This window comes from Amblyomma americanum, chromosome 10 (genome assembly GCF_052857255.1).
Source record: "Amblyomma americanum isolate KBUSLIRL-KWMA chromosome 10, ASM5285725v1, whole genome shotgun sequence".
NCBI lineage: Eukaryota > Metazoa > Arthropoda > Arachnida > Ixodida > Ixodidae > Amblyomma > Amblyomma americanum.
Genome location: NC_135506.1, coordinates 144,279,818 through 145,433,250, shown reverse-complemented (window position 1 = coordinate 145,433,250; position 1,153,433 = coordinate 144,279,818). Strand labels below are relative to the sequence as shown.

At 47.4% G+C, this 1,153,433-nt stretch overlaps 6 protein-coding genes, 1 long non-coding RNA gene and 1 other non-coding gene across 15 annotated transcripts; 3 read left to right on the top strand and 5 right to left on the bottom strand.

Moving 5' to 3' along the window:
• Nucleotides 1-191,840: 191,840 nt before the first annotated feature.
• On the bottom strand, nt 191,841-1,083,050 carry LOC144106417 (N-acetyltaurine hydrolase). 7 transcript variants are annotated; one of them, XM_077639223.1, is made up of 8 exons: nt 1,082,895-1,083,048; nt 902,331-902,499; nt 764,608-764,798; nt 669,826-669,981; nt 632,373-632,537; nt 497,336-497,559; nt 199,995-200,089; nt 192,714-192,841 (listed from the first exon to the last, which is right to left on the bottom strand). In XM_077639223.1, coding segments are annotated over exons 1-8 (1,032 nt in total). In that variant the 5' UTR covers nt 1,082,926-1,083,048; the 3' UTR covers nt 192,714-192,840. The 7 variants fall into 7 exon arrangements, with proteins under 7 accessions (XP_077495352.1, XP_077495353.1, XP_077495354.1 ...); XM_077639225.1 differs by lacking the exons at nt 199,995-200,089; nt 1,082,895-1,083,048 and adding an exon at nt 1,072,769-1,072,924 and having other exon boundaries at nt 192,476-192,841; XM_077639222.1 differs by lacking the exon at nt 199,995-200,089 and having other exon boundaries at nt 192,477-192,841.
• On the bottom strand, nt 488,931-489,004 carry TRNAS-AGA (transfer RNA serine (anticodon AGA)). Its single transcript has one exon. It is a non-coding gene; the product is annotated as a tRNA-Ser (tRNA).
• Nucleotides 512,815-526,095, bottom strand: LOC144106416 (uncharacterized). Its single transcript, XM_077639221.1, is given in 3 exon segments — nt 512,815-514,425; nt 524,728-525,003; nt 525,005-526,095. Coding segments are annotated over 3 exon segments (2,880 nt in total). The 3' UTR covers nt 512,815-512,912.
• Nucleotides 534,435-538,049, bottom strand: LOC144106420 (uncharacterized). Its single transcript, XM_077639231.1, has 3 exons — nt 537,451-538,049; nt 536,417-536,567; nt 534,435-534,560 (listed from the first exon to the last, which is right to left on the bottom strand). Exons 1-3 carry the CDS (start codon nt 537,551-537,553, stop codon nt 534,467-534,469), a joined length of 348 nt encoding a protein of 115 aa, XP_077495357.1. The 5' UTR covers nt 537,554-538,049; the 3' UTR covers nt 534,435-534,466.
• Nucleotides 688,349-693,346, top strand: LOC144106419 (uncharacterized). Its single transcript, XM_077639229.1, has 2 exons — nt 688,349-688,637; nt 689,236-693,346. The coding sequence occupies exons 1-2, from the start codon at nt 688,635-688,637 to the stop codon at nt 690,280-690,282; spliced, it is 1,050 nt and encodes a 349-aa protein (XP_077495355.1). The 5' UTR covers nt 688,349-688,634; the 3' UTR covers nt 690,283-693,346.
• LOC144107333 (uncharacterized) lies at nt 775,847-781,745 on the top strand. Its single transcript, XM_077640325.1, has 4 exons — nt 775,847-776,061; nt 777,356-777,578; nt 778,714-778,771; nt 779,650-781,745. The coding sequence occupies exons 1-4, from the start codon at nt 775,847-775,849 to the stop codon at nt 779,817-779,819; spliced, it is 666 nt and encodes a 221-aa protein (XP_077496451.1). The 3' UTR covers nt 779,820-781,745.
• On the bottom strand, nt 788,278-792,723 carry LOC144106421 (uncharacterized). Of its 2 annotated transcripts, XR_013308993.1 has the most exons (5): nt 792,501-792,723; nt 791,899-791,987; nt 791,294-791,351; nt 790,260-790,410; nt 788,278-788,403 (listed from the first exon to the last, which is right to left on the bottom strand). It is a non-coding gene; the product is annotated as an uncharacterized LOC144106421 (long non-coding RNA). The 2 variants fall into 2 exon arrangements; XR_013308994.1 differs by lacking the exon at nt 791,899-791,987.
• Nucleotides 1,083,051-1,111,787: 28,737 nt separating the features above from the next.
• On the top strand, nt 1,111,788-1,115,739 carry LOC144108744 (uncharacterized). The gene is made up of 3 exons (XM_077641910.1): nt 1,111,788-1,112,440; nt 1,113,044-1,115,328; nt 1,115,714-1,115,739. The coding sequence occupies exons 1-3, from the start codon at nt 1,111,788-1,111,790 to the stop codon at nt 1,115,737-1,115,739; spliced, it is 2,964 nt and encodes a 987-aa protein (XP_077498036.1).
• Nucleotides 1,115,740-1,153,433: the final 37,694 nt, after the last annotated feature.

Here is a 1,153,433-nt window from a genome sequence, read left to right as displayed (position 1 = left end):
CAGCATAGCATACAGGGCTAAGTCATACTGCGAGGAAACAAACAGCCAATATAAATCGCATGCAGTAATAGGCAGAGAAAATAAACAAGCGGGAACAATAAAACATTCACAACAAAAACCATCTGGTGTGTACTTGGAACAAAAAAAAAGGAAATAGTCAAAATTGTGTGCTAAAAAAATGTGTTAATGTTTCTGTTAAAGGCTAGAGCTGAAGAACTGTCAGTAATAATATTCATAACCATGGCGTGCTTATTCAAGAAGTCAGGAATCTGATATGTTATCTTTTGTGTTCCGTAGTTTGTACGAATCCTGTCTGTGTTATAAATGGTATGCCGAAGATTGTACATGTGTTCTTTATGAAGATATTTCTCTGTGAACGATGATGCATTCTGTTTGATTTGAGTGTATATAGCTACTGCTAGTTTTTTACATAGGATGTTCGTGATAGTCAGGATTCGGTGTTTTTGGAATAACGGTGCTGTATGAGTTCGGCGTGGGACATTTTCTATTTGGCGCAGAAAATGTTTTTGTAGTACATGTAGGTTTTCTAAATTTGTTTTTGTGGTCGTACCCCATTCAAGAAGACAGTAGTGCAGACGGGAGTGTATTAGAGCATAATACAATTGCTTTTTTAACCATGGTGGTAGCAAATCCTTTAGTTTATAGGTGAGCCCAATCGTTCTTGAGATATCTGTTCGAATTTTTGCGACATGTGCAGACCAGTTTAGGTGTTCCTGAAAGATTACACCTAGAAATTTATGTGATGCAACGCGTTCGATTTGTTCATTGCCGAAGCGCAGAAGAATGTCTGACATACATTTATTTTTTGGTCGAAATACAATATATTTTGTTTTGTTCGTGTTTAGGGCTAGTTTATTTACGTCGAGCCATACCGATAGGTTACACAGCCAGACATTCGCCTGCCTCTCAATATCTACAATATTCGCACCAGAAAAAAAGGCGTTAGTGTCATCAGCATACAGGATAATTTGCGGGGTTAGTGGAATATTTACAATATCATTGATATATAACAGGAACAATAATGGACCAAGTATGGACCCTTGTGGTATCCCATATGCGATAACACCAATATCTGACTGCGCTTTGCCTACCGCTGTGTACTGAAATCTGTTTGACAGGTAACTCTTAATTAAGTCGAGAGCAACGCCTCTAATTCCGTAGTTGGGTAACTTTTGCAGTAAGATTTCATGTTTGATAGAGTCGAATGCTTTTTTTGAAATCAAGAAAAACCTACTGTGTACAATTTATGCTCAAAGTTACCTATTATTTGATCTTTAATATATAGAAGGGCCGTCTCCGTTGACTTACATTTTTGGAACCCATACTGTTGTTCTACTATGACGTCGTTTTGCTGGAAGTAGATTAGAAGGCGTGTATTTATAACTTGTTCTATTATTTTAGAAAAGATTGGCAAGACAGAGATATGTCTGTAGTTATTAAGGCTACATTTATCACCTCCTTTATGAACAACGGATCCTCTTGCGATTTTCAGTTTATCAGGAAAGACACCCGAACTTAGGATCAAATTGCATATATGCGACAAAGGGCGGCTAAATAGATGTGCAACTGATTTCATTGTTTGCGCTTCAAGTTATCCACTCCGCAAGCACTACTGTTATTTAGCTTTTTTAGTAGCGTAAATATTTCTGCCTCTGTAGTAGGAGTCAAATATATCGAACCCGCAACAGCCGAACCCATATATGATTTGCAGTCAAGGTTAGAGCTATCCGCGTCGTTCGTATTAAATGCTCCTGCGTTTAGGAAGTGTTTGTTGAATTTATTTGCTAGCGAGGTTCCCGTATAAGTTGTGCCTTCAATATTCAATTCCTTGAGTTCTTTCTTCTGAGTATTTGACATGAGATGGTTTGCGGTTTGCCACATTTTTCTTGGGTTGTTGATGACACCTGCAAACTTGTTTTTGTAGTAGGAATGGAGCGCTTTTTTAATGTCATGTCCTAGTTTGTTTCTTATTTTCTTATATTGATTTAAGTAGTCCAGAGCTCTAGTTCTGATAAATAGAGCGAAAAGTCTATCACGTTCCTTGATTCTGTTTAAAAGTGTTCTGTTAATCCACGGCTTTCTTACTTTCCTAGTTTTCCTGAATTCTAATACTGGAAATGATTGTTTATAAGTGTTCTCAAATTTGTCTGAAAATAAATTGTACGCCATTACTGGGTCCTCTGAACAGTAAACGTCATCCCAATTTGTTTGCGCTGTTAGTCTTTCAAATACCTTAATTGTTTCTTCATTAATAACCGTGTACTGAATCCACGTGCGCGAGCGTCGCGCCGTGTGTTGTGTAAGGTGTGTTAGAAAAATAAAGATCGGTAGATGGTCGCTCAGGTCCGCTAATAAAACACCAGATTCAATATCGGCTGAGCTACAGTTCGTGAAACAAAGATCTAACAAGGTTCCAGATTTGTTTATTACTCTTGTTGGTACATAAATTACATTTTTATACCCGTATAAAAGAAACACATCAGTAAGTTTTTGATTATTCAAATCAGGACAAAGAATGTCTACATTGAAATCGCCAAGGAAAACAACCGATGAGCTATATTGTATGCAGCACTCCAACATTTCTTCAAGAATATCAAGAAACATAGACAGTGTTCCAGATGGAGGTCGGTATACTACCACACATACTATGCTCTCGCACTTTATCATAACCGTCTCAAAATGAGGACTAATTCGGCAATATTTTGAGATAACACTGCAACTTAAATTTTCTTTGACATAAACGGTCACGCCTCCGCCTCTTGTATTAGTACGAAAAATTGACGTATGTTTGTACCCGCTAAATTCAATAACATTCATTTCATTGGAAAACCAGGTCTCAGTGAAAGCGAACAAGTCAAACCGATGATTTAACGAGTCCAGAAGCATATCCCACGCGTCCTTTCTTGTTCGTAGGCTTTGAGCATTTAGGTGGCAGACAGAAAAGGCCTTAGCACAACGAGTCTTGTAATCACGGAAAGAAACAGCGTCATGATAGCCGCCTTTAGAAATGCAGTTTGTCATTGGCATAAAGCCAGTAAGTAAACAACTCTTGGCCCATCAGAATCCTTATCGTATTTTCACTAGATCATCGACAGAAGCGATCCTGATAATCTTGCAACGAGGGGCCCGACGCACAAACAGCTTTCCGTTCTCAACCCAGGCACACTCGTATTCCTTTTCTTTCGCCTTCGACTTCATTCGCCACAACAAGTCCTTATTTTGTGCTGTAAGGTTCTCGTTTAAGAATATCTTTGACTGTTTGTCCTTCAGTTCATTCTTCTTGCTTAGCCACTTGTCCCTAGTCACACGAGATGAAAAGCGAACTAGCACAGGTGCTATCCTTTCCGAAGCGTCTTTATCGCCCCTGAGTGGAAGTCGATGCACTGCCTCAACGTCGGCCTCGGAAAGTCGAGCAATCTTAAGTTCATCGGCCAGAAGGTTAATTTTGTCTAAAAGCTTTTCGTCGGTATGCTGAGGCAGTCCATGTATTTCCATATTCTGCTGTCTGCTATACTGCTCGAGATTGTTGATCTCTTGCCTCAGTTTCTTTGTTTCTTGGTCATCAACTTTTTCTTCAAGCTTTTCCATGCGTTTCTTTAAGCCAGTTATGTCTGCACTTTGAGTTTCCATTCGCGTGAGGACTTCATCGTATTTATCAGACATTGCTTTTACTGAGCTCTCAATGCAGCCCACGGTGGTCATAATAGCCTCAATGTTGTCTAATTTCGACTTCATTTCCAGTACAGTAGCAAGCTTGCTTTGTATGTCAGCAATTTCTTTTGCCAAGTCTAGGCCGGCCTCTTTATGCTTTGTTGTGCCCTGACTACTACCACGGGCTTGTGAAGTTTTGCAAGTGGCGCACTTCCATGTTTTTTTTTGCGATCTCCAATTTTTTCTTGTAGTTGGCTTGATTTACTCCTGAGCAGGCGCCAATGTGATAATTATACTCACACTCCGTGCACGACAAGAACACTTCATCGTCAGAAAGTTTTTAATGACATGAAAGACATTCATCAGACATTTTTAGCCTGACGCACTCAGACTCAGACTGTTTAGACTGATGGGATTATTTGGATCCCAATCCAAATGATCGTTTAACATGTTGCCTCGTCTGCTCAACCATGCCCTCTAGCGAAGAAAGGCTCCGACAGCAGTGTATTACTCAATATATCTACCATGTCACGCGTCGTCCCCGATGCCAGCAGAGGTGTGGCCGCTGATATGCAAGGCCGATCAGGTCCAGCGATTATACCGTCGTAGATGGCATCACAACGCGTAGCTGATGCGGCTCGGAATGCATTGACACTTTCCACATGAGTCGCTTGATGTCATTCAACACTTGTCAGCAGAGCGGCAAATACCTGGATCCCAAGCCAAATGATCGTTTAACATGTTGCCTCGTCTGCTGCAACCTTGCCCTCTAGCGAAGAAAGGCTCCAACAGGAATGTATTATTCAATATATAAACCATTTCACGCGTCGTCCCCGATGCCAGCAGAGTTGTGGTCGCTGATATGCAAGGCCGATCAGGTCTAGCGATGATACCGTCGTAGATGGCATCACAACACGTGGCTGATGCGGCTCGGAATGTTTTGACACTTTCCACGTGTGTCGCTTGATGCCATTTTAGACTTGCCAGCAGAGCAGCAAATACCTGGATCCGAATCCAAATGATCGTTTAACATGTTGCCTCGTCTGCTGACACCATGCCCTCTAGCGAAGAAAACCTGCGACAGCAGTGTATTACTCGATATATCTACCATGCCTCGCGTCGTCTCCGAAGCCAGCAGAGGTGTGGTCGCTGATATGCAAGGCCGATCAGGTCCAGCGATGATACCATCGTAGATGGCATCACAACGCGTGGCTGATGCGGCTCGGAATGCATTGACACTTTCCACATGAGTCGCTTGATGCCATTCAACACTTGCCAGCAGCGCGGCAAATACCTGAATCCCAAGCCAAATGATCGTTTAACATGTTGCCTCGTTTGCTGCAGCCATGCCCTCTAGCGAAGAAAGGCTTCAGCAGCAGTCTCATACTCGATATATCTACTATTTAACGCGACGTCTCCGATGCCAGCCGAGGTGTCGCTGATATGCAAGGCTGATCTGGTTCCGCGATAATACCATCGTAGATGGCATCACAACGCATGGCTGATGCGGCTCGGAATCCGTTGACACTTTCCACGTGTGTCGCTTGATGCCATTCAAGACTTGCCAGCAGAACAGCAAATACCTGGAAACCAAAGCCATATGAAAGTTTAACACGTTGCCTTGTTTGATGCAAACATGCCCTCTAGCGAATAAAGGCTCCAGCAGCAGTCTTATATTCGAGATATCTACCATTTAACGCGACGTTCCCGATGCCGCCAAAGGTGTTGTCGCTGATATGCAAGGCTGATCTGGACCCGCGATGATACCGTCGTAGATGGCATCACAAAGCGTGGCTGAGGCGGCTCGAAATGCATTGACACTTTCCACGTGTGTCGCTTGATGCCATTTAAGACTTGCCAGCAGAGAGGCAAATACCATGGTCCCAAGCCAAATGGTCGTTTAACATGTTGCCTCGTCTGCTGCAACCATGCCCTCTAGCGAAGAAAGGCTCCGACAGCAGTGTATTATTCGATATATCTACCATGTTACGCGTCGTCCCCGATGCCAGCAGAGGTGTGGTTGCTGATGTGCAAGGCCGATCAGGTCCAGCGATGATCCGTCGTAGATGGCATCATAACGCGTGGCTGATGCGGCTCGGAATGCATTGACACTTTCCACATGAGTCGCTTGTTGCCATTCAAAAATAGCCGGCAGAACGGCAAAAACCTGGATCATAAAGGAAAATGATCGTTTAACATGTTGCCTCGTAAGATGCAGCCATGCCCTCTAGCGAAAAAAGGCTCTTGCAGCAGTCTTTCATTCAATATATCGACCATTTAACGCGACGTCCCCGATGCCAGCAGAGGCGTGGTCGCTGATATGCAAGGCTGATCTGGTCCAGCGATGATACCGTCGTAGATGGCATGACAACGCGTGGCTGATGCGGCTCGGAATGTTTTGACACTTTCGACTTGTGTCGCTTGATGCCATTAAAGAAGTGCCAGCAGAGCGGCAAACACCTGGATCACAAAAGAAAATGAACGTTTAGCATGATGCCTCCTTTGCTACAGTCAAGCCCACTAGCGATGAAAAGCTCCAGCAGCAGTCTTATATCCGTTATATCTACGATGTCAAGCGACGGCTCCGATGCCGTCAGAGGTGAGGTGGCTGATATGGAAGGCTGATCTGGCCCTGCGATGATACCGTCGTAAATCGCCTCATAATGCATGGCTGATGCGGCTCGAAATGAATTGACACTTTCCACATGCGTCGCCTGATGCCATTCAAGACCTGCCAGCAGAGCAGCAAATACCTGGAACCCAAAGCCAAATGATCGTTTAACATGTTGCCTTGTTTGATGCAGCATTGCCCTCTAGAGAAGAAAGGCTCCGGCAGCAGTCTTTTATTCGATATATCTACCATGTCACGCATCGTACCCGATGCCAGTAGAGGTGTGGTTTCTGATACACAAGGCTGATCTGGGCCCGTGATGATACTGTCGTAGATTGCATCACAACACGTGGCTGATGCGGCTCGGAATGCTTTCACACTGTCCACGCGCCTCCCTTGATGCCATTCAAGAAGTGCCTGCATAGGTCAAATACCTGGATACCAAGCCAAATGTTCGTTTAACATGTTGCCTCGTCTGCTGCTACCATGCCCTCTAGCGAAGAAAGGCTCCAACAGCAGTGTATTATTCAATATATCAACCATGTCACGCGTCGTCTCCGATGCCAGCAGAGTTGTGGTCGCTGATATGCAAGGCCGATCAGGTCCAGCGATGATACCGTCGTAGATGGCATCACAACGCGTGGCTGATGCGGCTCGGAATGCATTGACACTTTCCACGTGTGTCGCTTGATGCCAATTATGACTTGCCAGCACAGCGGCAAATACCTGGATCCCAAGCCAAATGGTCGTTTACATGTTGCCTCGCCTGCTGCTACAATGCCCTCTAGCGAAGACAGGCTCCGACAGCAGTGTATTATTCGATATATCTACCATGTCACACATCGTACCCGATGCCAGCAGAGGTGTGGTTTCTGATATGCAAGGCTGATCTGGTCCCGCGATGATACTCTCGTAGACTGCATCACAACACGTGGCTGGTTCGGCTCGGAATGCTTTGACACTTTCCACGCATCTCCCTTGATGCCATTTAAAGGGTGCCACCAGAGGCAAATACCTGGATTCCAAAGCCTAATGATCGTTTAACATGTTGCCTCCTTTGCTGCAGCCATACCCTCTAGCGAAGAAAGGCCCCAACAGCAGTCTAATATTCGATATATCTACCGTTTAACGAGACGTCCCCGATGCCAGCAGAGGTGTGGTTGCTGATATCTAAGGCTCTTCTGGTCGCGCGTGATACTGTCTTAGATGGCATCACAACACGTGGCTGATGCGGCCCGGAATGCATTGACACTTTCCACGTGTGTCGCTTGATGCCATTCAAGACTTGCCAGCATAGCGGCAAATACCAGGATCCCAAAGCCAAATGATCGTTTAAGATGTTGCCTCGTTTGCTGCAGCCTTGCCATCTAGCGAAGAAAGGCTCCGGCAGCAGTCTTATTCGATATATCTACCATTTAACGCGACGTCCCCGATGCCAGCAGAGGTGTGGTTGCTGATATCCAATGCTCTTCTGGTCACGCGATGATACTGTCGTAGATGGCATCACAACACGTTGCTGATGCGGCTCGGAATGCTTTGACACTTTCCACGTGTGTCGCTTGTTGCCATTCAAGAAGTGCCGGCAGAGCGCAAAACACCTGGATCATGAAGCAAAATGATCGTTTAACATGTTGCCTCCTAAGATGCAGCCATACCCTCTAGCGATGAAAAGCTCCAGCAGCAGTCTTTTATTCGATATATCTACCATGTCAAGCGACGGCTCCGATCCCGTCAGAGGTGAGGTGGCTGATATCGAAGGCAGATCTGGCCCCGGGATGATACCGTCGTAGATCGCCTCACAACACATGGCTGATGCGGCTCGAAATGCATTGACACTTTCCACATGCGTCGCTTGATGCCGTTCAAGACTTGCCAGCAGAGAAGCAAATACCTGGAACCGAAAGCCAAATGATCGTTTAACATGTTGCCTTGTTTGATGCAGCCTTGCCCTTTAGCGAAGAAAGCCTCCGGCAGCAGTCTTTTATTCGATATATCTACCATGTCACGAATCGTACCCGATGCCAGTAGAGGTGTGGCTTTTGATACGCAAGACTGATCTGGTCCCGCCATGATACTGTCGTAGATTGCATCACAACACGTGGCTAATGCGGCTCGGAATGCTTTGACACTGTCCACGCGTCTCCCTTGATGCCATTCAAGAATTGCCTGCAGAGGGCAAATACCTGAATCCCAAAGCCAAATGATCGTTTAACATGTTGCCTCGATGGCTGCAGCCATGCCCTCTAGCGAAGAAAGGCTCCAGCAGCAGTCTCATATTCAATATATCTACTAAATTACGCGACGTCCCCGACGCCAGCAGAGGTGTGGTCGCTGATATGCAAGGGTGATTTGGTCCCGCGATGATACTGTCGTAGATGGCATCACAACGCGTGGCTGATGCGGCTCGGAATGCTTTGACACTGTCCACGCGTCTCCCTTGATGCCATTCAAGAATTGCCTGCAGAGGGCAAATACCTGAATCCCAAAGCCAAATGATCGTTTACCCAGTTGCCTCGTTTGCTGCAGTCTTGCCCTCTAGCGAAGAAAGGCTCCTGCAGCAGTCTTTTATTCAATATATCTACCATATAACTCGACGTCCCCGATGCCAGCAGAGGTTTGGTCGCAGATATGCAAGGCTGATCTGGTCCAGCGATTATACCGTCGTAGATGGCATGACAACGCGTGACTGATGCTCCTCGGAATGCTTTGACACTTGACACGACAGTTGATCTATGGCATTCAAACCAGCCAGCAGAGCGGCAAATACCTGGATCCCAAAGCCAAATGATCGTTTAACAGGTTGCCTCGTTGGCTGCAGCCATTGCCTCTAGCGAAGAAAAGCTCCAGCACCAGTCTTATATTCGATATATCTCCCATGTCACTCGACGGCTCCGATGCCGTCAGAGGTGAGGTGGCTGATATGCAAGGCTGATCTGGTTCAGCGATGATACCGTCGTAGATGGCATCACAACGCGTGGCTGATACGGCTGCGAATGCTTTCACACTTTCGACGCGTGTCCCTTGTTACATTCAAGAAGTGCCAGCAGAGCAACAAATACCTGGAACCCATAGCCAAATGATCGTTTAACATGTTTCCTCGTTTGATACAGCCATGTCCTCTAGCGAAAAAAGGCTCAAGCAGCAGACTTATATTCGAGATATCTACCATTTAGCGCGACGTCCCTGATGCCGTCAACGGTGTGGTCGCTGATATGCAATGCTGATCTGAACCCGCGATGACACCGTCGTAGATGGCATCACAACGCGTGGCTGATACGGCTGAGAATGCTTTGACACTTTCCACGCATGTCCTATGATGTTTGATGCCATTTAGGACTTGCCAGCAGAGCGGCGAATACCTGGATCCCAAGCCAAATGATCGTTTAACATGTTGCTTCGTTGGATGCAGCCATGCCCTCTAGCGAAGAAAGGCTCCAGCAGAAGTCTCATATTCGATATATCTGCGATTTAACGCGACGTCCCCGATCTCAGCAGAGGCGTGGCCGCTGATATGCAAGCCTGATCTGGTCCAGCGATGATATCGTCGTAGATGGCATCACAACGCGTGGCTGATGCGGCTCGGAATGCATTGACACTTTCCACGTTTGTCGCTTGATGCCATTTAACACTTGCCAACAGAGCGGCAAATACCTGGATCCCAAAGCGAAATGATCGTTTAACATGCTGCCTCGTTTGCGGCAGCCTTGCCATCTAGCGAAGAAAGGCTCCGGCAGCAGTCTTTTATTCGATATATCTACCATGTCATTCGTCATCCCCAATGCCAGCAGAGGTGCGGTTGCTGATATGCAAGACTCATCTGGTCCCGCGATAATACTGTCGTAGATGACATCACAACACGTGACTGATGCGGCTCGAAATGATTTGACACTTTCGACTTGTGTCCCTTGATGCTATTTTAGACTTGCCAGCAGAATGGCAAATACCTGGATCCCAATCCAAATGATCGTTTAACATGTTGCCTCGTCTGCTGCAACCATGCCCTCTAGCGAAGAAAGGCTCCGACAGCAGTGTATTACTCAATATATCTACCATATCACGTGTCGTCCCCGATGCCAGCAGAGGTGTGGTCGCTGATATGCAAGGCCGATCAGGCACAGCGATTATACCGTCGTAGATGGCATCACAACGCGTAGCTGATGCGGCTCGGAATGCATTGACACTTTCCCCATGAGTCGCTTGATGCCATTCAAGACTTGCCAGCAGAGCGGCAAATACCTGGATCCCAAAGCCAAATGATCGTTTAAACTGTTACCTCGTTTGTTGCAGCCTTGCTTTCCAGCGAAGAAAGGCTCCGGCAGCAGTCTTTTATTCGATACATCTACCATGTCACGCATCGTACCCGATGCCAGCAGAGGTGTGGTTTCTGATATGCAAGGCTGATCTGGTCCCGCGATGATACTATCGTAGATTGCATCACAACACATGGCAGATTCGGCTCGGAATGCTTTGACACTTTCCACGCGTCTCCCTTGATGCCATTCAAAGAGTGCCCCCAGAGAGGCAAATACCTGGATCCCAAAGCCAAATGATCGTTTAACATGTTGCCTCCTTTGCTGCAGCCATGCCCTCTAGCGAAGAAAGGCACCAGCAGTAGTCTAATATTCGACATATCTACCATTTAAAGCGACGTCCCCGATTCCAGCAGAGGTGTGGGTGCTGATATCCAATGCTCTTCTGGTCACTCGATGATACTGTCGTAGATAGCATCACAACACGTGGCTGATGCGGCTCGGAATACTTTGACACTTTCCACGTGTCGCTTGTTGCCATTCAAGAAGTGCCGGTAGAGCGGCAAAAACCTGGATCATAAATGAAAATGATCGTTTAACATGTTGCCTCGTAAGATGCAGCCATGCTCTCTAGCGAAAAAAGGTTCCTGCAGCAGTCTTTTATTCAATATATCTACCATTTAACGCGACGTCCCCGATGCCAGTAGTGGTGTGGTTGCTGATATCTAAGGCTCTTCTGGTCGCGCGTGATACTGTCGTAGATGGCATCACAACACGTGGCTGATGCGGCCCGGAATGTATTGACACTTTCCACGTGTGTCGCTTGATGCCATTCAAGACTTGCCAGCAGAGCGGCAAATACCTGGATCCCAAAGCCAATCGATCGTTTGAGATGTTGCCTCGTTTGCTGCAGCCATGCCCTCTAGCGAAGAAAGGCCCCAGCAGTAGTCTTATATTCGATATATCTACCATTTAAAGCGACGTCCCCGATTCCAGCAGAGGTGTGGTTGCTGATATCCAATGCTCTTCTGGTCACGCGATGATACTGTCGTAGATGGCATCACAACACGTGGCTGATGCGGCTCGGAATGCTTTGACACTTTCCACGTGTGTCGCTTGTTGCCATTCAAAAAGTGCCGGCAGAACGGCAAAAACCTGGATCATAAATGAAAATGATCGTTTAACATGTTGCCTCGTAAGATGCAGCCATGCTCTCTAGCGAAAAAAGGTTCCTGCAGCAGTCTTTTATTCAATATATCTACCATTTAACGCGACGTCCCCGATGCCAGTATTGGCGTCGTCGCGCGTGATACTGTCGTAGATGGCATCACAACACGTAGCTGATGCGGCCCGGAATGTATTGACACTTTCCACGTGTGTCGCTTGATGCCATTCAAGACTTGCCAGCAGAGCGGCAAATACCTGGATCCCAAACCCAATCGATCGTTTGAGATGTTGCCTCGTTTGCTGCAGCCATGCCCTCTAGCGAAGAAAGGCCCCAGCAGTAGTCTTATATTCGATATATCTACCATTTAAAGCGACGTCCCCGATTCCAGCAGAGGAGTGGTTGCTGATATCCAATGCTCTTCTGGTCACGCGATGATACTGTCGTAGATGGCATCACAACACGTGGCTGATGCGGCTCGGAATGTTTTGACACTTTCGACTTGTGTCGCTTGATGCCAATAAAGAAGTGCCAGCAGAGCGGCAAACACCTGGATCACAAAAGAAACTGAACGTTTGGCATGTTGCCTCCTTTGCTACAGCCAAGCCCACTAGCGATTAAAAGCTCCAGCAGCAGTCTTATATCCGTTATATCTACGATGTCAAGCGACGGCTCCGATGCCGTCAGAGGTGAGGTGGCTGATATGGAAGGCTGATCTGGCCCTGCGATGATACCGTCGTAGATCGCCTCATAACGCATGGCTGATGCGGCTCGAAATGCATTGACACTTTCCAGATGCGTCGCTTGATGCCATTCAAGACTTGCCAGCAGAGAAGCAAATACCTGGAACCGAAAGCCAAATGATCGTTTAACATGTTGCCTCGTTTGATGCAGCCTTGCCCTCTAGCGAAGAAAGCCTCCGGCAGCAGTCTTTTATTCGATATATCTACCGTGTCACGAATCGTACCCGATGCCAGTAGAGGTGTGGCTTCTGATACGCAAGGCTGATCTGGTCCCGCGATGATACTGTCGTAGATTGAATCACAACACGTGGCTGATGCGGCTCGGAATGCTTTGACACTGTCCACGCGTCTCCCTTGATGCCATTCAACAAGTGCCTGCAGAGGGCAAATACCTGGATCCCAAAGCCAGATGATCGTTTAACATGTTGCCTCGATGGCTGCAGCCATGCCCTCTAGCGAAGAAAGGCTCCAGCAGCAGTCTAATATTCAATATATCTACTATATAACGCGACCTCCCCGACGCCAGCAGAGGTGTGGTCGCTGATATGCAAGGGTGATCTGGTCCCGCGATGATACTGTCGCAGATGGCATCACAACGCGTGGCTGATGCGGCTCGGAATGCATTGACACTTTCCATGCGTGTCGCTTGATGTCATTCAAGATTTGCCAGCAGAGCGGCAAATACCTGGATCCCAAAGCCAAATGATCGTTTACCCAGTTGCCTCGTTTGCTGCAGTCTTGCCCTCTAGCGAAGAAAGGCTCCTGCAGCAGTCTTTTATTTAATATATCTACCATAAACCGCGACGTCCCCGATGCCAGCAGAGGTGTGGTCGCAGATATGCAAGGCTGATCTGGTCCAGCGATTATACCGTCGTAGATGGCATGACAACGCGTGACTGATGCTCCTCGGAATGCTTTCACACTTGACACGACAGTTGATATATGGCATTCAAACCAGCCAGCAGAGCGGCAAATACCTGAATCTCAAAGCCAAATGATCGTTTAACATGTTGCCTCGTTGGCTGCAGACATTGCCTCTAGCGAAGAAAAGCTCCAGCACCAGTCTTATATTCGATATATCTCCCATGTCACGCGACGGCTCCGATGCCGTCAGAGGTGAGGTGGCTGATATGCAAGGCTGATCTGGTTCAGCGATGATACCGTCGTAGATGGCATCACAACGCGTGGCTGATACGGCTGCGAATGCTTTCACACTTTCGACGCGTGTCCCTTGGTACATTCAAGAAGTGCCAGCAGAGCAACAAATACCTGGGACCCATAGCCAAATGATCGTTTAACATGTTGCCTCGTTTGATGCAGCCATGTCCTCTAGCGAAAAAAGGCTCCAGCAGCAGACTTATATTCGAGATATCTACCATTTAGCGCGACGTCCCTAATGCCGTCAAAGGTGTGGTCGCTGATATGCAAGGCTGATCTGAACCCGCGATGACACCGTCGTAGATAGCATCACAACGCGTGGCTGATACGGCTGAGAATGCTTTGACACTTTCCACGCATGTCCTATGATGTTTGATGCCATTTAAGACTTGCCAGCAGAGCGGCGAATACCTGGATCCCAAGCCAAATGATCGTTTAACATGTTGCTTCGTTGGATGCAGCCATGCCCTCTAGCGAAGAAAGGCTCCAGCAGCAGTCTCATATTCGATATATCTGCGATTTAACGCGACGTCCCCGATCTCAGCTGAGGTGTGGCCGCTGATATGCAAGTCTGATCTGGTCCCGCGATGATATCGTCGTAGATGGCATCACAACGCGTGGCTGATGCGGCTCGGAATGCATTGACATTTTCCACGTTTGTCGCTTGATGCCATTTAAGACTTGCCAACAGAGCGGCAAATACCTGGATCCCAAAGCGAAATGATCGTTTAACATGCTGCCTCGTTTGCGGCAGCCTTGCAATCTAGCGAAGAAAGGCTCCGGCAGCAGTCTTTTATTCGATATATCTACCATGTCATGCGTCATCCCCAATGCCAGCAGAGGTGTGGTTGCTGATATGCAAGACTCATCTGGTCCCGCGATAATACTGTCGTAGATGACATCACAACACGTGACTGATGCGGCTCGGAATGATTTGACACTTTCGACTTGCATCGCTTGATGCCATTTTAGACTTGCCAGCAGAATGGCAAACACCTCAAAGTCAAAGTCAAAGTCATTTTATTCAGGCAGCAGTAATAGGTGCCTAGGAGGCAGACATAAAGGCAAATTAATGCCTGACTCAGTGTCGGCCCCCTACCCCCCTTCCCAAACACATCACTCAACAGCAGGTACAGTCACATCGTTGAACAAAGTTTCGATCAACATAAAAGGAACACATTATTACAGCATAGCATACAGGGCTTAGTCATACTGCGAGGAAACAAACAGCCAATATAAATCGCATGCAGTAATAGGCAGAGAAAATAAATAAGCGGGAACAATAAAACATTCACAACAAAAACCATCTGGTGTGTACTTGGAACAAAAAAAAGGAAATAGTCAAAATTGTGTGCTAAAAAAATGTGTTAATGTTTCTGTTAAAGGCTAGAGCTGAAGAACAGTCAGCAATAATATTCATAACCATGGCGTGCTTATTCAAGAAGTCAGGAATCTGATATGTTAACTTTTGTGTTCCGTAGTTTGTACGAATCCTGTCTCTGTTATAAATGGTATGCCGGAGATTGTACATGTGTTCTTTATGAAGATATTTCTCTGTGAACGATGATGCATTCTGTTTGATTTGAGTGTATATAGCTACTGCTAGTTTTTTACATAGGATGTTTGTGATAGTCAGGATTCGGTGTTTTTGGAATAACGGTGCTGTATGAGTTCGGCGTGGGACATTTTCTATTTGGCGCAGAAAATGTTTTTGTAGTACATGTAGGTATTCTAAATTTGTTTTTGTGGTCGTACCCCATACAAGAAGACAGTAGTGCAGACGGGAGTGTATTAGAGCATAATACAATTGCTTTTTTAACCATGGTGGTAGCAAATCCTTTAGTTTATAGGTGAGCCCAATCGTTCTTGAGATATCTGTTCGAATTTTTGCGACATGTGCAGACCAGTTTAGGTGTTCCTGAAAGATTACACCTAGAAATTTATGTGATGCAACGCGTTCGATCTGTTCATTGCCGAAGCGCAGAAGAATGTCTGACATACATTTATTTTTTGGTCGAAATACAATATATTTTGTTTTGTTCGTGTTTAGGGCTAGTTTATTTACGTCGAGCCATACCGATAGGTTACACAGCCAGACATGCGCCTGCCTCTCAATATCTACAATATTCGCACCAGAAAAAAAGGCGTTAGTGTCATCAGCATACAGGATAATTTGCGGGGTTAGTGGAATATTTACAATATCATTGATATATAACAGAAACAATAATGGACCAAGTATAGACCCTTTTGGTATCCCATATGCGATAACACCAATATCTGACTGCGCTTTGCCTACCGCTGTGTACTGAAATCTGTTTGACAGGTAACTCTTAATTAAGTCGAGAGCAACGCCTCTAATTCCGTACGTAGTTGGGCAACTTTTGCAGTAAGATTTCATGTTTGATAGAGTCGAATGCTTTTTTTGAAATCAAGAAACAAACCTACTGTGTACAATTTATGCTCAAAGTTATCTATTATTTGATCTTTAATATATAGAAGGGCCGTCTCCGTTGACTTACATTTTTGGAACCCATACTGTTGTTCTACTATGACGTCGTTTTGCTCGAAGTAGTTTAGAAGGCGTGTATTTATAACTTGTTCTATTATTTTAGAAAAGATTGGCAAGACAGAGATGGGTCTGTAGTTATTAAGGCTACATTTATCACCTCCTTTATGAACAACGGATACTCTTGCGATTTTCAGTTTATCAGGAGACACCCGAACTTAGGATCAAATTGCATATATGCGACAAAGGGCGGCTAAATAGATGTGCAACTGATTTTATTGGTTGCGCTTCAAGTTATCCACTCCGCAAGCACTACTGTTATTTAGCTTTTTTAGTAGCGTAAATATTTCTGCCTCTGTAGTAGGAGTCAAATAGATCGAACCCGCAACAGCCGAACCCATATATGATTTGCAGTCAAGGTTAGAGCTATCCGCGTCGTTCGTATTAAATGCTCCTGCGTTTAGGAAGTGTTTGTTGAATTTATTTGCTAGCGAGGTTCCCGTATAAGTTGTGCCTTCAATATTCAATTCCTTGAGTTCTTTCTTCTGAGTATTTGACATGAGATGGTTTGCGGTTTGCCACATTTTTCTTCGGTTGTTGATGACACCTGCAAAGTTGTTTTCGTAGTAGGAATGGCGCGCTTTTTTAATGTCATGTCCAAGTTTGTTTCTTATTTTCTTATATTGATTTAAGTAGTCCAGAGCTCTAGTTCTGATAAATAGAGCGAAAAGTCTATCACGTTCCTTGATTCTGTTTAAAAGTGTTCTGTTAATCCACGGCTTTCTTACTTTCCTTGTTTTCCTGAATTCTAATACTGGAAATGATTGTTTATAAGTGTTCTCAACTTTGTCTGAAAATAAATTGCACGCCATTACTGGGTCCTCTGAACAGTAAACGTCATCCCAATTTGTTTGCGCTGTTAGTCTTTCAAATACCTTAATTGTTTCTTCATTAATAACCGTGTACTGAATCCACGTGCGCGAGCGTCGCGCCGAGTGTTGTGTAAGGTGTGTTAGAAAAATAAAGATCGGTAGATGGTCGCTCAGGTCCGCTAATAAAACACCAGATTCAATATCGGCTGAGCTACAGTTCGTGAAACAAAGATCTAACAAGGTTCCAGATTTGTTTGTTACTCTTGTTGGTACATAAATTACATTTTCATACCCGTATAAAAGAAACACATCAGTAAGTTTTTGATTATTCAAATCAGGACAAAGAATGTCTACATTGAAATCGCCAAGGAAAACAACCGATGAGCTATATTGTGTGCAGCACTCCAACATCTCTTCAAGAATATCAAGAAACATAGACAGTGTTCCAGATGGAGGTCGGTATACTACCACAAATACTATGTTCTCGCACTTTATCATAACCGTCTCAAAATGAGGACTAATTCGGCAATATTTTGAGATAACACTGCAACTTAAATTTTCTTTCACATAAACGGTCACGCCTCCGCCTCTTGTATTAGTACGAAAAATTGACGTATGTTTGTACCCGCTAAATTCAATAACATTCATTTCATTGGAAAACCAGGTCTCAGTGAAAGCGAACAAGTCAAACCGATGATTTAACGAGTCCAGAAGCATATCCCACGCGTCCTTTTTTGTTCGTAGGCTTTGAGCATTTAGGTGGCAGACAGAAAAGGCCTTAGCACAACGAGTCTTGTAATCACGGAAAGAAACAGCGTCATGATCGCCGCCTTTAGAAATGCAGCTTGTCATTGGCATAAAGCCAGTAAGTAAACAACTCTTCGCCCATCAGAATCCTTATCGTATTTTCACTAGATCATCGACAGAAGCGATCCTGATAATCTTGCTACGAGGGGCCCGACGCACAAACAGCTTTCCGTTCTTAACCCAGGCAAACTCGTATTCCTTTTCTTTCGCCTTCGACTTCATTCGCCACAACAAGTCCTTATTTTGTGCTGTAAGGTTCTCGTTTAAGAATATCTTTGACTGTTTGTCCTTCAGTTCATTCTTCTTGCTTAGCCACTTGTCCCTAGTCACACGAGATGAAAAGCGAACTAGCACAGGTGCTATCCTTTCCGAAGCGTCTTTATCGCCCCTGAGTGGAAGTCGATGCACTGCCTCAACGTCGGCCTCGGAAAGTCGAGCAATCTTAAGTTCATCGGCCAGAAGGTTAATTTTGTCTAAAAGCTTTTCGTCGGTATGCTGAGGCAGTCCATGTATTTCCATATTCTGCTGTCTGCTATACTGCTCGATATTGTTGATCTCTTGCCTCAGTTTCTTTGTTTCTTGGTCATCAACTTTTTCTTCAAGCTTTTCCATGCGTTTCTTTAAGCCAGTTATGTATGCACTTTGAGTTTCCATGCGCGTGAGGACTTCATCGTATTTATCGACATTGCTTTTACTGAGCTCTCAATGCAGCCCACGGGGGTCATAATAGCCTCAATGTTGTCTAATTTCGACTTCATTTCCAGTACAGTAGCAAGCTTGCTTTGTATGTCAGCAATTTCTTTTGCCAAGTCTAGGCCGGCCTCTTTATGCTTTGTTGTGCCCTGACTACTACCACGGGCTTGTGAAGTTTTGCAAGTGGCGCACTTCCATGTTTTTTTTGCGATCTCCAATTTTTTCTTGTAGTTGGCCTGATTTACTCCTGAGCAGGCGCCAATGTGATAATTATACTCACACTCCGTGCACGACAAGAACACTTCATCGTCAGAAAGTTTTTAATGACATGAAAGACATTCATCAGACATTTTTAGCCTGACGCACTCAGACTCAGACTGTTTAGACTGATGGGATTATTTGGATCCCAATCCAAATGATCGTTTAACATGTTGCCTCGTCTGCTGCAACCATGCCCTCTAGCGAAGAAAGGCTCCGACAGCAGTGTATTACTCAATATATCTACCATGTCACGCGGCGTCCCCGATGCCAGCAGAGGTGTGGCCGCTGATATGCAAGGCCGATCAGGTCCAGCGATTATACCGTCGTAGATGGCATCACAACGCGTAGCTGATGCGGCTCGGAATGCATTGACACTTTCCACATGAGTCGCTTGATGTCATTCAACACTTGTCAGCAGAGCGGCAAATACCTGGATCCCAAGCCAAATGATCGTTTAACATGTTGCCTCGTCTGCTGCAACCTTGCCCTCTAGCGAAAAAAGGCTCCAACAGGAATGTAATATTCAATATATAAACCATGTCACGCGTCGTCCCCGATGCCAGCAGAGTTGTGGTCACTGATATGCAAGGCCGATCAGGTCTAGCGATGATACCGTCGTAGATGGCATCACAACACGTGGCTGATGCGGCTCGGAATGTTTTGACACTTTCCACGTGTGTCGCTTGATGCCATTTTAGACTTGCCAGCAGAGCAGCAAATACCTGGATCCGAATCCAAATGATCGTTTAACATGTTGCCTCGTCTGCTGACACCATGCCCTCTAGCGAAGAAAAGCTGCGACAGCAGTGTATTACTCGATATATCTACCATGCCTCGCGTCGTCTCCGAAGCCAGCAGAGGTGTGGTCGCTGATATGCAAGGCCGATCAGGTCCAGCGATGATACCGTCGTAGATGGCATAACAACGCGTGGCTGATGCGGCTCGGAATGCATTGACACTTTCCACAAGAGTCGCTTGATGCCATTCAACACTTGCCAGCAGAGCGGCAAATACCTGGATCCCAAAGCCAAATGATCGTTTAAACTGTTACCTCGTTTGTTGCAGCCTTGCTTTCCAGCGAAGAAAGGCTCCGGCAGCAGTCTTTTACTCGATACATCTACCATGTCACGCATCGTACCCGATGCCAGCAGAGGTGTGGTTTCTGATATGCAAGGCTGATCTGGTCCCGCGATGATACTATCGTAGATTGCATCACAACATATGGCTGATTCGGCTCGGAATGCTTTGACACTTTCCACGCGTCTCCCTTGATGTCATTCAAACAGTGCCACCAGAGAGGCAAATACCTGGATCCCAAAGCCAAATGGTCGTTTAACATGTTGCCTCCTTTGCTGCAGCCATGCCCTCTAGCGAAGAAAGGCCCCAGCAGCAGTCTTTTATTCAATATATCTACCATTTAACGCGACGTCCCCGATGCCAGCAGTGGCGTGGTTGCTGATATCTAAGGCTCTTCTGGTCGCGCGTGATACTGTCGTAGATGGCATCACAACACGTGGCTGATGCGGCCCGGAATGTATTGGCACTTTCCACGTGTGTCGCTTGATGCCATTCAAGACTTGCCAGCAGAGCGGCAAATACCTGGATCCCAAAGCCAATCGATCGTTTGAGGTGTTGCCTCGTTTGCTGCAGCCGTGCCCTCTAGCGAAGAAAGGCCCCAGCAGTAGTCTTATATTCGATATATCTACCATTTAAAGCGACGTCCCCGATGCCAGCAGAGGTGTGGTTGCTGATATCCAATGCTCTTCTGGTCGCGCGATGATACTGTCGTAGATGGCATCACAACACATGGCTGATGCGGCTCGGAATGCTTTGACACTTTCCACGTGCGCCGCTTGTTGCCATTCAAAAATAGCCGGCAGAACGGCAAAAACCTGGATCATAAAGGAAAATGATCGTTTAACATGTTGCCTCTTAAGATGCAGCCATGCCCTCTAGCGAAAAAAGGCTCTTGCAGCAGTCTTTCATTCAATATATCGACCATTTAACGCGACGTCCCCGATGCCAGCAGAGGCGTGGTCGCTGATATGCAAGGCTGATCTGGTCCAGCGATGATACCGTCGTAGATGGCATGACAACGCGTGGCTGATGCGGCTCGGAATGTTTTGACACTTTCGACTTGTGTCGCTTGATGCCAGCAGAGCGGCAAACACCTGGATCACAAAAGAAAATGAACGTTTAGCATGATGCCTCCTTTGCTACAGTCAAGCCCACTAGCGATGAAAAGCTCCAGCAGCAGTCTTATATCCGTTATATCTACGATGTCAAGCGACGGCTCCGATGCCGTCAGAGGTGAGGTGGCTGATATGGAAGACTGATCTGGCCCTGCGATGATACCGTCGTAAATCGCCTCATAACGCATGGCTGATGCGGCTCGAAATGAATTGACACTTTCCACATGCGTCGCCTGATGCCATTCAAGACTTGCCAGCAGAGCAGCAAATACCTGGAACCCAAAGCCAAATGATCGTTTAACATGTTGCCTTGTTTGATGCAGCCTTGCCCTCTAGAGAAGAAAGGCTCCGGCAGCAGTCTTTTATTCGATATATCTACCATGTCACGCATCGTACCCGATGCCAGTAGAGGTGTGGTTTCTGATACGCAAGGCTGATCTGGGCCCGTGATGATACTGTCGTAGATTGCATCACAACACGTGGCTGATGCGGCTCGGAATGCTTTCACACTGTCCACGCGCCTCCCTTGATGCCATTCAAGAAGTGCCTGCATAGGTCAAATACCTGGATACCAAGCCAAATGTTCGTTTAACATGTTGCCTCGTCTGCTGCAACCATGCCCTCTAGCGAAGAAAGGATCCAACAGCAGTGTATTATTCAATATATCAACCATGTCAGGCGTCGTCTCCGATGCCAGCAGAGTTGTGGTCGCTGATATGCAAGGCCGATCAGGTCCAGCGATGATACCGTCGTAGATGGCATCACAACGCGTGGCTGATGCGGCTCGGAATGCATTGACACTTTCCAATTGAGTCGCTTGATGCCATTCAAGACTTGCCAGCAGAGCGGCAAATACCTGGATCCCAAAGCCAAATGATCGTTTAAACTGTTACCTCGTTTGCTGCAGCCTTGCCATCTAGCGAAGAAAGGCTCCGGCAGCAGTCTTATTCGATATATCTACCATTTAACGCGACGTCCCCGATGTCAGCAAATGTGTCGCTGATATGCAAGGTTGATCTGGTCCCGCGATGATACCATCGTAGATGGCATCACAACGCATGGCTGATGCGGCTCGGAATCCAATGACACTTTCCACGTGTGTCGCTTGATGCCAATTATGACTTGCCAGCACAGCGGCAAATACCTGGATCCCAAGCCAAATGGTCGTTTACATGTTGCCTCGCCTGCTGCTACAATGCCCTCTAGCGAAGACAGGCTCCGACAGCAGTGTATTATTCGATATATCTACCATGTCACACATCGTACCCGATGCCAGCAGAGGTGTTGTTTCTGATATGCAAGGCTGATCTGGTCCCGCGATGATACTCTCGTAGACTGCATCACAACACGTGGCTGGTTCGGCTCGGAATGCTTTGACACTTTCCACGCACCTCCCTTGATGCCATTTAAAGAGTGCCACCAGAGGCAAATACCTGGATTCCAAAGCCTAATGATCGTTTAACATGTTGCCTCCTTTGCTGCAGCCATACCCTCTAGCGAAGAAAGGCCCCAACAGCAGTCTAATATTCGATATATCTACCGTTTAATGAGACGTCCCCGATGCCAGCAGAGGTGTGGTTGCTGATATCTAAGGCTCTTCTGGTCGCGCGTGATACTGTCTTAGATGGCATCACAACACGTGGCTGATGCGGCCCGGAATGCATTGACACATCGGGCAGCGGTGGCGGTGGCACGTTGCTGCACAAGAGTGCTCAAACAGCTGTTTTGAATTTGCAGTTCCTTCGCTGCTGTCCGTCTGCAAGAATTTCCGCATCAAGCGCGATCTGCATTCTGCTGGCTTCGTTGACGCACCGTGTGCGGCTGCCTATCGTGCTGTCATCACGTGAAGATACGCCCCTTCCTTCTGGCTATAAAGCTGCGCAAGTCGTCGAGAGCCTTCACACATCGGGTAGCGGTGGCGGTGGCACGTTGCTGCACAAGAGTGCTCAAACAACTGTTTTGAATTTGCAGGTTAGTTGTCTTTTCTTATTGTTGTTAAGCTGCCAGTGCATACTGCCGCCACTGCTGCCACTGCTGCCCATGGTCTAGTATCTTGCTTGCAATGTCATCTGAAAAGTTTGATCCTTGTTCTGCATGCTATGAAGACATTATAGATGGTGAAGAATTTATGACTTGTGCGGATTGCTGTCAAAGGTTTCATATAGGGAAGTGTGCAGGGGTTGGGGAGCGGAGTTTCAAAGCAAAAAATGCTGAATTAAGAAAAGCCTTGAAATGCTTGACATGTAGATCTTCGGCGTCTCGCAGTCAGGATAGAAGCAGTAATGCATCTTCTGCTGTCCTATGCAAACAGCTTGCTGAGATTAGTAAGGCTTTGGCAAATCTCACGGCCAAAGTGGATGGTCTGACATCTTTGAAGGAAACCGTTTCAAGCATTGAAATGTCTGTACAACATATGTCTGACACGTATGACAAATTGCTCGAAGTATCTAATAGGCATGACAAGGAAATCGAGCTCCTGCGTAAGAGAGTTGACGATATTGAGGCAAACCAGGACGGGCAGCAAATTCGAAAACTGCGTCAGGAATTGAACGATCTGAGCCAGTACAGTAGGCGGCAAAACATGGAAATACATGGAATACCTGTGACAGATGGTGAAGATTTACTGAGCAAAGTAAACAGCCTTGCTGTGAAGCTTGACTTGCCCACACTTGTTGCAAAGGACATTGAAGGGCTACACCGCCTTCCATCTCAACCAGACAAGGTGCCTGTGGTTTTGATCCGTTTTGCCAACCGATCCACAAAAACAGACTGGATTTCAAAGCGCAAAGAATGTGAAGATGACATTCGATTCTTTGATAACCTGACGGCTTCTAGCAGGAATTTACTGTGGCTCGCTAAAATGAAGGCTAAGGAAATGAAGTACGCTTTCGTCTGGTCTAAGGAAGGAAAGATCTACGCTCGAAAGCAACCTGGTGCACGAGCCATCAGGATCGCTTGTGAGGAGGACATTGATAAGATGGTTTAATCACTGTTGCTGCGAGTCTGCGTAGTACGCCTGCTCAACAATGGCTTATTTTACTGCCGAGTCATTCACCGACTTTCTAAAGGACGGTGCTTACAATCCTCGCAACACACTATCTCTTTACCACTTGAACTGTCAAAGCCTAAAAAATAAATCAGAAGAAGTAGAAGCTGAATTAACTAAACTGAACTTTAATTTTGACCTTATTGCCTTCACTGAAACATGGTTTACCTCAAATGCAGATGTCAGCGAGTTTCCTGGTTACAAACCCATTTCAGTATTTCGAGATGGAAAGCGTGGTGGTGGTGTATCTTTATATGTGCAAAATTATTTGTGCTTTGAGGTCTTGTCGGATTATTCACTTGTTTGTACTGATTTTGAAACTGTCTGCATTGCTTTTCATAGAGTTGCTATTATGGTTGTGTATCGCCCCCCTCAAGGAAATTCTGACAATTTTTTTCGCTTCATTGATTGTTTTCTGAAGTTTGCAAACCAAAACAACTGGCGTATCATTGTGCTAGGTGACTTCAATATTAACTTTTTGGAGGATAACGCTCTGAAGATTAATTTAAATGAAATAATGCTGTCTAATGGGTGTGACAATACTATTGAATTGCCTACTCGCATATCCTTGCACTCTGAAACATTAATTGATTTGTGCTTCACTAATTTCCCACCTCAGAGTTGCATATCCGGTGTTTTTTCTTCAGGTATTAGTGATCACTTGCCTTTCTTTTCACTTTTTCCTGATACGACCAAATTGAATAAACCCGTTCACGCTCGTAGAGTTAATGATGAAAAGAGCATCTCCAGATTTTGTCACTTGTTGTCTACAATTAATTGGGTAGATGTATATGGTGAAAATGACTCGTCCCGTGCTTATGATATATTTATTCAGAAGCTGCTTAAATGCTATTACGCCGCGTTCCCAACTCAAACTATAAAAAAACATAGAAAGGCTGGAAAAGAATGGATGACAGGAGCACTTTTGAAACAAATTAAAGAAAAGAACAAAATGTTCTCTCGTTTTTTGGAAACGCGATGCCCGGATGATTTAGTTAAGTTTAAGAAGTTTCGAAATAAATTAAACTCAGATCTAAAGAAAGCTAAATCTTTTTTTTATATTAATAAGTTTTCGTCAATCTTACACAATCCTAAAAAACTTTGGCAAGGTATTAACGTTATTATAGGGAACAGGAAGAATTGTCTTCCCTCTGAGCTGAAAGTCAATGGGGTGAATTATGCTGGAGTTTCACTTGCCAATATGCTGAATGAACACTTTTTAGCTGCCGGAGCATACCGACCTTCTGCTAGCTGTCATTCAACCCGGACTGTCGACTCATACTTACCCTCTTGCAGTACTGAATCTATATTTTTGTCCCCTACTTCAGTGGATGAAGTTATTTCTATCAATAATTCATTTAGAAACACCTGCTCTCCTGGAGATGACGAAGTTGCTGCTTTTCCTATCAAATGTGCTGTAAATATTATTGCTGGCCCTCTTACGCATATTTGTAACAGAATGCTACTTTCTGGTGTATTCCCTAGCAAATTAAAAGTCGCGCGCGTTACCGTTTTATTCAAAGGAGGCAACAAAAATGACCCAAATAATTACCGTCCTATTTCGGTATTGCCACTGTTTTCGAAGTTAGCTGAGCGTGTACTCTATAGGCGACTAAACAATTTCTTACAAGCTAAACATCTTATCTGCCCCCAACAGTATGGCTTTCAGGCCGGTAAATCAACAGAATCTGCTCTGTTAGATATTAAAAACTCTATAATTACCAATTTTGAAACTAAGCTTTTTTCTGTTGGAATTTTTCTTGACCTACGCAAAGCTTTCGATTCTGTGCAACATACAATACTGCTCCATAAATTAAAGACTTACGGGATCCGTGGAGTAACAAATTCACTTTTGGAAAGTTATCTAACTGCACGGATACAGTACACTAAGATTCATGATGTAAAATCCAGTTTTGGTATGATAAAATTCGGTGTTCCTCAGGGTTCAATTTTGGGACCACTTTTATTTATTCTCTATATTAATGACATTGTAAACATTCCATTAACTCCTAATATCATGATGTATGCCGACGATACTAATGTCTTTTTTTCCGGCTCCAGTCACCAAGTAATTGAACACCAATGTAATGCCTGGCTTGAGGAGTTAGCGGTTTGGCTGTATGTTAATCAACTTCAATTAAACGTAAACAAAACAAAGTTTATGCTCTTCCATCCAAAAAACAAACCATTAGATCATCACATCAAACTATTTTTTAATGACTTTAACATCGTGCAAGTTCATAGTTGCCGGTTCCTTGGTGTGTTTTTTCGTAGCGATTTGGGTTGGAGTGATCATATAAACTACATTAGACTAAAAATGGCCAGATCTATTTATGTTATTTATCGTGTTAGACATCTCCTCCCATTACAAGTTAAAAAACAGTTATATTTTGCCCTTGTTCATTCTCACCTGGTGTATTGCAACCTAGTCTGGGGTACATGCAACAAAACTGATTCATACAAATTGCTTTCTCTCCAGAAAAGAGCTCTACGTTTATTAAGTTCAAGTTCATCTGTTGAAGCAAATCTTTTTGAAACATTTCATGTTCGCAATTTCTTTAATTCATACAATTTTAGTTTGGCTCTTCACATTTTTTATAAAGTCAAGCATGACTTTAGCTCTTTTTCTAATACTTATAATTCAAGAAACGTTGCGTATGGTCTACGTTCCGTTGCCCTATCTACTGCAAGACCCAGAACAAATTATGGTAAACAAACAACTGATTATCAAATTATAACATTGTGTAATGCCTACCAGTATCTTACTCAGATTGCTTTAGAAAGTTATAGTGTGTCTGCATTCAAGAAAAAACTGACGATTCTTTTCCCCCCCGGTTAAATTTCAGCTAATTCTGTATACTTGGTTTTTTTTTTGAGTGTGTGTTTGTGTTCTGTTTCCTTTATTATGTTTTTGAATGTGCATATTATGAAATGTTCGTTTATTGTTAATTGATATTTATTATTGTCTATCATTAACTATTTTCTATTGTGATCATGTTTGCTTATTGTTTTTTATCTTTTGTCCATTCGGCCCCCGTTTTCCATGATGTGTGATCGGGGTGTAGGCCTTGTCAGGAGGTATGCTTGGTCTACCTCCTTTAGCCTCACCTCGAGGGCATATTGTATATAATATGGCCAAATAAACATACTACTACTACATACTACTACTTTCCACGTGTGTCGCTTGATGCCATTCAAGACTTGCCAGCATAGCGGCAAATACCAGGATCCCAAAGCCAAATGATCGTTTAAGATGTTGCCTCGTTTGCTGCAGCCTTGCCATCTAGCGAAGAAAGGCTCCGGCAGCAGTCTTATTCGATATATCTACCATTTAACGCGACGTCCCCGATGCCAGCAGAGGTGTGGTTGCTGATATCCAATGCTCTTCTGGTCACGCGATGATACGGTCGTAGATGGCATCACAACACGTTGCTGATGCGGCTCGGAATGCTTTGACACTTTCCACGTGTGTCGCTTGTTGCCATTCAAGAAGTGCCGGCAGAGCGCAAAACACCTGGATCATGAAGGAAAATAATCGTTTAACATGTTGCCTCCTAAGATGCAGCCATACCCTCTAACGATGAAAAGCTCCAGCAGCAGTCTTTTATTCGATATATCTACCATGTCAAGCGACGGCTCCGATCCCGTCAGAGGTGAGGTGGCTGATATCGAAGGCAGATCTGGCCCCGGGATGATACCGTCGTAGATCGCCTCACAACACATGGCTGATGCGGCTCGAAATGCATTGACACTTTCCACATGCGTCGCTTGATGCCATTCAAGACTTGCCAGCAGAGAAGCAAATACCTGGAACCGAAAGCCAAATGATCGTTTAACATGTTGCCTTGTTTGATGCAGCCTTGCCCTTTAGCGAAGAAAGCCTCCGGCAGCAGTCTTTTATTCGATATATCTACCATGTCACGAATCGTACCCGATGCCAGTAGAGGTGTGGCTTCTGATACGCAAGACTGATCTGGTCCCGCCATGATACTGTCGTAGATTGCATCACAACACGTGGCTAATGCGGCTCGGAATGCTTTGACACTGTCCACGCGTCTCCCTTGATGCCATTCAAGAATTGCCTGCAGAGGGCAAATACCTGAATCCCAAAGCCAAATGATCGTTTAACATGTTGCCTCGATGGCTGCAGCCATGCCCTCTAGCGAAGAAAGGCTCCAGCAGCAGTCTCATATTCAATATATCTACTATATTACGCGACGTCCCCGACGCCAGCAGAGGTGTGGTCGCTGATATGCAAGGGTGATCTGGTCCCGCGATGATACTGTCGTAGATGGCATCACAACGCGTGGCTGATGCGGCTCGGAATGCATTGACACTTTCCATGCGTGTCGCTTGATGTCATTCAAGATTTGCTAGCAGAGCGGCAAATACCTGGATCCCAAAGCCAAATGATCGTTTACCCAGTTGCCTCGTTTGCTGCAGTCTTGCCCTCTAGCGAAGAAAGGCTCCTGCAGCAGTCTTTTATTCAATATATCTACCATATAACTCGACGTCCCCAATGCCAGCAGAGGTTTGGTCGCAGATATGCAAGGCTGATCTGGTCCAGCGATTATACCGTCTTAGGTGGCATGACAACGCGTGACTGATGCTCCTCGGAATGCTTTGACACTTGACACGACAGTTGATCTATGACATTCAAACCAGCCAGCAGAGCGGCAAATACCTGGATCCCAAAGCCAAATGATCGTTTAACAGGTTGCCTCGTTGGCTGCAGCCATTGCCTCTAGCGAAGAAAAGCTCCAGCACCAGTCTTATATTCGATATATCTCCCATGTCACTCGACGGCTCCGATGCCGTCAGAGGTGAGGTGGCTGATATGCAAGGCTGATCTGGTTCAGCGATGATACCGTCGTAGATGGCATCACAACGCGTGGCTGATACGGCTGCGAATGCTTTCACACTTTCGACGCGTGTCCCTTGGTACATTCAAGAAGTACCAGCAGAGCAACAAATACCTGGAACCCATAGCCAAATGATCGTTTAACATGTTTCCTCGTTTGATACAGCCATGTCCTCTAGCGAAAAAAGGCTCAAGCAGCAGACTTATATTCGAGATATCTACCACTTAGCGCGACGTCCCTGATGCCGTCAACGGTGTGGTCGCTGATATACAATGCTGATCTGAACCCGCGATGACACCGTCGTAGATGGAATCACAACGCGTGGCTGATACGGCTGAGAATGCTTTGACACTTTCCACGCATGTCCTATGATGTTTGATGCCATTTAGGACTTGCCAGCAGAGCGGCGAATACCTGGATCCCAAGCCAAATGATCGTTTAACATGTTGCTTCGTTGGATGCAGCCATGCCCTCTAGCGAAGGAAGGCTCCAGCAGCAGTCTCATATTCGATATATCTGCGATTTAACGCGACGTCCCCGATCTCAGCAGGGGCGTGGCCGCTGATATGCAAGCCTGATATGGTCCAGCGATGATATCGTCGTAGATGGCATCACAACGCGTGGCTTATGCGGCTCGGAATGCATTGACACTTTCCACGTTTGTCGCTTGATGCCATTTAAGACTTGCCAACAGAGCGGCAAATACCTGGATCCCAAAGCGAAATGATCGTTTAACATGCTGCCTCGTTTGCGGCAGCCTTGCCATCTAGCGAAGAAAGGCTCCGGCAGCAGTCTTTTATTCGATATATCTACCATGTCATGCGTCATCCCCAATGCCCGCAGAGGTGTGGTTGCTGATATGCAAGACTCATCTGGTCCCGCGATAATACTGTCGTAGATGACATCACAACACGTGACTGATGCGGCTCGAAATGATTTGACACTTTCGACTTGTGTCCCTTGATGCCATTTTAGACTTGCCAGCAGAATGGCAAATACCTGGATCCCAATCCAAATGATCGTTTAACATGTTGCCTCGTCTGCTGCAACCATGCCCTCTAGCGAAGAAAGGCTCCGACAGCAGTGTATTACTCAATATATCTACCATATCACGCGTCGTCCCCGATGCCAGCAGAGGTGTGGTCGCTGATATGCAAGGCCGATCAGGTCCAGCGATTATACCGTCGTAGATGGCATCACAACGCGTAGCTGATGCGGCTCGGAATGCATTGACACTTTCCACATGTGTCGCTTGATGCCTTTCAAGACTTGCCAGCAGAGCGGCAAATAACTGGGTCCCAAAGCCAAATGATCGCTTAACCTATTACCTCGTTTGCTGCAGCCTTGCCATCTAGCGAAGAAAGGCTCCGGCAGCAGTATTATTCGATATATCTACCATTTAACGCGACGCCCCCGATGTCAGCAGATGTGTCGCTGATATGCAAGGCTGATCTGGTCCCGCGATGATACCGTTGTAGATGGCATCACAAAGCGTGGCTGAGGCGCCTCGAAATGCATTGACAATTTCCACGTGTGTCGCTTGATGCCATTTAAGACTTGCCAGCAGAGCGGCAAATACCATGGTCCCAAGCCAAATGGTCGTTTAACATGTTGCCTCGTCTGCTGCAACCATGCCCTCTAGCGAAGAAAGGCTCCGACAGCAGCGTATTATTCGATATATCTACCATGTTACGTGTCGTCCCCGATGCCAGCAGAGGTGTGGTCGCTGATGTGCAAGGCCGATCAGGTCCAGCGATGATCCGTCGTAGATGGCATCATAACGCGTGGCTGATGCGGCTCGGAATGCATTGACACTTTCCCCATGAGTCGCTTGATGCCATTCAAGACTTGCCAGCAGAGCGGCAAATACCTGGATCCCAAAGCCAAATGGTCGTTTAAACTGTTACCTCGTTTGTTGCAGCCTTGCTTTCCAGCAAAGAAAGGCTCCGGCAGCAGTCTTTTATTCGATACATCTACCATGTCACGCATCGTACCCGATGCCAGCAGAGGTGTGGTTTCTGATATGCAAGGCTGATCTGGTCCCGCGATGATACTATCGTAGATTGCATCACAACATATGGCTGATTCGGCTCGGAATGCTTTGACACTTTCCACGCGTCTCCCTTGATGTCATTCAAACAGTGCCACCAGAGAGGCAAATACCTGGATCCCAAAGCCAAATGGTCGTTTAACATGTTGCCTCCTTTGCTGCAGCCATGCCCTCTAGCGAAGAAAGGCCCCAGCAGCAGTCTTTTATTCAATATATCTACCATTTAACGCGACGTCCCCGATGCCAGCAGTGGCGTGGTTGCTGATATCTAAGGCTCTTCTGGTCGCGCGTGATACTGTCGTAGATGGCATCACAACACGTGGCTGATGCGGCCCGGAATGTATTGGCACTTTCCACGTGTGTCGCTTGATGCCATTCAAGACTTGCCAGCAGAGCGGCAAATACCTGGATCCCAAAGCCAATCGATCGTTTGAGGTGTTGCCTCGTTTGCTGCAGCCGTGCCCTCTAGCGAAGAAAGGCCCCAGCAGTAGTCTTATATTCGATATATCTACCATTTAAAGCGATGTCCCCGATGCCAGCAGAGGTGTGGTTGCTGATATCCAATGCTCTTCTGGTCGCGCGATGATACTGTCGTAGATGGCATCACAACACATGGCTGATGCGGCTCGGAATGCTTTGACACTTTCCACGTGCGCCGCTTGTTGCCATTCAAAAATAGCCGGCAGAACGGCAAATACCTGGATCATAAAGGAAAATGATCGTTTAACATGTTGCCTCTTAAGATGCAGCCATGCCCTCTAGCGAAAAAAGGCTCTTGCAGCAGTCTTTCATTCAATATATCGACCATTTAACGCGACGTCCCCGATGCCAGCAGAGGCGTGGTCGCTGATATGCAAGGCTGATCTGGTCCAGCGATGATACCGTCGTAGATGGCATGACAACGCGTGGCTGATGCGGCTCGGAATGTTTTGACACTTTCGACTTGTGTCGCTTGATGCCAGCAGAGCGGCAAACACCTGGATCACAAAAGAAAATGAACGTTTAGCATGATGCCTCCTTTGCTACAGTCAAGCCCACTAGCGATGAAAAGCTCCAGCAGCAGTCTTATATCCGTTATATCTACGATGTCAAGCGACGGCTCCGATGCCGTCAGAGGTGAGGTGGCTGATATGGAAGACTGATCTGGCCCTGCGATGATACCGTCGTAAATCGCCTCATAACGCATGGCTGATGCGGCTCGAAATGAATTGACACTTTCCACATGCGTCGCCTGATGCCATTCAAGACTTGCCAGCAGAGCAGCAAATACCTGGAACCCAAAGCCAAATGATCGTTTAACATGTTGCCTTGTTTGATGCAGCCTTGCCCTCTAGAGAAGAAAGGCTCCGGCAGCAGTCTTTTATTCGATATATCTACCATGTCACGCATCGTACTCGATGCCAGTAGAGGTGTGGTTTCTGATACGCAAGGCTGATCTGGGCCCGTGATGATACTGTCGTAGATTGCATCACAACACGTGGCTGATGCGGCTCGGAATGCTTTCACACTGTCCACGCGCCTCCCTTGATGCCATTCAAGAAGTGCCTGCATAGGTCAAATACCTGGATACCAAGCCAAATGTTCGTTTAACATGTTGCCTCGTCTGCTGCAACCATGCCCTCTAGCGAAGAAAGGATCCAACAGCAGTGTATTATTCAATATATCAACCATGTCAGGCGTCGTCTCCGATGCCAGCAGAGTTGTGGTCGCTGATATGCAAGGCCGATCAGGTCCAGCGATGATACCGTCGTAGATGGCATCACAACGCGTGGCTGATGCGGCTCGGAATGCATTGACACTTTCCAATTGAGTCGCTTGATGCCATTCAAGACTTGCCAGCAGAGCGGCAAATACCTGGATCCCAAAGCCAAATGATCGTTTAAACTGTTACCTCGTTTGCTGCAGCCTTGCCATCTAGCGAAGAAAGGCTCCGGCAGCAGTCTTATTCGATATATCTACCATTTAACGCGACGTCCCCGATGTCAGCAAATGTGTCGCTGATATGCAAGGTTGATCTGGTCCCGCGATGATACCATCGTAGATGGCATCACAACGCATGGCTGATGCGGCTCGGAATCGAATGACACTTTCCACGTGTGTCGCTTGATGCCAATTATGACTTGCCAGCACAGCGGCAAATACCTGGATCCCAAGCCAAATGGTCGTTTACATGTTGCCTCGCCTGCTGCTACAATGCCCTCTAGCGAAGACAGGCTCCGACAGCAGTGTATTATTCGATATATCTACCATGTCACACATCGTACCCGATGCCAGCAGAGGTGTTGTTTCTGATATGCAAGGCTGATCTGGTCCCGCGATGATACTCTCGTAGACTGCATCACAACACGTGGCTGGTTCGGCTCGGAATGCTTTGACACTTTCCACGCACCTCCCTTGATGCCATTTAAAGAGTGCCACCAGAGGCAAATACCTGGATTCCAAAGCCTAATGATCGTTTAACATGTTGCCTCCTTTGCTGCAGCCATACCCTCTAGCGAAGAAAGGCCCCAACAGCAGTCTAATATTCGATATATCTACCGTTTAATGAGACGTCCCCGATGCCAGCAGAGGTGTGGTTGCTGATATCTAAGGCTCTTCTGGTCGCGCGTGATACTGTCTTAGATGGCATCACAACACGTGGCTGATGCGGCCCGGAATGCATTGACACATCGGGCAGCGGTGGCGGTAGCACGTTGCTGCACAAGAGTGCTCAAACAGCTGTTTTGAATTTGCAGTTCCTTCGCTGCTGTCCGTCTGCAAGAATTTCCGCATCAAGCGCGATCTGCATTCTGCTGGCTTCGTTGACGCACCGTGTGCGGCTGCCTATCGTGCTGTCATCACGTGAAGATACGCCCCTTCCTTCTGGCTATAAAGCTGCGCAAGTCGTCGAGAGCCTTCACACATCGGGTAGCGGTGGCGGTGGCACGTTGCTGCACAAGAGTGCTCAAACAACTGTTTTGAATTTGCAGGTTAGTTGTCTTTTCTTATTGTTGTTAAGCTGCCAGTGCATACTGCCGCCACTGCTGCCACTGCTGCCCATGGTCTAGTATCTTGCTTGCAATGTCATCTGAAAAGTTTGATCCTTGTTCTGCATGCTATGAAGACATTATAGATGGTGAAGAATTTATGACTTGTGCGGATTGCTGTCAAAGGTTTCATATAGGGAAGTGTGCAGGGGTTGGGGAGCGGAGTTTCAAAGCAAAAAATGCTGAATTAAGAAAAGCCTTGAAATGCTTGACATGTAGATCTTCGGCGTCTCGCAGTCAGGATAGAAGCAGTAATGCATCTTCTGCTGTCCTATGCAAACAGCTTGCTGAGATTAGTAAGGCTTTGGCAAATCTCACGGCCAAAGTGGATGGTCTGACATCTTTGAAGGAAACCGTTTCAAGCATTGAAATGTCTGTACAACATATGTCTGACACGTATGACAAATTGCTCGAAGTATCTAATAGGCATGACAAGGAAATCGAGCTCCTGCGTAAGAGAGTTGACGATATTGAGGCAAACCAGGACGGGCAGCAAATTCGAAAACTGCGTCAGGAATTGAACGATCTGAGCCAGTACAGTAGGCGGCAAAACATGGAAATACATGGAATACCTGTGACAGATGGTGAAGATTTACTGAGCAAAGTAAACAGCCTTGCTGTGAAGCTTGACTTGCCCACACTTGTTGCAAAGGACATTGAAGGGCTACACCGCCTTCCATCTCAACCAGACAAGGTTCCTGTGGTTTTGATCCGTTTTGCCAACCGATCCACAAAAACAGACTGGATTTCAAAGCGCAAAGAATGTGAAGATGACATTCGATTCTTTGATAACCTGACGGCTTCTAGCAGGAATTTACTGTGGCTCGCTAAAATGAAGGCTAAGGAAATGAAGTACGCTTTCGTCTGGTCTAAGGAAGGAAAGATCTACGCTCGAAAGCAACCTGGTGCACGAGCCATCAGGATCGCTTGTGAGGAGGACATTGATAAGATGGTTTAATCACTGTTGCTGCGAGTCTGCGTAGTACGCCTGCTCAACAATGGCTTATTTTACTGCCGAGTCATTCACCGACTTTCTAAAGGACGGTGCTTACAATCCTCGCAACACACTATCTCTTTACCACTTGAACTGTCAAAGCCTAAAAAATAAATCAGAAGAAGTAGAAGCTGAATTAACTAAACTGAACTTTAATTTTGACCTTATTGCCTTCACTGAAACATGGTTTACCTCAAATGCAGATGTCAGCGAGTTTCCTGGTTACAAACCCATTTCAGTATTTCGAGATGGCAAGCGTGGTGGTGGTGTATCTTTATATGTGCAAAATTATTTGTGCTTTGAGGTCTTGTCGGATTATTCACTTGTTTGTACTGATTTTGAAACTGTCTGCATTGCTTTTCATAGAGTTGCTATTATGGTTGTGTATCGCCCCCCTCAAGGAAATTCTGACAATTTTTTTCGCTTCATTGATTGTTTTCTGAAGTTTGCAAACCAAAACAACTGGCGTATCATTGTGCTAGGTGACTTCAATATTAACTTTTTGGAGGATAACGCTCTGAAGATTAATTTAAATGAAATAATGCTGTCTAATGGGTGTGACAATACTATTGAATTGCCTACTCGCATATCCTTGCACTCTGAAACATTAATTGATTTGTGCTTCACTAATTTCCCACCTCAGAGTTGCATATCCGGTGTTTTTTCTTCAGGTATTAGTGATCACTTGCCTTTCTTTTCACTTTTTCCTGATACGACCAAATTGAATAAACCCGTTCACGCTCGTAGAGTTAATGATGAAAAGAGCATCTCCAGATTTTGTAACTTGTTGTCTACAATTAATTGGGTAGATGTATATGGTGAAAATGACTCGTCCCGTGCTTATGATATATTTATTCAGAAGCTGCTTAAATGCTATTACGCCGCGTTCCCAACTCAAACTATAAAAAAACATAGAAAGGCTGGAAAAGAATGGATGACAGGAGCACTTTTGAAACAAATTAAAGAAAAGAACAAAATGTTCTCTCGTTTTTTGGAAACGCGATGCCCGGATGATTTAGTTAAGTTTAAGAAGTTTCGAAATAAATTAAACTCAGATCTAAAGAAAGCTAAATCTTTTTTTTATATTAATAAGTTTTCGTCAATCTTACACAATCCTAAAAAACTTTGGCAAGGTATTAACGTTATTATAGGGAACAGGAAGAATTGTCTTCCCTCTGAGCTGAAAGTCAATGGGGTGAATTATGCTGGAGTTTCACTTGCCAATATGCTGAATGAACACTTTTTAGCTGCCGGAGCATACCGACCTTCTGCTAGCTGTCATTCAACCCGGACTGTCGACTCATACTTACCCTCTTGCAGTACTGAATCTATATTTTTGTCCCCTACTTCAGTGGATGAAGTTATTTCTATCAATAATTCATTTAGGAACACCTGCTCTCCTGGAGATGACGAAGTTGCTGCTTTTCCTATCAAATGTGCTGTAAATATTATTGCTGGCCCTCTTACGCATATTTGTAACAGAATGCTACTTTCTGGTGTATTCCCTAGCAAATTAAAAGTCGCGCGCGTTACCGTTTTATTCAAAGGAGGCAACAAAAATGACCCAAATAATTACCGTCCTATTTCGGTATTGCCACTGTTTTCGAAGTTAGCTGAGCGTGTACTCTATAGGCGACTAAACAATTTCTTACAAGCTAAACATCTTATCTGCCCCCAACAGTATGGCTTTCAGGCCGGTAAATCAACAGAATCTGCTCTGTTAGATATTAAAAACTCTATAATTACCAATTTTGAAACTAAGCTTTTTTCTGTTGGAATTTTTCTTGACCTACGCAAAGCTTTCGATTCTGTGCAACATACAATACTGCTCCATAAATTAAAGACTTACGGGATCCGTGGAGTAACAAATTCACTTTTGGAAAGTTATCTAACTGCACGGATACAGTACACTAAGATTCATGATGTAAAATCCAGTTTTGGTATGATAAAATTCGGTGTTCCTCAGGGTTCAATTTTGGGACCACTTTTATTTATTCTCTATATTAATGACATTGTAAACATTCCATTAACTCCTAATATCATGATGTATGCCGACGATACTAATGTCTTTTTTTCCGGCTCCAGTCTCCAAGTAATTGAACACCAATGTAATGCCTGGCTTGAGGAGTTAGCGGTTTGGCTGTATGTTAATCAACTTCAATTAAACGTAAACAAAACAAAGTTTATGCTCTTCCATCCAAAAAACAAACCATTAGATCATCACATCAAACTATTTTTTAATGACTTTAACATCGAGCAAGTTCATAGTTGCCGGTTCCTTGGTGTGTTTTTTCGTAGCGATTTGGGTTGGAGTGATCATATAAACTACATTAGACTAAAAATGGCCAGATCTATTTATGTTATTTATCGTGTTAGACATCTCCTCCCATTACAAGTTAAAAAACAGTTATATTTTGCCCTTGTTCATTCTCACCTGGTGTATTGCAACCTAGTCTGGGGTACATGCAACAAAACTGATTCATACAAATTGCTTTCTCTCCAGAAAAGAGCTCTACGTTTATTAAGTTCAAGTTCATCTGTTGAAGCAAATCTTTTTGAAACATTTCATGTTCGCAATTTCTTTAATTCATACAATTTTAGTTTGGCTCTTCACATTTTTTATAAAGTCAAGCATGACTTTAGCTCTTTTTCTAATACTCATAATTCAAGAAACGTTGCGTATGGTCTACGTTCCGTTGCCCTATCTACTGCAAGACCCAGAACAAATTATGGTAAACAAACAACTGATTATCAAATTATAACATTGTGTAATGCCTACCAGTATCTTACTCAGATTGCTTTAGAAAGTTATAGTGTGTCTGCATTCAAGAAAAAACTGACGATTCTTTTCCCCCCCGGTTAAATTTCAGCTAATTCTGTATACTTGGTTTTTTTTTTGAGTGTGTGTTTGTGTTCTGTTTCCTTTATTATGTTTTTGAATGTGCATATTATGAAATGTTCGTTTATTGTTAATTGATATTTATTATTGTCTATCATTAACTATTTTCTATTGTGATCATGTTTGCTTATTGTTTTTTATCTTTTGTCCATTCGGCCCCCGTTTTCCATGATGTGTGATCGGGGTGTAGGCCTTGTCAGGAGGTATGCTTGGTCTACCTCCTTTAGCCTCACCTCGAGGGCATATTGTATATAATATGGCCAAATAAACATACTACTACTACATACTACTACTTTCCACGTGTGTCGCTTGATGCCATTCAAGACTTGCCAGCATAGCGGCAAATACCAGGATCCCAAAGCCAAATGATCGTTTAAGATGTTGCCTCGTTTGCTGCAGCCTTGCCATCTAGCGAAGAAAGGCTCCGGCAGCAGTCTTATTCGATATATCTACCATTTAACGCGACGTCCCCGATGCCAGCAGAGGTGTGGTTGCTGATATCCAATGCTCTTCAGGTCACGCGATGATACGGTCGTAGATGGCATCACAACACGTTGCTGATGCGGCTCGGAATGCTTTGACACTTTCCACGTGTGTCGCTTGTTGCCATTCAAGAAGTGCCGGCAGAGCGCAAAACACCTGGATCATGAAGGAAAATAATCGTTTAACATGTTGCCTCCTAAGATGCAGCCATACCCTCTAACGATGAAAAGCTCCAGCAGCAGTCTTTTATTCGATATATCTACCATGTCAAGCGACGGCTCCGATCCCGTCAGAGGTGAGGTGGCTGATATCGAAGGCAGATCTGGCCCCGGGATGATACCGTCGTAGATCGCCTCACAACACATGGCTGATGCGGCTCGAAATGCATTGACACTTTCCACATGCGTCGCTTGATGCCATTCAAAACTTGCCAGCAGAGAAGCAAATACCTGGAACCGAAAGCCAAATGATCGTTTAACATGTTGCCTTGTTTGATGCAGCCTTGCCCTTTAGCGAAGAAAGCCTCCGGCAGCAGTCTTTTATTCGATATATCTACCATGTCACGAATCGTACCCGATGCCAGTAGAGGTGTGGCTTCTGATACGCAAGACTGATCTGGTCCCGCCATGATACTGTCGTAGATTGCATCACAACACGTGGCTAATGCGGCTCGGAATGCTTTGACACTGTCCACGCGTCTCCCTTGATGCCATTCAAGAATTGCCTGCAGAGGGCAAATACCTGAATCCCAAAGCCAAATGATCGTTTAACATGTTGCCTCGATGGCTGCAGCCATGCCCTCTAGCGAAGAAAGGCTCCAGCAGCAGTCTCATATTCAATATATCTACTATATTACGCGACGTCCCCGACGCCAGCAGAGGTGTGGTCGCTGATATGCAAGGGTGATCTGGTCCCGCGATGATACTGTCGTAGATGGCATCACAACGCGTGGCTGATGCGGCTCGGAATGCATTGACACTTTCCATGCGTGTCGCTTGATGTCATTCAAGATTTGCTAGCAGAGCGGCAAATACCTGGATCCCAAAGCCAAATGATCGTTTACCCAGTTGCCTCGTTTGCTGCAGTCTTGCCCTCTAGCGAAGAAAGGCTCCTGCAGCAGTCTTTTATTCAATATATCTACCATATAACTCGACGTCCCCAATGCCAGCAGAGGTTTGGTCGCAGATATGCAAGGCTGATCTGGTCCAGCGATTATACCGTCTTAGGTGGCATGACAACGCGTGACTGATGCTCCTCGGAATGCTTTGACACTTGACACGACAGTTGATCTATGACATTCAAACCAGCCAGCAGAGCGGCAAATACCTGGATCCCAAAGCCAAATGATCGTTTAACAGGTTGCCTCGTTGGCTGCAGCCATTGCCTCTAGCGAAGAAAAGCTCCAGCACCAGTCTTATATTCGATATATCTCCCATGTCACTCGACGGCTCCGATGCCGTCAGAGGTGAGGTGGCTGATATGCAAGGCTGATCTGGTTCAGCGATGATACCGTCGTAGATGGCATCACAACGCGTGGCTGATACGGCTGCGAATGCTTTCACACTTTCGACGCGTGTCCCTTGGTACATTCAAGAAGTACCAGCAGAGCAACAAATACCTGGAACCCATAGCCAAATGATCGTTTAACATGTTTCCTCGTTTGATACAGCCATGTCCTCTAGCGAAAAAAGGCTCAAGCAGCAGACTTATATTCGAGATATCTACCACTTAGCGCGACGTCCCTGATGCCGTCAACGGTGTGGTCGCTGATATACAATGCTGATCTGAACCCGCGATGACACCGTCGTAGATGGAATCACAACGCGTGGCTGATACGGCTGAGAATGCTTTGACACTTTCCACGCATGTCCTATGATGTTTGATGCCATTTAGGACTTGCCAGCAGAGCGGCGAATACCTGGATCCCAAGCCAAATGATCGTTTAACATGTTGCTTCGTTGGATGCAGCCATGCCCTCTAGCGAAGGAAGGCTCCAGCAGCAGTCTCATATTCGATATATCTGCGATTTAACGCGACGTCCCCGATCTCAGCAGGGGCGTGGCCGCTGATATGCAAGCCTGATATGGTCCAGCGATGATATCGTCGTAGATGGCATCACAACGCGTGGCTTATGCGGCTCGGAATGCATTGACACTTTCCACGTTTGTCGCTTGATGCCATTTAAGACTTGCCAACAGAGCGGCAAATACCTGGATCCCAAAGCGAAATGATCGTTTAACATGCTGCCTCGTTTGCGGCAGCCTTGCCATCTAGCGAAGAAAGGCTCCGGCAGCAGTCTTTTATTCGATATATCTACCATGTCATGCGTCATCCCCAATGCCCGCAGAGGTGTGGTTGCTGATATGCAAGACTCATCTGGTCCCGCGATAATACTGTCGTAGATGACATCACAACACGTGACTGATGCGGCTCGAAATGATTTGACACTTTCGACTTGTGTCCCTTGATGCCATTTTAGACTTGCCAGCAGAATGGCAAATACCTGGATCCCAATCCAAATGATCGTTTATCATGTTGCCTCGTCTGCTGCAACCATGCCCTCTAGCGAAGAAAGGCTCCGACAGCAGTGTATTACTCAATATATCTACCATATCACGCGTCGTCCCCGATGCCAGCAGAGGTGTGGTCGCTGATATGCAAGGCCGATCAGGTCCAGCGATTATACCGTCGTAGATGGCATCACAACGCGTAGCTGATGCGGCTCGGAATGCATTGACACTTTCCACATGTGTCGCTTGATGCCTTTCAAGACTTGCCAGCAGAGCGGCAAATAACTGGGTCCCAAAGCCAAATGATCGCTTAACCTATTACCTCGTTTGCTGCAGCCTTGCCATCTAGCGAAGAAAGGCTCCGGCAGCAGTATTATTCGATATATCTACCATTTAACGCGACGCCCCCGATGTCAGCAGATGTGTCGCTGATATGCAAGGCTGATCTGGTCCCGCGATGATACCGTTGTAGATGGCATCACAAAGCGTGGCTGAGGCGCCTCGAAATGCATTGACAATTTCCACGTGTGTCGCTTGATGCCATTCAAGACTTGCCAGCAGAGCGGCAAATACCATGGTCCCAAGCCAAATGGTCGTTTAACATGTTGCCTCGTCTGCTGCAACCATGCCCTCTAGCGAAGAAAGGCTCCGACAGCAGCGTATTATTCGATATATCTACCATGTTACGTGTCGTCCCCGATGCCAGCAGAGGTGTGGTCGCTGATGTGCAAGGCCGATCAGGTCCAGCGATGATCCGTCGTAGATGGCATCATAACGCGTGGCTGATGCGGCTCGGAATGCATTGACACTTTCCCCATGAGTCGCTTGATGCCATTCAAGACTTGCCAGCAGAGCGGCAAATACCTGGATCCCAAAGCCAAATGGTCGTTTAAACTGTTACCTCGTTTGTTGCAGCCTTGCTTTCCAGCAAAGAAAGGCTCCGGCAGCAGTCTTTTATTCGATACATCTACCATGTCACGCATCGTACCCGATGCCAGCAGAGGTGTGGTTTCTGATATGCAAGGCTGATCTGGTCCCGCGATGATACTATCGTAGATTGCATCACAACACATGGCAGATTCGGCTCGGAATGCTTTGACACTTTCCACGCGTCTCCCTTGATGCCATTCAAAGAGTGCCCCCAGAGAGGCAAATACCTGGATCCCAAAGCCAAATGATCGTTTAACATGTTGCCTCCTTTGCTGCAGCCATGCCCTCTAGCGAAGAAAGGCACCAGCAGTAGTCTAATATTCGACATATCTACCATTTAAAGCGACGTCCCCGATTCCAGCAGAGGTGTGGGTGCTGATATCCAATGCTCTTCTGGTCACGCGATGATACTGTCGTAGATAGCATCACAACACGTGGCTGATGCGGCTCGGAATACTTTGACACTTTCCATGTGTCGCTTGTTGCCATTCAAGAAGTGCCGGCAGAGCGGCAAACACCTGGATCATAAAGGAAAATGAACGTTTAACATGTTGCCTCGTAAGATGCAGCCATGCCCTCTAGCGAAAAAAGGTTCCTGCAGCAGTCTTTTATTCAATATATCTACCATTTAACGCGACGTCCCCGATGCCAGTAGTGGTGTGGTTGCTGATATCTAAGGCTCTTCTGGTCGCGCGTGATACTGTCGTAGATGGCATCACAACACGTGGCTGATGCGGCCCGGAATGTATTGACACTTTCCACGTGTGTCGCTTGATGCCATTCAAGACTTGCCAGCAGAGCGGCAAATACCTGGATCCCAAAGCCAATCGATCGTTTGAGATATTGCCTCGTTTGCTGCAGCCATGCCCTCTAGCGAAGAAAGGCTCCAGCAGTAGTCTTATATTCGATATATCTACCATTTAAAGCGACGTCCCCGATTCCAGCAGTGGTGTGGTTGCTGATATACAATGCTCTTCTGGTCACGCGATGATACTGTCGTAGATGGCATCACAACACGTGGCTGATGCGGCTCGGAATGCTTTGACACTTTCCACGTGTGTCGCTTGTTGCCATTCAAAAAGTGCCGGCAGAACGGCAAAAACCTGGATCATAAATGAAAATGATCGTTTAACATGTTGCCTCGTAAGATGCAGCCATGCCCTCTAGCGAAAAAGTTCCTGCAGCAGTCTTTTATTCAATATATCTACCATTTAACGCGACGTCCCCGATGCCAGTAGTGGTGTCGTCGCGCGTGATACTGTCGTAGATGGCATCACAACACGTAGCTGATGCGGCCCGGAATGTATTGACACTTTCCACGTGTGTCGCTTGATGCCATTCAAGACTTGCCAGCAGAGCGGCAAATACCTGGATCCCAAACCCAATCGATCGTTTGAGATGTTGCCTCGTTTGCTGCAGCCATGCCCTCTAGCGAAGAAAGGCCCCAGCAGTAGTCTTATATTCGATATATCTACCATTTAAAGCGACGTCCCCGATTCCAGCAGAGGAGTGGTTGCTGATATCCAATGCTCTTCTGGTCACTCGATGATACTGTCGTAGATGGCATCACAACACGTGGCTGATGCGGCTCGGAATGTTTTGACACTTTCGACTTGTGTCGCTTGATGCCAATAAAGAAGTGCCAGCAGAGCGGCAAACACCTGGATCACAAAAGAAACTGAACGTTTGGCATGTTGCCTCCTTTGCTACAGCCAAGCCCACTAGCGATTAAAAGCTCCAGCAGCAGTCTTATATCCGTTATATCTACGATGTCAAGCGACGGCTCCGATGCCGTCAGAGGTGAGGTGGCTGATATGGAAGGCTGATCTGGCCCTGCGATGATACCGTCGTAGATCGCCTCATAACGCATGGCTGGTGCGGCTCGAAATGCATTGACACTTTCCAGATGCGTCGCTTGATGCCATTCAAGACTTGCCAGCAGAGAAGCAAATACCTGGAACCGAAAGCCAAATGATCGTTTAACATGTTGCCTCGTTTGATGCAGCCTTGCCCTCTAGCGAAGAAAGCCTCCGGCAGCAGTCTTTTATTCGATATATCTACCGTGTCAAGAATCGTACCCGATGCCAGTAGAGGTGTGGCTTCTGATACGCAAGGCTGATCTGGTCCCGCGATGATACTGTCGTAGATTGAATCACAACACGTGGCTGATGCGGCTCGGAATGCTTTGACACTGTCCACACGTCTCCCTTGATGCCATTCAAGAAGTGCCTGCAGAGGGCAAATACCTGGATCCCAAAGCCAGATGATCGTTTAACATGTTGCCTCGATGGCTGCAGCCATGCCCTCTAGCGAAGAAAGGCTCCAGCAGCAGTCTCATATTCAATATATCTACTATATAACGCGACCTCCCCGACGCCAGCAGAGGTGTGGTCGCTGATATACAAGGGTGATCTGGTCCCGCGACGATACTGTCGTAGATGGCATCACAACGCGTGGCTGATGCGGCTCGGAATGCATTGACACTTTCCATGCGTGTCGCTTGATGTCATTCAAGATTTGCCAGCAGAGCGGCAAATACCTGGATCCCAAAGCCAAATGATCGTTTACCCAGTTGCCTCGTTTGCTGCAGTCTTGCCCTCTAGCGAAGAAAGGCTCCTGCAGCAGTCTTTTATTCAATATATCTACCATATAACGCGACGTCCCCGATGCCAGCAGAGGTGTGGTCGCAGATATGCAAGGCTGATCTGGTCCAGCGATTATACCGTCGTAGATGGCATGACAACGCGTGACTGATGCTCCTCGGAATGCTTTCACACTTGACACGACAGTTGATCTATGGCATTCAAACCAGCCAGCAGAGCGGCAAATACCTGAATCTCAAAGCCAAAGGATCGTTTAACATGTTGCCTCGTTGGCTGCAGACATTGCCTCTAGCGAAGAAAAGCTCCAGCACCAGTCTTATATTCGATATATCTCCCATGTCACGCGACGGCTCCGATGCCGTCAGAGGTGAGGTGGCTGATATGCAAGGCTGATCTGGTTCAGCGATGATACCGTCGTAGATGGCATCACAACGCGTGGCTGATACGGCTGCGAATGCTTTCACACTTTCGACGCGTGTCCCTTGGTACATTCAAGAAGTGCCAGCAGAGCAACAAATACCTGGAACCCATAGCCAAATGATCGTTTAACATGTTGCCTCGTTTGATGCAGCCATGTCCTCTAGCGAAAAAAGGTTCCAGCAGCAGACTTATATTCGAGATATCTACCATTTAGCGCGACATCCCTAATGCCGTCAAAGGTGTGGTCGCTGATATGCAAGGCTGATCTGAACCCGCGATGACACCGTCGTAGATAGCATCACAACGCGTGGCTGATACGGCTGAGAATGCTTTGACACTTTCCACGCATGTCCTATGATGTTTGATGCCATTTAAGACTTGCCAGCAGAGCGGCGAATACCTGGATCCCAAGCCAAATGATCGTTTAACATGTTGCTTCGTTGGATGCAGCCATGCCCTCTAGCGAAGAAAGGCTCCAGCAGCAGTCTCATATTCGATATATCTGCGATTTAACGCGACGTCCCCGATCTCAGCAGAGGTGTGGCCGCTGATATGCAAGTCTGATCTTGTCCCGCGATGATATCGTCGTAGATGGCATCACAACGCGTGGCTGGTGCGGCTCGGAATGCATTGAAATTTTCCACGTTTGTCGCTTGATGCCATTTAAGACTTGCCAACAGAGGGGCAAATACCTGGATCCCAAAGCGAAATGATCGTTTAACATGCTGCCTCGTTTGCGGCAGCCTTGCCATCTAGCGAAGAAAGGCTCCGGCAGCAGTCTTTTATTCGATATATCTACCATGTCATGCGTCATCCCCAATGCCAGCAGAGGTGTGGTTGCTGATATGCAAGACTCATCTGGTCCCGCGATAATACTGTCGTAGATGACCTCACAACACGTGACTGATGCGGCTCGGAATGATTTGACACTTTCGACTTGCATCGCTTGATGCCATTTTAGACTTGCCAGCAGAATGGCAAACACCTCAAAGTCAAAGTCAAAGTCATTTTATTCAGGCAGCAGTAATAGAAGCCTAGGAGGCAGACATAAAGGCAAATTAATGCCTGACTCAGTGTCGGCCCCCTTCCCCCCTTCCCAAACACATCACTCAACAGCAGGTACAGTCACATCGTTGAACAAAGTTTCGATCAACATAAAAGGAACACATTATTACAGCATAGCATACAGGGCTAAGTCATACTGCGAGGAAACAAACAGCCAATATAAATCGCATGCAGTAATAGGCAGAGAAAATAAACAAGCGGGAACAATAAAACATTCACAACAAAAACCATCTGGTGTGCACTTGGAACAAAAAAAAAGGAAATATTCAAAATTGTGTGCTAAAAAAATGTGTTAATGTTTCTGTTAAAGGCTAGAGCTGAAGAACTGTCAGCAATAATATTCATAACCATGGCGTGCTTATTCAAGAAGTCAGGAATCTGATATGTTAACTTTTGTGTTCCGTAGTTTGTACGAATCCTGTCTCTGTTATAAATGGTATGCCGGAGATTGTACATGTGTTCTTTATGAAGATATTTCTCTGTGAACTATGATGCATTCTGTTTGATTTAAGTGTATATAGCTACTGCTAGTTTTTTACATAGGATGTTTGTGATAGTCAGGATTCGGTGTTTTTGGAATAACGGTGCTGTATGAGTTCAGCGTGGGATTTTTTCTATTTGGCGCAGAAAATGTTTTTGTAGTACATGTAGGGTTTCTATATTTGTTTTTGTGGTCGTACCCCATACAAGAAGACAGTAGTGCAGACGGGAGTGTATTAGAGCATAATACAATTGCTTTTTTAACCATGGTGGTAGCAAATCCTTTAGTTTATAGGTGAGCCCAATCGTTCTTGAGATATCTGTTCGAATTTTTGCGACATGTGCAGAGCAGTTTAGGTGTTCCTGAAAGATTACACCTTGAAATTTATGTGATGCAATGCGTTGGATCTGTTCATTGCCGAAGCGCAGAAGAATGTCTGACGTACATTTATTTTTTGGTCGAAATACAATATATTTTGTTTTGTTCGTGTTTAGGGCTAGTTTATTTACGTCGAGCCAAACCGATAGGTTACACAGCCAGACATTCGCCTGCCTCTCAATATCTACAATATTCGCACCAGAAAAAAAGGCGTTAGTGTCATCAGCATACAGGATAATTTGCGGGGTTAGTGGAATATTTACAATATCATTGATATATAACAGAAACAATAATGGACCAAGTATAGACCCTTGTGGTATCCCATATGCGATAACACCAATATCTGACTGCGCTTTGCCTACCGCTGTGTACTGAAATCTGTTTGACAGGTAACTCTTAATTAAGTCGAGAGCAACGCCTCTAATTCCGTACGTAGTTGGGTAACTTTTGCAGTAAGATTTCATGTTTGATAGAGTCGAATGCTTTTTTGAAATCAAGAAACAAACCTACTGTGTACAATTTATGCTCAAAGTTATCTATTATTTGATCTTTAATATATAGAAGGGCCGTCTCCGTTGACTTACATTTTTGGAACCCATACTGTTGTTCTACTATGACGTCGTTTTGCTCGAAGTAGTTTAGAAGGCGTGTATTTATAACTTGTTCTATTATTTTAGAAAAGATTGGCAAGACAGAGATGGGTCTGTAGTTATTAAGGCTACATTTATCACCTCCTTTATGAACAACGGATACTCTTGCGATTTTCAGTTTATCAGGAGACACCCGAACTTAGGATCAAATTGCATATATGCGACAAAGGGCGGCTAAATAGATGTGCAACTGATTTTATTGGTTGCGCTTCAAGTTATCCACTCCGCAAGCACTACTGTTATTTAGCCTTTTTAGTAGCGTAAATATTTCTGCCTCTGTAGTAGGAGTCAAATAGATCGAACCCGCAACAGCCGAACCCATATATGATTTGCAGTCAAGGTTAGAGCTATCCGCGTCGTTCGTATTAAATGCTCCTGCGTTTAGGAAGTGTTTGTTGAATTTATTTGCTAGCGAGGTTCCCTTATAAGTTGTGCCTTCAATATTCAATTCCTTGAGTTCTTTCTTCTGAGTATTTGACATGAGATGGTTTGCGGTTTGCCACATTTTTCTTCGGTTGTTGATGACACCTGCCAAGTTGTTTTCGTAGTAGGAATGGCGCGCTTTTTTAATGTCATGTCCTAGTTTGTTTCTTATTTTCTTATATTGATTTAAGTAGTCCAGAGCTCTAGTTCTGATAAATAGAGCGAAAAGTCTATCACGTTCCTTGATTCTGTTTAAAAGTGTTCTGTGAATCCACGGCTTTCTTACTTTCCTAGTTGTCCTGAATTCTAATACTGGAAATGATTGTTTATAAGTGTTCTCAACTTTGTCTGAAAATAAATTGTACGCCATTACTGGGTCCTCTGAACAGTAAACGTCATCCCAATTTGTTTGCGCTGTTAGTCTTTCAAATACCTTAATTGTTTCTTCATTAATAACCGTGTACTGAATCCACGTGCGCGAGCGTCGCGCCGAGTGTTGTGTAAGGTGTGTTAGAAAAATAAAGATCGGTAGATGGTCGCTCAGGTCCGCTAATAAAACACCAGATTCAATATCGGCTGAGCTACAGTTCGTGAAACAAAGATCTAGCAAGGTTCCAGATTTGTTTGTTACTCTTGTTGGTACATAAATTACATTTTCATACCCGTATAAAAGAAACACATCAGTAAGTTCTTGATTATTCAAATCAGACCAAAGAATGTCTACATTGAAATCGCCAAGGAAAACAACCGATGAGCTATATTGTATGCAGCACTCCAACATTTCTTCAAGAATATCAAGAAACATAGACAGTGTTCCAGATGGAGGTCGGTATACTACCACAAATACTATGCTCTCGCACTTTATCATTACCGTCTCAAAATGAGGACTAATTCGGCAATATTTTGAGATAACACTGCAACTTAAATTTTCTTTGACATAAACGGTCACGCCTCCGCCTCTTGTATTAGTACGAAAAATTGACGTATGTTTGTACCCGCTAAATTCAATAACATTCCATTGGAAAACCAGGTCTCAGTGAAAGCGAACAAGTCAAACCGATGATTTAACGAGTCCAGAAGCATATCCCACGCGTCCTTTTTTGTTCGTAGGCTTTGAGCATTTAGGTGGCAGACAGAAAAAGGCCTTAGCACAACGAGTCTTGTAATCACGGAAAGAAACAGCGTCATGATAGCCGCCTTTAGAAATGCAGTTTGTCATTGGCATAAAGCCAGTAAGTAAACAACTCTTGGCCCATCAGAATCCTTATCGTATTTTCACTAGATCATCGACAGAAGCGATCCTGATAATCCTGCTACGAGGGGCCCGACGCACAAACAGCTTTCCGTTCTTAACCCAGGCAAACTCGTATTCCTTTTCTTTCGCCTTCGACTTCATTCGCCACAACAAGTCCTTATTTTGTGCTGTAAGGTTCTCGTTTAAGAATCTCTTTGACTGTTTGTCCTTCAGTTCATTCTTCTTGCTTAGCCACTTGTCCCTAGTCACACGAGATGAAAAGCGAACTAGCACAGGTGCTATCCTTTCCGAAGCGTCTTTATCGCCCCTGAGTGGAAGTCGATGCACTGCCTCAACGTCGGCCTCGGAAAGTCGAGCAATCTTAAGTTCATCGGCCAGAAGGTTACTTTTGTCTAAAAGCTTTTCGTCGGTATGCTGAGGCAGTCCATGTATTTCCATATTCTGCTGTCTGCTATACTGCTCGAGATTGTTGATCTCTTGCCTCAGTTTCTTTGTTTCTTGGTCATCAACTTTTTCTTCAAGCTTTTCCATGCGTTTCTTTAAGCCAGTTATGTCTGCACTTTGAGTTTCCATGCGCGAGAGGACTTCATCGTATTTATCAGACATTGCTTTTACTGAGCTCTCAATGCAGCCCACGGTGGTCATAATAGCCTCAATGTTGTCTAATTTCGACTTCATTTCCAGTACAGTAGCAAGCTTGCTTTGTATGTCAGCAATTTCTTTTGCCAAGTCTAGGCCGGCCTCTTTATGCTTTGTTGTGCCCTGACTACTACCACGGGCTTGTGAAGTTTTGCAAGTGGCGCACTTCCATGTTTTTTTTGCGATCTCCAATTTTTTCTTGTAGTTGGCCTGATTTACTCCTGAGCAGGCGCCAATGTGATAATTATACTCACACTCCGTGCACGACAAGAACACTTCATCGTCAGAAAGTTTTTAATGACATGAAAGACATTCATCAGACATTTTTAGCCTGACGCACTCAGACTCAGACTGTTTAGACTGATGGGATTATTTGGATCCCAATCCAAATGATCGTTTAACATGTTGCCTCGTCTGCTGCAACCATGCCCTCTAGCGAAGAAAGGCTCCGACAGCAGTGTATTACTCAATATATCTACCATGTCACACGTCGTCCCCGATGCCAGCAGAGGTGTGGCCGCTGATATGCAAGGCCGATCAGGTCCAGCGATTATACCGTCGTAGATGGCATCACAACGCGTAGCTGATGCGGCTCGGAATGCATTGACACTTTCCACATGAGTCGCTTGATGTCATTCAACACTTGTCAGCAGAGCGGCAAATACCCGGATCCCAAGCCAAATGATCGTTTAACATGTTGCCTCGTCTGCTGCAACCTTGCCCTGTAGCGAAAAAAGGCTCCAACAGGAATGTATTATTCAATATATAAACCATGTCACGCGTCGTCCCCGATGCCAGCAGAGTTGTGGTCGCTGATATGCAAGGCCGATCAGGTCTAGCGATGATACCGTCGTAGATGGCATCACAACACGTGGCTGATGCGGCTCGGAATGTTTTGACACTTTCCACGTGTGTCGCTTGATGCCATTTTAGACTTGCCAGCAGAGCAGCAAATACCTGGATCCGAATCCAAATGATCGTTTAACATGTTGCCTCGTTTGTTGCAGCCTTGCTTTCCAGCGAAGAAAGGCTCCGGCAGCAGTCTTTTACTCGATACATCTACCATGTCACGCATCGTACCCGATGCCAGCAGAGGTGTGGTTTCTGATATGCAAGGCTGATCTGGTCCCGCGATGATACTATCGTAGATTGCATCACAACATATGGCTGATTCGGCTCGGAATGCTTTGACACTTTCCACGCGTCTCCCTTGATGTCATTCAAATAGTGCCACCAGACAGTCAAATACCTGGATCCCAAAGCCAAATGGTCGTTTAACATGTTGCCTCCTTTGCTGCAGCCATGCCCTCTAGCGAAGAAAGGCCCCAGCAGCAGTCTAATATTCGATATATCTACCATTTAACGCGACGTCCCCGATGCCAGCAGAGGTGTGGTTGCTGATATCTAAGGCTCTTCTGGTCGCGCGTGATACTGTCGTAGATGGCATCACAACACGTGGCTGATGCGGCCCGGAATGCATTGACACTTTCCACGTGTGTCGCTTGATGCCATTCAAGACTTGCCAGCAGAGCGGCAAATACCAGGATCCCAAAGCCAAATGATCGTTTAAGATGTTGCCTCGTTTGTTGCAGCCATGCCCTCTAGCGAACAAAGGCCCCAGCAGTAGTCTAATATTCGATATATCTACCATTTAAAGCGACGTCCCCGATTCCAGCAGAGCTGTGGTTGCTGATATCCATTGCTCTTCTGGTCACGCGAAGATACTGTCGTAGATGGCATCACAACACGTGGCTGATGCGGCTCGGAATACTTTGACACTTTCCACGTGTGTCGCTTGTTGCCATTCAAGAAGTGCCGGCAGAGCGGCAAACACCTGGATCATAAAGGAAAATGAACGTTTAACATGTTGCCTCGTAAGATGCAGCCATGCCCTCTAGCGAAAAAAGGCTCCTGCAGCAGTCTTTTATTCAATATATCTACCATTTAACACGACGTCCCCGATGCCAGCAGTGGTGTGGTTGCTGATATCTAAGGCTCTTCTGGTCGCGCGTGATACTGTCGTAGATGGCATCACAACACGTGGCTGATGCGGCCCGGAATGTATTGGCACTTTCCACGTGTGTCGCTTGATGCCATTCAAGACTTGCCAGCAGAGCGGCAAATACCTGGATCCCAAAGCCAATCGATCGTTTGAGATGTTGCCTCGTTTGCTGCAGCCATGCCCTCTAGCGAAGAAAGGCCCCAGCAGTAGTCTTATATTCGATATATCTACCATTTAAAGCGACGTCCCCGATGCCAGCAGAGGTGTGGTTGCTGATATCCAATGCTCTTCTGGTCGCGCGATGATACTGTCGTAGATGGCATCACAACACGTGGCTGATGCGGCTCGGAATGCTTTGACACTTTCCACGTGCGTCGCTTGTTGCCATTCAAAAAGTGCCGGCAGAACAGCAAAAACCTGGATCATAAAGAAAAATGATCGTTTAACATGTTGCCTCGTAAGATGCAGCCATGCCCTCTAGTGAAAAAAGGCTCTTGCAGCAGTCTTTCATTCAATATATCTACCATTTAACGCGACGTCCCCGATGCCAGCAGAGGCGTGGTCGTTGATATGCAAGGCTGATCTGGTCCAGCGATGATACCGTCGTAGATGGCATGACAACGCGTGGCTGATGCGGCTCAGAATGTTTTGACACTTTCGACTTGTGTCGCTTGATCCAATTAAAGAAGTGCCAGCAGAGCGGCAAACACCTGGATCACAAAAGAAAATGAACGTTTAGCATGTTGCCTCCTTTGCTACAGCCAAGCCCACTAGCGATGAAAAGCTCCAGCAGCAGTCATATTCGTTATATCTACGATGTCAAGTGACGGCTCCGATGCCGTCAGAGCTGAGGGGGCTGATATGGAAGGCTGATATGGCCCTGCGATGATACCGTCGTAGATCGCCTCATAACGCATGGCTGATGCGGCTCGAAATGCATTGACACTTTCCACATGTGTCGCTTGATGCCTTTCAAGACTTGCCAGCAGAGCGGCAAATAACTGGATCCCAAAGCCAAATGATCGCTTAACCTGTTACCTCGTTTGCTACCGCCTTGCCATCTAGCGAAGAAAGGCTCCGGCAGCTGTCTTATTCGATATATCTACCATTTAACGCGACGTCCCCGACGTCAGCAGATGTGTCGCTGATATGCAAGGCTGATCTGGTCCCGCGATGATACCGTTGTAGATGGCATCACAAAGCGTGGCTGAGGCGGCTCGAAATGCATTGACACTTTCCACGTGAGTCGCTTGATGCCATTTAGGACTGGCCAGCAGAGCGGCAAATACCATGGTCCCAAGCCAAATGGTCGTTTAACATGTTGCCTCGTCTGCTGCAACCATGCCCTCTAGCGAAGAAAGGTTCCGACAGCAGTGTATTATTCGATATATCTACCATGTTACGCGTCGTCCCCGATGCCAGCAGAGGTGTGGTCGCTGATGTGCAAGGCCGATCAGGTCCAGCGATGATCCGTCGTAGATGGCGTCATAACGCGTGGCTGATGCGGCTCGGAATGCATTGACACTTTCCACATGAGTCGCTTGATGCCATTCAAGACTTGCCAGCAGAGCGGCGAAAACCTGGATCCCAAAGCCAAATGATCGTTTAAACTGTTACCTCGTTTGTTGCAGCCTTGCTTTCTAGCGAAGAAAGGCTCCGGCAGCAGTCTTTTATTCGATACATCTACCATGTCACGCATCGTACCCGATGCAAGCAGAGGTGTGGTTTCTGATATGCAAGGCTGGTCTGGTCCCGCGATGATACTATCGTAGATTGCATCACAACACATGGCTAATTCGGCTCGGAATGCTTTGACACTTTCCACACGTCTCCCTTGATGCCATTCAAAGAGTGCCACCAGAGAGGCAAATACCTGGATCCCAAAGCCAAATGATCGTTTAACATGTTGCCTCGTTTGTTGCAGCCATGCCCTCTAGCGAAGAAAGGTCCCAGCAGTAGTCTAATATTCGATATATCTACCATTTAAAGCGACGTCCCCGATAACAGCAGAGCTGTGGTTGCTGATATCCAATGCTCTTCTGGTCACGCGATGATACTGTCGTAGATGGCATCACAACACGTGGCTGATGCGGCTCGGAATACTTTGACACTTTCCACGTGTGTCGCTTGTTGCCATTCAAGAAGTGCCGGCAGAGCGGCAAACACCTGGATCATAAAGGAAAATGAACGTTTAACATGTTGCCTCGTAAGATGCAGCCATGCCCTCTAGCGAAAAAAGGCTCCTGCAGCAGTCTTTTATTCAATATATCTACCATTTAACGCGATGTCCCCGATGCCAGTAGTGGCGTGGTTGCTGATATCTAATTCTCTTCTGGTCGCGCGTGATACTGTCGTAGATGGCATCACAACACGTGGCTGATGCGGCCCGGAATGTATTGACACTTTCCACGTGTGTCGCTTGATGCCATTCAAGACTTGCCAGCAGAGCGGCAAATACCTGGATCCCAAAGCCAATCGATCGTTTGAGATGTTGCCTCGTTTGCTGCAAACATGCCCTCTAGCGAAGAAAGGCCCCAGCAGTTTTCTTATATTCGATATATGTACCATCTAAAGCGACGTCCCCGATGCCAGCAGAGGTGTGGTTGCTGATATCCAATGCTCTTCTGGTCACGCGATGATACTGTCGTAGATGACATCACAACACGGGGCTGATGCGGCTCGGAATGCTTTGACACTTTCCACGTGTGTCGCTTGTTGCCATTCAAAAAGTGCCGGCAGAACGGCAAAAACCTGGATCATAAAGGAAAATGATCGTTTAACATGTTGCCTCGTAGGATGCAGCCATGCCCTCTAGCGAAAAAAGGCTCTTGCAGCAGTCTTTCATTCAATATATCGACCATTTAACGCGACGTCCCCGATGCCAGCAGAGGCGTGGTCGCTGATATGCAAGGCTGATCTGGTCCAGCGATGATACCGTCTTACATGGCATGACAACGCGTGGCTGATGCGGCTCGGAATGTTTTGACACTTTCGACTTGTGTCGCTTGATGCCATTAAAGAAGTGCCAGAAGAGCGGCAAACACATGGATCACAAAAGAAAATGAACGTTTAGCATGATGCCTCCTTTGCTACAGTCAAGCCCACTAGCGATGAAAAGCTCCAGCAGCAGTCTTATATCCGTTATATCTACGATGTCAAGCGACGGCTCCGATGCCGTCAGAGGTGAGGTGGCTGATATGGAAGGCTGATCTGGCCCTGCGATGATACCGTCGTAAATCGCCTCATAACGCATGGCTGATGCGGCTCGAAATGAATTGACACTTTTCACATGCGTCGCCTTATGCCATTCAAGACTTGCCTGCAGAGCAGCAAATACCTGGAACCCAAAGCCAAATGATCGTTTAACATGTTGCCTTGTTTGATGCAGCCTTGCCCTCTAGAGAAGAAAGGCTCCGGCAGCAGTCTTTTATTCGATATATCTACCATGTCACGCATCGTACCCGATGCCAGTAGAGGTGTGGTTTCTGATACGCAAGGCTGATCTGGTCCCGTGATGATACTGTCGTAGATTGCATCACAACACGTGGCTGATGCGGCTCGGAATGCTTTCACACTGTCCACGCGCCTCCCTTGATGCCATTCAAGAAGTGCCTGCATAGGTCAAATACCTGGATACCAAGCCAAATGTTCGTTTAACATGTTGCCTCGTCTGCTGCAACCATGCCCTCTAGCGAAGAAAGGCTCCAACAGCAGTGTATTATTCAATATATAAACCATGTCACGCGTCGTCTCCGATGCCAGCAGAGTTGTGGTCGCTGATATGCAAGGCCGATCAGGTCTAGCGATGATACCGTCGTTGATGGCATCACAACGCGTAGCTGATGCGGCTCGAAATGCATTCACACTTTCCACGTGTGTCGCTTGATGCCATTCAAGACTTGCCAGCATAGCGGCAAATACCAGGATCCCAAAGCCAAATGATCGTTTAAGATGTTGCCTCGTTTGCTGCAGCCTTGCCATCTAGCGAAGAAAGGCTCCGGCAGCAGTCTTATTCGATATATCTACCATTTAACGCGACGTCCCCGATGCCAGCAGAGGTGTGGTTGCTGATATCCAATGCTCTTCTGGTCACGCGATGATACTGTCGTAGATGGCATCACAACAGGTGGCTGATGCGGCTCGGAATGCTTTGACACTTTCCACGTGTGTCGCTTGTTGCCATTCAAGAAGTGCCGGCAGAGCGGAAAACACCTGGATCATGAAGGAAAATGATCGTTTAACATGTTGCCTCCTAAGATGCAGCCATACCCTCTAGCGATGAAAAGCTCCAGCAGCAGCCTTTTTTTCGATATATCTACCATGTCAAGCGACGGCTCCGATCCCGTCAGAGGTGAGGTGGCTGATATCGAAGGCAGATCTGGCCCCGGGATGATACCGTCGTAGATCGCCTCACAACACATGCCTGATGCGGCTCGAAATGCATTGACACTTTCCACATGCGTCGCTTGATGCCATTCAAGACTTGCCAGCAGAGAAGCAAATACCTGGAACCGAAAGCCAAATGATCGTTTAACATGTTGCCTTGTTTGATGCAGCCTTGCCCTCTAGCGAAGAAAGCCTCCGGCAGCAGTCTTTTATTCGATATATCTACCATGTCACGAATCGTACCCGATGCCAGTAGAGGTGTGGCTTCTGATACGCAAGACTGATCTGGTCCCGCCATGATACTGTCGTAGATTGCATCACAACACGTGGCTGATGCGGCTCGGAATGCTTTGACACTGTCCACGCGTCTCCCTTGATGCCATTCATGAATTGCCTGCAGAGGGCAAATACCTGGATCCCAAAGCCAAATGATCGTTTAACATGTTGCCTCGATGGCTGCAGCCATGCCCTCTAGCGAAGAAAGGCTCCAGCAGCAGTCTCATATTCAATATATGTATTATATTACGCGACGTCCCCGACGCCAGCAGAGGTGTGGTCGCTGATATGCAAGGGTGATCTGGTCCCGCGATGATACTGTCGTAGATGGCATCACAACGCGTGGCTGATGCGGCTCGGAATGCATTGACACTTTCCATGCGTGTCGCTTGATGTCATTCAAGATTTGCTAGCAGAGCGGCAAATACCTGGATCCCAAAGCCAAATGATCGTTTACCCAGTTGCCTCGTTTGCTGCAGTCTTGCCCTCTAGCGAAGAAAGGCTCCTGCAGCAGTCTTTTATTCAATATATCTACCATATAACTCGACGTCCCCGATCCAGCAGAGGTGTGGTCGCAGATATGCAAGGCTGATCTGGTCCAGCGATTATACCGTCGTAGATGGCATGACAACACGTGACTGATGCTCCTCGGAATGCTTTGACACTTGACACGACAGTTGATCTTTGGCATTCAAACCAGCCAGCAGAGCGGCAAATACCTGGATCCCAAAGCCAAATGATCGTTTAACAGGTTGCCTCGTTGGGTGCAGCCATTGCCTCTAGCGAAGAAAAGCTCCAGCACCAGTCTTATATTCGATATATCTCCCATGTCACGCGACGGCTCCGATGCCGTCAGAGGTGAGGTGGCTGATATGCAAGGCTGATCTGGTTCAGCGATGATACCGTCGTAGATGGCATCACAACGCGTGGCTGATACGGCTGCGAATGCTTTCACACTTTCGACGCGTGTCCCTTGGTACATTCAAGAAGTGCCAGCAGAGCAACAAATACCTGGAACCCATAGCCAAATGATCGTTTAACATGTTTCCTCGTTTGATACAGCCATGTCCTCTAGCGAAAAAAGGCTCAAGCAGCAGACTTATATTCGAGATATCTACCATTTAGCGCGACGTCCCTGATGGCGTCAACGGTGTGGTCGCTGATATGCAATGCTGATCTGAACCCGCGATGACACCGTCGTAGATGGCATCACAACGCGTGGCTGATACGGCTGAGAATGCTTTGACACTTTCCACGCATGTCCTATGATGTTTGATGCCATTTAGGACTTGCCAGCATAGCGGCGAATACCTGGATCCCAAGCCAAATGATCGTTTAACATGTTGCTTCGTTGGATGCAGCCATGCCCTCTAGCGAAGAAAGGCTCCAGCAGCAGTCTCATATTCGATATATCTGCGATTTAACGCGACGTCCCCGATCTCAGCAGAGGCGTGGCCGCTGATATGCAAGCCTGATCTGGTCCAGCGGTGATATCGTCGTAGATGGCATCACAACGCGTGGCTGATGCGGCTCAGAATGCATTGACACTTTCCACGTTTGTCGCTTGATGCCATTTAAGACTTGCCAACAGAGCGGCAAATACCTGGATCCCAAAGCGAAATGATCGTTTAACATGCTGCCTCGTTTGCGGCAGCCTTGCCATCTAGCGAAGAAAGGCTCCGGCAGCAGTCTTTTATTCGATATATCTACCATGTCATGCGTCATCCCCAATGCCAGCAGAGGTGTGGTTGCTGATATGCAAGACTCATCTGGTCCCGCGATAATACTGTCGTAGATGACATCACAACACGTGACTGATGCGGCTCGAAATGATTTGACACTTTCGACTTGTGTCGCTTGATGCCATTTTAGACTTGCCAGCACAATGGCAAATACCTGGATCCCAATCCAAATGATCGTTTAACATGTTGCCTCGTCTGCTGCAACCATGCCCTCTAGCGAAGAAAGGCTCCGACAGCAGTGTATTACTCAATATATCTACCATGTCACGCGTCGTCCCCGATGCCAGCAGAGGTGTGGTCGCTGATATGCAAGGCCGATCAGGTCCAGCGATTATACCGTCATAGATGGCATCACAACGCGTAGCTGATGCGGCTCGGAATGCATTGACACTTTCCACATGAGTCGCTGGATGTCAATCAAAACTCGTCAGCAGCGCGACAAATACCTGGATCCCAAGCCAAATGATCGTTTAACATGTTGCCTCGTCTGCTGCAGCCTTGGCCATCTAGCGAAGAAAGGCTCCGGCAGCAGTCTTATTCGATGTATCTACCATTTAACGCGACGTCCCCGATGTCAGCAGATGTGTCGCTGATATGCAAGGCTGATCTGGTCCCGCGATGATACCATCGTAGATGGCATCACAACGCATGGCTGATGCGCCTCGGAATCCATTGACACTTTCCACGTGTGTCGCTTGATGCCAATTATGACTTGCCAGCACAGCGGCAAATACCTGTATCCCAAGCCAAATGGTCGTTTACATGTTGCCTCGCCTGCTGCTACCATGCCCTCTAGCGAAGACAGGCTCCGACAGCAGGGTATTATTCGATATATCTACCATGTTACGCGTCGTCCCCGATGCCAGCAGAGGTGTGGTCGCTGATATGCAAGGCCGATCAGGTCCAGCGATGATACCGTCGTAGATGGCATCACAACGCGTGGCTGATGCGCCTCGGAATCCATTGACACTTTCCACGTGTGTCGCTTGATGCCAATTATGACTTGCCAGCACAGCGGCAAATACCTGTATCCCAAGCCAAATGGTCGTTTACATGTTGCCTCGCCTGCTGCTACCATGCCCTCTAGCGAAGACAGGCTCCGACAGCAGGGTATTATTCGATATATCTACCATGTTACGCGTCGTCCCCGATGCCAGCAGAGGTGTGGTCGCTGATATGCAAGGCCGATCAGGTCCAGCGATGATACCGTCGTAGATGGCATCACAACGCGTGGCTGATGCGGCTCGGAATGCATTGACACTTTCCACATGAGTCGCTTGATGCCATTCAAGACTTGCCAGCAGAGCGGCAAATACCTGGATCCCAAAGCCAAATGATCGTTTAAATTGTTACCTCGTTTGTTGCAGCCTTGCTTTCTAGCGAAGAAAGGCTCCGGCAGCAGTCTTTTATTCGATACATCTACCATGTCACGCATCGTACCCGATGCCAGCAGAGGTGTGGTTTTTGATATGCAAGGCTGATCTGGTCCCACGATGATACTATCGTAGATTGCATCACAACACATGGCAGATTCGGCTCGGAATGCTTTGACACTTTCCACGCGTCTCCCTTGATGCCATTCAAAGATTGCCCCCAGAGAGGCAAATACCTGGATCCCAAAGCCAAATGATCGTTTAACATGTTGCCTCCTTTGCTGCAGCCATGCCCTCTAGCGAAGAAAGGCCCCAGCAGCAGTCTAATATTCGATATATCTACCATTTAACGCGACGTCCGCGATGCCAGCAGAGGTGTGCTTGCAGATATCTAAGGCTCTTCTGGTCGAGCGTGATACTGTCGTAGATGGCATCACAACACGTGGCTGATGCGGCCCGGAATGCATTGACACTTTCCACGTGTGCCGCTTGATGCCATTCAAGACTTGCCAGCAGAGCGGCAAATACCAGGATCCCAAAGGCAAATGATCGTTTAAGATGTTGCCTCGTTTGTTGCAGCCATGCCCTCTAGCGAAGAAAGGCCCCAGCAGTAGTCTAATATTCGACATATCTACCATTTAAAGCGACGTCCCCGATTCCAGCAGAGGTGTGGTTGCTGATATCCAATGCTCTTCTGGGCACGCGATGATACTGTCGTAGATGGCATCACAACACGTGGCTGATGCGGCTCGGAATACTTTGACACTTTCCACGTGTCGCTTGTTGCCATTCAAGAAGTGCCGGCAGAGCGGCAAACACCTGGATCATAAAGGAAAATGAACGTTTAACATGTTGCCTCGTAAGATGCAGCCATGCCCTCTAGCGGAAAAAGGCTATTGCAGCAGTCTTTTATTCAATCTATCTACCATTTAACGCGACATCCCCGATGCCAGTAGTGGTGTGGTTGCTGATATCTAAGGCTCTTCTGGTCGCGCGTGATACTGTCGTAGATGGCATCACAACACGTGGCTGATGCGGACCGGAATGTATTGACACTTTCCACGTGTGTCGCTTGATGCCATTCAAGACTTGCCAGCAGAGCGGCAAATACCTGGATCCCAAAGCCAATCGATCGTTTGAGATGTTGGCTCGTTTGCTGCAGCCATGCCCTCTAGCGAAGAAAGGCCCCAGCAGTAGTCTTATATTCGATATATCTACCATTTAAAGCGACGTCCCCGATTCCAGCAGAGGTGTGGTTGCTGATATCCAATGCTCTTCTGGTCACGCGATGATACTGTCGTAGATGGCATCACAACACGTGGCTGATGCGGCTCGGAATGCTTTGACACTTTCCACGTGTGTCGCTTGTTGCCATTCAAAAAGTGCCGGCAGAACGGCAAAAACCTGGATCATAAATGAAAATGATCGTTTAACATGTTGCCTCGTAAGATGCAGCCATGCCCTCTAGCGAAAAAAGGTTCCTGCAGCAGTCTTTTATTCAATATATCTACCATTTAACGCGACGTCCCCGATGCCAGCAGAGCTGTGGTTGCAGATATCTAAGGCTCCTCTGGTCGCGCGTGATACTGTCGTAGATGGCATCACAACACGTAGCTGATGCGGCCCGGAATGTATTGACACTTTCCACGTGTGTCGCTTGATGCCATTCAAGACTTGCCAGCAGAGCGGCAAATACCTGGATCCCAAAGCCAATCGATCGTTTGAGATGTTGCCTCGTTTGCTGCAAACATGCCCTCTAGCGAAGAAAGGCCCCAGCAGTAGTCTTATATTCGATATATCTACCATTTAAAGCGACGTCCCCGATGCCAGCAGAGGTGTGGTTGCTGATGCTCTTCTGGTCACGCGATGATACTGTCGTAGATGGCATCACAACACGTGGCTGATGCGGCTCGGAATGCTTTGACACTTTCCACGTGTGTCGCTTGTTGCCATTCAAAAAGTGCCGGCAGAACGGCAAAAACCTGGATCATAAAGGAAAATGATCGTTTAACATGTTGCCTCTTAAGATGCAGCCATGCCCTCTAGCGAAAAAAGGCTCTTGCAGCAGTCTTTCATTCAATATACCGACCATTTAACGCGACGTCCCCGATGCCAGCAGAGGCGTGGTCGCTGATATGCAAGGCTGATCTGGCCCAGCGATGATACCGTCGTAGATGGCATGACAACGCGTGGCTGATGCGGCTCGGAATGTTTTGACACTTTCGACTTGTGTCGCTTGATGCCATTCAAGACTTGCCTGCAGAGCAGCAAATACCTGAAACCCAAAGCCAAATGATCGTTTAACATGTTGCCTTGTTTGATGCAGCCTTGCCCTCTAGAGAAGAAAGGCTCCGGCAGCAGTCTTTTATTCGATATATCTACCATGTCACGCATCGTACCCGATGCCAGTAGAGGTGTGGTTTCTGATACGCAAGGCTGATCTGGTCTCGTGATGATACTGTCGTAGATTGCATCACAACACGTGGCTGATGCGGCTCGGAATGCTTTCACACTGTCCACGCGCCTCCCTTGATGCCATTCAAGAAGTGCCTGCATAGGTCAAATACCTGGATACCAAGCCAAATGTTCGTTTAACATGTTGCCTCGTCTGCTGCAACCATGCCCTCTAGCGAAGAAAGGCTCCAACAGCAGTGTATTATTCAATATATCAACCATGTCACGCGTCGTCTCCGATGCCAGCAGAGTTGTGGTCGCTGATATGCAAGGCCGATCAGGTCTAGCGATGATACCGTCGTTGATGGCATCACAACGCGTAGCTGATGCGGCTCGAAATGCATTGACACTTTCTACATGTGTCGCTTGATGCCTTTCAAGACGTGCCAGCAGAGCGGCAAATAACTGGATCCCAAAGCCAAATGATCGCTTAACCTGTTACCTCGTTTGCTGCAGCCTTGCCATCTAGCGAAGAAAGGCTCCGCCAGCAGTCTTATTCGATAAATCTACCATTTAACGCGACGTCCCCGATGTCAGCAGATGTGTCGATGATATGCAAGGCTGATCTGGTCCCGCGATGATACCATCGTAGATGGCATCACAACGCATGGCTGATGCGGCTCGGAATCCATTGACACTTTCCACGTGTGTCGCTTGATGCCAATTATGACTTGCCAGCGCAGCGGCAAATACCTGGATCCCAAGCCAAATGGTCGTTTACATGTTGCCTCGCCTGCTGCTACAATGCCCTCTTGCGAAGACAGGCTGCGACAGCAGTGTATTATTCGATATATCTACCATGTTACGCGTCGTCCCCGATGCCAGCAGAGGTGTGGTCGCTGATATGCAAGGCCGATCAGGTATAGCGATGATACCGTCGTTGATGGCATCACAACGCGTAGCTGATGCGGGTCGAAATGCATTGACACTTTCCACATGTGTCGCTTGATGCCTTTCAAGACTTGCCAGCAGAGCGGCAAATAACTGGATCCCAAAGCCAAATGATCGCTTAACCTGTTACCTCGTTTGCTGCAGCCTTGCCATCTAGCGAAGAAAGGCTCCGGCAGCAGTCTTATTCGATATATCTACCATTTAACGCGACGTCCCCGATGTCGGCAGATGTGTCGCTGATATGCAAGGCTGATCTGGTCCCGCGATGATACCATCGTAGATGGCATCACAACGCATGGCTGATGCGGCTCGGAATCCATTGACACTTTCCACGTGTGTCGCTTGATGCCAATTATGACTTGCCAGCACAGCGGCAAATACCTGGATCCCAAGCCAAATGGTCGTTTACATGTTGCCTCGCCTGCTGCTACAATGCCCTCTAGCGAAGACAGGCTCCGACAGCAGTGTATTATTCGATATATCTACCATGTCACACATCGTACCCGATGCCAGCAGAGGTGTGGTTTCTGATATGCAAGGCTGATCTGGTCCCGCGATGATACTCTCGTAGACTGCATCACAACACGTGGCTGGTTCGGCTCGGAATGCTTTGACACTTTCCACGCGTCTCCCTTGATGCCATTTAAAGAGTGCCACCAGAGGCAAATACCTGGATACCAAAGCCTAATGATCGTTTAACATGTTGCCTTCTTTGCTGCAGCCATACCCTCTAGCGAAGAAAGGCCACAACAGCAGTCTAATATTCGATATATCTACCGTTTAACGAGACGTCCCCGATGCCAGCAGAGGTGTGGTTGCTGATATCTAAGGCTCTTCTGGTCGCGCGTGATACTGTCTTAGATGGCATCACAACACGTGGCTGATGCGGCCCGAAATGCATTGACACTTTCCACGTGTGTCGCTTGATGCCATTCAAGACTTGCCAGCATAGCGGCAAATACCAGGATCCCAAAGCCAAATGATCGTTTAAGATGTTGCCTCGTTTGCTGCAGCCTTGCCATCTAGCGAAGAAAGGCTCCGGCAGCAGTCTTATTCGATATATCTACCATTTAACGCGACGTCCCCGATGCCAGCAGAGGTGTGGTTGCTGATATCCAATGCTCTTCTGGTCACGCGATGATACTGCCGTAGATGGCATCACAACACGTGGCTGATGCGGCTCGGAATGCTTTGACACTTTCCACGTGTGTCGCTTGTTGCCATTCAAGAAGTGCCGGCAGAGCGGAAAACACCTGGATCATGAAGGAAAATGATCGTTTAACATGTTGCCTCCTAAGATGCAGCCATACCCTCTAGCGATGAAAAGCTCCAGCAGCAGTCTTTTATTCGATATTTCTACCATGTCAAGCGACGGCTCCGATCCCGTCAGAGGTGAGGTGGCTGATATCGAAGGCAGATCTGGCCCCGGGATGATACCGTCGTAGATCGCCTCACAACACATGGCTGATGCGGCTCGAAATGCATTGACACTTTCCACATGCGTCGCTTGATGCCATTCAAGACTTGCCAGCAGAGAAGCAAATACCTGGAACCGAAAGCCAAATGATCGTTTAACATGTTGCCTTGTTTGATGCAGCCTTGCCCTCTAGCGAAGAAAGCCTCCGGCAGCAGTCCTTTATTCGATATATCTACCATGTCACGAATCGTACCCGATGCCAGTAGAGGTGTGGCTTCTGATACGCAAGGCTGATCTGGTCCCGCCATGATACTGTCGTAGATTGCATCACAACACGTGGCTGATGCGGCTCGGAATGCTTTGACACTGTCCACGCGTCTCCCTTGATGCCATTCAAGAATTGCCTGCAGAGGGCAAATACCTGGATCCCAAAGCCAAATGATCGTTTAACATGTTGCCTCGATGGCTGCAGCCATGCCCTCTAGCGAAGAAAGGCTCCAGCAGCTGTCTCATATTCAATATATCTATTATATTACGCGACGTCCCCGACGCCAGCAGAGGTTTGGTCGCCGATATGCAAGGGTGATCTGGTCCCGCGATAATACTGTCGTAGATGGCATCACAACGCGTGGCTGATGCGGCTCGGAATGCATTGACACTTTCCATGCGTGTCGCTTGATGTCATTCAAGATTTGCTAGCAGAGCGGCAAATACCTGGATCCCAAAGCCAAATGATCGTTTATCCAGTTGCCTCGTTTGCTGCAGTCTTGCCCTCTAGCGAAGAAAGGCTCCTGCAGCAGTCTTTTATTCAATATATCTACCATATAACTCGACGTCCCCGATGCCAGCAGAGGTGTGGTCGCAGATATGCAAGGCTGATCTGGTCCAGTGATTATACCTTCGTAGATGGCATGACAACGCGTGACTGATGCTCCTCGGAATGCTTTGACACTTGACACGACAGTTGATCTATGGCATTCAAACCAGCCAGCAGAGCGGCAAATACCTGGATCCCAAAGCCAAATGATCGTTTAACAGGTTGCCTCGTTGGCTGCAGCCATTGCCTCTAGCGAAGAAAAGCTCCAGCACCAGTCTTATATTCGATATATCTCCCATGTCACGCGACGGCTCCGATGCTGTCAGAGGTGAGGTGGCTGATATGCAAGGCTGATCTGGTTCAGCGATGATACCGTCGTAGATGGCATCACAACGCGTGGCTGATACGGCTGCGAATGCTTTCACACGTTCGACGCGTGTCCCTTGGTACATTCAAGAAGTGCCAGCAGAGCAACAAATACCTGGAACCCATAGCCAAATGATCCTTTAACATGTTTCCTCGTTTGATAAAGCCATGTCCTCTAGCGAAGAAAGGCTCAAGCAGCAGACTTATATTCGAGATATCTACCATTTAGCGCGACGTCCCTGATGCCGTCAACGGTGTGGTCGCTGATATGCAATGCTGATCTGAACCCGCGATGACACCGTCGTAGATGGCATCACAACGCGTGGCTGATATGGCTGAGAATGCTTTGACACTTTCCACGCATGTCCTATGATGTTTGATGCCATTTAGGACTTGCCAGCAGAGCGGCGAATACCTGGATCCCAAGCCAAATGATCGTTTAACATGTTGCTTCGTTGGATGCAGCCATGCCCTCTAGCGAAGAATGGCTCCAGCAGCAGTCTCATATTCGATATATCTGCGATTTAACGCGACGTCCCCGATCTCAGCAGAGGCGTGGCCGCTGATATGCAAGCCTGATCTGGTCCAGCGATGATATCGTCGTAGATGGCATCACAACGCGTGGCTGATGCGGCTCGGAATGCATTGACACTTTCCACGTTTGTCGCTTGATGCCATTTAAGACTTGCCAACAGAGCGGCAAATACCTGGATCCCAAAGCGAAATGATCGTTTAACATGCTGCCTCGTTTGCGGCAGCCTTGCCATCTAGCGAAGAAAGGCTCCGGCAGCAGTCTTTTATTCGATATATCTACCATGTCATGCGTCATCCCCAATGCCAGCAGAGGTGTGGTTGCTGATATGCAAGACTCATCTGGTCCCGCGATAATACTGTCGTAGATGACATCACAACACGTGACTGATGCGGCTCGAAATGATTTGACACTTTCGACTTGTGTCGCTGGATGTCAATGAACACTCGTCAGCAGCGCGACAAATACCTGGATACCAAGCCAAATGATCGTTTAACATGTTGCCTCGTCTGCTGCAGCCTTGCCATCTAGCGAAGAAAGGCTCCGGCAGCAGTCTTATTCGATATATCTACCATTTAACGCGACGTCCCCGATGTCAGCAGATGTGTCGCTGATATGCAAGGCTGATCTGGTCCCGCGATGATACCATCGTAGATGGCATCACAACGCATGGCTGATGCGCCTCGGAATCCATTGACACTTTCCACGTGTGTCGCTTGATGCCATTTATGACTTGCCAGCACAGCGGCAAATACCTGGATCCCAAGCCAAATGGTCGTTTACATGTTGCCTCGCCTGCTGCTACCATGCCCTCTAGCGAAGACAGGTTCCGACAGCAGTGTATTATTCGATATATCTACCATATTACGCGTCGTCCCCGATGCCAGCAGAGGTGTGGTCGCTGATATGCAAGGCCGATCAGGTCCAGCGATGATACCGTCGTAGATGGCATCACAACGCGTGGCTGATGCGGCTCGGAATGCATTGACACTTTCCACATGAGTCGCTTGATGCCATTCAAGACTTGCCAGCAGAGCGGCAAATACCTGGATCCCAAAGTCAAATGATCGTTTACCCAGTTGCCGCGTTTGCTGCAGTCTTGCCCTCTAGCGAAGAAAGGCTCCGGCAGCAGTCTTATTCGATACATCTACCATGTCACGCATCGTAACCGATGCCAGCAGAGGTGTGGTTTCTGATATGCAAGGCTGATCTGGTCCCACGATGATACTATCGTAGATTGCATCACAACACATGGCAGATTCGGCTCGGAATGCTTTGACACTTTCCACGCGTCTCCCTTGATGCCATTGAAAGATTGCCCCCAGAGAGGCAAATACCTGGATCCCAAAGCCAAATGATCGTTTAACATGTTGCCTCCTTTGCTGCAGCCATGCCCTCTAGCGAAGAAAGGCCCCAGCAGCAGTCTAATATTCGATATATCTCCCAATTAACGCGACGTCCCCGATGCCAGCAGAGGTGTGGTTGCAGATATCTAAGGCTCTTCTGGTCGAGCGTGCTACTGTCGTAGATGGCATCACAACACGTGGCTGATGCGGCCCGGAATGCATTGACACTTTCCACGTGTGTCGCTTGATGCCATTCAAGACTTGCCAGCAGAGCGGCAAATACCAGGATCCCCAAGGCAAATGATCGTTTAAGATGTTGCCTCGTTTGTTGCAGCCAAACCCTCAAGCGAAGAAAGGCCCCAGCAGTAGTCTAATATTCACATATCTACCATTTAAAGCGACGTCCAAGATTCCAGCAGAGGTGTGGTTTCTGATATCCAATGCTCTTCTGGTCACGCGTTGATACTGTCGTAGATGGCATCACAACACGTGGCTGATGCGGCTCGGAATACTTTGACACTTTCCACGTGTCGCTTGTTGCCATTCAAGAAGTGCCGGCAGAGCGGCAAACACCTGGATCATAAAGGAAAATGAACGTTTAACATGTTGCCTCGTAAGATGCAGCCATGCCCTCTAGCGAAAAAAGGCTCCTGCAGCAGTCTTTTATTCAATCTATCTACCATTTAACGCGACGTCTCCGATGCCAGTTGTGGTGTGGTTGCTGATATCTAAGGCTCTTCTGGTCGCGCGTGATACTGTCGTAGATGGCATCACAACACGTGGCTGATGCGGACCGGAATGTATTGACACTTTCCACGTGTGTCGCTTGATGCCATTCAAGACTTGCCAGCAGAGCGGCAAATACCTGGATCCCAAAGCCAATCGATCGTTTGAGATGTTGGCTCGTTTGCTGCAGCCATGCCCTCTAGCGAAGAAAGCCCCAGCAGTAGTCTTATATTCGATATATCTACCATTTAAAGCGACGTCCCCGATTCCAGCAGAGGTGTGGTTGCTGATATCCAATGCTCTTCTGGTCACGCGATGATACTGTCGTAGATGGCATCACAACACGTGGCTGATGCGGCTCGGAATGCTTTGACACTTTCCACGTGTGTCGCTTGTTGCCATTCAAAAAGTGCCGGCAGAACGGCAAAAACCTGGATCATAAATGAAAATGATCGTTTAACATGTTGCCTCGTAAGATGCAGCCATGCCCTCTAGCGAAAAAAGGCTCTTGCAGCAGTCTTTCATTCAATATATCGACCATTTACCGCGGCGTCCCCGATGCCAGCAGAGGCGTGGTCGCTGATATGCAAGGCTGATCTGGTCCAGCGATGATACCGTCGTAGATGGCATGACAACGCGTGGCTGATGCGGCTCGGAATGTTTTGACACTTTCGACTTGTGTCGCTTGATGCCATTAAAGAAGTGCCAGCAGAGCGGCAAACACATGGATCACAAAAGAAAATGAACGTTTAGCATGATGCCTCCTTTGCTACAGTCAAGCCCACTTGCGATGAAAAGCTCCAGCAGCAGTCTTATATCCGTTATATCTACGATGTCAAGCGACGGCTCCGATGCCGTCAGAGGTGAGGTGGCTGATATGGAAGGCTGATCTGGCCCTGCGATGATACCGTCGTAAATCGCCTCATAACGCATGGCTGATGCGGCTCGAAATGAATTGACACTTTCCACATGCGTCGCCTGATGCCATTCAAGACTTGCCAGCAGAGCAGCAAATACCTGGAACCCAAAGCCAAATGATCGTTTAACATGTTGCCTTGTTTGATGCAGCCTTGCCCTCTAGAGAAGAAAGGCTCCGGCAGTAGTCTTTTATTCGATATATCTACCATGTCACGCATCGTACCCGATGCCAGTAGAGGTGTGGTTTCTGATACGCAAGGCTGTTCTGGTCCCGTGATGATACTGTCGTAGATTGCATCACAACACGTGGCTGATGCGGCTCGGAATGCTTTCACACTGTCCACGCGCCTCCCTTGATGCCATTCAAGAAGTGCCTGCATAGGTCAAATACCTGGATACCAAGCCAAATGTTCGTTTAACATGTTGCCTCGTCTGCTGCAACCATGCCCTCTAGCGAAGAAAGGCTCCAACAGCAGTGTATTATTCAATATATCAACCATGTCACGCGTCGTCTCCGATGCCAGCAGAGTTGTGGTCGCTGATATGCAAGGCCGATCAGGTCTAGCGATGATACCGTCGTTGATGGCATCACAACGCGTAGCTGATGCGGCTCGAAATGCATTGACACCTTCTACATGTGTCGCTTGATGCCTTTCAAGACTTGCCAGCAGAGCGGCAAATAACTGGATCCCAAAGCCAAATGATCGCTTAACCTGTTACCTCGTTTGCTGCAGCCTTGCCATCTAGCGAAGAAAGGCTCCGGCAGCAGTCTTATTCGATATATCTACCATTTAACGCGACGTCCCCGATGTAAGCAGATGTGTCGCTGATATGCAAGGCTGATCTGGTCCCGCGATGATACCATCGTAGATGGCATCACAACGCATGGCTGATGCGGCTCGGAATCCATTGACACTTTCCACGTGTGTCGCTTGATGCCAATTATGACTTGCCAGCACAGCGGCAAATACCGGGATCCCAAGCCAAATGGTCGTTTACATGTTGCCTCGCCTGCTGCTACAACGCCCTCTTGCGAAGACAGGCTCCGTCAGCAGTGTATTATTCGATATATCTACCATGTTACGCGTCGTCCCCGATGCCAGCAGAGGTGTGGTCGCTGATATGCAAGGCCGATCAGGTCCAGCGATGATACCGTCGTAGATGGCATCACAACGCGTGGCTGATGCGGCTCGGAATGCATTGACACTTTCCAAATGAGTCGCTTGATGCCATTCAAGACTTGCCAGCAGAGCGGCAAATACCTGGATCCCAAAGCCAAATGATCGTTTAAACTGTTACCTCGTTTGCTGCAGCCTTGCCATCTAGCGAAGAAAGGCTCCGGCAGCAGTCTTATTCGATATATCTACCATTTAACGCGACGTCCCCGATGTCAGCAGATGTGTCGCTGATATGCAAGGCTGATCTGGTCCCGCGATGATACTCTCGTAGACTGCATCACAACAGGTGGCTGGTTCGGCTCGGAATGCTTTGACACTTTCCACGCGTCTCCCTTGATGCCATTTAAAGAGTGCCACCAGGGGCAAATACCTGGATTCCAAAGCCTAATGATCGTTTAACATGTTGCCTCCTTTGCTGCAGCCATACCCTCTAGCGAAGAAAGGCCACAACAGCAGTCTAATATTCGATATATCTACTGTTTAACGAGACGTCCCCGATGCCCGCAGAGGTGTGGTTGCTGATATCTAAGGCTCTTCTGGTTGCGCGTGATACTGTCTTAGATGGCATCACAACACGTGGCTGATGCGGCCCGGAATGCATTGACACTTTCCACGTGTGTCGCTTGATGCCATTCAAGACTTGCCAGCATAGCGGCAAATACCAGGATCCCAAAGCCAAATGATCGTTTAAGATGTTGCCTGGTTTGCTGCAGCCTTGCCATCTAGCGAAGAAAGGCTCCGGCAGCAGTCTTATTCGATATATCTACCATTTAACGCGACGTCCCCGATGCCAGCAGAGGTGTGGTTGCTGATATCCAATGCTCTTCTGGTCACGCGATGATACTGTCGTAGATGGCATCACAACACGTGGCTGATGCGGCTCGGAATGCTTTGACACTTTCCACGTGTGTCGCTTGTTGCCATTCAAGAAGTGCCGGCAGAGCGGAAAACACCTGGATCATGAAGGAAAATGATCGTTTAACATGTTGTTTCCTAAGATGCAGCCATACCCTCTAGCGATGAAGAGCTCCAGCAGCAGTCTTTTATTCGATATATCTACCATGTCAAGCGACGGCTCCGATCCCGTCAGAGGTGAGGTGGCTGATATCGAAGGCAGATCTGGCCCCGGGATGATACCGTCGTAGATCGCCTCACAACACATGGCTGATGCGGCTCGAAATGCATTGACACTTTCCACATGCGTCGCTTGATGCCATTCAAGACTTGCCAGCAGAGAAGCAAATACCTGGAACCGAAAGCCAAATGATCGTTTAACATGTTGCCTTGTTTGATGCAGCCTTGCCCTCTAGCGAAGAAAGCCTCCGGCAGCAGTCTTTTATTCGATATATCTACCATGTCACGAATCGTACCCGATGCCAGTAGAGGTGTGGCTTCTGATACGCAAGGCTGATCTGGTCCCGTGATGATACTGTCGTAGATTGCATCACAACACGTTGCTGATGCGGCTCGGAATGCTTTGACACTGTCCACGCGTCTCCCTTGATGCCATTCAAGAATTGCCTGCAGAGAGCAAATACCTGGATCCCAAAGCCAAATGATCGTTTAAAATGTTGCCTCGATGGCTGCAGCCATGCCCTCTAGCGAAGAAAGGCTCCAGCAGCAGTCTCATATTCAATATATCTACTATATAACGCGACCTCCCCGACGCCAGCAGAGGTGTGGTCGCTGATATGCAAGGGTGATCTGGTCCCGCGATGATACTGTCGTAGATGGCATCACAGCGCGTGGCTGATGCGGCTCGGAATGCATTGACACTTTCCATGCGTGTCGCTTGATGTCATTCAAGATTTGCCAGCAGAGCGGCAAATACCTGGATCCCAAAGCCAAATGATCGTTTACTCAGTTGCCTCGTTTGCTGCAGTCTTGCCCTCTAGCGAAGAAAGGCTCCTGCAGCAGTCTTTTATTCAATATATCTACCATATAACGCGACGTCCCCGATGCCAGCAGAGGTGTGGTCGTAGATATGCAAGGCTGATCTGGTCCAGCGATTATACCGTCGTAGATGGCATGACAACGCGTGACTGATGCTCCTCGGAATGTTTTCACACTTGACACGACAGTTGATCTATGGCGTTCAAACCAGCCAGCAGAGCGGCAAATACCTGGATCTCAAAGCCAAATGATCGTTTAACATGTTGCCTCGTTGGCTGCAGACATTGCCTCTAGCGAAGAAAAGCTCCAGCACCAGTCTTATATTCGATATATCTCCCATGTCACGCGACGGCTCCGATGCCGTCAGAGGTGAGGTGGCTGATATGCAAGGCTGATCTGGTTCAGCGATGATACCGTCGTAGATGGCATCACAACGCGTGGCTGATACGGCTGCGAATGCTTTCACACTTTCGACGCGTGTCCCTTGGTACATTCAAGAAGTGCCAGCAGAGCAACAAATACCTGGAACCCATAGCCAAATGATCGTTTAACATGTTGCCGCATTTGATGCAGCCATGTCCTCTAGCGAAAAAAGGCTCTAGCAGCAGACTTATATTCGAGATATCTACCATTTAGCGCGACGTCCCTGATGCCGTCAAAGGTGTGGTCGCTGATATGCAAGGCTGATCTGAACCCGCGATGACACCGTCGTAGATAGCATCACAACGCGTGGCTGATCCGGCTGAGAATGCTTTGACACTTTCCACGCATGTCCTATGATGTTTGATGCCATTTAAGACTTGCCAGCAGAGCGGCGAATACCTGGATCCCAAGCCAAATGATCGTTTAACATGTTGCTTCGTTGGATGCAGCCACGCCCTCTAGCGAAGAAAGGCTCCAGCAGCAGTCTCATATTCGATATATCTGCGATTTAACGCGACGTCCCCGATCTCAGCAGAGGTGTGGCCGCTGATATGCAAGTCTGATTTGGTCCCGCGATGATATCGTCGCAGATGGCATCACAACGCGTGGCTGATGCGGCTCGGAATGCATTGACATTTTCCACGTTTGTCGCTTGATGCCATTTAAGACTTGCCAACAGAGCGGCAAATACCTCAATCCCAAAGCGAAATGATCGTTTAACATGCTGCCTCGTTTGCGGCAGCCTTGCCATCTAGCGAAGAAAGGTTCCGGCAGCAGTCTTTTATTCGATATATCTACCATGTCATGCGTCATCCCCAATGCCAGCAGAGGTGTGGTTGCTGATATGCAAGACTCATCTGGTCCCGCGATAATACTGTCGTAGACGACATCACAACACGTGACTGATGCGGCTCGGAATGATTTGACACTTTCGACTTGCATCACTTGATGGCATTTTAGACTTGCCAGCAGAATGGCAAACACCTCAAAGTCAAAGTCAAAGTCATTTTAATCAGGCAGCAGTAATAGGTGCCTAGGAGGCAGACATAAAGGCAAATTAATGCCTGACTCAGTGTCGGCCCCCTTCCCCCCTTCCCAAACACATCACTCAACAGCAGGTACAGTCACATCGTTGAACAAAGTTTCGATCAACATAAAAGGAACACATTATTACAGCATAGCATACAGGGCTAAGTCATACTGCGAGGAAATAAACAGCCAATATAAATCGCATGCAGTAATAGGCAGAGAAAATAAACAAGCGGGAACAATAAAACATTCACAACAAAAACCATCTGGTGTGTACTTGGAACAAAAAAAAGGAAATAGTCAAAATTGTGTGCTAAAAAAATGTGTTAATGTTTCTGTTAAAGGCTCGAGCTGAAGAACTGTCAGTAATAATATTCATAACCATGGCGTGCTTATTCAAGAAGTCAGGAATCTGATATGTTAACTTTTGTGTTCCGTAGTTTGTACGAATCCTGTCTCTGTTATAAATGGTATGCCGGAGATTGTACATGTGTTCTTTATGAAGATATTTCTCTGTGAACGATGATGCATTCTGTTTGATTTGAGTGTATATAGCTACTGCTAGTTTTTTACATAGGATGTTTGTGATAGTCAGGATTCGGTGTTTTTGGAATAACGGTGCTGTATGAGTTCGGCGTGGGACATTTCCTATTTGGCGCAGAAAATGTTTTTGTAGTACCTGTAGGTTTTCTAAATTTGTTTTTGTGGTCGTACCCCATACAAGAAGACAGTAGTGCAGACGGGAGTGTATTAGAGCATAATACAATTGCTTTTTTAACCATGGTGGTAGCAAATCCTTTAGTTGATAGGTGAGCCCAATCGTTCTTGAGATATCTGTTCGAATTTTCGCGACATGTGCAGACCAGTTTAGGTGTTCCTGAAAGATTACACCTGGAAATTTATGTGATGCAACGCGTTCGATCTGTTCATTGCCGAAGCGCAGAAGAATGTCTGACATACATTTATTTTTTGGTCGAAATACAATATATTTTGTTTTGTTCGTGTTTAGGGCTAGTTTATTTACGGCGAGCCATACCGATAGGTTACACAGCCAGACATTCGCCTGCCTCTCAATATCTACAATATTCGCACCAGAAAAAAAGGCGTTAGTGTCATCAGCATACAGGATAATTTGCGGGGTTAGTGGAATATTTACAATATCATTGATATATAACAGAAACAATAATGGACCAAGTATAGACCCTTGTGGTATCCCATATGCGATAACACCAATATCTGACTGCGCTTTGCCTACCGCTGTGTACTGAAATCTGTTTGACAGGTAACTCCTAATTAAGTCGAGAGCAACGCCTCTAATTCCGTACGTAGTTGGGTAACTTTTGAAGTAACATTTCATGTTTGATAGAGTCGAATGCTTTTTTTGAAATCAAGAAACAAACCTACTGTGTACAATTTATGCTCAAAGTTATCTATTATTTGATCTTTAATATATAGAAGGGCCGTCTCCGTTGACTTACATTTTTGGAACCCATACTGTTGTTCTACTATGACGTCGTTTTGCTGGAAGTAGTTTAGAAGGCGTGTATTTATAACTTGTTCTATTATTTTAGAAAAGATTGGCAAGACAGAGATAGGTCTGTAGTTATTAAGGCTACATTTATCACCTCCTTTATGAACAACGGATACTCTTGCGATTTTCAGTTTATCAGGAGAAACCCGAACTTAGGATCAAATTGCATATATGCGACAAAGGGTGGCTAAATAGATGTGCAACTGATTTTATTGGTTGCGCTTCAAGTTATCCACTCCGCAAGCACTACTGTTATTTAGCTTTTTTAGTAGCGTAAATATTTCTGCCTCTGTAGTAGGAGTCAAATAGATCGAACCCGCAACAGCCGAACCCATATATGATTTGCAGTCAAGGTTAGAGCTATCCGCGTCGTTCGTATTAAATGCTCCTGCGTTTAGGAAGTGTTTGTTGAATTTATTTGCTAGCGAGGTTCCCGTATAAGTTGTGCCTTCAATATTCAATTCCTTGAGTTCTTTCTTCTGAGTATTTGACATGAGATGGTTTGCGGTTTGCCACATTTTTCTTGGGTTGTTGATGACACCTGCAAACTTGTTTTCGTAGTAGGAATGGCGCGCTTTTTTAATGTCATGTCCTAGGTTGTTTCTTATTTTCTTATATTGATTTAAGTAGTCCAGAGCTCTAGTTCTGATAAACAGAGCGAAAAGTCTATCACGTTCCTTGATTCTGTTTAAAAGTGTTCTGTTAATCCACGGCTTTCTTACTTTCCTAGTTTTCCTGAATTCTAATACTGGAAATGATTGTTTATAAGTGTTCTCAACTTTGTCTGAAAATAAATTGTACGCCATTACTGGGTCCTCTGAACAGTAAACGTCATCCCAATTTGTTTGCGCTGTTAGTCTTTCAAATACCTTAATTGTTTCTTCATTAATAACCGTGTACTGAATCCACGTGCGCGAGCGTCGCGCCGTGTGTTGTGTAAGGTGTGTTAGAAAAATAAAGATCGGTAGATGGTCGCTCAGGTCCGCTAATAAAACACCAGATTCAATATCGGCTGAGCTACAGTTCGTGAAACAAAGATCTAACAAGGTTCCAGATTTGTTTGTTACTCTTGTTTGTACATAAATTACATTTTCATACCCGTATAAAAGAAACACATCAGTAAGTTTTTGATTATTCAAATCAGGACAAAGAATGTCTACATTGAAATCGCCAAGGAAAACAACCGATGAGCTATATTGTATGCAGCACTCCAACATTTCTTCAAGAATATCAAGAAACATAGACAGTGTTCCAGATGGAGATCGGTATACTACCACAAATACTATGCTCTCGCACTTTATCATAACCGTCTCAAAAGGAGGACTAATTCGGCAATATTTTGAGATAACACTGCAACCTAAATTTTCTTTGACATAAACGGTGACGCCTCCGCCTCTTGTATTAGTACGAAAAATTGACGTATGTTTGTACCCGCTAAATTCAATAACATTCATTTCATTGGAAAACCAGGTCTCAGTGAAAGCGAACAAGTCAAACCGATGATTTAACGAGTCCAGAAGCATATCCCACGCGTCCTTTTTTGTTCGTAGGCTTTGAGCATTTAGGTGGCAGACAGAAAAGGCCTTAGCACAACGATTCTTGTAATCACGGAAAGAAACAGCGTCATGATAGCCGCCTTTAGAAATGCAGTTTGTCATTGGCATAAAGCCAGTAAGTAAACAACTCTTGGCCCATCAGAATCCTTATCGTATTTTCACTAGATCATAGAGAGAAGCGATCCCGATAATCTTGCTACGAGGGGCCCGACGCACAAACAGCTTTCCGTTCTTAACGCAGGCAAACTCGTATTCCTTTTCTTTCGCCTTCGACTTCATTCGCCACAACAAGTCCTTATTTTGTGCTGTAAGGTTCTCTTTAGGAATATCTTTGACTGTTTGTCCATCAGTTCATTCTTCTTGCTTAGCCACTTGTCCCTAGTCACACGAGATGAAAAGCGAACTAGCACAGGTGCTATCCTTTCCGAAGCGTCTTTATCGCCCCTGAGTGGAAGTCGATGCACTGCCTCAACGTCGGCCTCGGAAAGTCGAGCAATCTTAAGTTCATCGGCCAGAAGGTTAATTTTGTCTAAAAGCTTTTCGTCGGTATGCTGAGGCAGTCCATGTATTTCCATATTCTGCTGTCTGCTATACTGCTCGAGATTGTTGATCTCTTGCCTCAGTTTCTTTGTTTCTTGGTCATCAACTTTTTCTTCAAGCTTTTCCATGCGTTTCTTTAAGCCAGTTATGTCTGCACTTTGAGTTTCCTTGCGCGTGAGGACTTCATCGTATTTATCAGACATTGCTTTTACTGAGCTCTCAATGCAGCCCACGGTGGTCATAATAGCCTCAATGTTGTCTAATTTCGACTTAATTTCCAGTACAGTAGCAAGCTTGCTTTGTATGTCAGCAATTTCTTTTGCCAAGTCTAGGCCGGCTTCTTTATGCTTTGTTGTGCCCTGACTACTACCACGGGCTTGTGAAGTTTTGCAAGTGGCGCACTTCCATGTTTTTTTTTGCGATCTCCAATTTTTTCTTTGTAGGCCTGATTTACTCCTGAGCAGGCGCCTATGTGATAATTATACTCACACTCCGTGCACGACAAGAACACTTCATCGTCAGAAAGTTTTTAATGACATGAAAGACATTCATCAGACATTTTTAGCCTGACGCACTCAGACTCAGACTGTTTAGACTGATGGGATTATTTGGACCCAAATCGAAATGATCGTTTAACATGTTGCCTCGTCTGCTGCAACCATGCCCTCTAGCGAAGAAAGGCTCCGACAGCAGTGTATTACTCAATATATCTACCATGTCACGCGTCGTCCCCGATGCCAGCAGAGGTGTGGCCGCTGATATGCAAGGCCGATCAGGTCCAGCGATTATACCGTCGTAGATGGCATCACAACGCGTAGCTGATGCGGCTCGGAATGCATTGACACTTTCCACATGAGTCGCTTGATGCCATTCAAGACTTGCCAGCAGAGCGGCAAATACCTGGATCCCAAAGCCAAATGATCGTTTAAACTTTTACCTCGTTTGTTGCAGCCTTGCTTTCTAGCGAATAAAGGCTCCGGCAGCAGTCTTTTATTCGATACATCTACCATGTCACGCATCGTGCCCGATGCCAGCAGAGGTGTGGTTTCTGATATGCAAGGCTGATCTGGTCCCGCGATGATACTATCGTAGATTGCATCACAACATATGGCTGATTCGCCTCGGAATGCTTTGACACTTTCAACGCGTCTCCCTTGATGTCATTCAAATAGTGCCACTAGAGAGGCAAATACCTGGATCCCAAAGCCAAATGATCGTTTAACATGTTGCCTCCTTTGCTGCAGCCATGCCCTCTAGCGAAGAAAGGCCCCAGCAGCAGTCTAATATTCGATATATCTACCATTTAACGCGACGTCCCCGATGCCAGCAAAGGTGTGGTTGCTGATATCTAAGGCTCTTCTGGTCGCGCGTGATACTGTCGTAGATGGCATCACAACACGTGGCTGATGCGGCCCGGAATGCATTGACACTTTCCACGTGTGTCGCTTGATGCCATTCAAGACTTGCCAGCAGAGCGGCAAATACCAGGATCCCAAAGCCAAATGATCGTTTAAGATGTTGCCTCGTTTGTTGCAGCCATGCCCTCTAGCGAAGAAAGGTCCCAGCAGCAGTCTAATATTCGATATATCTACCATTTAAAGCGACGTCCCCAATTCCAGCAGAGGTGTGGTTGCTGATATCCAATGCTCTTCTGGTCACGCGATGATACTGTCGTAGATGGCATCACAACACGTGGCTGATGCGGCTCGGAATACTTTTACACTTTCCACGTGTGTCGCTTGTTGCCATTCAAGAAGTGCCGGCAGAGCGGCAAACACCTGGATCATAAAGGAAAATTAACGTTTAACATGTTGCCTCGTAAGATGCAGCCATGCCCTCTAGCGAAAAAAGGCTCCTGCAGCAGTCTTTTATTCAATATATCTACCATTTAACGCGACGTCCCCGATGCCAGCAGTGGTGTGGTTGTTGATATCTAAGGGTCTTCTGGTCGCGCGTGATACTGTCGTAGATGGCATCACAACACGTGGCTGATGCGGCCCGGAATGTATTGGCACTTTCCACGTGTGTCGCTTGATGCCATTCAAGACTTGCCAGCAGAGCGGCAAATACCTGGATCCCAAAGCCAATCGATCGTTTGAGATGTTGCCTCGTTTGCTGCAGCCATGCCCTCTAGCGAAGAAAGGCCCCAGCAGAAGTCTTATATTCGATATATCTACCATTTAAAGCAACGTCCCCGATGCCAGCAGAGGTGTGGTTGCTGATATCCAATGCTCTTCTGGTCGCGCTATGATACTGTCGTAGATGGCATCACAACACGTGGCTGATGCGGCTCGGAATGCTTTGACACTTTCCACGTGCGTCGCTTGTTGCCATTCAAAAAGTGCCGGCAGAACAGCAAAAACCTGGATCATAAAGAAAAATGATCGTTTAACATGTTGCCTCGTAAGATGCAGCCATGCTCTCTAGCGAAAAAAGGCTCTTGCAGCAGTCTTTCATTCAATATATCTACCATTTAACGCGACGTCCCCGATGCCAGCAGAGGCGTGGTCGCTGATATGCAAGGCTCATCTGGTCCAGCGATGATACCGTCGTAGATGGCATGAACACGCGTGGCTGATGCGGCTCGGAATGTTTTGACATTTTCGACTTGTGTCGCTTGATCCAATTAAAGAAGTGCCAGCAGAGCGGCAAACACCTGGATCACAAAAGAAAATGAACGTTTAGCATGATGCCTCCTTTGCTACAGTCAAGCCCACTAGCGATGAAAAGCTCCAGCAGCAGTCTTATATCCGTTATATCTACGATGTCAAGCGACGGCTCCGATGCCGTCAGAGGTGAGGTGGCTGATATGGAAGGCTGATCTGGCCCTGCGATGATACCGTCGTAAATCGCCTCATAACGCATGGCTGATGCGGCTCGAAATGAATTGACACTTTCCACATGCGTCGCCTGATGCCATTCAAGACTTGCCAGCAGAGCAGCAAATACCTGGAACCCAAAGCCAAATGATCGTTTAACATGTTGCCTTGTTTGATGCAGCCTTGCCCTCTAGAGAAGAAAGGCTCCGGCAGCAGTCTTTTATTCGATATATCTACCATGTCACGCATCGTACCCGATGCCAGTAGAGGTGTGGTTTCTGATACGCAAGGCTGATCTGGTCCCGTGATGATACTGTCGTAGATTGCATCACAACACGTGGCTGATGCGGCTCGGAATGCTTTCACACTGTCCACGCGCCTCCCTTGATGCCATTCAAGAAGTGCCTGCATAGGTCAAATACCTGGATACCAAGCCAAATGTTCGTTTAACATGTTGCCTCGTCTGCTGCAACCATGCCCTCTAGCGAAGAAAGGCTCCAACAGCAGTGTATTTTTCAATATATCAACCATGTCACGCGTCGTCTCCGATGCCAGCAGAGTTGTGGTCGCTGATATGCAAGGCCGATCAGGTCTAGCGATGATACCGTCGTTGATGGCATCACAACGCGTAGCTGATGCGGCTCGAAATGCATTGACACTTTCCACATGTGTCGCTTGATGCCTTTCAAGACTTGGCAGCAGAGCGGCAAATAACTGGATCCCAAAGCCAAATGATCGCTAACCTGTTACCTCGTTTACTGCAGCCTTGCCATCTAGCGAAGAAAGGCTCCGGCAGCAGTCTTATTCGATATATCTGCCATTTACCGCGACGTCCCCGATGTCAGCAGATGTGTCGCTGATATGCAAGGCTGATCTGGTCCCGCGATGATACCATCGTAGATGGCATCACAACGCATGGCTGATGCGGCTCGGAATCCATTGACACTTTCCACGTGTGTCGCTTGATGCCAATTATGACTTGCCAGCACAGCGGCAAATTCCTGGATCCCAAGCCAAATGGTTGTTTACACGTTGCCTCGCCTGCTGCTACAATGCCCTCTAGCGAAGACAGGCTCCGACAGCAGTGTATTATTCGATATATCTACCAATTCACACATCGTACCCGATGCCAGCAGAGGTGTGGTTTCTGATATGCAAGGCTGATCTGGTCCCGCGATGATACTCTCGTAGACTGCGTCACAACACGTGGCTGGTACGGCTCGGAATGCTTTGACACTGTCCACGCGTCTCCCTTGATGCCATTCAAGAATTGCCTGCAGAGGGCAAATACCTGGATCCCAAAGCCAAATGATCGTTTAACATGTTGCCTCAATGGCTGCAGCCATGCCCTCTAGCGAAGAAAGGCTCCAGCAGCAGTGTATTACTCAATATATCTACCATGTCACGCGTCGTCCCCGATGCCAGCAGAGGTGTGGTCGCTGATATGCAAGGCCGATCAGGTCAAGCGATTATACCGTCGTAGATGGTATCACAACGCGTAGCTGATGCGGCTCGGAATGCATAGACACTTTCCACGTGTGTCGCTTGATGCCATTCAAGACTTGCCAGCATAGCGGCAAATACCAGGATCCCAAAGCCAAATGATCGTTTAAGATGTTGCCTCGTTTGCTGCAGCCTTGCCATCTAGCGAAGAAAGGCTCCGGCAGCAGTCTTATTCGATATATCTACCATTTAACGCGACGTCCCCGATGCCAGCAGAGGTGTGGTTGCTGATATCCAATGCTCTTCTCGTCACGCGATTATACTGTCGTAGATGGCATCACAACACGTGGCTGATGCGGCTGGGATTGCTTTGACACTTTCCACGTGTGTCGCTTGTTGCCATTCAAGAAGTGCCGGCAGAGCGGAAAACACCTGGATCATGAAGGAAAATGATCGTTTAACATGTTGCCTCCTAAGATGCAGCCATACCCTCTAGCGATGAAAAGCTCCAGCAGCAGTCTTTTATTCGATAAATCTACCATGTCAAGCGACGGCTCCGATCCCGTCAGAGGTGAGGTGGCTGATATCGAAGGCAGATCTGGCCCCGGGATGATACTGTCGTAGATCGCCTCACAACACATGGCTGATGCGGCTCGAAATGCATTGACACTTTCCACATGCGTCGCTTGATGCCATTCAAGACTTGCCAGCAGAGAAGCAAATACCTGGAACCAAAAGCCAAATGATCGTTTAACATGTTGCCTTGTTTGATGCAGCCTTGCCCTCTAGCGAAGAAAGCCTCCGGCAGCAGTCTTTTATTCGATATATCTATAATGTCACGAATCGTACCCGATGCCAGTAGAGGTGTGGCTTCTGATACGCAAGACTGATCTGGTCCCGCCATGATACTGTCGTAGATTGCATCACAACACGTGGCTGTTGCGGCTCGGAATGCTTTGACACTGTCCACGCGTCTCCCTTGATGCCATTCAAGAATTGCCTACAGAGGGCAAATACCTGGATCCCAAAGCCAAATGATCGTTTAACATGTTGCCTCGATGGCTGCAGCCATGCCCTCTAGCGAAGAAAGGCTCCAGCAGCAGTCTCATATTCAATATATCTAGTATATTACGCGACGTCCCCGATGCCAGCAGAGGTGTGGTCGCAGATATGCAAGGCTGATCTGGTCCAGCGAATATACCGTCGTAGATGGCATGACAACGCGTGACTGATGCTCCTCGGAATGCTTTGACACTTGACACGACAGTTGATCTATGGCATTCAAACCAGCCAGCAGAGCGGCAAATACCTGGATCCCAAAGCCAAATGATCGTTTAACAGGTTGCCTCGTTGGCTGCAGCCATTGCCTCTAGCGAAGAAAAGCTCCAGCACCAGTCTTATATTCGATATATCTCCCATGTCACGCGACGGCTCCGATGCCGTCAGAGGTGAGGTGGCTGATATGCAAGGCTGATCTGGTTCAGCGATGATACCGTCGTAAATGGCATCACAACGCGTGGCTGATACGGCTGCGAATGCTTTCACACTTTCTACGCGTGTCCCTTGGTACATTCAAGAAGTGCCAGCAGAGCAACAAATACCTGGAACCCATAGCCAAATGATCGTTTAACATGTTTCCTCGTTTGATACAGCCATGTCCTCTAGCGAAAAAAGGCTCAAGCAGCAGACTTATATTCGAGATATCTACCATTTAGCGCGACGTCCCTGATGCCGTCAACGGTGTGGTCGCTGATATGCAATGCTGATCTGAACCCGCGATGACATCGTCGTAGATGGCATCACAACGCGTGGCTGATACGGCTGAGAATGCTTTGACACTTTCCACGCATGTCCTATGATGTTTGATACCATTTAGGACTTGCCAGCAGAGCGGCGAATACCTGGATCCCAAGCCAAATGATCGTTTAACATGTTGCTTCGTTGGATGCAGCCATGCCCTCTAGCGAAGAAAGGCTCCAGCAGCAGTCTCATATTCGATATATCTGCGATTTAACGCGACGTCCCCGATCTCAGCAGAGGCGTGGCCGCTGATATGCAAGTCTGATCTGGTCCAGCGATGATATCGTCGTAGATGGCATCACAACGCGTGGCTGATGCGGCTCGGAATGCATTGACACTTTCCACGTTTGTCGCTTGATGCCATTTAAGACTTGCCAACAGAGCGGCAAATACCTGGATCCCAAAGCGAAATGATCGTTTAACATGCTGCCTCGTTTGCGGCAGCCTTGCCATCTAGCGAAGAAAGGCTCCGGCAGCAGTCTTTTATTCGATATATCTACCATGTCATGCGTCATCCCCAATGCCAGCAGAGGTGTGGTTGCTGATATGAAAGACTCATCTGGTGCCGCGATAATACTGTCGTAGATGACATCACAATGCAGCGATGGCGTAGAGGTAGAACATCCGCCTCGCGTGCAAGAGGACCGGGGTTCAAGTCCTGGTGCCGCGCAATTCTCCACCGGGTTTAAAAAAAAAAACCGCGTGTCGATGGAATTGCATAACCAGGCCTGGAGTGCGGCCTTATCTCGGTGACCAGAACCGACAACGCACTCTCTCACCAGAACAGGATTTGGCCACCCTGGTGTAGTACTTGGCCACAACCTTCTATGATCAAACCAATTAACCCTCGGCCCTCAGTCCCCAGCGGCTGCAGAGCAACTGACCACGGCGGCGGTCAGACCTGTGACGCAGAGGAGGGTGCTAAGAATCTCTGGCTCCGGACAGGCCGCCATTGGAATCTGAACCTGGCAACGTTTAACGCTAGAACTTTAGCTAGTGAGGCTAGCCTAGCAGTGCTGTTCGAGGAACTAGCGGGAATTAAATGGGATGTGATAGGGCTTAGCGAAGTTAGGAGGACAGGTGAGGCGTATACAGTACTAAAGGACGGACACATACTGTGCTATCGCGGGTTAGAGGATAGACGAGAACTAGGTGTGGGTTTCCTCATTAATAAGGACATAGCTGGCAACGTAGAGGAGTTCTACAGTATTACCGAGAGGGTAGCAGCTATAGCAATTAGGCTGAATAGGAGGTACAAGCTGAAAGTGGTGCAGGCCTACGCACCCACATCCAGCCATGATGACCAGGCCGTTGAAAGCTTCTATGAGGACGTAGAATCAGCAATGAATAAAGTAAAATCGCAGTACACTGTACTGATGGGTGACTTCAATGCGAAGGTGGGCAAGAAGCAGGCTGACGACCACGCGGTAGGTGACTATGGGATAGGCTCTAGAAATAGCAGGGGAGAGTTATTAGTCGAATTCGCGGATAGAAATAATTTACGGATCATGAATACCTTCTTCCGCAAACGAGAAAACAGGAAGTGGACCTGGAAGAGCCCAAATGGTGAGATTAAAAATGAAATCGACTTCATACTATGCACTAAACCTGGCATCATTAAGGATGTGGCCGTACTCGGAAGGGTGCGTTGCAGCGACCATAGAATGGTAAGGTCTAGAATTAGCTTAGACTTGAAGAGGGAACGGAAGAAGCTAGCGAAGAAGAAGACCATTAACGAGTTAGCCGTAAGAGGGAAAGCACAGGAGTTTAGGATAGCGCTGCAAAACAGATACTCGGCTTTAACTGAGGAAGATGATCTTGATGTGAATATAATGCACGATAACCTGACATCAATAATTACGGAGTGCGCAGTAGAAGTAGGCGGTAGGACAGTTCGAAAAGATACCGGGAAGCTATCTCAGGTGACGAAAGATCTGATTAAGAAGCGCCAAAACATGAAGGCATCTAACACTACCGATAGAATAGAACTAACGGAGCTATCAAAGTTAATAAATAAGCGCAAGGTAGCCGACATAAGGAAGTTTAATATGGAGAGAATCGAGCATGCTATAAAGAACGGAGGTAGCCTAAAAACAGTGAAGAGGAAACTAGGCATAGGTAAACACCAGATGTATGCATTAAGAGACAAGCAGGGCAATGTCATTAGCAATATGGATAAGATAGTTAACGTAGCCTAGGAGTTATACACAGACCTGTACAGTAGCCAATGTAATCAGAGCACTAATGAGAAAGACAGCAGTGCACAGCAATGCGTCATCCCGCCAGTAACGAAAGATGAAGTAAAGAAAGCCTTAGAAGCAATGAAAAGGGGAAAAGCAGCTGGGGAGGATCAGCTAACAGCAGATCTGTTGAAGGATGGAGGGGACATCGTGCTAGAGAAACTAGCCACCCTGTATACGCAATGCCTTATGACCTCGACTGTACCAGAAGCTTGGAAGAATGCAAACATTATCTTAATTCATAAGAAGGGAGACGCCAAGGACTTGAAAAATTACAGGCCGATCAGCTTACTATCCGTTGCCTACAAAGTATTTACTAAGGTAATCGCTAATAGAGTCAGGGCAACGTTAGACTTTAATCAACCAAATGATCAGGCAGGCTTTCGTAAAGGATATTCTACAATAGATCATATTCACACTATCAATCAGGTGATAGAGAAATGCGCAGAATATAACCAACCTCTATATATAGCTTTCATTGATTACGAGAAAGCATTCGACTCAGTGGAAACCTCAGCAGTCATACAGGCATTGCGTAATCAGGGGGTAGAAGAGCCTTATGTCAAAATACTGGAAGATATATATAGCAACTGCACAGCTACTATAGTCCTCCATAAAGTCAGCAATAAAATTCCAATAAGGAAGGGCGTCAGGCAAGGAGACACGATCTCGCCAATGCTGTTCACCGCATGTTTGCAGGAGGTATTTCGAGGCCTGAATTGGAAGAGTTGGGAATAAGAATAAATGGAGAATACCTAAATAATCTGAGATTTGCTGATGACATTGCCTTGCTGAGTCACTCAGGAGGTGAACTGCAAATCATGATCAACGAGTTAGACAGGCAGAGCAGATCGATGGGTCTAAAAATTAACATGCAGAAAACCAAGGTAATGTTCAACAGCCTAGCAAGGGAACAACAGTTCACAATTGGCAGCGAGAGCCTAGAAATGGTGCCGGAATACGTCTACTTAGGGCAGGTAGTGACAGCTGATCCGGATCATGAGAGGGAGATAACTAGAAGGATCAGAATGGGGTGGAGCGCATATGGCAAATTCTCGCAGATCATGAGTGGCAGTTTACCAATCTCCCTCAAGAGGAAAGTGTACAACAGCATAATCTTACCGGTACTCACCTACGGGGCAGAAACGTGGAGGCTAACGAAAAGAGTTCAGCTTAAGTTAAGGACAACTCAGCGAGCCATGGAAAGAAAAATGATAGGTGTAACGTTAAGAGATCGGAAGCGGGCAGAGTGGGTGAGGGAACAAACACGGGTTAATGACATCCTAGTCGAAATCAAGAGAAAGAAATGGGCTTGGGCAGGGCATGTAATGCGAAGGCAAGATAACCGCTGGTCTTTAAGGGTAACGGAGTGGGTTCCAAGAGAAAGTAAGCGTAGCAGGGGGCGGCAGAAGGTTAGATGGGCGGATGAGATTAAGAAGTTTGCAGGCAAAGGGTGGATGCAGCTGGCAAAGGATAGGGTTAATTGGAGAGACATGGGAGAGGCCTTTGCCCTGCAGTGGGTGTAGTAGGGCTGATGATGATGATGAGATGACATCACAACACGTGACTGATGCGGCTCGAAATGATTTGACACTTTCGACTTGTGTCGCTTGATGCCATTTTAGACTTGCCAGCAGTATGGCAAATACCTGGATCCCAATCCAAATGATCGTTAAACATGTTGCCTCGTCTGCTGCAACCAAGCCCTATAGCGAAGAAAGGCTCCGACAGCAGTGTATTACTCAATATATCTACCATGTCACGCGTCGTCCCCGATGCCAGCAGAGGTGTGGTCGCTGATATGCAAGGCCGATCAGGTCAAGCGATTATACCGTCGTAGATGGCACCACAACGCGTAGCTGATGCGGCTCGGAATGCATTGACACTTTCCACATGAGTCGCTGGATGTCAATCAACACTCGTCAGCAGCGCGACAAATACCTGGATCCCAAGCCAAATGATCGTTTAACATGTTGCCTCGTCTGCTGCAGCCTTGCCATCTAGCGAAGAAAGGCTCCGGCAGCAGTCTTACTCGATATATCTGCCATTTAACGCGACGTCCCCGATGTCAGCAGATGTGTCGCTGATATGCAAGGCTGATCTGGTCCCGTGATGATACCATCGTAGATGGCATCACAACGCATGGCTGATGCGGCTCGGAATCCATTGACACTTTCCACGTGTGTCGCTTGATGCCATTCAAGATGTGCCGGCAGAGCGGAAAACACCTGGATCATGAAGGAAAATGATCGTTTAACATGTTGCCTCCTAAGATGCAGCCATGCCCTCTAGCGATGAAAAGCTCCTGCAGCAGTCTTATATTCGTTATATCTACCATGTCAAGCGATGGCGCCGATCCCGTCAGAGGTGAGGTGGCTGATATCGAAGGCAGATCTGGCCCCGCGATGATACCGTCGTAGATCGCCTCACAACACATGGCTGATGCGGCTCGAAATGCATTGACACTTTCCACATGCGTCGCTTGATGCCATTCAAGACTTGCCAGCAGAGAAGCAAATACCGGGAACCGAAAGCCAAATGATCGTTTAACATGTTGCCTCGTTTGATGCAGCCTTGCCCTCTAGCGAAGAAAGCCTCCGGCAGCAGTCTTTTATTCGATATATCTACCATGTCACGAATCGTACCCTATGCCAGTAGAGGTGTGGCTTCTGATACGCAAGGCTGATCTGGTCCCGCGATGATACTGTCGTAGCTTGCATCACAACACGTGGCTGATGCGGCTCGGGATGCTTTGACACTGTCCACGCGTCTCCCTTGATGCCATTCAAGAAGTGCCTGCAGAGGGCAAACACCTGGATCCCAAAGCCAAATGATCGTTTAACATGTTGCCTCGATGGCTGCAGCCATGCCCTCTAGCGAAGAAAGGCTCCAGCAGCAGTCTCATATTCAACATATCTACTATATAACGCGACGTCCCCGATGCCAGCAGAGGTTTGGTCGCTGATATGCAAGGGTGATCTGGTCCCGCGATGATACTGTCGTAGATGGCATCACAACGCGTGGCTGATGCGGCTCGGAATGCATTGACACTTTCCATGCGTGTCGCTTGATGTCATTCAAGATTTGCCAGCAGAGCGGCAAATACCTGGATCCCAAAGCCAAATGATCGTTTACCCAGTTGCCTCGTTTGCTGCAGTCTTGCCCTCTAGCGAATAAAGGCTCCTGCAGCAGTCTTTTATTCAATATATTCCATATAACGCGACGTCCCCGATGCCAGCAGAGGTGTGGTCGCAGATATGCAAGGCTGATCTGGTCCAGCGATTATACCGTCGTAGATGGCATGACAACGCGTGACTGATGCTCCTCGGAATGCTTTGACACTCGACACGACAGTTGATCTATGGCATTCAAACCAGCAAGCAGAGCGGCAAATACCGGGATCTCAAAGCCAAATGATCGTTTAACAGGTTGCCTCGTTGGCTGCAGCCATTGCCTCTAGCGAAGAAAAGCTCCAGCACCAGTCTTATATTCGATATATCTCCCATGTCACGCGACGGCTCCGATGCCGTCAGAGGTGAGGTGGCTGATATGCAAGGCTGATCTGGTTCAGCGATGATACCGTCGTAGATGGCATCACAACGCGTGGCTGATACGGCTGCGAATGCTTTCACACTTTCGACGCGTGTCCCTTGGTACATTCAAGAAGTGCCATCAGAGCAACAAATACCTGGAACCCATAGCCAAATGATCGTTTAACATGTTTCCTCGTTTGATACAGCCATGTCCTCTAGCGAAAAAAGGCTCCAGCAGCAGACCTATATTCGAGATATCTACCATTTAGCGCGACGTCCCTGATGCCGTCAAAGGTGTGGTCGCTGATATGCAAGGCTGATCTGAACCCGCGATGACACCGTCGTAGATGACATCACAACGCGTGGCTGATACGGCTGAGAACGCTTTGACACTTTCCACGCATGTCCTAAGATGTGTGATGCCATTTAGGACTTGCCAGCAAAGCGGCGAATACCTGATTCCCAAGCCAAATGATCGTTTAACATGTTGCTTCGTTGCATGCAGCCATGCCCTCTAGCGCAGAAAGGCTCCAGCAGCAGTCTCATATTCGATATATCTGCGATTTAACGCGACGTCCCCGATCTCAGCATAGGTGTGGCCGCTGATATGCAAGTCTGACCTGGTCCCGCGATGATATCGTCGTAGATGGCATCACAACTCGTGGCTGATGCGGCTCGGAATGCATTGACACTTTCCATGTTTGTCGCTTGATGCCATTTAAGACTTGCCAACAGAGCGGCAAATACATGAATCCCAAATCGAAATGATCGTTTAACGTGTTGCCTCGTTTGCGGCAGCCTTGCCATCTAGCGAAGAAAGGCTCCGGCAGCAGTCTTTTATTCGATATATCTACCATGTCATGCGTCATCCCCAATGCCAGCAGAGGTGTGATTGCTGATATGCAAGACTCATCTGGTCCCGCGATAATACTGTCGTAGATGACATCACAACACGTGGCTGATGCGGCTCGGAATGTTTTGACACTTTCCACGTGTGTCGCTTGATGCCATTTTAGACTTCCCAGCAGAGCGGTAAATACCTGGATACGAAGCCAAATGTTCGTTTAACATGTTGCCTCGTCTGCTGCAACCATGCCCTCTAGCGAAGAAAGGCTCCAACAGCAGTGTATTATTCAATATATCAACCATGTCACGCGTCGTCCCCGAGGCCAGCAGAGGTGTGGTCGCTGATATGCAAGGCCGATCAGGTGCAGCGATGATACCGTCGTAGATGGCATCACAACGCGTGGCTGATGCGGCTCGGAATGCATTGACACTTTCCACGTGAGTCGCTTGATGCCATTCAACACTTGCCAGCAGCGGGACAAATACCTTGATCCCAAGCCAAATGATCGTTTAACATGATATCTCGTCTGCTGCAACCATGCCCTCTAGCGAAGAAAGGCTCCAACAGCAGTGTATTATTCAATATATCAACCATATCACGCGCGTCCCCGATGCCAGCAGAGTTGTGGTCGCTGATATGCAAGGCCGATCAGGTCTAGCGATGATACCGTCGTAGATGGCATCACAACGCGTGGCTGATGCGGCTCGGAATGCATTGACACTTTCCACATGTTTCGTTTGATGCCATTCAAGACTTGCCAGCAGAGCGGCAAATACCTGGATCCCAAAGTCAAATGATCGTTTACCCAGTTGGCTCGTTTGCTGCAGCCTTGCCATCTAGCGAAAAAAGGCTCCAGCAGCACTCTTATGTTCGAGATATCTACCATTAACGCGACGTTCCCGATGTCGTCAAATGTGTTGTCGCTGATATGCAAGGCTGATCTGATCCCGCGATGATACCGTCGTAGCTGGCATCACAAAGCGTGGCTGAGCGGCTCGAAATGCATTGACACTTTCCACGTGTGTCGCTTGATGCCATTGGAGACTTGCCAGCAGAGCGGCAAATACCATGGTCCCAAGCCAAATGGTCGTTTAACATGTTGCCTCGTCTGCTGCAACCATGCCCTCTAGCGAAGAAAGGATCCGACAGCAGTGTATTACTCGATATATCTACCATGTCAAGCGTCGTCCCCGAGGCCAGCAGAGGTGTGGTCGCTGATATGCAAGGCCGATCAGGTCCAGCGATGATACCGTCGTAGATGGCATCACAACGCGTGGCTGATGCGGCTCGGAATGCATTGACACTTTCCACATGTTTTGTTTGATGCCATTCAAGACTTGCCAGCAGAGCGGCAAATACCTGGATCCCGAAGCCAAATGATCGTTTAACCTGTTACCTCGTCTGCTGCAGCCATGCCCTCTAGCGAAGAAAGGCTTCAGCAGCAGTCTCATACTCGACATATCTACCATTTAACGCGACGTCCCCGATGCCAGCACAAGTGTCGCTGATATGCAAGGCTATCTGGTCCCGCGATGATACCATCGTAGATGGCATCACAACGCATGGCTGATGCGGCTCGGAATCCATTGACACTTTCCACATGTGTCGCTTGATGCCATTCAAGACTTGCCAGCAGAACAGCAAATACCTTGAGCCCAAAGCCAAATGATCGTTTAACATATTGCCTCGTTTGATGCAAACATGCCCTCTAGCGAAAAAAGGCTCCAGCAGCAGTCTTATATTCGAGATATCTACCATTTAACGCGACGTTCCCGATGCCGTCAAAGGTGTTGTCGCTGATATGCAAGGCTTATCTGGACCCGCGATGATACCGTCGTAGATGGCATCACAAAGCTTGGCTGAGGCGGCTCGAAATGCATTGACACATTCCACGTGTGTCGCTTGATGCCATTTAAGACTTGCCAGCAGAGCGGCCAATACCTGGATCCCAGGCCAAATGATCGTTTAACATGTTGCTTCGTTGGATGCAGCCATGCGCTCTAGCGAAGAAAGGCTCCAGCAGCAGTATAATATTCGATATATCTACGATTTAACGCGACGTCCCCGATGTCAGCAGAGGTGTGGCTGCCGATATGCAAGTCTGATCTGGTCCCGCGATGATACCGTCGTAGATGGCATCACAACGCGTGGCTGATGTGGCTCAGAATGCATCGACACTTTCCACGTGAGTCGCTTGATGCCATTCAACACTTGCCAGCAGCGGGACAAATAAATGGATCCCGAGCCAAATGATCGTTTAAGGGCACAGGGTAAGGTAAAATTAGAAAAAAATCGCTTTTTTTTTCTTTTGGAATTTTAGAAGTTCAATTCTTTCTACACATGTTCCATGATCGCACTTTCCTCAGAAAGCCATATTTACGGCTGAAAAACGCTTTTTCCGAAACGAAGTAGTGAGCGGCTACGCCCCCTTTCAGGATTAACGTCAATTTTTTCAACCAAAAAGTCCACCACCTGATTTCAAAACTTGTCTAAAATCAGCTACATATAAAAAATTGTCTGGCAACTATTGTACAGCTCCTCTTTTTTAGCCAAGACAATCCTGAGACGCTTTGCACGTTTTTTCCAGGTTTCTGCAACCTTCATGCAGCTGTGTCCGAGTGCTATCCCTTTCGATCAGTATTGTAAATTGTGCCGGTGTTGGTTGCTGCTGATAAGTTGAGATGCCCAGGGCAAAGAAGGCCTTCGTCAGGCGTGAATTTCACGGCAACCGCTACGCTCATCGTGAAAAAGCAAAAGGATGTCCACGACCGAATGAGATCCCGAACGCCGAACGCGCCAGCTCCTCGACATCGAAGCTTTCAAGATTTTCTCTGTGCTTCCAGGAAGAGGATGTGCTACAGAGCAGCAGCCAATATGCCTTAATGGACATGGACGGTATTTGTGCCGCAATTACACAGATTTGTGTGTGCAGAGAGTGCGGTGGAAGTGTTGAGCTCATCGAAATTGTGACAAAACGGGTAGGTGTTGCAAGTGTTTACAGTTTGAACTGTGAAGTGTGTAGTGCCGCACAACGATTTGAGACGTCGAAGAAAACTACTTCTGGCCTCTATGAAGCCAACCTCAGGTTAGTGTATGCCTTGAGGGCCATTGGTAAGGGAATGGCTGCAGGAAATATATTCTGTGCTATGCTAAACCTTCCTAAGCCGCCGACAAAGTTTGCGAAATACAATCAAGAGCTTCTAGGTCACATCGAAGCTGCTGCTCAGGAGCCGATGAAAAGGGCAGCTGACGAAGCTGTGCAGCTGAATGAGGGGGATAAAGACATCGCAGTTGCTCTTGATGGAAGCTGGCAGAAGCGAGGCCATACTTCCAATAACGGCATAGTCTCTGCGACCAGTGTAGACTCTGGGAAAGTGCTGGATGTGGAGGTTTTGTCTAAACGTTGTCCAAAGTACAGCATCAAGGGTACAAACAGTGACCCCTTTCATAGAGAGGTGTGCCAAAGCAACTACCAAGGCACCAGCGGTGGAATGGAAGTCGCAGGAGCACTGAAAATTTTCGGCAGGAGTGAGGAGCTTCACGGCGTTCGATACGTCAAATACCTTGGGGATGGTGACAGCAAGGCTTTTATGGCTGTGAAGGCAAAATGCGATATGGTGATTCCGTTGAAGTATCCAAGGTTGAGTGCATAGGGCACGTGCAAAAAAGGATGGGCACAAGGTTACGAAGGCTAAAAAGAGGAAACAAAGCAGGAAAACTCTGATGGAAAGAGCCTCTCGGGCCGAGGCCGACTGACTGATGCAGTAATAGACAAGCTCCAGACGTACTATGGTTTGGCCATCAGAAGAAATGTAGGAAACCTGGATGAAATGCGAAAGGCCGTTTGGGCAACCTTCTTCCCCTTATCGGCCACAGACGATGACCCATGCCATGGACTTTGCCCAAAGGGACCTGATACGTGGTGTGCCTTCAACAGAAGTCAGTCAGACGGAAAGCCATTTTTCCATAAGGAGAGTTTGCCTGCATCTGTCTTGGAGGCTATCAAACCCATTTATAGGGAGCTATCGAAGGCTGAGCTCCTAGAGAAGTGCCTGCATGGGCGAACTCAAAATGCGAATGAGTCGTTCAACCATGTTGTTTCGGAACGCGCGCCAAAGAATGTGTTTGTTAGGCTTCGGACCCTACGCATGGCAACACTGGATGCTGTTCTTTCATTTAATGATGGTAGCATCGCACGGGCCAACGTTTTGAAGGCGTGTGGATTGAACCCAGGGAGCAACAACATCAAGTGGCTGAGGGAAGCTGACCATAAGCGCATGTACTTTGCGGACCGAGCAACACGACAGCTTACAAAAGAGGCCCGACAGTCAAAACGACAAGCCAAAAAGCGAAAAAATGAGGCGACAGTGACTACGAAGGGGGCTACTAAACCAATTAGTATGGAGGCGTTTCTGCGAATAAAAAATGGTTTTTCACATCTTTTTTCTCTTTACGCTCTATTATCTCAAAACAGTGTTTTTCTTACAAAGGTACCATTATTTCCAATGCCTTTCAAGACAGACGGCTGATTTTTTTTGCAATCATCAACATAAGTGTTGCCAACTACTGAACTAGAATTAAGCAATTTCATTGAGCAGTTATTCTGTTATGAATAATAAAATGCGCAAAGAAAGGCCAGATTTGTGTACTACCGGAAAAAATTTTATTAAACATTGAATTTTCAACACATTTCAAATATTCTAGTTCAGTACAAAGACCACAAAATTTGGCAAACAATGATATATGTATTATTAGGCTACTGTTATGAGTTAGTGAGAAACATGTACCTCAACATGGCCTAAAATGCATGGGAAGTATAGGGCTTACCCTGTGCCCTTAACATGTTGTCTCGTCTGCTGCAACCATGGCCTCTAGCGAAGAAAGGCTCCAACAGCAGTGTATTATTCAATATATCAACCATATCACGCGTCGTCCCCGATGCCACCAGAGTTGTGGTCGCTGATATGCAAGACCGATCAGGTCTAGCGATGATACCGTCGTAGATGGCACCACAACGCGTGGCTGATGCGGCTCGGAATGCATTGACACTTTCCACAAGTTTCGTTTGATGCCAATCAAGACTTGCCAGCAGAGCGGCAAATACCTGGATCCCAACGCCAAATGATCGTTTACCCAGTTGCCTCGTTTGCTGCAGCCTTGCCCTCTAGCAAAAAAAGGCTTCGGCAGCACTTTTTATATTCGAGATATCTACCATTTAACGCGACGTTCCCGATGCCGTCAAAGGTGTTGTCGCTGTTATGCAAGGCTGATCTGAACCCGCGATGATACCGTCGTAGCTGGCATCACAAAGCGTGGCTGAGGCGGCTCGAAATGCATTGACACTTTCCACGTGTGTCGCTTGATGCCATTTGAGACTTGCCAGCAGAGCGGCAAATACCTGGAACCCAAAGCCAAATGATCGTTTAAACTGTTACCTCGTTTGCTGCAGCCTTGCCATCTAGCGAGGGATGGTTGCGATGGCGTAGAGGTAGAACATCCGCCTCGCGTGCAAGAGGACCGGGGTTCAAATCCTGGTGCCGCGCAATTCTCCACCGGGTATAAAAAAAAATCCGCGTGTCGATGGAATTGCAGGAGTGTACGATGGGGGGCTAGTTGGTAATCCATGAACTAAGAACGAAAACCACGCAAAGGACGATACACAGGGAAGAAGTAGACAGGACGAGCGCGGACGAACCGCGCTCGTCCTGTCTACTTCTTCCCTGTGTATCGTCCTTTGCGTGGTTTTCGTTCTTAGTTGATGGAATTGCATAGCCAGGCCTGGAGTGCGGCCTTATCTCGGTGACCAGAACCGACAACGCACTCTCTCACCAGAGCAGGATTTGGCCACCCTGGTGTAGTACTTGGCCACAACCTTCTATGATCAAACCAATTAACCCTCGGCCCACAGTCCCCAGCGGCTGCAGAGCAACTGACCACGGCGGCGGTCAGACCTGTGACGCAGCGGAGGGTGCTAAGAATCTCTGGCTCCGGACAGGCCGCCATTGGAATCTGAACCTGGCAACGTTTAACGCTAGAACTTTAGCTAGTGAGGCTAGCCTAGCAGTGCTGTTCGAGGAACTATCGGGAATTAAATGGGATGTGATAGGGCTTAGCGAATTTAGGAGGACAGGTGAGGCGTATAGAGTACTAAAGGACGGACACATACTGTGCTATCGCGGGTTAGAGGGTAGACGAGAACTAGGTGCGGGTTTCCTCATTAATAAGGATATAGCTGGCAACGTAGAGGAGTTTTACAGTATTAACGAGAGGGTAGCTGCTATAGTAATTCGGCTGAATAGGAAGTACAAGCTGAAAGTGGTGCAGGCCTACGCACCCACAACCAGCCATGATGACCAGACCGTTGAAAGCTTCTATGAGGACGTAGAATCAGCAATGAATAGAGTAAAATCGCAGTACACTGTACTGATGGGCGACTTCAATGCGAAGGTGGGCAAGAAGCAGGCTGACGACCACGCGGTAGGTGACTATGGGATAGGCTCTAGAAATAGCAGGGGAGAGTTATTAGTCGAATTCGCGGATAGAAATAATTTACGGATCATGAATACCTTCTTCCGCAAACGAGAAAACAGGAAGTGGACCTGGAAGAGCCCCAATGGTGAGATTAAAAATGAAATAGACTTCATACTATGCGCTAAACCTGGCATCATTCAGGATGTGGCCGTCCTCGGATGGGTGCGTTGCAGCGACCATAGAATGGTAAGGTCTAGAATTAGCCTAGACTTGAAGAGGGAATGGAAGAAGCTAGCGAAGAAGAAGACCATTAACGAGTTAGCCGTAAGAGGGAAAGCACAGGAGTTTAGGATAGCGCTGCAAAACAGATACTCGGCTTTAACTGAGGAAGATGATCTTGATGTTCATTCAATGCACGATAACCTGACATCAATAATTACGGAGTGCGCAGTAGAAGTAGGCGGTAGGACAGTTCGAAAAGATACCGGGAAGCTATCTCAGGTGACGAAAGATCTGATTAAGAAGCGCGAAAACATGAAGGCATCTAACACTACCGATAGAATAGAACTAACGGAGCTATCAAAGTTAATAAATAAGCGCAAGGTAGCCGACATAAGGAAGTTTAATATGGAGAGATTCGAGCATGCTCTAAAGAACGGCGGTAGCCTAAAAACTGTGAAGAGGAAACTAGGCATAGGTAAAAACCAGATGTATGCATTAAGAGACAAGCAGGGCAATGTCATTAGCAATATGGATAAGATAGTTAACGTAGCCGAAGAGATCTACACAGACCTGTACAGTAGCCAATGTAATCAGAACGCTAATGAGAAAGGCAGCATTGCACAGCAATGCGTCATCCCGCCAGTAACGAAAGATGAAGTAAAGAAAGCCTTAGAAGCAATGAAAAGGGGAAAAGCAGCTGGGGAGGATCAGGTAACAGCAGATCTGTTGAAGGATGGAGGAGACATCGTGCTAGAAAAACTGGCCACCCTTTATACGCAATGCCTTATGACCTCGACTGTACCAGAAGCTTGGAAGAATGCAAACATTATCTTAATTCATAAGAAGGGAGACGCCAAGGACTTGAAAAATTACAGGCCGATCAGCTTACTATCCGTTGCCTACAAAGTATTTACTAAGGTAATCGCTAATAGAGTCAGGGTAACGTTAGACTTTAATCAACCAAATGATCAGGCAGGCTTTCGTAAAGGATATTCCACAATAGATCATATTCACACCATCAATCAGGTGATAGAGAAATGCGCAGAATATAACCAACCTCTATATATAGCTTTCAGTGATTACGAGAAAGCATTCGACTCAGTGGAAACCTCAGCAGTCATACAGGCATTGCGTAATCAGGGGGTAGAAGAGCCTTATGTCAAAATACTGGAAGATATATATAGCAACTGCACAGCTACTATAGTCCTCCATAAAGTCAGCAATAAAATTCCAATAAGGAAGGGCGTCAGGCAAGGAGACACGATCTCGCCAATGCTGTTCCCCGCATGTTTGCAGGAGGTATTTCGAGGCCTGAATTGGGAACAGTTGGGAATAAGAATAAATGGAGAATACCTAAATAATCTGAGATTTGCTGATGACATTGCCTTGCTGAGTCACTCAGGAGGTGAACTGCAAATCATGATCAACGAGTTAGACAGGCAGAGCAGATCGATGGGTCTAAAAATTAACATGCAGAAAACCAAGGTAATGCTCAACAGCCTAGCAAGAGAACAACAGTTCACAATTGGCAGCGAGAGCCTAGAAATTGTGCCGGAATACGTCTATTTAGGGCAGGTAGTGACAGCTGATCCGGATCATGAGAGGGAGATAACTAGAAGGATAAGAATGGGGTGGAGCGCATATGGCAAATTCTCGCAGATCATGAGTGGCAGTTTACCAATGTCCCTCAAGAGGAAAGTGTACAACAGCATAATCTTACCGGTACTCACCTACGGGGAAGAAACGTGGAGGCTAAGGAAAAGAGTTCAGCTTAAGTTAAGGACAACGCAGCGAGCCATGGAAAGAAAAATGATAGGTGTAACGTTAAGAGATCGGAAGCGGGAAGAGTGGGTGAGGGAACAAACACGGGTTAATGACATCCTAGTCGAAATCAAGAGAAAGAAATGGGCTTGGGCAGGGCATGTAATGGGAAGGCAAGATAACCGCTGGTCTTTAAGGGTAACGGAGTGGGTTCCAAGAGAAAGTAAGCGTAGCAGGGGGCGGCAGAAGGTTAGATGGGCGGATGAGATTAAGAAGTTTGCAGGCAAAGGGTGGATGCAGCTGGCAAAGGATAGGGTTAATTGGAGAGACATGGGAGAGGCCTTTGCCCTGCAGTGGGTGTAGTAGGGCTGATGATGATGATGATGATGATGATGATGCCATCTAGCGAAGAAAGGCTCCGGCAGCAGTCTTTTATTCGATATATCTACCATGTCACGCATCGTACCCGATGTCAGCAGAGGTGTGGATTCTGATATGCAAGGCTGATCTGGTCGCGCGATGATACCGACGTAGATGGCATCACAAAGCGTGGCTGACGCGGCTCGAAATGCATTGACAGTTTCCACGTGTGTCGCTTGATGCCATTCAAGACTTGCCAGCAGAGCGGCAAATACCACGGTCCCAAGCCAAATGGTCGTTTAACATGTTGCCTCGTCTGCTGCAAGCATGCGCTCTAGCGAGGAAAGGCTCCGGCAGCAGTCTTTTATTCGATATATCTACCATGTCACGCATCGTACCCGATGTCAGCAGAGGTGTGGTCGCTGATATGCAAGGCCGATCAGGTCCAGCGATGATCTGTCGTAGATGGCATAACAACGCGTGGCTGATGCAGCTTGGAATGCATAGACACTTTCCACATGAGTCGCTTGATGCCATTCAAGACTAGCCAGCAGAGCGGCAAATACCTGGATCCCAAAGCCAAATGATCGTTTAAACTGTTAACTCGTTTGCTGCAGCCTTGCCATCTAGCGAAGAAAGGCTCCGGCAGCAGTCTTTTATTCGATATATCTACCATGTCACGCATCGTACCCGATGCCAGCAGAGGTGTGGATTCTGATATGCAAGGCTGATCTGGTCCCGCGATGATACTATCGTAGATTGCATCACAACACGTGGCTGATTCAGCTCGGAATGCTTTGACACTTTCCACGCGTCTCCCTTGATGCCATTCAAAGAGTGCCACCAGAGAGGCAAATACCTGGATCCCAAAGCCAAATGATCGTTTAACATGTTGCCTCCTTTGCTGCAGCCATGCCCTCTAGCGAAGAAAGGCCCCAGCAGCAGTCTAATATTCGATATATCTACCATTTAGCGCGATGTCCCCGATGCCAGCAGAGGTGTGGTTGCTGATATCTAAGGCTCTGCTGGTCGCGCGTGATGCTGTCGTAGATGGCATCACAACACGTGGCTGATGCGGCCCGGAATGCATTGACACTTTAAACGTGTGTCGCTTCATGCCATTCAAGACTTGCCAGCAGAGCGGCAAATAGCTAGATCCCAAAGCAAAATGATCGTTTAGCATGTTGCCTCCTTTGCTAAAGCCAAGCTCACTAGCGATGAAAAGCTCCAGCAGCAATCTTGTATTCGATATATCTACCATGTCACGCGACGGCTCCGATGCCGTCAGAGGTGTGGTGGATGATATGCAAGGCTGACCAGGTCCAGCGATGATACCGTCGTGCATGGCATTACGACGCGTGGCTGATACGGCTCGGAATGCATTGACACTTTCCACGTGTGTCGCTTGAAGCCATTCAAGACTAGCCAGCAGAGCGGCAAATACCTGGATCCCAAGCCAAATGGTCGTTTAACATGTTGCCTCGTCTACTGCAGCCATGCCCTCTAGCGAAGAAAGGCTCCGACAGCAGTGTATTATTCGATATATCTACCATGTTACGCGTCGTCCCCGATGCCAGGAGAGGTGTGGTCGCTGATATGCAAGGCCGATCAGGTCCAGCGATAAAACTGTCGTAGATGACATCACAACACGTGACTGATGCGGCTCGGAATGATTTGACACTTTCGACTTGTGTCGCTTGATGCCATTTTAGACTTGCCAGCAGAATGGCAAATACCTGGATCCCAATCCAAATGATCGTTTAACATGTTGCCTCGTCAGCTACAACCATGCCCTCTAGCGAAGAAAGGCTCCGACAGCAGTGTATTACTCAATATATCTACCATGTCACGCGTCGTCCCCGATGCCAGCAGAGGTGTGGTCGCTGATATGCAAGGCCGATCAGGTCTAGCGATGATAACGTCGTAGATGGCGTCACAACGCGTGGCTGATGTGGCTCGGAATGCATTGACACTTTCCACATGTTTCGTTCGATGCCATTCAAGACTTGCCAGCAGAGCGGCAAATACCTGGATCAAAAAGCCAAATGATCGTTTACCCAGGTGCCTCGTTTGCTGCAGCCTTGCCCTCTACCGAAGAAAGGATCCTGCAGCAGTCTTTTATCCAAAATATCTACCAGTTAACGCGACGTCCCCGATGCCAGCAGATGTGTGGTCGCTGATATGCAAGGCCGATCAGGTCCAGCGATGATACCGTCATAGATGGCATCACAATGCGTGGCTGATGCGGCTCGGAATGATTTGACACTTTCGACTTGTGTCGCTTGATGGCATTTTAGACTTGCCAGCAGAATGGCAAATACCTGGATCCCAATCCAAATGATCGTTTAACATGTTGCCTCGTCTGCTGCAACCATGCCCTCTAGCAAAGAAAGGCTCCGACAGCAGTGTATTACTTAATATATCTACCATGTCACGCGTCGTCCCCGATGCCAGCAGAGGTGTGGTCGCTGATATGCAAGGCCGATCAGGTCCAGCGATTATACCGTCGTAGATGGCATCACAACGCATAGCGGATGCGGCTCGGAATGCATTGACACTTTCCACATGAGTCGCTTGATGTCATTCAACACTTGTCAGCAGCGCGGCAAATACCTGGATCCCAAGCCAAATGATCGTTTAACATGTTGCCTCGTCTGCTGCAACCATGCCCTCTAGCGAAGAAAGGCTCCAACAGGAGTGTATTATTCAATATATAAACCATATCACGCGTCGTCCCCGATGCCAGCAGAGTTGTGGTCGCTGATATGCAAGGCCGATCAGGTCTGGCGATGATACCGCCGTAGACGGCATCACAACGCGTGGCTGGTGCAGCTCGGAATGCATTGACACTTTCCACATGTTTCGTTTGATGCCATTCAAGACTTGCCAGCAGAGCGGCAAATACCTGGATCCCAAAGCCAAATGATCGTTTACCCAGTTGCCTCGTTTGCTGCTGCCTTGCCCTCAAGCGAAGAAAGGCTCCTGCAGCAGTCTTTTATTCAATATATCTACCATTTAACGCGACGTCCCCGATGCAAGCAGATGTGTGGTCGCAGATATTCAAGGCTGATCTGGTCCAGCGATTATACCGTCGTAGATGGCATGACAACGCGTGGCTGATGCTCCTCGGAATGCTTTGACACTTTCCACGTGTGTCGCTTGATGCCATTTTAGACTTCCCAGCAGAGCGGCAAATACCATGGTCACAAGCCAAATGGTCGTTTAACATGTTGCCTCGTCTGCTGCAACCATGCCCTCTAGCGAAGAAAGGTTCCGACAGCAGTGTAATACTCGATATATCTACCATGTCAAGCGTCGCCCCCGAGGCCAGCAGAGGTGTGGTCGCTGATATGCAAGGCCGATCAGGTCCAGCGATGATACCGTCGTAGATGGCATCACAACGCGTGGCTGATGCGGCTCGGAATGCATTGACACTTTCCACATGTTTTGTTTGATGCCATTCAAGACTTGCCAGCACAGCGGCAAATACCTGGATCCCAAAGCCAAATGATCGTTTAACATGTTGCCTCGTCTGCTGCAACCATGCCCTCTAGTGAAGAAAGGCTCCAGCAGCAGTATAATATTCGATATATCTACGATTTAACGCGACGTCCCCAATGTCAGCAGAGGTGTGGCTGCCGATATGCAAGTCTGATCTGGTCCCGCGATCATACTGTCGTAGATGGCATCACAACGCGTGGCTGACGCGGCTCAGAATGCATCGACACTTTCCACGTGAGTCGCTTGATGCCATTCAACACTTGCCAGCAGCGGGACAAATACCTGGATCCCAAGCCAAATGATCGTTTAACATGTTGTCTCGTCTGCTGCAACCATGGCCTCTAGCGAAGAAAGGCTCCAACAGCAGTGTATTATTCAATATATCAACCATATCACGCGTCGTCCCCGATGCCAGCAGAGTTGTGGTCGCTGATATGCAAGACCGATCAGGTCTAGCGATGATACCGTCGTAGATGGCATCACAACGCGTGGCTGATGCGGCTCGGAATGCGTTGACACTTTCCACAAGTTTCGTTTGATGCCAATCAAGACTTGCCAGCAGAGCGGCAAATACCTGGATCCCAAAGCCAAATGATCGCATAACCTGTTACCTCGTTTGCTGCCGCCTTGCCATCTAGCGAAGAAAGGCTCCGGCAGCTGTCTTATTCGATATATCTACCATTTAACGCGACGTCCCCGATGTCAGCAGATGTGTCGCTGATATGCAAGGCTGATCTGGTCCCGCGATGATACCGTTGTAGATGGCATCACAAAGCGTGGCTGAGGCGGCTCGAAATGCATTCACACTTTCCACGTGAGTCGCTTGATGCCATTTAAGACTTGCCAGCAGAGCGGCAAATACCATGGTCCCAAGCCAAATTGTCGTTTAACATGTTCCCTCGTCTGCTGCAACAATGCCCTCTATTGAAGAAAGGTTCCGACAGCAGTGTATTATTCGATATATCTACCATGTTACGCGTTGTCCCCGATGCCAGCAGAGGTGTGGTCGCTGATGTGCAAGGCCGATCAGGTCCAGCGATGATCCGTCGTAGATGGCATCATAACGCGTGGCTGATGCGGCTCGGAATGCATTGACACTTTCCACATGAGTCGCTTGATGCCATTCAAGACTTGCCAGCAGAGCGGCAAATACCTGGATCCCAAAGCCAAATGATCGTTTAAACTGTTACCTCGTTTTTTGCAGCCTTGCTTTCTAGCGAAGAAAGGCTCCGGCAGCAGTCTTTTATTCGATACATCTACCATTTAACCCGACGTCCCCGATGCCAGTAGTGGCGTGGTCTCTGATATGCAAGGCTGGTCTGGTCCCGCGATGATACTGTCGTAGATGGCATCACAACACGTGGCTGATGCGGCCCGGAATGTATTGACACTTTCCACGTGTGTCGCTTGATGCCATTCAAGACTTGCCAGCAGAGCGGCAAATACCTGGATCCCAAAGCCAAATGATCGTTTAACATGTTGCCTCGTTTGCTGCAGCCATGCCCTCTAGCGAAGAAAGGCCCCAGCAGTAGTCTAATATTCGATATATCTACCATTTAAAGCGACGTCCCCGATTCCAGCAGAGCTGTGGTTGCTGATATCCAATGCTCTTCTGGTCACGCGATGATACTGTCGTAGATGGCATCACAACACGTGGCTGATGCGGCTCGGAATACTTTGACACTTTCCACGTGCGTCGCTTGTTGCCATTCAAGAAGTGCCGGCAGAGCGGCAAACACCTGGATCATAAAGGAAAATGAACGTTTAAAATGTTGCCTCGTAAGATGCAGCCATGCCCTCTAGCGAAAAAAGGCTCCTGCAGCAGTTTTTTATTCAATATATCTACCATTTAACCCGACGTCCCCGATGCCAGTAGTGGCGTGGTTGCTGATATCTAAGGCTCTTCTGGTCGCGCGTGATACTGTCGTAGATGGCACGACAACGCGTGGCTGATGCGGCTCGGAACGTTTTGACACTTTCCACTTGTGTCGCTTGATGCCATTAAAGAAGTGCCAGCAGAGCGGCAAACACCTGGATCACAAAAGAAAATGAACGTTTAGCATGAAGCCTCCTTTGCTACAGTCAAGCCCACTAGCGATGAAAAGCTCCAGCAGCAGTCTTATATCCGTTTTATCTACGATGTCAAGCGACGGCTCCGATGCCGTTAGAGGTGAGGTGGCTGATATGGAAGGCTGATCTGGCCCTGCGATGATACCGTCGTAAATCGCCTCATAACGCATGGCTGATGCGGCTCGAAATGAATTGACACTTTCCACATGCGTCGCCTGATGCCATTCAAGACTTGCCAGCAGAGCAGCAAATACCTGGAACCCAAAGCCAAATGATCGTTTAACATGTTGCCTTGTTTGATGCAGCCTTGCCATTTAGAGAAGAAAGGCTCCAGCAGCAGTCTTTTATTCGATATATCTACCATGTCACGCATCGTACCCGATGCCAGTAGAGGTGTGGTTTCTGATACGCAAGGCTGATCATGATACTGTCGTAGATTGCATCACAACACGTGGCTGATGCGGATCGGAATGCTTTCACACTGTCCACGCGCCTCCCTTGATGCCATTCAAGAAGTGCCTGCATAGGTCAAATACCTGGATACCAAGCCAAATGTTCGTTTAACATGTTGCCTCGTCTGCTGCAACCATGCCCTCTAGCGAAGGAAGGCTCCAACAGCAGTGTATTATTCAATATATCAACCATGTCACGCGTCGTCTCCGATGCCAGCAGAGTTGTGGTCGCTGATATGCAAGGCCGATCAGGTCTAGCGATGATACCGTCGTTGATGGCATCACAACGCGTGGCTGATGCGGCTCGGAATGCATTGACACTTTCCAAATGAGTCGCTTGATGCCATTCAAGACTTGCCAGCAGAGCGGCAAATACCTGGATCCCAAAGCCAAATGATCGTTTAAACTGTTACCTCGCTTGCTGCAGCCTTGCCATCTAGCGAAGAAAGGCTCCGGCAGCAGTCTTATTCGATATATCTACCATTTAACGCGACGTCCCCGATGTCAGCAGATGTGTCGCTGATATGCAAGGCTGATCTGGTCCCGCGATGATACCATCGTAGATGGCATCACAACGCATGGCTGATGCGGCTCGGCATCCATTGACACTTTCCACGTGTGTCGCTTGATGCCAATTATGAGTTGCCAGCACAGCGGCAAATACCTGGATCCCAAGCCAAATGGTCGTTGACATGTTGCCTCGCCTGCTGCTACAATGCCCTCTAGCGAAGACAGGCTCCGACAGCAGTGTATTATTCGATATATCACCATGTCACACATCGTACCCGATGCCAGCAGAGGTGTGGTTTCTGATATGCAAGGCTGATCTGGTCCCGCGATGATACTCTCGTAGACTGCATCACAACACGTGGCTGGTTCGGCTCGGAATGCTTTGACACTTTCCACGCGTCTCCCTTAATGCCATTTAATGAGTGCCACCAGAGGCAAATACCTGGATTCCAAAGCCAAATGATCGTTTAAGATGTTGCCTCGTTTGCTGCAGCCTTGCCATCTAGCGAAGAATGGCTCCGGCAGCAGTCTTATTCGATATATCTACCATTTAACGCGACGTCCTCGATGCCAGCAGAGGTATGGTTGCTGATATTCAATGCTCTTCTGGTCACGCGATGATACTGTCGTAGATGGCATCACAACACGTGGCTGATGCGGCTCGGAATGCTTTGACACTTTCCACGTGTGTCGCTTGTTGCCATTCAAGATGTGCCGGCAGAGCGGAAAACACCTGGATCATGAAGGAAAATGATCGTTTAACATGTTGCCTCCTAAGATGCAGCCATGCCCTCTAGCGATGAAAAGCTCCAGCAGCAGTCTTATATTCGTTATATCTACCATGTCAAGCAACGGCGCCGATCCCGTCAGAGGTGAGGTGGCTGATATCGAAGGCAGATCTGGCCCCGCGATGATACCGTCGTAGATCGCCTCACAACACATGGCTGATGCGGCTCGAAATGCATTGACACTTTCCACATGCGTCGCTTGATGCCATTCAAGACTTGCCAGCAGAGAAGCAAATACCTGGAACCGAAAGCCAAATGATCGTTTAACATGTTGCCTCGTTTGATGCAGCCTTGCCCTCTAGCGAAGAAAGCCTCCGGCAGCAGTCTTTTATTCGATATATCTACCATGTCACGAATCGTACCCGATGCCAGTAGAGGTGTGGCTTCTGATACGCAAGGCTGATCTGGTCCCGCGATGATACTGTCGTAGCTTGCATCACAACACGTGGCTGATGCATCTCGGAATGCTTTGACACTCGACACGACAGTTGATCTATGGCATTCAAACCAGCCAGCAGAGCGGCAAATACCTGGATCTCAAAGACAAATGATCGTTTAACAGGTTGCCTCGTTGGCTGCAGCCATTGCCTACAGCGAAGAAAAGCTCCAGCACCAGTCTTATATTCGATATATCTCCCATGTCACGTGACGGCTCCGATGCCGTCAGAGGTGAAGTGGCTGATATGCAAGGCTGATCTGGTTCAGCGATGATACCGTCGTAGATGGCATCACAACGCGTGGCTGATACGGCGGCGAATGCTTTCACACTTTCGACGCCTGTCCCTTGGTACATTCAAGAAGTGCCAGCAGAGCAACAAATACCTGGAACCCATAGCCAAATGATCGTTTAACATGTTTCCTCGTTTGATACACCCATGTCCTCTTGCGAAAAAAGGCTCCAGCAGCAGACTTATATTCGAGATATCTACCATTTAGCGCGACGTCCCTGATGCCGTCAAAGGTGTGGTCGCTGATATGCAAGGCTGATCTGAACCCGCGATGACACCGTCGTAGATGGCATCACAACGCGTGGCTGATACGGCTGAGAATGCTTTGACACTTTCCACGCATGTCCTATGATGTTTGATGTCATTTAAGGCTTGCCAGCAGAGGGCAAACACCTGGATCCCAAAGCCAAATGATCGTTTAACATGTTGCCTCGATGGCTGCAGCCATGCCCTCTAGCGAAGAAAGGCTCCAGCAGCAGTCTCATATTCAACATATCTACTATATAACGCGACGTCCCCGATGCCAGCAGAGGTTTGGTCGCTGATATGCAAGGGTGATCTGGTCCCGCGATGATACTGTCGTAGATGGCATCACAACGCGTGGCTGATGTGGCTCGGAATGCATTGACACTTTCCACATGTTTCGTTTGATGCCATTCAAGACTTGCCAGCAGAGCGGCAAATACCTGGATCCCAATCCAAATGATCGTTTAACATGTTGCCTCGTCTGCTGCAACCATGCCCTCTAGCGAAGAAAGGCTCCGACAGCAGTGTATTTCTTAATATATCTACCATGTCACGCGTCGTCCCCGATGCCAGCAGAGGTGTGGTCGCTGATATGCAAGGCAGATCAGGTCTAGCGATGATACCGCCGTAGACGGCATCACAACGCGTGGCTGATGCAGCTCGGAATGCATTGACACTTTCCACATGTTTCGTTTGATGCCATTCAAGACTTGCCAGCAGAGCGGCAAATACCTGGATCCCAAAGCCAAATGATCGTTTACCCAGTTGCCTCGTTTGCTGCAGCCTTGCCCTCTAGCGAAGAAAGGCTCCTGCAGCAGCCTTTATTCAATATATCTACCATTTAACGCGACGTCCCCGATGCAAGCAGATGTGTGGTCGCAGATATGCAAGGCTGATCTGGTCCAGCGATTATACCGTCGTAGATGGCATGACAACGCGTGGCTGATGCTCCTCGGAATGCTTTGACACTTGACACGACAGTTGCTCTATGGCATTCAAACCAGCCAGCAGAGCGGGAAATACCTGGATCCCAAAGCCACATGATTGTTTAACATTTTGCCTCGTTGGCTTCAGCCATTGCCTCTAGTGAAGAAAAGCTCCAGAACCAGTTTTATATTCGATATATCTCCCATGTCACGCGACGGCTGCGATGCCGTCAGAGGTGAGGTTGCTGATATGCAAGGCTGATCTGGTTCAGCGATGATACCGCCATAGATGGCATCACAACGCGTGGCTGATACGGCTGCGAATGCTTTGACACTTTCGACGCGTGTCCCTTGGTACATTCAAGAAGTGCCAGCAGAGCAGCAAATACCTGGACCCATAGCCAAATGATCGTTTAACATGTTGCCTCGTTTGACGCAGCCATGCCCTCTAGCGAAAAAAGGCTCCAGCAGCAGACTTATATTCGAGATATCTACCATTTAGCGCGACGTCCCTGATGCCGTCAAAGGTGTGGTCGCTGATATGCAAGGCTGATCTGAACCCGCGATGACACCGTCGTAGATGGCATCACAACGCGTGGCTGATACGGCTGAGAATGCTTTGACACTTTCTACGCATGTCCTATGATGTTTGATGCCATTTAAGACTTGCCAGCAGAGCGGCTAATACCTGGATCCCAGGCCAAATGATCGTTTAACATGTTGCTTCGTTGGATGCAGCCATGCCCTCTAGCGAAAAAAGGCTCCAGCAGCACTCTTATATTCGTGATATCTACCATTAACCGCGACGTTCCCGATGCCGTCAAAGGTGTTGTCGCTTATATGCAAGGCTGATCTGAACCCGCGATGATACCGTCGTAGCTGGCATCACAACACGTGGCTGATGCGGCTCGGAATGTTTTGACACTTTCCACGTGCGTCGCTTGATGCCATTTTAGACTTCCCAGCAGAGCGGTAAATACCTAGATCCCAATCCAAATGATCGTTTAACATGTTGCCTCGTCTACTGCAACCATGCCCTCTAGCGAATAAAGGTTTCGACAGCAGTGTATTACTCGATATATCTACCATGTCACGCGTCGTCCCCGAGGCCAGCAGAGGTGTGGTCGCTGATATGCAATGCCGATCAGGTCCAGCGTTGATACCGTCGTAGATGGCATCACAACGCGTGGCTGATGCGGCTCGGAATGCATTGACACTTTACACGTGAGTCGCTTGATGCCATTCAACACTTGCCAGCAGCGGGACAAATACCTGGATCCCAAGCCAAATGATCGTTTAACATGTTGTCTCGTCTGCTGCAACCATGCCCTCTAGCGAAGAAAGCTTCCGACAGCAGTGTATTACTCGATATATCTACCATGTCAAGCGTCGCCCCCGAGGCCAGCAGAGGTGTGGTCGGTGATATGCAAGGCCGATCAGGTCCAGCGATGATACCGTCGTAGATGGCATCACAACGCGTGGCTGATGCGGCTCGGAATGCATTGACACTTTCCACATGTTTTGTTTGATGCCATTCAAGACTTGCCAGCAGAGCGGCAAATACCTGGATCCCAAAGCCAAATCATCGTTTAACCTGTTACGTCGTCTGCTGCAGCCATGCCCTTTAGCGAGGAAAGGATTCAGCAGCAGTCTCATACTCGACATATCTACCATTTAACGCGACGTCCCCGATACCAGCACAGGTGTCGCTGATATGCAAGGCTGATCTGGTCCCGCGATGATATCATCGTAGATGGCATCACAACGCATGGCTGATGCGGCTCGGAATCCATTGACACTTTCCACATGTGTCGCTTGATGCCATTCAAGACTTGCCAGCAGAACAGCAAATACCTGGAGCCCAAAGCCAAATGATCGTTTAACATGTTGCCTCGTTTGATGCAAACATGCCCTCTAGCGAAAAAAGGCTCCAGCAGCAGTCTTATATTCGAGATATCTACCATTTAACGCGACGTTCCCGATGCCGTCAAAGGTGTTGTCGCTGATATGCAAGGCTGATCTGGACCCGCGATGATACCGTCGTAGATGGCATCACAAAGCGTGGCTGAGGCGGCTCGAAATGCATTGACACATTCCACGTGTGTCGCTTGATGCCATTTAAGACTTGCCAGCAGAGCGGCCAATACCTTGATCCCTGGCCAAATGATCGTTTAACATGTTGCTTCGTCGGATGCAGCCATGCCCTCTAGCGAAGAAAGGCTCCAGCAGCAGTATAATATTCGATATATCTACGATTTAACGCGATGTCCCCAATGTCAGCAGAGGTGTGGCTGCCGATATGCAAGTCTGATCTGGTCCCGCGATCATAGCGTCGTAGATGGCATCACAACGCGTGGCTGATGCGGCTCGGAATGCATTGACACTTTCCACATGAGTCGCTTGATGTCATTCAACACTTGTCAGCAGAGCGGCAAATACCTGGATCCCAAGCCAAATGGTCGTTTAACATGTTGCCTCGTCTGCTGCAACCATGCCCTCTAGCGAAGAAAGGTTCCGACAGCAGTGTATTACTAGATATATCTACCATGTCAAGCGTCGTCCCCGAGGCCAGCAGAGGTGTGGTCGCTGATATGCAAGGCCGATCAGGTCCAGCGATGATACCGTCGTAGATGGCATCACAACGCGTGGCTGATGCAGCTTGGAATGCATAGACACTTTCCACATGAGTCGCTTGATGCCATTCAAGACTTGCCATCAGAGCGGCAAATACCTGGAACCCAAAGCCAAATGATCGTTTAAACTGTTACCTCGTTTGCTGCAGCCTTGCCATCTAGCAAAGAAAGGCTCCGGCAGCAGTCTTTTATTCGATATATCAACCATGTCACACATCGTAACCGATGCCAGCAGAGGTGTGGATTCTGATATGCAAGGCTGATCTGGTCCCGCGATGATACTATCGTAGATTGCATCACAACGCGTGGCTGATTCAGCTCGGAATGCTTTGACACTTTCCACGCGTCTCCCTTGATGCCATTCAAAGAGTGCCACCAGAGAGGCAAATACCTGGATCCCAATGCCAAATGATCGTTTAACGTGTTGCCTCTTTTCCTGCATCCATGCCCTCTAGCGAAGAAAGGCCCCAGCAGCAGTCTAATATTCGATATATCAACCATTTAACACGATGTCCCCGATGCCAGCTGAGGTGTGGTTGCTGATATCTAAGGCTCTTCTGGTCGCGCGTGATGCTGTCGTAGATGGCATCACAACATGTGGCTTATGCGGCCCAGAATGCATTGACACTTTAAACGTGTGTCGCTTGATGCCATTCAAGACTTGCCAGCAAAACGGCAAATAGCTGGATCCCAAAGCCAAATGTTCGTTTAAGATGTTGCCTCGTTTGCTGCAGCGTTGCCCTCTAGCGAAGAAAGGCTCCAGCAGCACTCTTATATTCGAGATATCTACCATTTAACGCGACGTTCCCGATGTCGTCAAATGTGTTGTCGCTGATATGCAAGGCTGATCTGAACCCGCGATGATACCGTCGTAGCTGGCATCACAAAGCGTGGCTGAGGCGGATCGAAATGCATTGACACTTTCAACGTGTGTCGCTTGATGCCATTGGGGACTTGCCAGCAGAGGGGCAAATATCATGGTCCCAAGCCAAATGGTCGTTTAACATGTTGCCTCGTCTGCTGAAACCATGCCCTCTAGCGAAGAAAGGTTCCGACAGCAGTGTATTACTCGATATATCTACCATGTAAAGCGTCGCCCCCGAGGCCAGCAGAGGTTTGGTCGCTGATATGCAAGGCCGATCAGGTCCAGCGATGATACCGTCGTAGATGGCATCACAACGCGTGGCTGATGCTCCTCGGAATGCTTTGACACTTGACACGACAGTTGCTCTATGGCATTCAAACCAGCCAGCAGAGCGGGAAATACCTGGATCCCAAAGCCACATGATTGTTTAACATTTTGCCTCGTTGGCTTCAGCCATTGCCTCTAGTGAAGAAAAGCTCCAGAACCAGTTTTATATTCGATATATCTCCCATGTCACGCGACGGCTGCGATGCCGTCAGAGGTGAGGTTGCTGATATGCAAGGCTGATCTGGTTCAGCGATGATACCGCCATAGATGGCATCACAACGCGTGGCTGATACGGCTGCGAATGCTTTGACACTTTCGACGCGTGTCCCTTGGTACATTCAAGAAGTGCCAGCAGAGCAGCAAATACCTGGACCCATAGCCAAATGATCGTTTAACATGTTGCCTCGTTTGACGCAGCCATGCCCTCTAGCGAAAAAAGGCTCCAGCAGCAGACTTATATTCGAGATATCTACCATTTAGCGCGACGTCCCTGATGCCGTCAAAGGTGTGGTCGCTGATATGCAAGGCTGATCTGAACCCGCGATGACACCGTCGTAGATGGCATCACAACGCGTGGCTGATACGGCTGAGAATGCTTTGACACTTTCTACGCATGTCCTATGATGTTTGATGCCATTTAAGACTTGCCAGCAGAGCGGCTAATACCTGGATCCCAGGCCAAATGATCGTTTAACATGTTGCTTCGTTGGATGCAGCCATGCCCTCTAGCGAAAAAAGGCTCCAGCAGCACTCTTATATTCGTGATATCTACCATTAACCGCGACGTTCCCGATGCCGTCAAAGGTGTTGTCGCTTATATGCAAGGCTGATCTGAACCCGCGATGATACCGTCGTAGCTGGCATCACAACACGTGGCTGATGCGGCTCGGAATGTTTTGACACTTTCCACGTGCGTCGCTTGATGCCATTTTAGACTTCCCAGCAGAGCGGTAAATACCTAGATCCCAATCCAAATGATCGTTTAACATGTTGCCTCGTCTACTGCAACCATGCCCTCTAGCGAATAAAGGTTTCGACAGCAGTGTATTACTCGATATATCTACCATGTCACGCGTCGTCCCCGAGGCCAGCAGAGGTGTGGTCGCTGATATGCAATGCCGATCAGGTCCAGCGTTGATACCGTCGAAGATGGCATCACAACGCGTGGCTGATGCGGCTCGGAATGCATTGACACTTTACACGTGAGTCGCTTGATGCCATTCAACACTTGCCAGCAGCGGGACAAATACCTGGATCCCAAGCCAAATGATCGTTTAACATGTTGTCTCGTCTGCTGCAACCATGCCCTCTAGCGAAGAAAGCTTCCGACAGCAGTGTATTACTCGATATATCTACCATGTCAAGCGTCGCCCCCGAGGCCAGCAGAGGTGTGGTCGCTGATATGCAAGGCCGATCAGGTCCAGCGATGATACCGTCGTAGATGGCATCACAACGCGTGGCTGATGCGGCTCGGAATGCATTGACACTTTCCACATGTTTTGTTTGATGCCATTCAAGACTTGCCAGCAGAGCGGCAAATACCTGGATCCCAAAGCCAAATCATCGTTTAACCTGTTACGTCGTCTGCTGCAGCCATGCCCTTTAGCGAGGAAAGGATTCAGCAGCAGTCTCATACTCGACATATCTACCATTTAACGCGACGTCCCCGATGCCAGCACAGGTGTCGCTGATATGCAAGGCTGATCTGGTCCCGCGATGATATCATCGTAGATGGCATCACAACGCATGGCTGATGCGGCTCGGAATCCATTGACACTTTCCACATGTGTCGCTTGATGCCATTCAAGACTTGCCAGCAGAACAGCAAATACCTGGAGCCCAAAGCCAAATGATCGTTTAACATGTTGCCTCGTTTGATGCAAACATGCCCTCTAGCGAAAAAAGGCTCCAGCAGCAGTCTTATATTCGAGATATCTACCATTTAACGCGACGTTCCCGATGCCGTCAAAGGTGTTGTCGCTGATATGCAAGGCTGATCTGGACCCGCGATGATACCGTCGTAGATGGCATCACAAAGCGTGGCTGAGGCGGCTCGAAATGCATTGACACATTCCACGTGTGTCGCTTGATGCCATTTAAGACTTGCCAGCAGAACAGCAAATACCTGGAGCCCAAAGCCAAATGATCGTTTAACATGTTGCCTCGTTTGATGCAAACATGCCCTCTAGCGAAAAAAGGCTCCAGCAGCAGTCTTATATTCGAGATATCTACCATTTAACGCGACGTTCCCGATGCCGTCAAAGGTGTTGTCGCTGATATGCAAGGCTGATCTGGACCCGCGATGATACCGTCGTAGATGGCATCACAAAGCGTGGCTGAGGCGGCTCGAAATGCATTGACACATTCCACGTGTGTCGCTTGATGCCATTTAAGACTTGCCAGCAGAGCGGCCAATACCTTGATCCCTGGCCAAATGATCGTTTAACATGTTGCTTCGTCGGATGCAGCCATGCCCTCTAGCGAAGAAAGGCTCCAGCAGCAGTATAATATTCGATATATCTACGATTTAACGCGATGTCCCCAATGTCAGCAGAGGTGTGGCTGCCGATATGCAAGTCTGATCTGGTCCCGCGATCATAGCGTCGTAGATGGCATCACAACGCGTGGCTGATGCGGCTCGGAATGCATTGACACTTTCCACATGAGTCGCTTGATGTCATTCAACACTTGTCAGCAGAGCGGCAAATACCTGGATCCCAAGCCAAATGGTCGTTTAACATGTTGCCTCGTCTGCTGCAACCATGCCCTCTAGCGAAGAAAGGTTCCGACAGCAGTGTATTACTAGATATATCTACCATGTCAAGCGTCGTCCCCGAGGCCAGCAGAGGTGTGGTCGCTGATATGCAAGGCCGATCAGGTCCAGCGATGATACCGTCGTAGATGGCATCACAACGCGTGGCTGATGCAGCTTGGAATGCATAGACACTTTCCACATGAGTCGCTTGATGCCATTCAAGACTTGCCATCAGAGCGGCAAATACCTGGAACCCAAAGCCAAATGATCGTTTAAACTGTTACCTCGTTTGCTGCAGCCTTGCCATCTAGCAAAGAAAGGCTCCGGCAGCAGTCTTTTATTCGATATATCAACCATGTCACACATCGTAACCGATGCCAGCAGAGGTGTGGATTCTGATATGCAAGGCTGATCTGGTCCCGCGATGATACTATCGTAGATTGCATCACAACGCGTGGCTGATTCAGCTCGGAATGCTTTGACACTTTCCACGCGTCTCCCTTGATGCCATTCAAAGAGTGCCACCAGAGAGGCAAATACCTGGATCCCAATGCCAAATGATCGTTTAACGTGTTGCCTCTTTTCCTGCATCCATGCCCTCTAGCGAAGAAAGGCCCCAGCAGCAGTCTAATATTCGATATATCAACCATTTAACACGATGTCCCCGATGCCAGCTGAGGTGTGGTTGCTGATATCTAAGGCTCTTCTGGTCGCGCGTGATGCTGTCGTAGATGGCATCACAACATGTGGCTTATGCGGCCCAGAATGCATTGACACTTTAAACGTGTGTCGCTTGATGCCATTCAAGACTTGCCAGCAAAACGGCAAATAGCTGGATCCCAAAGCCAAATGTTCGTTTAAGATGTTGCCTCGTTTGCTGCAGCGTTGCCCTCTAGCGAAGAAAGGCTCCAGCAGCACTCTTATATTCGAGATATCTACCATTTAACGCGACGTTCCCGATGTCGTCAAATGTGTTGTCGCTGATATGCAAGGCTGATCTGAACCCGCGATGATACCGTCGTAGCTGGCATCACAAAGCGTGGCTGAGGCGGATCGAAATGCATTGACACTTTCAACGTGTGTCGCTTGATGCCATTGGGGACTTGCCAGCAGAGGGGCAAATATCATGGTCCCAAGCCAAATGGTCGTTTAACATGTTGCCTCGTCTGCTGAAACCATGCCCTCTAGCGAAGAAAGGTTCCGACAGCAGTGTATTACTCGATATATCTACCATGTAAAGCGTCGCCCCCGAGGCCAGCAGAGGTTTGGTCGCTGATATGCAAGGCCGATCAGGTCCAGCGATGATACCGTCGTAGATGGCATCACAACGCGTGGCTGATGCTCCTCGGAATGCTTTGACACTTGACACGACAGTTGCTCTATGGCATTCAAACCAGCCAGCAGAGCGGGAAATACCTGGATCCCAAAGCCACATGATTGTTTAACATTTTGCCTCGTTGGCTTCAGCCATTGCCTCTAGTGAAGAAAAGCTCCAGAACCAGTTTTATATTCGATATATCTCCCATGTCACGCGACGGCTGCGATGCCGTCAGAGGTGAGGTTGCTGATATGCAAGGCTGATCTGGTTCAGCGATGATACCGCCATAGATGGCATCACAACGCGTGGCTGATACGGCTGCGAATGCTTTGACACTTTCGACGCGTGTCCCTTGGTACATTCAAGAAGTGCCAGCAGAGCAGCAAATACCTGGACCCATAGCCAAATGATCGTTTAACATGTTGCCTCGTTTGACGCAGCCATGCCCTCTAGCGAAAAAAGGCTCCAGCAGCAGACTTATATTCGAGATATCTACCATTTAGCGCGACGTCCCTGATGCCGTCAAAGGTGTGGTCGCTGATATGCAAGGCTGATCTGAACCCGCGATGACACCGTCGTAGATGGCATCACAACGCGTGGCTGATACGGCTGAGAATGCTTTGACACTTTCTACGCATGTCCTATGATGTTTGATGCCATTTAAGACTTGCCAGCAGAGCGGCTAATACCTGGATCCCAGGCCAAATGATCGTTTAACATGTTGCTTCGTTGGATGCAGCCATGCCCTCTAGCGAAAAAAGGCTCCAGCAGCACTCTTATATTCGTGATATCTACCATTAACCGCGACGTTCCCGATGCCGTCAAAGGTGTTGTCGCTTATATGCAAGGCTGATCTGAACCCGCGATGATACCGTCGTAGCTGGCATCACAACACGTGGCTGATGCGGCTCGGAATGTTTTGACACTTTCCACGTGCGTCGCTTGATGCCATTTTAGACTTCCCAGCAGAGCGGTAAATACCTAGATCCCAATCCAAATGATCGTTTAACATGTTGCCTCGTCTACTGCAACCATGCCCTCTAGCGAATAAAGGTTTCGACAGCAGTGTATTACTCGATATATCTACCATGTCACGCGTCGTCCCCGAGGCCAGCAGAGGTGTGGTCGCTGATATGCAATGCCGATCAGGTCCAGCGTTGATACCGTCGTAGATGGCATCACAACGCGTGGCTGATGCGGCTCGGAATGCATTGACACTTTACACGTGAGTCGCTTGATGCCATTCAACACTTGCCAGCAGCGGGACAAATACCTGGATCCCAAGCCAAATGATCGTTTAACATGTTGTCTCGTCTGCTGCAACCATGCCCTCTAGCGAAGAAAGCTTCCGACAGCAGTGTATTACTCGATATATCTACCATGTCAAGCGTCGCCCCCGAGGCCAGCAGAGGTGTGGTCGCTGATATGCAAGGCCGATCAGGTCCAGCGATGATACCGTCGTAGATGGCATCACAACGCGTGGCTGATGCGGCTCGGAATGCATTGACACTTTCCACATGTTTTGTTTGATGCCATTCAAGACTTGCCAGCAGAGCGGCAAATACCTGGATCCCAAAGCCAAATCATCGTTTAACCTGTTACGTCGTCTGCTGCAGCCATGCCCTTTAGCGAGGAAAGGATTCAGCAGCAGTCTCATACTCGACATATCTACCATTTAACGCGACGTCCCCGATACCAGCACAGGTGTCGCTGATATGCAAGGCTGATCTGGTCCCGCGATGATATCATCGTAGATGGCATCACAACGCATGGCTGATGCGGCTCGGAATCCATTGACACTTTCCACATGTGTCGCTTGATGCCATTCAAGACTTGCCAGCAGAACAGCAAATACCTGGAGCCCAAAGCCAAATGATCGTTTAACATGTTGCCTCGTTTGATGCAAACATGCCCTCTAGCGAAAAAAGGCTCCAGCAGCAGTCTTATATTCGAGATATCTACCATTTAACGCGACGTTCCCGATGCCGTCAAAGGTGTTGTCGCTGATATGCAAGGCTGATCTGGACCCGCGATGATACCGTCGTAGATGGCATCACAAAGCGTGGCTGAGGCGGCTCGAAATGCATTGACACATTCCACGTGTGTCGCTTGATGCCATTTAAGACTTGCCAGCAGAGCGGCCAATACCTTGATCCCTGGCCAAATGATCGTTTAACATGTTGCTTCGTCGGATGCAGCCATGCCCTCTAGCGAAGAAAGGCTCCAGCAGCAGTATAATATTCGATATATCTACGATTTAACGCGATGTCCCCAATGTCAGCAGAGGTGTGGCTGCCGATATGCAAGTCTGATCTGGTCCCGCGATCATAGCGTCGTAGATGGCATCACAACGCGTGGCTGATGCGGCTCGGAATGCATTGACACTTTCCACATGAGTCGCTTGATGTCATTCAACACTTGTCAGCAGAGCGGCAAATACCTGGATCCCAAGCCAAATGGTCGTTTAACATGTTGCCTCGTCTGCTGCAACCATGCCCTCTAGCGAAGAAAGGTTCCGACAGCAGTGTATTACTAGATATATCTACCATGTCAAGCGTCGTCCCCGAGGCCAGCAGAGGTGTGGTCGCTGATATGCAAGGCCGATCAGGTCCAGCGATGATACCGTCGTAGATGGCATCACAACGCGTGGCTGATGCAGCTTGGAATGCATAGACACTTTCCACATGAGTCGCTTGATGCCATTCAAGACTTGCCATCAGAGCGGCAAATACCTGGAACCCAAAGCCAAATGATCGTTTAAACTGTTACCTCGTTTGCTGCAGCCTTGCCATCTAGCAAAGAAAGGCTCCGGCAGCAGTCTTTTATTCGATATATCAACCATGTCACACATCGTAACCGATGCCAGCAGAGGTGTGGATTCTGATATGCAAGGCTGATCTGGTCCCGCGATGATACTATCGTAGATTGCATCACAACGCGTGGCTGATTCAGCTCGGAATGCTTTGACACTTTCCACGCGTCTCCCTTGATGCCATTCAAAGAGTGCCACCAGAGAGGCAAATACCTGGATCCCAATGCCAAATGATCGTTTAACGTGTTGCCTCTTTTCCTGCATCCATGCCCTCTAGCGAAGAAAGGCCCCAGCAGCAGTCTAATATTCGATATATCAACCATTTAACACGATGTCCCCGATGCCAGCTGAGGTGTGGTTGCTGATATCTAAGGCTCTTCTGGTCGCGCGTGATGCTGTCGTAGATGGCATCACAACATGTGGCTTATGCGGCCCAGAATGCATTGACACTTTAAACGTGTGTCGCTTGATGCCATTCAAGACTTGCCAGCAAAACGGCAAATAGCTGGATCCCAAAGCCAAATGTTCGTTTAAGATGTTGCCTCGTTTGCTGCAGCGTTGCCCTCTAGCGAAGAAAGGCTCCAGCAGCACTCTTTTATTCGAGATATCTACCATTTAACGCGACGTTCCCGATGTCGTCAAATGTGTTGTCGCTGATATGCAAGGCTGATCTGAACCCGCGATGATACCGTCGTAGCTGGCATCACAAAGCGTGGCTGAGGCGGATCGAAATGCATTGACACTTTCAACGTGTGTCGCTTGATGCCATTGGGGACTTGCCAGCAGAGGGGCAAATATCATGGTCCCAAGCCAAATGGTCGTTTAACATGTTGCCTCGTCTGCTGAAACCATGCCCTCTAGCGAAGAAAGGTTCCGACAGCAGTGTATTACTCGATATATCTACCATGTAAAGCGTCGCCCCCGAGGCCAGCAGAGGTTTGGTCGCTGATATGCAAGGCCGATCAGGTCCAGCGATGATACCGTCGTAGATGGCATCACAACGCGTGGCTGATGCTCCTCGGAATGCTTTGACACTTGACACGACAGTTGCTCTATGGCATTCAAACCAGCCAGCAGAGCGGGAAATACCTGGATCCCAAAGCCACATGATTGTTTAACATTTTGCCTCGTTGGCTTCAGCCATTGCCTCTAGTGAAGAAAAGCTCCAGAACCAGTTTTATATTCGATATATCTCCCATGTCACGCGACGGCTGCGATGCCGTCAGAGGTGAGGTTGCTGATATGCAAGGCTGATCTGGTTCAGCGATGATACCGCCATAGATGGCATCACAACGCGTGGCTGATACGGCTGCGAATGCTTTGACACTTTCGACGCGTGTCCCTTGGTACATTCAAGAAGTGCCAGCAGAGCAGCAAATACCTGGACCCATAGCCAAATGATCGTTTAACATGTTGCCTCGTTTGACGCAGCCATGCCCTCTAGCGAAAAAAGGCTCCAGCAGCAGACTTATATTCGAGATATCTACCATTTAGCGCGACGTCCCTGATGCCGTCAAAGGTGTGGTCGCTGATATGCAAGGCTGATCTGAACCCGCGATGACACCGTCGTAGATGGCATCACAACGCGTGGCTGATACGGCTGAGAATGCTTTGACACTTTCTACGCATGTCCTATGATGTTTGATGCCATTTAAGACTTGCCAGCAGAGCGGCTAATACCTGGATCCCAGGCCAAATGATCGTTTAACATGTTGCTTCGTTGGATGCAGCCATGCCCTCTAGCGAAAAAAGGCTCCAGCAGCACTCTTATATTCGTGATATCTACCATTAACCGCGACGTTCCCGATGCCGTCAAAGGTGTTGTCGCTTATATGCAAGGCTGATCTGAACCCGCGATGATACCGTCGTAGCTGGCATCACAACACGTGGCTGATGCGGCTCGGAATGTTTTGACACTTTCCACGTGCGTCGCTTGATGCCATTTTAGACTTCCCAGCAGAGCGGTAAATACCTAGATCCCAATCCAAATGATCGTTTAACATGTTGCCTCGTCTACTGCAACCATGCCCTCTAGCGAATAAAGGTTTCGACAGCAGTGTATTACTCGATATATCTACCATGTCACGCGTCGTCCCCGAGGCCAGCAGAGGTGTGGTCGCTGATATGCAATGCCGATCAGGTCCAGCGTTGATACCGTCGAAGATGGCATCACAACGCGTGGCTGATGCGGCTCGGAATGCATTGACACTTTACACGTGAGTCGCTTGATGCCATTCAACACTTGCCAGAAGCGGGACAAATACCTGGATCCCAAGCCAAATGATCGTTTAACATGTTGTCTCGTCTGCTGCAACCATGCCCTCTAGCGAAGAAAGCTTCCGACAGCAGTGTATTACTCGATATATCTACCATGTCAAGCGTCGCCCCCGAGGCCAGCAGAGGTGTGGTCGCTGATATGCAAGGCCGATCAGGTCCAGCGATGATACCGTCGTAGATGGCATCACAACGCGTGGCTGATGCGGCTCGGAATGCATTGACACTTTCCACATGTTTTGTTTGATGCCATTCAAGACTTGCCAGCAGAGCGGCAAATACCTGGATCCCAAAGCCAAATCATCGTTTAACCTGTTACGTCGTCTGCTGCAGCCATGCCCTTTAGCGAGGAAAGGATTCAGCAGCAGTCTCATACTCGACATATCTACCATTTAACGCGACGTCCCCGATGCCAGCACAGGTGTCGCTGATATGCAAGGCTGATCTGGTCCCGCGATGATATCATCGTAGATGGCATCACAACGCATGGCTGATGCGGCTCGGAATCCATTGACACTTTCCACATGTGTCGCTTGATGCCATTCAAGACTTGCCAGCAGAACAGCAAATACCTGGAGCCCAAAGCCAAATGATCGTTTAACATGTTGCCTCGTTTGATGCAAACATGCCCTCTAGCGAAAAAAGGCTCCAGCAGCAGTCTTATATTCGAGATATCTACCATTTAACGCGACGTTCCCGATGCCGTCAAAGGTGTTGTCGCTGATATGCAAGGCTGATCTGGACCCGCGATGATACCGTCGTAGATGGCATCACAAAGCGTGGCTGAGGCGGCTCGAAATGCATTGACACATTCCACGTGTGTCGCTTGATGCCATTTAAGACTTGCCAGCAGAGCGGCCAATACCTTGATCCCTGGCCAAATGATCGTTTAACATGTTGCTTCGTCGGATGCAGCCATGCCCTCTAGCGAAGAAAGGCTCCAGCAGCAGTATAATATTCGATATATCTACGATTTAACGCGATGTCCCCAATGTCAGCAGAGGTGTGGCTGCCGATATGCAAGTCTGATCTGGTCCCGCGATCATAGCGTCGTAGATGGCATCACAACGCGTGGCTGATGCGGCTCGGAATGCATTGACACTTTCCACATGAGTCGCTTGATGTCATTCAACACTTGTCAGCAGAGCGGCAAATACCTGGATCCCAAGCCAAATGGTCGTTTAACATGTTGCCTCGTCTGCTGCAACCATGCCCTCTAGCGAAGAAAGGTTCCGACAGCAGTGTATTACTAGATATATCTACCATGTCAAGCGTCGTCCCCGAGGCCAGCAGAGGTGTGGTCGCTGATATGCAAGGCCGATCAGGTCCAGCGATGATACAGTCGTAGATGGCATCACAACGCGTGGCTGATGCAGCTTGGAATGCATAGACACTTTCCACATGAGTCGCTTGATGCCATTCAAGACTTGCCATCAGAGCGGCAAATACCTGGAACCCAAAGCCAAATGATCGTTTAAACTGTTACCTCGTTTGCTGCAGCCTTGCCATCTAGCAAAGAAAGGCTCCGGCAGCAGTCTTTTATTCGATATATCTACCATGTCACACATCGTAACCGATGCCAGCAGAGGTGTGGATTCTGATATGCAAGGCTGATCTGGTCCCGCGATGATACTATCGTAGATTGCATCACAACGCGTGGCTGATTCAGCTCGGAATGCTTTGACACTTTCCACGCGTCTCCCTTGATGCCATTCAAAGAGTGCCACCAGAGAGGCAAATACCTGGATCCCAATGCCAAATGATCGTTTAACGTGTTGCCTCTTTTCCTGCATCCATGCCCTCTAGCGAAGAAAGGCCCCAGCAGCAGTCTAATATTCGATATATCAACCATTTAACACGATGTCCCCGATGCCAGCTGAGGTGTGGTTGCTGATATCTAAGGCTCTTCTGGTCGCGCGTGATGCTGTCGTAGATGGCATCACAACATGTGGCTTATGCGGCCCAGAATGCATTGACACTTTAAACGTGTGTCGCTTGATGCCATTCAAGACTTGCCAGCAAAACGGCAAATAGCTGGATCCCAAAGCCAAATGTTCGTTTAAGATGTTGCCTCGTTTGCTGCAGCGTTGCCCTCTAGCGAAGAAAGGCTCCAGCAGCACTCTTATATTCGAGATATCTACCATTTAACGCGACGTTCCCGATGTCGTCAAATGTGTTGTCGCTGATATGCAAGGCTGATCTGAACCCGCGATGATACCGTCGTAGCTGGCATCACAAAGCGTGGCTGAGGCGGATCGAAATGCATTGACACTTTCAACGTGTGTCGCTTGATGCCATTGGGGACTTGCCAGCAGAGGGGCAAATATCATGGTCCCAAGCCAAATGGTCGTTTAACATGTTGCCTCGTCTGCTGAAACCATGCCCTCTAGCGAAGAAAGGTTCCGACAGCAGTGTATTACTCGATATATCTACCATGTAAAGCGTCGCCCCCGAGGCCAGCAGAGGTTTGGTCGCTGATATGCAAGGCCGATCAGGTCCAGCGATGATACCGTCGTAGATGGCATCACAACGCGTGGCTGATGCGGCTCGGAATGCATTGACACTTTCCACATGTTTTGTTTGATGCCATTCAAGACTTGCCAGCAGAGCGGCAAATACCTGGATCCCAAAGCCAAAAGATCGTTTAACCTGTTACCTCGTCTGCTGCAGCCATGCTCTCTAGCGAAGAAAGGCTTCAGCAGCAGTCTCATACTCGACATATCTACCATTTAACGCGACGTCCCCGATACCAGCACAGGTGTCGCTGATATGCAAGGCTGATCTGGTTCCGCGATGATACCATCGTAGATGGCATCACAACTCATGGCTGATGCGGCTCGGAAACCATTGACACTTTCCACATGTGTCGCTTGATGCCATTCAAGACTTGCCAGCAGAACAGCATATACCTTGAGCCCAAAGCCAAATGATCGTTTAACATATTGCCTCGTTTGATGCAAACATGACCTCTAGCGAAGAAAGGCTCCAGCAGCAGTATAATATTCGATATATCTACGATTTAACGCGACGTCCCCAATGTCGGCAGAGGTGTGGCTGCCGATATGCAAGTCTGATCTGGTCCCGCGATGATACCGTCGTAGATGGCATGACAACGCGTGGCTGATGCTCCTCGGAATGCTTTGACACTTGACACGACAGTTGCTCTATGGCATTCAAACCAGCCAGGAGAGCGGCAAATACCTGGATCCCAAAGCCACATGATTGTTGAACATTTTGCCTCGTTGGCTGCAGCCGTTCCCTCTAGCGAAGAAAAGCTCCAGAACCAGTTTTATATTCGATATATCTCCCATGTCACGCGACGGCTCCGATGCCGTCAGAGATGAGGTGGCTGATATGCAAGGCTGATCTGGTTCAGCGATGATACCGTCATAGATGGCATCACAACGCGTGGCTGATACGGCTGCGAATGCTTTGACACTTTCGACGCGTGTCCCTTGGTACATTCAAGAACTGCCATCAGAGCAGCAAATACCTGGACCCATAGCCAAATGATCGTTTAACATGTTGCCTCGTTTGACGCAGCCATGCCCTCTAGCAAAAAAAGGCTCCAGCAGCAGCCTTATATTCGAGATATCTACCATTTAGCGCGACGTCCCTGATGCCGTCAAAGGTGTGGTCGCTGATATGCAAGGCTGATCTGAACCCGCGATGACACCGTCGTAGATGGCATCACAACGCGTGGCTGAGGCGGCTCGAAATGCATTGACACTTTCCACGTGTGTCGCTTGATGCCATTGGGGACTTGCCAGCAGAGCGGCAAATATCATGGTCCCAAGCCAAATGGTCGTTTAACATGTTGCCTCGTCTGCTGAAACCATGCCCTCTAGCGAAGAAAGGTTCCGACAGCAGTGTATTACTCGATATATCTACCATGTAAAGCGTCGCCCCCGAGGCCAGCAGAGGTTTGGTCGCTGATATGCAAGCCCGATCAGGTCCAGCGATGATACCGTCGTAGATGGCATCACAACGCGTGGCTGATGCGGCTCGGAATGCATTGACACTTTCCACATGTTTTGTTTGATGCCATTCAAGACTTGCCAGCAGAGCGGCAAATACCTGGATCCCAAAGCCAAAAGATCGTTTAACCTGTTACCTCGTCTGCTGCAGCCATGCTCTCTAGCGAAGAAAGGCTTCAGCAGCAGTCTCATACTCGACATATCTACCATTTAACGTGACGTCCCCGATACCAGCACAGGTGTCGCTGATATGCAAGGCTGATCTGGTTCCGCGATGATACCATCGTAGATGGCATCACAACTCATGGCTGATGCGGCTCGGAAACCATTGACACTTTCCACATGTGTCGCTTGATGCCATTCAAGACTTGCCAGCAGAACAGCATATACCTTGCGCCCAAAGCCAAATGATCGTTTAACATATTGCCTCGTTTGATGCAAACATGACCTCTAGCGAAGAAAGGCTGCAGCAGCAGTATAATATTCGATATATCTACGATTTAACGCGACGTTCTCGATGTCGTCAAATGTGTTGTCGCTGATATGCAAGGCTGATCTGAACCAGCGATGATATCGTCGTAGCTGGCATCACAAAGCGTGGCTGATGCGGCTCGGAATGCATTGACACTTTCCACATGTTTCGTTTGATGCCATGCAAGACTTGCCAGCAGAGCGGCAAATACCTGGATCCCAAAGCCAAATGATCGTTTACCCAGTTGCCTCGTTTGCTGCAGCCTTGCCCTCTAGCGAAGAAAGGCTCCTGCAACAGTCTTTTATTCAATATATCTACCATTTAACGCGACGTCTCCGATGCAAGCAGATGTGTGGTCGCAGATATGCAAGGCTGATCTGGTCCAGCGATTATACCGTCGTAGATGGCATGACAACGCGTGGCTGATGCTCCTCGGAATGCTTTGACACTTTACACGACAGTTGCTCTATGGCATTCAAACCAGCCAGCAGAGCGGCAAATACCTGGATCCCAAAGCCAAATGATCGTTTAAGAGGTTGCCTCGTTGGCTGCAGCCATTGCCTCTAGCGAAGAAAAGCTCCAGCACCAGTCTTATATTCGATATATCTCCCATGTCACGCGACGGCTCCGATGCCGTCAGAGGTGAGGTGGCTGATATGCAAGGCTGATCTGGTTCAGCGATGATACCGTCATAGATGGCATCACTACGCGTGGCTGATACGGCTGCGAATGCTTTGACACTTTCGACGCGTGTCCCTTGGTACATTCAAGAAGTGCCAGCAGAGCAGCAAATACCTGGACCCATAGCCAAATGATCGTTTAACATGTTGCCTCGTTTGACGCAGCCATGCCCTCTAGCGAAAAAAGGCTCCAGCAGCAGACTTATATTCGAGATATCTACCATTTAGCGCGACGTCCCTGATGCCGTCAAAGGTGTGGTCGCTGATATGCAAGGCTGATCTGAACCCGCGATGACACCGTCGTAGATGGCATCACAACGCGTGGCTGATACGGCTGAGAATGCTTTGACACTTTCTACGCATGTCCTATGATGTTTGACGCCATTTAAGATTTGCCAGCAGAGCGGCCAATACCTGGATCCCAGGCCAAATGATCGTTTAACATGTTGCTTCGTTGGATGCAGCCATGCCCTCTAGCGAAGAAAGGCTCCAGCAGCAGTATAATATTCGATATATCTACGATTTAACGCGACGTCCCCGATGTCAGCAGAGGTGTGGCTGCTGATATGCAAGTCTGATCTGGTCCCGCGATGATACCGTCGTAGATGGCATCACAACGCGTGGCTGATGCGGCTCGGAATGCATTGACACTTTCCACGTTTGTCGCTTGATGCCATTTAAGACTTTTTAACAGAGCGGCAAATACATGAATCCCAAATCGAAATGATCGTTTAACATGTTGCCTTGTTTGCGGCAGCCTTGCCATCTAGCGAAGAAAGGCTCCGGCAGCAGTCTTTTATTCGATATATCTACCATGTCATGCGTCATCCCCAATGCCAGCAGGGTGTGGTTGCTGATAAGCAAGACTCATCTGGTCCCGCGATAATACTGTCGTAGATGACATCACAAAACATGGCTGATGCGGCTCGGAATGTTTTGACACTTTCCACGTGTGTCGCTTGATGCCATTTTAGTCTTCCCAGCAGAGCGGTAAATACCTGGATACCAAGCCAAATATTCGTTTAACATGTTGCCTCGTCTGCTGCAACCTTGTCCTCTAGCGAAGAAAGGCTCCAACAGCAGTGTATTTTTCAATATATCAACCATGTCACGCGTCGTCCCCGAGGCCAGCAGAGGTGTGGTCGCTGATATGCAAGGCCGATCAGGTCCAGCGATGATACCGTCGCAGATGGCATCACAACGCGTGGCTGATGCGGCTCGGAATGCATTGACACTTTCCACGTGAGTCGCTTGATGCCATTCAACACTTGCCAGCAGCGGTACAAATACCTGGATTCCAAGCCAAATGATCGTTTAACATGTTGTCTCGTCTGCTGCAACCATGCCATCTAGCGAGAAAGGCTCCAGCAGCAGTCTTATATTCGAGATATCTACCATTTAACGCGACGTTCCCGATGCCGTCAAAGGTGTTGTCGCTGATATGCAAGGCTGATCTGGACCCGCGATGATACCGTCGTAGATGGCATCACAAAGCGTGGCTGAGGCGGCTCGAAATGCATTGACAGTTTCCACGTGTGTCGATTGATGCCATTCAAGACTTGCCAGCAGAGCGGCAAATACCATAGTCCCAAGCCAAATGGTCGTTTAACATGTTGCCTCGTCTGCTGCAAGCATGCCCTCTAGCGAGGAAAGGCTCCAACAGCAGTGTATTATTCGATATATCTACCATTTTACGCGTCGTCCCCGATGCCAGCAGAGGTGTGGTCGCTGATATGCAAGGCCGATCAGGTCCAGCGATGATCCGTCGTAGATGGCATCACAAAGCGTGGCTGAGGCGGCTCGAAATGCATTGACACTTTCCACATGAGTCGCTTGATGCCTTTCAAAAAGTGCCAACAGAGCTCCAAACACCTGGGTCACAAAGCAAAATGATCGTTTAGCATGTTGCCTCCTTTGCTACAGCCAAGCCCACTAGCGATGAAAAGCTTTAGCAGCAATCTTGTATTCGATATATCTACCATGTCACGCGACGGCTCCGATGCCGTCAGAGGTGTGGTGGATGATATGCAAGGCTGACCAGGTCCAGCGATGATACCGTCGTACATGGCATTACGACGCGTGGCTGATACGGCTCGGAATGCATTGACACTTTCCACGTGTGTCGCTTGAAGCCAATCAAGACTTGCCAGCAGAGCGGCAAATACCTGGATCCCAAGCCAAATGGTCGTTTAACATGTTGCCTCGTCTGCTGCAATCATGCCCTCTAGCGAAGAAAGGCTCCGACAGCAGCGTATTATTCGATATATCTACCATGTTACGCGTCGTCCCCGATGCCAGCAGAGGTGCGGCCGCTGATATGCAAGGCCGATCAGGTCCAGCGATAATACTGTCGTAGATGACATCACAAAACGTGACTGATGCGGCTCGGAATGATTTGACACTTTCGACTTGTGTCGCTTGATGCCATTTTAGACTTGCCAGCAGAATGGCAAATACCTGGATCCCAATCCAAATGTTCGTTTAACATGTTGCCTCGTCAGCTACAACCATGCCCTCTAACGAAGAAAGCCTCCGACAGCAGTGTATTACTCAATATATCTACCATGTCACGCGTCGTCCCCAATGCCAGCAGAGTTGTGGTCGCTGATATGCAAGGCCGATCAGGTCCAGCGATAATACCGTCGTAGATGGCGTCACAACGCGTGGCTGATGTGGCTCGGAATGCATTGACACTTTCCACATGTTTCGTTTGATGCCATTCAAGACTTGCCAGCAGAGCGGCAAATACCTGGATCCCAAAGCCAAATGATCGTTTACCCAGTTGCCTCGTTTGCTGCAGCCTTGCCCTCTACCAAAGAAAGGCTCCTGCAGCAGTCTTTTATTCAATATATCTACCATTTAACGCGACGTCCCCGATGCCAGCAGATGTGTGGTCGCAGATATGCAAGGCTGATCTGGTCCAGCGATTATACCGTCGTAGATGGCATGACAACGCGTGGCTCATGCTCCTCGGAATGCTTTGACACTTTACACGACAGTTGCTCTATTGCATTCAAACCAGCCAGCAGAGCGGCAAATACCTGGATCCCAAACCCAAATGATTGTTTAACATTTTGCCTCGTTGGCTGCAGCCATTGCCTCTAGCGAAGAAAAGCGACAGAACCAGTCTTATATTCGATATATCTCCCATGTCAGGCGACGGCTCCGATGCCGTCAGAGGTGAGGTGGCTGATATGCAAGGCTGATCTGGTTCAGCGATGATACCGTCATAGATGGCATCACAACGCGTGGCTGATGCGGCTCGGAATGCATTGACACTTTCCACATGAGTCGCTTGATGGCATTCAACACTTGCCAGCAGCGCGGCAAATACCTGGATCCCCAAGCCAAATGATCGTTTACCCAGTTGCCTCGTTTGCTGCAGCCTTGCCCTCTAGCGAAGAATTGCTCCTGCAGCAGTCTTTTATTCAATATATCTACCAGTTAACGCGACGTCCCCGATGCCAGCAGATGTGTGGTCGCTGATATGCAAGGCTGATCTGGACCCGCGATGACACCGTCGTAGATGGCATCACAACGCGTGGCTGATACGGCTGAGAATGCTTTGACCCTTTCTACGCATGTCCTATGATGTTTGATGCCATTTAAGACTTGCCAGCAGAGCGGCCAATACCTGGATCCCAGGCCAAATGATCGTTTAACATGTTGCTTCGTTGGATGCAGCCATGCCCTCTAGCGAAGAAAGGCTCCAGCAGCAGTATAATATTCGATATATATACGATTTAACGCGACGTCCCCGATGTCAGCAGAGGTGTGGCTGCTGATATGCAAGTCTGATCTGGTCCCGCGATGATACCGTCGTAGATGGCATCACAACGCGTGTCTGATGCGGCTCGGAATGCATTGACACTTTCCACGTTTGTCGCTTGATGCCATTTAAGACTTGCCAACAGAGCGGCAAATACATGAATCCCAAATCGAAATGATCGTTTAACATGTTGCCTCGTTTGCGGCAGCCTTGCCATCTAGTGAAGAAAGGCTCCGGCAGCAGTCTTTTATTCGATATATCTACCATGTCATGCGTCATCCCCAATGCCAGCAGAGGTGTGGTTGCTGATAAGCAAGACTCATCTGGTCCCGCGATAATACTGTCGTAGATGACATCACAACACGTGGCTGATGCGGCTCGGAATGTTTTGACACTTTCCACAAGTTTCGTTTGATGCCATTTTAGACTTCCCAGCAGAGCGGTAAATACCTGGATACCAAGCCAAATGTTCGTTTAACATGTTGCCTCGTCTGCTGCAGCCTTGCCCTCTAGCGAAAAAAGGCTCCAGCAGCAGTCTCATACTCGACATATCTACCAATTAACGCGACGTTCCCGATGCCGTCAAAGGTGTCGCTGATATGCAAGGCTTATCTGGACCCGCGATGATACCGTCGTAGATAGCATCACAAAGCGTGGCTGAGGCGGCTCGAAATGCATTGACACATTCCACGTGTGTCGCTTGATGCCATTTAAGACTTGCCAGCAGAGCGGCCAATACCTGGATCCCAGGCCAAATGATCGTTTAAAATGTTGCTTCGTTGGATGCAGCCATGCCCTCTAGCGAAGAAAGGCTCCAGCAGCAGTATAATATTCGATATATCTACGATTTAACGCGACGTCCCCAATGTCAGCAGAGCTGTGGCTGCCGATATGCAAGTCTGATCTGGTCCCGCGATGATACCGTCGTAGATGGCATCACAACGCGTGGCTGATGCGGCTCAGAATGCATCGACACTTTCCACGTGAGTCGCTTGATGCCATTCAACACTTGACAGCAGCGGGACAAATACCTGGATCCCAAGCCAAATGATCGTTTAACATGTTGTCTCGTCTGCTGCAACCATGGCCTCTAGCGAAGAAAGGCTCCAACAGCAGTGTATTATTCAATATATCAACCATATCACGCATCGTCCCCGATGCCAGCAGTGTTGTGGTCGCTGATATGCAAGACCGATCAGGTCTAGCGATGATACCGTCGTAGATGGCATCACAACGCGTGGCTGATGCGGCTCGGAATGCATTGACACTTTCCACAAGTTTCGTTTGATGCCAATCAAGACTTGCCAGCAGAGCGGCAAATACCTGGATCCCAAAGCCAAATGACCGTTTACCCAGTAGCCTCGTTTGCTGCAGCCTTGCCCTCTAGCGAAAAAAGGCTCCAGCAGCACTCCTATATTCGAGATATCTACCATTTAACGCGACGTTCCCGATGTCGTCAAATGTGTTGTCGATAATATGCAAGGCTGATTTGAACCCGCGATGATACCGTGGTAGCTGGCATCAGAAAGCGTGGCTGAGGCGGCCAGGAATGTATTGACACTTTCCACGTGTGTCGCTTGACCATTCAAGACTTGCTAGCAGAGCGGCAAATACCTGGAACCCAAAGCCAAATGATCGTTTAAACTGTTACCTCGTTTGCTGCAGCCTTGCCATCTAGCAAAGAAAGGCTCCGGCAGCAGTCTTTTATTCGATATATCTACCATGTCACGCATCCTACCCGATGCCAGCAGAGGTGTGGATTCTGATATGCAAGGCTGATCTGGTCCCGCGATGATACTATCGTAGACTTCATCACAACACGTGGCTGATTCAGCTCGGAATGCTTTGACACTTTCCACGCGTCTCCCTTGATGCCATTCAAAGAGTGCCACCAGAGAGGCAAATACCTGGATCCCAAAGCCAAATGATCGTTTAACGTGTTGCCTCCTTTGCTGCAGCCATGCCCTCTAGCGAAGAAAGGCCCCAGCAGCAGTCTAATATTCAATATATCAACCATGTCATGCGTCATCCCCAATGCCAGCAGAGGTGTGGTTGCTGATAAGCAAGACTCATCTGGTCCCGCGATAATACTGTCGTAGATGACATCACAACACGTGGCTGATGCGGCTCGGAATGTTTTGACACTTTCCACGTGTGTCGCTTGATGCCATTTTAGACTTCCCAGCAGAGCGGTAAATACCTGGATACCAAGCCAAATGTTCGTTTAACATGTTGCCTCGTCTGCTGCAGCCTTGCCCTCTAGCGAAAAAAGGCTCCAGCAGCAGTCTCATACTCGACATATCTACCATTTAACGCGACGTTCCCGATGCCGTCAAAGGTGTCGCTGATATGCAAGGCTTATCTGGACCCGCGATGATACCGTCGTAGATGGCATCACAAAGCGTGGCTGAGGCGGCTCGAAATGCATTGACACATTCCACGTGTGTCGCTTGATGCCATTTAAGACTTGCCAGCAGAGCGGCCAATACCTGGATCCCAGGCCAAATGATCGTTTAACATGTTGCTTCGTTGGATGCAGCCATGCCCTCTAGCGAAGAAAGGCTCCAGCAGCAGTATAATATTCGATATATCTACGATTTAACCCGACGTCCCCAATGTCAGCAGAGCTGTGGCTGCCGATATGCAAGTCTGATCTGGTCCCGCGATGATACCGTCGTAGATGGCATCACAACGCGTGGCTGATGCGGCTCAGAATGCATCGACACTTTCCACGTGAGTCGCTTGATGCCATTCAACACTTGCCAGCAGCGGGACAAATACCTGGATCCCAAGCCAAATGATCGTTTAACATTTTGTCTCGTCTGCTGCAACCATGGCCTCTAGCGAAGGCTCCAACAGCAGTGTATTATTCAATATATCAACCATATCACGCATCGTCCCCGATGCCAGCAGAGTTTTGGTCGCTGATATGCAAGACCGATCAGGTCTAGCGATGATACCGTCGTAGATGGCATCACAACGCGTGGCTGATGCGGCTCGGAATCCATTGACACTTTCCACAAGTTTCGTTTGATGCCAATCAAGACTTGCCAGCAGAGCGGCAAATACCTGGATCCCAAAGCCAAATGATCGTTTAACCAGTAGCCTCGTTTGCTGCAGCCTTGCCCTCTAGCGAAAAAAGGCTCCAGCAGCACTCTTATATTCGAGATATCTACCATTTAACGCGACGTTCCCGATGTCGTCAAATGTGTTGTCGATGATATGCAAGGCTGATCTGAACCCGCGATGATACCGTGGTAGCTGGCATCACAAAGCGTGGCTGAGGCGGCCAGGAATGTATTGACACTTTCCACGTGTGTCGCTTGATGCCATTCAAGACTTGCTAGCAGAGCGGCAAATAACTAGAACCCAAAGCCAAATGATCGTTTAAACTGTTACCTCGTTTGCTGCAGCCTTGCCATCTAGCAAAGAAAGGCTCCGGCAGCAGTCTTTTATTCGATATATCTACCATGTCACGCATCCTACCCGATGCCAGCAGAGGTGTGGATTCTGATATGCAAGGCTGATCTGGTCCCGCGATGATACTATCGTAGACTTCATCACAACACGTGGCTGATTCAGCTCGGAATGCTTTGACACTTTCCACGCGTGTCCCTTGATGCCATTCAAAGTGTGCCACCAGAGAGGCAAATACCTGGATCCCAAAGCCAAATGATCGTTTAACGTGTTGCCTCCTTTGCTGCAGCCATGCCCTCTAGCGAAGAAAGGCCCCAGCAGCAGTCTAATATTCGATATATCAACCATTTAACGCGATGTCCCCGATGCTAGCAGACGTGTGGTTGCTGATATCTAAGGCTCTTCTGGTCGCACGTGATGCTGTCGTAGATGGCATCACAACACGTGGCTTATACGGCCCGGAATGCATTGACACTTTAAACGTGTGTCGCTTGATGCCGTTCAAGACTTGCCAGCAAAACGGCAAATAGCTGGATCCCAAAGCCAAATGATCGTTTAAGATGTTGCCTCGTTTGCTGCAGCGTTGCCCTCTAGCGAAGAAAGGCTTCAGCAGCAGTCTCATACTCGATATATCTACCATTTAACGCGACATCCCCGATGCCAGCAGAGGTGTCGCTGATATGCAAGGCTGATCTGGTCCCGCGATGATACCATCGTAGATGGCATCACAACGCATGGCTGATGCGGCTCGGAATCCATTGACACTTTCCACATGTGTCGCTTGATGCCATTCAAGACTTGCCAGCCGAACAGCAAATACCTGGATCCCAGGCCAAATGATCGTTTAACATGTTGCTTCGTTGGATGCAGCCATGCCCTCTAGCGAAGAAAGGCTCCAGCAGCAGTATAATATTCGATATATCTACGATTTAACGCGACGTCCCCAATGTCAGCAGAGCTGTGGCTGCCGATATGCAAGTCTGATCTGGTCCCGCGATGATACCGTCGTAGATGGCATCACAACGCGTGGCTGATGCGGCTCAGAATGCATCGACACTTTCCACGTGAGTCGCTTGATGCCATTCAACACTTGCCAGCAGCGGGACAAATACCTGGATCCCAAGCCAAATGATCGTTTAACATTTTGTCTCGTCTGCTGCAACCATGGCCTCTAGCGAAGGCTCCAACAGCAGTGTATTATTCAATATATCAACCATATCACGCATCGTCCCCGATGCCAGCAGAGTTTTGGTCGCTGATATGCAAGACCGATCAGGTCTAGCGATGATACCGTCGTAGATGGCATCACAACGCGTGGCTGATGCGGCTCGGAATCCATTGACACTTTCCACAAGTTTCGTTTGATGCCAATCAAGACTTGCCAGCAGAGCGGCAAATACCTGGATCCCAAAGCCAAATGATCGTTTAACCAGTAGCCTCGTTTGCTGCAGCCTTGCCCTCTAGCGAAAAAAGGCTCCAGCAGCACTCTTATATTCGAGATATCTACCATTTAACGCGACGTTCCCGATGTCGTCAAATGTGTTGTCGATGATATGCAAGGCTGATCTGAACCCGCGATGATACCGTGGTAGCTGGCATCACAAAGCGTGGCTGAGGCGGCCAGGAATGTATTGACACTTTCCACGTGTGTCGCTTGATGCCATTCAAGACTTGCTAGCAGAGCGGCAAATAACTGGAACCCAAAGCCAAATGATCGTTTAAACTGTTACCTCGTTTGCTGCAGCCTTGCCATCTAGCAAAGAAAGGCTCCGGCAGCAGTCTTTTATTCGATATATCTACCATGTCACGCATCCTACCCGATGCCAGCAGAGGTGTGGATTCTGATATGCAAGGCTGATCTGGTCCCGCGATGATACTATCGTAGACTTCATCACAACACGTGGCTGATTCAGCTCGGAATGCTTTGACACTTTCCACGCGTGTCCCTTGATGCCATTCAAAGTGTGCCACCAGAGAGGCAAATACCTGGATCCCAAAGCCAAATGATCGTTTAACGTGTTGCCTCCTTTGCTGCAGCCATGCCCTCTAGCGAAGAAAGGCCCCAGCAGCAGTCTAATATTCGATATATCAACCATTTAACGCGATGTCCCCGATGCTAGCAGACGTGTGGTTGCTGATATCTAAGGCTCTTCTGGTCGCACGTGATGCTGTCGTAGATGGCATCACAACACGTGGCTTATACGGCCCGGAATGCATTGACACTTTAAACGTGTGTCGCTTGATGCCGTTCAAGACTTGCCAGCAAAACGGCAAATAGCTGGATCCCAAAGCCAAATGATCGTTTAAGATGTTGCCTCGTTTGCTGCAGCGTTGCCCTCTAGCGAAGAAAGGCTTCAGCAGCAGTCTCATACTCGATATATCTACCATTTAACGCGACATTCCCGATGCCAGCAGAGGTGTCGCTGATATGCAAGGCTGATCTGGTCCCGCGATGATACCACCGTAGATGGCATCACAACGCATGGCTGATGCGGCTCGGAATCCATTGACACTTTCCACATGTGTCGCTTGATGCCATTCAAGACTTGCCAGCCGAACAGCAAATACCTGGAGCCCAAAGCCAAATGATCGTTTAACATGTTGCCTCGTTTGATGCAAACATGCCCTCTAGCGAAAAAAGGTTCCAGCAGCAGTCTTCTATTCGAGATATCTACCATTTAACGCGATGTTCCCGATGCCGTCAAAGGTGTTGTCGCTGATATGCAAGGCTGATCTGGACCCGCGATGATACCGTCGTAGATGGCATCACAAAGCGTGGCTGAGGCGGCTCGAAATGCATTGACACTTTCCACATGAGTCGCTTGATGGCATTCAACACTTGCCAGCAGAGCTCCAAACACCTGGGTCACAAAGCAAAATGATCGTTTAGCATGTTGCCTCCTTTGCTGCAGCCTTGCCCTCTACCAAAGAAAGGCTCCTGCAGCAGTCTTTTATTCAATATATCTACCATTTAACGCGACGTCCCCGATGCCAGCAGATGTGTGGTCGCAGATATGCAAGGCTGATCTGGTCCAGCGATTATACCGTCGTAGATGGCATGACAACGCGTGGCTCATGCTCCTCGGAATGCTTTGACACTTTCCACGTGTGTCGCTTGAAGCCATTCAAGACTTGCCAGCAGAGCGGCAAATACCTGGATCCCAAGCCAAATGGTCGTTTAACATGTTGCCTCGTCTGCTGCAACCATGCCCTCTAGCGAAGAAAGGCTCCGACAGCAGTGTATTATTCGATATATCTACCATGTTAAGCGTCGTCCCCGATGCCAGCAGAGGTTTGGTCGCTGATATGCAAGGCCGATCAGGTCCAGCGATAATACTTTCGTAGATGACATCACAACACGTGACTGATGCGGCTCGGAATGATTTGACACTTTCGACTTGTGTCGCTTGATGCCATTTTAGACTTGCCAGCAGAATGGCAAATACCTGGATCCCAATCCAAATGATCGTTTAACATGTTGCCTCGTCAGCTACAACCATGCCCTCTAGCGAAGAAAGGCTCCGACAGCAGTGTATTACTCAATATATCTACCATGTCACGCGTCGTCCCCGATGCCAGCAGAGGTGTTGTCGCTGATATGCAAGGCCGATCAGGTCCAGCGATAATACCGTCGTAGATTGCATCACAACGCGTAGCTGATGAGGCTCGGAATGCATTGACACTTTCCACATGAGTCGCTTGATGTCATTCAACACTTGTCAGCAGCGCGGCAAATACCTGGATCCCAAGCCAAATGATCGTTTAACATGTTGCCTCGTCTGCTGCAACCATGCCCTCTAGCGAAGAAAGGCTCCAACAGGAGTGTAATATTCAATATATAAACCATATCACGCGTCGTCCCCGATGCCAGCAGAGTTGTGGTCTCTGATATGCAAGGCCGGTCAGGTCTAGCGATGATACCGTCGTAGATGGCATCACAACGCGTGGCTGATGTGGCTCGGAATGCATTGACACTTTCCACATGTTTCGTTTGATGCCATTCAAGACTTGCCAGCAGAGCGGCAAATACCTGGATCCCAAAGCCAAATGATCGTTTACCCAGTTGCCTCGTTTGCTGCAGCCTTGCCCTCTACCAAAGAAAGGCTCCTGCAGCAGTCTTTTATTCAATATATCTACCATTTAACGCGACGTCCCCGATGCCAGCAGATGTGTGGTCGCAGATATGCAAGGCTGATCTGGTCCAGCGATTATACCGTCGTAGATGGCATGACAACGCGTGGCTCATGCTCCTCGGAATGCTTTGACACTTTACACGACAGTTGCTCTATGGCATTCAAACCAGCCAGCAGAGCGGCAAATACCTGGATCCCAAACCTAAATGATTGTTTAACATTTTGCCTCGTTGGCTGCAGCCATTGCCTCTAGCGAAGTAAAGCTCCAGCACCAGTCTTATATTCGATATATCTCCCATGTCACGCGACGGCTCCGATGCCGTCAGAGGTGAGGTGGCTGATATGCAAGGCTGATCTGGTTCAGCGATGATACCGTCGTAGATGGCATCACAACGCGTGGCTGATACGGCTGCGAATGCTTTCACACTTTCGACGCGTGTCCCCTGGTACTGCCGCGAATATTTGCAGTGTTTATTCGTTTTTTCAAATCTGCCGCGACACCACCTTATCACTTTGTTTGCGACGCAAGACGCGACTACATTTATCTCGATTGATCGCAGCCAGGCAAAGCTGATTCTACGTTGTTCCGGAATGTTCTAGTAACTTTGCGCCCTTTATCTCGAATGTTCGCTATCAGCTTTAAATTGAGCACGGCCGACAGCGGCGGGCATTCTGTTCGACGACCGCCGAGCACGCTTGTCGCTTCGCCGCCGCCGAGTGTTTCAGTCCATTTTGGGTGCAAGTCAGCCCAATAAACAGTTCTTTTAGAAGACCCTTTCGTCCGTCTTCATCGCTGCTTCGACTGCCGTCACCACTACGTGACATCTGGTGGAGGTGCGGGGTAGCCTTCCATGTTCCGGACGCCCCCTTCAAGTCGTGAAGCCAGCCCTGAGCGCATCGCACCCGAGTACGAGCCAGCAGCTCAGCGAGCCAGCCGACGTCTCCAGGGAGAGGAGCCTGAGTTCGGGAAATTGCCGGACCGCACAAGACAGCGAAAAGACGCGGCTACGAGCACCACAACCTCGCCGAAGATGTCGACACCGATCATACTGCAGCAGCCGCGGGTGCCGCCAACTTTCAATGGATCCCTTGGCGAAGACCCTGAAGAATGGTTGGATCAATTTGAGCGCGTGGCATCATTCAACAAGTGGGATGATGCGGCAAAGATTGGACACGTTTTTTTCTCATTGGATGGCTCCGCACGCACGTGGTACGAAAACTACGAGTCGTCCCTTACGACATGGGAGCTATTCAAGAGAGAACTATTGAAGGTATTCACCAGTGTCGTGAGGAAAGAAAGAGCCGAACGACTCCTCGAGTCTAGGATCCAGCTTCCGAATGAGCCCGTCCGCAGTTACGTCGAGGAGATGAAGCGCCTATTTCGCCTCGCCGATCCCGGGATGACCGAGGAAAAGAAAGTTCAGTTTTTAATGCGTGGCGTAAAAGAACAACTCTTTGGCAGCCTCGTCCGTCAGCCGCCAAAAACGGCCGAGGAATTCGTGCAGGAAGCCTGCACGATTGAGAAGATCCTCGACGTCCGAGCTCGGCAGTACAACCGCCCTTCCTCTGCCTATGCAATCCGTTTGGACACGCCGGCCACCACCAGCGACAGCTTGCGGGACGTTATCCGCGAAATCGTCCGAGAGGAGCTACGCCGATTACTTCCATCCTCCCCACAGCCACAAGCATCGACTCTGATGGACGTGGTACGGGAAGAAGTTCAACAGGCACTTGGCACCCCGACGGCCACAGAACCCCAGGCCATGACCTACGCCGCTGCAGTAAGGACTGCTCAGCCCCAACGACAACCTCCACGTCCTCCCCGAAATAAGCCACTTGGTCCACAACGCCGCCTCCCAGCCCCCGCCCGCCCAGCCTATGACCGACCCTCAAGCCCCAGGAAATGCGACGCCTGGAGGACTTCCGACAACCGGCCGTTGTGCTTCCATTGCGGTGAGGCCGGCCATATTTTTCGTCACTGCCCGTACCGACGTATCGGTCTTCGCGGATTTGCCGTTAACGCCCCACGACCACGCTTCGGACAACGTCCGCACGAAATCGACGAGTACCTGCGTCGAGAAGAGTACACGCCGAACCGCTTTTCGCGCTCACCATCGCCGTCAACCTCGCGCTTTGCGTCGCCACGCCGCAGCTACGCAGCCGCGGTACGAGGAAGGTCGCCCAGCCCCCGTAGGGGAAACTAAAGGCAGCAACCTCTGGAGGTGAGGTTGCTCACGAGCTAAACGCCGAAGATCCTCCACCGACCACGCCCCATGAAGACGCTGCACCCGCGACGCGACATGAGGAACCGACACTCGCTGCACCGACGCCGCACACAATGAGAACCTCGACCACGACGCAAGCTACCTTGAAATCGACGCCGCCACCCAGAGGAGCTTCGACCACACGCCCAACCCGTGACTCGCATACGCGACGAAGCCGTGACCCGACGCCGAGAGCGACATGCAATGCAAGAGCCAGGACCTCCGACCTAGAAGTGACTATCGACGGCCGGAAAGTTACCGCTCTAGTCGACACAGGAGCCGATTACTCGGTGATGAATGGAACATTCGCTGCGCAGCTCAGAAAAGTCACAACGGCTTGGGACGGCCCACAAATTCGCACCGCTGGGGGCCACCTCATTACCCTATCAGGACGGTGCACAGCGCGAGTGACTGTCAAAGGACATACCTATCCTGCGACCTTTGTTGTGCTACCGCAATGCTCCCGCGAAGTGATCTTGGGTATGGATTTCCTTAACGAGCATCAGGCGATCATCGACCTGCGATCCAAGCTGATCACGCTTTCGACGGACGAAGCCATCGCTTCGATGAAAACTCGGGAAAATCACGTTGCCCTAAGTGTCCTGGAAGAAGAAGTGAGCGTCCCACCCCGTTCAAGCGTTATCGTGACCGTAGGCGCCACGAAAGCCATAAACACTGAAGCCATCATCGAGGGGAACATGCAGTTGCTACTAGACCGAGGAATCAGCATCGCAAGAGGTATCGCACATTTCCGCAATGGCCAGGCCGAAGTACTGCTGACTAACTTCAGCGAAGAATACCGGCATATTAACAGAGGAACGACGATTGCTTTCTACGACGAAATATCTGACGTACGAGATTCCTTCGCCCTCTCCGACCCCTCCGCAGAAGATCCGCCTGACCAAGAGAACTCGCCCACTTTCGACATCAACCCAGCCCTGCACCGGAACAGACAAGACCAGATCCGCAATCTGCTTCAAAACTACAGTTAGTGCTTTTCGACATCGCCGAAGGTGCGACAGACGCCAATTGCCAAGCATCGTATTATAACGGATCAACACGTCCGACCTCTCCGTCAAAGCCCCTACCGTGTGTCTCCGCGAGAACGACAAGCCATCCGGGACCAAGTCGAAGAAATGCTTCGCGACGACGTCATCCAGGCTTCAAACAGCCCATGGGCGGCACCGGTTGTTCTAGTGAGAAAGAAAGACGGCGCACTTCGATTCTGCGTGGATTACCGCCGCTTGAACAACATAACAAAGAAGGACGTCTACCCCCTCCCCCGCATCGACGACACACTGGACCGCCTCTGCAACGCCAAATATTTCTCATCGATGGACCTCAAGAGCGGCTACTGGCAAATTGAGGTCGACGAAAGAGATCGCGAGAAGACAGCATTCATAACTCCGGATGGGCTGTTTGAGTTCAAGGTGATGCCATTTGGTCTCTGTTCCGCACCAGCGACGTTTCAGCGAGTAATGGATACAGTGCTGGCAGGCCTGAAGTGGCAGATTTGTCTGGTATATTTAGATGACGTCGTTGTCTTCGCCTCGAACTTTGAAGAGCACCTCAAAAGACTTCGAACAGTACTAGACGCAATCAAGTCGTCTGGCCTAACCTTGAAAGCAGAGAAATGCCACTTTGCCTACGAAGAGCTGCTGTTTCTAGGCCACATCGTTAGCAAGGAAGGAGTACGCCCAGACCCGCAGAAAACAGCCGCTATTGAACAGTTTCAACCGCCGGCCGATAAGAAAGCAGTGCGCAGATTTCTCGGACTATGCGCATATTACCGACGATTTGTGAAAACTTTTCGCGCATCGCCGAGCCCCTGACCCAACTGACGAAGGCAGACGTGCCGTTTAAATGGGAAGCGCCGCAAGCAGAAGCCTTCAAGGAACTTCAGCGTCGTTTACAGTCCCCACCGATCCTTGCGCATTTTGATGAAAACGCCGATACTGAAGTTCATACCGACGCAAGCAGCGTGGGACTAGGCGCCGTTCTCGTTCAAAAAAGTGACGGGCTGGAGAAGGTCATCGCATACGCTAGCCGTTCCCTTTCCAAGGCCGAGGCTAACTATTCGACCACTGAGAAGGAGTGCCTTGCCATCATCTGGGCTACGTCGAAATTCCGCCCCTACCTCTACGGACGGCCGTTCAAGGTGGTCAGCGACTACCACGCGCTCTGCTGGCTTGCCAATTTGAAGGAACCCTCTGGCCGACTCGCTCGATGGAGTCTGCGTCTCCAGGAGTTTGACGTCACCGTCGTTTACAATTCCGGACACAAGCACTCTGACGCCGAGTGCCTCTCACGAGCCCCTGTAGATGCACCGCAGCCGGACGACGATGAGGACGCCTTCCTGGGACCCATCAGCCCCAGCTCTTTTGCTTAGCAGCAAGGCTCGAACCCCGACCTAAAAGGCCTCATCGAGTACCTGGAAGGGAAGGTTTCTTCACCTCCCGCTTCATTCAAGCGAGGACTGTCTTCTTTCTGTGTGCAGAATGAGGTCCTTGTGAAGAAGAACTTTACAGCGAACAAAACAGCCTACCTCCTTGTTGTACCTACTTGTCTCCGCGAAGAAGTTCTACAGGCTTCACACGACGAGCCGACAGCTGGACATCTCGGGTTTACTCGCACCCTCCGCCGCATTCAAGACAAGTATTACTGGCCCCGACTGTCTGCCGATGTCGCACACTATGTGAAAACATGCCGAGATTGTCAGCGACGAAAGACTCCTCCCACACGACCAGCAGGATTTCTGAACCCCATTGAACCTCCCTCAAGACACTTTCAGCAGATTGGCATGGACTTGCTTGGCCCTTTTCCAACGTCAACATCTGGAAATAAGTGGATCATCATAGCGACCGACTACCTGACCCGCTACGCCGAGGCGAAAGCCCTACCGAACGGAACAGCAGCAGAAGTGGCCAAATTTTTCGTGGAGTGCATTCTTCTTCGACACGGCGCCCCCGATGTGCTCATCACGGACAGAGGAACAGCATTTACGGCGGAACTCACGCAAGCCATCCTGCGCTACAGCCAAACCAGCCACCGGAGGACAACTGCATACCATCCGCAGACCAACGGACTGACCGAGCGCCTGAACAAAACCATCGCCGATATGCTCGCTATGTATGTCGATGCCGAACATAAAACCTGGGATGTCATCCTGCCTTACGTCGTCTTCGCCTACAACACCGCAGTGCAGGAGACCACCCAGATGACGCCTTTTAGGCTCGTCCATGGCAGGGATGCCACGACCACGCTAGACGCCATGCTGCCCAACGTTACAGAAGAAGAGAACGTCGACGTTGCCGCCTACCTTCAACGCGCAGAAGCTCGAAGGCTTGCCCGATTACGGATCAAAGATCAGCAGCGGTCCGACGCCAGACGCTACAACCTACGAAGACGCAACGCGGAATACAAGCCAGGAGACCACGTCTGGGTGTGGACGCCCATTCGCCGCCGTGGATTGAGTGAAAAGCTTTTGCGCCGCTATTTCGGCCCGTACAAGGTTCTTCGTCGGCTGGGTGAACTGGATTATGAAGTCATCCCTGACGCAATGACTGCATCCCAGCGACGCCGCGTACGACCAGAAGTTGTCCATGTAGTCCGTCTGAAGCCGTATTATGCGCGCTAAAGGCCGCTGCATTTCCATGCTCTATTTTCGCAAGATCCGTTTTTTTTCCCTTACTAGTCGCATTATTTGTTTTAATGCATCGGGTCGACGCTTCATTGAGAGGGGAGTAATGCCGCGAATATTTGCAGTGTTTATTCGTTTTTTCAAATCTGCCGCGACACCACCTTATCACTTTGTTTGCGACGCAAGACGCGACTAGATTTATCTCGATTGATCGCAGCCAGGCAAAGCTGATTCTACGTTGTTCCGGAATGTTCTAGTAACTTTGCGCCCTTTATCTCGAATGTTCGCTATCAGCTTTAAATTGAGCACGGCCGACAGCGGCGGGCATTCTGTTCGACGACCGCAGAGCACGCTTGTCGCTTCGCCGCCGCCGAGTGATTCACTCCATTTTGGGTGCAAGTCAGCCCAATAAACAGTTCTTTTAGAAGACCCTTTCGTCCGTCTTCATCGCTGCTTCGACTGCCGTCACCACAACGCGTGGCTGATACGGCTGCGAATGCTTTCACACTTTCGACGCGTGTCCCTTGGTACATTCAAGAAGTGCCAGCAGAGCAACAAATACCTGGAACCCATAGCCAAATGATCGTTTAACATGTTTCCTCGTTTGATACAGCCATGTCCTCTAGCGAAAAAAGGCTCAAGCAGCAGACTTATATTCGAGATATCTATCATTTAGCGCGACGTCCCTGATGCCGTCAACGGTGTGGTCGCTGATATGCAAGGCTGATCTGAACCCGCGATGACACCGTCGTAGATGGCATCACAACGCGTGGCTGATACAGCTGAGAATGCTTTGACACTTTCTACGCATGTCCTATGATGTTTGACGCCATTTAAGACTTGCCAGCAGAGCGGCCAATACCTGGATCCCAGGCGAAATGATCGTTTAACATGTTGCTTCGTTGGATGCAGCCATGCCCTCTAGCGAAAAAAGGCTCCAGCAGCAGTATAATATTCGATATATCTAAGATTTAACGCGACGTCCCCGATGTCAGCAGAGGTGTGGTTGCTGATATGCAAGTCTGTTCTGGTCCCGCGATGATACCGTCGTAGATGGCATCACAACGCGTGGCTGATGCGGCTCGGAAAGTTTTGACACTTTCCACGTGTGTCGCTTGATGCCATTTTAGACTTCCCAGTAGAGCTGTAAATACCTGGATACCAAGCCAAATGTTCTTTTAACATGTTGCCTCGTCTGCTGCAACCTTGCCCTCTAGCGAAGAAAGGCTCCAGCAGCAGTCTTATATTCGAGATATCTACCATTTAACGCGACGTTCCCGATGCCGTCAAAGGTGTTGTCGCTGATATGCAAGGCTGATCTGGACCCGCGATGATACCGTCGTAGATGGCATCACAAAGCGTGGCTGAGGCGGCTCGAAATGCATTGACAGTTTCCACGTGTGTCGTTTGATGCCATTCAAGACTTGCCAGCAGAGCGGCAAATACCATGGTCCCAAGCCAAATGGTCGTTTAACATGTTGCCTCGTCTGCTGTAAGCATGCCCTCTAGCGGGGAAAGGCTCCAACAGCATTGTATTATTCGATATATCTACCATTTTACGCGTCGTCCCCGATGCCAGCAGAGGTGTGGTCGCTGATATGCAAGGCCGATCAGGTCCAGCGATGATCCGTCGTAGATGGCATTACAACGCGTGGCTGATGCAGCTTGGAATGTATAGACACTTTCCACATGAGTCGCTTGATGCCATTCAAGACTTGCCAGCAGAGCGGCAAATACCTGGATCCCAAAACCAAATGATCGCTAAGATGTTGCCTCGTTTGCTGCAGCCTTGCCCTCTAGCGAATAAAGGCTTCAGCAGCAGTCTCATACTCGATATATCTACCATTTAACGCGACGTCCCCGATGCCAGCAGAGGTGTCGCTGATATGCAAGGCTGATCTGGTCCCGCGATAATATCATCGTAGATGGCATCACAACGCATGGCTGATGCGGCTCGGAATCCATTGACACTTTCCACGTGTGTCGCTTGATGCCATTCAAGACTTGCCAGCAGAACAGCAAATACCTGGAACCCAAAGCCAAATGATCGTTTAACACGTTGCCTCGTTTGATGCAAACATGCCCTCTATCGAAAAAAAGGTTCCAGCAGCAGTCTTATATTCGAGATATCTACCATTTAACGCGACGTTCCCGATGCCGTCAAAGATGTTGTCGCTGATATGCAAGGCTGATCTGGACCCGCGATGATACCGTCGTAGATGGCATCACAACACGTGACTGATGCGGCTCGGAATGATTTGACACTTTCGACTTGTGTCGCTTGATGCCATTTTAGACTTGCCAGCAGAATGGCAAATACCTGGATCCCAATCCAAATGATCGTTTAACATGTTGCCTCGTCAGCTACAACCATGCCCTCTAGCGAAGAAAGGCTCCGACAGCAGTGTATTACTCAATATATCTACCATGTCACGCGTCGTCCCCGATGCCAGCAGAGGTGTTGTCGCTGATATGCACGGCCGATCAGGTCCAGCGGTAATACCGTCGTAGATTGCATCACAACGCGTAGCTGATGAGGCTCGGAATGCATTGACACTTTCCACATGAGTCGCTTGATGTCATTCAACACTTGTCAGCAGCGCGGCAAATACCTGGATCCCAAGCCAAATGATCGTTTAACATGTTGCCTCGTCTGCTGCAACCATGCCCTCTAGCGAAGAAAGGCTCCAACAGGAGTGTATTATTCAATATATAAACCATATCACGCGTCGTCCCCGATGCCAGCAGAGTTGTGGTCTCTGATATGCAAGGCCGATCAGGTCTAGCGATGATACCGTCGTAGATGGCATCACAACGCGTGGCTGATGTGGCTCGGAATGCATTGGCACTTTCCACATATTTCGTTTGATGCCATTCAAGACTTGCCAGCAGAGCGGCAAATATCTGGATCCCAAAGTCAAATGATCGTTTACCCAGTTGCCTCGTTTGCTGCAGCCTTGCCCTCTACCGAAGAAAAGCTCCTGCAGCAGTCTTTTATTCAATATATCTACCAGTTAACGCGACGTCCCCAATGCCAGCAGATGTGTGGTCGCTGATATGCAAGGCCGATCAGGTCCAGCGATGATACCGTCGTAGATGGCATCACAACGCGTAGCTGATGCGGCTCGGAATGCATTGACACTTTCCACATGAGTCGCTTGATGTCATTCAACACTTGTCAGCAGCGCGGCAAATACCTGGATCCCAAGCCAAATGATCGTTTAACATGTTGCCTCGTCTGCTGCGACCATGCCCTCTAGCGAAGAAAGGCTCCAACAGGAGTGTATTATTCAATATATAAACCATATCACGCGTCGTCTCCGATGCCAGCAGGGTTGTGGTCGCTGATATGCAAGGCCGATCAGGTCTAGCGATGATACCGCCGTAGACGGCATCACAACGCGTGGCTGATGCAGCTCGGAATGCATTGACACTTTCCACATGTTTCGTTTGATGCCATTCAAGACTTGCCAGCAGAGCGGCAAATACCTGGATCCCAAAGCCAAATGATCGTTTACCCAGTTGCCTCGTTTGCTGCAGCCTTGCCCTCTAGCGAAGAAAGGCTCCTGCAGCAATCTTTTATTCAATATATCTACCATTTAACGCGACGTCCCCGATGCAAGCAGATGTGTGGTCGCAGATATGCAAGGCTGATCTGGTCCAGCGATTATACCATCGTAGATGGCATGACAACGCGTGGCTGATGCTCCTCGGAATGCTTTGACGCTTTACACGACAGTTGCTCTATGGCATTCAAACCAGCCAGCAGAGCGGCAAATACCTGAATCCCAAATCCAAATGATTGTTTAACATTTTGCCTCGTTGACTGCAGCCATTGTCTCTAGCGAAGAAAAGCTCCAGAACCAGTCTTATATTCGATATATCCCCATGTCACGCGACGGCTCCGATGCCGTCAGAGGTGAGGTAGCTGATATGCAAGGCTGATCTCGTTCAGCGATGATACCGTCATAGATGGCATCACAACGCGTGGCTGATACGGCTGCGAATGCTTTGACACTTTCGACGCGTGTCCCTTGGTACATTCAAGAAGTGCCAGCAGAGCAGCAAATACCTGGACCAATAGCCAAATGATCGTTTAACATGCTGCCTCGTTTGACGCAGCCAGGCCCTCTATCGAAAAAAGGCTCCAGCAGCAGACTTATATTCGAGATATCTACCATTTAGCGCGACGTCCCTGATGCCGTCAAAGGTGTGGTCGCTGATATGCAAGGCTGATCTGAACCCGCGATGACACCGTCGTAGATGGCATCACAACTCGTGGCTGATACGGCTGAGAATGCTTTGACACTTTCTACGCATGTCCTATGATGTTTGACGCCACTTAAGACTTGCCAGCAGAGCGGCCAATACCTGGATCCCAGGCCAAATGATCGTTTAACATGTTGCTTCGTTGGAGCAGCCATGCCCTCTAGCGAAGAAAGGCTCCAGCAGCAGTATAATATTCGATATATCTACGATTTAACGCGACGTCCCCGATGTCAGCAGAGGTGTGGCTGCTGATATGCAAGTCTGATCTGGTCCCGCGATGATACCGTCGTAGATGGCACCACAACGCGTGGCTGATGCGGCTCGGAATGCATTGACACTTTCCACGTTTGTCGCTTGATGCCATTTAAGACTTGCCAACAGAGCTGCAAATACATGAATCCCAAATCGAAATTATCGTTTAACATGTTGCCTCGTTTGCGGCAGCCTTGGCATCTAGCGAAGAAAGGCTCCGGCAGCAGTCTTTTATTCGATATATCTACCATGTCCCGCGTCGTCCCCGATGCCAGCAGAGTTGTGGTCGCTGATATGCAAGGCCGATCAGGTCTAGCGATGATACCGTCGTAATGGCATCACAACGCGTGGCTGATGCGGCTCGGAATGCATTGACACTTTCCACATGTTTCGTTTGATGCCCTTCAAGACTTGCCAGCAGAGCGGCAAATACCTGGATCCCAAAGCCAAATGATCGTTTACCCAGTTGCGTCGTTTGCTGCAGCCTTGCCCTCTAGCGAAAAAAGGCTCCAGCAGCAGTCTCATACTCGACATATCAACCATTTAACGCGACGTTCCCGATGCCGTCAAAGGTGTCGCTGATATGCAAGGCTTATCTGGACCCGCGATGACACCGTCGTAGATGGCATCACAAAGCGTGGCTGAGGCGGCTCGAAATGCATTGACACATTCCACGTGTGTCGCTTGATGCCATTTAAGACTTGCCAGCAGAGCGGTCAATACCTGGATCCAAGGCCAAATGATCGTTTAACATGTTGCTTCGTTGGATGCAGCCATGCCCTCTAGCGAAGAAAGGCTCCAGCAGCAGTATAATATTCGATATATCTACGATTCAACGCGATGTCCCCGATGTCAGCAGAGGTGTGGCTGCCGATATGCAAGTCTGATCTGGTCCCGCGATGATACCGTCGTAGATGGCATCACAACGCGTGGCTGATGCGGCTCAGAATGCATCGACACGTTCCACGTGAGTCGCTTGATGCCATTCAACACTTGCCAGCAGCGGGAAAAATACCTGGATCCCAAGCCAAATGATCGTTTAACATATTGTCTCGTCTGCTCCAACCATGGCCTCTAGCGAAGAAAGGCTCCAACAGCAGTGTATTATTCAATATATCAACCATATCACGCGTCGTCCAAGATGCCAGCAGAGTTGTGGTCGCTGATATGCAAGACCGATCAGGTCTAGCGATGATACCGTCGTAGATGGCATCACAAAGTGTGACTGAGGCGGCCAGGAATGTATTGACACTTTCCACGTGTGTCGCTTGATGCCATTCAAGACTTGCTAGCAGAGCGGAAAATACCTGGAACCCAAAGCCAAATGATCGTTTAAACTGTTACCTCGTTTGCTGCAGCCTTGCCATCTAGCAAAGAAAGGCTCCGGCAGCAGTCTTTTATTCGATATATCTACCATGTCACGCATCGTACCCGATGCCAGCAGAGGTGTGGATTCTGATATGCAAGGCTGATCTGGTCCCGCGATGATACTATCGTAGATTGCATCACAACACGTGGCTGATTCAGCTCGGAATGCTTTGACACTTTCCACGCGTCTCCCTTGATGCCATTCAAAGAGTGCCACCAGAGAGGCAAATACCTGGATCCCAAAGCCAAATGATCGTTTAACGTGTTGCCTCCTTTGCTGCAGCCATGCCCTCTAGCGAAGAAAGGCCCCAGCAGCAGTCTAATATTCGATATATCAACCATTTAACGCGATGTCCCCGATGCTAGCAGAGGTGTGGTTGCTGATATCTAAGGCTCTTCTGGTCGCGCGTGATGCTGTCGTAGATGGCATCACAACACGTGGCTTATGCGGCCCGGAATGCATTGACACTTTAAACGTGTGTCGCTTGATGCCATTCAAGACTTGCCAGCAAAACGGCAAATAGCTGGATCCCAAAGCCAAATGATGGTTTAAGATGTTGCCTCGTTTGCTGCAGCGTTGCCCTCTACCGAAGAAAGGCTTCAGCAGCAGTCTCATACTCGATATATCTACCATTTAACGCGACGTCCCCGATGCCAGCAGAGGTGTCGCTGATATGCAAGGCTGATCTGGTCCCGCGATGATACCATCGTAGATGGCATCACAACGCATGGCTGATGCGGCTCGGAATCCATTGACACTTTCCACATGTGTCGCTTGATGCCATTCAAGACTTGCCAGCCGAACAGCAAATACCTGGAGCCCAAAGCCAAATGATCGTTTAACATGTTGCCTCGTTTGATGCAGCCATGCCCTCTAGCGAAGAAAGGCTCCAGCGGCAGTATAATATTCGATATATCTACGATTTAACGCGTCGTCCCCGAGGCCAGCAGAGGAGTGGTCGCTGGTATGCAAGGCCGATCAGGTCCAGCGATGATACCGTCGTAGATGGCATCACAACGCGTGGCTGATGCGGCTCGGAATGCATTGACACTTTCCACACGAGTCGCTTGATGCCATTCAACACTTGCCAGCAGCGGGGCAAATACCTGGATCCCAAGCCAAATGATCGTTTAACATGTTGCCTCGTCTGCTGCAACCATGCCCTCTAGCGAAGAAAGGCTTCAACAGCAGTGTATTATTCAATATATCAACCATATCACGCGTCGTCCCCGATGCCAGCAGAGTTGTGGTCGCTGATATTTAAGGCCGATCAGGTCTAGCGATGATACCGTCGTAGATGGCATCACAACGCGTGGCTGATGCGGCTCGGAATGCATTGACAGTTTCCACATGTTTTGTTTGATGCTATTCAAGACTTGCCAGCCGAGCGGCAAATACCTGGATCCCAAAGCCAAATGATCGTTTAACCTGTTACCTCGTCTGCTGCAGCCATGCCCTCTAGCGAAGAAAGGCTTCAGCAGCAGTCTTTTATTCGATATATCTACCATGTCACGCATCGTACCCGATGCCAGCAGAGGGGTGGATTCTGATATGCAAGGCTGATCTGGTCCCGCGATGATACTATCGTAGATTGCATCACAACACGTGGCTGATTCAGCTCGGAATGCTTTGACACTTTCCACGCGTCTCCCTTGATGCCATTCAAAGAGTGCCAACAGAGAGGCAAATACCTGGATCCCAAAGCCAAATGATCGTTTAACATGTTGCCTCCTTTGCTGCAGCCATGCCCTCTAGCGAAGAAAGGCCCCAGCAGCAGTATAATATTCGATATATCTACCATTTAGCGCGATGTCCCCGATGCCAGCAGAGGTGTGGTTGCTGATATCTAAGGCTCTGCTGGTCGCGCGTGATGCTGTCGTAGATGGCATCACAACACGTGGCTGATGCGGCCCGGAATGCATTGACACTTTAAACGTGTGTCGCTTGATGCCATTCAAGACTTGCCAGCAGAGCGGCAAATAGCTAGATCCCAAAGCCAAATGATCGTTTAAGATGTTGCCTCGTTTGCTGCAGCCTTGCCCTCTAGCGAAGAAAGGCTTCAGCAGCAGTCTCATACTCGATATATCTACCATTTAACGCGACGTCCCCGATGCCAGCAGAGGTGTCGCTGATATGCAAGGCTGATCTGGTCCCGCGATGATATCATCGTAGATGGCATCACAACGCATGGCTGATGCGGCTCGGAATCCATTGACACTTTCCACGTGTGTCCCTTGATGCCATTCAAGACTTGCCAGCAGAACAGCAAATACCTGGAACCCAAAGCCAAATGATCGTTTAACATGTTGCCTCGTTTGATGCAAACATGCCCTCTATCGAAAAAAGGCTCCAGCAGCAGTCTTATATTCGAGATATCTACCATTTAACGCGACGTCCCCGATGTCAGCAGAGGTGTGGCTGCTGATATGCAAGTCTGATCTGGTCCCGCGATGATACCGTCGTAGATGGCATAACAACGCTTTTCTGATGCAGCTTGGAATGCATAGACACTTTCCACATGAGTCGCTTGATGCCATTCAAGACTTGCCAGCAGAGCGGCAAATACCTGGATCCCAATGCCAAATGATCGTTTAAGATGTTGCCTCGTTTGCTGCAGCCTTGCCATCTAGCGAAGAAAGGCTCCGGCAGCAGTCTTTTATTCGATATATCTACCATGTGATGCGTCATCCCCAATGCCAGCAGAGGTGTGTTTGCTGATATGCAAGGCCGATCAGGTCTAGCAATGATACCGTCGTAGATGGCATCACAACGCGTGGCTGATGTGGCTCGGAATGCATTGACACTTTCCACATGTTTCGTTTGATGCCATTCAAGACTTGCCAGCAGAGCGGCAAATACCTGGATCCCAAAGCCAAATGATCGTTTACCCAGTTGCCTCGTTTGCTGCAGCCTTGCCCTCTACCAAAGAAAGGCTACTGCAGCAGTCTTTTATTCAATATATCTACCATTTAACGCGACGTCCCCGATGCCAGCAGATGTGTGGTCGCAGATATGCAAGGCTGATCTGGTCCAGCGATTATACCGTCGTAGATGGCATGACAACGCGTGGCTCATGCTCCTCGGAATGCTTTGACACTTTACACGACAGTTGCTTTATGGCATTCAAACCAGCCAGCAGAGCGGCAAATACCTGGATCCCAAACCCAAATGATTGTTTAACAATTTGCCTCGTTGGCTGCAGCCATTGCCTCTAGCGAAGAAAAGCGACAGAACCAGTCTTATATTCGATATATCTCCCATGTCACGCGACGGCTCCGATGCCGTCAGAAGTGAGGTGGCTGATATGCAAGGCTGATCTGGTTCAGCGATGATACCGTCATAGATGGCATCACAACGCGTGGCTGATGCGGCTCGGAATGCCTTGACACTTTCCACATGAGTCGCTTGATGGCATTCAACACTTGCCAGCAGCGGGACAAATACCTGGATCCCAAGCCAAATGATCGTTTAACATGTTGTCTCGTCTGCTGCAACCATGCCCTCTAGCGAAGAAAGGCTCCAGCAGCAGTCTTATATTCGAGATATCTACCATTTAACGCGACGTTCCCGATGCCGTCAAAGGTGTTGTCGCTGATATGCAAGGCTGATCTGGACCCGCGATGATACCGTCGTAGATGGCATCACAAACCGTGGCTGAGGCGGCTCGAAATGCATTGACAGTTTCCACGTGTGTCGCTTGATACCATTCAAGGCTTGCCAGCAGAGCGGCAAATACCATGCTCCCAAGGCAAATGGTCGTTTAACATGTTGCCTCGTCAGCTACAACCATGCCCTCTAGCGAAGAAAGGCTCCGACAGCAGCGTATTACTCAATATATCTACCATGTCACGCGTCGTCCCCGATGCCAGCAGAGTTGTGGTCGCTGATATGCAAGGCCGACCAGGTCCAGCGATAATACCGTCGTAGATGTCATCACAACGCGTAGATGATGAGGCTCGGAATGCATTGACACTTTCCACATGAGTCGCTTGATGTCATTCAACACTTGTCAGCAGCGCGGCAAATACCTGGATCCCAAGCCAAATGATCGTTTAACATGTTGCCTCGTCTGCTGCAACCATGCCCTCTAGCGAAGAAAGGCTCCAACAGGAGTGTATTATTCAATATATAAACCATATTACGCGTCGTCCCCGATGCCAGCAGAGTTGTGGTCGCTGATATGCAAGGCCGATGAGGTCTAGCGATGATACCGTCGTAGATGGCATAACAACGCGTGGCTGATGTGGCTCGGAATGCATTGACACTTTCCACATGTTTCGTTTGATGCCATTCAAGACTTGCCAGCAGAGCGGCAAATACCTGGATCCCAAAGCCAAATGATCGTTTACCCAGTTGCCTCGTTTGCTGTAGCCTTGCCCTCTACCAAAGAAAGGCTCCTGCAGCAGTCTTTTATTCAATATATCTACCATTTAACGCGACGTCCCCGATGCCAGCAGATGTGTGGTCGCAGATATGCAAGGCTGATCTGGTCCAGCGATTATACCGTCGTAGATGGCATGACAACGCGTGGCTCATGCTCCTCGGAATGCTTTGACACTTTACACGACAGTTGCTCTATGGCATTCAAACCAGCCAGCAGAGCGGCAAATACCTGGATCCCAAACCCAAATGATTGTTTAACATTTTGCCTCGTTGGCTGCAGCCATTGCCTCTAGCGAAGAAAAGCGACAGAACCAGTCTTATATTCGATATATCTCCCATGTCACGCGACGGCTCCGATGCCGTCAGAGGTGATGTGGCTGATATGCAAGGCTGATCTGGTTCAGCGATGATACCGTCATAGATGGCATCACAACGCGTGGCTGATGCGGCTCGGAATGCATTGACACTTTCCACATGAGTCGCTTGATGGCATTCAACACTTGCCAGCAGCGGGACAAATACCTGAATCCCAAGCCAAATGATCGTTTAACATGTTGTCTCCTCTGCTGCAACCATGCCCTCTAGCGAAGAAAGGCTCCAGCAGATTTATATTCGAGATCATCATCATCATCATCATCAGCCTTACTACACCCACTGCAGGGCAAAGGCCTCTCCCATGTCTCTCCAATTAACCCTATCCTTTGCCAGCTGCATCCACCCTTTGCCTGCAAACTTCTTAATCTCATCCGCCCATCTAACCTTCTGCCGCCCCCTGCTACGCGTACTTTCTCTTGGAACCCATTCCGTTACCCTTAAAGACCAGCGGTTATCTTGCCTTCGCATCACATGCCCTGCCCAAGCCCATTTCTTTCTCTTGATTTCGACTAGGATGTCATTAACCCGTGTTTGTTCCCTCACCCACTCTGCCCGCTTCCGATCTCTTAACGTTACACCTATCATTTTTCTTTCCATGGCTCGCTGCGTTGTCCTTAACTTATGCTGAACTCTTTTCGTTAGCCTCCACGTTTCTGCCCCGTAGGTGAGTACCGGTAAGATTATGCTGTTGTACACTTTCCTCTTGAGGGAAATTGGTAAACTGCCACTCATGATCTGCGAGAATTTGCCATATGCGCTCCACCCCATTCTTATCCTTCTAGTTATCTCCCTCTCATGATCCGGATCAGCTGTCACTACCTGCCCTAAGTAGACGTATTCCGGCACAATTTCTAGGCTCTCGCTGCCAATTGTGAACTGTTGTTCCCTTGCTAGACTGTTGAACATTACCTTGGTTTTCTGCATGTTAATTTTTAGACCCATCGATCTGCTCTGCCTGTCTAACTCGTTGATCATGATTTGCAGTTCACCTCCTGAGTGACTCAGCAAGGCAATGTCATCAGCAAATCTCAGATTATTTTGGTATTCTCCATTTATTCTTATTCCCAACTGTTCCCAATTCAGGCCTCGAAATACCTCCTGCAAACATGCGGTGAACAGCATTGGCGATATCGTGTCTCCTTGCCTGACGCCCTTCCTTATTGGAATTTTATTGCTGACTTTATGGAGGACTATAGTAGCTGTGCAGTTGCTATATATATCTTCCAGTATTTTGACATAAGGCTCTTCTACCCCCTGATTACGCAATGCCTGTATGACTGCTGAGGTTTCCACTGAGTCGAATGCTTTCTCGTAATCAATGAAAGCTATATATAGAGGTTGGTTATATTCTGCACATTTCTCTATCACCTGATTGATAGTGTGAATATGATCTATTGTGGAATATCCTTTACGAAAGCCTGCCTGATCATTTGGTTGATTAAAGTCTAACGTTGCCGTGACTCTATTAGCGATTACCTTAGTAAATACTTTGTAGGCAACGGATAGTAAGCTGATCGGCCTGTAATTTTTCAAGTCCTTGGCGTCTCCCTTCTTATGAATTAAGATAATGTTTGCATTCTTCCAAGCTTCTGGTACAGTCGAGGTCATAAGGCATTGCGTATACAGGGTGGCTAGTTTTTCTAGCACGATGTCCCCTCCATCCTTCAACAGATCTGCTGTTACCTGATCCTCCCCAGCTGCTTTTCCCCTTTTCATTGCTTCTAAGGCTTTCTTTACTTCATCTTTCGTTACTGGCGGGATGACGCATTGCTGTGCACTGCTGTCTTTCTCATTGGCGCTCTGATTACATTGGCTACTGTACAGCTCTGTGTAGAACTCTTCGGCTACGTTAACTATCTTATCCATATTGCTAATGACATTGCCCTGCTTGTCTCTTAATGCATACATCTGGTTTTTACCTATGCCTAGTTTCCTCTTCACTGTTTTTAGGCTACCTCCGTTCTTTATAGCATGCTCGATTCTCTCCATATTAAACTTCCTTATGTCGGCTACCTTGCGCTTATTTATTAACTTTGATAGCTCCGTTAGTTCTATTCTATCGGTAGTGTTAGATGCCTTCATGTTTTGGCGCTTCTTAATCAGATCTTTCATCACCTGAGATAGCTTCCCGGTATCTTTTCGAACTGTCCTACCGCCTACTTCTACTGCGCACTCCGTAATTATTGATGTCAGGTTATCGTGCATTGAATGAACATCAAGATCATCTTCCTCAGTTAAAGCCGAGTATCTGTTTTGCAGCGCTATCCTAAACTCCTGTGCTTTCCCTCTTACGGCTAACTCCTTAATGGTCTTCTTCTTCGCTAGCTTCTTCCGTTCCCTCTTCAAGTCTAAGCTAATTCTATACCTTACCATTCTATGGTCGCTGCAACGCACCCTTCCGAGGACGGCCACATCCTGAATGATGCCAGGTTTAGCGCATAGTATGAAGTCGATTTCATTTTTAATCTCACCATTGGGGCTCTTCCAGGTCCACTTCCTGTTTTCTCGTTTGCGGAAGAAGGTATTCATGATCCGTAAATTATTTCTATCCGCGAATTCGACTAATAACTCTCCCCTGCTATTTCTAGAGCCTATCCCATAGTCACCTACCGTGTGGTCGTCAGCCTGCTTCTTGCCCACCTTCGCATTGAAGTCGCCCATCAGTACAGTGTACTGCGATTTTACTCTATTCATTGCTGATTCTACGTCCTCATAGAAGCTTTCAACGGTCTGGTCATCATGGCTGGTTGTGGGTGCGTAGGCCTGCACCACTTTCAGCTTGTACCTCCTATTCAGCCTAATTACTATTGCTGCTACCCTCTCGTTCATACTGTAGAACTCCTCTACGTTGCCAGCTATATCCTTATTAATGAGGAAACCCACACCTAGTTCTCGTCTATCCTTTAACCCGCGATAGCACAGTATGTGTCCGTCCTTTAGTACTGTATACGCCTCACCTGTCCTCCTAACTTCGCTAAGCCCTATCACATACCATTTAATTCCCGCTAGTTCCTCAAACAGCACTGCTAGGCTAGCCTCACTAGCTAAAGTTCTAGCGTTAAACGTTGCCAGGTTCAGATTCCAATGGCGGCCTGTCCGGAGCCAGAGATTCTTAGCACCCTCCGCTGCGTCACAGGTCTGACCGCCGCCGTGGTCAGCTGCTCTGCAGCCGCTGGGGACTGAGATATTCGAGATATCTACCATTTAACGCGATGTTCTCGATGCCGTCAAAGGTGTAGTCGCTGATATGCAAGGCTGATCTGGACCCGCGATGATACCGTCGTAGATGGCATCACAAAGCGTGGCTGAGGCGGCTCGAAATGCATTGACAGTTTCCACGTGTGTCGCTTGATGCCATTCAAGACTTGCCAGCAGAGCGGCAAATACCATGGTCCCAAGCCAAATGGTCGTTTAACATGTTGCCTCGTCTGCTGCAAGCATGCCCTCTAGCGAGGAAAGGCTCCAACAGCAGTGTATTATTCGATATATCTACCATTTTACGCGTCGTCCCCGATGCCAGCAGAGGTGTGGTCGCTGATATGCAAGGCCGATCAGGTCCAGCGATGATCCGTCGTAGATGGCATAACAACGCGTGGCTGATGCAGCTTGGAATGCATAGACACTTTCCACATGAGTCGCTTGATGCCATTCAAGACTTGCCAGCAGAGCGGCAAATACCTGGATCCCAAAGCCAAATGATCGTTTAAACTGTTACCTCGTTTGCTGCAGCCTTGCCATCTAGCGAAGAAAGGCTCCGGCAGCAGTCTTTTATTCGATATATCTACCATGTCACGCATCGTACCCGATGCCAGCAGAGGTGTGGATTCTGATATGCAAGGCTGATCTGGTCCCGCGATGATACTATCGTAGATTGCATCACAACACGTGGCTGATTCAGCTCGGAATGCTTTGACACTTTCCACGCGTCTCCCTTGATGCCATTCAAAGAGTGCCACCAGAGAGGCAAATACCTGGATCCCAAAGCCAAATGATCGTTTAACGTGTTGCCTCCTTTGCTGCAGCCATGCCCTCTAGCGAAGAAAGGCCCCAGCAGCAGTCTAATATTCGATATATCAACCATTTAACGCGATGTCCCCGATGCTAGCAGAGGTGTGGTTGCTGATATCTAAGGCTCTTCTGGTCGCGCGTGATGCTGTCGTAGATGGCATCACAACACGTGGCTTATGCGGCCCGGAATGCATTGACACTTTAAACGTGTGTCGCTTGATGCCATTCAAGACTTGCCAGCAAAACGGCAAATAGCTGGATCCCAAAGCCAAATGATGGTTTAAGATGTTGCCTCGTTTGCTGCAGCGTTGCCCTCTACCGAAGAAAGGCTTCAGCAGCAGTCTCATACTCGATATATCTACCATTTAACGCGACGTCCCCGATGCCAGCAGAGGTGTCGCTGATATGCAAGGCTGATCTGGTCCCGCGATGATACCATCGTAGATGGCATCACAACGCATGGCTGATGCGGCTCGGAATCCATTGACACTTTCCACATGTGTCGCTTGATGCCATTCAAGACTTGCCAGCCGAACAGCAAATACCTGGAGCCCAAAGCCAAATGATCGTTTAACATGTTGCCTCGTTTGATGCAGCCATGCCCTCTAGCGAAGAAAGGCTCCAGCGGCAGTATAATATTCGATATATCTACGATTTAACGCGTCGTCCCCGAGGCCAGCAGAGGAGTGGTCGCTGGTATGCAAGGCCGATCAGGTCCAGCGATGATACCGTCGTAGATGGCATCACAACGCGTGGCTGATGCGGCTCGGAATGCATTGACACTTTCCACACGAGTCGCTTGATGCCATTCAACACTTGCCAGCAGCGGGGCAAATACCTGGATCCCAAGCCAAATGATCGTTTAACATGTTGCCTCGTCTGCTGCAACCATGCCCTCTAGCGAAGAAAGGCTTCAACAGCAGTGTATTATTCAATATATCAACCATATCACGCGTCGTCCCCGATGCCAGCAGAGTTGTGGTCGCTGATATTTAAGGCCGATCAGGTCTAGCGATGATACCGTCGTAGATGGCATCACAACGCGTGGCTGATGCGGCTCGGAATGCATTGACAGTTTCCACATGTTTTGTTTGATGCTATTCAAGACTTGCCAGCCGAGCGGCAAATACCTGGATCCCAAAGCCAAATGATCGTTTAACCTGTTACCTCGTCTGCTGCAGCCATGCCCTCTAGCGAAGAAAGGCTTCAGCAGCAGTCTTTTATTCGATATATCTACCATGTCACGCATCGTACCCGATGCCAGCAGAGGGGTGGATTCTGATATGCAAGGCTGATCTGGTCCCGCGATGATACTATCGTAGATTGCATCACAACACGTGGCTGATTCAGCTCGGAATGCTTTGACACTTTCCACGCGTCTCCCTTGATGCCATTCAAAGAGTGCCAACAGAGAGGCAAATACCTGGATCCCAAAGCCAAATGATCGTTTAACATGTTGCCTCCTTTGCTGCAGCCATGCCCTCTAGCGAAGAAAGGCCCCAGCAGCAGTATAATATTCGATATATCTACCATTTAGCGCGATGTCCCCGATGCCAGCAGAGGTGTGGTTGCTGATATCTAAGGCTCTGCTGGTCGCGCGTGATGCTGTCGTAGATGGCATCACAACACGTGGCTGATGCGGCCCGGAATGCATTGACACTTTAAACGTGTGTCGCTTGATGCCATTCAAGACTTGCCAGCAGAGCGGCAAATAGCTAGATCCCAAAGCCAAATGATCGTTTAAGATGTTGCCTCGTTTGCTGCAGCCTTGCCCTCTAGCGAAGAAAGGCTTCAGCAGCAGTCTCATACTCGATATATCTACCATTTAACGCGACGTCCCCGATGCCAGCAGAGGTGTCGCTGGTATGCAAGGCTGATCTGGTCCCGCGATGATATCATCGTAGATGGCATCACAACGCATGGCTGATGCGGCTCGGAATCCATTGACACTTTCCACGTGTGTCCCTTGATGCCATTCAAGACTTGCCAGCAGAACAGCAAATACCTGGAACCCAAAGCCAAATGATCGTTTAACATGTTGCCTCGTTTGATGCAAACATGCCCTCTATCGAAAAAAGGCTCCAGCAGCAGTCTTATATTCGAGATATCTACCATTTAACGCGACGTCCCCGATGTCAGCAGAGGTGTGGCTGCTGATATGCAAGTCTGATCTGGTCCCGCGATGATACCGTCGTAGATGGCATAACAACGCTTTTCTGATGCAGCTTGGAATGCATAGACACTTTCCACATGAGTCGCTTGATGCCATTCAAGACTTGCCAGCAGAGCGGCAAATACCTGGATCCCAATGCCAAATGATCGTTTAAGATGTTGCCTCGTTTGCTGCAGCCTTGCCATCTAGCGAAGAAAGGCTCCGGCAGCAGTCTTTTATTCGATATATCTACCATGTGATGCGTCATCCCCAATGCCAGCAGAGGTGTGTTTGCTGATATGCAAGGCCGATCAGGTCTAGCAATGATACCGTCGTAGATGGCATCACAACGCGTGGCTGATGTGGCTCGGAATGCATTGACACTTTCCACATGTTTCGTTTGATGCCATTCAAGACTTGCCAGCAGAGCGGCAAATACCTGGATCCCAAAGCCAAATGATCGTTTACCCAGTTGCCTCGTTTGCTGCAGCCTTGCCCTCTACCAAAGAAAGGCTACTGCAGCAGTCTTTTATTCAATATATCTACCATTTAACGCGACGTCCCCGATGCCAGCAGATGTGTGGTCGCAGATATGCAAGGCTGATCTGGTCCAGCGATTATACCGTCGTAGATGGCATGACAACGCGTGGCTCATGCTCCTCGGAATGCTTTGACACTTTACACGACAGTTGCTTTATGGCATTCAAACCAGCCAGCAGAGCGGCAAATACCTGGATCCCAAACCCAAATGATTGTTTAACAATTTGCCTCGTTGGCTGCAGCCATTGCCTCTAGCGAAGAAAAGCGACAGAACCAGTCTTATATTCGATATATCTCCCATGTCACGCGACGGCTCCGATGCCGTCAGAAGTGAGGTGGCTGATATGCAAGGCTGATCTGGTTCAGCGATGATACCGTCATAGATGGCATCACAACGCGTGGCTGATGCGGCTCGGAATGCCTTGACACTTTCCACATGAGTCGCTTGATGGCATTCAACACTTGCCAGCAGCGGGACAAATACCTGGATCCCAAGCCAAATGATCGTTTAACATGTTGTCTCGTCTGCTGCAACCATGCCCTCTAGCGAAGAAAGGCTCCAGCAGCAGTCTTATATTCGAGATATCTACCATTTAACGCGACGTTCCCGATGCCGTCAAAGGTGTTGTCGCTGATATGCAAGGCTGATCTGGACCCGCGATGATACCGTCGTAGATGGCATCACAAACCGTGGCTGAGGCGGCTCGAAATGCATTGACAGTTTCCACGTGTGTCGCTTGATGCCATTCAAGACTTGCCAGCAGAGCGGCAAATACCATGGTCCCAAGCCAAATGGTCGTTTAACATGTTGCCTCGTCTGCTGCAAGCATGCCCTCTAGCGAGGAAAGGCTCCAACAGCAGTGTATTATTCGATATATCTACCATTTTACGCGTCGTCCCCGATGCCAGCAGAGGTGTGGTCGCTGATATGCAAGGCCGATCAGGTCCAGCGATGATCCGTCGTAGATGGCATAACAACGCGTGGCTGATGCAGCTTGGAATGCATAGACACTTTCCACATGAGTCGCTTGATGCCATTCAAGACTTGCCAGCAGAGCGGCAAATACCTGGATCCCAAAGCCAAATGATCGTTTAAACTGTTACCTCGTTTGCTGCAGCCTTGCCATCTAGCGAAGAAAGGCTCCGGCAGCAGTCTTTTATTCGATATATCTACCATGTCACGCATCGTACCCGATGCCAGCAGAGGTGTGGATTCTGATATGCAAGGCTGATCTGGTCCCGCGATGATACTATCGTAGATTGCATCACAACACGTGGCTGATTCAGCTCGGAATGCTTTGACACTTTCCACGCGTCTCCCTTGATGCCATTCAAAGAGTGCCACCAGAGAGGCAAATACCTGGATCCCAAAGCCAAATGATCGTTTAACGTGTTGCCTCCTTTGCTGCAGCCATGCCCTCTAGCGAAGAAAGGCCCCAGCAGCAGTCTAATATTCGATATATCAACCATTTAACGCGATGTCCCCGATGCTAGCAGAGGTGTGGTTGCTGATATCTAAGGCTCTTCTGGTCGCGCGTGATGCTGTCGTAGATGGCATCACAACACGTGGCTTATGCGGCCCGGAATGCATTGACACTTTAAACGTGTGTCGCTTGATGCCATTCAAGACTTGCCAGCAAAACGGCAAATAGCTGGATCCCAAAGCCAAATGATGGTTTAAGATGTTGCCTCGTTTGCTGCAGCGTTGCCCTCTACCGAAGAAAGGCTTCAGCAGCAGTCTCATACTCGATATATCTACCATTTAACGCGACGTCCCCGATGCCAGCAGAGGTGTCGCTGATATGCAAGGCTGATCTGGTCCCGCGATGATACCATCGTAGATGGCATCACAACGCATGGCTGATGCGGCTCGGAATCCATTGACACTTTCCACATGTGTCGCTTGATGCCATTCAAGACTTGCCAGCCGAACAGCAAATACCTGGAGTCCAAAGCCAAATGATCGTTTAACATGTTGCCTCGTTTGATGCAGCCATGCCCTCTAGCGAAGAAAGGCTCCAGCGGCAGTATAATATTCGATATATCTACGATTTAACGCGTCGTCCCCGAGGCCAGCAGAGGAGTGGTCGCTGGTATGCAAGGCCGATCAGGTCCAGCGATGATACCGTCGTAGATGGCATCACAACGCGTGGCTGATGCGGCTCGGAATGCATTGACACTTTCCACACGAGTCGCTTGATGCCATTCAACACTTGCCGGCAGCGGGGCAAATACCTGGATCCCAAGCCAAATGATCGTTTAACATGTTGCCTCGTCTGCTGCAACCATGCCCTCTAGCGAAGAAAGGCTTCAACAGCAGTGTATTATTCAATATATCAACCATATCACGCGTCGTCCCCGATGCCAGCAGAGTTGTGGTCGCTGATATTTAAGGCCGATCAGGTCTAGCGATGATACCGTCGTAGATGGCATCACAACGCGTGGCTGATGCGGCTCGGAATGCATTGACAGTTTCCACATGTTTTGTTTGATGCTATTCAAGACTTGCCAGCCGAGCGGCAAATACCTGGATCCCAAAGCCAAATGATCGTTTAACCTGTTACCTCGTCTGCTGCAGCCATGCCCTCTAGCGAAGAAAGGCTTCAGCAGCAGTCTTTTATTCGATATATCTACCATGTCACGCATCGTACCCGATGCCAGCAGAGGGGTGGATTCTGATATGCAAGGCTGATCTGGTCCCGCGATGATACTATCGTAGATTGCATCACAACACGTGGCTGATTCAGCTCGGAATGCTTTGACACTTTCCACGCGTCTCCCTTGATGCCATTCAAAGAGTGCCAACAGAGAGGCAAATACCTGGATCCCAAAGCCAAATGATCGTTTAACATGTTGCCTCCTTTGCTGCAGCCATGCCCTCTAGCGAAGAAAGGCCCCAGCAGCAGTATAATATTCGATATATCTACCATTTAGCGCGATGTCCCCGATGCCAGCAGAGGTGTGGTTGCTGATATCTAAGGCTCTGCTGGTCGCGCGTGATGCTGTCGTAGATGGCATCACAACGCGTGGCTGATGCGGCCCGGAATGCATTGACACTTTAAACGTGTGTCGCTTGATGCCATTCAAGACTTGCCAGCAGAGCGGCAAATAGCTAGATCCCAAAGCCAAATGATCGTTTAAGATGTTGCCTCGTTTGCTGCAGCCTTGCCCTCTAGCGAAGAAAGGCTTCAGCAGCAGTCTCATACTCGATATATCTACCATTTAACGCGACGTCCCCGATGCCAGCAGAGGTGTCGCTGGTATGCAAGGCTGATCTGGTCCCGCGATGATATCATCGTAGATGGCATCACAACGCATGGCTGATGCGGCTCGGAATCCATTGACACTTTCCACGTGTGTCCCTTGATGCCATTCAAGACTTGCCAGCAGAACAGCAAATACCTGGAACCCAAAGCCAAATGATCGTTTAACATGTTGCCTCGTTTGATGCAAACATGCCCTCTATCGAAAAAAGGCTCCAGCAGCAGTCTTATATTCGAGATATCTACCATTTAACGCGACGTCCCCGATGTCAGCAGAGGTGTGGCTGCTGATATGCAAGTCTGATCTGGTCCCGCGATGATACCGTCGTAGATGGCATAACAACGCTTTTCTGATGCAGCTTGGAATGCATAGACACTTTCCACATGAGTCGCTTGATGCCATTCAAGACTTGCCAGCAGAGCGGCAAATACCTGGATCCCAATGCCAAATGATCGTTTAAGATGTTGCCTCGTTTGCTGCAGCCTTGCCATCTAGCGAAGAAAGGCTCCGGCAGCAGTCTTTTATTCGATATATCTACCATGTGATGCGTCATCCCCAATGCCAGCAGAGGTGTGTTTGCTGATATGCAAGGCCGATCAGGTCTAGCAATGATACCGTCGTAGATGGCATCACAACGCGTGGCTGATGTGGCTCGGAATGCATTGACACTTTCCACATGTTTCGTTTGATGCCATTCAAGACTTGCCAGCAGAGCGGCAAATACCTGGATCCCAAAGCCAAATGATCGTTTACCCAGTTGCCTCGTTTGCTGCAGCCTTGCCCTCTACCAAAGAAAGGCTACTGCAGCAGTCTTTTATTCAATATATCTATCATTTAACGCGACGTCCCCGATGCCAGCAGATGTGTGGTCGCAGATATGCAAGGCTGATCTGGTCCAGCGATTATACCGTCGTAGATGGCATGACAACGCGTGGCTCATGCTCCTTGGAATGCTTTGACACTTTACACGACAGTTGCTTTATGGCATTCAAACCAGCCAGCAGAGCGGCAAATACCTGGATCCCAAACCCAAATGATTGTTTAACAATTTGCCTCGTTGGCTGCAGCCATTGCCTCTAGCGAAGAAAAGCGACAGAACCAGTCTTATATTCGATATATCTCCCATGTCACGCGACGGCTCCGATGCCGTCAGAAGTGAGGTGGCTGATATGCAAGGCTGATCTGGTTCAGCGATGATACCGTCATAGATGGCATCACAACGCGTGGCTGATGCGGCTCGGAATGCCTTGACACTTTCCACATGAGTCGCTTGATGGCATTCAACACTTGCCAGCAGCGGGACAAATACCTGGATCCCAAGCCAAATGATCGTTTAACATGTTGTCTCGTCTGCTGCAACCATGCCCTCTAGCGAAGAAAGGCTCCAGCAGCAGTCTTATATTCGAGATATCTACCATTTAACGCGACGTTCCCGATGCCGTCAAAGGTGTTGTCGCTGATATGCAAGGCTGATCTGGACCCGCGATGATACCGTCGTAGATGGCATCACAAACCGTGGCTGAGGCGGCTCGAAATGCATTGACAGTTTCCACGTGTGTCGCTTGATACCATTCAAGGCTTGCCAGCAGAGCGGCAAATACCATGCTCCCAAGGCAAATGGTCGTTTAACATGTTGCCTCGTCAGCTACAACCATGCCCTCTAGCGAAGAAAGGCTCCGACAGCAGTGTATTACTCAATATATCTACCATGTCACGCGTCGTCCCCGATGCCAGCAGAGTTGTGGTCGCTGATATGCAAGGCCGACCAGGTCCAGCGATAATACCGTCGTAGATGTCATCACAACGCGTAGATGATGAGGCTCGGAATGCATTGACACTTTCCACATGAGTCGCTTGATGTCATTCAACACTTGTCAGCAGCGCGGCAAATACCTGGATCCCAAGCCAAATGATCGTTTAACATGTTGCCTCGTCTGCTGCAACCATGCCCTCTAGCGAAGAAAGGCTCCAACAGGAGTGTATTATTCAATATATAAACCATATTACGCGTCGTCCCCGATGCCAGCAGAGTTGTGGTCGCTGATATGCAAGGCCGATGAGGTCTAGCGATGATACCGTCGTAGATGGCATAACAACGCGTGGCTGATGTGGCTCGGAATGCATTGACACTTTCCACATGTTTCGTTTGATGCCATTCAAGACTTGCCAGCAGAGCGGCAAATACCTGGATCCCAAAGCCAAATGATCGTTTACCCAGTTGCCTCGTTTGCTGTAGCCTTGCCCTCTACCAAAGAAAGGCTCCTGCAGCAGTCTTTTATTCAATATATCTACCATTTAACGCGACGTCCCCGATGCCAGCAGATGTGTGGTCGCAGATATGCAAGGCTGATCTGGTCCAGCGATTATACCGTCGTAGATGGCATGACAACGCGTGGCTCATGCTCCTCGGAATGCTTTGACACTTTACACGACAGTTGCTCTATGGCATTCAAACCAGCCAGCAGAGCGGCAAATACCTGGATCCCAAACCCAAATGATTGTTTAACATTTTGCCTCGTTGGCTGCAGCCATTGCCTCTAGCGAAGAAAAGCGACAGAACCAGTCTTATATTCGATATATCTCCCATGTCACGCGACGGCTCCGATGCCGTCAGAGGTGAGGTGGCTGATATGCAAGGCTGATCTGGTTCAGCGATGATACCGTCATAGATGGCATCACAACGCGTGGCTGATGCGGCTCGGAATGCATTGACACTTTCCACATGAGTCGCTTGATGGCATTCAACACTTGCCAGCAGCGGGACAAATACCTGAATCCCAAGCCAAATGATCGTTTAACATGTTGTCTCCTCTGCTGCAACCATGCCCTCTAGCGAAGAAAGGCTCCAGCAGATTTATATTCGAGATCATCATCATCATCATCATCAGCCTTACTACACCCACTGCAGGGCAAAGGCCTCTCCCATGTCTCTCCAATTAACCCTATCCTTTGCCAGCTGCATCCACCCTTTGCCTGCAAACTTCTTAATCTCATCCGCCCATCTAACCTTCTGCCGCCCCCTGCTACGCGTACTTTCTCTTGGAACCCATTCCGTTACCCTTAAAGACCAGCGGTTATCTTGCCTTCGCATCACATGCCCTGCCCAAGCCCATTTCTTTCTCTTGATTTCGACTAGGATGTCATTAACCCGTGTTTGTTCCCTCACCCACTCTGCCCGCTTCCGATCTCTTAACGTTACACCTATCATTTTTCTTTCCATGGCTCGCTGCGTTGTCCTTAACTTATGCTGAACTCTTTTCGTTAGCCTCCACGTTTCTGCCCCGTAGGTGAGTACCGGTAAGATTATGCTGTTGTACACTTTCCTCTTGAGGGAAATTGGTAAACTGCCACTCATGATCTGCGAGAATTTGCCATATGCGCTCCACCCCATTCTTATCCTTCTAGTTATCTCCCTCTCATGATCCGGATCAGCTGTCACTACCTGCCCTAAGTAGACGTATTCCGGCACAATTTCTAGGCTCTCGCTGCCAATTGTGAACTGTTGTTCCCTTGCTAGACTGTTGAACATTACCTTGGTTTTCTGCATGTTAATGTTTAGACCCATCGATCTGCTCTGCCTGTCTAACTCGTTGATCATGATTTGCAGTTCACCTCCTGAGTGACTCAGCAAGGCAATGTCATCAGCAAATCTCAGATTATTTTGGTATTCTCCATTTATTCTTATTCCCAACTGTTCCCAATTCAGGCCTCGAAATACCTCCTGCAAACATGCGGTGAACAGCATTGGCGATATCGTGTCTCCTTGCCTGACGCCCTTCCTTATTGGAATTTTATTGCTGACTTTATGGAGGACTATAGTAGCTGTGCAGTTGCTATATATATCTTCCAGTATTTTGACATAAGGCTCTTCTACCCCCTGATTACGCAATGCCTGTATGACTGCTGAGGTTTCCACTGAGTCGAATGCTTTCTCGTAATCAATGAAAGCTATATATAGAGGTTGGTTATATTCTGCACATTTCTCTATCACCTGATTGATAGTGTGAATATGATCTATTGTGGAATATCCTTTACGAAAGCCTGCCTGATCATTTGGTTGATTAAAGTCTAACGTTGCCGTGACTCTATTAGCGATTACCTTAGTAAATACTTTGTAGGCAACGGATAGTAAGCTGATCGGCCTGTAATTTTTCAAGTCCTTGGCGTCTCCCTTCTTATGAATTAAGATAATGTTTGCATTCTTCCAAGCTTCTGGTACAGTCGAGGTCATAAGGCATTGCGTATACAGGGTGGCTAGTTTTTCTAGCACGATGTCCCCTCCATCCTTCAACAGATCTGCTGTTACCTGATCCTCCCCAGCTGCTTTTCCCCTTTTCATTGCTTCTAAGGCTTTCTTTACTTCATCTTTCGTTACTGGCGGGATGACGCATTGCTGTGCACTGCTGTCTTTCTCATTGGCGCTCTGATTACATTGGCTACTGTACAGCTCTGTGTAGAACTCTTCGGCTACGTTAACTATCTTATCCATATTGCTAATGACATTGCCCTGCTTGTCTCTTAATGCATACATCTGGTTTTTACCTATGCCTAGTTTCCTCTTCACTGTTTTTAGGCTACCTCCGTTCTTTATAGCATGCTCGATTCTCTCCATATTAAACTTCCTTATGTCGGCTACCTTGCGCTTATTTATTAACTTTGATAGCTCCGTTAGTTCTATTCTATCGGTAGTGTTAGATGCCTTCATGTTTTGGCGCTTCTTAATCAGATCTTTCATCACCTGAGATAGCTTCCCGGTATCTTTTCGAACTGTCCTACCGCCTACTTCTACTGCGCACTCCGTAATTATTGATGTCAGGTTATCGTGCATTGAATGAACATCAAGATCATCTTCCTCAGTTAAAGCCGAGTATCTGTTTTGCAGCGCTATCCTAAACTCCTGTGCTTTCCCTCTTACGGCTAACTCGTTAATGGTCTTCTTCTTCGCTAGCTTCTTCCGTTCCCTCTTCAAGTCTAAGCTAATTCTATACCTTACCATTCTATGGTCGCTGCAACGCACCCTTCCGAGGACGGCCACATCCTGAATGATGCCAGGTTTAGCGCATAGTATGAAGTCGATTTCATTTTTAATCTCACCATTGGGGCTCTTCCAGGTCCACTTCCTGTTTTCTCGTTTGCGGAAGAAGGTATTCATGATCCGTAAATTATTTCTATCCGCGAATTCGACTAATAACTCTCCCCTGCTATTTCTAGAGCCTATCCCATAGTCACCTACCGTGTGGTCGTCAGCCTGCTTCTTGCCCACCTTCGCATTGAAGTCGCCCATCAGTACAGTGTACTGCGATTTTACTCTATTCATTGCTGATTCTACGTCCTCATAGAAGCTTTCAACGGTCTGGTCATCATGGCTGGATGTGGGTGCGTAGGCCTGCACCACTTTCAGCTTGTACCTCCTATTCAGCCTAATTACTATTGCTGCTACCCTCTCGTTAATACTGTAGAACTCCTCTACGTTGCCAGCTATATCCTTATTAATGAGGAAACCCACACCTAGTTCTCGTCTATCCTTTAACCCGCGATAGCACAGTATGTGTCCGTCCTTTAGTACTGTATACGCCTCACCTGTCCTCCTAACTTCGCTAAGCCCTATCACATCCCATTTAATTCCCGCTAGTTCCTCAAACAGCACTGCTAGGCTAGCCTCACTAGCTAAAGTTCTAGCGTTAAACGTTGCCAGGTTCAGATTCCAATGGCGGCCTGTCCGGAGCCAGAGATTCTTAGCACCCTCCGCTGCGTCACAGGTCTGACCGCCGCCGTGGTCAGCTGCTCTGCAGCCGCTGGGGACTGAGATATTCGAGATATCTACCATTTAACGCGATGTTCTCGATGCCGTCAAAGGTGTAGTCGCTGATATGCAAGGCTGATCTGGACCCGCGATGATACCGTCGTAGATGGCATCACAAAGCGTGGCTGAGGCGGCTCGAAATGCATTGACAGTTTCCACGTGTGTCGCTTGATGCCATTCAAGACTTGCCAGCAGAGCGGCAAATACCATGGTCCCAAGCCAAATGGTCGTTTAACATGTTGCCTCGTCTGCTGCAAGCATGCCCTCTAGCGAGGAAAGGCTCCAACAGCAGTGTATTATTCGATATATCTACCATTTTACGCGTCGTCCCCGATGCCAGCAGAGGTGTGGTCGCTGATATGCAAGGCCGATCAGGTCCAGCGATGATCCGTCGTAGATGGCATAACAACGCGTGGCTGATGCAGCTTGGAATGCATAGACACTTTCCACATGAGTCGCTTGATGCCATTCAAGACTTGCCAGCAGAGCGGCAAATACCTGGATCCCAAAGCCAAATGATCGTTTAAACTGTTACCTCGTTTGCTGCAGCCTTGCCATCTAGCGAAGAAAGGCTCCGGCAGCAGTCTTTTATTCGATATATCTACCATGTCACGCATCGTACCCGATGCCAGCAGAGGTGTGGATTCTAATATGCAAGGCTGATCTGGTCCCGCGATGATACTATCGTAGATTGCATCACAACACGTGGCTGATTCAGCTCGGAATGCTTTGACACTTTCCACGCGTCTCCCTTGATGCCATTCAAAGAGTGCCACCAGAGAGATAAATACCTGGAACCCAAAGCCAAATGATCGTTTAACATGTTGCCTCCTTTGCTGCAGCCATGCCCTCTAGCGAAGAAAGGCCCCAGCAGCAGTCTAATATTCGATATATCTACCATTTAGCCCGATGTCCCCGATGCCAGCAGAGGTGTGGTTGCTGATATCTAAGGCTCTGCTGGTCGCGCGTGATGCTGTCGTAGATGGCATCACAACACGTGGCTGATGCGGCCCGGAATGCATTGACACTTTAAACGTGTGTCGCTTGATGCCATTCGAGACTTGCCAGCAGAGCGGCAAATAGCTAGATCCCAAAGCCAAATGATCGTTTAAGATGTTGCCTCGTTTGCTGCAGCCTTGCCCTCTAGCGAAGAAAGGCTTCAGCAGCAGTCTCATTGTCAGTAAAGCAGCTGAATGGGCTAGTTGGTTTTGCATCTTGGTGAAAAAACAGCGCACAAGCAGACACAGACAGAAAGAAGGGGACAAGCGCTTGTCCCCTTCTTTCTGTCTGTGTCTGCTTGCGCGCTGTTTTTTCAACAAGCAGTCTCATACTCGATATATCTACCATTTAACGCGACGTCCCCGATGCCAGCAGAGGTGTCGCTGATATGCAAGGCTGATCTGGTCCCGCGATGATATCATCGTAGATGGCATCACAACGCATGGCTGATGCGGCTCGGAATCCATTGACACTTTCCACGTGTGTCCCTTGATGCCATTCAAGACTTGCCAGCAGAACAGCAAATACCTGGAACCCAAAGCCAAATGATCGTTTAACATGTTGCCTCGTTTGATGCAAACATGCCCTCTATCGAAAAAAGGCTGCAGCAGCAGTCTTATATTCGAGATATCTACCATTTAACGCGACGTTCCCGATGCCGTCAAAGATGTTGTCGCTGATATGCAAGGCTGATCTGGACCCGCGATGATACCGTCGTAGATGGCATCACAAAGCGTGGCTGAGGTGGCTCGAAATGCATTGACACTTTCCACGTGTGTCGCTTGATGCCATTTAAGACTTGCCAGCAGAGCGGCCAATACCTGGATCCCATGCCAAATGATCGTTTAACATGTTGCTTCGTTGGAGCAGCCATGCCCTCTAGCGAAGGAAGGCTCCAGCGGCAGTATAATATTCGATATATCTACGATTTAACGCGTCGTCCCCGAGGCCAGCAGAGGTGTGGTCGCTGGTATGCAAGGCCGATGAGGTCCAGCGATGATACCGTCGTAGATGGCATCACAACGCGCGGCTGATGCGGCTCGGAATGCATTGACACTTTCCACATGAGTCGCTTGATGCCATTCAACACTTGCCAGCAGCGGGGCAAATATCTGGATCCCAAGCCAAATGATCATTTAACATGTTGCCTCCTCTGCTGCAACCATGCCCTCTAGCGAAGAAAGGCTTCAACAGCAGTGTATTATTCAATATATCAACCATATCACGCGTCGTCCCCGATGCCAGCAGAGTTGTGGTCGCTGATATTCAAGGCCGATCAGGTCTAGCGATGATACCGTCGTAGATGGCATCACAACGCGTGGCTGATGCGGCTCGGAATGCATTGACAGTTTCCACATGTTTTGTTTGATGCTATTCAAGACTTGCCAGCAGAGCGGCAAATACCTGGATCCCAAAGCCAAATGATCGTTTAACCTGTTACCTCGTCTGCTGCAGCCGTGCCCTCAAGCGAAGAAAGGCTTCAGCAGCAGTCTCATACTCGACATATCTACCATTTAACGCGACGTCCCCGATGCCAGCACTGGTGTCGCTGATATGCAAGGCTTATCTGGTCCCGCGATGATACCATCGTAGATGGCATCACAACATATGGCTGATGCGGCTCGGAATGCATTGACACTTTCCATGTTTGTCGCTTGATCCCATATAAGACTTGCCAACAGAGCGGCAAATACATGAATCCCGAATCGAAATGGTCGTTTAACATGTTGCCTCGTCTGCTGCAACCATGCCCTCTAGCGAAGAAAGGCTTCAACAGCAGTGTATTATTCAATATATCAACCATATCACGCGTCGTCCCCGATGCCAGCAGAGTTGTGGTCGCTGATATTCAAGGCCGATCAGGTCTAGCGATGATACCGTCGTAGATGGCATCACAACGCGTGGCTGATGCGGCTCGGAATGCATTGACAGTTTCCACATGTTTTGTTTGATGCTATTCAAGACTTGCCACCCGAGCGGCAAATACCTGGATCCCAAAGCCAAATGATCGTTTAACCTGTTACCTCGTCTGCTGCAGCCATGCCCTCTAGCGAAGAAAGGCTTCAGCAGCAGTCTTTTATTCGATATATCTAACATGTCACGCATCGTACCCGATGCCAGCAGAGGTGTGGATTCTGATATGCAAGGCTGATCTGGTCCCGCGATGATACTATCGTAGATTGCATCACAACACGTGGCTGATTCAGCTCGGAATGCTTTGACACTTTCCACGCGTCTCCCTTGATGCCATTCAAAGAGTGCCAACAGAGAGGCAAATACCTGGATCCCAAAGCCAAATCATCGTTTAACATGTTGCCTCCTTTGCTGCAGCCATGCCCTCTAGCGAAGAAAGGCCCCAGCTGCAGTATAATATTCGATATATCTACCATTTAGCGCGATGTCCCCGATGCCAGCAGAGGTGTGGTTGCTGATATCTAAGGCTCTGCTGGTCGCGCGTGATGCTGTCGTAGATGGCATCACAACACGTGGCTGATGCGGCCCGGAATGCATTGACACTTTAAACGTGTGTCGCTTGATGCCATTCAAGACTTGCCAGCAGAGCGGCAAATAGCTAGATCCCAAAGCCAAATGATCGTTTAAGATGTTGCCTCGTTTGCTGCAGCCTTGCCCTCTAGCGAAGAAAGGCTTCAGCAGCAGTCTCATACTCGATATATCTACCATTTAACGCGACGTCCCCGATGCCAGCAGAGGTGTCGCTGATATGCAAGGCTGATCTGGTCCCGCGATGATATCATCGTAGATGGCATCACAACGCATGGCTGATGCGGCTCGGAATCCATTGACACTTTCCACGTGTGTCCCTTGATGCCATTCAAGACTTGCCAGCAGAACAGCAAATACCTGGAACCCAAAGCCAAATGATCGTTTAACATGTTGCCTCGTTTGATGCAAACATGCCCTCTATCGAAAAAAGGCTCCAGCAGCAGTCTTATATTCGAGATATCTACCATTTAACGCGACGTCCCCGATGTCAGCAGAGGTGTGGCTGCTGATATGCAAGTCTGATCTGGTCCCGCGATGATACCGTCGTAGATGGCATAACAACGCTTGGCTGATGCAGCTTGGAATGCATAGACACTTTCCACATGAGTCGCTTGATGCCATTCAAGACTTGCCAGCAGAGCGGCAAATACCTGGATCCCAAAGCCAAATGATCGTTTAAGATGTTGCCTCGTTTGCTGCAGCCTTGCCATCTAGCGAAGAAAGGCTCCGGCAGCAGTCTTTTATTCGATATATCTACCATGTGATGCGTCATCCCCAATGCCAGCAGAGGTGTGTTTGCTGATATGCAAGGCCGATCAGGTCTAGCAATGATACCGTCGTAGATAGCATCACAACGCGTGGCTGATGTGGCTCGGAATGCATTGACACTTTCCACATGTTTCGTTTGATGCCATTCAAGACTTGCCAGCAGAGCGGCAAATACCTGGATCCCAAAGCCAAATGATCGTTTACCCAGTTGCCTCGTTTGCTGCAGCCTTGCCCTCTACCAAAGAAAGGCTACTGCAGCAGTCTTTTATTCATTATATCTACCATTTAACGCGACGTCCCCGATGCCAGCAGATGTGTGGTCGCAGATATGCAAGGCTGATCTGGTCCAGCGATTATACCGTCGTAGATGGCATGACAACGCGTGGCTCATGCTCCTCGGAATGCTTTGACACTTTACACGACAGTTGCTTTATGGCATTCAAACCAGCCAGCAGTGCGGCAAATACCTGGATCCCAAACCCAAATGATTGTTTAACATTTTGCCTCGTTGGCTGCAGCCATTGCCTCTAGCGAAGAAAAGCGACAGAACCAGTCTTATATTCGATATATCTCCCATGTCACGCGACGGCTCCGATGCCGTCAGAGGTGAGGTGGCTGATATGCAAGGCTGATCTGGTTCAGCGATGATACCGTCATTGATGGCATCACAACGCGTGGCTGATGCGGCTCGGAATGCATTGACACTTTCCACATGAGTCGCTTGATGGCATTCAACACTTGCCAGCAGCGGGACAAATACCTGGATCCCAAGCCAAATGATCGTTTAACATGTTGTCTCGTCTGCTGCAACCATGCCCTCTAGCGAAGAAAGGCTCCAGCAGCAGTCTTATATTCGAGATATCTACCATTTAACGCGACGTTCCCGATGCCGTCAAAGGTGTTGTCGCTGATATGCAAGGCTGATCTGGACCGCGATGATACCGTCGTAGATGGCATCACAAACCGTGGCTGAGGCGGCTCGAAATGCATTGACAGTTTCCACGTGTGTCGCTTGATACCATTCAAGGCTTGCCAGCAGAGCGGCAAATACCATGCTCCCAAGGCAAATGGTCGTTTAACATGTTGCCTCGTCAGCTACAACCATGCCCTCTAGCGAAGAAAGGCTCCGACAGCAGTGTATTACTCAATATATCTACCATGTCACGCGTCGTCCCCGATGCCAGCAGAGTTGTGGTCGCTGATATGCAAGGCCGATCAGGTCCAGCGATAATACCGTCGTAGATGTCATCACAACGCGTAGATGATGAGGCTCGGAATGCATTGACACTTTCCACATGAGTCGCTTGATGTCATTCAACACTTGTCAGCAGCGCGACAAATACCTGGATCCCAAGCCAAATGATCGTTTAACATGTTGCCTCGTCTGCTGCAACCATGCCCTCTAGCGAAGAAAGGCTCCAACAGGAGTGTATTATTCAATATATAAACCATATTACGCGTCGTCCCCGATGCCAGCAGAGTTGTGGTCGCTGATATGCAAGGCCGATGAGGTCTAGCGATGATACCGTCGTAGATGGCATAACAACGCGTGGCTGATGTGGCTCGGAATGCATTGACACTTTCCACATGTTTCGTTTGATGCCATTCCAGACTTGCCAGCAGAGCGGCAAATACCTGGATCCCAAAGCCAAATGATCGATTACCCAGTTGCCTCGTTTGCTGTAGCCTTGCCCTCTACCAAAGAAAGGCTCCTGCAGCAGTCTTTTATTCAATATATCTACCATTTAACGCGACGTCCCCGATGCCAGCAGATGTGTGGTCGCAGATATGCAAGGCTGATCTGGTCCAGCGATTATACCGTCGTAGATGGCATGACAACGCGTGGCTCATGCTCCTCGGAATGCTTTGACACTTTACACGACAGTTGCTCTATGGCATTCAAACCAGCCAGCAGAGCGGCAAATACCTGGATCCCAAACCCAAATGATTGTTTAACATTTTGCCTCGTTGGCTGCAGCCATTGCCTCTAGCGAAGAAAAGCGACAGAACCAGTCTTATATTCGATATATCTCCCATCTCACGCGACGGCTCCGATGCCGTCAGAGGTGAGGTGGCTGATATGCAAGGCTGATCTGGTTCAGCGATGATACCGTCATAGATGGCATCACAACGCGTGGCTGATGCGGCTCGGAATGCATTGACACTTTCCACATGAGTCGCTTGATGGCATTCAACACTTGCCAGCAGCGGGACAAATACCTGGATCCCAAGCCAAATGATCGTTTAACATGTTGTCTCCTCTGCTGCAACCATGCCCTCTAGCGAAGAAAGGCTCCAGCAGATTTATATTCGAGATCATCATCATCATCATCATAATCATCAGCCTTACTACACCCACTGCAGGGCAAAGGCCTCTCCCATGTCTCTCCAATTAACCCTATCCTTTGCCAGCTGCATCCACCCTTTGCCTGCAAACTTCTTAATCTCATCCGCCCATCTAACCTTCTGCCGCCCCCTGCTACGCGTACTTTCTCTTGGAACCCATTCCGTTACCCTTAAAGACCAGCGGTTATCTTGCCTTCGCATCACATGCCCTGCCCAAGCCCATTTCTTTCTCTTGATTTCGACTAGGATGTCATTAACCCGTGTTTGTTCCCTCACCCACTCTGCCCGCTTCCGATCTCTTAACGTTACACCTATCATTTTTCTTTCCATGGCTCGCTGCGTTGTCCTTAACTTATGCTGAACTCTTTTCGTTAGCCTCCACGTTTCTGCCCCGTAGGTGAGTACCGGTAAGATTATGCTGTTGTACACTTTCCTCTTGAGGGAAATTGGTAAACTGCCACTCATGATCTGCGAGAATTTGCCATATGCGCTCCACCCCATTCTTATCCTTCTAGTTATCTCCCTCTCATGATCCGGATCAGCTGTCACTACCTGCCCTAAGTAGACGTATTCCGGCACAATTTCTAGGCTCTCGCTGCCAATTGTGAACTGTTGTTCCCTTGCTAGTCTGTTGAACATTACCTTGGTTTTCTGCATGTTAATTTTTAGACCCATCGATCTGCTCTGCCTGTCTAACTCGTTGATCATGATTTGCAGTTCACCTCCTGAGTGACTCAGCAAGGCAATGTCATCAGCAAATCTCAGATTATTTTGGTATTCTCCATTTATTCTTATTCCCAACTGTTCCCAATTCAGGCCTCGAAATACCTCCTGCAAACATGCGGTGAACAGCATTGGCGATATCGTGTCTCCTTGCCTGACGCCCTTCCTTATTGGAATTTTATTGCTGACTTTATGGAGGACTATAGTAGCTGTGCAGTTGCTATATATATCTTGCAGTATTTTGACATAAGGCTCTTCTACCCCCTGATTACGCAATGCCTGTATGACTGCGGAGGTTTCCACTGAGTCGAATGCTTTCTCGTAATCAATGAAAGCTATATATAGAGGTTGGTTATATTCTGCACATTTCTCTATCACCTGATTGATAGTGTGAATATGATCTATTGTGGAATATCCTTTACGAAAGCCTGCCTGATCATTTGGTTGATTAAAGTCTAACGTTGCCGTGACTCTATTAGCGATTACCTTAGTAAATACTTTGTAGGCAACGGATAGTAAGCTGATCGGCCTGTAATTTTTCAAGTCCTTGGCGTCTCCCTTCTTATGAATTAAGATAATGTTTGCATTCTTCCAAGCTTCTGGTACAGTCGAGGTCATAAGGCATTGCGTATACAGGGTGGCTAGTTTTTCTAGCACGATGTCCCCTCCATCCTTCAACAGATCTGCTGTTACCTGATCCTCCCCAGCTGCTTTTCCCCTTTTCATTGCTTCTAAGGCTTTCTTTACTTCATCTTTCGTTACTGGCGGGATGACGCATTGCTGTGCACTGCTGTCTTTCTCATTGGCGCTCTGATTACATTGGCTACTGTACAGCTCTGTGTAGAACTCTTCGGCTACGTTAACTATCTTATCCATATTGCTAATGACATTGCCCTGCTTGTCTCTTAATGCATACATCTGGTTTTTACCTATGCCTAGTTTCCTCTTCACTGTTTTTAGGCTACCTCCGTTCTTTATAGCATGCTCGATTCTCTCCATATTAAACTTCCTTATGTCGGCTACCTTGCGCTTATTTATTAACTTTGATAGCTCCGTTAGTTCTATTCTATCGGTAGTGTTAGATGCCTTCATGTTTTGGCCCTTCTTAATCAGATCTTTCATCACCTGAGATAGCTTCCCGGTATCTTTTCGAACTGTCCTACCGCCTACTTCTACTGCGCACTCCGTAATTATTGATGTCAGGTTATCGTGCATTGAATGAACATCAAGATCATCTTCCTCAGTTAAAGCCGAGTATCTGTTTTGCAGCGCTATCCTAAACTCCTGTGCTTTCCCTCTTACGGCTAACTCGTTAATGGTCTTCTTCTTCGCTAGCTTCTTCCGTTCCCTCTTCAAGTCTAAGTTAATTCTATACCTTACCATTCTATGGTCGCTGCAACGCACCCTTCCGAGGACGGCCACATCCTGAATGATGCCAGGTTTAGCGCATAGTATGAAGTCGATTTCATTTTTAATCTCACCATTGGGGCTCTTCCAGGTCCACTTCCTGTTTTCTCGTTTGCGGAAGAAGGTATTCATGATCCGTAAATTATTTCTATCCGCGAATTCGACTAATAACTCTCCCCTGCTATTTCTAGAGCCTATCCCATAGTCACCTACCGTGTGGTCGTCAGCCTGCTTCTTGCCCACCTTCGCATTGAAGTCGCCCATCAGTACAGTGTACTGCGATTTTACTCTATTCATTGCTGATTCTACGTCCTCATAGAAGCTTTCAACGGTCTGGTCATCATGGCTGGATGTGGGTGCGTAGGCCTGCACCACTTTCAGCTTGTACCTCCTATTCAGCCTAATTACTATTGCTGCTACCCTCTCGTTAATACTGTAGAACTCCTCTACGTTGCCAGCTATATCCTTATTAATGAGGAAACCCACACCTAGTTCTCGTCTATCCTTTAACCCGCGACAGCACAGTATGTGTCCGTCCTTTAGTACTGTATACGCCTCACCTGTCCTCCTAACTTCGCTAAGCCCTATCACATCCCATTTAATTCCCGCTAGTTCCTCAAACAGCACTGCTAGGCTAGCCTCACTAGCTAAAGTTCTAGCGTTAAACGTTGCCAGGTTCAGATTCCAATGGCGGCCTGTCCGGAGCCAGAGATTCTTAGCACCCTCCGCTGCGTCACAGGTCTGACCGCCGCCGTGGTCAGCTGCTCTGCAGCCGCTGGGGACTGAGATATTCGAGATATCTACCATTTAACGCGATGTTCTCGATGCCGTCAAAGGTATAGTCGCTGATATGCAAGGCTGATCTGGACCCGCGATGATACCGTCGTAGATGGCATCACAAAGCGTGGCTGAGGCGGCTCGAAATGCATTGACAGTTTCCACGTGTGTCGCTTGATGCCATTCAAGACTTGCCAGCAGAGCGGCAAATACCATGGTCCCAAGCCAAATGGTCGTTTAACATGTTGCCTCGTCTGCTGCAAGCATGCCCTCTAGCGAGGAAAGGCTCCAACAGCAGTGTATTATTCGATATATCTACCATTTTACGCGTCGTCCCCGATGCCAGCAGAGGTGTGGTCGCTGATATGCAAGGCCGATCAGGTCCAGCGATGATCCGTCGTAGATGGCATAACAACGCGTGGCTGATGCAGCTTGGAATGCATAGACACTTTCCACATGAGTCGCTTGATGCCATTCAAGACTTGCCAGCAGAGCGGCAAATACCTGGATCCCAAAGCCAAATGATCGTTTAAACTGTTACCTCGTTTGCTGCAGCCTTGCCATCTAGCGAAGAAAGGCTCCGGCAGCAGTCTTTTATTCGATATATCTACCATGTCACGCATCGTACCCGATGCCAGCAGAGGTGTGGATTCTAAAATGCAAGGCTGATCTGGTCCCGCGATGATACTATCGTAGATTGCATCACCACACGTGGCTGATTCAGCTCGGAATGCTTTGACACTTTCCACGCGTCTCCCTTGATGCCATTCAAAGAGTGCCACCAGAGAGGCAAATACCTTGATCCCAAAGCCAAATGATCGTTTAACGTGTTGCCTCCTTTGCTGCAGCCATGCCCTCTAGCGAAGAAAGGCCCCAGCAGCAGTCTAATATTCGATATATCAACCATTTAACGCGATGTCCCCGATGCCAGCAGAGGTGTGGTTGCTGATATCTAAGGCTCTTCTGGTCGCGCGTGATGCTGTCGTAGATGGCATCACAACACGTGGCTTATGCGGCCCGGAATGCATTGACACTTTAAACGTGCGTAGCTTGATGCCATTCAAGACTTGCCAGCAGAGCGGCGAATAGCTGGATCCCAAAGCCAGATGATCGTTTAAGATGTTGCCTGGTTTGCTGCAGCGTTGCCCTCTAGCGAAGAAAGGCTTCAGCAGCAGTCTCATACTCGATATATCTACCATTTAACGCGACGTCCCCGATGCCAGCAGAGGCGTCGCTGATATGCAAGGCTGATCTGGTCCCGCGATGATACCATCGTAGATGGCATCACAACGCATGGCTGATGGGGCTCGGAATGCATTGACACTTTCCACATGTGTCGCTTGATGCCATTCAAGACTTGTCAGCAGAACAGCAAATACCTGGAGCCCAAAGCCAAATGATCGTTTAACATGTTGCCTCGTTTGATGCAAACATGCCCTCTAGCGAAAAAAGGCTCCAGCAGCAGTCTTTTATTCGAGATATCTACCATTTAACGCGACGTTCCCGAAGCCGTCAAAGGTGTTGTCGCTTATATGCAAGGCTGATCTCGACCCGCGATGATACAGTCGTAGATGGCATCACAAAGCGTGGCTGAGGCGGCTCGAAATGCATTGACAGTTTCCACGTGTGTCGCTTGATGCCATTCAAGACTTGCCAGCAGAGCGGAATACCATGGTCCCAAGCCAAATGGTCGTTTAACATGTTGCCTCGTCTGCTGCAAGCATGCCCTCTAGCGAGGAAAGGCTCCAACAGCAGTGTATTATTCGATATATCTACCATTTTACGCGTCGTCCCCGATGCCAGCAGAGGTGTGGTCGCTGATATGCAAGGCCGATCAGGTCCAGCGATGATCCGTCGTAGATGGCATAACAACGCGTGGCTGATGCAGCTTGGAATGCATAGACACTTTCCACATGAGTCGCTTGATGCCATTCAAGATTTGCCAGCAGAGCGGCAAATACCTGGGTCCCAAAGCTAAATGATCGTTGAAACTGTTACCTCGTTTGCTGCAGCCTTGCCATCTAGCGAAGAAAGGCTCCGGCAGCAGTCTTTTATTCGATATATCTACCATGTCACGCATCGTACCCGATGCCAGCAGAGGTGTGGATTCTGATATGCAAGGCTGATCTGGTCCCGCGATGATACTATCGTAGATTGCATCACAACACGTGGCTGATTCAGCTCGGAATGCTTTGACACTTTCCACGCGTCTCCCTTGATGCCATTCAAAGAGTGCCACCAGAGAGGCAAATACCTGGATTCCAAAGCCAAATGATCGTTTAACATGTTGCCTCCTTTGCTGCAGCCTTGCTCTCTAGCGAAGAAAGGCCCCAGCAGCAGTCTAATATTCGATATATCTACCATTTAGCGCGATGTCCCCGATGCCAGCAGAGGTGTGGTTGCTGATATCTAAGGCTCTGCTGGTCGCGCGTGATGCTGTCGTAGATAGCATCACAACACGTGGCTGATGCGGCCCGGAATGCATTGACACTTTAAACGTGTGTCGCTTGATGCCATTCAAGACTTGCCAGCAGAGCGGCAAATAGCTAGATCCCAAAGCCAAATGATCGTTTAAGTTGTTGCCTCGTTTGCTGCAGCCTTGCCCTCTAGCGAAGAAAGGCTTCAGCAGCAGTCTCATACTCGATATATCTACCATTTAACGCGACGTCCCCGATGCCAGCAGAGGTGTCGCTGATATGCAAGGCTGATCTGGTCCCGCGATGATATCATCGTAGATGGCATCACAACGCATGGCTGATGCGGCTCGGAATCCATTGACACTTTCCACGTGTGTCGCTTGATGCCATTCAAGACTTGCCAGCAGAACAGCAAATACCTGGAACCCAAAGCCAAATGATCGTTTAACATGTTGCCTCGTTTGATGAACATGCCCTCTAGCGAAAAAAGGCTCCAGCAGCAGTCTTATATTCGAGATATCTACCATTTAACGCGACGTTCCCGATGCCGTCAAAGATGTTGTCGCTGATATGCAAGGCCGATCAGGTCCAGCGATGATACCGTCGTAGATGGCATCACAACGCGTGGTTGATGCGGCTCGGAATGCATATACACTTTCCACATGAGTCGCTTGATGCCATTCAAAAAGTGCCAACAGAGCTCCAAACACCTGGGTCACAAAGCAAAATGATCGTTTAGCATGTTGCCTCCTTTGCTACAGCCAAGCCCACTAGCGATGAAAAGCTCCAGCAGCAATCTTGTATTCCATATATCTACCTTGTCACGCGACGGCTCCGATACCGTCAGAGGTGTGGTGGCTGATATGCATGGCTGACCAGGTCCAGCGATTATACCGTCATAGATGGCATTACGACGCGTGGCTGATACGGCTCGGAATGCATTCACACTTTCCACGTGTGTCGCTTAATGCCATTCAAGACTTGCCAGCATAGCGGCAAATACCTGGATCCCAAAGCCCAATGATCGTTTAACCTGTTGCTTCGTTTGCTTCAGCCTTGCCCTCTAGCGAAGAAAGGCTCCTGCAGCACTCTTTTATTCAATATGTCTACCATTTAACGCGACGTCCCCGATGCAAGCAGTGGCGTAGTTGCTGGTATGCAAGGCTGATCTGGTCCAGCGATGATACCGTCGTGGATGGCATCACAACGTGTGGCTGATGCGGCTCGGACTGCTTTGACACTTTCCACGCCTGTTGCTCTATGGCATTCAAACCAGCCAGCAGACCTGCAAATACCTCGATCCCAAAGCCAAATCATCATTTAACATGTTGCCTCGTTGGCTGCAGCCATTGCCTCTAGCGAAGAAAAGCTCCAGCAGCAGTCGTTTATTCGATACATCGACCATACCATACGACGTCCCCGATGCCGTCAGAGGTGTGGTCGCTGATACGCAAAGCTGATCTGGTCCACCGGGGATACCATCTTAGATGGCATCACAACGCTTCGCTGATGCCGCTCGGAATGTTTTGACACTTTCGACGGGTGTCGCTTGATGCCATTAAAGAAGTACCAGCAGAGCGGCAAACACTTGGATCACAAAGGAAAATGATCATTTAGTATGTTGCCTCCTTTGCTACAGCCAAGCCCACTAGCGATGAAAAGCTTCAGCAGCAGTCTTATATTCGATATATCTACCATGTCACGCGACGGCTCCGATGCCGTCAGAGGTGAGGTGGCTGCTATTCAAGGCTGATCTGGTTCAGCGATGATACCGTCGTAGATGGCATCACAACGCATGGCTGATACGGCTGAGAATGCTTTGACACTTTCCACGCGTGTCCCTTGGTACATTCAAGAGGTGCCAGCAGAGCGGCAAATACGTGGAACCAAAGGCAAATGATCGTTTAACATGTTGTTTCGTTTGCTGCAGCCTTGCCATCTAGCGAAGAAATTCTCCGGCAGCAATCTTTTATTCGATATATCTACCATGTCACGCGTCATCCCCAATGCCAGCTGAGGTGTGGTTGCTGATATGCAAGGCCGATCAGGTCTTGTGATGATACCGTTGTAGATGGCATCGCAACGCGTAGCTGATGCGGCTCGGAATGCATTGACACTTTCCACATGTTGCGCATGATGGCCTCAGTTGCCTATGTGCCATAAAACAGAACACAACACAACACTTTCCACATGTGTCGCTTGATGCCATTCAAGACTTGCCAGCAGAGCGGCAAATACCTGGATCCCAAAGCCAAATGATCGTTTAACCTGTTACCTCGTTTGCTCCAGCCATGCCCTCTAGCGAAGAAAGGCTTCAGCAGCAGTCTCATACTCGATATATCTACCATTTAACGCGACGTTCCCGATGCCGTCAAAGATGTTGTCGCTGATATGCAAGGCTGATCTGGACCCGCGATGATACCGTCGTAGATGGCATCACAAAGCATAGATGAGGCGGCTCGAAATACATTGACACTTTCCATGTGTGTCGCTTGATGCCAATTAAGACTTGCCAGCAGAGCGGCAAATACCTGGATCCCAAGCCAAATGGTCGTATTACATGTTGCCTCGTCTGCTGCAACCATGCCTTCTAGCGAATAAATGCTCCGACAGCAGTGTATTATTCGATATATCTACCACGTTTCGCGTCGACCCCGATGCCAGCAGAGGTGTGGTCGCTGATATGCAAGGCCGATCAGGTCCAGCGATGATACCGTCGTAGATGGCATCACAACGCGTGGCTGATGCGTCTCGGAATGCATATACACTTTCCACATGAGTCGCTTGATGCCATTCAAAAAGTGCCAACAGAGCTCCAAACACCTGGGTCACAAAGCAAAATGATCGTTTAGCATGTTGCCTCCTTTGCTACAGCCAAGCCCACTAGCGATGAAAAGCTCCAGCAGCATACTTGTATTCGATATATCTACCATGTCACGCGACGGCTCTGATGCCGTCAGAGGTGTGGTGGCTGATATGCAAGGCTGACGAGGTCAGGCGATGATACCGTCGCAGATGGCATTACGACGCGTGGCTGGTACGGCTCGGAATGCATTGACACTTTCCACGTGTGTCGCTTAATGCCATTCAAGACTTGCCAGCGTAGCGGCAAATACCTGGATCCCAAAGCCCAATGATCGTTTAACCTGTTGCTTCGTTTGCTTCAGCCTTGCCCTCTAGCGAAGAAAGGCTCCTGCAGCAGTCTTTTATTCAATATATCTACCATTTATCGCGACGTCCCTGATGCCAGCAGTGGCGTAGTTGCTGGTATGCAAGGCTGATCTGGTCCAGCGATGATACCGTCGTGGATGGCATCACAACGTGTGGCTGCTGCGGCTCGGACTGCTTTGACACTTTCCACGCCTGTTGCTCTATGGCATTCAAAACCAGCCAGCAGAGCGGCAAATACCTGGATCACAGAGCAAAATTATCGCTTAACATGTTGCCTCGTTTGCTGCAGCCATGCCCTCTAGCGAAGAAAGGCTATAGCGGCAGTCGCTTATTCGATACATCGACCATACCACACGAAGTCCCTGACGCCGTCAGAGGAGCGGTCGCTGATATGCAAGGCTGATCTGGTACACCGGGGATACCATCGTAGATGGCATCACAACGCTTTGCTGATGCCGCTCGGAATATTTTGACACTTTCGACGTGTGTCGCTTGGTGCAATTAAAGAAGTGCCAGCAGAGCGGCAAACACCTGGATCACAAAGGAAAATGATCATTTAGAATGGTGCCTTCTTGTACTACAGCCAAGCCCACTAGCGATGAACAGCTCCAGCGCAGTCTTATATTCGATATATCTACCATGTCACGCGACGGCTCCGATGCCGTCAGAGCTGAGTTGGCTGATATTCAAGGCTGATCTGGTTCAGCGATGATACCGTCGTAGATGGCATCACAACGCGTGGCTGATACGGCTGAGAATTCTTTGACACTTTCCACGCGTGTCCCTTGGTACGTTCAAGAGGTGCCAGCAGAGCGACACATACCTGGATCCCAAAGCCAAATGATCGTTTAACATGTTGCTTCGTTTGCTGCAGCCTTGCCATCTAGCGAAGTAAGGCTCCGGCAGCAGTCTTTCGTTGATATATCTACCATGTCACGCGTCATCCCCAATGCCGGCAGAGTTGTGGTTGCTGATATGCAAGGCTCATCTGGTCCCGCGATAATACTGTCGTAGGTGACATCACAACACGTGGCTGATGCGGCTCGGAATTCTTCGACACTTTCCACTCGTCTCTCTTGATCCCATTCAAGAAGTGCCAACTGAGCGGCAAATACCTGGAACCCAAAGCCAACTGATCGTTTGACATGTTACCTCGTTTGCTGCAGCCATTCCATCTAGCGAAGAAAGGCTCCAGCAGCAGTCTCATACTCGATATATCTACCATTTAACGCGACGTCCCCGATGCCAGCAGAGGTGTTGTCTCTGATATGCAAGGCTAATCTGGTCCCGCGATGTTACTGTCGTAGATTGCATCACAACACGTCGCTGATGCGGCTCCGAATGCTTTGACACTGTCCACGCGTCTCCCTTGATAACATTCAAGAAGTGCCTGCAGAGCGGCAAATACCTGAATCCCAAGACAAATGATTGTTTAACATGATGCCTCGTCTGCTGCAACCATGCCCTCTAGCGAAGAAAGGCTCCGACAGCAGTCTAATATTCGATATATCTACCATTTAACGCGACGTCCCCGATGTTAGCAGATGTGTCGTTGCTGATATCGAATGCTCTTCTGGTCGCGCGATGATACTGTCGTAGATGGCATCACAACCCGTGGTTGATGCGGCTCGGAATGCTTTGACACTTTCCACGTGTGTCGCTTGATAACATTCAAGAAGTGCCAGCAGAGCGGCAAACACCTGGATCATAAAGGAAAATGATCGTTTAACATGTTGCCTCCTTGGCTACAGCCAAGGCCACTAGCGAAGAAAAGCTCCAGCAGCAGTCTTTTATTCGATATATCTACCATGTCACGCGTCGTCCCCGATGCCAGCAGAGATGTGGTCGCTGACATGGAAGTCTGATCTGGTCCAGAGATGATACCGTCGTAGATGGCATCACAACGCGTGGCTGATACGGCTGAGCATGCTTTGACACTTTCCACGCGTGTCCCTTGGTACATTCAAGACGTGCCAGCAGAGCGGCAAATACCTGGATCCCAAAGCCAAATGATCGTTAACATGTTGCTTCGTTTGCTGCAGCCCTGCCATCTAGCGAAGAAAGGCTCCAGCAGCAGTCGCATATTCGATACATCGACCACACTACGCGACGTCACCGATGCCGTCAGAAGTGTGGTCGCTGATATGCAAGGCTGATCTGGTCCACCGATGATACCATCGTAGATGGCATCACAACGCGTCGCTGATGCGTCTCGGAATGTTTTGACACTTTCCACCTGTGTCGCTTGATGCCATTCAAGAAGTGCCAGCACAGAGGCAAACACCAGGATAACAAAGAAAATGATCGTTGAACATGTTGATTCCTTTGCTACAGCCAAGCCCACTAGCGAAGAAAAGCTCCAGCAGCAGTCCTATATTCGATATATCTACCATGTCACGCGACGGCTCCGATGCCGTCAGAGGTGAGGTGGCTGATATTCAAGGCTGATCTGGTTCAGCAATGATGCCGTCGTAGATGGCATCACAACGCATGGCTGGTACGGCTGCGAATGCTTTGACACTTTCCACGCGTGTCCCTTGGTACATTGAAGAGGTGCCAGCAGAGCGGCAAATACCTGGATCCCAAAGCCAAATGATCGGTTAAGATGTTGCCTCGTTTGCTGCAGCCTTGACATCTAGCGAAGAAAGGCTCCGGCAGCAGTCTTTTATTCGATATATCTACCATGTCACGCGTCCTCCCCAATGCCAGCAGAGGTGTGGTTCCTGATATGTAAGGCTGATCTGGTCCAGCGATGATACCGTCGTAGATGGCATCACAACGCGTGGCTGATGCGGCTCGGAATGCTTTGACACTTTCCACGCCTGTTGCTCTATGGCATTCAAAACCAGCCAGCAGAGCGGCAAATACCAGTATCACAAAGCAAAATGATCGCTTAACATGTTACCTCGTTTGCTGCAGCCATGCCCTGTAGCGAAGAAAGGCTCCAGCAACAGTCTCATATTTGATATATATATATGTTATATAACGCGACGTCCCCGATGCCAGCAGAGGTGTGGTCGCTGATATGCACGGCTAATCTGGTCCTGCGATGATTCCGTCATAGATGGCATCACAACGCGTGGCTGATGCGGCTCGGAATGCATTGACACTTTCCACGTGTGTCGTTGATGCCATTCAAGAAGTGCCAGCACAGCGGCAAACACTTGGATCACAAAGAAAAATGATCGTTTAACATGTTGCCTCCTTTGCTACAGCTAAGCCCACTAGCGAACAAAAGCTCCAGCAGCAGTCTTATATTCGATATATCTACCATGTCACGCGACGGCTCCGATGCCGTCAGAAGTGAGGTGGCTGATATTCAAGGCTCATCTGTTTCAGCGAAGATACCGTCGTAGATGGCATCATAACGCGTGGCTGATACGGCTGAGAATGCTTTGACACTTTCCACGCCTGTCCCTTGGTACTTTCAAGTGGTGCCAGCAGAGCAGCAAATACCTGGATCCCAAAGCCAAATGATCGTTTAACATGTTACCTCGTTTGCTGCAGCCATGCCATCTAGCGAAGAAAGGTTCCAGCAGCAGTCTCATACTCGATATATCTACCATTTAACGCGACGTCCACGATGCCAGCAGAGGTGTTGTCTCTGATATGCAAGGCTAATCTGGTCCGGCGATGATACTGTCGTAGATGGCATCACAACGCGTGGCTGATGCGGCTCGGAATGCTTTGACGCTTTCCACGTCTGTTGCTCAATGGCATTCAAAACCAGCCAGCAGAGCGGCAAATACCTGGATCACAAAGCAAAATGATCGCTTAACATGTTGTCTCGCTTGCTCAGCCGTGCCCTCTAGCGAAGAAAGGCTCCAGCAGCAGTCGCATTTTCGATACATCGACCATACTACGCGACGTCCCCGATGCCGTCAGATGTGTGGTCGCTGATATGCAAGGCCGATCTGGTCCACCGGTGATACCATCGTAGATGGCATCACAACGCGTCGCTGATGCGGCTCGGAATGTTTTGACACTTTCCACGTGTGTCGCTTGATGCCATTCAAGAAGCGCCAGCACAGCGGGAAACACCTGGATCACAAAGAAAATTGGTCGTTTAACATGTTGTCTCCTTTGATACAGCCAAGCCCACTAGCGAAGAAAAGCTCCAGCGGCAGTATTATATTCGATATATCTACCATTTCACTCGAAATCCTCGACACCAGCAGACGTGTGGTCGCTGACATGCAAGGCAAATCTGGTCCGGCGATGATACCGTCGTAGATGGCATCACAACGCGTGGCTGATGCGGCTCGGAATGCATTGACACTTTCCAAGTGTGTCGCTAGATGCCATTCAAAGAGTGCCAGCAGAGCGGCAATTACCTGGATCCCAAAGCCAAATGATCGTTTACATGTTGCCTCGTTGGCTGCAGCGATGCCCTCTAGCGAAGAAAGGCTCCAGCAGCAGTCTCATATTCGATATATCTACCATGTCACGCGAGGTCTCCGATGCCGTCAGAGGTGAGGCGGCTGATATGCAAGGCTCATCTGGTTCAGCTTTGATGCCGTCGTAGATGGCATCACAACGCTTGGTGATACGGCTCAGAATGCTTTGACACTTTCGACGCGTGTCTCTTGATGCCATTGAATACGTTCCAGCAGAGCAGCAAATATCTAAATCAGAAAGCAAAATGAACGCTTAACATGTTTCCTCGTTTGCAATAGTCATGCCCCCTAGCAAAGAACAGCTCGGGCAGTAGTCTTATATTCGATAGATGAACCATGTCACGCGAAGTCCTTGATGCCGTCAGAGGTGTGGTGGCTGAAATGGAAGGCTCGTCTGGTCCAGCAATCATGCCGTCATGGATGGCGTCACAAAGCGTAGCTGATAGGGCCTCGAATGCTTGTACACTTTCCACGCGTGTCGCATGATACCATTCAAGAAGTGCCAGCAGTGCGGCAAACACCTGGATTACAAATCAAAATGACCCCTCAACTTGTTGCCCCGTTTGCTGCAGCCATGCCCACTAGCGAAGAAAGGCTCCGGCAGCAGTCTTATATTCATTATATCTACCATTTCAAGCAACGTCTCCGATGCCGTCAGAGGTGAGGTCACTTATATGCATGACTTACTGGTCCCGCGATGATACTGTCCTAGATGACATCAAAACGCGTGGCCGATACTTCTCGGAATGCTTTGTCACTTCCCACTCGTGTCGCTTGATGGCAATCAAGACATGCCAGCAGAGCGAGAAAGACCTTGTATCGCAAAGAAAAAAAAAAGATTGCTTAGCATTTTGTCTCGTTCCCCCCTATCATGCCCACTCTGCCTCGAATCTTAAGAATTACTTATAACGCAACGTACGCTCAAAGAAATATTATAAATGATTTGCCTTCTATGACTGCTTTGTTATAGATATGTTAGAAAAATCTGTCAGTAAAACAATGATTGCAACCGTTGTATTTGGCGTACAATACCGCAAATCTAATGGTTGGGCAACAGACGTGTTTTCTTCTTTGCCCTCATCCAAAAGCTGCGCGCTTACATGGGACAAAGAAATAAGACATGCACAAACACAGCGTTGTGTTTGTGCGTGTCTTATTTCTTTCTCCCGCGTAAGCGTGCTGTTTTTCGGCGAGGTCATGTACCAACTGGCCCGGCAACTATCCTTAATGCAGTTAATTTCTTTGCCTGCTCGGACGCACAAGAAAGACAATGCACCGAAATTAACTCTGAAATGAGCAGCTCTGTTTCAGAGAAATATTTTATACTTGCCAGCTCGTTCCACACATTCAGACTTCTCGCTTTGAGCACTGTAAACAATTTATATAAGCTACATTTTCGATGATGCAGGTCAATGTGTCATACAGCTATTCTGGTAGGACATCTCCCATAATTATTGCAGAGAGAAACCACACTCTATATGGGGCAACTGGCAGGGCTATTTGTAGACATTTCAGCCCTGGATTTATTATTTTGGTCATAATTTTTGTCGTCCTTGTTTTTGCAATGCCTAAGAACCCATAATCATGCTGTAAAACGTTAAACCTCATGGTGCAACATTTGATTTACAGGTATGCTGTCGAAATCGGACATCAAGATTAAATGGGTGGATATGTGAAACTGATCGTTTTGGTTACCGCTACCGACAACAACCAAATGCAGAAAATTTTTTTGTACTTTGCAGTGTGGAAAACTTTAAAGACGCTGTCTTTAATTTGTAAGCAATAAATGGATCTTGCAGTTGCCAGAAAATACGGCGCTGTCTCCTGTTTACTTTGCGTTTTATATCATACCTCCCTTTCCATGCTGCTGACAGGCTTTTGTTCTAGCTTGTGTACGTCACGTCAACAAAACAAATGTTCAAAAGCCACCGCGGTGGGTGAATGGTTATGGCGCTCGGCTGCTGGCCCGAAACACGCGGGTTCGTTCCCGGCAGCGGCGGTCGAATTTCGATGTAGGCGAAATTCTAGAGGCCCGTGTACTGTGCGATGTCAGTGCACGTTAAAAAACCCCAGGTGGTCGAAATTTCCGGAACCTTTCACTACGGCGTCCCTCATAGCCTGAGTCACTTTCGGCCATTAAACCCTCATATACCATAAACCAAACAAATGTTCAAATCCTGCATAGCCCTCCTGGAAAGTGACTTTGAACAAAATGAAGGCTTTCCAAAAATCTGTAACGCCCTACTATATCGAGCTCCATGAATCGCTTTCGTTAAGACCAGTGCGAAGTACGGCATATCTTAGTTCTAAGCTTGCGCCAGGCGCAATGCATCTGGCTTGGGCCTGTTTTGAAATCAGCTGTTGCCTATTGAAGAATTTATAAACTGGCAGATAATCTGACGTGTCTGTAGCTTGACCAAATGCTGTCCTCTACAGGTGACAAGAAATTTCCTCTCATCCATAGCCTTTTGCGCTGTGGATATTTCTCGGCCGGAGAGAAAGGAGAAGCTGTTTATCAACAACAAATATGCTTTCTGAAGAAAACATAGCCAAACACGCTGCATTGTTCCCAGCGTCGAGGGTGCGCCACACGTGCTGCACAGGTTGCGGTGCGCGAGTAGCAGTGTGAATAACCCGGTCGCTTCTCGCAGCTCACAGTCGATGCTCAAAGGAAGAGGAGAGCAGTAGAAAAAAAGGAATAAAAGCGCAAGGCCAGGCGAGCATTTATTCTCGCTATTCATTTGATCGGGTTGCTGTTTGCCGACATCCATCCCGAGGCTCGATCCGAACATTAACCTTCAAAGATAAAAATTTCCATTCCCGAGTTCGTCAGGAACTATATTTAAGATTTTGCCAATTGTTGCGACGCACATTCATATCAGCAGTCCAAAAAGCTCATCAGTATAAGTCCATCCGCAAAATTACTAGCCGATTCTCTTGCGCAAGTTTTCCCAATGATCACTCAATGACCATCGGTGGCTACCGTTGAGCCCTGGTGGTGTCAAAATGGCACATGTAAAAACTCTGTTCAAGCGCAACGTCAACGCATTCAATATTATTTATGACCGGAATGTGAGCTTGGATAGGCGCTTCAGAAATCTTTGAAAAATCTGAGCGCAAAAGAACGAATGATTAGTGAGATATGGCGCTACTAATTTGCTTTATCTTGGCTTCTTCACGCCGCCTCTATCATGCTACTGCTTCTTCCTTAGACTTCACAGCTCAATGAAAATACATCAACAACAATGCCGATAGCAACAGGAATCCCGGAGAAACTATTCTTCTAAGAAATAATAGTATTTCTTTGCTACTGAGGCGCGAATAGAATATCTGTAATAAGGGAGTAATTACTCAGCGTTCTAGTGTCAATTAACACAACAAGGGCCGAAATTTTTAAAGTCCTCTGCAAGATGTCCTGAAGTAAATTCACGTTCCAGCCCTCCAGAAAAATGTGTGTTAAAGTTGCCGCAAAGAAACCACTTGGATGGTCTTTTTAAACTGTGCTGGCTGAAATATTTTATTTTCGCGCATGCGTAGCGTGCAAGGTCTCAAGCCGGCGAATGTCAGAATTCGTTCTACAAGCTCGGCTTTCTTGCCTTCAGTGGAACGTATGGGCTTTTATTTTTAAGGTTCGCCCTTTATTAACCAATGGTAAGCGAAAATTGGGGCGGTGCGGGAGGATGGTGCGTCACCAGAAAGTGAGCCACGTCTGCGGGTTGGTTTGTGTTATGGCTCGTACAACTTCGTCCGAGAATCCTCGCCGTACCATTGCTGGAACCACGTTCAGCAGGATATGCGAGTAGCCGTGGCCTCCGTACTTCATCTGCATAGATATTGGCGGAGGTCAGGCGGCAGCGCTGAAACGACTGATTTAAAGTGACGGAATATGCAGCGGACAGCCAGTGATTTGCAAGTTATTCGCCACAAAAATGCGACTCATACTTAAGCATGCGCATACAATTCAAAATAGACAAAAGCTCATTGTACTGAAAGAGAAAAACCACTAGTGTCGGGGAATCAGCGTTTCATGGCGTTCTAGTTTCGCTTTCTGCTTTGCAATAAATTTGAAAAATGCTGATCATAAGGGTACTCGATACTAAGAATAAATTGCGTATCTTTAAAGATGAGTTGGTATTGTTTAGAACAGGAGCATCTTTGTTGGTATATTGAGCTTAATGACGTAAAAAAAAACTGAGGATATGATGCTCCAAACACATGGTTAGAATATTCATCATTTTTGCTCACAGAGCAACAAGAACGGGACACGGGACGAAAGACTAACACAAACAAGCGCTTCTTTCCGTTAGTCTCTCGTCGCGTGCCCCGTTCTTGTTGCGCTGTGACCAAAAATGATGAATGCTTATCAACTCGCCCAATTTTCCGCCTTGCTGAACATGTTCAGAGCTTTCTCCTAAAGGCGAAACCTTTAACACCTAGAATTTGTTTAAAACACTGGCTTCCTTTAGGATCTTCAAACTAAATGACAAATCAACAAGTGCTTGACCACCCACAAGCAAAATGGGGTGTAACGGGATGCATTTATTTTAAAATGTAAGATATTTGCTGGTCACTGGCCAAAGTCAAAAGATGAAAAGACGTTTCGGGAGCACTACGGCTTCCTTGTTCAATATGAAGCAATCCGCGCGCGGATCCGTTCTTGTATAGCACCCAGTAGCGTTTTTAATGATTTAGCATAGATAGGATTTAGAGTTCCGTCGTTCCTGTTTAATGTGTTATACGATGTCATTATGATAAGAAACTCAAGATTCTGCCGTGCTGATGTCTTCTTTTCTGTTGTCAATATCTTTACTTGATCCCTGTTAATACATGCTTTTCGCGCAGTTATAAGAGAAAACGTTTTGACGAGTATCACGTGGAACACTTGTAATACCGATGTGTTGTGATTTAGCTCGTTTCGGTTTAAAACAGCTTGTTTCGCTGTATTAAGCAAGAATACATGCTTTTCGCGCAGTTATAAGAGAAAAAGTTTTGACAGTCAAGATGCCAATCTAAAGAGGGAAATGAAAAGAATAGAGTCTGATTTTCGAAGAAACGGCTACCCTCTTTCCTTCCTCAGGGACACCGAAAGAAGAATGCCAGCGAATCAACCTGCCTCCGAAGAATGCGAGAGTACAGAAAAACCAAAAGAAAAACGAGCTGCTTTCCCATATGTAGCGGGAATTGGCGAAGCGCTTGCACATATTTTCCGCAAGCATGGCGTCAACATCGCGCACGTCCCCGCTGGCAAGGTGCGATGGCGATGGCGTTAGATGCTGCTTCCTGGTTTCGGACGTCGTTTTGGTGCTCTCTCAGGCGTCTCCTGAATTCCTTTGTTTCACCGATATATATTGATGAGCAATCGGCGCAGTCAATCTCATACACAACATCTGCAAATCTTTCACGATGGAGCTTGTCCTTCACATTCACCAGTTCTCTTCGCACCTTGTCAGCGGGGACGTGCGCGATGTTGACGCCATGCTTGCGGAAAATATGTGCAAGCGCTTCGCCAATTCCCGCTACGTATGGGAAAGCAGCTCGTTTTTCTTTTGGTTTTTCTGTACTCTCGCGTTCTTCGGAGGCCGGCTGATTCGCTGGCATTCTTCTTTCGGTGTCCTGAGGAAGGAAAGAGGGTAGCCGTTTCTTTTTATTTCGCTCTTTAGATTGGCACCTTGACTGCAGACTTGTCTGGCACGGTTGATCAGGGAGACAACCACAGACCGTATGTGAGTGACTGAGTGCACAGAACTGAAATGTAAATATCTTCCAGTGTGCGGATGTTTGCGGTAAAAATTAAATACAAGGCTAGTCGGAGTACGGGTTACCATGGTGTCCAGGAATGAGAGGCAGCCGTCGGTGTCCAGGAATGGGAGAAACCGACGGCTGCCTCCCATTCCTTGGCACCACGGTAACCCGTACTCCAATTGGCCTTGTATTTAATGTTTACCGAAACCCTACGCACACAGGAAGATATTTAAATTTCAGTTCTGTGCACCCAGTCGCTCACAAACGGTCTGTTGTTGTCTCCCTTGTCAACCGTGCCAGACAAGTCTGCAGTCAAGATGCCAATCTAAAGAGGGAAATGAAAAGAATAGAGTCTGATTTTCAAAGAAACGGCTACCCTCTTTCCTTCCTCAGGGACACCGAAAGAAGAATGCCAGCGAATCAACCTGCCTCCGAAGAATGCGAGAGTACAGAAAAACCAAAAGAAAAACGAGCTGCTTTCCCATATGTAGCGGGAATTGGCGAAGCGCTTGCACATATTTTCCGCAAGCATGGCGTCAACATCGCGCACGTCCCCGCTGGCAAGGTGCGAACAGAACTGGTGAATGTGAAGGACAAGCTTCCTCGTGAAAGATTTGCAGATGTTGTGTATGAGATTGACTGCGCCGATTGCTCATCAATATATATCGGTGAAACAAAGGACTTCAGGAGACGCTTGAGAGAGCACCAGAACGACTTCCAAAACCAGGAAGCAGCATCTATCGCCATCGCCGAGCATGTGCAAGAATCCGGCCACGAGATTAACAGGGATCAAGTAATGATATTGACAACAGAAAAGAAGACATCAGCACGGCAGAATCTTGAGTCTCTTATCATACTGACATCGTCTAACACATTAAACAGGAACGACGGAACTCTACATCCTATCTATGCTAAATCATTAAACACGCTACTGAGTGCTACAAAAGAACGGATCCGCGCTTAGGATTGCTTCATATTGAACAAGGGAGCCGTAGTGCTCCTGAAAAGTCTTTTCATCTTTTGACTTTGGCCATGCAGTGACCAGCAATCTGCATCACCATGATTCCTGGCCAGACGGTATGCCGTCAAACCCTCGACTACTGTAAAATATTTCTTTCTCACTTCTTCAAGTTTTATACATGAAATTAAAATGTGGTTTACTGTGAGTTCAGCCCTATACAATTCGCAGAGAGCTTTCTCTTGTTTTGTCACTAGGATGTTGTGTGCAAGGTGTGTGTGTCCAATAAGTAGCCGACAAAAAATAACTGCGGTTTAAGGTTCTTGATGTCTACATGATTTTCATTGTTTTGAAATAAGCTTTACAGAAAACATTTTGTTGTTTTGTTCTTCCCATGCTGCCTGCCACTTATTTCTGAGCTTACTGCACATTAACTTCAAACAATCCTTGTGAGGTATGTCACCAATTTTGCTCGACCAAATCGGGCTTGCGCCGCATATGCATCTTATTTCTCATTACCCACAATTCCGAGACGACCAAGCATCCCCAGAATATATAGTTAAATTATTTTTTGCCGATTTTGACTACGTTATGTGTGATATTTCCTATTATTGGTTATGCAGTATTTCTAGTTTGCAGTGCTTTGAGCATACTGATGAAATCGGTGTAAATGTCGCTATTTATTGTTCTTTCTTCCTATTTGTTCTACAGCTACGAATAGGGCATAACACTCGGCAGTAAAAACCGATGCACACTGTGGCAGTTGTGTAATTTTTCATTTTTTTTCTTGAATTACTTCAGTTCTCACATGATTTTATGCTTTTGATTCACCAGTGTAATAATCGGTGTATTTGTCATATTTCTCTAGCAGTGCAAGGAATTCTTGCAGTAAGTGCTCATGTGGCGCTTCCTTTTTATGTAAATGTGTAAATGTGAAGTCATATACTGAAGGGAGGCTCTACCATAGTGGCAAATATTCATACCTTTGTGCAATATCCCATAGGGTATCTAGTACTTCTAACTCTTTGCATCTATCGTCGAACGGCTGTATTAGGGGCCTGATAAAATGTGGTGTGTTGTTCGGTAATCTTTTGGATGGGCACTTGGTGACAAAGATGATTCTGTAGAGGACAGACCTTTAGGATGTACTTGCATGTAAGTGCGATTCTTCGATCTTCTGGAGCAGGCTTATAAGCTTCAACTTAAAATTTGGCTACCGGCGATGTTTTGTATGCACCAGATGCTAGGCGCAGACCAAGATTATGAACACGGCCTAATCTTTTCAGGCAAGATGTTCTTGATGAACCATATACTACGCACCTGTAGTGCAGCTGGGAGTGCACCAGAGAGCGTTAGATTTGTATAGGGCATGCTCTATCAGACCCCCATCGTTTTTCTGACAGCCCTTTTAAAACATTGAGGGCTTGAGAGGCTTTATTTGAAGGTCGTTAGTGTGTGGTAGAAGTGTGAGTTTCTTGTCATGAGGGATGCCGAAAAGTTGTGATTTTCGTTTTTGGTTGTGTGGTCGGGTTCAGTTGCTGACTGGGATCGATCTAGAAGCAATGAGAACATAACAACTGCTGTTTTTTGAGCAGCAAAGTTCAATCCATTTCTCTCTGCTCAAGAAGTTAGTTTATTAAGTGTGATTTATATTTGTTTTTCACAAGTAGATAAGCTGGAGGGAGTGCATGCTATACGGAAGTCATCTACATAAACTGAGTACATTATGGACGTGGGTATTATTTCAGCTAAGGAATTCATTTTTATGATGAAGAGCGTCGTGCGTAATCACACCCCTGGGGTGCGCCGTTCTATTTCGTTAAAGAAATTAAGAAAGTTGGTCCTATGCGGACTCGCAATGCGCGGTTAGCCAGGAGCTCGTTCAAGTAATTCAGCACCCTGTCGCGATTACCTGGCTATGCTAGGCCAAGGACGATGCCGTACTTTCAGGATTTACCATAGTCCTTCGCCACGTCGAAGGACACCCCAATACCGTGTTGCTTTTGGATGAACGCCTCCCGGATGATGTTTTCGAGGCGGAAGAGGTTATCAGCGGTTGAACAGGCTTTTTGTGGCGAAAGCGACAATGGCCACGAACTCGTAGTTTCGCCGGCTCGCATTACCACCGTGGTCACATTCCCACTATGCCCGAATTCCCACCGTGGTAGCACCGCACAACGTGACCAACCACGTGCCTGGTCACGTGACCAACCGCGTGACGAAACATGTGACAACTAGCCAGACAGGACTAACCTGGCCTTGCATTCAACATTAACCGAGGATAACCGAACTACGCTGTAGCTTTCGCCATGTATATCCTGGCATAGCCGAGCTAAGCCACTGCCAAATTTTGTAGAGAACGCTACATTGGCCACGAACTCGCAGTTTCGCAGTGCTCGCATTCCCACCGTGGTCGCACTGCACCGCGTGACCAACCGCGTGACGAACCACGTGACAACTAGCCAGACTAACCTGGACATGCAATCAAGATTAACCAAGACGCACCATGCTATGCGTTAGCTTTCGCTACGTATATCCTGGCATAGCCCAGCTAAGCAACTGCCAATTTTTTTCCCGCTATTGCTTTCTGCTCTAATGTGTTTTGGTAGCGAAAGCTACATTGGCCACGAACTCGCAGTTTCGCCGTACCCGCATTCCCACCGTGGTCGCGTCGCACCACGTGACACATTCCATGACTGGTCACGTGACCAACCGCGTGACGAACCACGTGACAACAACTAGCCAGACAACTAAACTAACCTGCCCTTGCAATCAACATTAACCAAGGCTCATATTTGAAGAGTGCAATAAAACAACGGGGCACAACGAAGAATAGACACAACAAGCGCTGACTCACTAGATTATTCACGGCCAAGATGTGTAGCTTTGCGATCTTGACAATTGTCACCGTTGTGGGCATGATGATTAGCTTTTGTGTTTCCTTTTGTTTTCCCTCTCCTCTGTGTTTGTTTTTGATACTATTTAAGAGGTCTTTGCTGTGAATTGAAATATTGTTGTGAGCCAGCGCTTGTGGTGGCTATTCTTCGTTCTGTTCCGTTGTTTTATTTCGCTGTTCAAATAAAAATCAGTATCAACTCGCCCCATTCGCAGCCTTAATAATTAATTAAGGCTAACCAAGCGATGAATTAGCTTTCGCTACGTATATCCTGGCATAGCCGAGCTAAGCCACTGCCCATTTTTTACAGAGAAAGCTACATTGGCCACTAGATTGCAGTTTCGCCGTGCTCGCATTCCCGCCGTGCTCGCATTCCTAACGTGGGCGCACCGCACTACGTGACTGGGCACGTGATCACCCGCGTGATGAACCACGTGACAACAACCAGCCAGACAACCAGATTAACCTGGACTTGCAATCAAGATTATCCAAGGCTAACAAAGCTATGCGTTTGCTTTCGCTACGTATATCTTCTTTCCCTAGCTAAGCCACTGCCAATTTTTTTTCTGCTATTGCTTTCTGCTCTGCAATGTGTTTTTGTAGCGGATCTATATTGGCCACGAACTCGCAGTTTCCCCGTGCCCGCATTGCGACCGTGCTCGCATTCCCAGCGTGCTCGCATTCCCACAGCGTTCGCACTCCCACCGTGGTCGCACCGCACCACGTGACCGACCGCGTGAAGAACCACGTGACAACAACTAGCCAGACAATCAGACTAACCTGGATTTGCAATCAAGATTAACCAAGGCTAACCAAGCTATGCCTTAGCTTTCGGCTACGTATGCCCTGGCGTAGCCGAGCTAAGCCATTGCCAAATTTTTTTGTAGTGAGACGACCTTGGGTCTTCCGAAAAATGCTCGCTCAATACATTGGTGTGCTCTTGTAATGATGCTTGTGTTTCGGGTGTCGTCAACATTGGAAGTGTGAAAGGAGTATGGTCACCAGTGAATTTACGAACTTTATCCCAGATTTTCTTTTAGGGTATATTGAACTGTTTATTGAAGACACACATTTCTGCCAGGAGTATTTCTATGCATTTCTTCGAACCTGCCGCGCTCTGACATTGGTCCTCTTAGAAATATGCAAGTTCTCTACAAAGGGCTACGATCGCAGAGCGTCACAGTCTTTACTTTGTGTTTTTTTTTCAATGTGTTTTTGTGTCCACCAAATTTTTGCTTCTTCTGTACTACTCCTGTTGTTTGCGGTATAGCTATTAATGCGGCCGATAATATGCAGGTAGTAAACTTTTCATTCATTTTATCTATGCTGAGGTCTTCAAAAAATTTTTTTCGCAGAGTGGCACTTATTGTAAAATGTTACCAGTCGGCGACGTGAATTTTCCAGCGTCGTGTTCTTGTAGGGATGATAGGAAAGGAGGATGATAGCCTGATGACAGCAGGCAGGTGCTCGCTTCCCTGAAGGGTCATTTAAAATATCCGAATTAAAATCGTTAAAAACAGATGGGGATGTGAAATCTAAATTGAGGCAGCTCACTTTTCCCGGGCTTGGGCAGCAACGTGTAGCTTTGTTGTATTTAAACGAGATACATTATTTGTGAATAAATATCTTCGATTGTTAGGCCCCTAGAGTCAAAGCGTTCGCCTCTCCAAAAACGGGGAGTGAGAATTAAATCCCCAGCTATCAGATATAGCTCTGAAGTTCATCAATCCGGTCTTCTAGATCTGCGATTGTTAATGCGAGATGTGGAGGAAGGTGTAAAGCACATACTGTTATTATTTTGTACCTGACGGTGCTGACCGCAACCGCCCCAAGCTTTGTTTTAATTTTAATTTTGTTTTAATTTTTTGTTTTGTTTAATTAAGCAGGGACGCCGCTTTGGACTGCAATCGCGACGCCTTTTGAGAGTCTATTTGCACGCTCGAGATCACGTCGGAAAGTTCGTAATGTCTCAGGATATTCTCATTTTGTGGACCAAGGTTGGTTTTCTGGAGACAAAGCTAGTGGCAACTGTGACCCTAGAATATGTGTGATGCCACTGTAATTCACCAGCACTCCTCTACAGTTCCGTTCAATCGCAAAAGTCATCCATGTGCTTTCTTGAAGGGTAGGACTGGATTAGGTTTATTTCGTTTATTGGCCCGCTATGAGGGCTATGTATTTTTTTTTTGCTCAAGAGAGCTGTTCCGCCGCTGTGAAACGGCCGTACTAGCGGCTACATCTATCACCTGGCCATAGGCGCTGGAGGCCCGCGGTGAAGCCTCGGGTGTGTGAGTTTCAGGTCTTCCCTGGCGGGGGAAGTCCTGCGGAGTGCTGACCCTTGCACTGGCGCTCCCTGCTTTGGAGATGACAGAACAGCCTTCACTGTTCCTTCCTGGGCGTGGATCGCCCTGTCATAGGCTCAGTGAATGTGGGCTGGGCAGGTGCCGGAGTGATGTATGGTGCACAGCCCCTGCGCACCACATCAGCGCAGTAGTTTTTGCGGGGAAGGTGAAAGTGTCCTTTGCGTGGAAGAGTCGCGTAGCTTCCTTAAATGTGATATTTGGTTTTGTCTTTTTTGCTCTTCCATGAGGGCCATGGCCTTCAAAAGGCGGCGTGATCGCGTTCACAGTTTGCGCAGCGTAGTGGTGCTGCTTTACAGTTTTCAAAAGCGTGTTTTGTTGAAGCGCATTCCGTGCAAGTTTCTCAGCCGCGGCAACATTGTGACCTATAACCGTACCTTTGCCATATGAAACATCTTCGCGGATTTGAAATGTAAAGTCGGTCATTCTTATACACATAGCCTGCTTCCATTGATTCCGGGAGTGTGCTCGAGTTGAAAGTCAGTAATAGATGATTTTTGGGCATTTCTTCGTCAGCCTTCCTTGTTTTGAAGAAATATACATTTATTATATTCTTGTCTCTGGGACCTTCAAGCATCTCTTCCTCTCTGGGGTGAATGAAATCCGTTTGCGAAATTACACCGCGGACGGTGCTTAGAGATCTGTGCGCACTGACTCACAATGAGATGTGCCCAATGGACGCTACGTAAGAAAGTATCGAGTACTGGGGTATATATCTCTAAGCTCTAGTAGCAGGTCACCACTGTGCATTGTTGGCAGTTTGTTGCCTGGACCCAAGGCATCAGTTCGACATTTGGAGACAAGGAAAGAGGACATTGCTATTGCTGGGTTTGCTTCTACCTCAATGTATACCACATGATAGTTGGGAAAGTTTACCTTAATTTTAAGCAGCCCGAAACACAGGGCGCAGTCGAAGCAGCAAGAGACGACACGAGCGCTATCTAACCGAACTTCTATTTCTAGAAGGGTTAGTTATATAGGCACCAAAACCAACAACTGAAACAAAAAAACACAAAAAAACAAATCATAAAATCCACCACGTCTTGTGTTTCGTGCTGCTAAAGATGAATCCATTCCAACTTGCCCAGTTTTCTGTTCTCGTTAAGTTTACCTTCTTTTTTTGAAAGAATGTAAAATTCTTGTACCTGTCTGCCTGAAATAAAAATTCACTCACTCATTCAAGTCAGTTGCCTCGTTCTGCACTGTCTTGTAAGGATTATCATTTTGTGGAAAAGGAGGAGCCATAAAGAGTGCGTTCTTCGGTCATGGTTCCAGCCACCCATCATGGAGCTCAGCTAGGGGGTGGGACAAGAACTCAAAATGGTCGTGCTCACGCCAGCTGTACACCACAGCTCTAACCAAATATGAGGCAACAAACACTACACAAGAAAAGGGGCTTGACTCGAGGGGCGAAACTTCAGTATGGAAAGCGCAAAGAGAGCATTTAGAGTGGCAGGGGTCACGGCAACACACACCACAGTCTTGTCAGCCTCCGTGTGCGTACATCCACAATGGCTGAGGAGGCAGCCATCGGTTTAGCCATTACAGATTCAGGGGCAGATATTGTCATCAGTGACTCGAAGAAGGCCATACACAATATCGTCCGAGGTAGAACCGCACTGTCCCTGCCAATATTCTTAACGAGATCCTCTCCCCAGATAGAGACATTGAATTGATTTGGGCGCTGGCTCACTCCGGCAACCCTGGAGACGATGCGGCTCACCGGACAGTGCACGGATCGATCGGCCGCGCGGTGGACACCTCCGCTCTGCGAAGAGCCAAGGATGGCCTATTATCATTTCATGATCTAACCCACCACTTCCTCCTTGAACGTGGGAAGTTCCCGCCCCCGCACAAGAGGCTCAATAAAAAAGCAGGAGATCCCCTGGAGAAGACTCCAAACAAATACTTTCTCTAACTCGGTAGCTTTCTCAGATATGTTAAGTCAATTTTCTCCCGAGAGCACACTGTTTGGACGAGCTAGACTCAACCATATACTCTCGGGATTGAAAGAGGATCCTTAACATCCAGAATTAGTGCAACTCCTGCTGCCAGACGACTAGGAGACCTTGCTGCGCCGCTCAGATCTGGACATACAACATCCTCATGCGCGCCTATGGGGCCGATAGTTGGCTTAAGCTGCTGGCCATCTAGTAGGGCAATGCAATCCGGCCCTATATAACTATCCGGCCAAATAAAGGTTTACTCACCTCTCTTCCCACTTTCGCCTGGGTTCTTTATTAAGGAGAAAGCTTTTAATAGCTCATACTCGCGGTGACCGTCCGTCCGGTCACGTGGCCTCCGGGTGACCATCCGTCCGTTAGATCGCCACCTAGCTCACGTGGCGCCACGCTTGCGCAAACTGCTCTTCTCCTCTGTCGTGAAATAAATTGAAGCGCGGCAAATTCAAATAAGCGCAATGAGTCGCAAACGGCTTTCGCCTTCCCGCATTTAAGAGGTATGTACTGTCGGGTACAACTTTGAAGACAGGAGAGGCTCCGCCCAGATGACCGAAGCGCAGCAGCCAATTGCCTCTGCGACTCAAGAAATACTCCCGCTCAAAAAATTGTGACTGCTTCTAAAACGCGTATTTCTCGGTATAAATAAGATTTGTGTGTCTTGATGAGTGGTTTAATAAAACTATCATGATGCAAATGCTTCAGAACATGCCGGATCGCGAGAGAAAAATAACTCCGTGCCTTCTACAACGCTGTGCGTCGTCTGCTACGGAGCGAGATCGACGGCACCGGGCGTGTAATTACAAAACAGTCTGGACCAATAGCATAGCATTTATATGTACTTTTTGTGTGTTTTCGCAAGCTTATTTTTTTAATCTTTGAGACTTATTTTTCAATTGCTACTTGTTTCTTTTTTTTGCGGTTGCGAACCTACAATCTCGTGAGCTCACGCACGTTCGCGCACGGCATTCCGTACCTCTTTTCCGCCATGGAGCCCAGCGAGGTGACATCGGAACGCGAGCCTTTGTTGCCGAACGAGCCTTGCGTCGCATCGATGATCCCACCACCAAGGAGCCTCGGCAAGAGCAAGAGCGGCCGCATCCTGAACAGCGATTCACGCAACATGATCTTCCACTGCTACACGTTTTGGCGTAACAGGGAGTCTGAACGCAGCGTAGAGAAGACGAGCAAGTATGTCGCTGACATGCTCGGTGTCACCGAATGGACTGTGTTCAGCAAGGCGGAAATTTGGGCGAGTTGGTAAGTGTTCATTTTCGCTCTCAAAGACAAGAGCAAAGACAAGCTGACAAGAGAAATCCTGGAAGCCTGGGCCATCCGTGAATCCGGAGAGCAATGCGTCAGCAAGCCATCGGTTGGCCTATCGAAAAAAGAAGTCAGATATCTGTGCCGGGATGCAAGCAGGAATTGATAAGATATCATTCGAAGCGCTGGCTGGTCTCTAAGTATAAATATGCGGCCTTTCCAATAAACGTTCACTTGTCAGTGCAGCGTCGTCCTCGTCTGTGTGTTTCTTCGATGTCATCGTTTACTTTCCGCTGCCATTTATTCGATCATGCACCAACTAGCTCAACAATCCACCTTATTAACACGAACGGGACACAAGACGAAAAAAAGGGAAAAAAAATAAGACTGTGTTCAGGATGAGGGAGGAAGTTAAAGCTTCGCATTTTTCGGGTGGCTAACTGATGACGACGTCGCGAAAGCGCCCACGCAATGCGCAGAAGAGAAGACGCAGCGCGAAGTTTGACAGCTTCACGTTGTGCGCGCTGAGGTCATGTGTGCACGATTTCTTTCGCCGCAACGAGATACCGACGGTCGAGAAGATCACTACCGAGTTTCTCGGAGCGTATGGAACTCCCATCACAAAGGCGGTGTACTGTGCGTCGCCTGCTTGCCGAGATCGGCTTCAAGCACGAAAAGAGAAGCCGCAACTCGCTGCTTATCGACCGGGATGACATCACCGATTGGCGGAATCGCTACCTCCGTGACGTGGAGCGCTACCGAGCGGAAGGCCGAAAGATTTACCTGGACGAGACATGGGTGACGGCGGGACACACTCGGTCGATCGTGTGGACAGACACCGTGGTGCAGGAGCGCGGACGCCTGTTCGCTCGAACAAATGGCCTAACGACGGGTCTGAAACAACCATCTGGGAAAGGTCAGCGCCTGATCGTCACGCACATCGGCAGCAAGGATGGCTTCGTCGAAGGCTGCTTGGATGTAGTCCGAGACCAAAAGACAGGTGACTACCACGAGGAAATGGACGGCAATCGCTTCGAGGGTTGGTTTAATGGCATTCTGCAGAAGTTGCCAGCTGGTAGCGTCATTGTTTTAGACAATGCACCTTACCATAGCCGGCGAGAAGAGAAACTGCCAACGACGGCCTCGAAGAAGGAGAAGATACAGGAGTAGAAGCAAGAACATCACCGACGCTGAAAGGATGATAAAGAAGCAGCTGCTTGAGCTGGTGGGATTTGTAAAGTCACGTTTTCTGAGCTACATCGTAGACAATGCAGCTGCAAGCGCCGGTTGCATTGTACTCAGGCTCCCGCCGTACCACTGCGAATTTAATCGTATTGAACTTGTGTGGGCCAAGGTCAAAAATGGCATCGCTGCGGACAACAGAGACTTCAAGCTGTCCACGGTTGACGCCACCTTGAGGGAGAAAATCAAGCAGGTAGCGGCGGAAGACTGGGCGAAGAGCATTCAGCTCGTGATGGACTTGGAGGCAAAGTTCAGACTTGACACGTCTCGGAGTGAGCACATTCAACCCATCATCATCCAGCTGGGTGGAGATGACACTGAAGAAAGCGACTCCGACTGCGAGCTGCATGGCATTGGGCCACTCGACGAAGCATAACGGCTTTTTTTAACGAAATAACAGCCTATGTTAGGGCTACCAAAATTTTTCCGGTTGGTTCGTAACAGACAACCATCCATTCCGTGACCTCTGAAATATATAAGCAGATCCATTTATGGCGCATTCCTTATAATGGAAGCTCAATTCTGATAAGCAACGTCCTGCACGCATTGTGCTCAATTTAAGGAGTGGCATAAAACTTGTTGAAATGCTCGTATATCTGAATTGAAACACAACTGTTGACTCTGATTATGTTTGGTGGGCTCAGAATGCACATTCAGGCAGCCACCATCGAGTTTGTCGGGCCCCATGTTGAAATAACAGTATTCAAGGCACGCTTTATAGCTCTGTTAGCAGTCTGCACTGGAAACCGCAGTTATGTCATAGCCAGTGCTGCTGCGATACCAGTAGTCTACACGAAACTGACAGCCACTGTTAGCAGCTTGCACGCCAAAGCATATTCATGTGGTTGCATTGTTTATTTTGGTTATCTGGTTCACACAAGTAATGAGAATAAGAGAATAAATATAAAACATCATTAGTTTATTGAGGCCCAAAATGCTAATTCAGGCAGCCATCGAGGAGTTTGGAGGGCCCCATGTTGAAATAACAGCAGTCAGAGCACGCTTTATGGCTCTGTAAGCAGTCTGCACTAAAAATCGTAGCCTTTTCATAGCCAATTTTTAATTTATTTATCAGACTCTGGCATTAACGCTAATGCAAGCACAATTATTAACGTGAATACCTTTGCTAGCATTTTTTTTGTCATATTTACGTACCGGAAAAATGCTCAGCAAGGTTCCACGTGTTTTAGTGAGTCACTTTGTTCATTACAAGCCGTAAGCAAAATGACGGCCAGATTCAGACAGTGATATTGGTGAGGTAATAAATGGTGAAATCTGCAAAAGCTCTCACAGCACTGCGTTGCTGGACTCCATTCACTAGAAAACTGCATTTGTAATGATGAAAGCGTCAAGACAGGAAATGATAATCCACTGCATAATGTTATGGGTACCCCCACATGTGACGGGCAGCGAAATCATCTATTTATTGAGACTAATTAGATGATTTCGCTGACCGCAGCGGTGGCCAAGTGGTTGAGCATCCGCCTCGCATGCGGGAGGTGCGGGGTTCGATCCCCAGTGCCGCCGGGTACCCACCGGTGATACAATGAGTACAAGCTTTCCCCTGGTCTGGTGCTCGGCTTATTTAGGGTGAAATGCTTGGGAAATGGGTCTCTGACCCCACCTTGAGAAAAAGAAAAGTACCTTGTGTCATGGCGCTCTTTGGCCTTAGATGCCCTTGCGCCATAAATATCCATAATCCATCCTATTTATTGAGACTGAATGAAACAACATCGCAAGATGCTGTTGCACAATATGGCTCCCTTTCATGTGCACTCCTGGCGAGCTGCCGTATGCACTGATGCATAAACACATTAACAGGGGTAAAAAACGAAGTTATTGCGCAAGCCACATGATGCTTTTAACATTTTATATCTGTCAATGTTTCTGTTGTCACAGCTGATAGAAGTTTCTTTAGTGCAAGTTGGTTAATCACGTTGCGACAACAGCACAAGAAGCAAGGTCAGAATAGTAGGAGAAAACACAGCAAGATGGCAGACTGAGGAGGCATGGTAGACAAGAGTGTAAGGATTTAATGACATCCAAGAGGCCAGCCCTGCTATTCACAGGACTTGGTGGTTCGAATGAGACGAGTTAATGAAATTGTAAAGGAAGAGGTGGATGCAGCATGCTTACAAGAAAAAACACAAAAATAAAAGGACAGAAATAGGAATAATAAACACATACACCCACAGAAGCACTCACATATTCACACACATGCAAACAAACGTGAGCGCGGAAACGAAGATATAAAATGCAAAAAAGGGTAAAATAACAAATATAAAGAAACATGCAAGAAAACATGCACACACATTTAATGCAGATGCGAGTAGAGGTATTAGGAGTCAGTTCACAAGCAGCTGTGCCTACTTTGTCGTACTTTTTAATGTACATATTGGCTCTGTTGCCTTCACTGTCCTAGGAATTCTTTAGAAGCAACATATCATAACAATCGAAAAGCAGCGCGAAGCTGTGTTGTGGGAAAGCAAGTCGAGCGCTGGCAGCACAACTGATGTGCGGTTGTGTCACAGCAGGCATTCTACAGCTGGCGCGTGCAGTGAGCGAAGAATTCTAAGCCATACAGAGACGCGACTTCATGCCAAGCTCCCTCGTAAAGGCACCAGTGTATCGGTCATAATTTTACATTAGTACTAATGCTGACATTAAGGAAACAAACACTGCTCCCACACGCCTGACCGTTAATAATCCAATGACATTCGCTCAACCAGCGCGTTTTAGTCACTGATTTTTAGCACTGGTGGAAAGTGATCAATCGACGGTGCTACGAAACACTCGAACGACGCCCTGCTAGACGCTCGGCTATCTTATCATAATGATGCCAATGATCGATCGTTTGCGCGCTGAGCTGGCAGCAATGAATCTTTGCGTTGGAGGTTGCTTCCGCAAATCTTATCGGTTGAGGAACTCGTAGGCTGGTTTCATCCGCGCACGCTTTTCTCATTTATCCCGAGAATGGTTTTGCTCCATCACCTCGCCACGTCCGACGAGAAACGCAGGGGCATAGTACACAAACACACCCGCCGCTCGCAGTAGGTACCAGACTTTTGCAAATTCTCCTCGTCGTAACTTCACTTAGGAGAAAAACAAAACACCATAGAACAAACACGCACGATATTTGTTTTGCAGCGGTGTGCCGCTGCGGGATCCTGTTTCCAGACGAAGCGTAGCGCAGCGCAGTCACCGATGTGCCTATTGCCTATTGCCAAGAACTTTGTTCCGGCGAAAGCCAGCGCCGTGAGAGTGAAAGGCAAGGCAGCCCAGATGTGCAAGGACTTAAAATTGGACAGGCTAGCGAGTAGCATCACGAACAGTAAAAAGAATGCGCTTACAGTGTTTTTACCGCGAAAACGCATAAACCGTCCGTGCCTTTTAGATCTGTGGTTAGCGAGACGGAAACGTGGCAGCTTAATCTAAGCAGATACCTGCAAAAGCATTTAAGTCAGCTATCTGTATCTGATCCTTTTCAAAATAACAGTTCAAAAGATGTTATTAGTTTTCTAGAAGGAAATGCTTCCATTGATTATGTGTTTTCTGTGGATGTTGAAGATTTATTTTATTCTGTGCTCCACAGTGAGTTGTTTGTAGCTGTAAAAGTTGCTATAGAAGAGAGCGGTGCTGTTCAATTTCAGAACTCCTCAGGGGTTTCAATAGATAATTTTATGAGGATACTTGAATTTTACCTCAGTGTGACGTTTGTCTCTTACGGCAACAAATTTTATCGGCAAAGACAAGGGATCTGCATTGAATCCTGCGTAGCGCCTGTACTTACAAGCATTTGTCTAACATCTATTGACCGCGCCCTTCAACAAAGTTTAACGAGGAAGGGGGTTCTGAAAGTTTTTAGGTATGTTGACGACTTCCTGGTAGTTTTTTAAAAAAACAGAATGAGTTGACGTACACAGATTCTGTGAGCACCGTGGTAAATACATTTAAAGATATGGGAGGGGGACTGAGGTTCACGCATGAGCTGCCTGTGTGGTGTTCTTTACAGTTCTTAGACATAAACATCAATGTGGGTGTATATCATGCATGTTGGCAATACGCACCGCGAGCACAGAAGCAGTTACTACTGTCTGCTTCGGCTCAGTCGAAAACAGTGAAACGCGCCATTGCCAAGCTTTGCCTTGAATCGGCTCTCATGAAATCGTGCTGTCATACTATGCAAGGGAGCTATGACACGCAGGTTGACAGATTACTTTTGGCAGGGTTCCCAGGCACTGTCCTCACAGCGGTTGCTGAAGCCCTCTTACAGAAGATAAAAACCAAGTTGCAGCAGCCATGTGTCAGCAGAGAAACGGCTGTCAAACCGGAGGTTGTGCCATATGTGCACAAGGTAGCCCACCACTTGAAAAAAGTGGCTAACAAACATGGCGTGCCGGTTGCCTTCTCGGCCCCACGCAAGATGGCACAGCTCTGCGCGCGAATTGCGAGCAAAGACAAGAGTGGTTGTCGCGTCAGACATGCAAAGAAGTTTACGGATTGCTGCATCGGGGTGGTATATCAGATACCGCTGTCATGCGGGAAGGTCTATGTGGGCCAAACAGGGCGGTGCATAAATGAAAGGGCAGGTGAGCACGCGCGCTCACTGAAAGACCTAAGTGGAGCGCATCTTCCTCAGCACTGCACTGAGTGTTCTGACTGCCCTCGAGCGGCAGAACATTTGCCGCAGGATAGATTCCAGTCCTGCAAAAAGTGTCAACCACGGTTTCATGAGATAAAGATTTTGGGCAAAAGCAAAGATACTAGGGCAAGAGAACTACTGGAGGCATTTCATATAAGGAAGAGAGGGGTATATTGTGTTAGCGATACGTCTGTGAATCTATACAAATCGGAGATGGCATATCTTGAACGGTTCTTTTGATAGTGGTGTGTGTGACATGGTATCTGCACGTGATCGGGTTTTTTTTCCTTATATTTGCTGCGCTGCCAGTGAATAACATTAGATGAAATTTAGCGCTAGTCTTGCGTGCCTCTGTCTTGTGTTCGTCTTTGTCGCGCTACAGTTCTTTTGTTACAGTATGCACTATCTAGCCCAACAAAAAGTTCTTCTAAATCCTACAGGCTGCCGCACCGGCTTCTCTCTACGAATCGAGCGTGGCCCGAGGAGGCCCCGCCTCCCCGGAAAAATCCAGTTCTCGGTGGCCTGACAGTTGAACATCAGCCGCCGTACTGAGCGCCAGCCCCCGGGAACTCCCTGCGCCTTCGCGGGGCACCCGCTGCCTGCAGCGGTGTCACGCATCCCCTGAGCCATGGAGGCTGCTACGAGCCAGGCCCAAGCTGCTCCGGCGACCATCGGTGCCTCCCGTCGCAGCTGCAGTGTTGGGTGTGACCCACACATGTTCCTGCGGCACCTGGAGGCCAGTCTCCAGTCCCTCCTGCAGGAACACCAGCAAGGACGCCGGCTGCTGGATGCGGCCTCTCAGGCGCCCAGACCACGCAGCCCGTCACCTCCTGCATCCACCCAGTGGTCCCCAGCGTTGACCAAACTGCGCTCGAGGGCGGCAGCTGCCTTCCTGAAGACCGCGGAGCCTGCCCCTGTTCCGCAGCGGAAGAAGAAAGGCAAGAGAGACACGAACGCCCCTCTTCCCCAACAGAGTCCTAGCCCGGTAGTGAGCTCCCAACTCCTGGGCCTCTTCAGGAGACTCCCGCTTCCATGGAGGAGTCTTCCACCTCCTCGCCGCTACCATCGACTCCTGTGCTCACCGAGTCCCAGGACTCCGGTTCGCCCGACGCCACGGAGGAGAGCTGCGAGGTCTTGGCACAAAGTGCAGGGGACCAACCAGCGGACCCCACCATGGACCCGTCACCGAGCCGTCCAACATCTGAGGTACCCCCTCCCCCAGCAGAGGGGGGTTGGACTTTGAAGGTACCGCGAGGGCGCCGACGTGAGCCACGCCGCCCCCCCTTCCCCATGAGGCAGTGGACAACCTGGTGGGGACCGTACTGTTCCGGCCACGGGGAAAGAGCGACACCTTCTAGCACCGCTGCAAGTTCCAGGTTACAGCGGAGCTGTCCACCACACCAGGCGTCGCCTCCGTGCGGGTCAACCCCTCACGAAATGTGGTTTCTGCGGACGCAGTTACCGAGGAGGCCCTGGCAGCTCTCCTTGCCATCGAATCCCTTGTCGGGATGGAGGTGCGAGCCCGACTGGCTGCAGACAAGGGCGCCTCCACGGGCTTCATTCACGGAGTGCCGGCTGACTTTGGAGACGCCGAGCTGCCTTCAGCGCTGGAAGCACCAGTGCCCATCCTGGAAGTTCGGCGCGGCCAGGGCACCACCCTGCAGGTCCGGTTTGGGGCGCCGAAGCCACCGTCCCATGTGGCCATCTATACACTACGGCTACCAGTGCGGCCAGCCCTGCCCCACCCCATCCAGTGCGGCTGCTGTGGCCGCCTTGACCACGTGACGGCCAGCTGTGCCCACCCCAGACGCTGTCGTCGCTGCGGCCGACAACACGGGACTGGTGCTTGCGACGCCTCAGCACCACGGTGCACGAACTGCGGCAGAGGCCACCCGTCGGACAATCCGGCCTGCCCCAGTTGGCAGGAAGAACGACGCGTGGCTGCTGCAGTTGCAGCTGCCGCTGTACACGTCTCGAGGAGGGCCATCCAGTCGGACCTCCGGACCGGGCAGATATCGTATGCGCAGGCTGTCAAGACTACAGCGGCTGACCCACCCAGGCCACATGTGCAGTCCCTCCAACATGGCCCAGGACCTACCCACTCCCAGGCTGGTCCCGTTCCTCTCCTCTTGAGTGGCGGCCAGTTGGACCAGCTGACGCGGACCTTGGCGGCCACCCTCCAGGCCCTCACGCAGTTCCTGCCAGAAGCCCACCAACCATCACTGGGCATGGCGCATGCCTCACTGAATCAGGCCAACCATCATGGCTAGCAGCTCGCAGTTTGTTCCCAGACCACGGGTCCTCCAGTGGAACTGCCGGGCTCTTCGACCCCGCCTGTCTGAGCTCCATGACCGCCTACAGCTGGAGGAGTACGATGTCCTGGCCCTCCAGGAGGTGTACGTGCAACGGGACGAGCTACACCTGCCAGGGTACATCGGATATGGCAGCAGGACCTCCTGCCAGCAGTCCTCCCGTTGGGCTGACCCATGCTTGGAGGACAGCCATCCACCCGGATCCTCCCGGGCAGCCATCTTCGTCCGCAGGGCTCTTGCCCAGGCGGAGATTTTGGTGACTGATTCGGTTGTGGCCCCCATGGAGTTCGTCTGCATAAGGGTAAGGCTGGGTCGAGTTGACACAGCTGTGGCAAGTGTATATGTGCGTCCCCAGACCCCTTGGGACGCCGAATCCTTGCCGCAGCTAGTCAGTCTCATTGGCGGCGACTGTTTACTCTGCGGGGACTTCAACGCGGCCACCCGCGGTGGGGATCCCGCAGGGCAGATCGTCGCGGCCGGCATCTAGTTGAGGCCCTTCGCGGTACTGGGCTACATGTTTTGAACACTGGGGTCCCCACGTTTGTCCGTCGGGGGGGGGGGGGGGCGTCCGCACATGCATTGATCTATCCATTGGGACCCCCCGATGTATTTATGGATGGCACCCCTCGGCGGACACCTGGGGCTCGGACCACTACCCTATCACTCTGGCGCCTAAACCGGGCAAGAGAGTGGATGGTCGAACGTGCAGAGTGGTCCACTGGGACAAGTTCCGGGACCTCCTCCGCAGTCTCCCGCAGGACGACATCCTGACCCATGTTGCCAGGTGTGCGGAGGCTGCCACGATTTTCTGCGAGGTCCCCCCTGGTCAGCCCATCCCGGATCTCCACCTCCTCCAGCTGCGGGCACAACGGCGCCAGGCAGAGCGGAGGGCGCTCCGCACAGATCGATCCGAGCATTGGAGCCTGCACAACCGGCTCAACGCGAAGTGCCGCCGGTCTCACAATCGACGCCGCCGAGAGTCGTGGGAGGGCATCTCTGCTTCCCTGGTGGCCGCCAGGGGGAGTGCCAGGGCGTGGCGTCTGTTCCGCTCGCTGCTGGAGCCTCCCATACAACGGGCCCCCTACCTGGCCATCGCAGTGGCAGGGGGTCTCACCTACCAGCAGCTGGCTGACAAGCTGGCAGAGGCCCTCCTCCCCCGGGAGCCTCCTCCTGCAGGGCTGTACCCAAGGCGGAACCGCATCCAGCCAGCCTGCAGACACGCGGCGGACATCACGGCTGTCTGCTCCACGGCCCTCACGAGGAGGGAACTCTCCTCAGCCCTGGTGCACTCCAAACGACGCAGTGCACCTGGACCAGATGGCGTCACCTACCAGATGCTGCGGAACCTGGGCGACGCCATGCAGACGAGCCGGCTCCAGACATACAACGAGGTCTGGTCGACAGGCCGCCTGCCTGAGACCTGGCGCACAGCCCTGGTGGTCCCGGTCGTCAAGGCGGGCAAGCCACCGGCCGACCTCCTGTCATACAGGCCGGTGTCTCTGACCTCGGTCCCTGGGAAGCTCATGGAATCCATGGCCTTGGGGAGGCTGGAATGGATCGCTGCGGCCACAGGCTTCCTGCCCGAGCAGCAGTCCGGGTTCCGGAGACACCGCTGTACTGCCGACGCCATAGCAGACATCGTTTCCGACCTCGAGGATGCACGCCACTCCCACCACGTCATCTGCCTCACACTCCTGGACGTGAAGGGGGCATTCGACAATGTCTACCATGAGGCGATCCTCGAGGCCGTGGACTGCCTTGGAGTCGCCGGCAACCTTCGGGGGTACATCCGGGGGTTTCTGCAGGACCGCAGGAGCTGGGTCCCGGCTGGAGGCGCTACCAGTGCCCCCCCCCCAGGCCCTCACCAGAGGGGTTCCCCAGGGCAGCGTGCTGAGCCCCATGCTGTTCAACTTGGTGATGGCCCAGCTGCCTCCCAGATGGCCTGAAACTACCCGTCCGCACTGCCATCTACGCGGACGACATTGCCCTTTGGTGTCGCGGACCACGGCGCCAGAGGGTTCAGGTCATTAGAAATGTACAACGAGCCATCACCAGGGTCAGTTGCTACCTGGAATGGGTTGGCCTGCAGCTCTCCCCCACCAAGTCGGAGGCCATGCTGCTCAACATTCGGCCAGGAGCACGCCCGGGGAAGACCTGCCTCAGCGTCGCAGGACGGGAGCTCCCATGGCGGCACTCCTGCCGCTACCTAGGCCTCCTTATTGACCGCCACCTCACCTGGCGTCCAGCAGTCAAGGCGTTCTGCCGACAGGCAACCAGGGTCCGTGGCGCCATCCGGAGTCTCCTGGCTTGGGGGAACGGCGTCACCCCACAAATGGGGCTCCGGTTCTTCCATGCCATGGCAGGGGCTCAATTCCTGTATGCCCTCCCGCTGGTCCAGATGACCATCCACCACCAGCTGGCCATCGAGCGATCCCAGAGGGCTGCAGTCCGTCTGTGTCTGGGACTTCCCCGTGGCTCCCAGGTCCCGGCCACACTTGCAGAGGCCGGCGTGCAGCCCATGATGCTGCAGGCCCAGCGGACGGCACTCCGCCATGCTGAGCGACTGCACCTCGCCCCGGACGGACGTCCCCTCCTAGAGTGCCTCCTCAGCCACCCTCATTCGCGAATGGGGAAGGTTTCCCAGGAGCTCGAGCAGCTGGTGGGTGGACAGCCAGAGCACCTTCCTCACCCTCCACGACCGGACCTGGGCCACCTATTCCGGGTACTCATGCCACCACGGGGCGCCAAGCCGAAGCGCCTCACCCCTGCAGTTGGCCTCCAGCAGGAAGCAGCAGCGATCCTGGAAGAGGACCTGGCCGGCTGCAGGCAGCTATACACGGACGGGTCGGTCCTCATGGGTGCCTGCCCGTCTGCTGCGGCTGCCTGCACCGCACCTTCGTTGGAAGAAAGCCGGCAGGCCAGACTTCCGTTCGTGGCCAGCTCGACCACAGCAGAGCTGGCGGCCCTCCACCTGGCTGCCGAAATCCTGGAGTCCCACCCCGCACTGCAGTCTGCAGCCATTCTGAGCGACTCCAGGGTTGCCCTCCAGCTTCTGCAAGAGCCACGGAGCCGGCTGCCCGTCGTACGCAAGCTGGTCGCCAGACTGGACAACATCTGTTGCTGTGGCTGCTCACTCTCCCTTGCCTGGATCCCCAGTCACGTCGGAGTCTCAGGCAATGAGGAAGCAGATGCCCTGGCCAAAGCTGCCCACGGAAGCTGTACCCCCTGTTCTACCGCTGTGGTGCCCCTGGATGTTGCCAGAACCGTCCCGGAGCGGCAGCTACTAATGGAGCATCCAGATCCCAGGGTTGCCCAGGGGACGCCCCCTCAACGCCTGCCAGTTAAAGGGCACACCAGACGGCAGAGGTCCCTCCTTCTCCGGCTCCGCATCGGATGCTCCTGGACCGGGGCTAGGCTCCATCGCAAGGGTTTGGCCCTCACGGCGCACTGCTCCTGCTGCGGCCATATGGAGGAGACCACCGATCACCTCCTCCTCGATTGCCCTGACTTGGCCATCCACCAGGCAAAGCTGGCTACCTGCTACCGAGACCTGAGTCTTCCATCTGACTCGGCCAGTGCCCTCCTCTTCCCCACCGGTCCCAACGCTTCCAAGGCGCTCCGGGCTCTCCTCGCCTTCCTGGAGGAGACGGGCCTGGACGGCTATTGCTAGCCCAAAGCAGCTGACTGACTGTCTGATACGACTGCGTCTCCCGCATCTCTATACTCCCCGTTTCTCTCCTTCCTTTGAAACCCTACCAAGGCGCTCCGGGCTCTCTTCGCCTTCCTGGAGGAGACGGGCCTGGACGGCTATTGCTAGCCCAAAGCAGCTGACTGACTGTCTGATACGACTGCGTCTCCCGCATCTCTATATTCCCCCTTTCTCTCCTTCCTTTGAAACTCTACCTATCCTTCTCCTCTCTATCTGCACGTCGGCAGTGGTGGTGGTGCGTTAACATCAGTCACAGGTCCGTGCACTTTCCTTTCCTCTTCCCCTTTCATCAACTTACTACTACTACTACAGTGTATTGTAGTCGTTATGGAGAGCGCGAAAGAGACATAACAACCACAGAACGAAGCGCGGAATAGACAACATGCTGAAGAGCCGCCAGAAGAATGCGCCGCACGACTCGAGAAGCGTCGTAACGAAGATGCGGCTAGAAGTCGTGCCACGTCCCAGAGTGACTCTTCAGCTGCGGAAGAGACTCGTTTTTTCGAGTTCTCGAGAGCGTCGGAATGAGATGCTGCGTAGACGACGTGCCGAGGAAACGAAGCTTTCGCAATTCAACTAAGCTTAACCAGAGATAAACCACAGCCAATTTGTTAACCATCATTTGACAAATTTCAGGCAGCTTGCGTGTGGCAGAGAAGAGCACGTTTACATCGTATCTGCTTGCAACTTTCTCAAGAAAAGAGATCCTCTGTGAATGTACGGAATTACTTGAGTTGCCAGCCTCTGATCTTGCTTATCTGGCTTATTGATGCGCTTTTTCTTTTGTACCACGGCCTCTGCAACAGCTCACTATGCATCTGGGGGAAAGCTGGACTTGCGCAATCGCTCTGGTTGTATTTTAACACTTTCAAACATTTGATGTAGACATTACTTTTCAGAAGCGAAATTGAGGCAATTCACGGCTATTGCCCTTTTGATTATTTTTGAATGAGCACTACTGTAATGAAGGATTATCTTTTGTGACCTAGGATTCTATATCCAGCCAATCATCATCATCATTGTCTTCATCAGCTTCACTACACCCACTGCAGAGCAAAGGCCTCTCCCATGCCTCGCCAATAAACTCTCTTTTTTGCCAGCTGCGCCCACCCTATGCCTGCGAACTTCTTAATCTCATCCGCCCACCTAACCTTCTGCCACCCCTTGCTACGCTTGCCTTCTCAAGGAATACACTCTGTTACCCTTGAGGACCAGTTGTTATCTTGCCTTCGCATCACATACCCTGCCCAAGCCTATTTCTTTCTCTTTATTTCGACTAGGATGCCATTAACCCGCGTTTGTTCTCTCATCAACTCGGCCCACTTCCGAACTCTTAACGTTACACCTATCACTTTTCTTTCCATCGCTGGCTGCGTTGTCCTTAACATAAGCTGAGCCCTTTTGGTTAGCCACCACGTTTCTACCCGGTAGGTGAGTGGCTTCAAGATACAGCTGTTGTACACTTTTCTCTTGAGGGATACTGGTAAACTGCTATTCATGATCTGAGAGAACCTGCCATATGCGCTGCCATATCCTTCTAGTTATTTCCCTCTTATGATCCGGATCAGCTGTCACTACCTGCCCTAAGTAGACATATTCCTTTCCCACTTCCGGCACTTCGTCGCCAATTGTGAACAGCTGTTCCCTCGCTAGACTGTTGAACATAACTACCAGCATATATGCCCATTAAAAAATTAAATTGTTAGGCCGAGAAACTGTATAGAATTTCCACTTGGGTGTTCACAGGTAATCTTTAAGCATTTCGCAACCGTTGTGAACAATGAGATAACATCAGCAACAACTTCTTCAATAGATAAAGCTTGCGTCTTATGCATTATCGCCAGATAATCGTCCACATATCTAAAAATGAGCATATTAGAGAGTAAGCTGAGCAAGCTTTTGTCAATGCCAGAAAGAAAAACGTCCGAAAGAACGGGCGCCACACACGACCCGATGCATATTCCTGTTTTTTTGTGTGTAAAACCGGTTGTTAAAATTAATGGCAGTTGACTGTAGATAAAACTCTAAAAGGGCTAAGGAACGGTAACTGTTCACATCCGGCCTGTTTTGATAAGGCACTTCCCCCCAATCTTTAATTGCCGATCTAACCGCCTTAAATAGTTCTTTGTGGGGTATGGAGTAGTACAGATCTATGTCAATGGAGAACCCGAAGGTGGCTGTTGAAGTCATGCTGAGCCCTTGCTTCTGTTCTTCTGCAAACTTGTGAGAGCTTCTAACAAGCAAGGGGTCTGCAAACCTCAACGTCGCTAGCTGCTTCTGGAGGTACTTTCGTATGGCTGACTGCTAGCTGCCCTTTCCAGATACTATAGCTTTAATCAGGAAATCTGGCGTATGCGTTTTGCACGAGAAAATGCTTCGAGTGCAAATATCCGAATTCTTGACGCTACTCGCAAGTGATCCCAAGCCTAGATTCTGCAATAGCCTGAATGCCTTCCTTAGTCTCTACTTAAATTTAGTTTTATTTTATTTTTCTCGATGGCTTGAATAGCTTTCTGTTCATTCATTCCTTTGGGCAACATTACAAAACCACCCTCTTTCTTGGACTGGACTGTACGCAAGCATGCCAAAAACATAGAAAACAAAGACACTAGTGCTAAAATAGTGCGTCACATTACTTCGTGCACGTTTAGGGAAAGGTTGGAGAAAACCACGGTTCTAGGCAACAGCGGCAATGATAAGGCTAGGCTCGTTCTGGAGGTTTATTATATCCGAAAGCTGTCCGATCGTTGTGTCAGTGACACGTCTGTACACGTTTATTCATCAGAATGTGCCTTTTAGATTCTTTTTTTGATTAACTTGAGCGCATGTCTGATGTGCGGTTTCTGTGCCTTTTCCAAGCGCATGCTCGACATTCTGTTCCTATATAACCCCTGTACCACAGCGTGAATAAACAGTTGGTAGTAGCGCTCGTGAACCTGTTTTTTGTGTCCCTTACTCTGTCCGTCGTCCGGTATTTTGCGCTTCCTATAGTTTACAACGACTGTCATTAGGCCGTGCCGTTTTAGTTAGCCGAAAACCTTTTTCTGTTGAGGCACGCGCCTAGAAGTTCGACTCACGTTGTCTGCCACGGATTCAGCTTCATAAGAAGTGTCTTTGTCTTTATCTCGCTCATTTGCTTTTCCGGCTATAGGCCGCACCATGACCAGTAGTTCCGCCTTCCCGGCATTCCGCCCAAAGCCGAATTTCGGACTGTTCCGTGACTACAAGAAGTTGTCTGCACACAGTACGGAGTTCTTGTGGCATCGGGTTCGACTTTCCCTTCCGTCTAGGAGAAGAAACCGGACGACACCTAGCAAGGTCGAAGTCGTGGGTCACGTCGAGTTCTCGGATGAAGTCCCCAGAATCCTCGCAGATAATGACGAGGGGCGAAAGTCTCGAGAAATAAAAAATAAAAAGACGATGCGTTAACAAGAACAGTGGGTATTCTGGACATACATGGATTGTAACACCGGTTGAAGAAGGTAGAGGCGTGATACAGGGTGACAGTAGTTTTTACAGCTAAAATAAACTGAGCAGAGTTTGCAGTGAAGTAAGGAAGAACCTCAAGTACCGCGATGCACAAACCAAGAATGGATGCACGGTTTCACACAATAAACTGCACGTCGACTGCAACAGCGGAGTGGTCTGATAAGACAGGTGTGATGCACGTGTGTCGCTTCGCCTTGTATCAATCTTGTGGGAAAAAATTGGCGGTGGCTTAGCTCGGCTATGCCAGGATATATGTAACGTAAGCTAAGGCATAGCTTGGATAGCCTTGATTAATCTTGATTGCAAGTCTGGGCTGGTCTGGTTGTCTGGCTGTTTGTTGTTACGTGGTTCGTCACGCGGTTGGTCACGTGGCCAGTCACTTGGTTGGTCACGTGGTGCAGTGCGACCACGGTGGGAATGCGATCACGGCGAAACTGCGAGTTCGTGGCCAATGTAGCTTTCGCTACAAAAATTTGCGGTGGCTTAGCTCGGCGATGCCAGGATATACGTAGCGAGAGCTAAGGCATAGCTTGGTTAGCCTTGGTTAATCTTGATTGCAAGTCCAGGTTAGTCTGGTTGCCCGGCTAGTTGTCACATGGTTCGTCACGCGGTTGGTCACGTGACCAGTGGCGTGGTTGATCACGTGGTTAGGTGCGACCACGGTGGGAATGCGAGCACGGTAGAACTGCGAGTTCGTGACCAATGTAGCTTTCGCTACAAACAGATTCGTGCAACAGGAGAGGGGGGACGGTATGTGTGGCGACTGGGTGATAGCAGGTGCTTGTCATGTATTATGATTGCTGATTCGCTTTGTTATGATGGTGCGATAAACCTCCCACTGCGCTCTCCTACGGTGTTTAAGAGCCATCGCGGTTTCATGTGGTTTTTTTTTGGTTTCGGTTGGCATGTTTGGTTGCCTATATAACTAACCCGTCTAGAATTTTAAAAAAATCAGTCGTTATACACTGCTCGTGTGGTGTCTTGTTCATTCCACGTCGTCCTGTGTATCGCGCTGCTTTAAGATGAATCCGGTCCAACTTGCACAGTTTTCTGTTCTCGTTCATTATAACGACAACAATTTCAAGGTGGTGACATACGTCAACAACAACAGAGAACAGGGCCTCAAACGAAGCAATAAATCATGAAAACCTGATCGTGACCAAACCATTGATAAGATAACAAAGATGCGTGGAAAAATTAAAAGGGGCGAAATTGTAAAAGCTGCGCGTATAAAAGATCAGAAGCGAAAACCTAAAGGTTTAACAGAATCTGAAGTACTTGCTCTTGGGCTAGTTGGTTCATTATAAATTTTATTGGCGGTAAGGATAAACGCAGGAAGGCACGGTGACTTGAAGAGCGCCTACTACCAACTGAGTTTATTGCGGAAAACACCTCATTTATACGCGAGTACATTACCACCATCAGTGCTTTATCGTAGCCAGGAAAGCTAACAGGAAAGAATACATGTACATAAAAAGATCATATTTACGCATAAAAGGCAATGAATTCCTTTTCAAAGAACAATGCATGAAAAAATTACGAACATGATGACAAGATGGAATGACAAGATCTACACATGACCACTCAAAAATCCATTCCCAGCCGCTGAATTCAACTGACGAATAGCTTATGCACGCGGGCCCACCTTTCTCGATGTGAAATAGTTCGATAACTTCCCTTTAATCTCGCTCTCTGCCTTTGCCGATAACGTTTGCCTCTTCCAGCACCAGTCCGAAATCTTTACAATCTCTGCAGTGATCAGGAAGGTTTCCCCTGTCATTGTTTGTCATTGTCCATTTGTGCTCACTCGCTCTCTCGTTGCATCAACGGCAAGTCTTCCCAATGTAGATACGCCCATACTTGAGCGGTATCTCGTAGATGACTTCAGACCTGCATTCCGTATAACGCTGCCGATGCTTGATTGCGCACCTTGTGGGTCGTTTGTTCATCATGAAGCATATCTTTCCAAGCTTACATGGCGCTGAAAACACCACATTCACTTCATAACGACCGCCTATCTTCTTGATGTTGTGCTCTATTTTGTGCATACGCGGGATCACCGCCACAGGCCTCTTATCTGGCTGCTTGCTTGGTAGAGATCCGCTCGAAGTGAGTTTAATCTTCTGCAGCAAGGCTTCGCAAACAGCATTTATCACAAGGCACGGATATCCGGCGTTGTTTAATCTATGAAGTTGCTATTCAGAGCCAGCCTGCACACAGTGATCACATGATTTTGAGACAGCGGCGTGTAAGAACGTCATGGCAATACATCGTTTCACCAGTTTAGAATGGGCACTGCTGAACCGCATGAGGCTTTTCTTGGAGCGGGGTTTATACACCCAACACACATGATCGACGCCAATGAAATCAAACTGAACGTCCAGAAACTGGATTTTGCCCCCTTGCTGTAGTTGCCAAGTAAAAGTGAGGCCTTGGGTATTGTCTCTAAAAATGTTAGGAAGATCAGCAAAAGCTCTGTCAAAGTTAAAAGAGGTAGGTGAGTCAAAAAGAATAAAATTATCGTCAAAAAAGTGGAAAACCCGTCTGAGTGGAGAACAGGAATTTGTATTGGCTCATCTGTTTCCCCCATTTTAAGTGACTTTTTTTTTTACTTTTAATTGATCAGCGTATAGTGGGCAGTTAATCCGGACACAAAATAAGCGTACTACGTCGCAAAATCAATCGACATGAGCATTAGCACCCCATCAGTTACCCTATCGAGCCAGAAGTAGTTTTCCTTGGTGACACATGATTTTGTCTCGTGTATTTCTTCTTTCGTGCCGATTTTCACTGCATTGCTTTAGATCTCTTGCTGATGCGCGTGTATTCCGGTACCACTTAAGATTCCTGGTGCGGCGTCACTGAACCGTTGTCTCTTGTTTCTTTGTTCATTCGCCTTTTTGTGTAGAGATTGCTGTTTTTTTCCTAATAAACGTTACGTTCCCAGTGAGTGCTGGTGTCGTCTTTTCGTCTTCTCTTAGTCTTCGTCGTTATTGCGCTCGTTAACCAAAAAAATATCGATGATGACTACGATTTTTTTTATGGCGCAAGGGCATCTGGGACCAAAGTGCGCCATGTCACAGGGAATTTTTCTTCTTCGGCAGGTGGGGTCAAAGACCCATTTTCAAACCATTTGAACCTATAGGAGCTGAGCACCAGGCCAGGGGAAAACTTGTACCCACTGCATCACCTGCCGGTAACCGGCGGCTCTGCGGATTGAACCCCGTATCTACCGCATACGAGGCGGATGCTCAAACAAGTAAGCCACCACTAAGGTATGTTTACAATATCGTTAACGTCAAACAAGTAAAGCAAAGTACCTAACTTATAACCTTTCGGGGCACCTTTCTGTAGTTGCATTCTATCGGAGGACACATCTTGGAGTTTTACAACTTGCCTTCTGCTGCTTAATAACTGCGCATTAGCTCACAAGCCACACCACGTATACCATACAATAGAGAGAGGCGGGCTAGTTGGTGGCTATAGTAGTAGAATGCATCTTGAAACCGCGCAAAAAAGACAGGGGACGAGGAACAAATGAACAGGACAGAGCGCGGAATTTCTGTAGTGGCATTTTATCGGAGGACACATCTTGGATTTTTACAAATTGCCTTCTGCTACTTAGTAACTGCGCATTAGCTCATAAGCAACACGACATATGTCATATAATAGAGAGGAGCGGGCTAGTTGGTGCCTAGTAGTAGAATGCATCTTGAAACCGCGCAAAAAAGACAGGGACGAGGAGCAAATGAACAGGACAGAGCGCGGAATTTCTGTAGCGGCATTCTATCGGAGGACACATCTTGGATTTTTACAAATTGCCTTCTGCTACTTAGTAACTGCACATTTGCTCATACGTCACACCACGTATACCATACAATAGAGAGGCGGGCTAGCTGGTGGCTAGTAGAAGAATGCATCTTGAAACCGCGCAAAAAAGACAGGGGACGAGGAACAAATGAACAGGACAGAGCGCGGAATTTCTGTAGCGGCATTCTATCGGAGGACACATCTTGGATTTTTACAAATTGCCTTCTGCTACTTAGTAACTGCGCATTAGCTCATAAGCTACACGACGTATATCATATAATAGAGAGAGGTGGGCTAGTTGGTGGCTAGTAGTAGAATGCATCTTGAAACCGCGCAAAAAAGACAGGGACGAGGAACAAATGAACAGGACAGAGCGCGGAATTTCTGTAGCGGCATTCTATCGGAGGACACATCTTGGATTTTTACAAATTGCCTTCTGCTACTTAGTAACTGCGCATTAGCTCATAAGCAACATGACATATGTCATATAATAGAGAGAAGCGGGCTAGTTGGTGGCTAGTAGTAGAATGCATCTTGAAACCGCGCAAAAAAGACAGGGGACGAGGATGAAATGAACTGGACAGAGCGCGGAATTTTTGTAGCCGCATTCTACCGGAGGAAAAATCTTGAATTTTTGCAAATTGCCTTCTGCTACTTAGTAACTGCGCATTAGCTCATAAGCTACACGACGTATATCATATAATAGAGAGAGGTGGGCTAGTTGGTGGCTAGTAGTAAAATGCATCTTGAAACCGCGAAAAAAAAACAGGGGACGAGGAAGGAATGAACAGGACGGAGCGCGGAATTTCTGTAGCTGCATTCTATCGGAGGACACATCTTGGATTTTTGCAAATTGCCTTCCGCTACTTAGTTACTGCGCATTAGCTCATAAGCCACACCACGAATACCATATAATCGAGAGAGACGGGCTAGTAGGTGGCTAGTAGTAAAATGCATCTTGTAACCGCGCAAAAAAGACAGGGGACGAGGAAGAAATGAACAGGACCGAGAGCGGAATATCTGTAGCTGCATTCTATCGGAGGACACATCTTAAATTTTTGCAAATTGCCTTCTGCTACTTAGTAACTGCGCATTAGCTCATAAGCTACACGACGTATATCATATAATAGAGAGAGGTGGGCTAGTTGGTGGCTAGTAGTAGAATGCATCTTGAAACCGCGCAAAAAAGACAGGGACGAGGAACAAATGAACAGGACAGAGCGCGGAATTTCTGTAGCGGCATTCTATCGGAGGACACATCTTGAATTTTTACAAATTGCCTTCTGCTACTTAGCAACTGCGCATTAGCTGATAAGCCACACCACGTATACCATACAATAGAGATAGGCGGGCTAGTTCGTGGCTAGTAGTAGAATGCATCTTGTAACCGTGGAACAAATACGGGACGAGGAAGAAAAGAACAGGACAGAGCGCGGAATTTTTGTAGCTGCATTCTATCGGAGGACACATCTTTGAATTTGAGAAATTGCCTTCTGCTACTTGGTAACTGCGCATTAGCTGATAAGCCACACCACGTATACCATACATTAGAGAGAGGCGGGCTAGTTGGTGGCTAGTAGTAGAATTCACCTTGAAACCGCGCAAAAAAGACGGGGGACGATGAAGAAATTAACAGAACTGGCGCGGAATTTCTATAGCGGCATTCTATCGGAGGACACAACTTGGATTTTTACAGATTGCCTTCTGCAACTTAGTAACTGCGCATTAGCTCATAAACCACACCACGTATACCATACAATAGAGAGAGGAGGGCTAGTTGGTGGCTAGTAGTAGAATGCAACTTGAAACCGCGAAAAAAAGACAGGGGACGAGGAACAAATGAACAGGACAGAGCGCGGAATTTCTGTAGCCGCATTCTACCGGAGGACACATCTTGGATTTTTGCAAATTGCTTTCTGCTACTTATTAACTGCGCATTAGCTCATAAGCCACACCACATATACCATACAATAGAGGTAGGCGGGCTAGTTGGTGGCTAGTAGTCGAATGCATCTTGTAACCGCGCAAAAAAGACAGGGGACGAGGAAGAAATGAACTGGACAGAGCGCGGAATCTCTGTAGCTGCATTCTATCGGAGGACACATCTTGGACTTTGAGAAATTGCCTTCTGCTACTTAGTAACTGCCCATTAGCTGATAAGCCACACCACGTATACCATACAAAAAAGAGAGGAGGGCTAATTGGTGGCTAGTAATAGAATGCATGTTGAAACCGCGCAAAAAAGACAGGGGACGAGGAAGAAATGAACAGGACAAAGCGCGGAATTTCTGTAGCCGCATTCTATCGGAGGACATACCTTGTATTTTTGCAAATTGCCTTCTGCTACTTAGTAACTTTGCATTAGCTCATAAGCCACACCAAGTAAACCATATAATACAGAGACGCGGGCTAGTTGGTGGGTAGCAGTAGAATGCATCCTGAAACCGCGCGAAAAAGACAGGGGACGAGAAGAAATGAACAGGACAGAGCGCGGAATTTCTGTAGCGGCAGTCTATCAGAGGACACATCTTGGATTTTTACAAATTGCCTTCTGCAACTTAGTAACTGCGCAGTACCTCATAAACCACACCACGTATACCATACAATAGAGAGAGGTGGGCTAGTTAGTTGCTAGTAGTAGAATGCAACTTGAAACCGCGCAAAAAAGACAGGGGACGAGGAACAAATGAACTGGACAGAGCGCGGAATTTCTGTAGCCGCATTCTATCGGAGGACAAATCTTGAATTTCTGCAAATTGCCTTCTGCTAATTAGTAACTGCGCATTAGCTCATAAGCCACACGACGTATATCATATAATAGAGAGAGGTGGGCTAGTTGGTGGCTAGTAGCAGAATGCATCTTGAAACCGCGAAAAAAAAACAGGGGACGAGGAAGGAATGAACAGGACGGAGCGCGGAATTTCTGTAGCTGCATTCTATCGGAGGACACATCTTGAATTTTTGCAAATTGCCTTCTGCTACTTAGTAACTGCGCATTAGCTCATAAGCTACACGACGTATATCATATAATAGAGAGAGGTGGGCTAGTTGGTGGCTAGTAGTAGAATGCATCTTGAAACCGCGCAAAAAAGACAGGGGACGAGGATGAAATGAACTGGACAGAGCGCGGAATTTTTGTAGCCGCATTCTACCGGAGGAAAAATCTTGAATTTTTGCAAATTGCCTTCTGCTACTTAGTAACTGCGCATTAGCTCATAAGCTACACGACGTATATCATATAATAGAGAGAGGTGGGCTAGTTGGTGGCTAGTAGTAAAATGCATCTTGAAACCGCGAAAAAAAAACAGGGGACGAGGAAGGAATGAACAGGACGGAGCGCGGAATTTCTGTAGCTGCATTCTATCGGAGGACACATCTTGGATTTTTGCAAATTGCCTTCCGCTACTTAGTTACTGCGCATTAGCTCATAAGCCACACCACGAATACCATATAATCGAGAGAGACGGGCTAGTAGGTGGCTAGTAGTAGAATGCATCTTGTAACCGCGCAAAAAAGACAGGGGACGAGGAAGAAATGAACAGGACCGAGAGCGGAATATCTGTAGCTGCATTCTATCGGAGGACACATCTTGAATTTTTGCAAATTGCCTTCTGCTACTTAGTAACTGCGCATTAGCTCATAAGCTACACGACGTATATCATATAATAGAGAGAGGTGGGCTAGTTGGTGGCTAGTAGTAGAATGCATCTTGAAACCGCGCAAAAAAGACAGGGACGAGGAACAAATGAACAGGACAGAGCGCGGAATTTCTGTAGCGGCATTCTATCGGAGGACACATCTTGAATTTTTACAAATTGCCTTCTGCTACTTAGCAACTGCGCATTAGCTGATAAGCCACACCACGTATACCATACAATAGAGATAGGCGGGCTAGTTCGTGGCTAGTAGTAGAATGCATCTTGTAACCGTGGAAAAAATACGGGACGAGGAAGAAAAGAACAGGACAGAGCGCGGAATTTTTGTAGCTGCATTCTATCGGAGGACACATCTTTGAATTTGAGAAATTGCCTTCTGCTACTTGGTAACTGCGCATTAGCTGATAAGCCACACCACGTATACCATACATTAGAGAGAGGCGGGCTAGTTGGTGGCTAGTAGTAGAATTCACCTTGAAACCGCGCAAAAAAGACGGGGGACGATGAAGAAATTAACAGAACTGGCGCGGAATTTCTATAGCGGCATTCTATCGGAGGACACAACTTGGATTTTTACAGATTGCCTTCTGCAACTTAGTAACTGCGCATTAGCTCATAAACCACACCACGTATACCATACAATAGAGAGAGGAGGGCTAGTTGGTGGCTAGTAGTAGAATGCAACTTGAAACCGCGAAAAAAAGACAGGGGACGAGGAACAAATGAACAGGACAGAGCGCGGAATTTCTGTAGCCGCATTCTACCGGAGGACACATCTTGGATTTTTGCAAATTGCTTTCTGCTACTTATTAACTGCGCATTAGCTCATAAGCCACACCACATATACCATACAATAGAGGTAGGCGGGCTAGTTGGTGGCTAGTAGTCGAATGCATCTTGTAACCGCGCAAAAAAGACAGGGGACGAGGAAGAAATGAACTGGACAGAGCGCGGAATCTCTGTAGCTGCATTCTATCGGAGGACACATCTTGGACTTTGAGAAATTGCCTTCTGCTACTTAGTAACTGCCCATTAGCTGATAAGCCACACCACGTATACCATACAAAAAAGAGAGGAGGGCTAATTGGTGGCTAGTAATAGAATGCATGTTGAAACCGCGCAAAAAAGACAGGGGACGAGGAAGAAATGAACAGGACAAAGCGCGGAATTTCTGTAGCCGCATTCTATCGGAGGACATACCTTGTATTTTTGCAAATTGCCTTCTGCTACTTAGTAACTTTGCATTAGCTCATAAGCCACACCAAGTAAACCATATAATACAGAGACGCGGGCTAGTTGGTGGGTAGCAGTAGAATGCATCCTGAAACCGCGCGAAAAAGACAGGGGACGAGAAGAAATGAACAGGACAGAGCGCGGAATTTCTGTAGCGGCAGTCTATCAGAGGACACATCTTGGATTTTTACAAATTGCCTTCTGCAACTTAGTAACTGCGCAGTACCTCATAAACCACACCACGTATACCATACAATAGAGAGAGGTGGGCTAGTTAGTTGCTAGTAGTAGAATGCAACTTGAAACCGCGCAAAAAAGACAGGGGACGAGGAACAAATGAACTGGACAGAGCGCGGAATTTCTGTAGCCGCATTCTATCGGAGGACAAATCTTGAATTTCTGCAAATTGCCTTCTGCTAATTAGTAACTGCGCATTAGCTCATAAGCCACACGACGTATATCATATAATAGAGAGAGGTGGGCTAGTTGGTGGCTAGTAGTAGAATGCATCTTGAAACCGCGAAAAAAAAACAGGGGACGAGGAAGGAATGAACAGGACGGAGCGCGGAATTTCTGTAGCTGCATTCTATCGGAGGACACATCTTGAATTTTTGCAAATTGCCTTCTGCTACTTAGTAACTGCGCATTAGCTCATAAGCTACACGACGTATATCATATAATAGAGAGAGGTGGGCTAGTTGGTGGCTAGTAGTAGAATGCATCTTGAAACCGCGCAAAAAAGACAGGGACGAGGAACAAATGAACAGGACAGAGCGCGGAATTTCTGTAGCGGCATTCTATCGGAGGACACATCTTGGATTTTTACAAATTGCCTTCTGCTACTTAGCAACTGCGCATTAGCTCATAAGCCACACCACGTATACCATACAATAGAGATAGGCGGGCTAGTTCGTGGCTAGTAGTAGAATGCATCTTGTAACCGTGGAAAAAATACGGGACGAGGAAGAAAAGAACAGGACAGAGCGCGGAATTTTTGTAGCTGCTTTCTATCGGAGGACACATCTTTGAATTTGAGAAATTGCCTTCTGCTACTTGGTAACTGCGCATTAGCTGATAAGCCACACCACGTATACCATACATTAGAGAGAGGCGGGCTAGTTGGTGGCTAGTAGTAGAATTCACCTTGAAACCGCGCAAAAAAGACGGGGGACGATGAAGAAATTAACAGAACTGGCGCGGAATTTCTATAGCGGCATTCTATCGGAGGACACAACTTGGATTTTTACTGATTGCCTTCTGCAACTTAGTAACTGCGCATTAGCTCATAAACCACACCACGTATACCATACAATAGTGAGAGGAGGGCTAGTTGGTGGCTAGTAGTAGAATGCAACTTGAAACCGCGCAAAAAAGACAGGGGACGAGGAACAAATGAACAGGACAGAGCGCGGAATTTCTGTAGCCGCATTCTACCGGAGGACACATCTTGGATTTTTGCAAATTGCTTTCTGCTACTTATTAACTGCGCATTAGCTCATAAGCCACACCACATATACCATACAATAGAGGTAGGCGGGCTAGTTGGTGGCTAGTAGTCGAATGCATCTTGTAACCGCGCAAAAAAGACAGGGGACGAGGAAGAAATGAACTGGACAGAGCGCGGAATCTCTGTAGCTGCATTCTATCGGAGAACACATCTTGGACTTTGAGAAATTGCCTTCTGCTACTTAGTAACTGCCCATTAGCTGATAAGCCACACCACGTATACCATACAAAAAAGAGAGGAGGGCTAATTGGTGGCTAGTAATAGAATGCATGTTGAAACCGCGCAAAAAAGACAGGGGACGAGGAAGAAATGAACAGGACAAAGCGCGGAATTTCTGTAGCCGCATTCTATCGGAGGACATACCTTGTATTTTTGCAAATTGCCTTCTGCTACTTAGTAACTGTGCATTAGCTCATAAGCCACACCAAGTAAACCATATAATACAGAGACGCGGGCTAGTTGGTGGGTAGCAGTAGAATGCATCCTGAAACCGCGCGAAAAATACAGGGGACGAGAAGAAATGAACAGGACAGAGCGCGGAATTTCTGTAGCGGCAGTCTATCAGAGGACACATCTTGGATTTTTACAAATTGCCTTCTGCAACTTAGTAACTGCGCAGTACCTCATAAACCACACCACGTATACCATACAATAGAGAGAGGTGGGCTAGTTAGTTGCTAGTAGTAGAATGCAACTTGAAACCGCGCAAAAAAGACAGGGGACGAGGAACAAATGAACTGGACAGAGCGCGGAATTTCTGTAGCCGCATTCTATCGGAGGACAAATCTTGAATTTCTGCAAATTGCCTTCTGCTAATTAGTAACTGCGCATTAGCTCATAAGCCACACGACGTATATCATATAATAGAGAGAGGTGGGCTAGTTGGTGGCTAGTAGTAGAATGCATCTTGAAACCGCGAAAAAAAAACAGGGGACGAGGAAGGAATGAACAGGACGGAGCGCGGAATTTCTGTAGCTGCATTCTATCGGAGGACACACCTTCGATATAAACAAATTGACTTCTGCTACCTAGTCACTTCGCATTAGCTCATAAGCCACACCACGTATATCATATAGTTGAGATAGGTGGGCTAGTTCATGGCTAGTAGTAGAATGCATCTTGTAGCAGCGCAAGAAGAAAGGGCATGAAGAAGAAATGAACAGGACAAAGCGCGGAATTTCTGTAGCTGCATTCTATCGGAGGACACATCTTGGATTTTTGCAAATTGCCTTCTGCTACTTAGTTACTGCGCATTAGCTCATAAGCCCCACCACGAATACTGTATAATCGAGAGAGACGGGCTAGCAGGTGGCTAGTAGTGGAATGCATCTTTTAACCGCGCAAAAACGACAGACACCACAAAGACGGCGGTTTTTGGTGTCTTCCTTCGTTTCCGTGTTCGTCTTTGCGCTGTGAATGTAAGCATGAAGTACCAACTCGCCCAGCAACTGATTTTAAAAAGACCGGACGAGGAAGAAATGAACAGGACAGAGCGCGGAATTTCTGTAGCTGCATTCTATCGCAGGACACATCTTTGACTTTGGCAAATTGCCTTCTGCTACATAGTAACTGCGCATTAGCTGATAATCCACACCACGTATACCATACAATAGAGATAGGCGGGCTATTTGGTAGCTAGTAGTAGAACGCATATTGTAACCGCGGAAAAAGACGGGGCGCGGAATAAATGAACAGGACAGAGCGCGGAATTTCTGCAGCTGCATTGTTTCGTAGGACACATCGTTGACTTCGACAAATTGCCTTCTGCTACTCAGCAACTGCGCATCAGCTCATAAGCCACACCAAGTGTACCATATAATAGAGAGAGGAGGGCTAGTTGGTGGCTAGTAGTAGAATGTATCATATAACCGTGCAAAAAAGACAGGGGACGAAAAAAAAAATGAACAGGACCGAGTGCGGAATATCTGTAGCTGCATTCTATCGGAGGACACATCTTGGATTTTAACAAATTGCCTTCTGCTACTCAGCAACTGCGCATTAGCTCACACGCCACACCACGTATACCATACAATATAGAGAGGCGGGCTAGTTGGTGGCTAGTAGTATAATTATCTTATGACCGCGGAAAAAAGAAGGAACGAGGAAGAAATGAACAGGACAGAGCGCGGAAGTTCTGTAGCTGCATTCTATCGGAGGACACATCTTTGACTTTGACAAATTGCCTTCTGCTACTTAGTAACTGCGCATTAGCTGATAATCCACACCACGTATACCATACAATAGAGATAGGTGGGCTAGTTGGTGGCTAGTAGTAGAATGCATCTTGTAACCATGGAAAAAAGACGGGACGAGGAAGAAATGAACTTGACAGAGCGCAGAATTTCTGTTACTGCATTCTATCGGAGGACACATCTTGGATTTGTGCAAATTGCCTTCTGCTACTTAGTAACTGCGCATTAGCTCATAAGCCACACCACTTATACCATACAATAGAGATAGTCGGGCTAGTTGGTGGCTTGTAGTAGAATGCATCTTATAACCGCGCAAAAAAGACGGGGCGAAGAAGAAATGAGCAGTACTGGCGCGGAACTTTTCTGTAACTCCATTCTATCGGAGGACACACCTTGTATTTTAACAAATTGCCTTCTGCTACTCAGCAACTGCGCATTAGCTCGTAAGCCAGACCACGTATGCAATGAAATTGAGATAGGCGGCCTGGTTGGTGGCTAGTAGTAGAATTCATCTTGTAACCGCGGAAAAAAGACAGGGGACGAGGAAGAAATGAACAAAACAGAGCGCGGAATTTCTGTAGCTGCATTCTACAGGAGGACGCTTCTTGGATTTTTGCGAAATTGCCTTCTGCTAGTTAGTAACTGCGCATTAGCTCATAAGCAACACCACGTATACCATACAATAGAGAGAGGCGGGCTAGTTGTTGGCTAGTACTATCTTGTAACCGTGCAAGAAAGACAGGGGACGAGGAAGAAATGAACAGGACCGAGTGCGGAAGACTTGTAGCTGCATTCTATCGGAGGACACATCTTGTATTTTAACAAATTGCCTTCTGCTACTTAGCAACTGCGCATAAGCTCATAAGCCACACCACGTCTACCATACATTAGAGAGAGGCGGGCTAGTTGGTGGCTAGTAGTAGAATGCATCTTGTAACTGCGCAAAGAAGACAGAGGACGAGTAAGGAATGAACATGACGAAGCGCGGAATTTCTGTAGCTGCATTCTATCAGAGGACATATCTTGTATTTTAAAACATTGCCTTCTGCTACTCAGCAACTGCGCATAAGCTCATAAGCCACATCACTTATACCATGCAATACAGATGGGCGGGCTAGTTGGTGGCTAGTTGTATAATGCATCTTGTAACCGCGGAAAAAAGACGGGACGAGGAAGAAATGAACAGGACAGAGCGCGGAATTTCTGTAGCTGCTTTCTACAGGAGGACACATCTTGAATTTGTGCGAAATTGCCTTCTGCTACTTAGTAACTGCGCATTAGCTGATAAGCCACACCACGTATACCATACATTAGAGAGAGGCGGGCTAGTTGCTGGCTAGTAGTAGAATGCATCTTGAAACCGCGCAAAAAAGACGGGGCAAGGAAGAAATGAACAGTACAGGCGCGGCATTTCTGTAACTGCATTCTTTTGGGAAGACACATCTTGGATCTTAGCAAATTGCCTTCTGCTACTTAGTAACTGCGCATTATCTCATAAGCCAAACCATGAATACCGTATAATCGAGAGAGACGGGCTAGTAGGTGGATAGTAGTAGAGTGCATCTTGGAACCGCGCAAAAAAGACAGACACCACAAAGACGCCGCTTTGTGGTGTCTTCCATCGTGTCCGTGTTTTTCTTTGCGCTGAGAATGTAAGCATGAAGTACCAACTCGCCCAGCAACTGACTTTAAAAAGACGGGACTAGGAAGAAATCAACAGGACAGAGCGTGGAATTTCTGTAGCTGCTTTCTATCAGAGGACACGTCCTGGATTTTTGCAAATTGTCTTCTGCTACTTAGTACCGGCGCAATTGCTGATAAGCCACACCACGTATACCATACAATAGAGATAGGCGGGCTAGTTGGTGGCTAGTAGTAGAATGCATCTTGTAACCGCAGAATAAAGACGGGACGAGGAAGAAATGAACAGGACAGAGCGCGGAATTTCTGTAGCTGCATTCTATAGGAGGACACATCTTTGACATTGACAAAATGCCTTCTGTACTTAGTAAATGCGCATTAGCTGATAAGCCACACCACGTGTACCATACAATAGAGAGAGGTGGGCTAGTTGGTGCATACTAGTAGAATGCCTCTTGAAACCGGGCAAAAAGGCAGGGGAAGAGGAGGAAATGAACAGGACAGGCGCGGAATTTCTGTAACTGCATTCTATCGGAAGACACATGTTGGATTTTTGCAAATTGCCTTCTGCTACTTAGTAACTGCGCATTAGCTCATAAGCCACACCACGTATATCATACAATAGAGATAGGCGGGCTAGTTGGTGGCTAGTAGTAGAATGCATCTTATAACCGCGCAAAAAAGAAGCGGCAAAGAAATGAGCAGTACTGGCGCGGAATTTTTCTTTAACTCCATTCTATCGAAAGACACATCTTTGATTTTTACCAAGTTGCCTTCTGCTACTTAGTAACTCCGCATTAGATCATAAGCCACACCAAGTGTACCATATAGTAGAGAGAGGAGGTCTAGTTGGTGGATAGTAGTAGACTGCATCTTGTAACCGCGCAATAAAGACAGGGGACGAGGAAGAAATGAACAGGACGGAGCGCAGAACTTCTTTAGCTGCATTCTATCGGAGGACACATCTTGGATTTTTGCAAATTGCCTTCTGCTACTTAGTAACTGCGCATTAGCTCATAAGCCACACCACCTATACCATACAATAGAGATAGGCTGGCTGGTTGGTGGCTACTAGTAGAATGCATCTTATAACCGCGCAAAAAAGACGGGGCAAAGAAGAAATGAGCAGAACTGGCGCCGAATGTTTCTGTAACTCCATTCTATCGGAGGACACATCTTGGATTTTTGCTCGGCGGCGGCGAATGTGCTGCTTCTTGGAATGAACGATACCAGCATGTGCCAGTGACAGTGCATTTCCCCGCCAACACCGGAATTTTCAACGACACCGACCGCCGCTGTGCTGAACTTTTTCGACGCCCGCAGTGGCTATACCAAGGAACATCGGCATCATCGAATCTTTCGGGAACCGCCCCTAAGGTTTTCTTCACCAGTGGGCAAGGCAGCACCCGTGGGATGCAGTCGCAGCTAAACCCGTTCGTCTTTTTTATGCAGGTTAGTAGATATCGTTACTCCTGTGAATTTAAAAGCGATTCTCTGTTTGGTCGTGCTGCCTTGCCCATGCGTCTTGCTTGAAACATTTGCAGAGTGTTTTGATTCATTTTGTTTACTTGCACTTTTGCTTAACGGTGACGTTGAGCTTAATCCAGGCCCAGAAGTAGCAAGGAAACGCGATGAAATTATCAAGAATCAAAAGGTCTCTTCATGCCAACTTCAATCTCTAGGGGCAAAACTTGACTTGCATATATCACAAACAAATCAGACACTTGCTTCAATTGAAAGCAAACTGGAAGTACTATCGCAAACAGCCCAAAGGGTGGAAGCATGCGAGCGCTCGTTGGCAGGATTGAACAGAGAAATAGTTTCGCTAAGAACAAAGGTGGACCACCTTGAACACTACTCTCGTCGTAACAACCTGCTCATTTATGGCATTGAAGAGTCAGAAACTGAAACAGTAGATGACCTTAAGAAGCATGTTCTGACGGAAATATTTGAAAGCAAACTTGAAGTCAGAGTAGGGAGTTTGGAGAGGGTGCACCGCTTGGGGAAAAAAGCTGAAGATAAAAAGCGTCTCGTGATTATGACGTTGTTTGATTTCGCTGAAAAGGAAGAGGTTCTCCGGAATGCTTCAAAATTAAAGGGTTCCCAAACGTTCATCTCAGAGGACTTTGCACCTAGGCTACGGAAAACGAGAAAGCTACTTTGGGCTATTGTTAAGGAGGTTAAGAAGCCCGAGGATAAAGTGTACCTCAAATATGACAAATTAGTTGTCAACAAAGAGGTGTACGCGTGGGACGAAAAGAAGAACCAAAAGTATAAAGTAAGTGGTGCAGTTTCAGGTGATATCGGTCAAAACGCCCCGAGTAATGACGCAACTTCCTCTGAATCAGTGAAAAATGCCGGGCGTCCGCGAAGGAAATGTGTTCCCGCTTCTTCTACTTGAGAGGCAGTCGGACTTGGCAGTCGGACGAAACCACCACCCGAGATTCGCCAACTACGTGTGATATCTTTGAATGCCAGAAGCATTGTTAATAAAACAGACAGCCTTGAGGTAGTGCTCTTCTCTTATGATCCCTATGTACTGGTGATAAGCGAGACATGGTTACACAGTGGTATTTTTTATGAAGAAATTGTGCCACCGGGCTACGTCATTTACAGACGTGATCGCGGTTCACGTGGTGGTGGGGTTGCTGTGATTGCTAGGTGTGAAGTGAACGTAACGCTCCTTGACCAAATTGATCAGCATGAAAGCTTATTTTTTGCGCCTAGTAACGCATGGCTTCACCTTTTACCTTTGCGCTGTGTATCGTCCACCTGATGCAACGGATTCTTTTATGTCTAGTCTTTTCGATCATTTACTACATTTCCAGAATCGGAATCTTATCCTTACCGGTGACTTCAATCTACCTGCCATCGACTGGGACAAACCATCGTACGGCCTATGTGCCTCATGTGATATTGTTTTAGATATGATGTTTTCTTTAAACCTTAAGCAAGCTGTTCGTGAATACACCAGACAGTCATCTGTACTAGACCTTTTCTTTGTTAGCCAAACCTTTTTTGATGGAGTGCTTGACGTTGATCCGGGAATATCAGATCATTGTCTTTTATACTTTTGTTGTGTTTCGCCTGGTGCTTCGGGGGTGCGTCAGGCTAAAATGATAAAGGACTTCGTTCGTGCTAATGATAATGCAGTCATCGACGGCTTACAGTCGCTGTTAAGCAACTCCTCCGGGAATGACGTTCATAGTTTGTGGCATCAGTTTAAGAATGCAGTGCAGTACTGTACCGAACATTTTATTCCACTTAGGAAAGTTCATATCAACCGTCGAAATTTTTGGATAAGTCGAGAACTTCTTCAACTGAAACGCAAAGTGAAGCGATTTAGGAAGAAAATGATATCTTCATTACAACAGTTCCAACTACTCAAACAGAAACTTGCCTTAACGTTAAAATCAGCAAAGTCTCATTATTTTGAAATGACGCTCCCCGAATTCATCACAAGCAATCCCCAAAAGTTTTGGAAATTTTTACGTCGAAAGAATGAGCAGTTGAGTAAGGCTCGAATTAATGACGACATTGTGACCGACTGCACAGTGATTGCAGAAGGTTTTAACTCTTACTTTCAAAGCGTATTTCTGAAGGAGAGGGAAACCACAGCTAGAATTCGAGGTGATGATGTTGGTAACGTACCGGCTGTTTCTGTGAATGGTGTTCTGTCGATGCTGCGTAAACTTGATGATAAGAAATGTTCTGGTCCTGATGGGCTTGCAAATGCTTTTCTTAAACGTTTTGCAACGCAATTGTCCGAATTTTTAACACAGATATTTCAAGTCTCTTTAACTTCTGGTGATCTGCCTGAGGACTGGAAAATGGCCCGCGTTGTACCCATTCATAAAAAAGGAGATAAGCTAAGTATTTCTAACTACAGAACGATTTCAATAAGTTCTTCTTGTTGTAAGTTAATAGAACACAGTCTCAGGGTACCTTAATTCGTTTCTAGCTGAAAATAACATTTTATCTCCTTTGCAACACGGCTTCAGAAAGGGTATGTCCACCGTGACGCAGTTGGTTTCTACTGTTAATGAATTCTAAGTTGTTCTTGATAAATCCGGGCAGGTTGATGTTCTTTTTTTAGACTTCCGCAAAGCTTTTGACACTGTTTCTCATGGCAAACTCATTTCTAAATTAGATAGTATTGGCGTCCCCACTTATCTTGTCAACTGGATTCATGCTTACCTTAAACATAGGAAACAATACGTAGACGTTAATAGCTGCAGATCTAACGATCTTTCAATTACATCAGGCGTACCTCAAGGCAGCGTCTTAGGGCCACTGCTTTTCCTAATCTATATAAATGAGCTGTCTGCTTCCATCCCCGGAAATGTCTCTTTAAAGCTTTTTGCAGATGATTGCATACATTTTAAGACCATAAATAACCAGAACGATCACTACTTCTTGCAAAATGCGCTTCTAGCTGTTCACCAGTTGTGTGCAAAATGGGATATGCAACTAAACCTTGATAAAACTATTCTCTTACGCATTTCACGCAAAAAGCATCTTAGCCCTTTCTCTTACACCCTGCAAAAGTATGTAATCCACGAGGTTACACAATATAAATATTTAGGGGTAACGTTAACTCATGACTTAACATGGACTTCACACATTGCAGGCATTTGCTCCTCGTGCTTTTCTAAGCTTTGATACTTAAGGCGGAAGCTTAAAGATGCCCCAAGTAAAGTTAAACTCCTTGCATACTCAACATTCATTAGGTCCAAATTAGAGTACGCTTCGGTATTATGGGATCCAGTCATAAAGAAAGACATATACAAGATGGTGCAAAGGAAAGCGGTTAGGTTTACTTATAACAAATACAGGAGGTTAGACTCACCTACAACACTAATGAAAACGAACCATATTCCATTACTTGAAGTATGCAGAAAAATTTCCCGTCTGTTGGTTATGCATAACCTTTTAACACATAAACTAAACATACCCCGCCCTGAAATTCAAAACAATTGTCGCGCCGAACACACCATTCACAAAATCATTTGCTGGAACCCATTTGTGCAAAGACTGACTCATTCAAGCACAGTTTTTTTCCACGGACTGTTTCCGACTGGAACTCTCTTCCCGAGGCCATTTTCCAGTCCTCAAATTTTAGTAAAGCTCTTGAGAAGCATTGTCTCGAGTAAATGAGCGTTTGTTTTCGTTATTCTGCTCATTGTGTGTAACCCCATGTATTTTCTTAGTATTTGTCATTTTCAATGCCTTGTATAGCCCCTCCTGCATGGGCCAATCTATTGGCCTGCAGTGTTATGAAATAAATAAATAAATAAATTCCCTTCTGCTACTCAGTAACTACGCATTAGCTCATAAGCCACACCAAGTGTACCATATAATACAGAGAGGAGGGCTAGTTGGTGGGTAGTAGTAGAATGCATCTTGTAACCGTGGAAAAAAGACGGGACGAGGAAGAAATGAACAGGAAAGAGCGCAGAATTTCTGTAGCTGTATTCTCTCGGAGGACACATCTTTGACTTCGACAAATTGCCTTCTGCTACTAGTAACCGCGCATTAGCTGATAAGCCACACCACGTGTACCATACTATAAAGAGGCGGGCAAGTTGGTGGATAGTGTGGAATGCATCTTGAAACCGGGCAAAAAGACAGGGGACGAGGAAGAAATGGACAGGACAGAGCGTGGAATTTCTGTAGCTGCATTCTATCGGAGGACACATCTTTGACTTTGAAAAATTGTCTTCTGCTACTTAGTAACCGCGCATTAGCTGATAAGCCACACCACGTGTACTATACTATAGAGAGGCGGGCTAGTTGGTGGATAGAAGTAGAATGCATATTGAAACCAGGCAAAAAGACAGGGGACGAGGAAGAAATGAACAGGACCGAGTGCGTAATATCTGTATCTGCATTCTATCGTAGGACGCATCTTGGATTTTTGCCAAATTGCCTTCTGCTACTTAGTAACTGCGCATTAGCTCATAAGCCACACCACTTATACCATAGAATAGATATAGGCGGACTTGTCGGTGGCTAGTAGTAGAATGCGTCTTGTAACCGTGGAAAAAAAGCGGGACGAGGAAGAAATGAACAGGACAGAGCGCGTAATTTCTGTAGCTACATTCTATCGGAGGACACATCTTGTATTTTAAGAAATTGCCTTCTGCTACTCAGCAACTGCGCATTAGCTCATAAGCCACACCACATATATCATACAATAGAGATAGGCGGGCTAGTTGGTGGCTAGTAGTATAATGCATCTTATAACCACGCAAAAAAGAGAGGGACGAGCAGAAAGGAACACAACAGAGCTCGGAATTTCTGTAGCTGCATTCTACAGGAGGACACATCTTGGATTTGTGCCAAATTGCCTTCTGCTACTTAATAACTGCGCATTAGCTCATACGCCACACCACGTATACCATATAATAGAGAGGGGAGGGCTAGTTGGTGGCTAGATGTAGAATGTATCTTATAACCGCGCAAAAACGACAGGGGACGAGGAAGGAAGTAACAGAACAGGGCGCGGAATTTCTGTAGCTGCTTTCTATCGGAGGACACATCTTGTATTTTAACAAATTGCCTTCTGCTACTCAGCAACTGCGCATTAGCTCATAAGCCAGACCACATATACAATGCAATTGAGATAGGCGGCCTGGTTGGTGGCTAGTAGTAGAATTCATCTTGTAACCGCGCAAAAAAGACAGGGGAGGAGGAAGAAATGAACAGGACCGAGCGCGGAATTTCTGTAGCTGCTTTTTATCGGAGGACACGTCTTGGATTTTTGCAAATTGTCTTCTGCTACTTAGTAACTGCGCATTAGCTCATAAGCCACACCACGTATATCATACAATAGAGATAGGCGGGCTAGTTGGTGGCTAGTAGTAGAATGCATCTTATAACCACGCAAAAAAAACAGGGACGAGGAAGAAAGAAACAGAACAGAGCGTGGAATTTCTGTAGCTACATTCTACAGGAGGACACATCTTGGATTTGTGCCAAATTGCCTTCTGCTACTTAGTAACTGCGCATTAGCTGATAAGGCACACCACGTGTACCATACTATATAGAGAGGCGGGCTAGTTGGTGGATAGTAGTAGAATGCATCTTGAAACCGGGCAAAAAAGACAGGGGACGAGGAAGAAATGAACAGTACAGGCGCGGCATTTCTGTAACTGCATTATATCGGAAGACACATCTTGGATTTTAGCAAATTGCCTTCTGCTACTTAGTAACTGCGCATTATCTCATAAGATACCCCACGAATACCGTATAATCGAGAGTGACGGGCTAGTAGGTGGCTAGTAGTAGAATGCATCTTGGAACCGCGCAAAATGGACAGACACCACAAAGACGGCGCTTTGTAGTGTCTTCCATCGTGTCCGTGTTTGTCTTTGCGCAGAGAATTTAAGCATGAAGTACCAACTCGCCCAGCAACTGACTTTTAAAAGACGGGACGAGGAAGAAATCAACAGGACAGAGCGTGGAATTTCTGTAGCTGCTTTCTCTCGGAGGACACGTCTTGGATTTTTGCAAATTGTCTTCTGCTACTTAGTACCGGCGCATTAGCTGATAAGCCACACCACGTATACTATACAATAGAGATAGGCAGGCTAGTTGGTGGCTAGTAGTAGAATGCATCTTGAAACCGCGGAAAATAGACGGGACGAGGAAGAAATGAACAGGACAGAGCGCGGAATTTCTGTAGCTGCATTCTATGGGAGGACACATCTTTGACTTTGACAAATTGCCTTCTGCTACTTAGTAAATGCGCATTAGCTGATAAGCCACACCACGTGTACCATACATAGAGAGAGGTGGGCTAGTTGTTGGATACTAGCAGAATGCATATTAAAACCGGGCAAAAAGACAGGGGACGAGGAGGAAATGAACAGGACCGGCGCGGAATTTCTGTAACTGCATTCTATCGGAAGACACATCTTGGATTTTTGCAAATTGCCTTCTGCTACTTAGTAACTGCGCATTAGCTCATAATCCACACCACGTATATCATACAATAGAGATAGGCGGTCTAGTTGGTGGCTAGTAGCAGAATGCATCTTATAACTGCGCAAAAAAGAAGCGGCAAAGAAGAAATGAGTAGTACTGGCGCGGAATTTTTCTGTAACTCCATTCTATCGGAAGACACGTCTTGGGTTTTTGCAAATTCCCTTCTGCTACATAGTAACTGCGCATTAGCTCATAAGCCACACCAAGTGTACCATATAATAGAGAGAGGAGGGCTAGTTGGTGGCTAGTAGGAGAATGCATCTTGTAACCGCGCAAAAAAGACAGGGGACGAGGAAGAAATGAACAGGACGGACCGCAGAACTTCTGTAGCTGCATTCGTTCGGAGGACACATCTTGGATTTGTTCAAATTGCCTTCTGCTACTGAGTAACTGCGCATTAGCTCATAATCCACACCACTTATACCATACAATAGAGATAGGCGGGCTAGTTGGTGGCTAGTAGTAGAATGCATCTTATAACCGCGCAAAAAAGACGGGGCAAAGAAGAAATGAGCAGTACTGGCGCGGAAGTTTTCTGTAACTCCATTCTATCGGAGGACACATTGGATTTTTGCAAATTCCCTTCTGCTACTTAGTAACTACGCATTAGCTCATAAGCCACACCAAGTGTACCATATAATAGAGAGAGAAGGGCTAGTTGGTGGCTAGTAGTGGAATGCATCTTGTAACCGTGGAAAAAAGACGGGACGAGGAAGAAATGAACAGGAAAGAGCGCAGAATTTCTGTAGCTGCATTCTATCGGAGGACACATCTTTGACTTTGACAAATTGCCTTCTGATACTTAGTAACCGCGCATTAGCTGATAAGCCACACCACGTGTACCATACTATAGAGAGGTGGGCTAGTTGGTGGATAGTAGTAGAATGCATCTTGAAACAGGGCAAAAAGACAGGGGACGAGGAAGAAATGAACAGGACCTAGTGCGTAATATCTGTATCTGCATTCTATCGTAGGACCCATCTTGGATTTTTGCCAAATTGCCTTCTGCTACTTAGTAACTGCGCATTAGCTCATAAGCCACACCACTTATACCATACAATAGATATAGGCGGTCTTGTTGGTGGCTAGTTGTAGAATGCGTCTTGTAACCGTGGAAAAAAGATGGGACGAGGAAGAAATGAACAGGAAAGAGCGCAGAATTTCTGTCGCTGTATTCTATCCGAGGACACATCTTTGACTTTGACAAATTGCCTTCTGATACTTAGTAACCGCGCATTAGCTGATAAGCCACACCACGTGTACCATACTATAGAGAGGAGGGCTAGTTGGTGGATAGTGTAGAATGCATCTTGAAACCGGGCAAAAAGACAGGAGACGAGGAAGAAGTGAACAGGACAGAGCGCGTATTTCTGTAGCTACTTTCTATCGGAGGACAAATCTTGTATTTTAAGAAATTGCCTTCTGCTACTCAGCAACTGCGCATTAGCTCATAAGCCACACCACATATAACATACAATAGAGATAGGCGGGCTAGTTGGTGGCTAGTAGTATAATTATCTAGTAACCGCGCAAGAAAGACAGGGGACGAGGAAGAAATCAACAGGACCGAGTGCAGATTTATAGCTGCATTCTATCGGAGGACACAATTTGGATTTTTGCAAATTGCCTTCTGCTACTTAGTAACTGCGCATTAGCTCATAAGCCACACCAAGTATACCATACAATAGAGATAGGCGGGCTAGTTGGTTGCTAGTAGTAGAATGTATCTTATAATCGCGTAAAAACGACAGGGGACGAGGAAGGAAGGAACAGAACAGGGCGCGGAATTTCTGTAGCTGCATTCTATAGGAGGACACATATTGTATTTTAACAAATTGCCTTCTGCTACTCAGCAACTGCGCATTAGCTCATAAGCCAGACCACGTATACAATGAAATTGAGATAGGCGGCGTGGTTGGTGGCTAGTAGTGGAATTGATCTTGTAACCGCGCAAAAAAAGACAGGGGAGGAGGAAGAAATGAACAGAACAGAGCGCGGAATTTCTGTAGCTGCATTCTACAGGAGGACGCTTCTTGGATTTTTGCGAAATTGCCTTCTGCTAGTTAATAACTGCGCATTAGCTCGTAAGCAACACCACGTATACCATACAATAGAGAGAGGCGTGCTAGTTGGTGGCAAGTAGTATCTTGTAACCGCGCAAGAAAGACACGGAACGAGGAAGAAATGAACAGGACCGAGTGCGGAAGACTTGTAGCTGCATTCTATCGCAGGACACATCTTGTGCAAAAAAGACGAACTGCGCAACAAGAACACGGACGAAAGGGAGGCAGACACACTAACGCAGTGTGTGTCTGCCTCCCTTTCGTCCGTGTTCTTGGTGCGCAGTTCGTCTTTTTTGCATTATGATCAACCAACTAGCCCGAGAAGTCCTGTTGACACATCTTGTATTTTAACAAATTGCCTTCTGCTACTTAGCAACTGCGCATAAGCTCATAAGCCACACTACGTCTACCATACATTAGAAAGAGGCGGGCTAGTTGGTGGCTAGTAGTAGAATGCATCTTGTAACCGCGGAAAAAAGACGGGACGAGGAAGAAATGAACAGGACAGAGCGCAGAATTTCTGTAGCGGCTTTCTATCAGAGGACACATCTTGGATTTTTGCAAATTGTCTTCTGCTACTTAGTGACTGCGCATTAGCTCATAAGCCACACCACGTATATCATACAATAGATATAGCAGGGCTAGTTGGTGGCTAGTAGTAGAATGCATCTTATAACCACGCAAAAAAGACAGGAACGAGGAAGAAAGAAACAGAACAGAGCGCGGAATTTCTGTAGCTGCATTCTACAGGAGGACACATCTTGGATTTGTGCCAAATTGCCCTCTGCTACATAGCAACTGCGCATTAGCTGATAAGCCACACCACGTGTACCATATAAAAGAGAGAGGAAGGCTAGTTGGTGGATAGTAGTAGACTGCATCTTGTAACCGCGCAAAAAAGACGGGGCAAAGAAGAAATGAGCAGTACTGGCGCGGAATTTTTCTGTAACTCCATTCTATCGGAGGACACATCTTGGATTTTTGCTCGGCGGCGGCGAATGTGCTGCTTCTTCGAATGAACGATACCAGCATGTGCCAGTGACAGTGCTTTTCCCCGCCAACACCGGAATTTTCAACGACACCGACGGCCGCTGTGCTGAACTTTTTCGACGCCCGCAGTGGCTATCCCAAGGAACAACGGCATCATCGAATCTTTCGGGAACCGCCCCTAAGGTTTTCTTCACCAGATGGCAAGGCAGCACCCGTGGGATGCAGTCGCAGCTAAACCCGTTCGTCTTTTTTATGCAGGTTAGTAGATATCGTTACTCCTGTGAATTCAAAAGCGATTCTCTTTGTTTGGTCGTGCTGCCTTGCTCATGCGTCTTGCTTGAAACATTTGCAGAGTGTTTTGATTCATTTTGTTTACTTGCACTTATGCTTAGCGGTGACGTTGAGCTTAATCCAGACCCAGAAGTAGCAAAGAAACTCGATGAAATTATCAAGAACCAAAAGGTCTCTTCATGCCAACTTCAATCTCTAGGGGCAAAACTTGACTTGCATATATCAGAAACAAATCAGACTTGCTTCAATTGAAAGCAAACTAGAAGTACTATCGCAAACAGCCGAAAGGGTGGAAGCATGCGAGCACTCGTTGGCAGGATTGAACAGAGAAATAGTTTCGCTAAGAACAAAGATGGACTACCTTGAACGATACTCTCGTCGTAACAACCTGCTCATTTATGGCATTGAAGAGTCAGAAACTTAAACAGTAGATGACCTTAAGAAGCATGTTCTGACGGAAATATTTGAAATCAAACTTTAAGTCAGAGTAGGGAGTTTGGAGAGGGTGCACCGCTTGGGGAAAAAAGCTGAAGATAAAAAGCGTCCCGTGATTATGAGGTTTTTTGATTTCGCTGAAAAGGAAGAGGTTCTCCGGAATGCTTCAAAATTGAAGGGTTCCGAAACGTCCATCTCAGAGGACTTTTCACCTAGGCTACGGAAAACGAGAAAGCTACTTTGGGCTACTGTTAAATGTTAAGAAGCCCGAGGATAAAGTGTACCTCAAATATGACAAATTAGTTGTCAACAAAGAGGCGTACGCGTGGGACGAAAAGAAGAACCAAAGGTATAAAGTAAGTGGTGCAGTTTCAGGTGATATCGGCCAAAACGCCCCGAGTAATGATGCAACTTCCTCTGAATCAGTGAAAAATGCCGGGCGTCCGCGAAGGAAATGTGCTCCCGCTTCTTCTACTTGACAGGCAGTCGGACTTGGCAGTCGGACGAAACCACCACCTGAGATTCGCCAACTACGTGTGATATCTTTGAATGCCAGAAGCATTGTTAATAAAACAGACAGCCTTGAGGTAGTGCTCTTCTCTTATGATCCCTATGTACTGGTGATAAGCGAGACATGGTTACACAGTGGTATTTTTTATGAAGAAATTGTGCCACCGGGCTACGTCATTTACAGACGTGATCGCGGTTCACGTGGTGGTGGGGTTGCTGTGATTGCTAGGTGTGAAGTGAACGTAACGCTCCTTGACCAAATTGATCAGCATGAAAGCTTATTTTTTGCGCCTAGTAACGCATGGCTTCACCTTTTACCTTTGCGCTGTGTATCGTCCACCTGATGCAACGGATTCTTTTATGTCTAGTCTTTTCGATCATTTAATACATTACCAGAATCAAAATCTTATCCTTACCGGTGACTTCAATCTACCTGCCATCGACTGGGACAAACCATCGTACGGCCTATGTGCCTCATGTGATATTGTTTTAGATCTGATGTTTTCTTTAAACCTTAAGCAAGCTGTTCGTGAATACACCAGACAGTCATCTGTACTAGACCTATTCTTTGTTAGCAAAACCTTTTTTGATGGAGTGCTTGACGTTGGACCGGGAATATCAGATCATTGTCTTTGATACTTTTGTTGTGTTCCGCCTGGTGCTTCGGGGATGCGTCAGGCTAAAATGATAAAGGACTTCGTTCGTGCTAATGATAATGCAGTCATCGACGGCTTACAGTCGCTGTTAAGCAACTCCTCCGGGAATGACGTTCATAGTTTGTGGCATCACTTTAAGAATGCAGTGCAGTACTGTACCGAACATTTTATTCCACTTAGAAAAGTTCATATCAACCGTCGCAATCCTTGGATAAGTCGAGAACTTCTTATATTGAAACGCAAAGTGAAGCGATTTAGGAAGAAAAAGATATCTTCATTACAACAGTTCTAACTGCTCAAACAGAAACTTGCCTTAAAGTTAAAATCAGCAAAGTCTCATTATTTTGAAATGACGCTCCCCGAATTCATCAGAAGCAATCCCCAAAAGTTTTGGAAATTTTTATGTCGAAAGAATGAGCAGTTGAGTAAGGCTCGAATTAATCACGACATTGTGACCGACTGCACAGTGATTGCAGAAGGTTTTAACTCTTACTTTCAAAGCGTATTTCTGAAGGAGAGGGAAACCACAGCTAGAATTCAAGGTGATGATCTTGGTAACGTACAGGCTATTTCTCTGAATGGCGTTCTGTCGATGCTGCGTAAACTTGATGATAAGAAATGTTCTGGTCCTGATGGGCTTGCAAATGCTTTTCTTAAACGTTCTGCAACGCAATTCTACGAGTTTTTAACACAGGTATTTCAAGTCTCTTTAACTTCTGGTGATGTGCCTGAGGACTGGAAAATGACCCGCGTTGTACCAATCCATAAAAAAGGAGATAAGCTAGGTATTTCTAACTACAGACCGATTTCAATAACTTCTTGTTGTAAGTAATAGAACACATAGTCTCTGGGTACCTTAATTCGTTTCTAGCTGAAAATAACATTTTATCTCCTTTGCAACGCGGCTTCAGAAAGGGTATGTCCACCGTGACGCAGTTGGTTTCTACTGTTAATGAATTCCAAGTTGTTCTTGATAAACCCGGCAGGTTGATGTTCTTTTTTTAGACTTCCGCAAAGCTGTTGACACTGTTTCTCATGGCAAACTCATTTCTAAATTAGATAGTATTGGCGTCCCTACTTATCTTGTCAACTGGACTCATGCTTATCTTAAACATAGGAAACAATACGTAGACGTTAATGGCTGCAGATCTAACGATCTTCAAATTACTTCAGGCGTACCTCAAGGCAGCGTCTTAGGGCCACTGCTTTTCCTAATCTATATAAATGATCTGTCTGCTTTCATCCCCGGAAATGTCTCTTTAAAGCTTTTTGCAGATGATTGCATACTTTTTAAGACCATAAATAACCAGGACGATCAATACTTCTTGCAAAATGCGCTTCTAGCTGTTCATCAGTTGTGTGTAAAATGGGATATGCAACTAAACCTTGATAAAACTATTCTCTTACGCATTTCACGCAAAAAGCATCTTAGACCTTTCTCTTACACCCTGCAAAATCATGTAATCCACGAGGTTACACAATATAAATATTTAGGGGTAACGTTAACTCATGACTTAACATGGACTTCACACATTGCAGATATTTGCTCCTCGTGCTTTTCTAAGCTTTGTTACTTAAGGCGGAAGCTTAAAGATGCCTCAAGTAAAGTTAAACTCCTTGCATACTCAACATTGATTAGGTCCAAATTAGAGTGCGCTTCGGTATAATGGGATCCATTCATAAAGAAAGACATATACAAGATAGAGATGGTGCAAAGGAAAGCGGTTATGCTTATTTATAACAAATACAGGAGGTTAGACTCACCTACAACAGTAATGAAAACGAACCATATTCCATTACTTGAAGTACGCAGAAAAATTTCCCGTCTGTTGTTTATGCATAACCTTTTAACACATAAACTAAACATACCCCGCCCTGAAATTCTCAAACAATTGTCGCGCCGAACACACCATCCACAAATTTATTTCCTGGAAACCATTTTTGCAAAGACTGACTCATTCAAGCACAGTTATTTTCCACGGGCTGTTTCCGAATGGAACTCCCTTCCCGAGGCCATTTTCCAGTCCTCAAATTTTAGTAAAGCTCTTGAGAAGCATTTTCTTGAGTAAATGAGCGTTTGTTTTCGTTATTCTGCTCATTGTTTGTAACCCCATGTATTTTCTTAGTATTTGTCATTTTCAATGCCTTGTATAGCCCCTCCTGCATGGGCCAATCTATTGGCCTGCAGTGTTATGAAATAAATAAATAAATAAATTCCCTTCTGCTACTTAGTAACTACGCATTAGCTCATAAGCCACACCAAGTGTACCATATAATAGAGAGAGGAGGGCTAGTTGGTGGCTTGTAGTATAATGCATCTTGTAACCGTGGAAAAAAGACGGGACGAGGAAAAATGAACAGGAAAGAGCACAGAATTTCTGTAGCTGTATTCTATCGGAGGACACATCTTTGACTTTGACAAATTGCGTTCTGCTACTTAGTAACCGCGCATTAGCTGATAAGCCACACCACGTGTACCATACTATAGAGGCGGGCTAGTTGGTGGATAGTAGTAGAATGCATCTTGAAACCAGGCAAAAAAAAAAAGGGGACGAGGAAGAAATGAACAGGACAGAGCGTGGAATTTCTGTAGCTGCATTCTATCGGAGGACACATCTTTGATTTTGACAAATTGCCTTCTGCTACTTAGTAACCGCGCATTAGCTAATAAGCCACACCACGTCTACCATACTATAAAGAGGCGGGCTAGTTGGTGGCTAGTAGTATAATTATCTTGTAACCGCGCAAGAAAGACAAGGGACGAGGAAGAAATGAACAGTACCGAGTGCGGGAGATTTGTAGCTGCATTCTATCGGAGGACAAAATTTGGATTTTTGCAAATTGCCTTCTGCTACTTAGTAACCGCGCATTAGCTGATAAGCCACACCACGTGTACCATACTATAGAGAGGCGGGCTAGTTGGCGGATAGTAGTAGTTGCATCTTGAAACCGGGCAAAAGACAGGGGACGAGGAAGAAATGAACAGGACCGAGTGCGTAATATCTGTATCTGCATTCTATCGTAGGACGCATCTTGGATTTTTTCCAAATTGCCTTCTGCTACTTAGTAACTGCGCATTAGCTCTTAAGCCACACCACGTATATCATACAATAGAGACAGGCGGGCTAGGTGGTGGCTAGTAGTAGAATGCATCTTGAAACTGGGCAAAAGACAGGGGACGAGGAAAAAATGAACAGGACGGAGCGCAGAACTTCTGTAGCTGCATTCTATCGGAGGACACATCTTGGATTTTTGCAAATTGCCTTCTGCTACTTAGTAACTGCGCATTAGCTCATAAGCCACACCAAGTGTACCATATAATAGAGAGAGGAGGGCTAGTTGGTGGCTAGTAGTAGAATGCATCTTGTAACCGTGGAAAAAATACGGGACGAGGAAGAAATGAACAGGACAGAGCGTGGAATTTCTGTAGCTGCATTCTATCGGAGGACACATCTTTGACTTTGACAAATTGCCTTCAGCTACTTAGTAACCGCGCATTAGCTGATAAGCCACACCACGTGTACCATACTATAGAGAGCCGGGCTAGTTGGTGGCTAGTAGTAGAATGCATCTTGTAACCGCGCAAAAAAGACAGGGGACGAGGAAGAAATGAACAGGACCGAGTGCGTAATATCTGTATCTGCATTCTATCGTAGGACGCATCTTGGATTTTTTCCAAATTGCCTTCTGCTACTTAGTAACGGCGCATTAGCTCATAAGCCACACCACGTATATCATACAATAGAGATAGGTGGGCTAGTTGGTGGCTAGTAGTATAATGCATCTTATAACCGCGCAAAAAAGAAGCGGCAAAGAAGAAATGAGCAGTACTGGCGAGGAATTTTTCTGTAACTCCATTCTATCGGAAGGCACATATTGCATTTTTGCAAATTCCCTTCTGCTACTTAGTAACTCCGCATTAGGTCATAAGCCACACCAAGTGTACCATATAATAGAGAGAGGAGGGCTAGTTGGTGGCTTGTAGTAGAATGCATCTTTTAACCGCGCAAAAAAGACAGGGGACGAGGAAGAAATGAACAGGACGGAGCGCAGTACTTCTGTAGCTGCATTCTATCGGAGGACACATCTTAGATTTTTGCAAATTGCATTCTGCTACTTAGTAACTGCGCATTAGCTCATAAGCCACACCAAGTAAAATTGCCAGAGTGGTTGTTTTGCACAATGGTGGCCCTTATGACAATATAAACAACTACAGACCTATATCTCTACTCCCTTTGTTTTCTAAACTACTGGAATATTTGATCAAAATCAGACTGTGTAAGTTCTTTGACGACAGACAAATTTTTGTTAACGAACAGTTTGGATTTCGTGAGAAGAAGTCAACAGAAATGGCATTGCTTAGTATAAAGGAAAAAATATTTTCTAATATGGATGACAAACAGTTCACAGTTGGACTTTTTTTAGATTTCAGGAAGGCATTTGATTCAGTTAAACATGACATTTTATTTTTTAAGCTGCCGTTTTATGGCATTCGAGGAGTTGCCTTAAATCTGATCCGTACTTATCTTTCCGGTCGCGTGCAGTATACATGTTTGAATGGTCACCAATCACAACCTGGCCAATTAATATACGGTGTTCCACAAGGGTCTATTTTGGGTCCAATATTTTTCATTCTTTATATCAATGATATAATAGCCATCCCTCGAACTCCCACAATAATTTTTTATGCAGATGATACCAGTGTATTTTTTTTCTGGCATGCGTCTTATTAATATTCAGGCTGAGGCAAATGCATGGTTACAAGAATTGTCTTTATGGTTGAATATAAATAAACTAGAGTTTAATGTTAATAAAACAAAGCTTATTGTATTTAAGGCACGTAACAAGCCTGATAACAGTGAAATTAAGCTTACATTCAAAAATAGCGTAATTGAGCGTGTTTCTTCCTACAAATTTTTAGGCATAATCTTTGAAGAACACTTGAGTTGGACCCTGCATATTGATAAGATTCATGCCAGAATATCAAGGTCATTATGTGTATTGCATAAACTTCGAGACCTTGTTCCGAAATGGCTGAAGTGGCAATTATAATATACCGTAATTCAATCACATCTTCATTATGGTTTACTTGTTTGGGGATCTGTAACGAAAACTAACCTCACGAGGCTGATAACATTACAGAAGAAAGCAATACGATACGTAGAAAACCTTGCATACAATGATCATACAGGTTTGTACTTCTCAAAGCATTCTATTCTAAAAGTCAATGAAATATTTGAGTTGAAACTGCTTTCTTTTGTGTTTAACGATTTCAAACATCATCCCACTAAATATGTTCAATTAAACTCTAGTAGTGACGTGCCTTATAAACTAAGACACGTCAGTTACAGAGTACCATTCGCAAGGACTAACTATGGAACCGAAATGCTTTCATATTTAATTTCCAGTCTTATAAATAAACACACACAGGCCATAGAAATTATTCAGAAATCTGTTTCCCTAAAGTATTTCAATAGAAATGCTAAAGCTTACCTCCTTTTTCGTCCGAATAATTAAAGGGTTGTTCACGCAGAAATTCTTGATGTTCCTGTTTTCCGTCAACTCTGTGAATTTTAATGTTTTTCTTATTGTGATGTGCCTTGTAAATATTTACTTTATAATTATGTCATTGCAAGAGTATGCACCTTCCTCCTAGTTTTACCTTGTATAATTATGTTTTTTTTTTCCTTTTGCCGCTGGTCCTGAGCATTGTATCGGGTGCTTGGGCCCCGTCAGGCAGAGTGCATCTGCCTTTTGCCCCTGCATCCGAGACCTTGTTGTCTGAAATAAAGATCTCTCTATCTATTATAGAGAGAGGAGGGCTAGTTGTTGGCTAGTAGTAGAATGCATCTTGTAACCGTGGAAAAAAGACGGGACGAGGAAGAAATGAACAGGAAAGAGCGCAGAATTTTTGTAGCTGTATTCTATCGGAGGACTCATCTTTGACTTTGACAAATTGCTTTTTGCTACTTAGTAACCGCGCATTAGCTGATAAGCCACACAACGTGTACCATACTATAAAGAGGCGGGCTAGTTGGTGGATAGTGTAGAATGCATCTTGAAACTGGGCAAAAAGACAGGGGACGAGGAAGAAATGGACAGGACAGAGCGTGGAATTTCTGTAGCTGCATTCCACCGGAGGACACATCTTTGACTTTGACAAATTGCCTTCTGCTACTTAGTAACCGCGCATTAGCTGATAAGCCATACCACGTGTACCATACTATAGAGAGGCGGGCTAGTTGGTGGATAGTAGTAGAATGCATCTTGAAACCGGGTAAAAAGACAGGGGACGAGGAAGAAATGAACAGGACCGAGTGCGTAATATCTGTATCTGCATTCTATCGTAGGACGCATCTTGTGTTTTTGCCAAATTGCCTTCTGCTACTTAGCAACTGCGCATTAGCTCATAAGCCACACCACTTATACCATACAATAGATATAAGGGGTCTAGTTGGTGGCTAGTAGTATAATTATCTTGTAACCGCGCAAGAAAGACAAGGGACGAGGAAGAAATGAACAGTACCGAGTGCGGGAGATTTGTAGCTGCATTCTATCGGAGGACAAAATTTGGATTTTTGCAAATTGCCTTCTGCTACTTAGTAACCGCGCATTAGCTGATAAGCCACACCACGTGTACCATACTATAGAGAGGCGGGCTAGTTGGCGGATAGTAGTAGTTGCATCTTGAAACCGGGCAAAAGACAGGGGACGAGGAAGAAATGAACAGGACCGAGTGCGTAATATCTGTATCTGCATTCTATCGTAGGACGCATCTTGGATTTTTTCCAAATTGCCTTCTGCTACTTAGTAACTGCGCATTAGCTCTTAAGCCACACCACGTATATCATACAATAGAGACAGGCGGGCTAGGTGGTGGCTAGTAGTAGAATGCATCTTGAAACCGGGCAAAAGACAGGGGACGAGGAAGAAATGAACAGGAAGGAGCGCAGAACTTCTGTAGCTGCATTCTATCGGAGGACACATCTTGGATTTTTGCAAATTGCCTTCTGCTACTTAGTAACTGCGCATTAGCTCATAAGCCACACCAAGTGTACCATATAATTGAGAGAGGAGGGCTAGTTGGTGGCTAGTAGTAGAATGCATCTTGTAACCGTGGAAAAAAGACAGGGGACGAGGAAGAAATGAACAGGACCGAGTGCGTAATATCTGTATCTGCATTCTATCGTAGGACGCATCTTGGATTTTTTCCAAATTGCCTTCTGCTACTTAGTAACTGCGCATTAGCTCATAAGCCACACCACGTATATCATACAATAGAGATAGGTGGGCTAGTTGGTGGCTAGTAGTAGAATGCATCTTATAACCGCGCAAAAAAGAAGCGGCAAAGAAGAAATGAGCAGTACTGGCGAGGAATTTTTCTGTAACTCCATTCTATCGGAAGGCACATATTGCATTTTTGCAAATTCCCTTCTGCTACTTAGTAACTCCGCATTAGGTCATAAGCCACACCAAGTGTACCATATAATAGAGAGAGGAGGGCTAGTTGGTGGCTTGTAGTAGAATGCATCTTTTAACCGCGCAAAAAAGACAGGGGACGAGGAACAAATGAACAGGACGGAGCGCAGAACTTCTGTAGCTGCATTCTATCGGAGGACACATCTTAGATTTTTGCAAATTGCATTCTGCTACTTAGTAACTGCGCATTAGCTCATAAGCCACACCAAGTAAAATTGCCAGAGTGGTTGTTTTGCACAATGGTGGCCCTTATGACAATATAAACAACTACAGACCTATATCTGTACTCCCTTTGTTTTCTAAACTACTGGAATATTTGATCAAAATCAGACTGTGTAAGTTCTTTGACGACAGACAAATTTTTGTTAACGAACAGTTTGGATTTCGTGAGAAGAAGTCAACAGAAATGGCATTGCTTAGTATAAAGGAAAAAATATTTTCTACTATGGATGACAAACAGTTCACAGTTGGACTTTTTTTAGATTTCAGGAAGGCATTTGACTCAGTTAAACATGACATTTTATTTTTTAAGCTGCCGTTTTATGGCATTCGAGGAGTTGCCTTAAATCTGATCCGTACTTATCTTTCCGGTCGCGTGCAGTATACATGTTTGAATGGTCATCAATCACAACCTGGCCAATTAATATACGGTGTTCCACAAGGGTCTATTTTGGGTCCAATATTTTTCATTCTTTATATCAATGATATAATAGCCATCCCTCGAACTCCCACAATAATTTTATATGCAGATGATACCAGTGTATTTTTTTTCTGGCATGCGTCTTATTAATATTCAGGCTGAGGCAAATGCATGGTTACAAGAATTGTCTTTATGGTTGAATATAAATAAACTAGAGTTAAATGTTAATAAAACAAAGCTTATTGTATTTAAGGCACGTAACAAGCCTGATAACAGTGAAATTAAGCTTACATTCAAAAATAGCGTAATTGAGCGTGTTTCTTCCTACAAATTTTTAGGCATAATCGTTGAAGAACACTTGAGTTGGACCCTGCATATTGATAAGATTCATGCCAGAATATCAAGGTCATTATGTGTATTGCATAAACTTCGAGACCTTGTTCCGAAATGGCTGAAGTGGCAATTATAATATACCGTAATTCAATCACATCTTCATTATGGTTTACTTGTTTGGGGATATATAACGAAAACTAACCTCACGAGGCTGATAACATTAGAGAAGAAAGCAATACGATACGTAGAAAACCTTGCCTACAATGATCATACAGGTTTGTACTTCTCTAAGCATTCTATTCTAAAAGTCAATGAATTATTTGAGTTGAAACTGCTTTCTTTTGTGTTTAACGATTTCAAACATCATCCCACTAAATATGTTCAATTAAACTCTAGTAGTGACGTGCCTTATAAACTAAGACACGTCAGTTACAGAGTACCATTCGCAAGGACTAACTATGGAACCGAAATGCTTTCATATTTAATTTCCAGTCTTATAAATAAACACACACAGGCCATAGAAATTATTCAGAAATCTGTTTCCCTAAAGTATTTCAATAGAAATGCTAAAGCTTACCTCCTTTTTCGTCCGAATAATTAAAGGGTTGTTCACGCAGAAATTCTTGATGTTCCTGTTTTCCGTCAACTCTGTGAATTTTAATGTTTTTCTTATTGTGATGTGCCTTGTAAATATTTACATTATAATTATGTCATTGCAAGAGTATGCACCTTCCTCCTAGTTTTACCTTGTATAATTATGTTTTTTTTTCCTTTTGCCGCTGGTCCTGAGCATTGTATCGGGTGCTTGGGCCCCGTCAGGCAGAGTGCATCTGCCTTTTGCCCCTGCATCCGAGACCTTGTTGTCTGAAATAAAGATCTCTCTATCTATTATAGAGAGAGGAGGGCTAGTTGTTGGCTAGTAGTAGAATGCATCTTGTAACCGTGGAAAAAAGACGGGACGAGGAAGAAATGAACAGGAAAGAGCGCAGAATTTTTGTAGCTGTATTCTATCGGAGGACTCATCTTTGACTTTGACAAATTGCCTTCTGCTACTTAGCAACTGCGCATTAGCTCATAAGCCACACCACTTATACCATACAATAGATATAAGGGGTCTAGTTGGTGGCTAGTAGTAGAATGCGTCTTGTAACCATGGAAAAAAGACGGGACGAGGAAGAAATGAACAGGAAAGAGCGCAGAATTTCTCTAGCTGTATTCTATCGGAAGACACATCTTTGACTTTGACAAATTGCCTTCTGCTACTTACTAACCGCGAATTAGCTGATAAGCCACACCACGTGTACCATACTATAGAGAGGCGGGCTAGTTCGTGGATAGTGTAGAATGCATCTTGAACCCGGGCAAAAAGACAGGGGACGATGAAGAAATGAACAGGAGAGAGCGCGGAATTTCTGTAGCTACATTCTATCGGAGGACGCATCTTGTATTTTAAGAAATTGCCTTCTGCTACTCAGCAACTGCGCATTAGCTCATAAGCCACACCACGTATACCATACAATAGAGATAGGCGGGCTAGTTGGTGGCTAGTAGTATAATTATATTGTAACCGCGCAAGAAAGACAGGGGACGAGGAAGAAATGAACAGGACCGAGAGCGGAATTTCAGTAGCTGCATTCTATAGGAGGACACATCTTAGATTTTTGCCAAATTGCTTTCTGCTACTTAAAAACTGCGCATTATCTCAAACGCCACACCACGTATAACATACAATAGAGAGAGGCGGGCTAGTTGTTGGCTAGTAATAGAATGTATCTTGTAACCGCGCAAAAAGACAGGGGACGAGGCAGAAATGAACAGGACCGAGTGCGGAATATCCGTAGCTGCATTCTATCGGAGGACACATCTTGGATTGTTGCGAAATTGCCTTCTGCTAATCAGTAACTGCGCATTAGCAAATAAGCCACACCACGTATACCATACAATAGAGAGAGGCGGGCTAGATGGTGGCTACTAGTAGAATGCATCTTGTAACCGCGCAAAAAAGACAGGGGACGAGGAAGAAATGAACAGGACCGAGTGCGTAATATCTGTATCTGCATGCTATCGTAGGACGCATCTTGGATTTTTGCCAAATTGCCTTCTGCTACTTAGCAACTGCGCATTAGCTCATAAGCCACACCACTTATACCATACAATAGATATAAGGGGTCTAGTTGGTGGCTAGTAGTAGAATGCGTCTTGTAACCATGGAAAAAAGACGGGACGAGGAAGAAATGAACAGGAAAGAGCGCAGAATTTCTCTAGCTGTATTCTATCGGAAGACACATCTTTGACTTTGACAATTTACCTTCTGCTACTTACTAACCGCGAATTAGCTGATAAGCCACACCACGTGTACCATACTATAGAGAGGCGGGCTAGTTCGTGGATAGTGTAGAATGCATCTTGAACCCGGGCAAAAAGACAGGGGACGATGAAGAAATGAACAGGAGAGAGCGCGGAATTTCTGTAGCTACATTCTATCGGAGGACACATCTTGTATTTTAAGAAATTGCCTTCTGCTACTCAGCAACTGCGCATTAGCTCATAAGCCACACCACGTATACCATACAATAGAGATAGGCGGGCTAGTTGGTGGCTAGTAGTATAATTATCTTTTAACCGCGCAAGAAAGACAGGGGACGAGGAAGAAATGAACAGCACCGAGTGCAGAAGATTTGTAGCTGCATTCTATCGGAGGACACATCTTGGATTTTTGCAAATTGCCTTCTGCTACTCAGCAACTGCGCATTAGCTCATAAGCCACACCTCTTTTACCATACAATAAAGATAGGCGGGCTAGTTGGTGGCTAGTAGTAGAATGCATCTTGTAACCGGGGAAAAAAGACGGCACGAGGAAGAAATGAACAGAACAGAGCGCGGAATTTCTGTAGCTGCATTCTACAGGAGGGCACACCTTGGATATGTGCCAAATTGCCTTCTGCTACTTAGTAACTGCGCATTAGCTGATAAGCCACACCACGTGTACCATACAATAGAGAGAGGCGGGCTAGTTAGTGGATAGTAGTAGAATGCATCTTGAAACCAGGCAAAAAAGACAGGGAACGAGGTAGAAATGAACAGTACAGGCGCGGCATTTCTGTAACTGCATTCTATCGGAAGGAACATCTTGGATTTTTGCAAGTTGCCTTCTGCTACTTAGTAACTGCGCATTATCTCATAAGCCACACCACGAATACCGTATAATCGAGAGAGACGGGCTAGTATGTGGCTAGTAGTAGAATGCACCTTGGAACCGCGCAAAATCGACAGACACCACAAAGACGGCGCTTTGTGGTGTCTTCCATCGTGTCCGTGTTTGTCTTTGCGCTGAGAATGTTAGCATGAAGTACCAACTCGCCCAGCAATTGACTTTAAAAAGACGGTACGAGCAAGAAATCAACAGGACAGGCGCGGAATTTCTGTAACTGCATTCTATCGGAAGAGACATCTTGGATTTTTGCAAATTGCCTTCTGCTACTTAGTAACTGCGCATTAGCTCATAAGCCACACCACGTATATCATACAATAGAGATAGGCGGGCTAGTTGGTAGCTAGTAGTAGAATGCATCTTATAACCGCGCAAAAAAGACGGGGCAAAGAAATAAGCAGTACTGGCGCGGAATTTTTCTGTAACTCCATTCAATCGGAGCACACATCTTGGATTTTTGCAAATTCCCTTCTGCTACCTAGTAACTGCGCATTAGCTCATAAGCCACACCAAGTGTACCATATAATAGAGAGATGAGGGCTAGTTGGTGGCTAGTAGTAGAATGCATCTTGTAACCGCGCAAAAGAGACAGGGGACGAGGAACAAATGAACCGGACGGAGCGCAGAACTTCTGTAGCTGCATTCTATCGGAGGACACATCTTGGATTTTTGCAAATTCCCTTCTGCTACCTAGTAACTGCGCATTAGCTCATAAGCCACACCAAGTGTACCATATAATAGAGAGATGAGGGCTAGTTGGTGGCTAGTAGTAGAATGCATCTTGTAACCGCGCAAAAGGGACAGGGGACGAGGAACAAATGAACCGGACGGAGCGCAGAACTTCTGTAGCTGCATTCTATCGGAGGACACATCTTGGATTTTTGCAAATTGCCATCTGCTACTTAGTAACTGCGCATTAACTCATAAGCCACACCACTCATACCATACAATAGAGATAGGCGGTCTAGTTGGTGGCTATTAGTAGAATGCATCTTGTAACCGTGGAAAAAAGACGGCACGATTAAGAAATGAACAGGAAACAGCGCAGAATTTCTGTAGCTGTATTCTATCGGAGGACACATCTTTGACTTTGACAAATTGCCTTCTGCTACTTAGTAACCGCGCATTAGCTGATAAGCCACACCACGCGTACCATACAATAGAGAGGCGGACTAGTTGGTGGATAGTAGTAGAATGTATCTTGAAGCCAGGCAAAAAGACAGACACGAGGAAGAAATGAACAGGACAGAGCGTGGAATTTCTGTAGCTGCATTCTATCGGAGGACACATCATTGACTTTGACAAATTGCCTTCTGCTACTTAGTAACCGCGCATTAGCTGATAAACCACACCATGTGTACCATACTATAGAGAGGAGGGCTAGTTGGTGGATAGTATTAGAATGCATCCTGAAACCGGGAAAAAAGACAGGGGACGAGGAAGAAATGAACAGGACCGAGTGCGAAATATTTGTAGCTGCATTCTATCGGAGGACACATCTTGGATCATTGCAAATTGCCTTCTGCTACTTAGTAACTGCGCATTAGCTCATAAGCCACACCAAGTATACCATAAAATAGAGAGAGGAGGGCTAGTTGGTGGCTAGTAGGAGGATGCATCTTGTAACCGCGCAAAAAAGACAGGGGACGAGGAATAAATGAACAGGACGGAGCGCAGAACTTCTGTAACTGCATTCTATCGGAGGACACATCTTGGATTTTCGCAAATTGCCTTCTGCTACTTAGTAACTGCGCATTAGCTCATAAGCCACACCACTTATACCATACAGTAGAGATAGGCGGTCTAGTTGGTGGCTAGTAGTAGAATGCATCATATAACCGCGCAAAAAAAAACGCGGCAAAGAAGAAATGAGAAGTACTGGCGCGGAATTTTTCTGTAACTACATTCTATCGGAAGCCACATCTTGAATTTTTGCAAATTCACTTCTGCTACTTAGTAACTGCACATTAGCTCATAAGCCGCACCAAGTGTACCATATTATAGAGAGAGGAGGGCTAATTGGTGGCTAGTAGTAGAATGCATCTTGTAACCGTGCAAAAAAGACAGGGGACGAGGAAGAAATGAACAGGACCGAGTGCATAAGATTTGTAGCTGCATTCTATCGGAAAACACAATTTGGATTTTTGCAAATTCCTTTCTGCTACTTAGTAACTGCGCAATAGCTCATAAGCCACACCACGTATATCATACAATAGAGATAGGCGGGCTAGTTGGTGGCTAGATGTAGAATGCATCTTATAACCACGCAAAAAAGAGAGGGACGAGCAGAAAGGAAGACAACAGATCTCGGAATGTCTGTAGCTGCATTCTACAGGAGGACACATCTTGGATTTGTGCCAAATTGCCTTCTGCTACTTAATAACTGCGCATTAGCTCATACGCCACACCACGTATACCATATAATAGAGAGAGGAGGGCTAGTTGGTGGCTAGATGTAGAATGTATCTTATAACCGCGCAAAAACGACAGGGGACGAGGAAGGAAGTAACAGAACAGGGCGCGGAATTTCTGTAGCTGCTTTCTATCGGAGGACACATCTTGTATTTTAACAAATTGCCTTCTGCTACTCAGCAACTGCGCATTAGCTCATAAGCCAGACCACATATACAATGCAATTGAGATAGGCGGCCTGGTTGGTGGCTAGTAGTAGAATTCATCTTGTAACCGCGCAAAAAAGACAGGGGAGGAGGAAGAAGTGAACAGGACCGAGCGCGGAATTTCTGTAGCCGCATTCTATCGGAGGACACATCTTGGATTTTTGCAAATTGCTTTCTGCTACTTAGTAACTGCGCATTAGCTCATACGCCACACCACGTATATCATACAATAGAGAGAGGTGGGCTAGCTGGTGGCTTTTAGTGGAGTGCATCTTGTAACCGCGTAAAAAAGACAGGGGACGAGGAAGAAATGAACAGGACCGAGCGCGGAATTTCTGTAGCTGCTTTCTATCGGAGGACACGTCTTGGATTTTTGCAAATTGTCTTCTGCTACTTAGTAACTGCGCATTAGCTCATAAGCCACACCACGTATACCATACAATAGAGATAGGCGGGCTAGTATGTGGATTGTAGTAGAATGCATCTTATAACCACGCAAAAAAAACAGGGACGAGGAAGAAAGAAACAGAACAGAGTGTAGAATTTCTGTAGCTACATTCTACAGGAGGACACATCTTGGATTTGTGCCAAATTGCCTTCCGCTACTTAGTAACTGCGCATTAGCTGATAAGCCACACCACGTGTACCATACTATATAGAGAGGCGGGCTAGTTGGTGGATAGTAGTAGAATGCATCTTGAAACCGGGCAAAAATGACAGGGGACGCGGAAGAAATGAACAGTATAGGCGCGGCATTTCTGTAACTGCATTCTATCGGAAGACACATCTTGGATTTTAGCAAATTGCCTTCTGCTACTTAGTAACTGCGCATTATCTCATAAGATACCCCACGAATACCGTATAATCGAGAGTGACGGTCTAGTAGGTGGCTAGTAGTAGAATGCATCTTGGAACCGCGCAAAATAGACAGACACCACAAAGACGGCGCTTTGTAGTGTCTTCCATCGTGTCCGTGTTTGTCTTTGCGCAGAGAATGTAAGCATGAAGTACCAACTCGCCCAGCAACTGACTTTTAAAAGACGGGACGAGGAAGAAATCAACAGGACAGAGCGTGGAATTTCTGTAGCTGCTTTCTCTCGGAGGACACGTCTTGGATTTTTGCAAATTGTCTTCTGCTACTTAGTACCGGCGCATTAGCTGATAAGCCACACCACGTATACTATACAATAGAGATAGGCGGGCTAGTTGGTGGCTAGTAGTAGAATGCATCTTGAAACCGCGGAAAATAGACGGGACGAGGAAGAAATGAACAGGACAGAGCGCGGAATTTCTGTAGCTGCATTCTATGGGAGGACACATCTTTGACTTTGACAAATTGCCTTCTGCTACTTACTAACCGCGAATTAGCTGATAAGCCACACCACGTGTACCATACTATAGAGAGGCGGGCTAGTTCGTGGATAGTGTAGAATGCATCTTGAACCCGGGCAAAAAGACAGGGGACGATGAAGAAATGAACAGGAGAGAGCGCGGAATTTCTGTAGCTACATTCTATCGGAGGACACATCTTGTATTTTAAGAAATTGCCTTCTGCTACTCAGCAACTGCGCATTAGCTCATAAGCCACACCACGTATACCATACAATAGAGATAGGCGGGCTAGTTGGTGGCTAGTAGTATAATTATATTGTAACCGCGCAAGAAAGACAGGGGACGAGGAAGAAATGAACAGGACCGAGAGCGGAATTTCAATAGCTGCATTCTATAGGAGGACACATCTTAGATTTTTGCCAAATTGCTTTCTGCTACTTAAAAACTGCGCATTATCTCAAACGCCACACCACGTATAACATACAATAGAGAGAGGCGGGCTAGTTGTTGGCTAGTAATAGAATGTATCTTGTAACCGCGCAAAAAGACAGGGGACGAGGCAGAAATGAACAGGACCGAGTGCGGAATATCCGTAGCTGCATTCTATCGGAGGACACATCTTGGATTGTTGCGAAATTGCCTTCTGCTAATCAGTAACTGCGCATTAGCAAATAAGCCACACCACGTATACCATACAATAGAGAGAGGCGGGCTAGTTGGTGGCTACTAGTAGAATGCATCTTGTAACCGCGCAAAAAAGACAGGGGACGAGGAAGAAATGAACAGGACCGAGTGCGTAATATCTGCATGCTATCGTAGGACGCATCTTGGATTTTTGCCAAATTGCCTTCTGCTACTTAGCAACTGCGCATTAGCTCATAAGCCACACCACTTATACCATACAATAGATATAAGGGGTCTAGTTGGTGGCTAGTAGTAGAATGCGTCTTGTAACCATGGAAAAAAGACGGGACGAGGAAGAAATGAACAGGAAAGAGCGCAGAATTTCTCTAGCTGTATTCTATCGGAAGACACATCTTTGACTTTGACAAATTACCTTCTGCTACTTACTAACCGCGAATTAGCTGATAAGCCACACCACGTGTACCATACTATAGAGAGGCGGGCTAGTTCGTGGATAGTGTAGAATGCATCTTGAACCCGGGCAAAAAGACAGGGGACGATGAAGAAATGAACAGGAGAGAGCGCGGAATTTCTGTAGCTACATTCTATCGGAGGACACATCTTGTATTTTAAGAAATTGCCTTCTGCTACTCAGCAACTGCGCATTAGCTCATAAGCCACACCACGTATACCATACAATAGAGATAGGCGGGCTAGTTGGTGGCTAGTAGTATAATTATCTTTTAACCGCGCAAGAAAGACAGGGGACGAGGAAGAAATGAACAGCACCGAGTGCAGAAGATTTGTAGCTGCATTCTATCGGAGGACACATCTTGGATTTTTGCAAATTGCCTTCTGCTACTCAGCAACTGCGCATTAGCTCATAAGCCACACCTCTTTTACCATACAATAAGGATAGGCGGGCTAGTTGGTGGCTAGTAGTAGAATGCATCTTGTAACCGGGGAAAAAAGACGGCACGAGGAAGAAATGAACAGAACAGAGCGCGGAATTTCTGTAGCTGCATTCTACAGGAGGGCACACCTTGGATATGTGCCAAATTGCCTTCTGCTACTTAGTAACTGCGCATTAGCTGATAAGCCACACCACGTGTACCATACAATAGAGAGAGGCGGGCTAGTTAGTGGATAGTAGTAGAATGCATCTTGAAACCAGGCAAAAAAGACAGGGAACGAGGTAGAAATGAACAGTACCGGCGCGGCATTTCTGTAACAGCATTCTATCGGAAGGAACATCTTGGATTTTTGCAAGTTGCCTTCTGCTACTTAGTAACTGCGCATTATCTCATAAGCCACACCACGAATACCGTATAATCGAGAGAGACGGGCTAGTATGTGGCTAGTAGTAGAATGCACCTTGGAACCGCGCAAAATCGACAGACACCACAAAGACGGCGCTTTGTGGTGTCTTCCATCGTGTCCGTGTTTGTCTTTGCGCTGAGAATGTTAGCATGAAGTACCAACTCGCCCAGCAATTGACTTTAAAAAGACGGTACGAGCAAGAAATCAACAGGACAGGCGCGGAATTTCTGTAACTGCATTCTATCGGAAGAGACATCTTGGATTTTTGCAAATTGCCTTCTGCTACTTAGTAACTGCGCATTAGCTCATAAGCCACACCACGTATATCATACAATAGAGATAGGCGGGCTAGTTGGTGGCTAGTAGTAGAATGCATCTTATAACCGCGCAAAAAAGACGGGGCAAAGAAATAAGCAGTACTGGCGCGGAATTTTTCTGTAACTCCATTCAATCGGAGCACACATCTTGGATTTTTGCAAATTCCCTTCTGCTACCTAGTAACTGCGCATTAGCTCATAAGCCACACCAAGTGTACCATATAATAGAGAGATGAGGGCTAGTTGGTGGCTAGTAGTAGAATGCATCTTGTAACCGCGCAAAAGAGACAGGGGACGAGGAACAAATGAACCGGACGGAGCGCAGAACTTCTGTAGCTGCATTCTATCGGAGGACACATCTTGGATTTTTGCAAATTCCCTTCTGCTACTTAGTAACTGCGCATTAGCTCATAAGCCACACCAAGTGTACCATATAATAGAGAGATGAGGGCTAGTTGGTGGCTAGTAGTAGAATGCATCTTGTAACCGCGCAAAAGAGACAGGGGACGAGGAACAAATGAACCGGACGGAGCGCAGAACTTCTGTAGCTGCATTCTATCGGAGGACACATCTTGGATTTTTGCAAATTCCCTTCTGCTACCTAGTAACTGCGCATTAGCTCATAAGCCACACCAAGTGTACCATATAATAGAGAGATGAGGGCTAGTTGGTGGCTAGTAGTAGAATGCATCTTGTAACCGCGCAAAAGAGACAGGGGACGAGGAACAAATGAACCGGACGGAGCGCAGAACTTCTGTAGCTGCATTCTATCGGAGGACACATCTTGGATTTTTGCAAATTGCCATCTGCTACTTAGTAACTGCGCATTAACTCATAAGCCACACCACTCATACCATACAATAGAGATAGGCGGTCTAGTTGGTGGCTATTAGTAGAATGCATCTTGTAACCGTGGAAAAAAGACGGCACGATTAAGAAATGAACAGGAAACAGCGCAGAATTTCTGTAGCTGTATTCTATCGGAGGACACATCTTTGACTTTGACAAATTGCCTTCTGCTACTTAGTAACCGCGCATTAGCTGATAAGCCACACCACGCGTACCATACAATAGAGAGGCGGACTAGTTGGTGGATAGTAGTAGAATGTATCTTGAAGCCAGGCAAAAAGACAGACACGAGGAAGAAATGAACAGGACAGAGCGTGGAATTTCTGTAGCTGCATTCTATCGGAGGACACATCATTGACTTTGACAAATTGCCTTCTGCTACTTAGTAACCGCGCATTAGCTGATAAACCACACCATGTGTACCATACTATAGAGAGGAGGGCTAGTTGGTGGATAGTATTAGAATGCATCCTGAAACCGGGAAAAAAGACAGGGGACGAGGAAGAAACGAACAGGACCGAGTGCGAAATATTTGTAGCTGCATTCTATCGGAGGACACATCTTGGATCATTGCAAATTGCCTTCTGCTACTTAGTAACTGCGCATTAGCTCATAAGCCACACCAAGTATACCATAAAATAGAGAGAGGAGGGCTAGTTGGTGGCTAGTAGGAGGATGCATCTTGTAACCGCGCAAAAAAGACAGGGGACGAGGAATAAATGAACAGGACGGAGCGCAGAACTTCTGTAGCTGCATTCTATCGGAGGACACATCTTGGATTTTCGCAAATTGCCTTCTGCTACTTAGTAACTGCGCATTAGCTCATAAGCCACACCACTTATACCATACAGTAGAGATAGGTGGGCTAGTTGGTGGCTAGTAGTAGAATGCATCATATAACCGCGCAAAAAAAAACGCGGCAAAGAAGAAATGAGAAGTACTGGCGCGGAATTTTTCTGTAACTACATTCTATCGGAAGCCACATCTTGGATTTTTGCAAATTCACTTCTGCTACTTAGTAACTGCACATTAGCTCATAAGCCGCACCAAGTGTACCATATTATAGAGAGAGGAGGGCTAATTGGTGGCTAGTAGTAGAATGCATCTTGTAACCGTGCAAAAAAGACAGGGGACGAGGAAGAAATGAACAGGACCGAGTGCATAAGATTTGTAGCTGCATTCTATCGGAAAACACAATTTGGATTTTTGCAAATTCCTTTCTGCTACTTAGTAACTGCGCAATAGCTCATAAGCCACACCACGTATATCATACAATAGAGATAGGCGGGCTAGTTGGTGGCTAGATGTAGAATGCATCTTATAACCACGCAAAAAAGAGAGGGACGAGCAGAAAGGAAGACAACAGAGCTCGGAATGTCTGTAGCTGCATTCTACAGGAGGACACATCTTGGATTTGTGCCAAATTGCCTTCTGCTACTTAATAACTGCGCATTAGCTCATACGCCACACCACGTATACCATATAATAGAGAGAGGAGGGCTAGTTGGTGGCTAGATGTAGAATGTATCTTATAACCGCGCAAAAACGACAGGGGACGAGGAAGGAAGTAACAGAACAGGGCGCGGAATTTCTGTAGCTGCTTTCTATCGGAGGACACATCTTGTATTTTAACAAATTGCCTTCTGCTACTCAGCAACTGCGCATTAGCTCATAAGCCAGACCACATATACAATGCAATTGAGATAGGCGGCCTGGTTGGTGGCTAGTAGTAGAATTCATCTTGTAACCGCGCAAAAAAGACAGGGGAGGAGGAAGAAGTGAACAGGACCGAGCGCGGAATTTCTGTAGCCGCATTCTATCGGAGGACACATCTTGGATTTTTGCAAATTGCTTTCTGCTACTTAGTAACTGCGCATTAGCTCATACGCCACACCACGTATATCATACAATAGAGAGAGGTGGGCTAGCTGGTGGCTTTTAGTGGAGTGCATCTTGTAACCGCGTAAAAAAGACAGGGGACGAGGAAGAAATGAACAGGACCGAGCGCGGAATTTCTGTAGCTGCTTTCTATCGGAGGACACGTCTTGGATTTTTGCAAATTGTCTTCTGCTACTTAGTAACTACGCATTAGCTCATAAGCCACACCACGTATACCATACAATAGAGATAGGCGGGCTAGTATGTGGATTGTAGTAGAATGCATCTTATAACCACGCAAAAAAAACAGGGACGAGGAAGAAAGAAACAGAACAGAGTGTAGAATTTCTGTAGCTACATTCTACAGGAGGACACATCTTGGATTTGTGCCAAATTGCCTTCCGCTACTTAGTAACTGCGCATTAGCTGATAAGCCACACCACGTGTACCATACTATATAGAGAGGCGGGCTAGTTGGTGGATAGTAGTAGAATGCATCTTGAAACCGGGCAAAAATGACAGGGGACGCGGAAGAAATGAACAGTATAGGCGCGGCATTTCTGTAACTGCATTCTATCGGAAGACACATCTTGGATTTTAGCAAATTGCCTTCTGCTACTTAGTAACTGCGCATTATCTCATAAGATACCCCACGAATACCGTATAATCGAGAGTGACAGGCTAGTAGGTGGCTAGTAGTAGAATGCATCTTGGAACCGCTCAAAATAGACAGACACCACAAAGACGGCGCTTTGTAGTGTCTTCCATCGTGTCCGTGTTTGTCTTTGCGCAGAGAATGTAAGCATGAAGTACCAACTCGCCCAGCAACTGACTTTTAAAAGACGGGACGAGGAAGAAATCAACAGGACAGAGCGTGGAATTTCTGTAGCTGCTTTCTCTCGGAGGACACGTCTTGGATTTTTGCAAATTCCCTTCTGCTACATAGTAACTGCGCATTAGCTCATAAGCCACACCAAGTGTACCATATAATAGAGGGAGGGGGGCTAGTTGGTGGCTAGTAGGAGAATGCATCTTGTAACCGCGCAAAAAAGACAGGGGACGAGGAAGAAATGAACAGGAAAGAGCGCAGAATTTCTGTAGCTGCATTCTATCGGAGGACACATCTTTGACTTTAACAAATTGCCTTCTGATACTTAGTAACCGCGCATTAGCTGATAAGCCACACCACGTGTACCATACTATAGAGAGGTGGGCTAGTTGGTGGATAGTAGTAGAATGCATCTTGAAACCAGGCAAAAAGACAGGGGACGAGAAAGAAATGAACAGGACAGAGCGTGGAATTTCTGTAGCTGCATTCTATCGGAGGACACATCTTTGACAAATTGCCTTCTGCTACTTAGTAACCGCGCATTAGCTGATAAGCCGCACCACGTGTACCATACTATAGAGAGGCGGGCTAGTTGGTGGATAGTAGTAGAATGCATCTTGAAACAGGGCAGAAAGACAGGGGACGAGGAAGAAATGAACAGGACCTAGTGCGTATTATCTGTATCTGCATTCTATCGTAGGACCCATCTTGGATTTTTGCCAAATTGCCTTCTGCTACTTAGTAACTGCGCATTAGCTCATAAGCCACACCACTTATACCATACAATAGATATAGGCGGTCTTGTTGGTGGCTAGTTGTAGAATGCGTCTTGTAACCGTGGAAAAGAGATGGGACGAGGAAGAAATGAACAGGAAAGAGCGCAGAATTTCTGTCGCTGTATTCTATCGGAGGACACATCTTTGACTTTGACAAATTGCCTTCTGATACTTAGTAACCGCGCATTAGCTGATAAGCCACACCACGTGTACCATACTATAGAAAGGCGGGCTAGTTGGTGGATAGTGTAGAATGCATCTTGAAACCGGGCAAAAAGACAGGAGACGAGGAAGAAGTGAACAGGACAGAGCGCGTAATTTCTGTAGCTACTTTCTATCGGAGGACAAATCTTGTATTTTAAGAAATTGCCTTCTGCTACTCAGCAACTGCGCATTAGCTCATAAGCCACACCACGTATAACATACAATAGAGATAGGCGGGCTAGTTGTTGGCTAGTAGTATAATTATCTAGTAACCGCGCAAGAAAGACAGGGGACGAGGAAGAAATGAACAGGACCGAATGCAGATTTATAGCTGCATTCTATCGGAGGACACAATTTGGATTTTTGCAAATTGCCTTCTGCTACTTAGTAACTGCGCATTAGCTCATAAGCCACACCAAGTATACCATACAATAGAGATAGGCGGGCTAGTTGGTTGCTAGTAGTAGAATGTATCTTATAATCGCGTAAAAACGACAGGGGACGAGGAAGGAAGGAACAGAACAGGGCGCGGAATTTCTGTAGCTGCATTCTATAGGAGGACACATATTGTATTTTAACAAATTGCTTTCTGCTACTCAGCAACTGCGCATTAGCTCATAAGCCAGACCACGTATACAATGAAATTGAGATAGGCGGCCTGGTTGGTGGCTAGTAGTGGAATTGATCTTGTAACCGCGCAAAAAAAGACAGGGGAGGAGGAAGAAATGAACAGAACAGAGCGCAGAACTTCTGTAGCTGCATTATATCGGAGGGCACATCTTGGATTTTTGCAAATTGCCTTCTGCTACTTAGTAACTGAGCATTAGCTCATAAGAAAAAACCACCTATACCATACAATAGAGATAGGCGGGCTGGTTGGTGGCTAGTAGTAGAATGCATCTTATAACCGCGCAAAAAAGACGGGGCAAAGAAGAAATGAGCAGTACTGGCGCGGAATTTTTCTGTAACTCTATTCTATCGGAGGACACTTCTTGGATTTTTGCTCGGCGGCGGCGAATGTGCTGCTTCTTCGAATGAACGATACCAGCATGTGCCAGGGACAGTGCTTTTCCCCGCCAACACCGGAATTTTCAACGACACCGACGGCCGCTGTGCTGAACTTTTTCGACGCCCGCAGTGGCTATCCCAAGGAACAACGGCATCATCGAATCTTTCGGGAACAGCCCCTAAGGTTTTCTTCACCAGTGGCCAAGGTAGCACCCGTGGGATGCAGTCGTAGCTAAACCCGTTCGTCTTTTTGATGCAGCTCCTTGCTTCGTGCATCGACCCTGTCTCTGTTCAGCTCGGCGGCGGCGAATGTGCTGCTTCTTGGAATGAACGATACCAGCATGTGCCAGTGACAGTGCTTTTCCCCGCCAACACCGGAATTTTAAACGACACCGACGGCTGCTGTGCTGAACTTTTTCGACGCCCGCAGTGGCTACCCCAAGGAACATCGGCATCATCGAATCTTTCGGGAACCGCCCCTAAGGTTTTCTTCACCAGATGGCAAGGCACCACCCGTGGGATGCAGTCGCAGCTAAACCCGTTCGTCTTTTTTATGCAGGCTAGTAGATATCGTTACTCCTGTGAATTCAAAAGCGATTCTCTTTGTTTGGTCGTGCTGCCTTGCCCATGCGTCTTGCTTGAAACATTTGCAGAGTGTTTTGATTCATTTTGTTTACTTGCACTTATGCTTAGCGGTGACGTTGAGCTTAATCCAGGCCCAGAAGTAGCAAAAAAACTCGATGAAATTATCAAGAACCAAAAGGTCTCTTCATGCCAACTTCAATCTCTAGGGGCAAAACTTGACTTGCATATATCAGAAACAAATCAGAGACTTGCTTCAATTGAAAGCAAACTAGAAGTACTATCGCAAACAGCCGAAAGGGTGGAAGCATGCGAGCACTCGTTGGCAGGATTGAACAGAGAAATAGTTTCGCTAAGAACAAAGATGGACTACCTTGAACGATACTCTCGTCGTAACAACCTGCTCATTTATGGCATTGAAGAGTCAGAAACTTAAACAGTAGATGACCTTAAGAAGCATGTTCTGACGGAAATATTTGAAATCAAACTTGAAGTCAGAGTAGGGAGTTTGGAGAGGGTGCACCGCTTGGGGAAAAAAGCTGAAGATAAAAAGCGTCCCGTGATTATGAGGTTTTTTGATTTCGCTGAAAAGGAAGAGGTTCTCCGGAATGCTTCAAAATTGAAGGGTTCCGAAACGTCCATCTCAGAGGACTTTTCACCTAGGCTACGGAAAACGAGAAAGCTACTTTGGGCTACTGTTAAATGTTAAGAAGCCCGAGGATAAAGTGTACCTCAAATATGACAAATGACTTGTCAACAAAGAGGCGTACGCGTGGGACGAAAAGAAGAACCAAAGGTATAAAGTAAATGGTGCAGTTTCAGGTGATATCGGCCAAAACGCCCCGAGTAATGATGCAACTTCCTCTGAGTCAGTGAAAAATGCCGGGCGTCCGCGAAGGAAATGTGCTCCCGCTTCTTCTACTTGACAGGCAGTCGGACTTGGCAGTCGGACGAAACCACCACCTGAGATTCGCCAACTACGTGTGATATCTTTGAATGCCAGAAGCATTGTTAATAAAACAGACAGCCTTGAGGTAGTGCTCTTCTCTTATGATCCCTATGTACTGGTGATAAGCGAGACATGGTTACACAGTGGTATTTTTTATGAAGAAATTGTGCCACCGGGCTACGTCATTTACAGACGTGATCGCGGTTTCTTGTGGTGGTGGGGTTGCTGTGATTGCTAGGTGTGAAGTGAACGTAACGCTCCTTGACCAAATTGATCAGCATGAAAGCTTATTTTTTGCGCCTAGTAACGCATGGCTTCACCTTTTACCTTTGCGCTGTGTATCGTCCACCTGATGCAACGGATTCTTTTATGTCTAGTCTTTTCGATCATTTAATACATTACCAGAATCAAAATCTTATCCTTACCGGTGACTTCAATCTACCTGCCATCGACTGGGACAAACCATCGTACGGCCTATGTGCCTCATGTGATATTGTTTTAGATCTGATGTTTTCTTTAAACCTTAAGCAAGCTGTTCGTAAAAACACCAGACAGTCATCTGTACTAGACCTATTCTTTGTTAGCAAAACCTTTTTTGATGGAGTGCTTGACGTTGGACCGGGAATATCAGATCATTGTCTTTGATACTTTTGTTGTGTTCCGCCTGGTGCTTCGGGGATGCGTCAGGCTAAAATGATAAAGGACTTCGTTCGTGCTAATGATAATGCAGTCATCGACGGCTTACAGTCGCTGTTAAGCAACTCCTCCGGGAATGACGTTCATAGTTTGTGGCATCACTTTAAGAATGCAGTGCAGTACTGTACCGAACATTTTATTCCACTTAGAAAAGTTCATATCAACCGTCGCAATCCTTGGATAAGTCGAGAACTTCTTATACTGAAACGCAAAGTGAAGCGATTTAGGAAGAAAAAGATATCTTCATTACAACAGTTCTAACTGCTCAAACAGAAACTTGCCTTAAAGTTAAAATCAGCAAAGTCTCATTATTTTGAAATGACGCTCCCCGAATTCATCAGAAGCAATCCCCAAAAGTTTTGGAAATTTTTAGGTCGAAAGAATGAGCAGTTGAGTAAGGCTCGAATTAATCACGACATTGTGACCGACTGCACAGTGATTGCAGAAGGTTTTAACCCTTACTTTCAAAGCGTATTTCTGAAGGAGAGGGAAACCACAGCTAGAATTCAAGGTGATGATCTTGGTAACGTACCGGCTATTTCTGTGAATGGTGTTCTCTCGATGCTGCGTAAACTTGATGATAAGAAATGTTCTGGTCCTGATGGGCTTGCAAATGCTTTTCTTAAACGTTCTGCAACGCAATTGTACGAGTTTTTAACACAGGTATTTCAAGTCTCTTTAACTTCTGGGCATGTGCCTGAGGACTGGAAAATGACCCGCGTTGTACCAATCCATAAAAAAGGAGATAAGCTAGGTATTTCTAACTACAGACCAATTTCAATAACTTCTTGTTGTAAGTAATAGAACACATAGTCTCTGGGTACCTTAATTCGTTTCTAGCTGAAAATAACATTTTATCTCCTTTGCAACACGGCTTCAGAAAGGGTATGTCCAACGTGACGCAGTTGGTTTCTACTGTTAATGAATTCCAAGTTGTTCTTGATAAATCCGGGCAGGTTGATGTTCTTTTTTTAGACTTCCGCAAAGCTGTTGACACTGTTTCTCATGGCAAACTCATTTCTAAATTAGATAGTATTGGCGTCCCTACTTATCTTGTCAACTGGACTCATGCTTATCTTAAACATAGGAAACAATACGTAGACGTTAATGGCTGCAGATCTAACGATCTTCAAATTACTTCAGGCGTACCTCAAGGCAGCGTCTTAGAGCCCCCTGCTTTTCCTAATCTATATAAATGATCTGTCTGCTTTCATCCCCGGAAATGTCTCTTTAAAGCTTTTTGCAGATGATTGCATACTTTTTAAGACCATAAATAACCAGAACGATCACTACTTCTTGCAAAATGCGCTTCTAGCTGTTCATCAGTTGTGTGTAAAATGGGATATGCAACTAAACCTTGATAAAACTATTCTCTTACGCATTTCACGCAATAAGCATCTTAGACCTTTCTCTTACACCCTGCAAAATCATGTAATCCACGAGGTTACACAATATAAATATTTAGGGGTAACGTTAACTCATGACTTAACATGGACTTCACACATTGCAGACATTTGCTCCTCGTGCTTTTCTAAGCTTTGTTACTTAAGGCGGAAGCTTAAAGATGCCTCAAGTAAAGTTAAACTCCTTGCATACTCAACATTGATTAGGTCCAAATTAGAGTGCGCTTCGGTATAATGGGATCCATTCATAAAGAAAGACATATACAAGATAGAGATGTTGCAAAGGAAAGCGGTTATGCTTATTTATAACAAATACAGGAGGTTAGACTCACCTACAACAGTAATGAAAACGAACCATATTCCATTACTTGAAGTACGCAGAAAAATTTCCCGTCTGTTGTTTATGCATAACTTTTAACACATAAACTAAACATACCCCGCCCTGAAATTCTCAAACAATTGTCGCGCCGAACACACCATCCACAAATTTATTTCCTGGAAACCATTTTTGCAAAGACTGACTCATTCAAGCACAGTTATTTTCCACGGGCTGTTTCCGAATGGAACTCCCTTCCCGAGGCCATTTTCCAGTCCTCAAATTTTAGTAAAGCTCTTGAGAAGCATTTTCTTGAGTAAATGAGCGTTTGTTTTCGTTATTCTGCTCATTGTTTGTAACCCCATGTATTTTCTTAGTATTTGTCATTTTCAATGCCTTGTATAGCCCCTCCTGCATGGGCCAATCTATTGGCCTGCAGTGTTATGAAATAAATAAATAAATAAATTCCCTTCTGCTACTTAGTAACTACGCATTAGCTCATAAGCCACACCAAGTGTACCATATAATAGAGAGAGGAGGGCTAGTTGGTGGCTAGTAGTAGAATGCATCTTGTAACCGTGGAAAAAAGACGGGACGAGGAAAATTGAACAGGAAAGAGCACAGAATTTCTGTAGCTGTATTCTATCGGAGGACACATCTTTGACTTTGACAAATTGCGTTCTGCTACTTAGTAACCGCGCATTAGCTGATAAGCCACAGCACGTGTACCTTACTATAGAGAGTCGGGCTAGTTGGTGGATAGTAGTAGAATGCATCTTGAAACCAGGCAAAAAGACAGGGGACGAGGAAGAAATGAACAGGACAGAGCGTGGAATTTCTGTAGCTGCATTCTATCGGAGGACACATCTTTGATTTTGACAAATTGCCTTCTGCTACTTAGTAACTGCGCATTAGCTCTTAAACCACACCACGTATATCATACAATAGAGACAGGCGGGATAGGTGGTGGCTAGTAGTAGAATGCATCTTGAAACCGGGCAAAAGACAGGGGACGAGGAAGAAATGATTAGGACGGAGCGCAGAACTTCTGTAGCTGCATTCTATCGGAGGACACATCTTGGATTTTTGCAAATTGCCTTCTGCTACTTAGTAACTGCGCATTAGCTCATAAGCCACACCAAGTGTACCATATAATAGAGAGAGGAGGGCTAGTTGGTGGCTAGTAGTAGAATGCATCTTGTAACCGTGGAAAAAATACGGGACGAGGAAGAAATGAACAGGACAGAGCGTGGAATTTCTGTAGCTGCATTCTATCGGAGGACACATCTTTGACTTTGACAAATTGCCTTCTGCTACTTAGTAACCGCGCATTAGCTGATAAGCCACACCACGTGTACCATACTATAGAGAGGCGGGCTAGTTGGTGGCTAGTAGTAGAATGCATCTTGTAACCGCGCAAAAAAGACAGGGGACGAGGAAGAAATGAACAGGACCGAGTGCGTAATATCTGTATCTGCATTCTATCGTAGGACGCATCTTGTATTTTTTCCAAATTGCCTTCTGCTACTTAGTAACTGCGCATTAGCTCATAAACCACACCACGTATATCATACAATAGAGATAGGTGGGCTAGTTGGTGGCTAGTAGTAGAATGCATCTTATAACCGCGCAAAAAAGAAGCGGCAAAGAAGAAATGAGCAGTACTGGCGAGGAATTTTTCTGTAACTCCATTCTATCGGAAGGCACATATTGCATTTTTGCAAATTCCCTTCTGCTACTTAGTAACTCCGCATTAGCTCATAAGCCACACCAAGTGTACCATATAATAGAGAGAGGAGGGCTAGTTGGTGGCTTGTAGTAGAATGCATCTTTTAACCGCGCAAAAAAGACAGGGGACGAGGAAGAAAGGAACAGGATGGAGCGCAGAACTTCTGTAGCTGCATTCTATCGGAGGACACATCTTAGATTTTTGCAAATTGCATTCTGCTACTTACTAACTGCGCATTAGCTCATAAGCCACACCAAGTAAAATTGCCAGAGTGGTTGTTTTGCACAATGGTGGCCCTTATGACAATATAAACAACTACAGACCTATATCTGTACTCCCTTTGTTTTCTAAACTACTGGAATATTTGATCAAAATCAGACTGTGTAAGTTTTTTTGACGACAGACAAATTTTTGTTAACGAACAGTTTGGATTTCGTGAGAAGAAGTCAACAGAAATGGCATTGCTTAGTATAAAGGAAAAAATATTTTCTAATATGGATGACAAACAGTTCACAGTTGGACTTTTTTTAGATTTCAGGAAGGCATTTGATTTAGTTAAACATGACATTTTATTTTTTAAGCTGCCGTTTTATGGCATTCGAGGAGTTGCCTTAAATCTGATCCGTACTTATCTTTCCGGTCGCGTGCAGTATACATGTTTGAATGGTCACCAATCACAACCTGGCCAATTAATATACGGTGTTCCACAAGGGTCTATTTTGGGTCCAATATTTTTCATTCTTTATATCAATGATATAATAGCCATCCCTCGAACTCCCACAATAATTTTATATGCAGATGATACCAGTGTATTTTTTTTCTGGCATGCGTCTTATTAATATTCAGGCTGAGGCAAATGCATGGTTACAAGAATTGTCTTTATGGTTGAAAATAAATAAACTAGAGTTAAATGTTAATAAAACAAAGCTTATTGTATTTAAGGCACGTAACAAGCCTGATAACAGTGAAATTAAGCTTACATTCAAAAATAGCGTAATTGAGCGTGTTTCTTCCTACAAATTTTTAGGCATAATCTTTGAAGAACACTTGAGTTGGACCCTGCATATTGATAAGATTCATGCCAGAATATCAAGGTCATTATGTGTATTGCATAAACTTCGAGACCTTGTTCCGAAATGGCTGAAGTGGCAATTATAATATACCGTAATTCAATCACATCTTCATTATGGTTTACTTGTTTGGGGACCTATAACGAAAACTAACCTCACGAGGCTGATAACATTACAGAAGAAAGCAATACGATACGTAGAAAACCTTGCATACAATGATCATACAGGTTTGTACTTCTCTAAGCATTCTATTCTAAAAGTCAAGGAATTATTTGAGTTGAAACTGCTTTCTTTTGTGTTTAACGATTTCAAACATCATCCCACTAAATATGTTCAATTAAACTCTAGTAGTGACGTGCCTTATAAACTAAGACACGTCAGTTACAGAGTACCATTCGCAAGGACTAACTATGGAACCGAAATGCTTTCATATTTAATTTCCAGTCTTCTAAATAAACATACACAGGCCATAGAAATTATTCAGAAATCTGTTTCCCTAAAGTATTTCAATAGAAATGCTAAAGCTTACCTCCTTTTTCGTCCGAATAATTAAAGGGTTGTTCACGCAGAAATTCTTGATGTTCCTGTTTTCCGTCAACTCTGTGAATTTTCATGTTTTTCTTATTGTGATGTGCCTTGTAAATATTTACTTTATAATTATGTCATTGCAAGAGTATGCACCTTCCTCCTAGTTTTACCTTGTATAATTATGTTTTTTTTCCTTTTGCCGCTGGTCCTGAGCATTGTATCGGGTGCTTGGGCCCCGTCAGGCAGAGTGCATCTGCCTTTTGCCCCTGCATCCGAGACCTTGTTGTCTGAAATAAAGATCTCTCTATCTATTATAGAGAGAGGAGGGCTAGTTGTTGGCTAGTAGTAGAATGCATCTTGTAACCGTGGAAAAAAGACGGGACGAGGAAGAAATGAACAGGAAAGAGCGCAGAATTTTTGTAGCTGTATTCTATCGGAGGACTCATCTTTGACTTTGACAAATTGCTTTTTGCTACTTAGTAACCGCGCATTAGCTGATAAGCCACACAACGTGTACCATACTATAAAGAGGCGGGCTAGTTGGTGGATAGTGTAGAATGCATCTTGAAACCGGGCAAAAAGACAGGGGACGAGGAAGAAATGGACAGGACAGAGCGTGGAATTTCTGTAGCTGCATTCCACCGGAGGACACATCTTTGACTTTGACAAATTGCCTTCTGCTACTTAGTAACCGCGCATTAGCTGATGAGCCATACCACGTGTACCATAATATAGAGAGGCGGGCTAGTTGGTGGATAGTAGTAGAATGCATCTTGAAACCGGGTAAAAAGACAGGGGACGAGGAAGAAATGAAGAGGACCGAGTGCGTAATATCTGTATCTGCATTCTATCGTAGGACGCATCTTGGATTTTTGCCAAATTGCCTTCTGCTTCTTAGCAACTGCGCATTAGCTCATAAGCCACACCACTTATACCATACAATAGATATAAGGGGTCTAGTTGGTGGCTAGTAGTAGAATGCGTCTTGTAACCATGGAAAAAAGACGGGACGAGGAAGAAATGAACAGGAAAGAGCGCAGAATTTCTCTAGCTGTATTCTATCGGAAGACACATCTTTGACTTTGACAAATTGCCTTCTGCTACTTACTAACCGCGAATTAGCTGATAAGCCACACCACGTGTACCATACTATAGAGAGGCGGGCTAGTTCGTGGATAGTGTAGAATGCATCTTGAACCCGGGCAAAGAGACAGGGGACGATTAAGAAATGAACAGGAGAGAGCGCGGAATTTCTGTAGCTACATTCCATCGGAGGACACATCTTGTATTTTAAGAAATTGCCTTCTGCTACTCAGCAACTGCGCATTAGCTCATAAGCCACACCACGTATACCATACAATAGAGATAGGCGGGCTAGTTGGTGGCTAGTAGTATAATTATCTTGTAACCGCGCAAGAAAGACAGGGGACGAGGAAGAAATGAACAGGACCGAGTGCAGAAGATTTGTAGCTGCATTCTATCGGAGGACACATCTTGGATTTTTGCAAATTGCCTTCTGCTACTCAGCAACTGCGCATTAGCTCATAAGCCACACCTCTTATACCATACAATAAAGATAGGCGGGCTAGTTGGTGGCTAGTAGTAGAATGCATCTTGTAACCGTGGAAAAAAGACGGCACGAGGAAGAAATGAACAGAACAGAGCGCGGAATTTCTGTAGCTGCATTCTACAGGAGGGCACATCTTGGATTTGTGCCAAATTGCCTTCTGCTACTTAGTAACTGCGCATTAGCTGACAAGCCACACCACGTGCACCATACAATAGAGAGAGGCGGGCTAGTTAGTGGATAGTAGTAGAATGCATCTTGAAACCAGGCAAAAAAGACAGGGAACGAGGTAGAAATGAAGAGTACAGGCGCGGCATTTCTCTAACTGCATTCTATCGGAAGGAACATCATGGATTTTTGCAAGTTGCCTTCTGCTACTTAGTAACTGCGCATTATCTCATAAGCCACACCACGAATACCGTATAATCGAGAGAGACGGGCTAGTATGTGGCGAGTAGTAGAATGCACCTTGGAACCGCGCAAAATCGACAGACACCACAAAGACGGCGCTTTGTGGTGTCTTCCATCGTGTCCGTGTTTGTCTTTGCGCTGAGAATGTTAGCATGAAGTACCAACTCGCCCAGCAATTGACTTTAAAAAGACGGGACGAGCAAGAAATCAACAGGACAGGCGCGGAATTTCTGTAACTGCATTCTATCGGAAGAGACATCTTGGATTTTTGCAAATTGCCTTCTGCTACTTAGTAACTGCGCATTAGGTCATAAGTCACACCACGTATATCATCCAATAGAGATAGGCGGGCTAGTTGGTGGCTAGTAGTAGTATGCATCTTATAACCGCGCAAAAAAGACGGGGCAAAGAAATAAGCAGTACTGGCGCGGAATTTTTCTATAACTCCATTCAATCGGAGGACACATCTTGGATTTTTGCAAATTCCCTTCTGCTACCTAGTAACTGCGCATTAGCTCATAAGCCACACCAAGTGTACCATATAATAGAGAGATGAGGGCTAGTTGGTGGCTAGTAGTAGAATGCATCTTGTAACCGTGCAAAAAAGACAGGGGACGAGGAAGAAATGAACAGGACGGAGCTCAGAACTTCTGTAGCTGCATTCTATCAGAGGACACATCTTCGATTTTTGCCAAATTGCCTTCTGCTACTTAGTAACTGCGCATTAGCTCATAAGCCACACCAAGTGTACCATATAATAGAGAGAGGAGGGCTAGTTGGTGGCTAGTAGTAGAATGCATCTTGTAACCGTGGAAAAAATACGGGACGAGGAAGAAATGAACAGGACAGAGCGTGGAATTTCTGTAGCTGCATTCTATCGGAGGACACATCTTTGACTTTGACAAATTGCCTTCTGCTACTTAGTAACCGCGCATTAGCTGATAAGCCACACCACGTGTACCATACTATAGAGAGGCGGGCTAGTTGGTGGCTAGTAGTAGAATGCATCTTGTAACCGCGCAAAAAAGACAGGGGACGAGGAAGAAATGAACAGGACCGAGTGCGTAATATCTGTATCTGCATTCTATCGTAGGACGCATCTTGTATTTTTTCCAAATTGCCTTCTGCTACTTAGTAACTGCGCATTAGCTCATAAACCACACCACGTATATCATACAATAGAGATAGGTGGGCTAGTTGGTGGCTAGTAGTAGAATGCATCTTATAACCGCGCAAAAAAGAAGCGGCAAAGAAGAAATGAGCAGTACTGGCGAGGAATTTTTCTGTAACTCCATTCTATCGGAAGGCACATATTGCATTTTTGCAAATTCCCTTCTGCTACTTAGTAACTCCGCATTAGCTCATAAGCCACACCAAGTGTACCATATAATAGAGAGAGGAGGGCTAGTTGGTGGCTTGTAGTAGAATGCATCTTTTAACCGCGCAAAAAAGACAGGGGACGAGGAAGAAAGGAACAGGATGGAGCGCAGAACTTCTGTAGCTGCATTCTATCGGAGGACACATCTTAGATTTTTGCAAATTGCATTCTGCTACTTACTAACTGCGCATTAGCTCATAAGCCACACCAAGTAAAATTGCCAGAGTGGTTGTTTTGCACAATGGTGGCCCTTATGACAATATAAACAACTACAGACCTATATCTGTACTCCCTTTGTTTTCTAAACTACTGGAATATTTGATCAAAATCAGACTGTGTAAGTTTTTTTGACGACAGACAAATTTTTGTTAACGAACAGTTTGGATTTCGTGAGAAGAAGTCAACAGAAATGGCATTGCTTAGTATAAAGGAAAAAATATTTTCTAATATGGATGACAAACAGTTCACAGTTGGACTTTTTTTAGATTTCAGGAAGGCATTTGATTTAGTTAAACATGACATTTTATTTTTTAAGCTGCCGTTTTATGGCATTCGAGGAGTTGCCTTAAATCTGATCCGTACTTATCTTTCCGGTCGCGTGCAGTATACATGTTTGAATGGTCACCAATCACAACCTGGCCAATTAATATACGGTGTTCCACAAGGGTCTATTTTGGGTCCAATATTTTTCATTCTTTATATCAATGATATAATAGCCATCCCTCGAACTCCCACAATAATTTTATATGCAGATGATACCAGTGTATTTTTTTTCTGGCATGCGTCTTATTAATATTCAGGCTGAGGCAAATGCATGGTTACAAGAATTGTCTTTATGGTTGAAAATAAATAAACTAGAGTTAAATGTTAATAAAACAAAGCTTATTGTATTTAAGGCACGTAACAAGCCTGATAACAGTGAAATTAAGCTTACATTCAAAAATAGCGTAATTGAGCGTGTTTCTTCCTACAAATTTTTAGGCATAATCTTTGAAGAACACTTGAGTTGGACCCTGCATATTGATAAGATTCATGCCAGAATATCAAGGTCATTATGTGTATTGCATAAACTTCGAGACCTTGTTCCGAAATGGCTGAAGTGGCAATTATAATATACCGTAATTCAATCACATCTTCATTATGGTTTACTTGTTTGGGGACCTATAACGAAAACTAACCTCACGAGGCTGATAACATTACAGAAGAAAGCAATACGATACGTAGAAAACCTTGCATACAATGATCATACAGGTTTGTACTTCTCTAAGCATTCTATTCTAAAAGTCAAGGAATTATTTGAGTTGAAACTGCTTTCTTTTGTGTTTAACGATTTCAAACATCATCCCACTAAATATGTTCAATTAAACTCTAGTAGTGACGTGCCTTATAAACTAAGACACGTCAGTTACAGAGTACCATTCGCAAGGACTAACTATGGAACCGAAATGCTTTCATATTTAATTTCCAGTCTTCTAAATAAACATACACAGGCCATAGAAATTATTCAGAAATCTGTTTCCCTAAAGTATTTCAATAGAAATGCTAAAGCTTACCTCCTTTTTCGTCCGAATAATTAAAGGGTTGTTCACGCAGAAATTCTTGATGTTCCTGTTTTCCGTCAACTCTGTGAATTTTCATGTTTTTCTTATTGTGATGTGCCTTGTAAATATTTACTTTATAATTATGTCATTGCAAGAGTATGCACCTTCCTCCTAGTTTTACCTTGTATAATTATGTTTTTTTTCCTTTTGCCGCTGGTCCTGAGCATTGTATCGGGTGCTTGGGCCCCGTCAGGCAGAGTGCATCTGCCTTTTGCCCCTGCATCCGAGACCTTGTTGTCTGAAATAAAGATCTCTCTATCTATTATAGAGAGAGGAGGGCTAGTTGTTGGCTAGTAGTAGAATGCATCTTGTAACCGTGGAAAAAAGACGGGACGAGGAAGAAATGAACAGGAAAGAGCGCAGAATTTTTGTAGCTGTATTCTATCGGAGGACTCATCTTTGACTTTGACAAATTGCTTTTTGCTACTTAGTAACCGCGCATTAGCTGATAAGCCACACAACGTGTACCATACTATAAAGAGGCGGGCTAGTTGGTGGATAGTGTAGAATGCATCTTGAAACCGGGCAAAAAGACAGGGGACGAGGAAGAAATGGACAGGACAGAGCGTGGAATTTCTGTAGCTGCATTCCACCGGAGGACACATCTTTGACTTTGACAAATTGCCTTCTGCTACTTAGTAACCGCGCATTAGCTGATGAGCCATACCACGTGTACCATAATATAGAGAGGCGGGCTAGTTGGTGGATAGTAGTAGAATGCATCTTGAAACCGGGTAAAAAGACAGGGGACGAGGAAGAAATGAAGAGGACCGAGTGCGTAATATCTGTATCTGCATTCTATCGTAGGACGCATCTTGGATTTTTGCCAAATTGCCTTCTGCTTCTTAGCAACTGCGCATTAGCTCATAAGCCACACCACTTATACCATACAATAGATATAAGGGGTCTAGTTGGTGGCTAGTAGTAGAATGCGTCTTGTAACCATGGAAAAAAGACGGGACGAGGAAGAAATGAACAGGAAAGAGCGCAGAATTTCTCTAGCTGTATTCTATCGGAAGACACATCTTTGACTTTGACAAATTGCCTTCTGCTACTTACTAACCGCGAATTAGCTGATAAGCCACACCACGTGTACCATACTATAGAGAGGCGGGCTAGTTCGTGGATAGTGTAGAATGCATCTTGAACCCGGGCAAAGAGACAGGGGACGATTAAGAAATGAACAGGAGAGAGCGCGGAATTTCTGTAGCTACATTCCATCGGAGGACACATCTTGTATTTTAAGAAATTGCCTTCTGCTACTCAGCAACTGCGCATTAGCTCATAAGCCACACCACGTATACCATACAATAGAGATAGGCGGGCTAGTTGGTGGCTAGTAGTATAATTATCTTGTAACCGCGCAAGAAAGACAGGGGACGAGGAAGAAATGAACAGGACCGAGTGCAGAAGATTTGTAGCTGCATTCTATCGGAGGACACATCTTGGATTTTTGCAAATTGCCTTCTGCTACTCAGCAACTGCGCATTAGCTCATAAGCCACACCTCTTATACCATACAATAAAGATAGGCGGGCTAGTTGGTGGCTTGTAGTAGAATGCATCTTGTAACCGTGGAAAAAAGACGGCACGAGGAAGAAATGAACAGAACAGAGCGCGGAATTTCTGTAGCTGCATTCTACAGGAGGGCACATCTTGGATTTGTGCCAAATTGCCTTCTGCTACTTAGTAACTGCGCATTAGCTGACAAGCCACACCACGTGCACCATACAATAGAGAGAGGCGGGCTAGTTAGTGGATAGTAGTAGAATGCATCTTGAAACCAGGCAAAAAAGACAGGGAACGAGGTAGAAATGAAGAGTACAGGCGCGGCATTTCTCTAACTGCATTCTATCGGAAGGAACATCATGGATTTTTGCAAGTTGCCTTCTGCTACTTAGTAACTGCGCATTATCTCATAAGCCACACCACGAATACCGTATAATCGAGAGAGACGGGCTAGTATGTGGCGAGTAGTAGAATGCACCTTGGAACCGCGCAAAATCGACAGACACCACAAAGACGGCGCTTTGTGGTGTCTTCCATCGTGTCCGTGTTTGTCTTTGCGCTGAGAATGTTAGCATGAAGTACCAACTCGCCCAGCAATTGACTTTAAAAAGACGGGACGAGCAAGAAATCAACAGGACAGGCGCGGAATTTCTGTAACTGCATTCTATCGGAAGAGACATCTTGGATTTTTGCAAATTGCCTTCTGCTACTTAGTAACTGCGCATTAGGTCATAAGTCACACCACGTATATCATCCAATAGAGATAGGCGGGCTAGTTGGTGGCTAGTAGTAGTATGCATCTTATAACCGCGCAAAAAAGACGGGGCAAAGAAATAAGCAGTACTGGCGCGGAATTTTTCTATAACTCCATTCAATCGGAGGACACATCTTGGATTTTTGCAAATTCCCTTCTGCTACCTAGTAACTGCGCATTAGCTCATAAGCCACACCAAGTGTACCATATAATAGAGAGATGAGGGCTAGTTGGTGGCTAGTAGTAGAATGCATCTTGTAACCGTGCAAAAAAGACAGGGGACGAGGAAGAAATGAACAGGACGGAGCTCAGAACTTCTGTAGCTGCATTCTCTCGGAGGACCTAACTTGGCATTTTGCAAATTGCCTTTTGCTACTTAGTAACTTTGCATTACCTCATAAGCCACACTACTTACACAATACAATACAGATAAGCGGGCTAGTTGGTGGCTATTAGTATAATGCATCTTATAACCGCGCAAAAACGACAGGTAGGCGGGGAAGAAAGGAACAGAACAGAGCGCGGAATTTCTGTAGATACATTTTACCGGAGGACACATCTTGTATTTTAAGAAATTGCCTTCTGCTACTTAGTAACTGCACATTAGCTCATAAGCCACACCACTTATACCATACAATAGAGATAGGCGGGCTAGTTGGTGGCTAGTAGTTGAATGCATCTTGTAACCGTGTAAAAAAGACGGAACGAGGATGAAATGAACAGGAAAGAGCGCGGAATTTATGTACCTGTATTCTATCGGAGGACACATCTTTGACTTTGACAAATTCTCTTCTGCTACTTAGTAACTGCGCATTAGCTGACAAGCCACACCACGTATACCATTCAATAGCGATAGGCGGGCTAGTTGGTGGCTAGTAGTAGGATGCATCTTGTAACCGCGGAAAAAAGACAGGGCGAGGAAGAAATGAAAAGGACAGAGCGTGGAATTTCTGTAGATGCATTCTATCTGAGGAAACATCTTTGACTTTGACAAATTGCTTTCTGCTACTTGTAACCGCGCATTAGCTGATAAGCCGCACCACGTGTACCATACTATAGAGAGGCGGGCTAGTTGGTGGATAGTAGTAGCATGCATCTTGAAACCGGAAAATAGATAGGGGGTGAGAAAGAAATGAACAGGACCGAGTGGGGAAGATTTGTAGCTGCATTCTGTCAGAGGACACATATTGGATTTTTGAAAATTGCCTTCTGCTACTTAGTAACTGCGCATTAGCTCATAAGCCACACGAAGTATAACTTATTATAGAGAGAGGAGGGCTGGTTGGTGGCTAGTAGTAGAATGCTTCTTATAACCGCGCAAAAACGACAGGGGACGAGAAAGAAATGAACAGAACAGTGCGCGGAATTTCTGTAGCTGCATTCTATCGGAGGACACATCTTGTATTTTAACAAATTGCCTTCTGCTTCTTAGCAACTGCGTATTAGCTCATAAGCCACACCACGTCTACCATATATTAGGGAGAGGCGGGCTAGTTTGTGGCTAGTAGTAGAATGCATCTTGAAACCGGAAACAAGACAGGGGGCGAGAAAGAAATGAACAGGACCGAGTGCGGAATTTTTGTAGCTGCATTCTGTCAGAGGACACATCTTGGATTTTTGCAAATTGCCTTCTGCTACTTAGTAACTGCGCATTAGCTCATAAGCCACACCATGTGTACCATACTATAGAGAGGAGGGCTAGTTGGTGGATAGTATTAGAATGCATCTTGAAACCGGGCAAAAAGACAGGGGACGAGGAAGAAATGAACAGGACCGAGTGCGAAAGATTTGTAGCTGCATTCTATCGGAGGACACATCTTGGATCGTTGCAAATTGCCTTCTGCTACTTAGTAACTCGGCATTAGCTCATAAGCCACTCCAAGTATACCATATAGTAGAGAGAGGAGGGCTAGTTGGTGGCTAGTAGTAGAATGCATCTTATAACCGCGCAAAAACGACAGGGGACGGGGAAGAAAGGAACAGAACAGAGCGCGGAATTTCTGTACCTACATTTTATCGGAGGACACATCTTGTATTTTAAGAAATTGCCTTCTCCTACTCAGCAACTGCGCATTAGCTCATAAGCCACACCACGTATACCAAACAATAGAGATAGGCGGGCAAGTTGGTGGCTAGAAGTATAATTATCTTGTAACCGCGCCAGAAAGAGATGGGACGAGGAAGAAATGAACAGAAGCGAGTGCGGAAGATTTGTTGCTGCATTCTATCGGAGGACACATCTTGGATTTTTGGAAATTTCCTTCTGCTAATTAGTAACTGCGCATTAGCTCATAAGCCACACCAAGTATACCATATAATACGGAGAGGAGGGCTAGTTATTGGCTAGAAGTATAATACATCTTGTAACCGCGCATAAAAGACATTGGACGAGGAAGAAATGAACAGGACGGAACGCAGAAATTCTGTAGCTGCATTCTATCGGAGGACACATCTTGGATTTTCGCAAATTGCCTTCTGCTGCTTAGTAACTGCGCATTAGCTCATAAGCCACACCAAGTGTACCATATAATAGAGAGAGGAGGTCTAGTTGGTGACTAGTTGTAGAATGCATCTTGTAACCGCGCAAAAAAGACAGGGGACGAGGCAGAAATGAACAGGACGGAGCGCATAACTTCTGTAGCTGCATTCTATCGGAGGACACATCTTGGATTTTTGTAAATTGCCTTCTGCTAGTTAGTAACTGCGCATTAGCTCATAAGCCACACCGCTTATTGGTGGCTAGTAGTTGAATGCATCTTGTAACCGTGTAAAAAAGACGGGACGAGGAAGAAATGAACAGGAAAGAGCGCAGAATTTCTGTACCTGTATTCTATCGGAGGACACACCTTTGACTTTCACAAATTCTCTTCTGCTACTTTGTAACTGCGCATTAGCTGATAAGCCACACCACGTATACCATTCAATAGAGATAGGCGGGCTTGTTGGTGGCTAGTAGTAGAATGCATCTTGTAACCGCGGAAAAAAGACGGGACGAAGAAGAAATAAAAAGGACAGAGCGTGGAATTTCTGTAGCTGCATTCTATCGGAGGACACATCTTTGACTTTGACAAATTGCTTTCTGCTACTTGTAACCGCGCATTAGCTGATAAGCCACACCACGTGTACCATACTATAGAGAGGCGGGCTAGTTGGTGGATAGTGTAGAATGCATCTTGAAACCGGAAAAAAGACAGGGGGCGAGAAAGAAATGAACAGGACCGAGTGCGGAAGATTTGTAGCTGCATTCTGTCAGAGGACACATCTTGGATTTTTGGAAATTGCCTTCTGCAACTTAGTAACTGCGCATTAGCTCATAAGCCACACCAAGTATACTATATAATAGAGGAGGGCTAGTTGGTGGCTAGTAGTAGAATGCATCTTATAACCGCGCAAAAACGACAGGGGACGGCGAAGAAAGAAACAGAACAGAGCGCGGAATTTCTGTAACTGCATTCTATCGGAGCACACATCTTGGATTTTTGCAAATTGCCTTCTGGTACTTAGTAACTGCGCATTAGCTCATAAGCCACACCAAGTATACCATGCAATAGAGAGAGGAGGGCTGGTTGGTGGCTAGTAGTAAAATTCATCTTGTAACCGCGCAAAAAAGACAGGGGACGAGAAAGAAATCAACAGAACAGAGCGCGGAATTTCTGTAGCTGCATTCTATTGGAGGACACATCTTGTATTTTAACAAATTGCCTTCTGCTACTTAGCAACTGCGCATTAGCTCATAAGCCACACCACGTCTACCATATATTAGGGAGTGGCGGGCTAGTTTGTGGCTAGTAGTATAATGCATCTTGAAACCGCGCAAAAAAGACAGGGGACGAGGAAGAAATGAATAGGACAGAGCGTGAAATTTCTGTAGCCGCATTCTATCGGAGGACACATCTTGGATTTTTGCAAATTGCCTTCTGCTACTAAGTAACTGCGCATTAGCTCATAAGCCACACTACGTATACCATACAAAAGAGAGAGGCGGGCTAGTTGGGGGCTAGTAGTAGAATGCATCTTGTAACCGCGCAAAAAAGACAGGGGACGAGGAAGAAATGAACAGGACCGAGTGCGGAATATCTGTAGCTGCATTCTATCGGAGGACACATCTTAGATTTTTGCCAATTTGCCTTCTGCTACTTAGTAACTGCGCATTAGCTCATAAGCCACACCACGTATACCATACACTAGAGAGAGGCGGGCTAGTTGGTGGCTTGTAGTAGAATGCATCTTGTAACCGCGCAAAAAAGACTGCGCACGAGGAAGAAATGAACAGGACAGAGCGCGGAATTTCTGTAGCCGCGTTCTATTGAAGGACACATCTTGGATTTTTGCCAAATAGCCTTATTCTACTTATAACTGCGCATTAGCTCCTACGCCACACCACGTATACCACACGATAGAGAGAGGTGGGCTAGCTGGTGGCTTGTAGTGGAATGCATCTTGTAACCGCGTAAAAAAGACAGGGGACGAGGAAGGAATGAACAGGACCGAGTGCGGAATATCTGTAGCTGCATTCTATCGGAGGACTCATCTCAGATTTTTGCCAAATTGCCTTCTGCTAATCAGAAACTGCGCATTAGCTCATAAGCCACACAACGAATACCATATAATAAAGAGAGGCGGGCTAGCTGGTGGCTAGTAGTAGAATGCATCTTGTAACCGCGCAAAAAAGACACGGAAAGAGAAAGAAATGAACAGACCCGAGTGCGGAATATCCGTAGCTGCATTCTATCGGAGGACTCATCTTGAATTTTTGCCAAATTGCCTTCTGCTAATCAGAAACTGCGCATTAGCTCATAAGCCACACCACGAATACCATATAATAGAGAGAGGCGGGCTAGTTTGTGGCTAGTAGTATAATGCATCTTGAAACCGCGCAAAAAAGACAGGGGACGAGGAAGAAATGAATAGGACAAAGCGTGAAATTTCTGTAGCCGCATTCTATCGGAGGACACATCTTGGATTTTTGCAAAATGCCTTCTGCTACTAAGCAACTGCGCATTAGCTCATAAGCCACACCACGTATACCATACAAAAGAGAGAGGCGGGCTAGCTGGGGGCTAGTAGTAGAATGCATCTTGTAACCGCGCAAAAAAGACAGGGGACGAGGCAGAAATGAACAGGACCGAGTGCGGAATATCCGTAGCTGCATTTTATCGCAGGACACATCTTGGATTGTTGCGAAATTGCCTTCTGCTAATCAGTAACTGCGCATTAGCAAATAAGCCACACCACGTATACCATACAATAGAGAGAGGCGGGCTAGTTGGTGGCTACTAGTAGAATGCATCTTGTAACCGCGCAAAAAAGACAGGGGACGAGGAAGAAATGAACAGGACCGAGTGCGTAATATCTGTATCTGCATGCTATCGTAGGACGCATCTTGGATTTTTGCCAAATTGCCTTCTGCTACTTAGCAACTGCGCATTAGCTCATAAGCCACACCACTTATACCATACAATAGATATAAGGGGTCTAGTTGGTGGCTAGTAGTAGAATGCGTCTTGTAACCATGGAAAAAAGACGGGACGAGGAAGAAATGAACAGGAAAGAGCGCAGAATTTCTCTAGCTGTATTCTATCGGAAGACACATCTTTGACTTTGACAAATTGCCTTCTGCTACTTACTAACCGCGAATTAGCTGATAAGCCACACCACGTGTACCATACCATAGAGAGGCGGGCTAGTTCGTGGATAGTGTAGAATGCATCTTGAACCCGGGCAAAAAGACAGGGGACGATGAAGAAATGAACAGGAGAGAGCGCGGAATTTCTGTAGCTACATTCTATCGGAGGACACATCTTGTATTTTAAGAAATTGCCTTCTGCTACTCAGCAACTGCGCATTAGCTCATAAGCCACACCACGTATACCATACAATAGAGATAGGCGGGCTAGTTGGTGGCTAGTAGTATAATTATCTTGTAACCGCGCAAGAAAGACAGGGGACGAGGAAGAAATGAACAGGACCGAGTGCAGAAGATTTGTAGCTGCATTCTATCGGAGGACACATCTTGGATTTTTGCTAATTGCCTTCTGCTACTCAGCAACTGCGCATTAGCTCATAAGCCACACCTTTTTTACCATACAATAAAGATAGGCGGGCTAGTTGGTGGCTAGTAGTAGAATGCATCTTGTAACCGTGGAAAAAAGACGGCACGAGGAAGAAATGAACAGAACAGAGCGCGGAATTTCTGTAGCTGCATTCTACAGGAGGGCACACCTTGGATTTGTGCCAAATTGCCTTCTGCTACATAGTAACTGCGCATTAGCTGATAAGCCACACCACGTGTACCATACAATAGAGAGAGGCGGGCTAGTTAGTGGATAGTAGTAGAATGCATCTTGAAACCAGGCAAAAAAGACAGGGAACGAGGTAGAAATGAACAGTACAGGCGCGGCATTTCTGTAACTGCATTCTATCGGAAGGAACATCTTGGATTTTTGCAAATTGCCATCTGCTACTTAGTAACTGCGCATTAACTCATAAGCCACACCACTCATACCATACAATAGAGATAGGCGGTCTAGTTGGTGGCTATTAGTAGAATGCATCTTGTAACCGTGGAAAAAGACGGCACGATTAAGAAATGAACAGGAAACAGCGCAGAATTTCTGTAGCTGTATTCTATCGGAGGACACATCTTTGATTTTGACAAATTGCCTTCTGCTACTTAGTAACCGCGCATTAGCTGATAAGCCACACCACGCGTACCATACAATAGAGAGGCGGACTAGTTGGTGGATAGTAGTAGAATGTATCTTGAAGCCAGGCAAAAAGACAGACACGAGGAAGAAATGAACAGGACAGAGCGTGGAATTTCTGTAGCTGCATTCTATCGGAGGACACATCATTGACTTTGACAAATTGCCTTCTGCTACTTAGTAACCGCGCATTAGCTGATAAACCACACCATGTGTACCATACTATAGAGAGGAGGGCTAGTTGGTGGATAGTATTATAATGCATCCTGAAACCGGGAAAAAAGACAGGGGACGAGGAAGAAACGAACAGGACCGAGTGCGAAATATTTGTAGCTGCATTCTATCGGAGGACACATCTTGGATCATTGCAAATTGCCTTCTGCTACTTAGTAACTGCGCATTAGCTCATAAGCCACACCACGTGTACCATACAATAGAGAGAGGTGGGCTAGTTGGTGGATACTAGCAGAATGCATCTTGAAACCGGGCAAAAAGACAGGGGACGAGGAGGAAATGAACAGGACCGGCGCGGAACTTCTGTAGCTGCATTCTATCGGAGGACACATCTTGGATTTTCGCAAATTGCCTTCTGCTACTTAGTAACTGCGCATTAGCTCATAAGCCACACCACTTATACCATACAGTAGAGATAGGCGGGCTAGTTGGTGGCTAGTAGTAGAATGCATCATATAACCGCGCAAAAAAAACGCGGCAAAGAAGAAATGAGAAGTACTGGCGCGGAATTTTTCTGTAACTACATTCTATCGGAAGCCACATCTTGGATTTTTGCAAATTCACTTCTGCTACTTAGTAACTGCGCATTAGCTCATAAGCCGCACCAAGTGTACCATATTATAGAGAGAGGAGGGCTAATTGGTGGCTAGTAGTAGAATGCATCTTGTAACCGTGCAATAAAGACGGGACGAGGAAGAAATGAACAGGACCGAGTGCATAAGATTTGTAGCGGCATTCTATCGGAGGACACAATTTGGATTTTTGCAAATTGCCTTCTGCTACTTAGAAACTGCGCATTAGCTCATAAGCCACACCATGTATACCATACAATAGAGATAAGCGGGCTAGTTGGTGGCTAGTAGTAGAATGCATCTTATAACCGCGCAAAAAAGACAGGGCAAAGAAGAAATGAGCAGTACTGGCGCGGAATTTTTCCGTAACTCCATTCTATCGGAGGACACATCTAGGATTTTTGCAAATTCCTTTCTGCTACTTAGTAACTGCGCATTAGCTCATAAGCCACACCACGTATATCATACAATAGAGATAGGCGGGCTAGTTGGTGGCTAGATGTAGAATGTATCTTATAACCGCGCAAAAACGACAGGGGACGAGGAAGGAAGTAACAGAACAGGGCGCGGAATTTCTGTAGCTGCTTTCTATCGGAGGACACATCTTGTATTTTAACAAATTGCCTTCTGCTACTCAGCAACTGCGCATTAGCTCATAAGCCAGACCACATATACAATGCAATTGAGATAGGCGGCCTGGTTGGTGGCTAGTAGTAGAATTCATCTTGTAACCGCGCAAAAAAGACAGGGGAGGAGGAAGAAATGAACAGGACCGAGCGCGGAATTTCTGTAGCCGCATTCTATCGGAGGACACATCTTGGATTTTTGCAAATTGCTTTCTGCTACTTAGTAACTGCGCATTAGCTCATACGCCACACCACGTATATCATACAATAGAGAGAGGTGGGCTAGCTGGTGGCTTTTAGTGGAGTGCATCTTGTAACCGCGTAAAAAAGACAGGGGACGAGAAAGGAATGAACAGGACCGAGTGCGGAATATCTGTAGCTTCATTCTATCGGAGGACACGCCTTGGATTTTTGCAAATTGTCTTCTGCTACTTAGTAACTGCGCATTAGCTGATAAGCCACACCACGTGTACCATACTATATAGAGAGGCGGGCTAGTTGGTGGATAGTAGTAGAATGCATCTTGAAACCGGGCAAAAATGACAGGGGACGAGGAAGAAATGAACAGTACAGGCGCGGCATTTCTGTAACTGCATTCTATCGGAAGACACATCTTGGATTTTAGCAAATTGCCTTCTGCTACTTAGTAACTGCGCATTATCTCATAAGATACCCCACGAATACCGTATAATCGAGAGTGACGGGATAGTAGGTGGCTAGTAGTAGAATGCATCTTGGAACCGCGCAAAATAGACAGACACCACAAAGACGGCGCTTTGTAGTGTCTTCCATCGTGTCCGTGTTTGTCTTTGCGCAGAGAATGTAAGCATGAAGTACCAACTCGCCCAGCAACTGACTTTTAAAAGACGGGACGAGGAAGAAATCAACAGGACAGAGCGTGGAATTTCTGTAGCTGCTTTCTCTCGGAGGACACGTCTTGGATTTTTGCAAATTGTCTTCTGCTACTTAGTACCGGCGCATTAGCTCATAAGCCACACCACTTATACCATACAATAGATATAGGCGGTCTTGTTGGTGGCTAGTTGTAGAATGCGTCTTGTAACCGTGGAAAAGAGATGGGACGAGGAAGAAATGAACAGGAAAGAGCGCAGAATTTCTGTCGCTGTATTCTATCGGAGGACACATCTTTGACTTTGACAAATTGCCTTCTGATACTTCTTAACCGCGCATTAGCTGATAAGCCACACCACGTGTACCATACTATAGAGAGGCGGGCTAGTTGGTGGATAGTGTAGAATGCATCTTGAAACCGGGCAAAAAGACAGGAGACGAGGAAGAAGTGAACAGGACAGAGCGCGTAATTTCTGTAGCTACTTTCTATCGGAGGACAAATCTTGTATTTTAAGAAATTGCCTTCTGCTACTCAGCAACTGCGCATTAGCTCATAAGCCACACCACGTATAACATACAATAGAGATAGGCGGGCTAGTTGGTGGCTAGAAGTATAACTATCTAGTAACCGCGCAAGAAAGACAGGGGACGAGGAAGAAATGAACAGGACCGAGTGCAGATTTATAGCTGCATTCTATCGGAGGACACAATTTGGATTTTTGCAAATTGCCTTCTGCTACTTAGTAACTGCGCATTAGCTCATAAGCCACACCAAGTATACCATACAATAGAGATAGGCGGGCTAGTTGGTTGCTAGTAGTAGAATGTATCTTATAATCGCGTAAAAACGACAGGGGACGAGGAAGGAAGGAACAGAACAGGGCGCGGAATTTCTGTAGCTGCATTCTATAGGAGGACACATATTGTATTTTAACAAATTGCTTTCTGCTACTCAGCAACTGCGCATTAGCTCATAAGCCAGACCACGTATACAATGAAATTGAGATAGGCGGCCTGGTTGGTGGCTAGTAGTGGAATTGATCTTGTAACCGCGCAAAAAAAGACAGGGGAGGAGGAAGAAATGAACAGAACAGAGCGCAGAATTTCTGTAGCTGCATTCTACAGGAGCACGCTTCTTGGATTTTTGCGAAATTGCCTTCTGCTAGTTAATAACTGCGCATTAGCTCGTAAGCAACACCACGTATACCATACAATAGAGAGAGGCGGGCTAGTTGGTGGCAAGTAGTATCTTGTAACCGCGCAAGAAAGACACGGAACGAGGAAGAAATGAAAAGGACCGAGTGCGGAAGACTTGTAGCTGCATTCTATCGCAGGACACATCTTGTGCAAAAAAGACGAACTGCGCAACAAGAACACGGACGAAAGGGAGGCAGACACACTAACGCAGTGTGTGTCTGCCTCCCTTTCGTCCGTGTTCTTGTTGCGCAGTTCGTCTTTTTTGCATTATGATCAACCAACTAGCCCGACAAGTCCTGTTGACACATCTTGTATTTTAACAAATTGCCTTCTGCTACTTAGCAACTGCGCATAAGCTCATAAGCCACACTACGTCTACCATACATTAGAAATAGGCGGGCTAGTTGGTGGCTAGTAGTAGAATGCATCTTGTAACCGCGGAAAAAAGACGGGACGAGGAAGAAATGAACAGGACAGAGCGCGGAATTTCTGTAGCTGCTTTCTATCAAAGGACACATCTTGGATTTTTGCAAATTGTCTTCTGCTACTTAGTGACTGCGCATTAGCTCATAAGCCACACCACGTATATCATACAATGGAGATAGCCGTTCTAGTTGGTGGCTACTAGTATAATGCATCTTATAACCACGCAAAAAAGACAGGAACGAGGAAGAAAGGAACAGAACAGAGCGCGGAATTTCTGTAGCTGCATTCTACAGGAGGACACATCTTGGATTGGTGCCAAATTGCCTTCTGCTACTTAGCAACTGCGCATTAGCTGATAAGCCACACCACGTGTACCATATAAGAGAGAGGAAGGCTAGTTGGTGGATAGTAGTAGACTGCATCTTGTAACCGCGCAAAAAAGACAGGGGACGAGGAAGAAATGAACAGGACGGAGGGCAGAACTTCTGTAGCTGCATTCTATCGGAGGGCACATCTTGGATTTTTGCAAATTGCCTTCTGCTACTTAGTAACTGAGCATTAGCTCATAAGAAAAAACCACCTATACCATACAATAGAGATAGGCGGGCTGGTTGGTGGCTAGTAGTAGAATGCATCTTGTAACCGCGCAAAAAAGACAGGGGACGAGGCAGAAATGAACAGGACCGAGTGCGGAATATCCGTAGCTGCATTTTATCGGAGGACACATCTTGGATTGTTGCGAAATTGCCTTCTGCTAATCAGTAACTGCGCATTAGCAAATAAGCCACACCACGTATACCATACAATAGAGAGAGGCGGGCTAGTTGGTGGCTACTAGTAGAATGCATCTTGTAACCGCGCAAAAAAGACAGGGGACGAGGAAGAAATGAACAGGACCGAGTGCGTAATATCTGTATCTGCATGCTATCGTAGGACGCATCTTGGATTTTTGCCAAATTGCCTTCTGCTACTTAGCAACTGCGCATTAGCTCATAAGCCACACCACTTATACCATACAATAGATATAAGGGGTCTAGTTGGTGGCTAGTAGTAGAATGCGTCTTGTAACCATGGAAAAAAGACGGGACGAGGAAGAAATGAACAGGAAAGAGCGCAGAATTTCTCTAGCTGTATTCTATCGGAAGACACATCTTTGACTTTGACAAATTGCCTTCTGCTACTTACTAACCGCGAATTAGCTGATAAGCCACACCACGTGTACCATACTATAGAGAGGCGGGCTAGTTCGTGGATAGTGTAGAATGCATCTTGAACCCGGGCAAAAAGACAGGGGACGATGAAGAAATGAACAGGAGAGAGCGCGGAATTTCTGTAGCTACATTCTATCGGAGGACACATCTTGTATTTTAAGAAATTGCCTTCTGCTACTCAGCAACTGCGCATTAGCTCATAAGCCACACCACGTATACCATACAATAGAGATAGGCGGGCTAGTTGGTGGCTAGTAGTATAATTATCTTGTAACCGCGCAAGAAAGACAGGGGACGAGGAAGAAATGAACAGGACCGAGTGCAGAAGATTTGTAGCTGCATTCTATCGGAGGACACATCTTGGATTTTTGCAAATTGCCTTCTGCTACTCAGCAACTGCGCATTAGCTCATAAGCCACACCTTTTTTGCCATACAATAAAGATAGGCGGGCTAGTTGGTGGCTAGTAGTAGAATGCATCTTGTAACCGTGGAAAAAAGACGGCACGAGGAAGAAATGAACAGAACAGAGCGCGGAATTTCTGTAGCTGCATTCTACAGGAGGGCACACCTTGGATTTGTGCCAAATTGCCTTCTGCTACATAGTAACTGCGCATTAGCTGATAAGCCACACCACGTGTACCATACAATAGAGAGAGGCGCGCTAGTTAGTGGATAGTAGTAGAATGCATCTTGAAACCAGGCAAAAAAGACAGGGAACGAGGTAGAAATGAACAGTACAGGCGCGGCATTTCTGTAACTGCATTCTATCGGAAGGAACATCTTGGAGTTTTGCAAATTGCCATCTGCTACTTAGTAACTGCGCATTAACTCATAAGCCACACCACTCATACCATACAATAGAGATAGGCGGTCTAGTTGGTGGCTATTAGTAGAATGCATCTTGTAACCGTGGAAAAAGACGGCACGATTAAGAAATGAACAGGAAACAGCGCAGAATTTCTGTAGCTGTATTCTATCGGAGGACACATCTTTGATTTTGACAAATTGCCTTCTGCTACTTAGTAACCGCGCATTAGCTGATAAGCCACACCACGCGTACCATACAATAGAGAGGCGGACTAGTTGGTGGATAGTAGTAGAATGTATCTTGAAGCCAGGCAAAAAGACAGACACGAGGAAGAAATGAACAGGACAGAGCGTGGAATTTCTGTAGCTGCATTCTATCGGAGGACACATCATTGACTTTGACAAATTGCCTTCTGCTACTTAGTAACCGCGCATTAGCTGATAAACCACACCATGTGTACCATACTATAGAGAGGAGGGCTAGTTGGTGGATAGTATTAGAATGCATCCTGAAACCGGGAAAAAAGACAGGGGACGAGGAAGAAACGAACAGGACCGAGTGCGAAATATTTGTAGCTGCATTCTATCGGAGGACACATCTTGGATCATTGCAAATTGCCTTCTGCTACTTAGTAACTGCGCATTAGCTCATAAGCCACACCACGTGTACCATACAATAGAGAGAGGTGGGCTAGTTGGTGGATACTAGCAGAATGCATCTTGAAACCGGGCAAAAAGACAAGGGACGAGGAGGAAATGAACAGGACCGGCGCGGAACTTCTGTAGCTGCATTCTATCGGAGGACACATCTTGGATTTTCGCAAATTGCCTTCTGCTACTTAGTAACTGCGCATTAGCTCATAAGCCACACCACTTATACCATACAGTAGAGATAGGCGGGCTAGTTGGTGGCTAGTAGTAGAATGCATCATATAACCGCGCAAAAAAAACACGGCAAAGAAGAAATGAGAAGTACTGGCGCGGAATTTTTCTGTAACTACATTCTATCGGAAGCCACACCTTGGATTTTTGCAAATTCACTTCTGCTACTTAGTAACTGCGCATTAGCTCATAAGCCGCACCAAGTGTACCATATTATAGAGAGAGGAGGGCTAATTGGTGGCTAGTAGTAGAATGCATCTTGTAACCGTGCAAAAAAGACGGGACGAGGAAGAAATGAACAGGACCGAGTGCATAAGATTTGTAGCTGCATTCTATCGGAGGACACAATTTGGATTTTTGCAAATTGCCTTCTGCTACTTAGAAACTGCGCATTAGCTCATAAGCCACACCATGTATACCATACAATAGAGATAAGCGGGCTAGTTGGTGGCTAGTAGTAGAATGCATCTTATAACCGCGCAAAAAAGACAGGGCAAAGAAGAAATGAGCAGTACTGGCGCGGAATTTTTCCGTAACTCCATTCTATCGGAGGACACATCTAGGATTTTTGCAAATTCCTTTCTGCTACTTAGTAACTGCGCATTAGCTCATAAGCCACACCACGTATATCATACAATAGAGATAGGCGGGCTAGTTGGTGGCTAGATGTAGAATGCATCTTATAACCACGCAAAAAAGAGAGGGACGAGCAGAAAGGAAGACAACAGAGCTCGGAATTTCTGTAGCTGCATTCTACAGGAGGACACATCTTGGATTTGTGCCAAATTGCCTTCTGCTACTTTATAACTGCGCATTAGCTCATACGCCACACCACGTATACCATATAATAGAGAGAGGAGGGCTAGTTGGTGGCTAGATGTAGAATGTATCTTATAACCGCGCAAAAACGACAGGGGACGAGGAAGGAAGTAACAGAACAGGGCGCGGAATTTCTGTAGCTGCTTTCTATCGGAGGACACATCTTGTATTTTAACAAATTGCCTTCTGCTACTCAGCAACTGCGCATTAGCTGATAAGCCAGACCACATATACAATGCAATTGAGATAGGCGGCCTGGTTGGTGGCTAGTAGTAGAATTCATCTTGTAACCGCGCAAAAAAGACAGGGGAGGAGGAAGAAATGAACAGGACCGAGCGCGGAATTTCTGTAGCCGCATTCTATCGGAGGACACATCTTGGATTTTTGCAAATTGCTTTCTGCTACTTAGTAACTGCGCATTAGCTCATACGCCACACCACGTATATCATACAATAGAGAGAGGTGGGCTAGCTGGTGGCTTTTAGTGGAGTGCATCTTGTAACCGCGTAAAAAAGACAGGGGACGAGAAAGGAATGAACAGGACCGAGTGCGGAATATCTGTAGCTTCATTCTATCGGAGGACTCATCTTGGATTTTTGCCAAATTGCCTCCTGCTAATCAGAAACTGCCCATTAGCTCATAAGCCACTCCACGTATACCATATAATTGAGAGAGGCGGGCTAGTTGGTGGATTGTAGTAGAATGCATCTTGTAACCGCGCAAAAAAGACAGGGGACGAGGAAGAAATGAACAGGACCGAGCGCGGAATTTCTGTAGCTGCTTTCTATCGGAGGACACGTCTTGGATTTTTGCAAATTGTCTTCTGCTACTTAGTAACTGCGCATTAGCTCATAAGCCACACCACGTATATCATACAATAGAGATAGGCGGGCTAGTTGGTGGCTAGTAGTAGAATGCATCTTATAACCACGCAAAAAAGAAGCGGCAAAGAAGAAATGAGTAGTACTGGTGCGGAATTTTTCTGTAACTCCATTCTATCGGAAGACACATCTTGGGTTTTTGCAAATTCCCTTCTGCTACATAGTAACTGCGCATTAGCTCATAAGCCACACCAAGTGTACCATATAATAGAGGGAGGGGGGCTAGTTGGTGGCTAGTAGGAGAATGCATCTTGTAACCGCGCAAAAAAGACAGGGGACGAGGAAGAAATGAACAGGACGGACCGCAGAACTTCTGTAGCTGCATTCGTTCGGAGGACACATCTTGGATTTGTTCAAATTCCCTTCTGCTACTTAGTAACTACGCATTAACTCATAAGCCACACCAAGTGTACCATATAATAGAGAGAGGAGGGCTAGTTGGTGGCTAGTAGTAGAATGCATCTTGTAACCGTGGAAAAAAGACGGGACGAGGAAGAAATGAACAGGAAAGAGCGCAGAATTTCTGTAGCTGCATTCTATCGGAGGACACATCTTTGACTTTAACAAATTGCCTTCTGATACTTAGTAACCGCGCATTAGCTGATAAGCCACACCACGTGTACCATACTATAGAGAGGTGGGCTAGTTGGTGGATAGTAGTAGAATGCATCTTGAAACCAGGCAAAAAGACAGGGGACGAGAAAGAAATGAACAGGACAGAGCGCAGAATTTCTGTAGCTGCATTCTATCGTAGGACCCATCTTGGATTTTTGCCAAATTGCCTTCTGCTACTTAGTAACTGCGCATTAGCTCATAAGCCACACCACTTATACCATACAATAGATATAGGCGGTCTTGTTGGTGGCTGGTTGTAGAATGCGTCTTGTAACCGTGGAAAAGAGATGGGACGAGGAAGAAATGAAGAGGAAAGAGCGCAGAATTTCTGTCGCTGTATTCTATCGGAGGACACATCTTTGACTTTGACAAATTGCCTTCTGATACTTAGTAACCGCGCATTAGCTGATAAGCCACACCACGTGCACCATACAATAGAGAGGCGGGCTAGTTGGTGGATAGTGTAGAATGCATCTTGAAACCGGGCAAAAAGACAGGAGACGAGGAAGAAGTGAACAGGACAGAGCGCGTAATTTCTGTAGCTACTTTCTATCGGAGGACAAATCTTGTATTTTAAGAAATTGCCTTCTGCTACTCAGCAACTGCGCATTAGCTCATAAGCCACACCACGTATAACATACAATAGAGATAGGCGGGCTAGTTGGTGGCTAGAAGTATAATTATCTAGTAACCGCGCAAGAAAGACAGGGGACGAGGAAGAAATGAACAGGACCGAGTGCAGATTTATAGCTGCATTCTATCGGAGGACACAATTTGGATTTTTGCAAATTGCCTTCTGCTACTTAGTAACTGCGCATTAGCTCATAAGCCACACCAAGTATACCATACAATAGAGATAGGCGGGCTAGTTGGTTGCTAGTAGTAAAATGTATCTTATAATCGCGTAAAAACGACAGGGGACGAGGAAGGAAGGAACAGAACAGGGCGCGGAATTTCTGTAGCTGCATTCTATAGCAGGACACATATTGTATTTTAACAAATTGCTTTCTGCTACTCAGCAACTGCGCATTAGCTCATAAGCCAGACCACGTATACAATGAAATTGAGATAGGCGGCCTGGTTGGTGGCTAGTAGTGGAATTGATTTTGTAACCGCGCAAAAAAAGACAGGGGAGGAGGAAGAAATGAACAGAACAGAGCGCAGAATTTCTGTAGCTGCATTCTACAGGAGCACGCTTCTTGGATTTTTGCGAAATTGCCTTCTGCTAGTTAATAACTGCGCATTAGCTCGTAAGCAACACCACGTATACCATACAATAGAGAGCGGCGGGCTAGTTGGTGGCAAGTAGTATCTTGTAACCGCGCAAGAAAGACACGGAACGAGGAAGAAATGAACAGGACCGAGTGCGGAAGACTTGTAGCTGCATTCTATCGCAGGATACATCTTGTGCAAAAAAGACGAACTGCGCAACAAGAACACGGACGAAAGGGAGGCAGACACACACTGCGTTAGTGTGTCTGCCTCCCTTTCGTATGTGTTCTTGTTGCGCAGTTCGTCTTTTTTGCATTATGATCAACCAACTAGCCCGACAAGTCCTGTTGACACATCTTGTATTTTAACAAATTGCCTTCTGCTACTTAGCAACTGCGCATAAGCTCATAAGCCACACTACGTCTACCATACATTAGAAAGAGGCGGGCTAGTTGGTGGCTAGTAGAAGAATGCATCTTGTAACCGCGGAAAAAAGACGGGACGAGGAAGAAATGAACAGGACAGAGCGCGGAATTTCTGTAGCTGCTTTCTATCAGAGGACACATCTTGGATTTTTGCAAATTGTCTTCTGCTACTTAGTGACTGCGCATTAGCTCATAAGCCACACCACGTATATCATACAATGGAGATAGCCGGGCTAGTTGGTGGCTACTAGTATAATGCATCTTATAACCACGCAAAAAAGACAGGAACGAGGAAGAAAGAAACAGAACAGAGCGCGGAATATCTGTAGCTGCATTCTACAGGAGGACACATCTTGGATTTGTGCCAAATTGCCTTCTGCTACTTAGCAACTGCGCATTAGCTGATAAGCCACACCACGTGTACCATATAAGAGAGAGGAAGGCTAGTTGGTGGATAGTAGTAGACTGCATCTTGTAACCGCGCAAAAAAGACAGGGGACGAGGAAGAAATGAACAGGACGGAGGGCAGAACTTCTGTAGCTGCATTCTATCGGAGGGCACATCTTGGATTTTTGCAAATTGCCTTCTGCTACTTTGTAACTGAGCATTAGCTCATAAGAAAAAACCACCTATACCATACAATAGAGATAGGCGGGCTGGTTGGTGGCTAGTAGTAGAATGCATCTTATAACCGCGCAAAAAAGACGGGGAAAAGAAGAAATGAGCAGTACTGGCGCGGAATTTTTCTGTAACTCTATTCTATCGGAGGACACATCTTGGATTTTTGCTCGGCGGCGGCGAATGTGCTGCTTCTTCGAATGAACGATACCAGCATGTGCCAGTGACAGTGCTTTTCCCCGCCAACACCGGAATTTTCAACGACACCGACGGCCGCTGTGCTGAACTTTTTCGACGCCCGCAGTGGCTATCCCAAGGAACAACGGCATCATCGAATCTTTCGGGAACAGCCCCTAAGGTTTTCTTCACCAGTGGGCAAGGTAGCACCCGTTGGATGCAGTCGTAGCTAAACCCGTTCGTCTTTTTGATGCAGCTCCTTGCTTCGTGCATCGACCCTGTCTCTGTTCAGCTCGGCGGCGGCGAATGTGCTGCTTCTTGGAATGAACGATACCAGCATGTGCCAGTGACAGTGCTTTTCCCCGCCAACACCGGAATTTTAAACGACACCGACGGCTGCTGTGCTGAACTTTTTCGACGCCCGCAGTGGCTACCCCAAGGAACATCGGCATCATCGAATCTTTCGGGAACCGCCCCTAAGGTTTTCTTCACCAGATGGCAAGGCAGCACCCGTGGGATGCAGTCGCAGCTAAACCCGTTCGTCTTTTTTATGCAGGCTAGTAGATATCGTTACTCCTGTGAATTCAAAAGCGATTCTCTTTGTTTGGTCGTGCTGCCTTGCCCATGCGTCTTGCTTGAAACATTTGCAGAGTGTTTTGATTCATTTTGTTTACTTGCACTTATGCTTAGCGGTGACGTTGAGCTTAATCCAGGCCCAGAAGTAGCAAAGAAACTCGATGAAATTATCAAGAACCAAAAAGTCTCTTCATGCCAACTTCAATCTCTAGGGGCAAAACTTAACTTGCATATATCAGAAACAAATCAGAGACTTGCTTCAATTGAAAGCAAACTAGAAGTACTATCGCAAACAGCCGAAAGGGTGGAAGCATGCGAGCACTCGTTGGCAGGATTGAACAGAGAAATAGTTTCGCTAAGAACAAAGATGGACTACCTTGAACAATACTCTCGTCGTAACAACCTGCTCATTTATGGCATTGAAGAGTCAGAAACTTAAACAGTAGATGACCTTAAGAAGCATGTTCTGACGGAAATATTTGAAATCAAACTTGAAGTCAGAGTAGGGAGTTTGGAGAGGGTGCACCGCTTGGGGAAAAAAGCTGAAGATAAAAAGCGTCCCGTGATTATGAGGTTTTTTGATTTCGCTGAAAAAAAAGAGGTTCTCCGGAATGCTTCAAAATTGAAGGGTTCCGAAACGTCCATCTCAGAGGACTTTTCACCTAGGCTACGGAAAACGAGAAAGCTACTTTGGGCTACTGTTAAGGATGTTAAGAAGCCCGAGGATAAAGTGTACCTAAAATATGACAAATGAGTTGTCAACAAAGAGGCGTACGCGTGGGACGAAAAGAAGAACCAAAGGTATAAAGTAAGTGGTGCAGTTTCAGGTGATATCGGCCAAAACGCCCCGAGTAATGATGCAACTTCCTCTGAGTCAGTGAAAAATGCCGGGCGTCCGCGAAGGAAATGTGCTCCCGCTTCTTCTACTTGACAGGCAGTCGGACTTGGCAGTCGGACGAAACCACCACCTGAGATTCGCCAACTACGTGTGATATCTTTGAATGCCAGAAGCATTGTTAATAAAACAGGCAGCCTTGAGGTAGTGCTCTTCTCTTATGATCCCTATGTACTGGTGATAAGCGAGACATGGTTACACAGTGGTATTTTTTATGAAGAAATTGTGCCACCGGGCTACGTCATTTACAGACGTGATCGCGGTTCACGTGGTGGTGGGGTTGCTGTGATTGCTAGGTGTGAAGTGAACGTAACGCTCCTTGACCAAATTGATCAGCATGAAAGCTTATTTTTTGCGCCTAGTAACGCATGGCTTCACCTTTTACCTTTGCGCTGTGTATCGTCCACCTGATGCAACAGATTCTTTTATGTCTAGTCTTTTCGATCATTTAATACATTACCAGAATCAAAATCTTATCCTTACCGGTGACTTCAATCTACCTGCCATCGACTGGGACAAACCATCGTACGGCCTATGTGCCTCATGTGATATTGTTTTAGATCTGATGTTTTCTTTAAACCTTAAGCAAGCTGTTCGTGAATACACCAGACAGTCATCTGTACTAGACCTATTCTTTGTTAGCAAAACCTTTTTTGATCGAGTGTTTGACGTTGGACCGGGAATATCAGATCATTGTCTTTGATACTTTTGTTGTGTTCCGCCTGGTGCTTCGGGGATGCGTCAGGCTAAAATGATAAAGGACTTCGTTCGTGCTAATGATAATGCAGTCATCGACGGCTTACAGTCGCTGTTAAGCAACTCCTCCGGGAATGACGTACATAGTTTGTGGCATCACTTTAAGAATGCAGTGCAGTACTGTACCGAACATTTTATTCCACTTAGAAAAGTTCATATTAACCGTCGCAATCCTTGGATAAGTCGAGAACTTCTTATACTGAAACGCAAAGTGAAGCGATTTAGGAAGAAAAAGATATCTTCATTACAACAGTTCTAACTGCTCAAACAGAAACTTGCCTTAAAGTTAAAATCAGCAAAGTCTCATTATTTTGAAATGACGCTCCCCGAATTCATCAGAAGCAATCCCCAAAACTTTTGGAAATTTTTAGGTCGAAAGAATAAGCAGTTGAGTAAGGCTCGAATTATTCACGACATTGTGACCGACTGCACAGTGATTGCAGAAGGTTTTAACTCTTACTTTCAAAGCGTATTTCTGAAGGAGAGGGAAACCACAGCTAGAATTCAAGGTGATGATCTTGGTAACGTACCGGCTATTTCTGTGAATGGTGTTCTGTCGATGCTGCGTAAACTTGATGATAAGAAATGTTCTGGTCCTGATGGGCTTGCAAATGCTTTTCTTAAACGTTCTGCAACGCAATTGTACGAGTTTTTAACACAGGTATTTCAAGTCTCTTTAACTTCTGGTCATGTGCCTGAGGACTGGAAAATGACCCGCGTTGTACCAATCCATAAAAAAGGAGATAAGCTAGGTATTTCTAACTACAGACCGATTTCAATAACTTCTTGTTGTAAGTAATAGAACACATAGTCTCTGGGTACCTTAATTCGTTTCTAGCTGAAAATAACATTTTGTCTCCTTTGCAACACGGCTTCAGAAAGGGTATGTCTACCGTGACGCAATTGGTTTCTACTGTTAATGAATTCCAAGTTGTACTTGATAAATCCGGGCAGGTTGATGTTCTTTTTTTAGACTTCCGCAAAGCTGTTGACACTGTTTCTCATGGCAAACTCATTTCTAAATTAGATAGTATTGGCGTCCCTACTTATCTTGTCAACTGGACTCATGCTTATCTTAAACATAGGAAACAATACGTAGACGTTAATGGCTGCAGATCTAACGATCTTCAAATTACTTCAGGCGTACCTCAAGGCAGCGTCTTAGGGCCACTGCTTTTCCTAATCTATATAAATGATCTGTCTGCTTTCATCCCCGGAAAAGTCTCTTTAAAGCTTTTTGCAGATGATTGCATACTTTTTAAGACCATAAATAACCAGAACGATCACTACTTCTTGCAAAATGCGCTTCTAGCTGTTCATCAGTTGTGTGTAAAATGGGATATGCAACTAAACCTTGATAAAACTATTCTCTTACGCATTTCACGCAATAAGCATCTTAGACCTTTCTCTTACACCCTGCAAAATCATGTAATCCACGAGGTTACACAATATAAATATTTAGGGGTAACGTTAACTCATGACTTAACATGGACTTCACACATTGCAGACATTTGCTCCTCGTGCTTTTCTAAGCTTTGTTACTTAAGGCGGAAGCTTAAAGATGCCTCAAGTAAAGTTAAACTCCTTGCATACTCAACATTGATTAGGTCCAAATTAGAGTGCGCTTCGGTATAATGGGATCCATTCATAAAGAAAGACATATACAAGATAGAGATGTTGCAAAGGAAAGCGGTTATGCTTATTTATAACAAATACAGGAGGTTAGACTCACCTACAACAGTAATGAAAACGAAAAATATTCCATTACTTGATGTACGCAGAAAAATCTCCCGTCTGTTGTTTATGCATAACCTTTTAACACAAACTAAACATACCCCGCCCTGAAATTCTCAAACAATTGTCGCGCCGAACACACCATTCACAAATTTATTTCCTGGAAACCATTTTTGCAAAGACTGACTCATTCAAGCACAGTTATTTTCCACGGGCTGTTTCCGAATGGAACTCCCTTCCCGAGGCCATTTTTCAGTCCTCAAATTTTAGTAAAGCTCTTGAGAAGCATTTTCTCGAGTAAATGAGCGTTTGTTTTCGTTATTCTGCTCATTGTTTGTAACCCCATGTATTTTCTTAGTATTTGTCATTTTCAATGCCTTGTATAGCCCCTCCTGCATGGGCCAATCTATTGGCCAGCAGTGTTATGAAATAAATAAATAAATAAATTCCCTTCTGCTACTTAGTAACTACGCATTAGCTCATAAGCCACACCAAGTGTACCATATAATAGAGAGAGGAGGGCTAGTTGGTGGCTAGTAGTAGAATGCATCTTGTAACCGTGGAAAAAAGACGGGACGAGGAAAATTGAACAGGAAAGAGCACAGAATTTCTGTAGCTGTATTCTATCGAAGGACACATCTTTGACTTTGACAAATTGCGTTCTGCTACTTAGTAACCGCGCATTAGCTGATAAGCCACACCACGTGTACCATACTATAGAGAGGCGGGCTAGTTGGTGGATAGTAGTAGAATGCATCTTGAAACCAGGTAAAAAAGACAGGGGACGAGGAAGAAATGAACAGGACAGAGCGTGGAATTTCTGTAGCTGCATTCTATCGGAGGACACATCTTTGATTTTGACAAATTGCCTTCTGCTACTTAGTAACCGCGCATTAGCTAATAAGCCACACCACGTCTACCATACTATAAAGAGGCGGGCTAGTTGGTGGCTAGTAGTATAATTATCTTGTAACCGCGCAAGAAAGACAGGGGACGAGGAAGAAATGAACAGTACCGAGTGCGGAGATTTGTAGCTGCATTCTATCGGAGGACAAAATTTGGATTTTCGCAAATTGCCTACTGCTACTTAGTAACCGCGCATTAGCTGATAAGCCACACCACGTGTACCATACTATAGAGAGGCGGGCTAGTTGGCGGATAGTAGTAGTTGCATCTTGAAACCGGGCAAAAGACAGGGGACGAGGAAGAAATGAACAGGACCGCGTGCGTAATATCTGTATCTGCATTCTATCGTAGGACGCATCTTGGATTTTTTCCAAATTGCCTTCTGCTACTTAGTAACTGCGCATTAGCTCTTAAGCCACACCACGTATATCATACAATAGAGACAGGCGGGCTAGGTGGTGGCTAGTAGTAGAATGCATCTTGAAACCGGGCAAAAGACAGGGGACGAGGAAGAAATGAACAGGACGGAGCGCAGAACTTCTGTAGCTGCATTCTATCGGAGGACACATCTTGAACTTTTGCAAAATTGCCTTCTGCTACTTAGTAACTGCGCATTAGCTCATAAGCCACACCAAGTGTACCATATAATAGAGAGAGGAGGGCTAGTTGGTGGCTAGTAGTAGAATGCATCTTGTAACCGTGGAAAAAATACGGGACGAAGAAGAAATGAACAGGACAGAGCGTGGAATTTCTGTAGCTGCATTCTATCGGAGGACACATCTTTGACTTTGACAAATTGCCTTCTGCTACTTAGTAACCGCGCATTAGCTGATAAGCCACACCACGTGTACCATACTATAGAGAGGCGGGCTAGTTGGTGGCTAGTAGTAGAATGCATCTTGTAACCGCGCAAAAAAGACAGGGGACGAGGAAGAAATGAACAGGACCGAGTGCGTAATATCTGTATCTGCATTCTATCGTAGGACGCATCTTATATTTTTTCCAAATTGCCTTCTGCTACTTAGTAACTGCGCATTAGCTCATAAGCCACACCACGTATATCATAAAATAGAGATAGGTGGGCTAGTTGGTGGCTAGTAGTAGAATGCATCTTATAACCGCGCAAAAAAGAAGCGGCAAAGAAGAAATGAGCAGTACTGGCGAGGAATTTTTCTGTAACTCCATTCTATCGGAAGGCACATATTGCATTTTTGCAAATTCCCTTCTGCTAGTTAGTAACTCCGCATTAGCTCATAAGCCACACCAAGTGTACCATATAATAGAGAGAGGAGGGCTAGTTGGTGGCTTGTAGTAGAATGCATCTTTTAACCGCGCAAAAAAGACAGGGGACGAGGAAGAAATGAACAGGATGGAGCGCAGAACTTCTGTAGCTGCATTCTATCGGAGGACACATCTTAGATTTTTGCAAATTGCATTCTGCTACTTAGTAACTGCGCATTAGCTCATAAGCCACACCAAGTAAAATTGCCAGAGTGGTTGTTTTGCACAATGGTGGCCCTTATGACAATATAAACAACTACAGACCTATATCTGTACTCCCTTTGTTTTCTAAACTACTGGAATATTTGATCAAAATCAGACTGTGTAAGTTTTTTGACGACAGACAAATTTTTGTTAATGAACAGTTTGGATTTCGTGAGAAGAAGTCAACAGAAATGGCATTGCTTAGTATAAAGGAAAAAATATTTTCTAATATGGATGACAAACAGTTCACAGTTGGACTTTTTTTAGATTTCAGGAAGGCATTTGATTTAGTTAAACAGACATTTTATTTTTTAAGCTGCCGTTTTATGGCATTCGAGGAGTTGCCTTAAATCTGATCCGTACTTATCTTTCCGGTCGCGTGCAGTATACATGTTTGAATGGTCACCAATCACAACCTGGCCAATTAATATACGGTGTTCCACAAGGGTCTATTTTGGGTCCAATATTTTTCATTCTTTATATCAATGATATAATAGCCATCCCTCGAACTCCCACAATAATTTTATATGCAGATGATACCAGTGTATTTTTTTTCTGGCATGCGTCTTATTAATATTCAGGCTGAGGCAAATGCATGGTTACTAGAATTGTCTTTATGGTTGAATATAAATAAACTAGAGTTAAATGTTAATAAAACAAAGCTTATTGTATTTAAGGCACGTAACAAGCCTGATAACAGTGAAATTAAGCTTACATTCAAAAATAGCGTAATTGAGCGTGTTTCTTCCTACAAATTTTTAGGCATAATCTTTGAAGAACACTTGAGTTGGACCCTGCATATTGATAAGATTCATGCCAGAATATCAAGGTCATTATGTGTATTGCATAAACTTCGAGACCTTGTTCCGAAATGGCTGAAGTGGCAATTATAATATACCGTAATTCAATCACATCTTCATTATGGTTTACTTGTTCGGGGATCTATAACGAAAACTAACCTCACAAAACTGATAACATTACAGAAGAAAGCAATACGATACGTAGAAAACCTTGCATACAATGATCATACATGTTTGTACTTCTCTAAGCATTCTATTCTAAAAGTCAAGGAATTATTTGAGTTGAAACTGCTTTCTTTTGTGTTTAACGATTTCAAACATCATCCCATTAAATATGTTCAATTAAACTCTAGTAGTGACGTGCCTTATAAACTAAGACACGTCAGTTACAGAGTACCATTCGCAAGGACTAACTATGGAACCGAAATGCTTTCATATTTAATTTCCAGTCTTCTAAATAAACATACACAGGCCATAGAAATTATTCAGAAATCTGTTTCCCTAAAGTATTTCAATAGAAATGCTAAAGCTTACCTCCTTTTTCGTCCGAATAATTAAAGGGTTGTTCACGCAGAAATTCTTGATGTTCCTGTTTTCTGTCAACTATGTGAATTTTCATGTTTTTCTTATTGTGATGTGCCTTGTAAATATTTACTTTATAATTATGTCATTGCAAGAGTATGCACCTTCCTCCTAGTTTTACCTTGTATAATTATGTTTTTTTTTCCTTTTGCCGCTGGTCCTGAGCATTGTATCGGGTGCTTGGGCCCCGTCAGGCAGAGTGCATCTGCCTTTTACCCCTGCATCCGAGACCTTGTTGTCTGAAATAAAGATCTCTCTATCTATTATAGAGAGAGGAGGGCTAGTTGTTGGCTAGTAGTAGAATGCATCTTGTAACCGTGGAAAAAAGACGGGACGAGGAAGAAATGAACAGGAAAGAGCGCAGAATTTTTGTAGCTGTATTCTATCGGAGGACTCATCTTTGACTTTGACAAATTGCTTTTTGCTACTTAGTAACCGCGCATTAGCTGATAAGCCACACAACGTGTACCATACTATAATGAGGCGGGCTAGTTGGTGGATAGTGTAGACTGCATCTTGAAACCGGGCAAAAAGACAGGGGACGAGGAAGAAATGGACAGGACAGAGCGTGGAATTTCTGTAGCTGCATTCCACCGGAGGACACATCTTTGACTTTGACAAATTGCCTTCTGCTTCTTAGTAAGTACGCATTTGCTGATAAGCCACACCACGTATGCCATACCATAGAGAAGCGGGCTAGTTGGTGGATAGTAGTAGAATGCATCTTGAAACCAGGCAAAAAGACAGGGGACGATGAAGAAATGAACAGGACCGACTGCGGAAGATTTGTTGCTGCATTCTATCGGAGGACACATCTTGGGTTTTTGCAAATTTCCTTCAGCTAATTAGTAACTGCGCATTAGCTCATAAGCCACACCAAGTATACCATATAATAGAGAAAGGAGGGCAAGTTATTGGCTAGTAGTATAATACATCTTGTAACCGCGCAAAAAAGACAAGGGACGAGGAAGAAATGAACAGGACGGAGCGCGGAATTTCTGCAGCCGCATTTTATCGGAGGACACATCTTTGACAAATTGCCTTCTGCTACTTAGTACCTGCGCATTAGCTGATAAGCCACACCACGTATACCATACAATAGTAGAGGTGGGTTGTTGGTGGCTAGTAGTTGAACGCATCTTGTAACCGCGCAAAAAAGACAGGGGACGAGGAAGAAATGAACAGGACGGAGCGCAGAACTTCTGTAGCTGCATTCTATCGGAGGACACATCTTGGATTTTTGCAAATTGCCTTCTGCTACTTAGTAACTGCGCATTAGCTCATAAGCCACACCAAGTGTACCATATAATAGAGAGAGGAGGGCTAGTTGGTGGCTAGTAGTAGAATGCATCTTGTAACAGCGCAAAAAAGACAGGGGACGAGGAAGAAATGAACAGGACGGAGCGCAGAACTTCTGTAGCTGCATTCTATCGGAGGACACATCTTGGATTTCTGCAAATTGCCTTCTGCTACTTAGTAACTGCACATTAGCTCATAAGCCACACCACTTATACCATACAATAGAGATAGGCGGGCTAGTTGGTGGCTAGTAGTTGAATGCATCTTGTAACCGTGTAAAAAAGACGGAACGAGGATGAAATGAACAGGAAAGAGCGCGGAAATTATGTACCTGTATTCTATCGGAGGACACATCTTTGACTTTGACAAATTCTCTTCTGCTACTTAGTAACTGCGCATTAGCTGAGAAGCCACACCACGTATACAATTCAATAGCGATAGGCGGGCTAGTTGGTGGCTAGTAGTAGGATGCATCTTGTAACCGCGGAAAAAAGACGGGACGAGGAAGAAATGAAAAGGACAGAGCGTGGAATTTCTGTAGATGCATTCTATCGGAGGAAACATCTTTGACTTTGACAAATTGCTTTCTGCTACTTGTAACCGCGCATTAGCTGATAAGCCGCACCACGTGTACCATACTATAGAGAGGCGGGCTATTTGGTGGATAGTAGTAGCATGCATCTTGAAACCGGAAAATAGACAGGGGGTGAGAAAGAAATGAACAGGATCGAGTGGGGAAGATTTGTAGCTGCATTCTGTCAGAGGACACATATTGGATTTTTGAAAATTGCCTTCTGCTACTTAGTAACTGCGCATTAGCTCATAAGCCACACCAAGTATAACTTATTATAGAGAGAGGAGGGCTAGTTGGTGGCTAGTAGTAGAATGCTTCTTATAACCGCGCAAAAACGACAGGGGACGAGAAAGAAATGAACAGAACAGTGCGCGGAATTTCTGTAGCTGCATTCTATCGGAGGACACATCTTGTATTTTAACAAATTGCCTTCTGCTTCTTAGCAACTGCGTATTAGCTCATAAGCCACACCACGTCTACCATATATTAGGGAGAGGCGGGCTAGTTTGTGGCTAGTAGTAGAATGCATCTTGTAACCGCGCAAAAAAGACAGGGGACGAGGAAGAAATGAACAGTAGAGAGCGCGGAATTTCTGTAGCTGCATTCTATCGGAGGAGACATCTTTGACTTTGACAAATTGCTTTCTGCTACTTGTAACCGCGCATTAGCTGATAAGCCGCACCACGTGTACCATACTATAGAGAGGTGGGCTAGTTGGTGGATAGTAGTAAAATGCATCTTGAAACCGGAAACAAGACAGGGGGCGAGAAAGAAATGAACAGGACCGAGTGCGGAATATCTGTAGCTGCATTCTATCGGAGGACAAATCTTGGATTTTTGCCAAATTGCCTCCTGCTAATCAGAAACTGCGCATTACCTCATAAGCCACACAACGAATACCATATAATAGAGAGAGGCCGGCTAGCTGGTGGCTAGTAGTAGAATGCATCATGTAACCACTCAAAAAAGACAGGGGACGAGGAAGGAATGAACACGACCGAATGCGGAATATCTGTACCTGCATTCTATCGGAGGACACATCTTGGATTTTTGCCAAATTCCCTTCTGCTAATCAGAAACTGCGCGTTAGCTCATAAGCTACACCACGAATACCATATAATAGAGAGAGGCGGGTTAGTTGGTGGCTTAGAGTGGCATGCATCATGTAACCGCGCAAAAAAGACAGGGGACGAGGAAGGAATGAACAGGACCAACTGCAAAATATCTGTAGCTGCATTCTATCGGAGGACTAATCTTGGATTTTTGCCAAATTGCCTTCTGCTAATCAGAAACTGCGCATTAGCTCATAAGCCACACCACGAATACCATATAATAGAGAGAGGCGGGCTAGTTGGTGTCTTGTAGTGTAATGCATCATGTAACCACGCAAAAAATACAGGGGACGAGGAAGGAATGAACAGGACCGAATGCGGAATATCTGTAGCTGCATTCTATCGGAGGACACGTCTTGGAGTTTTGCCAAATTGCCTTCTGCTACTTAGAAACTCCGCATTAGCTCATAAGCCACACCACGTATACCATACAATAGAGAGACGCGGGCTAGTTGGTGGCTAGTAGTAGAATGCATCTTGCAACCGCGCAAAAAAGACAGCGCACGAGGAAGAAATGAACAGGACAGAGCGCGGAATTTCTGTAGCCGCGTTCTATCGGAGGACACATCTTGGATTTTTGCCAAACTGCCTTCTTATGATTATAACTGCGCATTAGCTCATACGCCACACCACGTATTCCATACAATAGAGAGATGTGGGCTAGCTGGTGGCTTGTAGTGGAATGCATCTTGTAACCGCGTAAAAAAGACAGGGGTCGAGGAAGGAATGAACAGGACCGAGTGCGGAATATCTGTAGCTGCATTCTATCGGAGGAATCATCTTGGATTTTTGCCAAATTGCCTTCTGCTACTTATAACTGCGGATTAGCTCATAAGCCATACCACGAATACCATATAATAGAGAGAGGCGGGCTAGTAGGTTGCTTGTAGTGGAATGCATCTTGTAACCGCGCAAAAAAGACAGGGGACAAGGAAGAGATGAACAGGACCGAGTGCGGAATATCTGTAGCTGCAATCAATTCGAGGACTCATCTTGGATTTTTGCCAAATTGCCTTCTGCTACTTAGTAACTGCGCATTAGCTCATAAGCCACACCACGTATAACATACAATAGAGAGAGGCGGGCTAGTTGGTGGCTAGTAGTAGAATGCATCTTGTAACCGCGCAAAAAAGACAGGGCACGAGGAAGAGATGAACAGTACAGAGCGCGGAATTTCTGTAGCCGCATTCATTCGGAGGACATATCTTATATTTTTGCCCAATTGCCTTCTGTTACTTAGTAACTGCACATTAGCTCATACGCCACACTACGTATACCATACAATAGAGAGAGGTGGGCAAGCTGGTGGCTTGTAGTGGAATGCATCTTGTAACCGCGTAAAAAAGACAGGGGACAAGGAGGGAATGAAAAGGACCGAGTGCGGAATATCTGTAGCTGCATTCTATCGGAGGACACATCTTGGATTTTTGCCAAATTGCCTTCTGCTACTTAGTAACTGCGCATTAGCTCATAAGCCACTCCACGTATACCATATAATCGAGAGAGGCGGGCTAGTTGGTGGCTTGTAGTAGAATGCATCTTGTAACGGCGCAAAAAAGACAGGGCACGAGGAAGACATGAACAGGACCGAGCGCGGAATTGCTGTAGCCGCGTTCTATCGGAGGACACATCTTGGATTTTTGCCAAATTGCCTTCTGCTACTTAGTAACTGCGCATTAGCTCATAAGACACACCACGTATACCATACAATAGGAGAGGTGGGCTAGTTGGGGGACAGTAGTACAATGCATCTTGTAACCACGCAAAAAAGACAGGGGACGAGGAAGAAATGAACAGGACCGAGTGCGGAATATCTGTAGCTGCATTCTATCGGACGACACATCTTGGATTTTTGCCAAATCGCCTTCTGTTACTTAGTAACTGCACATTAGCTCATGCGCGACACCACGTATACCGTACAATAGGGAGAGGTGGGCTAGCTGGTGGCTTATAGTGGAATGCATCTTGTAACCGCGCAAAAAAGACAGGTGACGAGGAAGGAATGAACAGGACCGAGTGCGGAATACCTGTAGCTGCATTCTATCGGAGGACAAATCTTGGATTTTTGCCAAATTGCCTCCTGCTAATCAGAAACTGCGCATTACCTCATAAGCCACTCCACGTATACCATATAATCGAGAGAGGCGGGCTAGTTGGTGGCTTTTAGTGGAGTGCATCTTGTAACCACGTAAAAAGACAAGGGACGAGGAAGGAATGAACAGGACAGAATGCGGAATTTCTGTAGCCGCATTCTATCGGAGGACACATCTTGGATTTTTGCCAAATTGCCTTCTTCTACTTATAACTGCGCATTAGCTCCTACGCCACACCACGTATACCATACGATAGAGATATTTGAGCTAGCTGGTGGCTTGTAGTGGAATGCATCTTGTAACCGCGTAAAAAAGACAGGGGACGAGGAAGAAATGAACCGGACCGAGTGCGGAATATCTTTAGCTGCATTCTATCGGAGGACACATCTTGGATTTTTGCCAAATTGCCTTCGGATAATCCGAAACTGCGCATTAGCTCATAAGCCACACAACGAATACCATATAATCGAGATAGGCGGGCTGGTTGGTGGCTTATAGTAGAATGCATCTTGTAACCGCGCAAAAAAGACAGGGCACGAGGAATACATGAACAGGACAGAGCGCGGAATTTCAGTAGCCGCGTTCTATCGGAGGACGCATCTTTGATTTTTGCCAAATTGCTTTCTGCTACTTAGTAACTGCGCATTAGCTCATACGCCACACCACGTATGCCATACAATAGAGAGAGGTGGGCTAGTTGGTGGCTAGTAGTAGAATGCATCTTGTAACCGCGCAAAAAAGACAGGGACGAATAAGAAATGAAGAGCACCGAGTGCAGAATATCTGTTGCTGCATTCTATCGGAGGACTCATCTTGGATTTTTGCCAAATTGCCTTCTGCTACTTAGTAACTGCGCATTAGCTCATAAGCCACACCACGTATACCATACAATAGTGAGAGGCGGGCTAGTTGGTGGCTATTAGTAGAATGCATCTTGTAACCGCGCAAAAAAGACAGGGCACGAGGAAGACATGAACAGGACAGAGCGCGGAATTTCTGTAGCCGCATTCTATCGGAGGACACATCTTGGATTTTTGCCAAATTGCCTTCTGCTACTTAGTAACTGCGCATTAGCTCATAGGCCACACCACGTATACCATACAATAGAGAGAGGTGGGCTAGTTGGTGGCTTTTAGTGGAGTGCATCTTGTAACCACGTAAAAAAGACAAGGGACGAGGAAGGAATGAACAGGACCGAATGGGGAATATCTGTAGCTGCATTCTATCGGAGGACACATCTTGGATTTTTGCCAAATTGCCTTCTGCTAATCAGAAACTGCGCATTAGCTCTAAGCCACACCACGTATACCATACAATAGAGAGAGGTGGGCAAGCTGGTGGCTTGTAGTGGAATGCATCTTGTAACCGCGTAAAAAAGACAGGGGACAAGGAAGGAATGAAAAGGACCGAGTGCGGAATATCTGTAGCTGCATTCTATCGGAAGACACATCTTTGATTTTTTCCAAATTGCCTTCTGCTAATCAGAAACTGCGCATTAGCTCATAAGCCACTCCACGTATACCATACAATAGAGAGAGATGGGCTAGCTGGTGGCTTGTAGTGGTATGCATCTTGTAACCGCGTAAAAAAGACAGGGGACGAGGAAGGAATGAACAGGACCGAGTGCGGAATATCTGTATCTGCATTCTATCGGAGGACTCATCTTGGATTTTTGCCAAATTGCCTTCTGCTAATCAGAAACTGCGCATTAGCTCATAAGCCACTCAACGAATACTATAAAATAGAGAGAGGCGGGCTAGTTGGTGGCTTAGAGTGGAATGCATCTTGTAACCGCGGAAAAAAGAAAGGGCACGAGGAAGACATGAACAGGAGAGAGCGCGGAATTTCTGTAGCCGCATTCAATCGAAGGACACATCTTTGATTTTTTCCAAATTGCCTTCTGCTAATCAGAAACTGCGCATTAGCTCATAAGCCACTCCACGTATACCATACAATAGAGAGAGATGGGCTAGCTGGTGGCTTGTAGTGGTATGCATCTTGTAACCGCGTAAAAAAGACAGGGGACGAGGAAGGAATGAAGAGGACCGAGTGCGGAATATCTGTAGCTGCATTCTATCGGAGAACACATCTCGGATTTTTGCCAAATTGCCTTCTGCTAATCAGAAACTTCGCATTAGCTCATAAGCCACACAACGAATACCATATAATAGAGAGAGGTGGGCTAGTTGGTGGCTAGTAGTAGAATGCATCTTGTAACCGTGCAAAAAAGACAGGGGACGAGGAAGAAATGAACAGGACCGAGTGCGGAATATCTCTAGCTGCATTCTATCGGAGGACTCATCTTGGATTTTTGCCAAATTGCCTTCTGCTACTTAGTAACTGCACATTAGCTCATACGCCACACCACGTATACCATACAATACAGAGAGGCGGGCTAGTTGGTGGCTTGTAGTAGAATGCATCTTGTAACCGCGCAAAAAAGACAGGGCACGAGGAAGACATGAACAGGAGAGAGCGCGGAATTTCTGTAGCCGCATTCAATCGAAGGACACATCTTGGATTTTTGCCAAATTGCCTTCCTCTACTTATAACTGCGCATTAGCTCCTACGCCACACCACGTATACCATACGATAGAGAGAGGTGGGCTAGCTGGTGGCTTGTAGTGGAATGCATCTTGTAACCGCGTAAAAAAGACAGGTACGATTAGGAAATGAAGAGGAACGATTGCCGAATATATGTAGCTGCATTCTATCGGAGGACACATCTTATAATTTTGCCCAATTGCCTTCTGTTACTTAGTAACTGCACATTAGCTCATACGCCACACCACGTATACCATACAATAGAGAGAGGCGGGCTAGTTGGTGGCTAGTAGTAGAATGCATCTTGTAACCGCGCAAAAAAGACAGGGGACGAGGAAGAAATGAACAGGACCGAGTGCGGAATATCTGTAGCTGCATTCTATCGGAGGACACATCTTGGATTTTTGCCAAATTGCCTTCTTCTACTTAGTAACTGCGCATTAGCTCATAGGCCACACCACGTATACCATACAATAGAGAGAGGTGGGCTAGTTGGTGGCTTTTAGTGGAGTGCATCTTGTAACCACGTAAAAAAGACAAGGGACGAGGAAGGAATGAACAGGACCGAATGCGGAATATCTGTAGCTGCATTCTATCGGAGGACACATCTTGGATTTTTGCCAAATTGCCTTCTGCTAATCAGAAACTGCGCATTAGCTCTAAGCCACACCACGTATACCATACAATAGAGAGAGGTGGGCAAGCTGGTGGCTTGTAGTGGAATGCATCTTGTAACCGCGTAAAAAAGACAGGGGACAAAGAAGGAATGAAAAGGACCGAGTGCGGAATATCTGTACCTGCATTCTATCGGAAGACACATCTTTGATTTTTTCCAAATTGCCTTCTGCTAATCAGAAACTGCGCATTAGCTCATAAGCCACTCCACGTATACCATACAATAGAGAGAGATGGGCTAGCTGGTGGCTTGTAGTGGTATGCATCTTATAACCGCGTAAAAAAGACAGGGGACGAGGAAGGAATGAACAGGACCGAGTGCGGAATATCTGTACCTGCATTCTATCGGAAGACACATCTTTGATTTTTTCCAAATTGCCTTCTGCTAATCAGAAACTGCGCATTAGCTCATAAGCCACTCCACGTATACCATACAATAGAGAGAGATGGGCTAGCTGGTGGCTTGTAGTGGTATGCATCTTATAACCGCGTAAAAAAGACAGGGGACGAGGAAGGAATGAAGAGGACCGAGTGCGGAATATCTGTATCTGCATTCTATCGGAGGACACATCTTGGATTTTTGCCAAATAGCCTCCTGCTAATCAGAAACTGCGCATTAGCTCATAAGCCACTCCACGTATACCATATAATCGAGAGAGGCGGGCTAGTTGGTGGCTTGTAGTAGAATGCATCTTGTAACCGCGCAAAAAAGACAGGGCACGAGGAAGAAATGAACAGGACCGAGTGCGGAATATCTCTAGCCGCATTCAATCGAAGGACACATCTTGGATTTTTGCCAAATTGCCTTCTTCTACTTATAACTGCGCATTAGCTCCTACGCCACACCACGTATACCATACGATAGAGAGAGGTGGGCTAGCTGGTGGCTTGTAGTGGAATGCATCTTGTAACCGCGTAAAAAAGACAGGGGACGAGGAAGGAATGAACAGGACCGAGTGCGGAATATCTGTAGCTGCATTCTATCGGAGAACACATCTCGGATTTTTGCCAAATTGCCTTCTGCTAATCAGAAACTTCGCATTAGCTCATAAGCCACACAACGAATACCATATAATAGAGAGAGGTGGGCTAGTTGGTGGCTAGTAGTAGAATGCATCTTGTAACCGCGCAATAAAGACAGGTACGATTAAGAAATGAAGAGGAACGAGTGCCGAATATCTGTAGCTGCATTCTATCGGAGGACACATCTTATATTTTTGCCCAATTGCCTTCTGTTACTTAGTAACTGCACATTACCTCATACGCCACACCACGTATACCATACAATAGAGAGAGGCGGGCTAGTTGGTGGCTAGTAGTAGAATGCATCTTGTAACCGCGCAAAAAAGACAGGGGACGAGGAAGAAATGAACAGGACCGAGTGCGGAATATCTGTAGCTGCATTCTATCGCAGGACACATCTTGGATTTTTGCCAAATTGCCTTCTGTTACTTAGTAACTGCACATTAGCTCATACGTCACACCACGTATACCATACAATAGAGAGGCGGGCTAGCTGGTGGCTAGTAGAAGAATGCATCTTGTAACCGCGCAAAAAAGACAGGGGACGAGGAAGAAATGAACAGGATCGAGTGCGGAATATCCGTAGCTGCATTCTATCGAAGGACTAATCTTGGATTTTTGCCAAATTGCCTTCTGCTACTTAGTAACTGCGCATTAGCTCAATAGCCACACCACGTATACCATACAATAGGAGAGGTGGGCTGGTTGGGGGCAAGTAGTAGAATGCATCTTGTAACCGCGCAGAAAAGACAGGGGACGAGGAAGGAATGAACAGGACTGAGTGCGGAATATCTGTAGCTGCATTCTATAGGAGGACACATCTTGGATTTTTGATAAATTGCCTTCTGCTAATCAGAAACTGCGCATTAGCTCGTAAGCCACACAACGAATACCATATATAGAGAGGCGGGCTAGTTGGTGGCTTATAGTTGAATGCATCTTGTAACCGCGCAAAAAAGACAGGGACGAGGAAGACATGAACAGGACAGAGCGCGGAATTTCTGTAGCCGCGTTCTATCGGAGGACACATCTTGAATTTTTGCCAAATTGCTTTCTGCTACTTAGTAACTGCGCATTAGCTCATAAGCCACACCACGTATACCATACAATAGAGAGACGCGGGCTAGTTGGTGGCTAGTAGTAGAATGCATCTTGTAACCACGCAAAAAAACAGGGGACGAGGAAGAAATGAACAGGACCGAGTGCGGAATATCTGTAGCTGCATTCTATCGGAGGGCACATCTTGGATTTTTGCCAATTTGCCTTCTGTTACTTAGTAACTGCACATTAGCTCATACGCCACACCACGTATACCATACAATAGAGAGGCGGGCTAGCTGGTGGCTAGTAGAAGAATGCATCTTGTAACCGCGCAAAAAAGACAGGGGACGAGGAAGAAATGAACAGGACCGAGTGCGGAATATCTGTAGCCGCGTTCTATCGGAGGACATATCTTAGATTTTTGCCAAACTGCCTTCTGATTATAACTGCGCATTAGCTCATACGCCACACCACGTATACCATACAATAGAGAGAGGTGGGCTAGCTGGTGGCTTGTAGTGGAATGCATCTTGTAACCGCGCAAAAAAGACAGGGGACGAGGAAGGAATGAACAGGACCGAGTGCGGAATATCTGTAGCTGCATTCTAGAAATTGGAGGACTCATCTTGGATTTTTGCCAAATTGCCTTCTGCTACTTATACTGCCGATTAGCTCATAAGCCTTACCACGAATACCATATAATAGAGAGAGGCGGGCTAGTATGTTGCTTGTAGTGGAATGCATCTTGTAACCGCGCAAAAAAGACAGTTGACGAGGAAGAAATGAACAGGACCGAGTGCGGAATATCTGTAGCTGCAAACAATCGGAGGACTCATCTTGGATTTTTGCCAAATTGCCTTCTGCTACTTAGTAACTGCGCATTAGCTCATAAGCCACACCGCGTATACCATACAATAGTGAGAGGCGGGCTAGTTGGTGGCTATTAGTAGAATGCATCTTGTAACCGCGCAAAAAAGACAGGGCACGAGGAAGACATGAACAGGACAGAGCGCGGAATTTCTGTAGCCGCATTCTATCGGAGGACACATCTTAGATTTTTGCCAAATTGCCTTCTTATACTTATAACTGTGCATTAGCTCCTACGCCACACCACGTATACCACACGATAGAGAGAGGTGGGCTAGTTGGTGGCTTGTAGTGGAATGCATCTTGTAACCGCGTAAAAAAGACAGGGGACGAGGAAGGAATGAACAGGACCGAGTGCGGAATATCTGTAGCTGCATTCTATCGGAGGACACATCTTGGATTTTTGCTAAATTGCCTTCTGTTACTTAGTAACTGCACATTAGCTCAACGCCACACCACGTATACCATACAATAGAGAGAGGTGGGCTAGCTGGTGGCTTGTAGTGGAATGCATCTTGTAACCGCGTAAAAAAGACAGGGGACGAGGAAGGAATGAGCAGGACCGAGTGCGGAATATCTGTAGCTGCATTCTATCGGAGGACACATCTTGGATTTTTGCTAAATTGCCTTCTGTTACTTAGTAACTGCACATTAGCTCAACGCCACACCACGTATACCATACAATAGAGAGAGGTGGGCTAGCTGGTGGCTTGTAGTGGAATGCATCTTGTAACCGCGTAAAAAAGACAGGGGACGAGGAAGGAATGAACAGGACCGAGTGCGGAATATCTGTAGCTGCATTCTATCGGAGGACACATCTTGGATTTTTGCCAAATTGCCTTCTGATAATCAGAAACTGCGCATTAGCTCATAAGCCACACAACGAATACCATATAATCGAGAAAGGCGGGCTAGTTGGTGGCTTATATTAGAATGCATCTTGTAACCGCGCAAAAAAGACGTGAACAGGACAGAGCGCGGAATTTCTGTAGCCGCGTTCTATCGGAGGACACATCTTTCATTTTTGCCAAATTGCTTTCTGCTACTTAGTCACTGCGCATTAGCTCATACGCCACACCACGTATACCATACAATAGAGAAAGGTGGGCTAGTTGGTGGCTAGTAGTAGAATGCATCTTGTAACCGCGCAAAAAAGACAGGGACGATTAAGAAATAAAGAGGAACGAGTGCCTAATATCTGTAGCTGCATTCTATCAGAGGACTCATCTTTGGTTTTTGCCAAATTGCCTTCTGCTACTAAGTAACTGCGCATTAGCTCATAAGCCACATCACGTATACCATACAATAGAGAGGGGCGGGCTAGTTGGCGGCTAGTAGTAGAATGCATCTTGTAACCGCGCAAAAAAGACAGGGGACGAAGAAGAAATGAACAGGACCGAGTGCGGAATATCTGTAGCTGCATTCTATCGGAGGACACATCTTATATTTTTGCCCAATTGCCTTCTGTTACTTAGTAACTGCACATTAGCTCATACGCCACACCACGTATACAATACAATATAGAGAGGTGGGCAAGCTGGTGGCTTGTAGTGGAACACATCTTGTAACCGCGTAAAAAAGACAGGGGTCAAGGAGGGAATGAAAAGGACAGAGTGCGGAATATCTGTAGCTGCATTCTATTGGAGGACACATCTTGGATTTTTGACAAATTGCCTTCTGTTACTTAGTAACTGCACATTAGCTCATAAGCCACACAAAAAATACCATATAATAGAGAGAGGCGGGCTAGTTGCTGGCTTATAGTGGAATGCATCTTGTAACCGCGCAAAAAAGACGGGGGACGAGGAAGACATGAACAGGACCGAGTGCGGAATATCTGTAGCTGCATTCTATCGGAGGACACATCTTGGATTTTTGATAAATTGCCTTCAGCTAGTCAGAAACTGCGCATTAGCTCATAAGCCACACAATGAATACCATATAATAAAGAGAGGCGGGCTAGTTGGTGGCTTATAGTGGAATGCATCTTGTAACCGCGCAAAAAAGACAGGGGACGAGGAAGAAATGAACAGGACCGAGTGCGGAATATCTGTAGCTGCATTCTATCGGAGGACACATCTTGGATTTTTGCCAAATTGCCTTCTTCTACTTAGTAACTGCGCATTAGCTCATAGGCCACACCACGTATACCATACAATAGAGAGAGGTGGGCTAGTTGGTGGCTTTTAGTGGAGTGCATCTTGTAACCACGTAAAAAAGACAAGGGACGAGGAAGGAATGAACAGGACCGAATGCGGAATATCTGTAGCTGCATTCTATCGGAGGACACATCTTGGATTTTTGCCAAATTGCCTTCTGCTAATCAGAAACTGCGCATTAGCTCTAAGCCACACCACGTATACCATACAATAGAGAGAGGTGGGCAAGCTGGTGGCTTGTAGTGGAATGCATCTTGTAACCGCGTAAAAAAGACAGGGGACAAAGAAGGAATGAAAAGGACCGAGTGCGGAATATCTGTACCTGCATTCTATCGGAAGACACATCTTTGATTTTTTCCAAATTGCCTTCTGCTAATCAGAAACTGCGCATTAGCTCATAAGCCACTCCACGTATACCATACAATAGAGAGAGATGGGCTAGCTGGTGGCTTGTAGTGGTATGCATCTTATAACCGCGTAAAAAAGACAGGGGACGAGGAAGGAATGAACAGGACCGAGTGCGGAATATCTGTACCTGCATTCTATCGGAAGACACATCTTTGATTTTTTCCAAATTGCCTTCTGCTAATCAGAAACTGCGCATTAGCTCATAAGCCACTCCACGTATACCATACAATAGAGAGAGATGGGCTAGCTGGTGGCTTGTAGTGGTTGCATCTTATAACCGCGTAAAAAAGACAGGGGACGAGGAAGGAATGAAGAGGACCGAGTGCGGAATATCTGTATCTGCATTCTATCGGAGGACACATCTTGGATTTTTGCCAAATAGCCTCCTGCTAATCAGAAACTGCGCATTAGCTCATAAGCCACTCCACGTATACCATATAATCGAGAGAGGCGGGCTAGTTGGTGGCTTGTAGTAGAATGCATCTTGTAACCGCGCAAAAAAGACAGGGCACGAGGAAGAAATGAACAGGACCGAGTGCGGAATATCTCTAGCCGCATTCAATCGAAGGACACATCTTGGATTTTTGCCAAATTGCCTTCTTCTACTTATAACTGCGCATTAGCTCCTACGCCACACCACGTATACCATACGATAGAGAGAGGTGGGCTAGCTGGTGGCTTGTAGTGGAATGCATCTTGTAACCGCGTAAAAAAGACAGGGGACGAGGAAGGAATGAACAGGACCGAGTGCGGAATATCTGTAGCTGCATTCTATCGGAGAACACATCTCGGATTTTTGCCAAATTGCCTTCTGCTAATCAGAAACTTCGCATTAGCTCATAAGCCACACAACGAATACCATATAATAGAGAGAGGTGGGCTAGTTGGTGGCTAGTAGCAGAATGCATCTTGTAACTGTGCAAAAAAGACAGGGGACGAGGAAGAAATGAACAGGACCGAGTGCGGAATATCTCTAGCTGCATTCTATCGGAGGACTCATCTTGGATTTTTGCCAAATTGCCTTCTGCTACTTAGTAACTGCGCATTAGCTCATAAGCCACACCACGTCCACCATACAATAGAGAGAGGCGGGCTAGTTGGTGGCTAGTAGTAGAATGCATCTTGTAACCGCGCAAAAAAGACTGGGGACGAGGAAGAAATGAACAGGACCGAGTGCGGAATATCTGTAGCTGCATTCTATCGGAGGACACATCTTGGATTTTAGCCAAATTGCCTTCTGATAATTAGAAACTGCGCATTAGCTCATAAGCCACACAACGAATACCATATAATCGAGATAGGCGGGATAGTTGGTGGCTTATAGTAGAATGCATCTTGTAACCGCGCAAAAAAGACGTGAACAGGACAGAGCGCGGAATTTCTGCAGCCGCGTTCTATCGGATGACACATCTTTCATTTTTGCCAAATTACTTTCTGCTACTTAGAAACTGCGCATTAGCTCATACGCCACACCACGTATACCATACAATAGAGAGAGGTGGGCTAGTTGGTGGCTAGTAGTAGAATGCATCTTGTAACCGCGCAATAAAGACAGGTACGATTAAGAAATGAAGAGGAACGAGTGCCGAATATCTGTAGCTGCATTCTATCGGAGGACACATCTTATATTTTTGCCCAATTGCCTTCTGTTACTTAGTAACTGCACATTACCTCATACGCCACACCACGTATACCATACAATAGAGAGAGGCGGGCTAGTTGGTGGCTAGTAGTAGAATGCATCTTGTAACCGCGCAAAAAAGACAGGGGACGAGGAAGAAATGAACAGGACCGAGTGCGGAATATCTGTAGCTGCATTCTATCGCAGGACACATCTTGGATTTTTGCCAAATTGCCTTCTGTTACTTAGTAACTGCACATTAGCTCATACGTCACACCACGTATACCATACAATAGAGAGACGCGGGCTAGTTGGTGGCTAGTAGTAGAATGCATCTTGTAACCACGCAAAAAAACAGGGGACGAGGAAGAAATGAACAGGACCGAGTGCGGAATATCTGTAGCTGCATTCTATCGGAGGGCACATCTTGGATTTTTGCCAATTTGCCTTCTGTTACTTAGTAACTGCACATTAGCTCATACGCCACACCACGTATACCATACAATAGAGAGGCGGGCTAGCTGGTGGCTAGTAGAAGAATGCATCTTGTAACCGCGCAAAAAAGACAGGGGACGAGGAAGAAATGAACAGGACCGAGTGCGGAATATCTGTAGCCGCGTTCTATCGGAGGACACATCTTAGATTTTTGCCGAACTGCCTTCTGATTATAACTGCGCATTAGCTCATACGCCACACCACGTATACCATACAATAGAGAGAGGTGGGCTAGCTGGTGGCTTGTAGTGGAATGCATCTTGTAACCGCGCAAAAAAGACAGGGGACGAGGAAGGAATGAACAGGACCGAGTGCGGAATATCTGTAGCTGCATTCTATTGGAGGACTCATCTTGGATTTTTGCCAAATTGCCTTCTGCTACTTATACTGCTGATTAGCTCATAAGCCATACCACGAATACCATATAATAGAGAGAGGCGGGCTAGTATGTTGCTTGTAGTGGAATGCATCTTGTAACCGCGCAAAAAAGACAGTTGACGAGGAAGAAATGAACAGGACCGAGTGCGGAATATCTGTAGCTGCAAACAATCGGAGGACTCATCTTGGATTTTTGCCAAATTGCCTTCTGCTACTTAGTAACTGCGCATTAGCTCATAAGCCACACCGCGTATACCATACAATAGTGAGAGGCGGGCTAGTTGGTGGCTATTAGTAGAATGCATCTTGTAACCGCGCAAAAAAGACAGGGCACGAGGAAGACATGAACAGGACAGAGCGCGGAATTTCTGTAGCCGCATTCTATCGGAGGACACATCTTGGATTTTTGCCAAATTGCCTTCTTCTACTTATAACTGTGCATTAGCTCCTACGCCACACCACGTATACCACACGATAGAGAGAGGTGGGCTAGCTGGTGGCTTGTAGTGGAATGCATCTTGTAACCGCGTAAAAAAGACAGGGGACGAGGAAGGAATGAGCAGGACCGAGTGCGGAATATCTGTAGCTGCATTCTATCGGAGGACACATCTTGGATTTTTGCTAAATTGCCTTCTGTTACTTAGTAACTGCACATTAGCTCAACGCCACACCACGCATACCATACAATAGAGAGAGGTGGGCTAGCTGGTGGCTTGTAGTGGAATGCATCTTGTAACCGCGTAAAAAAGACAGGGGACGAGGAAGGAATGAACAGGACCGAGTGCGGAATATCTGTAGCTGCATTCTATCGGAGGACACATCTTGGATTTTTGCCAAATTGCCTTCTGATAATCAGAAACTGCGCATTAGCTCATAAGCCACACAACGAATACCATATAATCGAGAAAGGCGGGCTAGTTGGTGGCTTATAGTAGAATGCATCTTGTAACCGCGCAAAAAAGACGTGAACAGGACAGAGCGCGGAATTTCTGTAGCCGCGTTCTATCGGAGGACACATCTTTCATTTTTGCCAAATTGCTTTCTGCTACTTAGTCACTGCGCATTAGCTCATACGCCACACCACGTATACCATACAATAGAGAAAGGTGGGCTAGTTGGTGGCTAGTAGTAGAATGCATCTTGTAACCGCGCAAAAAAGACAGGGACGATTAAGAAATAAAGAGGAACGAGTGCCTAATATCTGTAGCTGCATTCTATCAGAGGACTCATCTTTGGTTTTTGCCAAATTGCCTTCTGCTACTAAGTAACTGCGCATTAGCTCATAAGCCACATCACGTATACCATACAATAGAGAGGGGCGGGCTAGTTGGCGGCTAGTAGTAGAATGCATCTTGTAACCGCGCAAAAAAGACAGGGGACGAAGAAGAAATGAACAGGACCGAGTGCGGAATATCTGTAGCTGCATTCTATCGGAGGACACATCTTATATTTTTGCCCAATTGCCTTCTGTTACTTAGTAACTGCACATTAGCTCATACGCCACACCACGTATACAATACAATATAGAGAGGTGGGGAAGCTGGTGGCTTGTAGTGGAATGCATCTTGTAACCGCGTAAAAAAGACAGGGGTCAAGGAGGGAATGAAAAGGACCGAGTGCGGAATATCTGTAGCTGCATTCTATTGGAGGACACATCTTGGATTTTTGACAAATTGCCTTCTGTTACTTAGTAACTGCACATTAGCTCATAAGCCACACAAAAAATACCATATAATAGAGAGAGGCGGGCTAGTTGCTGGCTTATAGTGGAATGCATCTTGTAACCGCGCAAAAAAGACGGGGGACGAGGAAGACATGAACAGGACCGAGTGCGGAATATCTGTAGCTGCATTCTATCGGAGGACACATCTTGGATTTTTGATAAATTGCCTTCAGCTAGTCAGAAACTGCGCATTAGCTCATAAGCCACACAATGAATACCATATAATAAAGAGAGGCGGGCTAGTTGGTGGCTTATAGTGGAATGCATCTTGTAACCGCGCAAAAAAGACAGGGCACGAGGAAGACATGAACAGGACAGAGCGCGGAATTTCTGTAGCCGCGTTCTATCTGAGGACACATCTTGGATTTTGGCCAAATTGCTTTCTGCTACTTTGTAACTGCGCATTAGCTCATACGCCACACCACGTATATCATACAATAGAGAGAGGTGGGCTAGTTGGTGGCTAGTAGTAGAATGCATCTTGTAACCGCGCAAAAAAGACACGGAAACAGGAAGAAATGAACAGACCCGAGTGCGGAATATCTGTAGCTGCATTCTATCGGAGGACTCCTCTTGGATTTTTGCCAAACTACCTTCTGCTAATTAGTAACTGCGCATTAGCTCTTAAGCCACACCACGTATACCATACAATAGAGAGAGGTGGGCTAGCTGGTGGCTTTTAGTGGAGTGCATCTTGTAACCGCGTAAAAAAGACAGGGGACGAGAAAGGAATGAACAGGACCGAGTGCGGAAAATCTGTAGCTGCATTCTATCGGAGGACTCATCTTGGATTTTTGCCAAATTGCCTCCTGCTAATCAGACACTGCGCATTAGCTCATAAGCCACTCCACGTATACCATATAATCGAGAGAGGCGGGCTAGCTGGTGGATTGTAGTAGAATGCATCTTGTAACCGCGCAAAAAAGACAGGGGACGAGGAAGAAATGAACATAACCGAGTGCGGAATATCTCTAGCTGCATTCTATCGGAGGACTCATCTTGGATTTTTGCCAAATTGCCTCCTGCTACTTAGTAACTGCAAATTAGCTCAACGCCACACCACGTATACCATACAATAGAGAGAGATGGGCTAGCTGGTGGCTTGTAGTGGAATGCATCTTGTAACCGCGTAAAAAAGACAGGGGACGAGGAAGGAATGAACAGGACAGAGTGCGGAATATCTGTAGCTGCATTCTATCGGAGGACACATCTTGGATTTTTGTCAAATTGCCTTCTGATAATCAGAAACTGCGCATTAGCTCATAAGCCACACAACGAATACCATATAATCGAGAAAGGCGGGCTAGTTGGTGGCTTATAGTAGAATGCATCTTGTAACCGCGCAAAAAAGACAGGGCACGAGGAATAGATGAACAGGACAGAGCGCGGAATTTCTGTAGCCGAGTTCTATCGCAGGACACATCTTGGATTTTTGCCAAATTGCCTTCTGCTAATTAGTAACTGCACATTAGCTCAACGCCACACCACGTATACCATACAATAGAGAGAGGTGGGCAAGCTGGTGGCTTGTAGTGGAATGCATCTTGTAACCGCGTAAAAAAGACAGGGGACGAGGAAGGAATGAACAGGACCGAGTGCGGAATATCTGTAGCTGCATTCTATCGGAGGACACATCTTGGATTTTTCCCAAATTGCCTTCTGCTAATCAGAAACTGCGCATTTGCTCATAAGCCACACAACGAATACCATATAATAGAGAGAGGTGGGCTAGTTGGTGGCTTGTAGTAGAATGCATCTTGTAACCGCGCAAAAAAGACAGGGGACGAGGAAGAAATGAACAGGACCGAGTGCGGAATATCTCTAGCTGCATTCTATCGGAGGTCTCATCTTGGATTTTTGCCAAATTGCCTTCTGCTACTTAGTAACTGCGCATTAGCTCATAAGCCACACCACGTACACCATAAAATAGAGAGAGGCGGGCTAGTTGGTGGCCAGTAGTAGAATGCATCTTGTAACCGCGCAAAAAAGACAGGGCACGAGGAATACATGAACAGGACAGAGCGCGGAATTTCTGTAGCCGCGTTCTATCGGAGGACACATCTTTGATTTTTGCCAAATTGCTTTCTGCTAATTAGTAACTGCGCATTAGCTCATACGCCACACCACGTATACCATACAATAGAGAGAGGTGGGCTAGTTGGTGGCTAGTAGTAGAATGCATCTTGTAACCGCGCAAAAAAGACAGGGACGATTAAGAAATGAAGAGGACCGAGTGCAGAATATCTGTTGCTGCATTTTATCGGAGGACTCATCTTGGATTTTTGCCAAATTCACTTCTGCTACTTAGTAACTGCGCATTAGCTCATAAGCCACACCACGCATACCATACAATAGAGAGAGGCGGGCTAGTCGGTGGCTAGTAGTAGAATGCATCTTGTAACCGCGCAAAAAAGACAGGGGACGAAGAAGAAATGAACAGGACCGAGTGCGGAATATCTGTAGCTTCATTCTATCGGAGGACACATCTTATATTTTTGCCCAATTGCCTTCTGTTAGTAACTGCACATTAGCTCATACGCCACACCACGTATACCATACAATAGAGAGAGGTGGGCAAGCTGGTGGCTTGTAAGTGAATGCATCTTGTAACCGCGTAAAAAAGACAGGGGACAAGGAAGGAATGAAAAGGACCGAGTGCGGAATATCTGTAGCTGCATTCGATCGGAGGACACATCTTAGTATTTTGCCCAATTGCCTTCTTCTACTTATAACTGCGCATTAGCTCCTACGCCACACCACGTATACCATACGATAGAGAGATTTGGGCTAGCTGGTGGCTTGTAGTGGAATGCATCTTGTAACCGCGTAAAAAAGACAGGGGACGAGGAAGGAATGAACAGGACCGAGTGCGGAATATCTGTAGCTGCATTCTATCGGAGGACACATCTTGGATTTTTGCCAAATTGCCTTCTGCTAATCAGAAACTGCGCATTTGCTCATAAGTCACACAACGAATACCATATAATAGAGAGGTGGGCTAGTTGGTGGCTTGTAGTAGAATGCATCTTGTAACTGCTCAAAAAAGACAGGGCACGAGGAAGACATGAACAGGACAGAGCGCGGAATTGCTGTAGCCGCGTTCTTTCGGAGGACACATCTTGGATTTTTGCCAAATTGCCTTCTGCTACTTAGTAACTGCACATTAGCTCAACGCCACACCACGTATACCATACAATAGAGAGAGGTGGGCAAGCTGGTGGCTTGTAGTGGAATGCATCTTGTAACCGCGTAAAAAACACAGGGGACGAGGAAGGAATGAACAGGACCGAGTGCGGAATATCTGTAGCTGCATTCTATCGGAGGACACATCTTTGATTTTTGCCAAATTGCTTTCTGCTACTTAGTAACTGCGCATTAGCTCATACGCCACACCACGTATACCATACAACAGAGAGAGGTGGGCTAGTTGGTGGCTAGTAGTAGAATGCATCTTGTAACCGCGCAAAAAAGACAGGGACGATTAAGAAATGAAGAGGACCGAGTGCAGAATATCTGTTGCTGCATTCTATCGGAGGACTCATCTTGCATTTTTGCCAAATTGCCTTCTGCTACTTAGTAACTGCGCATTAGCTCATAAGCCACACCACGTACACCATAAAATAGAGAGAGGCGGGCTAGTTGGTGGCTAGTAGTAGAATGCATCTTGTAACCGCGCAAAAAAGACTGGGGACGAGGAAGAAATGAACAGGACCGATAGCAGAATATCTGTTGCTGCATTCTATCGGAGGACTCATCTTGGATTTTTGCCAAATTGCCTTCTGCTACTTAGTAACTGCGCATTAGCTCATAAGCCACACCACGTATACCATACAATCGAGAGAGGCGGGCTAGTTGGTGGCTAGTAGTAGAATGCATCTTGTAACCGCGTAAAAAAGACAGGGGACAAGGAAGGAATGAAAAGGACCGAGTGCGGAATATCTGTAGCTGCATTCTAAAGGAGGACACATCTTGGATTTTTGCCAAATTGCCTTCTTCTACTTATAACTGCGCATGAGCTCCTACGCCACACCACGTATACCATACGATAGAGAGATTTGGGCTAGCTGGTGGCTTGTAGTGGAATGCATCTTGTAACCGCATAAAAAAGACAGGGGACGAGGAAGGAATGAACAGGACCGAGTGCGGAATATCTGTAGCTGCATTCTATCGGAGGACACATCTTGGATTTTTGCCAAATTGCCTTCTGCTAATCAGAAACTGCGCATTTGCTCATAAGCCACACAACGAATACCATATAATAGAGAGAGGTGGGCTAGTTGGTGGCTTGTAGTAGAATGCATCTTGTAACTGCTCAAAAAAGACAGGGCACGAGGAAGACATGAACAGGACAGAGCGCGGAATTGCTGTAGCCGCGTTCTATCGGAGGACACATCTTGGATTTTTGCCAAATTGCCTTCTGCTACTTAGTAACTGCACATTAGCTCAACGCCACACCACGTATACCATACAATAGAGAGAGGTGGGCAAGCTGGTGGCTTGTAGTGAAATGCATCTTGTAACCGCGTAAAAAAGACAGGGGACGAGGAAGGAATGAACAGGACCGAGTGCGGAATATCTGTAGCTGCATTCTATCGGAGGACACATCTTGGATTTTTGCCAAATTGCCTTCTGCTAATCAGAAACTGCGCATTTGCTCATAAGCCACACAACGAATACCATATAATAGAGAGAGGTGGGCTAGTTGGTGGCTTGTAGTAGAATGCATCTTGTAACCGCGCAAAAAAGACAGGGGACGAGGAAGAAATGAACAGGACCGAGTGCGGAATATCTCTAGCTGCATTCTATCGGAGGACTCATCTTGGATTTTTGCCAAATTGCCTTCTGCTACTTAGTAACTGCGCATTAGCTCATAAGCCACACCACGTACACCATAAAATAGAGAGAGGCTGGCTAGTTGGTGGCTAGTAGTAGAATGCATCTTGTAACCGCGCAAAAAAGACAGGGCACGAGGAATACATGAACAGGACCGAGCGCGGAATTTCTGTAGCCGCGTTCTATCGGAGGACACATCTTTGATTTTTGCCAAATTGCCTTCTGCTACTTATAACTGCGGATTAGCTCATAAGCCATACCACGAATACCATATAATAGAGAGAGGCGGGCTAGTAGGTTGCTTGTAGTGGAATGCATCTTGTAACCGCGCAAAAAAGACAGGGGACAAGGAAGAGATGAACAGGACCGAGTGCGGAATATCTGTAGCTGCAATCAATTCGAGGACTCATCTTGGATTTTTGCCAAATTGCCTTCTGCTACTTAGTAACTGCGCATTAGCTCATAAGCCACACCACGTATAACATACAATAGAGAGAGGCGGGCTAGTTGGTGGCTAGTAGTAGAATGCATCTTGTAACCGCGCAAAAAAGACAGGGCACGAGGAAGAGATGAACAGTACAGAGCGCGGAATTTCTGTAGCCGCATTCATTCGGAGGACATATCTTATATTTTTGCCCAATTGCCTTCTGTTACTTAGTAACTGCACATTAGCTCATACGCCACACTACGTATACCATACAATAGAGAGAGGTGGGCAAGCTGGTGGCTTGTAGTGGAATGCATCTTGTAACCGCGTAAAAAAGACAGGGGACAAGGAGGGAATGAAAAGGACCGAGTGCGGAATATCTGTAGCTGCATTCTATCGGAGGACACATCTTGGATTTTTGCCAAATTGCCTTCTGCTACTTAGTAACTGCGCATTAGCTCATAAGCCACTCCACGTATACCATATAATCGAGAGAGGCGGGCTAGTTGGTGGCTTGTAGTAGAATGCATCTTGTAACGGCGCAAAAAAGACAGGGCACGAGGAAGACATGAACAGGACCGAGCGCGGAATTGCTGTAGCCGCGTTCTATCGGAGGACACATCTTGGATTTTTGCCAAATTGCCTTCTGCTACTTAGTAACTGCGCATTAGCTCATAAGACACACCACGTATACCATACAATAGGAGAGGTGGGCTAGTTGGGGGACAGTAGTACAATGCATCTTGTAACCACGCAAAAAAGACAGGGGACGAGGAAGAAATGAACAGGACCGAGTGCGGAATATCTGTAGCTGCATTCTATCGGAAGACACATCTTGGATTTTTGCCAAATCGCCTTCTGTTACTTAGTAACTGCACATTAGCTCATGCGCGACACCACGTATACCGTACAATAGGGAGAGGTGGGCTAGCTGGTGGCTTATAGTGGAATGCATCTTGTAACCGCGCAAAAAAGACAGGTGACGAGGAAGGAATGAACAGGACCGAGTGCGGAATACCTGTAGCTGCATTCTATCGGAGGACAAATCTTGGATTTTTGCCAAATTGCCTCCTGCTAATCAGAAACTGCGCATTACCTCATAAGCCACTCCACGTATACCATATAATCGAGAGAGGCGGGCTAGTTGGTGGCTTTTAGTGGAGTGCATCTTGTAACCACGTAAAAAGACAAGGGACGAGGAAGGAATGAACAGGACAGAATGCGGAATTTCTGTAGCCGCATTCTATCGGAGGACACATCTTGGATTTTTGCCAAATTGCCTTCTTCTACTTATAACTGCGCATTAGCTCCTACGCCACACCACGTATACCATACGATAGAGATATTTGAGCTAGCTGGTGGCTTGTAGTGGAATGCATCTTGTAACCGCGTAAAAAAGACAGGGGACGAGGAAGAAATGAACCGGACCGAGTGCGGAATATCTTTAGCTGCATTCTATCGGAGGACACATCTTGGATTTTTGCCAAATTGCCTTCGGATAATCCGAAACTGCGCATTAGCTCATAAGCCACACAACGAATACCATATAATCGAGATAGGCGGGCTGGTTGGTGGCTTATAGTAGAATGCATCTTGTAACCGCGCAAAAAAGACAGGGCACGAGGAATACATGAACAGGACAGAGCGCGGAATTTCAGTAGCCGCGTTCTATCGAAGGACGCATCTTTGATTTTTGCCAAATTGCTTTCTGCTACTTAGTAACTGCGCATTAGCGCATACGCCACACCACGTATGCCATACAATAGAGAGAGGTGGGCTAGTTGGTGGCTAGTAGTAGAATGCATCTTGTAACCGCGCAAAAAAGACAGGGACGAATAAGAAATGAAGAGCACCGAGTGCAGAATATCTGTTGCTGCATTCTATCGGAGGACTCATCTTGGATTTTTGCCAAATTGCCTTCTGCTACTTAGCAACTGCGCATTAGCTCATAAGCCACACCACGTATACCATACAATAGTGAGAGGCGGGCTAGTTGGTGGCTATTAGTAGAATGCATCTTGTAACCGCGCAAAAAAGACAGGGCACGAGGAAGACATGAACAGGACAGAGCGCGGAATTTCTGTAGCCGCATTCTATCGGAGGACACATCTTGGATTTTTGCCAAATTGCCTTCTGCTACTTAGTAACTGCGCATTAGCTCATAGGCCACACCACGTATACCATACAATAGAGAGAGGTGGGCTAGTTGGTGGCTTTTAGTGGAGTGCATCTTGTAACCACGTAAAAAAGACAAGGGACGAGGAAGGAATGAACAGGACCGAATGGGGAATATCTGTAGCTGCATTCTATCGGAGGACACATCTTGGATTTTTGCCAAATTGCCTTCTGCTAATCAGAAACTGCGCATTAGCTCTAAGCCACACCACGTATACCATACAATAGAGAGAGGTGGGCAAGCTGGTGGCTTGTAGTGGAATGCATCTTGTAACCGCGTAAAAAAGACAGGGGACAAGGAAGGAATGAAAAGGACCGAGTGCGGAATATCTGTAGCTGCATTCTATCGGAAGACACATCTTTGATTTTTTCCAAATTGCCTTCTGCTAATCAGAAACTGCGCATTAGCTCATAAGCCACTCCACGTATACCATACAATAGAGAGAGATGGGCTAGCTGGTGGCTTGTAGTGGTATGCATCTTGTAACCGCGTAAAAAAGACAGGGGACGAGGAAGGAATGAACAGGACCGAGTGCGGAATATCTGTATCTGCATTCTATCGGAGGACTCATCTTGGATTTTTGCCAAATTGCCTTCTGCTAATCAGAAACTGCGCATTAGCTCATAAGCCACTCAACGAATACTATAAAATAGAGAGAGGCGGGCTAGTTGGTGGCTTAGAGTGGAATGCATCTTGTAACCGCGGAAAAAAGAAAGGGCACGAGGAAGACATGAACAGGAGAGAGCGCGGAATTTCTGTAGCCGCATTCAATCGAAGGACACATCTTTGATTTTTTCCAAATTGCCTTCTGCTAATCAGAAACTGCGCATTAGCTCATAAGCCACTCCACGTATACCATACAATAGAGAGAGATGGGCTAGCTGGTGGCTTGTAGTGGTATGCATCTTGTAACCGCGTAAAAAAGACAGGGGACGAGGAAGGAATGAAGAGGACCGAGTGCGGAATATCTGTAGCTGCATTCTATCGGAGAACACATCTCGGATTTTTGCCAAATTGCCTTCTGCTAATCAGAAACTTCGCATTAGCTCATAAGCCACACAACGAATACCATATAATAGAGAGAGGTGGGCTAGTTGGTGGCTAGTAGTAGAATGCATCTTGTAACCGTGCAAAAAAGACAGGGGACGAGGAAGAAATGAACAGGACCGAGTGCGGAATATCTCTAGCTGCATTCTATCGGAGGACTCATCTTGGATTTTTGCCAAATTGCCTTCTGCTACTTAGTAACTGCACATTAGCTCATACGCCACACCACGTATACCATACAATACAGAGAGGCGGGCTAGTTGGTGGCTTGTAGTAGAATGCATCTTGTAACCGCGCAAAAAAGACAGGGCACGAGGAAGACGAACAGGAGAGAGCGCGGAATTTCTGTAGCCGCATTCAATCGAAGGACACATCTTGGATTTTTGCCAAATTGCCTTCCTCTACTTATAACTGCGCATTAGCTCCTACGCCACACCACGTATACCATACGATAGAGAGAGGTGGGCTAGCTGGTGGCTTGTAGTGGAATGCATCTTGTAACCGCGTAAAAAAGACAGGTACGATTAGGAAATGAAGAGGAACGATTGCCGAATATATGTAGCTGCATTCTATCGGAGGACACATCTTATAATTTTGCCCAATTGCCTTCTGTTACTTAGTAACTGCACATTAGCTCATACGCCACACCACGTATACCATACAATAGAGAGAGGCGGGCTAGTTGGTGGCTAGTAGTAGAATGCATCTTGTAACCGCGCAAAAAAGACAGGGGACGAGGAAGAAATGAACAGGACCGAGTGCGGAATATCTGTAGCTGCATTCTATCGGAGGACACATCTTGGATTTTTGCCAAATTGCCTTCTTCTACTTAGTAACTGCGCATTAGCTCATAGGCCACACCACGTATACCATACAATAGAGAGAGGTGGGCTAGTTGGTGGCTTTTAGTGGAGTGCATCTTGTAACCACGTAAAAAAGACAAGCGACGAGGAAGGAATGAACAGGACCGAATGCGGAATATCTGTAGCTGCATTCTATCGGAGGACACATCTTGGATTTTTGCCAAATTGCCTTCTGCTAATCAGAAACTGCGCATTAGCTCTAAGCCACACCACGTATACCATACAATAGAGAGAGGTGGGCAAGCTGGTGGCTTGTAGTGGAATGCATCTTGTAACCGCGTAAAAAAGACAGGGGACAAAGAAGGAATGAAAAGGACCGAGTGCGGAATATCTGTACCTGCATTCTATCGGAAGACACATCTTTGATTTTTTCCAAATTGCCTTCTGCTAATCAGAAACTGCGCATTAGCTCATAAGCCACTCCACGTATACCATACAATAGAGAGAGATGGGCTAGCTGGTGGCTTGTAGTGGTATGCATCTTATAACCGCGTAAAAAAGACAGGGGACGAGGAAGGAATGAACAGGACCGAGTGCGGAATATCTGTACCTGCATTCTATCGGAAGACACATCTTTGATTTTTTCCAAATTGCCTTCTGCTAATCAGAAACTGCGCATTAGCTCATAAGCCACTCCACGTATACCATACAATAGAGAGAGATGGGCTAGCTGGTGGCTTGTAGTGGTATGCATCTTATAACCGCGTAAAAAAGACAGGGGACGAGGAAGGAATGAAGAGGACCGAGTGCGGAATATCTGTATCTGCATTCTATCGGAGGACACATCTTGGATTTTTGCCAAATAGCCTCCTGCTAATCAGAAACTGCGCATTAGCTCATAAGCCACTCCACGTATACCATATAATCGAGAGAGGCGGGCTAGTTGGTGGCTTGTAGTAGAATGCATCTTGTAACCGCGCAAAAAAGACAGGGCACGAGGAAGAAATGAACAGGACCGAGTGCGGAATATCTCTAGCCGCATTCAATCGAAGGACACATCTTGGATTTTTGCCAAATTGCCTTCTTCTACTTATAACTGCGCATTAGCTCCTACGCCACACCACGTATACCATACGATAGAGAGAGGTGGGCTAGCTGGTGGCTTGTAGTGGAATGCATCTTGTAACCGCGTAAAAAAGACAGGGGACGAGGAAGGAATGAACAGGACCGAGTGCGGAATATCTGTAGCTGCATTCTATCGGAGAACACATCTCGGATTTTTGCCAAATTGCCTTCTGCTAATCAGAAACTTCGCATTAGCTCATAAGCCACACAACGAATACCATATAATAGAGAGAGGTGGGCTAGTTGGTGGCTAGTAGTAGAATGCATCTTGTAACCGCGCAATAAAGACAGGTACGATTAAGAAATGAAGAGGAACGAGTGCCGAATATCTGTAGCTGCATTCTATCGGAGGACACATCTTATATTTTTGCCCAATTGCCTTCTGTTACTTAGTAACTGCACATTACCTCATACGCCACACCACGTATACCATACAATAGAGAGAGGCGGGCTAGTTGGTGGCTAGTAGTAGAATGCATCTTGTAACCGCGCAAAAAAGACAGGGGACGAGGAAGAAATGAACAGGACCGAGTGCGGAATATCTGTAGCTGCATTCTATCGCAGGACACATCTTGGATTTTTGCCAAATTGCCTTCTGTTACTTAGTAACTGCACATTAGCTCATACGTCACACCACGTATACCATACAATAGAGAGGCGGGCTAGCTGGTGGCTAGTAGAAGAATGCATCTTGTAACCGCGCAAAAAAGACAGGGGACGAGGAAGAAATGAACAGGATCGAGTGCGGAATATCCGTAGCTGCATTCTATCGAAGGACTAATCTTGGATTTTTGCCAAATTGCCTTCTGCTACTTAGTAACTGCGCATTAGCTCAATAGCCACACCACGTATACCATACAATAGGAGAGGTGGGCTGGTTGGGGGCAAGTAGTAGAATGCATCTTGTAACCGCGCAGAAAAGACAGGGGACGAGGAAGGAATGAACAGGACTGAGTGCGGAATATCTGTAGCTGCATTCTATAGGAGGACACATCTTGGATTTTTGATAAATTGCCTTCTGCTAATCAGAAACTGCGCATTAGCTCGTAAGCCACACAACGAATACCATATATAGAGAGGCGGGCTAGTTGGTGGCTTATAGTTGAATGCATCTTGTAACCGCGCAAAAAAGACAGGGACGAGGAAGACATGAACAGGACAGAGCGCGGAATTTCTGTAGCCGCGTTCTATCGGAGGACACATCTTGAATTTTTGCCAAATTGCTTTCTGCTACTTAGTAACTGCGCATTAGCTCATAAGCCACACCACGTATACCATACAATAGAGAGACGCGGGCTAGTTGGTGGCTAGTAGTAGAATGCATCTTGTAACCACGCAAAAAAACAGGGGACGAGGAAGAAATGAACAGGACCGAGTGCGGAATATCTGTAGCTGCATTCTATCGGAGGGCACATCTTGGATTTTTGCCAATTTGCCTTCTGTTACTTAGTAACTGCACATTAGCTCATACGCCACACCACGTATACCATACAATAGAGAGGCGGGCTAGCTGGTGGCTAGTAGAAGAATGCATCTTGTAACCGCGCAAAAAAGACAGGGGACGAGGAAGAAATGAACAGGACCGAGTGCGGAATATCTGTAGCCGCGTTCTATCGGAGGACACATCTTAGATTTTTGCCAAACTGCCTTCTGATTATAACTGCGCATTAGCTCATACGCCACACCACGTATACCATACAATAGAGAGAGGTGGGCTAGCTGGTGGCTTGTAGTGGAATGCATCTTGTAACCGCGCAAAAAAGACAGGGGACGAGGAAGGAATGAACAGGACCGAGTGCGGAATATCTGTAGCTGCATTCTATTGGAGGACTCATCTTGGATTTTTGCCAAATTGCCTTCTGCTACTTATACTGCCGATTAGCTCATAAGCCTTACCACGAATACCATATAATAGAGAGAGGCGGGCTAGTATGTTGCTTGTAGTGGAATGCATCTTGTAACCGCGCAAAAAAGACAGTTGACGAGGAAGAAATGAACAGGACCGAGTGCGGAATATCTGTAGCTGCAAACAATCGGAGGACTCATCTTGGATTTTTGCCAAATTGCCTTCTGCTACTTAGTAACTGCGCATTAGCTCATAAGCCACACCGCGTATACCATACAATAGTGAGAGGCGGGCTAGTTGGTGGCTATTAGTAGAATGCATCTTGTAACCGCGCAAAAAAGACAGGGCACGAGGAAGACATGAACAGGACAGAGCGCGGAATTTCTGTAGCCGCATTCTATCGGAGGACACATCTTAGATTTTTGCCAAATTGCCTTCTTCTACTTATAACTGTGCATTAGCTCCTACGCCACACCACGTATACCACACGATAGAGAGAGGTGGGCTAGTTGGTGGCTTGTAGTGGAATGCATCTTGTAACCGCGTAAAAAAGACAGGGGACGAGGAAGGAATGAACAGGACCGAGTGCGGAATATCTGTAGCTGCATTCTATCGGAGGACACATCTTGGATTTTTGCTAAATTGCCTTCTGTTACTTAGTAACTGCACATTAGCTCAACGCCACACCACGTATACCATACAATAGAGAGAGGTGGGCTAGCTGGTGGCTTGTAGTGGAATGCATCTTGTAACCGCGTAAAAAAGACAGGGGACGAGGAAGGAATGAGCAGGACCGAGTGCGGAATATCTGTAGCTGCATTCTATCGGAGGACACATCTTGGATTTTTGCTAAATTGCCTTCTGTTACTTAGTAACTGCACATTAGCTCAACGCCACACCACGTATACCATACAATAGAGAGAGGTGGGCTAGCTGGTGGCTTGTAGTGGAATGCATCTTGTAACCGCGTAAAAAAGACAGGGGACGAGGAAGGAATGAACAGGACCGAGTGCGGAATATCTGTAGCTGCATTCTATCGGAGGACACATCTTGAATTTTTGCCAAATTGCCTTCTGATAATCAGAAACTGCGCATTAGCTCATAAGCCACACAACGAATACCATATAATCGAGAAAGGCGGGCTAGTTGGTGGCTTATATTAGAATGCATCTTGTAACCGCGCAAAAAAGACGTGAACAGGACAGAGCGCGGAATTTCTGTAGCCGCGTTCTATCGGAGGACACATCTTTCATTTTTGCCAAATTGCTTTCTGCTACTTAGTCACTGCGCATTAGCTCATACGCCACACCACGTATACCATACAATAGAGAAAGGTGGGCTAGTTGGTGGCTAGTAGTAGAATGCATCTTGTAACCGCGCAAAAAAGACAGGGACGATTAAGAAATAAAGAGGAACGAGTGCCTAATATCTGTAGCTGCATTCTATCAGAGGACTCATCTTTGGTTTTTGCCAAATTGCCTTCTGCTACTAAGTAACTGCGCATTAGCTCATAAGCCACATCACGTATACCATACAATAGAGAGGGGCGGGCTAGTTGGCGGCTAGTAGTAGAATGCATCTTGTAACCGCGCAAAAAAGACAGGGGACGAAGAAGAAATGAACAGGACCGAGTGCGGAATATCTGTAGCTGCATTCTATCGGAGGACACATCTTATATTTTTGCCCAATTGCCTTCTGTTACTTAGTAACTGCACATTAGCTCATACGCCACACCACGTATACAATACAATATAGAGAGGTGGGCAAGCTGGTGGCTTGTAGTGGAACACATCTTGTAACCGCGTAAAAAAGACAGGGGTCAAGGAGGGAATGAAAAGGACAGAGTGCGGAATATCTGTAGCTGCATTCTATTGGAGGACACATCTTGGATTTTTGACAAATTGCCTTCTGTTACTTAGTAACTGCACATTAGCTCATAAGCCACACAAAAAATACCATATAATAGAGAGAGGCGGGCTAGTTGCTGGCTTATAGTGGAATGCATCTTGTAACCGCGCAAAAAAGACGGGGGACGAGGAAGACATGAACAGGACCGAGTGCGGAATATCTGTAGCTGCATTCTATCGGAGGACACATCTTGGATTTTTGATAAATTGCCTTCAGCTAGTCAGAAACTGCGCATTAGCTCATAAGCCACACAATGAATACCATATAATAAAGAGAGGCGGGCTAGTTGGTGGCTTATAGTGGAATGCATCTTGTAACCGCGCAAAAAAGACAGGGGACGAGGAAGAAATGAACAGGACCGAGTGCGGAATATCTGTAGCTGCATTCTATCGGAGGACACATCTTGGATTTTTGCCAAATTGCCTTCTTCTACTTAGTAACTGCGCATTAGCTCATAGGCCACACCACGTATACCATACAATAGAGAGAGGTGGGCTAGTTGGTGGCTTTTAGTGGAGTGCATCTTGTAACCACGTAAAAAAGACAAGGGACGAGGAAGGAATGAACAGGACCGAATGCGGAATATCTGTAGCTGCATTCTATCGGAGGACACATCTTGGATTTTTGCCAAATTGCCTTCTGCTAATCAGAAACTGCGCATTAGCTCTAAGCCACACCACGTATACCATACAATAGAGAGAGGTGGGCAAGCTGGTGGCTTGTAGTGGAATGCATCTTGTAACCGCGTAAAAAAGACAGGGGACAAAGAAGGAATGAAAAGGACCGAGTGCGGAATATCTGTACCTGCATTCTATCGGAAGACACATCTTTGATTTTTTCCAAATTGCCTTCTGCTAATCAGAAACTGCGCATTAGCTCATAAGCCACTCCACGTATACCATACAATAGAGAGAGATGGGCTAGCTGGTGGCTTGTAGTGGTATGCATCTTATAACCGCGTAAAAAAGACAGGGGACGAGGAAGGAATGAACAGGACCGAGTGCGGAATATCTGTACCTGCATTCTATCGGAAGACACATCTTTGATTTTTTCCAAATTGCCTTCTGCTAATCAGAAACTGCGCATTAGCTCATAAGCCACTCCACGTATACCATACAATAGAGAGAGATGGGCTAGCTGGTGGCTTGTAGTGGTTGCATCTTATAACCGCGTAAAAAAGACAGGGGACGAGGAAGGAATGAAGAGGACCGAGTGCGGAATATCTGTATCTGCATTCTATCGGAGGACACATCTTGGATTTTTGCCAAATAGCCTCCTGCTAATCAGAAACTGCGCATTAGCTCATAAGCCACTCCACGTATACCATATAATCGAGAGAGGCGGGCTAGTTGGTGGCTTGTAGTAGAATGCATCTTGTAACCGCGCAAAAAAGACAGGGCACGAGGAAGAAATGAACAGGACCGAGTGCGGAATATCTCTAGCCGCATTCAATCGAAGGACACATCTTGGATTTTTGCCAAATTGCCTTCTTCTACTTATAACTGCGCATTAGCTCCTACGCCACACCACGTATACCATACGATAGAGAGAGGTGGGCTAGCTGGTGGCTTGTAGTGGAATGCATCTTGTAACCGCGTAAAAAAGACAGGGGACGAGGAAGGAATGAACAGGACCGAGTGCGGAATATCTGTAGCTGCATTCTATCGGAGAACACATCTCGGATTTTTGCCAAATTGCCTTCTGCTAATCAGAAACTTCGCATTAGCTCATAAGCCACACAACGAATACCATATAATAGAGAGAGGTGGGCTAGTTGGTGGCTAGTAGCAGAATGCATCTTGTAACTGTGCAAAAAAGACAGGGGACGAGGAAGAAATGAACAGGACCGAGTGCGGAATATCTCTAGCTGCATTCTATCGGAGGACTCATCTTGGATTTTTGCCAAATTGCCTTCTGCTACTTAGTAACTGCGCATTAGCTCATAAGCCACACCACGTCCACCATACAATAGAGAGAGGCGGGCTAGTTGGTGGCTAGTAGTAGAATGCATCTTGTAACCGCGCAAAAAAGACTGGGGACGAGGAAGAAATGAACAGGACCGAGTGCGGAATATCTGTAGCTGCATTCTATCGGAGGACACATCTTGGATTTTAGCCAAATTGCCTTCTGATAATTAGAAACTGCGCATTAGCTCATAAGCCACACAACGAATACCATATAATCGAGATAGGCGGGATAGTTGGTGGCTTATAGTAGAATGCATCTTGTAACCGCGCAAAAAAGACGTGAACAGGACAGAGCGCGGAATTTCTGCAGCCGCGTTCTATCGGATGACACATCTTTCATTTTTGCCAAATTACTTTCTGCTACTTAGAAACTGCGCATTAGCTCATACGCCACACCACGTATACCATACAATAGAGAGAGGTGGGCTAGTTGGTGGCTAGTAGTAGAATGCATCTTGTAACCGCGCAATAAAGACAGGTACGATTAAGAAATGAAGAGGAACGAGTGCCGAATATCTGTAGCTGCATTCTATCGGAGGACACATCTTATATTTTTGCCCAATTGCCTTCTGTTACTTAGTAACTGCACATTACCTCATACGCCACACCACGTATACCATACAATAGAGAGAGGCGGGCTAGTTGGTGGCTAGTAGTAGAATGCATCTTGTAACCGCGCAAAAAAGACAGGGGACGAGGAAGAAATGAACAGGACCGAGTGCGGAATATCTGTAGCTGCATTCTATCGCAGGACACATCTTGGATTTTTGCCAAATTGCCTTCTGTTACTTAGTAACTGCACATTAGCTCATACGTCACACCACGTATACCATACAATAGAGAGACGCGGGCTAGTTGGTGGCTAGTAGTAGAATGCATCTTGTAACCACGCAAAAAAACAGGGGACGAGGAAGAAATGAACAGGACCGAGTGCGGAATATCTGTAGCTGCATTCTATCGGAGGGCACATCTTGGATTTTTGCCAATTTGCCTTCTGTTACTTAGTAACTGCACATTAGCTCATACGCCACACCACGTATACCATACAATAGAGAGGCGGGCTAGCTGGTGGCTAGTAGAAGAATGCATCTTGTAACCGCGCAAAAAAGACAGGGGACGAGGAAGAAATGAACAGGACCGAGTGCGGAATATCTGTAGCCGCGTTCTATCGGAGGACACATCTTAGATTTTTGCCGAACTGCCTTCTGATTATAACTGCGCATTAGCTCATACGCCACACCACGTATACCATACAATAGAGAGAGGTGGGCTAGCTGGTGGCTTGTAGTGGAATGCATCTTGTAACCGCGCAAAAAAGACAGGGGACGAGGAAGGAATGAACAGGACCGAGTGCGGAATATCTGTAGCTGCATTCTATTGGAGGACTCATCTTGGATTTTTGCCAAATTGCCTTCTGCTACTTATACTGCTGATTAGCTCATAAGCCATACCACGAATACCATATAATAGAGAGAGGCGGGCTAGTATGTTGCTTGTAGTGGAATGCATCTTGTAACCGCGCAAAAAAGACAGTTGACGAGGAAGAAATGAACAGGACCGAGTGCGGAATATCTGTAGCTGCAAACAATCGGAGGACTCATCTTGGATTTTTGCCAAATTGCCTTCTGCTACTTAGTAACTGCGCATTAGCTCATAAGCCACACCGCGTATACCATACAATAGTGAGAGGCGGGCTAGTTGGTGGCTATTAGTAGAATGCATCTTGTAACCGCGCAAAAAAGACAGGGCACGAGGAAGACATGAACAGGACAGAGCGCGGAATTTCTGTAGCCGCATTCTATCGGAGGACACATCTTGGATTTTTGCCAAATTGCCTTCTTCTACTTATAACTGTGCATTAGCTCCTACGCCACACCACGTATACCACACGATAGAGAGAGGTGGGCTAGCTGGTGGCTTGTAGTGGAATGCATCTTGTAACCGCGTAAAAAAGACAGGGGACGAGGAAGGAATGAGCAGGACCGAGTGCGGAATATCTGTAGCTGCATTCTATCGGAGGACACATCTTGGATTTTTGCTAAATTGCCTTCTGTTACTTAGTAACTGCACATTAGCTCAACGCCACACCACGTATACCATACAATAGAGAGAGGTGGGCTAGCTGGTGGCTTGTAGTGGAATGCATCTTGTAACCGCGTAAAAAAGACAGGGGACGAGGAAGGAATGAACAGGACCGAGTGCGGAATATCTGTAGCTGCATTCTATCGGAGGACACATCTTGGATTTTTGCCAAATTGCCTTCTGATAATCAGAAACTGCGCATTAGCTCATAAGCCACACAACGAATACCATATAATCGAGAAAGGCGGGCTAGTTGGTGGCTTATAGTAGAATGCATCTTGTAACCGCGCAAAAAAGACGTGAACAGGACAGAGCGCGGAATTTCTGTAGCCGCGTTCTATCGGAGGACACATCTTTCATTTTTGCCAAATTGCTTTCTGCTACTTAGTCACTGCGCATTAGCTCATACGCCACACCACGTATACCATACAATAGAGAAAGGTGGGCTAGTTGGTGGCTAGTAGTAGAATGCATCTTGTAACCGCGCAAAAAAGACAGGGACGATTAAGAAATAAAGAGGAACGAGTGCCTAATATCTGTAGCTGCATTCTATCAGAGGACTCATCTTTGGTTTTTGCCAAATTGCCTTCTGCTACTAAGTAACTGCGCATTAGCTCATAAGCCACATCACGTATACCATACAATAGAGAGGGGCGGGCTAGTTGGCGGCTAGTAGTAGAATGCATCTTGTAACCGCGCAAAAAAGACAGGGGACGAAGAAGAAATGAACAGGACCGAGTGCGGAATATCTGTAGCTGCATTCTATCGGAGGACACATCTTATATTTTTGCCCAATTGCCTTCTGTTACTTAGTAACTGCACATTAGCTCATACGCCACACCACGTATACAATACAATATAGAGAGGTGGGGAAGCTGGTGGCTTGTAGTGGAATGCATCTTGTAACCGCGTAAAAAAGACAGGGGTCAAGGAGGGAATGAAAAGGACCGAGTGCGGAATATCTGTAGCTGCATTCTATTGGAGGACACATCTTGGATTTTTGACAAATTGCCTTCTGTTACTTAGTAACTGCACATTAGCTCATAAGCCACACAAAAAATACCATATAATAGAGAGAGGCGGGCTAGTTGCTGGCTTATAGTGGAATGCATCTTGTAACCGCGCAAAAAAGACGGGGGACGAGGAAGACATGAACAGGACCGAGTGCGGAATATCTGTAGCTGCATTCTATCGGAGGACACATCTTGGATTTTTGATAAATTGCCTTCAGCTAGTCAGAAACTGCGCATTAGCTCATAAGCCACACAATGAATACCATATAATAAAGAGAGGCGGGCTAGTTGGTGGCTTATAGTGGAATGCATCTTGTAACCGCGCAAAAAAGACAGGGCACGAGGAAGACATGAACAGGACAGAGCGCGGAATTTCTGTAGCCGCGTTCTATCTGAGGACACATCTTGGATTTTGGCCAAATTGCTTTCTGCTACTTTGTAACTGCGCATTAGCTCATACGCCACACCACGTATATCATACAATAGAGAGAGGTGGGCTAGTTGGTGGCTAGTAGTAGAATGCATCTTGTAACCGCGCAAAAAAGACACGGAAACAGGAAGAAATGAACAGACCCGAGTGCGGAATATCTGTAGCTGCATTCTATCGGAGGACTCCTCTTGGATTTTTGCCAAACTACCTTCTGCTAATTAGTAACTGCGCATTAGCTCTTAAGCCACACCACGTATACCATACAATAGAGAGAGGTGGGCTAGCTGGTGGCTTTTAGTGGAGTGCATCTTGTAACCGCGTAAAAAAGACAGGGGACGAGAAAGGAATGAACAGGACCGAGTGCGGAAAATCTGTAGCTGCATTCTATCGGAGGACTCATCTTGGATTTTTGCCAAATTGCCTCCTGCTAATCAGACACTGCGCATTAGCTCATAAGCCACTCCACGTATACCATATAATCGAGAGAGGCGGGCTAGCTGGTGGATTGTAGTAGAATGCATCTTGTAACCGCGCAAAAAAGACAGGGGACGAGGAAGAAATGAACATAACCGAGTGCGGAATATCTCTAGCTGCATTCTATCGGAGGACTCATCTTGGATTTTTGCCAAATTGCCTCCTGCTACTTAGTAACTGCAAATTAGCTCAACGCCACACCACGTATACCATACAATAGAGAGAGATGGGCTAGCTGGTGGCTTGTAGTGGAATGCATCTTGTAACCGCGTAAAAAAGACAGGGGACGAGGAAGGAATGAACAGGACAGAGTGCGGAATATCTGTAGCTGCATTCTATCGGAGGACACATCTTAGATTTTTGTCAAATTGCCTTCTGATAATCAGAAACTGCGCATTAGCTCATAAGCCACACAACGAATACCATATAATCGAGAAAGGCGGGCTAGTTGGTGGCTTATAGTAGAATGCATCTTGTAACCGCGCAAAAAAGACAGGGCACGAGGAATAGATGAACAGGACAGAGCGCGGAATTTCTGTAGCCGAGTTCTATCGCAGGACACATCTTGGATTTTTGCCAAATTGCCTTCTGCTAATTAGTAACTGCACATTAGCTCAACGCCACACCACGTATACCATACAATAGAGAGAGGTGGGCAAGCTGGTGGCTTGTAGTGGAATGCATCTTGTAACCGCGTAAAAAAGACAGGGGACGAGGAAGGAATGAACAGGACCGAGTGCGGAATATCTGTAGCTGCATTCTATCGGAGGACACATCTTGGATTTTTCCCAAATTGCCTTCTGCTAATCAGAAACTGCGCATTTGCTCATAAGCCACACAACGAATACCATATAATAGAGAGAGGTGGGCTAGTTGGTGGCTTGTAGTAGAATGCATCTTGTAACCGCGCAAAAAAGACAGGGGACGAGGAAGAAATGAACAGGACCGAGTGCGGAATATCTCTAGCTGCATTCTATCGGAGGTCTCATCTTGGATTTTTGCCAAATTGCCTTCTGCTACTTAGTAACTGCGCATTAGCTCATAAGCCACACCACGTACACCATAAAATAGAGAGAGGCGGGCTAGTTGGTGGCCAGTAGTAGAATGCATCTTGTAACCGCGCAAAAAAGACAGGGCACGAGGAATACATGAACAGGACAGAGCGCGGAATTTCTGTAGCCGCGTTCTATCGGAGGACACATCTTTGATTTTTGCCAAATTGCTTTCTGCTAATTAGTAACTGCGCATTAGCTCATACGCCACACCACGTATACCATACAATAGAGAGAGGTGGGCTAGTTGGTGGCTAGTAGTAGAATGCATCTTGTAACCGCGCAAAAAAGACAGGGACGATTAAGAAATGAAGAGGACCGAGTGCAGAATATCTGTTGCTGCATTTTATCGGAGGACTCATCTTGGATTTTTGCCAAATTCACTTCTGCTACTTAGTAACTGCGCATTAGCTCATAAGCCACACCACGCATACCATACAATAGAGAGAGGCGGGCTAGTCGGTGGCTAGTAGTAGAATGCATCTTGTAACCGCGCAAAAAAGACAGGGGACGAAGAAGAAATGAACAGGACCGAGTGCGGAATATCTGTAGCTTCATTCTATCGGAGGACACATCTTATATTTTTGCCCAATTGCCTTCCGTTAGTAACTGCACATTAGCTCATACGCCACACCACGTATACCATACAATAGAGAGAGGTGGGCAAGCTGGTGGCTTGTAAGTGAATGCATCTTGTAACCGCGTAAAAAAGACAGGGGACAAGGAAGGAATGAAAAGGACCGAGTGCGGAATATCTGTAGCTGCATTCGATCGGAGGACACATCTTAGTATTTTGCCCAATTGCCTTCTTCTACTTATAACTGCGCATTAGCTCCTACGCCACACCACGTATACCATACGATAGAGAGATTTGGGCTAGCTGGTGGCTTGTAGTGGAATGCATCTTGTAACCGCGTAAAAAAGACAGGGGACGAGGAAGGAATGAACAGGACCGAGTGCGGAATATCTGTAGCTGCATTCTATCGGAGGACACATCTTGGATTTTTGCCAAATTGCCTTCTGCTAATCAGAAACTGCGCATTTGCTCATAAGTCACACAACGAATACCATATAATAGAGAGGTGGGCTAGTTGGTGGCTTGTAGTAGAATGCATCTTGTAACTGCTCAAAAAAGACAGGGCACGAGGAAGACATGAACAGGACAGAGCGCGGAATTGCTGTAGCCGCGTTCTTTCGGAGGACACATCTTGGATTTTTGCCAAATTGCCTTCTGCTACTTAGTAACTGCACATTAGCTCAACGCCACACCACGTATACCATACAATAGAGAGAGGTGGGCAAGCTGGTGGCTTGTAGTGGAATGCATCTTGTAACCGCGTAAAAAACACAGGGGACGAGGAAGGAATGAACAGGACCGAGTGCGGAATATCTGTAGCTGCATTCTATCGGAGGACACATTTTGGATTTTTGCCAAATTGCCTTCTGCTAATCAGAAACGCATTTGCTCATAAGCCCCACAACGAATACCATATAATAGAGAGAGGTGGGCTAGTTGGTGGCTTGTAGTAGAATGCATCTTGTAACCGCGCAAAAAAGACAGGGGACGAGGAAGAAATGAACAGGACCGAGTGCGGAATATCTCTAGCTGCATTCTATCGGAGGACTCATCTTGGATTTTTGCCAAATTGCCTTCTGCTACTTAGTAACTGCGCATTAGCTCATAAGCCACACCACGTACACCATAAAATAGAGAGAGGCGGGCTAGTTGGTAGCTAGTAGTAGAATGCATCTTGTAACCGCGCAAAAAAGACTGGGGACGAGGAAGAAATGAACAGGACCGAGTGCAGAATATCTGTTGCTGCATTCTATCGGAGGACTCATCTTGGATTTTTGCCAAATTGCCTTCTGCTACTTAGTAACTGCGCATTAGCTCATAAGCCACACCACGTATACCATACAATCGAGAGAGGCGGGCTAGTTGGTGGCTAGTAGTAGAATGCATCTTGTAACCGCGTAAAAAAGACAGGGGACAAGGAAGGAATGAAAAGGACCGAGTGCGGAATATCTGTAGCTGCATTCTAAAGGAGGACACATCTTGGATTTTTGCCAAATTGCCTTCTTCTACTTATAACTGCGCATGAGCTCCTACGCCACACCACGTATACCATACGATAGAGAGATTTGGGCTAGCTGGTGGCTTGTAGTGGAATGCATCTTGTAACCGCATAAAAAAGACAGGGGACGAGGAAGGAATGAACAGGACCGAGTGCGGAATATCTGTAGCTGCATTCTATCGGAGGACACATCTTGGATTTTTGCCAAATTGCCTTCTGCTAATCAGAAACTGCGCATTTGCTCATAAGCCACACAACGAATACCATATAATAGAGAGAGGTGGGCTAGTTGGTGGCTTGTAGTAGAATGCATCTTGTAACTGCTCAAAAAAGACAGGGCACGAGGAAGACATGAACAGGACAGAGCGCGGAATTGCTGTAGCCGCGTTCTATCGGAGGACACATCTTGGATTTTTGCCAAATTGCCTTCTGCTACTTAGTAACTGCACATTAGCTCAACGCCACACCACGTATACCATACAATAGAGAGAGGTGGGCAAGCTGGTGGCTTGTAGTGGAATGCATCTTGTAACCGCGTAAAAAAGACAGGGGACGAGGAAGGAATGAACAGGACCGAGTGCGGAATATCTGTAGCTGCATTCTATCGGAGGACACATCTTGGATTTTTGCCAAATTGCCTTCTGCTAATCAGAAACTGCGCATTTGCTCATAAGCCACACAACGAATACCATATAATAGAGAGAGGTGGGCTAGTTGGTGGCTTGTAGTAGAATGCATCTTGTAACCGCGCAAAAAAGACAGGGGACGAGGAAGAAATGAACAGGACCGAGTGCGGAATATCTCTAGCTGCATTCTATCGGAGGACTCATCTTGGATTTTTGCCAAATTGCCTTCTGCTACTTAGTAACTGCGCATTAGCTCATAAGCCACACCACGTACACCATAAAATAGAGAGAGGCTGGCTAGTTGGTGGCTAGTAGTAGAATGCATCTTGTAACCGCGCAAAAAAGACAGGGCACGAGGAATACATGAACAGGACCGAGCGCGGAATTTCTGTAGCCGCGTTCTATCGGAGGACACATCTTTGATTTTTGCCAAATTGCTTTCTGCTACTTAGTAACTGCGCATTAGCTCATACGCCACACCACGTATACCATACAACAGAGAGAGGTGGGCTAGTTGGTGGCTAGTAGTAGAATGCATCTTGTAACCGCGCAAAAAAGACAGGGACGATTAAGAAATGAAGAGGACCGAGTGCAGAATATCTGTTGCTGCATTCTATCGGAGGACTCATCTTGGATTTTTGCCAAATTGCCTTCTGCTACTTAGTAACTGCGCATTAGCTCATAAGCCACACCACGTATACCATACAATAGAGAGAGGCGGGCTAGTTGGTGGCTAGTAGTAGAATGCATCTTGTAACCGCTCAAAAAAGACAGGGGACGAAGAAGAAATGAACAGGACCGAGTGCGGAATATCTGTAGCTTCATTCTATCGGAGGACACATCTTATATTTTTGCCCAATTGCCTTCTGTTAGTAACTGCACATTAGCTCATACGCCACACCACGTATACCATACAATAGAGAGAGGTGGGCAAGCTGGTGGCTTGTAAGTGAATGCATCTTGTAACCGCGTAAAAAAGACAGGGGACAAGGAAGGAATGAAAAGGACCGAGTGCGGAATATCTGTAGCTGCATTCTATCGGAGGACACATCTTGGTATTTTGCCCAATTGCCTTCTTCTACTTATAACTGCGCATTAGCTCCTACGCCACACCACGTATACCATACGATAGAGAGATTTGGGCTAGCTGGTGGCTTGTAGTGGAATGCATCTTGTAACCGCGTAAAAAAGACAGGGGACGAGGAAGGAATGAACAGGACCGAGTGCGGAATATCTGTAGCTGCATTCTATCGGAGGACACATCTTGGATTTTTGCCAAATTGCCTTCTGCTAATCAGAAACTGCGCATTTGCTCATAAGTCACACAACGAATACCATATAATAGAGAGGTGGGCTAGTTGGTGGCTTGTAGTAGAATGCATCTTGTCACTGCTCAAAAAAGACAGGGCACGAGGAAGACATGAACAGGACAGAGCGCGGAATTGCTGTAGCCGCGTTCTATCGGAGGACACATCTTGGATTTTTGCCAAATTGCCTTCTGCTACTTAGTAACTGCACATTAGCTCAACGCCACACCACGTATACCATACAATAGAGAGAGGTGGGCAAGCTGGTGGCTTGTAGTGGAATGCATCTTGTAACCGCGTAAAAAACACAGGGGACGAGGAAGGAATGAACAGGACCGAGTGCGGAATATCTGTAGCTGCATTCTATCGGAGGACACATTTTGGATTTTTGCCAAATTGCCTTCTGCTAATCAGAAACGCATTTGCTCATAAGCCCCACAACGAATACCATATAATAGAGAGAGGTGGGCTAGTTGGTGGCTTGTAGTAGAATGCATCTTGTAACCGCGCAAAAAAGACAGGGGACGAGGAAGAAATGAACAGGACCGAGTGCGGAATATCTCTAGCTGCATTCTATCGGAGGACTCATCTTGGATTTTTGCCAAATTGCCTTCTGCTACTTAGTAACTGCGCATTAGCTCATAAGCCACACCACGTACACCATAAAATAGAGAGAGGCGGGCTAGTTGGTAGCTAGTAGTAGAATGCATCTTGTAACCGCGCAAAAAAGACTGGGGACGAGGAAGAAATGAACAGGACCGAGTGCAGAATATCTGTTGCTGCATTCTATCGGAGGACTCATCTTGGATTTTTGCCAAATTGCCTTCTGCTACTTAGTAACTGCGCATTAGCTCATAAGCCACACCACGTATACCATACAATCGAGAGAGGCGGGCTAGTTGGTGGCTAGTAGTAGAATGCATCTTGTAACCGCGTAAAAAAGACAGGGGACAAGGAAGGAATGAAAAGGACCGAGTGCGGAATATCTGTAGCTGCATTCTAAAGGAGGACACATCTTGGATTTTTGCCAAATTGCCTTCTTCTACTTATAACTGCGCATGAGCTCCTACGCCACACCACGTATACCATACGATAGAGAGATTTGGGCTAGCTGGTGGCTTGTAGTGGAATGCATCTTGTAACCGCATAAAAAAGACAGGGGACGAGGAAGGAATGAACAGGACCGAGTGCGGAATATCTGTAGCTGCATTCTATCGGAGGACACATCTTGGATTTTTGCCAAATTGCCTTCTGCTAATCAGAAACTGCGCATTTGCTCATAAGCCACACAACGAATACCATATAATAGAGAGAGGTGGGCTAGTTGGTGGCTTGTAGTAGAATGCATCTTGTAACTGCTCAAAAAAGACAGGGCACGAGGAAGACATGAACAGGACAGAGCGCGGAATTGCTGTAGCCGCGTTCTATCGGAGGACACATCTTGGATTTTTGCCAAATTGCCTTCTGCTACTTAGTAACTGCACATTAGCTCAACGCCACACCACGTATACCATACAATAGAGAGAGGTGGGCAAGCTGGTGGCTTGTAGTGGAATGCATCTTGTAACCGCGTAAAAAAGACAGGGGACGAGGAAGGAATGAACAGGACCGAGTGCGGAATATCTGTAGCTGCATTCTATCGGAGGACACATCTTGGATTTTTGCCAAATTGCCTTCTGCTAATCAGAAACTGCGCATTTGCTCATAAGCCACACAACGAATACCATATAATAGAGAGAGGTGGGCTAGTTGGTGGCTTGTAGTAGAATGCATCTTGTAACCGCGCAAAAAAGACAGGGGACGAGGAAGAAATGAACAGGACCGAGTGCGGAATATCTCTAGCTGCATTCTATCGGAGGACTCATCTTGGATTTTTGCCAAATTGCCTTCTGCTACTTAGTAACTGCGCATTAGCTCATAAGCCACACCACGTACACCATAAAATAGAGAGAGGCTGGCTAGTTGGTGGCTAGTAGTAGAATGCATCTTGTAACCGCGCAAAAAAGACAGGGCACGAGGAATACATGAACAGGACCGAGCGCGGAATCTCTGTAGCCGCGTTCTATCGGAGGACACATCTTTGATTTTTGCCAAATTGCTTTCTGCTACTTAGTAACTGCGCATTAGCTCATACGCCACACCACGTATACCATACAACAGGGAGAGGTGGGCTAGTTGGTGGCTAGTAGTAGAATGCATCTTGTAACCGCGCAAAAAAGACAGGGACGATTAGGAAATGAAGAGGACCGAGTGCAGAATATCTGTTGCTGCATTCTATCGGAGGACTCATCTTGGATTTTTGCCAAATTGCCTTCTGCTACTTAGTAACTGCGCATTAGCTCATAAGCCACACCACGTATACCCTACAATAGAGAGAGGCGGGCTAGTTGGTGGCTAGTAGTAGAATGCATCTTGTAACCGCTCAAAAAAGACAGGGGACGAAGAAGAAATGAACAGGACCGAGTGCGGAATATCTGTAGCTTCATTCTATCGGAGGACACATCTTATATTTTTGCCCAATTGCCTTCTGTTAGTAACTGCACATTAGCTCATACGCCACACCACGTATACCATACAATAGCGAGAGGTGGGCAAGCTGCTGGCTTGTAGTGGAATGCATCTTGTAACCGCGTAAAAAAGACAGGGGACAAGGAAGGAATGAAAAGGACCGAGTGCGGAATATATGTAGCTGCATTCTATCAGAGGACACATCTTGGTATTTTGCCAAATTGCCTTCTTCTACTTATAACTGCGCATTAGCTCCTACGCCACACCACGTATACCATACGATAGAGAGATTTGGGCTAGCTGGTGGCTTGTAGTGGAATGCATCTTGTAACCGCGTAAAAAAGACAGGGGACGAGGAAGGAATGAACAGGACCGAGTGCGGAATATCTGTAGCTGCATTCTATCGGAGGACACATTTTGGATTTTTGCCAAATTGCCTTCTGCTAATCAGAAACTGCGCATTTGCTCATAAGCCACACAACGAATACCATATAATAGAGAGAGGTGGGCTAGTTGGTGGCTTGTAGTAGAATGCATCTTGTAACTGCTCAAAAAAGACAGGGCACGAGGAAGACATGAACAGGACAGAGCGCGGAATTGCTGTAGCCGCGTTCTATCGGAGGACACATCTTGGATTTTTGCCAAATTGCCTTCTGCTACTTAGTAACTGCACATTAGCTCAACGCCACACCACGTATACCATACAATAGAGAGAGGTGGGCAAGCTGGTGGCTTGTAGTGGAATGCATGTTGTAACCGCGTAAAAAACACAGGGGACGAGGAAGGAATGAAAAGGACCGAGTGCGGAATATCTGTAGCTGCATTCTATCGGAAGACACATCTTTGATTTTTGCCAAATTGCCTTCTGCTAATCAGAAACTGCGCATTAGCTCATAAGCCACTCCACATATACCATATAATCGGGAGAGGCGGGCTAGTTGGTGGCTTGTAGTAGAACGCATCTTGTAACGGCTCAAAAAAGACAGGGCACGAGGAAGACATGAACAGGACAGAGCGCGGAATTGCTGTAGCCGCGTTCTATCGGAGGACACATCTTGGATTTTTGCCAAATTGCCTTCTGCTACTTAGTAACTGCACATTAGCTCAACGCCACACCACGTATACCATACAATAGAGAGAGGTGGGCAAGCTGGTGGCTTGTAGTGGAATGCATCTTGTAACCGCGTAAAAAACACAGGGGACGAGGAAGGAATGAACAGGACCGAGTGCGGAATATCTGTAGCTGCATTCTATCGGAGGACACATTTTGGATTTTTGCCAAATTGCCTTCTGCTAATCAAAAACGCATTTGCTCATAAGCCACACAACGAATACCATATAATAGAGAGAGGTGGGCTAGTTGGTGGCTTGTAGTAGAATGCATCTTGTAACCGCGCAAAAAAGACAGGGGACGAGGAAGAAATGAACAGGACCGAGTGCGGAATATCTCTAGCTGCATTCTATCGGAGGACTCATCTTGGATTTTTGCCAAATTGCCTTCTGCTACTTAGTAACTGCGCATTAGCTCATAAGCCACACCACGTACACCATAAAATAGAGAGAGGCGGGCTAGTTGGTGGCTAGTAGTAGAATGCATCTTGTAACCGCGCAAAAAAGACTGGGGACGAGGAAGAAATGAACAGGACCGAGTGCAGAATATCTGTTGCTGCATTCTATCGGAGGACTCATCTTGGATTTTTGCCAAATTGCCTTCTGCTACTTAGTAACTGCGCATTAGCTCATAAGCCACACCACGTATACCATACAATAGAGAGAGGCGGGCTAGTTGGTGGCTAGTAGTAGAATGCATCTTGTAACCGCATAAAAAAGACAGGGGACGAGGAAGGAATGAACAGGACCGAGTGCGGAATATCTGTAGCTGCATTCTATCGGAGGACACATCTTGGAATTTTGCCAAATTGCCTTCTGCTAATCAGAAACTGCGCATTTGCTCATAAGCCACACAACGAATACCATATAATAGAGAGAGGTGGGCTAGTTGGTGGCTTGTAGTAGAATGCATCTTGTAACTGCTCAAAAAAGACAGGGCACGAGGAAGACATGAACAGGACAGAGCGCGGAATTGCTGTAGCCGCGTTCTATCGGAGGACACATCTTGGATTTTTGCCAAATTGCCTTCTGCTACTTAGTAACTGCACATTAGCTCAACGCCTCACCACGTATACCATACAATAGAGAGAGGTGGGCAAGCTGGTGGCTTGTAGTGGAATGCATCTTGTAACCGCGTACAAAAGACAGGGGACGAGGAAGGAATGAACAGGACCGAGTGCGGAATATCTGTAGCTGCATTCTATCGGAGGACACATCTTGGATTTTTGCCAAATTGCCTTCTGCTAATCAGAAACTGCGCATTTGCTCATAAGCCACACAACGAATACCATATAATAGAGAGAGGTGGGCTAGTTGGTGGCTTGTAGTAGAATGCATCTTGTAACCGCGCAAAAAAGACAGGGGACGAGGAAGAAATGAACAGGACCGAGTGCGGAATATCTCTAGCTGCATTCTATCGGAGGACTCATCTTGGATTTTTGCCAAATTGTCTTCTGCTACTTAGTAACTGCGCATTAGCTCATAAGCCACACCACGTACACCATAAAATAGAGAGAGGCTGGCTAGTTGGTGGCTAGTAGTAGAATGCATCTTGTAACCGCGCAAAAAAGACAGGGCACGAGGAATGCATGAACAGGACCGAGCGCGGAATTTCTGTAGCCGCGTTCTATCAGAGGACACATCTTTGATTTTTGCCAAATTGCTTTCTGCTACTTAGTAACTGCGCATTAGCTCATACGCCACACCACGTATACCATACAATAGAGAGAGGTGGGCTAGTTGGTGGCTAGTAGTAGAATGCATCTTGTAACCGCGCAAAAAAGACAGCGACGATTAAGAAATGAAGAGGACCGAGTGCAGAATATCTGTTGCTGCATTCTATCGGAGGACTCATCTTGGATTTTTGCCAAATTGCCTTCTGCTACTTAGTAACTGCGCATTAGCTCATAAGCCACACCACGTATACCATACAATATAGAGAGGCGGGCTAGTTGGTGGCTAGTAGTAGAATGCATCTTGTAACCGCTCAAAAAAGACAGGGGACGAAGAAGAAATGAACAGGACCGAGTGCGGAATATCTGTAGCTTCATTCTATCGGAGGACACATCTTATATTTTTGCCCAATTGCCTTCTGTTAGTAACTGCACATTAGCTCATACGCCACACCACGTATACCATACAATAGAGAGAGGTGGGCAAGCTGGTGGCTTGTAGTGGAATGCATCTTGTAACCACGTAAAAAAGACAGGGGACAAGGAAGGAATGAAAAGGACCGAGTGCGGAATATCTGTAGCTGCATTCTATCGGAGGACACATCTTGGTATTTTGCCAAATTGCCTTCTTCTACTTATAACTGCGCATTAGCTCCTACGCCACACCACGTATACCATACGATAGAGAGATTTGGGCTAGCTGGTGGCTTGTAGTGGAATGCATCTTGTAACCGCGTAAAAAAGACAGGGGACGAGGAAGGAATGAACAGGACCGAGTGCGGAATATCTGTAGCTGCATTCTATCGGAGGACACATTTTGGATTTTTGCCAAATTGCCTTCTGCTAATCAGAAACTGCGCATTTGCTCATAAGCCACACAACGAATACCATATAATAGAGAGAGGTGGGCTAGTTGGTGGCTTGTAGTAGAATGCATCTTGTAACAGCTCAAAAAAGACAGGGCACGAGGAAGACATGAACAGGACAGAGCGAGGAATTGCTGTAGCCGCGTTCTATCGGAGGACACATCTTGGATTTTTGCCAAATTGCCTTCTGCTACTTAGTAGCTGCACATAAGCTCAACGCCACTCCACGTATACCATACAATAGAGAGAGGTTGGCAAGCTGGTGGCTTGTAGTGGAATGCATCTTGTAACCGCGTAAAAAACACAGGGGACGAGGAAGGAATGAACAGGACTGAGTGCGGAATATCTGTAGCTGCATTCTATCGGAGGACACATTTTGGATTTTTGCCAAATTGCCTTCTGCTAATCAGAAACGCATTTGCTCATAAGCCACACAACGAATACCATATAATAGAGAGAGGTGGGCTAGTTGGTGGCTTGTAGTAGAATGCATCTTGTAACCGCGCAAAAAAGACAGGGGACGAGGAAGAAATGAACAGGACCGAGTGCGGAATATCTCTAGCTGCATTCTATCAGAGGACTCATCTTGGATTTTTGCCAAATTGCCTTCTGCTACTTATTAACTGCGCATTAGCTCATAAGCCACACCACGTACACCATAAAATAGAGAGAGGCGGGCTAGTTGGTGGCTAGTAGTAGAATGCATCTTGTAACCGCGCAAAAAAGACTGGGGACGAGGAAGAAATGAACAGGACCGAGTGCGGAATATCTGTAGCTGCATTCTATCGGAGGACACATCTTGGATGTTTGCCAAATTGCCTTCTGTTACTTAGTAACTGCACATTAGCTCAACGCCACACCACGTATACCATACTATAGAGAGAGGTGGGCTAGCTGGTGGCTTGTAGTGGAATGCATCTTGTAACCACGTAAAAAAGACAAGGGACGAGGAAGGAATGAACAGGACAGAATGCGGAATATTTGTAGCTGCATTCTATCAGAGGACACATCTTGGATTTTTGCCAAATTGCCTTCTGCTAATCAGAAACTGCGCATTAGCTCCTACGCCACACCACGTATACCATACGATAGAGAGATTTGGGCTAGCTGGTGGCTTGTAGTGGAATGCATCTTGTAACCGCGTAAAAAAGACAGGGGACGAGGAAGGAATGAACAGGACCGAGTGCGGAATATCTGTAGCTGCATTCTATCGGAGGACACATTTTGGATTTTTGCCAAATTGCCTTCTGCTAATCAGAAACTGCGCATTTGCTCATAAGCCACACAACGAATACCATATAATAGAGAGAGGTGGGCTAGTTGGTGGCTTGTAGTAGAATGCATCTTGTAACAGCTCAAAAAAGACAGGGCACGAGGAAGACATGAACAGGACAGAGCGCGGAATTGCTGTAGCCGCGTTCTATCGGAGGACACATCTTGGATTTTTGTCAAATTGCCTTCTGCTACTTAGTAGCTGCACATAAGCTCAACGCCACTCCACGTATACCATACAATAGAGAGAGGTGGGCAAGCTGGTGGCTTGTAGTGGAATGCATCTTGTAACCGCGTAAAAAACACAGGGGACGAGGAAGGAATGAACAGGACCGAGTGCGGAATATCTGCAGCTGCATTCTATCGGAGGACACATTTTGGATTTTTGCCAAATTGCCTTCTGCTAATCAGAAACGCATTTGCTCATAAGCCACACAACGAATACCATATAATAGAGAGAGGTGGGCTAGTTGGTGGCTTGTAGTAGAATGCATCTTGTAACCGCGCAAAAAAGACAGGGGACGAGGAAGAAATGAACAGGACCGAGTGCGGAATATCTCTAGCTGCATTCTATCAGAGGACTCATCTTGGATTTTTGCCAAATTGCCTTCTGCTACTTAGTAACTGCGCATTAGCTCATAAGCCACACCACGTACACCATAAAATAGAGAGGCGGGCTAGTTGGTGGCTAGTAGTAGAATGCATCTTGTAACCGCGCAAAAAAGACTGGGGACGAGGAAGAAATGAACAGGACCGAGTGCGGAATATCTGTAGCTGCATTCTATCGGAGGACACATCTTGGATTTTTGCCAAATTGCCTTCTGTTACTTAGTAACTGCACATTAGCTCAACGCCACACCACGTATACCATACTATAGAGAGAGGTGGGCTAGCTGGTGGCTTGTAGTGGAATGCATCTTGTAACCACGTAAAAAAGACAAGGGACGAGGAAGGAATGAACAGGACAGAATGCGGAATATTTGTAGCTGCATTCTATCGGAGGACACATCTTGGATTTTTGCCAAATTGCCTTCTGCTAATCAGAAACTGCGCATTAGCTCTAAGCCACACCACGTATACCATACAATAGAGAGAGGTGGGCAAGCTGGTGGCTTGAAGTGGAATGCATCTTGTAACCGCGTAAAAAAGACAGGGGACAAGGAAGGAATGAAAAGGACCGAGTGCGGAATATCTGTAGCTGCATTCTATCGGAAGACACATCTTTGATTTTTGCCAAATTGCCTTCTGCTAATCAGAAACTGCGCATTAGCTCATAAGCCACTCCACATATACCATATAATCGGGAGAGGCGGGCTAGTTGGTGGCTTGTAGTAGAACGCATCTTGTAACGGCTCAAAAAAGACAGGGCACGAGGAAGACATGAACAGGACAGAGCGCGGATTTGCTGTAGCCGCGTTCTATCGGAGGACACATATTGGATTTTTGCCACATTGCTTTCTGCTACTTAGTAACTGTGCATTAGCTCATACGCCACACCACGTATACCATACAATAGAGAGAGGTGGGCTAGTTGGTGGCTAGTAGTAGAATGCATCTTGTAACCGCGCAAAAAAGACACGGAAAGAGGAAGAAATGAGCAGACCCGAGTGCGGAATATCTGTAGCTGCATTCTATCGGAGGACTCATCTTGGATTTTTGCCAAATTACCTTCTGCTAATTAGTAACTGCGCATTAGCTCTTAAGCCACACCACCTATACCATACAATAGAGAGAGGTGGGCTAGCTGGTGGCTTTTAGTGGAGTGCATCTTGTAACCGCGTAAAAAAGACAGGGGACGAGGAAGGAATGAACAGGACCGAGTGCGGAATATCTGTAGCTGCATTGTATCGGAAGACTCATCTTGGATTTTTGCCAAATTGCCTTCTGCTAATCAGAAACTGCGCATTAGCTCATAAGCCACACAACGAATACCATATATTAGAGAGGCGGGCTAGTTGGTGGCTTATAGTGAAATGCATCTTGTAACCACGCAAAAAAGACAGGGGACGAGGAAGGAATGAACAGGACCGAGTGCGGTATATCTGTAGCTGCATTCTATCGGTGGACACATCTTGGATTTTTGCCAAATTGCGTCCTGCTAATCAGAAACTGCGCATTAGCTCATAAGCCACTCCACGTATACCATATAATCTAGAGAGGCGGGCTAGTTGGTGGCTTGTAGTAGAATGCATCTTGTAACCGCGCAAAAAAGACAGGGCACGAGGAAGACATGAACAGGACAGAGCGCGGAATTTCTGTAGCCGCATTCTATCGGAGGACACTTCTTGAATTTTTGCCAAATTGCCTTCTTCTACTTAAAACTGCGCATTAGCTCCTACGCCACACCACGTATACCATACGATAGCGAGATTTGTGCTACTGGTGGCTTGTAGTGGAATGCATCTTGTAACCGCGTAAAAAAGACAGCGGACGAGGAAGGAATGAACACAAGACCGAGTGCGGAATATCTGTAGCTGCATTCTATCGGAGGACACATCTTGGATTTTTGCCAAATTGCCTTCTGCTAATCAGAAACTGCGCATTAGCTCATAAGCCACACGAAGAATACCATATAATAGAGAGAGGTGGGCTAGTTGGTGGCTAGTAGTAGAATGCATCTTGTAACCGCGCAAAAAAGACTGAGGACGAGGAAGAAATGAACAGGACCGAGTGCGGAATATCTGTAGCTGCATTCTATCGGAGGACACATTTTGGATTTTTGCCAAATTGCCTTCTGTTACTTAGTAACTGCACATTAGCTCAACGCCACACCACGTATACCATACAATAGAGAGAGGTGGGCTAGCTGGTGGCTTGTAGTGGAATGCATCTTGTAACCGCGTAAAAAAGACAGGGCACGAGGAAGGAATGAACAGGACCGAGTGCGGAATATATGTAGCTGCATTCTATCGGAGGACACATCTTGGATTGTTGCCAAATTGCCTTCTGATAATCAGAAACTGCGCATTAGCTCATAAGCCACACAATGAATACCATATAATCGAGAAAGGTGGGCTAGTTGGTGGCTTTTAGTGGAGTGCATCTTGTAACCACGTAAAAAAGACAAGGGACGAGGAAGGAATGAACAGGACAGAATGCGGAATATCTGTAGCTGCATTCTATCGGAGGACACATCTTGGATTTTTGCCAAATTGCCTTCTGCTAATCAGAAACTGCGCATTAGCTCTAAGCCACACCACGTATACCATACAATAGAGAGAGGTGGGCAAGCTGGTGGCTTGTAGTGGAATGCATCTTGTAACCGCGTAAAAAAGACAGGGGACAAGGAAGGAATGAAAAGGACCGAGTGCGGAATATCTGTAGCTGCATTCTATCGGAAGACACATCTTTGATTTTTGCCAAATTGCCTTCTGCTAATCAGAAACGCATTTGCTCATAAGCCACACAACGAATACCATATAATAGAGAGAGGTGGGCTAGTTGGTGGCTTGTAGTAGAATGCATCTTGTAACCGCGCAAAAAAGACAGGGGACGAGGAAGAAATGAACAGGACCGAGTGCGGAATATCTCTAGCTGCATTCTATCGGAGGACTCATCTTGGATTTTTGCCAAATTGCCTTCTGCTACTTAGTAACTGCGCATTAGCTCATAAGCCACACCACGTACACCATAAAATAGAGAGAGGCGGGCTAGTTGGTGGCTAGTAGTAGAATGCATCTTGTAACCGCGCAAAAAAGACTGGGGACGAGGAAGAAATGAACAGGACCGAGTGCAGAATATCTGTTGCTGCATTCTATCGGAGGACTCATCTTGGATTTTTGCCAAATTGCCTTCTGCTACTTAGTAACTGCGCATTAGCTCATAAGCCACACCACGTATACCATACAATAGAGAGAGGCGGGCTAGTTGGTGGCTAGTAGTAGAATGCATCTTGTAACCGCATAAAAAAGACAGGGGACGAGGAAGGAATGAACAGGACCGAGTGCGGAATATCTGTAGCTGCATTCTATCGGAGGACACATCTTGGAATTTTGCCAAATTGCCTTCTGCTAATCAGAAACTGCGCATTTGCTCATAAGCCACACAACGAATACCATATAATAGAGAGAGGTGGGCTAGTTGGTGGCTTGTAGTAGAATGCATCTTGTAACTGCTCAAAAAAGACAGGGCACGAGGAAGACATGAACAGGACAGAGCGCGGAATTGCTGTAGCCGCGTTCTATCGGAGGACACATCTTGGATTTTTGCCAAATTGCCTTCTGCTACTTAGTAACTGCACATTAGCTCAACGCCTCACCACGTATACCATACAATAGAGAGAGGTGGGCAAGCTGGTGGCTTGTAGTGGAATGCATCTTGTAACCGCGTAAAAAAGACAGGGGACGAGGAAGGAATGAACAGGACCGAGTGCGGAATATCTGTAGCTGCATTCTATCGGAGGACACATCTTGGATTTTTGCCAAATTGCCTTCTGCTAATCAGAAACTGCGCATTTGCTCATAAGCCACACAACGAATACCATATAATAGAGAGAGGTGGGCTAGTTGGTGGCTTGTAGTAGAATGCATCTTGTAACCGCGCAAAAAAGACAGGGGACGAGGAAGAAATGAACAGGACCGAGTGCGGAATATCTCTAGCTGCATTCTATCGGAGGACTCATCTTGGATTTTTGCCAAATTGTCTTCTGCTACTTAGTAACTGCGCATTAGCTCATAAGCCACACCACGTACACCATAAAATAGAGAGAGGCTGGCTAGTTGGTGGCTAGTAGTAGAATGCATCTTGTAACCGCGCAAAAAAGACAGGGCACGAGGAATGCATGAACAGGACCGAGCGCGGAATTTCTGTAGCCGCGTTCTATCAGAGGACACATCTTTGATTTTTGCCAAAATGCTTTCTGCTACTTAGTAACTGCGCATTAGCTCATACGCCACACCACGTATACCATACAATAGAGAGAGGTGGGCTAGTTGGTGGCTAGTAGTAGAATGCATCTTGTAACCGCGCAAAAAAGACAGGGACGATTAAGAAATGAAGAGGACCGAGTGCAGAATATCTGTTGCTGCATTCTATCGGAGGACTCATCTTGGATTTTTGCCAAATTGCCTTCTGCTACTTAGTAACTGCGCATTAGCTCATAAGCCACACCACGTATACCATACAATATAGAGAGGCGGGCTAGTTGGTGGCTAGTAGTAGAATGCATCTTGTAACCGCTCAAAAGAGACAGGGGACGAAGAAGAAATGAACAGGACCGAGTGCGGAATATCTGTAGCTTCATTCTATCGGAGGACACATCTTATATTTTTGCCCAATTGCCTTCTGTTAGTAACTGCACATTAGCTCATACGCCACACCACGTATACCATACAATAGAGAGAGGTGGGCAAGCTGGTGGCTTGTAGTGGAATGCATCTTGTAACCACGTAAAAAAGACAGGGGACAAGGAAGGAATGAAAAGGACCGAGTGCGGAATATCTGTAGCTGCATTCTATCGGAGGACACATCTTGGTATTTTGCCAAATTGCCTTCTTCTACTTATAACTGCGCATTAGCTCCTACGCCACACCACGTATACCATACGATAGAGAGATTTGGGCTAGCTGGTGGCTTGTAGTGGAATGCATCTTGTAACCGCGTAAAAAAGACAGGGGACGAGGAAGGAATGAACAGGACCGAGTGCGGAATATCTGTAGCTGCATTCTATCGGAGGACACATTTTGGATTTTTGCCAAATTGCCTTCTGCTAATCAGAAACTGCGCATTTGCTCATAAGCCACACAACGAATACCATATAATAGAGAGAGGTGGGCTAGTTGGTGGCTTGTAGTAGAATGCATCTTGTAACAGCTCAAAAAAGACAGGGCACGAGGAAGACATGAACAGGACAGAGCGCGGAATTGCTGTAGCCGCGTTCTATCGGAGGACACATCTTGGATTTTTGCCAAATTGCCTTCTGCTACTTAGTAGCTGCACATAAGCTCAACGCCACTCCACGTATACCATACAATAGAGAGAGGTGGGCAAGCTGGTGGCTTGTAGTGGAATGCATCTTGTAACCGCGTAAAAAACACAGGGGACGAGGAAGGAATGAACAGGACCGAGTGCGGAATATCTGTAGCTGCATTCTATCGGAGGACACATTTTGGATTTTTGCCAAATTGCCTTCTGCTAATCAGAAACGCATTTGCTCATAAGCCACACAACGAATACCATATAATAGAGAGAGGTGGGCTAGTTGGTGGCTTGTAGTAGAATGCATCTTGTAACCGCGCAAAAAAGACAGGGGACGAGGAAGAAATGAACAGGACCGAGTGCGGAATATCTCTAGCTGCATTCTATCAGAGGACTCATCTTGGATTTTTGCCAAATTGCCTTCTGCTACTTATTAACTGCGCATTAGCTCATAAGCCACACCACGTACACCATAAAATAGAGAGAGGCGGGCTAGTTGGTGGCTAGTAGTAGAATGCATCTTGTAACCGCGCAAAAAAGACTGGGGACGAGGAAGAAATGAACAGGACCGAGTGCGGAATATCTGTAGCTGCATTCTATCGGAGGACACATCTTGGATGTTTGCCAAATTGCCTTCTGTTACTTAGTAACTGCACATTAGCTCAACGCCACACCACGTATACCATACTATAGAGAGAGGTGGGCTAGCTGGTGGCTTGTAGTGGAATGCATCTTGTAACCACGTAAAAAAGACAAGGGACGAGGAAGGAATGAACAGGACAGAATGCGGAATATTTGTAGCTGCATTCTATCGGAGGACACATCTTGGATTTTTGCCAAATTGCCTTCTGCTAATCAGAAACTGCGCATTAGCTCTAAGCCACACCACGTATACCATACAATAGAGAGAGGTGGGCAAGCTGGTGGCTTGTAGTGGAATGCATCTTGTAACCGCGTAAAAAAGACAGGGGACAAGGAAGGAATGAAAAGGACCGAGTGCGGAATATCTGTAGCTGCATTCTATCGGAAGACACATCTTTGATTTTTGCCAAATTGCCTTCTGCTAATCAGAAACTGCGCATTAGCTCATAAGCCACTCCACATATACCATATAATCGGGAGAGGCGGGCTAGTTGGTGGCTTGTAGTTGAACGCATCTTGTAACGGCTCAAAAAAGACAGGGCACGAGGAAGACATGAACAGGACAGAGCGCGGAATTGCTGTAGCCGCGTTCTATCGGAGGACACATATTGGATTTTTGCCACATTGCTTTCTGCTACTTAGTAACTGTGCATTAGCTCATACGCCACACCACGTATACCATACAATAGAGAGAGGTGGGCTAGTTGGTGGCTAGTAGTAGAATGCATCTTGTAACCGCGCAAAAAAGACACGGAAAGAGGAAGAAATGAGCAGACCCGAGTGCGGAATATCTGTAGCTGCATTCTATCGGAGGACTCATCTTGGATTTTTGCCAAATTACCTTCTGCTAATTAGTAACTGCGCATTAGCTCTTAAGCCACACCACCTATACCATACAATAGAGAGAGGTGGGCTAGCTGGTGGCTTTTAGTGGAGTGCATCTTGTAACCGCGTAAAAAAGACAGGGGACGAGGAAGGAATGAAGAGGACCGAGTGCAGAATATCTGTTGCTGCATTCTATCGGAGGACTCATCTTGGATTTTTGCCAAATTGCCTTCTGCTACTTAGTAACTGCGCATTAGCTCATAAGCCACACCACGTATACCATACAATATAGAGAGGCGGGCTAGTTGGTGGCTAGTAGTAGAATGCATCTTGTAACCGCTCAAAAAAGACGGGACGAAGAAGAAATGAACAGGACCGAGTGCGGAATATCTGTAGCTTCATTCTATCGGAGGACACATCTTATATTTTTGCCCAATTGCCTTCTGTTAGTAACTGCACATTAGCTCATACGCCACACCACGTATACCATACAATAGAGAGAGGTGGGCAAGCTGGTGGCTTGTAGTGGAATGCATCTTGTAACCACGTAAAAAAGACAGGGGACAAGGAAGGAATGAAAAGGACCGAGTGCGGAATATCTGTAGCTGCATTCTATCGGAGGACACATCTTGGTATTTTGCCAAATTGCCTTCTTCTACTTATAACTGCGCATTAGCTCCTACGCCACACCACGTATACCATACGATAGAGAGATTTGGGCTAGCTGGTGGCTTGTAGTGGAATGCATCTTGTAACCGCGTAAAAAAGACAGGGGACGAGGAAGGAATGAACAGGACCGAGTGCGGAATATCTGTAGCTGCATTCTATCGGAGGACACATTTTGGATTTTTGCCAAATTGCCTTCTGCTAATCAGAAACTGCGCATTTGCTCATAAGCCACACAACGAATACCATATAATAGAGAGAGGTGGGCTAGTTGGTGGCTTGTAGTAGAATGCATCTTGTAACAGCTCAAAAAAGACAGGGCACGAGGAAGACATGAACAGGACAGAGCGCGGAATTGCTGTAGCCGCGTTCTATCGGAGGACACATCTTGGATTTTTGCCAAATTGCCTTCTGCTACTTAGTAGCTGCACATAAGCTCAACGCCACTCCACGTATACCATACAATAGAGAGAGGTGGGCAAGCTGGTGGCTTGTAGTGGAATGCATCTTGTAACCGCGTAAAAAACACAGGGGACGAGGAAGGAATGAACAGGACCGAGTGCGGAATATCTGCAGCTGCATTCTATCGGAGGACACATTTTGGATTTTTGCCAAATTGCCTTCTGCTAATCAGAAACGCATTTGCTCATAAGCCACACAACGAATACCATATAATAGAGAGAGGTGGGCTAGTTGGTGGCTTGTAGTAGAATGCATCTTGTAACCGCGCAAAAAAGACAGGGGACGAGGAAGAAATGAACAGGACCGAGTGCGGAATATCTCTAGCTGCATTCTATCAGAGGACTCATCTTGGATTTTTGCCAAATTGCCTTCTGCTACTTAGTAACTGCGCATTAGCTCATAAGCCACACCACGTACACCATAAAATAGAGAGAGGCGGGCTAGTTGGTGGCTAGTAGTAGAATGCATCTTGTAACCGCGCAAAAAAGACTGGGGACGAGGAAGAAATGAACAGGACCGAGTGCGGAATATCTGTAGCTGCATTCTATCGGAGGACACATCTTGGATGTTTGCCAAATTGCCTTCTGTTACTTAGTAACTGCACATTAGCTCAACGCCACACCACGTATACCATACTATAGAGAGAGGTGGGCTAGCTGGTGGCTTGTAGTGGAATGCATCTTGTAACCACGTAAAAAAGACAAGGGACGAGGAAGGAATGAACAGGACAGAATGCGGAATATTTGTAGCTGCATTCTATCGGAGGACACATCTTGGATTTTTGCCAAATTGCCTTCTGCTAATCAGAAACTGCGCATTAGCTCTAAGCCACACCACGTATACCATACAATAGAGAGAGGTGGGCAAGCTGGTGGCTTGTAGTGGAATGCATCTTGTAACCGCGTAAAAAAGACAGGGGACAAGGAAGGAATGAAAAGGACCGAGTGCGGAATATCTGTAGCTGCATTCTATCGGAAGACACATCTTTGATTTTTGCCAAATTGCCTTCTGCTAATCAGAAACTGCGCATTAGCTCATAAGCCACTCCACATATACCATATAATCGGGAGAGGCGGGCTAGTTGGTGGCTTGTAGTAGAACGCATCTTGTAACGGCTCAAAAAAGACAGGGCACGAGGAAGACATGAACAGGACAGAGCGCGGAATTGCTGTAGCCGCGTTCTATCGGAGGACACATATTGGATTTTTGCCACATTGCTTTCTGCTACTTAGTAACTGTGCATTAGCTCATACGCCACACCACGTATACCATACAATAGAGAGAGGTGGGCTAGTTGGTGGCTAGTAGTAGAATGCATCTTGTAACCGCGCAAAAAAGACACGGAAAGAGGAAGAAATGAGCAGACCCGAGTGCGGAATATCTGTAGCTGCATTCTATCGGAGGACTCATCTTGGATTTTTGCCAAATTACCTTCTGCTAATTAGTAACTGCGCATTAGCTCTTAAGCCACACCACCTATACCATACAATAGAGAGAGGTGGGCTAGCTGGTGGCTTTTAGTGGAGTGCATCTTGTAACCGCGTAAAAAAGACAGGGGACGAGGAAGGAATGAAGAGGACCGAGTGCAGAATATCTGTTGCTGCATTCTATCGGAGGACTCATCTTGGATTTTTGCCAAATTGCCTTCTGCTACTTAGTAACTGCGCATTAGCTCATAAGCCACACCACGTATACCATACAATATAGAGAGGCGGGCTAGTTGGTGGCTAGTAGTAGAATGCATCTTGTAACCGCGCAAAAAAGACTGGGGACGAGGAAGAAATGAACAGGACCGAGTGCGGAATATCTGTAGCTGCATTCTATCGGAGGACACATCTTGGATTTTTGCCAAATTGCCTTCTGTTACTTAGTAACTGCACATTAGCTCAACGCCACACCACGTATACCATACTATAGAGAGAAGTGGGCTAGCTGGTGGCTTGTAGTGGAATGCATCTTGTAACCGCGTAAAAAAGACAGGGGACAAGGAAGGAATGAAAAGGACCGAGTGCGGAATATCTGTAGCTGCATTCTATCGGAAGACACATCTTTGATTTTTGCCAAATTGCCTTCTGCTAATCAGAAACTGCGCATTAGCTCATAAGCCACTCCACATATACCATATAATCGGGAGAGGCGGGCTAGTTGGTGGCTTGTAGTAGAACGCATCTTGTAACGGCTCAAAAAAGACAGGGCACGAGGAAGACATGAACAGGACAGAGCGCGGAATTGCTGTAGCCGCGTTCTATCGGAGGACACATATTGGATTTTTGCCACATTGCTTTCTGCTACTTAGTAACTGTGCATTAGCTCATACGCCACACCACGTATACCATACAATAGAGAGAGGTGGGCTAGTTGGTGGCTAGTAGTAGAATGCATCTTGTAACCGCGCAAAAAAGACACGGAAAGAGGAAGAAATGAGCAGACCCGAGTGCGGAATATCTGTAGCTGCATTCTATCGGAGGACTCATCTTGGATTTTTGCCAAATTACCTTCTGCTAATTAGTAACTGCGCATTAGCTCTTAAGCCACACCACCTATACCATACAATAGAGAGAGGTGGGCTAGCTGGTGGCTTTTAGTGGAGTGCATCTTGTAACCGCGTAAAAAAGACAGGGGACGAGGAAGGAATGAACAGGACCGAGTGCGGAATATCTGTAGCTGCATTGTATCGGAAGACTCATCTTGGATTTTTGCCAAATTGCCTTCTGCTAATCAGAAACTGCGCATTAGCTCATAAGCCACACAACGAATACCATATATTAGAGAGGCGGGCTAGTTGGTGGCTTATAGTGAAATGCATCTTGTAACCACGCAAAAAAGACAGGGGACGAGGAAGGAATGAACAGGACCGAGTGCGGTATATCTGTAGCTGCATTCTATCGGTGGACACATCTTGGATTTTTGCCAAATTGCCTCCTGCTAATCAGAAACTGCGCATTAGCTCATAAGCCACTCCACGTATACCATATAATCGAGAGAGGCGGGCTAGTTGGTGGCTTGTAGTAGAATGCATCTTGTAACCGCGCAAAAAAGACAGGGCACGAGGAAGACATGAACAGGACAGAGCGCGGAATTTCTGTAGCCGCATTCTATCGGAGGACACTTCTTGAATTTTTGCCAAATTGCCTTCTTCTACTTAAAACTGCGCATTAGCTCCTACGCCACACCACGTATACCATACGATAGCGAGATTTGTGCTACTGGTGGCTTGTAGTGGAATGCATCTTGTAACCGCGTAAAAAAGACAGCGGACGAGGAAGGAATGAACACAAGACCGAGTGCGGAATATCTGTAGCTGCATTCTATCGGAGGACACATCTTGGATTTTTGCCAAATTGCCTTCTGCTAATCAGAAACTGCGCATTAGCTCATAAGCCACACGAAGAATACCATATAATAGAGAGAGGTGGGCTAGTTGGTGGCTAGTAGTAGAATGCATCTTGTAACCGCGCAAAAAAGACTGAGGACGAGGAAGAAATGAACAGGACCGAGTGCGGAATATCTGTAGCTGCATTCTATCGGAGGACACATCTTGGATTTTTGCCAAATTGCCTTCTGTTACTTAGTAACTGCACATTAGCTCAACGCCACACCACGTATACCATACAATAGAGAGAGGTGGGCTAGCTGGTGGCTTGTAGTGGAATGAATCTTGTAACCGCGTAAAAAAGACAGGGCACGAGGAAGGAATGAACAGGACCGAGTGCGGAATATATGTAGCTGCATTCTATCGGAGGACACATCTTGGATTGTTGCCAAATTGCCTTCTGATAATCAGAAACTGCGCATTAGCTCATAAGCCACACAATGAATACCATATAATCGAGAAAGGTGGGCTAGTTGGTGGCTTTTAGTGGAGTGCATCTTGTAACCACGTAAAAAAGACAAGGGACGAGGAAGGAATGAACAGGACAGAATGCGGAATATCTGTAGCTGCATTCTATTGGAGGACACATCTTGGATTTTTGCCAAATTGCCTTCTGCTAATCAGAAACTGCGCATTAGCTCTAAGCCACACCACGTATACCATACAATAGAGAGAGGTGGGCAAGCTGGTGGCTTGTAGTGGAATGCATCTTGTAACCGCGTAAAAAAGACAGGGGACAAGGAAGGAATGAAAAGGACCGAGTGCGGAATATCTGTAGCTGCATTCTATCGGAAGACACATCTTTGATTTTTGCCAAATTGCCTTCTGCTAATCAGAAACTGCGCATTAGCTCATAAGCCACTCCACATATACCATATAATCGGGAGAGGCGGGCTAGTTGGTGGCTTGTAGTAGAACGCATCTTGTAACGGCTCAAAAAAGACAGGGCACGAGGAAGACATGAACAGGACAGAGCGCGGAATTGCTGTAGCCGCGTTCTATCGGAGGACACATCTTGGATTTTTGCCACATTGCTTTCTGCTACTTAGTAACTGTGCATTAGCTCATACGCCACACCACGTATACCATACAATAGAGAGAGGTGGGCTAGTTGGTGGCTAGTAGTAGAATGCATCTTGTAACCGCGCAAAAAAGACACGGAAAGAGGAAGAAATGAGCAGACCCGAGTGCGGAATATCTGTAGCTGCATTCTATCGGAGGACTCATCTTGGATTTTTGCCAAATTACCTTCTGCTAATTAGTAACTGCGCATTAGCTCTTAAGCCACACCACGTATACCATACAATAGAGAGAGGTGGGCTAGCTGGTGGCTTTTAGTGGAGTGCATCTTGTAACCGCGTAAAAAAGACAGGGGACGAGGAAGGAATGAACAGGACCGAGTGCGGAATATCTGTAGCTGCATTGTATCGGAAGACTCATCTTGGATTTTTGCCAAATTGCCTTCTGCTAATCAGAAACTGCGCATTAGCTCATAAGCCACACAACAAATACCATATATTAGAGAGGCGGGCTAGTTGGTGGCTTATAGTGGAATGCATCTTGTAACCACGCAAAAAAGACAGGGGACGAGGAAGGAATGAACAGGACCGAGTGCGGTATATCTGTAGCTGCATTCTATCGGTGGACACATCTTGGATTTTTGCCAAATTGCCTCCTGCTAATCAGAAACTGCGCATTAGCTCATAAGCCACTCCACGTATACCATATAATCGAGAGAGGCGGGCTAGTTGGTGGCTTGTAGTAGAATGCATCTTGTAACCGCGCAAAAAAGACAGGGCACGAGGAAGACATGAACAGGACAGAGCGCGGAATTTCTGTAGCCGCATTCTATCGGAGGAAACTTCTTGAATTTTTGCCAAATTGCCTTCTTCTACTTAAAACTGCGCATTAGCTCCTACGCCACACCACGTATACCATACGATAGCGAGATTTGTGCTACTGGTGGCTTGTAGTGGAATGCATCTTGTAACCGCGTAAAAAAGACAGCGGACGAGGAAGGAATGAACACAAGACCGAGTGCGGAATATCTGTAGCTGCATTCTATCGGAGGACACATCTTGGATTTTTGCCAAATTGCCTTCTGCTAATCAGAAACTGCGCATTAGCTCATAAGCCACACAAAGAATACCATATAATAGAGAGAGGTGGGCTAGCTGGTGGCTTGTAGTGGAATGCATCTTGTAACCGCGTAAAAAAGACAGGGCACGAGGAAGGAATGAACAGGACCGAGTGCGGAATATATGTAGCTGCATTCTATCGGAGGACACATCTTGGATTGTTGCCAAATTGCCTTCTGATAATCAGAAACTGCGCATTAGCTCATAAGCCACACAATGAATACCATATAATCGAGAAAGGTGGGCTAGTTGGTGGCTTTTAGTGGAGTGCATCTTGTAACCACGTAAAAAAGACAAGGGACGAGGAAGGAATGAACAGGACAGAATGCGGAATATCTGTAGCTGCATTCTATCGGAGGACACATCTTGGATTTTTGCCAAATTGCCTTCTGCTAATCAGAAACTGCGCATTAGCTCTAAGCCACACCACGTATACCATACAATAGAGAGAGGTGGGCAAGCTGGTGGCTTGTAGTGGAATGCATCTTGTAACCGCGTAAACAAGACAGGGGACAAGGAAGGAATGAAAAGGACCGAGTGCGGAATATCTGTAGCTGCATTCTATCGGAAGACACATCTTTGATTTTTGCCAAATTGCCTTCTGCTAATCAGAAACTGCGCATTAGCTCATAAGCCACTCCACGTATACCATATAATCGGGAGAGGCGGGCTAGTTGGTGGCTTGTAGTAGAATGCATCTAGTAACGGCTCAAAAAAGACAGGGCACGAGGAAGACATGAACAGGACAGAGCGCGGAATTGCTGTAGCCGCGTTCTATCGGAGGACACATCTTGGATTTTTGCCACATTGCTTTCTGCTACTTAGTAACTGTGCATTAGCTCATACGCCACACCACGTATACCATACAATAGAGAGAGGTGGGCTAGTTGGTGGCTAGTAGTAGAATGCATCTTGTAACAGCGCAAAAAAGACACGGAAAGAGGAAGAAATGAACAGGAGCGAGTGCGGTATATCTGTAGCTGCATTCTATCGGTGGAAACATCTTGGATTTTTGCCAAATTGCCTCCTGCTAATCAGAAACTGCGCATTAGCTCATAAGCCACTGCACGTATACCATATAATCGAGAGAGGCAGGCTAGTTGGTGGCTTGTAGCAGAATGCATCTTGTAACCGCGCAAAAAAGACAGGGCACGAGGAAGACATGAACAGGACAGAGCGCGGAATTTCTGTAGCCGCATTCTATCGGAGGCCACATCTTGGATTTTTGCCAAATTGCCTTTTTCTACTTATAACTGCGCATTACCTCATAAGCCACACCACGTATACCATACAATAGAGAGAGGCGGCCTAGTTGGTGGCTAGTAGTAGAATGCATCTTGTAACCGCGCAAAAAAGACAGGGCACGAGGAATACATGAACAGGACAGAGCGCGGAATTTCTGTAGCCGCGTTCTATCGCAGGACACATCTTTGATTTTTGCCAAATTGCTTTCTGCTACTTAGTAACTGCGCATTAGCTCATACGCCACACCACGTATACCATACAATAGAGAGAGGTGGGCTAGTTGGTGGCTAGTAGTAGAATGCATCTTGTAACCGCGCAAAAAAGACAGGGACGATTAAGAAATGAAGAGGACCGAGTGCAGAATATCTGTTGCTGCATTCTATCGGAGGACTCATCTTGGATTTTTGCCAAATTGCCTTCTGCTACTTAGTAGCTGCGCATTAGCTCATAAGCCACACCACGTATACCATACAATTGAGAGAGGCGGGCTAGTTGGTGGCTAGTAGTAGAATGCATCTTGTAACCGCGTAAAAAAGACAGGGGACAAGGAAGGAATGAAAAGGACCGAGTGCGGAATATCTGTAGCTGCATTCTATCGGAGGACACATCCTGGATTTTTGCCAAATTGCCTTCTTCTACTTATAACTGCGCATTAGCTCCTACGCCACACCACGTATACCATACGATAGAGAGATTTGGGCTAGCTGGTGGCTTGTAGTAGAATGCATCTTGTAACCGCGCAAAAAAGACACGGAAAGAGGAAGAAATGAACAGACCCGAGTGCGGAATATCTGTAGCTGCATTCTATCGGAGGACTCATCTTGGATTTTTGCCAAATTACCTTCTGCTACTTAGTAACTGCGCATTAGCTCATAAGCCACACCACGTATACCATACAATTGAGAGAGGCGGGCTAGTTGGTGGCTAGTAGTAGAATGCATCTTGTAACCGCGTAAAAAAGACAGGGGACGAGGAAGGAATGAACAGGACCGAGTGCGGAATATCTGTAGCTGCATTCTATCGGAGGACACATCTTGGATTTTTGCCAAATTGCCTTCTGCTAATCAGAAACTGCGCATTTGCTCATAAGCCACACAACGAATACCATATAATAGAGAGAGGTGGGCTAGTTGGTGGCTTGTAGTAGAATGCATCTTGTAACCGCGCAAAAAAGACAGGGGACGAGGAAGAAATGAACAGGACCGAGTGCGGAATATCTCTAGCTGCATTCTATCGGAGGACTCATCTTGGATTTTTGCCAAATTGCCTTCTGCTACTTAGTAACTGCGCATTAGCTCATAAGCCACACCACGTACACCATAAAATAGAGAGATGCGGGCTAGTTGGTGGCTAGTAGTAGAATGCATCTTGTAACCACGCAAAAAAGACAGGGCACGAGGAATACATGAACAGGACAGAGCGCGGAATTTCTGTAGCCGCGTTCTATCGGAGGACACATCTTGGATTTTTGCCAAATTCACTTCTGCTACTTAGTAACTGCGCATTAGCTCATAAGCCACACCACGTATACCATACAATAGAGAGAGGCGGGCTAGTTGGTGGCTAGTAGTAGAATGCATCTTGTAACCGCGCAAAAAAGACAGGGGACGAAGAAGAAATGAACAGGACCGAGTGCGGAATATCTGTAGCTTCATTCTATCGGAGGACACATCTTATATTTTTGCCCAATTGCCTTCTGTTAGTAACTGCACATTAGCTCATACGCCACACCACGTATACCATACAATAGAGAGAGGTGGGCAAGCTGGTGGCTTGTAGTGGAATGCATCTTGTAACCGCGTAAAAAAGACAGGGGACAAGGAAGGAATGAAAAGGACCGAGTGCGGAATATCTGTAGCTGCATTCTATCGGAGGACACATCTTGGTATTTTGCCCAATTGCCTTCTTCTACTTATAACTGCGCATTAGCTCCTACGCCACACCACGTATACCATACGATAGAGAGATTTGGGCTAGCTGGTGGCTTGTAGTGGAATGCATCTTGTAACCGCGTAAAAAAGACAGGGGACGAGGAAGGAATGAACAGGACCGAGTGCGGAATATCTGTAGCTGCATTCTATCGGAGGACACATCTTGGATTTTTGCCAAATTGCCTTCTGCTAATCAGAAACTGCGCATTTGCTCATAAGCCACACAACGAATACCATATAATAGAGAGAGGTGGGCTAGTTGGTGGCTTGTACTAGAATGCATCTTGTAACTGCTCAAAAAAGACAGGGCACGAGGAAGACATGAACAGGACAGAGCGCGGAATTGCTGTAGCCGCGTTCTATCGGAGGACACATCTTGGATTTTTGCCAAATTGCCTTCTGCTACTTAGTAACTGCACATTAGCTCAACGCCACACCACGTATACCATACAATAGAGAGAGGTGGGCAAGCTGGTGGCTTGTAGTGGAATGCATCTTGCAACCGCGTAAAAAACACAGGGGACGAGGAAGGAATGAACAGGACCGAGTGCGGAATATCTGTAGCTGCATTCTATCGGAGGACACATCTTGGATTTTTGCCAAATTGCCTTCTGCTAATCAGAAACTGCGCATTTGCTCATAAGCCACACAACGAATACCATATAATAGAGAGAGGTGGGCTAGTTGGTGGCTTGTAGTAGAATGCATCTTGTAACCGCGCAAAAAAGACAGGGGACGAGGAAGAAATGAACAGGACCGAGTGCGGAATATCTCTAGCTGCATTCTATCGGAGGACTCATCTTGGATTTTTGCCAAATTGCCTTCTGCTACTTAGTAACTGCGCATTAGCTCATAAGCCACACCACGTACACCATAAAATAGAAAGAGGCTGGCTAGTTGGTGGCTAGTAGTAGAATGCATCTTGTAACCGCGCAAAAAAGACAGGGCACGAGGAATACATGAACAGGACCGAGCGCGGAATTTCTGTAGCCGCGTTCTATCGGAGGACACATCTTTGATTTTTGCCAAATTGCTTTCTGCTACTTAGTAACTGCGCATTAGCTCATACGCCACACCAAGGATACCATACAATAGAGAGAGGTGGGCTAGTTGGTGGCTAGTAGTAGAATGCATCTTGTAACCGCGCAAAAAAGACAGGGACGATTAAGAAATGAAGAGGACCGAGTGCAGAATATCTGTTGCTGCATTCTATCGGAGGACTCATCTTGGATTTTTGCCAAATTGCCTTCTGCTACTTAGTAACTGCGCATTAGCTCATAAGCCACACCACGTATACCATACAATAGAGAGAGGCGGGCTAGTTGGTGGCTAGTAGTAGAATGCATCTTGTAACCGCTCAAAAAAGACAGGGGACGAAGAAGAAATGAACAGGACCGAGTGCGGAATATCTGTAGCTTCATTCTATCGGAGGACACATCTTATATTTTTGCCCAATTGCCTTCTGTTAGTAACTGCACATTAGCTCATACGCCACTCCACGTATACCATACAATAGAGAGATTTGGGCTAGCTGGTGGCTTGTAGTGGAATGCATCTTGTAACCGCGTAAAAAAGACAGGGGACGAGGAAGGAATGAACAGGACCGAGTGCGAAATATCTGTAGCTGCATTCTATCGGAGGACACATTTTGGATTTTTGCCAAATTGCCTTCTGCTAATCAGAAACTGCGCATTTGCTCATAAGCCACACAACGAATACCATATAATAGAGAGAGGTGGGCTAGTTGGTGGCTTGTAGTAGAATGCATCTTGTAACTGCTCAAAAAAGACAGGGCACGAGGAAGACATGAACAGGACAGAGCGCGGAATTGCTGTAGCCGCGTTCTATCGGAGGACACATCTTGGATTTTTGCCAAATTGCCTTCTGCTACTTAGTAACTGCACATAAGCTCAACGCCACACCACGTATACTATACAATAGAGAGAGGTGGGCAAGCTGGTGGCTTGTAGTGGAATGCATCTTGTAACCGCGTAAAAAACACAGGGGACGAGGAAGGAATGAACAGGACCGAGTGCGGAATATCTGTAGCTGCATTCTATCGGAGGACACATTTTGGATTTTTGCCAAATTGCCTTCTGCTAATCAGAAACGCATTTGCTCATAAGCCACACAACGAATACCATATAATAGAGAGAGGTGGGCTAGTTGGTGGCTTGTAGTAGAATGCATCTTGTAACCGCGCAAAAAAGACAGGGGACGAGGAAGGAATGAACAGGACCGAGTGCGGAATATCTGTAGCTGCATTCTATCGGTGGACACATCTTGCATTTTTGCCAAATTGCCTCCTGCTAATCAGAAACTGCGCATTAGCTCATAAGCCACTCCACGTATACCATACAATAGAGAGAGGTGGGCAAGCTGGTGGCTTGTAGTGGAATGCATCTTGTAACCGCGTAAAAAAGACAGGGGACAAGGAAGGAATAAAAAGGACCGAGTGCGGAATACCTGTAGCTGCATTCTATCGGAAGACACATCTTTGATTTTTGCCAAATTGCCTTCTGCTAATCAGAAACTGCGCATTAGCTCATAAGCCACTCCACATATACCATATAATCGGGAGAGGCGGGCTAGTTGGTGGCTTGTAGTAGAATGCATCTTGTAACCGCGCAAAAAAGACAGGGGACGAGGAAGAAATGAACAGGACCGAGTGCGGAATATCTCTAGCTGCATTCTATCGGAGGACTCATCTTGGATTTTTGCCAAATTGCCTTCTGCTACTTAGTAACTGCGCATTAGCTCATAAGCCACACCACGTACACCATAAAATAGAGAGAGGCGGGCTAGTTGGTGGCTAGTAGTAGAATGCATCTTGTAACCGCGTAAAAAAGACAGGGGACAAGGAAGAAATGAAAAGGACCGAGTGCGGAATATCTGTAGCTGCATTCTATCGGAGGACACATCTTGGATTTTTGCCAAATTGCCTTCTTCTACTTATAACTGCGCATTAGCTCCTACGCCACACCACGTATACCATACGATAGAGAGATTTGGGCTAGCTGGTGGCTTGTAGTGGAATGCATCTTGTAACCACATAAAAAAGACAGGGGACGAGGAAGGAATGAACAGGACCGAGTGCGGAATATCTGTAGCTGCATTCTATCGGAGGACACATCTTGGATTTTTGCCAAATTGCCTTCTGCTAATCAGAAACTGCGCATTTGCTCATAAGCCACACAACGAATACCATATAATAGAGAGAGGTGGGCTAGTTGGTGGCTTGTAGTAGAATGCATCTTGTAACTGCTCAAAAAAGACAGGGCACGAGGAAGACATGAACAGGACAGAGCGCGGAATTGCTGTAGCCGCGTTCTATCGGAGGACACATCTTGGATTTTTGCCAAATTGCCTTCTGCTACTTAGTAACTGCACATTAGCTCAACGCCACACCACGTATAGCATACAATAGAGAGGGGTGGGCAAGCTGGTGGCTTGTAGTGGAATGCATCTTGTAACCGCGTAAAAAAGACAGGGGACGAGGAAGGAATGAACAGGACCGAGTGCGGAATATCTGTAGCTGCATTCTATCGGAGGACACATCTTGGATTTTTGCCAAATTGCCTTCTGCTAATCAGAAACTGCGCATTTGCTCATAAGCCACACAACGAATACCATATAATAGAGAGAGGTGGGCTAGTTGGTGGCTTGTAGTAGAATGCATCATGTAACCGCGCAAAAAAGACAGGGGACGAGGAAGAAATGAACAGGACCGAGTGCGGAATATCTCTAGCTGCATTCTATCGGAGGACTCATCTTGGATTTTTGCCAAATTGCCTTCTGCTACTTAGTAACTGCGCATTAGCTCATAAGCCACACCACGTACACCATAAAATAGAGAGAGGCTGGCTAGTTGGTGGCTAGTAGTAGAATGCATCTTGTAACCGCGCAAAAAAGACAGGGCACGAGGAATACATGAACAGGACCGAGCGCGGAATTTCTGTAGCCGCGTTCTATCGGAGGACACATCTTTGATTTTTGCCAAATTGCTTTCTGCTACTTAGTAACTGCGCATTAGCTCATACGCCACACCACGTATACCATACAATAGAGAGAGGTGGGCTAGTTGGTGGCTAGTAGTAGAATGCATCTTGTAACCGCGCAAAAAAGACAGGGACGATTAAGAAATGAAGAGGACCGAGTGCAGAATATCTGTTGCTGCATTCTATCGGAGGACTCATCTTGGATTTTTGCCAAATTGCCTTCTGCTACTTAGTAACTGCGCATTAGCTCATAAGCCACACCACGTATACCATACAATAGAGAGAGGCGGGCTAGTTGGTGGCTAGTAGTAGAATGCATCTTGTAACCGCTCAAAAAAGACAGGGGACGAAGAAGAAATGAACAGGACCGAGTGCGGAATATCTGTAGCTTCATTCTATCGGAGGACACATCTTATATTTTTGCCCAATTGCCTTCTGTTAGTAACTGCACATTAGCTCATACGCCACACCACGTATACCATACACTAGAGAGAGGTGGGCAAGCTGGTGGCTTGTAGTGGAATGCATCTTGTAACCGCGTAAAAAAGACAGGGGACAAGGAAGGAATGAAAAGGACCGAGTGCGGAATATCTGTAGCTGCATTCTATCGGAGGACACATCTTGGTATTTTGCCAAATTGCCTTCTTCTACTTATAACTGCGCATTAGCTCCTACGCCACACCACGTATACCATACGATAGAGAGATTTGGGCTAGCTGGTGGCTTGTAGTGGAATGCATCTTGTAACCGCGTAAAAAAGACAGGGGACGAGGAAGGAATGAACAGGACCGAGTGCGAAATATCTGTAGCTGCATTCTATCGGAGGACACATTTTGGATTTTTGCCAAATTGCCTTCTGCTAATCAGAAACTGCGCATTTGCTCATAAGCCACACAACGAATACCATATAATAGAGAGAGGTGGGCTAGTTGGTGGCTTGTAGTAGAATGCATCTTGTAACTGCTCAAAAAAGACAGGGCACGAGGAAGACATGAACAGGACAGAGCGCGGAATTGCTGTAGCCGCGTTCTATCGGAGGACACATCTTGGATTTTTGCCAAATTGCCTTCTGCTACTTAGTAACTGCACATAAGCTCAACGCCACACCACGTATACCATACAATAGAGAGAGGTGGGCAAGCTGGTGGCTTGTAGTGGAATGCATCTTGTAACCGCGTAAAAAACACAGGGGACGAGGAAGGAATGAACAGGACCGAGTGCGGAATATCTGTAGCTGCATTCTATCGGAGGACACATTTTGGATTTTTGCCAAATTGCCTTCTGCTAATCAGAAACGCATTTGCTCATAAGCCACACAACGAATACCATATAATAGAGAGAGGTGGGCTAGTTGGTGGCTTGTAGTAGAATGCATCTTGTAACCGCGTAAAAAAGACAGGGGACAAGGAAGGAATGAAAAGGACCGAGTGCGGAATATCTGTAGCTGCATTCTATCGGAAGACACATCTTTGATTTTTGCCAAATTGCCTTCTGCTAATCAGAAACTGCGCATTAGCTCATAAGCCACTCCACATATACCATATAATCGGGAGAGGCGGGCTAGTTGGTGGCTTGTAGTAGAACGCATCTTGTAACGGCTCAAAAAAGACAGGGCACGAGGAAGACATGAACAGGACAGAGCGCGGAATTGCTGTAGCCGCGTTCTATCGGAGGACACATCTTGGATTTTTGCCAAATTACCTTCTGCTAATTATTAACTGCGCATTAGCTCTTAAGCCACACCACGTATACCATACAATAGAGAGAGGTGGGCTAGCTGGTGGCTTTTAGTGGAGTGCATCTTGTAACCGCGTAAAAAAGACAGGGGACGAGGAAGGAATGAACAGGACCGAGTGCGGAATATCTGTAGCTGCATTGTATCGGAAGACTCATCTTGGATTTTTGCCAAATTGCCTTCTGCTAATCAGAAACTGCGCATTAGCTCATAAGCCACACAACAAATACCATATATTAGAGAGGCGGGCTAGTTGGTGGCTTATAGTGGAATGCATCTTGTAACCACGCAAAAAAGACAGGGGACGAGGAAGGAATGAACAGGACCGAGTGCGGTATATCTGTAGCTGCATTCTATCGGTGGACACATCTTGGATTTTTGCCAAATTGCCTCCTGCTAATCAGAAACTGCGCATTAGCTCATAAGCCACTCCACGTATACCATATAATCGAGAGAGGCGGGCTAGTTGGTGGCTTGTAGTAGAATGCATCTTGTAACCGCGCAAAAAAGACAGGGCACGAGGAAGACATGAACAGGACAGAGCGCGGAATTTCTGTAGCCGCATTCTATCGGAGGACACTTCTTGAATTTTTGCCAAATTGCCTTCTTCTATTTAAAACTGCGCATTAGCTCCTACGCCACACCACGTATACCATACGATAGCGAGATTTGTGCTACTGGTGGCTTGTAGTGGAATGCATCTTGTAACCGCGTAAAAAAGACAGCGGACGAGGAAGGAATGAACACAAGACCGAGTGCGGAATATCTGTAGCTGCATTCTATCGGAGGACACATCTTGGATTTTTGCCAAATTGCCTTCTGCTAATCAGAAACTGCGCATTAGCTCATAAGCCACACAAAGAATACCATATAATAGAGAGAGGTGGGCTAGTAGGTGGCTAGTAGTAGAATGCATCTTGTAACCGCGCAAAAAAGACTGAGGACGAGGAAGAAATGAACAGGACCGAGTGCGGAATATCTGTAGCGGCATTCTATCGGAGGACACATCTTGGATATTTGCCAAATTGCCTTCTGTTACTTAGTAACTGCACATTAGCTCAACGCCACACCACGTATACCATACAATAGAGAGAGGTGGGCTAGCTGGTGGCTTGTAGTGGAATGCATCTTGTAACCGCGTAAAAAAGACAGGGGACAAGGAAGGAATGAAAAGGACCGAGTGCGGAATATCTGTAGCTGCATTCTATCGGAGGACACATCTTGGATTGTTGCCAAATTGCCTTCTGATAATCAGAAACTGCGCATTAGCTCATAAGCCACACAATGAATACCATATAATCGAGAAAGGTGGGCTAGTTGGTGGCTTTTAGTGGAGTGCATCTTGTAACCACGTAAAAAAGACAAGGGACGAGGAAGGAATGAACAGGACAGAATGCGGAATATCTGTAGCTGCATTCTATCGGAGGACACATCTTGGATTTTTGCCAAATTGCCTTCTGCTAATCAGAAACTGCGCATTAGCTCTAAGCCACACCACGTATACCATACAATAGAGAGAGGTGGGCAAGCTGGTGGCTTGTAGTGGAATGCATCTTGTAACCGCGTAAACAAGACAGGGGACAAGGAAGGAATGAAAAGGACCGAGTGCGGAATATCTGTAGCTGCATTCTATCGGAAGACACATCTTTGATTTTTGCCAAATTGCCTTCTGCTAATCAGAAACTGCGCATTAGCTCATAAGCCACTCCACGTATACCATATAATCGGGAGAGGCGGGCTAGTTGGTGGCTTGTAGTAGAATGCATCTAGTAACGGCTCAAAAAAGACAGGGCACGAGGAAGACATGAACAGGACAGAGCGCGGAATTGCTGTAGCCGCGTTCTATCGGAGGACACATCTTGGATTTTTGCCACATTGCTTTCTGCTACTTAGTAACTGTGCATTAGCTCATACGCCACACCACGTATACCATACAATAGAGAGAGGTGGGCTAGTTGGTGGCTAGTAGTAGAATGCATCTTGTAACAGCGCAAAAAAGACACGGAAAGAGGAAGAAATGAACAGGAGCGAGTGCGGTATATCTGTAGCTGCATTCTATCGGTGGAAACATCTTGGATTTTTGCCAAATTGCCTCCTGCTAATCAGAAACTGCGCATTAGCTCATAAGCCACTGCACGTATACCATATAATCGAGAGAGGCAGGCTAGTTGGTGGCTTGTAGCAGAATGCATCTTGTAACCGCGCAAAAAAGACAGGGCACGAGGAAGACATGAACAGGACAGAGCGCGGAATTTCTGTAGCCGCATTCTATCGGAGGCCACATCTTGGATTTTTGCCAAATTGCCTTTTTCTACTTATAACTGCGCATTACCTCATAAGCCACACCACGTATACCATACAATAGAGAGAGGCGGCCTAGTTGGTGGCTAGTAGTAGAATGCATCTTGTAACCGCGCAAAAAAGACAGGGTACGAGGAATACATGAACAGGACAGAGCGCGGAATTTCTGTAGCCGCGTTCTATCGCAGGACACATCTTTGATTTTTGCCAAATTGCTTTCTGCTACTTAGTAACTGCGCATTAGCTCATACGCCACACCACGTATACCATACAATAGAGAGAGGTGGGCTAGTTGGTGGCTAGTAGTAGAATGCATCTTGTAACCGCGCAAAAAAGACAGGGACGATTAAGAAATGAAGAGGACCGAGTGCAGAATATCTGTTGCTGCATTCTATCGGAGGACTCATCTTGGATTTTTGCCAAATTGCCTTCTGCTACTTAGTAGCTGCGCATTAGCTCATAAGCCACACCACGTATACCATACAATTGAGAGAGGCGGGCTAGTTGGTGGCTAGTAGTAGAATGCATCTTGTAACCGCGTAAAAAAGACAGGGGACAAGGAAGGAATGAAAAGGACCGAGTGCGGAATATCTGTAGCTGCATTCTATCGGAGGACACATCCTGGATTTTTGCCAAATTGCCTTCTTCTACTTATAACTGCGCATTAGCTCCTACGCCACACCACGTATACCATACGATAGAGAGATTTGGGCTAGCTGGTGGCTTGTAGTAGAATGCATCTTGTAACCGCGCAAAAAAGACACGGAAAGAGGAAGAAATGAACAGACCCGAGTGCGGAATATCTGTAGCTGCATTCTATCGGAGGACTCATCTTGGATTTTTGCCAAATTACCTTCTGCTACTTAGTAACTGCGCATTAGCTCATAAGCCACACCACGTATACCATACAATTGAGAGAGGCGGGCTAGTTGGTGGCTAGTAGTAGAATGCATCTTGTAACCGCGTAAAAAAGACAGGGGACAAGGAAGGAATGAAAAGGACCGAGTGCGGAATATCTGTAGCTGCATTCTATCGGAGGACACATCTTGGATTGTTGCCAAATTGCCTTCTGATAATCAGAAACTGCGCATTAGCTCATAAGCCACACAATGAATACCATATAATCGAGAAAGGTGGGCTAGTTGGTGGCTTTTAGTGGAGTGCATCTTGTAACCACGTAAAAAAGACAAGGGACGAGGAAGGAATGAACAGGACAGAATGCGGAATATCTGTAGCTGCATTCTATCGGAGGACACATCTTGGATTTTTGCCAAATTGCCTTCTGCTAATCAGAAACTGCGCATTAGCTCTAAGCCACACCACGTATACCATACAATAGAGAGAGGTGGGCAAGCTGGTGGCTTGTAGTGGAATGCATCTTGTAACCGCGTAAACAAGACAGGGGACAAGGAAGGAATGAAAAGGACCGAGTGCGGAATATCTGTAGCTGCATTCTATCGGAAGACACATCTTTGATTTTTGCCAAATTGCCTTCTGCTAATCAGAAACTGCGCATTAGCTCATAAGCCACTCCACGTATACCATATAATCGGGACAGGCGGGCTAGTTGGTGGCTTGTAGTAGAATGCATCTAGTAACGGCTCAAAAAAGACAGGGCACGAGGAAGACATGAACAGGACAGAGCGCGGAATTGCTGTAGCCGCGTTCTATCGGAGGACACATCTTGGATTTTTGCCACATTGCTTTCTGCTACTTAGTAACTGTGCATTAGCTCATACGCCACACCACGTATACCATACAATAGAGAGAGGTGGGCTAGTTGGTGGCTAGTAGTAGAATGCATCTTGTAACAGCGCAAAAAAGACACGGAAAGAGGAAGAAATGAACAGGAGCGAGTGCGGTATATCTGTAGCTGCATTCTATCGGTGGAAACATCTTGGATTTTTGCCAAATTGCCTCCTGCTAATCAGAAACTGCGCATTAGCTCATAAGCCACTGCACGTATACCATATAATCGAGAGAGGCAGGCTAGTTGGTGGCTTGTAGCAGAATGCATCTTGTAACCGCGCAAAAAAGACAGGGCACGAGGAAGACATGAACAGGACAGAGCGCGGAATTTCTGTAGCCGCATTCTATCGGAGGCCACATCTTGGATTTTTGCCAAATTGCCTTTTTCTACTTATAACTGCGCATTACCTCATAAGCCACACCACGTATACCATACAATAGAGAGAGGCGGCCTAGTTGGTGGCTAGTAGTAGAATGCATCTTGTAACCGCGCAAAAAAGACAGGGTACGAGGAATACATGAACAGGACAGAGCGCGGAATTTCTGTAGCCGCGTTCTATCGCAGGACACATCTTTGATTTTTGCCAAATTGCTTTCTGCTACTTAGTAACTGCGCATTAGCTCATACGCCACACCACGTATACCATACAATAGAGAGAGGTGGGCTAGTTGGTGGCTAGTAGTAGAATGCATCTTGTAACCGCGCAAAAAAGACAGGGACGATTAAGAAATGAAGAGGACCGAGTGCAGAATATCTGTTGCTGCATTCTATCGGAGGACTCATCTTGGATTTTTGCCAAATTGCCTTCTGCTACTTAGTAGCTGCGCATTAGCTCATAAGCCACACCACGTATACCATACAATTGAGAGAGGCGGGCTAGTTGGTGGCTAGTAGTAGAATGCATCTTGTAACCGCGTAAAAAAGACAGGGGACAAGGAAGGAATGAAAAGGACCGAGTGCGGAATATCTGTAGCTGCATTCTATCGGAGGACACATCCTGGATTTTTGCCAAATTGCCTTCTTCTACTTATAACTGCGCATTAGCTCCTACGCCACACCACGTATACCATACGATAGAGAGATTTGGGCTAGCTGGTGGCTTGTAGTAGAATGCATCTTGTAACCGCGCAAAAAAGACACGGAAAGAGGAAGAAATGAACAGACCCGAGTGCGGAATATCTGTAGCTGCATTCTATCGGAGGACTCATCTTGGATTTTTGCCAAATTACCTTCTGCTACTTAGTAACTGCGCATTAGCTCATAAGCCACACCACGTATACCATACAATTGAGAGAGGCGGGCTAGTTGGTGGCTAGTAGTAGAATGCATCTTGTAACCGCGTAAAAAAGACAGGGGACGAGGAAGGAATGAACAGGACCGAGTGCGGAATATCTGTAGCTGCATTCTATCGGAGGACACATCTTGGATTTTTGCCAAATTGCCTTCTGCTAATCAGAAACTGCGCATTTGCTCATAAGCCACACAACGAATACCATATAATAGAGAGAGGTGGGCTAGTTGGTGGCTTGTAGTAGAATGCATCTTGTAACCGCGCAAAAAAGACAGGGGACGAGGAAGAAATGAACAGGACCGAGTGCGGAATATCTGTAGCTGCATTCTATCGGAGGACACATTTTGGATTTTTGCCAAATTGCCTTCTGCTAATCAGAAACGCATTTGCTCATAAGCCACACAACGAATACCATATAATAGAGAGAGGTGGGCTAGTTGGTGGCTTGTAGTAGAATGCATCTTGTAACCGCGCAAAAAAGACAGGGGACGAGGAAGAAATGAACAGGATCGAGTGCGGAATATCTCTAGCTGCATTCTATCGGAGGACTCATCTTGGATTTTTGCCAAATTGCCTTCTGCTACTTAGTAACTGCGCATTAGCTCATAAGCCACACCACGTATACCATACAATAGAGAGAGGCGGGCTAGTTGGTGGCTAGTAGTAGAATGCATCTTGTAACCGCGCAAAAAAGACAGGGGACGAAGAAGAAATGAACAGGACCGAGTGCGGAATATCTGTAGCTTCATTCTATCGGAGGACACATCTTATATTTTTGCCCAATTGCCTTCTGTTAGTAACTGCACATTAGCTCATACGCCACACCACGTATACCATACAATAGAGAGAGGTGGGCAAGCTGGTGGCTTGTAGTGGAATGCATCTTGTAACCGCGTAAAAAAGACAGGGGACAAGGAAGGAATGAAAAGGACCGAGTGCGGAATATCTGTAGCTGCATTCTATCGGAGGACACATCTTGGTATTTTGCCCAATTGCCTTCTTCTACTTATAACTGCGCATTAGCTCCTACGCCACACCACGTATACCATACGATAGAGAGATTTGGGCTAGCTGGTGGCTTGTAGTGGAATGCATCTTGTAACCGCGTAAAAAAGACAGGGGACGAGGAAGGAATGAACAGGACCGAGTGCGGAATATCTGTAGCTGCATTCTATCGGAGGACACATCTTGGATTTTTGCCAAATTGCCTTCTGCTAATCAGAAACTGCGCATTTGCTCATAAGCCACACAACGAATACCATATAATAGAGAGAGGTGGGCTAGTTGGTGGCTTGTACTAGAATGCATCTTGTAACTGCTCAAAAAAGACAGGGCACGAGGAAGACATGAACAGGACAGAGCGCGGAATTGCTGTAGCCGCGTTCTATCGGAGGACACATCTTGGATTTTTGCCAAATTGCCTTCTGCTACTTAGTAACTGCACATTAGCTCAACGCCACACCACGTATACCATACAATAGAGAGAGGTGGGCAAGCTGGTGGCTTGTAGTGGAATGCATCTTGCAACCGCGTAAAAAACACAGGGGACGAGGAAGGAATGAACAGGACCGAGTGCGGAATATCTGTAGCTGCATTCTATCGGAGGACACATTTTGGATTTTTGCCAAATTGCCTTCTGCTAATCAGAAACGCATTTGCTCATAAGCCACACAACGAATACCATATAATAGAGAGAGGTGGGCTAGTTGGTGGCTTGTAGTAGAATGCATCTTGTAACCGCGCAAAAAAGACAGGGGACGAGGAAGAAATGAACAGGATCGAGTGCGGAATATCTCTAGCTGCATTCTATCGGAGGACTCATCTTGGATTTTTGCCAAATTGCCTTCTGCTACTTAGTAACTGCGCATTAGCTCATAAGCCACACCACGTACACCATAAAATAGAGAGAGGCGGGCTAGTTGGTGGCTAGTAGTAGAATGCATCTTGTAACCGCGCAAAAAAGACTGGGGACGAGGAAGAAATGAACAGGACCGAGTGCAGAATATCTGTTGCTGCATTCTATCGGAGGACTCATCTTGGATTTTTGCCAAATTGCCTTCTGCTACTTAGTAACTGCGCATTAGCTCATAAGCCACACCACGTATACCATACAACAGAGAGAGGCGGGCTAGTTGGTGGCTAGTAGTAGAATGCATCTTGTAACCGCGTAAAAAAGACAGGGGACAAGGAAGAAATGAAAAGGACCGAGTGCGGAATATCTGTAGCTGCATTCTATCGGAGGACACATCTTGGATTTTTGCCAAATTGCCTTCTTCTACTTATAACTGCGCATTAGCTCCTACGCCACACCACGTATACCATACGATAGAGAGATTTGGGCTAGCTGGTGGCTTGTAGTGGAATGCATCTTGTAACCACATAAAAAAGACAGGGGACGAGGAAGGAATGAACAGGACCGAGTGCGGAATATCTGTAGCTGCATTCTATCGGAGGACACATCTTGGATTTTTGCCAAATTGCCTTCTGCTAATCAGAAACTGCGCATTTGCTCATAAGCCACACAACGAATACCATATAATAGAGAGAGGTGGGCTAGTTGGTGGCTTGTAGTAGAATGCATCTTGTAACTGCTCAAAAAAGACAGGGCACGAGGAAGACATGAACAGGACAGAGCGCGGAATTGCTGTAGCCGCGTTCTATCAGAGGACACATCTTGGATTTTTGCCAAATTGCCTTCTGCTACTTAGTAACTGCGCATTAGCTCAACGCCACACCACGTATACCATACAATAGAGAGGGGTGGGCAAGCTGGTGGCTTGTAGTGGAATGCATCTTGTAACCGCGTAAAAAAGACAGGGGACGAGGAAGGAATGAACAGGACCGAGTGCGGAATATCTGTAGCTGCATTCTATCGGAGGACACATCTTGGATTTTTGCCAAATTGCCTTCTGCTAATCAGAAACTGCGCATTTGCTCATAAGCCACACAACGAATACCATATAATAGAGAGAGGTGGGCTAGTTGGTGGCTTGTAGTAGAATGCATCTTGTAACCGCGCAAAAAAGACAGGGGACGAGGAAGAAATGAACAGGACCGAGTGCGGAATATCTCTAGCTGCATTCTATCGGAGGACTCATCTTGGATTTTTGCCAAATTGCCTTCTGCTACTTAGTAACTGCGCATTAGCTCATAAGCCACACCACGTACACCATAAAATAGAAAGAGGCTGGCTAGTTGGTGGCTAGTAGTAGAATGCATCTTGTAACCGCGCAAAAAAGACAGGGCACGAGGAATACATGAACAGGACCGAGCGCGGAATTTCTGTAGCCGCGTTCTATCGGAGGACACATCTTTGATTTTTGCCAAATTGCTTTCTGCTACTTAGTAACTGCGCATTAGCTCATACGCCACACCACGGATACCATACAATAGAGAGAGGTGGGCTAGTTGGTGGCTAGTAGTAGAATGCATCTTGTAACCGCGCAAAAAAGACAGGGACGATTAAGAAATGAAGAGGACCGAGTGCAGAATATCTGTTGCTGCATTCTATCGGAGGACTCATCTTGGATTTTTGCCAAATTGCCTTCTGCTACTTAGTAACTGCGCATTAGCTCATAAGCCACACCACGTATACCATACAATAGAGAGAGGCGGGCTAGTTGGTGGCTAGTAGTAGAATGCATCTTGTAACCGCTCAAAAAAGACAGGGGACGAAGAAGAAATGAACAGGACCGAGTGCGGAATATCTGTAGCTTCATTCTATCGGAGGACACATCTTATATTTTTGCCCAATTGCCTTCTGTTAGTAACTGCACATTAGCTCATACGCCACTCCACGTATACCATACAATAGAGAGATTTGGGCTAGCTGGTGGCTTGTAGTGGAATGCATCTTGTAACCGCGTAAAAAAGACAGGGGACGAGGAAGGAATGAACAGGACCGAGTGCGAAATATCTGTAGCTGCATTCTATCGGAGGACACATTTTGGATTTTTGCCAAATTGCCTTCTGCTAATCAGAAACTGCGCATTTGCTCATAAGCCACACAACGAATACCATATAATAGAGAGAGGTGGGCTAGTTGGTGGCTTGTAGTAGAATGCATCTTGTAACTGCTCAAAAAAGACAGGGCACGAGGAAGACATGAACAGGACAGAGCGCGGAATTGCTGTAGCCGCGTTCTATCGGAGGACACATCTTGGATTTTTGCCAAATTGCCTTCTGCTACTTAGTAACTGCACATAAGCTCAACGCCACACCACGTATACCATACAATAGAGAGAGGTGGGCAAGCTGGTGGCTTGTAGTGGAATGCATCTTGTAACCGCGTAAAAAACACAGGGGACGAGGAAGGAATGAACAGGACCGAGTGCGGAATATCTGTAGCTGCATTCTATCGGAGGACACATTTTGGATTTTTGCCAAATTGCCTTCTGCTAATCAGAAACGCATTTGCTCATAAGCCACACAACGAATACCATATAATAGAGAGAGGTGGGCTAGTTGGTGGCTTGTAGTAGAATGCATCTTGTAACCGCGCAAAAAAGACAGGGGACGAGGAAGAAATGAACAGGACCGAGTGCGGAATATCTCTAGCTGCATTCTATCGGAGGACTCATCTTGGATTTTTGCCAAATTGCCTTCCGCTACTTAGTAACTGCGCATTAGCTCATAAGCCACACCACGTACACCATAAAATAGAGAGAGGCGGGCTAGTTGGTGGCTAGTAGTAGAATGCATCTTGTAACCACGCAAAAAAGACTGGGGACGAGGAAGAAATGAACAGGACCGAGTGCGGAATAACTGTAGCTGCATTCTATCGGAGGACACATCTTGGATTTTTGCCAAATTACCTTCTGCTAATTAGTAACTGCGCATTAGCTCTTAAGCCACACCACGTATACCATACAATAGAGAGAGGTGGGCTAGCTGGTGGCTTTTAGTGGAGTGCATCTTGTAACCGCGTAAAAAAGACAGGGGACGAGGAAGGAATGAACAGGACCGAGTGCGGAATATCTGTAGCTGCATTGTATCGGAAGACTCATCTTGGATTTTTGCCAAATTGCCTTCTGCTAATCACAAACTGCGCATTAGCTCATAAGCCACACAACGAACACCATATATTAGAGAGGCGGGCTAGTTGGGGGCTTATAGTGGAATGCATCTTGTAACCACGCAAAAAAGACAGGGGACGAGGAAGGAATGAACAGGACCGAGTGCGGAATATCTGTAGCTGCATTCTATCGGTGGACACATCTTGCATTTTTGCCAAATTGCCTCCTGCTAATCAGAAACTGCGCATTAGCTCATAAGCCACTCCACGTATACCATACAATAGAGAGAGGTGGGCAAGCTGGTGGCTTGTAGTGGAATGCATCTTGTAACCGCGTAAAAAAGACAGGGGACAAGGAAGGAATAAAAAGGACCGAGTGCGGAATACCTGTAGCTGCATTCTATCGGAAGACACATCTTTGATTTTTGCCAAATTGCCTTCTGCTAATCAGAAACTGCGCATTAGCTCATAAGCCACTAAACATATACCATATAATCGGGAGAGGCGGGCTAGTTGGTGGCTTGTAGTAGAATGCATCTTGTAACCGCGCAAAAAAGACAGGGGACGAGGAAGAAATGAACAGGACCGAGTGCGGAATATCTCTAGCTGCATTCTATCGGAGGACTCATCTTGGATTTTTGCCAAATTGCCTTCTGCTACTTAGTAACTGCGCATTAGCTCATAAGCCACACCACGTACACCATAAAATAGAGAGAGGCGGGCTAGTTGGTGGCTAGTAGTAGAATGCATCTTGTAACCGCGTAAAAAAGACAGGGGACAAGGAAGAAATGAAAAGGACCGAGTGCGGAATATCTGTAGCTGCATTCTATCGGAGGACACATCTTGGATTTTTGCCAAATTGCCTTCTTCTACTTATAACTGCGCATTAGCTCCTACGCCACACCACGTATACCATACGATAGAGAGATTTGGGCTAGCTGGTGGCTTGTAGTGGAATGCATCTTGTAACCACATAAAAAAGACAGCGGACGAGGAAGGAATGAACAGGACCGAGTGCGGAATATCTGTAGCTGCATTCTATCGGAGGACACATCTTGGATTTTTGCCAAATTGCCTTCTGCTAATCAGAAACTGCGCATTTGCTCATAAGCCACACAACGAATACCATATAATAGAGAGAGGTGGGCTAGTTGGTGGCTTGTAGTAGAATGCATCTTGTAACTGCTCAAAAAAGACAGGGCACGAGGAAGACATGAACAGGACAGAGCGCGGAATTGCTGTAGCCGCGTTCTATCGGAGGACACATCTTGGATTTTTGCCAAATTGCCTTCTGCTACTTAGTAACAGCACATTAGCTCAACGCCACACCACGTATACCATACAATAGAGAGGGGTGGGCAAGCTGGTGGCTTGTAGTGGAATGCATCTTGTAACCGCGTAAAAAAGACAGGGGACGAGGAAGGAATGAACAGGACCGAGTGCGGAATATCTGTAGCTGCATTCTATCGGAGGACACATCTTGGATTTTTGCCAAATTGCCTTCTGCTAATCAGAAACTGCGCATTTGCTCATAAGCCACACAACGAATACCATATAATAGAGAGAGGTGGGCTAGTTGGTGGCTTGTAGTAGAATGCATCATGTAACCGCGCAAAAAAGACAGGGGACGAGGAAGAAATGAACAGGACCGAGTGCGGAATATCTCTAGCTGCATTCTATCGGAGGACTCATCTTGGATTTTTGCCAAATTGCCTTCTGCTACTTAGTAACTGCGCATTAGCTCATAAGCCACACCACGTACCCCATAAAATAGAGAGAGGCTGGCTAGTTGGTGGCTAGTAGTAGAATGCATCTTGTAACCGCGCAAAAAAGCCAGGGCACGAGGAATACATGAACAGGACCGAGCGCGGAATTTCTGTAGCCGCGTTCTATCGGAGGACACATCTTTGATTTTTGCCAAATTGCTTTCTGCTACTTAGTAACTGCGCATTAGCTCATACGCCACACCACGTATACCATACAATAGAGAGAGGTGGGCTAGTTGGTGGCTAGTAGTAGAATGCATCTTGTAACCGCGCAAAAAAGACAGGGACGATTAAGAAATGAAGAGGACCGAGTGCAGAATATCTGTTGCTGCATTCTATCGGAGGACTCATCTTGGATTTTTGCCAAATTGCCTTCTGCTACTTAGTAACTGCGCATTAGCTCATAAGCCACACCACGTATACCATACAATAGAGAGAGGCGGGCTAGTTGGTGGCTAGTAGTAGAATGCATCTTGTAACCGCTCAAAAAAGACAGGGGACGAAGAAGAAATGAACAGGACCGAGTGCGGAATATCTGTAGCTTCATTCTATCGGAGGACACATCTTATATTTTTGCCCAATTGCCTTCTGTTAGTAACTGCACATTAGCTCATACGCCACACCACGTATACCATACAATAGAGAGAGGTGGGCAAGCTGGTGGCTTGTAGTGGAATGCATCTTGTAACCGCGTAAAAAAGACAGGGGACAAGGAAGGAATGAAAAGGACCGAGTGCGGAATATCTGTAGCTGCATTCTATCGGAGGACACATCTTGGTATTTTGCCAAATTGCCTTCTTCTACTTATAACTGCGCATTAGCTCCTACGCCACACCACGTATACCATACGATAGAGAGATTTGGGCTAGCTGGTGGCTTGTAGTGGAATGCATCTTGTAACCGCGTAAAAAAGACAGGGGACGAGGAAGGAATGAACAGGACCGAGTGCGAAATATCTGTAGCTGCATTCTATCGGAGGACACATTTTGGATTTTTGCCAAATTGCCTTCTGCTAATCAGAAACTGCGCATTTGCTCATAAGCCACACAACGAATACCATATAATAGAGAGAGGTGGGCTAGTTGGTGGCTTGTAGTAGAATGCATCTTGTAACTGCTCAAAAAAGACAGGGCACGAGGAAGACATGAACAGGACAGAGCGCGGAATTGCTGTAGCCGCGTTCTATCGGAGGACACATCTTGGATTTTTGCCAAATTGCCTTCTGCTACTTAGTAACTGCACATAAGCTCAACGCCACACCACGTATACCATACAATAGAGAGAGGTGGGCAAGCTGGTGGCTTGTAGTGGAATGCATCTTGTAACCGCGTAAAAAACACAGGGGACGAGGAAGGAATGAACAGGACCGAGTGCGGAATATCTGTAGCTGCATTCTATCGGAGGACACATTTTGGATTTTTGCCAAATTGCCTTCTGCTAATCAGAAACGCATTTGCTCATAAGCCACACAACGAATACCATATAATAGAGAGAGGTGGGCTAGTTGGTGGCTTGTAGTAGAATGCATCTTGTAACCGCGCAAAAAAGACAAGGGACGAGGAAGAAATGAACAGGACCGAGTGCGGAATATCTCTAGCTGCATTCTATCGGAGGACTCATCTTGGATTTTTGCCAAATTGCCTTCCGCTACTTAGTAACTGCGCATTAGCTCATAAGCCACACCACGTACACCATAAAATAGAGAGAGGCGGGCTAGTTGGTGGCTAGTAGTAGAATGCATCTTGTAACCGCGCAAAAAAGACTGGGGACGAGGAAGAAATGAACAGGACCGAGTGCGGAATATCTGTAGCTGCATTCTATCGGAGGACACATCTTGGATTTTTGCCAAATTACCTTCTGCTAATTAGTAACTGCGCATTAGCTCTTAAGCCACACCACGTATACCATACAATAGAGAGAGGTGGGCTAGCTGGTGGCTTTTAGTGGAGTGCATCTTGTAACCGCGTAAAAAAGACAGGGGACGAGGAAGGAATGAACAGGACCGAGTGCGGAATATCTGTAGCTGCATTGTATCGGAAGACTCATCTTGGATTTTTGCCAAATTGCCTTCTGCTAATCACAAACTGCGCATTAGCTCATAAGCCACACAACGAACACCATATATTAGAGAGGCGGGCTAGTTGGTGGCTTATAGTGGAATGCATCTTGTAACCACGCAAAAAAGACAGGGGACGAGGAAGGAATGAACAGGACCGAGTGCGGAATATCTGTAGCTGCATTCTATCGGTGGACACATCTTGCATTTTTGCCAAATTGCCTCCTGCTAATCAGAAACTGCGCATTAGCTCATAAGCCACTCCACGTATACCATACAATAGAGAGAGGTGGGCAAGCTGGTGGCTTGTAGTGGAATGCATCTTGTAACCGCGTAAAAAAGACAGGGGACAAGGAAGGAATAAAAAGGACCGAGTGCGGAATACCTGTAGCTGCATTCTATCGGAAGACACATCTTTGATTTTTGCCAAATTGCCTTCTGCTAATCAGAAACTGCGCATTTGCTCATAAGCCACACAACGAATACCATATAATAGAGAGAGGTGGGCTAGTTGGTGGCTTGTAGTAGAATGCATCTTGTAACTGCTCAAAAAAGACAGGGCACGAGGAAGACATGAACAGGACAGAGCGCGGAATTGCTGTAGCCGCGTTCTATCGGAGGACACATCTTGGATTTTTGCCAAATTGCCTTCTGCTACTTAGTAACTGCACATAAGCTCAACGCCACACCACGTATACCATACAATAGAGAGAGGTGGGCAAGCTGGTGGCTTGTAGTGGAATGCATCTTGTAACCGCGTAAAAAACACAGGGGACGAGGAAGGAATGAACAGGACCGAGTGCGGAATATCTGTAGCTGCATTCTATCGGAGGACACATTTTGGATTTTTGCCAAATTGCCTTCTGCTAATCAGAAACGCATTTGCTCATAAGCCACACAACGAATACCATATAATAGAGAGAGGTGGGCTAGTTGGTGGCTTGTAGTAGAATGCATCTTGTAACCGCGCAAAAAAGACAAGGGACGAGGAAGAAATGAACAGGACCGAGTGCGGAATATCTCTAGCTGCATTCTATCGGAGGACTCATCTTGGATTTTTGCCAAATTGCCTTCCGCTACTTAGTAACTGCGCATTAGCTCATAAGCCACACCACGTACACCATAAAATAGAGAGAGGCGGGCTAGTTGGTGGCTAGTAGTAGAATGCATCTTGTAACCGCGCAAAAAAGACTGGGGACGAGGAAGAAATGAACAGGACCGAGTGCGGAATATCTGTAGCTGCATTCTATCGGAGGACACATCTTGGATTTTTGCCAAATTACCTTCTGCTAATTAGTAACTGCGCATTAGCTCTTAAGCCACACCACGTATACCATACAATAGAGAGAGGTGGGCTAGCTGGTGGCTTTTAGTGGAGTGCATCTTGTAACCGCGTAAAAAAGACAGGGGACGAGGAAGGAATGAACAGGACCGAGTGCGGAATATCTGTAGCTGCATTGTATCGGAAGACTCATCTTGGATTTTTGCCAAATTGCCTTCTGCTAATCACAAACTGCGCATTAGCTCATAAGCCACACAACGAACACCATATATTAGAGAGGCGGGCTAGTTGGTGGCTTATAGTGGAATGCATCTTGTAACCACGCAAAAAAGACAGGGGACGAGGAAGGAATGAACAGGACCGAGTGCGGAATATCTGTAGCTGCATTCTATCGGTGGACACATCTTGCATTTTTGCCAAATTGCCTCCTGCTAATCAGAAACTGCGCATTAGCTCATAAGCCACTCCACGTATACCATACAATAGAGAGAGGTGGGCAAGCTGGTGGCTTGTAGTGGAATGCATCTTGTAACCGCGTAAAAAAGACAGGGGACAAGGAAGGAATAAAAAGGACCGAGTGCGGAATACCTGTAGCTGCATTCTATCGGAAGACACATCTTTGATTTTTGCCAAATTGCCTTCTGCTAATCAGAAACTGCGCATTAGCTCATAAGCCACTCCACATATACCATATAATCGGGAGAGGCGGGCTAGTTGGTGGCTTGTAGTAGAACACATCTTGTAACGGCTCAAAAAAGACAGGGCACGAGGAAGACATGAACAGGACAGAGCGCGGAATTGCTGTAGCCGCGTTCTATCGGAGGACACATCTTGGATTTTTGCCACATTGCTTTCTGCTACTTAGTAACTGTGCATTAGCTCATACGCCACACCACGTATACCATACAATAGAGAGAGGTGGGCTAGTTGGTGGCTAGTAGTAGAATGCATCTTGTAACCGCGCAAAAAAGACACGGAAAGAGGAAGAAATGAGCAGACCCGAGTGCGGAATATCTGTAGCTGCATTCTACCGGAGGACTCATCTTGGATTTTTGCCAAATTACCTTCTACTAATTAGTAACTGCGCATTAGCTCTTAAGCCACACCACGTATACCATACAACAGAGAGAGGTGGGCTAGCTGGTGGCTTTTAGTGGAGTGCATCTTGTAACCGCGTATAAAAGACAGGGGACGAGGAAGGAATGAACAGGACCGAGTGCGGAATATCTGTAGCTGCATTGTATCGGAAGACTCATCTTGGATTTTTGCCAAATTGCCTTCTGCTAATCAGAAACTGCGCATTAGCTCATAAGCCACACAACGAATACCATATATTAGAGAGGCGGGCTAGTTGGTGGCTTATAGTGGAATGCATCTTGTAACCACGCAAAAAAGACAGGGGACGAGGAAGGAATGAACAGGAACGAGTGCGGTATATCTGTAGCTGCATTCTATCGGTGGACACATCTTGGATTTTTGCCAAATTGCCTCCTGCTAATCAGAAACTGCGCATTAGCTCATAAGCCACTCCACGTATACCATATAATCGAGAGAGGCGGGCTAGTTGGTGGCTTGTAGTAGAATGCATCTTGTAACCGCGCAAAAAAGACAGGGCACGAGGAAGACATGAACAGGACAGAGCGCGGAATTTCTTTAGCCGCATTCTATCGGAGGACACATCTTGAATTTTTGCCAAATTGCCTTCTTCTACTTAAAACTGCGCATTAGCTCCTACGCCACACCACGTATACCATACGATAGCGAGATTTGTGCTACTGGTGGCTTGTAGTGGAATGCATCTTGTAACCGCGTAAAAAAGACAGCGGACGAGGAAGGAATGAACACAAGACCGAGTGCGGAATATCTGTAGCTGCATTCTATCGGAGGACACATCTTGGATTTTTGCCAAATTGCCTTCTGCTAATCAGAAACTGCGCATTAGCTCATAAGCCACACAAAGAATACCATATAATAGAGAGAGGTGGGCTAGTTGGTGGCTAGTAGTAGAATGCATCTTGTAACCGCGCAAAAAAGACTGAGGACGAGGAAGAAATGAGCAGGACGGAGTGCGGAATATCTGTAGCTGCATTCTATCGGAGGACACATCTTGGATTTTTGCCAAATTGCCTTCTGTTACTTAGTAACTGCGCATTAGCTCATAAGCCACACCACGTATACCATACAATAGAGAGAGGCGGGCTAGTTGGTGGCTAGTAGTAGAATGCATCTTGTAACCGCGTAAAAAAGACAGGGGACAAGGAAGAAATGAAAAGGACCGAGTGCGGAATATCTGTAGCTGCATTCTATCGGAGGACACATCTTGGATTTTTGCCAAATTGCCTTCTTCTACTTATAACTGCGCATTAGCTCCTACGCCACACCACGTATACCATACGATAGAGAGATTTGGGCTAGCTGGTGGCTTGTAGTGGAATGCATCTTGTAACCACATAAAAAAGACAGGGGACGAGGAAGGAATGAACAGGACCGAGTGCGGAATATCTGTAGCTGCATTCTATCGGAGGACACATCTTGGATTTTTGCCAAATTGCCTTCTGCTAATCAGAAACTGCGCATTTGCTCATAAGCCACACAACGAATACCATATAATAGAGAGAGGTGGGCTAGTTGGTGGCTTGTAGTAGAATGCATCTTGTAACTGCTCAAAAAAGACAGGGCACGAGGAAGACATGAACAGGACAGAGCGCGGAATTGCTGTAGCCGCGTTCTATCGGAGGACACATCTTGGATTTTTGCCAAATTGCCTTCTGCTACTTAGTAACTGCACATTAGCTCAACGCCACACCACGTATACCATACAATAGAGAGAGGTGGGCAAGCTGGTGGCTTGTAGTGGAATGCATCTTGTAACCGCGTAAAAAAGACAGGGGACGAGGAAGGAATGAACAGGACCGAGTGCGGAATATCTGTAGCTGCATTCTATTGGAGGACACATCTTGGATTTTTGCCAAATTGCCTTCTGCTAATCAGAAACTGCGCATTTGCTCATAAGCCACACAACGAATACCATATAATAGAGAGAGGTGGGCTAGTTGGTGGCTTGTAGTAGAATGCATCTTGTAACCGCGCAAAAAAGACAGGGGACGAGGAAGAAATGAACAGGACCGAGTGCGGAATATCTCTAGCTGCATTCTATCGGAGGACTCATCTTGGATTTTTGCCAAATTGCCTTCTGCTACTTAGTAACTGCGCATTAGCTCATAAGCCACACCACGTACACCATAAAATAGAGAGAGGCTGGCTAGTTGGTGGCTAGTAGTAGAATGCATCTTGTAACCGCGCAAAAAAGACAGGGCACGAGGAATACATGAACAGGACCGAGCGCGGAATTTCTGTAGCCGCGTTCTATCGGAGGACACATCTTTGATTTTTGCCAAATTGCTTTCTGCTACTTAGTAACTGCGCATTAGCTCATACGCCACACCACGTATACCATACAATAGAGAGAGGTGGGCTAGTTGGTGGCTAGTAGTAGAATGCATCTTGTAACCGCGCAAAAAAGACAGGGACGATTAAGAAATGAAGAGGACCGAGTGCAGAATATCTGTTGCTGCATTCTATCGGAGGACTCATCTTGGATTTTTGCCAAATTGCCTTCTGCTACTTAGTAACTGCGCATTAGCTCATAAGCCACACCACGTATACCATACAATAGAGAGAGGCGGGCTAGTTGGTGGCTAGTAGTAGAATGCATCTTGTAACCGCTCAAAAAAGACAGGGGACGAAGAAGAAATGAACAGGACCGAGTGCGGAATATCTGTAGCTTCATTCTATCGGAGGACACATCTTATATTTTTGCCCAATTGCCTTCTGTTAGTAACTGCACATTAGCTCATACGCCACACCACGTATACCATACAATAGAGAGAGGTGGGCAAGCTGGTGGCTTGTAGTGGAATGCATCTTGTAACCGCGTAAAAAAGACAGGGGACAAGGAAGGAATGAAAAGGACCGAGTGCGGAATATCTGTAGCTGCATTCTATCGGAGGACACATCTTGGTATTTTGCCAAATTGCCTTCTTCTACTTATAACTGCGCATTAGCTCCTACGCCACACCACGTATACCATACGATAGAGAGATTTGGGCTAGCTGGTGGCTTGTAGTGGAATGCATCTTGTAACCGCGTAAAAAAGACAGGGGACGAGGAAGGAATGAACAGGACCGAGTGCGAAATATCTGTAGCTGCATTCTATCGGAGGACACATTTTGGATTTTTGCCAAATTGCCTTCTGCTAATCAGAAACTGCGCATTTGCTCATAAGCCACACAACGAATACCATATAATAGAGAGAGGTGGGCTAGTTGGTGGCTTGTAGTAGAATGCATCTTGTAACTGCTCAAAAAAGACAGGGCACGAGGAAGACATGAACAGGACAGAGCGCGGAATTGCTGTAGCCGCGTTCTATCGGAGGACACATCTTGGATTTTTGCCAAATTGCCTTCTGCTACTTAGTAACTGCACATAAGCTCAACGCCACACCACGTATACCATACAATAGAGAGAGGTGGGCAAGCTGGTGGCTTGTAGTGGAATGCATCTTGTAACCGCGTAAAAAACACAGGGGACGAGGAAGGAATGAACAGGACCGAGTGCGGAATATCTGTAGCTGCATTCTATCGGAGGACACATTTTGGATTTTTGCCAAATTGCCTTCTGCTAATCAGAAACGCATTTGCTCATAAGCCACACAACGAATACCATATAATAGAGAGAGGTGGGCTAGTTGGTGGCTTGTAGTAGAATGCATCTTGTAACCGCGCAAAAAAGACAGGGGACGAGGAAGAAATGAACAGGACCGAGTGCGGAATATCTCTAGCTGCATTCTATCGGAGGACTCATCTTGGATTTTTGCCAAATTGCCTTCCGCTACTTAGTAACTGCGCATTAGCTCATAAGCCACACCACGTACACCATAAAATAGAGAGAGGCGGGCTAGTTGGTGGCTAGTAGTAGAATGCATCTTGTAACCGCGCAAAAAAGACTGGGGACGAGGAAGAAATGAACAGGACCGAGTGCGGAATATCTGTAGCTGCATTCTATCGGAGGACACATCTTGGATTTTTGCCAAATTACCTTCTGCTAATTAGTAACTGCGCATTAGCTCTTAAGCCACACCACGTATACCATACAATAGAGAGAGGTGGGCTAGCTGGTGGCTTTTAGTGGAGTGCATCTTGTAACCGCGTAAAAAAGACAGGGGACGAGGAAGGAATGAACAGGACCGAGTGCGGAATATCTGTAGCTGCATTCTATCGGTGGACACATCTTGCATTTTTGCCAAATTGCCTCCTGCTAATCAGAAACTGCGCATTAGCTCATAAGCCACTCCACGTATACCATACAATAGAGAGAGGTGGGCAAGCTGGTGGCTTGTAGTGGAATGCATCTTGTAACCGCGTAAAAAAGACAGGGGACAAGGAAGGAATAAAAAGGACCGAGTGCGGAATACCTGTAGCTGCATTCTATCGGAAGACACATCTTTGATTTTTGCCAAATTGCCTTCTGCTAATCAGAAACTGCGCATTAGCTCATAAGCCACTCCACATATACCATATAATCGGGAGAGGCGGGCTAGTTGGTGGCTTGTAGTAGAACACATCTTGTAACGGCTCAAAAAAGACAGGGCACGAGGAAGACATGAACAGGACAGAGCGCGGAATTGCTGTAGCCGCGTTCTATCGGAGGACACATCTTGGATTTTTGCCACATTGCTTTCTGCTACTTAGTAACTGTGCATTAGCTCATACGCCACACCACGTATACCATACAATAGAGAGAGGTGGGCTAGTTGGTGGCTAGTAGTAGAATGCATCTTGTAACCGCGCAAAAAAGACACGGAAAGAGGAAGAAATGAGCAGACCCGAGTGCGGAATATCTGTAGCTGCATTCTACCGGAGGACTCATCTTGGATTTTTGCCAAATTACCTTCTACTAATTAGTAACTGCGCATTAGCTCTTAAGCCACACCACGTATACCATACAATAGAGAGAGGTGGGCTAGCTGGTGGCTTTTAGTGGAGTGCATCTTGTAACCGCGTATAAAAGACAGGGGACGAGGAAGGAATGAACAGGACCGAGTGCGGAATATCTGTAGCTGCATTGTATCGGAAGACTCATCTTGGATTTTTGCCAAATTGCCTTCTGCTAATCAGAAACTGCGCATTAGCTCATAAGCCACACAACGAATACCATATATTAGAGAGGCGGGCTAGTTGGTGGCTTATAGTGGAATGCATCTTGTAACCACGCAAAAAAGACAGGGGACGAGGAAGGAATGAACAGGAACGAGTGCGGTATATCTGTAGCTGCATTCTATCGGTGGACACATCTTGGATTTTTGCCAAATTGCCTCCTGCTAATCAGAAACTGCGCATTAGCTCATAAGCCACTCCACGTATACCATATAATCGAGAGAGGCGGGCTAGTTGGTGGCTTGTAGTAGAATGCATCTTGTAACCGCGCAAAAAAGACAGGGCACGAGGAAGACATGAACAGGACAGAGCGCGGAATTTCTGTAGCCGCATTCTATCGGAGGACACATCTTGAATTTTTGCCAAATTGCCTTCTTCTACTTAAAACTGCGCATTAGCTCCTACGCCACACCACGTATACCATACGATAGCGAGATTTGTGCTACTGGTGGCTTGTAGTGGAATGCATCTTGTAACCGCGTAAAAAAGACAGCGGACGAGGAAGGAATGAACACAAGACCGAGTGCGGAATATCTGTAGCTGCATTCTATCGGAGGACACATCTTGGATTTTTGCCAAATTGCCTTCTGCTAATCAGAAACTGCGCATTAGCTCATAAGCCACACAAAGAATACCATATAATAGAGAGAGGTGGGCTAGTTGGTGGCTAGTAGTAGAATGCATCTTGTAACCGCGCAAAAAAGACTGAGGACGAGGAAGAAATGAGCAGGACCGAGTGCGGAATATCTGTAGCTGCATTCTATCGGAGGACACATCTTGGATTTTTGCCAAATTGCCTTCTGTTACTTAGTAACTGCACATTAGCTCAACGCCACACCACGTATACCATACAATAGAGAGAGGTGGGCTAGCTGGTGGCTTGTAGTGGAATGCATCTTGTAACCGCGTAAAAAAGACAGGGCACGAGGAAGGAATGAACAGGACCGAGTGCGGAATATCTGTAGCTGCATTCTATCGGAGGACACATCTTGGATTTTTGCCAAATTGCCTTCTGATAATCAGAAACTGCGCATTAGCTCATAAGCCACACAATGAATACCATATAATCGAGAAAGGTGGGCTAGTTGGTGGCTTTTAGTGGAGTGCATCTTGTAACCACGTAAAAAAGACAAGGGACGAGGAAGGAATGAACAGGACAGAATGCGGAATATCTGTAGCTGCATTCTATCGGAGGACACATCTTGGATTTTTGCCAAATTGCCTTCTCCTAATCAGAAACTGCGCATTAGCTCTAAGCCACACCACGTATACCATACAATAGAGAGAGGTGGGCAAGCTGGTGGCTTGTAGTGGAATGCATCTTGTAACCGCGTAAACAAGACAGGGGACAAGGAAGGAATGAAAAGGACCGAGTGCGGAATATCTGTAGCTGCATTCTATCGGAAGACACATCTTTGATTTTTGCCAAAATGCCTTCTGCTAATCAGAAACTGCGCATTAGCTCATAAGCCACTCCACGTATACCATATAATCGGGAGAGGCGGGCTAGTTGGTGGCTTGTAGTAGAATGCATCTAGTAACGGCTCAAAAAAGACAGGGCACGAGGAAGACATGAACAGGACAGAGCGCGGAATTGCTGTAGCCGCGTTCTATCGGAGGACACATCTTGGATTTTTGCCACTTTGCTTTCTGCTACTTAGTAACTGTGCATTAGCTCATACGCCACACCACGTATACCATACAATAGAGAGAGGTGGGCTAGTTGGTGGCTAGTAGTAGAATGCATCTTGTAACAGCGCAAAAAAGACACGGAAAGAGGAAGAAATGAACAGACCCGAGTGCGGAATATCTGTAGCTGCATTGTATCGGAGGACTCAACTTGGATTTTTGCCAAATTACCTTCTGCTAATTAGTAACTGCGCATTAGCTCTTAAGCCACACCACGTATACCATACAATAGAGAGAGGTGGGCTAGCTGGTGGCTTTTAGTGGAGTGCATCTTGTAACCGCGTAAAAAAGACAGGGGACGAGGAAGGAATGAACAGGACCGAGTGCGGAATATCTGTAGCTGCATTGTATCGGAAGACTCATCTTGGATTTTTGCCAAATTGCCTTCTGCTAATCAGAAACTGCGCATTAGCTCATGAGCCACACAACGAATACCATATATTAGAGAGGCGGGCTAGTTGGTGGCTTATAGTGGAATGCATCTTGTAACCACGAAAAAAAGACAGGGGACAAGGAAGGAATGAACAGGAGCGAGTGCGGTATATCTGTGGCTGCATTCTATCGGTGGACACATCTTGGATTTTTGCCAAATTGCCTCCTGCTAATCAGAAACTGCGCATTAGCTCATAAGCCACTGCACGTATACCATTTAATCGAGAGAGGCGGGCTAGTTGGTGGCTTGTAGTAGAATGCATCTTGTAACCGCGCAAAAAAGACAGGGCACGAGGAAGACATGAACAGGACAGAGCGCGGAATTTCTGTAGCCGCATTCTATCGGAGGACACATCTTGAATTTTTGCCAAATTGCCTTCTTCTACTTATAACTGCGCATTAGCTCCTACGCCACACCACGTATACCATACGATAGCGAGATTTGTGCTACTGGTGGCTTGTAGTGGAATGCATCTTGTAACCGCGTAAAAAAGACAGCGGACGAGGAAGGAATGAACAGGACCGAGTGCGGAATATCTGTAGCTGCATTCTATCGGAGGACACATCTTGGATTTTTGCCAAATTGCCTTCTGCTAATCAGAAACTGCGCATTAGCTCATAAGCCACACAAAGAATACCATATAATAGAGAGAGGTGGGCTAGTTGGTGGCTAGTAGTAGAATGCATCTTGTAACCGCGGAAAAAAGACAGGGGACGAGGAAGAAATGAACAGGACCGAGTGCGGAATATCTCTAGCTGCATTCTATCGGAGGACTCATCTTGGATTTTTGCCAAATTGCCTTCTGCTACTTAGTAACTGCGCATTAGCTCATAAGCCACATCACGTACACCATACAATAGAGAGAGGCGGGCTAGTTGGTGGCTAGTAGTAGAATGCATCTTGTAACCGCACAAAAAAGACTGGGGACGAGGAAGAAATGAACAGGACCGAGTGCGGAATATCTGTAGCTGCATTCTATCGGAGGAAACATCTTGGATTTTTGCCAAATTGCCTTCTGTTACTTAGTAACTGCACATTAGCACAACGCCACACCACGTATACCATACAGTAGAGAGTGGTGGGCTAGCTGGTGGCTTGTAGTGGAATGCATCTTGTAACCGCGTAAAAAAGACAGGGGACGAGGAAGGAATGAACAGGACCGAGTGCGGAATATCTGTAGCTGCATTCTATCGGAGGACACATCTTGGATTTTTGCCAAATTGCCTTCTGATAATCAGAAACTGCGCATTAGCTCATAAAACACAAAACGAATACCATATAATCGAGAAAGACGGGCTAGTTGGTGGCTTATAGTAGAATGCATCTTGTAACCGCGCAAAAAAGACAGGGCACGAGGAGTACATGAACAGGACAGAGCGCGGAATTTCTGTAGCCGCGTTCTATCAGAGGACACATCTTTGATTTTTGCCAAATTGCTTTCTGCTACTTAGTAACTGCGCATTAGCTCATACGCCACACCACGTATACCATACAATAGAGAGAGGTGGGCTAGTTGGTGGCTAGTAGTAGAATGCATCTTGTAACCGCGCAAAAAAGACGGACGATTAAGAAATGAAGAGGACCGAGTGCCGAATATCTGTTGCTGCATTCTATCGGAGGACTCATCTTGGATTTTTGCCAAATTGCCTTCTGCTACTTAGTAACTGCACATTAGCTCATACGCCACACCACGTATACCATACAATAGAGAGAGGTGTGCAAGCTGGTGGCTTGAAGTGGAATGCATCTTGTAACCGCGTAAAAAAGACAGGGGACGAGGAAGGAATGAACAGGACCAAGTGCGGAATATCTGTAGCTGCATTGTATCGGAAGACTCATCTTGGATTTTTGCCAAATTGCCTTCTGCTAATCACAAACTGCGCATTAGCTCATAAGCCACACAACGAACACCATATATTAGAGAGGCGGGCTAGTTGGTGGCTTATAGTGGAATGCATCTTGTAACCACGCAAAAAAGACAGGGGACGAGGAAGGAATGAACAGGACCGAGTGCGGAATATCTGTAGCTGCATTCTATCGGTGGACACATCTTGCATTTTTGCCAAATTGCCTCCTGCTAATCAGAAACTGCGCATTAGCTCATAAGCCACTCCACGTATACCATATAATCGAGAGAAGCGGGCTAGTTGGTGGCTTGTAGTAGAATGCATCTTGTAACCGCGCAAAAAAGACAGGGCACGAGGAAGACATGAACAGGACAGAGCGCGGAATTTCTGTAGCCGCATTCTATCGGAGGACACATCTTGAATTTTTGCCAAATTGCCTTCTTCTACTTATAACTGCGCATTAGCTCCTACGCCACACCACGTATACCATACGATAGAGAGATTTGTGCTACTGGTGGCTTGTAGTGGAATGCATCTTGTAACCGCGTAAAAAAGACAGGGGACGAGGAAGGAATGAACAGGACCGAGTGCGGAATATCTGTAGCTGCATTCTATCGGAGGACACATCTTGGATTTTTGCCAAATTGCCTTCTGCTAATCAGAAACTGCGCATTAGCTCATAAGCCACACAAAGAATACCATATAATAGAGAGAGGTGGGCTAGTTGGTGGCTAGTAGTAGAATGCATCTTGTAACCGCGCAAAAAAGACAGGGGACGAGGAAGAAATGAAGAGGACCGAGTGCCGAAAATCTGTTGCTGCATTCTATCGGAGGACTCATCTTGGATTTTTGCCAAATTGCCTTCTGCTACTTAGTAACTGCACATTAGCTCATACGCCACACCACGTATACCATACAATAGAGAGAGGTGGGGAAGCTGGTGGCTTGAAGTGGAATGCATCTTGTAACCGCGTAAAAAAGACAGGGGACAAGGAAGGAATGAAAAGGACCGAGTGCGGAATATCTGTAGCTGCATTCTATCGGAGGACACATCTTGGATTTCTGCCAAATTGCCTTCTGCTAATCAGAAACTGCGCATTAGCTCATAAGCCACTCCACGTATACCATACAATAGAGAGAGGTGGGCAAGCTGGTGGCTTGTAGTGGAATGCATCTTGTAACCGCGTAAAAAAGACAGGGGACGAGTAAGGAATGAACAGGACCGAGTGCGGAATATCTGTAGCTGCATTCTATCGGAGGACACATCTTGGATTTTTGCCAAATTGCCTTCTGATCATCAGAAACTGCGCATTAGCTCATAAGCCACACAATGAATACCATATAATCGAGAAAGGTGGGCTAGTTGGTGGCTTTTAGTGGAGTGCATCTTGTAACCACGTAAAAAAGACAAGGGACGAGGAAGGAATGAACAGGACCGAATGCGGAATATCTGTAGCTGCATTCTATCGGAGGACACATCTTGGATTTTTGCCAAATTGCCTTCTGCTAATCAGAAACTGCGCATTAGCTCTAAGCCACACCACGTATACCATACAATAGAGAGAGGTGGGCAAGCTGGTGGCTTGTAGTGGAATGCATCTTGTAACCGCGTAAAAAAGACAGGAGACAAGGAAGGAATGAAAAGGACCGAGTGCGGAATATCTGTAGCTGCATTCTATCCTAAGACACATCTTTGATTTTTGCCAAATTGCCTTCTGCTAATCAGAAACTGCGCATTAGCTCATAAGCCACTCCACGTATACCATATAATCGAGAGAGGTGGGCTTGTTGGTGGCTTGTAGTAGAATGCATCTTGTAACGGCTCAAAAAAGACAGGGCACGAGGAAGACATGAACAGGACAGAGCGCGGAATTGCTGTAGCCGCGTTCTCTCGGAGGACACATCTTGGATTTTTGCCACATTGCTTTCTGCTACTTAGTAACTGTGCATTAGCTCATAAGCCACACCACGTATACTATACAATAGAGAGAGGTGGGCTAGTTGGTGGCTAGTAGTAGAATGCATCTTGTAACCGCGCAAAAAAGACACGGAAAGAGGAAGAAATGAACAGACCCGAGTGCGGAATATCTGTAGCTGCATTCTATCGGAGGACTCATCTTGGATTTTTGCCAAATTACCTTCTGCTAATTAGTAACTGCGCATTAGCTCTTAAGCCACACCACGTATACCATACAATAGAGGTGGGCTAGCTGGTGGCTTTTAGTGGAGTGCATCTTGTAACCGCGTAAAAAAGACAGGGGACGAGGAAGGAATGAACAGGACCGAGTGCGGAATACCTGTAGCTGCATTGTATCGGAAGACTCATCTTGGATTTTTGCCAACTTGCCTTCTGCTAATCACAAAGTGCGCATTAGCTCATAAGCCACACAACGAACACCATATATTAGAGAGGCGGGCTAGTTGGTGGCTTATAGTGGAATGCATCTTTAACCACGCAAAAAAGACAGGGGACGAGGAAGGAATGAACAGGACCGAGTGCGGAATATCTGTAGCTGCATTCTATCGGTGGACACATCTTGCATTTTTGCCAAATTGCCTCCTGCTAATCAGAAACTGCGCATTAGCTCATAAGCCACTCCACGTATACCATATAATCGAGAGAGGCGGGCTAGTTGGTGGCTTGTAGTAGAATGCATCTTGTAACCGCGCAAAAAAGACAGGGCACGAGGAAGACATGAACAGGACAGAGCGCGGAATTTCTGTAGCCGCATTCTATCGGAGGACACATCTTGAATTTTTGCCAAATTGCCTTCTTCTACTTATAACTGCGCATTAGCTCCTACGCCACACCACGTATACCATACGATAGAGAGATTTGTGCTACTGGTGGCTTGTAGTGGAATGCATCTTGTAACCGCGTAAAAAAGACAGGGGACGAGGAAGGAATGAACAGGACCGAGTGCGGAATATCTGTAGCTGCATTCTATCGGAGGACACATCTTGGATTTTTGCCAAATTGCCTTCTGCTAATCAGAAACTGCGCATTAGCTCATAAGCCACACAAAGAATACCATATAATAGAGAGAGGTGGGCTAGTTGGTGGCTAGTAGTAGAATGCATCTTGTAACCGCGCAAAAAAGACAGGGGACGAGGAAGAAATGAAGAGGACCGAGTGCCGAATATCTGTTGCTGCATTCTATCGGAGGACTCATCTTGGATTTTTGCCAAATTGCCTTCTGCTACTTAGTAACTGCACATTAGCTCATACGCCACACCACGTATACCATACAATAGAGAGAGGTGGGGAAGCTGGTGGCTTGAAGTGGAATGCATCTTGTAACCGCGTAAAAAAGACAGGGGACAAGGAAGGAATGAAAAGGACCGAGTGCGGAATATCTGTAGCTGCATTCTATCGGAGGACACATCTTGGATTTCTGCCAAATTGCCTTCTGCTAATCAGAAACTGCGCATTAGCTCATAAGCCACTCCACGTATCCCATACAATAGAGAGAGGTGGGCAAGCTGGTGGCTTGTAGTGGAATGCATCTTGTAACCGCGTAAAAAAGACAGGGGACGAGTAAGGAATGAACAGGACCGAGTGCGGAATATCTGTAGCTGCATTCTATCGGAGGACACATCTTGGATTTTTGCCAAATTGCCTTCTGATAATCAGAAACTGCGCATTAGCTCATAAGCCACACAATGAATACCATATAATCGAGAAAGGTGGGCTAGTTAATGGCTTTTAGTGGAGTGCATCTTGTAACCACGTAAAAAAGACAAGGGACGAGGAAGGAATGAACAGGACCGAATGCGGAATATCTGTAGCTGCATTCTATCGGAGGACACATCTTGGATTTTTGCCAAATTGCCTTCTGCTAATCAGAAACTGCGCATTAGCTCTAAGCCACACCACGTATACCATACAATAGAGAGAGGTGGGCAAGCTGGTGGCTTGTAGTGGAATGCATCTTGTAACCGCGTAAAAAAGACAGGAGACAAGGAAGGAATGAAAAGGACCGAGTGCGGAATATCTGTAGCTGCATTCTATCGGAAGACACATCTTTGATTTTTGCCAAATTGCCTTCTGCTAATCAGAAACTGCGCATTAGCTCATAAGCCACTCCACGTATACCATATAATCGAGAGAGGCGGGCTTGTTGGTGGCTTGTAGTAGAATGCATCTTGTAACGGCTCAAAAAAGACAGGGCACGAGGAAGACATGAACAGGACAGAGCGCGGAATTGCTGTAGCCGCGTTCTCTCGGAGGACACATCTTGGATTTTTGCCACATTGCTTTCTGCTACTTAGTAACTGTGCATTAGCTCATACGCCACACCACGTATACTATACAATAGAGAGAGGGGGGCTAGTTGGTGGCTAGTAGTAGAATGCATCTTGTAACCGCGCAAAAAAGACACGGAAAGAGGAAGAAATGAACAGACCCGAGTGCGGAATATCTGTAGCTGCATTCTATCGGAGGACTCATCTTGGATTTTTGCCAAATTACCTTCTGCTAATTAGTAACTGCGCATTAGCTCTTAAGCCACACCACGTATACCATACAATAGAGAGAGGTGGGCTAGCTGGTGGCTTTTAGTGGAGTGCATCTTGTAACCGCGTAAAAAAGACAGGGGACGAGGAAGGAATGAACAGGACCGAGTGCGGAATATCTGTAGCTGCATTGTATCGGAAGACTCATCTTGGATTTTTGCCAAATTGCCTTCTGCTAATCACAAACTGCGCATTAGCTCATAAGCCACACAACGAACACCATATATTAGAGAGGCGGGCTAGTTGGTGGCTTATAGTGGAATGCATCTTGTAACCACGCAAAAAAGACAGGGGACGAGGAAGGAATGAACAGGACCGAGTGCGGAATATCTGTAGCTGCATTCTATCGGTGGACACATCTTGCATTTTTGCCAAATTGCCTCCTGCTAATCAGAAACTGCGCATTAGCTCATAAGCCACTCCACGTATACCATATAATCGAGAGAAGCGGGCTAGTTGGTGGCTTGTAGTAGAATGCATCTTGTAACCGCGCAAAAAAGACAGGGCACGAGGAAGACATGAACAGGACAGAGCGCGGAATTTCTGTAGCCGCATTCTATCGGAGGACACATCTTGAATTTTTGCCAAATTGCCTTCTTCTACTTATAACTGCGCATTAGCTCCTACGCCACACCACGTATACCATACGATAGAGAGATTTGTGCTACTGGTGGCTTGTAGTGGAATGCATCTTGTAACCGCGTAAAAAAGACAGGGGACGAGGAAGGAATGAACAGGACCGAGTGCGGAATATCTGTAGCTGCATTCTATCGGAGGACACATCTTGGATTTTTGCCAAATTGCCTTCTGCTAATCAGAAACTGCGCATTAGCTCATAAGCCACACAAAGAATACCATATAATAGAGAGAGGTGGGCTAGTTGGTGGCTAGTAGTAGAATGCATCTTGTAACCGCGCAAAAAAGACAGGGGACGAGGAAGAAATGAAGAGGACCGAGTGCCGAAAATCTGTTGCTGCATTCTATCGGAGGACTCATCTTGGATTTTTGCCAAATTGCCTTCTGCTACTTAGTAACTGCACATTAGCTCATACGCCACACCACGTATACCATACAATAGAGAGAGGTGGGGAAGCTGGTGGCTTGAAGTGGAATGCATCTTGTAACCGCGTAAAAAAGACAGGGGACAAGGAAGGAATGAAAAGGACCGAGTGCGGAATATCTGTAGCTGCATTCTATCGGAGGACACATCTTGGATTTCTGCCAAATTGCCTTCTGCTAATCAGAAACTGCGCATTAGCTCATAAGCCACTCCACGTATACCATACAATAGAGAGAGGTGGGCAAGCTGGTGGCTTCTAGTGGAATGCATCTTGTAACCGCGTAAAAAAGACAGGGGACGAGTAAGGAATGAACAGGACCGAGTGCGGAATATCTGTAGCTGCATTCTATCGGAGGACACATCTTGGATTTTTGCCAAATTGCCTTCTGATAATCAGAAACTGCGCATTAGCTCATAAGCCACACAATGAATACCATATAATCGAGAAAGGTGGGCTAGTTGGTGGCTTTTAGTGGAGTGCATCTTGTAACCACGTAAAAAAGACAAGGGACGAGGAAGGAATGAACAGGACCGAATGCGGAATATCTGTAGCTGCATTCTATCGGAGGACACATCTTGGAGTTTTGCCAAATTGCCTTCTGCTAATCAGAAACTGTGCATTAGCTCTAAGCCACACCACGTATACCATACAATAGAGAGAGGTGGGCAAGCTGGTGGCTTGTAGTGGAATGCATCTTGTAACCGCGTAAAAAAGACAGGAGACAAGGAAGGAATGAAAAGGACCGAGTGCGGAATATCTGTAGCTGCATTCTATCCTAAGACACATCTTTGATTTTTGCCAAATTGCCTTCTGCTAATCAGAAACTGCGCATTAGCTCATAAGCCACTCCACGTATACCATATAATCGAGAGAGGTGGGCTTGTTGGTGGCTTGTAGTAGAATGCATCTTGTAACGGCTCAAAAAAGACAGGGCACGAGGAAGACATGAACAGGACAGAGCGCGGAATTGCTGTAGCCACGTTCTCTCGGAGGACACATCTTGGATTTTTGCCACATTGCTTTCTGCTACTTAGTAACTGTGCATTAGCTCATAAGCCACACCACGTATACTATACAATAGAGAGAGGTGGGCTAGTTGGTGGCTAGTAGTAGAATGCATCTTGTAACCGCGCAAAAAAGACACGGAAAGAGGAAGAAATGAACAGACCCGAGTGCGGAATATCTGTAGCTGCATTCTATCGGAGGACTCATCTTGGATTTTTGCCAAATTACCTTCTGCTAATTAGTAACTGCGCATTAGCTCTTAAGCCACACCACGTATACCATACAATAGAGGTGGGCTAGCTGGTGGCTTTTAGTGGAGTGCATCTTGTAACCGCGTAAAAAAGACAGGGGACGAGGAAGGAATGAACAGGACCGAGTGCGGAATATCTGTAGCTGCATTGTATCGGAAGACTCATCTTGGATTTTTGCCAAATTGCCTTCTGCTAATCACAAAGTGCGCATTAGCTCATAAGCCACACAACGAACACCATATATTAGAGAGGCGGGCTAGTTGGTGGCTTATAGTGGAATGCATCTTTAACCACGCAAAAAAGACAGGGGACGAGGAAGGAATGAACAGGACCGAGTGCGGAATATCTGTAGCTGCATTCTATCGGTGGACACATCTTGCATTTTTGCCAAATTGCCTCCTGCTAATCAGAAACTGCGCATTAGCTCATAAGCCACTCCACGTATACCATATAATCGAGAGAGGCGGGCTAGTTGGTGGCTTGTAGTAGAATGCATCTTGTAACCGCGCAAAAAAGACAGGGCACGAGGAAGACATGAACAGGACAGAGCGCGGAATTTCTGTAGCCGCATTCTATCGGAGGACACATCTTGAATTTTTGCCAAATTGCCTTCTTCTACTTATAACTGCGCATTAGCTCCTACGCCACACCACGTATACCATACGATAGAGAGATTTGTGCTACTGGTGGCTTGTAGTGGAATGCATCTTGTAACCGCGTAAAAAAGACAGGGGACGAGGAAGGAATGAACAGGACCGAGTGCGGAATATCTGTAGCTGCATTCTATCGGAGGACACATCTTGGATTTTTGCCAAATTGCCTTCTGCTAATCAGAAACTGCGCATTAGCTCATAAGCCACACAAAGAATACCATATAATAGAGAGAGGTGGGCTAGTTGGTGGCTAGTAGTAGAATGCATCTTGTAACCGCGCAAAAAAGACAGGGGACGAGGAAGAAATGAAGAGGACCGAGTGCCGAATATCTGTTGCTGCATTCTATCGGAGGACTCATCTTGGATTTTTGCCAAATTGCCTTCTGCTACTTAGTAACTGCACATTAGCTCATACGCCACACCACGTATACCATACAATAGAGAGAGGTGGGGAAGCTGGTGGCTTGAAGTGGAATGCATCTTGTAACCGCGTAAAAAAGACAGGGGACAAGGAAGGAATGAAAAGGACCGAGTGCGGAATATCTGTAGCTGCATTCTATCGGAGGACACATCTTGGATTTCTGCCAAATTGCCTTCTGCTAATCAGAAACTGCGCATTAGCTCATAAGCCACTCCACGTATCCCATACAATAGAGAGAGGTGGGCAAGCTGGTGGCTTGTAGTGGAATGCATCTTGTAACCGCGTAAAAAAGACAGGGGACGAGTAAGGAATGAACAGGACCGAGTGCGGAATATCTGTAGCTGCATTCTATCGGAGGACACATCTTGGATTTTTGCCAAATTGCCTTCTGATAATCAGAAACTGCGCATTAGCTCATAAGCCACACAATGAATACCATATAATCGAGAAAGGTGGGCTAGTTAATGGCTTTTAGTGGAGTGCATCTTGTAACCACGTAAAAAAGACAAGGGACGAGGAAGGAATGAACAGGACCGAATGCGGAATATCTGTAGCTGCATTCTATCGGAGGACACATCTTGGATTTTTGCCAAATTGCCTTCTGCTAATCAGAAACTGCGCATTAGCTCTAAGCCACACCACGTATACCATACAATAGAGAGAGGTGGGCAAGCTGGTGGCTTGTAGTGGAATGCATCTTGTAACCGCGTAAAAAAGACAGGAGACAAGGAAGGAATGAAAAGGACCGAGTGCGGAATATCTGTAGCTGCATTCTATCGGAAGACACATCTTTGATTTTTGCCAAATTGCCTTCTGCTAATCAGAAACTGCGCATTAGCTCATAAGCCACTCCACGTATACCATATAATCGAGAGAGGCGGGCTTGTTGGTGGCTTGAAGTAGAATGCATCTTGTAACGGCTCAAAAAAGACAGGGCACGAGGAAGACATGAACAGGACAGAGCGCGGAATTGCTGTAGCCGCGTTCTCTCGGAGGACACATCTTGGATTTTTGCCACATTGCTTTCTGCTACTTAGTAACTGTGCATTAGCTCATACGCCACACCACGTATACTATACAATAGAGAGAGGGGGGCTAGTTGGTGGCTAGTAGTAGAATGCATCTTGTAACCGCGCAAAAAAGACACGGAAAGAGGAAGAAATGAACAGACCCGAGTGCGGAATATCTGTAGCTGCATTCTATCGGAGGACTCATCTTGGATTTTTGCCAAATTACCTTCTGCTAATTAGTAACTGCGCATTAGCTCTTAAGCCACACCACGTATACCATACAATAGAGAGAGGTGGGCTAGCTGGTGGCTTTTAGTGGAGTGCATCTTGTAACCGCGTAAAAAAGACAGGGGACGAGGAAGGAATGAACAGGACCGAGTGCGGAATATCTGTAGCTGCATTGTATCGGAAGACTCATCTTGGATTTTTGCCAAATTGCCTTCTGCTAATCACAAACTGCGCATTAGCTCATAAGCCACACAACGAACACCATATATTAGAGAGGCGGGCTAGTTGGTGGCTTATAGTGGAATGCATCTTGTAACCACGCAAAAAAGACAGGGGACGAGGAAGGAATGAACAGGACCGAGTGCGGAATATCTGTAGCTGCATTCTATCGGTGGACACATCTTGCATTTTTGCCAAATTGCCTCCTGCTAATCAGAAACTGCGCATTAGCTCATAAGCCACTCCACGTATACCATATAATCGAGAGAGGCGGGCTAGTTGGTGGCTTGTAGTAGAATGCATCTTGTAACCGCGCAAAAAAGACAGGGCACGAGGAAGACATGAACAGGACAGAGCGCGGAATTTCTGTAGCCGCATTCTATCGGAAGACACATCTTGAATTTTTGCCAAATTGCCTTCTTCTACTTATAACTGCGCATTAGCTCCTACGCCACACCACGTACACCATACGATAGAGAGATTTGTGCTACTGGTGGCTTGTAGTGGAATGCATCTTGTAACCGCGTAAAAAAGACAGGGGACGAGGAAGGAATGAACAGGACCGAGTGCGGAATATCTGTAGCTGCATTCTATCGGAGGACACATCTTGGATTTTTGCCAAATTGCCTTCTGCTAATCAGAAACTGCGCATTAGCTCATAAGCCACACAAAGAATACCATATAATAGAGAGAGGTGGGCTAGTTGGTGGCTAGTAGTAGAATGCATCTTGTAACCGCGCAAAAAAGACAGGGGACGAGGAAGAAATGAAGAGGACCGAGTGCCGAATATCTGTTGCTGCATTCTATCGGAGGACTCATCTTGGATTTTTGCCAAATTGCCTTCTGCTACTTAGTAACTGCACATTAGCTCATACGCCACACCACGTATACCATACAATAGAGAGAGGTGGGGAAGCTGGTGGCTTGAAGTGGAATGCATCTTGTAACCGCGTAAAAAAGACAGGGGACAAGGAAGGAATGAAAAGGACCGAGTGCGGAATATCTGTAGCTGCATTCTATCGGTGGACACATCTTGGATTTTTGCCAAATTGCCTCCTGCTAATCAGAAACTGCGCATTAGCTCATAAGCCACTCCACGTATACCATATAATCGAGAGAGGCGGGCTAGTTGGTGGCTTGTAGTAGAATGCATCTTGTAACCGCGTAAAAAAGACAGGGGACAAGGAAGGAATGAAAAGGACCGAGTGCGGAATATCTGTAGCTGCATTCTATCGGAGGACACATCTTGGATTTCTGCCAAATTGCCTTCTGCTAATCAGAAACTGCGCATTAGCTCATAAGCCACTCCACGTATACCATACAATAGAGAGAGGTGGGCAAGCTGGTGGCTTGTAGTGGAATGCATCTTGTAACCGCGTAAAAAAGACAGGGGACGAGTAAGGAATGAACAGGACCGAGTGCGGAATATCTGTAGCTGCATTCTATCGGAGGACACATCTTGGATTTTTGCCAAATTGCCTTCTGATAATCAGAAACTGCGCATTAGCTCATAAGCCACACAATGAATACCATATAATCGAGAAAGGTGGGCTAGTTAATGGCTTTTAGTGGAGTGCATCTTGTAACCACGTAAAAAAGACAAGGGACGAGGAAGGAATGAACAGGACCGAAGGCGGAATATCTGTAGCTGCATTCTATCGGAGGACACATCTTGGATTTTTGCCAAATTGCCTTCTGCTAATCAGAAACTGCGCATTAGCTCTAAGCCACACCACGTATACCATACAATAGAGAGAGGTGGGCAAGCTGGTGGCTTGTAGTGGAATGCATCTTGTAACCGCGTAAAAAAGACAGGAGACAAGGAAGGAATGAAAAGGACCGAGTGCGGAATATCTGTAGCTGCATTCTATCGGAAGACACATCTTTGATTTTTGCCAAATTGCCTTCTGCTAATCAGAAACTGCGCATTAGCTCATAAGCCACTCCACGTATACCATATAATCGAGAGAGGCGGGCTTGTTGGTGGCTTGTAGTAGAATGCATCTTGTAACGGCTCAAAAAAGACAGGGCACGAGGAAGACATGAACAGGACAGAGCGCGGAATTGCTGTAGCCGCGTTCTCTCGGAGGACACATCTTGGATTTTTGCCACATTGCTTTCTGCTACTTAGAAACTGTGCATTAGCTCATACGCCACACCACGTATACTATACAATAGAGAGAGGTGGGCTAGTTGGTGGCTAGTAGTAGAATGCATCTTGTAACCGCGCAAAAAAGACACGGAAAGAGGAAGAAATGAACAGACCCGAGTGCGGAATATCTGTAGCTGCATTCTATCGGAGGACTCATCTTGGATTTTTGCCAAATTACCTTCTGCTAATTAGTAACTGCGCATTAGCTCTTAAGCCACACCACGTATACCATACAATAGAGAGAGGTGGGCTAGCTGGTGGCTTTTAGTGGAGTGCATCTTGTAACCGCGTAAAAAAGACAGGGGACGAGGAAGGAATGAACAGGACCGAGTGCGGAATATCTGTAGCTGCATTGTATCGGAAGACTCATCTTGGATTTTTGCCAAATTGCCTTCTGCTAATCACAAACTGCGCATTAGCTCATAAGCCACACAACGAACACCATATATTAGAGAGGCGGCCTAGTTGGTGGCTTACAGTGGAATGCATCTTGTAACCACGCAAAAAAGACAGGGGACGAGGAAGGAATGAACAGGACCGAGTGCGGAATATCTGTAGCTGCATTCTATCGGTGGACACATCTTGCATTTTTGCCAAATTGCCTCCTGCTAATCAGAAACTGCGCATTAGCTCATAAGCCACTCCACGTATACCATATAATCGAGAGAGGCGGGCTAGTTGGTGGCTTGTAGTAGAATGCATCTTGTAACCGCGCAAAAAAGACAGGGCACGAGGAAGACATGAACAGGACAGAGCGCGGAATTTCTGTAGCCGCATTCTATCGGAAGACACATCTTGAATTTTTGCCAAATTGCCTTCTTCTACTTATAACTGCGCATTAGCTCCTACGCCACACCACGTACACCATACGATAGAGAGATTTGTGCTACTGGTGGCTTGTAGTGGAATGCATCTTGTAACCGCGTAAAAAAGACAGGGGACGAGGAAGGAATGAACAGGACCGAGTGCGGAATATCTGTAGCTGCATTCTATCGGAGGACACATCTTGGATTTTTGCCAAATTGCCTTCTGCTAATCAGAAACTGCGCATTAGCTCATAAGCCACACAAAGAATACCATATAATAGAGAGAGGTGGGCTAGTTGGTGGCTAGTAGTAGAATGCATCTTGTAACCGCGCAAAAAAGACAGGGGACGAGGAAGAAATGAAGAGGACCGAGTGCCGAATATCTGTTGCTGCATTCTATCGGAGGACTCATCTTGGATTTTTGCCAAATTGCCTTCTGCTACTTAGTAACTGCACATTAGCTCATACGCCACACCACGTATACCATACAATAGAGAGAGGTGGGGAAGCTGGTGGCTTGAAGTGGAATGCATCTTGTAACCGCGTAAAAAAGACAGGGGACAAGGAAGGAATGAAAAGGACCGAGTGCGGAATATCTGTAGCTGCATTCTATCGGAGGACACATCTTGGATTTCTGCCAAATTGCCTTCTGCTAATCAGAAACTGCGCATTAGCTCATAAGCCACTCCACGTATACCATACAATAGAGAGAGGTGGGCAAGCTGATGGCTTGTAGTAGAATGCATCTTGTAACCGCGTCAAAAAGACAGGGGACGAGGAAGGAATGAACAGGACCGAGTGCGGAATATCTGTAGCTGCATTCTATCGGAGGACACATCTTGGATTTTTGCCAAATTGCCTTCTGCTAATCAGAAACTGGGCATTTGCTCATAAGCCACACAACGAATACCATATAATAGAGAGAGGTGGGCTAGTTGGTGGCTTGTAGTAGAAAGCATCTTGTAACTGCTCAAAAAAGACAGGGCAAGAGGAAGACATGAACAGGACAGAGGGCGGAATTGCTGTAGCCGCGTTCTATCGGAGGACACATCTTGGATTTTTGCCAAATTGCCTTCTGCTACTTAGTAACTGCACATTAGCTCAACGCCACACCACGTATACCATACAATAGAGAGAGGTGGGCAAGCTGGTGGCTTGTAGTGGAATGCATCTTGTAACCGCGTAAAAAAGACAGGGGACGAGGAAGGAATGAACAGGACCGAGTGCGGAATATCTGTAGCTGCATTCTATCGGAGGACACATCTTGGATTTTTGCCAAATTGCCTTCTGCTAATCAGAAACTGCGCATTTGCTCATAAGCCACACAACGCACACCATATAATAGAGAGAGGTGGGCTAGTTGGTGGCTTGTAGTAGAATGCATCTTGTAACCGCGCAAAAAAGACAGGGGACGAGGAAGAAATGAACAGGACCGAGTGCGGAATATCTCTAGCTGCATTCAATCGGAGGACTCATCTTGGAATTTTGCCAAATTGCCTTCTGCTACTTAGTAACTGCGCATTAGCTCATAAGCCACACCACGTACACCATAAAATAGAGAGGCGGGCTAGTTGGTGGCTAGTAGTAGAATGCATCTTGTAACCGCGCAAAAAAGACTGGGGACGAGGAAGAAATGAACAGGACCGAGTGCGGAATATCTGTAGCTGCATTCTATCTGAGGACACATCTTGGATTTTTGCCAAATTGCCTTCTGTTACTTAGTAACTGCACATTAGCTCAACGCCACACCACGTATACCATACAATAGAGAGAGGTGGGCTAGCTGGTGGCTTGTAGTGGAATGCATCTTGTAACCGCGTAAAAAAGACAGGGGACGAGGAAGGAATGAACAGGACCGAGTGCGGAATATATGTAGCTGCATTCTATCGGGGGACACGTCTTGGATTTTTGCCAAATTGCCTTCTGATAATCAGAAACTGCGCATTAGCTCATAAGCCACACAATGAATACCATATAATCGAGAAAGGTGGGCTAGTTGGTGGCTTTTAGTGGAGTGCATCTTGTAACCACGTAAAAAAGACAAGGGACGAGGAAGGAATGAACAGGACCGAATGCGGAATATCTGTAGCTGCATTCTATCGGAGGACACATCTTGGATTTTTGCCAAATTGCCTTCTGCTAATCAGAAACTGCGCATTAGCTCTAAGCCACACCACGTATACCATACAATAGAGCGAGGTGGGCAAGCTGGTGGCTTGTAGTGGAATGCATCTTGTAACCGCGTAAAAAAGACAGGGGACAAGGAAGGAATGAAAAGGACCGAGTGCGGAATATCTGTAGCTGCATTCTATCGGAAGACACATCTTTGATTTTTGCCAAATTGCCTTCTGCTAATCAGAAACTGCGCATTAGCTCATAAGCCACTCCACGTATACCATATAATCGAGAGCGGCGGGCTAGTTGGTGGCTTGTAGTAGAATGCATCTTGTAACGGCTCAAAAAAGACAGGGCACGAGGAAGACATGAACAGGACAGAGCGCGGAATTGCTGTAGCCGCGTTCTATCGGAGGACACATCTTGGATTTTTGCCACATTGCTTTCTGCTACTTAGTAACTGTGCATTAGCTCATACGCCACACCACGTATACTATACAATAGAGAGAGGTGGGCTAGTTGGTGGCTAGTAGTAGAATGCATCTTGTAACCGCGCAAAAAAGACACGGAAAGAGGAAGAAATGAACAGACCCGAGTGCGGAATATCTGTAGCTGCATTCTATCGGAGGACTCATCTTGGATTTTTGCCAAATTACCTTCTGCTAATTAGTAAAGACAGGGGACAAGGAAGGAATGAAAAGGACCGAGTGCGGAATATCTGTAGCTGCATTCTATCGAAAGACACATCTTTGATTTTTGCCAAATTGCCTTCTGCTAATCAGAAACTGCGCATTAGCTCATAAGCCACTCCACGTATACCATATAATCGAGAGAGGCGGGCTAGTTGGTGGCTTGTAGTAGAATGCATCTTGTAACGGCTCAAAAAAGACAGGGCACGAGGAAGACATGAACAGGACAGAGCGCGGAATTTCTGTAGCCGCATTCTATCGGAGGACACATCTTGAATTTTTGCCAAATTGCCTTCTTCTACTTATAACTGCGCATTAGCTCCTACGCCACACCATGTATACCATACGATAGAGAGATTTGTGCTACTGGTGGCTTGTAGTGGAATGCATCTTGTAACCGCGTAAAAAACACAGGGGACGAGGAAGGAATGAACAGGACCGAATGCGGAATATCTGTAGCGGCATTCTATCGGAGGACACATCTTGGATTTTTGCCAAATTGCCTTCTGCTAATCAGAAACTGCGCATTAGCTCTAAGCCACACCACGAATACCATATAATAGAGATAGGTGGGCTAGTTGGTGGCTTGTAGTAGAATGCATCTTGTAACCGCGCAAAAAAGACAGGGGACGAGGAAGAAATGAACAGGACCGAGTGCGGAATATCTCTAGCTGCATTCTATCGGAGGACTCATCTTGGATTTTTGCCAAATTGCCTTCTGCTACTTAGTAACTGCGCATTAGCTCATAAGCCACACCACGTACACCATAAAATAGAGAGAGGCGGGCTAGTTGGTGGCTAGTAGTAGAATGCATCTTGTAACCGCGCAAAAAAGACAGGGCACGAGGAAGACATGAACAGGACAGAGCGCGGAATTGCTGTAGCCGCGTTCTATCGGAGGACACATCTTGGATTTTTGCCACATTGCTTTCTGCTACTTAGTAACTATGCATTAGCTCATACGCCACACCACGTATACTATACAATAGAGAGAGGTGGGCTAGTTGGTGGCTAGTAGTAGAATGCATCTTGTAACCGCGCAAAAAAGACACGGAAAGAGGAAGAAATGAACAGACCCGAGTGCGGAATATCTGTAGCTGCATTCTATCGGAGGACTCATCTTGGATTTTTGCCAAATTACCTTCTGCTAATTAGTAACTGAGCATTAGCTCTTAAGCCACACCACGTATACCATACAATAGAGAGAGGTGGGCTAGCTGGTGGCTTTTAGTGGAGTGCATCTTGTAACCGCGTAAAAAAGACAGGGGACGAGGAAGGAATGAACAGGACCGAGTGCGGAATATCTGTAGCTGCATTGTATCGGAAGACTCATCTTGGATTTTTGCCAAATTGCCTTCTGCTAATCACAAACTGCGCATTAGCTCATAAGCCACACAACGAACACCATATATTAGAGAGGCGGGTTAGTTGGGGGCTTATAGTGGAATGCATGTTGTAACCACGCAAAAAAGACAGGGGACGAGGAAGGAATGAACAGGACCGAGTGCGGAATATCTGTAGCTGCATTCTATCGGTGGACACATCTTGGATTTTTGCCAAATTGCCTCCTGCTAATCAGAAACTGCGCATTAGCTCATAAGCCACACCACGTACACCATAAAATAGAGAGAGGCGGGCTAGTTGGGGGCTAGTAGTAGAATGCATCTTGTAACCGCGCAAAAAAGACTGGGGACGAGGAAGAAATGAACAGGACCGAGTGCTGAATATCTGTACCTGCATTCTATCGGAGGACACATCTTGGACTTTTGCCAAATTGCCTTCTGTTACTTAGTAACTGCACATTAGCTCAACGCCACACCACGTATACCATACAATAGAGAGAGGTGGGCTAGCTGGTGGCTTGTAGTGGAATGCATCTTGTAACCGCGCAAGAAAGACTGGGGACGAGGAAGAAATGAACAGGACCGAGTGCGTAATATCTGTAGCTGCATTCTATCGGAGGACACATCTTGGATTTTTGCCAAATTGCCTTCTGTTACTTAGTAACTGCACATTAGCTCAACGCCACACCACGTATACCATACAATAGAGAGAGGTGGGCTAGTTGGTGGCTTGTAGTAGAATGCATCTTGTAACCGCGCAAAAAAGACAGGGGACGAGGAAGAAATGAACAGGACCGAGTGCGGAATATCTCTAGCTGCATTGTATCGGAGGACTCATCTTGGATTTTTGCCAAATTGCCTTCTGCTACTTAGTAACTGCGCATTAGCTCATAAGCCACACCACGTACACCATAAAATAGAGAGAGGCGGGCTAGTTGGTGGCTAGTAGTAGAATGCATCTTGTAACCGCGCAAAAAAGACTGGGGACGAGGAAGAAATGAACAGGACCGAGTGCGGAATATCTGTAGCTGCATTCTATCGGAGGACACATCTTGGATTTTTGCCAAATTGCCTTCTGCTAATCAGAAACTGCGCATTAGCTCTAAGCCACACCACGAATACCATATAATAGAGAGAGGTTGGCTAGGGTGTGGCTTGTAGTAGAATGCATCTTGTAACCGCGCAAAAAAGACAGGGGACGAGGAAGAAATGAACAGGACCGAGTGCGGAATATCTCTAGCTGCATTCTATCGGAGGACTCATCTTGGATTTTTGCCAAATTGCCTTCTGCTACTTAGTAACTGCGCATTAGCTCATAAGCCACACCACGTACACCATAAAATAGAGAGAGGCGGGCTAGTTGGGGGCTAGTAGTAGAATGCATCTTGTAAACGCGCAAAAAAGACTGGGGACGAGGAAGAAATGAACAGGACCGAGTGCGGAATATCTGTAGCTGCATTCTATCGGAGGACACATCTTGGATTTTTGCCAAATTGCCTTCTGTTACTTAGTAACTGCACATTAGCTCAACGCCACACCACGTATACCATACAATAGAGAGAGGTGGTCTAGCTGGTGGCTTGTAGTGGAATGCATCTTGTAACCGCGTAAAAAAGACAGGGGACGAGGAAGGAATGAACAGGACCGAGTGCGGAATATCTGTAGCTGCATTCTATCGGAGGACACATCTTGGATTTTTGCCAAATTGCCTTCTGCTAATCAGAAACTGCGCATTAGCTCTAAGCCACACCACGTATACCATACAATAGAGAGAGGTGGGCAAGCTGGTGGCTTGTAGTGGAATGCATCTTGTAACCGCGTAAAAAAGACAGGAGACAAGGAAGGAATGAAAGGGACCGAGTGCGCAATATCTGTAGCTGCATTCTATCGGAAGACACATCTTTGATTTTTGCCAAATTGCCTTCTGCTAATCAGAAACTGCGCATTAGCTCATAAGCCACTCCACGTATACCATATAATCGAGAGAGGCGGGCTTGTTGGTGGCTTGTAGTAGAATGCATCTTGTAACGGCTCAAAAAAGACAGGGCACGAGGAAGACATGAACAGGACAGAGCGCGGAATTGCTGTAGCCGCGTTCTATCGGAGGACACATCTTGGATTTTTGCCACATTGCTTTCTGCTACTTAGTAACTGTGCATTAGCTCATAAGCCACACAACGAACACTATATATTAGAGAGGCGGGCTAATTGGTGGCTTATAGTGGAATGCATGTTGTAACCACGCAAAAAAGACAGGGGACGAGGAAGGAATGAACAGGACCGAGTGCGGAATATCTGTAGCTGCATTCTATCGGTGGACACATCTTGGATTTTTGCCAAATTGCCTCCTGCTAATCAGAAACTGCGCATTAGCTCATAAGCCACACCACGTACACCATAAAATAGAGAGAGGCGGGCTAGTTGGGGGCTAGTAGTAGAATGCATCTTGTAACCGCGCAAAAAAGACTGGGGACGAGGAAGAAATGAACAGGACCGAGTGCGGAATATCTGTAGCTGCATTCTATCGGAGGACACATCTTGGACTTTTGCCAAATTGCATTCTGTTACTTAGTAACTGCACATTAGCTCAACGCCACACCACGTATACCATACAATAGAGAGAGGTGGGCTAGCTGGTGGCTTGTAGTGGAATGCATCTTGTAACCGCGTAAAAAAGACAGGGGACGAGGAAGGAATGAACAGGACCGAGTGCGGAATATCTGTAGCTGCATTCTATCGGAGGACACATCTTGGATTTTTGCCAAATTGCCTTCTGATAATCAGAAACTGCGCATTAGCTCATAAGCCACACAATGAATACCATATAATCGAGAAAGGTGGGCTAGTTGGTGGCTTTTAGTGGAGTGCATCTTGTAACCACGTAAAAAAGACAAGGGATGAGGAAGGAATGAACAGGACCGAATGCGGAATATCTGTAGCTGCATTCTATCGGAGGACACATCTTGGATTTTTGCCAAATTGCCTTCTGCTAATCAGAAACTGCGCATTAGCTCTAAGCCACACCACGTATACCATACAATAGAGAGAGGTGGGCAAGCTGGTGGCTTGTAGTGGAATGCATCTTGTAACCGCGTAAAAAAGACAGGAGACAAGGAAGGAATGAAAAGGACCGAGTGCGGAATATCTGTAGCTGCATTCTATCGGAAGACACATCTTTGATTTTTGCCAAATTGCCTTCTGCTAATCAGAAACTGCGCATTAGCTCATAAGCCACTCCACGTATACCATATAATCGAGAGAGGCGGGCTTGTTGGTGGCTTGTAGTAGAATGCATCTTGTAACGGCTCAAAAAAGACAGGGCACGAGGAAGACATGAACAGGACAGAGCGCGGAATTGCTGTAGCCGCGTTCTAACGGAGGACACATCTTGGATTTTTGCCACATTGCTTTCTGCTACTTAGTAACTGTGCATTAGCTCATACGCCACACCACGTATACTATACAATAGAGAGAGGTGGGCTAGTTGGTGGCTAGTAGTAGAATGCATCTTGTAACCGCGCAAAAAAGACACGGAAAGAGGAAGAAATGAACAGACCCGAGTGCGGAATATCTGTAGCTGCATTCTATCGGAGGACTCATCTTGGATTTTTGCCAAATTACCTTCTGCTAATTAGTAACTGCGCATTAGCTCTTAAGCCACACCACGTATACCATACAATAGAGAGAGGTGGGCTAGCTGGTGGCTTTTAGTGGAGTGCATCTTGTAACCGCGTAAAAAAGACAGGGGACGAGGAAGTAATGAACAGGACCGAGTGCGGAATATCTGTAGCTGCATTGTATCGGAAGACTCATCTTGGATTTTTGCCAAATTGCCTTCTGCTAATCACAAACTGCGCATTAGCTCATAAGCCACACAACGAACACCATATATTAGAGAGGCGGGCTAGTTGGTGGCTTATAGTGGAATGCATGTTGTAACCACGCAAAAAAGACAGGGCACGAGGAAGACATGAACAGGACAGAGCGCGGAATTGCTGTAGCCGCGTTCTATCGGAGGACACATCTTGGATTTTTGCCACATTGCTTTCTGCTACTTAGTAACTGTGCATTAGCTCATACGCCACACCACGTATACTATACAATAGAGAGAGGTGGGCTAGTTGGTGGCTAGTAGTAGAATGCATCTTGTAACCGCGCAAAAAAGACACGGAAAGAGGAAGAAATGAACAGACCCGAGTGCGGAATATCTGTAGCTGCATTCTATCGGAGCACTCATCTTGGATTTTTGCCAAATTACCTTCTGCTACTTAGTAACTGCGCATTAGCTCATAAGCCACACCACGTACACCATAAAATAGAGAGAGGCGGGCTAGTTGGTGGCTAGTAGTAGAATGCATCTTGTAACCGCGCAAAAAAGACTGGGGATGAGGAAGAAATGAACAGGACCGAGAGCGGAATATCTGTAGCTGCATTCTATCGGAGGACACATCTTGGATTTTTGCCAAATTGCCTTCTGTTACTTAGTAACTGCACATTAGCTCAACGCCACACCACGTATACCATACAATAGAGAGAGGTGGGCTAGTTGGTGGCTTGTAGTAGAATGCATCTTGTAACCGCGCAAAAAAGACAGGGGACGAGGAAGAAATGAACAGGACCGAGTGCGGAATATCTCTAGCTGCATTCTATCGGAGGACTCATCTTGGATTTTTGCCAAATTGCCTTCTGCTAATCAGAAACTGCGCATTAGCTCATAAGCCACTCCACGTATACCATATAATCGAGAGAGGCGGGCTTGTTGGTGGCTTGTAGTAGAATGCATCTTGTAACGGCTCAAAAAAGACAGGGCACGAGGAAGACATGAACAGGACAGAGCGCGGAATTGCTGTAGCCGCGTTCTATCGGAGGACACATCTTGGATTTTTGCCACATTGCTTTCTGCTACTTAGTAACTGTGCATTAGCTCATACGCCACACCACGTATACTATACAATAGAGAGAGGTGGGCTAGTTGGTGGCTAGTAGTAGAATGCATCTTGTAACCGCGCAAAAAAGACACGGAAAGAGGAAGAAATGAACAGACCCGAGTGCGGAATATCTGTAGCTGCATTCCAGCGGAGGACTCATCTTGGATTTTTGCCAAATTACCTTCTGCTAATTAGTAACTGCGCATTAGCTCTTAAGCCACACCACGTATACCATACAATAGAGAGAGGTGGGCTAGCTGGTGGCTTTTAGTGGAGTGCATCTTGTAACCGCGTAAAAAAGACAGGGGACGAGGAAGGAATGAACAGGACCGAGTGCGGAATATCTGTAGCTGCATTGTATCGGAAGACTCATCTTGGATTTTTGCCAAATTGCCTTCTGCTAATCACAAACTGCGCATTAGCTCATAAGCCACACAACAAACACCATATATTAGAGAGGCGGGCTAGTTGGGGGCTTATAGTGGAATGCATGTTGTTACCACGCAAAAAAGACAGGGGACGAGGAAGGAATATCTGTAGCTGCATTCTATCGGTGGACACATCTTGGATTTTTGCCAAATTGCCTTCTGCTACTTAGTAACTGCGCATTAGCTCATAAGCCACACCACGTACACCATAAAATAGAGAGAGGCGGGCTAGTTGGTGGCTAGTAGTAGAATGCATCTTGTAACCGCGCAAAAAAGACTGGGGACGAGGAAGAAATGAACAGGACCGAGTGCGGAATATCTGTAGCTGCATTCTATCGGAGGACACATCTTGGATTTTTGCCAAATTGCCTTCTGCTAATCAGAAACTGCGCATTAGCTCTAAGCCACACCACGAATACCATATAATAGAGAGAGGTGGGCTAGTTGGTGGCTTGTAGTAGAATGCATCTTGTAACCGCGCAAAAAAGACAGGGGACGAGGAAGAAATGAACAGGACCGAGTGCGGAATATCTCTAGCTGCATTCTATCGGAGGACTCATCTTGGATTTTTGCCAAATTGCCTTCTGCTACTTAGTAACTGCGCATTAGCTCATAAGCCACACCACGTACACCATAAAATAGAGAGAGGTGGGCTAGCTGGTGGCTTGTAGTGGAATGCATCTTGTAACCGCGTAAAAAAGACAGGGGACGAGGAAGGAATGAACAGGACCGAGTGCGGAATATCTGTAGCTGCATTCTATCGGAGGACACATCTTGGATTTTTGCCAAATTGCCTTCTGATAATCAGAAACTGCGCATTAGCTCATAAGCCACACATTGAATACCATATAATCGAGAAAGGTGGGCTAGATGGTGGCTTTTAGTGGAGTGCATCTTGTAACCACGTAAAAAAGACAAGGGATGAGGAAGGAATGAACAGGACCGAATGCGGAATATCTGTAGCTGCATTCTATCGGAGGACACATCTTGGATTTTTGCCAAATTGCCTTCTGCTAATCAGAAACTGCGCATTAGCTCTAAGCCACACCACGTATACCATACAATAGAGAGAGGTGGGCAAGCCGGTGGCTTGTAGTGGAATGCATCTTGTAACCGCGTAAAAAAGACAGGAGACAAGGAAGGAATGAAAAGGACCGAGTGCGGAATATCTGTAGCTGCATTCTATCGGAAGACACATCTTTGATTTTTGCCAAATTGCCTTCTGCTAATCAGAAACTGCGCATTAGCTCATAAGCCACTCCACGTATACCATATAATCGAGAGAGGCGGGCTTGTTGGTGGCTTGTAGTAGAATGCATCTTGTAACGGCTCAAAAAAGACAGGGCACGAGGAAGACATGAACAGGACAGAGCGCGGAATTGCTGTAGCCGCGTTCTAACGGAGGACACATCTTGGATTTTTGCCACATTGCTTTCTGCTACTTAGTAACTGTGCATTAGCTCATACGCCACACGACGTATACTATACAATAGAGAGAGGTGGGCTAGTTGGTGGCTAGTAGTAGAATGCATCTTGTAACCGCGCAAAAAAGACACGGAAAGAGGAAGAAATGAACAGACCCGAGTGCGGAATATCTGTAGCTGCATTCTATCGGAGGACTCATCTTGGATTTTTGCCAAATTACCTTCTGCTAATTAGTAACTGCGCATTAGCTCTTAAGCCACACCACGTATACCATACAATAGAGAGAGGTGGGCTAGCTGGTGGCTTTTAGTGGAGTGCATCTTGTAACCGCGTAAAAAAGACAGGGGACGAGGAAGGAATGAACAGGACCGAGTGCGGAATATCTGTAGCTGCATTGTATCGGAAGACTCATCTTGGATTTTTGCCAAATTGCCTTCTGCTAATCACAAACTGCGCATTAGCTCATAAGCCACACAACGAACACCATATATTAGAGAGGTGGGCTAGTTGGTGGCTTATAGTGGAATGCATGTTGTAACCACGCAAAAAAGACAGGGGACGAGGAAGGAATGAACAGGACCGAGTGCGGAATATCTGTAGCTGCATTCTATCGGTGGACACATCTTGGATTTTTGCCAAATTGCCTCCTGCTAATCAGAAACTGCGCATTAGCTCATAAGCCACTCCACGTATACCATATAATCGAGAGAGGCGGGCTAGTTGGTGGCTTGTAGTAGAATGCATCTTGTAACCGCGCAAAAAAGACAGGGCACGAGGAAGACATGAACAGGACAGAGCGCGGAATTTCTGTAGCCGCATTCTATCGGAGGACACATCTTGAATTTTTGCCAAATTGCCTTCTTCTACTTATAACTGCGCATTAGCTCCTACGCCACACCACGTACACCATACGATAGAGAGATTTGTGCTACTGGTGGCTTGTAGTGGAATGCATCTTGTAACCGCGTAAAAAAGACAGGGGACGAGGAAGGAATGAACAGGACCGAGTGCGGAATATCTGTAGCTGCATTCTATCGGAGGACACATCTTGGATTTTTGCCAAATTGACTTCTGCTAATCAGAAACTGCGCATTAGCTCATAAGCCACACAAAGAATACCATATAATAGAGAGAGGTGGGCTAGTTGGTGGCTAGTAGTAGAATGCATCTTGTAACCGCGCAAAAAAGACAGGGGACGAGGAAGAAATGAAGAGGACCGAGTGCCGAATATCTGTTGCTGCATTCTATCGGAGGACTCATCTTGGATTTTTGCCAAATTGCCTTCTGCTACTTAGTAACTGCACATTAGCTCATACGCCACACCACGTATACCATACAATAGAGAGAGGTGGGCAAGCTGGTGGCTTGAAGTGGAATGCATCTTGTAACCGCGTAAAAAAGACAGGGGACAAGGAAGGAATGAAAAGGACCGAGTGCGGAATATCTGTAGCTGCATTCTATCGGAGGACACATCTTGGATTTCTGCCAAATTGCCTTCTGCTAATCAGAAACTGCGCATTAGCTCATAACCCACTCCACGTATACCATACAATAGAGAGAGGTGGGCAAGCTGGTGGCTTGTAGTAGAATGCATCTTGTAACCGCGTAAAAAAGACAGGGGACGAGGAAGGAATGAACAGGACCGAGTGCGGAATATCTGTAGCTGCATTCTATCGGAGGACACATCTTGGATTTTTGCCAAATTGCCTTCTGCTAATCAGAAACTGCGCATTTGCTCATAAGCCACACAACGAATACCATATAATAGAGAGAGGTGGGCTAGTTGTTGGCTTGTAGTAGAAAGCATCTTGTAACTGCTCAAAAAAGACAGGGCACGAGGAAGACATGAACAGGACAGAGCGCGGAATTGCTGTAGCCGCGTTCTATCGGAGGACACATCTTGGATTTTTGCCAAATTGCCTTCTGCTACTTAGTAACAGCACATTAGCTCAACGCCACACCACGTATACCATACAATAGAGAGAGGTGGGCAAGCTGGTGGCTTGTAGTGGAATGCATCTTGTAACCGCGTAAAAAAGACAGGGGACGAGGAAGGAATGAACAGGACCGAGTGCGGAATATCTGTAGCTGCATTCTATCGGAGGACACATCTTAGATTTTTGCCAAATTGCCTTCTGCTAATCAGAAACTGCGCATTAGCTCATAAGCCACACAAAGAATACCATATAATAGAGAGAGGTGGGCTAGTTGGTGGCTAGTAGTAGAATGCATCTTGTAACCGCGCAAAAAAGACAGGGGACGAGGAAGAAATGAAGAGGACCGAGTGCCGAATATCTGTTGCTGCATTCTATCGGAGGACTCATCTTGGATTTTTGCCAAATTGCCTTCTGCTACTTAGTAACTGCACATTAGCTCATACGCCACACCACGTATACCATACAATAGAGAGAGGTGGGCAAGCTGGTGGCTTGAAGTGGAATGCATCTTGTAACCGCGTAAAAAAGACAGGGGACAAGGAAGGAATGAAAAGGACCGAGTGCGGAATATCTGTAGCTGCATTCTATCGGAGGACACATCTTGGATTTCTGCCAAATTGCCTTCTGCTAATCAGAAACTGCGCATTTGCTCATAAGCCACTCCACGTATACCATATAATCGAGAGAGGCGGGCTAGTTGGTGGCTTGTAGTAGAATGCATCTTGTAACGGCTCAAAAAAGACAGGGCACGAGGAAGACATGAACAGGACAGAGCGCGGAATTGCTGTAGCCGCGTTCTATCGGAGGACACATCTTGGATTTTTGCCACATTGCTTTCTGCTACTTAGTAACTGTGCATTAGCTCATACGCCACACCACGTATACTATACAATAGAGAGAGGTGGGCTAGTTGGTGGCTAGTAGTAGAATGCATCTTGTAACCGCGGAAAAAATACACGGAAAGAGGAAGAAATGAACAGACCCGAGTGCGGAATATCTGTAGCTGCATTCTATCGGAGGACTCATCTTGGATTTTTGCCAAATTACCTTCTGCTAATTAGTAACTGCGCATTAGCTCTTAAGCCACACCACGTATACCATATATTAGAGAGGCGGGCTAGTTGGTGGCTAGTAGTAGAATGCATCTTGTAACAGCGCAAAAAAGACACGGAAAGAGGAAGAAATGAACAGGAGCGAGTGCGGTATATCTGTAGCTGCATCCTATCGGTGGACACATCTTGGATTTTTGCAAAATTGCCTCCTGCTAATCAGAAACTGCGCATTAGCTCATAAGCCACTCCACGTATACCATATAATCGAGAGAGGCGGGCTAGTTGGTGGCTTGTAGTAGAATGCATCTTGTAACCGCGCAAAAAAGACAGGGCACGAGGAAGACATGAACAGGACAGAGCGCGGAATTTCTGTAGCCGCATTATATCGGAGGACACATCTTGAATTTTTGCCAAATTGCCTTCTTCTACTTATAACTGCGCATTAGCTCCTACGCCACACCACGTATACCATACGATAGAGAGATTTGTGCTACTGGTGGCTTGTAGTGGAATGCATCTTGTAACCGCGTAAAAAAGACAGGGGACGAGGAAGGAATGAACAGGACCGAGTGCTGAATATCTGTAGCTGCATTCTATCAGAGGACACATCTTGGATTTTTGCCAAATTGCCTTCTGCTAATCAGAAACTGCGCATTAGCTCATAAGCCACACAAAGAATACCATATAATATAGAGAGGTGTGATAGTTGGTGGCTAGTAGTAGAATGCATCTTGTAACCGCGCAAAAAAGACAGGGGACGAGGAAGAAATGAACAGGACCGAGTGCGGAATATCTCTAGCTGCATTCTATCGGAGGACTCATCTTGGATTTTTGCCAAATTGCCTTCTGCTACTTAGTAAGTGCGCATTAGCTCATAAGCCACACCACGTACACCATACAATAGAGAGAGGCGGGCTAGTTGGTGGCTAGTAGTAGAATGCGTCTTGTAACCGCGCAAAAAAGACAGGGCACGAGGAATACATGAACAGGACAGAGCGCGGAATTTCTGTAGCCGCGTTCTATCAGAGCACACATCTTTGATTTTTGCCAAAATGCTTTCTGCTACTCAGTAACTGCGCATTAGCTCATACGCCACACCACGTATACCATACAATAGAGAGAGGTGGGCAAGCTGGTGGCTTGTAGTGGAATGCATCTTGTAACCGCGTAAAAAAGACAGGGGACAAGGAAGGAATGAAAAGGACCGAGTGCGGAATATCTGTAGCTGCATTCTATCGGAGGACACATCTTGGATTTTGGCCAAATTGCTTTCTCCTACTTAGTAACTGCGCATTAGCTCATACGCCACACCACGTATACCATACAATAGAGAGAGGTGGGTTAGTTGGTGGCTAGTAGTAGAATGCATCTTGTAACCGCGCAAAAAAGACAGGGACGAATAAGAAATGAAGAGGACCGAGTGCCGAATATCTGTAGCTGCATTCTATCGGAGGACACATCTTGGATTTTTGCCAAATTGCCTTCTGCAAATCAGAAACTGCGCATTAGCTCATAAGCCACACAAAGAATACCATATAATAGAGAGAGGTGGGCTAGTTGGTGGCTAGTAGTAGAATGCATCTTGTAACCGCGCAAAAAAGACAGGGGACGAGGAAGAAATGAACAGGACCAAGTGCGGAATATCTCTAGCTGCATTCTATCGGAGGACTCATCTTGGATTTTTGCCAAATTGCCTTCTGCTACTTAGTAACTGCGCATTAGCTCATAAGCCACATCACGTACACCATACAACAGAGAGAGGCGGGCTAGTTGGTGGCTAGTAGTAGAATGGATCTTGTAACCGCACAATAAAGACTGGGGACGAGGAAGACATGAACAGGACCGAGTGCGGAATATCTCTAGCTGCATTCTATCGGAGGACTCATCTTGGATTTTTGCCAAATTGCCTTCTGCTACTTAGTAACTGCGCATTAGCTCATAAGCCACACCACGTACACCATACAATAGAAAGAGGCGGGCTAGTTGGTGGCTAGTAGTAGAATGCATCTTGTAACCGCGCAAAAAAGACAGGGCACGAGGAATACATGAACAGGACAGAGCGCGGAATTTCTGTAGCCGCGTTCTATCAGAGGACACATCTTTGATTTTTGCCAAATTGCTTTCTGCTACTTAGTAACTGCGCATTAGCTCATACGCCACACCACCTATACCATACAATAGAGAGAGGTGGGCAAGCTGGTGGCTTGTAGTGGAATGCATCTTGTAACCGCGTAAAAAAGACAGGGGACAAGGAAGGAATTAAAAGGACCGAGTGCGGAATATCTGTAGCTGCATTCTATCGGAGGACACATCTTGGATTTTTGCCAAATTGCTTTCTGCTACTTAGTAACTGCGCATTAGCTCATACGCCACACCACGTATACCATACAATAGAGAGAGGTGGGCTAGTTTGTGGCTAGTAGTAGAATGCATCTTGTAACCGCGCAAAACAGACAGGGACGATTAAGAAATGAAGAGGACCGAGTGCCGAATATCTGTTGCTGCATTCTATCGGAGGACTCATCTTGGATTTTTGCCAAATTGCCTTCTGCTACTTAGTAACTGCACATTAGCTCATACGCCACACCACGTATACCATACAATAGAGAGAGGTGGGCAAGCTGGTGGCTTGAAGTGGAATGCATCTTGTAACCGCGTAAAAAAGACAGGGGACAAGGAAGGAATGAAAAGGACCGAGTGCGGAATATCTGTAGCTGCATTCTATCGGAGGACACATCTTGAATTTTTGCCAAATTGCCTTCTGCTAATCAGAAACTGCGCATTAGCTCATAAGCCACTCCACGTATACCATATTATCGAGAGAGGCGGGCTAGTTGGTGGCTTGTAGTAGAATGCATCTTGTAACGGCTCAAAAAAGACAGGGCACGAGGAAGACATGAACAGGACAGAGCGCGGAATTGCTGTAGCCGCGTTCTATCGGAGGACACATCTTGGATTTTTGCCACATTGCTTTCTGCTACTTAGTAACTGTGCATTAGCTCATACGCCACACCACGTATACTATACAATAGAGAGAGGTGGGCTAGTTGGTGGCTAGTAGTAGAATGCATCTTGTAACCGCGCAAAAAAGACACGGAAAGAGGAAGAAATGAACAGACCCGAGTGCGGAATATCTGTAGCTGCATTCTATCGGAGGACTCATCTTGGATTTTTGCCAAATTACCTTCTGCTAATTAGTAACTGCGCATTAGCTCTTAAGCCACACCACGTATACCATACAATAGACAGAGGTGGGCTAGCTTGTGGCTTTTAGTGGAGTGCATCTTGTAACCGCGTAAAAAAAACAGGGGACGAGGAAGGAATGAACAGGACCGAGTGCGGAATATCTGTAGCTGCATTGTATCGGAAGACTCATCTTGGATTTTTGCCAAATTGCCTTCTGCTAATCACAAACTGCGCATTAGCTCATAAGCCACACAACGAATACCATATATTAGAGAGGCGGGCTAGTTGGTGGCTTATAGTGGAATGCATCTTGTAACCACGCAAAAAAGACAGGGGACGAGGAAGGAATGAACAGGACCGAGTGCGGAATATCTGTAGCTGCATTCTATCGGTGGACACATCTTGGATTTTTGCCAAATTGCCTCCTGCTAATCAGAAACTGCGCATTAGCTCATAAGCCACTCCACGTATACCATATAATCGAGAGAGGCGGGCTAGTTGGTGGCTTGTAGTAGAATGCATCTTGTAACCGCGCAAAAAAGATAGGGCACGAGGAAGACATGAACAGGACAGAGCGCGGAATTTCTGTAGCCGCATTCTATCGGAGGACACATCTTGAATTTTTGCCAAATTGCCTTCTTCTACTTATAACTGCGCATTAGCTCCTACGCCACACCACGTATACCATACGATAGAGAGATTTGTGCTACTGGTGGCTTGTAGTGGAATGCATTTTGTAACCGCGTAAACAAGACAGGGGACGAGGAAGGAATGAACAGGACCGAGTGCGGAATATCTGTAGCTGCATTCTATCGGAGGACACGTCTTGGATTTTTGCCAAATTGCCTTCTGCTAATCAGAAACTGCGCATTAGCTCATAAGCCACACAAAGAATACCATATAATAGAGAGAGGTGGGCTAGTTGGTGGCTAGTAGTAGAATGCATCTTGTAAACGCGCAAAAAAAACAGGGGACGAGGAAGAAATGAACAGGACCAAGTGCGGAATATCTCTAGCTGCATTCTATCGGAGGACTCATCTTGGATTTTTGCCAAATTGCCTTCTGCTACTTAGTAACTGCGCATTAGCTCATAAGCCACATCACGTACACCATACAACAGAGAGAGGCGGGCTAGTTGGTGGCTAGTAGTAGAATGCATCTTGTAACCACACAATAAAGACTGGGGACGAGGAAGAAATGAACAGGACCGAGTGCGGAATATCTGTAGCTGCATTCTATCGGAGGACACATCTTGGATTTTTGCCAAATTGCCTTCTGTTACTTAGTAACTGCACATTAGCACAACGCCACACCACGTATACCATACAGTAGAGAGTGGTGGGCTAGCTGGTGGCTTGTAGTGGAATGCATCTTGTAACCGCGTAAAAAAGACAGGGGACGAGGAAGGAATGAACAGGACCGAGTGCGGAATATCTGTAGCTGCATTCTATCGGAGGACACATCTTGGAGTTTTGCCAAATTGCCTTCTGATAATCAGAAACTGCGCATTAGCTCATATACCACACAACGAATACCATATAATCGAGAAATGCGGGCTAGTTGGTGGCTTATAGTAGAATGCATCTTGTAACCGCGCAAAAAAGACAGGGGACGAGGAAGAAATGAACAGGACCGAGTGCGGAATATCTCTAGCTGCATTCTATCGGAGAACTCATCTTGGATTTTTGCCAAATTGCCTTCTGCTACTTAGTAACTGCGCATTAGCTCATAAGCCACACCACGTACACCATACAATAGAAAGAGGCGGGCTAGTTGGTGGCTAGTAGTAGAATGCATCTTGTAACCGCGCAAAAAAGACAGGGTACGAGGAATACATGAACAGGACAGAGCGCGGAATTTCTGTAGCCGCGTTCTATCAGAGGACACATCTTTGATTTTTGCCAAATTGCTTTCTGCTACTTAGTAACTGCGCATTAGCTCATACGCCACACCACGTATACCATACAATAGAGAGAGGTGGGCAAGCTGGTGGCTTGTAGTGGAATGCATCTTGTAACCGCGTAAAAAAGACAGGGGACAAGGAAGGAATTAAAAGGACCGAGTGCGGAATATCTGTAGCTGCATTCTATCGGAGGACACATCTTGGATTTTTGCCAAATTGCTTTCTGCTACTTAGTAACTGCGCATTAGCTCATACGCCACACCACGTATACCATACAATAGAGAGAGGTGGGCTAGTTGGTGGCTAGTAGTAGAATGCATCTTGTAACCGCGCAAAACAGACAGGGACGATTAAGAAATGAAGAGGACCGAGTGCCGAATATCTGTTGCTGCATTCTATCGGAGGACTCATCTTGGATTTTTGCCAAATTGCCTCCTGCTACTTAGTAACTGCACATTAGCTCATAAGCCACACAATGAATACCATATAATCGAGAAAGGTGGGCTAGTTGGTGGCTTTTAGTAGAGTGCATCTTGTAACCACGTAAAAAAGACAAGGGACGAGGAAGGAATGAACAGGACCGAATGCGGAATATCTGTAGCTGCATTCTATCGGAGGACACATCTTGGATTTTTGCAAAATTGCCTTCTGCTAATCAGAAACTGCGCATTAGCTCTAAGCCACACCACGTATACCATACAATAGAGAGAGGTGGGCAAGCTGGTGGCTTGAAGTGGAATGCATCTTGTAACCGCGTAAAAAAGACAGGGGACAAGGAAGGAATGAAAAGGACAGAGTGCGGAATATCTGTAGCTGCATTCTATCGGAGGACACATCTTGGATTTTTGCCAAATTGCCTTCTGCTAATCAGAAACTGCGCATTAGCTCATAAGCCACTCCACGTATACCATATAATCGAGAGAGGCGGGCTAGTTGGTGGCTTGTAGTAGAATGCATCTTGTAACGGCTCAAAAAAGACAGGGCACGAGGAAGACATGAACAGGACAGAGCGCGGAATTGCTGTAGCCGCGTTCTATCGGAGGACACATCTTGGATTTTTGCCACATTGCTTTCTGCTACTTAGTAACTGTGCATTAGCTCATACGCCACACCGCGTATACCATACAATAGAGAGAGGTGGGCTAGTTGGTGGCTAGTAGTAGAATGCATCTTGTAACCGCGCAAAAAAGACACGGAAAGAGGAAGAAATGAACAGACCCGAGTGCGGAATATCTGTAGCTGCATTCTATCCCAGGACTCATCTTTGATTTTTGCCAAATTACCTTCTGCTAATCAGAAACTGCGCATTTGCTCATAAGCCACACAACGAATACCATATAATAGAGAGAGGTGGGCTAGTTGGTGGCTTGTAGTAGAATGCATCTTGTAACTGCTCAAAAAAGACAGGGCACGAGGAAGACATGAACAGGACAGAGCGCGGAATTGCTGTAGCCGCGTTCTATCGGAGGACACATCTTGGATTTTTGCCAAATTGCCTTCTGCTACTTAGTAACTGCCCATTAGCTCAACGCCACACCACGTATACCCTACAATAGAGAGAGGTGGGCAAGCTGGTGGCTTGTAGTGGAATGCATCTTGTAACCGCGTAAAAAAGACAGGGGACGAGGAAGGAATGAACAGGACCGAGTGCGGAATATCTGTAGCTGCATTCTATCGGAGGACACATCTTGGATTTTTGCCAAATTGCCTTCTGCTAATCAGAAACTGCGCATTTGCTCATAAGCCACACAACGAATACCATATAATAGAGAGAGGTGGGCTAGTTGGTGGCTTGTGGTAGAATGCATCTTGTAACCGCGCAAAAAAGACAGGGGACGAGGAAGAAATGAACAGGACCGAGTGCGGAATATCTCTAGCTGCATTCTATCGGAGGACTCATCTTGGATTTTTGCCAAATTGCCTTCTGCTACTTAGTAACTGCGCATTAGCTCATAAGCCACACCACGTACACCATAAAATAGAGAGAGGCGGGCTAGTTGGTGGCTAGTAGTAGAATGCATCTTGTAACCGCGCAAAAAAGACTGGGGACGAGGAAGAAATGAACAGGACCGAGTGCGGAATATCTGTAGCTGCATTCTATCGGAGGACACATCTTGGATTTTTGCCAAATTGCCTTCTGTTACTTAGTAACTGCACATTAGCTCAACGCCACACCACGTATACCATACAATAGAGAGAGGTGGGCTAGCTGGTGGCTTGTAGTGGAATGCATCTTGTAACCGCGTAAAAAAGACAGGGGACGAGGAAGGAATGAACAGGACCGAGTGCGGAATATCTGTAGCTGCATTCTATCGGAGGACACATCTTGGATTTTTGCAAAATTGCCTTCTGCTAATCAGAAACTGCGCATTAGCTCTAAGCCACACCACGTATACCATACAATAGAGAGAGGTGGGCAAGCTGGTGGCTTGTAGTGGAATGCATCTTGTAACCGCGTAAAAAAGACAGGGGACAAGGAAGGAATGAAAAGGACCGAGTGCGGAATATCTGTAGCTGCATTCTATCGGAAGACACATCTTTGATTTTTGCCAAATTGCCTTCTGCTAATCAGAAACTGCGCATTAGCTCATAAGCCACTCCATATATACCATATAATCGAGAGAGGCGGGCTAGTTGGTGGCTTGTAGTAGAATGCATCTTGTAACGGCTCAAAAAAGACAGGGCACGAGGAAGACATGAACAGGACAGAGCGCGGAATTGCTGTAGCCGCGTTCTATCGGAGGACACATCTTGGATTTTTGCCACATTGCTTTCTGCTACTTAGTAACTGTGCATTAGCTCATACGCCACACCACGTATACTATACAATAGAGAGAGGTGGGCTAGTTGGTGGCTAGTAGTAGAATGCATCTTGTAACCGCGCAAAAAAGACACGGAAAGAGGAAGAAATGAACAGACCCGAGTGCGGAATATCTGTAGCTGCATTCTATCGGAGGACTCATCTTGGATTTTTGCCAAATTACCTTCTGCTAATTAGTAACTGCGCATTAGCTCTTAAGCCACACCACGTATACCATACAAAAGAGAGAGGTGGGCTAGCTGGTGGCTTTTAGTGGAGTGCATCTTGTAACCGCGTAAAAAAGACAGGGGACGAGGAAGGAATGAACAGGACCGAGTGCGGAATATCTGTAGCTGCATTGTATCGGAAGACTCATCTTGGATTTTTGCCAAATTGCCTTCTGCTAATCACAAACTGCGCATTAGCTCATAAGCCACACAACGAATACCATATATTAGAGAGGCGGGCTAGTTTTTGGCTTATAGTGGAATGCATCTTGTAACCACGCAAAAAAGACAGGGGACGAGGAAGGAATGAACAGGACCGAGTGCGGAATATCTGTAGCTGCATGCTATCGGTGGACACATCTTGGATTTTTGCCAAATTGCCTCCTGCTAATCAGAAGCTGCGCATTAGCTCATAAGCCACTCCACGTATACCATATAATCGAGAGAGGCGGGCTAGTTGGTGGCTAGTAGTAGAATGCATCTTGTAACCGCGCAAAAAAGACAGGGGACGAGGAAGAAATGAACAGGACCAAGTGCGGAATATCTCTAGCTGCATTCTATCGGAGGACTCATCTTGGATTTTTGCCAAATTGCCTTCTGCTACTTAGTAACTGCGCATTAGCTCATAAGGCACATCACGTACACCATACAATAGAGAGAGGCGGGCTAGTTGGTGGCTAGTAGTAGAATGCATCTTGTAACCACACAAAAAAGACTGGGGACGAGGAAGCAATGAACAGGACCGAGTGCGGAATATCTGTAGCTGCATTCTATCGGAGGACACATCTTGGATTTTTGCCAAATTGCCTTCTGTTACTTAGTAACTGCACATTAGCACAACGCCACACCACGTATACCATACAGTAGAGAGTGGTGGGCTAGCTGGTGGCTTGTAGTGGAATGCATTTTGTAACCGCGTAAAAAAGACAGGGGACGAGGAAGGAATGAACAGGACCGAGTGCGGAATATCTGTAGCTGCATTCTATCGGAGGACACATCTTGGAGTTTTGCCAAATTGCCTTCTGATAATCAGAAACTGCGCATTAGCTCATAAACCACACAACGAATACCATATAATCGAGAAAGGCGGGCTAGTTGGTGGCTTATAGTAGAATGCATCTTGTAACCGCGCAAAAAAGACAGGGGACGAGGAAGAAATGAACAGGACCGAGTGCGGAATATCTCTAGCTGCATTCTATCGGAGGACTCATCTTGGATTTTTGCCAAATTGCCTTCTGCTACTTAGTAACTGCGCATTAGCTCATAAGCCACACCACGTACACCATACAATAGAAAGAGGCGGGCTAGTTGGTGGCTAGTAGTAGAATGCATCTTGTAACCGCGCAAAAAAGACAGGGCACGAGGAAGGAATTAAAAGGACCGAGTGCGGAATATCTGTAGCTGCATTCTATCGGAGGACACATCTTGGATTTTTGCCAAATTGCTTTCTGCTACTTAGTTACTGCGCATAAGCTCATACGCCACACCACGTATACCATACAATAGAGAGAGGTGGGCTAGTTGGTGGCTAGTAGTAGAATGCATCTTGTAACCGCGCAAAACAGACAGGGACGATTAAGAAATGAAGAGGACCGAGTGCCGAATATCTGTTGCTGCATTCTATTGGAGGACTCATCTTGGAGTTTTGCCAAATTGCCTTCTGCTACTTAGTAACTGCACATTAGCTCATACGCCACTCCACGTATACCATATAATCGAGAGAGGCGGGCTAGTTGGTGGCTAGTAGTAGAATGCATCTTGTAACCGCGCAAAAAAGACAGGGGACGAGGAAGAAATGAACAGGACCAAGTGCGGAATATCTCTAGCTGCATTCTATCGGAGGACTCATCTTGGATTTTTGCCAAATTGCCTTCTGCTACTTAGTAACTGCGCATTAGCTCATAAGGCACATCACGTACACCATACAATAGAGAGAGGCGGGCTAGTTGGTGGCTAGTAGTAGAATGCATCTTGTAACCACACAAAAAAGACTGGGGACGAGGAAGCAATGAACAGGACCGAGTGCGGAATATCTGTAGCTGCATTCTATCGGAGGACACATCTTGGATTTTTGCCAAATTGCCTTCTGTTACTTAGTAACTGCACATTAGCACAACGCCACACCACGTATACCATACAGTAGAGAGTGGTGGGCTAGCTGGTGGCTTGTAGTGGAATGCATTTTGTAACCGCGTAAAAAAGACAGGGGACGAGGAAGGAATGAACAGGACCGAGTGCGGAATATCTGTAGCTGCATTCTATCGGAGGACACATCTTGGAGTTTTGCCAAATTGCCTTCTGATAATCAGAAACTGCGCATTAGCTCATAAACCACACAACGAATACCATATAATCGAGAAAGGCGGGCTAGTTGGTGGCTTATAGTAGAATGCATCTTGTAACCGCGCAAAAAAGACAGGGGACGAGGAAGAAATGAACAGGACCGAGTGCGGAATATCTCTAGCTGCATTCTATCGGAGGACTCATCTTGGATTTTTGCCAAATTGCCTTCTGCTACTTAGTAACTGCGCATTAGCTCATAAGCCACACCACGTACACCATACAATAGAAAGAGGCGGGCTAGTTGGTGGCTAGTAGTAGAATGCATCTTGTAACCGCGCAAAAAAGACAGGGCACGAGGAAGGAATTAAAAGGACCGAGTGCGGAATATCTGTAGCTGCATTCTATCGGAGGACACATCTTGGATTTTTGCCAAATTGCTTTCTGCTACTTAGTTACTGCGCATAAGCTCATACGCCACACCACGTATACCATACAATAGAGAGAGGTGGGCTAGTTGGTGGCTAGTAGTAGAATGCATCTTGTAACCGCGCAAAACAGACAGGGACGATTAAGAAATGAAGAGGACCGAGTGCCGAATATCTGTTGCTGCATTCTATTGGAGGACTCATCTTGGAGTTTTGCCAAATTGCCTTCTGCTACTTAGTAACTGCACATTAGCTCATACGCCACACCACGAATACCATACAATAGAGAGAGGTGGGCAAGCTGGTGGCTTGAAGTGGAATGCATCTTGTAACCGCGTAAAAAAGACAGGGGACAAGGAAGGAATGAAAAGGACCGAGTGCGGAATATCTGTAGCTGCATTCTATCGGAGGACACATCTTAGATTTTTGCCAAATTGCCTTCTGCTAATCAGAAACTGCGCATTAGCTCATAAGCCACTCCACGTATACCATATAATCGAGAGAGGCGGGCTAGTTGGTGGCTTGTAGTAGAATGCATCTTGTAACGGCTCAAAAAAGACAGGGCACGAGGAAGACATGAACAGGACAGAGCGCGGAATTGCTGTAGCCGCGTTCTATCGGAGGACACATCTTGGATTTTTGCCACATTGCTTTCTGCTACTTAGTAACTGTGCATTAGCTCATACGCCACACCACGTATACTATACAATAGAGAGAGGTGGGCTAGTTGGTGGCTAGTAGTAGAATGCATCTTGTAACCGCGCAAAAAAGACACGGAAAGAGGAAGAAATGAACAGACCCGAGTGCGGAATATCTGTAGCTGCATTCTATCGGAGGACTCATCTTGGATTTTTGCCAAATTACCTTCTTCTACTTATAACTGCGCATTAGCTCCTACGCCACACCACGTATACCATACGATAGAGAGATTTGGGCTAGCTGGTGGCTTGTAGTGGAATGCATCTTGTAACCGCGTAAAAAAGACAGGGGACAAGGAAGGAATGAAAAGGACCGAGTGCGGAATATCTGTAGCTGCATTCTATCGGAGGACACATCTTAGATTTTTGCCAAATTGCCTTCTGCTAATCAGAAACTGCGCATTAGCTCATAAGCCACTCCACGTATACCATATAATCGAGAGAGGCGGGCTAGTTGGTGGCTTGTAGTAGAATGCATCTTGTAACGGCTCAAAAAAGACAGGGCACGAGGAAGACATGAACAGGACAGAGCGCGGAATTGCTGTAGCCGCGTTCTATCGGAGGACACATCTTGGATTTTTGCCACATTGCTTTCTGCTACTTAGTAACTGTGCATTAGCTCATACGCCACACCACGTATACTATACAATAGAGAGAGGTGGGCTAGTTGGTGGCTAGTAGTAGAATGCATCTTGTAACCGCGCAAAAAAGACACGGAAAGAGGAAGAAATGAACAGACCCGAGTGCGGAATATCTGTAGCTGCATTCTATCGGAGGACTCATCTTGGATTTTTGCCAAATTACCTTCTGCTAATTAGTAACTGCGCATTAGCTCTTAAGCCACACCACGTATACCATACATTAGAGAGAGGTGGGCTAGCTGGTGGCTTTTAGTGGAGTGCATCTTGTAACCGCGTAAACAAGACAGGGGACGAGGAAGGAATGAACAGGACCGAGTGCGGAATATCTGTATCTGCATTCTATCGGAGGACACATCTTGGATCTTTGCCAAATTGCCTTCTGCTAATCAGAAACTGCGCATTAGCTCATAAGCCACACAAAGAATACCATATAATAGAGAGAGGTGGGCTAGTTGGTGGCTAGTAGTAGAATGCATCTTGTAACCGCGCAAAAAAGACAGGGGACGAGGAAGAAATGAACAGGACCAAGTGCGGAATATCTCTAGCTGCATTCTATCGGAGGACTCATCTTGGATTTTTGCCAAATTGCCTTCTGCTACTTAGTAACTGCGCATTAGCTCATAAGCCACATCACGTACACCATACAACAGAGAGAGGCGGGCTAGTTGGTGGCTAGTAGTAGAATGCATCTTGTAACCACACAATAAAGACTGGGGACGAGGAAGAAATGAACAGGACCGAGTGCGGAATATCTGTAGCTGCATTCTATCGGGGGACACATCTTGGATTTTTGCCAAATTGCCTTCTGTTACTTAGTAACTGCACATTAGCACAACGCCACACCACATATACCATACAGTAGAGAGTGGTGGGCTAGCTGGTGGCTTGTAGTGGAATGCATCTTGTAACCGCGTAAAAAAAACAGAGGACCAGGAAGGAATGAACAGGACCGAGTGCGGAATATCTGTAGCTGCATTATATCGGAGGACACATCTTGGAGTTTTGCCAAATTGCCTTCTGATAATCAGAAACTGCGCATTAGCTCATATACCACACAACGAATACCATATAATCGAGAAAGGCGGGCTAGTTGGTGGCTTATAGTAGAATGCATCTTGTAACCGCGCAAAAAAGACAGGGGACGAGGAAGAAATGAACAGGACCGAGTGCGGAATATCTCTAGCTGCATTCTATCGGAGGACTCATCTTGGATTTTTGCCAAATTGCCTTCTGCTACTTAGTAACTGCGCATTAGCTCATAAGCCACACCACGTACACCATACAATAGAAAGAGGCGGGCTAGTTGGTGGCTAGTAGTAGAATGCATCTTGTAACCGCGCAAAAAAGACAGGGTACGAGTGATACATGAACAGGACCGAGCGCGGAATTTCTGTAGCCGGGTTCTATCAGAGGACACATCTTTGATTTTTGCCAAATTGCTTTCTGCTACTTAGTAACTGCGCATTAGCTCATACGCCACACCACGTATACCATACAATAGAGAGAGGTGGGCAAGCTGGTGGCTTGTAGTGGAATGCATCTTGTAACCGCGTAAAAAAGACAGGGGACAGGGAAGGAATTAAAAGGACCGAGTGCGGAATATCTGTAGCTGCATTCTATCGGAGGACACATCTTGGATTTTTGCCAAATTGCTTTCTGCTACTTAGTAACTGCGCATTAGCTCATACGCCACACCACGTATACCATACAATAGAGAGAGGTGGGCTAGTTGGTGGCTAGTAGTAGAATGCATCTTGTAACCGCGCAAAACAGACAGGGACGATTAAGAAATGAAGAGGACCGAGTGCCGAATATCTGTTGCTGCATTCTATCGGAGGACTCATCTTGGATTTTTGCCAAATTGCCTTCTGCTACTTAGTAACTGCACATTAGCTCATACGCCACACCACGTATACCATACAATAGAGAGAGGTGGGCAAGCGTGTGGCTTGAAGTGGAATGCATCTTGTAACCGCATAAAAAAGACAGGGGACAAGGAAGGAATGAAAAGGACCGAGTGCGGAATATCTGTAGCTGCATTCTATCGGAGGACACATCTTGGATTTTTGCCAAATTGCCTTCTGCTAATCAGAAACTGCGCATTAGCTCATAAGCCACTCCACGTATACCATATAATCGAGAGAGGCGGGCTAGTTGGTGGCTTGTAGTAGAATGCATATTGTAACGGCTCAAAAAAGACAGGGCACGAGGAAGACATGAACAGGACAGAGCGCGGAATTGCTTAGCCGCGTTCTATCGGAGGACACATCTTGGATTTTTGCCACATTGCTTTCTGCTACTTAGTAACTGTGCATTAGCTCATACGCCACACCGCGTATACCATACAATAGAGAGAGGTGGGCTAGTTGGTGGCTAGTAGTAGAATGCATCTTGTAACCGCGCAAAAAAGACACGGAAAGAGGAAGAAATGAACAGACCCGAGTGCGGAATATCTGTAGCTGCATTCTCTCGGAGGACTCATCTTTGATTTTTGCCAAATTACCTTCTGCTAATTAGTAACTGCGCATTAGCTCTTAAGCCACACCATGTATACAATACAATAGAGAGAGGTGGGCGAGCTGGTGGCTTTTAGTGGAGTGCATCTTGTAACCGCGTAAAAAAGACAGGGGACGAGGAAGGAATGAACAGGACCGAGTGCGGAATATCTGTAGCTGCATTCTATCGGAGGACTCATCTTGGATTTTTGCCAAATTGCCTTTTGCTAATCAGAAACTGCGCATTAGCTCATAAGCCACACAACGAATACCATATATTAGAGAGGCGGGCTAGTTGGTGGCTTATAGTGGAATGCATCTTGTAACCGCGCAAAAAAGACAGGGGACGAGGAAGGAATGAACAGAACCGAGTGCGGAATATCTGTAGCTGCATTCTATCAGAGGACACATCTTGGATTTTTGCTAAATTGCCTCCTGCTAATCAGAAACTGCGCATTAGCTCATAAGCCACTCCACGTATACCATATAATCGAGAGAGGCGGGCTAGTTGGTGGCTTGTAGTAGAATGCATCTTGTAACCGCACAAAAAAGACAGGGCACGAGGAAGACATCAACATGACAGAGCGCGGAATTTCTGTAGCCGCATTCTATCGGAGGACACATCTTGGATTTTTGCCAAATTGCCTTCTTCTACTTATAACAGCGCATTAGCTCCTACGCCACACCACGTATACCATACGATAGAGAGATTTGGGCTAGCTGGTGGCTTGTAGTGGAATGCATCTTGTAACCGCGTAAAAAAGACAGGGGACGAGGAAGGAATGAACAGGACCGAGTGCGGAATATCTGTAGCTGCATTCTATCGGAGGACACATCTTGGAGTTTTGCCAAATTGCCTTCTGCTAATCAGAAACTGCGCATTAGCTCATAAGCCACACAAAGAATACCATACAATAGAGAGAGGCGGGCTAGTTGGTGGCTAGTAGTAGAATGCATCTTGTAACCGCGCAAAAAAGACAGGGGACGAAGAAGAAATGAACAGGACCGAGTGCGGAATATCTGTAGCTTCATTCTATCGGAGGACACATCTTATATTTTTGCCCAATTGCCTTCTGTTACTTAGTAACTGCACATTAGCTCATACGCCACACCACGTATACCATACAATAGAGAGAGGTGGGCAAGCTGGTGGCTTGTAGTGGAATGCATCTTGTAACCGCGTAAAAAAGACAGGGGACAAGGAAGAAATGAAAAGGACCGAGTGCGGAATATCTGTAGCTGCATTCTATCGGAGGACACATCTTGGATTTTTGCCAAATTGCTTTCTGCTACTTAGTAACTGCGCATTAGCTCATACGCCACACCACGTATACCATACAATAGAGAGAGGTGGGCTAGTTGGTGGCTAGTAGTAGAATGCGTCTTGTAACCGCGCAAAAAAGACAGGGACGATTAAGAAATGAAGAGGACCGAGTGCCCAATATCTGTTGCTGCATTCTATCGGAGGACTCATCTTGGATTTTTGCCAAATTGCCTTCTGCTTCTTAGTAACTGCACATTAGCTTATACGCCACACCACGTATACCATACAATAGAGAGAGGTGGGCAAGCTGGTGGCTTGAAGTGGAATGCATCTTGTAACCGCGTAAAAAAGACAGGGGACAAGGAAGGAATGAAAAGGACCGAGTGCGGAATATCTGTAGCTGCATTCTATCGGAGGACACACCTTGGATTTTTGCCAAATTGCCTTCTGCTAATCAGAAACTGCGCATTAGCTCATAAGCCACTCCACGTATACCATATAATCGAGAGAGGCGGGCTAGTTGGTGGCTTGTAGTAGAATGCATCTTGTAACGGCTCAAAAAAGACAGGGCACGAGGAAGACATGAACAGGGCAGAGCATGGAATTGCTGTAGCCGCGTTCTATCGGAGGACACATCTTGGATTTTTGCCACATTGCTTTCTGCTACTTAGTAACTGTGCATTAGCTCATACGCCACACCACGTATACCATACAATAGAGAGAGGTGGGCTAGTTGGTGGCTAGTAGTAAAATGCATCTTGTAACCGCGCAAAAAAGACACGGAAAGAGGAAGAAATGAACAGACCCGAGTGCGGAATATCTGTAGCTGCACTCTATCGGAGGACTCATCTTGGATTTTTGCCAAATTACCTTCTGCTAATTAGTAACTGCGCATTAGCTCTTAAGCCACACCACGTATACCATACAATAGAGAGAGGTGGGCTAGCTGGTGGCTTTTAGTGGAGTGCATCTTGTAACCGCGTAAAAAAGACAGGGGACGAGGAAGGAATGAACAGGACCGAGTGCGGAATATCTGTAGCTGCATTCTATCGGAGGACACATCTTGGATTTTTGCCAAATTGCCTCCTGCTAATCAGAAACTGCGCATTAGCTCATAAGCCACTCCATGTATACCATATAATCGAGAGAGGCGGGCTAGCTGGTGGCTTGTAGTAGAATGCATCTTGTAACCGCGCAAAAAAGACAGGGCACGGGGAAGACATGAACAGGACAGAGCGCGGAATTTCTGTAGCCGCATTCTATCGGAGGACACATCTTGGATTTTTGCCAAATTGCTTTCTTCTACTTATAACTGCGCATTAGCTCCTATGCCACACCACGTATACCGTACGATAGAGAGATTTGGGCTAGCTGGTGGCTTGTAGTGGAATGCATCTTGTAACCGCGCAAAAAAGGCAGGGGACGAGGAAGAAATGAACAGGACCGAGTGCGGAATATCTGTAGCTGCAATCAATCGGAGGACTCATCTTGGATTTTTGCCAAATTGCCTTCTGCTACTTAGTAAGTGCGTATTAGCTCATAAGCCACCCCACGTACACCATACAATAGAGAGAGGCGGGCTAGTTGGTGGCTAGAAGTAGAATGCATCTTGTTACCGCGCAAAAATGACAGGGGACGAGGAAGAAATGAACAGGACCGAGTGCGGAATATCTGTAGCTGCATTCTATCGGAGGACACATCTAGGATTTTTGCCAAAATGCCTTCTGTTACTTAGTAACTGCACATTAGCTCAACGCCACACCACGTATACCATACAATAGAGAGAGGTGGGCTAGCTGGTGGCTTGTAGTGGAATGCATCTTGTAACCGCGTAAAAAAGACAGGGGACGAGGAAGGAATGAACAGGACCGAGTGCGGAATATCTGTAGCTGCATTCTATCGGAGGACACATCTTGGATTTTTGCCAAATTGCCTTCTGATAATCAGAAACTGCGCATTAGCTCATAAGCCACACAACGAATACCATATAATCGAGAAAGGCGGGATAGTTGGTAGCTTATAGTAGAATGCATCTTTTAGCCGCGCAAAAAAGACAGGGCACGAGGAATACATGAACAGGACAGAGCGCGGAATTTCTTTAGCCGCGTTCTATCGGAGGACACATCTTGGATTTTTGCCAAATTGCTTTCTGCTACTTAGTTACTGCGCATTAGCTCATACGCCACACCACATATACCATACAATAGAGAGAGGTGGGCTAGTTGGTGGCTAGTAGTAGAATGCATCTTGTAACCGCGCAAAAAAGACAGGGACGATTAGGAAATGAAGAGGACCGAGTGCCGAATATCTGTAGCTGCATTCTATCGGAGGACTCATCTTGGATTTTTGCCAAATTGCCTTCTGCTACTTAGTAACTGCGCATTAGCTCATAAGCCACACCACGTATACCATACAATAGAGAGAGGCGGGCTAGTAGTAGAATGCATCTTGTAACCGCGCAAAAAAGACAGGGGACGAAGAAGAATTGAACAGGACCGAGTGCGGAATATCTGTAGCTTCATTCTATCGGAGGACACATCTTATATTTTTGCCCAATTGCCTTCTGTTACATAGTAACTGCACATTAGCTCATACGCCACACCACGTATACCATACAATAGAGAGAGGTGGGCAAGCTGGTGGCTTGTAGTGGAATGCATCTTGTAACCACGTAAAAAAGACAGGGGACAAGGAAGGAATGAAATGGACCGAGTGCGGAATATCTGTAGCTGCATTCTATCGGAGGACACATCTTGGATTTTTGCCAAATTGCCTTCTGCTAATCAGAAACTGCGCATTAGCTCATAAGCCACACAACGAATACAATATAATAGAGAGAGGCGGGCTAGATGGTGGCTTATAGTGGAAAGCATCTTGTAACCACACAAAAAAGACAGGGGACGAGGAAGGAATGAACAGGACCGAGTGCGGAATATCTGTAGCTGCATTATATCGGAGGACACATCTTGGATTTTTGCCAAATTGCCTTCTGCTAATCAGAAACTGCGCATTAGCTTATAAGCCACACCACGTATACCATACAATAGAGAGAGGTGGGCTAGTTGGTGGCTAGTAGTAGAATGCATCTTGTAACCGCGCAAAAATGACAGGGGACGAGGATGAAATGAACAGGACCGAGTGCGGAATATCTGTAGCTGCATTCTATCGGAGGACACATCTTGGATTTTTGCCAAATTGCCATCTGTTACTTAGTAACTGCACATTAGCTCATACGCCACACCACGTATACCATACAATACAGAGAGGTGGGCTAGCTGGTGGCTTGTAGTGGAATGCATCTTTTAACCACGCAAAAAAAGACTGGGGACGAAGAAGAAATGAACAGGACCGAGTGCGGAATATCTGTAGCTGCATTCTATCGGAGGACGCATCTTATATTTTTGCACAATTGCCTTCTGTTACTTAGTAACTGCACATTAGCTCATACGCCACACCACGTATACCATACAATAGAGAGAGGTTGGCTTGTTGGTGGCTAGTAGTAGAATGCATCTTGTAACCGCGTAAAAAAGACAGGGGACAAGGAAGGAATGAAGAGGGCCGAGTGCGGAATATCTGTAGCTGCATTCTGTCGGAGGACACATGTTGAATTTTTGCCAAATTGCCTTCTGCTAATCAGAAACTGCGCATTAGCTCATAAGCCACTCCACGTAAACCATATAATCGAGAGAGGCGGGCTAGTTGGTGGCTTGTAGTAGAATGCATCTTGTAACGGCGCAAAAAAGACAGGGCACGAGGAAGACATGAACAGGACCGAGCGCGGAATTGCTGTAGCCGCGTTCTATCGAAGGACACATCTTGGTTTTTTGCCAAATTGCTTTCTGCTACTTAGTAACTGCGCATTAGCTCATACGCCACACCACGTATACCATACAATAGAGAAAGGTGGGATAGTTGGTGGCTAGTAGTAGAATGCATCTTGTAACCGCGCAAAAAAGACAGGGGACGAGGAAGAAATGAACAGGACCGAGTGCGGAATATGTGTAGCTGCATTCTATCGGAGGACTCATCTTCGATTTTTGCCAAATTGCCTTCTGCTACTTAGTAACTGCGCATTAGCTCATAAACCACACCACGTATAAAATACAATAGAGAGAGGCGGGCTAGTTGGTGGCTAGTAGTAGAATGCATCTTGTAACCGGGCAAAAATGACAGGGGACGAGGAAGAAATGAACAGGACCGAGTGCGGAATATCTGTAGCTGCATTCTATCGAAGGACTCATCTTGGATTTTTGCCAAATTGCCTTCTGTTACTTAATAACTGCACATTAGCTCATACGCCACACCACATATACCATACAATAGAGAGAGGCGGGCTAGCTAGTGGCTAGTGGCAGAATGCATCTTGTAACCGCGCAAAAAAGACACGGAAAGAGGAAGAAATGAACAGACCCGAGTGCGGAATATCTGTAGCCGCATTCTATCGGAGGACTCATCTTGGATTTTTGCCAAATTGCCTTCTTCTACTTATAACTGCGCATTAGGTCATACGCCACACCTCGTATACCATACAATAGAGAGAGGTGGGCTTGTTGGTGGCTAGTAGTAGAATGCATCTTGTAACCGCGCAAAAAAGACAGGGAAGAGGAAGAAATGAACAGGACCGAGTGCGGAATATCTGTAGCTGCATTCTATCGGAGGACACATCTTGGATTTTTGATAAATTGCCTTCTGCTAATCAGAAACTGCGCATTAGCTCATAAGCCACTCCACGTATACTATATAATCGAGGCAGGCAGGCTAGTTGGTGGCTTGTAGTAGAATGCATCTTGTAACCGCGCAAAAAAGACAGGGCACGAGGAAGACATGAACAGGACAGAGTGCGGAATTTCTGTAGCCGCGTTCTATCAAAGGACACATCTTGGATTTTTGCCAAATTGCCTTCTGCTACTTAGTAACTGCGCATTAGCTCATAAGCCACATCACGTACACCATACAATAGAGAGAGGCGGGCTAGTTGGTGGCTAGTAGTAGAATGCATCTTGTAACCGCACAGAAAAGACCGGGGACGAGGAAGAAATGAACAGGACCGAGTGCGGAATATCTCTAGCTGCATTCTATCGGAGGACTCATCTTGGATTTTTGCCAAATTGCCTTCTGTTACTTAGTAACTGCACATTAGCACAACGCCACACCACGTATACCATACAGTAGAGAGTGGTGGGCTAGCTGGTGGCTTGTAGTGGAATGCATCTTGTAACCGCGTAAAAAAGACAGGGGAGGAGGAAGGAATGAACAGGACCGAGTGCGGAATATCTGTAGCTGCATTCTATCGGAGGACACATCTTGGATTTTTGCCAAATTGCCTTCTGATAATCAGAAACTGCGCATTAGCTCATAAAACACACAACGAATACCATATAATCGAGAAAGGCGGGCTAGTTGGTGGCTTATAGTAGAATGCATCTTGTAACCGCGCAAAAAAGACAGGGCACGAGGAATACGTGAACAGGACAGAGCGCGGAATTTCTGTAGCCGCGTTCTATCAGAGGACACATCTTTGATTTTTGCCAAATTGCTTTCTGCTACTTAGTAACTGCGCATTAGCTCATACGCCACACCACGTATACCATACAATGGAGAGAGGTGGGCAATCTGGTGGCTTGTAGTGGAATGCATCTTGTAACCGCGTAAAAAAGACAGGGGACAAGGAAGGAATGAAAAGGACCGAGTGCGGAATATCTGTAGCTGCATTCTATCGGAGGACACATCTTGTATTTTTGCCAAATTGCTTTCTGCTACTTAGTAACTGCGCATTAGCTCATACGCTACACCACGTATACCATACAATAGAGTGAGGTGGGCAAGCTGGTGGCTTGAAGTGGAATGCATCTTGTAACCGCGTAAAAAAGACAGGGGACAAGGAAGGAATGAAAAGGACCGAGTGCGGAATATCTGTAGCTGCATTCTATCGGAGGACACATCTTGGATTTCTGCCAAATTGCCTTCTGCTAATCAGAAACTGCGCATTAGCTCATAAGCCACTCCACGTATACCATACAATAGAGAGAGGTGGGCAAGCTGGTGACTTGTAGTAGAATGCATCTTGTAACCGCGTAAAAAAGACAGGGGACGAGGAAGGAATGAACAGGACCGAGTGCGGAATATCTGTAGCTGCATTCTATCGGAGGACACATCTTGGATTTTTGCCAAATTGCCTTCTGCTAATCAGAAACTGCGCATTTGCTCATAAGCCACACAACGAATACCATGTAATAGAGAGAGGTGGGCTAGTTGGTGGCTTGTAGTAGAATGCATCTTGTAACCGCGCAAAAAAGACAGGGGACGAGGAAGAAATGAACAGGACCGAGTGCGGAATATCTCTAGCTGCATTCTATCGGAGGACTCATCTTGGATTTTTGCCAAATTGCCTTCTGCTACTTAGTAACTGCGCATTAGCTCATAAGCCACATTACGTACACCATAAAATAGAGAGAGGCGGGCTAGTTGGTGGCTAGTAGTAGAATGCATCTTGTAACCGCGCAAAAAAGACTGGGGACGAGGAAGGAATGAACAGGACCGAGTGCGGAATATCTGTAGCTGCATTCTATCGGAGGACACATCTTGGATTTTTGCCAAATTGCCTTCTGCTAATCAGAAACTGCGCATTTGCTCATAAGCCACACAACGAACATCATATAATAGAGAGAGGTGAGCTAGTTGGTGGCTTGTAGTAGAATGCATCTTGTAACCGCGCAAAAAAGACAGGGGACGAGGAAGGAATGAACAGGACCGAGTGCGGAATATCTGTAGCTGCATTCTATCGGAGGACACATCTTGGATTTTTGCCAAATTGCCTTCTGTTACTTAGTAACTGCACATTAGCTCAACGCCACACCACGTATACCATACAATAGAGAGAGGTGGGCTAGGTGGTGGCTTGTAGTGGAATGCATCTTGTAACCGCATAAAAAAGACAGGGGACGAGGAAGGAATGAACAGGACCGAGTGCGGAATATCTGTAGCTGCATTCTATCGGAAGACACATCTTTGATTTTTGCCAAATTGCCTTCTGCTAATCAGAAACTGCGCATTAGCTCATAAGCCACTCCACGTATACCATATAATCGAGAGAGGCGGGCTAGTTGGTGGCTTGTAGTAGAATCCATCTTGTAACCGCGCAAAAAAGACAGGGCACGAGGAAGACATGAACAGGACAGAGCGCGGAATTTCTGTAGCCGCATTCTATCGGAGGACACATCTTGAATTTTTACCAAATTGCCTTCTTCTACTTATAACTGCGCATTAGCTCCTACGCCACACCACGTATACCATACGATAGAGAGATTTGTGCTACTGGTGGCTTGTAGTGGAATGCATCTTGTAACCGCGTAAAAAAGACAGGGGAAGAGGAAGGAATGAACAGGACCGAGTGCGGAATATCTGTACCTGCATTCTATCGGAGAACACATCTTGGATTTTTGCCAAATTGCCTTCAGCTAATCAGAAACTGCGCATTAGCTCATAAGCCACACAAAGAATACCATATAATACAGAGAGGTGGGCTAGTTGGTGGCTAGTAGTAGAATGCATCTTGTAACCGCGCAAAAAAGACAGGGACGATTAAGAAATGAAGAGGACCGAGTGCCGAATATCTGTTGCTACATTCTATCGGAGACACATCTTGGATTTTTGCCAAATTGCCTTCTGCTAATCAGAAACTGCGCATTAGCTCATAAGCCACTCCACGTATACCATATAATCGAGAGAGGCGGGCTAGTTGGTGGCTTGTAGTAGAATGCATCTTGTAACGGCTCAAAAAAGACAGGGCACGAGGAAGACATGAACAGGACAGAGCGCGGAATTGCTGTAGCCGCGTTCTAACGGAGGACACATCTTGGATTTTTGCCACATTGCTTTCTGCTACTTAGTAACTGTGTATTAGCTCATACGCCACACCACGTATACCATACAATAGAGAGAGGTGGGCTAGTTGGTGGCTAGTAGTAGAATGCATCTTGTAACCGCGCAAAAAAGACAAGGAAAGAGGAAGAAATGAACAGACCCGAGTGCGGAATATCTGTAGCTGCATTCTATCGGAGGACTCATCTTTGATTTTTGCCAAATTACCTTCTGCTAATCAGAAACTGCGCATTTGCTGATAAGCCACACAACGAATACCATATAATAGAGAGAGGTGGGCTAGTTGGTGGCTTGTAGTAGAATGCATCTTGTAACTGCTCAAAAAAGACAGGGCACGAGGAAGACATGAACAGGACAGAGCGCGGAATTGCTGTAGCCGCGTTCTATCGGAGGACACATCTTGGATTTTTGCCAAATTGCCTTCTGCTACTTAGTAACTGCCCATTAGCTCAACGTCACACCACGTATACCCTACAATAGAGAGAGGTGGGCTAGATGGTGGCTTGTAGTAGAATGCATCTTGTAACCGCGCAAAAAAGACAGGGGACGAGGAAGAAATGAACAGGACCGAGTGCGGAATATCTCTAGCTGCATTCTATCGGAGGACTCATCTTGGATTTTTGCCAAATTGCCTTCTGCTACTTAGTAACTGCGCATTAGCTCATAAGCCACACCACGTACACCATAAAATAGAGAGAGGCGGGCTAGTTGGTGGCTAGTAGTAGAATGCATCTTGTAACCGCGCAAAAAAGACTGGGGACGAGGAAGAAATGAACAGGACCGAGTGCGGAATATCTGTAGCTGCATTCTATCGGAGGACACATCTTGGATTTTTGCCAAATTGCCTTCTGTTACTTAGTAACTGCACATTAGCTCAACGCCACACCACGTATACCATACAATAGAGAGAGGTGGGCTAGCTGGTGGCTTGTAGTGGAATGCATCTTGTAACCACGTAAAAAAGACAAGGGACGAGGAAGGAATGAACAGGACCGAATGCGGAATATCTGTAGCTGCATTCTATCGGAGGACACATCTTGGATTTTTGCCAAATTGCCTTCTGCTAATCAGAAACTGCGCATTAGCTCATAAGCCACTCCACGTATACCATATAATCGAGAGAGGCGGGCTAGTTGGTGGCTTGTAGTAGAATGCATCTTGTAACGGCTCAAAAAAGAGAGGGCACGAGGAAGACATGAACAGGACAGAGCGCGGAATTGCTGTAGCCGCGTTCTATCGGAGGACACATCTTGGATTTTTGCCACATTGCTTTCTGCTACTTAGTAACTGTGCATTATCTCATACACCACACCACGTATACTATACAATAGAGAGAGGTGGGCTAGTTGGTGGCTAGTAGTAGAATGCATCCTGTAACCGCGCAAAAAAGACACGGAAAGAGGAAGAAATGAACAGACCCGAGTGCGGAATATCTGTAGCTGCATTCTACCGGAGGACTCATCTTGGATTTTTGCCAAATTACCTTCTGCTAATTAGTAACTGCGCATTAGCTCTTAAGCCACACCACGTATACCATACAATAGAGAGAGGTGGGCTAGCTGGTGGCTTTTAGTGGAGTGCATCTTGTAACCGCGTAAAAAAGACAGGGGACGAGGAAGGAATGAACAGGACCGAGTGCGGAATATCTGTAGCTGCATTGTATCGGAAGACTCATCTTGGATTTTTGCCAAATTGCCTTCTGCTAATCACAAACTGCGCTTTAGCTCATAAGCCACACAACGAATACCATATATTAGAGAGGCGGGCTAGTTGGTGGCTTATAGTGGAATGCATCTTGTAACCACGCAAAAAAGACAGGGGACGAGGAAGGAATGAACAGGACCGAGTGCGGAATATCTGTAGCTTCATTCTATCGGAGGACACATCTTATATTTTTGCCCAATTGCCTTCTGTTACTTAGTAACTGCACATTAGCTCATACGCCACACCACGTATACCATACAATAGAGAGAGGTGGGCAAGCTGGTGGCTTGTAGTGGAATGCATCTTGTAACCGCGTAAAAAAGACAGGGGACAAGGAAGAAATGAAAAGGACCGAGTGCGGAATATCTGTAGCTGCATTCTATCGGAGGACACATCTTGGATTTTTGCCAAATTGCTTTCTGCTACTTAGTAACTGCGCATTAGCTCATACGCCACACCACGTATACCATACAATAGAGAGAGGTGGGCTAGTTGGTGGCTAGTAGTAGAATGCGTCTTGTAACCGCGCAAAAAAGACAGGGACGATTAAGAAATGAAGAGGACCGAGTGCCCAATATCTGTTGCTGCATTCTATCGGAGGACTCATCTTGGATTTTTGCCAAATTGCCTTCTGCTTCTTAGTAACTGCACATTAGCTTATACGCCACACCACGTATACCATACAATAGAGAGAGGTGGGCAAGCTGGTGGCTTGAAGTGGAATGCATCTTGTAACCGCGTAAAAAAGACAGGGGACAAGGAAGGAATGAAAAGGACCGAGTGCGGAATATCTGTAGCTGCATTCTATCGGAGGACACACCTTGGATTTTTGCCAAATTGCCTTCTGCTAATCAGAAACTGCGCATTAGCTCATAAGCCACTCCACGTATACCATATAATCGAGAGAGGCGGGCTAGTTGGTGGCTTGTAGTAGAATGCATCTTGTAACGGCTCAAAAAAGACAGGGCACGAGGAAGACATGAACAGGGCAGAGCATGGAATTGCTGTAGCCGCGTTCTATCGGAGGACACATCTTGGATTTTTGCCACATTGCTTTCTGCTACTTAGTAACTGTGCATTAGCTCATACGCCACACCACGTATACCATACAATAGAGAGAGGTGGGCTAGTTGGTGGCTAGTAGTAAAATGCATCTTGTAACCGCGCAAAAAAGACACGGAAAGAGGAAGAAATGAACAGACCCGAGTGCGGAATATCTGTAGCTGCACTCTATCGGAGGACTCATCTTGGATTTTTGCCAAATTACCTTCTGCTAATTAGTAACTGCGCATTAGCTCTTAAGCCACACCACGTATACCATACAATAGAGAGAGGTGGGCTAGCTGGTGGCTTTTAGTGGAGTGCATCTTGTAACCGCGTAAAAAAGACAGGGGACGAGGAAGGAATGAACAGGACCGAGTGCGGAATATCTGTAGCTGCATTCTATCGGAGGACACATCTTGGATTTTTGCCAAATTGCCTCCTGCTAATCAGAAACTGCGCATTAGCTCATAAGCCACTCCATGTATACCATATAATCGAGAGAGGCGGGCTAGCTGGTGGCTTGTAGTAGAATGCATCTTGTAACCGCGCAAAAAAGACAGGGCACGGGGAAGACATGAACAGGACAGAGCGCGGAATTTCTGTAGCCGCATTCTATCGGAGGACACATCTTGGATTTTTGCCAAATTGCTTTCTTCTACTTATAACTGCGCATTAGCTCCTATGCCACACCACGTATACCGTACGATAGAGAGATTTGGGCTAGCTGGTGGCTTGTAGTGGAATGCATCTTGTAACCGCGCAAAAAAGGCAGGGGACGAGGAAGAAATGAACAGGACCGAGTGCGGAATATCTGTAGCTGCAATCAATCGGAGGACTCATCTTGGATTTTTGCCAAATTGCCTTCTGCTACTTAGTAAGTGCGTATTAGCTCATAAGCCACCCCACGTACACCATACAATAGAGAGAGGCGGGCTAGTTGGTGGCTAGAAGTAGAATGCATCTTGTTACCGCGCAAAAATGACAGGGGACGAGGAAGAAATGAACAGGACCGAGTGCGGAATATCTGTAGCTGCATTCTATCGGAGGACACATCTAGGATTTTTGCCAAAATGCCTTCTGTTACTTAGTAACTGCACATTAGCTCAACGCCACACCACGTATACCATACAATAGAGAGAGGTGGGCTAGCTGGTGGCTTGTAGTGGAATGCATCTTGTAACCGCGTAAAAAAGACAGGGGACGAGGAAGGAATGAACAGGACCGAGTGCGGAATATCTGTAGCTGCATTCTATCGGAGGACACATCTTGGATTTTTGCCAAATTGCCTTCTGATAATCAGAAACTGCGCATTAGCTCATAAGCCACACAACGAATACCATATAATCGAGAAAGGCGGGATAGTTGGTAGCTTATAGTAGAATGCATCTTTTAGCCGCGCAAAAAAGACAGGGCACGAGGAATACATGAACAGGACAGAGCGCGGAATTTCTTTAGCCGCGTTCTATCGGAGGACACATCTTGGATTTTTGCCAAATTGCTTTCTGCTACTTAGTTACTGCGCATTAGCTCATACGCCACACCACATATACCATACAATAGAGAGAGGTGGGCTAGTTGGTGGCTAGTAGTAGAATGCATCTTGTAACCGCGCAAAAAAGACAGGGACGATTAAGAAATGAAGAGGACCGAGTGCCGAATATCTGTAGCTGCATTCTATCGGAGGACTCATCTTGGAATTTTGCCAAATTGCCTTCTGCTACTTAGTAACTGCGCATTAGCTCATAAGCCACACCACGTATACCATACAATAGAGAGAGGCGGGCTAGTAGTGGAATGCATCTTGTAACCGCGCAAAAAAGACAGGGGACGAAGAAGAATTGAACAGGACCGAGTGCGGAATATCTGTAGCTTCATTCTATCGGAGGACACATCTTATATTTTTGCCCAATTGCCTTCTGTTACATAGTAACTGCACATTAGCTCATACGCCACACCACGTATACCATACAATAGAGAGAGGTGGGCAAGCTGGTGGCTTGTAGTGGAATGCATCTTGTAACCACGTAAAAAAGACAGGGGACAAGGAAGGAATGAAATGGACCGAGTGCGGAATATCTGTAGCTGCATTCTATCGGAGGACACATCTTGGATTTTTGCCAAATTGCCTTCTGCTAATCAGAAACTGCGCATTAGCTCATAAGCCACACAACGAATACAATATAATAGAGAGAGGCGGGCTAGATGGTGGCTTATAGTGGAAAGCATCTTGTAACCACACAAAAAAGACAGGGGACGAGGAAGGAATGAACAGGACCGAGTGCGGAATATCTGTAGCTGCATTATATCGGAGGACACATCTTGGATTTTTGCCAAATTGCCTTCTGCTAATCAGAAACTGCGCATTAGCTTATAAGCCACACCACGTATACCATACAATAGAGAGAGGTGGGCTAGTTGGTGGCTAGTAGTAGAATGCATCTTGTAACCGCGCAAAAATGACAGGGGACGAGGATGAAATGAACAGGACCGAGTGCGGAATATCTGTAGCTGCATTCTATCGGAGGACACATCTTGGATTTTTGCCAAATTGCCATCTGTTACTTAGTAACTGCACATTAGCTCATACGCCACACCACGTATACCATACAATACAGAGAGGTGGGCTAGCTGGTGGCTTGTAGTGGAATGCATCTTTTAACCACGCAAAAAAAGACAGGGGACGAAGAAGAAATGAACAGGACCGAGTGCGGAATATCTGTAGCTGCATTCTATCGGAGGACGCATCTTATATTTTTGCACAATTGCCTTCTGTTACTTAGTAACTGCACATTAGCTCATACGCCACACCACGTATACCATACAATAGAGAGAGGTTGGCTTGTTGGTGGCTAGTAGTAGAATGCATCTTGTAACCGCGTAAAAAAGACAGGGGACAAGGAAGGAATGAAGAGGGCCGAGTGCGGAATATCTGTAGCTGCATTCTGTCGGAGGACACATGTTGAATTTTTGCCAAATTGCCTTCTGCTAATCAGAAACTGCGCATTAGCTCATAAGCCACTCCACGTAAACCATATAATCGAGAGAGGCGGGCTAGTTGGTGGCTTGTAGTAGAATGCATCTTGTAACGGCGCAAAAAAGACAGGGCACGAGGAAGACATGAACAGGACCGAGCGCGGAATTGCTGTAGCCGCGTTCTATCGAAGGACACATCTTGGTTTTTTGCCAAATTGCTTTCTGCTACTTAGTAACTGCGCATTAGCTCATACGCCACACCACGTATACCATACAATAGAGAGAGGTGGGATAGTTGGTGGCTAGTAGTAGAATGCATCTTGTAACCGCGCAAAAAAGACAGGGGACGAGGAAGAAATGAACAGGACCGAGTGCGGAATATGTGTAGCTGCATTCTATCGGAGGACTCATCTTCGATTTTTGCCAAATTGCCTTCTGCTACTTAGTAACTGCGCATTAGCTCATAAACCACACCACGTATAAAATACAATAGAGAGAGGCGGGCTAGTTGGTGGCTAGTAGTAGAATGCATCTTGTAACCGGGCAAAAAAGACAGGGGACGAGGAAGAAATGAACAGGACCGAGTGCGGAATATCTGTAGCTGCATTCTATCGAAGGACTCATCTTGGATTTTTGCCAAATTGCCTTCTGTTACTTAATAACTGCACATTAGCTCATACGCCACACCACATATACCATACAATAGAGAGAGGCGGGCTAGCTAGTGGCTAGTGGTAGAATGCATCTTGTAACCGCGCAAAAAAGACACGGAAAGAGGAAGAAATGAACAGACCCGAGTGCGGAATATCTGTAGCCGCATTCTATCGGAGGACTCATCTTGGATTTTTGCCAAATTGCCTTCTTCTACTTATAACTGCGCATTAGGTCATACGCCACACCTCGTATACCATACAATAGAGAGAGGTGGGCTTGTTGGTGGCTAGTAGTAGAATGCATCTTGTAACCGCGCAAAAAAGACAGGGAAGAGGAAGAAATGAACAGGACCGAGTGCGGAATATCTGTAGCTGCATTCTATCGGAGGACACATCTTGGATTTTTGATAAATTGCCTTCTGCTAATCAGAAACTGCGCATTAGCTCATAAGCCACTCCACGTATACTATATAATCGAGGCAGGCAGGCTAGTTGGTGGCTTGTAGTAGAATGCATCTTGTAACCGCGCAAAAAAGACAGGGCACGAGGAAGACATGAACAGGACAGAGTGCGGAATTTCTGTAGCCGCGTTCTATCAAAGGACACATCTTGGATTTTTGCCAAATTGCCTTCTGCTACTTAGTAACTGCGCATTAGCTCATAAGCCACATCACGTACACCATACAATAGAGAGAGGCGGGCTAGTTGGTGGCTAGTAGTAGAATGCATCTTGTAACCGCACAGAAAAGACCGGGGACGAGGAAGAAATGAACAGGACCGAGTGCGGAATATCTCTAGCTGCATTCTATCGGAGGACTCATCTTGGATTTTTGCCAAATTGCCTTCTGTTACTTAGTAACTGCACATTAGCACAACGCCACACCACGTATACCATACAGTAGAGAGTGGTGGGCTAGCTGGTGGCTTGTAGTGGAATGCATCTTGTAACCGCGTAAAAAAGACAGGGGACGAGGAAGGAATGAACAGGACCGAGTGCGGAATATCTGTAGCTGCATTCTATCGGAGGACACATCTTGGATTTTTGCCAAATTGCCTTCTGATAATCAGAAACTGCGCATTAGCTCATAAAACACACAACGAATACCATATAATCGAGAAAGGCGGGCTAGTTGGTGGCTTATAGTAGAATGCATCTTGTAACCGCGCAAAAAAGACAGGGCACGAGGAATACGTGAACAGGACAGAGCGCGGAATTTCTGTAGCCGCGTTCTATCAGAGGACACATCTTTGATTTTTGCCAAATTGCTTTCTGCTACTTAGTAACTGCGCATTAGCTCATACGCCACACCACGTATACCATACAATGGAGAGAGGTGGGCAATCTGGTGGCTTGTAGTGGAATGCATCTTGTAACCGCGTAAAAAAGACAGGGGACAAGGAAGGAATGAAAAGGACCGAGTGCGGAATATCTGTAGCTGCATTCTATCGGAGGACACATCTTGTATTTTTGCCAAATTGCTTTCTGCTACTTAGTAACTGCGCATTAGCTCATACGCTACACCACGTATACCATACAATAGAGTGAGGTGGGCAAGCTGGTGGCTTGAAGTGGAATGCATCTTGTAACCGCGTAAAAAAGACAGGGGACAAGGAAGGAATGAAAAGGACCGAGTGCGGAATATCTGTAGCTGCATTCTATCGGAGGACACATCTTGGATTTCTGCCAAATTGCCTTCTGCTAATCAGAAACTGCGCATTAGCTCATAAGCCACTCCACGTATACCATACAATAGAGAGAGGTGGGCAAGCTGGTGACTTGTAGTAGAATGCATCTTGTAACCGCGTAAAAAAGACAGGGGACGAGGAAGGAATGAACAGGACCGAGTGCGGAATATCTGTAGCTGCATTCTATCGGAGGACACATCTTGGATTTTTGCCAAATTGCCTTCTGCTAATCAGAAACTGCGCATTTGCTCATAAGCCACACAACGAATACCATGTAATAGAGAGAGGTGGGCTAGTTGGTGGCTTGTAGTAGAATGCATCTTGTAACCGCGCAAAAAAGACAGGGGACGAGGAAGAAATGAACAGGACCGAGTGCGGAATATCTCTAGCTGCATTCTATCGGAGGACTCATCTTGGATTTTTGCCAAATTGCCTTCTGCTACTTAGTAACTGCGCATTAGCTCATAAGCCACATTACGTACACCATAAAATAGAGAGAGGCGGGCTAGTTGGTGGCTAGTAGTAGAATGCATCTTGTAACCGCGCAAAAAAGACTGGGGACGAGGAAGGAATGAACAGGACCGAGTGCGGAATATCTGTAGCTGCATTCTATCGGAGGACACATCTTGGATTTTTGCCAAATTGCCTTCTGCTAATCAGAAACTGCGCATTTGCTCATAAGCCACACAACGAACATCATATAATAGAGAGAGGTGAGCTAGTTGGTGGCTTGTAGTAGAATGCATCTTGTAACCGCGCAAAAAAGACAGGGGACGAGGAAGGAATGAACAGGACCGAGTGCGGAATATCTGTAGCTGCATTCTATCGGAGGACACATCTTGGATTTTTGCCAAATTGCCTTCTGTTACTTAGTAACTGCACATTAGCTCAACGCCACACCACGTATACCATACAATAGAGAGAGGTGGGCTAGCTGGTGGCTTGTAGTGGAATGCATCTTGTAACCGCATAAAAAAGACAGGGGACGAGGAAGGAATGAACAGGACCGAGTGCGGAATATCTGTAGCTGCATTCTATCGGAAGACACATCTTTGATTTTTGCCAAATTGCCTTCTGCTAATCAGAAACTGCGCATTAGCTCATAAGCCACTCCACGTATACCATATAATCGAGAGAGGCGGGCTAGTTGGTGGCTTGTAGTAGAATCCATCTTGTAACCGCGCAAAAAAGACAGGGCACGAGGAAGACATGAACAGGACAGAGCGCGGAATTTCTGTAGCCGCATTCTATCGGAGGACACATCTTGAATTTTTACCAAATTGCCTTCTTCTACTTATAACTGCGCATTAGCTCCTACGCCACACCACGTATACCATACGATAGAGAGATTTGTGCTACTGGTGGCTTGTAGTGGAATGCATCTTGTAACCGCGTAAAAAAGACAGGGGAAGAGGAAGGAATGAACAGGACCGAGTGCGGAATATCTGTACCTGCATTCTATCGGAGAACACATCTTGGATTTTTGCCAAATTGCCTTCAGCTAATCAGAAACTGCGCATTAGCTCATAAGCCACACAAAGAATACCATATAATACAGAGAGGTGGGCTAGTTGGTGGCTAGTAGTAGAATGCATCTTGTAACCGCGCAAAAAAGACAGGGACGATTAAGAAATGAAGAGGACCGAGTGCCGAATATCTGTTGCTACATTCTATCGGAGACACATCTTGGATTTTTGCCAAATTGCCTTCTGCTAATCAGAAACTGCGCATTAGCTCATAAGCCACTCCACGTATACCATATAATCGAGAGAGGCGGGCTAGTTGGTGGCTTGTTGTAGAATGCATCTTGTAACGGCTCAAAAAAGACAGGGCACGAGGAAGACATGAACAGGACAGAGCGCGGAATTGCTGTAGCCGCGTTCTATCGGAGGACACATCTTGGATTTTTGCCACATTGCTTTCTGCTACTTAGTAACTGTGTATTAGCTCATACGCCACACCACGTATACCATACAATAGAGAGAGGTGGGCTAGTTGGTGGCTAGTAGTAGAATGCATCTTGTAACCGCGCAAAAAAGACAAGGAAAGAGGAAGAAATGAACAGACCCGAGTGCGGAATATCTGTAGCTGCATTCTATCGGAGGACTCATCTTTGATTTTTGCCAAATTACCTTCTGCTAATCAGAAACTGCGCATTTGCTGATAAGCCACACAACGAATACCATATAATAGAGAGAGGTGGGCTAGTTGGTGGCTTGTAGTAGAATGCATCTTGTAACTGCTCAAAAAAGACAGGGCACGAGGAAGACATGAACAGGACAGAGCGCGGAATTGCTGTAGCCGCGTTCTATCGGAGGACACATCTTGGATTTTTGCCAAATTGCCTTCTGCTACTTAGTAACTGCCCATTAGCTCAACGTCACACCACGTATACCCTACAATAGAGAGAGGTGGGCTAGATGGTGGCTTGTAGTAGAATGCATCTTGTAACCGCGCAAAAAAGACAGGGGACGAGGAAGAAATGAACAGGACCGAGTGCGGAATATCTCTAGCTGCATTCTATCGGAGGACTCATCTTGGATTTTTGCCAAATTGCCTTCTGCTACTTAGTAACTGCGCATTAGCTCATAAGCCACACCACGTACACCATAAAATAGAGAGAGGCGGGCTAGTTGGTGGCTAGTAGTAGAATGCATCTTGTAACCGCGCAAAAAAGACTGGGGACGAGGAAGAAATGAACAGGACCGAGTGCGGAATATCTGTAGCTGCATTCTATCGGAGGACACATCTTGGATTTTTGCCAAATTGCCTTCTGTTACTTAGTAACTGCACATTAGCTCAACGCCACACCACGTATACCATACAATAGAGAGAGGTGGGCTAGCTGGTGGCTTGTAGTGGAATGCATCTTGTAACCACGTAAAAAAGACAAGGGACGAGGAAGGAATGAACAGGACCGAATGCGGAATATCTGTAGCTGCATTCTATCGGAGGACACATCTTGGATTTTTGCCAAATTGCCTTCTGCTAATCAGAAACTGCGCATTAGCTCATAAGCCACTCCACGTATACCATATAATCGAGAGAGGCGGGCTAGTTGGTGGCTTGTAGTAGAATGCATCTTGTAACGGCTCAAAAAAGAGAGGGCACGAGGAAGACATGAACAGGACAGAGCGCGGAATTGCTGTAGCCGCGTTCTATCGGAGGACACATCTTGGATTTTTGCCACATTGCTTTCTGCTACTTAGTAACTGTGCATTATCTCATACACCACACCACGTATACTATACAATAGAGAGAGGTGGGCTAGTTGGTGGCTAGTAGTAGAATGCATCCTGTAACCGCGCAAAAAAGACACGGAAAGAGGAAGAAATGAACAGACCCGAGTGCGGAATATCTGTAGCTGCATTCTACCGGAGGACTCATCTTGGATTTTTGCCAAATTACCTTCTGCTAATTAGTAACTGCGCATTAGCTCTTAAGCCACACCACGTATACCATACAATAGAGAGAGGTGGGCTAGCTGGTGGCTTTTAGTGGAGTGCATCTTGTAACCGCGTAAAAAAGACAGGGGACGAGGAAGGAATGAACAGGACCGAGTGCGGAATATCTGTAGCTGCATTGTATCGGAAGACTCATCTTGGATTTTTGCCAAATTGCCTTCTGCTAATCACAAACTGCGCTTTAGCTCATAAGCCACACAACGAATACCATATATTAGAGAGGCGGGCTAGTTGGTGGCTTATAGTGGAATGCATCTTGTAACCACGCAAAAAAGACAGGGGACGAGGAAGGAATGAACAGGACCGAGTGCGGAATATCTGTAGCTGCATTCTATCGGTGGACACATCTTGGATTTTTGCCAAATTGCCTCCTGCTAATCAGAAACTGCGCATTAGCTCATAAGCCACTCCACGTATACCATATAATCGAGAGAGGCGGGCTAGTTGGTGGCTTGTAGTAGAATGCATCTTGTAACCGCGCAAAAAAGATAGGGCACGAGGAAGACATGAACAGGACAGAGCGCGGAATTTCTGTAGCCGCATTCTATCGGAGGACACATCTTGAATTTTTGCCAAATTGCCTTCTTCTACTTATAACTGCGCATTAGCTCCTACGCCACACCACGTATACCATACGATAGAGAGATTTGTGCTACTGGTGGCTTGTAGTGGAATGCATTTTGTAACCGCGTAAACAAGACAGGGGACGAGGAAGGAATGAACAGGACCGAGTGCGGAATATCTGTAGCTGCATTCTATCTGAGGACACATCTTGGATTTTTGCCAAATTGCCTTCTGCTACTTAGTAACTGCGCATTAGCTCATAAGCCACATCACGTACACCATACAATAGAGAGAGGCGGGCTAGTTGGTGGCTAGTAGTAGAATGCATCTTGTAACCGCACAAAAAAGACTGGGGACGAGGAAGAAATGAACAGGACCGAGTGCGGAATATCTGTAGCTGCATTCTATCGGAGGACACATCTTGGATTTTTGCCAAATTGCCTTCTGTTACTTAGTAACTGCACATTAGCACAACGCCACACCACGTATACCATACAGTAGAGAGTGGTGGGCTAGCTGGTGGCTTGTAGTGGAATGCATCTTGTAACCGCGTAAAAAAGACAGGGGACGAGGAAGGAATGAACAGGACCGAGTGCGGAATATCTGTAGCTGCATTCTATCGGAGGACACATCTTGGAGTTTTGCCAAATTGCCTTCTGATAATCAGAAACTGCGCATTAGCTCATAAACCACACAACGAATACCATATAATCGAGAAAGGCGGGGTAGTTGGTGGCTTATAATAGAATGCATCTTGTAACCGCGCAAAAAAGACAGGGGACGAGGAAGAAATGAACAGGACCGAGTGCGGAATATCTCTAGCTGCATTCTATCGGAGGACTCACCTTGGATTTTTGCCAAATTGCCTTCTGCTACTTAGTAACTGCGCATTAGCTCATAAGCCACACCATGTACACCATACAATAGAAAGAGGCGGGCTAGTTGGTGGCTAGTAGTAGAATGCATCTTGTAACCGCGCAAAAAAGATAGGGCACGAGGAATACATGAACAGGACAGAGCGCGGAATTTCTGTAGCCGCGTTCTATCAGAGGACACATCTTTGATTTTTGCCAAATTGCTTTCTGCTACTTAGTAACTGCGCATTAGCTCATACGCCACACCACGTATACCATACAATAGAGAGAGGTGGGCAAGCTGGTGGCTTGTAGTGGAATGCATCTTGTAACCGCGTAAAACAGACAGGGGACAAGGAAGGAATTAAAAGGACCGAGTGCGGAATATCTGTAGCTGCATTCTATCGGAGGACACATCTTGGATTTTTGCCAAATTGCTTTCTGCTACTTAGTAACTGCGCATTAGCTCATACGCCACACCACGTATACCATACAATATAGAGAGGTGGGCTAGTTGGTGGCTAGTAGTAGAATGCATCTTGTAACCGCGCAAAACAGACAGGGACGATTAAGAAACGAAGAGGACCGAGTGCCGAATATCTGTTGCTGCATTCTATCGGAGGACTCATCTTGGATTTTTGCCAAATTGCCTTCTGCTACTTAGTAACTGCACATTAGCTAATACGCCACACCACGTATACCATACAATAGAGAGAGGTGGGCAAGCTGGTGGCTTGAAGTGGAATGCATCTTGTAACCGCGTAAAAAAGACAGGGGACAAGGAAGGAATGAAAAGGACCGAGTGCGGAATATCTGTAGCTGCATTCTTTCGGAGGACTCATCTTGTATTTTTGCCAAATTGCCTTTTGCTAATCAGAAACTGCGCATTAGCTCATAAGCCACACAACGAATAACATATATTAGAGAGGCGGGCTAGTTGGTGGCTTATAGTGGAATGCATCTTGTAACCGCGTAAAAAAGACAGGGGACGAGGAAGGAATGAACAGGACCGAGTGCGGAATATCTGTAGCTGCATTCTATCGGAGGACACATCTTGTATTGTTGCCAAATTGCCTCCTGCTAATCAGAAACTGCGCATTTGCTCATAAGCCACTCCACGTATACCATATAATCGAGAGAGGCGGGCTAGCTGGTGGCTTGTAGTAGAATGCATCTTGTAACCGCGCAAAAAAGACAGGGCACGGGGAAGACATGAACAGGACAGAGCGCGGAATTTCTGTAGCCGCATTCTATCGGAGGACACATCTTGGATTTTTGCCAAATTGCCTTCTTCTACTTATAACTGCGCATTAGCTCCTATGCCACACCACGTATACCATACGATAGAGAGATTTGGGCTAGCTGGTGGCTTGTAGTGGAATGCATCTTGTAATTGCGTAAAAAAGAGAGGGGACAAGGAAGGAATGAAAAGGACCGAGGGCGGAATATCTGTAGCTGCATTCTATCGGAAGACACATCTTGGATTTTTGCCAAATTGCCTTCTGCTAATCAGAAACTGCGCATTAGCTCATAAGCCACACAACGAATACCATATAATAGAGAGAGGTGGGCTAGTTGGTGGCTAGTAGTAGAATGCATCTTGTAGCCGCGCAAAAAAGACAGGGCACGAGGAATACATGAACAGGACAGAGCGCGGAATTTCTTTAGCCGCGTTCTATCGGAGGACACATGTTGGATTTTTGCCAAATTGCTTTCTGCTACTTAGTTACTGCGCATTAGCTCATACGCCACACCACGTATACCATACAATAGAGAGAGGTGGGCTAGTTGGTGGCTAGTAGTAGAATGCATCTTGTAACCGCGCAAAAAAGACAGGGACGATTAAGAAATGAAGAGGACCGAGTGCCGAATATCTGTAGCTGCATGCTATCGGAGGACACATCTTGGATTTTTGACACATTGCTTTCTGCTTCATAGTAACTGTGCATTAGCTCAAACGCCACACCACGTATACCATACAATAGAGAGAGGTGGGCTAGTTGGTGGCTAGTAGTAGAATGTATCTTGTAACCGCGCAAAAAAGACACGGAAAGAGGAAGAAATGAACAGACCCGAGTGCGGAATATCTGTAGCTGCATTCTATCGGAGGACTCATCTTTGATTTTTGCCAAATAACCTTCTCCTAATTAGTAACTGCGCATTAGCTCTTAAGCTACACCACGTATACCATACAATAGAGAGAGGTGGGCGAGCTGGTGGCTTTTAGTGGAGTTCATCTTGTAACCGCGTAAAAAAGACAGGCGACGAGGAAGGAATGAACAGGACCGAGTGCGGAATATCTGTAGCTGCATTCTATCGGAGGACTCATCTTGGATTTTTGCCAAATTGCCTTTTGCTAATCAGAAACTGCGCATTAGCTCATAAGCCACACAACGAATACCATATATTAGAGAGGCGGGCTAGTTGGTGGCTTATAGTGGAATGCATCTAGTAACCGCGCAAAAAAGACGGGACGAGGAAGTAATGAACAGAACCGAGTGCGGAATATCTGTAGCTGCATTCTATCGGAGGACACATCTTGGATTTTTGATAAATTGCCTCCTGCTAATCAGAAACTGCGCATTAGCTCATAAGCCACTCCACGTATACCATATAATCGAGAGAGGCGGGCTAGTTGGTGGCTTGTAGTAGAATGCACCTTGTAACCGCGCAAAAAAGACAGGGCACGAGGAAGACATCAACAGGACAGAGCGCGGAATTTCTGTAGCCGCATTCTATCGGAGGACACATCTTGGATTTTTGCCAAATTGCCTTCTTCTACTTATAACTGCGCATTAGCTCCTACGCCACACCACGTATACTATACGATAGAGAGATTTGGGCTAGCTGGTGGCTTTAGTGGAATGCATCTTGTAACCGCGTAAAAAAGACAGGGGACGAGGAAGGAATGAACAGGACCGAGTGCGGAATATCTGTAGCTGCATTCTATCGGAGGACACATCTTGGATTTTTGCCAAATTGCCTTCTGCTAATCAGAAACTGCGCATTAGCTCATAAGCCACACAAAGAATACGATACAATAGAGAGAGGCGGGCTAGTTGGTGGCTAGTAGTAGAATGCATCTTGTAACCGCGCAAAAAAGACAGGGGACGAAGAAGAAATGAACAAGACCGAGTGCGGAATATCTGTAGCTTCATTCTATCGGAGGACACATCTTATATTTTTGCCCAATTGGCTTCTGTTACTTAGTAACTGCACATTAGCTCATACGCCACACCACGTATACCCTACAATAGAGAGGTGGGCAAGCTGGTGGCTTGTAGTGGAATGCATCTTGTAACCGCGTAAAAAAGACAGGGGACAAGGAAGGAATGAAAAGGACAGAGTGCGGAATATCTGTAGCTGCATTCTATCGGAGGACTCATCTTGGATTTTTGCCAAATTGCCTTCTGCTACTTAGTAACTGCGCATTAACTCATACGCCACACCACGTATACCATACAATAGAGAGAGGTGGGCAAGCTGGTGGCTTGAAGTGGAATGCGTCTTGTAACCGCGTTAAAAAGACAGGGGACAAGGAAGGAATGAAAAGGACCGAGTGCGGAATATCTGTAGCTGCATTCTATCGGAGGACACATCTTGGATTTTTGCCAAATTGCGTTCTGCTAATCAGAAACTGCGCATTAGCTCATAAGCCACTCCACGTATACCATATAATCGAGAGAGGCGGGCTAGTTGGTGGCTTGAAGTAGAATGCATCTTGTAACGGCTCAAAAAAGACAGGGCACGAGGAAGACATGAACAGGACAGAGCGCGGAATTGCTGTAGCCGCGTTCTATCGGAGGACACATCTTGGATTTTTGCCACATTGCTTTCTGCTACTTAGTAACTGTGCATTAGCTCATACGCCACACCACGTATACCATACAATAGAGAGAGGTGGGCAAGCTGGTGGCTTGAAGTGGAATGCATCTTGTAACCGCGTAAAAAAGACAGGGGACAAGGAAGGAATGAAAAGGACCGGGTGCGGAATATCTGTAGCTGCATTCTATCGGAGGACACATCTTGGATTTTTGCCAAATTGCCTTCTGCTAATCAGAAACTGCGCATTAGCTCTTAAGCCACTCCACGTATACCATATAATCGAGAGAGGCGGGCTAGTTGGTGGCTTGTAGTAGAATGCATCTTGTAACGGCTCAAAAAAGACAGGGCACGAGGAAGACATGAACAGGACAGAGCGCGGAATTGCTGTAGCCGCGTTCTATCGGAGGACACATCTTGGATTTTTGCCACATTGCTTTCTGCTACTTAGTAACTGTGCATTAGCTCATACGCCACACCACGTATACTATACGATAGAGAGATTTGGGCTAGTTGGTGGCTTTTAGTGGAGTGCATCTTGTAACCGCGTAAAAAAGACAGGGGACGAGGAAGGAATGAACAGGACCGAGTGCGGAAAATCTGTAGCTGCATTCTATCGGAGGACACATCTTGGATTTTTGCCAAATTGCCTCCTGCTAATCAGAAACTGCGCATTAGCTCATAAGCCACTCCACGTATACCATATAATCGAGAGAGGCGGGCTAGCTGGTGGCTTGTAGTAGAATGCATCTTGTAACCGCGCAAAAAAGACAGGGCACGGGGAAGACATGAACAGGACAGAGCGCGGAATTTCTGTAGCCGCATTCTATCGGAGGACACATCTTGGATTTTTGCCAAATTGCCTTCTTGTACTTATAACTGGCATTAGCTCCTACGCCACACCACGTATACCATACGATAGAGAGATTTGGGCTAGCTGGTGGCTTGTAGTGGAATGCATCTTGTAACCGCGTAAAAAAGACAGGGGACAAGGAAGGAATGAAAAGGACCGAGTGCGGAATATCTGTAGCTGCATTCTATCGGAGGACACATCTTGGATTTTTGCCAAATTGCTTTCTGCTACTTAGTAACTGCGCATTAGCTCATACGCCACACCACGTATACCATACAATAGAGAGAGGTGGGCTAGTTGGTGGCTAGTAGTAGAATGCGTCTTGTAACCGCACAAAAAAGACAGGGACGATTAAGAAATGAAGAGGATCGAGTGCCGAATATCTGTTGCTGCATTCTATCGGAGGACTCATCTTGGATTTTTGCCAAATTGCCTTCTGCTTCTTAGTAACTGCACATTAGCTCATACGCCACACCACGTATACCATACAATAGAGAGAGGTGGGCAAGCTGGTGGCTTGAAGTGGAATGCATCTTGTAACCGCGTTAAAAAGACAGCGGACAAGGAAGGAATGAAAAGGACCGAGTGCGGAATATCTGTAGCTGCATTCTATCGGAGGACACATCTTGGATTTTTGCCAAATTGCGTTCTGCTAATCAGAAACTGCGCATTAGCTCATAAGCCACTCCACGTATACCATATAATCGAGAGAGGCGGGCTAGTTGGTGGCTTGAAGTAGAATGCATCTTGTAACGGCTCAAAAAAGACAGGGCACGAGGAAGACATGAACAGGACAGAGCGCGGAATTGCTGTAGCCGCGTTCTATCGGAGGACACATCTTGGATTTTTGCCACATTGCTTTCTGCTACTTAGTAACTGTGCATTAGCTCATACGCCACACCACGTATACCATACAATAGAGAGAGGTGGGCTAGTTGGTGGCTAGTAGTAGAATGCATCTTGTAACCGCGCAAAAAAGACAGGGGACGAGGAAGGAATGAACAGGACCGAGTGCGGAATATCTGTAGCTGCATTCTATCGGAGGACACATCTTGGATTTTTGCCAAATTGCCTCCTGCTAATCAGAAACTGCGCATTAGCTCATACGCCACACCACGTATACCATACAATAGAGAGAGGTGGGCAAGCTGGTGGCTTGAAGTGGAATGCATCTTGTAACCGCGTAAAAAAGACAGGGGACAAGGAAGGAATGAAAAGGACCGGGTGCGGAATATCTGTAGCTGCATTCTATCGGAGGACACATCTTGGATTTTTGCCAAATTGCCTTCTGCTAATCAGAAACTGCGCATTAGCTCATAAGCCACTCCACGTATACCATATAATCGAGAGAGGCGGGCTAGTTGGTGGCTTGTAGTAGAATGCATCTTGTAACGGCTCAAAAAAGACAGGGCACGAGGAAGACATGAACAGGACAGAGCGCGGAATTGCTGTAGCCGCGTTCTATCGGAGGACACATCTTGGATTTTTGCCACATTGCTTTCTGCTACTTAGTAACTGTGCATTAGCACATACGCCACACCACGTATACCATACAATAGAGAGAGGTGGGCTAGTTGGTGGCTTTTAGTGGAGTGCATCTTGTAACCGCGTAAAAAAGACAGGGGACGAGGAAGGAATGAACAGGACCGAGTGCGGAAAATCTGTAGCTGAATTGTATCGGAGGACACATCTTGGATTTTTGCCAAATTGCCTCCTGCTAATCAGAAACTGCGCATTAGCTCATAAGCCACTCCACGTATACCATATAATCGAGAGAGGCGGGCTAGCTGGTGGCTTGTAGTAGAATGCATCTTGTAACCGCGCAAAAAAGACAGGGCACGGGGAAGACATGAACAGGACAGAGCGCGGAATTTCTGTAGCCGCATTCTATCGGAGGACACATCTTGGATTTTTGCCAAATTGCCTTCTTCTACTTATAACTGCGCATTAGCTCCTACGCCACACCACGTATACCATACGATAGAGAGATTTGGGCTAGCTGGTGGCTTGTAGTGGAATGCATCTTGTAACCGCGTAAAAAAGACAGGGGACAAGGAAGGAATGAAAAGGACCGAGTGCGGAATATCTGTAGCTGCATTCTATCGGAGGACACATCTTGGATTTTTGCCAAATTGCCTTCTGCTAATCAGAAACTGCGCATTAGCTCATAAGCCACACAACGAATACCATATAATAGAGAGAGGCGGGCTAGATGGTGGCTTATAGTGGAAAGCATCTTGTAACCGCACAAAAAAGACAGGGGACGAGGAAGGAATGAACAGGACCGAGTGCGGAATATCTGTAGCTTCATTCTATCGGAGGACACATCTTATGTTTTTGCCCAATTGCCTTCTGTTACTTAGTAACTGCACATTAGCTCATACGCCACACCACGTATACCATACAATAGAGAGAGGTGGGCAAGCTGGTGGCTTGTAGTGGAATGCATCTTGTAACCACGTAAAAAAGACAGGGGACAAGGAAGGAATGAAATGGACCGAGTGCGGAATATCTGTAGCTGCATTCTATCGGAGGACACATCTTGGATTTTTGCCAAATTGCCTTCTGCTAATCAGAAACTGCGCATTAGCTCATAAGCCACTCCACGTATACCATATAATCGAGAGAGGCGGGCTAGTTGGTGGCTTGTAGTAGAATGCATCTTGTAACGGCGCAAAAAAGACAGGGCACGAGGAAGACATGAACAGGACCGAGTGCGGAATATCTGTAGCTGCATTCTATCGGAGGACTCATCTTGGATTTTTGCCAAATTGCCTTCTGCTACTTAGTAACTGCGCATTAGCTCATAAACCACACCACGTATAAAATACAATAGAGAGAGGCGGGCTAGTTGGTGGCTAGTAGTAGAATGCATCTTGTAACCGGGCAAAAAAGACAGGGGACGAGGAAGAAATGAACAGGACCGAGTGCGGAATATCTGTTCCTGCATTCTATCGAAGGACTCATCTTGGATTTTTGCCAAATTGCCTTCTGTTACTTAATAACTGCACATTAGCTCATACGCCACACCACATATACCATACAATAGAGAGAGGCGGGCTAGCTAGTGGCTAGTGGTAGAATGCATCTTGTAACCGCGCAAAAAAGACACGGAAAGAGGAAGAAATGAACAGACCCGAGTGCGGAATATCTGTAGCTGCATTCTATCGGAGGACTCATCTTGGATTTTTGCCAAATTGCCTTCTACTTATAACTGCGCATTAGGTCATACGCCACACCTCGTATACCATACAATAGAGAGAGGTGGGCTTGTTGGTGGCTAGTAGTAGAATGCATCTTGTAACCGCGCAAAAAAGACAGGGGACAAGGAAGGAATGAAAAGGACCGAGTGCGGAATATCTGTAGCTGCATTCTATCGGAGGACACATCTTGGATTTTTGCCAAATTGCCTTCTGCTAATCAGAAACTGCGCATTAGCTCATAAGCCACACAACGAATACCATATAATAGAGAGAGGCGGGCTAGATGGTGGCTTATAGTGGAAAGCATCTTGTAACCGCACAAAAAAGACAGGGGACGAGGAAGGAATAAACAGGACCGAGTGCGGAATATCTGTAGCTTCATTCTATCGGAGGACACATCTTATATTTTTGCCCAATTGCCTTCTGTTACTTAGTAACTGCACATTAGCTTATACGCCACACCACGTATACCATACAATAGAGAGAGGTGGGCAAGCTGGTGGCTTGTAGTGGAATGCATCTTGTAACCACGTAAAAAAGACAGGGGACAAGGAACGAATGAAATGGACCGAGTGCGGAATATCTGTAGCTGCATTCTATCGGAGGACACATCTTGGATTTTTGCCAAATTGCCTTCTGCTAATCAGAAACTGCGCATTAGCTCATAAGCCACACAACGAATACCATATAATAAAGAGAGGCGGGCTAGATGGTGGCTTATAGTGGAAAGCATCTTGTAACCGCACAAAAAAGACAGGGGACGAGGAAGGAATGAACAGGACCGAGTGCGGAATATCTGTAGCTGCATTCTATCGGAGGACACATCTTGGATTTTTGCCAAATTGCCTTCTGCTAATCAGAAACTGCGCATTACCTTATAAGCCACACCACGTATACCATACAATAGAGAGAGGTGGGCTAGTTGGGGGCTAGTAGTAGAATGCATCTTGTAACCGCGCAAAAATGACAAGGGACGAGGATGAAATGAACAGGACCGAGTGCAGAATATCTGTAGCTGCATTCTATCGGAGGACCCATCTTGGATTTTTTCCAAATTGCCTTCTGTTACTTAGTAACTGCACATTAGCTCATACGCCACACCACGTATACCATACAATACAGAGAGGTGGGCTAGCTGGTGGCTTGTAGAGGAATGCATCTTTTAACCACGCAAAAAAAGACAGGGGACGAAGAAGAAATGAACAGGACCGAGCGCGGAATTGCTGTGGCCGCGTTCTATCGGAGGACACATCTCGGATTTTTGCCAAATTGCTTTCTGCTACTTAGTAACTGCGCATTAGCTCATACGCCACACCACGTATACCATACAATAGAGAGAGGTGGAATAGTTGGTGGCTAGTAGTAGAATGCATCTTGTAACCGCGCAAAAAAGACAGGGGACGAGGAAGAAATGAACAGGACCGAGTGCGGAATATCTGTAGCTGCATTCTATCGGAGGACTCATCTTGGATTTTTGCCAAATTGCCTTCTGCTACTTAGTAACTGCGCATTAGCTCATAAACCACACCACGTATAAAATACAATAGAGAGAGGCGGGCTAGTTGGTGGCTAGTAGTAGAATGCATCTTGTAACCGGGCAAAAAAGACAGGGGACGAGGAAGAAATGAACAGGACCGAGTGCGGAATATCTGTAGCTGCATTCTATCGAAGGACTCATCTTGGATTTTTGCCAAATTGCCTTCTGTTACCTAATAACTGCACATTAGCTCATACGCCACACCACATATACCATACAATAGAGAGAGGCGGGCTAGCTAGTGGCTAGTGGTAGAATGCATCTTGTAACCACGCAAAAAAGACACGGAAAGAGGAAGAAATGAACAGACCCGAGTGCGGAATATCTGTAGCTGCATTCTATCGGAGGACTCATCTTGGATTTTTGCCAAATTGCCTTCTCTTACTTATAACTGCGCATTAGCTCCTACACCACACCACGTATACCATACGATAGAGAGATTTGGGCTAGCTGGTGGCTTGTAGTGGAATGCATCTTGTAACCGCGTAAAAAAGACAGGGGACAAGGAAGGAATGAAAAGGACCGAGTTCGGAATATCTGTAGCTGCATTCTATCGGAGGACACATCTTGGATTTTTGCCAAATTGCCTTCTGCTAATCAGAAACTGCGCATTAGCTCATAAGCCACACAACGAATACCATATAATAGAGAGAGGCGGGCTAGATGGTGGCTTATAGTGGAAAGCATCTTGTAACCGCACAAAAAAGACAGGGGACGAGGAAGGAATGAACAGGACCGAGTGCGGAATATCTGTAGCTTCATTCTATCGGAGGACACATCTTATATTTTTGCCCAATTGCCTTCTGTTACTTAGTAACTGCACATTAACTCATACGCCACACCACGTATACCATACAATAGAGAGAGGTGGGCAAGCTGGTGGCTTGTAGTGGAATGCATCTTGTAACCACGTAAAAAAGACAGGGGACAAGGAAGGAATGAAATGGACCGAGTGCGGAATATCTGTAGCTGCATTCTATCGGAGGACACATCTTGGATTTTTGCCAAATTGCCTTCTGCTAATCAGAAACTGCGCATTAGCTCATAAGCCACACAACGAATACCATATAATAGAGAGAGGCGGGCTAGATGGTGGCTTATAGTGGAAAGCATCTTGTAACCGCACAAAAAAACAGGGGACGAGGAAGGAATGAACAGGACCGAGTGCGGAATATCTGTAGCTGCATTCTATCGGAGGACACATCTTGGATTTTTGCCAAATTGCCTTCTGCTAATCAGAAACTGCGCATTAGCTTATAAGCCACACCACGTATACCATACAATAGAGAGAGGTGGGCTAGTTGGGGGCTAGTAGTAGAATGCATCTTGTAACCGCGCAAAAATGACAGGGGACGAGGATGAAATTTACAGGACCGAGTGCGGAATATCTGTAGCTGCATTCTATCGGAGGACACATCTTGGATTTTTGCCAAATTGCCTTCTGTTACTTAGTAACTGCACATTAGCTCATACGCCACACCATGTATACCATACAATACAGAGAGGTGGGCTAGCTGGTGGCTTGTAGTGGAATGCATCTTTTAACCACGCAAAAAAAGACAGGGGACGAAGAAGAAATGAACAGGACCGAGTGCGGAATATCTGTAGCTGCATTCTATCGGAGGACGCATCTTATATTTTTGCACAATTGCCTTCTGTTACTTAGTAACTGCACATTAGCTCATACGCCACACCACGTATACCATACAATAGAGAGAGGTGGGCTTGTTGGTGGCTAGTAGTAGAATGCATCTTGTAACCGCGTAAAAAAGACAGGGGACAAGAAAGGAATGAAGAGGGCCGAGTGCGGAATATCTGTAGCTGCATTCTGTCGGAGGACACATCTTGAATTTTTGACAAATTGCCTTCTGCTAATCAGAAACTGCGCATTAGCTCATAAGCCACTCCACGTATACCATATAATCGAGAGAGGCGGGCTAGTTGGTGGCTTGTAGTAGAATGCATCTTGTAACGGCGCAAAAAAGACAGGGCACGAGGAAGACATGAACAGGACCGAGCGCGGAATTGCTGTAGCCGCGTTCAATCGGAGGACACATCTTGGATTTTTGCCAAATTGCTTTCTGCTACTTAGTAACTGCGCATTAGCTCATACGCCACACCACGTATACCATACAATAGAGAGAGGTGGGATAGTTGGTGGCTAGTAGTAGAATGCATCTTGTAACCGCGCAAAAAAGACAGGGGACGAGGAAGAAATGAACAGGACAGGCGCGGAATTTCTGTTACGGTCTTCTATCGGAGAACACATCTTGGATTTTAGCAAATTCCCTTCTGCTCCTTAATAACTGTGCATTAGCTCATAAGCCACACCACATATACCATACAGTAGAGAGAGGCGGCCTTGTTGGTGGCTAGTAGTAGAATGCATCTTATAACCCCGCAACAAAGACAGGGGACGATGAAGAAATTAACAGAACTGGCGCGGAATTTCTGTAAGTCCATTCTATCGGAGGACACATCTTGGATTTTAGCAAATTGCCTTCTGCTCCTTAATAACTGCGCATTAGCTCATAAGCCACACCACGTATACCCTACAGTAGAGAGAGGCGGGCTAGTTGGTGGCTAGTAGTAGAATGCATCTTGCAACCGCGCAAAAAGACAGAGGACGAGGAAGAAATCACCAGAACTGAGCGCGGAATTTCTGTAGCTGCATTCTATCGGAGGACATATGTTGGAGTTGAAGGTACGGAACAAAGTGGATGTGCTTGGCCAATGCTCTTAACAAATTTTTTACCTCAGTTGGTACTCGCTCTCGCAACCCTGCCTGTTCGAGATTTTTGGGTAACAGAATTTCACAATCCTTGTTTTTTGAACCGACTAATGGAAGTGTGGTGTATATTAATCTAAAAACCCTGAAGGACAACAGCAATCCTAGACTTGCAATATCCAAAACAGTCCAATAAAATATGTCTAACATGAAATTGTGCCATGTCTAACGCATGTATATAACATTGTACTTTCTACCGGCAGTTTTCCTGCTGCCATGAAACTTGCCAGGGTGGCTGTGTGTTTTAAAAAGGGAGACAGAAATAATGTGAGTAATTATAGGCCAATATCCGTTTTGCCCTTGTTCTCTAAGGGGCTTGAAACTGTAATTCATTTCCGTGTTCATAATTTCCTACAAAAACACTCTAGTATAAATGACTGCCAGTACGGGTTCCCTAAACATAGATCAACAGAAAAGGCATTACTTGATCAAAAGAAGTATATACTAAGCAATTTTGAATCCCAGAAGATTACATTAGGAATTTTTGTAGACTCTAGTAAGGCATTTGATACGCGTAATCAATATACTCTGTTTGTAAAGCTTGAGCATTACGGTATACGCGGTCATGCCCTTAATATTTTCAAATCATACATGTGCTCGCAATCACAATATGTTTCCATCAATAATTGCCATCTGAAGTTCTACAATTTTCAAACGGTGAGCACCAGGGCAGTCTTTTAGGTCCTATACTTTTTAATATCTATATATATATATATATATATATATATATATATATATATATATATATATATATATATATATATATATATATATATAATATCACCAAAAATTGAAAAATCATAACAGGATTTAATTCACGACGTTTCGGCTGGAGGACCAGCCTTTTTCGAGTGTAGTACAGCGTTTGAAACACGCAGTTTTTATAGAGAATACGCGAGGTACAAAGTTTGCAAGTTTACAGCAAAACACGAGTTCAGAACACTTGGGGGGATGGGAAGAGATTTTTTTTTATCAAAGGAAGAGAGAGAATCGGTGCAGGTGTTCCAGAGAGGCCATTTTTTTTTTTAATAACAAAGGAACAATAAGATTAAGATAATAAAAATATAAAAAAGGGAGATTCTTTCCCACCACCTCAGGGCTGCCTTGAAAAGGCCCTCGAGGTGTCGCTCCTCTCAGGATTTTGGTGACAAGCGTGAAGGGCTCCACCCCTGTACAACGAGGAAGCTACATTCCAGAGAAACTGGTAGGGGGGTGGAAGGAGGGGGAGTAAAGAGGAATGCAAACGAGGCCTCTAATAAAGAAAAAAGACGAAAAAAAGAGAAAAAGGAAAGAAGAGCCATTGTACAAGGCTTGGTAATATGCATTCAGAGAAGGCTGGTGGCCACACGAGAGTACTAAATAGGACATTAAAAAAATGAAAAAGAGAAAAAACAGAGAAAAAAAGAGGAAAAAAGAGAGGATTCCTTTCCACCACCTCAGGGCTGCTTTGGAAAGGGGTGAAGGGTGTATTTTGGTGACAAGCGTGAAGGGCTTGACCCCTGTACATGCAGAAGGCAACATTCCAGAGGAACTGGTAGAGGGGAAGGGAGGGGGGTGAAGAGGAATGCCAATGAGGCCTCTAAAAAAGAAGAGAAGAAAAGAAACAAAACACAAAGGCAAAGAGAATAAGAAAAAGAAAGAAAATTAGGGGAAAAAAGGAAAGAAGAGCCATTGTACAAGACTTGGAAATATCCATTCAGACAAGGATTGTGGCAACACGAGAGAAATCAAATAATACAAGTTCCTAATCAATCCTTAGAAGGGCACTCCGTACACACGCATACAGATACAGACAAAAGACAAGGCTAACAATAAATCCAACACCAGAAACGAACTGCAATGAGTCGGAAGTACAATCTACCGCAAGACAAATGACCATTCAGAGTAAACAATTCATCAATGTATGAAGCGAAGACCGACATGAAAGCAAAAAAGTTTAGGGGGGATAACAGCAAATGGGTGACAATATAATACAATCGCGACAATACAAGATTAGAATAATAATAAAAAGGGGAAAGAAAATAGCAGTAAATGTGGGACAATGCAAGTGAAAAAAACGGGAACAATGCAAGTGAAAAAAGGAAAACACGTCGGAAGCAATGCTTGTTATGCATGCTGCCGCCCGTTCTCTGAGTCTGGGATAATTATTCTTGATAGTCTGGAATTATTATTATTATTATTATTATTATTATTAATTATTAGTCTGTGATAATAATTATTATTATAATTATTATTCTATTATAATAATTATATATATATATATATAAATATATATATATATATATATATATATATATATATATATATATATATATATATATATATATATATATATATATATATATATATATATATATATATATATATATATATATATATATATATATATATATATATATATATATATATATATATAGATATATATATATATATATATATATATATATATATTAGCAGACAAGGCAAATGAAGTGAGGGGCTCGTTTGACAAACATATTAAGGAAGCCAAAAGTCACCGAAATCAAGGTGCATAGCGGAATGTTTCTTTTTTTTTATTAATATCTAGTGCCAATAAATTAGTTTTTTTAAAGAACATTACTTATATATAGCAGCAGAAAAAACAACCATGCCTCCGGTGGGATCCGAACCCACGACCTCCGAATATCGCGTCCGGTGCTCTTACCTACTGAGCTACGGTGACGGCTGTCCAATCTGCTGCTTTCGTGGGTATTTATGTTTTGCGTGTAAGCGAACCTTGAGAGTGTTCACCAGCGCCACCCTCGTCCATAGCGGTGGACGTAGCACGTCCTGTAATACCGCAAGTGTGACGTAGAACGTCATCTAACGGCGAGGGCGGAAACTGTGCGAGAGCCCTCTTATGCTACCTATGGCATCAAGACTGCCAGAACCGAGACCCTCGTTAAGCTATTAGCAGACAAGGCAAATGAAGTAGGGGCTCGTTTGACAAACATATTAAGGAAGCCAACAGTCACCGAAATCAAGGTGCATAGGGGAATGTTTCTTTTTTTATTAATATCTAGTGCCAATCAATTAGTTTTTAAAGGAAACTACTTATATAAAGCAGCAGAAAAAACAACCATGCCGCTGGTGGGATCCGAACCCACGACCTCCGAATATCGCGCCCGGTGCTCTTACCAACTGAGCTACGGCGACGGCTGTCCAATCTGCTGCTTTCGTGGGTATTTATGTTTTTAATAAATGTTTTGCGTGTAAGCGAACCTTGAGAGTGTTCACCAGCGCCACCCTCGTCCATAGCGGTGGACGTAGCACGTCCTGTAATACCGCAAGTGTGACGTAGAGCGTCATCCAACGGCGAGGGCGGAAACTGTGCGAGAGCCCTCTTATGCTACCTATGGCATCAAGACTGCCAGAACCGAGACCCCCGTTAAGCTATTAGCAGACAAGGCTAATGAAGTGAGGGGCTCGTTTGACAAACATATTAAGGAAGCCAACAGTCACCGAAATCAAGGCGCATAGGGGAATGTTTCTTTTTTTTATTAATATCTAGTGCCAATCAATTAGTTTTTTTTAAGAAAATTACTTATATAAAGCAGCTGAAAAAACAACCATGCCGCCGGTGGGATCCGAACCCACGACCTCCGAATATCGCGTCCGATGCTCTTACCAACTGAGCTACGGCGACGGCTGTCCAATCTGCTGCTTTCGTGGGTATTTATGTTTTGCGTTTAAGCGAACCTTGAGAGTGTTCACCAGCGCCACCCTCGTCCATAGCGGTGGACGCAGCACGTCCTGTAATACCGCAAGTGTGACGTAGAACGTCATCTAACGGCGAGGGCGGAAACTGTGCGAGAGCCCTATTATGCTACCTATGGCATCAAGACTGCCAGAACCGAGACCCCCGTTAAGCTATTAGCAGACAAGGCAAATCAAGTGAGGGGCTCGTTTGACAAACATATTAAGGAAGCCAACAGTCACCGAAATCAAGGTGCATAGGGGAATGTTTCTTTTTTTTTATTAATATCTAGTGCCAATCAATTAGTTTTTTTTAAAGAAAATTACTTATATAAAGCAGCAGAAAAAACAACCATGGCGCCGGTGGGATCCGAACCCACGACCTCCGAATATCTCGTCCGGTGCTCTTACCAACTGAGCTACGGCAACGGCTGTCCAATCTGCTGCTTTCGTGGGTATTTATGTGGGTATAATATATATATATATATATATATATATATATATATATATATATATATATATATATATATATATATATATATATATATATATATATATATATATATATATATATATATATATATATATATAACGACATAATCAACAAAAGCAGAGATAAAGTATATTATTTATTCTGACGACACTGCTTATTCTGCTCCTCCTCAGATATGAAACAACTGACAGACACCGCGAACACAGCACTGGATAGGTTGAGGGAATGGTCTTCATTGAATTCATTATCAGTAAATCGAGAGAAAACAAACGCAATAATATTTCATTCAAGGGCAAGGTAGTCGCGAATTCTCCACCAATCCTTTTCAGCGGCACAGAACTAGAATACGTCGAGGGATTCACCTCCCTTGGGAAAGATTTTACTCCCACAATGTCATAGAATACCCACATTAGCAAGATATGCATCACCCTGTCTAAATTCATAAGTATCATCGCTCGTTATAAACATATTTTGCCCGTGAAAACGAAGCTCGACCTTTATTACGCTTTTTTCTTCTCATATATAGCTTATTGTTACTTGGTATGGGGAAATAATACCGTGTCAAATATACAAAAACTTTTTACACGAGAAAAAAATGCTACGGATCATTACAAATGCCTCCTTTGACTCCCCGTCTCGCCTCATAAGAAAAAGATATAAAATATTTCCGGTTAACAAGCTATTTGATTGCAGGTTTGCCTGTTTTTATAAACAAATCACGGCACGGAATGGCCCTTTTTTGAGCCGCATTGTTCCTCTTGTACCATATGCCACACCCTATGCAACTAGAGACCATGGAATGTTTGCAATACCCAGATGCAGAAAAAACTACGGTTGTGCGATGTTAAAATATATTCTTCCGAAATGTCTGAACACCCCTCTCTATAGCAATTTAACAAAAATGACTTCTTCTGAACTTAGGGAACTGTTCATTGACTAAGTTGTATTTTGTTACTCTGTTGAATGTTTTTACCTGTCATTTCTCTTCTTCTTTTCTTCTTTCTCTAACAATGTCTAACAATGTATAATGGCTCTCGTGTGTAACTATGTCTGCTAATGCTGCCAACTTCTACGGGTGACGAAGCTTGTCAAGCGGTCATTGCGAACCGCTTTTTTTCGTCACCCACAGTTTTTGTAAGACAAAAGCTGAAATAAACTTGACTTGACTATTCCGGCTGGTAAGCTAATAGAGATTTCAGTTCTGAGACAGCGCTGTGTTGTGTCTCTGCGGATTTTCTACTACGTCCCGGTCGTCGCACTGTAGTCACGGAATACAACAAGCTATGCACCAAGTTTCCAAGCATTGTGTTTTACCGCAGATTACTGAAACGCAAGCTAGTAGGATAGAAACGCCGGTGCTCAAATAACAAAGGACAAAACTAGACATCCCTGCAGAGTGCGCTCTTAACGTTTGTCCTGGCTGACGCTACGCTCCATAGCACACTGGGACAGAAGAGATCATCCGCCGAGAGGCCCATCATCGCATCACTTGACAGCAAGGCAGGACCGTCCTGAGTGGTCTCGGCAGCACGGACAGCGATGGCCTGTGCTTACTTTCCCCGCTTCTTCTTGGTGCAGTTCGTCGGACTTTGGGGCTTGATGCTGTCGGATCCCTCCAGCCACTGTGTCCCGTGCTAAGCATGCACTTTCGAGTCAGGTCCTGGTGCTACACTACTGCTTTCCGGGCGTCCGGTGGTGGAGCTTTTCCGGCCTTCAAATCAGCTATTCGGCGACAGCGCACCTCGTCTCGCGCAGCTTGCGCAACACCACCGACCGTATCTTCAAGCATCATAGCTTTCTCTGAGCCATCTGAACACCGGAATCATCATTGTACATTCTGCGCATGCGCGTAATTCTGTTGATAAGCCAGCGCGGAGCGGTGCGCCCTTCAGTGGGCTCGGCAGCAAGCCAGCGATGGTCTGTGCTTACTTTCCCCGCTTCTTCTTGGTTCAGGTAATGAACCCTTATTCCCTTTACACTAAGCCAAGTAGCCACCATGCGCTCTTGGTGCAGCCGGGCCCACGGCGTTTTTGCTGTATTTTGTGTGACTCTGCGCATATGCTGTTAAAGCTTCTCATGCTAGCCGGTGACATTGAATCAAATCCCGGTCCTAACGAAGAGATTCCTAGTGCTTTGAAAGAGCTGCAAACTGGGCAGACGGTAATGCTAGAGAGACCAAAGTCAATTGAAATGAAACTGGTCGATCATGATAAAACATTTGGCGGAATTAAGGCGCAACTAAATCAAATTGAGACAGCTTGTAGTGGTATTAATGACATGACGAATGAATTAGGAAAACTGCATCAGATAAGCGCTCAAAATACCGCACAGATCAGTGCACTGTCTGCCCGGTTAAACGATGCAGGAATCCAGTCTAGAAGAAGCAATCTTGTGTTCTATGGCATCAAAGATAATGGTAAAGAAACATGGCTTGATTCTGAGAACGCCATCATATCACATTGCAATCAGTATTTAGATATCCAGACACAACCCCGCGAAATTCAGCGTGCGCATCGTATTGGGCCTTTCCAAACTGGCAAACGCAGGCCTATAATTGAGGTTTGTTCACTATAAAGACAAAAAGCAAGTGCTGCATTCCGCTCGGAAATTCAAAGGTACAGATACGCCGTCGCTCAAGATCTCGCTCCAAGCACGTGCCTTGCCCAGAAACACCTCAATGAGTTTGGAAAGGCCCGAAAACTTAGTTACAAGTTACGACATGAAAAGCTTGTCACAAGTGAAAAATCATACTATTTCGACCACACTTCCAACCAGTCATACTATTTCGACCACACTTCCAACCAGGCCATTGAGGAATGCCCGTAACCACTATTAAAACCAAAATGTAGACCGCGTTCACCAAACCATCCCCATTTATCATTCCTGCTTGCTAACATTCGGAGCGTTATTCCCAAGCGTGATTCCTTGTGCAGCCTAATACGTTCATCTTCATGCGATGTCTTGCTACTAACTGCAACATGGCTCAACACATCCGTTCACGATACCGAGATTCTTCCGTTCCTCTCAGATTTCGACATATTCCGAAAGGATAGACCCGATGATGTCCGCGGTGGGGTGTACTAATAGCCACTAAACGGGATCTGCACTGCTCGCTTATCAACCTTTCATCACAAATGGAAATGATTCGGCTTCGATGCGATGCTACCCACGCGACCACCCTCATTGGTATTTGCTATAGGCCCCCTAGTGCTGAAAGTTCTTTCACCCCTTTATTCCATGACTCCCTGAATACTTTAACAAAAAGATTTCCAAACAGTCCTGTTCTTCTGTTTGGTGATTTTAATTTTCCTACCATAGATTGGCTTGATCCTGCCGCTTTATTGTCTAAATGTAGCCTGACTAGCGATTTCCTCAACACATGTATAACATTTGGCTGAACGCAGCTCGTCACTGATCCCACACGCGTTACCACTCGTCTAACGTTTTAGATCTCGTATTAACTACGCATCCTGATAACTTTACTCCTATCACTATGTTACAAGGTTTGAGCGACCATCTGACGATTCATACTTGTTTTCATTGCAACGAACTAAATGAACAAAAAAATCGAGAAAAAAAAACTAACTATATATAATAAAGGGGACTACGTCAGCATGAATTGTGAATTGTCAGAATACTTCGAAACGTTCGCAGCTAACTTTTCACAAAATTCTCTCGAGTCTAACTGGTTACGTTTCAAAACAGAGATGTATCGACTTATACGTGTGTACATTCCCACCATTACAATAACTGAAAGAATAACGTCACCATGGTTTAATGTAACCCTAATGTGACTAAATAAGAAGAAAAAACGCCTGTTTCGATCGGCCAAAGCAACTAATACCCCTGCCACACGGCAAATTTAATGTCAATCTAACCGAATGTCATTCGATGCATCGAATGTCATTTGGTCTCCTTCGGTGCAACACGGTAAAAAATAATGTCATTCGAAAATGATGGCAGTGACGATCAGTGAAAAAAAAATGGTACAATTGAAAACATCAGCGCCCATAAAAGATGTTTGAAATTGTTATGTGGTGTTTCTAAAGCGGGTGAGAACATTTCTGTACAATAATATAAGCTTAAAGTATTATTTCCGACAAGTCTCCAGTACTTAAGCCATAAAAAGCCAAGCCAAGTACAAACTCAACCACAAATCCAATAAATGTAAACAAACAAAATGGCTGACGCGGCGGCGCGCAGAGCGTGGAAACGACTTCGAAAAGGTGAAGTGCTCGGTTACATCTTTAAGTACCTGCGAGCTAAACGAACATGGAACGCCTACCAGGAAGAAACACGCAACCCAAAATGATCGACGGTCGCGGCAAAGGCCCTGCTTCACGGTCGGCCGCTGCCGTTGGCTGCTGCTGGGACCGAGAGTAACAGCTATCCACGACAGCTTCCAGTGTCAAGAGGTTCGCACCAAAATTAATATTTTTTTACCAGAACTAATTAAATGCAATTTCTAAACTTTGGCAGTGCGCATGCTATTTTTTTTTTCGTTGCTTGTTTCTGTTGCGTATCTGGTGTCCAGAGTACACATTCGGTTTGAGATCGAATGCGAATGAGTTCCCCAAACTGATTCGATGGGAATGACATTAAATTTTCCGTGTGGCAGGGGTATAACTTTCCTTGCACATTACAGAAGCATTACGCAAACGAGAAAGATTATGACAGACTTACCGCGCAAACTAAAAAGAAGTTTTTTTTTCCACTACTCTACCATCCATGCTGTAGACTAATCCACAGCGATTTTGGAAAGCTATCAGCCCTTATCAACGTAATGAGATCGCACTTAATAATAGTTCTGAAACTCCGATTCCTAGCACTGAGGTTGCAGATTGTCTAAATGAGCATTTAGTTCGGTTTTACAAATGAACCACTTTTCTGTTTTCCTGATCCGCCATACTTTACGCATCCTCTCATGCAAAACATCACATTTTATCCCATCGGTATTGTCAAAATAATTGAATCACTGAAAAACTCGTCATCGACCGGTGTGCACGGTATCAACTCGAAAGTGCTGAAAAATACTAAACATAGGTGTAGTTTTTTCTTATCACTTATATTCCAGGAATCAATCACCACCACGTCACTTCCACGTGACTGGCAGGTGGGAAAGGTTATCCCAGTGTTCAAGAAAGGAAGCCGATCATCAACGAGTAACTACCGCCCTTTTTCCATAAAAAGCGTCTCTTGTAAAATAATGGAACATATATTACACTCGTATATTGCTAACTTCCTAACATCCGTCAATTTTTTTCACCCAAGTCAGCATGGTTTTCGCAAAAATCATTCCTGTGACACTCAGCTTGCTCTTTTCCTGCACGACTAACATTTAAATCTAGATAGCACCATCCCGACTGACGCATTACTTTTAGACTTCGAAAAAGCGTTCGATAATGTCCCCCATGGTCGTCTCCTCTTAAAGTTATCACGTCTTAATCTTCATTCATGCGTTCTAAACTGGATTCGAGGGTTTTTAATTAGCCGCCAGCAATTCGTATATGCCAACTCACACTCCTCGTCTGTAACAACCGGTGATGTCAGGCGTACCGCAAAGTACCGTACTTGGGCTGCTCCTATTCTTAATATATATCAATGACATACCTTGTAATATTTCTTCTAATATCCGACTCTCCGCCGTTGATTGTGTCATTTACAGAGCAATTACTAACTCTCCCGACCATTTGGTGTTACAAACTCACCTTACTCACATACAGGACTGGTGTAAATCTTGGCTGATGTCGTTAAATGTTTCTAAAGCCGTGTTGATGTCTATTCACCGTCGTCGTAATTACGTTGAGCCCAATTATACTATCAATAACATGCAGATTGCAACATCTGAAACTTTCAAATATCACGGTGTGCATATCTCCCGCGACCTAACCTGGACTTGTCATGTTAACCACATAGTAAACTCTGCTAATCGTGCGTTAGGCTATTTACGTCGTAACCTCTCGCTCGCTTCACCTTCTATTAAACAGCTTGCGTTTTAAACATTTCTGCGAACGAAGCTGGAGTATGCTAATGCCATTTTTGACCCGCACTACAATAATCGTACTAACGCCCTCGAGTCTGTTCAGAATCGCGCGACGCGCTTCAACTGTGTAATTATTCCTACAATGCCAGCATCTCCGCTCTAAAAGCTTAAATAAAACTGCCCCCCCCCCCCTAGCTGAGCGCCGTAGAAAAGCTCGTCTTAACATTTTTAAAAAATTCTTCCATTCCTTGCCTTTTGATAACCCCTAAATAAAAAGAGCCCATCGCATCTCCCGCCTTCGCCATCAAAATGCAGTGTGTCCCAAAAAGCTCATACCGTGACCTTTCAGCAATCATTTTTTCCTACGTACAGCACGAGACTGGAATGACCTGCCCACCGAAGTTACCCCTATTATCAAACCACAAGCATTCAAGTGGCTCAACGAAATCATCTCATCATAATTTATTTCCTTTGTTTGCATTACCACCCACTCCCTCATGTAATGTCTCGATTGAGACCTCTGAGGAAATAAATGAATGAATGAAAAAAAACCTTGGTTTCTCACACAACGCCTCCCCAAAATCACGTGAAGTACGCCTACCTGGAATACCGCAACTCGTTTTATGATGCAACCTATCCCAAAGAATACGGACATCAGTGAGTCAAGAGCGCCAACAAGCTAGTGCTGAATACATGAGCAAACCCTTGTAAGACACGTACTGTGCCGACACTTGGCACACTGAACGTTACAACCGCTGCGTCAGATCATGCGATACTCCACCGCACACCCACTGCTAAAGACGTGTAAGCAATAGCGAAGCCATGATCATATCACAGGGATGGTCACTATCCCGGCCGACAGGCAGGGTGGCTGGCCTACATGCCTTTACTGTCAGCATACGCGAGCATCTGAGGGGCCCCCAGTACACCAAACTGGAGGTCTTTGTGCGAAATAGTCAAGGCCACCAGGGCCCCTGATCTCCAAATGCAGCCACTGAGCAACCCTGGCCAGACACGACGTAACCCAAGACCAGAAAGTGCCAACACCGCATGTTGCGAGGACACATTACTCGAGCTATTCGCACGGACCGCTGCCAGTTCCCATCTCCTTCACACGCTCTCACGACGCGCTGCCACTTACATTCGCCAAGGTCAAATGCCATACTAGCCATGCGAGATGTTGAACCATTACTTTTACAAATATCAGGACCGCGCGCACTGCCAGGTCTGCGGGAGAGCCTCAAACACGTAGTGGAATCAGTCACCTTATTTCCTACCCAATACCCGCCTACCTCCAAGCATTTCTCACGTATACGGAAGAGCTGATCGCTCAACCCCCGGAACCACAAGCTTCTCTGTTGCCCCATCTCACGTCATGGGGCTCAAGTCAGGCCGATTACGCACAGACACATTTGCTGTTAGGCCATGAGTTGTAAAAATTACGGGAGCACTTCAGACTGCTTACGTGCTTTAAATGCGAAGCCAATGCCGCATCGTGAGCTCTCTTGCGAGGTTGAATCAAAATTTCTTCCTTTCTAATGCCACCCCTATTCATTAGTATACGCTCGTAACGAAACGCATGCACTAGCTTCACCTTTAATGTAAGGCCCTTTTACGGCCTATGGTTTGCGTCCTCGCCACACAATCTGAAGGCCCTTGGTACTATGCCCCACACCTTATGAAGAAATTTTATTCTTTCCTCTTTGCTGTAGCCCGTCACTATCTTTTGGTCCACTTCTGATGTCGATCGAGAGAATGGTGACGTCACTGATGATTTCGTGCCATAGACCGCGACGGATGCCGTCTTTTGTGCTAAAAAGACATATAATGCTTTTGCGTTAATAAGAAAGAGAGAGAGATTGAAAAGGAAACGCAGGGAGGTTAACCAGATGTGAGACTCCGGTTTGCTACCCTACACTGGGGATGGGGGATAGGTGTTAGAAAGATGACAGAGAGGAAAACGCAAAAAACGTTAATGAGAAAGTTTTCTCTTTCTCTCGCTCTCTCTCTGGACATGCCTCTACGGCCTGATGTTGCTGCGCCATTTCTGAGGCAGGCCTGCCTCTGTCGTTCGGTTTGCTCTCGATCGTGCCCACGACGCACATCAGCCTTACCCAACGCCGTCACCTTCCATGTAGGGTGACGCAATCTGCAGCAACTGCCTTACATACAGCCAACTGAGGCGTCACTATCATATATAGTGGCGCCCCCACTAGAGCGCGCACATATAGGACTGCTCTTGGAAACTTGCATTGAGGACCAGGCAGGTAAGAAAAGAACTGACCAGGCGGTGGCGAGTATGTATGTCCTGGCTGATGACGATGCGGTCGCCGAAGCCTTGGTCCACCAGCCTCTTGAGCTGGGCCAGGCGCTGTGCATCGCTGGGCATGCTGACATGCGGCGCCGGCTGGTAGTGGGACACTTCGATGCCGAACAGGTCGTGCTCACAGTAGCAGCCGTACTGCCCGGCGAACTCGAGCAGGGCGCCAGCGTCATCCACGAAGGTCCCTGCAATGATGCGGCATCATCATCATTATCAGTCTGGCTGCGCCCACTGCAGAGCAAAGGCATTTCCTATGTTCCTCCAATTAACCCTGTCCTTTGCCAGCTGCGGCCGCCGTATGCCCGAATGTTTCAACTTCATCCACCCACCTAACATTCTGCCACGCCCAGCTGCGCTTTCATTCTCTTCGATTCCACTCCGCTAGCTGTAAGGACCAGAGGTTATTTTGCCTTTGCATTACATGCCCTGCCCAAGCCCACTTCTTCCTTTCATTTCGACTAGGATGTCATTAACCCACGTTTGTTCCCTCACCCATTCCCCGCTTCCGGCGAATCTACGTTACACCTATCACCTTTCTTTCCTAAGCTCCCTGCGTTGCCCTTAACTGAAATTGAATCCTGTTCGTTCGCCTCCACGTTTCTGCGTCCTAACTGAGTATCGGTAAGATACAGCTGCTGTGTACTTTTCTCTTGAGGGATACTGGTAAACCGCCATCCGTGATCTGAGAGAACCTGCCCTATGGGCTCCACCCCGGTCTTATTCATCTAGTTATTTCCCTGACATCACCCGGATCGGCGGTCACTACCTGCATTAAGTAGGCGTATTTCCTTACCTCTTGCAGCACCTCGCTACCGCTCGTGAACTGCTGTTCTCTTCCGAGACTCTTGGGCAATACTTTAACGGCTTCGTGGCACAGTAAGACGCACAGTGTTGTACGCCGTACTCTTCTTCGTTCAGGTGCTACTGAGATGCAGCGGAACAGGCTATGGCTACTTCCAAGTGCCTCCAGGTTATCTTCAGTGACGTCAATGATGTGATGCCAACTTTCCCGTTTTCATCCAGTTGCATCACTTTAGTCGGTGCCTATGGTTGAAAAACACGTGGATGGTTTATCGTCATTATCTCATTTGGATGCATCGTTCGGTGCGGCGGCAACATCCGGGACTTTGTAGGAGCAGCCTAAAAGCGTTGGACAGACAACGGAGTTCTTCAGTGGGCTTGGCGGCACCGTAAGACGCACAATGCCGAACTCCGTGCTCTTTTTTGTTGAGGTTAGCGACAAATGGTCATTCACTAATTGCCTTAGAAGCAATTCTGCCTGTTTCTGGTGCTGCTGAGCCCCCAGTGTATTCTCTGTTGTTGCTATGAGTCTCGCGAGTGCTCTGTATGCTGTTGGAACTCAGCGGCGACGTGGAAGAGAACCCTGGGCCTGATGAGCAGAAACTGTATCAGCTTTTGAGCCCTGTCTGGGATATCAAGACTACTCAAACTGTTTTACAAACTGGTCTTGAAGACTTTCAGATCAGGCTCTCTGAAATTAAAACCGCGCTTGCAACGTTAAACTGGCTCTGAATGGGGCTCTATTAAAGTTGCGGTATGTGTAGAATTTTAGAGCACGCCGCTTAAAAATCCAGGCATTTAAGTAGGGCGGAGGCAGTGCCGTTGATGTTGATGAGGTGTACGATTCGTTAAGAGTCACGGGGACTTGCATCGGAACGCCATCCCAAGCGGCGATGGAGTACAGGTCAGTTTCAGCAGGTGCCGCCCCGTGCAACACATGGCAGAATCCGCTGCATCACCATCACCACCACCACAAGCCTTACTACACCCACTGCAGGGCAAAGACCCCTCCTATGTCTCTCCAATTAACCCTGTCCTTTGCCAGCTGCGCCCACCTTGTGTCTCCAAACTTCCTGATCTCATCCGCCCACTTAACCTTCTGCCGCCCCCTGCTACGCTTGCCCCCTCTTGGAATCCACTCCGTTACCCTTAAGGACCAGCGGTTATCTTGCCTTCGCAGTACATGCCCTGGCCAAGTCCATTTCTTCCTCTTTATTTCGACTAGGATGTAATTAACCCGCGTTTGTTACATCACCCACTAGGCCCGCTTTCGGTCTCTTAACGTTACACCTGTCATTTTTCTTTCCATAGCTTGCTGCGTTGTCCTCAACTTAAGCTGAAGCCTTTTCGTCAGCCTCCGTGTTTCTGCCCCGCAGGTGAGCACCTGCAAGATACATCTGTTGTACACTTTTCTCTTGAGGGATATTGGTAAACTGCTATTAATGAACTGAGAAAACCTGCCACATGCGCTCAACCCTATTCTTATTCTTCTAGTTATTTCCCCCTCATGATCCAGATCAGCTGTCACTACCTGCTGTAAGTAGGCATATTCCTTTACCTCTTCCAGCACCGCATTGCCAATTGTGAATTGCTATTCCCTTGCTAGACTGTTGAACATTACTTTGGTTTTCTGTGTGTTAATTTTTAGAGCCACCGTACTACTTTGTCTAACTGATTGATCTTGAATTGCAGTTCATCTCATGATTTACTCAGCAAGGCTATATCATCCGCGAATCGCAGATTATTCAGATATTCTCTATTAACTCTTATCCCCAACTGTTCCCAATTCAGGCCTCGGAATACCTCCTGTAAAAAGGCGGTGAATAGCATTGACGAAATCTTGTCCTCTTGACTGACGCCTTCCCTTATTGGAATTTTATTGCGGACGTTATGGAGGACTAAGGTAGCTGTACCATTCCTGCGTATATCATCCAGTATTTTGACATAAGCCTCGTCTACACCCTGATTCTGCAATGCCTCTATGACTGCTGAGGTTTCCACTGAGTCGAATGCTTTCTCATAATCAATGAAGGCCATATATAGGGGTTGATTATATTCTGCACATTTCCCTATCACCTGATTAATAGTGTGAATATGATCTATTGTGGAATATCCTTTATCAAAGCCTGCCTGATCATTTGGTTGATTAAACTCTGAGGTTGCCCTGACTCTTTTAGCAATTACCTTAGTCAATACCTTGTAAGCAACAGACTGTAAGCTGATTGGTCTGAACGGCCTCTCCTTTCTTATGAATTAAGAATATTTTTGCGTTCTTCCAAGCTTCTTGTACGGTCTAGGTCATAAGGCATTGCGTATAAAGGGTTGCTAGTTTTTCTATCAGAATCTTTTCCTCCGTTCCCCATTCCACGTGTAGGGTAGCATACCGGGCGCTGCCTAGTTACCCTCCCTGCCTTACCACTTGTCTTTCTCCCTCTCTCTCTCCCCTCTCTTTCAAGATATCTGCTGTTACCTGATCCTCAGCAGCTGCTTTTCCCCTTTGCATTGCTCCTAAGGCTTTCTTTATTTCCTCTTTCGATACTGGCAGGATGACACATTGATGTGCGCTACTGTCTCCATCATTAACGTTCTGATTGCATTGGCTACTGTATAGATTTGCGTGGAACTCTTATCGATATTGCTAACGACATTTCCCTCCTTGTCTCTTAACGCATACATCTGGTTTTTACCTATGCCTAGTTTCCCCTTCACCACTTTTAGTAAAAATTTGAATTTCAGCGTCTTCGCGCCCTTCCCCATCACTTTTTACACACTGGAATGTCGGCGTTCCTCTCCCAGCCCCACGTCCGGGAGCGGAGCTTCCTTCCCTGAATGCTTATTGGCCGCGGCCATTGTAGCTGCCGGACGTCTCAAAGAGTCTAACCAATAGCCACCTCTCAACTTGTCTACGCAGGTGCGAGCAACGAAGGAGGATGCGAGCATGAAAAAGTCGCCGGGAAGGGCTCGCCAAGTTTCGCGCGTGATTGTGGGTTCTACGCTGCGTGTAAAAGTGAATTGTTTGGCTCAGATTTTAATGACAACAAAAAGCAGTCATTGAGCAAGTTGATGTGCTCTCTTCGGAAGGTGTATCGAGCCCCTTTTAAAGCTGTGTCATAAAAAAGTGCAGAAATGTGAAGAATCAGCTGAAATTATATAAAAGGGAGTATCACAGATCACTAGAAATGTGGACGTCCTGGAAAACAGAATGCGTAGGAACAATACTGCGATCTTTGGAGTGGCAGAAGATAAAAAACGAGAGCACCACTCGGGGCTTCTAGAAAAAGTAGAAAACGACGTCTTTAGGAGCAAGCTAGAAGCTGAGGTGAGATCGATTGAACGCATTCAACATGTTGGCAGGAAAGCTGCTAGCAGACACCGTCCTGTCATCTTGCGCTTTTTTGATTTCACTGAGAAGATGAAGGTCTTTCAAGGTTGCCATAAGTTGAGGAACAGTGGAATTTTAATATCTGAAGATTTCTCGGTTCCTGTTCGCGAAACGCGCTAAAAGTATGGCAATCTTACAAAATAAATCGCGATAATGGGGATGAAGTAAGTTTAGTGTTCGGCAAGCTCAAAATAAACCATGCCGTGTACGTATGGGCTCTCAGCGAGAATAAAAGGGTACCAGTGAGGCAAATGAAGAATGCATTTGCGAAGAGTACAAATGGTCCCCTGAATGACATTTGCAATCGAAGAAACCATTAATAATGCTGAGTTTTAATGATATAGGTGCATTGTAAATAAGTTTAACAAGTTAGAAGAAATAATTATGATTTATAGCCCAGATATACTAGTAACAACGGAAGCATGGTTACATTCTTTAATATATGACTGTGAAATCGTCCCGGCGGCTTACACGCTCCTTCGGTCTCATAGGGGCAGCCGCGGTAGTGGTGTAGCTATTGCCATTAAGCAAGACCTTCCCTTCATGAAAGAGGAAGGCATAGACTGCCATGAAAGTGTTTGGTGCACGATTACAGTAGGCGACACTACAGTACTAGTCGGCGGAATTTACAGGCACCCGAATGCATCCGACGAATATCTCTTGAAACTGCACGACTATTTAAATTACAAAATGAGAGAACGCAGTAAACTTATATTAACTTGGGATTTCAACTTGCCGGCAATTGACTGTACTACCCTAACTCCTGGAAACAGGGGAGTGACTAATTGCGAACTTCTGAACTTAATATTCAGTTTTTCCTTGCTACAGCTTGTTACACTGCCGACACGCATTCAGGGTGAGACCAGCTCAGTACTCGATCTTGTTTTTGTATCTGCCACGGTAACCCCGAACTTAACATCAAAGAAGGTATATCTGACCATTAATTACTTGCATTAACATTTTCTTGGATAGAACTGCAGCATACAAGAGGGCACAGTCCGTAGACACGTATCCTAAAGAAGGATTATTGTCGCGCTGACGATGTTAAGTATCATCGACTACATGAAATTAATGTTGAATATTTATATTGCGGAAGGCCATTCGACAATCAATGCTTTATGGCTAAAGTTCGAGGATATAATAAAATATTGCGAACAAACGTTTATTCCATAGAAAAGGAACCAGCGAAAATAGACGCAAGACAAGAACAAAGGAGGCACACACCACAACGCTGGACTTACAACTGATTTATTGCGATGAAGAATTGCTCATTTTAAAAGAATTTCCTGCCTGCGCACCCACCCTACAGACAATACACTTCGCGCACCACATGATGACATGCCTACTATAACGATAAAAAACTGCCTGCGCACCCACCCTACAGACAATACACTTCGCGCACCACATGATGTCATGCCTACTATAACGATAAAAACTTGTACTCCTTTTCAGTGATAATAACAGACGGCTCACTGACGCATTTCTGCTTATTCTTTCTGATCATGAATGCCTCCAATAGCTCACGCTCACGTTTAGATTTCCCCCGCCCGATAATGCTGGCAACGTGATAACTAGGAGAACATTTGCAGTCCTTTACATGTAAGGCTAGATTGCTGCCAGTGCCTGTGCCCAAAGTTGTGCGATGTTGCCTCAGGCGCTCATTCAAGCATGCTCCAGTTTGGCCTATGTAGATTTTCCCGCATGACAATGGGATTGAATACACCACGCCCACTGCGCATGTCGTGAACATAGTCTGGTGTTTCGTGTTGCAAACACCAGTTCTGCGCATGTCTGCAAAGGTTTGGGCGCACAAACCGGACAGTTTGCAAGGAGCAGAAAATGCCATAGTGACACCAAACTTCTGAGCTACTTATGACCATGTGAAGTCTTGTGGAAGTAAGGCATGACTTCCAACTTTCTTGTTGGCACTTCTACTGGCCTGGCAATATGCAATATGAACCAACTAGCCCAGCAGTTTGCACTCCTGAAACGTTTATTCCCAGCAAGTCGAAAACAGTTCAGCGTAGAAATCCATCGGTTACCCGTAAAATAATTCACCTAAAGTGAAGACTTCAGAGAATGCGTAGAAGTAAGAAATCACCGGCGGAAATATGTGCACTTTCACATGTTCTCAGAAAGAAAATTAAAGGTGCAAGAAAACGTTTTTTAGCCAGCACTCTGTGATATTTTGAAACTACGCAACTGCAGAAGCTTTGGCGGCATTTATGGAAATATGATGGTCCTATCTCGAAAATACAAACTGACGGCCGTATCATTGAAGATCAGCGAGCGATTGCGAACTGCTTCAACTCGTGCTTCCAATCCGTTTTTACACGTGCAACTACGGTGTATGTAGCCCCTGCACCCCCCCACTTGCCCCCCGAGCTAGTGATAACACAAACAGGCGTCCTAAACGTGGTCTTGTAAATCAATACGAAAAAATCCCCTGGTCCTGACGGCATTTCAAACGTAATCATTAGGCGCTACGCTGAACAGATTGTACCTTTCATGTGTGCAATATTCACTGAGTCGCTCAAAACAGGTACCGTACATAAAGACTGGCTCCATTCGAAGGTGATACCTATTTACAAGGGTGGCAACAAACTGCTAGTAAATAAGTACCTACCAATATCGTCAAGTAGTTCCTGCAGCAGGATTATGGAGCCCATAATTCATAAGGCTATCATAACATACTTGAAAGAAAATAATCTACTCTACAACAGGCAACACGGCTTTCGTAAAAAACTGTCCACTGTTACTCAACTGCTTGAAATAAAACATGAGCTGGCCTCAGTAATTGATTCTCGACTACAGGCTGATGTAATCCTTATAGACTTTGCCAAAACATTCGACCGTTCAAGAAGAACAGCGCGAAAAGACAAGGACCACAGGATGATACACAAAGACAAGCGCTGACTTTCAACTAAAGATTTATTGCTCGGAACGTGGTAATAAATACATCAGGCTCTAAGCAACAAAAAGAACACATAGGAGTGATACACACTTGTCCACGCACACAAAAAATACCAAACAGATACAGCAGCATTACTTCCTTGCAGATAGAAATTCTAATTCTTTCTTTGACAAAGATATGGAGGGACTACTTATACATGCGTCATTTTGCCGGGCGATTTCAGCAGCTTCAATGATTTCTCGAGTCAGCGTATTCCAGAGTCCTAACGACATTCGACCGTGCTCATCATAAATAATTGATTCTGAAGCTGAATTCAATAGGCATAGATTTTAAAGTAGTACCATGGATAGAAGCTTACCTCTTCAACCGTAAGAAGTCCGTCACAACAAACAGTGTCAACTCGGATTGCCTGGAAGTGCTCTCGGTTGTCCCACAGGGCTCCGTTCTAGGCCCTCTACTGTTTATTGTATATCTGAAGGACATTCATTTCTGTGCAGAGCCTCGCATGACAATAAGTCTTTTTCCTAATGATTTGTAACTTATACAGCTGTGAATAGCTCTATAGTGATCAGCTGAAACTACAATCAACTTTACAAAACATATCTGACGGGTGTGCAACATGCGATATGCAAATTAACATTTCGAAGACGACATGTGTGAACATAGCAAGAAAAAAATTCCTCTGTTCTTAAACTACAAGTTATCTTTCAACCACACGCGTAGACAAAGCAAAGTACCTGGAGATCACAATAACCTAAGACCTGAAATGGGACGCACACACTGAGAATATATGCAGCAGCGCGTTTATACAACTCGCAGCAACACTTTCGATCATTTCAGCTAATTGGTTGTAGCATGACATGGTTTACGCAAAAAGCGTACTGGCGCTAAAAGACGGACTGGTGCTAAAAGGCGTGGTTTAAATATGCATTCTACGAATCCTCACCAACTAGCCCGTCTCTCTCTATTATACAACACACACACAAGACAGGACTGACGCCAGTCCTATCGTGCGTGTGTTGTCTCCGTCTTATAGCGCCAGTACGCTTTTTGCGTAAACCATGTAAACAACTCGGTTTTCTTCGTCACCGACTATCAATGGCTCCATTGCACGTAAAACTAACTGCCTACAAATCATCAGTCTGAAATATTTTTCTTGAATATGCGAACATAATCTGGGAACCTTATCAACCGTACCTGATAGGAAAGTTAGAAAAAATACAGTATAGATCACAACGGCTTGCATATTCCAAATACTCTCGTCATGAAAGCGTAACAACCATGCGCATCAGTGCCCAAATTCCGACCTTGTCTTGCCGTCGTAAAACGGCTGCAATGAAATTCCTTTTCAACCTTTATAATAACGGATTAAATATAGTTATGGAGGATTACTTGTAAAAATCGCCGTCATTACATCCGAGGTAGCCATACTAAATGCATTAGGACATTCGGTCATTCCAGCTCCTATAGGTGGCGCTCATTTTCGCTCTCAGCGCAACACAAACGGGACACAAGTCGAAGGACTAGCACAAACAGGCGCTGCTCTATCAACATGGATTTTTTATTGAAGAACGAAAAGCGTATAAATACAAACAGTGAACTACTTATCAATCAACAAAAGTTATCTGGAAGGCACGTGGGAGGTCAGATAGCTCAATTCCCTCTCGTATAACGTTATGAAAGGGCTGCTGATACATTTTGTGCCGTTGTGGTGAATATAAAAAGCCTCGATTACCTCGCGTGTTAATTTATTGTTATGTCGGAACAGGATGCACGTGTTCTTGTAATCCGGAACACATTGGCACTTTTTGCACTGGAAAGACGCCTGGGCAGCGCCCGTTTGTGCTAGTCCTTCGTCTTGTGTCCCGTTCGTGTTGCGCTGAGAGCGAAAATGAATACTTACCAACTCGCCCAAATTTCCGCCTTGCTATAGGTGGCGCGGCGGCAGTACGATATGGCGGACGAGGCGGTGATGGCGCCGATTCCATTGCGTGCGTCTCTATAGAAGCAAAGCGGCTTCTTAACGTTTTGACACCTTGTGTGTGATTTTTAGCGTCTAGATAAGCAGCAGTAAATGATTCTTGGTTATTAGTAAGATTCTATGCTTAAGTTTGGCTGCATTACAGGCTCGAAATAAACTTATCGATATGAGCATGGAAAAGCTGGTTCGGAAGTGCCGCAAAAACTTGGGAGCTCAGCATAGTAAAGTGCGACAAACACTTTGAACTCTAATTTTTGGCGCATTCACTTTCTTGTTGTTTCGACACTCTCCCGAAAGCAGAAAGAAACTACTTTAATGAACCAGACAGCTTGTCGGTATATTTGGCGTCTACACGAGTGCGGCCCTTACCCGAATAAATACTATGCCTATTGATTGCGCGCTGCTCTTATAAGGACACAGTTGAAAAGAAAATCAACAGTTGGTAACACTGGCCACGGTCCGCGGCGTAATATAACGGCACTTACCAATTATAGCAGAGATCAAAATCAACTTTTTAATCTTGGGCGGCATCAAACAAGCCAGAAAGATCAAAATCCTTGAGCCTATAATTTCGACTCAAGATTGGCAACTTGTTAAGTTAAACAGAAAAGTTTTACCAGTGGTCTTCATTTTCTCACGGAAAAAATCTGTTTGGTGCTCCTGGATGTGGGCGGAGCTTTACTGCGTACGTTGGTCACATACGCGGTAATAGAAGAGGCAATATTGCTGTTGTTTGAGGCCGTAGCCAGCGGGTCATTGGAGCTGTATAGTATGCAGTCGAAATTAGCGCTCAAAATGTGTTTTTGACCAGCGGGGGAAAACGCTGTGCTCGAGTGAGCAGATGACAGTTGCCACGAAGCGTTTGCAAGTATTCATCCCCTTTACGCATTATATCCGAGGAATGAAAGTGCAATTGTGAAGGTCTTGGCATTCATATCGCTCTTTAGCAATCACGTCGTGGCCAGAAAGCCGTGTTTAATCTAGACCAGAATGGACTGAAACGTGATGAAAAATTTGTTTGCTGCAAACGTCCCCCTTAAAATATAACCAACATACTCCACATCAGCGAAGAGTTTAAGCACTGCACTGCTTTCGTGCAGCTGTAATAGGCTACGTTGGTAGCATGAACAAAACTTCGAATAGGAATGCATTGACGACACGGTATCGTCGGGTCAACATAGTACGTCGCTGATTAACAGACGGGTCATTGGGCTGAATCTCGTTACCAACTTGCAGAATGAACTTAATCACTGCTTTTTTAACTCTTTACGTGTTGGCAGAAACAACATGTTTCCTATTTCGAATGTTTGCAGATTGTAGAATAACAGAATATGCTCATTTTTGGCGCGTATCTTAGGCTCCAAACCACTGCGATTGCACGCGCCGCGCAGAGCGATCACCTGCTCGCCGCTTGAGGAAGAGGCCGCGTGGCGCTGGAACGACCGAATACTTGGCGCACTGTAAGACATTCAAATACTCATTTTTTCCGAAGGCAATCGTAACGTGGAATGCTTAGCCGATTGATATTTTCCAAACTGGAAATGATGATGTCTTTTACCAAAAAGTTGAACGTTTTTTCATCCAAGAAAATGAGGTTACTTGACAGTGATTGTTACCGCCTGTTCCACTGTTTTTGTTTTTTGTGTTTTTGCTTCTTATTGTGCTATCTATACGTACGTGTGACTTTACCCACTCCTGTACGAGCCTGAAGGCTCACAGTATTACTAAATAAATAAAAATTTCCTGCATGTGAATTGTTACGAACGGCGATAGCCCGTCTGGATTAGCAACGGCGACAGCAGGTCTCGCCTGCTGGCAGCCAACACTTATTCTTTTTCGGGTTGGCTCCGAGCGACGCGATGGTGATCGGTTCCACGCTTGCCGCCAAGGACCACACGGAGTGGACCCAGGTGCCAGCTGGTTACAATCAGCAAGCGTCGCCCGGTTGCATTACGGGACCCGAGAGAGCGGAGGCCTGAAAGACGACGCTGCAGAGAAGGAGCGGCAGTTATCTTCCCCAATTATCGTGACTATGTTAGGGGGGAAAAGGGGCCTTGTTCCCTGTGGAAGATGGCGTTCCGAAAACAGCGGAGGGCTAGCCGTTACCGTCCGCAATCTTCGAAAGCATCTCAAAGGACAAACGAACCCTTGCCGCTTCTCTACCCGACCTTGCGATCGAGCCTGGCGCGTCGGCTGTCATCTAATGAAGAACAGGTGTCAGCAGTGCGGGCGAACCTTCCACTGGCCAGATAACATCGCCTCCCGTAGTCGACATGAACCCGACGGCATCCTCCTCTCTCCTAGGCTCGACATGTGACAGGGCCTGTGCCTATGTGCGGTGGGGTGTTTGTGCGCGTGAATTAAAGTTGCAGGCCACTCCCACCCCAGCGATGGCGTCTTAACCTGGCGAACTTATGTACGAAGAACGATATAAAACTCGACAGTGAGTGCAGTGAAAATCATCTTGCATTCGGAGAGGTCCACACTTTTAACTCTCATGCTTGTGTAAAAGTAAATAAACCCTACTGTACAGCTTCCCCCTTTAAAGGAATCCGACAACGTCATTCGGAGACGGGACCTGCGGGGATGAACGAGTCAGCCTACTCGAGGGTCCCTCCGTCTCCAACTCTAGTGGCACAGGTGGCGTTAAAGCACCATCCCCAACACTGGTGGCCTGCGATGGGGTTGGAGCACCATATCCAACAACTGGTGGCTGCGGTGGGATTGGAGCCCCATCCCCAACAGAATGTTCGGAGCCACCGTTCTGTTGTGCTAACTCCTTAATCTTGCTTTGCAGTTCATCTTCTGAGTGACCCAGCAAGGCAATGTCATTACCGGATCGTAAAGTACTGAGGTATTCGTCATTTGCTATTATCTCCAACTGCTCTCAATCAAGGCCTCGGAACATCTCCTGTAAACAGGCGGTTAACAGCATTGGCGAGATCGTGTCTCCCTGCCTAAGACCGTTCCTTATTTGAATTTAATTGTATACCTCATGGAAGACTATGCTAATATATTCCTGAATCTTCACACAAGACACATCCACACCACGATTCCGCAATACCTGCATACCTGCAGAGGTTTCCAGTAAGTCAAATGCTTTCTTGTATTCAATGAAGGCTACGTAGGGGTTGGTTATATTCTGCGCCAATCTCTATCACCTGATTGAGGGTGTGAGAGCGGTCAGTTGTAGGGTATTCCACAAGAAAGCCTGCCTTACCCGCCAATACGGCACCTCTCCTTCTTTTGCTCCTTCCATTATCTGTTCCTTAGAGCGGTTCGGGTGTTTGTTGTGACTTTGAGGCGGTCCCGTAACGCTCGCCACCCGTTTTGTGACACAGCGTTGCCAGCTCTCAGTCGGTAGCGAAGACTCCGAGTCAGGCATCGATGAGAACAACGAAAGGGATTTTATACATTATGTACAGAGCATTATACAGGACGAGATCGTCACAGGGGCCGAGAGCTAGCAGCAAACGCGACTGTTCTCGCACGGTGACGTCCGGCGAGGCTCTAACGCGTCACACTTCACACTCCACTCGGGAGCGGAACACTCAGCACGAGCTCGGAAGATCGGAGTCCTCCACAGGCGGCAGCGTTGGGGTTTATATAGCCCCGAGAAACGGTCGTCACACAAACGCACCAATAAAAAGCGAGCACCTGACAGCCGTCCGAGAGGTCCAACCAGCGACCGCGCTGGCCACCCGCTTCAAGTTTGCCGCGCGCGGTGACTCCCAGGGGGAAAGGGAACCGGCGCCTGGCTGTCTAGCACTGTTGCTCCAGAAGAGGGCAAATACGGGCTGTTTGGTACATGTTTTACGAATTGGAAAAACAGCGCAATCAAAGACGAGACACAAGAGGAGCACAAAACACCAGCGCTGGTGTTTTGTGCTTCTCTTGTGTCTCGTCTATGATTGCGCTGCTTTTCCAATTCGTATAGCAATGTTGCAACACGTTCGGACATGTTGCTCGGCGATGCTTCTCCATAAGGCGCCGCTGCCTAGCGGCGCAGCATCATAGCTTGTCCAGGGAGTGTTAGGGCGCTGCAGCCTTGCGGCGCAGCACCGGGCTAGTCCAAGGGGCCTGTCCAAGGGCGTTCGCAGGAGAATTTGTGCAACTTGTAAATGTGGAAACCGGGCTGGTTGTCCGGGCACAACAGCATACCCGCCCTCCGATAAGGCGCCGGGAAGACGAGCTGCTTCCACGTGGCTCGGATGCCACGCGCGCACGTTCGTCAGGCTCTTCGAAGTTCACGTCATGTGTCCGGACGCCAGGCAGCTTCACGTGCCCAGGTCCCACTCGCCGGGACAGGATCGCTGCTCACAGCGTTATCACCAAGGCACCTCGACCAGCTTCGCTCGGGTTGTTCCGATGCCCTCCCTTCTCGCCACAGGTCGTGGTTGGTCATTCTGCAGCTTGCAGAACCGACCGGCAAAAGGCAACACCCAACACAAGCAAGTGCCCTCTGTCTCCCGTCAAACACCAGACAAGGCCATAATCCAAATAAACCTAACTAAATTGCTGTCCCCTTTTTGCTCCCTCTGCAACAAGAGGCAGGTGTACGATCTGGTACACAAGGTTCAAACAACAATTTTGCAAATCAACAAAACGCCAAAATATCAGGAACCATTATAATCATCAATACTAATGAAAATAGAATGATCCCCTTGAAATCACTTGGACCGAAAACACACTACTGAGGAAACAAATGAGGTCATTCATTTTTGCCCCGATCTTCCTGCGAACATGACAGGTTGTCGCGAAGCGAAATAAGGTAAGTGACGAGGAGGTCACTGAAAGAAGCGAGGCCTAGAATGCACGACTTAGAGCATCTGCGTTCGCGTTCAACCTTCCCTTCTTATAACGGATGACGAGGTTGTGCTGCTGGAGGGTCATGCTCCACCTCAGCAAACGGCCACTTTTAGACGACATGTTACTTAACCAAGTGAGAGGGCAATGGTCCGTTTCCACAATAAACTTAGAACCGGAGACATAACAAGCCAGCTTCTGCACTGCCCACACAACGCAGGCGCACTCTTTCTCAGAGGTACTGTATGCCTCTTCCCTACCACTTAGTTTGCGACTCAAATACAAAATTGGTCGTTCATGACCACTAGCATCTTCTCGGCATAGCACCGCTCCCATGCCGCAATCACTCGCGTCACATTGAATGATGAAACCTTTCGAAAAGTCTGGTGCCGTCAGAACCGGCTTATGGCTCAATGCTCGCTTCAGCATTTGGAAGGCATTTTCTTTCTTCGGGTCCCACGTCACCTTAACGGGCTCAGACTTCCGAAGCGCGTCTGTTAGCGGGCTGGCAAGGTCAGAGAAGTCTTTCACATAGTGTTGGTAATATCCAGCTAAACCTAAAAAGGCCCTCATATCCGTCTTAGTGGTTGGCCGGGGATAGTTCACAATAGCGGCTACTTTGATGTCGGAAGGTCTACGCCGGCCGCGCCCTACCACATGGCCCAAGTAAGTCACTTCACCGCAACCTAGGTGACATTTAGCTGGTTTCACCGTAAGGCCTGCCTCTTTCAACCTGCTCAATACGACACGCAAGTGCTCCAGATGTGCTTCCCAAGTGTCCGAAAATATGGCAATATCATCGAGGTACGGTAAGGCGAACTCGCCCAAACCATAAAGCACTCTGTCCATCAGGCTAGAAAAACAGTACGGCGCGTTTTTGAGTCCGAAGCTCAACATGAGTGGGCGGAACGTTCCAAACGGGGAAACGAACGCGGCGCAGCGGCTAGCCCGTTCCGTAAGGAGTACTTGCCAATAGCCTCGCACGAGGTCCAGGGTAGATATATAATTTGACTTCGACACCGTCTGTACCCTTTCTTCCAGGTTCGGTATCGGATATATCTGGTCTCGGGTTATCGCGTTCAGACGCCGATAATCGGCGCATGGCCTCGGATCATTTCCCGTAACCTGGACGAGTATCAGGGGCGATGTGTAATCGCTCTCACATGGGACAATAACCCCCAAGTCACGCATGCGCTGAATCTCCTCAGCCATGATTTTTTTTTTTGCGCGGGTAAACAACGATACGGTTTACTGCGGATCGGTTGCTCAGCGATGTCGTGCTCTAGGACCGTGGTCCTTCCCGGACGGTTCGAAAAAACCTCCTTAAACTCTGCAACGATTCCCTTTATGTCCTCCTTTTGGGCGGCACTTAGACTCGCGTCCAACGCAAGGTGTTCCAACATTAGCTCTAAACCACATTCTTTCAAGTCAGCCGTCGTCAGGATTTCGGCCCCTTCCTCATCGGCAGCATTTACCGTCATGCTTACAATCGCGTGACGCTGAATGTATGGTTTCATCAAATTGCTGTGATGAATTTTGTTGGGCCTTCTCCCTAATTTAACTTCGTAGTTGGTATTGTAAAGCTTCGATACAACCTTTGCGGGCCCCTCCCAGTGAACCTCGAGCTTGTTTTTCTTCGACGGTCGCAGCAACATCACTTGGCTACCCACTTCAAAAGTGCGTTTTTTGCTGACTTGTCGTAGTATTCCTTTGACAAGGTTTGCGCCGCCTTCATGTGGTTCTCTACAATATCTTTTGTTTTCCCGAGCCTCTGGAGGAGGTGGAGGACGTAGGAGACTACATTTGGGTCGTCGTCACTGCCCTCCCAAGACTCTCGTAGCATGCGCAGCGGAGTTCTTAGGCTCCGGCCATATACAAGCTCCGCGGGGCTAAAGCCTGTGCTCTCATGGGGAGCAGATCTCAAGGCGAACATAGCTGCGGGAATGCAGGCCTCCCAGTCACAATGACGCTCAAAGCACAGAGCTCTCAATATTCGTTTCAACACCGAGTGCATTCGCTCTACTGGGTTAGACTGTGGGCGATGGATAGAACTGTGCACCACTTTAATGCCGCATCTTTCCAAAAAAGTAGAACTTAGGCAGCTGGTGAAGACGCTGCCGTTGTCGCACTGAATCTCGGAAGGGAACCCCACGCGTGCGAACATTGAGAGCAGAGCGCCTACGACCTGTGAGGAATTTACCTCCTTAAGAGGTATCGCCTCTGGTAACTTTGTCGCGACACACAGGGCGGTCAGAACATACCTACAACCGTTCGTTGACTCTGGCAGAGGACCTACAATGTCGATTACCATTCGCCGAAAAGGTTTTGTTATGACTGGCACCAATTTCGTCGGTGCCTTCCACTTGTCAGCGGATTTGCCGACTCTCTGGCAGGTGTCGCAAGAGCGCACGAATTGTTCGATATCCTTCCAACAATACGGCCAATAAAACCCCTGAGCCATTCTAGCCTTGGTCTTTTTTAAGCCAAGGTGCCCAGCCCACGCATTTTCCTGCGCGAGTTCCAGTAACTGACGGCGATATTTCCGAGGAATCAGAAGCTGCTCATATTTGCGACCCTGCTTATCCGTGTAGCAGCGGTACAATAAGCCCGATTTCTCGTAAAATGAAACCCTCTTTTTCTCCACCCCCAGTCTGACGCGCTTCATCAGATCGGCTATGGAGCAATCTTCCTGCTGCTCGCGAATCAGAGTTTCCTTTTCAACTGCAGCTAGCTGCTGCCAGCTGGCGGAAACTGGAGCGAGTGTGGAGCCCGCGTCACCTAACTGCGCCGTCGTGTCTACATCGCGACTAGCACTGCACGTGTCACTCCCAGTAACTTCCAGGCCACGCTCGCCCAGGCCAGCCTCCGAGCTCTGCATCTCCCGTGCCTGCTCGCCACTCAAATTACCTTGATCGGTCCGTGCGTCACCCCGCTGTTCGCTCACCGCCGCCAAGTCAAGTTCCTTCGACAGCTGACGCGCTTTGGATCGCGTGAGGGCCATGTACGCCACGTCGGCGAAGAATGATTCGCCCTGATCCTTCAGCAGCTGCTCCGAGCTATTTGAGAAGAGGTAGGGAAAATGCTCCGGGAGGGCGGCAGACACAGCGGCCTCTGTGTTAAGTTTCCCGAACTCTCCTTCAACGATAACTGTTGCGATCGGCAACATGGCCAGGATTCTGGTTCATCCGCTCCTAGTTCACAACGCCGCCACCACGGGCCGCATGAAGTTCAGCTCCTCCTCCTTCTCTTACATTCTTCCTCCCGGTTTGAGAGAGAGACGCTAGTAAGCTTCGCCCATTGTCCGCTTTGTGTGTCCTCCCCTCAAGCCAAGCTCCTCGGGAGGGGGGCACCCTTCGCGTTTCTGTTTTTTTTTTCCACCCAGCGTGTTCGAAACGGGCTGACTGTGCGGCTCCCCTACACTGTTCCTTTACTGCGGTGCAAGAAAAGAAAGAAGTCGGGTTGGGGTTGAAGCGGTGTACACTCCCCGTCTTTGTCCGACTTTGAGGGGCCATTTGTCAAAAACTACTGGCGGTATATATGCACATCACACAAGATATGGCTAAACGTTCCAGAATTGTGCCAAGGCCCAGCTATCTCTCAGTGACTCCAGAGCATAATGCGTGGAATAGAATTTTTTTAGCGCTGCACCCAACTTCTCCCCGTGGGACGGCCTGTGTGTTCATGGTTAATGGTGTTTTGCTGTACAGAAAATCTGATGACTGGTGACAGAACAGAACTAGCGGCCGTATAAGCATCAGTAAGAACCTTGTGTTGCGCATTTGTTTACACGTCAGTGTTTTTATTTTTTCGAAAGAGGTTGCAGTTATAACCTGACTCACCATAATTATCAAGTTTTTTCGCAACGGGGAAAAAAATTACGGACAACAATTAAGTCTACTGACGAGCTGTGAAGGAGAAAGCTTGCAGCGTGGTGTTCGGCTGCGGCGATGGCGTGCTGCTCTAATGCAATGGCCAGCCAAGCTGATCAGTTCACGCCGCCCGAATGGAAGTTGATGAAGGCGACGATACCCAAACCCAGCTCGAGCCCCTGTGCTTCCTTTTTTCGAGTTGAGTTGAGTTGTCGACAGAAGGACGAAAGGAAAAGCACGGGCTTGCTTACTGGCTCAATGCGGAGCCACGCCCAGCTGCCTGCGTGCTGATAGTAGGAGGTGAAAGATGGGAGTAAAGAGACAGAAGAAAAGCGCGCGCAATAGCCCGTAGGCCACGGGCCAATCCCGGAGGCAGTGCAATACAGGGCTGACCTGTGCCAGAGTGCGTTACGCCAAGCACTCCGCCATACTTTCAAAAATATGCGTAACACCCAAGCCTCAAGGGCCCATATGAGATATTAAGCCAGGTATGTGAATGGCATCCCCCTTCGAAAGCGGACCGGGGATTGAGCCACACCCGAATACTCGATCCTGTGCTTCCTTGCTATCGCTCCCCTTTATATTTCTCCTCGATATCATTTCCCTTTCTCCTCCGCCGGCTGCAGCTCGGGTGGTTAAGATATTAGATAGCAATTGCCACGGCCGGCAACATTATTTTCCTTCACTTTTGATGCGAAAGCTTCACTATGCTACCTCGTAACGATTTCGCGGTGCTTACGGTTTTGACCTTCAAGTGGGCCAGAGGTCAGTCCTCTCACGGCGTGGTTCGAGCGTCAACCGATATATGTGAGACAGTTACTGCGCCATTTCTTTTCCTCAAAACCAATTTTAGAAACTAACCTTGAAAGTAAAAATTGAAAATTGGTTTTTTGAGAAAGGAATTGGCGCAGTATCTGTCTTTCATATCGGCTGACACCTAAACCGCGCCGTAAAGGGAAAATGGAGGGAGTGAAAAAAAAAAGAAGAAAAAGGTGCCGTAGTGGAGGGTTCTGGAATAATTTAGACCACCTGGCGATGTTTAGCGTGCACTGACATCGCGCCCTATCCACTGAGCCAATGCGGCGGGTTCCCTTCGCGGGTGCGGAACCCACTTCGGAAAGTATTTTATTTACGAAACTTAATTTTTCTTTTTCTGATTAGGTCACGTGGTTTTTCCAAACCTCTGGGGAGGACAACGCCTGATTTTCCTCCTTATGAGCTGCTATGCTTTCGCAAAAATGAAAATATGCTGCCTTCCACTTACGAACGGCGCTGATCATTTTACCTAGGCTGCTTGCACACAACATGTGTTTCCTGCATTTATACACAAGTATGGTGACAGGTTGCTCAGCGTACAAATTATTGAATAATACCATTTAAACGTGTAACCATTTTCGGGATGCGCTTGTATAGGAATTGTACCTGCATGCACGTGACTTTCTGGCGCCCTAGTTCACTGCCTTTTTCTGCATGTGTGTATGTGTGTGTGTTGGGCTGAGTGTGTGGGTGTGCGCGCGCACGCCACGGTAGAATCCATTGCATGCAGTGGCGCAAAAACGCGGAGCTCCCACTTGGCTTGTCGCAAGTTTGGCTTGGTTAGGAGGGCGAGGGCCGGCTCAGGATGTGAAGCTTTTAAGTTCCATGGCTGATCACCGACCTGTCTTATGACGTAGGGATAATGTAAACAGTAAATTCGAGAATGTAACATGCAACCAGATCCCTCGGATTTTTTTTTCATCACATTACTCCGCATGAACATGTCCAGATATCGAGAACCACACGCTCGAGACAACACAGGCTTTTTGCGCGCGTGGTTTTCTTCCACCGGCCTTGAGGAAACGCGCGCGCCCATTTTCATACGACAGTAATTCATGTCCCCATAAAAAAAAGACATGCTATGCTAAGTGAATCGTTTATCTTCAAGACAGTCACGTTTCCATGCCCGCCCCCCAAGTCGCCACGTGCTCGTCGGCCATGGCGGCCTCGTCGACGGTGACGTGCGCAAGCAGTCATATCGGAAAAGAGCGGGCTTTCTGCGCACCTATTCGCTCGCGTCAGCCGCCGCCTCATCAACCGTCGTCGGACGACGTGCGAAAATTATCTGGTAGGTCCACATTGGTGGCGCCACCCTGTCGTTGCTGCCTCTGAACACGCTTCAGCGTTTCGTTAAGCAGGCCCGCTTCTCGGGACCCGTTGGTATGCCCCATCCTCTGACTTCGACGCCGTCGCGGCTTAGACGCGGCGTCTGCTTGCCGCGTCCGCGCTGACCATGCGCTATGCTACGCTATCACTGCGGTGGTTTCCTTAGACGGGCGAAGGGGGGCGGGCGGTTTCGGGAAAACGTCTTGGCTCTTTTCCTCTGGCTCGGTCTTTGCCTTCGCCGGTCTACGCCCGCTTGCCTCGCCATGCACGCTTCCTGCTGACGGGGATTAACAGTGAAATCGCCGCATCTCGGCGCCGGGCTGTCGACAAACCCTCGGATGGTTCGAACCTCGGCTTTTTAAGCCCTCGTGTTGAAGACATCCGGGTCAGTGGCTGCAAACCATGGATGTAAGAAGCGGGAAGTGTCCCCAGGGAGCGATTAACATTCTTCCCTGTCTGTTGGATGTGCCACGACTCAAGTAGAAGCCTCCTGTGCGGGTTAGCTTCGGTTTCCAGTACATTAGTGCCGTCAACGTCCATTCGGTGGTCGCATGCCTCGCAGTGTTCGGCCGCAGCGCTGCGGTCACGGTTCATTTGTCGGACGTCCGCTTTGTGTTGCCTCATTATTTCGGCGAAGTTCTTCGTTTCCCCTATGTACGATTCCGGGAAGACCGAGCAGGACATTTGGTATACAACCTCTTGGGCCCTTTCTTTTGGGTGACGGCCGTTTTGGGGGGGGGGGGGGGGGGGGGGAGAAGGCGTCCGATGGTGGTAGTCGTAAAGCCACTCAATAGACTGTGCGTTGTTAGCACCCTTCTTTACCGAGAATGCGTGCCAGCGTCTCGCTCACGCCTTTCACGTATGGAATGCAAAACGTTTCCACTTCTGGCGTGTTTCTTCCATGCACATGCATATGTGTTCGCCCCGGCTAAACCATTCTTATTTTCTGAGAATTGAAAATTGTCCACCCACCCCTTCCACCAATGCAGACACCTTTGCTGCGTTTTCGAAGCTGATTTCCCGGACTTTGGGACGTTAAACCTCGTAAAACCAAACGAGTGAATCCCCCTACAATAACGACCAAAATAATGTTATGGTCTGATACATATTTCCTTGTTCTGTTGTGCGAAAAACTTTTTTTTGACTGTCGATATTTTGTTCACTGAAGAGGGCTAGGTCGGGCTGGTTGGTGAATGTTGACGCAAACGACTGGACAGCATCAACGGTACGGAAGAGAATACAGACACCATCGCATATGTATGTGCTCTTCTTTTCTGTCCCGTCTGTTAGCGCATTTCAGTCGTTACCAGAAACATGTATTTTTTCTTTACCTATATTCATAATAATTCGAAACCATTCCGTTCGCAGGCAAAAATGCGATACTCGCACACCCTATAAAGTTCTCGCTCTGAAAGAACAAAAGTCACTGGCTTTTTTCCTCCTCTCTTAGTCTGTCCAACAGCCATTTCTCAGGCGCCAATACACGCCGCGAAGGCGGGGCAAGACCATGTGGATTGAGTACTGAGGAGAACAGAACGGCGTCAGAGGCATGTAGTAGTAGTGGTGGTTTTATTGAAATAATGACGAAAAGGAAGGAAAATATTTTCGCTAGCCCCGGCATATGCCATCGATACTGAAGCACCAGAGCTGGGGCAGCGGATAGCAGGATAGCAGGCAGAATGGGGAAATGAAATGAAAGAGGTAGAAAAAACTGTGTTATACTCTGGTGCTTCTTTGTGCGGACGGAAAGAATTTCGAGGCGTGAAGAAAAGAGGTTGAGGGGCGCTGAACGGACAACTTAAACCGCGAAGAGAAGTTCTGGGAACCTGGAAGAGCTGCAAGCCATGAAGAAAAATCCCCCGAGAGCGCCGCTGTACTTCGACTGCCGTTAACCGGACCTTGCTTCCAACACCTGCTCGAGCGCACGTGAGCTGGCGCCGATGTATTTGGACGGCGTCTCCAGCAGTGGGCATACGTAGACCGGTTCTGTCGTATGTTAAGAGCGCCGACTTTGGGCGCGTGCACCCAAAAACGGCCCTTGGAGCACACTTGCAGAATATCGAGCGTCCTCTACAGTTTGCCAGCCAAAAACCCTCGTTTACAGACGGCAATCTCGCATTCTTGTACGAAAAATGAGTTTGGAGAGGTCCCTTTATCTGTATGAGAGAGTAGACGTTGAAAGGATGTGAGGAGCGGGTCGAGATAGGTACTCGTCAAGAGAATTCGGTCATTCTAGCTCTTAGAGGTGGCGCGGTGGTAGTACGGTACTGCGGACGAGGCGGTGATGGCGCCGATGCCATAGCGTGAGTCTTTATGGAAGCAAAGCGGCTTCTTTAAAAATCACACCAAAGGTGTCACAACGTAGAGTCTAGATAAGCAGCAGTAAATGATTCTTGGTCATTAATACGATCCTATGCTTGAGTTTGGCTGCTTTACAGGCTAGAAATAAATCTTTATCGATATTCGCATGTAATCGCTAGTTCGCAAGTGCCGCGCTCGCAAAAACCGCGTCGTTGAAACTTGCGAACTTAGCATGGTGAAGTGCGATGAACACTTTGAAGCGTAATTATTTTGCGCGTTCACTTTCTTTTTCTTTCGGCACTTATCCGAAAGCGTAAATAAACTACTTTAATGACCCAGACAGTCTAACGCTATGTTTCGTGCCTACACGAGTGCGGCCCTTACCCGCGTAAATGCGTTATGTGTATTTATTGTGTGCTGGCCTTATAAGGATACCATTGAAAAAAAAAAATCAGCAGTTGGTAACAATGGCCATTCCGCAGCGTAATATTACAGCAGTGATCAAAATCAACTTTTTAATGTTGGACTGCATCGAACAGCCAGAAACATCAAAATCCTTGAGCCTACAATTTCGACGTTGATTGACTGCTTGTTTAGGTAAACAGAAAAGTTTTACAAGTGGTCTACATTTTCTCGCGGAGGAATTCTGTTCGGTGGCCCTGAATGTGCGCGTAGCTTTACTGCAGACTAATTTCCGACTATATATAGTCCATCTGCAGCGTACGTTGGTCGCATATATGCGGTAAAAGAAGAGGCAACGTAGCTGTTGTTTGAAGCGGCAGCCAGGGGTCATTCGAGCTTTATAGTACAGTCGAAGTTAGCGCTGAAAATGTGTTTTTGACTGGCGGGGGAAAACGCTGTGATCGAGTGAGCAGACAACGGTTGCCAAGAAGCGTTCACAATTATACAACCACTTTACGCATTATATCCGAGAAATATATGTACATTGTGAAGTTCTTGCCATTCATGTCGCTCTTTAGCAGTCACGTCGTGGCCAGAAAGCCGTGTTTAATCTAGACCAGAATGGACTGAAGCTCGATGAAAACTGTGTTTGCTGCTAACGCCCACCTTAAAATATTACCATATACACCATACTATAGCTAAGTGTTCAAGCACTGCACTGCTTTCATGCAGCTGTAATAGGCTATGTTGGCAGCATGAACAAAACTCCGAACAGGAATGCGTTGACGACATGGTGTCGTGGTTGTGTTGACGACATGGTGTTAATCAGCAACGAGTATGTTGCTGATTAACAGACGGGTCATTAGGCTGAAACTCGTTACCAACCTGCAGAATGAACTTAATCACTGCTTTTTGAACACATTACATGTTGGCAGAAACAACATGTTTGCTATTTGGACTGTTCGCAAATTGTAGAATAACAGAATAAGCTCATTTCTGACGCGTATCTTAGGCTCCAAACCACTGCGAGTGCACGCGCCGCGCAGAGTGATCACCGGCTCGCCGCTTCAGGAAGAGCCCGCTTTGCGCCCCCACCGTCGCTGAAACGATCGAAAACATCATTGTAACCTTTCGACAACTTCTTTTTTACAGCTGGTGACGACCGTCGGGGCTTCATGTTCCCGCAGGATAGGAGGCAGCTCCCCTAACTCGTCCGAAATTGATTTTGGTGGCACTGTCTACCTGTGCCATGCGCTGTGCTTTTAACAAGGCTGGTGGAATTCCTTAGTTTGGCGGAAGGCAGTAAAGAATCTTCTGCAGAAATTCTGATGTCTTTTTTGGGAGATTTTTGTCTGCGTGTGGAGAAACCCTTTGCCAGGACTGACACATTAGCGGTTGTAAGTTTTTTTTTGTGACAGCCTGGAGGCAAGAGTGCGTCCATGACCTTTCCGGGCCGTTTTCGCAGAGGCGCCGACTATGTCGTGCAGCTCGTGCTTCGCACCATAGGGAACAGAAACATAGCGCATCCAAAAAGCAACCATGGACTGCGCTCCACGATTCGAGGAAAAGTAAAAGGAGAAAAAACAAGAAAGGCAGGCAAAGGCACAGCAGGAGACCCCTCCCCACTGTCCTTTTCTTCCTCCCTCTTACCACCCTGCTACCGGCTGCCCGTGTAGCTCTTGAAAAAGAATTTCTCCGTACCTATGCACCTGCTCAAATCATCCTTGGCCCTTTCCGTTACCGCCTCTCCACATTCTTCATCCGTTTGATGCTGCGTGTTGTGCGTCTTGTTCCCGTAGCCTTTTTGGAAGGAACAGTGCTGAAAATTGTGCCCTAAGGGTAGGATGGAATTCAAGCAAGTTTTGGTTAAGACGATTCCCAATTCTTGCATATTTGTTTTAAAATCAGCGAAAACAGCAATGACACATCGCTTTGAGCATGCGGCTCGAGGACGGTGTGTGATTCGTTCCGCAGTGTCGCCGTGTACCCACTGATTTCCAATAGGTAGAAGTTTTTTCGAAGCCTGGCGCTTGGTTTCTTTGAGTTGAAGTGCTCGGAAATTGGTCTTCCACCTAACATTGTGTTGAAGAAAACACTTCAACCCATTGCGCTTGGTGCGAGGTTGCCAGTGCGCCATTAAAACTCATCATCAGCAAAAGAAAACATTTCTAGGCAATGGATACCCAAGATTCTTCACTCGATGTATCATCTAAAACTGAAAAGGATGCAACGAAAACAACTCGATATGCTTATGCTAAGGACACGCTGGTGGCAAAAACGCGTATGCCGTTAGTACGTAAAGGGTGTCTGCGAAACCTTGGCCAGTGTTCTCAGAAAGGAAGGGATGCAAACTACACACAAGCCGGACATCATTATCGGAGGCCTCCTGTGCCCCTTCAAGGACAGTCATCCCACCCCAAAAAAGGCCTAGAGGCGCCAACTCGAATGGCCCTTCCTGGGCGTACGCTCTCAGCGTCCGCGCTCTTAGCGTAAGCCGAAACCGGTCTGCGCATGCGCACTGCAGGAGACGCCAGCAAGCCTAGGTGAGGCGTCCGTGCTAGATGTCGGCATCAGCGCGCGGGCGCTCGTGTACGCGTTGGAAGGGGAGTCCGGTTTATAACAATGGAAGGATCGCCGGGCTCTCGGTGGCTCTTTTCTTCATGGCTTGAAGCTATTTCAGGTTCCCCGAACTTTTCTTCGCGGTTTAAGTTGTTCTTTCATCGCCCCCCAACCCATTCTCTCCACGGCTTGAAATTCTCTCCGTCCGCTCGACAGGGGAAGGGAGCCAGCACCAGGAACATGGAGATGCATGGCACATTTAAAAGTCGCTGGATCGTTCCGTGGAAACGGCTCCCTCTTCTGACTCCCGCGGTTTGTGCGCTTAAAAAGCCGCGCTAACTCCCCGGGAGTCACACATCCAAGAAGTAGTAGCTAAAAATGTTGCCGGCCCAGCGATTGCTATCTAATCCCTCAAGCACTGGAACTGCAACCGGTGGAATTAAAAGCAAAGAGAGAGGATAGCGAAAAGTAGATAGGAGAGCGGCAGAAAAAAAAAACGAGGGTAGGTTGGAACTTATGCAAAAAAAAATATGTTCGCGCCACTCGTGCGAAAGTGCTTATGGGTATTGTTGCACATATTCGCAACACGGTAAATTCACTGCATATTCAGGGCCGCGAGCATGTAGCGTCCTGTCGCTAATGAATCGCGCTAGCAGCGCATTGCACAAACGGGTTGGGTGGAGCGCCGAGTCACCGTACTGGAGAAAACCAGTAATCTTTTAAACATCGTGTTATCCGACAATAACTTCTGTTCATTTCTTAGCAGATTTAAATTATAATCAAGAACATTTAACTAGAGTTTGACTCTTGATTGCTGCTCTGGGTAACGGCGTAGTTACTGGCTTGCCGAACTGATGGCACACTCTTCAGAATAGTTCCTAGCATGCCACTCTATGAAGTCTTCGTTAGAGGTTCATCCTTCACGTACATCTTTGACAGAATTGCCGAAACTAGCATCGATTACAGCAATGGTAAACCCCTTCTCGACGGCGAACGATCGAATCGTGAGAAGCACTTTACCAACCTAGACAAAAATGTGAACTACCACACTACTAATTGTTACATTGGACAAATAACCTACTGGCATAAAACGCAGCATCAGGTTTGCCGCCTCTTATGTGCAACACATGCAACATTCACTTCAACGCATCCTTGCTGCACTTGCACCACATCGACAAAAGATTGGAAGAGCTTTCTGCTATTGAGGCTAATAACATGAGTGTTGAAATGTAGACATTAAGACACGATTTTACAATTTTGAATGCACAGTGCAAGAACCATATACAAGTATCGGTGAGTGAGCTCTAAGTATGAGCGTCCGGGAATTACAAATTTCACTGCTTGAACGAAAGTACCTGGAAGCTTCATTGCTTTGCACTGTTATTGCGTACGCAATTCCACTATCACCTATGCCGGTGTGGTCACTGTACGCGCTTAATGAAAAATGTACCTGTCAAGCCAAAGAGTCTTCTTATAATTTCCTCTATATACCTCATAGAAGGCACACGCTTCCTTGTAGCATTTTATGTAGCAGCCCATGGCCATAGCCTCCCTCCGATGGGGGCACTTTTGATAAAACTGCGCATTCGTACGGCAGGCTCAACCTCCCAAAGCAACCTACCAAAGCAGGGACACTGTAGCAGGGCACGGCCGGAATCGAGCCGCCTCCGCTTATCGAGCCCGGCCGCGAGCAGGGACGTGTGCCTTTCCAACGCACCGAGAGAGGGCGCCACACGTTTCATGAAAAAGCTGATGATGCATGATCAATAGTGAAATAGCGCAGGAAGACTTACGCCATTGAAATGTAAAATACCTTATACTTCCTTAAAGGTAGGACATTACCCTACGTGAACCTGCTAGAGCTTGCCGATATATTTTAAAATAGGGCTGTAGTGAGCGATAAATTGAAGTCAAGTGGGGTATTTTTCAGGACCTCGCCATAGGCTCCATGCTGTCATAGATCATTGCTCATGGCAAACGCAATATGTAAGCTACATCGATGAAACTCGACTAAATGAAACTTTAAGATGCATTTAACATCTAGGTGAGAGAGCTAATTTCTAACTGTTATGCGCGACGAAATATCAATTTTTATTTTTCGTCGTCATTGAGTTACGCGCCGCCGCGCCGCCGGCTGTCGCGAGATGGCGCGACCGGTTTTTCGAGGCGCATGGTCCAGAATCCTGGGGATGACAGACACTCTCCTCCTCGGCCACTTGCCGTATCCAAGCGCATTCTCCCGTAAAATCGCTCGAAGAGACGAAAGACGGGTGGACAACGTCCATAGTTCCTGCCGAGTCCCGAAGTGCTCTGCACTTCTTGCTATTTACCATAATTTCCTGCATATATGGCTCCAATAGTCGCATGTTTTTGTTTGTTTCCCGTATTGTTGCAAAAGCAATTTTCTCTTGGCAGTTCGCCGCGATATGCCCTTGCTTTTGGCAGTTGTAGCAGGTTAACGGCTTTCGTTTTTTCAAAAGAACGCGTCGCATCGTTTCGCTGCTTGGGACCATCGTTAGCCTTCTGAGATGCATTCTGTCCTTCCCTTAGAGTTTCTTCGGTAAGGGACTCGTCTTTCCGAGACTCGCGACGGGTGATTTGCTTCCGTTCGTCGGACTTCCTGGAAAAACCATCTCTCCTATCGGTTTTTTCTACGCGCACTGCCGTGCTGTGCATGCTGCGGCGGGTGTAATACTCTTCCGCTAACTCTGCTGCCTTGCTTAGCTTAACCTCCTTTAGCCTATCTTGCAGCCAGAGCCTGATATCCTCATCAATGCAACGGTAGAACTGCTCTAGCGCGATGCACTCGATGCTTTTATCGCGGTCGTCGAAAACCTCTTCGCCCTTCAGCCATTCCACCAGGTCGGCTGTTAGACGAAACGCGAAGTCAACATTCGACTCCCTGCCCTTTTTTGCATACCGGAACCTCTGCCGGAAAGCTTCGGGCGACAATTTGTACTTCCGCAGTTGCGCTTCCTTCACGTCACTGTAGCTTTCGAACGCCTCTTTCGATAAGCAAGTTATTACGTTCGATGCCTCCCCAGGAAGCAAGGCTGACAGATTCTGTGCCCAGAGAGATCGCTCAATGCCATTCCGTTCGCACACAAGCTCAAATTTTACGAGGTATTTGGCCATATCCTCTCCGACGACAAAGGGTGGAAGTTGATCGCGTATTCTTGGACCGTCAGAAGCGAGACTAGGCGCCGGCGAGCTAATTCGGGCCTCCAACTCTTTCATTTTAAATTCGTGCTCGCGACGTTTCTCTTCCTTTTCCTCCTCGCGACGTTTTTCTTCCTTTTCCTCCTCGCGACGTTTTTCTCTCCTTTCCTCCTCGCGACGTTTCTCTTCCTTTTCCTCCTCGCGACGTTTTCCTTCCTCCTCGCGCCGTTTTTCCTGCTGCTCCCACAGTTCATTGATATCCGCCCAGGCCTCTTCGGCTTCCTCAGCCGTTACGTCCCCAGTCCTCATGACCTCAAGGATCGCATTCTTTCTTTTTGCTGAGCCCAACTCAATGCCCAACTCCACACAAATTTGGAGAAGTTCTTTGACCTTGCACTTCTCCATCGTTCACACTGTCCTCTTGCTGTTTACCCTTTTTGAATATACTTGCCGTACGCTACTATAACGTTACTAGTGAGACACGCGCAAGTATTTCACACACTGCCCTGTTTACCCCCTCAGCATCCCTTGGTTTTCAAAACACTCTTACTAGGCTTTAAACACACAAGGTTAACGCAATGCTACACCAAGTCCTTCTCTAAGCTCCTATAACCTGTGTCAGAGAAAGTCTGGTGTTTGAGGTAAACTTCAGGCACTCACCGCGCCGAGGTAGCTGATGCCGGTCAATCCCGTAGCTGCCATCCAGTGTTGTGACTTTGAGGTGATCCCGTAACGCTCGCCACCTGTTTTGTGACACAGCGTTGCCAGCTCTCAGTCGGTAGCGAAGACTCCGAGTCAGGCGTCGATGAGAACAACGAAAGGGATTTTATACATTATGAACAGAGCATTATGCAGGACGAGATCGGCACAGGGGCCGAGAGCTAGCAGCAAACGCGACTGTTCTCGCACGGTGACGTCCGGCAGGCAGCAGTTTCTCGGGGCTATATAAGCCCCAAAACCTCCCCAGGCAGCAGCGTTGGGGCTTATATAGCCCCGAGAAACGGTCGTCACACAAACGCACCAATAAAAAGCGAGCACCTGACAGCCGTCCGAGAGGTCCAACCAGCGACCGCGCTGGCCACCCGCTTCAAGTTTGCCGCGCGCGGTGACTCCGGGGGAAAGGGAACCGGCGCCTGGCTGTCTAGCAATGTTGCAACACGTTCGGACATGTTGCTCGGCGATGCTTCTCCATAAGCCGCCGCTGCCTAACGGCGCAGCATCATAGCTTGTCCAGGGAGTGTTAGGGCGCTGTTGCCTTGCGGCGCAGCACCGGCGCAGCACCTGTCCAATGGGCCTGTCCTAGGGCGTTCGCAGGAGAATTTGTGCAACTTGTAAATGTGGAAACCGGGCTGGTTGCCCGGCACAACAGTATACACCCAGATGCGTGAGAGAGTTACTGCGCCAGTTCCTTTTCTGCGAACCACTTTTGATTTTTTTCTTCATTTGGCTGATCGAAGTCTAAGGTTATCCGGATTCTATTAGCGGTTGCCCGAGTAAATACAGCGGGCAGAAAGGTGATCGGTCTGTAATTTTTCAAAGCCTCGGCGTCTCCTTTCTTATGAATTAAGATAATATTAGCGTTTTTTTTAAATATCGTGGCACACTGCCGGTCGTAAGGCATAGCATACACAGGCAACCTAAATTTTCTAGAACAATCTCCACTCCATTAAAATTGCCGTTTGGGCGAGTTGGTGCTACAAAATTCGAAATGACCAGCGCGGAAACAGATGGGGACACGAGAAGAAAAAACACTGACGACAGGACGGGCGCTGACTAACAACTCTTTATTGTCGAGGAACACCCAGCACAATATATGCCAAAAACCACGTAACAGTCAGGGGGCCAAAGATAACAACCTAATCCACAGTCATCAAGGGGCGGCCAGCACATGTATGAACCAGAAGGAAAAAACCGCAAAAAAATGAAAAAGGGGTGAAACGTAATGAAGTGAACATATCAAAAAGCACTTTAACCAGCAAAAAAAACAAGGAAAACACACGTGCCAAACAACATCGTGGCCAAAGGGTGGCGTCAAGAACACTTTAACAGCAACAACGAGCGAGTCTAAAAGGGCCGAAACAAACGAAGCAAAAGCAGATTCAGAAATCTAAAATCAGATAAAATGTCATAAAACCCTACGGATGCCACAAACAACTAAAAACAAACAAATCCAACACAAAATGGAGCAAAAAAAACTTGTCAACGTCAAGAAGGTAACAGTTAAAACAGTCTACATGTAAAACACAATTTGGACGATTATCACTTATGAGCCGCACCAAAAACCTGAGGAGAAGAATGCGCACAGGCTAACATAAGAAAACTTCATGAGCCAACGGGAATTGGCACCAGAACATGCAAAATCAGGAATCTTTAGGCATGGTCAAGGAAGCGCACTTCTTTCTCGTGCAGTGAAATTGAGGGCGTGCTTACGCAACTTTCCCCTGCCTTAGCAATAAAGTAGGCCTCAATGACCTCCCTTTCTGTTTTGTTCTTTGATGTTGCTAAGAGCCTTGCGTTCTTTAATATAGGTTTACAATTGTGGCGAGGCTGGTTGCAGTGGTCAGCTGGATTACTTCCAGATCCTCTATCTGCGTTGAGGAAGTGCTCCCTGGCCCTGACATTAAAGCATCTTCCCGTCTGGCCCATGTACATACTACCGCACGTTAGGGGTATCTGATAAACAACCCAAGTCCGGCAGTGGGTGTACCGTTGCCCGTGTCTCGTAGTGCAGGTCGCCTGTATTGCCTTGTTGTTCAAGACACGTATCTTCGAGAGCTTGCACGGTGCGGAAAAGACGACCTGGACGTTATACCGTCCTGCCATCTTTCTTACGTTGTGGGACATCTTGTGAAGGTACGGTGTTACGTTTCGCCTACGACGCGCGGTATAGCCGGCGCGGATGCAACGGACGCCGGGGCTTCGTTCAAAGTGGCGGTCATTTTGACCAGTTCAGTGCTGCCGCAACGCCTCCCGCCAAGCGCGTCCAGGCAGGTTTCAATGCCACGTGTCTTCGTGTGTGCGTGTGTGTGTGTGCATGTTGGTGCCCACGCTTGTCAAAGCGCGGCAGCCGGGGAGAGGAGCTCCCCAACTGGGAGGCGAGGAGGTCTGACCGGCGCCGGCCCGGCGGACGCGTCACATCACGTTTCAACATGTCCGTGCGTCGCCGTCTCGTGCGCCTCCTCCCGAGCCGTTCCTTCTTGCCCTCGACTCCGAGGGTATAAAGGCAGCTGCCCCGGACGCCAAGAAGAGGCTTCGATTTTTTCCGTCGAGTAACGTGGTCGCCCTGACCGGCTGCTCTTTTGCGATGCTAGAATAAACAAGTTGTTCTGTTGGCAGTCGACTCATCCTTTGCCAGGACCTTCGGATGTTTCCAGCTGAGCCCCAGGCCGCCAGGCCAACGCTACCCTTGGGGCTTGCGACCCATTTGCAACAACTGGTTGCCAGCGGTGAGATCGCGACAACGGAGGCCAGCAGCGAAGATATGCGGTCAACTGTATGCTGAGCAGCACAACGACCATCCGGGAGCAGTGCAACGAGCCCTGTCTGATGACTGGTTGCCTGCAGCGGAACGACTGCGCTGAATTCTTGGCTGCGAGGTTTGGTGAGTGCGGGACTTTCTTCTTCTGAGTTTTGCCAGGCTTTTGTTAGTGTCAGAAACAGAGCTGGTAATTGTGGTTGTCGTTGCTGCCGGGTTAGTTTGCGGCAAGACAATAATAGGCAGTAGAGAAAGCAGCATTCGGAGCAGCCATGGATTGGAAGTCGTTGCGCAAACCGAAATTGCTGGAGCTTGCAAGAGAGTTGGGTCTGGATGTCTCAGACAAACTCAGAAAACCAGAACTGCTAAGGGCTATTCTTGAGTTGGAGGCTGAGGATGACGAGCTGTCGGAATGCCTTGAGACCATTGAGGAGAGGGCAAAAAGACAGGAGCGCGAACGTAAAGAGCAAAAAGAGAAAGACGAGCGCGAACGTAAAGAACAAAAAGATAAAGAGAAAGAAGAGCGCGACCGTCAACACGCTTTGGAAATGAAGCGTCTCGAGGTAGAGATGGAACGCGCTCGCAATGGAAGTCAGGCACACGGTGCAGGAGAACGAGTATCGTACAAAATGACTGACCTAATGCGGCCGTTTAAGCTTGGAGAGGACATTGGTTTGTTCCTGGTTAACTTTGAGCGAACGTGCGAGAAGCAGGGGTTCTCTCGGGAAACGTGGCCACAGCGCTTGCTCACTTTGTTACCCGGCGAGGCGGCCGACGTAGTCGCTCGCTTGGAGAGAGAGGAGGCAGAGCATTTCGACCAAGTGAAATCGAGTCTGCTAAAAAAGTACAGGCTGTCAGGGGAGGCGTTCCGTCGGAAGTTTCGGGAAAATGAAAAAGGCAGAAGTGAGTCATATACAGTTTGCCTACAGGCTTATGTCAAACATGCAGGAGTGACTCAAAGAAGAGAAAGCGTTTGGTGACCACGAGAAAATTCTGCAGTGTTTCGGGCTGGAACAGTTTTATAGTCGGTTACCTGAGAACGTGCGGTACTGGGTCTTGGATAGGCCAGACGTTAGTACAGTGGCTAAAGCCGCCGAGCTAGCCGAGGAGTTTGTGACGCGTCCGGCTCGCGGAGCTAGGGACGGTCAAAAGGGTGAATTTGGCTCCAAGTCTGAGAGGCCGAAGTTCACACCCATGAGAGCAAGGGGGGACACACGTAGTGCGGATGTGAGTGAAAGCAGTCCGACCGAACGTAAGGAGACGGCGGCAGCCGAAGCCGAACGCAGAAAGCGGTTCGAGACGAGGCAAGCGCGCGTGTGTTATACGTGCCAGAAGCCGGGTCACTTTTCGGCGCAGTGTCCAGAAACAAAAACAAAAACAAAAGTCGTGTTTTTGTCATTATGCAGCACTGACGAGAACATGAAGCTTCTCGAGCCTTACATGCGAGACTTCCTCGTGAACGGGAAAGAGTGCCGAGTGCTTCGTGATTCCGCAGCTACAATGGATGTAGTTCACCCCTCTTACGTAGAACCCGATATGTTCACGGGCGAGTGCGCATGGATCAAGCAAGCCGTGGAAGCTCATAGCGTGTGTCTGCCCGTAGCAAAAGTGCTTATTGAAGGACCTTTCGGAGCAATTGAGACGGAGGCCGCAGTGTCATCTATGCTGCCCCCCCCCCCCCCCCCCCCAGTACCCGTACCTATTTTCGAACAGGTCCGATCACCTCCTGCGCGAGAAGGGGCTTTTGTTTGGTGAGGCTAGCGTTCAGGCCTTAACCAGATCGAGAGTTCGGGAGCTCGCTGCAAAGGCGGTAGTTGCGGGGCCGACGTTGTCGAACAATGAGAAAGGGTCGGATGCGCAGCAAGCTGATATTCAGAGCACGTCCGAACTGAATAAAATTGAGCCTGTAGCGTTGAAGGCACCAGGTACTGGAGAGGAAATGCCCGACACGGGAAAGTTAGAAGAGCTATCAGCAGATTTGCTCATCGCGCCTACGTCAGATGGACTTAATAGGTTGCTAAAAGTCAGCCGGTCGGCTTTGATAGCCGAGCAAAAAAAGGATGGCAGCCTAGAAAACATGCGCTGCAATGTCATGGAAGGTACCGCCAAGAAAAATGCTCGTTTTGTGGAAAGAGGTGGGGTCCTGTACCGGAAGTATCTAGACCGCAGGGAAGTAGAGTTCGATCAGCTGATTGTGCCTCAGTGCTACCGTCAGGATCTGTTGCGCTTGTCGCATGGCGGTTCGTGGTCCGGACACCTAGGAGTTAAGAAGACTAAGGACCGTTTCTTGCAAGAGTACTATTGGCCAGGGTGTTTTCGTGACGCAGAACACTTTGTGAGGACATGTGACACCTGTCAGCGAGTTGGCAAACCAGGGGACAAATCGAGGGTGCCGTTGAAGTTGGTACCTATCATTACGGAGCCTTTTAAACGGCTCGTTATGGATACAGTGGGACCTCTACCGGTAACAGCCACGGGGTACAGACACCTTTGACTGTCATCTGCCCAGCGACAAAGTTCCCTGAAGCAGTGCCGCTTAAAGAACTCAGCTCAGTTGAGATAGTCAATGCACTACTGTCCATATTTGCGCGAGTTGGTTTTCCTGCGGAAATCCAGTCAGATCAGGGCACAGTGTTTACTAGCGCTTTGACGACAGCCTTTCTCGAAAGGTGTGGGGTAAAGCTGTTACACAGCTCAGTGTACCACCCACAGTCGAATTCCGTTGAGAAGCTCCACTCCGTCATGAAGCGCGTGTTTAGAGCATTGTGTTTTGTACAACAAAGTGATTGGGAGCTGTGTCTGCCTGGGGTGATGTTTGCATTAAGGACCGCGCCGCATGCGGCTACGGGGTTTTCGCCAGCTGAGCTGGTGTACGGTCGCTCGCTGCGGTCTCCGCTTCGCATGCTTCGAGACTCGTGGGAAGGCAGGGGCGACGACCCAGTCGTGGTCGAGTACGTGCTTAGGCTCCTCGAACGCTTAAGAAGGGCACAGGAGTTGTCAGGTGAAGCAATGGCAAAGGCCCAGCAGAGGGCCAAGGTTTATTATGATCGGACAGCCAGGGCCCGTCGTTTTGAGGTGGGCGATGAGGTAATGATATTGCGCACATCGCTAAAAAACAAACTCGACGTGCAGTGGGAGGGCCCAGTACGGATTGCTCAAAAACTGTCGGATGTTAACTACGTGGTGAGTCTGCCAGGAAAACGGAAAGCACAGCAAGTTTACCACTGTAATCTGCTCAAACCCTATAGACAACGGGAAGCAGTGGTGTGTATGATGGTAAACGTTCCCGAAGAGCTTCCGGTCGAGCTTCCGGGACTAGGCTCAGTGACGAACAGGGAAGACACCGATCAGGTCATTAGTGACTTACTCAGTAAAGCACCGCTGTCGCCTGAGCAGAAAACCAAACTACACCAACTCTTACAAGAGTTTCAAGGTCAGTTCTCTGAGAGGCCTGGTAGGACTTCTGTCCTTACTCATGAAATAGAACTTACCTCCCCAGAGCCAGTACGATCCAAGGCGTACCGGGTGTCACCCCGCCAGCGTGATATTATGGAGGCTGAGGTAAAGAAAATGCTACAGCTCGGTGTTATTGAGGCGGGTGAGAGTGATTATACCTCCCCTTTGATTTTAGTTGAGGTACCGGGCAAGGAACCTCGTCCTTGCGTCGACTACCGCAGGCTTAATTCCATCACTAAGGATCAAATTTATCCGATCCCTAACATCGAGGAGCGCCTTGAGAAAGTTAGTAGCGCTCAGTTCATTTCCACCCCAGGTCTTGTCAGGGGTTATTGGCAGGTTCCACTTACAGAAGAGGCTAGTAGGTATGCGGCGTTCATTTCACCAATGGGAACATTCCGTCCTAAAGTTTTGAGTTTTGGTTTGAAGAACGCGCCATACTGTTTTTCAAGCCTCGTGGACAAAGTGTTGCGGGGACAGGAAAAATTCGCTTTACCGTATTTAGACGACGTAGCGATATTCTCCGCATCCTGGTCTGAGCATATGGCACACTTGCGGGCAGTGCTAACCCGCCTGCGCGAAGCGGGCTTGACAGTCAAGGCTCCCAAGTGCCAATTATTAGCACAGGCCGAGGTTGTCTACCTCGGTCACGTGATTGGACAGGGTCGTCGCCGCCCCTCTGAAATAAAGGTGGCCGCTGTGCGAGACTTCCCGCAACCACGCACGAAGACCGATATTCGGTCGTTCTTAGGTGTCGCCGGCTACTATCAGAGGTACATCCACAGGTACTACGATATCGCGGCTCCCCTGACGGATGCTCTAAGAAAAACAGAGCCCCAAACAGTCGTCTGGGGCGAGACAAAGGAAAGAGCTTTTAGCGCCCTAAAGAGCGCCCTAACAAGCCAGCCTGTGCTACAATCGCCAGACTACACAAAAGGGTTCGTTGTTCAGTGCGATGCTAGTGAGCGAGGCATGGGCGTTGTACTACACTGTAAAAAAAAATCCGTCAAAATGACGGGAAATACCTTGGCAGCTCTATTTCCAAGCATTTGACCGTTAAAATGATGGCACCCCGTCATTTTAAAATGACGGTGCTTTTTCATCATTTTGATGTTTTTCTTGTCAATCTGAAATACAACTGAACCGTCAATTTGATTACATTTGACCATCAAAATGACGGCAGAACATCATTTCTAAATGACAGTTTTTCCACCATTTTGACGTCTTTCTTGTCAATCTGAAATACAACTGAACCGTCAATTTGATGACATTTGACTATCAAAGTGACCGCAGAACATCATTTCTAAATGACAGTTTTTCCATCATTTTGATGTTTTTCTTGTCAATGTGAAATACAGTCAAACTGTCAATTTGATAGCATTTTTGACCGTAGCAGTTACAGCAAGATGTCATTTCTAAATGACAATGTTTTTTCCTGACTTCGATGTCATTTTTATCGATTTGAAAATATAGCCAAACTGTAATTATACCACTGATTGTCTGCGATGGCAAGCTGTCAATTTCAAAACTGTTTTTATGACTTCAAGACTTTTTGCAAATTTGAAATTATCTATAACTGTCAGTACAGCATTTGGCCATCAAGGTAATAGCAGGCTGTAATTTCGAAATGACTATGCTTTTAACCATTCCAAAATTTGGCTTGTCAACATGAAATGCAACTGTGTTGTCAGTATGATGGCCCAACACGACAAGTCTCAACATAATTCTGTGTCAATATATAGTGTGGTGAACCTGACCACATGAAAGTCACTTGCAGTGGGCAGTACCTCATAAACCATGCAACAAAAACAAATTTACATTTCTACTTGCACATTTATTCATAAATTAAAGTGCCTGCAGCAGGCTCAGCAACTTTGGTGCGATTCCGCAGGCCCTGCCTTTGCCGCGCCCTTTCGTTGGGTTGCTCTGCCCAAGGTACCTGGAAACAAAACGAGGATAGAATAAATCCATGCTCCATAAACTGTGCCAATCACATACTCTGCCTACACGCGTGAAATGCCATGAATGTGTGAACTGCACTACCTTCTGCAACACACAGTATTACGAAATTGAAAGACGAGATTAAAATCAGGTAGCAACAAATGTGAGCACACTAGTAGTGCGCTTAAATAGCTACATATACATGCACTAACAATAGATGATGTACCTAAATGTAACCATTATTATAACTCGTAAAAACAGCCCACAATTGCACATACACACCGTATAGTATTTCTAGTAACAATAGGTGCTCATCATGTACAGGAACCATACACAGAGTCTAGAAACCATAACTATGCAAGAGCATTTTGCTGCATTTCAGTGTTTTCAGCTATCAGCCGCAAACATAGGTCAGTATTGATGTAACACCCTGATGTCCAGGTATAGGCTGCAATTGCACATGTGGCAACCATGCATACATTTAAAAACCTCATTATCATGCCTCATCATCTTACCATTTGCACAATGCTCATTCTAATTTTTGTGCCCTTGGCCACAAATAAGCGGAATTTCACACCTGAAATCTTCTGAGCAATCAACAAACCTGTCACGATGATGAATGTCTTAATTTTTTTTCTTTTACACTGCAACTGTTGACACAAAGGGCGGCCACCTTCTCAGGTGCCAACATAGCAGACTTTACGATGGCTCTTTCACCTGTCCATTTCAAGTACTAAGCAATTCTGGACAAATATGGGATCACAGCATAATTTTTTTTGAAAGGGGCTAATAACCCTGCCAGCCCCTAAAAGATCACCAGGTGAAAGGGGAAAGTGCCATGTAATGGTTGTGACAGTACCTGTGAAGCTGTCCTGCCTATGTGTCACGTCTCCCGTTTCAATGCAAAATGAAATCTGACATTCATCATTGCAAAAGGTTTGTTGAGTGCCCAGAAGGTGAGGTAGAGAGCTCTACTTTCTCGGGGCTGATTGTACACAGGCTACAGGGAGCACTGCATCAATGGTAACAAGGGAACCTGAGGCCTGTAAAAGTGCAGAGAGGCATCCGGCAACTTGCCACATGTGTGGACGCAACCCATAGTCAGACACACTGTAATGTTGCACTAGGACATTAGCCAGTGGACACGATACATAGTAGAGCGACTTAAAATAACTGCATTTACACTTAATCCTCGCTCCTATTTTTCCTGACGTCGGTACTTATAAAAGTGCTGCACACATTACATTTAGCAATAATTGACAGTCGCCCGTCCTATCTGGTTCTTCGTTCTAGCCCCTTTCTTGCAGTAGCCAACCAAAAAAATAAGCAAAACACTGAAAAGTGTTATCTAGATGCACTCACAGGACACGTGACCAAGTTTAGGCAATGCAAACTGCCAGGCTTGTGCATTCATCACATGACAATGATCAAATCTGCAGTTCTGCAAGTGTCAGAGTACCAGAACTGGGTGCAATTTAAAATCAAAAGTCCGACCTTCATCTCGCAATTGCCAGAGCTAGCCAATGTGCAAGGCTTGTTAGCATGTACTGCTGGCAAGCAGCACTATGTCAATAATCTTACCATTCTACTTTCTAAAGACGCCTGTGACTGGCAAATCACCATACAGGTGTGCCAAAAAAGCAACACGGTGCTGTGCCAGAGAACGAAGAAATGCACGAGAGGAATGTATGTGACGACATCAGAATTTCAGGGGAACAGGGCAGAACTGATCATTTGCAGGCACTGGCTAAGGAGGGCGAGTGCCTTTCCTCAGGAAAAAGAAGCCTGCTGCTCACACTATTGCCTCGGATTCCGATTGCTTATCAAACGCATCATCCACATTCACTCATTTACCTCTGCAAAAGCTCCATGGTGAGGGGGCAGTCGGGAGGGTACGCAACGTTGAACACAAAGAAGGCACCAAGGAGGAGGCCCATGGCCTTCTCAAGACTTCTTGTAGAATCCACTGCAACGATGATCTTCTTTATGTCCCCCATGCTTGATCCTGCAAGGAAAAAAAATTAGTCACACGCAAACGCTACCCACTAAAGGGGTGATCTAATAATTCGAGTAACTCTATGGCCTTCGATGTGTCCACTGAGAGAAGCCGAATTTAAATGCACTCGTAAAAAGCCATACTGGGTCTTGTTGCTAGGCCTTATGGTACCCTGGCAGTGGACAGACACATGCAACATGCCCTCCCTTATCAGTGCTTTACACGCCACTAATTATATCTGTTGAAGATGCTTGCTTCATGTAAACATACTACATAGAACTTGTTTATGGAAAAAGCTTTACAAATATTGCACGACAAAAAAGAATTAACTTTGTCGACAGAATACTTCGTTTTTTTTTTAAATAATGGGGAATAGTGATGAGGTAACGAAACTTGGGCAGGCAAGCACCGAGGCAACTTTTCAAAGGCCCTCCATTTTGTACCTAGCCTACCATGACATTGATGAGAAAAGCCAAGCTCAGCTTCGTTCATGCTTTCTAGCAGAACGTCATGCTTTTGGGAAGTCAAAAGGCCGCACATTAGTCTCGATGAACTCTGGCATATCACCTTATAGTGCGGAGATTGCCCCACCCTCCCCAATTATCAACAGTACTGCTACTGAGTTCCAAATTTTTTGTACACTCTAATAAGAATGGAAAACTACTGGCCAAACTTGCACATTGTTATCATGTTTAATTATTAAACAAACTGTACATACATAAGATGAAGCAGCAATTAAGCCTTTCATCCAGGGCTAGCCTCATTCCTAAGTTTTTAATATGTCCTACTAAGTAGAGTGAAGTTACACAAAATCAGGTTACATCGTAGATTAATAAAATACACTGTACAAGCCATGTTTTGAGCCAAAGTTCTATAAATGACAAATACATACCAATCACAGCAAGGTGCGGAGTTGTTGGCAGTCCTTCCAGCCCCCCTTCAGCTGCATGCTGGGAATTCACAAGCCACATGTTATTAGACTCCAGAGAAAACATCAGTGATCAGATACATGCATCTCAATAATAAATCATAAACATACTTCCAACGATCCTGCTGTCATCAAGGCACTTTCTACACCTCAGGTACAGTATCATTTCAGCAGAAATGGATGAAAATGCGGTATAAAATTACAAGACTACAAATTTACTTGATTCAATAATTCCCAGCTAATGGATACGCCAGTCGAAAGAAATTTTTGGCCCTTGTTTGAGGCTTATAGGCAATAAGCTATAAAAATGAATAGAATTTATCTGGAAATAACTATTGCTGAAATAATTAGGCCCATATCTTAATGCTATACAAGAATGAAACTGCACACTATCAGTACACGAACTAAACACTGAGCTGCCCCATCGCCACCGGACACCGACGTATGGGGCTCGGTGTGCCAGGAAGCGAGGAACAACAAAAAAGAGAGAGCGTAAGAAATAAAACAGAAAAAAGCTGATCAGTGCACGAAAAGTAGTCTGCTTTTTATTGACGAATACTTTTACGAACCTACGACAGTAGTGCCGACACAATGAATTCAAGGGAGCTGCAGATGGCCAGCATGGTAGTCATAGCACATGTCTTGGCCTGAATTACAACTGAAAATGTAAAAAATGGTTTTTACGACAATTTTTACTGCCCATTAAGCCCATTCATAAGGTGTTCTGCATTTAAACAGAGGCGCATGGCGCGCTAGAGCTCGACCAACTCGATTTCGATCCTTGGCCCGCGTAGCAGTAATCGTAACCGAAAGTCAGGCTCGATCGCGATTGTATGTGCCCGCATGATAGAGATACTATAAACGACTTTCTTCGACTTTCTTCAATTAACGTGCGCCAATGCTCTTCGTACGCTTCAGTGTTCCTCACAGGAAGTTTTTTTTTACACGTGGGCGCACGCAGCCCCTGAAAATCGCTGCACGTGGCTGAACCATGAGGCCGCGATTCACGCTTTACGTAGAAGCATGTCTCTGAACGGCAATCTCGGGCCCACGGCCATCGGTGCGTGTATACATTACGCGTGAGAACTTGCGTGCTCCTCGTAGCTATGTGCCTCACAGAACGCGTACTGCACGAACGAAGCATATAAGCAGAACACTTACCTCTACCCGCTGCAGTTGATTTTCGGCTGCAGCCCATACGTTCCTTGATTGCGTCTTCGCGGCCTTCCAACGCGTCGCACACAAAAAGGCAAAATGGCGCAAAAACAGAACGCAAACCCGGGCAGAAGCAGCGCGCACAAAGAAAAGCGAGAGGGAACCACGACAACCGGACTACAGTGTACTAGAATAGGGGCAGTGTGTTCAGGCGGCGGAGCGCGCCACGCACCGTCGTGAAGCCGGCAGCGTAGACAGGTCCCGGATGTATGTGGTGGCGCTGCAGTCGCACCGGCTGTACGGACGCGTTCTCCGTGTGTTGCGGCGGGTTGCAGCGTGCTTCTTGAGCTCCACCTTGCTTGTGAAGAAACGGGGTGTTTCGGCCGCACGGGCAGTGCTAGCAGTGTGATGTTTTGCTGCGGTGTTCGCGAGTGAGAGCCAATGCCTAATCGCCGACGGCAACGTCATTGCTTTGCGCCGGGGTGCGACACCGGCTACAAGTGGGCCCAAGGCGAGCAGCCTTCCCTCTTCGCCGTGCCGAAAGATGAAGGAAAAAGAAAGGTTTGGGAACGAAACCTGCATCGAAAAGATAAGGTCCTTGATGAAAGTTGCTCGGTCTGCGAGCGTCATTTCGATCCTTCTTGTATCCTACGGGATTACGTCCACATTATAGAGGGGAAAGAGGTACGCATTCCGCGAGGAAAGCCAGAGTTGCTGCCGGATGCCGTACCTACGCTCCTACCAAACACGCCGGGCTATTTATCGAAGAAGACGCCGACGCCTCGGGCGCCAAGAAAGCGGAAGAGCCCTACGGTGTGTTCTGCTGATCCCAAGAGGCCTTGTACTGAACAAAACAGTCACAATGACGCTGTAAAGGAACTCGCTTCACTTGACACGCCATATTTGCAAGGCGACGCACTTGAACCGCAGCTGTTTGAGGCAAATTGAGGTAGGGTGCAAATTGCATGCTGATGATTTCACATCAGCAGTTGTGCGCTTTTATGTCTTAACAAGGCTGCACTTTTACGGTAAAGGTCTTAATCAGTCAAGAGAAGCACGACGAAAAAGGAAATTGCACTTGAAAGTTAGCCGTTGTTCTTAGCAGGCTTGTGCAACACATATGCTGACGCTCCTTTGCGTTTTTTTTATCTAAATACACGGCTTTTTTTTTGTGCATTCCAAAGCCAATTTTGTAAATATAATTCAAAAATGAATTAAGGAATTCATTTAAGCACATTAATTCCGCTGTAGGTCTCCGTTGTTTGGATTGGAATGTACTCGCTCTTTTTCTGTGTTTAATCCCTTTTACTTGGCCTCTTTCCTACCTGTTTTATTCCTTCATTCAAATGTGTGATGTTGGTGTGTCTCAGACTCGTACATGAGCCTGACGTTGGGGAGCTCTTCATGACGTAAATAAAAGTCACGAATAAACTGTGCAAATCCAGTCATTGCGGGTAATTCGCGAAACCGGAGGATAGAACGAGGGACAAATGTTTACCATGTTTACCGCGAAAGAAGGTAAATACCAAGCAGGGAAGGCCTTTGGCTTTGGGCCGTGTACAGTTTTGTGTTTTCTACAACAGCGGCTGCATTTTTATGAGTGCGAACTGCGCAAGAAAATGCACCTGGAATCCGAGTTGCTTCAACTCAATCGAAGCCCTTTACTACGGTGCTACTTGAAGCGCGAGTGTTGCTTGCGGATATTAAACCCATTATTCAATGTTTTTTTTACGTTCGAATAACTTCTGGTTACGTTGTCGCGTGGCTCAACAGATTTAACGGCTTTACCCCACTATTTCGGTGTCTCCAAACCCTTTGCTGTCAGGTTTGTTAATAAATCCGTCTAATGAGCGTTGTGATGCGCTAAAGTACACATATAATTAATCTCTTATGTGAACGTCAGTTCCAAGCATGCATCTCCACATCCTCCGAGCATTTGCACGTCTGTTCGAGGCGGAGGATGATTACAACACTTCTAAAAACGCGCAGCGCCAGCGCTGCGCCGTTGGTTCCGTACAGCCCATGCTCCTGTAGCGCCATCTCGTGCTTTCTGCATGAAGCGCCTCAGCGGCAAGCGCTCCTGAACACACTGCCCCTATTCTAGTACACTGTAACCGGACTCCTTCCTTGACAGCGGGGGCCGGAAGCGCGCGTTGAGCGACGTCTCACATGACGTACCACTACGCGCCAGCCAATAGAGTTTCTCGTTTTGTGTTGCGCTCTCCGTCTCTTTCTCCTCGCCCGCTCGTTCGCGGCGAAGTCTCCGTCTTTCCCGTTTGACGCCGGCGGCTCGTCAAAATAGATAAAAAGGTGGCCGTCAAAATGACGGTTTGTTTTTACAGTGTATGTCAACGGGAAAATGGAGAAGTGGAACACCCCGTCCTGTATGCTAGTCGTAAGCTGACCTGTCGTGAGCAGGCGTACAGCGCCACCGAGAAAGAGTGTGCGTGTCTCGTGTGGGCCGTTCAGAAATTGTCATGCTACCTAGCCGGCTCGAGGTTTACCATTGAGACGGATCACTGCCCTCTCCAATGGCTGCAGACCATCTCTCCCAAAAATGGCCGCCTCCTGCGCTGGAGCCTCGCTTTGCAACAATATTCCTGTGAGGTGCGTTACAAAAAGGGGAGTCTCAACGGTAACGCCGATGGCTTAAGTCGAGGCACCTAACGTAGGAATCCGCCTCAAAGTTGTTTGTTACTGATGTTTTCTTCCTGAGGCAGGATTTTTAACATATTGCTTTTGTGTAGTGTTTCAAAGTGATGACGTGCTTTCTAGTGCAATTTTCCCATTTGTTGACGCGTTCTGAGTCCAGCTTGACTATTGTAAGGAACTAGGCAGTAGTATAAAAGGGGAGAGCCTGGCAGAGCTTAGTGAGGGTTGTCTCGTGCTTGCTGACTGAGCGGTTGCGTTTCGGCGTAGTTCTAACGCTTGCTGGGAACGGGAACAAAAATGGCAACTTTCCCGAAGTCACTTTGCAGTGTCCTGTGTGAACCTGAACCTGAGAACGAGGCCTTCTCTGTGCGCTGCGCTCAAGCAACGCCGAGGGACGACCGATTTCGATTACGAGCATCATCGAGCGACATCCCTCCGGACAGCGAATGTAGTCCCCTGACCATCGGGATCTCCTCCCGGCGGGGCGGTGTGTTACGTTTCGCCTACGACGCGCGGTATAGCCGGCGCGGATGCAACGGACGCCGGGGCTTCGTTCAAAGTGGCGGTCATTTTGACCCGTTCAGTGCTGCCGCAACGCCTCCCGCCAAGCGCGTCCAGGCAGGTTTCAATGCCACGTGTCTTCGTGTGTGCGTGTGTGCGTGTGTGTGTGTGTGTGTGTGTGTGTGTGCATGTTGGTGCCCACGCTTGTCAAAGCGCGGCAGCCGGGGAGAGGAGCTCCCCAACTGGGAGGCGAGGAGGTCTGACCGGCGCCGGCCCGGCGGACGCGTCACATCACGTTTCAACATGTCCGTGCGTCGCCGTCTCGTGCGCCTCCTCCCGAGCCGTTCCTTCTTACCCTCGACTCCGAGGGTATAAAGGCAGCTGCCCCGGACGCCAAGAAGAGGCTTCGATTTCTTCCGTCGAGTAACGTGGTCGCCCTGACCGGCTGCTCTTTTGCGATGCTACAATAAACAAGTTGTTCTGTTGGCAGTCGACTCATCCGTTGCCAGGACCTTCGGATGTTTCCAGCTGAGTCCCAGGCCGCCAGGCCAACGCTACCCTTGGGGCTTGTGACCCATTTGCAACAACGGTATGATAGCAACGTGTTTCTTCGCTCGCTCCTTCCTAACCTGCCTCCCCTCCTTTAACTTTTTAAGCATAACCTCACATATACTAGCTACTAATGAAGGCGCGTACCCGGCAGAGTAGAGGCGCTGTAGCTGGTTCTCAAAGCTTGATTTTTCCATATGCACTCAGCTCTTGGCTAACGCTGCTTGAAGTGCGCCTGTTACTATGATTCTTTTTACTAGCTTAGAATGCGCGCTGTCAAATGGTAGCAAACTCTTTCTAGACCTTATGTTGTAATAACATCAAACATGGTGGTCCTTAAAAAGAAGCAACACGTCTAAAAACTAGATGCTGTTATTCACAGGCAATTGAATGGTGATATTCAGACCACCAGACAAGGCTTTGAACAGTTAGGAGATGTCATTAACAGCCTCCAGCAAATGGTCAATGGCAGCTGTGTCCATGACTACAAGGTAGTCATCCACATACCTGTAAACTTTCACGACATGTTTATCATTCAGTTTTTTATGAATGTTTCTATCCATTGCAGCCAGATAAACAACGCAAAATACCAGGGCAACTGACGAGCCAATACATATCTCGAATTTCTGGGTCAAAAATCGACCACTGAAAGAAATGACAGTGGACGAGAGGTAAAAGCTCAGGAGCTCCATAAAATTCTCCGCGCTTATGCCGGCTGTATTATGAAATACTACGACTCCAGTGTCGTCTATCCTCTGCCGAACTTCGTTGTAGAGACCATCATGCGGAACAGAGTAAGACAAGTCCTCAACGTCTAGCGAGAAGGCAGTCGCTGCTCCCATTATGCCGGCTCTCAGATTATTCACAAGCTCAAATGAGCTGCGAATCTGGAACGGGTCTTCTCCCGACACGTGGTCTTTGGCATATATTGTGCGGGGTGTTCCTCGACAATAAAGAGATGTTATTGAGACCCGTCCTGTCGTCAGTGTTTTTTTCTTCTCGTGTCCCCGTCTATTTCCGCGCTGGTCATTTCGTATCATGTCGCACCAACTCGCCCAAATGGCAATTTTGACAAAGTATTTCTTCTACATTGGGCTCTTTTCTATGTCGTCCACCCAAGCAAAATTCTACCATCACGCTGGTCAACCTTGTGGCTGCGACCATCTGTTAGTCGAGGGTGGTTTCCTTCTGTTTGAAGAAGAGGATAGTTCCGCTCGAGGTTCAGGCCCTCTTCGGCACCCTGGATCCGTCCTGGGGCCACGCCCGTCGTGTGTGAAAGATCTTGAAGTCCGAACACTGGCGACAAGTGCGACTTTACCACGACTGCCTCAGATGCGTCATTCATCAAGAAGCACCTGGGTGCATGGAGCACTAACGATTCCAGGACTTCATGAATTTGGCTGCCCAAACCACCGAGTTTTTATGACAACACGCCCGCCTGGGCATCCAGGCAAGAACTACAGTGAAGAAAGCTTGGCAAAACTCTGTCACGATGCTCGAAGGTGCTTCTGTGCCAAGTGACGTTCAGGCCATCCTACAAAAAGGACCGAAGTTCGCCTACGAACCTACCACCAGCCGACCTCAGATGCTGGCACTGGCAAGAGACGTTGCTGACCGTTCTCGTGACAGAGACAAGGAACGGCTCATCGGGGATGGCGTGGATGGCGTCATCCGCAATGTGAGTCGAGAGCAGAAGGCAGCGCCTCCGTTCGCTAAAGTATTGAGCTGCCTAGAACGAAACAATTTGACCGTTTTGCAGTCGGACAAGGAAGGGGGCTTTGTTGTAATGCCGCGAGATACTTTCAATGAAAAGGCAATGGCTGCCATCAACAAGAATTGTAAGCCTGTACAGTTTCGGGCTTATAGGAAGAAATCGGCCGCCGTTCCAGCTAGTTGGTTTAGCTAAGAAAGTGGACGGCGCAAAAACCGAGTGCCTGGAAATATTTTTCACAGGAAAGACGCACAAACCGGAATGCCCGCTTAGATCAATAGTCTCAGAAAAAGGTGCGTGGCAGGAGCATGTGGGACACTACCTAAGGGACAATTTGAAGAGCTTGTTGGGAGAAGACCTGTTCCAGATTCGCAGCTCATTTGAACTTTTCAATGATCTGAGAGCCGGCATAATGGGAGCGGCGACATCCTTCTCGCTAGACGCTAAAGACTTGTTTTACTCTGTTCCGCATGATGGTCTCTACAACTCAGTTCGTCAGAGGATAGACGACACTGGAGTCGTGGTATTTCAGAATACAGCCGGCATAAGCGTGGACAGTTTTATGGAGCTCCTGAGCTTTTACCTCTCGTCCATTGTCGTTTCTTTCAGTGGTCGATTTTTGACTCAGAAATCCGGGATTTGTATTGGCTCGTCAGTTGCCCCGGTAATGTGCGATGTTTATCTGGCTGCAATGGATAGAAACATTCATAAAAAACTGAAGGATAAACATGTCGTGAAAGTTTACAGGTATGTGGATGACTACCTTGTAGTCATGGACACAGCTGCCATTGACCCTTCGCCGGAGGCCTCTAATGGTATTTCCGAACTGTTCAAAGCCTTGTCTGGTGGTCTGAATTTCACCATTGAATTGCCTGTGAATAACAGCATCCAGTTTTTAGACGTGTTGCTTCTGTTTAAGGACGACCATGTTTGCTGGTATTACAACGTAAGGTCTAGAAAGAGTTTGCTACTATATGATAGCACGCACTCTAAGCTAGTAAAGAGAATGACATCAACAAGCGCACTTCAGGCGGCGTTAGCCAAGAGCTGTGTGCATATGGCAAAATCAAGCTTTGAGAACCAGGTACAGCGCCTCTACTCTGCCGGGTACATGCCTTCATTAGTATATAATATATGTGAGGCTATGCTTAAAAAGTTAAAGGAGGGGAGGCAGGTTAGTAAGGAGCGAAAGAAGAAACACGCTGCAATCATACCATACATTCACAAGATGCCCCACAACTTAAGAAAGATAGCAGGACGGTATAACTTCCAGGTCGTCTTTTCCGCACCGTACAAGCTTCCGAAGATATACGTCTTGAACAACAAGGCAAGACAGGCGACTTGCACTACGAGACACGGGAAACGGTACACACACTGCCGGACTTGGGTTGTTTATCAGATACCCCTAACGTGCGGTAGTATGTACATGGGCCAGACGGGAAGATGCTTTAATGTCAGGGCTAGGGAGCACTTCCTCAACGCAGATAGAGGGTTTGGAAGTAATCCAGCTGACCACTGCAACCAGCCTCGCCACAAGTGTAAACCTATATTAGACAACACAAGGTTCTTAGCAACATCAAAAAACAAAACATAAAGGGAGGTCATTGAGGCCTAATTTATTGCTAAGGCAGGGGACAGTTGCGTAAGCACGCCCTCAATTTCACGGCACGAGAAAGAAATGCGCTTCCTTGACTATGCCTAAAGATTCCTGATTTTGCATGTTCGCCTGCAACTTCCCGTTGGCTCATGAAGTTTTCTTATGTTAGCCTGTGCGCATTCTTCTCCTCAGCTTTTTGGTGCAGCTGATAAGTGGTAATCGTCCGAATTGTGTTTTACATGTAGACTGTTTTTACCTGATACCTTCTAGGCGTTGACAAGTTTTTTTGCTCCATTTTAGGTTGTATTCGTTTGTTTTTAGTTGTTTGTGGCATCCGTAGGGTTGTATGACGTTTATCTGATTTTAGATTTCTGACTCTGCTTTTGCTTCGCTTGCTTGGGTCCTTTTAGGCTCTCTCGCTGTTGCTGTTAAAGTGTTCTTGACACCGGCCTTTGGCCACGATGTTGTTTGGAACGTGTGTTTTTCTTGGTTTTATACTGGTTAAAGTGCCTTTTGATATGTTGACTTTATAAAGTTTCACCTCTTTTTCAGTTTTTGTGGTTTTTTTCCTTTTGGTTCATACATGTGCTGGCCGCCCCTTGATGACTGTGGATTATGTTGTAATCTTTGGCCCCCTGACTGTCACGTGGTTTTTGGCATATATTGTGCTGGGTGTTCCTCGACAATAAAAAGTTGTTAGTCAGCGCCCGTCCTGTCGCCAGTGTTTCTTCTTCTCGTGTCCCCTCCGTGCTGGTCATTTCGAATCGCCACCATTCTCCAACAAATCTGCTGTTCCCTGATGCTCAAAAGCTGTTTCCCCCTTAGCATATCTCCTTAATGCTTTCTTAACTTCTCTTTCGTTATTGGCTCGATGTCCCATTGCTGTGCGCTGCTGCCTCTCTCATAATGTTATGATTACATTTGTTCCTCAATAGATTTCCGTAGAATTCTTTGGCTACAGTAACAATCTGATACGCTAATTTCACGTCAAACTTGTTATTCTTGTTATTCTTGTTATGCTTTTTTATGCTTACATGCCTTTGTGTGACCGTTTCACATCACTGTCTTCCCCCCCCCCCCCTTATGTAATGTCCCAGACGGGATCTTTAAGGGTTCAATAAATGATGATGATGATGATGATGATATTGCTAATGACCTTGGCCTCTTTCCTTCTTAACGCATACATCATGTTCTGACCTATGCATAGTTTCCTTTTCGTCGTTTTTAGGCAACCTCCTTTCCTTAGAACATGCTCGATTCTTTTCACATTATACTTCCTTACGTTAGCTCCATTGCGCCTATTTATTAACTTTGAAACCTCTACCAGTTCTGATATGGATGCAGGTTTAGACGCGTTCATGGTTTTGTGTTTTTTAATCAGATCTTTCGTCTCCTGAGACAGCTTGCCGCTCTCCTGCAGAGCCATTCTACCACCTACTCCTACTGCGCACTCGTAATGTAAGCTGCCAGATTATCGATCATTGAACAGAAGACCGTTTCCACAATTAGAGCCGAATATGTGTTCTGCAGCGACATCCTTAATTCCTCTACTTTCGCTTTTGCCACTACCTCACTACCGGAATTTTGTTCCTCTTCAAGGCTCAACTCAAGATCTTACAGTTCTGCGGTCGCTACAGCGCACCTTTCCGATGACGTCCACATCCTGCACGATACCAGGGTGAGCACATTGTATCAAGTCCACTTCATTTTCAGTATCAACATTGGGGTTCTTCCGTGCCAACTTCCTGTGCACTCGTTTCCAGAAGAAGGTATCCATGATCCGTAAATAATTTATCTGTGCGAAATCTTCCAATAACATCTCCCTGCTATTTCTGGAGCCTATGTCATAGTCCACTACCGCCTGGTCGCCAGCCTGCTTCATGCCTACCTTCGCATTCAAGTCACCCATCAGTACAGCGCACTGTGACGATTCTTTGTTTATTGCCGATTGCATGTCTTCATAGAATTTTTCAATGATCTGGTCATCACGGCTGCATGTAGACGCGTAGGCCTGCACCACCTTCTTCTAGTACCTCTTATTAAGTCTAATTACGATAACCACCACCTTATCATTAATAGTATAGGACTCCTCTGTGTTTTGCAGCTATATCTTGATTGATGAGAAATCCCGCACCTAGTTCGCGTGTTTCCCCTAATTCACGATAGCACAATACGTGCCCGCCCCTTAGTAGACCTCACCTGTCCTCCTAGCCACACTAAACCCTATAACATCCCATTTAATACCGGCTCGTTCCTCGAACAGTACTGTTAGGCTAGCCTCCGTGGATAGGGTCTATAGTCAAACTTTGCCAGGTTCAGGTTCAGATGGGACCTGTCCGGCCCCATTGGAAACTGAACCTGAGCACCTTAATTCCGCTGCCTCACAGGTGCGACGGCCGCTTTAGTGAGTTGCTCCGCACCCGCCGGGGAGTCATGCCGGAGGGTTAATTAGTTTGTTCGTAGAAGGTTGTGGCCACGTACTGCACCAGAAATTCTGCAATGCTGAGGGAGTGCCCTGTCGGTTCCGGACGCCAAGATCAGGGTGTACTCAGACTGGTTATGTAACTCCACCGATACGCATTTTAAAGCGTTAGATTAAATGAACGGCGGCGCAAATAAGGACACTAAGAAGGAGACACCACACGCGTACGCTAACAACTGTTTATTAGACTGAAAAGTGGCATATTTAAATATTCAGCTCAAGCATGTAACTCATCGCATTATCGCTCCGAACCCAGCACGCGGAAAAAAAGGCAGCTACATCAGGATAACAGGCAAGAAAACTTTAACCCCTGCATATTAAACTTACAGAATTTGATAAAAGAAGTTAGAAACAAAAAGGAGGGGACCCTCTCTAAGCAAAAGCAGTGTCAAACCATCGTACAAACAGCAGAGTTATACATGACAGGCAAAAGAAGTCAGAAACTAGAAAGCCAAAACTAAAAGTAAAAAACCAATAAAAAACAACGATCGTAGCAAAAGCAGAGTCAAACATATGAAGCAAAAGCAGTCAGAAACCGAAAAGCGACCAAAAAGAAAAAAGATAAAACCAATAACAAAAATTTAACAACCAACCTAAACAAACAACAGACGGCAGCTAGAAATGCAGGGCTGAAGAGTCGCACAGTAAAATCTGTTAGTTTAATATGCATGCCTTAAAGTTTTCTTCTCTGCTATAATGATGTAGTAGAACTTTCTGGCGGGCTAGTTGGTACATTTCATTAGAATAGCGTGCACTAACAGGACGAACACAGGAAACTTGGAGAAGACGAAAGAAGCGCAACTTCGAACTTTAATAACCGGAAAACGATGCCAGACGCTCTTTTATAGCTGCTGGGGTGTGAGAGTGTACAATAGGATTGATAGAGGCAAACAGCTTCAGTAAAAGAACACACGTGGCGTAACTTGGCTCATCATGCAGTCCAAAAGGCGGGATTCAAAACAAAACATTTGACAGAAGTCTGTCTAGTTGGGAAAATTAATTTAGTAGAAAGATGACTGACGCCAACCAGGTTAGATTTTGAAAAACACGACGTTTCTGGATCGGCTCGGTTCCTTCTTCACGGTGTGACTACGGGCGAGGCGCAGCTTGGCTTTCTAAGCCCTCGTGTTGAATACCTCCGGTTCAATGGCCGCAAACCATGGATGTAAGACGAAGGAAGTATCCCCAGGGAGCGACTAACATTTCTTCGTGTCTGTTGTATGTGCCACGACTCCAGCACAAGCCTCCTGCGCTGGTTAGCTTCAGTCTCCAGTAGAATAGTGCCATCAAAGTCAATTCGGTGGTCACATTCCTCGCAGTGTTCGGCCACCGCGCTGCGCTGACGGTTCATTTGTCGGAAGTCCGCTTCGTGTTGCCTCATTCTATCGGCGAAGTTCTTCGTTTTCCCCAGTACGAGGCCGGGCAGACTGAGCAGTGTATTTTGTATACAACCCCTTGGGCCCTTTCTTTTGTGTGACGGTCTTTCGGGCGGGGGAGGAAGCGTCCGATGGTGGTAGCCGGTTTGTGCGTTGTTAGCACCCCTTCTTTACTGAGAATTCGAGCCAGCGTTGCGCTCACGCCTTTCACGTAATTTTCAAAAATTAACCTGGTTGGCGTCAGTTATCTTTCTTCTAAAAGGTGGGATGTAACAACCGGTGAACAAATAGTGATAACGGTTGATATGATGTACGACAACATGGGGTAAGAAAACGTAAGGAACAACACGATGCAAATATAAAGGGTAAAACATAAAAGGCACATAAAAGGCGCCTAAAAACGGTAAAAAGAGCAACATAGGGGAATGCAGTGTAAAAAGTATACCACTTAAAACATATGAAAAAACCTAGACAAAGCCATCTAAGTAGGATAGTTTCAATCTAGAAACAAGAATAGAAGGCGTGCTAACGCAATTGTCTTTTCTTTGATCAATGTAAAAGGCCTCAATGATTTCCATTTCACTCTTGTACGGAGCCTTGGCATGGAACCTTGTTTCATAGAACTTGCGACGGCAATCTTTACATTGGCTACAGAGCATAGGAAGGTTACCTCCCGTCTTACTATTCAAGGTCACATTGTGCTTTCGGGTGCGGTCATAGTTTTCCAAAATAGTTTTCCAAATGCTCACGAATAGCCGCAAACAACCCTTCATGAGAAACAGATTAAAAAATGTCCTCTATGTCTATGGAAAATCTACTGTTGGCTGTGAACTTGCCTTCTTCGAGGAACTTCACCACTTCTCTTGAGCTTCGGGCACGATACGGGTCTCTCCATGTAATTCTGTCCAAATGGCGTCGTAGGTAGTCGCTCGCTGCTCTCTGCCATGTATCCATTTCAGCCACAATGGCTCGGAGGGGGCATGCAGATTTGTGCGTTTTTCCTGTAAAGAAAATCTTTAGGCATCCTGTGTCTGCCGCCTTGACAGCCGTCGCCAGAGACTCTAGGTTCATTCGAGCAATGAGTTTCAGTGCGGCACGCTTCTCTATAGCCGTGTGAAAGTCTACAGGTCGAAAACTTTTGTTGATAGCTTCGGTAGTTCTCTTCTTAAAGACTTCATTTGTCAGGACCACAAAGCCGCCTTCTTTGTCAGCTTCCAGTACCGCGTAGCCGGACGCTTTCATAAACTCAGCAATCCTTTTGAGCGGTGGCCGCCAGGTTGACACTGACCTTAATGCCTTTTGGAGGCATTCAAATCCTTATCCAATGACACGATCCTTGTCCTTGTCCTTAATGTGGTGTCCTACTTTTCGTACCATAGCTAATAGGGCTGAGCGGTTTGTTCGTGGTTCAAAGCAGTGCTTGGGACCTATTTCCAAGGTGAACTTGACAACGTGGAATTGACATCGCCAATGTGGTCTACGAGATCCCTTTGACGTGGGGCAGAGTTTACGTGGGACAAACAGGAAAATGTTTTAATAAGCGCAACCGAAAGCACAATGTGACCTTGAATAGTAAGACGGGAGGTAACCTTCCTATACACTGTAGCCAAAGTAAAGATTGCCGTCCCAAGTTCCATGAAAAAAGCTTCCTAGCCAAGGCTCTGGACAAGACTGAAATAGACATCATTGAGGCCTTTTACATTGGCCAAAGAAAAGACAAGTGCGTTAGCACGCCTTCTGTTATCAAAAGAAAACATTTGACAGAAGTCTGTCTGGTTGGGAAATTAATTTATTAGAAAGATGACTGACGCCAACCAGGTTAATTTTGAAAAACACGAAGTTTCGGGACCGGCTCGGTCCCTTCTTCACGGTGTCACTACGGGCGAGGCGCATCTTGGCTTCTTAAGCCCTCGTGATGAATACCTCCGGGTCAATGGCCGCAAACCATGGATGTAAGACGAAGGAAGTGTCCCCGGGGAGCGCTTGACATTCCTTCGTGTCTGTTGTATGTGTCACGACTCGAGCAGAAGCCTCCTGCGCTGGTTAGCTTCGGTCTCCAGTACAATAGTGCCGTCAAAGTCAATTCGATGGTCACATTCCTCGCAGTGTTCGACCGCGCCGAGCTGACGGTTCATTTGTCGGAAGTCCGCTTTGTGTTGCCTCATTCTATAGGCGAAGTTCTTCGTTTTCCCCACGTACGAGGCCGGGCAGACTGAGCAGAGTATCTTGTATACAACCCCTTGGACCCTTTCTTTTAGGTGACGGTCTTTCGGGCGGTGGAGGAAGCGTCCGATGGTGGTAGCCGGTTTGTGCGTTGTTAGCACCTCTTCTTTACCCAGAATTCGAGCCAGCGTCTCGCTCACGCCTTTCACTTACGGTATGCAAACACGTTTCCGGTTCTGGCGTGTGCTTAGGGAAGGAATAGAGCTGTTTTTGTTTTTTTCTTTTTTTCTTTTTTGGCTCACGCGTCGGATAAACGAAGTGGGGTAACCATTTTAGGAGATCGGAGACTACTCGGTTCTTCTCGTTTATTTTTTCTTCACGTGAACATATGGTGTCCGCTCTCTTCAGTAAAGATGTAATGACAAATGCCTTGTGGGGAGTGAGCTGAATCAAATTGAAATGAAGGTACTGTCCCGTGTGGGTTGGTTTTCTGTATACCGAGAGCCGCAAGCCTTTGTCGTGCCTTGTGACTAGAACGTCTGGAAAAGGCAGACTGCCCTGCTGCTCACGTTGAACTCTAGATTGTATGGCTGGTTCAGTTAAATTTAGATGCATTAGGAGGTTTTCTATTTCTGACGTTTTCACCACACAATAGCAGTCGCATACATATGGAAGGAACAACTTTGGCTTGGGATTGAACGTGGTAAGCGCCCGGCATTCGACGTCTTCTATGGTTAAATGAGCCATTCTAACCGATATCGACGCCCCATTTTGCTTAAAAAATTCTCCTTTATAGGCGAAATAAGTACTGCGAAGGCAGAAATAAAGAAGGCGGCATACCTCGTCGACGCTGAGTGGTGTTCTCTCGTGCAGGGTTTGGTCGTTTTGGAGTGAGCGGTGAGCAACGGCCACAGCAAGGGGCACTGGAACGCTGGTGAATAACGACACCACGTCAAACTGGACCAGGCTTTCGTCTTCTTCAATCGTCAGGTCCGAGACAAGTTGCACGGAGTGTCCCGAATGCCGTACATGCGTGAGTGTTCTGCCGGAGGGCGGAGCTAGTACCTTGTGAAGGTAGTCGGAAAGACGTCGGAGAGGAGATAGAGTGAAGTCCACAATTGGCCGCTGTGGGATGTCAGGTTTGTGAATTTTAGGTAGCCCGTAAAAGATTGGGGCTGAGCCATTTCTGGAGATGAGGTGGAGGTAAAGCCTTTTGAAAACGGGGTGCCGCTTGAATATATCCGCTAGAATTCTGTTAAGCGTTGTTTGAGTGGTCGAAGTCGGATCCTTGGGAATATTTTCATATGTCTCACTGCCCAGCAGGGCCGATGCTTTTTCCTCGTAGTTGCGGCGGTCCATCACCACCGTTGAGTTGTCCTTGTCTGCCGGGAGCACGACGATGGTGGTGTCGTCTCAAAGGCCCCGTAGTACCTTTCGTTCCAGTGGCGACACTTTACTGGGAAGTTTGGAGGGTACCTTGGAGATGACCACAATCACTGTCAGACGGACTTCTCTAATCTCGGCTCCAGGTGCTGGATAGCGTCCTCGACAGCCGCGACAATTTTTGGAAGAGCGGGAACCGATAACATGTTGAACCCAAGAACTTTTGCGAGGACCGAGGATTCATGCGGGGTTAGCTGACGGGAGGAAATGTTCTTTATGAAGCCGGAGTTTTGGGGATCTGGTTGTTTCTGCTGCCTCTTTTGTAGTGCAACCAGCTTCTTTCCTTGAGATGTTTAGTTTAATAGTTTAGTTTATGGGTGTCTAACGTCCCAAAGCGACTCAGGCCATGAGAGACGCCGTAATGAAGGGCTCGGGAAATTTCAGCCACCTGGGGTTCTTTAACGTGCACTGACATAGCAGAGTACACGGGCCTCTAGAATTTCGCCTCCATTGAAATTCAACCGCCGCGGCCGGGATCGAACCCGCATGTTTCGGGCTCCTTGAGTTGTGAGACGCTTGTTGGTCAAAGTAGCGGCAGCTTCTACGGCAAAGGCGTGCACACGTTGGAGGAGCTCAGACATCCTGTGTTCTAGTTGGCTGGGGGTGAAGAACAGGTCCAGCTCTTTTTTTAATAGGGCGGAACTTTGGGCTTGTTGGTGCATCACTTTTGAATAAGACAGCGCATGAAGACAGGACAGTGCAGTGACAACCCGCCTCGGTTTCGGGAGGTAGTGGGTTCGACTCCCGCTGCCGGCCGGGTACCCACCGGTTTCCTCAAAATGGGTACAAGCTGTGACCCGGCCTGGTGCTCGGCTTGCTAGGGTTATATGGCTGGGCAAAGGAGCCTGTGACTTCAAATCCCGTCCTTGTGGCTTGGAGTTGATAGAGACTTGTGTTCTGTGCGGTCTCTGCACTGTCCTGTCTTCATGCGCTGTCTTATTCAACAGCTCTTTTTTGCGGAGAACAGAATGACACTCGTGTATCCGCGCGCATAGTAGGCGTTGCTCTGTTTTGGACACGAGCCCTAGGACCTCTGGAGTGGTTACCGGTCACTTAAGGCGAAGACTCACGGGTATCACGTCTTTTTCCCTACAGGTCTTGTTGAAGTCGAGATGAGTCCGGAAGACAGCAATACCCTTGGTGATGTTGATATATTGCCTTACAACCTGCATGGTCTCAATGCGGACGTCTTGGCGTATAGACTCAAAATAAAACATTTGACAGAAGTCTGTCTGGTTGGGAAATTAATTTAGTAGAAAGATGACTGATGCCAACCAGGTTAATTTTGAAAAAAACACGACGTTTCGGGACCGGCTCGGTCCCTTCTTCACGGTGTGACTACGGGCGTGGCGCAGCTTAGCTTTTTGAGCCCTCGTGATCAATACCTCTGGGTCAATGGCCGCAAACCATGGATGTAAGACGAAGGAACTATCTAGAAGGGAACTATCATTTTTAGATGGTTTCGTCTAGGTTCTTATTCTTTTAGTGGTATACATTTTACTCCGCATTCTTCTATGTTGTTCTTTTTTGGTGTTTTTAGGCGCCTTTTACACGCAGCTTTATGTGTCTTTTTAAGCTTTATCCTTTACATTTGCATCGTGTTGTTCCTTACGTTTTCTCAGCCCATGTTGTCGTACATCATATCAACCGTTATCACTCTTGTTACATCCCGCCATTTCGACTGCATGATGAGGCATGTTACGCCACGTGTTTTCTTTTGCTGAAGTTGTTTTCCTCTGTTAATCATATCGTATAACCTCGCACCCCAGCAGCTATAAAAGAGCGTCTGGCATCTTTTTCGGTTACTAAAGTTGGAGGTTACACTTCTTTCGACGTCTCCAAGTTTCCTCTGTTCGTCCTGTTAGCGCACGCTATTCATTTGAAATGTACCAACCAGCCCACCAGAAAGTTCTACTACAGCATATATCTTCTACTACGGGTTCTTTTTTGTGTCTTCAATCCAGGCAAGCTGCTGCTTCAGTGTGTGTGAGCCTTATCGCTACCACAATCTGCCGTTCTCGTGCCTTTTCCTTTTACATGAAGCGAAGGCTTGTGCCAAGAGAACTTCAACAACTATTTGGTTGTCTTCAGCCCTCCTGGGGCCATCCCAAAAGGATTTGCAAGGTTCTCAAGTCTGAAGCCTGGAGCCAAGTGAGATACTACTACGATTGGCTCCGCATCCAGTTGTATGAAATAAAGAGAACTTTCTGGCCGACTTCTTCAATGGGTACACGAGGCTCGAAGCAGAAACTACCGAGTTCCTGTGGCAGACAACGAGACTTGCGCTTTTACCTAAAGAACTTTCCAGTAAGTGCGTGAACACTGTCAGAACACGCGGCGAATTTAATCTATCTAACGATGTGTCATCTTGGCAAATGGTCCCATCATCATCATCATGATTTATTTTTCCTTAAGGGCCCCAGGGGGCATTACATAAGGAGGGGGGAGCGAACAGTAATCATGTCACAAAGAACAAAATTGGAACATAAACTCAACACATGTAGATACAACTGTGAACACTTCAAAAGAAAAACAAGCAAGTAAGTGAGTAAACAAAAGAAAAAGAAAGAAGAAGGGCCTTCAACGGGAATTATTTGGGGAATAAATCAATTAACATCTGTTTCAATTTTAGGGAATTAACTTCATTCACAACACTGTCTGGAGGGACATTCCACTCGGCTATGGCAGCTGGCAAGAACGAGGAATTGAACGCATTGGTTGAACCATGAATGCGTTGAATACTACGGCAATTACACAAACGTCGCGATGATCTTAAAGGGGGCATAATTAGGCTCTCACGCAGTTGGGGAAAATTATAATAAAGTTTATGAAATAGACAGAGTCTTGCTATCTTACGACGGGATGCCAAGGAAGGTAAACCAACAGAGAATTTGATATTAGTAACACTCGACCGAGAATCATAATTTGATATTATAAACCGAGCGGCTCGATTTTGAATGGCCTCTAACATATGTGTTAAATACTTTTGATGGGGATTCCAAATGCTCGATGCATATTCAAGTTTAGTGCGGATGAAAGTTTCGTATGCGATTAGTCTAACCTTAGGGGGAGAAAATGTGAGCGATCGTCTGATGAAACCTAGTGATTTAGAAACGCTAGCAGCAAGGAACGTTATGTGCTTCGACCAGTTAAGATCACTTGTTATTTCTATGCCGAGGTATCTGTAGGATTCAACTTCAGATAGCGCGGTCCTGTTTAGCGTGTAAGAAAAGTGCAGGTTAGATCGTTTACGGGACACGTGCATAAACTTGCATTTAGTTTCGTTCAGTTTCATGAGCCAGGTCGAGCACCAACTTTGTATCAAGTTCAGGTCGTCCTGCAGCAATGACTGGTCGTTCGTAGTGCTAACACGGCGGTAAAGAACGCAATCATCTGCGAACAAACGGATGGATGATGAAATGCCGACAGGAAGGTCATTGATAAAGACAAGAAACAGGAGCGGCCCAAGAACTGAGCCCTGAGGCACTCCAGAGGTGACTTTAGTGACGGTAGAAGGATGGTTGTTGATGACGGTGAATTGCGAACGATTAGTTAGGAAACTGCAAATCCATGATAATATCAGCGGGTGCAGTGAAAGGGAGGAAAGTTTAGCCAAGAGGCGCTGGTGAGGAACTCGGTGGAAAGATTTCGAAAAATCGAGGTAGATAATATCAGTTTGAAACAAGGAGTCAAGGTTTAGGTGGAGGTCAGTCGTAAATTCGAAAAGTTGAGTTTAACATGAGTAGCCAGAACGGAACCCGTGTTGGTTTGGAAAGAAAAAAGAATTTCTATCGAGGTGATTAGCTACTTGGGAGAAAATAATATGTTCAAGTAGTTTACACGCAATGCATGTTAGCGAGATGGGACGATAATTTGATGGAGCAGAGTGGTAACCTGCCTTACAGCAAGGCACGACTCGGCTAATCTTCCACTCAGACGGGATTTGGCCACTAGAAATGGATTGCGTAAAAATGATTTGCAGGAAATGACTGGATATTACTTTGGTACCTTTAAGAATTTTCGCAGAAATTTTGTTGGGGCCAGAAGCACTTGATACCTTTAAATCTTCAATAAGTCTACATATTCCTTCGGCTGAGATACTAACAGGTGGCATTTCAGACACATTTAGGCTCTGTGATGTAGGAATGTTTACGGCTGGTTCGTTGGTGAAAACAGATGAGAAGTACGTATTCATTACGTCCGAGAGAAGCTCATTTGGAACATGACAACCATCTTGATCTAATAAAGATATATTATGTGAACCGCTACGACCTGGAGTTAAAATATTCAAAAACTTTTTTGGGTTGTTTCGAAGGATATCGAGTAGGTCATTGTTGTAAAAGTTTTGTTTAGTGCTCTTAGGCAACTTGGTATAATTTCTCAGACAGCTAAAATATTTCTCCCATTTAGGCGCTAAGTTGGAGCTCTTAGCTTCTCTAAATAATCGTTTTTTCTTATTGCACAGACTTCTTAAAGAGTTGGTAAACCACGGTTTTCCGGCATCACCACGGATGCAAACGAGGGGTACATAAGATTCAGTTAAAGAGGTGATTTTTTCTTTATACATGGACCAGTTGTCATCAATAGACCTGAAAGAAGCAGTCTGTTCGAAGTGGAGAAGAAATTTGGCTAGTTCCTCATTCATTTTAGAAAAATTGGCTTTTGTGTAGTCGCGTATGTATTTCACTGAGCGTTGTCGTGAAGTAATGCGAACTCATAAAGGCATAAAGATCGGTGTCAACCAGGCGGCCACCGCTCAAAAACATTGCTGAGTTCAAGAAAGCGTACGACTACGAGGTACTGGAAGCTGACAAAGAAGCGTATTTGTTGTCCTGACAAATGAAGTCTTTAAGAATGCGGAGAACCTGTTTCCCCCCTCCATTTGGATGCGGCCCATCTTCATCGTCGGCCGTCGGGACGGACAGCCCCAGCTGGGCGAGGTGGGAAGTCTCCCTCATGGGCGAAAGGGAACGGCGATGGGAGCGCCACCTCGAAGGTTACGCGGAACTCTGCGGAACCGGTGAGAGTCTCTTCGGCGTCCGGCCAGCGTCACGAGCTGGTGGCAGCCGCACGCTCCCGTCACTTTCCACGGCAGGCGCACGGGGATCCGTTGTGCCTTGCCGCCGGACTTCTGGTTCCAGGCAGCGAAGCGAGCGCAGCAAACGCGCGCTCTGGTCGTCTTCCCCAGCAAATGCTAGGGAATGGCTTTGCCCCAAGAATGCGGCGCGCACGGGAAAGTCCGGCCGACATTATCAGCGCATACAAACGTTCGCAACCGATACCTCCGAAGTCGCGCCCCTGCCCCAGCCGGTAAGTCGGCAGAACTTCTTACGTAGCTTTCTATTTCCGAGGAATGCCTCGTTGATGTTTTGTAGCTAGCTGCCCCGCTCAATGTATTAATTTCAAGTGTAATAAATAGCATATGAGTGTTAACGCTCTGTCGTCCCTTCCCTTTGTCCCTCGAGCACGAACCCCATCCGCGGTTAGCGAGCGGGAACGCTGCATCCGCGGAGTGGGAGTGCGGGCGGGGCGAAAGGCTTTCTCCCCCCTATTTCCACAATGGCGCCCAACGTGGGGTAAGCTCTTGGGACGAGGGACGACCGTCAGTTCGGTTCGTGGAATGCCCGCCCGGATTTGGAACAGCGTTAGGCCTGACCCGAATTCGGAGTTGCTAGCAAGGCGAAGATGCTTTCTTGACAGCGAGATTAGCGTAACAGCAGCATGGGAGAATTGCCGTGCATGCTACGCTTTTGATGAGCACTTCATCGGTACACCTTTGGTAGGTGAATCTACGAGGTCCGCACGTGGAAAGCGAGACCGAGACGTCCACGGAGAACAGCAAGCCAGGATCGAGTGAATGCGGAAGCCTGAAGGGTAGCCCGATTTTTCTTGTACATAGTTGTAAATATTCTCTGTTCTGTCTCTGGCTCTGGGAGCCGGGTGCCGTAATCAGCTGTTTTGGATTGCAGTCGTGATTACAGAAAAAGCACCGAGGCGCTGCGACACCGCGAGAAGCGGTAGGCGCCGTTCGCGTTAGGGTCACCTTGACAGAAACGTATCTCCTCGTGGCGTTGTGTTCTAGCTATTTTCCTTGGCCCTTTGTCGTCACCCGGAAGTGTAAGAGTGAGTAGGCCTAAGGCTCTTAGGGAGCTGCCTTTCGCTTTTGGGAAGACACAGTCGTACCGTGGCACAAGCACGCGCAAACGGGTTTGCATGTTTTATATTTAAACTCGCTAGAGCCGAGAGGTCTCGCTTAACTACAGAAAGCTGACTTTGTTCGAACGAACTTATTTTTTGGGCTGCGAAGCGAATTTATAATTTCGCGGTACCAGAGACGCTAACGCAGCTCAAGTGAGCTTAACATCACCATGCCGGAAAGCGAACCGCGAATGTGCTTCGACCGAAGAGAGCCAGTTACGTTCAAATGAGCCAAGCGTTCGGGCGGTGCCGGATAGGATTGTTTGGCGCTTGCATTGTTCCGCATTTAACCAAATGGGGAGTTTGCGCGGTCTCCATTGTTTTTGATTCAAAACTGTTGGAGATCCTAGGAGCGGTATGCAGAGTTCAATAGAAGCTGCCCAGGCCTGCTGTCCATTGTATGGGTCCCTGACTTGCGGCCGTGAGTCATCGAGCTCCAGAGTCTCCTGCGAGCAGTTTACAGCGGCTACCAGAGGCCGGGGGCCAGCCGCTCTACCTTCCAACAAAGGCGCGTCGGCGCGAACAGCACCCTCCCGACACGCTAATTTTGGATGCCTGCCGCGGGACAGTGACGGGTGCCCGGTGACCTTGCTTCTCATCGGATGACCCCGGCAACCCGCCTGCACGAGCTATCTTCCAGTCATTACCGCAACGCTCGCGGCCCCTTCGTCGATGGCATCCATGGGCGGGTTCAACCGTAGGCCGACATTTAAGGAGGGAGGGATGTGGAGAACCTGTTTCCCCCCTCCATTTCGATGCGGCCCATCTTCATCGTCGGCCGTCGGGACGGACAGCCCCCGGCTGGGCGAGGAGGGAAGTCTCCCTCATGGGTAAAAGGGAACGGCGACGGGAGCGCCACCTCGTAGGTTACGCAGAATTCTGCGGGACCGGTGAGAGTCTCTTCGGCGTCCGGCCAGCTTCACGAGCGGGTGGCAGCCGCACGCTCCCGTCACTTTCCGCGGCAGGCGCACGGGGATCCGTTGTGCCTTGCCGCCGGACTTCTGGTTCCAGGCAGCGAAGCGATGCGCAGCAAACGCGTGCTCTGGTCGTCTTCCCCAGCAAATTCTAGGGAATGGCTTTGCCCAAGAATGCGGCGCGCACGGGAAAATCCAGCCGCCATTATCGGAGCATGCAAACGTTCGCCACCGATACCTCCGAAGTCGCGCCCCTGCCCCAGCCGGTAAGTCGGCAGAACTTCTTACGTAGCCTTCTATTTCCGAGGAATGCCTCGTTGATGTTTTGTAGCTAGCTGCCCCGCTCAATGTATTAATTGCAAGTGTAATAAATAGCATATGAGTGTTAACGCTCTGTCGTCCCTTCCCTTTGTCCCTCGAGCACGAACCCCATCCGCGGTTAGCGAGCGGGAACGCTGCATCCGCGGAGTGGGAGTGCGGGTGGGGCGAAAGGCTTTGTCCCCCCGTATTTCCACAAGAAGAAAGCTACCGAAGCTATCAACAAAAGTTTTCGACCTGTCGACTTTCAACCGGCTAAACAGAAGCTTGCCGCTCTGAAACTCATTGCTCGAATGAACTTAGTGTCTCTGGCGACGGCTCTCAAGCCGGCAGACAAAGGATGCCTAGAGAATTTCTTTACAGGAAAAAAGCACAAACCTGCATACCGCAACCGAGGTATTGTGTATGAAAGGGACACATGGCAGAGAGCAGTGAGCGACTACCAGCGACGCCATTTGGACAGAATTACAAGGAGAGACCCGTATCGTGCCCGAAGCTCAAGAGAAGTGGTGAAGTTCCTCGAAGAAGGCAAGTTCACAGCCAACAGTAGATTGCCCATAGACATAGAGGACATTTTTTAATCTGTTCCTCATGAAGGGTTGTTTGCGAGTGTTCGTGAGCATTTGGAAAACTATGGCGAACTCAAATTTTAGAATGAAGTGGGCATCACAGTGGGTATTTTTGATACCTGTTACTTTTCTACTTAAATTCCACTGCTTTTTCTTTCAAAGAAGAATTTTTCGTCCAGAAGCAAGGAATATGTGTGGGGTCTTAAGTAGCGCCTGTCTTCTGCGTAATTTTTCTAGCCTCATTCGATTGGCACCTTCAGGGCAGCTTGTGTTACAAGGCAGTCTATCGTATCTTTATATCGTATCGTGTGGCAGTATATCGTATCGGATGTACCGGCACGGTGTGACCCAGATACTGTTATCACGAGAATCCTGAGTGATTTTAATTCTATGTCGACCGGTCTAAAATTTATGCATGAATGAGCACACAGTAATTGTCTTCAGTTTCTTGATCTGCAACTTTCCTTCGCCTACAAGCATGTGCATTCGATGTTTAAACCACGATCAAAGAAGTCACTTTTGGCCTATGAAAGTTCCCACTCCAAGTTAGTTAAGCGTGGCATATTGTCCCTCTGCATAAAATCAGCCCTAGACAAACTTGTCCGCATAAGATAGGTGAAAGTTTCTAGTGCCAGATTGGAAGAATGCTGTCAGCAGGCTACCAAGCGCATTTGATCGCCATCGTGTCTGAAGGCCTTGTTTAAAAATGAAGAAACCAGGTTACCAACGAGTGTTTCAAAAGAAACCTTTGCTGGTCATATCGTGCCTGCATGGCTTTTCGCACAATTTGAAAAAAGTTGCTTCCAGACACGGGGTGCAGCTGGTTTTTTCAGCTCCCCGCAAGCTGGCAAAGCTATGCCAAATTTTCCAGCAAGCCAGTTAACAAGTCCTGTCCCATCAAACATCAAAAAGTTCGCAGAGTGTACTGACAATGTGGTTCAAGAGATCCCTTTGACGTGCGGCAGAGTTTACGTGGAACAAACAGGAAAATGTTTAAATGAGCGCGCCCGAAAGCATAATGTGACCTTGAATAGTAGGACGGGAGGTAACCTTCCTGTACACTGTAGTCAATGTAAAGATTGCCGTCCCAAGTTCTATGAAACAAGGTTCCAAGCGAAGGCTCCGTACAAGACTGAAAGAAAACTCATTGAGGCCTTTTACAATGACCAAAGAAAGGACAAGTGCGTTAGCACGCCTTCTATTCTTCTTTCTAGAAAGTATAACTATCCTTTTAAATGGTTTCGTCTAGGTTCTTTTCTTATGATTTTAGTGGTATATTTATTCTGCATTCCACTATGTTGTTCTCTTTTACTGTTTTTAGCCTCCTTTTACACGCCGCTTTATGTGCCTTTTTAAGTTTTATCCTTTGCGTTTGCATCGTGTTGATCCTAACGTTGCCTCAGCCCGTGTTGTCGTACATCATATCAACCGTTATGACCCTTTGTCATCTGTTGTTACATCCCATCTTTTGGACTGCATGATGAGCCACGTTACGCCACCTCTTTTCTTTTGCTGCAGTTGTTTGCCTCTGTTAATCATATCGTACACCCTCACACCCCAGCAGCTATAAAAGAGCGCCTGGCATCTTATTCCGGTTCTTAAAATTGGAAGTTGAGCTTCTTTCGTCTTCTCCAAGTTTCCAGTGTTCGTCCTGTTAGCGCACGCTATTCAATTGAACTATACTGAAGTTGCTGCTTTTTATTCTACGTGCTGGGTTCGGAGCGATAATGCGATGAGTATCACGCTTGAGCTGAATTGTTTTAATATGCCACTTTTCCGTGTAATAAACAATTGATATTGAGCGACAATGCGGCGAGTATCATGCTTGAGCTGAATTGTTTTAATATGCCACTTTTCCGTGTAATAAAGAATTGGTAGTGAACGACAATGCGATGAGTATCATGCTTGAGCTGAATTGTTTTAATATGCCACTTTTCCGTGTTATAAAGAATTGCTAGTCAGCGATAATGCGATGAGTATTATGCTTGAGCTGAATTGTTTTAATATGCCACTTTTCCGTGTAATAAAGATTTGGCAGTGAGCGATAATGCGATGAGTATCATTCTTGATCTGAATTGTTTTAATATGCCACTTTTCTGTGTTATAAACAATTGGTAGTGAGCGATAATGCGATGAGTATCATGCTTGAGCTGATTCGTTTAAATATGCCACTTTTCCGTGTAATAATGAATTGGTAGTGAGCGATTCACTTCACTTCACTTCACTTTAATACCTTAAAAACCCTCGTTAGAGGGTATTACATAAGGGGTGGGGCACACAGAAATGAAAAACAGAAAAACAGATTATGCGATGAGTATCATGCTTGAAATTATTTGTTTGATTATGCCACTTTTGCGGGTTATAAATCAATGGTAGTGAGCGATAATGCGATGAGTATCATGCTTGAGCTGAATTGTTTTAATATGCCACTTTTTTATGTAATAAACGATTGGTAGTGAGCGATAATGCGATGAATATCATGCTTCAGTTGAATTGTTTTACACTGCCACTTTTCCGTGTAGTAAACAATTAGTAGTCAGCGATAATGCGGTATCATGCTTGAGTTGAATTGCTTTAATATGCCACTTTCCCGTGTGATAAACAATTGGTAGTGAGCGATAATGCGATGAGTATCATGCTTGAGCTGAATGGTTTTAATATGCCACCTTTCCGTGTAGTAAACAATTAGTAGTAAGCGATAATGCGCTGAGTATCATGCTTGAGCTGAATTGCTTTAATATGCTACTTTTCCGTGCGATAAACAATTGGTATTGAGCGATAATGCGATTAGTATCATGCTTGAGCTGAATTGTTTTAATATGCCACTTTTTTATGTAATAAACGATTGGTAGTGAGCGATAATGCGATGAATATCATGCTTCAGTTGAATTGTTTTACACTGCCACTTTTCCGTGTAGTAAACAATTACTAGTCAGCGATAATGCGGTATCATGCTTGAGTTGAATTGCTTTAATATGCCACTTTCCCGTGTGATAAACAATTGGTAGTGAGCGATAATGCGATGAGTATCATGCTTGAGCTGAATGGTTTTAATATGCCACCTTTCCGTGTAGTAAACAATTAGTAGTAAGCGATAATGCGCTGAGTATCATGCTTGAGCTGAATTGCTTTAATATGCCACTTTTCCGTGCGATAAACAATTGGTATTGAGCGATAATGCGATTAGTATCATGCTTGAGCTGAATTGTTTTAATATGCCACTTTTTTATGTAATAAACGATTGGTAGTGAGCGATAATGCGATGAATATCATGCTTCAGTTGAATTGTTTTACACTGCCACTTTTCCGTGTAGTAAACAATTAGTAGTCAGCGATAATGCGGTATCATGCTTGAGTTGAATTGCTTTAATATGCCACTTTCCCGTGTGATAAACAATTGGTAGTGAGCGATAATGCGATGAGTATCATGCTTGAGCTGAATGGTTTTAATATGCCACCTTTCCGTGTAGTAAACAATTAGTAGTCAGCGATAATGCGCTGAGTATCATGCTTGAGCTGAATTGCTTTAATATGCCATTTTTCCGTGCGATAAACAATTGGTATTGAGCGATAATGCGATGAGTATCATGCTTGAGCTGAATTGTTCTAATATGGCACTTTTCAGTGTAATAAACCATTGCCAGTGAGCGATAATGCGATGAGTATCGTGCTTGAGCTGAATTGTTTTAATGTGCCACTTTCCGTGTAATAAACAATTGGTACTGTGCGCATGTGGTGTCTCTTTCTTGTATGTGTCCTTGCTTGCGCCGCCGTCCATTTCATCAAGCACCAACTCGCCCCTCAGTCCGTTATTCTAAATCGTTAGCTCTACTGCTGATGTTTCGAGCCTCCGAGTTATGCTTATTATAGAATCCGTGATCGCGGCCTAGCAATGACATTGTATCGCAGTGGTTGCCATTGTAACCGCGGCCGCGGTGGTTCCATAACGTAATAAAGTAACAGGCGGCAGCCTGATACCCGAGCACGCTAACTCGAAACTAAAATATGTCGATCAGTTATGTATATCTCTGCGGGGCAGGCATTTAAATCGAGCACATTAGTGCCGGCATTCGGGTAGAATTTGTGGGCCAACTGCTTGCTGCAGACTGTTCTGGACGGTGTCGCACGATTCAGCATTTTTGCAGCATAACTTGCTAGTTAAGGTAGCGCCTAGCTCAAGGCAGGGATTCGAACCGGCGACTAGTGTGCGCCCAATTCAACGTTCTTACAAATGTTCACATAAGGAAGGGTTATCTCGCGTGCTAGTTGGCGCTCCTCGTTCATGAATAAACTGCGCGAAAGAACGGGGGCGGAGACAGCAAACGCGTACACACACAGAGCACATGCTTGCAACCGTCATTCGAAAACGCTTCTAGCATTCCTTTTTATACGCTCCAGCCCACCACATGACACAGCCGGTGACAAACAACACTGATAAGTTTAACAGGTCAGTGCACATAAAGCGCGGACCGGCTGGATAGGCAATTTAAAAACACCAGTGTTTGCATGCCTATACACCTTTGACACTAGATAATAGAAGAGGGGAAGATAAAGAGCCTGAAGGTCAAACTAATAATTCAAGGGAAGGAATAATAGAAACGACGGAAACCATGTATTAAGAGAAGAAACTTGCTAAGCAAAAGGGATGAGACATATAACCAACAGTAACGACCGTAAAAGATGAAGGTGCAATGCACTAAAAAACTAAGCAGAAAAGAAGGGCCAAACCATATGGATGACACAAAACAAGATTAAATCTAAATGTGTTCGGGAATCATTAACAACGAGGCTAAAACCGTGAAACTGAGAGCCAAAGATGGAGACTATATACACAGGGAAAAGCGACGCGAGAATGCAAAAGGCTAAAGCCAGGCTAAGGCCTATGAAGGATGGAAAGAAGTAACAAGAGTAAAGGTGCAGGGTTATAAATGACGGTTTAAAGTGTTACTTTCTAACAACGAATTTCTTCCCACCGCAGCGGTGGCCTAGTGGTTGCGCGTCCAACTTGCATGCGGGAGGTGCGGGGTTCGATCGCCAGTGCCGCCGGGTACTCACCGGTGACACAGTCGCTAAAACGTTTTCCCTGACCTGCTGCTCGGCTTATCCAGTAGAGAAATTCTTGGAAAATAGGTGTTTGACACCGCCTTGAGTAGTCGAAAAACACCTTGTGCCATGGGGCTCTTTGCCCATGGATGCACTTGCGCCATAAAAACTCATCATCAAAAACGAATTTCTTTATCAGAGAGCATAATGGATGGTGCGCTCACACAATTATTTGCACTCTTTGCGATTAGGAAGGCCTCAATGATTTATTTTTTGTTCTGGTTCTAGCCGTAGCGAAGTACTTTGTGCTTTCGAGATACGGGTGGCTACAACTTTTTTAGCACTTCTTACAATCCATAGCTATTGCTTCCTGACTTGATAGAGAGAATGCGAACATGTTCAGTCGCCCTCTCATTGAAACATCGCCCAGTTTGGCCGATGTACATCTTTCCACAATATAATGGAACATGACAAACAAATTTTCTGGCACATTCTGTGTACTCAAGGTTGTGACTTAAGGTGCATATTTGCTGTTTATCGTCTCTGTTCATTATTGCACACATGTCAGCGAGCTTACACGGCGCCGCAAGCAGGAGTTGGACGCCGTATCTTCCTGCGACATTTCTTATATTGTGTGACACTCGGTGCATGTAACGCATGACACACACTGGCTTTCGTTCTTTTTCGTTCGCTTGGGGGTTCGTATTCTACATTCTCTGTAGCAGGCCTTCGCAAACGCAGGATATCAGTTGCCGCGAATACCCAGCAGCATGCAACCTCTCAATCTGAATATTAAGACTTGAACTCATTTCGTGCTCACATGACTTTTCAAGGGCAAAACAGCAGGCAAGGTGAACGATCGCTCTTTTTACCAACTTTGAATGTGCACTGTCAGACGGTACTAGCTGCTTGTTCATTCTGAGGTTGTAGGACCAACAGCTATGTAAGCGTGTAATTCTAAACCTTTGTTCGAAAGTTTCGAGACTGATTTATTTTCTTCTCTAGAACTGAGCGTATGTGTAGGGCCATCTTTTCGGGCTAACCTGAGGTAATTATGGTAATTGCTGCGGCAGCCGCTAAGTGACACTATATATAGAAAAATACGTTGTCACTAGTCGTCTGCGCATTCTACTATGAGGGAATATGGAGAGATTGACATTCACCTCGAACAGAGTGTAAACATAAGTTCCGTGTGAAGCTTGGCAAAACAGCTACGCAGACGTATTACCTCCTTCGTGAAGCTTTCAGCAGAGACATTATCGCAGGCACGAGTTTTCGAGTGGCAAAAGAGGTTGGTTTCAGGGAGAACGTCGGCGGAAGACGACACAAGGCAGGAGCGCCCTTAAACATCACGGACTGAAAACAACGTGGCTCGGATCAGGAAAATCGTACAGCAAGACCGCACTATTACAGTCCGCATGCTATTCCATGGTATCGACATTGGTAAGACAACATGGCACCAAATTTTGCCTGAGAACGTGGACAAACGAAAGCTGAATACCAGACTTGTGCTGCACTCTCTCACACAGGACCACAAGGACACGCGGTCATCAGTGAGCGCTGATTTGCTCTCCGAGGCAGAGAGCGATGCTGCATTTGTCCATAGCATCAATGGTGAAGACGAAACATGGTTTCAATACGATCCTCAAACAAAAAGGCAGAGCGCCGAATGGCGGTTCACATGCTCTCCTGCGTCGAGAAAGGTGCGGTGACAAAAGACGGAAACGAAGACGATGCTGATAGTTTTTTTTCTGATGCCAGAGGTGTCATACACGACCAGTTCGTCCCACAAGGGCAGACGGCAAATCAGTTTTAAATCCGCGTGCTCCGCTACATGCGTGATGCACTGCGACGCCGTTGCTCTGACTTATGGGCATCTGGGAATTGGAGCCTTCTCCACGATAACGCAAGACCGGACACTGCTCTCGTAGTGACAAAATTTCTCGCCAAGGGCAGCATTACTGCACTTCCCCATCCGCCATACTCGCCTGACCTTAACCTATGCGATTTTTTCCTGTTTCCTCGTGTGAAGAAAGCCATAAAAGGTCGCAGGAGGGGAAGCATGGAGGCCATTCAAGGCGCCACGACCTTGGAGCTGGTATTCCTCCCAAAATAAGCGTTTTCCAACTGTTTCCAAGACCTCAACAAGCGTTGGAAGCTGTGCATAAACTGCAAGAGAGACTATTTCGAGAGGGTGCTGCACAAATGATTGAAATAGTCCAAGGTTCGACGGAACACCGTCTGGTCAGGGCGAAGCATGATTTATTCACAAATGAAAATTGGGTCATTGACCATGTCGAAAGATGAAAAATGACGTTTCAGGTCCCATACGGGGCCCTTGTTCACAATGAGGCGGTCACAGAAGAAGGAATGGTTATATACGCTTCAGAATCTTCTGCAATCTTTTCACGTAGATAGGATGTAGCGTGCCCTGATTCTTGTTTAGCGTGTTGGCCGTTGTCTGGATGATTAGGGATTCTAGATGAAGTCTTGCAGATAGGTTTCTTTCCGTCGCCAAGATTTCCACCTCATCCCAGCCAATCTCGTGGCCAGTGGACAGCACGTGCTCTGCAACTGCATTTTTTGCTGTGCGCTTGTTTCTGACGTCGCCCTGGTGCTCCTTCATGCGCCGCTGGAAGTTCCCGGTTTCCCCAATGTAGACGGAGGGGCAGTCGCTGCAAGGGATCCTATAAACAACGCCAGGGAACTTGGCACGTGGTAGCGGGTCCTTCACGTTGACCACATCGGCTCGCAGTTTGCTAGTTGGCACGTGTGCAATGTGCACTTCGTGTTTACGGAAAATCCTAGAAAGGGCCCCGCTGATCTGACGCACGTAGGGAATCGCAGCACGTTTTATCTTTTTTGTCAGCTGTTGTGCTCCTCGTGTGTAGGTGGCTTTCTTGGTGACTTTGCTGGTAAAATTTCTAGGGTAGCCGTTTCGCTCAAGATCGTGCTGTATAAGCTTCATCTCGTTGCCAAGGGTGACCGGGTCGGAACAGATGTTTTTAGCACGGTTGACAAGCGACGCAACCACTGAACGCTTGTGAGCGGAATCAAAATTCAGGTATCTTCCCGTGTACGTTGCTTTTCGGAAGACGCTGAAGGCTAACCGATGCGCATCACGTTTGACGAGCACATCCAAGAACGGGATCATGCCGTTCGCTTCCTCTTCCAAAGTGAAATTTATGGATGGCTCTACGGCATTCAGGTGTTCAAGGAAGCTGTGAATGTGCTGCTTGTTTAAAATGCAAAAGCAGTCATCAACATACCTCAGAAACACCTTTGGACGATGTGTGAACGAGTTCAGGGCTTTCTGTTCAATAGACTCCATTGTCAGGTTGGCAGCCGTGACTGAAATGGACGCTCCCATTGCGGTTCCGAAGATCTGCTTGTACACTGTGCCGTTGTAAGAAAAATACGTATTGGCTAAGCAGAAATGAAGCAATTCGCTGATCTCGCTGACGTTCAACGGCGTGCGATCGGGAAATGAGGGGTCGCTTTTTATGAGCTCCTTGCAGGTTTCCACAGCAAGATCGACCGGGACACTTGTGAACAGGGAACATACAGGGAACATACATGTTCCCTGTTCACAAGTGTCCCGGTCGATCTTGCTGTGGAAACCTGCAAGGAGCTCATAAAAAGCGACCCCTCATTTCCCGATCGCACGCCGTTGAACGTCAGCGAGATCAGCGAATTGCTTCATTTCTGCTTAGCCAATACGTATTTTTCTTACAACGGCACAGTGTAGAAGCAGATCTTCGGAACCGCAATGGGAGCGTCCATTTCAGTCACGGATGCCAACCTGACAATGGAGTCTATTGAACAGAAAGCCCTGAACTCGTTCACACATCGTCCAAAGGTGTTTCTGAGGTATGTTGATGACTGCTTTTGCCTTTAAAACAAGCAGCACATTCACAGCTTCCTTGAACACCTGAATGCCGTAGAGACATCCATAAATTTCACTTTGGAAGAGGAAGCGAACGGCATGATCCCGTTCTTGGATGTGCTCGTCAAACGTGATGCGCATCGGTTAGCCTTCAGCGTCTTCCGAAAAGCAACGCACACGGGGAGATACCTGGATTTTGATTCCGCTCATCCTACGGCTCACAAGCGTTCAGTGGTTGCGTCACTTGTCAAACGTGCTAAAAACATCTGTTCCGACCCGGTCAGCCTTGGCAACGAGATGAAGCTTATACAGCACGATCTTGAGCGAAACGGCTACCCTAGAAATTTTACCAGCAAAGTCACCAAGAAAGCCACCTACACACGAGGAGCCCAACAGCTGACAAAAAAAAAAGATAAAACGTGCTGCGATTCCCTACGTGCGTCAGATCAGCGAGGCCCTTTCTAGGATTTTCCGTAAACACGAAGTGCACATTGCACACGTGCCAACTAGCAAACTGCGAGCCGATGTGGTCAACGTGAAGGACCCGCTACCACGTGCCAAGTTCCCTGGCGTTGTTTATAGGATCCCTTGCAGCGACTGCCCCTCCGTCTACATTGGGGAAACCGGGAACTTCCAGCGGCGCTGAAGGAGCACCAGGGCGACGTCAGAAACAAGCGCGCAGCAAAAAATGCAGTTGCAGAGCACGTGCTGTCCACTGGCCACGAGATTGGCTGGGATGAGGTGGAAATCTTGGCGACGGAAAGAAACCTATCTGCAAGACTTCATCTAGAATCCCTAATCATCCAGACAACGGCCAACACGCTAAACAAGAATCAGGGCACGCTACATCCTATCTACGTGAAAAGATTGCAGAAGATTCTGAAGCGTATATAACCATTCCTTCTTCTGTGACTGCCTCATTGTGAACAAGGGCCCGTATGGGACCCGAAACGTCATTTTTCATCTTTCGACTTGGTCAGTGACCCAATTTTCATTTGTGAATAAAAAATGATTGAAATGCTAAACGTATCTTTTTAAATGGACTGCCTCAGAACATTACAGACAAAAGTTGTAGATTGATATCCAGAGACTGGTGATATCCAGAGACTGGATTTGGTTGCCCTTAGGCGAACCATGCGTGAAATGAAGCCCTTTTCCTTGACACTTGAAAACATTAAGGATGCTGACAACTGAATCAGGAAAACTACAATTACAAGAGAGGTTTACTATCACAAGATAATCATCAACGTACCGAAAAATGCTCACAATATGTTGGTTGCACAGACATTTCAAGCGCTGGTCCAAAGAAAGAAAAATACTACATAAAAAAGGTGTCACGGAAGAACCTATGCAAACACCATGTTTTTGTAATCTAAAACAGTCCTTCGTGGCAAACTGCGGTAAAGGCAAGGTAAAATATCAAGAGTTCAAGGAATTGTTCCAAGAACGTGCTAACTGCGTTGCGGAAGCTGACCACCATTCTGCTTGCTGCTTGACGGCAGCAAACAAGGCTTCATGCGGGATGGAGTAGAAGAGGTTCTCTATGTGAGCACACCGTCTAATATGCTTTCTCGTCTTTAGAAACTACCACTTTAAGCAGTCCTGCACCTTTACACTTGTTACTTTGTTGTTTCCATCCTTCATAGGTCTAAGCCTGGTTTTAGCCATTCATTCTCGCGTCGCCGTTACCTTTGTTTTTTGTTGTCTCCAGCTTTCACTCTCGGTTTCCCAGTTTTAGCCTCACTTTGAATGATTCCCAGAAACGTTTTACATTTACTCTTGTTTTTGTATTATTCATATGGTTTCGCTCTTATTTCTTTTCTGCTTAGTTTTTAGTGGTTTGCACCTTCGTTTTCTACTGATGTTACCGTTGGTTCCTCGTCTCATCCCTTTTGCTTAGCAAGTTTTGGCACTTACTACATGGTTCTGTCATTTCCATTATTCGTTCTCTTTGAATTATTAGTTTCACCTTCAGGCTCATTACCCTCATTCTAGAAACAGCGCACACAAGACAGGGACGACGTAAGAAAACGACAACACGAGCGCTGTACCGCGCTCGTGTTGTCGTTTACTTACATCGTCCCTGTATTGTGTGCGCTGTTTCTAGAAGGAGTACATACCAACTCGCCCAATCTTCAGCTTTGTCATTATCCTCCTCTCTCCTTTTATCAGTGTCAAAGGTGTATAGGCATGCACACACTGGTGTTTTAAATTGACTCCCCAGCTGGTGCGCGAATTATGTACACTGAACTGTTAAACTTATGGGTTTTGTTTCATCCCGGCTGTGTCATGCGGTGGTGTGGAGCGTGCAAAAAGGAATGCTCGAAGTGTTTTAGAATAAAAGAAGTCTGCGATCTCGGTGTGTACGCGTTTCCTGTCTGTGTCTCCGTTATTTCTCGCAGTATAATTATGACTTTCATATGAACACTGCGGCACAACCGTTTGTCGCACATTGTCAGGGGCGGTGGCATACGATTCGCTCTTCGTAAAGCATAAACTTACTAGCTAAGCCAGAGTCTATCACGTGGCAGGGAATTGAACCGGTGACCTACATTAGTTGTGTTCTCTCTCGACATTCGATCGTTGTCTCAGCGTAGGCTCATATTTTTTTGCCAACCCGATGGACAATTGTGCTGCACTGGGATTCGAACTCCGGTCCTCCTGCTCACGAGGCGGATGGTCTGCCTCTAAGTCATTGCTGCTTTCATCCAGGGCTAATAAGGCTTTCTAATTAGTTGTATTACGGTGACGTCATCAAGCGGCGTAGGACGCACGCAGCAAGCCGCCTGGCGCAATATCAGACAATCACAAAAGAAGCGCTTCATCTATCTGTACATACACCACACTGGCTGACCTCTATGTGACGCCAGTTTTCCCGACCACATTAATACCGAAACGGCGCGCAGCCGCTTGTCGTACAGCATTCCGGGTGGTGTCATGCGACCTCTCGTTGCATATAGCTATACATATGCTAGTAAATTTGGAGTCTAGCTCAACACAAGGATTCGAACTGATGACATATACATTCTGAATTGTAAGCCTTCCCTAGACTCTTTACATTTTCTCTAATGCGCCGTTGAGGTCTCCACCGAAATATGAGACAGTTACTGCGCCGTTTACTTTCCTCGAAATCTAGTTTTCATACTGAAATTGTGACGCCATCTTGGGTCGCACACGTTACGGGTGGTGTCATAAGATATCTTGCTTTATAGAGCATACGTCTCTCATGATGTCTTAGGCTCAGCCGCACTGCCTCCGTGCCGGTGCGCAGGAAGTGACGTCAAATGCTGCACAAGTGGCACGTCCACCTGCAACTCAGCCGGACGTGCGAAACGCTCGCAGAGTGCCGTTGCTCCTCCCACCTTGTCTTTAGCGTGAGCTCCGAGACCCTCCAAAATGTAAGAGGCCATCCTTACGAGCGGCCGCCGCCAACGACCGCAGTCAGTAATTGTACACTTAGCAACCACCTCTTCAGTAACAGTTCGCACGATTGTGCTTGTAACAGGCGTTCATACAAACGGTGGGAAAAGCGCGACCCACGAGCATGCTCATGAAATGCTGATTGTGGTGCTGCAGGTTTGTCAGACACCCCAGCACTGCTTTGTGCTTGCCAGTTTTGATGTATACGCTTTAGGGCACCAGCAAGAGTAATTTCTGAATGTATAACCTGGCGATTCTCAGTCCAATCTCAGCTTCCCACCTTGTTCACGTTGACAAAAGTACGGCGTTATCAACTGCAGGCCTGCCGGATCAACGGCATCTGATGTTCGCTGCACCAGCTAATGGAGGACTAAAAATACTGACAAACATTAATATTATCGGAAGTAAAAGCCACACGGCTCGCTGGCCGGGGGCTGCGTGATTGCAGCGCGAATAAATGCATTGCAGCCGTTACAATATTCCACATTTCATTAAAATACATATGCCCACCTGTAATGCTTCGTCCGCGTTTTCTCTTCGTCGATGCTTCCTATCGGCCCCCGTATAGTGAAATTGTCTGCGCCAACAGCGTCGTCTGCCCGCGACGTCTGCTAGCGCGCGTTGCACGACGGGATTGCACCGAGCTCCACTGTCGGTCTCCACGGCGGCGCGCACTCGTGTCGTGCTCGTCCAAGCCAAACGGACGGCACTACACGAGTGGCATCCAGCCGAACGTGGGGCACCGCAGGAGTGTAAAAAAGAACTCCACGAGTGCCGTCAGCGGAAGACGCCAGTAGTTAGATTAGAGGCTAGCCAGCGACCGGTATTCGAACCGAGTGTCCATGTGTTTCATTGGAACCTTTGTAGATTCAGCGTTTGTGGTATCAGCGTTCGGGGGCACGTCCTCGTTTCATTTCTCATTGCGCAACCCGGGCAGATGTGGTACGCTTACGATGACACACCGATGCTTTCGCCTTCAAAGCACGTAAGCAGTGTAAAGTGCCCGTTGAATTATTTTTAATGATCCAGACCACCTCTGTTAAGGCCGAACCATAAGGCAGCATTTCTTCGGCCTCGCGTCAGCGTCTCGGATATTATAGTCGCTGGAGGCGAAATTCCGGCGCTTGGAGCGATCTTGTTTTGACTGCCCCGAAGAAACTAGTGCGCTTGTGCCCACTCGTGAACAGAGAGGCAAGGAAGCCAATTTGCACTACGATTCACCAAACAAAGTTTGTACCATGAAAATCGGTGTTGTCTATAAAATCCCGCTCACTTTGGCAAGGCTTATATTGGGCAATCAGGAAGATGCGTAAATGAAAGGCTGAGAGAGCACCGCTTGGCAACAGAATCCATATCGGCGGGGCGGAATCTCGCGGTGCACTGCAAACGCTGTCTCATCGAACGGTACCCTGGCGACCCTGTCCCTGTGCCCTGCACACCAATCTTGCATGAAACAAGCATTCTAGGAACACTAAAAACGCAATCGGAACGGGAAATTTTCGAAGCTATGTGCATTGATAAAGAAGGTTCAAAATGTGTCAGCACCCCATCTGTTTATCTATCAAAAAAAGATTGTTGTTCTTGAAACGTGGCGTTGCTACTGCGCGTGTGTGAATATCAGCAATTGAGATGTCTTATATTGAATGTTTTTTCGAATAAACGACAGTTGAAGACTAGCGTACGTCCTGTGTATTTGTGTTCTTGTCCCTTATGTTCACTAAGCGCTAGAAAATATGAGTTCAAACAATATCCAACTAGCCCAAGTTTCTGCCTTACTAAATATCATTTCTAGTACAATGAGCCCTTTCTTTCATCCTGTCCTACTTCCGAATTTTTCAGCTGTGATTACCAACTACATCGCCGTAGCAGCATGCCGCGCAAGAATGTGCTCGTTTGTGCTTAAGAATCGGGTTATCTTTCCGGAGGTTTCTTCCTTCTTCTACAAGACGTGCTGTTAGGATTATGAAGATCATGCGAGAGGAACTGTGGGGGCAAATACGTCACCTGCAAGGTATACTACGATTGCAAGCGACAACAAAGGATTTATACCCCGGGGTAAGAGAAAATGTATTCAAATTGTGGAACCGTGAAGCATTTACTATGACGGAGTACCTTTGGGGAAAATGTGTATCAAAACTATGTGAGTGGAAGAGACGCCAACAAAAGAAGGGATGCCAGCAAGGGCAAGTGTTGTGCCTCGGTACGTTGGTACCCAAGGAAGTGGAAAAGGTCCTAAACTACGGTCCCAAGTTCTGCATGGAGCCCAAGATGACTTCTCTCGAGCAACTGTCAGTAGTGAGAAGGATTTCCAGCAAAGCACCGGACGATGACAAGGGATGGTACATTTCCGAAGGCCTCGATTGCCTTATGAGGCAAAAAGGAACTCACAAAAGTGTGAGTGAACCCGTCAAAGATGCTATTCAGTATCTAAGAACTAACAAACTGGAGCTTCTAGTAGCGGATAAGGAGGGAGGATTTGTGGTCATGTCAAACAGTGTGTACAATGAAAAGGTTAAAATGGCATTAAGTAAGAAATTTGTAGCTCCGATGGTGACCAGCCAGAAAGCGAAAAAAACAGGCATTAAGGTTATGTAAAGAGAAGGAACTGGATAATTTAGTCAGAAAGATAGGTGCCAGTAAGGAAGTGGGATTAAGCGTTTTCTTCTCCGCGAAAACACATAAGGAGGATGTGCCACTGAGGACAATTGTAACGGAGAAAGGGTCATGGCAAGGCGTCCTTTCTAGATTCTTGCAAGAAAAATTATGTCTCTTGAAAATTGAGGACCCGTTTCTGATTAGTAATTCTAATGAAGTAGTGGACTATCTTAAGAACCACGAAGATTCTAGGCACGTTAATTTTGCCTTTTCTGTAGATATAAAAGAGCTTTTTTACTCGATGCCGCAGGGGGAAATCTTGATTGCGTTGCGCGACTGTATTGAAAGTGGAAACCAAAAAGAAATAAAAAGAGCCATGTTATCAGAAATGCTGCCTGGTATATTCAAGCACCGACCGCATGCCTGCGCAACAGCAGCGCTTTCGGCAGCGACGCCGCCTGCGGGAGCGCCAGGGCGACGAAAGGCGCTGCTTCCGGGCTGCCGTGGTCGCTGCTAAGCCTATAGCTGGTTTTGCATCGATGTCGCAGCTCAGGGAGCTTCGGAGCAAGCCAGCGTCATAACAAAGGAACCTCTATAGTCACCCCTTTATGCCAACCCGCCCCATAATAAGCGGCAGCGGCGGCGTGCAGAGCAGACAGCCCGTAAACACGCTCACCTATCTTTGCAGGCGCTGTAGACACGAGCACTGCCTGTGTTTTTTTTGGAACCATACCCGGGACGCATACGCGGCTTCATAGCTTTTCCAAGATTCGAGAAGACCCTAATTTTCAAGCATCAACTGGATCGTCATTTGCTGCCATCTGTTTTCGCTGGCTGGAGACACACTCCTGGCCTATCAGCTTCATCAAGGGGGCGGAATCCCTGTGCATTGCAGTCACTTTGGCAGCGGCAGCGGCGGCGTACATACAGCCCGTAAACACGCTCACCTATCTTTGCAGGTTGGTGGTAATTTCGATACCTTTGGTAGAAATGTTACACTAAGTCGTCGTTGTTGCTGCCACGAGTGTGCTACTTTTGTCACTGTTCTTGGCGAAACGTCATAAACGCTATGGACACATTCACGCTCACTACCCCTTGAGTTATGGGAAGCTCTGGTACTCTCGTTGACGTACTCGCAGCAATCGGCGAAAAACAGCCGAATAGCATCAAAGAATTTGTCAAAGTGTTAAGCGAGGTACTAGTGAAGATGGATGTGTTCACGACTGAAGTAAAGACTGAAATTACAGCCATGCGCACATCTAATACTGAGATCCATTCTGAACTTCAGGGCATACGAGAGGCTATGGGTTTCATGAAAGTTTTGAAGCGTTTAGGAATGATGTAAACAAGTTCAGGCGTGAGGTGGCGGAGGTGAAGTTGCAGAATACTTAACGCCAGCAGGAAATACAGCAGATGCAGAAAGAGCTCGTGGAGGCTAGGAGGGAGATTATTGAGCTAAAACAATACGGCAGGAGTCAGAAGGAGGTTCAGGCGGGCTAGTTGGCTCATGATGAACAGAAAGGGTATAAACTGCGCGAACAAGACGCGTCGAGAGGCACACAAATCGACAGACAAGGCGCAGACTTCCAACTGACTTTATTTGTGAAAAACACATTGTTAATAAGGCCAGAGAACATAAGAAAAAATCAGAAAAACACTATCATCATAGGGTTCAACGATAGAAACATCAGCAGAAATTTACAGGTTAATCAGATCCGATGTGAACCCGAACGTGCCCTTCTAAAAACTCCAGCGCTGGTATCGATAGCGACAGCGAGGGCGAGCTAACGCAGTCGTCACCCCTTTTGGCAATCAAGAAAGCTTCGATAACCTCCCTTTCAGTTCTGCTGCGTGCATAGGTGAGGAAAGCAGTTTTGTCTAGGAAGGGAACGCAGTTGGGGCTGTCACAGTTTTTGCAGTGTAATGGCAGATTGCTGCCTGTGCCAGTGTGCATCGATCGTCTATGTTCCAGGGCTCGCTAATTGAAGCACCGGCCAGTTTGGCCGCTGTAAACCCGCCCGCAAGATAGAGGTATCTGGTAGATAACCTCGGAGGCACACCTGGTGAACTTGGTCTGATGATTCTTGTTGCAAGACCTGCGTTCCGGTCTTGTTCCTTTTTTCTCTTCCGAGAACATGGGACAAACTTTTTTCAACTTACAAGGTGCTGAAAACACTACTTTTATTCCATATTTGCCTGCCCCCTTCTAGATGCTATGGGAAAGGCAGTGAAAATATGGCATGACGAAGGGAGGGGTCCTGTCAGCACTTGGATCTTTCCTTATAGCTTTTTTCATCCTCTGAAGAAGGCACTCACAAGAGCTCCCAATTACTTCCAGAGGGTAGCCCGCGGATTCAAGTCGCTTGACTTGATTATGGAAACTAGATGAAAGAGAGTGAACGCATGACTTATGAAGGGCAGACAAACAACACGACATGATAATGCTACGCTTCACTAACTTCGAATCAACACTTTTATAAGGTAGCAGGCTTTTGTTGGACCTGGGACTGAAAGCCCAGCAGATATGAACATCAGAAAAATGCAATTTTAAATCTAGATACTGAAAGCGGTTGTCCCTTGTTACTTCATGAGTAAAACGGAGTCCTTGCCCCTCAGAGCAGAAGGTGGCGAGAATGCTAGCAACCGTGTTGTCAAGGTCAAGGTTAGTACTGTAATCTAATATCACAAGATAGGCGTCAACATAACGAAACACATGGAACACCGGATGCTTGCAAAGCTCTAGTTTCAGGCGCCTATCAAAGGAAACCAAAAATATGCCGCACAAAACAGGAGCTACAGAATAGCCAATACAAATGCCAGACTTTTCAACATAAAATTGCCCGTCATGAAAGCTAGCGGCAGAGTTAAGATAAAACTGCAAAAGTTCTAGGAACTGCTCTGTGCTAATGCCAGCAGTATTCTGGAAGTCAACTTCACCATGTTCGTCAATACTGTCTCTGATTGCTTTATATAAACCATCATGAGGCACGGAGTAAAACAAATCTTCAACGTCGATGGATAAGGCCGTAGAAGATAACGGGATTCCGTCTTCCAGGACTTTTACCATGTCCTTCGAGCTGCGGATGAGGTAAGGATCACCGCCCGAAAGTTTGTCCAGGTGTGGTTTTAGAAAGGATCCCACAATGTGTTGCCAGCTGCCTCTCTCCGAAATAATAGCGCGAAGTGGGCAATCCATCTTGTGTGTTTTGCCGGTGAAAAACATCTCCAAGGAGTCCCTCTCGGCTTTTGAGACCGAAAGCGCGACATAACTAAGGTTCATTTTCTTAAGGAGCCTGGTAGCTTGCTTTCGCTGTATTTTCCCTTGGAATTCAATCGGATGAAAGTTCTTCAAGACAGCTTCCCGGGCTTTTTCAGCAAACAATCCCTTCCGTCCCGATAGTGGTCAATATCGACCTTCCTAGTAACATCAAGGAGACGCTGCAAAAGGGACCGATGTTTTGCTTCGAACCTTCAGCAGGACGTTCTGAACTACTAGCCATGGTACCCCGTGTGGGGGCGTTTGCCTCTCTACAGGACAAGGAACGGGCTGTCAACGACTCTGTGGGCTGCTTACTGCGAAACGTAGGTCGTTTCACTTCACGGAAGGCCCCAGTGAAGAGACTTGTGAACATCCTGAGCGGCAACGACCTTTCAATAATGGAAGCGGACAAGGAGGGCGGCTTCGTTGTCCTGTCACAGGGAATGTTTGCTGAAAAAGCCCGGGAAGCTCTCTTGAAGAACTTTCATCCGATTGAATTCCAAGAGAAAATACAGCGAAAGCAAGCTACCAGGCTTCTTAAGAAAACGAACCTTAGTTATGTCGCGCTTTCGGTCTCAAAAGCCGCGAGGGACTCTTTGGAGATGTTTTTCACCGGCAAAACACACAAGATGGATTGCCCACTTCGCGCTATTATTTCGGAGAGAGGCAGCTGGCAACACATTGTGGGATCCTTTCTAAAACCACACCTGGACAAACATGCAGGCGGTGATCCTTACCTCATCCGCAGCTCGAAGGACCTGGTGAAAGTCCTGGAAGGCGGAACTCCCTTATCTTCTACAGCCTTTTCCATCGACGTAGAAGATTTGTTTTACGCCGTGCCTCATGATGGTTTATTCAAAGCAATCAGAGACAGTATTGACGAACATGGTGAAGTTGACTTCCAGAATACTGCTGGCAGTAGCACAGAGCAGTTCCTAGAACTTTTGCAGTTTTATCTTACCTCTACCGCTAGCATTCATGACGGGCAATTTTATGTTCAGAAGTCTGGCATTTGTATTGGTTCTTCTGTAGCTCCTGTTCTGTGCGACATATTTTTGGCTTCCTTTGACAGGCGCCTAAAACTAGAGCTTTCAAACCATCCGGTGTTCCATATGTTTCGTTATGTTGACGATAATCTTGTGATACTAGATTACAGTACTAATCTTGACCTTGACAACACGGTTGTTAGCATTCTCGCCACCTTCTCCTCTGAGGGGCAAGGACTCCGTTTTACTCATGAAGTAACAAGGGACAACCGCATTCAGTATCTAGATTTAAAATTGCATTTTTCTGATGTTCATGTCTGCTGGGCTTACAGTTCCAGGTCCAACAAAAGCCTCCTACCTTATAAAAGTGCTCATTCGAAGTTATTGAAGCGTGGCATTATCGTGTCGGGTTGTTTGTCTGCCCTTCATAAGTCATGTGTTCACTCTCTTTCATCTAGTTTCCATAACCAAGTAAAGCGACTTGAACCCGCGGGCTACCCTCAGGAAGTAATTCGCAGCTCATGTGAGTGCCTCCTTCAGAGGATGAAAAAAGCAATAAGGAAAGATCCAAGTGTAGACAGGATCCCTCCCTTCGTCATGCCATATTTTCACTGCCTTTCCCACAGCATCAAGAAGGTGGCAGGCAAATATGGAATAAAAGTAGTGTTTTCAGCACCTTGTAAGTTGAAAAAAGTTTGTCCCATGCTCTCGGAAGAGAAAAAAAGGAAACATGATCGGAACGCAGGTCTTGCAAGAAGGATAATCAGACCAAGTTCACCAGGTGTGCCTCCCAGGTCATCTACCAGATACCTCTATCTTGCGGGCGGGTTTACATCGGCCAAACTGGCGGTGCTTCAATGAGCGAGCCCTGGAACATAGACGATCGATGCACATCGGCACAGGCAGCAATCTGCCATTACACTGCAAAAACTGTGACAGCCGCAACTGCATTCCCTTCCTAGACAAAACTGCTTTCCTCTCCTATGCACGCAGCAAAACTGAAAGGGAGGTTATCGAAGCTTTCCTGATAGCCAAAAGAGATGAGGACTGCGTTAGCTCGCCCTCGCTGTTGTTACCGACACCAGAGCTAGAGTTTTTAGAAGGGCACGTTCGTGTTCGCATCGGATCTGATTAACCTGTAAATTTCTGCTGATGTTTCCATCGTTGAACCCTATGGTGATAGTGTTTTTCTTATTTTTCTTATGTTCTCTGGCCTTATTAACAATGTGTTTTTCACAAATAAAATGAGTTGGAAGTCTGTGCTTTGTCTGTCGATTTGTGTGCCTCTCGTCCCGTCTTGTTCGCGCAGTTTATACCTTAGGAGTCAGAACATCGAGATTAAAGGCATTCCAGTGGTTAAAGAAGATTTGGGCGCGACCCTTGGGAAAATAGCTGCCTTTGTGGGAGTCGATGTCTCAGACGACGCCATAGACGTTGTACACCGTGTCCGTTCGAAGGACAATGGTACGCCACATGTTGTGGTGCGCTTTTCCTCAAGTGCTGAGAGGGATAAGTTCTTCTCTGCGGCCAAAAGGACAAGGCTGGACACTGGTATTCTTGGCTTTGAAAAGGGCGAGCCACTTTACATCAATAAGCATCTCTGCGTCGAGAAGAAGATGTTGCTGAGCAAAGCCCGTAAACTGCGTCTGGAGAAATAATAGAAATTTGTGTGGGTGCCGCAGGGAAAGATTCTGATGAGAAAGACAGAAACCTCTACAGTGTTAAGAATCGAGAGCGAGAATGACCTGGCTGGTGTCGTCTAGTGTTAGTTATTGTTTATTTTTTATTTTTATGCTTGTGTTTCCTCATGGTTTTCCGGCTGAACGAAATAGATCAGTTAACGAAACAACAACATGTGTTATCGGCATTACACTGCAATGTGCGCAGTATCAGAAAAAATCTAAACTTGATGATTGCTTATGTTTCCCGTCACACTCTTCTATATGACATTATCGCTATCAGTGAAACGTGGCTTAAGGAGAAAGAATCACCTTTTGTGCCTGCCTACAAACTTTCTACCGCGGATTTCACGTGCACGTGGGGGTGGTGTTGCCTTCTTTGTAAAAGATAATATATCTTTCGAACTCCTGCCCATTCTTACTATCAGCGACGATACAATTGAAGCGCTGTTTATAAAAATTGAGTGTGGTATAATTGTTGAAGTGGTCTACCGCCCTCCTGGTTCTGCTATTTCAGTTTTTCTTGAAAAACTCGAATCGGTTCTATAAATTTTGAGCTCTAAGAAAAGTAACCACATTGTAATTGTGGGAGACTTCAACTTAGATATTTCGGGAGACTCAAACAACTACACCTTACTTTTAGGATCATATAACATGTCCAACCTTATAACAGAACCTACACGTGTAACTGGCAATTCTAGTACGTTAATAGATCATGCACTTACCAAGACTATTAATGACAGATGGGCCGGAACCTATATAGATCCAATAGCTGATCGCATACCCATATTTATTATAGATAATATCCAAGAAAACATTAATCCTAAAATGACTGGTGGTGGGCCAAAAAAAAAATTGACTATCGATTATTTCGTGAGATCCTGCAGCAAACCGACTTCTCCGCTGGCTATGATAGTGACATATATAAGGAATGTAGAAATTTCTTTGCAACTGTTAAGGCTGCCATTTCGCAAAATTCCACAATAATTAAATCGCATAAATATAATGCCCCTGTATGCCCCTGGATGACTAACGACATCCTAGACATACAGAAAAAGAAAAAAAAATGGCATCACAAATGGAAACAGGCTAAAACTAATTGTTTTTTAATCCAGTTAAGCATTTTCGGAACCTGTCAGTATCTTTGCTACGCAAAAGAAAACGTGAATATTACTCATCTCTCATTTTAAATGCTAATGGAAACATGAAAAAAAATCTGGAACATTGTAACAGGTGCAATAGGGCTTCGTTCAGACCAGCGTATATTACCCGATTTAATTGATCAAGAAATTGCTGGTAAGTTCAATGACTTTTTTATAAATATTGGACCATACCTAGCAACTCAGCTACCTCCAGTTACTGATCCTGTGCCCTCAACCAAATCAGTTGTGACTAGTTTTGCAATATATGATGTAAAGTTAGATGAAATAATAACAGTAGTTGAAGAGTTGAGAACAAATAAGGCAGCAGGCCTTGATCAAATTCCTGTTAAAATGATTAAGGGTAATATTGATTTATTAGCCGATCCTCTTGTTTGTCTAATCACTCCCTTGCAAGTGAAATATATCCTGCTGGATTAAAATAGCAAAGGTCGTTCCAGTATTTAAGGACGGAGATCGCTCTCATCCATCAAGCTATAGACCAATATCAATTATCAGTGTTATCAATACAGTTTTCGAAAAGATACTCAGTACACGTATAAACAAATTTATATCCGAATACAATGTGCTTATCCCCCACCAGCACGGTTTCAGACCTCATAAATCTACTTCATCTGCGGTTCTCAACCTAACACAAATGCTAAATACAGCTCTCAATGATAATAGAATTGCTATCGTTGCATATATTGATATAAAAAAGGCCTTTGACACAGTCAACCAGAAGATTTTACTCAAAAAAGTTAGCAACTATGGATTCAGGGGTAAGTTCCTGAACTTATTCAAAAGCTGTCTTAGCGACCGCAAGCAGCATACAGTAATCGAAAAATATACATCTACTTCACAAACCGTATTAACTGGCGTGCCACAAGGATCGGTTTTTGGGCCCATGCTATTCTCACTGTACATAAATGATCATCTTGCTATCCTTAAGTATATTCCCAACCATTAATGTATGCTGATAATACCGCTCTTGTATTTATTTGAGAGAATTTGGATTAAATAAAGGATAAAATAAATGCAGAGGTAGACAATGTTTTTACGTGGTTCACGTCCAATCAATTAAGCCTTCATCTCAGTAAGACTAAGTATGCAGTTTTTCATTCCAGAAAAAAAGGAAATAAATACTGAGGAACTGCACATATCATTACGCGGCCAAAAAATAGAACTTTTATTTCTGGAGGCTGTGCGATAAAAAAAGACGTTCACAGAAAAAAGGAGACAACAGGAAAGAAGCGCATTTCCCTTTTCTTGTGAACGTCTTTTTTAGCGCACAGCCTCCCGAAATGAATATGTACCAACTAGCCCGTCAGAAAGTCTTACTAAAAATAGAACAAGTTGGCTCGTACAAATATTTAGGTATTTTATTTGAATCAGACATGCACTGGAAATCACATAGTAAACACTTTTGTTCGAAGCTCGCTTACTCTATGTTTTACTTAAAGCTCGTGAATGTTTTGTATACCCCATTATACGCATTCTTTACTTTTCTTTCTTTCATAGTCATCTCTCTTACTGCATTGAGTCTTGGGGGGCCACTTTCACAACTTATCTCGAACCTGTAATCCATCTGCAAAAACGTGCATTACGAAGTATTACATTTTCAAGTCGTGGTCAATCCAGTAGGTCCTTGTATAATTTTGTCCATGTGCTGCCATTCAATGCATTTTACGAATTAAAAATTGCACAAACTATACAAAGTATCTTAGATACTAATGATCCTCTCCCCATAACTTTGTTTAAACTCCTATTACGAAATACAAGAGCTGCAACTAAGCATATCTTTAACCTGCCCCCATCTCATAATGTGCACGGGAAAATTAAGGCTCAGATAATTTAACGGGGCCTTGATCTGGAATTCTTTGCCAGTACACATCAAGCAAGCCAATAACTTCAGAACTGTTCTAAAGAAATACCTTTTTGAAACCTATTGTAATGTTTAAATCAAATTCTGACACAATATTATTGCATATTGACTATGATGTGGGTGTCAAGAATAAATTTTGTATTTGTTAATTACATTCCTCCTCTGCTGTCTTAATATTTGTATCGTATTTCATCACTGGACCCTTTACTAGCCAATGGCTGTGGGTCCAGCAACTGTGTTGTATTTTAAAAGAAACATAAATAAAATCCTTGAATTGAAAGTTATGCCGATTTCCGCGACGCTTTCGGCAGCGGATCTAGCAGACGCAGGTGAGCCACATTAGGCAGGAGCAGCAAACGGCTGTATAGGATAAAATTTGCTTGTATCGTAGTTATCACTTCAACCAGCACCTTGGAATTGGCCAAAGATCCTCACAAATGATACCTTTTTGGACATTCATCTATCCCAGAGCTTGTTAGGAACGTAAACAGTACAATAGCGAACTCGTGTTCTTTTCTGGTGAATATTTTTGCTCGGCGACCGATTTCGCGACGACACGGTCGGCAGACTGGATTTGTCGGGGCGCCGCGGGCGTCTAAAGCACGTCGCACTGCGAAGACATCTGGTCGTCGGGCGCGTTGGTGTCGTTGTCGGCCTGGTGTGACAGCTTGGTCTGCAACAGACACGGTCTGCCGATCATCGGTGTCGTTGTCGGGTCGCGTCGGTGTCGTGTCGGGCTAGAGTGACAGGCCCTTTACAGTGCAAGGACAGATTATTGCCAATAAAAGTTCTCACGTTGTTGTTGTGTTCATAAAGCCTCTCGTTGAAGCAAGGACCAGATTGACCAACATATCGCTTGCCACAAGAAAGTGGGATCTCATAAACAATGCCTACAGCACATTTCACGATTTTTTTTCCAATGATTAATGGTGCACTGCAGCTTTTGGGGACGTTTATCGGCGGGCAAAGTTGTTTTGGATAGCGCACTTAGCTTTTCAGGGGCTCAAACAACCACGCGAACATTCGCTTTCCTCCCAATTTTCTTGACATTGTGGGACAGGAAATGAATGTAGGGAATGACGACAATTTTATCTTTCTTTCATCCTGAAGACACAGACGGTAGCTTATCTTCCTGGCGCTTCTTCTTCAGTAGCTACTCACCTCGCGCTAGCAAACCTCTACTCCCCAACACATCTGCCCATTAAAAACTCGCAAAAAGAGGCACTATTAATTTATGCGTGAAGAATGCTCTGGAAAAGTCATGCCCCCACTTCATCAGCCAGAGCTTTCAGGAACAACTCGCAAGGTTCCATGAAACAGGCTACCGGGCTGATATCTCTGTTTCCGTCTCTGAAGGCATACTGAAGAAGAAGCGTTCTAGGGAAAGTTGGTGCATAAATTAAGTAGATGAACGCGTGAACGATATCACACAGACAAAGAATAAAATGAGAGAGGCGCTACTCGCAACAGTTTATTGAATCCAGGGGCAACTTATTATATAGCCAAGAAGAAAGCGTGGTGGAAGGTTAGACAAAACAGTACAGAAAAGGTAAATTACACAACAATAACTGATGGGCACGTTGGTCTGACATGATTTCCAGTGAAACAGCGCAACGGCACAAGGCCAGAGGACAAGAAAGGACGATACACAGCGCTGACTAATAACAGAATGTTTTATTCAGTGAACCATGCTTATAAAGGCGCTAGGAACACTGAAAAAACAGAAAAACAGACAAAACACACACAGAACCGTGACAGATATCCCTCCAACGTGCGAGGGCAACATGATGCAATGAAGAGTACAAAAGTTAAGTCAACGCTTTTGAAACTTGTCTAAAAACATACTTTCATTCTTATGAATGACAAGCAATAGGTGCTAACACCGGAACTCCCGCTTTTTGTTAATCCAGTTGGCTTCTAGCAATTCACGGGCAGTCTTACCCTTGCTTTCACATATTAGCTGAGTGTATTGGAGCGTTGCTTCAAAAATTTGCTGCTCTTCTTTGCCACAGCCCTTGCAATGAAGCGGCTAAAATTAAAACTACTACTTTTCAAAACTTTGGTCCGCTCTAAATTGGAATATGCTTCATCGGTGTGGAACCCTGGGGTCGAATCTCTCATTTCTGACTTAGTTCAAAACCGGGGTTGTCGTTTAATACTTTCCAACTATAATCGCACTAGTACTGTAACTGCCATGAAAGCTAACCTTTCCTTCCCCCTTCTTTCCCATCGCAAGTTAATAGCTTCATTATGTACTTTTCACAAAATTTCTCATAATCCTTATCTTAAAGAGAGGTTGTTAAAAAGACCATCGTATATTTCAGCACGCACTGATCACCTCCACAAAGTTTGGATCCCTCCTTGTCGCGCGAGATGTTTTCACGATTCATTAATACCCAGAACTTGTGTCAGCTGGAATCACCTTCCCCACGATATTGCTGAAATTACTGATACTGCTGCCTTTCGTAACGATGTTACTAATTTTATATAAGTCTCTGTGTATATTTATGTTTTATTTTATTAGCTACTGTTTTCTTTTGTAGTTTGTTTTGTGTAATGCTGCCTTTTGCTAGTGCTGTTATTGATATTAAACCAGTGCGTGCTGTTACTAAATTCAAATTTTTGAGCTGCTGTTTTTGTTTCTTGTACTTGTATGTTTTTCCCACTTCCCTCTGTAACGCCTAACGGCCCTGAGGGTAAATAAATGAAATGAAATGTAATGGGGCCCGGTACCAGTTCCTAGCGAAAGTTTGTGCTCAATTAGGCGTTCAGTAATAAAACGGCCTTTTTTTGCCTATGTAGAACTTTCCACACGTCAGCGGGATGCTAGAACAAACCGCAAAGCACATTTCACAAAAGGGTTTCCATACTCTTTTCATATTTTGTTATCTTGGCATTATCAGTTCCTATCTTTCGACACAGTAATGCAAGTTTTCTGAGTGCAGAGAAGACCACAGCAGCTTTGTATTTCACGGCAACATGCTTAAGATTATGAGCCACTTTGTGGGATTATGGAATCACCACCGGTTTGGTTTTCTTTTCAGATACTTCACCCTCCTCGCGCTTTCTTTCCCTTTCTTTTTTCACCTTTTTCAGCAACGCTTCTGCGACAGTACTAGTCACCATAGAAGGAAAGTCTGCCAGTTAGAGATTTTTGGATCTTTGCGTCGAAGCTTTCCTGTGCTTTATGAAATCACGACTTCTTTAGAGCGGATTCAAGGCACATGATGGCAATGGCGCGTTCCACAGTTTTCGAGTGCGTCGAATCGTACGACAACAATTCCTCGGGGCATGAGGACGATACATCCAGCAAACACCTTCGTCAGTACTGGATACATCAATATCTAAAAACCGTGAACTGTTTTCTTTCCCGTGATTTAAATAAAGTCCAAACCCTTGCCGTGATAATTAAAATCTGATCCACGAAACGTTTCGTTGAAGTTGGCTGGCGCGGTCTCTTAATTGGCACAGTCATAATGGTGTGGTCAACACCGTCGAGCAAGCACCTTCCTAGTTTCTGGTTTATGGGAGTTTAGCGTGCCAAAGCTACTCAGACTATGAGAGACGCCGTAGTGAAGGATTCCGGAAATTTCGACCACCTGGAGTTCTTTAATGTGCACCGACATCGCACAGTACACGGGCCTCTAGAATTTCGGCTCCATCGAAATTCGACCACCGCGGCCGGGATCGAACCCGCGTCTTTTGGGCCAGCAGCCGAGCGCCGTAACCACTCTGCCACCGTGGCGGTTCAACCTTTGTGTCCTCCGCAGCGGCTTTGTTGAAATTCGTGGATTCCGGGGTGAAAAGTGCCGCGGAAGGACAATGACCCACGACTCATGCAGGCAGAAAAAGGAGGAGGCTTCGTCACCTTGCCGTCAGGCATGTTCAGCGAAAAAGCGGTGCAAGCTATCCACAAGAATTTCATGGCTACTAAACGGAAACCAGGAAAGATAAGTCGGGCAGCTTCCTTAAGTGAAAAACTTGGTTTACAGAAGCACGCAAAAGGCATTCAGGATAGCAAGTGTGTTCTTCACTGCGAAAGCACACAAGAAAGGTGTACCATGCAGGTGTACCATGCATAGTGATCAAAAGAGGTGCCTGGCAAAATCAAGTTAGTCGCTGCCTTCTAAAAAAGCTCAGAAGATCCGTTGTAAAGATCTGTTTGGCGTCTGGAACAGCCTTTGAAGTCATTGAATTTTTGCACGATAACTAGTGACTGGGTTGGATTTGTTCTGTAGATGTGGTTGATCTATTTCACTCTATACCGCTAGCAGAACCGTTGGCAGCTTCCTTAATTGGCTTGCATCGAAACGAACAGTCTGATTTCTTTCTAATATACTGCTGGTATATCTCAAGATAATTCTTAGAGTTGGATCTGTCATCTACAGGCGTTCCCATTTAAAAGTCAATTGTTTGTGCAAAAGACAGGAATATAGTTCGGTTAGTGCGTCGCTCCCGTATTGTGCAACGTCTTTCTTGCGGGCACTTACATAACCTTATTGGACACGTCTGACTCAGATCAACTCAAGACCTTTAGGAACGTTGAATACTTCTTAATTGTGTTGACTAAACAATCGCCTTTGAGTTACTCGCAAACTCCGCAAGAAATTTTATCTGATTTTGCGGCCGCGGTGGCTCAGTGGTTATGGCACTCGGCTATTGACCCGAAAAACGCGGGCTCGATCCCGGCCGCGGCGGTAGAATTTCGATGGAGGCGAAATTCTTGAGGCCCATGCACTGTGCGATGTCACTGCACGTTAAAGAACCACAGGTGGACCAATTTTCGGAGGCCTTCGCTACGGCGTCTCTCATAGCCTGAGTCGCTTCGGGACGTTCAACCGCCACAAACCATTTGATCTCATTTTAAACAACATGCCAAGGGTTTGGATTTTACTAAAAAACACGGGAAAGAAAGCAGTTCACGGTTTTTAAATATTGACGAATCCATTACTGACGAAGATATTTGCTGGATGCACCGTCCTCGTGACCGCGAGGAATTGTTGCCATACGACTCGACGCACTCGAAAATTGAGGAACGTCCCATTGCCACCATGTGCCTTCAATCCGCTCTAAAGAAATGTTGCTGTCACAAAGCACAGGAAAGCTTTGACGCAAAGATCCAAAAAGCTCTAACAGACAGGCTTTCTTTCATACCCTGGTTTTAAGTTCTGTCATGCAAGCGTTGCTGAAAAAGGTGAAAAAAGAAACAGAAGGAAAACGTGAGGAGGGTGAAATTTCTGAAAATAAAATAAAACCGGTGGTGATTCCGTAGTCCCACCAAGTGGCTCATAATTGTTGTCCTCAATTTGGTGACCAAGCAGACTTCAACGCATGTAGTTTGCGGCATGAGGCATTCGAAGAAGTATGTCTCATGCGCCGTGGGGGTGGTTTTTAAGATTAATCTCAGCTGTAGTCGATTTAAAGGAATTATGCAATGAATTAATTTAGATTACGTAAAGCAGACGAGAAAGAGGCATTTAATCACTCGTAACCCCAACGCAAGAATTTTTAAGCTAGCATCAATAACGCCGAAGATATAGACGATTAAAAAATTACCCTCCTCCTCTCCCCCCTCAACTCGTACACGCGGAGCACCAGACAAAAATAAAGAAAACAGCTCTGGGACTGGGCCCCGCCTATGAATACGTCATCCGCTGACGTTCCTTTTGCAACTTCCGGTTGTCGCTCCTAGCACCCCAGCACCAGCGTCGGCGGCGTGACGGCATCTCTCCGGTCTCTCTTGGCCTTCCTGGATTGCGGCGCGCGTCGGGTTTCTTTGCTTGTCGTCTGTTGTAGTTAACAGTAATAAACCCAGACCTCGAGGTGCGACTGCTCGCTCTTACGGCCGTGATGGGCATCGAGCCCTATGTGTGCCCACGAAGAGCCGTGCGTGTGTCTCCGGAACTCCTGACAGAAGGCGGCAGAGGAAAATTGAAACCATAATCGTCTTTTCTTGGGCTAGTTGGTTTTTCATGCTGTAGGTGTTTGCAGCGCACACGAAACACGGACGGACACGTCCGTGTTTCGTGTGCGCTGCAAACACCTACAGCTTGAAACCATATGCGCGACGGCAATGCCCTGGCCCGCGCTTGCCCGAGAGGGGCGCGCGGCGGCACGAGCAGACGATTTTCACGGCTACCGGAAGTGCGCCCGTGACGTCTGGCTGCCGTGGCTCCAGCGAATAACAACGTGTGGTGGCCTTGCGACGTCATGATACAGTGACGTCTTTCTTCCACGATTTTAGTTCCAAAATCGGTCACTACGAGCACACCAATCGGCCCGTGAATTTAAAAAACATCTTTTTTTAATTTAGAATAAATTGCCGGCTCATTTCCGAATACTTATGCTTGGTGTGAATGCTCATTAGCATCACTTATAAACATAGAAAACATTTACAAGCGACTTTGAATTCTTTGCATAGTCCCTTTAAGAGAACGCATTTGACTCAGTGGAAACATCAGCAGTCATACAGGCATTGGGGAATCAGGATGTAGAACAGTCTTATATGAAAATACTGGAAGATATCCATACCGACTGCACACCTGACGTAGTCATTCATAATGTCAGCGATAAAGTTCCAATAAGGAAGGGTGTCAAGCAGAGAGACAGGATCTCACCAATATTATTCACGGCATGTTTACAGGAGGGGGAGGAGGAGGAGGAAAATTTTAATGGAACAGGAGAGGTTAATGGAGAATTCTTAAGTAACTGGAGACTCACTAATAGCATTTCCTAGCTAAATCGCTCAAGTGATTAGCTGAAAAGCATGATTGCAGAGTTAGACAGGCAGAGTAGAATTATGTTTCAAAATGGACATGCAGAAAACCAAAAGAATGTCCGTCTCGCAAGGTAGCAGCAGATCACAATAGGTAGTCAGGTGCTAAGTGGTAAGGGAATACGTCTACTTAGGGCACGTGAGAGCGAAATAACGAGAATAGGAATGGGCTCTAGTGCATATGGCAGGTTCTCTCAGATCATGGATGGCAGCTTACCAACATCCCTCAAGGGAAAAGTATACAACAGCTTTATCTTACCGGTACTCACTTATGGCGCAGAAACGTGGGGGCTAACGGAAATGGTTTAGGTCAAGTGAAGGACAACGCAGCGAGTTGTAGAAAGCTGATCAGCGTAACGTTGAGGTACCGGAAGCGGGAAGAATTGGTGATGAAACAAACGCGTTAACGTTATCGACATCCTAGTCGAAATGAAGAGGAAAAAATGGACAGGGCAGTATGAAGGCGAGATACCCGTTGGTCCTTAAATCAGTGCAATTAGCTGAAAAAAGTTAGGTGAGCGGATGAGATTAAGATGTTTGCTGGCATACGGTGGGCGCAGCTGGCAAAGGACAGGCTGGCATTGGAGAGACATGGGACAGGCCTTTGCTCTGCAGTGGTTGTAGTCAGGGTGGTGGTGGTGGTGGTTATGATGATGATGATGATGAATTGCTCCGGAAGGTGGATGTTTCAAACCAAGCCGCCTGTAATATCCACGTTGAGAGGATACCGCAGACATTGCAGGTTGTGGCGTCACAGGATGCCGTGACCTATGCGGCAGATGAGACATCGGAATTTGCACTCACAACAAGATGAGGACGACATCTACGACGCCGATTATAAGCATAACGCTAGCCTCACATCAATCGCATTAAAAATGTCCGATCTCAGCCGGAGGCATACTATATTGTACACTTGCCACCTGGCAAATCACAAGGACACCTGCCACGGGTGGCACACGGAAGCGCCACCTGCTACGGTTGGCAGGTGTAGAGAAAGAAAACCCCGTCGCTGCTTTTAGGGAAGAGGAGGGAAAAGCCGAAAAGGCCGCAGAACCCGTGACGCCGGCGTGCGAGACGTGCCGGGACGCTTCCACTCCGCCACGAAACCTCGAAGCTTGAATCGCGCGTCTAGTGAAGACACAGTTCTTAGAAACGTATCTTCGGTATATCTACTGAGGTGTACATGAGTGATTATGGGCATGTTAATTCATCACCATCATCATTATCATCATGAACCAGACTACGGCCACTGCAGGGCAGAGGCCTCTCCCATGTGTTTCCAATTAACCCTGTCCTTTGCAAGCTGCGCCCACCGTATGCCCGAAAACTTCTTTATTTCATCCGGCCACCTAACTTTCAACCCAAACCTGCTACGCTTGCCTTCTCTTCGAATCCACCACGCTACCCTTAAACACCAGCGGTTATTACAGATGTTCAAATCAAGCGAGTGTCAAATTTCCTCCGTTTCCAGTAAATGTCCTCCGTGCTTGGCGTGCACTCCTACCAACATATTGTGGCACCCATTCAAGATCCCCGTCGCAATGTGTGGCCCTGGCCCAGCAGATGGCGCAGGTGGCAGATAACACACAGCTTTCGCATTTACGCGCGTAAGGAGACTTCAGTGCACCTCATATATTTTTTTAAATTTTTGAGCCAAAGCCACATACAGGGCCCCTAAATACCCCGCGCTGCCTGTAATTGAAGCCACAAAAAATGTTTCCCCCAACTCGCTTGTTAGCTTGTCTTTAACAGAGGGAGAAGCCCTTTAATGAAAAAGCAGAGTATTTATCCGGCGTTTAATAATCGGTGGCATGCTACTCTGCGTGGGGAAGGGAATTTGGGAGATAAAGGCAAGAGGATGGCGTGAAAAAGGTAAAATAAAACAAGTAGAAATGGGAGAAGATAAAATGCTGCGAGTAACGATGTTACCTTGTTCTTGGCTTTGAGAAGAACCGATGTCTTTTCAATTAAATGATTACGCATGCATACGTGGTGCAGTGTTGGTATGTCACCAGGTGCATTCACTACAGAGTTGTTGCAACTGTGGTCTCGTATCCTCTCATTCACGCAAATTCCCGCATGACCGACATAGGCTTAGCCGCCTATGCTGGTCATACGGTCATAAACAGCTCCTTCAACACATGCCACGAATATGTTCTGGTGCCTAACGCCGCCAGACCACCTGTATTGCGCATCTTTTCTTCTTGAGCTTACCTTGGCGCGCAGGCTTTGAAGTTTTTCAGGCGCAGGAAATACGGTCTGCACTTGGTACCTTTCTGCCGTTTGTTTTACGTCATTGAAAATATACCTGCGCTCAAAAGACACCGACTGAAAGATAAAGACACACACACACCGCGCTGGACTTACAACTGAATTTTTTATTCGGGAAACACTGCTCTTTATACACATCAGCAGCTGATAAAAATGGAAGATGGTAACACCCGGATGATAAAAAATCGACAAACTGTCTCGTCACATGTCCAGTCCTACCTTCCCTTTTGCAAGGTACTGGACATGTACCAGGAGTCAGGTACCAGGAGATAGACACTTTGTGCATTGCGTGCGGAGAGGAGGAGGAAACGGCTGAACACTTGATACTTTTCTGTAAAGGGCTTCACCCTACAGTGGAAGGCAGCGGGGCTGACTTACCCAAGGCATTGGGGTTTAGGGATAGTGAAGGGAAAGTGGATTTTAAGAGGTTAGAAGTAACCAAGCGAAGGTTATCTGATTGGTGGCTAAAAGCAAGACAGGAGTAAAATTTCACAAGACATGGCTAGGTGGCTTGAGCCACCGCCCGATGTAAAGGGTTCAGCCGTATCCATCCATCCATCCATCCATCCATCCATCCAAGATGTCGTGTATGAAGCTTTCCGTCACGACTCCCTGACGAGAGCAGACTCAGAAATCATCAACATACCTGAAACATTTAACGACACAAGTCACAGAGCACAGGCGCTGTGCAACTGCCAATACATATCCCTTCTTTCTGGGTGTACACTTCCCCGCCGAACTCGATGAACAGAGAAGACAAGTACTTCGCTATGAGAGCCACAAAATCCAAGGTGCTAACAACGCTTTCATTCATAAATTTCACTTCGCCATATTCAGCCATTGCTTCTTCCAGCACGTCAAGTACATGTTTCTGTGGAACATTGTAGAATAAGTCCTTTACATCTTTCGACAAGCAAGATACCTTTGGCTCCTCTTGCACAAACACGATCACCTCGTCCGAATTCTTGACTAGACAATGGTCTTTTATGGACGATTTGTTCGATTTCTTCTGCAGGAAGCTCGCAAATATTTTTTGCCACGTACCTCTATTTTCCACTATTGTCCTGAGCGGATTGCCCTGCTTATGCGTCTTTACCGTGAAGAAGACATTCAAACACAATGTCTTGCATTCCTTTATGCCATTTGCTAGTTTTTCTAAGCCCATGGACTCACAAAGCTGAAATGCTTCCCTTCGAATGACTTTTCGTCTTCTTTCGTCCAAGTCCTCTTCTTTCTTGAAGTTCTTCAGTATCGCTTCTGTCGCTTTCGCTTTGTACAGTCCTGCATCAATGACAGCAAACCTTCCTGTTTCATCTGACATCAGCAGCTTCAAGTCGTTTTCTCGAAGAAATTTCACAGCTCTTCCCGGGTTCAATCGAGGACACGTAGTAGTGACTTCCCTTTCTATGCACTTTTGCGCCCCCCAATTTGCATGCATCTCTTTCTTACTTGTCGGCTTTGTTGGCTATTGCATGGGACATACCTAAGAGTTGGAGTGACGTTGCGGTAAACTGAACAGCGTACTTCAGTCTCTTGCTCAAAGTCGCCAGAAGTTTTGCTGGTATGCAGCTCTCAGTTAGATTTACCACGTCAGACTCTTCCCTGGAATTTTTTTTCCTCCTCGGTAAATTGCGAAGGGAAGCATTCTATGCTCGCTGGCCTAGCACTTCTGCCAAGTCAAAAAAGTACTTCACCATTTGCTTGCAATTCCTTGAATTCAGCGTTGAAGCGCAGATAACCCTGAGGTAGTCTTGGTAGATACGCACTTGTCTCCAGGTCTCTCCTCGTAAAAGTTTGCAAAGGCGTCTCGACGTTGTCTCTGTTGGTGCCATGAATCCGAACAGGAGCGAAATCACCGGTCCACTCACTCCATTACACAAGACATACGTCAGTGTCCGTGTGCGGCTTCTGGCTTCAGCGATGAGCGAAATGAAAAGAAACAGAAGGGTAGATACTTGGGCTTGTTGGTTCATTTCAAGGGTAGAATTCATAGCGCAAAAAACAGGGACACAGCAAGACGACACCACAGAGCGCTCTGTGGTGTCGTCTTTCTGTGTCCCTGTTTTTTGCGCTATGAATTCTACCCTTGAAATGAAACACTTGTGGGAGGGGGGGGGGGGGGGGGGGTAACGTAGGAACGTTAAGGCACGATGTACTGGAAATTAATCTAAGAAGAGCTTCAAATGGGCCTAGTTGGTATGTAATCTTCGGTATTGTTATTGCGCTACTCAAGGTTTACGCAGACAAGAACGACACATACAGACATGGCGCAGATGCGCATACAGGGCGCATACAGGTAGGGCGCAAATGATTGCATGGATGCGTACTGTCCAGCGTCCATCTTCTTTTTCGTCGACCTCGTAAGACATGGCACATACCCACGCGGGGGGATTGGCCAAAGTGTGGTGGCATAAACAAGGAAATTTCCATAGGAGATAAGGACAAAATTTTAGCGCCAAGCGTGAATTTTGAAAAATGTATCAATGAAAACGATAGAAGAATATTTAAGGTAAAATAACAAACAGGATACTAGTAAAAAAAAAAGAGGTCGAAGAATTTTGAAAGAATTAGCAAATCAACCTACCGGTTGCAATTATGTAATCATAGAGAATCCCACAAATTGAACCCAATGCAAATCCTTTAGCGCTTGCACCGAGCGATAATAACACTGGCAGATATAACGGGAGCACTAACATGGAGAGAGGAATTTCCAGGTGAATCTTCCTCTGAAGTGCCAACTGTGGACAGTAGAGGAGAATATGGTCTACAGTTTCAACTTCCCCGCATGCGTCACATAGGTTTGTCGGTGTCAACCCACACCTGCATAGATACAAATTGAAACTGGGAATCCTGCACCGCAACCGCGTCATTGATACCTCACACAGCCTGATTTTACACGAACGGACGTTCCAGCTATATGCTAAGGGCTGATAATCAGTGGTATTTAGCAAGGAATCACGTAACCTGGCTGATATGTGTTGTAACCGTTGAAACCTGGAAATCGCGAGGAGGCTGAAATTAGGAACAGGGTGTGTCACTGTCCCGTCAAGAGCCTACCTTACTAAGTAATCAGCAACCTCATTTGAATGAATCCCTTCATGACCAGGGACTGAAACAAAACGGAACTCCATCAAAGTGCATGGGACAAAAAATCGCAGGAAACGGCTCAAAAAATCTTTTTGTGGTGTTTCAAGGGAGGCTAAAACTACCAAACAATCAGCGACAATATTAGCGTGAGACAAACGACATAGAATTTTGTGCACGGCCAATCCAGGAGCCAAAAATTATGCAAAGAATATAGGAATGTAACCAGGGATGCGGACAGAATAGCTCCAGGCCGAATCCTGCGAAAAGATACCAACTGCAGGTTCTTGGCAGCTGACGGAGGCATCGGCGGAAAGTACCGTATGGTAGGGGTATTCCTCTATGTGTTCAAATGTTATAGGAGCGATAATCGTTTCTTATTGCTGCTGCCAGACCCTCAGCACTGTCTATGTATTTTTTCTTGTGTACTGCATTCCTTAAGAATTTTGTTGCAATTGTCTGGCGATGTCAAGACTAATCCAGGCCCAAAGTAAGAGGAAATAACAGAACTGTTAGCCGGACAAGCACGAATCAGCGCAGAGCTTACTGCGCTCCACTCTAGAATGGCTTCTTTTGAACAGCGTATTACGCACATAGAGATGTTGGCTTCAACTGCAAACTACGCTCTTCAGCGCGTTCATGATCTTGAGAAAACTGTTGAGAACCTTAGAGATGTCATCACCAAACTTTACCGCAAAAACGATTACCTGGAAAGCCGATCCCGTAGGAACAATTTAATCATCTACGGCTTGAAGGAGCCAAAAACCGAAACTTCTGAGGAACTATTAGCTTCTGTATCGGAGCTCCTGTCTTCCAAACTTGGAATCCAATTTGAAGGTATCGAACGCTGTCACAGGCTTGACACGCAAAGAAATGAGAAGACGAGACCTGTAATTTTTAAACTGCTAGGCTTTAGAACCAAGCTTTCTATCCTTAAAAACGCCAGAAAACTAAGAGCATCTGGTACGTACATTAGTGAAGACTTTTCTGCGCGTGTACGGCAAATTCGAAAGGCTCTATGGGACAATTCGGTTGATATCCGCAAAGAAGTAGATAAGTATAGATTGCAGTACGATTCCCCGATAGTCGACGGTGTTCGTTACACTTGGGATGATGTTTGCAAAAGGCTTGTTAAGGCTCCACGTGCAGCAGTGCCTACGAACACAGAGTGACTCGTCAATGAGCAGAAACTAACTGTTTTGAACATAAATGCTCGAAGCTTGCTCAATAAGGTTGAAGATTTCAATTGGCTTGTAGAGTGCTACAGTCCGTCAATTATTTGCGCAACAGAAACATGGTTGGACAACTCTATATCTGATGTAGAATTTTTGCCGCCTGATTACTCGGTTATCAGAAACGACAGGCAATTCGCTAAAGGAGGGGGTGTAGCTCTGTTCATTAGAAAAGGCACTGAAATTTTTGTATTGCCAGAACTTCCGAATACTGAGTCTTTTTGGTGCCGGATAAACATCTCTGGTTTCGTGACAGTTGTGTGTGCTGTAAACCGACCGCCCGGTTCTGAAAACATTTTCCCGCACATTACAGAGTATATAGCGAAACACAGGCTCCACAAGTATAAAATGATCATTACAGGTTATTTTAATACTCCATGTATCGATTGGAACTCGTTAATTTCAACAGGTCGCGACAAGGTTGTTTGTGAATCCCTAATTAATATGGCTATATCTTTTGATTTAACACAAGTGGCTGAATGTCCAACTCGAGTAAACTCTGTTCTTGACCTTGTTTTTGTTAATGAACAGTTGCTACAGCGCGGTTTTCAGTGTGACGTAGTCGACGGACTGTGAGATCACCAGGGTGTTTTCGTGCAATTTAACGTGGATTGTAAGCCCAATAAGCCGACATTCAATATGGTTACATATTTTACCCGTGCTAACGACCATGCTATTGTTGAACTGCTAGAGTCGTCTTTCGGAGATTTCGTGACTGGCAGTGAAACGTGTAGTGTTGATGCTTTATTAGAGCAGTTTCACAGCTTAGTACACAGCTGAGTGCTTCAGTTCGTCCCCACAAAAATTGTGAAACATAACCCAAAGCATCCATAGTACACAAGAGACATAATTCATCTCATAAGACGCATCAAGCGTATGCGCAAGCGCAGCCGGTCACAAAACGAAAAACCGCGACTCACTACTTCTTTCACTCAAGTATGAGCTAAAAACAAAACTGACAGAAGCGAAACACTTTTACTTCAACAGAACAATGTCAACCTTCATGAAAGAAAACCCATCGAAATTCTGGAAAACAATATTACACCTTTGCCATGACTCTGTATCCTTCATTATCAACCATCAGACTTGCTCTGATCCCGTCACGATTTCTGAAGCCTTTAATAGCTACTTTCACACTATCGTCCATCTTGATGATGGTAACAATCCTCCTTTCACTCATAGCTCGGAACACCAGTTACCCAACCTCGAAGTAAGTTACGCTGGAGTTCACAATCTGTTATTAAAAATTGACACAACTAAAGGTGCGGGACCAGATGCCATACGTAATATGTTCTTGAAGAGATACTCGGAATGGAGTACCCGTTATCTTACAGTCATGTTCAATAAATCACTGGACACATCCTCCGTTCCCCAGGCTTTGAAAATTGCCAATGTGTTCCCGGTGTTTAAATCTGGCGATAAACAACCAATTAGTAATTACCGACCGATCTCTCTAATTTCCACTTGCTGCAAGCTTCTTGAGCACATTATTCACAAGCACATTGTTCAGTTTAACTTGTCATAATCTACAGTCACACAGTAAGCACGGTTTTCGATCTGGTTTTTCCACTGTCACTCAGCTCACTGAATTTGCTCACGACATAGCTTCCGCATTAAATAACCGCGATCAAATCGATGCAATATTTATACAATATTCCAAAGCGTTTGACATGGTCTACCATAAGAAGCTTCTTCGTAAACTATGTACCATATTTAAAGGCAATAAGTTACTCGACTGGATAACCGACTACTTACACTTAAGATCCCAGTTCGTCACGTTCAACCATGCGCAGCCATCGTCAGTCACTGTAACTTCAGATGTACCCCAAGGATCGGAGCTTGGGCCTCTATTATTTACAATTTTTATTAATGATGTCGCAAATGTTACTAATGACAACGCATTGAAGTTACGCCTATATGCCGATAACTGCGTGCTTTATTGTAACGTTGCTAACGCCCATGATCAACAGGAACAAAACAAAGTGTTTTCATTGTTCTGTGAACGAAGTAACGCATGGCAAATGAAAATTAATTTCACTAAAACAGTTGCAATGACCTTCAGTAACAAAAAAATCCGCTGCATTTCTCTTACAGTAATAACGGTAACTACTTGACCTATGTCAGCGAGTTCAGATACTTGGGTCTTACTTTTTCATATAACTTAAAATAGAACGCTCATAATAATAACATTTCTGGAAAGTACTTCGCAAACTTGGCTATCTCAAACGAAACTTTAAAATGCCACAAAGGAATGTAAATTAATAGCTTACCAATCACTAGTTCGACCGATCCTGGAGTACGCATCAACTGTTTGGTCCCCTCATCACGCGCGCAACATTGACCGTTTAGAATCAGTTAAAAAAAAGCAATACGATTCATATTTGGCCGGTACGATCGCAACTTTTCACCTTCTTCACGTATGCACAGTATATCTTTCAAACGTCAGAACATAGGCGCACACGTGAACGCATCATCATGCTGCACAAGATCGTTCACACTTCATCTCGCATTCAGGCACCCTTCTCTTTTGTGCCCTCAAACACACGTGCAACCCGACGGAACCACCCATTAAACATTGTTTCTTTCAAACCACATATAGACTGCTTTAAATTTTCTTTTGTCTCGCTGACTGTTGAAATTTGGAATCGATTGGACGGCTCACATCGCGCATTGCCAATTGAAGAGTTTGTTGTTCAGCTGCCTAACAATTTGACCTGTTGATCTGTTTTTAATACTGCTATGTTATCTATTTCTATGCTACCCATGTTATTTGTATTTACTAATGTATGTGCCCACTCCTGCTATGTCTCCCTTCCGAGACAGCAGTATTTGTAAATAAATAAAATAAAATAATAGAAGGCCGTTTAAAATGTTTGCCGGTATGTTTTTCGCATGAAATGGGCAGATGTGGTCAAAATGAAATTCCACTGCTGCCGGCGTGTCAACAGCCCAGTTCAAAGAACTGAGGTCAATACCAGTCGGTGTCAAAAGGTTCTGCGTTAACAATTTGCGGCATTTGATACCCTGGCCACTGATGAGAAAAGAATAAGGCCGGCTGAAACACAAAAATACGAGTACTGCCATCAGTCACCGGGTCCAATGACCTGAGGAAAGTTCGCACCGTGAGTATTTGAGAACAGGAATTTAAATTAGGGATACGGGATTCCAGATAAAGCAGGGCGTTTGAAACTGATTTTAGGAGACCAAGTTAGAGACGTACAGCGCGCCTTTCCGGTAAGATTTCCCTGGCCGAGGTGAAAAAAGCTATGTCATCTGCATACACAAAAACTAGTCTAACGTTCGACGGAATACCGTCTGGTCCGAATGAATCATTAAAACAAGGTGAAGTTTGGGTCACTGACCAAGTCACAAACAAACGAAACTGACGTTTCGGGTCCCGTAAGGGATCCTTGTTCACAATAAGAGTGTCAAGGAAGAAGGCGGGGTTATATAGTCTTCAGGATTGTTCCTAATCTTTTTGCGTAGTAATGATGAAGCGAGCCTTGATTCCTGTTCAAGGTGTCTTTCGTCGTCTGGATGACTAATGATTCTAGATGCATTCTTTTCAAATTATTTCTTTCTGTGGCTACAATCTCTGCCTCCGCCCAAGGTATCTCGTGGCCAGTGGTATGCACGTGCTCGGCGATAGCGCTCTTTGATGCGCGATGGTTCCTTACGTTGCCTTGATGATCTTTCATTCGTCGCTGGAAGTTCCCGGTTTCGCCGATATAGACGGATGTGCAGTCTTTGCAAGGAACTTTGTAAACCAGACCAGGAAATTTGGCGCGTGGCAGGGGGTCTTTTATGTTCACAAATTCGGCACGTAGTTTGCTTGTTGGCACGTGGGCGTTGCTGAAGCTTGCAGGGTCTGCGCAGACACTTCTTGTACGGTTTAGTAGTGACGAGACAATTGATCGTTTGTGAGCCAAGGGGCGGGACGATTCAAAGTTGAGATATCGTCCGGAGTGCGTCGGCTTTCGGAACACGCTAAAACTTAAGCGGCACGCGTCATGCTTGACGTTGATGTCCAAAAACGGGATGCTGCCATTCATTTCCTCTTCCACGGTAAAATTTATAGATGACTCCGTGGCATTGAGATACTCAAGGAAGCCATGTAGATGATGCTTGTTCAGAATTCAAAAGCAGTCAACCACGTACCTCAGGAACACCTTTGGACGTGGCTAGAATGAGTTCAAGGCTTTGCTTTCAATGGCTTCCATTGTCTTTCCGAAGCTGAGTGTAAGGCCCTCAAGTCACTGCGGAAAAACAAAGACATTGCCATTCTCCCCGCGGACAAAGGAAAGGTAACGGTGGTCCTTGACCACTCCGCCTACCACTCAAAATGACCGAGATGCTCGAGGACAAAAGGACCTACTGTAAGCTGACCAAGGACCCCACTTAAAAAGTGAAGTCAAGTATACAAAAAATCGTCAAGGATTGGGCAAGTTGGTCAGACATGCTTAACGGAATAATGGCGCGGATCAAGTGACAGGACAGCACGAGAGTACAAACACACACGCTTGTGTGTGTTTGTACTCTCCTGCTGTCCTGTCACTCGATCCGCACCATTATTCCGTTAAGCATGTCCAAAAAATCTTTTCGGACATAATCAGTGGTCTCCCCCCTTCTCCAAAGAAGCTTTACTACAGGCTTCTTTGCACAAATGGATCGGCTCCCGCAATATACGGTTTGCCCAAGATCCAGAATATTGGAACTGCGCTCAGACCAATCGTGGATTACACAAGATCCCCGCTTTTCAAATTGTCAGGATAGCTGCACACAGTTTTTGCTCCATTGGTGGGAAAGTCAGCGGCGCACATCAAGAATTCGCAAGATTTCGTTGAGAAGGTCAAGGACGTTACCCTGGATGAAAACGATATACTTGTGTCATTAAATAGTTGCTCATTGTTCAGGAGTGTTCCGGTCGAACTTGCCGTACACGCCTGCAAAGAGGCCCTGAAAAACGATCCATCGTTCCCCGATCGTACGCTGTTGAAAATTAGCGAGATAGCTGAACTCCTTCGCTTCGGTCTGGTTAACACGTGTTTCGTTTACAACGGTACGCTGTACAAGCAGATTTTTGGTACTGCTATTGGAGCGTCAATTTCAGTGACGGCTGCCAACCTTACAATGGAAGCCATTGAATGCAAAGCCCTGAACTCATTCAAGCCACGTCCAAAGGTTTTCCTGGGGTATGTGGATGACTGCTTTTGCATTCTGAACAAGCATCATCTACAAAGCTTTCTTGAGCATCTCAATGCCACGAAGCCATCTACAAGTTTTACCGTGGAAAAGGAAATGAATGGCAGCATCCCGTTTTTGGACATCAACGTCAAGCATGACGCGTGCCGCTTAAGTTTTAGCGTGTTCCGAAAGCCGACGCACTCCGGACGATATCTCAACTTTGAATCGTCCCGCCCCTTGGCTCACAAACGATCAGTTGTCTCGTCACTACTGAACAGTGCAAGAAGTGCCTGCGTAGACCCGGCAAGCTTCAGCAACGAACTTAAGGTGGTAAAAAGGGATGTCGAGCGAAACGGTTACCCCAGGAACCATGTGAACAATGTGCAAAACAACTTGCAACGCGCGAGGAGACAACGAGATAAAACCGCTAAAACCATGAAGCGTGCTGCCGTTCCTTATGTACCTGGAATCAGTGAAACCCTTTCCCGAATCTTCAGGAAGCACAGAGTGCACATCGCCCATGTGCCAGAAAGCAAGCTGCGTGCCGAACTTGTCAACGTAAAGGACCCCCTGCCACGCGCCACGTTTTCTGGTGTGGTTTACAAAGTTCCTTGCAATGACTGCACATTCGTCTATATCGGCGAAACCGGGAACTCCCTGCGACGAATGAAAGATCATCAAGGCGACGTAAGGAACCGTCGCGTATCAAAGAACGCTATCGCCGAGCACGTGCAGACCACTGGACACGAGATAGCCTGGGACGAGGCGGAGATTGTAGCCACAGAATGGAATAATTTGAAAGGACAGCATCTAGAATCATTAGTAATCCAGACGACGAAAGACACCTTGAGCAGGAATCAAGGCTGTCTTCATCATATGTACGCAAAAGGATTAGGAACAATACCGAAGACTATGTAATCCCGCCTTCTTCCTTGACACTGTTATTGTGAACAAGGGCGCCGTACGGGACCCGAAACGTCAGTTTCGTTTGTTTGTGACTTGGACAGTGACCCAAACTTCACCTTGTTAATATACACAAAAACTGTTATATCAGGACGAATGGGAACGCCACTAACTAAAATATCAAAAAGCAGCGGGGATATAGCACCGATCCTTGCGGCACACCTCTTGATTGCTAATATGTATTAGAACATAGGGTTCTCTCTGTGCAGCAAAAGTATCTGTCCTTCAGAAATTCAGGTATCCATGCAAAAATTCAGGTTGGAGGATGTAACCAAGCAAGTCTGTTAAGTAATATATTATGTTCTTCATTGTCATAGGCCTTTGGTACATCAAGAGTCACCAAAGCTGAAACTTCCCTTCTGCGTAGCGAAAGCCAAATTCTCCTCTCTAGATCCACATGCGTGGACCATAGCGAGCAGCTGCGACGAAAGCAAATCTGAGCTAAGCTGAGACCGTTGACGTCATGAACATGTTTTGTGAGGCATCTGTGCACTATTCTTTCTATTCATTTAACTAAATTTGAAGTTAGCGCAATTGGCCGAATATTATATAAGATGTATCCTTTTCCTTCATCACTCGATCATCAATAAAATAATTTTCGCGGTCTTCTAAATGCTTGGAATCCATGCATTTTTCAACGAAGCATTGACGATATCTAAGAGGTCGCTTGTAAAGTCCTGGGCTAAAATTTTAATCGGACCAACAGTGACACCATCTTGTCCACGAGCTGCAAGATGCAACATTGTTAGGACTGAGAGGAGCTCTGATGCATGAACCTCGGTATAATTCGAAGAGGGCGAGATTGTCACAAAGGGACGTGTCTCTGCGTCCGGAAACGTAACGCCAAGCCCTGAGCAATACGCTCCAGGGTTTGCTGAGCCTTTTGTGTTGACAACACTGTTGAACTAGTGCGAAGAGGGACCACAGAACGCTTGTTACGTTCCATGAATCTATACAGGGCTTTCCGATTACGAGTATTTGAAAGATATGTGTTTAACATTTCGTCATACTCTTCCTGGGTTTTTGCAATTGTTCTTTTGAAAGATGCAGAGAAGAATTTGTAATTTAACCAATTAGCTGGACTCCGGTTGCAGGATAGCCTCTTCCAGGCCGCTTTTCTGCGTCGATAGGCCTTTTCACATTCTTCGTCCACTGAGAAGACGGCTTTCTATTTGAGGCTGCAGCGGGCACAGTGAATATTGAGTGAGCTACTGCATTTTGCAAAAATTAAACCGTCTGCTGCGCTCTGTCTTCGCGGCTTGTACTAACTAGAGAGGAAATTGAGGCGTAAATCAGATTCTTATAAATATTGTGGTTGACAAACTAATGGGTTCAAGACTAGTTTTGAGCGGAGATAGCCGGATAGTAAAAGTTATTAGGAAGTTGTCAATAGATGTACCCGAATCCTGTGTCGAAAAAGCAGTCACCTCTAGCCTACCTGCTGATAAAGTTAAGTGAATGGCTGAGCGAGCAACTCCTCGCATAAATGTTGTTTCTCTGGAATTGCAGCAGCGTGCAGCATTTGCAGACTGCCGCGACCAAAGAAGCTGGCCGCAAGAATCACTACGACTTCCCCAGTAACTACGGTGAGAGTTAAAATCTCCTGCGATGACTGCACTGCTTGTGCCAGTCACCAAGCTGTCTAAACAGTCTGTTCTGCGTACGCGTAAAAAAATGGACATTAGCAATATTAATATGGGCACAATGCGGAAATTAAATTTTTATCGCTAAAAGCTCAAAGTCAGGCCGTAGAATTTTCTTAGACTTAGATGCCTGATGACATAAATGTTTAGAAAGTATGGTTACCAATCCACCTCCCCTACCAACATAGCGATCTGACCTGAAAACTCGAAAGTTTATCATTGAAAATGATTTATAAGGTATTTATATGGCAGCGGCGGCAGCATCTGGAAGCACGCCTAACATTTGTACTCTGCTGTTGCAGTTGCCGTATTCAAGCCGTGCTGCATTCGACCCTACTGGGGCATCGTCAGAAGCACAATTTTCCGGCGGCCATCCTTATCGTCAGTGTTCCTGCGACGAAATCTGGGCGATAGGCTGCACTCTGCTTCTGGATTCACGACTGCGAGGATACCGTCTGCGCAAGCGCCGTTCAGCGCATCGCAGCCTGTAAATTGTGTGGCGTTTCCCGGTCGGCGGTCATTTGGCAGCGGCGGCAGCATCTGGAAGCACGCCTAACATTTGTACTCTGCTGTTGCAGGTTAGTAATCCCGAGCTTTCTTTTGCATTTCAATGCTTCTTTTACGCTGTCGCTGCTGCCACTACTGCCAATGCCATAAAATTATGCAATAGGATTGCATAACAGTTGCATAACAGTTGCCTTGCGGAACTTTCTCGCTTTTGGTTTTCATTTTCGTTCGTTTCTTCTTGATTCTACCGTGCTATGTCTGACATTTGTTTATCATGTCAGCTGCCTGTGCAGGACGAAGGGGCTGTGAAATGTAGTGAGTGTTCATATATGTACCACTTCGGGAAATGTGCTGGTTTGCAAGAAAAAAACCTACAAATCTAAGGTAGCTACGAAGGCCTGGAAATGCGTGACAGGTAAGAGCGCAGGCTCGCGGTCTAGCCGCAGTGAGCATGACACTGACGTAAGTTTAGTTCTTGCGTCAATCAACGAAAAACTTGAGCGCCTGCCAGCTCTAGTTGAAAAAGTAAACAGCATGGAAGAGGCAGTTCAGTTTCTGTCGCAGAAATTCGATGAATTTCAAGAAAAGATTTCTAATCAAGATACTGCAATCAAGAGGTTACGAAAAAGAGTGGCAGAACTGGAGGAAAGAGAGACAGTGCATGTAGCCGTTGAATCTGAACTTCAACGTCAGGTGAATGACCTTGAGTTCCGAAGTAGGCGACTGAACCTTGAGGTCCATGGAATCCCTGTTGTGGAGGGTGAAAAACTCATATGCTGTCTAAATGAGGTAGCTGATAAGCACCAGATACCTCAGCTTGAAGAGGCTGACGTTGCAGCCGTGCATCGGCTGCCCGCTAGGCAAGACAACGTGCCGGGAATTCTTGTCCGTTTCACTAAGCAGGGAACCAGGGACACATGGCTTAAGAACAAAAACGCCCTGAGGAATGAAACCCCTGCAATTTTCTATCAAGAAAACTTGACTCGGCATAACAGGGACCTTCTACGGTCGGTAAAGGAAGCAGCAAAAGAAAAAGGCTATAAGTTTGTTTGGTACGTGAACGGTAAGGTCATTGTTCGAAAGACCGACGGATCTAGTGCAATTCACGTCAGGGATAAGGGAGAGCTGGACGATCTTTAAAGGGTGCGTTTTTTTTTTGCAACAAAAGAAGGTGGCATAACGAAGTGGATTTTTACTTGCCTGATGATGTGGATGAAATTGTCGCAACATTTCCCGCATCTCCCTTAAAATGTACCCACATGAACACGCGTTCTGTCAGAAATAAGGTGTCATCCCTGCAGGAGTTTACTGGTTTCTCTTTTCAATTTTCGGTTATTATGTTAACAGAGACATGGAGCACTAATTAATGTGATATTTTTAGGTTGCCTGATTATAATACCCACTATCTAAACCGGTTGGACTCTCTAGGGGGCGGAGTGCCATTGCTGATCACAAATGATGTAGAATGTCAGATCATTGATTCTTACACAGTGCTTTCAGCAGGCTATGAAATGCTGACCCTGTGCACTGCTAGACATGTATTTTCTGTGTGCCATCGACCCCCGAATGGTGATTTGCCTGCGTTTCTGCAGTTCTATGATCAGTTCCTGGCTTATGTGGTTCAAAATCATAACTCTAAACCTCTAATAGCTAGTGGAGATTTTAACGTCGACATGAGTGTGAACAGTCCATCATCAAATGCTTTCAATATGATCACATTATCGAATGGTTTTGCTAACTTAATTGACACACCAACCAGGATTACACCTGAAGGCCAGTCCACTCTGGATTTATTCATTACCAATTCCTTGGGGCCGAATGTTAAATCTGGAGTTTTGTCATGTTCTATCAGCGATCATTTGCCAGTATTCTTGTGTGTAGAATCAAGCAGGTCAATAAGAAAAAAATTCCCACCAATAATGTACCAACTAATAACAGATACAACACTGAATTCTTTTCGTGACGCCCTGTTGTCAGTGGAATGGGACACGATCGGTAATCTCACAAATGCCAGTGAAGCGTACGATAAGTTTATGGATATACTGACCCAACTATACCACAAGAGTTTCCCGTCAAGAACACGCAAAAAAAGTAAAAGAACATGCAAACCATGGCTTACACCTGAATTACGGAGTGAAATGAAAACGAGGGACAAGCTATATCAACATTTCCTTCATACGCGATCAGCTGATGATCTTGTCCAATTTAAAAAGCATCGTAATAAGCTAACAAAGAAGTTTCGAAATGCACGATCAGCATATTATTCATCTTTGTTGGATATTGAGTGCCGTCAAAACAGTCTGTTATGGTCGAGGTTGAACACCATCCTTAATCGTGGTCACTCGCATAAGCCTTCATTGAAATTACAAGTTGACGGAAAAGAATTATCCGGTGCAGAACTAGCTGATGCTTTTAACAATTTTTTCACTAGTATCGCTTCTGCTCCGTCTATATCCTCTCATGCTAGCAAATACGCTCCCACTTATATTAACAACACAGTGTACCTTCAACCCGTAACAGTGGATGAAATCATGTCCGTTATACAAGCCTTAAAGAACTCTAGCAGTTTTGACATCGATGGTCTTCAAGTACGCCCAATCAAACATGTAATTGATATTATTGCTCTCATCCTCACCCACATTTTTAATGTGTTTAGAATCAGCAACTTTCCAGCGAGAATGCAGTGCGCAAAAGTTACTGTTCTGTACAAAAAAGGAGATTGTAATGAGCTGGGAATTTACAGGCCGGTATATATTTTACCGATCTTTTCAAAGCTGTTTGAAAAAGTTTTGTATTCGAGGATGGCAAATTTCATTGAAAAACATAATCCGTTAACACCACACCAATTCGGTTTCCGTAAAAACAAATCAGTTGAATTAGCGTTGCTAGAGCAGAAAGAATATATATTAACGGCGTTTGAAAACAAAGCAATAGTTGTTGGCATTTTTGTGGACTTTTCTAAAGCCTTCGGTTTAGTTAACCATAACATTTTGCTGGAAAAATTAAGTATGGAATACGAGAACAGGCACTAGCTCTTATGAAATCCTACCTATCCAATAGAACTCAAGTTGTGAAAATAGGTGCCTTTACATCAAAAGCTAAAGCTGTTAGTTGTGGAGTGCCGCAGGGATGTATTTTAGGACCTTTACTTTTTAATCTCTATCTGAATGATATCGTCACTATTAACCCTAAAGCAAAATTTATTATTTATGCAGATGACACTAGTATTTTTTTTTTTGCTGGGAATGATATTAATCTTCTTGTTGAACAATGTAACAGTGCAATGAAATCCTTAGAGGAATGGTCGAGAGTAAATGCAATGAAGGTAAATGAAAGCAAAACAAAAGCGATTATATTCAGGCCGAAAAACAAGCACATACCTCAGCATCAAGATATAATAATAAACTCACGATACGATGCATCGCTTTAGTCGAGAATTTCAAATGTCTGGGTGTCACCTTTTCCGCAAATATGTCCTGGGATAATCACGTCAAGCATGTTCTAAGCAAAATAAGTCAAATAACTGGTGTAATAGGTCGTTTAAGGTATATCCTTCCCACACGCATCAAACGTTTGCTTTATCATTCACTCTTTCAGTCACACTTGAACTATTGTCAATTAGTATGGGGAAACACAACATCCACTAATATAGAACACATCCACCTGTTACAGAAAAAGTATCTTCGACACACATATAATGCTTCTTATACTGCTTCCACGTCAACTTTTTTTAGCAACTCTGGCGTAATTCCAGCTCACAATCTCTATAGATATCGCTTAAGCCATGTATATAAACAAGAAATCCATAGGAATATCAACAATATACGTAACCTATCCCAACTACAAGACAGAACTCCAAGTTACCTTACAAGACACTTCGAGGATTGGTCAGTACCAATGTCACGTTCAAGTTACGGGAAACAGTGCCTTAGGTACACAATACCAACGCTTTTGAATTATTATATTTCTGTCCGTTTTGACCTCTTCACGGCAACCTACAAGGACCTCCGGCAGATGTATTTGGTTTCTATGTAATGTTATCTAGCTTTGCTGTTGCTTTCGTTTGGATTTGTAGAAGTGAGTTCCGCTGTTGTTTTCTGTTGTTTTCGTTTACGAGTACTAAGTCTGTATCATATTAAATATGTATGTATATGTTTGCATATCAAGAATATGTTACGTGTTGCCGCCACTCTGCCAAAATAAGGGATTGTGGACCCGTCAAGCTGTCCAAGGACAGCTTTTTTTCTACAATCCCCCCATCTGTATTTGTTGGCAAATAAAGATTTCATTCATTCATTCATAACCACGTTTCTTCTAAAAGCAAAATATAAGTTCACGTTTGTGAATAAGTATTTTTGGATCTGGAAGAGAAGACATTACGGAGCGGCAATTCCATTGCAACACTTTGATACCTCCCATGATTACGGACTAATTGAAGAGGCAAAAACCGCCTCTTTAAAAATATTGTTGCGTGAAATTATATATTTACAGCTATGTACACCAGCGAAGGAACCGCTACGAGCGGCACTCAGAACGCAGTCAGAACTTCGTTGTCGTCTTCGTCTTCGTCCACCCGTTCACTCGCTCAGTCTCGTCGTCTTCCCGCTTCAGGACCCCCGGCTGATGAGACGCCGTCTCGGCGTTAGAGTGGCGACTTATGAACGTTGTGATAAGGTTTTAGGCGGCCGACATGGACGACGTCGGTGAAGGGGCCGGAGGACGATGGCGAGCACGCAAGGGGTGCAATTTCATAGTACACGTCGGTGACACGGCGCACCACAGGGTAAGGGCCCCGGTAGTGAGAAAGGAGCGTCTCGGAGAGACCGACACTGCGTGACGGCGTCCAGAGAAGGACGAGTGATCCGGGTTCATATTTGACCGCCCGGTGATGGCGGTCGTAGGCGGACTTCTGGGAAGCTTGTGAGGCACGGAGCCGACTACGGGCTATTTGGCGCTCCAGCGAGGCCTGGGCGATGGCGTCCTGAGCGTAAGCAGTGGTGGCGACTGAAGAAGACGGCATGAGTGTGTCGAAAGGCAAGATGGGGTGCCGACCAAACAAAAGGTAGAAAGGAGAATAGCCGGTTGTGTCATGCCGTGAAGAGTTATACACAAAAGTCACATAAGGCAAGGCAGCGTCCCAATCTCGGTGGTCTGGCGAGGCGTACATTGCTAACATGCCGGTGAGCGTGCGGTTGAACCGTTCCGTAAGCCCGCTGGTTTGTGGATGGTAAGCTGTCGCGAGCTGGTGCTGCGTGGCACACAAACGAAGAATGTCATTAATCACTCGGGACAGAAAATAACCACCACGGTCGGTGAGCAGTTGACGAGGGGCGCCATGGTGAAGAGTGACGTTTTGGAGAAGAAAATCGGCGACATCAGTAGCGCAGCTGGTGGGCAAAGCACGCGTGATGGCGTACCGAGTCGTATAATCAGTTGCGACAGCGATCCACTTGTTGCCGGAGAGGGACGTGGGAAAAGGGCCAAAAAGGTCGAGACCAACACGGTGAAAAGGTTCCGGAGGTACGTCGATGTGTTGTAGGAGACCGGCAGGCAAAGTGGAGGGGCTTTCCCGGTGTTGACACAGGTCGCAAGCGGCAACGTAATGCTTGACGGAACAATACAGGCCAGGCCAAAAGAAGCGGTGCCGCACTCGAGCGCACGTACGGGACACGCCAAGGGGGCCGGCTGTCGGCAGATCGTGCAATTATTCAAGGACAGAAGAGCGTAGATGTTGGGGTATGACGAGCAGCAATGGAGGACAATCGGAGCGTAGATTGCGGCGATATAAATCCCATTCTGGAGCACATAAAGTTGCAGAGACGAAGATCGGTTTGCAGAGCGGAGGCCATCAAAGATAGGGCGTAAAGATGAGTCGTGGCGCTGTTCGTTGGCAATATCGGTTAGTGCAGTGATAGCTAAGAGGCAGGGCAGAGTCTCAGCGTCTTCTAGGTCAGGTGGCTCCACAGAGTACCGGGATAAACAGTAAGCGTCCTGGTGGCGACGACCGGACTTGTGCACTACAGAGTATGAATATTCTTGGAGGCGCAAAGCCCAGCGACCAAGGCGACCGGTGAGATCTTTTAGTGAGGACAGCCAACAGCGAGCGTGGTGATCAGTGACAACAGCGAATGAGCGGCCGAACAGGTACGGGTGGAATTTAGCTACAGCCCAGACAAGGGCGAGACACTCGCGCTCAGTAATGGAGTAATTTTGCTCTGCGGCGGAAAGTAGGCGGCTGGCATAAGCGATGACTCGATCTTGTCCCTGTTGACGTTGGGCTAGCACAGCACCGATCCCATATCCGGAGGCGTCGGTGCGAACCTCTGTTGGAGACGACGGGTCAAAATGGGCTAAGATGGGCGGTGAGGTTAGCAATTGAAAGGGGGAGGAAAATGAGTGCTCTTGAGCAGGGCCCCAGTAAAAGGCGGTGTCGTTCTTAAGAAGGTCGGTGAAAGGGCGAGCGATGCCGGCGATATCTTTGATAAAATGGCGAGAATACGAGCACAAGCCGACAAAGCTGCCCCCATCTTTCGACGAACTAGGAAGAGGGAAGTCCTTGACGGCTTGAATTTTGACTGGATCTGGGCGGACACCAGAAGCATCAACCAGATGTCCGAGAATAGTGAGTTGGCGGCGACCGAATTTGCATTTCGGTGAGTTCAGCTGGAGTCCGGCGTTACGGAACACTGTCAGAATACTGGAGAGGCGTTCGAGGTGCGTGCAAAAGTAGGCTAGAAAACCACAGCATCCTCAAGGTAGCAGAGGCAGGTCGTCCACTTAAAACCGCGAAGAAGAGAGTCCATCATTCGTTCAAAGGTAGCCGGCGCGTTGCAGAGTCCGAATGGCATGACTTTAAATTGCTATAAGCCATCAGGCGTCACGAAGGCGGTCTTTTCGCGGTACTTTTCATCAACGGCAATTTGCCAGTACCCCGATCGAAGGTCAATTGAAGATAAATATTTGGCGCCGTGGAGGCAATCTAATGCATCATGGGTCCTCGCGAGAGGATATACGTCCTTTTTTGTGATGCGGTTTAGGTGCCGGTAATCAACGCAGAAGCGCCAGCTGCCGTCCTTTTTTACCAGGACAACTGGTGAAGCCCAAGGGCTTGACGAGGACTTGATGATGTCTTTTGCGAGAATCTTGTCCACCTCTTGATTGATGACGGTGCGTTCAGCGCTGGACACGCGGTACGGACGTCTGTGGATAGGAGCGGCATCACCAGTGTTTATGCGATGCGTCACTACAGAGGTACGAACCAAAACACGGGCATCAATGTCGAAAATGCCGCGAAAAGATGATAAAAGGCACCTAAGATCGTGAGCTTGCATCGGCGGTAGGTCATAAGAGATCGTGTCGGCGTAGTCGTCCGTTGGTTTCTCGGTTGATGTGGCCGCAGGCAACTGGCTTTGATGAGTAGAAGGTAAGCAGGTGTCCACGACTGATATGACAAATTCGGCAGCCGGGCAGAGCGTGGCGAGTGAGATGCCTTGCTGGAGCGGTTGGATAGACGAGCCAAAGTTCAGAACCGGAAGGTACGCTCGGTTGGCCGACGTTGTTGGCCGACAGCGGCACTCAGAACACAGTCAAAACTTCGTTGTCGTCTTCGTCTTCGTCTACCCGTTCTTCTTCTTCTTCTTCTTCTTCTTCTTCTTCTCATGGGGATGAGGCTTGGGTGCTCGTTTTTTAGCTTTCATCTGTGGAGAACTAGATTTAAATGGTGTTGAGGAAGCACGGTGCTTCTGCGTAGGGCACGACATTTCGACATCTGTTGTGCACATGTCAGTGTGACATGCACTGCAAGGAACAGAGATGTTATCTGGGACCTGGGGAGCATCAGCAGGTCATGTTGAGCGGATAACACTAGCTGCACAAGCTGAAACAGATGAAGATGTTGCTGCCAGAGTGAATGTTGATGTTGACACAGACTGAACAACAAGCTGAGCCAACGCACCAGAAAAAGTGATTAGCATTCGTTGAACCATAATATTAACATTATTAAGGGCTTTTTATACTGTGGTCACCATTGAGGCAGTCACGTTGAACTCAATGTCCCCAACAGAAGCGCGCACACGACTAGCATATGAGTCTTTTTTCCTGTTAAGAACAGCGTAAGCATCGGCTCTTGAGCACCGCTTCCCTTTGTTGCAAATGGGTTGCAAGCCCCAAGGGTAGCGTTGGCCTGCCGGCCTGGGGCAAAGCTGGAAACATCCGAAGGTCCCGGCAAAGGATGAGTCGACTGGCAACAGAACAACTTGTTTATTCTGGCATCTCAAAAGAGCAGCCGGTCAGGGCGACCACGTTACTCGAAGGCAGAAATCGAAGTCTCTCTGGCGTCCGGCGCAGCTGTCTTTTATACCCTCGGAGTCGAGGGCAAGAAGGAACGGCTTGGGAAGAGGCGTCCGATACGGCGACGCTTGAACATGTCCAGACGTGACGGGCGCGTCCGCCAGGCCGGCGCCGGTCAGACCTCCTCGCCTCCCAGTTGGGGAGCTCCTCTCCCCGGCTGCCGCGCTTTGACAAGCGTGGGCACCAGCATGCACACACACACACACACGCACGCACGACGACACGTGGCACTGAAACCTGCCTGGACGCGCTTGGCGGGAGGCGTTGCGGCAGCGATGAACGAAGCCGCGGCATCCGTTGCATCCGCGCCGGCTATACCGCGCGTCGTAGGCGAGACGTAACAGACCGCCCCGCCGGGAGAAGGAGATCCCGATGGTCAGGGGACTGCATCCGCTGACCAGAGGGATGTCGCTCGATGATGCTCATAATCGAAACCGGTCGTCCCTCGACGTTGCTTGAGCGCAGCGCACAGAGAAGGCCTCGTTCTCATGTTCAGGATCACACAGGACACTGCAAAGTCACTTCGGGAGAGTTGCCATTTTTGTGCTCGTTCCCAGCAAGCGTTAGAACTACGCCGAAACGCAACCGCTCAGTCAGCAAGCACGAGACAACCCTCACTAAGCTCTGCCAGGCTCTTTCCCCTTTTATACTACTGCCTAGTTTCTTACAGTAGTCAAGCAGCACTCAGAACGCGTCCACAAATTGGAAAATTGCACTAGAAAGCACATAATCACTTTGAAACACTAAACAAAAGCAATAAGTTAAAAATCCTGCCTCAGGAAGAAAACATCAGTAACAAACAACTTTGAGGCGGATTCCCACGTTAGGGGCTTCGACTTAAGCCATCGGCGTTACCGTTGAGACTCCCCTTTTTGTAACGCACCTCAAAGGAATATTGTTGCAAAGCGAGGCTCCAGCGCAGGAGGCGGCCATTTTTGGTAGAGATGGTCTGCAGCCATTGGAGAGGGCAGTGATCCGTCTCAATGATAAACCTCGAGCCGGCTAGGTAGCATGAAAATTTCTGAACGGCCCACACGAGACACGCACACTCTTTCTCGGTGGCGCTGTACGCCTGCTCACGACAGGTCAGCTTACGACTAGCATACAGGACGGGGTGTTCCACTTCTCCATTGTCCCTTTGGCATAGTACAACGCCCATGCCTCGCTCACTAGCATCGCACTGAACAACGAACCCTTTTGTGTAGTCTGGCGATCGTAGCACAGGCTGGCTTGTTAGGGCGCTCTTTAGGGCGCTAAAAGCTCTTTCCTTTGTCTCGCTCCAGACGACTGTTTGGGGCTCTGTTTTTCTTAGAGCATCCGTCAGGGGAGCCGCGATATCGGAGTACCTGGGGATGTACCTCTGATAGTAGCCGGCGACACCTAAGAACGACCGAATATCGGTCTTCGTGCGCGGTTGCGGGAAGTCTCGCACAGCGGCCACTTTTATTTCAGAGGGGCGGCGACGACCCTGTCCAATCACGTGACCGAGGTAGACAACCTCGGCTTGTGCTAATTGGCACTTGGGAGCCTTGACTGTCAAGCCCGCTTCGCGCAGGCGGGTTAGCACTGCCCGCAAGTGTGCCATATGCTCAGACCAGGATGCGGAGAATATCGCTACGCCGTCTAAATACGGTAAAGCGAATTCTTCCTGTCCCCGCAACACTTTGTCCATGAGGCTTGAAAAGCAGTATGGCGCGTTCTTCAAACCAAAACTCAAAACTTTAGGACGGAATGTTCCCATTGGTGAAATGAACGCCGCATACCTACTAGCCTCTTCTGTAAGGGGAACCTGCCAATAACCCCTGACAAGATCTAGGGTGGAAATAAACTGAGCGCTACTAACTTTCTCAAGGCGCTCCTCGATGTTAGGGATCGGATAAATTTGATCCTTAGTGATGGAATTAAGCCTGCGGTAGTCGACGCAAGGACGAGGTTCCTTGCCCGGTACCTCAACTAAAATCAAAGGGGAGGTATAATCACTCTCACCCGCCTCAATAACACCGAGCTGTAGCATTTTCTTTACCTCAGCCTCCATAATATCGCGCTGGCGGGGTGACACCCGGTACGCCTTGGATCGTACTGGCTCTGGGGAGGTAAGTTCTATATCATGAGTAAGGACAGAAGTCCTACCAGGCCTCTCAGAGAACTGACCTTGAAACTCTTGTAAGAGTTGGTGTAGTTCGGTTTTCTGCTCAGGCGACAGCGGTGCTTTACTGAGTAAGTCACTAATGACCTGATCAGTGTCTTCCCTGTTCGTCACTGAGCTTAGTCCCGGAAGCTCGACCGGAAGCTCTTCTAACTTTCCCGTGTCGGGCATTTCCTCTCCAGTACCTGGTGCCTTCAACGCTACAGGCTCAATTTTATTCAGTTCGGACGTGCTCTGAATACCAGCTTGCTGCGCCTCCGACCCTTTTTCATTGTTCGACAATGTCGGCCCCGCAACTACCGCCTTTGCAGCGAGCTCCCGAACTCTCGATCTGGTTAAGGCCTGAACGCTAGCCTCACCAAACACAAGCCCCTTCTCGCGCAGGAGGTGATCGGACCTGTTCGAAAATAGGTACGGGTACTGGGGGGGCAGCCTAGATGACACTACGGCCTCAGTCTCAAGTGCTCCGAAAGGTCCTTCAATAAGCACTTTTGCTACGGGCAGACACACGCTATGAGCTTCCAAGGCTTGCTTGATCCATGCGCACTCGCCCGTGAACATATCGGGTTCTACGTAAGAGGGGTGAACTACATCCATTGTAGCTGCGGAATCACGAAGCACTCGGCACTCTTTCCCGTTCACGAGGAAGTCTCGCATGTAAGGCTCGAGAAGCTTCATGTTCTCGTCAGTGCTACATAATGACAAACACACGACTTCTCTTTTTGTTTCTGGACACTGCGCCGAAAAGTGACCCGGCTTCTGGCACGTATAACACACGCGCGCTTGCCTCCTCTCGAACCGCTTTCTGCGTTCGGCTTCGGCTGCCGCCGTCTCCTTACGTTCGGTCGGACTGCTTTCACTCGCATCCGCACTACGTGTGTCCCCCCTTGCTCTCATGGGTGCGAACTTCGGCCTCTCAGACTTGGAGCCAAATTCACCCTTTTGACCGTCCTTAGCTCCGCGAGCCCGACGCGTCACAAACTCCTCGGCTAGCTCGGCGGCTTTAGCCACTGTACTAACGTCTGGCCTATCCAAGACCCAGTACCGCACGTTCTCAGGTAACCGACTATAAAACTGTTCCAGCCCGAAACACTGCAGAATTTTCTCGTGGTCACCAAACGCTTTCTCTTCTTTGAGCCACTCCTGCATGTTTGACATAAGCCTGTAGGCAAACTCTGTATATGACTCATTTCTGCCTTTTTCATTTTCCCGAAACTTCCGACGGAACGCCTCCGCTGACAGCCTGTACTTTTTTAGCAGACTTGATTTCACTTGGTCGAAATCCTCTGCCTCCTCTCTCTTCAAGCGAGCGACTACGTCGGCCGCTTCGGCGGGTAACAAAGTGAGCAAGCGCTGTGGCCACGTTTCCCGAGAGAACCCCTGCTTCTCGCACGTTCGCTCAAAGTTAACCAGGAACAAACCAATGTCCTCTCCAAGCTTAAACGGCCGCATCAGGTCAGTCATTTTGAACGATACCCGTTCTCCTGCACCGTGTGCCTGACTTCCATTACGAGCGCGTTCCATCTCTACCTCGAGACGCTTCATTTCCAAAGCGTGTTGACGGTCGCGCTCTTCTTTCTCTTTCTCTTTTTGTTCTTTACGTTCGCGCTCGTCTTTCCCTTTTTGCTCCCTCTCCTCAATGGTCTCAAGGCATTCCGACAGCTCGTCATCCTCAGCCTCCAACTCAAGAATAGCCCTTAGCAGTTCTGGTTTTCTGAGTTTGTCTGAGACATTCAGACCCAGCTCTCTTGCAAGCTCCAGCAATTTCGGTTTGCGCAACGACTTCAAATCCATGGCTGCTCCGAATGCTGCTTTCTCTACTGCCTACTATTTTCTTGCCGCAAACTAACCCGGCAGCAACGACAACCACAATTACCAGCTCAGTTTCTGACACTAACAAAAGCCTGGCAAAACTCAGAAGAAGAAAGTCCCGCACTCACCAAGCCTCGCAGCCAAGAATTCAGCGCAGTCGTTCCGCTGCAGGCAACCAGTCATCACACAGGGCTCGTTGCACTGCTCCCGGATGGTCGTTGTGCTGCTCAGCATACAGTTGACCGCATATCTTCGCTGCTGGCCTCCGTTGTCGGGATCTCACCGCTGGCAACCAGTTGTTGCATTTGGGTTGCAAGCCCCAAGGGTAGCGTTGGCCTGGCGGCCTGGGGCAAAGCTGGAAACATCCGAAGGTCCTGGCAAAGGATGAGTCGACTGGCAACAGAACAACTTGTTTATTCTGGCATCTCAAAAGAGCAGCCGGTCAGGGCGACCACGTTACTCGAAGGCAGAAATCGAAGTCTCTCTGGCGTCCGGCGCAGCTGTCTTTTATACCCTCGGAGTCGAGGGCAAGAAGGAACGGCTTGGGAAGAGGCGTCCGATACGGCGACGCTTGAACATGTCCAGACGTGACGGGCGCGTCCGCCAGGCCGGCGCCGGTCAGACCTCCTCGCCTCCCAGTTGGGGAGCTCCTCTCCCCGGCTGCCGCGCTTTGACAAGCGTGGGCACCAGCATGCACACACACACACACACGCACGCACGACGACACGTGGCACTGAAACCTGCCTGGACGCGCTTGGCGGGAGGCGTTGCGGCAGCGATGAACGAAGCCGCGGCATCCGTTGCATCCGCGCCGGCTATACCGCGCGTCGTAGGCGAGACGTAACACCTTTGATAGTTTCCAACAAGCTACGCTCTTCACTACGTTTTGCGCAGTTGGCGTCATCAGCTGAGTGGATGTTGCTGCAAAGGCAACAATGAGGCTGCTCTGAGGGGCAGTTATCAGCAGAATGATTTTCTCCACATAAACGGCAGCGGGTCTCTGACTTGCGTGTTTTGCCGCTATGCCCGAACCGCTAGCGGTTGCTGCGCTGAAGAGGGCGGGGTTCCAGAGTGTCCACACGGTATACAATCGGCCAAAGTTTTTACTTCAGCAGGGCAGGAAGAGCCCGCAAAAGTTGGTATTACACACTCAGTAGCAACCCGCGAGCCATTTACCTCTCTACTACAGCGGTAGACTGAAGGAACACCAACTCCTGCATCCTGATATTCTTCTAGAATTTCTTGCGGGGACGATGCTGGGTCGACACCACGTACGATAGCCTTGACACATGCAAGCTGTTCGGGAATGAATGCTTTCCCCGGCAGTGAGCTGAAAATTTTTCACTGAAGCAAGTCTGCAACACAAGCGATGTCTGAGGACGTGCACACAATGCCTCTACGGCCATATGGACGCACTTCAGAGATCTGCTGATAGTGGTCTGTCAATGATCTTAGCTCCTGTTGAATTAGTTTGGGGGTTTTGATTTTTATCGCACACTCACCGATTGGGACGAGAGCAACGTAATTGCATTAATGCCATTTTTCGGAAGGATTCAAGCGGCAGGCTTTGGGTTGGCAAGCTGGCAAACCAAGCTGCCAACCCTCCATCTGGGGAGGTCCACGACATCTCTCAGCAAAACGCACCCCCTTGTTGACATGAACTGCGTCTTAACCTACGCCTTGGCCAAAACCCCCCAACGCAGTACAGGCTCACCTATGATGAACAAGCCGGAACCATCAGGAGGAGCAGAAACAATAGCGGCCAACAAGGACACGTCAGCGAACCTTGCGCGTGTGCTTGTGGACCTTCGTTGTCGTGTTCTTTTTCCTGTTTTGTTTTTATGACGAAACTTCTGTTCTTCATGTTTAAAACATTTAGCTTCGTTTCGAAGTGTTTTGTTGGCGCTGTATTTTTTTTTTCATTTAGTCTTGTCGTGCTTTTATGATGCGGCTTCTGTTCTGTCCATCTCGCCTGTGCTCCTTCGTCTTCCTCTCCAGGGTTGCTAGATAACAAGGCTTTTTCCGCTGCGCCTGCTCACTACGCATTGGGAGGCTACCTCGCGGTACAAGTGGATGGGCGCCTCTCTAATACATTTCTCAGGCCCTGATCTCGCGATTTCCACGGCAATCAAGAAGTTCGAGTTGGTTCTTTTCCCTCGCACACCTGATAGCCTTACACAGACCGAAAAGCGGAGTGCACTCCTGGTAGCCAAGCTCGCAGGACTTGCAATGCTTAGGTAGATGGTGGCCCAGTGTATCGTCAAAGGAATTTGCATGCCTCAAAAACTTATGTTGACGCAGCGGCCCGTTTGTCCCACATACACCTTGCCACAGCTGAGCAGAATCTCAGATTACTTTCGCGCCGTCGCGGTGGCTCAGTGGTTATGGTGCTCGGCTGCTGACCCGAAAGACGTGGGTTGGATGCCGGCCGGGGTGGTCGAAATTTGACGGAGGTGAAATGCTAAAGGCTGTGTATTGTACGACGTCAGTGCATGCTAAAGAACCCCTGGTGGTCGGAATTTCCAGAGCCCTTCATTCAGGTGTCTCGTAGCTAGAGTCGCTTTGGGACGCGAAACATCGTAAATCAAACCATGAAAGATTACTTTAGTTCAGCAACGCACAAACTTGTTCCTGTTGTTAGTGCCACTCTGAGCTTTTTTCGTTAATTCATTCCTTGCTAAATTTTCGGACTCGAAATTTCTCAAGTTAACGATATAAGTACACTTCTTTGGCCTTGTCTCATTTGTGTGCACGCGCTTTGTTGTTGCAGGAACGAGAAGTTGGTGCAATAAGCCAGTTATTAGTCGGCGCTCGTCCTATGTACTTCTTTTCTCTTGTCCCGTTCTTTTTTTCGCAGTTCGTGTTTTTCTATAATTATAAATATTGGGGCTGTTTATATTCTACGCATTTCCCTGTCACGTGATTGATATTATTAATATGATCTACTATCCAGTATCCATTATGAAAGCCAGCCTTACCATTTTTTGACTGATGTTTAATCATGTTTAACTGCGCAAAGAAACCAAGACAGAGAACAAGAAGGCACGACATGGGCGCAGACTATCGACTGATTTTTTATTCAAGGAAAAGAGGCCTAAATATTTATCTTCATCCCGCGGAAAGACAGGCTAAAAAACCGAAAACGCAAACACTATCAAACACTATCTTGGCACATGTAACGTGATGCCACTGTGATCACGCACCTAAAGGCAGTCTCCGCATCGTCAGAGACAAGATACAAAACAAACAGCAAACTCACGGGCATACTCACGTCAAGCTAACACTCCATACCGCCTGCTTGCTCTAAAGAACTGCGCAAAAGAGGTATCTGCCTATCAATCAGGCTCACAGATGGTGATGCTACACAGTCATCTGATTCTTTCATGAACAGGAGTGTGCCCGTGGGTTTGCTGTTTGTTTTCTATCTTGTCTCTGACGATGCGGAGACTACTTTTAGGTGCGTGATCACAGTGGCATCACGTTACATGTGCCAAGATAGTGTGTGATAGTGTTTGCGTTTTCGGCTTTTTAGCCTGTCTTTCCGCGGGATGAAGATACATATAAAGGCCTCTTTTCCTTGAATAAAAAATCAGTTGATAGTCTGCGCCCGTGTCGTGCATTCTTGTTCTCTGTCTTCGTTTCATTGCGCAGTTAAACATGATTCCCTACCAACTCGCCCAGTTTTCCGTTCTTATTCATGTTTAAGGTTATCCTGACTTTTTTAGGAATTAGCTTATTAAATTCCTTGTAGGCAGCAGCCAGTAAGCGCATTGGTTTGTACTTCTTCATATCCTCGACGCCTAATTTCATGAGGGTAACAGTGAAAAAAACGGGGTCGCCGTCGTTTGGGCTGCCACTGTCAAGAATATATTACGAACTCGCCCTTTTAGCAATTGAATTGTCTCCTTGCTTATGAATTACGATAATATTAGCGTTCTTCCAAACTTTCTGTACACTAGAGGTCATAAGGCATTGCATATACAGTGTGCCTAGCTTTTCCAGCACAATCTCACTTCCATCATTCAACAGACTTGCTGTTACCTGATGCAAAATGGCATTCCTCGAGGCCATCTGTTATGAATGCATCTTTGGGCCAGCGTGAACTTTAGGACGGACAAACGTAGACAGCCACATCAGGTTTCCTGGCTCTTCATTGCCGCCAGCCTAAGCACCCATGCACGGCCAACCTGGACAACATCTCAATCTTCGGAAGAAAAAAAGATAAGCTGGTCAGCATGATCATGGAAGCAGTTGCCATCCATAAGAAAGGAAAGGACTGTGTAAGCACCGCGTCAATTCCACTGTCAACAAAAGAAAAAGCGTGCCTCTATGATGTGTGCCCTGTCCCATGAACAGGCCAATTTATTCGCCCCGTTTACTCTTGGAATCCTGTTCGCCATCGTTTTTATGCTTCTATCTCCCACACCATGTTTAAGCCTTTGTAGCCCTGTTTAGCGGTGTTACCGTTGGCATTTATTGGTTTTAACTTTTTTTTAGTGCTTGCTATTGGTTTTAACAAGCACTCAAAATCTTGGATGTCTTGCATCTGGATGCCATCAAGAAGCGAGCAAAAAATGAAGAGAGGGGCTTCCTTGAAATATTCTTTGCGGTTAAAACCCCCAAGCCTGGAATGCCACTACGATCCATCGTGTCGGAAAAAGGGACTTGGCAATGCGTTGTCAGTTGCTACCTTCAAAAGCACCTTGGTTCTTTGGTGGAAGATAATTCTTTCCTGGTTCGTAGTTCCTCGTACGTTGTGCAGCAACTGGACGCTTTGCCCTCCCTCGAGTACATAGGTTTCTCCATCGATATTCAATATTTGTACTACTCTGTTCCTCATCACGGACTCATAAGTGCTGTCAGAGAAAATATCATCACAAAAGGTGAAGTTCAATTTCAAAAAGCTGCAGCGATTAGCGGAGACAGTTTTGTAGCTTTGTTGGAATTCTACTTGGGCTCGACAGCCATATCATTTGAAAGAAGCTTCCTGGTTAAGACAAAAAAGGTGTTTGCATAGGGTCTTCCGTGGCGCCTGTACTCTTTGACATTTTCTTGTCAGCCGTCGGTTATCAAATCAAAGGTCAACTTAGCGACGCACATCTTGTATCCATTTTTAGATACGTGTACGATTTTTGGTTATTTTGAAGAATTTTCCTGAGTCTGATGTAGCTGCGGCGGCAACAAGTGTGTTATCCGTCTTCACCAATAACAGCCAGGGCCTCACATTTACGTGGGATTTACCAGTGAATCGGGAACTTCAGTTTTTAGAGATAAAATTGGTATTCATGAAGGATCACCTATGCTGGGCGTACAATCCCAGATCAAAGAAAGGGCTGTTACCGTTTGACAGCGCACATTCCAAACTCCTCAAAAGAGCAATAATCGCTAACTCCCTTCAGAATGCCTTGGGAAAGTCGTGCCATCACATGATGTCGGTGAGCTTTGGCGACTAAGTTCAGAGGTTGCAAGAAGCCAGTTACCCACCCCTTTTCATTTCGGCTGTCTCCGAAATGTTTATCCAGAAGTTGAAGTGGCCTAATGATAAGAGACTTCCGGAAGCACGAAAGACATCTGTCACTGTCATTTCTTACATTCACAAAGTTTCCCATGGCATAAAAAAAGTCGCAAGCAAACATCAGGTTTAGGAGAGCGAGTTGACGGCCTAGTTGGTATTGCATGGTGTAGGAACAGCGCTAAGAACAGGACAGAAGTCAAACATGGAAGCACAGGGACGGGCGCTGACTATCAACTGAATCTTTATTTCGGAGCACAAACATATATAAGGTGCCAGCAAAGGGGTACAATCAGGTATGCGCGGTCACATGGAAACAGTGAATAGTCACGTCAAATAATGCATTTAGACATCTGAGGCTGAGAAGGACAGAAGGGAAGAGGCGATATAAGAGACTAAAACCGATAAAAAACTGCACAGTGTAGAGGGCCGTCACGCGAACTAAGAAAAAATAGATGAAGGATTAAACAGCATGCGAAAGTATGGCGAAAAAAAATGAGTTTGTAAAAGATTAAAACTCGTGGAAACGATAGTAGAAAATAAAAACATAAAAAACAATAATTGCTGTGTGCGGCTAAAAACATGTAAAGAGGGCGTTCAACATTTCTCAAGTTTAACAGGGGCCAAACGTTAGAAAGACTAAAAAGTATTATGAAGGCAGTCAACGAAAAACGCCAAAAACCAAAGCACCATGAACCCCAATGAACAAGAGAGAGGGGGAAAAATGTCTGCTAGAACACAAATACCCTGAGTTAAGTCACCTCTCAAAAGGTGTGCCCAGCTGCCTTTAAGAACATCAATTCTTTCTCAGAAAGGCAGATGGACGGAGTGCTCACACAGCAGTCCTTGGCACGCCGGATTTCTATGGCTTCGATTATTTCTCTAGATAAGCGATCCCGTACGTGGCCAATGATCGCGCACCCGTCGTATACAGGGGTGCAGGTGTCGTTATTGCACTTTTTGCAATGTTTTGCAAGGTTCCCGGTGATAGCTACCCTGCTCACATTATTGTGGTGTTCTTGTAGCCTGGTGTTTATACATCTCTCCGTCTCGCCTATGTATTTCTTTCCGCAGGACAGGCGAACTGAATATACAACACCTGTGGCGCATGAAACGTGGGGATTGCCATGCGTCTGCCCACAGCCCCGAGGAACTCTACTACTGTTAACTCTCTTGCAGAGTGAGGAGAGCTTATGGGGTGCCGAAAACACCACATCCGCGCCTGCACGTTTGCCAACTTTTTTCAGGCTATGGCTGACGTTGTGCAGGTAGGGTATAACGACAACTTTTTTGTGGTCGTTTCCATTGGGTGCTGGTGGACGTTGTTCCCGTCGTTTCTTATTGAGACATTCTGCTACTGCTATAATGAGCTGCAAGGGGTAGCACGCAGCATGGAGGCGCCCTATCTGTTTATGAAGACTTTCTTGAAGCAGATGGTCACAGGATTTCTGAAGGGCGTTACTGAGGCACAGGCTGATGATGCCTCGCTTTACTAACTTGGTATGGGCAGACGCAAATGGAAGAAGTGGCTTTTTACCTCGCGGCTCGTAGGCCCAGCAGGTATGTGTGGCGGAAAAATGTAGCCGTAGGCCAAGAAATCTCATTGAGTTACTTTCCGGAAGCTCGGATGTCAGTGAAAGGGGATGCAAACACTGGTCAAACAGAGATAGCACATCGGGAACCGCAGTTTCTAAAGCTGCTTCGCTGCATTTCAAAAGGACGAGATAGTCATCTACAAATCTAAAGACTTTTACTACGCTCGTGCCGGGAATTCTGCTGTGCAGCAACCTGTCATAGTGGGCAAGAAACAGCTCGCTAAGGACGGGCGCGGCACATGAGCCTATACACACACCTTTCTTCTGGATATGGGTCTGATCATTCCATGAAACAAAGAAAGATTTCAAATAAAAGTCCACGATGCACAGAAAGTCATTGACGGAAACACCAATTTGGTTCTGGAAGCTGACTACGCCATGGTTGTGAATGGCTTCTTCGATGCATTCTATTAATTAATGGTGCGGCAATGGATTGCGGGTGCGGCACATGAGCCTATACACACACCTTTCTTCTGGATATAGGTCTGGTCATTCCATGAAACAAAGGAAGATTTCAAATAAAAGTCGACGATGCGCAGAATGTCATTGACGGAAACCCCAATTTGGGTCTGGAAGCTGACTACGCCATGGTTGTCAATGGCTTCTTCGATGCATTCCATTAATTGCTGGTGCTGCAATGAATAATATAGATCTTTTATATCAATTGAGAAACCTTTAAGGTTGTCATCATGATGAATGCTTAGGAATTTTATAATTTGCTCAGAACCGTCCACCACAAAAGGGTCGTCAATCGTTAATAATTTTAGCCTGTCTTTAATGAAGCTGGCTATTGGCTTCTGCCATGAATCTTTCTCTGAAACTATTACCCTAAAAGGGTAATCTGTCATATGGGTTTTAGCAGAAAAGAAGGCATTTCCGGTCAAACGGCTCGTAGAATTTAAGGCACTTGCTAACGTGTCAAGTTTGGCGGTTTTGCGCATGGCTTGTCTCTTTACCTTGGAGAGGTTGACGACGTCCTTCCTGTCAAAGACCGTTTCAAGGGCACTGGTGGCTCTCGCATTGTATTCTCCACATGTAAGTACAGTAAAACCACCTTCCTTGTCAGAAGGGACCAGGAAAAGTTCGTCGCTTCGAAGAAAGGACACGATCCGATGCACCAGAAGCTTCTTGAGAGATGGCCTGTGCTTGACCAGGACGTCAACGCCCTCGGAAATGCACCGGTCCTTGTCGGAGTCAGGAGCTCGTTGTCCTACTTGTCGCACAAGGGTTATGTTCTCAGCCAGGGACCAAAATTCGCGGTGGAACCTAAAAAGTCACCAGTGGAACTTTTAAGCCTTGTGCGACAAGTAGGACAACGAGCTCCTGAATCCGACAAGGACCGGTGCATTTCCGAGGGCGTTGAAATCCCGGTCAAGCACAGGCCATCTCCCAAGAAGCTTCCGGTGCATCGGACCGTGTCCTTTCTTCGAAGCCACGAACTTTTCCTGGTCCCTTCTGAAAAGGAAGGTGGTTTTACTGTGCTTACATCTGGAGAATACAAAGCGAGAGCCACCAGTGTCCTTGAGACGGTCTTTGACAGCAAGGACGTCGTCAACCTCTCCAAGGTAAAGAGACAAGCCATGCGCCTATGCAAAACCGCCAAACTTGACACGTTAGCAAGTCCCTTAAATTCTGCGAGCCGTTTGACCGGAAATGCCTTCTATTCTGCTAAAACCCATAAGACAGGTTACCCTTTTAGGGTAATAGTTTCAGAGAAAGATTCATGGCAGAAGCCAATAGCCAGCTTCATTAAAAACAAGCTAAAATTATTAACGATTGACGACCCTTTTGTGGTTGACGGTTCTGAGCAAATTATAAAATTCCTAAGCATTCATCACGATGACAACCTTAAAGGTTTCTCAATTGATATAAAAGATCTATATTATTCATTGCCGCACCAGCAATTAATGGAATGCATCGAAGAAGCCATTGAAAACCATGGCGTAGTCAGCTTCCAGAACCAAATTGGGGTTTCCGTCAATGACTTTCTGCGCATCGTGCACTTTTATTTGAAATCTTCCTTTCTTTCATGGAATGACCAGACCTATATCCAGAAGAAAGGTGGGTGTATAGGCTCATGTGCCGCGCCCGTCCTTAGCGAGCTGTTTCTTGCCCACTATGACAGGTTGCTGCACAGCAGAATTCCCGGCACGAGCGTAGTAAAAGTCTTTAGATTTGTAGATGACTATCTCGTCCTTTTAAAATGCAGCGAAGAAGCTTTAGAAACTGCGGTTCCCGATGTGCTATCTCTGTTTGACCAGTGTTTGCATCCCCTTTCACTGACATCCTAACTTCCGGAAAGTAACTCAATGAGATTTCTTGACCTACGGCTACATTTTTCCGCCACACATACCTGCTGGGCCTACGAGCCGCGAGGTAAAAAGCCACTTCTTCCATTTGCGTCTGCCCATACCAAGTTAGTAAAGCGAGGCATCATCAGCCTGTGCCTCAGTAACGCCCTTCAGAAATCCTGTGACCATCTGCTTCAAGAAAGTCTTCATAAACAGATAGGGCGCCTCCATGCTGCGTGCTACCCCTTGCAGCTCATTATAGCAGTAGCAGAATGCCTCAATAAGAAACGACGGGAACAACGTCCACCAGCACCCAATGGAAACGACCGCAAAAAAAGTTGTCGTTATACCCTACCTGCACAACGTCAGCCATAGCCTGAAAAAAGTTGGCAAACGTGCAGGCGCGGATGTGGTGTTTTCGGCACCCCATAAGCTCTCCTCACTCTGCAAGAGAGTTAACAGTAGTAGAGTTCCTCGGGGCTGTGGGCAGACGCATGGCAATCCCCACGTTTCATGCGCCACAGGTGTTGTATATTCAGTTCGCCTGTCCTGTGGAAAGAAATACATAGGCGAAACGGGGAGATGTATAAACACCAGGCTACAAGAACACTACAATAATATGAGCAGGGTAGCTATCACCGGGAACCTTGCAAAACATTGCAAAAAGTGCAATAACGACACCTGCACTCCTGTATACGACGGGTGCGCGATCATTGGCAAAGGACGGGATCGCTTATCTAGAGAAATATTCGGAGCCATCGAAATCCGGCGTGCCAAGGACTGCTGTGTGAGCACTCCGTTCATCTGCCTTTCTGAGAAAGAATTGATGTTCTTAAAGGCAGCTGGGCACACCTTTTGAGAGGTGACTTAACTCAGGGTATTTGTGTTCTAGCAGACATTTTTTCCACTCTCGCTTGTTCTTTGGGGTTCATGGTGCTTTGGTTTTTGGCGTTTTTCATTGACTGCCTTCAAAAAACTTTTTAGTCTTTCTAACTTTTGGCCCCTGTTAAACTTGAGAAATGTTGAATGCCCTCTTTACATGTTTTTAGCCGCACACAGCAATTTTTATTGTTTTTATGTTTTTATTCTTTCACTATCGTTTCCACGAGTTTTATTCTTTTATAAACTCATTTTTTTGCCGTACTTTCGCATCCTGTTTAATCCTTCATCTATTTTTTTCTTAGTTCGCGTGACGGCCGTCTACACTGTGCAGTTTTTTATCGGTTTTAGTCTGTTATATCGCCTCTTCCCTTCCGTCCTTCTCAGCCTCAGATGTCTAAATTCATTATTTGACGTGACTATTCACTGTTTCCATGTGACCGCGCATACCTGATTGTACCCCCTTGTTGCCACCTTATATATGTTTGTGCTCCGAAATAAAGATTCAGTTGATAGTCAGCGCCCGTCCCTGTGCTTCCATGTTTGACTTCTGTCCTGTTCTTAGCGCTGTTCCTACACCAAACATCAGGTGCAAGTTGTGTTTTCGGCCCCATCAAAGCTGTCAAAGATCTGTACTATGACTAAACTGGAGAAGAAATGACCGGTTTGCCCTATTAAACATCAAAAACAGTTCACTAAATGCAGGTAACAAGTCGTGTACCAGATTCCTCTAAGCTGTGGTCTCGTTTACATAGGGCAAACCGGTCGATGTTTCAATGACCGTGATAGTGAGCCATTGCAGAATGTGCAAAACCATCACGGAAGCTTCCTTGCAGACCACTGCAAAACCTGCGAAGAGTGTCGTCCGGAACTGGACAGAGCAATTTTTTTTGAAGAGCGGTAAAGACAAGTTTGAGCGAGAAGTAGTAGAGGCATATTTTATTAAGAAAGCGGGAAGCGCATGCGCTAGTAAACCGTCCATTTCAATCGGTGACGCTGAGGTAGTTTTACTCGAAGGATGTCTTTAGGTTTTAATGTGTTGAAGTTTTCTCTGCATAGTTTGTTGTTACTGAATGCGTTTTAACAGCAAAACGAGAATTGTGTAGAATATAATACCTATAGTTCTTTGATGGTGAGAGGATTTCTTGAAGGTTTTTAAGTTTTGACACATGTTTTAGTACTTTGACGCTGACAGGATTTCTCGAAGGTTTTAAGTTTTCATGTCCATAATTTTTTCCGAGTTTGTTGTTGGTCGTTCATTCATTATCACACGATTTATTAAAGCAAGAATTTTGATATTGCCATCTGTTTGCCTTGGCCAAGCGTGGGTATTTGTTGTGAGGATGGATTGCTTTCCTGATGGTTTTGCCCTTGGATAATCTTGGGACCTGTTTGCTTTTATCAGGAGTGTAGTGATGAATGCATGAATGTATCGTACGGTCTGTAAGAAGTAGCACCTACGTCCTGAATTCTGATTATTCTTTACAATCTCTTATTCCTGTGTGATAGTCTTCTGCGATACGGCTCGGGTGCTTCATAAATTGAAAGGGTTTGGGCGAATAAACCTCAGTTGCAAGTTGGCGCCTGTCCTGTTGTGTTCGTGTGCCTCTTTGCTCCTTGTTGTTTTCGCGCCGTCCTGACATCATCAAAAAGCTATGCACCAACTAGCCCAAACCAAAGTACTTCTTGTTTTGGTTACACTGGCTACTGTATAGATATGTGTAAAAATCTTCGGTTACTTTAACAATCTTAACCAAATTGCTAATGAAATTGCCCTGTTTGTCTCGTAACGCCTTCATCTGGTTTTTACCTATGCCTAGTTTCCGCTTCACCCCTTTTAGGCTACCTCCTTTTCTTAGAGCATGCTCGATTCTCTCCATATTAAACTTTCTTATGTCGGCTGCCTTGAGCTTGGTGATTAACTTTGATAGCTCTGCAGGTTCTATGCTGTCTGTATGGTTAGACGCTTTCATGCTTTGACATTTCTTAATCAGACCTTTCGTCTCCTGAGATAGCTTGCCGGAATCCTGTCGAACCATCCTACCATGTGCTGCTACTGCGAATTCCGTAATGATACCATTCATTGTTTGAACATTACCATCCTTACTAATAAAGCATCACCACCTGTGGCCGTAGGTATATTGGACAAACAGGTCGATGCATCAATATAAGGTTGTTGGCGCACCTCAATTACTTGGAAAATACTCTACAGGCCAGGCAGAGCATTGCTTCGAATCGAGAGCCACTGCACTCCGTTTTTTTGCTGGCAATGAAATCTTGTTTGCACTCCATGACCGCAGGACTAGATAAGTAGCAGAAGCTTTTCATGTCTTCAGGAAAGGAACTGGATGTGTTAGTCAGCCTTCCGTAGCCTTGCGATCCAAGGAAATGGGCTTGTTAACCTTGGAGAGCTACGGAAACAATAACACGTGCGTCAATAAGACAAATTTCAGATGTGGCAAGTGCATATGCCTGTATTTGTTTTACCATGCGCAGACGTACAAGCTTGATGCTTTGCTTGAAAAGCAAGCATGATCTTGTCATTAAATCCAGCTTAAAATCAGCGCAGTGTGTGTCCTTTTGTTGTCTGGCCTGTGTTCATAGCGCTATTTTACGAGTAACTATGCAAAACCAACTAGGCTAATCTGCAGTTCTGCTTCATTAAGAGTGTCTTCCTGAATTAAAGCCAAATACATGTTCTGCAGCGATATCGTGAATTCCTTCTTACCACTAATTTGTTGAGTGGCTTTCGCTTCACTAGTTTCTTCCAGTGCGTCTTCACGTTTCAGGTAATCGGAGACCTTACCATTCCATGGTCTTTACCACGCACCTTACCGAAGACCTCCACCTCCTGCACTATGCCGAGGTGAGCGCATAGGATCAAGTCTATTTTATTTTTAATCTCACCAATAGGACTCTTCCACGTCGACTTCCTGTTCTCTCGTTTGGGGAAGGATGTCTGCGCAACTGTTTTCGGAGCGATCAGCGTGACGCCTTCCCATGACGTCCCCTTTACGTCCCCTGGACGTCGCTGTGTTCGGACAAGTCAGCGCGCCTCAGAACTAGAAACGTACAGTTGTCACTGCACAAGGACTGCGTCTGTAAAGGAGAGTGCGCACTCACTGTCCAGGTGGGACATGACGGTGTGACGCATCTTTCCCCCTGCCTCAGCGAACAGCCTGGCGATCTCCGAGGGTGCCTTGGTGTCGCGGCCCGGGTGAATGATGGCCGGACAGCCCGTGGACTCCTGCGTCAGCGCGGCAGCACGAAGCACCCGCTTCTCGAACTCTGCAAGCAAGGCCCGTATTTTATTGACCACACCCACACTGTAAAGAAGAGAAAACTGGGCGAGTCGATCCGGATTCATAATTTAGCAGCGCGAAGAAAAAAGAATCAGGAGACAGACAACACCAGCGCGGAATATTTTTTATTTTAGGAAGAGGTGCGTGCCAGACACGGTGACGTACACAAAACAAATAAACACAATGAAAGTGGCTCACGCGCGTGCATAGCGTAGGTGAGTCACCTCATACCTACCAAGTATTACAGCCACAACCAGCAACAACGCCTGACAGAGCCACTCTAAGAAAAGGTGCTAGATTGGAATCAGATCTTCCGGATTTGGCATTAAGAGGGTTCCGCTATGTCTACATTTTTTATTTTTCTTAAAAAAGGCTGCCTGACAATTCTTATGGATGTCACTAAGATATTGAAAGAAAAGGACGAGGGTCTCAGTATCACCTTTCAGCGGCCAGAGTCAGGTAGTTGCTGAATTTCAAGATAGTTTCCTGTTGGGAATTTGCTGTTGGGATCGAGTGTGTTAGGAATTTCACCCAAGCACTGCTAAGCCTCTACTCAGGGTTCAGAGCATTCAAAGTTGTATAAGACAGGCATAGCGACCTTTTGCCTTAAAGTATCCCTGAAGAAATCTTGCACCCACAGGGTTGAGACCACCTTTTATAGGCAGTTACAGAGGCTAAGGGATACTACTTTTCCGGATGAGGCTCTTCCTCAGATATCTGAAAGGATTCTGGCCGGGGTGGGAAGCGGCGCATTCCTTGAGAATAAAGATGGCAGGCGCAGAAGTGTTGGGATTCCCTACGTCCACGGCATTCCACATAGGCTGAAGAAGGTGGCGGCGAGGCATCAGGTAACTATCATTTTTATTTTTTAATTAAAACGGAGAGTTGAGCTAGTTGGTACAAACTGGTGGGAATAACAACGTTGAGACAAGGACAAAGAAGGAAAAAGACAACGGGACCAGCGCCGGTCCTGATGTCTTCTTCCTTCTTTGTCCCTGCCTCAGCGCTGTTATTCCGATATTTATTTATTTATTTATTTATTTATTTATTTATTTATTTATTTATTTATTTATTTATTTATTTATTTATTTATTTATTGTTTTATTCAAGTACTTCACGGCCTCTGACTTGAGTAATGTGTGAGGGGGTTGCATAACATAACTGGGGCGCGAAACACAAGCAAGATGACGATGGTTATTTTACACCGTTATACAATAGTAATCAACCAGTCAAAAAATAGAACTAAATTAAATAACACTTCAAAACACACTTAAGAAAAACACGTTTCTGAACAAAATTCTGCTTATTTTTTCTTTGAAAATAGCATGATCTGAGATGTGAACTATGTTGTAAGACTATTCCAATAAATCATTGCACAAGGCAGGGATGATGAGTTGAATGCGGTGGTCCTTCCCGAAAGGCGTTTAAAACTGAGGTGGTTATGTAATCGGTGAGATGTGCGGGCCGGTTCCGTAAAAGGTAGTGTAAAGGAATGATGGCTGTAAACAATATTATAGAAGAGGCAGATAAAGCCGCAGCGGTGGCTGAATGGTTATGGCACTCGGCTGCTGACCCCAAAGACGCGGGCTCGATCCCGTCCGCGGCGGTAGAATTTCGATGGAGGCGATATTCTAGAAGCTCGTGTACAGTGCGATGTCAGTGCACGTGAAGAACCCCAGGTGGTCGAAATTTCCGGAGCAGTTCACTGCGGCGTATCTAATAGCCTAAGTCGCTTTGGGACGTTAAAACCCCATAAACCAAACCCATAAACCAAACCAAGAGGCAGATAAGCGCTATTGCTCTGCCAGATTTTAAGGATGGAAGGGACAACGACGCCTTAATGTTAGTTATGCTTGAATGTCGGCAATAGTTGCGAGGCATGAAGCGAGCTGCACGATTTTGTGCCCGCTCTAGGGAATAAATAGCGTAGCGTTTTTGGAGTGACCAAATGGAAGATGCGTATTAAAGTTGAGGGCGGACAAATGTTTGATATGCGAGCTGCCGTGTGGAAGAAGGTGCATCTCTGAGGTTATGTTTTAAATAACCTGATATACGGTTAGCTTTCGTATTAATTTTCTATATGTGGGTTTTCCATGAGTGATTAGTAAAAAGTGAACACCAAGGTACTTGTATGCAGAGATGGGCAAATGCCTTAATTTTCACTTTCCCTCTCTCAACCTCACTTTTGAATCCACGGCCCTCCCTCACCTTCGCCCTCATTTTGAAAAGTTATCCGGCCCTCCCTCACCCTCACTTCGGAAAATTTGCTCGCTCTCCCTCGCCCTCGCCCTTACATCTTCGACCCTCCCTGAACCTCACCCTCAGTAATAGTAATTTTAAAGCACGAGTTATATTTATAGTCCAGAGTTTGACGGAATACCGTCTGGCGAGTGGCGAACATTGTAGAAACAAACATACACTCGCCAAAATTTTCGAAAGAAAGGAAACACGACGTTTCGAGAAACGTACGGGTCCCTTGATCACATGGAGTGCCGCATGGAACGACTGTGGCTTAAGTACGGTTAAAATTGCGTAATGTCCGATTGTAGATCTCTGGAAGATTTCCACGCGTCCTGTTGAGAGCATGCTTCGTGTTATGTATATGGAAAGATTCTAAAAGAAGGAGCGATGATAAGTTTTTCTCTGTAGCAATGACTGTTGCTTCGTCCCAATCGATGGTGCCGTATCCCGTTGATACGCTGTGTTCAGCCAAAGCATTAGATGGGGCGCGGCCGTTCGTGACGTCATTCTGATGCTCTTTGAGCCTGCGTCTGAAGTTTCCGGTTTCGCAAATGTAAGCGGCGTCACAGACTTGACACGGTACCTTGTATACGACGCCCGGGTACCTCCAGAGATCTAGATCTTTTACTCGGACCAGCTGTCGTTTTAACTTGTTTGTATGCAGACGAGAGATGTGCACATCATAGCGTTTGAAAATGCGTGAGTGCTTCGCTTACCCAGGAAACATACGGAATGCTCGCTAGCTTGGCTTCTGCGTTTTTCTGCACTTGGCCACGACGGGAGGAGGCGTGAGCGGAGCGCTCTTGGATTTTCATTAGTTGCTGAGGATATCCATTGTTTTGCAAGTCTTGCTTCATTTTGTCCATTTGTAAGAGGCGTTTTTCTTGGCTCGACCATGTGGTGAAAGCGCGATTAAAAAGCGATTTGGCGACTGACCGCTTGTGACCAATTGGATGTTCGTACTGAAAGTTAAGGTGCTTCCCGCTGCGCGTCGGTTCTCGATATACTCAGGTTTCAAGCACGGTTGTTTTTCTCTGTACGAGGACATCAAGAAAATGAATTTTTCCGTTCACTTCTTTTCCACGGTACATTTTACTGATAGCTGAATTCAATTTAGATGAAGTAGGAAAGGCTGCACATGTTCGTGATGCATTATGCTGAAACAGTCGCCCATATAGCGTAGGAACAATTTTGTTGCCGGTTGGAGCGTGGGAGTGGCTGCTCTCTCAAGGGCTTCTAATGCGAGGTTGGCGCAGACAACGGAGATAGAGGTTTTCATTGCTGTGCCAAAGCGCTGCCTGTAGGACGTTCCGTTGGAGACAAAATACGTATTGTCGAGACAAAATCGCAAGAGACGGCACAGATAGTCCACGTAGAACTGAGTCCTTGAAGGCAATTGACCGTCTGCGGAAAGCGTTTCCTTGCAGCACTGTACTGCGAAGTCCGCAGACACGCACGTGAACATAGATTTCAGGTCAAATGAAACCATGACGTCCTCGTCTTCAATCGATGTCTGCTTTAGTTTTTCCACAAAGTGGCGAGAGTCCTTAACGTAGGTTGCCGTTTTTCCCACTAGCGGGCGAAGGACTTCGTGCAGATGACGGGACAGTTCGTACAGCGGTAAACGCCTGTAGTCTACGATTGGTCGCAGTGGTACACCTGGCTTATGCGCTTTTGGAGCTCCGCAGATCGCAGAAGCTGAGCTGTCGTGGCAAAGAAGCTTGTTGCACAAGTGTTTCTTCTCAGCAGGTACGTACTTGAGCACTTCAGTCAACAGCTTCTGCAGTTCCTATTCAGTTTTCTTTGTTGGATCGCGGTTGACTTTCACATAGGTGTCTGCATCCTCAAGAAGTGCGGACATTTTCGCGATGTAATCGGAACGGTTCAAAACGACTGTAACGTTGCCTTTGTCGACGGGTAAGGTTGCGATTTCGCTGTTCGTCTGCAACTGTTTGATGGCTTCCTTTTCTGGCAGCGATAGGGACCCTGTTTTCGTCTGCGACAGTTTGTCAAGGGATGCAATGGCACAGGTATACGTGCCTCCTCTTGTCGACTGGGCTCAACCTGTCGAACAGCTTGTTCTACCGCACAGATCATCTTCGCGGGGTTAGGGGCCGCAGCAACGTTGAAATTCAGTCAACGGCTCAGCAGGGAATGCTCAGCGGAATCTAGTTGGTGCGACGAGAAATTGTAGATGCCAGGAGAGCCACGAGTACGGACGCTCCTCTGTGTGAGCGATGGCAACTTGCCTTCTTGAGCCGACATTCTCTTGTCTCTCGTCTTAGCGGCGACGCTGTTAGCGTGCAGCAACACGCTAGCATTCTTGTCGGTTAGGTATTTTTGCAGTCGGCAACTTCAGGCTATGTTACCGAGTAATGAACATACAAGACAAACCCTAAAGGCACTATTGGACCAGAGGCTAGATGCTTATATTGTTGTGTGTGTGCGTGTACGTGTACTGTTTGAGCAAAAACGTGAGACAAAACAGAGAGTGTTACGAGTTGTAGCCCAAAATATCATTCCCCCTCTACTTTTGGCTCGCACTGAATGCATACTTGTGCCTTGCAGGCACTTGTAACATTTCATTGCTAAATAAATGCACTGTTAAAATGAGCCAAATGGTTGTTATGACTGTGTACAAAGACCAGTGTACGCCAAGAATATTTCAAAAACAATGCAATAGCGTTTGCCACGAGATTTACAATAAGTGCTGAACACATAAGAGACTAAGAACAAAGAAATTTTGTAGGTCACTTAATTACAACAACCCAATGACATCTGACAGCACTGGGTCTTCTGAATTTATCTGCTTCTAATCTTCCGCCATTTCGTGCGGTTGGCTGCATGCTCGTCTGATTAGGCTTTCACGAAGACCTCGCTTTCAAACTACAGCATGAAAGACTGGCAGTTTAACACGTGTGAACGCGGGTACGAAGACGACGACATTACAAAGCACAGCTAGAGAGCTCGGCAGTTCGTTCAGGCCGGATGATAAGATTTGATTGCGCCCTACTGATTGTTAATCTGAGGAGAGTGTATGAACTGACCGACCTCACACCCGGGTGGCCCTCCCTCTTGATGTGTTCGGCCATACCTTGTTCTGTCTGTCAGAGCGTTAAGTTCTACTTCTCGCGTTTCGGGTCTCAGCGTTATGCGTTATAACGCCAACCGTAAGCCAGTGGTTGCCATAGTCACCGAGGTGGTTACATAACGTACTTAAATAATAACAGGCGGCAGCGTGATGCCCGAGCACCACATCTCAGTAAGGGTGTGCGAATAGTACTTTTTCCAGACCGAATCGAATACGAGTAGTGTAGCGTTGCTACCGAATCGAATACGATTAGTTTGGCTGAAAACTGAATTGAATACGAATCGAATAATGAGGGAACCGAGTCGAATACGAATATTTTGAGTAATATCCGCTACTGGTGCGAATATTCAATGAGCAATCGTGAAAACAGCGACGCGCTGCCTTCGCAATTTTAGCTTATCTTTTAAAAGAAGCAACATGGACCTCAGTCTGGGGGTTCGCAACAGAAAGTAAGCGTAACTTTGTTACTGACATGTTATGCGCATAGAAAAAGTACCTTTTGCCCTTCTTAACGGAAGAAAATAAACTAATGCCACATCGTAGTGCCTGAGATGGGCGAGGACTAACTTTATGAGGCATGGCCTCCGAGGTCAGGCATTAAGGCTGGATTTGCTGAATCTGCCTGGGCCCCGCTGTGTCGGCTTATCTCTGAGGCCATGTATGAGGGTTACGAACCCCGCCGCGCTAACTGACCGCACCGTGGAACTGAACCCTCCATCCCGGGCATACCGATCCCGGCAGAATGGTAATGCGGCGTGTATGGTAACTGTTTTTGGATCGAATAATCGAATGCGAGGATATGCGACTCGGTATTCCAAATTTGCTAATATTTGCAAACCCCTCAAACTATAAACTCAGCTATGTCGATCCGGTATTTATATCCCGTACGTCCTTTCCTTCGTCCTTCGTGCCATCTTCGTTGTGCTGTGAGCAATATGAACACGCGTCAGGTCGGGCCGCTTGATCTCGGCATTCGTGTAAACTTTGTGGGCCAACCGTTTGCCGCAGAATGTTCCTGGTGGTGTCATACTATTCAGCGTTTCGTACAACATAAACTGACTAGTAAAGTTAGAGCCTAACTAGTGGCAGGGATTCGAACCGGCAACCTAGGTACCCCCAATTCCACATCTTTAGGAATCTTCATATGACCATTGCGGCTCAACCGTTTTTCAGAGTGTTTTTGGTGTAGTGGCATACGATTTGGCGTTTCTTGCAGCATAAATTTACAGGTTGAGTTAGGGTCTAGCTGGCGGCAGGGACCCGAACCGGGGACCTATGTCAGGTCTCTTAACGCACGATATTCGATCACTGCCTCAGTATCGGCTCATTTATTTGCGATGTGCTTCGTGTACTTTCCTAAAACCTTTGTAAGTAATTTATTGTAAATAGGATATATTTTCAATGTAATAAATACCACGCTTTAAAAAATCTGTGGAGATGGCGTAGTGGCCAGAAGCAGCGGCCAGCGGAACTGATTCTTTTAGCGCCGCCGAGGGTTCGGATCCCGCTCCCTCAGCTACCAAGTTTTTTCTTTTATTTCTTTAGTGTCTTCACCCATTGTTACGCCAGCCTTCTACTGCAGTGAAGCTCTTATGCTGCTGCATAAAATAAAACATTATTTAATCAAATCAAATCTTTATTTTCTCTCTCTCGAGGAGAAAGAGGGGGAGGCGGGTAAAAGCCGCATGATTGCGGCTTGACGAAGCCCGGCCCCCTCATGTACGATTCGGCAGCAGTTTGAAAAAAAAAACACATTTAGCTTCAAAAAGTTAGTTAGAAACAGATTTCGTTAAATGCACTTCAGATTAAACACAGTGCCTATAAAAGAACCTGTCAACACCATTCAGAAAAAGAATCTGCAGCAGTACAGAGCACTTCATGGCAGTCAAAAACACAGGATACAATAAAATAAGCAGCAAGTTAACAAACATCAAGAGCACCAAAAAGTACAAACACAAGCATACAAAATTTATCAGGCGTTAGCTGCAAGAAAATGTGCATAAACTGCTCGTTTGGACATCTTTTCCGGGCAGACATCGATGGACGCAAGGTTAATTAAAAGAACAGCTGCGTGATAAGAAGTGGACTGGTGACCATAATCTGTGCGACAGAAAGGCACAACCCATGAGTCATTTCGACGAGTATTGTAGAAGGAAAGGTGGGGTCGAAGACTTATTATGTCCAGGAAGCTGCGATTACACGCCAAAACGGACGAGCGATATGTAGACGTGAGACGAAAAAGATGGATTCTATGGGAAGAAGTTTAAAGTGATTAAAGTAATCAGAAGTATGCGCATGACATTGAATATTAGCAATTGCATGCAAGGCATGTTTCTGAAAGATTTTAAGTTTCCGTATGTTTTCCTTTGATTTAGTTGACCAGATTAGATGGCAGTAGTTTAGTGGACAGAAATAGTGCGTTATAAATTACGCGTTTAACTGCGGTCGGTAGGAAGTGGCGGTGTCTGTTTAGTATCCCGCAAACCTTGTTAAGTTTATTGCAGAGTACTTCAACATGCTTATTCCACGTAAGGATCTCAGAAATTGCTACGCCAAGGGTCTTAATTTCGTTAACAATACTTACTTCCACATCGTCTAAAGGTATCTTACGTTCGGGGTTAACATTTGTATTCTTAGTGCGGAATAGAATAGCCTGTGTCTTTTTAGCGTTCAACCGTAAATAATTTCTTTGCGACAAGTCGCTAACAAATGACAGTGCACGGTTTGCAGAGTAAATAAAATCATCAGTATTTGCCCCTCTGAAAACATAGCAGTATCATCCGCGTAACCAGCCCATGATATGGCGTCATGCAGGGAAAAATATCATTAATATAAACAACAAATAACAAAGGCCCAAGGTTACTTCCTTCCGGTACGCCGGAAGGGACGCTTTTTACGTTAGAATTATGATTATTGTGATTTACATATTGGCCCCTGTTATGAAGATATTAAGAAAAAAGAAGATTTGCACTGCCGCGCACTCCGTTGTCCTCCAGCTTAGACAATAAGGTTTCATGATGGATACAGTCAAACGCTTTTGAAAAATCAATGTAGAGACCTAGTACAAGTTCTCTACGTTCAAAGACGTCAATGATGAGGTCCTTTTCATCTAATAGTGCTGATTTTGTGGATTTTCCTTTCACGAAGCCATACTGATACGGCGAGATAGAGAAAATTTGTTTAGAAAACTGTAAAGACGCATGTGCATTATTTTTTCAAAACCTTTTGAAAATATAGGCATTACGGAGATGGGACGAAAATTAGTGATGTTATTTTTATCACCTCCTTTCTATAGGGCCACTACTTTTGCAATCTGCATGTTCCTGGGAAAACAGCTGCATTCTAGAACCAGGTTATATAGTTGGCATAAGACAGGCGCAATCAGATCAAGGACATACTTAACTGGAGAAATCTGCATGTCCAGCGATTTAGTGATTTAGGATTCCAGTGATTTAGATTCCAGTGATTTAGAATTTTTCATTGCCTGAAATGAAGATGTAATTTCTGTCGCAGTTGTCGGGAAATATACCATGCTATTACTGACTGAAATTCGTCCGGCAAGTAGGACCGAACTTTTTGCCGGCAGTCTGCTTGAGGCACTCACAACAATAAAGTGGTCATTAAACATATCAGAGAGCGCCTTGCCAGTCACATCTGTACTACCCACCCTCATGCTTGCAAGTACAGTTTGTCTTTTGCATCGTAGAAGACTGTTTAAACGCTTCCACAGCAAATCAATATTTTTAATTGCATCATTGAATTTCGCCGTCAAATACTGATGCTTGGAATGCTTAAGTTTGGCATTTAAACGATTCCTGAATAATTTAAACGTTTGTAGCTCTCACACATTCTTTGATTTTACGAAGTTCCAGTATAGCTTATTTTTTATTTTAATTTGAGCTAGAAGATAGCTTGTAATCCATGGCTTCCGTGAGTTTTTGTTATTTACGCGTTACATGTACGGGAAATGTTTTTTGTACAGGATTGTAATATGTCACATGAGAGCGTCATACATGGAATCAACATCAATTTTTTCAAGAACACGAGTCCAGTCGTGGGCTTGAATATCAGTGCGAAAACTGTTCAAAGAAGTATTGGTGATGTTTTGAAAAAGCAAGGGAAGTGAGCTGTCGGTCCTGTGGGGCATATTTATCCTGAATAAATACGAAAATAGGAAAGTGATCGCTAATATCACATACAAGAGTTCCAGAGATTGCAGTTTTATCAACATTTGTAACAAACACATCAATTAGAGTTGCAAGAGTGCCAGCTCGGCCTAGTTGGTAATTCATTATTCGATAGAGCGCGAACAGAGACAAGGACGAAGAAAGACAAGACACCTTGTCCTGTCCTGTCTTTCTTCGTCCTTGTCTCTGTTCGCGCTGTATCGCATAACACATCATCAATTAGAGTTTGCGAAGATGATGTTATACGTGAGGGCTCATTTATGAGGTTAACAAAGCCATATGCATCAAAAACAGAAAGCAGACCAGTTCGACAGGTTGAATTGACAGGCATGCCAATGTTTACATTTCACCAAGAGATAATGAGTACTTATTTAAAGATATGAAGTCAAAAAGATGTTCAGGAAAACGCAAAAAAATTGCCACGCTTGCGTCTGGTGGACGAAAAAACACGGTGAAAAATCTTCTTGTGGATGGCCTGGACTGCTTTCTCGCTTCAAGATTACAAAACTGAAACCTGTAAAGGTAAAAATTCGGGCAATTTCCGTAAGTGAAGAACTCGGTTTACAGAAGCTCGCAAAAGGTATTCACGACAGCAAGCGCAATAGTTTGGATGTGTTTTTCACTGCGAAGACACACAAGGAAGGTGTACCTTTCAGGTGCATAGTGAGCGAAAGAGGTTCCTGGCAAAATCTTGTTAGCCGCTACCTTCAAAAACAACTCAATAACCTGGTAGTGGAAGATCCGTTTGGTGTCAAGAACAGTCTGGAAATCATTCAATTTCTGCGGGAGAACGAATCACTAGGTTGTATTTTTTCTGTAGATGTGGTTGATCTCTTTTACTCTATACCACATGCAGAGTTGATGGCATCTGTCTTGGCCTGCATTGAAACAAGCGGCCTGATTGCTTTCCAGAATCCTGCCGGAATATCTGCAGATAACTTTTTAGCACTCTTAGAGTTTTATTTGTCTTCGACAAGCGTTTCTTTTCCAAGTGAAATGTATGTGCAAAAAAGAGGAATATGCAGTTCAATAAAACATTTTGCTGGGCGAGTTGGTTCGTTTTGCTCGAGGGGATGCTTGTAGCGCGACAAAAAACATAAGGGACAGAGACGAACGGGACAAGCGCCCCCGTCCCTTGTCTGTCCCTTGTGTTTTTTGTCGCGCTACAAGCATCCCCTCGAGAGGAATATGCATTGAACTCATATTTTCTAGCGCTTAGTGAACACAAGGGACAAGAACACAAATACACAGGACGTACGCTAGTCTTCAAACAATATCCAACTAGCCCAAGTTTCTGCCTTACTAAATATGCATTGGTTCGTGCGTCGCTCCCGTACTGTGCAACATCTTTCTTGCGGGCATTGACAGAACCTAATCTGTGGCATTTGACGCAAGCAAAGTTCTCAAGACCTTTAAGCGCGTTGACGATTTTTTAATTATATTGACTAAGCAATCACCCTTGACTTATTTGCAAACTGTGCAGGATATCCTTTTAGATTTTATACAACATGGCAAGGGTTCGGATTTTACTTATGAACTCGCGGAAGAAGAAAAAAAAGTTACAGTTTTTAGATATTGACATAACCATTACTGACGAAGGCGTTTGCTGGATGTATCGACCTCGTGCCCGCAAAGAATTGTTGCCCTACGATTCGACGCACTCTAAAACTGTGAAACGTGCCATTGCAATCATGTGCCTTGAAACATCTCTAAAAAAATCGTGCTGTCATAAAGTACAGGAAAGCTTTGATATACAGATACAAAAGCTTAGACAGGCAGGCTTTCCTTCCCTGGTGATTAGTTCTGTCACGGAAGCATTACTGAAAAAAGTAAAAAAAGAAAGAGAAAGAAAGAGCGAAGATGGTGAAGTATCTGAAAAGAAAATCAAACCGGTGGTGATTCCATACTCCCACAAAGTGGCTCATACTCTTAAGCGTGTTGCTGCAAAATGCAATGTATCAGTGGTCTTCTCTGCACCCAGAAAACTTGCATCGCTGTGTCGAAAGATTGGAAGTGATGATGCCAAATCAACAGAATGTGAAATTAAGCATGTAAACCCGTTTCTGAAATGCACTGTGGGGGTGGTTTATAGCATCCCGCGGACCTGTGGAAAGGTGTACATCGGCCAGACAGGCCGATGTATTAATGCACGTTTAACCGAGCACAAACGATCGCTAAGAGTTGGTACCGGGTCAAATTTGCCGCATCACTGCAAGGACTGCGGCAAAGAAGAGAAGAAGAATTGTCAACCAAAGCTACAGGAAACTAAAATCCTTTGCAGAAGTAAAGATAAGACTGCCCGAGAACTGCTAGAAGCCCACCGGATTAAAAAAGGCGGGAGTTCCTGCATCAGCACCCATCGCTAGTCTTACATAAGAATGAGAGTATATTTTTAGATAAGTTTAGAAAGATTTGAGTCACTTTTGTTCCCTACAATGCAGTATCCATACCATCGCCAGTATCTTTTACCCTTTGCTTGTGTTTTTTCCATCACCCCTACCTCTTGGCTATAAATAAGCCGTAAGTGTATCCAATAAACAGTTGCAAGTAGCGCATGTGTCGTGTCCGTCTTTGCCTATGTGCCGTGTTCTTTGTGCGCTTCATCCACTCAAGCTATGAGCCAACTTGCCCAAGAACGTGTTCTACTACACTACCACTAATCGGCCCGCGAATTTAAAAAAACACGGTTTTTAAAAGTTCATAATAAATTGCCGGCTCAGATCAGGTCTTATACTTGGTGTGAATGCTTCTCAGCATCATTTCTAAGCATTGAAAACATTTACAAGTTACTTTTTATTCGTTACATAGTCCCTTTAAGGGTGTTTCACTAAATATTTACAGTTGCAAAAAAAAAACAAGCTTTTGGAGTTACCAGTTTTTTTCGGCATAGTATTCACAGCGGTGTAGTACATCGCCGCGACGGAGAAGACTTGCGGCTCCCCGCCTTTCGTGTTCGCCTCGTGTTCCTCTAGACTGCAGAAACTACGTCTTCCCCAGGAAGCTTCACCCTAAGAAATAGCGTTTTAAAACGGTCATTCATAACGGGCTGCACAGAAAAAAAAATATTAGCTCGGAGTACGGTGCGTTCCACCACCCTCTCCCTCAGACAATGTATCTTGCCCTCCCTCACCCTCCCCTCATCATGTCCTCCCTCCCACGCCCTCACTTCACCATGTCTTTCCTCTCTCGCCCTCACCTCACCATGTCTTCCCTCCCTCACCCTCGTCCTCACGAATTTTCATGCGCCCATCCTCCCTCACCCTTACTTCAATGAGTTAAATGTTCGTGAGGTGACGGTGAGGACGCCCTCATGATGGCTCGCCCTGGTCAGGATGCCCATCTCTGCTTGTATGATGACGCAATAGTTACTGGTCGGTGGTTAAGCGAGTAAGTGAAAAGGTTATTAGACCGTTTACGAATGCTTAGTGCGCACCAGTTATTAATGTGGTGTAGGCCTTCTTGAAGATCAATTTGGTCATTAACAGAGCGGATTTTGCGATAAATAACGCGGTCACCAGCAATCAATCTAAGTGTCGCAGTAATGATTAACCGTGGACCATTGATGTAACGCAGAAACAATAACGGGCCTATTACACTACCTTCCGGCACAATTGAGGTTACATCAGTTAAATTGGATGAATAGTTATCAGTAGAACTGAATTGTTTACGAAAAGGTACAAAGTTTATTATCCAAAAAATTGATAAAGAATCGAGGCGTAAAGATGAGAGTTTTGCTATATAGTCGAGGAATACACAGTCAATTTGAATATTTTGGTCTATGGCCTGAAGCAGCTTATTAGTAAACTCGAGTAGTTGTGTCTCGCATGATAACCCTTTTCAAAACCCGTGCTGTTTTGAAAAGAATAAACATCGCCTTCTAAATGCAGTGCCGTGTTAGATGCAATGATGTGTTCGAGAAGATTGCAAGGTATACAACCATTGGCCGTAAAGTTTCGAGACTGATTTATTTTCTTCTCTAGAAATGATTCCCCGAAACAATTGTTGGTGCATAGGTGTAAACTATCTTTTCGGGTCAATCTGAGCTATTTATGTTAATTGCTGTGGGAGCTGATAAATGGCACTACATGTAGAAAAACACGTTGTCATTAGTCGCCCGCACAATCTACTGCGAGTGAATGTGGAGATATGGACGTCCACCTCGAACAGCGTGTAAACATAAAATTCTGTGTGAAGCTTGGCAACACAGCCACACAGACGTATGAGCTCCTTTGTGACGCTTACAGAAAAGAGGCATTATCGCGGGCGCAAGTTTTCGAGTGGCACAAGAGGTTCTTTTCGGGGAGAACGTCGGTGGAAGACGACACAAGGGAGGGGCGCCCTTCAACCTCACGGAATGAAAACAACGTAGCTCGGATCAGGAAAATCGTACAGCCAGACCGCACTATTACAGTCCGCATGCTATCAGATGCTGTCGACATTAGTAAAACCACATGCCACCAAATTCTGCGTGAGAACTTGAGGAAACGAAAGCTGAATGCCAGACTTGTGCTGCAGTCCCTCACACAGGACCAGGACTCGCGGACTTCAGCGAGCGCTGATTCACTTTCCGAGGCAGAGAAGGATGCTGCACTCGTCGACAGCAAAATTGCTGAAGACGAAACATGGTGTTTTCTATACGATCCTCAACCAAAGAGGCAGAGCGCCGAATGGCTCTCCAGCGTCGAGAAAGGTGCGGCGACAGAAGACCCAAACAAAGACGATGCTGACAGTTTTTTTCGATGCCAGAGTTGTCATTCACCACTAGTTCGTCCCGCAAGGGCAGAAAGTGAGTCATCATCATCATCATCATCATCATCAGCCTTACTACACCCACTGCAGGGCAAATGCCTCTCCCATGTCTCTCCAATTAACCCTATCCTTTGCCAGCTGCATCCACCCTTTGTCTGCAAACTTCTTAATCTCATCCGCCCACCTAACTTTCTGCCGCCCCCTGCTACGCTTACTTTCTCTTGGAATCCACTCCCTTACCCTTAAGGACCAGAGGTTATCTTGCCTTCGCATTACATGCCCTGCCCAAGCTCATTTCTTTCTCTTAATTTCGATTAGGATGTCATTAACCCGTGTTTGTTCCCTCACCCACTCTGCCCGCTTCCGATCTCTTAACGTTACACCTATCATTCTTCTTTCTATGGCTCGCTGCGTTGTCCTTAACTTAAGCTAAACTCTTTTCGTTAGCCTCCACGTTTCTGCCCCGTAGGTGAGTACCGGTAAGATTATGCTGTTGTACACTTTCCTCTTGAGAGAAATTGGTAAACTGCCACTCATGATCTGCGAGAAATTGCCATATGCGCTCCACCCCATTCTTATCCTTCTAGTTATCTCCCTCTCATGATCCGGATCAGCTGTCACTACCTGCCCTAAGTAGACGTATTCCGTCACAATTTCTAGGCTCTCGCTGCCAGTTGGGAACTGTTGTTCCCTTGTTAGGCTGTTGAACATTACCTTGGTTTTCTGTATGTTAATTTTTAGACCCATCGATCTGCTCTTCCTGTCAAACTCATTGATCATAATTTGCAGTTCACCTCCTGAGTGACTCAGCAAGGTAATGTCATCAGCAAATCGCAGATTATTTAGGTATTCTCCATTTATTCTTATTCCCAACTGTTCCCAATTCATGCCTCAAAATACCTCCTGTAAACATGCGGTGAACAGCATTGGCGAGATCGTGTCTCCTTGCCTGACGCCCTTGCTTATTGGAATTTTATTGCTGACTTTATGGAGGACTATAGTAGCTGTGGAGTTACTATATATAAATTCCAGTATTTGACATAAGGCTCTTCTACCCCCTGATTAGGCAATGCCTGTATGACTGCTGAGGTTTCCACTGAGTCGAATGCTTTCTCGTAATCAATGAAAGCTATATATAGAGGTTGGTTATATTTTGCGCATTTCTCCATCAACTGATTGATAGTGTGAATATGATCTATTGTGGAGTATCCTTTACGAAAGCCTGCCTGATCATTTGGTTGATTAAAGTCTAACGTTGCCCTGACTCTAATAGCGATTACCTTAGTAAATACTTTGTAGGCAACAAATAGTAAGCTGATCGGCCTGTAATTTTTCAAGTCCTTGGCGTCTCCCTTCTTATGAATTAAGATAATGTTTGCATTCTTCCAAGCTTCTGGTACAGTCGAGGTCATAAGGCATTGCGTATACAGGGTGGCTAGTCTTTCTAGCACGATGTCCCCTCCATCCTTCAACAGATCTGCTGTTACCTGATCCTCCCCAGCTGCGTTTCCCCTTTTCATTGCTTCTAAGGCTTTCTTTACTTCATCTTTCGTTACTGGCGGGATGACGCATTGCTGTGCACTGCTGTCCTTCTCATTAACGCTCTGATTACAATGGCTACTGTACAGGCCTGTGTAGAACTCTTCGGCTACGTTAACTATTTTATCCATATTGCTAATGACATTGCCCTGCTTGTCTCTTAATGCATACATCTGGTTTTTACCTATGCCTAGTTTCCTCTTCACTGTTTTTAGGCTACCTCCGTTCTTTATAGCATGCTCGAGTCTCTCCATAATAAACTTCCTTATGTCGGCTACCTTGCCCTTATTTATTAACTTTGATAGCTCCGTTAGTTCTATTCTATCGGTAGGGTTAGATGCCCTCATGTTTTGGCGCTTCTTAATCAGATCTTTCGTCACCTGAGATAGCTTCCCGGTATCTTTTCGAACTGTCCTACCGCCTACTTCTACTGCGCACTCCGTAATTATTGATGTCAGATTATCGTGCATTGAATGAACATCAAGATCATCTTCCTCAGTTAAAGCCGAATATCTGTTTTGCTGCGCTATCCTAAACTCCTGTGCTTTCCCTCTTACGGCTTACTCGTTAATGGTCTTCTTCTTCACTAGCTTCTTCCGTTCCCTCTTCAAGTCTAAGCTAATTCTAGACCTTACCATTCTGTGGTCGCTCCAACGCACCTTTCCGAGGACGGCCACATCCTGAATGATGCCAGGTTTATCGCATAGTATGAAGTCGATTTCATTTTTAATCTCACCATTGGGGCTCTTCCAGGTCCATTTCCTGTTTTCTCGTTTGCGGAAGAAGGTATTAATGATCCGTAATTTATTTCTATCCGCGAATTCGACTAATAACTCTCCCCTTCTATTTCTAGATCCTATCCCATAGTCACATACCGCGTGGTCGTCAGCCTGCTTCTTGCCCACCTTCGCATTGAAGTCACACATCTGTACAGTGTACTGCGATTTTACTTTATTCATTGCCGATTCTACGTCCTCATAGAAACTTTCAACGGTCTGGTCATCATGGCTGGATGTGGGTACGTAGGCCTGCACCACTTTCAGCTTGTACCTCCTATTCAGGCTAATTACTATAGCTGCTACCCTCTCGTTAATACTGTAGAGCTCCTCTACGTTGCCAGCTATATCCTTATTAACGAGGAATCCCACACCTAGTTCTCTTCTATCCTCTAACCCGCGATAGCACAGAATGTGTCCGTCCTTTAGTACTGTATACGCCTCACCTGTCCTCCTAACTTCGCTAAGCCCTATCACATCCCATTTAATTCCCGCTAGTTACTCAAACAGCACTGCTAGGCTAGCCTCACTAGCTAAAGTTCTAGCGTTAAACGTTGCCAGGTTCAGATTCCAATGGCGGCCTGTCCGGACAGTGAGTCAGGAGTTTTATAACCGCGTGCTCCAACACATGAGTGATGCACTGCGACGCCGTCGCCCTGACTTATGCACATCTGGACAATGGAGCCCTCGCTGCGATAACGCAAGGCCACAAACTACTCTCAGCGAGACAAAACTTCTCGCCAAGCACGGCATTACTGTACTTTCCCATCCACCATACTCGCCTTACCTCTCACCACGCGATCTTATCCTGTTTCCTCGAATGAAGAGAGCCCTAAAAGGTCGCTGGATGGGGAGCGTGGAGGCCATTCAAGACGCCATGACAAAGGAGCTTACAGCCCTGCCAAAAGAAGCATTTTCCGACTGTTTCTAAGACCTCAAGAAGCGTTGGAAGCTGTGTATGGGCTGCAAGAGGGACTATTTCGAAAGGGTGCTGCACAAACGATTTCAATATTAAACACATTTTTCTTAATGGGCTCAGTCTAGGAATTTTACGGTTGTAGATGTGAGCAATATTAGGCGATAGTTAGCAGCCTCAGTTGGGTCACCGGATCTGAAAATAGGAATAAACTTTCTAATTTTCCACTGGTATGGTATCTTTCCTGCTAAAAGCGATTGCCGGAATATTTGAATGAGTATGACGCTCGAATTAGCCACGGTGTGTATAAAAATTTTAATGCGATAGCCTTTAATGGCTCATACTCTCGGTGACCGTCCGTCAGTTACATCGCCACCTAGGTCACGTGACCTTGTTATGTCAGGTGATCTTAAGGTCACCTAACATTAAGGTCCCGTGACAACACCGCTTCCGTGATGTGACATTACCGCTTCTTCTGCCACGCTCGCGCCAGCTGTCGTGAAATGAATTCAAGCGCGGCCAATTTAAATCAGTGCAATGAGTCGCAAACGGCTTTCACCTTCCCGCAGTTAAGACATGTAAATGCTTCAAACGAAAATTTAAGTTAATACGATCAACATCACATGGAGCAGTTAATTTCTGATTATTAATCAATGACGCAATGCCACCAACAGTAACCTCTATTGGGCTCATGCAGTCATAGTCATAATCTGGTGCCGATGGAATATTGGAATAGTCTTCCTTCGTCAACCATTGAAGAAAAAGTTATTGAAAGTGTGAGGGCGTTCGTCTTGAGAAATGGGATCTCCAGCCTCATCAATCAACGTAAAATCTGAAAAAGTTTCGGAAGGTGATAATGTTTTCTAAAATTTTTTTGGATTGTGCTTAAGGAGGGATTGCAGATCGTGAGCCATGGACTTATGCCTAGCTTTACGTACAGCCGCGCAGTATTCTTAACAGCATTTTTATGTTTTTCCCATGATACGGGTGTTCTCAGCCGTTGAGCTGCTTTGAAAAGTCGTTTTTTTGTTCGTCAGCGTACGAAGGTTCCTGGGGTACAACGGCTTAGATGACCTAGCACGTAAAAGATATGCGGGGTATATAGGTTTTTACCCACCGCGGTGGCTCAGTGGTTCGATCCCGGAGTTCCCGGGTTCGAACACGACAGCGGCGGCTGCGTTTTGATGGAGCCGAACCGTTAAGACGCCCGTGTGCTGTGCGATGTCAGCGCACGTTAAAGACCCCCAGGTGGTCGAAATTATTCCGGAGCCCTCCACTACGCCACCTCTTCTTCTTTCACTCCCTCATCTATCCTCTCCCTTAGGACGCGGTTCAAGTGTCCGCCGATATGTGATACAGATACTGCACCAATTCATTTCGCCAAAAACCAATTTTTCATTTTCATTTCATACAGGTTTTCATTAACTGCATGAGTTTTTCTTGGAACTGACGCTAGTTTTCGTTAACAGATCGATTAGGAAAGAATTGCAGAAAGGAATTGCAGAAGCTTTGTAAGCCGAGGTTAATGGTATCGTAGTTTGCTGTGTTATAGACGAAGATGTATTTCTGTTGTGGGCTGCGTTGGCGTGACGGCATTTTTAGAGTGAAATGGATCAGTTTGTGATTACTTAAACCATCCGGGAAGGAGATCGGGCTTACATAGTCTGGAGCCGATGTGCGAACAAGGTCTTATATGTTAAGGCCGCGCGTAGGCTGAGACACTAGTTGACTGAAAGAAAAGTTTAATGTTAGTTCCACAAAATTAGCCAAGTCCTGTGCCGATGCGCCTGGGGTACTCCCGCTGATATTCGGGTAATTAAAATCACCGAATAAATAAATGTCGGACTTTGGGAAGTAGGTCCTGATATCTGAGACGTTGGCAAGTAGATTTGTCACGAAAGTTTCTGAACTATCTGGTGGTCGGTAACATATACTAAGAAGAGAGTTAAAAGACGAGTACGTGATGCAAACCCATAAGATTTCTAGAGGGGACGAAATGTTCACACGAAAGGAATGAATGTAATTTTTATGGCAATCATTACGCCACCACCTCTTTTATTAGGTCTGTCATTCCGGCAAACAACAAAATCGCGAGAATCAGGCTAGATTTCGCCGTCAGTTATATCCGAGTGCAGCCATGTTTCTGTTAAAGCTAAGATCTCTGAGTGACTATCTTCTAAATATGAGTAGAGTTCGGTGCGCTTTGGAAGTATGCTACGTATGTTAGTGAATGATATGGAAAGCGAAGCCCGAAGGGTGGGCAGTGTCGCCGCATGAAGGCTCGGGATGATAGTCTGCCTCGTGTACCACCTCGATTCGTTTTTGCTATCGGGTGCATTGCTTGACGGTGTCTGAAGCAGCGTGGTAAATATATACAGTAGCGTTCGTGCACAGTTTACCGACTCGAGGTTTAAGCAATCCACCCTCCGACTTTGCAAAATCTATGACTTGTTTCCTGGCCGTGTTGGGAAAGAAAAATCTCCGCGAACCACATACTGCGCGTCTTTAAACTTGCCGCCTTTTTCTATGATCTGCTGTTTGTCCTTGCAGTGCGCGAAATTGACGATGATCGTTCTACATTTCTCTAGTTGGTATCGACCAAGCCAACGGGCCCTTTCAGTTTGTGTTCGTTCTAGTGTGCAGCCAAGGTGCTCCGCACAGAGCTCCAACACTTTCGTTTCAATAGGACAAGTTGTCGGGCTAGTTGGTGGTGATCCATTCTTTTGTTGACCGCGCTTAAAAAACACGGACAGAAGACAGAAGACGACGTCACAGGCGCTGAACTTCAATTTTAATCAAGAACACCGAAACACTGCATATACCCAAAACACAGGCCCGAAAAGCGGCGAAAATTTTATGCACTCGTTTCAACAGAACTGATATGACAAGTAGTGGTAAAATGACAAGGGCTAAAAACCAAAGAAAGGAACAGGGCAGGATAAAACCAGCACAAGATGAGACAAAAAGAACATCTTTAAAAAAGTAATTTAAAAAGAAAAACCTAAGACAAGTGAAATAGTGGTGAGATCTGACTAAAGGAATTTGCAAGAAGGGGTCCGATAACAATGAACCAAAACATACGCACCAACAAAGATCAAACGTGGTGAAAAATGGGAAAGGCGTAGCGGCTAGAAAAAATACGCAATAAAAACACAATAGTTATTGGGTACGCAAACGAATATTTAACAAAAGAGATGAAGCCAACAATTAACGCAGCTATACACAGAAGATGAAGTGCGCTGGATAACTAAAACGATAAAAAAAAACGGGGCTGAGCAAGAAAGGTGAAGCCAACAAAAAACACGGCTAAAAGACTAAGTTGAGATGCAGTAAAACTGAGAGAGAAAGACAAAACAAAAAAATTACATTCAACAAAAACTAAGTCTAAAGGCAGGAAAAAGATAGTAATAAAACCGATAAAAGGTAGATTGGCGAAAAAAGCCGAAAATGTAACACCCTTGTAAAACCAAGATTAAGTCAAACAGATCCAGGAAGAAAGGCTAACTCTTTTTCCGACAGTGAAACCGAGGGTGCGCTTTACACATTCACACTCGTGCCTCAAAATCTCGGTAGCTTCCACTATTTCAAGTGTCAGCTTGTTCCGGTGCTTGTTTAACACAGTGGCTTTTTCGAACATTGGGTGCATGGCTTTTTTGGGTCACAGTTACGGCAGTGTACCGGAAGATTCCTGAGTGATGTACCTGGCAAATCATTCTTGTGCTCCCTTAGCCTTCCATTGATGCTTCGGCCTGCTTGGCCGATGTATAACTTGCGACAATACAAATGAATTGAGTAGACGACGCCTTCCGTTGCCTTCCACATGCCGTTGAGGGATTGCTGTGCCGAGTGGTGCATCCTCTGTTCGTTTTTTTCATTTTCATTTACAATCCGACATAGCTACGTTAGGCCCTGGCAGGGGGGGGGGGGGGGGCGGAAAGGACAACGTCTGCTCCTGCTTTCCTTCCCATTTTCTTAAGGTTGTGTGAAATTTGGTGGATGTAAGGGAGAACAGCAACCTTTTTATATTGCTTGCGCGCCTCAAACGGTAACGCGCTTTTTTCACGCTTGATACTTTTTAGCACTTTTTCTGCAACAGAGCTAAGCAGTTTTGACGAGTACTCTAATTGCGTGCGCCTGCATATCTGGTTTGTGAAGCTTTCTTGCAATTTGTGCTCGCATGACTTGTTCAAGGCATTAATAAAGGTAGACTGAATGATACTTCTTTTCACCAGCTTGAGTAAACGGAGTCATGAGGTAGGATGGCCTTTTTATCCCTTGGTTCAAATGCCAATTGCACACGTTATTGGGCGTAAAAAAAATCCTTAGCTCCTTTCTGAACTTCTTTATGAAGGAAATAAGTTTATATTAAAAAAACAATATCGCATTTGAAAGGAAACCATTTGTCTCTGCTAACTACTGACAGGGAGGGAGGGTTTGTGATTTTACCTGAAGAATTGTACCTGTCCAAGGCCGCTGAATAAATTCAATCAGCTTTTAAAAAATGCCCAGATATTTTAGCAACTAAGCAAAGAAATTTAGCTAAAAAACTGTGCCAAAGATTGAAACTCGAAAAGCTGTCTCGTGCAACAAAAGGGAACGCGAACACTCACTTGCAAATGTTCTTCACTGCAAAAACACACAAGATAGGTGCCCTCTGCGTGTTATTGTTTCGGAGAAAAATACCTGGCAGAAAGACGTAGCTAGGTACTTGCAAGATAACCTGATTTTCTTTGTATTGATGATCCCTATCTGGTGAAGAACTCGGAACAAGTCATTGAGTTTTTGAATGAGAATAGATGTAATTTTTTTCGCGGGTTTTCTATAGACGTTAAGGACTTATTTTATTCTATCCCTCAAAATGACCTCATGAAATGCGTTTGCGAAGCTATCGACAATCACAGAACCATATCCTTCCAGAATTAGTGAGGAGTTTCTGTGGATGGTTTCTTGGAATTGCTCTCTGTATACCTAAAATCAACAGTTGCAGAATGGAATGGTTCACGCTTCATTCAAAAGCAAGGAATCTGCATAGGATCATGCATTGCCCCCGTCCTCAGCGATCTTTTTCTTAGTGGTGGTTCAACAGCGCAAAAACACACACAGACCATGTAGGAGACGAGACACACAAACCAGCACTGAACTTACAACTTGATTTTTTCCTAATAAAAAATCAGTTGTATGTTCAGCACTGGTTTGTGTGTCTCGTCTCTTACTTGGTCTGTGTGCGTTTTTGCGCTGCTGAACCACCACTATCCATCACCAACTAGCCCAATCTGCAGTTCTTCTACAGTTTATCTTTTTCTTGCCTTGCATCACAAAGCTCTCAGGAACCGCTTCGAAAAGTCAAAGGTTCAAAAAATTTTCCGCTTCGTGGACAATTTTTTAGCCCTTTTAGACTGCGACAACGCAGCCCTTATTCAGAAAGTGCCTCAAATTATTAGTGTGCTCGAGGGTACCCAAGTTGCACTCGAACTGACACACGAATTGCCGGACAATGATTCCATCCGCTTCCTGGAGCTAAGGATTTTCTTTACGCAAAATCACGTGTGCTTGGCATTTGAACCAAGGGATAAAAAAGGCCATCCCACCTCACGACTCCGTTCACTCGATATGGTGAAAAGAAGAATCATTCAGTCTACCTTTATTAATGCCTTGAACAAATCATGCGAGCACAAATTGCAAGAAAGATTCACAAACCAGATATGCAGGCTCACTTAATTAGAGTACGTACCCGTCACAACTGCTTAGCTCTGTTGCAGAAGTGCTAAAAAGTATCAAGCGTGAAAAAAGTTCGTCACCGTTTGAAGCGCGCAAGAAATATAAAAAGGTCGCTGTTCTCCCTTACATGCACCAAATTTCGCACAACCTTAAGAAAATGGGAAGAAAAGCAGTAGACGTTGTCTTTTCCGCCCCCCAGCGCCTAACGTAGCTCTGTCAGATTGCAAATGAAAAAGAGAAAAGGAACAGACGATGCACCACTCGGCACAGAAATCCCTCAACAGCATGTGCGGAAGGCGTCGTCAACTCAATTCGTTCATCTTCTCGCAAGTTATACATCGGCCAAGCAGGCCGATGCATCGATGCAAGGCTAAGGGAGCACAAGAATGATTTACCAGGTACATCATTCAGGAACTTTCCAGTCCACTGCCGAAACTGTGACCCAAAAAAGCCATGCAACCAATGTTCGAAAAAGCCACTGTGTTAAAAAAGCACCGGAACAAGCTGACACTTGAAATAGTGGAAACCATCGACATTTTGAGGCACGACTGTGAATGTGTAAGCGCACCCTCGGTTTCACTGTCGGAAAAAGAGTTAGCCTTTCTTCCTGGATCTGTTTGACTTAATCTTGGTTTTACAAGGGTGTTACATTTTCGGCTTTTTTCGCCAATCTCCCTTTTATCGGTTTTATTACTATCTTTTTCCTGCTTTTAGACTTAGTTTTTGATGAATGTAATTTTTTTGTTTTGTCTTTCTCTCTCAGTTTTACTGCATCTCAACTTAGATCTTTAGCCGTGTTTTTTGTTGGCTTCACCTTTCTTCCTCATCCCCGTTTTTTTATCCTTTTAGTTATCTAGCGCATTTCCTCTTCTCTGTATAGCTGCGTTAATTGTTGGCTTAATTTGTTTTTCTAAATATTCGTTTGTGTACCCTACCACAAATGTGTTTTCTTGGCGTCTTTTTTTTCTTGCAAATTTCTTTAGTCAAATCGCACCACTATTTCACGTGTCGGAGGTTTTCCGTTATTAACTGAGTTGGTAAAATGTGTTTTTTTTTTGTCTGATCTTGTTATGGCTTAATTCTGCCCTGTTCGATTCTTTGGCTTTTAGCCCTTGTCATTTTACCCCTACTACTACTTGCCATAGAAGTTCTGTTGCCACGAGTGCATAAAATTTTCGCCGCTTGTCGGCGTTTGTGTTTTGGGTATATATGCAGTGTTTCGGTGTTTTTGAATAAAGTTGAAGTTCAGCGCCTTTGACGTCGTCTTCTATGTCTTCTGTCCGTGTTTTTTTTAAGCACTGTCAACAAAAGAATGGAGCTTCGTTTCTCCGCGAAAAACAGGCTAGGCAAAGTGTGCGGTACTGTGCGGAACATGCTGAACATAGATGACAACGCTATGAGTAGACGCACAAAAGCCCGCAGAAAACCGATCGTAGATTGTAACACGCGTGTGCCTAAGCGAACCGCTCTCGTACGACAAGAGGTAAATCAGCAACACTGGCCGCTCGGTGAATGAGTGGCTCTTGGAGCATCGCAGGCTGGTGAAAAGCGCTGTGTCGTCTAAACTTTCTTTGCTTTGCAGAGATTGCAAAGAGTGCTTCTGTTACTTAAGTAAGACGGGTGTCTTGTTTAAGCACTCCGATCGGATATCTAGAGAGCTCGGGAAAGTATATCTTACTAGGCAGGAAGCAGATGCGTGCGATGCATCAACCTCTGGCAATTTTACACAAGGAGGTACAGTTTCTACACAGCTGCGTGCTTTCCTGAAGATAGCATGGGGGTGTCTAATATGCAAGGCTGTGGCTCCAATGCATTGCAAATATGAGGTCCTGCTCTGGGCACACGCATAAAGGCTTAGAAGAATGCGTTGGCGGGCTAGTTGTTTCTTTCGCACGTTGAGGGAACAGCGCAGGGACAAGACACAAGGAACAGCGCCCGTGTGTCCCTGCGCTGTTCCCTCGCCATGCGTAAAGGACTGTCATTGGGGATATCAGGGGTTTTGCTTTCGCACTGCCTGGCGCTTATATAGCTACCCTTTGTAAGAATAAAAAACCTGTTCATAATCTGTCCTCGTGTTCTCTCCCGCTTTGTCTTCTTTTTCGCGGTGCTAAATTATGAACTCCGTACATCTTGTGGGGACCTGCCCTGCAGCCCCCTGTGTTTGCTTTCCCGCGAGGCATCGTGCAGCAGCAGTCTCACCTCGAGGAAGAACGCATTTCCTTGTAAGTTACATTAACTGGCAAGAGAGGGCGCCAGCGTCGCTGCGTGGGAGACTGCTGAAGTCCGCGCGCGAAAGAGGGGGCATGGCGCGCTTCCGCTGGGATCGTCGGCGCGAGCGGACGTGTCGCTCGCGGCTCCGCTCTTCCCCAGCGGGGCGAGGAAGCGGTGGGGAGACAGGCTCCCGTGCTCGTCCCGTCCGGCCTTCGGAGTATCCCTTGCCCTATCGTGGGCGAACATTCGCTCGGAACCTTGCTGGTGAGTCGGACGACCTTGATTCATTAGCGTGCCTTGTTGCTATCTGGCGTTATTGTTTCTGTAGCAATAAATGCCTGTGTCAGCCAATGTGTCCTTCATTTGTTTCCTCAGACCAAGGCCCGCCGTGGCTGGCGTGCGCTCGGTAGCGTGCGCGATCACGGGGTGGGGTCCGGCCGGCTCTGAACCCTGTCAACCGCGATTGTGTGGGGAGAATGTATTTATATCTCCCCAAAGTCAACCCCACATCTGGCAGCCCAACGTGGGGCCCGCTCTTGGAACATTGGACGACTGTGGGTTCGGTTCGAGGAACGATCTTTGTCGGACTTGACAAGTGCTAGGCCTACAGTGAATTTTGATCGCAAGGACCTGCGGCATGCTTTCTTGAGTGCGAGGTGTATTGCGGTCCAGCATGTTTGAACGTTTCGACATGCTCAGCACATTTTTACTTAACATATCCCTAGAGTTTCTTCATGAGAATCACTTGGTCCGCATCGAGGAAGCGCGAGACCTAGCGCCCGCGGAGTTGCCGAGCCCGAAGCGAGTACGGAAGACGTGTGGGTGGTCGGAGTTTCTGTATATATTTTCTCTACTGTCTCTTTTTCGATTCTGGGAGTCGGGGCTCCGGGAGCCGGTTGGCCTAGGGCCACGGGTGCAGCTACGAGGTCGCCGGTATTGCAGCTCGGCACCGGGCGCTCCGACATCGTCTGATACGGTGGACGCCGACCGCTCAGAAGCTGCTTTGTGCAGTGAGCGGGGTAGGACCACCCCACGAAGCAGATGTCTCCTCGCGGCTGCGCGCGCGTAACCCGTGTCGGGTCTTTGTTGTGTTCACGGTCGTTGTCGGAGGGTAGTTAGGCGTAATGCTTTTCGAAGCTGCCTGGACCACGTCAGAAGAGGCACGACCACCGGACCGTGGTGTTGGATTGGGCGCACTTTGCTGCCCGCCTGATTTTTTTTTGTAACCTCGCACGAACTGAGCAATCTCGGTCAACTCAAGAAAGGGCTTTGTTCACTCGAACTTTGCGTTTGCACAGCCGCCGACAAGTTTTGCTAGCGAGTTGGGCATTGGGCCACGAGGCCTATGCGGATGCCGTTTCCCCTCCCGTGACCTACGTAAAAGGCACGCCGGGAGCGTTTCGGCAATTTTGCAGATCCGGTAGAGCCACCCAAGCTTGCTGTGCGGTGCACATCGTCTCGCTGCCACCTGCTGCGATGGAGTGGCCTGTTCGCCGCATCCATCCGGGGCAGCTGTGGCAAGAGCAGTCAGCAGTCACCTCCGGCTGCTGCTGCCCTGACGACTGCTGCAGAATCCTGGCCTGTAGTTTTCCCCACCGGCCTTCTATTCACTGGCCTGCGGACATCGTAGTCCGCGGGCCATGCGAGTCGTCCCAGCGGAGACCTTCACGCCGCGTTTGGAACACCGCGGAAGTCTGCGTGGACGCTGTCGGCGTGTCCTCCGCGGCAAAACGTGCCTCAAGGACATAAAGACCAGAGGACTCTTCCTTAGCATGTACTTTCAGGCGAGTGGGCCTATTTAAGATTGGGGGATGTGGGGACCTGCCCTGCAGCCCCCTGTGTTTCCTTTCCCGCGAGGCACCGTGCAGCAGCAGTCTCACCTCGAGGAGGAACGCATTAACTTGTCACTTACATTAAGTGGCAAGAGAGGGCGCCAGAGTCGCTGCGCGGGAGACTGCTGGAGCCAGCGCGCGGGAGAGGGGGAATATCCCGCTTCGGCTTGGATCGCCGGCGCGAGCGGACGTGTCGCTCGCGTCTCCGCTCTTCCCCGGCGGGGAGACGGGCTCCCGTACTCGTCCCGTCCGGCCTTCGGAGTATCCCTTGCCCTAGCATGGGCAAACATTCGCTCGGAACCTTGCTGGTGAGTCGGACGACCTTGATTCATTATCGTACCTTGTTTCTAGCTGGCGTTATTGTTGCTGTAGCAATAAATGCCTGTTTGTGTCAGCCAATGTCTCATGCGATACAGCGCGAACAGAGACAAGGACGAAGAAAGTGAAGACACCACAGCGCTGACTTCAACTGGTATTTTATTGCAGAAAAGGGCGCTATATATACCTAAAGTGGGTGGGAAAGCATGGTGACGCCACTCCTGAAATTGCTAAGCGGGATACGATAACAATGACGAGAAGAAAAGACTGCACCGGCGCACAAAGGAAACTGCAGAGAACAGAACGACAAGGCATTACAGGGCTAGGGATGAAACATGGGAACGATAAGACAAAGCTTAGGCATTTTGCACAAATAATAAGGCCAAAAGGAGAATTAAACGATCTAAAACAGTGCAAGGGAGAATAAAAAATGCAGGGCCAAAAGGGCGAATAAGAGGCTGCTCGTAACAAGACGGCAAACAAGCCTGAAAACTACTACGAGCCAAAGGTTCTAAAATCGCTAAAAGTCAAAACAGAACAGACAAATTACTCAGATGACATCTGACTCAAATAATAAAGTTCTCGTTTCGTCAGGGCGATCGAGGGACAGCTGATACAATCTTCTCCTAGCTTCAAGTTGTGCTCTGCCTCTATGATTTCGCGGGCGGTTTGATGGGAATTTTGTCTAGAACAGTGCATTCGTGAAACAACGGCTTACAAGGGCGAGACGGACACTTCAAGCAGTGCACCCCCAGGTTCCTTTTTGCGGTGTTGCTGACATCATTAGAGTGCTCCAGGAGTCTCTCATTGAGGCACCGACCGGTTTGACCTATGTAGGCCTTGCCACAACTCAAGGGAATTTTGTAAACGACACCAACTTTGCAGGAGACAAACGGTGAACGTTGCTCAACTGGGAAAACTGGCTTACGCACTGCAGGGGCATTTACTCTGTGGCAAAGCTTAGAGAGCTTGTCGGGAGCCGAAAACACTACTCTGACGTCAGCCCGCTTACCTATTCTCTTCAACTGATGAGAAACATTGTGCAAGTATGGTAAAACAATAACCTTGTTGTGTTTGTCTGGAGCAGCACCGTCGCGTTTTCCTCCCTTGAGCTTCTTCAAGAGCCCTTCTGCTACCGAAATGAGAAGTGTCTTAGGGTAGCCTGCTCGAGCAAGCCGAGAGGACCGTTCATTAATGCTGTCACCCATAGAATGCAGACATGATTTCTTTAAAGCATTAGTGAAACACAGGTTCGCGATGCCGCGCTTAACAATCTTAGAGTGGGCAGAACTATAAGGAAGCAGAGACTTGCCCCCTCTCGGCTCATACCGCCAGCATAAGTGGCTTTCTGCTAGAGAAAGCCTTAAATCCAGGAAGCGTGGTGTCCCGCTCTCAGGTATCTCATGTGTCAACATGACAGGTGAGAGGCACTGTTCAAAGGAGGAAAGAACATGAGAAACTGTACTTGGAAAGGAGCATTCATTATCAGCAAGTAGGACTAAGTAATCATCTGCAAATCTGAAAACCTTTGTGACAACTGCAGGGAGTCGTTCAGCTAGCAGTCGGTCTTGATAGGCAAGATAGATGTCACTGAGGATGGGAGCAATGCACGAGCCGATGCACACACCGCTTTTCTGAATGAAAGTGCTCTCGCCCCACTTAACGTAAGTGGAAATAAGATCAACAGTCAACAATTCTAAGCCACCCACCGACTTACCGGAGGAATTCTGAAACACGATAGAGCCGAACGCATCAGTGCAGCTTTCAACACAAAACAAAAGCTTGTGATGTGGCAAAGAATAGTAGAGTTCTTTAATGTCAACCGAGAATGGCATGAGAGCACTGCAGTTAGATTTCAGGAAGTCAAGAACTTGACTTGAATCCTTCAAAAGGAAGGGATCATCTAGTGTCAGAACCTTGAGTCTAGTTTGAAGGAATAGCCCCAAAGCTTTCTGCCAAGTGCCACTCTCACTCACAATTACCCTCAGTGGGCGGTCGACATTAGTCACAGTGGGCAGTCGACTTTTGTCTCGTCTTTCTTCGTCCTTGTCTCTGTTCGCGCTGTATCCCATAATGAATTGCCAACTACCCCGATCTGCCACTCTTGCTAGCCAATGAGTCGTTCCTTTGTTCCCTCAGAGCAGGGCCCGCCGTGGTTGGCGTGCGCTCAATAGCGTACGCAATCACGGGGTGGGGTCCGGGCGGCTTTGAACCGTGTCAGCCGCGATTGAGTGGGGAGACCGCATTTATGTCTCCCCAAAACCAAACCCCACATCTGCAGCGCTATACACCTCGCACTCAAGAAAGTATGCCGCAGGCTCTAGCGATCGAAATTCACTCTAGGCCTAGCACTTGTCAAGTCCGGACAAAGGCGTTCCTCGAACCAAACCGACGGTAGTCCAATGTTCCAACCAAGAGCGGGCACCACGTTGGGCTGCCAGATGTGGGGTTAGACTTGGGGAGATATATACGTTCTCCCCACTGAATCGCGCGCTGACAGGATTCAAAGCCGCCCGGACCCCACCCAGTGATCGCGTACGATACTTAGCGCACGCCAACCACGGCCGGCCTTGCTCTGAGGGAACAAGGGAACGACACATTGGCTTACACAAACAGGCACTTATTGCTACAGAAACAATAACGCCCGCTAGCAACAAGGTACGCTAATGAATCAAGGTCGTCCGACTCACCAGCAAGGTTCCGAGCGAATGTTCGCCCACGCTAGGGCAAGTGATACTGCGGAGGCCGGGCGGGACGAGTACGGGAGCCTGTCTCCCCGCCGCTTCCTCGCCCCGCCGGGGAAGAGCGGAGCCGCGAGCGACACGGTCGCTCGCGCCGACGATCCCAGGCAAAGCGCCTCATGCGCGCTGGCTCCCTGCGCGCTGGCTTCAGCAATCTCCCGCGCAGCGACGCTGGCCCTTTCTCTTGCCAGTTAATGTAACCGACAAAGGAATGAGTTCATCCTCGAGGTGAGACTGCTGCTGCACGGTGCTTCGCGGGAAAGCAAATACAGGGGGCTGCAGGGCAGGTCCCCACAATCTCTACTAAACAGGTGCATCTATGAATGACACAAAAGGGACACTGAGGACAATGCAGATTACACCGTTATAATGCGAATCGGGTATGCTTAAAACGGCACTTTTAATATGCTTGAAAATAAAAAAATAAGAATGCAAGAAAAGGGTTATATTTGCAAAGACTGTTCTCTGTTTCCAAGTGCAATAGCACTTTGTAATCGTTGGTAGGGCACTAAATTGTTCGACTGTTGGCCCTTTTGTAAACTGCGGATACAGTTTGGCAGCTATTTGTCAAGTGTAGTGTTCGTGTTGCCGTGGCCCAGAAGCTGAGCTTTTCTTTTTAGTGACATGGACATAAAAAGTAACGTTGCGGCCTGGTTATGGCGGCGGCTTCTGCTTTTCATATAACTGAAGAAGAAAAATTAACTAGCGACTAACCGCTCAAAGAAGCACAGACACAACACACAAAATAAACAAGGCAAAGAATACGAAACTGCAAACATAAACTGGAAAGGCAGAGAATACGTAATGACATTGCCTAGTGATATAAGAAAGAGGATATACTATAAGCAGTAATACGTACTGTCAATGTAAATTGTATTGAAACCACAAATTAAGTGAATGAGCAAGAAACAATGAGCTGCAACAGTACTGATATTGCCGCGAATCTTTCTACCGTTTGTTTTTCATTCCTTAAAACTGGGGGCACGCCGCTTCATCGATTTGTGACGCAAGACGAGGCCAGATTTGTCTCGATAGATCGCATCCAAACTTCTTGCACTAGGCATGCATAACACCATTCAGGAGCTAGTTGACGCGCACCTTCAGACACAGTACCTTAGACTTGCCACTAGCGCCACTGGCCGCCATATACTCTCCTCCATTCGCATCAACATACCCGCTAACCAGTCAACCCTTATACCCATCCCTCGACAAATCCATACACCTCTCGTTGTGAAACCCCTTCCTCGAAACGTCCATCCCCAATATCACATCCCTCGCCGCGTAGCTCGCGCTAATGCCCTCAACAAGTACTATGGGCAAGCCCACGATGCCGTTTGGGTAGATGCCGCACGTACAGCGCATGAAGCGGTAGCAGTTGCCGACAATCCAACCCTAACTCACCGTCTTCCCTCGGGCTCTACGCCTGAGGAGGCAGAGGAGACCGCCATCGCCCTAGCCCTTGCACATTCGGACGCCCAATACATCTTCAGCGACTCGAAAACGGCTCTGTCCAACTTTGCCAGGGGCAGGATTCACGCCCCTGCCTGTCAATAGTTGAACACCCCTACCCAAAATTTACCGCGCAGGGTAGAGCTTCAGTGGGTGCCGGCTCACTCTGGGAACCTTGGAAGTGAGGCTGCCGATAAATTGGCCCGAGGTCTGATTTGCCGGGCTCAGGACAGTCTCGATCCAGAATTCTCGAGGGAGCGGGCGCACACCTTTGCGGAGCTCACGCAAATACCCCGTTTGGACCGTCGGACTTACCCTCCTCGCCACCCCTCTCTTACGCACTCCCAACAGATCCTCTTCAGACGCCTCCAGACCCGCTCTCTGTCATTCCCTCAGCTTTTATCCCACTATTGCGGCACATCCCTTGCATGCTCCCTATGTGGTGACCCCCACGCCACACTCTCCCATATCCTTTTCGGCTGCCCTGCTGACCCTCCCCAGCGGGGACAGCACGCCATCTCGAGCTGGGAGGACTGGGAGGTCCTGCTTATGTCTGCAGACAAGACATCGCAGCTTGCTGCGGTGACTCGGGCTGCCGACGTCATGTCCCGGCATGACCTACTTGATGCAGTGCGGGACCGCGCAGTGGCGCAGGGACGCAGCTGGGTCTAAAACTCACTTGCTGAATAAAGGTTTTCTGTCTGTCTGTCCAGGCGGGCCCAATTTTAGGTTGTTCCTTACTGTTGTATCTTTGCACGCCGCTGTTACCTGCAATTCGGCAAAGAAAGCCCAGAGAACACTTATCGCCGAGGAGAACCACGCCTAAAGCGGGCGATTTTCCCAATGAATACGTCGGACTTGCACTACGAAGCAAGCCCATAGCTGCGTGAACGACAATCTACTGCTGTCGGGGAGGCCGAACCACGCCTGCACGACCATATAACCAGCATCCCATCCGCTGTATACTAGAGTGACTTGGTGATAGCGACCAGAGACAGATTCTCAGATTCCGCATTCTTGTCGCACAAGTTGCTCTGTGGCTGACGGGGCTCGTCACCAGCACGGACACAAATGCTCCATTTTAAGTGCTTTATCGGCGCAGGCAAGAAAGCGGGCATTTTTCCCAGTGTCCCAGTGAATACGTGGGTCCTGCACTACCATAAAGCAAGCCCATAGCTGCGTCAACGACAATCTACTTTTGTCGGGGAGTCCGAACCACGCCTGCACGAGCATATAACCAGCATCCCATCCGCTGTATACTAGATTGACTTGGTGATAGCAACCAGAGACAGATTCTGAGATTCCGCATTCTTGTCGCACAGGTTGCTCTGTGGCCGACGGGGCTCATCCCCAGCACGGACGCAAACGCTCTATCGGAAGGCGGTTGATCGGCTGTGGCAGAAAATCGGACGTTTTTCCCAGAGAATACGTGGGACTTGCACTACGGCGAAGTAAGCCCATGGCTGCTTCAACGACAATCTACTGATGTCGGGGCAGCCGAACCAAGCCTGCACGTGCACATATCCAGCATCCCATCTGCTGGATACTAGAGTGACTTGGTGGCACGACCAGAGACAGATTCTGAAAATTCTTCATTCTGGTCGTACAGGTTGATCTGTGGCCGGCGGGGCACATCACCAGCGCAGACGCAAGCGCTCTATCGGAAGGCGGTTCATCGGCTGTGGCAGTAAATCGGGCGTTTTTCCCAGATAATACGTCGGACTTCACTACGGCGAAGTAGGCCCATAGATGCGGTAACGACAATCTACAGTTGTCGGGGCAGCCGAACCACGCCTACACGAGCATATAACCAGCATCCCATTTGCTGCATACTACAGGTACTTGGTGACAGCGACCAGACACAGATTCTGAAATTCTTCACTCTTGTCGCGCAGGTTGCTCTGTGGCCGACAGGGCTCATTACCAGCATGGACGCAAACGCTCTATCGGAAGCCGGTTTGTCGGCTGTGGCAGGAAATCGGAAGTTTTCCCCAGAGAATACGTGAGACTTGCACTACGGCGAAGCAAGCCCATAGCTCGGTCAACGACAATCTACTGCTGCCGGGGCAGCCGAACCACGCATACACGAGCATATAACCAGCATCCCATTTGCTGGAAACTATAGTGCCTTGGTGACAGCGACAGATTCAGAAATTCTTCATTCTGGTCGTACAGGTTGCTCTGGGGCCGACGGGGCTCATCACCAGCACGGACGCAGACGCTCATTCGGAAGGCGGTTTATCGGGAGTGGCAGAATATCGTCGTTTTCCTAGAGAATTCGTGGGACTTGCACTACGGCGAAGCAAACCCATAGCTGCGTCAAGGACAATCTACTGCTGTCGGGGTAGCCGAACCACGCCTACACGAGCATAAAACCAGCGTCCCATTTGCAGGAAACTATAGTGCCTTGGTAACAGCGACCAGAGACAGATTCTGAAATTCTTCATTCTGGTCGTACAGGTTGCTCTGGGGCCAACGGGGCTCATCCCCAGCCCGGACGCAAACGCTCTATAGGAAGGCGGTTTATCGGGTGCGGCAGGAAATCATCGTTTTTCCGAGAGAAAACGTGGACTTGCACTATGGCGAAGCAAGCCCATAGCTGCGTCAAGGACAATATACTGCTGTCGAGGCAGCCGAACCACACCTACGCGAGCATATAACAAACATCGAATTTGCTGGATACTGCAGTGACTTGGTGACAGCGACCAGATACAGATTCTGAAATTCTTCATTCTGGTCGTACAGGTTGCTCTGTGGCCGGCGGGCCACATCACTAGCACGGACGCAAGCGCTCTATCGGAAGTCGGTTTATCGGAAAACAGGCGTTTTTCTCAGACAATACGCGGGACTTGCACTACGGCGAAGCAAGCCCACAGATGCGTTAACGACAATCTACTGCTGTCGGGGCAGCCTAACCTAGCTTACACGAGAATATAACCAGCATCCCATCTGCTGGATACTACAGTGCCTTGGTGACAGCGACCAGGGACAGATTCTGAAATTCTTCATTCTGGTCGTACAGGTTGCTCTGGGGCCGACGGGGCTCATCACATGCCCGGACGCAAACGCTTTATCGGAAGGCGGTTTATCGGCTGTGGCAGGAAATCGGGCGTTTTTCCAGAGAATACGTGGGACTTGCACTACGGCGAAGCAAGCCCATAGCTGCGTCATCGACCATCTACTGCTGTCGGGGCAGCCGAACCACGCCTGCACAAGCAAATAACCAGCATCTCTTTTCCTGGATACTAGAGTGACTTGGTGACATGACCAGAGATAGATTCTGATATTCATTCTTGTCGCACAGGTCGCTCTGCGGCCGGCAGGGCACATAACCCGCGCGGACGCAAACGCTCCATTGGAGGGCGGTTTATCGACTATGGTAGCAAAACGGGCAATTTTACCAGGGAATACGTGGCACCTCCATTACAATGAAGCAAGTCCATAGGTGCGATAACGACAATCTACTGCTTTCGGGGCAGCTGAACCACGGCTACACGAGCATATAAAAAGCATCCCATCCGCTGGATACTAGAGTGACTTGGTGACAGCGACCAGAGACAGATTCTGAAATTCTTCATTCTTTTCGCACAGGTTGCACTGTGGCCGAAGGGGCTCATCACCAGCACGGACGCAATCGATCTATCGGAAGGCAGTTTATCGGCTGTGGCAGGAAATCGGGCGTTTTTCCCAGAGAATACGGGGGACTTCCACTATGGTGGAGAAAGCCCATAGCTGCGTGAACGACAATCTACGGCTGTCGGGGCAGCCGAACCACGCCTTCACGAGCATATAACAGAAGCCCATCTGCTGGATACTAGAGTGACTTCAGTAGAGTGGTGAGCTGGCTGGGCGAGTCGGTACATGATTGCAGAAAAAAAACATGCGCAAAAGACGGAGACACAGAACAGGAACACAGTACGACGCTGGACTATCGACTGCATTTATTTCAGAAACGATCACATTTATACCCTTCCGTATCAAACCACGCTTGCGCACACATGACAGATTTACAAGAAAAGGTACATTGCAGCATCACTGACAAACATCAGGACCGCAATCATTGTACGACACGCTACGTCAAGGAGTTCAAAAATCTACTTTCTTTATATAATAAACTAACCATCGTGTCACTTGCACATCGATCTGATGTTTAACGATATGGTATGCCTCTAGAATTTCGCGTTGACTCTTAGTTTTACCGCGTCAAAAATTGAAGCCTTCTTGAAGAGCGGAGTGCATTTGTGCTTCTTGCAATGTTTAGGCAAATTCGCCCCGTCATCTGTGGAAAGCGACCTTTCATGTTCTTGGTAACAGCGACAAGAGACAGATACTGAAATTTTTCATTCTTGTCGACAGGTTGTTCTGTGGCTGACGGGGCTCATCTCCAGACCGGACGCAAATGCTCCATTGGAAGTTGCTTTTTCGGCGTTGGCGGGAAAGCGGGCGTTTTTCCCATGGAATACGTGGGACCTGAATTACGATGAAGCAAGCCCATAGGTGCGTGAATGACGATCTATTGCTGTCGGGGCAGACGAACCGCACCTACACAGGCATATAACCTCCATCGCATCCGCTCTATACAAGAGTGATTTGGTGACAGCGACCAGAGACAGTTTCTGAGATTCCTCATTCTTTTAGCACAGGTTGCTCTGTGGCCGACGGGGCTCATCACCAGCATGGACGCAAACACTCGAGTGGAAGGCGGTTTATCGGCTGTGGTAGGAAAACGGGCATATTTTCCAGGGAATACGTGGGACTTGCACTACGGCGAAGCAAGCCCATAGCTGCGTCAACGACAATCTACTGCTGTCGGGGCAGCCGAACCACGCCTACACGAGCATATGACCAGCATCCCATTTTCTGGATACTACAGTGACATGGTAACAGCGACCAGAGACAGATTCTAAAATTCTTCACTCTTGGCGCACAGGTTGCGCTGTGGCCGACAGGGCTCATCACCAGCATGGACGCCAACGTTATATCGAAAGGTGGTTTATCGGCTGTAGCAGGAAATGGGGCGTTTTTCACAGGGAACACTTGGACGTGCATTTCGGTCAAGCAAGCCCATTGCTGCGTGAACGACAATCTACTGCTGTCGAGGCAGCCAAACCACGCCTGCACGAGCATATAACAAGCCTCCCTTCCGCTGGATGGGATCAGCGACGGAAGACTTTTCTGCTTTTATCGATAGGCCTTATGAAATTTCTCACGACGATTTACACAATTGTGCTTTTTTTTCCTAGTGGAAACGCGACAAAGCCGCACAATGGAACTCGCCACCTTTGCGGACAACGCACATGGAAAAGTCGAAATCGATAGGGACTCTGCATTATGTCACATGCAACATATATAAATTGTATCGAACCTGCATGGATTTAAATGCACTAAGGGTATCTCCATATTTCCATATGCGCCGCTCACACAGTCTAGTGGCATTGTCGTGGCAGTAAACAATTCATTTCCTAGCGCGCCGTCTGCCCAAATGCCTTCAGCGCTGTACACGTACCTTGAAGGGGCCAGCTGCAGCCGAGCTCGCCGAGTACCCCGCAGCGGGAGTCGGTTCCGTCGACGCCCTCGGTGATGTCCGCAACAAATTCGCGCTCCAGCTCTTCCACGCTTTTTCTCCGCACGAAATCGCAGTAGTTGGCGGACACGTAATACCCTGCGCCAGACCACATACGTTTTCGTTGTAAGGAGGTTGTGTTTTTCACCCTAGTTTTAACTGATCATTTCGCACTGGACAGCAGTAACGAAATATCAGTTGGGAAATCCTAGCAATGCAGAGTGGAAAGGCTACTAGATTATGTAAACAATTAAGGCGTTGTTGTCCCCGCAGTCTCGGTCTACACACAATTAGCCCGGGGGCGACACGTTGCAGAAGAGATGAGCCCTTCCTGGGAAAATCAGAGTCCCTCAAATCGGGGAAGTCAGCCTTCATAGCAGAGGACGGCTTTGAAGGTACTTTTCAAGTTCTTAAAGGACTCAGGAATGAGTGCAAGGTTGTGATCTATCAATGTGCGCCCTGTGTTACTAGCAAGTACTTCCCTACGGACATGTGGAAAAGTGATCTCCCTTTGCTCTTGTCCCCTTTCTATCTCATCCTCCGTTCCCCTTCCCACTTGTAGGGTAGCATACCGGGCGTCCCTAGTCAACCTCCCTGCCTTTCCATTCGTCTTGCTCTCTCTCTCTCTCAGAGACCCTCAATGCTTTGTTTATGGGGGGGGGGGGGGGGGAGGAGGTGGGGGCATGAAACTCCGGCTTAAGTTTCATATAATGCCAGCGCATGCCACTGGTGGCAAAGCTATCGGAAAGGGGCAGAAACAGGCCGCGCGAGCCCTGTTCGCAACGTCAGTTCTCCGGCCAACAGACTCGAGTTCACTTGATATTCCTGTTATTTTTTGGAGGGTGGGGGGAGGGGTGGTATGACCGACAACTCGCCGATTGTTTTAAGAGCGACTTTTCTACATGGGTCCAGCCTGCGCATTATTGTGCTGTTAATTTTCACCGCAGTTTGCCTGCAATGTCACTCTGGTAGATCTAGCACAGCGGTCAGCAACGTTTATATATGTCTGCGTTGCGGCTGTCTCGGCCGATTCGTTGCTTACGTCTTTAACGAGGGTTGTAGTCGGGCTAGTAGGTGATCGTCTGTAGAGGCCATGGGAAAACTGCGCTGAACAAACGACGCTCAAAGGAAGGACACATAAAACAGGGCGTCCAAGTGCTTTCGTCGAACCGCGCATAAGGCTGTTTACACATGCTGATGGCTGGCGCTTACGTTGCAACGAATAGTGCAAGGTCACTGACGCTGAAAATGAGAGGTTATAACGGCATTTGAAGAAGCGGAGTGCGCGCTGCAGGAGAGCTCACATGACGAAAGCACAAGCACTTTGATGGTGCTATCTCAACAGTTACTTTTGCTGTCATTTTCGGAGGTTGCAAAGCCAGTTGTTGCACTCTTGATACATAAGCCATTTAATTATACTTTATCACGCTATGACGCCGGAGACGCTGCGGGTGCAAGGAAATACTGAAATTTTTATCTCAGTGCTGATTTGCTAGCTGTGCCGTACCAAAATATAAGAAAAGCTGTTGGCGGCCACGCAATAAACAAAAGTGAGCAATCATAGGAAAAATGAAGCAACATGTACAAAATAAAAGCCTTTAACACACAGAAGACTACCAGGTCTATACAGCAATATTAAGTCATGAGCATGATTCTATAAAATACATGTGGCAAAAGGTAATATATAAAGTATACTGAAAGCGCGCACAGTGTATTCAGTACGTGGTAATATGTTCATAATAAAAGATCAAAACACATTTGCAATAGTAAAGATCAACCGAAGTAAAAATAAAAGGCCACAAAATATTTTCTGAGGACCACTCATCATTTATTATGTAAACGAAAAATAAAATTACAAAAATGAAGAAAATCGTTCTGCTCACAAAGAAAATGAAAGTACTAATATGCACGTTTCCCATGCATATTAGTAAAATGCAGCTTTACCTTCGGTCCTTTGCTTATGGCTTATTGAAGTTTGACGTTCCAAAGCGACTCAGGCTATGAGGGACGCCGTAGTGAAGGGCTCGAGAAATTTCGACCACCTTGGCTTCTCTAACGTGCACTGACATCGCACAGCACACGGGCCGCTAGGATTTCGCCTGCATCGAAATTCGATCGCCGGGATTGAACCCGCGTCTTTCGGGTCAGCAGCCATAGCCACTGATCGAGCCACCGCGGCGGCACTTCGATCCTCTGCATCGGCATTTATGACATGACAGTAAAGTAAATATTCTTATTCCAGAAAAGAGATAATACGGGCTGACAGGTACATGTTGACGGAAAATAAATAACGGTGCTTTTTGAAGACGCACACAGAAGGAGACAGACGCCTGCGCTGCTAGGAACCACAATGATTTATTGTGAAGATTGAAGCAGCATATGGAGGACACCTGGCGAGCAAGACGACATGATCATTAAAACAAAAAAATGAAAAAGGGTGACCACACGTCACGCACTCTGGAAGAACTTTTCATGGATCCTGATCAACATAAGCACATACCCGTGGGAACAAGACTATCGACGAGCTACTCCAGATATAAATACCAGACTTCGAGGCTGATTTCCGATGCCTACAATATACAAAACGCAAATGACGCATGCATCAGCAGCCCGTCAATAGTCTTGTTTCCACAGGAACGTGCTTATCAGTCAGTGGCCACGAATAATTCTTCCCGAGTCCGTGGCATGTGGGCCAACTTTCTCCTTTTTTCTATTTAATGCTCTTGTCATCTTGCTCGCCTCGTGTCCTTTATTTGCTGCTTCAATTTTCGCAACAAATCATTTTGGTTGCTAGTCAGCGCAGATGTCTGTCTCATTAAAAGAGCGCTGTTATTTGTTTCCTGTCATTATTCTTACTGTTATTATTACAATCATTCTTCTGAGAAACACCTGTCTTGAATTTAGAAAGGACAGAAAACAAATCTATGATGTCTGCAACGTTTGCATGTCTCGAGGCTTTCAGACTGCTCCGACCACACAGGCTTCAACGCCTGCTGGGCATGTATACCGCCTTGTCGTACGAGTACGCTCGTTTTTTTTTATCTGGTTTTAAAGTGTAAGCGGCACCTTAGTAAAAAGCGAATTACCTCTGCAGCGGTGCTCAGGTAATGTGTTGGTCAGCCAACACTAGCCGAGGCAGTACTTGAATAACACCATCTGCCGGGCTAGTTGGTTGCGATATATATGTATCAGCAGCGCGAACACAAAACCAGGAAGAAGAAGGAGAAAGATAGTACAAAGCGCTGAACTTCCTACTTTTATTTGAACAAAAACTGAACCCGCACTTATATACTGCCGCCAGGTGTCCCCAGGCGGCGCTTTGAGGACAAAGAAAAAGTGAGTCACGCGTGCTCTTTGCAACTGGGGCACTGCTTGATTCCTTGCGGCCTGTGCCTAACCTCTTGATTCTGCGACCCATTTGTGACATATTGTGGTGGAGTGCGCTGGGTAAATCGCTCTGGAATATGTCGCACATCCCTCCGAACACCAAGGACCCCAGACCTCTCCCTGTCGACACGCCAGTGAACCAGGTCAGCGGCCGAAATCTTGGACTGCCCCCTGAGCATGGGCTATTGGAGACAACCTCGCCGCCTGGCCGACTACCTCCTGTGCTCAGGCCATTCGACTCTCCCTCGGCGCCTACTCCTCAACCGGTCATACAAGGCGCCGCGTACTACACCCTCCAGAACCCACGGCTACCAAAGTCCTTTCACGGGACTCAACTCGAGGACGTGGAAGATTGGCTCCTCCAGTTTGAACGTGCCGCCACATTTAACCAATGGGATGACGCCGCCAAGCTGAGGAACGTTTTCTTCAGCTTGGAGGACGGTGCTCGTACGTGGTACGGAAACCGTGAGGACACTTTTTCATCATGGCCTGAGTTCCGACGTCAACTGTTCGCCGCGTATGTCAGTGCTGATCATCGGGAGCGAGCTGAACGAGCTCTGCAGTCCCGAATGCAAATGCCCAACGAAACTGTTACCATGTACGTCGAAGACATGACGCGGCTCTTCCGATGGGCTGACCCAGCCATGTCGGAAGCCAAAAAGCTGCGCCACCTAATGCGCGTTGTTAAAGAACAGCTTTTCGCTGCCCTCGTGCGCAGCCCCCCCCCCCCCCCCCCAGCACTGTTGCCGAGTTTCTAGCGGAGGCAGTCATGATGGAGCAGGTCCTCCGGCAGCGTTCCACCGCGTACGACCGGCCAGTCCTTGCTGCTTCTGTTACGGAGTCCCTCCCGGTTTTCAGCAGCAACACCGACTTTCTCCGCGACATGATCCGCGCTGTGGTCCGTGAGGAGCTAGAGAAGATTTGTGGTACGTCGCAGCCAGCGGCCAGCTCCCTTATGAGCGTTATCCGCGAAGAGGTGCAGCAAGCTATCAGGCCTCCGTTACTGCACGCCGAACCACAGCCTACCCAGACAGACTACTGCCGCCCGACATACGCTGAAGCTCTGCGAAGCCCCATCCCAAATCCACCGGCATTTCCACCGCCCAACCAGACTGACTACTGCCGCCCGACCTACGCTGACGCGCTGCGACGGCGTGCCCCGAATCCAGCGGCAGTTATTCCCAACGATCACGACGTCCTGCTACCCTCCGTGCAGCAAGGCAGCGCCGCATCCCGAGTGATCGAGAATCCCTGCGCAGAGCGGACGTCTGGCGTGGCCCTGACCGCCGGCGTTTGTGCTTCCACTGTGGGGAGCCCGGTAACCTGTTCCACCGGTACCCATATCGAGAGCATGGCCTGCAGAGTTTTCCCTCCGATGCGCCAAGGCCCCTGTTTGGCCAACGGCCCCGTGAAATTGAAGAGTACCTTACCCATCAACCTCAGTGGTCCATGGCGCGCCGTCAGTCCCGATCATCATCACCTCGCCGTCCATCGTTTTCACCGAATGTGCAGAACTCCTTGCGAGTGACGGCGGGCCGCTAGCCCAGCCCTCGCCGGGTAAACTGAGGACAGCGACCTCCGGGGGCGTGGTCGCTGGATGGATGGATGGATGGATGGATGGATGGATACGGCTGAACCCTTTACATCGGGCGGTGGCTCAAGCCACCTAGCCATGTCTTGTGAAATTTTACTCCTATCTTGCTTTTAGCCACCAATTAGATAACCTTCGCTTGGTTACTTCTAACCTCTTAAAATCCACTTTCCCTTCACTATCCCTAAACCCCAATGCCTTGGGTAAGTCAGCCCCGCTGCCTTCCACTGCAGGGTGAAGCCCTTTACAGAAAGTATCAAGTGTTCAGCTGTTTCCTCCTCCTCTCCGCACGCAATGCACAAAGTGTCTATCTCCTGGTACCTGACTCTATACGTCTTAGTCCGCAAAACTCCAGTCCTGGCCTCAAACAACAAAGAACTTCCCCTACAATTATCATAGATATTTTTTTTTGACAATTTCCTGTTTAAAGGTCCGGTATGTTTCTAGTGCCGATTTCGTCGTTTAGACGCCGTAAAGACCCCCTGACGATGCAGACGACACAGACATCCGATGATAGAGCTTTGACGACGTCGACAACAGCAGCTGAACTAAAGGACCGCTTCTCCCTCGACATACCCGTGTTCTCGATGGTCACAGCATTAGCGCGTTGGTGGACACCGGAGCGGAGTTTTCAATAATCAGTGGCAAATTGGCAGCGCTTCTAAAGAAAGTTACAATCCTTGTTCTGGCGTGCAGATCCGGACGACGGGGGGCCACATCATTACTCGGCATAGACAGTGCACGGCTAGGGTCCAGATCAGTGACTCGACGTTCATAGTTAGCTGCCTGGTGCTCCGCGACTGTTCTCGTGACCTGATTTTGGGCGTAGATTTTCTCCGTCAGAATGGTGCTGTTATTGACCTGCGGCACAGAACCGTTACGTTTTCGACAGCGGAAGCCGACGACGCCTCCGACGTTTGGCAACGCAGCTCCGCCCTTCGTACTTCCACTTAAAGTTTCTTGATCCCGCCGCGCTCCAATGTTTTTGCAAGCGTCGAATGCGATGATGGGCTACATGATGGACCTGCAGTCGCCGAGGGCAACCTTTCCTTGCTGCTGACACATGGCATTTGCGCTGCCCGAAGTGTCGTCCACCTCCGTGACGGTCGGTCGGAAATTCTGAATACTAATCTTATGAGCGAACCTCGTCACCTTTTCCGAGCTACTGCCGTCGCGTGGGCCGACCAATTGGCCGATGTTACGAGTGCTTTGCGTCCGAGGCCATGGACCGTCCGGACACGTCTCTGGATCACATCGATATTAGCTCCGGGCTCTCAGCGACTCAACAGCGCGACATCCGCGCCCTACTGCTCCAGTACAAAACCTGCTTCGCATCCTCCTCGAAAGTGCGGCAAACGACAATCATGAAGCAACGGATCATCACTTCCGATGACGCTCGCCCCCTAAGACAGCAGCCGTACCGCATTTCCCCGAAGGAACGCGACGCTATCGAAACGCAGGTGAAGGAGATGTTTACAGACGACATTATTCAGCCCTCTAAGAGCCCGTGGTCGTCGCCCGTCGTGCTTGTTAAGAAGGTGGGACACTGCGCTTTTGCGTGGATTACCGTAAGCTGAACGCCATAACGAAAAAGGACGTCTACCCGCTGCCCCGCATCGACGACTCGCTCGACAGACTTCGCCGCGCCAAGTATTTTTCGTCGATCAACCTAAACACCGGATATTGCCAGATTAAGGTGGATGAACGTGACCGCGAAAAAACGGCCTTCATCACACCCGACAGCCTATATGAATTTAAGGCGTTGCCCTTCGGCCTTTTCTCTGCGCCAGCGACGTTTCAGCGCATAATGCATACTGTCCTGGCTCGCCTCAAATGGCAAACCTGTTTAGTTTACCTTGATGACGTGGTGGTGTTCTCAGAAACCTTCGACCAACACCTTGAACGCCTGCGGACCGTGTTGGATGCCCTGCGGTTGGCCGACTTTACACTTAAACCCGAGAAATGCCACTTTGGATACAAAAAGCTCAAGTATCTCGGCCATGTTGTGAGCGCCAATGGCGTACGACCCGATCCCGAGAAAACTGCCGCCGTAGTCGAGTTTTCCCGTCCTACTACAAATAAAACGCTCAAGCGATTCTTGGGTTTGTGCGCCTACTACCGTCGTTTTATCGCCGACTTCTCCAAGATCGCTGAACCCCTCACCCGTTTAACACGTGACGATACACCGTTCGTCTGGACTCCCGAGCAACAGGCTGCTTTAACGGAGCTGCGCCAACGGTTGCACACTGCCCCTGTGCTGGCTCACTTCGATGAGGAGGCTGCTACCGAGATACACACCGACGCTAGCAACATCGGGCTTGGTGCCGTCCTTGTTCAACATCAAGAATGCGTGGAACGTGTGATCGCGTATGCGAGTTGCACACTCTCGCGCACCGAAATCAACTACTGAACCTCGGAGAAGAAGTGCCTCGTTGTCGTCTGGGCCACGATGAAATTTCGGCCTTATATCTAGGGCCGTCATTTTAAAGTGGTCACTGACCACCATTCCTTGTGCTGGCTCACCAATCTCCGGGACCCATCAGGCCGCCTAGCACGCTGGAGCCTTCGTCTTCAAGAATTTGATTACACAAGTGATTATAAGTTCAGACGTAAACACGAAGACGCCGACCGCTCTCACGCGCACCTGTCGAGCAAGCTGATGACAGCGCAGAGGATGACAATCGTTTCCTAGGTGTGATCAGCAGTTCGGACTTAGTGGCAAAGCAGCGTGCTGACGCTGACCTGCGGTCTGTCATGGATTACATGGAGGGCCATGCTTCCAACGTACCTCGACACTTTTCCCCGCTACTTGTCTCTTTTTGCATTCGCAATGGCGTACTGTTGAAGAAAAACTTCAGTAACGGTAACCGGCCCTACCTCCTAGTCGTGCCATCAGACCTATGCGACGACATCCTTTCGGCGTGTCATGATGATCCCACCTCTGGCCATTTGGGATTTACACGCACGCTCGCTCGAGTGCGTCAGGGCTATTATTGGTCTAAACTTGCAAAGACCATCCACCGCTACGTCAGAGGTTGCCGTGAGTGCCAGCGCCGTAAGTCACCATCGCACAAGCCCGCAGGTTTGCTCAACCAATTGCGCCACCTCGCACACCTTTTGACCAAGTCGGCATTGATCTCCTGAGCCCACTCCCTGTGTCGTCTTCTGGTAATAAGTGGATTATAGTTGCGACTGATTATTTGACGCGCTATGCGGAAACCCAGGCGGTGCCGCGCAGTACATCCTTTGAAATCACGCGCTTCTTCATACACCACATTGTTTTACGACATGGTGCCACGTCCTCCGTCTTCACCGATAGGGGCACCGCGTTTACAGCGCAGCTCATGCACGAGGTGTTCCAGCTGTCACACTAACCACCGCAAGACTACTGCATACCACCCGCAGTCAAACGGGCTCACGGAGCGCCTCAAGAAAACCTTAGCAGACATGTTCGCAGTGCACGTCGACGTACAGCTCAAGACTTGGGACGAGATCCTCCCATATGTGACGTTTGCCTACAACACGGCTATTCAGGAAACGACTCGAGTTACGCCGTTTCGCCTCGTCTACGGTCGCGATGTCCAAACGATGCTCGACGCCATGCTTCCATGCCCCCCTGACGACTTGGCAGCACTTTGGCAGCGGAAGCGGCGGCGTACAGGCAGCCCGTAAACACGCTCACCTATCTTTGCAGGCGCTGTGGACACGTGATCTGCCTGTGTTTTGGAACCATACCCGGGACGCATACGCCGCTTCATTGCTTTTCCAAACTTCGAGAAGACCCTAATTTCAAGCATCAACTTGATCGTCATCTGCTGCCATCTGTTTTCGCCGGCTGGAGATTCACTCCTGGCCTATCAGCTTCATCAAGGGGGCGGAATCCCTGTGCATTGCAGTCACTTTGGCAGCGGCAGCGGCGGCGTACAGACAGCCCGTAAATACGCTCGCCTATCTTTGCAGGCGTGGTGGACACGAGCACTGCCTGTGTCTTGGAACCATACCCGGGACGCATACGCGGCTTCATTGCTTTTCCAAGCTTCGAGAAGACCCTAATTTTCAAGCATCAACTGGATCGTCATCTGCTGCACTCTGTTTTCGCCGGCTGGAGACTCACTCCTGGCCTATCAGCTTCATCAAGGGGGCGGAATCCCTATGCATTGCAGTCACTTTGGCGGCGGTAGCGGCGGCGTACAGACGGCCCGTAAGCACGCTCACCTATCTTTGCAGGTTGGTGGTAATTTCGATACCTTTGGTAGAAATGTTACACTAAGTCGTCGCTGTTGCTGCCACGAGTGTGCTACTTTTGTCACTGTTCTTGGCGAAACGTCATAAACGTTCTGGACACGTTCACGCTCACTGCCCCTTGAGTTATGGGAAGCTCTGGTACTCTCAGTGACGTACTCACATAAATCGGCGAAAAACAGCCGAATAGCATCAAGAAAATTGACAAAGTGTTAAGCGAGGTGCTGGTAAAGATGGATGTGTTCACGACGGAAGAAAACACTGAATTTACAGCCATGCGCACATTTAATACTGAGATCCATTTTGAACTTGAGGGCATACGAGAGGCTATGGGTTTCATGAAAGTTTTGAAGCGTTTAAGAAGGATGTCAACGAGTTCAGGCGTGAGGTGAAGTTTCAGAATACTCAACGCCAGCAGGAAATACAGCAGATGCAGAAAGAGCTCGTGGAGGCTAGGAGGGAGATTATTGAGCTAAAACAATACGGCAGGAGTCAGAACAACGAGACTAAAGGCATTCCTGTGGTTAAAGAAGATTTGCGCGCGGCCGTTGGGAAAATAGCTGCCTCTGTGGGAGTCGATGTCTCAGACGATGCCATAGACGTTGTACACCGTGTCCATTCGAAGGACAATACTACGCCTAATGTTGTGGTGCGCTTTTCCTCTCGTGCTGTGCGGGATAAATTCTTCTCTGCGGCCAAAAGGACAAGGCTTGACACTGGTATTCTTTGCTTTGAAAAGAGCGAGCCGCTTTACATCAATGAGCATCTCTGCGTTGAGAAGATCAGAAGAGCAAGGTTCCGGGCTAGTTGGTAACGCATTTTGGGAAGAAACAGCGCAATGAAACACGGACACACGAAGAATGGACACACATGAGCGCTGACTCACAACTAAAATTTATTTTGAAGAAAAGATGCTTAAATAGGAGACCTGCGAGGGTGCTTAACAGGGCTGCGGCAGCGATAACCGCCAATCAGTGTGGTCGCGTCACAAGATTTCAAAAACAGCAACGAATGAAGAAAGTGATAAAAAACGGTGTAAAGGGCCGCAAAAAGGTGGTCAGGTGACAGCAACAATAACAAGACCAAAGGGGGGGGGGGGGGGCATTAAAACCATGAGGGACACAGATGTGAAAATACAGGTGAAATATAAAAATGAAAGACGTTCAAGCTTTAAAAGCGTGCCCAAAAAGGGGAGGGGGAGATAAAAGCGTTAAAATCTTAAGACGCAGCGAAGGATAAAACAAGATAAAGGCACTACCAACAAGGGATCACAGAATCATTAGGCTATAGGTTGCACAAGAAAACATAAGTGTTCATCAGGCCACCCAGAAAATTTAGCTCTTTTTCCGACAAGGAGAGGGATGCAGTGCTCACGCATTGTTCACCAGCTTGATGAATTTGGAGGGCTTCTAGGATTTCCCTCGTCAACCTATCTCGTCCTCGGCCGATAGTGGTGCAGCGATTAAAGTCAGGGGTGCAGATTCTTTCAGTGTTGTCTTCTGTGATTTTGCACTTCTTACAGTGCTTAGCCAGGTGCCCAGAAATTGCTATACTATTTACGTTGTTTTGATGTTCTTGTAGGCGGATATTGATGCACCTTCCCGTTTGACCGATGTACCTCTTCCCGCATGACACTGGGATGGAGTAAATTATTTCTAAATCACAGGGGACATATTGATCAGAGTGTGCCGCCCTACACCCTCGGGTTTCCGGCGGGTTATTCACTTTGGAACAGAGGGCGGAAAGCTTGTTGGGGGCCGTGAAGACGACATCCAGCCAGGAATCTTTCACTTCAGCGGTGTCGCAGGCCCTGTCCTTATTTGACCGATGCTTGCCTCTCCCTTTGACACATGAAACACCCAACGATCAGTCGATCAGATTTCTTGACCTTAACCTTCAATTTTCCGATAACCACACCTGCTGGTCTTACCAACCTAGAGGCAAAAAGCCACTCCTGCCCTTCACGTCAGCTCACACAAAACTTGTCAAGCGGGGCATAGTAAAGCTGGGTTTCCAAAACGCGCTGCAAAAATCATGTGAGCATGTATTCCTGGACAGCTTCAACAACCAGATCAATCGCCTTTTAACAGCAGGCTACCCTTTGCATCTGCTTGTATCAGTAGCCGGCTCCATGATCAAGAAGCCCCGGCCACACCTCGGACCTGCTGCTTCAAACGATAACCGCAGAAATTTTGTGGCAATGCCCTACCTCCACACCATCGGCCATCGTCTAAAGAAAGTCGCACAGCGCGCCGGCGTAGATGTCGTCTTCACGGCTCCCAACAAGCTTTCCGCCCTCTGTTCTAAAGTGAATAACCCGCCGGAAACCCGAGGGTGTAGGGTGGCACACTCTGATCAATATGTCCCCTGTGATTTAGAAATAATTTACTCCATCCCAGTGTCATGTGGGAAGAGGTACATCGGTCAAACGGGAAGGTGCATCAATATCCGCCCACAAGAACATCAAAACAACGTAAATAGTATAGGAATTTCTGGGCACCTGGCTAAGCACTGTAAGAAGTGCAAAATCACAGAAGACGACACTGAAAGAATCTGCACCCCTGACTTTAATCGCTGCACCACTATCGGCCGAGGACGAGATAGGTTGACGAGGGAAATCCTAGAAGCCCTCCAAATTCATCAAGCTGGTGAACAATGCGTGAGCACTGCATCCCTCTCCTTGTCGGAAAAAGAGCTATATTTTCTGGGTGGCCTGATGAACACTTAAGTTTTCTTGTGCAACCTATAGCCTAATGATTCTGTGATCCCTTGTTGGTAGTGCCTTTATCTTGTTTTATCCTTCGCTTCGTCTTAAGATTTTAACGCTTTTATCTCCCCCTCCCCTTTTTGGGCACGCTTTTAAAGCTTGTACGTCTTTCATTTTTATGTTTCACCTGTATTTTCACATCTGTGTCCCTCATGGTTTTAATGCCCCCCCCCCCCCCCCTTTGGTCTTGTTATTGTTACTGTCACCTGACCACCTTTTTGCGGCCCTTTACACCGTTTTTTATCGCTTACTTCATTCGTTGCTGTTTTTGAAATCTTGTGACGCGACCACACTGATTGGCGGTTATCGCTGCAGCAGCCCTGTTAAGCACCCTCGCATGTCTCCTATTTAAGCATCTTTTCTTCAAAATAAATTTCGGTTGTGAGTCAGCGCTCGTGTGTGTCCGTTCTTCGTGTGTCCGTGTTTCATTGCGCTGTTTCTCCCCAAAAAGTTGAGATGTTGTTGAGCAAAGCCCGTAAATTGCGTCTGGAGAAAAAATGAAAATTTGTCTGGGTGTCGCAGGGAAAGATTCTGATGAGAAAGACAGAAGCCTCTACAGTGTTAAGAATCGAGAGCGAGAATGAGCTGGCTGGTGTCGAGTAGTGTTAGTCATTGTTCATTTTTTCTTTTTGTGCTTGTGTTTCTTCACGGCTTTCAGGCTGAACGAAATAGATCAGTTAACGAAACAACAACATGTGTTATCGGTATTCCACTGCAATGTGCGCAGTATCAGAAAAAAAGCTAAACTTGATGATTGCTTATCTTTCCCGGCCCACTTTTCGATATGACATTATCGCTATCAGTGAAACGTGGCCTAAGGAGAAAGAATCACCTTTTGTATCTGGCTACAAACTTTCCTCTCTACCGCGGATTTCACGTGCACGTAGGGGTGGTGTTGCCTTCTTTGTAAAAGATATACCTTTTGAAGTCCTGCCCATTCTTACTATAAGCGACGATACAATTGAAGCGGTGTTTATAAAAATTGAGTGTGGTATAATTGTTGGAGTGGTCTACCGCCCTCCTGGTTCTGCTATTTCAGTTTTTCTTGAAAAACTCGGATCGGTTGTATAAATTTGGACCTCTAATAACAGTAACCGCATTGTAATTGTGAGAAACTTCAACATAGATATTTCGGGAGACTCAAACAACTACACCTTACTCTTAGGATCATATAGCGTGTCCAACCTTATAACAGAACCTACACGTGTAACTGGCAATTCTAGTACGTTAATAGATCATGCACTTTCCAATACTACTTATGACAGATGGGCCGGAACATATATAGATCCAATAGCTGATCACATACCCATATTTATCATAGTTAATATCCAAGGAAACATTAATCCTAAAATGACTGGTGGTGGGCGACAAAAAAATTTACTATCAAACATTTCGTGAGATCCTGCAGCAAACGGATTTCTCCGCTGGCTATGATAGTGAAATAAATAAGGAATGTAGAAATTTCATTGCAACTGTTCAGGCTGCCGTATTTCGCAGAGTTTCACAATAATTAAATCGGATAAATGTCCCTGTATGCCCATGGATAACTAACGACATATGCTAGACATACTGAAAAAGAAAGAAAAATGGCATCACAAATAGACACGGGCTAAAACTAATCATTATTTTTTAAGCGTGTTTAAGCCCTTTCGGAACCTGTCAGTATCTTTACTACGCAAAAAAACGTGAATATTACTCATCTCTCATTTTAAATGCTAATGGCAACATGAAAAAAATCTGGAACATTGTAACAGGTGCAATATGGCTTCGTTCAGACCAGAGTATATTACCTGATTTAATTGATCAAGAAACTGCAGATCAGTTTAGTGACTATTTTATAAATATTGGACCACACCTAGCAAATCAGCTACCTCCGGTGACTGGTCCTGTGCCCTCAATCAAATCAGTTGTGAATAGTTTTGTAATATATGATGTAAAGATAGATTAAATAATAACAGTATTTAAAGAGTTGAGAATAATTAAGGCAGCAGGCCTTGCTCAAATTTTTGTTAAAATAATTAAGGATAATGTTGATATATTAGCCAATCTTCTTCTTTGTCTATTTAATCACTCCCTATTAAGTGAAATATATCCTGCTGAATTAAAAATAGCAAAGGTCGTTCCAGTACTTAAGGACGGTGATCGCTCTCATCTATCAAGCTATAGACCAATATCAATTATCAGTGTTATCAATACAGTTTTCGAAAAGATACTCACTACATGTATAAACAAATTTATATTCCGAATACAATGTGCTTAGCACCCACCAGCACGGTTTCAGACCTCATAAATCTACTTCATCTGCGGTTCTCAACCTAACACAAATGCTAAATACAGCTCTCAATGAGAATAGAATTGCTATCGTTGTATATATTGATATAAAAAAGGCCTTTGACGCCGTTAACCACAAAATTTTACTCAACAAAGCTAGCAATTATGGATTCCGGGGTAAGTTCCTGAACTTACTCAAAAGCTGCCTTAGCGACCGCAAGCAGCATCTAGTAATTGAATAATATACATCTACTTCCCAAACCATATTAACTGGCGTGCCACAAGGATCGGTTCTTGGGTCCATGCTATTCTCACTGTACATAAATGATCTTCCTGCTATCCTTAAGTATTCCCAACCTTTAATGTCTGCTGACGATACCGCTCTTGTATTTATGGGAGAGAATTTGGATGGAATCCAGGATAAAATAAATGCAGAGCTGGACAATGTTTTTACTTGGTTCACGTCCAATCAATTAACCCTTAATCTCAGCAAGACTAAGTGTACAGTTTTGCATTCCAGAAAAAAGGAGATAAATACTTAGGAACGTCACATATCATTACGCTTCCAAAAAATAGAATAAGTTGGCTCGTACAATTATTTAGGTATTTTATTTGAATTAGACATGCACTGGAAATCACATATTAAACACCTTCGTTCGAAGCTCGCTTACGCTTGCTATGTTTTACTTAAAGCTCGTGAATGTTTTGCATACCCCATTATACGGATTCTTTACTTTTCCTTCTTTCATAGTCATCTCTCTTACTGCATTGATTCTTGGGGTGCCACTTTCACAACTTATCTAGAACCTGTAATCCGTCTGCAAAAACGTGAATTACGAATTATTACATTTTCGAGTCGTGGTCAATCCAGTAGATCTTTGTTTAATTTTGTCCATGTGCTGCCATTCAATGCATTGTACGAATTAAAAATTGCACGAACTATACATAGAATCTTAGAGACTAATGATCCTCTCCTCTTAACTTTGTTTAAACTCCCATTTCATTTATTGATCCCTTAAAGGCCCGAAGGCATTACATAAGGGGGGGCATATTGGTTTCCAACGGCGATGATGGGAACATGCATAACAATAAAAAGAACAAACATACAAACAAACATAAAAGGGGTTGTAGTCATATCAGGGTTTTCCAGCAAGTGATACATCATTTAACAAAGATATGTCAAGCAATACTCGCTACAAAAGAGCGCAGAAGTGATCAAGATTTATGTGAGGTGAATTTTTATTTTCTCGCGGAATGTTTTGTGATCAGTGCATGCAGCGATGTCGTTAGGCAGTGAATTCCATAGTGCTATTGCGTTGGGGAAAAATGAGTTGTTGTAAGCTGACGTGTGGCCACTGATGCGTGCTATCGGGTTACCGTGACTAAGCCGGGAGGACGTTCGTAGTGGGGCGGTTAATAGAGCGTGCCGTGATCTTGTGTTATGATAAAATGTATGAAGTAAGCATAGGCGGGAAACGACGCGGCGTGATTCCAGTGTTGAGAGACGGAGGGACTGCTTGAGGGCGGTGACACTGGCTTCTCTTGAGTAACATGAAGTGATGAACCGAGCTGCACGATTTTGAATTGATTCCAATTCGATGGTGAGATACGATTGCCATGGGTGCCAGATGGATGATGCATACTCTAATTTTGGCCGCACAAATGTTTCATACGCGAGTTGTTTTATGTTAGGGGATGCAGATTTCAGATTCCTTCTCAGGTAGCCAAGTGTGCGTGAAGTGTCGGAGCAAATGGTTCTAATGTGGGTGACCCAAGAAAGTGTTGATGTGAGATGTACACCTAGATATTTGTAAGATTTTGCAACGGTTATAGGGACTGATGAAATGCTGTAAGTGTGATTCGTCAAGGTGTGTTTGTGAGTGAAGGACAACGATTTGCACTTAGTAAGATTTAAAGGCATCTGCCACTTTTCACACCATGATGCAATAACGTCAAGGTCCAGTTGCAAAGTGAGGTTATCGGTTGGGTTACTTATTGCATTATAGATGACGCAATCGTCCGCAAAGAGTCGCAATTTGCATTGAATATTAGAGGGCAGGTCGTTGATGTATATTAAGAAGAGTAATGGTGATAACCCGGCCCCTTGAGGGACACCAGATGTTACATCTGTTAAGGGTGACTGGATGTTATTGGCGGATGTGAACTGCGAGCGTCCTTTTAGAAAATGTTCGAGCCAGCATATCAGATTAGCAGGAATTCCCAGGAACGAAAGTTTCGCAAGCAGATGGTTGTGAGGTACGCGATCAAATGCCTTCGAGAAGTCTAAGAAGATTGCATCTATTTGGAGGTTATCGTCTATGGCCTTAAGGATGTCTTGGGTGAACTCTGCCAGCTGGGTTTCGCATGAAAATGATTTCCTGAAGCCATACAAGAGCTGCAATTAATCATAACTTCATAATCAGTTCTAATCATAACCTTCCCCCATCTCATAATGTGCACGGGAAAAGGTTCATAGAATTTATCGGGGCCTTGATTTTCAGAACTGTACTAAAGAAATACCTTTTTGAAACCTATTGTAACGTTTAAATCAAATTGTAACACAATATTATTGCATTGCCTATGATGTGTGCGTCAAGAATAAATTTTGTATTTGTTAATTAGATTCCACCTCTGCTGTGTTGGTATTTGTATCGTATTTCATCACTGGACCCTTTACTAGCCAATGGCTATGGGTCTAGCAGCTGTTTTGTATTTTGAAAGAAAGGTAAATAAAATCCTTGAAATCCTTGAATCCTTGACCAGGCGCTCACGCCAGACTCCGAGCAATTTACCCGGCACGCAGAGGAAGCCCGTCAACTGGCCCGTATGCGCATCCGCCGGCAGCAGGCAACGGATGCAGAACGCTATAACCAACGACATTGCCACGTCGAGTACCACCCCGACGACAAAGTGTGGGTATGGACCCCGGTACGTCGCCCCGGCCTGTCGGAGAAGCTCCTGAGCCGCTACTTTGGACCCCAACCAGTGCTGCGCCGCATCACGGATGTGTGAAGTCCTCCCCGATGGCACTCTGCCCAGTTCGCGCCGTCGACCGCAGCCTGAGGTCGTGCATGTACTGCGTATGAAGCCGTACTTTACGCAGTAACGGGCACCTCGTTCGCTCCAAGTGCGCCCACGTATTTGCTTCCTTTTTTTTGGATGGGGAGGGGAATAATGCCGCCAGGTGTCCCCGGGCGGCGCCTTAAGGAGAAAGAAGTGAGTCGCGCGTGCTCTTTGCAGCTGGGACACTGCTTGATTCCTTGCGGCCTGTGCCTATCCTCTTGATTCTGCGGCCCATTTGTGACAATACACACACCAGGTAAAAGCCCACCAGGGGGAGTGGTCAAGACACGCGAACGAACTGGGACCCATACGATGCCCAGGGCAACAAAAGATAACAAGAATCACGCTATACGATGTGTTCTATGATGTGAAGCACGAATTACATGTGTAAAAAGACTAGAAAAACAGGGTTGAGTGAGTGCGAATGAGAAAAAAGTGCAAAAATAGGAAAACGGAGTTGAGGGCGAGAATTTTGCTAAAAAAACATGAGAAGGCGAAAAGAATGTAAAAAGATTAGCGAAACGAACGATGAGCGCCAACAAATAATACGGCTAGAATGAAAATGCAACATATGAAGTGTGCCTCTAAAACCAGGTAAAGTCAGACAAAAACCAGAAAGAAAAAGAAAGGTGATTTCCTTTTGAGATAATGAGATAGATGGGGTGCTTACACAACCTTCCTTAAGCCTTCATAAAGTTGAATGGCGCAAGGGAACGAACACAGGAAGACACAGAGACAGAAACACAGAGAAACAAAGAGAGCGGCGTGTAAGCACGCCGCTCTCTCTAAATCATGTGATCACTGTGTGCAGGCTGCCTTTGACAAGCAACTTCAGAGATTAAACAACGTTGTTATCCCTGCCTTGTCATAACCGCTTTTTGTGAAGCCTTGCTGCAGAAGACTAAGCTCTCTTTGAGCGGTGCTCTATCAAGCAAGCAGCGAGATAAGAGGCCTGTGGCGGTTATTCTGTATTTGCACAAAATCGCGCACAACGTCAAGAAGATAGGGGGTCGTTATGGTGTAAATGTGCTTTTACCACGTAAGCTTGGCAAAATATGCCCCATGATGGACAAACGACCCCCGAGGTGCGCTATCAAGCATAGGCAGCGTTATACGGATTGCAGGTCAAAAGTCATCTATGAGATACCGCTCGTGTGGGCGGGTCTACATTGGGCAGACCGGCCGTTGTTTTAATCAGAGAGCGATTGAGCACAAACGTACAATAAAGAACAATGAAAGGGGAAACCTTCCTGATCACTGCAGAGATTGCCAAGATAGCGGACCGATGCTGGAAGAGGCAAAGTTTATCGGCAGAGGCCGAGAGCAAGTTGAAAGAGGAGTTATAGAAACATTTCACATACAGAAAGGTAGGCCCACGTGCATGAGCACTTCGTCGGTCAAACTCAGCTGGCAGGAACTGGACTTTTTTAGATGGTAATGTGTAGATCTTGTCATTTAATCTTGCTATCATGTTCTTAAGTTTTTCATGCCTTGTTCTGTGAGTAGCAATTCTCTGGCTTTTATGCGTAAATGTAATCTTTTTCTGTACATATATTTTTTTCTTGTTAGCTTGTCCTGGCTATGATAATGCACTTGTGGTGATAATGCACTGGAGTATAAAGGCGGTGTTTTCCGAAATAAACTCAGTTGGTAGTAGGCGATCTTTCTGTCTCTGTGTCTTCCTGTGTTTGTTCCCTTGCGCCATTCAATATTATGATGAACCAACTAGCCCAACAGCAATTACTTCCTTAAGTCCTGAGCTATCTTTCAGCGCTCTCCGTTATCTTTCCCCTTCTTTCTGGTTTTCTGTTCGCGCTGATGATACATATACAAATCAAGGCAGTACGGCTGTCAAGGAGAATTTTCTCAATAATGCTCACATGTACTTACAGCAAGAAAGGAAACGCGAACAAAATAATTGAGCCACCAAAAGCAAGATAAGTACATTTTAGCCAGGGGAAGATCATTACTAGCTCAGGTTAACTGGAAGACGCAAAGACTCTTCAGAAGTTTTAATCACCGTCGATTGTAGCAGTCCGGTTGTGACCTCTCGACCCTCTCGGCGGCCCCGGCCCTCCCTGTGCCCACGGCCCTCTCGGCGGCCCCGGTCCTCCCGGTGCCCACGGCCCTCTCGGCGACCCCGGCCCTCCCGGTGCCCACGACCCTCTCGGCGGTCCCGGCCCTCCCGGTACCCACGGCACTCTCGGCGGCCCCGGCCATCCCGGTACCCACGGCACTCTCGGCGGCCCCGGCCCTACCGGCAGCCACGGCCCTCTCGGTGGTCCCGGCCCTACCGGCGGCCACGGCCCTCTCGGCGGTCCCGGCCCTCTCGGCGGCCCCGGCCCTCTCGGTGCCCACGGCCCTCTCGGCGGCCCCGGCCCTCTCGGCGGCCCCGGCTCTCCCGGTGCCTACGGACCCCTCGGCGGCCCCTGCCCTCCCGGTACCCACGGCACTCTCGGCGGCCCCGCCCCCCCCCCCCCGGTACCCACGGCACTCTCGGCGGCCCCGGCCCTACCGGCGCCCACGGCCCTCTCGGCGGCCCCAGCCCTACCGGCGCCCACGGCCCTCTCGGCGGCCCGGCCCTCCCGGCACCTCCGCCACTCCAAGTTCCGCCGATTGCCTCTACCTCGCCGCGACCTCCTACGTGCACGGGTCGGCGCCACTGGCAAGGGCGCCACTTGTGCGGCCGCCCGTCACGTTCAAGCCAATCGCTCCAAGGTTAGCTTTGAGCGTGTCTCAGCAGCCCCATGCTCTCCACCACAGCCAAAACTCTGCCTGGCATCTCGCTGCGCGTGCAGCCGGCCCTCCGGGTACCGAGCAGCTCGGCACGGCATCAGCTGCGCTAATCTCGCTACCCGCAACACACCTGGCGCCCTCTGCTGCACCACCCCTCATGCGCTGGCCATCAGCTGCTGCACCTCAACCACCGGCACTGGATCCACTTCGCAGTCTGACCCATCTTCTTCATCTGCCACTCCACGTCCCTCGCTGCACTCCGAAATCTCGGTCGCAGCGCCACAGCCAGAGTCGCCCACCTGAGCCGCGCCTTCGGACCCCGGACGCCCTGCGCGACTCTTGACACATTAGATTTTCACAAGCCCTCAGGGCTCTGCACTCCGCGGGGGAGGGGGAGGGGTGCTGTGGCGACACAATGAGCACATTTCCGCGCAGCCTCCACCTTGTAATCATCCGGCCCAACGTAGCACGGCCACACACTGGACCGCGTTACCGATAAAGCACAGCGCCACCGTTGCGTCACCCGAGGCATGCGTCACCAGCGGCGGCTACACAAACAGGCTGCACGGCTGGGAAGAGCGGCTGTTTTCCTTCCGCTACCGAGCCGAGCGTAGCGTGGGTACGCTCGTCGGCTGCCCTCGCTAAAAAACAGTTACGTTTTATGTTGGCATTCGTCCTTCGACAGAATGGCACCCCACAGAGCCCTTACGGGAAGCCCGCGGCCGCGGGTTGCGTAGGACAGCGACGGTGTCGCAAGGTTTGTTTGTGTTGGGTTTGATGGCGCATCAGCATCTAAGGCTATCATGCGCCAAGCTCACGGTGTGTGAAAATTGTTTTCTGCGGAATTCTACAAACGTGAAAAACTTAGTGGTGTACAGGCCTAAAAACATTAATTAGTTCGTACTTGTTGTTAATGAGAAAAAAACTTTAAAAATGGCTATTAGTGAAAGCTTTAAAGAGAGTCGGGTAACCTCAGCAACCATCCTTGCCGCGGCAAGGATCTCGAGGCTGCCAATCCATCAAAAATAAAAAACATCAGCGCTGTTTTCACAATGAGGTGGCTGAGGTGTATCACCATACGTAGCTAGGCGCAAGGTTAAAATTCAGAGCTTTTCGGGGATTCCTGCTTCCCTTAAAAAAGCTAAAAACACTTGAAATATCAATAAGTGCATCTTGACCTAAAATTAGTGTAGGGTGAAGAGGAATGTGTTTTTTGTAGCATAGAATACAATACTTTTTCCTCAGTGATTCAATTTCGTTGCATGAGAATAAGATGTGGTGTACTGTAATTTCATCTCCGCATTTTTCGCAAATAGGCTTGTCTTCTTTTGTTAGTAGGAAATTGTATTTAAGGTGTGTATGTCCAATACGGAGCCGTCATTATATTACATCTATAAAACGTTCCTGGTGACTACAGGTTTTCCATTCTCCCGGTACGGGCTTTACCAAATGCAGTTTATTATTTACTTCATGGTCCCAGGTTTCCTGCCCTTTAGCCTTGAGATTTCTGTGTATTAGTTACATGCAATCTCTATGAGGCATTCAGACTTTCTTGATTTCTTGAATGTCAGCTTGTGCAGCACATTGGTCGGCTCTTTCATTACCATATATTCCAACATGGCTCGGCACCCAGCAGAATTTTATTATATGTCCCTGTGGTTTTTATATGTTGTTTAATATGTTTCCCAGTAAAGGTTTGTCTGCATTTCTGCAATGTAATGCCGTGAGCACGCTAAGTGAATCTGTGTATTATGCTGTTTTGAATGCCATTATTTAGTATTCTGCCTACAGCTATAGAGACTGCATAACATTGGGCAGTAAAAATGGATGCGCAGTTAGGGAGCCTTACTATTTTTTGCCAGTTTCCTTGTACAACCGCGCTTCCGACGTATTCTGTTGTTTATGAGCCATCAGTGCAAAATTGTGTCCAGTTCGCATATTTTTCTTGCAGTGCCGGATATTCCTGTAATATGTGTTCATGTGCTGTTTGTTTTTTTGGAAGTGTGCTAACGTGAGGTCACACACATTGGGAAGGCTGTACCAGGGGGGCAGTGGGTCGTGTCTTGAGGCGACATCAAGAAGGCGGTTCAGTATTTCGAAGTTTTGGTAACTATCCTCGAAACGGAGAAGCAGCGGTCTTATTGATCGCGGTTTAGTGTTGAACAGGGTTCTGGAGGTGCACCTTGTAACAATTGGATAACAAATATGTTTCGGTAGAGATCGTATTTTCAGTACATAAGCGCCTGTGAGCATTTTTCTTCTGTCTGCTAGGGATGGTTCATTTGTTTCTGCATAGACTATTTATGGGAGATGTCCTGTATGCTCCGGTTCAAATACGAAGACCTAAGTTGTGAATTGGGTTCAGTCGTTTAAAGTATGACGGCCTGGCTGAACCATAAACCACTGATCCATAATCTAAACGGAAGCGCACTAGAGAGCGGTAAATCTGCAAAAGACAAGTTCTATCAGAGCCCCAGCGTTTTCGTGAAAATACTTTGAGTATGTATGTTCAGGGTTCGAGATGCTTTCTTCTTTATGTGAGGTATAAATGTGAGCTTTTTATCAAAGTTATACCCAAGAACTTGTTTTCCTGTTTTAGGCGTAACACAACGTCATTCAGGTATAGGGTAGGGTCGCTCTGTAATCCTCGTATGAGCGAGAAAAGCACAGTCACTGATTTTTGTGGGAAAAATTTGAATCCATTTCTATCTGCTCAATTAACCAGTTTATGTATAGTCATTTGTAACTGTCTCTCACATGTTGGTACGCTGGAAGATGTACCAGGGGTGGACAGAAGCGGAAAAGTGTAAGGAGAATAGTCACCACTGAATTTGCGGTCCTCATCCCAAAACTTCTTGGCCGGTAGCGAACTATTTATTTTAGATACATATTTCCGTCAGGACGTTTCTTCGGCATTGCTGCGAATACGACGTGCACTTGCCCGGGCCTTTTTAAATAATAGCAGGTTCTCTGTTGTGGGGTACCTCCGAAATATTCCCCATACTCTGTTTTATTCTTTTGTTGCCAGTCTGCACTCTTCTGTCCACCAAACCTTGAGATTTTTTTTCTGATTTGTCCTGATGTTTGCGGGATCGCTATTTTTGCGGCACAACTTATACAGGTGGTACATTTTTCATTTATTTCATCTATGCTAAGTCTATCATCGAACTCTTTATGTCATGTGGCATTTGCGGTAAACACCGACCAGTCAGCTGGATGGAGTTTCCAACGCTGAGGTCGTGCTGGAATGATTTGAATTGAGGATGATAATTTTAAAACTGTGGGCAAATGGTCACTTCCTCTGGGATCATTTAAAACATCCCCAAATAAAATCATTAAAAACTGATGGTGATACGAAACTCAAATCAAGGCAGCTCATTGTTCCCGAGCTGGGACAGCAATATCTGGTTTTTTTCGTGGGGGGGGGGGTGGTTTTGGGGTGGGTGGGGTATCAGGGTCTTCGATTATTTGGGCCTCTTGGTCTGTGTCCTGTGCGCTCACTACCCAAAAGGGAGGCGTGCACTTAAAATCCCCCAACTACTACATAGGTTCTGTAGTTGATGTAAGTTCTAGGCGTTTCCTAATCGTGGATAGTAACTGTGAGGTGTGGTAGTATATATACGGAGGATATTGGTTGTTTGTTTTTTAACTACACTGACTGCTACAGCCTCAAGTTTGTTTCAATAGTATTTCTCGCAGGGACGCCGCCTTTGCGTTATAATTGCGACACCTGAAGCCCTTCGCCTGTTCTCTATCTCGTCGAAAAATTAGAATTTTTGCAAGATGTTTTGTGTTTGGCCCTAGGTTCGTCCCTGACTAGACATAGAGCTATAGGTGACTTAGGCTTAGTAGCAGCGCAAAAAGACAAGAGATAGCATAGACACGAGAGAAACCCACACAGAGAAGAATAGACACCGAGAGACACGCACAGACGCAGCACTCTTTCTCTTAACGTTCATGCGCAACGTAGCCGATGTATTCCACTTTGATAGCTTGGAATATAATCAGTTGTGAGTGCAGCGTCTGTGCGTGTCTCTCGGTTTCTATTTTTCTCTTGTGTGTGTTTTTTTGCGCTGCTACTATATCTAAGACAAGTAACCAACTCGCCCAGAGCTCGATTTACAGAAGCTATAGGTCACGTTGATTTTAGTATGTCTGTAATGTCCGTATAGTTCATCATTCCTCTCCAGTTCTATTGAACCAAAAATGCCATATTTTAGAGTGTTGGGTGTAGGAGAAGATTAGCTTTCAGGAGGCTTTACTCTCGGCTTTCCTTTTCTCTCGAGAGAGTTACGCCACCCCTGCAACACAGAAGTGCTGGGACGGTATCCATCGCCTCCCTGGAGGCGCTGGGCTCCCGTGAAGTTACGGGTGTACGAGTGGTAGGCCTCTCCCGGGTCGCCCAAGAACGCAATTTCTTTCAACCCAAACACGCATTTCTGCCTGTTAAACGTCAAGCTCGCCTGTGCTGCCCGCGTTAGCACGGCATGGAGGCGCTCGTTATGCTGCTTCTCACTGTCACCCCACACTATAATATCATCAACGTATATGCGGACGCCTTCCAGTCCCTCGAAGATTTCAGTTAGCGTTTTCTGGAAAACTTCGCTCGCTGATGAAAGTCCAAAAGGAAGACGCAAAAATCGGTAACGCCCAAATGGTGTCGCAAAAGTACACACCCGCGATGTAGCTTCGTCTAATGGGATTTGATGGAAACCTGCATTTGCGTCTAGCCGGGAAAAAAACTTTGCACCCGACAGCTCTGCCTCAATCTCTTCCCTTGTTCACTGTAAGGACTGTCAACAAATCACCTGCGGGCCCATTCTTGAAATAACTGTAGTTTTAGGTAGAGGCCGGGATCGAGTGTCCCGTGAATTAAAAGAAGCGTTTTTAATTAGAAAAACGGGCCTCAGTGCCGTTAGCGATGCTTCTATATTCTTGTATAAAAGCGAAGAAGCCTTTTTTAGGAAAGTTTTCCTGATAGGAACACGTGTACAGGTGCTGTGGTTTTTCCAATGTAATCTGAAAGGTTGAGTGCACAAAGTATTTTAGATGGTTTCTTTGTCTCACGTGCTTTTTTCTGGATTTTTAGGGTTTTAATGCTTTTTGGTTGGTCGTAATTCTTTCAGATCCAAATCAGTCATGTTTCTTTGGCCCTTTACACCACGTGTCATGCCTGTTATTGTTCTTTCTCCGAACTTGTCGTTTTTAACTAAGTCATGTTTTTTTGAGTTTTTTTTCTTTTATCACTTTTATGACCCTACTCATCTTTCTGACGTTTGCTGCAGCTGATAGGTGGTGTGACGGTGGACCTATATATTATGTGTTTTCTTTCAATAAAAAATCAGTTGTCAGTAGCGCGTTGTCTTGTCCACCTTTCTTGTGATTGTCTCTTATTTTTTTCGCTAACATTTGTACATAGAACAATGCACCAACTAGCCCAGCAACAAGTGTTACTTACGTACAGGGCTTCCTTAATACGCGCACTATTCGCGTGATGGGGTGATGCCAGTGGCTACCATGCTCAGCTTGTTTTCTTTATTTTTGTATAGCTATGTTGTTTACCTGTGGAGGGGCTCTCTCTCAGCTCCGCCCCAGGGGTCGGTGCTGTCACCGTTCCTGTTCAATGTGGCGATGTTGGCAGTGGCGGGCTGCCAGCCCACAGGCAACCGGCACCGCGTGTACATCTCCATATGCGCGGACGACATCGCACTGTGGTGCCTGGGGCCTCCGAACGAGGCTTCTCGCGTGAGTGTCTTCAGAAGGCCCTTGACGCTGTGGGCGACCGCTTGCGGGGCGCTTTGTGCGGACAAGTCTGCAGCCATGGTCTGCGGCGCTCGCCGGTGCGCCCGCCTGGTGTCGCTGGGTTGCCGCTGCCGTGGAAAAGCTCCGTGCGGTACCTCGGCCTGGACATCGACCAGCGCCTCTCCTTCCGCCCTGCGGCGACCAGGGCCTGCCAGCAGATGAAGAGGACTTCCACCGCAGTGCACAAGCTCACCACCCAGGGCCAGAGGATTTCCCAGCAGGCTGCGCTGCGCTTCTACAACGCTGCAGCCTTAGGGGCAGTACTCTACGCGCTACTCCTCATCACAGTGCGCAAACCACCATGAATGTGCAGCATCGCAAAGCGCTGCGAACATGCCTCGGCCAACCTGGAAACTCGCAATGAGAGGCGACACTGGCCAAGGTGGATGCGTGCCCACTGCAGCTACAGGCAACGCAGCGCTCGCTGCATCACATCGACCGCCTTCACTGTGCCCCAGACGGCGGGGCACTCCTTCTACGCCTGCAGCGCAGCAGGTGCAGTGCAGGTACTACAAATATGAAGTACTGAGAGGTATTTGGAAACGAATAATGGTGCCGGGCCTTACTTTCGGGAATGCGGTTCTGTGCTTCTGGGCAGAAGTAAGTTCAGTCGAGGCAGTACAGGGGCAGTACAGGCAGTACAGAGGGAAGGCAGTACAAGGGGATATGGGCTGGGTATTGTTCGATGCCCGGGAAGCTCAGAGTAAAATTCAATATAAAGAACGCCTGAGGAATTTGTTCGATAACAGGCAGGCAGCTGAGGTATTTAAATACCTATACAGAAAGAGCGTTGACTCGTAATGGCGGGAAAGTTCTAGGAAGCTAACCAGTACGTATGCCAGACACGAGGACGAAGAGAGAAAGAGCATTAAACGACAGGTTAAAAACGCGGAAGGTAAAAATTGGGTAAATTCGATGGAAAAGAAGCATAGTGTAGAACTATATCGATTCTGGAAAAGGCAGATCAGGATGGAAGCGTTTGGTGATAACTAAAGAGGCAGTGCCCTACATTTTGAAGTTTGGTCAGGGTGTCAGAACGCGCAGCTACAAAAAGAAATATAACGAAGAAGATATCACATGTGCTGTGTGTGGTAAATCCGTAGAAACAATAGAACACCTCATACTCAAATGTGATGGTATCCATCCCGATGTCGATGCAGGCACAGTCACTCTTCCTGAGGCCTGAGGGTTTAGAGATAACTATGGTCATATAAATAATCTGCGGTGGAAATTAGCAAAAAGCGATTGGAAGATTGGTGGCACAAAAGCGGAGAGGTGACATAAGGTTAGAAGAGTATCAGTACGTATTTAAATAAAATGGCGAGTTTTAATAACTTACTGGACAGTTAAACAAAAACAAAGAAAAAAGCTCAGTTGGTAGCCACAGCCACCATCACGTTTCAAAGGGGATGCTCCTACCTTACTTCCATCCATCCATCCACCCAGCCTTCTGTTATACCTGCACTCAAGAGAGGGCCTGGCATTGCAGGACTATGACCAGCTGACTCGCGCTACGCCCCCCTATGGTCTCTGCTCCCCCTGGCCCCTCACGACGTAGGTACAGCGAGAGATCCTCGTCATCGCCGGAAAACGCAGTGCACCGCTATGTGCGGTGCAGCAGCTAGCCGGAGCCGTCATCTACACGAGCAACTGCGTGACCATCTGCTTGTATACACTGACGGCTCCGTGGCGAGTCAAAGCTGTTCGCTCGCCGCAGCGGCCACCATCCCCGCCCTGCAGCTGAACAGCTAGCGAAGACTGGCTTACTTGGGCTCTTGAACAACGGCGGAGCTAATGGGCCTTCGCCTTTCTTGGACCAGCTGCTCACCCTTACTCCACCGCCATCCAGGTGTGCTCCGCTGTGTGACTCCCGTGCCGCCCTTAGCCGCCTGCCGTCTCCCGGCCTTGGCTCCACGTTGCTGTGCGCTATACGCGAGGGCACTGAGCGTCTCGCGGAGCGTAGATGAAGTATTCGCGTGCAGTGGGTGCCCGGTCACTGCGGCACCCGCGGCAACGAGCAAGCCGACGTGCTTGCCACCGCCGCACGTCAGCTTCCTCCCAGCGATGAACCACTCACCCTGGAAGACGTGCGTGCGGTGACCTACGACCACCTCCGTCAGCAAAACCCGGACCCTCACATCGCGCGAGGAGAGCAAATTTACGTTGTCCGCGCGCGCTCGTCGTCGCGCCGGAGAATCCTACCGGTCATGCAACAATTCCGGAATCAAGGTATAGAAGAGCCTTATGTAAAAAGACTGGGGGGTATCTATACCGGCTGCACAGCTACAGTAGTCCTCCACAAAATCAGCAGTAAAATTCCAATAACGAAGGGTATCAGGCTGGGAGATGTGACCCGACAATGCTATTCAACGCTTGTTCACAGGAGGCGTTCAGTGTCCTGGATTGGGAACAGCTGGGGATAAGACTTAATGGAGAACAGCTTAGTAACCTGTGATTCACTGACGACATTGCCTTGCTGAGTCACTCAGGAGGTGAACTGCAAATCATGATCAATGATTTAGACACACTGAGCAGAAAATAGGTCCGATAATCAATTTCCCAGAAAAGCAGCGCTGAAAAGACGTGGACAAAGACGAGATGATAAGTACAGGCGCTGAAGTTACAACAGATTTTATTCTGAAAGAATTCACTCTTAGAAACATTCTGTACAGCCGTGGCTGTCGTTCACGCGTACGCAGGTAAGTCAGCTCTTTTTGGGAATTGGCGACAGAGGCGGTGCTGACACAGCCCTCTATCAGACTACATATCTTTTCAGATTCTGCGATTTCTCTAGTGATACGTTCTTTGCTATTTCCCATTACGGAGGAGTCATCAAGTGCAGGTTAACAATCCGTAATCAATGCATATGGCAGGTTCTCTCAGATCATGAATGGCAGTATACCATTATCCCTCAACAGAAAAGTATACAACTGTATCTTACCAATACTCACCTACGTACTGGGCAGCAACGTGGAGGCTAACCAAAAGGGTTCAGCTTAAGTTGAGGACAACGCAACCAGCCATTGAGAGAAAATTACAGGTGTAACGCTAAGAGACGGGAAGCGGGCAGAGTGAGTGATGGAACAAACGCGGCTTAATCACATCCGAGTCAAAATCAAGAGAAATAAATAGGCTTAGGCAGGGCATGTAATGCGAAGGCAAGGTAACTGCTGGTCGTTAAAGAGAATGGACTGAATTTCTAGAGAAAGCAGGCGTTGCTGAAGCGGAAAGAAAGTTAGGTAGGCGGATTAGATTGAGAAGATTGCAAGAATGAGCAGGGCGCTGCTCTCAGGGTAGAGGCTTAAGTGCAGAGATATGGAAGAGGCCTTTGTCCGTCAGTCCATGGGCATAGTCAGACTGCTGCTACTGATGACGAAGAGGTGTTCACCTGGCATCAACAAAGCACAATCAGCTATGTTCGAGGGAAGGATATTGATTCGCCAGATTCACGCCGGCCACTTCCCATCAACCTAACCTCACTCCGTGAAAATGTCATTTTGAGGCTGAGGTCGACCTCACGAGGTCGAAACCACATTAGATTGCCTACCTCTGGTCATGGTTTCTGCCTATAATATGAATATTTGTTAACTTTGATCGACCATTTCCGTATTTCTTGGAGTCTTTCGGCAGATGCAAGTTGGAACCGTTCTCTACTGACAGTTCATGTTCGCGCGCCCTATAGCTAACAAATCTGCCTGGAGATTTGTACTGAAAAATGTTTCCTTGCTGCCTTTACACGCAAGAACACGTCTTATTTTCTCATCAGTACAAATGCGTCAACAATGCCCTACGAGCATTAAAGCAGGCCACTCCTGAATATTTGCATGAGAAGCACGGACACCATCTGCATGTATACACGGATGGCTCCGTGAGCCCCTGCAGTTCCTCGGACTCCGTGGTCATCCCCGTAAGCACCAAAGTTAAGAAAGTGAAAACATCACAGCATGCTTCATCGACTGGTGCAGAATTTACCGCTATTCGTGTCGTCATATCAGTGAAGAAACATCCCAGAAATGGTCTCTTTTCACATATTTAAAAGCAGCCCTCCAAGCTTTACATTAAGAGGGTTTCAAATTGGGCTAGTTGGTAGTTAGCAGCGTCAAACATAATTGCGTTTAAGACTGACGTGCGAGAATACAGGGACGACACAAAAACTGGTGCGCAAACTATCAACTGAGGTGTATTGCGGTGTGCACACATATATAAGCTTAACATGTCGAAACATAAGAAACATATTTGCACCAGCAACTTTGCTATCGTATCGTCAAGCGTCAGAAAGACTTTGTCCCAGCAGATCGGTTTATGTTTGGTATCTCTTGTCCAAGAACTGCTTTTCCTCTTTGGTAATCAAAACTGAAGGGTCCCTAACAAACGTCCCTTTCTTTCCTGATTCCAAGCAGTAGGCTTCCCACAGCTCCCTGGTTGTCTTATCTCTGGATTTCAGCAAAACTGTAGTCTGCTGGAAGTGGGGTTTGCCTCTATCGCATCTGGGGCAATGTGCCACCAGATTTCCAGGTAGTTAATCTGCCGGCAGTTGCGGTCATGCTCTCTTAGCCTTTCATTTAAACATCTCCCTGTCTGGCCCACATATGCTCGGCCGCAAGAAAGCGGTATCTTGTAAACCACTCCTTCACAGCACTCGACGGACCTGTTCGTGTGCCTGACGCCACAAGACTCCTCTTCTCCAGGACAGGTTTCATCATTTACCTTCGCACACATTCTTTTTAGTTCTCTTGCTGCGGAAAAAATTACTTGCACTTCATGCCTTTCGGTAACTTTTTTTTCAAATTGTGAGAAAGTGCATAAATGTACTGTAGAACTACAGGCCTTTCGTTTTCTTGCTTTTTGCCTCGGTCCGTTGCTTTCAGAAATCTTTTAAGTACTTTTTCTGGTACTGATGCAAGCATTAGTTTAGGGTAACCGGCTTTTTCCAGTCTTGCTGCATGTTGTTCAGACTAATTCGCATCTTGTGTCTGCAGGACTTTTTATGGTCTGCTCGAAACAAGAGGTTTGATCCCGGCCGCGGCGGTCGAATTTCGATGGAGACGAAATTCTAGAGGCCCCGTGTACTGTGCGATGTCAGTGCATGTTAAAGAACCCTAGGTTGTCGAAATTCCCGGAGATCTCCACTACGGCGTTCCTCATAGCCTGAGTCTCTTTGGGACGTTTAACCCCCATAAACCATAAACCAGACCGAAACAAGACATGGCCATGTTTCGCTTGATCAGCTTTGAGTGGACCGAGTCATATGGCAGTGGGCCTTTTTCGCTGCGTGTTGAATACTCCCAGCACAAGTGGGTTTCCAGAGACAAGTTTAGCCCTGAAGGGGTAACTTGAATTGTTCCAGAGTTTTTCCTGCAAGGTTCAGTACGGCCAGAGTGTTGTTAGCGGAGACTAAAAAGTCATCGACGTAGCTAAAGCACTTTGTAACACCAAGCGGAGCCAAGCAGGAGATCACATAGAACGGGGGCTATGGTGGATCCAATTCATATCCCGTAATTTTGAGAGAAGACCTCTCCTTTCAGCACAGCACACAGTGACGTGAGATATGCCTTCAAAAGGGCGAGGAAATCTGTAGTCCTGATGCCACACTCGTTCCTAAACTTGACAGAATCAAATTCTTCTATATACAGATTTCAACGCATTCTAGTCTTGTGGCGTCAGGCACACAAACATGTTCGTCGAGTGCTGTAAAAGAGTGGTTTACAAGATACCGCTATCTTGCGGCCGAGCATATGTGGGCCAGACAGGCAGATGTTTAAATGAAAGACTCAGAGAGCATAACCACAAATGCCGACAGATTAACCCACCTGGAATCTGGTGGCACATTGCGCCAAATGCAATAGCTGCAAACCCCACTTCCAACAGACTATTCTGCTGAAATCCAGAGATAAGACAACCAGGGAGCTTTGGAAAGCCAACTGCTTGGAATCAGGAAAAGAAGGGACGTGTGTTAGTGACCAGTCAGTTTTGCTTACCAAACAGGAAAAGCAGTTCTTGGACAAGAGATACCAAACATAAACCGATCTGCTGGGACAAAGTCGTTCTGATGCTTTATGATACGATAGCAAAGTTGCTGGTTCAGATGTGTTTTTTATGTTTTGACATGTTATGCTTATATATGTGTGCACACCGCAATAAACCTTAGTTGATAGTTTGCGCACCAGTGTTTGTGTCGTCCCTGTGTTATCCCACGTCAGTCTAAAAGCGCAATTATGTTTGACCATGCTAACTACCAATAAGCCGAATTTGAAACCCTCTTAATGTTCATTTCGTGTACATCGGGCCTCAACATTCCGTCAATGCCTCCGCTAACAAGCATACGTTTTTTCATCGAACTCATCGCCGAAGCAAGATGTCGCACAAGGACCCTAACTTATGCAGTCTCGCATAGATTAACAACTCAAGTGATTTCAGCACTTTTCGGTTGGATGGCTCCGTCAGAAGGGACGTCTCGACGTCTTTGCAAGATACTACGAGCTGAGACATGGAGGCAGGTCAGGCTCTACCGTGACAATATCACGCTCATCTGCAGATCGACGCTAGGCCAAGGACAGGGTATGCACATGGTTCAAGACCTTATTGATTCGGCAGAAGCTTTAGCGGAACGTTCGTTGGTTAGCCTCATTTGGAATGTTGCCAAGTAAAAGGAAAAAGGTTAGTAGCCAAGAAGAATCTAAAGGCATCAATTTTTCAGGATGTAAAATCTCTGGTGCAATACTCCACACATTAAAAAAGGGCCCCAAATATGCCATGCAGCCAACGCTGAGGCCGTTAGACGTCTTAGGCATGATACGCTTTATCGCTGACAAAGTTGATTCAGAAGAAAAGAGTGCATGCATCAGAGAAGGCTTGAAATGCGTAAAAGAAGCAAGCAAGGAAAAGGACTGTAGAGTGGTTCCGAAGAAAACAGTTGATTTATTGCGTAACAATGGATTGTAGCTTCTGGTGTATGACAAGACAGGCTTGTCTGCCGTAATAGAAGCAGGCGACTATGACTCAAAAACACAAGAAACGGCCTCTAAAAATTTCACCAGGCAAGCAAACCTCACTTAAAGAAGACTTAAGGAGTACCGGAACAATGCCGCAAAGCTATGCGAAAAATCTGGGCTTGCAAAACTTGCAAAAGAAGTGAAGAAAAGCAAGAAGCTAACTCTTAGACCATTCTTCAAAATAAAAACACACTAACGAGGCACTCCATTTCGAACAATTGTAGAAGATAAGGAAACCTGGCAAATGAAGATTGCTGGATACCTACAGATCCATCTGAACCAGCTTCCTGTGAAAGATCCGTTCCTAATCAGAAATTCGAATGAGATCATCGAATACCTCAAGACAGAGCCCAGTGTGACATCTTGTCCACAGACGTCATGGACCTATTCTACAGCGTTCTCCGGGACCAAGTGCTAGAATGCGTTGAAATGTGTATAGAAGAATTTGACTCTGACAAGTTTACACGTCATTCTGTGATGAGCTGAAAGGAGAGGTCATCACTCAAAGTCAACGGTTATGTATTCTATCTATCATAGCCCCCGTTCTATGTAACCTCTTCCTTGCCAGAGGGGACAAGAGACTTGCAGAAGCCTTGGCTCCGCTTGGTGTTACAAAATGTTTTCGCTACGTCGATGACTTATTAGTTCAGAAGCGTGAATTGTTGGGCGAGTTGGTACCTGTTGACGTGAAAAAAAACAGCGAGAAAAGACGCAAGACCAGAGGAAGACGCACACAGACTGCCGCCGGACTTTCAACTGAATTTATTAAGGTTCCACCATATATTTATAGCCACTACTTGCGCAGGCGCACATACATACCACATTCAACAAAGTCCGGACGTCATTAGTAGCCAGAAAAAAATTCCATTCTTTGTCAGTGAGAATAACAGATGGGTCGCTGATACAAACACGCTCGTTCTTTTTATTAAAAACGCTTCTAACAGCTCGCGCTCGTGCCTGGACTTCCCGCGGCCGATAATGGTAGCATTGTTCAGCAAAGCTGAGCAATTTTGGCACTCCTTGACATGTATGGCCAGGTTGCTCCCTGTACCTAAGCGCAGCGTTCTGCCATGTTCCCTGAGTCGCTCGTTCAAACATTGCCCCGTCTGCCCAATGTAAATTTTCCCACAAGAAGTAGGGATAGAATATACTACCCCCCCCCCCCTCCAGCACACTTCGTGAACTTTCTTTGGTGCTTAGTTTTGCAGGCAGGTTCTGGCTTGGAGCCGGAGATACGGACGCAAAGGCTGGAAAGCTTTCGGGGGGCCGAAAACACCAAATTCACTCCAAATTTTTGGGAAACCTTTTTCAGTCCATGCGAAATTCCATGGTAGTAGGGAATCACCTCAAAGTTCCTTGTCCTCTCTGTTGGGTGCTCGGTTTTGGCAGCAGGCTTCTTCATTTTCTTGCCCAAGGTTTCAGCGACCGCCAACAGCAAAGAGGAAGGAAACCCAGAGGCCTCTAGTCGAACCACCTGCTCGGCAAGACTCTGCTGCATGGCATGCGGGAACCTTTTTCTCAGTGCATTTGAGAAACACAGGTTGGCAATGCCACGTTTTACCAGCTTCGAGTGAGCGGAAGCATAAGGAAAAAGCGCCTTTTAATACCGAGGGGCATACTTCCAGCAAACGTGTTCGTCAGCTAAAAACTTGAGTTCTAAATCTAGAAACCTAATGGTGTTGTCAGAGGGTAAATCTTTGCTGAAGACCATGTTCTTTGAACAGGCACTAAAACATTTAAAATCCACGTATTAGTCTGCGCTGACAACACACTGGCCATACCGAACATTGTAGGAAAAACTATGGAACGATTCAAGTCAGCCCACTCGGGGCTAACCTTCACTCATAAAGTCCCCACAAACGACAACCTGCACTTCCTTGATATGGCCTTGCCTCTCGAAACCCACTGGTGCTCGGAGTATGCAACACGCAGCGAAAAAGGCCTACTGCCACATGCCTCGGCCCACTCAGAGCTGATCAAGCGAAACATGGCCATGTCTTGTTTCGAGCAGGCCATAAAAGAGTCCTGCAGCCACAAGTTGCGAAGTAGTCTGAACAACCAGGCAGCAAGACTGGAAAAAGCCGGTTACCCTAAACCACTGCTTGCATCAGTAGCAGGAAAAGTACTTAAAAGATGTGTCAAAGCAACAGACCGAGGCAAAAAGCAAGAAAACAAAAGACCTGTGGTTCTACCGTACATTCATGCACTTTCTCACAATTTGAAAAAAGTTGCCGGAAGGCATGAAGTGCAAGTAGATTTTCCCGCAGCAAGAAAACTAAAAGGAATGTGTGCGAAGGTAAATGAAGAATCCGGTCTTGGAGAAGAGGAGTCTTGTAGCATCAGGCACAGAAACAGGTTCGTCGAGTGCTGTAAAAGAGTGGCTTACAAGATACCGCTATCTTGCGGCCGAGCATATGTGGGCCAGACAGGCAGATGTTCAAATGAAAGACTCGGAGAGCATGACCGCAACTGCCGGCAGATTAACTCACCTGGAAATCTGGCGGCACATTGCGCCAGTTGCGATAGATGCAAACCCCACTTCCAACAGACTACAGTTCTGCTGAAATCCAGAGATAAGACAACCAGGGAGCTGCGGGTAGCCTACTGCTTGTAATCAGGAAAAGAAGGGACGTGTATTAGTGACCCATCAGTTTTGCTTACCAAAGAGCTATTTTGAGAAAACGAAGCAGCACGAAAAAACGGGGACGAAAAAGACACACATACGACAGGACGGATGCTGCACTTCCAACTGATTTTTATTGAGAATCATCATCATCATCGTCAGCCTTACTACACCCACTGCAGGGCAAAGGCCTCTCCCATGTCTCTCCAATTAACCCTATCCATTGCCAGCTGCATCCACCCTTTGCCTGCATACTTTGTAATCTCATCCGCACACCTAACCTTATGTCGCCCCCTGCTACGCTTACTTTCTCTTGGAATCCACTCCGTTACCCTTAAGGACCAGCGGTTATCTTCCCTTCGCATTACATGCCCTGCCCAAGCCCATTTCTTTCTCTTGATTTCGACTAGGATGTCATTGACCCGTGTTTATTCCCTCACCCACTCTGCCCGCTTCCGATCTCTTAACGTTACACCTATCATTTTTCTTTCCATGGCTCGCTGCGTTGTCCTTAACTTAAGCTGAACTCTTTTCGTTAGCCTCCACGTTTCTGCCCCGTAGGTGAGTACCGGTAAGATTATGCTGTTGTACACTGTTACTTATTGAGAATACCAAATCTTAAGTACAGCGCTACTATCGCCTCGTGGCAATCAACCGCAATGATTCAAAAACGCCATTTCATTATCAAGAAGAGACAAGGAAGCGGTGCTAACACGCTGACCACCTGCTCTTCTGATGTGATATGCTCCAATAATCTCTCTTTCCATCCGATCTCTTCCACGCCCAAGAATTTTAGCTTTCCGAAATATGGGTTTACAATTACAATCCCGGCAGTGGATAGCAACATGACCACTCTTCCCTTCTTTCACCAGATTATAATGCTCCCTAGTTCTATCATTAAAACAGCGTCCCGTTTGACCAATGTACACTCTCTCACCCTCTCACCCACTCTGCCCGCTTCCAGTCTCTTAACGTTACACCTATCATTTTTCTTTCCATGGCTCGCTGCGTTGTTCTTAACTTAAGCTGAACTCTTCTCGTTAGCCTCCACGTTTCTGAAGGCAGCGATGGTGTAGAGGTAGAGCGTCCGCCGCGCGTGCAAGAGGACCGTGGCTCGAATCCTGGTGCCGCGTAATTCTCTACCGGGTTTTAAAAAAACCACGTGTCGATGGAATTGCTTAACGAGGCCTGGTGTGCGGCCTGATCTCGGTGGCCAGAACCAACAATGCACTCCCTCACCAGAGTACTTGTGTAGTACTTGGCCACAACCTTCTATGAAGAAACCAATATGTGTGCACACCGCAATAAACCTCGGTTGATAACTTGCGCACCAGTGTTTGTGTCGTACCTGTGTTCTCCCACGTCAGTCTAAAAGCGCAATTATGTTTGACCATACAAGCCTTACAATCTGCTTTTCGTCGTGGGTCCCATGAACTATAAGACGAAAAGCACGAAAAAAAACACGGACGCAAAGCAAGACGAAGGACAAGCGCTAACTTCCAACTGACGTTTATAATAAACATCGAAAGATATATAGGCACATGAAAGGGGGAAGACAGAAACTAACAATGATAGCAGCATACAAAAAGTCATGCCACTCATACCCGCTCAGATACATCATCTCCTTTTTTGAAAGGCCGATTGATGGCATGCTTACGCAACCACTGCCCATCCGATCAGTCTCTAGCGCCTCTAATATCTCCCTTGTGATTTGCGAAGGATGCCGGTCGATAATTACAGATTGTGGGAAGTCCGGAGCACAATGGCCGCCACCCTCATATTCACAGTCTCGGCAGTGAATTGCCAAAGCTTCCCGCATTTGTTCCACATTGTTGGCATGTTCTCGGAAACGCTCGTTCACGCATCGGCCACTCTGACCGACGTAAAAACGGCCACATGTCAGTGGTATCTTATAAACAATGCCTTCAGTACAATCAACATACCTGTTGGCATGTCGTATCCTGCAGCCTGAATCTTGTTCTCCCGATGGGCTTGTCAGCCTACAGAGCCTGCTTAATTTTTCGGGTGCTGAAAGCACCACGTTGATGTTCATTCTCCGGGCAATCTTCTTGAGATTGTGGGACAAAATGTGAATATACGGCAAGACAACGACACTCTTTTTGTCTGGTTTTTCTTTTTCAACTTTGCCACTGTCATCTTTTTGCTTCTTGAGGATGCCCTCCGCCACAGCACAAAGTAGATGTGTGGGGAGGGGGAGGGGATAGCCGCTCGCGGAGTGGACGAGATCAATATTAAATTTTTGCAAAATACGGTGAAATACAGTTCAATAATACAACAGTGCATTTTCTCACAATCGTACAACTCTGGCACTATACCTCTTGACTGGAAATCTGGAAAAGTAATCCCCATCCACAAGCCAGGTCCAACACATGATCCCCTCAACTACAGGCACATTTCCCTTACATCTGTACCATGTAAAATCATGGAGCATATTATATACACACATCTTGTTAACTTTCATGAAAATAACTTTTTCTCAAGTGCCCAGCATGGATTCCGTAAACATTTCTCTTGCGAAACTCAGCTTGTCTCCGTCACTAATGATTTGCACCTATCTAGACTCTGGTTTTTCAATTGACTGTATATTTCTTGATTTCTCTAAAGCTTTCGACAAGGTAAACCATGCGCTAGTTCTTCATAAACTAAGCGTCTTAAGCATTGACCCTGCAGTAATTGATTGGATTCGCGCTTTCCTCACGTCCCGCGTTAAGTTTGTAACTACTAATGAAGTTAACTCACCTTCGGCCCCAGCCCACTCCGGCGTTCCGCAAGGGTCGGTTCTGGGTCCTCTCTTATTCTTGATTTACATAAACGACTTGTCTTCTTGCGTTTCTTCCAAAATTTGCCTATTTGCTGATGACTGTTTTCTGTACCGTAAACTTCCGATGTCCTATAATTCCGATGTCCTATTAGTTCAGAATGGCCTTAATAATATTAACGAATGGCGCAGTACATGGTACATGCAATTAAATATTAACACATGTAAATCAATGAGGTTATCTCGCACTAACTTATCAGATCCCACGTATACGCTTAATAACGTCTTATTAGAGTCTGATATCATACCGCTACCTTGGTGTAACATTACAAATGATCTCTCTTGGAAATCACATGTCCGTTCCATCATCGCCAAAGCCAGTCGTACTCTTGGATACATTCGTCGTAATTTCTCTGTTGCACCATTATCCTTAAAATTATTAATGTATACAACCTACATTCGTCGACAACTCGAATACGCATCATCTGTTTGGGATCCCCGCCAAGTAACTCATACAGTCCCTTGAGGCAGTACAAAATCGCTCAGCCCGGTTCATCTTAAATAACTACCAAAGAACAGCCAGTGTTACTAAGATGAAAGCATACTTGCATTTTCCGCCCTTATCAACTCGAAGAAAGCTATCTCGTATCAAACTTTTTCATAAAATATACCACTATAACTCAACATTGCGCTCCTTGTGGATTCAACCCCCATCATACATTTCATATCGCCGTAACCACAGTCAAAAGGTCTACATTCCACACTCAAACTCGGTTGCCCATTCTAACTCGTTTCTTCCCGGGACGTGTAATGATTGGAATAACCTACCCGCATCACTAACAAGTATAACTGAAGAAGAAAACTTTAAATACGCGTTGCAAAGCTTCTTTCTTGCATAGTGTTAAACCATTTTTTCATTTGTCTATCTTCATTGTGTACTGTGTTCTTTGTTACATTTTTATTATATTTTTGACACCAATATCGCGTTAAAATTATATTTTGTGCCTTACTGTCCCATTTTCTTTTGTTTTATTTTTTTCTTCATGTGCAAACTTTACTTTGTATATGTATCCGCCCCTCCCCTCTGTAACGTGCATCTGTACCCTGCGGGTATCTTAAATAAATAAATAAATAAATAAATAAATAAATAAATAAATAAATAAATAAATAAATCTGCCTCCAGAAACTGTCTCCAACTAAGTGGATGCAGGACTTTCCTAGGGCATTAGACAGGCAGGTTTTCACAATGCCTCTTTTTACAAGCTTGGTGTGCGCCGAAGGAAAACGTAGCAGAACACATGCGAATCTGAACAAACAAGCCTGAGGTCCAAGAACCTAAGGGACGACCCATCGGGAACCTCGTAGGTTAAAACAAGCGGCTTAAGGCCAGCCTCAAAATGGCTAATGTGAGTGCTACTTCCCCTCCAAAGCCGGGATCGTTCACATTTAAAATTACTAAAAAGTCATCTACGTACCGAAAGGTTCGTAAGACTTTTGAGTCTGTAAGGGAGTCGGCCAAGGCCCTCTCAAGTTGCGCTAAAAATATATCACTCAAAATAGGAGCGATGCTCGGCACTATGCAAATTCCTTCTTTCTGTATGAAGACGTCATCGCAGCATGTTACAGCCGTGGACTGTAGATACATAGAAATCATTTCCAGGAACCCGCCTACACTCACACCAGCTGAGTTTTGAAATCTGAGAGGCCCAAACTTAACAATGCACTTCTCGACAGACTGCAGTAGGCCTTCGTGCGGTACAGAATAAGACACGTCTTTTATGTCAATAGGAAAAAATTTGTAGCACATCCCACAATGGCTATGTAAAAACTGAATGACACTTTCCGAATCCCTTATCAAAAAGAGATCGTCAACATTTAGCAGGTTCAGCCCCACCTGCAAAAAGGAGGCAATCGCCTTTTGACACGTCCCTCGCTCCGTGACACTAGCGCGGAAGGGCCAGTCAACTTTGTGTGTTTTTAAGGAGAAAAATAGTTCGAGGCTGTTGGCCTTGCTTTTCTCAATTTGTTTTGCGAGTCTCGTTAGCTCAAAATTATTACACAACCTTTTGCTTGGGCTTTTATCTTCGTATTCAGTCGCTTATTCAGAAGTCGCGTATTCAGAAACGGCTTGAAAGACGCCTGAATCGCATGCTTATCCTTTTCTTTTAACAGAACGGTAGGAATCACAGCGAATACCCCGTCCTTGTCGGCTGCGAGAACACACAGATCCTGTTGCTTTAAATACGACACGCTACAAAGGCAAACTGACCGATGGAAAATTGCCCCGCATTAGAACGTCCATGCCCTCCGAAATATATCGGTCACGTTCGTTGTCCGGCGCTAGCTTGGAAACTTGCCTCACCATGGAAAGGAGCTCTGGTCGAGACTTCTCAGGCTGCACAGCAAACTTTGGTCCTAGGGAAAGTGTCCGGCGTAGGAACTCCGGAAGGTGCACGCCTTCAACAGTGTGAACGTTGCTGGTTGTCGAAGTCCTCCCTTTTTCTTGTTGACTGGTACGGAGGTGGATGAGTATATTCCGCCAGAGGAACTCAGATGATTGGTCGACCAGGCGACTGCATTCCTGCCAACTCCTCATCGTCACCGAAGGAGCCGCCGCGGTGGCTGAGTGGTTATGGCGCTCGGCTGCCGGCCCGAAAGACGCGGGTTCGATCCCGGCCGCGGCGGTCGAATTTCGATGGACGCGAAATTCCAGAGGCCCGTGTGCTGTGCGATGTCAGTGCACGTTAAAGAACCCCAGGTGGTCGAAATTTCCGGAGCCCTTCACTACGGCGTCTCTCATAGCCTGAGTCGCTTTAGGACGTTAAACCCCCATAATCCAAACCAATCTTTACCGAAGGTCGAGAATCTTCCCGCTGAACTCGGTAGAAAAGGCATTCTCTGTAGAAGCGTACCTGCCGCAGCCATTCCGCTCGTAGCGTCTTGCAAATCCGAGTTCCGTGTCCCGTAGACTGTTCAAAGCCACCGAAAAGGTGAATCATCTCAGGCGGAATAGTCCTGGTGCGAATGCAGAACGAGTACGAGCGCGCACGACAAATGGCTATGCTGATCAAGCTGATGAGGTAGGATGGGAGAAGGTCAACACAAACAAAAGGGCCCGATGTACTACAAATGAAGCTTAGTAAGGTGTGGGTGCGGGCTAGTTGGTGATGCATTGTAAGACGAAAAGCTCAAAAAAAAAAACACAGACGCAAGGAAAGACGAAGGACAAGCGCTAACTTCCAACTGACGTTTATTAGAAACATCGAAAGATATATAGGCACATGAAAGGGGGGAAGACATTCAGGCCTTAGGATACGACATGCCAACAGGTATGTTGATTGTACTGAAGACTTGGTTTTAAGATACCACTGACATGCGGCCGTTTTTACGTCGGTCAGAGTGGACGATGCATGAACGAGCGTTTCCGAGAACATGCCAGCAATGTGAAACAAGTGCGGGAAACTGGCAATTCACTGCCGAGACTGTGATTATGAGAGTGGCGGCCATGGTGCTCCGGACTTCCCACAATCTGCAATTATCGACCGGCATCCTTCGCAAATCCCAAGGGAGATATTAGAGGCGCTAGTGATAGATAGGACGGGCAGTGGTTGCGTAAGCACGCCATCAATCGGCCTTTCAAAAAAGGAGATGATGTATCTGAACGGGTATGAGTGACATAACTTTTTGTATGCTGCTCTCATTGTTAGTTTCTGTCTTCCCCCTTTCATGTGCATATATATCTTTCGATGTTTCTATTAAACGACAGTTGGCAGTTAGCGCTTGTCCTTCGTCTTTTTTTACGTCCGTGTTTTTTTTCGCGTTTTTCGTCTTACAATGCATTACCAACTAGCCCGCACCCACACCTTACTAAGTCCGATAAACAACTTGTCGTGGAAATCTAAGAGCTCAACCACATCCCCATTAATAATGGGCACAATATTTTTTAATAATTACTGCCAGGACATGGCGGCATCGCAGGCAACCACGGTGTGGACGGGGTCGTGCGAACTGCTCACCGCGAGGGTGACTTTGTGTCATCCCCATCTCGAGAGCCGACGCCGCAGGTAGGCTTCGAACTCTGGCACGGGAGATCACGCTCGCCTTGTGGAATTCCGGTCAGTTTTCAAGTTCGCGCCTATTGTACCTGGATTCTGTACTGAAGATACTGCTTCCATACGGCTTACCACGACGTGAGGCAAGTTTACTATGTCGCCTGTGGCTTGGTGGCATATTAAGAAACCATTACTCTACCGTAATCGCTAAAGCTGATAACCTTGCATTTGACATCTGTGGCCGCGATGAGACCATTTCTCATATTCTTTGTGAATGCCCAGCGTAAAGTTCTGAAAGACATTCTCTACGCCGTGCGCTGGAACACACCGATTCACGCCCGCTAACGGAGTTCAAGATTATTGGACACTGGCCGCGGCGATCATCGGTGGTGAGGGCCAGCCATGCCCTCCGGCGGCGCTTCTTTGTGCGTCGGGCCTGCACGACAGGCTGCAGCTTTGCCGAAGCCTTTTCGCGTCTTGCTTTTTTTTATCTCCCCTTTTCTCCCTCACCTTTATATCCCCTCATCCCTTTCTCCAAGTGCACGGTGGAAAATCGGTTTCATATACTGGTTAACTTCCCCGCCTTTCCTTCTCCTCTTCCTCTACCAGTTTACCCGGCATAGGCCTTTCCTCATGAATGAGGTAGTTCGTCTTGGCAAGGCCTAACCGGACAGACTGGTAGTTGTGTTAATAATAGGGTGCCCGAACATGAACCATCAAGAACGGCGCCAACTTTTCTCTGCCGAAGCACTGCAAGAAATGTGGAAATTGTCACCCAAACTTAAAAGACATCAGGATTATAGCCAGAAGCCGAGACACGCTGGAACGTGAATTGCTTGAAGCTTTTTCATTAGAAAAAGGATGATAAGTGCATTACCGGCAAATCTGCGTGTTTCACAGGCAAAGAAGGATTGTTTCTGGATGCACGTGTGTGATGGTTTGATTGGGCGATAAGATACTTTCCAGGGTATATTATGTCGCGTGTTCCTTTCTAAAAAAGGGTTGCTGGTTAGCACCTGTCCCATCTCTTTGTGTTCGTGTGTTGAACTGTTGAGCTACAAAAGCCTCATGTTAAAAAGACGAGAATCATTGTGCTCAATAATCTGAGGATAAATGATGCAGTCACCTGCATAAAGACGAATTTGTGACGAGATATTTTTGGGGATGATCCCTGAGGAAGCAAAGATTCAACAACAGAAGGGGATGAAACAGCGTTCTCTTGTAGGGCAGCCGGTAGTCCGTGTTTTAGAAAATTCTGAACCAAACTTAAAATGTTCGTGTTTATATTAAACGTTCCAACATTACAAGCAGGCGGTGAACACCGCATAAATCTGGCCTAATAAGTTAATAGCCAAGGGAATATCATTGATCAGTTCGAAAAGCCACGTTTCACCGGATTTCCCACAACGAAAGTGACCCTGGTTTGGAAGAAGCAGAGTGTTATTTATTAACTGCTGCAGGATATTATTGTAGAGAATCGGCTCAAGGAATAAGTAAAGTAGATTCTTTAATCCCGCAGACTCCGAGGTGGCGGCAGGCACTTCCCTACAGACAGCAGGACCACAACGCGAGCACGGCGGGTGAGGGCGAAGAGCGTCACCGAAGTCGAGTGGTTCAACAGACCTTCGCACCTCAGAGTCGGCGACCACAGAGCCAGAAAGCGACCTCAGTAGTTTCACTCTAGGACAAACCGCGCTTTTGTGCAGGCGTCCGCAGCCATACAAAATCGCCGGGCAGGTAGCAGACATTGTTACGCCGGAGGTCGGAGTGCTGCTTAGAGCGGTCCTGCAAGGCAAGAATGCATGCATAGCCGGGCGAGCCTATGAGCTCTTTCAGGGGGTGCACGAAACAGAAGGCACAGTACCGAGAGAGGTGTCGAGAGAACTTCGAGGCGGACGGGCATACAGTAAAATATATCGGCCTACGCAGTTTTTATGCCGCAGCAGAAGGTGCAGCGCAAAGAAGACAGCACTGAAGCAGCGGACAGACACAGGCGCTGACTTAAGACTGACGGTTGCACTGCAATGCTGGCGCAATAACTAGGAGAACGTAAGCACAATCAACATGTGGCATTGCATCGCTTATATAAGGACGTTAACAAACAGAAAGAGGGAAAGAATTAATACCAGCTCTAGTCACTTAGCAGCTGATATATTCAATTTCTTTTTGAGTGAGCGCAAGAGATGTCATGCTCACGCCCTTTTCTTGCTCTTGATGAATCAGGAACGCTTAAATTACTTTCTTACTTGGCAGCGCAAAAAAAAAACGAAGACAAGCGAACGAGGAGAGACAACACAAGCGTAGACTATCAACTGAACTTTTATTCACAGAAAGGAAGCTTTATAGGCGAGATGAAACACAAAAACAACACAAGGAAACGCCACAACCGATGTACAAATAAATCAATGACGTTTCATTCCTGCGTGATAAGGAACACAACAGCAACACGAAAAACAAAATCAATCGGATCAGGCCAACTCCTCGTACTGTCTACTTGGCCTCAAGAAACTGCGCAGAAAATGAACTTCCTTATCCTGCAGGCTGACCGACGGTGATGCGGCACACGCTTCTCTCTCTTATTAATCAAGTAAGCTTCTGTCAATTCCCAGAATACCTTATCCCTGTGCCTGAACAAGGTACTTGTCCTGTCAAGGTGAGGAAAGCAATCTTTGCAATCCCTGCAGTGCAAAGCGAGGTTGGAGGACACAGCGCCTTTTAGTGATCTGCGCTGTTCCGCTAGACGCTCATTGATACATCGACCAGTCTGGCCGATGTAATTATTACCACATGAAAGTGGAACGCGATACACAACACATGTGTCGCAATCTGTGAGCCTCTTTCTGTGAGCTATCCTGCAATTATGCACTGCGCGGTCACCACCACGCTCAATCTTTTTGCGCACAGCACTGCACACACCACCGAGTTTGTTCTTCGCAGTGAAAACAACTTTCGCCCCGTACTTCGCCCCCACTTTTCTTAGGCGATGTGAAATGCCGTGCGCGTAGGGGACTCCTACCAATCGTTTTTCCGCACCGTTCTCTTTAACTATGACCGGGGGCCTACCTGGCCTGGCTAAGATCCTTTCAGTGTCCCTAGCCAGAGTCTGATCAGGAAAACCTGCTTCCTTTAACCTGCGCGTTTGTCCCAGGAAGCTTGTTCCAACCTTGTGTGAGCAAGATTTTGAGTGAGAAGCTTTTAGGCAAGAAGTAGCAATGCCGGCCTTTACTAATTTTGAATGACCAGAACTGTGATTGAGGAGGGGCTTTTCCGTTCGTGGGCGATACTCTCAGCACACACCACTCGCGTGGCAATCAATCCTCAGGTCTAGGAACTGGATGGAGCCTGACTGTGGTAATTCAAATGTGAACTTCAGACCGTCGCCCCTTTCCTTGAATATCTTGACGACGTCCGGGATAACCCTGGGGGAGATGTCCTTTAAAGAAATCGAAAAATCATCCACGTACCGGAAGACTCTCCCTGCAAAATCAGCAAGATCTTCCGCTAGTTTTACGTCTATCCTGCTTAGGAAAATGTCGCTCAGTACAGGTGCGACACGGGATCCAATGCAGACGCCGGACTTCTGGACATACACTTTTTCGCCCCACCCAACGAAGGCTGAGTCAAGGTAAAACGATCGGAGCTCTAGGAAGCTTTTCACTGAAACACCACAATCCGCCACAAACACGACCTCGTCATTATCCACGGTGATGCAGTCCTTCACATACTTCAAAAGCTGATCATGGGGTAAAGAGTAAAATAAACCTTCGACGTTTTTGCTGTTTATGTCCTCGTTTTTTTTTGCGCTGCCAAGTATGAATCCACACCAACTAGCCCAACTTTCTGTTCTTATAAACTACTTCCCGCGTGCGCTGGTCTCCATGCTTGTAGAAAATGGTTGTCCTGAACGCTGGGGTGCATTTGCATTTAAGCCAATGTTAAGCAAGATTAGATTTGGGGGGGGGGGGGGGGGGTGCCAAGGAGCGTTCATATTCTCTTAAGCGGTCATTCACACATCTCCCTGTTTGCCCGATGTAGCATAGTCCACAAGATAGCTAAATTCTGTACACATTTTTTCGCATGGAACATAACGGAATTCACGGCTCTCCCATTCGGCATATGACGGTCTTTCACAATTGACTTGTAGGCTTAACGCCTCAGGAGCGAAGGAAACGAGACCACTGCTACGAGCCGACACCAGAACAGAACTGCCAGCCGTGGCTGCACGATCCACGACCAGGTGCCGTCTTTATTCTCTTCGCAGGGTGGCGCGCGCTAGCCGGGTTGTCGGCGCCGCCCAAGAGAGGGTGCTACAGGGCCCCCCGCCTAGACTGGAAGTCGAAACGGACGGAGGGCCGGCGATGGCACTCGAGCACTAGGTCAGGCGGCGCTGGGAGTAGTTCCAGGGCGGTAAACGCCTCAGGAGCGAAGGAAACGAGACCACTGCTACGAGCCGACACCAGAACAGAACTGCCAGCCGTGGCTGCACGATCCACGACCAGGTGCCGTCTTTATTCTCTTCGCAGGGTGGCGCGCGCTAGCCGGGTTGTCGGCGCCGCCCAAGAGAGGGTGCTACAGGGCCCCCCGCCTAGACTGGAAGTCGAAACGGACGGAGGGCCGGCGATGGCACTCGAGCACTAGGTCAGGCGGCGCTGGGAGTAGTTCCAGGGCGGTCCCCATGTAAGCCGGTTTAAGGCGGTCTAGACTGACGGTCTCTTCGCGGCCGTTTTGGAGGATGGTGGCGGTTTTCGGGGTGCGACGGAGAACGCGGAAAGGTCCGTCGTAAGCCGGTGTGAGAGGAGCTCGGACAGCGTCGCGGCGCACAGAAACGTGGGTCGAAGTGACCAGGTCGGTGTGTACGAAAATGGTATGGTGGCGGGACGGACGTGGGGGAGTAGGCCGGAGGTCTTTAACGCAGTCCAGCAGGCGTTGGAGGAATTCTTGGGGCTGCGCTGGAAGCTGCTGGGATGTAAAGAAGTCGCCTGGAAGACGCAAAGCACTTCCATACACGAGCTCTGCAGCAGAGCACTGTAAGTCTTCTCGGATGACGGCCCTTAGACCAAGCAGCACAAGGGGCAAGGAGTCGACCCAGGAGGTGCAATTGAGGCGGGCAGCGAGGGCGGCCTTCAATTGGCGGTGAAGGCGTTCCACCATGCCGTTAGCACACGGGTGATATGCAGTGGTACGGCAATGCCTGGCGCCGAGAATATTATTAAGGGAAGCAAACAGGGAGGACTCAAACTGGCGTCCACGGTCGGTTGTCACAGTGCCAGGACAACCAAATCGAGATACCCACGCAGAAATGAAGGCGCGCGAAACAGTCTCTGCGGTGATGTCAGGAATGGGGACTGCCTCCGGCCAGCGAGTGAAGCGGTCGACTATGGTCAAGATATAGCGGTAGCCTCGAGAGATGGGTAGAGGGCCCACGATGTCGAGATGAACATGGTCGAAACGACGGCCAGGGGGTAGAAAGGCTTGGGAAGGTGTCTTGGTATGTCGACAGATCTTGGTCGACTGACAGGGTAGGCACCGGCGCGTCCAAGCACGCACATCAGCGTTGATTCCGGGCCAAACATAGCGCTGGGTGAGAAGGCGCTGAGTAGCCCGAATGCCTGGATGGCATATGTCATAGAGAGAATGGAAGATAGGGCGACGTAGTGAAGCCGGAACAAAAGGGCGAGGAAAGTCCGTTGAAACATCGCACCACAAGGGCTCAGGCGAGCAAGGATGGGGCACAAGCCGTAATCGGAGAGAACGAGGGTTCGCTCGAAAAGCGGCGAGCTCATCGTCATTCTGCTGGGCAAAAGAGAATGCGGCCCAGTCGACGGTGGAAGATGGAGCGTCTACCGCGACTATACGAGAGAGGGCGTCAGCGGCGGTGTTGGCTGCACCTTTCACATGCCGGATGTTGGTAGTAAACTCCGAGATATAAGCGAGCTGACGGAGTTCACATGACACGTACTTCGATGAGTTGGTCCGGAACACATATGCCAGCGGTTTATGATCGGTTGGCACGTGAAACTTGCATCCTCCTACAAAATGCCGAAAGTGCTGGATAGCGGAGTAGATGGCTAGGAGCTCTCGACCGAAGACGCTGTAGCGGGTCTCAGCAGGAAGTAGCTTCCGAGAGTAAAAAGACAAGGGTCTCCACTACTGCTGTAAGATGGCTCCGATGGCCACGCTGGAGGCATCCACCATCAATCTCGTAGAGGCGTCGTTGCGCGGATGGACTAGAAGCACGGCGTTAGGGACTGCTTGCTTCGCGGCAGTAAAGGCGGCCTGGGCTTCTGATGACCAAGAGATTGCGGGGGACGGGCCAGCGGTTGACCGGAGGAGGTCGGTGAGCGGGCGAAGTAGCTCTGCACAGTGCGGGATAAAGCGGCGGGAGAAATTCACCAGCCCCAGGAATTGTCGCAGGAGACGCAGGGTTGTGGGCAGGGGAAAATTCTCGATGGTCTGGAAGTGGGACGCGAGAGGGCGGATACCCACTGAGGATATGTGATGACTCAAAACCTCGAGCTCAGAAGCACCGAAAACACACTTGGAGGCATTCACCACCAGGCCGTAGTGCTGTAGACGCTTGAACAAAGCACGTAGGTCTTGCTCATGATCATGAGGTGTAGGGCTGGCGATGAGGACATCGTCAAGGTACGCGAATACACTCGGTAGGCCCCGCGTGACCTCAGCCATGAACCGCTGGAAGGTTTGAGCCGAATTGCGTAGTCCAAAAGGCATCCGGACGTACTCAAACAAACCAAAAGGCGTCGTGATGGTGGTCTTAGGTATGTCGGCGGGTTCAATGGGAATTTGGTGATACGCCTTAACCAGGTCAACTTTGCTAAATGGTGCAGCCGGCGAGGCGCGATGTAAAGTCCCAGATGTGGGGCAACGGATAGTTGTCGTGGACAGTGTTGGCATTCAACGCCTGATAGTCGCCGCAGTGACGCCAGTCACCGGGATCACGCTTGGGCACTAGATGCAGCGGAGATGCCCACGCGCTGGACGACGGGCGTATAATGCCGAGCTCCAGCATGTGGTCGAACTCACGTTTGGCGATAGCTAGACGGTCCCCAAACAAGCGGCGCGGTCGAGCAGCTGCGGGTGGAGCCCGGGTGACGATGTGGTGTGTCAAAGTATGTTTAGGCGCCTGAGTGAGGTTGCATGGCTTAATGAGCTCCGGGAAATCCGCCAACACTTTTTCGAACTGAGAGGAAGGTATCAGCGTGCGAATGCCCATGGAAGCAAGGTCGGACGAGACTCCCGAGATGGAGAGATGAGTCAGACCGTCGGTAAGGCGACGATGCCGCACGCTGACGTCTAAGTCGAAGTAAGAGAGGAAATCTGAGCCGATGATCGGGCGAACCACGTCTGCGATGACGAAGACCCATCGAAAAGTGCGGCGTAGGCCGAAGTCGAGGGTGAGAGATCGTAGCCCATACGTGGGTATAGACGAGGCGTTGGCAGCACGGAGCGACAGTCCTGATGGCTTAGAACGATCTGCCTTAGTCGGTGGAACCACGCTAATTTCCGCGCCCGTGTCGATAAGAAACCGGGTGCCGGAGAACTTGTCAGTGACCATGAACAGGCGGCTCGAATAACTGGGGGAACCACACGCCGCCGTTAGTGATCCCGGCGGGCGTTTCCCGGCCACGGAAAGGGCGGTGTACACTTTGCGGCCCGGTGGCGAAAACGCCTGTGGTACCGGCAGAGAGATGAAGGGCTGGGACTCCGAGCTTGACGTGAGCGCGAAAGAGCGCGATGATCAAAAGGAGACGGACCGGTCTCCCGAGGTCGGCTCCGGAGTGCGGCGACTGAGGCGGCAAGCTCCTCGAGACGGGCCTCAAGGCGCGAAATCGCTGGGTCTCTTGGTGGCAAAACAGCAGTGACGGACGGGGAGGTGGCCTCATGAACGTCACCGGCCGCCGCAAGGACGAGGTGGATGGGTTGGGGAAGGCGTTGGAGGAAAAGCTCTCGAAGCAACGCTGAGTGGTTGGGAATGTCGCGCTCCCCGAGAAGCTGTTGTATGCGGCGCAGAAGCTGGGAGGGGCGCCGGTCGCCAAGGTCTTCCCCGGTAAGGAGCTGCTGGAGGCGGGTGCAGTCCGACGGCATAAATCTCTCCAGCACCTTGGTTTTCAGGTGCTGATATGGTGTAGCACCCATGGGGGCGGAGAGAACGTCGGAGAGCTCACCGGCAACGTCAGGAGGCAGGCTTGAGGCAACATCGTAGTAGTGCGTCGTCTCCGACGTGATGCGGGCTAGGCAAAACTGCGCCTCAACCTGGTGGAACCAAACTTGCGGGTTCTGGAGCAAGAAAGGTGGAAGGCGAACGTGCAGCGACGAGCCGCCCTGCGGACGCGAATCCTGCTGCGTGGATGTTGCGGGATTTGTCATTGCTCGTCCTAGGTCACCAATGTAGGCTTAACGCCTCAGGAGCGAAGGAAATGAGCCGACACCAGAACAGAACTGCCAGCCGTGGCTGCACGAGCCACGACCAGGTGCCGTCTTTATTCTCTTCGCAGGGTGGCGCGCGCTAGCCGGGTTGTCGGCGCCGCCCAAGAGAGGGTGCTACAGACTCAAAGACGCTGCAGTTTGTAGCAGCGCAAAGGACGACTCGCACACAGGCTTTCCCGGCTATTCTTTCCATGTTTTGCGATACCTTATGTATGCATAAGGTATTACCGCAAAAACACGGCTCTACACATCATTACGGGAGGAACATTTTGTTCTTGGTTGGAAGTCGGCAAGCATCTTTTCCGCCATTGCACACGTGATGTGTTCCGGAAAACCGGCCCTTCCCAGCCTCATTATCTCGCTTTCAAAGCTGGCTTGCATTTTATGGCAGCATGATCAATATATGGCATTTTTCAAGGCGGCAGTCACGATGCCTCTTTTAACTATCTTGCAGTATGAGGATCAGTAAGGAAAAACCCATAATGCGCGCGGGCTGCGCCACGCCAGCACAGCTCTTCGTACCCGGGTCTTCAGTGGTATGTGTTTTTCGTTATGTTGACTACGTTCTGGCGATTTTAAATTCGACTACCGCGATGCAAATCAAGCCAAGGATAGTTTATCCCCGTTCAAGCCCAGTCTGCATCCGTTCCAACACTAGCGATGGAAGTTTCTGATCGAGATGAGATTCATTTCCTTGATCTATAGATACGAGCAACGAAAAGCTGCGCTGGCGTTGCGCAGCTCAAGTGCAAAAGTGGTTTTTGCCCTACTCATCCTGACATTGCAATCTTGTTAAAAGAGGCATCGTGACAGCCGCCTTGAAAAATGCCATATCTAGAGCATGCTGCCATCAAATGCAAGCCAGTTTTGAAAGCCACATAATGATGCTGCGAAGGGCCGGTTTTTCGGAACACATCAAGCGTGCAGTAGCGGAAAAGATGCTTGCCGACTTGCAACCAAGAACAAAAAGTACCTCATGTAAAGATGTGCAGAGCCGTATTTTTGCAGTGATACCTTATGTGTACATAAGTTGTCACATGACATGAAAAGAATAGCAGGGAAAGCCGGTGTGCGAGTCGTTTTTTCCGCTCCTAAAAAATTGCAGCGACTTTGCAAGATGGATGGATGGATGGATGGATGGATGGATGGATGGATGGATGGATGGATGGATGGATGGATGGACGGACGGACGGACGGACGGACGGACGGACGGACGGACGGACGGACGGACGGACGGACGGACGGACGGACGGACGGACGGACGGACGGACGGACGGACGGACGGACGGACGGACGGACGGACGGACGGACGGACGGACGGATGGATGGATGGATGGATGGATGGATGGATGGATGGATGGATGGATGGATGGATGGATGGATGGATGGATGGATGGATGGATGGATGGATGGATGGATGGATACGACTGAACTCTTTAAATCGGGCGGTGGCTCAAGCCACCTAGCCATGACTTATGAAATTTTACTGCTTTCTTGATTTTAGCCACCAATCAGATTACCTTCGCTTGGTTATTTCTACCCGCTTAAAATCTACTTTCCCTTCACTGTCCTTAAACATCAATGCCTTGGATAAATGAGCCCCACTGCTTTCCACTGTAGGGTGAAGCCCTTTACAGAAAAGTATCAAGTGTTCAGCCGTTTCCTCCTTCTCTCCGTGCGCAACGCACAACGTGTCTGTCTCATGGTCATCATCATCATCATCAGCCTTATTACACCCACTGCAGGGCAAAGGCCTCTCCCATGTCTCTCCAATTAACCGTCCTTTGCCAGCTGCATCCACCCTTTGCCTGCAAACTTCTTAATCTCATCCGCCCACCTAACCTTCTGCCGCCCCCTGCTACGCTTAGTTTCTCGTGGAATCCACTCCGTTACCCTTAAGGACCAGCGGTTATCTTGCCTTCGCATTACATGCCCTGCCCAAGCCCATTTCTTTCTCTTGATTTCGATTAGGATGTCATTAACCCGTGTTTGTTCCCTCACCCACTCTTCCCGCTTCCGATCTCTTAACGTTACACCTATCATTTTTCTTTCCATGGCTCGCTGCGTTGTCCTTAACTTAAGCTGAACTCTTTTCGTTAGCCTCCACGATTCTGCCCCGTAGGTAAGTACCGGTAGGATTATGCTGTTGTACACTTTCCTCTTGAGGGAAACTGGTAAACTGCCACTCATGATCTGCGAGAATTTTCCATATGCGCTCCACCCCATTCTTATCCTTCTAGTTATCTCCCTCTCATGATCCGGATCAGCTGTCACTACCTGCCCTAAGTAGGCGTATTCCGTCAAAACTTCCAGGCTCTCGCTGCGAATTGTGGACAGTTGTTCCCTTGTTAGGCTGTTGAACATTACCTTGGTTTTCTGCATGTTAATTTTTAGACCCATCGTTCTGCTCTGCCTGTCTAAATCATTGATCATGATTTGCAGTTCACCTCCTGAGTGATTCAGCAAGGCAATGTCATCAGCGAATCGTAGATAAATTAGGTATTCTCCATTTATTCATATTACCAACTGTTCCCAATTCAGGCCTCGGAATACCACCTGTAAACATGCGGTGAACAGCATTGGCGAGATCGTGTGTCCTTGCCTGACGCCCTTCCTTATTGGAATTTGATTGCTGATTTTATGGAGGACTATAGTATCTGTGCAGTTGCTATATATATCTTCCAGTATTTTGAGATAGGGCTCTTCTACTTCCTGATTACGCAATGCCTTTATGACTGCTGAGGTTTCCATTGGGTCGAATGTTTTATCGTAATCAATGAAAGCTATATATAGACGTTGGTTACATTCTGCGCATTTCTCTATCAGCTGATTGACAGTGTGAATATGATCTATTGTGGAATATCCTTTACGAAATTCTGCCTGATCATTCGGTTGATTAAAGTCTAACGTTGCCCTAACTCCATTAGAGATTACCTTAGTAAATACTTTGTAGGCAACGGTTAGTAAGCTGATCGGCCTGTAACTTTTCAAGTCCTTGGCGTCTCCCTTCTTATGAATTAAGATAATGTTTGCATTCTTCCAAGCTTCTCTTACAGTCGAGGTCATAAGGCATTGCGTATAGAGGGTGGCTAGTTTTTCTAGCACGATGTCCTCTCCATCCTTCAACAGATCTGCTGTTGCCTGATCCTCCCCAGCTGCTTTTCCCCTTTTCATTGCTTCTAAGGCTTTATTTACTTCATCTTTCGTTACTGGCGGGATGACGCATTGCTGTGCACTGCTGTCTTCCTCATTAATGCTCTGATTAAATTGGCTGCTGTACAGGTCTGTGTAGAACTCTTCGGCTACGTTGACTATCTTATCCATATCTTTAATGACATTGTCCTGCTTGTCTCTTACTGCATACATCTGGTTTTTACCTGTGCCTAGTTTCCTCCTCACTGCTTTTAGGCTACCTCCGTTCTTTAGAGCATGCTCGATTCTCTGCATATTAAACTTTCTTATGTCGGCTGCCTTGCGCCTATTTATTAACTTCGATAGCTCTGCTATTTCTATTCTGTCTTTAGGGTTAGACGCTCTCATGCTTTGGCATTTCTTAATCAGATCTTTCCTTTCCTGAGATGGCTTGTTGGTATCCTGTCAGACCGTCCTACCGCCTACTTCTACTGCGCACTCCGTAATTATTGATGTCAGATTATCGTGCATTGTATGAACATCAATCAAGATCGTCTTCCTTAGTTAAAGCCGAATATCTGTTTTGCAGCGCTATCTTAAACTCCTGTGCTTTCCCTCTTACGGCTAACTCGTTAATGGTCTTCCTCTTCACTAACTTATTCCGTTCCCTCTTCAAGTGTAAGCTAATTCGAGACCTTACCATTCTGTGGTCGCTACAACGCACCTTTCCGAGGACGGCCACATCCTGAATGATGCCAGGTTTAGCGCATTGTATGAGGTCGATTTCATTTTTAGTTTCACCATTGGGGCTCTTCCAGGTCCACTTCCTGTTTTCTCGTTTGCGGAAGAAGGTATTCATGATACGTAAATTATTTCTATCCGCGAATTCGACTAATAACTCTCCCCTGCTATTTCTAGACTCTAATCCATAGTCACCTACCTCATGCTTGTCAGCCTGCTTCTTGCCCACCTTCGCATTGAAGTCGCCCATGAGTACAGTGTACGGTGATTTTACTTTATTCATTGCCGATTCTACGTCCTCATAGAAACTTTGAACAGTCTGGTCATCATGGCTGGATGCGGGTGCGTAGGCATGCACCACTTTCTGCTTGTACCTCCTATCCAGCCTAATTACTATAGCTGCTACCCTCTCGTTAATAGGAAGACGAAGTGCTTCTCTTGCGGAACACATCTCACCCGTCTCTGTGTTTTTCTGGGCTTCTTACTGCACCTGTGGGGTCTACCGCCCCCTCCATCGCGGTGATGGATGTACAACACCCCGAGGATCCTCCCGGTTCCCGTTCACCCGCGGACATCGGTTCGCGGAAGCGAGGAAATACGTCGAGTGGTAGCGAGGACACAGAACTGTACTGCGCATCAGGTGACGAGTCCTCGGAAGACAGCTTTCGTCTTGTCCAGTACCGCAAGGCCAAACGAAGAATTAGCAACTCATCTTCGGCGTCCAGCTCGGACACTGTGAAAACAGCTCCTCAGCGATGGCCTCACTCCATCCTGTTTGTGCCACAGAACGCTACCGACAACCTGCGCGTCCTCAACAGGCAAGCACTCTCCGTGTATCTAGAAAACACCGTGCCAAATGAGATCAAGGATGTTAGGATAAAAACTAGGCGAAACATCCTGGCAATCGATGTCATGAACCCGAGCGCACTGACCATACTACAACATGTAACGCAGCTGGGAAACATCAAGGTCCGATCCATCGTGCCAACGAATGGTGCCACAATAACAGGAGTCATATATGACATTGACAATGAAATATCTAAAGCAGACCTACCAATTCTCATAAAACCAGCAAGCGAACACAACGGGATTGTGCATGTTGGTCGCCTCGGCAACTCACGTTGTGTGAGGATAACCTTCAAAGGCGACTGCCTTCCACCCTACGTGAAGGTTGGCCACTTTCGCCACTAGGTTCGACCATTTATTCCAAGACCTATGCAATGCTTCAATTGTCAGAAGATTGGACATGTGAAGGGTGTTTGCAGAAATTCGGCCGTGTGCCCTCGGTGTGCCGAACCCCATTCAGAAGACAACTGCAGCGCAACCACGTTGAAGTGTCCTAACTGTCAAGGTGATCACTGCGCATCTTCCAAAGACTGTCCCCAGATCAAGAAAGAGATCACCATTCTTAAACAAATGGTGAGAGACAACTCTACCCATAAAGAGGCCGCTGTGAAAGTACGGCGAAGACGACGTCACCGACGAAGGTCTTCACGGCGGAAAACATCAAGCTTTCAGGAAAAGACACCTCGTCAAGCATCATCATCAGCGGACGTTTCCAGAACTCCGAACACCGCTGTTGGAAGGGTGAAAACTGCCAGATCTCTTTCCACAAAAGAATGGCCGCCACTTCCGCGTACACGACCGCCAGAAGAGCCGCAGAAGAACCCGCCCCCAGTACAGCAAGGTGCTGTATCCGAGGAGTCGCGGAATACATATCAGCAAGTGATAGCACTTATTAGGCCTTTAATGAATGCCATTCGCGTGCTGCTAAGCAACATGCACACACCGTCTGCCAGAAGTGCGCTTCAAGTACTGGACGCTCTGAGTCCGGTGCTTGCAACCCTTGAGTAGATCATGGCTCCACAGCCTTGGTCTTTTAGGGAAGAGGTCCGACAAGCAGCTATTTTTCAGTGGAATGCCCGCGGACTCAAAGCGCGCCTTTCGGATTTCCGTCGCTTCGTGTACGCCAATATGTTTCCCATTATCGTCATTTGCGAGCCGAACTTATCGAACAAAATCAGGCTTTCTGGATATGAGTCATTTATGTCGTCAGCTGTTTATGAAAACAGTAAGGTTTTGGTGTTTATTCGCCGTGACCTCACCTACACTCATCAGCCTGTACCACCTAATGACAGTAATCAATATATATGCCCAAACGTAAGGAAAAATAATCTGGCCTTTACTTTTGTAGGCGCCTACCTATCTCCGTCAAGTCGATTTGATTACAAAATACTACAAGACATCCTTTCCTCGACTTCCAATCCCTGGGTCATCATTGGAGATTTCAACGCCCATCATACACTCTGGGGAAGTCGGATCAGCAACGCAAGAGGCAGAGCTCTGGTATCTTTCGCCTCCAGTAATGAACTTTGGCTGCTGAATGATGGAAGTCGTACGTTCTTACGTGGCTCCACGTACAGCAGCTGTCTTGACTTAGCCTTCGTCTCAAGAAGCCTAGTCAGACGTGCAGGGTGGTTTGCGGACATAGATACGCACGGAAGCGACCATATCCCCACGTACATCAAGATCAGAGGATTGACCGCTTCCAAAACACAGGATACGATCCAAAGAGTGTACTGGCCTATATTTCAGTCTATTATGGAAGCACACTGCGACGCCAATTCATCTTTCGACTTGGAAGAGGCAATCAAGAGCGTGGTGCAAGACACTATGTGTACTCTAACATGCTCCTCGAAACTTAATGATTTTGATGTGGAACTAGAACGACTACGAGCAATCCGACGACGTGCTGAACGAAGGTACCGACGTAAGAAAACAATGGACGATCTACGGACCGCCAGGCGCACGCAAAAGAAGATACAGCGCCGGTTAGACAAGCTCGAATCGCAACGTTGGGCTGCCTTCTGTGAGTCGCTAGATCCACGCAAGCCTTTATCGCAACTATGGAGAACAGTGCGCGGGCTGCGGACACTTCCCGTACAGCGATTCCCATTCAAGGCGCTTGCCCTCTCTCAAAAAAGGTCGGAGATAGACGTCGCAGAGGATTTCTGCGCCAGATTGTCCGGCCAACTCACAGCTAGCAACATTCCATCGCCTTCGAGCAGCTACCTGCCACCACGTGATTTCCGGTTGGATCTACCATTCTCGATCCTCGAACTTAAGGCAGCATTAGCTTTGTGTAGCCGCACATCAGCGCCAGGACCTGACGGAATTTCCTACCGAGCTCTGTGTCACCTGGGGGAGCGAGCGAGAGGAGTTCTTCTTGAGGTGTACAATGAATCTTGGAGAAATGGCACGCTACCAACAACCTGGAAGACAAGTCGCCTTGTTCCTCTGCTGAAGCCTGGCAAGTCGCCGTTGGAGCTCTCATCATATCGCCCGATCGCTTTGGCGAGCTGTGTGGGAAAAGTAATGGAGAGAATAGTCCTAGGACGCCTGCAGTGGTACTTGGAGTACCACAACACCTACCCAGATGCCATGGCGGGTTTCCGACGCGGTCGATCATCGATCGATAACGTCGTCGACCTGGTGACCTACATTCAACATGAGAAAAGCCGTAAGCGTCTCTGCGCATCCTTATTCCTCGACGTTAAAGGGGCGTATGACAACGTTACGCATGAAGCCATCCTCTCTGCTCTCGCAGAGGTAGGAGTGGGTGGTCGGATGTTTCATTGGATACGGAGCTATCTATCCATGCGATCCTTCTTTGTAAGCACTGAGGAAGGCCATACTTCTCTTCACTATAGCTACCGCGGCGTCCCCCAGGGCGGCGTACTTAGCCCCGTGTTATTTAATCTAACACTAATTGCTCTCCTTGAACACGTGCCAACCACAGTCAGGCTATCAATGTACGCGGATGACATCTGCATATGGACATCTGCAGTAACACGCCTACAGTTGCGAGCGAGAATTCAGAGAGCCGCCACACAAACTGTTATCTACCTCCATAATCGAGGCCTGGAAATTTCCTCCGAGAAATGCGCACTAGTGCCATTTACGCGCAAACCCATGGCAAACTACAGTGTAATGATAAATGGCCAAATAATACGATGGGTCCGATCGTACAAGTTTCTAAATGTCATAATCGACAGGGACTTGTCATGGAGCCTACACATATCATACGTGAAAAAACGGTTGACAGGCATCTGCCACCTGTTCAAGTTTTTCGCTGGCAAGACCTGGGGAATGTCGCCTAGTGCCATGTTACAACTGTACAGGGTGCTTTTTCTAGGATTTCTGCGATACAGCTTGCCAGCAATAAACAACACAGGCAAAACGAATCTACGCACAATACAAAGTCTCCAGGGTCAAGTGCTCCGGATCTGTCTAGGCCTGCCTCGGAGTGCTTCAACAGTGGCTACGATAGCAATCGCTAGAGACCACCTTGTCAAGACCCACATTGAAATTGAAGTACTCAGGACCCATATAAGGCATCTAGCCAGGAATCCTCGTCACCATTTAGCCTCTCTACCAGCGGACAGGCCACACACATCTTTCAGCCAAACGATAACTGCACATGAAGAATCATTGCCAGCTTGTTTCACTGCGGCTGCGAGACCTTCGATCCCTCCATGGTGCCTCGCTCAGCCAAAAATCAACCTCGCAATACCTGGTATCTCAAAAAAGGTTGTCTGTCATCACCAGCCCTTAAACAGCTCACGCTACTACATTTGTACGAGAACTACCGTGACTCAGCGCATATTTACACTGATGGATCTGTCCTTCCAAGCAGCTCCGCGGCGGCAATCGTCATTCCAGCGAAAGCTACAACAATCAAATTTAAGACAACCCACGCGACAACATCGACGGCAGCAGAGCTCGCAGCGCTCTTAACTGCCCTTCATCACATTGGTAATGAACGGCCACACAAATGGACAATATTCTGCGACTCGAAGCCGGCACTGCATTCTCTACTGTCACCTCTACGACGCGGACCGCACGAACAACTAATCTTCCATATTACAGAGACGTTACCCCATATAAGTGATGCCGGCCATGAAATAACGTTCCAGTGGCTTCCAAGTCACTGCAGGATTATCGGCAATGTACGGGCGGGTCACGCTGCCCGCTCAGCCCATACTGAGGAGCGCCACGTCCCAATTCCTCTTTCTAGAACTGACGCGGCACGGAAGCTCCGCCTACTTGCTCGGCAGTGCACCGAGTCGCAATTGAATGAGCCACATTTAAGAAATACGCGACTGTACTCAATTGATCCAACATTAAGTCTTCGAGCGCCATCACAGCTCCGCCGTAGAGACGCCACGCTTTTATATAGACTTTGGTTGGGTGTTGCCTTTACTAAAGCCTATGCCTTCCGCATAGGGATGATCGACACCCCAACCTGTGACCACTGCGGCCATGAAGAATCAATTGGCCATATATTGTGCTCCTGCCCACAGTACAGTCCACAGAGGGCATGTCTTAGCCACGAACTTGACCACCTGGACGACCAACCGCTATCCGAAAAAATTATTCTACAACATCGAAAGGACCTACCGTCGCAGAAGAAGGCCGTGCAAGCGCTTTTGCGCTTCTTACAATCTACCGGCCTGTGAAAGACTAACTGGAGCGCCTTGTGTGTGTGTGTCTCCATGTGTGCACGTTCCTTTTTTTTGCGTTTTCCTCTCGGTCATCTTTCTAACCCCTATCCCCCATCCCCAGTGTAGGGTAGCAAACCGGAGACTCACATCTGGTTAACCTCCCTGCGTTTCCTTCATTCTCTCTCTCTCGTTAATAGTATAGAGCTCCTCTACGTTGCCAGCTATATCCTTATTGATGAGGAATACCACACCTAGTTCTCGTCTATCCTCTAATCCGCGATAGCACAGTATGTGTCCGTCCTTTAGTACTGTATACGCCTCACCTGTCCTCCTAGCTTCGCTAGGCCCTATCACATCCCATTTAATTCCCGCTAGTTCATCGAACAGCACTGCTAGGCTAGCCTCACTAGATAAAATTCTAACGTTAAGCGCTGCCAGGTTCAGATTCCAATGGCGGCCTGTCCTGAGCCAGAGATTCTTAGCACCCTCCGCTGCGTCACAGGTCTGACCGCCGCCGTGGTGAATTGCTCCGCAGCCGCTGGGGACTGAGGGCCGAGGGTTAATTAATTTGATAATAGAAGGTTGTGGCCAAGTACTAACTACACCAGGGTAGCCATATCCTGCTCTGGTGAGAGAGTGCGTTGTCGGTTCTCGTTACCGAGATCAAGCCGCACTCCAGGCCTGGTTATGCAATTCCATCGACACGCCGATTTTTTTTTTTGAAACCCGGTGGAGAATTGCGCGGCACCAGGATTCGAACTCCGGTCCTCTTGCACGCGATGCGGAAGCTCTACCTCTACGCCATCGCTGCACTATCTCGTGGTACCTGACACTATATGTCTAAATCCGCAAAACTCCCGTCCTGGCCTCAAACAACAAACAACTTCTCCTACAATTATCACAGATATTTTCTTTGGCAATTTCCTGCTTAAAAATCCTGTATGTTCCCAGTTATGATTTCGTCAGCATCCCTGTTTTCGACAGAGCTCTCTCAGTTTCTATAACCTTTTTCTTAACCGATAATTGCTGATTTGCCGCCCCCCCCCCTACTGCTGTCCAGATATTTGCTTGTCAATTTTACAGCTCGCTTTCTCCATTATGTATCAACATTCCTTATATACAGGTATCTGAAAACTTTCCTAGCCCACTGCTTTTCCCCCATTTTTCTCAATCGCTCCTCAAATGCTATCGTACTGCTAGCTTCTCTGCCTTCGAACGACGCCCGTCCCATATCCCCCTGTACCCCCCGAATTGGTGAATTGCAATGTGCTCCCAAAGCTAGCCTCCCTACTCCCCGTTGTTTAATTTCTAACCTTGCTTGAACATCTGGTCTCACGCACAGGACCGCATAACCGAAAGTCAGGCTAGGAACCATCACCCCTTTCCAGATCCCTCTTACCACATCATGCGTATTCTAATTCCACAGTGCCCTATTTTTCATGACAGCTGCGTTCCTACTAGCTTTATTCATTACATATTTTTCATGCTCTCTCAGATAATCACCACCATTATTTATCCACACCCCAAGACACTTGTACTCATCCACTACTTCTAGCGTGAACTCCTGTATTCTATGCTCGCCGACCTCATCATTAAATATCATGACTGCAGATTTTTCCTTACTAAACTTGAAACCTAATCTATCTCCTTCTGTACCACTGATGTCTATCAACTTCTGTAAATCTTCCTTGTTGTCAGCCATTAGCACTATATCATCGGCGTATATTATTCCCGGTAATGACTGTTGAATCAATTATCCTTGATGAAAAAAGAAAGGCAGAAGCCTAGTCCGCTCCCCTCGAGCTTAGTCTCCAGCCCTTGCAGGTACAACATGAACAACAAAGGAGACAGAGGGCACCGTTGCCAAAGCCCCCGCTGTAGCTCTACAGGCTCTGATACATTTTTTCCATTTTATAAGCACTCTGGTACCTTTATATATATATATATATATATATATATATATATATATATATATATATATATATATATATATGAAGGGAGCCAACAGTCACCGAAACCAAGGTGCATAGGGGAACGTTAATTTTTTTTTTTAATGTGTTATGCTTATCAGTAGGGTAATAATTCTTAGATTAATAAATCGCTTAAAGAAAATTACTTATAAAACAGCAGAAAAAACAACCATGCCGCCGGTGGGATCCGAACCCACGACCTCCGAATATCGCGTCCGGTGCTCTTACCAACTGAGCTACGGCGACGGCTGTCCAATCTGCTGCTCTCGTGGGTATTTATGTTTACTGGGTGTAAGCGAGCCTTAAGAGTGTTCACCAGCGCCACCCTCGACCACAGCGGCGGACGTAGCACGTCCTGTAATACCGCGAGCGTGACGTAGAACGTCATCTAACGGCGAGGGCGGAAACTGTGCGAGAGCCCTCTTATACTACCTTTGGCACTAAGACTGCCAGAACCGAGACCCTCGTTAAGCTATCAGCAGACAAGTTAAAGGAAATGAGGGGCCCGTTTGACAAATTTATGAAGGGAGCCAACAGTCACCGAAACCAAGGTGCATAGGGGAACGTTAATTTTTTTTTTTTAATGTGTTATGCTTATCAGTAGGGTAATAATTCTTAGATTAATAAATCGCTTAAAGAAAATTACTTATAAAGCAGCAGAAAAAACAACCATGCCGCCGGTGGGATCCGAACCCACGACCTCCGAATATCGCGTCCGGTGCTCTTACCAACTGAGCTACGGCGACAGCTGTCCAATCTGCTGCTCTCGTGGGTATTTATGTTTACTGGGTGTAAGCGAGCCTTGAGAGTGTTCACCAGCGCCACCCTCGACCACAGCGGCGGACGTAGCACGTCCTGTAATACCGCGAGCGTGACGTTCTACGTCACGCTCGCGGTATTACTTGAGAGTGTTCACCAGCGCCACCCTCGACCACAGCGGCGGACGAGAGTGTTCACCAGCGCCACCCTCGACCACAGCGGCGGACGTAGCACGTCCTGTAATACCGCGAGCGTGACGTTTCTACGTCACGCTCGCGGTATTACAGGACGTGCTACGTCCGCCGCTGTGGTCGAGGGTGGCGCTGGTGAACACTCTCAAGGCTCGCTTACACCCAGTAAACATAAATACCCACGAGAGCAGCAGATTGGACAGCCGTCGCCGTAGCTCAGTTGGTAAGAGCACCGGACGCGATATTCGGAGGTCGTGGGTTCGGATCCCACCGGCGGCATGGTTGTTTTTTCTGCTGCTTTATAAGTAATTTTCTTTAAGCGATTTATTAATCTAAGAATTATTACCCTACTGATAAGCATAACACATTAAAAAAAAAAAAAATTAACGTTCCCCTATGCACCTTGGTTTCGGTGACTGTTGGCTCCCTTCATAAATTTGTCAAACGGGCCCCTCATTTCCTTTAACTTGTCTGCTGATATATATATATATATATATATATATATATATATATATATATATATATATATATATATATATATATACTAGATTGTGCGTTAGCAGCCCGTCGGTTTGCCTGCGTGACAGTGAAGTTTGTTTCCTCGATCCCACATAGCTACAGGTTTGTTTGCTATATATATATATATATATATATATATATATATATATATATATATATATATATATATATATATATATATATATATATATATATATATAGCAAACAAACCTGTAGCTATGTGGGATATATATATATATATATATATATATATATATATATATATATATATATATATATATATATATATATATATATATATATATAGCAAACAAACCTGTAGCTATGTGGGATCGAGGAAACAAACTTCACTGTCACGCAGGCAAACCGACGGGCTGCTAACGCACACTCTAGTTCTTTTTTTTTATGTAGAACGCCTCCATAATCTCTCTAGTTAACTGCGTTGGGCGATTGTACAAAACATTACTACGAAGTTCGTTTCCTCGATCCCACATAGCTACACGTTTGTTTGCTTTGCTATCTTGTTTGGTTGCGCTGTTTATATGCCTTGTTTCCTGTGAATAAACCTTCAGTTGTGAGTTAGCGGTGGTACTGTTGTTTTCTTCTCTTGTTCCCGTCTTTTGCGCTATTTTCCCTTAAGTCATCATCATCAGCAGCAGCAGCCTTACTACACCCACTGCAGGGCAAAGGCCTCTCCCATGTCTTTTGCCAGCTGCATCCGTCCTTTGCCAGCTGCATCCACCCTTTGCCTGCAAACTTCGTAATCTCATCCGCCCACCTAACCTTCTGCCGCGCCCTGCTACGCTTACTTTCTCTTGGAATCCACTCCGTTACCCTTAATGACCAGCGGTTATCTTGCCTTCGCAATACATGCCCTGCCCAAGCCCATTTCTTTCTCTTGATTTCGACTAGGATGTCATTAACCCGTGTTTGTTCCCTCACCCACTCTGCCCGCTTCCGGTCTCTTAACGTTACACCTATAATTTTTCTTTCCATAGCTCGCTGCGTTGTCCTTAACTTAAGCTGAACTCTTTTCGCTAGCCTCCACGTTTCTGCCCCGTAGGTGAGTACCGGTAAGATTAAGCTGTTGTACACTTTCCTCTTGAGGGAAATTGGTAAACTGCCACTCATGATCTGCGAGAATTTGTCATATGCGTTCAACCCCATTCTTATCCTTCTAGTTATCTCCCTCTCATGATCCGGATCAGCTGTCACTACCTGCCCTAAGTAGACGTATTCTGTCACAACTTCTAGGCTCTTGCTGCCAATTGTGAACTGTTGTATGTACCCCTTAAGTATGTGTTCCAAACTCGCCCGTGTTGCCATCGTGTTGGTTTCCTAGTATCGAAGTTATTACTTAACCAGCACCTCGGTATTGGCCAACGATCATCAGCAATGATACATTTTTCACATTTATCTCTCCCACAGCTTCTCATGAACGTAAATCGAGTTCGTGTTCGGTTAATGTTTTTGCTCGGCGGCCGATCTCGCGAAGACCGGGCCGGCAGACTGGTTTTGTCTCCGTCGCCGGTCTCAAACCATGTCACACTGCGAAGACATCTGGTCGCCGGTCGTGCTGGTGTCGCAGTCGGCTAGTGCGACAGATCGGTCTGCCACAAGCAAGTTCCACCGACCGTGTTGGCCGAACTGCAGTTTCTTCGTCGGGTTGGCCGGCGGCGTGTTGTACGTGCTAGTGTGACAGGCCTTTAACAGTAATGGACCCGGCGCAAGATATATTGACCCCGGGCGGACGAATAACACACTGCGAATGGCTCCGGAACTCGCGACAGAAAGAGGCGGCAGTGGTAAATTGAAACAATATGCGCTGTAAGGATTCTGGCGACAGCCCGTCTGGTTTAGCTGCGTAGTCGGTCCGGGACAGATGCAGCCGGTGTCCCTGCACGGCGATAGGCATCTTGGTTCCCATGGCCTGTCCCCGCTTGGGTTACTGGAATCGAGACGGAGGACTCTGCCGCCGTTTGTAAGCAACATTGTTCCCGGAAGATCAACCCGTGCGGTACGGAGGCAGCTAGCGACCGCCAACCCGAGCTGGGGTGGCTCACCTGCACTTCGCCCTTTTGGACTTCCCGGAAGACATGTCCGGCTTGACAGCGTGAGAAGACTCGTTCGGACGCGAAGACAACGCTCTCTCTGAGGGGGGGGGGCGAGGGTCCAGCGGCACCCTCTCTCTCTCCGGCGAGACATGTGACGGGGATGCGTCCCTATGTGAAGTGGTGTGTGTGTGTACGACAGCGCAAGTTAGGCCACGCCCAATCTGGCGAAGACCTCCTCGAACCTAGGGAATCCTAGGGACCGGATCTTTTTAAAACCGGACAACGAGTGCGGTGCGGATGGAATCCTCGATCATCCTCAGATCTCAGATCCTCCGACCTTCCCCCATCACCCTCCAATGGGTTCCTAAATCTTATAAATAATGTAAATAAACCCCCTGTACAGATTCCTTCATAACCAAGTCCGACAACGTCATTCGTAGAAGGGACCTGCGGAGCTGAAAGAGTCAGCTCACTCAAGGACCCCTCAACTCTAACTGGTTGGCAACAGCTGGGATGGACCGTGCGACATCGTGCTTTCGCAACCGGTAAGCGTTTCGGCATTTTGCTATAGGATTCGCCAGGCTACAGATTTTGGGAGAATAATCTAGTATCACTGGGAAGTGTATGTCAGATGAGAAAGAGTAATCTCACGACATTTTGAAGATAGCATTGCCAAAGCGGAGAAAGCGTTGTCATGGATCTTATGAAATTGTCAAAGCCGGACTTGCTGTTGTTATGCGAGGAACTCTCAATAGAACTACAAGGCAAAATTACAAAACGTGAAATATGCAAGACAATTCAAAAACACCTAGAGGACGATCAGCTGGTAGATACGTGGAATTTGGTACGGGAGGAAAAAGCACGTAAAGAGAAAGCCGATCAGGAGGAAAAAAGAAAAAGGGAAGCGGAATGTGATAGAGAGAAGGAACAAATACAACAACAACAACAAGAAAGAAATCTAAAGCGACTGCAGTTTGAAAATGAAAATCGGAAAAAAGGCGACAGTACGAGAGCCAAGCCTCCTGAAAGAGCAAGCGATGTACAATCATATAGAATGAACAGATTCATGCAGCGCTATAAAAGTGGAAGGGTCATAGGATTGTGCCTGGGAAACTTTGAGAGAACGTGCGAAAGGGAGAACTTTGCTCGCAGTACATTGCCGCTACGGCTTCTGACACTCTTGCCATGTGAAGTAGCTGAAGTCATAGCGATACTTATCACACAAGACGCAGCTGACTACGAAAAAGTGAAAGACAGCCTGCTAAAAAGGTACCGGCTGTAAGCCGAAGCTTTCCGACAGCGCTTCAGGAGCACAATGAAAAACGAAAGCGAGGGCTATCCGGATTTCACGTACGGCCTAAAGACAAATCTGCTAGAGTGGCTAAAAGTAGCCGAGGCTTACGAAAGCCCAGACAAAATCATCGAGTGTTTTTGCCTTGAGCAATTTTACCGAAGCATTCCCCAAGTGGTAAAACTGTGGGTTCAAGACACGGAAAAAGTCGACACAATTGAAAGGGCCGCTGAGCTAGCAGAGGAGTACGTTTCGCGCAAAAGGTTGAGAACCGAAGAGGGTGCGTCACATGCTCGAAAGCGATGCGAGATAAAGGGCCTAGCAAAAAGATGCGAAGTGCTAGAAGTTCGGAGCAATCGGAGGCAACGAAGGTAGCGCCAGAAAAGCGTGAAGAGCAGGCAAAAAGACAGGGAGCAGACAAAGTCGCGAAAACAGAGTTTGAGGCTAGTAGGCCATTTCGTTGCTACAACTGCAATGGTGCCGGGCACTTTTCAGCCAAGTGTACAAAGCAACGTTTGGTGTTCTCATGCGTCGAGGATAATGCCGAGAATTTAGAGCTCCTTAAGCCATACCTGCACGAGTTGCACGTTAACGGGAAACCGTGCAGAGTGCTTCGTGATAGCGCCGCGACGATGGACGTTGTCCATCCGTCTTACGTTTCTGCGGACGATTTTAGGGAGACGTCTCGTGGATACAACAGGCACTAGAAGAACACAGTGTATGCCTTCCCATTGCTAGAGTGAGAATTTGTGGACCGTTTGGAGAGCTAATCACTGAGGCCGCAGTTTCAAAGGCTGTGCCACTTCAATATCCTTACCTCTTCTCGAAATGATCCGAACAATTGCTACGCGAGAGAGGCCAGAAGCTCGGAAGCGGGGTGATACAAGCTTTGACAAGGTAGAAAACTCGCCAGCTCGCATCTAAACTAAGTCAGATTCCCGAACCTCAGGTAGCCAGAGACGCACCAGCCAGCATATCGATGCAAACAAATGAGGAGGGAAGGGAACCAACGAGGAATGAAAGCTGGACAGCTGACCCAGCAGATGAGCGACCAGGGAATTCAACCACTAAGTCGGTAGAGGAGGCAGCAAACAGTGAAGGATCCGTTTTATCTCCAGCATCGCGTAGTTTTGATCGCCTTGTCCAGGTGAAACGGGAGTGCCTAATAAGAGAACAGAAGCAGGACCCCACTTTGGAAAGACTGCACCTTATAGCTAAAGAGGGCATCGCGAGACGCAACATAACGATGCATGAGAAGGGAGGCTTACTATACCGACCATACCAGGACAAAAAAGGCAAAACATTTGATCAGCTGGTCGTGCCCGAAAAATACAGAGCGGACATTGAGTCTCTGCCAAGGAAATGGCTGGGCAGGACATCTGGGAATCAATAAAACAAAGAAGCGGCTATTAATGAAATATTATTGGCCGGGTTGTTTCAAGGGTGCAGAACGCTCCGTAAAATCATGCGATGCGTGCCAGCGCGTGGGCAAGCCGGGAGAGACATGGAAGGCTCCACTGAAAATTGTTCCATTGATCTCGGAAGCCTTCCGCCGGCTTGTAATAGACACAGTAGGCCCTTTGTCTAAAACGAAATCAGGCTATAAGCACTTGCTTACTATGCTATATCCCGCCACAAAATTTCCCGAAAAAATTCCGTTGAAGGACTTGAGCTCCACAGAAATAGTTGAAGCTCTTTTGACAGTGTTCGCTAGAATAGGATTTCCGGCCGAAATCCAAGCCGATCAGGCGACGGTCTTTACAAGCGCCTTGACGACCACGTTCCTAGAAAGATGCGGAATAAAACTGTTACACAGCTCGGTGTATCACGCGCATTCCAACAGTGTAGAGAAATGGCATTCGGTGCTGGAGCGGGTGCTACGCGCTCTTTGTTATGAGCATAAAGCAGACTGGGCGGATTGTCAGCCAGCCACACTTTTCGCTTTACGAACAGTCCCCCACGAAGCTACGGGGTTCACGCCAGCAGAACTCGTGTACGGAAGAGGCCTTCGCTCTCCCCTCCGAATGCTGAGAGATATGTGGGAAGGAACGGGAGAACCAGACAGTGGTTGAGTACGTGCTTCAGCTACTGGACTGCCTTAACAACATGGGGGAATTAGTAAACAGAAATATGAAAGCTGCCCAGAAGGCCGCCAAAGTCTATTATGACAAAAACGCGCGCCTTCGAGGTTTCACCGCGGGCGATCGCGTGATGATCCTCCGGCCATCGGGAAAAAACAAGCTGGAAGTTCACTGGGATGGTCCAGTGGAAGTGTTGCAAAAACTTTCGGAGACGAATTACGCGCTAAGGGTTCCAGGCAGGGGAAAGCAAATGAGAATCTGTCACTGCAATCTGATGAAGCCGTTCTTGGAACGCAGCGGGATCGTCAACCTGACTCTAAACGAACCAGAAGAGCTGGGCAGCGAGAGTCAGGGTTGGAAGGGAGGTGCGGTCGCTAGTGACAACGTGGAGAACATTCTGACTCTCTCCGTGAATGCTGATTTCCTAAGCGGGACCCAGGTCGACACGCTAAAGCAGTTGTAGAGAGAATTCGCTGACCTATTTAGCAGTCGCCCGGGAAATACACACCTCCTGACGCATGAAATCGAGCTCACATCGGATGAGCCGGTACGGTTGAAACCCTACAGTGTATAACCGCGGCAAAAAGAAATAATGGACGCGGAAATTCAGCGCATGTTGGAGTTAGGGGTTGTACAGCCAGCGGAAAGTGACTATGCCTCACCGCTAATTCTTGTTGTGGCCCCAGGGAAATATCCTCGTCTCTGCGTGGATTATAGAAAGCTGAATGCAATTACCAGGGATCAGCTATACCCGATTCCCAACATAGAGGAAAGGATAGAAAGGGTGAGCGGAGCGAAATTCATTTCCACCCTCGATCTCGTACGGGGATATTGGCAAGTTCCCCTCTCAGAAAGCGCGAGCAGGTGTGCCACTTTCATCTCCCCAGCGAGCCCCTTTCGTTCCTTAATGCTTAGTTTTGGGTTGAAGAATGCCCCCTACAGCTTCTCGAAACTCATGGACATCGTACTGAAGGACATGCAGTGCTTTGCACTCCCTTATTTAGACGATGTCGCTATTTTTCGGAAACCTGGTAAGGGCATCTAGAATATCTAAAGACCGTGTTATCTAGTTTACGACAGGCCGGACTGACATTGAAGGCAGAAAAGTGTAGATTTGGTTGCGCTCAGGTGACGTACTTGGGCCACGTTGTAGGCCAGGGAACTAGGAGCCCATCTGGGTTAAAGATTGCCCCGATCGCAGCATTTCCGCAACCACGGACGAAAACGGACATTCGCTCCTTTTGGGATTAGTTGGGTACTACCAGCGATATATTCCTAGCTACTCACAGCGGGCATGTCCCTTAACTGACGCCTTGCGAAAGGGAGCACCTACTAACGTAAGTTGGGATAACCAAAAAGAGAACGCCTTCAAAAGCCTGAAGGAAGAACTCGTGTCCCGATCCTTGCTCAGGACCCCTGACCATGGGAAAGAGTTCATAGTCCAGTGTGATGCCAGCGATAGAGGACTGGGTGCAGTATTAAGCCAAGTTGGCTCCGACCATGAAGAACACCCAATTCTGTACATCAGCCGCAAGCTGACCAGTAAGGAGGAAGCGTACAGCGCTTCCGAAAACGAGTGCGCGTGTTTAGTTTGGGCAGCGCAGAAGTTGTCGTGTTACCTGTACGGCGCAAAATTTGTATTTGAGACTGACCATTGCACTTTAACGTGGCTGCGACAGATGTCCCCCAAAAATGGTCGCCAGCTCAGATGGAGTCTGGCTCTCCAACAGTTCAACTCCACGGAACTGCTGATTGCTTGAGCAGACTTATGTAAGCGGGAGAAATTAGAGGAATCTTCTCCTGTGTGTGTTTTTTTAACTTTGTTCCAAGTAATCCGGCTGTGGGAATTTTAAAAGGCGATGATTCGCGCTCTGTCGCACAAAATTAACCCAAATTTAAACACAATTTTTTTAAGTGTCTTGTCAATGGAAGAAGCCTGGTGATTCTTTGGCGAATTTCGAGCGCTTGCGGGTGGGGCAGTGCTTTGCTGTTTGGAACGTCCCACCTTCGCTTTCTTTTGTTGGTGGTGCTTTGGGTTCTGCCTTGGGGGCGCTGATATTGCAATCCAGGGGACCAACATGGAGGCCATCTCATCTCTTCCTGCCCAGCGGTCGTCAACGCTGAACATTCGAGATTTTTCGGGCCACGGAGGAGCTGTAAGGATTCTGGCGACAGCCCGTCTGGTTTAGCTGCGTAGTCGGCCCGGGACACCTGCAGCCGGTGTCCCTGCACGGTGATAGGCATCTTGGTTCCCACGCCCTGTCCCCGCTTGGGTTCCTGGAATCGAGACGGAGGACTCTGCCGCCGTTTGTAAACAACATTGTTCCCGGAAGATCAACCCGTGCGGTACGGAGGCAGCTAGCGACCGCCATCCCGAGCAGGGGTGGCTCACCCATTCAACTGTGCTGTCTCACCGGCGCCTCACCCTTTTGAACTTCCCGGAAGACGTGTCCGGCTTGACAGCGTGAGAAGCCTCGTTCGGACGCGAAGACACGCTCTCTCTGAGGGGAGGGGGGAGAGGGTCCAGCGGCACCCTCTCTCTCTCTGGCGGGACATGTGACGGGGGCGTGTCCTTATGTGACGTGGTGTGCGTGTGTACGACAGCGCAAGTTAGGCCACGCCCAATCTGGCGAAGACCTCGAACCTAGGGAATCCTAGGGACCGGACCCTTTTAAAACCGGACGACGAGTGCCGTGAGGATAGAATCCTCGATCATCCTCAGATCTTTTCAGATCCTGCGACCTTCTTCCATCACCCTCCAATGGGTTCCTAAATCTTGTAAATAATGTAAATAAACCCCCTGTACAGATTCCTTCATAACCAAGTCCGACAACGTCATTCGTAGAAGGGACCTACGGCGCTGAAAGAGTCAGCTCACTCAAGGACCCCTCATCTCTAACAGCGCGAAGGCAAGCTTTCCCGAGGGGCTCGCGCGGCGGCACGAGCAGACGATTTTCACGGCTACCGGAAGTGTGCCCGTGAAGTCCTGGCTGCCGTGGCTTCAGCAAATGACTGCCCGTGGCGGCCTGCCGACGCAACTAAATAAGTGACGTCTATTTTCACGATTTTAGTTGCAAAATCGGCCACTACCAGAACACAAATCGGCCCGCGAATTAAAAAAAAACATGAATGTACGGATTACACTGTTGACCATGGTTATGTCGCACTCAAGTCCTTTAAGTAGGATACAGGAACGAGCCTTTAACCTGCCAAATGCATTTTTAAAAATGCGTCTAGATCTGCATAAGTGGTAATTGAACACACCAGTAGGTGAACCGGGCGGGCCTGGAATTGGAAACTGCTTCATGATGTGACACTGTAACGAGAACGCTTGATCGGCAAGCAAAAGCGGTTTCACTGTCACTCCTGCCACAACTTTTCCTTCAGCTTGGAACAGTGGACTGGCTAGTATATCGGGAAGGCTTGAGCTTTCAAGTACACCGGCGTCGTGGTTTTTCCCCGGAGAGCCCACATTTGTATACAGAAATCTGTAGATGTGGTCGGCGATAGCCAAAAGGATGGTACTGCACCATCCTTTGTAGTTAATATTGTCGCCGACAAACGTAGGGCGGCACGAAAAAAAAGGGCTTTTGTTAATCCGAAGGCCAGAAACCCAGCAGCGCGCGTTCGAACGGGAACGTCCTCTTCTTCGCTCCCACACGAGCCCAGTCATGCCGCTCGGCCGCATGGCGGCGCTCGCAGTGTGGCATTGCCCCCCTCCTTTCAAGAGGCATCGCCTCGATGCCTCCGGCAAGGGGGATAAAGAGTGTGGAGACACCGAAAGAGCGATGGCGTGTGGCGGCAGCACTGAATGTGAACTCCGGGAGGGGCTAACGGGCGTAATACGGTTTCATGCGGGACACGTGGACACTTCAGACTTGGGCGGGCGAGAAGACCGGACAACTCCTTGCGGGTACACTTCATAGTTCACATCGCTGAGTTGACGTAGCACCTCGTAGGGACCGAAGTAGCGCCGCAGAAGCTTTTCAGAGCGACCGCGCACACGTATAGGGCTCCATACCCAGACGTGCTCGCCGGGTTGGTAAATCACCTCCCTGTGGCGGAGGTTGTAACGCCGGGCGTCAGTTGTCTGCTGGTGGCGAATGCGTTGTCGAGCAAGGTGGCGAGCGGCTTCTGCATCGCGAACGAATTGGTCAGCGCCTGGGGCAGACGAGGGGGTACAATCCGGGAGCAGCATGGCGTCAAGCATGGTCAGGGCATCTCGGCCATACACCAAACGGAAGGGGGTGAAGCGCGTCGTTTCTTGGAGGGCGGTGTTGTACGCAAACGTGATGTAGGGAAGTATTTCGTCCCAGTTGCGATGGTCAGCGTCGACATACATAGACATCATATCTGTGATGGTCTTGTTCAGCCTCTCAGTAAGTCCATTCGTTTGAGGATGGTAAGCAGTGGTTTTTCTATGACTGGTGCCACTAAGACGGAGGACCTCGTGTGTAAGAGCCGACGTAAATGCGGTTCCCCGGTCAGTTAATACAACCACGGGGGCGCCGTGGCGAAGCACGATGTGGTGAACAAAGAACTGTGCAATTTCAGCCGCGGTGCCACGGGGAAGAGCCTTGGTTTCACAATAGCGGCTTAGGTAGTCCGTGGCAACAACAATATACCGGTTTCCCATGGAGGACACCGGGAATGGGCCCAGTAAGTCCATGCCGACTTGTTGGAATGGGATTTGCGGTGGATCAATTGGCTTCAGAAGGCCGGCCGGTTTTGTCGGTGGTACCTTCCGTCGTTGACACTCACGGCAGGTTCGAACGTAGCGTTGGACGACCGCAGCAAGCCGTGGCCAGTAGTACTTGTGGCGGAGGCGTCCCAATGTTCTGGAAAAACCGAGGTGGCCAGAAGAAATGTCGTCGTGGCATGCAGCGAGAACTTCCTGACGAAGTGCGGTTGGGACAACGAGGAGATACGCAGTTTCGGTCGGGCCGTAGTTTTTCTTGTAGAGGACTCCATCTATTAAGCAATACGACGAAAGTCCGCGAGAGAAGAGTCTGGGCGGAGACGGAGCGGTTCCTTCGAGGTACTCGATTAGAGGCAGCAGTTCGCAGTCGGCCCTCTGGTGGTGGGCAAGGTCGGATGTGGTGACAGCGCCGAGGAAAGCAGAATCGTCGTCGGACTCATCTGGTGGGCACGGAAGAGGAGCTCGGGAGAGACAGTCTGCATCGCTATGTTGCCGACCCGACTTATACATGATGGTGACGTCGAACTCTTGCAACCGAAGGCTCCACCGTGCAAGTCGCCCCGATGGATCTTTGAGGTTCGCAAGCCAGCACAAGGAGTGATGATCGCTGACGACTCGAAACGGGCGGCCGTACAGGTATGGGCGAAATTTTGTGATTGCCCACACAACAGCGAGACACTCCTTTTCCGTTGTGGAATAATTCACTTCGGAACGGGACAAAGTGCGACTTGCGTATGCGATCACGCGTTCCACACCGTCTTGCCACTGCACAATCCCCGCACCGAGGCCCACATTGCTGGCATCTGTGTGCAGTTCCGTGTCGGCCTGCTCGTCGAAGTGGGCAAGGATAGGCGTAGATTGGAGGCGGGCCTTAAGCTCTATGAAAGCTTTTTCCTGATCTTGGCCCCAGAAAAAGGGTTCAGAGTCTTTTGTCAGGCGAGTCAGCGGCTCTGCGAGCTTGGAGAAGTTTTGAACGAACCTCCGATAATAGGCGCAAAGCCCCAGGAAACGCCGCAAGCTTCGTTTATCTGTTGGCTGGGGAAATGCAGCAACGGCGGCGGTCTTTTCTGGGTCGGGGCTAACGCCCTGAGCGCTCACAATGTGGCCAAGAAACTTGAGCTCCCGAAATGCGAAGTGGCACTTTTCAGGCTTGAGAGACAGACCCGCAGAACGAATTGCTTCGAAGACGGCACGCAAACGTTTCAGGTGCTCCTCGAACGTGTCGGAGAAAATCACGACGTCGTCGAGATAGAAAAGGCAGGACTGCCACTTCAGGTCAGTTAATACGGTGTCCATCATACGTTGGAACGTCGCAGGGGCTGAACACAAGCCGAAAGGAAGCACCTTAAATTCGTACAGTCCGTCAGGAGTAACGAAGGCGGTCTTTTCTCGGTCACGTTCGTCGACCTCGGTTTGCCAATAACCGCTACGAAGGTCGAGTGACGAAAAGTAGGTAGCATGGCGGAGGCGGTCTAATGAGTCATCAATGCGCGGCAATGGATAGACATCTTTTTTGGTAACGTTATTGAGGCGTCTATAATCTACACAGAACCGTAGGCTGCCGTCCTTCTTTGCGACGAGGACAACAGGTGACGCCCAGGGGCTCGTCGATGGTTGTATGACGTCGTCGTGGAGCATTTCGGCAACTTGGCGGCGGATAGCATCGCGCTCCTTCGACAAAACACGATAAGGACGCTGACATAGCGGTCTCTGGTCACTGTCGACGATAATACGGTGCTTAGTTATTGGCGTCTGGCGAACCTTGGATGTTGATGCAAAACAGTCGCGGAAAGAGTCAATAAGGCTTTCCACGCGGCGTTTCTGATTGGTCAGAAGGTCAGGGTTCACGTCGGTCCTAATGGCTGTTGCAGTGTCCTGTTCGGCTATTTCGGGAGCCGTTGTTGATAAGGCACATTGGCCGGCATGTTCGCCAAGTTCTTCAAAATGGGCAATCACCGTGTTTTTCGTCAAATGTTGGGGTTCACAACTAAAGTTTGTCACTAAGAGCGTGGTACGCGCGTGAACAAGGTCGACAAGGGCGCGAGCAAGGCAAACTTGCCGAGACAGTAGCAGCGACATATTCGCTTCGGCAATGCCCCGAGTACAGGAGCTGGTATCACACTGGACTGTGACAAACTTGCTTGCTCTCGGCGGTATCGTTGTGTGGTCATCAGAGATGCGTAATGGTGCTCTGTGCGGCTCGGGGTCGGCATCAACGGCTCGCTGTGTCGAAAACGATACCAATTGCTCATGCAGGTTGATGACCGCCCCATACTCTTTAAGGAAGTCCATGCCGAGAATCAGTTCTTTAGAGCACTCTCGTAGCACGGCGAAGGAGCCTGTGAAAGTTGCACCGCGGATCTTTATACGGCTGGTGCAGACGCCAACCGGCGTTACCACATGGCAACCAGCTGTGCGTATCTGCGGCCCATGACAAGGTGTTAGAACCTTTCTGAGGGTTGCGGCTAGGTTACTACTCATGACAGAAAAGTCGGCTCCGGTATCGACGAGTGCAGATACGTCATAGCCATCGGCGGCAACAAGAATTTCGGCGGCGGAAACAATTGTTTGACAATTTGTCGGCGAGGTTTTTGGTGCCGTCGTCGATGGGGTCGTCGCTGAGGTTGTCGGTGAGGTCGGCGGTGGGATCGTCTTTAAGGTCGGCGGGTGGGGTCGTCGCATAAAATCGTCGGATGGAGGCTGTTCACTGTCTGCGGCAGCGGCGGTCCTACCCCCAGAGGACGCCGTCTTCAGTTTTCCCGGCGTGGGGACGTACCTCTGAACTGGCCAGAGGATGACGGGCGGCCGGGCGAAGAGAACCGCCTTGGGGATGGCGATCGGGACTGGCGTCGCTGCGAGGTCGTAGATTGCACGTTTTCAGCCAAGTACTGTTCGATATCCCGTGGTCTTTCACCGTAGCGTGGTCGAGGTGAGTCAGGTGAAAACCCCCTTAAACCCATCCTGCGGTAGGGGCAGTGGCGGAGGATATGGCCAGGCTCTCCGCAGTGGTAACAGAGCGGCCGATTGTTTGGCGTACGCCAAACGTGCGCTTTGACACGGGGGGCCTGAACTCCTGCCGCACGGAGGGTGCTGTTGCGATTGGCTCCTGCAGGTATTGCACAGGAGCGATGGGGGAAAAGGCTCGCATCGCTGGCCCGGGACTTCGTAGCGCCTCGCTGTACGTCATAACGGAGGGCGCCGGGTGTGGAGCTGGGGGTGGCTGCACAACTCGTCGGATTTCTTCGCGGACCACGTCCGTAATGGCAGCGACGCTGACCTGTGGAGCTTCAAAGCGAAGTTTCGCCAGTTCCTCGCGCACCAGGCTTCTTACAAGTTCCCGAAGGTCCTCGGCGGGCAGCGACGTAGGCGTGTACTGGGACTGGGAAGAGGCTGCTACAGTAGCCTGACGTCCGAAGTGGGCGCCCCGTTCCTGTAAAGAGCGCTCGATACCCATTGCCTCCTTGGTGAAGTCGGACACTGTTCGTGGCGGGTCACGGACCAGTCCGGCAAACAGCTGCTCTTTTACGCCACGCATTAAGTGTCGTACCTTCTGGGCTTCGGGCATAGCAGGGTCGGCCCGGTTGAACAGTTGCGTCATGTCCTCGATGAACATCGCGACGCCCTCGTTCGGCTGCTGTGATCTCGAGCGCAGGGCGATTTCCGCTTTCTCTTTTCTTTCGGTGCTGGTAAATGTCGCTAGCAGCTCTCGATGAAAAGCCTCCCAGGTGGTAAAGGAAGCTTCGTGGTTCTCAAACCACGTTTTGGCCGAGTCCTGCAGCGCAAAGTAGACGTTGCGCAGCTTGCGCTCGCCGTCCCACTCATTGAAACTCGCCACTCGGTCAAAGCTGGCCAACCAGTCTTCGACGTCCTCGAACCTGTCCCCGTGGAACGGTGGCGGCGATCGAGGTGCGTGAAGGACAAATGGCGGGGCACTCCCGGAGTGCTGACTTGTCTGGCTAGCCGCGGTGGATGTCATGGCCCTTACCGGCGCTGTCAGTTGGCCGAACTCGGGTTGTAGGCCTCGCAGGCGGCGGCTCGCTTTGTGGACGGGTGTTGTGTCCAAGCGTCGCTGATCAGCGTCAGAGTTGCCCCCGGGGTGAGCGTTCATGGAACGATACCTATCGGCTCCACCAAAATGTCGCCGACAAACGTAGGGCGGCACGAAAAAAAAGGGCTTTTGTTAATCCGAAGGCCAGAAACTCTGCAGCGCGCGTTCGAACGGGAACGTCCTCTTCTTCGCTCCCACACGAGCCCAGTCATGCCGCTCGGCCGCATGGCGGCGCTCGCAGTGTGGCAATATAATCCGCTGCGTGCTCTTCTGGCGGGCACACCTCAATATGACAGCCGTCGAGGGCGCCCACACCTTGCGGAAAGCCGGTCACAGCTGTGAACTGGCGTAGGTATTCTGCCAACTCACTTTGCTTGGGAAAGCTCACCAATTTTGTGCCCAGCTGACGTACAACAACGGCGCAAAACTCGCGACATACAGTGTTGACAGTGGACCGACCTAGGCAAAAGCGTTGGCGATTGTTCGTTCTTCGGCAGAGGACGCGAGACGATACAGGCTTACAGCCACGCGCTTGTCCAGGGGGATTGCTCTTCGCATGGTCGTGTATTGCCGCCTCATGCACTCACACAAACTCAGGAGGAACCGGAAAGTACCGCGGGTCACTCTGAAACGCGCCCTAAACTCACTGTCTGGCAAGTATGGCAGCGTAGTCTCGTACCAAGACTGCCCTCGCGGATAAGCCAACGACCGCCGTTCGTAAGAACAGAGCTATCGCCATGATGCGGCAACACATTCAGCGTGTTCACGCTCCTCTGCTGCTGCGTCGATTTCTTCCATGGTAGCGCAACTGCTCGATACGACGCTGATGAAGCGCCGCTTGCTGCATGGTGAACATAGCTATGAAATCGTCCTCATCATGTCCAGTTTCCGCATAACCACGCTATGCCATCGATTTTCACGCAGCTGCCCGCTGAGAGGTGCGGTCTCACCAACTTGGTAATCACCAGCGCGCTCTGTAATTCTCGCCGAAGCGCACTTCGCTAACTGTGCCAGTGACGCAGAACCACAAGGGTAATATCGCAAGTGGAACACATTGCCTCGAACCACCCGTTCGGCCTACCAAACCAACTAACTCCGGATACAGTCAACTAGATCTCGGGCTAGTAGCCGCTAAAAATATGACTACGGAGCCAACAACGACCACTTCAGTAAAACTTCTATTTGGGCTAGTTGGTGCATTTTTTAACCAAGGGAACGGAGCAGCGCAAAAACAAGCAATCACACAAGAAGGAAAAGACACGACACGAGCGCTGTGTCGTGTCTTGTGCTTCTTGTGTGATTGCTTGTTTTTGCGCTGCTCCGTTCCCTTGGTTAAAAAACGACCACTGTTGAAAGTCTGCTTTTATGTTTCTCGCTAAAGTTTCAAAAATCACATTTTGATATAATTCAGATTCAGACATAAGAAAGCTATTTATTGATACATTTATATTGAATCCCTTGCCGAATGCTCTTATTTTATGTTTACAAGTTTGTAAACTTGAGAAAAAACTGGGAATACGTCATGACCACGTGATTGTCCTTGCTGCTGTATTTGAGAGCGTGTAGCAGCGCCGCAGTTCCGTTTCCGGTAACGGTGGTTAATGCAGTTAGGCATAACTGCGGTTAAGGCTGCTCGTGTGACTAGGGTAGAAGACACATATGAGATAAAGATGGCGGACATCGCTTTAACGACGTATCTTCGGAGACATAACTCTTTCGGATCCCGAGGAGATTTCTGTATAAGGGTCGACAGAAGACTGGGGATTAATGATATTCCGCCACAATCGAGAGTGGAAAGCTAGACGAGTGGGTACATGATTGTAGAAATAAAACCAGCGCAAAGGATAGCGACAGAACCGGAACACAGGACGACGCTGGACTATCCACTGCTTACATTTCACTAATGGTCACATTTATACCCTTTAGTATCGAACCACGCTTGCGCACACATGACAATTTTACAAGAAATGATAGATTGCAGCATCACCAACAACCATAAGGGACCGCAATAATTGTGCAATACGGTTAGGTTAAGAAGTTCAAAAACATCATTTCTTTATCGAATAAGCTCACCGTCGCGTCACTTACGCATCGACCTGCTTGTTTAACGATATGGTAGGCCTCTAGAATTTCGCGTTGGCTCTGAGTTTTACCTTGTCCAAAGTCCAAAAATTGTGGTCTCCTGAAAGAGTGGAGTGCACTTGTCCTTTCTGTAATCTTTAGATAAATTCGCCCCGTCACCTGGAGAAAGCGACCTTTCATGTTCTCTGAGTCGGGTGTTAAGATAGCGCTGTAGTCTGCCCGATGTACATATTCCCGCAGGATAAACGTATGCAGTACACTACCTGGGTGGCACAGGTGACGTATTTGAACTCCTGTTTGATCGTGCACTGTGAAATGTTATTCTTCCTATCGTCAATTCTCCACAAACTGCCCAATTCTCGCGGGGCTGAGAAGGCTACATCGACACCGTGCCTACTCGCGATCTTCTTTACGTTGTGTGAAAGTGCGTGCAAGTAAGGCATGGCTTCACACTTTCTTTTGTTCTTCTTTTCTTCCATCATCTGAGGCTTGCCTTTATTTTTTGAGAAGCTTTTCCGAAACACGTTTTGTATCGTCCTCGAGCGGGACGACGAGAATGGACAGCCAGGGTGTCCGGAGAACAAAGAACGTACTTGTTTATTCAGTGCTGATATATATAGCCGAAGGTGGAAAGGACTTAATGCAAACAGAGGGCGAGGGATAAGCACGTGGTAAGGGAGCGTACAGAGATAGCTTGCGTGCTTTCATCTCATATGATACACCTTTGATAACATGCGTAAGAAAGCCTGCTTCTATTAGTATATTCTATTACTGTATTCTATTAACTCTATTCTATTCCAGCAAAACCTCAGCGAACCGAATTCATTTAATTCAACAGCCCTCTATGAAACCGATTCCTATCGTTACCTATGCCTCAGTATCAATTTATTTATTTATCCATTTATACAAGTACCTGCAGCCCCACAAGGGCATTATTGCAGGGGGGGGGGGGGGGGGGCGTTGGAGGAAAATGAACATGTGACGAAAACTTAAAACAGCTAAGCACAGGTGGTAAAACCAAGAAAGTAACAAATCACGTAACATCGATGAGTCATCTCGACGGCAAACGGCCTTCAGTGTACGGCGGTGCAAAATTGCAACACAAACGGTAGTAGTACGCAGTATCGCATGAAGCGCAATGGCAGCCAAAAGATATGAAGTAAACGGGTTGATATTGCCACACTGCTCACATTCTGCGAGCGCCGCCATGCGGCCGAACGGCATGGCTAGGCTCGTGTGGAAGCGAAGAAGACGACGTTCCCGCTCGGACGTGCGCTGCTGGTCTTCTAGGCCTTCGGATTAAAAGCCTTCTTTCGTGTCGGCCTACGTTTCTCGGCGACATTTTGGTGGAGGTGCTGGGTTCCGTCCCATGAACGCTGACCCGGAGGACAATTCTGACGATCATCAGCGCCGCTTGGACACAACACCCGTCCACAAAGCGAGCCGCCGCCTGCGAGGCCTGCAACCTGAGTGTCAGCCACTGACGAGGTCGGTGCGTACCATGACGTCTACTACTGGCAGCCAGACAGGTCAGCCTTCCGGCACTGTCCCACCGGTTGTAGTCCTCACACCTCGCTCGCCGCCAACATTCCACGGCGACAGGTCCGAGGATGTCGAGGACTGGTTGTCCGGCTTTGACCGTGTGGCCACTTTTAACCAGTGGACGACGACCGAAAACTACGAAACGTGGATTTCGCGTTCCAAGACAAGGCGAAGACATGGTTCGAGAACCATGAGGTATCCTTTACCAGCTGGGAAGCGTTCCGTCGTGAGATGTTCGCTACCTTCAGCACCAACGCAAGGAATAAAAACGCCGAAATCTCCCTTCGCTCCAGGTGACAGCAGTCGAACGAAAGCGTGACCATGTTTATCGAATATATGGCGCGTCTCTTCAGACGGGCTGACCGTGCCATGCCCGAGGCTACGAAGGTGCGCCACCTCATGCGTGGTGTGAAGGAGCAGCTCTTCGCTGGCCTCATACGTGTCCCTCCAAGAACCGTCGCTGACTTCGCCAAAGAAGCCACGGCCATGGAACGTTCCTTGTAGGAACACAGTGCGCAGTACGGTCGTCTGGGCAGTCTTGCGGCCACCAACTATTGTGCGTCACTGCCAGTCGCCGGAGACGAGGCGCTTCGAGAGCTTGTGCGGAGTGTGGTTCGAGAACTGCGCAACCTCTGCTTAGATGCTCCACCTGTCAGTGTTGCAGCTGTAGCCGATGCCTTCCGTGACGGAATTCGGCGAGTGGTCCAGCCACCACCGGCACCACAGCCGGAACCGTACATCATGAGCTACAGCGAAGCCCTGCGGAGACCTGCGCCAGTGCCACAGGCATTCCGCCCTGCTGCTGAACCAACGCAAGGATACCTTCCCCCCGTCGAGCTGCATGACCCGCGCCCTGTTAGAAAAGCGGACGTGTGGCGCACACCCAAGAACCGGCTACTATGCTACCACTGCGGGGAGCCTGGTCATGTCATCCGCAACTGCCCATACCGGCGGATGGGATTAAGAGGATTTCCACCGAGCGCACCTCGACCACGCTATGGTGAGAGACCGCGAGACATTGAGCAGTACCTGGCCGATCATGTGCTGCCTTCATCGCCTCCACGACGTCAGTCTAGGTCGCCGTCTCCAAGACGGGTTCCCAGTCACCCATCATCCGCTGGCCAATTCAGACGCACGTCCCCCCGCCGGGAAAACTGAAGACGGCGGCCTCCGGGGGTAGGACCGCTGCTGCCGCAGAGAGTGAACAGCCTCCATCCGACGGTTGTATGCGACGACCCGAACGCCGAAGACCCCAGCCACCGACAGCAACGACGATGCCACCGCCGACCCCACCGACGACCGCGTCGGCGACCGCACCGATGACCTCACCGACGACCCCATCGACGACGGCACCAAACATCTCACCGACGAGTTGTCAAATAATTGTTTCCGCCGCCGAAATTCTTTTTGCCGCCGATGGCTATGACGTGTGAGCACTCGTGGATACCGGAGCCGACTTTTCGGTCATGAGCAGCCACCTAGCCACGACCCTCAGAAAGGTTCTAACACCTTGGCATGGGCCACAGATACGCATAGCTGGTTGCCATGTGGTGACGCCGGTTGGCGTCTGCACCTGCCGTACAAAGATTCGAGGTGCAACTTTCATTGGCTCCTTCGCCGTGCTACGAGAGTGTTCCAAAGAACTGATTCTCGGCATGGACTTCCTTAAAAAGTATGGCGCGGTCGTCAACCTGCATGAGCAATTGGTATCGTTTTCGACACAGCGAGCCATTGCTACAGACCTCGAGCCGCACAGAGCAGCACTACGCATCTCTGACGACCACAAAACGATACCGTCGAGAGCAAGCATGTTTGTCATAGTCAAGTGTGATACCAGCTTCGGTACTCGGGGCATTGCCGAAGCGAACATGTCGCTGCTACTGTCTCGGCAAGTTTGCGTTGCTCGCGCCCTTGTCAACCTTGTTCACGCGCGTACCGAGCTCTTAGTGACCAACTTTAGTAGCGAACCACAACATTTGACGAGAAACACAGTGATTGCCCATTTTGAAGAACTTGGTGAGCATGCCGTCCAATGTTCCTTATCCACAACGGACCCCGGAACAGCGGAACAGGACACGGCACCGGGGATTACAATCGACGTGAACTCTGACCTTCTGCCTAATCAGAAACGCCGCGTGGAAAGCCTTATTGACTCTTTCCGCGACTGTTTTGCGTCATCCTCTAAGGTTCTTCAGACGCCAATAACTAAGCACCGTATTATCGTCGATAGTGACCAGAGACCACTATGTCAGCGTCCTTATCGTGTTTTGTCGAAGGAAAGGGATGCCACCCGCCGCCAAGTCGCCGAAATGCTCCGCGACGACGTCATTCAACCATCGACGAGTGCCTGGGCATCACCTGTTGTTCTCGTCGTAAAGAGAGATGGCAGCCTACGGTTCTGCGTGGATTATCGAGGTCTCAACAACGCTACCAAAAAGGATGTATATCCACTACCGCACATACATTGATGACTCATTAGATCGCCTCCGCCATGCTACCTACTTTTCGTCACTCGACCTGTGTAGCGGTTATTGGCAAGTCGAGGTCGATGAACGTGACCGAGAAAAGACCGCCTTCGTTACTTCTGACGGATTGTACGAATTTAAGGTGCTTCTTTTCGGGTTGTGTTCAGCCCCTGCAACGTTCCTTCGTATGATGGACACCGTATTAACTGACCTGAAGTGGCAGTCCTGCCTTGTGTATCTCGACGACGTCGTGATTTTCTCCGACACGTTCGAGGAGCACCTGAAACGTTTTCGTGCTGTATTCGAGGTCATTCGTTCCGCAGGTCTGTCTCTGAAGCCTGAAAAGTGCCAGTTCGCATTTAGGGAGCTCAAGTTTCTTGGCCATATTGTGAGTGCTCAGGGCGTCAGCCCTGACCCAGAAAAGACGGCCGCCGTTGCTGCATTTCCCCAGCCAACAGATAAACGAAGCTTGCGGCGTTTTCAGGGGCTTTGCGACTATTATAGGAGGTTCGTTGAAAACTTCTCCAAGCTCGCAGAGCCGCTGACTCACCTGACAAAAGACTCCGAACCCTTTTTCTGGGGCCAGGATCAGGAAACAGCTTTCACAGAACTTAAGGCCCGCCTCCAATCTGCGCCTATCCTTGGTCACTTCGACGAGAAAGCCGCCACGGAACTGCACACAGATGCCAGCAATGTTGGCCTCGATGCGGTGCTTCTGCAGTGGCAAGACGGTGTGGAACGCGTGATCGCATACGCACGTCGCACTTTGTCCCGTGCCGAAATGAATTATTCCACCACGGAAGAGGAGTGTCTCGCTGTTGTGTGGGAAATCACCAAATTTCGCCCCTACCTGTACGGCCACCCGTTTCGAGTCGTCAGCGATCATCACTCCTTGTGTTGGCTTGAGAACCTCAAAGATCCATAGGGGCGCCTTGCACGGTGGAGCCTTCGGTTGCAAGAGTTCGACGTCACTATCGTGTATAAGTAGGGCAGCAACATAGCGATGCATGATTTGGGCCAGCATGAACTTTGGGACACAAACGAAGAGACACGGGGAACACGGAACACACTGCTGACTAACAACATTAAAGTTGTTAGTCAGCAGTGTGTTCCGTGTTCCACGTGTCTGTCTTCGTTTGTGTCCCAAAGTTCATGCTGGCCCAAATCATGGATTCATACCAACTGGCCCAGAAAAATGCCATTTTGCAGTATAGCGACGCAGACTGTCTCTCCCGAGCTCCTCTTCAGTGCCCACCAGAAGAGCCCGACGACGATTCTGCTTCCCTCGGCGCTGTCACCACATCCGACGCTGCCCGCCACCAGAGGGTCGACTTCGAACTGTTGCCTCTAATCGAGTACCTCGAAGGAACCGCTCCGTCTCCACCCAGGCTCTTCTCTCGCGGACTTTCGTCATTTTGCTTAATAGATGGAGTCCTCTACAAGAAAAACTACGGCCCGACCGAAACTGCGTATCTCTTCGTTGTCCCAACCGCGCTTCGTCAGGAAGTTCTCGCTGCATGCCTCGACGACCTTTCTTCTGGCCACCTTGTTTTTTTCCAGAACGTTGGGACGCCTCCGCTACAGGTACTACTGGCGTCGGCTTGCTGCGGTCGTCCAACGCTACGTTAGAACCTGTCGTAAGTGTCAACGACGGAAGATACCGCCGACAAAATTGGCCGGCCTTCTGAAGTCAATTGATTCATCGCAAATTCGATTTCAGCAAGTCGGCATGGTCTTACTGGGCCCATTCCCAGTGTCCTCCATGGGTAACCGCTATATTGTTGCCACGGACTACCTCAGCCGCTACTGTGAAACCAAGGCTCTTCCCCGTGGCACCGCGGCTGAAATTGCACAGTTCTTTGTTCGCCTCGCCACATTGGGCTTCGCCACGGCGCCCCCGCGGTTGTATTAACTGACCGGGCAACCGCGTTTACCTCGGCTCTTACACATGATGTCCTGCGTCTAGTGGCACCAGTCATAGAAACACGGCTGCTTACCATCTTCAAACGAATGGTCTGACTGAGAGGCTGAACAGGACCATTGCAGATATGGTGTCTATGTATGTTGACGCTAACCATCGAAAATGGGACAAAATACTCCCTTACGTCACGTTTGCCTTCAACACCGCCCTCCAAGAAACGACGCGCTTCACTCCCTTCCGTTTGGTGTATGGCCGTGACGCCCTGACCATGCTGGACGCCCTGCTGCGTCCAGATTGTGCCCCTTCGTCTGCTACCGGCGCTGACCAGTTCGTTCGTGATGCAGAAGCCGCTCGCCACCTTGCTAGACAACGGATTCGACATCAGCAGAAAACTGACGCCCGGCATTACAACCTCCGCCACAGGGAGGTGATTTACCAACCCTTCGAGCACGTCTGGGTATGGAGCCCTATATGTTTGCGCGGGCGCTCTGAAAAGCTTCTGAGCCGTTACTTCGGCCCCTACGAAGTGCTACGTCAACTCAGCGAGGTCAACTATGAAGTGTTCCTTCAAGGAGTCGTCCGCTCTTCTCGACCGCCCAAGTCTGGAGTCGTCCACGTGGCCCGCATGAAACCGTATTACGCCTGTTAGCAATTGTCGGAGTTCACATTCAGTGCCGCCGCCACACGCACCTTCGCACTTTCTGTGCCTCAATTTTGTTTTTCCCCTTTGCCGGAGGCTACAAGGCGATGCCTCTTGAAAGGCGGGGGGCAATGCCACACTGTCCACATTCTGCGAGCGCCGCCATGCGGCCGAACGGCATGGCTGGGCTCGTGTGGAAGCGAAGAAGACGTTGCCGCTCGGAAGCGCGTTTATTCAACTACACCTTGGCCAATCCCCCCGCGTGGGTATGTGCCATATACCTGGGGTGAAGAAGAAGAAGAAGAAGAAGAAGACGCGCGCTGCTGGTCCTCTTGGCCTTCGGATTAAAAGCCCCCTTTCGTGTCACCCTACGTTTGTCGGCGACAATATTAATCTAATGCAGACTGCGTGACAAAAAAGACAGAAAATTTGAACACGTTTTACATTTACCAATGCTCTTGGGAAGCCTATTTCAGTGTGTGGAAGAATACGGAAAAATTAATTACGGTAGACACCAGTACGACAGCGCATCTCACGAATTTTCGCTCGTGATCACTACGTTTAGAGAAGTGGGTAGGGAAAATGTACAAGTTCTAATTTATTCCTGCGAGATCAGAGTAAATTCGGGAAAGAAGTTTTAATTTTGCAGTTAACCGGCGGTGTGCTAGTGTTTCCCAACCAAGGTTTCCTTTAACTAATGTATTACTGATACGGAACTTATAATTACCAGAAAAAATCTTGCAGCGCGGTTTTGCCCACATTCGAGCTTTTCTATAAGATTAGAACTTTGAGGGTCCCATACCGCACAAGCGTATTCGAATACCGGACAAACATTTGTTATGTAAATCAGTTCTTTTACTTTCTGGGAGGCTTTATAAATATCACGTCTAACGAGGTTTAGCATACGAGATGACTTTAAGGTTAAGTATTCAATATGTCTGTTTCATGTTAAATTTTCTGAAATATAGACCCCACGGTATTTCTAATGTTGGACCTTTTCAAGAAGTAGTCCGTCCAATTTATGCACTGATCTCACAGGAAAGCGTTTACGGGTGTCCCCTCGGTGTCGTTGTTTGTGAGCGCCTGGATTTATCATAATGGACAGGTAATCCGACGAAAAATTGCACAACTTTGCTTCTTAAACTATACTATCATTTTCCTCACCGGCCAAACTCTCTCTTACAGCCGCCACTACGAACTTATCGCAGCCATTTTAATTAAGTGAGTGTTCATGGTCACACTAACGCTTTTCACAGGCCCTTTTTCCCCGCCTAATTGCAGCATGGAATGAATTACTCGAATCAATAGCATCCGAGCGCAACACACTTAAGTTTAGAAATAAACTAGCTGTCCATGCCAACAAATAACTACAAGGATTTCCTTTTTGCGTAATTTTTTTTCTTTCTAGTTTATGTGATTGTGGCCCGTGCTGCATTTTTGATAATATTGCACTTATACTACTTATTCTTTATTTTATTAATTTTGAATTTTGCTTTGTTACATATTATGGCATCCTTGTATTGATATTGTATTATTGTATTGTAGTGCCTGTTCTCGTTTTTCTAATGCTGACCATTGATATATATGTTATCGATCGCCCCCCCCCCCCCTTATGCACTACCCCATTTGGGGCCTTTAAGGAATAAATGGCGCTGATGATGATGATGATGATCTTCGCTCTTACTGCAAAGAGCTTTCTTGCGCAGTATGGAAGCAGCTTTTCTCTAGTGCGTTACTGAGGCATAAGGTTGCCATACATCTTTCGATATGTTTGGAGTGGCAGGAGTTGTATGAAAGTAAGACTTTCTTGGTTTGTGAGGCGTAGGTCCAGCATAGGTGCAAATAAAAGGTAAAACAAGGTCTAAAAATGTAATAGCATTGTCGTCCGGTAATTCATGGGTAAAAGTCAATGCACTAGAGCTCGAACTAAAACAGCCTAAAACGTTATGTATGTTGATGATTTTTTAGTACTTATCAACGTTTTATTTAACGACAATCAGCAGTATGTGGTGGCTAGCGTTTTAGCCAGCATAAATGACATTCTCGAAAATCTAGAATGCAAAGTGAGGTTATATGCTGATGATTGTGCCATATAAAGTAATGTAGAAAGTGATTGTGAAGTTAGTAGTTTGCAGAATGATCTGAACAAAATTCATGCTTTGTGTACTAAGTGTGGCATGCCTCGGAACACTGCTAAATGTCAACTTGTGTCACTCACCCGTAAACGCTTTCCTGTGAGATCAGTGTATAAATTGGACGGACTACTTCTTGAAAAGGCCCAACGTTAGAAATAACGTGGGGTCAATTTTTCAGAAAATTTAACATAGAGCAGATATATTGAATACTTAACCTTAGTCATCTCGTATATTAAACCTCGTTAGACGTGATATTTATAAAGCCCCCAGAAAGTAAAAGAACTGCTTTACATAACAAATGTTCGTCCGGTAATCGAATACGCTTGCGCGTTATGGGATCCTCAAAGCTCTAATCTTGTAGAAAAGCTTGAACGCGGCTAACACCGCGCAGCAAGATTTGTTTCTCGTAATTATAACTTCCGTAGCAGTATTACATTAGTTAAAGAGAACCTTGGTTGAAAAACAGTAGCACACCGGCGGTTAACTGCAAAATTAGAACTTTTCCCCCGAATTTACTCTATCTCGAAAGAATAAATTACAAATTCTAATTTTCTCTCCCCACTTCTCTAAACGTAGTGATCACGAGCGAATGTTCTTGAGATGCGCTGTCGTACTGGTGTCTACCATAATTAATTTTTCCGCATTCTTCCGCACACAGAAATAGGCTTGCCAAGAGCATTGGTAAATGTAAAACGTTTCTGTCTTTATTGTCATGCAGTCTGCATTAGATTAATATAATTCCGCTTAATTCATATCTTTTGGCTGGCATTGCGCTTCATGCAATACTGCATACCCTTTCCGTTTTTGTTGCAATTTTGCACCGCCGTTCACTGAAGACCGTTTGCCGTCGAGATGACCCACTGATGTTACGTGATTTGTTGCTTTTTTGCTTTTACCACCTGTGCTTAACTGTTTTAAGTTTTCGTCACATGTTCATTTTCCTCCAACTGGCCCCCTGCTTTGTTTGCACTGCTTTGTTAGACGGTAAAACCTGATGAAGGACTTGGTCCATTTGTGAAAGATGTTACATAATAGCGGCGCAACGCACGATCCAATACAAATGCCCGCATTCTGCAAAGTTTTTAAAGTTTTAGATATGTGGACGATTTTTTTAATATTTTAATCAAGGACGCAAGCTTTAATGTTGCTGAAGCTGCACATGATGTTTTATCTCTGTTTAGACAACATAGAAAAGGCTTAGATTTTACATGCGAACTGCCTGTGGACCACTTTTTAGAGTTTTTAGATCCCAAGATTGAGTTCTGGAATGATCATGTGTGTTGGGCTTACGCCCCGCGAGCAAAAAAAGGACTTCTGCCATTTGACTCTGCGCATTCAAAGCTAGTAAAAAGAAGCATTGCTTCACTCTGTCTTGAGTCTGCACTAAAGAAGTCATGTGTTCACAAGATGCGACTAAGTTTCGACAACCAATTGGCCAGGCTGGCTTCTGCCGGATACCCTGGTTCGCTCGTGACAGGGGTCGCCGAAAGCCTGCTGCAGAAGATGAAGTCGAGGGCAGTGAGAGCTGGGGCAGAGGTCCCTCGAGAAGAGGTGAGACCTGTGGCGGTGCCGTATGTGCACAAGTTGGCCCACAACCTGAAAAAGGTGGCGAGCAGGCATGGTGTCCCGCTCGTTTTCGCAGCCCCCCTGAAGCTCGGAAGTGTTTGCCCTCGATTAGAAAAAAGAAGGCAAAAACAAAAAGAAACAGGCTGCGGAACCAAGCACGGGCGACAATTCATGAGGTGTACCGAAGGGGAAGTATACGAAATTCCCCTCTCGTGCGGTCGTTCCTATATAGGACAAACCGGGCGCTGTGTCAATGAGCGAATCAGGGAACATGAAAGAAACGTGGAACAAAATAAAGAGGGCCCAAATTTACCAAAACATATTAGATCCTGCCCTTCGCGCTCTTGTGAGCCATGTTTTTCAACGGTGCGGATTCTGGCCAGGAGTGACAATGTAAAAGCAAGAAAACTTATTGAAGCATTCTATATCAGCAAGAAAGGCAGTTTGTGCGCCAGTGAAACGTCATTATCTTTATACAAGGCGGAAAAACTGTTTTTTGAAAGATGTTTATCGTGTACTACTTGATGTATGAATATGCTCCTTGCGCAGGCGCCGGTTGACTGTATATATAGGCATGTATGTGGCTTCCCCAAATTAAACCAGTTGTGAGTGGCGCTCTGTCTCGTTTCCTTCTCTTGTGTGTGTGTGGTTTTGGCGCCTAAAAAGTACAATGTTCAAGTACCAACTTGCCCAACAAGAAGTCCTCTTAAGCTATATTTCTAATACAGTGGGCCCTTCTGTTTGTGTGTCGTCTCCAAGCTTTATTGGTGATTGGATTACACCTGTCGTCGCCAACACCTGTCGCGCAAGAAGCATCGCCTTCTGCATCAAGAATGGATTGGTTCCCGCAGAAGTCAGTGCCCTATTTCGCCCAGTGTTACCTTCATGGGGACACGTTTAACGAACAAGCAAGATTTTGAGGTCTGACCTGTGGCGCAAAATTCGCCTGCTCAACGACCTTCTACGCACTGCTTGTTCCACGCAATATCCTGCCTGGCTCGCTGGAAAGAACATTCGGTCTGTCAAGCGGTTGGCATCCCAGATGACAGAACAACTCTGGATGTGCATCCTCAAGAGTCTGCTCAAAGAAGCGGGAAAGGACGTGAAGAAAGCCGTGAGTGGTTTGGTAGTTGTTGGGGACATTGATTTGCCTGATGAGATGACGTCCGTACTTCAAAAAGGACCCAAGTTCGGCATTGAGCCAAAGGTGCCACCGCATGAACTGGTAGCCGTAAATCGACGCATCGCAAGTAAGGCTGATCCAGAAAAGCAAGAAATGTGCCTTCTGGAGGGCGTTGACTGTCTTCATAAATCTGGGTACCCGAGGCCTACGCGTCGCATGGAAATGTCGGTTGGAGCCATTGTGTCATACTTTAGCAATAATTCACTGACACTCCTTCAAATTGATAAAGAGGGCGGGTTAGTAGTTATGACTGATGATAACTTCTCGATAAGAGCTACTGAAGCGATTAAGAATTTTTCACTCATCCCTGTGAAGTCAACGAAAGTAAAAAGCCGCGCTGTGGAAATGTGTGAACGTCTGGGTTTGGTCAGCCTTGCTAAAGAAATTGCCAAAAGCAAAAGTAAAGCGCTGAGAGTGTTCTTTGCGGTTAAAACGCACAAGCCAGGCTTCCCATTCAGAACAATAGTAACGGAAAAGGGTTCATGGCAGAAGCAGATAAGTCTTTTCTTGTTAAAGCATTTGAGCAAACTACAAGTGGGAGATCCGTTTCTAACGAAAAGATCCAAAGAAGTTTGTGAATTTCTAAAATCTGAAGCTGAGGTTGGGTGTGCTTTTTCAGTGGATATTGTTGATTTATTTTATTCTGTACCCCACGCTGCCCTATTCACTACAGTCAGGGAATGTATTGAAAGAAATGATATTTCCTACCAGAACTCTGCAGGTATTTCTATTCGTGATTTTTTAACTGTTTTAAAGTTTTACTTGGAGTCCACTTTTATAACATTTGACCAGCGGTATTTTCTGCAGAATGCGGGCATTTGTATTGGATCGTGCGTTGCGCCAGTATTATGTAACATCTTTCTTTCACAAATGGACCAAGTCAATCATCAGGTTTTACCGTCTAACAAAGTTTATAAAGTTTATAGATATGTGGACGATTTTTTGATTATTTTAACCAAGGACGCAAGCTTGAATGTTGCTGAAGCTGCACACGATGTTTTATCTCTGTTTATACAACATGGAAAAGGCTTAGATTTTACATGTGAACTGCCTGTGGACCATTTTTTACAGTTTTTAGATCCCAAGATTGAGTTCTGGAAGGATCATGTGTGTTGGGCTTACGCCCCGCGAGCAAAAAAAGGACTTCTGCCATCTGACTCTGCGCATTCAAGGCTAGTAAAAAGAAGCACTGCTTCACTCTGTCTTGAGTCTGCACTGAAGAAGTCATGTGTTCACAAGATGCGACTAAGTTTCGACAACCAATTGGCCAGGCTGGCTTCAGCCGGATACCCTGGTTCGCTCGTGACAGGGGTCGCCGAAAGCCTGCTGCAGAAGATGAAGTCGAGGGCAGTGAGAGCTGGGGCAGAGGTCCCTCGAGAAGAGGCGAGACCTGTGGCGGTGCCGTATGTGCACAAGTTGGCCCACAACCTGAAAAGGGTGGCGAGCAGGCATGGTGTCCCGCTCGTTTTCACAGCCCCCCTGAAGCTCGGAAGTGTTTGCCCTCGATTAAAAAAAAAGAAAGCAAAAACAAAAAGAAACAGGCTGCGGAGCCAAGCACGGGCGACAATTCATGAGGTGTACCGAAGGGGAAGTATACGAAATTCCCCTCTCGTGCGGTCGTTCCTATATAGGACAAACCGGGCGCTGTGTCAATGAGCGAATCAGGGAACATGAAAGAAACGTGGAACAAAATAAAGAGGGCCCAAATTTACCAAAACATATTAGATCCTGCCCTTCGCGCTCTTGTGAGCCATGTTTTTCAACGGTGCGGATTCTGGCCAGGAGTGACAATGTAAAAGCAAGAAAACTTATTGAAGCATTCTATATCAGCAAGAAAGGCAGTTGTGCGTCAGTGAAACGTCATTATCTTTATACAAGGCGGAAAAACAGTTTTTTGAAAGATGTTTATCGTATACTACTTGATGTATGAATATGCTCCTTGCGCAGGCGCCGGTTGACTGTATATATAGGCATGTATGTGGCTTCCCCAAATTAAACCAGTTGTGAGTGGCGCTCTGTCTCGTTTCCTTCTCTTGTGTGTGTGTGTGTGGTTTTGGCGCCTAAAAAGTACAATGAGTGCGAAGAAGCTTTGAAATTCCTTTAGACGTCGCCTGCAAGCGCAGCCAAGGAGTCATTCGGCAAAAGATTTAACTTTATGTAAAAAAAATGATCACCATATCTGAAACCTTTCAAGGCTGCCCGCGACATCACTCTGCGCGTACAAAATATGCCTGAAGACTACAATAGAGTGAAGTCTGACTTTGGGACGTCCACAAGGCGAGTGGCTGGGGCACGCGTGCGAGATCAAACGAGAGATCGTAACGTGAAATGCTGTCAACGATGCGAAGCGTGGCATAGTCCCGACGCCAGCAAGTGTCAAACAGCCGTACGCAACTTTTTCTCCAGACAAGCGGATGCATGCATGCATGCATGCCAAGCCAAGCAGGAGCCTGTTAGAGGCTCCGGTCTTTCCTTCGGAATGCCCTGAGACACCGCTGTACACGCTGCATAAAGACTCTCCAGGCCGACTACTAGTGCAGGCGCCTACCTACAACACTAGTCGGCTATACGAAATGGGTTGAGGTAGAATACGTGTCGTAAGTGGCAAGCTTGTTTCAGACAACGTAAGGACGTTCATATCGTAAGATGTCAAAAATTTCTACATGCCTTACGGATTACAAATGATCAGTTTAAAAAATTCCCATTGCGCAACAAACGCACATGCTGACCGCTGGGCCGCTTGAGAATAAGCATTTCCCTTATGTTCAACGAACAGAGGCCTCAGAGCGCTAAAGCTACGCGGCGTCAGTCGCGCGGTAAGATCGCCTTAGCCAGTCCCACGCGAAGTTATTCTGCAGATGACCTGTGAACAAGAATTTTCCTGGCTAGTTCCTCCTTCCTTCTGGCGCTCAATTTTACGGCATTCGTAACATCATGAACACCGAGTGCATGCGGCCTGGAAACCCCATCGCTATCACAGAATTGTTTGTAGTAGAATACGAGCTGGGACCTAACGCGTGCGCTCCGCTGCTGCCTTTTGTGAGTACGCGCAGGAGGTGGTCATGTCCGTAACCCACAACTACGGCGCTGCATTCATTCCCTCCCTCCCCCTTCCCACATGGCGCCGCTGAGGGGCGCACCGAGAAGTGAAACAGTCATGGTGCCCTCACTTTCGTCATTCAGCCCAAGACGATGTTTGAATAGCCGTAGAAGCAGGCAAAATGATCAATGGTGTGGGAGGCACAGTCCGCTAGGTGACGTTTCGACAACAGGGCTTCTCTTTGTCTGGCCATTCTGTGCAGGTGTATTTCAACCAGGTCCTTCGGTGTAGGCAGGTACTCGCAGAACCGCCATTGCAAAAACTTGTTTCCCCATTCTTTCCTTGACCTCTTTCGGACAGGCATTGGAGAACCGCATCGGGTTCCATATAGACCGTGCAGACTACGCACCTGTGCCGGCGACCACGTGCAGTCCTGTGTCCCTGGCCACGCGGCGCATGAGTTCCACATTCCTGCCCATGCCACGGCACGTGTTGTCGACCAGAGCCCCGCCTCCACTGGCACGTAGAAATCGCATCTCCTGCATCACGGCCTCCTCCACGTCAGCCCCGTGAAAACGCAGGTTCTCCGGATGGCTGTACCTGCAGGGGTAGATTGTATCACACCAGGCCTAAACGAGCAACACTAATCATATTAAACTGTTGTTGCACGCAAGAAAGAATGAATGACTCTCACAAGAAGCTGTAGTAAAACTTTCTGACGGGCTAGTTGGTACATCTCTATTAAACAGCGTGCGCTAACAGGACGTACACAGGAAACTTGGAGACAGAGGAAAGAAGCTTCTTTGCGCTTCTTCCGCTTCTTTCCTCTGTCTCCATCTCCAAGTTTCCTGTGTACGTCCTGTTAGCACACACTGTTTAATATATTCACAAGAAGATAAGCCCCTCGAACACACATGTTCGAACTGCGCTGTTTCCTTGCTTGTTTCTTTTTTTTACAATGGCCTAAGTGTAGCCGACCGTAAACTGAAAAAAGACGTTCCTTCCATATGTGCTGAGTTGTTTTATTTGTCGAAGCACGCATGGCTATCATTTCTTCTGCCGGCATCAGAGAGGAAGCTAACTGCCAGCATTTCACATGACCAGACACTGTATGTCATATCAAATCAAGTTTCAGTTTAAAGAGCCTCTAATGCAGGTATACGAATGCGCAACGATAATTCAATCACCGCTGGCGCTTCTGGTTACTTTAACATGAAATACGCTTGCCAACAAATCGGCGGCTCTCCTAAGGCCTAGAAGCGGCGCAATTGCGTTACGGTGCAAAACATTCTGCGGGCACTTAAGTCTGCGTACGTGAAGGAATGCGAAAGCATGTCTTTGATCTAGATCTTTTTTTTTTCTGACTCGTAACGTGGAGTGTGAAATTTCGTCATTCCCTGTAACGACATACTGCACCAGCTCATCATTTCCGGTTACTATATATAACACCACTTCGTCATTTCCGGTTGCTTCCCAATTTCAATACGAAAATTCCTTCTTGAAGAAAGGAAAGGATGGTAAAAGTGGTTTTTGTTAAAATAATAGTAAAAAGGAAGGAAAAGATTTTTGCTAGCCCCGGCATCTGCCATCGATACTGAAGCACCTGAGCACCTGGGGCAGCGGAGATAAAGGATAGCCGGCAAAATGGAGAAATGAAATGAAAGAGGTGAGGGGACAGGAATAGAGGGGGAGAAGTATTATATACAAACTATGTACTCAATAAGATATGTGTCCAGGTTGTGCGCGTGATTATTTGATGTTGGAGGAATTAAAACACACGCGCATAGCTCTGTGTTGGCTACAAGTGGAGTGGGGCGTTCAGTTATTAATCGTTCAAGGTAGAACTCGCGGAGCGTTCGGTCACTGCGTGTGACTACCTGATGGAGAGCAGACGGGACGTCAAGGAAAGGGCGAAGTTGCTTTTACATCTCGACATCTCGGTCGACCCTTCAACCGCGCCTCAAGGGAAAGGCAGTCTCAGACAGCATACAGTTGGATTGGAGGTGAGTATGTTATCGGTTCATCGCAAGCTAGAAAACTTGACACAAACCTGTAAGCTGCATGCAAAAAGAAATACTATGACACCACCCGGAAGTGGGACGACGTCCTTAAGCTCAACGACGTCGTCTTTTACGTAACGCAAGTCGCCAAACTCTGGTACGGTAATCAGGAAGCCGACATAACGACTTGGGCCGCCTTTAAAGCCCGCTTTGCGGATGTCATTCGACGCCCTGTAATCCGCAAGCTTCGTGCCGAACATAATTTGCGGGGCCGGGTGCAGCAGGTCGGGCAAACTTTTACCAGCTACATCGAGGATGTTTTTTAAAGCAAAAAGCTCGGCTAGCTGGTGACCTTTAGATTCAAAACACTACCAAAAAGTCGTCCACATATCTAAAAATCTTTAAAATCTTGTTGTTTTCAAGGCACGTTTCAATGCGTCTGTCCAACCTGGCTACATAATATTGTCACGGACGCCGGTAGGACGTTCAATCCCTGGCAGAACAGTACCTGGCGAGCACACTGCGCAGAGCGTAGCCGGCAGGGCCTAGCACCGAGCAGAAGAGGACGAAGTCCGGCGCGCGACAAAGGTCGAAGACAGACCGCACGGGGGAGCCGGTAGCGTGATGGCTAAACTAAGTGCGGCATTGCCCCTCCCCTCTGGAAAGGCATCGACTCGATGCCTGACAGTGAGGGGGAGTCACGTGTTGGTGTTAACAGAATCCCAGGCACCGAACGTGGTGAGAGTTGTCCTAGCGGGCATGGTATGGCTTGAGTCTTGCGACGTGCACAATTTCGGATGTCGGCGGGCGTCTGGAAGAACGAACACTCCCTTGCGGGCGCACTTCATACGTAACGTCGCTGAGTTGGCGGAGTACCTCGTAGGGGCCGAAGTAACGGCGCAAAAGCTTCTCGGAGCGACCGCGCAGACGTATGGGGCTCCAAACCCACACTTGGTCGCCAGGCTGGAAAATGACTTCGCGGTGACGGAGGTTATAGCGGTGAGCATCGACTTCTTGCCGCACGCAGGTTCGTTGCCGAGCCAGCCGGCGGGCAGCCTCTGCATGGCGAACGAATGCATCAGCGTCGGCAACGGATGGGCGGGCAATATCGGGCAACAACATCGTGTCCAACATAGTCACGACTTCACGGCCGTGTACCAAACGAAATGGCGTGAACCCCGTCGTCTCTTGAAGGGCAGTATTGTAGGCAAACGTGACGTACGGAAGGATTTCGTCCCAGTTCTTATGGTCGTCGTCGACGTACATAGAAATCATATTAGCGATAGTCTTATTGAGGCGCTCCGTTAGGCCGTTGGTTTGAGGATGGTAAGCTGAGGTCTTACGATGCCTTGTGCCACTGAGCCGCATAACTTCCTGAGTAAGCGTGGACGTGAACGCTGTGCCTCGGTCAGTTAAAACAACATAAGGGGCGCCATGGCGGAGGACTATGCTGATGATGAAAAAGTCAGCAATTTCAGCAGCAGTGGCGCGGGGAAGGGCTTTCGTCTCACAATACCGGGTGAGGTAGTCGGTGGCAACCACAATATACCGGTTACCCAATGATGACGTGGGAAATGGGCCCAGTAAGTCCATGCCGACTTGGTGGAAAGGAATTCTCGGCGGAGCAATGGGTTGGAGCAAGCCACCCGGCTTGAAAGGTGGTTTCTTCCGACGTTGACACTCGTGGCAAGTACGTACATAACGCTTGACAGTCGCAGAAAGCCTGAGCCAGTAATAACGGTGACGAACTCGTGCCATCGTTCGAGAAAACCCGAGGTGACCGGAAGGAAGCTCGTCGTGGCATGCCTGCAAAACGTCAGTGCGGAGCGCCGTTGGAACCACGAGCAGGTAACCAGAGTCCGTCGGGGCGTAATTTCGTTTGTAGAGGACGCCATCTCGCAAGCAAAACGACGACAAGCCACGCGCGAATAGACGAGGCGGTAACGAGGCGGTACCCTCAAGATAATCGATGAGTGGCCGCAATTCCGTGTCGTCCCTCTGGTGTTGAGCGAGGTCGGACGTGGTCAGAGCACCAATAAAGAGGGGGTCATCTTCGAGGTCATCAGAGCTGGACGGGATAGGAGCACGGGACAAGCAGTCTGCATCGCTGTGTTTGTTTCCCGACTTGTAGACAACTGTTACATCAAATTCTTGCAAGCGAAGGCTCCAACGAGCTAGCCGGCCCGAGGGGTCTTTAAGATTCGCGAGCCAGCACAGTGAGTGGTGGTCACTCACGACCCGAAACGGGCGACCATACAAGTAGGGCCGGAACTTCGTTATCGCCCACACAACAGCTAGGCACTCCTTTTCAGTGGTTGAGTAACTGGCCTCGGACCGAGACAGCGTGCGGCTGCCATAAGCAATCACACGCTCAACACCATCTTGCCACTGGACGAGTACTGCACCGAGGCCAATGTTGCTGGCATCGGTGTGAAGTTCTGTATCCGCCTCCTCGTCAAAATGGGCAAGAATGGGCGTTGTTTGTAGGCGTTTGCGGAGCTTTTCGAAGGCGTCCTGCTGTTCCTGTGCCCAGACGAAAGGCTGATCGTCTTTTGTCAGCCGTGTGAGAGGCTCAGCCAGCCTGGAGAACTCTTGCACGAAGCGTCGGTAATATGCGCAGAGGCCAAGAAACCGGCGCACAGCTCGCTTATCAGTGGGAGTCGGGAACGCAGCTACAGCAGCCGTCTTGTCGGGGTCGGGGCTGACACCCTCAGGTGTCACAACATGGCCCAAAAACTTAAGCCGTTGGTACGCGAAGTGGCATTTTTCGGGTTTTAGAGATAGACCGGCTGATCGGATGGCCGTCAATACTGCACTCAAGCGTTTGAGATGTTCTTCGTAGGTCGCAGCGAAAATAACCACATCATCAAGATAGACGAGACACGACTGCCATTTGAGGCCAACCAGGACAGTGTCCATCATTCTTTGAAAGGTGGCAGGAGCGGTACACAGGCCAAAGGGGAGCGCCTTGAACTCGTACAAACCGTCAGGCGTTATGAACGCGGTCTTTTCACGGTCACGTTCATCGACTTCGATCTGCCAGTACCCACTGCGTAGATCAAGAGAGGAAAAGTATCGGGCATGACGCAGGCGATCGAACGAGTCATCAATTCGGGGCAACGGATAAACGTCCTTTTTAGTAATCTTGTTGAGGCGACGATAGTCGACGCAGAATCGGAGAGTGCCATCCTTCTTGGCGACCAGCACAACGGGCGAAGCCCACGGGTTTGTTGACGGCTGGATAACCTCGCCGCGGAGCATTTCCTCAACCTGCCTCCGAATCACCTCCCGTTCTTTCGCAGACACTCGATAGGGGTGGTGTTGTATAGACCTCTCGCCTTCATCCACTACAATGCGGTGTTTAGCGACCGATGTTTGTCGAACTTTAGAAGTGGTCGCAAGCAGTCACGAAAAGAGTCGAGGATCATGTGGAGGCGGTGTTTCTGATCGGCGGTTAGGTCGGGGTTCACGTCAGTCATAACGGGGGCGTCAGACGTCGATGCATGGGTATCGTTGAGGGAGCAGGCGCAGTGGGAGACTGAGTCACTAATTTCATCGAAATAGGCTATGGCGGTTGCTTGCGGCAAGTGGCGGTATTCGGCGCTAAAGTTCGTAACAAAAAGCTGCGTTCGCAGTCCGCGGAGGGAAGTAACACCCCGCGCAACGCAGACTTGTTGACTCAGCAGTAACGACAGGTTACCTTCCGCAACCCCGTGAGGAGTGCGTGGGTTGGAGCATTCCACCGTAATAAACAAACTGGAGTGTGGTGGTAGCGTGACATTGTCATCAAACACGCGAAAAACAGGCCTGTCGGGCTCGCTGCTGTCGGCTATGGCACAATGAGGTGAGAACGTCACGACAAGTTCGCGGAGGTTGATTATCGCACCGTGTTCCCGAAGAAAATCTAACCCGAGGATGAGGTCCTTCGAGCAATGAGCCAACACAGCGAAGCAGGCAGTGAAGGTGACACCACGAATCTCCATTCTAGCGGTGCAGACGCCAAGCGGTGTCACCAGATGGCCTCCAGCTGTCCGGATGTGTGTTCCAGGCTAAGGTGTCAGTACTTTCCTCAGGACAAGCGTCAGACCACGACTCATGACGGAGAAATCGGCGCCGGTATCTACGAGAGCAGTCACGCAGCGGCCATCAACGATGACCGAGATTTCAGCTGAAGCTTGGTCACCGTCAGAAAAACGCTGTGTGAGGGAGGTCGGACTAGGGGATCGTTCTCGCGGTCGGGTTGGGGCGTCAAGCGGAGGCGTCTCCGTTCGTCGAAAAGTCGTCGGACTTAAGGGTCGTTCAGATTGTCCAATTGAGGCGTCAAGCGAAGAAGGCGTCTCTGGTCGAGTCGGAGGTCGGGTCGCATGCTAACGTCAGTGAGCGGAGGATGTTCGTCATTATGTCCGGTGACGGCGGCCCTACCTCCGGGGGTCGCCGTCCTCAGTTTTCCCGGCGCGGGCTGGAGGACTGCCGGACGTAGGACTGGCGAACTGGTGAAGAAAACCGTCGAGGCGACGGTGACCTGGACTGACGTTGGGCAGTGGGTACAGGTGGGACGTTGGCCGCTAGGTACTGATCGATCTCGCGGGGTCGTTCACCATAGCGCGGCAGGGGTGCGTCGGGCGAAAAGCCACGCAGGCCAATCCGGCGGTACGGGCAGTGACGACGGATGTGGCCTGCTTCGCCGCAATGGAAGCACAGGGGCCTGTTGTTCGGCGTTCGCCACATGTTTGCCTTCGTGACGGGTGGGCGGTCGTCTGGCAGCGCTGTCGTATGCGGGAATCGGTGGGACGGCGCGGTAGGGGCAGGAGAGTAGAACGCCGGCGGTGGTGGCGCAGGACTTCGCAATGTCTCGCTGTATGTCATCACATAGGGCGCTGGCGGTGGCGGCGGTGGAGTGGGCTGCACCGTGCGGCGTATCTCGTCACGGACAGCCTCCGAGATGGCGGTGACACTAGGAGGCTGCTCCACAGAGCGAAGCGTCTGCAGCTCTTCGCGAACGATGCTCCTGATGAGCTCTCGGAGGGAGGTGTTCTCATCCCCGGGCCTCGGCATGTGGCACTCCACAGCAGTGATGTTTGAGGAACGGCCGTAGTGCGCAAACCGCTGCTGCAGGGCGCGCTCCATGCCTGCCGCCTCCTTTGGAAAATCGGCGACTGTAGCCGGAGGATCGCGCACGAGCCCAGCGAACAATTGCTCCTTGACGCCCCGCATCAAATGGCGCACCTTCTTGGCTTCCGACATCGAAGGATCAGCGCGGTTGAAAAGCCGGGTCATGTCCTCCACGAACATCGCCACGCTCTCGTTTGGCTGCTGCGCTCTCGATTGCAGGGCCAATTCAGCAAGCTCCCTCCGCTCGTTGCTGCTGAACGTATCCAGCAACTGGCGCCGGAAGTCTTGCCAGGTGTGGATGGCGGACTCGTGGTTTTCGAACCACGTCTTAGCGGCGTCCTGGAGGGCAAAGTAGACGTTCCGAAGCTTGCGGTCCTCGTCCCACAGATTAAATTCAGAGACCCTGTCATACCCGTTCAACCAGTCCTCCACATCTTCAAACTTGTCACCATGAAACGGCGCGGGCGTACGAGGCGAATGAAGAAGCAGCGGTGGCGAACTCACAGTTTGCTGGAAGGTCTGGCTGGCCACCGTAGAGGTCATCTTGCGGGATGGCGCGGCGAGGGGATTGTACTCGGGAGCTAAACCTCTCAAGCGGCGGCTTGACTTGTAAACAGGTGTCGTGTCCAGGGGGTGTGGCTGAGCGCTGGAGGTTCCTGGGACCTCTTCGTACATAGATCGTACCCAGCAGCTGCACGAAAAATGTCACGGAGCCGGTAGGACGTTCAATCCCAGTGCGCGAGCACACTGCGCAGAGCGTAACCGGCAGGGCCTAGCACCGAGCAGAAGAGGACGAAGTCCGGCGCGCGACAAAGGTCTGAGACAGACCGCACGGGGGAGCCGGTAGCGTGATGGCTAAACTAAGTGCGGCAATATTCACTTAGCGCGGGGGCGACACAAAAACCGATGTACAGGTGCGGCCAAAATATTACCGAGCATGCTTCGGCGTTTGAAATTTTTCTCACGTGTTGCGTAAAGAAGATATGAGTGTGTCTTTTGTTCACACGCGAACGCGCCAGTTACGTATGCTAAGAAGTGCCTCCTAATTTTCGTTAGGTAAGGTGCGGCGAGAGTTCTAATCACCGAAGCCTCCTCCGTAATCTGTCTTTAGAGCGGTAAATCATCGAAGCTTATTACATCAAGCAGAAGGGTCTTATCTGCATAAGCAAGCCATCTGTCTCGTTGTCAGAAGGGATTAGTTTTCTTAGTGGTTCATTAACAGCGACATAATCATTGCTTGGTCGTTTTGAAACGTGTGCTTTTATGTCACCACTAGTATATATCAACGCTTGTATTTGTTCTGCTTTTATCATTGCCTGCTAGTGTGGTTATTAACCTTTTTTTTCATGAATAAACTTATTTATTTTTATTTATTTATTTATTCGTTTATTTACATACCTACAGCGCCCTTGCAGGCATTAGTGTAGGGGGAAAGAAAAAAACAATATGAGTGCACAGATAATACATAATACAAATTCAGTTGCAATTTGAAAGGCAGGAAACCAGCAGTGAAAAATAAAACGACACGTATACACGTAGTTGCGTTGATATTTGTGTCACTTCATCACACTGTATTGTGGTAAGTGGGAAAACAGGCATGAGAAGTTAAAAGCAATGCTAAAACCCATTAAAAAGAATATTTTTAAGATCCTGGATAGAAGACGAAGGAGTCCCGGAAACAATTTCTTCAGGCAAACCATTCCACTCATGCCTTAGAGAATGGTCCGTTCGTGCAGATACATATGTTTATTTCTTTAGATATCCATATTTGTCGATGCCTGTTCTAGAGTAAAAGATGATATAAAATAGAGACAAGTGCAGGTATTTTCTTCTGGTTTCAAGCAGCGGCCACCCCAGGTTTTTGGAAAGATCGCGAGATCTTTTCGAAAAGTCAAACCGAGCAGCATGTGCCTGCACGCGGTCAAGTTTTGCAATGTTGCATTGGGTTGACGGATCCCAAGTACTGCAAGCGTACTCAAGAATGGGAAGTTGGCGCCAGTCCTGTCTTGTGTGTGGGCTGTCTCCGTCTTTTAGCGCCTCTACGCTTTTTGCGTAAACCATGTCATGCTATAACCAACTATCTCAAATCAAAGTCTTGAAGCAAGACAAGATTTTGCTCGGGGTATCGGTCTTGGGATTAGTGCTTTCGCACCAAAAAACGGGCAGAAATGCTTTCACAACCTGAGCGGAAGGCTCCCGGCCACAGCATACTAGTAGACATCAACTCAAAGCATCTGCGGTCACTTCGCGACTCTGTCAACAGAGCCTGTAACTCAGCCAAAACCAAACCGCAATCACCACCCTCTAATCCATGGCTGCGGTATTCAAAGCAAATGTAACAGTAGAAGTACAACGTGGAATAGCTAACGCTGATCATCCCTTTAATTCACGTGAGGCATGGAGATATCGGAGAACAAGCTTAAAATAACAGCTCCTCTTTAAGGCACTGTTCGGGTTTCAGTAAAAAAATATACGGCTACTAACATGTTCAGGAAAGGTGCACTCAAGCTCGTGTATTCAAATGCATGCTGTTAACAGTACAAATCAGTATCTACGGTGCTGCTGTACTAATTGGTTAAAAACAAACATACCAGGCGAGGAACACAATGTAAATGATTCATAACTGATCACGCGGCCATCATTATGTAACGTACTTACAAAATTTAAACCGCGGCAGTGCAAGAGGATCAGCATCACGGGAGACAAAAATGTACCCATAAGACGACGCGTTAAAGCTAAAAACAAAATGATGTGGCTAAACACAGCTGAGCCGTGTTATACTGAGCTGAAGGTACGCGCCGCTCTGTGTCATAAGGACCGCTAGAAGCAGCCCGGCGCCTCCAATGTTCTGTCGAAGAACTCGTCCCGGCGACCGGTTCTGGCTTCATGCCTGTGCGTTATCTAGGCTGTTGTTGCACGGGCTTCCAACTGGCTCTCGGTTGAGCCAATTCCGCTATGTCTTGCGGATAGAGGAGTTAGAGTATAGGGGAGCGAGGAGAGAGAGAGAGAGAAAAGGACAGAGAAAGGAGACGCGCCTCGCAACAGCCATCGCCTAGCCGGCGAAACGGCAAGGGCGACGGCGGCATAGACAACAGATATACCCGGCTGCAAGAGGACCCCTGCCGCAAGCGGCGCGGGCCCTTTGAGTTTCCAGCCCCGTCGGACCAGGAGCAGCAGACCTCCCCAGCTGTCCGTCTTGCGCTACCTAGGCTGCCTGTAAGGCCGCTGCGGCTAGCGCCGGGCGCCAGCCGCCGAAAGAGATGGTGTGGAACTCTCTGGAAGTCTCTCGTGTGCACGCACGCTCCCGATCGCATTCCAGCGCACGGTCCAGGTCCTCCTCTCTCGCGACCTTGACCTAGTGGCGCGCGGCTGGGCGATTCAAGAAGCTGCGAGCAGCGTCCCGAAGGTGTGCAGAGAGGGGAACAGCAGTGCCAGTGCCGCGGCGCCTACTTCGCCTAGAACCGGACACGTGGGTGTCGTTTTTGACGAAGACGCAGAGTTCGGGGAAGTAGAATACACAACCCGCGTACCACATGGTAAAAGCATTGCTCCGCTGATTCAGGAGCAACCAGCTCACTTAAGCGAGTAGCAGCGCGCGGGGGTAGGGACTGTCTTCGCCAAATACTCGGACCTGTTTCGCGAGATGCCGGGTATTGCAAAGGTCGGTCAGCATCGCATTGAACTAGAAGATGGGCACCAACCTAAACGGTCATTCCTGTATAGAGTCCCAGAGCTCCTAAAGACCGAAGTCAGCCGCCAAGTAAACGAACTCTTGGAAATGGGACTGATTTATCCAATCGGGAGCGAGTACGCACACCCCGTCGTATGCGTCGGGAAGAAAGACGGGTCAGTGCGCCTCTGCATAGAGCTTGTACTTTGAATGTGACTACACGCGCCGATGCATTTCCTATGGCACACCAGCAAGAGCTTGTACTGAAAGTCGGACGTGCTAAGTTCATACGTGTTGGGCACTGACAAGTACCAAAGGCCACAGAGAGTCGGCATTTGACTGCTTTTGTCACGCATGACGTTCAATATGCAGGCCCGAATTAAGAAAAATGGGGCCCTGGGCTAATGCGCATGCAGGCCCCCTTTCTCTATATTGACCTCCTCCCCCCTCCCCTGTCGCCTGCTACGCTACTGGAAATATGCCATGTTTCATTTTCATTCCACCAAATTAAAACGAACGAAGTGCGATCAACGGGATTATTATTATTTGTAACGAACCAGGACAGCCGCGCCTGATGCCGCATAGGCAGATCACTGACCAAGCGCCGGAGAAGACGAGGCGTCGATGAAAGACGAAGTGTCGTATTCTATCTCACGGACGTTGCGAATCTGTGGCACCGCAAGCACGAGGCTGACATCACATCGTGGTCCGCCTTCAAGCAGAATTTCGCCGACGTCTTCGGTCGGCCTGCGGTGAGCAAGTAGCGCGCCGAGCAACACCTACGTGCTCAGGCGCAGCTTCCTGGTGAAAATTTCACCAGCTACATTGAGGATGTGGTGGACCTGTGTAGGCGTGTGGATTCTTCGATGCCGGAGCGCGCCAAGTTCGATCACATCCTGAAGGGCATCGACGATGACGCGTTTCAGATGCTTCTGGCCAAAAATCCAGCAACCGTCGTCGACGTGCTTGCCCAGTGCGAGAGCTACGACGAACTACGCAAGCGCCGTCTTCTCACTGGGCCGCCACTCTCGCACCCGGAGCCTCTGGCGGCTTTGACGTCTGTCTCCGACCACTCGCAACTGTTAGCCCAGATAAAGCAGTTTGTCGACGAAGTTGCTCGTCCGCTCTCGTCCACCCGAGTCCTGATTTTTCCTCTCCTCTTGTGCCTTCACTAAAGCGCTTCATCAAAGAACAAGTCGTCGAGGCTCTTCCTACCATGCCTGAAGTTCCTTCTGTCCCTCCTTTGTCGTACACCGAAGCCGCGGCACGTTATAGCCCCTCCACTCCTGTGGCGGCGCCCTTGACGTACGCCGCCTTGGCTGCGCGGCCTCGGCTTGTGGCGTTTCCATCCAGTCAGCCTGTCCTGCGTCCGGCACCGGTCCCACCAGCGGCCCCGCTTCATCCCCCCTCTTCGCCACATTGCAACCCTTGGCGTACACCGGAAAATAGTCCTATATGCCTTTCGTGCGGTTTCCCCAGCCACGTGGCCCGCCTCTGTCGTCGCCTCATGGTCGCTCCTCCACCGTTTGCGCCTTCTGCCGGCTCACCTCAGCTGCTTCGGGCTGCTCCACCTCCGGAAGCGTACGCCTCCGACCAGCTCACCTCAGCTGCTTCGGGCTGCTCCACCTCCGGAAGCGTACGCCACCGACCAGCGTCCGTATACGACCCGTCGATCCCCGTCCACACGTCGCCGTACACTGTCGCCTATGCGCCGTCGCCCTACGTCCGCTTAAGAGGGAAACTAAGTTCCGCAGTTCCAGAGGCAAGAACTGCGTGATCTTCGAACAGTTCAAGGCCTCATCTACCTCCCACGAACATTCTAGTGGTGTCTGTCGACGGTCTGTCTGTGTCCGCGCTTGTCGACACGGGTGCTGCTGTGTTAGTGATTGATGAGAGACTGTGCCGTCGCATGCGGAAAGTGACGACGTCATTTTCTGGTCTGTCGCTTCGCCCTGCAACCGAAGAGAGGATCGCACCTTTGGCCACATGCAACAGCGCGGGTTGTCATTGCTGACATTTTTCACAGTGTAAAATTCTTGGTCTTGCCGTCTTGTTCCCCCGACGTGATTCTCGGGTAGGACTTCCTGTCAAAAAATAACGCCGTGATCGATTGCGCCCGCGCTGAGGCAGAATTTTCTGCATTGTGTGACGAAGTGGCCGACGAGCTCCATTCAAGAGTTTGACATCCGCGTCATCTACACTGTAAAAACCGTCATTTTGACGGCCACCTTTTTATCAATTTTGACGAGCCGCCGGCGTCAAACGGGAAAGTCGGGAAAGTTCGCCGTGAACGAGCGAGCGAGGAGAAAGAGACGGAGAGCGCAACACAAAAACGAGAAACTCTATTGGCTGGCACGTTGGGTACGTCATGTGAGACGTCGATCAACGCGCGCTTCCGGCCCCCGCGGCCGCTGTCAAGGAAGGAGTCCGGTTGTCGTGGTTCCCTCTCGCTTTTCTTTGTGCGCGCTGCTTCTGCCCGGGTGTGCGTCCTGCTTTTTGCGCCATTTTGCCTTTTTGTGTGTGGCGCGCTGGAAGGCCGCGAAGACGCAATCAAGGAACGTATGGGCTGCAGCCGAAAATCAACTGCAGCGGGCAGAGGTAAGTGTTCTGCTTATATGCTTCGTTCGTGCAGTACGCGTTCTGTGAGGCACATAGCTACGAGGAGCACGCAAGTTCTCACGCGTAATGTATACACGCACCGATGGCCGTGGGCCCGAGATTGCCGTTCAGAGACGTGCTTCTACGTAAAGCGTGAATCGCGGCCTCATGGTTCAGCCACGTGCAGCGATCTTCAGGGGCTGCGTGCGCCCACGTGTAAAAAAAAACTTCCGATGAGGAACACTGAAGCGTACCAAGAGCATTGGCGCACGTTAATTGAAGAAAGTCGAAGAAAGTCGTTTATAGTATCTCTATCATGCGGGCACATACAATCGCGATCGAGCCTGACTTTCGGGTACGATTACTGCTACGCGGGCCAAGGATCGAAATCGAGTTGGTCGAGCTCTAGCGCGCCATGCGCCTCTGTTTAAATGCAGAACACCTTATGAATGGGCTTAATGGGCGGTAAAAATAGTCGGAAAAACCATTTTTTACATTTTCAGTTGTAATTCAGGCCAAGACATGTGCTATGACTACCATGCTGGCCATCTGCAGCTCCCTTGAATACATGGTGTCGGCACTACTGTCGTTGGTTCGTAAAAGTATTCGTGAATAAAAATCAGACTACTTTTCGCGCACTGATCAGCTTTTTTCTGTTTTATCTCTTACGCTCTCTCTTTTTTGTTGTTCCTTGCTTCCTGGCACACCGAGCCCCATACGTCGGTGTCCGGTGGCGATGGGGCAGCTCAGTGTTTAGTTCGTGTACTGATAGTGTGCAGTTTCATTCTTGTATAGCATTAAGATATGGGCCTAATTATTTCAGCAATAGTTATTTCTAAATACTGTTCATTTTTATAGCTTACTCCCTATAAGCCTCAAACAAGGGCCAAAAATTTCTTTCGACTGGTGTATCCTTTAGCTGGGAATTATTGAATCAAGTAAATTTGTAGTCTTGTAATTTTATACCACATTTTCATCCATTTCTGCTGAAATGATACTGTACCCGAGGTGTAGAAAGTGCCTTGATGACAGCAGGATCGTTGGAAGTATGGTTATGATTTATTATTGAGATGCGTGTATCTGATCACTGATGTTTTCTCTGGAGTCTAATAACATGTGGCTTGTGAATTCCCAGCATGCAGGTGAAGGGGCGCTGGAAGGACTGCCAACAACACCGCACCTTGCTGCGATTGGTGTGTATTTGTCATTTATAGAACTTTGGCTCAAAACATGGCTTGTACAGTGTATTTTATTATTCTACGATGTAACCTGATTTTGTGTAACTTCACTCTACTTAGTAGGACATATTAAAAACTTAGGAATGAGGCTAGCCCTGGATGAAAGGCTTAATTGCTGCTTCATCTTATGTATGTGCAGTTTGTTTAATAATTAAACATGATAACAATGTGCAAGTTTGGCCAGTAGTTTTCCATTCTTATTAGAGTGTATAAAAAATTTGGAACTCAGTAGCAGTACTGTTGATAATTGGGGAGGGTGGGGCAATCTTCGCACTATAAGGTGATATGCCAGAGTTCATCGAGACTAATGTGCGGCCTTTTGACTTGCCAAAAGCATGACGTTTTGCTAGAAAGCATGAACGAAGCTGAGCTTGGGTTTTCTCATCAATGTCATGGCAGGCTAGGTACAAAATGGAGGGCCTTTGAAAAGTTGCCTCGGTGCTTGCCCAAGTTTCGTTACCTCATCACTATTCCCCATTATTTAAAAAAAAATGAAGTATTCTGTCGACAAAGTTAATTCTTTTTTGTCGTGCAATATTTGTAAAGCTTATTCCATAAACAAGTTCTATGTAGTATGTTTACATGAAACAAGCGTCTTCAACAGATATAATTAGTGGCGTGTAAAGCACTGATAAGGTAGGGCATGTTGCATGTGTCTGTCCACTGCCAGGGTACCATAAGGCCTAGCAACAAGACCCAGTATGGCTTTTTACGAGTACATTTGATTTCGGCTTCTCTCAGTGGACACATCGAATGCCATAGAGTTACTCTAATTATTAGATCACCCCTTTAGTGGGTAGCGTTTGCATGTGACTAACTTTTTTTCCTTGCAGGATCAAGCATGGGGGACATAAAGAAGATCATCGTTGCAGTGGATTCTGTAGAATTCATTTCTACAAGAAGTCTTGAGAAGGCCATGGGCCTCCTCCTTGGTGCCTTCTTTGTGTTCAACGTTGCGTACCCTCCCGACTGCCCCCTCACCATGGAGTTTTTGCAGAGATAAATGAGTGAATGTGGATGATGCGTTTGATAAGTAATCGGAATCTGAGACAATAGTGTGAGCAGCAGGCTTCTTTTTCCTGAAGAAAGGCACTCGCCCTCCTTAGCCAGTGCCTGCAAGTGATCAGTTCTGCCCTGTTCCCCTGAAGTTCTGATGTCGTCACATACATTCCTCTCGTGCATTTCTTCGTTCTCTGGCACAGCACCGTGTTGCTTTTTTGGCACAGCTGTATGGTGATTTGCCAGTCACAGGCGTCTTTAGAAAGTAGAATGGCAAGATTATTGACATAGTGCTGCTTGCCAGCAGTACATGCTAACAAGCCTTGCACATTGGCTAGCTCTGGCAATTGCGAGATGAAGGTCGGACTTTTGATTTTAAATTGCACCCAGTTCTGGTACTCTGACACTTGCAGAACTGCGGATTCGATCATTGTCATGTGATGAATGCACCAGCCTGGCAGTTTGCATTGCCTAAACTTGGTCACGTGTCCTGTGAGTGCATCTAGATAACACTTTTCGGTGTTTTGCTTATTTTTTTGGTTGGCTACTGCAAGAAAGGGGCTAGGACGAAGAACCAGATAGGACAGGCGCTACTGTCAATTATTGCTAAATGTAATGTGTGCAGCACTTTTATAAGTACCGACATCAGGAAAAATAGGAGCGAGGATTAAGTGTAAATGCAGTTCTTTTAAGTCGCTCTACTATGTATCGTGTCCTCTGGCTAATGTCCTAGTGCAATATTACAGTGTGTCTGACTATGGGTTGCGTCCACACATGTGGCACTAAGTTGCCGGATGCCTGTCTGCACTATTACAGGCCTCAGGTTCCCTTGTTACCATTGATGCAGTGCTCGCTCTAGCCTGTGTACAATCAGCCCCGAGAAAGTAGAGCTCTCTACCTCACCTTCTGGGCACTCAACAAACCTTTTGCAATGATGAATGTCAGTTTTTTCATTTTGCATTGAAATGGGAGACGTGAAACATAGGCAGGACAGCTTCACAGGTAATCTCACAACCATTACATGGCACTTTCCCCTTTCACCTGGTGATCTTTTAGGGGCTGGCAGGGTTATTAGCCCCTTTAAAAAAAATTATGCTGTGATCCCATATTTGTCCAGAATTGCTCAGTACTTGAAATGGACAGGTGAAAGAGCCATCGTAAAGTCTGCTATGTCGGCACCTGAGAAGTTGGCCACCCTTTGTGTCAACAGTTGCAGTGTAAAAGAAAAAAAAATTCAGACATTCATAATCGTGACAGGTTTGTTGATTGCTCAGAAGTTTTCAGGTGTGAAATTCCGCTTATTTGTTGCCAAGGGCACAGAAATTAGAATGAGCATTGTGCAAATGGTAAGATGATGAGGCATGATAATGAGGTTTGTAAATGTATGCATGGCTGCCACATGTGCAATTGCAGCCTATACGTGGACATCAGGGTGTTACATCAATACTGACCTATGTTTGCGGCTGACAGCAGAAAACACTGAAATGCAGCAAAATGCTCTTGCATAGTTATGGTTTCTAGACTCTGTGCACGGTCCCTGTACATGATGAGCACCTATTATTACTAGAAATACTATACGGTGTGTATGTGCAATTGTGGGCTGTTTTTACGAGTTATTATAATGGTTACATTTAGGTACATAATCTATTGTTAGTGCATGTATATGTAGCTATTTAAGCGCACTACTAATGTGCTCACATTTGTTGCTACCTGATTTTAATCTCGTCTTTTCATTTCGTAATACTGTGTGTTGCAGAAGGTAGTGCAGTTCACACATTCATGGCATTTCACGCGTGTAGGCAGAGTATGTGATTGGCACAGTTTATGGAGCATGGATTTATTCTATCCTCGTTTTGTTTCCAGGTACCTTGGGCAGATCAACCCAACGAAAGGGCGCGGCAAAAGCAGGGCCTGCGGAATCGCACCAAAGTTGCTGAGCCTGCTGCAGGCACTTTAATTTATGAATAAATGTGCAAATAGAAATGTAAATTTGTTTTTGTTGCATGGTTTATGAGGTACTGCCCACTGCAAATGACTGTCATGTGGTCAGGTTCACCACACTACATATTGACACAGAATTATGTTGAGACTTGTCGTGTTGGGCCATCATACTGACAACACAGTTGCATTTCATGTTGACAAGCCAAATTTTGGAATGGTTAAAAGCATAGTCATTTCTAAATTACAGCCTCTATTACCTTGATGGCCAAATGCTGTACTGACAGTTATAGATAATTTCAAATTTGCAAAAAGTCTTGAAGTCATAAAAACAGTTTTAAAATTGACAGCTTGCCATCGCAGACAATCAGTGGTATAATTACAGTTTGGCTATATTTTCAAATCGATAAAAAAGACATCGAAGTCAGGAAAAAACATTGTCATTTAGAAATGACAGCTTGCTGTAACTGTTACGGTCAAATGCAATCAAATTGACAGTTTGGCTGTATTTCACATTGACAAGAAAAACATTAAAATGATGAAAAAACTGTCATTTAGAAATGATGTTCTGCTGTCACTTTGATGGTCAAATGTCATCAAATTGACGGTTCAGTTGTATTTCAGATTGACAAGAAAGACGTCAAAATGATGGAAAAACTGTCATTTAGAAATGATGTTCTGCCGTCACTTTGATGGTCAAATGTCATCAAATTGACGGTTCGGTTGTATTTCAGATTGACAAGAAAAACATCAAAATGATGAAAAAACACCGTCATTTTAAAATGACTTGGTGCCGTCATTTTAACGGTCAAATGCTTGGAAATAGAGCTGCCAAGGTATTTCCCGTCATTTTGACGGATTTTTTTTTACAGTGTACTGTTCCGGCCGTAAGCACATTAGAAATTGGCAAAACGGCTCACTTCTGTGAGCGGCTCAGAACGGCTCCGCTCACTGAAGTGAGCCGGATCATTTGAACTGCTCACCCGCTCACTTTGTTTGATTTGAAGCAGCGCAAGGCCGAAAGCCAAAGAAGAGAGACGAGAAAGAAACGGACGACACAGCGCTGAACTAACAACTGACATTTATTTGGCACGCTGCACGTATAAATACATTCAGGCACCAAAAAGGGAAAACAAAGCAAAGAGCTCATTCATGCACTGGGATTCTGCAGGCCAACACAAGCTAAAATGTGCGATTCAGGAAGCGAAGTTTTTTGAGATAAAGACACTGATGGAGCGCTTACACATGTGTCACCATACGTCTTGATGTTCGAAGCCTCGATTATTTCGCGGCACAGCTTATCTCTGTTCCTATCCACAACTCTGCAAAATTCAAACTGTGGGGTGCACTCGCACTCACGACAGTGCATGCTGAGGTTACGGGACTCTTTATTATCTACATTGTTGCGGTGCTGCCTGAGCCTATCATTTAAGCACTGTCCTGTCTGGCGAATATAAAACCTATTACAAGTCAGTGGAATAGAATACACGACATTTTTTTGACACTTCCCGAATTTGCGCTCATGATTTTTCATGCAAACGGGGATAGTTTTCCCTGGATTGTTGACACGCATGCACAAACTTGATAACTTAATGAGAGCCGAAAAAACAACATCCACTCCGACTCTTTTACCAACACTTTTCAAATTATGTGATATCTTGTGGATGTAGGGAATAGCTGCTACTGGCTTACTTGTTTGACATTCAGGACTCGGGGAGCATTTCAGTTTCTTCAACAAAACATCGGCCACAGAAGAAAGAACATGAAGCGGATAGCCACAAGCAGTAAGCCTCCCTACTTGGTTGCTAAAGCTGCGTGCGGTTTTATGTCGACAGGATTTTGTAAGTGCACTCCTGAAGCTTGACATGACAATTCCTCTTTTAACAAGCTTCGAGTGCGCGGAACTATAAGGTAGCAACGGTTTATTAGCCCTAGGCTAGGCTCACTTGGGTCGCTCAGGAAAGAGCCGGGTCTTTTGAGGAACTCCTTTAAAGAACGAGTGAGCCGTGGTTCTTTCCTATCCACTGCCTCTCTCCACAAGTGCGGCGCAGGGACCATCACTTTTTTTTTCTTTTCCTTCCGCATGCTACCGGCCCCCTAAAGCGCGTCTCTAGCTCTTTATTTTTTTCCCTCCCTTGCTACCCCGCCTCAACCTCTCACTCTAACCCCCTCTCCCCTGCGACGTGGCGCGGGGCGAGCACTTCCTTCACCCCACAGTGGAAAGCAGCGGGGATGATTTATCCAAGGCATTGGGGTTTAAGAACAGCGCAGGGAAAGTAGATTTTAAACGTGTAGAGATAACCAAGCGTAGGTTAGCTGATTGGTGGCTAAAATCAAGACAGGAGTAAAATTTGATAAATCATAGATAGGTGGCTTGAACCACCGCCCGATTCAAAGGGTTCAGCCGTATCCATCCATCCATCCACCCATCCATCCATCCATCCATCCTCTAACTTCCCTTCCCTTCTGTCTCCCCCCCCCCCCCCCCCCAAACAGCGCAGCGACCATCCCCTCCCCTAGCAGTCGCAACCATTTCCTCGCGTTTGAGATGTCTTCTTGTGCCGCGCTTTCAAAAGAGCGAGTGAGCCGTGGCTCAGTAAAAGTGAGCGGCGGCTCTTTTGGAGAGTGGCTGTCTCGTTCAGTGAGCCGCGCTGAACCGTTCAGACAGAGCCGTTCTTAGAGAGCCAGTTTCTCTCGTTCAGTGAGCCGTGCCGAACCGTTCAGCCAGAGCCGGATATCCCCGCGGGTGCACGGCCGCTGGCGCCGCGTTTTTGGTTTCTTTTTATTGCGAAGCAATACTACTTTAGGTCGCACTTCAGCCCGTTCCGTGGCGAGGCGGTGGTAGGCACCATTGACCTTTAGCCTGACCTCGCTGCGTGACGTCACACCACGTGACCTAGAGTGACGTCACACCAGCTGTGTAAAAACGGGGCCCCATCTCACGCCGTCGCGAGGCGAGGCGCTAGCCACCAACGGCGGCCTAACTCCCGCTCCTCTCACCAGGGGCGCTACGGTCAGAGTGACGTCACACCAGCTGTATAAAACAGCTCCGCTCCTCTCGCCAAGGCAGTCATACAGTTAGATGTTACGATGCTGCCTACGATGAGTTTGCCCGACAGTGAGTCTCCTTCTAGTAGTTCAGAACGCTGGAACGCTACTAAACGGCAGAGGCGTGTCCAAGAAACCCCGGAACAGCGGCAGCAGCGGCTCGAGAAGGAACGTGCGTTTCGAGAGAAGGAAAACGAAAAGCGAAGAAAACAACGTGCAGAAGAAACACCCCAGCAGAGACAAGAGCGTTCGAAGAAAATTGCTTCGCAATCACCAGGCTTAACCAAGCTAAGCCACAGCCGTTTTTTTCTTTGTCCTGAAGTTTTGTAGTTTCGTTTTCTGACCGATGAGTGGTGGTCGGCGTGTGTGGACTCATGCTACTCGTACTCACCCGCTGTGTACGGTGTGTATGGCCGTCTCTTTGGTTTTGTATGCGTTTTATAGTGTGACACCCGATGCCACTGAAGGGAGAAAGAAATAAAGAAGCCTTAATAGGCAAAGGATGGCGCCGTTCTTTGCCTGCGCTGTTCGAACGACGTCTCACGCCAATCACCGGTCGTGCATCGTGCGCTGGTGCAACAACACTATTCGAAGACGAAGTCTTCCGTGTGTTTAAATACAATAGGTGAACGTGCGCTGGTGCAACAACACTATTCGAAGACGAAGTCTTCCGTGTGTTTAAATACAATAGGTGAACGCACATTTTACGTCCTGGTCTTCATTTGTTCTCATTAGTGTAGTCGTGAAAATGTCGCCCTTGTCATCCGCTTCTGTGCATTTTCTAAGCGTGTATCATCAGCACATCAATAAAACGAGGCCAGGCATCGGTTGTGCTGTAATAGGACGGGCGCATGACGGCATGGTCGCCAGTATCGCGTGCAAGCACAAGAAAAAAAAAGTACACGCGGCAGAGAAAAGAAGAAAGGGGGGGGGGGGGGGGGGGAGATTGAGTCGGCATAAAAAGAAAACGATCGAGACAGGGCGTAGGACCGTAGGCGCCCCGCGGCTGCCGTTCCGCACTTCGTTCGCTTGCTGCTGCTGCCGCTCTGACTCAATCCGGCGCTTTTACAGTCATTTTACGTGGTCATCGAGTAAGATGCGTTCATCTCTCCTTGTGCGCGGGGTGACACGATGCTTGTTAATGTAGTTCGAGTGCCTATGTTTTAAAACTAATATCCTTACTTTGTATAGGGGGTCATTCCACGCCAAACGTCTGGTACGTTTGGCGTGGAATCTCCAATTTGTTCAAAAAAATTCATGGAAACTTATCCCAATGTGCGTAATCAAAGCCGGAAATATTTTTGCCGAAAAAAATTTATTCGTGAGGTGAGGGCAGTTTGAACATTTAGGAAAGGCGAGAAACCAGGCACTGTTCAGTAATAATTAACAAGTTCAAATCTTTAGAAAACACTTCAAAATTTTTTTTCATTGATATTTGCACGGATAATGCCTTTCGATATAATTCGGGGCTTGCAGTTCTATAGGGCATATGTATTTTTTAAAAAATCGAAAAAAGTTTGAAAATGTACCATTCTTGCGTTTTTTGTTTTAAATATCAACTTGCTTTCGGAAATAAGTCGTATTGTTTTTCTAGATGTCCAGTACCTATGCCACAAAATTCAGTGCATATTATTAAAAAAAGTGCAGCGCGGAAACAATCGCAAACGCGCGCTGTAAAAAAAAAAGCAAAAACGCAGAAGGAACCCTGGAAAGTGCGTAGCTTTGCGTGTGCTGCTGCCCTTTCCACTTTGCTCGCCGGCGCGGCGCCAGCGAAGACATGGCCGTGCGCGCCGTCGATTGTTCCAGAAGGCCCCAGTGATTTCTACTCATTATCCACGGAGAGGGAGTAGCCTCGACCATGCTAAGTGACGCCCTCTCTCTTTCCCCCTCGCGTCGCCTACGGCGCAACCGACGAGAAAGACCTCGATGCTTCTGGAACCCGGGTCTCCGAGCTTGACCAATGGGGTCGCGCGCCCGGCGCGAGAAGGAGAAGGAGCTTGTGCAGTTGATACTGCGTGTATCTGCGCTCCTGCCTTGGCGCGAAGAACGAGCACACGCGGACCACGCCTATAAATGAGGGGCTTTAACCGCTGTCTGTCAGCCCGAGCCGCCTTTTAAGCTTCAGACAAGCGCGCCGTCTCGGCTCCCGGGAGAACACCATGCACTCGACCAGCCACGGACCAGGGAGGCAACGTGTGCCAGTCTGCGGATCGGCCCCGTCGTATCCCTCATGTCGTCGGACTGTGCCAGGTGAACAAATTGCGTTTTATTTGTCTTTCTCGGTGTTAGTGCAGTTTAGGTGCAAAGATTATGTTGTATTGTAATCTCTCTCAAGTGTTACTTCGCACGAGTTGCATTTGATTTGTAATTCACTTTGTATGTGCTCGTACGAGTGATTGTGAAATCCTCTGTATCGTCTCTTTTGCTGTGTAAACTTTGTTTTGTTGTCCAGGTAAAAATACAAGAACTAACGGAGTACACAGAACAATTTATTGTCTTTCATTTGTGAAATTTTTGTCGAGGTAATTTTTGTTCAAAACGAGATTAGAGCTTTTGAAGTTGAGCTCTCGCGCAGCAAGTTGCATTGCCTGTTAGCGCCTCTTCACCGCAGAACACGGCACCTGGCATAGCGCAACACTTACGGCCATGGCACTGTAAAAAAAAATCCGTCAAAATGACGGGAAATACCTTGGCAGCTCTATTTCCAAGCATTTGACCGTTAAAATGATGGCACCCCGTCATTTTAAAATGACGGTGCTTTTTCATCATTTTGATGTTTTTCTTGTCAATCTGAAATACAACTGAACCGTCAATTTGATTACATTTGACCATCAAAATGACGGCAGAACATCATTTCTAAATGACAGTTTTTCCACCATTTTGACGTCTTTCTTGTCAATCTGAAATACAACTGAACCGTCAATTTGATGACATTTGACTATCAAAGTGACCGCAGAACATCATTTCTAAATGACAGTTTTTCCATCATTTTGATGTTTTTCTTGTCAATGTGAAATACAGTCAAACTGTCAATTTGATAGCATTTTTGACCGTAGCAGTTACAGCAAGATGTCATTTCTAAATGACAATGTTTTTTCCTGACTTCGATGTCATTTTTATCGATTTGAAAATATAGCCAAACTGTAATTATACCACTGATTGTCTGCGATGGCAAGCTGTCAATTTCAAAACTGTTTTTATGACTTCAAGACTTTTTGCAAATTTGAAATTATCTATAACTGTCAGTACAGCATTTGGCCATCAAGGTAATAGCAGGCTGTAATTTCGAAATGACTATGCTTTTAACCATTCCAAAATTTGGCTTGTCAACATGAAATGCAACTGTGTTGTCAGTATGATGGCCCAACACGACAAGTCTCAACATAATTCTGTGTCAATATATAGTGTGGTGAACCTGACCACATGAAAGTCACTTGCAGTGGGCAGTACCTCATAAACCATGCAACAAAAACAAATTTACATTTCTACTTGCACATTTATTCATAAATTAAAGTGCCTGCAGCAGGCTCAGCAACTTTGGTGCGATTCCGCAGGCCCTGCCTTTGCCGCGCCCTTTCGTTGGGTTGCTCTGCCCAAGGTACCTGGAAACAAAACGAGGATAGAATAAATCCATGCTCCATAAACTGTGCCAATCACATACTCTGCCTACACGCGTGAAATGCCATGAATGTGTGAACTGCACTACCTTCTGCAACACACAGTATTACGAAATTGAAAGACGAGATTAAAATCAGGTAGCAACAAATGTGAGCACACTAGTAGTGCGCTTAAATAGCTACATATACATGCACTAACAATAGATGATGTACCTAAATGTAACCATTATTATAACTCGTAAAAACAGCCCACAATTGCACATACACACCGTATAGTATTTCTAGTAACAATAGGTGCTCATCATGTACAGGAACCATACACAGAGTCTAGAAACCATAACTATGCAAGAGCATTTTGCTGCATTTCAGTGTTTTCAGCTATCAGCCGCAAACATAGGTCAGTATTGATGTAACACTCTGATGTCCAGGTATAGGCTGCAATTGCACATGTGGCAACCATGCATACATTTAAAAACCTCATTATCATGCCTCATCATCTTACCATTTGCACAATGCTCATTCTAATTTTTGTGCCCTTGGCCACAAATAAGCGGAATTTCACACCTGAAATCTTCTGAGCAATCAACAAACCTGTCACGATGATGAATGTCTTAATTTTTTTTCTTTTACACTGCAACTGTTGACACAAAGGGCGGCCAACTTCTCAGGTGCCAACATAGCAGACTTTACGATGGCTCTTTCACCTGTCCATTTCAAGTACTAAGCAATTCTGGACAAATATGGGATCACAGCATAATTTTTTTTGAAAGGGGCTAATAACCCTGCCAGCCCCTAAAAGATCACCAGGTGAAAGGGGAAAGTGCCATGTAATGGTTGTGACAGTACCTGTGAAGCTGTCCTGCCTATGTGTCACGTCTCCCGTTTCAATGCAAAATGAAATCTGACATTCATCATTGCAAAAGGTTTGTTGAGTGCCCAGAAGGTGAGGTAGAGAGCTCTACTTTCTCGGGGCTGATTGTACACAGGCTACAGGGAGCACTGCATCAATGGTAACAAGGGAACCTGAGGCCTGTAAAAGTGCAGAGAGGCATCCGGCAACTTGCCACATGTGTGGACGCAACCCATAGTCAGACACACTGTAATGTTGCACTAGGACATTAGCCAGTGGACACGATACATAGTAGAGCGACTTAAAATAACTGCATTTACACTTAATCCTCGCTCCTATTTTTCCTGACGTCGGTACTTATAAAAGTGCTGCACACATTACATTTAGCAATAATTGACAGTCGCCCGTCCTATCTGGTTCTTCGTTCTAGCCCCTTTCTTGCAGTAGCCAACCAAAAAAATAAGCAAAACACTGAAAAGTGTTATCTAGATGCACTCACAGGACACGTGACCAAGTTTAGGCAATGCAAACTGCCAGGCTTGTGCATTCATCACATGACAATGATCAAATCTGCAGTTCTGCAAGTGTCAGAGTACCAGAACTGGGTGCAATTTAAAATCAAAAGTCTGACCTTCATCTCGCAATTGCCAGAGCTAGCCAATGTGCAAGGCTTGTTAGCATGTACTGCTGGCAAGCAGCACTATGTCAATAATCTTACCATTCTACTTTCTAAAGACGCCTGTGACTGGCAAATCAACATTCAGGTGTGCCAAAAAAGCAACACGGTGCTGTGCCAGAGAACGAAGAAATGCACGAGAGGAATGTATGTGACGACATCAGAATTTCAGGGGAACAGGGCAGAACTGATCATTTGCAGGCACTGGCTAAGGAGGGCGAGTGCCTTTCCTCAGGAAAAAGAAGCCTGCTGCTCACACTATTGCCTCGGATTCCGATTGCTTATCAAACGCATCATCCACATTCACTCATTTACCTCTGCAAAAGCTCCATGGTGAGGGGGCAGTCGGGAGGGTACGCAACGTTGAACACAAAGAAGGCACCAAGGAGGAGGCCCATGGCCTTCTCAAGACTTCTTGTAGAATCCACTGCAACGATGATCTTCTTTATGTCCCCCATGCTTGATCCTGCAAGGAAAAAAAATTAGTCACACGCAAACGCTACCCACTAAAGGGGTGATCTAATAATTCGAGTAACTCTATGGCCTTCGATGTGTCCACTGAGAGAAGCCGAATTTAAATGCACTCGTAAAAAGCCATACTGGGTCTTGTTGCTAGGCCTTATGGTACCCTGGCAGTGGACAGACACATGCAACATGCCCTCCCTTATCAGTGCTTTACACGCCACTAATTATATCTGTTGAAGATGCTTGCTTCATGTAAACATACTACATAGAACTTGTTTATGGAAAAAGCTTTACAAATATTGCACGACAAAAAAGAATTAACTTTGTCGACAGAATACTTCGTTTTTTTTTTAAATAATGGGGAATAGTGATGAGGTAACGAAACTTGGGCAGGCAAGCACCGAGGCAACTTTTCAAAGGCCCTCCATTTTGTACCTAGCCTACCATGACATTGATGAGAAAAGCCAAGCTCAGCTTCGTTCATGCTTTCTAGCAGAACGTCATGCTTTTGGGAAGTCAAAAGGCCGCACATTAGTCTCGATGAACTCTGGCATATCACCTTATAGTGCGGAGATTGCCCCACCCTCCCCAATTATCAACAGTACTGCTACTGAGTTCCAAATTTTTTGTACACTCTAATAAGAATGGAAAACTACTGGCCAAACTTGCACATTGTTATCATGTTTAATTATTAAACAAACTGTACATACATAAGATGAAGCAGCAATTAAGCCTTTCATCCAGGGCTAGCCTCATTCCTAAGTTTTTAATATGTCCTACTAAGTAGAGTGAAGTTACACAAAATCAGGTTACATCGTAGATTAATAAAATACACTGTACAAGCCATGTTTTGAGCCAAAGTTCTATAAATGACAAATACATACCAATCACAGCAAGGTGCGGAGTTGTTGGCAGTCCTTCCAGCCCCCCTTCAGCTGCATGCTGGGAATTCACAAGCCACATGTTATTAGACTCCAGAGAAAACATCAGTGATCAGATACATGCATCTCAATAATAAATCATAAACATACTTCCAACGATCCTGCTGTCATCAAGGCACTTTCTACACCTCAGGTACAGTATCATTTCAGCAGAAATGGATGAAAATGCGGTATAAAATTACAAGACTACAAATTTACTTGATTCAATAATTCCCAGCTAATGGATACGCCAGTCGAAAGAAATTTTTGGCCCTTGTTTGAGGCTTATAGGCAATAAGCTATAAAAATGAATAGAATTTATCTGGAAATAACTATTGCTGAAATAATTGGGCCCATATCTTAATGCTATACAAGAATGAAACTGCACACTATCAGTACACGAACTAAACACTGAGCTGCCCCATCGCCACCGGACACCGACGTATGGGGCTCGGTGTGCCAGGAAGCGAGGAACAACAAAAAAGAGAGAGCGTAAGAAATAAAACAGAAAAAAGCTGATCAGTGCACGAAAAGTAGTCTGCTTTTTATTGACGAATACTTTTACGAACCTACGACAGTAGTGCCGACACCATGAATTCAAGGGAGCTGCAGATGGCCAGCATGGTAGTCATAGCACATGTCTTGGCCTGAATTACAACTGAAAATGTAAAAAATGGTTTTTACGACAATTTTTACTGCCCATTAAGCCCATTCATAAGGTGTTCTGCATTTAAACAGAGGCGCATGGCGCGCTAGAGCTCGACCAACTCGATTTCGATCCTTGGCCCGCGTAGCAGTAATCGTAACCGAAAGTCAGGCTCGATCGCGATTGTATGTGCCCGCATGATAGAGATACTATAAACGACTTTCTTCGACTTTCTTCGACTTTCTTCAATTAACGTGCGCCAATGCTCTTCGTACGCTTCAGTGTTCCTCACAGGAAGTTTTTTTTTACACGTGGGCGCACGCAGCCCCTGAAAATCGCTGCACGTGGCTGAACCATGAGGCCGCGATTCACGCTTTACGTAGAAGCATGTCTCTGAACGGCAATCTCGGGCCCACGGCCATCGGTGCGTGTATACATTACGCGTGAGAACTTGCGTGCTCCTCGTAGCTATGTGCCTCACAGAACGCGTACTGCACGAACGAAGCATATAAGCAGAACACTTACCTCTACCCGCTGCAGTTGATTTTCGGCTGCAGCCCATACGTTCCTTGATTGCGTCTTCGCGGCCTTCCAACGCGTCGCACACAAAAAGGCAAAATGGCGCAAAAACAGAACGCAAACCCGGGCAGAAGCAGCGCGCACAAAGAAAAGCGAGAGGGAACCACGACAACCGGACTACAGTGTACTAGAATAGGGGCAGTGTGTTCAGGCGGCGGAGCGCGCCACGCACCGTCGTGAAGCCGGCAGCGTAGACAGGTCCCGGATGTATGTGGTGGCGCTGCAGTCGCACCGGCTGTACGGACGCGTTTTCCGTGTGTTGCGGCGGGTTGCAGCGTGCTTCTTGAGCTCCACCTTGCTTGTGAAGAAACGGGGTGTTTCGGCCGCACGGGCAGTGCTAGCAGTGTGATGTTTTGCTGCGGTGTTCGCGAGTGAGAGCCAATGCCTAATCGCCGACGGCAACGTCATTGCTTTGCGCCGGGGTGCGACACCGGCTACAAGTGGGCCCAAGGCGAGCAGCCTTCCCTCTTCGCCGTGCCGAAAGATGAAGGAAAAAGAAAGGTTTGGGAACGAAACCTGCATCGAAAAGATAAGGTCCTTGATGAAAGTTGCTCGGTCTGCGAGCGTCATTTCGATCCTTCTTGTATCCTACGGGATTACGTCCACATTATAGAGGGGAAAGAGGTACGCATTCCGCGAGGAAAGCCAGAGTTGCTGCCGGATGCCGTACCTACGCTCCTACCAAACACGCCGGGCTATTTATCGAAGAAGACGCCGACGCCTCGGGCGCCAAGAAAGCGGAAGAGCCCTACGGTGTGTTCTGCTGATCCCAAGAGGCCTTGTACTGAACAAAACAGTCACAATGACGCTGTAAAGGAACTCGCTTCACTTGACACGCCATATTTGCAAGGCGACGCACTTGAACCGCAGCTGTTTGAGGCAAATTGAGGTAGGGTGCAAATTGCATGCTGATGATTTCACATCAGCAGTTGTGCGCTTTTATGTCTTAACAAGGCTGCACTTTTACGGTAAAGGTCTTAATCAGTCAAGAGAAGCACGACGAAAAAGGAAATTGCACTTGAAAGTTAGCCGTTGTTCTTAGCAGGCTTGTGCAACACATATGCTGACGCTCCTTTGCGTTTTTTTTATCTAAATACACGGCTTTTTTTTGTGCATTCCAAAGCCAATTTTGTAAATATAATTCAAAAATGAATTAAGGAATTCATTTAAGCACATTAATTCCGCTGTAGGTCTCCGTTGTTTGGATTGGAATGTACTCGCTCTTTTTCTGTGTTTAATCCCTTTTACTTGGCCTCTTTCCTACCTGTTTTATTCCTTCATTCAAATGTGTGATGTTGGTGTGTCTCAGACTCGTACATGAGCCTGACGTTGGGGAGCTCTTCATGACGTAAATAAAAGTCACGAATAAACTGTGCAAATCCAGTCATTGCGGGTAATTCGCGAAACCGGAGGATAGAACGAGGGACAAATGTTTACCATGTTTACCGCGAAAGAAGGTAAATACCAAGCAGGGAAGGCCTTTGGCTTTGGGCCGTGTACAGTTTTGTGTTTTCTACAACAGCGGCTGCATTTTTATGAGTGCGAACTGCGCAAGAAAATGCACCTGGAATCCGAGTTGCTTCAACTCAATCGAAGCCCTTTACTACGGTGCTACTTGAAGCGCGAGTGTTGCTTGCGGATATTAAACCCATTATTCAATGTTTTTTTTACGTTCGAATAACTTCTGGTTACGTTGTCGCGTGGCTCAACAGATTTAACGGCTTTACCCCACTATTTCGGTGTCTCCAAACCCTTTGCTGTCAGGTTTGTTAATAAATCCGTCTAATGAGCGTTGTGATGCGCTAAAGTACACATATAATTAATCTCTTATGTGAACGTCAGTTCCAAGCATGCATCTCCACATCCTCCGAGCATTTGCACGTCTGTTCGAGGCGGAGGATGATTACAACACTTCTAAAAACGCGCAGCGCCAGCGCTGCGCCGTTGGTTCCGTACAGCCCATGCTCCTGTAGCGCCATCTCGTGCTTTCTGCATGAAGCGCCTCAGCGGCAAGCGCTCCTGAACACACTGCCCCTATTCTAGTACACTGTAACCGGACTCCTTCCTTGACAGCGGGGGCCGGAAGCGCGCGTTGAGCGACGTCTCACATGACGTACCACTACGCGCCAGCCAATAGAGTTTCTCGTTTTGTGTTGCGCTCTCCGTCTCTTTCTCCTCGCCCGCTCGTTCGCGGCGAAGTCTCCGTCTTTCCCGTTTGACGCCGGCGGCTCGTCAAAATAGATAAAAAGGTGGCCGTCAAAATGACGGTTTGTTTTTACAGTGCAGATAACCAGTGCAGTTTGCCATCGATCGGTATCGTGCATTTTAAGGGCTGGAGCTAAAGAAGATGTCTACATTTCGTCTGGCCACATTGTCGGCAGTGTCGTGCTCTGCGACAAATAGGTGTTAAAAGACGCCGCAACTTGCGGCGCGAGAGCTCAACGTCAAAAAATTTTTTCTCACTTTAAACAGAAGTTTCCTCGACGAAAATTTTAGAAATTAAAGACATTAAACTGGTCTATGTGCCCCGGTATTGCTGGTATTTTTACTTGGGCCACCTCAGGGTGAAATTAACGAGTGTTTCTGGCTAAAAACGCACTTTTCGAAACTTCAGTATTTTTTTTACTTCCATGTACGCAGTTTCATCAATTGTAACATTTTGTTATAGGTACTAGATATCTAAAAAACAAAACTGCTATTTCCGAATTTCCGAGAGCAATTTGATGCTTAAAACAAAAAAAAACGGCAAAAATGGTACATTTTCATACTTTTTTTCGATATTTCAAAAATATTCGCGCCTCATAAAGCTGCATGCCCCGAATTATATCGAAAGGCATTATCTGTGCAAATGTCAATGAAAAAAACTAATGAAGTGTTTTCTAAATATTTGATTTTTTTTTATAATGATTGAGCAGTGCATGGTTTTCCTCCTTTTCTAAATGTTCAAACTGCCCTCACCTCGCGAATAAATTTTTTCTGCAAAAATATTTGCGGCTTTGATTACGCACATCAGGATAAGTTTCCATGAATTTTTTTGAACAAGTTGGAAATGGTCAAGTGCAACGTCTGGGGCGTTTGGCGTGGAATGATCCATAGCTGTCCACTAATTTGCTATCGCAGTCGATTCCTCGCCCTTCGGGCGAAACAGCGATTTTTTTTAATACGGCTTTTCAACTCATGCATAATTTGGATGCGGCGTTCTCCCTTTCTTTTTCGTTCCTAGATCAATGATGTCATCAAATCGCACAAACAGCGATATTTGGTACCACTTCGCAAGATTGCCGGACGGCAAGGCGAAATGCAGATACTGTCAAGCTGCGCTCTCTATGTCATCTGGCTCGACTGGAAATCTTCGACGGCATTTGAAGAAGAAGCATATCACAGTGCCCTTTGCCCGAGTTGAACCCCGCCGCTCCCGATCACCTTCCTCAAGTAGCGAGAGCGTGGACGACCCTGCTGCTGGTTCCTCGGAGCCGTTGCCAAGCTCTTCAAGTTCATGGGGCCACAGCGAATTATCGGACAACTCGGATGCACCAGAAAGTGGTCTGCCGTCGCCAGCTTCGACTTCGACGGCTTCGTCAACCCCGTTCTCCATGCCTGGGCCTAGATCAAGCCAGTTCTCGCAGTCATCATTGACTCGATATGTCGATGCAGTTAGACCAATGTCAGCGCAGAAAAAAAGGTTGATTGATGTTCAATTACTGAAAATGATTTGCAAATAGTACCACCCGTTTTCACTGGTTGAAGATAAGGAATTTCGAGAATTCATTAATATTTTAAATACAAATTACAGCTTACCGAGCCGCAAGACTCTGACAAATAGTTTGTTGCCCTCGGTTCATAGCGAACTCCTAGACAAAATTAAATCGGCTCTGCTTGAAGCCCCAGCTGTTGGCCTGACGTGCGATGGATGGACAAATATTAATAATACTAGCTTTTATGCCATCACTGCTCATTACATTGATCAGGCTACGTGCTTACGATAGTGTCTGATTGAATGCTCGGAATTTTCTGACAGACACACGAGTCGCAATATAGCAGCCTGGATAAATGAAGCTCTAGAAAGGTATGCTATGAGAAACAAAATTTGTACAGTTGTCACTGACAATGCCGCTAACATGAAAGCAGCCGTCACAGAATTAAATCTGCGACATCTTGGTTGTTTTGCGCATAGTTTAAATTTGGTGGTCACAGATGTCATTTCGGCATCTATTGGGGAAAAACTTGAAAAATCCAAGTCCATAGTCCAGTACTTCAAGCAAAGCAGCTCGGCACTCGCGAAACTTCAAGATATGCAAGCTTCACTGAACAAAGATAAACTTACATTAAAGCAAGATGTTCCCACTCGGTGGAATTCCACCCTTGACATGTTAGAGAGGCTACTCAGAAACAAAGAGCCACTCGTTTCAACTCTGGCATTACTTAGTTACAAAGAGCAGCTAGATGAACAAGAATGGTCAGAACTGGCCCATGCTATTCAGGTCCTGTCAGCATTTAATGATGTAACAACAGAAATTTCTGCTGAAGCAAATGTGTCATTGTCTAAAACGACCGTTTTGTCCAGGATAATGACAAGAAAAGTAAAACATTATCTTGAGACTAATAGAGACGCTTCTGAGGCTATTGCAAAGCTTGCAAACGAACTCATACATGGTCTGACATGGCGATTTAGAAACAGAGAATCAAACGAGTTAATTTCTCAATCCATAATTTTGGACCCATGGTTTAAGTCTCAAGGCTTTGGGGAGGATGCGAAGTTTAAGGCGACTAAGAAAGCGCTTGTTTTGAGGGTAAAAGCGACTATCCAAAGTACACAGCCCGGACCAAGCATTGAGCCCGCAATGCCTGTTCAGACCTCCTCAGTATGGGATGAGTTTGACGCGAGTTTCAGCTCCTTCCAAGGAAACCAAGACCCTACAGCTCAGGCCGTCGTTGAGTTAGATAAGTACCTTAACAAGCCGTACTTGAACCGCATGAATGATCCGCTGAAGTGGTGGGAAAGTAGAAAATTCACCTACCCGAACTTGTATGCACTGGCTTTAAAAAGGCTTTGTATTCTCGCGACAAGTGAACCCTGTGAAAGAATATTTTCTAAAGCTGGCCAAATTTGTACAGAAAAGAGGAGTCGCCTCACTTCTGATAAAGTCAGCAAAAATATTGTTTATCAACCATAACCTGCATTGGATGTAGAACGTTTTTACTGTGGATAATTAGTTTTGTGGATTATGTACTTTGTTGAATGCATTTTGTATAGTACTATACGAAATTATTTCGACATTATATTTGTATGGGTTTACAGTTCACTCGTATTATAGTGAGCATGCGTATGTGAATAAAGTTTACACAAAATTTAGTCTTTGTTCTTATTTTGACAAAGTGGATTTTAAAGTACCACAAGAACAGAAAGCTCCTGCAATGACGATTAAGTTATTTTTTTTCTGGAAAAATACATCGCATTCTGTCTGTTAGAGTACCATTATCATTCTATCTCCAATATAAGAAAATAAAGGTTAATTACAATCCAAAAATTCGCGCTTTTAATATAGGTGAATAAGTAATTGATAAATGTTCTCAATACATAGTGAAAGTACCTATAACACGCGCAAGGCCGCGCTTCATCAACGTATTCTTTTTTCTTTTTTTTTTAGCGCGAGGTCACTGCGGGCTCCCGGTCTACGCCGAGAGTTCCCTGTAAAGCACCGAGCTCCCGAGTCCCCACCCGGTTGTCTCCCCACAAACATTGACAAAGGCGAGGAGTCACTGTCCGTTTGACAGCATCCCTGTGACGGCCCAAGGCTCCTAGCTTTGTTAAGCGCGCACATTCACACCCGCACAAAGAAAGCAAGCGTGGCGCACACAATGAGTACATGCGCCGCTCGTTTCGATGCTCCATTCTCACGGCAGGGGATCTCCATGCCGCTTATTCTGCGGAAATATGCGCACTGCCACGTGTTCCGCGAAGGACCCTTTCCTTTGCTGGCATTCTTGATGGCGCCGAGGCGTCGCGGGCCTCCGCTATCTGATATTTCTGGGACGAGCCAGTGGGTTAGTGGCACCGCCAGTTAGCTGAGAAAAAAAAGAAAGAAAACTTGTCATCCTTCGAGAGGCGACGCGCAGGTGGGGCGGGGAAGGAAAAGAGCATCACGCAATAAGGGTAAGGGCTCCCGTAATAATAGGTTTTTCGGAAATTTTCGTTATGTGTTTTTCTTTTATCCAAGCCCTGGGCTCGAGGTTGTGTCAAACTTCATGGCTGTACGTGACTACCTTCATTGGTTATCGAAACTTAGGACGGGCCTTGAAATACGGCCGCTCTAACTTCTTTGTTTATAAAACTTACAAAAACGCAAGCAAATGCATTACAAATCACAAGTCGGTATTGCCTAGTTTAGCTAGAGGCTCCGTGCAGTGGCTTGTAATTCTGCAAATATACCTTGGCTTTAACACGTGGGTCGATAAGTAAGGTCTTGTAGTGTATGTTCTCTGTGTGAGAATTACCTTTCTGTAGTTACAGTTAGTTCGGCCGTCTGTGTGAGATCTGCTTCTGTAAAGGAGCGCTCACTTTAGCGGGAAAACGCGCAACGCAGGGCGTTTTCCGCGTGCCGCTTCCCGCCCAAGCCGGTTTTTCTCCCGCGGACAGCCTGCTCTGCCGTCCCGCGGAGCGATGAGTTCGGTACCTATTTTTCCTGTGCCGCTGACGAGAACAGCCAATGGGCGCCGACCGTGAACCGTGACGTCGGCCCCAGTTCGGTGACCCCGTCGGCGGAGGCTGCGCGCGTCCGGCCGGCCGGCCGGCCGGGCACTCGGCGGCTGCTTTGCCAGGGCGACGGGAGGGGAGCTAGCAGAGGAACAAGACGATGACGCAAAAAAAAGGGTGCGCTTTCCAGTCTTCTCTGGTGTCACGTGACTATCCCCTTCTCTTTCTGCTCGTTCGGGTCCTCCCACAGCGCCTCCTCTCTCCACATTCCAAGACAACCGCAGCGAGAAAACGCGCGCAGTGTGAGCGTCATTCTGAGGAGCTGCGAGGCAGCGTCGATGTTGACGCTGTGCCGGTGCGGGAAGCTTCCCGCTAGTGTGAGCGCGCCTTAACTCAGTTTGCCTTTGTACATTTATGTAGATATATTTCCTCTCTTCATCATCTGCATTCGACAATCGTCCCCGTCTTCAAACACTGCCTGGAGAGGCCCTGTTCCTCTCTTAAGAAAAGGAAGAGACCATGCCTGAATTTACTACACGGCTATTTTACTGATGCATATATCGTTTTGTTTTCATGAAAGCCAAATAACTAGCAGGTTACAATGTAACCTCTGCTATAGAGTTTAGTGATTTGGCTTTAATAAAAACGATATGTGCATTAGTAAAATAACCGTGTTATAGGTATATGTTTACTAATACCTTCCAAATGTTGCACCCGCTCACGATGCACGATCGGTGTGAGTCGTGAGACATCGCTCGAACAACAGCTGTCAACGAACGGCGCCATCCTCTGCCAATGATTTGCCAGAAGACACGTTCTGAGCGAAACGGCGCTCGCAGACAACGGACGACAACAGGGAAGACACAGCACCGCAGGACAACACAAAGCGAGGACAAGCTCTGCGAGCGCTCTTTTGCTCGGAATGTATCTCAACCAACTCGCCCAGAAATACGCACTGTGCCAGACTACCCGGCTCTGATTGAACGGTTCTTCGAACGGCTCACTGAACGAGAGAGAAGCGGCGCTCCAAAACAGCCGCACGGCTCACTGAACGAGAGAGAAGCGGATCTCCAAAAGAGCCGCGCTCCAAAACAGCCGCACGGCTCACTGAACGAGAGAGAAGCGGATCTCCAAAAGAGCCGCACGGCTCACTGAACGAGAGAAGCGCCTCTCCAAAAGAGCCGCATGGCTCACTGCACGAGAGAAGCAGTTCACCAAAAGAGCGACTCTCCAAAGGAGCCAAACGGCTCACTGAACGAGAGAATCGGTTCACCAGAAGAGCGGCTCTCCAAAAAAGCCAAACGGCTCACTGAGCCAAAGACCCGGCTCTTCAAAAGATCCGGATCTCCAAAGAAGCCAAACGGCTCACTGAGCCAAAGACCCGGCTCTTCAAAAGATCCGGATCTCCAAAGGAGCCAAACGTCTCACTGAGCCAAAGACCCGGCTCTTAATATTGTGATTCTCGATTGGAGGAGGTACATCAGGATGGGGATGGGGGAAATATGGGAAAGCTCGGCCCGGTAATTGCCTCCTTGTAAAGGGGTCACCTCAACTGGGCTTCGCTGGGTAGGGGGATTGATAGGATAGGGGGAGTAAGGAGGCGGGTCTGGGGTGGAGAAGGGGCACTGGGGGGGGGGGGGGGGGGAGACAGGCCGGTATGCCGGCATGGCATATGGGCCTCCATATCAACACCTGGGCAGCGCGGCGCCCGCGCGCACCAGCGAGGAGCATCCCCAGTGCAGACGGCGGCGAAGTGTTCGGCTGGCTCCGAGGTCCAGACGAATCCGGAATGGGGGAACAGCCGTGGTTCCTGCCGTCCACAGTTGTCACGGGCGGCCGTGTCCCACCTCGGGAGCCGAGCAGCTAGAGCCGCACACAGGGAGCACACACAAAACGCACACGGGCACCAGAGTCACCGTCATGCGCGTCAGAACGGCCAAGGGGGTAGCCAGGTGTCTGTCAGGCCTGGCGAAGGGGTAGAAGCGGGCGCCGCTGAGTACGCATAGCGCATGTCGGGGCGCGCGCTGTATAACGCTGGAACCGCATGGCGCGTTTTCCGCGAGCGAAAAACGCGACGCGCGGTGGACGCCCGCGTTGCCGTCAACGCGCGAGCACCCGCACGAAAAAAGGGAAGCGGCGCCTTCGCGGCGCGTTTTCCGGGTTGCCAGACAACGTAACTCCCAACGACATGAATTGTCCCTGCTACCGCATATGTAATATGCACTTAAAGTTACACAACACTGCAATAGAAATAATCTTAGTGTAATTACATAACGACATTTTTTTCCGAAGTATATTTATCAAGCTTAATTTCAAGCAGGAAGAGTTTGTGCGAAACTGCGACTATGTACTTTCTGCATGCCAAGAGGCCGCTGCTTGTTTACAACTCGACATAGAAAATGGAGTGTCGGGCGCTTACTACAGAGCAGAAGAGGCGATTGCTACTGTTAAGAGGGATGCTGATTCTGAAGCAAGACTGCTTTCTCCATTTTCGAAGAACACGATGCGCGCACGAAACAGTAGCACGTGTTTTTCACGTGCGCGCCGGTTCTGCAGAGCGAGAAAAAAAATGCGCCGAAGAGGCTCCGTCGAGATGCGCAGAGAGTAGGGCCATCTAGTGGCAAAACCAAAAACCAAAAATGCCACGTGACCAAATACCACGTGACTTACTTGAAATCTGATTGGCGGACGCGCACCGGACGCGCCGCGCGAGGCGTTTTTTTCTACTCCGAGCAGCAGCACGCGGCGGCGCGATTTCGTGCTGGGCACGCGTCAAAACGACGCGCGCGTCCCAGTATCCGCGCGTCAACCGCGCCTGAATCGCGCCATGCCATTCAGGCGCGATTGACGCGCGGAAGGCGGAACCGCATGGCGCAATTCAGGCGCGATTGACGCGCGGAAGGCGGAACCGCAGACGGAGGAGCAGGACGTAGTCGGCTCGCGCGAACTTTCTAGTGTTGACCGTTTTGAAAGGTGCCGCCGAGGCCACTCGGTGGTCAGGGTGCAGGCGCGTCACGATGCGGCGCAGAGCCAGCCTAGCGCTGCCATGCGGGGTGACAATGCGCGACAGCGGGACAGTTGGATGCAGCGCAGCACGGGCCAGTTCGTCCGCCGCCTCGTTGCCCTCTATACCCATGTTGGAGGGGATCCACTGCATGGCGATGTTGCATCCGTGAGCCCAGAGCAGGTGAAGTTTGAGGGCTGCTATACGCAGCAGGCGAGAGCCTCTTTCGGGGTTGTGGAGTGCCTGCAGGGATGCCCGTGAATCGGTAAGTATGGCGGCTTTCGAGATGTCCGGGTTTTCTGCCAGGATGTCAGTCGCGAGGGAGATAGCCGCGAGTTCCGCTGTCAGGGATGACGCCGGCGTTTTTAGCCGCGTCTGTCGGATCGCTGGCAGAGTGGGGGCGATGCACGCCACTCCCGCGGCCTCCTCTCTCACGGACCCATCCGTGTATATGATGGTGTGGGCAGCGAAGTCCCGGTGGAGTTTTTCAGCAACCTCCTGGCGCAGGGCGCAACGTGGGGTGCTGCGTTTGGACATGACGCCCGGCAGCGTTGTGGCGATTAGGGGCGGCCGATACAGTTGCGGCGGCGGAAAGCGGGGCGGCGGGCCCAGCAGTTGGTGAAAGTGTTGGACCACCTTCCCCATGTGACTGAGGGGTTGTGCCTTCAGATGCGACAGCAGGTTTTGGCACGTGCCCGATCGGTGCATGCGCTCGGCGTGGTGGAGGGCGGTGAGCGTGTTTCCGCGTATGTGGCCGCAATTGGGGAGCTTCGCGGTAGGCCGTAGAATTGCCGGATGGCGTTGCGGTGTGCCATGTCCACTCTGTTCCACTGCGCTCTCGAGAGGCCGACGAGAGGAAGCGCGTACAGAGCCTTGGCCGTCGCCACCGCATCGTAGACGCGGAGGCAAAACGCGGGAGAGCAGCCGCTGCCCTTTGCCAGGAAGCGCCGTGCTAGGGAGGCGATCAGGGCTGACCTGCCGCGCAGATCTCTCAGGGCGGGTCCCCAGTTGAGCCTCGCATCAATAGTGAGCCCCAGGTAGCGGACGGGCTTGCGCCACGGGAGCGGGGTGCCATCCAGGAGGAGTGGGCGTGTCCAGCGTCGAGCCACGGTTCTCGGATGCACCATCAACGCCTCACTCTTTTGCGGCGACAAGGCGAGGCCGACTCCCCGAAGGTAGTCCGCGATGGCGCCGAGGGTCTCTTGAATCTGGATGCGGGCAGAACGGCCGTGGCAGGTGGGCGCCCGTGCGAATACCGCGATGTCGTCCGCGTAGATTGCAATGCGCACTCGGCCCCGCGCGCGAGGTGGAATGCACTTTGGGAGCTGCGCGAGCACAAGATTGAATATAAAAGGGCTCAGCACACTGCCCTGGGGCACGCCACACGGAACCGAGTGCCGGGAGCTGATGGTTTCTCCCACGCGGACACACATGTAGCGGTTCTGCAGGAAAGCCTTCAGAAAGCGGTGGAGGCGGCCGCGGACGCCCAGCGCCTCGAGGGCGTCGATGATGGCCCAGTGGGGCAGGCAGTCGAAAGCGCTCTTTATGTCGAGCAGCACGAGGAAGGCCACCTCTCCGAGGGCGCGAGCCTGTTCGAGTGTGGCCACCACATCGGAGAGGCAGTCCGCGGTGCTGCGCAGGTGGCGGAAACCGCTCTGCTGCGGGGGGAGCGCGTCGCAGGCAGCCGTAATCCAATTAAGCCGGCCCAGTGCCATTGCCTCCATGGTCTTCACCGCGGCGGAGGTGAGTGATATGGGGCGATACGATGTGAGCAGCCTCCTCTGCCTGCCCCGCTTGAGGACGGGGATGACGACCGCATTTCGCCAGGTGTCTGGGAGTGCGCCGCTCCTCCACACCTCGTTGAACGACTCCAGGAGAGTCTGGCGCTGCGGCACGTCCAGGTTGCGCAGCATTTGGTATGTTAAGCCGTCCTCCCCCGGTGCGCTGTTGCGTTTGCGCGTTGATAGGGCAGATTGTAGCTCTTGGGTGGTTAGAGCATCCTCGCATAGTGCGAGAATCTGCCCCTGAACTTGCTCGGAGATGACACGAGCAGGGGGAGGGGGCAGCGCAACATCTGGTCGTGCAGCTGTTGCAGCGGGGATGAACAGGAGCGCCAGGCGCTCAGCCAGCTCCTCTGTGCTGATGCCCAGGTGGATGGCTGCCGCAAGGACGGGGTGTCTAGGCAGCCCTGGATTGAGGAGAGCGCGCACTATACGCCAGGCCCTGGGTTGGCTGTGCGGGTCCTCGAAGGTGTAGCAAAGCGATGCCCAGCTCTGTCGGCGGCGGCGATGGGCGTGGCGACGGCAGACCGCGTCGATGCGGTTATAGGTAGTCTTGTCCGACGGGCGTCGCGTGCGAATCATGCGCCTCTGTGCGCGTCGGCGGGCGGCGCGCAGGTTGAGGAGCTTCACGTCAGGCACAGGCGCACCGATCGGCACAACGCACACGGTGGATGACGCCCTCGCGCACTGCACTATGCACGTGAGGAAGTCCGCACCCTCCGGTATTGTCGCGCACTGCTCACGAAACACCTCCCACCTGATCACAGTGTACGAACGCGTGCGGGGACGCGTGATGGCTGGTAGGACGGCGATGGGGTAATGGTCGGAGCCGTGCGTGTCTGGTGCGCACTGCCACACATAGTCTGACACACAGGCCTGCGAGGCGAATGTGACGTCGATGGCGGTGGGCGCTCGCAGTGCATTAAGGAAAGTTGCGTCTCCGCGATTGAGGGGAAATAGCCCGGCGGAGAGAGCAGCGTCATAAAGGTCCCGTCCGCGTCGATCACACCGCCGGGAGCCCCATGCTGTGTGATGAGCATTATAATCGCCGCACAGGATGCAGTCCCCGCCTAGGCGATGTGTGAGACGCGTCAGGAAAGCGGGGTCACTCGGTATGGCGGGCCGCGTGTACACGCTCGCCACCGAGGTGTCAGTGCCCCGGATGCGAACAGTCACCGCGACACACTCGGTGGGGCCACATGCGAGGTCCGCGACGTTGTGTACTGTATGAGGAAGGTCGGCGCGCACATACACAGCTGTACGGGGCTTGTCGACGGGGTGAGAGGGGTTGAGGCATGGGGCATCGAGGCAGGCCACTGCACCGCACTCCGTGGCACTGCTGTAGCCCACGAACCCGGGCAGAGATAACTGTTCGGCGCGGCAGTATGTTTCCTGCAGTGCCAGCACGTCGAATGGGTGTTGTGGCAGGCGCTCTGCCAGCTCAGCCTGTCGGCGGCGCAGGGAGTTACAGTTCCACTGCAGCACGCGCGGCCGGGACGAAGCTGAGCTAGCCATGGTTGGTGAGGGCACGCTGCGCGGCGAGCGCCACTGCACACAACTGTCGTGCTGGGGATGAAGCAGGCAGCTTCTCGATGAGGGCCTGTACGGCCGCCGTTAGCGCAGCAATCACAGTGTCGCGGGTGTCACGGGGGGCCTCGACGGTGGCTGAGGTCTGTCCCGTGAGTGCGTCCCGGAAGGATCGCTTGTCCCGGGTGGCGGCAGGGGCGCTGATCGGGGCGGATCGGGGGGCAGCGCTGTTGCTTGCTTGCGCCGTGTTGTTTTGAGCGGCGAGCGCGGCAGGGGTGGTCTCTTCAGCTGCAGTCTTTTTGGGGCCTGGGGCCGAGAGCTCTCTGGCGCGGACGAGGCGCCCGGCTTCGACGCGTGAGATGCGTGTGGCAGTGCTGGCGATGGTTGCCGCAACGCGCCGCTCGTGCTGCCAGCGAGGGCAACGGGGCTCGGTGGCGCCGTGCGTTCCCCCGCAGTTCACACAGCGCGGTTTGGCTGCGCTGCACTCGTTGCTGCTATGTGCGGCTCCACATCGCAGGCAGCGAGGTTGGGTGGTGCAGGTCGCTGTTGCGTGCCCAAGTATACCGCACTGTGTGCACTGCAGCGGGCGTGGCAGGCGCGCCCGGACCCTGCGGCGCAGTTTGAACAGCGACACTTCTTCGGGGGGGACGCAGGCCCGCGAAGCGGAGCACCTCGTTATCACGGTTGCGCCAGCAACCCACCACCGGAACTCGGCTTTCGATGCCGGCCAGGACATCAGCCTCGGACAGGCCCTTGTCCACGCCGAAGATGAGCCCCGTGGATGTTTTGGGGCCGAGCTCCTTGGCGCGCACCGGAACTCCCCGGATAGACTTCAGAGTCAGCAGCGCCGCCAGGTCTGATGAGGGGTGGGCGTCGCCAGCGCAGACATTGCGTCGTCTGTTTACTCGCACTGCCGTCACCCCGGGGAGCTCTGCCAGTTGCGCGGCTATCGCGTCTCGTGAGGCGGCCAGGAAGTTTCCCTTCTTGTCCGAGGGAAAGTAAAGGATGGTGCAGGGGCCTGAGTTGGTAGCATGCTGCCTTCCTGGCGCTGCGATGCGAGCGCTCGCCGCCGGCTTGGTCGCTGGGTCAACCGCGCTAGCAGACGACGCCCTAGCGGCAGTGGACACCGGTCGGCCGGCAGCAGCCCCGGGGAACGGCATCTAGCCAGCCCCTCCACTCCAGTGCGCCACCAGATGCCAAGGATGCTGTCATCAGGACTGATGCTTGGGCGAGTTGGTATGCCATGTTCAAGAAGAACAGCGCGAAAAGACAAGGACTTTGTGTATCTTCCTGTGGTCCTTGTCTTTTCGCGCTGTTCTTCTTGAACATGCTGTCATCGCTGCTCTAACGGCGGCTGTTCGCGCACTCGTGGACCACCTCCCGGCAGACACCATCGCCCGCCAGCTGTGCACTGCGGCCCTGGCGGCTCAAGAATCACTAGCTCAACATGGCTAATACCCCTGTCACACGGGCACTCTAAAGTCACTTTGAACTAATGCTCCTTTACGCTCCCAAAGGAGCACTACTTCAAGGGAGTTCGTCCGTGCTACACGGTCGCGGAACGACCTTCGCAAGAACTTTTTAGCGCCCTCATCGGCGAAAAGCGTTATTTAAATTGCAAACCTCACTGCACATATAAATACATAAATGTCACATTTTTTTAGTAAATTAGTTTTATAACCGTATTATGTTAAAGCTAGAGTCACTAAATAAAGACTTAGAGTACCGTCACTGCAGCACGGCGGTAAGCAGGGGCGGCCATTTTGTTGTTTATCACGGTTGCCAGATTGCCGCTTCGGCGACCTCGCCGCTAACTTTGGCCCGGCCATTTTGTAAACAACGCTGTTAGCCACCCTGCGCTGCGGCGGGGATCGTAGCCGTACGGCATGGAAAGCGGAAAGCGCATGAAGCGTTTTCCATCATTCTGCGAGTTGAAACAACGCAGCAAAACGGCATCCTCGTATGCTCTTGTGCAGCTGAAATGCTGCGAGGCGCGGAATCCCTGGTCACTGAGTCGGTCACCGGCAGCACTCGCAGCACTAGCACTACCACAGTTGCCCGACTGAAAACGCATAAGCCACAAAATGGCAGCCCCCATAAACCGTCGCAGTGTAAACAATTATCACGTGATGCAAACTGATCGTGGCGGCGGCACAGAACAATAGGAGAAAAGAGTGCCGGTACTCTAAGTCTTTATTTAGTGACTCTAGTTAAAGCTATGCAATTTTAACTGCAATAATGACATGATTTTCCAAGTACAGAGCATAACATCACAGTGCTGGCCACACTGAGCCCAAATGGCTCGTATATCTGGAACGAGAGTATGGCGTGGTGAGACTGCCACAAAACAAATGATCTTATATTTTATAACACCACTAATCTTATGAAGTGAATTTATAAAATGAAAATTGAACGTTTCTTTTCTCAATTTATTTATGCTGTTAACTCGCTGGGAGAGAGAGTACTCCCTTGAAGCCTCAAAGGACGAACTCGAGCTGCCTTGTATCGAAGCTCCTTTGAGCTAGGTGGCCTTTGGCGCGTCCGTGTGGCAGCGCGCGTTCGTCCTTAGAGTAATGGAGCATTAGTTCAAAGTACCTTTACAGTGTCCGTGTGACAGGGGTATTACACAACAACTCGAAGGCCGCGCATCCGGCAGTGGAACTGCCGCTCCCTGCGCCGCCGCCACGCAGAACTGGTTCAGCTCCTTCCGCGCCTCGAATGTGATGTCCTTGCCTTGCAGGAAACATACGTTCGCGCGGAGGAGCTGAAACTACCCGGATTCACCGGATACAGTGGTCCCACCAATTGTGCTAGTGATCCGTGTGTAGCTGTGCCATGCGCCGATCCAACGCATGAGCCTGGTCGACCCCGCACTGCCATCTATGTGCGCAACTCACTGCCCCACCTGCTTGTGAGTGTGTCTGACCTGTCGACGGAGGCGGCGGAGTGTTGTGCAGTGATTGTGCGCGTGCGCGACACAGACACGGCTGTCGCCAGTGTTTATGTGCGACCGCAGGTGGTGTGGGACGCCGCACAAATTGAAAAGCTGGCTGACCGCCTAAACTGTGACGCGGTGTTGTGTGGCGACTTCAATGCACACCACACCAGTTGGGGATGCCACAGCACCAACCGCCGAGGAAGGGAGCTCTTCTCGGCTGCCCAGCGAGCGAGGCTTCGCATCATAAATAGCGGAGCGGCCACGCACGTACAGCGGGTGGGGCAGCACAGCGCGACTGACATTACGCTGACCTCGTCCAACTGTGTATACAGGTGGGAGTGTGAGCCGGACACACAGGGGTCCGATCACTACCCAATAGTGCTCACCCCAGTGCACCGTGATCAAGCCACCACGCGTGTGTATAGTGTTGTGCGGTGGGGCGAGTTTCGCGAGCGCTGCAGCACCAGGTCCCCTAACGGAGTACATTTTTTCGGACATGTGGCCCAGTGCGCGCGCGTGGCAACTGTGAAGTGCTCTGTGACTGTGGGTGACCCAGTCCCGGGTATTAAACTGCTCAACGTGCGCGCTGCACGACGTGTAGCCCAGCGGCGAGCCATCCGCACTGGCAAACCAGAACACTGAACGCTGTACAATCGCCTGGACGCCGTCTGTCGCCGCCACGCCGCCCGCCGCCGCAGACGGAGTTGGGCTCGAATGTGTGGTGCACTGTGTGACTCCCGTCGCCCTGGCCGTCCCTGGAGGATACTGCGCGCGATGCTCTACCCTGCATGCTGTGCCTCGCTGCGCGGTCCTTACCATCGCCATCGCTCGCGGTATCAGCACGGCGCAGCTGACGGAAGCCCTGGCTGACCACTTCGCGCCGCCTCGCTCGGCGCCGCTGGGCATCACGCTGTCCAGCCCCCCGGCTCTACCAGCACGGCTGCAGACAGAGATAGCCGAGCTCTGCAACGCGGATATCACCCCCCACGAGCTTGGCAACGTACTCGAGCGTCGACGCGGCAGCCGCAGTGCTCCCGGAGCGGACGGTATTACGTATCAGATGCTCCTCAACATCGAGAGCCACCAGCGCCCTGCGCTCCTTGCCGCCTATAACCAAATCTGGGCCAGTGGGGACATCCCCGAAGATTGGAGAAGCGCCCTGGTTGTGCCCGTCCGGAAGCCCGGGAATCCGCAGAAAGCGCTTACTTCTTACAGGCCGGTTTCATTGACCTCGGCCGCCGGGAAGACGCTCGAGGCTGTCGCGCTGCTCCGCCTCGACTGGATCGCCACAGCGTGCAGGGCTCTGGCGCCCGAACAAAGCGGATTCCGGAGAGGCCGCTGCACGGCGGACTGCATTTCCCAGGTGGTCTCGGCTCTCGAGGATGCCAGGGGACGAAGAGAGGTGTCATACCTCATCTTGTTGTATGTACGCAGCGCGTTCGATCTGCTGCCGCACGCCGTCGTCCTCGCTGCCGTGCGCTCACTGGGCGTTAGTGGCAAGCTGCTGGCATATGTGCAGGCCTTCCTTAGCGGCAGAACATTCCGGGTGCGGGTGGGCAACTCCATCAGCTCGCCCCGCTCCATCCATTCCGGCGTCCCGCAGGGAAGCGTACTGAGCCCGTTCCTGTTTAACCTGGCGCTTGCACGGCTGCCCCACTGTCTCCCCGCTTCCCGGCACCACGTCCAAATGGCGGTCTACGCGGACGATGTGGCGATCCTTGCCTCCGGCCCAACCTACGAAGGCCCAGCTGTCCACGCGGCACTACAGAGTGCTCTGGATGCGGTCGTCAACCACCTGGGCAACATCGGCCTAAACATCTCGCCAGAGAAAACTCTGGCAATGATGGTGCACCCCCGGCCGAGCTACCGCAAAAACACACCACAGCTCCACCTCGTCGGAAGCCCACTCCCTTGGCAGACCAGCGTCAAGTACCTGGGTGTGACCATTGATCACGCGCTGCGGTGGAAAACGGCGGTGCAAGGACTCCGAGCTGGGAATCGCCGCATCACTGGGTATGTTGCCCGCCTCCTCGCAGGCGGCGAGGGAATCTCAATACCACTCGCGAGGCAACTATACGAAGGTATAGCCGTGGCGCGATCTCTCTATGCGCTCCCGCTGGTTGGTGTCCGCGCCTGGCAGTGGGAACAGCTGGATGCCGACCACAGAAAGGCCCTGCGTCGCTTTGCGGGACTCCCCAACACCTCGCAGGTGGGCCCCACCTACGCCGAGCTCGGGGCCTGGCCGGTTTCATTACGGGCAGAGCGGGCGGCTCTGAATCACATCGAGCGACTTCACCGTGCGCAGGGCACAGCAGAACTCATAACCAGGCTCCGCAATTCGCCGCACTCGCGCATGGGGCACGTTGCGCGCCTCTTTGACGAGTGGACGCCGCTAAACCGCTCCATCGCTCCACCTACCCTGCCGCCGCCACATCGAAATCGGCCGCTGAGCATACAGACGGAACTACCGCGAGTGCGTTCCAAGCGCAACACCCCCCGCTGTGCCATATTTCAGGAGGCGGCCGAGCGTCTATATGGCGACTATGCAGACCGAGTGGTCCTCTACACAGACGGCTCTGTGATGGATAATGGAGAGTCCGCCACAGCGTCCTGCGCCGTCCCGGCTCTTGGGATCGAGCGACAGTGTAGAGTGCCGCACTGCCCTTCTTCGACTGTGGCCGAGCTGGCTGGGCTCCACCTCGCCGCGGACATCATCGCTGGACAGTCTCGGATGACAGCTGTGGTGATTGCGAGTGACTCACGTGCCGCCCTGATGCAACTACGTCATCCCGACCGCGGCACCCCCTGTGTAGCGAATCTGTCTGCCAAACTATGTGCAGTGCGCGATCGCGGTTGTGACATCGTGCTGCAATGGGTTCCTTCGCACATTGGCCTGCCCGGTAACGAGGCAGCCGATCGGCTAGCGAAGAACGCGCATGGGGACAGTGCGATTCCCGAGAGCGACGCCGTGACGCCCTTAGACGTGGCCCGCAACACCATCCACCGTAGGCTGATGGCACGACACCCGGATCCCCGTGTTGCATCCGGGAACTCTCCACGCCTTATAAGCTTCGTGGACTTCGGCACCAGGGCTAGACGTCTCCTGCTGCGCATCAGAGTTGGCTGTGTGTGGACTGCCGAACGCCGCCAGCGCATCGGAGGCGTCGGAGACGGACTCTGTGCTGACTGCGGCGCGCTGGAAACAGTGGACCACCTACTATGTGAGTGCCCCGCTTTCTCGGGACCGCGAACCGCACTGCGCATAGAATATGGGGAGTTGGGGCTTCCCTCTGCTACCTCGAGCGAACTACTGTTCCCGGCCGCATCTGCCTGGGGAACGCGCAGGGCTTTACGCCACCTGATCCACTTTATTGACAGGGCGGCCATTACCGGCCGCTTTTAAACTGACCCCGAAGCCGCGCGCTTTCCTCTGTGTAGTGTGAGCGCACCGCCAACATCTCCTCGGGCGCCCCGACGAGCCCCCGCAGCGCAGGGACAGATCGGTATGCGCCGACTGCCCTCTCCCTTCCCTCCTCTCTTCCTGCCCTTTCCAACTAGACCCGCTTTCCTCTCTGCTCTCTCTTTTCTCCCCCTCCCCGCGCAGCCCAGTTGCGGTGTTCCCCTGCATAAAGGAGGGCAATTACCGTGCTGCGCCTCCCCCCTTCTCCCCCCCGTATGAAAGTTCCCAATAACCACTTTAGTAGCGCTTCCTCGAAGGGGCGGAAGGCCAGGCGCCGCCTGCGATTCGCTCTTTGGATTACAGGCGCGAAAACAGACAGACCACAAGGTAGATAAACGGGACGGAGCGCCACTCACAACTGATTTATTCAAAGGCACGACAAACATATATATACCAGCTGACACGCAAGGAATACCATCATGTTCCAATCTGATATGACAGCGAACGCGTGAAAAAATCGTTCTCTGCCCTATACAACGATATGGACGTGTCGCTGACACACATGCTTTTTTTCTTAGCAATAAAGAATGCTTCGATTAATTCCCTGGCTTTTGTGTCTTTACTTCTTGATAAAATTCGCACACCAGAAAAACATGGCTCACAAGAGCGTGACGGGCAAGCATGTGTGTCAGCGACACGTCCATATCGTTGTATAGGGCAGAGAACGATTTTTTCACGCGTTCGCTGTCATATCAGATTGGAACATGATGGTATTCCTTGCGTGTCAGCTGGTATATATATGTTTGTCGTGCCTTTGAATAAATCAGTTGTGAGTGGCGCTCCGTCCCGTTTATCTACCTTGTGGTCTGTCTGTTTTCGCGCCTGTAATCCAAAGATGTACCAACTTGCCCAGCAAGACGTTCTTTTATGCGATTCGCTCGCATGGGGGGCTGTAACGGCTTTGATTGGCCGGCTGGGCCGCCGCCGGTGGTGCCATCTCTTGACCGGTGGGGGAGTTGCGCGCCAGTCGGAGTAGTGGGGTGCTTGGGCAAGGGTGGCCAGTCGGCGAGGCTCGCGCTATCCTGGCTCGCGACAGCGTCAGGAACAGCACTTGTTGACGCGGCTTGGGCGCGGTCAGGGGATGCCACTGCGTCTGGAGTGACGACAGAGGCGGCGGTGCCTTGGTGGGACAGCGGTGCGGAGCGGGCTGTCGCCCTGTTGGTCTCGGACCATGGGTGCTCGGTGGCAGCATCGCTTGGCCCTACCCGTGGCGTTGAGTGGTGGGGGTGGTTGCCGCCTGGTTTAGGGCTTGGTGCGGGCGACCCAGCTCTCCGGTAGAGAAGGGTGCTCTCGTCCATGTGGGGTAGAGCCGGTGGACGTCTTTCGGTGGTGGCAGCGTCCTGTGCCTCGAAGAAGAGGACGCTGATCTGGGGCCCTGCCTCCACCAGTATAGTGGTGACCAGGCTGGTGCTCGTAGCCTGCTGTGGTAGGCCTGGTATCGGTGTGCGGGCATCGCCCTCCGCGCCCGGTGTCTGCGGCTCGGTGACGAGCGGCAAGGGGCTGACGGGGTGCAGTGTTGCAGTGATAAGGCGCTGGGCCTCCTCCTGCGAGGACAGGATGGCGTGTGCCTCGTCCAAAAGGCGCTGTACCATGCGCGGACAGCCGATGCTGCCGCCCCGTGGATGTCGGCCGGCGAGCCAGGAGCGTGTGTTTGGGGGGCTTTGTTTAGGCGCCTCCATCGTCTCTTTAAGACGGGGGTGGGGGAGAAAAAAAAGATAAGAGAAGAAAAAAGAAAGACTATGTGAAGGTAAGGGGAAGCAGCCCCATGGCGGGGCGGATTATTCGCGACTGTTGACGCGAGGGGTCGGAGAGTGGGCGAGAGGGACCGTTAACCAGCGGGGATGCCGACCGGAACCAACCGACCCGTACGAAATCCTAACGGGACTCGACCCCGCTCTTCAAAAGGTCCGGATCTTTTGAAGAGCCGGGTCTTCGGCTCTGTGAGCCGATTGGCTCCTTTGGAGATCCGGATCTCTCGTTCAGCGAGCGGGCGACCCGTTCACTCAACCAGCTTTCTCACACTGCTAATAGATGGCGCGCAAATCCCAGCGTGCGGAGAGGAGGAGGAAACGGCTGAACACTTGATACTTTTCTGTAAAGGGCTTCACCCTACAGTGGAAGGCAGCGGAGCTGACTTACCCAAGGCATTGGGGTTTAGGGATAGTGAAGGGAAAGTGGATTTTAAGAGGTTAGAAGTAACCAAGCGAAGGTTATCTGATTGGTGGCTAAAAGCAAGACAGGAGTAAAATTTCACAAGACATGGCTAGGTGGCTTGAGCCACCGCCCGATGTAAAGGGTTCAGCCGTATCCATCCATCCATCCATCCATCCATCTCTGACGGACGGTTCGACACGGCTAACTGAACGACAAACCAGCTTTCTCGCACTGCTAACAGATGGCGCGCAAATCGCACCCGGCAGAAGACCCAACGACCCAGCTCTGACGGAACAGACAGTTTGCCGTTCGGCACGGATCATTACGCGGGGCTACGGTCGTATGGATCATTGAGCCGGATCTCCAAAAGAACCGCCGCTCACTTTTACTGAGCCCCGGCTCACCCGCTCTTTTCAAAGAGCGGCTCAGAAGATCCGGCTCACTCCTGAGCGACCCATTTCTAGCACTGCCACATGGCCGCCGATGCTTTGTCTCAGTCGCCCATTCCCTGCGACGCTGCCTGCTCCTCGGCGACAAATCCCGTGCTTTCGTCTCTTACCATCGCTGATATGCCTGCGGAGCAGCAGAAAGACCCGTGGCTTGCTTCCATATAAGACGCCGTATCTTCGTCACAAAACGCTGCGCCTTCAAGACACTTACGGCGTCAAGCTCCGCACTTTGCCCTCCGGGACGGCCTTTTATACCGCCCCAACTACATGCCTGATGGTCAGCGGTGGCTTCTCGCGATTATCCACCATTTAGGATCTCAAATTTGCGCCTCTTACCACACCGACCGTTAGTGTGCGCACACTGGTGTGCTGAAAACATTAAAAAGACTTTCTCAGCGCTACTATTGGTGCGGCATGTACGCCTATGTTCGGAATTAGGTCCGATCTTGCATCGCCTGTCAGCGGCAAAGACATCCGCTCCTCGTGTGATCGGCCCATTGCAACCACTCATTTGCCCGGCACTTCCTTTCGATCACGTTGGCGTTGATCTTTACGGCCCGCTTCCCTGTACGGTCTTTGCAGACCCGTAACCGTTGGACCATCGTCGGCGTCGACCGCCTCACCCGGTACGCCGAGACAGCCGCCATTCCTGCTGCTACTGCCCGCGAAGTTACGGTGTTCCTGCTGCACCATTTTGTTCTTCGCCACGGCGCGCCGCGCGAGCTCCTAAGTGACAGAGGCCGCGTCTTCCTTTCCCACGTCATTGAAGCTCTGCTTACCAAATGTCGCATCGTACATCGGACCACCACTGCCTACCATCCCCAAACTAGCGGGCTGACCGAGCGATTGAATCGTACTCTCGGAGACATGTTCACGATGTACGTCGCAGCGGATCAGACCAATTGGGACGCTGTCCTTCCTTTCGTGACGTACGCGTACAACACCGTCACGCAGTCAACCACCGGTTTTACCCCTTTCTTCCTACTGTATGGGCGTGAGCCATCGTCCACGATGGATACCATCCGACCATATATTCCCGACGCCTCCGAGTGGAAGCCCCTCTCCGAAGTCGCAAAGCATGCGGAGGTATGCCGTCAGTTGGCGCGCTCTTTTACCTCGGCATCCCAAGGCCGCCAAAAGCATCGTCACGATAACGATCACAGGCAACACGTTTTTTCCGATAGGATCCCTAGTTTGGGTCTGGGTTCCAGGTACACCACCAAGATTGTAGTCAAAATTCCGTACAAAATAGCACGGCCCTAATAGCGCCGTCCAGCAAACGTCGCCTGTGAATTACATCGTGGAGCCGCTCAGCCCCTCTTCGGACTTGCACCATCGCGGCCGAGAAACCGTCCACGTCAGCCGCCTGAAGACCTACTACGACCCGCTTCTCTTGTCCTCGCCATAGGCCGCCAGGATGGCTCCTCTCCGTTCCCGGGGCAATTTTAGCGAACGATGACGGCCGAGCCTGATGCCGCATGGGCAGATCATTGACCAAGCGCCGATGAAAGACGAAGCGTCGCCCCGCTGCACGAGATCGCTTGATTTTTGGACTGGCCGTCGACGCTGCCCGCCGTCCTGCTCGCCGTTTTGTGTCGCCCTCCGTGAAGTCTGTCCCCTGATCTATTTGTGCACAAACCCCCTTTCATATTGTTATTATTATAAAAAAAAGAACAACACTTCCATGAAACGCGTGCTGTTGTACACTAACACATATGTTCACTTTTTGATTAATCTGCATTCTGTTTTCAGCAAAAGGTAGGCTTAAAGGAAAAGTTTTGTGCACTCAAGATGAACAAGAACGTAGAAAAGACAACACAGCTCAGATGTCGATCATTCTGAAGCTAGGCTTTGTTTGGATAACTAAGTTTAATCGAGTGAGGAGACGCATTGTTGTATCCAAAACACTTTTTATTAAAGTTCAAGCATACTTCAGTAATCGTTATAATATGCATCATATATATACAATACTTAAGGCAATACAAACACCATAAAAATGCACTAAAATACAGATGAAAATTACGAAATGTAATTACAAAAATTATTTGAAAATATTTTCGTTAAAGGTAAGGCAAGCAAGGACGACACCAAATAAACGTGGCACTATTAAAAACAACAAAAATACATTTCTTTAGAAGCACGCTAAACATCACAAGAAGAACAAACAAGAGACGAATGAAGATTTGCATATCTTGAATTACACTGCTCAGCGTTTCATTGGCAACGGGGAGGCTGCGAGCCGACACGACGAACTTATTGGAACTATTCATGTATAGCGCAAACAGTCATCTTTTAAAATGGCATCTTTCGTGCCTTCGCTTTGGCGAAATCACATATATTCTGTTCAAACGATATATCGCGGAGGAGGACACTTTCAATGGACATGATAGCAAATGAGTTCACCCTGTCCTCAAGCAGGTTCGAACGAAGGCGATTTTTTTATCAGCGACAACTTGGAAAACGATCGTTCGGTCTCACAGTTTGCCCCGGGTATGCTGAAGTATATTCGCAAAGCAATAGAAACGTTCGGAAACACACAAATAAGCTTTGTTTCGTGCAGCAACTTCATTATTCCCAGGGGACTCGTGTCCTGGCCCACAGAGTTGTGCAAAAAGTTCGAAAACTGAACGATTTCAGCGGAAAATGCAGGCTCCAAATCATTTTTGTAGGTTTTCACCAACTCTAAGCCTGCTGTGCCAAAGACCTAGGCCTCGCTCCCAACTTCTGTCCGCAATTTTAAGAATGCGAACCTTTCGCCGAGTGCAGTGTAGGCCGCATTTCGCACACGCAAAGCAGAGCCTAGACTGTCAAGTACAACATTGTAGGTCTCTACGATAAACTTTTGCCTACCTTGTAGCGCAATATCGCTTTTTCCGACCGGGTGCTTACTCAAACCGATGCGTTTACCTTCATCCTGATAACATTGATTGGTACTTAGCGTGCGTGCTCTCTCTTCGAAGGTATCAAAAAGAGAGGACGCAAAGAATTAACAAAGCCTTCTAGAGAGCTCAGGAGTTTCACTGCAGTTGAAATGTCCAGGCCTGGTTTCTGAAGAGCTCCGCTCGTTTTGTCAAAGCGCTCCAAGATTTCACTCCAGAAAATCGCCATGAATGCAGTCTCTAGTTTCGTCATTTTCTTGAAGAGAGAGTGCGCTTCGTTCTTAGTGTCGCCGTTTTCTTCCTCGTTCTTTGATATAGCTTCAAGGCAACACAAGAGAGCATAGAAATTTTTCAGAATGGCTTACATGATCCAGCGTGTGGTCCTTGTTCTCAGAGAGACTTTTCAAAACCAGCTGCTGGCCAGTTCCACCCATGCTGTCCAAAAGATACCTCCATCGCTTAGGTGAGGCACCAAAGAACACATACACTCTCTGAATCAGTGAAAAATTGACCGCCTCAAGGCAACTGTCAACGCTACACGCGCCAACTAAGTTCAGTGAATGGCCAGCACACGGGACGTAGACTGCCAATTCGTTTAGGTGTTTGATTTGAACTTGCAGTCCTTTGTATTTTCCTGCCATATTACTCGCATTATCATAAGCTTGGCCCCTACAATCATCAATTGAGAGGCCATTGGTGGTCAAGAGGGACCTCACGGTATCGAAATGATACAAGCTGGTATGCGATTCGATTGGAACAAATCCAAGAAAACGTTCGTGCACTTTCCCATTTAAATAGTATCATAAAACAACTGACACCTGATCAACGTGAGATAGGGTGTGGAGTCGAATCAACAATTCAAGAGAAGTATTTTGCGCGTTCCCCTTCGTCAACCGGACGTTCCTTGACAGACTTTGCCATATGCTCGATAAATTCATCACAAATGGTTTTTGACAGATACGATGGGTGATATTTTCCTTTCTTCCCCTAGCGTTTGATGTGCTCCTCAAGAAAGGATGAAACTTGGCAAAGGCCTCAAGCACTCCCATAAAATTGTCATTTCTCGGTGAACCAAAAATGTCCTCACTTCCCCTAAACGCTAGGTTGCGCAGCTAGAAGCTTAACTACAACGACTACGCCCTTCAACAGCTCTGTCCAGTAAGCGGTCTCAGTGACAAGATGCTTAACCAGCTCCTTGTCAATTGTGCTGCTCGATTTAGAGCGGGCGAGCCATGCTGCCACGCAGTCCGGGTGCTCGACGCTATTTTCATGAGCGCAAACCTTTTCTTCTGCTCTTTTCCAATCAGAAAAGCCGTGCGTGGTGAAAGCACTTGGGTTGCTTGAAATCGAAAATAGTTTGCACATGAAACAGTAGACGGGATCTTTGGACTCCGAGTACATAAACAAGTGTCGCTCGTACGCCTCCCCATTTACAGCCTTTCGCACGAAAAGATGAGGTGACATATAGCGTTTCTGAGTTTTGTATTGCCTTTCGGAAGACGGAAAATTTTCTGCCCGATTTATAAAATACAATGGCCCTTTCTCAAGGTATACACTCCGAAAGCTGTCAGTAATAACGTCCAGCCACTTAGCAGGGTTACTTCGGAGAATCTCGCAACGTATCACTTGCTGCGGAGGTGTCTGTACTTCTCTGTTGCCGAAACGAGAAGTCGTCTCATTCGCCCTCTCGAGACACGCTTTGTGGGTGGGAACATGATTATTTGAAGCCAAACTGACAGGAAACAAGTATGCCGGTTCATGGAGTGTTGTTTCCTGGCGCTCGTCAGTAGAAGGAGGCTCATCCGGGAGATTTGGAACCTGTTGATCAGCAGTAGTAGAAATCGGGCGTGGCGGACCGGACACCTGGAGCTCTGTGGCAGGGGCCCGGCCGAGTAGCATAGACGTTGCTGACTCAGGAACAGGACAGGGCTCGGTTAGCATCGGTTGCTCAGAAATATGGATGACCGAGGTTGGCACCGTTTTCACAGGATGTAGGCAGCCAAGATGAGTCATACTTTGCTTCTTTATAGGAAACCGTAGTGATGGAGTTGGCAAGTCTTCCACAGAAGCACAGTCGGTACTATTGGGAGTTTTACACGGACTCTGGGTTGAGCGATCATACTGCTCCGCGGAAGCTGCATTCAATAGGTACTTTGGCATCTTTGGTAGCTTCTTTTCACGCTCTTCTCTTTCTAACTTCGCATTTCGTTTAGACGCCCCACTTTGATGCTTCCCACCGAGCATTTTCGCATGAATGGATGCTGATTGTTCCCCGCACCGGGCACTTCGTCAGTCCGACGCGACCGCAAGTGTCCAACGGTGGCCATCCCGATGACTGGCGCACGCTGCCAGGATGGTCCGTGGCTGGCCGAGAGTGGTGCGTCCCACGGGAGCTCCTCAGCGGGGGGGGGGGGGGGGGGGCTTATGCAAGCTTAACCGTCGGCTCGGGGCTGAATCGCAGCCCGCGACAACTTTCTTTTATAGACGCGCGCCGTGTCTGTCTGTTACTAACGCCAAAGCAGGCGTTCACATACACATTTGAGTTCCTTGTACAAATTCCCTTCTCCGTACAAACTCACTCCATCTCCCGTTCCGGTCTCGTCTTCCTATTGGCTAAGAGCGATCGTCTTTTTTGGGAGGTTCTCGATTATTCTTTCGCCCCGTCGACACCGAGCGCGAGAAAGAAGGGGAAAGGGCGACTCCTAGCGCGGGCGAAGTTGCGCGCCCTCCGTCGCCTCTGAGTCATCTTTTTCTACGTCTTTCTGGAAAGTTCGGCGGCCAGTCTGACCTACTTTTTCCGTCTAGCGCGCACGAGGGTGCGCAGCCACTAGGCAGGAATGGGCCCCGGAGACAGGCCTTTGTGTCCGGCTCTCCAACTTCCCCCGTCGCTCTTCCACAACGCTAGCCCGAACAGTGAACATTCCATGCCCCACGGCACGCGGACAAAAGCACGTGTGACGTCTTCTTTCCCTTCCGGCGTACACTCTGCCTTGAGACTCATCATCATGTGCTATCGGACTCATCCTCCCCCGCCCAAATTACCATCACGGTAAAGAAAAGTCGAATGGGAGGCACTCTTGGGTACTGCAGCACATACTTTTAATGAGAAGGACAGCGGCGGAACTATTTGACAGGTGGAGGGCGGCGCGGTGGTGACAATGGGCAAGAGAGATTAGGTCCTCATCCCACATTACATGTTTTAGGCGTTTTCCCCTTGCCCCTCCTCTGCAGACAGCACTGGACAGACGGACTGACAGGAAACAACGAAAACTATTCCAAGCAATCGCACCTCGCTTCGTAAGAAAGAGGGCCCCGCCGTGATGGCGGGGATTACTGTTTTTGCAGCTCGACAAGCTGAAATCAAATGATAAAGCTAAACACATGCTGTTACATTAGGCGGTGTAAGGTTTCTGGCGGCAGCCGGTGGTCTGATTCAGCTGCGTATTCGGCCAGGACACCTGCAGCCGGGGTCCCTGTACGGCGATAGGCATCTGGGTTCCCACGCTCGGTCCTCGCGAGGTTTATTGGATTCGAAACGGAGGATTCCACTGCCGTTTGAAAACAACATTGTTCGCGGAAGATCGTGCGGCCCGGAGCACCCTTTCAACTATGCCTGCTCGCCGGTGCCTCGCCCATTCGGACTTCCCGGAAGACGTGTTCGGCTGGAGCGTGAGAACTGTCGTTCGGACGCGAAGACACCGCTCTCTCTGGTGGGGGCGATTGTCCAGCGGCACCCTCTTTCTCCGGCGAGGCATGTGACGGGGCGCGTCCCTATGTGAAGTGCTGTGTGTGTGAGTGTGTGTGTGTGTGTGAGTACGACAGCGCAAGTTAGGCCACGCCCAACCTGGCGAAGACATTCTCGGACCTGGGGAATCCTGGGGCCGGACCCTTTTTAAACCGGACGACGAGTGCCGTGAGAGAAGAATCCTCGATCATCCTCAGATCTTCTCAGATCCTCCGACCTTCCCCCATCACCCTCCAATGGGTTCCAAAATCTTGTAAATAATGTAAAATAAACCCCCTGTACAGTTTCCTTCATAACCAAGTCCGACAACGTCATTCGGAGAACGGACCTGCGGCGCTGAAAGAGTCAGCTCACTCAAGGACCCCTCGTCCCCAACAACTGGTTGGCAGCAGCTGCGATGGACCGTGCGACATCGTGATTTCTCAGCCGGTAAGCGTTTCGGCATTTTGCTATAGGATTCGCCAGGCTTCAGATTTTGAGAGAATAATCTAGAATCACTGGAAAGTGTATGTCAATTGAGAAAGGGTAATCTCACGACATTTTGAAGATAGCATTGCCAAAGCGGAGAAAGCATTGTCATGGACCTTATGAAATTGTCAAAGTCGGACTTGCTGTTGTTATGCGAGGAACTGTCAATAGAAGTACAGGGAAAAATTACAAAACTTGAAATATGCAAGACAATTCAAAAGCACGTAGATGACGATCAGCTGGTAGATACGTGGAATTTGGGACAGGAAGAAAAAAGAAAAAGGGAAGCGGAATGGAAAAAAGAGAAAGAACGGCAAAAGTGGGAAGCTGAAAAAGAAGAAAGAAATCTAAAGCGATTGCAGCTTGAAAGCGAAAATCGAAAAAAAGGCGACAGTTCGAGAGCCGGGTCTCCTGAAAGAGCAAGCGATGTACAATCATATAGAATGAACAGATTCATGCAGCCCTATGAAAGTGGAAGGGACATAGGATTGTACCTGGGAAACTTTGAGAGAACTTGCGGAAGGGAGAACTTTGCTCGCAGTACATGGCCGCAACGGCTTCTGACACTCTTGCCATGTGAAGTAGCTGAAGTCATAGCGAGACTTAGCACACAAGACGCAGCTGACTACGAAAAAGTCAAAGCCAGCCTGCTAAAAAGGTACCGGCTGTCAGCCGAAGCTTTCCGACAGCGCTTCAGGAACGCAATGAAAAGCGATAGCGAGGGCTATCCGGATTTCACGTATGGACTAAAGATGAATCTGCTAGAGTGGCTAAAAGGAGCCGAGGTTTATGAAAGCCGAGACAAAATCATTGAGTGTTTTTGCCTTGAGCAATTTTACCGAAGCATTCCCCAAGTGGTGAAACTGTGGGTTCAAGACAGGGAAAAAGTCGACACAGGTGAAAGGGCCGCTGAGCTAGCAGAGGAGTACGTTTCGCGCAAAAGGTTGAGCACTGAAGAAGGTGCGTCACACACTCGAAACGCGATGCGAGATAAAGGGCCTAGCAGAAAGACGCGAAGTGCTAGAAGTTCGGAGCAATCAGAGGCAACGAAGGTAGCGCCAGAAAAGCGTGAAGAACAGGCGAAGAGACAGGGAGCAGACAAAGCCGCGAAAAAAAGAGTTTGAGGCTAGTAGGCCATTTCGTTGCTACAACTGCAATGGTGTCGGGCACTTTGCAGCCAAGTGTACAAAGCAACGTTTGGTGTTATCGTGCGTCGAGGATAACGACGAGAATCTAGAGCTCCTTAAGCCATACCTGCACGAGCTGCACGTTAACGGGAAACCGTGCAGGGTGCTTCGCGATAGCGCCACGACGATGGACGTTGTCCACCCGTCTTACGTGTCAGTGGACGATTTTACGGGAGAAGTCTCGTGGATAAAACAGGCAGTAGAAGAACACAGTGTATGCCTTCCCATAGCTAGAGTGATAATTTGTGGACCGTTTGGAGAGCTAATCACTGAGGTCGCAGTTTCGAAGGCCGTGCCACTTCAATATCCTTACCTCTACTCGAATCGATCAGACCAATTGCTACACGAGAGAGGCCAGAAACTCGGAAGCGGGGTGATACAAGCTTTGACAAGATCGAAAACTCGTCAGCTCGCATCTCAACTAAGTCAGATTCCCGAACCTCAGGTAGCCAGAGACGCACCAGCCAGCATATCGATGCAATCAAATGAGGAGGGAAGTGAACCAACGAGGAATGAAAGCCAGACAGCTGACAGAGCAAATGAGCGACGAGGGACTTCAACCACTAAGTCGGTAGAGGAATCAGAAAACGCTGAAGGATCCGTTTTATCTCCAACATTGCGTAGTTTTGATCGCCTTCTGCAGGCGAACAGGGAGTCCCTAACAAAAGAACAGAAGCAGGATCCCACTTTGGAAAGACTGCACCTTACAGCTAAAGAGGGCATCGCGAGACGCAACATAACGACGCATGAGAAGGGAGGCTTACTATACCGACACTACCAGGACAGAAAAGGCAAAACATTTGATCAGCTGGTCGTGCCCGAAAAATACAGAGCGGACATTCTGAGTCTCTGCCACGGAAATGACTGGGCAGGACATCTGGGAATCAATAAAACAAAGGAGCGCCTATTAATGGAATATTATTGGCCGGGTTGTTTCAAAGATGCAGAACGCTACGTAAAATCATGCGATGCGTGCCAGCGCGTGGGCAAGCCGGGAGAGACATGGAAGGCTCCACTGAAAATTGTTCCATTGATTTCGGAACCTTTCCGCCGGCTTGTAATAGACACAGTAGGCCCTTTGCCTAACACGAAATCAGGCTATAAGTACTTGCTTACTATGCTATGTCCCGCCACAAAATTTCCCGAAGCAATTCCGTTGAAGGACTTGAGCTCCACAGAAATAGTTGAAGCTCTTTTGACAGTGTTCGCTAGAATAGGATTTCCGGCCGAAATCCAAGCCGATCAGGCGACGGTCTTTACAAGCGCCTTGACGACCACATTCCTAGAAAGATGCGGAATAAAACTGTTGCACAGCTCGGTGTATCATCCGCAGTCCAACAGTGTAGAGAAATGGCATTCGGTGCTGAAGCGGGTGCTACGCGCTCTTTGTTATGAGCATAAAGCAGACTGGGAGGATTGTCAGCCAGCCACACTTTTCGCTTTACGAACAGTCCCCCACGAAGCTACGGGGTTCACGCCAGCAGAACTCGTGTACGGAAGAGGCCTTCGCTCTCCCCTCCGAATGCTGAGAGAAATGTGGGAAGGGACAGGAGAGAACCAGACAGTGGTTGAGTACGTGCTTAAGCTACTGGACCGCCTTAACAACACGAGGGAATTAGTAAATCGAAATATGAAAGCTGCCCAGGAGGCCGCCAAGGTCTATTATGACAAAAACGCTCGCCTTCGAGGTTTCACCGCGGGCGATCGCGTGACGATCCTCCGGCCATCGAGAAAAAACAAGCTGGAAGTTCACTGGGATGGTCCAGTGGAAGTGTTGCAAAAACATTCGGAGACGAATTACGCGCTAAGGGTTCCAGGCAGGGGAAAACAGGTGAGAATCTATCATTGCAATCTGATGAAGCCGTTCGTGGAACGCAGCGGGATCGTCAATCTAACTCTAAATGAACCAGAAGAGCTGGACAGCGAGAGTCAGGGTTGGAAGGGAGGTGCGGACGCTAGTGATAACGTGGAAAACATTCTGGCTCACTCCGTGAATGCTGATTTCCTAAGCGGGACACAGGTCGACACGCTAAAGCAGTTGTTGAGCGAATTCGCTGACCTATTTAGCAGTCGCCCGGGAAAGACACACCTCCTGACACACGAAATCGAGCTCACCTCTGATGAGCCGGTACGGTCAAAACCCTACAGGATATCTCCGCGGCAAAAAGAAATAATGGACGCGGAAATTCAGCGCATGTTGGAGTTAGGGGTTGTAGAGCCAGCGGAAAGTGACTATACCTCACCGCTAATTCTTGTTGAGGCCCCAGGGAAAGATCCTCGTCCCTGCGTGGATTATAGAAAGCTTAATGCAATTTCCAGGGATCAGCTATACCCGATTCCCAACATAGAGGAAAGGATAGAAAGGGTGAGCGGCGCGAAATTCATTTCCACCCTCGATCTCGTACGGGGATATTGGCAAGCTCCCCTCTCAGAAAGCGCGAGCAGGTGTGCCGCTTTCATCTCCCGAGCGGGCACCTTTCGACCCTTAATGCTTAGTTTTGGGTTGAAGAATGCCCCCTACGGCTTCTCGAAACTCATGGACATCGTACTGAAGGACATGCAGTGCTTTGCACTCCCTTATTTAGACGATGTGGCAATTTTTTCGGAAACCTGGCAAGAACATCTAGAACACCTAAAGACCGTGTTTTCCAGTTTACGACAGGCTGGACTGACACTGAAGGCAGAAAAGTGTAGATTTGGTTGCGCACGGGTGACGTACTTGGGCCACGTCGTAGGCCAGGGAACTAGGAGCCCATCCGAGTTAAAGATTGCCTCGATCGCAGCATTTCCGCAACCACGGACGAAAACGGCAATTCGCTCATTTTTGTGATTAGTTGAGTAGTACCAGCGATATATTCCTAACTACTCACAGCGGGCTAGTCCCTTAACTGACGCCTTGCGAAAGGGAGCACCTACTAACGTAAGTTGGGATAACCAAAAAGAAAACGCCTTCAAAAGCCTGAAGGAAGCACTCGTGTCCCGACCCTTGCTCAGGACCCCTGACTATGGGAAAGAGTTCATAGTCCAGTGTGATGCCAGTGATAGAGGGCTGGGTGCTGTCTTAAGCCAAGTTGGCTACGACCATGAAGAACACCCAGTTCTGTACATCAGCCGCAAACTGACCAGTAGAGAGGAAGCGTACAGCGCTTCCGAAAAAGAGTGCGTGTGTTTAGTTTGGGCAGCGCAGAAGTTGTCGTGTTACCTGTACGGAGCAAAGTTTGTATTTGAGACTGACCATTGTCCTTTAACGTGGCTGCGACAGATGTCCCCCCAAAATGGTCGCGTGCTCAGATGGAGTCTGGCTCTCCAACAGTACAATTTCTCGGTGCGTTATAAGAAGGGGAACTGCACGGAAATGCTGATGGCTTGAGCAGACTGATGTAAGCGGGTGAACTAAGAGGAATCTCCTCCTGTGTGAGTGTTTTTTTTTACTTTGTTCCGAGTAATCCGGCTGTGGCAGTTTCAAAAGGAGATGTTTCGCGCTCAGTCGGCACAACATTAACCCAAATTTGAACACAATTTTTTTAAAAGTGTATTGTTGTCAATGGAAGAAGCCTGGTGATTCTTTGGCGAAGTCCGAGCGCTTGCGGGTGGGGCAGTGCTTTGCTGTTTGGAACGTCCCACCTGCGCTTTCCTTTGTTGGTGGTGCTTTGGGTTCTGCCTTGGGGGCGATGATATTGCAATCCAGGGGACCAACACGGACGCCATCTCATCTCTTCCTGCCCAGCGGTCGTCAACGCTGGACATTCGAGATTTTTCGGGCCGCGGAGGAGCTGTAAGGTTTCTGGCGACAGCCGGTGGTCTGATTCAGCTGCGTATTCGGCCAGGACACCTGCAGCCGGGGTCCCTGTACGGCGATAGGCATCTGGGTTCCCACGCTCGGTCCTCGCGAGGTTTATTGGATTCGAAACGGAGGATTCCACTGCCGGTTGAAAACAACATTGTTCGCGGAAGATCGTGCGGCCCGGAGCACCCCTTCAACTATACCTGCTCGCCGGTGCCTCGCCCATTCGGACTTCCCGGAAGACGTGTTCGGCTGGAGCGTGAGAACTGTCGTTCGGACGCGAAGACACCGCTCTCTCTGGTGGGGGCGATTGTCCAGCGGCACCCTCTTTCTCCGGCGAGGCATGTGACGGGGCGCGTCCCTATGTGAAGTGGTGTGTGTGTGTGTGTGTGAGTACGACAGCGCAAGTTAGGCCACGCCCAACCTGGCGAAGACATTCTCGGACCTGGGGAATCCTGGGAACCGGACCCTTTTTAAACCGGACGACGAGTGCCGTGAGAGAAGAATCCTCGATCATCCTCAGATCTTCTCAGATCCTCCGACCTTCCCCCATCACCCTCCAATGGGTTCCAAAATCTTGTAAATAATGTAAAATAAACCCCCTGTACAGTTTCCTTCATAACCAAGTCCGACAACGTCATTCGGAGAAGGGACCTGCGGCGCTGAAAGAGTCAGCTCACTCAAGGACCCCTCGTCCCCAACAGCGGGGTCCCCGTCTGCTCGTTCTGGTTTTCTCGCTTCATACATGTCGCTAGAAGTTCCGTTGCCCATGGTTACATACTAAGTAGGTTAGAATAAATGGGCCCCCTTCTCTTACTGTCCGAGGTGAAGCCCTGGGCTGCAGTCCCCTTAGCACCCCCTTCCCCTTAATCCAGCGCTGTCAAAATGCCTGGCGCATCATGCCATTAGGCTTGAAGAATGAGGCGACATCGTTTCAAAGGATCATGAACGCCGTGCTGGCAAAACACCAAGATTGCGCCACGGCATACCTAGACAATATAGCCATATTCTCCGCGACAAGGCACGACCATTTGAAATGCCTAGATGCAGTTCTCAGCTTATTACGCGAGGCAGGGTTTCGGGTGAGCGCGTAGAAATGCCAAATTGCGCGAAGTGACATTAAATACCTCGGCCATGTTGTAGGAGATATCATGCAACGAACCACCAAAAATCAGCTTCGCAGTCTCCTTGGGCTCTGCGGCTACTACCGCGAGCACGTAAAGAACTACGCAGAGGTAGCAGCGCCGTTACCATCCTTGACGAAGCGGCCGGTACCCAACTCGATTCCATGGTCGGCCGAGGCATAGCGAGCGCTGGAGCGCTTGAAAAATTCACTTTGCCGCGCGACGTCTCTGAGCACGCTAGACCTAGAACAGCCGTTCTGGGTTTCTACAGATGCCTCCGAAATAGCAGGTGGCGCTTGTCTCGCGCAGATGGGAAAAGATGGCCGGGAGAAGCCTATCGCATTTGCCAGCCACCGCTTCACCCCAACTACGGCACGTTGGTCCACAATAGAACGAGAAGCATTTGCAATTATTTGGTCACTATGAAAATTCGAGCACTGGGCATTCGCTGGCTGGGCAAAAAAGCCCAGCAATCTTCTTATGGTGGGGCGTGTAAGGCCGCTGCGGCTAGCGCCGGGCGCTTTCGGCGCGCTCTGCGCTCCGAGGACCAGACCAAGCAAGCCATCGCCACAGGCCGGGCTGCCAGCGTTATGAGCCTCCGGGACATGAACGTTTGAGTGCAGTGGGGCCGTGCGGGGGCCCAAGGACCTGCGCGTCCTAAACTCCCCTGTATGTAATAAAGTTTCCACCACCACCAACCACCCGCCGCCTGAAGAGAAAGTGTGGAACTCTCCGGAAGGTTCGTGTGCACGCGCGCTCCCGATCGCATTCCAGCGCACGGCCCAGGTCCTCCTCTCTCGCGACCTTGACCTAGAGGCGCGTGGCTGGCCGATTTAAGAAGCCGCGAGTAGCGTCCCGAAGGTGTGCAGAGAGGGGAACAATAGTGCCAGTGCCGCGGCGCCTACTTCCTTTTCTTGTGCCCTCGCTCATCTCTCGAACGTTCGGATGACGCTATAAGAGTGCGCGCTGCATGTTTTCATTCGGTTTTTGCGTTGGCCTTTGAGCGAGCGAAGTGGCAAGCCCCGGCTTCAATAAGCCGCGAGAAGAGAGCTTGGAGCTCATGTGTTCGTAGTGTCAAGTATGCTGCTTCAGTTTTGTTCTCTGTGTGTGTGTCTGTCCTGTGTTTAAACGTTTGATAAAGTTTAACTTCCCTGTACCTGCCTCGTCTTCCGTGTGGCCATCGTCTGCACTTCGCGCACACGTCACCCGCCAAATCAACTGCACCTCGGAGAAGAGAGGTGTAGGATATGAACCTTTGAAAACCGTACTCTGCCCATTTATCTAGCAAGAAAGAGTCACTTGGCGAACCACGTGACACCACTGGCAACGGTTGGCGCAGCGGCGGACGTGACTGCAAAGCGCACAGCTGTGGCGGCAGCGCGCTTCCTTTTCGAGGTCATATCAGAAACAGATTTGACCTTCAGCTTCGCATGCGAGGAGCGTAGCTTCGCTCCAAATTAAGAAAGGCGCCTCGCCTCACACCCAACGCTTTTCCTTGTCGGAACTAAGTCCTTTCTGCGAACGTTGTGCAGCCACTGCTTCCCCTGCAAGCCACCGCGCTTCCCTAGCAGGATCAAGAAAACGGCGAAGCCATCCTCGCCCCTCTTACTGCGGTTAAATGCACAGGAGCCCGCCATAACGCGAGCACACAGCGCAAAAAACAACGCTGCGCCCAGGCACGGAAAAAATAGCACGAACAAAAAAGAAATCGCAAGCAAGAACCCAAGCTGCGCTCGTTTCCATGGGCAACGGCAGGGGGACCAATCGGCGTGAAGCAAAGATTGGCAGTGGCTTAGCTCGGTTATGCCGGGATATACGTAGCGAAAGCAAGTGTGAAACTCCCCGGCTGACCTTGTTCACATCTTCCACAACGTATGAAGCACAGGCATAAACGTCCAGTATGACCTGTAGGTCCATGTTGGATTTCAGCACCGAGGCTATCCAAAGATTGAAGGGGTCGCGTCACCCTTACGCCTGTTCTCTAGGTGAACGGCGCGTTTTTATTCACTTTCTTGAGCATGTTGAAGTGCTCTTGGTCGAAATCCATCGTTCATCACGGGCCGTCTTCAGTGAAGCCGGACTCAGGTCTCTCCTCCAGGTTCTGCCGCTGCTGCTAGCCGTCGAGTCATCGGACATCGGCACATCACCTCTGCCAGGCAGGGCCACCAGCGAGCCCTCGACTAGGTGCAGTGCTTCCTGGCGTCCAGGAGCCTGGTGCTCTCTGCCACCAAGCCAGAGGCACTCTTCGTCCATCCGGGGGGTGCACGGGCCATGTCGCGAATCCGTACCCTGCGGACTGACGGCACCGACCTCCCCTGGAGGCAGCAAGTGAGGTACCTCGGTCTCACCATCGACCATCGCCTCGCTTGGATCCCAGCGGACAAGCCGCTCCTGCTCCACCTGGACCGCGTCGGCCGAGCAGCCGAACGCCTCCTGGCACGCGGGAACGGCTGTTCCTCTACCTGGGCCATTCGGCTGTTTGAGGCAGCTGGGACATCAGCGGTGCTCTACGCCCTTCTTCTGGTGACTCTATGGACCACCCGGATCCGCCGCCTCTGTGCGGAAATGGATCCGCCGTCTCCTGGGAGTCCCACAGAGCTCCCAGATCGCAGCCACCCTAGCCGAGGCGGGGTTGCTCCCACTAAATCTCCTCTTACAGAGAGGCCTCACACACACGGACCGCATTTACCATGCTCCTCACGGCAGAGCCCTCCGTGCACGCCTCTAGGGACGCACCCACTCCAGGGTGGGCATGCTCTCTGCTGCCTATATGGAGTGCCTGGGCCCTCCCGCCAGCCATCCTGCCCTCCCCCACCACCTACGCGTCTTCCCCTGCAGGTCTCCCTGGACTTCGGAGGCAGTTCCAAGCGCCACACACCAGCTGCGGCCCTCAATCGGACTGCTGCTGCCTTCCTGGATGAGATGAAGGGGTCCACCCTTCTCTTCACCGATGGCTCGGTGCTACCAGCCACAGGACAGGGCGCAGCGGCACTCGTGGCTCCGCAGCTGAACGCGACAAGGACGAGCAGGCTGCCCTTCCCAGGCAGTTCCACTGCGGCTGAGCTGGCCGGACTACACCTGGCAGCGGATCTGATTGCGACCATCCCACCTGGTCCAGTCGCGGTCCTCTGTGACTCCCGACCAGCCCTCCAGCTGCTGTCCAGGCCTCATGGTAATGTGGCCAATACCTTCCTGCTAAGGGCCCGCCTGCAGACCCTGGAGGATGCGGGCCACCAGATCTCCCTGCATTGGGTGCCGGGCCACTCCGCCATTGAAGGCAACGACCTGGCCGACGTCCTGGCCAAGTCTGCCCACACAAATGGGTCCCCGGTATCCTTTGCAGTGACTCAACATGACTTTGCCTGCCCCCTCATCATGCAGATGGTACGGGCCCTTCACCCCGACCGGAGAACTGCGGCCTACAAGCCCTTTCGCCGGCTCTCGGACCAGCTGCCCAGGCAGGACCGAGCCCTCCTCCTGCGCCTGCGCATCGGTTGCACGTGGACGCCCTCCAGGTTGTATGCCTGCGGCAGGGCTCACTCTCCTGCCTGCCCCTCCTGCGGAGACACGGGGACCCTCGGCCACTTCCTGCTGGCGTGCCCGACCCATGATCCCCCCAGGCGACGACTCGAGTCGGGATACCGAGCACTCGGTCTCTCGTATACCACGGAGCACGACCTCCTTTTCCCGGCTCGCAGCCAGCTCCTGTCGCATCGGGTCCTCCTCTCCTTCCTCGAGGAGACTGGCCTGAGCATCCTCCTCTAGACCTTCGCCCCGTCCAGCACGAGGCGATGGATCTGAGTGGACCGATGCTCATTCCCCCTGCCCGGTGCGTGCATACATTCCCAATGCACCGAGGCTACCCCCCCCCCCCCCACGTCAGGTGCTTGCACTTTCCCAGTGCACTGAAGCTGCCCTCATTCCGTCCTGGTGCTAGCACACACTCCCAGTGCACCGAGGCTCCCCTCCCCCCGCCCGGTGCTTGCACACACTCCCAGTGCACCGAGGCTCCCCTCCCTGTTGGGCGCTGACGTTGCTGCGGCGGTGTGACTCCTAAACGGCCAAGGACTTCCACGGATACGACGGCGGCGGCCTTCCCCCTCCCCTCCCCACATACATCGCCTACCCCCCTCCCCTGGTCCCCAAGAGTGATGCCCAAAGGGCCAACATACGTCGGGACCAGTGTCTCCCCCCCCCTCCCCTTTCATAGCAGCAACCACCACCACCAAATTCTAATAGTGGCGGTACTTTCAAGTTATCAAGGAACTCATGCCGCGCGTTCTTCCCAGCGCTGTGTAACAAAAGTAAAAACAGCGCTAATTATTAATCAGACCACACAGAAAGACGAGACAGGACTGTGCCCATCCTGTCTGGTCTTTCTGTGTGGTTTGTGTAAAAATTATCGCTGTTTTTATTTTTGTTAAACAATGTTACACCAACTAACCCAGCAAGAGGTTCTGTTAAACGATCTTCCTAGCGCTGTCCATCAACAGATAGAGACACTGCTGCAGCCACTCTAATAGAAGACGAGGCAAAACCAAGCCAATCGCACTGCGTCGGATCATCTCTATGACAACGACTAACGCTACTTCGTAAGGCTTAACACCTGAAAAATTGCCCCTCAATCTGAAAAAGCGATTTGTCACTTGAAACTTGATGCGAGGGTGAAAATGGGCAAAACGAAGACGAATACAACAGTTTAGAACACGATACCACGTAGAGGGATTAGCGCTGTTATCACTGTTAAGCGGGCGCCGCAGTGTACTCAATCCTACGTTCGCAAGCAACGCAAAGACCGCAACGTAAAAAAAAAATGGCTGTGGTTTAGCTTTGGTGAAATCTAGAGTGACGCGATAGCTACAGCTGGCTGAGTGGAACTCGCTCAGTCGAATTGCAAAATCAGTATTTCGCCACTGCGTTTCGCTGAACGTTCCTTCTTCACCTTCGTCCCTGGACGTGGATTCACTCCCCCCCCCCCCCCCCCCCCTCCCCCTCCTCGGCTTCGCCGGCGCGCCGCGCCGCCGGCAGCTGCCAAGGTGGCTACGGCGCTACCACGCCGAAGGCTCGAAATGCTAACTAAAGGGCGCTGTACGACCAAGCGGACGACTCCGGCGTTCTGATTGGCGCGCACGTCAGTGACGTCCGTGCGGCAGCACAGGCATCTGCCGTAGCAAAACACGAAAATATCTTGCCGTACGAATATACACACATTGAAATTGTGGCTCACCCGAGACATGTTTAGCTGTGAGATTTTTTGTAGCAGGTGAAACCCCGATCGGCTGTGATAGCCGTGGGTCTCGGCGCGGCCAATTCTTATGTCCGCGAACGAAGTCGCAACAATCTTTGCAACACCGCAGTCGAGGTTCTGAAACAGCGTCGTGGGAAACGATTATGTTTGCGCTATTTCCACTTCAGAAAGTGAAAAAAAGGCATCACACCGCGATCGTGACACAACTCGTTCGACCGCTAGTCGGCTATACTCCGCTGAAGACCGCCAGTATATGCACCGTTCTAACTACGATCTAAGATTTTTGTCCTCCTTATATTTGAAGAGTGCCCATATTGAAAGTTACGCTATAGCCTAATATGCAATAACGATTTCAGAACGACGACGCTATTCGTATCGCGAATTCTCGGAGCCATGGATACGAGACTAGAACAGGGTATAGGTTAGCAGTAAAGTCATATTCGATCATTTGTAAATATAATAGGGAAATTCACATAGCTGAGATCAGGCACAGGTTAAATCATCAGCTATTCAAACTAGCGCACAGCAGTCTTTTTACATATATTTGAATAGCATTTATGTTGTAGCTTTTTCATTAATCCATGCACACTTTAGTTATCATCTATAAACGTTGGTTGTTACTGTCAAGTAAACAAGCCTCCTTGCTGTCTCCCCACTTAACTGTTATTGCAAAAGACTTATCTGTTCATTGATATCAGAAGTGTGTGTCTGAACTGTGCATATATTAAATATTCCATAGTTTAGCACACTGCTGTCGATTGCGAACCCAAATACACGAGAAAATTATGACATTCCCAGTAAGTTGAAATATGTAAAATCAGTTGTAACTGCAGCACTTTTGCATTTCACAGAAGAGTGACCATGCAACAGTACTGCTTTCTTTCTGTAATGTTATTCAATCCGTTAGAAAAGACAAAATTGAGATAGCACAGTGTGGTGACAGTTAAAAAGGCCAAGCCATCTATCACTGCGCTAAAATGCAAAGCTTTGTTTTTTGCAGTGACAGCGGGCGACCAGTTTATTTTAGCAGTCATTCCTTAGCTCAAAACGGAAGAGAATTGCACAAGCTAGAATTCAGCGGTGCAAACAAGCCTGGAGAGTTGTGCTCAGAGCCAGTCAATTGTGACACATGCAGAAACAAGCTGGCATGTTGTCTGTACAACTCCAAAAATTGTGAAAGTGCCCATGTTAATGAAAACAAAGTTGTTTCTTAGTACTTAATAAAAGGCCATACATGCCTTTTACCTTCAGTGTAAACATAACATGATGTGTGAGTTGGCAAACTGGCTTACATCTGGACGGCTCCTGGTTGAGGCTGGGAAAGGATACTTGAAATATTTAGGGAAACAGGATGCACTGACCATGCATAGTGGTTATCTCAAGCAGAATTTGTAGAAATATGTTTACAAGGTGAAAGCTGTGTTGTTGCAGAATAAAATGAAATAAAAAATAAGCATACAATTGTGTGTAGGGCATACATGCATATGTCCTCTCATATAGCTTCATAGTAATGTTTGGCTTTTTTTCTTGAGTAGAAAAAAAAATGAGGGATCGTAACAGTGATTCTGGTTCCTAGAACAGCAGATATAAGTGAGCATTGGCTGCGCCACTTGTCATGTATAAAATTTTCGAAAGTGCTAGCTGTTGTTATTAGCAACATCTGCGAAGTAAAGCTTATTTCATTGCCAGTCTGGTTTTCAAACTGCCAAAGTTCTCTTTAGGCATAACTTATGTTAAAATGATTTAGTTGTTAACCTAACTGCTTGAAGATCTTTGACTCGGCTGTGCCTACTTTTCGGCTTCATACAGGGAGTGCATGAGAATTTAAACAGTCTTAGAAAGGCTGCATGTATTAGGCAAACAAATTTCTTCTCTTGTGGCCTCCTTTTTCCAAATAATTCCCAAAAATGATAACCCTCCTCAGGGCCTTATATGAAAACTCGTGTTCCTAATGTAAGGAAAACAGCAACTCTATAAGTAAATTAATATTGAGTAAAGGTTTCTGTCTTTCCAGGCGTTTCACTGCCGTCAATGTTAGAAAGTCACATTCACACACAAAATTCACAGCAACTGTAATCTGACTCCATTTATGACAACAGAACTATATGTGAATTTCAGATTTAATATAGAGGAGAAGGAGGCATCCTTTTATAAACACTGTAATTGCTGGCTCCATAACATACATTGTTTGCCATTTCAGATGAAGATAAGGATAAAATGACCGACGCACATAACAGTCACATGCGCAAACACACGCACCTAGCATTTTAACCACATGGCATAATGGAAGTCTCTGTGTTGCTTTCGCTTGAAACAGGGTAGGATAAAAACACAAAGGAAATACTGACAAATATCAGCTCGTAACGGAGACGGGGATGGCAGACAGCAAAAACTTTTAATGCAATCCTATTAACATTGCAAAATAGTCCATTCCCGAGCACAAAGACGGTTGTTCTGAAGTGTTGGAATGTTGATATTGATAGTGGGATGGCAGACCATAGAGCAATCAATGAAGACTAGTTAAATGAAACAGCGAAAGGAAGCAAGGCAGCAGTGTGGGCTAGTTGGTTGTACATTTGATGGGAATAACGCGCTACACACGGACAAACACTGACAACTGAAACGACGGACACAGGACAAGCGCACACTAACAACTAAAATTTATTGTGGTACGAGGGCACATAAATACATTTCATGCACATACTGAAACAATTAATTCATTGCCAACGGCTGTGTCGCACGCTCCTTTGTTTCTTGATAAGTTCTAACTCCCCACTTTATAACAACACCGAGGGTGTGCTTGCGCACTCGTCTTCACCGGCCTCCCATATCTCCAATACACTGTAGCGCACTAAAAGACGAGTCTCTCGTCTCTTGTGTCCTCGTCTGTTACTGCGCTACAGTGTATTGGAACTATGTACCAACAAGCCCCGCTACTCCCATATCTGAAAGGCTTCTTTTATTTTCTTTCTTGTGCCTTGCACGAGCTAACATTGTAGTCCGTTCAAAGTAAGGCGAACATTTGTGATTTGCACAACGGGGTGCTTGTCCTGTGTCCGTCGTTTCAATTGCCGGTTTTTGTCCGTGTGTAGCGCGTTATTCCCATCAAGCGAAAGGAAAGTCATTAATGAAGGTAAGAAAAAGGGAAGGGCCAAGTACAATACCTTTCGGTTTGTCCGGGATTCCAAATAGGGAAGGCAGGATGAGCAAGATCTAGCACGGGCCAACTGCTGTTAACTGGCTAATCACTTAAACCCCACTCAGAACAGTACGATGCAAAACATTATTTTATAAAAGATTTTATCGCATGCTTTCTCAAAGAGACTAAGGTTCAAGTGTACGTCACGAAGAACGAAAAGTTGGCTATCACAGGTATGCATTTCAAAAAGCGTACCAATTTAGAAGGAACAATTTAACGGGCCACAACCATTTAGCAGTGTGAGTGTACTTTTTTTCACGATTTGGAACCCATGCTAGTCATAGAAATTGTGCGATGATTTGGTGCTCGTGACATTATCAGAACAAAAAAAATTACCACATTCTGCTGTATGCAGCCATGCCTCGTTAATATCCACCCTGTAATATGATGGCTTGAATTATGGACAGATTTTCTGGGAATGAAACTTTATCAAAGCACGCATGCCTTAACATAGAAACTTGCTGTTTGGACAAATCACAGGGTTTAATTGCCCAAAGCCAATTGGGACCCACATATTTTTGTCATGTAATATGGAATGCAGTGCGAAAGTCTGGACTGCGGTAACTAGCCACTATAACATAGCGCAAGGACTGTTAGAAGTGTTTGGTGACCGATACAGACTGAATCATATAGCTGCTGCACCGCGGAATTGCCCTCATACCACTTCCAGCATAGCGTGCAGTTTTTGCTAAACATTGAACTGCCAGGCACTCCGACTCTCTCCGCTTGCACTTTCTGACTGACAAAGCACTTCTCTTTCTGGTGTCAAAATCATCGGCACTGAAAGGCTCGGCGACTCATTTCCTGGCGCACTTTGCTCACTGCATAAATTAATTAATTAAGCCGCTCGCTGCCTGTATAACTTTTTCTTATAATCTAACAGATGTTTACTTGCAACGCTAATTTAAGGTTTTTTTTTTAAACAGAGCACACGGCAAGAAGAAAAAAACACTCGAGTTAAAGCATGTAGGGCACGAGAAGGACTTGGCACAGGTGCAAAGCAGGGAATCTGCAAATACAATCCAAGCAGTAAGGAAATGTGTTGAAACGGCTCAACGTCAGCATTGGAGGGTCAACCACAGTGCAATAGCGCATAGCACATTTTCAAAAATCAAAATAAACCTTGTTTCTTTAGTTTTCACAATGTACAAAAATATGGGCCTGTCACGGCCATACGACAAATGTGAGCAGATGTGGGTCCACAGAAACCTACCGCTGAGCATTGTGGAAGGTGCAAACAAGCATCTACATTCAAGGAAACAAATTTAGAAATGCAGCAAATGCAAAGAAGGCGAATGAAATCTAGGAAGCATTCTAGATCTCTGACAAATACATTCTCATATGCCCACCATCGCCTTCATCCAGCAGGCAAATAATGTCCATTGCAGGCAGTCGCAGGTAAATGAACACAGCAGATGCATTGATGACATATGCTTCTAAATGCTGCGAGAATGTTTCATACTCGAGGTGCTGCTTACCTAGAAGCGCTAGTTAACAACTGTTCGGCAGCAATAAAGCCGAGTTGTTGAGCACCTCGGCGACAGCAGTGTAGTGAAAGCAACAATGAATATGGGATCAGGTGTTGATTTAAAGAGTGCAGTTTCTATACTGATTGTCATGTCTCCCGGGGCACTTCGAGATCGCTGCGTTTTACCAATAGCCATGGCAACCACGATAATGGACTCAGTATTGCAAGCATTTGTTAAATATCCACCTTTACTCCACTCTGCCAAGCAAAAAATAAATGGTAATCACAGCAGTTTACTGGAAATGCTTTCCATCTTTAGTCACGATTCGCTTTAAGGAAAACTATATGTACAGTTCTGATCCGGAACCGCGTTCATATTAATAAGGCCCCATTGTATATGGAGTGACTGTTTTCAGAAGCGTAAGCCTCTCCTGTAGTCTTTTTCTTTTTGGCATAAGATAAAATGAAATTCTCATGAACAAGCGCTGCACTAGTGGGCCCATATTAGAGACTTCCACACTGTGAAACACCGGTGAATGAGTTGCGACAATGGTTTTTGTTTGCACATAAACGTTCCTGATGTGGTGATATGTTACAATCCATACTTAACACTACTGGTTTGGCTCAGACCGTGATCACATGCAGAGGAAGTTGAATTCAATCTGTTACGGAAATATTTATTGCAGATATGGGCCCGCGCAGCCGGCAGGAAATAAAAAAAAAAGCCGCTCTAGATGTGAGATCTGCCATGCCCACCGATGTTTTCACACATATTTCACAGTGCCGCCGGCATACTATCGTAATCCGGCCACTCATAGTCGCAAATTGCACTTTATGGAGCACAGCGCCGGAGAATGCTGGCAGCGCTTCTGTAATCCCGGCAGAAAACAGCTCAGCAGCCGTGCAGCCGAAGTCGTTTCGCATACGCAAAACACATGTTTCAGAATAGTCTCGTCACACTCACGGCGGTTGTCTAACACAGTACAAACGAACTACTATCGATATCGGTGATGGCTACGCCGAAGCACAACGACTTGTGCTCGCGATCACTGCCGCTGCTCAACGAATGCGACTCGCTGCATAGCACGAAGTTAATTTCGTCACGTCGCACTCACGGCAGTTCTTTCTTTCTTTCTTTCTTTCTTTCTTTCTTTCTTTCTTTCTTTCTTTCTTTCTTTCTTTCTTTCTTTCTTTCTTTCTTTCTTTCTTTCTTTCTTTCTTTCTTTCTTTCTTTCTTTCTTTCTTTCTTTCTTTCTTTCTTTCTTTCTTTCTTTATTCAATACTGCAAACCTTGTATAGGTCCAAGCAGGATGGGTTAAATGACAACAAAACAATAGTCACAAAGATAATAAACATCAAAGTGTGGCGAAAGGCAATAAAGAACCATTCCAGACTGTTACAGTGCGAGGAAAAAATGAAAACTTGAATAAATCGGTTCGCGCAAATTAAAGCAGGGCGTCAGATTATTAGCAAGAGAAGAGTTTGGATGTATTTCGACGTTAATTGAAGTTATTTCTTGAAAAAGCACACAATCATCCGCAAACAACCTGATTTGGACATTCGGATCAAGTTCAGTTGTAAAATAATTAATATATAATAAGAACAATAATGGCCCCAGCACACTTCGTTCACTCAGTACACACGCGTGCACCCAAACCAGGATCTGCTGTAGCCTGTACAGTTCGAAGTCCATTTCAGCACTCGGAAAACAAGGCTTGCGTAGTAAGCTTTTCAAACGTAATTATACTTGCAGGCGACATCACTTACTGACGCAAAAGCACTCGTTCCGACTTTAATCACTTTCACTACACTTACGCTTGTCACTGCGCTGTGAAGTTCGCTGTACGCGCAGGAAATTCCCCCTGGGGAGCTGCTTCTCGCTGCTGTTCGCGAATGCCGTCGCGCGAACAAAGAACGCTTGACACTATCACAAACGGCTCCAAATAAACACATCGCGAAAACCGGCATTGTTACATCTCGCGTAGACAGCGTAGGCTTGTAGGCCGCTCGGTCAACACAGTGTAGACGACGAAAAAGCAACTTGGGGGAAACTGCCGCTTGCCGCTGTTGCACACGGTGAAGCTCGAGGTCGCTGTCAACACTCGTATTAGTCACATGCGGCCAATATGTGTTTTTCGGCACAGCTGCCAGCTACTAGGCCTGGTTTTTCACTCCGCTTCGCGGGCGGCCATCTTGCTGAGGAGGCGCGGCCCGGCACCGCTGCGTTGGCACGTCAGGGCACAGCAGCCAATAGCGTCATGCGGCCATCCGCTCGTGCGGAAAAAAGCTGAAGTTGAACCAACTTGTGCGCACAGGCAGATGCGTTGATGCGCTCCATTGTTCGGCCCTTGCGCACTGTCGCAACGACGCGTGCGCATGCGGAAAAAAAGTGATCGTACAGCGCGTATGTGTAGATCGTACAGGTATGTGCGGCGCACATACCTGCTGTATGCTCCGACCTCACTCCGCCCATGCGCACAACTGACGATGCGGGCGGCGTCTGCTCCGCAGTCGGCGCAGCTATATAGTGTTCTTGAAGGCTTTGTAGAGGCAAAAGCGGTGCTTTCCCCGTGACACTTTAGAAGCGGTTGCCGCGGCACAGTGCTGGCGTAGACTCCTGGAGCAGAAACTAGCGCGTCGTCGGGACGCGCGCTGCGCGGCTACGAGGGGCCGACAGGACAGTTGCGGTGTTTGTTATGGCGTACTTTATTCCTTATTACATGTTTACCCCGCTTAGCCCGAAGGCGCTACGGCAGAGAGGTAACAGTCATTAAAAAAAAAACACATCTTCATATGTACAGCACACTTGCTGACCTGAAAGACAATTCCATTCACTGATAGAACGTACAAAAAATGAATTTGCATACATATTAGTTCTGGTACGGTATTACAAAATCTTAAAGCAGTAATCGATACGGGAAGAGAGATAATGGGGCCTGTGTAAATATTTTTTTCCTTTTGAATGCCGGTTTTATCATGAAACATTTGATACAATAGTTTAAGGCGCAATTATCTTCTTCAAGCAGAAACACTTTCCCACCCTAATTCGGTTTTCATATATGCCTTCTTTTCCCAAATATTCTTAAGATACGCGCTGCCATCCACGGTTTGTTACGCTTTTTTACATTCACCGTGCTCAATGCTAGAAATGTAGGCATTGGCAAACTCTGAGTTTTTATTCCACAATTCCTGAACGTCACAATCATCAGAAAGGCATTCAAAAACTGGCAGCTGATCAAAAAGAATCGTTGATATGCTGGCATAATCCTCCCGCTCATATAGGTACACTTTTCTGTCTGGTTTCTTTTTTCCTTTGTCTGCTACTTTTTGCTTGAATACTTTCGACGACAGCATGATGGTCGCTTATTCCCGGAATGACACGTACAAAATTCACAAAACTTGGCGACTTACAAAAAAAGAAACAAATCTAATATGTTTGTTTCACGAGTTCCAACAGCTGTGTGCTCACAAGTGCCGTCGCGCCAATTTAGGTCAGGCAAGTTAAAGTCACCTGCCAGTAGAAAAAGTGTGAAAAGAGGCTTCGGAAACGATATCGTGAAACCTGAAGCGTGTCGACGGTCGAGTTTGGTGGCCGATAAACGCACCGGGTGCAAATGAAGAACTGTCTTGCAAGCTAATTTTGCACCATACTGACTTCACAGCGTCGTGACCTATATCTAGTTCACAGGAGTTTAAAGAGCGGCGAACTAGAAGAAAGACGCCGCGACCCACACGGTATCTGTCTTTCCGATACGCAATGAAGTCATCGGAAAACACTTGACTATCGCTAATGGTAAGGTCAAGCCACGATTCAGCCCCCCAAAATATATCGGCCTTCACAGAGTCGATAAGAGCACAAGGGTAGACGTGCGGGTGGTGGTTCATACTTGGTTTAAACAGCGCAAAAGACGCGTACGCAGAATGGACACACAAGACACACACAGCGCTGACTCTCAACTATGTTTACTCATGAAATTTACATGCATATATTGTTACGGTGTGGGATGCCACGGGGTGGCCACGGGCCCGCCCAGAGAAATATAGCAGCAGCACGGAGGAGAGCAGGCGAAGCACGACCGGCGGCGGCCAAGCTTTCTCGTTCTATCTCCCTCGTGCTAGAGCTGCGCGCTCGCCGCTCGCGCTCACTCTCCGCCTCTTCTTTTATTCACGTATCACCTTTCCACCGGGGGGGGGGGGGGGGGGGGGCGGAGAAGTCAGGCCGTGCTTTGATGCAGGGTTTCCTGGGGCGATGCAATGTGGGCTCGCAGATAGGAAACGGTCACACTCTTCGTTGAATTCGAAGTGTGTGAGCTGGGCGAAGGTGTCTGCAGTCGCCGAAGAAGGTCCCACACCGGTTAGGCTAACTTCAGGGAGTTTTATGCATATTGAGCGGCGATCCGTTTATGGGACTGCATTGCGTGGGGAAGGCATGGAGCCAGCAGGCGACGACGGCACTGATGAGGACCCGGTAGCTAAGTCGGAGTCACCGCAGGCGCCGTAGACCTATCGCTTCATGTTTGAAACATGCTCTGGGAAAATGTGGTGCACACCGCATGGTCGATGCTCTGGCAGGTCTTCGAGGCGGTATGTCACGGGGCCGAGTCGGGCAACGACACGGTAAGGGCCGCGGTATCGGGGCAAGAGCTTTGCGGCACGGCCCGTCGCACGGATGGTGCGGCGAACGAGGACCAAGTCACCGGGCCGGAAGGGGGGGATGTGGTGGTGCTGCCGCGTTGGCCGCTTGCACACGCGCGTGAGCCGTGAGGAGGTTGCGCTGGGCGTCGAGGCGGGCGGAATGAAGTCGTTGAGCAGATTCAGTTGGTGACGCAGTAGGATGGGGAAGGCCCAACTGCGCGTCGAGAGGGATGGAGGGCGTTCTGCCATAGACGACTGAGAACGGCGTCACATGCGTTGTTTCTTGCGCTGCAGTGTTGACTGCAAAAGCTGCAGCAGAAACAAAACGATCCCAGTTTGTGTGGGACGGAGCGACGTAGGATGCGAGTATATCCGTGAGGGTACGGTTAACACGCTCCACGATGCCATTGCACTGCGGATGATTGACGGATGTAGTGGAATGCGCAATGCCGAAGGAGCGGAGGGCTCGCTCGAATTCATGGGACATAAAGCAGCTCCCACGGTCCGTGATGAGGCGCCGGGGAACACCGTGCCGAAGAACGAGATGCTGTTCCACAAACGCGACGGCATGAGCGGACGACGTGTCTGGAACGGGCAGTGCTTCGACCCACTTGGAGAAGTAGTCGATCGCAACCAGAACATACCGGTTGCCGGCACGCGTCTTCGGAAACAGGCCCAAATGATCCAGTCCAACCAGCTCGAAAGGTGAACTTGGTGGCGAAAAAGCCTGCGGGGGTGGCTTGGTTACACCTGTGGACGGTTTTCTGTACTGGCATGTCTGGCAGGACGCCACGTGTTCCTTGACATCTCTGGACATATTAGGCCACCAAAACCGCTCCGACACTCGTGCGTAGGTCTTGCCGCGACCAAGGTGACCAGCCGTGGGAGCGTCGTGTAAGCCGCGCAAGATTTGCGACCGCAGTGTTGCCGGCACAACTGGCAACCAGACGGGTGGTCGACCACGGAGCCGCTTCACATGACACAAGAGGTCGTCCTTCATTCGATAGACCCGGCGTAGTTGGCGGAGGCCTGCGCCGGCGGCGGTGCCAAGGGAGTGGATTATGGCAGCAATGGCGGGATCTTGCGTTTGTGCAGTCCTCAGGTCCGTCAAAGCCGTCACGGAACAAGGGTGGCGAGAAAGGAAATCGGCATCTTGATGGGCAGAGCCGCGCCGATGCACTATTGTGAAATTGTACTCTTGAAGTTGCAGGGACCAGCGTGCAATCTTGGCATTCAAATGTTTGGCGGACTGCAGCCAAGTGAGAGCGCTATTGTCCGTGACTATGGTGAAGTGACGGCCGTACAGGTAGGGACGGAACTTCTCGACGGCCCAGACAACGGCGAGGCACTCGAGTTCTGAAGAGTGGCGGCGGCGCTCAACGTCGGAAAGCTGGCGGCTGGCATAAGCTAGGACTTTGTGGTCACCAGACTCGTCTTCTTGCAGGAGAACAGCGCCGAGCCCATCTTGGCTGGCATCCGTGTGGAGGACGATGGGGGCCGATTCGTCGTAATGGGCCAATGTAGGAGGCTCGAGGAGGGCGTGCTTGACGTCAAGAAACGCGAGCTGTTGGGCCTGCGTCCAACTCCACGGTGCATTCTTCTTCAGCAGGGCGGTCAATGGAGCGCTGCGCTTGGCAAAGTCCGGAATGAAACGACGGAAAAACGAAGCAAATCCAAGGAAACTTTTGAGCTCCTTGGCGGTGGTGGGAGCTTCGTAAGCTGTAAGCGCTTTTAGCTTTTCAGGGTCGGGACGGATGCCATGCCGGCTCACAACGTGACCCAAGTACGTCACCTCCGCGAAACCGAAGAAACATTTTTTTGGTTTTAAGCGAAGCCCAGCAGAGGTAAGGGCTTCGAGGACGAGTTTGAGGCGTCTCTGGTGTTCTTCAAATGTAGCCGCGTAGACAATTACGTCATCCAGGTAGACCAACGCCATAGTCCACTTCAAATGGCCTAAGACTCGGTCCATGAGACGCTGGAAGGTGGCTGGAGCGTTCGAGAGACCGAAGGGCATACGGTTGAACTGGTAAAGGCCGTCGGGAGTCACGAAAGCCGTCTTTTCCGCATCATCGGGGTGAACAGGCACCTGCCAGTAGCCCGAGAGCAGATCTAGCGTGGAAAAATAACGGGCCCCCTTCAGGCGGTCAAGCGCATCGTCGAGGCGAGGCAGCGGGTACACGTCGCAATTAGTAATAGCATTTAGCTTCCGATAGTCAACGCAGAAGCGGAGTGTTCCATCCTTCTTGCGCACAAGGACGACAGGGGAGGACCAAGGGCTACAAGAAGGGGCAATGATTCCCTGGTCAAGCATGTCGCACACGTGCTGCTGGATGACTCTCCGTTCGGCTGGCGCTCCACGGCGAGGTTGGTGATGAACGGGCCCGCGGTTTTCGGTGTTGATCCGGTGTTGAGCCCAGGAAGTGCACCCGAGTTCACCGGCGCTGAGAGCAAGGCAACTGCGATGCTCGAGCAGCAAGGTCTTCAGAGAGGCGAGCTCTGCGCAGGTCAGGCTGGGTCCAAAGTTAAATTCTTCCCATGATAGGATCGCCGGCGCTGGAGGGTGGCGAGGCGGGGCTTCAGGTTGCAGAGACGCCACTGGTGACCCGGGGTCCAAAACAGAGGCTGTACCCAATTGCGTGCCGGGAGTCAGCGCGAGAGGTACGCTGCTGATGTTGAGTATAAATACGTGGGCCTCTCCTTTGAGCACAGGCAGAAGGCTTCGAGGGGAGGTCATCTGACGGGCTGGAGCTGAACACCGGATGGGTTCGAACAGCACGTCTGCTGTGACCGGACTGTCAAGCTTGGCATACACCCACGTTGCCGCACCCGGTGGCAGGGTCACGGCGGACGCCACAGTCACGGTAGTGACGTCGAACGGCTTGACTCGACACGGCCACTTCGTCGCGAGGTCACGCAGAGATGCTGAGGCACGCTTGGTCGCCGACACCAGGGACTGCCACAGGGCGACACCGAGGCTGGAAACCCGGCTAAGCCAGCCCGGCCCACAGAGAGTTCGGCTCGCCCGTGGTTTGGTTCTAGTAAAATTAAGGACGACTCCGGCTTGCTGGCACCACCCGCACCCGAGGACCACTGGCCAAATAGGGCTGTCTGCGACAACAAACTCGGTGGAGATGGTATTTCCGAGTGCTGTCAGGTTGACGACGACACGTCCGACTTGCTCCACAGGGGTGCCGTTAAAAGCTAAGAGCCGGGTTTTGGCGGCTGGCAGAAGCAGGTGGGGCGCGTTAGCAACAAACGATTTGTGCAGTACATTGACAGCCGCTCCAGTGTCAACCAAGGCCTTTACGTGCCGGTCAAGCAGGGCGACGTCGACGAGCACGTAAGGAGCATCAGTGGTAATCGGAGCCGACGAAAGGAGGGGACGCGGAGAACGAAGGAGTGTGGGGACGGACGGGGGACGGGGCCCCCGGAGTTCCGCCAAATCGTTTCCCGACGTTGGAGGGCCGGCACAGTCCCTCGCGTAGTGTCCCCGCAGGCCGCAGCGGAAGCAGGTCATGCGAACGTCGTTACGCAGGCGTCGGATAGAGGCCGCAGTTGGGGCTGCGGACCGAGGAGCCTGCACCCGGACGCTGCGCTCGGCAGACGGTGGCGACCCCCGCGTGGCCAGCAAAGTCAATTCCGCCTCAATGGCGAGCGCCATGGCGGCGCGGACGGAATCAGGACGGCCAGAGCGGACCAAGCGCTGCACCTCGGGGAGTCGGATGGCGTCGACAAACGCCTCGGTGCCGACCAGGGCCACGGCGTTCTGAGGCGCTCCCGGCAGCGACTGCAGAGCCAGGCGCTCAATGGCGGCGGCGAGGTCCTGGTACGTCTCCCCGGGCTCTTGACGGCGGGCTCACAGGCGGTGGTACTGCACACGGGGTTGGCCTGAGGCACCATAGTGGTCGGCGAGGAGGCCCGCCAGAACAGTGTAAGAGCCCAGCTGGTCGGGCGGCACGTTCTGCAGCAGCTCGGTGGCGCGGCCCCTCAGTTTTGCAACGAGCATCCATGCCTTCATTTGCTCGTCCCAGCCTCTCGCCGCCGCAATACCGTCCAGCTGGATGCGGTAAGCATCCCACGAGATGGTGCCGTCAAATGTGGGCAATTCCACAACGTCCAACGAACACTGCGGCGAGGACGCACCCGCGCCGAGCACGCCATTGGCGGCCACGACCGCAGGCCCAGCGACGGCAGAGCCGTAAACAGCGGCGGCGGGGACGCCCAAAGGCACCTGACCTGTGCTCGGCTCGGCTGGCACCAGGCGACGGAGTTCGCGCCGGAGAGCTTCCATCTCCCCAGCCTGGGCAGTCAGACGGGCCTCCCATGCGTCCATCCGTTGGGTGACTGTATCCAGGAGGCGCTCAACACCGGCGTCCGGCTGCTGCGAAGAGCCGAGCCCCTCCGAGCGCCTAGGTCTAGCGGCGCCGGCCGCCGCGTCGTCGGCGCTATCGGCTGGTGGTGGACTCCTGTCGTCTGGCACGTCGGGTGCTCGATTCTGGGAGCGGGTGAGCGGCATGATCCCACCGCTGCCACCAAAATGTTACGGTGTGGGATGCCACGAGGTGGCCACGGGCCCGCCCAGAGAAATATAGCAGCAGTACGGAGGAGAGCCGGCGAAGCACGACCGGCGGCGGCCAAGCTTTCTCGTTCTATCTCCCTCGTGCTAGAGCCGCGCGCTCGCCGCTCGCGCTCGCTCTCCGCCTCTTCTTTTATTCCCGTATCAATATGCAGATGGCGTGATGCCCGACAGGTGCGAAACAAATACAGTGCGCAAAAGAGAAAGAAGAAATGAATGCTAATCGCGTTTCGCGCGCTTATCCAAGTACGCTCGTTCTTTTCCAGATATAGGGCAAGACAAGGAGTGCTAACGCAAAGGTCACCCAGAACTAAAATCCTTTGAGCGTCAATTATTTCCCTCGTGGTTCGGTCCTTGCTTCTTTTGAAGGTTCGGCACTTATCAAACATCGGCTTGCAGACTTTCTTATTTTCCTTTGTGCAATCGAAGCAGTGAAGCGCCAGGTTGCGGTCATTAGAGTTAGTCAAATCCCTTTTGTGTTCTCTTAATCTGTTATTCAGGCAACGCCCTGCCCTGTTTGTCCAAGTATATTTTGTCGCAAGATAGTGGAAGTTCATAGACGAGCCCTTTAATACAATCTACAAGCCTGCTCTGATGCTTTATCTTCCATGCATCCCTTGGCTTAGTCACATGACTGCTGGTGCGGCTAAGCATAAACAGCTTGCACGGAGAGGGAAAGGGTACACGAACATCTAAACGTTGCGCTCACTTCTTTAGGCTGCGGGAAAATGCATGCATGTAGGGGATTACTGCAGTCTTTTTCTGCTTCCTTGATGATTCACTCTCTCTTCAATGATCGCGTTTTTGTTCGTGCTTGAGCAAACCCTCTGCCACCGATACCTCTGTATGCTGTCGGGCATCAAGCCGTCTGTATATATACATGTAAATTTCATGAGTAAACATAGTAGAGAGTCAGCGCTGTGTGTGACATCCGCGTCCGCATCTTTCGCTCTCCTTCAACCAAGTACGATAGGAGCGGCAAGGATGTTAACTTTATTAACGACGCTTCTTCAATCAGATAAGTATCCTATTTTTTAATGCATCATCGCTTGGCTGCCGATGAAGATACACAAAATGAATGGATAATTATTTTTAACTTTTCAAAGGTAAACCAGTGGCTGTGTTTCAGTGACGGCTCCAACGGGACGCAAGGGATGGCGGCCGCTATCTCGAAAATTTGCTCCTTTCTGTCAATTGATTTTGTTCGCTCACAATTACCTAAGCGGCTTAAATCTTTGCATTGCGTTATGCGAAACCAAGATGTTGCTGTCTCATTGCCGCAATTTGTTCTTTTTATTTTGTCTTCAAGAGGAACATTGCCCAAAAATTAACTCCCCCTTCGACGTACGCCACCTCCGTACGATACCCCGGGCAGCACTAGGAATGATAAAACAATAATCTACAACTGTTGGCTGCAAGTTTGTTCTATTTGAGAAAACGCGACTGCCAATCCTGGTTTTTCCGGGGTTTTGTTTATTTTCTTTTCGCGAAGGTAAGGTGAAACATCTTCCAGAGGAAATAGGATAGCGCTTGAACGATGAGTCCGCAATTTCCTTCTACTGTTTCCCTCACTCATTGAGGTTCTGGCACCGGATCCTTGATTTTTTTTCGTATGCAATAAATCACCACCGTTCTGATTGTAGTTATGCTAGTGAAAATTTTATAATGCTATTGAAGTACCATGCGCTCAAGGTATTCTTATACGCTACTAGGAGATTTTATAGCCACCCTTCCATACTTGGACATTCCATGGCTGATGGAACGGGCGGATGTAGTATAAGCTGCATGGGAGTAACGCCTACTATTTTCAAAATGAAGGCCATTCATGTGTTCTTGCAAAACGCCTTGTAGTGCGCGATTTTCTACCGATGGTGTTAGTGCTTATTGCTTGTTCAGGTTCACTTAAATTGGTTGCGCCATTAATTATAATGGCCAACCAATACTGTTACTGGTTATTCTAATACTCGCTTCTCAAAGCGTTGGTTTTCACCACTAATTAATTAATGCAGACCTTATAACTGAGTTTCATGTCGGTTTTGCCTAGCTGGTCTTCGAAATGACAGTTTTTCGAATTTCAGTTTAACTTAACGTAATCACAAGCCAAATAAATGCAATTTTAGAACCATAAGATGCTAATTTTGATGCAGTTAACAACGCAACGAACTTCGGCTTTTAATAGCGCATTCTTTTTGGGCTCGCACGTGCATTCTCAGATGGGATGTATTCACTAATAAAATAACAGCTGTTATGTTAAAACACATACATTCAACCCGAAAATGCGCGTACGACCCGTTAATTCCACAGCAAAAAGGTTAAGGACTCCACATGTAAAACCAACGTGCTCCAGAACTCCTTTGTTCCCAGGACGACACGTAACTGGAATGCACTGGATTCCCAACCTGTTGAATGCTACACTCTTGATGCGTTCACAGACGCTCTCATGAGTAAAAAACAAAATGTATTGTAATCTGCTCTGAGCCTGTTCTTGTGCCCCGTATTCTCCTTTTACACCCTTGACACATTTTTTCCCGGTCACATACGAACTCTGTATAAAGAACCGTGCGAATTCCGACGCTAACGACCATATGTTATCTTGAAGTGCGCTTTCTTATCATCTGCATATATTCTGTATGGTCACTGCCACCCGCCTCTGCCCAGGGCCTTGCATAACGTCGGCAGTACCTGTAAAATAAATAAATAGATACATATATGAAGAAAACTGTCCCGTTCCCACTATGTACTGTTGCTCAAGCGATGGAAAAAGTGATTCAAAGGGGCCGTCGCGGACGCCTTAATGGGGTCACTGCAGGGCCTGCGGCTGCCTGCCAGTCTTTGAGAGCTGCTGAGTGATCCTGAATAGTTGGCGCCTTACCAAATAAATAACTGACACCGTCCAAATTACTTCTACCGCATCAGCGAGCCCTCTATGTTTCTCACAGAACGGGAATGTAGTTTCTGTCCGCGTCGACGGACGTAGGTCTAATCAGTTTGTGTTTTCCTTTTCCTGCTTAATGAGCACTTGCTTATTGTATTTTTTCTCTCTTCCCTTTTCTTTCGCCGACGTGATGACTGGTCAGTGGTTGTAGTGCGCATTCGGCTGCTGACCCGAAAGATTAGGGTTGGATCCCGGCCGCAGCGGTCGCATTTAGATGGAGGCGAAGTGCTATAAAGGCACGCGTGTACTGTGCGATGGCAGTGCATATTAAAGAACGTACCTCAGGGGTTGGCAGGGGTTCGAAATTATCCAAAGTGGCTACGGCGACCTTCGTTACTTGTCCCAATAGTGACTCAGGTTACGAGGTGGAACCCAAGGTTGGACCCCATAAAACCAATCCAAACGTTTCACTTCACCTTCTCCAGCACATCCGTTCATTCCTTTTACTCAACGTCCACACCCTTTAATTCTTGCTTTACCGCCGTTTTCCGCTCTTGTCGAGTGGTTTCAACTCCATTTCATTTCGCCCATCTTCTTTCACCCCCTCCTCGAGCTTCACTGCTCATCGCTTGTTCGTCAACTTTTCCCGCATTCACTGGCCGTCTACTTGTTCTGCAGCGCACTTTCCCTGCCCCAGATGGTTTTTTCTCTATGTGCCTTTGGTTGGCAATGCATCCTCAGGATGCCCCGCTCAGGAGAAATGTTCGCGGCCGGCTGGGTGTGGAGCGGTACCCGCGTGTTGTAGGCTTTTTGCATATGTTTATGTCTCCGAGGGACGCGCTTACCCACTTTTATTATCCCAACGAGCATAAAGTGCCACCCTTTCTCAACGACAACGCTCAAACTCGCTTAATGCAACGACGCAGCAACGCAGACGGCCGGCTTTTCCCCTCCAGTATTCGACAGCAGTGCCGCGCGCGGCCAACCGCTTTTTTTGCTTCCGCGCCTCCCCATCGAAACCCGCTTCGGTCTTGCCAATACAAAGCAATTCTAGAACACTGTACCGCAGCGGCGAGGCGCGCGGCGCGCACACAGCTCCGGTCTATGACATCACTCCGCGCATGCGCACAAGTGGCGGAGCGGTGGTACCACGGCGCAGCGCGCAGCCACGCTAACCTCTCGGAGTGGCTGACGTAGTGTAGCTATAGCTACGAAACCGAACCTACGCAGGTCCGTGAGACTTACGCGGAATCATTGCGTTCTGCGCATTCGCATTGTTCACCCGAACAATGAGCGTGAAACTACATACGTGAAACTAAATCTGTCGACTATCTGCTGCTTTTAATTGAGCAAAATAATCTGCGATGTGTGCATACGCTGCAGCATTCCAGACAACTACTCAGGCATAAACACCTTCCCATCAGTGCTTATCTCAAGGTAAGCCAGCCTCCCAGTCAGTGTTGAAGTCTGATCCTGCAGTGTGTGAGCCGAAACTACGGAATACGTTAGATCGAGCGGCGACTCGCTAGCCCCAGTTCTCTCTCGCCACCTTTCCGCACCGTACTAGCACCACGGTTGTGTATGCAACTTGAAGAACAGCACTTGGTGACCCTGACCACGGCACCCTGTGCTTTCCTAATGCAACAGTAAGTAGAACCACGTTTTTTAATGCTTGTATCAAACAAGCCAGAGGTACCAAAAATTTGAGCGTATAATTTCGTCTCATGATCAGCTTCTTGTTTAGGTAACTAAAAAGTCTTTAATAATGCTGCGAATATTTGCAATGTTTGTTCGTTTTTCAAATCTGCCGCCACACCACCTTATCGCTTTCTTTTCGACGCAAGACGCGACTAGATTTATCTCGATTGATCGCAGCCAGGCAGAGCTGATTCTACGTTGTTCCAGAATGTTCTAGTAACTTTACACGCTTTATCTCGAATGTTCGCTATCAGCTTTAAATTGAGCACGGCCGACAGCGGCGGGCATAATGTTCGACGACCGCCGAGCACGCTTGTCGCTTCGCCGCCGCCGAGTGATTCAGTCCATTTTGGGTGCAAGTCAGCCCAATAAACAGTTTTCTTTTAGAAGACCTTTTGTCCGTCTTCATCGCTGCTTCGACCGCCGTTACCACTACGTGACATCTGGTGGAGATGCGGGGTAGCCTTCCATGTTCCGGAAGCCCCCTTCAAGTCGTGAAGCCTGCCCTCAGCGCTTCGCACCCGAGGACGAGCCAGCAGCTCAGCGAGCCAGCCGACGTCTCCAGGATCCAGTGAGAGGAGCCTAAGTTCTGGAAACTGCCGGACTGCACCACACAGCGAAAAGACGCAGCTACGAGCACCGCCACCTCGCCGAAGATGTCGACACCGAACATACTACAGCAGCCGCGGGTGCCGCCAACTTTCAACGGATCCCTAGACGAAGACCCTGAAGAACTGTTGGATCAATTTGAGCGCTTGGTGTCATTCAACAAGTGCGATGATGCGGCGAAAATTGGACACGTGTTCTTCTCATTGGATGACTCCACACGCACGTGGTACGAAAACTACAAGTCGTCCCTTACGACATGGGAGTTATTCAAGAGAGAACTATTGAAGGTATTCACCAATGTCGTGAGGAAAGAAAAAGTCGAACGACTCCTCGAGTCCAGGATCCAGATTTCGAATGAGCACGTCCGCGGTTACGTCGAGGAGATGAAGCGCCTATTTCGCCGCACCGACCCCGGGATGACCGAGGAAAAGAAAGTTCAGTTTCTAATGCGCGGCGTAAAAGAACAACTCTTTGGCAGCCTCGTCCGCCAGCCACCAAAAACAGTCGAGGAATTCATACAAGGAGCCTGCACGATTGAGAAGACCCTCGACGTCCGAGCTCGGCAGCACACTCGCCCTTCCTCTGCCTGTGCAATCCGTTCGGACCCGCCTGCCACAACCAGCGACAGCTTGCGGGAAGTTATCCGCGAAATCGTCCGAGAGGAGCTACGGCGATTACTGCCATCCTCCCCACAGCCACAAGCAGCGACTCTGATGGATGTGGTAAGGGAAGAAGTGCAACAGACACTTGGCACCCCGACGGCCACAGAACCCCAGGCCATGACCTACGCCGCTGCAGTAAGGACTGCTCAGTGTGATAGCGTCAAGTGCATGACGCGTCACTTTGCCATGACGCGCACTGATAGCAGCAGCGGATAAGCAACCGCTGCGTATAAAAGAAGCGTCAGACAAATAAACGCTGATTCTTTGTCCTGCACCGGTCTTCGCTGGTTCTTTGGTGCGGCCGCGCGGCTGCCGCACGCTACAACATTACACTGGTGACGAGGATGGGATCGAGGTGGCTGGCTGCTTTCTTCGGTTGCTGCTGAAGACTACTGCCTGGCGGATGCTGCAATGGCGAAGGTGGGAAAAATTGATACTTTTGACGAAAGTAGCGACAGCTTCGAGTCCTACTTGGAAAGATTTGAGCTTTACGTCTTGGCAAATGATGTGGCTGAAGGCAAGAATCTAGCCGTATTCCTGACTGTAGTAGGACCTCGAGTGTATGAAGTATTGAAGAACCTGCTAGTTCCGAATTCCGCTGCCAGCAAAACGTATGACGAGGTCACGGCGCTACTGAAAACACACTACAGTCCCCGAAAGGCCGTGATTGCGGAAAGGTGCCGATTTAACCGAAGATTTCAACTTGAGCAAGAGACTGTAGCCGAATTCATTGTGCAGCTGAAGCACCTGGCCAGAACTTGCGAGTTTGGCAAGTTTCTCGACGAAGCGCTTAGAGACAGGCGAGTCGCCGGGCTACGCTGCGTCGACACTCAGCGTGAGCTGGTTGCCGCTGAAAAGCTGACGTTCAAAGAGGCGTGCAAAATTGCGTTAAATCGTGAACTAGCCACCACCCAGACTCAACAAGTAAAGCTAGAAGAGCTGAAAAGTATACCACAAAGGCGCTCAGGACTAGAAGTTGATGTTCTGAGTCAAGGCTACCGTGCTAAGGACCATTATCGAAGCAAGACTGAGCCCGTAGAGTGCTTCCGTTGCGGTAAATGCCATGCGGCCAATAATTGCCGATATCGCAAGTACAAGTGTCATAACTGCGGAGAGCAAGGTCACTTGAAATCAAAGTGCAGGCAGCGCACAGGCAAACCGAACGCGCTGAATGCGATCGATAACTCGGCCGATGAGTCTGACGAAGAGCAAGAAATATACAGTATGACAACAAATAAGTCTGCATACTATGTCACAGTTCTGGTGGAAGGACAGGCCTTAAGGATGCAAATTGACACAGGGGCGTCCGTCACCGTCATGCCGAAGTCAGTTTTTCTTCGTAAGTTTCCCCATCTGACAGTAACGACGGCTACGGTTCCTTTACGAACGTACACAGGAGAACTAGTGCCGGTCGTAGGGTCGGCTGATGTGCGTGTTGAGCACGCTAATCAAACTGACGTCCTACCTGTTCTGATAGTAGATGACGGTGGGAAAGTGTTGCCGTGTCTGCTCGGCCGCAACTGGCTGAGGAAGCTGAAATTAAACTGGCAGGAAGTCCATGCTATACAGCAAGACGACGCCGTGGAGGAACTTAAGAAGAAGTTTCAGGCTTTGTTTTCACCGCAGATGGGGCTGATAACGGGCTACAAAGCACAGGTCCTCTTGAAGCCAGACAGCAAGCCAGTATTTTGCAAGGCCCGTCCCGTGCCTTTTGCATTGAAGCAAGCTGTGTCCGAAGAGCTAGACGCCTTGGACCGGGCGGGGATACTGAAAAGGGTCACCAGAAGCGATTGGGCGACTCCGCTGGTAGTGGTACCGAAAGACGGAGGAGCAAAAGTGCGGTTGTGCGGTGACTACAAGGTCACGGTGAACCCTGTGCTGCTGACTGAGCACTACCCTCTTCCCTTGCCAGAAGATTTGTTCACAACATTGGCAGGCTCAAAAGTATTCTGCGTCCTAGACCTTGCTGCCGCTTACCAGCAAGTAGAACTTGCCGACGATGCAAAGGCGATTTTAACTATAAACACCCACCAAGGCCTTTACCAGTACCAGCGGCTCCCTTACGGCATTGCCAGTGCTCCTGCCATATTCCAGTCGCTCATGGACGGGCTTCTCAAGGGTATCCCTCAAGTAGGGTGTTATATTGATGATGTCATCATTGGAGGTTCAAGTGAGAATGAATGTCGGAAAGGGCTGGAAGAAGTTTTGACACGATTGCAGGAGCACAATGTGACGCTGCGCATGGAAGAATGCAAGCTCTTTTGCAGTGAAGTCCGCTATCTGGGCCACATAATTTCAGCGGATGGAATAAAGCCACTGGAATCGAAAACAAGGGCAATAGAGCGTGCACCGGAGCCTACAAATGGTACTGAACTGAAGTCTTTCCTGGGAATGGTAACATTCTACTCCAAGTTCCTGTCGAACTTGGCGACTGTGGCTGCGCCGCTCTACGAGCTCCTGAAGAAGGGCACGCGTTGGAAATGGACAAGCGAGTGTTCTCGCGCGTTTCGAAAAACAAAGAACTTGCTCACGACCAGTCCGGTACTTGCTTACTGCAATCCGAAGCAACCCTTGGCTCTAAGCTGTGATGCGTCGCAGTATGGGCTCGGCGCGGTTCTTTTTCACATACTTCCCAGTGGGCAAGAAAAGCCTGTCGCTTTTGCTTCCAGGACGTTATCGCAAGCTGAGCGCGGCTATGCCCAGATCGAGCGAGAAGCGCTGGCAATAATCTTTGCTCTCAAGAAGTTTCATCGTTACCTATATGGAAGGGCATTCACGTTGTTCACGGATCATCAACCATTACTAGGCATCTTAGGGCCGCGGAAGCAGGTCCCATCTTTGGCGGCTGCTCGAATGCAACGGTGGGCGTTAATCCTGGCTTCTTATCGCTACGACTTGAGATATCGGAAAGGATCTCAAATGGAAGTGGCGGACGCGCTGTCCAGACTGCCTGTTGCAACCGAAAACAGCGTTGATGAGACACATACGCTCGCTGTTTATGAAACTACGCCACTGACGGCTAAAGACGTTGCCAAAGCTAGCAAGTATGACGGCATTCTCAGCAAAGTCTACAGATATACGCTTGAAGGATGGCCAGCACAAATCAAAGATGCTCAACTTGTACCGTACTATAACAGACGTGCGGAGCTGTCGCTGGAAGCGGGATGCGTCACATGGGGCAGTCGTGTTGTTGTGCCAACAAAGATGAGAAATGCAGTGTTGAGTCTGTTGCACACGGAACACCCCGGTGCTTCACGCATGAAGATGCTCACACGTAGCTTGCTCTGGTGGCCAGGGCTAGACGCAGAGATAGAAAACACGGTAAAAACGTGTAGCATTTGCCAACAAATGCAAAATAGCACTCCCCGATTTCCACTCGAGCCATAGCCGGTTCCCGCCCGCTGCTGGCAGCGAGTGCATGTGGACTTTTTTGACTTTGATAAAACGACATTTCTTTTGTGCGTGGACTCGTTTTCAAAGTGGATCGAAGTGTTTCCTATGCGCTCTACTACAGCCGCGAAAACTATCGAGCGCTTGCGAAGTCTGTTTGCTGCTTACGGATACCCTGAACAACTGGTTTCTGATAACGGCCCCCAGTTTTCAGCGCAGGAGTTCCAGGACTTCCTCGATGCCTGTGGCATCCGACACACGTACAGCCCGCCATACCATCCGCAGTCCAACGGGGCTGCCGAAAGGTCGGTGCAAACTGTAAAAAGGAGTCTTCGTAATCATCTTCTGCACGACAACAAGGGAGGTAACAACAGATCGATGCGGGAGAGACTGGACGACTTCCTGCTGGCGTATAGGACAACCCCTAACACGGCAACTGGCAAGTGTCCGGCTGAACTGTTTCTGAAACGAACTCCACGCACTAAACGGTCATTACTAAGACCATCATTTCGGGATGACATGCAGAGTAGGCAAGAAGGGCTAAAGCAGCAGCATGACCAACGGAGATCAACTTTCCGTTCGTTTAAGGAAGGAGACTGGGTCTACGTGAAGACTTTCCGGCAAGAGAAGGTGTCATGGACGGAAGGGCGTATAGTGCGGCTAGTCAGCCCTGTGACCTATCTCGTAGAGACTCAGAACACAGTTCGGTACGTTCATGTTGATCATTTGCGATCGCGCAGCTCTTTCCAGTATGCAGGACTGGACACCGGGGCGGAAGCCCCGAGACGACCCGACACCGACGACCTTGAGCGTCATCAGGAGACGCTCCCCTCCCCACCACAAGAGGCGCAGCATGACGCGGACGCGGCAGTACCCCCTCTTCGCGATGATGCACCAACCCCGACCCCGCCACCACAAGACGGGCAAGAATTGCAGCTGCCAGCTGCTCACAACGCACAACCTGAGGCGCAAGCTGAAGCGCCTTCCGACTCTCCACCAACAACACTGCGCAGAAGCCAGCGCGCCCGGAAACCACCAGACCGATATACCTCCCACGATTTCCGCCACTGCAGCTAATGAGTGGAGGCGAAGATCTTGGAGGGAAGGAATGTGATAGCGTCAAGTGCATGACGCGTCACTTTGCCATGACGCGCACTGATAGCAGCAGCGGATAAGCAACCGCTGCGTATAAAAGAAGCGTCAGACAAATAAACGCTGATTCCTTGTCCTGCACCGGTCTTCGCTGGTTCTTTGGTGCGGCCGCTCGGCTGCCGCACGCTACAACATTACACTCAGCCCCAACGACAACCCCCACGTCCTGCCCGAGATGAGCCACTTGTTCAACAACGCCGCCTCCCAGCTCCCGCCCGCCCAGCCTATGACCGACGCTCAAGCCCCAGGAAATGCGACGCCTGGAGGACTCCCGAGAACCGGCCGTTGTGCTTCCATTGCGATGAGGCCGGCCATATTATTCGTCACTGCCCGTACCGAAGTATCGGTTTTAGAGGATTTGCCGTTAACACCCCACGACCACGCTTCGGACAACGTCCGCAGGAAATCGACGAGTACCTGCGTCGAGAAGAGTACACGCCGAACCGCTTTTCGCGCTCACCATCGCCGTAAGCCTCTCGCTTTGCGTCGCCACGCCGCAGCTACGCAGCCGCGGTACGAGGAAGGTCTCCCAGCCCTCGTAAGGGAAACTAAAGGCAGCAACCTCCGGAGGTGAGGTTGCTTAAGAGCGAAACGCCGAAGATCCTCCACCGACCACACCCTATAAAGACGTTGCACCCGCGACGCCGCATGAAGAACCGGCACTCGCTGCACCGACGCCGCACACAATGAGAACCCTGACCACGACGCAGGCTGCCTTGAAAACGACGCCATTAGCCCCGCCGCGGTGGCTCAGTGGTTAGGGCGCTCGACTACTGATCCGGAGTTCCCGGGTTCGAACCCGACCATGGCGGCTGCGTTTTTATGGAGGAAAAACGCTAAGGCGCCCGTGTGCTGTGCGATGTCAGGGCACGTTAAAGATCCCCAGGTGGTCGAAATTATTCCGGAGCCCTCCACTACGGCACCTCTCTATTCCTTTCTTCTTTCACTCCCTCCTTTACCCTTCCCTTACGGCGCGGTTCAGGTGTCCAACGATATATGAGACAGATACTGCGCCATTTCCTTTCCCCCCAAAACCAATTATTATTATTATTATCACCCAGAAGAGCTTCGACCACACGCCATACCTGCGACTCGCATACGCGACGAAGCCGTGACCCGACGCCTGGAGCAAATGCAATGCAAGAGCTAGGACCTCCAACTTAGAAGTGACTATCGACGGCGGAAAGTTACCGCTCTAGTCGACACAAGAGCCGATTACTCGGTGATGAATGGAACATTCGCTGCGCAGCTGAGAAAAAACACAACGGCTTGGGACGGCCCACAAATTCGCACCGCAGGGGGCTACCTCATTAAGCCATCAGGACGATGCACAGCGCAGGTGACTGTCAAAAGACATACCTATCCTGTGACCTTTGTTGTGCTACCGCAATGCTCCGTCGAAGTGATCTTGGGTATGCATTTCCTTAATGAGCATCAGGCGATCATCGACCTGCGATCCAAGCTGATCACGCTTTCGACGAAGGCATCGCTTCGATGAAAACTCGGGAAAATCACGTTTCCCTGAGTATCCTGGAGGAAGAAGTGAGCGTCCCACACCGTTCAAGCGTTAGAGACCGTAGGCGCCACGAAAGCCATTAAAGCTGGAGCCATCACAGAGGGCAACATGCAGTTGCTTATAGACAGAGGAATCAGTATCGCAAGAGGCATCGCACATTTCCGCAATGGCCAGGCCGAAGTACTGCTAACTTCAGCGAAGAATACCGATACATTAACAAAGGAACGACAATTGCTTTCTTCGACGAAATATCTGGCGTACGAGACTCCTCTGCCCTCTCCGACCCCTCCGCAGAAGATTCGCCAGACCAAGAGAACTCGCCCACACTCCACATCAACCCAGCCCTGCACCTGAACAGACAAGTCCAGATCCCCAATCTGCTTAAAAGCTACAGTGAGTGTTTTTCGACATCGCCGAAGGTGCGACAAACGCCATTTGCCAAGCATCGCATTATAACGGAACAACACGTCCGACCTCCCCGTCAAAGCCCCGACCGTGTGTAACCGCGAGAACGACAAGCCATCCGGGACCATGTCGAAGAAATGCTTCGCGACGACGTCATCGAGCCTTCAAAAGCTCATGGGCGGCACAGGTTGTTCTAGTGAGAAAGAAACACGACGCACTTCTATTCTGCGTGGATTACCGCCGCTTGAACAACATAACAAAGACGGAAATCTACCCCCTCCCTCGTATCGATGACACATTGGACCGCCTCTGCAACGCCAAATATTTCTCATCGATCTTCCTCAAGAACGGCTGCTGGCAAATTGAGGTCGACGAAAGAGATCGCGAGAAGACAGCATTCATAACTCCGGATGGGCTGTTTGAGTTCAAGGTGATGCCAATTGGTCTCTTTTCCGCACGAGCGACGTTTCAGCGAGTAAAGGATACAGTGCTGGCAGGCCTGAAGTGGCAAATTTGTCTGGTATATAAAGATGACGTCGTTGTCTTCGCCTGGAACTTTGAAGAGCACTTCAAAAGACTTCGAACAGTACTAGACGCAATCAAGTCGTCTGGCCTAAAGTTGAAAGCAGAGAAATGCCACTTTGCCTACGAAGAGCTGCTGTTTCTAGGCCACATCGTTAGCAAGGAAGGAGTACGCCCAGACCCGCAGAAAACAGCTGCTATTGAACAGTTTCCACCGCCGGCCGATAAGGAAGCAGTGCGCAGATTTCTCGGACTGTGCGCATATTACCGACGATTTGTGAAAAACTTTTCGCGCATCGCTGATCCCCTGATCCAATTGACGAAGACAGACGTGCCGTTTAAATGGGAAGCGCCGCAAGCAGAAGCCTTCAAGGAACTTCAGCGTTGTTTACAGTCGCCACCGATCCTTGCGCATTTTGATGAAAACGCCGATACTGAAGTTCAAACAAACGCAAGCAGAGCGGGACTAGGCGCCGTCCTCGTCCAAAAAAGTGACAGGCTGGAGAAAGTCATCGCATACGCTAGCCGTTCCCTTTCCAAGGCCGAGGCTAACTATTCGACAACTGAGAAGGAGTGCCTTGCCATCATCTGGGCTATGTCGAAATTCCGCCTCTACCTCTACTGACGGCCGTTCAAGGTAGTCAGCAACCACCACGCGCTCTGCTGGCTTGCCAATTTGAAGGATCCCTCTGGACGACTCGCTCGATCGAGTCTGCGTCTCCAGGAGTTTGACGTCACCGTCGTTTACAAGTCCGGACGCAAGCACTCTGACGCCGATTGCCTCTCACGAGCCTCAGTAGATGCACCGCCGCCGGACGACGATGAGGACGCCTTCATGGGACCCATCAGTCCCAGCTCATTTGCTCAGCAGCAACGCTCGGACCCCGACCTAAAAGGCCTCATCGAGTACCTGGAAGGCAAGGTTTCTTCACTCCCCGCTTCATTCAGGCGAGGACTGTCTTCCTTCTGTGTGCAGAATGAGGTCCTTGAGAAGAAGAACTTTACAGCGAACAAAACAGCCTACCTCCTTGTTGTACCTACTTGTATCCGGGAAGAAGTTCTACAGGCTTCACACGACGAGCCGACAGCTGGACATCTCGGGTTTACTCGCACCCTCCGCCGCATTCAAGATAAATATTACTGGCCCCGACTGTCTGCCGATGTCGCACACTACTTGAAAACCTGCCGAGATTGTCAGCGACGAAAGACTCCTCCCACACGACCAGCAGGATTTCTGAACCCCATTGATCCTCTTTCAAGGCCCTTTCAGCAGATTGGCATGGACTTGCTTGGCCCTTTTCCAACGTCAACATCTGGAATACAGTGCATCATCATAGCGACCGACTACCTGACCCGCTACGCCGAGGCAAAATCCCTACTGAACGGAACAGCAGCAGAAGTCGCCAAATATTTCGTGGAGTGCATTCTTCATCGACACGGCTCCCCCGATGTGCTCATCACGAACAGAGGAACAGCATTCACGGCGGAACTAACGCAAGCCATCCTGCGTTACAGCCAAACCAGCCACCGGAGGACAACTGCATACCATCCGCAGACCAACGGACTGACCGAGCGCTTGAGCAAAACCATCGCCGATATGCTCGCCATGTATGTCGATGCCGAACACAAAACGTGGGATGTCATCCTGCCTTACGTCGTCTTCGCCTACAACACCGCAGTGCAGGAGACCATCCAGATGACGCCTTTTAGACTCGTCCATGTTAGGGAGGTCACGACCACGCTAGACGCCATGCTGCCCAACGTTACAGAAGAAGGGAACGTCGACATTGCCGCCTACCTTCAACGCGCAGAAGAAGCTCGAAGGCTTGCCCGATTACGGATCAAAGATCAGCAGCGGTCCGACGCCAGACGCTACAACCTACGAAGACGCAACGCGGAACACAAGCCAGGAGACCAAGTCTGGGTGTGGACGCCCATTCGCCGCCGTGGATTGAGTGAAAAGCTTTTGCGCCACTATTTCGGCCCGTACAAGGTTCTTCGTCGGCTAGGTGAACTGGATTATGAAGTCATCCCTGACGCAATGACTGCATCCCAGCGACGCCGCGTACGACCAAAAGTTGTCCATGTAGTCCGTCTGAAGCCGTATTATGCGCGATAAAGGAAGCTGCATTTTCATGCTCTATTTTCGCAAGATCCGTTCTTTTTTCTCTCTTACTAGTCGCATTATTTGTTTTAATGCATCGGGTCGATGCTTCTTCTAGAAGGGAGTAATGCCGCGAATATTTGCAATGTTTGTTCGTTTTTCAAATATGCCGCCACACCACCTTATCGCTTTCTTTTCGACGCAAGACGCGACTAGATTTATCCCGATTGATCGCAGCCAGGTAGAGCTGATTCTACGTTGTTGCGGAATATTCTAGTAACTTTGCACGCTTTATCTCGAAGGTTCGCTATCAGCTTTAAATTGAGCACGGCCGACAGCGGCGGGTATTCTGTTTGACGACCGCCGAGCACGCTTGTCGCTTCGCCGCCGCCGAGTGATTCAGTCCATTTTGGGTGCAAGTCAGCCCAATAAAGTTTTCTTTTAGAAGACCTTTTGTCCGTCTTCATCGCTGCTTCGACCGCCGTTACCACCACGTGACAACAACGTTCTGTTTTTTGTCGGGGAGAGATTGTGTTGAGCTGTCCTGAATGCGGGCAGAGCTTTACTGCAGGTTTGATTGGTTTGGTTTATGGTTTATGGGGGTTTGACGTCCCAAAGTGACTCAGGCTATGAGGGACGCCGTAGTGAGAGGCTCCGGAAATTTCGACCACCTGGGGTTCTTTAACGTGCACTGACATCGCACAGTACACGGGCCTCTAGAATTTCGCCTCCATCGAAATTCGACCGCCGCGGCCGGGATCGAACCCGCGTCTTTCGGGGTAGCCGAGCGCCATAGCCACTCAGCCACCGCGGCGGCTGCAGGTTTGATGTGTATCCAATAATTGTAAACAATAGATTGTTTTTTTGCTCATGAAAATACAGTTAAAAATACGAATGGAGAGAGGGCTTGCGAGAGCCTATTGTGAACTGAAAATTATACGCCTAGAAAAATGCTTTTCTCTTCCCCTGCCATCTGAACAAGAGGTGAGAATCTGAATCAGATTGTCACTTTTTTTTCTCACCTACTCCATCAAATTATAGCGGATGGAACTAAACTTATTATAATTAGAGCTATCGAAATATGCGATAATACACAACGAAAAGAGCATTTTAAGCGAGCATATTAGGGCTTTCTTTTGTGCACACACCACAAGTTGTGCTCTCGGCCTGACCAGTCGAGCTGTTAACGCTCGGTCAGACGTGTGGATCATGAAGAAGGGTACGAGTCAGTGGCGCTGCTTACAAACATGGAATCCGGACCGAAGCCATCTGGACGGGTAGCGGAAGGCTTAAAGGGACTATGCAATAAATTAATTGAGGTTACGTAAAGGAGACGAGAGATAGGCATTCTATGACTCGTCCCTCCAGCGCAAGAATTTTTCAGCTACCATCAGTGACAACGAAGAAATAAACGATTAAAAATTACGCTCCTGCTTACCCCCTTCAAGTCGAACACGCGAGGCACCAGAAAAAAATTAATAAAACAGCTCTGGGACGGGGCCCCGCCTATGAACACGTCATCCGCTGACGTTCGGTTTGCAACTTCCGATTGTCGCATCCAGCGCCTCAGAACCATCGTCGGCAGCGTCTCTCCGATATCCCTCGCCTACCCTAATCCGGCTTTTGCCTTCAAGGAAATCATCCAGTATTACCAGTTCGGCCACGCAATCTTTCCTAAGCCCTGCAAGAGCCTCACGAAGGCGGAGGAACACTTACTCCTTCGCCTTTATGCTAAAACACTTCTTTGCCCGGCAGTAATCAAACATTTCGACCCTGCGTGCACAGTGAGTGCCCGCACTGCAAGGAAAAGTCTTCGGACATTTACCACATGGTGTGGGCATGCCAATCAACTCCGCATCTTCCCCATATCCCCAACCCTGCCCGGGAGGACTGGGAGGCGGCCCTGCTCGGCTGCTCTGACCTGGCGAGCCAAAAGGCCCTGGTCGGGCGCGCCCGAGCAGCAGCTACCGCCAATGGGCTGCTGTTATGAGCAGCCCACCTAGCATTTGTAAGGAACAGACCCTTAAGGACCGCTCCACTAGCTCCCTGTATATATTTTGAAAATAAAGTTTTTCAGTCAGTCTTCCTGGATTGCGGCGTGCGTCGGATTTCTCTGCTTGTCGTCTGTTATGCAGGGTAATTCTAGGGACCCTAGTTGCAGTTTTCAGGGCCTGTCACACTAGGCCAACAGTAATGCAGGCGACACGTGTGCGAAAACTTGGCCGGCGCGCTGCACCGGTCGCCGCTTGCCAACTGCAGCCCCACTGCAAGCATGGACACTCGGAGCGGCAAGCATCGATGTGCCGCTTGGCCCAAGCTCAAAGCTTTGCCACTGCGCAGCAGTCACGGACCACGCACCAGAAAAGACATAATAGCCATATTATTGGAAACACGGCCTGATATATACTCGAGCACCGACAACGCATGCCTGCCAAAGTACCGAGTTTTCGTTGCCAGCCGCCATGGTGTACGGCTCGCCTTTTCGGCACCGAGAAAGCTAGGTGGCCTTTGCTCCCGTACTGATAAAGAGAACAGCAAGGAACGAGACTGCGGAACAAAGCACAGGAGACCGTTCGTAAAATGTGCTGAAGGGGTGGTCTACGAAATCCCCCTGTCTTGCGGGCACTCCTACATAGGCCAGACTGGCAGGTTCCTGAATGAGCGAACGAGGGAACATGAGAGAAACGTAGAGCAGAAAAAGGAAGGCACACATCTAACTAAGCACCTTAGTAAGTGCCCGTCCCGCAATTGTGAGCCTTGCTTCACTGATGTGCGCATTCTGGGCAAAAGCTGGAATAATAATGCTAGGGAGTTGATAGAAGCGTTTTTTATCAAAAAGAAAGGCGACCTGTGCGTAAGCGACACATCGATAGTATTGTACAACTGTGAAAAGAAATTCCTGGAGCGCGCCTTATCAAGTCGTACTTGAGCTTTAGGTGACCTATCTGCACATGTGACGACAAGCAATTTAAGTACGTTTCACGCATGCAATAAAATCAGTTGGAAGTTGGCGCTTCGTCCTGTCTCCTACCCTATGTGTCTTGTCCTTTTTTGCGCCTAAAACTATTTAATTATGAACTTATTTTTCTTGTGTTTCAGCCAATTATTAAAGCCAAAATAGAAATAGCACTGTGTGGCTGCAAAGAGGCTTAGACATGCATCACTTGTCTATAGTGCACTAAACTATAGTTGCACTAAACTGGCGAACTTGTGATGCAAACGCCTGTTTGACTTTTGTCCAGTTATTTTTCTGATCTCTTTTTTTTCAATGTCTAATTTCCAGCAAAGCCCGGTCTGTACTTCGGAGCTTCCTTTTCTCTTACAAATCGCCTCAATGCTTAAACTTTGTTCATTTTAATCTGCGCTCAGGCAGAAGGAAGCAGGATGATATCGAGTGTTTTCTTGCTGAAGTGAAGCTGCCAATTCATATTGCGATGTGCTCAGAAACCTGGTTTTGCACAGATGACGATGGATTTAACATTCCAACATATAAGAGTTACTGCGTGAACCGTCAGGGTAAACGAGGGGGTGGCGTATCGCTGTTGGTCTTAGAAGATATGGAATGTGAACTGCTGGACGACTTTTGTTGTGTTAACGCCCATTACGAGGTACTTACGCTAAATTTCGGTCATATGTATTTACTGTGTGCTATCGTCCTCCCTCTTGCGATACGAGTGTGTTCCTTTCTTTCCTAGATTCTCTTCTTGAAGTTGTGAACCAACATAAGTACAATATTGTACTCGGTGGAGACCTAAATATTAATATCTTATCAAACAACATAGCGAAGCGAGAACTAGATACAATGATAAATGTTCACTGCTGTTTGAATGCTGTAATTGCGCCAACGAGAGTAACGGAAGAATCAGAAACATTATTAGATATTTTTATTAGAAATCGTGATCCAGACTACTTAACATCCTGTGTAATCTGGCTGCAGATTAGCGATCACCTACCTATTTTTCTATCAGTGAACCATATGCTTAATCTTAAAAGGTGGTCAAAACAATGTTCTTATAGGGACATTAATTATGATACGCTCTTTAACTTTCGTCGGCACATAGTAAGCGCGGATTGGAGTGAAGTTTTAAATGAAGCAAACCCTGAAGCAGCCTATGATAAATTTATTACAAAATTTCGGCAAATTTATTCTACGTGCTTTCCTTACATAGTACACAGCCGTCCACGGCAAGCTCACAAACCATTGCGAAATAGACTTTAGAGCGGTTTATTGGCACGATGGAAGCGCCGGCTACGAAGACCTTGGCACAGGCAATCTACGAGGCAGAGAGCCGAGAGACCAGACAGAAGCGGCAGTGTTCCATCAAGCACAAGCATCCAACCGGCGGCGCGAGCGCTTCGTCGTCGTTGACTTCGGGGCTGGTTCATCTTCATTCCAAGTGCCCCGGCGGAAAGAGGGAGCTATCCTGGCGACTCAAGGAGAGGAGACTACGAGGGGGCTATAATACGGCTTCAAGCGGCTGACGTGAACGACGTCGCGGCCACGGCGGCCATGGTCCGAAGAAGGTGTCACCGGTTCGATAATGTAGTTGACCGGTGACGTACGCTCCAAGATGCGGTAAGGGCCGATGTGCTTGGCCGAAAATTTGGACGTATTCGGAACAGAGAGCCAGACCAGTAAGCCAGTGGAGAAGTGAACCGCGGGCGTGTCTTGATCGGAAGCATGGGTACGGAGACCTTGACGTTCGGCGGTGAAGGAGCGAGCCAACTGGCGGCACTGCTCAGCATGGCGGGTGATGTCAGAGAGGGAAGCATATTCCGAGCTGTCGGGGTTGTAGGGAAGGATTGTATCCAACATACAAGAAGGTTCGCGTCCGAATAAAAGAAAGAATGGGGAAAAGTCGGTGGTTGCTTGAGAGGCGGTGTTATATGCATAGATGACGAACGGAAGAACCTGATCCCAATTGGAGCTGTCGGAGTGAATGTACATGGCGATCATGTCCCCAAGAGTACGGTTGAAGCGTTCGGTGAGCAGTGTCGAGAGCGCGGTCAATGCAGCGGTCGAAAATGTCCGATGACAAAGCTGGAGTAGCACCTTGTGGGGTGAGGGCAGCGACTTCGGCACTGGAGGAGGTTACATCAGTGTCGAAGGAAGAGATCAAAGCAGCGGTTTCAAAATGGCCGAGGCACTCGCCACGGAGCAGGGAGAGCGCGGAGAATGAGGTGTTAGAGACGAGGATGGCGGCAGCACCGTGGTGAATGTCTATGACGGCGAAGGGAAGACATAGGTGTCGGCGAGAGGCAAGTACAGTGGAAGGCATGAAGAGAACGGTAGCGTCAAAAACTGAGGCGGTGCAAACAGGGACAAGCACGGCACTGTCAGGGGGAATGTCAGTGTCCTCGGCGACAACAAGCTTAGCAGCACAACGAATCGGAGGCTCGTCGAGCAACGCATCGCAGAGTGGAGAGAAGACGACGTGCGCATGGGCACAGTCAATGACGGCACTGTGCAAAGAGAGAAAATCCCATCCAAGGATGACGTCATGGGAGCTGGCACGGAGGACTAAAAATTCGACAACATACAAAACATCGGCGATGACGACGCGTGCTGTGCAAGCGGCAGAGGGATGAACGGTATCGGCGCTGGCGGTACGGAGTGAGAGTCCAGAAGGTGGGGTTGTAACTTTGCGAAGCGAGCGGCAGAGGTTTTCGTGAATAACAGAAACGGTGGCCCCAGTGTCCACAAGCGCAAGTGTCTTGACTCCGTCGACAAAAACGTCAAGAAGGTTCGGCGGGGAAAGGCGAGGACTTAAGCAGGGCGATGAGTGCGCAGTTCGTGCCCCCGGAACTGCGGCGGCTAGTTTTCCGAATCGGCGCGGACGTTGCGACGCCTCATGGGCGACAATGAGCGGCGGCGAGGCGAAGGCGAGCGGTGGGAAAGGTAGGGCTTGCGACCGTGCTCGCGGTCAGGAGAGGTCTCCTGAGGTTGTGGTCCGAAACGTGGGCGAAAGGTACGGTCTGCATCAGGGTAGTCTGGCAGAGGGTGGACAGGCGCATGCAGAGTACGTCGACAGAGGCGCGCGACGTGGCCCGGAAGACCGCAGGCGTAGCATATCGGTCGATTGTCAGCCGTGCGCCAAGGGTTGTAGGTAGGGGGCGTGAAGCGGGTCCGTGGAGCAGCAGGCGCAGGCACCACTTGAGGAACGTACGTATAAGCCTGCGGTCGCGGTGGTCGCGCGACAGCCTCGGCATACGTGAGAGGCACGGGAGTGGGGGCAGGCGGCACTTCAACTGGAGGACCGTAGCTCAACGGAGCAGCAACAGGCGGTGGCGGGGTCGGGGGAAGGCCGACCTGGGGATCCAAGGGGGCTGGTTGTGGCAGAGGAGGGAGGGCGTCAGCGACCGCCTGCGTGATGGCGTGCCAGATCTCAGCGCTGAGGGGGGTCGGTGTCTGATGTTGGCGAGATAGGAGCGAGAGCTGCCGGCCGACCTCGTCCCGCACAAAGTCTTTGATGGTAGCAAGTAGATCTGGATCGATGGCCAGGCCGGAGATGGAGTCGGCAGGCGGAGGAGGCCGACGAGCGCAAAGACGTTGCTTGCGCAACTCGTCGAAACTCTGGCAAAGGGTATACACCGAGGTAACGGTGGTGGGACTCTTCGCTAACAACAGCTGAAAAGCATCGTCATCGATACCCTTCATGATGTGTTTGATCTTGTCAGCCTCGGATATAGCTGGATCAACACGCTTGCAGAGGTCTACTACGTCTTCAATGTAGCTGGTGAAAGTCTCATCCGTGTGCTGAGCTCGGACGCACAGGCTTTGCTCAGCGCGCAGTTTCCGCACTGCAGGACGGCCGAAAACCTCCGCAAGGGTGCTCTTTAGAACGGCCCAAGTGGGAATGTCGGCCTCGTGGTTGCGGAACCAGAGGTTCGCGACATCGCTGAGGTAGAAGATGACGTTGGTAAGCTTGACGCGGTCGTCCCAGTTGTTGTGGCGGCTCACCCGTTCGTATGATTACAGCCAATCTTCCACGTCCTGGTCGCTATGGCCGCTGAAGACAGCGGGGTCGCGCTGCCGGACGGCACCGGAGCAGATGACTGGCTGTGACGTGGCGGCGGGCTGTTGACTGGCCTTGGTAGTGGACATCGGGATGGTGCGGCTGCGAAGGTCCACGGTGATGGTGAAAAGGGGAACACAGAAACATCCACCAAATGTAGAGCGGTTTATTGGCACGATGGAAGGGCCATCCAGGATGGCTCCCTCTTTCCGCCGGGGCACTTGGAATGAAGAAGATGAACCAGCCCCGAAGCCAACGACGACGAAGCGCTCGCGCCGCCGGTTGGATGCTCGTGCTGGATAGAACACTGCCGCTTCTGTCTGTTCTCTCGGCTCTCTGCCTCGTAGATTGCCTGTGCCGAGGTCTTCGTAGCCGGCGCTTCCATCGTGCCAATAAACCGCTCTACAAGTCAATTACTTGGTTGCATAAAAAAGCGTGACCAAATGTTTAACCTCTTTTTGCAAACTAAAAGTCCGGAAGCGTTGAAAGCGTTCAAATCGTTGAGAAACAAAGTCACAAAGAAGCTTCGCGCGGCCAAAAAGTTGTACTTACAGAATCTTTTTGTCTCCTCCAGCAATAGTTAAGAGAAAACCTGGAAGAAACTAAACTCAGTCATAGGACGTATGCCGGAACCGATCAGCAAAATTAATCTTGATGGAATAGAACTTGAGGGACCTGAACTAGCTAACGAATTTAATGACTTTTTTATTTCTATAGTTGGATCTTCGTCTTCTTGCGATTACTTTCCTCTCAGTTTTTCTCGTAATAGCTCTACAATTTTCTTAAATCCTGTTACAGAAGACGAGGTGGTTGCTGCTTTCAACAACCTGAATAATAGCAAATCTGTAGAGAGCACGGGAGTTCAAATAAAGCCAATAAAATATCTTATTTATAATATATCCTATATTCTGAACCATATTTTTAACTTGTGTTTATTAGAAGGCCTATTTCCACGCCACAAGCAGTCTGCAAAGGACATAGTTTTAATTAAAAAAGGTGATAAAAATGACCTTTCAAACTATCGCCCAATTTCTATCTTACCTGCCTTCTCAAAAGGATTTGAAAAATTAATTTGAACGCGTCTTACATGCTTCATCGACCAGCACAATATTTTAAATTCCGCTCAATTTGGGTTCAGGAAAAACAGATCTGCGGAGCTTGTCCTTCTCACTCAAAAAGAACACATTTTCGATAATTTTCAGGAAAAGAAACTAGTCTTAGGAATATTTTTAGATTTCTCAAAAGCTTTCGACAGCATTAATCATAAAACATTACTCCATAAACTAGACCGATATGGCATAAGTGGTGCAGCCTACTCATTAATATCCTCTTACATAGCCAACCGAACGCAGTTTGTAGAAATTAATGGCGCTTCCTCCGCAGTCAAGCCCGTCACCTCGGGAGTTCCACAAGGTAGTCTCTTAGGTCCCCTTGTTTTCATTCTGTACATAAATGATATTTTCAGCTTAGATCCGTCCGCAGAATGAATTATTTATGCGGACGACAGCAGCCTGTTTTTCAGTGGTTACTCAGGCATTCAACTATCCAGCCGTGCTAACACAACGTTGGCCAGAATTGAACACTGGGCAAACAAAAACATTCTAAAACTAAATATAAATAAAACTAATGCCGTACACTCCCGGCCCAGAAATAAAACATTCGAGCTTCCTCATCTGGAGCTCAGCGACACTCGGATAGAGTCATTATATCTGTGAAAACCTTAGGCGTCTATTTTTCAGAGCACATGACGTGGGATGCTCATATTGAATATTTAGCAACCAAGCTATCACGCGTAATTGGTTCCATACGCCGATATTGTTCATTATTTCCAGATTCAGTAAATATTCTGCTTTACAATTCACTTTTTTCCTCTATTTTAAACTATTGCTCATTATTGTGGGGAACGACAAACGGAGAAAACCTCACAAAGTTATTTATGCTTCAAAAAAGAGCCATCAGACTAATTACTACAGCTTATTACCTCCACATACAGGACCATTATTTAGGCAGTTCAAAATCATTAACTTAACATCGTTGTATAACTATAGGCTTTCCGTACTTTATAAGCAAGGTATTATGAAAAAAGACAACACACTAATACTACTAGCAGCGCTTCAAGAAAATGTGCCTGCTTACAGCACCCGGAATCCCGGATGCTGGCACGTTACTGGCTGCCGTACTAACTATGGCCACCAGATGCTTCGCTTCAGACTTCCCATTCTACTAATCCAACACACATTCTATAGTGGTCAAGCTTTCTCGTTTTCCTTCAAAGCTATCCGCGAATTGTTTCTGTGAATATAAACGCATGTTTTCAGCGGTGCTTTTGCACCGGTTTTATACTTTCTAACTATTACAATCATAAATTACTACTCACACTACTCCACAAGAACAATAAATTCCTCCCAACCTTATTGATGATGCCTTAGATGCCGTATTATCAATGAAAATCTTCATTCCGTCCTATGAGAATTCCGGTCATGTGTACAAGGTTTTCTTTCTTATGTTTCTCTGTAGGATTGCCATGGATTTTGCCTGGACTATTTCGTTGCGTTTTATTTGCAGTTTGATTTCCAATTATTTTCATTGTTAACCTTTTTAGTTTATTCACTGTGTGCTGACTCGTGTCATGCTGCCAGCTGTTGTCAAATATGGGGGCAGTCGCCCCGTCAAGCTGCTCTTCGCAGCAGCTTTTTGCGGCTGCTCCTTTTCCTTGTACCGAGGGATAAATAAAGTCATTATTATTATTATTATTATTATTATTATTATTATTATTATTATTATTATTATTATTATTATTATTATTATTATTATTATTATTATTAATCTATCAGGGCAAGAGTACAAAATGTGTTTGATTATTTGCAGCACATGGCAATGGCATAAATAGGGCCATAGGTGCTGGGTGATGGTGGGTAAGAAACATAGAGGAGCCAAGCTATGATAAGGCAGGAAGCTATCTGCATAGTATGCACGAGATATGCGCACACCGTGCTTCCTGTCCTCTTGATGCTTGCTGCAAATTTCACAAAACTTGATACGAGTGTACTGTCAAGTGAACCGGCGGTAAGTTGGCATGCTGAAACTGCGCTAAGGGACGAGGGCATCAGAGCAAGAATTGCTACTCTGCGCAGTGGTGTTGTTTTCCTTCGTCTTTGTTCCTCACATACGTTTACCAGCTCCACAGGGCTAATTTTGCAGTCTGCTGTTTAAAGTGGTGTCAGGTAAAGCCAATCGCTCTTCTTGAACCAATAAACTGCCGTGCCATACAACACATCCTTCTAATCATCTTCAAAATTTGCAAGATAAATGTACTTCTTTAGTCCCATATTCAAAATCACACAGATTAATTGCTTGTGTCATCATCATAACTAAAAAAATTAACCATACTTTCACATATACAGCCATTCCTGATTAGCGCAGTCCTCGTTAATATGGACTCATATTATTAAGAGTGTTTCTGAGGAAAAAACTTTTTGCATGCACTTACGCTTTGCGAACATAGAAACTTGCTGATCAGAGTGGACAGAGTGAAAATGCGTACGGCCCATTGTCGCATGTGTTCTTGTCCAATTAATGTGCAGAGGGGAAAGGCTTAAATCTTTGGATTTGAGCAGATAAATCAAAGGCTGCCTGAATCATATACCATTCTTGCACACTGCAATGGCCATCACAATGTTTGCCACACTGTCTGTACAGAATGTTATGCTAACCTGTTGACTGCCAGGCACACTGACTTCTAACCGGCTCACACATTTTCTGGTTGCCAAAGCACTTCTCTTTCTAGTGTAAAAATCACTGTTGGGGCTCGGCGACTCCCATCATGGCATGGATTGCTCATTGCACAAAATGAAATAACCTGCTTAAAATAAAACAACAGAACCGCTTGCTTAAATTATAACCTCACATATGCCTACCCATAGCGTGCAATGCTAGGTTAGCACTTTTTATACAGAGTACACCTCAGAAGAAAAGAAAAATGCTACCCTCCTGATTCAGGCATGCGCAGCGGGCAAGAACAGAACTACGTGCTGCTGCGAAGCGGGGAATCTGCTAATGCAAGCAGCAACAGCCATTTCATTAAATCCGAGGAGTAAAGGAATGGGTTCAAATTAAATGTGGTCTCTGCTTGACAGGTCAACGGTTCTATTGATACTACAGGACTCTCAGAAACAGGGCAACGTCTGTATTGCGGAACCAACCACCATGCAACAACGCTTAGCACACTTCAATGAACTGAAATAAGCGCTGTTATTGTAGCTTTGAATGCGTGCAGGAATGGTACTTTTGTGACCACACAAATTTGAATGGATAAGTGGACCGGGATACCTAGCCGATCAGTGAGGAAGGTGCAAATATGCATCTTTATGTCAGCAAATAAATTTATAAATTTTTGTTAGCGTAAAATGTAAGGAGGATTAAGGAAATCTGGGAAGCGTTCTACACTGCCGACACACAGCTAATTGTGCTCACCATTGCCGTCCCTCAGCAGACAAGTAATCATGTCCCTAGCAAGTAGTCACAGGCAAATGAAGGTAACAGGATGCATGTGCATCCATGACATCTCCTTCTCAAGGCTTCGAAAATGTGTTGTTAAACAAACTGGCGCGCTGTCCTAGGGAGTGCTGCTGAATAACCACTAAACATTAGCAAAGTAGATTTCACGAGCTTCTCTGCAACAATAGCATTGTGCACACATCCACTTTCGTACCGCTGATCTCCCGATCGAAAGGGACCGTGAGCAAAATCAGCAACAAACAGTGCCACGGTTCATGAGGCGCCTCAAGATCACTGCATTTTTTTACTACAATGGAAACCAAGATCCCACTTCAGCTTCATATAGCCAAGCATTTGTCAAAGCCAAAAGAGAAAAAAAAAGCAATGGGAAGGATTTTTTAATATATATATATATATTTTCATCAAGACTCCTTATGCCCAACTTGTTCTGTGGAGAGTTTTGACCACATAAGCTGCTGCCACAGTTTTTTGTTTTGCGTAACATAGAGTGGAATGCTCGTTAAAAAGTAGACTCATGAGTTCACACATATTAGAGATTCTACATTGTGAACAAGCCGTGATTTAAATTCGGCAATGACTCTTGTTCGTAATCGCGTAATACCATGTTGTCACATCCTAAACCGAAATGGCTGGATGAATTGTTCAGTCACCCATTCGTGGCGCAAATATTTATTGCTGACAAATGCCCACCCAGCCGGCAGGAAATAAAAAGAAATGACGTTCCCGAAGATACATCTGCACTGCACACCGATGTTTTCACACAAGTCACAAAGTGCCGCCGGCCACTCGTAACCCGAGCCCCTATAATCACAACATGTACTGAACGGAGCACCAAGACGCAAACGGATGGCGGTTTGCTTTAGTCGCACAGAAAACAGTTCGGCGGCCATGCAGCCAAGATCGTGTCACGTCGCACACACGGCAGTACTCGAGCACAGTGCCCGCACGAATCGCTATCAAAATGGTAATGGATACGTAGCAGAAATTTCGTCGTGTGGTTGCGGTCACTGCAACCATCGCAACGTATGCGACTAGCTGCGCAACGCCACGATCATTTCAGCATTCGGAAAGCACGGCGCCCGTCGTGAGCTTTCGCAGGTGCACATTTCGCTGCCTTGACGTAAAACACTCGCTCCGATCGCAATCACGTTCACTACGCGGTGTTGTGCTCGCGCTTCCTTCCTGCGGTGGAGTTCGGCGAAGTTGGGCATGGGGAGGATTCCCTGAGGACCACCGCGAGGGTGGTGAGCCCTCTGGAGGAGACGTGGCTGCAGGAATGGTGGAAGCAGCGACGATAATAGCGTCCCCACGTGTTCGAACAGGAATTCCGGAAGCATCGACGACCATAGCGTCCCCACGTATTCGTTCAGGAATGCCGGAAGCAGCGACGACCATAGCGTCCCCGCGTATTCGTTCCGGTCCTCAGACGACGAATTGCGGGATCAGTGTGGTCCCCTTCGGTCATGCTGGGGTTGAACAATTGCCCGAGTGCCGCACCTTCGACAGAGGTTCCGCGTTCCGGTCATCAGTACAAAATCTTTCAGCCCCTGCTGGAGACAGCCTGCATTCCTGTGTCACGCAGGCGCATTCCGGGTCAACATGGGCGCGGTCCGGACACACGTGTGCGCGCCCACTTGGAGGCCGCGTGGACTACAACGTGACCGAGTCCTGTTCTCTTTCCCTCGACCGAGCTGCAAGGAAACATCAAGACCGCCCTGCCGTGGGTGTTACCAACAGTGCCATCGTGTGATTGGACACCTGTATTCCCCAGCTAGGGATCTGAGGAATACGAAGAGTATTTAAAGAGCTGCTGGTTTGGTACCAAAGGAGAGCCCCCTTCTGAGAGATACCAGAGACTCCCGACTGCTAAGCAGCTCTCTTTACTGAGAAGCACTCTCAGTTGCCCATACTTGTACATAATGTAAATAGTCCTTGTATAAAGTTTTCCAAGTTTTCTTCCTCCGATCGTCCTCGTCTCCTCTCCGGCCCTGACACGCTACCTGAATCCCGACAGCGGACACTTGTCATTGTGCTATGCAGCTCCTCCACGCACAAGAAATTCACCATGAGCAGCTGTTACTCGCCGCTGTCCGTGATGATCTTCGCAGGAATTAGGAACGCTTGCAACAAGCACAAACAGCTCCATATAAACACTTCGTGACACCGCGAACGCTTATGTTTTGCGTCGGTTTGAAGACGCGCTCTGTCAACTCCATCAGCGTAGATGATTCTAGAATTCAACTAGGGGAACTGTCGCTTGCCACTGCTGCACGCGGCTAAGTTCGCAGTCGCTCCGAACGCTCGTAACATCAACAGGTGGCCAATATGATACGCTTCGCGACAAAACTGCCCCTGCCCAGGCCTCGCTCCCTAGTTCAGTCGACGGACGGCCATCTTGACCCGGCAGAAGCGAGACGTCACTGACGTCACGGAAAAAGCAGCCAACAGCTGCAATCCGGTCGCCGGCCGTACCCGTTCGCCCGCTCGAAAGTTGAAGTTAACCAACTTTCCATCCCTTCGCCGGACGGGGCGGATCATCTCGACCGCTCGCCAGGTGGGCGTTGCGGAAGCCGCTTAAAAAAAATCGTACGACGGCCCTTAATGAGGTCACTGCAGTCTACTGTCCGCTGGACTCAGGGGATGTTCGGTCTTTAGGGAGGAGGAGCGTGGGAGTTTCCGAGTGTCGTACCCTTCCCTGGCCGGCCAGGCGCACCGTGGAGACACAGGAAAGCGGACGCTTTCCTCCTTCCCCACGGGCGAGTAGCCAGGTCTGCTCGAGAGCGCTGCGTTGCCTCCTTCCTCGACACCTGTCGCAAGCGCGCACCGCCGGGCGCCACCGGAGAGGTCGCTGATTGGCCGAATGTGATAACGGGAAAGTGCGCCGAGATCGGCAGTGACCGGCCGTGGCTGGATAGAGAGACTTCAGCGAGCCGCGACAGCGAGAAGACGTAAGGTAAATACATCCCATCTTACCTCTTTGTTGTCGCCATCTTGCCGCGTCAGCCGCATGACCAAGCCAGACGGCAAGGATCGCAGATCGTCCAGCAGCCGGCGATATTGGGAGAACCCAATAAACGTGTGGGCCAAGGGCAAAGCGTCCTGTTCCGTGTTGTTTTTATTTAGCAATTTCCGCTGCGCCGCCGTGAGGACGGCCGCGCGTGGTTTGCGATACCGGGAGCTCGGAGCCAGGTGTCTTCTCAGTGGCCTTCGTTCTTACAACGCAGACGGCTAATCTGAACACCATTAACAGACAGCGGCTAACCCAGTTTTTCGACCGGGTTGTTCCGGGACAAGTATGTGAAGTCAGAATTAATGCATGGAAGAATGTCCTGCCAGTAGATGTTACATCTCAGGCATCAGTAGGCAAGCTGAAAGAAACTAGCGTCCTCGGGGGCATGGCGGTCCGCTCCTACTTTGCTTACGGGAAGCGGACAACCACTGGAGTTATCACTGATGTTGACCCGGAGATAGCTGACAAGGACCTCTGGTCGCTGATTAAATCTACGGCCCGGATTGTTGACATTCATCGTTTCGGGCACTCCAAGTGTGTCAAACTAGTTTTTGAAACTGACGCTCTGCCATCCCACGTCAAGGTGGGCTGTGTGAGGCATGCTGTCCGCCTGTATTTTCCCAAACCTGTTCAGTGGCACAAGTGCAACAAGATAGGTCATGTGAGTGCTGTTTGCAAGAATGAGGTATCCTGCCGTCGATGCGGCGGGATGCACCAGCATGACACCTGCACGACGGAGACTATAAAGTGCGCCAACTGCTCGGGTGCCCATGAAGCCACAGCTAAGGACTGCCCTAAGCTGCAAAACGAAAGACTCATCCTGAAAAAGATGGTGAAGGACAATTCGACCCACCAAGAAGCGGCGGCGCGTATTCGTCGCCGCAAACATCGTTCCCGGCGGCGTCGTCCGGTTCCACACAATTCTAGTCCAGCTGCACCACAGTCGCAGGAAGTATCAGCTCAGCCGGCACAGCAGCATGAGCCTAACAACGATAACAAGGCGTCTGCGGCCGTGTCCAATGTTACCGCAGTAGCTCAGTCTGATGCGTTTGTGTTACCTTCTTCCTCTGATGCTGAATGGCCTGCTCTGCCATCCAAGGAGATCGCCATGGCAAGACCAAGACCGGTTGCCACTCCAGCTGACACTGATGGCAAGCCCGAAGGTCAGGATGTGAGCATAATGTTAAAAAAGCTTGTGTGTTCAATGCGCATGCTGCTTTCAGGCATTACCACGCCAACAGCAAAGATTGTTGTGCAGTTTTTGGATGCACTTGAGCCGCTCTTGGCGGCGTTGCAGTAATTCATTATGGCACAACCAAAACCCACCTCATCTGTTCTAATGCACGTGCGCCGTAGTGTAGTGGTGCAATGGAATGCCCGAGGCCTACGAGGTCGTGTGAGTGACTTCCGGCAACGCGTCCACAAGTACTGCTTCCCTGTGCTGGTTATATGTGAGCCAAACTTTCCGTCGCCTTTCCGCCTTTCTGGATCCGTGTTGCTGTGGTCTCGCACAGAAGACGAAACTAGCAAAGTGTTAGTTTGCATACGCCAAGACATTGCGCGCGTCCGCCAAGTTCTACAGCCACACAACACAAACCATTACATCTGTTTGACAGTCACGCTAAAAGGACGGGTCTTTTCGATAATCGGTGCCTACATTCCACCTAGAGATGCCATTGATACTTCGTACCTATATTCAGCCATCCAGAGTTGTCCAGCTCCTCATATCATAGTGGGCGATTTTAATGCTCATCACCCTCAGTGGGGCAGTGCTGTTATGAATAACCGAGGCAGGAACCTGTTTGACTTTATGCACTCCCAGAACTTCATCAATATCAACGATGGTTTACCTACGTTTCTGCGTAGCACGTCGTACAGCAGCTGCTTGGATCTGGCGTTTGTTTCAGCAAGTCTCCAGTTTTACGTCAGCTGGTGCAGTGACGTGGAAACACGTGGGAGTGACCACATTCCAACGTATGTTTGCGTCAAGTGGTACGCACCTACTACTCCGTCTCGCGTGCGATATACAGACTGGCCTGCCTTTAGGTCGTCCGCGGAGATTTCCTGTGTGGACCTCTCAACACCATCTAAAATAGAAGGCCTGATTACGTCCTCTCTCAGTGAGACCACGCGGTATATATGTGCGCCTACGCCAGGGTCTACTATTAACGTGGAATTCGAAAGACTACGCGCAGTCCGTTGGCGCGCCGAAAGGAAATACAGAAGAATCAAATCCACGTATGATCTTGCCCTTTGTCGCCGAGCTCAACGACAAATAAACCGCCACCTAGCGAGACTAGGGAGACAACGTTGGAGGCAGTTCTGTTCATCGCTGGACCCTCGCAAACCACTGTTGCGTATTTGGCATGTAGCCAGGAGCTTGCGTTCAACCCCGCAGGAACGCTATCCTTTCCATGCCCTGTCTATTTACCAACGCCGTAATAATGTAGAGGTAGCAGAAGAATTCTGCAAAATGGTTGTGGGCACAACTATGGTACCATCAACCAATTTGGAGGCTTTTGTACCACCTTCACCAGATGACCACTACGACATGCTATTCACGATGCATGAACTAGAAGCTGCTCTTTCCTCGTGTAGGCGTCCATCTGCACCTGGTCCTGACGGGATTTCGTACGCGTCCCTCTCTCACCTTGGCATGGAAGGCCGAACTGTGCTGCTCAGTTACTACAATGATACATGGGCTTCCGGATTCGTTCCAGAACACTGGAAAATCAGCCGCGTGGTTGCACTTTTGAAGCCTGGCAAACCTCTTTATGAGCTTACCTCCTACCGGCCAGTTGCACTAGCAAGCTGCGTCGGCAAAGTTATGGAGCGAATGGTGCTGGCGCGGCTCGAATGGTTTTTAGAGCAGAATGCTCTCTATCCGGATATGATGACCGGGTTCCGGTGGGGACGTTCTTCGATTGACAGCGTAATCGGCCTCATATCGACAGTGGAACATGAAAAACGTAGTCGCCGACTCGTCGCTGCTGTCTTCTTAGACATCAAAGGGGCCTACGATAATGTACTTCATGACGCCATCCTTGATGCCCTTGGCGACATTGGCGTTGGCGGCCGGATGTATTCGTGGATTGGGAGCTACCTCAACGGCCGGTCTGTTTACATGTCTACGCCTGATGGGGAGACTACCCGTCATCAGGTTTGCCGTGGAGTTCCTCAGGGAGGAGTTCTTAGCCCAACCCTATTTAACGTGGCATTGATTGGACTGGTGAATGAACTTCCCTCTAACATTCACATCAGTGCCTATGCTGATGATATCTGCATCTGGGCGTCGGGTTAGACACGTCCGCAAATGCGTGCGAGATTACAACGTGCCGTGTCATCTACTTCAAGGTACCTACGGCGTCAGGGTTTGCACTTGGCAGCTGAACAATGTGCTGTGGTCGCATGCACGCGCAAGTCTGTCTGCCACTACCCGGTAACTCTTCAAGTGGTCGCAATACCATACGTCTCCCACCACAGATTTTTGTGCATTATCATTGACCGCGATCTGTCATGGTCGAGGCATATAAACATGCTAAAGAAAAGATTCACTCTTTTTTGCCATGTGCTTCGCTATGTGGCAGGCATTAAATGGGGCCCAACGGAGCGCTCCTTGCTTCGACTTTACTATACCCTCTTTATTGGCTACATTCGTTACAGCCTTCCTGTACTCTCTAACATGAGTATTTCCTGCTTGCGGACATTAGAGAGTGTCCAAGCACAGGCGCTCAAGATATGCCTCGGATTACCACGTTGTGCCTCGAACAAAGGCACGATTGAGGAATCTCGTGTGTGCCCAATATCGGTCTACCTGTCACACGAACCACTTCGTGTATATTTACGTGCGCTTAAAGTCGAGAGTTGGACGAAAACTCGTCTGGTCGGGGACGATCATAATAAAACTTAAAAGGAGGACGCCGACCAAAAGTAAAAAACAAAAAAAAAACAAAATGACGTTTCGGCTCCCATACGGGAGCCTTGTTCACAATGAGAAGGATTAGAAAGTGCATCAGGATTAAATACGTTTGAAAAGAGGGCGCAGGGAGCGTGCGTATACAGGAGTTAGATTTCCAGTGTTGCGATTGAGGGTGCGATTAGTCGTTTGAATGAATAATGATTCGAGGTGAAGGCGGCGGTACAGATTTTTTTCAGTTGCCAGCACGTGTGCCCTACCCCAGTCAATATCGTGGCCAGTTGATACGGAGTGTTCGGCGATAGCATTAGAGTTCACTTTTTTGTTTTTAACGTCATTACAATGTTCTTTTAGGCGTCTATTAAAATCACCAGTCTCGCCGATGTAGACGCTGTCACAATCAGAGCAGGGGACGCTGTAAACAACGCCAGGGTACTTTTCTTTGGGGAGAACGTCTTTGACGTTAACCAGCGCATGCCGAAGTTTCCTTGTGGGGACATGGGCAACGTGAACTTGGAATGTGCGCAGAATACGCGCCAAGGCTTCGCTTATTCCAGGTGTGTAGGGAACAGCGGCACGTTTCAGAGGGGACAACACGGGAGTTTCACGTGTCGGGCAAGATAACTGCTTTTCAGCGGATGCCACAAAAGCAGCTGGGTACTCGTTTCGCGCGAGTTCTTGCCGTACAGTACCAAAGTCCACTGCCCGATCTTCAGGAAAACTGCGTGTGTTCTGCTGCCCTTGTAGCTGACAATTGTTTGCCACAAAGGACCCCCATTGACATTCCAAATCTCCGCAGGCTCTTACAGTTCTGCCTGGACAACACTTATTTCGTCTTCCAAGGCTCTTTTTACCGACAACTTCAGGGCACACCAATGGGCGCCTCTATCTCAGTGACTGTCGCGAATCTGACTATGGAATTTGTTGAGCGTCGTGCCCTTGAAACATCCCCATCACCGCCAAGAATCTTTCTTAGATATGTAGATGACTGCTTCTGCCTCATTCGGAAAGATGATTTGCTGGCCTTTTCGTCCCATTTAAATTCCATTGAAGAAGCGATTGATTTCATCGTCGAAGAAGAAATTAATGGCGCGTTGCCCTTCCTGGACGTATTGGTAAAACGAAACAGTGGAAAGCTATCATTCGGCGTCTACAGGAAACCCACCCACACCGGAAGATAACTTAACTTCAAATCTGTGCACCCGGCTAATCAAAAGAAATCTGTTGCCACAACCTTGCTCAAACGCGCGGAACGCATATGCAGTTTTCCTGAAGATCGGGCAGTGGACTTTGGTACTGTACGGCAAGAACTCGCGCGAAACGAGTACCCAGCTGCTTTTTTGGCATCCGCTGAAAAGCAGTTATCTTGCCCGACACGTGAAACTCCCGTGTTGTCCCCTCTGAAACGTGCCGCTGTTCCCTACACACCTGGAATAAGCGAAGCTTTGGCGCGTATTCTGCGCACATTCCAAGTTCACGTTGCCCATGTCCCCACAAGGAAACTTCGGCATGCGCTGGTTAACGTCAAAGACGTTCTCCCCAAAGAAAAGTACCCTGGCGTTGTTTACAGCGTCCCCTGCTCTGATTGTGACAGCGTCTACATCGGCGAGACTGGTGATTTTAATAGACGCCTAAAAGAACATTGTAATGACGTTGAAAACAAAAAAGTGAACTCTAATGCTATCGCCGAACACTCCGTATCAACTGGCCACGATATTGACTGGGGTAGGGCACACGTGCTGGCAACTGAAAAGAATCTGTACCGCCGCCTTCACCTCGAATCATTATTCATTCAAACGACTAATCGCACCCTCAATCGCAACACTGGAAATCTAACTGCTGTATACGCACGCTCCCTGCGCCCTCTTTTCAAACGTATTTAATCCTGATGCACTTTCTAATCCTTCTCATTGTGAACAAGGCTCCCGTACGGGAGCCGAAACGTCATTTTGTTGATTTTTTTTTGTTTTTTACTTTTGGTCGGCGTCCTCCTTTTAAGTTTTATTACGTGCGCTTACACGGCACCGCTGTCACCCGCTGACGAATATTTTTGATGAGCGACCGGACAGCAGTTTTGCACGCGCACTGCGCTTCCATCGCTCCGAATTGCCATCAGACTATGCCCTGCCGCATCATTACTTGCAGCCCCCCTGGGTAATGGCTCAGCCTTCAGTCTGCCTGCATGTCCCTGGCATAATCAAGAAGTCTGCGATGCCGGTTAGCGGACTGAAGTAACTCAAACTTGCCTACATCTGGTCAGAATACCACAAATGTGTGCACGTCTACACGGATGGATCTGCGTCTCCAAATGCATCAACAGCAGCTTTCGCAATCCCTGCACAACAGACGACCCGCAGATTCATTTTGGGACACAAGTCTACTTCAACCGCTGCAGAGTTTGTGGGCCTTCGGGAATCGATTCGCCACATCTGCGGAGAACCGCCTCAGGAGTGGTGCATTTTCACCGACTGTAAACCTGCGCTACACATTTTAGGATGCTTCCTACGCCACGCAGCCTACCAAGCTCTGGCTCTTGATATCATTAGTCTCGTATCATTTGCTCAGGGAAACGGCCACCGTATAGTGTTTCAGTGGATCCCCGGACACTGCGGACTCGATGGAAATGAGACCGCCGACGCTGAAGCAAGGAGCGCCTTCAGCAGTGGCCTGCGTACAGCTGTACCGTTCTCTATAGTGGACACTTGTCTCCTTTCGGAATTGATGAGGAGGGCGACGGCTAGGTACTGGACCCTGCCAGACACCCGCCACATCCGCCTTAAACGGCTAGATCCGACGATGACCTTTTCAGTTCCTCGCGGAATACCTCGCCCTATTGCATGCGTTATCCGTAGACTACGTTTAAACGTGGTATTCACGCGCAAATACTTGCACTTAATAGGACAAGCGGACTCCCCGGAATGTACCACATGTGGCGTGCTAGAGACTATAGATTATGTTTTAGTGGCGTGTTCAGCGTATGCACGTGAAAGGCTCGTACTCGCATCTGATCTGAAGCCTATGGGCACATCGCTCCTCTCTGAGGATTTGATCCTCTGCGCTTGGCCAGATAGTTTTAGAACTGTAAAGGCAACGCGAGCGCTCTCACGCTTTTTGAGCGACACGAACCTTGTCTCGCGTTTGTGATGTCAGAAAGTGTGCCTTGTTTTTTTAATTTTTTTAAAGTAGTTTTTCATCTGCCTCCTCCCATCATCATCATCGTCCCCCATCGTGACCTCCTTTTATCTCCTCTTCCCTTCCCCCAGAGCAGAGTAGCAGGTCAGATATTTATTTTTCAGGCCAACCTCTCTGCCTTCCCTATCAATAAACCCTCTCTCTCTCTCTCTCGGAGTTCACGGCCTATACCTCAAAGGAGGCTCAACGGAATAGTAACAACCCCCACAACCTCTCCGCCCATCTTAGCCCATTTTGACCCCGGATATGGGATATGGGATCGGCGCCGTGCAAGCCCAACGTCAACAGGGTCAAGATCGCCTCATCGCTTATGCGGTAGTACAACTTTCTGGCGGGCTAGTTGGTACATTTGAATTGAATAGCGTGCGTTAACAGGACGAACACAGGAAACGTGGAGAAGACGAAAGAAGCGCAACTTTCAACTTTAATAACAGGTAAAAGATGCCAGGCGCTCTTTTATGGCAGCTGGAGTGTGAGGGTGTACGATATGATTAACAGAGGCAAACAGCTTCAGCAGAAGAAAGCGCGTGGTGTGGCATGGCTCATCATGCAGTCCACAAGCGGGATGTAACAACACATGACCAAAGACTGATAACGGCTTGATATGCTTGGGTATCGGGACCGAGGTCTTCACCGCATAACGATGAACTCTGCAGACGACGGAGGGAAGCCTTCAGGAGGGTTGGTAAACTTGAAGGTTTATTTACATATTTACAAGAGAAGCAGGGAGACCAAAAGTCAGAGATGAAGTGCCGTGCAACCAGCCAAATCGCGGCTTAAATACAGTGGATATTCCCTAGGCACCTAGCTAGGGAAACCGGTGGCTGATCAAGCGTCCAATGGGCAGACACACTCTTCATAGTCTCTTCCCTAAGCCCGTGACCGCTCCGCCCTCACAAACACGTGCACAGGCGATAAGGAATCCTGGCGCCTTGAGGTCCTGGAATGCTGTTTCCGACCGGTTGACCAGGTGCATAAGGTCGTTGGCTTAGCAGGCGGTGATCCCCTCCGTGGGAAAGAGGCGTCCTGGAATGTGGTTTCCAACGGGTTGACCATGTGCATAAGGTCGTTGGCTTTGTAGGCGGTGATCCCCTCCGTGGAAAGATGCGTCCTGACGGCCCCGGGCATTCCAGAGGGTGAGGTGAATCAGCCGTGTCCGCCCCCGCTTTGTCTGGCCGCGAAAGTGCAAGCGAGCGAGGCGGGTCCGGCGCCTTTGTTCGGGGCTGTTCTTGGCCCCGACTGAAACAGCTGAGGTTTTCTCTTCCATCAATAACTTGAAGAATAGTAAAACGCTGGACGTAAATGGCTTCCAGATATTGCCCGTAAAATATGTACTTGACATACTGTGCTCGATTATTACCTATATTTATAATTTGATTCTCTCTACTGGGGTTTTCCCTACAGGAATGCAAATTGCTCGAGTGATACCCATTTTTAAAAAAGGTGATAAGAACCTATTCACAAACTACCGACCGATTTCTATACTGCCTGTGTTTTCCAAAGGCATCGAGAAAATTATACATCACAGAGTGACTTCTTATTTTGACGAAAATCAGTTATTTCTAGATTTTCAACATGGATTCAGGAAGAAAAGATCTACAGAGACAGCACTTCTAACTCAAAAAGAAATTATAATTAAGGCATTCAGTGGAAACAAGCTCACCATGGGTATTTACATCGATTTTACTAAGGCCTTTGACCTCATAAATCATGATATTCTTCTTTTTAAATTGGAAAGGTATGGTGTGCGGGGCCTAGCGCTAACCATATTACAATCTTACTTATCTCACAGAACCCAATATGTAGACATAAACACAGCATCCTCTCCTACCCTCCATATAACATGCGGAGTGCCCCAAGGAAGCAATCTTGGGCCTTTGCTATTTTTAGTTTATATAAATGACATCGTCTACAGCGCTAGTAATGTTCAGGTTGTGTCATTTGCAGATGACACAACTTTTTTTGTCACAGGTATTTCCGAGGCCGAGGTTGAAAGCAAAACAAGCGAAGCCCTTAATAAACTGCACTCATGGGCAGATGCAAACTCCTTGCGCATAAATCCGTCAAAAACACAAATTCTGTTATACCTCCCTAAGGGAAAGAAAATATCTAGGCCTCTCAAAATAGCCTTAAACAGCCAACCAATAGAGCTTGTGACTTCTGTAAAAACACTGGGCGTTATCTGTTATCTTTTCTCACAACCTAACTTGGAATGCGCACATAGAACACATTTGTTCGAAAGTTTCCTCAGCTCTAGGTATACTTGGTCGCTTTAGACATATTTTTCCAGTAAGGGTAAAGATGTTGCTCTACAACGCGTTAGTACTAAGTCATATCCAATACTGCAGCTTGGTTTGGGGAACAACAGGGGTAACAAATCTTCATAGATTGCATTTGCTGCAGAAAAAAGCCGTCCGGTCCATAGCAAATGTGCCATTCCTTTTCCCCACAAGAAATATCTTTATAAAGTATGACATCCTTCCAATCTTCGCGTTATACTTTTATAGGCTTCTATTATGCTATAAATACTCTTCACAACAACGTGACAATCCCTTTATTGTACTTGGACAACTGAGAGAAAATAACAGCTGCCGTAACACTAGATACAAAGAAACTTGGATCACTCCAACACCAAGAACTTACTCTATGAACCAGTCCTTAAGTTACAACCTTCCCCTCTTGCTAAACTAATCCATGACAATTTTGATATTACCAGAAATTCAAAACACAATATCCGTGACTACTGCCGAGACAATTTCAATCTGTGAAAGAAGCAGACATGATTTTAGTGATGTAAAACATTTGCTTTGAGTACATGTGTGTATTGCGACTTTCGTTTTGCATGTGTGTTCGCGCTTCGCGTAAATGTGGATTTGCATCGGATACCCATGACATTACTAATTGATGTAAATGATGTGACCCTCGCCTTCCTTCTGTACTGCCACTGTCTCAAGGAGTCGGGACCTCCAGTCAAGCTGTTACCACAGCTTTTAGTCCCGGCTCCTCCTTTGTAAGAAAGGAAAATAAACTTGAACTTGAACTTGGGTCTTTCTGCCGGTTCACGTGAGGGCGCAGTTCGGGAGAAATGCCGCATTCCATACTCCGGACGATGGGATGAGAGGCCTTTCGTCACAGCTCAACGTCACCTGGAGCCGTTCCTAATCCTCTTCTCAGGACGACAGCACCTTTGGTCAAACATAGTTCGATGGCGCCTGCCGGGCTCGTCTGTTCCCGCTGTCGGGGCCTCCGATCACAACAGGTTGATATGCCAGCCGCCTACTTTCCGCCGCAGAGCAAAATTACTCCATTACAGAGCGCGAGAGTCTCGCCTTTGTCAGGGCTGTAGCTAAATTCCGACCGCAACAATATGTCTGCAAACGGGAAAGGTTATTTTTGTCTATGAATCAAGCAGCAGTCTTACCCTTGAATTATCTCAATAGCAAGTGTGCCCATTTTCCACTCACAAATCATAAATTGCTTTTTTCGAAGTCAACTACTTCATGCATAACAACCAACTAGCGCTGTTCCTTCACGACTTGCACACTAACCTTGACCTTAGCATGTTGACTGTCGCCACCTGCCCAGATTTTGCGAGAGTTTCGCAAATCTCCCTCCCGCCATCTGTTACGGAAATTTGCGCACCTGAACCTACATCCTAAGATCCTCAACGAATTCAAGAACTTTACCAATCGTTCCCATTCTGTCTCCGAATGTTCGAATATACACTGTAATAATAAACTGCACATCTCCAACCAAAAATTTTAACTTTAACCCAATGTTTCGAAGCCGACTCGGCTCCTTCATCAGGGGTGACTGAGGGCAGTAGCTAGCGTCTTTTAAGTATGGAAGGGGGGGGGGGGGGGTCAAAGGAACGACAGCCGTGACGTGAAAGGCGCGGGGGATGGGGAGGGGGGTTTAGGCTGTTAGTCACGCTGGCGCACTGCAGCGAGGTGGTGAATGGCGACTTTTTTTCGTTGAGTTGAAGAGCGAAGTCCCTGGGCGTATACTGGGGCTGGTTTCCTTTTGTGCGGTTGATATTGTTCGGGATGGTTTGGATATGCCAGGATTCCAGGAGGAGCCTTTTGTGGTAATTTGTTTCGGTTCCGAGGATGCGGGTTTCGTCGAAGTTGATTCTACGGTCGTAAGTTGATTCTACGGAGTGACGGTACTGTGAACGCATCGCACCCTTGCTTACGTCGCACCCTGTCTGCTTGCAGCACATCTGTATCTTTGCCTACCACCTCTACCGACGCCCGTGCAGCTGCCGCGAAGCCTAGTTGCCTAGAGCTGACAAAGCAGACTGCGCCAGATACCGACTACGCCCCCAATCTGCGCCTGTGCCCTGGTTTCCTTCACCAGCGCCTCTACCGGCTTCTTGGCTGTATAAAAATACCCTCCCCGTTCGGCCCCTCTCCTTGGCAGCAGTGACGGCACTGTGAACGCATCGCTCCCTTGCTTACGTCGCACCCTGTCTACTTGCAGGTTAGGTTTATCGCATTCTTGTTACGCATTCTTGTTTTGTTTTTTGCCGTCACTGCTGCCACTTTGACTGCTGCCACTTTGACGCCGCACTGTGTTTTTTTTTTGTGCCACTACTTGTGCCAGTTCTAGTGCCTTTTTTGACATGCCTACTGAAATTGAAAAACTTCGAGACAAGTTGAGGGAAAAATTTAGGAAAGAGATGACAGCTATGCGGAATTCGCTAGAACGCGACTTGCGCAACGACTCAAGAGAATTAAATAAAAGTGTTGAACACTGCAGCAAAGGGTTTGATGATATGTTCGCTAGCGTTTCATCATTGGAAGAGGAAACTAAGACATTGAAATCTGAAAATGCTGCAATGTAAGCTGAATGTGAGGAACTGAAGAGGCGATGTTCTGACCTAGAGCAACGACTCATTGGTCTGGAACAGTATTCCCGAAATAAAAACCTTGAAATAAGGGGGTTCCAGCACAAGAAAATGAAAGCCTACCAGACATGTTGCAAAAAATTGGCGAAATGATTGGAGAGCCAAAACTGGAGAGTGATGTTGATATCTGCCACCGTGTACAAACAAAGAATAAGGCTAGCTCGAATGTGGTTGTCCAGTTCAAAACGCGAGGAAAGCGCGACACTGTGCTGGCAAAAGCTAACGAGACAAAGCTCGTAGCTGAAGACCTCGGTTACAATGGTTCGGATACTTTTGTATGTTAATGAACACTTGTGTCCCCTGCTCAAGAAATTGCTGGGTATGGCAGTAGCGCGGAAGAAGGAGCAGAAGTGGAAATTACTTTGGACACAGAACGGCCACATTCTTGCTAGGAAAACAGAGTCGTCGACGATTGTGCGTATCGCCCGTGAGCGAGACCTGGATAAGATAGCATAGACGCCACGCTTTTTCTGATACCTAACAGTGCAACGACCCCCAAGATGTACACATTCGTTCTGCCTTCTGACCTTTGTGCTATATCTGCACAGAAAAAGAATGCTGTGTCCTTCTTTCATCTGAATGCACAATCTTTGCGAAACAAGGGCGATGAATTGGAAGCATTTTTTTGCACACTGAGCTTCCGTTTCAATGTAATAATGATTACAGAAACTTGGTATGAAAGTAGTAATGAAGCTTTGCACCTGCCCGGCTACAACACGCATGTGCAAAACCGTACTGGTAAACGAGGCAGTGGTGTCCTGATATCAACGGAAAAAACTTTCAAATACACCATTTATTTATTTATTTATTTATTTGAAAATACTGCAGCCCCATTCCAGGGGCTATAGCAGGAGTGGTTACATATATCATGCGGTACAGTTGCGCGCATAAAGGGGTACATGGCAAAATGTGAAACAAACGCTGCATACAACATCATATATTGCTACGTCTCAATTTCGGACGCAAAATCAGACACAGAAAAGGCACGTATTAAAGAGTTCCAACTCTCCACGGTACGCGGAAAAAAACTGTATTTGAAAGCGTTAGTACGGGCAAAAAAGGGTTGGATATTAAGATCGTGATGGCTCCTGGTGAGAGATGGTTTTGAAAACGTGATATGCTTACTCTTTGAGAGGCAATTAGCAGAATGCACTATTGAGTGAAGAAGTTTTAAGGACTCAGTTTTCCGGCGGGATGCGAGCGGACTTAAGTTTAAGGAAGATATCGCAGATGAGGGTGAAAAATGAAAGTCGTAGCGGCGAAAAATAAATCTTACAGCTTTTCGTTGTACAGATTCTATTTGATCAATTTCACATTGCTTATATGGATTCCAAACATTGGAAGCGTATTCAAGAATACGGCGAATTAGAGTTTTATACATGACCAGTTTCGTCTCTTTAGGAGCATCCCGTACTGTGCGCCTCAAGTAACCTACCTTTTTAAGAGCTTTAGCTGTGATATGATCGATGTGTTTTGACCATGACATATTGTGTGAAAAAACAACGCCAAGATATTTATATTCATGTACCCTTTGCAGGGATGAATAATCGTAATTAGAAGGGCATGAATAATTGTAATTAGAAGGGCATAGGCGGTTGGTGAAAGACATGACAACTGTTTTGCTGAAGTTGATTTTCATCTGCCACGTATTGCACCAATCACAGAATATACCAAAAGACTCATTCAGAAGGAAGTGATCACTGACAGAGTTAATAGTGTGGTACAATACACAATCATCGGCGTATAGACGGATCTTTGAGGTTATACTGTCAGGCAAATCATTAATATAAAGTAAAAACAACAAAGGGCCAAGGACAGATCCTTGGGGAACACCTGAGGTTACGTCAGCTTTCGAAGAATCGACAGAATTGAAGCGAACAGACTGGGAGCGGTGCGAGAGGAAATCGGCAATCCAGTCAACGAGTTGAGAGTTATTGAGAATGACTTTTAGTTTGCATAACAGTTTAGAGTGAAGAACCGTATCAAAAGCTTTTGAGAAATCGATGAATATGGCATCGATTTGGTTACCGGCATCTATGCTGATAAAAATGTCATGCGCAAATTCTGTTAACTGAGTCACTGTACTAAATCCCTTGCGAAACCCGTGTTGAGCCCTTGACAGAAGTTTAGTTGCTTCAAGAAATTCCATGATGTGTTTATAAATAATGTGCTCTAGGATCTTACATGAATGTGCAGTTAAAGAAATCGGCCTTTAGTTAGAAAGAAGTTGTTTGTTGCCGGATTTATAGAGCGGGAGTACATTGGCAAGTTTCCATGAGGAAGGGACAATGCCAGTAGAAAGAGATTGTTGAAATATAATTGAGAGATATCGACACGACCAAAGAGAATAACGTGCAAGGAAGGTATTTGGGATACTGTCCGGTCCAGCGCATTTTTTTGAGTCAAGGTGCAAGATAAGATTTAACACGCCCTGAGTGCTATCCGTGATATCAGAGATAGAACGGTCATGATTAGGAAGACAGAAAGAATATACTATAACCCACGAGGACTACGAAATACTGTCGTTGCAAAGCGGTAGTAGTGTCTTCACCGTTATATACCGGCCTCCTAAAGGCAGCATTTCTAATTTCATCGGCTTTCTTGATGAATATCTGCAATGGATCACCGTAAACAACCTTAATCTAGTTTTAGGCGGTGATATCAACATAGACTTTCTATCTCAATCTACAAATGAACGTGAGGTCAACTGCGTATTGCAAGCAACGGATTTACTAATGTCATAATTAACCCCACACGGCCGCAGGCAGCGACGGCAATTGACGTCTTCATTAGTAGCTATCCAGTTGACTGTCTTCATTCAGGAGTCATTAATGCCCGGATAAGTGACCACCTACCCCTATTCATGTTTGTAGACTCTTTTACATCCCCAAAACAACTTAAGTTTCCCGCGGTACAATATCGGCGTATAAACCAGGCCACATTAAATTCCTTTCGCGCAGCACTTGCAGGCGTGGACTGGCATCTCGTGCTCAGCAATAATGATCCAGAGGACGCATATGGTGCCTTCATTACTACATTTAAGTCCGTCTATGACCAAAATTTTCCACTTGTGACTTATAAAAAACCCCGCAAGGCCCTCAAGCCCTGGATAACAAAAGAATGCCTTGAAATGGTAAAACAAAAAATGAATCTTTACAACTGCGTTATTAAAAGCCGATCCCTCGATGACCTAGCACGTTTTAAGGCGTATAGAAACCAAGTCACTTCTTTTCTACGCCAAACAAAGCAAAAGTATATGAAAAAACTATTTAATCCAGACGTAATTAAAAGGAGTGACCTTGTATGGAAAACAATAAATCAAGTTTTAAACCCACGTGGACATGCAAGCGGAATCCTTGAGGTCTTGGTTGATAACACACCAGTAAGTGGGAAACCTTTGGCAGAGAAATTTAACGATTTCTTCGCGTCACTGGTACATGGCAATCACGGACCCCAGGATATCAAATGCCTCGACTCGCGGGTTTCTTCCACTGCATTCTTGAAGCCAACGGACGCCAATGAAATCAAAACTTGCCTACTCACTCTCCATAACAGCAGGTAACGAGACAGACGATCTTAAACTCCAACCAATAAAATATGTAGCCGATGTAATTAGCCCAGTTTTAGAGCACATTTTTAATTGCTGCCTCGAATATGCGGTGTTTCCCCGACGATTGCAGATTGCCAAAGTAACCGTTGTTCATAAGGGTGGAGACAAAAATGACCTGTCCAATTATCGGCCAATTTCTATCCTCCCCATTTTCTCGAAGTGTTTTGAAAAACATCTTATACAAGCGAATGTCCAGTTTCTGCGAGAAATGTAACATATTAACGCCTAGCCAGCATGGCTTCAGGAAAAACTTTTCTACAGAAACTGCGATTCTAACCTAAAAAGAACTAATTCTAGAGTCCTTTGAACAAAAACCTTTCACTCTCGGCATCTTTATTGATTTTTCGAAAGCGTTCGATCGCATCAATCACAGCATAATGTTGGCGAAACTCGAACACTATGGTTTTCGCGGAAAATTTCATCAAATAATTACCTCATACCTTAGTTGCCGTGTCCAACAAGTAACAGTAGACAACGAGTCATCAAATTTTATACATCTGTCTTCTGGTGTGCCGCAAGGCAGTATATTGGGACCGCTGCTTTTCCTTCTTTATGTAAACGACATAGTCTGTATAAGTAAACTTCCAACTTTTGTCATATATGCAGATGACACCACTCTATTTTTCCGATCAGCACATGTGCGAGATCTTGAACAGCAAGCTACAGATTGTTTGCAGAAACTTCACGAATGGTCTGAGTCCAATTCACTGATCATAAACACTGGAAAAAGCAAAGCTGTACTTTTTAGACCTCGTAATAAGGATCCTGCTGTCTCACAAGTTCATCTAAAAATGGGTTCCTCAGTCATTCAAATTGTTCCTACGGTCGAAAGCCTAGGAGTGCTTTTTAATGAAAATTTATCATGGGATGAACACGTTGAAAAAGTCAGGGACAAGTTGTCCAAGGCTGCTAGTATGGTGTCCCGCCTGCGATACCTCTTTCCAAAAAATATTAAGCTGCTGCTTTACAACGCACTGTTTTCCTCGGTTGCTAACTATTGTATTTTGGTCTGGGGAACAACATCATTTATGAATATCAAATGGTTGCATTTGCTTCGAAAGGAAATTGTTCGAAATATTGTTAACGCTTCACGTTTTGAACATACGGAACCGATATTTGCATCGCTTCGCATCACCCCCTTCCCCAAGTCTTTGAATCTATACTACTGAGGCGGTATAAAACAAATATTAGAAAAAATAATCTATTTATGGTGCACCTGTCTAACTTAAAATGTAAAGAACTGATGTATGCCACCCGTACTGGTTTCACATGTTTCGTGCCAAAAACTCCTACGAATTATGGTCGCCAAATGCTTTCACACACTCTTCCGTCCTCATTAAATAAGGCATCTAAATTTGTGTGCACTTAGGTACCGTGCGAGTTGTACTTATTACCAACTGAGAGTTGTACTTATTATTTGTACTTTCTTTCCTGTATGCTTACTTGCCGTTTTATTTTATTTTCATATTCATGTAATCATCCTGTTATTAACATATATGACACTCTGTATCCTGATGCTGCTGTCAAGTCATTGTAGGGTGCGTCGACCCCTGTCAAGCCTTCTCTCTGGCTTTTTGTCGACGCACCCAACATCGTCAAGATGTTGAAATTGAAATTGAAATTGAATGTTCGGCTACTGGATTGCATTCTCTTGCGAATTTGTGGACGTCGTTCTTATGTTGCCGAATTCTTTCTCTGAAATTTTTGGTTTCGCCGATATAGCTTGCGTCGCCGTCGGCGCATGGAATTTTGTAGACAATGCCTTGGGCTCTCTCTCGGCAGCCGGTCTTTGGGAACAGGTAGGCAAAGCGCAACAGTGTTTGTGGGCTTGTGCGCAACCTGGAGACCCGACCTTTTCAGGATTCGGGCGATGGTCTCGCTGACACCTCCGACATAAGGTAACGTGACGTATTTTGGTGGTGGCGTTGGTCTTTGTACGTTGATTTCTTGACGAATGTTGTGTTTTTGACGTCGGATGGTTTTTTGAATAAAATCTTTTGGGTAGCCGTTTTATGATGAGTTCTTTGATGATCGTGCGTTGTTCTTTTCTTCTGTCAAGTTCTGTGCTGCAGTGTGTCTCAACTCTTCTGAACAGCGTCTTCACCACTGATGCTTTATGGACTGCCGGGTGGTGCGAACAGAAGTGGAGATACCGGCCTGAGTAGGTTGGTTTGCGGTATACGGAGAATTGAAGGGTGTTGTGGTTCCGGGACACGAGGACGTCCAAAAACGGCAGGGAGTTTTCTTGTTCCACTTGTAACGTGAACTGAATGTCAGGTTCTACGGAGTTTACATGACGAAGGAAATTTTGAGTGTCAGATCTTTTGATGACGGCGAAGCAGTCGTCGACATACCTGAGGAAAATCTTTGGTTTCGGTTTCCATGCGCCGACTGCGAAGCAAGCTACATCGGCGAAACCAAATATTTCAAAGAAAGAATTCGGCAACATAAAAACGACGTTCGCAAATTCGCAAGAGAACGCAATCCAGTAGCCGAACATTCCGAGGACTCGGACCAAAGGATCAACTTCGAAGAAACGCGCATCCTCGGAACCGAAACAAATTACCACAAGAGGCTCCTTCTGGAATCCTGGCACATCCAAACCACCCCGAACAATATCAACCGCACAAAAGGAAACCTGCCCCCAGGGGCTTCGCTCCTCAACTCAAGGAAAAAAAGTCGCCATTCACCACCTCGCTGCGGTGCTGCGCCAGCGTGACTAACAGCCTAAACCCCCCTCCCCCTTCCCCGCGCCTTTCGCGTCACAGATGTCGTTTCTTTGACCCCCTCCACCCCTCCCTTCTTTACTTAAAAGACGCTAGCTACTGCCCTCAGACACCCCTGATGAAGGAGCCGAGTCGGCTTCGAAACGTTGGGCTTCGTCGGCTTCGAAAGTTAAAATTTTTGGTTGGAGATGTGCAGTTTATTATAAGTCTTCAAACCCAACCAGACAGGCAAATCTGTCAAAAAGTTTTGTTTTCGAATATACACTGATAACTGTGTTGTAGTTGAGCATGTGACGGAATCCCGTCTGGCCGGGAGCGTACATTTGAAATAAGAGACGCCGACCAGTGAAAAAAGGTTCGTTCTTTACGTTTCGGCTTCCACACGGAAGCCTGGTTCACAATCTGTGAACAATCTGTGAAGATTGTGAACAAAGCTTCCGTGTGCAAGCTTAAACGTCAAGAACGAACCTTTTTTCACTGGTTGGCGTCTCTTATTTCTTCAACTGATAACTGTGTTATGTACCGTACGATTGGTGACTGCCGTGATGAATTCACTCGCCACGTGTATCTTAAAAAAGCGCACTAAATTCGTGTACTGGCTGGTTAATGTCCCTCGAGCCACTAAATATAAACTTGTGTCCTTCGCTCCTCGTCGCAGTCTCTGTTATTTTTGTGATTAAATTGTTCAACTCAGCTGAACAAGTACCATCCCATTCCTAGAGTTAGTACCATCAGATATCCTCCTCTGATGACTGCAATAAAAATACGTGGCATCTGGTGGAGGTGCTAACGGTACTTTGTCCCTGTCGCCCCCATCCTCTGATAGCCGCCAAAGCAGCCCGATTCGTCTCGTAGAAGCAGATCACGAGAAAGTCGCAGAAGCAGTCCCAACCGAAGATGAAGTGCGAAGCAGCCGTCGTCTCCAGAGGCGCTCGCCTTAATACGGACTACTAACGGACCGCACGCGAGCAAAGAAAGACGCCTCAACGCCGACGTCAACCGTGACTACGACACCGGCCCCCTTTATTTTGTACCAGCCCCGACTGCCGCCCACGTTCACCGGGCGAGGATCCTGAAGAATGGCTGGAACAGTTTGATCGTGTCAACGTATTCAGCAGTTGGGGTGACCAGACTAAAGTGAGCCGCGTTTTCTTCGCCCTAGAAAGGCCAGCCGAAACTTGGTTCGGAAACCACAAAGCTTCTCTAGCGACGCGGGAATCATTCAAGCAAAAATTTCTGAAGGCACTCGCAAGCATAGTCAGGACTGAAAGAGCTCAGCTGCTTCTACTGCAGTCACGCTTCAAGCATTCGAATGTGACAGCGACCGCATACGTAGAATACATGAAACGCCTTTTTCGACGTGTCGATCCTGACATGATGGAAGATAAGGTTCAGCTTTTGATGCGTGGTGCTAAAGGGGCACTTTTCGGTGGTATGGCCCGCAAGCCGCCGAAGACCGTCGCTGAATTCACCAGCGAAGCAGCGACCATTGAGAAAACATTGGAAGCACGAGCCCGCCATATCCCTCGACAGCTCCTAGTGACCTCAACAACCCTCTCAGATGGCACAGCATTCGGAGGCAACATGCGGGATGTCATCTGAGAAATTGTACGAAAGAGCTGCGTTGCCTGTTGCGCTCTTCCAACCAACATTGAGGAAATCGTCCGCGAAGAAGTGCAGCATGCGCTTGACTCCCCGTCATCGACGCCTCCCGTTGAAGGCCCAGCCTTGACGTACGCCGTTGCAGTGCTCAACCTCAGCCACAACGACATAACGTAAGTCCGCCTCTTGGACGTGAACCAGCTGTTCCCGAATGCCGACAACCTACCCCCTCCCGCCCAGCCAACAAACGACGCTCAAGCCTTAGGAAATGCGACACCTGGAGGACTTCAGACAACTGCCCGATATGCTTCCATTGAGGTGAAGACGGCCATATTCTTTGTCACTGCCACTACAGACGTATCGGTATTGGTGTCTTTGCCGTTGTCGCACCACGACCACGCTTCGGCAAACGTCCGCAAGGAATCGACGACTACCTGCGCCGAGGGGAGCATGCGCCGAACCACCTTTCGCGCTCACCATCGCCGTCAACCTCGCGTTTTGCGTCGCCACGCCGCAGCTACGCAGCCTCGGTAGTAGGAAGGCCTCCCAGCCCCCGCAGAGGAATTTAAGGACAGCAACCTCTGGAGATGAGCTTGCTAACGAGCGAAATGGCGAAGATGCTCCAACGACCGCGCTGCATGAAGACGCGGCGTCGTCGACGCAGCATACAATGACAACCTCGAGCACGACGCTAAATGCCTTCAAAGCGAGCCGCTACCCAGAAAAGCTTTGAAGACACGCCCTACCCGCGATAAACATATCTGACGTAGCCGTGACCAGACGCTGAGGACAACGTGCAACGCAAGAGCAAGGAAATCCGAATTAAAAGTGGTATCAACGGCCGGGAAGTTACCCCTCAAGTCGACGCGGGAGCTTAATCATCGGTGATGAATGGAACATTCGCTGCGCAGTTGAGGAGAGTCACGACCGCCTGGGACGGCCCGCAAACTCGAAGCGCAGCCGGCCACCTCATTACGCCATCAGGACGATGCACCGTGCGAGTGACTGTCAAAGAACATACCTACCCTGTGACCTTCGCATTGATAGAGCAATGCGATATGTCACATTGGGCTTGAATTTTCTAAATGAACATTAGGCAATCATCGACCCTCGATCAAAGCTCATCACGCTTTTGACGGACAAAGCCATCCCTTCCATGACGGCGATGCAGCAGCGTGTTTCCTTGAGTGTCCTCGATGAACGAGTGTGCGTCCCACCCCGATCAAACGTCATGGTCACCGTAGGTGCCACGGATGCCAAGAACATGGAAGATCTCTTTGAGTAGAATACAGCGTTGCTTTGAGAGCAAGGAATTGGCATCACAAGAGGCATTGCACATTTCCGCAATGCACAAGCTGAAGTGCTGCTGACGAAGTTCAGCGAAGGATACCGGATAACTAACAAAAGAACGACGATTGTTTTCCACGACCAACCATCTGACGTTCGCGACGCCATCGCTCTCCCAGATTGAATCCCAGAAGATTCACCTAAGGGATATTGCAAGCACGTTTTCGACATAAACCCAGCCCTGCCCCGCAAGAGACATGAGCAGATTCCCAATCTGCTTCGAAGCTACAGCAAGTGATTCTCGTCATCGCCGAAGGTCCGACAAACGACGATTGCCAAGCATTGCATTATAACCGATCAGCACGCCCGATCTCTTACCCAGAGCCCCTACCGTGTGGTGGCGCGAGAAAGACAAGCCATCTGGGACAAAGTGGAAGAAATGCTCCGTGACGATGTTAAGGCGCGCTCACACTAGCGGGAAGCTTCCCGCGCCGGCACAGCGTCAACGTCGACGCTGCCTCGCAGCTCCTCGGAATGACGCTCACACTACGCGCGTTTTCTCGCTGCGGTTGTCTTGGAATGTGGAGAGAGGAGGCGCTGAGGGAGGACCCGAACGAGCAGAAAGAGAAGGGGATAGTCACGTGACACTAGAGAAGACTGGAAAGCGCAACCTGCTAGCTCCCCTCCCGTCGCCCTGGCAAAGCAGCCGCCGAGTGCCCCGGCCGGCCGGGGCCGGCCGGCCGGACGCGCGCAGCCTCCGCCTCCGCCGACGGGGTCACTGAACTGGGACCGACGTCACGGTTCACGGTCGGCGCCCATTGGCTGTTCTGTCACCGGCACGGGAAAAATAGGTACCGAACCCATCGCTCCGCGGGACGGGAGAGCAGGCTGTCCGCGGGAGAAAAACCGGCTTGGGCGGGAAGCGGCACGCGGGAAACGCCCGGCGTTGCGCGTTTTCCCGCTAATGTGAGCGCCCCTTTACTCAGCGATCGAAGAGTCCCTGGGCGGCACCGGTTGTTTTATCGAAGAAGACGGCGGACTTAGATTCGGGCGTCGATTACCACCGCTTAAACAACATAACGAAGAAGGAAGTCTACCCCCTCTGCCACATCGAAGATACACTGGACCGGATCTGCAACGCCAAGTATTTCTAATCGATGGACCTCAAGAGCGGCTACTGGCAAATTGAGGTCGATGAAAGAGATCGCGAGAAGACGGCATTCATCACTCCGGATGGGCTCTTCGAGTTCAAGGTGATGCCATTTGGTCCCTGTTCCGTACGAGCGACGTTTCAGTGAGTAATGAATATAGTGCTGGCAGGCCTGAAGTGGCAAGTTTGTCTCGTATATTTAGATGACGTTGTTGTTTTCGCCTGGTACTTTGGTACTTTGAAGACCACCTAAAGAGGCTTCGAAAGGCTATAGGCAATCCAGTCATCTGGCCTAAGCTTGAAAGCATAGAAATGCCACTTTGCCTATGAACAGCTGCAGATTCTAGGCCACATCGTTGCAAGGAGGGAGTACGCCCAGACGAACGAAAAACAGCTGCTATCTCACTGTTTCCACCGCTGGCCGATAAGAAAGCTATGAGCACAATCTTAACACTGCGCATATTGTCGATAATTTGTCAAGAACATTTCGTGCATCGCCGAGCCTCTGACTCAAATGACAAATGCAGACATGCGGTTTAAACGAGAAACACTGCAAGCAGAAGCCTTGAATGAACTTGAGCGTCGTTTAGAGTGCCCGCCGATCCATGCGCACTTTAATGAAAACGGCGAGACTGAAGTTCATGTCGACGGAAGCAGCGTCGGCCTACACGCCGTCCTCGTTCAGAAAACTGACGGACTGGAGAAAGTAATCGCATGCGCTAACCGTTGCCCGTCCAAGGCCGAGGCTAACTATTCGACAACTGACAAGAAGTGCCTTGCCATCATCTCGGCTGCGTCGAAATTCCGTCCCTACTTGTACTGACGACCGTTCAAGGTGGTCAGCAATGACTACGCACTGTGCTGACTTGCCAGTATGAAGGACCCCTCCGGCCGCCTTGCTCGACGAACCCTATACGCCTGGAAAAGTTTGACGTCATCGCCGTTTACAAGTCCGGACGCAAGCATTCTGGCGCTGATTGCCTGTCATGAGCTTCTGCATAGATGTACCGCAACCGGACGACGATAAGGACGCCTTCCTGGGACCAATAGCTCCAGCTCTTTTGCACAGCAGCAATGCTTGGATACCGACCTAAATACGTCATCGAGTGCTTGGAAGTCAAGGTTTCTTCTCCCCTCGCCTCATTCCAGCGAGCATTGCCTTGCTTGTATGCCCAGAATAATGTCGTCGTGAAGAACTTCGGACCAAACTAAACAGCCTAACTGCTTGCTGTACCTGGAAGTCCCTGCGAAGAATTTTAACACGTTTCACAAGATGAGAAGACAGCTGGACATCTGAGGTTTTCTCGCAGCCTCTGCAGCATTCAAGACAAGTATTACTGGCCCCGACTGTGAGCCGATCTCGCACATTACGTGAAAATCTGCCGAGATTGTCAGCGACGAAAGATCCCTCCCACCGAGCAGCAGGATTTCTTAACCCTACTGAACCCCCTCAAGGCCCTTTCAGCCGATTGACATGGACCTACTTGGCCGTTTCCCTAATTCATCATCTGGGAATATGTCGATAATCATTGCGACCGACTACCTCACCCGCTGCGCCGAGGCGAAATCCCTACCGAACGGAACAGCAGCACAAGTTGCCAAATTTTTCGCGGACGGCATTCTTTTGCTGCACGGCGTCCCGCTGCTCATGACGGACAGAGAAACAGCGTTCACGGCGGGACTTACGCAAGTCTTGATGCGCTACAGCCAAACAAGCCACCGGAGGACAACTGCACTCCTTTCCCAATAAATAATTTACTTTTACAAACATTTCTCGCTGTCTTCCTTACTGCTTGGACACCTGTCACCACTACGGCGCAATATAAATAATTTGGGTCCTCTTATTGCTGACATGCTCGCCGTGTATGTCGATTCCGAACGCAAGACCTGGGACGTCATCCTGCCATACATCAACTTCACCTACAACACCGTAGTGCAGGAGACCAACGTCGACGTCGCCGCCTAGCTTCTGCGCGCAGAAGCCCGAAAAGGCCCAATTACGGAGTAAAAACCCGTAGCGGACCGGCGCCAGACGCTACAACCTACGAAGACGCAACGCGGTGTACGAGACCGAGTCTGGGTTTGGACGCCCATTCGCCACCGCGGATTGAGTGAAAAGTTTTTGCGCCGCTATTTCGGCCGGTACAAGGTTCTTCGTCGGCTAGCTGAATTGGACTATGAAGTCGTCCCTGAGGAAATGACTACATCCCAGCGACGCCACATGCGACCAGAGGTTGTCCACGTCGACCGTCTAAAGCCCTATTATGTGCGCTAAAGGACGCTGTGTCTGTTTTATTTGTTTCTACTCCAGTTATTTGTTTTAAAGCATCAGCTCGATGCTTCTTTCAGAGGGGAGTAATGCCGTGATTCTTTGTACAGTTTGTTCATTCTTTAAAGGTGCCGACACACAACTTAAATCTCTTTGTTTGTGATGCAAGCCGCGAACAGATTTATCGCGATTGATCGCATCCAGGTGGAGCCGATTCTAGGTTGTTCCAGACGTTTATTGTTACTTTGCACGCGGTATCTCAAAAGTTCGCTATCAGCTTTAAAGTGAGCACGGCCGAGAGCCATTATGTTCGACGACTGCCAAGCACGCTTGTTTCTCCGCCGCCGCCTGATTGTGTCCATTGTGGGCGCAGGTTAGCCCCAATCAAAATGTTACTTTAAGAAAGACTTTTCTCTGTCTTCCTTACTACCTTGATTCCCATTACCGCTAAGCGGCAATACAAATATCTTGGGTGCTCTTATGATTTATAATGGCGTGGTGTCATAATTAAGCATTAATCAAGGCATTAGTGTTTCTTAAGTTCTACCTGCATATAGCTACATCATGCGTAAAATTATTCGCGTATAAACTAATTTTATACCCGGATTACAACACCCATCCGCCGTCAAGAGCTCACATCACGCGTATTTAATCACTGAACTGGAAGCTGTTGAAAATCGTGCCGCTGGATTTATTCATTCCTCATACCCACACGACACCAGCATTTTATATTTGTGAGCGAAAGCCGGACCGTCTGTTTTCGTCGCTGCACTGAGCGCGTCGGCTCTCGTCACAAGTTTTATTTTATTATTGTTCAGTCACGAACCGTATACGACAGTGGCAGCACGCATGTTTCACAGCACAGGTCATCCTCATCAGTTGGCCGGCCGCCATTGCGAACTTGTGCTTCGTTGTTTTTTTCGTGTACCTACATACAAGAACAGCCTACTTCATGACTATCTGCTTTTTGAGAACGCGTGCAAAACCATCATCGCTAGCTGCTTGTTTTTTTTCCTTAGTGAAGTGAAATCACACACCTTATGGAATTCCCCGCAATATGAAACCTGAACTCAACAGGGCTTTTGTCTTCGTGCCAGCAAAGCGAGCAGCGTTTATAAGGAGTTCATTTACTTCTGCAGTAAAACAAAGTAAGGATCCTGCAGTGCTTGCAGGAGCTGTCACCAGTGTCCTTCTTTGTATGCGTAGAAAGTAAGATTTAAAAATATTTGCATCACATCTGGGAAGTAATTCAAATGTGAATAGTGTTCCATGCTTAGGAAAGTAGCTCTATATGTATATACTTTTCGAAAGTACTTACGGGAACTGGCGTATCCACCAGAGGTTCTCCATGGACAGCGGACAGTGGCGCATGTCGGCGTGGTGCAGCTGCGGCGCTCCGCTGACAAACACCCGCTCGTCCAGTGTGTCGGAGAGGTGCTCATGCGTGAGCACCGCGCCCAGCTGGGACGGCTCCACGGGCCCCAGCACTGCACGTTGATCGCGCGATCACTATGGTCTACGGCTACTCCATCTGGCTGGAGTGATGTTAGGCCGGCAGCACACGGTTGCTTCTTAGTAATACACGCTAACTGGTGCATTGTTTCTCAAGTGAAAAAGAGCGGTCTGCCTTTCTTGCGCTTCGTCTTTTTACGAAAATATAAGATTCCTCCCGCCACTAGCTGTACTTGAACTCGCGATGGCAGCCAAGCTTATCACGTATAGCGTGCTGGCAAAAGCGCCAGAAATGGGTCTGCGACCCGTCACATGCAGGACGTATTATATAACGATGGATTACTCAAAAAATATTTTGGCAAGAGATTGACTGAAATAAGATGGCACTGAACAAAAATACACAATTTTTAAAAAATATAACCGCGGTACGCTCACATTACATAAACAACAATACATTAGTGGCAGAGAATGCAAACCGTGCGTTTATGTTGCCGCGAATACTTGCAGTGTTTGTTCGTTTTTCAAATCTGCCGCCACACCACTTCATCGCTTTGTTCGCGACGCAAGACGCGACTAGATTTATCTCGATTGATCGCAGCCAGGTAGAGCTGATTCTACGTTGTCCCGGAATGTTCTAGTAACATTGCACGCTTTATCACGAAATTTCGCTCTCAGCTTTAAACTGAGCACGGCCGACAGCGGCGGGCATTCTGTTCGACGACCGCCGAACACGCTTGTCGCTTCGCCGCCGCCGAGTGATTCAGTCCATTTTGGGTGCAAGTCAGCCCAATAAACAGTTTTCTTTTAGAAGCCTCTTTGGTCCGTCTTCATCGCAGCGTCGACTGCAGTCACCACTACGTGGCATCTGGTGGAGGTGCGGGGTAGCCTTAAATGTTCCGGATGCCCTCTTCAAGTCGTGAAGCCAGCCCTTAGCGCTTCGCACACGAGGACGAGCCAGCTGCTCAGAAGGCCAGCCGGCATATCCAGGGAGAAGAGCCTGAGTTCGGGAAACTGCCGGACCGCACCAGACAGCGAAAAAACGCTGCTACGAGCACGCAACCTCGCCGAAGATGTCGACACCGATCATACTGCAGCAGCCGCGGGCGCCGCCAACGTTAAATGGATCCCTAGGCGAAGACCCTGAAGAATGGTTGGACCAATCTGAGCGCATAGCGTCATTCAACAACTGGGATGATGCGGCAAAAATTGGACACGTGTTCTTCTCATTGGACGGCTCCGCACGCACGTGGTACGAAAACTACGAGTCGTCCCTTACGACATGGGAGATATTCAAGAGAGAACTATTGAAGTTATTCACCAGTATCGTGAGGAAAGAAAGAGCCGAATGAGCCCGTCCGTGGTTACGTCGAAGAGATGAAGTGCCTATTTCGCCGTGCCAACCGCGAGATGACCGAGGAGAAGAAAGTTCAGTTTTTAATGCGCGGCGTAAAAGAACAACTCTTTGGCAGCCTCGTCCGCCAGCCGCCAAAAACAGTAGAGGCATTCATGCAAGAAGCCTGCACGATTGAGAAGACCCTCGACGTCCGAGCTCGGCAGCACACTCGCCCTTCCTCTGCCTGTGCAATCCGTTCGGACCCGCCTGCCACAACCAGCGACAGCTTGCGGGAAGTTATCCGCGAAATCGTCCGAGAGGAGCTAGGGTGATTACTGCCATCCTCCCCACAGCCACAAGCAGCGACTATGATGGATGTGGTAAGGGAAGAAGTGCAACAGACACTTGGCACCCCGACGGCCACTGAACCCCAGGCCATGACCTACGCCGCTGCTGTAAGGACTGCTCAGCCCCAATGACAACCCCCACGTCCTGCCCGAGATGAGCCACTTGTTCAACAACGCCGCCTCCCAGCTCCCGCCCGCCCAGCCTATGACCGACGCTCAAGCCCCAGGAAATGCGACGCCTGGAGGACTTCCGAGAACCGGCCGTTGTGCTTCCATTGCGATGAGGGCGGCCATATTATTCGTCACTGCCCGTACCGACGTATCGGTTTTAGAGGATTTGCCGTTAACACCCAACGACCACGCTTCGGACAACGTCCGCAGGAAATCGACGAGTACCTGCGTCGAGAAGAGTACACGCCGAACCGCTTTTCGCGCTCACCATCGCCGTAAGCCTCTCGCTTTGCGTCGCCACGCCGCAGCTACGCAGCCGCGGTACGAGGAAGGTCTGCCAGCCCTCGTAAGGGAAACTAAAGGCAGCAACCTCTAGAGGTGAGGTTGCCAACGAGCGAAACGCCGAAGATCCTCCACCGACCACGCCCCATGAAGACGCTGCACCCGCGACGCCGCATGAAGAACCGACACTCGCTGCACCGACGCCGCACACAATGAGAACCCCGACCACGATGCAAACTGCCTTGAAAATGACGCCGCCACCCAGAAGAGCTTCGATCACACTCCCCACCTGCGACTCGCATACGCGACGGAGCCGTGACTCGACGCCGAGAGCGATATGCAATGCAAGAGCCAGGACCTCCAACTTAGAAGTGACTGTCGACGGCCGGAAAGTTACCGCTCTAGTCGACACAGGAGCCGATTACTCGGTGATGAATGGAACATTCGCTGCGCAGCTGAGAAAAGTCACAACGGCTTGGGACGGCCCGCAAATTCGCACCGCAGGGGGCCACCTCATTACGCCATCCGGACGATGCACAGCGCAGGTGACTGTCAAAGGACATACCTATCCTGCGACCTTTGTTGTGCTACCGCAATGCTCCGTCGAAGTGATCTTGGGTATGGATTTCCTTAATGAGCGTCAGGCGATCATCGACCTGCGATCCAAGCTGATCACGCTTTCGACGAAGGCATCGCTTCGATGAAAACTCCGGAAAATCACGTTTCCCCGAGTATCCTGGAGGAAGAAGTGAGCGTCCCACACCGTTCAAGCGTTAGTGACCGTAGGCGCCACGAAAGCCATTAACGCTGGAGCCATCATCGAGGGCAACATGCAGTTGCTTCTAGACCTAGGAATCAGTATCGCAAGAGGCATCGCACATTTCCGCAATGGCCAGGCCGAAGTACTGCTGACTAACTTCAGCGAAGAATACCGACACATTAACAAAGGAACGACTATTGCTTTCTTCGACGAAATATCCGGCGTACGAGACTCCTCTGCCCTCTTCGACCCCTCCGCAGAAGATTCGCCTGACCAAGAGAACTCGCCCACACTCCACATCAACCCAGCCCTGCACCTGAACAGGCAGGACCAGATCCCCAATCTGCTTAAAAGCTACAGTGAGTGTTTTTCGACATCGCCGAAGGTGCGACAAACGCCATTTGCCAAGCATCGCATTATAACGGACCAACTCGTCCGACCTCCCCGTCAAAGCCCCTACCGTGTGTAACCGCGAGAACGACAAGCCATCCTGGACCAAGTCGAAGAAATGCATCGCGACGACGTCATCCAGCCTTCAAAAGCTCATGGGCGGCACAGGTTGTTCTAGTGAGAAAGAAACACGACGCACTTCTATTCTGCGTGGATTACCGCCGCTTGAACAACATAACAAAGACGGAAATCTACCCCTCCCCCGTATCGATGACACATTGGACCGCCTCTGCAACGCCAAATATTTCTCATCGATCGACCTCAAGAGCGGCTACTGGCAAATTGAGGTCGACGAAAGAGATCGCGAGAAGACAGCATTCATCAATCCGGATGGGCTGTTTGAATTCAAGGTGATGCCATTTGGTCTCTGTTCCGCACCAGCGACGTTTCAGCGAGTAATGGATACAGTGCTAGCAGGCCTGAAGTGGCAAATTTGTCTGGTATATTTAGATGCGTCGTTGTCTTCGCCTCGAACTTTGAAGAGCGCCTCAAAAGACTTCGAAGAGTACTAGACGCAATCAAGTAGTCTGGCCTAACCTTGAAAGACGAGAAATGACACTTTGCCTACGAAGAGCTGCTGTTTCTAGGCCGGATCGTTAGCAAGGAGGGAGTATGCCCAGAGACGCAGAAAACTGCTGCTGTTGAACAGTTTCCACCGCCGGCCGATAAGAAAGCAGTGCGCAGATTTCTCGGACTGTGCGCATATTACCGACGATTTGTGAAAAACTTTTCGCGCATCGCCGAGCCCCTGACCCAACTGACGAAGGCAGACGTGCCGTTTAAATGGGAAGCGCCGCAAGCAGAAGCTTTCAAGGAAATTCAGCGTCGTTTACAGTCCCCACCGATAATCGTGCATTTTGATGAAAACGCCGATACTGAAGTTCATACCGACGCAAGCAGCGTGGACCTAGGCGCCGTCCTCGTTCAAAAAAGCGACAGGCTGGAGAAAATCATCGCATACGCTAGCCGTTCCCTTTCCATGGCCGAGGCTAACTATGCGACATCTGAGAAGGATTGCCTTACCATCATCTGGGCTACGTCGAAAGTCCGCCCCTACCTCTACGGACGACCGTTCAAGGTGGTCAGCGACCACCACCACGCGCTGTGCTGGCTAGCCAATTTGAAGGACCCCTCTGGCCGACTCGCTCGATGGGGTCTGCGTCTCCAGGAGTTTGACGTCACCGTCGTTTACAAGTCCCGACGCATGCACTCTGACGCCGATTGCCTCTCACGAGCGCCTGTAGATACACCGCCGCCGGATGACGATGAGGACGCCTTCCTGGGACCCACCTTCCCGAGCTCTTTTGCTCAGCAGCAACGCTCGGACCCCGACCTAAAAGGCCTCATTGAGTACCTGGAAGGCAAGGCTTCTTCACCCCCCGATTCATTCAAGCGAGGACTGTTCCTTCTGTGTGCAGAATGAGGTCCTTGCGAAGAAGTTTACAGCGTGCAAAACAGCCTACATCCTTGTTGTACCTGCTTGTCTCCGCGAAGTTCTGCAGGCTTCACACGACGAGCCGACAGCTGGACATCTCGGGTTTACTCTCTCCCTCCGCCGCATTCAAGACAAGTATTACTGGCCCCGACTGTCTGCCGATGTTGCACACTATGTGAAATCCTGCCGAGATTGTCAGCGACGAAAGACCCCTCCCACACGACCAGCAGGATTTCTGAACCCCATTGAACCTCCCTCAAGGCACTTTCAGCAGATCGGCATGGAATTGCTTGGCCCTTTTCTATCGTCAAAATCTGGAAATAAGTGGATCATCATAGCGACCGACTACCTGACCCGCTACGCCTAGGCGAAAGCCCTACCCAACGGAATAGCAGCAGAAGTCCCAAATTTTTCGTGGAATGCATTCTTCTTCAACACGGCGCCCCCGATGTGCTCATCACGGACAGAGGAACAGCATTCACGGCGGAACTAACGCAAGCCATCCTGTGTTACAGCCAAACCAGCCACCGGAGGACAACTGCATACCACCCGAAGACCAACGGACTGACCGAGCGCCTGAACAAAACCATCGCCGATATGCTCGCCATGTATGTCGATGCCGAACACAAAACCTGGGATGTCGTCCTGCCTTACGTCGTCTTCGCCTACTGCACCGCAGTAGAGGAGCTCACTCAGATGACGCCTTTTAGGCTCGTCCATGGCAGGGAGGACACGACCACGCTAGACGCCATGCTGCCCAACGTTACAGAAGAAGAGAAAGTCGACGTTGCCGCCTACCTTCAACGCGCAGAAGAAGCTCGAAGGCTTGCCTGACTACGGATCAAAGATCAGCAGCGGTCCGACGCCAGACGCTACAACCTACGAAGACGCAACGCTGAATACAAGCCAGGAGACCAAGTCTGGGTGTGGACGCCCATTCGCCGCCGTGGATTGAGCGAAAAGCTTTTGTGTCGCTATTTCGGCCCGTACAAGGTTCTTCGTCGGCTAGGTAAACTGGATTATGAAGTCATCCCTGACGCAATGACTGCATCCAAGCGACGCCGCGTACCACCAGAAGTTGCCCATGTAGTCCGTCTGAAGGCGTATTATGCGCGCTAAAGGCCGCTGCATTTTCATGCTCTATTTTCGCAAGATCCGTTTTTTTTCTCTTACTGGTCGCATTATTTGTTTTAATGCATCGGGTCGATGCTTCCTTGAGTGGGGAGTAATGCCGCGAATATTTGCAGTGTTTTTTCGTTTTTCAAATCTGCCGCCAAACCACTTTATCGCTTTATTCGCGACGCAAGACGCGACTAGATTTATCTCGATTGATCGCAGCCAGGCAGAGCTGATTCTACGTTGTTCCGGAATGTTCTAGTGACTTTGCACGCTTTATCTCGAAAGTTCGCTCTCAGCTTTAAATTGAGCACGGGCGACAGCCGCGGGCATTCTGTTTGACGACCGCCGAGCACGCTTGTCGCTTCGCCGCCGCCGAGTGATTCAGTCCATTTTGGGTGCAAGTCAGCCCAATAAACAGTTTTCTTTTAGAAGACTCTTTTGTCCGTCTTCATCGCTGCTTCGACTGCCGTCACTACTGCGTGACAATATTTAGCAAAAGCATTACAAATATATCACGAAATGAAACACAACTCCAAATAAACTTACAAATGCGTGAACACATGCAACCAGGCGCAATCACACTTTGTAAATGACTAGTATTTAGTGCAGTTTTTAAACAATAACGTAACACTTCTTTTCGTAGCACACACCTATTTTTGCTTTCAGTGGCCTGGAATTTTATTCACCAAGTGGAATTTCAAATTTCACAAAGTTTTTCTACCTGATGCTCAGGACTTACTTGAAAGGGGCCTTGAAGCCCATTTAAATTTGGAAAGCAGCTATTGGACCATCCACTAAGGAGACAACTCTAAGACTCATATCTCGTATGTGATTCCTTCTCTAGTGGAAGCTGTCAATTTTACCTTTCTTTTCGTGCCCGTCTGCTGGCGGTAGCTGGCCTACTAGCCAAAATAGATTGTTTTTTGATTTACTTACTGTTTCTCTTTGTTAATGTGGGCCCTTGTGGTTCGTCATCATCATCAGCCTGACTACAACTACTGCAGGCCTCTCTCATGTCTCTCAAAATAACCCTGTCCTTTGCCAGCAGCGCCCACCCTATGCTTGCAAACTTTCTTATCTCATCCACCCACCTAACCTTCTGCCGCCCCCTGCTACGCTTGCTTTCTCTTGTAATTCACTCCGTTACCCTTAAGGACCAGCGGTTATCCTGCCTTCGCATTAAATGCTCTGCCCAAGTCCATTTCTTGTGGTTCATGACGCTAGCGAAATACCTGCGGATGACTGTCGTGAGGTGATAGAAAACATTGGCAGCGAGCCCAGTTTCAGAAAATTGGTTTGAAAGATGCCCAGCAAGTGTTAAGCTAAATTCGGAGCAAGTCGGCTGTGAAACAAGCTGCATTTACGTCTGGCCAAAATCACCCAAATCAGTGAAATATGAATGCTGTATGTACCATAAAAGACTTCGCAGAAATTTTGATTTCTGTTGCCTACGCCAGTCTGAAACCATTGCTCTGAAATTGAGCTCCGTGCCATTATTATTTGTCACCCCCGAAAAACTCTCAGCAGGCTTTCTTTCAGCGTCATGAATAAAGTGCAGATGGGAACTAATCGACAGAGTTAGGTAAAGCCAACTCGTGGGCAGGTGAAAAAAGCAACGTAAAAGTGTGATAGTGGGGTAGAGCATTTGGTAGCTTTCAGTACAGCAGAAATCACAAACGATGGATGAGGTCTCAAAGACAATGAGGAGAAATGCACGAGATAATTTCACACTAATATCAGAGTCTAACCTCTTGCCTAACGCGATTCCGCTCATGGTACTAATTTATATTAACAGATTTTCCATCATTGACGAGAGGTGCCGATTATGTTGGTTTTGTTTTTTTGTTGCTGTTCACCTCTTCACCAAAGATGCAAGAAGCATGCAGTCAATGTATCCATGTGAACACGTGACGAGGGAGAAAAGATCGCGCGAATCTCGCCTAGTCTCCAAGTCGGCTAGTCCTAGAGCGCGCAGGGCAGTCCTGTAACACTCTCGGGGAGCAGTAAGCAGACCGCACGCCCCATGGCATTCCTCAGGAAAAATTGTCTGCAAATTTCCTATTTCTTGGGAAGAGGTGGGACAGGTCCAGTTCAATACAGCGGAAGCATACTCAAGTATCGGCAGGACAAGGCTTCGATACAAAGCATTATGACATGCAGTACTCTGTAGGACCCAGCCTACAGGGGTTACCATGCCAAGCACGCGCAGACTTCTGCTTTTGACTTCCAGAACTTCAGGATAAAAACGCAACTTAGCATCTAAGTGGACACCTAAGTCGCGAACAACAACGCTCGGAATGGCATGATTAATTAGAACTCAACGATATTGTGACAGTATTTTTTGCGTTCAACTTATTTGACAAAAAACACGTGCACGTAGTTCACGCCATTTTGAATTAAGCTGCAATCACGAGGGCAGCGAATTATGTGGAATATCTTTAGGTCGTCAGCATACTGGAACATCTGAGCGTGAGGAACATCTTCGTAAAGGTTTATGATGAAATTTTAAAGCAGACGACACAAGTTGGGTCCCTAGGGAACTACAGAGTCACACTAAAGGGACGAGACTTTTGCTCACCGTAGCTCACGCCGCTTTAACTACATTTTAGACACCTAGCAAGCCGACTGGAATAGAGATTACAAAGACCATAGTCTGACAGCTTTTGCAGAAGGATGCAATAGTCTACTGTATCAAAGGTCTTGCTGCAAGAAAATAAACAGCTTACTTCCGGAGAAACACCACTAAAAAAAGTGACAGGGAAACAGAACGACATCTTCGAAATCCATGCTGATAGTCGTTTAGGTTGCTTGAGTGAATGACTATCTCAGGCACCTCAGCAAATAGAAGGGTGATAGGCCTGTAGTTGCTGGACGCAGTCCGGCCTTAAAGAGTGGTGCAACGAGAGCTTCCTCCCAAGCAGCGGGAAGAGTTTACGTGCTCTCTGAAAATACCGAAATACTTCCTGTGGTGCCAGGACGCCACAACAACCTTTAACAATGAAGGGAGGGATGTCATCAGCGCCACAGGAACTTTTAGATAGTAGACGACGTCAGTAACATCTAACTCTGGGCGACATTACGGAGTACGCGCTGTCGCTTTCCAGAGCAGGGCGCTATGCCATTCCCTGTAAACACAGAGGAAAAGTGTGATGCAAACAGCGCGCAGATATCTGAAACGTCATTACTATAGCCGGCGTTCGATGGACTTTCTTGCGGGCTACTTTCGTTCATAGCTCAAGAAATGTCGAAATTGCGTAAAAGCAAAAGGAGGACACAGGCAACGAGGAACGCCGGGGGCGCAGACTGCCAACTGTTTATTCCCAAGACATGTTAAAATTGCGCGAAAGACAAGGAGGACACAGGCAACGAGGAACAATGAGGGCGAGGACTGCCGACAGTTTATTCACCAGAAATGTTTTTTTCTCCTGGGCACGGTGGCACTGCTAGCATGCGGCACGCTGACAACCCGTTTGTTCTCATCGTGCAGCTGTCCTTTGGCCTCCTGCTTCATGCCGGCGATGGAGACACTGCGCAAGCCGGGGTGACCAGGACGGCGCAGGGGCTCATCGCAACTCAATGCCACGCGCTGGATTCACCGCCGTATTCATCGTGGGAACTGCATTGTCAACACCGGAAGGAAGCATGCTCGGAGCTCTTGGCACGTGTTCTGCGTTCAGCGCCACTGCTCTCCACCGTTATAAAGAGCCTGTCCTGGATGAAGTTGGCCACTGGGCACGGTGGCATCGCTAGCATGCGGCACGCTGACAACCCGTTTGTTCTCATCGTGCAGCTGTCCTTTGGCCTCCTGCTTCATGCCAGCGATGGAGACACTGCGCAAGCCGGGGTGACCAGGACGGCGCAGGGATCCATCGCAACTCAATGCCATGTGGTGGATTCGCCGCCGTATTCATTGTAGGAACTGCATCGTCAACACCGGAAGGAAGCATGCTCGGAGCTCTTGGCACGTGATATGCGTTCAGCGCCACTGCTCTCCACAGCTTTAAAGAGCCGGTCCTGGATGAAGTTGGCCACTGGGCACGGTGGCACCGCTAGCATGCGGCATGCTGACAACCCGTTTGTTCTCATCGTGCTGGTGAGAAAACATTTCGGATATTGCATACGCTCAAGTGACCCTTTTCTGGTACTGCTGCCGCGCCCACTGTTTTGTATCCTGGTTCTTGATGTCGCCTTGGCATTAAGAAAATTGTTGCTATTAGGTGGTGATATTGAAGCTACCCCGGGTCCTGATGTATCCGAAATTTCAAAACAGCTGAAGGATATTGCAGTCGATATCAAAGATATTAAAGAAAAACGCTTGGTAGACATAGCACATAGAACAAGCTTGACCTCCTCACAGTCCTAGAAGCAATGTTCAATCCTGTCAACAAGAAATAACTTGCAAGAACGAAGTCATAGACACACTTCAACAAAATATTGACGACCTAGAAAACAGCAGTAGGCGATCCAACCGAATTATCTATGGCCTACCAGAAAAAGATGAAACTAGCGAGTCGTTAGAGCAAACTGTGAACAAAGTCATTATTGAAGGCACTCTAGAGCGAGAAAAGGTTGCTATCGAGTGTATACATACGTTGGGGAAACCCGCTGCAGACAAAACTCGACCGGCAATAGCGAAGTTACTAGACTACAGACAAAGAGTTGCAATCCTAAGTCAAGCTTTCAAACTCAAAACAACAGACTATTCAATTGGTGAAGACTTCTCTAAAAGAATACGAAACATACATAATAAACTTTGGGATTGTGCAAAATCAAATCGGGAAGAAAGGAGAATGTATCCCTTCGTTATGATAAGCTGTACATCAACAAACGCGCATATATTTGGGATGAAGAAAAGAACGAGAAGGTACCGATGCAAAAAACGACCCAGAAACAAGCCGCCGAATAACACGTCAAACCGCACAATGCTGCACTATCAAAAAATTCTGATTGATAAATGTAACCGCCCGCAGTGTTCTAAATAAAACGGAAGACTTAGAAAGCCTTCTAGTCGACTACGATCCCGATATTGTGGTCATCAGGGAAACATGGCTATCACCTTCTATATTCGATCCCGAGATTGCCCCGCCAAACTGCACAACCATCCGGAAAGACCGGCCTTCACAAGGAGGAGGCGTGGCCTTACTGATAAAAAATTCTCTTCACTTTGTCCTTTTTCCGAGGTGGACAACGCTGAAGCAGTTTTCTGCAAACTATTGTGCGATGGGATGTCGATTATAACTGGTTGCGTTTATCGAAGCCCTTCCTCTGACAGTGCATGTCTTTCAGAAATTCAACAATATATGTAGCGTCATGTTCATCAATCCAGGATTATTCTTTCGGGAGACTTTAACCTTGCCGATATAGACTGGCCCACAATGCACTACACATCAGAAGCTTCAGAAGTGGTAATAGATATAATGCTAAATTTTAACCTTCATCAACTTGTCAAGAAGGGTTTTGAGGCGGGCTAGTTGGTGGATTTCGTTCATGATTGAACTGCGCGAAAGAAACGAAGACCAAGAAGAAACACGTACACACACACAGCGCAGACTTCCAACTTTTAATTCGAAAAACGCCTCGAGCATTCCTTTTATGCGCACCTAATCACCACTCACCACATGACACAGCCAGGAACCAAAACAGCAGATAAGTTTAACAATTCGAAAAACGCCTCGAGCATTCGTTTCATGCACACCTAATCCCCACATGACACAGCCAGGAACCAACACAGCAGATAAGTTTAACAATTGCGTAGATCCGAACTAGGGAACCAATCTAAAAAACAATTTGTAAGCGTGTGCATGCATGCCTAAACACACTTGTTACCTAGATAAAAGGAGAGAGGAGGAGGCAAGTGAACACCTGACACTGAAACTAAATGACACACGGCCGAACCATATAATACGAGCAAAAGAAAAAAGTTAGCAAAAAGCGATGTGACATGGGACCAACAGTAACAACAGTAAACGATGAAGGTGCAAACACTAAAAAATAATCGAAAGGGCATAAAAGCGAAACCATATGAATGATGCCAAAACAAAATACCAACGAGGTTAAAACCGAGAGTGAAAATGGAAATAACAAAAAACAAAGGTAAAAGCGACGCGATGATGAATAAAAAGCTAAAACCGGGCTAAAACGTAAAAAGGAAGGAAACAACAAGTAACAAGAGTAAAGGTGCAGCGTTACAAAGGACAGTCCAAAGTTTTACCTTCTAAAAACGAGATTTCTTCATTTGAAAGCAGAATGGATATAGTGCTCGCGCAATTGTTCGTATTCTTTGCGATTAAGAAGGACTCAATTATCTCCCTTTCTGTCTTTGTTCTAGATGTAGCGAGGAACTTAGTACTTTCTAGAAACGGGTGGCAATCACTTTTTTTGAACTTCTTGCAATGTAAGGCTAAATCTCCTCCTGAATTGGTAGACAGGTTGCGAACGTGTTCAGCCACCCTCTCGTTAAAACATCGCCCAGTTTGGTCGATGTACGTATTCCCACACGATAAAGGAACCTGATAGATAACTGCTGTGGTACAGTCTGTGTACTTAAGGCTGTGATTTAAGGTGCACTTTCGCTTTCTATTGTCCCTGTTCATGATAGCACAGACTTTAGCGAGCTTACACGGCGCCGCAAACACAAGCTGGACACCGTACCTTCCTGCCACTTTTTTAAAATTGTGTGACACTCGGTGCACGTGAGGCATGACACACACACGTTTTTGTTGTTCGGTCACATGGCGGTTCGTACTCTTTATCCTCTGTAGCAAGCTTTCACAAACACAGGTTATCAGTTGCCATGGATACCCAGCATCATACATTCTGTCAATCTGGAGCTTAAGACTTGAACTCATTTTATGCTTACATGACGTTTCTAGGGCGGAACGGCAGGCAAGGTGAACGATCGCTCTTTTTACCATTGTGTCAGGTGTACAAAAGCTTCTGGCGCACAAAACATTTGTGAGAACTATTTTAGAATACGCTAACACAGTTTGGTTTCCTTACACAGCAACTAAAATAGCTAAACTTGAAGGCGTACAAAGAAAATCCGTAAGGTTCGTTCAAAGTAAATACGTCCTACTGACTCACCCTCGCGTCTCTTAGCCTGTTCAAACCTTAACACACTATCGACAAGAGCAAACAAGCTCGACTTAAGTTCCTTTTTCAAATTCTGCATCGTCAGCATAAAATGGATACCACACAGTACATTTCACATTCGCAAGCCAGAAAAACACAGCATCAACACGAGCATACGCAAACGCAAACTGAGTATTCTTTCTCTAACGACACATTCAGGAAATCATTTTTTCCTCGCGTGATCAGAGAAGGGAATGAACTTAGTTCATCATTCACAACGACAAATTCATAAGCCAGGTTTGTTTCACAGTTAGAGTAAATCACAAAATATTTTTAAGACCTTCTAATGTTTGTTCCCGATTATATTTTAGGTAGCACTCTCAATAAGTAGAAATTGAAATGCCGCTGCTTCTTTAAAATTTCCCGTTTTTGCTTATGACTATGACTTGCACCGCTGTTGTCATTACATGGTACGCTATTTTATACTGTGTTTCTATTACATTGTCGCAAGAATTTTGATGAATCATGTCGTTTCTCCTTGATCTGTGTCACTGACACGTATACTTGTACGCGTACAAGAAATCATTGTTCATGCCCTTCTGCTAGGCTCCCGGCTGACAGCGGCAGTATTGTAAAATAAAATTCCGCAAAAAAAAAACGTGGACAAAAGCAACGAGGAACATCGCGGGCGCAGACTGCCAGCTGTTTACTCTCCATAAATGTTAAAATTGCGCAAAAGAAAAGGAGTACACAGGCAACGAAGAACGCTGCGGGCGCAGACTACCAGCTGATTATTCTCAAGAAATGTTAAAATTGCGCAAGAGAAAAGGAGGACACACACATTGAGAAACACCGCGGCACAGACTGCAGTTTGTTCTGAAGAAATGTAAAAATTGCACAAAAGAATACGAGGACAAATTACATGAGGAAAACCGTGGGTGCAGACTGCCAACTGGTTATTCTCAAGAAATGTTAAAATTGCGCAAAAGAAAAGGAGGACATAGGCAACGAGAAACACCGCGGACGCAGACTGCCACCTGTTTCTTTTCAAGTGTTAAAATTGCCCAAAAGAGAAGGAGGACAAATGCAGCTAGGAACACCGCGGGCGCAGACTGCAAACTGTTTATTTTCAAGAAATATTAAAATTGCCCAAAATAAAAGGACAAATGCAGCTAGGAACACCGCGGGTGCAGACTGCCAGCTGATTATTCTCAAGAAATGTTAATATTGCGCAAGAGAAAAGGAGGACACAGGCATCGAGAAACACCGCGGGAAAGACTGCCAACTATTTGTTCTCAAGAAATGTTAAAATTGCACAAAAGAATAAGAGGACAAAGGACATGAGGAACACCGTGGGTGCAGACTGCCAACTGTTTATTCTCAAGAAATGCTAAAACTGCGCAAAAGAAAAGGAGGACACAGGCAACGAGAAACACCGCGGGCGCAGACAGCCAACTTTTTACTCTCAAGAAATATTAAAATTGAGCAAAAGACAAGGAGGACACAGGCAGCGAGGAACACCGCGGACGCAGACTGCCGCCTGTTTATTTTCAATAAATGTTAAAACTGAGCAAAACAAAAGGAGGAGAAATGGAGCGAGGAACACCGTGGGCGGAGACTGCCAACTGTTTATTCTCAAGAAATGTTAAAATTGCGCAAGAGAAAAGGAGGACACAGGCATCGAGAAACACCGCGGGTGCAGACTGCACAACTGTTTATTCTCAAGAAATGTTAAAATTGCGCAAGAGAAAAGGAGGACACAAGCAACGAGGAACACCGCGGGCGCAGACTGCCAGCTGATTATTCTCAAGAAATGTTAAAATTGAGCAAAATGAAAGGAGGACACAGGAAACGAGAAACACCGCGGGCGCAGACAGCCAACTGTTTATTCTCAAGAAATGTTAAAATTGCGCAAAATGAAAGGAGGACACAGGAAACGAGAAACACCGCGGGCGCAGACAGCCAACTTTTTACTCCCAAGAAATGTTAAAATTGAGCAAAAGAAAAGGAGGACACAGGAAACGAGGAACACCGTGGGCGCAGAATGCCAACTGTTTATTATCAAGAAATGTTAAAATTGCGCAAAAGAAAAGGAGGACACAGGCAACGAGGTACACCGTGGGCGGGGACTGCCAACTGTTTATTCTCAAGAAATGTTAAAATTGCGCAAGAGAAAAGGAGGACACAGGCATCGAGAAACACCGCTGGTGCAGACTGCCAACTGTTTATTCTCAAGAAATGTTAAAATTGCGCAAGAGAAAAGGAGGACACAAGCAACGAGGAACACCGCGGGCGCAGACTGCCAGCTGATTATTCTCAAGAAATGTTAAAATTGCGCAAAATGAAAGGAGGACACAGGAAACGAGAAACACCGCGGGCGCAGACAGCCAACTGTTTATTCTCAAGAAATGTTAAAATTGCGCAAAATGAACGGAGGACACAGCCAAAAAGGAAGACCGCGGGCGCAGACTGCCAACTGTTTATTCTCAAGAGATGTTAAAATTGCGCAAAACAAAAGGAGGACACAGGTAATGTGGAACACCGCGGGCGCAGACTGCCACCTGTTGATTTTCAAGAAATGTTAAAACTGAGCAAAACAAAAGGAGGAGAAATGGAGCGAGGAACACCGCGGGCGCAGAATGCCAACTGTTTATTATCAAGAAATGTTAAAATTGCGCAAAAGAAAAGGAGGACACAGGCAACCAGGAACACCGTGGGCGGAGACTGCCAACTGTTTATTCTCAAGAAATGTTAAAATTGCGCAAGAGAAAAGGAGGACACAGGCATCGAGAAACACCGTGGGCGGAGACTGCCAACTGTTTATTCTCAAGAAATGTTAAAATTGCGCAAGAGAAAAGGAGGACACAAGCAACGAGGAACACCGCGGGCGCAGACTGCCAGCTGATTATTCTCAAGAAATGTTAAAATTGCGCAAGAGAAAAGGAGGACACAGGCATCGAGAAACACCGCGGGTGCAGACTGCCAACTGTTTATTATCAAGAAATGTTAAAATTGCGCAAAATGAAAGGAGGACACAGGAAACGAGAAACACCGCGGGCGCAGACAGCCAACTTTTTACTCCCAAGAAATGTTAAAATTGAGCAAAAGACAAGGAGGACACAGGCAGCGAGGAACACCGCGGACGCAGACTGCCGCCTGTTTGTTTTCAAGAAATATTAAAATTGCCCAAAATAAAAGGACAAATGCAGCTAGGAACACCGCGGGCGCAGACTGCCAGCTGATTATTCTCAAGAAATGTTAAAATTGCGCAAGAGAAAAAGAGGACACAGGCATCGAGAAACACCGCGGGACAGACTGCCAACTATTTGTTCTCAAGAAATGTTAAAATTGCACAAAAGAATACGAGTACAAAGGACATGAGGAATACCGCGGGTGCAGACTGCCAACTGTTTATTCTCAAGAAATGCTTAAATTGCGCAAAAGAAAAGGAGGACACAGGCAACGAGAAACACCGCGGGACAGACTGCCAACTATTTGTTCTCAAGAAATGTTAAAATTGCACAAAAGAATACGAGGACAAAGGACATGAGGAACACCGTGGGTGCAGACTGCCAACTGTTTATTCTCAAGAAATGCTAAAACTGCGCAAAAGAAAAGGAGGACACAGGCAACGAGAAACACCGCGGGACAGACTGCCAACTATTTGTTCTCAAGAAATGTTAAAATTGCACAAAAGAATACGAGGACAAAGGACATGAGGAACACCGCGGGTGCAGACTGCCAACTGTTTATTCTCAAGAAATGCTAAAATTGCGCAAAAGGAAAGGAGATAACAGGCAACGAGAAACACCGCGGGCGCAGACAGCCAACTTTTTACTCTCAAGAAATGTTAAAATTTAGCAAAAGACAAGGAGGACACAGGCAGCGAGGAACACCGCGGACGCAGACTGTCGCCTGTTTATTTTCAAGAAATATTAAAATTGCCCAAAAGAAAAGGACAAATGCAGCTAGGAACACCGCGGGCGCAGACTGCCAAATGTTTATTCTCAAGAAATGTTAAAATTGCGCAAAATGAACGGAGGACACAGCCAACAAGGAAGACCGCCGGCGCAGAGTGCCAACTGTTTATTCTCAAGAGATGTTAAAATTGCGCAAAACAAAAGGAGGACACAGGCAACGAGGAACACCGTGGGCGGAGACTGCCAACTGTTTATTCTGAAGAAACGTTAAAATTGCGCAAAATGAAAGGAGGTTACAGGCAACGAGGAACACCGCGGGCGCAGACTGCAACCTGTTTATTCTGAAGAGATGTTAAAATTGGGCAAAATGGAAGGAGGACACAGGCAACGGGGAACACCGCGGGTGCAGACTGCAACCTGTTTATTCTGAAGAAATGTTAAAAATTGGGCAAAATGAAAGGAGGACACAGGCAACGAGGAACACCGCGGGCGCTGACTGCAACCTGTTTATTCTGAAGGAATGTTAAAATTGCGCAAAAGAGAAGGAGGACAAATGCAGCTAGGAACACCGCGGGCGCAGACTGCAAACTGTTTATTTTCAAGAAATATTAAAATTGCCCAAAATAAAAGGACAAATGCAGCTAGGAACACCGCGGGCGCAGACTGCCAGCTGATTATTCTCAAGAAATGTTAATATTGCGCAAGAGAAAAGGAGGACACAGGCATCGAGAAACACCGCGGGAAAGACTGCCAACTATTTGTTCTCAAGAAATGTTAAAATTTCACAAAAGAATAAGAGGACAAAGGACATGAGGAACACCGTGGGTGCAGACTGCCAACTGTTTATTCTCAAGAAATGCTAAAACTGCGCAAAAGAAAAGGAGGACACAGGCAACGAGAAACACCGCGGGCGCAGACAGCCAACTTTTTACTCTCAAGAAATATTAAAATTGAGCAAAAGACAAGGAGGACACAGGCAGCGAGGAACACCGCGGACGCAGACTGCCGCCTGTTTATTTTCAATAAATGTAAAACTGAGCAAAACAAAAGGAGGAGAAATGGAGCGAGGAACACCGCGGGCGCAGAATGCCAACTGTTTATTCTCAAGAAATGTTAAAATTGCGCAAGAGAAAAGGAGGACTCAGGCATCGAGAAACACCGCGGGTGCAGACTGCCAACTGTTTATTCTCAAGAAATGTTAAAATTGCGCAAGAGAAAAGGAGGACACAAGCAACGAGGAACACCGCGGGCGCAGACTGCCAGCTGATTATTCTCAAGAAATGTTAAAATTGCGCAAAATGAAAGGAGGACACAGGAAACGATAAACACCGCGGGCGCAATCAGCCAACTGTTTATTCTCAAGAAATGTTAAAATTGCGCAAAATGAAAGGAGGACACAGGAAACGAGAAACACCGCGGGCGCAGACAGCCAACTTTTTACTCCCAAGAAATGTTAAAATTGAGCAAAAGAAAAGGAGGACACAGGCAACGAGGAACACCGTGGGCGCAGAATGCCAACTGTTTATTATCAAGAAATGTTAAAATTGCGCAAGAGAAAAGGAGGACACAGGCATCGAGAAACACCGCGGGTGCAGACTGCCAACTGTTTATTCTCAAGAAATGTTAAAATTGCGCAAGAGAAAAGGAGGACACAGGCATCGAGAAACACCGCGGGTGCAGACTGCCAACTGTTTATTATCAAGAAATGTTAGAATTGCGCAAGAGAAAAGGAGGACACAGGCATCGAGAAACACCGCGGGTGCAGACTGCCAACTGTTTATTCTCAAGAAATGTTAAAATTGCGCAAGAGAAAAGGAGGACACAGGCATCGAGAAACACCGCGGGTGCAGACTGCCAACTGTTTATTATCAAGAAATGTTAAAATTGCGCAAGAGAAAAGGAGGACACAGGCATCGAGAAACACCGCGGGTGCAGACTGCCAACTGTTTATTATCAAGAAATGTTAAAATTGCGCAAGAGAAAAGGAGGACACAGGCATCGAGAAACACCGCGGGTGCAGACTACCAACTGTTTATTATCAAGAAATGTTAAAATTGCGCAAGAGAAAAGGAGGACACAGGCATCGAGAAACACCGCGGGTGCAGACTGCCAACTGTTTATTATCAAGAAATGTTAAAATTGCGCAAGAGAAAAGGAGGACACAGGCATCGAGAAACACCGCGGGTGCAGACTGCCAACTGTTTATTCTCAAGAAATGTTAAAATTGCGCAAGAGAAAAGGAGGACACAGGCATCGAGAAACACCGCGGGTGCAGACTGCCAACTGTTTATTATCAAGAAATGTTAAAATTGCGCAAGAGAAAAGGAGGACACAGGCATCGAGAAACACCGCGGGTGCAGACTGCCAACTGTTTATTATCAAGAAATGTTAAAATTGCGCAAGAGAAAAGGAGGACACAGGCATCGAGAAACACCGCGGGTGCAGACTGCCAACTGTTTATTATCAAGAAATGTTAAAATTGCGCAAGAGAAAAGGAGGACACAGGCATCGAGAAACACCGCGGGTGCAGACTGCCAACTGTTTATTATCAAGAAATGTTAAAATTGCGCAAGAGAAAAGGAGGACACAGGCATCGAGAAACACCGCGGGTGCAGACTGCCAACTGTTTATTCTCAAGAAATGTTAAAATTGCGCAAGAGAAAAGGAGGACACAGGCATCGAGAAACACCGCGGGTGCAGACTGCCAACTGTTTATTCTCAAGAAATGTTAAAATTGCGCAAGAGAAAAGGAGGACACAGGCATCGAGAAACACCGCGGGTGCAGACTGCCAACTGTTTATTATCAAGAAATGTTAAAATTGCGCAAGAGAAAAGGAGGACACAGGTATCGAGAAACACCGCGGGTGCAGACTGCCAACTGTTTATTCTCAAGAAATGTTAAAATTGCGCAAGAGAAAAGGAGGACACAGGCATCGAGAAACACCGCGGGTGCAGACTGCACAACTGTTTATTCTCAAGAAATGTTAAAATTGCGCAAGAGAAAAGGAGGACACAAGCAACGAGGAACACCGCGGGCGCAGACTGCCAGCTGATTATTCTCAAGAAATGTTAAAATTGAGCAAAATGAAAGGAGGACACAGGAAACGAGAAACACCGCGGGCGCAGACAGCCAACTGTTTATTCTCAAGAAATGTTAAAATTGCGCAAAATGAAAGGAGGACACAGGAAACGAGAAACACCGCGGGCGCAGACAGCCAACTTTTTACTCCCAAGAAATGTTAAAATTGAGCAAAAGAAAAGGAGGACACAGGAAACGAGGAACACCGTGGGCGCAGAATGCCAACTGTTTATTATCAAGAAATGTTAAAATTGCGCAAAAGAAAAGGAGGACACAGGCAACGAGGTACACCGTGGGCGGAGACTGCCAACTGTTTATTCTCAAGAAATGTTAAAATTGCGCAAGAGAAAAGGAGGACACAGGCATCGAGAAACACCGCGGGTGCAGACTGCCAACTGTTTATTCTCAAGAAATGTTAAAATTGCGCAAGAGAAAAGGAGGACACAAGCAACGAGGAACACCGCGGGCGCAGACTGCCAGCTGATTATTCTCAAGAAATGTTAAAATTGCGCAAAATGAAAGGAGGACACAGGAAACGAGAAACACCGCGGGCGCAGACAGCCAACTGTTTATTCTCAAGAAATGTTAAAATTGCGCAAAATGAACGGAGGACACAGCCAAAAAGGAAGACCGCGGGCGCAGACTGCCAACTGTTTATTCTCAAGAGATGTTAAAATTGCGCAAAACAAAAGGAGGACACAGGTAATGTGGAACACCGCGGGCGCAGACTGCCACCTGTTGATTTTCAAGAAATGTTAAAACTGAGCAAAACAAAAGGAGGAGAAATGGAGCGAGGAACACCGCGGGCGCAGAATGCCAACTGTTTATTATCAAGAAATGTTAAAATTGCGCAAAAGAAAAGGAGGACACAGGCAACCAGGAACACCGTGGGCGGAGACTGCCAACTGTTTATTCTCAAGAAATGTTAAAATTGCGCAAGAGAAAAGGAGGACACAGGCATCGAGAAACACCGTGGGCGGAGACTGCCAACTGTTTATTCTCAAGAAATGTTAAAATTGCGCAAGAGAAAAGGAGGACACAAGCAACGAGAAACACCGCGGGCGCAGACAGCCAACTTTTTACTCCCAAGAAATGTTAAAATTGAGCAAAAGAAAAGGAGGACACAGGAAACGAGGAACACCGTGGGCGCAGAATGCCAACTGTTTATTATCAAGAAATGTTAAAATTGCGCAAAAGAAAAGGAGGACACAGGCAACGAGGTACACCGTGGGCGGAGACTGCCAACTGCTTATTCTCAAGAAATGTTAAAATTGCGCAAGAGAAAAGGAGGACACAGGCATCGAGAAACACCGCGGGTGCAGACTGCCAACTGTTTATTCTCAAGAAATGTTAAAATTGCGCAAGAGAAAAGGAGGACACAAGCAACGAGGAACACCGCGGGCGCAGACTGCCAGCTGATTATTCTCAAGAAATGTTAAAATTGCGCAAAATGAAAGGAGGACACAGGAAACGAGAAACACCGCGGGCGCAGACAGCCAACTGTTTATTCTCAAGAAATGTTAAAATTGCGCAAAATGAACGGAGGACACAGCCAAAAAGGAAGACCGCGGGCGCAGACTGCCAACTGTTTATTCTCAAGAGATGTTAAAATTGCGCAAAACAAAAGGAGGACACAGGTAATGTGGAACACCGCGGGCGCAGACTGCCACCTGTTGATTTTCAAGAAATGTTAAAACTGAGCAAAACAAAAGGAGGAGAAATGGAGCGAGGAACACCGCGGGCGCAGAATGCCAACTGTTTATTATCAAGAAATGTTAAAATTGCGCAAAAGAAAAGGAGGACACAGGCAACCAGGAACACCGTGGGCGGAGACTGCCAACTGTTTATTCTCAAGAAATGTTAAAATTGCGCAAGAGAAAAGGAGGACACAGGCATCGAGAAACACCGTGGGCGGAGACTGCCAGCTGATTATTCTCAAGAAATGTTAAAATTGCGCAAGAGAAAAGGAGGACACAGGCATCGAGAAACACCGCGGGCGCAGACAGCCAACTTTTTACTCTCAAGAAATATTAAAATTGAGCAAAAGACAAGGAGGACACAGGTAGCGAGGAACACCGCGGACGCAGACTGCCGCCTGTTTATTTTCAATAAATGTTAAAACTGAGCAAAACAAAAGGAGGAGAAATGGAGCGAGGAACACCGCGGGCGCAGAATGCCAACTGTTTATTCTCAAGAAATGTTAAAATTGCGCAAGAGAAAAGGAGGACTCAGGCATCGAGAAACACCGCGGGTGCAGACTTCCAACTGTTTATTCTCAAGAAATGTTAAAATTGCGCAAGAGAAAAGGAGGACACAAGCAACGAGGAACACCGCGGGCGCAGACTGCCAGCTGATTATTCTCAAGAAATGTTAAAATTGCGCAAAATGAAAGGAGGACACAGGAAACGAGAAACACCGCGGGCGCAATCAGCCAACTGTTTATTCTCAAGAAATGTTAAAATTGCGCAAAATGAAAGGAGGACACAGGAAACGAGAAACACCGCGGTCGCAGACAGCCAACTTTTTACTCCCAAGAAATGTTAAAATTGAGCAAAAGAAAAGGAGGACACAGGCAACGAGGAACACCGTGGGCGCAGAATGCCAACTGTTTATTATCAAGAAATGTTAAAATTGCGCAAGAGAAAAGGAGGACACAGGCATCGAGAAACACCGCGGGTGCAGACTGCCAACTGTTTATTCTCAAGAAATGTTAAAATTGCGCAAGAGAAAAGGAGGACACAGGCATCGAGAAACACCGCGGGTACAGACTGCCAACTGTTTATTATCAAGAAATGTTAAAATTGCGCAAGAGAAAAGGAGGACACAGGCATCGAGAAACACCGCGGGTGCAGACTGCCAACTGTTTATTCTCAAGAAATGTTAAAATTGCGCAAGAGAAAAGGAGGACACAGGCATCGAGAAACACCGCGGGTGCAGACTGCCAACTGTTTATTATCAAGAAATGTTAAAATTGCGCAAGAGAAAAGGAGGACACAGGCATCGAGAAACACCGCGGGTGCAGACTGCCAACTGTTTATTATCAAGAAATGTTAAAATTGCGCAAGAGAAAAGGAGGACACAGGCATCGAGAAACACCGCGGGTGCAGACTGCCAACTGTTTATTATCAAGAAATGTTAAAATTGCGCAAGAGAAAAGGAGGACACAGGCATCGAGAAACACCGCGGGTGCAGACTGCCAACTGTTTATTATCAAGAAATGTTAAAATTGCGCAAGAGAAAAGGAGGACACAGGCATCGAGAAACACCGCGGGTGCAGACTGCCAACTGTTTATTCTCAAGAAATGTTAAAATTGCGCAAGAGAAAAGGAGGACACAGGCATCGAGAAACACCGCGGGTGCAGACTGCCAACTGTTTATTATCAAGAAATGTTAAAATTGCGCAAGAGAAAAGGAGGACACAGGCATCGAGAAACACCGCGGGTGCAGACTGCCAACTGTTTATTATCAAGAAATGTTAAAATTGCGCAAGAGAAAAGGAGGACACAGGCATCGAGAAACACCGCGGGTGCAGACTGCCAACTGTTTATTATCAAGAAATGTTAAAATTGCGCAAGAGAAAAGGAGGACACAGGCAACGAGAAACACCGCGGGCGCAGACAGCCAACTTTTTACTCTCAAGAAATGTTAAAATTTAGCAAAAGACAAGGAGGACACAGGCAGCGAGGAACACCGCGGACGCAGACTGTCGCCTGTTTATTTTCAAGAAATATTAAAATTGCCCAAAAGAAAAGGACAAATGCAGCTAGGAACACCGCGGGCGCAGACTGCCAAATGTTTATTCTCAAGAAATGTTAAAATTGCGCAAAATGAACGGAGGACACAGCCAACAAGGAAGACCGCCGGCGCAGAGTGCCAACTGTTTATTCTCAAGAGATGTTAAAATTGCGCAAAACAAAAGGAGGACACAGGCAACGAGGAACACCGTGGGCGGAGACTGCCAACTGTTTATTCTGAAGAAACGTTAAAATTGCGCAAAATGAAAGGAGGTTACAGGCAACGAGGAACACCGCGGGCGCAGACTGCAACCTGTTTATTCTGAAGAGATGTTAAAATTGGGCAAAATGGAAGGAGGACACAGGCAACGGGGAACACCGCGGGTGCAGACTGCAACCTGTTTATTCTGAAGAAATGTTAAAAATTGGGCAAAATGAAAGGAGGACACAGGCAACGAGGAACACCGCGGGCGCTGACTGCAACCTGTTTATTCTGAAGGAATGTTAAAATTGCGCAAAAGAGAAGGAGGACAAATGCAGCTAGGAACACCGCGGGCGCAGACTGCAAACTGTTTATTTTCAAGAAATATTAAAATTGCCCAAAATAAAAGGACAAATGCAGCTAGGAACACCGCGGGCGCAGACTGCCAGCTGATTATTCTCAAGAAATGTTAATATTGCGCAAGAGAAAAGGAGGACACAGGCATCGAGAAACACCGCGGGAAAGACTGCCAACTATTTGTTCTCAAGAAATGTTAAAATTTCACAAAAGAATAAGAGGACAAAGGACATGAGGAACACCGTGGGTGCAGACTGCCAACTGTTTATTCTCAAGAAATGCTAAAACTGCGCAAAAGAAAAGGAGGACACAGGCAACGAGAAACACCGCGGGCGCAGACAGCCAACTTTTTACTCTCAAGAAATATTAAAATTGAGCAAAAGACAAGGAGGACACAGGCAGCGAGGAACACCGCGGACGCAGACTGCCGCCTGTTTATTTTCAATAAATGTAAAACTGAGCAAAACAAAAGGAGGAGAAATGGAGCGAGGAACACCGCGGGCGCAGAATGCCAACTGTTTATTCTCAAGAAATGTTAAAATTGCGCAAGAGAAAAGGAGGACTCAGGCATCGAGAAACACCGCGGGTGCAGACTGCCAACTGTTTATTCTCAAGAAATGTTAAAATTGCGCAAGAGAAAAGGAGGACACAAGCAACGAGGAACACCGCGGGCGCAGACTGCCAGCTGATTATTCTCAAGAAATGTTAAAATTGCGCAAAATGAAAGGAGGACACAGGAAACGATAAACACCGCGGGCGCAATCAGCCAACTGTTTATTCTCAAGAAATGTTAAAATTGCGCAAAATGAAAGGAGGACACAGGAAACGAGAAACACCGCGGGCGCAGACAGCCAACTTTTTACTCCCAAGAAATGTTAAAATTGAGCAAAAGAAAAGGAGGACACAGGCAACGAGGAACACCGTGGGCGCAGAATGCCAACTGTTTATTATCAAGAAATGTTAAAATTGCGCAAGAGAAAAGGAGGACACAGGCATCGAGAAACACCGCGGGTGCAGACTGCCAACTGTTTATTCTCAAGAAATGTTAAAATTGCGCAAGAGAAAAGGAGGACACAGGCATCGAGAAACACCGCGGGTGCAGACTGCCAACTGTTTATTATCAAGAAATGTTAGAATTGCGCAAGAGAAAAGGAGGACACAGGCATCGAGAAACACCGCGGGTGCAGACTGCCAACTGTTTATTCTCAAGAAATGTTAAAATTGCGCAAGAGAAAAGGAGGACACAGGCATCGAGAAACACCGCGGGTGCAGACTGCCAACTGTTTATTATCAAGAAATGTTAAAATTGCGCAAGAGAAAAGGAGGACACAGGCATCGAGAAACACCGCGGGTGCAGACTGCCAACTGTTTATTATCAAGAAATGTTAAAATTGCGCAAGAGAAAAGGAGGACACAGGCATCGAGAAACACCGCGGGTGCAGACTACCAACTGTTTATTATCAAGAAATGTTAAAATTGCGCAAGAGAAAAGGAGGACACAGGCATCGAGAAACACCGCGGGTGCAGACTGCCAACTGTTTATTATCAAGAAATGTTAAAATTGCGCAAGAGAAAAGGAGGACACAGGCATCGAGAAACACCGCGGGTGCAGACTGCCAACTGTTTATTCTCAAGAAATGTTAAAATTGCGCAAGAGAAAAGGAGGACACAGGCATCGAGAAACACCGCGGGTGCAGACTGCCAACTGTTTATTATCAAGAAATGTTAAAATTGCGCAAGAGAAAAGGAGGACACAGGCATCGAGAAACACCGCGGGTGCAGACTGCCAACTGTTTATTATCAAGAAATGTTAAAATTGCGCAAGAGAAAAGGAGGACACAGGCATCGAGAAACACCGCGGGTGCAGACTGCCAACTGTTTATTATCAAGAAATGTTAAAATTGCGCAAGAGAAAAGGAGGACACAGGCATCGAGAAACACCGCGGGTGCAGACTGCCAACTGTTTATTATCAAGAAATGTTAAAATTGCGCAAGAGAAAAGGAGGACACAGGCATCGAGAAACACCGCGGGTGCAGACTGCCAACTGTTTATTCTCAAGAAATGTTAAAATTGCGCAAGAGAAAAGGAGGACACAGGCATCGAGAAACACCGCGGGTGCAGACTGCCAACTGTTTATTCTCAAGAAATGTTAAAATTGCGCAAGAGAAAAGGAGGACACAGGCATCGAGAAACACCGCGGGTGCAGACTGCCAACTGTTTATTATCAAGAAATGTTAAAATTGCGCAAGAGAAAAGGAGGACACAGGTATCGAGAAACACCGCGGGTGCAGACTGCCAACTGTTTATTCTCAAGAAATGTTAAAATTGCGCAAGAGAAAAGGAGGACACAGGCATCGAGAAACACCGCGGGTGCAGACTGCACAACTGTTTATTCTCAAGAAATGTTAAAATTGCGCAAGAGAAAAGGAGGACACAAGCAACGAGGAACACCGCGGGCGCAGACTGCCAGCTGATTATTCTCAAGAAATGTTAAAATTGAGCAAAATGAAAGGAGGACACAGGAAACGAGAAACACCGCGGGCGCAGACAGCCAACTGTTTATTCTCAAGAAATGTTAAAATTGCGCAAAATGAAAGGAGGACACAGGAAACGAGAAACACCGCGGGCGCAGACAGCCAACTTTTTACTCCCAAGAAATGTTAAAATTGAGCAAAAGAAAAGGAGGACACAGGAAACGAGGAACACCGTGGGCGCAGAATGCCAACTGTTTATTATCAAGAAATGTTAAAATTGCGCAAAAGAAAAGGAGGACACAGGCAACGAGGTACACCGTGGGCGGAGACTGCCAACTGTTTATTCTCAAGAAATGTTAAAATTGCGCAAGAGAAAAGGAGGACACAGGCATCGAGAAACACCGCGGGTGCAGACTGCCAACTGTTTATTCTCAAGAAATGTTAAAATTGCGCAAGAGAAAAGGAGGACACAAGCAACGAGGAACACCGCGGGCGCAGACTGCCAGCTGATTATTCTCAAGAAATGTTAAAATTGCGCAAAATGAAAGGAGGACACAGGAAACGAGAAACACCGCGGGCGCAGACAGCCAACTGTTTATTCTCAAGAAATGTTAAAATTGCGCAAAATGAACGGAGGACACAGCCAAAAAGGAAGACCGCGGGCGCAGACTGCCAACTGTTTATTCTCAAGAGATGTTAAAATTGCGCAAAACAAAAGGAGGACACAGGTAATGTGGAACACCGCGGGCGCAGACTGCCACCTGTTGATTTTCAAGAAATGTTAAAACTGAGCAAAACAAAAGGAGGAGAAATGGAGCGAGGAACACCGCGGGCGCAGAATGCCAACTGTTTATTATCAAGAAATGTTAAAATTGCGCAAAAGAAAAGGAGGACACAGGCAACCAGGAACACCGTGGGCGGAGACTGCCAACTGTTTATTCTCAAGAAATGTTAAAATTGCGCAAGAGAAAAGGAGGACACAGGCATCGAGAAACACCGTGGGCGGAGACTGCCAACTGTTTATTCTCAAGAAATGTTAAAATTGCGCAAGAGAAAAGGAGGACACAAGCAACGAGAAACACCGCGGGCGCAGACAGCCAACTTTTTACTCCCAAGAAATGTTAAAATTGAGCAAAAGAAAAGGAGGACACAGGAAACGAGGAACACCGTGGGCGCAGAATGCCAACTGTTTATTATCAAGAAATGTTAAAATTGCGCAAAAGAAAAGGAGGACACAGGCAACGAGGTACACCGTGGGCGGAGACTGCCAACTGCTTATTCTCAAGAAATGTTAAAATTGCGCAAGAGAAAAGGAGGACACAGGCATCGAGAAACACCGCGGGTGCAGACTGCCAACTGTTTATTCTCAAGAAATGTTAAAATTGCGCAAGAGAAAAGGAGGACACAAGCAACGAGGAACACCGCGGGCGCAGACTGCCAGCTGATTATTCTCAAGAAATGTTAAAATTGCGCAAAATGAAAGGAGGACACAGGAAACGAGAAACACCGCGGGCGCAGACAGCCAACTGTTTATTCTCAAGAAATGTTAAAATTGCGCAAAATGAACGGAGGACACAGCCAAAAAGGAAGACCGCGGGCGCAGACTGCCAACTGTTTATTCTCAAGAGATGTTAAAATTGCGCAAAACAAAAGGAGGACACAGGTAATGTGGAACACCGCGGGCGCAGACTGCCACCTGTTGATTTTCAAGAAATGTTAAAACTGAGCAAAACAAAAGGAGGAGAAATGGAGCGAGGAACACCGCGGGCGCAGAATGCCAACTGTTTATTATCAAGAAATGTTAAAATTGCGCAAAAGAAAAGGAGGACACAGGCAACCAGGAACACCGTGGGCGGAGACTGCCAACTGTTTATTCTCAAGAAATGTTAAAATTGCGCAAGAGAAAAGGAGGACACAGGCATCGAGAAACACCGTGGGCGGAGACTGCCAGCTGATTATTCTCAAGAAATGTTAAAATTGCGCAAGAGAAAAGGAGGACACAGGCATCGAGAAACACCGCGGGCGCAGACAGCCAACTTTTTACTCTCAAGAAATATTAAAATTGAGCAAAAGACAAGGAGGACACAGGTAGCGAGGAACACCGCGGACGCAGACTGCCGCCTGTTTATTTTCAATAAATGTTAAAACTGAGCAAAACAAAAGGAGGAGAAATGGAGCGAGGAACACCGCGGGCGCAGAATGCCAACTGTTTATTCTCAAGAAATGTTAAAATTGCGCAAGAGAAAAGGAGGACTCAGGCATCGAGAAACACCGCGGGTGCAGACTTCCAACTGTTTATTCTCAAGAAATGTTAAAATTGCGCAAGAGAAAAGGAGGACACAAGCAACGAGGAACACCGCGGGCGCAGACTGCCAGCTGATTATTCTCAAGAAATGTTAAAATTGCGCAAAATGAAAGGAGGACACAGGAAACGAGAAACACCGCGGGCGCAATCAGCCAACTGTTTATTCTCAAGAAATGTTAAAATTGCGCAAAATGAAAGGAGGACACAGGAAACGAGAAACACCGCGGTCGCAGACAGCCAACTTTTTACTCCCAAGAAATGTTAAAATTGAGCAAAAGAAAAGGAGGACACAGGCAACGAGGAACACCGTGGGCGCAGAATGCCAACTGTTTATTATCAAGAAATGTTAAAATTGCGCAAGAGAAAAGGAGGACACAGGCATCGAGAAACACCGCGGGTGCAGACTGCCAACTGTTTATTCTCAAGAAATGTTAAAATTGCGCAAGAGAAAAGGAGGACACAGGCATCGAGAAACACCGCGGGTACAGACTGCCAACTGTTTATTATCAAGAAATGTTAAAATTGCGCAAGAGAAAAGGAGGACACAGGCATCGAGAAACACCGCGGGTGCAGACTGCCAACTGTTTATTCTCAAGAAATGTTAAAATTGCGCAAGAGAAAAGGAGGACACAGGCATCGAGAAACACCGCGGGTGCAGACTGCCAACTGTTTATTATCAAGAAATGTTAAAATTGCGCAAGAGAAAAGGAGGACACAGGCATCGAGAAACACCGCGGGTGCAGACTGCCAACTGTTTATTATCAAGAAATGTTAAAATTGCGCAAGAGAAAAGGAGGACACAGGCATCGAGAAACACCGCGGGTGCAGACTGCCAACTGTTTATTATCAAGAAATGTTAAAATTGCGCAAGAGAAAAGGAGGACACAGGCATCGAGAAACACCGCGGGTGCAGACTGCCAACTGTTTATTATCAAGAAATGTTAAAATTGCGCAAGAGAAAAGGAGGACACAGGCATCGAGAAACACCGCGGGTGCAGACTGCCAACTGTTTATTCTCAAGAAATGTTAAAATTGCGCAAGAGAAAAGGAGGACACAGGCATCGAGAAACACCGCGGGTGCAGACTGCCAACTGTTTATTATCAAGAAATGTTAAAATTGCGCAAGAGAAAAGGAGGACACAGGCATCGAGAAACACCGCGGGTGCAGACTGCCAACTGTTTATTATCAAGAAATGTTAAAATTGCGCAAGAGAAAAGGAGGACACAGGCATCGAGAAACACCGCGGGTGCAGACTGCCAACTGTTTATTATCAAGAAATGTTAAAATTGCGCAAGAGAAAAGGAGGACACAGGCATCGAGAAACACCGCGGGTGCAGACTGCCAACTGTTTATTCTCAAGAAATGTTAAAATTGCGCAAGAGAAAAGGAGGACACAGGCATTGAGAAACACCGCGGGTGCAGACTGCCATTTGTTTATTCTCAAGAAATGTTAAAATTGCGCAAGAGAAAAGGAGGACACAGGCATCGAGAAACACCGCGGGTGCAGACTGCCAACTGTTTATTATCAAGAAATGTTAAAATTGCGCAAGAGAAAAGGAGGACACAGGTATCGAGAAACACCGCGGGTGCAGACTGCCAACTGTTTATTCTCAAGAAATGTTAAAATTGCGCAAGAGAAAAGGAGGACACAGGCATCGAGAAACACCGCGGGTGCAGACTGCACAACTGTTTATTCTCAAGAAATGTTAAAATTGCGCAAGAGAAAAGGAGGACACAAGCAACGAGGAACACCGCGGGCGCAGACTGCCAGCTGATTATTCTCAAGAAATGTTAAAATTGAGCAAAATGAAAGGAGGACACAGGAAACGAGAAACACCGCGGGCGCAGACAGCCAACTGTTTATTCTCAAGAAATGTTAAAATTGCGCAAAATGAAAGGAGGACACAGGAAACGAGAAACACCGCGGGCGCAAACAGCCAACTTTTTACTCCCAAGAAATGTTAAAATTGAGCAAAAGAAAAGGAGGACACAGGAAACGAGGAACACCGCGGGTGCAGAATGCCAACTGTTTATTATCAAGAAATGTTAAAATTGCGCAAAAGAAAAGGAGGACACAGGCAACGAGGTACACCGTGGGCGGAGACTGCCAACTGTTTATTCTCAAGAAATGTTAAAATTGCGCAAGAGAAAAGGAGGACACAGGCATCGAGAAACACCGCGGGTGGAGACTGCCAACTGTTTATTCTCAAGAAATGTTAAAATTGCGCAAGAGAAAAGGAGGACACAAGCAACGAGGAACACCGCGGGCGCAGACTGCCAGCTGATTATTCTCAAGAAATGTTAAAATTGCGCAAGAGAAAAGGAGGACACAGGCATCGAGAAACACCGCGGGTGCAGACAGCCAACTGTTTATTCTCAAGAAATGTTAAAATTGCGCAAAATGAACTGAGGACACAGCCAAAAAGGAAGACCGCGGGCGCAGACTGCCAACTGTTTATTCTCAAGAGATGTTAAAATTGCGCAAAACAAAAGGAGGACACAGGTAATGTGGAACACCGCGGGCGCAGACTGCCACCTGTTGATTTTCAAGAAATGTTAAAACTGAGCAAAACAAAAGGAGGAGAAATGGAGCGAGGAACACCGCGGGCGCAGAATGCCAACTGTTTATTATCAAGAAATGTTAAAATTGCGCAAAAGAAAAGGAGGACACAGGCAACCAGGAACACCGTGGGCGGAGACTGCCAACTGTTTATTCTCAAGAAATGTTAAAATTGCGCAAGAGAAAAGGAGGACACAGGCATCGAGAAACACCGTGGGCGGAGACTGCCAACTGTTTATTCTCAAGAAATGTTAAAATTGCGCAAGAGAAAAGGAGGACACAAGCAACGAGGAACACCGCGGGCGCAGACTGCCAGCTGATTATTCTCAAGAAATGTTAAAATTGCGCAAGAGAAAAGGAGGACACAGGCATCGAGAAACACCGCGGGTGCAGACTGCCAACTGTTTATTATCAAGAAATGTTAAAATTGCGCAAAATGAAAGGAGGCGAGAAACACCGCGGGCGCAGACAGCCAACTTTTTACTCCCAAGAAATGTTAAAATTGAGCAAAAGACAAGGAGGACACAGGCAGCGAGGAACACCGCGGACGCAGACTGCCGACTGTTTGTTTTCAAGATATGTTAAAATTGCCCAAAATAAAAGGACAAATGCAGCTAGGAACACCGCGGGCGCAGACTGCCAGCTGATTATTCTCAAGAAATGTTAAAATTGCGCAAGAGAAAAAGAGGACACAGGCATCGAGAAACACCGCGGGACAGACTGCCAACTATTTGTTCTCAAGAAATGTTAAAATTGCACAAAAGAATAAGAGTACAAAGGACATGAGGAATACCGCGGGTGCAGACTGCCAACTGTTTATTCTCAAGAAATGCTTAAATTGCGCAAAAGAAAAGGAGGACACAGGCAACGAGAAACACCGCGGGACAGACTGCCAACTATTTGTTCTCAAGAAATGTTAAAATTGCACAAAAGAATACGAGGACAAAGGACATGAGGAACACCGCGGGTGCAGACTGCCAACTGTTTATTCTCAAGATATGCTAAAATTGCGCAAAAGAAAAGGAGATAACAGGCAACGAGAAACACCGCGGGCGCAGACAGCCAACTTTTTACTCTCAAGAAATGTTAAAATTTAGCAAAAGACAAGGAGGACACAGGCAGCGAGGAACACCGCGGACGCAGACTGTCGCCTGTTTATTTTCAAGAAATATTAAAATTGCCCAAAAGAAAAGGACAAATGCAGCTAGGAACACCGCGGGCGCAGACTGCCAAATGTTTATTCTCAAGAAATGTTAAAATTGCGCAAAATGAACGGAGGACACAGCCAACAAGGAAGACCGTGGGCGGAGACTGCCAACTGTTTATTCTGAAGAAACGTTAAAATTGCGCAAAATGAAAGGAGGTTACAGGCAACGAGGAACACCGCGGGCGCAGACTGCAACCTGTTTATTCTGAAGAGATGTTAAAATTGGGCAAAATGGAAGGAGGAGACAGGCAACGGGGAACACCGCGGGTGCAGACTGCAACCTGTTTATTCTGAAGAAATGTTAAAAATTGGGCAAAATGAAAGGAGGACACAGGCAACGAGGAACACCGCGGGCGCTGACTGCAACCTGTTTATTCTGAAGAAATGTTAAAATTGCGCAAAAGAGAAGGAGGACAAATGCAGCTAGGAACACCGCGGGCGCAGACTGCAAACTGTTTATTTTCAAGAAATATTAAAATTGCCCAAAATAAAAGGACAAATGCAGCTAGGAACACCGCGGGCGCAGACTGCCAGCTGATTATTCTCAAGAAATGTTAATATTGCGCAAGAGAAAAGGAGGACACAGGCATCGAGAAACACCGCGGGAAAGACTGCCAACTATTTGTTCTCAAGAAATGTTAAAATTTCACAAAAGAATAAGAGGACAAAGGACATGAGGAACACCGTGGGTGCAGACTGCCAACTGTTTATTCTCAAGAAATGCTAAAACTGCGCAAAAGACAAGGAGGACACAGGCAGCGAGGAACACCGCGGACGCAGACTGCCGCCTGTTTATTTTCAATAAATGTTAAAACTGAGCAAAACAAAAGGAGGAGAAATGGAGCGAGGAACACCGCGGGCGCAGAATGCCAACTGTTTATTCTCAAGAAATGTTAAAATTGCGCAAGAGAAAAGGAGGACTCAGGCATCGAGAAACACCGCGGGTGCAGACTGCCAACTGTTTATTCTCAAGAAATGTTAAAATTGCGCAAGAGAAAAGGAGGACACAAGCAACGAGGAACACCGCGGGCGCAGACTGCCAGCTGATTATTCTCAAGAAATGTTAAAATTGCGCAAAATGAAAGGAGGACACAGGAAACGAGAAACACCGCGGGCGCAATCAGCCAACTGTTTATTCTCAAGAAATGTTAAAATTGCGCAAAATGAAAGGAGGACACAGGAAACGAGAAACACCGCGGGCGCAGACAGCCAACTTTTTACTCCCAAGAAATGTTAAAATTGAGCAAAAGAAAAGGAGGACACAGGCAACGAGGAACACCGTGGGCGCAGAATGCCAACTGTTTATTATCAAGAAATGTTAAAATTGCGCAAGAGAAAAGGAGGACACAGGCATCGAGAAACACCGCGGGTGCAGACTGCCAACTGTTTATTCTCAAGAAATGTTAAAATTGCGCAAGAGAAAAGGAGGACACAGGCATCGAGAAACACCGCGGGTGCAGACTGCCAACTGTTTATTATCAAGAAATGTTAAAATTGCGCAAGAGAAAAGGAGGACACAGGCATCGAGAAACACCGCGGGTGCAGACTGCCAACTGTTTATTCTCAAGAAATGTTAAAATTGCGCAAGAGAAAAGGAGGACACAGGCATCGAGAAACACCGCGGGTGCAGACTGCCAACTGTTTATTCTCAAGAAATGTTAAAATTGCGCAAGAGAAAAGGAGGACACAGGCATCGAGAAACACCGCGGGTGCAGACTGCCAACTGTTTATTATCAAGAAATGTTAAAATTGCGCAAGAGAAAAGGAGGACACAGGCATCGAGAAACACCGCGGGTGCAGACTGCCAACTGTTTATTATCAAGAAATGTTAAAATTGCGCAAGAGAAAAGGAGGACACAGGCATCGAGAAACACCGCGGGTGCAGACTGCCAACTGTTTATTATCAAGAAATGTTAAAATTGCGCAAGAGAAAAGGAGGACACAGGCATCGAGAAACACCGCGGGTGCAGACTGCCAACTGTTTATTATCAAGAAATGTTAAAATTGCGCAAGAGAAAAGGAGGACACAGGCATCGAGAAACACCGCGGGTGCAGACTGCCAACTGTTTATTCTGAAGAAACGTTAAAATTGCGCAAAATGAAAGGAGGACACAGGCAACGAGGAACACCGCGGGTGCAGACTGCAACCTGTTTATTCTGAAGAAATGTTAAAAATTGGGCAAAATGAAAGGAGGACACAGGCAACGAGGAACACCGCGGGTGCAGACTGCAACCTAATTATTCTGAAGAGATGTTAAAATTGGGCAAAATGGAAGGAGGACACAGGCAACGGGGAACACCGCGGGTGCAGACTGCAACCTGTTTATTCTGAAGAAATGTTAAAAATTGGGCAAAATGAAAGGAGGACACAGGCAACGAGGAACACCGCGGGTGCAGACTGCAACCTGTTTATTCTGAAGAAATGTTAAAAATTGGGCAAAATGGAAGGAGGACACAGGCAACGGGGAACACCGCGGGTGCAGACTGCAACCTGTTTATTCGGAAGAAATGTTAAAAATTGGGCAAAATGAAAGGAGGACACAGGCAACGAGGAACACCGCGGGTGCAGACTGCAAACTGTTTATTCTGAAGAAATGTTAAAATTGGGCAAAATGGAAGGAGGACACAGGCAACGAGGAACACCGCGGGTGCAGACTGCAACCTGTTTATTCTGAAGAAATGTTAAAAATTGGGCAAAATGGAAGGAGGACACAGGACACGAGGAACACCGCGGGTGCAGACTGCAACCTGTTTATTCTGAAGAAATGTTAAAAATTGGGCAAAATGGAAGGAGGACACAGGCAACGAGGAACACCGCGGGTGCAGACTGCAACCTGTTTATTCTGAAGAAATGTTAAAAATTGGGCAAAATGAAAGGAGGACACAGGCAACGAGGAACACCGCGGGTGCAGACTGCAACCTGTTTATTCTGAAGAAATGTTAAAAATTGGGCAAAATGGAAGGAGGACACAGGCAACGGGGAACACCGCGGGTGCAGACTGCAACCTGTTTATTCTGAAGAAATGTTAAAAATTGGGCAAAATGAAAGGAGGACACAGGCAACGAGGAACACCGCGGGCGCTGACTGCAACCTGTTTATTCTGAAGAAATGTTAAAATTGCGCAAAAGAGAAGGAGGACAAATGCAGCTAGGAACACCGCGGGCGCAGACTGCAAACTGTTTATTTTCAAGAAATATTAAAATTGCCCAAAATAAAAGGACAAATGCAGCTAGGAACACCGCGGGCGCAGACTGCCAGCTGATTATTCTCAAGAAATGTTAATATTGCGCAAGAGAAAAGGAGGACACAGGCATCGAGAAACACCGCGGGAAAGACTGCCAACTATTTGTTCTCAAGAAATGTTAAAATTGCACAAAAGAATAAGAGGACAAAGGACATGAGGAACACCGTGGGTGCAGACTGCCAACTGTTTATTCTCAAGAAATGCTAAAACTGCGCAAAAGAAAAGGAGGACACAGGCAACGAGAAACACCGCGGGCGCAGACAGCCAACTTTTTACTCTCAAGAAATATTAAAATTGAGCAAAATACAAGGAGGACACAGGCAGCGAGGAACACCGCGGACGCAGACTGCCGCCTGTTTATTTTCAATAAATGTTAAAACTGAGCAAAACAAAAGGAGGAGAAATGGAGCGAGGAACACCGCGGGCGCAGAATGCCAACTGTTTATTCTCAAGAAATGTTAAAATTGCGCAAGAGAAAAGGAGGACACAGGCATCGAGAAACACCGCGGGTGCAGACTGCCAACTGTTTATTCTCAAGAAATGTTAAAATTGCGCAAGAGAAAAGGAGGACACAAGCAACGAGGAACACCGCGGGCGCAGACTGCCAGCTGATTATTCTCAAGAAATGTTAAAATTGCGCAAAATGAAAGGAGGACACAGGAAACGAGAAACACCGCGGGCGGAATCAGCCAACTGTTTATTCTCAAGAAATGTTAAAATTGCGCAAAATGAAAGGAGGACACAGGAAACGAGAAACACCGCGGGCGCAGACAGCCAAATTTTTACTCCCAAGAAATGTTAAAATTGAGCAAAAGAAAAGGAGGACAGAGGCAACGAGGAACACCGTGGGCGCAGAATGCCAACTGTTTATTATCAAGAAATGTTAAAATTGCGCAAAAGAAAAGGACACAGGCAACGAGGAACACCGTGGGCGGAGACTGCCAACTGTTTATACTCAAGAAATGTTAAAATTGCGCAAGCGAAAAGGAGGACACAGGCATCGAGAAAGACCGCGGGTGCAGACTGCCAACTGTTTATTCTCAAGAAATGTTAAAATTGCGCAAGAGAAAAGGAGGACACAAGCAACGAGGAACACCGCGGGCGCAGACTGCCAGCTGATTATTCTCAAGAAATGTTAAAATTGCGCAAAATGAAAGGAGGACACAGGAAACGAGAAACACCGCGGGCGCAGACAGCCAACTGTTTATTCTCAAGAAATGTTAAAATTGCGCAAAATGAACGGAGGACACAGCCAAAAAGGAAGACCGCGGGCGCAGACTGCCAACTGTTTATTCTCAAGAGATGTTAAAATTGCGCAAAACAAAAGGAGGACACAGGTAATGTGGAACACCGCGGGCGCAGACTGCCACCTGTTGATTTTCAAGAAATGTTAAAACTGAGCAAAACAAAAGGAGGAGAAATGGAGCGAGGAACACCGCGGGCGCAGAATGCCAACTGTTTATTATCAAGAAATGTTAAAATTGCGCAAAAGAAAAGGAGGACACAGGCAACGAGGAACACCGTGGGCGGAGACTGCCAACTGTTTATTCTCAAGAAATGTTAAAATTGCGCAAGAGAAAAGGAGGACACAGGCATCGAGAAACACCGTGGGCGGAGACTGCCAACTGTTTATTCTCAAGAAATGTTAAAATTGCGCAAGAGAAAAGGAGGACACAAGCAACGAGGAACACCGCGGGCGCAGACTGCCAGCTGATTATTCTCAAGAAATGTTAAATTTGCGCAAGAGAAAAAGAGGACACAGGCATCGAGAAACACCGCGGGACAGACTGCCAACTATTTGTTCTCAAGAAATGTTAAAATTGCACAAAAGAATACGAGGACAAACGAGATGAGGAACACCGCGGGTGCAGACTGCCAACTGTTTATTCTCCAGAAATGCTAAAATTGCGCAAAAGAAAAGGAGGACACAGGCAACGAGAAACACCGCGGGACAGACTGCCAACTATTTGTTCTCAAGAAATGTTAAAATTGCACAAAAGAATACGAGGACAAAGTTCATGAGGAACACCGTGGGTGCAGACTGCCAACTGTTTATTCTCAAGAAATGCTAAAACTGCGCAAAAGAAAAGGAGGACACAGGCAACGAGAAACACCGCGGGCGCAGACAGCCAACTTTTTACTCTCAAGAAATGTTAAAATTTAGCAAAAGACAAGGAGGACACAGGCAGCGAGGAACACCGCGGACGCAGACTGTCGCCTGTTTATTTTCAAGAAATATTAAAATTGCCCAAAAGAAAAGGACAAACGCAGCTAGGAACACCGCGGGCGCAGACTGCCAAATGTTTATTCTCAAGAAATGTTAAAATTGCGCAAAATGAACGGAGGACACAGCCAACAAGGAAGACCGCGGGTGCAGACTGCCAACTGTTTATTCTCAAGAAATGCTAAAACTGCGCAAAAGAAAAGGAGGACACAGGCATCGAGAAACACCGCGGGTGCAGACTGCCAACTGTTTATTCTCAAGAAATGCTAAAACTGCGCAAAAGAATAAGAGGACAAAGGACATGAGGAACAGCGTGGGTGCAGACTGCCAACTGTTTATTCTCAAGAAATGCTAAAACTGCGCAAAAGAAAAGGAGGACACAGGCAACGAGAAACACCGCGGGCGCAGACAGCCAACTTTTTACTCTCAAGAAATATTAAAATTGAGCAAAAGACAAGGAGGACACAGGCAGCGAGGAACACCGCGGACGCAGACTGCCGCCTGTTTATTTTCAATAAATGTTAAAACTGAGCGAAACAAAAGGAGGAGAAATGGAGCGAGGAACACCGCGGGCGCAGAATGCCAACTGTTTATTCTCAAGAAATGTTAAAATTGCGCAAGAGAAAAGGAGGACACAGGCAACGAGAAACACCGCGGGCGCAGACAGCCAACTTTTTACTCTCAAGAAATATTAAAATTGAGCAAAAGACAAGGAGGACACAGGCAGCGAGGAACACCGCGGACGCAGACTGCCGCCTGTTTATTTTCAATAAATGTTAAAACTGAGCGAAACAAAAGGAGGAGAAATGGAGCGAGGAACACCGCGGGCGAAGAATGCCAACTGTTTATTCTCAAGAAATGCTAAAACTGCGCAAAAGAAAAGGAGGACACAGGCAACGAGAAACACCGCGGGCGCAGACAGCCAACTTTTTACTCTCAAGAAATATTAAAATTGAGCAAAATGAAAGGAGGACACAGGAAACGAGAAACACCGCGGACGCAGACTGCCGCCTGTTTATTTTCAATAAATGTTAAAACTGAGCGAAACAAAAGGAGGAGAAATGGAGCGAGAACACCGCGGGCGCAGAATGCCAACTGTTTATTCTCAAGAAATGTTAAAATTGCGCAAGAGAAAAGGAGGACACAGGCAACGAGAAACACCGCGGGTGCAGACTGCCAACTGTTTATTCTCAAGAAATGTTAAAATTGCGCAAGAGAAAAGGAGGACACAGGCAACGAGAAACACCGCGGGCGCAGACAGCCAACTTTTTACTCTCAAGAAATATTAAAATTGAGCAAAAGACAAGGAGGACACAGGCAGCGAGGAACACCGCGGACGCAGACTGTCGCCTGTTTATTTTCAAGAAATATTAAAATTGCCCAAAAGAAAAGGACAAACGCAGCTAGGAACACCGCGGGCGCAGACTGCCAAATGTTTATTCTCAAGAAATGTTAAAATTGCGCAAAATGAACGGAGGACACAGCCAACAAGGAAGACCGCGGGTGCAGACTGCCAACTGTTTATTCTCAAGAAATGCTAAAACTGCGCAAAAGAAAAGGAGGACACAGGCATCGAGAAACACCGCGGGTGCAGACTGCCAACTGTTTATTCTCAAGAAATGCTAAAACTGCGCAAAAGAATAAGAGGACAAAGGACATGAGGAACAGCGTGGGTGCAGACTGCCAACTGTTTATTCTCAAGAAATGCTAAAACTGCGCAAAAGAAAAGGAGGACACAGGCAACGAGAAACACCGCGGGCGCAGACAGCCAACTTTTTACTCTCAAGAAATATTAAAATTGAGCAAAAGACAAGGAGGACACAGGCAGCGAGGAACACCGCGGACGCAGACTGCCGCCTGTTTATTTTCAATAAATGTTAAAACTGAGCGAAACAAAAGGAGGAGAAATGGAGCGAGGAACACCGCGGGCGCAGAATGCCAACTGTTTATTCTCAAGAAATGTTAAAATTGCGCAAGAGAAAAGGAGGACACAGGCAACGAGAAACACCGCGGGCGCAGACAGCCAACTTTTTACTCTCAAGAAATATTAAAATTGAGCAAAAGACAAGGAGGACACAGGCAGCGAGGAACACCGCGGACGCAGACTGCCGCCTGTTTATTTTCAATAAATGTTAAAACTGAGCGAAACAAAAGGAGGAGAAATGGAGCGAGGAACACCGCGGGCGAAGAATGCCAACTGTTTATTCTCAAGAAATGCTAAAACTGCGCAAAAGAAAAGGAGGACACAGGCAACGAGAAACACCGCGGGCGCAGACAGCCAACTTTTTACTCTCAAGAAATATTAAAATTGAGCAAAATGAAAGGAGGACACAGGAAACGAGAAACACCGCGGACGCAGACTGCCGCCTGTTTATTTTCAATAAATGTTAAAACTGAGCGAAACAAAAGGAGGAGAAATGGAGCGAGAACACCGCGGGCGCAGAATGCCAACTGTTTATTCTCAAGAAATGTTAAAATTGCGCAAGAGAAAAGGAGGACACAGGCAACGAGAAACACCGCGGGTGCAGACTGCCAACTGTTTATTCTCAAGAAATGTTAAAATTGCGCAAGAGAAAAGGAGGACACAGGCAACGAGAAACACCGCGGGCGCAGACAGCCAACTTTTTACTCTCAAGAAATATTAAAATTGAGCAAAAGACAAGGAGGACACAGGCAGCGAGGAACACCGCGGACGCAGACTGCCGCCTGTTTATTTTCAATAAATGTTAAAACTGAGCGAAACAAAAGGAGGAGAAATGGAGCGAGGAACACCGCGGGCGCAGAATGCCAACTGTTTATTCTCAAGAAATGTTAAAATTGCGCAAGAGAAAAGGAGGACACAGGCAACGAGAAACACCGCGGGTGCAGACTGCCAACTGTTTATTCTCAAGAAATGTTAAAATTGCGCAAGAGAAAAGGAGGACACAGGCAACGAGAAACACCGCGGGCGCAGACAGCCAACTTTTTACTCTCAAGAAATATTAAAATTGAGCAAAAGACAAGGAGGACACAGGCAGCGAGGAACACCGCGGACGCAGACTGCCGCCTGTTTATTTTCAATAAATGTTAAAACTGAGCGAAACAAAAGGAGGAGAAATGGAGCGAGGAACACCGCGGGCGCAGAATGACAACTGTTTATTCTCAAGAAATGTTAAAATTGCGCAAAAGAATACGAGGACAAAGGACATGAGGAACACCGTGGGTGCAGACTGCCAACTGTTTATTCTCAAGAAATGCTAAAACTGCGCAAAAGAAAAGGAGGACACAGGCAACGAGAAACACCGCGGGTGCAGACTGCCAACTGTTTATTCTCAAGAAATGTTAAAATTGCGCAAAAGAATACGAGGACAAAGGACATGAGGAACACCGTGGGTGCAGACTGCCAACTGTTTATTCTCAAGAAATGCTAAAACTGCGCAAAAGAAAAGGAGGACACAGGCAACGAGAAACACCACGGGTGCAGACTGCCAACTGTTTATTCTCAAGAAATGTTAAAATTGCGCAAAAGAATACGAGGACAAAGGACATGAGGAACACCGTGGGTGCAGACTGCCAACTGTTTATTCTCAAGAAATGCTAAAACTGCGCAAAAGAAAAGGAGGACACAGGCATCGAGAAACACCGCGGGTGCAGACTGCCAACTGTTTATTTTCAAGAAATGTTAAAATTGCGCAAAAGAATACGAGGACAAAGGACATGAGGAACACCGTGGGTGCAGACTGCCAACTGTTTATTCTCAAGAAATGCTAAAACTGCGCAAAAGAAAAGGAGGACACAGGCAACGAGAAACACCGCGGGCGCACACAGCCAACTTTTTACTCTCAAGAAATATTAAAATTGAGCAAAAGACAAGGAGGACACAGGCAGCGAGGAACACCGCGGACGCAGACTGCCGCCTGTTTATTTTCAATAAATGTTAAAACTGAGCAAAACAAAAGGAGGAGAAATGGAGTGAGGAACACCGCGGGCGCAGAATGCCAACTGTTTATTCTCAAGAAATGTTAAAATTGCGCGAGAGAAAAGGAGGACACAAGCAACGAGGAACACCGCGGGCGCAGACTGCCAGCTGATTATTCTCAAGAAATGTTAAAATTGGCAAAATGAAAGGAGGACACAGGAAACGAGAAACACCGCGGGCGCAATCAGCCAACTGTTTATTCTCAAGAAATGTTAAAATTGCGCAAAATGAAAGGAGGACACAGGAAACGAGAAACACCGCGGGCGCAGGCAGCCAACTTTTTACTCCCAAGAAATGTTAAAATTGAGCAAAAGAAAAGAAGGACACAGGCAACGAGGAACACCGTGGGCGCAGAATGCCAACTGTTTATTATCAAGAAATGTTAAAATTGCGCAAAAGAAAAGGAGGACACAGGCAACGAGGAACACCGTGGGCGGAGACTGCCAACTGTTTATTCTCAAGAAATGTTAAAATTGCGCAAGAGAAAAGGAGGACACAAGCAACGAGGAACACCGCGGGCGCAGACTGCCAGCTGATTATTCTCAAGAAATGTTAAAATTGCGCAAAATGAAAGGAGGACACAGGAAACGAGAAACACCGCGGGCGCAGACAGCCAACTGTTTATTCTCAAGAAATGTTAAAATTGCGCAAAATGAACGGAGGACACAGCCAAAAAGGAAGACCGCGGGCGCAGACTGCCAACTGTTTATTCTCAAGAGATGATAAAATTGCGCAAAACAAAAGGAGGACACAGGTAATGTGGAAAACCGCGGGCGCAGACTGCCACCTGTTGATTTTCAAGAAATGTTAAAACTGAGCAAAACAAAAGGAGGAGAAATGGAGCGAGGAACACCGCGGGCGCAGAATGCCAACTGTTTATTATCAAGAAATGTTAAAATTGCGCAAGAGAAAAGGAGGACACAGGCATCGAGAAACACCGCGGGTGCAGACTGCCAACTGTTTATTCTCAAGAAATGCTAAAACTGCGCAAAAGAATAAGAGGACAAAAGACATGAGGAACACCGTGGGTGCAGACTGCCAACTGTTTATTCTCAAGAAATGCTAAAACTGCGCAAAAGAAAAGGAGGACACAGGCAACGAGAAACACCGCGGGCGCACACAGCCAACTTTTTACTCTCAAGAAATATTAAAATTGAGCAAAAGACAAGGAGGACACAGGCAGCGAGGAACACCGCGGACGCAGACTGCCGCCTGTTTATTTTCAATAAATGTTAAAACTGAGCAAAACAAAAGGAGGAGAAATGGAGCGAGGAACACCGCGGGCGCAGAATGCCAACTGTTTATTCTCAAGAAATGTTAAAATTGCGCGAGAGAAAAGGAGGACACAAGCAACGAGGAACACCGCGGGCGCAGACTGCCAGCTGATTATTCTCAAGAAATGTTAAAATTGCGCAAAATGAAAGGAGGACACAGGAAACGAGAAACACCGCGGGCGCAATCAGCCAACTGTTTATTCTCAAGAAATGTTAAAATTGCGCAAAATGAAAGGAGGACACAGGAAACGAGAAACACCGCGGGCGCAGGCAGCCAACTTTTTACTCCCAAGAAATGTTAAAATTGAGCAAAAGAAAAGGAGGACACAGGCAACGAGGAACACCGTGGGCGCAGAATGCCAACTGTTTATTATCAAGAAATGTTAAAATTGCGCAAAAGAAAAGGAGGACACAGGCAACGAGGAACACCGTGGGCGGAGACTGCCAACTGTTTATTCTCAAGAAATGTTAAAATTGCGCAAGAGAAAAGGAGGACACAAGCAACGAGGAACACCGCGGGCGCAGACTGCCAGCTGATTATTCTCAAGAAATGTTAAAATTGCGCAAAATGAAAGGAGGACACAGGAAACGAGAAACACCGCGGGCGCAGACAGCCAACTGTTTATTCTCAAGAAATGTTAAAATTGCGCAAAATGAACGGAGGACACAGCCAAAAAGGAAGACCGCGGGCGCAGACTGCCAACTGTTTATTCTCAAGAGATGATAAAATTGCGCAAAACAAAAGGAGGACACAGGTAATGTGGAACACCGCGGGCGCAGACTGCCACCTGTTGATTTTCAAGAAATGTTAAAACTGAGCAAAACAAAAGGAGGAGAAATGGAGCGAGGAACACCGCGGGCGCAGAATGCCAACTGTTTATTATCAAGAAATGTTAAAATTGCGCAAGAGAAAAGGAGGACACAGGCATCGAGAAACACCGCGGGTGCAGACTGCCAACTGTTTATTCTCAAGAAATGCTAAAACTGCGCAAAAGAATAAGAGGACAAAGGACATGAGGAACACCGTGGGTGCAGACTGCCAACTGTTTATTCTCAAGAAATGCTAAAACTGCGCAAAAGAAAAGGAGGACACAGGCAACGAGAAACACCGCGGGCGCAGACAGCCAACTTTTTACTCTCAAGAAATATTAAAATTGAGCAAAAGACAAGGAGGACACAGGCAGCGAGGAACACCGCGGACGCAGACTGCCGCCTGTTTATTTTCAATAAATGTTAAAACTGAGCAAAACAAAAGGAGGAGAAATGGAGCGAGGAACACCGTGGGCGCCGAATGCCAACTGTTTATTCTCAAGAAATGTTAAAATTGCGCAAGAGAAAAGGAGGACACAGGCAACGAGGAACACCGTGGGCGGAGACTGCCAACTGTTTATTCTCAAGAAATGTTAAAATTGCGCAAAATGAAAGGAGGACACAGGCAACGAGGAACACCGTGGGCGGAGACTGCCAACTGTTTATTCTCAAGAAATGTTAAAATTGCGCAAGAGAAAAGGAGGACACAGGCAACGAGGAACACCGTGGGCGGAGACTGCCAACTGTTTATTCTCAAGAAATGTTAAAATTGCGCAAAATGAAAGGAGGACACAGGAAACGAGAAACACCGCGGGCGCAATCAGCCAACTGTTTATTCTCAAGAAATGTTAAAATTGCGCAAAATGAAAGGAGGACACAGGAAACGAGAAACACCGCGGGCGCAGGCAGCCAACTTTTTACTCCCAAGAAATGTTAAAATTGAGCAAAAGAAAAGGAGGACACAGGCAACGAGGAACACCGTGGGCGCAGAATGCCAACTGTTTATTATCAAGAAATGTTAAAATTGCGCAAGAGAAAAGGAGGACACAGGCAACGAGCAACACCGTGGGCGGAGACTGCCAACTGTTTATTCTCAAGAAATGTTAAAATTGCGCAAAATGAAAGGAGGACACAGGCAACGAGGAACACCGTGGGCGCAGAATGCCAACTGTTTATTCTCAAGAAATGTTAAAATTGCGCAAGAGAAAAGGAGGACACAGGCAACGAGGAACACCGTGGGCGGAGACTGCCAACTGTTTATTCTCAAGAAATGTTAAAATTGCGCAAAATGAAAGGAGGACACAGGAAACGAGAAACACCGCGGGCGCAATCAGCCAACTGTTTATTCTCAAGAAATGTTAAAATTGCGCAAAATGAAAGGAGGACACAGGAAACGAGAAACACCGCGGGCGCAGGCAGCCAACTTTTTACTCCCAAGAAATGTTAAAATTGAGCAAAAGAAAAGGAGGACACAGGCAACGAGGAACACCGTGGGCGCAGAATGCCAACTGTTTATTATCAAGAAATGTTAAAATTGCGCAAAAGAAAAGGAGGACACAGGCAACGAGGAACACCGTGGGCGGAGACTGCCAACTGTTTATTCTCAAAAAATGTTAAAATTGCGCAAGAGAAAAGGAGGACACAGGCAACGAGGAACACCGTGGGCGGAGACTGCCAACTGTTTATTCTCAAGAAATGTTAAAATTGCGCAAGAGAAAAGGAGGACACAGGCAACGAGGAACACCGTGGGCGGAGACTGCCAACTGTTTATTCTCAAGAAATGTTAAAATTGCGCAAAATGAAAGGAGGACACAGGCAACGAGGAACACCGTGGGCGCAGAATGCCAACTGTTTATTCTCAAGAAATGTTAAAATTGCGCAAGAGAAAAGGAGGACACAGGCAACGAGGAACACCGTGGGCGGAGACTGCCAACTGTTTATTCTCAAGAAATGTTAAAATTGCGCAAAATGAAAGGAGGACACAGGAAACGAGAAACACCGCGGGCGCAATCAGCCAACTGTTTATTCTCAAGAAATGTTAAAATTGCGCAAAATGAAAGGAGGACACAGGAAACGAGAAACACCGCGGGCGCAGGCAGCCAACTTTTTACTCCCAAGAAATGTTAAAATTGAGCAAAAGAAAAGGAGGACACAGGCAACGAGGAACACCGTGGGCGCAGAATGCCAACTGTTTATTATCAAGAAATGTTAAAATTGCGCAAAAGAAAAGGAGGACACAGGCAACGAGGAACACCGTGGGGGAGACTGCCAACTGTTTATTCTCAAAAAATGTTAAAATTGCGCAAGAGAAAAGGAGGACACATGCATCGAGAAACACCGCGGGTGCAGACTGCCAACTGTTTATTCTCAACAAATGTTAAAATTGCGCAAGAGAAAAGGAGGACACAAGCAACGAGGAACACCGCGGGCGCAGACTGCCAGCTGATTATTCTCAAGAAATGTTAAAATTGCGCAAAATGAAAGGAGGACACAGGAAACGAGAAACACCGCGGGCGCAGACAGCCAACTGTTTATTCTCAAGAAATGTTAAAATTGCGCAAAATGAACGGAGGACACAGCCAAAAAGGAAGACCGCGGGCGCAGACTGCCAACTGTTTATTCTCAAGAGATGATAAAATTGCGCAAAACAAAAGGAGGACACAGGTAATGTGGAACACCGCGGGCGCAGACTGCCACCTGTTGATTTTCAAGAAATGTTAAAACTGAGCAAAACAAAAGGAGGAGAAATGGAGCGAGGAACACCGCGGGCGCAGAATGCCAACTGTTTATTATCAAGAAATGTTAAAATTGCGCAAGAGAAAAGGAGGACACAGGCATCGAGAAACACCGCGGGTGCAGACTGCCAACTGTTTATTCTCAAGAAATGTTAAAATTGCGCAAAAGAATACGAGGACAAAGGACATGAGGAACACCGTGGGTGCAGACTGCCAACTGTTTATTCTCAAGAAATGCTAAAACTGCGCAAAAGAAAAGGAGGACACAGGCAACGAGAAACACCGCGGGCGCAGACAGCCAACTTTTTACTCTCAAGAAATATTAAAATTGAGCAAAAGACAAGGAGGACACAGGCAGCGAGGAACACCGCGGACGCAGACTGCCGCCTGTTTATTTTCAATAAATGTTAAAACTGAGCGAAACAAAAGGAGGAGAAATGGAGCGAGGAACACCGCGGGCGCAGAATGCCAACTGTTTATTCTCAAGAAATGTTAAAATTTCGCAAGAGAAAAGGAGGACACAGGCAACGAGAAACACCGCGGGCGCAGACAGCCAACTTTTTACTCTCAAGAAATATTAAAATTGAGCAAAAGACAAGGAGGACACAGGCAGCGAGGAACACCGCGGACGCAGACTGCCGCCTGTTTATTTTCAATAAATGTTAAAACTGAGCGAAACAAAAGGAGGAGAAATGGAGCGAGGAACACCGCGGGCGCAGAATGCCAACTGTTTATTCTCAAGAAATGTTAAAATTGCGCAAGAGAAAAGGAGGACACAGGCAACGAGAAACACCGCGGGCGCAGACAGCCAACTTTTTACTCTCAAGAAATATTAAAATTGAGCAAAAGACAAGGAGGACACAGGCAGCGAGGAACACCGCGGACGCAGACTGCCGCCTGTTTATTTTCAATAAATGTTAAAACTGAGCGAAACAAAAGGAGGAGAAATGGAGCGAGGAACACCGCGGGCGCAGAATGCCAACTGTTTATTCTCAAGAAATGTTAAAATTGCGCAAGAGAAAAGGAGGACACAGGCAACGAGAAACACCGCGGGCGCAGACAGCCAACTTTTTACTCTCAAGAAATATTAAAATTGAGCAAAAGACAAGGAGGACACAGGCAGCGAGGAACACCGCGGACGCAGACTGCCGCCTGTTTATTTTCAATAAATGTTAAAACTGAGCGAAACAAAAGGAGGAGAAATGGAGCGAGGAACACCGCGGGCGCAGAATGCCAACTGTTTATTCTCAAGAAATGTTAAAATTGCGCAAGAGAAAAGGAGGACACAGGCAACGAGAAACACCGCGGGCGCAGACAGCCAACTTTTTACTCTCAAGAAATATTAAAATTGAGCAAAAGACAAGGAGGACACAGGCAGCGAGGAACACCGCGGACGCAGACTGCCGCCTGTTTATTTTCAATAAATGTTAAAACTGAGCGAAACAAAAGGAGGAGAAATGGAGCGAGGAACACCGCGGGCGCCGAATGCCAACTGTTTATTCTCAAGAAATGTTAAAATTGCGCAAGAGAAAAGGAGGACACAGGCAACGAGAAACACCGCGGGCGCAGACAGCCAACTTTTTACTCTCAAGAAATATTAAAATTGAGCAAAAGACAAGGAGGTCACAGGCAGCGAGGAACACCGCGGACGCAGACTGCCGCCTGTTTATTTTCAATAAATGTTAAAACTGAGCGAAACAAAAGGAGGAGAAATGGAGCGAGGAACACCGCGGGCGCAGAATGCCAACTGTTTATTCTCAAGAAATGTTAAAATTGCGCAAGAGAAAAGGAGGACACAGGCAACGAGAAACACCGCGGGCGCAGACAGCCAACTTTTTACTCTCAAGAAATATTAAAATTGAGCAAAAGACAAGGAGGACACAGGCAGCGAGGAACACCGCGGAAGCAGACTGCCGCCTGTTTATTTTCAATAAATGTTAAAACTGAGCGAAACAAAAGGAGGAGAAATGGAGCGAGGAACACCGCGGGCGCAGAATGCCAACTGTTTATTCTCAAGAAATGTTAAAATTGCGCAAGAGAAAAGGAGGACACAGGCAACGAGAAACACCGCGGGCGCAGACAGCCAACTTTTTACTCTCAAGAAATGTTAAAATTGCGCAAGAGAAAAGGAGGACACAGGCATCGAGAAACACCGCGGGCGCAGACTGCCAGCTGATTATTCTCAAGAAATGTTAAAATTGCGCAAAATGAAAGGAGGACACAGGAAACGAGAAACACCGCGGGCGCAATCAGCCAACTGTTTATTCTCAAGAAATGTTAAAATTGCGCAAAATGAAAGGAGGACAGAGGAAACGAGAAACACCGCGGGCGCAGACAGCCAACTTTTTACTCCCAAGAAATGTTAAAATTGAGCAAAAGAAAAGGAGGACACAGGCAACGAGGAACACCGTGGGCGCAGAATGCCAACTGTTTATTATCAAGAAATGTTAAAATTGCGCAAAAGAAAAGGAGGACACAGGCAACGAGGAACACCGTGGGCGGAGACTGCCAACTGTTTATTCTCAAGAAATGTTAAAATTGCGCAAGAGAAAAGGAGGACACAGGCATCGAGAAACACCGCGGGTGCAGACTGCCAACTGTTTATTCTCAAGAAATGTTAAAATTGCGCAAGAGAAAAGGAGGACACAAGCAACGAGGAACACCGCGGGCGCAGACTGATAGCTGATTATTCTCAAGAAATGTTAAAATTGCGCAAAATGAAAGGAGGACACAGGAAACGAGAAAGACCGCGGGCGCAGACAGCCAACTGTTTATTCTCAAGAAATGTTAAAATTGCGCAAAATGAACGGAGGACACAGCCAAAAAGGAAGACCGCGGGCGCAGACTGCCAACTGTTTACTCTCAAGAGATGTTAAAATTGCGCAAAACAAAAGGAGGACACAGGTAATGTGGAACACCGCGGGCGCAGACTGCCACCTGTTGATTTTCAAGAAATGTTAAAACTGAGCAAAACAAAAGGAGGAGAAATGGAGCGAGGAACACCGCGGGCGCAGAATGCCAACTGTTTATTATCAAGAAATGTTAAAATTGCGCAAAAGAAAAGGAGGACACAGGCAACGAGGAACACCGTGGGCGGAGACTGCCAACTGTTTATTCTCAAGAAATGTTAAAATTGCGCAAGAGAAAAGGAGGACACAGGCAACGAGGAACACCGTGGGCGGAGACTGCAAACTGTTTATTCTCAAAAAATGTTAAAATTGCGCAAGAGAAAAGGAGGACACAGGCAGCGAGGAACACCGCGGACGCAGACTGCCGCCTGTTTGTTTTCAAGAAATATTAAAATTGCCCAAAATAAAAGGACAAATGCAGCTAGGAACACCGCGGGCGCAGACTGCCAGCTGATTATTCTCAAGAAATGTTAAAATTGCGCTAAAGAAAAGGAGGACACAGGCAACGAGAAACACCGCGGGACAGACTGCCAACTATTTGTTCTCAAGAAATGTTAAAATTGCACAAAAGAATACGAGGACAAAGGACATGAGGAACACCGTGGGTGCAGACTGCCAACTGTTTCTTCTCAAGAAATGCTAGAACTGCGCAAAAGAAAAGGAGGACACAGGCAACGAGAAACACCCCGGGACAGACTGCCAACTATTTGTTCTCAAGAAATGTTAAAATTGCACAAAAGAATACGAGGACAAAGGACATGAGGAACACCGTGGGCGCAGAATGCCAACTGTTTATTATCAAGAAATGTTAAAATTGCGCAAAAGAAAAGGAGGACACAGGCAACGAGGAACACCGTGGGCGGAGACTGCCAACTGTTTATTCTCAAGAAATGTTAAAATTGCGCAAGAGAAAAGGAGGACACAGGAAACGAGAAACACCGCGGGCGCAGACAGCCAACTGTTTATTCTCAAGAAATGTTAAAATTGCGCAAAATGAACGGAGGACACAGCCAAAAAGGAAGACCGCGGGCGCAGACTTCCAACTGTTTATTCTCAAGAGATGATAAAATTGCGCAAAACAAAAGGAGGACACAGGTAATGTGGAACACCGCGGGCGCAGACTGCCACCTGTTGATTTTCAAGAAATGTTAAAACTGAGCAAAACAAAAGGAGGAGAAATGGAGCGAGGAACACCGCGGGCGCAGAATGCCAACTGTTTATTATCAAGAAATGTTAAAATTGCGCAAGAGAAAAGGAGGACACAGGCATCGAGAAACACCGCGGGTGCAGACTGCCAACTGTTTATTCTCAAGAAATGTTAAAATTGCGCAAAAGAATACGAGGACAAAGGACATGAGGAACACCGTGGGTGCAGACTGCCAACTGTTTATTCTCAAGAAATGCTAAAACTGCGCAAAAGAAAAGGAGGACACAGGCAACGAGAAACACCGCGGGCGCACACAGCCAACTTTTTACTCTCAAGAAATATTAAAATTGAGCAAAAGACAAGGAGGACACAGGCAGCGAGGAACACCGCGGACGCAGACTGCCGCCTGTTTATTTTCAATAAATGTTAAAACTGAGCAAAACAAAAGGAGGAGAAATGGAGCGAGGAACACCGCGGGCGCAGAATGCCAACTGTTTATTCTCAAGAAATGTTAAAATTGCGCGAGAGAAAAGGAGGACACAAGCAACGAGGAACACCGCGGGCGCAGACTGCCAGCTGATTATTCTCAAGAAATGTTAAAATTGCGCAAAATGAAAGGAGGACACAGGAAACGAGAAACACCGCGGGCGCAATCAGCCAACTGTTTATTCTCAAGAAATGTTAAAATTGCGCAAAATGAAAGGAGGACACAGGAAACGAGAAACACCGCGGGCGCAGGCAGCCAACTTTTTACTCCCAAGAAATGTTAAAATTGAGCAAAAGAAAAGGAGGACACAGGCAACGAGGAACACCGTGGGCGCAGAATGCCAACTGTTTATTATCAAGAAATGTTAAAATTGCGCAAAAGAAAAGGAGGACACAGGCAACGAGGAACACCGTGGGCGGAGACTGCCAACTGTTTATTCTCAAGAAATGTTAAAATTGCGCAAGAGAAAAGGAGGACACAAGCAACGAGGAACACCGCGGGCGCAGACTGCCAGCTGATTATTCTCAAGAAATGTTAAAATTGCGCAAAATGAAAGGAGGACACAGGAAACGAGAAACACCGCGGGCGCAGACAGCCAACTGTTTATTCTCAAGAAATGTTAAAATTGCGCAAAATGAACGGAGGACACAGCCAAAAAGGAAGACCGCGGGCGCAGACTGCCAACTGTTTATTCTCAAGAGATGATAAAATTGCGCAAAACAAAAGGAGGACACAGGTAATGTGGAACACCGCGGGCGCAGACTGCCACCTGTTGATTTTCAAGAAATGTTAAAACTGAGCAAAACAAAAGGAGGAGAAATGGAGCGAGGAACACCGCGGGCGCAGAATGCCAACTGTTTATTATCAAGAAATGTTAAAATTGCGCAAGAGAAAAGGAGGACACAGGCATCGAGAAACACCGCGGGTGCAGACTGCCAACTGTTTATTCTCAAGAAATGTTAAAATTGCGCAAAAGAATACGAGGACAAAGGACATGAGGAACACCGTGGGTGCAGACTGCCAACTGTTTATTCTCAAGAAATGCTAAAACTGCGCAAAAGAAAAGGAGGACACAGGCAACGAGAAACACCGCGGGCGCACACAGCCAACTTTTTACTCTCAAGAAATATTAAAATTGAGCAAAAGACAAGGAGGACACAGGCAGCGAGGAACACCGCGGACGCATACTGCCGCCTGTTTATTTTCAATAAATGTTAAAACTGAGCAAAACAAAAGGAGGAGAAATGGAGCGAGGAACACCGCGGGCGCAGAATGCCAACTGTTTATTCTCAAGAAATGTTAAAATTGCGCAAGAGAAAAGGAGGACACAGGCAACGAGGAACACCGTGGGCGGAGACTGCCAACTGTTTATTCTCAAGAAATGTTAAAATTGCGCAAAATGAAAGGAGGACACAGGAAACGAGAAACACCGCGGGCGCAATCAGCCAACTGTTTATTCTCAAGAAATGTTAAAATTGCGCAAAATGAAAGGAGGACACAGGAAACGAGAAACACCGCGGGCGCAGGCAGCCAACTTTTTACTCCCAAGAAATGTTAAAATTGAGCAAAAGAAAAGGAGGACACAGGCAACGAGGAACACCGTGGGCGCAGAATGCCAACTGTTTATTATCAAGAAATGTTAAAATTGCGCAAAAGAAAAGGAGGACACAGGCAACGAGGAACACCGTGGGCGGAGACTGCCAACTGTTTATTCTCAAGAAATGTTAAAATTGCGCAAGAGAAAAGGAGGACACAGGCATCGAGAAACACCGCGGGTGCAGACTGCCAACTGTTTATTCTCAAGAAATGTTAAAATTGCGCAAGAGAAAAGGAGGACACAAGCAACGAGGAACACCGCGGGCGCAGACTGCCAGCTGATTATTCTCAAGAAATGTTAAAATTGCGCAAAATGAAAGGAGGACACAGGAAACGAGAAACACCGCGGGCGCAGACAGCCAACTGTTTATTCTCAAGAAATGTTAAAATTGCGCAAAATGAACGGAGGACACAGCCAAAAAGGAAGACCGCGGGCGCAGACTGCCAACTGTTTATTCTCAAGAGATGATAAAATTGCGCAAAACAAAAGGAGGACACAGGTAATGTGGAACACCGCGGGCGCAGACTGCCACCTGTTGATTTTCAAGAAATGTTAAAACTGAGCAAAACAAAAGGAGGAGAAATGGAGCGAGGAACACCGCGGGCGCAGAATGCCAACTGTTTATTATCAAGAAATGTTAAAATTGCGCAAGAGAAACGGAGGACACAGGCATCGAGAAACACCGCGGGTGCAGACTGCCAACTGTTTATTCTCAAGAAATGCTAAAACTGCGCAAAAGAATAAGAGGACAAAGGACATGAGGAACACCGTGGGTGCAGACTGCCAACTGTTTATTCTCAAGAAATGCTAAAACTGCGCAAAAGAAAAGGAGGACACAGGCAACGAGAAACACCGCGGGCGCAGACAGCCAACTTTTTACTCTCAAGAAATATTAAAATTGAGCAAAAGACAAGGAGGACACAGGCAGCGAGGAACACCGCGGACGCAGACTGCCGCCTGTTTATTTTCAATAAATGTTAAAACTGAGCGAAACAAAAGGAGGAGAAATGGAGCGAGGAACACCGCGGGCGCAGAATGCAAACTGTTTATTCTCAAGAAATGTTAAAATTGCGCAAGAGAAAAGGAGGACACAGGCAACGAGAAACACCGCGGGCGCAGACAGCCAACTTTTTACTCTCAAGAAATATTAAAATTGAGCAAAAGACAAGGAGGACACAGGCAGCGAGGAACACCGCGGACGCAGACTGCCGCCTGTTTATTTTCAATAAATGTTAAAACTGAGCGAAACAAAAGGAGGAGAAATGGAGCGAGGAACACCGCGGGCGCAGAATGCCAACTGTTTATTCTCAAGAAATGTTAAAATTGCGCAAGAGAAAAGGAGGACACAGGCAACGAGAAACACCGCGGGCGCAGACAGCCAACTTTTTACTCTCAAGAAATATTAAAATTGAGCAAAAGACAAGGAGGACACAGGCAGCGAGGAACTCCGCGGACGCAGACTGCCGCCTGTTTATTTTCAATAAATGTTAAAACTGAGCAAAACAAAAGGAGGAGAAATGGAGCGAGGAACACCGCGGGCGGAGAATGCCAACTGTTTATTCTCAAGAAATGTTAAAATTGCGCAAGAGAAAAGGAGGACACAGGCATCGAGAAACACCGCGGGCGCAGACTGCCAGCTGATTATTCTCAAGAAATGTTAAAATTGCGCAAAATGAAAGGAGGACACAGGAAACGAGAAACACCGCGGGCGCAATCAGCCAACAGTTTATTCTCAAGAAATGTTAAAATTGCGCAAAATGAAAGGAGGACACAGGAAACGAGGAACACCGTGGGCGCAGAATGCCAACTGTTTATTATCAAGAAATGTTAAAATTGCGCAAAAGAAAAGGAGGACACAGGCAACGAGGAACACCGTGGGCGGAGACTGCCAACTGTTTATTCTCAAGAAATGTTAAAATTGGGCAAGAGAAAAGGAGGACACAGGCATCGAGAAACACCGCGGGTGCAGACTGCCAACTGTTTATTCTCAAGAAATGTTAAAATTGCGCAAGAGAAAAGGAGGACACAAGCAACGAGGAACACCGCGGGCGCAGACTGATAGCTGATTATTCTCAAGAAATGTTAAAATTGCGCAAAATGAAAGGAGGACACAGGAAACGAGAAAGACCGCGGGCGCAGACTGCCAACTGTTTATTCTCAAGAAATGTTAAAATTGCGCAAAATGAACGGAGGACACAGCCAAAAAGGAAGACCGCGGGCGCAGACTGCCAACTGTTTACTCTCAAGAGATGTTAAAATTGCGCAAAACAAAAGGAGGACTAGGTAATGTGGAACACCGCGGGCGCAGACTGCCACCTGTTGATTTTCAAGAAATGTTAAAACTGAGCAAAACAAAAGGAGGAGAAATGGAGCGAGGAACACCGCGGGCGCAGAATGCCAACTGTTTATTATCAAGAAATGTTAAAATTGCGCAAAAGAAAAGGAGGACACAGGCAACGAGGAACACCGTGGGCGGAGACTGCCAACTGTTTATTCTCAAGAAATGTTAAAATTGCGCAAGAGAAAAGGAGGACACAGGCAACGAGGAACACCGTGGGCGGAGACTGCAAACTGTTTATTCTCAAAAAATGTTAAAATTGCGCAAGAGAAAAGGAGGACACAGGCAGCGAGGAACACCGCGGACGCAGACTGCCGCCTGTTTGTTTTCAAGAAATATTAAAATTGCCCAAAATAAAAGGACAAATGCAGCTAGGAACACCGCGGGCGCAGACTGCCAGCTGATTATTCTCAAGAAATGTTAAAATTGCGCTAAAGAAAAGGAGGACACAGGCAACGAGAAACACCGCGGGACAGACTGCCAACTATTTGTTCTCAAGAAATGTTAAAATTGCACAAAAGAATACGAGGACAAAGGACATGAGGAACACCGTGGGTGCAGACTGCCAACTGTTTATTCTCAAGAAATGCTAAAACTGCGCAAAAGAAAAGGAGGACACAGGCAACGAGAAACACCCCGGGACAGACTGCCAACTATTTGTTCTCAAGAAATGTTAAAATTGCACAAAAGAATACGAGGACAAAGGACATGAGGAACACCGCGGGTGCAGACTGCCAACTGTTTATTCTCAAGAAATGCTAAAATTGCGCAAAAGAAAAGGAGATAACAGGCAACGAGAAACACCGAGGGCGCAGACAGCCAACTTTTTACTCTCAAGAAATGTTAAAATTTAGCAAAAGACAAGGAGGACACAGGCAGCGAGGAACACCGCGGACGCAGACTGCCGCCTGTTTATTTTCAAGAAATATTAAAATTGCCCAAAAGAAAATGACAAATGCAGCTAGGAAGACCGCGGGCGCAGACTGCCAACTGTTTATTCTCTAGAGATGTTAAAATTGCGCAAAACAAAAGGAGGACACAGGCAACGAGGAACACCGCGGGTGCAGACTGCAACCTGTTTATTCTGAAGAGATGTTAAAATTGGGCAAAATGGAAGGAGGACACAGGCAACGGGGAACACCGCGGGTGCAGACTGCAACCTGTTTATTCTGAAGAAATGTTAAAAATTGGGCAAAATGAAAGGAGGACACAGGCAACGAGGAACACCGCGGGCGCTGACTGCAACCTGTTTATTCTGAAGAAATGTTAAAATTGCGCAAAATGAAAGACGGACACAAGCAACGAGGAACACCGCGGGTGCAGACTGCAACCTGTTTATTCTGAAGAAATGTTAAAATTGCGCGAAGTGAAAGGAGGACACAGGCAACGAGGAACACCGCGGGCGCCGACTGCAACCTGTTTATTCTCAAGAAATATTTAAATTGCGTGAAATGAAAGGAGGACACTGGCAACGAGGAACACCGCGGGCGCAGACTGCAACCTGTTTATTCTGAAGAAATGTTAAAATTGCGCAAAATGAAAGGAGGAACACCGCGGGCGCAGACTGCAACCTGTTTATTCTCAAGAAATATTTAAATTGCGTGAAATGAAAGGAGGACACAGGCAACGAGGAACACCGCGGGCGCAGACTGCAACCTGTTCATTCTCAAGAAATGTTAAAATTGTGTGAAATGAAAGGAGGACACAGGCAACGAGGAACAACGCGGGCGAAGACTGCAACCTGTTTATTCTGAAGAAATTTTAAAATTGCGGAAAATGAAAGGAGGAACACCGCGGGCGCAGACTGCCGCCTGTTTATTTTCAAGAAATATTAAAATTGCCCAAAAGAAAAGGGCAAATGCTGCTAGGAACACCGCGGGCGCAGACTGCCAGCTGATTATTCTCTTGAACAAACAGCGCGAACAAAGACGAGCACAAAAGACAAGAAAGCGAACGACACGGCGCTGAGAAGAAATGTTAAAATTGCGCAAGAGAAAAGGAGGACACAGGCATCGAGAAACACCGCGGGACAGACTGCCAACTATTTGTTCTCAAGAAATGTTAAAATTGCACAAAAGAATAAGAGGACAAAGGACATGAGGAACACCGTGGGTGCAGACAGCCAACTGTTTATTATCAAGAAATGCTAAAACTGCGCAAAAGAAAAGGAGGACCCAGGAAACGAGAAACACCGCGGGCGCAGACAGCCAACTTTTTACTCTCAAGAAATATTAAAATTGAGCAAAAGGTAAGGAGGACACAGGCAGCGAGGAACACCGCGGACGCAGACTGCCGCCTGTTTATTTTCAAGAAATATTAAAATTGCCGAAAAGAAAAGGACAAATGCAGCTAGGAACACCGCGGGCGCAGACTGCCAGCTGATTATTCTCAAGAAATGTTAAAGTTGCGCAAGAGAAAAAGAGGACACAGGCATCGAGAAACACCGCGGGACAGACTGCCAACTATTTGTTCTCAAGAAATGTTAAAATTGCACAAAAGAATACGAGGACAAAGGACATGAGGAACACCGTGGGTGCAGACAGCCAACTGTTTATTATCAAGAAATGCTAAAACTGCGCAAAAGAAAAGGAGGACACAGGCAACGAGAAACACCGCGGGCGCAGACAGCCAACTTTTTACTCTCAAGAAATGTTAAAATTGAGCAAAAGAAAAGGACAAATGCAGCTAGGAACACCGCGGGCTCAGACTGCCAAATGTTTATTCTGAAGAAACGTTAAAATTGCGCAAAATGAAAGGAGGACACAGGCAACGAGGAACACCGCGGGTGCAGACTGCAACCTGTTTATTCTGAAGAAATGTTAAAATTGCGCAAAATGAAAGGAGGACACAGGCAACGAAGAACACCGCGGGCGCTGACTGCAACCTGTTTATTCTGAAGAAATGTTAAAATTGGGCAAAATGAAAGGAGGACACAGGCAACGAGGAACACCGCGGGTGCAGACTGCAACCTGTTTATTCTGAAGAAATGTTAAAATTGCGCAAAATGAAAGGACACAGGCAACGAGGAACACCGCGGGCGCTGACTGCAACCTGTTTATTCAGAAGAAATGTTAAAATTGCGCAAAATGAAAGACGGACACAAGCAACGAGGAACACCGCGGGTGCAGACTGCAACCTGTTTATTCTGAAGAAATGTTAAAATTGCGCAAAATGAAAGGTGGACACAGGCAACGAAGAACACCGCGGGCGCTGACTGCAACCTGTTTATTCTGAAGAAATGTTAAAATTGGGCAAAATGAAAGGAGGACACAGGCAACGAGGAACACCGCGGGTGCAGACTGCAACCTGTTTATTCTTAAGAAATGTTAAAATTGGGCAAAATGAAAGGAGGACACAGGCAACGAGGAACACCGCGGGTGCAGACTGCAACCTGTTTATTCTGAAGAAATGTTAAAATTGGGCAAAATGAAAGGACACAGGCAACGAGGAACACCGCGGGTGCAGACTGCAACCTGTTTATTCTGAAGAAATGTTAAAATTGCGCAAAATGAAAGGACACAGGCAACGAGGAACACCGCGGGTGCAGACTGCAACCTGTTTATTCTGAAGAAATGTTAAAATTGGGCAAAATGAAAGGAGGACACAGGCAACGAGGAACACCGCGGGTGCAGACTGCAACCTGTTTATTCTGAAGAAATGTTAAAATTGGGCAAAATGAAAGGAGGACACAGGCAACGAAGAACACCGCGGGCGCTGACTGCAACCTGTTTATTCTGAAGAAATGTTAAAATTGGGCAAAATGAAAGGTGGACACAGGCAACGAAGAACACCGCGGGCGCTGACTGCAACCTGTTTATTCTGAAGAAATGTTAAAATTGGGCAAAATGAAAGGAGGACACAGGCAACGAGGAACACCGCGGGTGCAGACTGCAACCTGTTTATTCTTAAGAAATGTTAAAATTGGGCAAAATGAAAGGAGGACACAGGCAACGAGGAACACCGCGGGTGCAGACTGCAACCTGTTTATTCTGAAGAAATGTTAAAATTGGGCAAAATGAAAGGACACAGGCAACGAGGAACACCGCGGGTGCAGACTGCAACCTGTTTATTCTGAAGAAATGTTAAAATTGCGCAAAATGAAAGGACACAGGCAACGAGGAACACCGCGGGTGCAGACTGCAACCTGTTTATTCTGAAGAAATGTTAAAATTGGGCAAAATGAAAGGAGGACACAGGCAACGAGGAACACCGCGGGTGCAGACTGCAACCTGTTTATTCTGAAGAAATGTTAAAATTGCGCGAAGTGAAAGGAGGACACAGGCAACGAGGAACACCGCGGGCGCAGACTGCAACCTGTTTATTCTCAAGAAATATTTAAATTGCGTGAAATGAAAGGAGGACACTGGCAACGAGGAACACCGCGGGCGCAGACTGCAACCTGTTTATTCTGAAGAAATGTTAAAATTGCGCAAAATGAAAGGAGGACACAGGCAACGAGGAACACCGCGGGTGCAGACTGCAACCTGTTTATTCTGAAGAAATGTTAAAATTGCGCAAAATGAAAAGCGGACACAATCAACGAGGAACACCGCGGGCGCAGACTGCAACCTGTTCATTCTCAAGAAATGTTAAAATTGTGTGAAATGAAAGGAGGACACAGGCAACGAGGAACACCGCGGGCGTAGACTGCAACCTGTTTATATTGAAGAAATTTTAAAATTGCGGAAAATGAAAGGAGGAACACCGCGGGCGCAGAGTGCCAACTGTTTATTTTCAAGAAATGTTAAAATTGCGCAAAATGAAAGAAGCACAAAGGCAGCGAGGAACACCGCGGGCGCAGGCTGCCACCTGTTGATTCTGAAGAAATGTAAAAATTGCGCGAAGTGAAAGGAGGACACAGGCAACGAGAAACACCGCGGGCGGAGACTGCAACTTGTTTATTCTGAAGAAATGTTAAAATTGCGCGAAGTGAAAGGAGGACACAGGCAACGAGGAACACCGCGGGCGCAGACTGCAACCTGTTTATTCTCAAGAAATATTTTAATTGCGTGAAATGAAAGGAGGACACTGGCAACGAGGAACACCGCGGGCGCAGACTGCAACCTGTTTATTCTGAAGAAATGTTAAAATTGCGCAAAATGAAAGGAGGACACAGGCAACGAGGAACACCGCGGGTGCAGACTGCAACCTGTTTATTCTGAAGAAATGTTAAAATTGCGCAAAATGAAAAGCGGACACAACCAACGAGGAACACCGCGGGCGCAGACTGCAACCTGTTCATTCTCAAGAAATGTTAAAATTGTATGAAATGAAAGGAGGACACAGGACACGAGGAACACCGCGGGCGTAGACTGCTACCTGTTTATTCTGAAGAAATTTTAAAATTGCGGAAAATGAAAGGAGGAACACCGCGGGCGCAGACTGCCGCCTGTTTATTTTCAAGAAATAATAAAATTGCCCAAAAGAAAAGGACAAATGCTGCTAGGAACACCGCGGGCGCAGACTGCCAGCTGATTATTCTCAAGAAATGTTAAAATTGCGCAAGAGAAAAGGAGGACACAGGCATCGAGAAACACCGCGGGACAGACTGCCAACTATTTGTTCTCAAGAAATGTTAAAATTGCACAAAAGAATAAGAGGACAAAGGACATGAGGAACACCGTGAGTGCAGACTGCCAACTGTTTATTCTCAAGAAATGCTAAAACTGCGCAAAAGAAAAGGAGGACACAGGCAACGAGAAACACCGCGGGCGCAGACAGCCAACTTTTTACTCTCAAGAAATATTAAAATTGAGCAAAAGACAAGGAGGACACAGGCAGCGAGGAACACCGCGGACGCAGACTGCCGCCTGTTTATTTTCAAGAAATATTAAAATTGCCCAAAATAAAAGGACAAATGAAGCTAGGAACACCGCGGGCGCAGACTGCTAGCTGATTATTCTCAAGAAATGTTAAAGTTGCGCAAGAGAAAACGAGGACACAGGCATCGAGAAACACCGCGGCACAGACTGCCAACTATCTGTTCTCAAGAGATGTTAAAATTGCAGAAAAGAATACGAGGACAAAGGACATGAGGAACACCGTGGGTGCAGACAGCCAACTGTTTATTCACAAGAAATGCTAAAACTGCGCAAAAGAAAAGGAGGACCCAGGCAACGAGAAACACCGCGGACGCAGACAGCCAACTTTTTACTCTCAAGAAATGTTAAAATTGAGCAAAAGACAAGGAGGACAGAGGCAGCGAGGAACACCGCGGACGCAGACTGCCGCCTGTTTATTTTCAAGAAATAATAAAATTGCCCAAAATAAAAGGACAAATGCAGCTAGGAACACCGCGGGCGCAGACTGCCAGCTGATTATTCTCAAGAAATGTTAAAGTTGCGCAAGAGAAAAAGAGGACACAGGCATCGAGAAACACCGCGGGACAGACTGCCAACTATTTGTTCTCAAGAAATGTTAAAATTGCACAAAAGAATACGAGGACAAAGGACATGAGGAACACCGTGGGTGCAGACAGCCAACTGTTTATTCTCAAGAAATGCTAAAACTGCGCAAAAGAAAAGGAGGACCCAGGCAACGAGAAACACCGCGGGCGCAGACAGCCAACTTTTTACTCTCAAGAAATGTTAAAATTGAGCAAAAGACAAGGAGGACACAGGCAGCGAGGAACACCGCGGACGAAGACTGCCGCCTGTTTATTTTCAAGAAATATTAAAATTGCCCAAAAGAAAAGGACAAATGCAGCTAGGAACACCGCGGGCTCAGACTGCCAAATGTTTATTCTGAAGAAACGTTAAAATTGCGCAAAATGAAAGGAGGACACAGGCAACGAGGAACACCGCGGGTGCAGACTGCAACCTGTTTATTCTGAAGAAATGTTAAAATTGGGCAAAATGAAAGGAGGACACAGGCAACGAGGAACACCGCGGGTGCAGACTGCAACCTGTTTATTCTGAAGAAATGTTAAAATTGCGCAAAATGAAAGGAGGACACAGGAAACGAGGAACACCGCGGGTGCAGACTGCAACCTGTTTATTCTGAAGAAATGTTAAAATTGCGCAAAATGAAAGGAGGACACAGGAAACGAGGAACACCGCGGGTGCAGACTGCAACCTGTTTATTCTGAAGAAATGTTAAAATTGCGCAAAATGAAAGGAGGACACAGGAAACGAGGAACACCGCGGGTGCAGACTGCAACCTGTTTATTCTGAAGAAATGTTAAAATTGCGCAAAATGAAAGGAGGACACAGGAAACGAGGAACATCGCAGGCGCTGACTGCAACCTGTTTATTCTGAAGAAACGTTAAAATTGCGCAAAATGAAAGGAGGACACAGGCAACGAGGAACACCGCGGGTGCAGACTGCAACCTGTTTATTCTGAAGAAATGTTAAAATTGCGCAAAATGAAAGGAGGACACAGGAAACGAGGAACATCGCAGGCGCTGACTGCAACCTGTTTATTCTGAAGAAATGTTAAAATTGCGCAAAATGAAAGGACACAGGAAACGAGGAACATCGCGGGCGCTGACTGCAACCTGTTTATTCTGAAGAAATGTTAAAATTGCGCCAAATGAAAGGAGGACACAGGCAACGAAGAACACCGCGGGCGCTGACTGCAACCTGCTTATTCTGAAGAAATGTTTAAATTGCGCAAATTGAAAGGCGGACACAAGCAACGAGGAACACCGCGGGTGCAGACTGGAACCTGTTCATTCTGAGGAAACGTTAAAATTGCGCAAAATGAAAGGAGGACACAGGCAACGAGGAACACCGCTGTTGCAGACTGCAACCTGTTTCTTCAGAAGTGTTCAAATTGCGCAAAATGAAAGGAGGACACAGGCAACGAGGAACGCCGCGGGCGCTGACTGCAACCTGTTTATTCTGAAGAAATGTTAAAATTGCGCAAAATGAAACGCGGTCACAAGCAACGAGGAACACCGCGGGCGCAGACTGCAACCTGTTCATTCTGAAGAAATGTTAAAATTGCGCGAAATGAAAGGAGGACACAGGCAACGAGGAACACCGGGGGCGTAGACTGCAACCTGTTTATTCTGAAGAAATTTTAAAATTGCGGAAAATGAAAGGAGGACACAGGCAACGAGGAACTCCGCGGGCGAATACTGGAACCTGTTCATTCTAAAGAAATGTTAAAATTGCGTAAAATGAAAGGCGGACACAAGCAACGAGGAACACCGCGGGGTAAGCCTTCAACCTGTTTATTTTGAAGAAATGTTAAAATTGGGCAAAATGAAAGGAGGACACATGCACCGAGGAACCCCGCGGGCGCTGACTGCAACCTGTTTATTCTGAAGAAATGTTAAAATTACGCAAAATGAAAGGCGGACACAAGCAACGAGGAACACCGCGGGCGCAGACTGCAGCCTGTTCATTCTGAAGAAATGTTAAAATTGCGCGAAATCGAAGGAGGACACAGGCAACGAGGAACTACGCGGGCGCAGACTGCAACCTGTTTATTCTGAAGAAATGTTAAAATTGGGCAAAATGAAAGGAGGACACAGGCAACGAGGAACACCGCGGATGCAGACTGCAACCTGTTTATTCTGAAGAAACGTTAAAATTGCGCAAAAAGAAAGGAGGACACAGTCAACGAGGAGCTCCGCGGGCGAATACTGCAACCTGTTCATTCTAAAGAAATGTTAAAATTGCGCAAAATGAAAGGAGGACCCAGGCAACGAGGAACACCGCGGGCGCGGACTGCAACCTGTTCATTCTGTAGAAATGTTAAAGTTGTGCGAAATGAAAGGAGGACACAAGCAACGAGGAACACCGCGGGCGTTGACTGCAGCCTGTTCATTCTGAAGAAATGTTAAAATTGCGCGAAATGAAAGGACACAGGCAACGAGGAACACCGCGGGTGCAGACTGACACCTGTTTATTCTCATGAAATGTTAAAATTGCGTGAAATGAAAGGAGGGCAAAGGCAACGAGGAACACCGCGGGCGCAGACTGCAACCTGTTTATTCTGAAGAAATGTTAAAATTGCGCCAAATGAACGGAGGACACAAGCAAAGAAGAACACCGCGGGCGCGGACTGCAACCTGTTCATTCTGAAGAAATGTTAAAGTTGTGCGAAATGAAAGGAGGACACAAGCAACGAGGAACACCGCGGGCGCGGACTGCAACCTGTTCATTCTGTAGAAATGTTAAAGTTGTGCGAAATGAAAGGAGGACACAAGCAACGAGGAACACCGCGGGCGTTGACTGCAGCCTGTTCATTCTGAAGAAATGTTAAAATTGCGCGAAATGAAAGGACACAGGCAACGAGGAACACCGCGGGTGCAGACTGACACCTGTTTATTCTCATGAAATGTTAAAATTGCGTGAAATGAAAGGAGGGCAAAGGCAACGAGGAACACCGCGGGCGCAGACTGCAACCTGTTTATTCTGAAGAAATGTTAAAATTGCGCCAAATGAACGGAGGACACAAGCAAAGAAGAACACCGCGGGCGCGGACTGCAACCTGTTCATTCTGAAGAAATGTTAAAATTGCGCCAAATGAACGGAGGACACAAGCAAAGAAGAACACCGCGGGCGCGGACTGCAACCTGTTCATTCTGTAGAAATGTTAAAGTTGTGCGAAATGAAAGGAGGACACAAGCAACGAGGAACACCGCGGGCGTTGACTGCAGCCTGTTCATTCTGAAGAAATGTTAAAATTGCGCGAAATGAAAGGACACAGGCAACGAGGAACACCGCGGGTGCAGACTGACACCTGTTTATTCTCATGAAATGTTAAAATTGCGTGAAATGAAAGGAGGGCAAAGGCAACGAGGAACACCGCGGGCGCAGACTGCAACCTGTTTATTCTGAAGAAATGTTAAAATTGCGCCAAATGAACGGAGGACACAAGCAAAGAAGAACACCGCGGGCGCGGACTGCAGCCTGTTCATTCTGAAGAAATGTTAAAATTGCGCGAAATGAAAGGACACAGGCAACGAGGAACACCGCGGGTGCAGACTGACACCTGTTTATTCTCATGAAATGTTAAAATTGCGTGAAATGAAAGGAGGGCAAAGGCAACGAGGAACACCGCGGGCGCAGAGTGCAACCTGTTTATTCTGAAGAAATGTTAAAATTGCGCCAAATGAACGGAGGACACAAGCAACGAAGAACACCGCGGGCGCGGACTGCAACCTGTTCATTCTGAAGAAATGTTAAAGTTGTGCGAAATGAAAGGAGGACACAAGCAACGAGGAACACCGCGGGCGTTGACTGCAGCCTGTTCATTCTGAAGAAATGTTAAAATTGCGTGAAATGAAAGGACACAGGCAACGAGGAACACCGCGGGTGCAGACTGACACCTGTTTATTCTCATGAAATGTTAAAATTGCGTGAAATGAACGGAGGGCAAAGGCAACGAGGAACACCGCGGGCGCAGACTGCAACCTGTTTATTCTGAAGAAATGTTAAAATTGCGCAAAATGAAAGGAGGACACAGGTAACGAGGAACACCGCGTGTGCAGACTGCAACCTGTTTATTCTGAAGAAATGTTAAAATTGCGCAAAATGAAAGGACACAGGCAACGAGGAACACCGCGGGTAAAGACTGCAACCTGTTTATTCTGAATGAATGTTAAAATTGCTCAAAATGAAGGAGGACAGAGGCAACGAGGAACACCGCGGGCGCTGACTGCAACCTGTTTATTCTTAAGAAATGTTAAAACTGCGCAAAATTAAAGGCGGACACAAGCAACGAGGAGCATCGCAGGCGCAGACTGCAACCTGTTTATTCTGAAGAAATGTTAAAATTGGGCAAAATGAAAGGAGGACACAGGCAACGAGGAACACCGCGGGTACAGACTGCAACCTGTTTATTCTGAATGAATGTTAAAATTGCTCAAAATGAAGGAGGACAGAGGCAACGAGGAACACCGCGGGCGCTGACTGCAACCTGTTTATTCTTAAGAAATGTTAAAACTGCGCAAAATTAAAGGCGGACACAAGCAACGAGGAGCATAGCAGGCGCAGACTGCAACCTGTTTATTCTGAAGAAATGTTAAAATTGGGCAAAATGAAAGGAGGACACAGGCAACGAGGAACACCGCGGGTACAGACTGCAACCTGTTTATTCTGAATGAATGTTAAAATTGCTCAAAATGAAGGAGGACAGAGGCAACGAGGAACACCGCGGGCGCTGACTGCGACCTGTTTATTCTTAAGAAATATTAAAACTGCGCAAAATTAAAGGCGGACACAAGCAACGAGGAGCATCGCAGGCGCAGACTGCAACCTGTTTATTCTGAAGAAATGTTAAAATTGGGCAAAATGAAAGGAGGACACAGGCAACGAGGAACACCGCGGGTACAGACTGCAACCTGTTTATTCTGAATGAATGTTAAAATTGCTCAAAATGAAGGAGGACAGAGGCAACGAGGAACACCGCGGGCGCTGACTGCAACCTGTTTATTCTTAAGAAATGTTAAAACTGCGCAAAATTAAAGGCGGACACAAGCAACGAGGAGCATCGCAGGCGCAGACTGCAACCTGTTTATTCTGAAGAAATGTTAAAATTGGGCAAAATGAAAGGAGGACACAGGCAACGAGGAACACCGCGGGTGCAGACTGCAACCTGTTTATTCTGAATGAATGTTAAAATTGTTCAAAATGAAGGAGGACAGAGGCAACGAGGAACACCGCGGGCGCTGACTGCAACCTGTTTATTCTTAAGAAATGTTAAAACTGCGCAAAATTAAAGGCGGACACAAGCAACGAGGAGCATCGCAGGCGCAGACTGCAACCTGTTTATTCTGAAGAAATGTTAAAATTGGGCAAAATGAAAGGAGGACACAGGCAACGAGGAACACCGCGGGTGCAGACTGCAACCTGTTTATTCTGAATGAATGTTAAAATTGTTCAAAATGAAGGAGGACAGAGGCAACGAGGAACACCGCGGGCGCTGACTGCAACCTGTTTATTCTTAAGAAATGTTAAAACTGCGCAAAATTAAAGGCGGACACAAGCAACGAGGAGCATCGCAGGCGCAGACTGCAACCTGTTTATTCTGAAGAAATGTTAAAATTGGGCAAAATGAAAGGAGGACACAGGCAACGAGGAACACCGCGGGTACAGACTGCAACCTGTTTATTCTGAATGAATGTTAAAATTGCTCAAAATGAAGGAGGACAGAGGCAACGAGGAACACCGCGGGCGCTGACTGCAACCTGTTTATTCTTAAGAAATGTTAAAACTGCGCAAAATTAAAGGCGGACACAAGCAACGAGGAGCATCGCAGGCGCAGACTGCAACCTGTTTATTCTGAAGAAATGTTAAAATTGCTCAAAATGAAGGAGGACACAGGCAACGAGGAACACCGCGGGTACAGACTGCAACCTGTTTATTCTGAATGAATGTTAAAATTGCTCAAAATGAAGGAGGACACAGGCAACGAGGAACACCGCGGGTACAGACTGCAACCTGTTTATTCTGAATGAATGTTAAAATTGCTCAAAATGACGGAGGACACAGGCAACGAGGAACACCGCGGGTACAGACTGCAACCTGTTTATTCTGAATGAATGTTAAAATTGCTCAAAATGAAGGAGGACACAGGCAACGAGGAACACCGCGGGTACAGACTGCAACCTGTTTATTCTGAATGAATGTTAAAATTGCTCAAAATGAAGGAGGACACAGGCAACGAGGAACACCGCGGGTACAGACTGCAACCTGTTTATTCTGAATGAATGTTAAAATTGCTCAAAATGAAGGAGGACACAGGCAACGAGGAACACCGCGGGTACAGACTGCAACCTGTTTATTCTGAATGAATGTTAAAATTGCTCAAAATGAAGGAGGACAGAGGCAACGAGTAACACCGCGGGCGCTGACTGCAACCTGTTTATTCTTAAGAAATGTTAAAACTGCGCAAAATTAAAGGCGGACAGAAGCAACGAGGAGCATCGCAGGCGCAGACTGCAACCTGTTTATTCTGAAGAAATGTTAAAATTGGGCAAAATGAAAGGAGGACACAGGCAACGAGGAACACCGCGGGTACAGACTGCAACCTGTTTATTCTGAATGAATGTTAAAATTGCTCAAAATGAAGGAGGACAGAGGCAACGAGGAACACCGCGGGCGCTGACTGCAACCTGTTTATTCTTAAGAAATGTTAAAACTGCGCAAAATTAAAGGCGGACACAAGCAACGAGGAGCATAGCAGGCGCAGACTGCAACCTGTTTATTCTGAAGAAATGTTAAAATTGGGCAAAATGAAAGGAGGACACAGGCAACGAGGAACACCGCGGGTACAGACTGCAACCTGTTTATTCTGAATGAATGTTAAAATTGCTCAAAATGAAGGAGGACAGAGGCAACGAGGAACACCGCGGGCGCTGACTGCGACCTGTTTATTCTTAAGAAATATTAAAACTGCGCAAAATTAAAGGCGGACACAAGCAACGATGAGCATCGCAGGCGCAGACTGCAACCTGTTTATTCTGAAGAAATGTTAAAATTGGGCAAAATGAAAGGAGGACACAGGCAACGAGGAACACCGCGGGTACAGACTGCAACCTGTTTATTCTGAATGAATGTTAAAATTGCTCAAAATGAAGGAGGACAGAGGCAACGAGGAACACCGCGGGCGCTGACTGCAACCTGTTTATTCTTAAGAAATGTTAAAACTGCGCAAAATTAAAGGCGGACACAAGCAACGAGGAGCATCGCAGGCGCAGACTGCAACCTGTTTATTCTGAAGAAATGTTAAAATTGGGCAAAATGAAAGGAGGACACAGGCAACGAGGAACACCGCGGGTGCAGACTGCAACCTGTTTATTCTGAATGAATGTTAAAATTGTTCAAAATGAAGGAGGACAGAGGCAACGAGGAACACCGCGGGCGCTGACTGCAACCTGTTTATTCTTAAGAAATGTTAAAACTGCGCAAAATTAAAGGCGGACACAAGCAACGAGGAGCATCGCAGGCGCAGACTGCAACCTGTTTATTCTGAAGAAATGTTAAAATTGGGCAAAATGAAAGGAGGACACAGGCAACGAGGAACACCGCGGGTGCAGACTGCAACCTGTTTATTCTGAATGAATGTTAAAATTGTTCAAAATGAAGGAGGACAGAGGCAACGAGGAACACCGCGGGCGCTGACTGCAACCTGTTTATTCTTAAGAAATGTTAAAACTGCGCAAAATTAAAGGCGGACACAAGCAACGAGGAGCATCGCAGGCGCAGACTGCAACCTGTTTATTCTGAAGAAATGTTAAAATTGGGCAAAATGAAAGGAGGACACAGGCAACGAGGAACACCGCGGGTACAGACTGCAACCTGTTTATTCTGAATGAATGTTAAAATTGCTCAAAATGAAGGAGGACAGAGGCAACGAGGAACACCGCGGGCGCTGACTGCAACCTGTTTATTCTTAAGAAATGTTAAAACTGCGCAAAATTAAAGGCGGACACAAGCAACGAGGAGCATCGCAGGCGCAGACTGCAACCTGTTTATTCTGAAGAAATGTTAAAATTGCTCAAAATGAAGGAGGACACAGGCAACGAGGAACACCGCGGGTACAGACTGCAACCTGTTTATTCTGAATGAATGTTAAAATTGCTCAAAATGAAGGAGGACACAGGCAACGAGGAACACCGCGGGTACAGACTGCAACCTGTTTATTCTGAATGAATGTTAAAATTGCTCAAAATGACGGAGGACACAGGCAACGAGGAACACCGCGGGTACAGACTGCAACCTGTTTATTCTGAATGAATGTTAAAATTGCTCAAAATGAAGGAGGACACAGGCAACGAGGAACACCGCGGGTACAGACTGCAACCTGTTTATTCTGAATGAATGTTAAAATTGCTCAAAATGAAGGAGGACACAGGCAACGAGGAACACCGCGGGTACAGACTGCAACCTGTTTATTCTGAATGAATGTTAAAATTGCTCAAAATGAAGGAGGACACAGGCAACGAGGAACACCGCGGGTACAGACTGCAACCTGTTTATTCTGAATGAATGTTAAAATTGCTCAAAATGAAGGAGGACAGAGGCAACGAGTAACACCGCGGGCGCTGACTGCAACCTGTTTATTCTTAAGAAATGTTAAAACTGCGCAAAATTAAAGGCGGACAGAAGCAACGAGGAGCATCGCAGGCGCAGACTGCAACCTGTTTATTCTGAAGAAATGTTAAAATTGGGCAAAATGAAAGGAGGACACAGGCAACGAGGAACACCGCGGGTGCAGACTGCAACCTGTTTATTCTGAAGAAATGTTAAAATTGCGCAAAATGAAGGAGGACACAGGTAACGAGGAACACCGCGGGTACAGACTGCAACCTGTTTATTCTGAATGAATGTTAAAATTGCTCAAAATGAAGGAGGACACAGGCAACGAGGAACACCGCGGATGCAGACTGCAACCTGTTTATTCAGAATGAATGTTAAAATTGCTCAAAATGAAGGAGGACAGAGGCCACGAGGAACACCGCGGGCGCTGACTGCAACCTGTTTATTCTTAAGAAATGTTAAAACTGCGCAAAATTAAAGGCGGACACAAGCAACGAGGAGCATCGCAGGCGCAGACTGCAACCTGTTTATTCTGAAGAAATGTTAAAATTGGCCAAAATGAAAGGAGGACACAGGCAACGAGGAACACCGCGGGTACAGACTGCAACCTGTTTATTCTGAAGAAATGTTAAAATTGCTCAAAATGAAGGAGGACACAGGCAACGAGGAACACCGCGGGCGCTGACTGCAACCTGTTTATTCTTAAGAAATGTTAAAACTGCGCAAAATTAAAGGCGGACACAAGCAACGAGGAGCATCGCAGGCGCAGACTGCAACCTGTTTATTCTGAAGAAATGTTAAAATTGGGCAAAATGAAAGGAGGACACAGGCAACGAGGAACACCGCGGGTACAGACTGCAACCTGTTTATTCTGAATGAATGTTAAAATTGCTCAAAATGAAGGAGGACACAGGCAACGAGGAACACCGCGGGCGCTGACTGCAACCTGTTTATTCTTAAGAAATGTTAAAACTGCGCAAAATTAAAAGCGGACACAAGCAACGAGGAGCATCGCAGGCGCAGACTGCAACCTGTTTATTCTGAAGAAATGTTAAAATTGGGCAAAATGAAAGGAGGACACAGGCATCGAGGAACACCGCGGGTACAGACTGCAACCTGTTTATTCTGAATGAATGTTAAAATTGCTCAAAATGAAGGAGGACACAGGCAACGAGGAACACCGCGGGCGCTGACTGCAACCTGTTTATTCTTAAGAAATGTTAAAACTGCGCAAAATTAAAGGCGGACACAAGAAACGAGGAGCATCGCAGGCGCAGACTGCAACCTGTTTATTCTGAAGAAATGTTAAAATTGGGCAAAATGAAAGGAGGACACAGGCAACGAGGAACACCGCGGGTACAGACTGCAACCTGTTTATTCTGAATGAATGTTAAAATTGCTCAAAATGAAGGAGGACACAGGCAACGAGGAACACCGCGGGTGCAGACTGCAACCTGTTTATTCTGAAGAAATGTTAAAATTGCTCAAAATTAAAGGCGGACACAAGCAACGAGGAGCATCGCAGGCGCAGACTGCAACCTGTTTATTCTGAAGAAATGTTAAAATTGGGCAAAATGAAAGGAGGACACAGGCAACGAGGAACACCGCGGGTGCAGACTGCAACCTGTTTATTCTGAAGAAATGTTAAAATTGCTCAAAATGAAGGAGGACACAGGCAACGAGGAACACCGCGGGCGCTGACTGCAACCTGTTTATTCTTAAGAAATGTTAAAACTGCGCAAAATTAAAGGCGGACACAAGCAACGAGGAGCATCGCAGGCGCAGACTGCAACCTGTTTATTCTGAAGAAATGTTAAAATTGCTCAAAATGAAGGAGGACACAGGCAACGAGGAACACCGCGGGTACAGACTGCAACCTGTTTATTCTGAAGAAATGTTAAAATTGGGCAAAATGAAAGGAGGACACAGGCAACGAGGAACACCGCGGGTACAGACTGCAACCTGTTTATTCTGAATGAATGTTAAAATTGCTCAAAATGAAGGAGGACACAGGCAACGAGGAACACCGCGGGCGCTGACTGCAACCTGTTTATTCTTAAGAAATGTTAAAACTGCGCAAAATTAAAGGCGGACACAAGCAACGAGGAGCATCGCAGGCGCAGACTGCAACCTGTTTATTCTGAAGAAATGTTAAAATTGGGCAAAATGAAAGGAGGACACAGGCATCGAGGAACACCGCGGGTACAGACTGCAACCTGTTTATTCTGAATGAATGTTAAAATTGCTCAAAATGAAGGAGGACACAGGCAACGAGGAACACCGCGGGCGCTGACTGCAACCTGTTTATTCTTAAGAAATGTTAAAACTGCGCAAAATTAAAGGCGGACACAAGAAACGAGGAGCATCGCAGGCGCAGACTGCAACCTGTTTATTCTGAAGAAATGTTAAAATTGGGCAAAATGAAAGGAGGACACAGGCAACGAGGAACACCGCGGGTACAGACTGCAACCTGTTTATTCTGAATGAATGTTAAAATTGCTCAAAATGAAGGAGGACACAGGCAACGAGGAACACCGCGGGTGCAGACTGCAACCTGTTTATTCTGAAGAAATGTTAAAATTGCTCAAAATGAAGGAGGACACAGGCAACGAGGAACACCGCGGGCGCTGACTGCAACCTGTTTATTCTTAAGAAATGTTAAAACTGCGCAAAATTAAAGGCGGACACAAGCAACGAGGAGCATCGCAGGCGCAGACTGCAACCTGTTTATTCTGAAGAAACGTTAAAATTGGGCAAAATGAAAGGAGGACACAGGCAACGAGGAACACCGCGGGTACAGACTGCAACCTGTTTATTCTGAATGAATGTTAAAATTGCTCAAAATGAAGGAGGACACAGGCAACGAGGAACACCGCGGGTGCAGACTGCAACCTGTTTATTCTGAAGAAATGTTAAAATTGCTCAAAATTAAAGGTGGACACAAGCAACGAGGAGCATCGCAGGCGCAGACTGCAACCTGTTTATTCTGAAGAAATGTTAAAATTGGGCAAAATGAAAGGAGGACACAGGCAACGAGGAACACCGCGGGTGCAGACTGCAACCTGTTTATTCTGAAGAAATGTTAAAATTGCTCAAAATGAAGGAGGACACAGGCAACGAGGAACACCGCGGGCGCTGACTGCAACCTGTTTATTCTTAAGAAATGTTAAAACTGCGCAAAATTAAAGGCGGACACAAGCAACGAGGAGCATCGCAGGCGCAGACTGCAACCTGTTTATTCTGAAGAAATGTTAAAATTGCTCAAAATGAAGGAGGACACAGGCAACGAGGAACACCGCGGGTGCAGACTGCAACCTGTTTATTCTGAAGAAATGTTAAAATTGCTCAAAATGAAGGAGGACACAGGCAACGAGGAACACCGCGGGCGCTGACTGCAACCTGTTTATTCTTAAGAAATGTTAAAACTGCGCAAAATTAAAGGCGGACACAAGCAACGAGGAGCATCGCAGGCGCAGACTGCAACCTGTTTATTCTGAAGAAATGTTAAAATTGCTCAAAATGAAGGAGGACACAGGCAACGAGGAACACCGCGGGTACAGACTGCAACCTGTTTATTCTGAAGAAATGTTAAAATTGGGCAAAATGAAAGGAGGACACAGGCAACGAGGAACACCGCGGGTGCAGACTGCAACCTGTTTATTCTGAATGAATGTTAAAATTGCTCAAAATGAAGGAGGACACAGGCAACGAGGAACACCGCGGGTGCAGACTGCAACCTGTTTATTCTGAAGAAATGTTAAAATTGCTCAAAATGAAGGAGGACACAGGCAACGAGGAACACCGCGGGCGCTGACTGCAACCTGTTTATTCTTAAGAAATGTTAAAACTGCGCAAAATTAAAGGCGGACACAAGCAACGAGGAGCATCGCAGGCGCAGACTGCAACCTGTTTATTCTGAAGAAACGTTAAAATTGGGCAAAATGAAAGGAGGACACAGGCAACGAGGAACACCGCGGGTACAGACTGCAACCTGTTTATTCTGAATGAATGTTAAAATTGCTCAAAATGAAGGAGGACACAGGCAACGAGGAACACCGCGGGTGCAGACTGCAACCTGTTTATTCTGAAGAAATGTTAAAATTGCTGAAAATTAAAGGCGGACACAAGCAACGAGGAGCATCGCAGGCGCAGACTGCAACCTGTTTATTCTGAAGAAATGTTAAAATTGGGCAAAATGAAAGGAGGACACAGGCAACGAGGAACACCGCGGGTGCAGACTGCAACCTGTTTATTCTGAAGAAATGTTAAAATTGCTCAAAATGAAGGAGGACACAGGCAACGAGGAACACCGCGGGCGCTGACTGCAACCTGTTTATTCTTAAGAAATGTTAAAACTGCGCAAAATTAAAGGCGGACACAAGCAACGAGGAGCATCGCAGGCGCAGACTGCAACCTGTTTATTCTGAAGAAATGTTAAAATTGCTCAAAATGAAGGAGGACACAGGCAACGAGGAACACCGCGGGTACAGACTGCAACCTGTTTATTCTGAAGAAATGTTAAAATTGGGCAAAACGAAAGGAGGACACAGGCAACGAGGAACACCGCGGGCGCTGACTGCAACCTGTTTATTCTTAAGAAATGTTAAAACTGCGCAAAATGAAAGGAGGACACAGGCAACGAGGAACACCGCGGGTGCAGACTGCAACCTGTTTATTCTTAAGAAATGTTAAAATTGGGCAAAATGAAAGGAGGACACAGGCAACGAGGAACACCGCGGGTGCAGACTGCAACCTGTTTATTCTGAAGAAATGTTAAAATTGCTCAAAATGAAGGAGGACACAGGCAACGAGGAACACCGCGGGCGCTGACTGCAACCTGTTTATTCTTAAGAAATGTTAAAACTGCGCAAAATTAAAGGCGGACACAAGCAACGAGGAGCATCGCAGGCGCAGACTGCAACCTGTTTATTCTGAAGAAATGTTAAAATTGCTCAAAATGAAGGAGGACACAGGCAACGAGGAACACCGCGGGTACAGACTGCAACCTGTTTATTCTGAAGAAATGTTAAAATTGGGCAAAATGAAAGGAGGACACAGGCAACGAGGAACACCGCGGGTACAGACTGCAACCTGTTTATTCTGAATGAATGTTAAAATTGCTCAAAATGAAGGAGGACACAGGCAACGAGGAACACCGCGGGTGCAGACTGCAACCTGTTTATTCTGAAGAAATGTTAAAATTGCTCAAAATGAAGGAGGACACAGGCAACGAGGAACACCGCGGGCGCTGACTGCAACCTGTTTATTCTTAAGAAATGTTAAAACTGCGCAAAATTAAAGGCGGACACAAGCAACGAGGAGCATCGCAGGCGCAGACTGCAACCTGTTTATTCTGAAGAAACATTAAAATTGGGCAAAATGAAAGGAGGACACAGGCAACGAGGAACACCGCGGGTACAGACTGCAACCTGTTTATTCTGAATGAATGTTAAAATTGCTCAAAATGAAGGAGGACACAGGCAACGAGGAACACCGCGGGTGCAGACTGCAACCTGTTTATTCTGAAGAAATGTTAAAATTGCTCAAAATTAAAGGCGGACACAAGCAACGAGGAGCATCGCAGGCGCAGACTGCAACCTGTTTATTCTGAAGAAATGTTAAAATTGGGCAAAATGAAAGGAGGACACAGGCAACGAGGAACACCGCGGGTGCAGACTGCAACCTGTTTATTCTGAAGAAATGTTAAAATTGCTCAAAATGAAGGAGGACACAGGCAACGAGGAACACCGCGGGCGCTGACTGCAACCTGTTTATTCTTAAGAAATGTTATAACTGCGCAAAATTAAAGGCGGACACAAGCAACGAGGAGCATCGCAGGCGCAGACTGCAACCTGTTTATTCTGAAGAAATGTTAAAATTGCTCAAAATGAAGGAGGACACAGGCAACGAGGAACACCGCGGGTACAGACTGCAACCTGTTTATTCTGAAGAAATGTTAAAATTGGGCAAAACGAAAGGAGGACACAGGCAACGAGGAACACCGCGGGCGCTGACTGCAACCTGTTTATTCTTAAGAAATGTTAAAACTGCGCAAAATGAAAGGAGGACACAGGCAACGAGGAACACCGCGGGTGCAGACTGCAACCTGTTTATTCTGAAGAAATGTTAAAATTGCTCAAAATGAAGGAGGACACAGGCAACGAGGAACACCGCGGGCGCTGACTGCAACCTGTTTATTCTTAAGAAATGTTAAAACTGCGCAAAATTAAAGGCGGACACAAGCAACGAGGAGCATCGCAGGCGCAGACTGCAACCTGTTTATTCTGAAGAAATGTTAAAATTGCTCAAAATGAAGGAGGACACAGGCAACGAGGAACACCGCGGGTACAGACTGCAACCTGTTTATTCTGAATGAATGTTAAAATTGCTCAAAATGAAGGAAAACACAGGCAACGAGGAACACCGCGGGCGCTGACTGCAACCTGTTTATTCTTAAGAAATGTTAAAACTGCGCAAAATTAAAGGCGGACACAAGCAACGAGGAGCATCGCAGGCGCAGACTGCAACCTGTTTATTCTGAAGAAATGTTAAAATTGGACAAAATGAAAGGAGGACACAGGCAACGAGGAACACCGCGGGCGCTGACTGCAACCTGTTTATTCTTAAGAAATGTTAAAACTGCGCAAAATTAAAGGCGGACACAAGCAACGAGGAGCATCGCAGGCGCAGACTGCAACCTGTTTATTCTGAAGAAATGTTAAAATTGGGCAAAATGAAGGAGGACACAGGCAACGAGGAACACCGCGGGCGCTGACTGCAACCTGTTTATTCTTAAGAAATGTTAAAACTGCGCAAAATTAAAGGCGGACACAAGCAACGAGGAGCATCGCAGGCGCAGACTGCAACCTGTTTATTCTGAAGAAATGTTAAAATTGGGCAAAATGAAAGGAGGACACAGGCAACGAGGAACACCGCGGGTACAGACTGCAACCTGTTTATTCTGAATGAATGTTAAAATTGCTCAAAATGAAGGAGGACACAGGCAACGAGGAACACCGCGGGCGCTGACTGCAACCTGTTTATTCTTAAGAAATGTTAAAACTGCGCAAAATTAAAGGCGGACACAAGCAACGAGGAGCATCGCAGGCGCAGACTGCAACCTGTTTATTCTGAAGAAATGTTAAAATTGGGCAAAATGAAAGGAGGACACAGGCATCGAGGAACACCGCGGGTACAGACTGCAACCTGTTTATTCTGAATGAATGTTAAAATTGCTCAAAATGAAGGAGGACACAGGCAACGAGGAACACCGCGGGCGCTGACTGCAACCTGTTTATTCTTAAGAAATGTTAAAACTGCGCAAAATTAAAGGCGGACACAAGAAACGAGGAGCATCGCAGGCGCAGACTGCAACCTGTTTATTCTGAAGAAACGTTAAAATTGGGCAAAATGAAAGGAGGACACAGGCAACGAGGAACACCGCGGGTACAGACTGCAACCTGTTTATTCTGAAAGAATGTTAAAATTGCTCAAAATGAAGGAGGACACAGGCAACGAGGAACACCGCGGGTGCAGACTGCAACCTGTTTATTCTGAAGAAATGTTAAAATTGCTCAAAATGAAGGAGGACACAGGCAACGAGGAACACCGCGGGCGCTGACTGCAACCTGTTTATTCTTAAGAAATGTTAAAACTGCGCAAAATTAAAGGCGGACACAAGCAACGAGGAGCATCGCAGGCGCAGACTGCAACCTGTTTATTCTGAAGAAATGTTAAAATTGGGCCAAATGAAAGGAGGACACAGGCAACGAGGAACACCGCGGGTACAGACTGCAACCTGTTTATTCTGAATGAATGTTAAAATTGCTCAAAATGAAGGAGGACACAGGCAACGAGGAACACCATGGGTGCAGACTGCAACCTGTTTATTCTGAAGAAATGTTAAAATTGCTCAAAATTAAAGGCGGACACAAGCAACGAGGAGCATCGCAGGCGCAGACTGCAACCTGTTTATTCTGAAGAAATGTTAAAATTGGGCAAAATGAAAGGAGGACACAGGCAACGAGGAACACCGCGGGAGCAGACTGCAACCTGTTTATTCTGAAGAAATGTTAAAATTGCTCAAAATGAAGGAGGACACAGGCAACGAGGAACACCGCGGGCGCTGACTGCAACCTGTTTATTCTTAAGAAATGTTAAAACTGCGCAAAATTAAAGGCGGACACAAGCAACGAGGAGCATCGCAGGCGCAGACTGCAACCTGTTTATTCTGAAGAAATGTTAAAATTGCTCAAAATGAAGGAGGACACAGGCAACGAGGAACACCGCGGGTACAGACTGCAACCTGTTTATTCTGAAGAAATGTTAAAATTGGGCAAAATGAAAGGAGGACACAGGCAACGAGGAACACCGCGGGTACAGACTGCAACCTGTTTATTCTGAATGAATGTTAAAATTGCTCAAAATGAAGGAGGACACAGGCAACGAGGAACACCGCGGGCGCTGACTGCAACCTGTTTATTCTTAAGAAATGTTAAAACTGCGCAAAATTAAAGGCGGACACAAGCAACGAGGAGCATCGCAGGCGCAGACTGCAACCTGTTTATTCTGAAGAAATGTTAAAATTGGGCAAAATGAAAGGAGGACACAGGCAACGAGGAACACCGCGGGCGCTGACTGCAACCTGTTTATTCTTAAGAAATGTTAAAACTGCGCAAAATTAAAGGCGGACACAAGCAACGAGGAGCATCGCAGGCGCAGACTGCAACCTGTTTATTCTGAAGAAATGTTAAAATTGGGCAAAATGAAAGGAGGACACAGGCAACGAGGAACACCGCGGGTACAGACTGCAACCTGTTTATTCTGAATGAATGTTAAAATTGCTCAAAATGAAGGAGGACACAGGCAACGAGGAACACCGCGGGCGCTGACTGCAACCTGTTTATTCTTAAGAAATGTTAAAACTGCGCAAAATTAAAGGCGGACACAAGCAACGAGGAGCATCGCAGGCGCAGACTGCAACCTGTTTATTCTGAAGAAATGTTAAAATTGGGCAAAATGAAAGGAGGACACAGGCAACGAGGAACACCGCGGGTGCAGCCTGCAACCTGTTTATTCTGAAGAAATGTTAAAATTGCTCAAAATGAAGGAGGACACAGGCAACGAGGAACACCGCGGGCGCTGACTGCAACCTGTTTATTCTTAAGAAATGTTAAAACTGCGCAAAATTAAAGGCGGACACAAGCAACGAGGAGCATCGCAGGCGCAGACTGCAACCTGTTTATTCTGAAGAAATGTTAAAATTGGGCAAAATGAAAGGAGGACACAGGCAACGAGGAACACCGCGGGTACAGACTGCAACCTGTTTATTCTGAATGAATGTTAAAATTGCTCAAAATGAAGGAGGACACAGGCAACGAGGAACACCGCGGGTGCAGACTGCAACCTGTTTATTGTGAAGAAATGTTAAAATTGCTCAAAATGAAGGAGGACACAGGCAACGAGGAACACCGCGGGCGCTGACTGCAACCTGTTTATTCTTAAGAAATGTTAAAACTGCGCAAAATTAAAGGCGGACACAAGCAACGAGGAGCATCGCAGGCGCAGACTGCAACCTGTTTATTCTGAAGAAATGTTAAAATTGGGCAAAATGAAAGGAGGACACAGGCAACGAGGAACACCGCGGGTGCAGCCTGCAACCTGTTTATTCTGAAGAAATGTTAAAATTGCTCAAAATGAAGGAGGACACAGGCAACGAGGAACACCGCGGGCGCTGACTGCAACCTGTTTATTCTTAAGAAATGTTAAAACTGCGCAAAATTAAAGGCGGACACAAGCAATGAGGAGCATCGCAGGCGCAGACTGCAACCTGTTTATTCTGAAGAAATGTTAAAATTGGGCAAAATGAAAGGAGGACACAGGCAACGAGGAACACCGCGGGTGCAGACTGCAACCTGTTTATTCTGAAGAAATGTTAAAATTGGGCAAAATGAAAGGAGGACACAGGCAACGAGGAACACCGCGGGTGCAGACTGCAACCTGTTTATTCTGAAGAAATGTTAAAATTGGGCAAAATGAAAGGAGGACACAGGCAACGAGGAGCATCGCAGGCGCAGACTGCAACCTGTTTATTCTGAAGAAATGTTAAAATTGGGCAAAATGAAAGGAGGACACAGGCAACGAGGAGCATCGCAGGCGCAGACTGCAACCTGTTTATTCTGAGGAAATGTTAAAATTGGGCAAAATGAAAGGAGGACACAGGCAACGAGGAACACCGCGGGTGCAGACTGCAACCTGTTTATTCTGAAGAAATGTTAAAATTGCTCAAAATGAAGGAGGACACAGGCAACGAGGAACACCGCGGGCGCTGACTGCAACCTGTTTATTCTTAAGAAATGTTAAAACTGCGCTAAATTAAAGGCGGACACAAGCAACGAGGAGCATCGCAGGCGCAGACTGCAACCTGTTTATTCTGAAGAAATGTTAAAATTGGGCAAAATGAAAGGAGGACACAGGCAACGAGGAGCATCGCAGGCGCAGACTGCAACCTGTTTATTCTGAGGAAATGTTAAAATTGGGCAAAATGAAAGGAGGACACAGGCAACGAGGAACACCGCGGGTGCAGACTGCAACCTGTTTATTCTGAAGAAATGTTAAAATTGGGCAAAATGAAAGGAGGACACAGGCAACGAGGAGCATCGCAGGCGCAGACTGCAACCTGTTTATTCTGAAGAAATGTTAAAATTGGGCAAAATGAAAGGAGGAAACAGGCAACGAGGAGCATCGCAGGCGCAGACTGCAACCTGTTTATTCTGAGGAAATGTTAAAATTGGGCAAAATGAAAGGAGGACACAGGCAACGAGGAACACCGCGGGTGCAGACTGCAACCTGTTTATTCTGAAGAAATGTTAAAATTGGGCAAAATGAAAGGAGGACACAGGCAACGAGGAGCATCGCAGGCGCAGACTGCAACCTGTTTATTCTGAGGAAATGTTAAAATTGGGCAAAATGAAAGGAGGACACAGGCAACGAGGAACACCGCGGGAGCAGACTGCAACCTGTTTATTCTGAAGAAATGTTAAAATTGCTCAAAATGAAGGAGGACACAGGCAACGAGGAACACCGCGGGCGCTGACTGCAACCTGTTTATTCTTAAGAAATGTTAAAACTGCGCAAAATTAAAGGCGGACACAAGCAACGAGGAGCATCGCAGGCGCAGACTGCAACCTGTTTATTCTGAAGAAATGTTAAAATTGCTCAAAATGAAGGAGGACACAGGCAACGAGGAACACCGCGGGTACAGACTGCAACCTGTTTATTCTGAAGAAATGTTAAAATTGGGCAAAATGAAAGGAGGACACAGGCAACGAGGAACACCGCGGGTACAGACTGCAACCTGTTTATTCTGAATGAATGTTAAAATTGCTCAAAATGAAGGAGGACACAGGCAACGAGGAACACCGCGGGCGCTGACTGCAACCTGTTTATTCTTAAGAAATGTTAAAACTGCGCAAAATTAAAGGCGGACACAAGCAACGAGGAGCATCGCAGGCGCAGACTGCAACCTGTTTATTCTGAAGAAATGTTAAAATTGGGCAAAATGAAAGGAGGACACAGGCAACGAGGAACACCGCGGGCGCTGACTGCAACCTGTTTATTCTTAAGAAATGTTAAAACTGCGCAAAATTAAAGGCGGACACAAGCAACGAGGAGCATCGCAGGCGCAGACTGCAACCTGTTTATTCTGAAGAAATGTTAAAATTGGGCAAAATGAAAGGAGGACACAGGCAACGAGGAACACCGCGGGTACAGACTGCAACCTGTTTATTCTGAATGAATGTTAAAATTGCTCAAAATGAAGGAGGACACAGGCAACGAGGAACACCGCGGGCGCTGACTGCAACCTGTTTATTCTTAAGAAATGTTAAAACTGCGCAAAATTAAAGGCGGACACAAGCAACGAGGAGCATCGCAGGCGCAGACTGCAACCTGTTTATTCTGAAGAAATGTTAAAATTGGGCAAAATGAAAGGAGGACACAGGCAACGAGGAACACCGCGGGTGCAGCCTGCAACCTGTTTATTCTGAAGAAATGTTAAAATTGCTCAAAATGAAGGAGGACACAGGCAACGAGGAACACCGCGGGCGCTGACTGCAACCTGTTTATCCTTAAGAAATGTTAAAACTGCGCAAAATTAAAGGCGGACACAAGCAACGAGGAGCATCGCAGGCGCAGACTGCAACCTGTTTATTCTGAAGAAATGTTAAAATTGGGCAAAATGAAAGGAGGACACAGGCAACGAGGAACACCGCGGGTACAGACTGCAACCTGTTTATTCTGAATGAATGTTAAAATTGCTCAAAATGAAGGAGGACACAGGCAACGAGGAATACCGCGGGTGCAGACTGCAACCTGTTTATTCTGAAGAAATGTTAAAATTGCTCAAAATGAAGGAGGACACAGGCAACGAGGAACACCGCGGGCGCTGACTGCAACCTGTTTATTCTTAAGAAATGTTAAAACTGCGCAAAAAAAAGGCGGACACAAGCAACGAGGAGCATCGCAGGCGCAGACTGCAACCTGTTTATTCTGAAGAAATGTTAAAATTGGGCAAAATGAAAGGAGGACACAGGCAACGAGGAACACCGCGGGTGCAGCCTGCAACCTGTTTATTCTGAAGAAATGTTAAAATTGCTCAAAATGAAGGAGGACACAGGCAACGAGGAACACCGCGGGCGCTGACTGCAACCTGTTTATTCTTAAGAAATGTTAAAACTGCGCAAAATTAAAGGCGGACACAAGCAATGAGGAGCATCGCAGGCGCAGACTGCAACCTGTTTATTCTGAAGAAATGTTAAAATTGGGCAAAATGAAAGGAGGACACAGGCAACGAGGAACACCGCGGGTGCAGACTGCAACCTGTTTATTCTGAAGAAATGTTAAAATTGGGCAAAATGAAAGGAGGACACAGGCAACGAGGAACACCGCGGGTGCAGACTGCAACCTGTTTATTCTGAAGAAATGTTAAAATTGGGCAAAATGAAAGGAGGACACAGGCAACGAGGAGCATCGCAGGCGCAGACTGCAACCTGTTTATTCTGAAGAAATGTTAAAATTGGGCAAAATGAAAGGAGGACACAGGCAACGAGGAGCATCGCAGGCGCAGACTGCAACCTGTTTATTCTGAGGAAATGTTAAAATTGGGCAAAATGAAAGGAGGACACAGGCAACGAGGAACACCGCGGGTGCAGACTGCAACCTGTTTATTCTGAAGAAATGTTAAAATTGCTCAAAATGAAGGAGGACACAGGCAACGAGGAACACCGCGGGCGCTGACTGCAACCTGTTTATTCTTAAGAAATGTTAAAACTGCGCAAAATTAAAGGCGGACACAAGCAACGAGGAGCATCGCAGGCGCAGACTGCAACCTGTTTATTCTGAAGAAATGTTAAAATTGGGCAAAATGAAAGGAGGACACAGGCAACGAGGAGCATCGCAGGCGCAGACTGCAACCTGTTTATTCTGAGGAAATGTTAAAATTGGGCAAAATGAAAGGAGGACACAGGCAACGAGGAACACCGCGGGTGCAGACTGCAACCTGTTTATTCTGAAGAAATGTTAAAATTGGGCAAAATGAAAGGAGGACACAGGCAACGAGGAGCATCGCAGGCGCAGACTGCAACCTGTTTATTCTGAAGAAATGTTAAAATTGGGCAAAATGAAAGGAGGAAACAGGCAACGAGGAGCATCGCAGGCGCAGACTGCAACCTGTTTATTCTGAGGAAATGTTAAAATTGGGCAAAATGAAAGGAGGACACAGGCAACGAGGAACACCGCGGGTGCAGACTGCAACCTGTTTATTCTGAAGAAATGTTAAAATTGGGCAAAATGAAAGGAGGACACAGGCAACGAGGAGCATCGCAGGCGCAGACTGCAACCTGTTTATTCTGAAGAAATGTTAAAATTGGGCAAAATGAAAGGAGGACACAGGCAACGAGGAGCATCGCAGGCGCAGACTGCAACCTGTTTATTCTGAGGAAATGTTAAAATTGGGCAAAATGAAAGGAGGACACAGGCAACGAGGAACACCGCGGGTGCAGACTGCAACCTGTTTATTCTGAAGAAATGTTAAAATTGGGCAAAATGAAAGGAGGACACAGGCAACGAGGAGCATCGCTGGCGCAGACTGCAACCTGTTTATTCTGAAGAAATGTTAAAATTGGGCAAAATGAAAGGAGGACACAGGCAACGAGGAGCATCGCAGGCGCAGACTGCAACCTGTTTATTCTGAGGAAATGTTAAAATTGGGCAAAATGAAAGGAGGACACAGGCAACGAGGAACACCGCGGGTACAGACTGCAACCTGTTTATTCTGAATGAATGTTGAAATTGCTCAAAATGAAGGAGGGCACAGGCAACGAGGAACACCGCGGGTACAGACTGCAACCTGTTTATTCTGAATGAATGTTAAAATTGCTCAAAATGAAGGAGGGCACAGGCAACGAGGAACACCGCGGGTACAGACTGCAACCTGTTTATTCTGAATGAATGTTGAAATTGCTCAAAATGAAGGAGGGCACAGGCAACGACGAACACCGCGGGTACAGACTGCAACCTGTTTATTCTGAATGAATGTTAAAATTGCTCAAAATGAAGGAGGGCACAGGCAACGAGGAACACCGCGGGTGCAGACTGCAACCTGTTTATTCTGAAGAAATGTTAAAATTGGGCAAAATGAAAGGAGGACACAGGCAACGAGGAACACCGCGGGTACAGACTGCAACCTGTTTATTCTGAATGAATGTTGAAATTGCTCAAAATGAAGGAGGGCACAGGCAACGAGGAACACCGCGGGTACAGACTGCAACCTGTTTATTCTGAAGAAATGTTAAAATTGCTCAAAATTAAAGGCGGACACAAGCAACGAGGAGCATCGCAGGCGCAGAATGCAACCTGTTTATTCTGAAGAAATGTTAAAATTGGGCAAAATGAAAGGAGGACACAGGCAACGAGGAACACCGCGGGTGCAGACTGCAGCCTGTTTATTCTGAAGAAATGTTAAAATTGCTCAAAATGAAGGAGGACACAGGCAACGAGGAACACCGCGGGTGCAGACTGCAACCTGTTTATTCTGAATGAATGTTGAAATTGCTCAAAATGAAGGAGGGCACAGGCAACGAGGAACACCGCGGGTGCAGACTGCAACCTGTTTATTCTGAATGAATGTTAAAATTGCTCAAAATGAAGGAGGGCACAGGCAACGAGGAACACCGCGGGTGCAGACTGCAACCTGTTTATTCTGAAGAAATGTTAAAATTGGGCAAAATGAAAGGAGGACACAGGCAACGAGGAACACCGCGGGTACAGACTGCAACCTGTTTATTCTGAATGAATGTTGAAATTGCTCAAAATGAAGGAGGGCACAGGCAACGAGGAACACCGCGGGTACAGACTGCAACCTGTTTATTCTGAAGAAATGTTAAAATTGCTCAAAATGAAAGGCGGACACAAGCAACGAGGAGCATCGCAGGCGCAGACTGCAACCTGTTTATTCTGAAGAAATGTTAAAATTGGGCAAAATGAAAGGAGGACACAGGCAACGAGGAACACCGCGGGTGCAGACTGCAGCCTGTTTATTCTGAAGAAATGTTAAAATTGGGCAAAATGAAAGGAGGACACAGGCAACGAGGAACACCGCGGGTGCAGACTGCAACCTGTTTATTCTGAATGAATGTTGAAATTGCTCAAAATGAAGGAGGACACAGGCAACGAGGAACACCGCGGGTGCAGACTGCAGCCTGTTTATTCTGAAGAAATGTTAAAATTGCTCAAAAATAAAGGCGGACACAAGCAACGAGGAGCATCGCAGGCGCAGACTGCAACCTGTTTATTCTGAAGAAATGTTAAAATTGGGCAAAATGAAAGGAGGACACAGGCAACGAGGAACACCGCGGGTGCAGACTGCAACCTGTTTATTCTGAAGAAATGTTAAAATTGCTCAAAATGAAGGAGGACACAGGCAACGAGGAACACCGCGGGCGCTGACTGCAACCTGTTTATTCTTAAGAAATGTTAAAACTGCGCAAAATTAAAGGCGGACACAAGCAACGAGGAGCATCGCAGGCGCAGACTGCAACCTGTTTATTCTGAAGAAATGTTAAAATTGCTCAAAATGAAGGAGGACACAGGCAACGAGGAACACCGCGGGTACAGACTGCAACCTGTTTATTCTGAAGAAATGTTAAAATTGGGCAAAACGAAAGGAGGACACAGGCAACGAGGAACACCGCGGGTACAGACTGCAACCTGTTTATTCTCAAGAAATGATAAAATTGCGCAAAAGAAAAGGAGGAACACTGAGGGCGCAGACTTCCAACTGTTTATTCTCAAGAAATGTTAAAATTGCGTGAAATGAAAGGAGGACAAATGCAGCGAGAAACACCGCGGGCGCTGACTGCAAACTGTTTATTCTCAAGAGATGTTAAAATTGGGCAAAATAAAAGAAGGACACAGGCAACGAGGAACACTGCGGGCGCTGACTGCAACCAGTTTATTCTGAAGAAAAGTTAAAATTGCGCCAAATGAAAGGACACAGGCAACGAGGAACACCGCGGGTGCAGACTGCAACCTGTTTATTCTGAATGAATGTTGAAATTGCTCAAAATGAAGGAGGGCACAGGCAACGAGGAACACCGCGGGTACAGACTGCAACCTGTTTATTCTGAATGAATGTTAAAATTGCTCAAAATGAAGGAGGGCACAGGCAACGAGGAACACCGCGGGTACAGACTGCAACCTGTTTATTCTGAATGAATGTTGAAATTGCTCAAAATGAAGGAGGGCACAGGCAACGAGGAACACCGCGGGTACAGACTGCAACCTGTTTATTCTGAATGAATGTTAAAATTGCTCAAAATGAAGGAGGGCACAGGCAACGAGGAACACCGCGGGTGCAGACTGCAACCTGTTTATTCTGAAGAAATGTTAAAATTGGGCAAAATGAAAGGAGGACACAGGCAACGAGGAACACCGCGGGTACAGACTGCAACCTGTTTATTCTGAATGAATGTTGAAATTGCTCAAAATGAAGGAGGGCACAGGCAACGAGGAACACCGCGGGTACAGACTGCAACCTGTTTATTCTGAAGAAATGTTAAAATTGCCCAAAATTAAAGGCGGACACAAGCAACGAGGAGCATCGCAGGCGCAGACTGCAACCTGTTTATTCTGAAGAAATGTTAAAATTGGGCAAAATGAAAGGAGGACACAGGCAACGAGGAACACCGCGGGTGCAGACTGCAGCCTGTTTATTCTGAAGAAATGTTAAAATTGCTCAAAATGAAGGAGGACACAGGCAACGAGGAACACCGCGGGTGCAGACTGCAACCTGTTTATTCTGAATGAATGTTGAAATTGCTCAAAATGAAGGAGGGCACAGGCAACGAGGAACACCGCGGGTGCAGACTGCAACCTGTTTATTCTGAATGAATGTTAAAATTGCTCAAAATGAAGGAGGGCACAGGCAACGAGGAACACCGCGGGTGCAGACTGCAACCTGTTTATTCTGAAGAAATGTTAAAATTGGGCAAAATGAAAGGAGGACACAGGCAACGAGGAACACCGCGGGTACAGACTGCAACCTGTTTATTCTGAATGAATGTTGAAATTGCTCAAAATGAAGGAGGGCACAGGCAACGAGGAACACCGCGGGTACAGACTGCAACCTGTTTATTCTGAAGAAATGTTAAAATTGCTCAAAATGAAAGGCGGACACAAGCAACGAGGAGCATCGCAGGCGCAGACTGCAACCTGTTTATTCTGAAAAAATGTTAAAATTGGGCAAAATGAAAGGAGGACACAGGCAACGAGGAACACCGCGGGTGCAGACTGCAGCCTGTTTATTCTGAAGAAATGTTAAAATTGGGCAAAATGAAAGGAGGACACAGGCAACGAGGAACACCGCGGGTGCAGACTGCAACCTGTTTATTCTGAATGAATGTTGAAATTGCTCAAAATGAAGGAGGACACAGGCAACGAGGAACACCGCGGGTGCAGACTGCAGCCTGTTTATTCTGAAGAAATGTTAAAATTGCTCAAAAATAAAGGCGGACACAAGCAACGAGGAGCATCGCAGGCGCAGACTGCAACCTGTTTATTCTGAAGAAATGTTAAAATTGGGCAAAATGAAAGGAGGACACAGGCAACGAGGAACACCGCGGGTGCAGACTGCAACCTGTTTATTCTGAAGAAATGTTAAAATTGCTCAAAATGAAGGAGGACACAGGCAACGAGGAACACCGCGGGCGCTGACTGCAACCTGTTTATTCTTAAGAAATGTTAAAACTGCGCAAAATTAAAGGCGGACACAAGCAACGAGGAGCATCGCAGGCGCAGACTGCAACCTGTTTATTCTGAAGAAATGTTAAAATTGCTCAAAATGAAGGAGGACACAGGCAACGAGGAACACCGCGGGTACAGACTGCAACCTGTTTATTCTGAAGAAATGTTAAAATTGGGCAAAATGAAAGGAGGACACAGGCAACGAGGAACACCGCGGGTACAGACTGCAACCTGTTTATTCTGAATGAATGTTAAAATTGCTCAAAATGAAGGAGGACACCGGACACGAGGAACACCGCGGGCGCTGACTGCAACCTGTTTATTCTTAAGAAATGTTAAAACTGCGCAAAATTAAAGGCGGACACAAGCAACGAGGAGCATCGCAGGCGCAGACTGCAACCTGTTTATTCTGAAGAAATGTTAAAATTGGGCAAAATGAAAGGAGGACACAGGCAACGAGGAACACCGCGGGCGCTGACTGCAACCTGTTTATTCTTAAGAAATGTTAAAACCGCGCAAAATTAAAGGCGGACACAAGCAACGAGGAGCATCGCAGGCGCAGACTGCAACCTGTTTATTCTGAAGAAATGTTAAAATTGGGCAAAATGAAAGGAGGACACAGGCAACGAGGAACACCGCGGGTACAGACTGCAACCTGTTTATTCTGAATGAATGTTAAAATTGCTCAAAATGAAGGAGGACACAGGCAACGAGGAACACCGCGGGTGCAGACTGCAACCTGTTTATTCTGAAGAAATGTTAAAATTGCTCAAAATGAAGGAGGACACAGGCAACGAGGAACACCGCGGGCGCTGACTGCAACCTGTTTATTCTTAAGAAATGTTAAAACTGCGCAAAATTAAAGGCGGACACAAGCAACGAGGAGCATCGCAGGCGCAGACTGCAACCTGTTTATTCTGAAGAAATGTTAAAATTGGGCAAAATGAAAGGAGGACACAGGCAACGAGGAACACCGCGGGTGCAGACTGCAACCTGTTTATTCTGAAGAAATGTTAAAATTGGGCAAAATGAAAGGAGGACACAGGCAACGAGGAACACCGCGGGTGCAGACTGCAACCTGTTTATTCTGAAAAAATGTTAAAATTGGGCAAAATGAAAGGAGGACACAGGCAACGAGGAGCATCGCAGGCGCAGACTGCAACCTGTTTATTCTGAAGAAATGTTAAAATTGGGCAAAATGAAAGGAGGACACAGGCAACGAGGAGCATTGAAGGCGCAGACTGCAACCTGTTTATTCTGAGGAAATGTTAAAATTGGGCAAAATGAAAGGAGGACACAGGCAACGAGGAACACCGCGGGTGCAGACTGCAACCTGTTTATTCTGAAGAAATGTTAAAATTGCTCAAAATGAAGGAGGACACAGGCAACGAGGAACACCGCGGGCGCTGACTGCAACCTGTTTATTCTTAAGAAATGTTAAAACAGCGCAAAATTAAAGGCGGACACAAGCAACGAGGAGCATCGCAGGCGCAGACTGCAACCTGTTTATTCTGAAGAAATGTTAAAATTGGGCAAAATGAAAGGAGGACACAGGCAACGAGGAGCATCGCAGGCGCAGACTGCAACCTGTTTATTCTGAAGAAATGTTAAAATTGGGCAAAATGAAAGGAGGACACAGGCAACGAGGAACACCGCGGGTGCAGACTGCAACCTGTTTATTCTGAAGAAATGTTAAAATTGCTCAAAATGAAGGAGGACACAGGCAACGAGGAACACCGCGGGCGCTGACTGCAACCTGTTTATTCTTAAGAAATGTTAAAACTGCGCAAAATTAAAGGCGGACACAAGCAACGAGGAGCATCGCAGGCGCAGACTGCAACCTGTTTATTCTGAAGAAATGTTAAAATTGGGCAAAATGAAAGGAGGACACAGGCAACGAGGAACACCGCGGGTGCAGACTGCAACCTGTTTATTCTGAAGAAATGTTAAAATTGGGCAAAATGAAAGGAGGACACAGGGAACGAGGAACACCGCGGGTGCAGACTGCAACCTGTTTATTCTGAAGAAATGTTAAAATTGGGCAAAATGAAAGGAGGACACAGGCAACGAGGAACACCGCGGGTACAGACTGCAACCTGTTTATTCTGAATCAATTTTAAAATTGCTCAAAATGAAGGAGGACAGAGGCCACGAGGAACACCGCGGGCGCTGACTGCAACCTGTTTATTCTTAAGAAATGTTAAAACTGCGCAAAATTAAAGGCGGACACAAGCAACGAGGAGCATCGCAGGCGCAGACTGCAACCTGTTTATTCTGAAGAAATGTTAAAATTGGGCAAAATGAAAGGAGGACACAGGCAACGAGGAACACCGCAGGTGCAGACTGCAACCTGTTTATTCTGAATGAATGTTAAAATTGCTCAAAATGAAGGAGGACACAGGCAACGAGGAACACCGCGGGCGCTGACTGCAACCTGTTTATTCTTAAGAAATGTTAAAACTGCGCAAAATTAAAGGCGGACACAAGCAACGAGGAGCATCGCAGGCGCAGACTGCAACCTGTTTATTCTGAAGAAATGTTAAAATTGGGCAAAATGAAAGGAGGACACAGGCAACGAGGAACACCGCGGGTACAGACTGCAACCTGTTTATTCTGAATCAATTTTAAAATTGCTCAAAATGAAGGAGGACAGAGGCCACGAGGAACACCGCGGGCGCTGACTGCAACCTGTTTATTCTTAAGAAATGTTAAAACTGCGCAAAATTAAAGGCGGACACAAGCAACGAGGAGCATCGCAGGCGCAGACTGCAACCTGTTTATTCTGAAGAAATGTTAAAATTGGGCAAAATGAAAGGAGGACACAGGCAACGAGGAACACCGCGGGTGCAGACTGCAACCTGTTTATTCTGAATGAATGTTAAAATTGCTCAAAATGAAGGAGGACAGAGGCAACGAGGAACACCGCGGGCGCTGACTGCAACCTGTTTATTCTTAAGAAATGTTAAAACTGCGCAAAATAAAGGCGGACACAAGCAACGAGGAGCATCGCAGGCGCAGACTGCAACCTGTTTATTCTGAAGAAATGTTAAAATTGGGCAAAATGAAAGGAGGACACAGGCAACGAGGAACACCGCGGGTACAGACTGCAACCTGTTTATTCTGAATGAATGTTAAAATTGCTCAAAATGAAGGAGGACACAGGCAACGAGGAACACCGCGGGTGCAGACTGCAACCTGTTTATTCTTAAGAAATGTTAAAACTGCGCAAAATTAAAGGCGGACACAAGCAACGAGGAGCATCGCAGGCGCAGACTGCAACCTGTTTATTCTGAAGAAATGTTAAAATTGGGCAAAATGAAAGGAGGACACAGGCAACGAGGAACACCGCGGGTGCAGACTGCAACCTGTTTATTCTGAAGAAATGTTAAAATTGGGCAAAATGAAAGGAGGACACAGGCAACGAGGAACACCGCGGGTACAGACTGCAACCTGTTTATTCTGAATGAATGTTAAAATTGCTCAAAATGAAGGAGGACAGAGGCAACGAGGAACACCGCGGGTGCAGACTGCAACCTGTTTATTCTGAAGAAATGTTAAAATTGGGCAAAATGAAGGAGGACACAGGCAACGAGGAACACCGCGGGTACAGACTGCAACCTGTTTATTCTGAATGAATGTTAAAATTGCTCAAAATGAAGGAGGACAGAGGCAACGAGGAACACCGCGGGCGCTGACTGCAACCTGTTTATTCTTAAGAAATGTTAAAACTGCGCAAAATTAAAGGCGGACACAAGCAACGAGGAGCATCGCAGGCGCAGACTGCAACCTGTTTATTCTGAAGAAATGTTAAAATTGGGCAAAATGAAAGGAGGACACAGGCAACGAGGAACACCGCGGGTGCAGACTGCAACCTGTTTATTCTGAAGAAATGTTAAAATTGGGCAAAATGAAGGAGGACACAGGCAACGAGGAACACCGCGGGCGCTGACTGCAACCTGTTTATTCTTAAGAAATGTTAAAACTGCGCAAAATTAAAGGCGGACACAAGCAACGAGGAGCATCGCAGGCGCAGACTGCAACCTGTTTATTCTGAAGAAATGTTAAAATTGGGCAAAATGAAAGGACACAGGCAACGAGGAACACCGCGGGTACAGACGGCAACCTGTTTATTCTGAATCAATTTTAAAATTGCTCAAAATGAAGGAGGACAGAGGCCACGAGGAACACCGCGGGCGCTGACTGCAACCTGTTTATTCTTAAGAAATGTTAAAACTGCGCAAAATTAAAGGCGGACACAAGCAACGAGGAGCATCGCAGGCGCAGACTGCAACCTGTTTATTCTGAAGAAATGTTAAAATTGGGCAAAATGAAAGGAGGACACAGGCAACGAGGAACACCGCGGGTGCAGACTGCAACCTGTTTATTCTGAATGAATGTTAAAATTGCTCAAAATGAAGGAGGACAGAGGCAACGAGGAACACCGCGGGCGCTGACTGCAACCTGTTTATTCTTAAGAAATGTTAAAACTGCGCAAAATTAAAGGCGGACACAAGCAACGAGGAGCATCGCAGGCGCAGACTGCAACCTGTTTATTCTGAAGAAATGTTAAAATTGGGCAAAATGAAAGGAGGACACAGGCAACGAGGAACACCGCGGGTACAGACTGCAACCTGTTTATTCTGAATGAATGTTAAAATTGCTCAAAATGAAGGAGGACACAGGCAACGAGGAACACCGCGGGCGCTGACTGCAACCTGTTTATTCTTAAGAAATGTTAAAACTGCGCAAAATTAAAGGCGGACACAAGCAACGAGGAGCATCGCAGGCGCAGACTGCAACCTGTTTATTCTGAAGAAATGTTAAAATTGGGCAAAATGAAAGGAGGACACAGGCAACGAGGAACACCGCGGGTACAGACTGCAACCTGTTTATTCTGAATCAATTTTAAAATTGCTCAAAATGAAGGAGGACAGAGGCCACGAGGAACATCGCGGGCGCTGACTGCAACCTGTTTATTCTGAAGAAATGTTAAAATTGGGCAAAATGAAAGGAGGACACAGGCAACGAGGAACACCGCGGGTGCAGACTGCAACCTGTTTATTCTGAATGAATGTTAAAATTGCTCAAAATGAAGGAGGACAGAGGCAACGAGGAACACCGCGGGCGCTGACTGCAACCTGTTTATTCTTTAAAAATGTTAAAACTGCGCAAAATTAAAGGCGGACACAAGCAACGAGGAGCATCGCAGGCGCAGACTGCAACCTGTTTATTCTGAAGAAATGTTAAAATTGGGCAAAATGAAAGGAGGACACAGGCAACGAGGAACACCGCGGGTACAGACTGCAACCTGTTTATTCTGAATGAATGTTAAAATAGCTCAAAATGAAGGAGGACACAGGCAACGAGGAACACCGCGGGTGCAGACTGCAACCTGTTTATTCTTAAGAAATGTTAAAACTGCGCAAAATTAAAGGCGGACACAAGCAACGAGGAGCATTGCAGGCGCAGACTGCAACCTGTTTATTCTGAAGAAATGTTAAAATTGGGCAAAATGAAAGGAGGACACAGGCAACGAGGAACACCGCGGGTGCAGACTGCAACCTGTTTATTCTGAAGAAATGTTAAAATTGGGCAAAATGAAAGGAGGACACAGGCAACGTGGAACACCGCGGGTACAGACTGCAACCTGTTTATTCTGAATGAATGTTAAAATTGCTCAAAATGAAGGAGGACAGAGGCAACGAGGAACACCGCGGGTGCAGACTGCAACCTGTTTATTCTGAATGAATGTTAAAATTGCTCAAAATGAAGGAGGACAGAGGCAACGAGGAACACCGCGGGCGCTGACTGCAACCTGTTTATTCTTAAGAAATGTTAAAACTGCGCAAAATTAAAGGCGGACACAAGCAACGAGGAGCATCGCAGGAGCAGACTGCAACCTGTTTATTCTGAAGAAATGTTAAAATTGGGCAAAATGAAAGGAGGACACAGGCAACGAGGAACACCGCGGGTACAGACTGCAACCTGTTTATTCTGAATGAATGTTAAAATAGCTCAAAATGAAGGAGGACACAGGCAACGAGGAACACCGCGGGTGCAGACTGCAACCTGTTTATTCTTAAGAAATGTTAAAACTGCGCAAAATTAAAGGCGGACACAAGCAACGAGGAGCATTGCAGGCGCAGACTGCAACCTGTTTATTCTGAAGAAATGTTAAAATTGGGCAAAATGAAAGGAGGACACAGGCAACGAGGAACACCGCGGGTGCAGACTGCAACCTGTTTATTCTGAAGAAATGTTAAAATTGGGCAAAATGAAAGGAGGACACAGGCAACGAGGAACACCGCGGGTACAGACTGCAACCTGTTTATTCTGAATGAATGTTAAAATTGCTCAAAATGAAGGAGGACAGAGGCAACGAGGAACACCGCGGGTGCAGACTGCAACCTGTTTATTCTGAAGAAATGTTAAAATTGGGCAAAATGAAAGCAGGACACAGGCAACGAGGAACACCGCGGGTACAGACTGCAACCTGTTTATTCTGAATGAATGTTAAAATTGCTCAAAATGAAGGAGGACAGAGGCAACGAGGAACACCGCGGGCGCTGACTGCAACCTGTTTATTCTTAAGAAATGTTAAAACTGCGCAAAATTAAAGGCGGACACAAGCAACGAGGAGCATCGCAGGCGCAGACTGCAACCTGTTTATTCTGAAGAAATGTTAAAATTGGGCAAAATGAAAGGAGGACACAGGCAACGAGGAACACCGCGGGTGCAGACTGCAACCTGTTTATTCTGAAGAAATGTTAAAATTGGGCAAAATGAAGGAGGACACAGGCAACGAGGAACACCGCGGGCGCTGACTGCAACCTGTTTATTCTTAAGAAATGTTAAAACTGCGCAAAATTAAAGGCGGACACAAGCAACGAGGAGCATCGCAGGCGCAGACTGCAACCTGTTTATTCTGAAGAAATGTTAAAATTGGGCAAAATGAAAGGACACAGGCAACGAGGAACACCGCGGGTACAGACTGCAACCTGTTTATTCTGAATCAATTTTAAAATTGCTCAAAATGAAGGAGGACAGAGGCCACGAGGAACACCGCGGGCGCTGACTGCAACCTGTTTATTCTTAAGAAATGTTAAAACTGCGCAAAATTAAAGGCGGACACAAGCAACGAGGAGCATCGCAGGCGCAGACTGCAACCTGTTTATTCTGAAGAAATGTTAAAATTGGGCAAAATGAAAGGAGGACACAGGCAACGAGGAACACCGCGGGTGCAGACTGCAACCTGTTTATTCTGAATGAATGTTAAAATTGCTCAAAATGAAGGAGGACAGAGGCAACGAGGAACACCGCGGGCGCTGACTGCAACCTGTTTATTCTTAAGAAATGTTAAAACTGCGCAAAATTAAAGGCGGACACAAGCAACGAGGAGCATCGCAGGCGCAGACTGCAACCTGTTTATTCTGAAGAAATGTTAAAATTGGGCAAAATGAAAGGAGGACACAGGCAACGAGGAACACCGCGGGTACAGACTGCAACCTGTTTATTCTGAATGAATGTTAAAATTGCTCAAAATGAAGGAGGACACAGGCAACGAGGAACACCGCGGGCGCTGACTGCAACCTGTTTATTCTTAAGAAATGTTAAAACTGCGCAAAATTAAAGGCGGACACAAGCAACGAGGAGCATCGCAGGCGCAGACTGCAACCTGTTTATTCTGAAGAAATGTTAAAATTGGGCAAAATGAAAGGAGGACACAGGCAACGAGGAACACCGCGGGTACAGACTGCAACCTGTTTATTCTGAATCAATTTTAAAATTGCTCAAAATGAAGGAGGACAGAGGCCACGAGGAACACCGCGGGCGCTGACTGCAACCTGTTTATTTTGAAGAAATGTTAAAACTGCGCAAAATTAAAGGCGGACACAAGCAACGAGAAGCATCGCAGGCGCAGACTGCAACCTGTTTATTCTGAAGAAATGTTAAAATTGGGCAAAATGAAAGGAGGACACAGGCAACGAGGATCACCGCGGGTGCAGACTGCAACCTGTTTATTCTGAAGAAATGTTAAAATTGGGCAAAATGAAAGGAGGACACAGGCAACGAGGAACACCGCGGGTGCAGACTGCAACCTGTTTATTCTGAATGAATGTTAAAATTGCTCAAAATGAAGGAGGACAGAGGCAACGAGGAACACCGCGGGCGCTGACTGCAACCTGTTTATTCTTAAGAAATGTTAAAACTGCGCAAAATTAAAGGCGGACACAAGCAACGAGAAGCATCGCAGGCGCAGACTGCAACCTGTTTATTCTGAAGAAATGTTAAAATTGGGCAAAATGAAAGGAGGACACAGGCAACGAGGATCACCGCGGGTGCAGACTGCAACCTGTTTATTCTGAAGAAATGTTAAAATTGGGCAAAATGAAAGGAGGACACAGGCAACGAGGAACACCGCGGGTACAGACTGCAACCTGTTTATTCTGAATGAATGTTAAAATTGCTCAAAATGAAGGAGGACACAGGCAACGAGGAACGCCGCGGGTACAGACTGCAACCTGTTTATTCTGAATGAATGTTAAAATTGCTCAAAATGAAGGAGGACACAGGCAACGAGGAACACCGCGGGTACAGACTGCAACCTGTTTATTCTGAATGAATGTTAAAATTGCTCAAAATGAAGGAGGACACAGGCAACGAGGAACACCGCGGGTACAGACTGCAACCTGTTTATTCTGAAGAAATGTTAAAATTGGGCAAAATGAAAGGAGGACACAGGCAACGAGGATCACCGCGGGTGCAGACTGCAACCTGTTTATTCTTAAGAAATGTTAAAATCGGGCAAAATGAAAGGAGGACACAGGCAACGAGGAACACCGCGGGTACAGACTGCAACCTGTTTATTCTGAATGAATGTTAAAATTGCTCAAAATGAAGGAGGACACAGGCAACGAGGAACACCGCGGGTACAGACTGCAACCTGTTTATTCTGAATGAATGTTAAAATTGGGCAAAATGAAAGGAGGACACAGGCAACGAGGATCACCGCGGGTGCAGACTGCAACCTGTTTATTCTGAAGAAATGTTAAAATTGGGCAAAATGAAAGGAGGACACAGGCAACGAGGAACACCGCGGGTACAGACTGCAACCTGTTTATTCTGAATGAATGTTAAAATTGCTCAAAATGAAGGAGGACACAGGCAACGAGGAACACCGCGGGTACAGACTGCAACCTGTTTATTCTGAATGAATGTTAAAATTGCTCAAAATGAAGGAGGACACAGGCAACGAGGAACGCCGCGGGTACAGACTGCAACCTGTTTATTCTGAATGAATGTTAAAATTGCTCAAAATGAAGGAGGACATAGGCAACGAGGAACACCGCGGGCGCTGACTGCAACCTGTTTATTCTTAAGAAATGTTAAAACTGCGCAAAATTAAAGGCGGACACAAGCAACGAGAAGCATCGCAGGCGCAGACTGCAACCTGTTTATTCTGAAGAAATGTTAAAATTGGGCAAAATGAAAGGAGGACACAGGCAACGAGGATCACCGCGGGTGCAGACTGCAACCTGTTTATTCTGAAGAAATGTTAAAATTGGGCAAAATGAAAGGAGGACACAGGCAACGAGGAACACCGCGGGTACAGACTGCAACCTGTTTATTCTGAATGAATGTTAAAATTGCTCAAAATGAAGGAGGACACAGGCAACGAGGAACGCCGCGGGTACAGACTGCAACCTGTTTATTCTGAATGAATGTTAAAATTGCTCAAAATGAAGGAGGACAGAGGCAACGAAGAACACCGCGGGCGCTGACTGCAACCTGTTTATTCTTAAGAAATGTTAAAACTGCGCAAAATTAAAGGCGGACACAAGCAACGAGAAGCATCGCAGGCGCAGACTGCAACCTGTTTATTCTGAAGAAATGTTAAAATTGGGCAAAATGAAAGGAGGACACAGGCAACGAGGAACACCGCGGGTACAGACTGCAACCTGTTTATTCTGAATGAATGTTAAAATTGCTCAAAATGAAGGAGGACACAGGCAACGAGGAACACCGCGGGTGCAGACTGCAACCTGTTTATTCTTAAGAAATGTTAAAATTGGGCAAAATGAAAGGAGGACACAGGCAACGAGGAACACCGCGGGTACAGACTGCAACCTGTTTATTCTGAATGAATGTTAAAATTGCTCAAAATGAAGGAGGACACAGGCAACGAGGAACACCGCGGGTGCAGACTGCAACCTGTTTATTCTTAAGAAATGTTAAAACTGCGCAAAATTAAAGGCGGACACAAGCAACGAGGAGCATCGCAGGCGCAGACTGCAACCTGTTTATTCTGAAGAAATGTTAAAATTGGGCAAAATGAAAGGAGGACACAGGCAACGAGGAACACCGCGGGTGCAGACTGCAACCTGTTTATTCTGAAGAAATGTTAAAATTGGGCAAAATGAAGGAGGACACAGGCAACGAGGAACACCGCGGGCGCTGACTGCAACCTGTTTATTCTTAAGAAATGTTAAAACTGCGCAAAATTAAAGGCGGACACAAGCAACGAGGAGCATCGCAGGCGCAGACTGCAACCTGTTTATTCTGAAGAAATGTTAAAATTGGGCAAAATGAAAGGAGGACACAGGCAACGAGGAACACCGCGGGTACAGACTGCAACCTGTTTATTCTGAATGAATGTTAAAATTGCTCAAAATGAAGGAGGATACAGGCAACGAGGAACACCGCGGGCGCTGACTGCAACCTGTTTATTCTTAAGAAATGTTAAAACTGCGCAAAATTAAAGGCGGACACAAGCAACGAGGAGCATCGCAGGCGCAGACTGCAACCTGTTTATTCTGAAGAAATGTTAAAATTGGGCAAAATGAAAGGAGGACACAGTCAACGAGAACACCGCGGGCGCTGACTGCAACCTGTTTATTCTTAAGAAATGTTAAAACTGCGCAAAATTAAAGGCGGACACAAGCAACGAGGAGCATCGCAGGCGCAGACTGCAACCTGTTTATTCTGAAGAAATGTTAAAATTGGGCAAAATGAAAGGAGGACACAGGCAACGAGGAACACCGCGGGTACAGACTGCAACCTGTTTATTCTGAATGAATGTTAAAATTGCTCAAAATGAAGGAGGACACAGGCAACGAGGAACACCGCGGGTGCAGACTGCAACCTGTTTATTCTGAAGAAATGTTAAAATTGCTCAAAATGAAGGAGGACACAGGCAACGAGGAACACCGCGGGCGCTGACTGCAACCTGTTTATTCTTAAGAAATGTTAAAACTGCGCAAAATTAAAGGCGGACACAAGCAACGAGGAGCATCGCAGGCGCAGACTGCAACCTGTTTATTCTGAAGAAATGTTAAAATTGGGCAAAATGAAAGGAGGACACAGGCAACGAGGAACACCGCGGGTGCAGACTGCAACCTGTTTATTCTGAAGAAATGTTAAAATTGGGCAAAATGAAAGGAGGACACAGGCAACGAGGAACACCGCGGGTACAGACTGCAACCTGTTTATTCTGAAGAAATGTTAAAATTGGGCAAAATGAAAGGAGGACACAGGCAACGAGGAACACCGCGGGTACAGACTGCAACCTGTTTATTCTGAATGAATGTTAAAATTGTTCAAAATGAAGGAGGACAGAGGCAACGAGGAACACCGCGGGCGCTGACTGCAACCTGTTTATTCTTAAGAAATGTTAAAACTGCGCAAAATTAAAGGGGGACACAAGCAACGAGGAGCATCGCAGGCGCAGACTGCAACCTGTTTATTCTGAAAAAATGTTAAAATTGGGCAAAATGAAAGGAGGACACAGGCAACGAGGAACACCGCGGGTGCAGACTGCAACCTGTTTATTCTGAAGAAATGTTAAAATTGGGCAAAATGAAAGGAGGACACAGGGAACGAGGAACACCGCGGGTGCAGACTGCAACCTGTTTATTCTGAAGAAATGTTAAAATTGGGCAAAATGAAAGGAGGACACAGGCAACGAGGAACACCGCGGGTACAGACTGCAACCTGTTTATTCTGAATGAATTTTAAAATTGCTCAAAATGAAGGAGGACAGAGGCCACGAGGAACACCGCGGGCGCTGACTGCAACCTGTTTATTCTTAAGAAATGTTAAAACTGCGCAAAATTAAAGGCGGACACAAGCAACGAGGAGCATCGCAGGCGCAGACTGCAACCTGTTTATTCTGAAGAAATGTTAAAATTGGGCAAAATGAAAGGAGGACACAGGCAACGAGGAACACCGCGGGTACAGACTGCAACCTGTTTATTCTGAATGAATGTTAAAATTGCTCAAAATGAAGGAGGACACAGGCAACGAGGAACACCGCGGGTGCAGACTGCAACCTGTTTATTCTTAAGAAATGTTAAAACTGCGCAAAATTAAAGGCGGACACAAGCAACGAGGAGCATCGCAGGCGCAGACTGCAACCTGTTTATTCTGAAGAAATGTTAAAATTGGGCAAAATGAAAGGAGGACACAGGCAACGAGGAACACCGCGGGTGCAGACTGCAACCTGTTTATTCTGAAGAAATGTTAAAATTGCTCAAAATGAAAGGAGGACACAGGCAACGAGGAACACCGCGGGTACAGACTGCAACCTGTTTATTCTGAATGAATGTTAAAATTGCTCAAATTGAAGGAGGACAGAGGCAACGAGGAACACCGCGGGCGCTGACTGCAACCTGTTTATTCTTAAGAAATGTTAAAACTGCGCAAAATTAAAGGCGGACACAAGCAACGAGGAGCATCGCAGGCGCAGACTGCAACCTGTTTATTCTGAAGAAATGTTAAAATTGGGCAAAATGAAAGGAGGACACAGGCAACGAGGAACACCGCGGGTGCAGACTGCAACCTGTTTATTCTGAAGAAATGTTAAAATTGGGCAAAATGAAAGGAGGACACAGGCAACGAGGAACACCGCGGGTACAGACTGCAACCTGTTTATTCTGAATGAATGTTAAAATTGTTCAAAATGAAGGAGGACAGAGGCAACGAGGAACACCGCGGGTACAGACTGCAACCTGTTTATTCTGAATGAATGTTAAAATTGCTCAAAATGAAGGAGGACACAGGCAACGAGGAACACCGCTGGTACAGACTGCAACCTGTTTATTCTGAATGAATGTTAAAATTGCTCAAAATGAAGGAGGACAGAGGCAACGAGGAACACCGCGGGCGCTGACTGCAACCTGTTTATTCTTAAGAAATGTTAAAACTGCGCAAAATTAAAGGCGGACACAAGCAACGAGGAGCATCGCAGGCGCAGACTGCAACCTGTTTATTCTGAAGAAATGTTAAAATAGGGCAAAATGAAAGGAGGACACAGGCAACGAGGAACACCGCGGGTGCAGACTGCAACCTGTTTATTCTGAAGAAATGTTAAAATTGCGCAAAATGAAAGGAGGACACAGGTAACGAGGAACACCGCGGGTACAGACTGCAACCTGTTTATTCTGAATGAATGTTAAAATTGCTCAAAATGAAGGAGGACACAGGCAACGAGGAACACCGCGGGTGCAGACTGCAACCTGTTTATTCTGAATGAATGTTAAAATTGCTCAAAATGAAGGAGGACACAGGCAACGAGGAACACCGCGGGCGCTGACTGCAACCTGTTTATTCTTAAGAAATGTTAAAACTGCGCAAAATTAAAGGCGGACACAAGCAACGAGGAGCATCGCAGGCGCAGACTGCAACCTGTTTATTCTGAAGAAATGTTAAAATTGGGCAAAATGAAAGGAGGACACAGGCAACGAGGAACACCGCGGGTGCAGACTGCAACCTGTTTATTCTGAAGAAATGTTAAAATTGCGCAAAATGATAGGAGGACACAGGTAACGAGGAACACCGCGGGTACAGACTGCAACCTGTTTATTCTGAATGAATGTTAAAATTGCTCAAACTGAAGGAGGACACAGGCAACGAGGAACACCGCGGGCGCTGACTGCAACCTGTTTATTCTTAAGAAATGTTGAAACTGCGCAAAATTAAAGGCGGATACAAGCAACGAGGAGCATCGCAGGCGCAGACTGCAACCTGTTTATTCTGAAGAAATGTTAAAATTGGGCAAAATGAAAGGAGGACACAGGCAACGAGGAACACCGCGGGTACAGACTGCAACCTGTTTATTCTGAATGAATGTTAAAATTGCTCAAAATGAAGGAGGACACAGGCAACGAGGAACACCGCGGGTACAGACTGCAACCTGTTTATTCTGAATGAATGTTAAAATTGCTCAAAATGAAGGAGGACAGAGGCAACGAGGAACACCGCGGGCGCTGACTGCAACCTGTTTATTCTTAAGAAATGTTAAAACTGCGCAAAATTAAAGGCGGACACAAGCAACGAGGAGCATCGCAGGCGCAGACTGCAACCTGTTTATTCTGAAGAAATGTTAAAATTGGGCAAAATGAAAGGAGGACACAGGTAACGAGGAACACCGCGTGTGCAGACTGCAATCTGTTTATTCTGAAGAAATGTTAAAATTGCGCAAAATGAAAGGACACAGGCAACGAGGAACACCGCGGGTACAGACTGCAACCTGTTTATTCTGAATGAATGTTAAAATTGCTCAAAATGAAGGAGGACAGAGGCAACGAGGAACACCGCGTGTGTAGACTGCAACCAGTTTATTCTGAAGAAATGTTAAAATTGGGCAAAATGAAAGGAGGACACAGGCAACGAGGAACACCGCGGGTGCAGACTGCAACCTGTTTATTCTGAAGAAATGTTAAAATTGCGCAAAATGAAAGGAGGACACAGGTAACGAGGAACACCGCGTGTGCAGACTGCAACCTGTTTATTCTGAAGAAATGGTAAAATTGCGCAAAATGAAAGGACACAGGCAACGAGGAACACCGCGGGTACAGACTGCAACCTGTTTATTCAGAATGAATGTTAAAATTGCTCAAAATGAAGGAGGACAGAGGCAACGAGGAACACCGCGGGCGCAGACTGCAACCTGTTTATTTTGAAGAAATGTTAAAATTGCGCAAAATGAAAGAGGACACAGGCACCGAGGAACACCGCGGGCGCTGACTGCAACCTGTTTATTTTGAAGAAATGTTAAAATTGCGCAAAATGAAAGAGGACACAGGCACCGAGGAACACCGCGGGCGCTGACTGCAACCTGTTTATTTTGAAGAAATGTTAAAATTGCGCAAAATGAAAGAGGACACAGGCACCGAGGAACACCGCGGGCGCTGACTGCAACCTGTTTATTTTGAAGAAATGTTAAAATTGCGCAAAATGAAAGGCGGACACAAGCAACGAGGAGCATCGCAGGCGCAGACTGCAACCTGTTCATTCTGATGAAATGTTAAAATTGCGCGAAATGAAAGGAGGACACAGGCAAGGAGGAACACCGCGGGCGCAGACTGCCAACTGTTTATTCTCAAGAAATGTTAAAATTGCGTGAAATGAAAGGAGGGCAAAGGCAACGAGGAACACTGCGGGCGCTGACGGTAACCTGTTTATTCTGAAGAAATGTTAAAATTGCGCAAAATGAAAGGAGGACACAGGCAACGAGGAACACCGCGGGCGCTGACTGCAACCAGTTTATTCTGAAGAAATGTTAAAATTGCGCAAAATGAAAGGAGGACACAGGCACCGAGGAACACCGCGGGCGCTGACTGCAACCTGTTTATTTTGAAGAAATGTTAAAATTGCGCAAAATGAAAGAGGACACAGGCACCGAGGAACACCGCGGGCGCTGACTGCAACCTGTTTATTTTGAAGAAATGTTAAAATTGCGCAAAATGAAAGGCGGACACAAGCAACGAGGAGTATCGCAGGCGCAGACTGCAACCTGTTCATTCTGATGAAATGTTAAAATTGCGCGAAATGAAAGGAGGACACAGGCAAGGAGGAACACCGCGGGCGCAGACTGCCAACTGTTTATTCTCAAGAAATGTTAAAATTGCGTGAAATGAAAGGAGGGCAAAGGCAACGAGGAACACTGCGGGCGCTGACGGTAACCTGTTTATTCTGAAGAAATGTTAAAATTGCGCAAAATGAAAGGAGGACACAGGCAACGAGGAACACCGCGGGCGCTGACTGCAACCAGTTTATTCTGAAGAAAAGTTAAAATTGCGCGAAATGAAAGGACACAGGCAACGAGGAACACCGCGGGTGCCGACTGCAACCTGTTTATTCTGAAGAAATGTTAAAATTACGCGAAATGAAAGGAGGACACAGGCAACGAGGAAAACCGCGGGCGCAGACTGCAACCTGTTTATTCTGAAGAAATCTTAAAATTGGGCAAAATGAAAGGAGGACACAGGCACCGAGGAACACCGCGGGCGCAGACTGCAACCTGTTTATTCTGAAGAAATGTTAAAATTGGGCAAAATGAAAGGAGGACACAAGCAACGAGGAACACCGCGGGCGCAGACTGCAACCTGTTTATTCTGAAGAAATGTTAAAATTGGGCAAAATGAAAGGAGGACACAGGCAACGAGGAACACCGCGGGTGCAGACTACAACCTGTTTATTCTGAAGAAATGTTAAAATTGGGCAAAATGAAAGGAGGACACAAGCAACGAGGAACACCGCGGGCGCAGACTGCTACCTGTTTATTCTGAAGAAATGTTAAAATTACGCGAAATGAAAGGAGGACACAGGCAACGAGGAACACCGCGGGTGCAGACTACAACCTGTTTATTCTGAAGAAATGTTAAAATTGGGCAAAATGAAAGGAGGACACAAGCAACGAGGAACACCGCGGGTGCCGACTGCAACCTGTTTATTCTGAAGAAATGTTAAATTACGCGAAATGAAAGGAGGACACAGGCAACGAGGAAAACCGCGGGCGCAGACTGCAACCTGTTTATTCTGAAGAAATGTTAAATTGCGCAAAATGAAAGGAGGACACAGGCACCGAGGAACACCGCGGGCGCTGACTGCAACCTGTTTATTCTGAAGAAATGTTAAAATTGGGCCAAATGAAAGGAGGACACAAGCAACGAGGAACACCGCGGGCGCAGACTGCAACCTGTTTATTCTGAAGAAATGTTAAAATTGGGCAAAATGAAAGGAGGACACAGGCAACGAGGAACACCGCGGGTGCAGACTACAACCTGTTTGTTCTGAAGAAACGTTAAAATTGCGCAAAATGAAAGGAGGACACAGTCAACGTGGAACTCCGCGGGCGAATACTGCAACCTGTTTATCATGAAGAAATGTTAAAATTGGGCAAAATGAAAGGAGGACACAGGCAACGAGGAACACCGCGGGTGCAGACTACAACCTGTTTATTCTGAAGAAATGTTAAAATTGCGCAAAATGAAAGGCGGACACAAGCAACGAGGAATACCGCGGGTGCAGACTACAACCTGTTTATTCTGAAGAAATGTTAAAATTGCGCAAAGTGAAAGGAGGACCCAGGCAACGAGGAACACCGCGGGCGCAGAGTGCAACCTGTTTATTCTGAAGAAATGTTAAAATTGCGACAAATGAAAGGCGGACACAAGCAACGAGGAACACCGCGGGTGCAGACTTCAACATGTTTATTCAAAAGAAATGTTAAAATTGCGCAAAATGAAAGGGGGGCTCAGGCAACGAGGAACACCGCAGGCGCAGACTGCAATCTATTTATTCTGAAGAAATGTTAAAATTGCGCAATACGAAAGGAGGGCACAGGCAACCAGGAATACCGCGGGTGCAGACTGCAACCTGTTTATTCAAAAGAAATATTAAATTTGCGCAAAATGAAAGGACGCAGGCAACGAGGAACACCACGGGGTAAAGACTGCAACCTGTTCATTCTGAAGAAATGTTAAAATTGCGCGAAATGAAAGGAGGACACAGGCAACGAGGAACACCGCGGGCGCTGACTGCAACCTGTTTATTCTGAAGAAATGTTAAAATTGCGCGAAATGAAAGGACACAGGCAACGAGGAACACCGCGGGCGCTGACGGCAACCTGTTTATTCTGAAGAAATGTTAAAATTGCGCAAAATGAAAGGAGGACACAGGCAACGAGGAACACCGCGGGCGCTGACTGCAACCTGTTTATTCTGAAGAAATGTTAAAATTGCGCGAAATGAAAGGACACAGGCAACGAGGAACACCGCGGGTTCAGACTGCAACCTGTTTATTCTGAAGAAATGTGAAAATTGAGCGAAATGAAAGGAGGACACAGGCAACGAGGAACACCGCGGGCGCTGACGGCAACCTGTTTATTCTGAAGAAATGTTAAAATTGCGCAAAATGAAAGGAGGCCACAGGCAACGAGGAACACCGCGGGCGCTGACTGCAACCTGTTTATTCTGAAGAAATGTTAAAATTGCGCGAAATGAAAGGACACAGGCAACGAGGAACACCGCGGGTGCAGACTGCAACCTGTTTATTCTGAAGAAATGTTAAAATTGCGCAAAATGAAAGGCGGACACAAGCAATGAGGAACACCGCGGGCGCAGACTGCAACCTGTTCATTCTGAAGAGATGTTAAAATTGCGCAAAATGAATGGACACAGGCAACGAGGAACACCGCGGGCGCAGACTGCAACCTGTTTATTCTGAAGAAATGTTAAAATTGCGCAAAATGAAAGGACGACACAGGCACCGAGGAACACCGTGGGCGCTGACTGCAACCTGTTTTTTCTGAAGAAATGTTAAAATTGCGCTAAATGAAAGGCGGACACAAGCAACGAGGAACACCGCAGGCGCAGACTGCAACCTGTTCATTCTGATGAAATGTTAAAATTGCGCGAAATGAAAGGAGGACACAGGCAAAGAGGAACACCGCGGGCGCAGACTGCAACCTGTTTATTCTCAAGAAATGATAAAATTGCGCAAAAGAAAAGGAGGAACACTGAGGGCGCAGACTTCCAACTGTTTATTCTCAAGAAATGTTAAAATTGCGTGAAATGAAAGGAGGACAAATGCAGCGAGAAACACCGCGGGCGCTGACTGCAAACTGTTTATTCTCAAGAGATGTTAAAATTGGGCAAAATAAAAGAAGGACACAGGCAACGAGGAACACTGCGGGCGCTGACTGCAACCAGTTTATTCTGAAGAAAAGTTAAAATTGCGCCAAATGAAAGGACACAGGCAACGAGGAACACCGCGGGTGCAGACTGCAACCTGTTTATTCTGAAGAAATGTTAAAATTACGCGAAATGAAAGGAGGACACAGGCAACGAGGAAAACCGCGGGCGCAGACTGCAACCTGTTTATTCTGAAGAAATGTTAAAATTGCGCAAAATGAAAGGCGGACACAAGCAACGAGGAACACCGCGGGCGCAGACGGCAGCCTGTTCAATCTGAATAAATGTTAAAATTGCGCCAAAAGAAAGGAGGACACAGGCAACGAGGAACACCGCGGGTGCAGACTGCAATCTGTTTATTCTGAAGAAAAGTTAAAATTGCGCGAAATGAAAGGACACAGGCAACGAGGAACACCGCGGGTGCAGACTGCAACCTGTTTATTCTGAAGAAATGTTAAAATTGCGCAAAATGAAAGGCGGACACAAGCTACGAGGAACACCTCGGGTGCAGACTGCAACCTGTTTATTCTGAAGAAATGTTAAAATTGCGCAAAATGAAAGGCGGACACAAGCAACGAGGAACACCGCGGGCGCAGACTGCCACCTGTTCATTCTGAAGAGATGTTAAAATTGCGCAAAATGAATGGACACAGGCAACGAGGAACACCGCGGGCGCAGACTGCAACCTGTTTATTCTGAAGAAATGTTAAAATTGCGCAAAATGAAAGGACGACACAGGCACCGAGGAACACCGTGGGCGCTGACTGCAACCTGTTTTTTCTGAAGAAATGTTAAAATTGCGCTAAATGAAAGGCGGACACAAGCAACGAGGAACACCGCAGGCGCAGACTGCAACCTGTTCATTCTGATGAAATGTTAAAATTGCGCGAAATGAAAGGAGGACACAGGCAAAGAGGAACACCGCGGGCGCAGACTGCAACCTGTTTATTCTCAAGAAATGATAAAATTGCGCAAAAGAAAAGGAGGAACACTGAGGGCGCAGACTTCCAACTGTTTATTCTCAAGAAATGTTAAAATTGCGTGAAATGAAAGGAGGGCAAATGCAGCGAGAAACACCGCGGGCGCTGACTGCAAACTGTTTATTCTCAAGAGATGTTAAAATTGGGCAAAATAAAAGAAGGACACAGGCAACGAGGAACACCGCGGGTGCAGACTGCAACCTGTTTATTCTGAAGAAATGTTAAAATTACGCGAAATGAAAGGAGGACACAGGCAACGAGGAAAACCGCGGGCGCAGACTGCAACCTGTTTATTCTGAAGAAATGTTAAAATTGCGCAAAATGAAAGGCGGACACAAGCAACGAGGAACACCGCGGGCGCAGACGGCAGCCTGTTCAATCTGAATAAATGTTAAAATTGCGCGAAAAGAAAGGAGGACACAGGCAACGAGGAACACCGCGGGTGCAGACTGCAATCTGTTTATTCTGAAGAAAAGTTAAAATTGCGCGAAATGAAAGGACACAGGCAACGAGGAACACCGCGGGTGCAGACTGCAACCTGTTTATTCTGAAGAAATGTTAAAATTGCGCAAAATGAAAGGCGGACACAAGCTACGAGGAACACCTCGGGTGCAGACTGCAACCTGTTTATTCTGAAGAAATGTTAAAATTGCGCAAAATGAAAGGCGGACACAAGCAACGAGGAACACCGCGGGCGCAGACTGCAACCTGTTCATTCTGAAGAGATGTTAAAATTGCGCAAAATGAATGGACACAGGCAACGAGGAACACCGCGGGCGCAGACTGCAACCTGTTTATTCTGAAGAAATGTTAAAATTGCGCAAAATGAAAGGACGACACAGGCACCGAGGAACACCGTGGGCGCTGACTGCAACCTGTTTTTTCTGAAGAAATGTTAAAATTGCGCTAAATGAAAGGCGGACACAAGCAACGAGGAACACCGCAGGCGCAGACTGCAACCTGTTCATTCTGATGAAATGTTAAAATTGCGCGAAATGAAAGGAGGACACAGGCAAAGAGGAACACCGCGGGCGCAGACTGCAACCTGTTTATTCTCAAGAAATGATAAAATTGCGCAAAAGAAAAGGAGGAACACTGAGGGCGCAGACTTCCAACTGTTTATTCTCAAGAAATGTTAAAATTGCGTGAAATGAAAGGAGGACACAGGCAACGAGGAACACCGCGGGCGTAGACTGCAACCTATTTATTCTGAAGAAATGTTAAAATTGGGCAAAATGAAAGGAGGACACAGGCAACGAGGAACACCGCGGGCGCTGACTGCAACCAGTTTATTCTGAAGAAAAGTTAAAATTGCGCGAAATGAAAGGACACAGGCAACGAGGAACACCGCGGGTGCAGACTGCAACCTGTTTATTCTGAAGAAATGTTAAAATTACGCGAAATGAAAGGAGGACACAGGCACCGAGGAACACCGCGGACGCTGAGTGCAACCTGTTTATTCTGAAGAAATGTTAAAATTGCGCAAAATGAAAGGCGGACACAAGCAACGAGGAACACCGCGGGCGCAGACGGCAGCCTGTTCAATCTGAATAAATGTTAAAATTGCGCGAAATGAAAGGAGGACACAGGCAACGAGGAACACCGCGGGCGTAGACTGCAACCTATTTATTCTGAAGAAATGTTAAAATTGGGCAAAATGAAAGGAGGACACAGGCAACGAGGAACACCGCGGGTGCAGACTGCAACCTGTTTATTCTGAAGAAACGTTAAAATTGCGCAAAATGAAAGGAGGACACAGTCAACGTGGAACTCCGCGGGCGAATACTGCAACCTGTTCATTCTGAAGAAATGTTAAAATTGCGCAAAATGAAAGGAGGACCCAGGCAACGAGGAACACCGCGGGCGCAGGGTGCAACCTGTTTATTCTGAAGAAATGTTAAAATTGCGCAATACGAAAGGAGGGCACAGGCAACCAGGAATACCGCGGGTGCAGACTGCAACCTGTTTATTCTGAAGAAATGTTAAATTTGCGCAAAATGAAAGGACGCAGGCAACGAGGAACACCACGGGGTAAAGACTGCAACCTGTTCATTCTGAAGAAATGTTAAAATTGCGCGAAATGAAAGGAGGACACAGGCAATGAGGAACACCGCGGGCGCTGACGGCAACCTGTTTATTCTGAAGAAATGTTAAAATTGCGCAAAATGAAAGGAGGACACAGGCAACGAGGAACACCGCGGGCGCTGACTGCAACCTGTTTATTCTGATGAAATATTAAAATTGCGCAAAATGAAAGGCGGACACAAGCAACGAGGAACACCGCGAGCGCCGACTGCAGCCTGTTTATTCTGAAGAAATGTTAAAATTGCGCAAAATGAAAGGCGGACACAAGCAAGGAGGAACACAGCGGGCGCAGACTGCAACCTGTTTATTCTGAAGAAATGTTAAAATTGCGCGAAATGAAAGGACACAGGCAACGAGGAACACCGCGGGTTCAGACTGCAACCTGTTTATTCTGAAGAAATGTGAAAATTGCGCGAAATGAAGGAGGACACAGGCAACGAGGAAAACCACGGGCGCAGACTGCAACCTGTGTATTCTGAAGAAATGTTAAAATTGCGCAAAATGAAAGGAGGACACAGGCACCGAGGAACACCGCGGGCGCTGACTGCAACCTGTTTATTCTGATGAAATATTAAAATTGCGCAAAATGAAAGGCGGACACAAGCAACGAGGAACACCGCGAGCGCAGACTGCAGCCTGTTTATTCTGAAGAAATGTTAAAATTGCGCAAAATGAAAGGCGGACACAAGCAACGAGGAACACCGCGAGCGCAGACTGCAACCTGTTTATTCTGAAGAAATGTTAAAATTGCGCGAAATGAAAGGACACAGGCAACGAGGAACACCGCGGGTTCAGACTGCAACCTGTTTATTCTGAAGAAATGTGAAAATTGCGCGAAATGAAAGGAGGACACAGACAACGAGGAAAACCACGGGCGCAGACTGCAACCTGTTTATTCTGAAGAAATGTTAAAATTGCGCAAAATGAAAGGAGGACACAGGCACCGAGGAACACCGCGGGCGCTGACTGCAACCTGTTTATTCTGATGAAATATTAAAATTGCGCAAAATGAAAGGCGGACACAAGCAACGAGGAACACCGCGAGCGCAGACTGCAGCCTGTTTATTCTGAAGAAATGTTAAAATTGCGCAAAATGAAAGGCGGACACAAGCAAGGAGGAACACAGCGGGCGCAGACTGCAACCTGTTTATTCTGAAGAAATGTTAAAATTGCGCGAAATGAAAGGACACAGGCAACGAGGAACACCGCGGGTGCAGACTGCAACCTGTTTATTTTGAAGAAATGTTAAAATTGCGCGAAATGAAAGGAGGACACAGGCAACGAGGAAAATCGCGGGCGCAGACTGCAACCTGTTCATTCTGAAGAGATGTTAAAATTGCGCAAAATGAAAGGACACAGGCAACGAGGAACACCGCGGGTGCAGATTGCAACCTGTTTATGTTTATTCTGAAGAAATGTTAAAATTGCGCAAAATGAAAGCAGGACACAAGCACCGAGGAACACCGCGGGCGCTGACTGCAACCTGTTTATTCTGAAGAAATGTTAAAATTGCGCAAAATGAATGGCGGACACAAGCAACGAGAACACCGCGGGCGCAGACTGCAGCCTGTTCATTCTGAAATGTTAAAATTGCGCGAAATGAAAGGAGGACACAGGCAACGAGGAACACCGCGGGCGCAGACTGCAACCTGCTTATTCTGAAGAAGTGTTAGAATTGGCCAAAATGAAAGGAGGACACAGGCAACGAGGAACACCGCGGGTGCAGATTGCGACCTGTTTATGTTTATTCTGAAGAAATGTTAAAATTGCGCAAAATGAAAGCAGGACACAAGCACCGAGGAACGCCGCGGGCGCTGACTGCAACCTGTTTATTCTGAAGAAATGTTAAAATTGCGCAAAATGAAAGGCGGACACAAGCAACGAGGAACACCGCGGGCGCAGTCTGCAACCTGTTCATTCTGAAGAGATGTTAAAATTGCGCAAAATGAAAGGACACAGGCAACGAGGAACACCGCGGTCGCAGACTGCAACCTGTTCATTCCGAAGAAATGTTAAAATTGCGCAAAATGAAAGAAGGACACAGGCAACGAGGAACAGCGCGGGTGCAGACTGCAACCTGTTCATTCTAAAGAAATATTAAAATTGCGCAAAATGAAATGAAGAACAGGCAACGAGGAACACCGCGGGTGCAGACTGCAACCTGTTTATTCTGAAGAAATGTTAAAATTGCGCAAAATGAAAGGACGACACAGGCACCGAGGAACACCGTGGGCGCTGACTGCAACCTGTTTTTTCTGAAGAAATGTTAAAATTGCGCTAACTGAAAGGCGGACACAGGCACCGAGGAACACCGCGGACGCTGAGTGCAACCTGTTTATTCTGAAGAAATGTTAAAATTGCGCAAAATGAAAGGCGGACACAAGCAACGAGGAACACCGCGGGCGCAGACGGCAGCCTGTTCAATCTGAATAAATGTTAAAATTGCGCGAAATGAAAGGAGGACACAGGCAACGAGGAACACCGCGGGCGTAGACTGCAACCTATTTATTCTGAAGAAATGTTAAAATTGGGCAAAATGAAAGGAGGACACAGGCAACGAGGAACACCGCGGGTGCAGACTGCAACCTGTTTATTCTGAAGAAACGTTAAAATTGCGCAAAATGAAAGGAGGACACAGTCAACGTGGAACTCCGCGGGCGAATACTGCAACCTGTTCATTCTGAAGAAATGTTAAAATTGCGCAAAATGAAAGGAGGACCCAGGCAACGAGGAACACCGCGGGCGCAGGGTGCAACCTGTTTATTCTGAAGAAATGTTAAAATTGCGCAATACGAAAGGAGGGCACAGGCAACCAGGAATACCGCGGGTGCAGACTGCAACCTGTTTATTCTGAAGAAATGTTAAATTTGCGCAAAATGAAAGGACGCAGGCAACGAGGAACACCACGGGGTAAAGACTGCAACCTGTTCATTCTGAAGAAATGTTAAAATTGCGCGAAATGAAAGGAGGACACAGGCAATGAGGAACACCGCGGGCGCTGACGGCAACCTGTTTATTCTGAAGAAATGTTAAAATTGCGCAAAATGAAAGGAGGACACAGGCAACGAGGAACACCGCGGGCGCTGACTGCAACCTGTTTATTCTGATGAAATATTAAAATTGCGCAAAATGAAAGGCGGACACAAGCAACGAGGAACACCGCGAGCGCCGACTGCAGCCTGTTTATTCTGAAGAAATGTTAAAATTGCGCAAAATGAAAGGCGGACACAAGCAAGGAGGAACACAGCGGGCGCAGACTGCAACCTGTTTATTCTGAAGAAATGTTAAAATTGCGCGAAATGAAAGGACACAGGCAACGAGGAACACCGCGGGTTCAGACTGCAACCTGTTTATTCTGAAGAAATGTGAAAATTGCGCGAAATGAAGGAGGACACAGGCAACGAGGAAAACCACGGGCGCAGACTGCAACCTGTTTATTCTGAAGAAATGTTAAAATTGCGCAAAATGAAAGGAGGACACAGGCACCGAGGAACACCGCGGGCGCTGACTGCAACCTGTTTATTCTGATGAAATATTAAAATTGCGCAAAATGAAAGGCGGACACAAGCAACGAGGAACACCGCGAGCGCAGACTGCAGCCTGTTTATTCTGAAGAAATGTTAAAATTGCGCAAAATGAAAGGCGGACACAAGCAACGAGGAACACCGCGAGCGCAGACTGCAACCTGTTTATTCTGAAGAAATGTTAAAATTGCGCGAAATGAAAGGACACAGGCAACGAGGAACACCGCGGGTTCAGACTGCAACCTGTTTATTCTGAAGAAATGTGAAAATTGCGCGAAATGAAAGGAGGACACAGGCAACGAGGAAAACCACGGGCGCAGACTGCAACCTGTTTATTCTGAAGAAATGTTAAAATTGCGCAAAATGAAAGGAGGACACAGGCACCGAGGAACACCGCGGGCGCTGACTGCAACCTGTTTATTCTGATGAAATATTAAAATTGCGCAAAATGAAAGGCGGACACAAGCAACGAGGAACACCGCGAGCGCAGACTGCAGCCTGTTTATTCTGAAGAAATGTTAAAATTGCGCAAAATGAAAGGCGGACACAAGCAAGGAGGAACACAGCGGGCGCAGACTGCAACCTGTTTATTCTGAAGAAATGTTAAAATTGCGCGAAATGAAAGGACACAGGCAACGAGGAACACCGCGGGTGCAGACTGCAACCTGTTTATTTTGAAGAAATGTTAAAATTGCGCGAAATGAAAGGAGGACACAGGCAACGAGGAAAATCGCGGGCGCAGACTGCAACCTGTTCATTCTGAAGAGATGTTAAAATTGCGCAAAATGAAAGGACACAGGCAACGAGGAACACCGCGGGTGCAGATTGCAACCTGTTTATGTTTATTCTGAAGAAATGTTAAAATTGCGCAAAATGAAAGCAGGACACAAGCACCGAGGAACACCGCGGGCGCTGACTGCAACCTGTTTATTCTGAAGAAATGTTAAAATTGCGCAAAATGAATGGCGGACACAAGCAACGAGAACACCGCGGGCGCAGACTGCAGCCTGTTCATTCTGAAATGTTAAAATTGCGCGAAATGAAAGGAGGACACAGGCAACGAGGAACACCGCGGGCGCAGACTGCAACCTGCTTATTCTGAAGAAGTGTTAGAATTGGCCAAAATGAAAGGAGGACACAGGCAACGAGGAACACCGCGGGTGCAGATTGCGACCTGTTTATGTTTATTCTGAAGAAATGTTAAAATTGCGCAAAATGAAAGCAGGACACAAGCACCGAGGAACGCCGCGGGCGCTGACTGCAACCTGTTTATTCTGAAGAAATGTTAAAATTGCGCAAAATGAAAGGCGGACACAAGCAACGAGGAACACCGCGGGCGCAGTCTGCAACCTGTTCATTCTGAAGAGATGTTAAAATTGCGCAAAATGAAAGGACACAGGCAACGAGGAACACCGCGGTCGCAGACTGCAACCTGTTCATTCCGAAGAAATGTTAAAATTGCGCAAAATGAAAGAAGGACACAGGCAACGAGGAACAGCGCGGGTGCAGACTGCAACCTGTTCATTCTAAAGAAATATTAAAATTGCGCAAAATGAAATGAAGAACAGGCAACGAGGAACACCGCGGGTGCAGACTGCAACCTGTTTATTCTGAAGAAATGTTAAAATTGCGCAAAATGAAAGGACGACACAGGCACCGAGGAACACCGTGGGCGCTGACTGCAACCTGTTTTTTCTGAAGAAATGTTAAAATTGCGCTAACTGAAAGGCGGACACAAGCAACGAGGAACACCGCGGGCGCAGACTGCAACCTGTTTATTCTGAAGAAATGTTAAAATTGCGCAAAATGAAAGGACGACACAGGCACCGAGGAACACCGTGGGCGCTGACTGCAACCTGTTTTTTCTGAAGAAATGTTAAAATTGCGCTAAATGAAAGGCGGACACAAGCAACGAGGAACACCGCAGGCGCAGACTGCAACCTGTTCATTCTGATGAAATGTTAAAATTGCGCGAAATGAAAGGAGGACACAGGCAAAGAGGAACACCGCGGGCGCAGACTGCAACCTGTTTATTCTCAAGAAATGATAAAATTGCGCAAAAGAAAAGGAGGAACACTGAGGGCGCAGACTTCCAACTGTTTATTCTCAAGAAATGTTAAAATTGCGTGAAATGAAAGGAGGACAAATGCAGCGAGAAACACCGCGGGCGCTGACTGCAAACTGTTTATTCTCAAGAGATGTTAAAATTGGGCAAAATAAAAGAAGGACACAGGCAACGAGGAACACCGCGGGTGCAGACTGCAACCTGTTTATTCTGAAGAAATGTTAAAATTACGCGAAATGAAAGGAGGACACAGGCAACGAGGAAAACCGCGGGCGCAGACTGCAACCTGTTTATTCTGAAGAAATGTTAAAATTGCGCAAAATGAAAGGCGGACACAAGCAACGAGGAACACCGCGGGCGCAGACGGCAGCCTGTTCAATCTGAATAAATGTTAAAATTGCGCGAAAAGAAAGGAGGACACAGGCAACGAGGAACACCGCGGGTGCAGACTGCAATCTGTTTATTCTGAAGAAAAGTTAAAATTGCGCGAAATGAAAGGACACAGGCAACGAGGAACACCGCGGGTGCAGACTGCAACCTGTTTATTCTGAAGAAATGTTAAAATTGCGCAAAATGAAAGGCGGACACAAGCTACGAGGAACACCTCGGGTGCAGACTGCAACCTGTTTATTCTGAAGAAATGTTAAAATTGCGCAAAATGAAAGGCGGACACAAGCAACGAGGAACACCGCGGGCGCAGACTGCAACCTGTTCATTCTGAAGAGATGTTAAAATTGCGCAAAATGAATGGACACAGGCAACGAGGAACACCGCGGGCGCAGACTGCAACCTGTTTATTCTGAAGAAATGTTAAAATTGCGCAAAATGAAAGGACGACACAGGCACCGAGGAACACCGTGGGCGCTGACTGCAACCTGTTTTTTCTGAAGAAATGTTAAAATTGCGCTAAATGAAAGGCGGACACAAGCAACGAGGAACACCGCAGGCGCAGACTGCAACCTGTTCATTCTGATGAAATGTTAAAATTGCGCGAAATGAAAGGAGGACACAGGCAAAGAGGAACACCGCGGGCGCAGACTGCCACCTGTTTATTCTCAAGAAATGATAAAATTGCGCAAAAGAAAAGGAGGAACACTGAGGGCGCAGACTTCCAACTGTTTATTCTCAAGAAATGTTAAAATTGCGTGAAATGAAAGGAGGACAAATGCAGCGAGAAACACCGCGGGCGCTGACTGCAAACTGTTTATTCTCAAGAGATGTTAAAATTGGGCAAAATAAAAGAAGGACACAGGCAACGAGGAACACTGCGGGCGCTGACTGCAACCAGTTTATTCTGAAGAAAAGTTAAAATTGCGCCAAATGAAAGGACACAGGCAACGAGGAACACCGCGGGTGCAGACTGCAACCTGTTTATTCTGAAGAAATGTTAAAATTACGCGAAATGAAAGGAGGACACAGGCAACGAGGAAAACCGCGGGCGCAGACTGCAACCTGTTTATTCTGAAGAAATGTTAAAATTGCGCAAAATGAAAGGCGGACACAAGCAACGAGGAACACCGCGGGCGCAGACGGCAGCCTGTTCAATCTGAATAAATGTTAAAATTGCGCGAAAAGAAAGGAGGACACAGGCAACGAGGAACACCGCGGGTGCAGACTGCAATCTGTTTATTCTGAAGAAAAGTTAAAATTGCGCGAAATGAAAGGACACAGGCAACGAGGAACACCGCGGGTGCAGACTGCAACCTGTTTATTCTGAAGAAATGTTAAAATTACGCGAAATGAAAGGAGGACACAGGCACCGAGGAACACCGCGGACGCTGACTGCAACCTGTTTATTCTGAAGAAATGTTAAAATTGCGCAAAATGAAAGGCGGACACAAGCAACGAGGAACACCGCGGGCGCAGACGGCAGCCTGTTCAATCTGAATAAATGTTAAAATTGCGCGAAATGAAAGGAGGACACAGGCAACGAGGAACACCGCGGGCGTAGATTGCAACCTATTTATTCTGAAGAAATGTTAAAATTGGGCAAAATGAAAGGAGGACACAGGCAACGAGGAACACCGCGGGCGCAGACGGCAGCCTGTTCAATCTGAATAAATGTTAAAATTGCGCGAAATGAAAGGAGGACACAGGCAACGAGGAACACCGCGGGCGTAGACTGCAACCTATTTATTCTGAAGAAATGTTAAAATTGGGCAAAATGAAAGGAGGACACAGGCAACGAGGAACACCGCGGGCGCTGACTGCAACCAGTTTATTCTGAAGAAAAGTTAAAATTGCGCGAAATGAAAGGACACAGGCAACGAGGAACACCGCGGGTGCAGACTGCAACCTGTTTATTCTGAAGAAATGTTAAAATTACGCGAAATGAAAGGAGGACACAGGCACCGAGGAACACCGCGGACGCTGAGTGCAACCTGTTTATTCTGAAGAAATGTTAAAATTGCGCAAAATGAAAGGCGGACACAAGCAACGAGGAACACCGCGGGCGCAGACGGCAGCCTGTTCAATCTGAATAAATGTTAAAATTGCGCGAAATGAAAGGAGGACACAGGCAACGAGGAAAACCGCGGGCGTAGACTGCAACCTATTTATTCTGAAGAAATGTTAAAATTGGGCAAAATGAAAGGAGGACACAGGCAACGAGGAACACCGCGGGTGCAGACTGCAACCTGTTTATTCTGAAGAAACGTTAAAATTGCGCAAAATGAAAGGAGGACACAGTCAACGTGGAACTCCGCGGGCGAATACTGCAACCTGTTCATTCTGAAGAAATGTTAAAATTGCGCAAAATGAAAGGAGGACCCAGGCAACGAGGAACACCGCGGGCGCAGGGTGCAACCTGTTTATTCTGAAGAAATGTTAAAATTGCGCAATACGAAAGGAGGGCACAGGCAACCAGGAATACCGCGGGTGCAGACTGCAACCTGTTTATTCTGAAGAAATGTTAAATTTGCGCAAAATGAAAGGACGCAGGCAACGAGGAACACCACGGGGTAAAGACTGCAACCTGTTCATTCTGAAGAAATGTTAAAATTGCCCGAAATGAAAGGAGGACACAGGCAACGAGGAACACCGCGGGCGCTGACGGCAACCTGTTTATTCTGAAGAAATGTTAAAATTGCGCAAAATGAAAGGAGGACACAGGCAACGAGGAACACCGCGGGCGCTGACTGCAACCTGTTTATTCTGATGAAATATTAAAATTGCGCAAAATGAAAGGCGGACACAAGCAACGAGGAACACCGCGAGCGCAGACTGCAGCCTGTTTATTCTGAAGAAATGTTAAAATTGCGCAAAATGAAAGGCGGACACAAGCAAGGAGGAACACAGCGGGCGCAGACTGCAACCTGTTTATTCTGAAGAAATGTTAAAATTGCGCGAAATGAAAGGACACAGGCAACGAGGAACACCGCGGGTTCAGACTGCAACCTGTTTATTCTGAAGAAATGTGAAAATTGCGCGAAATGAAGGAGGACACAGGCAACGAGGAAAACCACGGGCGCAGACTGCAACCTGTTTATTCTGAAGAAATGTTAAAATTGCGCAAAATGAAAGGAGGACACAGGCACCGAGGAACACCGCGGGCGCTGACTGCAACCTGTTTATTCTGATGAAATATTAAAATTGCGCAAAATGAAAGGCGGACACAAGCAACGAGGAACACCGCGAGCGCAGACTGCAGCCTGTTTATTCTGAAGAAATGTTAAAATTGCGCAAAATGAAAGGCGGACACAAGCAACGAGGAACACCGCGAGCGCAGACTGCAACCTGTTTATTCTGAAGAAATGTTAAAATTGCGCGAAATGAAAGGACACAGGCAACGAGGAACACCGCGGGTGCAGACTGCAACCTGTTTATTTTGAAGAAATGTTAAAATTGCGCGAAATGAAAGGAGGACACAGGCAACGAGGAACACCGCGGGCGCAGACTGCAACCTGTTTATTTTGAAGAAATGTTAAAATTGCGCGAAATGAAAGGACACAGGCAACGAGGAACACCGCGGGTGCAGACTGCAACCTGTTTATTTTGAAGAAATGTTAAAATTGCGCGAAATGAAAGGAGGACACAGGCAACGAGGAACACCGCGGGCGCAGACTGCAACCTGTTTATTCTGAAGAAATGTTAAAATTGCGCGAAATGAAAGGACACAGGCAACGAGGAACACCGCGGGTGCAGACTGCAACCTGTTTATTTTGAAGAAATGTTAAAATTGCGCGAAATGAAAGGAGGACACAGGCACCGAGGAACACCGCGGGCGCTGACTGCAACCTGTTTATTCTGATGAAATATTAAAATTGCGCAAAATGAAAGGCGGACACAAGCAACGAGGAACACCGCGAGCGCAGACTGCAGCCTGTTTATTCTGAAGAAATGTTAAAATTGCGCAAAATGAAAGGCGGACACAAGCAAGGAGGAACACAGCGGGCGCAGACTGCAACCTGTTTATTCTGAAGAAATGTTAAAATTGCGCGAAATGAAAGGACACAGGCAACGAGGAACACCGCGGGTGCAGACTGCAACCTGTTTATTTTGAAGAAATGTTAAAATTGCGCGAAATGAAAGGAGGACACAGGCAACGAGGAAAATCGCGGGCGCAGACTGCAACCTGTTCATTCTGAAGAGATGTTAAAATTGCGCAAAATGAAAGGACACAGGCAACGAGGAACACCGCGGGTGCAGATTGCAACCTGTTTATGTTTATTCTGAAGAAATGTTAAAATTGCGCAAAATGAAAGCAGGACACAAGCACCGAGGAACACCGCGGGCGCTGACTGCAACCTGTTTATTCTGAAGAAATGTTAAAATTGCGCAAAATGAATGGCGGACACAAGCAACGAGAACACCGCGGGCGCAGACTGCAGCCTGTTCATTCTGAAATGTTAAAATTGCGCGAAATGAAAGGAGGACACAGGCAACGAGGAACACCGCGGGCGCAGACTGCAACCTGCTTATTCTGAAGAAATGTTAGAATTGGCCAAAATGAAAGGAGGACACAGGCAACGAGGAACACCGCGGGTGCAGATTGCGACCTGTTTATGTTTATTCTGAAGAAATGTTAAAATTGCGCAAAATGAAAGCAGGACACAAGCACCGAGGAACGCCGCGGGCGCTGACTGCAACCTGTTTATTCTGAAGAAATGTTAAAATTGCGCAAAATGAAAGGCGGACACAAGCAACGAGGAACACCGCGGGCGCAGTCTGCAACCTGTTCATTCTGAAGAGATGTTAAAATTGCGCAAAATGAAAGGACACAGGCAACGAGGAACACCGCGGTCGCAGACTGCAACCTGTTCATTCCGAAGAAATGTTAAAATTGCGCAAAATGAAAGAAGGACACAGGCAACGAGGAACAGCGCGGGTGCAGACTGCAACCTGTTCATTCTAAAGAAATATTAAAATTGCGCAAAATGAAATGAAGAACAGGCAACGAGGAACACCGCGGGTGCAGACTGCAACCTGTTTATTCTGAAGAAATGTTAAAATTGCGCGAAATGAAAGGAAGAACAGGCAACGAGGAACACCGCGGGTGAAGACTGCAACCTGTTTATTCTGAAGAAATGTTAAAATTGCGCGAAATGAAAGGACACAGGCAACGAAGACCACCGCGACCGCAGACTGCAACCTGTTTATTCTCAAGAAATGTTAAAATTGCGCAAAATTAAAGGAGGACACAGGCACCGAGGAACACCGCGGGCGCTGATTGCAACCTGTTTATTCTGAAGAAATGTTAAAATTGGGCAAAAGGAAAGGAGGACACAGGCAACGAGGAACACCGCGGGTGCAGACTGCAACCTGTTTATCCTGAAGAAAGGTTAAAATTGCGCAAAAAGAAAGGAGGACACAGTCAACGAGGAACACCGCGGGTGAAGACTGCAACCTGTTTATTCTGAAGAAATGTTAAAATTGCGCGAAATGAAAGGAAGAACAGGCAACGAGGAACACCGCGGGTGAAGACTGCAACCTGTTTATTCTGAAGAAATGTTAAAATTGCGCGAAATGAAAGGACACAGGCAACGAAGACCACCGCGGGTGAAGACTGCAACCTGTTTATTCTCAAGAAATGTTAAAATTGCGCAAAATTAAAGGAGGACACAGGCACCGAGGAACACCGCGGGCGCTGATTGCAACCTGTTTATTCTGAAGAAATGTTAAAATTGGGCAAAAGGAAAGGAGGACACAGGCAACGAGGAACACCGCGGGTGCAGACTGCAACCTGATTATCCTGAAGAAAGGTTAAAATTGCGCAAAAAGAAAGGAGGACACAGTCAACGAGGAACACCGCGGGTGAAGACTGCAACCTGTTTATTCTGAAGAAATGTTAAAATTGCGCGAAATGAAAGGAAGAACAGGCAACGAGGAACACCGCGGGTGAAGACTGCAACCTGTTTATTCTGAAGAAATGTTAAAATTGCGCGAAATGAAAGGACACAGGCAACGAAGACCACCGCGGGTGAAGACTGCAACCTGTTTATTCTGAAGAAATGTTAAAATTGCGCGAAATGAAAGGAAGAACAGGCAACGAGGAACACCGCGGGTGAAGACTGCAACCTGTTTATTCTGAAGAAATGTTAAAATTGCGCGAAATGAAAGGACACAGGCAACGAAGACCACCGCGGCCGCAGACTGCAACCTGTTTATTCTCAAGAAATGTTAAAATTGCGCAAAATTAAAGGAGGACACAGGCACCGAGGAACACCGCGGGCGCTGATTGCAACCTGTTTATTCTGAAGAAATGTTAAAATTGCGCAAAATGAATGGCGGACACAAGCAACGAGAACACCGCGGGCGCAGACTGCAGCCTGTTCATTCTGAAATGTTAAAATTGCGCGAAATGAAAGGAGGACACAGGCAACGAGGAACACCGCGGGCGCAGACTGCAACCTGCTTATTCTGAAGAAATGTTAGAATTGGCCAAAATGAAAGGAGGACACAGGCAACGAGGAACACCGCGGGTGCAGATTGCGACCTGTTTATGTTTATTCTGAAGAAATGTTAAAATTGCGCAAAATGAAAGCAGGACACAAGCACCGAGGAACGCCGCGGGCGCTGACTGCAACCTGTTTATTCTGAAGAAATGTTAAAATTGCGCAAAATGAAAGGCGGACACAAGCAACGAGGAAGACCGCGGGCGCAGTCTGCAACCTGTTCATTCTGAAGAGATGTTAAAATTGCGCAAAATGAAAGGACACAGGCAACGAGGAACACCGCGGTCGCAGACTGCAACCTGTTCATTCCGAAGAAATGTTAAAATTGCGCAAAATGAAAGAAGGACACAGGCAACGAGGAACAGCGCGGGTGCAGACTGCAACCTGTTCATTCTAAAGAAATTAAAATTGCGCAAAATGAAATGAAGAACAGGCAACGAGGAACACCGCGGGTGCAGACTGCAACCTGTTTATTCTGAAGAAATGTTAAAATTGCGCGAAATGAAAGGAAGAACAGGCAACGAGGAACACCGCGGGTGAAGACTGCAACCTGTTTATTCTGAAGAAATGTTAAAATTGCGCGAAATGAAAGGACACAGGCAACGAAGACCACCGCGGCCGCAGACTGCAACCTGTTTATTCTCAAGAAATGTTAAAATTGCGCAAAATTAAAGGAGGACACAGGCACCGAGGAACACCGCGGGCGCTGATTGCAACCTGTTTATTCTGAAGAAATGTTAAAATTGGGCAAAAGGAAAGGAGGACACAGGCAACGAGGAACACCGCGGGTGCAGACTGCAACCTGTTTATCCTGAAGAAAGGTTAAAATTGCGCAAAAAGAAAGGAGGACACAGTCAACGAGGAACACCGCGGGTGAAGACTGCAACCTGTTTATTCTGAAGAAATGTTAAAATTGCGCGAAATGAAAGGACACAGGCAACGAAGACCACCGCGGCCGCAGACTGCAACCTGTTTATTCTCAAGAAATGTTAAAATTGCGCAAAATGAAAGCAGGACACAAGCACCGAGGAACACCGCGGGCGCTGACTGCAACCTGTTTATTCTGAAGAAATGTTAAAATTGCGCAAAATGAATGGCGGACACAAGCAACGAGAACACCGCGGGCGCAGACTGCAGCCTGTTCATTCTGAAATGTTAAAATTGCGCGAAATGAAAGGAGGACACAGGCAACGAGGAACACCGCGGGCGCAGACTGCAACCTGCTTATTCTGAAGAAATGTTAGAATTGGCCAAAATGAAAGGAGGACACAGGCAACGAGGAACACCGCGGGTGCAGATTGCGACCTGTTTATGTTTATTCTGAAGAAATGTTAAAATTGCGCAAAATGAAAGCAGGACACAAGCACCGAGGAACGCCGCGGGCGCTGACTGCAACCTGTTTATTCTGAAGAAATGTTAAAATTGCGCAAAATGAAAGGCGGACACAAGCAACGAGGAACACCGCGGGCGCAGTCTGCAACCTGTTCATTCTGAAGAGATGTTAAAATTGCGCAAAATGAAAGGACACAGGCAACGAGGAACACCGCGGTCGCAGACTGCAACCTGTTCATTCCGAAGAAATGTTAAAATTGCGCAAAATGAAATGAAGAACAGGCAACGAGGAACACCGCGGGTGCAGACTGCAACCTGTTTATTCTGAAGAAATGTTAAAATTGCGCGAAATGAAAGGAAGAACAGGCAACGAGGAACACCGCGGGTGAAGACTGCAACCTGTTTATTCTGAAGAAATGTTAAAATTGCGCGAAATGAAAGGACACAGGCAACGAAGACCACCGCGGCCGCAGACTGCAACCTGTTTATTCTCAAGAAATGTTAAAATTGCGCAAAATTAAAGGAGGACACAGGCACCGAGGAACACCGCGGGCGCTGATTGCAACCTGTTTATTCTGAAGAAATGTTAAAATTGGGCAAAAGGAAAGGAGGACACAGGCAACGAGGAACACCGCGGGTGCAGACTGCAACCTGTTTATTCTGAAGAAATGTTAAAATTGCGCAAAATGAAAGGAAGAACAGGCAACGAGGAACACCGCGGGTGAAGACTGCAACCTGTTTATTCTGAAGAAATGTTAAAATTGCGCGAAATGAAAGGACACAGGCAACGAAGACCACCGCGGCCGCAGACTGCAACCTGTTTATTCTCAAGAAATGTTAAAATTGCGCAAAATTAAAGGAGGACACAGGCACCGAGGAACACCGCGGGCGCTGATTGCAACCTGTTTATTCTGAAGAAATGTTAAAATTGGGCAAAAGGAAAGGAGGACACAGGCAACGAGGAACACCGCGGGTGCAGACTGCAACCTGTTTATCCTGAAGAAAGGTTAAAATTGCGCAAAAAGAAAGGAGGACACAGTCAACGAGGAACTCCGCGGGCGAATACTGCAACCTGTTCATTCTAAAGAAATGTTAAAATTGCGCAAAATGAAAGGAGGGCCCAGGCAACGAGGAACACCGCGGGCGCAGAGTGCAACCTGTTTATTCTGAAGAAACGTTAAAATTGCGCCAAATGAACGGAGGACACAGGCAACGAAGAACACCGAGGGCGCGGACTGCAACCTGATCATTCTTAAAAAATGTTAAAATGGCGCAGAATGAAAGGAGGGCACAGGCGACGAGGAACACCGCGAGCGCAGACTGCAGCCTGTTTACCCTGAAGAAAGGTTAAAATTGCTCAAAATGAAAGGAGGACACAGGCAATGAAGAACACCGCGGGTGCAGAGTGCAACCTGTTTATTCTGAAGAAACGTTAAAATTGCGCCAAATGAACGGAGGGCACAGGCGACGAGGAACACCGCGAGCGCAGACTGCAGCCTGTTTACCCTGAAGAAAGGTTAAAATTGCTCAAAATGAAAGGAGGACACAGGCAATGAAGAACACCGCGGGTGCAGACTGCAACCTGATCATTCTTAAAAAATGTTAAAATGGCGCAGAATGAAAGGAGGGCACAGGCGACGAGGAACACCGCGAGCGCAGACTGCAGCCTGTTTATTCTGAAGAAATGTTAAAATTGCGCAAAATGAAAGGCGGACACAAGCAAGGAGGAACACAGCGGGCGCAGACTGCAACCTGTTTATTCTGAAGAAATGTTAAAATTGCGCGAAATGAAAGGACACAGGCAACGAGGAACACCGCGGGTGCAGACTGCAACCTGTTTATTTTGAAGAAATGTTAAAATTGCGCGAAATGAAAGGAGGACACAGGCAACGAGGAAAATCGCGGGCGCAGACTGCAACCTGTTCATTCTGAAGAGATGTTAAAATTGCGCAAAATGAAAGGACACAGGCAACGAGGAACACCGCGGGTGCAGATTGCAACCTGTTTATGTTTATTCTGAAGAAATGTTAAAATTGCGCAAAATGAAAGCAGGACACAAGCACCGAGGAACACCGCGGGCGCTGACTGCAACCTGTTTATTCTGAAGAAATGTTAAAATTGCGCAAAATGAATGGCGGACACAAGCAACGAGAACACCGCGGGCGCAGACTGCAGCCTGTTCATTCTGAAATGTTAAAATTGCGCGAAATGAAAGGAGGACACAGGCAACGAGGAACACCGCGGGCGCAGACTGCAACCTGCTTATTCTGAAGAAGTGTTAGAATTGGCCAAAATGAAAGGAGGACACAGGCAACGAGGAACACCGCGGGTGCAGATTGCGACCTGTTTATGTTTATTCTGAAGAAATGTTAAAATTGCGCAAAATGAAAGCAGGACACAAGCACCGAGGAACGCCGCGGGCGCTGACTGCAACCTGTTTATTCTGAAGAAATGTTAAAATTGCGCAAAATGAAAGGCGGACACAAGCAACGAGGAACACCGCGGGCGCAGTCTGCAACCTGTTCATTCTGAAGAGATGTTAAAATTGCGCAAAATGAAAGGACACAGGCAACGAGGAACACCGCGGTCGCAGACTGCAACCTGTTCATTCCGAAGAAATGTTAAAATTGCGCAAAATGAAAGAAGGACACAGGCAACGAGGAACAGCGCGGGTGCAGACTGCAACCTGTTCATTCTAAAGAAATATTAAAATTGCGCAAAATGAAATGAAGAACAGGCAACGAGGAACACCGCGGGTGCAGACTGCAACCTGTTTATTCTGAAGAAATGTTAAAATTGCGCAAAATGAAAGGACGACACAGGCACCGAGGAACACCGTGGGCGCTGACTGCAACCTGTTTTTTCTGAAGAAATGTTAAAATTGCGCTAACTGAAAGGCGGACACAAGCAACGAGGAACACCGCGGGCGCAGACTGCAACCTGTTTATTCTGAAGAAATGTTAAAATTGCGCAAAATGAAAGGACGACACAGGCACCGAGGAACACCGTGGGCGCTGACTGCAACCTGTTTTTTCTGAAGAAATGTTAAAATTGCGCTAAATGAAAGGCGGACACAAGCAACGAGGAACACCGCAGGCGCAGACTGCAACCTGTTCATTCTGATGAAATGTTAAAATTGCGCGAAATGAAAGGAGGACACAGGCAAAGAGGAACACCGCGGGCGCAGACTGCAACCTGTTTATTCTCAAGAAATGATAAAATTGCGCAAAAGAAAAGGAGGAACACTGAGGGCGCAGACTTCCAACTGTTTATTCTCAAGAAATGTTAAAATTGCGTGAAATGAAAGGAGGACAAATGCAGCGAGAAACACCGCGGGCGCTGACTGCAAACTGTTTATTCTCAAGAGATGTTAAAATTGGGCAAAATAAAAGAAGGACACAGGCAACGAGGAACACCGCGGGTGCAGACTGCAACCTGTTTATTCTGAAGAAATGTTAAAATTACGCGAAATGAAAGGAGGACACAGGCAACGAGGAAAACCGCGGGCGCAGACTGCAACCTGTTTATTCTGAAGAAATGTTAAAATTGCGCAAAATGAAAGGCGGACACAAGCAACGAGGAACACCGCGGGCGCAGACGGCAGCCTGTTCAATCTGAATAAATGTTAAAATTGCGCGAAAAGAAAGGAGGACACAGGCAACGAGGAACACCGCGGGTGCAGACTGCAATCTGTTTATTCTGAAGAAAAGTTAAAATTGCGCGAAATGAAAGGACACAGGCAACGAGGAACACCGCGGGTGCAGACTGCAACCTGTTTATTCTGAAGAAATGTTAAAATTGCGCAAAATGAAAGGCGGACACAAGCTACGAGGAACACCTCGGGTGCAGACTGCAACCTGTTTATTCTGAAGAAATGTTAAAATTGCGCAAAATGAAAGGCGGACACAAGCAACGAGGAACACCGCGGGCGCAGACTGCAACCTGTTCATTCTGAAGAGATGTTAAAATTGCGCAAAATGAATGGACACAGGCAACGAGGAACACCGCGGGCGCAGACTGCAACCTGTTTATTCTGAAGAAATGTTAAAATTGCGCAAAATGAAAGGACGACACAGGCACCGAGGAACACCGTGGGCGCTGACTGCAACCTGTTTTTTCTGAAGAAATGTTAAAATTGCGCTAAATGAAAGGCGGACACAAGCAACGAGGAACACCGCAGGCGCAGACTGCAACCTGTTCATTCTGATGAAATGTTAAAATTGCGCGAAATGAAAGGAGGACACAGGCAAAGAGGAACACCGCGGGCGCAGACTGCCACCTGTTTATTCTCAAGAAATGATAAAATTGCGCAAAAGAAAAGGAGGAACACTGAGGGCGCAGACTTCCAACTGTTTATTCTCAAGAAATGTTAAAATTGCGTGAAATGAAAGGAGGACAAATGCAGCGAGAAACACCGCGGGCGCTGACTGCAAACTGTTTATTCTCAAGAGATGTTAAAATTGGGCAAAATAAAAGAAGGACACAGGCAACGAGGAACACTGCGGGCGCTGACTGCAACCAGTTTATTCTGAAGAAAAGTTAAAATTGCGCCAAATGAAAGGACACAGGCAACGAGGAACACCGCGGGTGCAGACTGCAACCTGTTTATTCTGAAGAAATGTTAAAATTACGCGAAATGAAAGGAGGACACAGGCAACGAGGAAAACCGCGGGCGCAGACTGCAACCTGTTTATTCTGAAGAAATGTTAAAATTGCGCAAAATGAAAGGCGGACACAAGCAACGAGGAACACCGCGGGCGCAGACGGCAGCCTGTTCAATCTGAATAAATGTTAAAATTGCGCGAAAAGAAAGGAGGACACAGGCAACGAGGAACACCGCGGGTGCAGACTGCAATCTGTTTATTCTGAAGAAAAGTTAAAATTGCGCGAAATGAAAGGACACAGGCAACGAGGAACACCGCGGGTGCAGACTGCAACCTGTTTATTCTGAAGAAATGTTAAAATTACGCGAAATGAAAGGAGGACACAGGCACCGAGGAACACCGCGGACGCTGACTGCAACCTGTTTATTCTGAAGAAATGTTAAAATTGCGCAAAATGAAAGGCGGACACAAGCAACGAGGAACACCGCGGGCGCAGACGGCAGCCTGTTCAATCTGAATAAATGTTAAAATTGCGCGAAATGAAAGGAGGACACAGGCAACGAGGAACACCGCGGGCGTAGATTGCAACCTATTTATTCTGAAGAAATGTTAAAATTGGGCAAAATGAAAGGAGGACACAGGCAACGAGGAACACCGCGGGCGCAGACGGCAGCCTGTTCAATCTGAATAAATGTTAAAATTGCGCGAAATGAAAGGAGGACACAGGCAACGAGGAACACCGCGGGCGTAGACTGCAACCTATTTATTCTGAAGAAATGTTAAAATTGGGCAAAATGAAAGGAGGACACAGGCAACGAGGAACACCGCGGGCGCTGACTGCAACCAGTTTATTCTGAAGAAAAGTTAAAATTGCGCGAAATGAAAGGACACAGGCAACGAGGAACACCGCGGGTGCAGACTGCAACCTGTTTATTCTGAAGAAATGTTAAAATTACGCGAAATGAAAGGAGGACACAGGCACCGAGGAACACCGCGGACGCTGAGTGCAACCTGTTTATTCTGAAGAAATGTTAAAATTGCGCAAAATGAAAGGCGGACACAAGCAACGAGGAACACCGCGGGCGCAGACGGCAGCCTGTTCAATCTGAATAAATGTTAAAATTGCGCGAAATGAAAGGAGGACACAGGCAACGAGGAAAACCGCGGGCGTAGACTGCAACCTATTTATTCTGAAGAAATGTTAAAATTGGGCAAAATGAAAGGAGGACACAGGCAACGAGGAACACCGCGGGTGCAGACTGCAACCTGTTTATTCTGAAGAAACGTTAAAATTGCGCAAAATGAAAGGAGGACACAGTCAACGTGGAACTCCGCGGGCGAATACTGCAACCTGTTCATTCTGAAGAAATGTTAAAATTGCGCAAAATGAAAGGAGGACCCAGGCAACGAGGAACACCGCGGGCGCAGGGTGCAACCTGTTTATTCTGAAGAAATGTTAAAATTGCGCAATACGAAAGGAGGGCACAGGCAACCAGGAATACCGCGGGTGCAGACTGCAACCTGTTTATTCTGAAGAAATGTTAAATTTGCGCAAAATGAAAGGACGCAGGCAACGAGGAACACCACGGGTAAAGACTGCAACCTGTTCATTCTGAAGAAATGTTAAAATTGCCCGAAATGAAAGGAGGACACAGGCAACGAGGAACACCGCGGGCGCTGACGGCAACCTGTTTATTCTGAAGAAATGTTAAAATTGCGCAAAATGAAAGGAGGACACAGGCAACGAGGAACACCGCGGGCGCTGACTGCAACCTGTTTATTCTGATGAAATATTAAAATTGCGCAAAATGAAAGGCGGACACAAGCAACGAGGAACACCGCGAGCGCAGACTGCAGCCTGTTTATTCTGAAGAAATGTTAAAATTGCGCAAAATGAAAGGCGGACACAAGCAAGGAGGAACACAGCGGGCGCAGACTGCAACCTGTTTATTCTGAAGAAATGTTAAAATTGCGCGAAATGAAAGGACACAGGCAACGAGGAACACCGCGGGTTCAGACTGCAACCTGTTTATTCTGAAGAAATGTGAAAATTGCGCGAAATGAAGGAGGACACAGGCAACGAGGAAAACCACGGGCGCAGACTGCAACCTGTTTATTCTGAAGAAATGTTAAAATTGCGCAAAATGAAAGGAGGACACAGGCACCGAGGAACACCGCGGGCGCTGACTGCAACCTGTTTATTCTGATGAAATATTAAAATTGCGCAAAATGAAAGGCGGACACAAGCAACGAGGAACACCGCGAGCGCAGACTGCAGCCTGTTTATTCTGAAGAAATGTTAAAATTGCGCAAAATGAAAGGCGGACACAAGCAACGAGGAACACCGCGAGCGCAGACTGCAACCTGTTTATTCTGAAGAAATGTTAAAATTGCGCGAAATGAAAGGACACAGGCAACGAGGAACACCGCGGGTGCAGACTGCAACCTGTTTATTTTGAAGAAATGTTAAAATTGCGCGAAATGAAAGGAGGACACAGGCAACGAGGAACACCGCGGGCGCAGACTGCAACCTGTTTATTTTGAAGAAATGTTAAAATTGCGCGAAATGAAAGGACACAGGCAACGAGGAACACCGCGGGTGCAGACTGCAACCTGTTTATTTTGAAGAAATGTTAAAATTGCGCGAAATGAAAGGAGGACACAGGCAACGAGGAACACCGCGGGCGCAGACTGCAACCTGTTTATTCTGAAGAAATGTTAAAATTGCGCGAAATGAAAGGACACAGGCAACGAGGAACACCGCGGGTGCAGACTGCAACCTGTTTATTTTGAAGAAATGTTAAAATTGCGCGAAATGAAAGGAGGACACAGGCACCGAGGAACACCGCGGGCGCTGACTGCAACCTGTTTATTCTGATGAAATATTAAAATTGCGCAAAATGAAAGGCGGACACAAGCAACGAGGAACACCGCGAGCGCAGACTGCAGCCTGTTTATTCTGAAGAAATGTTAAAATTGCGCAAAATGAAAGGCGGACACAAGCAAGGAGGAACACAGCGGGCGCAGACTGCAACCTGTTTATTCTGAAGAAATGTTAAAATTGCGCGAAATGAAAGGACACAGGCAACGAGGAACACCGCGGGTGCAGACTGCAACCTGTTTATTTTGAAGAAATGTTAAAATTGCGCGAAATGAAAGGAGGACACAGGCAACGAGGAAAATCGCGGGCGCAGACTGCAACCTGTTCATTCTGAAGAGATGTTAAAATTGCGCAAAATGAAAGGACACAGGCAACGAGGAACACCGCGGGTGCAGATTGCAACCTGTTTATGTTTATTCTGAAGAAATGTTAAAATTGCGCAAAATGAAAGCAGGACACAAGCACCGAGGAACACCGCGGGCGCTGACTGCAACCTGTTTATTCTGAAGAAATGTTAAAATTGCGCAAAATGAATGGCGGACACAAGCAACGAGAACACCGCGGGCGCAGACTGCAGCCTGTTCATTCTGAAATGTTAAAATTGCGCGAAATGAAAGGAGGACACAGGCAACGAGGAACACCGCGGGCGCAGACTGCAACCTGCTTATTCTGAAGAAATGTTAGAATTGGCCAAAATGAAAGGAGGACACAGGCAACGAGGAACACCGCGGGTGCAGATTGCGACCTGTTTATGTTTATTCTGAAGAAATGTTAAAATTGCGCAAAATGAAAGCAGGACACAAGCACCGAGGAACGCCGCGGGCGCTGACTGCAACCTGTTTATTCTGAAGAAATGTTAAAATTGCGCAAAATGAAAGGCGGACACAAGCAACGAGGAACACCGCGGGCGCAGTCTGCAACCTGTTCATTCTGAAGAGATGTTAAAATTGCGCAAAATGAAAGGACACAGGCAACGAGGAACACCGCGGTCGCAGACTGCAACCTGTTCATTCCGAAGAAATGTTAAAATTGCGCAAAATGAAAGAAGGACACAGGCAACGAGGAACAGCGCGGGTGCAGACTGCAACCTGTTCATTCTAAAGAAATATTAAAATTGCGCAAAATGAAATGAAGAACAGGCAACGAGGAACACCGCGGGTGCAGACTGCAACCTGTTTATTCTGAAGAAATGTTAAAATTGCGCGAAATGAAAGGAAGAACAGGCAACGAGGAACACCGCGGGTGAAGACTGCAACCTGTTTATTCTGAAGAAATGTTAAAATTGCGCGAAATGAAAGGACACAGGCAACGAAGACCACCGCGACCGCAGACTGCAACCTGTTTATTCTCAAGAAATGTTAAAATTGCGCAAAATTAAAGGAGGACACAGGCACCGAGGAACACCGCGGGCGCTGATTGCAACCTGTTTATTCTGAAGAAATGTTAAAATTGGGCAAAAGGAAAGGAGGACACAGGCAACGAGGAACACCGCGGGTGCAGACTGCAACCTGTTTATCCTGAAGAAAGGTTAAAATTGCGCAAAAAGAAAGGAGGACACAGTCAACGAGGAACACCGCGGGTGAAGACTGCAACCTGTTTATTCTGAAGAAATGTTAAAATTGCGCGAAATGAAAGGAAGAACAGGCAACGAGGAACACCGCGGGTGAAGACTGCAACCTGTTTATTCTGAAGAAATGTTAAAATTGCGCGAAATGAAAGGACACAGGCAACGAAGACCACCGCGGGTGAAGACTGCAACCTGTTTATTCTCAAGAAATGTTAAAATTGCGCAAAATTAAAGGAGGACACAGGCACCGAGGAACACCGCGGGCGCTGATTGCAACCTGTTTATTCTGAAGAAATGTTAAAATTGGGCAAAAGGAAAGGAGGACACAGGCAACGAGGAACACCGCGGGTGCAGACTGCAACCTGATTATCCTGAAGAAAGGTTAAAATTGCGCAAAAAGAAAGGAGGACACAGTCAACGAGGAACACCGCGGGTGAAGACTGCAACCTGTTTATTCTGAAGAAATGTTAAAATTGCGCGAAATGAAAGGAAGAACAGGCAACGAGGAACACCGCGGGTGAAGACTGCAACCTGTTTATTCTGAAGAAATGTTAAAATTGCGCGAAATGAAAGGACACAGGCAACGAAGACCACCGCGGGTGAAGACTGCAACCTGTTTATTCTGAAGAAATGTTAAAATTGCGCGAAATGAAAGGAAGAACAGGCAACGAGGAACACCGCGGGTGAAGACTGCAACCTGTTTATTCTGAAGAAATGTTAAAATTGCGCGAAATGAAAGGACACAGGCAACGAAGACCACCGCGGCCGCAGACTGCAACCTGTTTATTCTCAAGAAATGTTAAAATTGCGCAAAATTAAAGGAGGACACAGGCACCGAGGAACACCGCGGGCGCTGATTGCAACCTGTTTATTCTGAAGAAATGTTAAAATTGCGCAAAATGAATGGCGGACACAAGCAACGAGAACACCGCGGGCGCAGACTGCAGCCTGTTCATTCTGAAATGTTAAAATTGCGCGAAATGAAAGGAGGACACAGGCAACGAGGAACACCGCGGGTGCAGATTGCGACCTGTTTATGTTTATTCTGAAGAAATGTTAAAATTGCGCAAAATGAAAGCAGGACACAAGCACCGAGGAACGCCGCGGGCGCTGACTGCAACCTGTTTATTCTGAAGAAATGTTAAAATTGCGCAAAATGAAAGGCGGACACAAGCAACGAGGAAGACCGCGGGCGCAGTCTGCAACCTGTTCATTCTGAAGAGATGTTAAAATTGCGCAAAATGAAAGGACACAGGCAACGAGGAACACCGCGGTCGCAGACTGCAACCTGTTCATTCCGAAGAAATGTTAAAATTGCGCAAAATGAAAGAAGGACACAGGCAACGAGGAACAGCGCGGGTGCAGACTGCAACCTGTTCATTCTAAAGAAATTAAAATTGCGCAAAATGAAATGAAGAACAGGCAACGAGGAACACCGCGGGTGCAGACTGCAACCTGTTTATTCTGAAGAAATGTTAAAATTGCGCGAAATGAAAGGAAGAACAGGCAACGAGGAACACCGCGGGTGAAGACTGCAACCTGTTTATTCTGAAGAAATGTTAAAATTGCGCAAAATTAAAGGAGGACACAGGCACCGAGGAACACCGCGGGCGCTGATTGCAACCTGTTTATTCTGAAGAAATGTTAAAATTGGGCAAAAGGAAAGGAGGACACAGGCAACGAGGAACACCGCGGGTGCAGACTGCAACCTGTTTATTCTGAAGAAATGTTAAAATTGCGCAAAATGAAAGGAAGAACAGGCAACGAGGAACACCGCGGGTGAAGACTGCAACCTGTTTATTCTGAAGAAATGTTAAAATTGCGCGAAATGAAAGGACACAGGCAACGAAGACCACCGCGGCCGCAGACTGCAACCTGTTTATTCTCAAGAAATGTTAAAATTGCGCAAAATTAAAGGAGGACACAGGCACCGAGGAACACCGCGGGCGCTGATTGCAACCTGTTTATTCTGAAGAAATGTTAAAATTGGGCAAAAGGAAAGGAGGACACAGGCAACGAGGAACACCGCGGGTGCAGACTGCAACCTGTTTATCCTGAAGAAAGGTTAAAATTGCGCAAAAAGAAAGGAGGACACAGTCAACGAGGAACTCCGCGGGCGAATACTGCAACCTGTTCATTCTAAAGAAATGTTAAAATTGCGCAAAATGAAAGGAGGGCCCAGGCAACGAGGAACACCGCGGGCGAAGAGTGCAACCTGTTTATTCTGAAGAAACGTTAAAATTGCGCCAAATGAACGGAGGACACAGGCAATGAAGAACACCGCGGGTGCAGACTGCAACCTGATCATTCTTAAAAAATGTTAAAATGGCGCAGAATGAAAGGAGGGCACAGGCGACGAGGAACACCGCGGGTGCAGACTGCAACCTGTTTATTCTGAAGAAATGTTAAAATTGCGCAAAATGAAAGGAGGACTCAGGCAAGGAGGAACACCACAGGCGAAGACTGCAATCTATTTATTCTGAAGAAATGTTAAAATTGCGCAATACGAAAGGAGGACACAGGCAACGAGGAACACCGCGAGCGCTGACGGTAACCTGTTTATTCCGAAGAAATGTTAAAATTGCGCAAAATGAAAGGAGCACACAGGCAACGAGGAACACCGCGGGTGCTGACTGCAACCTGTTTATTCTGAAGAAATGTTAAAACTGCGCGAAATGAAAGGACACAGGCAACGAGGAACACCGCGGGTGCAGACTGCAACCTGTTTATTCTGAAGAATGTTAAAATTGCGCGAAATGAAAGGAGGACACAGGCAACGAGGAAAATCGCGGGCGATGACTGCAACCTGCTTATTCTGAAGAAATGTTAAAATTGCTCAAAATGAAAGGAGGACACGGGCAACGAGGAACACCGCGGGTGCTGACTGCAACCTGTTTATTCTGAAGAAATGTTAAAACTGCGCGAAATGAAAGGACACAGGGAACGAGGAACACCGCAGGTGCAGATTGCAACCTGTTTATGTTTATTCTGAAGAAATGTTAAAATAGCGCAAAATGAAAGCAGTACACAGGCACCGAGGAACACCGCGGGCGCTGACTGCAACCTGTTTATTCTGAAGAAATGTTAAAATTGCGCAAAATGAAAGGCGGACACAAGCAACGAGGAACACCGCGGGCGCAGACTGCAGCCTGTTCAATCTGAAGAAATGTTAAAATTGCGCGAAATGAAAGGAGGACACAGGCAACGAGGAACACCGCGGGCGCAGACTGCAACCTGCTTATTCTGATGAAATGTTAAAATTGCGCAATACGAAAGGAGGACACAGGCAACCAGGAATACCGCGGGTGCAGACTGCAACCTGTTTATTCTGAAGAAATGTTAAATTTGCGCAAAATGAAAGGACACAGGCAACGAGGAACACCGCGGGTGCAGACTGCAACCTGTTCATTCTGAAGAAATGTTAAAATTGCGCGAAATGAAAGGAGGACACAAGCAACGAGGAACACTGCGAGCGCTGACGGCAAGCTGTTTGTTCCGAAGAAATGTTAAAATTGCGCAAAATGAATGGAGGACACAGGCAACGAGGAACACCGCGGGTGCAGACTGCAACCTGTTTATACTGAAGAAATGTTAAAACTGCGCGAAATGAAAGGACACAGGCAACGAGGAACACCGCAGGTGCAGATTGCAACCTGTTTATGTTTATTCTGAAGAAATGTTAAAATAGCGCAAAATGAAAGCAGGACACAGGCACCGAGGAACACCGCGGGCGCAGACTGCAACCTGTTTATTCTTAAGAAATGTTAAAATTGCGCAAAATGAAAGGCGGACACAAGCAACGAGGAACACCGCGGGCGCAGACTGCAGCCTGTTCAATCTGAAGAAATGCTAAAATTGCGCGAAATGAAAGGAGGACACAGGCAACGAGGAACACCGCGGGCGCAGACTGCAGCCTGCTTATTCTGAAGAAATGTTAAAATTGCGCAATACGAAAGGAGGACACAGGCAACCAGGAATACCGCGGGTGCAGACTGCAACCTGTTTATTCTGAAGAAATGTTAAATTTGCGCAAAATGAAAGGAGGACACAAGCAACGAGGAACACCGCGAGCGCTGACGGCAACCTGTTTATTCCGAAGAAATGTTAAAATTGCGCAAAATGAAAGGAGAACACAGGCAACGAGGAACACCGCGGGTGCTGACTGCAACCTGTTTATTCTGAAGAAATGTTAAAATTGCGCGAAATGAAAGGACACAGGCAACGAGGAACACCGCGGGTGCAGACTGCAACCTGTTTATTCTGAAGAAATGTTAAAATTGCGCGAAATGAAAGGAGGACACAGGCAACGAGGAAAATCGCGGGCGATGACTGCAACCTGCTTATTCTGAAGAAATGTTAAAATTGGCCAAAATGAAAGGAGGACACAGGCAACGATGAACACCGCGGGCGCAGACTGCAACTTGTTTATTCTGAAGAAATGTTCAAATTGCGCGAAATGAAAGGAGGACACAGGCAACGAGGAAAATCGCGGGCGATGACTGCAACCTGCTTATTCTGAAGAAATGTTAAAATTGGCCAAAATGAAAGGAGGACACAGGCAACGAGGAACACCGCGGGCGCAGACTGCAACCTGTTTATACTCAAGAAATGTTAAAATTGCGCAAAATTAAAGGAGGACACAGGCACCGAGGAACACCGCGGGCGCTGACTGCAACCTGTTTATTCTGAAGAAATGTTAAAATTGGCCAAAATGAAAGGAGGACACAGGCAACGAGGAACACCGCGGGCGCAGACTGCAACCTGTTTATTCTGAAGAAATGTTAAAATTGCGCGAAATGAAAGCAGGACACAGGCAACGAGGAACACCGCGGGTGCTGACTGCAACCTGTTTATTCTGAAGAAATGTTAAAATTGGGCAAAATGAAAGGAGGACACAGGCAACGAGGAACACCGCGGGTGCAGACTGCAACCTGTTTATTCTGAAGAAATGTTAAAATTGCGCGAAATGAAAGGAGGACACAGGCAACGAGGAACACCGCGGGCGCTGACTGCAACCTGTTTATTCTGAAGAAATGTTAAAATTGGCCAAAATTAAAGGAGGACACAGGCACCGAGGAACACCGCGGGTGCAGACTGCAACCTGTTATTCTGAAGAAATGTTAAAATTGCGCGAAATGAAAGGAGGACACAGGCAACGAGGAAAATCGCGGGCGATGACTGCAACCTGCTTATTCTGAAGAAATGTTAAAATTGGCCAAAATGAAAGGAGGACACAGGCAACGAGGAACACCGCGGGCGCAGACTGCAACCTGTTTATTCTGAAGAAATGTTAAAATTGCGCGAAATGAAAGGAGGTCACAGGCAACGAGGAAAATCGCGGGCGCAGACTGCAGCCTGTTTATTCTCAAGAAATGTTAAAATTGCGCAAAATTAAAGGAGGACACAGGCACCGAGGAACACCGCGGGCGCTGACTTCAACCTGTTTATTCTGAAGAAATGTTAAAATTGCGCAAAATGAAAGGCGGACACAAGCAACGAGGAACACCGCGGGCGCAGACTGCAGCCTGTTCATTCTGAAGAAATGTTAAAATCGCGCGAAATGAAAGGAGGACACAGGCAACGAGGAACACCGCGGGTGCAGACTGCAACCTGTTTATTCTGAAGAAATGTTAAAATTGGGCAAAATGAAAGGAGGACACAGGCAACGAGGAACACCGCGGGTGCAGACTGCAACCTGTTTATTCTGAAGAAACGTTAAAATTGCGCAAAATGAAAGGAGAACACAGTCAACGAGGAACTCCGCGGGCGAATACTGCAACCTGTTTATCCTGAAGAAATGTTAAAATTGCGCGAAATGAAAGGATGACACAGGCAACGAGGAAAATCGCGGGCGATGACTGCAACCTGCTTATTCTGAAGAAATGTTAAAATTGGCCAAAATCAAAGGAGGACACAGGCAACGAGGAACACCGCGGGCGCAGACTGCAACCTGTTTATTCTGAAGAAATGTTAAAATTGCGCAAAATGAAAGGAGAACACAGTCAACGAGGACAATCGCAGGCGATGACTGCAACCTGCTTATTCTGAAGAAATGTTAAAATTGGCCAAAATCAAAGGAGGACACAGGCAACGAGGAACACCGCGGGTGCAGACTGCAACCTGTTTATTCTGAAGAAACGTTAAAATTGCGCAAAATGAAAGGAGAACACAGTCAACGAGGAACTCCGCGGGCGAATACTGCAACCTGTTTATCCTGAAGAAATGTTAAAATTGCGCGAAATGAAAGGAGGACACAGGCAACGAGGAAAATCGCGGGCGATGACTGCAACCTGCTTATTCTGAAGAAATGTTAAAATTGGGCAAAATCAAAGGAGGACACAGGCAACGAGGAACACCGCGGGCGCAGACTGCAACCTGTTTATTCTGAAGAAATGTTAAAATTGCGCAAAATGAAAGGAGAACACAGTCAACGAGGACAATCGCAGGCGATGACTGCAACCTGCTTATTCTGAAGAAATGTTAAAATTGGCCAAAATCAAAGGAGGACACAGGCAACGAGGAACACCGCGGGCGCAGACTGCAACCTGTTTATTCTGAAGAAATGTTAAAATTGCGCAAAATGAAAGGAGAACACAGTCAACGAGGAACTCCGCGGGCGAATACTGCAACCTGTTTATCCTGAAGAAATGTTAAAATTGCGCGAAATGAAAGGAGGACACAGGCAACGAGGAAAATCGCGGGCGATGACTGCAACCTGCTTATTCTGAAGAAATGTTAAAATTGGCCAAAATCAAAGGAGGACACAGGCAACGAGGAACACCGCGGGCGCAGACTGCAACCTGTTTATTCTGAAGAAATGTTAAAATTGCGCGAAATGAAAGGAGGACACAGGCAACGAGGACAATCGCAGGCGATGACTGCAACCTGCTTATTCTGAAGAAATGTTAAAATTGGCCAAAATCAAAGGAGGACACAGGCAACGAGGAACACCGCGGGTGCAGACTGCAACCTGTTTATTCTGAATAAACGTTAAAATTGCGCAAAATGAAAGGAGAACACAGTCAACGAGGAACTCCGCGGGCGAATACTGCAACCTGTTTATCCTGAAGAAATGTTAAAATCGCGCGAAATGAAAGGAGGACACAGGCAACGAGGAAAATCGCGGGCGATGACTGCAACCTGCTTATTCTGAAGAAATGTTAAAATTGGCCAAAATCAAAGGAGGACACAGGCAACGAGGAACACCGCGGGCGCAGACTGCAACCTGTTTATTCTGAAGAAATGTTAAAATTGCGCGAAATGAAAGGAGGACACAGGCAACGAGGACAATCGCAGGCGATGACTGCAACCTGCTTATTCTGAAGAAATGTTAAAATTGGCCAAAATGAAAGGAGGACACAGGCAACGAGGAACACCGCGGGCGCAGACTGCAACCTGTTTATTCTCAAGAAATGTTAAAATTGCGCAAAATTAAAGGAGGACACAGGCACCGAGGAACACCGCGGGCGCTGACTGCAGCCTGTTCATTCTGAAGAAATGTTAAAATCGCGCGAAATGAAAGGAGGACACAGGCAACGAGGAACACCGCGGGCGCAGACTGCAAGCTGTTTATTCTGAAGAAATGTTAAAATTGGGCAAAATGAAAGGAGGACACAGGCAACGAGGAACACCGCGGGTGCAGACTGCAACCTGTTTATTCAGAAGAAACGTTAAAATTGCGCAAAATGAAAGGAGGACACAGTCAACGAGGAACTCCGCGGGCGAATACTGCAACCTGTTTATCATGAAGAAAGGTTGAAATCGCGCAAAATGAAAGGCGGACACAAGCTACGAGGAACACCTCGGGTGCAGACTTCAACCTGTTAAGTTTGAACAAATATTAAAATTAGGCAAAATGAAAGGAGGACACAGGCAACGAGGAACACCGCGGGTGCAGACTGCAACCTGATCATACTTAAAAAGTTTTAAAATTGCGCAGAATGAAAGGAGGACTCAGGCAAGGAGGAACACCGCAGGCGGAGACTGCAATCTATTTATTCTGAAGAAATGTTAAAATTGCGCGAAATGAAAGGACACAGGCAACGAGGAACACCGCGGGTGCAGATTGCAACCTGTTTATGTTTATTCTGAAGAAATGTTAAAATAGCGCAAAATGAAAGCAGGACACAGGCACCGAAGAACACCGCGGGCGCAGACTGCAACCTGTTTATTCTTAAGAAATGTTAAAATTGCGCAAAATGAAAGGCGGACACAAGCAACGAGGAACACCGCGGGCGCAGACTGCAGCCTGTTCAATCTGAAGAAATTCTAAAATTGCGCGAATTGAAAGGAGGACACAGGCAACGAGGAACACCGCGGGCGCAGACTGCAGCCTGCTTATTCTGAAGAAATGTTAAAATTGCGCAATACGAAAGGAGGACACAGGCAACCAGGAATACCGCGGGTGCAGACTGCAACCTGTTTATTCTGAAGAAATGTTAAATTTGCGCAAAATGAAAGGAGGACACAAGCAACGAGGAACACCGCGGGTGCAGACTGCAACCTGTTTATTCCGAAGAAATGTTAAAATTGCGCGAAATGAAAGGAGGACACAAGCAACGAGGAACACCGCGGGTGCAGACTGCAACCTGTTTATTCCGAAGAAATGTTAAATTTGCGCAAAATGAAAGGAGGACACAAGCAACGAGGAACACCGCGGGTGCAGACTGCAACCTGTTTATTCCGAAGAAATGTTAAATTTGCGCAAAATGAAAGGAGGACACAAGCAACGAGGAATACCGCGGGTGCAGACTGCAACCTGTTTATTCTGAAGAAATGTTAAAATTGCGCGAAATGAAAGGAGGACACAAGCAACGAGGAACACCGCGAGCGCTGACGGCAACCTGTTTATTCCGAAGAAATGTTAAAATTGCGCAAAATGAAAGGAGAACACAGGCAACGAGGAACACCGCGGGTGCTGACTGCAACCTGTTTATTCTGAAGAAATGTTAAAATTGCGCGAAATGAAAGGACACAGGCAACGAGGAACACCGCGGGTGCAGACTGCAACCTGTTTATTCTGAAGAAATGTTAAAATTGCGCGAAATGAAAGGAGGACACAGGCAACGAGGAAAATCGCGGGCGATGACTGCAACCTGCTTATTCTGAAGAAATGTTAGAATTGCGCGAAATGAAAGGAGGACACAGGCAACGAGGAAAATCGCGGGCGATGACTGCAACCTGCTTATTCTGAAGAAATGTTAAAATTGGCCAAAATTAAAGGAGGACACAGGCAACGAGGAACACCGCGGGTGCAGACTGCAACCTGTTTATTCTGAAGAAATGTTAAAATTGCGCGAAATGAAAGGAGGACACAGGCAACGAGGAAAGTCGCGGGCGATGACTGCAACCTGCTTATTCTGAAGAAATGTTAAAATTGGCCAAAATTAAAGGAGGACACAGGCAACGAGGAACACCGCGGGCGATGACTGCAACCTGCTTATTCTGAAGAAATGTTAAAATTGCGCGAAATGAAAGCAGGACACAGGCAACGAGGAAAATCGCGGGCGATGACTGCAACCTGCTTATTCTGAAGAAATGTTAAAATTGGCCAAAATGAAAGGAGGACACAGGCAACGAGGAACACCGCGGGCGATGACTGCAACCTGCTTATTCTGAAAAAATGTTAAAATTGCGCGAAATGAAAGGAGGACACGGGCAACGAGGAAAATCGCGGGCGATGACAGCAACCTGCTTATTCTGAAGAAATGTGTAAATTGGCCAAAATGAAAGGAGGACACAGGCAACGAGGAACACCGCGGGCGATGACTGCAACCTGCTTATTCTGAAGAAATGTTAAAATTGCGCGAAATGAAAGGAGGACACAGGCAACGAGGAAAATCGCGGGCGATGAATGCAACCTGCTTATTCTGAAGAAATGTTAAAATTGGCCAAAATTAAAGGAGGACACAGGCAACGAGGAACACCGCGGGCGATGACTGCAACCTGCTTATTCTGAAGAAATGTTAAAATTGCGCGAAATGAAAGGAGGACACAGGCAACGAGAAAAATCGCGGGCGATGACTGCAACCTGCTTATTCTAAAGAAATGTTAAAATTGGCCAAAATTAAAGGAGGACACAGCCAACGAGGAACACCGCGGGTGCAGACTGCAACCTGTTTATTCTGAAGAAATGTTAAAATTGCGCGAAATGAAAGGAGGACACGGGCAACGAGGAAAATCGCGGGCGATGACAGCAACCTGCTTATTCTGAAGAAATGTGTAAATTGGCCAAAATGAAAGGAGGACACAGGCAACGAGGAACACCGCGGGGGATGACTGCAACCTGCTTATTCTGAAGAAATGTTAAAATTGCGCGAAATGAAAGGAGGACACAGGCAACGAGGAAAATCGCGGGCGATGACTGCAACCTGCTTATTCTGAAGAAATGTTAAAATTGGCCAAAATGAAAGGAGGACACAGGCAACGAGGAACACCGCGGGTGCAGTCTGCAACCTGTTTATTCTGAAGAAATGTTAAAATTGCGCGAAATGAAAGGAGGACACAGGCAACGAGGAAAATCGCGGGCGATGACTGCAACCTGCTTATTCTGAAGAAATGTTAAAATTGGCCAAAATGAAAGGAGGACACAGGCAACGAGGAACACCGCGGGCGATGACTGCATCCTGCTTATTCTGAAAAAATGTTAAAATTGCGCGAAATGAAAGGAGGACACAGGCAACGAGGAAAATCGCGGGCGATGACTGCAACCTGCTTATTCTGAAGAAATGTTAAAATTGGCCAAAATTAAAGGAGGACACAGGCAACGAGGGACACCGCGGGTGCAGACTGCAACCTGTTTATTCTGAAGAAATGTTAAAATTGCGCGAAATGAAAGGAGGACACAGGCAACGAGGAAAATCGCGGGCGATGACTGCAACCTGCTTATTCTGAAGAAATGTTAAAATTGGCCAAATCGAAAGGAGGACACAGGCAACGAGGAACACCGCGGGTGCAGACTGCAACCTGTTTATTCTCAAGAAATGTTAAAATTGCGCGAAATGAAAGGAGGACACAGGCAACGAGGAAAATCGCGGGCGATGACTGCAACCTGCTTATTCTGAGAAATGTTAAAATTGGCCAAAATGAAAGGAGGACACAGGCAACGAGGAACACCGCGGGGTGCAGACTGCAACCTGTTTATTCTGAAGAAATGTTAAAATTGCGCGAAATGAAAGGAGGACACAGGCAACGAGGAAAATCGCGGGCGATGACTGCAACCTGCTTATTGTGAAGAAATGTAAAATTGGCCAAAATTAAAGGAGGGACACAGGCAACAAGGAACACCGCGGTGCAGACTGCAACCTGTTTATTCTGAAGAAATGTTAAAATTGCGCGAAATGAAAGGAGGACACAGGCAACGAGGAAAATCGCGGGCGATGACTGCAACCTGCTTATTCTGAAGAAATGTTAAAATTGGCCAAATGAAAGGAGGACACAGGCAACGAGGAACACCGCGGGCGATGACTGCAACCTGCTTATTCTGAAGAAATGTTAAAATTGCGCGAAATGAAAGGAGGACACAGGCAACGAGGAAAATCGCGGGCGATGACTGCAACCTGCTTATTCTGAAGAAATGTTAAAATTGGCCAAAATTAAAGGAGGACACAGGCAACGAGGAACACCGCGGGTGCAGACTGCAACCTGTTTATTCTGAAGAAATGTTAAAATTGCGCGAAATGAAAGGACACAGGCAACGAGGAAAATCGCGGGCGATGACTGCAACCTGCTTATTCTGAAGAAATGTTAAAATTGGCCAAAATGAAAGGAGGACACAGGCAACGAGGAACACCGCGGGCGCAGACTGCAACCTGTTTATTCTGAAGAAATGTTAAAATTGCGCGAAATGAAAGGAGGACACAGGCACCGAGGAAAATCGCGGGCGATGACTGCAACCTCTTTATTCTGAAGAAATGTTAAAATTGGCCAAAATGAAAGGAGGACACAGGCAACGAGGAACACCGCGGGCGCAGACTGCAACCTGTTTATTCTCAAGAAATGTTAAAATTGCGCAAAATTAAAGGAGGACACAGGCACCGAGGAACACCGCGGGCGCTGACTGCAACCTGTTTATTCTGAAGAAATGTTAAAATTGCGCAAAATGAAAGGCGGACACAAGCAACGAGGAACACCGCGGGCGCAGACTGCAGCCTGTTCATTCTGAAGAAATGTTAAAATCGCGCGAAATGAAAGGAGGACACAGGCAACGAGGAACACCGCGGGTGCAGAGTGCAACCTGTTTATTCTGAAGAAATGTTAAAATTGGGCAAAATGAAAGGAGGACACAGGCAACGAGGAACACCGCGGGTGCAGACTGCAACCTGTTTATTCTGAAGAAACGTTAAAATTGCGCAAAATGAAAGGAGAACACAGTCAACGAGGAACTCCGCGGGCGAATACTGCAACCTGTTCATTCTGAAGAAATGTTAAAATTGCGCCAAATGAACGGAGGACACAGGCAACGAAGAACACCGAGGGCGTGGACTGCAACCTGTTTATCCTGAAGAAAGGTTAAAATTGCTCAAAATGAAAGGAGGACACAGGCAACGAAGAAACACCGAGGGCGCGGACTGCAACCTGTTTATCCTGAAGAAAGGTTAAAATTGCTCAAAATGAAAGGAGGACACAGGCAACGAAGAACACCGAGGGCGTGGACTGCAACCTGTTTATCCTGAAGAAAGGTTAAAATTGCTCAAAATGAAAGGAGGACACAGGCAACGAAGAACACCGAGGGCGTGGACTGCAACCTGTTTATCCTGAAGAAAGGTTAAAATTGCTCAAAATGAAAGGAGGACACAGGCAACGAAGAACACCGAGGGCGTGGACTGCAACCTGTTTATCCTGAAGAAAGGTTAAAATTGCTCAAAATGAAAGGAGGACACAGGCAACGAAGAACACCGAGGGCGTGGACTGCAACCTGTTTATCCTGAAGAAAGGTTAAAATTGCTCAAAATGAAAGGAGGACACAGGCAACGAAGAACACCGAGGGGCGTGGACTGCAACCTGTTTATCCTGAAGAAAGGTTAAAATTGCTCAAAATGAAAGGAGGACACAGGCAACGAAGAACACCGAGGGCGTGGACTGCAACCTGTTTATCCTGAAGAAAGGTTAAAATTGCTCAAAATGAAAGGAGGACACAGGCAACGAAGAACACCGAGGGCGTGGACTGCAACCTGTTTATCCTGAAGAAAGGTTAAAATTGCTCAAAATGAAAGGAGGACACAGGCAACGAAGAACACCGAGGGCGTGGACTGCAACCTGTTTATCCTGAAGAAAGGTTAAAATTGCTCAAAATGAAAGGCGGACACAAGCAACGAGGAACACCGCGGGTGCAGACTTCAACCTGTTTAGTTTGAAGAAATGTTAAAATTGGGCAAAATGAAAGGAGGACACAGGCAACGAAGAACACCGCGGGTGCAGACTGCAACCTGATCATTCTTAAAAAATGTTAAAATTGCGCAGAATGAAAGGAGGGCACAGGCAACGAGGAACACCGCGGGTGCAGACTGCAACCTGTTTATTCTGAAGAAATGTTAAAATTGCGCGAAATGAAAGGAGGACACAGGCAACGAGGAAAATCGCGGGCGATGACTGCAACCTGCTTATTCTGAAGAAATGTTAAAATTGGCGAAAATGAAAGGAGGACACAGGCAACGAGGAACACCGCGGGTGCAGACTGCAACCTGTTTATTCTCAAGAAATGTTAAAATTGCGCGAAATGAAAGGAGGACACAGGCAACGAGGAAAATCGCGGGCGATGACTGCAACCTGCTTATTCTGAAGAAATGTTAAAATTGGCCAAAATGAAAGGAGGACACAGGCAACGAGGAACACCGCGGGTGCAGACTGCAACCTGTTTATTCTGAAGAAATGTTAAAATTGCGCGAAATGAAAGGAGGACACAGGCAACGAGGAAAATCGCGGGCGATGACTGCAACCTGCTTATTCTGAAGAAATGTTAAAATTGGCCAAAATTAAAGGAGGACACAGGCAACGAGGAACACCGCGGGCGATGACTGCAACCTGCTTATTCTGAAGAAATGTTAAAATTGCGCGAAATGAAAGGAGGACACAGGCAACGAGGAAAATCGCGGGCGATGACTGCAACCTGCTTATTCTGAAGAAATGTTAAAATTGGCCAAAATTAAAGGAGGACACAGGCAACGAGGAACACCGCGGGTGCAGACTGCAACCTGTTTATTCTGAAGAAATGTTAAAATTGCGCGAAATGAAAGGAGGACACAGGACACGAGGAAAATCGCGGGCGATGACTGCAACCTGCTTATTCTGAAGAAATGTTAAAATAGGCCAAAATTAAAGGAGGACACAGGCAACGAGGAACACCGCGGGCGATGACTGCAACCTGCTTATTCTGAAGAAATGTTAAAATTGCGCGAAATGAAAGGAGGACACAGGCAACGAGGAAAATCGCGGGCGATGACTGCAACCTGCTTATTCTGAAGAAATGTTAAAATTGGCCAAAATGAAAGGAGGACACAGGCAACGAGGAACACCGCGGGCGATGACTGCAACCTGCTTATTCTGAAGAAATGTTAAAATTGCGCGAAATGAAAGGAGGACACAGGCAACGAGGAAAATCGCGGGCGATGAATGCAACCTGCTTATTTTGAAGAAATGTTAAAATTGGCCAAAATTAAAGGAGGACCCAGCCAACGAGGAACACCGCGGGTGCAGACTGCAACCTGTTTATTCTGAAGAAATGTTAAAATTGCGCGAAATGAAAGGAGGACACGGGCAACGAGGAAAATCGCGGGCGATGACTGCAACCTGCTTATTCTGAAGAAATGTTAAAATTGGCCAAAATGAAAGGAGGACACAGGCAACGAGGAACACCGCGGGCGATGACTGCAACCTGCTTGTTCTGAAGAAATGTTAAAATTGCGCGAAATGAAAGGAGGACACAGGCAACGAGGAAAATCGCGGGCGATGACTGCAACCTGCTTATTCTGAAGAAATGTTAAAATTGGCCAAAATGAAAGGAGGACACAGGCAACGAGGAACACCGCGGGTGCAGACTGCAACCTGTTTATTCTGAAGAAATGTTAAAATTGCGCGAAATGAAAGGAGGACACAGGCAACGAGGAAAATCGCGGGCGATGACTGCAACCTGCTTATTCTGAAGAAATGTTAAAATTGGCCAAAATGAAAGGAGGACACAGGCAACGAGGAACACCGCGGGCGATGACTGCATCCTGCTTATTCTGAAAAAATGTTAAAATTGCGCGAAATGAAAGGAGGACACAGGCAACGAGGAAAATCGCGGGCGATGACTGCAACCTGCTTATTCTGAAGAAATGTTAAAATTGGCCAAAATGAAAGGAGGACACAGGCAACGAGGAACACCGCGGGTGCAGACTGCAACCTGTTTATTCTGAAGAAATGTTAAAATTGCGCGAAATGAAAGGAGGACACAGGCAACGAGGAAAATCGCGGGCGATGACTGCAACCTGCTTATTCTGAAGAAATGTTAAAATTGGCCAAAATGAAAGGAGGACACAGGCAACGAGGAACACCGCGGGCGCAGACTGCAACCTGTTTATTCTCAAGAAATGTTAAAATTGCGCAAAATTAAAGGAGGACACAGGCACCGAGGAACACCGCGGGCGCTGACTGCAACCTGTTTATTCTGAAGAAATGTTAAAATTGCGCAAAATGAAAGGCGGACACAAGCAACGAGGAACACCGCGGGCGCAGACTGCAGCCTGTTCATTCTGAAGAAATGTTAAAATCGCGCGAAATGAAAGGAGGACACAGGCAACGAGGAACACCGCGGGTGCAGACTGCAACCTGTTTATTCTGAAGAAATGTTAAAATTGGGGCAAAATGAAAGGAGGACACAGGCAACGAGGAACACCGCGGGGTGCAGACTGCAACCTGTTTATTCTGAAGAAATGTTAAAATTGCGCAAAATGAAAGGAGGACACAGGCAACGAAGAACACCGCGGGCGCTGAGTGCAACCTGTTTATTCTGAAGAAATGTTAAAATTGCTCAAAATGAAAGGAGGACACAGGCAACGAAGAACACCGAGGGCGCGGACTGCAACCTGTTTATCCTGAAGAAAGGTTAAAATTGCTCAAAATGAAAGGAGGACACAGGCAACGAAGAACACCGAGGGCGTGGACTGCAACCTGTTTATCCTGAAGAAAGGTTAAAATTGCTCAAAATGAAAGGAGGACACAGGCAACGAAGAACACCGAGGGCGTGGACTGCAACCTGTTTATCCTGAAGAAAGGTAAAAATTGCTCAAAATGAAAGGAGGACACAGGCAACGAAGAACACCGAGGGCGTGGACTGCAACCTGTTTATCCTGAAGAAAGGTTAAAATTGCTCAAAATGAAAGGAGGACACAGGCAACGAAGAACACCGAGGGCGTGGACTGCAACCTGTTTATCCTGAAGAAAGGTTAAAATTGCTCAAAATGAAAGGAGGACACAGGCAACGAAGAACACCGAGGGCGTGGACTGCAACCTGTTTATCCTGAAGAAAGGTTAAAATTGCTCAAAATGAAAGGAGGACACAGGCAACGAAGAACACCGAGGGCGCGGACTGCAACCTGTTTATCCTGAAGAAAGGTTAAAATTGCTCAAAATGAAAGGAGGACACAGGCAACGAAGAACACCGAGGGCGTGGACTGCAACCTGTTTATCCTGAAGAAAGGTAAAAATTGCTCAAAATGAAAGGAGGACACAGGCAACGAAGAACACCGAGGGCGTGGACTGCAACCTGTTTATCCTGAAGAAAGGTTAAAATTGCTCAAAATGAAAGGAGGACACAGGCAACGAAGAACACCGAGGGCGTGGACTGCAACCTGTTTATCCTGAAGAAAGGTAAAAATTGCTCAAAATGAAAGGAGGACACAGGCAACGAAGAACACCGAGGGCGTGGACTGCAACCTGTTTATCCTGAAGAAAGGTAAAAATTGCTCAAAATGAAAGGAGGACACAGGCAACGAAGAACACCGAGGGCGTGGACTGCAACCTGTTTATCCTGAAGAAAGGTAAAAATTGCTCAAAATGAAAGGAGGACACAGGCAACGAAGAACACCGAGGGCGTGGGACTGCAACCTGTTTATCCTGAAGAAAGGTTAAAATTGCTCAAAATGAAAGGAGGACACAGGCAACGAAGAACACCGAGGGCGTGGACTGCAACCTGTTTATCCTGAAGAAAGGTTAAAATTGCTCAAAATGAAAGGAGGACACAGGCAACGAAGAACACCGAGGGCGTGGACTGCAACCTGTTTATCCTGAAGAAAGGTAAAAATTGCTCAAAATGAAAGGAGGACACAGGCAACGAAGAACACCGAGGGCGTGGACTGCAACCTGTTTATCCTGAAGAAAGGTAAAAATTGCTCAAAATGAAAGGAGGACACAGGCAACGAAGAACACCGAGGGCGTGGACTGCAACCTGTTTATCCTGAAGAAAGGTAAAAATTGCTCAAAATGAAAGGAGGACACAGGCAACGAAGAACACCGAGGGCGTGGACTGCAACCTGTTTATCCTGAAGAAAGGTAAAAATTGCTCAAAATGAAAGGAGGACACAGGCAACGAAGAACACCGAGGGCGTGGACTGCAACCTGTTTATCCTGAAGAAAGGTTAAAATTGCTCAAAATGAAAGGAGGACACAGGCAACGAAGAACACCGAGGGCGTGGACTGCAACCTGTTTATCCTGAAGAAAGGTTAAAATTGCTCAAAATGAAAGGAGGACACAGGCAACGAAGAACACCGAGGGCGCGGACTGCAACCTGTTTATCCTGAAGAAAGGTTAAAATTGCTCAAAATGAAAGGAGGACACAGGCAACGAAGAACACCGAGGGCGTGGACTGCAACCTGTTTATCCTGAAGAAAGGTTAAAATTGCTCAAAATGAAAGGAGGACACAGGCAACGAAGAACACCGAGGGCGCGGACTGCAACCTGTTTATCCTGAAGAAAGGTTAAAATTGCTCAAAATGAAAGGACACAGGCAACGAAGAACACCGAGGGCGTGGACTGCAACCTGTTTATCCTGAAGAAAGGTAAAAATTGCTCAAAATGAAAGGAGGACACAGGCAACGAAGAACACCGAGGGCGTGGACTGCAACCTGTTTTATCCTGAAGAAAGGTTAAAATTGCTCAAATGAAAGGAGGACACAGGCAACGAAGAACACCGAGGGCGTGGACTGCAACCTGTTTATCCTGAAGAAAGGTTAAAATTGCTCAAAATGAAAGGAGGACACAGGCAACGAAGAACACCGAGGGCGTGGACTGCAACCTGTTTATCCTGAAGAAAGGTTAAAATTGCTCAAAATGAAAGGAGGACACAGGCAACGAAGAACACCGAGGGCGCGGACTGCAACCTGTTTATCCTGAAGAAAGGTTAAAATTGCTCAAAATGAAAGGAGGACACAGGCAACGAAGAACACCGAGGGCGTGGACTGCAACCTGTTTATCCTGAAGAAAGGTAAAAATTGCTCAAAATGAAAGGAGGACACAGGCAACGAAGAACACCGACGGCGTGGACTGCAACCTGTTTATCCTGAAGAAAGGTTAAAATTGCTCAAAATGAAAGGAGGACACAGGCAACGAAGAACACCGAGGGCGCGGACTGCAACCTGTTTATCCTGAAGAAAGGTTAAAATTGCTCAAAATGAAAGGAGGACACAGGCAACGAAGAACACCGAGGGCGTGGACTGCAACCTGTTTATCCTGAAGAAAGGTTAAAATTGCTCAAAATGAAAGGCGGACACAAGCAACGAGGAACACCGCGGGTGCAGACTTCAACCTGTTTAGTTTGAAGAAATGTTAAAATTGGGCAAAATGAAAGGAGGACACAGGCAACGAAGAACACCGCGGGTGCAGACTGCAACCTGTTTATTCTAAAGAAATGTTAAAATTGCGCAAAATGAAAGGAGGACACAGGCAACGAGGAACACCGCAGGCGAAGACTGCAATATATTTATTCTGAAGAAATGTTAAAATTGCGCAATACGAAAGGAGGACACAGGCAACGAGGAACACCACGAGCGCTGACGGCAACCTGTTTATTCCGAAGAAATGTTAAAATTGCGCAAAATGAAAGGAGGACACAGGCAACGAGGAACACCGCGGGTGCTGACTGCAACCTGTTTATTCTGAAGAAATGTCAAAAATGCGCGAAATGAAAGGACACAGGCAACGAGGAACACCGCGGGTGCATACTGCAACCTGTTTATTCTGAAGAAATGTTAAAATTGCGCGAAATGAAAGGAGGACACAGGCAACGAGGAAAATCGCGGGCGGATGACTGCAACCTGCTTATTCTGAAGAAATGTTAAAATTGGCCAAAATGAAAGGAAGACACAGGCAACGAGGAACACCGCAGGTGCAGATTGCAACCTGTTTATGTTTATTCTGAAGAAATGTTAAAATAGCGCAAAATGAAAGGAGGACACAGGCACCGAGGAACACCGGGGGCGCAGACTGCAACCTGTTTATTCTGAAGAAATGTTAAAATAGCGCAAAATGAAAGGCGGACACAAGCAACGAGGAACACCGCGGGCGCAGACTGCAGCCTGTTCAATCTGAAGAAATGTTAAAATTGCGCGAAATGAAAGGAGGACACAGGCAACGAGGAACACCGCGGGCGCAGACTGCAACCTGCTCATTCTGAAGAAATGTTAAAATTGCGCAAAATGAAAGAAGGACAAAGGCAGCGAGGAACAGCGCGGTCGCAGACTGCCAACTGTTTATTCTCAAGAGATGTTAAAATTGCGCAAAACAAAAGGAGGACACAGGCAATGCGGAACACCGCGGGCGCAGGCTACCACCTGTTGATTTTCAAGAAATGTTGACATTCAGCAAAACAAAAGGAGGAGAAATGCAGCGAGGAACACCGCGGGCGCAGACTGCGAACTGTTTATTCTCAAGAGATGTTAAAATTGCGCAAAACAAAAGGAGGACACGGGCAACGTGGAACACCGCGGGCGCAGGCTCCCACCTGTTGATTTTCAAGAAATGTTGAAATTCAGCAAAACAAAAGGAGAAATGCAGCGACGAACACCGCGGGCGCACAATTCCAACTGTTTATTCTCAAGAAATGTTAAAATTGCGCAAAATGAAAGGAGGACACAGGCTACGAGCAAGACCGCGGGTGCAGACTGCCACCTGTTTATTCTGAAGAAATGTTAAAATTGCGCAAAAGAAACGGAGGACACACGCAAAGAGGAACACCACGGGCGCAGACTGCAACCTGTTTATTCTCAAGAAATGTTAAAATTGCGCAAAATGAAAGGAGGACACAGGCAACGAGGAACACCGCGGGTGCAGATTGCAACCTGTTTATGTTTATTCTGAAGAAATGCTAAAATTGCGCAAAATGAAAGCAGGACACAGGCACCGAAGAACACCGCGGGCGCTGACTGCAACCTGTTTATTCTGAAGAAATGTTAAAATTGCGCAAAATGAAAGGCGGACTCAAGCAAGGAGGAACACCGCGGGCGCAGACTGCAACCTGTTCATTCTGAAGAAATGTTAAAATTGCGCAAAACAAAAGGAGGACACAGGCAATGCGGAACACCGCGGGCGCAGGCTACCACCTGTTGATTTTCATGAAATGTTGACATTCAGCAAAACAAAAGGAGGAGAAATGCAGTGAGGAACACCGCGGGCGCAGACTGCCACCTGTTTATTCTCAAGAAATGTTACTATTGCCAAAAGAAAAGGAGGACATAGGCAACGAGGAACACCGCGGGCGCAGACTTCCACCTGTTTATTCTCAAGAATTGTTACAATTGCGCAAAAGAAAAGGAGGAACACTGCGGGCGCAGACTGCCAACTGTTCATTGTCAAGAAATGTTAAAATTGCGCAAAATGAAAGAAGGTCAAAGGCAGCGAGGAACACAGCGGGCGCAGACTGCCAACTGTTTATTCTCAAGAGATGTTAAATTGCGCAAAACAAAAGGAGGACACAGGCAATGCGGAACACCGCGGGCGCAGGCTACCACCTGTTGATTTTCAAGAAATGTTGACATTCAGCAAAACAAAAGGAGGAGAAATGCAGCGAGGAACACCGTGGGCGCAGACTGCCACCTGTTTATTCTCAAGAAATGTTACAATTGCGCAAAAGAAAAGGAGGAACACTGCGGGCGCAGATTGCCAACTGTTTATTGTCAAGAAATGTTAAAATTGCGCAAAATGAAAGAAGGTCAAAGGCAGCGAGGAACACAGCGGGCGCAGACTGCCAACTGTTTATTCTCAAGAGATGTTAAATTGCGCAAAACAAAAGGAGGACACAGGCAATGCGGAACACCGCGGGCGCAGGCTACCACCTGTTGATTTTCAAGAAATGTTGACATTCAGCAAAACAAAAGGAGGAGAAATGCAGCGAGGAACACCGCGGGCGCAGACTGCCACCTGTTTATTCTCAAGAAATGTTACAATTGCGCAAAAGAAAAGGAGGAACACTGCGGGCGCAGATTGCCAACTGTTTATTGTCAAGAAATGTAAAAATTGCGCAAAATGAAAGAAGGTCAAAGGTAGCGAGGAACACCGCGGGCGCAGACTGCAAACTGTTTATTCTCAAGAGATGTTAAAATTGCGCAAAACAAAAGGAGGACACAGGCAACGTGGAACACCGCGGGCGCAGGCTCCCACCTGTTGATTTTCAAGAAATGTTGAAATTCAGCAAAACAAAAGGAGAAATGCAGCGACGAACACCGCGGGCGCACAATTCCAACTGTTTATTCTCAAGAAATGTTAAAATTGCGCAAAATGAAAGGAGGACACAGGCTACGAGCAAGACCGCGGGTGCAGACTGCCACCTGTTTATTCTGAAGAAATGTTAAAATTGCGCAAAAGAAACGGAGGACACACGCAAAGAGGAACACCACGGGCGCAGACTGCAACCTGTTTATTCTCAAGAAATGTTAAAATTGCGCAAAATGAAAGGAGGACGCAGGCAACGAGGAACACCGCGGGTGCAGATTGCAACCTGTTTATGTTTATTCTGAAGAAATGTTAAAATTGCGCAAAATGAAAGCAGGGCACAGGCACCGAAGAACACCGCGGGCGCTGACTGCAACCTGTTTATTCTGAAGAAATGTTAAAAGTGCGCAAAATGAAAGGCGGACACAAGCAAGGAGGAACACCGCGGGCGCAGACTGCAACCTGTTCATTCTGAAGAAATGTTAAAATTGCGCAAAACAAAAGGAGGACACAGGCAATGCGGAACACCGCGGGCGCAGGCTACCACCTGTTGATTTTCATGAAATGTTGACATTCAGCAAAACAAAAGGAGGAGAAATGCAGTGAGGAACACCGCGGGCGCAGACTGCCACCTGTTTATTCTCAAGAATTGTTACAATTGCGCAAAAGAAAAGGAGGAACACTGCGGGCGCAGACTGCCAACTGTTTATTGTCAAGAAATGTTAAAATTGCGCAAAATGAAAGAAGGTCAAAGGCAGCGAGGAACACCGCGGGCGCAGACTGCCAACTGTTTATTCTCAAGAGATGTTAAAATTGCGCAAAACAAAAGGAGGACACAGGCAACGTGGAACACCGCGGGCGCAGGCTCCCACCTGTTGATTTTCAAGAAATGTTGAAATTCAGCAAAACAAAAGGAGAAATGCAGCGACGAACACCGCGGGCGCACAATTCCAACTGTTTATTCTCAAGAAATGTTAAAATTGCGCAAAAGAAACGGAGGACACACGCAAAGAGGAACACCACGGGCGCAGACTGCAACCTGTTTATTCTCAAGAAATGTTAAAATTGCGCAAAATGAAAGGCGGACACAAGCAAGGAGGAACACCGCGGGCGCAGACTGCCACCTGTTTATTCTCAAGAGATGTTAAAATGGCGCAAAACAAAAGGAGGACACAGGCAACGTGGAACACCGCGGGCGCAGACTCCCACCTGTTGATTTTCAAGAAATGTTGAAATTCAGCAAAAAAAAAGGAGAAATGCAGCGACGAACACCGCGGGCGCACAATTCCAACTGTTTATTCTCAAGAAATGTTAAAATTGCGCAAAATGAAAGGAGGACACAGGCTACGAGCAAGACCGCGGGTGCAGACTGCCACCTGTTTATTCTGAAGAAATGTTAAAATTGCGCAAAAGAAACGGAGGACACACGCAAAGAGGAACACCACGGGCGCAGACTGCAACCTGTTTATTCTCAAGAAATGTTAAAATTGCGCAAAATGAAAGGAGGACACAGGCTACGAGCAAGACCGCGGGTGCAGACTGCCACCTGTTTATTCTGAAGAAATGTTAAAATGGCGCAAAAGAAACGGAGGACACACGCAAAGAGGAACACCACGGGCGCAGACTGCAACCTGTTTATTCTCAAGAAATGTTAAAATTGCGCAAAACAAAAGGAGGACACAGGCAATGCGGAACACCGCGGGCGCAGGCTACCACCTGTTGATTTTCATGAAATGTTGACATTCAGCAAAACAAAAGGAGGAGAAATGCAACGAGGAACACCGCGGGCGCAGACTGCCACCTGTTTATTCTCAAGAAATGTTACTATTGCCAAAAGAAAAGGAGGACATAGGCAACGAGGAACACCGCGGGCGCAGACTTCCACCTGTTTATTCTCAAGAATTGTTACAATTGCGCAAAAGAAAAGGAGGAACACTGCGGGCGCAGACTGCCAACTGTTTATTGTCAAGAAATGTTAAAATTGCGCAAAATGAAAGAAGGTCAAAGGCAGCGAGGAACAGCGCGGTCGCAGACTGCCAACTGTTTATTCTCAAGAGATGTTAAAATTGCGCAAAACGAAAGGACACAGGCAATGCGGAACACCGCGGGCGCAGGCTACCACCTGTTGATTTTCAAGAAATGTTGACATTCAGCAAAACAAAAGGAGGAGAAATGCAGCGAGGAACACCGCGGGCGCAGACTGCCACCTGTTTATTCTCAAGAAATGTTACTATTGCCAAAAGAAAAGGAGGACACAGGCAACGAGGAACACCGCGCGAGCAGGCTTCCACCTGTTTATTCTCAAGAATTGTTACAATTGCGCAAAAGAAAAGGAGGAACACTGCGGGCGCAGATTGCCAACTGTTTATTGTCAAGAAATGTTAAAATTGCGCAAAATGAAAGAAGGTCAAAGGCAGCGAGGAACACCGCGGGCGCAGACTGCCAACTGTTTATTCTCAAGAGATGGTAAAATTGCGCAAAACAAAAGGAGGACACAGGCAACGTGGAACACCGCGGGCGCAGGCTACCACCTGTTGATTTTCAAGAAATGTTGACATTCAGCAAAACAAAAGGAGGAGAAATGCAGCGAGGAACACCGCGGGCGCAGACTGCCACCTGTTTATTCTCAAGAAATGTTACTATTGCCAAAAGAAAAGGAGGACACAGGCAACGAGCAAGACCGCGGGTGCAGACTGCCACCTGTTTATTCTGAAGAAATGTTAAAATTGCGCAAAAGAAACGGAGGACACACGCAAAGAGGAACACCACGGGCGCAGACTGCAACCTGTTTATTCTCAAGAAATGTTAAAATTGCGCAAAATGAAAGGAGGACGCAGGCAACGAGGAACACCGCGGGTGCAGATTGCAACCTGTTTATGTTTATTCTGAAGAAATGTTAAAATTGCGCAAAATGAAAGCAGGGCACAGGCACCGAAGAACACCGCGGGCGCTGACTGCAACCTGTTTATTCTGAAGAAATGTTAAAAGTGCGCAAAATGAAAGGCGGACACAAGCAAGGAGGAACACCGCGGGCGCAGACTGCAACCTGTTCATTCTGAAGAAATGTTAAAATTGCGCAAAACAAAAGGAGGACACAGGCAATGCGGAACACCGCGGGCGCATCCTACCACCTGTTGATTTTCATGAAATGTTGACATTCAGCAAAACAAAAGGAGGAGAAATGCAGTGAGGAACACCGCGGGCGCAGACTGCCACCTGTTTATTCTCAAGAATTGTTACAATTGCGCAAAAGAAAAGGAGGAACACTGCGGGCGCAGACTGCCAACTGTTTATTGTCAAGAAATGTTAAAATTGCGCAAAATGAAAGAAGGTCAAAGGCAGCGAGGAACACCGCGGGCGCAGACTGCCAACTGTTTATTCTCAAGAGATGTTAAAATTGCGCAAAACAAAAGGAGGACACAGGCAACGTGGAACACCGCGGGCGCAGGCTCCCACCTGTTGATTTTCAAGAAATGTTGAAATTCAGCAAAACAAAAGGAGAAATGCAGCGACGAACACCGCGGGCGCACAATTCCAACTGTTTATTCTCAAGAAATGTTAAAATTGCGCAAAAGAAACGGAGGACACACGCAAAGAGGAACACCACGGGCGCAGACTGCAACCTGTTTATTCTCAAGAAATGTTAAAATTGCGCAAAATGAAAGGCGGACACAAGCAAGGAGGAACACCGCGGGCGCAGACTGCCACCTGTTTATTCTCAAGAGATGTTAAAATGGCGCAAAACAAAAGGAGGACACAGGCAACGTGGAACACCGCGGGCGCAGGCTCCCACCTGTTGATTTTCAAGAAATGTTGAAATTCAGCAAAAAAAAAGGAGAAATGCAGCGACGAACACCGCGGGCGCACAATTCCAACTGTTTATTCTCAAGAAATGTTAAAATTGCGCAAAATGAAAGGAGGACACAGGCTACGAGCAAGACCGCGGGTGCAGACTGCCACCTGTTTATTCTGAAGAAATGTTAAAATTGCGCAAAAGAAACGGAGGACACACGCAAAGAGGAACACCACGGGCGCAGACTGCAACCTGTTTATTCTCAAGAAATGTTAAAATTGCGCAAAATGAAAGGAGGACACAGGCTACGAGCAAGACCGCGGGTGCAGACTGCCACCTGTTTATTCTGAAGAAATGTTAAAATGGCGCAAAAGAAACGGAGGACACACGCAAAGAGGAACACCACGGGCGCAGACTGCAACCTGTTTATTCTCAAGAAATGTTAAAATTGCGCAAAACAAAAGGAGGACACAGGCAATGCGGAACACCGCGGGCGCAGGCTACCACCTGTTGATTTTCATGAAATGTTGACATTCAGCAAAACAAAAGGAGGAGAAATGCAACGAGGAACACCGCGGGCGCAGACTGCCACCTGTTTATTCTCAAGAAATGTTACTATTGCCAAAAGAAAAGGAGGACATAGGCAACGAGGAACACCGCGGGCGCAGACTTCCACCTGTTTATTCTCAAGAATTGTTACAATTGCGCAAAAGAAAAGGAGGAACACTGCGGGCGCAGACTGCCAACTGTTTATTGTCAAGAAATGTTAAAATTGCGCAAAATGAAAGAAGGTCAAAGGCAGCGAGGAACAGCGCGGTCGCAGACTGCCAACTGTTTATTCTCAAGAGATGTTAAAATTGCGCAAAACGAAAGGACACAGGCAATGCGGAACACCGCGGGCGCAGGCTACCACCTGTTGATTTTCAAGAAATGTTGACATTCAGCAAAACAAAAGGAGGAGAAATGCAGCGAGGAACACCGCGGGCGCAGACTGCCACCTGTTTATTCTCAAGAAATGTTACTATTGCCAAAAGAAAAGGAGGACACAGGCAACGAGGAACACCGCGCGAGCAGGCTTCCACCTGTTTATTCTCAAGAATTGTTACAATTGCGCAAAAAAAAAGGAGGAACACTGCGGGCGCAGATTGCCAACTGTTTATTGTCAAGAAATGTAAAAATTGCGCAAAATGAAAGAAGGTCAAAGGCAGCGAGGAACACCGCGGGCGCAGACTGCCAACTGTTTATTCTCAAGAGATGTTAAAATTGCGCAAAACAAAAGGAGGACACAGGCAACGTGGAACACCGCGGGCGCAGGCTCCCACCTGTTGATTTTCAAGAAAAGTTGAAATTCAGCAAAAAAAAAGGAGAAATGCAGCGACGAACACCGCGGGCGCACAATTCCAACTGTTTATTCTCAAGAAATGTTAAAATTGCGCAAAATGAAAGGAGGACACAGGCTACGAGCAAGACCGCGGGTGCAGACTGCCACCTGTTTATTCTGAAGAAATGTTAAAATTGCGCAAAAGAAACGGAGGACACACGCAAAGAGGAACACCACGGGCGCAGACTGCAACCTGTTTATTCTCAAGAAATGTTAAAATTGCGCAAAATGAAAGGCGGACACAAGCAAGGAGGAACACCGCGGGCGCAGACTGCAACCTGTTCATTCTGAAGAAATGTTAAAATTGCGCAAAACAAAAGGAGGACACAGGCAATGCGGAACACCGCGGGCGCAGGCTACCACCTGTTGATTTTCATGAAATGTTGACATTCAGCAAAACAAAAGGAGGAGAAATGCAGCGAGGAACACCGCGGGCGCAGACTGCCACCTGTTTATTCTCAAGAAATGTTACTATTGCCAAAAGAAAAGGAGGACATAGGCAACGAGGAACACCGCGGGCGCAGACTTCCACCTGTTTATTCTCAAGAATTGTTACAATTGCGCAAAAGAAAAGGAGGAACACTGCGGGCGCAGACTGCCAACTGTTTATTGTCAAGAAATGTCAAAATTGCGCAAAATGAAAGAAGGTGAAAGGCAGCGAGGAACACCGCGGGCGCAGACTGCCAACTGTTTATTCTCAAGAGATGTTAAAATTGCGCAAAACAAAAGGAGGACACAGGCAACGTGGAACACCGCGGGCGCAGACTTCCACCTGTTTATTCTCAAGAATTGTTACAATTGCGCAAAAGAAAAGGAGGAACACTGAGGGCGCAGACTGCCAACTGTTTATTCTCAAGAAATGTTAAAATTGTGCAAAATGAAAGAAGGACAAAGGCAGCGAGGAACACCGCGGGCGCAGACAGCCAACTGTTTATTCTCAAGAGATGTTAAAATTGCGCAAAACAAAAGGACACAGGCAATGTGGAACACCGCGGGCGCAGGCTGCCACCTGTTGATTTTCAAGAAATGTTAAAATTTAGCGAAACAAAAGGAGGAGAAATGCAGCGAGGAACACCGCGGGCGCACAATTCCAACTGTTTATTCTCAAGAAATGTTAAAATTGCGCAAAATGAAAGGAGGACACAGGCTACGAGCAAGACCGCGGGTGCAGACTGCCACCTGTTTATTCTGAAGAAATGTTAAAATTGCGCAAAAGAAACGGAGGACACACGCAAAGAGGAACACCACGGGCGCAGACTGCAACCTGTTTATTCTCAAGAAATGTTAAAATTGCGCAAAATGAAAGGAGGACACAGGCAACGAGGAACACCGCGGGCGCAGTCTGCAACCTGTTTATACCGATGAAATGTTAAAATTGCGCAAAATTAAAGGAGGACACAGGCAACGAGGAACACCGCGGGTGCAGACTGCAACCTGTTTATTCTGAAGAAATGTTAAAATTGCGCAAAATGAAAGGAGGACACAGGCAACGAGGAACACCGCGGGCACAGACTGCGACCTGTTTATTCTGATGAAAAGTTAAAATTGCGCAAAATGAAAGGACACAGGCAACGAGGAACACCGCGGGCACAGACTGCAACCTGTTTATTCTGAAGAAATGTTAAAATTGCGCAAAATGAAATTAGGACACAGGCAAGGAGGAACACCGCAGGTGTAAACTGCAACATGTTTATTCTGAAGAAATGTTAAAATTGCGCAAGATGAAAGGAGGACACAGGCAACGAGGAAAAGCGCGGGCGCAGACTGCAACCTGTTTATTCTGAAGAAATGTTAAAATTGCGCAAAATGAAAGGGGGACCCAGACAACGAGGAACACCGCGGGTGCAGACTGCAACCTGTTTATTCTGAAGAAATGTTAAAATTGTGCAAAATGAAAGGACACAGGCAACGAGGAACACCGCGGGCGCAGATTGCAACCTGTTCATTCTGAAGGAATGTTAAAATTGCGCAAAATGAAAGGAGGACATAGGCAACGAAGAACACCGCGGGCGCAGACTGCAACCTGTTTATTCTGATGAAATGTTAAAATTGCGCAAAATGAAAGGAGGACACAGGCAACGAGGAACACAGCGGGCACAAACTGCAACCTATTTATTCTGATGAAATGTTAAAATTGCGCAAAATAAAATTAGGACACAGGCAAGGAGGAACACCGCAGGTGTAAACTGCAACATGTTTATTCTGAAGAAATGTTAAAATTGCGCAAGATGAAAGGAGGACACAGGCAACGAGGAAAAGCGCGGGCGCAGACTGCAACCTGTTTATTCTGAAGAAATGTTAAAATTGCGCAAAATGAAAGGACACAGGCAACGAGGAACACCGCGGGCGCAGACTGCAACCTGTTCATTCTGAAGGAATGTTAAAATTGCGCAAAATGAAAGGAGGACATAGGCAACGAAGAACACCGCGGGCGCAGACTGCAACCTGTTTATTCTGATGAAATGTTAAAATTGCGCAAAATGAAAGGAGGACACAGGCAACGAGGAACACCGCGGGCGCAGACTGCAACCTGTTCATTCTGAAGGAATGTTAAAATTGCGCAAAATGAAAGGAGGACATAGGCAACGAAGAACACCGCTGGCGCAGACTGCAACCTGTTTATTATGAAGAAATGTTAAAATTGCGCAAAATGAAAGGGGGACCCAGACAACGAGGAACACCGCGGGCGCAGACTGCAACCTGTTTATTCTGAAGAAATGTTAAAATTGTGCAAAATGAAAGGACACAGGCAACGAGGAACACCGCGGGCGCAGACTGCAACCTGTTCATTTTGAAGGAATGTTAAAATTGGGCAAAATGAAAGGAGGACATAGGCAACGAAGAACACCGCGGGCGCAGACTGCAACCTGTTTATTCTGATGAAATGTTAAAATTGCGCAAAATGAAAGGAGGACACAGGCAACGAGGAACACAGCGGGCACAGACTGCAACCTATTTATTCTGATGAAATGTTAAAATTGCGCAAAATAAAATTAGGACACAGGCAAGGAGGAACACCGCAGGTGTAAACTGCAACCTGTTTATTCTGAAGAAATGTTAAAATTGCGCAAGATGAAAGGAGGACACAGGCAACGAGGAAAAGCGCGGGCGCAGACTGCAACCTGTTTATTCTGAAGAAATGTTAAAATTGCGCAAAATGAAATTAGGACACAGGCAAGGAGGAACACCGCAGGTGTAAACTGCAACATGTTTATTCTGAAGAAATGTTAAAATTGCGCAAGATGAAAGGAGGACACAGGCAACGAGGAAAAGCGCGGGCGCAGACTGCAACCTGTTTATTCTGAAGAAATGTTAAAATTGCGCAAGATGAAAGGAGGACACAGGCAACGAGGAAAAGCGCGGGCGCAGACTGCAACCTGTTTATTCTGAAGAAATGTTAAAATTGCGCAAAATGAAATTAGGACACAGGCAAGGAGGAACACCGCAGGTGTAAACTGCAACATGTTTATTCTGAAGAAATGTTAAAATTGCGCAAGATGAAAGGAGGACACAGGCAACGAGGAAAAGCGCGGGCGCAGACTGCAACCTGTTTTCTGAAGAAATGTTAAAATTGCGCAAAATGAAAGGGGGACCCAGGCAACGAGGAACACCGCGGGTGCAGACTGCAACCTGTTTATTCTGAAGAAATGTTAAAATTGTGCAAAATGAAAGGACACAGGACACGAGGAACACCGCGGGCGCAGACTGCAACCTGTTCATTCTGAAGGAATGTTAAAATTGCGCAAAATGAAAGGAGGACATAGGCAACGAAGAACACTGCGGGCGCAGACTGCAACCTGTTTATTTTCAAGAAGTGTTAAAATTGAGCAAAAAAAAAGGAGGACAAATGCAGCGAGTAACACCGCGGGCGCAGACTGCGAACTGTTTATTCGCAAGAAATGTTAAAATTGCGCAAAAGAAATGGAGGACACAGGCAACGAGGAACGCTGCGGGCGCAGACTGCGAAGTGTTTATTGTCAAGAAATGTTAAAATTGCGCAAAAAAAAGGACAAAGGCAGCGATGAACACTGCGGGCGCAGACTGCTAACTCTTTATTCTCAAGAAATGATAAAATTCCGCAAAATGAAAGGAGGACACAGGCAACGAGGAACAAAGCGGGCGCAGACTGCCAACTGTTTATTCTATACATTGAAAGCATGTCCGCAAGCGTCTTGTTTAGACGTTCCGTGAGTCTGTTAGTTTGGGGATGATAAGAAGTCGTCCTGCAGTGACTGGTATGACTGAGGAGTAGAAGATGTTTCAACAGGACTTGTCGGGCTAGTTGGTTGATCATAATGCAAAAAAGACGAACTGCGCAACAAGAACACGGACGAAAGGGAGGCAGACACACACTAACGCAGCTTGTTCTTGTTGCGCAGTTCGTCTTTTTTGCAGTACAAGATGGTGCAGGAGCTAAGAGGAAAAGGCAGCCCCTCTGTCAGTAATCAAAACTTGTGGAGCACCATGACGTGTGACGATTTGATGAATAAAGAACTAGGCTACTTCGATGGCGGTGCTACTTTAAGAAATGCTGTCTCCGCATAACGTGTGAGATAATCAGTGGCTACTGTTATACACCTTTTCTGGAGCCTGATGTAGGAAAGGGCCCCGCAAGTTCATGCCGACTTATTGAAACGCTAGCGAGGGCGACTCAATGGGCTTGACGAATCCGGCTGGCTTCACGGACGGAAGTTTGCGGGGCTGGCAATCCCTGCAAGTGCGGATGTAATGCGCAACGTCAGGACCCAGGCGAGGCCAGTATTACTTGTCTTGAATTCTGGCTTGTGTTCTATTAGCACCAAATTGCCAGGCGTGAAGAATTTCGTTGCGTAGATTCACAGGGACGACCAGCAAGTATTGCCTACTGTTGGCGGCGAAATTCGTCTTGAACAGCACACCGTTTCGTATGCAGAGAGACGACAAAGTTCGCCTGAAGGCTTTAGGAACTCTCCTGCTGGCACCAAGATAACGAATGATGTCGCGGAGGTCGGGGTCGACGGGTTGATGCTCGGCGAAATCGTTGGCATGTAGTGCATTCAAGGAGACTTCATCGTCGTCAGCAGCGTCGTCCGGAGCTGCTTGCACGGGAGCACGAGATAAGCAGTCGGCGTCAGCGTGATTTGTAAATGACGGTGATATCGAACTGTTGGAGACCATTGTGCGATGCACCCGGAGGGAACCTTGATGCCGGTTAACCGGCGTAGTGCCTGATGATCAGTCACTACTGTGAAAGAGCGGCCATAAAGGTATGGTCTGAACTTCGAAACTGCCCACACGATGGCGAGGCATTCTTTTTTCAGAGGCTCCTGTCTTCGATAGTGCGCGGCTCGCATAGGCGATGACACGCGGTTGGTCCCGCCGAACTAGGACAGTGCGGACAGTGTGGACGCTTGTGTATGCAAGCTCCTCAACGTGCGCCAGCACAGGGGGTGACTGCGGGCGGCGTTGAAGCTCTTTAAACACCATTTGCTGCATGCCCAGCTTTCCGGGACATCAACTACTTGCGCCATCTACCGGCAGTGGCGGCGACAGGGCGCGTAACTGAATGGGATAAGGTACAAAAAAATAGTAGAACGTTAACAAACGCACCTACAGAAAACGCTTCCGGGATTTGTATAACATGCACTTAGCTGAGAATTGTGCCTTAGTTTCAGTTCTGTAATATTAATACGCGAGCTTCCCAGCGGTTTGAATATTATACTATGCTGCCTACGGGAGGGGGCCAAATTTTGCCATTTTTTCCAGACTTTGAAACTGTATAGCGTTATAACACGGATAGATATCGAAAATGCTTCCCGGTTTTAGGTACCTTAGAATATGCTGTTTAAAATGGTGTGCCACGATCTTGTATAGCTTTGATCAAGAAGCTTCCTGAGGCCTCTTAATGTGACACGTGATATTGCCTAAAATATGGAACATGGCGCCCGGTGCGCAGCTACGCTGCAGAAATGGTTCGGACTGATGATGTTGCGTCCATATTGATGCTTACTTTTTTATCGGGTGACTTGTGCCTTGTAGACAAGAACACATGTCAGAGCTCGAACCCAGTGTCTCGACCGGTGTTTTAAAACAGGTTGTTACGATGGCCATGCATTAACGCAGCTACATACAGTACTCGCGGCTGTTCATACATATGCTTGTCGTGGATAACTTTGCAAATTGCCAGCCCTGTGCTATTCCTCAAAAAGTTTATTTGCGCGTGTGATCATATTATATTAGGGTATGAGAGCTAGCTCATCCGAATTTTAGCTATTCTTGTCACTTTGAAAGAGCGTAGCGGCATTCAAACGGCCGGCATCAAAAAGTATTCGCGGATATAAGTGTCTTAGTTTATTATTTTAAAACTTATGTAAGAAAATTTGATATAGCTTTGCTCAGAAACATTCTGAATCTGTTCAGCTGTCGTCGCACATAACATAGAATTTGGAGTCTAAAAGCAGATAGCTTCTAGATAGACGTTCAGGCTGTCACTATCTCGTTCAGTTGTAATGCTTTCAATTTAGTGACTCTAGCGTTGTCCGAATATGGTGACTGCAGTTTGCCCCTAGGGTTCTAACCTGGGTTCAGGACCTTTTGTTTTTGTCGACTGATTTTAATAAAAGTGCTCGTTTCAATACAAAATATTTTAGTATGAATGTGTGAATAAAAAATTTAACACATGATCACTATTCATACTGTTATTGCTACAGCTATTGGCGACTTTTTTTGCTGTACTTTCATTCAGACTTCTGTAATATGCATGTATGATGTATTGCCGGCATCCTATCTGTGGAACACGACTGTAAAAATTAGGCTTCGCTTTTGAGGTACGAAACTTCGCTTTTAAATATACCACAAGATACCACCAACTTTTTTCTATTTTTGCAAATAAATTAGTGAATTTAATTTTGTCCACTTCTGTCCTACGAAAAAGCGCTTTTACATGCACGTCATCAAGGATGCAGTTCATAAAAATATATATAAATGGTAAATAAGGTGGCTGTCGCATTTTGCGACGCTGCCAGTCGCTACGCTGTCAGTCGCTGCTACGCTGCTGCTTCGGGTGATTGTCATGATATCGCAGTTAATTCTCCCGCACCTCCCAGAGTAGCCTCGCAAAGGGCCGCCAGGTGCAGGAGGATTAACTACGGACTAACAGGGTTAGCCGCAATGTCATATCAATCGGCTGACGCCACTGGCTTGAGTGCCTTCTTTGAGGAACGTTTGCATCTGTCTTGTGAGGCTAAGCTGTAATCATTTTAGGGAATAAATTTTTCTATGTTAGCAGTATAATAGACGAGTTGCGTTATCGCAAGAAGCTTGCTTTTAAGTTTCATCTCATTCTTCGAAATCCTATGAAAACGTGTAAAAAATTGATCTCCAGAAGCAAGATCAAAGGATGTTAAGGGATATAAATTAGAGGGGGAAGAAAAATGAACAACTAAGTGTCCTGCCCACGCCAGTACAAATACTACATTGATACCTTTAAAAGAATGAAAACTAGAAGTGCTCCCCGTTAGGTTGGGCAATAAAAATCAAAGAGAAACTCCCCCACAAATAAAGTCAAAGAGAGAGAGGGCGGAACACATGAAGACACAGAGACAGAAGGAGCGCCTTTAGGCGCTCTTTCTGTCTCTGTGTCTTCTTGTGTTCGTTCCCTTGCGCCATACAACTTTATAATGAACCAACTAGCCCAACAGCAAGTACTTCTGTTACTAAGGACGGAAGTTGGAACTTCGAAGAATGTGATGGTGTGCTCGAAGAATGTGTGCTCGATGCTTTATCCTTATTTGGACAACATGGAAAGGGCTTACGTATTACTTGTGAAGTACCTGAAGGTAAAGCTTTACAGTTTTTAGATCTTAGTATTGAGTTTTGTGAGGAACAGGTTTGTTGGGCGTATGCTACGCGCGTAATAAAGAAGGTTCTGCCATATGACTCTGCTCATTCCAATCTAAACAAAAGGGGGATTGCTTCACTTTGTCTCGAATCCGCCCTCAGAAAATCATGCTCTCACTAGATGCCACTAAGATTTCAAACCCAATTGGCCAGGCTGTCTTCAGCTGGGTTCCCTGGTTCGCTCGTAACGGCGGTAGCTGAAAGCATGCTACAGAAGATGAAGAGAAAGGATGTGAGAGCTGAGGAAGATGTCCCTCGAGAAGAGCTGGTGCGACCTGTGGTAGTGCCCTACGTGCACAAGTTAGCCCACAACTTGAAAAAAGTCGCGAGTAGGCATGGTGTGCCGCTTGTTTTTTTTTTTTTTTCAGCCCCGGAAAAGCGAGGAAGCCTTTGCTTTCGTATTGAAAGAGACCAAAAAGAAGAGAGAGGGTGTGGCACCAAACATGGGCGATCGTTCATGGTGCGCCGAAGGTGTTGTCTACGAAATTCCAATCTCGTGCGGCCGCTACTATATAGGGCAAACTGGGTGCTGCGTTAACAAGCGAATCAGGGAACACTAAATAAACGTTGATCAAGATAAAGATGGCACAAATATGCCTAAGCATATAAGGTGCTGGCCGTCAAGCACTTGTGAGCCACGTTTTTTCGGTGCTCGAATTCTATCAAAAAGCAAAGATACAAAATCCAAAGTATTAACAGAAGCATTTTACATTGCAAAGAAAGGAAGCATGTGCGTCATCGACACGTCCATATATTTTGAAAAATTCATAGCGCATGAAGGCAGGACAGTGCAGAGACAACACAGGACGAGCGCTAACTGACAAGTGCAGGTTTATTTGAAATCCACACTCGACGAAACTGGGACTGGAAGGGACAAGTGTATTAGAGAAACCTTCCCTTGCTCTCTTGCATAAAGAATTTTGTTTCCTCAATTCGAAGTAATATTTTTCTTCGTGCTGAAAGTTAAAGATCAAAGGGGCGTTTGTTGTTACCTTTTGTCTGGAGCTCTGAATTTTTGTACATGTGATGTTTTCATGATAACTGCATCGGCGTCCTAATCTTTCCGTTTGCTGCTGCGTGGCTCAACATGCGCACTGGTTTCCTCGAGTGTGGATTTCAAATAAACCTGCAGTTGTCAGTTAGCGCACATCCTGTGTTGTCTCTGCACTGTCCTGTCTTCATGCGCTATGTCTTTTTCAAAAGTTGTGCACCAACAAGCCCAAAGTTCTACCTTATTAAGGTCCATATCTTTTTATAAGGATGATAACTGTTTCACTCGTTCGCTATCATATCAATTTTGAAGATGATAGTATTCCATGCGTGTAAGATGATATACATTTGTCCGTGGTGCCTTCAAATAAATCAGTTGTGAGTGGCGCTCCGTCCCGTCTTTCTGCCTTGTGTTGTGTCTGTTTCCGCGCCTGTAACCGAAGACGTCTGAGGACTTGCACACAATGTCCCTGCGGCCTAATGGACGCATTTCAGAGATCAGCTGTCAATGATCTTAGCTCCTGTTGAATTAGTTTTGGAGTTTTCATTTCGATCGCACCGTCACCGATTGGGACGAGGGCCACGGGAATAGCATCAATGACACTTTTTTAAAGGACTCATGCGGCAGGCTTTGGGCTGGCAAGCTTAGCAAACCAAGCTTCCAACCCTCCACCTGGGGAGGTCAATGACATCTCTCAGCAAAACTAACCCTGAGGTTCAGATGAACTGCGTCTTATCCCACGTCTTGGCCAAAACCCCCCAACGTAGTAAGGCATCACCAATGATGATCAAGCCGTAACCACCTGGAGAGGCAGTGAACAGCAGCAGCCAGCAAGGACACCTCACCTTCGGCAGTTCTTCGCACGTTGCGTTCCTTGTCTTCCAATTCTTCCAAGCGACGGTTCTTCTTTTCTCTGGTGGGCAGCAGAGCCAGGTCGAGCTCCGAGCTACATCTTCGTGGGCGCCGCTGACGATTCCAGCGCCGCTACAGGTTCTCCCCCACTAGAGCGATAAAAGAAAAAGATAAAAACGGTATCTACAAGTTTCCTCATGCAAGTGAAGTTCGGGTGTCAGAGTTCGTGAAGGTCGTCGGGCGGGAGAAAGGAGCTCAGGCGGCCGAGTCTGGCTGCTTCGCAAAGGGCGAGGGGAGCCAAAGGATGATGATGATGGCGGAAGTAACAGGCGGGAAAAGTCATCGAGGAATTGGAGGCGAGCTAGGTGTGCATCTCTCGCCCGGTAGTTGGCTTGAAATTGGCCGGAAAATGCCAATACACAAAAATGCAGCCGCGTGGAGATGCACGCAAGATATGCGATGTGCGCTGGCTCAGTCGGTGCGGACGAAGGCACGGCGTGGGGAAACCGCAGCCATAAAAATGAAGGCGATGCCTCGGCCGCTCGCGATGGCGGACGGCACTGATCTCGAGGTCCGCTGCGGCACGGGCTGCCTTGTTAGGAAGTAGTCGAAGCGGGCGACGGGGTGGACCGGCTGTCTGCAAAAACGAGCTCACTGTGGCGTTGGCGCCACTTACAGGGAACAGAGAGCACAGGTCCGGGACGTAGAGGTGAGAATGGGAAGGAAGCATAGTGCTGAGTCCATTGGCGGTGTTGGATGGAGCAGCCTGTATGCGCCGCAAGCATGCCGCCACCTGCGGTGGATGTCTCATCTGTCGCGGAGGCACAGTCACTTGTGAAGGCGCCAGGTGGGCAGGGATCCATGGCAGGCGGCTCGGGTGGCGCGCGATGCCCGACAAGGCTATGGTGTGGCTTGCATGCACGCCCCGCACACATGAAGGACAGATGGGCTCAATGTTATTCGGCTTGAGGTAGCAGGCGAACATGTGACTAGAAGCGAGTTGGGGCCCGGGTCGAGAGAGACCTCTTCTGGTGATGGTTCAAGGGCAGGAGACACAGTTGGCAAGCAGGGCTGGGCAGGAGGATGGCCGTCCGTAGGGGCCGGTGGAGCAAACTTGGGAGAGTGGGGAGTGGCTCCGGCGTAGCAGCTGGCAGAGGGAAAACCGAGGGGAATTCTGCCAGTGGTCGTGAGTTGAGTGGCGGCGCAGCTTCTGAACAACATAACTTCGTTGTACAAAAGCGAGGCATCTGTATTGGCTCCTGTCTAGCGCAAGTTTTTTTGCGACATATTTTTAGCGAAGTTTGACTCAATGGTGCTGAGCTCACTTCAGGACACACGTGTGGTCAGGGTCTTTAGATATGCCGATGACTTTTTATTATTTTTAAATTTAACAGAAGCTGACCAGCTCACCCTTGAGCCGGACGAGATTTTAATCGCTTTTAGCACCTGTTCTAAGACCTTCGTTTTACCAAAAATGTTCCGATTCACAAGACCATTACGTTCCTAGATTTAGAATTGACTTTCTTACCTGATCGACACGTGTGTTGGAAATATGCGCCTAGGTCTAAAAAGGCGTTTTTGCCGTTCGAATCAGTGCATTCGAAGGTGGTAAAGCGAAGCATCGCGAACTTGTGCTTTTTAAATGCTGTAAAGAAAAGCTTCCCGCATGTGATGCAACAAAGCCTGCCGGAGCAGGTTGACCGTTTGAAGACCTCGGGGTTTGCCTCTTCGCTTTTGCTGGCGGTGCGCGAATCCTTGGGGCAAACAATGGAAGCGTTCCGAAAAGCCCGCATGCCCCAGTAGAAGAGGATGAGCTCCCCTACTTTCACAACACGTCACACGGGCTGAAAAAAGTGGCTCAAAAATTTAGCATCACTTTTAAGTTCACCACGGGCGTAGTGGGTGTGGATTACTTCATTTCATTGTACTGCGGCAAAATATGTAATGGGCAACCTGGAGCGTGTGCCTAAATTGACGTTTAAGGCAGCACAGACCAACTTTGGGATCGGGCACGGGAACCAATTTAGCCTTGCATGTCAGGGAACGCCACTGTTCCCCTCCGCTTCACCTGGCCAGTAATATCGGTCGGGGGAAATCAAGACGTGGGCAAGAGCTGCTGGAAGCATTTTCAATCAGGAAAAATAACCATATTTGCGAAAGCGATCCTTCAGTCATAATCACTGGAAAGGAGTTTCAGTTTTTATCTTCGTAATGCTTTCCTTCTGTAAAGAAAGAAGGAAACAGAGGAGCAGAAACAGCAGTTCCCCGGAAGAAGCGCCAAGCTTGGGTAAAGTGCTACAAAGCAGAAAGAGACGGTAACAGAAACCTGGGCGCCCTTGGAGACACACGAACGGCGGCGCCCCGAAGAGAGCGGACAAAGGACCACCAGCAGCCCGGCGCCTTTAATTGGCAGCGACATTAGGGAGAGCCGCGCGGTCGGCTACAGACGGCGCTTCAGCTACACGCCCGCAAGCGGTCTCCTTCCCGAATGAACTCCAGATGTCAAACACGGCGCAAGTGTGGGGGTGGGGACGCGACCACCAAACCATGTGCACGTGCGGGTGAGAGAGAAAGTGTGCCTCGTGTATTGAGGGTGAAAAAGCGTGTGGACGTGCCAGTGCAAAAAGAACAGTCGTCGGAAGAAGACATGTGTACTGCCTCTTGAATATAGCCAATGTTTTTGTTATCGTTAAACAGTTTTGTCCCTGTGTGATTTTTCCGCTGTTATTCGAACCCCAAAAGTTTTAAAGTTCAGAGTTGTAGCATTATCGCTAGATTTCAAAGTAGCTACTATATATACATTACACCTTCATCCTATTCGGAGTGTCCGCTTGCACTGGCATGATGTATAAATGTGGCTCAATTCATCTGAATAAATCAGTTGTAATAATTTGATTCAATTGGCTGCTGGGGAAAGGAAATGGCGCAGTATCTGTCTCGTATATCGTTGGACACCTGAACCGCGCCGTAAGGGAAGGAATAAAGGAGGGAGTGAAAGAACAAAGGAAGGAAGAGGTGCCGTAGCGGAGGGCTCCGGAATAATTTCGACCACCTGGGGATCTTTAACGTGCACTGGCATCGCTCAGCACACGGGCGCCTTTGCGTTTCGCCTCCATCTAAACGCAGCCTCCGCGGTCGGGTTCGAACCCGGGTACTCCGAATCAGTAGCCGAGCGCAGTTGTAAGTCTAGCGGTGTTGTGCGTGCGCTGACGCCAAAAAATGCTTCCACGGGGCGCTTTTATATGCTTCCGAAAATACACAAAGAGAACCATCCGGGGTGACCTATTGTTTCTGGTGTCGGCACACTGACAGAACCGATCTCCGATTACATAGATTCCCTCATCAAACATATACCTCCGAAACATCCATCTTACATACGAGATACTAGCCACTTCCTGAGAGAATTATCCGATGTCACCTTTCCTCATGGCGATTTCCTAGTTACCATGGACGTGGTGTCACTTTACACTAATATCCCCCATGACGACGGAATACAGGCCATGGTCGGAGCCTATAATGAACACAGAATCCTAGACTCTCCCAGTCCAAGTGCCATCGAAAAGCTTGCAAATTTGGTCCTTAAACTTAACACTCTTGAATTCAATAACTCATATTATCTTCAAACGAGTAGTACGGCTATGGGCACAAAAATGGCACCAAATTACGCCAACATATTTATGAACAAAATTGAATCAGACTTTCTTTCCTCATATCCAACCAAACCGGCTTTTTACAAGCGTTTTCTCGATGACATATTCATAATTTGGGCAGAGGCAGAGGAAAAACTAATTCAGTTTATCACCTCATTCAGAAACTTACATCCAAATATCTCTTTCGCACACACGTATTCAACTAATAGCATTAACTTCCTTGATGTGCTTGTTCGTGTTGACAGGGGTGCATTAATCACTAGCGTTTATAAAAAACCCACAGACAGACAACAGTATCTTCATTTCAACAGTTGCCACCCACGCCATTGCAAAACTTCAATTCCGTACTCACAGGCTATCCGATTCAAACGCATTTGCTCTCGAGCAGAAGATTTAAAAAAAATGCTAAACACATGGGCGAAATTCTAAAGAAACAACGCTACCCGCCTTCAATCATCGACGATGCCATTAAAAGGGCGGAAGTTACTAACCGTAATCACATCCCTGCGGAATCCCCGCCAACACCGCATCGCTCTAATCTAGTACTGACATTCACAGACAACCTACCGAATATTAACAAAACCCTTCAAAAACACTTCAATATCATAGGACAAAGTGAGCGGCTCTCAAAAATTTTTCCATTGGTCCCCCGGGTAACATACAGAAGGCCAAAAAATTTACAAAATCCCCTTGTGCACTCAACGGTTAATAAACCGAGGCCGGTGGGTTGCACACCTTGCGGAAAGAGCAGATGCCAAGTTTGCAAACACATGCAAACCACAGCAATGACTAAAAGTACCCATTCAGATTTAAAACATGTTATCCGAGAGGACTTAAACTGCGATTACAGTAATGTTGTTTACATGCTCGAGTGTGGCGAATGTCAGATGCAGTACATTGGCCAAACAGACAATTCCTTCCGATTAAGATTTAGTAACCACCGCTCACATACTCAATCTCTCCCTGGCCTCCCACTATCGAGACACCTCTGCGAAAAAGGCCACGAGTTTGACAAACTTAAAGTAACGATATTGCAGAGTAGCTTTAAAAACACCCGGGAGCGCGAACAACGCGAATCATACTTTATTTTCAAATTTAACACAGTGCAAAAGGGCATCAACGAAAACCATGGCACCCTATCGTCTCTTTCGATGGCAGAAACCAAAGAAAATTTCAACCCTAATAGACAAAGTACCACCACTGACCGAGTCGTCTGAGGTCATACCCCTGTTGCATGTCAGTTTCGGCTTGTTTCCATCTGACGTTCAACTCATTCTTTGGTCCCACCAGGGCCATATGTCCCCATCTCTTTCTTCTTTTGTCATTATAAACTTTTATATATTTTTTATTTTTTGAAATTTCTCTGTGCTATATCTCTTGTTTTTTTGCATTCCTGTCAACAAGCCTTTCCATCTGGTCCTCCTATGGGAAGCTCATCTGGTTTTAGCGGCTCGCGTGTCACCATGTGGAGCCACTTTGGGCGGTCTCAACCTGTTCCGCCTCGTCCGGGCCATCTTTCGGAGCCGCTCGGGGCCGCACATACGCGGACAGAGGCATACCGAAACCCACAATTGGCGGACGCATCCCTTTTTTTGTTAAGCCCCACCACGTTTCTTCTTTGCTTTCCCCTTTTTCTCTGCTTTTGCTTCTCTCTCTCTCTCTCTTTTTCTTTTTTTCTTTTTTCTTGTCGCAGTAGCCGCGTGCGCACCCAGCTCGGCCTCCATCTTTCGCTTCGTGTGTGTGTGTGTGTGTGTGTGTGTGTGTGTGTGTGTGTGTGTGTGTGTGTGTGTGTGTGTGTGTGTGTGTGTGTGTGTGTGTGTGTGTGTGTGTGTGTGCGCGTGCGTGCGTGTGTGTGTGTGTGTGTGTGTGTGTGTGTGTGTGTGTGTGTGTGTGTGTGTGTGTGTGTGTGTGTGTGTGTGTGTGTGTGTGTGTGTGTGTGTGTGTGTGTGTGTGTGTGTGTGTGTGTGTGTGTGTGTGTGTGTGTGTGTGTGTGTGTGTGTGTGTGTGTGCAGTGAGTTCACGGGTACGCGACGCGCACCTTTGCTCCCCTAATATGCCATCGGTGTCAGTTGTGTTCCGTTCTCCCGGCCGCCCCCTCCCCCCTTTTTCCTTTCCTTTACTTTTCTTTATTTCTTTTCTTTTTAAGCCTTCTGTGTGTCAAGTCCCATGCTATACGAACACGCGCCCATGCACTGTATGGTCACTCTTGAAAAAGATCGGTCCTCCGATCGAAACGTCGAGTCAAATAAAAATGTTTTCTTAAATGAAACGTATACTTCGATGTGTAAATATAGGAAGGCAAAGGTCACCGAAACAAACCAAGGTGCATAGAGAGGGGTATGTTTCTATTTCTTTTTAATTTATAGTGCCGATAAGTGGGAGAATTATACTTCGATTAACCTGTCGTTTAAAGATAATCACTTATAAAGCAGCAGAAAAAAAAACAACCATGCCGCCGGTGGGATCCGAACCCACGACCTCCGAATATCGTACCGTCGTTATGACGGTACTGTCATCAGGACGGTACCTGCTAACGGACCTCACCAACGAACTCCAAAGAAACATGTCAGAGTTTTTCAAGAACAATGACCCACGACTCATGAAGGCCGGCAAAGAAGGAGGCTTCGCCGCCTTGCTGTCAGGCTTGTTCAGTAAAAAAGCGGTCCAGGCTATCCACGAGAATTTTAAGGCCTCCCAACAGAAACCTGGAAAGGTAAAATGTCGGGCAGATTCCTTATCTTCAGCGCAGTAAGCGCAATAGTTTAGATGTGTTCTTCACTGCGAAGACAGACATGGAAGGTGTACCTTTCAGGTGCATAGTGAGCGAAAGAGGTGCCTGGCAGAATCAAGTTAGCCGCCACCTTCTAAAACAGCTCAATACCCTGGTTGTAGAAGATCCGTTTGGCGTCAGGAACAGCCTTGAACTCTTCGAATTTCTGCGGGAGAACAAGTTACTGGGTTGTGTCTTTTCAGTAGATGTGGTAGATATCTGTTGTAATCTATACCGCATGCAGAGTTGATGGCATCTGTCCTGGCCTGCATCGAAACAAACGGTGTGATTTCTTTCAAAAATACTGCTGGTATATCTGTACATAACTTCCTAGCACTCTTAAGAGTTTTATGTCTTCGACGAGCGTTTTCCTTCAAAGTCAAATCTATGTGCAGAAAAGAGGAATATGTATTGGTTCGTGCGTCGCTCCCGTGTTGTGCAACATCTTTCTTGCGGCCATTGAGAGAACCGTATCGGGGGCGTATGACGCAGACAAAGGACTAAAAACGTTTAGGTACGTTGATGATTTTTAAACATTTAGAATAAACAATTGCTCTTGACTTATTCGCAAACTGTGTAAGATATTTTATCTGATTTTACACATTATGGCAAGGGTTTAGATTTTACTTAGGAACTCGCAAAAGAAAGCAAGTTACAGTTTTTAGATATTGACGTATCCATTACTGACTTACGTGTTTGCTGGATGTATCGCCTTCGTGCTAGCAAATAATTGTTGCCGTACGATTCGACGCGCTTGAAAACTGTGGAACGTGCCATTGCCATCGTGCGCCTTGAATCCGCTCTAAAGAAGTCGTGATGTCATAATCTTAAGCATGCAGCTGTGAAATACAAAGTTGCTGTGGTCTTCTCTGCACCCAGAAAACTTGCATCACTATGTCGAAAGATAGGAACTGGTAATGCCAAGATAACAAAATGTGAAACAGAGTATGGAAACCCTTTTGTGAAATGTGCTTTGCGGTTAGTCTGTAGCATCCCGCTGACGTGTGGGAAGTTCTACATCGACAAAAAAAGGCCGATGTATTAAGGAACGCCTAATTGAGCACAAACTTTCGCTAGGAAATGGTACCGGGCCACATTTGCCGCATCATTGCAAGGGCTGTGGCAAAGAGCAGCAAATTTGTGAAGCAACGCTCCAATAAACTAAGATATGTAGAAGCAAGGATAAGACTGCCCGTGAATTGCTAGAACCCCACCGGATTAAAAAAACAGGGAGTTCTTTTGTTAGCACCACATCCCTTGTCATTCATAAGGATGAAAGTATGTTTGTAGACATGTTTAGGAAGAATTGATTGACTCTTGCATCCTCCATTGCAGTATCCTTGCCGTCGCACATTTCATTGATCTGGTGTTTGTTCTATTATATTTTGTTTCCCTTCCACCACGTAGGCCTTCCTTTTGGCCATAATTAAGCAGGTTTCGAATTTAATAAACCATTTGCAAGCAGCGCCTGTCTCGTGTTACTCTTTTTCTGTGTGCCGTCTCTTGTGCGCTTCATCTACTCGAGCTACGCACCAACTTGTCCCTTACTGCAGTTGAAATAAATTAGCACAACAAGCGATATTAACACAGCGACTTGGATGGCGCAAGCGAGCAGGAGGAGAAATTTGGAACCAAAATGTGCGGTATAGAAGACGGCTTTCCTACACGGTTCTTTGAGTTGACTCTGGAAACTCATCTCATCACCCACTGCGCGGCCAGCAACGCCTTTCCCACCAGTTTTTAAGGCGAAGGCTCAATTCAACTTTGTGAAGAGGATTTGTGCGTCTGCTCCAGCTGTGAATCGAATGAAATGAAAGAAATTTCGACGAGGATGGGATACGAAACCGCGCGGGCACAGCCCACTGGATTAGCAGTCCTTCGCCTCAACCACTCGGCCACCTTGTCCGACGAAACGACGATATTTTAGAAGGCATATGTCGTAACTTTAAACCGTATATAGCGAATACATCGGATATAATGAATGTTTAGTATGTCGTAACTTTAACCGGATATAACGAAGGTATAGTACCTCGTAACTTGGAACCGAAACTAATTCGAGAAGCGTGAGGCGATTCTGCTGAGCAAAAGAACCCAACAGGACGACACAACTGCTTCCGCTTCGAAGCAAGTAAGGTGGCATAAGTGCTCCCTGAATTTATTTTTTTATATCAGAACAAACTGCTACTACTAAAAGCAAATGCGAATACACTAGGATAAGCTACGAGAGACTGCGGCTTCGACGATTACGCAGTTATGTTGACGCCACGGTACTTCCGATTAAAAATAGATATTCGGAATTCGTTTTCTTTTGTTCGTTTTGAAGTCTCTGAACGGCGGAAACGTTGGGAAGTTTCCGGAAATTCGTTTCATACGTGCAGTGAGAGGACGCATTCTTTCAACAGGATTGCAGCTCAAGCATTCATATCCTAGACTGTCGCTTACACGAAGGTCGAGGCACACACGGAAAGCATTTCGTGTAAGAGACAACGCACAACCACTGAGCCCGTATCAGCAGTGCCAGCCCTAGCGTTGGCTACACAGCGCGCGCTGGCATCCGCAGCAACATAGCAGCGTCGGGCACCGGTTTTTTAAAGCGAAAGCTTCACCGGTCTAGCGGCGCCCTTTTCTCCGTGGACTGCAGTTTGACCTTGAACGTCCTTGCTGCGCTGCTGCTATAGCAACGCTTCACGACACTTAGCCGCGCCGCCGAGACTTCGCCGTCGCAGCAGCTGCTGCCTGACCACGTGATCTAGCCGAGGAGACGCGGCTTGGCGTCTCTAACATTGAGTGCATTCCGCACACTGAATAGGCAACGCGCCCACCCTGGGAGGTGGCAGTTAATGGTTGATCGCGAGAGGCTGCTCACCCAATCAACGCTGCGGCCTACTACTGCAGTGCCACGTGTGTGCCACAACGATGTCAGCGCTAATCCATGCAGCCCGCCACCGCGTACCTCAGAGCGCGATTGAGACGTCCACTGACCCAGGGAACCATTATGGGCCCTTCCTTTGCTCGAAATCATCGGCGTCTAGAACGTTGTCAATGACAATGACCACAATGAACGCTGACAGCTTTCACTTTGTATATCCTAGAGTAGCTGAGCTAATCCACATTGATTTTTTAGGCGCATTCATGCTTAATTATAAAATAACACAACGCGTATTGCGCACACGAGCCGTTTATGGCTATCTGCTGTTATCGTTTATTCCATAGGAATGACGCTAATTGGAGAAATGCGCGTTCTGTTCGATCAGCAACCTTATTCATGGCTTCTCATTTGACGACAAACTGCTTGAGTCGATGCTCGAATCACAGCGGTGACGAGTAGCGAGGTATACGACCGAACACAATTTCGACGGAGGGGCACTTGAGCAATTTCAAAATGTTCAACTGAGAGGCCGGTGAAGCAGCGCGAGGAAAGGTCCGGCTGCACAGGGTGGTAGCACGATCGTCCGCGTTACCTGTTGAGGATGCCGCTAGACGAGGCCAATATAGCTCGACAGGCATCGGGTATACTGCAGCAGAGGTTACGGCGACTGTAGGGCTCCAGCAGTTCCCGTAAAGCTGGCTCGTGTTCTTGCAAACCGCACACCGAAAGGACGGTTTCAAAAGTTTCAAATGCCCGCTGTTCGTCACTGAACTAGGCACTTGAAACGAGGAGCCAACAAAGTCGCAGTAAAAACGGCGCGCATAACTCACCTGTGAGCGCCTTCCCACGTATCGTGCCCATCGCTGCTACGTAGACACGTCTGCTCCGCGCGGCAAACCCGCCAACTGTTCTTTATCTCGCACGCTCCTAGCGCAGCGGCCGCCAGCTGTAGAGATAGCAGCGCGTGCTTCGTCGCGAGACCCTGACGCTGCTCGAGGCAGAGTTCGCTGACACGTGTAAAACGCACAAGCTAAATGTAGCAACATCTCCTCCTCCTATGCCGGCTTTCCTTCTTTCGGCTCCTCCCGGGCGCTGACAGTGGCGGCATCTAGGCAGGGGAAGTTAGCAGGCGCTCCCAACGGTCGCCCTTTGGCGCACAGTAGACCGTGCGTGAGTTTTCTGCAATGGCTGCGGCCCAAATGAGATCATGGCATAGGAGATAAAAAAAAATTAGGCACTCAGATAACTGGCTCGAGCAGTTGTAATAATAATAATTGTTTTTTTTTTAGATGGAAAGGAAATGGCGCAGTATCTGTCTCATATTTCGTTGGACACCTGAACCGCGCCGTAAGGAAAGGGATAAAGGAGGGAGTGAAAGAAAGGAAGTAATAGGCGCCGTAGTGGAGGGCTCCGGAATAATTTCGACCACCTGGGGATCTTTAACGTGCACTGACGTCGCACAGCACACGGGCGCCTTAGCAGCGTTTTTCCTCCATAAAAACGCAGCCGCCGCGGTCGGGTTTGAACCCGGGAACTCCGGATCAGTAGTCGAGCGCCCTAACCACTGAGCCACCGCGGCGGGTAGCAGTTGTATTGCTTTATCGATTTTTTTTGAAGCGATGTTTAATGCCTCAGGGCATAAGAACTATGAAGTGAGAGATGAGTAAGATGCTTAAATAAATAAACAAGTTTGGCTGATTTAAAGAAATCAAGAAGTGCACGATGATATGGACCCTGTGTCCAGGCAATATAGCAATCCGGATTGTCCGGTGAGAGTCCCACTGCCGCCAGGTGCCGAATTCTCGTCGGCTTCAGCGCCGTGCAGTCCCACAACAGGTGGTGGATATCCGCCTCACAGTCTCTATTCTTGCAGAATGGACACCCAGGGCGGGGATATAAATCTTTGAAATGCGGCCACTTGCGTGTCACTGCCGGAGTTAGGGCAACCCCAAACGGTATCCTCCGAAGCGCAATCTCCTTTGCACGGGTATCAAGGGGGTGAGTTACCGCACACGGAGGGATTAGAGCACGTGTGCAGCGCCGGAGGTGTTTCTTTCTTGTTAAAAGGAGGGTGGAGTCATCCAGAGTGAAGACTCGAGGGAAAGACGAGGTTGGGCTCGAAAGGCGGGTCGCAGAATCTGCGCGGCTTTGTGCGCTCAGGAGGTCACGCGGGACCCACTCAATTCAAATACGCTGCGGGATACGTGCCGCTAGACGATGGATGTCTTGGCAGATTTCTGGGATGCGTCTGACTCGTCGTAGTAGGCGCGCGACGTGAAGGCCGTCGGTGCGAATGACAATGCGGGCTTTGGGTAGCATGGGAACGGCGGCCACAGAGCAAAATGCCTCTTGAAGTATCTCCGCACAGAAGGAGGAAGGAGGTTCTGAGAGGCGAGACCTTGACGTTTTGTTCAGAGCAGGCTTACAAGAACAGTAAATTGCCGTTGTTGATTCGCAGGCCTCGATGCTTGCGTCAACGTACATAAAAATGGAGCCATGCGGCAGATTGGCGTCTTGCTCTGTAATTCGGTCGCGAAACGACGATGCCGCGCGGGTACATGATGGCCGACGTAGATCAGTTGGCTTGTTGTCGCTTAGCTTCACAAAACGCCAAGGAGAAAGAACTGGCGGGGGCGCCTGTAAAATGGAGTGCGATGAAGCGTATATGCCCTGAGTGCACACGTTGTGTGTGTAAGGCTTGACTTTAGGCGGCGAGCATCGCGTCGTTGCTGCACCAGCTCATGTAGTGTATTCAGCTGAGCATGTTAATGGAGCGCCACGATCGGGGTAATGCGGGGAAGGCAAGTGATGACCCTCATTGCATCTCAATTAACAGCTTCTAGACGATCCCATTGAGCCCTCGTCAAATGCAGGAATTGGCCTTGGTAAACGAAGCGTGGTTGCACAACCGCCCGCACCAACTGTCGTGCAACATGAGAGCGGGCTATGCCTGCTTTTGGAGCAAGGCGTCTAATTAGACCCAACGCCTGAATTGCTTGCTTTTTAGCCTGAGAAAGCCAAGCAGTACCTGTTCCCGACTCGTGGATGGTCAAGCCCAAGATTTTTACGGTTGAACTTTCTTGAATTGGAGCTCCGGATAGATGGAGACGAATTGGTGTTGCATCCAGTTTACGGCGTCCCAGCAGTTGGCGACTGTGAAGAACGTGGTTTTGCTCACTGAAAGCTGCAGGCCAATTGAAAAAGCAAAAGTCGACGTAATATCTATGGCTGATTGTAGGCCTGCTGCTTGAGTCATCAGGTCGTTGTGAGTGCTCCACACAGTTATATCATCAGCATACAATAAGAACTTAATCTCAGAGACATCATGTAAGCGCCAAGCAAGGGAGATAAAAGCAATATTAACTAATGTTGGCGATAACACCGATCCCTAGGGAACGCCGCGAAGAGGCACAAATAATCCGACGGCCTCACCGCCAAGGCGTATGGCGAAGTGTCGGCCTTCTAGGGAGGATTTAACCAAATGGCAGCATGACTGATATTATCGTACGCCTTTTCAATGTCCATGGCCAGTACAGTACGTACATTGCGGCTGCGAGTTGAGGCCAGAACCGCTGACGCCAAGACAGCCAGTTCATCTTCTGTACCTATGGACGTACGAAAGCCAATTTGGGCGAGATGGTAGCAACTATGGTGCTCAAGACACCACGACTGTCGTGTGGCAAGCATTTTTTGGTAAGCTTGCATAATGTTGGCGTAAGCGATATAGGCCGGAAATTTCCGAGGTCTCTCGGCGGCCTCCGCGGCTTTGGTATGGGGATCACAACAGCCGATTTCCAAGTTTCTGGTACGACGCCTCCTATCCATACCTTGTTAATGGTGGCGAGGAGTTGAGGCAGTACAGCGGAACTTAAGTTCTTGTAAACCTCGTACGGAATGGAGTCCGGACCGGGGGCAGTCTTCCGAGGGGCCTCGTCTATTGCTGCAAGCAACTCGGGCATTGAAAATGGGCTTGCAATTCCCTCGGCGTCGGCTGCAGATGGGAGCTTATCGACATGTGCTGGAATGGCAGCAAAGTGGGCTCCTATGACCCTTGAAGGAAACATTTCATACTCGGGGAAAAACTTCCGCGCTGACTCTCTGGCGAAATCATCCGGAGCTAAGTTAGCTTCGAAGCATGCTGTGGCCACTGCGTCAGGATGACGGGAACAATGTTCCATTGCACGAAACGTTCGCCAGAGAGTAGCATTTGATGACTTTGTCGAGAATTGCTCACACCACGCATGCTAATGCCGTCGCGAGAGATCGCGTTCATATCTGCGAACCTTGGCAGTAAGGTAATTCAGCCTTGTCCGTGCTTGCGCAGAAGTCGGGTCTCGGGAAGCTGCCATCTCCGCTTGTCGGCGAACAGCCCATAGGTTAAGCAGACCCACATCCGGCGCCGGGCGATTCACGTCCGTCCAGGTAACAGCAGTAGCCATATTCAGCGCAGTTTGTATGCAGTCCACAAATAGTGTAGATGTTTGCCGAGAGAGATCTTCGACAATGGTGCGAAACGTGTCCCAAATGACCCCAGAACACCTACAGCGTAATCGGCGGGTCCTTGATGGATGGAGACTGATGATGATAGGATGGTGGTCACTACCCCAGCAGTCTGGCTCCAGGTGCCACGATGGAGTCTCGGGTCCTGACCACCACGTAAGGTCCGGAGCATGTGTTGGACTGCGAGCATGGCGCACAGTCCGCGTTGCTGAATATGGATGGTTGAGTAAAGCAAACAGCGCATTCGCGAATGCGTCCCACACACGCCTACCACGGGGGCTTAAGTGGGGTACACCCAGTCCAGATGAGGGGCGTTAATGTCACCACCGACTAAAACAGGCCACCCTTGGTGCTGTCGTCGTAGAGTTAATAATCACCCCAGATTAATGCGGGAGGGAGCTCCACCGGCGGGCCTAACATAGTATGACACGACCACAAGAGTTGCCTTGGGAAGCTTCACAGCCACTGCGACTACCTCTTGATATGAGGTGCATCAGTTTTCTAGAGAGGCGAACTTGAGGAAAACGCTCATCAACGTACACTGCCGCCTTTCCCGGAAGGGCAACAGTGTGCACACGACGGTCGTTCATTGAAGGAGACATGTATCCATTAAAGCCCGGAATCGATGCCAAGGCATTGGTCTCCTGCAGTAGCAGGGCCCACACCTGGAGCTTGTTCATGCAAAGTCGAGATTTTAGCTCTCCCAGCTTTGTGGAGAGGCCTCTGCAGTTCCATTGGAGCACACCACAACCACGTGTACTCGCCATTTTCGATTAGGGCTCGAAGCGTTGTAATAGAACTGATGTCAGGTTAGATAACTGGTTTACCATAAATCGGTGGAGGGATGTTGTTGAGTTATTCTGCAGTGCTGCAGAAGACCTGGTAGAATCGGCGAAAAACGCATGAGGGCTGCACGTAGTCGAAGGCGCTGCAGCATTGATTGGAGTGGAGTGGGATTACACTGGTTGTCTACGGCGAGCAAGCAGTTCACGGCGTTGCCGTTGCTTAGAGACCTCGGCTAAAAGGCTGGCAATTTGGTCGTCAACTGCTGCCATGTCCTCACGCAGAGGTTCCTGTATGTGTGCTTTTGTGTAGCTTGAAGGCGACGGCGACCCTTGCGCACTTTATCACTGTACGACTGTTGGGCAGGGACTGCAGGTGGTTTGGGCTCAGAAAGCTCCAGCCAGTCGTCTTCATCCCACTGAAGAGCCGCAAATCTGTTGGATGACTGTACCGGGGCTCTGTTTTTATTATGAGGCAATTGCTTACGGATCCCGCGCCGAATCTTCTCAGTTGCTTTCTGTTTTGTTGAACAAGTTGGAAAGATGGTCTCGTGGTCGTCAGTCTTGCAAAGTCCGCACCTGTAAGAGGGTGTGCCTTGTTGCCGAGCCTCATCTTGCGTTGCAAAAGGGCATGATCGGCGCATGTGGCCAGGTCTGAAACAGCTGTAGCAATAGACAGCACTCGGTTTGTAAGGGCGATATTTAGTAAGGCAGAAACTTGGGCTAGTTGGATATTGTTTGAACTCATATTTTCTAGCGCTTAGTGAACACAAGGGACAAGAACACAAATACACAGGACGTACGCAGAATACAGCCATAGTTGTAAAGTCGTTCTGGGAGAGTTGGTGGGCCCTCTAGTGTGACGATGCACGAGCGCCCCTGTCCCATATACCGCTCTTGGATGGCACGGTGTGTTGGACAGTACAGCTCACGCTGGAGGGTCGTCTGGTCTTGGGCAACGTAGACGTTGTGAACAACACAGCGTTGTAGGTCCGAACCTTCTACTAGGTACACCTAGACCGGCACCAAGATCTCGCTTGTAATCGATGTGAACTTGAGCGTTTGCAGACGCTCTACAGCAGCCAAAGTCGGGAGCCACACAGCGACACAGCGATGGTATTAGATGTCGTTCTAGACATGAAGCCACGAAAACCTTTGGTCACAGGACACGCGTCCAGGTTCGTACGAAGAATCCTGTTCGGAATGTCTTTCGGGCTTTTGGCTGCCAGAGCTTTAATGGCCACTTTATACAGCACAGCCACCTGGTTGGCATACGCTGGGCAGGAACGCTTGCTTTGTGAGCTGCAGTTGGCAGAAGACGAATCCTCTGCAGTGTCCCCTGATGGGTGCTTTTGAGAACTGCGGGAAGCCGGTGGCACGGATGGAGGTGCTGAAGACAGGTCCATTGGAGAGCTCTCCTCTTCATGCTGCACGGTTAAGCCCCCTCCAGCAGTGGAGGCTGGGCAGCCATTTCCCGAGTTCCGCCGAGATTGCAGATCACTCACGGGCTGAGGTGCATTTGGAGATGGCGGGATGTACGCTGCCGCTGATGGACCGGGAGCAGGGACCGACGCCGGCGAAGCCACCTCTGCCAGCGCGTCACCGGTGGCTCAAGGCATAGCCTCGGAGCCCTATCCAGCTGCCGGGATGACTGAAGGACATCTGCTTACTGCCACCCAGTCAGACGGCGCTTGAGCCTCGGGAGCTTCCTCAGATGGTGCGAAGTCAGTTCTCTTGATATCAGGAACGTATTTATGCGGATGGCGAGATTTTTCACTGGAGCGATGTGCAGCCACTTTAGCAGGAACACTTCGTCTTCTTCCTGGCAGAGTCGAATTTCTTGTACTGCGATCACTTTTACTGCGGTGCACGCGGTGGAAGTGGCGCGCGCGGCTAAGAGTGTTTTTATCAACGCTCGCGCTTTGGCGCGCAGTGAATAGCGCGCCCGAATCAATTGTTTGTTGCATTTTCTGTCTTCGATTCAGCGGCAGTGAGATCATGGCATGGGAGAAAAAAAATTATAGTTACCCAAACAACTGCGATCGCTTTAATTGCGGTGCACACGGTTGAAGTGGCGTGCGCGAGCGAGGTAGCGGCACAACAGTGAATATCCGTTGGATGTTTTGTTCAGATTGTTAGCTCTTATTAATTTCGTTTCTAGATTTGTTGAGGTCTGCTACCACCTTTATTTGGCGTGGAATGTTGTCTGAGGAATTCAAGATGGTGGCCTCCGTAGTAAATCGACATAGCAACCCAGTTGGTGCTTGATTGGTTACGTCATTAGTTTATGGTTTACGGGAGTTTAACGTTCGAAGGCAACTCAGGCAATGAGGGACGGCGTAGTGAAGGGCTGCGGAAAGTCCGACTACCTGGGGTTCATTAACGTGCGCTGGCATTGCACAGTACACGGGCCTCTAGAATTTCAGCTGCATGGAAATTCGACTGCTGCAGCCGGGATCGAACCCGCGTCATTAGTGTATCGAATCGGTGATTGAATGGTGACGTCACCTATAAATCCAAGATGTCTGCCATAATGGTAATTAATTTATGACATCTTTAATTGAATCCAAGATGGCGGCCAACTTAGGCTGCCACGTGACTATGACGTCAATCTCATTCATATCAATTCTAGTAAACCAAGGAGCTAACGCTCGTTACTTCAATGTCTTCCATATGGTGGCGGCATCTTTTTCGACTAGCGACTTTTCCACAATCGTATTCAAAATTGAACTCCGCCAAGAGGAGGTGGACTGATATCAGACTAGACATGCGGGCTAGGCTTTATTTGAACGGATGGTGAAGTAATATTGACGCATAGGGCGTTTCAGAGGTTTGCGCGTCAATTGCTGGAGCCGGGAACCGACGAGCAGAGTGCGTCCTTGGTGCCAACTGTTTGTATAAGTTAAGCCCTTCTTATTGAAAAGAAGACACAGCTCCCCTATTGGGCGCCCCCCGCGAGCTTCCCCTGCTTCCGGTCTCGCCGTGCAGGTGTCCTTCGGTGGATGGTTCCGTCCCTGCTTGTCGAGGTCTTGGTGCTTTTGTGAATTTTATTTTGAGAAAGAGTATGTGGTTGCTGTCGGCATGTCTTGAAAGGATGTGCTTTGATTGGTTCCGATAGCGGCTGTCGTGATTGGTCGAAAGAAGGGTCACAAGAATGCTGGTGAAGTGCGCATTTAAGAGGGGGCTTTTCAACGCCAAGCGTATTCGACAGAGGAACGATTGCCTTCCAGCTGCTCCTCGGGACCTCCGCTCCGAAGATGTTGCGAAGCCCAGGCTGTGACTGACTGTTTTTCTATCTGAACTCATATATTTTTATCTCACTTTGTAAGTTTAACTAGTGATTCGGATCTATCCTTAATAAATCAGGTTGATCAATGCATCTCATCGCTACCTGCTGGTCCCCTTTTCGATGCGGCTGAGCACTCGTCCCGGCACGGAAGCACGCTTCGTTACAAGTGGTGGAGGTTGCGTGGTAGCGACGACCCCGCTCTACTATAAATGCACCCCAATCTCAAAAGTGAGCAAAGCCAGACCTCCGCGCACTTCGCTACAATGACGAGTCCACAACCGAGACCATCTATCGCCCCGCCTGTGTTCAGGGGAACCCCGGAGAAGTCCGTGGCGGATTGGCTAACCTGCTACAAGCCCGTCGCTTCGCTCAACTTATGGTACAAAGACGCAAAGGTGAAATGTGTTTAGCTTTCTTAGGACGGCGATGCAAAAAATAGTACACTACGCTACTACTCACTGGTGCGCCAAGTTCGTGGAGTGAATGGGCGGCCATGCTCAAAACTTGCTTCAGCAGCCGCCACGCTGCGGCAGTCGCCTACTTACGCCTGCAAAACCAGGGGCAGCTGCCGTCAGAGTCTCCGGAGTGAAAGGGGGTTTGTGCACAAATAGGTCAGCGGAAAGAGTTCACGGCGGGCGAAATAAAACGGCGAGCAGGATGGCCGGCAGCACCGACGGCCAGTCCAAAAACCAATCGCGGCGAAGCTTCGTCTTTCATCGGCGCCTCGTCTTCATCGGCGCTTGGTCAGTGATCTGCCTTTTCTGCATCAGGCGCGGCCGTCATGGTTCGTTACAATTGCCCCGGGAACGAAGAGGAGCCACCCTGGCGACCTATGGCGAGGACAAGAGGAGCGGGTCGTAGTAGGTCTGAAGAAGTTGGCGCAGAACAACGAGGACAAGCGAGACAAACAAAGAAAATCCAGTGTAAACCGCTTTTCGAAAAAACGACCATCCTATTCAGGCACAGGGAGCAACTCACGCGTGAGCTCTTGGAATCCTTTCATATGCGCATCAGTGGCGATAAGTGCTTTAGTCAGACTTCCGTTCGCTTCTCTGATAGGGAGTATCTGTTCCTAACCAAATCATTTGGATTCACGGGGTAACATGTGGTGTTCATGACGTTTGTTTGTTTTTGTTCTTTTTGGTTTCACTATTTATTCGAGCATTGTCCGGAATAAACCTTCAGGTGTGAGTAGCGCTCGTCTTTGTCTCGCTTGTCCTCGTTCCGCGCCACCTTCTTGAGTATGCATATCAACGAACTAGCCCAACTTTCTGCTCTAGTAGTAAGTCTTCAGGCGGCTCACGTGGATGGGTTCTCCGCCGCCAAGGCGCAAGTCCGAAGAGGGGTTGAGTGGCTCCACGATGTAATTCACAGGCGACGTTTGCTGGACGACGGTATAAGAGCTGTGGTATTCTCTACGGAATTTTGACGACAATCCTGGTGATGTGCCGGGAACCCAGAGCCAAACTAGAGGTCCTATCGGAAAAACGTGTCGCCTGTTATCGTTATCATGACGATGCTTTTGGCGGCCTTGGGACGCCGAGGTAAAAGAGCGCGCCAACTGGCGGCAGTCCTTCGAATGCTTTGCGACTTCGGAGAGGGGCGTCCACTCGGAGGCGTCAGGAGTATATGGCAAGATGGTATCCATCGTGGACGACGGCTCACGCCCATACAGCAGGAAGAAAGGGGTTAAACTGGTGGTTGACTGCGTGGCGGTGTTCTTCGCGTACGTCACGAAAGGAAGGACAGCGTCCCAGTTGGTCTGATCCGCTGCAATGTAAATCGTGAGCATGTCTTCGAGAGTACGATTGAAGCGCTTGGTTAGCCCGTTAGTTTGGGGATGGTAGGCAGTGGTCGTCCGATGTACGATGCGACATACGGTAAGCAGAGCTTCAATGACGTGGGAAAGGAAGACGCGGCCTCTGTCACTTAGGATCTCACGCGGCGCGCCGTGGCGAAGAACAAAATGATGCAGCAGGAGCATCGCAACTTCGCGGCTAGCAGCAGCAGGAAGGGCGGCTGTCTCGGCATACCGGGTGAGGTGGTCGACGCCGACGATAATCGAGCGGTTCCCAGAGACCGCATAGGGAAGCGGGCCGTAAAGGTCAATGCCAACGCAATCGAAAGGACGTGCCGGGCAATGGAGTGGTTGCAATGGGCCGGTCACACGAGGAGCGGCGGTCTTCCGCCGCTGACAGGCGATGCAAGATCGGACGTATTTCCGAACATAGGCGTACATGCCGCGCCAATAGTAGCTCTGAGAAAGTCTTTTGAAGGTTTTCAGCACACCAGTGTGCGCACACTGAGGGTCGGTGTGATAAGAGGCGCAAATTTGAGATCGTAAATGGCGGGGAATCGCGATAAGCTACCGCCGAACATCAGGCATGTAGTTGCGGCGGTAGAGAAGGCCGTCCCGAAGGGCAAAGTGCTGAGCTTGACGCCGTAAGTGTCTTGAAGGCGCAGCGTTTTGTGACGAAGATACGGCGTCTTATATGGAAGCAAGCCACGGGTCTTTACGCTGCACCGCAGGCATATCAGCGATGGTAAGAGACGAAAGCACAAGATCTGTCGCCGAGGAGCAGGCAGCGTCGCAGGGAATGGGAGACTGAGACAAAGCATCGGCGTCTATGTGCTTACGGCCGGAACGGTAGATGACGCGGATGTCAAACTCTTGAAGGCGAAGAGCCCATCGAGCGAGGCGACCGGATGGATCTTTAATAGACGATAACCAGCAGAGCGCATGGTGGTCCGTGACGACGTCAAACCGGCGACCGTACAGATAGGGGCGGAATTTCGTTAGTGCCCATACAATAGCTAAACATTCCTTCTCCGTGACGGAACAGTTGGATTCAGCTTTGGTGAGCACGCGACTCGCCTACGCAAACTACGTATTCTACAAACCCATCTTTTCGCTGAGCCAAGCCAGCTCCGAGGCCAACGCTACTCGCATCCGTATGGACCTCGGTAGGTGCTGTTGGGGCATAGTGTAGGAGTATTGGCGGCGAAGTCAAAAGATGACGCAGGGTAGTGAACGCTTCGCCGCACTCGGACGACCAGCAAGACAAGTCATTATCTCCGCCAAGTAGCTTCCTCAGTGGCGCAATGATCGACTCGAAATTGCATACGAAGCGCCGAAAATAAGAACACAAACCTATGAATCTTCGAAGTTGCTTGAGCGACATAGGTTTAGGAAATTGCGCCACAGCACGGAGCTTGGCCGGGTCAGGGAGAACGCCTCCCTTGGAGACGATGTGCCCCAAGATGATCAACTTCCGAGCGGCGAAGTGGCACTTCTTGAGATTCAGCTGCAGGCCGGTGTCAGTCAGGCAAGTCAAAACCTGTCGTAAGCGTGCGAGGTGCGTGGTGAAATCGGCGGAAAAGACAACAATGTCGTCCCAGTAGCAGAGGCATATCTGCCACTTGAACTTCTGCAAGATGTTATCACTAAACGTTCTTCGTCGTAAGATCTCTTCCTTTGCTGCAGACCTTACGAGGTTCTTTGAGTTGCTTCTTCTCCGCACCAGAGGTGCCCACCGTCCGAGACGGTTGCTTTGTTGGATGACCGCAGACTTCTTTTCCGCACCCGGGGCGCTCCATCGTAGACGGTATTGCGACGACTCAGAATGCAGGCGTTAAGGGGAGTATGAATTGACTGTATTATACGAAATATTTACATTGCAAGCACTGTGATATACATGAGACAAATTGAAAGCGGTAAAAAGGTTAAAGAACAAAAAGGTGGAACTGGCTAACACTAGGGGAGGCCCCTACTCGGCATAGCCGAAGATGCATTACATCTGACCTTAGCCCAGACCATTTTCCAGGGCTCCGGGCCCTGGTTTTAAAGTCCTAAAGGCCCAGCTCATCCCTTGCATCACCCAATCACAACAAACTAACTCATGATTGGTTTACATACTGCATGGCACGCCTTCCAGTTTCGGCAAGGTTCAAAACCCTCTCCCTAAAATACACAGCAGGAAAAGAGCATCAAAATCGCTATAAGAAAATAGATTTCGGGAATGGACCCTCGAAACGAGTGGCCCACCAGGTTTATGTGCCACGCCCCATACTTCCACAGTATGATTCGAACTCTCTCCCTCAGAAGAAAAAAAAACACAAACAACCACACATCGTACCCGCACGTGCAAGCGGTTTCCTTTGACTCTCGGTTTCCCTTGACTGAAGCTGTTCCGCAATTAGCTCTGTCATCGGACTACAGCGGGGGGATTGCGCGGTGCAGCCCGTCTCTCGTTTTTATTTACGACCCTCCTTGACGAGCTTACACCTTTTCACGAGATGCTTGTCACAAGGTCGCATCGCGTTTGGCGCCGTTCTGACGAGGGGACCGAACAATGCGAGGGTCAAAGCGCTTGACCGTCGCTGTCAGGGGCTCTTGACCCCAAGGGCGCTCTTTTTCAGTGCGGCGCCCCGCCGCCGCCCGCCACCGAAGGGGAGGGGGAGAGTTTCAAAGAGGAGGCCGCCTCAGGGAGACGACGAGCGGGCGACCGGTTCTAATGACACCGCGAGTCGTACGATCCCTTTACACGCCCTTCCCAAGATTTTACCAGGGGCCCGAATGGCACCTTAAAATCACAACCCAAGAAGGGATCGGAAAGAGTCCCGAAACCACCCGCCGGGAGGGGGGGGGAGGGTTTTGTCAGCAAAGAGGCCCCTCGCGGTTCGCTGGGACCGAACATTAATATTCAGGTAACAAAAAGGAAGAGGGAAAAAAACGTGCACACTAAAATACACATGGTGGCATGCTTGCTGGGCGCCCTCAAACGGAGTCCAGGTTGCTAGGCTGCATCCAGTCCACCTACAACCACGCACGCACTCTGCCCAACACGCATTCGCGCACAGAGTTCACTCTCGTGGCTGTCACATAGAAGCGGCAAGGGGAGCCCCTTCCCGCTCCGCTGCCAGCGGAGCGCCGCTGTCCACATCCCAGCAATCATTACTCACGCGTGACAAGACATCAGCGTTGCCGTGTACGCTACCCTTCCGGTGTTGCACCACCACGTTGTACCGCTGGAGCGCTAGCGCCCAGCGTGTCAGCTTCGCGCCGTGAGGTGTGCTAAGTGTAAGGTACGCAAGGGATTATGGTCAGAGACAACAGTGACAGGGGCACCGAAGGGCCAGTGATCGAACTTATTGAGTCCCCAAATCACTGCAAATGCTTCCCTTTCGATGGTAGACCAGCGGGTCTGCGCAGGGGAGGTCTTGTGGCTCTCAAATGCAATCGGCCGTTCCGAGACGTCCTCGGCTCGTTGTGAAAGGCAGGCTCCCGCGGCAAACGCAGACGCGTCTGTGTGCAGCCAGTATGGTCGATTGGGTCCGGAGTAGCCAAGGCTACCGCTTCGCAGAGCGCAGCCTTGAGCTGTCGAAACGCACTTTCAGCTTTTTCCGACCATGGGATCTTATTCGGAATCTTTTTCCCGGTAAGCGCTGTGAGTGGCCGCGCCACCTCGGCATAGTTTGCTACGTAGCTGCGGTAATACCCGCACAGTCCTAGCGCGCGGCGGAGTTCCCGTTTAGTTGCCCGTGCCTTCAACCCCCTTATCGCTGCCAGCTTCTCTGGGTCGGGTGCATGCTGCCCTGAACCAACAATGTGCCCTAAGTATACCTAATGGACTTTCGTGCTGTTTGGCACTTTTCCAGCTTTACCTTGAGATTTACCTGTTCGAGCGTCTTGAACACCTCTCTAAGATGGCGCCCATGCGCTTTAAGCGTCTCGCTAAACACGGCGATATCATTAAGGTATGCGCAACAGTGGTCCGAGTGCGGGAGCAACAGCCCGTTCATAACCCTCTGGAAGGTCTGCGCGGCGTTTTTGAGCCCGGACGGCATTACCTTCCACGCAAACTGACCCCGGTGACAGGTGAAAGCGGTAAGCAGCTGAGCCGATGGAGCTAGCGGAACCTGCCAATACCCCCTCCGAAGGTCCAGCAAGGTAATATATTTCGCTCTCCCTACTTTCATTATCAGCTCCTGCTGCAGCGCCATCGGGTAGGCGTCAGCTACAGTCCCGGCGTTCAGCCTGCGGAAATCTACGCACATCCTGACAGTGCCGTCCTTCTTAGGCACGCAAACCAGCGGGTGCGCATACGGGCTTTCGCAAGGAAAGATTAAACCCAACGCCAGCAGTTCGTCTACGTGCTTTCCCACTTCGGCCGTTAGGCTCGCAGGTACGCGATAAGGGTGGGGACCCTTAGGTGTAAACCCCTCCTGCAGCACAATTTCGTGTTCCTTTACCAATGCCGCTTCCGGCCGGTCACTGAAAAGCCCCTCGTGTTCCGAGAACGCTCCCATGATTTGGTGTCGCTCATGCTTTGACAAATGGGTTACCGCGTCTCGTGGCAGACGCTCCTCTGCTGACCACGCTGCTGACCGTCGGGGCGCGTACTGAACCTCTCCGAACGCGCTGTCTCCCTCGAACACTATGCCCACGTTCATTACCCTGCTCATATGGGGCCGCATTTTGCTTGCATGAACTAGTTTCCTTCCGCCGTACGAAATAAGGGTGGTCTCGGTACCTTTCAACTAAGCTGCCAGGCCCCTTGCATTTCGGGAACATCTTGCCTGGGCGCTGTTCGTCGAATATTAAGACTGTCTCTCCTTCCCAAAAGCCTTTGGCGGTCGCTCACCTGTTGAATTGCGCAACTTACGCATTTTGCTGCCTCAAGCTTTACGGCCTTTTCGACTTCAGCCGCTCGTTCTAGGCGTCCCTTCAGGTCTAGCATGTACTGAGCTGGCGAAGGCCCCAAACTTACCGGAGACTCACTCTCTCCTGTCCAGGTAATCTTTAGTATGCTAAGCGGGCCGGTCGGCCGCCTTCTATAAAGCATCTCAAAAGGCGCCACCCCCATCGTATCATGAGGCACTTCTCTGTATGCACACAGCAAATAAGGTACAAACTTGTCCCAGTTCCTCCCCTCTTTCTGAATAGCATGGTAGAGCATGTTTTTAAACGTCTTGTTCCAGCGTTCTACCGCCCCATTACTTTCCGGGTGACCCGGTGTCGAAAACCGAGGGGAGCACCCCAGCTTTCCTAAAAACTCCTGGGTGAGTTCCGCGGTAAAATTTGTTCCACAGTCCGACGATACAACCTCTGGGATGCCTGTCCTACTGGACACCGTGAGAAGGGCGTCGCAGGTTGCTTTAGCAGTGAGTGAACGTAGACACACAACCTCCGGCCAGCGCGTGCACAGGTCAATGACACATAGTGCGTACCTGTGGCCCCTACCCGAGGCTGGTTCCAGGGGTCCGATGATGTCGGCGTTCACCCGCTGGAACGAATACCGTGGCCTCACCAACGGCTCTATGGGCACGCTGTCTGCTCGACGCAGATCCGATCTCGTTTGGCAATTATGACAGCTATTACAATACCGCCTTAATTCGTCCTCCATACCCTGCCAATAAAAGCTGGTTTTAATTCTGGATTTGGTTTTCCTAAAGCCCAGATGCCCTCTCCAATTTGACTCGTGCGCCAACTGTAGTACTTCTCCTCGGCGGCATTCTGGCAACACGAACTGCATCACTGTCTCGCCCAGGAGATTATCTTTGTGGTACAGGATCCCGTCTACCACTGTCATGCCTTTATTTCCTGCTCTGGCGTCCTTCCACGCCCCCTGTAACGTCGCGTCACTCCTCTGGTTCTCCCGGAATATTTCCGACGCGCTTCTCTTTTCTACCATCCTTTTCTACCTTCTCTTTTCTGCCGTCCGAGCTCGTGCTCTCGTCACCCTTGCTATGCATTGTTACCTGGGCCACCGCGGCCTCTTTCTTCCCCTCTGTCACTACCGCTTCTGATGGGGGCCCCGGATAATCCTTTTTTTCTAGCGGCGTGTAGTTCTCGCCCAGCTTCTCTCTGCCGGCGACGATCCCTCGCATCTCCCCCTCTTGCTTGAGCGACTCCCAGGCTTCCTCCGAAAGCAAACAATTGGTCTGGGACACCAGCCTGTCTGTCAATGCGCATAAGACCGGCACGGCCTCACGAATGCCTGCGAAGACTCCGGTGTCTCGCTTTAACGTAAGGGGCAGGATTGCCAGCTTCGCCTGTATCTTCTCCCCGTATGCGGAGATGAGATTGATCGTTCCGTGCGGCTTGACCAGTTCCGGCGGCACTACGCTATCTCGAACTATTGTTACGTCGGCTCCGGTGTCTAGAATGGCCTCAATCTCTCCATCCTGACACGTCAGCGTAATTAGCTCGCGCTGGTGTGCCGCTGAGTCCTCCCGTATTGCAACGCGGGCCGAGAGGCCGTTCCGACTTTCGTTAAGCGTTTGCGGCGTCCCGTTTTTCGCGTGTGGGCAATTCGCTCTTTGGTGCCCCGTTGCTCCGCAGGAGAAGCAACCTATAGGTTGTGACCTTGCCTGCGGTGCCTGTGGCCGCCTCCCTGGAGGGTATCTAGGCATTTCCTTAGCGTCCGTTCTTTTCTGCTCTGGCCTCTTGCAGGCGCTGTTTTCCCCCTCTGCGTCCTCGAAGGTTTGTAGTAGTGTGATCAGTTCGGTGGCCTTCCGCCACCCGTTCCCTTCCTGCAGCGTAACGTACTTTAATGCTGCTTCAGAAAGATTGTTTTTTAGTTGGTCCGCTACTAACAGCTCTAACAGCTGTTCGAAGGTGCTGACGCTGTGCTCTTTTAAATAGAAGCACAAGTAACTGTGGAGTCGCGTCGTATACGCTCTCCATCCTTCAGTGCTCCGTTTCCTAGCGCCCTGAAACCTGCTGAGGTACTTTCCCGCAGAGAGTTTAAGCTCCTCGAGCACCGCTTTCTTCACGGCCTCGTAATCCTTGTGCTGTGCTGGCGCTAAGCGGATTGACAGAAATTGCACCTTGTCTGCAACAAGCGGGAAAACAATTTGGCCCCACCGATCTTTTGGCACTTCGTATGCATTCAGTGCGTTCTCCGCCCCCTCAAACCATACTGGCACTTCTGCGTCGCTCGGAAATTTGGGCAGTATTCCTGCAAGCAATTTTGTGTAGTGCCGCCACTCGCTGTGGTTGCCATGCCTCTCTCCGACCTTGGAGCTCTCTCCATCGCCTCCTCGCTGTCCCTGCTGAGCAAGCCGCAGTTCCAGCTTGGCCAGCCGACACCTCTCTCGTAACACCAGATTTTCGTCCGGCACTTTCTCGTTCCTCTGCTCAACCTGTGCAACTCCGGTGTCCCTGTTTTACTCGCCCGCTTCCGACAATCCCGGCGTCCTCTGCGTCGCTCATCCCCCTTCCTTTTTGCTTATCGGGGTTTAAATGGGAGAAGCGCGTATCCATACACCTCACTCAAGCTTGTCTGGACAGCAACGCTCGCGCTAACACGTAACGAGAAAGGACTCACCCTTTGATGACAGACGCCAGGTCGCCTCCGTGTTGCCGATGGCGTCGAGCCTGCTGCTGCCGTCTCGGTTGTGCTCGGTAGCGGTCCGGTCGCTGCTCTGTTTTCCCGGCCGGCGGCCTTGCGTCGCTAGTCCGCTGCCTTGGCCCTTGCCGCCGTCTCTCCGCAGGTCCTTCCTTGAACGCTGATGCTCGCTCCTGCAACTGGCCTTCCCGAACTGCCGTTGGCTGGCTGTTCCGGCCCCGTCGCGCCTTCCTTGTCTTTTGGTCTTCTTCCAGCGCTGCCTTCCGATAGCGGCAGTATCCTTGTCGACTGCGCCACTAAACGTTCTTCGTCGTAAGGTCTCTTCCTTTGCTGCAGACCTTACTAGGTTCTTTCAGCTGCTTCTTCTCCGCACCAGAGGTGCCCACCGTCCGAGACGGTTGCTTTGTTGGATGACCGCAGACTTCTTTTCCGCACCCAGGGTGCTCCGTCGTAGACGGTATTGCGACGACTCAGAATGCAGGCGTTAAGGGGAGTATGAATTGACTGTATTATGCGAAATATTTTTACATGCAAGCACTTTGATATACATGAGACAAATTGAAAACGGTAAAAAGGTTAAAGAACAAAAAGGTGGAACTGGCTAACATTAGGGGAGTCCCCTACTCGGCATAGCCGAAGGTGCATTACATCTGACCTAAGCCCAGACCATCTTCCAGGGCTCCGGGCCCTGGTTTTAAAGACCTAAAGGCCCAGCACTTCCCTTGCATCACCCAATCACAACAAACTAACTCATGATTGGTTTACAAACTGCATGGTACGCCTTCCAGTTTCGGCAAGGTTCAAGACCCTCTTCCTAAAATACACAGCAGGAAAAGAGCATCAAAATCGCTATAAGAAAATAGATTTCGGGAATGCACCCTCGAAACGAGTGGCCCACCAGGTTTACGTGCCACGCCCCATACTTCCACAGTATGATTCGAACTCTCTCCCTCAGAAAAAAAAACACAAACAACCACACATCGTACCCGCATTTGCAAGCGGTTTCCTTTGACTCTCGGTTTCCCTTGACTGAAGCTTTTCCGCAATTAGCTCTGTCATCGGAGTACAGCGGGGCGCTTCCGCGGTGCAGCCCGTCTGCTCGTTTTTATTTACGACTCTCCTTGACGAGCTTACCCCTTTTCACGAGATGCTTGTCACAAGGTCGCATCGCGTTTGGCGCCGTTGTGACGAGGGGACCGAACAATGCGAGGGTCAAAGCGCTTGACCGTCGCTGTCAGGGGCTCTTGACCCCAAGGGCGCTCCTTTTCAGTGCGGCGCCCCGCCGCCGCCCGCCACCGAAGGGGAGGGGGAGAGTTTCAAAGAGGAGGCCGCCTCAGGGAGACGACGAGCGGGCGACCGGTTCTGATGACACCGCGAGTCGTACGATCCCTGTACATTATCCTTCATCCTTTCGATTGTGGCTCGTGCGTTGCACAGACCGAAAGGCACCACATTAAACTCGTAGAGGCCGTGGGGTGCAAGAAATACTTTCTTTTCTCTGTAAGGTGCCGCCATCGGTACTTGCCAGTAGCCGCAATGTAGGTCAAGGGAAGAAAAGTACTCCGCGCCTTGGAGGCAATCGAGAGCGTCGTCGGTGCGGGGAAGAGGGTAATTGTCTTTGTTGGTAATTTTGTTGAGTCGGCGGTAGCCGACACAAAATCTAATTGAGACATCTTTCTTCTTTACAAGTACAACCGGCGAAGACCAAGGGCTGTGAGACAGACGGATTTCACCACGGTATAGCATGTCCCCAACTTGTTCCCTAATCACGCGGCGCTCTGCGGCCGCCACACGATATGGCCGCGGTCGAAAAGGCGGGTGAGAACCGGTCTCTATGCGATGAGCGACGGTGGAAGTCCGGCCTAGAGGACTGTGGGCGACGGCGAAAGCGGAGCGAAACGTGAGCAGAAGGGCTGAGAGCTGCGTCCGGTGGGAGAAAGGAAGAGCGTCGTCGATGGCGACTTGGAAAGCGGCGTCGGGCAATGGATCAGGTGCCGAATCGGAATGAAGAGCGTTGATGGAGGAACGGCGGGAGGTTACGGGGGCATCCAGGGCAGAGAGAATGTGGGCAGGTTGAACTGAAACAGGAGTTTCGCCACGTAGCAGGGTAAGCGAGCAAGGAGATGGATTGTTGATAAGCATCTTCGTGAGACTTCCGTGAACATCGAGAACAGCAGATGGCAGCGGTAGGTTTTTGCGGTGGACAAAGGAAGAAGACGGCGTAAATAAAACGGTGACGATCGGCGTGGCAGGACAAGAGAGAGATACAAGCGCTGGAGCCTCCGGAGCGATATGGATGTCAGCAGTGAATGTGAGCTTCTGCGGACACACGAAATGGAGTTCGACGGCCAGTTCGTCACACAATGCAGAAAATTCTACTCAGCACGGGCGCAGTCGATCAGGGCGTTATTTTTTGACAGGAAGTCCCACCCGAGAATCACGTCGTGGGAACAAGACGGCAAGACCAAGAATTCGATACTGTACATTATGTCAGTGATGACAACCCACGCTGTTCATGTGGCCAAAGGTGCGATCCTCTCTTCGGTTGCAGTGCGAAGCGACAAGCCAGAAAATGACGTCGTCACTTTCCGTAGGCTACGACAGTCTCTCATCAATCACTGACACAGCAGCACCCGTGTCGATAAGCGCGGACACAGACAAACCGTCGACAGACACCACTAGAATGTTCGTGGGAGGAGGATGAGGCCTTGAACTGTTCGAATAGCACGCAGTTCTTGCCTCTGGAACTGCGGACGCAGGGCGACGGCGCATAGGCGACAGTGAACGTTGGCGTGGGGAAGGGGACCGACGGGTCGTATACGGGTGCTGGTCGGTGGCGTACGCTTCCGGAGGTGGAGCAGCACGAAGCAGCTAAGGCGAGCCGGCAGAAGGCGGGGACGCTGTAGGGGCGACTATGCGGCGACGACAAAGGCGGGCCACGTGGCCGGGGAAACCGCACAAAAAGCGTATATGACGATTGTCCGGTGTGCGCCAAGGGTTGTAATGTGGCGAAGTGGGAAGAGGGGCCGCGCTTCATCCTCCCTCTTTGCTACAGGAACAGTACTTTTATGACGTTCTGCAGCTGTGTGCGAGGGTTCACAACAAGATGTCGGAAGAGGATCGACTGCGTCATATGCTGCGGGGCCTCCAACCGGAGACAATGGAGATGAGAATCTCCAATCCGAGCACTTGTGCAGATTTTTTGCAGATACTGCAGCGCCTCAGCCAAGCTCCGCTAATGGCACTCGCTGTTCGAGGGCTGTCGACCCAAGCCAACACCGCCTACCTGACAACCGAACATAACGTTTGGGAATCGGCCATCCCTGCCGCACACACCGAGTCTACCTGCTAGAGTCCTGCAATTTCACTTGCCTCCGAACAGCCTCACATGCTGCCCACTTGCACGGCAACATCTCACGGGCAACAACAGAGGCACGCAGGTGAGAGGGAAATTGAATCAACTGCCGCCTTCTTGTAATCGTTAACGGAGCGGTTGAAGACATTCGAGGAAGAACTCTCTCGTGGCCTTGCGCCGTGGACGCCGAGAACGTCGCGTGCCGAAGGCGGACGACCACGGTGCAACTACTGCAATCGAAGTGGCCACATAGCTCGTAACTGTCGCCAGTGATGGAGAGACGAAGACCGGGAGGAAAGAATTGCGCTCGCTGATCAAGCTCCCAACTCGGGAAACGGGAACGGCGGGGCCTAGGTGGTCAGCCCAGCTGGCCAATAAGTGTGATGAGCGAGAACCAGCCCCTTACAGTCGCAGTCGAGGCTAACAACTCGAAGACCACCCTCTTGATTGACACCGGCTCCTAAGTAGCCATAATTTCTTATAGCTTGGCGGCCAAAATTTCATGCGGAATCAAACCAACTGAGCTCACTACCCTTATCAAGGAAATCGTCCAGGATTTGTGGTCGCCTGTGGGAGAAACTGAAGTACTCCTTCAATTCGGGTCATCCAAAGTCAGCGTAAAAGTCATTGTTCTCAACGCCTGCCCTGTTGGGAGGGCTCCCTTTTTGTCGGCAGACCAACTTGATGAATGAGTTTCGCCGAAAAAACCTAGAAATTGTGGGCGAAGTCTACCACTTGCACCTGGAGGCTTATGAGCAGTCGCAGAGCATGGAGGGAAGGCCAAGTCCGCATCGAGCCGCGTAAGGAGGCCGTGCTTAAGGTTCAAGTAAACTTGTACTGCTGTCTCCGCTGGCTATACCTGGCCGCGCCACTAAAATGTACTGGTTGCTTGCAGGCCTAGTTAGTTCGTTATCTTCTTTCGTGCACCAGGGGTGCCTCATCAGAGACGGTCTTGCGACAAATCAGGATACAGGTATTAAGGGAGCAAGACTTGACTGTTTTATATACAAAATTTTACATTACAGAAAAGGTGATACATAAGGGACAATTTAAGCGGCAAAAAGGTTAAACAACAAAAAAATGGAACTGGCTAACACTACGGGAGGCAACTAATCGGCATAGCAGAATATCTATTACATCTGACCGTAGCCCAGAGCAAGTTTCCAGGGCTCCGGGCCCTGGTTTTAAAGACCTTAATGCCCTGTCTATATTCGGTAGTGTCCAATCACGTCAAACTATTAACATGATTGGTTAAACAAGTGTATGACCGGTCCCCCAATTTCCGTCTGAATAATAACCCTCTCCTTAAAGTAAACAACACAATAATGGACAACAAATTCGCTTCGAAAAAAGAAAAACCCATTTTCTGAGAAGGCACCACTGTTGTGCCTGCCTCGCCCGGCATCCCTTTTAGTATTACCAAAACACTCACTCCTCCCGCAGAAAAAGAAAAGCAAAATCGTGCCCGCTCCTGCAGTCGGTTTCGTCGATGCTCGTCAACTCTGGCACCGTCCCGCAATTAGAGCTGTCATCGGGCTCCGGCGGGGATGCTTCCGCTGTGCGCGACTGCCTGCTCGGTCCCGAGTTTCCCATGGGGATTAGTGTTGTTGGGATCATATACGGCTTAGCTCCACCGGGCCGGCTAGCTGACGCCTCATTGATGCTCGCTCAGTGGGGTTATCTCGAATCTGCCCATCGCTGCCCATCCGTCATTTTTATTCCTCCCCTCCTTTACAAGTCTGTCATGTTTCAAGATCTTCCAAACAAGACGTTTGCCCCAAGGTCGCGCCGCGTGTGATGTTTGTCAAGAGGAGGGGGCGAGAACAAAGCGCGCGGCCGCCACTGCGCGGGATGCATCACCCTAAGGCCACATTCTCCCAGCCGGCCTCCTCTACGGTGCGGCGGCGACAGAGGCGAAAACCGCGGCAGCAACGTAGCGGCGCGCTGCTCTAATCGAAAGCGGCGCTGGACACCGGAAGACCAGTTTGGGCGTGCGCTCGATTCTCCCACGTGACTCTACGTCAGTGCCTTTTTTCTTATTCCTCGTGAAAAAACAAAAACCTGGTAGGTAGCGAGCGCTAGAAGCCATGACTACGCTTAGGCTTCTCTGTGTTTAAGCGATGTAACTCTACTCATGATATACTTGGCTAAACTCTGTCTATGCAGGTTTCGTTCCAACGCTGAAGTCTGGCTTCCTTCAGAGATGCCAAACTCGGCACCTTGTCTTCTACCGTCGCGGATTCACCGTCGGAGGCTAAGCGAGCTCGTCTAGCCGCGTCGTCATTACGACGGTTATCGAGACGTTTGACATGCTCTTCTTCGGTCTCTGCGGCACGCTGTCTCGTCCTTGTTTCGTTCTGACGCCGAAGTCTCTCTTCTTTCAGCCTAGCCGACTCATCGTACTCCATAACGGCCGGACACAAGGCAGCGTTTCTTCGGCGGTGCGTCAGCCTGTGGGCTACTGGTGTCGCCAGAGGTGAAAATTTGGCGCTTTGAACGATGCGACGCCGGAGACGCAGATATCTGGGGAGGCCCGATCTCAGCGTCGGCGCCGGCAATACTTCGTAGGTGGGGATTGGTGGGGCGAAAAGCCATGGCCCGTTTCTGCGAAGGCAGCAGCGCCCCTTCTGGATCATTGCTATTGTCCCCCTCGCCCCTGCAGAAGGTTCCCGTCGTCGCTGAATGGGACGATTGGCCACGAACAGGGGATAATTGAGGGGCTTTACCGACGATGTCTCCCCACCCCCGTCTGGAGGTGCCAGTTCATATGCCCTCATGTGTTTGGTCGCCCTCTCCTGGAGGCTCTGAGCGACGACGCCGGTAGACGAGACGTTGACGCGACGCTGAACAAACGCTGCGGCTCGCCTTCCGCTACGCCGAACCGTATGTATATATGCGAACTGCGACAGCCCCTCTCCCTCTACTACGCATGCGCACAACTGGCGAGGCGAGCGGCGTCTGCTCCACGACGAGCGCAGCGGCGGAGTGGCGTGCCAGATGGCGCGCCGAGTGGTGCGGCTACGGCCGAGGTGCAAGCACGGCGAAAGTGCGCCCATGCTAAAGAGGCGAAGCGGCTAGGTAATGTAGCTCTCGCTACGAAACAGCGGCGGTTGTAGCGGAGTCCGAAGGAGATATCGAAGGAGCTGTGAAAGTCTGTCGTCTGCATGCGCGTTGCATAGCTTGACTATTATCGCAGAAAAAGCAATGCTATCTCGCAAGCGGTCGCAAAAGTTTGAAGTTGTTTGAATAACTTTGCAAAACTCCACAGTTTTTACAGCGCAACACCACCCGTACAGCACCAAAACATATTCATACGAACATTGCCAAAATGCTTTCGCTCGACCTTTGGTATAACCATGATTAAGCCCTGCCTAACTTTCTTTTTCGCAGTGCACAGTCGATTAATTAATTTAGACTTACTAGCTAGCTTTTTAAGTATTAACTCCTTGTTCGCAACAAGCAACCGGCCGGGTAACTTCTCTTCAGGCTCTAAAAGGTAGCGCGAGAAATCCAAATACACAACAGTAGCGCTACTTGAGCTCAACAGATGAAAATTCACTTATCGTATATCCCGCGCACAGAGCAAACACAAATCACAGTCGGAGAGTCGTTTAATTAGGCGGAACGCCTCGTATATTAGAGTTATAGCATATTTCATTTCATGTCATTCATTCATTATTTATTGCATATCTTGCGAAATACAAACATTGATGGACCCATAACCACTGGCTAGTAACGGGTCCATAATCAACATAGGATACAGAATAAATGCAGCACGCGAACAAATGAAACAAGAAATACAATCAATAACACAATAACTCATAACATGCATAGTTTATACAAAAATGAATATGAAGTCACTTTTTACAATATCTTTGAAAAAAGAATCTCTTTAAAGCAGGAGTAAAATTAAGGGCTTGTTTTATGTTTAGTGGCAAAGTATTCCAAATAAGAGAGCCGTTAAATTCTAGAAGCCTTTTCCCGTACAGGTTCTGACATGGAGGTAGATCGCTTTCTGGCACCTCTTGTGTTTAATAACGGAATTTGAACAAAGTGGTGGGAAGTGGATCATTAGTTGCTACGATTCTATGAATGATCTGAGCAATTTCGAATTCGTACAGTGCATTTAGTGGCAGAACCTGAAGAGAATTGTACAAGCATATGCTACTTTGAGAGGTCCTTAAAAGGATATAATTCTTAATGCGCCGTGTTTACGGTACCGTTTGCCGTGTTACCGGACTTTCCGGTTAGCGCGGCACACGCCAGAAGACGATTTAGCGTACCGCCTTTCCCGTAACAAGTTACCGTAAGGCTAAAACGAGTGATGATGATGGCAGTTGCCCAGCTTTTATTGAAAAAAACGGATGAATTGCAATCATTTCTATGAAGTGAGATGCTACACTTTATTAATCTTTTTCTCTGCATATAAAGACGTACCGACTACACTTTAGCTGACAGTCGACTGAGCGGCTTTTCAAATGTGCCCGTGGAAGTAGACACCTTTGCCTACCCTGGCCAGTAGACATTTTCACTATGTAGACCTCAGTAAGCTTGCATACACAGCGCACGTTGCGTTGCGAGCGGTATAAAAAACACAACTACGACACCTGTTTGCCGTGTCGCATCGTCGCTTGTGTGTTTGGATTGTAAACACAGTGGCGCCATCTAGCGGGAGTAAGTTAAAGGGCGCCAACTCCGGGCCGGATAAATTTTTTGTTTTCTGCAATTACTGATGAATATATTAAAAGAATTGCCGCTTTTTTCGAGGAAAAAACTCGTTAAAATAGAGAAAAAATGCTGAATCTGTCACAAAACTGAAGAGCTGCAGTGTAGTCGTTGCAATTTGGATATGTACACGACATATGGTCAGACTTAATTGCTCAAAAATCGGCAAATAATCTCAAAAACATGGCCTAATTGTTACTCAAACCTCAACGTATGAGTGAGACTTTGCAAATTGAAAGCGAATGCCTTCATGTATAGCGAGAAATGGCGCCGAAGAACGCGGCGGCGGTGCTGCATTTGGCCTGTATTTTTGCGCTTTTATTTTTGTATGCTGCTCATCTAATTTCAAGCACTTTCTTGTGAAGAACATCACGAAAATTTTGTGAATGGCTGCATCAATAAGGCATGGGCGTGGACAGCACTCGCTATGAGAAGGCAGGATGAGCACGTTATAATCTCGTGGCCATGGTATATTTCGCACGATTCAATCGTCTTGTACGCGTGGTGTCCAACTGAAGTGGGATGAACTTACGCTGTCGTCACGTGCGCTTGAAAGTGAGCCCTAACGACAATGAGGCAGCATGCACTAAGACATGAAAAGAGGCCAAGCAGTGAGCACTTTCCAAATTGCCGAGGAATGCTCTAACTCAATCGGCTACTCAGGCCAGACAAGCGTCCTCTAGTTCCAAAAATTTTTCATAATCTCAATGTGGGCTTATTTAAAGAACTTAATCGTCGAATACACACGTGCTGTCATTCCTTAGGGAAGATGTGTGGTCTATGTATTTGAAAAATTGTGGCGGAAGTAACAAGCCCTTTCCTAAGACATTCTATGTGGTGAACATTGCTGCTTCTCGTCCTTTTTTAAAAGAACAATGAGTGAATTGCCCGTAAATTACAATATGCAACTTGGCACAGCGCTAGGGAGCACTCAGAGGAGTCAGGTTTATTTTTTATCTTTTATTTTCACCGCGCTGCGAAACACATTCGAAATGTATACCTAAAAGCATATTGCGAACGCTCTGCTCTCTGAATGAGCAAGATAAAATTGTAATAGAAAACTGCGATAATTAGGATAACTTTTGTACTGTTACGCGCTTGTAGCTTCGCCCAGGAAACCGAATTTTGTCGTACGAAGCGCCCTGTCACGGCGGCCGCAAGACGAGCTGGCAGCTGGCATAACGAACGCCGCACTTAGTTTTTCACGAGCGCTGTTATCAAAGCAGGCTTGAGAGTAAGACATGCTTCCCTCCCTCTCTATGCTCGGCGCAAGCGAGCGGCGGCGCGCGCCGTTGGTGGCAGCCCCGCGATAGCGGAGCGCAGCCACTCCCCGGCCGTTCACAGCGGCCTTAAGATTTTTGACCAAGACTGTACGTCCATCAGGCCGCCGAGCGTAACACACCATCTCGGACGGAATTTTTTGGAAGAGTACCACGTGCAATTGCGTTTTGCTGTTTTTCCCTAGTTTTCAGCCCCACGATGGGGCTCTTAGTATCCCCTAGTCCTCATAGAGGATGAACCGTCTTGATGAGACGATGGAGGGAATGTCCTCGAACCTCCGCTCACGGGCGACCGGGAAGCACCGCCGTGTGGGCAGTGTTGACTGCACCCGCTCGCTGCACCAACTCTACTCGGATGCGAACAGGATTTTGGAGCTGCAATCTCAGGCGCAAGGATTGGTGACCGCCGTACAACGCCCTGATGCTGCCCAGAGCTCCTCTGGGGCCACTCCGCCAGTTGCGAACGCCAGCCCCCAGGTAGCGGCTCCTGGAATGGTTGTAACCATCCCAGTGGACGCTGGGGAGAAGAGCTCCATACTCTTCTTGGACACAACTGCTGAAGCCAGTTCGCCGGGCGCGGATGGAGCAGGCACGGATTCCCTGCTGTACAAGAATCTGGACAGCTCTTTTCGGTACCCCGCAATATGCGTACCGAGCCCGCGTTTTGAGAGCTGTTCTCCGATCGCGCCTCAGGCGACCACGACGCCGCTCAGACCGGAGATACCCACCCCACATTCGCGGAACGAGCGCCGAGAAGTATCGCCCAAGAATACTAGGCATGCAGGGGAGAAGAAGCTACAAGCCGACCCCGTATTCCTGCCTCCAGCCGGCGGGCAACAAGACGCGCTGGGAAAAAAAAAGACCGGCTCGCATTCCAGCCCCAAACAAAAACGTGCGCCTGGCAAGCAATACAAGGCCCCACCACAAAGGGAATCCAACTTGTGCCTGGAAGACTTCCCGCCACTACTGCCCGCTGCACCTGCCGCTGGAAACCCTCTCCACACCTCCTCCGACGGGCAACCTGAGCTGCTACCGGCAGCGCACCAGCAACTCCCGTCCCAACCCAGAGATGGCGCTGGTGACTCCCGTCTAGCCCCGCCCACAAAATCGGCGCCGGCGCGGAGGGCCGACAAACGAAAAACTCGCCGCCTGGCTTTTCGCCCCTACGAAGAGGCATTTCCGAAACCTGTGTCGTCTGCTAGCGGAGAGGCGCACCGGCCGGCCGCCTCGGCTTCTGGCCTAGAATCATCGGCACAGGCCGTGTCGTCTGCTAGCAAAGAGGCACCTCCGCAGGCAGTGCTGTCCACCGAGCAGGGGCCACTGACGCAAGCAGAATCACTTGCCGGCGGCACGCCGCATGAAGACGTGCACAGGGCAAATACACAAGCCTCGAGCGCACTCCCAAGTAACCCTGCGCCCATGGCAAGAACTTCCCAGGCCGCGCTGGCTGAAACCCTCGGCACTAAAACCGAGACTGTACTCTTCCGGCCAAGGGAAAGGAAAGGCAATTTCCTGGCATTGTCCAGGGAAGTCATCGGGGCTCAGCTCTCTAAACTGCCGGGAGTCAGCAACGTTCGCGTCAATTTTCGCCGGAACGTGGTTGCCGTGGACGCCGAGCCTTCAGCGCAACTCGAGCCCCTACTCGCGGTTGCGGAAATAGGGGATGTCCGTGTCCGCGCTCGAGTGGCCAGCACGAACACCTGTGCTGGCATAATCTATGCCGTCGACGGCAATGTGCCCCTCGACGAGGTCCTCGACAACATGGAGAGCAAAGTCCCCATTCTTGGATGCTCCCGCAGTGGCCGTAACATCGTCGTTCGGTTCGCCGGAGTCACCCCCCCTGAGGAGATTGCGCTGTTTAAGCTCAGGCGTACAGTGCGCGCGTGTCTCCCACGCCCGGTGCAGTGTGCAAAGTGCGGTGCGCTGGGCCACGCCACAGCAACGTGCAGAGCGCCGACGCGCTGCCTCAGATGTGGTGGACCTCATGCCACCAAGGAATGCGCCGCAAATAAGCCGCGCTGCATCAATTGTGGGGTCCACATGACGCCAAGGAACCACGCTGCCCCCGCTGGCAACAGGAGCGCAAGGTTGCCACTCTCCTGGTCACATCCAAACGACCTATCACACGCCGGGAAGCCACTCGCACAGTGCGCGCTCAAATTAGTGCAACTACAGTGCCATCCCGAGAAGCAGCATCCAAAAAGCCACGGTGGAAGCCCACGTCAAATATCAGAGACGGCACCACCTTCTCCGAAGCCCTGGCTGGAAAGACGGCATCTAGCCAGCCCATCCACTCCAGTGCGCCACCAGATGCCAAGGATGCTGTCATCGCTGCTCTAACAGCGGCTGTTCGCGCACTCGTGGACCACCTCCCTGCAGACTCCATCGCCCGCCAGCTGTGCACTGCGGCCTTGGCGGCTCAAGAATCACTAGCCCAACATGGCTAATACAACAACTCGAAGGCCGCGCATCCGGCAGTGGAACTGCCGCTCCCTGCGCCGCCGCCACGCAGAACTGGTTCAGCTCCTTCCGCGCCTCGAATGTGATGTCCTTGCCTTGCAGGAAACATACGTTCGCGCGGAGGAGCTGAAACTACCCGGATTCACCGGATACAGTGGTCCCACCAATTGTGCTAGTGATCCGTGTGTAGCTGTGCCATGCGCCGATCCAACGCATGAGCCTGGTCGACCCCGCACTGCCATCTATGTGCGCAACTCACTGCCCCACCTGCTTGTGAGTGTGTCTGACCTGTCGACGGAAGCCGCGGAGTGTTGTGCAGTGATTGTGCGCGTGCGCGACACAGACACGGCTGTCGCCAGTGTTTATGTGCGACCGCAGGTGGTGTGGGACGCCGCACCAATTGAAAAGCTGGCTGACCGCCTGAACTGTGACGCGGTGCTGTGTGGCGACTTCAATGCACACCACACCAGTTGGGGATGCCACAGCACCTACCGCCGAGGAAGGGAACTCTTCTCGGCTGCCCAGCGAGCGAGGCTTCGCATCATAAATAGCGGAGCGGCCACGCACGTACAGCGGGTGGGGCAGCACAGCGCGATTGACATTACGCTGACCTCGTCCAACTGTGTATACAGGTGGGAGTGTGAGCCGGACACACAGGGGTCCGATCACTACCCAATAGTGCTCACACCAGTGCACCGTGATCAAGCCACCACGCGTGTGTATAGTGTTGTGCGGTGGGGCGAGTTTCGCGAGCGCTGCAGCACCAGGTCTCCTAACGGTGTACATTTTTTCGGACATGTGGCCCAGTGCGCGCGCGTGGCAACTGTGAAGTGCTCTGTGACTGTGGGTGACCCAGTCCCGGATATTAAACTGCTCAACGTGCGCGCTGCACGACGTGTTGCCCAGCGGCGAGCCATCCGCACTGGCAAACCAGAACACTGGACGCTGTACAATCGCTTGGACGCCGTCTGTCGCCGCCACGCCGCCCGCTGCCGCAGACGGAGTTGGGCTCGCATGTGTGGTGCACTGTGTGACTCCCGTCGCCCTGGCCGTCCCTGGAGGATACTGCGCGCGATGCTCTACCCTGCATGCTGTGCCTCGCTGCGCGGTCCTTACCATCGCCATCGCTCGCGGGATCAGCACGGCGCAGCTGACGGAAGCCCTGGCTGACCACTTCGCGCCGCCTCGAACGGCGCCGCTGGGCATCACGCTCTCCAGCCCCCCGGCTCTACCAGCACGCTGCAGACAGATATAGCTGAGCTCTGCAACGCGGATATCACCCCCCACGAGCTTGGCAACGTACTCGAGCGTCGACGCGGCAGCCGCAGTGCTCCCGGAGCGGACGGTATTACGTATCAGATGCTGCTCAACATCGAGAGCCACCAGCGCCCTGCGCTCCTTGCCGCCTATAACCAAATCTGGGCCAGTGGGGACATCCCCGAAGATTGGAGAAGCGCCCTGGTTGTGCCCGTCCGGAAGCCCGGGAAGCCGCAGAAAGCGCTTACTTCTTACAGGCCGGTTTCATTGACCTCGGCCGCCGGGAAGACGCTCGAGGCTGTCGCGCTGCTCCGCCTCGACTGGATCGCCACAGCGTGCAGGGCTCTGGCGCCCGAACAAAGCGGATTCCGGAGAGGCCGCTGCACGGCGGACTGCATCTCCCAGGTGGTCTCGGCTCTCGAGGATGCCAGGGGACGAAGAGAGGTGTCATACCTCATCTTGTTGGATGTACGCAGTGCGTTCGATCTGCTGCCGCACGCCGTCGTCCTCGCTGCCGTGCGCTCACTGGGCGTTAGTGGCAAGCTGCTGGCATATGTGCAGGCCTTCCTTAGCGGCAGAACTTTCCGGGTGCGGGTGGGCAACTCCATCAGCTCGCCCCGCTCCATCCATTCCGGCGTCCCGCAGGGAAGCGTACTGAGCCCGTTCCTGTTTAACCTGGCGCTTGCACGGCTGCCCCACTGTCTCCCAGCTTCCCGGCACCACGTCCAAATGGCGGTCTACGCGGACGATGTGGCGATCCTTGCCTCCGGCCCAACCTACGAAGGCCCAGCTGTCCGCGCGGCGCTACAGAGTGCTCTGGATGCGGTCGTGAACCACCTGGGCAACATCGGCCTAAACATCTCGCCAGAGAAAACTCTGGCAATGATGGTGCACCCCCGGCCGAGCTACCGCAAAAACACACCACAGCTCCACCTCTTCGGAAGCCCACTCCCTTGGCAGACCAGTGTCAAGTACCTGGGTGTGACCATTGATCACGCGCTGCGGTGGAAAACGGCGGTGCAAGGACTCCGAGCTGGGAATCGCCGCATCACTGGGTATGTTGCCCGCCTCCTCGCAGGCGGCGAGGGAATCTCAATACCACTCGCGAGGCAACTATACGAAGGTATAGCCGTGGCGCGATCTCTCTATGCGCTCCCGCTGGTTGGTGTCCGCGCCTGGCAGTGGGAACAGCTGGATACCGACCACAGAAAGGCCCTGCGTCGCTTTGCGGGACTCCCCAACACCTCGCAAGTGGGCCCCACCTACGCCGAGCTCGGGGCCTGGCCGGTTTCACTACGGGCAGAGCGGGCGGCTCTGAATCACATCGAGCGACTTCACCGTGCGCAGGGCACAGCAGAACTCATAGCCAGGCTCCGCAATTCGCCGCACTCGCGCATGGGGCACGTGGCGCGCCTCTTTGACGAGTGGACGCCGCTAAACCGCTCCATCGCTCCACCTACCCTGCCGCCGCCACATCGAAATCGGCCGCTGAGCATACAGACGGAACTTCCGCGAGTGCGTTCCAAGCGCAACACCCCCCGCTGTGCCATATTTCAGGAGGCGGCCGAGCGTCTATATGGCGACTATGCAGACCGAGTGGCCCTCTACACAGACGGCTCTGTGATGGATAATGGAGAGTCCGCCACAGCGTCCTGCGCCGTCCCGGCTCTTGGGATCGAGCGACAGTGTAGAGTGCCGCACTGCCCTTCCTCGACTGTGGCCGAGCTGGCTGGGCTCCACCTCGCCGCGGACATCATCGCTGGACAGTCTCGGATGACAGCTGTGGTGATTGCGAGTGACTCACGTGCCGCCCTGATGCAACTACGTCATCCCGACCGCGGCACCCCCTGTGTAGCGAATCTGTCTGCCAAACTATGTGCAGTGCGCGATCGCGGTTGTGACATCGTGCTGCAGTGGGTTCCCTCGCACATTGGCCTGCCCGGTAACGAGGCAGCCGATCGGCTAGCGAAGACCGCGCATGGGAACAGTGCGATCCCCGAGAGCGACGCCGTGACGCCCTTTGACGTGGCCCGCAACACCATCCACCGTAGGCTCATGGCACGACACCCGGATCCCCGTGTTGCATCCGGGAACTCTCCGCGCCTTATAAGCTTCGTGGACTTCGGCACCAGGGCTAGACGTCTCCTGCTGCGCATCAGAGTTGGCTGTGTGTGGACTGCCGAACGCCGCCAGCGCATCGGAGGCGTCGGGGACGGACTCTGTGCTGACTGCGGCGCGCTGGAAACAGTGGACCACCTACTGTGTGAGTGCCCCGCTTTCTCGGGACCGCGAACCGCACTGCGCATAGAATATAGGGAGTTGGGGCTTCCCTCAGCTACCTCGAGCGAACTACTGTTCCCGGCCGCATCTGCCTGGAGAACACGCAGGGCTTTACGCCACCTGATCCACTATATTGACAGGGCGGCCATTACCGGCCGCTTTTAAACTGATCCCGAGGCCGCGCGCTTTCCTCTGTGTAGTATGAGCGCGCCGCCAACATCTCCTCGGGCGCCCCGACGAGCCGCCGCTGCGCAGGGACAGATCGGTATGCGCCGACTGCCCCCCCCCCCTTCCCTCCTCTCTTCCTGCCCTTTCCAACTAGACCCGCTTCCCTCTCTGCTCTCTCTTTTCTCCCCCTCCCCGCGCAGCCCAGTTGCGGTGTTCCCCTGCATAAAGGAGGCAGTTACCGGGCTGCGCCTCCCCCCTTCTCTTCCCCCCCCCGTATGAAAGTTTCCCAATAACCACTTTAGACTGTACGTCCAAATCTATTTGAAATGAAGCGAGCTGCTGTTCTTGGCACCATTTCTGTCCTATTAGTGCAAGTGTTAGTGAAAGTGTCTCAAATAACGCCTGCATAGTCCAGTATCGGCGGAATCATGTTTTAGTGCGTTAGCACTATTGGCCACGAACTCGCAGTTTCTCCGTGGTCGCACCGAACCGCGTGCCTGGTCGCGTGACCAACCGTGTGACGAACCACGTGACATCAACCAGTCGGACAAGCAGAGTACCCAGGACTTGCAATCAAAATTAACCAAGGCTGACCAAGCTATGCCTTAGCTTTTACTACGTATATCCTGGCATAGCCACTGCGAATTTTGTGCATGCGAACAGTCGGACAGGAGTAGGAAGTCTGAAAGCTCTCCTCAGAAAGAACAACTTGCGCTTAACATTAGCCATCATATAGTCAATGTGCATTGTCTAAGCGAAGTCATGAGTGATCAAAAGTCCGAGATTCTTATAATGTATCTTGAGAAAAGCTCGAGAAAAGTTTCGATAGGATGAATTTTTAGGCTTCTTATCTAAAGCAGCGTCTGCAGTAGTGAGCCCCCCCCCCCCCCCCCCAGTACAGGTTTGTGGTCCCATATTCTATATATATCACTCTAAAAAAGCTGAGCTACCTTTAAGAGGGTAACATTACGCTAATTTCTCCAGACTAAAGTTTTAGTCCACGACAAACAGTATAAACATTACACTCTTTCTAGTGTAAGGTTACACCCGTAAGGGCAGTGCAATATGCGCTCCCTAATAATATGTTTTAGCCCACGACAAAAAGTGTAAATGTTACTCTCTCACTAGTGTAAAATTATGCTTCGAAAGGCAGTGTAAGTTTATGCTGCCCAAGACTATAGTTACGCCTTTTCAGAAAGACTATTTGGAGTCTACGACAGTGTAAACGTTACACTCTCTCTGGCGTAAAGTTACAGCTTGAAAGGCAGTGTAAGTTTATGCTGCCCAAGGCTATAGTTACACCTTTTCAGAAAGACATTTTAGTTCAACGAGGTTAACTCTTACTCCCACAGCAGCGTAAATTTATGCCATCAATACCAGTGCAACGTTAAGCCGTCTAGCAGTATTGATACATTTTTGAGGAGTGTTTTTATAGACGGCGTAACTTAATTTCACAGCAGCATAAAGCTGTGCTCTTAAGACCAGTGCAAGTTCAAGCCACCTAAGAGTGATGTTACACCTTTATGAGAAGCCTATTTGATATTTTTTAAAGGGCGCAATGTTATACCTGGCCAAACAGTGCAAATTTTACCTCCTAACAGGTAAATTTTTGGTACATTTGTCAGCATAAAGATATCCCTCCAAAGCCTATTGTTATTCCACAAATAAGAAGCTATGCACTACATTGCCTTAGTGCAATCTTGCTCTCCTTTAATATCAGTCAGTTAATCAGTCTGTTTTTATTTCCAGGAAAATCACGTCATCCTGCGGTTGGCAGAGACTAAAGGCATGGTTGCCTGACGAGGTATCTGCCCCCGTAACAAAAGAAGCAACCTACAGCAGTACAGCAGAGAGCTGCGTTAAAGATAGTACACGCATACATACAACATATGGCTGTACTTAAGCACTATGGACAGTTTTTTAAAAAAAATCACATTGAAGATTCACTCAAATACCAGAAAAACACGTAAAAAGAAGTCAACAATTGAAAACAAGATTTACATTTATCATTGTTACTTAACAATCTCATCGGAAAACAAAACTGCACTCAGCTCACGTTTGTACATTTTTCTGGGTAGGCAGAAATCTAAAATAGAAGCAGAGTTATTTAACATGTCTATTACTTGGTATTCCAGATATTGTTTTCTATAAATTGTTCTGACTTTTTTATTTCTGCGTTTGGGGTTACAAATATTATATTGAGCCAAAACAGGTGCGTAAGCAATGTGAAGTTTCTTTTTATATATTTGCTGTCCCAGTATCCATAAACAGACTTTTCTTGCTGTTAAAACATCAAATCTGGGAAAAATTGGTTGCGTTGACAGCACTAATATTGCCGGTGTGGTTCACAAAAATTCGGAGGACACGTTTCTGCAGCATTTGTAGCCTATAATAGTTCCCTTTTGTTGTTGTTCCCCAGACCAGAATGCCGTAAAAAAGTTTAGAATAGAACAGGGAGCAATATAATGATTGCTTTAGCCACAGAGGTAGAAGAGAAGCTATTTTTCTAATACATCCAACAGACTTCGCGAGTTCGGACAGCAGATGATTAACATGAGGGGTCCAACACAACTCTTCACCAAACCATACCCCAAGGAAATGTTTCACACTTACTTGTTCTAAGATATGTCCTCTGTATGTCTGTATGTAAGTTAATTGTTTTTTATGCTTATTGATTGGCTTAAATATCATGTACGTCGTTTTTACTGCATTTAACTGAAGTTTTTGTGTTGGAACCATCTGGATAAATCATTTAATTACAGATTGGCCGATTGCTCAATGTCATACAGTGTTCCACCTGAAAAGAATAAAGTAGTGTCGTCTGCAAACATGGTTATTGTGGGTGTTCTTTGTAGCTCCGTTATATCATTCACATACAAAAGGAAAAGTAACGGGCCTGTTATTGAACCTTGCGGGACACCTAGTTTGATGTCAAGTTGTTTTGAACAAGTGCAGTCTGTTTTAACAAACTGATGCCGAAACGATAAGTAGCTCCTGATAAGGTCCAATGTGATGGCTGGAATCCTATAGTGATGGCTGGAATACTAAAGCAATCTAATTTTATAGCTAAGATTTCGTGGTCAACGGTATCAAAAGCTTTGCGTAGATCAAGAAATATTCCTAAGGTGAAGAGCTGATATTCAAAATTTCTGATTATTTGCTGCTTGACGGCAAGAAGAGCGTCCTGAGTTGTCTGATTTTTCGGAAAACCATACTGCGAGGGTGATATTATATGATTCTTGGTTAGGTATTTTGACAGCCGGTTATTGATAGACAATTCGTAAATCTTTGAAAACACCGGTAACACTGAGATAGGTCGGTAATTCGTAATATCGTCAGTTCTACCTCCTTTGTGTATTGGAATAACTTTGGCCAGCTTCAGTGTATCCGGGAACACTCCAGTAGAAAACGTGCGATTAATGAGATAGGCTAGGACAGGGATGATTATTAATGACACTCGTTTTACAGGTTCAACTTTAATTTCATCATACCCACTTGCGACATTATTTTTAGGTGTATTATAAGAGCATTGATTTCTCTTTCAGTAACGGCTTCCAAAACGAATGAATTCACTAGACGAGAAGGCCAGTAGTTACCACTTTGTTGAACAGACGGCTGAGGTACGGCTGCAATAATGAAATACTCGTTAATTTCATCTGCTAGCGTCTTGTATACTAAGGAGTCATTGATTACTATTTGGTCAGCCTTAACCGGTGATGGGTTTCTTCCAGTAAGGTCGTTTACCTGCCTCCAGATCTTTGCCGGATCCGTTCTTATCCTGGCAAACATTGTTTCATAATATGCAAGTTTGGCTTTCTTGATATCAGCGTTTAATTTATTGTGATATTTTTTTAAATTCTTTGAACAAGTTGCCGTCTTTGGTTTTTATGAAATTATGGAGCATACTATTTTTCTTCATAATTCATTTTAGTAAGGCGGAGTCAGTCCAGGGCTTTTTAATTTTCCGGTTGCATTTTTTGTACTCCCCCTAAGGCATAAACCAACACTAATTTATGAAGAGCACTTTCGTACCTTACAAGTGAAAGCTTAAGCCTGCTGCAAAATGGTATGTATGATCAGCTCTGGCTTAAACTTAATTCTTAAACTGTGGCTTAATGTTTCTCTCCTGAATGCAATGGCTGGCCTTCTAATCATGCAGAGTAGTGGTGCAATGTGTACACAAGAAGCAGGCATGTATAATGTGCAGTAGTTGCATGGTTTGGTTTAGGCGCTGTGCATTAACAGAAAAAGATTTTTCACAACTAAAAAGAAAACATACCGCAAATGGCCTTTATTTTAAATAAGGTTGCAGCCAAACTGCTCACAAGTCCACCGATTTCCTATCCTGGTGGAGCAGGCAGCAGGACCGACCTAGGCAGCAGAAAAAAGTACACATGCACTTAAACACTTAGACAACACATAAAAGGCATGAAAGGCGAGAAATTTTGTAAAGCAGTAATGTAAAATAACTGAAATTTTTCAGTTACAAAATTCATGAAAACACCTGTGGTCAAGTTTTTACATGAAAGCAAAGAAGAAATAAACTGGCACAAAAAACTTTAGTTCTCACAACACCTCGTTTCCTGAAAAACTAAGGCAGATGGGTCAATGTGCCACAACATTCTGCCAATTTAAGGTTGCATCACAATATGGCATCAACCGCTATAAGTATTTCATGCTCTGAGGCTACTAGATGTGTCCACCAATAACATGACTAAGGCTATATAATGTAACAAAGGCACTGCCTCAGGAAGAGCATTTTCAGATACCTCTATATACCGTAAGCTCCTTTTATAAGCTACACAAAATTTAATTTATTCATTTCAGATGACAGCTATATGGGGGCTTCCTGCATTGCAATTAATATGGTGCATGAGCATGTGTGCCATGAAGACGCAAAAAATGACATGAGAGCCATCAGAGCATGCTACAGTCAGAAACAACTAAAAAACAAAGCAGCCGCTCAAAAAAGGCCCCTCAAACAATGGCACTGACCGCTTCTTCTGATGTTACGGTTAGTCTGATTAAACCCTTATTTAACCCCCTTCATATGTCGCCCCATGACGATGTCACACTAGCAGTTCTAAGGCGATTAACCAGGACATGGTGAGAATCGATCGACACCATTGGTTGGAGAGCATCCTTTAACGGGCATTTGCTGCCTCATTCTCGGGTTATATCCAACTACAGGCTGGAAAAAGAGGTAGTGACGATAATCCATAACAGCGCGACAGACGGGACAGAGAAGAGAGCATACAACACAGAGCGCTGATTCACAACTAAAACGTTTATTGGCCGCTAGCCAGTATAAATACCACCCTGGTGGCCGGGAAGGAAACAAGAACGCTTGACTTGCGCGACATTCAAAATCGTTAGTACATCAGGCACGTGTCAATAGGTAGGAGTCATACGTGGGAGATATCACTGCTACACAGGCACAAAATTTGCATTCACAAGTGAGCATTCACAATCAAGGTAACGATTTTCAATTATCTTACAGTGCTACAGAGGGAGTACTGATACATTGGTCAGAGATCTTAGCTATCAGGTGGGCTTCTATTATTTCCCTAGCTAGTGAGTCGCGGTTCTTTGCTATCACAGAGCATTTATTGTAGAGTGGAATGCCGGCTTTTGAGTCGTCATCGTCTTCCTCGTCTTCGTCATCTTTGCAGTGTCTGCAATGTTTTGCTACGTGGCCTGTGGTGGCGACACGAGAGACATTGTATTCGTGGTCCTTCAATCTTTCGTTAACACATCGGCCAGTTTGGCCGATGTAACACTTGCCATACGACAAAGGCACAGAATAAACAACTCCTTCCTGGCAAGGCACGAATTGTTTCGCGTGCCTTATTAAGCAGCTGCCTGGTATTCTTTCGACTGCATTTACTTTTCTGACCGGACTAGACAGTCGCTTAGGCGCCGAGAAGACCACTTCAACGCCAGCATGTTTCCCAATTCTTTTCAAGTTGTGCGAGACTTGGTGCAGATATGGGACCACGGCGATCCTTTTCTTTTCCTCTTGTCTCGCTTCACCTATCCTTTCAAATCCGAGCTTTTTCTTCAGTTTTCTGCGACGGAACTCAAAACGTCTGCATGGTACCCAGCCTTTGTCAGGCGGAAAAGTTGGTTACAGAAGCTGTGCTCCAACTTGTGCACACAAGATTTCTTAACAGCGTTATAAAGCACAGAGTAAGCGATGACTCTCTTCACCAGTTTTGAATGAGCTGATGAAAAGGGCAAGATTTGCTTTGCAGCACGGGGCTCAAAAGCCCAGCAAACATGAGATTAAGTGAAATGAAGCGAAAGATCTAAAAACCTATTAAAATCATTCATTGGTACTTCGTGTGTTAAAATCAATGTATTAAGACACTCTGAGATTACCGAAAAAACGTCATGTAATTGCTGCTCGAAATCGAGGTTTTCACAGCCTAAAAACACGAAGTAGTCGTCCACAAACCTAAAAATGCGACAAACACTGGGCCTGTCAAAACGTTCTTTCAACATTCTGTCGCGTGCAGCTAGGAATACATCGCTAAGAAAAGGTGCTAAGCACGAACCAATACAAATTTCCTCTTTTTGAATAAACATCTTGCCTTCCCATTCAGCAAACGTCGAGACAAGATAGAGTGAAAGCAATTCGAGGAAGCCGCCAGTAGAAATTCCGCACTCATTTTGAAAAGCTATAGTACCATGGTGGTCAATGAGGTCATTCACAGGTGACAGAATTTCTGCTTGAGGCAAGGTGTAATACAGATCCTTTACATCAACTGAAAAACCACGGAGCTTCTTATTGCAGTTGACTTTCAAGAAATCGATTATGCCGTCCGAGAGATTTATTTTAAAAGGATCATCAATTGACAAAACATTCAGTTTCTTCTGCAGGAATTTCGCTACATGCTGCTGCCATGTTCCAATTTCAGAAACTTACGCGGAACGGCCACTCTGGTTTGTGGGTTTTCGCTGTGAAAAACAATCCCAACGAGGATTTAGAGCTGCTGTTTATCTTGACAGCGCATTTAATTTCAGCTTGTTGACGAGTTTTTTTCTCTTGCTCCTGACCTCGGCAATTGAGACATCATTGCGTTTGTCAAACACAGCAAGAACAGCTTCCGATGCTTTTGACATATACACATGCCTGTCCAGAACAACGAAACCTCCGTCCTTGTCAGCAAGAACCGAGAATGAGTTGTCTTTTAACCAGCTAATTGTCTTCTGCAGAGGTAGCTTCTTCCCTGACGACCTATATCTTTTTAACACGTCAACACCTTCAGAAATACATCGGTCCACCTCAGTTTTGTCGGCCTGCTAAGCAACTTGCCTCACCATGGCCAGATGTTCAGGTCTCGATCTCTTTGGCTCCACTGCAAATTGGGGCGCCGTCTGTCGCGCTGTTATGGATTATTGTGAGCACCAGCTCGCCAAACAAATGGAAGTGACGAGCCAGGTTACATAATAAAATCACAATCAAATGGCAATCAGTGGCTTTCTTTTGGTGCACTTGCTACACAGAAAAACATCTGCATATGCCTGGGTCACCATCAGCAGTGAAATGACTGCACAAGGGCTTTTACCCTGCCTTAGTGCCACCACGTAGTTAGCTTACTTTGATGTTGCAGTGCTGTGTTACTTCAGTTTTGTACACCACAATAAAATCAGCATTATGGTGAATTTTTTGTAGTGAACTTCCTTGCTCGGTGAGCCCACACTTAGAACTCCACCTCTACGAGGGTTGAAGCCTTCTGTTGATAATGCCTGCACTTACCTACTGTCCAATGATGTTAGTGCAAAACACGTGGGTCTAAGCTATATGTTGCTGGGGGGGGAGAGCTTTAGAAAATGCCATAGGGCGGGTGCACTCATAGGGGGCAGGCTATATAAAGCTAATGCTCTCACTTTCCATTTTGACTGCTATATACTTGTTATTCTCTCTGGCACCTGCAGTCAGTCCCACTGGTCACTGTCACTGTCACTGTCACAAGTGATGACTTTAGAGTAACAGCGCCAAAGCTTTGGTTAACGAGGAATGCAGTGTTTTTTCGGAAAAAATTTATGACTGGTATAAAGAATGAGCATAAATAAAATTAAAATGCAAATAACTTCGTCAAAGAAAGGAGCACTGTGGGAACATTGGTCACAATCAGGAAAGCTAAGTGTTAAAAAAGTCGCAGTTCACCCAAAACATCATCCCTTGACTGTCGATGATTGCTCATTCCAAGCCAAACGTCCCAGACTTAATCTCACTTATATCCGATTTGTTCAAAAAAATTCATGTAAAATTTTTGCAATGTGTGAAATCTAAGCCAGTTGCCTAAAAAATTTAATCGTGAAGTGAGCGCAATTTGAACAATGCGAAAACGTTTGAAACCGGCACCGCTCAATGATCGACCAAAAATCCAGATTTTTAGAAGATACGCCACAAATGGTTTAATGACATTTATAAAGATTATGGCTTTTGATATGATTTAGATCTTGTATTTTGAACAGTATAATAACTTTTTAATTGAAGTAAAGTGTAAAAATTCTACTACTTTGACGTATAAAAATATCTACCTCTCTTTGGAAATAAAGAAATAGCCATCTTGCTTCCCTAGAGGTCTATTACGCACAAAAAATATTACAGTTCATGTAACTGAATGAGTCATTGTGAAATAAAGTGCTGAAGTTGCAGAAAAGTGCGTTTGAGACCATGAAAACTCGTTCATTTCACTCTGAGTTGGTCCAAGTAAAAATACCAGCGATGGCAGGTTTAATGGAACAGTTTACTGAATTTCGTTTCTGAAGTCTTAATCAAGGTGATTTTTGATTAAAGCGATAATAAAATTCCTGAAGTTAAGCTCATCTGCCGTGAGCTGCGTCGTCTCTTTGCGCCTCTTCATCACAGGGCACAGCACAGCTCTCATTTCTAAGTGAAGTTGCTACTGTGGACAGGCATCAGAACATTGTGTTGACGAACAGATAATCATGGGAAAAGAATTTCTTCGTGCTGCCGGGGTTTCTACGTGCACCAGTGACATTGTTATTCAGTATGTTCATACCATACTAAGTCATAGCTGTGAGAGACATGACAGACACATACACTCCGTTTTATACATAACAGGCAACGCTGTGGATGTGGTGTGTCCGTAAAACCATTTTGCTCCACCACATATCATCTCTTCTTCTCAAAAAATCGCTCAGTGTTTGAACGAAAACAAAGCGGTAAAAAACCAACTGGTATCACTGAAAACCACGCTCAAAGCTAAGAGGCGCTTAGTGTTCAGGGCCTATGGCTATAATGCGGCGAGTTGGGCGTGTTGGTACATAGTTTTCTGGAAAAGCAGCGCTGAACAGACGAGGACAGAGACGAGGCGACAAGAACGGGCGCTGAACTGACAACAAATTTTATTGAAGGGATTCACATTTATAAACGTAGTGCAGCTACCGTTCGCGCATGCTCAGGAAAGTCAGCTCTTTTGGTGAAAGGGCGATAGAGGCTGTGCTGACGCAGCCCTCTCCCAGGCTATATATCTGATTTGATTCAGCTATTTCTCTAGTCATACGTACACTGCTCTTTCTGATTATGGAGGTGTCACCGAGTGCAGGAGTACAATCTAGGCAAGTGATACAGTGACTTGCGAGGAAGCCTTCAAAATCTTTTCCCTCGCGTGCATTTTTCACGTTCAAGGCATGCTCTCTTAACCTCTCGTTCACTCATCTCCCAGTTTGGCCAACATACGTCTTTCCACAACTTAACGGAATTTTGTAAACTACACCTTCTGTGCAATCAACATAAGGCCGCCTATGTTTTTTGCCACAGCCACGCTTCTGGGTCGCCTCCGGATTAGTGATCCTGCAAAGCTTGGACAGCTTGTGAGGGGCAGAGAAGACCACTTTCACGTCGTAACGCTGGGCTACCTTTTTCAGATTGTGCGAAAGTGAGTGTATGTAAGGTATAACAGCTACCTTCTGCCTGCGCTGTGCGCGGCTATCGCACGTATGCACCTTGCTGCGCATGTGTTTTAGGCAGCTTTCAGCGACTGAAACCAGGAGGTGGTGCGGGTACCCAGCGCTAAGCAGTCTATCTGCTTGACGATTGAATGCTTGCGACATCAGATGCGGGCAGGATTTGCCGAGAGCGTTCTTGAGGCAAGACATGGCAATAGCTCGTTTAACGAGCTTGGAGTGGGCGGAGTTGAACGCCAGAAGTGGTTTGTTGGCGTGATGTGAATCCCTTCAATAAAATTTGTTGTCAGTTCAGCGCCCGTTCTTGTCGCCTCGTCTCTGTCCTCGTCTGTTCAGCGCTGCTTTTCCAGAAAACTATGTACCAACACGCCCAACTCGCCGCATTAACCAAGTTCATTTCTAGTAGAAAGGGCTCTTTTTCCTCGTGTGTTCTGTCCGATCCGTGTTCTACTGTTTCACGCATTGCCGTCTCAGTGTGCCGAGCTCGGGAACTTTCCTTCTGCCTTCGAGCCAAGCGACTACCCGAAGATGTCAGCGCCTTGTTCGGTGGACTTCCGCCTTCTTTCGGTCATGGAATACGCGTTGTTAAGATCCTCCGATCGGAATGGAGACGCCAAGCACGCCTGTACCGCGACCTCCTGAGTGCCCAGGTCTGCAGCATGGGACAAGATTCCTCGAACCACCGTGAGCTGCGGGCGTTCCACAGCCTCGCCGACCAAACTACGGAGTTCCTCTGGCAACAAGTGCTGAGAAGACTGAGGGCCAGGCCTGCTCATGAGCCGCAAGGACCACAATGCAAGGTGCATGTCATAGGTGATGTAACTTTGCCAGCTTACGTCAGTCGTGTCCTTTCTCTCGGCCCTAAGTTTGCGGTACCGCCCAAGGAATCAAGGCTAGAACAACTGTCTTTAGTACGTCAGGTGTCGCGCCTCACCTCGACCGAAGCGAGCACCCGCTTTGTCTCAGAAGGTGTTGACATCCTTAATCGTTGGAAGAGTACCGAGCACTGTCTACCCGTGAGACGTGTAATTAGTTTCCTACGTGACCACTCGCTTCGTCTTCTCCTAGCTGACAAAGAAGGCGGATTCGCTGTATTGCCTAGCTCAGTGTTCATATCCAAATCTAGGGAAGCTATTTCTGCTGTCTTTTCTGGTCATGCAAAGGTGTCTCTAGGCAAAGTCAAGTCCAGAGCGAAGAAACTTTGCGAGCGGTTGAATCTATCTGATCTTGTCAAGGCGATCGATAAGAGCAAGAAAGATTTTTTAGATGTCTTTTTTAGCGCTAAAACCCATAAGGTAGATGTGCCACTGAGAACCATAGTCTCTGAAACTGGTACATGGCAGCACTCTGTTGCTCGTTTTTTACAGCTCCATCTTAAGCTTTTACCCGTGGACGACCCGTTTATTGTTAACAATTCCAACCAGGTTTTAGAATTTTTTAGCACTAACACTGACAAATGCTACCAGGCTTTCCCCATTGACAATAAAGATCTCTTTTATTCTTTACCTCACAAGCTCATCCATGAGTGCGTTGAGCTTTCCATTGACAAATATGGCTCCATTGCTTTTCAAAATACTGCGGGGGTCACAGTTGGGGGTTTTTTAGAACTTTTAAAGTTTTATCTCCAATCAACCTATATCCAGTTTGAAGGGATGCCCCACCTACAAAAGCAGGGTATATGTATCGGGTCCTGCATAGCCCCGGTTCTCAGTGACCTTCTGCTGGCTCATTTCGATCGTCAACTGCTCGCTTCTCCCATGGACAGCAATTTTATCAAGGTTTTTCGTTACGTGGACGATTTTTTAGTTGTCTTAGACTGTGACGCGCAGGCGATTCAACGTATCAGTAAGAATGTACTGGGTTCATTCGGTATTGTGATGAATCCTCTTGACCTCACCCACGAACTTCCAGTAAATGGCCAAATTAGATTTCTAGACATCCGGTTCCACTTTAAAGATGATGGTGTCTGCTGGTGCTATGAACCGCGCGCCAACAAACCACTTCTGGCGTTCAACTCCGCCCACTCCAAGCTCGTTAAACGAGCTATTGCCATGTCTTGCCTCAAGAACGCTCTCGGCAAATCCTGCCCGCATCTGATGTCGCAAGCATTCAATCGTCAAGCAGATAGACTGCTTAGCGCTGGGTACCCGCACCACCTCCTGGTTTCAGTCGCTGAAAGCTGCCTAAAACACATGCGCAGCAAGGTGCATACGTGCGTTAGCCGCGCACAGCGCAGGCAGAAGGTAGCTGTTATACCTTACATACACTCACTTTCGCACAATCTGAAAAAGGTAGCCCAGCGTTACGACGTGAAAGTGGTCTTCTCTGCCCCTCACAAGCTGTCCAAGCTTTGCAGGATCACTAATCCGGAGGCGACCCAGAAGCGTGGCTGTGGCAAAAAACATAGGCGGCCTTATGTTGATTGCACAGAAGGTGTAGTTTACAAAATTCCGTTAAGTTGTGGAAAGACGTATGTTGGCCAAACTGGGAGATGCGTGAACGAGAGGTTAAGAGAGCATGCCTTGAACGTGAAAAATGCACGCGAGGGAAAAGATTTTGAAGGCTTCCTCGCAAGTCACTGTATCACTTGCCTAGATTGTACTCCTGCACTCGGTGACACCTCCATAATCAGAAAGAGCAGTGTACGTATGACTAGAGAAATAGCTGAATCAAATCAGATATATAGCCTGGGAGAGGGCTGCGTCAGCACAGCCTCTATCGCCCTTTCACCAAAAGAGCTGACTTTCCTGAGCATGCGCGAACGGTAGCTGCACTACGTTTATAAATGTGAATGCCTTCAATAAAATTTGTTGTCAGTTCAGCGCCCGTTCTTGTCGCCTCGTCTCTGTCCTCGTCTGTTCAGCGCTGCTTTTCCAGAAACCTATGGCTATAATTTTCACTGAGTGACGACTACTTTTCAGGCGCGGATAGTGCATATGCGATTTACCCTATCAGACGCATATCGTATCACCACATATTATTTTTACTTCTCGAAGCCTCGATGAGCCGCAGGACAAAAAATGTGGCAAGAGGTAAAACGAAGGGCAGGGGGCTATCACTCACGGTAATTGAGATTTGCAGCACGAAATATGCATGTGGTCACTGTGCTTCTATGGTGAACTACATTTTGGGCACGGACTTGACGTTTGAAAAAAGGTGTGCTACTTTAGCAGCGTTGCCTGCTATGCAAGAAAAAGAGTATAGAGGATCCAAGGAGGAGGAGACGGCGTGCCGGTGCCGCGGTCGCAGTATGTTTGATCACTCGAGAGCAAGGCAGCTCCACTGGATCGGGCCGCGCCAGCGCCAGCGTGTCTCGCGTTACCAGAAGCCATGGTGAGGATTTCGTAAAGTCACGTGCGCTCCGAGGCACATGCTTTCCGTGATCTTATGCAGACATTAAAAGGACTGGTGTTACGACAGTTGTGCCGGGTGGTCGTTCCTTCCTTGTGGCTCAAGCGAGACAGCACACTGAAAGCCATACATAGTTTTGCTGCTCTTGGCAGCCTTATGCCATAGCGGGTTCGTCTGAACTTCAAAAGCGAAAACGAACTCGCTTATTGCATACCACCCGTCGAATGTCATGCGATTCCTGCCTTCGCATGCACTACAGTGAGTGAGGGTGAACTGAAGTGGTTATGTGGCCACAAATGTGTCATGACAGGTCCTGTGTTGTTTGATGAAGCCTAAAGAGATGACGCAACTTGCAGCACGAGGGCTCGAGTTTGAAAATCTCTTTCTCGCTTTGAACAAAAACCACCTCAATTAAAACTTCAGAAATTAAAGCGAATAAATTTTTCTACTAAACCCGCTATCATCTGTATTTTGACTTGGATCATCTCAGGATGAAATAAAAAGTGTTAACTTTGTTCTGAAACACACTTTTCTGCAACTTCAGTATATTAATTAAATTTGACGCATTCAGTTTCATCAGCTGTAACATTTTTTATTGTTAATCGAAATCTAGGTAGACAAGAAGCGACTTTGAGAAGTTGATATTCTTAAAAAATCAAAATATAAACTTTTTAAATTTATTTAAACTTAAATCTACTTATACCGTCCAAAAATCCATGATCTCAATCATATCGAAACCCAGAATATGTGCAAATGTCATTAAAAAATGTGTGCAGTGTTTTCTAAAAATTTCGATTTTAATCATTATTCAGCACTGCCTGGTTTCCCGCCTTTCCAAAATGTTCAAGCTGAGATCACCTCACAAATAAAGCTCTTTCCGGAAAAAATATTTTAGCTTAGAAACGCACGCTGGGGCCAGTTTTAATGAATTTTCTTCAACAAAATGGAGAAGGTCGACCGCAATATGTGGGACATTTGGAGTGGAGTGACGAATTCATTAATCTCACTTCTACCCAGTCATGCTAATTAGAGTCTAATTAGTGTTCTTGGAGCACTCTTTGGATCTTTCTCGGCACATTAAACTTCGTACGGCAGCTAGAACCAATTTAGGACTGAGGTAATTGAATTTTAATATTTCCTAATGCTTTATTCAAAATCGTGATGCAAATACTCGATTCAAACTCTTGACGTACACACCCAAAGACTGGTTGCCACCGTTTTCAACTGAATGACGGTGTTGCAAAGCCTCTGCTATCCCTGCCAAAAATTAACTGTAGACACGCGCTGTTGCTAAACCGGCGGGCCATGGCGACACTTGTATTTTGTTGTTTTGTCATCGCTAGCTTACAAAAGCATCACTTTTCGGGAGGTTGGTCTCGTTGTCCTTAGAATTACAGAGACTTGATACAGGTAAACTTCCATCCAATGTAGGGTTTATGGTGGTTTAACATCCCAAAGTGGCGCAGGCTATGAGGGACTCAATCCATTGTAAGTGTCTCTATAATGCTTAAGTGAACATTTTTACAATCTTAAAGGCATAAAATCAGCAGAATCCATTATTCATAAACTGTGAATGACAGAATGCAAACAGTTTTTAGTCTCTATGTATGTGCAGAATATTAGTTCACACCCTATCCTCTATTCCTGTCCCCTCACCTCTTTCATTTCATCTCTCCATTCTGCCTGCTGTCCTTTATTTCCGCTGCCCCAGCTCAGGTGCTTCAGTATCGATGGCAGATGTCGGGGCTAGCAAAAATCTTTTCCTTCCTTTTTACTATTATTTTTAATAAAACCACTACCACCACCACTGCTATCAGTTCATATTGCCGCGAATATTTGCAGTGTTTGTTCTTTTTTCAAATCCTCCGCCACACCACTTTATCGCATTGTTTGCGACGCAAGGCGCGACTAGATTTATCTCGATCGATCGCAGCCGGGCAGAGCTGATTCTACGTTGTTCCGGAATGTTCTAGTAACTTTGCGCGCTTTATCTCGAAAGTTCGCTATCAGCTTTAAATTGAGCACGGCCGACAGCGGCGGGCAATCTGTTCGACGACCACCGAGCACGCTTGTCGCTTCGATGCCGCCGAGCGATTCAGTCCATTTTGGATGCAAGTCAGCCCAATAAACCGCTTTCTTTTAGAAGACCCTTTCGTCCGTCTTCATCGCTGCTTCGACTGCCGTCACCACTACGTGACATGTGGTGGAGGTGCGGGGTGGCCTTAAATGTTCCAGACGCCCCCTTCAAGTCGTGAAGCCAGCCCTAAGCGCTTCGCACCCGAGGACGAACCAGCAGCTCAGCCAGCCAACCGACGTCTCCAGGGAGAAGAGCCTGAGTTCGGGAAACTGCCGCATCGCACTAGACAGCGAAAAGACGCTGCTACGAGCACCGCAACCTGGCCGAAGATGACACCGATCATACTGCAGCAGCCGCGGGTGCCGCCAACTTTCAATGGATCCCTAGGCGAAGACCCTGAAGAATGGTTGGACCAATTTTAGCGCGTGGCGTCATTCAACAAGTGGGATGATGCGCCAAAGATAGGACACGTGCTTTTCTCATTGGATGGCTCCGCACGCACGTGGTACGAAAACTACGAGTCATCCCTTACTACATGGGAGCTATTCAAGAGAGAACTATTGAAGGTATTCACCAGTGTCGTGAGGAAAGAAAGAGCCGAACGACTCCTCGAGTCCAGGATCCAGCTTCCGAATGAGACCGTCCACTGTTACGTCGAGGAGATGAAACGCCCGAGATGACCGAGGAAAAGAAAGTTGTTTTTATTGCGCGGCCTAAAAAAAACAACTCTTTGCAAGCCTCATCCCCCAGCCGCCAAAAACAGTCGAGGAATTCATGCAAGAAGCCTGCACGATTGAGAAGACCCTCGACGTCCGAGCTCGGCAGTACAATCGCCCTTCCTTTGCCTGTGCAATCCGTTCGGACACGCCGGCCACCACCAGCGACAGCTTGCGGGAAGTTATCCGCGAAATCGTCCGAGAGGAGCTACGGCGATTACTGCCATCCTCCCCACAGCCACAAGCACTGACACTGATGGATGTGATGCGGGAACAAGTGCGACAGGCACTTGGCACCCCGACGGCCACAGAACCCCAGGCCATGACCTACGCCGCTGCAGTAAGGACTGCTCAGCCCCAGCGGCAACCCCCATGTCCTCCCCGAGATGAGCCAATTGTTCCACATCGCCGCCTCCCAACCCTCGCCCGCCCAACCTATGACCGACACTCAAGCCCCAGGAAGTGCGACGCCTGGAGGACTTCCGACAACCGGCCGTTGTGCTTCCATTGCGGTGATTCCGGCCATATTCTTCGTCACTGCCCGTGCCGACGTATCTGTCTTCGAGGATTTGCCGTCAACGCCCCATGACCACGCTTCGGACAACGACCGCAGGAAATCGACGAGTACCTGCGTCGAGAGGAGTACACGCCGAACCGCATTTTGCGCTCACCATCGCCGTCAACCTCGCGCTTTGCGTCGCCACGCCGCAGCTACGCAGACATGGTACGAGGAAGATCACCCAGCCCTCGTAGGGGAAACCTAAGACAGTAACCTCTGGAGGTGAGGTTGCTCGCAAGAGAAACGCCGAGGATCCTCCACCGACCACGCCCCACGAAGGCGCTGCACCCGCTACGCCGCATGAAAAAGCTACACTCGCTGCACCGACGCCGCACAAAACGACAACCGCGACCAGACGCGAACTGCCTTAAAAACGACGCCACAACCCAGAAGAGCTTCGACGACACGCCACACTCGCGACTCGCATACGCGACGAAGCCGTGACCCGACACCGAGAGTGCAAGAGCAAGGCCGATTTAGAAGTAGCTATCGACGGCCGGATAGTTACCGCTCTAGTCGACACAGGAGCCGATTACTCGGTGATGAATGGAACATTCGCTGCGCATCTGAGAAAAGTCACAACGGCTTGGGACGGCCCACATATTCGCACCGCAGGGGGCCACCTCATTACGCCATCAGGACGACGCACAGCGCGAGTGACTGTCAAAGGACATACCTATCCTGCGACCTTTGTTGTGCTACCGCAATGCTCCCGCGAAGTGATCTTGGGTATGGATTTTCTTAATGAGCATCGGGCGATCATCGACCTGCGATCCAAGCTGATCACGGACGAAGCCATCGCTTCGATGAAAACTGGGGAAAATCACGTTGCCCTCAGTGTCCTGGAGGAAGAAGTGAGCGTACCACCCCGATCGAGCGTTATCGTGACCGTAGGCGCCACGAAAGCCATTACAGCTGAAGCCATAATCGAGGGCAACATGCAGTTGCTCCTAGACCGAGGAATCAGCATCGCAAGAGGCATCGCACATTTGCGCAATGGCCAGGCCGAAGTATTGCTGAATAACTTCAGCGAAGAATACCGAAGAATAACGACGACTGCTTTCTTCGACGAAATATCCGACGTACGAGATTCCTTCGCCCTCTCCGATCCCTCCGCAGAAGATTCTCCTGACCAAGAGAACTTTCCCACTTTCGACATCAACACAGCCCTGCACCGAACAGACAAGACCAGATCCGCAATCTGCTTCAAAGCAACAGTGAGTGTTTTTCGATATCGCCGAAGGTGCGACAGACGCCAATTGCCAAGCATCGCATTGTAACGGACCAACACATCCCACCTCTCCGTCAAAGCCCCTACCATGTGTCACCGCGAGAACGACAAGCCATCCGGGACCAAGTCGAAGGAATGCTTCGCGACGACGTCATCCAGCCTTCAAACAGCTCATGGGCGGTACCGGTTATTCTAGTGAGAAATACGGCGCACTTCGATTCTGCGTGGTTTTCCGCCGCTTGAACCACATAACAAAGAAGAACGTCTACCCCCTCCCCCGCATCGACGACACACTGGACAGCCTCTGCAACGCCAAATATTTCTCGTCGATGGACCTCAAGAGCGGCTACTGGCAAATTGAGGTCGACGAAAGAGATCGCGAGAAGACAGCGTTCATCACTCCGGATGGGCTGTTTGAGTTCAAGGTGATGCCATTTGGTCGCTGTTCCGCACCAACGACGTTTCAGAGAGTAATGGATACAGTGCTGGCAGGCCTGAAGAGGCAAATTTGTCTGGTATATTTAGATGATGTAGTTTTCTTCGCCTCGAACTTTGAAGAGCACCTCAAAAGACTTCGAACAGTACTGGACGCAATCAAGTCGTCTGGCCTAACCTTAAAAGCAGAGAAATGCCACTGTTCCTACGAAGAGCTGCTGTTTCTAGGCCACATCGTTAGCAAGGAGGGAGTATGCCCTGACCCGCAGAAAACAGCTGCTATTAAACAGTTTCCAGCGCCGGCCGATAAGAAAGCAGTGCGCAGTTCTCTCGGACTGTGCGCATATTACCGACTATTTGTGAAAAACTTTTCGCACATCGCCGATCCCCTGACCCAACTGACGAAGGCAGACGTGCCGTTTAAATGGGAAGCGGCGCAAGCAGAAGCCTTCAAGGAACTTCAGCGTCGTTTACAGTCCCCACCGATCCTTGCGCATTTTGATGAAAACGCTGATACTGAAGTTCATACCGACGCAGGCAGCGTGGGAGTAGGCGCCGTCCTCGTTCAAAAAAGCGACAAGCTCGAGAAAGTCATCGCATATGCTAGCCGTTCCCTTTCCAAAGCCGAGGCTAACTATTCGACAACTGAGAAGGAGTGCCTTGCCGTCATCTGGGCTACGTCGAAATTGCGCGCCTACTTTTATTTATTTATTTATTTATTTATTGATACTGTCAGCCGTAGGCTGTTACAGGGTGAAAACAGATACATATGTAAGTTATGTCACACAGCCACAAGTATGAACAGTGCACAATTCAAAATAGTCAAATTGAAAACGACAGTCATCGCAACACAGCTGTCCTGCACTGCAGATACAGACCTAAAGCACAAACGCTAGCGGGTAAATATTTTAGCTTACAACCATAAAATAGCAGTAGGGAAACAAAACGTATGAAAAGAAAAACAAAATTACAAGGATGTCTATTCAGGTAAGTGACGGTACAAGCAATTTTCAAATTGGGGGAGATTGTCTATTTGCAGAAAGGTCTGAGGCAGGGAATTCCACTCTGTTATTGTTCTGGGGAAAAAGGAGTATTTAAAACAGTTAATACGGGCCATCATGGGTGTAATCTGGTAACTGTGGGAGCTTCTTACAGGGCGACACGAACGCTGTTGCAAATAGCAGCTTGTGTTTAAGTTGAAGTGATTATTGCGCAAAAGATAAAGAAATTTTAGCCTGGCGATCTTCCTTCGTTTCGACAGTGAAGGAAGTTGTAATTCTTGCAGCATGTCAGTCACGGAATCAGTATATCTATATTTTGACAGAATGAACCTGGCGGCCCTTTGAACTTTTTCAATCTTATACGTTTGATTTGACTGATACGGATCCCATATGACGCTTGCACATTCCAGTGTCGGACGTACCAGCGCGAGATAGGCAGTTAGTTTTGCTTTTGTGGATGCAAGTTTCAGTTTTCTTCTAAGGTACCACAACTTAGTTTCAGCTTTTGAACATATGTTGTCAATATGTAAATTCCAACTTAGATTAGATGATATAGTGACACCTAAATACTTAAAGGAGTTGACACATGTTATATTCCGCCCATCTATTTCATAACCAAATGAAAAAATATTTTTGGTTTTGTTTGTCAGTGTAATATATGATGTTTTCGTGTAATTAATTTTCATTCTAGAAGCTGCGCACCATTGATTAATGGAGTTCAACGCCAAATTTAATGTGAGCTGGTCTTCTGGCTTTGATATGATTGAGTATATTAAACAGTCATCCGCAAATAGCCGGACTGTTATTTGAGGAGGAAGTGAGACTGCGATGTTGTTAACATAGCATAAAAATAATATGGGCCCCAGCACAGACCCCCGAGGGACACCTGAGGGTACACCCAGGACGTCAGATTTCGCACCGTCTACCTCCACATACTGGGTTCTATTAGTAAGGTAAGCTTTAATCCAGTACACAATATCTGTGTTTATGCCTAAGTCAATGAGCCTGTTAAGAAGTTCATCATGGGGTTCACGGTCGAATGCTTTAGACATGTCTAGGCAAACTGCATCCACTTGGTCTCTGTTGTTTAAGGCTTTTGAAAAATCATGCAGTGTTTCAACAAGTTGGGTAACAGTAGAGAGCTTCCGCCTGAAACCATGTTGATTGGGATTTAGTTTGTTCGTGTCCTCAAGATATTTGGATAAGCAGTTTGCCACGACGTGCTCAAGCATCTTGCAACAGGAGCAGGTGATAGAAATAGGTCTGTAATTGTCGGGAACGTGCTTGCTTCCAGATTTGTGTACTGGAACTATCCTAGCCTGCAGCCAGTCATTTGGCAAGGAATGTTGCTTCAGTGATGCATTGAATATGATAATTAAATATTTTGCGATCCATTCCGCGTATCTTCTTAGGAACTCATTAGGAATAGAATCAGGACCGGAAGACTTTTTTGTATCTAAATTAAGGAGGAGGGAAAATATTCCTTCATGGGACAATGTAATAGCGGGTGTGTCAGACGGTTTGGAGCATAATCCGCTTATTGAATTCTGGGGCATAGAGTTAGAAGGGCTAAATACAGAATGAAAATAGGCATTACATCTGTTAGCGATTTCTGATTTATCAGTAACAACACAACCATCCACTGTAAGAAACTCCATTTTTTCCCTCGAGGGTGAAAGGTGACGCCAAAAACGCTGTGGGGAGGTTTTCATAAATTGGGTGAGCTTTTCGGAAAAATACCTATCTTTTGCTGTCAATAACTTCTCTTTAAGTATCGAAGATAGGTGCGAAATTTCATTTTGATTCCTTACTCTGTTGCGTTTTCTCCGCTTTATCCTTCGCTTTAGCTGGATTATCTCACGATTTATCCAAGGGTTACGTTTCTTTATCGTTTTTTGACGTTGCGGAACAAACTTTTGCAGGCAGTACCTGATTATATTTTTAAACCTCTCCCACAAAGTGTTGACGTCATCCTCCCCGTGGTAAAAATCCAAGGTCATTTCCAAGTAGTCTATGATGCTGACATCATCAGCATTCGAAAAATCGTTAACAGAAATAGTTAGCCTTTTCGTTTTTTCCGGTGGTCTAAGCCGTTTGAAAGAAACTAAAACAAGGTTATGGTCAGAAAGCCCTTCCTTAACGGACACATCATATTCAGTTATTTTGCTGTTTACAAAAACCAAGTCCAGTATTGATTCCGTACTTGCTCCAATCCTTGTTGTGCGTTTGACAATTTGCGTGAGATCATTATTAAAAGCAATGTCTAACATGACCTCACAGTGTTTAGCATCAGTTGTGCCTGCATCAAGTGACTCCCAAGATATACTAGGCAAATTGAAATCACCGGCAATGATCACACTTGCGTTTCTAGGTACATTATTTGAAACGTATTCTTGTAACGATTCAAGAAATGTAATAGGGGCACTGGGGGGTCGATATACTGCGGCAATAACACAAGAAGAAACACCAACTTTTATCCGGCACCAGATGCTCTCCGTGTTAAGGAAATCCTTCATAAGAACAAATTCGATTCCTTCTTTAAAAATAAGCGCCACACCACCACCGCGCGTGTCACGATCCTTACGTATCATTCGATACGTAGGTGGTACTATCTCACTATCAGTTATTTCAGGACGCAACCATGTTTCTGTTACTGCAATGACATCTGGCTGGTAAAGCATGATAATGTGTTCTAGCTCAGTAGTTCTACGGACGACCGTTCAAGGTGGTCAGCGACTACCACGCGCTTTGCTGGCTTGCCAATTTGAACGACCCATCTGCCCTACTCGCTCGATGGAGTCTGCGTCTCCAGGAGTTTGACGGCCCCGTCGTTTACAAGTCCGGACACAAGCACTCTGACGTCGATTGCCTCTCACGAGCCTCTGTAGATACACCGCCGCTGGACGACGATGAGGAAGCCTTCCTGGGACCCATCAGCCCCAGCTCTTTTGCTCAGCAGCAACGCTCGGACCCCGACCTAAAAGGCCTCATCGACTGCCTGGAAGGCAAGGTTTCTTCACCCCCGCTTCATTCAAGCGAGGACTGTCTTCCTTCTGTGTGCAGAATGAGGTCCTTGTGAAGAACTTTACAGCGAGCAAAACAGCCTACCTCCTTGTTGTACCTGCTTGTCTCCGCGAAGAAGTTCTACAGGCTTCACACGACGAGCAGACAGCTGGACATCTCGGGTTTACTTGCACTCTCCGCCGCATTCAAGACAAGTGTTACTGGCCCCAACTGTCTGCCGATGTCGCACACTATGTGAAAACCTGCCGAGATTGTCAGCGACGAAGGATTTCTGAACTCCTTTGTCCTCCCTCAAGGCCCTTTCAGCAGATCGGCATGGACTTGCTTGGCCCTTTTCTAACGTCAACATCTGGAAATAAGTGGATCATCATAGCGACCGACTACCTGACCCGCTACGCCGAGGCGAAAGCCCTACCGAACGGAACAGCAGCAGAAGTCGCCAAATTTTTCGTGGAGTGCATTCTTCTTCGACATGGCGCCCCGATGTGCTCATCTCGGACAGAAGAGCAGCATTCACGGCGGAACTAACGCAAGCCATCCTGCGTTACAGCCAAACCAGCCACCGGAGGACAACTGCATACCATCCGCAGACCAACGGACTGACCGAGCGCTTGAGCAAAACCATCGCCGATATGCTCGCCATGTATGTCGATGCCGAACACAAAACGTGGGATGTCATCCTGCCTTACGTCGTCTTCGCCTACAACGCCGCAGTGCAGGAGACCACCCAGATGACGCCTTTTAGGCTCGTCCATGGCAGGGAGGCCACGACCACGCTAGACGCCATGCTGCCCAACGTTACAGAAGAAGAGAACGCCAACGTGTCGCCTACCTTCTACGCGCAGAAGAAGCTCGAAGGCTTGCCCGATTACGGATCAAAGGCCAGCAGCGGTCCGACGCCAGACACTACAACCTACGAAGACGCAGCGCGGAATACAAGCCAGGAAACCAAGTCTGGGTGTGGACGCCCATTCGCCGCCGTGGTTTGAGTGAAAAGCTTTTGCGCTGCTATTTCGGCCCGTAAGAGGTTTTTCGTCGGCTAGGTGAACTGGATTGTGAAGTCATCCCTGACGCAATGACTGCATTCCAGCGACGCCGCGTACGACCAGAAGTTGTTCATGTATTCCGTCTGAAGCCGTATTATGCGCGCTAAAGGCCGCTGCATTTCTATGCTCTATTTTCGCAAAATCCGTTTTTATTCTCTTACTAGTCGCATTATTTGTTTTGCTGCATCGGGTCGATGCTTCTTTGAGAGGGGAGTAATGCCGCGAATATTTGCAGTGTGTTATTTTTTCAAATCTGCCACACCACACCACTTTATCGCTTTGTTTGCGACGCAAGACGCGACTAGATTAATCTCGATTGATCGCAGCCAGGCAGAGATGATTCTACGTTGTTCCGGAATGTTCTAGTAACTTTGCACGCTTTATCTCGAAAGTTCGCTATCAGCTTTAAATTGAGCACGGCCGACAGCGGCGGGCATTCCGTTCGACGACCGCCGAGCACGCTTGTCGCTACGCCGCCGCCGAGTGATTCAGTACATTTTGGGTGCAATTCAGCCCAATAAACAGTTTTCTTTCAGAAGACCCTTTCGCCCGTCTTCATCGTTGCTTCGACTGCCGTCACCACTACGTGACAATATCCTTCATCAGACCACAGTATTATGGGCGTACATTACAGTACTACAAAAAAAAAATACAGGGAATAGGTAAGTGGTACTGTTACTGCGAACTTTCCATCAGCTGTTACAAGCTGGTAACGGAAGACCATGCTCTAATTCTTATTCTGCTGACTTAGCGACAACAGTAACAATAGTTCTTCAGTCACTCTGACCAAAGGGAAGCAGGACTTTTGGGTTGTGTAGTCCAATGAGCATTTCCCAAAGGCATCTTCTACAATAAATCGGCAAGCACAAGTCTTCGCAAACAAACATCTGAACATTGCTCATTTCAAAAGCAGTGTTGAATGTGTTAATAACATCTTATAAGTTCAGAAGTCTGTAAGAAAGTTCCAAATGATGCACTCACTGAAGAAATCCTTCCTTTCCCAGCTTTTCCAAGCGCGAAAAGGACCAGGGCCTGGACCAATGGTGGCAGTGGCACTGCTTGTAGGGCAAGCAGAAAAACCAGCTGCTGACAAGCTGCATTAAATTTGAACATGATGATATAGGCCATCCTCTGAAAAATGCACACCATATTTTTATTACCATAAATATGTAACACAATTTAATGTAAACAGGCCTGCTCACATAAATTTACTGCACAGAAGTACTGTATAGGAAGCCACAGCATTTTATTTCACAGGTAGCATTGTAACTGCTACAATGACATCATTAGAGTGAACCAGAATATATTACAGTTGCTCGACCGGGAGGGCGCGTCTGCCTTTCCGGCAGCCCGTTACGCTCTGGAAAGCCACCAGAAGCGCTGCTGTCTGAATAATGAAGCACGGCGGCTCAGCCCACGAGGAATCACAGAGCACGGATAGGCAATATGCTGGGCCACATTAAAAGAGTAGAAGATAGAGCCTGGATGCCAAAAACACTGTGAGCATGTTGCAGCTGGGTTTGCAGCATTTTATGCCACAGCACACTTGCATTTTTTTAAGAAAGCGTAAGCCGCACCAGCACCGAAATTCGTGAAAGTGCGCAACTTAAATTTTGCCAGTGTTAAACACTGCTTAGTGCACTTTTAATAAATCAGACTTCAGGCATTTCTTTTTTGCCTTGATTTCTTGGGCGTACCATGTGTAGAGCACCGCATTTAAATTTAACTGCATGTGAAAAATACGGTACAATCAGACGTCTGATTCGACAATTGCGCAAAAGCAGTTGGATTTACTCTCGATGATTACTTAGATGCTTTTACTCTAAGGGCGACGCTCAATTTTGGGCTGCGTTCGTGGCGCATCAGACAGCGCTACAACGCCTGCGCGTACAGATGCTGACGCTGAGCGCTGAAATTGTCATGCTTGAAGAGACGAGGAAGTGACACCGGGTGCGGCCGAAGCTCTTTTTGTTGGCGGCGGCGCACCTGTCCGTCCGTAAGAGAAATCTGTCGGCGTACGCGCACTCAGACTCGTGGTACGAGACCACGCTTCCGCACCTTCCGGACAGCGTACTCCGAGAAAACTTTCGGATGAACCGCAGCACATTCTGGTACATGGTGGCTGTTTGTGGAAGCACGAGACGGCAAGATACCAACATGCGAAAAACGATTCCGCCGGAGAAGCGCATGGCGATCGGCTTGTACCGCCTCGCAACATCAGCAGAAGAGCGAACTGCTGCCAACTTGTTTGGCGGGAGCACTGCGTCAGTTAGTTTAATATCTCACAAATTTTGCAGCGTGGTAGTGGAGTAGTTAGAAGCACGATTTGTGCATTTCCCAACACCAGCTGAGCTTTACGAGCACATGTGTAAATTCACAGCAGTATGTGGTTTCTCTCAAGGTATCGGTGCAGTGGATGGCTGTCATATCGAGGTGTGCCCCCAAAAGCAAGAAGCTGCTGTATAATACAATCATAAGGGGTAGTACAGTGTCGCTCTACTTGCTGTCGTCTACTACACATACAGGTTCCTATGCACGAATGTTGGGAGCCCTGGTAGGAAAAATGACCCGGCACTGTTTCAGAAGTCTCGACTGCCAGCTACTCTGGCTAGTGAGCTGTTCCGACAAGAAATTGTGTGGGAGTTGGAACAATTATTCTTGGTGATCAAGCTTTCCCCTTGCAGACGCACCTGATGAAGCTGTCCCCCTCCAGGTGCCTCTGGGTCCCCCTCACAGACCTGTAACTACCGGCTGCCGAGTGCCAGTCGTGTTGTCGAAAATGCTTTTGGACGTGTCAAGGCATACTTTAGAATGGTGCTGAAGGGCCTTGAGTGTGACATCCACAATGTCAGTTCTAACACCTTTTTACACCTCTTTCTTTATGTTTTTTTAGAGATAGTAGAGATATCTACTAACTGGCTATTTCTTTTGGCAGTAATTGATCCGCTAACAAAAAAGATGTCGAGCATTAATTGAGAATTGCCCTGAAATATGGTATTTTCTTATACAATCTTAATAAGTCGCAGCCAAAAGCAGTGCCCTACATAGCTTCACCTTGGTGGTCGTGCTTCGAACTAAAATATTTGAACAGTCTACTTCGGGCAAATTAAAATATCCTGAGAGTATATTACCAATTTCAGGTTTAACATTCGTGCGCAAATATTGTTTCAGTTCCTATAATATGAACACGGAAGAGTTGGCGGGTTTTTACATTGTTGCAATAATATATCTAACGTTTCCATATCTGATATATCTAACGTTTCTGTTGTGCAAAAAATGCGCTCTACATTGGATACATCAGGCATTGGTAAAAATCAGTGGGATGATTTAAAAAGAATGCTGACATCTCCACCTCTATCACGATCATTTCAGTACGAGCTGTAGTCAGTGGTAACGAACTCACTGTCAAACACTGTATTGTTAAGCCAAGTTTCGGTCAAAACCGCTATTTCAGGGTTGTGCAAATCAGAAGGGCCTCCAAATCAGTTGTCTTGTTTACTAATCTTCTGCAATTAACATTTAGTATTTTCAGAGCCTGAAGTCTCTTGTTTGATTTCTTTCTAAGCTTAATGCGAGGAGCTCTTGTTTCATCCCAACCATACAGTACGCAATTAACGGTTAGCTTATCATAGATTAGATTTAAATCTTGGCAGCCTCTTTCCCCTCTTCACAGCTTTTCCACTGCTTTTTCCGTATTTCTCTAACTAGTTTAAAAAAGCCCTCAGCTAATGATTTCGAGCTTTTTTGGTGTTTGAATTTTGAGCTGATTTTAATGTTTTTGAGTTAATGCATGGTCGTAACTTTCAAAGATTTTTCACCGAAGTCGAGGAGTTTCAAAACTACAGGTCGGGCCTTATTTCTTTTTCACCCACACTGTGGCATGTTTCGACACCACTCAGTGTTCAACCTTGTTCCAGAATAAACACCACCAGTTACTTCCTTTCCCAGTTCCTCGCTAGTCTCCTCGCTATGCTCTTTTCCGTAAATAATCAGGTTATTTCTCCTTCCTCTGTTTTCTAAATCGTCTATTTGTTTCCTAACTGTACTAAGCTGCTCCTAAAGTTCTGAAATAACCGATTGCATGTCTTTTACCTTCGTCAATAAGACATTTAGGCCCGAAAACTGTTTCTCAGACTCATCAATTCGCTGAGTTACATCGAAAAGTTTATTCTTTGTTATGTTTTGAGACGCTTGCAGGCCCCCCATTGTTGCACTAATCTCGCTTTGGCCTTCTAGCAATTCCGATAGCATTTGTTTTAAATCGGGCCAGGATTTGTTTGAACACCGGCACAAGACAACAGATCTTTTGATAATGCGATCACGCAAGAAAGGAAACGCTGAACACATAGTGGGCGGGGCAGCAGCACTAGAAAGCGATCGTGTCTCCTGCAGCATTGTGCAGATTTGGAATGACTAACAAGGATAGCAAAGCAAAAAGGATTGCTTAGCATGCTGCCTCGCTTGCTGCTGCCATGCCCACTGTGTTATGAGGGACTGCTAAAATCTGTCAGAGGGTTGTGTATGTGTACAAAAACTAATGTACGCCAAGAGTAGTTAAAAAACAATTCAGTAACGTTTACCACGATAACTACAATAAGTTCTAAGCACAGAGTTGACTAAGAACGAGGAAACTTCTTAGGTCGCTTAATTACCATTACCCGATGACATTGCGATTGCACTGGGTCTTTTCAATTTCACTCCTAATTTTTTTTGAAGCGATGTTTATTGCCTCAGGGCATAAAAACTATGAAGTGAGATATAAGTAAGATGCTTAAATAAATTAAGAAAGATGGGTTGATTTGCTGAAATCATGAAGTGAACGATGATATGGACCCTGTGCCCAGGCAATATAGCAATTCGGATTGCCCGGTGAGAGTCCTACTGCCGCCAGGTGCCGAATTCTCGTCGGTTTCAGCGCCGGGCAGTCCCACAACAGGTGGTGGATGCCCGCCTCACAGTCTCTGTTCTTGCAGACTGGACACCCGGGGCGGGGATATAAATCTTTGAAATGCGGCCACTTGCGTGTCAAAGTGGGAGTTAGGGCAACCCCGACCGGTATCCTCCGAAGCGCAACCTCCTTTGCACGGGTAAGATCAAGGGGGAGGTTACCTCACACGGAGGTATTAGAGCACGTGTGCAGCGCCGGAGATTCTTGTTAAAACGAGGGTGGAGTCATCCAGAGTGAAGACTCGAGGCAAAGACGAGGTTGGGGTTGAAATGCGGATTGCAGAATCTGCGCGGCTTTGTGCGCTCAGGAGGTCACGCGGGACCCACTCAATTCAAATTTGCGGCGGGATACGTGCCGCTAGACGATGGATGTCTTGGCAGATTTCTGGGATGCGTCTGACTCGTCGTAGTAGGCGCGCGACGTGAAGGGCGTCGGTGCGAATGACAATGCGGGCTTTGGGTAGCATGGGAACGGCGGCCACAGAGCAAAATGCCTCTTGAACCGCAAGTAACTCCGCACAGAAGGAGGAAGGAGGTTCTGAGAGGCGAAACGTTGACGTTTTGTTCAGAGCAGGCTTACAAGAACAGTAATTGCCGTTGTTGATTCGCAGGCCTCGATGCTTGCGTCAACGTACATAAAAATGGAGCCATGCGGCAGATTGGCGTCTTGCTCTGTAATTCGGTCGCGAAACGACGATGCCGCGCGGGTACATGATGGCCGACGTAGATCAGTTGGCTTGTTGTCGCGTAGCTGCACAAAACACCAAGGAGGAAGAACTGCCGGGGGCGGCTGTAGCACGTAGTGCGATGAACCATATGACCTGAGTGCACACGTTGTGTGTGTAAGGCTTGACTTTAGGCGGCGAGCATTGCGTCGTTGCTGCACCAGCTCATCTAGTGTATTCTTCTGCGCATGTTAATGGAGCGCCACGATCGGGGTAATGCGGGGAAGGCAAGTGATGACCCACATTGCCTCTCGATTAAAAGCTTCTAGACGATCCCATTGAGCCCTCGTCAAATGCTGGAATTGGGCTTGGTAAACGAGGCGCGGTTGCACAACCGCCCGCACCAACTGTCGTGCGACATGAGAGCGGGCTCCGCCTGTTTTAGGAGCAAGACGTCTAATCAGACCCAACGCCTGAATTGCTTGCTTTTTAGCCTTAGCCCGAGAAAGCCAAGCAGTACCTGGTTCTGACTCGTGTATTGTCAAGCCAAATATTTTTACGGTCGAACTTTCTTGAATTGGAGCTTCGGATAGATGGAGACGAATTGATGTTGCAGTCAGTTTACGCCGCCCCCAGCGGTTGGCTACTGACACGAACGTGGTTTTTCTCACTGAAAGCTGCAGGCCAATTGAAGAAGCAAAAGTAGACGTAATATTTATGGCTGATTGTAGGCCTGCTGCTTGAGTCATCAGGTCGTTGTGTGTGCTCCACACCGTTATATCATCAGCATACAATAAAAACTTAATCTCAGAGACATCATGTAAGCGCCAAGCAATTTGGATAAAAGCAATATTAAATAATGTTGGCGATAACACCAATCCCTGGGGAACGCCGCGAAGAGACACAAATGATACGACGGCCTCACCACCAAGGCGTTTGGCAAAGTGTCGGCCTTCGAGGAAGGATTTAACAAAATTGCACACTCTAACGGGGAAATACAACATGTCAAGCGATTCCAGGATGGCAGCATAGCTGATATTATCGTACGCCTTTTCAGCGTCCATGGCCGGTACAGTACGTACATTGTGGCTGCCAGTTTAGGCCAGAACTGCTTACGCCAAGACAGCCAATCTATCTTCTGTACCTATGGACGTACGAAAGCCAATTTGGGCGGGATGGTAGCAACCATGGTGCTCAAGCCACCACGATAGTCGCGTGGCAAGCATTTTTTTCGGTAAGCTTGCATAATGTTGGCGTAAGCGATGTAGGCCGGAAATTTCCGAGGTATCTCGGCTGCCTCCCCGGCTTTGGTATGGGGATCACAATAGCCGATTTCCAGGTTTCTGGTACGACGCCTTTTATCCATACCTTGTTAATGGTGGCGAGGATTTGAGGCAGTACAGCTAAATTTAAGTTCTTGTAAACCTGGTACGGAATGGAGTCCAACCGGGCGGAGTCTTCCGACGGGCCTCGTCTATTGCTGCAAGCAACTCCGGCATTGAAAATGGGCTTGCAATTCCTTCGGCGTCGGCTGTAGATGGGAGCTTATCGACATATTCTAGAATGACAACCAAGGGGGCTCCTATTACCCTTGGAGGCAACACTTCATACTTGGGGAAAAACTTCCGCGCTGACTCGCTGGTGAAATCATCCGGAGCTAAGTTAGCTTCGAAACATGTTGTGGCCGCTGCGTCAGGACGACGGAAACCATGTTCCATTGCACGAAACGTTCGCCAGAAAGCAGCATTGGATGACTTTGTCCAGAACTGCTCACACCACGCATGCCACTGCCGTCGCGAGAGATCTCGTTCATATCTGCGAACCTTGGCAGTAAGGTAATTCAGCATTTTCCGTGCTTGCGCAGAAGTCAGGTCTCGGGAAGCTGCCATCTCTGCTTGTCGGCGAGCAGCCCACAGGTAAAGCAGACCCACATCCGGCGCCGGGCGATTCAAGTCCGTCCATGTGACAGCAGTAACCTTATTCCGTGCAGTTTGTATGCAGTCCACAAGTAGTGTAGATGATTGCAGAGAGAGAGATCTTCAGCGGTGGTGCGAAACGTGTCCCAATTGACCACAGATCACCTACGGCGTAATCGGCGGGCCCTTGATGGATTGAGATTGATGATAATAGGATGGTGGTCACTACCCCAGCAGTCTGGCTCCAGGTGCCACGATGGTGTCCCGGGTCCTGACCACCACTGCGAGCATGGCGAACAGTCCGCGTTGCTGAATCTGGATGGTTGAGTAAAACAAACAGCTCATCCGCGAATGCGTCACGCACACGCCTACAACGGGGGCTTGAAGTGGGGTACCCCCAGTCTGGATGAGGGGCGTCAAAGTCACCACTTACTAAAACAGTCTGGAGAGGGGCATTAAAGTCACCACCGACTAAAACAGGCCACCCTCGGTGCTGTCGTCGTAGAGTTAATAACCACCCCAGATTAATGCGGGAGGGAGCTCCACCGGCGTGTCTGACATAGTATGACACGACCACAACAGTTTCCTTGGGGAGCTTCACAGTCACTGCGACTACCTCTTGATATGAGGTGCACCAGTTTTCTAGAGAGAGGCGTACTTGAGGAAAACGCGCATCAACGTACACCGCCGCCTTCCCCGGAGGGGCAACATCGTGCACAGGACGATCGTTCATTGAAGGATACATGTATCCATAAAAGCCCGGAATGGATGGCAAGGCATTGATCTGCTGCAGTAGCAGGGCCAACACCTGGAACTTGTTCATGCGAAATCGAGATTTAAGCTCTTCCAGGTTTGTTGAGAGGCCTCAGCAGTTCCATTGGAGCATACCAGAATTACGTGTAATCACCATTTTCGATTACGCTTCCAAGCTTTGTAATAGAACCGATGTCAGGTTAGATAACTGGTTTACCATAAATCGGAGGAGCGATGTTGTTGAGTTATCCAGCAGTGATGCAGAAGACGTGGAAGAGTCGGCGAAAAACGCATGAGGGCTGGACGTAGTTGAAGGCGCTGCAGCATTTATTGGCGTGGAGGGGGATTCCACTGGTTGTATACGGCGAGCAAATAGTCCACGGCGCTGCCGTAGCTTAGAGACCTCGGCTAAAAGGCTGGCAATTTGGTCGTCAACTGCTGCCATGTCCTCACGCAGAGGTTCCAGTATGCTGTGCCTTTGTGTAGTTTGAAGGCGACGGCGATCTTTTGCGCATTTTATCACTGTACGACTGTTGGGCAGGGGTTGAAGGTGGATTGGGCTCAGAAAGCTCCGGCCAGTCGTCTTCATTCCACTGAAGAGCCGCAAACCTGTTGGATATCTGTATCGGGGCTGTGGTTTCTTTAGGAGGCACTTGCTAACGGATCCCACGCCGAACCTTCTCAGTTGCTTTCTGTTTTGTTGTGCAAGTTGTAGAGGTGGTCTCGTGGTCGTCAGTCTTGCAAATTCCGCGCCTGTAAGACGGTGTGCCTTGTGGCCGAACCTCATCTTGCGTTGCAAAAGGGCATGATCGGCGCATGTGGCCAGGTCTGAAACAGCTGTAGCAATAGACAGCACTCGGTTTGTAAGGGCGAGGCCGCAGAATACAGCCACAGTTGTAAAGTCGTTCTGGGAGTGTTAGTGGGCCCTGTAGTGTGAAGATGCACAAGCGCCCCTTTCCCATATACCGCGCTTGGATGACACGGTGGGTTGGACAGTATAGCTAACGCTGGAGGGTCGTCTGATCTTCGGCAACGTCGACGTTGTAAACAACACAGCGTTGTACGTCCGAACCGTATACTAGGTACACCTGTACCGGCACCGAGAAATCGCTTGTAATCGATGTGCACTTGAGCGTTTGCAGACGCTCGACAGCAGCAAAAGTCGGGAGCCACACAGCGATGGTATTAGATTTCGTTCTAAACGTGAGGCCACGAAAACCTTTGGTCACGAGACACGCGTCCAGGTTTGCCCGAAGAATCCTGTTCGGGATGTCCGTCAGGCATTTGGCTGCCAGAGCTTTAATGGCCAGTTTATACGATACCGATCCCGATGTCGGCACAACCACCTGGTTGGCATACGCTGGGCAGGAACGCTTGCCTTGTGAGCTGCAGTTGGCAGAAGGCGAATCCTCTGCAGTGTCCCCTGATGGGCGCTTTTGAGAACTGCGGGAAGCCGGTGGCACGGATGGAGGTGCTTAAGACAGGTCCATTGGAGAGCTCTGCTCCTCACGCTGGACGGTTGAAGCCCCATCCAGTTGTGGAGGCTGGGCAGCCATTGCCGAGTTCCGCCGAGAGGGCAGATCGCTCACGGGCTGAGGTGCATTTGGAGAAGACGGGATGTGCGCTGCCGCTGATGGACCGGGAGCAAAGACCGACGCCGGCGACGCCACCTCTGCCAGCGGGACACCGGTGGCTCTAGTCCTAGCCTCGGAGCCCAGTACAGCTGCCGGGATGACTGAAGGACATTTGCTTACTGCCACCCAGTCAGACGGCGCATAATCCTCGGGAGCTTCCTCATACGGTGCGAAGTCAGTTCTCTTGATATAAGGAACGTATCTATGCGGATGGCGACAATTTTCTCTGGAGCGATGTGAAGCCACCTTAGCAGGGACACTTCGTCTTCCACACCTTCTAATCTTCCGCCATTTCGTGCGGTTTGCTTCATGCTCGTCTGTTGACGCTTCCACGTGCACGGATGGAAGTTGATGAAGACCACGCTTTCAAACTGCAGCGCGAGAGAGTGGCTCTTTCAACAACTCTCGTGAACGCGTCTACGTGACGAAGACGATGACATTGCAAGCACAGCACGAGAGCTTGTCAGTTCGCAGAGGCAGGATGTTAGGATTTCTCTCAACTGATTGTTCAAATTAGGAAAATGTAAGAACCGGCCGACTTAAAACCGGAGTGGCAATCATTTTTGGTGGTGCGCTCAGCCAATACCTCGCGTCAACTGGTCTGATGCTGCCTTTTTGCGATGTGCTTCGTAGCATATCTGTCACGGATCTCTCCGGAGAACACTGGGACTGAGAGAATGGACTAGGCGACGGGTGTACCCACACAAACTCACATTTAATACACCCTACGTGACACACACACTAGAACACAAAACAAAACTAACACAACACACAAAGACTATAAATACACACGACCCGGGCACACTGCTACCAGCGTCTACTACTATAGCGTTCTACTATTCGTGGTCTGCGTTCGTGCTCACGGTTGGTTCGGTGCGGCTGCGCCGTTGTATTGATCCCGTAGCCGGCGTCGAGGCGGCGTTCTGCGTGCTTGGGCTGGTGTTGCTGGCGGCGTCGCTGGATTCGTCGTATAAGCTCCCGGTCCAAGCGCCCGTGGAGGTGATGCCGGTGTTGTTGGCGTTGGGGTCACCACCCGCATGGGCGGCAACAGCACTGGAGACACCCCTGGCCGTAGCAGGTGGTAGCGTCTTCTGTTGACTCCCCGGAAAGGGCTCAGGCACGGCAGGAAGTCCACGATGCGATGTCGTAGAACGCGAGCTCACCGGAGCAGTAGCCGGCGTCGCTCTCTTCCAGCCAATGTGTCCCTGACCCGCCGGAGCCTCCGCTTCTCTGCTGTTCCCCCCAGGGCCTCGCTCTCACTCGCCCTTTTATAGCCTCGGTGTTAGTCCACGTATGCCTTGTCGTCGTCTTCTCTTCTCAACCAATTATCTTTCTCTACCTCACCGAATGCTTCTCCACCAATCATCTCCCTCCACCTCACTGAATGCTTCTTCTTCCTCTTCTTTATTCTTCGGTTAATTCGCGTCGTCTTCTTCACACATTTTTCCTTTAAAATTTAATTTAGGATCCTTTATATATGTGACAAGGGCCCCCTCTCTCAAGAGTTTTTCCATGAAAAACTGCTCCCGTCATACTCATTTTCAAGCCATCCAGCCAACCGACTATCTTCTGAGGCGATTCTGGACCCAGCACACAACACACCGCAGAGGTCAAGTACCCACCAAACGCACACCACTAACACAGCGCACCAAATTGTGCTTCCAGAACACACCACTGCCGCTGTCCGCACAGAGTCCTTAATAAACATGTTCGTGTCCACAACACACTCCCTTGTATAATCACGTACCACCAACAGCAGCAACAACAACAACAAAATAAATCCTAGAGATACATCAACGCAACAACAACAATAAGATACATGCCAGAGATACCTAGAGCTGTTCAGTTGGCTCTACTCATGAAGTCCGCTCCAACGTTATCTCTGCCTTATATATATTCCACCTGAAATGAGCATTCTTGCAAGGCCAAACCCCATCTCATAACTTTACTATTGTTCATTTTGGCCTTGGTTAAGTATTCAAGCGGCTGATGATCTGTTTAAATCCTAAAATGTCTCCCATAAAAATAAATGTGGAATTTCTTTACCACCCACACCACCGCCAGGCATTCCTTTTCAATAGTGGAATAGTTGCGTTCACTAGCCGATAATCTCTTGCTTGCAAAAAATACCGAATGTAGCACGCGATTCTCTTCTTGCAAGAGTACGGCTCCTAAAGCTCGGTCTGATGCATCAGTGCGAAGCAGAAATTCTTTATCCATATTCGGAGCAAGCAGAATGGGCGGTTTTGCCATCCACCCTTTTAAAATCACGAATGCATTTTCATGTTCAGCAGTCCAATTCAGCTTATTGCTTGCCCCCTTCTTAGTGAGTTCGACAAGCGGGTCGGCTATGTGGGCATAATCGGGAATAAAGTCCCTGTAGTATCCCGTTGACCCCAGGAACGACTGTACCTCCTTCTTGGTCGTCGGTGTCTGGGCCTGTTGTATTTTGTCCAAGATGTCGTCTTTCGTCGCGATGCAGCCCATCCGCAGCTTGTGACCGAGAAAAGAAATGGCTTCAAAGCCCACCTCACATTTCGCCGGTTTTATGGTCATCCTGGCTAGCTGAATTCTATCAAATAGTTTTTCTAATGCAACTACATGCTCTTCCGACGTATCTGTTGCCACCAGGTTGTCATCAATATAGTGTTCTACATTTTGGTGCCAATCCAAAACCTTCCTCATCAGCTTCGTAAATATTGCAGATGCTGTCTTCAAACCAATAGGCATGAATTTAAATTGGAATAAACCCGCCGAGCACGAAAAGGCAGTCTTCTCTTTAGAAAAATCCTCCATTGGTATTTGCCAATACCCTTTAGCTAAGTCAAATATAGAAAAACCTTTTGTGAGCCACCATAGCGAACACCACGTCCGCTCTTGGTATGGGTTCAGCATCGGGTGCTATGATGTCATTTAGCCGACGAAAATCTACACACAGTCGGTTAGTACCATCGGGTTTTTTGACAACCACAAGAGGCGCATTGCATGCTGACCACGACCTCTCAATCACACCAAGCTCCAACATATCCCGCAAGTCCTTTTTTTTCTATTGATTCTTGAACTGCTAAAGGTAGTGGGTATTGCATCACGCTGATTGGTCTATCTGTAGAGAGATCTAGTCTGCAACATATGACATCCGTTTTGCCCGTCACATCTGAAAACACATCCACTTTGCTTTTGAGTAGGGCCTTTATTTGTGAACTTCGGTCTTCATTCAAATTGGGGTTAATTAGCACCTTATCCCAGCCTACAGTTTTCTTCCCACTGCATGTGGGCATCTCGACAACATCATCTGTCTCCTCGGCTACTACCGAGCATGCTACCTTGGGAGCGCACTGAACGGGAACTCTTTTTTCGTACTTTTTCAACATGTTTGCATGGAACACCTTCTTGGTGTTATTTATCAGTAACTCATAATCCATGTCATTTTTCTTCTGCGTCACAAGGTAAGGGCCCTTCCACTGCATCAGTAACTTATTATGATCCGTGGATAGCAAGATGAGAACCTTGTCGCCCGGATTCAAATTCCTGTGAGTGGCTTTCTTGTCATAGTAGTCCTTATAGCGTTCGCGCGTCCTTTCCAGGCCTTGATGTGCAAGCCTGCACGGTTCTTTCGACTTGTCCCGCAACTCAAGAACGTATGTGTAAGTTGTCTTGATATCTGATGCAATCTCGTTATTAGCCCACAGCTCCTTGAGTATTGTAAGTGGACCTCTAACGGTTGTCCCATACAACATTTCAAAGGGCGAGAAACCAAGACTCGTTTGTGGTACTTCGCTGTAAGCGATCAAAAGAGCTTGGATATATCTATCCCAATCAGCAGGTCTCTCCTGGCACATTTTCTTGATCATATTTTTGAGGGTGCCGTTGAACCGCTCTACAAGCCCATTACACATGGGATGGTAAGGCGTCGTCAGTAACTGCCTTACTGACAAAAGGCGGTTAACCTCCTTCATTAGTTCCGATGTGAAGTTCGAGCCCCGGTCACTCAAAATTTCCATCGGGAACCCATAACTCGAAAGCATTTCCACGAGACCCTCCGCCACTTGTATACTGTCAGTAGTTCTCAGTGGAATAGCATCAGGATATCGAGTGGCCACGTCAACCAGAGTGAGCGCATGTCTATTGCCTTTGGCGGATACTAAGTAGATTGGCCCCACAATGTCAATCGCCACTCGCTGAAACGGTAGGTCGATGGCTGGCATCTTGCCCAGAGGTACAGGACCAACTCTTCCCTTCGGATCTGTGCGCTGGCACACATAATATGAGCGAACAAAGCGCTTAACGTCACTCTGAACACCCGGCCAAATGAACTCCTCGGTGATCCTAGACACCGTTTTTTGAACATCCTGGTATCCGGCTATAATGGCGCCATGTACTACGCGTAGCACGGTCTCTCGCATATTTCTTGGTAACACCAGCTGTTGGACCCGCCTTCCTGAACTATATATGCATTCCCTGTGCAAAAGACCATTTACAAATTGATACTCGAATGAAGTCCGACTCTTCTTTCTTTTCACCTTTTCCCCGACTCTTTGGAAGCAGGTCTTCAGGCTCGGGTCTTCCTTTTGCCTAATTGCAATTTCGCCCGGTGTTACGCTCAGGTACATCGTAACAGGAGTG

Excerpts from the sequence above, each read along its gene's own strand:
- LOC144107333 (XM_077640325.1), top strand. The coding sequence starts at position 775,847 with ATGCCGGAGCGCGCCAAGTTCGATCACATCCTGAAGGGCATCGACGAT. Across the intron at positions 777,579-778,713 it reads ATCAACTGCAGCGGGCAGAG|CATGCAGGTGAAGGGGCGCT; the intron begins GTAAGTGTTCTG and ends GTGAATTCCCAG. Across the intron at positions 778,772-779,649 it reads ACCGCACCTTGCTGCGATTG|GATCAAGCATGGGGGACATA; the intron begins GTGTGTATTTGT and ends TTTTCCTTGCAG.
- LOC144106417 (XM_077639222.1), bottom strand. The coding sequence starts at position 1,082,925 with ATGGGCACGATACGTGGGAAGGCGCTCACAG. Across the intron at positions 902,500-1,082,894 it reads ACGTGGGAAGGCGCTCACAG|TGCTGGGGCCCGTGGAGCCG; the intron begins GTGAGTTATGCG and ends ATCAACGTGCAG. Across the intron at positions 632,538-669,825 it reads CTGCAGCTGGCCCCTTCAAG|AGTTCGAGAAGCGGGTGCTT; the intron begins GTACGTGTACAG and ends CCTTGCTTGCAG.
- LOC144108744 (XM_077641910.1), top strand. The coding sequence starts at position 1,111,788 with ATGGCTAATACAACAACTCGAAGGCCGCGCATCCGGCAGTGGAACTGC. Across the intron at positions 1,112,441-1,113,043 it reads TCGTCCAACTGTGTATACAG|CACGCTGCAGACAGATATAG; the intron begins GTGGGAGTGTGA and ends CGGCTCTACCAG. Across the intron at positions 1,115,329-1,115,713 it reads AACAGTGGACCACCTACTGT|CCCAGTTGCGGTGTTCCCCT; the intron begins GTGAGTGCCCCG and ends CTCCCCGCGCAG.
- LOC144106420 (XM_077639231.1), bottom strand. The coding sequence starts at position 537,553 with ATGTTTTCTCTGGAGTCTAATAACATGTGGCTTGTGAATTCCCAGCAT. Across the intron at positions 536,568-537,450 it reads TCCGCACCTTGCTGTGATTG|GATCAAGCATGGGGGACATA; the intron begins GTATGTATTTGT and ends TTTTCCTTGCAG. Across the intron at positions 534,561-536,416 it reads ACCATGGAGCTTTTGCAGAG|GTACCTTGGGCAGAGCAACC; the intron begins GTAAATGAGTGA and ends TTTTGTTTCCAG.